General features: G+C 46.0%; 2 protein-coding genes and 3 pseudogenes across 10 annotated transcripts in view; all 5 read left to right on the forward strand.

Annotated features, from left to right (window-relative positions):
• The first annotated feature begins 25733 nt into the window (after positions 1-25733).
• On the forward strand, positions 25734-735308 carry AGRN (agrin). 8 transcript variants are annotated; one of them, XM_063943138.1, is made up of 37 exons: positions 25734-25999; positions 292265-292312; positions 356143-356160; positions 473657-473872; positions 486848-487072; positions 506262-506486; positions 535177-535383; positions 550156-550377; positions 560430-560624; positions 566830-567030; positions 593987-594138; positions 597004-597109; positions 608609-608719; positions 611015-611179; positions 615505-615648; positions 619147-619271; positions 624087-624192; positions 627844-628191; positions 628634-628798; positions 629893-630020; positions 658929-659043; positions 660446-660577; positions 662637-663032; positions 665186-665378; positions 666641-666856; positions 668991-669220; positions 669347-669481; positions 670263-670359; positions 671306-671470; positions 673182-673293; positions 684662-684778; positions 690789-690978; positions 706711-706798; positions 720710-720742; positions 727838-728062; positions 729770-729873; positions 731563-735308. In XM_063943138.1, exons 1-37 carry the CDS (start codon positions 25813-25815, stop codon positions 731718-731720), a joined length of 6000 nt encoding a protein of 1999 aa, XP_063799208.1. In that variant the 5' UTR covers positions 25734-25812; the 3' UTR covers positions 731721-735308. The 8 variants fall into 8 exon arrangements, with proteins under 8 accessions (XP_063799208.1, XP_063799209.1, XP_063799212.1 ...); XM_063943139.1 differs by having other exon boundaries at positions 660446-660565; XM_063943141.1 differs by lacking the exon at positions 25734-25999 and adding an exon at positions 278104-279917.
• Positions 48452-48571, forward strand: LOC134967063 (5S ribosomal RNA; annotated as a pseudogene).
• On the forward strand, positions 48892-49011 carry LOC134967066 (5S ribosomal RNA; annotated as a pseudogene).
• On the forward strand, positions 643657-643775 carry LOC134968066 (5S ribosomal RNA; annotated as a pseudogene).
• A 359100-nt stretch (positions 735309-1094408) lies between the features above and the next one.
• Positions 1094409-1153433, forward strand: part of LOC134966421 (tyrosine-protein phosphatase non-receptor type 11-like) — a 373757-nt gene continuing 314732 nt past the window's right edge. Inside the window, exon 1 of one of the 2 annotated variants that reach the window (XM_063943147.1) lies at positions 1094409-1094614. In XM_063943147.1, coding sequence (XP_063799217.1) covers positions 1094601-1094614 — 14 coding nt within the window. In that variant the 5' untranslated portion in view covers positions 1094409-1094600. The remainder of the gene's footprint in view (positions 1094615-1153433) is intronic. The other variant, XM_063943146.1, reaches the window with a different exon arrangement.

A 1153433-nucleotide genomic window follows, 5' to 3' on the forward strand; every position in this document is an offset into this window, starting at 1 on the left:
AGAGATTTTCTATCACCGATTAATCAACATAAAAGTTGTCAGGGTAGCTCCCTTGCCAAACTGGCCGACGGCAATAAGTAGTGACTTACCGCATCGCCAGCAGTTATTTATTTACAGTTTCTTATATAATGCAACATATTCCGTTGCGCTTTACAATTGGAAACAATTGAATCTCAACCTACCAATCTAATGGCTCTTTCAGAGTTCATTTCTCTGAATACACCTCTTCTTCGCTACCTCTATCAGTTGGAGTACCGCAAGGCTCAGTCCTAGGCTGGGTACACACTGGAGCGATGTCGCACCAAAAGGCAGTTTCGGCATGATCGTTCCATCCTTCATTAAAGTCGCCCCAGTATGTACGGGCAGTTCGGGCTGACGGGGATTTGTTCCTATATCGGAAAAATCCCTGTTGCGCCAGTGTGTACCCAGCTTTAGGTCTTCTGTTTTTCTCAATCTATGCCACATCTTTTACCTTTCCTCCCCAGACTTGTCACCATCTGTATTGAGCCATGTCACTGAATGCCTTTCTGCCATTTTATCTTGGATATTATCTCGCCACCTCAAACTTAATATTTCCAAATTAGAATTAATTATATTTCCACCGGGCCAATAATAGTTACCAACCAATATCTCTATTGCTGTTGATAACTCAACAATCAACCCTACAACACAAGCTCGCTGCCTAGGTGTCATTCTTGACTCTGAACTGTCCTTTGTTCCCCACATTCAATCTGTCTCAAAATCATGTTACATACATCTAAGAAACATATCCAAAATACGACTAAATCTAACCAAAGTCACAGCAAAAACTCTAATCCATGCTCTTATTATCTCCCGCATTGATTATTGCAATAGTCTTTTGACTGGTCATCCCAAAAATAGGCTCTCACCACTACAATCCATTTTGAATGCAGCTGCGAGGCTAATCTTCCTCACTAGACGTTCATCGTCTGCGGATCCACTCTGTCAGTCCCTCCAATGGTTATCGGTATTCTATCGTATTCAATATAAAATACGTTAACTTACATACAAGGCTATTAACCAAACTGCACCAACATACATCTCTTCACTCATCTCAAGATAGTTCCCTACTCAACCTCTCCGTTATGCACAAGATCTGCGTCTCTCATCCACACGCATTACTTGCTCCCACTCAAAATGACAGGACTTTATACTCTTTATACTCTGTGGACTGCCCTCCCATGCACAATAAGACTCATCTCTAGTCTCCAAACCTTCAAACGTTCCCTGAAAACTCACATCTTTAGGCAAGCTTATCAAATTCCAGACCCACCAACATAACCTTCAATGCCTCCCTGTCTAATTACATCTCCTCTGTGCAGTCCACACATAATCTACATTATCTTTCTTTACTTTCACACCCTCCTGACCCTTGGCCTACATTGCTGGGTGACCGTATCATACAGTCCCTTAAGAACCTTTGCAATATGGTGGACCATTATGCAATAGATAGCATCTATCCTTGTGTATCAATGCCTATTTCACTATAGATTGTAAGCTTGCGAGCAGGGCCTTCCTACCTCTATGTCTGTCTGTTTTTACCCAGTTTTTTTCTATTCCTTTTATTCCACTTGTAAACCGCAATGGAATATGGGGCCTAATTCAGACCTGATCGTAGCGGCTATGATCAGCCACCCTGACATTCAGGGGGGACGCCCAGCACAGGGCTAGTCCGCCCCGCATTTCTGGCCCTCCCCCCGCCGCACGGGTGCGATAGTATCGCATGGTGGCGATGCTAGCGCACCCGGTGAGTAAGTCCCTACCTGCGCAGCATTGGTAGGTGACTTTTTGCCACGTCCTGGGTCGCAGCTGCTGCGTGTGACATCATGCAGCTGCCGCGGCCCACCCCTTGCACGGTCCAGGCACGCCTGCATTGCCCGGACCGCGCCCCCAAAGCGGCTGCAGAACGCCGCAGGCCGGCCCCCTCTCGCCCAGCGAACACCTCTGCCTGTCACTCAGGCAGAGGCGATCGCTGGGCTGAGATGCCGATCGTATCTCTGGCATGTACATGCGTACTGTTGCGCATGCGTAGTTCAGACCTGATCGCCCGCTGTGCGAAAACGCACAGCAGCGATCAGGTCTGAATTAGCCCCATGGTGCGAAATATAAGAAACTTTTAATAAATAATAAGACGCTGGGTAATAACAGACAGACATAGAGGTAGGAAGAGTTATACTGTACATACACACTGCACTCAGCCCTTTTTCCTTTAAAATGAAAAAATAAAATTTTGTCAATAAAGTATTTCCCAACACCAGTCCTCGGAGAACCCTAACAGTTCCTGTTATCTATACTACATGCTGGATTAGGCTTCAGTTTACAAGATTTTCTCACCAGTAAGCTTGAAGCTAGACATAGCCTTTCTACAGCTATCCCAATCAGTTGTACTTAGCATATGATGTGCGAAGAAATATACTTCCCTGCACATTAGAAAAACTGAAACACTAGCAGGAGAATAGTGAATAAGGTAACGTCTGATATGAGGCGTGATATTTTAATGGCAGGTTTATGGCCCTTTTATATGTGCCACTGAATAAACCTTTACCACACTGGACATAAAACGTATGCCCATTACAGCACACACAGGAAACTCCTCATTCAGAGCTGTCCAGTCAAATTCATATCATACTTTAGTCACACAGGGTGGAAAAGCTTTTCTGCAATGTTCCTCAGCTGACATTGTGTAGTCTTCATTCTAAACTACACTCCCAAGCAGACGGAAGAGCTAGAGCGACGCAGAACATTATCATGTGTAATAGTCAGGAGGGAGATTTGCAGACATTAGTGATAATTAACTTGTTAACTTACAAATCAGCAAGTGTGCATGTTAATTCCTGAGATGGGCACATGAATATGTATGTACGAAGCAATCAGTATGCTTGTGGCACTGTCTTCACTCACAATAGGAAAGAGTTTAAAACATTTACTCAAATTGTTTTTTGAATTACATATGTTGATTAGCCTTAATGGAGGTAGCCATTTTGAGGGCTACTTAGAACCCAGTAAATGGATAAGCAGCATGAATATTGCTCTATCCTAGAAAATGGCTGCCTTCTATTTTGTGTGGGTGACAGGCAGTAGCCTACATATAAAAATTGTAGATAAGGTTTATTTTGCAGTTTTAGCTCCTGAGGTATTAATGGATTTTGTTTGTAATGGAATATTTTGCTACAAACAAGAAGCACCAGTTTTCATCAATATGTCAGCTTTCAGTCGCTATTCTCTTGTGTGGGTGTGATACTGATTACAAAATGGAATATGAATAAGAAACATGCATATGAAGACAGCCATATATAACCAACTTCCATTTTTATGAGAGAGGCGACCATTACTGTGAACGCCATTCAAGGTTTGTTATTTTGCAGAAACCGTTACTATTCTATCAATATAAGCACCATGATGATGGTCCAAGTTATTCAACACTCTCAATTTCTCCTCCAGGGTCCACAGGTTATCCACAGGAAAACATTGGGATATGAGGTAGCGACAGCGGATTGGCACCAAACGATCAAAGTTTTCGGCCTCTCAGAATGCAACGGGCCGTCCCTATATCCCCGCCTCCTGGCTCAGGCAATTCAGTTTGTTTTGTTTGGGTGCAGCAGGAGTCGGACCATGGTCAATGGGCTGCTGGTTTTTAGCAGCCATAAGCTTTTTTTATTTTATTTTTATAGTCTTACTATATTTTTTTGAGCGATCTTTCTAAAAAGCGTCTTATACGTACCTTAGAAAGAGTCGCTCCAACAACTCCCCTCCGGGTCGCAACAACGCTTACCCACATGTACAGTGCTGTTTCGGCGGGCATCTGTGTAGGATGTACTAGCAAGTCCAGCAGACGTTACCAGGCTGTGGCTGGTGCACGGGAAGAAGGTAAGGCATCGGTTCCACTTAGAAGGGGAAACACGAGACCTAGCCACACTGTTTCGGGATGGAGACTACCGAACAGTCACTGACACGGCTACTACCTCGGGTGCACCAGCGATAGGCCTTAGGGATCATAGGCTTCAGTGGTAGTATGAAGCAGCGATCCCTAAGGGTGATGTCAGCAGTAGGGAGTAAGACGCTTCCTTGGTCGCCCATCCCCCCCGGTTCATGACCAGTTTCGTCCAAGTTTCCCGCCATGAACTGAGTTCCTGTTTCCACCTGAGATGCTGTGTATCTAAAAGGACCCAGTCGCAGCATAGGTGGCTGTGTGACTGGTGCATCGGTGTTCACTTGGGCGTCTGTGTTCACTGTAGGTTCACAGGGCGATTGTGTACACTAATAGCGTCTGGATCAGGGTTGGCTGGTTTAAACCCAAAAAAAACACTTTGGTTTTTTTAATATGCTGTGATTACAGGCACAACACCGCGACTTCTTTAAAAAAGCCTATTGTAAGGGAATCCCTGGTATTATTCCACATTCTTGTTGCTTGTGGTCTTCATATAATGCTAGCCATACATCAGAACAATTGCTTTCCAACCAGCCAACTTTTTGGCTGGTTGGAAAGATAATCTGGCAGTGTGTGGGAGCAAACGATTGTAGAACGATTAGTGTCCGCCTACTTCTGTCACACTGGGCTCTTTACTCTGGAACAGTAGATGTTCTGCTATACCGGCACAGGCACTCGCCTGAACCTGCAACCCTCAGACCCCTGCCTCCTGCAGCAAAGAACTTGTTCTGGGCAGCCCACTGCAAGGATCTCCTCACACCACTCCATCTGGGGGATGCAGAGTACAGATGGCGGGTACTGAGGGTGATCCCAGGGCTTGAATGGGCACATGTCAGGTGGCTGCCTCTCTCTGCTTCCCTAATACAGTAGTTTACTCCCGCGATCGTAACCCCTTGCATGATCGCGGCAACAACCATACCCACCAAACCCCCCCCCCTCCTGCGATCACATCTCCTACCTTCACACCGTAAGTGCGGCATGACGGGACCCGGACCCCCATCCCACATCGCGCGATTGAATATCACCCCTCCGGGATTGGAAGCCCACCTGTCATAAGCGCCAGGATCATCAACTCCCCTGTTATCAGCGCTGGTATTATCAGCCCCCCTTGTCATCAGCACTAGTATCATCAGCCTCCCTGTCATCAGCACCAGTATCATCAACCCCTTCAAAACAGCAGCATTCTCTTTACTGCCCACACCCCCTCCCCCCCCAGAGCAGCAGCACTTTCACCCCTGTCTGCGCACCCAGTACAAGCAGCTCTGCACCTCCCCCTGACTCCTCTAGCTTTGCGCCCTAACCTCACCCACTTCCTCCTGACTGTTTCTCTTTCTGCCCTATCCTCACTCAACTCTTCCTGACCTCACTCTCTCTCTGTTCCCTAACCTTACCCACCTCCTCCTGGTCTCTCTCTCTCTCTCTCTCTCTCTCTCTCTCTCTCTCTCTCTCTCTCTCTCTCTCTCTCTTTCTCTCTCTCTCTCTCTCTCTCTCCCCCCCCTCCGCCAACTTCACCCACTTCTTCCTGCCCTTGTTTGGCTAAAGTAGCGGCACTACTGCAAACAATAACCACTGACTATAATGCTGTGTCCACATTTCTGAATAAATACTAAATACTGTACGTAAACATACGTTTACTGGGATATGTATAAAAAAAAAATCTACACAAAAATCTACTGAATAATTCAGTACACTATGATTCTACCATTAAAAGCATTCAGGAAAACATTAATTCCCTAAAAGACATCATAGATGAAAACCAGGAACAAATGAAATATTGTGTATAATTATATCTGCACAAGTTACTCTGTAACCTGATACTGTCAATAGAACACTGTATGATTAGACCTGCAACCATTTTTGGCCTGCTACACTGTCCGCCTACTTCTGTGACATCACAATTTGGCCAGAAGTTGGCTGGTCTGCTAAAAATGCTAATGGTTGGCTGGGCTGATGAAAAGCTGGATAGGTGTGTGGGGCAGTGTTTTAGTTGGACGGAAAAGTTGGTCAGTCGGTTGGATGGTTGGTTGGTTGGTTGGAGGAAAGTTGGTCTGATGTATGGCTAGCAAAGTAAGCTGAACCAATGCAGTAAATCACACACACACAACAAAGATAAAGGGAGGTGAACCAGATAAGAGAGGTGCTAAATCTGCCTAGCATCAAGCTTCTCCCCCAATATTCCCATAGGACAGAAAAAAAACCACAGTTAACACTCACAGTCTTAAAGAGTAAACAACACCAACACGTTAAACAGGCAATACACAGAAAAACACCTCATGGTTTAATCTTCATGTTTACTTCAATTCAAAACCTAATGTATTTCCCATTATTGAACAACTGGCTGCTCTCAATCATCTTCAGCTAGTGTAGAAATATTTTTTTCTTTTGGTTTAGGTGATTTGAAGCTTCGAAACACTGGGAACTGAAAAGGCATCTAAACTAATGTTTTTATTCAAAATGTTTAATGCCAGTGACCTATCCAGTGCTAATGCTTAACTCCTTTTTTTTTTTTTTTATGTTTGTGCATTTCTCTGAAAAGTACGTTTGCATGTTTTAATTATATTTAGTCTAAAATTGGTTTTATTGAAAGATTTTAAATAAATTCTGTCAGAGCCTAATAACTGGATTGTTAATGTTAGAAAGCATTAGAACATGGTTGATCAAGGTTTCTAATACATACTGTAGCAATGTTTCACAGTATTACAGGTTGAGTATCCCTTATCCAAAATGCTTGGGACCAGAAAAATTTTGGATATCGGATTTTTCCGTATTTTGGAATAATTGCATACCATAATAAGATATCATGGTGATGGGACCCAAGTCTAAGCACATAATGCATTTATGCTACATATACACCTTATACACACAGCCTGAAGGTCATTTAATAAATATTTTTTATAACTTTGTGTATTAAACAAAGTGTGTGTACATTCACACAAATCATTTATGTTTCATATACACCTTATACACAGAGCCTGAAGATCATTTAATACAATATTTTTAATAACTTTGTGTAATAAACAAAGTTTGTGTACATTGAGCCATCAAAAAACAAAGGTTTCACTATCTCACTCTCACTCAAAAAATTCCGTATTTCGGAATATTCCGTATTTCGGAATATTTGGAAACGGGATACTCAACCTGTATAACAAACAGGATTAAAAAAATTTCTTCATTAAAACTTTAATGCAAAAAAAAATTTGGTTTAAACCAAAGAATGGTTTCATTCCAAATAAACAAAAAAAAAACACGTGTTTTATTTTATTTATTTATTTATTCCAACCATGGTCTGGATCCACTCAGCGTTCACAAATGTATTGATCGATCCTGGAAGCGGGGTGAAGTCTCCCTGTATCCCACTCTCCTGAGACGGGTAATACAGCACTAAGTCTCTATCTACCTTTGGTACGAACAGTTGGATAAGTGCCTGATGCATATGAGTCTGTAAACTATTGCTGCTGTTTTCTTTCGCTGTGCGACTGAATACGTTTAAACTCCTATATAAGGTAATGCAGCAATATGTTTCTCCTACATAGTATCTGTAGTTAAATGCTCTTATTTCTTATTATACTAATGTATAACCTGTGACTGATTGCTAGTGTGATTGCTGACTCTTACTATTTTTTGTCAGTTTCTGTGTATTCCGATCCTCAATGCTGGTGCAAAGCATGGAGAGATCGGATTGTATGTCACTTTAATAAATTTTAAATGATTGCAGTCACAGTTTGTGTAGTTAACACTGTAAAGGTGTGTGATTTATTTATCATGTCTAAGAGAGGCAAGGGTGAGGAGAATACACTCTCCACAGCAGCACCAAACACTCATGTCATGTTTGTCTTGCACAGCTGGGTTAACTTCTCAGGATCTGGTTCAAAATTGATTATGTGCAAATTGTTTTAGCTTTTACCAAAGCCTCTTGAATAATCCAAGGCAGGCATAGGTTCAGGTTGAACCTCCATGGGCTACTTTTGCACAGCCATTATCCAGTATAGCTGAGCATAGAGTGCCAGCTCCTATACCAGGGATAGGTTACCCTATTAACCCTTACATGAAACATTCCACCTGGGGGTTATCACATCCAGTACAGGAATCTGCAGCCTCTCAACAGAAACAGGCTGAAAGGATGGCGGTAAGTAAACCACATAGACAGGAAATATCATCTTCACAGTCTACACGTTTCATATGAGGACTCGTCGGAGGATGAGGACTCATCGCACTCCGGGTCTGCATACAGAGACGAGGAGGATAGCCTCAGCTCAGTGGACATTCCTGAGCTAATTAGCCCTATGAAAGCCATTCTATCCTTAGAGGAGGCAGCAGATCCTTTGTTAAAATCTAAAGCACCTGTTTTTAAACGTCCCAGAATAGTTACGACTGAGTTTCCTAGGTCAGAACAGCTGTTGGAAATTATGCAAGAGTCTTGGGTTACACCCAGTAAGAAGTTTAGAATTCCAAGGAAATGGAATTCCCATTATCCTTTTCCGGCTGGGGACTGTTTAAAAAGGGAGGTGGCTCCCAAAGTAGATACGCATGTCATCATATTTTTGCGAAAATGTACACTACCTCGGTCTTCAACATCATTAAATGATGTCACGGATAGAAAAATAGATGGTTTTCTTAAAACCATTTTCTCCTTGTCTGGGGCAATCATAAGACCAGCCATGGCTTCGGCTTGGATGGCAAAAGCAGTGGCAGCCTGGGCTGATGCATTGCGGGATGACCTTTCAATGGCATCTAGAGAGCAAACATCCCATATTGCAGCTATTTTTATGGAAGAAGCAGCCTTGGATATGGGTACAATTACCTCTCAGGCATCGGCCTTAGCAGTAGCAGCTCGCAGAGCGGTTTGGCTACGTACATGGAAAGCTGACTCAGAATATAAGAAGGTTCTGGAGTCTTTGCCTTTTACTGGAGATATTCTTTTTGGTAAAGAATTAAACAGTATTTTGGAGTCCAGAAGCAGACTCCAAGAATGTGAAGTTTCCTTCCACACATAAATCCAAGCCTAGATTTCCAGCTTTTCGGCACTTTTGAACTCAAGGAAAAGCAAAAGGAACGGCTTATGACAAACAGTCTCAATCTGATAAATCTGGTAAGACTAAAAAGCATTTACTGTAGCTACCGGAGAGCTGGATTACAAATCAGAAGATAAACCATCAGCCTGATGGTGTGGGGCTCCACCTTGGAGATCCCAGGGTGGTAGGCCGACTTCTTCAGTTTGCACAGATCTGGCAGCAGTCTACCACAGATGCCTGGGTGCAAGAAGTGGTATCTCACTGTTATGCGTTTGCTTTCAAGAAACACCCTTCTCAAAGGTTTTTTTGTACCAGCCCGTCTACAGTGGAAACGAAGGCCAGGGCTTTGTAAAAGGCAGTTCGGAAGTTGCTTCAGTCAGGAGTGATAATTCCAGTTCCTCCTGCACAACGAGGAAAAGGTTTTTTTATTCCAACCTGTTTCTAGTCCAGAAGCCAAATGGGTCGTTCCAGCATATACTCAATCTCAAAGTGCTGAACAAGTACATTTTGGGTGCCTCTGTTTCATATGGAGACTTTACGTTCCATTATTTTGGCCATGGAGCCGGAGGATTTTATGGCATCCCTGGATATCCAGGTTGCTTACCTTTTTAAGTTCCTGTAGCACTGTCCCATCAGCGCTATCTCAGGTTTGCTATCCTCCAGCAACATTTTCAGTTTCAGGCCCTACCATTTGGACTGGCCACAGCTCCCAGAGTGTTCACCAAAATTATGGTGGTAATGGCATCTTATCTCCGTCAGCAGGTGTTAAGGATTTTTCCATACCACGACGACTTATTAATCCTGGCACAATCTCGGGAATTGCTTCAGTATTAACTGCGGCAAACGGTAGCTTGTTTGCAGAGACACGGTTGGCTCATAAATTGGGCAAAGTCATCCCTGGTTCCGTCACAATGGATGACTCACTTGGGGGCTGTGTTGGATTCAAGTCTTTAGAGAGTAATTTTACCTCTGAACAAAATATCCAAAATTCAGTCAAGGTTTTGGCTGCTGCTACACAGTCAAAGGGTATCTATTCACGCAGCAATGCGTGTGATGGGTTGATGGTGTCGACATTCAACATGGTGGAGTATGCTCAGTTCCACTTGAGGCCTCTGCAACGTCTGATCCTTTCCAAATGGAATGGTTTTCATCAGACAATAAAAACGCAGACTATGGTCCTTCCTCTGGAAGTAAGGAGGTAATTAGCCTGGTGGCTGCAGACATCCCATCTGGACAAAGGGAGACACTTTTGGATATCAGATTGGGAAATTCTGAAAACGGATGCCAGCCTTCAGGGCTGGGGAGCGGTGTCAGGAAGGAGTTGCTTTCAGGGGCAGTGGACCAAGGAAGAGAGTTGCCTGCCAATAAATATATTGGAACTTCGTGCCATATATATGGCACTTATTCATGCAAAGGACATCCTTCAGGGGTAACCAGTCCAAATCCGCTCGGACAATGCAACTGCAGTAGCGTACCTCAATCATCAGGGAGGAACTCCCAGTCAAAATGCAATGAAGGAGGTAACGTTAACGTGGGCAGATCTTCATCATCCAGCCTTGTCTGCCGTGTTCATTCCGGGAGTCCTAAACTGGGAAGTGGATTTTCTCAGTCGACATGCCATTCATGCAAACGAATGGGCTTTACACCTCGAAGTGGGGGTTACTGGAGATAGATCTCATGGTGTCCTGTCAGAACAACAAAGTTCCCACATACGGGTCAAGAACAAAGGATCCCAATGCGATCTTTGTGGATGCCCTGTCAGTGAGATGGGGCTTTCGTCTGGCCTATGTGTTTCCACCAATCGCCCTGTTACCCAGGGTGATGTGAAAGGAAAAACAAAGAAGGGGCGCCGTGACATTAATAGCTCCGGCTTGGCCCAGAAGACATTGGTACACAGATTTTGTCAATGGATGTTCCATTCCTACTCCCTCAACGTCCAGATCTACTGTCTCGGGGTCCTTTGTATCACAAGCACCTGGATCGACTGTCTTTGACGGCGTGGGTCTTGAGACTTCCATCCTGAAAGCAAGAGGAATCTCACAACAGGTAATTCAAACAATGCTCAGAGCAAGGAGACCTTTCTCCGCTCACATTTATCACCGAATATGGCAAGCCTATATTCAATGGTTCAGTGACTGGAAATTTGATCCTAAGTCTTTCAGAGTTTCCAGAGTCCTAGCATTCCTTCAGTTAGGAATGGACAAAGGTCTAAGGGTGGCTTCCTTGAGAGTGCAAGTGTCAGCATTGACTGTATGGTTCCCAAAGAAAGTTGCTAACTTACAGGATGTGCACACTTTTTTCCAGGGAATGCTGCACATTCAGCCTCCCTTTTGTTTCTCCTACAGTGCTTTGGGACTTAACTTTAGTCCTAAAGGCCCTTCAAGTTGCCCCATTTGAACCACTAAAATGATCAGCTTTTAAATGGTTGATAGTGAAAGTTCTCTTTCTACTGGCTATTGCTTCAGCTAGAAGAGTTTCAGATTACTGGCTATTGCTTCAGCTAGAAGAGTTTCAGATTACTGGCTATTGCTTCAGCTTGTAAAGTTTCAAATTTAGGGACATTGTTATGTCACCCTCCTTTTTCAGTTTTTTTTTTTTTTTTTAATCAGATAGAGCGGTTCTCTGAACCAAATCTGGGTATCTTCCTAGGGTGGTGTCTAAATTCCACCTTAATGAAGAAATTGTAGTCCCGGCCTTCAAAGGGCCGGACCTTTCTGTGGGAGATGCATCGTTGGACGTAGTCTGTGCTTTTAAGGATATACGTGGATCTTACCAGTGCCATCAGAAAAACAGACTCTCTCTTCGTGCTCTACGGATTTCACAAGAGAGGATGGCCTGCTGACAAGCAGACACTGGCGAGGTGGCTTTGAATGACAATTTCAGAAGCATATTTTCAAGCTGATCTCCCTGTTGCGGCTAATGTCTCTGCTCACTCTACTCGTAAGGTACGTCCGTCATGGGCAGCACAACTTGGTGCTTCAGCAGAAAGATATGTAAGGCAGCCACATGGTCTTCCATTAACACATTCGTTAGAAATTATGCCTTTGATACCTTTGCCTGTCAGGATGCTGAATTTGGGCAAAGGATTCTCCTGTCCAATCAGGAGCATCCCCACCACTAAATTACTTTGGGACATCCCAATGTTAACCTGTGGACCCTGCAGGAGAAATAATCATTATGGTAGACATCATCTCTATTTTTCAGTCACAATACCAGCAGGAATCTGGTAAAAATATGTGTAGGCATGAAGCTCATACATAAGCCAAGTTGTGAGATGGTAACGTGAACCTTTGTCATGACTCTCAACATTTAAGAACTAAAATTTAGGCTGTTTACCCTTTCCACGACTCACATTTTCTAAAGCCACATTCACTTTCACATAGGCCCCCACCTTTTTCAGACTCAGAAAATCTAGCTTATTGGGAGATAGTCCTTGTGAATCCTACAGGTGTGCAGCTCATACCCGTTGACTATAAAGATGTAGAATTGTGTAATGCTTATGTCCCATTGGGCCCTCCACCTTCCTAAAGCAATTTTACTAAAGGACTTCAGTTTAATTCTCACTTGCTACTCTCCCAGAATTTCAACCCTCTCTGAGATCCTGGCCATTTCCCTACTGAAGTCGGTGGGGACTCGAAGCGATTTGTTGTAAACCTTGCCATCATTATAGCAGTGGGATCATGATGTTGCCACGCCCATTTATCATCTGGTGTGTACTCAGCTTTAGCTAGTGAATTGTTACGGTTTGCTGTGTCTCGTAAATATTGGTTCAGCTCACAAAATAGGTTTCTCAGTTGTGTGTGTGTGTGTGTGTGTGTGTGTGTGTGTGTGTGTGCGCACACAGCAGGTACTCTTTAAACAACTTGGGAAAGCAAGAGGACAGAAGGCCTATGAATCGGGGCTATTTCTTGTCTATCATTTGACATCTGTTTCCTAAACACTAATGTCGTTCAAGATCAGTCCAAGCCTAAAAAGAGGTATTTGTAACCATTCAGAATTTTTGCTGCACTTTGATATATACAGATGTGTCCTCATACGTACATCACTGCTGCAGTTGCACCAAACAGCCCCTCTTGGTGTGCCAGGTCCCGCGAGACTCTGCTAGTGTCTGGCGTCTCTTTTGCCCAAAATGTGTCTCGATTACAATGCAATACGGCTAGGACGCACCAATAGACTGTGCTGATTAATTGGTTAAGCAGCATTTTTATATCTGTGTGACCGAGGGGCAGATGTATTAAACCTGGAGAAGGGATAAAGAAGTGATAACTGCAAGGTGATAACACACCAGCCAATCAGCTCCTAGCTGTCAATGTACATATTGGAGCTGATTGGCTGGTGCGTTATCACTTCCACTTATCGCTGCTTTATCACTTCTCCAGGATTAATACATCTGCCCCTGAGTCTCTTGCTACTATATAGCAGCCGCAGCTTTTTAGCAATACGAGTACCGTTGTGTTCTATATACAGACTCAGTTACACACAATATACAAGTGTCGTATATTAAATTAATCGGTGCAGCCTTCTAGTGCGTACTACTCGCATCACGTTGCAACTAAGATGCATTTTCGTCAAAAGAGACACCTGGTGCTATCAGAGATGCTTGGAACCTGGCGGCTCACTGGCTCCAGGCATCTTGCGCTGTGTGGTGTATTGAGGCTAGGTGTATGAGGATGCATCCGTATAGCTTGTTTTTATGTTCACTTTCTGTCACCACTTATGTCCTGTCAGTACCATCACTGAGTAATAAAAAACCTCAAAGTATAAATAAGAAATGTGTGATACAGCCCCAGAGAGCAGTGCTTCACTATTCAGTGTCCTTGGCCTAGAAACTGTATGAGGGATGATGCACCACATTCACTGGATAATAAGTGGGATATGTTGTATCCCTGTCTCACTACTATCCATTGTATATAAATAGGGCCTTTATTTAGCAGATAAGTGTAGCCTAAAGGCAATCAGGACTGTGCGCTGCTCTAGCCGTCTGTTTCTTCCAAGTGTTGTCTTTGTACCCCAGTGTGCTGGAGCTATGGAAACATGTGAGGGAGGTTAATCGGCCTGGTGGTGTGACTCGCATATCTGTAACTAGTGTCCTCTTTCACTATACCTGCCCCCTCTTTACTACACACCTGAGTGCTTTCAGAAACCAGAGAAAATGTCAGTGGTTTCTTCTCTCCACAGTCTGTTAATTTACGGCTATTTTATATCCTTTCAGTCTTCCTAGGGAACCTATGCTGGGAAGTTGCCAGACTTGATTAACTCATTGTTCATTATGCACCGTTACAGGACTGATCATAGATCCTGTACATTGGCTAGTTTTTAAGTATATAAATTCTAACTGAATTTCTGACATGTAAGCTCCCAGCTGATATAGGATGACCTGCATCTTTAACACAGGTGAGTATTAAATGGAAAAATCAGGGAAATCATCTGCAGCCCCCAGCCACACACTACATAGATCAGCCTGGCTGTGGAGAGGCAGACAGGTCACAGAGCTTCCTGCCAGGCTGCGGAGAGGCAGACAGGCCAGAGGTTCCTGCCTGGCTGCAGAGATGCAGACAAGTCATATAGGTTCCTGCTGCTTTCAGGGAGGCAGTCAGGCCACAGGGGTTCCTGCCTGCTTTCAGAGAGGCAGACAGGCCACAGGGGTTCTTGCCTGCTTTCAGAGAGGCAGACAGGCCACAGGGGTTCTTGCCTGCTTTCAGAGAGGGAGACAGGCCACAGGGGTTCTTGCCTGCTTTCAGAGAGGGAGACAGGCCACAGGGGTTCTTGCCTGCTTTCAGAGAGGGAGACAGGCCACAGGGGTTCTTGCCTGCTTTCAGAGAGGGAGACAGGCCACAGGGGTTCTTGCCTGCTTTCAGAGAGGGAGACAGGCCACAGGGGTTCTTGCCTGCTTTCAGAGAGGGAGACAGGCCACAGGGGTTCTTGCCTGCTTTCAGAGAGGGAGACAGGCCACAGGGGTTCTTGCCTGCTTTCAGAGAGGGAGACAGGCCACAGGGGTTCTTGCCTGCTTTCAGAGAGGGAGACGGGCCACAGGGGTTCTTGCCTGCTTTCAGAGAGGGAGACGGGCCACAGGGGTTCCTGCCTGCTTTCAGAGAGGGAGACGGGCCACAGAGGTTCCTGCCTGCTTTCAGAGAGGCAGTCAGGCCACAGAGGTTCCTGCCTGCTTTCAGAGAATAATATATAAAAATAAGAAGTGCTGTCTGATTGGATAATAATTAATTGCATTTTTATTCACATATAAATATATGGCCATATAATACTATTAAAAATATTCAATTCATGAACAATTTTATCACTAAAAGACACAACAAAATAAAAAATATATAATATAAATACATTGACTGACTGTGCACTTCAGTATTTACTATAAACTTTCCATGTTCACAAATATTAAATGGAATTCAGCATGCTGAAGGAGTGGTTGTTAAATACTGTATGTTAGTAAAATCAGTCATATGCCATCCAGAGTCTCTGTAGTTTTTGGACCCACTCAGTACATAGTCCTCCTCACTCCCTGTTACTGGATAGTCTCCATATAGACCAGTCAGTGGGTTTAATATAGTTAGACACTGATTTGTTAGTAAAGTCACATACCATAAAAAGCTCAATGGCTCCAATCTCTGCTCTGTGGAGCACATATCGTTCCTTCTGCACAAACCGGATTAAGGTATTTAGTAGTAACATTTCCAGAGGGATTAATTCAGACACTTAATCGGCTGTATCATACACCATGTGGGGTAATAGCAGTCCTCCTACCCCTACCTTCCTGTTAATGGACAGTCCTCACAAACCCAATCAGGGGGCAATAATTATTTAGAGTTTGTTACCAGTCAGCCTGTTAATGTGCCCAGAAGTAGCCCCTTGGCATGCTGTCAGGAACGGCAGCATAAAGTTGTATGTAACGCGTTTCCCTGCCTCTCACTAGGTGATTGTCAGTGGCTTCCTCAGACAGAAGACTCAGACTGGTTGCAGAGAAGCAGGCAGGCCACAATGGTTCCTGCCTGGCTTCAGAGGGGCAGACAGGCCACAGCGGTTCCTGCCTGGCTTCAGGGGGGCAGACAGGCCACAGCGGTTCCTGCCTGGCTTCAGGGGGGCAGACAGGCCACAGTGGTTCCTGCCTGACTTCAGAGGGGCAGACAGGCCACAGTGGTTCCTGCCTGACTTCAGAGGGGCAGACAGGCCACAGTGGTTCCTGCCTGACTTCAGAGGGGCAGACAGGCCACAGTGGTTCCTGCCTGACTTCAGAGGGGCAGACAGGCCACAGTGGTTCCTGCCTGACTTCAGAGGGGCAGACAGGCCACAGTGGTTCCTGCCTGGCTTCAGAGGGGTAGACAGGCCACAGTGGTTCCTGCCTGGCTTTAGAGGGGCTGACAGGCCACAGTGGTTCCTGCCTGACTTCAGAGGGGCAGACAGGCCACAGTGGTTCCTGCCTGACTTCAGAGGGGCAGACAGGCCACAGTGGTTCCTGCCTGACTTCAGAGGGGCAGACAGGCCACAGTGGTTCCTGCCTGGCTTCAGAGGGGTAGACAGGCCACAGTGGTTCCTGCCTGGCTTTAGAGGGGCAGACAGGCCACAGTGGTTCCTGCCTGACTTCAGAGGGGCAGACAGGCCACAGTGGTTCCTGCCTGACTTCAGAGGGGCAGACAGGCCACAGTGGTTCCTGCCTGGCTTCAGAGGGGTAGACAGGCCACAGTGGTTCCTGCCTGGCTTTAGAGGGGCTGACAGGCCACAGTGGTTTTATGATACCTGTAATAGGAAATGCCACCTGAGCGCCTAATCGGCAGCAGCTGTGCTTCTCCCAAGCAGCTCAAATTTATCAGCACTCTGCGCTGTATCTTCTAGGTGGCACTAATGCATCAGCACTCTGCACTACATCTCCTGGGTGGCTGTAATGGATCAGCGCTCTGCGCTCTATCTCCTGGGTGGCTCTAATGCATCAGCACTCTGCGCTATATCTCCTGGGTGGTCCTAATGCATCAGGACTCTGCGCTATATCTCCTGGGTGACACTGGCCCTAATGCATCAGCACTCTGCGCTATATCTCCGGGTGACACTGGCCCTAATGCATCAGCACTATATCTCCTGGGTGGCCCTAATGCATCAGGACTCTACGCTATATCTCCTGGGTGGCCCTAATGCATCAGCACTCTGCGCTATCTCTCCTGGGTGGCTCTAATGCATCAGCACTCTGCGCTGTATCTAATGGGTGGCCCTAATGCATCAGCACTTTGCGCTATATCTCCTGGGTGGCTGTAATGCATCAGCACTCTGCGCTGTATCTCCTGGGTGACCCTAATGCAGCAGCACTCTGCGCTATATCTCCTGGGTGGCCCTAATGCAGCAGCATTCTGTGCTATATCTCCTGGGTGACCCTAATGCAGCAGCACTCTGCGCTATATCTCCTGGGTGACCCTAATGCAGCAGCACTCTGCGCTATATCTCCTGGGTGGCCCTAATGCATCATCCCTCTGCGCTATATCTCCTGGGTTGCTCTAATGCATCAGCCCTCTGCGCTATATCTCCTGGGTGGCCCTAATGCATCAGCCCTCTGCGCTATATCTCCTGGGTGGCCCTAATGCATCAGCCCTCTGCGCTATATCTCCTGGGTGGCCCTAATGCATCAGCCCTCTGCGCTGTATCTCCTGGGTGGCCCTAATGCATCAGCACTTTGCGCTGTATCTCCTGAGTGGCTCTAATGCATCAGCAATCTGCGCTGTATCTACTGGGTGGCTCTAATGCATCAGCAATCTGTGCTGTATCTCCTGGGTGGCCCTAATGCTTCAGCACTCTGTGCTATGTCTCCTGGGTGGCACTAATGCTGCAGCACTCTGCGCTATATCTCCTGGGTGGCCCTAATGCAGCAGCACTCTGCACTATGTCTCCTGGGTGGCCTTATGCATCAGCACTCTGCGCTATGCCTCCTGGGTGGCCCTAATGCAGCAGCACTCTGCGCTATGTCTCCTGGGTGGCCCTTATGCAGCAGCACTCTGCGCTATGTCTCCTGGGTGGCCCTTATGCAGCAGCACTCTGCGCTATGTCTCCTGGGTGGCTCTAATGCATCAGCACTCTGCGCTATGTCTCCTGGGTGGCCCTTATGCATCAGCACTCTGCGCTATGTCTCCTGGGTGGCCCTAATGCAGCAGCACTCTGCGCTATGTCTCCTGGGTGGCCCTTATGCATCAGCACTCTGCGCTATGTCTCCTGGGTGGCCCTAATGCAGCAGCACTCTGCGCTATGTCTCCTGGGTGGCTCTAATGCATCAGCACTCTGCACTATGCCTCCTGGGTGGCCTTATGCATCAGCACTCTGCGCTATGCCTCCTGGGTGGCCCTAATGCAGCAGCACTCTGCGCTATGTCTCCTGGGTGGCCCTTATGCAGCAGCACTCTGCGCTATGTCTCCTGGGTGGTGTCACGATCCGGGTATCTGGACGCCATTTCTTACCCATCAGATGCCTCCTAAGGCTGGCTCAGCGCTCCAGGACCGGATCCCATCTGTTATCCTGATGTGCATATTCCCGCATCCTCTCCTGTCTCTCTGGACGCTGTCGCAGTAACGCCTTATACATCTGGCATGGCGTCTCCCGCGGCCTCCGCCGCCGTTCCTGAGCTTCTGCATTCAGAGTGGCGATTACGTCAGCCGCGACCTCCGCTGTGTCCGCGTGGTTGGATGTGCACCTGTCAGCCTGGCGTCTCCTGTCTCCGGTGGCCGGCGCCGCCATTACTGTTTTCCAGACCACATGGATTACAAACCAAACTTCCCTCCAAGTGTCTGCATGGGCGCAGCCATCTTGGATTCTGTCATCTGATCATATTCACCAATCTGCTGTCTGTATTATTAATTTGCATAATTGCCTAGCCAATGCCTTCCTTGCTGCAGGTATAAATAGGTTGTGCCTGAGCAAGGAAGGCGTCAGTGCTTTGGTTGTCAAACCTAGTTCCAGTTTGTCTCTCTCCTGTGAATGTCTTCCAGGTTCCAGCTCCTGTCTCCAGACTTCTGCTATAGAGACCCGCACCAGCATTCCATCTGCGGTGTAGCCTGACTCTCCGATCCATTCTGGACTCACCTGTTTCCAGCTACAACATCACCTGCTTCCAGCTCAGCTTCCAGCAGTGTACAGCTTCTCTTAAAGGGCCGGTGTCCTTTCTGCAGTTTACCACTCTCCACCGGTATTATTATTTCTCCGCTCTCAAATTCTACATTTCATCTATATTGCATCGCTCTCAAGCTTTATCTATTATTTAACTGGTTCCAGCCAGTATCCACTCCGTGCCAACACCTGTCTGGTTCTAACCAGTACCCACAGCAGCATTTTATCTACAGCAGTCCAGCTTTCCCTGGAACACCAGCTGGTACGACCCTGGGCTTTCCTCATTGCTACAGTTGAGCCTGGTAAGGACTTTCCAACTTGCAGATAATAAGAACTGTCTCATACCACCAGAGCTCTGTGGCCCCTGCCACCCTGTAGTACCCAGGAACTGTATTATTATTTCTCTGCTGATTTTTATGTTTCTTTTTACTGCTACTGTGATGCATGGAGTTTGTCATAAATAAATATCATTGACTTTTACTCAAGTTGTCGTGGTCACGCCTTCGGGCGGTTTCTCTTCATGTTACTTACATGTCCAGGGGTCTGATACAACCTCCCAGGTTCCGGTACATCTCAGCCCCTACAACTGAGGCTGCCTTCCGTCAGCTCAGGCCCTCAGTTGTGACAGTAAGCACTGACCAAATGAATCCAGCCGGAGACCAGGATCAAGCGGCCAGGCCGATGCAAGAACTGGCAGCCCGACTTGAACAACAGGAGGCTGCACAGGGCCACATCATCCGCTGTCTCCAGGATCTCTCTACTCGGCTTGATGGGATTCAGACAACTCTCCGTGGATCAGACGCGTCCGGTGCGTCAACCACAGTGACTCCAGCTATAACCCCATCCACCTTACCCGTTTCTGCTCCACGTCTTCATCTTCCAACGCCAGCAAAATTTGACGGTTCTCCAAGATTCTGCAGGGGATTTCTCAACCAGTGTGAGATTCAGTTTGAGCTACAACCTGGCAATTTTCCCAGTGACCGTACAAAAATTGCCTACATCATCTCTCTTCTCAGTGGCTCAGCCCTTGATTGGGCATCACCGTTATGGGAGAGGTCCGACACCCTGCTATCTTCTTACACTGCATTCGTGTCAACATTCAGGCGCATCTTCGACGAGCCAGGCCGGGTAACTTCAGCTTCGTCTGAGATTCTCCGTTTACGCCAGGGATCACGTACTGTAGGACAATATCTTATACAGTTCCAGATCCTGGCATCCGAACTGGCATGGAACGACGAGGCCCTGTATGCTGCATTCTTGCATGGTTTATCTGAGTGTATTAAAGACGAGTTAGCTACCAGAGACTTACCCTCCAAGTTAGATGAGCTAATCTCACTTTGTACAAAAGTTGACTTACGTTTCAGAGAGAGAGCAACTGAGCGTGGAAGATCATCTGCTCCAAAATCTTCTGCTCCTCCTCCTCGCCAACTGTCACCAACTAAAGATGAGCCCATGCAAATTGGCCGTTCCCGTTTAACTCCTGCTGAGCGCCGAAGACGTCTCTCCGAGTCTCTCTGTCTTTATTGTGCAGCTCCGTCTCACACCATTAATGCTTGTCCCAAACGTCCGGGACTCCAGACCCTAGCTCGCCAAGGAGAGGGCCGGCTAGGAGTAATGATCTCCTCTCCATCCCCTCAAGATTGTAATCTCCCAGTCTCGCTTCAAGTTGCTCAACGTTATCAGAACGTCATTGCCCTCCTTGATTCCGGAGCAGCTGGGAACTTTATTACCGAAGCCTATGTTAAACGGTGGTCCCTACCCACCGAGAGACTTCCTTCCTCCTTTTCCTTAACTGCCGTGGATGGCAGTAAAATTTTTGATACAGTTATTGCTCTAAGGACTCTACCAGTTCGTCTGAGAGTGGGAGTTCTTCATTCCGAACTTATTTCACTTTTAGGGATTCCAAGAGCCACACATCCTGTGGTCCTGGGCCTTCCATGGCTCCGTCTTCACAATCCTACAATTGATTGGACGACTACGCAAATCCTGGCATGGGGTCCCTCCTGTGCTGAGACATGTTTGTTTAAAGTGTTGCCTGTCTGTTCTTCCTCCCCCAGGTCGTCTGATGTTCCACCTCCTCCATATCAAGATTTCACGGATGTGTTCAGTAAGGCTTCTGCTGATATCCTTCCTCCTCATAGAGAATGGGACTGCCCGATTGATCTCGTTCCAGGGAAGGTTCCACCTCGAGGCCGAACTTATCCGTTGTCTCTGCCCGAGACGCATTCTATGGAGGAATACATTAAAGAGAACCTAGCAAAGGGGTTCATTCGACCTTCTTCTTCTCCAGCCGGCGCAGGCTTCTTTTTTGTAAAAAAGAAAGATGGTGGTCTGCGGCCGTGCATCGACTACAGAGGTTTGAACGACATTACCATCAAGAACCGCTATCCTTTACCCCTGATTACTGAGCTATTTGACAGAGTTAGCGGAGCTACCATCTTTACAAAGCTGGACTTGAGAGGTGCATACAATCTCATCCGGATCCGTGAGGGTGACGAGTGGAAGACCGCATTTAACACCCGTGACGGACATTATGAGTACCTCGTCATGCCTTTCGGATTGAGCAATGCTCCAGCTGTCTTCCAGCATTTCGTCAATGAGATCTTCAGAGACATTCTATACCGTCATGTCGTGGTCTATCTAGATGATATCCTCATTTTTGCCAACAATTTAGAGGAACATCGTTTTTGGGTAAAGGAGGTTCTGTCCCGTCTCCGTGTCAATCATCTCTATTGCAAATTAGAGAAATGCGTCTTTGAAGTCAAGTCCATTCCGTTTCTAGGGTACATTGTGTCCGGTTCCGGACTAGAGATGGATCCTGAGAAACTACAAGCAATTCAGAATTGGCCGGTACCCTTAACCCTCAAAGGGGTCCAGAGGTTCTTAGGGTTCGCCAATTATTACCGAAAGTTTATACGAGACTTTTCCACCATTGTGGCGCCTATTACTGCTTTCACCAAGAAGGGTGCTAACCCGTCCAAGTGGTCTGAAGAAGCCATGCAAGCTTTTCATCTTTTAAAACAGAGGTTCATCTCTGCGCCTGTCCTGAAACAGCCTGACATCGACTCTCCTTTCATCTTAGAGGTGGATGCCTCCTCCGTTGGAGTAGGAGCGGTGTTATCTCAGAGGGCTAAAGATGGCCATTTACATCCTTGCAGTTTCTTCTCACTGAAGTTCTCCACAGCGGAACGCAACTATGCCATTGGCGACCAGGAGTTGCTAGCCATCAAGCTCGCTCTAGAGGAGTGGAGATATCTGTTGGAGGGAGCCTCTCATTCAATCACCATCCTTACAGACCACAAGAACCTTCTATATCTGAAAGGCGCACAATGTCTCAACCCTCGTCAGGCCAGATGGGCACTTTTCTTTTCCAGGTTCGACTTTAAACTCCAGTTCTGTCCGGGCTCTCAGAATCGCAAGGCCGATGCCCTTTCCCGCTCATGGGAGCAAGAAAATGAGTCAGAGTCTTCAGACAAGCATCCTATTATAAATCCGTTGGCATTCTCCACGGTAGGGATGGACTCTACGCCCCCATCAGGGAAAAGTTTTGTGAAGCCGACACTAAGGAAGAAGCTCATGCATTGGGCCCATGCTTCCCGCTTTGCCGGACATACAGGTATCCAAAAAACCCTGGAGTTTATCTCTAGGTCCTATTGGTGGCCAACTCTGAAAAAGGACGTTTTGGAGTTTATTGCATCTTGCCCAAAGTGTGCTCAACATAAAGTATCCCGCCAGTCGCCTGCGGGGCAACTGGTTCCACTATCTGTTCCCCGTCGACCATGGACCCATTTGTCGATGGATTTTATTACTGATTTGCCCATGTGCAACAAGTTCAATACCATCTGGGTGGTAGTTGACCGGTTCACCAAGATGGCACACTTCATTCCTCTCACCGGTCTTCCGTCAGCTTCCAAGTTGGCTCAAGTATTCATACAAGAGATCTTCCGACTCCACGGTCTTCCAGAAGAAATTATCTCAGATCGAGGAGTTCAATTCACAGCCAAATTCTGGCGAAGTTTATGTCAAGTCCTCCAAGTCAAGCTAAAGTTTTCCACGGCTTACCATCCTCAGACCAATGGTCAAACTGAGAGGGTGAATCAGGACTTGGAGTCCTTCCCCCGCATCTATGTGTCCTCCTCTCAAGATGACTGGGTTCAATTACTTCCCTGGGCCGAGTTCTGTCATAACAACCAGTATCATTCTTCATCTTCTTCAACACCATTCTTTACCAACTTTGGATTCCACCCTAAAGTCCCTGAGTTCCAACCGCTTCCAGCAACTTCTGTTCCCGCAGTGGATATCACCTTGCATCAGTTTGCCAATATCTGGAAGAGCGTACGATCGGCTCTGCTCAAGGCATCGTTCAGGTACAAGAAGTTTGCGGATAAGAAGCGTCGAGCAGTTCCTGCTCTCAAGGTGGGTGATCGGGTATGGTTATCCACGAAGAATTTGAGGTTGAGAGTTCCCAGTATGAAGTTTGCACCTCGCTTCATCGGTCCTTTTAAAATTGATCAAGTCATCAATCCTGTTGCTTACAGACTCCAGTTACCTCCTTTCTTAAAAATACCCAGGACATTCCATGTTTCCCTGTTGAAACCGTTAATCTTGAATCGGTTTCATTCCTCACTTCCTCCAACTCCGAAAGTCCAAACTCAACGAGGCGTTGAGTATGAAGTGGCCAAGATCCTGGACTCACGTCACCGTTACGGTCAACTTCAGTATCTTATTGACTGGAAGGGTTATGGCCCTGAGGAACGTTCATGGACCAATGCTTCTGATGTCCATGCTCCTGCCTTGGTCCGGAGATTCCATTCCAAGTTTCCTCAAAAGCCAAATAAGTGTCCTGGGGCCACTCCTAAAGGGGGGGGTGCTGTCACGATCCGGGTATCTGGACGCCATTTCTTACCCATCAGATGCCTCCTAAGGCTGGCTCAGCGCTCCAGGACCGGATCCCATCTGTTATCCTGATGTGCATATTCCCGCATCCTCTCCTGTCTCTCTGGACGCTGTCACAGTAACGCCTTATACATCTGGCATGGCGTCTCCCGCGGCCTCCGCCGCCGTTCCTGAGCTTCTGCATTCAGAGTGGCGATTACGTCAGCCGCGACCTCCGCTGTGTCCGCGTGGTTGGATGTGCACCTGTCAGCCTGGCGTCTCCTGTCTCCGGTGGCCGGCGCCGCCATTACTGTTTTCCAGACCACATGGATTACAAACCAAACTTCCCTCCAAGTGTCTGCATGGGCGCAGCCATCTTGGATTCTGTCATCTGATCATATTCACCAATCTGCTGTCTGTATTATTAATTTGCATAATTGCCTAGCCAATGCCTTCCTTGCTGCAGGTATAAATAGGTTGTGCCTGAGCAAGGAAGGCGTCAGTGCTTTGGTTGTCAAACCTAGTTCCAGTTTGTCTCTCTCCTGTGAATGTCTTCCAGGTTCCAGCTCCTGTCTCCAGACTTCTGCTATAGAGACCCGCACCAGCATTCCATCTGCGGTGTAGCCTGACTCTCCGATCCATTCTGGACTCACCTGTTTCCAGCTACAACATCACCTGCTTCCAGCTCAGCTTCCAGCAGTGTACAGCTTCTCTTAAAGGGCCGGTGTCCTTTCTGCAGTTTACCACTCTCCACCGGTATTATTATTTCTCCGCTCTCAAATTCTACATTTCATCTATATTGCATCGCTCTCAAGCTTTATCTATTATTTAACTGGTTCCAGCCAGTATCCACTCCGTGCCAACACCTGTCTGGTTCTAACCAGTACCCACAGCAGCATTTTATCTACAGCAGTCCAGCTTTCCCTGGAACACCAGCTGGTACGACCCTGGGCTTTCCTCATTGCTACAGTTGAGCCTGGTAAGGACTTTCCAACTTGCAGATAATAAGAACTGTCTCATACCACCAGAGCTCTGTGGCCCCTGCCACCCTGTAGTACCCAGGAACTGTATTATTATTTCTCTGCTGATTTTTATGTTTCTTTTTACTGCTTCTGTGATGCATGGAGTTTGTCATAAATAAATATCATTGACTTTTACTCAAGTTGTCGTGGTCACGCCTTCGGGCGGTTTCTCTTCATGTTACTTACATGTCCAGGGGTCTGATACAACCTCCCAGGTTCCGGTACATCTCAGCCCCTACAACTGAGGCTGCCTTCCGTCAGCTCAGGCCCTCAGTTGTGACAGGTGGCCCTTATGCAGCAGCACTCTGCGCTATGTCTCCTGGGTGGCTCTAATGCATCAGCACTCTGCACTATGCCTCCTGGGTGGCCTTATGCATCAGCACTCTGCGCTATGTCTCCTGGGTGGCCCTATTGATTGGAAGGCCGCAATCAAATCAAGTCTAGAGAGTTCACATTGTTTTTAGCTTGTGTTTGAATTCCTTCATTCTCTGGTAATCACTGAAATGTACACAAGTTCCTAAGCAGACAGGCCCTACTGAGCTTGTGAACAACAAGGTGAGGGAGGAAAATAAAAATATGAAATGTGAAGCATTTACATAAGGCCATAGTTACATTCAGCTTTACAAATTGTGCTTCTGACTTCCATGATGTTTCCAGAACTGCATTTAGTGCCATACAATTGGCCTATATTCCATATTGGCTGGGAATTTTATTAACTGATTTACATTTTCAATTCATTTATTATCAATATATACTGGTACTATACATTTTCTTTGTTTCCTCCCTCTAGATTCGGGTTTGGCGATATTTGAAAGGGCGTGAAATTGTGACAAACGAGATCCTTCTGGATGGAGGAAACAAGGTAATGGTTGGAGGCTTTGGAGATCCCACCATCTGTGACAACCAGGTGTCTACAGGTGACACACGGATATTCTTTGTTAACCCTGCACCCCGCTACATGTGGCCTTCCCACCGCAATGAACTAATGTTAAACTCCAGCCTTATGAGGATAACGCTGAGAAACCTGGAAGAGGTGGAGTCATGTGTGGAAGGTAAGAACGGAATTTATTATTTTCTGCTAGCATTAAGTAATCATGAAAAATGGCAACAGCACATAAAATACAGAAACTATGTAAAAATTCAGAGCAAGTTGAACACATTTCTTGTGGCACGTAGGAACCAATCAGATGTTAACAGAGCAATTTAGTTAGCCTAATGCAAGCTAAGACCTGTTATCTTTTTGGTTACTTTAATAAACAGAACATTGTCTTTTCATTGTGGCTATAAAAAGCTCATATACAGTATGTTACGTCAGATATATAATATTTTTACAGATCACTGCTGTGTTTTTGTGTCTGCTTATCTTCCTTAGGGGGAGATGTATCAAAGCTTGGTTGGCACTTTCTCTCCAATCAACTCCTAACTACTTTTTCAAACTGCCTGTCAAATGACAGAAGCTGATTGGATATTACTTTTATCTCTCTCCACTTTCCCTCTCGCCCATAGAGACCTACACATGGGCATTCTTTATAAATCCTTATTTCAGGATGGTAATCTATTGATTTTATGTGCGCTGTGATTCATTGCTCCCCGGTGTACATTATAGTATGAAATGTACAAAATGCTTCATTCTCCAGCAATATAACTATATATATATATATTATAGTTATAGTATATAGCTACATACATTACCATAACCATTGTGCCAGTTCACACTATTGCTGCCTCCTTTGTGTGGTGGATGGCTACGAATTCATTGCACCTTTTCTGTACCAAGGCATAGGGGTGCTGCTTTCCCTCACACTAGAGCGCGGGCCTAACACTGTAGATTAAATTTATAATAGGCTTAAAATATTAATTATATTTCAATTTATATAACTTCAACTGCAGTATGATTATAATCAACAGACATATCATAATTTCTTTGTGTTAAAGGGTTATTTTATTCTCTAAATGACAGGGGCAGGGCAACTACAGATGTGTGCAGTTTGTCTGTAAGACCGGGCTGGGTTTTTTCTGTTGATCTATTAATGTGTAAATTGTGTAGTGTGAGCGGTATGTACCAAGCCTTGGAAAGAGATAAAGTGAGGATGACGTGCTAGATAAATGACTGTTTAAAACAGATAAATACCACTTTATCTCTCGCCAAGGCTTGATACCCCTCCCACTGTATAATAAAGTTGGATCTGTGACTTAAATATATAGTAACACCGCCTTAGACCTTTAAACTTATATTTGTGAATTAGTATAGGGGAGATATATCCACGCTTGCAAAGAGATAAAGTACCATCCAATCAGCTTCTGTCATTTCTCAAACACAGCCTGTAAAATGGCAGAAGCTGATTGGTTGGTACTTTATCTTGCTCTATTTTATCACTCTCCATGGTTTGATACATCTCCCTTTATATGCGGATAATACAAGTTGGTTAGAGTACTGTTGGTCTCTGGTAAATAAGTCCAGGCTATTAATGAAATGAAGGGGGTTCGTAGAATACAGCTGGTCACACAGTACTGTATAAATTGTTCTGTGTTATTCACAGTTGAAATGTATTTCTGATGCATCTGCTTATGTACAGTGGACAAGAGCTGTCTTGCTGTGAGTCACTATGTCTTCATAAAGGGGTCATTACTGGAAGTGTTTCTTCTGCCAGGCAGGGTATTACTAAATTCCCATTTTACTGTTGAGAGATGGTAGTAAAACCTTGACTGTATGTAGTATCTGCAGAAGGCAACAGTCAGATCTCCTGACTCACATAATCGGATGGCGTCCGCTGTGAGCGGCCTCTGTTCTCAGCTCTTCACTTAGAAAGATAATTGCACAAGGAGATGTCTCGTTTCTATAATTCATTCTTTCTCTCCGATTGCTCTCCTGGGACAAATCTTAATATCAACAGTTTCAGAGAGACTGCAGGCAAAGCTCTTCATTAGCTTCCAGTGGCGGCCCGTCAACATGTGGTAGTCTATTGCAAGTCACTTAGTGGTGCTCATAGAAGAGAATATATACTACTGTATATGACTTCACAGAGGCTGTCAGCACTGAGCTATCACAATCAACAATGGTCATACTCCTTAATTCCCTACCACATTTTTTTTATCTGTATTTTAATGTGCAGAAATATCTGTTTAATGTGTATTATTTGTTCCTATAAATGGTATCTTTTTATGTTTTTTTTTTGTTGTTGTTGCTTTGTCTATTATCTTAGTATGTCATCTGTGGTGCCAGTGACTACAGTATGCCATACAGGGGATGGATATACTTTCAGTAGTATTCTGTAGTTGGAATTCAGTTGTTTGAAAAGTCGGTTGGGTGTCTGTTTTTTCCTTTCTATTAGATAGGAAAATACAGACTCCCAACTGACTTTTCAAACAATTGAATACCCCCCTTAGTGTCACCATGTTATGATAGAAGATCAGAAACGAATTACAACAGTTATTTGCTTTTAATACATTTCTTATTTGAGGTTTAAACCATCAATTTAAAAACAAACAAACCGTAATTAGTTTTACGTGGTGATGATAGGTCAGGTGAAAAAGATGAATACAGTATGTGATTACTTCTATATGTGCAAATGGAAATCGTTATCTGTTGTAACTGGTAGGCCTCGCACCCATTTGGTATTTACTGTGCATTACTGGAGTGTTTAACCTCCTATAGCATGTATGTCAACGGGTCTGAAAATACGGATATGTCCTCGTACATCATTGCTGCAGTCGCGCCAAACAGCCCCTCTTGGCGCGCCAGGTCCTGTGAGACTCTGCTAGCGTCTGAGTAACTCTTTTGCATCGTCTTTGGCGCGTATGAGTCTTCTTCACAATGCATTGGGCTAGGATGCACCAGGAGACTGTGTTGAGTAGTTTGGTATGCGACACTTATATATCTGTGTGCGACTGTGTGTCTACGAACTGCTATGATGCAGCCTCAGTCACACACAGATATACAAGTGTCGCATATCAGTGTAATCTGCACGGCCTCCTGGTGTGGCCTAGCTGCATCTTTGACAAAAAGATGCCTGACACTAGCAATGTTACACGTTACACCATGCTTTGTACATGATTGCTGCTTTAAAAAAATGTTAGAGCTTGGCCTGGAACCCGTACCTCTGGCCAACTCGAACCTCATTACATCCGGCCCTGCGTGGCATATTAAGACTAGATGAAAGAGAATATATCTGTATAACCCATTGTTTCCATTGTCACTATACCTACTCGCAATTTAATTGGTGACTGTATTATGTTTGTGGTTTTTCTAAACGTGTTCTATTCCATTGAGTGTGATGAGCACGGGGATCTCTGTCTACTATGTGTCTGATTCAGTGTCATGTGCTGCTTTGAGCGATTTTAGCATCTTTTGCTGTAGTCCTGTCTGCAGCTTTATGCTAGTGCTTGTAAAAGCACTTCCTCTGGTGTGTCTGCTAGGACTGGGAAGCCCTCTTTGCGCGTCTTTAGACACTACCATCGGATGCACCATTGATACATGCTAGGTGCAGACTTGCTGTTAGAGTAACATAGTAACATAGTATCTGAGGTTGAGAAAAGACAATTGTCCATCGAGTTCAACCTATTTGTGGTGTCCTATGCATGATGATTTGACTAAAATTTCTGACTGATGCTGCTGTCAGCCATTGCATTTTATCCCTATTTATAGTAACTATAATGCATGACTATGCACCATACCCCTGGATATCCTTATCCAATAGGAATTTATCTAACCCATTCTTAAAGGTGTTGACAGATTCCGCCATTACAACTCCCTCGGGCAGGGAATTCCAAACACGTATTGTCCTTACCGTGAAAAAGCCTTTACGCCGTATTGTGCGGAATCTCCTCTCCTCTAACCTGAGCGAGTGTCCACGAGTCCTCTGTGTTGATCTAACCAAAAACAGGTCCCGCGCAAGCTCTGAGTATTGTCCCCTTATATATTTGTAGATGTTGATCATATCCCCTCTTAGTCTCCGCTTTTCCAATGTAAACATGCCTAGTCTTTCAAGCCTTTCCTTGTATTCCATCGTCTCCATGCCCTTAATTAGTTTGGTCGCCCTCCTCTGTACCTTTTCAAGCTCCAGGATATCCTTTTTGTAGTACGGTGCCCAGAATTGTACACAGTATTCAAGATGTGGCCTCACTAGTGATTTATATAACGGGAGTATAATACTCTCGTCCCTAGCATCTATACCCCGTTTTATGCATGCTAATATCTTATTAGCCTTCTTTGCTGCAGTCCTACTTTGGGTACTACTGCTTAGCTTGCTATCTATGAGGACACCTAAGTCCTTTTCCAGTACAGAATCCCCTAATTTTACCCCATTTAGTAGGTAGGTGTAATTTTTGTTCTTGTTACCACAGTGCATTACCTTACACTTGTCTGTGTTGAAGCGCATTCTCCATTTGGCTGCCCATGCTTCTAATTTAACTAAGTCGTTCTGAAGAGACTCGGCATCCTCCTCTGTATTTATAGCCTTACACAATTTGGTATCATCTGCAAAAATTGACACCATGCTCTCTAGACCTTCTGTTAGGTCGTTAATGAAAATATTGAACAATAGCGGTCCTAATACTGAGCCTTGCGGCACACCACTTAGCACTTCAGTCCAAGTTGAAAAAGATCCATTAACCACAACGCGCTGCTTCCTATTATCTAACCAGTTTTTGACCCAAGTGCATATTGTGCTTCCTAGCCCTGATTCTTGTAGCTTGTAGATAAGTCTCATGTGTGGTACAGTATCGAACGCTTTGGCAAAGTCTAAAAAGATTACATCCACGTCTTTACCCTGATCTAGGTTTGCGCTTACTGTTTCATAAAAGCCAAGTAAGTTGGTTTGACAGGATCTGTCCTTCATAAACCCATGTTGATTCCTTTTAATGACCTTATTGGTTTCAAGGAACTTCTGAATACTATCTCTTAGAATACCTTCCAATACTTTCCCCACTATAGATGTAAGACTAACTGGTCTATAATTACCTGGTTCAGCTTTACTTCCCTTTTTGAATATAGGCACTACTTCCGCTATACGCCAGTCTTTGGGAACCATACCTGATATAACTGAATCCTCAAAGATCAAAGATAGCGGCTTTGCCAGTTCAGAGTGAAGCTCCATTAGAACCCTTGGATGAATACCATCGGGCCCTGGTGATTTATTAATCTTTAAATGTTTTAATCGGTCACAGACTACTTCCTCGCTTAAATAAGTACCTATCAGTGTGATATTCTCATTTTCTCTGACGTCCTAGTGGATGCTGGGAACTCCGTAAGGACCATGGGGAATAGACGGGCTCCGCAGGAGACTGGGCACTCTATAAGAAAGATTTGGTACTATCTGGTGTGCACTGGCTCCTCCCTCTATGCCCCTCCTCCAGACCTCAGTTAGATTTCTGTGCCCGGCTGAGCTGGATGCACACTAGGGGCTCTCCTGAGCTCCTAGAAAGAAAGTTTAATTTAGGTTTTTTATTTTACAGTGAGACCTGCTGGCAACAGGCTCACTGCAACGAGGGACTAAGGGGAGAAGAAGCGAACCTACCTGCTTGCAGCTAGCTTGGGCTTCTTAGGCTACTGGACACCATTAGCTCCAGAGGGATCGACCGCAGGACCCGTCCTTGGTGTTAGTTCCCGGAGCCGCGCCGCCGTCCCCCTTACAGAGCCAGAAGCATGAAGATGGTCCGGAAAATCGGCGGCAGAAGACTTCAGTCTTCACCAAGGTAGCGCACAGCACTGCAGCTGTGCGCCATTGCTCCTCATTACACACTTCACACTCCGGTCACTGAGGGTGCAGGGCGCTGGGGGGGGCGCCCTGAGCTGCAATAAAAACACCTTGGCTGGCAAAATAACCACAATATATAGCCCCAGAGGCTATATATGTGGTAATTACCCCTGCCAGAATACAGAAAATAGCGGGAGAAAAGTCCGCCGAAAAAGGGGCGGAGCCATCTCCCTCAGCACACTGGCGCCATTTTTCCCTCACAGTTCCGCTGGAAGGAAGCTCCCTGACTCTCCCCTGCAGTCTACACTACAGAAAGGGTAAAAAAGAGAGGGGGGCACTAAATTTAGGCGCAGTTTAATACTATAAGCAGCTATAAAGGGTCATAATTCAGTTAGTCCCTGCATTATTATAGCGCTCTGGTGTGTGCTGGCATACTCTCTCTCTGTCTCCCCAAAGGGCTTTTGTGGGGTCCTGTCTCCTTTAAGAGCATTCCCTGTGTGTGTGCGGTGTGTCGGTACGGCTGTGTCGACATGTTTGATGAGGAGACTTATGTGGAGGCGGAGCTGATGCCGGTAAATGCGATGTCACCCCCTGCGGGGCAGACACCTGAGTGGATGGATTTATGGAAGGAATTACGTGCAAGTGTCGACTCCTTACATAAAAAATTTGACGACATGCCAAATGCGGGACAGCCGGCTTCTCAGCTCGTGCCTGCCCAGACGACTCAAAGGCCATCAGGGGCTCTAAAGCGCCCGCTACCTCAGATGGCAGACACAGATGTCGACACGGATACTGATACCAGTGTCGACGACGATGAGTCAAATTTAATGTCCACTAGGGCCATTCGTTGCATGATTGAGGCAATGAAAGAGGTATTACACCTTTCTGATATAAACCCAGGTACCTCAAAAAAGGGTATTATGTTTGGGGAGAAAAAACTACCTATAGTTTTTCCCCCATCTGAAGAATTAAATGAAGTGTGTGAAGAAGCGTGGGCTTTCCCCGATAAAAAATTGGTGATTTCAAAAAAATTACTAATGGCGTTCCCTTTCTCGCCAGAGGATAGGTCACGTTGGGAAACTCCCCCTAGGGTGGATAAAGCGCTCACACGTTTGTCTAAAAAGGTGGCACTACCGTCTCCGGATACGGCCGCCCTAAAGGAACCTGCTGATAGAAAGCAGGAGGCTATCCTAAAGTCTATATATACACACACTGGTGTTATACTGAGACCAGCTATTGCTTCAGCGTGGATGTGCAGTGCTGCTGCTGCTTGGTCAGATTCCCTGTCGGAAAATATTGACACCCTAGACAGGGACACTATATTGCTAACCGTAGAGCATATAAAAGACTCAGTCTTGTACATGAGAGATGCACAGAGGGAGATCTGCCGGCTGGCATCTAGAATAAGTGCATTGTCCATTTCTGCTAGGAGAGGCTTATGGACTCGGCAGTGGACAGGAGATGCAGATTCTAAAAGGCACATGGAAGTTTTGCCTTATAAGGGTGAGGAGTTATTCGGGGATGGTCTTTCAGACCTTGTTTCCACAGCTACAGCTGGGAAGTCAGCATTTTTGCCCCATGTCCCCTCACAGCCTAAGAAAGCGCCGTATTACCAGGTACAGTCCTTTCGACCCCAGAAAAACAGGCGGGGAAAAGGCGGGTCCTTTCTGTCTAGAGGCAGAGGAAGGGGGAAAAAGCTGCAACGCGCAGCAGGTTCCCAGGACCAAAAGTCCTCCCCCGCTTCTTCCAAATCCGCCGCGTGACGGTGGGGCTCCACAGGCGGAGCCAGGTACGGTGGGGGGCCGCCTCAAAAATGTCAGCGATCAGTGGGTTCGCTCACGGGTGGATCCCTGGATCCTTCAAATAGTATCTCAGGGGTACAAGCTGGAATTCGAGGCCCCTCTCCCCCGCAGTTTCCTCAAATCGGCCTTACCGACAACTCCCTCGGGCAGGGAGGCTGTGCTAGAGGCCATTCACAAGCTGTATTCCCAGCAGGTGATAGTCAAGGTACCCCTACTTCAACAAGGACGGGGTTACTATTCCACACTGTTTGTGGTACCGAAACCGGACGGTTCGGTGAGACCCATTTTAAATTTGAAATCCTTGAACACATACATAAAAAAATTCAAGTTCAAGATGGAATCGCTCAGGGCGGTTATAGCAAGCCTGGACGAGGGGGATTACATGGTATCCCTGGACATCAAGGATGCTTACCTGCATGTCCCCATTTACCTTCCTCACCAGGAGTACCTCAGATTTGTGGTACAGGATTGCCATTACCAATTCCAGACACTACCGTTTGGACTGTCCACGGCACCGCGGGTGTTTACCAAGGTAATGGCAGAAATGATGATACTCCTTCGAAAAAAGGGAGTTTTAATTATCCCGTACTTGGACGATCTCCTTATAAAGGCGAGGTCCAGGGAGCAGTTACTGGTCGGAGTAGCACTATCTCGGGATGTGCCACAACAGCATGGCTGGATTCTAAACATTCCGAAGTCACAACTGGTTCCTTCCACTCGCTTACTGTTCCTGGGGATGATTTTGGACACAGAACAGAAAAAAGTGTTTCTCCCGCAGGAGAAAGCCAAGGAGCTGTCATCTCTAGTCAGAGACCTCCTAAAACCAAAACGGGTATCGGTGCATCACTGCACACGAGTCCTGGGAAAAATGGTGGCTTCATACGAAGCAATTCCATTCGGCAGGTTCCATGCAAGGACCTTCCAGTGGGACCTCTTGGACAAGTGGTCGGGATCGCATCTTCAGATGCATCAACTGATAACCCTGTCTCCAAGGACCAGGGTGTCTCTACTGTGGTGGCTGCAGAGTGCTCATCTTCTAGAGGGCCGCAGATTCGGCATACAGGACTGGGTCCTGGTGACCACGGATGCCAGCCTTCGAGGCTGGGGAGCAGTCACACAGGGAAGAAACTTCCAAGGACTATGGTCAAGTCAGGAGACTTCCCTGCACATAAATATTCTGGAACTAAGGGCCATTTACAATGCCCTAAGTCAGGCAAAACCCCTGCTTCAAAACCAGCCGGTACTGATCCAGTCAGACAACATCACGGCAGTCGCCCATGTAAACCGACAGGGCGGCACAAGAAGCAGGATGGCGATGGCAGAAGCCACAAGGATTCTCCGATGGGCGGAAAATCACATAATAGCACTGTCGGCAGTGTTCATTCCGGGAGTGGACAACTGGGAAGCAGACTTCCTCAGCAGACACGACCTACACCCGGGAGAGTGGGGACTTCATCCAGAAGTCTTCCTACTGTTGGTAAACCGTTGGGAAAGGCCACAGGTGGACATGATGGCGTCCCGCCTCAACAAAAAGCTAAAGAGATATTGCGCCAGGTCAAGGGACCCTCAGGCGATAGCTGTGGACGCGCTAGTGACACCGTGGGTGTACCAGTCGGTTTATGTGTTCCCTCCTCTGCCTCTCATACCAAGGGTATTGAGAATAATAATAAGAACGATAATAATAAGTAAGAACGATACTCGTGGTTCCGGATTGGCCAAGAAGAGCTTGGTACCCAGAACTTCAAGAAATGATATCAGAGGACCCATGGCCTCTACCGCTCAGACAGGATCTGCTACAGCAGGGGCCCTGTCTGTTCCAAGACTTACCGCGGCTGCGTTTGACGGCATGGCGGTTGAATTCCGGATCCTAAAGGAAAAGGGCATTCCGGAGGAAGTCATTCCTACGCTTATAAAAGCCAGGAAAGAAGTAACCGCAAACCATTATCACCGTATTTGGCGGAAATATGTTGCGTGGTGTGAGGCCAGGAAGGCCCCTACAGAGGAATTTCAGCTGGGTCGTTTTCTGCACTTCCTACAGTCAGGAGTGACTATGGGCCTAAAATTGGGTTCCATTAAGGTCCAGATTTCGGCTCTGTCGATTTTCTTCCAGAAAGAACTGGCTTCACTGCCTGAAGTTCAGACTTTTGTAAAGGGAGTGCTTCATATTCAGCCCCCTTTCGTGCCTCCTGTGGCACCTTGGGATCTCAATGTGGTGTTGAGTTTCCTAAAATCACATTGGTTTGAACCACTTAAAACTGGTGGATCTGAAATATCTCACGTGGAAAGTGGTCATGTTATTGGCCTTGGCTTCGGCCAGGCGTGTGTCAGAATTGGCGGCTTTGTCATGTAAAAGCCCTTATCTGATTTTCCATATGGATAGGGCAGAATTGAGGACTCGTCCCCAGTTTCTCCCTAAGGTGGTATCAGCTTTTCACTTGAACCAACCTATTGTGGTGCCTGCGGCTACTAGGGACTTGAAGGATTCCAAGTTACTGGACGTAGTCAGGGCCTTGAAAATTTATGTTTCCAGGACGGCTGGAGTCAGGAAAACTGACTCGCTTTTTATCCTGTATGCATCCAATAAAATAGGTGCTCCTGCTTCTAAGCAGACTATTGCTCGCTGGATTTGTAGCACAATTCAGCTGGCGCATTCTGCGGCTGGATTACCGCATCCAAAATCAGTAAAAGCCCATTCCACGAGGAAGGTGGGCTCATCTTGGGCGGCTGCCCGAGGGGTCTCGGCTTTACAACTTTGCCGAGCTGCAACTTGGTCAGGGGCAAACACGTTTGCTAAATTCTACAAATTTGATACCCTGGCTGAGGAGGACCTTGAGTTCTCTCATTCGGTGCTGCAGAGTCATCCGCACTCTCCCGCCCGTTTGGGAGCTTTGGTATAATCCCCATGGTCCTTACGGAGTTCCCAGCATCCACTAGGACGTCAGAGAAAATAAGATTTTACTCACCGGTAAATCTATTTCTCGTAGTCCGTAGTGGATGCTGGGCGCCCATCCCAAGTGCGGATTATCTGCAATACTTGTATATAGTTATTGACTAACTAAAGGGTTATTGTTGAGCCATCTGTTGAGAGGCTCAGTTGTATTTCATACTGTTAAACTGGGTATAGTAATATGAGTTATACGGTGTGATTGGTGTGGCTGGTATGAGTCTTACCCGGGATTCAACATCCTTCCTTATTGTGTCAGCTCTTCCGGGCACAGTATCCTAACTGAGGTCTGGAGGAGGGGCATAGAGGGAGGAGCCAGTGCACACCAGATAGTACCAAATCTTTCTTATAGAGTGCCCAGTCTCCTGCGGAGCCCGTCTATTCCCCATGGTCCTTACGGAGTTCCCAGCATCCACTACGGACTACGAGAAATAGATTTACCGGTGAGTAAAATCTTATTATTGAGATTGTGTGTCAGTCCCTGAATTGGGTCCTCTCTAGTGAATACTGTAGAAAAAAACTCATTTAGTGTGTCCGCTATGTCATTATCATTTTTGCTTAAGACTCCCAACTTGTCTTTTAAAGGGCCTATACTCTCCTTTTTTAATCTCTTGCTATTAATGTATTTAAAGAATTTTTTGGGATTCGCTTTGCTTTCCTTTGCTACTAGTTTTTCAGTTTCTACTTTAGCCGCTCTTATTTCCTTTTTGCAATTTTTGTTACATTCCTTATAGTGCTGAAATGACTCTGCTTCCCCGTCAGATTTGTATTTTTTAAATGCTCGCCTTTTCTTGCCCATAAGTTCCTTAATCTTTTTGTTAAGCCACATCGGTTTATGATTTTTATTCCCTTTTTTGCTACTCCTAGGAATATATTTGAGTGTATTTTTAGCTAGCAGGAATTTTAGTACCTCCCATTTCTCCGTAGTATTTTTTCCTAAAAACAAACCTTCCCATTCAATATCCCTGAAAAATACCCTCATCTTTTCAAAATTTGCTTTGCTAAAGTTTAGAGTCCTAGTTGAGCCAGTATAGGGCTGTTTGTAGAAACTGATATTGAATGTGACCATATTGTGGTCGCTGTTTCCTATGGGTTCCCCTACTATAATACCCGATACCAAATCCTGATTGATTGTTAATACCAGGTCTAAGATTGCATTGTACCTAGTTGGTTCCTCAATTAGTTGGACTAAGTAGTTATCATTTAGTGTGTTTAAAAACATATTGCCCCTAGCAGTATCACATGAATCGTTTTTCCAGTTTATCTCTGGATAGTTAAAATCTCCCATCACTACTATGTCTCCTACTCCTGCTGCTCTTTCAATTTGCTTTAGTAACAATTCATCATCAGATGCGTTGATACCAGGCGGCCTATAGCATACACCCAATACTAACTTTTTTATTCCTTTTTCACCGCATGCAATTTCTACCCATAATGTCTCAACAGTGTCTACAGTCCCCTTCTGAATATCTTCCCATATATTAGGTTTTAAAAACGGCTTTACGTACAGACACACCCCTCCACCCTTTTTATTTAGTCTGTCTCTCCTAAACAGTGTATAGCCCTCTAGATTGACTGTCCAATCATGAGATTCATCCCACCAAGTTTCAGTAATGCCTATAATATCATACTGTTTGCTTGCTGCAAGTATTTCTAGTTCACCCTTTTAACCAGTAATGCTTCTGGCGTTTACATACATACAACTAAGATAAGTATTTTCCCTTGCGTTAGGGACATCTTTCACCTTATGTAGCAATGATGACCTATAATCGTCATTGGTTAGTGCTTTGGTAAAATCTCTTTTAGCACCCATGTTAGTAACCTTACCGCCTGCTCCTACCCTCCCCCCAACTTCTCCCCCATTTCATTTACTACCGCCATCCCCACTATTCTCACTGCATGACCAGTAGTTTCTAGCTAAACCCTCCCCCCAGGCTCCTAGTTTAAAATCTCCTCCAACCTTCTAACCATCCTTCCCCCCCAGCACCGCTGCCCCCTCCTCAGTCAGGTGCAATCCGTCACGACAAAAGAGATGGCGCCTGACTGAGAAGTCCGCCCAGTGTTCCAGTATTGCCTCACACGTAAGTGATTAATCGCCTGAGTTTACAACCAGTAATGCGACAGTCCCATAACACGCCTGTCTGAATAGCTACCTCCCAGTCACCACCCAGTGCCCACATTTCTGAGACTGCATCCTAATCACTATTGCAACTCATGCGATGCATGGTCTGGGCAACTTTCTAGCAACTTAGACACCTGCCCAGTTGTAAAACATTGACCATATGCGCAAATATTGGTATTGCGTGCGACTCCGAATATGGTCTTAGTAGAGAACGCTGCAGTTGATTAGCTTCTTCACTCACGGCTTTACTACTGGTTTTGTTTTTTTACACCAAATAAGCTAGTAGGTACCAGTAGTTTGTTCCGTGATTTCACACTTGCGCTGAGGCATTGCTGCTTATGTTTAGAGAAGCTGTGGAGTGTCATAAGAAGGTGTTGGAGGCTGCTTGTACTAACAGTCTAAGGTTTCTGTCTGTAGCTGTAAATGCGTCCTGGGTTTAATGCACATTACACATGTGTTCAATAGTTCTAAACCAGATAAATGCTAAATACATCCTAAAGTTGATAAGATCTGTTTTAGATGTTTTATCAGTTCTTATCAATAAAAACATTAATTGGGTTCTGTGTAGGCTTTAAAGTTCTCTTTTTTTTTTTTTTTTTTCTGAAGTAATAGTAAAATAAGTATTTCAGCAGCAACTGGATTGCATGGTGCGCACAGCTTGATAGCTGTGATAAATTCATGGGAAATGTGGGGGTAGGCCATGTCTAATCTCTTGGAACACCATATAATTGTGACTGATCTGAGCTATACATCCCCTAAATATCTCTGCCATAACTCATTTGTCATAATCCATGCATCGGACACAGCTGTGGCATATGTAAGCCATCTATGTATAACAAATAAATTGCAAGTTCCTTTTTCTACCATAGAGGACAAAACATTTGCAAATATATGCATGCACAACTTTAAGGAGCCTATTGTAACTTTTGATGTTTGGGGAAAGGACTTGGCGAGCACCAAACTTAGGGGGTTATTCAGAGTTGTTAGCAAACCAAAAAAGTAAGCAATTGGGCAAAACCATGTTGCATTGCAGGTGGGGTAGATGTAACGTGTGCAGAGATTTATATTTGGGTGGGTTATATTGTTTCTGTGTATGGAAAATACTGGCTGCTTTGTTTTTACACTGTAATTTAGATTTCAGTTTGAACACACCCCACCCAAATCTAAATCTCTGCACATGTTACATCTGCCCCACCTGCAATAATAAGGACATATACTTTCCTTTTGCCGTCCTCTTCCAGCTGAGCTATGTGAAGATGCCTGTGTGAATGGGTGGCACTTATTCTCATAGGCGGCGGAATGTTACGGAACGATCTCAGACTTTTTTTTTTTTAAAGTGGCAATCACAAGGCCTTGTTTTGCTTGGTAAGTGATTGCCTCTTTAAAAAAAAATGTCCGCGATCGTGCGGCATTCCGCACTTCCGGCGATCTCTGACTCCATTACATACCACTGAGGGACTGTTATAGTGTTTCTTCCATCTATAGAATCAAAGCAGAGTTGCCTTGTCCATGAAATCTTGAACTTGTTGGTACTGAATAGCACAGTAGTCCATGGTGAGCATAGTGGACCCAGGGGTCTGTTTTCCTTATTTGGAGCATGGTGGCTCAGTTTTCCAGTTTTCCAGAACCAAAAGATAGACAGAACCAAGTGAACCATAATTCTGCAAAGAAAGAAGGGCTATTATGCTCTCTAAAGATTGGCAAGACTTTAGTTACTATTCTTTTTATTGTATAAATAACAATATCACCCTCCCAGGTGACTATTATGGTGTGAGTAGAGCATCAGTGGAATGTGTGCTATACTAATCTACAACTAGGAGTGTCACATTTGTGATACTGTATAAAGTTGCAAGCACTGGGTGTGCTTACAAGGGTCCCACACATTACCATGCCAACCAGGAGAAGTGTCCTATCCTGACTTTTTTCTCATCTCAAAAAGAGTACTTCCTATAAGTGAAGAGAGTTGTTGATAAACGTACATACAGATGGCATTTTATACAGAGAGCTCCCATAGATTACGTCATTCTTTCTAAACATCCTATTGAGCATACAAATAGTTAGTTTACATACTACAGTTTCTTGTGTGTTCCATTAATAATCCCATCCAGTCTTCCCCCAGAGCCTAACCCTCCCTCCCCACAGCCTAAACCTAACCGACCCTGTCCCGTCCCCCAGAACCACTATGCGGCTTAACCGCTATGAGTCTCGCTAGACATTCGTTCAGGATTCCGGCGCCAGCATTTCAATCCATGGTGGGATTCCGGTTTCGGTATTCCCGAGCAGTGTCAGGTTTTCGGCGTTGGTATTCCGACTTCCAGGATGACGTATACTGGGATCCAGATTGGATCCCGACATATATTGTCCTGCCAGAAACATAGATACTGCATTCTTATGCATACACAGTTGCCGATAAAATGAACAACGTCGCTCATTTTCTCCATTCCTGAGCAACATCGTTCACTTTCTTGGCAAGTGTGTATGCTGGCGACGACGGCCGATGTAATGACACTCAGTGTCGGCAGTGCATGCATGCTCAATCTGGACTGTCATCCTGGAGCTGCATGCAAGGCCGGCCGCTGCGTGACTTTACTGAGCGATATAAATGGTCATATCGCTCAGTGTGGTCACATCGCCCAGGAGGCGAAACACTAGATGACGTCGCTCATAGAGCAAAGTCATCTAGTGTGTATCCACCTTTTAGATTTTCAATTTCCTTTTTACTATAAGAATAAAATAACATTTGTATTTAAAAAAATCAATAATTCTTATTTACCATAAGTAGTAAACATTTGTATTTGTGAGAATAGGTTTATTATTTTGTGAAATAAAAATAGGGTTATGGTTCAGTAAATGAAAGTAAACGACTTAATACAACAGACGGTATTCACATGCTTCGTTGCTCCAACATAGACAACACAGAATAAAAAATTAGATCTTTTATCCTCAATTTAGGAATTGTGAGAAAAGACATGCAAAGCAATCATTATATGTTCCTTTTGGCTGAGTGTGCAGCCATACTCCCCTGCTTAATCGCATAGTTACACCCAGTTATATAAAGTCTTGTAGCCAACTTTCGCACAGCTGTTTCATGCTTATTCGATATCGTGAGTGTAATATATAGAACAATCACTTCTATAGTGCAGGATGCAGCAGAAACCCCTTGGGATAAAATGAAGGAGAAGGATTTTTGCTTGTGCTAAAAAATTGCTGAATTTAGAATCATTTCAGACAGAAGGTTGCAGACCAGGGATAAAGGTCCACCTCTACCTCCCAAGAGGATTTGTGATGGCTACGATTGGGAAGTGCAGCATCAATGAGGATACCGTAAATTTGGGAAATCGCTCCTATAGGCACAGGGTGGAACCTACAGAGGGATTCAAAGAGGATGAGGGTGTGAAGAAGTGAGCCTTGTGGCATAGAGGGTAGGAAGTGCCGTATTTGGTAGTATTCAAAGGGGCTGAGGGGTTGGAATTTTCAATTGCAACTCTGAAAGGGAAGTAAACACCTACGTTCACTAAAATCCACATGAAATGTAAGGGCCAAATGTGTCCAGCGTGCCGTGCGGGTTAGATGCAGACCCGGCGGAAAACAAGGATCACTCCATACGGGTGTATGGGATGATATGGGGGAGATGGTGGAGAATTTAATGGAGTATAGAGTCCACAAATGTAGAAGCAATATAAGAGGAGGAGGAGGGAGGCTGGAAGAGGGAGGACAGTGTTTCTTTTGTAAGCCCCAGAGAGAGGACAGATCCAGGAAGTTAATAAAGCTGGCTTCGATATCAAGCCAGGAGGATGTTCCAGAGGAAGGGTAGGAGGAAGCAATTTGGGAGATGTGGGCAGCCAAGTAGTAAAGTTTTAAATTTGGAAGACCCCTACCGCCCCGTAGATGGACTTTTTAAGGATGGCGGAGGATAATCTGGGGGGTTTGTCATTCCAAATAAAGCCGGTAATGCTCTGTTGAATTTTATGGGGGAGGGAGAGGGGAACAGCTTTGGGAAGGGTCTGGAATAAATAAAGCCATTTGGGAAGAATATTGATTTTGACGGCAATGATTCTGTCCAGCCACAAAATGATGTTGCTTCTTTCAGGTCGGGTTCGCGTGAGGTTTCACCAAAAGGTGAAGGAAGTTTACCTGGTACAGTAAGTCATAACAAGAGGTTTAATATTTTTGTGTTGCCACTTAAAGTTATAGAAGGATTTCAGGGATTCGGCATCTCAATGGGGGACATCAAGAAGCATGGCCTCCTACTTAGAGTAATTGATTTTTTTTTACCTGGAAAGGGCACCATGACTATTCAGGAGATTGTAAAGATTGGGTAAAGAGATCATGGGCTGGGTAAGTGTGAGCAGAATGTCATCTGCAAAAAGGGCAATTTTAGAGGAGATGTTCCCGACCTGCTCACACTGGATACTAGGATTAAGCCAGACAAGGGAAACTAGAGGCTCACTTATCAGGGCAAAGATTAGAGGGGAAAGAGGTCATCCCTGCCTAGTGCCATTGGTGATAGAAAAGGAATCGGATAAGTCTCTATTAAAGAAACTCTAGCAGAAGGGCCAAAATAAAGGGCCTTAACACCCGACAGAAAGTCCACTGAGAACTGCGGAGTATGAGACCTAAAACTCCAGGAGAACCTATCAAATGCTTTTCAGCATCAAGAGAGAGAATGATAGCTGGGGATCTCCTGGCATTTACAATGTGGATCAAATCTATTGTCCTACGGGTATTATCCCACGCCTGTCGTGCTGGTATAAAACCAACTTGAAACAAAAACCCTTATGATGAATTCATTAAGATCACCTCTTACAAGCAGTATGTTCTATAATCTTGCCATTTACAGAGATAAGGCAAGCCGCTGATTGCTTGGTGATGTCCTGTCCATTTCCCTATTGCAGATTAAACTATAAACTGTATAGACACAGTACATATTGTAAAATGTCTGCATTGCTGACACACTAATAGGGCAGGTTGCACACTACAGAGCTATCTATATTGGGATGCATTCAATTTGCTGGCTCTCTGGATCCCGGCGGTCAGGATACCAGCGCCGGAATCTCTCCAGCCTACAATGCCACCAGCAGGAATCCCGGCGCAATAAGACTATTCCCACTCGTGAAGTGTCTACGACACCCATAGAGTGGGAATAGATCCTGTGGCGGGTGCAGCGAGCCTACAAGGGAACTCTTTGTGCTCACCCCACTGCCAGCATTCTGGCGGCCAGGATGGCGCTGTTGGTATATTGACAGCCGGCATCCCGTCCACCAGTAAATCATACTGATTCCTTCATATGTAATTCATGAATATGAAATGTGACGTGATCATTATTACAGCCTTAAGTTTAAATCACTGCAGCCGCGGATTCACTGCATAGTAAATATATTACAGGAGTGTTTATATAAATCACAGTATACACACCTTCATGTTACAGTATATAGACACAGACCTCAGCATTACAGAACTGAGATTCAGCCGTCATAAAATGACAAACTGGGCTGTACTTGTATCATTAGTTAATGATTTAACTGATCTTAGCCTCAGTAAGGGAATGGTAAACAGATGTAATTGATAAGGTCCTTTCTCTCTACTTCCCACACACTTCAGCATTGCAGAATGTGATATACCCATTTGTTACACTAACCTTTCAGATCTTTATCATGTGTGAGTATGTCAGCTTTCACTTTGATCACAGTACTACCCAAAAACAAACATAGGATCAGTGTATTTGATAGGGGGGAAGGGACAGCTGGAATATGCATGCTGAACCCATTTCCAGGGTTAAACCAGAAATGACCCAGGACTCATAAAAAAACAACAGCTACTAGTAAGTAAAACCTAATACTAAATAGCAACTGTGAAAATAAACACTTCTCTCTAAGGAACGCAGGCCCCTGGATTAGGAAATGGGAAACTGTGATCTCAACGTCTTACCTAAAAAGAATACACATCCATATTGGAAAATATCCCTAACAAAAAACATATGGAATTTCACTGTTATTTTAACAAACAAACCTTGTTTTATTTATGTAATAAAGTATAATAGTAACGTGAATAAATATATTTAATTTTTAGATTCTGTTAAGAATGGCATGCCATAGTACGGTGGTTAGCATTGGCAATAATTGAGTTGTGGGCTTTGACAGTATAGCCTTTTTGTGTGCTCTGATTTTGTCACAGTCCATAGACATACTGGTAGATCTTTTTTGAGCATATATACATATATATCTCTCAGAGAGCGCATTAGTTTTATAACATTTATTATACAATAAAATACAAAGAACTCTGCTTTGATTAATTTAACACACACTTGTATAAAACACCAAATGGTTACTTTGAAACACTGCAGTGTAGATTTGTAATTATATTGCTACAAACGGTATCCTTTTATAAGCACTTGACAGTCTTTAATTTCCATCTATGGCCAGCTGATACCTAGATGGGAATGATGTTTTAACTTCTTTGATATTATTTCCACTGTTGTAGCTTAGATAATTGTAATCCAGACGGGAACAAATCAGAAATCTCCTGTGTATATTAATTAGATAGATGTAGTTATGAAATGTATTGAGAGATCTGTTTGTTGATATTAGGCTCCGTTTTCTATATATGCAGAATGTGGATTACCATTTGTACTTGACTGTATAAATTTGTAACACCTGCAATATTATTCCTTAGTAGGCACAATTGTGACAATTATTGCTGCCAAACAGCAGGTGATTAGTATGTTTGTAATCTCACCTCCTCACAGTCACTTGCAGGTGTGCGGTTCCAAGTAAAAAAGCAGTGCCCGGCTGCGGCAGCACGCCGCTGGATGTACCTTTCGCCGGAGTCGCTTAGTTACCTTCTCTTTATCCCCGGCCGGGGTCAGCACTGTGTTTGCGTGGGTCGCGGTATCCGGCTGCAGCTGCACGCTACCTTGCCTCTCCTTATTAGATGCCGCTCGACCTTCTTCCTTTACTGAAGATATTATCCAGTGATTATGCTGTGGTTTAAGAGGTAGAAACAGTACCCCAGGTGCATATAGGTTTCAAAGTCCAGATGATGGATCGTCCTTGACGCGTTTCTCCGTTATATCCTTTTAACGGTTTCCTCAGAAGGTATCCAGCATGTCTTATCACCCTCCTATTTAAACCGGTCTCCACCAATGGATCTCATTCATTAATTAGAGGGAACAGGTGTATTTCTGGTGTCTTTATACATTACTTAATGGCCAGTTAATTATTCTTCACATCGGTAGGTCAGAAGAAACAAACCTCTCCTAATAACATTTGTTAATACATATAGATGTTTCCTCTGACTTCATTATAATAAGATATCTCAAATTAAAAAGATCATTAAAAGTGCATATACATACACATAAATAATAATATAATTATATACAATGGCAACACATGAGTAGAGATAATATCATTAGAGCAGGGAGATAAGTAGATGTAATCAACTTTCTATCCTGTTACAACTAGCATAGCTCAGTGGACAGCTCCACCGACTACCGTCTCACCAGCCTGGGTTCAAATCCCACTCAATAATATTTTTATATATATCAACACTTTATATTCTTATATTCTTTATTAATCTCCCACTCATTCATAGCAGGGTATATTCCCTAACCAGCCGGCGAGACTGTCCTTTATTTTACTTAGTTTCTAATGTATAGCCCAATTATAGTTATTGGCTATTATTAATATTAGATGTCAATCCTGTTTCAGCGGGCATAGCTCAGTGGACAACACCGCCGGCTACCAACCCGCCAACCCCGGTTCAAATCTCGCTCAATAACACTTTCTGGCTATCGTTATTATCAGGATATAAATCCTACATAGCTTCTATGCTGTTCGTATGGAACCTTTACAAAGAGAACAAAACACAGAGAAAAAAAAAAGATATATAAATCAGGATGTAGCAAACTACTTTCAAAAGACTCTTTTTAGACTTTTATCAGATATATCATGGTTTTTCATATATATTTGAGTCTCATATGTTGTTGATTTCTATGGTATCGTTAAGTCCCAAAGGTGATAATGAACCAAGAGAAAAGATCCAAAAAGCCTCCCTTTTACAGAGGCGATTGAACCTATCCCCACCTCTTGCAGTAACTGGTATAAACTCAATGCCCTGCACTATAAGACCATCCATATTTCCCTGGTGTTTGCATTTAATATGTGTAGACAAACTATGTGTTCTTACACCTTTCATAATGTTTCGTCTGTGTTCCAGAAACCTTACGTTTAGTTTTCTTGTAGTTCGACCTACGTATTGGATGCCACACATACATGTTATTAAATAGATCACATAGGTGGCATTACAATCAATGTGTCCCTTGATTTCAAAATCTGTGTCATAGGTGGTAGAATGAAAATGTGTACTCCTGTGTTCTATAAATTTGCATGTTATACATCCTGAGCGACCACATTTAAAGCATCCATTTTTTAAAGGGATAGAACTGAGCCAAGTTTTATTTGCTTTCATCGCTGGATCAGAACCTATATAATGACTAGGTGTTAGAAAGCTCTATAGATTCCTAGCTTTCTTAAAAACTATCTGGGGATCTATTTCCAAAAAAGGTGCTAATATTTTATCAGCCCTTAAAATCGCTATATTCTTTTTAAACAATTGTTTAATTTCCCTAGAGCTAGAGTTAAATTTGGTTATAAACCTAAGTTCAGTATTTTGTTTAGAATCAGTCAAACTATTAGATTTACTTTTATTCGTCAGTAGCAAGGCTTCTCTATCTATTGTTCTCACTTGCTCTTCTGCTTTTATCAAAACATCATCTGGGTAATCTTCTTCTAGTAGTGCAATTGTGAGTTTATGAGCTTGTTGGTTATAGTCCGTAATTTCTGAACAATTACGTCTGTGTCTCATATACTGGGGAGCGGGACTTTTCAAAACGTTCAATCTGGAAGTGGTATCGTATATATACCCCGCATTACCCCTTAACCTTATCAACTTGCCCACAATCAATTTCGGGCTGCCTGCACCTGTCAGACAACAAAGCGCAGTATTATCCTTTATTCTGATACAGACCCAAGTGCACGCACAACAAAGTTGTACCCAGTTAAACAACCGCTAAACAAACAACACTGATTTACAGTACCTACTATAGAACTGTGTGATGTCCTAGCAACATTGTATTTACTGAGGAGGATTAATTGTAACATATCAACAGCAATTGCTGCCTTCCAAAGAGGTTCAGGAGTAATCCTTGAATCACTTCTCTCACAGTAGAAGGTCATATCTTGATTCAGTTTAAACATTTAAGAGGAGCACAGTGCCGGATCAAATCCACGATGCTATCACCATAAAAAGCATGCTCAATATAGCACCGAGCACAAATCCTCCTCTTTATCCTGTTTTTTTGTATACCAGTGCATTGTCAGCAAATATATATCTGGGTGCAAACAATATATCTCGGCACTTTTTACCTCAGTGCCCAGGTATAAATTAACATAATATTATGGTAGCGCACACACCACTGTGTGCAGCTTGTGTGGAGTAATTATACTCCTCACTTACATATTGCGTTTTTCTGATGCGGCTATTTTGATGTCTCCCAATTTCTTTTCATGAGTAGAAAGCAAGTCCTGATTGTGGATACGGCGTGGGTATGAAAAACTCTCCCACCCAGTAATTTTTACTCATTTACATACCTGTATTGTTGTGCCTGACATGTCAATTTGTGACCAGATCAGGTGCCTGTCTTTTATTTTTTCACATGCTGTCGGGCATTGGTGCCATATATGTGCATATGGACATACTGTGATTATATTATAAAGATTATCTACGTACCTGTATTGTTGTGCCTGACATGTCAATTTGTGACCAGATCAGGTGCCTGTCTTTATTTTTTCACATGTTGTCGGGCATTGGTGTCATATATGTGCATATGGACACACTGTGATTATATTATAAAGATTGGGGTGACGAATAAAGGAGAGCTCAATAATTGCGGTCATACCTCACTGGGGATGCCCAATCTCTTCTGACCTTGGAAGCTAAGCAGTGAAAGGCCGGGTCAGTAACAGGATGGGAGACCACCTATGAACACCCTGGTACTGCAATAAATTGGCTCCCAGATAAATTGTCACCTATATTATAATTACAAGGTACTGATCAATTAACTTAGTAAAAAACAAGTCCTAAATGAGGATGCTGTGTGGTCTAGAATAATTTCTCTGCACAGTGATTTTTTCTACTCATCTGTGTACCTTCTGTTGTGTGCCTGACATATCACTCAGTGACCAAGTCAGGTTATTTGCATTCATTTCTCATAGGTTGTATGGCATTTGTGCCTTGTGCCTCATATTTCTAAAATAATTTACCAATGTGGACATACAGTAATTTCATTACTAACCCATAGGTGACTAAAAAAGGCGAGTTCAATATTTGCGGTCATACCTCACTGGAGATGCCCAATCTCTTCTGACCTTGGAAGCTAAGCAGTGAAAGGCCGGGTCAGTAACAGGATGGGAGACCACCTTTGAACACCCTGGTACTGCAATAAATTGACTCCCGAATAGATTGTCACCTAGACCAATGCCACAAGGTATACTTTTTTACATGACCAATGATTTAATTCTCTGCGACCCAAATGATCCATAATGGATATATGCAGAACAAATGATGGTCACATTCTACATGAGGAATAATATGTAATGTTATATTATTTTTGGTACCACGGTTATTAATTTCCGGCAATTAGTAAATTGTGATATTGTGATCACTTATGATCAATATTTTACGTTCATATGTTCGCGAGGCTAATTCACTCTTATATTTGTACTCCTTAAATTCAACTTGAAAATACTATCTAATAAAATCGATTTTTACCAGTGATGTTATAACCTTAAACCTCTGAATTAGAGTGCTCCCAAAAAAGAGTCTACTTTCCAAACACCTCTCTGTTTGGTTATTTTTCTGGGTATTATAATGTTACATGATATGAACTGGGGCACTGTAATTTGGCACAATATGAAGTGGAGGCTCTAGAGTGTGGCATAATATGAACTGGGGACAATAATGTGGCATAATATGAATTGGGAACACTGTTATAATGTGAATTTGGGGTACTGTGTTGCATAATGTGTACTGGTAGCGCTACAATGTGACATAATGCAAACTAGAGCACTACTATGGTTCATAAAATAAACTAGGGATCTATTACGGGGGCATACAATTAACAACTGCTGTGGAGAGGTGTCTCCTACAAGCACTGGGACAGGGGCCCCTTCAAAATGTTGCTATCGGGCCAACAAAGTTCTAGCTACGCCCCTGTCTGTAGGGACAAATGTATACAGTGACTCCCAATAACGTGTGTACGACTCCTAAAGTATCTGAAGCTTTCATCCTGTGGGACATTTATTCTTAATTTCCAGTTTCTTATATAGCGCATCATATTCTATTGTGCTTTATAATTGGAACAACAGTAATAGAGCAAAGCTGGGTAATAATAATATACAGACATAGAGGTAGGAAGGCCCTGCTCACACGCTTACAGTCTATACAGAAATAGGCATTAATACACAAGGATAGATGCTACTATTGCATAATGGTCCCCCAGATTGCAGAGATTATTGGTAGGCTGTATGATATTGTCACCCAGCAATGTTAACCTGGGGTCAGGAGGATGGGAAAGTGAAGAAAGACAAAATATGTGACTTTATGTGTGGATACATCTAGCTACGCATTATGATAGTTTGTATCATTGATTTATTTTTCTACAGTAAATCCCTGTATTTGTAGGTGACATGTTGGAAGTTATGCACCGCTGTTACTTTATAGTATGTTACAAACTCAATCACTGCACCACTACTTAGCACATGCTCTGTCCTGAGCCCATGGAGAAATTATATTTGCCAAGGGATGAATGAATGACAAGAACCAATGATCAGTAACATGACTTCTGCCTCACCATGGTGAGAAAAGTGCACGCTGCATGTGAATTGTTAGCACACTGCTAGAACAGTGCTTCTTATGAAATCACATTGACACCTTCATGTTACCCTCTGTTGACTGCTGCCAAGTCAAACCTGGTCAAGGAATTTACTTTCCCTGTTTCCCATGATGTTTACCAGCTCTGTGCTCCGTCACTTGCAGTCCTTTTCTTCCAGATCAGGACATGTGTTTCCTATCCTGCGCTGTCTAAGTCCACATACTGTTTGCGCTTCTGTTTTCCATCAAGATGACAAAACACTTACTGCTTGTTAGGATTTGGGCTATCTAGTAGCAGCAGCGTTTATTGCAGATGAATAATTCATGATTGACTATATGCACAGTTTTGTGGCTTAAGGACTAGAATTTCCTATGTCATTTTCTGCAGTTATTTTGCTATCCATCATAAAACCATATTAAATGCTGCCTGTCTTCCCGCTTACCTCTCCACATCTCTCTCCCCATACGTGAGGGGGCCATGGCTGAATATGGAGACTGGCTATTGCAGTGTGTTTCTTAAGTCTACTTAAAGTAAGAGCTGTAATATTTTACTGTCTTATTTAACGTCTTGTAACCAATTCTTCATGTCGCCTCTTCCTTAGGCCTCGCATGTCTGTGCGTTAAATGTCCATTATGTGTTCTTCTAGCCTATTAAATGCATTTTAAATCTGATTGTCCAAATAATGATGCGAGTAAGAGAGCAATGCAAGGGAATGGACCTGCAAGTGAGAGACTGATACAAGGGAATGGACCTGCAAGTGAGAGACTGATGCAAGGGAATGGACCTGCAAGGGAGAGAGTGATGCAGCGGAATGGACCTGCAAGGGAGAGAGTGATGCAGCGGAATGGACCTGCAAGTGAGAGCCTGATGCAAGGGAATGGACCTGCAAGTGAGAGCCTGATGCAAGGGAATGGACCTGCAAGTGAGAGCCTGATGCAAGGGAATGGACCTGCAAGTGAGAGCCTGATACAAGGGAATGGACCTGCAAGTGAGAGACTGATGCAAGGGAATGGACCTGCAAGTGAGAGCCTGATGCAAGGGAATGGACCTGCAAGTGAGAGCCGGATACAAGGGAATGGACCTGCAAGTGAGAGCCTGATGCAAGGGAATGGACCTGCAAGTGAGAGCCTGATACAAGGGAATGGACCTGCAAGTGAGAGCCGGATACAAGGGAATGGACCTGCAAGTGAGAGCCTGATGCAAGGGAATGGACCTGCAAGTGAGAGACTGATACAGGGGAATGGACCTGCAAGTGAGCGAGGGATGCAAGGGAATGGACCTGCAAGTGAGAGCCTGATGCAAGGGAATGGACCTGCAAGTGAGAGCCTAATGCAAGGAAATGGACCTGCTAGTGAGAGAGGGATGCAAGGGAATGGACCTGCAAGTGAGAGACTGATGCAAGGGAATGGACCTGCAAGTGAGAGACTGATGCAAGGGAATGGACCTGCTAGTGAGAACCTGATGCAAGGGAATGGACCTGCAAATGAGAGAGGGATGCAAGGGAATGGACCTGAAAGCGAGAGGGTGATGCAAGGGAATGGACCTGCAAGTGAGAGAGTAATGCAAGCGAATGGACCTGCAAGTGAGAGACTGATACAAGGGAATGGACCTGCAAGCGAGAGAGTGATGCAAGCGAATGGACCTGCAAGTGAGAGGGTGGGTGAACACCCCAGTTTCCTCTATTAATGAATGCACCTGTACAAGCTCTGTAAGTGTTTGTTTAGTGTCCGTGTCCTCTTTCCTGGCACCATATAGAACCGATTGACTGGCGGCCGGCGCTACATTTGAAATGCCGCCAGCGCAGTCAGTGTGTCCATGTCTGTCCACCTAAGCTTTAAATTACCCGCTGCCACCCGGGGCGCACAGCCAGGCAGCACTGTGCTATAGTGAACTTTTGGGCCAGAACCCTGAGATCCCACCGATTCTGATCCTAATACTGAGCTTTTGTTCTTTGCCAGGTTTGCATTACGTGATAGTAAAATCAGTTGTGTGTTCACTTGGCTGTGGAACATAAAGTATGAATAGTGCAAGTAACCCAAAGAAAAATGTAAACAATGACAGCTGTTGTCTATCTACATTTGTTATAGCTGTTTGCTAGTTTGTACAAATCCACAAGAAGACAAGGTTATCACTTATTGTCATCTTTAATAACTGCTATAGCTGTTAAGTGTCTGGCCTGAGTTATTTTTCATGTATATAGTCCCTCTGAAGACATTCTCTTGTTTATCCCCTGATGTAGTATTATTCCCAGGTCAGTGGAGTGTTAATCAGATGCTGCGCTGATCCTAGATGTGAACAGTCCAGTAACCTCTACAACAAATAATATTGCAGAGCACTCTCTTCAGACCACTCTCCTGCAAATAATGTGTACAAGGAAGCACTCCCCAAAAGCAGAACCGGATCAGGGACATGTGAATGCTGAAGGTATTTATACAAGAACAATTGCATAAAATGAAACATACTGTATATCCATGTATTTTGCAGTTTGCAAATCTTTTAAATGCAGTGTCACATATTTTAAGTTCCAACACTTTCAAAATATAATTTATGTAAATTGGAATGGTTGTTGTAAAGAAAATATTTTGGCTTCAGTGGCCCCCGAAGACAGTATTAATATTCAGCACAGAATAATCAAGCCAAAGGCCCCTTAATTGGATAGACACCTCAATAGAACATGCAGCTCCTCTTGTAGACACATGTCAAGTCGCCCTCATTTACACTGCAACCAATTAGACAAAATGACTGGCTGCTACTGTCTGCATGTATATTACTGTTTAATTTACACAACGCTCTGCTTTTATTTTACTTGCTAAGAATAATAGAGCACAGTTTTCAGTATCGCAGTGGCCAGATTGCAGCCATTACGGCACACCAGACACCAAACATCTTGTGTCGCAGAGTAATGATATCATTTGTAACAAACACAGACTATGAAAACATTTCCTCAACCAACGATATGTTTGTATAATATGTAATTATGATCTGTGTGGTAACTTACTTCTCTAGATTGGGAAAAATGGTCTCCAGTGCGTAAGGGCTGGCACAAGGAACTCATTGACGTTTATTGGGTCCTACGTTGGATACTGTTTGGTTATGCACAATAAGTGTAATGAGCAGTCAATATAAGTGTGCCTGAAAATGTAGATTTATAGCAGACCTCTGTAACCTACAGCTTTGCAGCTGTTGTGAATGCAGGTGATGCTGGTACTTGTAGTTTCATAGCAACTTGAAAGCCGCAGGATGCCTACCTGTGCTTTACATGATCAGGAAAAGTGCTTTGTAATGTACTGTGATCCTGCAGGGGATTTTACTTATTCCAAGTGAAAGTTCCTTTGGCTATCAAGGCATGCTGGGACTAGTAGGTCTTTTATGGGTGAGGATCCTTGGATTGCCTGCCTTCAGATAGGATGCACTGTAACGTTTTAGCTTGTATTGATTGTCCGTACAGCTTGTGGATGGATGGCATAGTATCTACATTTTAAAATGTATATTTATTGGGTTAGGTACGGGATCCCGACAGTGAGGATGCCGACGGTCATAATACCGACAGCAGCATCCCGGCAGTCAGGATCACAACACTTTTTTTCCAAGGTAAGCTAACCTTACACTTCCCCTAACTCTAACCCTCCCCCTCCCCCTAGTACCTTATCCTAACCTCCCCGGTATACTTCCAGTCAGGATTCTGGCATTGGGATTCTCAGTGTTGTCAGGATTCTGGGGCCAGTGTTGGGTCCGCCTGCTAGGGACATTGCTTACAAGGGCATCTGTAGTCTGACAGGTATAGTATTTCTTTTCTCCTCATTTTATGAATGTCCAGTAAGGTGCATTGTGGGAGATGGCAACTAATCAGCTATGAAGTAACATTTATCAAGTGTATTCTATAAATTTATTTGTAGCAGCTGATTGGTTGTCATGGTCAGCTGCTTCACTGGCTCACTTCTCCACTCGTTTCACTACTTCATAAATCTACCCGACTGACACAAGTCATTCTGCACAGTGAGTCCTATTATTAGATTTACACTTAATTAAGTTGTGCACTGAGCTTTTCATACTCCCACAAGCCATGACTGTTCCATGGTTCAAATTGTTGCCGCACAGTTGCCACCTTGAATGTCCCAATTTCACAGATGGGCAAATCTATCAGAGTTCTGCCCAAATCAGGACAGGACAGAGATGAGCAAAAATGCGTAAATTTGCACCTACGCATGCACCAATGGACTGATTCAGATGAGGACGCAGGTGCTATTACTGCTGATTACTTGGAAGCAGCAGCTATAGTACTCATATGGTAATGCAGCAGGAGGCGTCTGATAAGTAGATGCCTCTGCATATATCAGTGACCCGAGCTGCGTCCTAAGATGCAGCATTGGATCTCCTGTGACACCATCGTCCAGCAGCGCCAGCTGCTGCAGCACCAATCAAGAGGCCAGTCATCCCGCAGAGATCCTGGCCTCATACCACTCCCACAACGACACCCCCCCCCCCCCCCCCCAAATGGCTGCAAACTGTCAATAACGGACACTGTGCTGCTGATCTTCATCCGACTTCTCAGACCTGTACTGCACATGCACAGTTTGGGTCCAGTGTGTGCACAGAGTACCGGACAGCTGTATGCATATCTGTATGGCATGCACCACACATCATTCCGTCCAGATCTAAATCAAGCCCCGTATGCAAAAACTCACTATTTGCATCCATGCAGAGAGATCCATCCAACTCCGAACCATCCCCTAAGAGATGTGCCAGAATTATTACCAAAATAATAGAGGACAGAACTTGTTTACTCAGAGGAAAGTGATTGTGTAATTAAAGAATTAGCAGTGAAATGCCTGCAGGTCGGGAATATAGGCAGAGCCGGATGAAAGGCCACATGGGCCTTGGGCTGAAATGTTTTACTGGCCTATACTGAGAAGGGGAGGAGCTGTGACCAGTGCTGAGTGGGTATGGTCAGTGTCATGTGGGTGTTTAAACCCCTACACCAGGCATTCCCAACCACGGTCCTCAAGGCACACCAACAGTGCAGGTTTTAGTGATATCCAGGCTTCAGCACAGGTGACTTAATTAGTAGCTCACTTATTTTGATTTAACCATCTGTGCTGAAGCCTGGATATCACTAAAACCTGCACTGTTGGTGTGCCTTGAGGACCGTGGTTGGGAATGACTGCCCTACACTGTGAGACCCACTGTCTCACAAAATACATAACAATGGGGGTCATTCCGAGTTGTTCGCTCGTTGCTGATTTTCGCTATACTGCGATTAGTCGCTTAATGCGCATGCGCAAGGTTCGCAGAGTGCATGCGCTTAGTTATTTTACACAAGTTAGGTATTTTACTCATGGCATAACGAAGCTTTTTCATCGCTGTGCTGATCGTAGTGTGATTGACAGGAAGTGGGTGTTTCTGGGCGGAAACTGGCCGTTTTATGGGAGTGTGCGGAAAAACGCAGGCGTTCGAGTTGCAAAACGCAGGAGTGGCTGGAGAAACGGGGGAGTGGTTGGGCAAACGCTGGGTGTGTTTGTGACGTCAAACCAGGAACGAAAAGGACTGAGCTGGTCGCAATGGCTGAGAAAGTCTGGAGCTACTCAGAAACTGCTAAGAAATTTCTATTCGCAATTCTGCTAATCTTTCGTTCGCAAATTCTGCTAAGCTAAGATTCACTCCCAGAGGGCGGCGGCTTAGCGTGTGCAATGCTGCTAAAAGAAGCTAGCGAGCGAACAACTCTGAATCACCCCCAATAGAAAGAATGCTGAATTTTGTGAGAAAACTAGAAGTACAATTGTAATACTTATGATGGGTTGGGTATGTGTGACCACCGGTCTGGTGTCATGGACACCCACGAGTGGGGATAGTCACTGTTGGTCGGCATGCCGACCATCGGGATAGGGAGAGTCCCGGATGTAGGTGTCGGTATTGTGACCGGCGGTCTCCTGACTGCCGGTCACATAACTACATCCCCTTATGATTTATGGACGATCGTGTGGCCAGCTAGATGGCTTGTTATCGTCATACTGTCATGATAATGGGCCTATTTTTATGTGGAGGCCTGGAGCTGTAGTTTTATCCACCCATTGTTAATCTGGCCTTGAATATAGGTGTCATTTATTAAAGAAAAAAAAAATCTGTGAAAGTAATATTAGGAAAACACATATTTCTTAGCAGTTTGATGCAGGCACCTGTTGGGAAGGCAACCAGAGCTTGAAACTGAAACATGCTTCTGTACGGTGTAAATAAAATATGAGGCAGAGCTTCCTCTGAGCTACGTGTATTTGTTATACGAACAAATATATAACCTCATATATTATTTATCCGTAGAATTGCCCTGCAGTCTCCAATTGTTATGTAAGCATCATTGTTACTATTTAGAACACTTGTTGAGTTGCCTAGTGTTTATGGAAGGGTCTTGTGTTCACGCATCTGCCTCTCAGAGTTGTATTACATTATAATAAATAAAATACCATGGGCCAGATGTACTAAGCGGAAAATGCGGTAAACTCCCTGTTTACCGCATTTTCCTGATGTACTAACCCCCGGCCGGCAGGTCAGCGCCGCGGCGGGGTACGCCAGCTTTAGCTGGCGATAGTCCATAGAAGCCTATGGGCTTCTCTCCGCGGCGCTGTGTGAGGGATCCGATCGGATCCCTCCCAGCATGCCCTGCGGCCGCCCCCGTCACCCCGCGCATGCGCAGACTGACTCCCGGACCCAATCCCGGAAGTCAGGCTGCCGCTGCGCATCGCGGAGGTCAGCTCTTATCGGAAGAGCTGTCCTTCGCAATGCTGATCACATATGTTAGTACATATGCGATCAGCATCATGGTGCAGGGGGGTGATGTACATTAGTACATCCCGCCCCATATAATTGCATGTTGAATATTATACAAAAAATTAAATCTTGAAGACTTTGCTAGCTACAGCTTGGTCAGGCCTTCAGGGGACGGACCGGCCCATCAGGCCTTCTGGCATTTGCCAAAAATACCAGATGGCAAGTCCAGCTGTGCGAATAAATGTCAGTCGCCAATGTCTTCTTTATTACTGGCAGCCGATTAATACTGCTGCCATATAATAACCATGGACTCTTACCTCGCCAGCAGATACAGTGGTCATTCTGCTTATGTATCAAATATTCCCCACACCTCATTGGGGGGATTCAATTGCCAGCACAGCGATGTGCCTGGCACTTACATCAGGATATGCCATTTACCACGATTAATTTCCTGGCGCCTTACCTGACTTAAGTGCCTCAGGAGGGTGCGAGCAGAAATTGCTAGTCACGTGTTTACCGCTCTACTAATTTAATAGCTCTGGGCACTTAACCCGGGAGCTACATCGCTGTGCTGGGTATTGAATTCCACCCTTAGGTTGTAAGATCACTTGGTCAAGGCCATTGTTACCTTCTGTTTCATGTAGTGGTATATAATTTGTTTGTATCATAATCCACTCCTTCTCCACACCTGGGGTAAGGTCAGAATCCATGTGGTCTTAATCCTGACACTGGAATCCCGATGCTGAGAATGCAGATGGATCACCAAGGTGAGTACTAGGGATTGGGTTATGGTTAGGCAATATGGTTATGGTTAGGCTGGGGAGGGGGGAGGTCAGGGTTAGGCTGTGGGATGAGTAGGTTAGGAGTACGGGTAAGTACTTACATGGAAGTTGGCCGCATTCTCATCGTCTGGATCCCCACTACCGGGATTTCATATCAACCAGCTGTGTAATATATCAGTGCTTGATTAATCAAGAATAATCATAAAAGTGCAATACTTTCTAGAAGTATTTAGTTTTTGTCTTGACTGCATAGTTGTGTTGGTTGACTTTATATGAATGTGGTATGTGAATGTGAACCGACTCTTTTTTTCCTAAGTGTAATTGTGTTTCTATTGGCACAGGTTTTATCTTCAGTTTTGTTTTGTTTTTTGCCCTCTGTTCATTTGTGCATTTCCACTCCTGACGCCAGCTTGCAAGGTCCAGGAAGGAGTCCATCGAAGCACAAGTTCTTGTTAAAATAGCAGAATGTCTTTGAGTAATGCTGTGAGTTGTACGATGCACCAACCACACTAGAATCCACCAGTGCAATAATATACTATACAGCAGGGTTGGCCGGACTTTTGGGACCTGGGATCTACTTTTTGTTCACTTACTTACCGGTGATCTACTGGCGTCAAATAACGCCAATAATAACGTTCACATTTAAAAATAGCATTAATAATGATGCCATCAAATAACAGCACATTTAAAAATAGCATTAAGATCGACAACATAAAATAACCCCTCTCTGTGCAAATCCCCCCCCCTTGTGCAGATACCCCCCTTGTGCAGATACCCCCCTTCCACTCCCCTGAATAATAGCCCGCTGTACAATACCCTCCTCTTTGCAGATACCCCCTTCCAGTCCCCTGCATAATAGCCCCCTTTACAATAATCCCCACTGTGCCGATCCTCAACCCTTTGCAGATCCCCCCTTGTGTAAAAAAACAAAAACCCTTTGTGAAGATACCACGCTCTGTGCAGATCCCCCCTTTGCAGATCGTCCCTCCCCTAGTGAAGAAACCCCCGTTTGCATAACTTACCTGACAAGTTGTCACGCTGCCTAGCTTCAGTCCTCCCTCTCCCCTTAGTCACGCTCCCACTTTCATGCTGCATGGCCTCCCACTGGCTGCTTCTCCTGTCGCCGCCACCGCCGGCTGGATCAAACTATATCCAATTAGCGCCCAGGCTCCTCACATCGCGGGTGACATCCCTGTGAGGAGAAGCAGCGGCGGCGGCAGGCTCCTTACAGTTATTTTCTGTTAAGTCTGTCACGATCTACCGGTGGATGCTCCGCAAGCTACTGGTAGATGGCGATCTACCTTTTGGCCACCTCTGCTCTACAGTAATTCTTGAGCCAAACATGGAACATTAAGTTTAGGCCCAATTTTTAGCAAAAGTTTTTCATTTTAGCTCAAGTAGGATGATAACTATTTTTCTTATGCAGTTAGGTTTTGTTAAAAAACTTTCAGAAGTGAAAAGAACTTAAGTGATACCCCTTTTCCACTAGCGTAGCACGGGTCGCAGCCGTGTCGCCTGACACGGCTGCGACCCGTGCTACAGCCCCTGCAGACAGCACTCACCAACCCGGCAATTGCCGGGTTGGTGACGCGCTAATGACGCGGCAGGGTCGGCGCTGGGAGATCACATGATCTACCAGCGCCGCCCTCCCTATGCACTGTGAACGGGAGCCGTGTCGCCTCGACACGGCTCCTGTTCACACTAGACAGCTAGCCGGGTTGAACACGTGTTAAACCCGGCTAGCTACCAGGGTAGGATTCCCGGATCACTTGATCCGGGAATTTGCCGGGGGACCCGTTTCCACTAGGGAAAAACACGGGTAAATGCGCCCCCGCGCATTTACCCGTGTTTAAAAAAGCTAGTGGAAAAGGGGTATTAATGAGTCAGCGTTGTTAAGATGATTATCTAACAATAATTTGAATCGGTAGCAAAGTTTATTGCTCTGTCCTTGTAAGTGATAGTTATTGGATGACAGAGGTTAGCAGAAGATGACATCCTCTGTATTGTATTCCTGACCCTCGCTGTGCTGTGAAACATGAACTCTTTCAGGGCACTGCGGGTTTAATAGCTCTGTAAATGTAAAAGATTCCCAACTGTGAGGAGGGAAATGCATGATGTGCATTGTAGAAGACTGGTACCACATGCTGATCTAATCCTAACCAGCTGCTCTGGCAGATCATGCAGTAATGCCAGGCACCTTAGTAGCACTGGTAAATAGGATCACTGGGTTACATACAGCTCCTCCTTTATACAGAGAATTGGAAGCATGGGGCATTTTATTTATAGATGGATTTATGTCACTTATATACAGTATTTTCTTGTTGCGTCTGTTAATGTTCCACCAATCGGCCACTGTCTTACATTCATTGTGTACACGTACTGGGCCTGATTCTATATGGCCGGTATCCGCAGATATAGACTGATCTTGTGGATTTCAGTAGACTGCGAATGAACCAAAGAAAGAAATCTGAGCATGTGCAGGATCAGCCATACGCTTACTGACAGAGAGCGCTACTTCAAATTAATTGAACGTACCACAATTTTACGAGAAAGGGGCGTTGCTAGGCAGTGAATGGCTGGTGACCTAGCAACACACTGAACTGTTCCATCCCACAGGAGCGCTATGACAGCATCTTGGGAGTGTAGGCCGACTTCTTTGCTTGATGGTAGCGTACAAACTGAGATGGGACACCGGTTTCAGATGGATGTTTTGCACCCAGTATGTCGTGGGTGCAAAACCAGATACTAATGAGGAAAGCTGCGGACATAGGAACAGTGAGCTGTATAGGCACTCACATGAAGCAGCATGGATTTGCAGTATACACGGGCGGATTCTAGCATTAGCATAACAAGGTAGGTAGGATGCCGCAGCCAAACAAAAAGGCGGCCGCAGGTGCATCTGACTCAGCATCAGGTCAACTGTGTTAAAAACTGGCCTGAACAGAAGCTTAGTTGATAGTCTCTGAACGTATAAATATAACTGCATGTTACATTATGTGCCATGGAATCCTGTACTTGACCATAGATTTCTATAGGTTTAATACATTGTAGAAGCAGCAATTTGATTGCTGACAAAGTAATCTTAGGAAAGCTGCATATTGAGCCACTCCGGCCTCTCCCGATCGTGTGGATGCCGTGCATGCACATCTCATCCATCACTGCTGCTCAGTGACACCAGAATAGCTGAGCAGCTCTGCTACTTTTGGTGTCACTTGGTGCGGTGCGCACCCCCCTAGTGATGCCACTGCTAGTTACTAGTGAATTGATGGGTTACACCCATTGAATATGGTTCAGCCCACCAAAGGACTTCTTCCAGTTCAAGTAGTTGATGGAAGCACTTTGAAGCAGTGCTGCTAATTGAAAAGAAGACGCAGTACAGATTTATTTATTGTTATTTATGTAGTACACAAATATTCCGCAGCGCTTTACAGAGAATATTTGGCCAATCACATCAGTCCCTGCCGCAGCAGAGCTTACAATCTATATTCCCTACCACATGTACACACTCACACATTCACGCTAGAGTTAGTTTTGTTTGGAGCCAACTAACCTACCAGAATATTTTTGGATTTTGAGAGTACCCAGAGGAAACCCACACAAGTACGGGGAGAATATACAAACTCCACACCGTAAGCGCCATGGTGAGGCAGTAATGCTAACCATTATACCATTACACAGATCCTTATGTAATACAATTTAAAGTGTCACACATTTATGGAGAAAAGTTTAACGTCTTTAAAATTGATGTGATTACTTTAGCCCAAGAATTGCATAATGGTAGACCACATAGTTATATCTTGCTGTGTACTGAAGCAATTTGTGTTCTGTTTTGTAAATGAATTTGACAGTACTTTTTATGTTAGCAGCTCCGCAACGTTTAGAACATAAGCTCTCTGTCACAAACTACACGCATAAGCCTCAATTGCAGGATTGATAGACTGGAAATCATTGTTGCCTTGGGGTCATCTTCCGTTAACGACACACCCCAATCCCATATATATCATCTCAAGCTGGGAGGGAGCTCATTTTTCTGAGAGGGCTTGTATCAACTTGTCTTCTTCTCATCTCACTCAGTAAAAGGATTTAATAAGAAATAGCTGAGGAGTTGCGACTTACATCTGTGCAGAAAGATCTTACATTATAGTGTTCAGTATAGAAATTCTTTTGTACGTGGGAATTTATGGTGATATTAGTAGGATGTTGTGCATTTTCTATATTGCATACTAGTTACCAGTCTTTAAAAATGACGGAACTAGCATAACAGTAATGTTAGCACCGGCGGCTGTGCTCGCCCGAACGGAGCAACACTTGAACTGCTCTGTCAGGCGTCATCTAGTTGTCGCTGAGGTGCAAAACGCTTCAATTCCCCCCATAGAGGTGAGGAGCAGCATTAGCCTGTTATATAGGATTACTGTATTCATTTGAAGATTCATGCTAGACATCACTATTGCCTTGTGAATAGATACGGATGTGTGCTGACCGATTTTTCTTTTATCTGATGGTGATTATCACTGGTATCTATTGATATTTCCAAGCAGTGTCTTTTATCTCTTTATCTATGTCCTATCTACTTGTGAGATTTTTCTATTTCAACTTCTGTAACTGTTTCATTGCTATCTTAAATAACTGTGCTATCTCAAGTTTGTATCTTATGGTTTTTGCAGCTGATCAGTGTTATTCTTCTGATGATTCAAAGGTTGTCACCTTTATATAATGTGTGAACAAAAGAAGGGAACAAGCGCCTATGGTGTAGTATTGCTTCTTAGGGGTGTATCACCAACAGGCCACTCATAAAACTGCGTACCAGATTATAACTTGTGTTTAGAGCACATCAATCCACTGCCTCATATTCCTCAACAAATACCGGAATCTCTCCTGCTTGATGCGCACTCCCTCTTCTTCCAAGGTGCGTGGCGTCACTGGTGTTGTTGCACGTGTACCTGCTTTCAGCTGGGCGGGGGCCTCTTCCAGAGGAGAGCGCACCGAGATTAGGTCTCCTCCAGCTCCAGGCATAACCCTCCTACGGAGACCACCATGTCTGTGTCCAGCTCTGAATGTGCTCCGGACCTACTCCACAAGTGCGGTCCCTATCATGAGAAGAGGCCCCCGCCCAACTGAAAGGAGGTACACGTGCAACAACACCAGTGATGCCACGCACCTTGGAAGAAGAAAGGGTGCGCATCTAGCAGGAGAGATTCCGATATTTGTGGAGGAATATGAGGCAGGGATTGATATGCTCTAAACACAAGTTAGAATCTGGTGCGCAATTTTATGAGTGGCGTGTTGGTGATACACCCCTAAGAAGCAATACTACACCATAGGCGCTTGTTCCCTTCTTTTGTTCACAGATTCTCTCCGCTATACACCAAATGGCTTTTTGAGGAACTGAGCAGCCGCCCAAAGAAGTGGAGTGCGTGTAAACTAATAGAGACTGGATATCCAAGACCTGTCTGTGGTTTATACATAAACCTCATATAGTCTGAGGATTGCCCTGTATACCTTAACCATAACTATCTTAACACTTAAATAATAAATAAAGACACAGAGACTTGCATTTGGCAGAAAAACTGTTAGCTATTTATTTAAATGAACTAATAACTGCGTGAATGATTAATTTAAAGTATGGTGGCCCGAAAGAACGGCTTAAACAACCCTAACCCATGAACAAAACCTATCCTATAAAACTGAAGTAAACCATCCAACACACAATAGGTATCCGCTCAACCTCCATCTTGACTACCCACCCGTGAAGGTGATGAGGCTACCCCCGTGAAGGCGGTCCAGCAGATGTATACCAGTCAACGAAGGTGAGCGCACCTAAAACCAACCACCAAACGACCTCCAAGCAACTTCTTTAAACCAACAAACAGGTACCTTGCCGTTCTTTCTCGCCACAACCCAAACGTGACAGCACCTATCACAAAATAGCCAACGAAAAAAGCAACAAAATTCCCCCATCAATCAGGGAGGAAGGGTGGGACGATTAAAGCAAAAGAGGCTGACCCAGCCCCCTCACCAAGCTCAAAAGCCTTCTTTGCCCACCCCCAACCTTTACTCCCATAGGTTACAAGAATACTCCCATAATGCCTTACTTTCCTGCCCCCCAGCCTAATGAGGTTTAACCCGCTCCTCTCCTATTTTGTCAATTTGTTCTCCTTCTGGCACAGAACTGTTTGATTAAGAGAAGCACACTGATCTAAAAACTTTTTTTTAAAATAAATATATATATTTATCACTTCAGTCTCCACCTACTTCACCCAGGCCCGTCCTCCACACTCTGTCCTGCCTCGCCCCTTCTCTTCTGTTCTGATTTTTTTCCCCGAAAGCTTTCTGAATTAATTTTAGTAAACAATAGCAGATTTCCAATGTATGCAGCATGAGACAAGATAATATGATAGTGTATATATGTGTGTGTATGTGTGTATATATATATATATATATATATAATCTAGACTTCGAGACATATTCATCAATATGCTCCTAAAGAGTTCCAATACTGTGGTACTGTATATGACTTGCTGCAAATACCTCATCTCAGCCCGGCGCGCCATAAAAAAATAGTGAGGAGCGTTTGTGCCCTTAATAATGAATGGGTCCATTTTTAGCTTGTCTGCATGTGTAACCGACCCTGGAAAATTAATAATGAATAAACCCCTTGCTCTGAAAGAATGATGTAGATATGAATGATGCCTGTCTGTTATATAACATGGATTGGCTGGTTCATACAGCTGATTTTAGTAGCAATTTCATGTTACAGTATAAAGGATTTTTGATCTACATCTACACTGAACTCTCATTTCATAGTTATTACCAATAGTGGATTTTACCTATGAGCTGCAGGACTGCCCTGCCCCCCAGTAATATCCACCACCTCAGCTCATGTCAGTGAGCCATATGCAGTCCGTGAGACTACACTAGTCCGTGAGACTACACAGTGACCGGCAGTGACTTCCTATTGGAAGTCCTACCTGCCAGTCACCCGCAGGACAGGCAGTCTCATTGGGAGGTGTTTCCTACCTCTTGGACTGCCAGACCGGTCTGCGATTAGCAACTGGTCTCCTGTAAGAAGCCACTCCCTGCCTTTCGGGCAGCCTTAGCCAGCTTCTGTGGGCTGCAGCTGAAGCAGTCCATATAAGCCGAGGTTTTGCACATGCACAATACCATCGCCACTACTGCGCATGCACCGGACCCTGCGCCTGTCAACTACATTGTACAGGTGCTGGGACCCAGACGGCAGCGGGGACAAGGCGACAGGGACCTGGCAGGAGGCCGCCGGCAGCCCTCCAACTCCACCTAAATTGGAGCCACCACTGGGGATTACTGTAGTTGCAACATTGTATTTGCAAAATGACATTATTTTTCCAAGACCTCAGTACTTATGTGGAGCAGGGGTGTGTCTGGCTAGTCCTGGCCAATGTGCGACATTACTGATCTTCGATAAAGGGCTCTAGAGAGTGCTTTATTTAGAGGCTTACCTTTGCTACAAAGTGATAAAAGAGGCTAAACTGGGAAGTATTTTGTGAGCAAAATAGATTTGTTTAATTGAATGATAGACCTGGTTCTAAAGTGCTAGGAGATTGGATGTTTTCATCTATTCAGATTTCTATACCACCATTATAAACCAAGGCATAGTTCTAGTGTATGGAGGTGTCTACATAAAAGCGGAGAGTAGGTGCACCCCTACATGTGTACTGTGCCGGCCATCCTGTGGCTCAGTGTAATATCACAGTGTTCGGTGAGGCTTTGTATATTAGGCCTCTGTGTTTCCCCACTTACGACCATTTCTTCATTGGCGATACAAATCCTGCATCTACTAATGGCTTCATAACAGCAAGAAAAGCCAGGTAATGCATAGTTACAGCATTGCACGCCAGGATGCAGTTAGTTATAACATCCCCTTTTCCCTATTCCTGACTCATTCAAAGACTTAGAACAGGGACTAAACAGAACTAGTGACTGATAAAGAACAATCCTGTGATGGTTCCGGTAATTAGGAATGAATTGCTGAATGTTCAGACAGTACCTTACAGCTCTGCAACAGACCACTAGCGTTCGCTTTGTGCGTGGCCAGAAGCTCATAATGCAGAAGCATTTCTGGTGTGATGTTACATACTGATGGATTTGTAGCTTGTGGTTTCATCATTTACGTCATGTGTTTTACCCCCAGAGGAAAACCACAATTGTTGTAAGTTATATTACATCACTCTCTCACAGGCAAATGTGGTTGTGTAATGACTAAATACCCCACCAGGCATTATTCTGAACCTGCACCTGCTGCTGACACCTTATCTGGAATCCTTCTCCATTCTATAACAAATGTATCGCTATAATGTGTATATTGAATTGTGAACCAAAAAGTTTTTTGTCCTAAAAATTATTATATTTTTTTTTTTAGTTTTTAAATTTCCACTCTGTTTATTATTATTATTATTATTATTATTATTTTTGTTATAATACACAGTGATTTTTAATATTGCACTACCACCTTCTAGTTAAACAGTTTTGACCACCTTCTTCTACCTAGCTGGAGAACCAATTTCATTTTGGCACTTGACAGAGGGTCAGTATGAGTAGGAGAACCAGTAACAGGCCACAACCTCTGTGGCCTGTGATTTGTCCCTTCTGCTTAATTTCCCCCTGCAGAGTTACAGGTGGGGCTGTCAGAAGGATCTGTATGAGCGACAGGAAGAAAGGGGAGAAAGCTTCATGGAGGAAGAGGAATACAGTTAGTAATGTTTATAGAGTGGGTGGTAGTGCAGCGTTAATACATGTATAAACTCCCTTACATGATAATATTTGTAGAAACATTTAGGGGTACATTTACTAAGGGGGGAGTTTTTTTTAGAACTGGTGATGTTGCCCATAGCAACCAAGCAGATTTTATCTATTATCTTCTAGAAACAGCTAGATAAATGTTAAGTAGGATCTGATTGGTTGCTATGAGCAACATCGCCAGTTCTAATAAAACTCCCACCTTAGTAAATTTGTCCCTGCCCCGGCGGAGCTTACAATCTATATTCCCCACTAAATGTACACACTCACACTAGGGTTAATTTTGTTGGGAGCCAATTAACCTACCTGTATATTTTTGGATTGTGAGAGGAAACCAGATTAGCTGGAGGAAACCCACGCAAGTATCGGGAGAATATACAAACTCCACACAGGGCCATGGTGGGAATGGAACCCATGACCTCAATGCTGAGAGGCAGTAATGCTAACCATTACACCATCCGTGCTGCCATGTCATTGTTAATATTTGGTGACATCTGGTCAAGAAAATGTACATAACACTTGGTCTTCTGTTACAGTAACAGTGAATGAATGAATGTAAGGCCGGGTACACATCTCAATGACCGGCGATTGTGCCAGTGGTCGGGGTGATTTCCCTTCGCCCTGGACCATCACAACTTGCCAGTACACACTGAACAATTTAAAGAACAACAGAACAATCTCTCGTAACGTCCTTCATTAATATGCACAGCCTTACACAGACTATCGTTTGATTTATTGTGCAGCATGGCCAGTTAAATGATCTCGTATGTCGTCCACAGGAGCGCACAATTCTGCATAAACATTAGATGTTTTTCACGATTTGTCGTTCCAGTAAGAAAAATCATGAAGATATCGTCCTAAGACACAGCACCACCCCTTAACTATCACATGAGCCTCCAGCTGTTGCTATACTTTAACAGGATGTAATTGGAGTTAAAGAAGACCTGTTACCTATATGCAATGTAGTCTAGATTGCTACCAGCACTAGGGATAAAAGATTCTCTAACCCACAGCGTTAAGTCAAACTATTGTTCTTCAAAGCTGCACTTATATAACAATCACTTTGAGACTTTTTGGTTGTTATGAGTTACAACAGTATGGATGGTGTAATGGTTAGCATTACTGCCTCACAGCACTGAGGTCATAGGTTCGATTCCCACCATGGCCCTAACTGTGTGGAGTTTGTATATTCTCTCCATACATGTGTGGGTTTCCTCCCACAATCCAAACAATCCCACAATCCAACAAACAAAAATTAACCCTAGGGTGAATGTGTGTGCGTGTACATGTGGTAGGGAATATAGACTGTAAGCTCCAAAGGGGCAGGGACTGATGTGATTGGCCAAATATTCTCTATAAAGCACTACGGAATATAAGTGCAACATATAAATAAATGGTAATAAATAATAAATAAACCTCTTTTTACCCAGTCATCAGCGTGCTCATTATCAGAGATTATATAGGGACATAGAGCACATTCAGAGATTGGGGAAGGTTCTGCATAAGCGTCTGCACTGTCTGCATTCCAAGCACTTTCATGCATGCTATGAGCTCATTGCTCTACTGCAGAACGGAGGCCCCAGTGACTTTACATTACAGTTTTAATGAACACTTAATGTTGCTGCTGTCGGTGTACATTACTGTACAACCTATCTACACCAGTGATAGACAACAAAAGACCCCTGGCCTGTGCGAAACCCTCTGCGCCTTGTCTGTAGCCCCCAGCTCCTTCCTGCTGTATTGTCAGATTACTTTGCTATACTGTAAAGGCCCCCATCCACTAGTCAGATTTGGGCAGTTTTCTTCAGATTTCGATGCATCTGACCGTCATATCTGAAGAAAAGTGTCACATTGGATGGCTCTTCAGATCCAATGCTCACTCCCGTGTCAGATATGTCTGAACTACAGATCTCTGAGGCTGCCCCAACTATTTATCTGAATCTGAAGAATACAGGTGCACATCGGATAGTTTTTTTTACTTCAGATGTATCTGATCAGATTCGTCTGAAGCGTCACTTGACTGGCATCTCCCTGAGCACTCCCACCCACCAAGAGGGGGAACAGCGGCAGCAGCAGCATCAGATCAATCACATGTAGCATGTGTGCATCAGATATATCTGATGCGATCTGGCACATGATATATCGCATCAGATATATCTGAAGTGAATGTAATGAAAATTAAAGCCAGGGTCTGATCCGATTCCCGGGACGCTCCCGGGAGAGTTCAAGAGAAATCTGATGCTATCTGCAGTTCAGACAAGTCTGAGTAGTGGATGGTCACCTACGTTGAACCCTTGTTTCAAATGCAAGCGTATTGTTATTACAGATCAATTTTAATGTAACTTTTTTTTTTTTTTTTTTACTTAATACTGATGTTAAGGGCCCTAATTATCACAATCTTCAATAAAAAAAAGTTAATGCGATAAAATATTTTGGCCTAATTTTGCAATATGAAAATTTTTATTTTCTCACAAATGTAGGATTATACCTTGGCCAAGACGTGGGCTCCGATAACAGCCCTCCCAGCAAAGAGTTGGAAGTAAAGTGACAGCTACAGTATCACTATGCTATTGGGTCGGGCTTCGGCACACGTACCATGCCTCCCAACTGTCCATTTTTTGGGGACTGTCCGTCTATTCACTGGAGACAGAGGTAGAGAGGACATGCCAGCAGCTAGCAGAGCGCTGGGCATGCCCACTCAGTGACGAAAATGAGGGTCGTGGCACTCCTGTGAAGCCACGCCCCTTTTCATCAGACAACGCCCCCTTTTCAAAATCCTGTCCCTCTTCCCCTGTAAAAAAATGTTGGGAGGTATGCACGTACTACACATGTGTGGGAGTTAGCCTGTGCATACCCAAGCGGGGGCCAACAGAGAAGAACCCTCTCTGATAAAATTTGCAAAGCAGTAGCCCATAGGCTAATATGGGGTAAAGGCATCTTCATTCCGGAGCTTGGTAAATCCGAAAGTATAACAGCACCCATAGAAACATATGGTGACTGTTTTTCGGTCAGAAATGGGGGGACTATGGCAGATATCAATGAACCCTATAGTTTAAATGCTGAGAATACTTACATTAGCTGCCAAACTAACATTTCTGCATGGCTGTATAATCTAACCCCTCTAAGCACTTTTCCCACTGCCCTGTAGCTGGACCAGTGTGCAATCTACTTTGCTATAGAATGTCAGTTTGCGGGCAGGGCCCTCTGACCTCTTTCTCCGTTTGTTAATAAACAGGTGTGCTTTACTACTGTGTTTTTTTCCCCAATTGTAAAGCACTGCGTAACTGCTGGCACTATGTAGATAAATGTTATTAAATATATAAATGAGTTACTAAAGTCTGTCTTTCTCCACTTTGTAAACTAGACGTCACACCACATTGGCTTCTTAATTTCCCTCCTACATGTAATTGAATAAAGGTCATTATGAAATAAACCAGTTAAAGCCATAAACTGGGAGCCATAAAATGTGCACTACACAGAGATGCACAGATAAGTGGGTAATAATAATCAGGGCTTTCTGTAAGCAGCAGTGCTGGGCTATCTGGGACCATAAACCTCCCTTGGTGCCTAGTCAGATCATTTAAATCTGACAAATGCTTTTAATTGATCTCCCTGATTTATTCAATTAACGACACAAAGGAACTGCAGACTGTGCCAGTAAAGGGGGAAACTGCAGGTGTAAGTCAGAAGCGTTAGCAGATGTACACAACACAGTAAGCCTGTTAGTTCATTCACATAAAGTGGTATCTGGACTCTAGGTCGACACCCATTGGTCGACAGTGGATAGGTCGACACTAGAAATAGGTTGACACGGCCATTATGTCGACATGAAAAAGGTCGACTTGCGTTTTTCACATTATTTTTTTTGGGGGGGGACTTTTTCAGACTTTACGATCCACGTAGACTATGATTGGGAACGTTAACCTGTGCCGAGCGCCACGGTAGAGGAGCGAGGCACCTTGCCCGCAGCCACGAGCCATACAAGGGTACGCGGTGCACTAATCGTGTTTCCTGGTCACTTGACGGAGAAAACGACACCAAAAAACATGAATAACTCATGTTGACCTTTTTTCATGTCGGCCTTGTTCATGTCGACCTAATGGTCTTGTCGACCTATTGCTAGTGTCGACATGTCCACTGTCGACCAATGGGTGTCGACCTAGAGTCCCTTACCCCATAAAGTTACCCATCAGCTTCAGTTATGATCAGAGATATATTCCAGCTATTTGTTGTGTCATTGAACACTTCTTAATGTACGACATGAGAATATTATAGGGCAATTGCCTCCTAAATTGCAGATGTGCTAAATGTTCACTAAAAAGCGACAACTGCAACCATATGCAAAGCAGCAACTATGCATCTGGTTTAGGCCAGACATATGTAAAATACATTTACATCCTACTTGCTGTCTTTCTACCTGTCTGAGCCCCTCTAACATTACTAAAGGAGGTGTGGCATCATGGGATAAGCTCCCGATTACCTCACTCTGGGTGCTTGCAGTCTGCGCTGGAGGCTCTTCCAGTACTGCCAGCTCCTTCTCAGTGCCAGAAGCCGAGTGCTGCAGGTTAATGTCATGCTGCAGCACCTGGCTCCGGTCACTGCAGAGGAGTTGCCATTTTGGTGTCACCCCTTGGAAGGGTGGTGCACACGGGGGCTGCCCTCTTATGACGCACCTCATTTTTTGACCATGTTTTTGGCAGCCCCGCCATCTCACAACTGATGTTGGGACATTATGACTGATATGAGGCGCAGTCTAATGGCCGTGGGGGAAGCCGTGGTCTCCCTGCTCTGGCCTGCTGGGAAATTAGAATGAAATAGAGAACATTACACATGCAAGAGGTCTTGTTACCTTACTTATAGAAACACCCTCGTACCTGATTTTTATTTCAAGCTCTTCTCCAAATTCTCAAATATTTGTCGTATTTTCCCCAATCCCCTCCCCACCACCCATCCTTCACTGTATCGTTTCTCCTGTACCAACGGGCAGGAGCTGGGCCTGCAGCCAGCCCTGCATTCCATTCATAACTTAGACAGATATGCTCCAACAGTGTAAGTAGCGTTAGTCTGCTCCAGGTGTAGTGTTTCTATACCTGGAGGGCGTAAGAGGTGGAGCGCTTTTCTCTCTCTGAGAACAAATAATGAGATACTTGTTGGCTGTGGCACAAAATTCCTCCTAGCCCGTGGGGCTCAGATTTATTCTGTGTCTGTATGACAGAGTTTCATTGAGGAAGTAAGCGTTCAGGGCTGGCTCAGTGAGATTGTGTCACTGTAGCTTCCTATGTCTATGGTGCATACATCTTCCACTCTGATCATTATCATTTACATGTAAAATGGCAGATGTATATTGCACTACTATTGCAGAATTAAAGATAATTCTATATAGAAAGAGACTGGCGTAACCAATGGTATCAATTTGGAGGTATAGAAACCAATTGATTAGCCTTAGAGAAACGGTGTAATATAAGTAAAGAAACAAGACTGAGGGGCATATGTACTAAGTCTTGGGGGTAAATTTACTAAGATGGGAGTTCTATTTAAGATGGGATGTTGCCCATATCAACCAATCAGATTCCAGGTATTATCTTCTAGAAGGTGCTAGATAAATGACAAGTAGAATCTGATTGGTTGCTATGGGCAACATCCCATCTTAAATAGAACTCCCATCTTAGTAAATTTAGCCCTTGGAGAGAGAGAAAGTGGAAAGAGCTAAAGTACCAGCCAGTCAGCTCCTAATTGCCATGTTACTGGCTGTATATGAAAAATACAGTTAGGAGCTGGTTGGCTGGCTCTCTCTCTCCCTCTCTCTCTCTCTCTCTCTCTCTCTCTCTCTCTCTCTCTCTCTCTCTCTCTCATATCATTCTCCAAGGCTTTAATACACCTGCCCCTGAGACTGGTATGTGTATAGTGTATACCAAGCATAGTCACATACACTTACGTCTTACTTGCACCCATGTTTTTTCCTAATTGTTATTTCTAACAAATGCTTTCAATATTAGGCATAATTAAAACTGGTAAAACCTCTGCAAAAGTGTTAGATTAATAAATGCCCAAACGACTAAAAAAATCATCAGTCAGCATTTGTGGTGCATTTGCTCAGCAGCGACTCCTTACCAGTCTGGCTGGGGAGTCTGTAGTTGTGCGCATTCGCAGGATCACAATCCCGTGCATGCGCACTGGTGAGCAAACTGTCCGACTTCTTGGGGCTGCAGCCCTAGAAGCTGGGTTGGTCTGACGTGATAGGAGGGGAGTGACTTGCCATTGGAAGTTTTCTCTCTGCTATCATAGTCTGGACTGGCAGTCCCATGGGGAGAAAACACCTCCGCCTGGGACTGCCTGCTTGGATGTGATTAGCAGAGAACGCTTCCTTTGGGAAGTCACTGTCACTGAGGACCCTAGATAAAATCTATCTCTGGTTTTGGGAGAAACCTATGTTTTCAGAGGAAGGCCAGTACTGACGGGAGAGATGTGTGCTGAGCGATCTTAACACAGACCGCTCAGCACACATCTCTCCCCCCGCTCAGCACAGCGCAATGTGTGCTGAGCGAGGGGGGGAGGACGCTCACTTCACACAGCGCTAAAGTGATCCACCCGCTAGATTGAGCCTGCATGCAGGCTCAATCTAGCACCATCGATAGCGCTATCGCTGGGGGGCCTACACACAACAGATCTGTGCTTAAAATCTAAGCAATCTAGTCAGATTGCTTAGATTTTAAACACGAATCTCTCAGTGTGTACCCCACTATAGACTATGGGAGTCTACAGTGCATCCGGAAAGTATTCACAGCGCTTCACATTTTCCGGCATTTTTTCCCCTCAAAATTCTACACACACTACTACCCCATAATGACAATTTGAAAAAGTTTTTTTTTCTTTTTAGATTTTTGCAAATTTAAAAAAAATAAAACCTGAATTTACAACAGGTTGGCTCCAATTAAGCTGTAGGAACGTCTCAAGGATGATCAGTGGAAACAGGATGCACCTGTGCTCAATTTTGAGCTTCATGGCAAAGGCTGTGAATACTTATGTACATGTGATTTCTTAGCTTTTTATTTTTAATAAATTTGCAAAAATCTCAAAAAAACTTTTTCCACGTTGTCGTTATGGGGTATTGTGTATAGAATTTTGAGGGAAAAATTTATTTTTTTCATTTTGGAATAAGGCGGTAACATAAAATGTTTTAAAAAGTGAAGCACTGTGAATACTTTCCGGATGCACTGTAACTGCTTCAAAAATACACTGAAGAAGGTTATTAATGATATTGGCTATATGTTTGGGATCATTGTCCTGTTGCAGAATAAATTTGGAGCCAATCATTGGGGTCGATTCAATTCACAGACAGTTGAATAGCGACGGGAATTAGCTCCTGGCGCTATTCAATACAGCGCCAAGTGATACTAATTGTTGGGAATTCTTCTTTCACCCCCGGGGGATGAGAGAGGAAATCTGACAAAAGTGCGGCCGGCGGGGAGATAAGTCTGAGAATGCCCGCTCTCTCGACAATTCAACCTGTTAGGTCCGCGAGAACGGGCCTTCGCCGACTTAACTTGAGCTGAATTGAATAGCGACGGGAGCTAACTCCCGTCTCTATTCAACTGTCGATGAATTGAATCGACCCCATTGTCCTGTTGCAGAATAAATTTGGAGCCAAATTTAAAGTATTGCATGATGGATACGTACCTGCTTGTATTTCTCAGCATTGAGGACACCATTAATCCTGATCAAATCCCCAACTTCATTTGCTGAATTGATTTTGCGGCAGGACAACTACCCTAAACATACAGCCAATGCTTTTAAGAACTATTGTCAGCGTAAAGAAGAACAAGGAGTCCTGGAAGCGATGATATGTCCCCCACAGAGCCCTGATTTCAACATTATCAAGTCTGTCTTGAATTACATAGAGACAGAAGGATTTAAGCAGCAAGCCTACAGCCACAGAAAATATGTGGATAGTTCTCCCATTAGTGTGCTTGTTTCGTTTGCTAACAAATCTGAATAACCCCCAATGATTTGATATAGATTTCTCTCCTCTTCATTTTGTTTGCATTTTGTTAATTGAGAAAAATAAACTATTAATACTTCTATTTTTAAAGCATTCTTGCTCTGCAGCATTTTTTCCACACCTGCCTTAAACTTTTGCACAGTCCTGTATATGGATTGCATTGTCTGTCTATTAGATAAGTCTACAAAATACAATGCCTATTGAGTGCCAGGGGCAGGTGCATTTTCATAGAAATGAAAATAGTAATAAATTAAGTGTATACAAGTGTTGAGATAACACTTCCAAGTAAATGCTGCTATACGTGCAGATGCAGTGAAACAGTCAGTCAGGCTTGTTTGGTTGGCAGGACTATATTTCAGGACTAATGTTTGAACTTTGAAGCAGTTGGACTCCCACGGTCTATGAATCACTTCCGCTGAAAACATAGGTTCTCCCTATACCATGTTAGTCACACGACTACCTCTTGATCACAGATTCTATCAGGGGATTAGTTGAGCTGCGCCTGTGAGGAATGTCAGCTATGTGTTTCCTTAGAAACTTTTAATATAAATCCCAGTCCTTCTTACAAGGATTCTTAAGTCTTTCACAATATTAAATAGTGGCATTAGTGATTAGTTACTGTGCAAGAGAATATTTACTGCCTTTATCTTCTTGTACGATAACAGCAAAGAAATGTAGGAGGCACAACTCTCAGCCACGCCATACTGAATTTCATTTCTAGATTTCTTTTCTTAAGTACATTATATATATATATATATATATATATATATATATATATATATCATTTTTGAGGATGATTTTAGAGGTTCCAATATTTTATGTAAATAAATGATTAAAGTCGTAGCATACTTTGAAATTTAGTGAATAATCTCCTCAAATTGGGAAGCCTTATTCAGACATGCCTACCCTCCCGAAACGGCCGGGAGGCTCCCGAATCTTTGGTGGGGCTTTCTTTGTGAATATATGTGTGTCCTGGTCCGGAGCTGTTGCTGAATGTATCCCTCCATACTGCCCACACCCCTAGTGAAGTGGGCTGTCCGCGGAAGCAGGTTATGCAAATCGGTTATTGTAGTCCCACCCCATTTTACAATGCGACACACGATGAAACAAACGTGCCATCACGAGTTTCTTCTTTCTGACATTGTGTATTTTGAAAAACAGGATACTTTGGAAAAAATATGTGGCTGTGCACTGGAGCCTTCAGTGGGGGACGAGCTAACAGGAAATGCTAGCTCCTCTGTATATTAAGAAGATATGAAATCTGGCAGTAAACCCCTTGTAAAAATGATGGTGTTCCTTCCTTGTATGAATGCAAAGGAGTCTTACCATGTGATTTGACTTTTAATCGGCTTACTGGGAAAAAATACGTGCAATTTAATAAAAATGCATCATCTTGGGGGTGTGGCCTGGCTGGTGAGCTGAGGAGAGGTGATACATGTGAGCTCCTGCAGCCCCACTCATATACATCAGTATTACAGAGCTTTACTGAACCCCACAGGCACACAGACAAAGACACCTGCTCCCTTTGTCACCTGGGACGAGGGGTTTCGGTCGCGGAGCCGGGGAGCCCTTTTAAGGGTTCCCGCAGGTTGTGGCCTTCCCCTCCATCAGAAGCCGGGAGCTGGAGTACGGTTCCTCCCCCCCCCCCCCCCCCACCCTCTGTGCGGACCTGCTGGCGGCGAGACACGGAGACCGCGCTTACCACATCACGGGAGGACTGCAGGCAGGAAAGAGGCGTCATCCCCCGATCTGGAGCCCACCGGGACCTCCACGACAGTCGTCGGAACTGAGAGCGGCTGACGAGCGGCGGGTGAGTCACACGCTGGCGCTTCCCAGCGCCTCATCAAAGAACTCTTTCTCCCGGCTGCCCCGTCCCTCGCAGTCACACATACGAGAGCAGCTCCGGCGGCCTGTCAGCTGACTTCGGACCGGGGCCTCAGTCATTCCACCGGCCCGACGGGTCCCGCGATTACCGCGACCAAATCCTCCGGCCTCTTTCACCCCTGACAGCCGACGCAGAAGTGGTGCTCCCCCGTGGGGGCCTCCCCGCTGGCCCTGCTTACCTCCCCGGCTGGGGAATAAATCAATCACCGACCCGCTAGACGGGACGACGGGACGCACGGCGGCCATCTTGGCAAGGGCCCCGCTCGGCTCTAGATCCCCTGTGAAATCCCCAGCCCTCTAAAACCCCCTCCTGGGTCCCGGAGCATACGCGTACAACATAGCCCTGCACTACAGCAAAGGGTGGAGCTCACAGCCCTGTGACTGGGAGAGTGCTTACTCCCTCATCTACCCCTCCCCAGATTTGATGTGCCACGCTTGAACTGTGCTCCCACAGAACTGGGCCAGCTGGTCCAAGCACACCTCATAGGCACTATTCCCCCGACTGGCTGCACGGCCTTGTGCAGCAAGCTGACGGGGCACCTCAATGTACAGTTGCTGGGGAAATTCACTACCCAGCACATGCTCTCCCCCCCCCTAATTATCCACCGCTGTAAGTGACGCAGCTCCCCCCAAGTACATGCAAACAGGGTTCTGGTAAATAACCGTGGGCCGGTGAACACCGGTGCCACCCGGGGCACCCTCAAGGCGCCTCCTCTTACGCCCACACACCCAACGGCTGCGATCTATTAGGTGACCCTATCGGTAGCCTCAGAAGATCCTAAACTGGTTGGGGGTTTAAAGGTGTACCTTCCCACTTCAGCGCACTCGACCGGGCTCTCCGGGCCATCCCTCTGTGAACCGCCTACCATGTGATCTCTTCGTGAAATGCACCCGATCCCGTGTGTGATTCTAATGCTATAGGAGCTCCCCCATACCTACCCAGGTGTTGACTACCAATCTCCACCACCTCTCACCACCGCGATGCCTAAAGGGGGGAAAAAGACGAATGCCCATAACCTGGTGGGCTACTTCAAGAATTCTACCCCATCCTCCACTCGGAAAACCTCCTCACCTCCTCCCACCTCAGACCGGGACTCAGACGATGACTCTTCCTCTACACCCGCCACAAAAGCAGACGTCGCCCTTCTCCTGTCCGAAATGCGCAACATTAAAAAATCAATTCGCGCGGAGGTGCAAGAGGCTATATCGGGTTTGAAAACTGATGTGGACGGCCTGGGCTCCAGAGTTGATGCCATCGAAATAAAACAAGAGGAGCTCATAGCCTTCCAACAAGAATCAGAACAGGAGATAACTCAAATGCGCACCGATGTAATGCTGTTGGCCGAAAAACAAGAAGATTTGGACAACAGGGGCCGTCGGAACAATCTTCGAATCCGTAACGTGCCCGAGACGGTGGAACAAACCCAACTCATGGATTACCTGCTCCGCCTCTTCCGCACACTTGCCCCCTCCGTCCCGGATGACATGCTACTCCTAGATAGGGCTCACAGAGCTCTGCGCCCTAGATCTCAAGATGCTAAAACACCGAGAGATGTGATTCTACGTTTTCACTACTTTGCTGTCAAAGACCAAGTTTTTGCCAAAGCCCGGAGGTCTCCGATCACCTCTTTCGAGGGCTCCGATCTTTCGATCTTCCAGGACCTGTCACCGATTACGCTGAATAGAAGACGGGAACTAAAGGACATAACCAAAGCCCTGAGAGACAACAACATCAGATATAGATGGGGCTTTCCCTTTGCCCTCCAGGTCAGGGCGGACGGCAAATTTCTCTCTGCCAGATCTCCTGATGAGGCCCTACAACTGCTCCGTCAACTGAACATCTCCGGCCCCCCGGCCACCTCTCAGCGACCTCTCCCAGTCAACACCTCCCCTCCCCTCACGGCCCCTTCTCCAGATTGGAACACAGTTGGACCGGCACCAAACGCCTCTCCGGATACATGAGCCGACATAGGTTGATGGCCTCGTAGGGATTGGACGCCCACACGGACTCTTAGCGAACCTAAGGGGCTCTAGCTGCGCTCTGCGGGGGTTCCCGTGGGGTGCAGGGCCCTCTATATAACTAATGTTTACTGTTTATTGCCCTGTTGCATGTTAGGTGGGCGGGCCTTCCCGGGCCCCTGGGACAGGGGCTCCTCGCGGTTGGCCGCGGGGGCTCCTGCCCCGGGTGACGCGAATGGACCGCGGCCTCTTTTTGTTTCTCCTTTTTTTTTTTTTCCTTTCTTTATATTAGCCCTAGTGTTACTATTGCGACCCTATGATCGCCATACCAGGTCTACCCTTGGTTCCTTTATGTCTGCCTTTCTCCCTCCCCCCCCCCCCCCCCCTCCTTTCCCTGTTAGCTCCTTTTGCCTACTATTTGCAATATATACACTTAAATTGATTCTGATCACACACGGGACCCGGCCTCCTCTCCGATCGGCTGGGTTCATTCACCCCCCATTCGACCTCCGAGGTCGACGTCGGACGAACTGGACCTGCAGGTCTATTTCTTCCTTGGGTCCGACTAGTGAGAATGGATTTTTTCTGTCTACTAGATACTGATACTTATGTCTGCCTGTTCTACCTCTGTTCTCCTACTCTCTCTCCTCTTCTTTCTCTGGTCTCCTTCCCTGTCCCTTCCCCTCTCACTCCTGGGGTCCCGCTGGTGCGCTCCCACATGAATAGAGCTCCGCTTTCATACCATGGTACTTAGAATAGTCACTCTGAACACGAAAGGTCTGAATAGCCCACGTAAACGTTCTCTCTTATTCCAGACCCTTAAGCAACTCAGAGGTGACATCGTATTTTTACAGGAGACCCACTTCTCGGGTAAGTTACATCCAGAACTTAGATCAAAATCCTTCCCACACACTTTCCATGCTTGCGACCCCATACGCAAGAAAAAGGGGGTTTCTATACTATTTGCTAGCCACCTAGATTTCACCCCCTCTGAAACATGGAAGGACCCTGAAGGTAGATACCTGATGCTAGTAGGGTTATTAAACGGATCCCCCTACACATTCCTGAATATATACGCTCCAAACCAGCTCCAGGCCCCTTTCTTCCACTCCCTAAATAGTCTATTAGCCCTGCACAGACGCGGAAACGTGGTTTTAGGAGGAGACTTTAATGTGACTCTGGATAGTGCCCTGGACAGATCTAAACCTCTACCCAGATCTCTGCGTTCCTCACACTCGCGCAATGCAGCTGCTTTAAATCTCCTGCTATCACGACACCTTCTCTTCGATTCGTGGAGAGTGAAAGAGGCGAATGCTAAGGATTACACATACTACTCCCCCATATATGACGTTTACACAAGACTGGACATGATATTTCTAAGCTCGGAACCTGCTCAATGTATCCTTGACACCTCCATCCACCCTAGCACGTGGTCAGACCACGGTCCGGTTACTGTGGACGTCTCGGGTCCACGCCCTCCCGATCGCCACCCTGTGTGGAGGATGAATGACAGACTCCTTCTCAATCCCCAAACGAAAACTCACATAGCTGCGGAACTCTCCCACTACTTTGAGACAAACACATCCCCGTCTGTCTCGCCTATGTTATTATGGGACGCCCATAAGGCAGTAATCCGTGGTTGCTTGATCAGCGCCTCCACCTATAATAAGAAGACCAGATCCAAACGCATCCGGGAGCTCTCGGACTTAGTCGCCTCCCTCTCACGGAAACACAAAACAACTGGCTCCGAAGCAGATCTCTCATCCTTGTCCACGGCCAGGGGGGAGCTGACCATGCTCCTGACGGCAAAAGTAGAATCCAGCCTGAAATGGCTCAATCAGTCCTTTTATGAAAAAGGGGATAAAGCTGATCGCCTACTAGCCACTAGGCTTCGGGCTAAACTTGCAAGAAACAACGTTTTATCTATCCAGTATTCCCCTGGCAAGAAAACAGCTGATCCCAAACGTATAACTGAAACTTTTTCGCGCTTTTACGAAAAGTTGTACAATGCCCATAGGTCCACTCAATCGAACCCGGACTTTGTTGGGGCCATCCGTACCTTCCTATCCCATTGCCACCTTCCTTGCCTGAGCCCATCGGTCGCTGCAGAACTAAACTCAAAGATCTCCGACGAAGAAATTGCCGCCGTGGTCAAAGCCCTAAAACTCACCAAGGCGCCTGGCCCAGACGGCTTTACCGCCGCCTATTACAAGGCTTTTCTCCCCCAGCTTATGCCCCATCTTTCATCCCTCTTCAACGCTATCTTACAGGGAGCTTCTTTCTCCAAATCGGCCCTGGAGGCTAAGATAATAGTTATTCCCAAAGACGGTAAAGACGCATCCAATTGCGCTAACTATAGACCCATTTCGCTACTAAACTCGGATGTTAAGATATACGCAAAAATTCTAGCCCTCCGACTGAATAGCGTATTACCCCACCTGATCCATAATGACCAGGTGGGATTTATCCCCGGCCGCCAAGCCCGAGACAACACGAGGCGTGTTGTTAGTCTTGCTCACCACATCAACCTTACACGCACTCCTGCTCTTCTGCTTTCTCTAGACGCGGAGAAAGCGTTTGACAGGATAGGTTGGCCCTTTTTGTTTGAAACTCTTGCTCACTTTGGCTTCCAGGGAGAATTCCTCACGGGGATCCAGGCCTTGTACTCGAATCCTTCCGCCAGAGTATCTGTAAATGGGGTACAGTCGGACCCTCTGGACATATCCAACGGTACTAGACAGGGATGCCCACTCTCACCTCTGATTTTTGCCTTAGTAATTGAGCCATTAGCAGCTCGCATACGAGCCTCGCCCGACATTGGTGGGTTGGAGGTGGGGGGCTTTGACTACAAGATCTCTCTGTTCGCAGATGATGTCCTCCTATCGCTTTCCTCACCGCACACCTCTCTGCCGAATCTTTTTGACCTCCTATCTGATTATGGCCATGTTTCGGGTTACAAAGTCAACTGGTCCAAAACGGAAGCTCTTCCCTTCCACATCCCCCCTCCTCGACTGTCCCACATGCAGAACGACTTCAGATTCTCCTGGTGCGCTTCTAAGATTCGTTACTTAGGGATCTTTATTACGCGCCAATACGGAGACTTATATAAAGAAAACTTCACGCCATTGCTTAGAAACCTTAAAGCCGACCTCCAGAAATGGAAATCACTGATTATCTCCTGGCTGGGTCGTATCATAGCTCTGAAAATGAACATTGTCCCCCGCCTACTTTATTTGTTCCAGACGCTGCCAGTAAAAGTCCCGGACTATGTATTGGCTCAGGTCCACTCCTGGTTGCTCCGCTTTGTGTGGAGAGGTAAGGTCCCTAGGATAGGCTTCTCTACTCTGCGCAAACCGGTGCAGGATGGAGGTAGAGGTTTTCCGGATATCCGTCTCTACTACTTGGCCACCCATCTCAGCCAGGCGGTGACCTGGTTTGCTCCTCCGCAGTCTGTACGCTGGCTCCAATTGGAGACAGCGCTTAGCCGCATTCCATCGTTGTCGTCCCTACTTATATCCCCTCCTAGAACTAGATCTCCTCATCCACTAATGCACCCTGTGTTGGATTTCACTTGCCAGATCTGGGACTATTGCGCGCGTCATTTTCACCTGTTATCATCTCCCTCGGCACTCACTCCCTTATGGGACAACCCTTCATTCACTCCGGGACAATCTCTGACCCGCTCGCGTCCATGGTTGGAACGGAATATCCGCTTTGTCATGGACGTGCTCACCGAGGGTTCATGTGCGCCTTTACCGGATATCATGACGAAATTTGACTTCCCGGAGGCGAACCCTTTCACCTATTTCCAGATTAGACATTTTGTCACATCTTTAACGAGCTCGTCCCCGTTCCAACCTCTCACCACTCTGGAGTCCTACTGCTATCAGAAACCGCTCGCACGCGGAATCATTTCCCTACTGTATTCCCTTCTCCAGACAGGGGACCAGACGACGACCCCGGCTTTCATACTCCAGTGGGAACGGGACCTCGGTCCGGTGCCAGATGACTATGTTTGGTCGGACATCTTCGCTGCAGCCGCGAAGTCCTCTATCTCAACCCTAGTAAAGGAGAACGCATACAAAATCCTATACAGGTGGTATTTTGTCCCCTCTAGACTCCACAAAATGTTTCCCTCCTCATCACCCATGTGCTGGAGAGGATGCGGCGGCCACGGCTCTTTCCTCCACATTTGGTGGACGTGCCCTAAAATTATACTATATTGGGACGCAGTTGCACGCCTGTTGAGCACAGTACTCCAGACCCAGGTTAAAAAAGATCCTTGGTCCTTCCTACTAGGTCTCCCCATTGCCAACGCACCTCCAAACTCCAGTAAACTACTGACGCAGATCCTAAATGCGGCCAGGTGCTCAATTGCCCGCCAATGGAAACAGAGGGAGGCCCCCCCTATCAAACAAGTCATCAACAAAGTATGGTACCTCGCAAGCATGGAAAAAATCACAGCATACCTTCATAACAGGTCCTTCCAGTTTCTCCTGAGTTGGGAATTATGGTTTGATTCTCAGACTCCCGCAGGGGGACTACGATTCCCCGAGGGCCCGACGGCTCTCCTACTATGATGTCAGTAACCTCCTCACCCGACAAGTGGATATAGGTTTATCTTTAATATATCCTCTTCGTGTTCCTCAAGTAGCACCTTCCCTTTTGGTTCTAACGCCCTGTACTAGCTCAGCGGTACACGGGGGCGCACTGGAGGTGCCTCCACCCATGTCCCTTCTCCCCCCCCACTCTATTCCCTCCCCGTCTTTGCCCGTCTCCCCTTCTTTCTCTTCACGCTCTCTCTCTCTTTAGTAATATCCTTTATATTGCTATAGTTATGAATCTAATCCCCGGTTCTCACCCGTCTGAATAGCCCTCACTCACTCCGTGACATAAATCACCGCTGTTTATCGTTCTAACAAATGTTTGGTTAATGGCTCTTATTTTGATTATCTCTCCACATGTTGGGAACCGCTTGTTCTTTGTATTAAGGTTACATTTCTGCCTTGGATAGTATATTGTAACAAGTAGCAGCTCACCCCACGTGTGGTGGGGAGCTGTTGTGACATTTATAACCTGAAAATTAAAATAAACAATTAAAAAAAAAAAAAAAAAAAATGCATCATCTTATTATTATTATTATCATCATCATCCTTTATTTGTATGGCACCACAAGGGATCCGCAGCGCTCAGTTTCAGAGCATATAAACAAAATAATCAAAACAGGAAAATAGTGACTTACAGTTGAAGACAATATAAGACAAGTACAGGGTTACTAAACATAGCTACATCAGCAGACAACACTGACATAAGTATCAGGGTGGCAGAAACCCAGAATAGAATGTCCCTCTCTAACAACACAACTGGATACAACCATAATATGTTACAGCAAGTATTTGTTCTTTTGTTATTTGCTTCTGTAATGTAATATATCGCCTTTCCTTTTTATAAAACTGATAAATCAAAAAATATTTGTGTATCCTAAAGATTTGCAAGATTTATGGAATTAATAAGCCCCTATTATAAGTAATTACTGATATATAATTTTGTTGTTTACTATGAAATTGAGACTGCATCAGCCCAGGGAACAAAGTAAAGGAATCAGCAAGGATTTTAGGGGGTCATTTCAACCTGATTGTAGCTGTGCTAAATTTAGCACAGTTACGATCGTTTACACTGACATGCGGGGGGGACGCCCAGCATGTCAGTCCGCGCTTTCCCCCACAAGTACAGAAGCATCGCACAGCAGCAATGCTGTTGTATTTGAAGAGTAACTCCTGGCCAGCGCAGCTCCTGCGGCTTGCCGGGAGTTGCTCGTTGCTGCCCTGGGTCACAGCACAGCGTCACAGCGGGTGATGCTGTCGCTGCAGCCCTCCCCCACACGGTCCGGCCACGCCTGCGTTGGCCAGACTGCGCCCACAAAACGGCAGCCGAACGCCGCCATGCCACCCCCTCCCGCCCTGCGACCACCTCTGCCTGTCAATCAGGCAGAGGCGATCGCTAGGCAACGACGGTCTTTGGCCATCTGGCATGCGCCGGCGCACTGCGGCGCATGCGCAGTTCTGACCCGATTGCACCGCTGCAAACAACTACACCGTGCAATCGGGTCGGAATGACCCCCACAGTGCCATGTTAAAACAGACTATTTTTTTCCCACTGATTACAATGTAGCAGGCCAAATGCCAGAACCTGAGTGAGAGCCGTGTGGACTAACAGAAATGTGCTCTACAGAGTTGCCAACAGTCCGAGCCGGAACGGGGAGTCAAAGGGGACACCTGTACCGGTCCCCAAGGAACAGGGGGGCCCCAAGACTACGCCACTTAGTGCCCGGCAGGCATGAGAGCCGTCCTGTCCAAATAGGGCAGTGATCTGTAGGCAGTGTGGGCGCAGCCTCAGAGTGACAAGAGCCTCTCACACACACTGACTGAGCGGCGTGAGTGTGCACCTGCACTTCCGGGTCCAGCTCTACTGTCGGCAGTTATGAGACATGACAGTAGCTTTGCAGGCAGGATTTCCATGCCCTGCATCGGTGGGGTGTGAGTGCCGCATGGTACCTGCTCTGCGGTATTCGAGTCTGGATTTTGGAGAGTGCAGCGCAAGTGAGCCAGCCGTGTAAGAGTGCCTTGGTTAGGGGATACAGGGCTGTGGAATTGGATGGTGGAGTGGGGAATGCAGCATGGCGTCACTGGGGAGAGAGGGACACTGGGGTGTGTAAAGCCCCGTACACACGGGGAGAGATGTGTGCTGAGCGATCTATCACAGACTGCTCAGCACACCGCACGATGTGTGCTGAGCAAGGGGCGAGACGCTCATTTCACCCAACGGTGAAATGCGCAACCTGCTAGATTGTGCCTGCATGCAGGCCAATCTAGCATTGGCGATAGAGATGCACGGAGCCGCGCATCGCTATCGCTGTAGGGGGTACACACGGAGAGATCCGTGCTTAACTTCTAAGCAATCTAGTCAGATTGCTTAGAATTTAAGCACGGATCTCTCCGTGTGTACTTCCCTTAAGCGGAGGAAGGAGATAGATATAGATATAGATACAGGTTGAGTATCCCATATCCAAATATTCCGAAATACGGAATATTCCGAAATACGGACATTTTTGAATGAGAGTGAGATAGTGAAACCTTTGTTTTTTGATGACTCAATGTACACAAACTTTGTTTAATACACAAAGTTATTAAAAATATTGTATTAAATGACCTTCAGGCTGTGTGTATAAGGTGTATATGAAACATAAATGAATTGTGTGAATGTACGCACACTTTATTAAATGCACAAAGTTATAAAAAATATTGGCTACAATTGCCTTCAGGCTGTGTGTATAAGGTGTATATGTAACATAAATGCATTCTGTGCTTAGATTTAGGTCCCATCACCATGATATCTCATTATGGTATGCAATTATTCCAAAATACGGAAAAATCCCATATCCAAAATACCTCTGGTCCCAAGCATTTTGGATAAGGGATACTCAACCTGTATATATATAATATTTATTTATTTAACAGTTTCCTATACAGCACAGCAAATTCCATTGCACTTTAATATAAATATATGTAATCTGAGGGGGTCCTGGAGGTATCACTGTACCGGGCCACAATATTTCTGTTGCCGGCCCTGCCAACAAGGGCACAGTTAGAGACATAACAGCAAATATAACTGACATTCTATGCTGTACAACTTTAATTTTTTCACCCTGCTTGGGCACCCACTGTCTGAAGGCTGGAAAATTAATCTTTTTTGTCAATGGGTCAGAAACAATGTTGCACTGCTTGATATATGGGGTTTTATATTTTTAATGTAAGTATAATTTCCATATAAAAGTAAATGGTCTAATATTTGGATGCACTGTCCTAGCTCCTAATAATAAAGTTTTTCATATTAGATTCTAAAATCAAAAGTTTTAAATATATTTGTAGCTATTTTTCTCCAAGGCATAAAGTGACCGTTCGGTTTAGTAAAGCATGGGTAAAATGAGAGTTAATGATTCGTAGCATTTTGCTTTCTGCTTTGTTTAAAAGAACACTAGAATAGACACGAAATAAGTGTTCCTATACAAATTCAAAATTAATACGGGTTGAGTATCCCTTATCCAAAATGCTTGGGACCAGAGGTATTTTGGATATGGGATTTTTCCGTATTTTGGAATAATTGCATACCATAATGAGATATCATGGTGATGGGACCTAAGTCCAAGCACAGAATGCATTTATGTTACACATACACCTTATACACACAGCCTGAAGGTAATTTTAGCCAATATTTTTTTATAACTTTGTGCGTTAAACAAAGTGTGTGTACATTCACACAATTCATGTATGTTTCATATACACCTTATACACACAGCCTGAAGGTAATTTAATACTATATTTTTAATAACTTTGTGTATTAAACAAAGTTTGTGTACATTGAGCTATCAAAAATCAAAGGTTTCACTATCTCACTCTCACTCAAAAAAGTCCGTATTTCGGAATATTCCGTATTTTGGAATATTTGGATATGGGATACTCAACCTGTATAAGTAAAAAAAAAAAAGAGTATAAACTATCAAATCTTTTCTTTAGTGTTTTCTTTTTGTATTGGTGTGAAATGAGACATGCATGACCTCTGAATTGTGCAGTATATTGTACGCAGCTTGTTATAAATAGCAATACTCATCTTAAATTTTTTTTTAAATAATAATAATTTTGAAACTCCTGAAATGTTTTGTATTTTATTCAGAAATGATGTATGAACGTTGTGGTGCCAAGCGTACTGTGATTGAAACCACCTGTGTCAGTGTGACAGGCACCTCACATCACTGCTCTGCTCTATAGAGACCCTCTATTCCTGCCTGTGACTCCCCCCTCCCCACATCATGATGCTGTCCTTGTCACACACAGACATGTCCTCACTCACACAATAACATGACAGGTCACTGCCTTCCACATTATCAGCACCTCAACTCCTATAGCTGTGACTGTTCTGATCATCAGATTGGTTAATGAAAGGGGCAAACATGGACAAGCAGAACACAGATTGAGTACAATAAAATACCCAGAACCTGGTCAATCAGATTATGTCCTTGACTTTTTGTTTCACTAATGCAGAGGTTCCCAAACTGTGTGCTGTGGCTCCCTGGGGTGCCTCGGGACACTTGCAGGGGTGCCCTGGGTTTGCTGGTCCAGGACCAATTCAAATTATTCATGGTCAATATAATAGGCAAAACCAGTGCTGCTGGCTGCTAGTCATAAAATATGTGGCCAAACAGAAGCAAATCTTGTCCCTCACCACACAACTGACCCTAAGGATGACATATAAACACGATCTACTTAATGTAATATTTCTTTCTAAATTTCTCAATAAGAAATTTTTGGCCTAGAGGTGCCGTGAAAAAAATTCTGATATTCTAGGGCGGCCGTGATTCAAAAAAGTTTGGAAACCACTGCACTAGTGCCTTACTGATGCTGTAATATAGCTTGTGGGTGCAAATAACAAGTAAAAGCTCCTTTGTAAGTTGTAGGATGAATAGTGAGTCTGGGGTCCCCAGTCTTCTTCCTGAAACCATACATTTATATTGATAACAATTAAATGGCAAATAGTTTCAAATACAGGGCCATCATTGATCATGTGTCTGTGTGCACTGCCTTTTGTGCAGAGCATGCATTGGCGTTTCTATAATGGGTGCAGTGTGTGCAGTGCACACGAGCCCCTGAGTCCCGGGGATGCCCACTCCGCACACACTCCACCCATTTCTCCTATACTTACCTTTCCGGAGTCCATCGCTGACCATGTGTGGGCCCCCTCCTCTCCCGTAGCCGTCGTGCCGCTGCTAGCGCACTGACTACTAAAGACTCTGGCACAGTGCCAGTCTACAGCGCATGCGCAGGACTCCGAAAAAATGGTGCGGCAGCCATTTTTTGGAGTCCTGCGCATGCGCTGTAGACTGGCACTGTGTCAGAGTCTACAGCTCAGAGCGCTAGTAGTGGCGCTACGGGAGAGGAGGGGGCCTGCACACGGGTACCCTTCTCTCTAGAGACGCCCCTGAGAGCATGTGTGTTACCTATGAGACCGCCAATGGGCCAAATTCTGCATTGAAGCTTGTACTCTAATTTCCCGGCTACAGACACAAACAATAACAGAACAGAGTATGTTTAGCAGGCAGTAGAATAATAGCCTGCCAGTATATGTCCTGGTGGTGGGAAGAAACTAGAGCACCCGGTGGTCACCCATGCAAACACAGAGAGAATATAAAACATTTATGTGTATAGCAAAATAATCAAAATCAATCCCACAACTCCTCTGCATTGTGTAGCATGGTGCCTAATACCAATATAGTTTCATTTATATTATTAAATAAAAAATCTCCTTGTTAAATCATTGTAGGTAAATATAGTGTAAAGGTGCATACACACGGAGAGATATAACTGAGAGATTTTGACTATATAGTCAAAATCGCTCAGAAAGTTAGTGCATATCTCTCCATGTGTACACAGCCAGCGATAGCGATGCGCGTCCCCGCCAGGTCACTATCGCTGCTAAAAATAGTGTGCAGGCAAGTCAATTTTGGCTATGTTGCTGGAAAAGAAAAAGCATCTCCTTACTTGAATGAGTTAGCCAAAATCGCTCATAGCCGAAATCGCTGGAAAAGTTGGTCAAAATCTCTGGAAAAGTTAGTCAAAATCTCCTACTGCCAGTTCAAGGGAAATCGCTCAGTCAAAATCTCTCATAGTCAAAATCTCTCCGTCTGTATGCACCTTAAGAGCACTGACAGCAATGTATCATTATTCAATTTTCTAATAAACAAATAAAAAAAAAGAATTAGACAGTACAAGGTAACTTTACTGCAAACGCCAGTAACATGGTGAGAGTCAGTGAAGAGATGCACAGAGAAATAATAGATAGGGGCCATGTGTTTTGAGTAGAAGGAAATATTCTCTCAGTGAAGAATGGCAGCTTTGTTATTGTGCGTATGGAAGCCAGAATAGATGACCTGAGCTTGGAGTATAGTGCTGTCCCTTCCTGTCTCTCTCGCCCCTCCGTGCTGTTCGTGAACCTGCCTGGCGTGGTGTGCCTTTCAGCACCAGAGACTCGCTCTCAGTCCCTTTTCAGTCGCACATTGGCACCAAAACATCTCCTCGTAGGGAACATCTTAATGTGCTTTTCAAAGCCCTTGGGAAAGGGGGCAGGGAGGATGGTTTCTTTACTGTAGCTAATGTGCTTGAAAGTCTCTTTTTTTATTTCCTTTGTTGCTTTTTATACCCCAAACAACAACCCCCCTCCCCGAGAGCCCAGTCTGACAACATCTATTCAGCACTTTCTGTGCACATAAGCTCTGGCCATCACAATGTGACCTGCCTATACAGACTTGGTGAATCATGGGCCATTTGCAGCTTCACTGAGAACTTTGGAGAGAGAAAAGCGGCACATTGAGCATTTCTCATGCAAACTGAAATTGTCATTGTAGCAAAACTCTTTTATTTTTCTTCTTATCTTTTGTACTCTATGAGGTGCCGGGTAACGATGCTCAACACGTATAATACAGAACAACAGGTTGCATTCACATAGGACAAACTATAAGGAAAAATAGGAAGATGCTGAAGACAAATGGGGAGAACACGTCGACTTTCAGTGTTCCCTTTCTAAAGAAGGCATCGATACCTGCTCCTTATTCTCCACAGTAATGCTGTTTGAAGATCTACAATGTTCCACTAACAGCAACAACTAACAGCTTAGATGCTTTTAAGCATTGAGTTAGTATATTATATTTTGTTTTTATGTATGATGCTGGTGACCGCTATTAATGTTTCACAGAAGGACATTCTAAAGTTGTGTCTGCTTATATAACGGGATTAGTTACTGGATTAATGGTTTATTGCATTTTTAGATGATTCAGTGTTCTATCATTATTTTGACACACAGATCCAGTGTGCCTGCCCTATAGTTTATAAAGATTTAAAAATAGGTTTGATGCATGAAATGTATGTTATTTAGAGGTGCAATTAACACTGCAGATTTCCAGCATGAGTGTGATAGGTGATTTGTGGGATTGGTTTGTGTGCGGGCCTCCACCAAGTCTATGGTTTCTTGCTTGTCTCCATTCCCCTCCTCACGTTATGACACTAACTCTGTCACAAGCTCCTGGACTGTTTAATACCCCTTTTCCACTAAAAACCTAGGTCTGGCCCAGGAAGTTGATAAATGCTTCAAGCCGTGTCACATTGGCTTGAAACCCTGTTCACACCACAGGCGGGATCCAGATTAGGAGACAGTCTTTTATCTTTGCTGGTGCCTGCAGAAAGGCTTTTAACGTGACCAGAGTCAGATGACTGGAGTCGCCCATTCACCCGGCAGCATTACCTGGCTGCAGCTACCTGGGTTACATTTCTGGATTACTGGACCCACATTATTTTTCAGGAACCGCTTTTCACTGAGCCACGGCCTGAGTAGACCAGGCAATAACACAGGTTATTGCGGCAGTGGAAAAAGGGTGTAAATTGCATGTGGCACGTTTGTGTGTTTAGAAGGATTTCTTTTGTTTATTGGGTAAAGTGCACCTATAAATCTGGTGAGGGTGCTAAAAGGGTTCCATTAGATGTATAGGATGGGAGCTGATCTCCTGCAGTTTAGAGATGTTGCAAATTCATTTGTTTTTGTAAAATGTCTTTTAGCCTTTCTGCAAGACAATCAAAGCCCCTAAAAATGTACCCTCTCAACTGCTTAATCTCTATATAGTTTCATTCATCTCACCCTACAAAATGAAAACCTAAGCACATCAAGCACATACTCTCTATTGGTAAGATATGCCCTCACTCCTCCTATTCTGCAAAGGCGGCCATTTTGTCAGCAAAGCCATACACTTTGATGGATATTTAGGTGTGCCTGTGTAAACCAGGATGCTCAGAAACTTCACTCCCCCCATCAGCCCCCCCCTCCCCGCTGCTGGGTCATCCGTCGGCCATATCAGCCGTCGGGCACCTTAGCAGCACTCGTTAAATGTGTAGGGGTCATAAGTGGGATGGATTCTGTCTCTCTTTTAGAAGCGTTTTAGTACACACTCAATAAGGTCTCTTGAAATTTTTGTGGTGGTACTAAGACAATTGATGTTTTTAAGGTGAAGGGGGTGATATCAGGGGATATAGAATAAAGAGAAAAGGGGGGGGGGAACGATGTATATTGGGCCTAATTTAGATTTGTACATAAACCTGATGGTTTACTTAAAATCTGATGGTGTAGGGTCATGAACAGAATGCGCATGTGCAGAATGGGTCTTGCGATATCTTTCGCAGCCCCCTGTCAGCTTCAGTATGATTGACATGCTGCAGCATTTAGGGGGCAGCACCCATCACCTATGGTCGCGATGGTCATCCAAGGCTGCGTTCTCAGACACAGCATTGCTCAGCTGCTTCCTTACTTATTGCTATTATATTTTAAATATCTTTTATTTAGACATCACGAATCAACCGTACCTAAAATATAATTTGATATTGCAATCACAGTAGATCAAAAGTGTTTGTCATACATCAAAATATATGAGTTATTGTCCTTTATTTATATGGCACCACAAGGGTTCCGCAGCGCCCAGTTAGAGTACATAAACAAATAATCAAATCAGGAAAACAGCAACTTACAGTTGAAGATAATAAATATATATATATAGGACAAGTACAGGGTAAATAAACATAGCTGCGTCAGCAAATGTCACTGATATAAGTATCATGTGGCAGAACACCGTGGGATTTGGTGCAGTTGAAGATTATTAAAGTAAGAAAAGGATAAGCACATGAGGGAAAAGGGCCCTGCTCGTGAGAGCTTACATTCTAAAGGGGAGGGGAAGACAGACAGGGGTGACACAGATGGGGTAGACAGAGAGCGTGGAACAGAGGGCTTATGATGAGAGACAACTGGGTTTGGTGAAGAGGTGGGTCTTCAGAGCCCGTTTGATGTTTTGTGGAGAGTTAGAGAGTCTGAGGGGGAGAGGTAGGGAATTCCAGAGAAAGGGAGCAGCACGTGAAAATCTTGGAGGTAGGAGTGGAAGGAAGTAATCTGTTGGCAGGAGAGTCAGCGTGCATTAGCAGAGCAAAGAGAACGGGTGGGAGTGTAAAGGGAGATAAGGGGCCAAATGTAATAGGGTGAGAGTTTCAGAAAGTGAGAGATTTGGTAAGGTTTTTCAGTTTTTTTAAAGTAGCAATCATTTACACTGCAAAACCAGCTTGATCTTGCTGTGTAAATGATTGGCACTTTGAAAAAAACTGCAAAACCTTACCAAATATCTCACTTTTATAAACTCACTCTATTACATTTGGCCCAAGGTCAGAGATATAAATGGTAGAGGAGTGGGTGAGGACTTTGTAAGTGAGTGTGAGAAGCTTGAAATGGATTCTAAAAGGGAATGGAAGCCAGTGAAGGGCTTTTAGGAGAGGGCAGGTGGACGTAGTGCGTTTGGTGAGGAAGATGAGCTGGGCAGCAGCATTGAGGATAGATTGGAGTTGAGAGAGGTAGATGTCAGGGATGCCAGTCAGGAGGAGATTACAGTGAGTGGATAAGGGTCTTAGTAGCATCCTGGGTCAGAAAGGGTCTGATCCTGGAAATATTTTTTAGATGAAAAAGGCCGGTTTGTGAGAGGTGCTGAATGTGTGGTTTGAAGGAGAGGGAGGAGTCAAGGATTAGTCTTAAGACAGCGCACTTGGGGGCTAGAGGAGATAGTAGTGCCATCAATAGATAATTAAATTGTGGGAGGTGAGGTTATGCGGGAGGGAAGGAAGATGATCAGCTCGGTCTTAGACATGTTAAGTTTAAGAAAACACCAGGACATCCAAGAAGAGATAGCAGAGAGACAGTTGGAGATACGAGTGAGGAGAGTGGGGGAGAGGTCCGGGGAGGAAAGGTAGATTTGAGTGAAGTCAAAAGAACTAATGAGCTCACCTGTGGAGGACGCATAGAGAGAGAAAAGGAGAGGACCAAGGACAGGACCCTGGGGGACACCTACAGTTAGTGGAAGACAGGGCAGTATCACGCAGACCAATGGAGTGAAGGATTTGCAGAAGGAGAGGTTGGTCCACAGTGTCAAAAGCAGCAGAGACGTCAAGAAGAATAAGCAGAGTAGTGGCCCTTAGATTTGGCAGCATGGAGGTCATTGCAGACTTTTGTTAGGGCAATTTCAGTGGAGTGCAGAGGACGGAAGCCAGACTGGAATGGGTCAAGCAGTGAGTTTGAGGAAACTCACACAATCCCATACAATCATGAATTAGGTGCATTGTGATCACAGCGTGGTATTTTGCTGAAATAATTCCAATAATGGACAACAAAAACTAACATAAATAATAGCAAGCTTCTAATACCCCTTTCACACCGCACAAATAACCCGATTTTGACCCGGCATATTGCCGGGTCGACACGGGTCAGTGTGCGGTGTGAAAGAGCCATGGTCGAAACCCCGGGTTGCCTGACCCGGTAATTCAACCCAGGAATAAAGCAGTGTTATTCTTGGGTTGAATACCGGGTCAAGGGCAGTGTGAACGTGCTCCTGGGTCGATGGGACCCATTGACTACATAAGAGAGAGGCGGCGCGGCAATGAGCTCATCTCCCCTCGCCATCTTCGCCCATGCTGCCAGCTTGGCCCCCCGCCGCTATGGCAACCGACCCCGGCAAATTGCTGCGTCAGGAAGCCGCCTGTCAGGGTCCAGTGTCGATCCCACCCGGGAAGGACCCGTTTCCAATTCCCGGGTGGGATCCGGTATTGGCAGTGTGAAAGGGGTATAAGGATCCACGTGATAAGTATGAGACATGGAAAGCACAGGTATTGTCATACAAAGGCTAAGAAGAATGTACACAGAGAGACATGTAACACTAGATTATCATTAAGCTGTGATATTGGTCCTGTAAACGGAGAGACTATTTTACAGGCTGATCATGCAAGATACTCCTAATGTATTCTAAGCGATACACTTGCCAAGTCTCATTAATAACAGCCGTGAGCGAGGGAAGTTCAGGCTTATTCTAGCTTCCTTCTATGCTGCATTTTGCAACATTCAGGATATGTCCTAATAAAGATACCCAGGAGGGAGTGGCACAAATGAGAGTAAGGTGGACAACTGGTGAGTAATAATCCTGGAACCAATCTGATAAGCATGTGGATGTCACGCCATAAACAAGAAGTCTTAGAACAGTGCCACCATATGCTGGCCATAGTGATTCCATGCCTTAGTTTCTCAAAGAGACTCTGGAAGAGACAGTACAGGTTGAGTATCCCTTATCCAAAATGCTTGGGACCAGAGGTGTTTTGGATATTGGATTTTTCCGTATTTTGGAATAATTGCATACCATAATGAGATATCATGGTGATGGGACCTAAATCTAAGCACAGAATACATTTATGTCTCATATACACCTTATACACACAGCCTGAAGGTCATTTTAGCCAATATTTTTTATAACTTTGTGCATTAAACAAAGTGTATCTATAGTCACACAATTCATTTATGTTTCATATACACCTTATACACACAGCCTGAAGGTCAGTTAATACAATATTTCTAATAACTTTGTGTATTAAACAAAGTTTGTGTACATTGAGCCATCAAAAAACAAAGGTTTCACTATCTCACTCTCACTCAAAAAAGTCCGTATTTCGGAATATTCCATATTTCGGAATATTTGGATATGGGATACTCAACCTGTATAGCTATACTAAGGCAAGCGAAGACTAAGAAGGAGATACTATAGCGGCACTGGTATCCGGACTCTGGGTCAACAGTGACTAAGTCGACAAGACCACTCGGTCGGCATGAACAAGGTTGACATGCAAAAAGGTCGACATGAGTTTTTCAAATTTTTTTACTTTTTTAGAACTTGTTTATACTTTACGATCCATGTGGACTACGATTGGGAACGGTAACCTCGAAGCGAGCCATGCGAGGGGGACACGGTGGACTAATTGGGGTTCCCGATCACTTTACAAAGAAAACGACAAAAAAAAAAAAACATGAGAAACGCGTGTCGACCTAGCCACTGTTGAACAATAGTTGTCAACCTAATGGGTGTCGACCCTGAGTCCCATAACCATCGGCACTAATGGTGGCCTAGCAGGAAGCAATAACCCTGAGATGTATTAACATTTGGGCTGCTGGAGTGGAGGAGAGAAAGCTCCCCCTCGGACTATCCGTGCAAGTCCTATAGTGCATAAGGTGATACGCTACGTCTTCCCTCCTGGTCAGCACCACTGCGAACATCGCATCCGGTGGTACCGCAGTGTTTTTCGTAACATCTGAATGATTTCCATAGACTAAATTACTTTTATCTGCTTTCATACATGTCAGTTTGTATGGAAGTGTTGAATAGCGCTGGTGATACCACTATTTACCATTGATAGAAAAATCTTTTATAAGCATTTTTATATTTTTTTTATTATTACAAATTTTATATTCTACAATAAACTGAGTTGTTTTCCCAGTAATTGGCTAATATAGATTTCATTGTTATAACCGTTTTAAGCTGATCATATACTGGCTGGTCTGGCCGCATGGCTGCCGACTGGCGTTCTCAATTTCAGCCAAACTTTTCTGAGCAGTTTCTGACAAAGTTATGCCTAATAATCCTGATTTAATGAGGAGGTAATTTTCAAAATATATTTAGGTTTTGTAGATTTAGTTTTCCACGTAACCGTTCAACGTAACAGTTTGGTACATACACTGAGTACTAGGTCTAGGGGAATAGAAAGTATAGTACATGGCTGCAAAATTGTTTGAAGCTAAAAAAGACAAAGGAAACTGGCTGAGACTGGTCTTATAGCGCTGGAACCAAGAGATCCGTTATGAGCCCTGTCCTATGTGAGCTATAGAGGGTTATTAGAGGAGAGCAGAATTGTAACTTGCTGCAGAAAGATAAACATACGGTGAGTCAAATAAGGAGTCATTCCGACCCGTTCGCGCGCTGCTTTTTTTTCACAGCCGTGCGAACTGGTATGAACTGCGGCTGCGCGCGGGCCACAATGCGCATGCGTGTCTTGCCCGGCGACGGCCGTCGTCAGGCAGCGACTGGAGCAACTACAGAAGTGTTCGCAGCGGCGAACGCTAGAAGATTGACAGGCAGAAGGCGGATCTGGGTGTCAACTGACCGTTTTCGAGGAGTGGTGAGGCAAACGTTGGCGTGTCGAGGCTTTTGCAGGGGAGGGGTCTGACGTCAATTCCGGGACCTGACAAGCTGAAGTGATCACAGTGGGTGAGTAAGTCAGAAGCTACTCAGAAACTGCACAAAATGTTTTTGTATAGCTCAACTGCACAAGCGATCGCACACTTGCTATGCAAAAAAACCCTCCCCCATAGGCGGCGTCGGTCTGTTCGCACGGGCAGCAAAAAGTTGCAATGACCCCCATAGTGGGTTAGATGAAATTTAATGTAGACAAATGTAGCATTAAGCAGCTGTGCGATGGTAATGACTATGGTGCTTACACATTGAGGGGGATCCCGTTTAAGCAAACTGCATTGGCTATGGGCTTAGAAATACTAGGTGACATAAAGCTGAGCAGAAAAAGCGTAACATATAATTCTAGTATAACCTTGTATAAGTGACATCTTGAATATGGGGATTATTTTTAATGCTGTCCACTTCATTTTATACCACACTACAATGAGCAGGTCCAGGGGCATACCTAGATATATTGCAGGCCCCAAGGAAAAAGTTTAACAGGACCCCTTCGTACCACCCAATGGCGAAAAATGTATATAACACATGTAACTTTGACAGGGAAGGCGGGCCCCTCTCAGCTCTGGGCCCCATAGCAGCTGGACTGCCTGCACCTATGGTAGCTACGCCCTTGTGTTTGGGGTCTATGTACTAAGCCTTTGAGAGAGATAAAGTTAGAAAGATAAAGTACCAACCAACCAGCTCCTAACTCCTTTTTCAAACAGCCTGTGATATGGCATTTCGGAGCTGGTTGGTTGGTACTTTGTCTCCATCCACTTTATCTCTCTCCAAGGCTTAGAAAATAGACCCCTAACTATCTCCAAGGCTTAGTAAATAGACCCCTAAATTTCAAAGGAGTTCAAAATATAGATTTGTTTTCGCTAGAGGTGACATATTTCATATGTATGTATGTATCCAAGGTCATTGCAAAAATGTGTTTAATTACCTTTTTATACCAAGAACATGTTTGGTACAAAGGGTCATTGACAGATTCACTACTAGCATTGGAAAGGATTCTTTATTGTAAGGGCTGTCTAATTCCTAATTCCTTGATGTGGCGATGGCATATTTACTAACAGACTTTGATACTTTTACTCAAAAAACAGTTGATAGACAAATCAGCAAAGATCATAACCTGTAAACTCTCTCACGAGCAGGGCCCTTCACCCTCTTGTTCCTACCTTGTTCTGTCCGTGACTGGTGCACTGCCACTCACCAGCAACTCTGATCCATTCTGTCCGCCCTTCCCCAGTGCTTGGGGTCATCAAGTTTTACTGATTTTAACTCGCTTAGTTGTATAAAAATGTCGCTGTTTGATTTATATTCCCTTGTATTGTCTGCTTGTAGCTTTTTAGATTGAATTTGGTGTTTCACTGTTATTTTTCCCTATAAAGTGTAACCTACCCTTGGGGGCACCGTCCATAAATATAATATTTGGTCGTAATGGGAGTAATTTGATCCAGGGAATTTATCTGATTTTATGTTCAGAAAAGAGTCTATGAAGCTTAACCACTTGCCTGGCGTGGTTTCATTAGATGCTACCACACCAGGCTGGGCTTTCACTGACATGGTTGCATCTGATCGACCAATCAGAAAGGCCTGTTGTCACACTCGCATGGACCTCCTGGCCCCTCTGCTTCCTAGTTCCCTCCCCAGAGCTTGCCGTGCTGCCGATTACTGCTGACCCGGTAGCCCCCACCCCGCTGCTGTAGACATTTGCAGACGCTGGGAAAATGTAATAGAACCCATCCTTACCTACACTGTACCTTGTGTACAGCAGAGGCTGCAGAGAGCAGCAGCCGCCTGAAAATGTAAGTTTGTGATGGTTGCGATGTTCCGATCATCAATGGTCCTATATCACGACCATCAATGTTCAACTGATGTTCACTAAGAAATTATACAAATTTTTATTTAAAAAATAAATAAAATCGTGTTGGACATGTTTTAAGTAGATGTTTTTAACCAAATTCAGTCATAAAAACAGTACATTCTGAGCAGTTTTTGGAAAAAATATTAGCCAGTTAAGTGTTTAAAGGACCACACTATGGGATCTTTGTCTGTCATCCTCTGGATTTACACAAAATGTTTATACTTAAGGCCCCCATCCACTAGTGCGTTATGCGCTCTTTTTATGCGATTGAGACGGATTGCATCGCAGATCACACGGGCTGACCATTATATTTATCTCAATCGCACAGAAATAGGTTTAATAATGTTAGAGCGCATGAGATAAATCACATGTAAAAAATACACTCAAGTAGCAAATCGCAATCGCAGGACTCCCGGGAAGCTGCCAGCCAGATTGCAGGAAAAGGATCCAACTCATTGCTGAGATAAATCTCGCTAGTGGATGAGGGCCTTTAGTTCTTATTTTTCCCTATACGGGTTCTTTAAACTATACAATGGGGTTGATTCAATTCGGCAACTTAAGAATAGCGCCGGGAATTAGCTCCCGACGCTATTCAATTCAGCTGCTAGTGACCCGCAATTGTCGGGAATTCTTCTCTCATCCCCAGGGGATGAGAGAAAAAAACTGACAAAAGTGCTGCCTCGCGGCCGGCGCGAGGCTGATTCTGTCGGGAATCAGCCTCGCGCCGGGGAGTTAAGTCGGAGAATGCCCGTTCTCCCGACAATTCAACCTGTTTAGTCGGCGAGAACGGGACAACGCCGACTTAACTGGAGCTGAATTGAATAGCGTCGGGAGCTAATTCCCGGCGCTATTCTTAAATTGCCGAATTGAATCGACCCCAATGTATGCGAAGTATCTCATTGGTCTTTGATTTCCCTCCTGATTGTTCGCTGCTTTGTATCTTTACTCTGATGGTGGAGGGAAATGTTTGCAATGATTGGATACATTTGGAATTTTTTATAAAAACAGAATTAAAAAAAAGTTGATCTTGTTTATTCATCCATCCTTGTAACCTGGTTCTTTAACTATGTAGATTCAACTTACTGTACCCAGCAACATTTTATTCCGGGTGTAATAGAGAGATGATGACATACTGCACATCTTAGTGATGATACAGAGGTCTGGGGATTTGTATTGCAGCTGCATGCTAAGAAAACAGAAGCAAGCTGTGTTTTTCCCATAGTTTGTATAAAAACAGTTTGGTCTGGGAAACTTTAAAGTGATTCACTGGTCAGTAATGTTACCCAATGGCACATGATCAGGCCAGCACAGATATGTTGCTATTGTATTATAATAATAATAATAATAATAATAATAATAATAATAATACAGTTATGTTGATATTATATAATAATAATAATAATAATACATAAATATGATAGTACATTATGCTGTAGACTAAATGTTCAGTTTTGTATTTAATTGTAGTCATTGACAATAATGTATTTCTATAGAGGTAACTTAAGCCCATGACCTATGAAAGCAGCCTGTGTTCTAACTGTTCAATTTCAGATGGCTGTTAGAAAATGTTGAGATTATAGTTTACACGGGTTACCTGTCACTTGCTTTGTGTCTAGTGGTAGAAATTTGCGAACAAATACAGCTGTCAGAAGATGAATAGTGATTGGCGTGTATTCAGCCAATCCGACAACTAAACCTTTCACAACAATGTTACGAGCCACCACTGCTCGTCCGTTTCGCAAATCCCGGTTTTTGCTAGGGGACCGGGATGTCATGATACTTCTTGCTGACTGTCACTAGGCAGCGAGGACGCCTGGTGGCCATCGGGGGTTATGGGCTGTGCGGGGGAGACATGCAGCGTTCCAGTTGCACGAGATTAGCATTTAAAGGGGCTCGTCTAGGCTGGGCTCCGGATTGGCTGCTCCTCTCCCCTTAATCTAGCAGTCAGTCCCCGTTGGTTGTAGTAGTTTATGCCTGCAGCATGAGCCTCTGGTCTGTATTCCTGGTGTCTGTGTTCCCCTGCTAGTCATTGGTCCTATTGGTCCTGTTGATTCCTGTGAAATTGCTGTAAAGCTGGTTCTGGTCCAATTCCAGTAAATATCCTGCAAAGCTGGTCCTGCTCCAACTTCAGCCAATATCCTGCAAAGCTGGTTCTGCTCCAGCTTCAGCCAAAATCATGTAACGCTGGTTCTGCTCCAATTTCAGCCAGTATCCTACAAAGCTGGTTCTGCTCCAATTTCAGCCAGTATCCTACAAAGCTGGTTCTGCTCCAACTCCAGCATATATCCTGCAAAGCTGATTCTGCCCCAACTTTAGCCAGTTTCCTGCAAGCTGGTTCTGCTCCAACTCCAGCAATCCTGAGTGGCTGGTCGTGCCCCAGCAATCCAGTATAGCTGTGACTGCTCTGCAACCAGGCATCCAGTAATCCTGAGTAGCTGGTAGTGCCCCAGCAATCCTGTAAAGCCGGAACGGCTACTGCTTGTATCCAGCACTTTGTGGTCGCCCAACGATTTACATAAGCCGTTACTGCTCCGAGCATAAGACCAGGTGGTCCCCTAAGTATCAGTGAGCGCACTATCTCTAAGGGAACAGCAGGTGACTGTTATTGGATTGAAGAACTTGAAGAGTGACTGGTTCTTTAGGCCTGTGCTTCTAATCAGAGCTGGTGGGCTCTTTAGGCCTGTGCTTCTAATCAGAGGTGGTGGGCTCTATAGGCCTATGCTAATAATCAGAGGTCTCAGGCTCTATAGGCATGTGCTTCTAATCAGAGGTGGTGGGCTCTTTAGGCCTGTGCTTCTAATCAGAGTTGGTGGGCTCTTTAGGCCTGTGCTAGGAGTGCAAGAGAGGTGGGAAAAACTGAAAAGTGCAGTACTAAGTGCAACAGACCTTTGTATCAAAAGGGTTAGGAAAAGCACCAGGAAAAGGAAGCCAGTGTGGTTCACAAAAGAAGTATCAACTAGTGTGAAAGCAAAAAGATGGCTTTTAGGAAATACAAACAGACTCAAAATAATAACGACAAAGAGGTGTATCTTGACAGATGGAAGGATGCTAAGAAAGTGATCAGATGTGCAAAGGCAGAAGCTGAGGAGAAAATGGCCCAGTCAGTAGATAAAGGGGGCAAAACTTTTTTTTAAGTATATAAGTGAAAGGAGAAAAATCAAATGGAGGAATAATAAGACTTAAGACAGAGAGTGAGCATTTGGTGGAGGGAGACAAGGCAATAGCAGATCACCTAAATAATTATTTTTGCTCAGTATTTACTACAGAAGGAGAAGGGATGGGGCCACAGTTAAGTTGCAAGGACATTCATAAAAATAAGGTAGATGAAAGTACATGTACAGAGGAGAAGGTCCTAACAGAACTTTCAAAACTAAAAGTGGGAAAATCAATGGGGCCAGATGGGATACACCCAAGGATACTCAAAGAGCTAAAACATGTGCTGGTTACACCTTTAACAGAATTATTTAACCAGTCACTAAATACAGGTGCCATTCCAGAGGACTGGAAAAGAACAAATGTAGTTCCACTGCACAAAAGTGGAAGCAAGGAAGAAGCAAGTAACTACAGACCAGTAAGCCTTACATCAGTAGTTGGGAAAGTAATGGAAAAACTATTAAAAGAAAGAGTTGTGGAATATCTTAAATCCAACAACTTACAGGATCCAAAACAGCATGGATTTACTGGTGGGAGATCATGCCAAACAAATCTTATTGACTTTTTTGACTCTGTGACAAAAATAATAGATCAAGGGAGAGCTGTAGATGTAGCATATCTAGACTTCAGTAAGGCATTTGACGCTGTCCCACATTGCAGACTGCTAAATAAACTTGAAAGTGTGGGGGTGGTTTATAAAACAGTTAAATGGATAAGAACCTGGTTGCAGGATAGGAAACAGACAGTTGTAGTAAATGGAGTGCAATCTATGGAGGGAAATGTCACCAGTGGAGTACCCCAGGGATCTGTACTTGGTCAAGTTCTCTTTAATATCTTTGTTGGTGACATTGCAAATGGTATTGAAGGGAAAGTATGCCTTTTTGCAGATGATACAAAGATATGCAACAGGGCAAGTCAGATGCTTGGTTGCATAGGGAGAGGAATCGGTAGCAGGAAAAAAGAAGTGATAATGCCACTGTATAGGTCATTGGTACGGCCCCATCTGGAATACTGTGTCCAGTTCAGGAGACCATATCTACAGAAGGATATAAATACATTAGAGAGTGTACAAAGAAGGGAAACTAAAATGGTGCATGGCCTACATCACAAAACTTACCCAGAAAGGCTAAAAGATCTTAACATGTATAGTTTGAAGGAGAGAAGGGAAGGGAGGGGGCATGATAGAACCTTTCCAATATATCAAGGTTCTTAACATAGTTCAGGAGGGAAACATTCTTCAAAGGAAGAGAAGTATTACAACTCGAGGACATACACTGAGACTGGAGGGGGGAGGTTCAGGGCAAATTTAAGGAAAAATTACTTCACAGAAATGGTAGTGGATAAGTGGAATAGCCTCCCATCAGTGGTGGTAGAGGCTAAGACTGTAGAGCAATTTAAACATGCTTGGGATAGGCATATGAATATACTTAAAGAATTAAGGTTCAAAAAGGGTTGAGATTGTCTAAAGTATAAAAAAAAAAAGGGGCAGACTAGATGGGCCAAGTGGTTCTTATCTGCCGTCAAATTATATGTTTCTATGTTACTAATCAGAGGTGGTGGGCTCTTTATGCCTGTGCTACTAATCAGAGGCGGTGGGGTCTTTAGGCCTGTGCTACTAATCAGAGGTGGTGGGCTCTTTAGGCCTGTGCTACTAATCAGAGGTGGTGGGCTCTATAGGCCTGTGCTACTAATCAGAGGTGGTGGGCTCTATAGGCCTGTGGTACTAATCAGAGGTGGTGGCCTGTTCTTCTAATCAGAGGTGGTGGGCTCTTTAGGCCTGTGCTACGAATCGGAGGTGACTAGTTTCAAGGAGACCATAGTGGCAGTGGATGTGCCACACAAAACACGATGCACTGTTGGGTGGGTGGAGTGGGTGTTGTTATGCTCCACCCAAAGGATGTATCTAGCTTCACATATGGGCCTATGGTAATGTGTACATTGCCATTAAGGGGTGTGTTCTGTATGGAGTACTAAGCACAGTATGCTATCAAGAGAGGATTTGTGTACACCTACACCTACATCTATCTATCTATCTATCTATCCATCCATCCATCCATCCATCCATCCATGCACGCGTGCGTGCGTATGTGTGTTCAGAACATGGGTCCCCCTGGATTAGTATTAAGGGCCCCATACACTAGAACGATAATGCCTGATTTCTTCCAATTTCGACCTTTCGGGCTGATAAATCGGATGAAAAGTGGCGAATCGGATGTGTTTTACATCCGATCCGATGCACGGTCCCGTGAGCATCGGATTGGAGCCCCTAGGTCGTTAGCGCTGCACTCGTGATATGTCGGATCCCGCAAGCATGGCTGGGATCGCATACTATACATCGTATGCAAAAGGACTGCATATGATGTATCGTATGCGATCCTGCCGCCCAGGAAGCTGCTGGGCGGTTCAAGGGAAATCGCATCCGACCTTAGCCTCCGACATGTCGCTGTAGTGTATGGGGCCCTTAAGTAAATTGCTTTAGTCTTTCTCACTCGGTCTTCCTCGCTCTCTCCATGGAGTAAATTTACTAAGATGGGAGTTCTATTTAAGATGGGATATTGCCCATAGCGACCAATCAGATTCTAGGTATTATCTTCTAGAACAGGCTTTCCCAACCACGGTCCTCAAGGCACACCAACAGTGCAGGTTTTAGTGATATCCAGGCTTCAGCACAGGTGACTTAATTAGTAGCTTAGTTATTTTGATTTAACCATCTGTGCTGCAGCCTGGATATCACTAAAACCTGCACTGTTGGTGTGCCTTGAGGACCGTGGTTGGGAATGACTGTTCTAGAAGGTGCTAGATAAATGATAAGTAGAATCTGATTGGTTGCTATGGGCAACATCCCATCTGAAATAGAACTCCCATCTTAGTAAATTTACCCCATGATATGTATTCTAGCGTGTAGTATGGTAGTAAATGTTTCCTTCTAAGCATTCCATAGACATGTGTCATTTCCAAGTAGATTATTACTATTATTTATTTTAATAGTGTGTCTAACTGCTACTCCAGGTGTAGTGAGGGCAAGTCTAACACTGCGTGCCAAGACAGAGAACAAAATTGTCAGTATTTATCTGTTTCACTGTTATAATTTATTTTAATTACTTTAAAACACTTCAATTGTTCTTACATCTAAAAAGAATGCAGTGCAGTTTTTTAAATGCTAAACTAGAGTATAAACTGTACATTCTTCCTGGTCTACGGAGTGGTGGGCAAAGCTATTATTAGGCTCTCTGATCAGCAGAAGGTGTGAAAGAGTAATGCGTAACGATGACGAGAGAGATTGCTAGAGGATGATGACTGATATAACAGACGCCTAAGGTGTACCACTATGCATATACCTGTTCAGCTGTTCAGTGGTTATAATAATAGTAATAATAATAATACTAATGAATACATTTAGTACATATATGGTACAAATAGCAAACAGGTGGTAACAGTATGTACAGTTTGCATTTATCAGAAATGATGAGACTGCGCCTGCATATACTAGGCAGATGATGTATTCGCTGGTTATTATATGGTTTTATGGACATAGGTGTGCATGCAATCATTCTTTCTGTCTGCCATTCCCGGTGTACTAAATGTCAAATTTACTTGAATCATTATCTCACTGTAGAGAGGATGTATCAAGTCTTGGAGAGAGAGAGAAAGTGCCATACAATCAGCTTCTGCCATTTCAAAGTCTGTGCTAGATAAATGGCAGAAGGTGATTGGTTGCTTTGGACAACGTCTCCACTTTAGCGTCTCTATAGCTGGGTACACATTAGACAATATTTTCACCGATTTGCCAGATAACGCCGAGTAGTTAGGACAAATTGTTCTAATGTGTACCTGCTACATCTCTAGCGATGCATGCTCCCGCGGGACGCTAGCGACATCCCCCGTCATCATGACATGCAGCTCAATCTGGTGATGTCGCTAGCGATGCCATGCAGCCGAATGCACCCGCCCCCCACCTCCCACCGTCACTGCCGGCATTGGCCAGTGTGTATGCACTTGCCAATCCTGGCTCCCTAGCCAGTTCCCATCACCCACATTTTCTAGTGTGTACGCAGCTTAAAGCTTTATACATCTCCCCATATATTGATGTTTGCCCATGTGAACCTTTTTTATATTATAGTTTTATTATACTATTGTAATTCTCCATGTAGAGGGTTACAGACTCTTGGTGGTACCATCTAAAGAAGAAATAAGACATGCAAGGTTCATATTTAGGTCCTTCCTAAAAATATATTTGTAGTCTGGACCAAAGATGCTTTTAAGGATTGCCTAGTATTGTGTTTAACAGCATACTAAATATTTTGGGTTCTACATTGAAAACTGTAGTAGTCCATAAGAGAGAAATTCATATGTTCAGCATCAGATGAATTTCTCCTCCTAGTCTTCCATGAGGATATTTGCCTGACATGAAGCAGGTGCTCCTGGCGGTTCCAAGACTTTGTAAATAACATGGAAGCGCAAATCTTAAGAAAAATGATGTGTTAAGATATTATAACTCTGCCCATATGTTGGGAAGCGATCCAGCATTGCTGAGTAATAAACGCACAGCTTTGCATTCCTGTTCTTGCTTGATGAATGAATATAAATAGGTTACATTCACTGTGCCCTAGGTTTAGTCATACAATTATATGTAATTTAGTCTATTTAAAATAACAGTTGTGTCATTAAAAATAACTTTTAAAAAAATGATAGTGATGTCTTGGCAAATGTATATAGATTATTGTCTATATATTGAGAAAGCTTTCAATCCAGAGGACCCATGACCCATCCCTGATATAATTATTTTTCTCTGATGTCCTAGTGGATGCTGGGACTTCCGTAAGCACCATGGGGAATAGCGGCTCCGCAGGAGACTGGGCACAAAAAGTAAAAGCTTTAGACTAGCTGGTGTGCACTGGCTCCTCCCCCTATGACCCTCCTCCAAGCCTCAGTTAGATTTTTGTGCCCGAACGAGAAGGGTGCATGCTAGGTGGCTCTCCTGAGCTGCTTAGAAGTAAAAGTTTAAATAGGTTTTTTATTTTCAGTGAGTCCTGCTGGCAACAGGCTCACTGCATCGTGGGACTAAGGGGAGAAGAAGCGAACTCACCTGCGTGCAGAGTGGATTGGGCTTCTTGGCTACTGGACATTAGCTCCAGAGGGACGATCACAGGTTCAGCCTGGATGGGTCCCGGAGCCGCGCCGCCGGCCCCCTTACAGAGCCAGAAGAGCAAAGAGGTCCGGAGAAATCGGCGGCAGAAGACGGTCCTGTCTTCAGATAAGGTAGCGCACAGCACTGCAGCTGTGCGCCATTGCTCTCAGCACACTTCACACTCCGGTCACTGAGGGTGCAGGGCGCTGGGGGGGAGCGCCCTGAGACGCAAAAAAACATGTTTAAACCTTATATGGCTAAAGAAATACATCACATATAGCTCCTGGGCTATATGGATGCATTTCACCCCTGCCAGTTTTCCTAAAAAAAGCGGGAGAAAAGGCCGCCGTGAAGGGGGCGGAGCCTATCTCCTCAGCACACAAGCGCCATTTTCCCTCACAGTTCCGCTGGAAGGAAGGCTCCCAGACTCTCCCCTGCAGTCCTGCTACAGAATCAGGGTAAAACAAGAGAGGGGGGGCACTATTGGCAGCTAATATAAAACAGCAGCTATAAAGGGAGTAACACTTACATAAGGTTATCCCTGTATATATATAGCGCTCTGGTGTGTGCTGGCAAACTCTCCCTCTGTCTCCCCAAAGGGCTCGTGGGGTCCTGTCCTCTTTCAGAGCATTCCCTGTGTGTGTGCTGGGTGTCAGTACGATTGTGTCGACATGTATGAGGAGGAAAATGATGTGGAAGCAGAGCAATTGCCTGTGTTAGTGATGTCACCCCCTAGGGAGTCGACACCTGACTGGATGGTCGTATTTAAATATTATTAACTATAGAGCATTTAAAGGATGCATTACTATATATGCGAGATGCACAGAGGGATATTTGCACCCTGGCATCTAGAGTGAGTGCGATGTCCATTTCTGCCAGAAGAGCGTTATGGACGCGACAGTGGTCAGGTGATGCGGATTCCAAACGACATATGGAAGTATTGCCGTATAAAGGGGAGGAGTTATTTGGGGTCGGTCTATCGGACCTGGTGGCCACAGCAACGGCTGGAAAATCCATCTTTTTACCCCAGGTCACCTATCAGCAGAAAAAGACACCGTCTTTTCAAACTCAGTCCTTTCGTTCCCATAAGGGCAAGCGGGCAAAAGGCCACTCATTTCTGCCCCGGGGCAGAGGAAGGGGAAAAAGACTGCACCAGGCAGCCTCTTCCCAGGAGCAGAAGCCCTCCCCCGCTTCTGCCAAGTCTTCAGCATGACGCTGGGGCCTTACAAGCGGACTCAGGCACGGTGGGGGGCCGTCTCAAGAATTTCAGCGCGCAGTGGGCTCACTCGCAAGTGGACCCCTGGATCCTGCAGGTAGTATCACAGGGGTACAAATTGGAATTCGAGACGTCTCCCCCTCGCCGGTTCCTGAAGTCTGCTCTACCAACGTCTCCCTCCGACAGGGAGGCGGTAGTGGAAGCTATTCACAAGCTGTATTCCCAGCAGGTGATAATCAAGGTACCCCTCCTACAACAGGGAAAGGGGTATTATTCCACGCTGTTTGTGGTACCGAAGCCGGACGGCTCGGTAAGACCAATTTTAAATCTAAAATCCTTGAACACTTACATAAAAAGGTTCAAATTCAAGATGGAGTCACTCAGAGCAGTGATAGCGAACCTGGAAGAAGGGGACTATATGGTGTCTCTGGACATCAAAGATGCTTATCTCCATGTCCCAATCTACCCTTCTCACCAAGGGTACCTCAGGTTTGTGGTACAAAACTGTCATTATCAGTTTCAGACGCTGCCGTTTGGATTGTCCACGGCACCACGGGTCTTTACCAAGGTAATGGCCGAAATGATGATTCTTCTTCGAAGAAAAGGCGTCTTAATTATCCCTTACTTGGACGATCTCCTGATAAGGGCAAGGTCCAGGGAACAGTTAGAGGTCGGAGTAGCACTATCTCAGGTAGTGCTACGTCAGCACGGGTGGATCCTAAATATCCCAAAATCACAGCTGATTCCAACAACACGTCTACTGTTCCTGGGGATGATTCTGGACACAGTCCAGAAAAAGGGTTTTCTCCCGGAGGAGAAGGCCAGGGAGTTATCCGAGCTAGTCAGGAAACTCCTAAAACCAGGCCAAGTGTCAGTGCATCAATGCACGAGAGTCCTGGGAAAAATGGTGGCTTCTTACGAAGCGATTCCATTCGGAAGATTCCATGCAAGAACTTTTCAGTGGGATCTGCTGGACAAATGGTCCGGATCGCATCTTCAGATGCATCAGCGGATAACCCTATCTCCAAGGACAAGGGTGTCTCTCCTGTGGTGGTTACAGAGTGCTCATCTTCTAGAGGGCCGCAGATTCGGCATTCAGGATTGGATGCTGGTGACCACGGATGCCAGCCTGAGAGGCTGGGGAGCAGTCACACAGGGAAGAAATTTCCAGGGCTTGTGGTCAAGCATGGAAACGTCTCTTCACATAAATATCCTGGAACTAAGGGCCATTTACAATGCCCTAAGTCAAGCAAGGCCTCTGCTTCAGGGTCAGTCGGTATTGATCCAATCGGACAACATCACGGCAGTCGCCCACGTCAACAGACAGGGCGGCACAAGAAGCAGGAGGGCAATGGCAGAAGCTGCAAGAATTCTTCGCTGGGCGGAAAATCATGTGGTGGCACTGTCAGCAGTGTTCATTCCGGGAGTGGACAACTGGGAAGCAGACTTCCTCAGCAGACACGACCTCCACCCGGGGGAGTGGGGACTTCACCCAGAAGTCTTTCAAGTGATTGTAAACCGTTGGGAAAAACCAAAGGTGGACATGATGGCGTCCCGTCTCAACAAAAAACTGGACAGATATTGCGCCAGGTCAAGGGACCCTCAGGCAATAGCGGTGGACGCTCTGGTAACACCGTGGGTGTACCAGTCGGTGTATGTGTTCCCTCCTCTGCCTCTCATTCCAAAAGTACTGAGAATCATAAGAAGGAGAGGAGTGAAGACTATACTCGTGGCTCCGGATTGGCCAAGAAGAACTTGGTACCCGGAACTGCAAGAGATGCTCACGGAGGACCCGTGGCCTCTACCTCTAAGAAAGGACCTGCTCCAGCAGGGACCTTGTCTGTTCCAAGACTTACCACGGCTGCGTTTGACGGCATGGCGGTTGAACGCCGGATCCTGATGGAAAAAGGCATTCCAGATGAAGTCATCCCTACCCTGATCAAAGCCAGGAAGGATGTAACTGCGAAACATTATCACCGCATTTGGCGAAAATATGTTTCCTGGTGTGAGGCTAAGAAGGCCCCCACAGAGGAATTTCAACTGGGTCGTTTCCTGCATTTCCTGCAAGCAGGACTGTCTATGGGCCTAAAATTAGGATCCATTAAGGTTCAAATTTCGGCCCTGTCGATCTTCTTCCAGAAAGAACTGGCTTCATTGCCTGAAGTTCAGACGTTTGTCAAGGGGGTACTGCATATACAACCTCCTTTTGTGCCACCAGTGGCACCTTGGGATCTCAATGTAGTTTTAGGGTTCCTAAAATCACATTGGTTTGAACCACTCACCACTGTGGAATTAAAATATCTCACATGGAAGGTGGTCATGCTGTTAGCTCTGGCGTCAGCCAGGCGTGTCTCAGAAATGGCGGCTTTGTCATATAAAAGCCCTTACCTAATTTTTCATTCAGACAGGGCAGAATTGAGGACTCGTCCTCAATTTCTCCCTAAGGTGGTTTCAGCGTTTCACATGAACCAACCTATTGTGGTGCCTGCGGCTACTAGGGACTTGGAGGACTCCAAGTTGTTGGACGTAGTCAGGGCCCTGAAAATATATGTTTCCAGGACGGCTGGAGTCAGAAAATCTGACTCGCTGTTTATCCTGTATGCACCCAACAAGCTGGGTGCTCCTGCTTCTAAGCAGACGATTGCTCGTTGGATTTGTAGTACAATTCAGCTTGCACATTCTGTGGCAGGACTGCCACAGCCAAAATCTGTTAAAGCCCATTCCACAAGAAAAGTGGGCTCATCTTGGGCGGCTGCCCGAGGGGTCTCGGCTTTACAACTTTGCCGAGCAGCTACTTGGTCAGGGGCAAACACGTTTGCAAAATTTTACAAATTCGATACCCTGGCTGAGGAGGACCTGGAGTTCTCTCATTCGGTGCTGCAGAGTCATCCGCACTCTCCCGCCCGTTTGGGAGCTTTGGTATAATCCCCATGGTCCTTACGGAAGTCCCAGCATCCACTAGGACGTCAGAGAAAATAAGAATTTACTTACCGATAATTCTATTTCTCATAGTCCGTAGTGGATGCTGGGCGCCCATCCGAAGTGCGGATTGTCTGCAATACTTGTATATAGTTATTGTTACAAAAAAATCGGGTTGTTTATTGTTGTGAGCCATCTTTTCAGAGGCTCCTACGTTTATCATACTGTTAACTGGGTTCAGATCACAGGTTGTACAGTGTGATTGGTGTGGCTGGTATGAGTCTTACCCGGGATTCAAAATCCTTCCTTATTATGTACGCTCGTCCGGGCACAGTATCCTAACTGAGGCTTGGAGGAGGGTCATAGGGGGAGGAGCCAGTGCACACCAGCTAGTCTAAAGCTTTTACTTTTTGTGCCCAGTCTCCTGCGGAGCCGCTATTCCCCATGGTCCTTACGGAAGTCCCAGCATCCACTACGGACTATGAGAAATAGAATTATCGGTAAGTAAATTCTTATTGTTACCGTTACCTTTTTATGAGCTTTTGGTTGATAGGTTGTTAATAGGCTAGGGTTTTCCTTAGGCAGATAATTATGTTATTGTCCATTTAAAATGTGTATATATACCATGGTCAAGTCACATTATTATGACCACCAGCTAATACCCAGAGTAACTGCTGTGTGTAGCGAGGACAGCAGCTAGATGGCCTGGGAGTAACGCAATAAGGTGCTGGTAGGTTGGCACAGGATAATTTTGACGGTGAGCTGCATCATTGTAGCGTGTCGGTTGGTCCTCACGCACCTTCGTAGCTGACGTTCACCTCACATCAATGGCACGTGGAGCTCTGCAGTTTCCAAACCGGTGATTCGCAATGGTGCCATTTGTCCGGTCACAACCTGCGCTATTTCAGAAATACTGCCACCCTTGGCCCAAAAGTTAATAATGATCTCTTTTTGAAATGCTGATAAATCGGCCCTTTTATCCATGACAACAACGAGTGATATGTGTGCAGACTGCCTATCTAATGTAGGAGATGGACACAATAATGTGACTCGACCGTGTATATTTTTATACAAAAGTCGTTTTCTTTCCTAATTCATTCACCTAGGCTGATGTAATTGATACACTATGTGATACACTTATAGATTGTACTCTGCTTTATTTACGATTGCTATTATTTGCAATTACTATTCCTCATCTCTTGCCATTTTGTTTATCTTGATGTTAAATCCTTATACTAAGGTTTGGTTAAATCTGGTCTTTATTTTTAACTCAATTTGCAGTTCCTGATGTCGTCTTCACTTCGTTTACTCTTTGGGTTAAAGTTGTATTCCATATCTTCCCTTTTTTTTGGCCACGTCTGTGCGATAGACCACCTTCAGGCACATAGGCAGGGCCAGGTCGTACAGCAACCACCCCTGGACTGGAGTCGGTGCGTATACACCACTCCCCCATACTGCTGATGCACTATCCATTAAAGACTGAAATATTTGTTTCGGTGCAGGCAGGCTGACAGATTATGGCAATGACATTTATCACACGTCACATTTACTGTATGTGTAATTATAGGTAGGGCCGGACTGACACTTCTGGCAAATGCCAAAAGGGCTGATGGGCCGGCCAGCATAACTGCAACTGTATGGTAGACCGAGAGCCAGGGAGTGGTGAAGCAGCTCAGCTCTGCTCGGCTGCACGGTTCTCATGGACATGGTCTGGCTGAGCAGCTCCACCTCCTGCTCCTCTGCTTGGCCACTCAACATACAGAAAAATGGGGCATGCCCTAGGTCAGTGGTCAGGGAACAGGGGAAATTACCCCAAATGGGGTAAAAATGAAATTCCTGGGGGTAATGGACGGGCGTGCTGCCGAGATACAGCCCCGTCCAGCACCGGCCGGCTCGCGATGTGACGTGCTGACGTCACACCGTGCTCCCTCCTGCCCGCCCTGCGCTGTGCACCTGGCCGCCATGTGCTGTGTTCCTGGCCACGGTGTGATGTGCTGACGTCACACCGCGCTCCCTCATGCCCGCCCGTCCTGCGCTGTCCTGTCCTCCCGCCCGCGGCCCGCTAACCCACACACAGAACTTGAGGTGTTCTTTGGCTGACCACTGACTGAGTTCCGCAGGATCAGACAGTGGCCCACATAACAGTGGGAAATTCCCACTGACATTACTGAGACCGTCTGTCTCCTAAAAGTCGTCCCCCCTCACCCATCTTTCTTACATTCATTCTGGTGTTTTGGGGAGAAAGTGTTAACCCATTCATTGCAAAAAAAAATTTTTTTTTATATGTATATAATATACAGTATCTCAGAAATGCCACATAAACAGTGATAACAGTATATATGCACGATAATATTGGATTTCCTTCCTTTCAAATCAAGGGGGTAACATCGGCGTATCCAAATATATCTTGGGGTAGAAGGTAAAAAAGTTCCCTGGCCCCTGCCCTAGGTTATGCCCCATAAGCCACGCCCATGCCCCTTGTCATGCGTGCGCCTGCTGGAATGCCGGGTAGTGCTGACCCCCCAGTCTGTCCTTGATTGTAGGCGAGGGTCATATGATGGTGCACTGACAAGGAAAAGCAACAGCACCAGTAGAGAGTTTGTGTGGAAGGGAAAGGCTGGAGGTAGGTACAGTATGTTGGGTTGCAGCATGTGTCTGGATATGAAAGGTGAGACACAGATGAGATGTAGGGAGGAATGTTTTGGGTGCAATGAAATGCTTTGGAAGCGCTGGGCTTTGGGAATTAAAGCTAATAGAGGGTGTATATTCTTGTGACGTCACGATTAGGTGGCACCTGACATTTGCACCATTTAGTCCTGGTGTCTGTGTGAGTGCACGTGGTATTCATCACTCTTGTATTGAAGTTACCTTGCTCTCACATTCCATAACTTGTGTTTACAGTGTGTGTTTATTTTGTGACTCAATATCACAATACAGAGAGAATTTTTAAGAACAGGTTTCAAGGGGCACAGCAATTTTTTTTTGCTATGGGTGCCCTTGACCCTAATTATGCCACAGTGTTCGTTCTGAGTGGGGTTTTTTTTGTTGTATGTATGGTTAATTCAACCTTTTACATGTCAGAATGAAGTAACCATTTCTAGGTCAGGAATGAACTTTCAGGAGTATGATATAATGGACGTGCCATGTGCTGGCAGGAGCATGCCAGTTACTCACTGTTCTCATAAACATCCTATGCCAGCCTTCCTGCTGTCAGTACATTGGCCCTGAGAGGTCACAAGAGATCTGTGTCACAGACACTTCTGCACATGTTGGCAGCGTGCTACTGTACAATGATACTTAAGGCATTTATGAGACAGAGGAAGGGTTACAGGGTTTTAACGCATGTTGAAACAGATATAGGGGTATATTCAATTGAAGTCGGATCCGTGCCGACATTCATTCATTCATCGAGGTCCCGCTTGCTGGAGCCGGGTGGACGCTACTGTGAGTGGCGGCTGTGACATCCTCTGGCTACGCTGCCCGCTGCTGAAGCGCTGCTCTCCCCCGCCTGCCCCCACCGTCTCCTCCGGTGCTGCTCTCCCCCTGTGCCCGCTCTCCCGTCTCCTTCGGCACCGTGCCTGCTCTCCCACTGTGACCGCTCTCCCGTCTCCTCCGGCGATGTGCCCATCTCCTCCGGCGCTGTGCCCGCTCTCCCGTCTCCTCCGGCGCTGCTGTCCCCCGTCTGCCCGCGGCTCTCCCCCCTCTCATCTCAGTCCGACATTTTTTTATGTCGGACTGAGATGGTCTGAAACGGGGCCAAATCCTGTCGAATTTGGCACCGTTTCCCTCAAAAGTACGTGAATTGGCAGCTATACCGCGATTCACGTAGTATTAGACAAGTCGAATTCCCGACTTGTCGAATAAAAATGCTGGGGATTGAAAAACGATTCGACCTTAAAAAGTCGAAAACTGACGTCTTTTCGACAGACGGCAGCTTTCGACACCAATTGAATATACCCCATAGACTGCATTCACCATGTAATATACTGTACATTCTTATATGTGATAACAAATGCGTTTAACCTGCGTTATTTAGTTTTTTTTTTTTGGGGGGGGGGGTTTATTTTAATTTTTTTGCATGTGTCAAAGTAGGATTTTTGGTATCTTTTTCAATCCAAAAACATATGGAAACGCATCTGAGGTAACGTTTTATTTGACTCCGGTAAGGCCCATCAGACGCACTGAAATGCAACATGTGTTATATGAGCCGTACAGCAGCGCAGTGAATGTTCAACTTGCACGAAACTTCAAATTGTTGCTGTCTCACTTGTTACAGTGACTTATTTTCACAGCCATATACAGATACGTCTTCTTACATCCTTGCTCTGTGCGCTTTAAGTCGTATTACATACAACATGTAAGTGCCGTGTGACTCTGTATCGCAGAGCGTCTTTTTTGTCATTTTTTTTTCTGCGAAATTGTGTCTTAGACGCAATGTAATGCAATAGGACGCAAAAGCAGCTACTGATGATTAAAATGATATGCAGCATTCCTATGTTCTATGTTCCCCTTCCTCGTTGCTGTCCCGCATGTCAGGTGGGGAGAGAGGACTGGCAGCCGCCGTAGCATCCTCTCTCCTGGCACAGTACAGACTGGCGTGTGCTTGGGAGAGAGGCAGCTCAGTGGAGGCCAGTCCTCTCTCCTGTGATGAAAGAAGGGGAGCAACCATGCCCTTCCGCTGCTCACCGCCCACCGGTTCTGACACCGGGTCCCCCCCTGTGTGGCGCGCCTCCGCATATAAGTTGCCAATTTACTATTTTTAATACAGCGTTCTGGCCATACCCCTTTCTCATTGGTCATGCCCCCTCATTACCGGGGCCCAGCAAAGCTGTCGGTGCCCCTGACCGGCGCCCTCTAAAGGAGAACTTGGCTCTATCATTTCCAAACAACAGCAGCGCCGCGCTTCCGTTTACATTATCAGAGGCTGTTGCCGCTCCCAGCCCGCTTCCAAACGGCATCAGACTGTCAATCACTGACAGTCTGATGCCGTACGGCGAATGCCGCCGCTGACCTGTACTGCACATGCGCAGTACGGGTCTGGTGCACACGCAAAGCACTGCACATCAGTACTTTGCGGCATGCAGCGCTATAACGTCAGGACCTGAATCAGGCCCTAGATGCCATCTTGAGAGCAGAAAGTTACTGCTGTGTGTGTGTATAGCATTCTCCTGATTGTCATCTGGTTTATCATTTTTAAAGACAAGTAAGGTTTTTTAAATAATTGTAATAATGTATAAGTGTGAGCACGTAGTGCTATTCCAGGTGTAGGCATGGCAGCAGTCTACCGCTACGGAATGGAACCCCGCTGCAGAAGGATTTTATTCTGGCAGTCAGAAAATCTCCTGGCTGCGAGATGCACAAATAGAAAGCATCTGTGTAAGGTCTTGTGCAGGGAATGATAGGGACTCTGCACTATCAGACTTCCTCACTTCTGTATCTTGCGATTGAAACCATCTGGAAGGTCAGGGTGCAACATCTGGATTGCTGCTTCAGACATGAGAACTAATCCGGAGGCTGGAGGGGGGCGGTCACAACCTGACACTACAGAATCTGTGTGTGCGTTTAGACATGTGGGTTTGTGCGATTTTCCTGTTTGGCAGCCTTGTCCTTGGCAGCCGAGCCGCATGCGTTGTAATGGCTTTGAACTCCTGTACCATTGACGGTTTGTCCTCTATAGCCCATGTCTGGGAGACAGCACAAAACGTGCAATGCAATCTGCTGAACACCAAGCCAACCATTATATTTCACAAGCTTTGATTAGATCTTGTTTCCACCAATGACGCTGCACATTATTTATTGTGTGATCACAGTGACTTACACATTATGACAGTATAATTTATTGGTGACTTTCACAAGTCGTGGACCGAGCGGTTTCAGAGCAGTATGAAGAGGCAGGCTGACATGAATGAAAGTCAGGTGTAACTGCACACGGATATTCACACATTTATAGACTTATTCACATCTCTGCAGCCAGACCACTCCTATCCGCATGCTAGATAACCATCATTGTTACTAGTGCGCACTTGCACTAGCCCTATACCTGGGGCAAAATAATCATGTTATGCTGTCACACTTTGCATATCCCGAAATCCCGGTAATATGCCCTCTGTGATCATGGCCATGTGGGAATAGTTATACCGCTTCAGTCACGAGTAGAGATGTTTATGGCTCTGTATTGCTCATAGTAGTAGTAGTAGCATACACCTGTGTTAGAGCATGCCTACAGTAGCGTGGCAGAAAAGCAAGATGCAACTTGTATTCAGCTCTGCGTCAGCCTCAAAGTGACTAACCAGCTGACCCTTGGTTTACATAAGTGTTGCAGCCTTAACACATTTCACTAAAGAACGTCCCCTAATAACAATAGTGGGTTCCACTGTATAGACAGACAATGGGGGTCATTCCGACCCAATCGCTCGCTGCAGTTTATCGCAGCGCAGTGTTCGGGTCAGATCCGCGCATACCCAGGCGCTGCATGCTGGACGCCAGAAGGCCGTTAGTCCCTAGTGATCACCTCTGCCTGATTGGGGTTACGGTCCGGCCAATGTTGGGGGGGAGGGGGCGGCGGCGTTACTGGCATGCTGGGCATCCCCCCCCGCATGTCTGAGTGCCTGATAGTAGCTGTGCTAAATTTAGCACAGCTATGATCAACTCGGAATGTCCCACAATGTCCAAGTCAGTAGGTCGACCCCATATGGTTGACATGCATTAGGTCAACATGGACAAGAGGTCGACAAGTACAAAAGGTCGATAGGTTAAAATGGTCGACATGGCAATGGTATACACACGTATAATTAGGCTAGCAGTGGAGTACCTTGGAATGTATAGGTAGTCATGACACCGCTAAATGCAAAATAAATACAAAGTTTGCAATTATGACCCACATGATGATGCACTGTCTAGACCAATCATGTGCAAAGCATATCAATATCGTGGTGTCTTTAAAACATACTGAGGTAGATCTAAAATAAGAATAAAAATATCTATCTACGTACTAGTGGTTATTCTGGGTAAACCTCAGCCGGCTGCAGCCCCTGTCTTCTCCGCCCTCTCACTCCCTCTCTCTCTGCCCTTCTCCTGTCCCTGCCCCTCCCATTCTGTTATACTTACCCTCCCCATTCCCATTCCTCTTCACACCTAGGGGTATATTTACTAAAGTGTGGGGTTTATAGAAGTGGAAATGTTGCCCATAGCAACCAATCCGATTCTAGCTTTTGTTTTGCAGAAGGCATACCAACATGACCCTCTCCAGGAGGGACAGAATGCTCTGCTTCTGGACTTTTAATTTATGATTGCCGACACCTGTGCTGAACAGGTTGATGGATAACAAAGGTGTTTCAGCACATGTGATAGCAATCATACACTAAAGGCCCATATAGACGGGCCGATGCGGGAGAGATGTGTGCTGAGCGAACCGCTCAGCACACATCTCTCCCGCCGCTCAGCACAGCGCGATCTGTGCGGGGGGGAGATGGGGGGGGGGGCGCTCATTTCACCCAATCTAGCACCAGCGATAACGATGCGCGGGGCTGCGCATCGCTATCGCGGTAGGAGGTACACACAGAGCGATAATGCTCAAATTCTAAGCAGTCTGATCAGATTGCTTAGAATATTGCTCCGTGAGTACCCCCCTTAAAAGGGAAGTCCAGGAGAGGGTCATGTTGGGAGGTATGAGAAAGTACTGTACTAGATGAATGCTAAAAATAATTTGATTGGTTGCTATATCAACATCTCCACTTCTGCAAACCCACACTTTAGTAAATATACTGCCTAATGTACCCGGCGTGCATGTGCGCTGAGCCCATTAAGTCGATACAAATAGCTTGTCATGCTAATTTAAAGCGGTAATCTGGGGGTCAATTTTGTGTATATATATATATATATATATATATACACACATATACATACATACATACATACATACATACATACATACATACATACATATAAAATTACACTCGCACATACACAGAGGGGTTGGGTATGTTTGACCGGCGGGCAGGACCGATGATCACACAGCTACATCCCACACAAAGTATATATTCTACTGATGTATATAAAAAAAATGTTGCACCACTTTAACATTTTTGCACAGAGCTGTAAGTAATCCCTCCTCTCATTATCTGATGCCTTATTCTAGTATAATAGTCTACACAAAAACAGTTACACAAAAAGTAATGTTTTCCCCTCTATACAATAAATATATCACATTTACTTTACTTCATTTTGCCACGCTGTGAACTAGTCAGGGTATGTAAGTGGTCTCTTGCTGCATAGTGAAAATGACCCATGTACTAAACCCAGTTTCAGATGACAAATATGTACCACTCCACTGACATTCCTGATTCCACCACAGATGTGTTCTCACCAGCTATACTTAAAGCTAATGAAAAGCTTATAAACTGTTGCCAGAGATTGTGGATAGGCATTCAAAGTATGAGTAGCTGAGATCAAAGTCCCAGGGGCCCCGCATGTGTGTAAGAAAGCTACAGAGGGCGTTGGTAGAAACATAAGACCCTGCCCGGGAATCATTACAACCTTTCTATACTTACAGGTGGATACAGACAGACTGAGCAGGTGCTCATCAACTTCAAAGTAAACCCACCTGCTTACATTGTACATTGTATACATTGTATACTTCTCCCCAAAACACTGATCTTCTAAAGAGATCAAACCCATGACCACAGCTTGGCTTCTCTGTGTCCTGATCACTTTGTGTAAAGGGCTTAAATCAATATTATCCTTCTACTATGAGTAAAGTTCAGTTCTATTAAGGAGTTTACTATCCATTGTGATCTTTCAGCAAATGGCCTGGCTTCCTTACAGAGCCTAGAGCAATCATTTACCCCCTTTTAAATGTCTTCCTATTTCATTGCATATCACTTTTGTTACATTTTGTGACATGAGGTGTCTCAGTCATGTCACTGTTCCCAGAAAATGAGTAGCCTGAATAACTATTCCGCTCACACAATGGCTGCCCCCTGCTTTGTTTAGAACAGGGGTGGGGAACGTCCGGCCTGCGGGCCGTTTAAGGCCCACAAAGCCGTTTGTTCTGGCCCACCCGCTTGTGTGTAAGCGGACTGAGCGGCGGCAGCGTGTCTCAGCTGTAAGGGCAGAGAGGAGAGTGCAGCTATGTCCGGCAGCGATGGGTAGGATCTCAAACCAGCCGCCGGTTCGTGAGCCAATCAGAGCTCGCGGACCAGCCGCAAATCAGGAGCTCACAAACCGGCGGCTGGTTTGAGATCCTACACGCCGCCCGACATAGCCGTGCTCTCCTCCCTTACCTGACCCCCTGACAGCTGAGACACGCCGCCGCCGGATGGAGCAGCACAGTGGGGGGGGGGGGGGGGCACTGTGGCGGCATTTGTGTATCTGGCACTGTGGCGGCATTTGTGTATCTGGCACTGCACTATTGGGGGCATATGTGTATCACGTCCCATTTTAATTGGCCACACCCATTTTTTGGTGCGGGCTTTCACTCAGTACCTCAAAGGGGCATAACTACTGGGGGGCAGGGTCATTTTTAAGTTAATAATTTTTGTATGGCCCCCGAAGGATTTTATAAATATCCAAATGGCCCTTGGTAGAAAAAAGGTTCCCCACCCCTGGTTTAGAAGATGAGGCCGCTTTATCTCGCACATTGCTTATCATTGTATTTGGATACTATATATGCTTATTGTTCAGCACCTTTTTTTCCTGTTGATTTCGGGCCTGATTCAGAGATGTACTCACATGCGTTTGCAGCTGTGAATGTGTACGCAGCGGCTGTGAGAAAATCTGTAAATGTCCCTGCCACCTGGATTTGTATTGAGACGCCCACTGGCTGCTTTGCAGATCCCAGCGGCTGCGCACAGAGACGCAGCATCTGACGCATGTCAGTCGATTATGCATGGCCGCAGGGAGTAAGACGCTGGAGACATTGCTGCTGTGTACATGAACGGAGAATGCTTACTTGGGAGCTAAAATCTCAAAGCACGTTAAGGTACCACCCACGTAATTGTAGTAATTAATAACATGCTGTTAATTACTGTAATTTGCCATGGTAAAAATAAAAACACACCTTACTGTAGTTATTGATTTGAAGTTGTACTATATTGCTGGCATCGAGCCTCCAGCAACTGTCTCTGTAGCATGGAAACCTTTCTGCCCTGGCAGTGAGTGGGTTACATGTAAGTTCAGCGTTCTAGTAAATCCTGATCACAGATTGTAGATTACCAATGTGCAATCTATGTGTCTGTGGTTGTATAAAGTAATGCGATTGTTAGTGCTCGTTTTACAAATCCCGTCACCTGGGAAGATTTTACATCTCCATTGCTGGGCTCTGCAGTGCCACTATTGTTCCTGCTGAGTAATACATTTAGAGTACAGCAGCCATTGTGCTAATCTAATTACAGCCACATGTTGCAGTAGACTTGTAAAGCAATCCATTTAAATGGTTATCGATTTTTACGTTTCCATTTTACATTTTCCCCTTTGAATTGCAATTTCAATAAATCGCCTGTTCCCTGTGACGAGCATTGACGTAGGGTGAGCATACTAAAGCAGATACGCGCTCGTCAGTGCAGCAGTATATATATACATGGGTTCTGCCAGCCAGAGACAGAGGGAACTTTGGGCCTAATTCAGAGTTGATCGCAGCAGCAAATTTGTTAGCTAATGGGCAAAACCATGTGCACTGCAGGAGGGGGGGGGGGGGGGGGGGGCAGATATAACATGTGCAGAGAGAGTTAGATTTGGGTATGGTGTTTTCAAACTGAAATCTAAATTGCAGTGTAAAAATAAAGCAGCCAGTATTTACCCTGCACAGAAACAAAATAACCCACCCAAATCTAATAGGCCCTACACCAGGCATTCCCAACCACTGTCCTCAAGGCACACCAACAGTGCAGGTTTTAGTGATATCCAGGCTGAAGCACAGATGGTTAAATCAAAATAACTGAGCTACTAATTAAGTCACCTGTGCTGAAGCCTGGATATCGCTAAAACCTGCACTGTTGGTGTGCCTTGAGGACCGTGGTTGGGAAAGCCTGCCCTACACACTGGCCAATAATCCTCAAAGATATGAACGATCTCGTTCATTATTGAACGAGATAACGTTCATATCTTTGAGTGTGGAGGCACCAGCGATGAACGATGCGCAGCCCAGCCCTCGTTCATCGCTGGTGCCCCGTTGGCTGTGCATGCAGGCCAATATGGACGATCTCGTCCATATTTGCCTGCACTTCAATGGAGCCGGGTGACGGGGGGGGGGGGCGCCGGGTCGGCCGTATCCGCCGTCGGGGCAGCTCGTTAAATGTGTAGGGCCCGTTACTCTCTCTGCAAATGTTATATCTGCTACACCTGCAGTGCACATGGTTTTGCCCAACTGCTAACAAATTTGCTGCTGCGATCAACTCTGAATTACCCCATTTGTCCTAAATAGTCTCTTGCTGGCTACATTAGGAGGAGAAATGTTAGTCTATATCTCCCTGCAGGGTCTGTTAAGTGCCCAACACAAAGGAGGTGATGTAGGCTTGGTACACACTATGGTCCTAATTCAGAGTTGATCGCAGCAGCAAATTTGTTAGCAGTTGGGCAAAACCATGTTCACTGCAGGGGAGGGGGGCAGATATAACATGTGCAGAGAGAGTTAGATTTGGGTGGGGTGTGTTCAAACTGAAATCTAAATTGCAGTGTAAAAATAAAGCAGCCAGTATTTACCCTGCACAGAAACAAAATAACCCACCCAAATCTAACTCTCTCTGCAAATGTTATAGCTGCCACAGGGCACATGGTTTTGCCCAACTGCTAACAAATTTGCTGCTGCGATCAACTCTGAATTTCCCCCTATGTCGTTCATACAGCCAGAGAGTGATATATTGCTAAGTCTGTGTACATCTATGTGTGACATCATTCACAGATATACCAGTTAATCCCTGCAGCATGGTCAATGCCAATATATCATGCAGATATAGGTACATCTGACTGTGTATGGGCGTATAACCGACCAAACTATATAGCGAGCGCAGAATCCATTGAATATGATATCACAAGGGGGCGGGCTTAATTAAATGTCTCTGCTGGTCAGACATATTGGGCGGACGTTTGGTAAGTGTGTAAGCACAAGATCGTTTGTGGAGAAACCTTACCAATCGTTAGATGGATCGGCGGATTGGCCAGACAGCCGATCTGTCGGGCAAGTTTGCACCCAGCCTTACAGATAATACAGGCAAAAAAGCATATGAAAATGTAATAACTATCTTAACATTGTCAAAATCAGCAATTATTGTGTACATATACATTACTTTTGGGGCAACAGGTGACCCTTTGCGCAGGTCGTTCCCTGTTTATATTATATATACTGTAGTACAGAGTCTTCCTTTTATTTCATGCTTTGTTCTAATGTATTACTGAGATTAAGGGAGATATGCGGCTCTTACGAAGGTTGCAGAGCTGCCCACGTGGTCCCAGAAGTGTCAGGTTGCCCACCGCTTGTGGCTTCCAATCATAAAATATGTGGACAAACAGAAGCAAATCTTATCCCTCACCATATAATTGAACCTAAAGATGACATACAAACACAATTTACTTAATTTCATATATATATATATTTCTAAATTTCTCAAGAAACTTTTTGGTCTAGGGGTGCCGTGGAAAAAATTCTGATATATCAGGGCGCCGTGATTCAAAAAAGTTTGGGAACCCCTGGTTTACACTATTTCTGACGAGTATTAACATCAAATCTTTTTTTTTTTCCTTTTTAGAAATAACAAATTTGTGAGCGTTCAGGATACTTTGATGAGAATTGTCTATGGTGTAGATATAATAGTCTCATGTATGATTCTTAATGTCTGCTAGCAATAACAGTAGGCAGGGTATTTGTATATATAAAGAGTCCAAGGTGGGAAAACCAAATATGAGTAGGCAAAACTGTACTGTAGGCGGGGTGTTTATATATCAACGCAATGTCCAGATAGGTGGCAAATGTTAAAACTGGTGTACATAAATGCAGTCCTTTGTCACGTAATATCCTTATCCAATGCACTGTCACCCTGCATTGATAGTTATAACCACCGTCTCCACACCTTAGAAACAATATAATACACAGTATCCGGTGCAGTCGGACACTGTGACACAACAAGGTCTGGTAAGAGAGAGGCTGCTTACCCTGAAGTGCCAATGATGTTGCTGGTCTTGACTGCTCCATGTGTGTGGGGGGATGCAGGGTGTCATCAAATATGTATAAACAAATAAATGGACTTTGATAGGTACAAACCTTTTTATTGCTTAAAATCTGGTACATAAATTACCTGTATGCTAAGCCTTAGGCTGCACAGTGCAGCCTAGCATTACAGTAATCAATTACTTAAGTTAGTAAATTAATTAAGTAATTATTGTAATAGGTAATAGTTAAGGTAAGTTCATATGGTGTTGCAACCTGTGTGGGTAGGAGCCCCAAACGTGTGTTTAGTTCTATTACGGACTATTGAAGGGTGACTCCCTAGAAAAAGTCTGTACAACTACCATTGGGCCCCCGATGGTAGTGGGTGGTGCTACTAAGTACGGGGGATTTACATGCTTCGGCAGGTGGTAAGACCAGGGACCCCTCTCAATTTTGTTAGAAATGGTAGGAGCGGCCAGGCCCCCCCTCTGTCAGGGGGTCTGGGCCGGGACTGAAGTCCCCCCTTGATGGCGGCCCTGGTTGCAAATATCCAAGCAATGTGACAGTGCATCGGATTAGGACATTTCGTGACCAAGGACTGCATTTATGTACATCAGTGTTGACTTTTGCCCCCTGTTTGAACACTGCTTTGATATATGAATACCCCGCCTACAGTTTTTGTCTACTGATATCTGGTTTTCCCAGTTTGGACTCTTTATATATACAAATTCCCTGCATACAGTTATTGCTGGCAGACATTAAGAATCATACATGAGACTAGTATATCTACACCATAGGCAATTCTCATCAAAGCACCCTGGAGCGCTCACAAATGTGTTACTTTTAGTCTGCATGAGGTAGGGGCGCCTCTCTTTGCGTGGAAGCTGCTAGGGGTACTACATGATTTTTTTATTTTTTTATTAACAGTTTCTCTTACGTCCTAGAGGATGCTGGGGACTCCAAAAGGACCATGGGGTATAGACGGATCCGCAGGAACCTGGGCACACTATAAAGACTTAAACTGGGTGTGAACTGGCTTCTCCCTCTATGCCCCTCCTCCAGACCTCAATAGACTTTGTGCCCAGGAGTGATGGGACACACACTAGGGGAGCTCTCCTGAGTTTCTCTAAAATACTTTATGGTTAGGTTTTTTATTTTCAGGAAGACCTGCTGGCTACAGGCTTAGTTCAAAGGCTCTGCTTCTCGGCTACTGGACACCATTAGCTCCAGAGGGTTCGATCACTTGGTGCGCCTAGCTGCTTGTTCCCGGAGCCGCGCCGTCACCCCCCTCACAGAAGCCAGAAGAAAGAAGCCGGGTGAGTTTTGGAAGAAAAGAAGACTTCAGTGACGGCAGAAGACTACAGTAACGGAGGTAACATGCAGTGGTCAGGCTGCCCTCCATGCTCCCACACACCAACGCACTCAGAGGGTGCAGGGCGCTGGGGGGGAGCGCCCTGGGCGGCATGTTGCTGAGGTTGATATCACTGGGGGGGGGGGGTCATATTTAGGTGCCTGGGCACCGGGTATGGTCACCCCGCCAGTGTGCTGCAGAACGGGGGGAGTAGCAGCGGTAGCGCTGCCCTCCCTGCTCCCGTTTACCGGCGCCTATTGCAGGGTGCAGGGCGCTGGGGGGGAGCGCCCTGGGGGCATATTTCGGAGTGCTTAGCTGGCGGGGGGGCATACTTAGAGTGTACCGCAGCGGGGGGGGCGCCCTGGGCAGCGTTTGCTATATGGCTCATTTGAGACAATATATACATCCCCCCCCCAGCTCAATATAGACATATTAGTTTGAGCGGGCTTTAGCGCTCCGATTAGGGGCGGAGCTTAGCCCTCACAACTGAGGCAGCGCCATTTTCTGCAGCTCCCCGCCAAAGCCTTGCTTTATAGTATGGAGGAGGGGGGGCACAGTGAATTTTAGTGCTATATGGCAGATATATAGCACTCTGTTTAGAATGGACGCATAATCTTTGTTGTGTTATGATTTTCAGTGTTTTCCTATATATTACCCACTATCGGTTAGTCGACCTGTATGTCGACATGTGTGAGGGCTTGGTTACAAGCTGCTATTAAGTATTAGCAGGTTGGTGTTTGTGTGCTTATAAAAGTAGACATGCCATGGGAGACACAGTTGTTGGTGGGTGCCCTGTCGGCATCAATGGTATTACTGGGTAAAAAGATTGACAGGCTATTATGGCCGGGTACCTGTATATGTAATTATAGATATAGATAGTGGGAGTGTTATTAAATTTATATACGCTTCCTTCAGACCCCTCGGGGTTCCAAGGTTGTTATTTTTTACCCGCTTACTATTCCCTGCTGTCGACATCTACTAAGTTTCTGTCGGCCATAACGTTCCTGGTAGATCCACATCTGGGGCATGTCAGCACATTCGGAACACATTACTGTCACTGGGGACCTAACGGGTCTGGACAATCCAATTCTGTATATGTACATATATATATATGTATTTATATATGCATAGTTAAGATATGTGTGTCATATGGTGTATTACATTAGGTATATCCATGAATGCTGATATAATAGTATTTCTTCTCATGTGCTGGTCGCTCTGTTGATTAGGCTCCAGTTCGGCTGTGATGAGTTGGTATTCGAGTCTCTCAAGGAGTCCGAAGGCTTATTCTCTTCCTGACGCGGAGAGATCTTTGAGGCAGTCAACTCCTGGTCGACGCGGAGCCCGGTCGTTAAGGATCATACACGGGAAGCTAAGTGATATTTTATTTCTATACCTTGTTGCACTGCACGTACAGGGGGGAGTGTTATGTTCGGAAAGACATCCGATAAAATTACCTTACAGAGAGTGGGTAAGGTTGCCTCTGTTGTTTATACTCTGTAACATTGCAGCTGGTTGCCGAGTGACGGCGGGATGTGTAACCGGGAAGGTGCTGAGGTTGCCTCCGAGAGATACTAGAGGGTCGGTATAAAGCGGTTTGCGATACCTCAGTTCAGTCAAGCTCGGGGAATACCACCGGTGAGTCTAACTTCGTGAGTTAGTCTCCTTCGCAACGGTTGGGGACTCATTCCTTTTGTAGGATGCAGTCGTTTAATCGTTCGATACCGTTACTTTTTTTCTTTTTCTGTGCAGACAGTTGAAGCTGAAAAGGTAAGAATTCTGCAGCCTTGTCTGGTTCGCAGAAGCGGATCTTGTTTGCTGTTTCTAACGCATCCGCCACAGGTCACTGAGTCTATCTGGCTAGATCCCACTCCGGTGGGGTCTCGTCGACTAAGTTTCGGTTAGTCCAGGAATTGTTTAAGACCTGTGAGTTGATTATAGAATCCATAGGCGGACATTCTGAGTTACAAATGTTCCCGTCAATATTTTTCTAATAGATCTTACCGAGTCCCCTCGTCGGGGAGGTAGTAAGCGACGCCTTACCAGAGTTGCGTCCGGTTCAGGACTTTATCCTGCCATCCCCGTTAAAAAAAAAAAAAAAAAGTGTTCTGCTTACGAAGGGAAACTATAGGATGGAATCTTTCAGGCCAAGGAGTTCCAGCTTGTAAAGGTAGAAATAGGGGTTAAATCCGTTTTTTCTCAAAGTTCAGCCTACCTGGGTTGATATCCAGAGTGTTGGCGGTATGATGGTTTTCCTTCTATAGTAAGAGCCATTGTCATTCTGCTCTGAGACATTCGCCTGATTGAGGCGAGGTCAAGTAACAAAGGGTGCAAACAGTTGTTTCTCCCTGACTGTTCTTCAACACAGGGAATGACTGTTGTTCACGGCGACGCAGTGTCTACAAGTGGGTGTCTGAGTAGATACTGACTGGTTGAGGTTCTGCGGGTTTTCCTGTGGAAGGAGGTCTGAGTAACCGGAGTCGGATCAGTTTGATTGTGATACGGGGCCTTGTGGTTGACCAGGTCGTATGCCAGAGTGCTTTTCGAGGGTGCAGTTGGTAATGGGGTCCGGGTCTCACCGATACTTGCACCGGAATTTAGTCCTACTGCCCGGGGCTTCGCTCATGTGGTGTCTACTCGGTTCTCACCTTCTAGAGGGAGCTGTCCTGACATGGGACGTATTTCCAGATAAAACGGTCAGGCTGGGAAGTTTGTCTGCGATTAAACTTTTTTGATTTCAGTAAACGCTTTATTAGCAGGCGTCGTTCTGGAGTTAAACGACGGAGAAATTACTTTACCCTGCAGGCGCAAGCTCCATCCGGGAAAAGTACACCCGTCATCGAGAAGTTTCACGGATGTGACAAGTCTTGGAGGACTGCCTCAATTGGATATGTTCGTGCCTTCATCGACGGGAGGCCTCGGGGATGTTGTTCCAGGTCAAAGGACACGCATGCTATGGCAGGCGAGGCCCTCGCGACGCCTTGGGTGTTTTCAGTCGGTCTTGGCGTCCTCTACGTTTTCGCTCTTGCGGAGGGTGCTACACGTAAGAAGAACAAAGGTTCGGGCGATCCTCTTTGCTTCGGTCTAGCCAAGGAGGGCTTGGTTTCCTGTTTTTCGGGGTTTGCTCATAGTAGTTCTGTGGCCTCCTCCTCTACCGGCGGAACTGTTACAGCAAATTTCGGCCGTGCATCAAGACTTGCCGAGGCTACGTTTGATGGTGTGGCGGTTTATTGCCATGTTCTAACCGACGGGGTTTACCCAGTGAGGTAATTTCCGCCCTTCTTCGGGCTAAAAGGGAAGTAAAGGCAACGGTTTACCACTGTAGTTGGCTTGTATATATGTGTCTTGGTATGCATCCTAGAAAACTCCTATGGAAGTTTTTCAGCTGGGTTGTTTTGCTCCACTATTTGCAAGCAGGGGTGGATACGGGCCTAGGGTTAGGCTCTTTTTCAGGGCAGTTTGGCCTTATAGATATTCTTTATAAGAGCATTAGCCACCTCTCTGGAAGTTCAGGTTTTCGGGACAGGTGTACTGCACATCCACCTTTCATTTGTGCACCATTGACACAGTGGACTCTGGACTTGGTGTTGCGTTTCTAGGGTATCACACTGATTGGAACCTTTTATAAAAGGTTGCGTTAAAGTTTCTCTCTTGGAGAGTGGTCATGTTTTTGTTTTTGTTTGGGCGACCGCAAGGCGGTTGTCGGAAGCAGCGACTTTGTCTTACATGAGCCCTGTTTGTTCTTCCAAGTGGATAGAATTGAGAACTCGGATAGTAGTTCTGTCGAAAAGGGTTTTCGGGGCTTATCAAAAGCCTGCCTGGGTTGATGCCTGTGGTAACTTCGGTATTGGCTGATTCAATGTTTCTCGATGTAGTCAGGGCTTTGAAGATTTATATCGCCAGTTGAGCTCAGTTTGGGGAAACGGAGGCTCTGTTTGTCCGGTATGCTCCCAGTGTGTTTGGGGCGCCTGCGTCTCTACAGGCTGTTACATGCTGAATCTGTGATATGTTTCGCTGTGCTGGTTCTACGGCTAGATTGCAGTTGCCGAAGTCGGGGGAGACCCATTCTGCTGGGAAGATGGGCTCTTCTTGGGCGGTTGCCTGAGGTGTCTCGGCGGGTCAACTTTGCCGAGCGGTTGCTTGGTCGGGTTTTCAAACACCTTGGATAGGCTCTACAGGTTTGATACCCTGGATGATGGGGACGTCATGTTTGCTCAATCGGTGCTGAAGAGTCGTACGCACTCTCCCGCCCGTTCTGGAGCTTTGGTATTGACCCCATGGTCCTTTTGGAGTCCCCAGCATCCTCTAGGACGTAAGAGAAAATAGGATTTTGGTACCTACCGGTAAATCCTTTTCTCCTAGTCTGTAGAGGATGCTGGGCGCCCGTCCCAGTGCGTACTGTGTCTGCAGTTATTGATTTGGTTGCACTTTGTGGTGTTTCTTTCTTCTCTGTCAGGTTATTGCTGACGGTGTTCATGCCATGGCATGTGGTTTCTTATTATTGGTTGGGTTGACACAGGTTATGTTACCTGTTCTTTCAGCATAGTGCTGTCAGTTTTTCATACCGCGGGCTGGTATTCTGTTGAAGGCCATGTCTGGCGGTATGTTTGTGGTGTGAGCTGGTATAACACTCACTGTGGTTAAATTATAAATTCTTTCCTTGAAATGTCCATCTCTCCTGGGCACAGTTTTCTAACTGAGGTCTGGAGGAGGGGCATAGAGGGAGGAGCCAGTTCACACCCAGTTTAAGTCTTTATAGTGTGCCCAGGTACCTGCGGATCCGTCTATACCCCATGGTCCTTTTGGAGTCCCCAGCATCCTCTACGGACTAGGAGAAAAGGATTTACCGGCAGGTACCAAAATCCTATTTTCTTATATAGCGCAGCATATTCCGTTGCGCTTTACAATTAGAGCAACAGTAATAGAACAAACTGGGCAAGAGCAGACAGATACAGAGGTAGGAGGGCCCTGCTAGCAAGCTTACAATCTTGAAATATATAAATACGCCTAAGTAGCGCTGACCAAATCCTTCATATCATACTGTTTTTGTTTGTTTGAGAAGTCCATCCCACTTATACTGATAACATCACACATCAATACACTGTATTAGATTTACAGAAAAAAAACAAAACACTTATTATACTTATATTGTACTTTTTCTTGTTCCATGTGGGTTTCCTACTTCATCAGGGCCTTATTAACTGTAGTTACAGTAATTCCATGCATGTCATGTCATTTGTTGGCCATAACATACCAAAGCTTTGTACATCCTTTGATCTTAACACCTAGCCGGCTCCCACGCATTCTCTAGACCTGCAGCACACAGGGACGTTATTGTTGCTTTTCTACAGCAGGTGATATATTTGGATTTGGTAGGAGTCCAGCACATATCTTCAGCATTACTATCCTTTGCACTGTTAGCTAGTACTGTATTGCTCCAGCGAGGAGGCTAGCCACTCTCTAAATCACTTTTAGGGTCTGATTCAGACTTGTATACAAGACAGCCACACATGCAGATCTTAACCTGTATTCAGAGCTCGTGCCACCCCCATTAGTCACCACTATCAGCCTGCATTTGCACCAGCCCTATACTTGGTGTGAGCTACATGGTTGAAATCAGACATCTCTCTATAGGACCTCTCACCTCTGGTAGGCTGAAGTTCTGCCTACACTCCCATGATACGCCTATGAACCACTTAACCTGCAAACGCCCAGTTGCTATTCAGTTACACACAAGTCGAGATGTGACTGAGATGGTTATGGGTCAGAATTGCCCACCAAATACTGTCAGATTAACCTCATACATTAAAAAATCAGTCAAAGGGTAAATTTAATAAAGTGCAGGGTGGCCGCATCTCCCGCATCCTGTCTGCTCCTTAGTGAAGCAGGCAGGATAAGGAGGTTTACAGGGGAATCCTGGAGCTGAATGGACCTGTGAACCCGCGAATCGTATAATTTTGGGGATGGGCTTAGTGCTGTGCCCTGCCATCCACACTGGCTAGCTGTATCTCCTCTCTAGGCTTTTCCCGGAGAGGAGTTTTTCAATGTCGGCAAGTAGGAGTTAAAGGAAATGTGATGACCTATCATCCCTGTGATCTGTGCAGAGACTTTATGCACAGAAATGACATCATAGAGTATTATATAATCAATTATCTTGTGGTTTGGAAGCACTGTTGTATTGCCTAATTCAGGGGTGGGGAACCTCCGGCCCGCGGGCCGCATAAGGCCCCCGAAGCCGTTTGGTCCGGCCCACCAGCTTGTGTCAGTGAGACACGCTGCCGCTCAGTCTGGCGGCAGCGTGTCTCAGCTGTCAGAACAGGGAGGAGAGCACGGCTGTCGGGTGGGAGCGGCGGCGTGTATGACTTGAAACCAGCCGCCGGTTCGTGAGCCAATCAGAGCTCGCGGACCGGCAGCCAATCAGAAGCCGCAGCTGCCGGTCCGCGAGCTCTGATTGGCTCTCGAACCGGCGGCTGGTTTCAAGTCCTACATGCCGCCGCCGCGCTCTCCTCCGTGTCCCGCCGAAAGCAGCACGGAGGGGGGGGGGGGCAGGGCATCTGTATACCTGGCACTGTGGGGGGCATCTGTATACCTGGCACTGTGGGGGACATCTGTATACCTGGCACTGTGGGGGGCATCTGTATACCTGGCACTGTGGGGACATCTGTATACCTGGCACTATGAGGGGCATCTGTATACCTGGCACTGTGGGGGCATCTGTATACCTGGCACTGTGGGGACATCTGTATACCTGGCACTGTGGGGACATCTGTATACCTGGCACTGTGAGGGGCATTTGTATACCTGGCACTGTGGGGACATCTGTATACCTGGCACTGTGGGGACATCTGTATACCTGGCACTGTGGGGGCATCTGTATACCTGGCACTGTGGGGGCATCTGTATACCTGGCACTGTGGGGGCATCTGTATACCTACCACTGTGGGGGGCATCTGTATACCTGGCACTATGAGGGGCATCTGTATACCTGGCACTATGAGGGGCATCTGTATACCTGGCACTGTGGGGGCATCTGTATACCTGGCACTGTGGGGGCATCTGTATACCTGGCACTGTGGGGGGCATTTGTATACCTGGCACTGTGGGGGGCATTTGTATACCTGGCACTGTGGGGGGCATTTGTATACCTGGCACTGTGGGGACATCTGTATACCTGGCACTGTGGGGACATCTGTATACCTGGCACTGTGGGGACATCTGTATACCTGGCACTATGGGGGCATTTGTATACCTGGCACTGTGGGGACATCTGTATACCTGGCACTGTGGGGGCATTTGTATACCTGGCACTGTGGGGACATCTGTATACCTGGCACTGTGAGGGGCATCTGTATACCTGGCACTGTGAGGGGCATCTGTATACCTGGCACTGTGGGGACATCTGTATACCTGGCACTATGAGGGGCATTTGTATACCTGGCACTATGAGGGGCATTTGTATACCTGGCACTGTGGGGGCATCTGTATACCTGGCACAGTGAGGGGCATTTGTATACCTGGCACTGTGGGGGCATCTGTATACCTGGCACTGTGAGGGGCATTTGTATACCTGGCACTGTGGGGACATCTGTATACCTGGCACTGTGGGGACATCTGTATACCTGGCACTGTGGGGACATCTGTATACCTGGCACTGTGGGGGCATTTGTATACCTGGCACTGTGGGGACATCTGTATACCTGGCACTGTGAGGGGCATCTGTATACCTGGCACTGTGAGGGGCATCTGTATACCTGGCACTGTGGGGACATCTGTATACCTGGCACTATGAGGGGCATTTGTATACCTGGCACTATGAGGGGCATTTGTATACCTGGCACTGTGGGGGCATCTGTATACCTGGCACAGTGAGGGGCATTTGTATACCTGGCACTGTGGGGGCATCTGTATACCTGGCACTGTGAGGGGCATTTGTATACCTGGCACTGTGGGGACATCTGTATACCTGGCACTGTGGGGACATCTGTATACCTGGCACTGTGGGGACATCTGTATACCTGGCACTGTGAGGGGCATCTGTATACCTGGCACTGTGAGGGGCATCTGTATACCTGGCACTGTGGGGACATCTGTATACCTGGCACTATGAGGGGCATTTGTATACCTTGCACTATGAGGGGCATTTGTATACCTGGCACTGTGGGGGCATCTGTATACCTGGCACTGTGAGGGGCATTTGTATACCTGGCACTGTGGGGGCATCTGTATACCTGGCACTGTGAGGGGCATTTGTATACCTGGCACTGTGGGGACATCTGTATACCTGGCACTGTGGGGACATCTGTATACCTGGCACTGTGAGGGGCATTTGTATACCTGGCACTGTGGGGGGCATCTGTATACCTGGCACTGTGGGGACATCTGTATACCTGGCACTGTGGGGACATCTGTATACCTGGCACTATGAGGGGCATCTGTATACCTGGCACTGTGGGGGCATCTGTATACCTGGCACTGTGAGGGGCATCTGTATACCTGGCACTGTGGGGGGCATCTGTATACCTGGCACTGTGGGGACATCTGTATACCTGGCACTATGAGGGGCATCTGTATACCTGGCACTGTGGGGGCATCTGTATACCTGGCACTGTGGGGGCATCTGTATACCTGGCACTGTGAGGGGCATCTGTATACCTGGCACTGGGGGGGGGGCATTTGTATACCTGGCACTGTGGGGACATCTGTATACCTGGCACTGTGGGGGCATCTGTATACCTGGCACTGTGGGGACATCTGTATACCTGGCACTATGAGGGGCATCTGTATACCTGGCACTGTGGGGGCATCTGTATACCTGGCACTGTGGGGGCATCTGTATACCTGGCACTGTGAGGGGCATCTGTATACCTGGCACTGGGGGGGGCATTTGTATACCTGGCACTGTGGGGACATCTGTATACCTGGCACTGTGGGGGCATCTGTATACCTGGCACTGTGGGGACATCTGTATACCTGGCACTGTGAGGGGCATTTGCATACCTGGCACTGTGGGGGCATCTGTATACCTGGCACTGTGGGGGCATCTGTATACCTGGCACTGTGGGGGCATCTGTATACCTGGCACTGTGGGGGCATCTGTATACCTGGCACTGTGGGGGCATCTGTATACCTGGCACTGTGAGGGGCATCTGTATACCTGGCACTGTGGGGGCATCTGTATACCTGGCACTGTGGGGGCATCTGTATACCTGGCACTGTGAGGGGCATTTGTATACCTGGCACTGTGGGGACATCTGTATACCTGGCACTGTGAGGGACATCTGTATACCTGGCACTGTGGGGACATCTGTATACCTGGCACTGTGAGGGGCATCTGTATACCTGGCACTGTGGGGGCATTTGTATACCTGGCACTGTGGGGGCATCTGTATACCTGGCACTGTGAGGGGCATTTGTATACCTGGCACTGTGGGGGCATCTGTATACCTGGCACTGTGAGGGGCATTTGTATACCTGGCACTGTGGGGACATCTGTATACCTGGCACTGTGGGGACATCTGTATACCTGGCACTGTGAGGGGCATTTGTATACCTGGCACTGTGGGGGGCATCTGTATACCTGGCACTGTGAGGGGCATTTGTATACCTGGCACTGTGGGGGGCATCTGTATACCTGGCACTGTGGGGACATCTGTATACCTGGCACTGTGGGGACATCTGTATACCTGGCACTATGAGGGGCATCTGTATACCTGGCACTGTGGGGGCATCTGTATACCTGGCACTGTGAGGGGCATCTGTATACCTGGCACTGTGGGGGGCATCTGTATACCTGGCACTGTGGGGACATCTGTATACCTGGCACTATGAGGGGCATCTGTATACCTGGCACTGTGGGGGCATCTGTATACCTGGCACTGTGGGGGCATCTGTATACCTGGCACTGTGAGGGGCATCTGTATACCTGGCACTGGGGGGGGCATTTGTATACCTGGCACTGTGGGGACATCTGTATACCTGGCACTGTGGGGGCATCTGTATACCTGGCACTGTGGGGACATCTGTATACCTGGCACTATGAGGGGCATCTGTATACCTGGCACTGTGGGGGCATCTGTATACCTGGCACTGTGGGGGCATCTGTATACCTGGCACTGTGAGGGGCATCTGTATACCTGGCACTGGGGGGGGCATTTGTATACCTGGCACTGTGGGGACATCTGTATACCTGGCACTGTGGGGGCATCTGTATACCTGGCACTGTGGGGACATCTGTATACCTGGCACTGTGAGGGGCATTTGCATACCTGGCACTGTGGGGGCATCTGTATACCTGGCACTGTGGGGGCATCTGTATACCTGGCACTGTGGGGGCATCTGTATACCTGGCACTGTGGGGGCATCTGTATACCTGGCACTGTGGGGACATCTGTATACCTGGCACTGTGAGGGACATCTGTATACCTGGCACTGTGGGGGCATTTGTATACCTGGCACTGTGGGGGCATCTGTATACCTGGCACTGTGGGGGCAATTGTGGATCTGGCACCGCACTATTGGGGGCATATGTGTATCACGTCCCATTTTAACTGGCCACACCCATTTTTTGGCGCGCGCGCCTCAGGCGCGCACACACAGTACCTCTAAGGGGCAGACCTACTGGGGGGCAGGGTAATTTTTTAAGTTGAGAATATTTGTATGGCCCCCGAAGGATTTTATAAATATCCAAATGGCCCTCGGTAGAAAAAAGGTTCCCCACCCCTGGCCTAATTGTTATTATTCATGAGGCATAGAGTATTCTCTCCACACAGATAAACTAATGCACATTTGTAGTTTAGACATATAGCCATTAGAAAAACAACTAGAACAAATACTTAATTATGTTCTGGCTTCCATGCCCTTCTGTCCACAATATCTGTTTGGTGCCTGGAATCTAGCTGCGCTTCTGCAGCCTTTTAATATTTGACTGGTCTCCAAGGTTGCAACTCTGGATTCCTGCCATGTTACTTGTAGTTTGAAAATCCCAGAGCTGGAGGATCTCAGAGCAGGTCCCTGGAGTCTTGCTCTGTTTGGAGAGAGGCAGAATAATGCTGAAAGTGCTTCAAAAAGGCGTTGAAGAGAAAAAGAAAATACAAAACAGAAGTGACTTATTTACATGCTGTATTCTAAACTGACTATTTTTGTAATTTAACAATGTTTATCATAGATATATATGTATATACTGTATATTCATGTACATTTACAACTGTTACATTACTTTTTTTTAATGTAAAACTGTTTTGCTTGTTTGCTTATTTATTTTTTTACCTTTTTCACTGTTTCAGTTTGTTTAATTGAATACATAAAATAAATAATTGATAGGGGCAGGGCAATGTAATGCAATCTGATTTTGGCTGCCGTGTGAGAGAGCGGATTAAGCAAGTATAGACTGCTTTGAAACTCTAAAGGCCCGTACACACTGGTCGATATATCGGCCGTTCTCTTGAACGGCCGATACATCGCGGGACCGTCGGCCAGTGTGTACGGGCGATACGTCTGTGAACTCCGTCGTTCACAGACGTATCGCGTCGGCTGCGCAGCACAGCCGACGGCCAATATATCTAACGATATATTGGCGCGTCGCTGTGTGTGTACGGGGCGGTCGTCCGACCGCCCGTACACATGCTGCGGCGGCCGGCGGTGATTGACAGGTGAACTGGGCGGGCGCCCGCCCGCCCAGTAAATGACGTCAGTCCCCGACGGATTGGGCAGTGTGTATGCACAGCACACTGCCCGATCCGTACATAGATATATCTGCAGATCAATTGATCTGCAGATATATCTACTAGTGTGTACCCACCTTTAGTTTATCTCTGCATCCTAAATCTCCTACTTTATATAAATATTTGACCTCTGTCTGCTCCCCGCTCCCCACCTCTCCTGCTGCTGTTTTATTCATGTGCCACAATCTTATTCCTCCGGCACGGGATAATTCTTTTGTTTTGTAAGAATCTCAAGTGTCATCCATAAAACTATTCTTACCTCTATAGCCTTGTTTTGCGTATGCCTGGCATAACACCACAGAAGCAGATAAATGTCACTGCGGAATAGCATAACATTTCTCCACCATACTCCAGCATAGAAGCAGGTATCTGGGTGGCTGCACTGCTTGTTCATTAATCTTCAGGTGGCAGCCGTGGCACTACATGAATTGACTGACTTAAATGTCTGTTTGCAGCAGCTTGTTCTAGTTGTCAATCCACATGCAAGATGTGTACTCTTCCCACAGAGCCACATTTATAATTGGACAAAGGGGGCATTGTGGTTTTATTTTAGATATTGGGAGTTCATTATATCTGTTATTGCTGAATATTTATTTTATGCAGAAATTAATTATATATATTTTTTACACAGCTAGGACATAATAGATTGATAGGATATATATTGAAAAAAAAGGCGAGCGGCATTACAAATGTGTGTGATGTGTAAAAGGGTATGGAATCACTCCCTGGAAGGTCCCGGGGGAGTTCAAGGGAAAATACATCCGACTTCAGCCTCAGACATATCGTTGTAGTGTATGGGGCCCTTTAAGACATGATACATTAAAAAAAAAAATGGATATGTGCTGAAATTTTCAAAAACTAAAACAAATCGCAGAATTTTCCAGATCATTTGGTCAACCTGATTATTTTATCGAATTTGTTGTCAGATTAAAGGGCCCCATACACTACAACGATATGTCTGAGGCTGAAGTCGGATGCAGTTTCCCTTGAACTCTACCGGGAGCTTCCCGGGAGTGATTCCATACAATTTTGTACTTTTGTGCTATTTTTGCATAAGATATATTGCATGCGATTGATGAAGCCGCTATACCTCGCATGCAATATATCGTACGGCATACAATTGTACCGTAAGATATATCTGATGGGCTGGATAGAGGGTTACGGGGGCTGGGAGTGTCCTGAGAATGGCAGTCAAACTTCCCTGTGATACATCGTATGCGATATATCACATGCACAAAAACCACACTTTTCCCATCCGATTCCATCCAATTCCGATATATCATTAGTGCAGCACCAACGACCTAGGGGATCCTATCCGACAGCCACGGGGACGCGCATCACATTGGATACGATCTAAAACACATACGATTGTACACAATTTCATACAATGTATCAGACGGATATATCGGAATTGTATGAAATCGTGTAAAATCGTACTAGTGTATGGGGCCCCTAAGTGTTCCACGGTTGATTGAATAATAGGTGACAGAAGACACCAATACCCTTTTCAGACTGCCGCAATAACCCGGATTATTGCTGGGGTCGACCCGGGTCGCAACTCAGTCTGAAAGAAGCCCGGAAAAATAACCCTCTTCGTGTGACCTGGCAATCCAACCTGGGTACAGTGTGAACGATCCGGCCTGGGTCACGATGATCTGGGTCCTGCCGCATACCACCGAATTGGCTGCCAGCAGTAGTGCTTATAGATGACATATAAAGCCAGATAGACCCGAATCCGGTATGAACGGCTGAACCTGGGAATTACCCGGGTCCAGCCGCCGGTGTGAAAGAGGTCTTAGCCCGGTCGCATCCGGATGGATTTGTGTTCAAAATCCTGAGTCAGACCCGGGATTTTGATCAGGAAGGAGTATTACCAACACTAGCAGTTACTTTTGCTTATGTCAAGGAGAGGTAAATGAGAATAGCAATTGGACTTTTCTTACTACTCTGATTTTCATTTATATACATTTGTACTATAGTAGTGCTGCTGCTAACAACTTCAACAGCCATTAATAATTTGGTTAATATTGCAGAACAGGTTGGTAATTTTTTGGAATGCCTTTTTAATGTAGATGTCACACATTGCCCTAAGCCTTGTGCCGGGAAGCCTGATGTGACTCCATTATCTCCATAGGCACATCACTTTATCTCCCAGTTGGGAAAAAAATAGATAAAAGGAAATATTATTTGGGGCATCATTTTAAAAAGAGCTAGTGTTTAATGTCCCTGTAGTTATGGAATGTGAGAGATACTTTGCAATGTACAATTTAATGACTGCATAGCTCCATGCTGTGTGAAGAGAGAGCTCAGTGGTTAAGTGCGCTGACTTTATAGTAATTATACATAGAGGCATAATGGGTACCCTCAGCCACCTTCAGAATATGATGCATCATATATATGTAAATAAAGACACAATACATGAGTGACATACTAAAATAGTTCAGCTTCATTAGTAAAATAGAATAGTATGGTAGCAGAAGAAAGAACAGCTAGCTGATCGGCGCAAGGGTGAGCATCATCTGCATGGGCCAATTACCCAAGCAACAATGATAGAGAAGAGAGAAGTCATTGAGGAGTCTATTCATGAAGCAGTGAAAAGAGTGGAGGAGTTGCCCATGGCAACCAATCAGCATTGAAGTAACATAATTTGCATGTTACTGTATACAATTGTACGGAGCAGCTGATTGGTTGCCGTGGGCAACTTCACCACTGGCTCACTTCTCCACTCTTTTCACTGCTTCATGAATAGACCCCTATATACCATACTAATTACACATGCAAGTCCTTCCTGGTAGGGTGGTGCTACTGACCCCAGTAGGATGAAATGTGCCTACCCAGTAAGGGGAGCGCACATCACCAGTGCAGGAAGATGGCTACTGGACAGGGGTTCTTTCCCGCCAACCACTCAAAAAGCCGACAAAAATGACAAACAACATAAAGGTGAGGGAGGAAACAGAGCTGATCCACCCATTATAACCTAACACGGCACACCCCAAACTCCACCTTCTCTAGCTAACGGTCACCACACATCCACCACAAAATGAAGATAACAATGTCAAAACGTCATTTAGCACACTCCCTGAAACAGCCTTGGGGTTTGCAGGCCGTCAGGCTTATGTAAGCACCCCCTCATAGTACATACACAATCTGCAGATGAAGAGACAGTGTTCCTCAGCCACAAGCTTCTTTGTTGGTGAGGAACACTTGAAATGTAATGGAGTAGTGATGATAAAGCAGTGTAATAAAACTGCTCTTCCGTAGATCACACGTGAATGTAACTACTGTGTCGCCTGATCTTGTCCATTGAGGTGAAATAATGGAAAGGCAGCAACAATTAAATGATTATAGACACATAAAGTTTTACTGATCTAACTCATTTGGATGGGTGGCCTAAGCGCAAAGATTCTATCCATGTAAAACTGTTCTGTATGTGCAATTTAGTGCTGTTTAGGGGTCTTTTGTAAGGATGGCTTCCGTGACCTCTGTACCCTACCCTCGTTGTCACAAAGGCAGGGTTTTTTGCTCTTGAAAAGCTTCTCCATTTACAAGGGCATTTATTGAGATGCTGTGAAGTTGAAGGTTTTGTCTTGAATTACACCTTCCTTTACATTATTAATAATGGTTTTATCACTTCTGATGTCTTTTCAGAGCTTTGTATATTGAGTCCTAAAGGCACGTGTGAGCAGAATATATATTTTATAGATCTTTGCTTATAGCAGACATATCTTGTACATACATCACATATTTACAATCTACTTGGTCTAAGGCGATGAAATCTTTATTAAAACGTATTATTAATACACTTTATTCTTTGTTGGGAAGGTGATTTAGTGCTGGTTATTTCCATCCTTTTTAGATTTATTTGTGTATTTTAGCATATGGACGCAGCGCAATTCAGTGGTCAGGCTAATTCATGACTGCCTTCACTTATACCGCTTTCAGATCGCAAATGCCAGAAACTGGTCCTTCCCGAGTGCAACCCGGCATTGGACCCTGAGAACTGGCTTCCCAACCTGGCATATTGCCATTAGGGGTGGCGGCATTGGGCGCGGGTGCGGAGGCTGCGCTGGGAGATGAGATCATCTCTGCGCCGCCTCTCCCTATGCTGTGAACGGGTACCGGGTTGCATTGACCTGGGTAACCCGTTCACACTGCCTAATTCAGACCTGATCGTAGCAGCAAATTTGTTAGCTAATGGGCAAAACCATGTGTACTGCAGGAGGAGCAGATATAACCTGTGCAGAGAGAGTTAGATTTGGGTGGGGTGTGTTCGAACTGAAATCTAAATTGCAGTGTAAAAATAAAGCAGCCATTATTTACCCTGCACAGAAACAATATAACCCACCCAAATCTAACTCTCTCTGCAAATGTTATATCTGCCCCCCCCTCCCCTCCCCTCCCTGCAGTTCACATGGTTTTGCCCATTTGCTAACAAATTTCCCACTGCGATCAGATCTGAATTGGGCCCCTGACCCAGTAACAACCCGGGAATAACCCTTATTTATTCCCGGGTTGAATTCCCAGTTCAGGCGAACGGGGATTACGGGAGTGACCCTTTCACACTGCACAGCGACCCGGCAATATACCGGGTTATTTGTGTGGTCTGAAAGGGGTATTAGAGAGTGGATATTTTATATGTGTAACTTTGTATTCCATTGCTTTACCTGCACATATTGGACCTATAGATTGTAAGCTTGCGAGCAGGGCCTTCATACCTCTATGTCTGTCTGTCTGTTTTTACCCAGTTTTGTTCTATTACTACTGTTCTAATTGTAAAGCGCAACGGAATATGCTGCGCTATATAAGAAACTGTTACTAAATAAATAAATAATAAATGTGCAATCCATTCACATGCAAAACACTGCCGCATTCTGACCGGTGGGCGACTCAGAGCCATTTCATTTAAAGGTATGCAGTCCTGATGTCAACATTTATTACAACAACATGATATATCAATATTGCAAATGTCCTGGACAGAATGCTATCTGTACTGCTGACAGTGATAATGTTGACATGACCATTAAGGTTGTGGTTAAGGATACACTCACCACTAACCCCCCCTCCCCAACATATTGTTGACCATCTGACCATGTCGTCATTACATCAGTGTCGATATGATGAACATGCTGACATACTTATCTCGACATGGTAAATGTCTACCTAATATATGTGATTTTGATAAAAGCTGATTATTGACGCCGGTAATAAATAGTACTTATGTCGGTTATGCTAAATTAAAATAAGAATTTACTTACCGATAATTCTATTTCTCATAGTCCGTAGTGGATGCTGGGGACTCCGTAAGGACCATGGGGAATAGCGGCTCCGCAGGAGACTGGGCACATCTAAAGAAAGCTTTAGGACTAACTGGTGTGCACTGGCTCCTCCCCCTATGACCCTCCTCCAAGCCTCAGTTAGGATACTGTGCCCGGACGAGCGTACACAATAAGGAAGGATTTTGAATCCCTGGTAAGACTCATACCAGCCACACCAATCACACCGTATAACTTGTGATCTGAACCCAGTTAACAGTATGATAACAGAGGAGCCTCTGAAAAGATGGCTCCCAACAATAATAACCCGATTTTTGTAACAATAACTATGTACAAGTATTGCAGACAATCCGCACTTGGGATGGGCGCCCAGCATCCACTACGGACTACGAGAAATAGAATTATCGGTAAGTAAATTCTTATTTTCTCTAACGTCCTAAGTGGATGCTGGGGACTCCGTAAGGACCATGGGGATTATACCAAAGCTCCCAAACGGGCGGGAGAGTGCGGATGACTCTGCAGCACCGAATGAGAGAACTCCAGGTCCTCCTCAGCCAGGGTATCAAATTTGTAGAATTTAGCAAACGTGTTTGCCCCTGACCAAGTAGCTGCTCGGCAAAGTTGTAAAGCCGAGACCCCTCGGGCAGCCGCCCAAGATGAGCCCACTTTCCTTGTGGAACGGGCTTTTACAGATTTTAGCTGTGGCAGGCCTGCCACAGAATGTGCAAGCTGAATTGTACTACAAATCCAACGAGCAATAGTCTGCTTAGAAGCAGGAGCACCCAGCTTGTTGGGTGCATACAGGATAAACAGCGAGTCAGATTTCCTGACTCCAGCCGTCCTGGAAACATATTTTCAGGGCCCTGACAACATCCAGCAACTTGGATTCCTCCAAGTCCCTAGTAGCCGCAGGCACCACAATAGGTTGGTTCAGGTGAAAACGCTGGAACCACCTTAGGGAGAAACTGAGGACGAGTCCTCAATTCCGCCCTGTCCGAATGGAAAATCAGATAAGGGCTTTTACAGGATAAAGCCGCCAATTCTGACACGCGCCTGGCCCTGGCCAGGGCCAACAGCATGACCACTTTCCATGTGAGATATTTTAACTCCACAGATTTAAGTGGTTCAAACCAATGTGACTTTTGGAACCCAAACTACATTGAGATCCCAAATTGCCACTGGAGGCACAAAAGGAGGCTGTGTATGCAGTACCCCTTTTACAAACGTCTAAACTTCAGGGACTGAAGCTAGTTCTTTTTTGGAAGAAAATTGACAGGGCCGAAATCTGAACCTTAATGGACCCCAATTTCAGGCCCATAGACACTCCTGTTTGCAGGAAATGTAGGAATCGACCCAGTTGAATTTCCTCCGTCGGGCCTTACTGGCCTCGCACTACGCAACATATTTTCGCCAATTGCGGTGATAATGTTTTTGCGGTTACATCCTTCCTGGCTATAGATCAGGATATGGATGACTTCATCCGGAATGCCTTTTTTCCTTCAGGATCCGGTGTTCAACCGGCATGCCGTCAAACGCAGCCGCGGTAAGTCTTGGAACAGACAGGGTCCTTGCTGGAGCAGGTCCCTTCTTAGAGGTAGAGGCCACGGATCCTCCGTGAGCATCTCTTGAAGTTCCGGTTACCAAGTCCTTCTTGGCCAATCCGGAGCCACGAATATAGTGCTTTCTCCTCTCCATCTTATCAATCTCAGTACCTTGGGTATGAGAGGCAGAGGAGGGAACACATACACTGACTGGTACACCCACGGTGTTACCAGAGCGTCTACAACTATTGCCTGAGGGTCTCTTGACCTGGCGCAATACCTGTCGAGTTTTTTAATCATGTGGACGACTTCTGGGTGAAGTCCCCACTCTCCCGGGTGGAGGTCGTGCTGAGGAAGTCTGCTTCCCAGTTGTCCACTCCCGGAATGAATACTGTTGACAGTGCTATCACATGATTTTCCGCCCAGCGAAGAATCCCTGCAGCTTCTGCCATTGCCCTCCTGCTTCTTGTGCCACCCTGTCTGTTTACGTGGGTGACTGCCATGATGTTGTCCGACTGGATCAACACCGGCTGACCTTGAAGCAGAGGTCTTGCTAAGCTTAGAGCATTGTAAATGGCCCTTAGCTTCAGGATATTTATGTGAAGTGATGTATCCAGGCTTGACCCTAAGCCCTGGATATTCCTTCCCTGTGTGACTGCTCCCCAGCCTCGCAGGCTGGCATCCGTGGTCACCAGGACCCAGTCCTGAATGCCGAATCTGCGGCCCTCTAGAAGATGAGCACTCTGCAACCACCACAGGATGGATACCCTTGTCCTTGGTGACAGGGTTATCCGCTGATGCATCTGAAAATGCGACCCGGACCATTTGTCCAGTAGGTTCCACTGGAAAGTTCTTGCGTGGAATCTAACGAATGGGATTGCTTCGTAGGAAGCCACCATTTTTACCCAGAACCCTTGTGCATTGATGCACTGAGACTTGGTTCGGTTTTAGGAGGTTCCTGACTAGCTCGGATAACTCCCTGGCTTTCTCTTCCGGGAGAAACACCTTTTTTTTTTCTTTTTTTTTTTTTTTTCTGGACTGTGTCCAGGAACATCCCTAGGAAAACAGAAGACAAGTCGTCGGAACCAGCTGCGATTTTGGAATATTGAGAATCCAATCGTGCTGCCGCAACACTACCTGAGATAGTGCTACACCGACTTCCAACTGTTCCCTGGATCTTACCCTTATCAGGGAATCGTCCAAGTAAGGGATAACTAAAATTCCCTTCCTTCGAAGGGATATCATTTCGGCCATTACCTTGGTAAAGACCCGGGGTGCCGTGGACCATCCCTACGGCAGCGTCTGAACTGATAGTGACAGTTCTGTACCATAACCTGAGGTACCCTTGGTGAGAAGGGTAAATTTTGACATGAAGGTACGCATCCTTGATGTCCCGAGACATCATGTAGTCCCCTTCTTCCAGGTTCGCAATCACTGCTCTGAGTGACTCAATCTTGAATTTGAACCTCTGTATGTAAGTGTTCAAAGATTTTAGATTTTAGATTTAGAATCGGTCTCACCGAGCCGTCTGGCTTCGGTACCACAATAGTGTGGAATAATACCCCGTTCCCTGTTGCAGGAGGGGTACCTTGATTATCACCTGCTGGGAATACAGCTTGTGAATGGCTTCCAAAACTGCCTCCCTGTCAGAGGGAGACGTCGGTAAATCCGACTTTTGGAAACAGTGAGGGGGAGACGTCTCGAATTCCAATATGTACCCTTGAGATATTACCTGAAGGATCCAGGGGTCTACTTGCGAGTGAGCCCACTGCGCACTGAAATTCATTGAGAACGGGCCCCCACCGTGCCTGACCTTGTAAGGCCCTAGCGTCATACTGAGGGCTTGGCAGAGGCGGGAAAGGGTTTCTGTTCCTGGGAACTGGCTAATCTCTTCAGCCTTTTTCCTCTCCCTCTGTCACGAGCAGAAAAGAGGAACCTTTTGTCCACTTGCCAACAAAGGACTGCGCCTGATAATACGGCGTCTTATTTTGAGAGGCGACCTGGGGTACAAACGTGGATTTCCCAGTTGTTGCCGTGGCCACCAGGTCTAAAAGACCGACCCCAAATGTCCCCTTTCAAAGGCAATACTTCCAAATGCCGTTTGGAATCCGCATCACCTGACCATTTTACTGGTAGAATTGGACAACGCACTTATACTTGATGCCAGTCGGCAAATATTCCGCTGTGCATCATGCATATATAGAAATGCATCTTTTAAATGCTCTATAGGCAATAATATACTATCCTTATCTAGGATATCAATATTTCCAGTCAGGGAATCCGACCATGCCAACCCAGCACTGCACCTCCAGGCTGAGGCGATTGCTGGTCGCAGTATAACACCAGTATGTGTGTGAATACATTTTTGGATACCCTCCTGCTTTCTATCAGCAGGATCCTTAAGGGCGGCCATCTCATGAGAGGGTAGAGCCCTTGTTCTTACAAGCGTGTGAGCGCCTTATCCCCCCTAGGGGGTGTTTCCCAACGCACCCTAACCTCTGGCGGGAAAGGGTATACAGCCAATACTTTTTAAGAAATTATCAATTGTTATCGGGGGGAAACCCACGCATCATCACACACCTCATTTTATTTCTCAGATTCAGGAAAACTACAGGTAGTTTTTCCCTCACCGAACATAATACCCCTTTTTGGTGGTACTCGTATTATCAGAAATGTATAAAACATTTTCCATTGTCTCAATCATGTAACGTGTGTCCCTACTGGAAATCACGGTTGTCTCTTCACCGTCGACACAGGAGTCAGTATCCGTGTCGGCGTCTGTATCTGCCATCTGAGGTAACGGGCGCTTTAGGGCCCCTGACGGCCTATGAGACGTCTGGACAGGCACAAGCTGAGTAGCCGGCTGTCTCATGTCAACCACTGTTTTTTTATACAAAGCTGACACTGTCACGTAATTTTCAACAGTACATCCACTCAGGTGTCGACCCCCTAGGTGGTGACATCACTGTTACAGACACTCTGCTCCGTCTCCACATCACCTCATACATGTTGACACAAACGTACCGACACACAGCACACACACAGGGAATGCTCTGATAGAGGACAGGACCCCACTAGCCCTTTGGGGAGACAGAGGGAGAGTATGCCAGCACACACCAGAGCGCTATATATATATACAGGGATAACCTTATATAAGTGTTTTTCCCCTTATAGCTGCTGTATGTTTTAATACTGCGCCTAATTAGTGCCCCCCTCTTTTTTTAACCCTTTCTGTAGTGTAGTGACTGCAGGGAAGAGCCAGGGAGCTTCCCTCCAACTGAGCTGTGAGGGAAAATGGCGCCAGTGTGCTGAGGAGATAGGCTCCGCCCCCTTTTCGGCGGCCTTATCTCCCATTTTTCTGTATATTCTGGCAGGGGTCAAATGCATCCATATAGCCCAGGAGCTATATGTGATGTATTTTTTTGCCATGTAAGGTATTTTTATCATGTTTTATTGCGTCTCAGGGTGCCCCCCCCAGCGCCCTGCACCCTCAGTGACCGGAGTATGAAGTGTGCTGAGAGCAATGGCGCACAGCTGCAGTGCTGTGCGCTACCTTATTGAAGACAGGAACGTCTTCTGCCGCCGATTTTTCCGGACCTCTTCGCTCTTCTGGCTCTGTAAGGGGGCCGGCGGCGCGGCTCCGGGACCCATCCAGGCTGGGCCTGTGATCGTCCCTCTGGAGCTAATGTCCAGTAGCCAAGAAGCCCAATCCACTCTGCACGCAGGTGAGTTCGCTTCTTCTCCCCTTAGTCCCTCGATGCAGTGAGCCTGTTGCCAGCAGGTCTCACTGAAAATAACAAACCTAAACTAAAACTTTCACTAAGAAGCTCAGGAGAGCCCCTAGTGTGCACCCTTCTCGTCGGGCACAGAAATCTAACTGAGGCTTGGAGGAGGGTCATAGGGGGAGGAGCCAGTGCACACCAGTTAGTCCTAAAGCTTTCTTTAGATGTGCCCAGTCTCCTGCGGAGCCGCTATTCCCCATGGTCCTTACGGAGTCCCCAGCATCCACTTAGGACGTTAGAGAAATATAATTGTTCACGTTTGTGTGTAAATCTCTGAATATTATGACTGCTCATCATCCATTCTTATGGAACACTTCGATATAAATCACTTGAAACAAATATTAGCTAATTGTTTGATGATATGGTAGATAACAGAATATAGAATTGGGCGGCCAGTCTGACGAATCTAATAGCCTGCAGGATGATGTAACGAGCCAGGAAAGATGTGCATTCATTGACATGAAGAACAAATGTCTCTCAGAATGTCGGAGCCAGCAGTCATTTTTTAGGTACATTGGCTTCTAGTTTCCTGGGATCTGTCCATCCCTGGAATAACTGATGTGTTCTTGTTAAGATAATTGGTGTGCAACTCAATAAAAATAGACCCGGTCACTTAAAATGATTGCTGCATGGGGTTGTTCCAAAATAGACCCAGTAAATGAAAACTGTCAGATCTTTCTCCCTGTATAAACATTGCTCCACACGTGTGATCACTTTACCATGAATTTAAGGTAGAGACATATACTGAAGGACTCATTCATGCAGCATCTCAAGCCCTCTTTGCACAGTGAGAAGGAGCATTACTTTCTAATCAGTTGACTAGCATTTGTATGAGTTACTGGTCACTTACTGGGGCAACCTAAGTGTATAGTGGAGGATACTTGTATGAAAGTGCAATATGAAGGGAGATGTCCTGTCTCTGAGTGGAGGCCTCTCGCACTATTCACTTGGAATGCTTGTTGAAGGATTCCAGCCATTCTTACATTGTCCATCACACAATACGTTGTGGAGAGAGCAGAACTGGCATAGAGCTTCGTTTTGAACTTGAGATAGTCTCTGAGCCATAATGCACAAGCCATTCCGCTCCTGACAAATCATCCTCTGTTGTGACAGTGTTAGTTATGCAGGCAGTGGGACTTCAATCATGTGTGGGGTGACGGGGCAATGCGTTGGTAGGCGTGCAGAACCGCTCTTTAGTTCTACTCTTGGTGAACCATGAGTGATCTATCGTCTTCATGCCTAGTTTTATGTTGGGAACTCTGACTGCATTCCTTGCATTGGTTTCATAATCTAAGATCACTGTAATTGTCAGTGTAGAATGGAAATAATGGACTTGTATAGTATATGCATGACCAGTAGCTTAGGAATGGGGATTCCTTGTGTGTGTGTGTGTGTGTGTGTGTGTGTGTGTGTGGAGGGTGGGGGGGCTGGACAGTGCCTCTTTGACACGAAACCACCTACCTGTCTTTCTCTCCAAACTGGGTCTTTTAGTCCTGTTTGGATAAACTCACTAATACCACTTTCTTACACAACGCACAAATAACCCTGTATATTGCCAGGTTGACACTGGTCACTGTGCGGTGTGAAAGGGCTCATGGCGAATTCAACCCGGGAATAAAGCAGGGTTATTCCCAGGTTGATTACCGGGGCAGGGGCTGTGTGAACGGGTTGCCGGGTCGATTCGACCCAGAACCTGTTCACTACATAAGGAGAGGCGGCGCGGAGAGAGCTCATCTCCCAGCGCAGCCCCCCGCTGCTATGGCAACCCGACCTAGCATATTGCCGGGTCAGGTAGCCAGTTGGTAGGGTCCAATGCCGGGTCCCACCCGGTAAGAACCCGTTTCCAATTACCGGGTGGGACTCGGCATTTGCGATGTAAATGGGGTATTAGTAACGCAATATTATATCTGCATCAAATTCTGTATGTTTCTAACCATTTTTCTCTGACGTCCTAGTGGATGTTGGGAACTCCGTAAGGACCATGGGGAATAGCGGGCTCCGAAGGAGGCTGGGCACTCTAGAAAGATTTATGACTACCTGGTGTGCACTGGCTCCTCCCACTATGACCCCCCTCCAAGCCTCAGTTAGATTTTGTGCCCGGCCGAGGTTGGATGCACACTAGGGGCTCTCCTGAGCCTTTAGAAAGAAAGTATAGAAATTAGGTTTTTTATTTTCAGTGAGACCTGCTGGCAACAGGCTCACTGCAGCGAGGGACTAAGGGGAGAAGAAGCGAACCTGCCTGCTTGCAGCCAGCTTGGGCTTCTTAGGCTACTGGACACCATTAGCTCCAGAGGGATCGACCGCAGGCCCAGCCTTGGTGTTCGGTCCCGGAGCCGCGCCGCCGTCCCCCTTACAGAGCCAGAAGAGGTCCGGAAAATCGTCGGCAGAAGACATCAGTCTTCACCAAGGTAGCGCACTGCACTGCAGCTGTGCGCCATTGCTCCTCACACACACTTCACACTCCGGTCACTGAGGGTGCATGGCGCTGGGGGGGGGGCGCCCTGAGAAGCAATAATAACACCTTGGCTGGCAAAAATACCACAATATATAGCCCCAGAGGCTATATATGTGGAAAATACCCCTGCCAGAATATAGGAAAAAACGGGAGAATAGTCCGCGGAAAAGGGGCGGAGCTATCTCCCTCAGCACACTGGCACCATTTCTCCTTCACAGATCCGCTGGAAGGAAGCTCCCTGGCTCTCCCCTGCAGTCTACACTACAGAAAAGGGTAAAAAAGAGAGGGGGGGCACTAAATTTAGGCGCAGTATACTTTTATATAGAAAAAGCAGCTATAGGGGACATAACTCAGTTAGTCCCTGCATTATATAGCGCTCTGGTGTGTGCTGGCATACTCTCACTCTGTCCCCCCAAAGGGCTTTTGTGGGTCCTGTCCTCTGTTGGAGCATTCCCTGTGTGTGTGCGGTGTGTCGGTACGGCTGTGTCGACATGTTTGATGAGGATAATGATGTGGAGACGGAGCAGATGCCTTTAGAAGGGATGTCACCCCCTGCGGGGCAGACACCTGAGTGGTTGAGCTTATGGAAAGAAATGAGTGCACGTATAGACTCCTTACATAAGAAATTTGACGACATGCCAAATGTGGGACAGCCGACTTCTCAGCTCGTGCCTGTCCAGGCGTCTCACAGGTCATCAGGGGCTCTAAAACGCCCGCTACCTCAGACCGCAGACCCAGATGTCGACACTGATACTGACACCAGTGTCGACGACGATGAGTCTAACCTGATGCCCACTAAGGCCATTCACTGCATGATTGAGGCAATGAAAGAGGTGTTACACATTTCTGATATAAATACAGGTACCACAAAGAAGGGTATTATGTTTGGGGAGAAAAAACTACCCGTAGTTTTTCCCCCATCAGATGAATTAAATGAAGTGTGTGAAGAAGCGTGGGCTTTCCCTGATAAAAAATTGGTGATTCCTAAGAAGGTACTAATGGCGTTCCCTTTCCCGCCAGAGGATAGGTCACGTTGGGAAACACCTCCTAAGGTGGATAAAGCGCTCACACGTTTGTCTAAAAAGGTGGCACTACCGTCTCCGGATACGGCCGCCCTCAAGGAACCTGCTGATAGAAAGCAGGAGGCTATCCTGAAGTCTGTATATACACACTCAGGCATTATACTTAGGCCAGCTATTGCGTCAGCATGGATGTGCAGTGCTGCCGCTGCGTGGTCAGATAAACTGTCAGAAAATATTGACACATTAGACAGAGACACGATCCTGCTAACCATAGACCATATCAAAGACTCAGTCTTATATATGAGAGATGCACAGAGGGAAATCTGCCGGCTGGCATCTAAAGTAAGTGCATTGTCCATTTCTGCTAGGAGAGGCTTATGGACTCGCCAGTGGACAGGAGATGCAGATTCTAAAAGGCACATGGAAGTTTTGCCATATAAGGGTGAGGAATTATTTGGGGATGGTCTCTCGGACCTAGTTTCCACAGCAACGTCTGGGAAGTCAGCATTTTTACCCCATGTCCCCTCACAGCCTAAGAAGGCGCCGTTTTATCAGGTTCAGTCCTTTCGGACCCAGAAAAACAAGCGTGGAAAAGGCGGGTCTTTTCTGTCCAGAGGCAGAGGTAGGGGAAAAAGGCTGCAACAAACAGCAGGTTCCCAGGAGCAAAAGTCCTCCCCCGCTTCCTCTTCCAAGTCCGCCGCATGACGGTGGGGCTCCACAGGCGGAGCCAGGTACGGTGGGGGGGACGCCTCAAGAATTTCAGCGATCAGTGGGCTCGCTCACAGGTGGATCCCTGGATCCTTCAAATAGTATCTCAGGGGTACAAGCTGGAATTCGAGGCGTCTCCACCCCACCGGTTCCTAAAATCTGCCTTGCCGATTGCTCCCTCAGACAGGGAGGCGGTGCTAGCGGCAATTCACAAGCTGTATTCCCAGCAGGTGATAATCAAGGTACCCCTACTTCAACAAGGCCGGGGTTACTATTCCACACTATTTGTGGTGCCGAAACCGGACGGTTCGGTGAGACCCATTTTAAATTTGAAATCCTTGAACACATACATAAAAAAATTCAAGTTCAAGATGGAATTGCTCAGGGCGGTTATTGCAAGCCTGGACGAGGGGGATTACATGGTATCCCTGGACATCAAGGATGCTTACTTGCATGTCCCCATTTACCATCCTCACCAGGAGTACCTCAGATTTATGGTACAGGATTGCCATTACCAATTCCAGACGCTGCCGTTTGGACTGTCCACGGCACCGAGGGTATTTACCAAGGTTATGGCGGAAATGATGATACTCCTTCGAAAAAAGGGAGTTTTAATTATCCCGTACTTGGACGATCTCCTAATAAAGGCGAGGTCCAAGGAACAGTTGTTGGTGGGAGTAGCACTATCTCAGGAAGTGCTGCACCAGCACGGCTGGATTCTGAATATCCCAAAGTCACAGCTGGTTCCGACGACACGGCTACTGTTCCTGGGTATGATTCTGGATACAGTCCAGAAAAAAGTGTTTCTCCCGGAGGAAAAAGCCAGGGAGTTGTCATCTCTAGTCAGAGACCTCCTGAAACCAAAACAGGTATCGGTGCATCACTGCACGCGGGTCCTGGGAAAGATGGTAGCTTCTTACGAAGCAATTCCCTTCGGCAGGTTCCATGCCAGAATCTTTCAGTGGGACCTGTTGGACCAATGGTCCGGATCGCATCTTCAGATGCATCGCTTAATAACCCTGTCTCCAAGAACCAGGGTGTCTCTACTGTGGTGGCTGCAGAGTGCCCATCTTCTAGAGGGCCGCAGGTTCGGCATACAGGACTGGGTCCTGGTGACCACGGATGCCAGCCTTCGAGGCTGGGGGGCAGTCACACAGGGAAGAAATTTCCAAGGACTATGGTCGAGTCAGGAGACTTCCCTTCACATAAATATTCTGGAACTAAGGGCCATTTACAATGCCCTAAGTCAGGCAAAATCCCTGCTCCTACACCAGCCGGTGCTGATCCAGTCAGACAACATCACGGCAGTCGCCCATGTAAATCGACAGGGAGGCACAAGAAGCAGGATGGCGATGGCAGAAGCCACAAGAATTCTCCGATGGGCGGAGAATCATGTTCTAGCACTGTCAGCAGTGTTCATTCCGGGAGTGGACAACTGGGAAGCAGACTTCCTCAGCAGACACGACCTCCACCCGGGAGAGTGGGGACTTCATCCAGAAGTTTTCCAGATGCTGGTAAACCGTTGGGAAAAACCACAGGTGGACATGATGGCGTCCCGCCTCAACAAAAAGTTGAAAAGATATTGCGCCAGGTCAAGGGACCCTCAGGCGATAGCTGTGGACGCTCTAGTGACACCGTGGGTGTACCAGTCGGTTTATGTGTTCCCTCCTCTGCCTCTCATACCAAAGGTATTGAGAATAATAAGAAAGCGAGGAGTAAACACAATTCTCGTGGTTCCGGATTGGCCAAGACGAGCGTGGTACCCGGAACTTCAAGAGATGCTCTCAGAGGACCCGTGGCCTCTACCGCTCAGACAGGACCTGCTACAGCAGGGGCCCTGTCTGTTCCAAGACTTACCGCGGCTGCGTTTGACGGCATGGCGGTTGAACGCCGGATCCTGAAGGAAAAGGGTATTCTGGAAGAAGTCATTCCTACGCTTATTAAAGCCAGGAAAGATGTTACGGCAAAGCATTATCACCGCATATGGCGGAAATATGTTGCATGGTGCGAGGCAAAAAAGGCCCCAACAGAGGATTTTCAGCTGGGTCGATTTCTGCATTTCCTGCAAGCAGGAGTGAATATGGGCCTAAAACTAGGCTCCATTAAAGTACAGATCTCGGCTCTGTCGATTTTCTTTCAAAAAGAACTAGCTTCAGTACCTGAAGTTCAGACATTTGTGAAAGGAGTGCTGCATATTCAGCCCCCGTTTGTGCCTCCTGTGGCACCTTGGGATCTCAACGTGGTGTTGAGTTTCTTAAAATCACATTGGTTTGAGCCACTAAAAACCGTGGATCTAAAATATCTCACGTGGAAAGTGGTCATGTTATTGGCCTTGGCTTCAGCCAGGCGAGTGTCAGAATTGGCGGCTTTATCATGTAAAAGCCCTTATCTGAATTTCCATATGGATAGGGCAGAATTGAGGACTCGTCCCCAGTTTCTCCCTAAGGTGGTGTCAGCGTTTCACCTGAACCAACCTATTGTGGTGCCTGCGGCTACTAGGGATTTGGAGGACTCCAAGTTGCTAGACGTTGTCAGGGCCCTGAAAATATGTTTCCAGGACGGCTGGAGTCAGAAAATCTGACTCGCTGTTTATCCTGTATGCACCCAACAAACTGGGTGCTCCTGCTTCTAAGCAGACTATTGCTCGCTGGATTTGTAGTACAGTTCAGCTTGCACATTCTGTGGCAGGCCTGCCACAGCCAAAATCTGTAAATGCCCATTCCACAAGGAAGGTGGGCTCATCTTGGGCGGCTGCCCGAGGGGTCTCGGCTTTACAACTTTGCCGAGCAGCTACTTGGTCAGGGGCAAACACGTTTGCAAAATTCTACAAATTTGATACCCTGGCTGAGGAGGACCTTGAGTTCTCTCATTCGGTGCTGCAGAGTCATCCGCACTCTCCCGCCCGTTTGGGAGCTTTGGTATAATCCCCATGGTCCTTACGGAGTTCCCAGCATCCACTAGGACGTCAGAGAAAATAAGAATTTACTCACCGGTAATTCTATTTCTCGTAGTCTGTAGTGGATGCTGGGCGCCCATCCCAAGTGCGGATTGTCTGCAATACTTGTACATAGTTATTGCTAACTAAAGGGTTATTGTTGAGCCATCTGTTGAGAGGCTCAGTTGTTTTCATACTGTCAAACTGGATATAGTATCACGAGTTGTACGGTGTGATTGGTGTGGCTGGTATGAGTCTTACCCGGGATTCAAAATCCTTCCTTATTATGTCAGCTCGTCCGGGCACAGTGTCCTAACTGAGGCTTGGAGGAGGGTCATAGGGGGAGGAGCCAGTGCACACCAGGTAGTCATAAATCTTTCTAGAGTGCCCAGCCTCCTTCGGAGCCCGCTATTCCCCATGGTCCTTACGGAGTTCCCAGCATCCACTACGGACTACGAGAAATAGAATTACCGGTGAGTAAATTCTTATTTTTTATTACTTCTATTATTTTTAAGAGCTGTAGTGTTTTCTGATGTTTCTATCAGTACTTACAGTACATCAATTTGTATCCAAATGCCAGCAGGAAAGAGTGAATGCAATTAGAATGCTCTGTATTTACTTGCAATGGCCATATTAAATGTTGCAAAGGGCATGGGTGTCCTTAAAAACAATCGGGATTCAGTTCTGACTTTCAGTTGCTTTTGAACATCAAATGGAGTGAATGCCCATAGCAACCAATCGGATTCTAGCCATTAGTTATCTGGTACATTCTAGAATATGTTAGCTAGAATCTGGTTGCTACTGGCAACACATCAGCATTTTCTTTTTAGCTTTAGTAAATGTGCCCCAAAATCTGTCTGCTATAACATGAAACAAAAACTAAGATTAATAGTTGCCAGTATTGAACAAATGTAGACTAAAAGTCTACACATGGGGGGTCATTCTGATCCGATCGCACGCTGCAGTTTATCGCAGCGGTGCGATCGGGTCAGAACTGCGCACGGGTCAGAACTGCGCCAGCGCATGCCAGACGGCCGAGGGCCGTCGGGCCGCTACGATCGCCTCTGCCTGATTGACAGGCAGAGGCGGTCGCTGGTCGGGGGCGAACGGATGCGTTTGGCCGCCATTTCGTGGGCGTGGTCCAGCCAACGCAGGCATGGCCGGACCGAACGGGGGGCGGGCCACAGCGGCAGCATGACATCACACGCAGCGGCTGCGGGCCGGGGAGCGATGAGTAGCTCCCGGCCAGCATGCTACAGCTGCGCTGGTCGGGAGCTACTCTTGAAGTGCAAAGGCATCGCCGCTGTGCGATGCCTTTGTACTTCTGCGGAGGGGCGGGATAGCCCTGTGCTGGGCGTCACCCCGCATATCAGTGTGAATGATCATAGCTGTGCTAAATTTAGCACAGCTACGATCATCTCGGAATGACCCCCATGGTGCGATTTTACCCTCAATATGGACTATGGGGGGTATTTCAGACCTGATCGTAGCAGCAAATTTGTTAGCAGTTGGTTAAAACCAAGGGGGTTATTCCGAGTTGATCGCTCGCTAGCTATTTTTTGCAGCTCTGCGAACAGATAGTCGCCGCCTATAGGGGAGTGTCTGTTTGCTTTGCAAGTGTGCGATCGCATGTGCAGCCGAACACTACAAAAAAGTTTTGTGCAGTTTCTGAGTAGCTCAGAACTTACTCAGCCGCTGCGATCACTTCAGCCTGTCAGGTCCCGGAATTGACGTCCGACACCCGTCCTGCAAACGCTTCGACACGCCTGCGTTTTTCCAACCACTCCCAGAAAACGGTCAGTTGACAAACGCCCTCTCCCTGTCATTTTCCTTGCGATCGGCTGTGTGAATGGATTATTCGTACAATCCATCGCTCAGCAATGATCTGCTTTGTGCCCATACGATGCGCCTGCACATTGTGGTGCATATGCATGCACAGTTCTGATCTGATCGCAGCGCAGCAAAAAATCCTACCGTGCGATCAGGTTGGAATGACCCCCCATGTGCACTGCAGGTGTGGCAGGTATAACATTTGCAGAGAGAGTTAGATTTGGGTGGGTTATATTGTTTCTGTGCAGGGTAAATACTGGCTGCTTTATTTTTACACTGCAATTTAGATTTCAGTTTGAACACACCACACCCAAATCTAACTCTCTCTGCACATGTTATATCTGACCCTCCTGCAGTGCACATGGTTTTGCCCAACTGCCAACAAATTTGCTGCTACGACCAGCTCTGAATTACCCCCGATATAGTCCATATCGGAAGTAAATATAGTGCATATCACACCGTGCGAATGGACCGTGCGATGCCGATGCGCGGTCCTGCGGGATCGCCATTGCAATGAAATATAGTGGGTGCAGGCAGGACCAATGCTGTTTTATATAACAGAGGCTCATGCCTCCGGCGTCAATCTAGTCAGTATCCGCCGCCGCAAGGGTCGCACTGTGTGTATGGACCTTTAGTAGGAAATAACGGACGCTGTCGGTTACAAGAGATTAGGACAATTCTCATTTGTAGCCATACTGTAAACTGTACAGTATGGTAATCAGTGGAAGTATTATATCGGCAGGCTGTAATTTATAGACATTGCATATAGAAGCTGTTTATGTGAACTACACAACAAATTGATATATTGCCTCCTGTAAGCAGAACCCCAGTATGCCGGTAATCCTGTGGCTTCAATTATCTTGTTAACCCTTCAAGAGAGCTTTTCCAGCTGATACCAATATGTAGACTTTGCATTTAACATTCCTAACCATACTTTAACATTGCATTGAATAATGAACAGACAAAGGGGGAGATTTATCAAAGCTTGGAGAGATATAAAGTGAAGAGAGATGCAGTACCAAGCAATCAGCACCTAACCATCATTTTTCAAACACAGCCTGTAATATGACAACCAGGAGCTGATTGGCTGGTACTTTATCTCTCTCAAAGACTTAGAGGGTCATTCAGACCCGGCCGCAACAACGGGCCACAGCACAGATTGCTGGCTGCGTGGCCATACACATTGCAGTCACATCCCCGATGGATGCGAACGCAATATCACTGGCAAAATTTGGCATTGCAGGGCGGGGTTATGACATTGCAGGCGTGGCTCTGGCAATGCGGGCGGTATGGGACCACTTTCTGGGCGGTAGCTGCTCCCAAAAAAAATAATGTCAGTCCTCATTATTCTCCATGGACACGACTGACTTAGCCTATTTACCAAGCTCTGAAAGCTTAGATTATTCTGTCTTGATCTACAGATCTATCACATCTCCAGCCATGCATGCACTCTGACACTGTGCTCCCCAACCGTCCGTCACACTTTCTGTAACAGCTGCGCATGCACTGACACTATGCTCCCCAACCGCCCGTCACACTTTCTGTAACAGCTGCGCATGCACTGACACTATGCTCCCCAACCACCCGTCACACTTTCTGTAACAGCTGCACATGCTCTCTGACACTGTGCTCCCCAACCGTCCATCACACGTTCTGTAACAGCTGCGCATGCACTGACACTGTGCTCTCCAACCGTCCATCACACTTTCTGTAACAGCTGTGCATGTACTGACACTGTGCTCCCCAACCGTCCGTCACACTTTCTGTAACAGCTGCGCATGCACTGACACTATGCTCCCCAACCGCCCGTCACACTTTCTGTAACAGCTGCGCATGCACTCTGACACTGTGCTCCCCAACCGTCCATCACACTTTCTGTAACAGCTGCGCATGCACTGACACTGGGCTCCCCAACCGTCCATCACACTTTCTGTAACCGCTGCGAATGCAGTGACACCATGCTCCCCAACCGCCTGTCACGCTTTCTGTAACAGCTGCGCATGCACTCTGACACTGTGCTCCCCAACCGTCCATCACACTTTCTGTAACAGCTGCGCATGCACTGACACTGTGCTCCCCAACCGTCCGTCACACTTTCTGGAACAGCTGCGCATGCACTGACACTATGCTCCCCAACCGCCCGTCACGCTTTCTGTAACAGCTGCGCATGCACTGACACTATGCTCCCCAACCGCCCGTCACACTTTCTGTAACAGCTGCACACAGGGGTTAAAGTGAGTCGGAACGGGCCGGAACTGCGTTCCGGCAGTTCCACCAGGAGACGGAACGCAGTTCCGCCTCCCCCGGCTCACCTAACCCGATGTCCCGGGCGGCGCTGCAGGGAGATGCCGGGCGCCCGCTGAGATCGCGTTACCAGCGGGCGCCCGTCTCCCTCTCCGCAGCGGCAGCCGTAGGCAGGAGCTCAGTACTGAGCTCCGGCTTCCGGCTCTGTCAGTGCGCGCTATGGGAGAGACGTCATGACGTCTCTCTCATAGTGCAGAGGAGCGGGCGGCGAGAGAGGACTGCGGCGGGAGCGGGGCTAGGTAAGTATAGTTCTTCCCCCCCTCCCTCTCTCCCTCCCTCCCTCCTATATGTGTACCACAGGCGTTTCTACTGGGGGCCTTTACTACTGGGGCAAACTACAGAGGGGCAAACTACTGGGGGGCTCTAGTACTGGGGGCAAACTACTGGGGGGCTTTACTGCTGGGGCAAACTACAAGGGGCAAACTACTGGGGGGCTCTAGTACTGGGGGCAAACTACTTGGGCAAACTACAGAGGAGCAAACTACTGGGGGGCTCTAGTACTGGGGGCAAACTACTGGGGGCCTTTACTACTGGGGCAAACTACAGAGGGGCAAACTACTGGGGGGCTCTAGTACTGGGGGCAAACTACTGGGGGGCTTTACTGCTGGGGCAAACTACAAGGGGCAAACTACTGGGGGCATTACTACAAGGGGGCAAGCTACAAAGGGGCAAACTACTGGCAGCATTACTACTGGGGGCTAAACTACAAGGGGGCATAATTACAGGAGCTAAACTACTGGGGGTATAACTACAAGGGGGCAAACTAGTGGGGACATTACTAACTTTGGCAAACTACATGGGGGCTAAACTACAGGGGCTAAACAACTGGGGGCACAACTGCAGGGGGCATTACCACTGGGGGCTAAACTACATGGGGCAAACTACATGAGGGCAAAACTACTGGGGGCATTACCACTTAAAGGCTAAACTAGAGGGGGGGGGGAGTAAATTGCTGGGGTCATAACTGCAGGGGCATTACCAGTATGGGCATGACTACTGGGGCTAAACTACAGGGGCTAAACGACTAGGGGCAATACTACACAGGGGCATTACCATTAAGGGCATTACTGATGGGGTGCACAGCTAATGAGGGCATTGTAAAGGGGGCACTTCATAAGGGGCACTACTACTGTGGGCATTGTATAAGGGATGCTACTGCTGGGGGCATTACTGTATGGGCCGACAAAGAAGCTGCGTTCCCGGTCCGCCCTCCGTCGCTCCGCCCCTACCATCGCCGCCGCACTGGAAGCCCAGGTTCCAGACTCCCAGCTGCAGCGGATCTGGGACCAGGCCGGCTTTATTATCCCTGCCGCTGCATCAAGCTTCTGTGACCGCGGCACTACTAGTTCAAATCTGTCGCTGATTGGCTGCCGGTCCGCAGCAGTTTTGAAATATTAGCGCCGTGGTCACAGGAGCTCGATGCGGCGGCAGGGATAATAAAGCCAGCCTGGTTCCAGATCCACTGCAGCCGCCCTCAGCCTCTTCTGCCGCCCCGCCCTCGGACCTCTGCGCACCCACAGCCTCCTCCTCCGCACTATCTCCGAGGCCCACAGCCTCCACGTCACGCCTACCACAGCATACTCATCCACAGCACCGCAGACCACCGCCGCTGCTAAACAGGTAATCTAACCTGCTGCCTTTCTCTCTCCCTAGTCCCTACTGTATTCCCTTGCTGTCACTTTCCATATCCCTGCTGTCACTTTCCATGTCCCTGCTGTCACTCTATAATGTGAATTTCGGCTCATTCTGTGTGCTATAATGTGAATTTCGGCTCATACCGTGTGCTATAATGTGAATTTCGGCTCATACTGTGTGGTGTAATGTGAATTTCGGCTCATACTGTGTGGTGTAATGTGAATTTCGGCTCATACCGTGTGGTGTAATGTGAATTTGGCTCATACTGTGTGGTGTAATGTGAATTTGGCTCATACTGTGTAGTGTAATATGAATGTGGTTCATACTGTGTGGTATAAATGTGAATTTCGGCTCATACTGTGAGCTATAATGTGAAAGGGGTCCTACTATTGTGGTGCATAATGTGTATAAGGGGTATATGGTGTGGTAAACTATACTGAAGGGCACGCCCCCTTTTGCGTGGCCACACCCCCTTGTCAGGAGTGCGCGCGCCTTCGGCGCGCACATAATTGCACCCTTCACTTTTCCATACCCCCACTTCAAAATTTCCACTTGGGTACTACTACTGTGGGCATTATTACTATTGTGTGACCACGCCCCTTTCTTTTTGAGACCACACCCCCTTTTTGCTGCGCGCGTCTACGGCGCGCGCAATACCTTTATTTCATGGGCGCCGTGGGGAGGGGGGTGAGTTCCACCACCTCTCTAGGACCACTTTAAGCACTGGCTGCACATGCACTCTGACACTGTGCTCCCCAACCGCCCGTCACTCTTTCTGTAACAGCTGCGCGTGCACTGACACTGGGCTCCCCAACCGTCCATCACACTTTCTGTAACAGCTGCGCATGCACTCTGGCACTGTGCTCCCCAACCGTCCATCACACTTTCTGTAACAGCTGCGTATGCACTGACACTGTGCTCCCCAACCGTCCATCACATTTTCTGTAACAGCTGCGCATGCACTCTGACACTGTGCTCCCCAACCGTCCATCACACTTTCTGTAACAGCTGCGCATGCACTCTGACACTGTGCTCCCCAACCGTCCATCACATTTTCTGTAACAGCTGCGCATGCACTCTGACACTGTGCTCCCCAACCGTCCATCACACTTTCTGTAACAGCTGCGCATGCACTCTGGCACTGTGCTCCCCAACCGTCCATCACACTTTCTGTAACAGCTGCGTATGCACTGACACTGTGCTCCCCAACCGTCCATCACATTTTCTGTAACAGCTGCGCATGCACTCTGGCACTGTGCTCCCCAACCGTCCATCACACCTTCTGTAACAGCTGCGCATGCACTGACACTGTGCTCCCCAACCGTCCATCACACTTTCTGTAACAGCTGCGTATGCACTGACACTGTGCTCCCCAACCGTCCATCACACTTTCTGTAACAGCTGCGTATGCACTGACACTGTGCTCCCCAACCGTCCATCACACTTTCTGTAACAGCTGCGTATGCACTGACACTGTGCTCCCCAACCGCCCGTCACACTTTCTGTAACAGCTGCGTATGCACTGACACTGTGCTCCCCAACCGTCCATCACACTTTCTGTAACAGCTGCGCATGCACTCTGGCACTGTGCTCCCCAACCGTCCATCACACTTTCTGTAACAGCTGCGCATGCACTGACACTGGGCTCCCCAACCGTCCATCACACTTTCTGTAACAGCTGCGTATGCGAAGTTTCATAAAAGATAGTCCAGATCTCTGCTTCTTATCACTGCTGCTGTCCTAGCTATAGCTAGCTTTTTAATAAATTGCTAACAAATGTAATTCCTTATTGCCACTATACTTGGCGATAGGGAACAACAAAATTAGAGCGATGCATTTCTCAAAATGTAAAGTATTTATAAATCTTTCTCTGGTTTAATCCACGTATGGTGTTAAGTATATAGTGGTACCGGACAACCATTCAGCAGCTATCCTATATAATAAAAGGCTAACACTTTTCCTCACCTCTATGGGGGGAATTCAAGTGTTTTGTGCGCTGGCAGCCACTAGATGGCACCTGACGGAGAAATTCATCTGTTGCTCCGCTCGGGTGCGCACAGCCGCCGTCACTGACATTACTGTTATGATGTTCCGTTATTTTGATGGGCTAGTAACTAGTAGTATATAATGGTGCACAGTATGTCGAAGAACACAGATCATTCAATGAGCTTCCATGCCAGCTGATCCTAAATGTAATTATACTCCTATAACTAATCCCCTTCTTGTGCGTATCTATCTGTATAATCTCAGGGATGAGAGGTTAATTTTCCAGCGTGAGTTGCATTCCTGCTTTCAATCAGAAGGATTCATACCGCATGCTGGTAATGTCCACTGACTGGTACAAGGTGTGGCTGCCAAACCCATATATTCTCTCTCTCTCTCTGTAATTCACTTTAGACCATCCCTCCATGATTCAAATGAGGCTGCTGCACAACGACCTTGGCAAACTGCGGCAGGAGAGAGCCGTTACACAGCTTCATTAGTTTAAGTGCGATCAATATTGTCATTTCAGCTCTTAGAGCAGCTGCTTTTATTATGGCAGAAATTTGCTGCTCTACTCTGTGTTTCTATTAAAAAGAAAAGAAAAAAAAGCTATATTATTTGTAAACTCGTAGGGGTCGTTTCAGTTAGCTGCAAGGGTGTTAAGTTGCCAGCAACAGCACCTTATATTGCCCCCCTCGTTGTCTAGTCTTGCCCTCAAACAGAAGTCAGTGAGTCTGGACCGCTAGGATGCAAGATAAGGTGCTGTTTCCGGCAGAGCTGGATTAAGGGGGGACGGGACCCAGGGGGTATGTACCTCTGGCCCAACAGTATTAGGGGGCCCCCCAGCTGGAGCAGCTCTGTCCCAGCTCTGAAGGTCTCCCTGTCCTGACAGCAACAGCAGCAGCATTGTGCTACAGTCAGCAGGTCTGTGGTGCTGCAGGGAGGCTGCTGCCGCTTAGCAGCAGCAGTTTCTTCTGCCTGTGTGGGTGTGTATGGGGGAGCGATCACACTGATCGCTCGCCCCTCTGGATTTACCTCTAGCTGAGGGGCCAAGATCTTATTAAAAATACAGATTCCTGGAATTTGCATAAAGGGGGCGTGGCCACACATCCGTGATTAGGCCATGCCCCCGAATCCGCACCAGGCATAGCATTCATATAGGGCCCCCTTGTCTTAAGTGCCCTGGGCCCCCCGAAGTCATAATCCAGCCCTGGTTGCCGGCAACTCGCACACCTCGCGGCTAAATGAATTGACCCCTTAGTGTTTTAGAGACATTATGTACTATTTATGGGTTCACTAAAAGAGGCTTGGAGCACTGATCAGAGGGGGTCATTCTGACCTGATTGCACGCTGCCGTTTATCGCAGCACAGCGATCAGTTCAGAAGTGCGCACTGCGGCACCGGCATATGCCAGCCGACGGCTGTCGTTACCCAGCTTGTATGCAATGCCCAGACTTTTCTGCCGTTAGAAGAGTTCTTCCTTCCTGGATTGTCGTTTGGAAATGGATGGTGACACATGTCCCTACTACCCCTGTCAGAACACTAATTGTGTCCATTATTGAAACAGATTCCAAAATGATCATCCCTTTTAAAGTTTATCTGTCACTTTTACAAAGTGAAGGCATCCATGATGTACTATAGCGTGGGACAGTACACCCAGACTCCCTCCGCCCCTTTCACCGATCCCCCTGCTCGGTGACACCATCTTAGGGGGTGATACCAAAATAGCAGGGCAGCTCTGCTATTTTGGTGTCACCCTGTAGGATGGTGTCAATCAGTGTAGGCCGCGCCTCCCTAGTGATGCCACCGTTTCTTATTGTTGCAGAAAGTTCATTAGCCGCCTTTCAGCAAACAGGACCTGTGCTACCTCTGTGCTCTCGGAATGCACTTTAAGATAAACTCTTAATAGCTTTTCTCATTGTAAATGTCATCTTTCATAGGTTTGCTCCAGAGACCTATATACACACTTCATGCCTGCATTGACACACACCAATCCCAAGTGTAAACAGTTCATATGAGTTTACATTGCAGCAGGCGGAGGGAGTCACTGGTCGTGTAAACAGGACGGAGTCTGCATGCACTGGACACAACTATTATACACTAAACATCTGTTCTTACATTTACAGGATGCTTGAAATAACAGGCATGCTTCTGTCCAGCCAGAACTTCTATCTCTGGAAAAGGATACAAGTATACCACATGTGCTCGAACAGATGTAGCCTCCGAGCTCACATTATATTCCTCTTGTGTGCATGTTTCATTTACATTTCTTAGCTATCACATTTCACAAATCAACCTCTTAAAAAGGTTTATACAAATCAGTCATAGTAAATGCAGAAGTGGAAAAATCCGTAGAAATATCTTCCAGCTTCTGTGTGATTCTAGGGTTATTTATGTATGGATGCATTTATTTATGCTAGGAAGATAATATTTACAGCAAGGCTAGACTAGGGAACATTTTACTTTGAAATTATGTTGCTGGTAATCAGTAGGGCAGATGTATTAATCCTGGAGACGGGATAAGTGCAAGGTGATAGCGCACCAGCCAGCCAGCTCCTAACTGTTAATTTACATATTGGAGTTGCGTTATCCCCTTGCACTTATTACTGCTTTATCACTTCTCCAGGCTTGATACATCTGCCCCACTGTGCTTTCTGTCTGGCTAGTTGGTGGGTGGGTGAGTTGTTTTGTTGTCTAAGCTTATATTTTATCACTAGACACAGGGCCGGATTAAGCAGTTAGGAGGACCGGGGCAGTTAAGAAAGGGGGGCCCTCCCCTTTTGTCAGAACTGCCTTCCTGGCTGTGCCTGCGCATGCCTATATGAGACAGCAGTACAGGGCCGTTGAGAATGGAAAAGGGCACGGGTACATCTTCATCCCCTGTGTCTCATCCCGCCCCCCCCCCCCTCCACCCTCACCACCACCACCTCCAGCTCTTTAAGCATCATGCCCCTAGTGTATCTCAAGCCCATCATACTGTGTCTCCCCAGCACATCCATCTCTTACTAGACCTTCACTGGCTTCCCTTCCCTTTCAGAATCCATTTCAAGCTTCTCACACTCACTTACAAAGCTCTCACCCCTCTCCTCTCCCATCTACATCTCTGATCTTATCTCGCTTTACACTCCCATCCGTCCTCTTCGCTCTGCTAATGCTCGCCAACTCTCCTGCCTACGGATTACTTCCTCCCACTCCTACCTCCAAGATTTTGCACGTGTTGCACCACTTCTCTGGAATTCCGTACCTCTCCCCCTCAGACTCTCCACCTCTCTACAAAACTTCAAACGGGCTCTCAAGACCCACTTCTTCACCAAACCCAGCCAAATCCCATCCTAACCCTCTGTTCCACATTCTCTATGTACCCCGTCTGTGTCACCCCTGTCTGTCTACCCCTCCCCTTTAGAATGTAAGCTCTCACGAGCAGGGCCCTCTTCCCTCATGTGCTTACTCTTTTCTTACTTTAATAATCTTCAGCTGCACCAAATCCAGCAGTCTTCTGCCACATGATACGTATTCCAGTGTCATCTGCTGATGTAGCTATGTTTATTTACCCTGTACTTGTCCTATATTGTCGTCAACTGTAAGTTGCTGTTTTCCTGTTTGATTATTTGTTTATGTACTCTGTAATTGGGCGCTGCGGAACCCTTGTGGCGCCATATAAATAAAGGATAATAATAAAATGTTTAGCATGACCCTGGTGTTTCTATGTATGTGCATTCACCTCTCTCCTCAGCCCTGCTGCGTGCTAGCTTTCCCAGCTAGTCCCACCTCCTCCCTTCCTCCTGGTTTAATTTCCTATCCCTCTGCCCCGGTGGGTATCTGTACAGCGGTGTCAAAGTGGGATCATGTCCCCCTCAGCAACTGACTCGCTGTCCCGCACTACTGCTGGGACTCAGCTACTTCTGGTGGTGGAGGCTGGATCTGAGCAACTGTGGCCAGAGGGGCCCGGAGAGTGCGGACCTGGGAGTTCTCACCCTGTGGCCGCCCCCTCCTTAATCTGGCTCTGACTAGACTACAAGTCATGCACGTAGCCAGAGTTGGGGGACCAATGGTGCCCTGCTAACACCGTGATTGTGGCCCCACTCCGGTGACATAATGCCATGATGACTAAATTCACTCCAAAGTGCATCATCACTGTCCTGCACTTAACTGGGAAAATTAGCTGGACCCAGAGGGGTCGCCTGCTTCACAGGAGCCAAGGAAAACACTCCCTGAATTTTAGAGAGATTCACACTTTTGGGAGAGTATGAAAGTATGTTGCACTACCATAATTCTACCAACGTGAACAGAAAGGGGCTGCGTGTTGTATTACATAACCATGGTTCACCACTTTGAATGGTGGTGGAGGATCTGTTGAGAGCAGGAGAATCTATCACAAGCCACAAGCAAGAGATTGCAGTTTATGACTGATCCTGCTGCCAAGACTTTCTTACTGTTGTTGTTGAAGATGTAAAAGGAATGGTAGAATTGCAGAAAATGTATCCATGTGGCAGCCTATGGCAGGGCACATTAGTAAAAAAAATACTGTAGACGCTACATTTCCACCACACGACACAAAAGCCACTTGATAAACCCTAAACCAAGATGTACAAGTCCAAGGAGAGATATAGCCAGTGCTCCTAAAGACTGACTGATGGTCTCTAAAAAAATATAAATGACTGTCCCTAACTTGTGGGTGGCCATTTTGTTGATGTTGACTAAGGCATACAGTATGTTTCCTCTCCTTCAAAGATCCTTCTGTCTCCTGACTGTTTCCTGAATTCTAATTCATTTTGTCTACCCCTGCTCTAAGCAGAGCAACATAAATCTACCTACAGTATATGATATAACTGTAAGGTCTCATCAGAGAAAGGGGCAGATGTATTAAGGTGGTACACACGGAGAGATCAGTGCTTAAATGCTAAGCAATCTGACTAGATTGCATAGAAGTTAAGCACGGATCTCTCCGTGTATATCTCCTACAGCGTTGGCGAAGCGCGGTCCCGCGCGACGCTGTCGCCCGTTCTAGATTGGCCTGCATGCAGGCACAATCTAGCAGGTCGCTCATTTCACCGCTGGGTGAAATGAGCTCCCCCGCCCGCCCTCCCCTCGCTCAGCATACATTGCGCTGTGCTGAGTGGGGGAAAAGATCAGAGCCGGCCATAGGCAAACTAGGCAATTACCTAGGGCATTTGATATGCCTAGGGGCATCAGCAGCTTCTGCTGATTAAAATGATATGCGGCATGCCTATATTCTGTGTATGCAGATACAGCCACAGTCTCACACAGTATATAGGCATGCTGCATATCAGTTTAATCAGCAGGAGCTTGTGCATCCTAGCCACATAGCAATGCAAATAAGATGCATTTTCATTAAAAAAAAGGTGCCCGACGTTAGCATTGAGGCAAGATTTATGAGGACACATCTGTATCCAAGCAGAGGCAGAGGTCACAGTGTTAGTGGCAGTGTGAGTGCTGTGTGCATGTGTGTGGGTTGGTTGTGCAGTAGTGTTCGGAATATGTGTAAGGAGCATTATGTGTGTCATGTAAAAATGCATTAATAATGTGCAACATATGTGTAAAGGGGTACTATGTGTGTCATTATGTGTATAAGGGTATTAATAATGTGCGGAATATGTGTAACAGGGTACTACTGTATGTGTGTCATTATGTGTATAGGGGCACTAATAATGTGCAGCAAATGTGTAGGGGGAACTATGTGTGTCATTATGTGTATAAGGGCATTATTAATGTGCGGCATATGTATAAGGGACATTATGTGTAAATGGGCATTATTAAAGGTTGTCATAATGTGTAAGGTGCATTATGTTTAGAAGGACATTAATGTGTCTCATATGTGTAAGGGGCATTACTGTGTGGAATTGTGTATAAATACATTACTAATGTGTGGCATTATGTGTATAAGGTACTCTACTATGTGGCGTTGCGTATAGAAAGGGCACTACTGTGTCATCTAATGTGAATAAAGAGCAATAGGGTGTGGTGTAATGTGAATAAGGAGCAATTCAGTGTGATGTAATGTGAATAAGGGGCTCTACTGTGAGGAGTAACGTTTATAAGGAAAAGTGATACTACTGGGATGTAAAATTAATTATGGACACTATCGCATGATCAAATGTGAATAAAGTTGCAGTACTGTGTGGCGTAATTGGAACTGGGGTTACTATTGTGTGGCCATGCCCCTTGTCAGCAAAAACACACCCCTTTTTGGGCTGTGCGCCAAATGTGCGAACTGTTCCTATTTAAAATAAAGGGGGTACAAACCCCAAAATAGGGACTGCTATGGGTGAGGGGTGATGGTGCTGGGAAAAAGGCGCAAGGTCAGAGGCGGAACCAGCGATGGTGCTAGGGGGCACCAGCCAAAATCTTGCGTAGGGCATCAAATTGGTTAGGGCCGGCTCTGGGAAAGATGTGTGCTGAGCAGTCACTGATAGATCGCTCAGCACACATCTCTGGGGAAATCTCCCAGTCAGTACTGGCCTGTAAGCCTGGAGAAGTGATAAGTGGAAGGTGATAACGCACCAGCCAATCAGCTCCTAACTGTTCATTTACATATTGAGGCTGATTGGCTGGTGCGTTATCACCTTGCACTTACCACTGCTTTATCACTTCTCCAGGCTTAATACATCAGCCCCAAAATGAGAATTAAAAGTGCTTTTTCCAAGTGCCACAGATTATACCTTTAATTGGAGGCTGGAATTTTAGCCCTAAACTTCAAGGTTCACAGATACATTGTTTTTTTTTTGTTCTCTGTAGCAATGTTTCTCTTGTTGAATTCCCATTGGGTCAGGCAAGCACTCAGTCAGTCCCTTGGTATTTCTGACATGAACAAATAACCCAGTTTCTGTTAAAGTGGCTGCTGGTATCCTCCGTGTTAGTACAGTCGGCTGGCACTGAGGTACGCTGTAGACTAGAGTGTCTGAAACACTAGCTGCTTCTGGAGGGTGTATGCTGTGGTCTTGTCATCTCTGTTTAATTTATGTTGCACTTTCAAAGACTGAGCATGTCCTTAGGAAGAGTCATAAATCCTGGGGTTATTAGCTGCATGCACCACTGACACGCAATTGGTATAGTATACATGAGTGCCGCCACCACCTACTCCTCCTTACAGCTGCTTTATACATGTTATTGGGCTGCCTTACTATCATTTGTAGTCACATTTATTGTTAGATTTTCAGTAACATTAATTCTCTCAGTAAGTCATCCTTTAAATAAGATACTCTCTGCTCTCCTTTAAATAAGATACTCTCTGCTCTCCCCTCAGATTCATGCTGTTACTGACACTTAAAAAGAGGCTTAAGAAAATAACTTGTAACCTACACTGAAGATGCTAGCATGGCAGGTGTATTTACTGAAGACATCAGTGTTGATGCACTGAACAGGGGTAAAATACAGCACATACAGTTTTTAAAGGGATTATGGATCCAGGGTTGGATTGGCCCACAGGGGGGCAGGGGAAACCCCCAGTGGGTCCTACTGCCTGGGGCCCCACCCCTTCCTCTAGGGATTAGGTTCCAGATTGTGCACTGGAATTATATATTATACATATGTAACATTATACTGCACAGGATTATGGTGTATTTTGTACTGTGAATTGCTGTTATTAATCTGGTGCATTATCATGCATGCACTAATTACTATATATTATGCACCCATTAATGAGTAGCCAAGCCACTAAGCATGGTCCCCTACCACTGCATCTCCCTGGTGGGCCCTTCATTCCCCAGTCCGACACTATATGGACCTTTAAGAAGAGTAGAGAGGTGGAGGAGCAGAACTGCACACTATTGTTAAGCATAATGTGTTGTGCTACCTTGCTGACACTTGTAGTGCCTAAGGAAAGTACAAGGCCCAATCACATGAAATGGAATAGACTTATTAAATGATCTGCCATTTTGGGGGGGGGGGGGGGGGGGCAAAATATATCTGAAATATATATGGTCTTATATTTATTCTTCATGTTTGGGGAAGGTCTGATTTCCTTTAAATACTTTAAGCAGTCAAATCCAAGGATGTAATAATAAATAGTGGATACTGGCTATTGAGTCCAAATGCCGAAGCCCTCGTTATGCACTGGCCTACTAAGCGTAGGTTGCTGATAATTACCATCTATCTTGTAATATTAAACCTTGTTTGCCAACTTCTATATGTACTTTTATTTCTGCTTTTTATCTTACTGGATTGATTCTTGGCAATGTTGAGAGTTTATTTGATTATGTCATCCCTGGTATTCATACTAGTGTAAGCCAAAATGTTCTGTGATTTATTTCCTGGAGGAACAGTAAGGAATCACAGCGTTCATGTGATACACCCTACACATAGGGTCCTTTACCAAACTGGGGCTGATTCTAGAAGTACGTACACACTAGGTGTATCACCTAGTGTGTACGTACTTCTAGAATCAGCCCCAGCAGCAATATCGCCTAGTGTTTTCCCCAGCCAGGCCGCTGTCAGTGTGCATACACACTATGCAATAACGCTAGGGATATCGCACAGTGAAGTCATGCCATGGCCGGCTTGAACATGCAGCATCTGACGATATGGTCAGATTGAGCTGCATGTACAGACGGCAGAGGGGGTTGTTAACGACCCCAGGGAGTGTTCATCGGCCGTCGTTAGCAGCATACACAATGGCCTATATTGTAAACCATATCGCTTGAGAGTAAAAATTTGTGGTATTGCTTACAAAACTGCCTAGTGTGTACGGGCCTGTGGTCTCATGCAAGGTGCAATGCGCATGGATATGGTGTATTTTGGCATAATGCGAATGCACCAAAGAATAGAATCTGCACATGAACCAGATTAGGTATACGCACACGTATGGATTGATCAGTCTGTCGACGGATCGCACTTTCTGAGTACTGGGCAGTTCTGGCCCATAACTGGGTGGTGATCTTGCGGTCACAAAGAACTGTTCAGTCTCATGGCTGGCGGAGATGGGACGTCTGTTTCAGCCAGATCTATTGCACCCAGCATGGGACTGGCGTAAGTCCTGTTACTGATGGCTGTGGGCGTAAGAACGGTATCCTGTCTTTAGGTCGGCACTCATTAGGTCAATCACTATTGGTCGACATGCATTAGGTCGACATGGTCTATATGTCGACATGGTCACTAGGTCGATATGAAAAAAGGTTGACATTTGTTTTCATTTTTTTTACTTTTTCATACTTTCCGATCCACGTGGATAACAATTAGGGGGACATTTACTAAGCAGTGGTAAGAGCGGAGAAGTGAGCCAGTGGAGAAGTTATCCATGGCAACCAATCAGCACCGAAGTAACATCTATCATTTGCATACTATAAAATGATACAGAGCTGCTGAGTACCCCTAAGGAACATAACCTGTGCCAAGCGAGGCACGTTGCTGTCCCTCGCCATACGAAGGAACATGGTGCACTAGTCACTGTCGACCCTATGATCCACACCCGCAAGAACAGTGGGTGGAATAGACATCTAGGTACAGTCGCACAGATTGTTGTGTACTAAGGCAGTTTCTCGCAGAAGCATAGTACGCAGCCTACCATGGCCGTACAGAAAAGCTCCAGATGCCTCCCACTCCTGTGCGATGTCTGACCTAGGTACATGCTGTGCAGTGTGCATTATGGGCAGCTGGGTATGGGAGTATAGAGTCACTGTCACTTTCTGTAGGAAAATCTCAGTTTCTGAATCTTTATATGTTAACTGGATACTGTTTTATGGACGCTTATGGTCTTTGCAGGGCTTTCGCGTAAACCACAACTTGTATTTTTAGTACATTTCTGCAGCCTTGCCTTCTTTATATAGATGTGATATACATTATTCACTCTAAAATTAAGAAGCTCATTGCAGTTCTCTGTGTTTGACACACTGCAGCTTTTTTAATATGAAACAAAACAAAAAATAATGTAATTTTCCTAATCTTTAATTATGCTGCACTTGAAGTATGGCTTTCCCATTCTCTTTTATGGTATAATTCAGGAGCTCTGTGAAGATACCGTGCATTCTAATGTCTGTTTTACAAAGTGCTACATATGCCGCTGACATTCATTGGCCTTTTAGTCTGCTGTAATAAAATCCCTGAATGTGTTTTATCACTCTGGAAGCAGGAGGTAGGCTCAGCGAGCAGAAATAAAATTAGGGAGCATTAAAAAGTAGTAAGCGCCGTTTAAGCAATTAGTTACTGTCATGATTATAAGATGAATATGCAGCTGAGTAAAAATTATACAATTCACTGGCAGAGAAGAACCATTTTGGAAAGTTATCTTTTTCCCACGCAGCTTTTTACAGTGCCACAAATATATCCCTGCGAGTGGGCTTGCTGTATATACTATTTACCAGCTAAATGATGGACCCTGATTGGTGGCTTTGAACATTCCCACTTTCTCTCCAATATGTGATACATTTCCCCAGGAGTGCTGTATATACGGATGGTCTTCAGGTTGCCGACTGTCGGGATCCCGGCGCACAGTATACCGGCGCCGGAATACCGACAGTTTTTCTCCCTGGTGGGGGTCCACGACCCCCCTGGAGGGAGAATAAATACCGTGCCCACAGCGCGGCAAGCCCGCAAGGGGCTCATTTGCGCTCGCCACACTGTCGGTATGCCGGCGGTCGGGCTTCCGGCGCTGGTCGCCGGGAGCCCGGCCGCCGGCATGCCATACCACACCCGTATATACAATATGAATGTGTCTAGCTGCTGCTATACAGCAGGTCAGGAGCTCCAGCAAGACAGTGACAGTCATATCAGTAGTAATGTACAGTAGGGACCCTGTAACAGTAGCAGCCAGTAAAGAATGCAGACTCAGTCAGTGACTACATTTTTTAGATGTAAAAAAAATGTATTATGCAGAATATTTCTAAATAATTTATACCCCCCCCCCCCCACACACACACAATTACCCATGTGAGGCTCTGACCCCCTGCACTACCTGTTCTGTAGCACGACAACAGAGATGTTTTGGTGCATTAATAATTTTGTTTGCTAATTAGCCAGTTAACTTGATAGTGAGATGATTCAGAGCCTACAGTATGTTACAGGGGGTACACACAGAGAGATCCGTGCTTAAATTCTAAGCAATTTGACTAGATTGCTTAAAAATTAAGCACGGATCTCTCCGTGTGTAGGGTGCCGGCAACAGCGATGCACGGTACCGCGCGTCTCTATCGCTGGCTCAGATTTGGCATGCATGCATGCATGCCAAATCTGGTGAGATCGCTCATTTTACTGCTGGGTGAAATGAGCGGCCCACCCGTCCACCCCCTCGCTCAGCACACATCTCGCTGTGTGCTGAGCGGGGGGAGAGGTGTGTGCTGAGCTGTCTGTGCTAGATCACTCAGCACCCATCTCCCCGTGTGTCTGGGGCTTTACTCTGAGAATCTCAAGGAACATTTCAGTGAAGACCTGATCAAAATCGGTTCCGTAGTTTATATCGAGCATACATACAAACAAACTATTTTATTAATAGTATAGATGCAGTACAGAGCCCAGCTTTCAGGACAAGGGGTAAATGGAAAGCAGATGAAAGTGGGGCTGTAAATGGCAGGAGACCATATAAGCACCCCCTAGTGGATTTTGTTTCCTGAAATGGAATTGTACCAGCTTGTGCAGCATTACCAAATAAGAGTTCTAGATCATAGGTTCTCAAACTCAATTCTCAGGACTCCGAACAATGCATGTTTTACAGGTCTCCTCCTCTTCTGGTCTCCTCACAGCAGATTTAGACCCCATGAGGCCCTAAGCAGGAAACCAATTTGGGGCCCCCCTTCCTCAAACTGGTTGTAGTATGCGCATCGACAATAGCATAAAGCTGCAGTAGCACTGTAACCTTTCCCCTCAATGCCATAACTGTCTGCACTACATTCCCATACACACACACACATAATGGGTCTGATTTAGAGGTATAAGCAGCGCCGATTTTTTCCATCTCCAGATGCATCCCAATTGTTACCGCTGGTGGGTGCAGAACAAATTAAATTAGTCCTGGAGAGGTGGTGCCCCACGGCAAACTATAAATTTGTGCCCTACCTCCCATATACTGTAAGGGAAAAGTGCATGCTGAATGCGCATTTCACAAAAAGGGGTGTGATCTCTCAAGGAAGGAGCATGGCCACACCATAATACCCCCAATTCAAATTATGCCACACAGTAGCACAACCGTATTCACATTACACCACGCCACACAACTTTGCCCCATATTCATGTTATGTCATGTTATGTCACACATTATCTAAAAAAGTTGTGACCCTTATTCACAACTCCTACTGTAGTAGTGTGCTTATACACATAATGCCCACAGTAGTAGTACCCCTTACTAATAATGCCCACAGTAGTGCCACTTATACACATTGCCCTATTCCCCAGGTCCTCCCTCCCAACATACACCCAAATCCCTTTAACCCACTCACACACACCCCTAAATCCCCCACATACACCCCATATCACTGTTCCCCCACCACACGCACCATTCTCCCCATGTCCCCCACATACACACTCCGTATCCTCCCTGCACAGCCCGAACCTGGGAGGTGGCCTCCTCCATCTTTCAGTTGGGATGGAGCTCCCGCAGCTTCTGCATGGTGATGGTCCTCTCCTGGTAGCCTCTCTCCAGCACGGTCAACTACACACAGAACACCTCTGGGGAACCAAGCAGGATGTGCATGTAATTAGCCATGGGCCTGATTCAGCTGTAGAGTAGGGAGCACAGCAGTGCCCAGCTGGAGGCACTGCTCGCGGCACCCATCCTCCTCCTTCTGGGTTTGAAAGGTGTCGGACGCATGAGGTTCCGGGAAGAGGGTGCTGGTACAGAACAGCAGATGCATGAGGTAGCAGAGGGGTGTGTGAGGTGTCCGGCAAGGTCTATACTATACGGCAGGTATGTGATGTGCCGGGTGTGGTAAATATTTTGTTGCTGTGGCTGGACAAGGTTCAAATTACATCTGACGGAGGAACATTCTGGCCCACTTTAACCCCTGCAGAATGCATATATTATATATCTATATTAGGAGGGCACAGGTTATATGTAATATATGGGATGGCACAGTGAGTGTGAGAGTGTATGTGTCTCCCCTCCCTCCCCCCTTCCCAGCAGCAGCAGCAGTCCACACATAAAACCTTTCCGCACAATAGCATCACTACAGCCCCCCCTTCCACCCCAGATCACTGGCTGCTGACTCTCTCCCCCACCACCGATCACAGTGGCAGCTGACTCTCTCTCTCTCTCTCCCCTCCCCTCTACCTGATTACTCGGTCACAGTGGCAGTTGCTTCAACCACTCCTCCCCCGATCACAGTGGCGACGCAACTGTCTGCTTCTTGCCCCACCCCATAAAATTATCACAGACAGTGGCAGCTTTGTCTTAGCGCACCCCCCCCCCCCTGCTGCTGATCACAATGGAGCCTGTCACCTGTCTGCCCAGCGCCCACAGCTAAGTTTTGGTCCGATCGCTGTAGTCAGCACCACTGGTGGAATCACCATTTGCTCCAGTCCCTCCACTATGACTCTGCGGTCTGCACAGCACAAACCCGCCACTGGTAGCCCCCCCATACTGAGGCCCTGCTGCTGCGTGACTGTGTGGGTGGTGTATGGGGAAGGCCAGACTGAGGCAGTCCGAGCCCTGAAATATTCAGCCAGTCTGGCAGGTGGCCTGCCCTGCGTAATCTTAATTCATGTGGCTGCATACCATAATACATCACTGTCGGCCCTCTGATACTCACCGGGCCCTAAGCAGCCGACTACGTCGCCTAGTGGAAAATCCGCTACTGCCTCACAGACTCACAAGTGAAATAATTCATAGACGTGACCCTTCATTTGCTGCGATCTCCCCGCTTGAGCTGCACCTGTTAGGAAGACCTCACATGTATATTCCTGGCACCCCAAAAATATGGACCTCATTGGATCCTGAAGTTTGGTCAATTTACAAAAGCAACCATACACTAAAGGTGGATATACACGTGTTGCGTCCTCGGCTGGTCGGGTAAATGCTCCCAATCAGCCAGGCTGTGTGTGTATCCAGCTGTGAGCTCCAGTGAGGCAGGACAGCAGTGGGGGAAGGAGGGGGAGGTTAGCGCTTCCTCTGTAGGGATCTGAAGGTCGACTGTGTAGCACATAAGATGCGACCTCCCGATCCTGGCCGTTGCAGGAGCATTGCCGTTTATCGGCTAACGCCGCTGCACAGCGTACACACCTACAGTATACAATTGTCGGCCTTTCCAATTATCGTGAAAATGGGCTGACTATTGTATAGTCACAGGAATTCATTCATATGATGAATCAGAAGTCTGGTTTATAACTGTGGACTTTGTGATATAATGATTCATTTTTAAAGCCCAACACTGTCCAGGGGAAGCTGGGAGACGTAGGTGACGAGCCCTTAGCCATAGAGTTTTATCCCCCTCTATAACTTTCTCAGTATTTGTGGTGTATGTAAAAGTCTACGTACCTTGCTGTGTCCTCTCCCACAAGCCTTTCCCCAAGCTACTCTCTGAGAAAAAGCCCTTCCTCACATATCCTTTGAATGTACCACCCAAAGCTTCACAGCATGACCTCTTGCCCGATTACTTCTCTTCTTTTGAACCATAATCCCCTTTTGTTCTTTGTTTAATGTCTTAATGCACTTGAACTGAAGAGTCAAAGGGATGCATTTATCAAGATGAAACTCTGTCAGACAAACACAGTGCCTTTACAATGGCTTCCCCGCTCTTCCGGTGTACTAGCGATGCACTGGGGACTTCACTAGATATACCAGAGGCATACACTCCTAATATAGATGTGACAAACACTTTTAACCCTTTACGGCTTCCTATAATAAAATTCATCTTACACAATTTACAATTTAAACAGGTTTTGCAGGGATATGTACAGTATAAAACCTTCTAATAAGGACAGGGGTAGAAGTTGCCAATACAGGTTGAGTCTCCCTTATCCAAAATGCTTGGGACTAGAGGTATTTTGGATATGGGATTTTTTCGTATTTTGGAATAATTGCATACCATAATGAGATATCATGGTGATGGGACCTAAATCTAAGCACAGCATGCATTTATGGTTCATATACACCTTATACACACAGCCTGAAGGTAATTTTATCCAATATTTTTTATAACTTTGTGCATTAAACAAAGTGTGTCTACATTCACACAATTAATTTATGTTTCATATACACCTTATACACACAGCCTGAAGGTCATTTAATACAATATTTTAATAACTTTGTGCATTAAACAAAGTTTGTGTACATTGAGCCATCAAAAAACAAAGGTTTCACTATCTCACTCTCACTCAAAAAAGTCCGTATTTCGGAATATTTGGATATGGGATACTCAACCTGTATAAACAAATCCGTTTCCTGCTATAATTGTAAAGACTGTACTTGAAAAATATTACCCCTTTTACACTGAGCTTTTGACCCGGGTTATTGCTGGCTCTACCCAGGTCACAGCTTGGTGTAAAAGGGTCCTTGAAGAATAACCGGGGTCCAGTGACCAGGGAATCCGACCTTGGTAGCTACCAGGGATGGACCCTGGTAACAATGCAGAATAAACAGTTCAGCCCGGGATATCAGTAGCGGGTTATGCTTAAAAGCTGCTGATTGGCTGTGTATGCAGATGCCTGCCTTAAGGGAGCGTCTGTGAGTGACATGGAGTGTAGAACCGGGTTCGGTGTAAATGAGGCTAACCCAGGAATAACCTGGGTCCAATGTAAAGTGTAAACAGGGTCTGACCCAGGTTGGAACTGTGGGCCTAATTCAGCTGGATCGCAAAAGCAAAATCTCTCTAATGGGCAAAACCATGTGCACTGCAGGTGGGGCAGATATAACATGTGCAGAGAGTTATAGGCCCTGTACACTGGCCGATCCGCCGCCGAGCTGCCCGACGGGGGATACGGCCGACGGGCGACCCTGCAGCGGGGGGCAGTGACGGGGGGAGTGAAGTTTCTTCACTCCCTCCGTCACCCGGCTGCATTGAAGTGCAGGCAAATATGGACGAGATCATCCATATTGGCCTGCATGTACAGCCGACGGGGGACCAGCGATGAACGAGCGCGGGGCCGCGCATCGTTCATCGCTGGAGCCTCCACACTGCACGATATGAACGTTATCTCTTTCATTAATGAACGAGATCATTCATATCGTGCAGTCATGTCGGCCAGTGTGTAGGGCCCTTTAGATTTAGGTGGGTTATATTGTTTCTGTGCAGGGTAAATACTGGCTGCTTTATTTTACACTGCAATTTAGATTTTAGTTTGAATACACTCCACCCAAATCTAACTCTCTCTGCACATGTTACATCTGCCCCCCTTGCAGTGCAACGTGGTTTTACCCATTAGAGAAAGATTTTAGTTTTACGATCCATGCTGGATTAGGTCCCATGTTCGGAATCCTGTGATGAACCTGGATTTTTGATGTAAAAGTGGTGTAAGCTTGTCCTCTGTAGAAGGTTGGATATATTTTCCATGTGCAAGTTATTAGCTTGCATATTTTAATAAGTCATCCTACTCAGCCTATCTATGGATCCTTGCTTTGGGGTTTTTTACTGTAGTATTATTATTGGTATTGTGTACCCCTGATTTTATCATCTTTCTGTACCTTAAATAGATCTGTCGCTTTCCGTTACAGATGGATGGTGGAAACCCATTTTCAATTCACAGCAGCCATTCATTTATTCTAATCTAGGATAATTGGGGCCTTGGGAAGCTTTTTTAACTTTTTTGTAAAATTTGGTTGAAATAAAAGCTGCATTTTCCCAAACCCATTATTTGTCAGCAAGTGGAACATCTATCTGCATCCCACATTCATTAATGTCAGAAAAGAGATGTAAGGAAATCTGTGATTCAATTAGCAAGTTAAATACCCATTAGAATAAAATCCATAGGAAACCAGGCTTCATTAGCCTGAGTGCTTGTTTCTTGGAACAAATTACGCTTGAAGTGAAAATAATGCGTCTCCCGAACTGGAGCCTCAAAGGCAGAGCTAAGCAGCGGGTTCTCTGCTCTGTCATTTTTCCTTTAACCACTTGTCTGACAATAACGTGTGTGATGCGACCGCAGGCAGGAGTGCGTTACCTGGCGCATCACATACGTCGGGCTGCACCGCTGTGTCCCCCTTTTTTTAATGGAGGAAATCCATTCTGCACAAGTGCAAGCAAACTTCCTCCTGCCGCTGAGCCCCCTGCAAGAGATCTTGTGGTCTATGGCAGCTGACATCACTTCAGAATTCGCGCCCCAGATTTCCTTCGCGAGCACCACTTCGGGAGCATGTGCCGGAACTAAAAGTGCGAGCTGATCTTTGTGCGCAGTTCAACCCCCCCTGCCCCACTCTTCACTGCGCTCTACTTTAAGGAGTAACGTGTTGGGGTAGGGTCACCTTTTGACACTGGTTAGGGAGGTGGGATTGCTGCCTAATAAAAATGTTTTTGTTTGGCTGGGTGGGGAATGTATTTTAAAAACAGACTAGCATGTAGGGGGGCACTAAACAGTGGCCCATGGACACTGGGTTGTAAGGGGGGGAGCTCTGCCACTGGAATCTATTACCACTGGAGGGGTGGGTGTAGATAACACTGGGGATATTTTATTGTGGAACTACTTTTGATGGGGGGGGCCTATGAACACGTGGGGGGGGGATGAGGGTGGTGAAAAACTCCCACTAGTTATATATTTTGTAAAATAAAATATTTTAATACTTTTTAAACTTTATTAAATGAAAAACAATTTCTGAACTTTTTTTGTAAAACTAAAAAAAACATTAGTTGTGGAACGCAGTTCTTGAAGGACAGGAGGGAGTCTTTTCATTGAATTTTCTCTGTGCTTAAAGTTTGCTGCCTACTTCTGTGCCTCTCTCACAGTCTCAGCGTAAAATCTTACATAAAGCAGCACATAACTTCTGAGAGGACTGTTAAGTCAGAGAGCAAGGTGCTTTATCTGGAAGAATCACTAAGCAAATTCACAACAAATAAATGGTTTAGAATCTGGTCAGAAATGAAGATCTTTCAGATATGGGAAGTTACAGTACATCGGTAACTTTAATGAATAGATTGGAAGAGACCATTTTGTATGACATCTTTGAAGAATGTCTTGCAGTGAGGTGGATAAACAGGGTACAGCAAATAATGATCCATAGATGCCAAAAGAACAGATTGCCACTTCTAATATTATAAGAATTGTTATACAATAATGTTAATTCCAATGCATGGAAGCCAATTGTCCCAGAAAATTGAGTTATTTGGTAATGGAGCACTTTAGTGCAATGTGGACTCCATCTTGAATGGCTGCACTTAGAATCAGCTGTTCAGAGTAACCCTAGCATCAAGTTATTTACATTTCTCTGAATAAACGTACCAGACAGTGCTGCACTAAAATCTATTCCAATGAGATGTCCATAAAGACTGTGAAATCTGACAATATAGATTTAGGGAGTCAATCAAGACCCTGTAGTATCAATCATTATGTGTGGCTGCATGTCGCAGCAATTTATTATATTTTATCACTGCACTTGAACAAGCAAAGCAGCCACGGCAAAAGCCTGCTGTTCAGTAGGGTATTCTCCTTCTCACCAGAAGCCTTAATGTTCCTGGTACAGTGTTAGAGAGATGCCTATGCACAGCTGTCATCCGCAGATACTGATGCTACCTTCCTCTCTGGCTTTGCTGGGTTCCCATTGTCAGGTATAACTCTATCCTGATCATAGCTTTTCCACACTTGTTAAATTGAGGTCTATGGTGATGACATTAAGCAGTGTGAACAGAGGTACCAGTACAGGAGATCCAGTCAGCATACTGCCGGAATACCAACATTGGTCGGAGTGCCAACACCGGGATGCCGATGTTGATCAAAATTCCGGTGCCGGAATTCCGACTGCCGGGATCCCAAACGCAAGTATTCCGGGCTCCTTAGGGTCAGACTGCGGGAGAGGGTGGGGACGTGGTTCTGGGGGTTAGGTTTAGACTGCTGGTGGGGGTGTGTAGGGTTAGGCATCATCAGCGAGGGTAGGGTTAGACTGCGGGCAGTGGTGCCGAGAGGGGAGGGGAGAGGAGGGTACTAATTACCCGGGCCCAGGTCTGATGGAGGGGACCAGTGTGGGCCAGAGGGGGCTCCAGTCCCCATCCCCCTTACCTGGCATAAGCAGCTGCAGCTTTCCTCCTCAGCCCAGCACATGCTGCAGTGTGCTGGGCTGCAGGGTGGCCAGGGAGGCACTTAAAATATAATTGTTTTTGTATTTTTTTTTCTAAGGGTGCATGGTCACGCCTCCTGTGATTAGGCCACACCTCCTGAAAAGTACCTGGGCCCAGCCAGGCTCTCTACTGCCCTAACTGCGGGACGGGAGGATTACCACCCCCAGCAGAGAATCTGGAATCTCTCCACAATTTACATCTTGTGAAATTGGTTGAAGCAAATCTTATCCCTTTCTCAGGCAAAAGCACTTGAGAAAGCGGTGATCACTGCTCCTAAATAGACCCATTAGTGCAGGGCAGGCTTTTTATGCTGTGTAAGCATGTGAGAGATGGGAGATATTATTCAAGTGAACGTTATGCATCTTAATAAATCAACTAAATGCAGGAGCTACCCTTTAGCTATGTGGCTCCGCTCCATCAATAGCTCTATGTGCAGTGATAACTGGCACCCGGAATCCACCATTCTGTCATCTGACGCATAATGAAATGAGCTTCCATGTGGTAAAAATGCTCAAAATTCTGATATTCAACAAATGTGTACATGCAATCCTGATTCATCACATATGTATAGAACACAAGCTGCCTTACCTTATTTATTATTTTTAATATGTTATAGAACATAAAATGTTAGTTTATTTTAATTATTTTTCTATTAAAGTATATTCCATGGCGATTTTACTTATATGTATGTGTTTTGATTTCTTCTCATTGTTACGTCTAGTATTCTATGGTTCTGCAACTCTTGTAGAACTACAAGTCCAAGCATTCCTTGCAATCTTTCTCTATGCTATTCTGGGACCTGTAGTTTCACCAACTTCTGTTGAGTAACGGTCTGTACCTTATGGGCCCTACACACTGCGCGATTTTAGTGAAGGATATGAACCTTCATTAATGAACGAGATACCGTTCATATCTTTCAGTGTGGAAGCACCAGGGGTTAACGATGTGCGGCCCCGCGCTCGTTCATCGCTGGTGCCCCGTCGCCTTTGCATGCAGGCCAATATGGACGATCTCGTCCATATTTGCCTGCACTTCTATGGAGCCGGGTGACGGGGGGAGTGAAGAAACTTCACTCCCCCCGTCACTACCCCCCGCCACCGGGTCGCCCGTTGGCCATATCCGCCGTCGGGCAGCTCGGTGGCGGATCGGTATGTGTGTAGGGCCCATAAGACTGACATGCCAAGGGTGTGTTATGCTGGTCAGTTATATCACAATTCTTTCTGCACTGTATTAACATAAATTTCTGGATTTTGAAACCATATCTGGTTAGATGTCTGCAGACCTTCCTATGCATGTGTCATACTGCCAGACCTATTGTCTGTACTGACACTGCCTTATAAATGAAGTATTGCCATTATCATTAAAATCAGGAATTCTTTTATTACAAATTGATTGCTTACAGTTGGAAGAATGGCTTGTTCTCTGTTTGGTCTGCGGACTGTTTCAGTGGTGGAGGTTATCTGATGCGTTCTAAGGGATATTACAGAGAAGACGAGTCTCCTTGTCTTGTGGAGTGTGCAATTTGTCCTACATGTGACTCTGGCAGAGTGATTTCTCTGAAGGGGAAAATTAATTTTAATGAAATCTTGAAAGACCTAAAAATTTAATGCTAATTTTAATTATTCAGGACTGTCATGAAACGACTTTAAAGCTTTGTTAAAAATATACCTTTTTTGGGTTCATAATGGCTGATTAGCATTGTATTTTATTATCGTTCATTGATGCAGAACAGAAAACTTTAAAAGACCGTGGTTATGTTTTTCTTTAGGAGATTTAACCCCTTGCACTTACCATAGGGGCATAATTATAGCTATAATCTACTTCCATTATGTTGTAGTTTAGGACATTTGTATTGGGCTTTATGCTGCAAAGAAGCTCAAATGATTGCTTTTACAATTGGCAGAGCTTTGCCTGGTAAATACCGTACACTGGTGGTCATTCCGAGTTGATCGCTCGTTTTTTTTTTTCCGCAACGGAGCGATTAGTCGCTAATGCGCATGCGCAATGTCCGCAGTGCGACTGCGCCAAGTAAATTTGCTATGCAGTTAGGTATTTTACTCACGGCATTACGAGGTTTTTTTCTTCGTTCTGGTGATCGTAATGTGATTGACAGGAAGTGGGTGTTTCTGGGCGGAAACTGCCCGTTTTATGGGAGTGTGTGAAAAAACGCTACCGTTTCTGGGAAAAACGCGGGAGTGTCTGAAGAAACGGGGGAGTGTCTGGGCGAACGCTGGGTGTGTTTGTGATGTCAAACCAGGAACAAAACTGACTGAACTGATCGCAATGGCAGAGTAAGTCTCGAGCTACTCAGAAACTGCAAAGAAATTTCTATTCGCAATTTTGAGAATCTTTCGTTCGCAATTTTGATAAGCTAAGATTCCCTCCCAGTAGGCGGCGGCTTAGCGTGTGCAATGCTGCTAAAAGCAGCTTGCGGGCGAACAACTCGGAATGAGGGCCACTGTACTGTGTTAGCACCGGATCTGAGTGCTACTACAGCAACTATGACTGAGTAGTGGATGATTGGACTTGTTGGTAAGCTAAAACACCATAGGCGACATACTTGTGAGCTGCTGCTGGTTTGTTTACAGTGTGGTCTCTCCATAAATGAAGCTAGTGCTGAGCCTGTGAAATGTCAAATCTGCTGTATGCTGCAATACAATGGGGACAGCCTCCATTTCCCCTTCTACCTGTATGATTGATGCATTGAGATCTTTCAGGGCTTTGGTCGTAATACCTTTGATCTCTGCGTCGCATCCATGCACCTCTCTGTAAGCTGCCACAAACTCCAGAGGGCATAAACCTGAACCACCTTGCTAAATTAGTTTGGACGTATACAATACAGCCTAGAACATGCTTTGAAGATGGGGTGTGGTATGGATGGTAGATAGTAACTAGGTCGACAGTGTCTAGTTCGACCACTATTGGACGATAGGGTCTTTGGGTCGACATGGTCTAGGTCAAAAGGTCGACAGTTTTTACATTTTTTTGGTGTCGTTTTCTTCGTAGAGTGAGCGGGAACCCCAATCACTGCACCGTGTCCCCTCACATGGCTCGCTTCGCTCGGCACAGATTACCGTTCCAAACGTAGTCCACGTGGATCGTTAAGTATGAAAAGGTTAAAAAAAAAAAAAAAAGAGATTTTTTTTTTTAAATCTCATTTCGACCTTTTGACCATAGAGACCCTGTCGACCTAGTTACTGTTGACCAATAGTGGTCGACCTAGATAGTGTCGACCTAGTTACTGTCGACCTAGAGACCGGATCCTGTGAAGATGTTAGCAAGGGGGAGTGTAGGAAATCTGTTGTCTCAGGAATAGTGCAGGTATACAATAAATATATACCGAAGTTTCACCTGTCTGAAGGAACAGGTGCCAGCAGCAATATTAGCAGGGAACGTCGGGGTGTCATGAAGTTTATTTGATCTGCGCTAACTCCATGGTGCTGGGTTTGTGATGAATCTTTTCTTGGACATGAGCCTCAGACTCCCGTTCCCCTCCTGCTGTGCTCCCTCCGGGCTCACATTTCATTTAGGAGAAGTGGAAAGACATGCAATGTTCGGCCTTGTTCTTATCTCTCCCTCCTTCCTCTGAGCTCCAGGCTGCAGCAAGGCCGGACTGGGAATACAAATGGATCCTTTATTCTTTGCTGCCACGAGAATGCGAGAACTGATGGTTTTCCCAGAGGGCAACAGTCCCCCTGCGAAAATAGCAAACCATTGTGGGAGCCTCAGAGACTGTGAGATCTGAAGCATAGGAAGTGTCCCCACCACATGGACAGGCCTGACCACTGCTGGTGCACGTTATCTTTTACAGTCCACCACAATACCAAAATAAACAAATGTTACCTAATTAATAAGTTGTATGTCAGTGTCCATGCAAATTCTTTCTCACCACCTTGTGTTTCACAGTAATCAAAATCTGCTATGGCCAAACATAGAGCCAGCACGGATGTCCAATAAGCTGCTGTTTAGCCCATGAATGTACTAGCACAAGATGCTTTACTATAGACGCAACTGTGCATGAAAATGAGCCATCCACTACTATTTTCTAGCATGTTGTCAGGAATCGACTCACCACAGTGACATCTGTCCGTCGGTGCGGACTCCGTCCGGGGTTCCTACGTTCTGCTGTCATCCGCACCTCTGCCACCACACGTCATCCTGGGCCTAGGAACGCTCCTGTGACAGTGGGTGTGTGAGCACGCCGCGTTCCCGCCGGGCCGCGGCATGGGCGCCGCCATGACAGTTTCCATCGGTCAGAGTACGGCGGCCAATCCGGTGCTTGGCCGCACCTCCTTTTCCCACTCCAACCAATGCCTGCACACCAGGGGGTATATCAGGAGCTGCAGGGTGAGCCTGTGGTTATCCTGAACTTTGTGTCACTCCTGCGACCCATGTGTCTGGATCTGGTACCTGTTCCTCCGTGTTCCTAGTTACCTACCTGTGACTTTGTGCTCCTGGTTATCCTCTACAGCTCCGTGGAACTACAAGCCTCAGCAACACCTGCTTCTGTTTACAGGCTTCACACAAATCACCAACCCAGTGTGCTTCAGCCTAGCAGTAGAGACTCACTCCAGGTGCATTCCATCTCCTCACCTGTGATGCAGCTTGCTTGCTGCTTGTGCCTCATCACCTGCACTGTGAACGTTGTCAGTCTCCTGCCTCTGCTACCAGGTTTGCTGTATGTTACCATCTTTGCTGGCTCCATGTTTTAAACTGCTCTGGTTCCCATACCAGATTATCATCAGTTACCGTTCATCAGTTATTATTTCATCAGTCATTATTCATCAGTTGTCATTCATCAATTATCATTCATCCATTATCATATTTCTGTTGCCATAGACTTTCAGCTTTCACGCTGCACTATTGACATTGCATTCCTTATTGTTTATTTCTGCTGCCTTTGTGAACTTTCTGTTTAATAAACATCATTGCGCCCATGCGCAGAAACTTAATCCAGCCTCCTCACTTTCTCCCTCCTACCTCCACTGACCCACTAGCGCCCCCTCCGGGGACACAGACAAAACCAAGTCTGACACATGTAAAATGACTCCCCCTGACTTTCTCCTGTCCAGCAGCTTCCAGCAATTTGTCACAGATCCCCTGTACTGAATCACACATCCTTTGGCACACAGCTTCTCATGTAGCCATCAGTGTGCTGGATAGCAGCGTCCATTTTTTGGAAGCACATGTCCTCCTTATTCTTCTCTCCAGTATTTCTGCCACAGTGGGTTGTGGGTATTGCGCCTACACGACCAGGCCTCAGAGAGATTGCCAGGGAATCATGGAGGCCACAACTATTTCGGGGAGCCTCTCTGATATTCAGGAAGAGTCTGCAATTGTGGTTACATTGCATTTTATTACATGATTGATTATTTAAGAAACGCAACACTGTTGCAACAGCATTATGCTCTGTTGTAACATTTTTACATTTTTCAATCCGATTTAAAATATTTGTATTTTAGCATTTTTGCGTTAAGAAATATATTACAGTAGAATTATTTGATTCTGACACAATGGGAACGTAAATGGAAACAAACTATTTACAAAGAAATTTGGGAAAACAGGTGGCAGCTTCCGACTCTGATGGGACAGTGATCAGGGCATTCCAGTGAAGATCTGACCCATTGGCAATATGGCGATATGCTTATATTGGGCCCCTGCTGCAGCTGCATCGAGACAGGACAGTCAGGCTGCGTCCTCAAACATCTTCGACCTGCAGCATGAAGATGGCAGGAGGGGTTCTGACAATGGATGACCGGGATCCCAGTAATGCAGGGACTCACATACAGTAATTCAATTGTAAGCCTTTCAGCAGGGCTCTCTAATGGGCCCTACACACATACCGATCTGCCGCCGAGCTGCCCGGCGGTGGATACGGGCGACACGGAGGCGGGGGGGGGGGGGGAGGTGACGGGTCACTTCCCCCCGTCACCCGGCTCCATAGCACTGCACGCTAATATGGACAATCTCGTCCATATTGGCCTGCAAGCATAAGCGACGGGGCACCAACGATTAATGAGTGCGGGGCCGCGCATCGTTAATCGTTGGTGTCTACACACAGAACGATTCATTTATGAACGAGAATGTTCATATCGTTCTGTTTTATCTGCCAGTGTGTAGGGCCCATAACCTCTTTGTCTGACTGTTATTACCCAGTCTTGTCTAATTACTGGTTTGTTCCCAATTGTAAAGTGCAGTGGAATATGCTGGCGCTATATAAATAACTGTTATATAATAATAAGTAAATGTTTACATGATAAAACTATAATACAGAGCAGCTGCCTGCGTGTAAGCACTGGGCTGTTACTCGTTGCAGGATACAAGTATTCTGCTCATCTCCGCTGATCATCAGCTAAAACTCACGTTCATTCCTGCTCATGAAATGGATCAGGGCTCAGGGAGCTTAGACCAAAATAACAAGACTGCGGACTTCCAGCAATGTGTCTCCACTGCCAAATGATTTGTGGAAGTGGGTAAAACTAACACTGTGAAGGGCAATCCCAAATGTCTGACATCAAGCACTAGATTGTGGGCAGTGGCGCTCCTCACTGCTCTCAGGCTGTTATAGCTGGGATATCCTGCAGACAGGTTACAATTGCATTTTTATGCACATACAGATATGAAGATAGGTAAATAGATATAGAGTGGGAGTTATACAATATACATACATACATACATACCTGTATGTACATACATACATATATACATACCTGTACATACATACATACATACATACATACATACATACATACCTGTACATACATACATACATACATACATACATACAAGTATGGTGTAGCACGCTGAATAGAGATCTATAATCCATACCTGTATGATGAACTAATCTCAGTGCAGCCATGGAGTCACTATCTAGTGCAGTGCTTTTCAAATCCAGTCCTCAGGGCACACTAACAGTAGGGGCCCCAGGGCGGGTAAGCACATCAGTGGCATGCGGTGAGGTCTATAGCTGGTGAGGCACTGCAGTCATAAAGTCCGTTGAGTCCCGCTAAAGAGTCCTACTGCTGCCGAGCCAATACCCGCTACTGCCACTGCTCATGGCCGTACTTTGTCTAGGGGTCCAGTGGGCAGGGTAGGGAGGAGGTGGTTAGGTGGGTAGTGTATGTACCTGCTGGCCTGGGGGGGGGGGGATACTGTATGTTCAGGAGAACAGGGGTTAGGGCGGATTACGGGTATGTTCCAGAAGCAGGGGTGTTAGTTAGGATGGGTACTGTACTGTGAAGCATGGAGCAAAAGCTCCTTACACTCCGCCACTTCTGGGGGTGAGGTGGGAGTAAATAGTGGGAATCAGGGGCAGGATGGGAGTAGTAGAAGTGCAGAGCAGGGTGTAGGATAGGAGTAGTAGTGGGGGAGAGCAGGGGACAAGCTGAGAGTAGTAGTGGGGGAGAGCAGGGGACAGGCTGAGAGTAGTAGTTGGGGAGAGCAGGGGACAGGCTAAGAGTAGTAGTGTGGTGGAGAGCAGGGGACAGGCTGAGAGTAGTAGTGTGGTGGAGAGCAGGGGACAGGCTGAGAGTAGTAGTGTGGTGGAGAGCAGGGGACAGGCTGAGAGTAGTAGTGTGGTGGAGAGCAGGGGACAGGCTGAGAGTAGTAGTGTGGTGGAGAGCAGGGGACAGTCTGAGAGTAGTAGTGTGGTGGAGAGCAGGGGACAGGCTGAGAGTAGTAGTGTGGTGGAGAGCAGGGGACAGGCTGAGAGTAGTAGTGTGGTGGAGAGCAGGGGACAGTCTGAGAGTAGTAGTGTGGTGGAGAGCAGGGGACAGGCTGAGAGTAGTAGTGTGGTGGAGAGCAGGGGACAGGCTGAGAGTAGTAGTGTGGTGGAGAGCAGGGGACAGGCTGAGAGTAGTGTGGTGGAGAGCAGGGGGCAGGCTGAGAGTAGTAGTGTGGTGGAGAGCAAGGGACAGGCTAAGAGTAGTAGTGTGGTAGAGAGCAGGGGACAGGCTGAGAGTAGTAGTGTGGTGGAGAGCAGGGGACAGGCTGAGAGTAGTAGTTGGGGAGAGCAGGGGACAGGCTAAGAGTAGTAGTGTGGTGGAGAGCAGGGGACAGGCTAAGAGTAGTAGTGTGGTGGAGAGCAGGGGATAGTGATAGGTTCCGCTCCTCCGGTAGCTCACACCCGTTTCTTCCTTGCGCGGTCCTGTGGAGATCGGACACGGGGGTGGACTCAGCCTGCGATCAAGTTGGGTTGAGAAAGGGGGGGGGGGGCGCAGCATCTCTGCACCAGCTTTACATCTACATGCCTGGCTGTAGCAGTGTCATCACTGGGGCCGGCCAATGTCTTTCCCTGAGCTCAGCTGACCCCGGGACCTCCGCTGCAGCCCTGCCCTCCCTGATACGGCTTTAGAAGAGGTAATGCCGCTGCTGCTGTATACACCAGCGGGGAATGGCGGTGGGGGGACACTATTGGCCGCCGCTGGTGTAAGCTTGCCGGGGTGGGGGTTGGTTAGCACTTGCGGCAGCCGGCCCGGGAATATGGGTGGTTTGATGATGGACAGTCCTGCCTGGCCAATCCGCCCTGCTGCCGAGCACAGCATGTGCAGAACGGCCAGTCCAGCACTGCCCAATCACATCTGCTCTAGTGACAAGGGCGTGCTTTCATATGGGCTGAAAGCACGCACCTGTCAAAGAGGCACTTCTAGAGGTGCCGCTTCTTTTGCTTTTATTATGGGCTATTACTGCCCAATGTCTGGCCCCGCCCCCCACTTCTGGCCCTTTCACATTCACAGCTGGAGGCACCGATAGCGGTGCCTCCAAAACACATTTAAAACTTTTTTTACACAATAAAAATGATTGAAATAATATAAAGTCTAAATCAGATATTTACGACACAGCTGTGTCATAAGTATCTTCTTTATATTATTCTAATCATTAATGGCAGTGCCTCCCCTGTTTCCCCTGACTGCACGTCTCTGAAGCCCCCCCCCCACCCCCCCACCCCCAACCCCCCAACATTTCAGAATCTGTGAGCGGGACAACTGCGCGGTGAAGCCGGGGGCGGGGCACTCCAAAAAGGGGGTGTGGTCTGTGAGAGGGCATGCCCAGCGCTATGTGAGCTGCTGGCATGCCCTCTCTCCCTCTGTCTCCAGTGAATAGACGCTGTGCGCATGCACAGCAGTGAGTGACTAGAACCAAAAAACTGGACTGTCCCGCGAAAATCGGGACAGTTGGGAGGTATGGGTAAGCAGGTGTGTGTACTAATTACCTGGGTCTGTTGGGGAGGCACAGATGACCCCCTTTGCAATGTGCAGCGATGATTTGCAGTGCATAGTATTTTCAGTGCATTCATTTTTTACCAACGACCTTGACTTACAGTGCATGTTTTCCATATCTCCTTGCTGGTGCACAGGTATAGTAGTCATTACTGTAGTCATCACCTTTTAATAAGATGCGCAGGTGGTTCTACTCCTCTCACTTGTGATTCAGTGAGATACCTGTGAGAAAACATGCACTGTTAGTTGTGGGGATGCGGTTACGTAGTTGGCGCACAGTATCCCAGCGGTCAGCATACCGGCGCCGCTATCCTGAAGACTCACAATGCCACCAGCCACAATACTGGCATACAGGGGCTATTCACACTCTGTGTCCACGACACCCATAGAATGGGTATACAACATGTGGCGAGCGCAGATAGCTCGCAATGTTCTTCATTGCGCTCGCCCCCCTGCCGGCATTTTGGCAGCCTGGGTGCCGGCATCTGTATGCTGACTGCTGGCATCCCCTACACCTGCCACGTAACCCCCACCCGTTAGTGTGTCCTGAGGACTGGATTTGATAAGCACTGATCCGGTAAACCTAATTGATATAACATTGCATTGCCCCACTTCAGACAACTGAATTTTGTTTCCTTGCTTCATGTCTTGTTGCCTTAGAATCATACAATATAATAAGTGTGTTATCTCCCATCATTACAGGAGTTGCACTTTTATTTTTTAATTGAGTTTAACTCTGTGGCCTTTTCTGTTTTCTGAAGTACAGTACACATTGTGTGAGACCATAGAGTTATCTCTGCATTCACTGTGTGTTCCGAACGCCTCTGCTGCTGGCAGCTAGTCAGGCAATGACCACAGCTGAACGTTCAGGTTCTTCTCTCTCCAGAGACTCTTTATCCTAATGAGACATTTCCGAAGGGATATACAGTTTCATTTGTGATTATGGAGTAGATCAAACCTCCGACCCCAGCCTGAGACCGAGTCATTTAGTTCTCATAATCACTCTTGTTTGCAGTGGGGAAAATAAGGCTATGGGATGACGTCTGTTTTAAACAGTCTGGGACATATTAAAGAAAATAACATACATCTTTTGAGATTCCGCTTCTGGAATTAGATCAAACCTGTCATAGAGTTTATGGACGCTGACAGTGGGCGTCTCAGCCCTTGCATTTTTGGACCCATCCAATCCGTGCCGCGCATTGATGTTTTTGCAATTTGCTGAAACCGTCAACCTTTAGTACCAGTTGCACCATGCTCCGCGCAGGAGATCCGCCAGAAACAGGCTTCCCTTAAGCATATGCACGACTCAGTATAGCACAGAGCCGTATATACTCCCTGTATATACTCCCACAAGTTTGGATAGTTACGTGCCTTTGTATTGTTACGGCTCCGTTATCAGCCCATAACAATCTATTTACAGAAATACAGATCCAGCCAACTTATGTCCAACGCAGACTAGGACGGACATACGCCCGCTAACATAATTTCTGCTCGCCGCCTCCTGAAGTGGCGAGCAGAAATGTGCAAAGTTTTCCGTTTTCTAAAATGACAGGCGATATGCAATTAAGGGCACCCATGAAACAATTCACTTTCACCCTCTGTATTATATCTTGCTTTAAATTTTGTAGATGTTTCTTGAGCGTTAAAAATTGCATTGGTGTTTATTGGTTTTATTATTTGTCTGCTTGTTTCATGTTGCATGTTAGCTAGTTCCTCATTGCTTACAGTGTGGCATATTATGTTTAAATAAAGTTGCCACAGTAATCTCCATATATTGTATAACAAACTATGTATTATTCCTCCAGCTATCACTTATCAGTTCTAGAATAATAGAATAGAATAAAGGGGGGTACTCACGGAGCGATCGCTGCTTAAAATCTAAGCAATCTGACTAGATTGCTTAGATTTTAAGCACGATCGCTCCGTGTGTAGCCCCCTCAGCGATAGCGATGCGCAGCCCCGCGCATCGCTATCGCTGCTGCTAGATTGGCCTGCATGCAGGCCAATCTAGCGGGTCGCTCACTTCACCCGCTGGGTGAAGTGAGCGGCCCCCCCGTCTCCCCCCGCACGCTCAGCACAGATCGCGCTGTGCTGAGCGCCGGGAGAGATGTGTGCTGAGCGGTTCGCTCAGCACACATCTCTCTGACATCGGCTGGTGAGTACTGGCCTTAACACAGCACTCTGAGAGAACAACGGTCACCAAATGACTCTTGTGCGTATTATATCCTGCATTGCAATCCTACAAATATGTTGCTGTTATGTCTGCCTCCAAACATAATTCCATTCTGATGCTCATTAGAACGCAGTCACACAGTGTAGTTTACATTCCCAGGGTCACAACAGGCCTTCGAAGAATTTTCTTTGAGGGCCAAAATATTGTCTGTGAGCCTTCCCTGGAATGCAGGCCTATCTGGTAAAGCTATACCTCCTCTCTGCACATGCCTGTGTGGGAGGGGGGGGCACCTTGCCTCTCTATACTCAGCTTTTTAATTAGCCTGTCTATTTAGTCATACAATAGATGCCTTTTGTTAATGAAAGCTGCCACGGACTTGGGGTGGGATTGATGACTTAAGAAAAGGGTTTATTTATTTGTCAGAGTAATTTGATTTGCTGTAGCATTTGCATGAGAAAGTCTCAGGGGAGCTTTCCTGACGCAGCACACTCCGGGTAATTTCATCTTTCATACATACTCTGTTAATGTGAATTAGGTGCAATATGTCCCTTTTCCCTGGAGTGTTTATTGCCTGATGGACGGTTTATTGCTATAGTAATAATAATGCAATGCTTGGGCTACAGACCTATTGCACTGTTGGTAGAGCATCACGGCACATGTAGTCTTTTGTCTTTTTTTCATTTGATATACTGTAGTTGATAAGTTAAATATGAAATGCTTGTGTGATTTTCTTTGCAATGCTTCATAGACCAGAGCCTGTCTGCATGTTAGATGCTGCCATCCAAAGCATTTATGAGATTTTAAAACCCATCAATATTTTAGAGGCTGTTTGGTTTGGGTTTGTCGCTCTCTGTTGAAAACTCAGCAAATGTAAAACTTGGAAGTATTGCTGATAACATTCCAATATATCACTACTCTGTCTGTCCTATTACTGAGGACACAGACTGCAGAGAGCATGGAGATTGTGTACTTTATTACAGTTTTGTACAATAGCCATGGGATTAATTCATTCATTTGCTAAAAATGTAATATTGTCTATTATAAAAATGTTCCTGTATTCATCTGGAACTGCATTTATACACTAGCTGTTTGTATCCAGTCTGACAAGGGTAGCTGCTGGTCCTGCAATGCCCTTCTCTGACAAGGGTAGCTGCTGGTCCTGCAATGCCCTTCTCTGACAAGGGTAGCTGCTGGTCCTGCAATGCCCTTCTCTGACAAGGGTAGCTGCTGGTCCTGCAATGCCCTTCTCTGACAAGGGTAGCTGCTGATCCTGCAATGCCCTTCTCTGACAAGGGTAGCAACCAGCAATGCCCTTCTCTGACAAGGGTAGCTGCTGGTCCTGCAATGCCCTTCTCTGACAAGGGTAGCAACCAGCAATGCCCTTCTCTGACAAGGGTAGCTGCTGGTCCTGCAATGCCCTTCTCTGACAAGGGTAGCTGCTGGTCCTGCAATGCCCTTCTCTGACAAGGGTAGCTGCTGGTCCTGCAATGCCCTTCTCTGACAAGGGTAGCAACCAGCAATGCCCTTCTCTGACATGGGTAGCTGCTGGTCCTGCAATGCCCTTCTCTGACAAGGGTAGCTGCTGGTCCTGCAATGCCCTTCTCTGACAAGGGTAGCTGCTGGTCCTGCAATGCCCTTCTCTGACAAGGGTAGCTGCTGGTCCTGCAATGCCCTTCTCTGACAAGGGTAGCTGCTGGTCCTGCAATGCCCTTCTCTGACAAGGGTAGCTGCTGGTCCTGCAATGCCCTTCTCTGACAAGGGTAGCAACCAGCAATGCCCTTCTCTGACAAGGGTAGCAACCAGCAATGCCCTTCTCTGACAAGGGTAGCAACCAGCAATGCCCTTCTCTGACAAGGGTAGCTGCTGATCCTGCAATGCCCTTCTCTGACAAGGGTAGCTGCTGGTCCTGCAATGCCCTTCTCTGACAAGGGCAACTGCTGGTCCTGCAATGCCCCTCTCTGACAAGGGTAGCAACCAGCAATGCCCTTCTCTGACAAGGGTTGCAACCAGCAATGCCCTTCTCTGACAAGGGTAGCTGCTGGTCCTGCAATGCCCTTCTCTAACAAGGGTAGCAACCAGCAATGCCCTTCTCTGACAAGGGTAGCAACCAGCAATGTCATTCTCTGACAAGGGTAGCTGCTGGTCCTGCAATGCCCTTCTCTGACAAGGGTAGCTGCTGGTCCTGCAATGCCCTTCTCTGACAAGGGTAGCTGCTGGTCCTGCAATGCCCTTCTCTGACAAGGGTAGCTGCTGGTCCTGCAATGCCCTTCTCTGACAAGGGTAGCTGCTGGTCCTGCAATGCCCTTCTCTGACAAGGGTAGCTGCTGGTCCTGCAATGCCCTTCTCTGACAAGGGTAGCAACCAGCAATGCCCTTCTCTGACAAGGGTAGCAACCAGCAATGCCCTTCTCTGACAAGGGTAGCAACCAGCAATGCCCTTCTCTGACAAGGGTAGCAACCAGCAATGCCCTTCTCTGACAAGGGTAGCTGCTGATCCTGCAATGCCCTTCTCTGACAAGGGTAGCTGCTGGTCCTGCAATGCCCTTCTCTGACAAGGGTAGCTGCTGGTCCTGCAATGCCCTTCTCTGACAAGGGTAGCAACCAGCAATTCCCTTCTCTGACAAGGGTAGCAACCAGCAATGCCATTCTCTGACAAGGGTAGCTGCTGGTCCTGCAATGCCCTTCTCTGACAAGGGTAGCTGCTGGTCCTGCAATGCCCTTCTCTGACAAGGGTAGCAACCAGCAATGCCCTTCTGACAAGGGTAGCAACCAGCAATGCCCTTCTCTGACAAGGGTAGCTGCTGATCCTGCAATGCCCTTCTCTGACAAGGTTAGCTGCTGGTCCTGCAATGCCCTTCTCTGACAAGGGTAGCTGCTGGTCCTGCAATGCCCTTCTCTGACAAGGGTAGCAACCAGCAATGCCCTTCTCTGACAAGGGTTGCAACCAGCAATGCCCTTCTCTGACAAGGGTAGCTGCTGGTCCTGCAATTCCCTTCTCTGACAAGGGTAGCTGCTGGTGCTGCAATGCCCTTCTCTGACAAGGGTAGCAACCAGCAATGCCCTTCTCTGACAAGGGTAGCAACCAGCAATGTCATTCTCTGACAAGGGTAGCTGCTGGTCCTGCAATGCCCTTCTCTGACAAGGCTAGCTGCTGGTCCTGCAATGCCCTTCTCTGACAAGGGTAGCTGCTGGTCCTGCAATGCCCTTCTCTGACAAGGGTAGCTGCTGATCCTGCAATGCCCTTCTCTGACAAGGGTAGCTGCTGGTCCTGCAATGCCCTTCTCTGACAAGGGTAGCTGCTGGTCCTGCAATGCCCTTCTCTGACAAGGGTAGCAACCAGCAATGCCCTTCTCTGACAAGGGTAGCAACCAGCAATGCCATTCTCTGACAAGGGTAGCTGCTGGTCCTGCAATGCCCTTCTCTGACATGGGTAGCTGCTGGTCCTGCAATGCCCTTCTCTGACAAGGGTAGCTGCTGGTCCTGCAATGCCCTTCTCTGACAAGGGTAGCTACTGATCCTGCAATGCCCTTCTCTGACAAGGGTAGCTGCTGGTCCTGCAATGCCCTTCTCTGACAAGGGTAGCAACCAGCAATGCCCTTCTCTGACAAGGGTTGCAACCAGCAATGCCCTTCTCTGACAAGGGTAGCTGCTGGTCCTGCAATGCCCTTCTCTGACAAGGGTAGCTGCTGGTGCTGCAATGCCCTTCTCTGACAAGGGTAGCTGCTGGTGCTGCAATGCCCTTCTCTGACAAGGGTAGCTGCTGGTCCTGCAATGCCCTTCTCTGACAAGGGTAGCTGCTGGTCCTGCAATGCCCTTCTCTGACAAGGGTAGCTGCTGGTCCTGCAATGCCCTTCTCTGACAAGGGTAGCTGCTGGTCCTGCAATGCCCTTCTCTGACAAGGGTAGCTGCTGGTCCTGCAATGCCCTTCTCTGACAAGGGTAGCTGCTGGTCCTGCAATGCCCTTCTCTGAGAAGGGTAGCTGCTGGTCCTGCAATGCCCTTCTCTGACAAGGGTAGCTGCTGGTCCTGCAATGCCCTTCTCTGACAAGGGTAGCTGCTGGTCCTGCAATGCCCTTCTCTGACAAGGGTAGCAACCAGCAATGCCCTTCTCTGACAAGGGTAGCAACCAGCAATGCCATTCTCTGACAAGGGTAGCTGCTGGTCCTGCAATGCCCTTCTCTGACAAGGGTAGCTGCTGGTCCTGCAATGCCCTTCTCTGACAAGGGTAGCTGCTGGTCCTGCAATGCCCTTCTCTGACAAGGGTAGCTGCTGATCCTGCAATGCCCTTCTCTGACAAGGGTAGCTGCTGGTCCTGCAATGCCCTTCTCTGACAAGGGTTGCTGCTGGTCCTGCAATGCCCTTCTCTGACAAGGGTAGCAACCAGCAATGCCCTTCTCTGACAAGGGTAGCTGCCGGTCCTGCAATGCCCTTCTCTGACGAGGGTTGCTGCCGGTCCTGCTATATCCTTCTGTGACAAGGGTACCTGCTGGTCCTGCTATGCCCATTTCTGACAATAGTAGCTGCTGGTCCTGCTATGCCCATTTCTGACGATAGTAGCTGCTGGTCCTGCTATGCCCATTTCTGACAATAGTAGCTGCTGGTCCTGCTGTGCCCATCTCTGACAAGAGTAGCTGCTGGTCCTGTTAGGCACATCTCTGACAAGCTTAGTTGCAGGTCCTGCTACATTGTTCTATGGCAAGGGTAGCTGGAATTACTATGCCCTTTGATAAAAGATAGGTGCTGGTCCCACTATGCCCTTCTCTGACCAGTATAGTGTATGTGTAATGTGTATGTGTGGGGCCCGCTATGCCCTTATTTAACAAGGTTAGGAGGAGGTCGTCGGTAAAATATATGCATTGCGTACCGACGCCGAGTTCCTGGCCGCTAGAATGCCGGCAGGGGGGCGAGCGCAATGGAGCCACTTGCGGGCTCGCTGCGCTCACCACATGTTCTATTCCCACTCTGTTTGTCATGGACACCCACGAGTGGGAATAGCCCCTGTTAGCCGGGATTTCGGCTGGCGGCATTGTCACTGGTTGGGTTTCTGGCATCGCTATCCTGACCGCCGGGATCCTGACTGCCAGCAATGTAACCACATTCCAAATATACTATCAGCAAGTTACCTTGGTGGGGTTTTTTTCTCTGTATGTTCAGAAAAGCACATGAATATTTGGCGCTCAAGGGAGATATTCAAATATAGCTCCATTTGGGCGCGATCGTCTGCAGACGTCCACATTTCAGCTCGCACCTGCTGGGGGGTGGCACCCAATGTCTCCCGATCACATGCCGCCCAGCATGTGTAGGGCCGCCTCCTGAGGAGTTTGCAATCTAATTGCGAACCCATCAGATCTAAGGTTGACCCCATGCCTCTTTTTTTTTTTTTTTTTTTTTTTTTCTTACTTCAGGAAGGCTGCTTGTGACATTATGCCCCCCCCCCTCCCCCAAAATGCCACATCGGTACCTCAAAAACACTCTCCGCCGTCAATCACATTGCGGTCGCAACCATCGGGAATGCAACCGCATTGTGTGTGCCCGCGCAGCCGCAATGTGGCCACTGCAAACTGCGCTGCGAGGGCAGGGTCCTCTAAATCCACAGTTTCATATTAAAATGTCAATGATGTGTATTGCCGAGTCACAAGTCAATGTACTTTGAAGTTTTTCAATTTAGGATTGCCCACTTGTTGTTTTGTTTTTTTTGTTTACAATCAGAATGACAAAGCCACTTGAGAGGTAGCAAGCCACATATACTGTAACTCTTCCCATAGATGTCTGTTTGGATGGAATCCATTGCCAATGCTGTGCAAGTATCTGATAGAGCTTCAGGTAACTTGGAGAATCCTGTGGGGTGTATTGCACTGAGGCATATCCCCTTTAAGCAAATATGGGTCAGAGATGTATGCTGATACATTTGCAGCATACTCACAATTCTCCTGGAACCTGTGGGAGACTTCAGATTTTTTGGGTAGTCCTCCACATCCCTGGAACAGTGGGCACCCTTCCTGCATCCCGGCCACTTCCTAGTGAAGTGGGCAGAATGGAGAGATAAATACAGTGAATCCGCCAGTTCGTCCGGAGGGGGCGGTGGCTTAATGACACAATTCTATGTTAATTGCATCATTTTAGCCCCACCCCTATTTAAATATGAGTGAATTGCGGCATCTTACTGTGACACAACTAGTCCAGCCTCGCCCACTTGCTTCTTATAACATAAAAGGTTGGTAACTGTGATCCCTACGCAGCTATTGTGCAAAACTATACTAATGCTTTAGCTGACTGGAAATGGAGTGAGACGCACACCGGCAGCCTCACTAATGTCAGCATCTGCATACACACATGCAGCAGTGCTCGCAGATCCTCCGATAGTCGCCGCACTGTGTATCCCTGTGGTCACGCAGAATGTCTGAGACACACCCTGAAAATGATCGCAAAACATCTTTGCCGCCACTCCTCATCACCACCCTGGCATCACACTTAGTAGAGAAATCAATGTTAATGTGGCACAGATGCCATGTTCCCAGATACATGAGCATGAACAGTAGACTGGACCGCCGAGAGGTTGAGCAGGGCCAGGCGCTGCAGAGGTGGAGCTACTAGAGGGGGCGTGGCTACACCCTTCATTGTGCACATAGTTATGGTCTGCGCACCAGGTGGCATGGCCACGAATCACATCAAGTAGAGCGGGAAGGGTTGTTGATTACTCCTCCCCTGCACTCCAGGTTCCCTATTGAACTGCACATGGATATTCCGGCAAATGAAATGGGTATTGCACACATAATAATAATAATAATGGTTATAGTAACAGTTTTACATTAATGTTTTACAAAGGGACTTTATACTGTTTGATGCTAATGAGAGTTTAACTACAAACCTCTAAAACTGCCATTTCCTGTAATCTGTGTGCTGGGGAATGAACAAGATAAAAGGTCTCCGCCCTGAATCCCTGAGAACCGGCATGTTGTATGTAAGTGTAGTTGTTCTACTCCTTTCCAGAGTACATTGCAGTGTCTGTCATTCTGGGGGATAGTTACAATCCCCCGGCCTCACACGCAGGGATCCTGAGAGATCCCAGGTATGGCATGAAGGGTGAAGGCATCCATGCATACTTCAGCCTTCCTATGCAAATTACACCATTTGACTTCATCCAAGTGAAAAATCAAATCAAATCAACTGGGAAAAATGTGGACAGTTTAGGGGAAAATGTTAATCACCGAGCGAGATGGATAAAGCAAGTGGGGGAATTCCCAGACTCCTGCTGTGAACATTACACATTTTCTTTCTTGCTTCTTTCTCCAGATCATGCTACTTTTTAAGGTAAATGGAATTATTCTCCGCTAATGCATCTTTTAGGGGGCTGCCATTGTCTGTTGCTTTATACGGTAATGTCCAATGATAAGCCCCTCATGAGAGTGCCCAATCACCACATGAAAAGACCAGTTGCTATGATACCCGTTAAAATGTGGACATTAATTACCAATTGGTGAGCTCTGCCACGGAGACTGAGAACTCGCATCAAGGCTGGCAACACTGAAGATTTCTGTTATTATTATTATTATTATTATTATTATTATTATTATTCATTTAACCCTTTAACTGAGCCTTCTGTGGCACAAATGAGCTCATCACATTCTAACTTTAGTATCAACCATTTTTCTATGCAGTAGCCACACAAATCATACATTTGTTCCCAGAGACTCTGCATTTCCAGAAAATACTATTAGAAACAAAGCTACAATAGATGGAAGTTTTTGTCTTCATATTATTTATATGCAAAAAAATGTTTGGGAACCGTTACATAGAATGGATTGTCATACCTGTGTAAATTGCTGATGGTGTAACAATGGGGCCTCCGTTTTTGTGGGCTGACTTTACCTCTTTGTAGTCCTGTCAATTCCCCCCATGCTTCTAAAACTTTGTGTGCTGTTTTTGCTATTTGTTTCCATCTGAGAGGATATGAGAAGAGACAAATGCATTCTAAAAATCAAAGAAGCACACAAACACACAGTCTTGGGAAGGGCCGACCTTGCCTATACAGCTTGCAGCATCATATGAGAGACTGGTATTTTAGGCACGTCTTTCGGCATGTTGCAAGTTATTGTGGCCTCTGTTTAAGTTTTATATTCCTGTCTCTACTACCACTTTTCCATCTCCCTCTCCCCTATTTCTCTCGTCTATTCCTCCTGTGTCTTGTCCCCCATATTCTTCCTGTGCCTCTCTTCCCCCTCCCGCCTCCTATCACTCCTAGGTCTCTCTCTACTCCCCTATTTCACCTGTGTTTCCCTTCCCACTCTTCTTCCCTGTTCACAGCTTACAATTAAATGCCCATGAATAGGTGATCTTAGGGAAAAACATAAGTTGTCAAATGTTTTATTATTATTTATCATCTTTATTGTTTTGCTTCCTCTCCACATTTATAAACTTGAAAGATTTGTTCAACATTTAAGCAGTGTGTCCCCCTCCCGGCCCGGGAACCCCGACGTGGTCATACACACTGTGCAATATCGCTAACGATATCGCACAGTGTCGTCATGCCGCTGCCGGGCTGTACATGCAGCTTTGGACGATGAGTCCAAATTGAGCTGCATGTATAGCCGATACCGAGGGTTGTCAATGACCCACGGGGCCGCACAGCGGTCGTCATCAGCTGCATACACACTGGGCGATATAGTCAAATTTTGCTCAGGAGTGGGAAAATGATACTATATCGCTAAGCTCAACTACATACCCAAAATGGCACTGGTATACAAAATAAAACTTCTATGTTTTAGAACAAGCAGAAACCATTTCTCATTTCCATTATCGCAAAAGAACTAACATTTTTGGTGAAGCTCTCTTTAGAATGTCAGTGTTGGGACTTTTTGATAGGGGTCAGTTGTTCCCAGACACTAATAATAATTATTTGTTCTTCTTTATTTTGATCATGGAAGATAATTCTTTATTTGCTTGCACTGAAAACTATTTCATTCATTTCAAACTCCACATAAAAATGTAAGCTATATTGGCATCTGGGAGTCACGTTCTCTGGCAAGTTCTCACTTCTCGCCCTATGGGACTTTGGTTTGAACTTTCAATAAACTCTAAAATATTCTCCTTTGAAACCAGACGATTTGACCGGACATGCAGCACTTGAATGACTTTAATCGTATTTGTTTTATGTGGATAATGTTTGTACAAACCACCAGGGCTTAGTTCCTATCATTTTCCATTCCAATTTGCCATGAACGTTGATTTGGATTCTCACAAAGCTTTTGAGATCAAAGATTTGACCTTTTGAAATGAGGTATCTGTGATGGGACAGTGGGATCTGGCTAAAGATGTTCAACATTTCAGCTGAACTGAAGTGTGCTGGAGACCACGCTGCAAGGAGGCGGGATGCCGCCAGTCAGAATACAGACTGTTGCATCGGCTGTTTAGAATCCCGATAGGAATTGTTTTGCCATTTTGCTGAATAACATTCCACGTTGTGGGGGAGATGTATCAACCCTTCTAAAGAGGACAGGTAGAGAAGTTACTTCTAGCTCTAATTTTATAGTATGTACTTGATAAATGATTGGTAGAATCTGATTGATTGCTATTGAAAAAGGGGCTACGGAATATAGGGGCAGTTCTCCGTTATCCCAATACCTGTGTATTTGTGGATCTGGAAGAAACACAACTAGTTAGAAATCCTTGATTTGTGGATTCCCAGCAAAAAAATTATCAGGATGAGGGAGTCGGGGATGTTTAGCATGTTGGTTTTTCGCTGCTTCCCAGACGGACTGCTGATCATCGATGTTTTGTGATTATCGAATCAGCAGAACAAGGAATTGGACCATAGATGCATGGTCTGCATAATTTCTTCACTTGTTCTCTTTTGGGAGTTTGAAACATCTCCCCAGGGGCAGATTTAGGGGTGAGGGCGCCCCTAGGCACAACAGTAAAGGCTGCCGCCCACCTGCCTAATTTTAGTTTTTTTTTTAATGATTGGTAATAAGTCCTCATTTAATAGCCAATTTAATAGCCAAACAAACACTAACTATAACATTTTAATTATGTATACATATTTACTAAGTAGGACAGCTTACAGAGACAGTAAGTGTCTGTGCTACCCACTTACACTCCATTCAAGATGACATCTGGAACAGTACAGTGGAAATATGTTGCAGTTACTGGTATTTTTTAGGCTGACAGTACCAACACAAGCATCCAAGTGCCACCCCCAAACAAGTGCTGCCCCTAGGCATGTGCCTCAAGTGCCTAGTGGGAAATTCCCTACTGCATCTCCCCCTATAACTGAAAATCACCATTTTACAGAATAGTCAAATAGCGCATGGACACTAAATGAATTCTGCTGTGTGGTGTGGCTGCATGCTGTAGGCCTGGGAACACATTATTCCAGCCATGAAAGGACATTTTTGTGACCTGTTGCTGAATAACAACATTTTGCTGATCCCTGTATATGTAAAAATAAGAATATATGTAATATACTACTATTTAATATTCTAGACCAATGGGTCTCAAACTCGGTCCACAGGACCCCACACAGTGCATGTTTTGCAGGTCTCCTCACAGAATCGCAAGTGAAATAATTATCTCCTTTTAAAATGTCAGTGAGTAATTAACACACCTGTGCACCTGCTGGGTGACCTGCAAAACATGCACTGTGTGGGGTCCTGAGGACCGAGTTTGAGAACCTGTGTTCTAGACATTCATGAGAGCATTTAATTGCACTGTCGGACAAATTCAATCAGCAGGGATTATTCCGCACGTGAATCCCTGATGGGGGATAAAGCTGCAAGGTAAAGTCAGTGAGAAAACAGCACAATTGGGGGTTCACACGCAGGGAAAACCCATTGATTCCACAGTTTACCTGGAATCAGTGGGTTTGAGCTCGCTGAGCCACAATTTTGGGGGTAATAAGCCGGCAATTAGCCACAATAGAATATGCTGCTCTATGTAAGAAGCTGTTATTGAATAAATATAAGACATACAAATTTTAAATTTTTTCATACTTATTGGTGTTCTCCAATATGTCATTAAATAGCCTTAACTGTGAAATGCAATGACAATCTAATTCTATAATGCATGTATAACCTTGATAAACATCTTCTGCCATTTCCATTTTGTAGCCTTTTTGTCTGTATTTTTTTTATTTTCTCTATATAGCAATTTTTAGTGTTTTTGTAATGGTTCATACACACATAGGCTTTCTCTGCACCCATGTGGTACCCTCAGTTTAAGCTGTACTCACTGCCTGTTAAACACAGGAGAACAGGCACTGCCAGATGTTTCATTATACCCCATTGGACAAACTGACTATTTCCCAAACTCTGCCACTACAGTTCAGGTTTTAAGGATATCAATGCTTAAGCACAGGTGACTTAATTTATTGTCAGTCAGTTTGATTTAACTAGCGCTCAGAGTGAACATGGGGCCTAATTCAGAGTTGATTGCAACAGCAAATTTGTTAGCAGTTGGGCAAAGCAATGTGCACTGCAGGGGGGCAGATATAACATGTACAGAGAGAGTTAGATTTGGGTGGGGTGTGTTCAAACTGAAATCTAAATTGCAGTGTAAAAATAAAGCAGCCAGTATTTACCCTGCACAGAAACAATATAAACCACCCAAATCTAAAGGCCCATACACACTTGACGATAAAATGAACGACGTCGTTCATTTCAGCCCTCATCAACGACGTCGCTCATTATATCGTCAAGTGTGTATGCATCCGACGACCACCGATGCGCGGCCCCGCGGGACGTTAACGACCCTCGCTTATCTGTGGAGCATGTATGCTCAATTTCCACTATGGTCGTTACCGACCAGAGACGTCGTTAAATGTGTATGGTGTGAAAGACCAACGACCAAGCCACTGTTCACCAGCTCATTATTTTAATAAACTGTTCAGCTTGGATGCTTCAACGATGAATGGTCTATGGTCTTTGGTCTTTCGTCTTTCGCCTTTGGTCGTTGGTAGTGTGTATGCTCATGTCGTTTGCTCAGCTGTTCAAGGGAAGTTCAAGGGAAGTCGTTAACGACGGTCGTTAACGATGTGTGCATCGTCAAGTGTGTATGGGCCTTAACTCTTTCTGCACATGTTACATAGATCTGCCCTTCCTGCAGTGCACATGGTTTTGCCCAACTGCTAACAAATTTGCTCTGAATTACCCCCATACTGCAGGTTGTGAATAAACATAATTTTTTTTTAGTTTAAATTGGATTTTTATAAAAAATTATAAGTAAACAAATAAACCAAGTAAAACAATAATACAAAGTTCTCTTAAAATACTGTAACTGTAATATATGTAATTTAAATGACTTGAGAGTGTCACCATGAATCATGGCATGGCTCAGCAAACTACACACAAATCACACAAGCTGCAAATGGAAAGAAATCGCAATGATGGTAAAAGTTACAATAGTTGGCAATTGCCTCGGCTGATTTGTAAATCTGAATACGCCTACACATCAGGTTTTTTGAACACCGTAAAAAGAAACACAAGCGGTTTCTCGGTTTTGACTGCACCAAACCAAATGTGGAAAATATTTTTTCTACTGAAGCTGATGATGCTGCAGCTGTTAGCAATTGCTCTACTGCTACCATGATATTTTCATTACCAGCTACATTTTCTGAACCAATGTGCATTTTCTGCCAATCTATTGGTGCCACTGTTGACACAACATTGTGGTCAAACAAGGGGTCATTAAACAGGGTTGCTTTTGCTTGGAACTTGACTAGTGTTTGTAGAAGTGTTTTTACATAGTAACAAAGTATCTGAGGTTGAAAAAAGACAATTGTCCATCGAGTTCAACCTATTTGTGGTGTCCTCTGCATGATGATTTGACTAAATAGTAACTATAATGCATGACTATGCACCATACCCCTGGATATCCTTATCCAATAGGAATTTATCTAACCCATTCTTAAAGGTGTTGACAGATTCCGCCATTACAACTCCCTCGGGCAGGGAATTCCAAACACGTATTGTCCTTACCGTGAAAAAGCCTTTACGCCGTATTGTGCGGAATCTCCTCTCCTCTAACCTGAGCGAGTGTCCACGAGTCCTCTGTGTTGATCTAACCAAAAACAGGTCCCGCGCAAGCTCTGAGTATTGTCCCCTTATATATTTGTAGATGTTGATCATATCCCCTCTTAGTCTCCGCTTTTCCAATGTAAACATGCCTAGTCTTTCAAGCCTTTCCTTGTATTCCATCGTCTCCATGCCCTTAATTAGTTTGGTCGCCCTCCTTTGTACCTTTTCAAGCTCCAGGATATCCTTTTTGTAGTACGGTGCCCAGAACTGTACACAGTATTCAAGGTGTGGCCTCACTAGTGATTTATATAATGGGAGTATAATACTCTCGTCCCTAGCATCAATACCCCGTTTTATGCATGCTAATATCTTATTAGCCTTCTTTGCTGCAGTCCTACTTTGGGTACTACTGCTTAGCTTGCTATCTATGAGGACACCTAAGTCCTTTTCCAGTACAGAATCCCCTAGTTTTACCCCATTTTGAATGTGGATATTTTTCTTTGGCAAATTTAAGTGCTTCTAACTTTTTTCTTCTGCAGTTAGACAACTACCACAGTAACTTGGGTCCATCAAGTAAGCAAGAAAATGTGCAGGTCCCAATGCTTGATTATAGCGGTCCAAAAATGTCTTCATGCTTGGTTTGTCCAGATTTAGACCCAGATTTATCAAGCCGTGGAGAGTGATAAATTGCACTGTGATAAAGTATCAGCCAATCAGCTCCTAACTGCCATGTCACAGGCTGTGTTTGAAAAATGACAGGTTCTGATTGGTTGGTACTTGATCACCTTGCTATTTATCACTCTCAAAGGCTTGTTAAATCTGGGCCTTAATTCCTTCAAACGATCCTTTTAATTCTTTCCACACGTGGAATCATGGAGTTTAAATCATGATTTAAATCAAGTTGAGTTAAATCGGCACACCCTGACACAGTGCAAAACATGGACGAAAGGCAATAAGATACACTACTTCCAGCATTCTCTATGACTCTTATACCAGCATACTAGGGTTCCACACTTGCTAATTTGCATACTGTTTGGAGTACACAAAGCCGAAACTTTAATTGAATCCATATCAACATAATTTTACTTTATCTGTGTAACATTTGTAGGTGGCCCTGTCTTGCAGCAATAAGTCCCCAGAGATTGTATTCAGATGAAATAAGAATGATATCTTCTTTATTACAATTTTAGCATTTGAAAGGACCTGGTCCCCTGTATAGGATTATACAGCATGTTGTTCTTTAGCTGTGTGTGTGCTTACACCTTATAGAATCACATTGTTTGCCAAGGTAGTTGTGTTATGTTAATGCATTGCTCACAGAATACAGCACCATGAAAGTAATTGTGACTGTCCTAACTTGACCTGATACTGGGACACAATATAGAGGAATATGGGGGAGGCAGTGTGACCCAGGAGAGTGCAATTGAATAGCTGCATAGTGTGAGAACCTGGGCTCTGGTATTTGTTGGAACTATTAATGTGGATGTTGTTCCCACGTATAAAAGAAAACAAGATTCTGTTTGGCACAAGGGGTTCAGGAAGGAAGGATTCTGTTACAGAGTAATATAAAACAAAGAATGTGCATCTAAACTGAGTTCTCCTCCTGGGTATCCTTACTGAATAATGGTGGATCGTTTATTGAGACTGTACTGTGAGCAAATAATTGTGTGTTCCGTATAACTGTACAGTGGAATGTAGTGTTTTGTATACGCACATTTATTTCTGTTTCTTCAGTCAGGTTATGCTGTAATGAGAGTTCCGTGCTCCCAGACGGCTCTCTGCTCTGTGGGGGTAATTCCAAGTTGATCGCAGCAGGAAACTTTTTAGCAGTTGGGCAAAACCATGTGCACTGCAGGGGGGGCAGATATAACATTTGCAGAGAGAGTTAGATTTGGGTGGGTTATTTTGTTTCTGTGCAGGGTAAATACTGGCTGCTTTATTTTTACACTGCAAATTAGATTGCAGATTGAACTCACCACACCCAAATCTATCTCTCTCTGCACATGTTATATCTGCCCCCCCCCCTCCCCCTGCAGTGCACATGGTTTTGCCCAACTGCTAAAAAAATTTCCTGCTGCGATCAACTTGGAATTACCCCCTGTATCCTCTCTGTTGGTGCTGTGTTCGCTCCATCTAGGCCAGGATATATAACAGGGCATGCTGGAACTTGGGCTTGGTATGTGTTTAGCGCTGCGCCCAAAAATTTCCAATCTGGGTTTTAGAACATAAATTATGGGTCGCCTAAAAATAAGTACTGTGCATTACGTGCTGTATGTCATTAAACAGAGATGTACTGTATGTTCGCAATTTAAGCCATGCGTTTCTATGATCAGGTTCCTGTCTGCGCTCAGTGGGGCTGATTCTGAATACAGCAAAAACAATGAGTAACTGTGCACCTTGGGAAAAGCATGTTGCCGGAAGATGGGGCTGAGTCTAGCTGGGACGGATCTCTGTGCACAGATGCATACAGCACATGCCTAGGTGTGAATTTACACATCTTGCGTATCTCCTTATAGTGATAGGAACTCGTTGCATCTGTGAATTTGAGTGCAACATATCATACCTCTCAACATACGGAGAAGAGCAGGAGGGATGCTTTGGTGCGGCGTAGCGGCGCCCGCCCGAAAGGGGCGCAGCCTATATGAGGGGGCGTGGCTTTGTGGGAGTGCTGCGATCGCGATCCATGCCCCCGTTTTTCATCACTATGAGGGCATGGGCAGCGCTCTATGAGTCTCTAGTGAACAGACGTGCACGCGCACAGCATCTATTCACCGCTGCTCTGCTAGGCAGAGCAGTGAGTGCAGGAGCCTCCCAACTGCCACCCCACCCCCACTGCGGGACACTGTGGCCCGCAGGGGGGACAGTCCTAAAAAAGCGGGACTGTCCAGCGAAAATCGGGACAGTTGGGAGGTATGACATATGCCAATGCACCAAACTGCCCGGTGTTACGTTCCATGTGTTGCTTGGGAGGGTAATGTATGCTGGTAACACAGGCCCAGCCCAGCCCTCTACCTTCTTTTGTTTGGCTCAGAAACTTTGGACTGGGTGTAGTGACGAGTAAACACGATGTAGCCTGTGCAGCTTTATGCTGCTAGTGGGTTAGACTGCTGATTAATAATGTGTTGGATGTTTTCTTTCTGCCATATAACTAACTCTTTCTTCTCTTCTTAATGCACCTGCTTTCTGTAGAGCATAGGAGGCTTATAGCTGGTAAGTAATGGGCTGTCACCCTGCATCTCTCACGCTCATTCTTCACCACCCCATCAGTTTCATGATGTTGCATTAAATGTGTCAACTCATCTGTGCGTACCTCTGTTCTGCAAGTGATGAATCGCATCCTACCCTGTTCTGCTGTGTGGCATGAATGGTTTGTTATACGTACAAATCGATCACTGATTTCTCAGGGTCCAGGAACTGAAATAAAATAAAAATGTGTTTTAAAATAATATACATGAAAATTAACCATTCACATGTATGGTGATAAAACCATTTGCCACTACGGCTGCATTTCTATACTATGAATATTGAACAACAGTGCAATCCAGCTAATAATCCGGCATTTTATTGCAAATTACTTTCTTGTGTATCCTTCTTTTTTGTTTTACAACAAGACATTCTATTCCCCTGGGCATATGACATTTTTATTTATATGACACTGATGTCTTCTATACAAGTGCAGAATTCCTAGAGCAGGTATGTCAAATCTGCGGCTCAATACACATATTTTTGCACACCCACATTACTATGTGAATACAAGTGGAATGAGCCAGACAGAACCTTCCCCCTCAGAGTCACTCTCAGTCTATTCCCACCTCCTACATGTGCCCGCCCAGGCTCCTCCTCCGTCGTACGTGTTCCCGCCCTGTCTCTTCCACCGGGTGCTCCTCCTCACTGACCCTGCGAGCTGAACAGAAGCGGCGGGAACATGTGACTGCGGCAGTGAGTGAGAGTTCGGCTGCGGCAGGGTGTGAGGTGAGTGATGGGCGTGGAGGCTACTGGTGCTGAGCAGGGCACTGTATAGTGTGTGTGGAGGGGGGAGAGAGGGTAATGGAGGATAATAGTGGGTATAGCCCACTCTCTGCCCCAGCACGGTCTGAGCACGGTGTGGGGGTCACTGACGCTGGAGGTATAAGGAGATGCACAGTATTAGTAGCCCTCCTCTTACTGCTGCAGTGCTCTACCACCCATAGGGCTACATATAATTCCTGAGTATAACCCACTGAGCACGGTGTGGGGGTCACTGATGCTGGAGGTATAAGGAGATGCACAGTATTAGTAGCGCTCCTCTTACTGCCGCAGCACTCTCTCTCCCATAGGGTTACATATAATTCCTGAGTATAACCCACTGAGCACGGTGTGGGGGTCACTGATGCTGGAGGTATAAGGAGATGCACAGTATTAGCAGCGCTCCTCTTACTGCCGCAGCACTCTCTCTCCCATAGGGCTACATATAATTCCTGAGTATAACCCACTGAGCATGGTGTGGGGGTCACTGATGCTGGGGGTATAAGGAGATGCACAGTATTAGCAGCGCTCCTCTTACTGCCGCAGCACTCTCTCTCCCATAGGGCTACAGTACATGTAATTCCTCAGTATAACCCACTGAGCATGGTGTGGAGGTCACTGATACTGGAGGTATAAGGAGATGCACAGTATTAGCAGCGCTCCTCTTACTGCCGCAGCACTCTCTTTCCCATAGGGCTACATGTAATTCCTGAGTATAACCCACTGAGCACGGTGTGGGGGTCACTGATGCTGGAGGTATAAGGAGATGCACAGTATTAGCAGCGCTCCTCTTACTGCCGCAGCACTCTCTTTCCCATAGGGCTACATGTAATTCCTGAGTATAACCCACTGAGCACGGTGTGGGGGTCACTGATGCTGGAGGTATAAGGAGATGCACAGTATTAGTAGCGCTCCTCTTACTGCTGCAGTGCTCTACCACCCATAGGGCTACATATAATTCCTGAGTATAACCCACTGAGCATGGTGTGGGGGTCACTGATGCTGGAGGTATAAGGAGATGCACAGTATTAGCAGCGCTCCTCTTACTGCCGCAGCACTCTCTCTCTCCCATAGGGCTACATGTAATTCCTGAGTATAACCCACTGAGCACGGTGTGGGGGGGTCACTGATGCTGGAGGTATAAGGAGATGCACAGTATTAGCAGCGCTCCTCTTATTGCCGCAGCACTCTCTCTCCCATAGGGCTACATGTAATTCCTGAGTATAACCCACTGAGCACGGTGTGGGGGTCACTGATGATGGAGGAATAAAGAGATGCACAGTATTAGCAGCGCTCCTCTTACTGCCGCAGCACTCTCTCTCCCATAGGGGTACATGTAATTCCTGAGTATAACCCACTGAGCATGGTGTGGAGGTCACTGATGCTGGAGGTATAAGGAGATGCACAGTATTAGCAGTGCTCCTCTTATTGCCGCAGCACTCTCTCTCCCATAGGGCTACATGTAATTCCTGAGTATAACCCACTGAGCACGGTGTGGAGGTCACTGATGCTGGAGGTATAAGGAGATGCACAGTATTAGCAGCGCTCCTCTTACTGCAGCAGCGATCTCTCTCCCATAGGGCTACATGTAATTCCTGAGTATAACCCACTGAGCATGGTGTGGGGTTCACTGATGCTGGAGGTATAAGGAGATGCACAGTATTAGTAGCGCTCCTCTTACTGCCGCAGCACTCTCTCTCTCCCATAGGGCTACATGTAATTCCTGAGTATAACCCACTGAGTACGGTGTGGAGGTCACTGATGCTGGAGGTATAAGGAGATGCACAGTATTAGCAGCGCTCCTCTTACTGCCGCAGCACTCTCTCTCCCATAGGGCTACATGTAATTCCTGAGTATAACCCACTGAGCACGGTGTGGGGGTCACTGATGCTGGAGGTATAAGGAGATGCACAGTATTAGCAGCGCTCCTCTTACTGCCGCAGCACTCTCTCTCTCCCATAGGGCTACATGTAATTCCTGAGTATAACCCACTGAGCATGGTGTGGGGGTCACTGATACTGGAGGTATAAGGAGATGCACAGTATTAGCAGCGCTCCTCTTACTACTGCCGCAGCACTCTCTCTCCCATAGGGCTACAGTACATGTAATTCCTGAGTATAACCCACTGAGCACGGTGTGGAGGTCACTGATGCTGGAGGTATAAGGAGATGCACAGTATTAGCAGCACTCTCTCTCCCATAGGGCTACATGTAATTCCTGAGTATAACCCACTGAGCATGGTGTGGAGGTCACTGATGCTGGAGGTATAAGGAGATGCACAGTATTAGCAGCACTCTCTCTCCCATAGGGCTACATGTAATTCCTGAGTATAACCCACTGAGCATGGTGTGGAAGTCACTGATGCTGGGGGTATAAGGAGATGCACAGTATTAGCAGCGCTCCTCTTACTGCCGCAGCACTCTCTCTCCCATAGGGCTACATGTAATTCCTGAGTATAACCCACTGAGCATGGTGTGGAGGTCACTGATGCTGGAGGTATAAGGAGATGCACAGTATTAGCAGTGCTCCTCTTACTGCCACAGCACTCTCTCTCCCATAGGGCTACATGTAATTTCTGAGTATAACCCACTGAGCACGGTGTGGGGGTCACTGATGCTGGAGGTATAAGGAGATGCACAGTAGTAGCAGCGCTCCTCTTACTGCCGCAGCACTCTCTCTCTCCCATAGGGCTACATGTAATTCCTGAGTATAACCCACTGAGCATGGTGTGGAAGTCACTGATGCTGGAGGTATAAGGAGATGCACAGTATTAGCAGCACTCTCTCTCCCATAGGGCTACAGTACATGTAATTCCTGAGTATAACCCACTGAGCACGGTGTGGAGGTCACTGATGCTGGAGGTATAAGGAGATGCACAGTATTAGCAGCACTCTCTCTCCTATAGGGCTACAGTACATGTAATTCCTGAGTATAACCCACTGAGCACGGTGTGGAGGTCACTGATGCTGGAGGTATAAGGAGATGCACAGTATTAGCAGCGCTCCTCTTACTGCCGCAGCACTCTCTCTCCCATAGGGCTACATGTAATTCCTCAGTATAACCCACTGAGTACGGTGTGGGGGTCACTGATGCTGGAGGTATAAGGAGATGCACAGTAGTAGCAGCGCTCCTCTTACTGCCGCAGCACTCTCTCTCTCCCATAGGGCTACATGTAATTCCTGAGTATAACCCACTGAGCATGGTGTGGAAGTCACTGATGCTGGAGGTATAAGGAGATGCACAGTATTAGCAGCGCTCCTCTTACTGCCGCAGCACTCTCTCTCCCATAGGGCTACATGTAATTCCTGAGTATAACCCACTGAGCACGGTGTGGGGGTCACTGATGCTGGAGGTATAAGGAGATGCACAGTATTAGCAGTGCTCCTCTTACTGCCACAGCACTCTCTCTCCCATAGGGCTACATGTAATTCCTCAGTATAACCCACTGAGCATGGTGTTGAGGTCACTGATGCTGGAGGTATAAGGAGATGCACAGTATTAGCAGCGCTCCTCTTACTGCCGCAGCACTCTCTCTCCCATAGGGCTACATGTAATTCCTGAGTATAACCCACTGAGCACGGTGTGGGGGTCACTGATGCTGGAGGTATAAGGAGATGCACAGTATTAGCAGCGCTCCTCTTACTGCCGCAGCACTCTCTCTCCCATAGGGCTACATGTAATTCCTGAGTATAACCCACTGAGCATGGTGTGGGGGTCACTGATGCTGGGGGTATAAGGAGATGCACAGTATTAGCAGCGCTCCTCTTACTGCCGCAGCACTCTCTCTCTCCCATAGGGCTACATGTAATTCCTGAGTATAACCCACTGAGCACGGTGTGGGGGTCACTGATGCTGGAGGTATAAGGAGATGCACAGTATTAGCAGCACTCTCTCTCCCATAGGGCTACATATAATTCCTGAGTGTAACCCACTGAGCACGGTGTGGAGGTCACTGATGCTGGAGGTATAAGGAGATGCACAGTATTAGCAGCACTCTCTCTCCCATAGGGCTACATGTCATTCCTGAGTATAACCCACTGAGCACGGTGTGGAAGTCACTGATGCTGGAGGTATAAGGAGATGCACAATATTAGCAGCGCTCCTCTTACTGCAGCAGCGATCTCTCTCCCATAGGGCTACATGTAATTCCTCAGTATAACCAACTGAGCACGGTGTGGGGGGTCACTGATGCTGGGGGTATAAGGAGATACACAGTATTAGCAGTGCTCCTCTTACTGCCGCAGCACTCTCTCTCCCATAGGGCTACATGTAATTCCTGAGTATAACCCACTGAGCATGGTGTGGAGGTCACTGATGCTGGAGGTATAAGGAGATGCACAGTATTAGCAGCGCTCCTCTTACTGCCGCAGCACTCTCTCTCCCATAGGGCTACATGTAATTCCTCAGTATAACCCACTGAGCATGGTGTGGAGGTCACTGATGCTGGAGGTATAAGGAGATGCACAGTATTAGCAGCGCTCCTCTTACTACCGCAGCACTCTCTCTCTCCCATAGGGCTACATGTAATTCCTGAGTATAACCCACTGAGCACGGTGTGGGGGTCACTGATGCTGGAGGTATAAGGAGATGCACAGTATTAGCAGCGCTCCTCTTACTGCCGCAGCACTCTCTCTCTCCCATAGGGCTACATGTAATTCCTGAGTATAACCCACTGAGCACGGTGTGGGGGTCACTGATGCTGGAGGTATAAGGAGATGCACAGTATTAGCAGCGCTCCTCTTACTGCCGCAGCACTCTCTCTCCCATAGGGCTACATGTAATTCCTGAGTATAACCCACTGAGCACGGTGTGGGGGTCACTGATGCTGGGGGTATAAGGAGATACACAGTATTAGCAGCGCTCCTCTTACTGCCGCAGCACTCTCTCTCCCATAGGGCTACATGTAATTCCTGAGTATAACCCACTGAGCATGGTGTGGAGGTCACTGATGCTGGAGATATAAGGAGATGCACAGTATTAGCAGCGCTCCTCTTATTGCCGCAGCACTCTCTCTCCCATAGGGCTACATGTAATTCCTCAGTATAACCCACTGAGTACGGTGTGGGGGTCACTGATGCTGGAGGTATAAGGAGATGCACAGTATTAGCAGTGCTCCTCTTACTGCCGCAGCACTCTCTCTCCCATAGGGCTACATGTAATTCCTGAGTATAACCCACTGAGCACAGTGTGGAGGTCACTGATGCTGGAGGTATAAGGAGATGCACAGTATTAGCAGTGCTCCTCTTACTGCCGCAGCACTCTCTCTCTCCCATAGGGCTACATGTAATTCCTGAGTATAACCCACTGAGCATGGTGTGGAGGTCACTGATGCTGGGGGTATAAGGAGATGCACAGTATTAGCAGCGCTCCTCTTACTGCCGCAGCACTCTCTCTCTCCCATAGGGCTACATGTAATTCCTTAATATAACCCACTGAGCACGGTGTGGGGGGTCACTGATGCTGGGGGTATAAGGAGATGCACAGTATTAGCAGCGCTCCTCTTACTGCCGCAGCACTCTCTCTCCATAGGGCTACATGTAATTCCTCAGTATAACCCACTGAGCATGGTGTGGGGGTCACTGATGCTGGAGGTATAAGGAGATGCACAGTATTAGCAGCACTCCTCTTACTGCCGCAGCACTCTCTCTCCCATAGGGCTACATGTCATTCCTGAGTATAACCCACTGAGCATGGTGTGGGGGGGTCACTGATGGTGGAGGTATAAGGAGATGCCGACATTTCTAAAATATCAGGGAAAGTATGATGTACCAATGTACCTATGTGACACTAGCCTCCTCTATAAACCAGCAGTTTATATTGGGAAAGAGCATGAAAATGTGTAATTCGGGAATGTGTCTATAGCAGCATTTCTGTGCTGTATTATTATCCTTTATATATTGAGAACATCCATCAACCTTTAGATCTTTAATTGGAGCACTTACCTCTCGATATTAAACTTCCATCATTTCTACTATGGTGAATGAGAGGTTAGGGAAGGATTGTCATGCAGACAATTATAGACCATTTCTCGGCTACACTTGAACAGGAGGCTGCAGAAGGGTTTGTAATCTAGTGAAGAGATTTGTTAATGACTGCAATCATGGTTGTAGTCTGTGCTTCCTATAGTTATGTCCTCTCTATCACTTCCCTCACAATTCTTTGCAATTACATGAAAGGACAAGTCTGCCTTCTGTGTTTAGCAAAAGGAAATACTACAAGGATAGTGTAGAATGCAGTCTTCATACAGATTCCTTCCCAGTTTCAGAAGCCACGTGACTGTAACCTGAGCTGTTGCTGTATTACATCTACCATCATCCTTGGTCATCCTGTCCAGACACCTAAAAACCTGGCCTCATAGCAGTATTTATCGTGATGCTGCTGTGGTCTCGAGATCGTGGCTGGGTAGGGGGGAAGCCAATCATGTGACACTAGCTTACCTTGAAATTGCGTCTTTGGGCAACCACATCTTGCTGCTGATCAGTGCCCAGGCTGCATCATGATACATTTTGCCCTTTACCTAGTGTCATTATTACTTCTACATATGGGATAGTATACTGTATTCAGTGTAACAAGTTAAAATAACGCAATTTATGCCGTAAGCATGGCACAAAAAAAGCAACACACTTATACTTGTATGTAGTTTTATTTCCTGGCATTTGCTTGTGACGGAGAGTGGAAACAGGGGAGATAAATAGGTGGAGTACAGTAATATACAGGTATATTTGTGTAGTTGCCAACTGAGGCAGAACCGCACAAGGCGCAGACACACCTGTTAGTTACATTTGCGGCTGACTGATTGCAGGTGCAAATAGACATTGATTATAATGAGTATGACAGTAACAGCTAGCCATTACTGATTGGCTCATTGCAAATTCATCTCTAAGTGCTTCCTAACAGACTCTGCATATATTATGTGATTTTGGGGATCCGGTCTGAAGATCGACAGTATCTAGGTCAACAATGTTTAGGTCGACAGTCACTAGGTCGACATGGATGGAAGGTCGACAGGGTTTCTAGGTCGACATGTGTTAGGTCGACAGGTCTAAAGGTCGACATGAGTTTGTTTGTTTTTTTGTTTGTTTTTTTTTATTTTTTTTCATACTTAACGATACACGTGGACAACGATTGGAACGGTAAAGTGTGCCAAGCGAAGGCACCATGCCCGAAACATGGCGAGCGAAGCGAGCCATGCGAGGGGATGCGGTGCACTAATTTGGGATCCCGGTCACTCTACGAAGAAAACGACACAAAAATAAATAAATAAATCCTCATGTCGACCTTTAGACCTGTCGACCTAGCACATGTCGACCTAGAAACCCTGTCGACCTTCCATCCATGTCGACCTAGTGACTGTCGATCTATAGTGGTCGACCTACACATTGTCGACCTAGATACTGTCGATTTGATGAACCACACCCGTGATTTTGTGGGTAAAATTTAACATTCATTATTTTTGATACTTTCATTCATATGCAAGAAGGAAAGTTATGGGTGAAATTAAATAGCCTACGAGTAACCAAAAGCGTACAGTTATTTCAAGGCTAAACCAGGTTGGTCACATAATTGGCACTTTAAATCTTTCATCAAAATCTTTGAGGCATCGTCACTTTTAGCAATCCGGAGTCCAAACTATGGGCCTAATTTAGATTTGATCGTCCGCTGTGCATTTTCGCACAGCAGGCGCTCAGATCCGAACTGAGCATGTGTATGCACTGCAATGCGCAGGCGCATCGGACGGCTACAACAGGCATCGGCGGTCAGCGACGGGATGGTGCGAAGGATCCATTTGCATGGGCGTTCGCAAGGTGATTGACAGTAAGAGTCCGTTTGTGGTTTTCAATTGACCGCTTTCAGGGAGTGTCCGGAAAAACGCAGGCGGACTCGAGCGTTTTCAGGGAGAGTGTCTGACGTCAGCTCCGGCCCCGATCAGCAGGATTCAATCACACTGGAAGAGTAAGTCCTGGGCTGCACAGAGACGGCACAAACTGATTTTTGGCAGCTCTGCTACACATAGTAACGCACACTTGCACAGCGAAAATACACTCCCCGTGTAGGCGGCGACTATCTGATCGCAGGACAGCAAAAACCGCAGCCCAGCGATCAGACCTGAATTAGGCCCAATATCTTACAAAGGTTTTCTTATTTTTAATTGCAGATGTTTTTCGCTATCAAAACAGATGTTACAAACATTTCTTGCGCTTCTAACCTGTCTGTGGGCCTAATTCAGAGCTGATCAAAATCTGAGGCATGCGGGGGGATGCCCAGCCAGGCCCTACCCCCCTCCCAGAGAGGTACGAAAGCATCCCATGGTGGTGATGCTTTCACACCTGGCAAGTAGCACCCTGCCTACGCAGCCTAGCTGCAGAGGCAGACGGCTACCCGCCATGTTTTTGGTTGCATCTGCTGCGTGTGAAATGACGCAGCCACCGCGGCATGCCCCAGCAACGGTTTGGACACGCCTGTGTTGTCCAGATCGCACTCCCCCAAAGCCACCGACACGTCCCCGCGACTGCGGCGATCGCACCAGTGAGATGCTTTTGTTGTGATATTGTACACACCTTAAGAATGTGTTATATACTGAGTGTGACTTACCGTAGTGCCCCCATTTATCTTATACAAATGAATGCCTTAAGGGCCTAATTCAGACCTGATCGCAGCAGCAAAATCTTTCTGTAATGGGCAAAACCATGTTCACTGCAGGTGGGGCAGAGATAAGATGTGCAGAGAGAGTGATTTGGGTGGGTTATATTATTTCTGTGCAGGGTAAATACTGGCTGCTTTATTTTTACACTGCAATTTAGATTTCAGTTTGACACACCACACCCAAATCTTAAGGTGTGTACACATGGTGAGATACAGGTTGAGTATCCCATATCCAAATATCCGAAATACGGAATATTCCGAAATACGGACTTTTTGGAGGAAGAGTAAGATAGTGAAACTTTTGTTTTTTGATGGCTCAATGTACACAAACCTTGTTTAATACACAAAGTTATTAATAATATTGTATTAAATGACCTTCAGGCTGTGTGTATAAGGTGTATAAGAAACATAAATGAATTGTGTGAATGTACACACACTTCGTTTAATGCACAAAGTTATTAAAAATATTGGCTAAAATGACATTCAGACTGTGTGTATAAGGTGTTTATGTAACATAAATTCATTCTGTGCTTAGATTTAGGTCCCATCACCATGATATCTCATTATGGTATGCAATTATTCCAAAATACGGAAAAATCCCATATCCAAAATACCTCTGGTCCCAAGCATTTTGGATAAGGGATACTCAACCTGTACTTGCTATGCCTGATTTTGACTGAGATTTCCCTTGAACTCCCCCAGAGGCCACATAACACAGATTATGACTATCTGTTCTTTCAATTTTGTCTCTGTACGATTTTGACTAAGTGGCAATTTTGACTATACTTTGTACTAGTTAGTACACTAGATAGTCAAGATTGACTTGCCTGCACAGTCTATCTAACCTTGCGATACCGCGCATTGGGATCGAATCGGTATCGCAAGCTGCCTAACACTTTGTGTGCACTAACTTTCCTTAAGATTTAAGATCCTTACAGATTTTTCTCACCGTGTGTACACACCTTAACTCTCTATGTACATGTTATAATTGCTCCACCAGCAGTGCACATGGGCCAAAATTTACTAAAAAATCGAGTTTGTCCGATTTGTGTTTTTTTTTCTAAGTCCCAACACGGGAATTCACTAAGCACAAATCTCGGCAGTGTTTGGACTATACGTAATGGTTTGAATGACAAAGTTCAGAAATACGAATTAATAGACCATCGGTCAAACGCGGCTGTTATTTCCTACAACACGGGTATTCACTATTCATTCGTATTTGGGTGATAGTCTCTGAGTGCTCAAGTGCGGGTTTATTTTTTTGCGATTCGTTAAAAAAAGCAGCAAAAAAAATAGACCAGGAGAGTTTGGATAGCAATGCACGGATCAGTGAGATCTGTGCATGGTTATCTATGGGAAAGGGTCTGTTTACTGTAAAAACTTGAAAAAAAAATAGCGTAGGGTCCCCCCTCCTAAGCCAAACCAGCCTCGGGCTCTTTGAGCCGGTCCTGGTTGCAAAAATATGGGGGGAAAATTGACAGGGGTTCCCCCATATTTGAACAACCAGCACCGGGCTCTGCGCCTGGTCCTGGTGCCAAAAATACGGGGGACAAAAAGCGTAGGGGTCCCCTGTATTTTTAACACCAGCACCGGGCTCCACTAGTCAGAGAGATAATGCCACAGCCGGGGGACACTTTTATATAGGTCCCTGCGGCCCTGGCATTAAATCACTAACTAGTCACCCCTGGCCGGGGTACCCTGGAGGAGTGGGGACCCCTTAAATCAAGGGGTCCCCCCTCCAGCTACCCAAGGGCCAGGGGTGAAGCCCGAGGCTGTGTCTCCCCCCCCATCCAAGGGCTGCGGATGGAGGACTGATAGCCATGTGTAAAAAAAAGAATATTTTTTTTGTAGCAGTACTACAAGTCCCAGCAAGCCTCCCCCGCAAGCTGGTACTTGGAGAACCACAAGTACCAGCATGCGGGGGGGGGGGGGGGGACGGGCCCACTGGTACCTGTAGTAGTACTGCTACAAAAAAAATTCCCAAATAAAAACAGATCTCACACACCTTGAAAGTAAAACTTTATTACATACATGCACACCTACATTCACACATACTTACCTATGTTCACACGAGGGTCGGTCCACTTCTCCAAGTAGAATCCATGGGGTACCTGTGAACAAAATTATACTCACAAAAATCCAGTGTAGATCGGTCCTCTTCTGAGCTTGTAATCCACGTTCTTGGCAAAAAAACAAACCGAAAAACCCGAACCACGCACTGAAAGGGGTCCCATGTTTACACATGGGACCCCTTTCCCCGACTGCCGAGACCCCCCGTGACTCCTGTCACAGAGGGTCCCTTCAGCCAATCAGGGAGCGCCACGTCGTGGCACTCTCCTGATTGCCTGTGCACTCCTGAGCTGTCAGTCAGGCTGCGCACGGCAGAGATACAATGTAGCGCATAGGCGCTACATTGTATCCAATGGTGGGAACTTTGCGGTCATCGGTTGACTGCGAGTAACCTCACCCCGGCCAGCGGTGACTAGTTAGTGATTTAATGCCAGGGCCGCAGGGACTTATATAAAAGTGTCCCCCGGCTGTGGCATTATCTCTCTGACTAGTGGAGCCCGGTGCTGGTGTTAAAAATACGGGGGACCCCTACGCTTTTTGTCCCCCGTATTTTTGGCACCAGGACCAGGCGCAGAGCCCGGTGCTGGTTGTTCAAATATGGGGGAACCCCTGTCAATTTTCCCCCCATATTTTTGTAGCCAGGACCGGCTCAAAGAGCCCGAGACTGGTTTGGCTTAGGAGGGGGGACCCCACACAATTTTTTTTTTGAATTTTAACACTTTAAATTTTTTTTTTAAGCTGCACAATGAAGCCCTGCACGGATCTCACAGATCCGGCCGGGATTCCTTGTGTTTTGTCAGGCAGTGTTTTACTCATCACTCCCGTAAAACACTGCCTGACATTATGAATCACATCGACATCGGAAAAGACTAATGTTGCAAACTCGGCAGATTAGTAACTGACCGTATCAGGATTCAAAAAGTTGCAGTAAAATGCACCTGATACCATTCGAGTTCAAACACCCTTAAAAATGGCAAAAACACGAATATTAGTAAATATACCCCATGGTTTTGCCCATTAAAGAAAAATGTAGCTGCTGCGATCAGGTCTGAATTAGGCCCTAAGTTTGTTAGAACAAATACGTGCACTACACAATCCTATTTCCTTTACAACAGGTCATATGTATTTTCTGCAGATATCTAGAACACATAATTGGTTTTTAAAGATTTCAACTCTACTTCCAGTGTTAATTTTGGAAAGGTTTTAAATTTAGTTTTAGTCTTAGTCGCCTTTTTTTTTTTTGCTTTGTTTTAGTTAAGATTTAGTCAATGGATCTCCGTGTTCATTTTAGTCAAATTTTAGTCCTGAAATAAACTGTATCTGGGAATACTTTTAGTCAAAATTTTTATAGAAATTTTTTTACACGGATGCTTTTGACACAGAGCTGGATGCCTCTTCCAGTGTTTATACCCCAACCTATAGATGTGTATATGCCAGTGGTTCTCAAACTGTGTACCTAGGCACCCTGAGGTGTCTCGGGGCACTTGCAGGGGTGCCTTGCATTGGTGGTCCAGAACCAATTGGTCCATTTTTTTTATTTTTTTTTACTTGAAGCCCGAGGTGCTGTGCTTCATCACCTAGTGTCTGTGACCAAACGTGCTGGGGGCGTAGAATCTTGGACCCTCTCCAAGAGGAGAAGGGCCCCGTTACTCCCCTAACCCTCAGAGCCAAAAGGCCTACTGAGGGAAAAAAGGGACTGTGGGTCCCCCCTTGCCGAAGCGCAGAGGGACTCTCGTGTATCCCCAGGGTTGGCCGAAGCTTCCCCTTGGGATCGATAACAGCCTCTGGCCCTCCCCCAAAGGAGAGGGCCTCAGCAACTAGAGGAGAGGGCGGCCCATAAGGGTCTCACCTAAACCCCGAACAAAAAAAACGTGACGTGACACTACAAAAACATAAATAAGTGCCGGTGCCGTGCACAAGTGCAAAACACGTGCGTGTGTAAATAAATAAGCCCCAGCCAGAAGGCCGGGGGGGGGGGGGGGGGGGTTTGGGGTATAATTTTTTTTTCCTTGCCCTAGCCAAAAGGCCAGGACAAAGGAAGTGGGTGCAGACAGGAAGGGTCTGAAGTGTTAAGTGCTAAAGTGCCTTAGTGCAAAGGTGGCTCGAAACCCCAGTGCATTTCCGGACCCCCTGTCCCTTCCAGTTCCAGGGGCACAAAACACCTCGAGCTTCTAGCTGCTCCCGACCTCTCAATCAGACCAAGTTTCATACCCACTCTGTGCCAGGGTCAACCCCCAGTACGGTCAATGTAACAGGTAAAACCAGTGCAGGTGGCTGCCAATCATACAATATGTAGACAATCAGAAGCAAATCCTGTCCCTTACCACACAATTGAACCTAAGGAGGACATATAAACACAATTTACTTAATTTAATATTTCTTTGTAAATTTGGCCTAGTGGTGCCATGAAAAAAAATCTGATACTTGAGGGCGACGAGATTCAAAAAAGTTTGTGAACCACTGGTACTGTAGATACTGTTTTTACCTGCTTTTTTTTTTTTTTTTTTTTTAAGCAGAAATTATGTCCAGTATGCAACAAATCCTGCATCTGGCCCTGTCAGTGCAAGTATTTCCATTGTGTCTTCTAGAACCTTACATAGCCATAGTTACACTCAGGGATATCTATAGGGGCAAGAGATATAACAATCAGTTATTGGTAAATACAAGCTGCTGATTGTTTTGTAGACAGTTAATATTGATACATTGAAAAGTTATATATAAAATTATATTAAAAGATATATTTTCCTTATTTTCTCTGCAGCTATCACTATATAGCAATAAGGGATTACCATGCTTTGATAATTGACGGTCATCCAGGACACCGCTGCTATCCAGTCTCTCTCTTGCACATTGCTGCAAACCTAGGGGTAAATTTACTAAGATGGGAGTTCTATTTAAGATGGGATGTTGCCCATAGCAACCAATCAGATTCTATGTATTATCTTCTAGAGGGTGCTAGATAAATGAGAAGTAGAATCTGATTGGTTGCTACGGGCAACATCCTATCTTACATAGAACTCCCATCTTAGTAAATTTACCCCCTAGTGTACTTAGAGCTGTCTGTGCATTCACCTGTAAGAGACAACAAACATTTTTGAGGAACTGGAATGTGAAGCTTAAACGTATGTGACTGAGCTTTGCACATGTATATGGAAGCTCTGTGCTGCCCTCTTTTGGTAGCTTTGCAGTGGAAAATATACTTTACAATTCGAAAGCTCTGTTTATGGGAGATAATTGGTAATTGCTATAGACTGGTAGAATATGTCATTCTAGTAGAATAGGTCATTCTAATCCATGCTAATCAGTGGGATGCAAATGGTCAGTTTGTTTAAAATAAAGGAAATACTTAGACATGTTCCGAATCTGATTGGCTGATTGCGAGTCAGACGGATCTCTGTGCACAGACGCGAATGTATGCATCATTATGTATGTGCGTCGAATTCAGAGTAGGACGTCATTTGGCCAGATCTGTTTTTCCCCGAGTATGGGCGTTTTGCTGTGAGAACCATATGGCAGGTGTGTATAAAAAGCTATGTGAGATACTGGGTGATACATACAGGGAAGGGAAGCCTGCGTCTGATGGATCATAGAGCAGATATTAATGATGGCGCTTGTAGTGGTGTGTTTAAAATCAGTGGGCGGCATGGCTACCTGCCTGCGGACGTCTGCATTAGATCTATGGAATGTCACATTAGCATAAGCTATAAATCAGGCTTCCTCGGCTGGCCACACCTACAGCCACTGTGAGTGCGACGCAGCATCAACCCCAATATGCGCAGTCATAGTCCCAGTATACTGCACTGGGCAAACAGTATACTTACCACTTTGCCACACACGATGCACAGATAGAGCCTGGCCTAGGCTACAGATGGGACAGGATATTGTTGAATCTGATCAGTCAGGAAGCTAAACTGCCCCTCTGCCCCATCTAGATAAATTGGAGAATGCTTAGAGAAAGGCCATAGATGGGCAGAAAGAAAGATGGTAACTTTAAATACTGATTTCAAGATTTGTTCTAAATCAAAATGACCATTCAAAGCTATTTCTCTGTTATTTAACATTAAACACATTTTATATTTCAACATTTAGGGAAGGGCAAACTTTACTGGGAAGGATAGGCACAATGAATAAGTAGCAGTTGCATGCAGACAGAAGTCTCACTTATACACCTCCATTGTTAGTAACATCTATTCTCCAAAGCTGCAACTACCTGATCCTGTACATAAAACAGTCATACACATTGTGGGCTTGTCCTGAGCCGGATGCCACCGAGGCTGCGCTGCCTGCTTACTACTTAATGCTAATGAGAGATTCCGCCCATGTATACTGACAACCTGTGCGTCTCAGTGCTTGCACATCCCTTGTGCACTAGCGTGTGCAGGAATGTGCAAGCCCGTTTTCTGTGCTGCTGTACACTGTAGCACTGCTAGTGGTTCCAGACCATAATCCGCATCAGCGCACCATTGTGTTCTCCAACAACACTCATGGCAAGTACAGTGTCTGTCTGAACGTGTGCTCCGTTGCAGCGGCTATGTGTCTGAAAACACAGTTCATTCCGTAAAAAAAAATTCTGTATCATAAATAAAGCCCTTACCCACTCATCTCCCTCAAACAGGCTCTCAAGACCCACTTCTTCACCAAACACAGCCAAATCTCATACTAACCCTCTGTTCCACACTCACTGTCTACTCCATCTGTGTCACCCCTGTCTGTCTGCCGATCCCCTTGAAAATGTATGATCTCACGAGCAGGGCTCTTTTCCCTTATGTGCTTTTCCTTCTATTACTTAAAGTCTTGACGGCACCAAATCCCTCGGTTTTCTGTCACCATGATACTTATTTCAGTGTCGTCTGCTGATGCAGATATGTTTATATACCCTGTACTTGTCCTATATTGTCTTCAACTGTAAGTTACTGTTTTCCCGCTTTGCTTATTTGTCTGTACTCAGTAATTGGGCACTGCGGAATCCTTGTGGCCCCATATAAATAAAGGATAACAACAATAATAATAATAAGAATTTACTTACCGATAATTCTATTTCTCGGAGTCCGTAGTGGATGGTGGGGTTCCTGAAAGGACCATGGGGAATAGCGGCTCCGCAGGAGACAGGGCACAAAAAGTAAAGCTTTAGGATCAGGTGGTGTGCACTGGCTCCTCCCCCTATGACCCTCCTCCAAGCCTCAGTTAGGATACTGTGCCCGGACGAGCGTACACAATAAGGAAGGATTTTGAATCCCGGGTAAGACTCATACCAGCCACACCAATCACACTGTACAACCTGTGATCTGAACCCAGTTAACAGTATGATAACAGCGGAGCCTCTGAAAAGATGGCTCACAACAATAATAACCCGATTTTTGTAACTATGTACAAGTATTGCAGATAATCCGCACTTGGGATGGGCGCCCAGCATCCACTACGGACTCCGAGAAATAGAATTATCGGTAAGTAAATTCTTATTTTCTCTATCGTCCTAGTGGATGCTGGGGTTCCTGAAAGGACCATGGGGATAATACCAAAGCTCCCAAACGGGCGGGAGAGTGCGGATGACTCTGCAGCACCGAATGAGAGAACTCCAGGTCCTCCTTAGCCAGGGTATCAAATTTGTAGGATTTTACCAACGTGTTTGCCCCTGACTAAATAGCCGCTCGGCAAAGTTGTAAAGCCGAGACCCCTCGGGCAGCCGCCCAAGATAAGCCCACCTTCCTTGTGGAATGGGCATTTACATATTTTGGCTGTGGCAGGCCTGCCACAGAATGTGCAAGCTGAATTGTATTACACATCCAACTAGCAATAGTCTGCTTAGAAGCAAGAGCACCCAGTTTGTTGGGTGCATACAGGATAACAGCAAGTCAGTTTTCCTGACTCCTGCCGTCCTGGAACCTATATTTACAGGGCCCTGACAACATCTAGCAACCTGGAGTCCTCCAAGTCCCTAGTAGGCGCAAGGCACCAAAATAAGCTGGTTCAGGTGAAACACTGACACCACCTTAGGGAGAGAACTGGGGACGAGTCCACAGCTCTGCCCTGTCCAAATGGACAACCAGATATGGGCTTTTTTGAGAAAAAAACCACCAATTTGACACTCGCCTGGTCCAGGCCAGGGCCAAGAGCATGGTCACTTTTCATGTGAGATGCTTCAAATCCACAGATTTGACTGGTTTTAAACCAATGTGATTTGAGGAATCCCAGAACTACGTTGAGATCCCACAGTGCCACTGGAGGCACAAAAGGGGGTTGTATATGCAATACTCCCTTGACAAACTTCTGGACTTCAGGAACTGAAGCCACTTCTTTCTGGAAGAAAATCGACAGGGCCGAAATTTTGAACCTTAATGGACCCCAATTTGAGGCCCATAGACACTCCTGTTTGCAGGAAATGCAGGAATCGACCGAGTTGAAATTTCTTCGTGGGGCCTTTCTGGCCTCACACCACGCAACATATTTTTGCCACATGTGGTGATAATGTTGTGCGGTCACCTCCTTTCTGGCTTTGACCAGGGTAGGAATGACCTCTTCCGGAATGCCTTTTTCCCTTAGGATCCGGCGTTCCACCGCCATGCCGTCAAACGCAGCTGCGGTAAGTCTTGGAACAGACATGGTACTTGCTGAAACAAATCCCTTCTTAGCGGCAGAGGCCATAAGTCCTCTGTGAGCATCTCTTGAAGTTCCGGGTACCAAGTCCTTCTTGGCCAATCCGGAGCCATGAGTATAGTTCTTACTCCTCTACGTCTTATAAGTCTCAGTACCTTAGGTATGAGAAGCAGAGGATGGAACACATACACCGACTGGTACATCCATGGTGTTACCAGAACGTCCACAGCTATTGCCTGAGGGTCTCTTAACCTGGCGCAATACCTGTCCCGTTTTTTGTTCAGACGGGACGCCATCATGTCCACCTTTGGTATTTCCCAACGGTTTACAATCATGTGGAAAACTTCCCGATGAAGTTTCCACTCTGCCGGGTGGAGGTCGTGCCTGCTGAGGAAGTCTGCTTCCCAGTTTCCATTCCCGGAATGAAACACTGCTGACAGTGCTATCACATGATTTTCCGCCCAGTGAAAAGTCCTTGCAGTTTTTGCCATTGCCCTCCTGCTTCTTGTGCCGCCCTGTCTATTTACGTGGGCGACTGCCGTGATGTTTTTCCCACTGGATCAATACCGGCTGACCTTGAAGCAGAGGTCTTGCTAAGCTTAGAGTATTATAAATTTACCCTTAGCTCCAGTATATTTATGTGGAGAAAAGTCTCCAGACTTGATCACACTCCCTGGAAATTTTTTCCTTGTGTGACTGCTCCCCAGCCTCTCGGGCTGGCCTCCGTGGTCACCAGCATCCAATCCTGAATGCCGAATCTGCGGCCCTCTAGAAGATGAGCACTCTGTAACCAACACAGGAGAGACACCCTTGTCCTTGGATATAGGGTTATCCGCTGATGCATCTGAAGATGCGATCCGGACCATTTGTCCAGCAGATCCCACTGAAAAATTCTTGCGTGAAATCTGCCGAATGGAATTGCTTCGTAGGAAGTCACCATCTTTACCAGGACCCTTGTGCAATGATGCACTGATTTTAGGAGGTTCCTGACTAGCTCGGATAACTCCCTGGCTTTCTCTTCCGGGAGAAACACCTTTTTCTGGACTGTGTCCAGAATCATCCCTAGGCACAGCAGACTTGTCGTCGGGATCAGCTGCGATTTTGGAATATTTTAGAATCCACCCGTGCTGTTGTAGCAGTATACGAGATAGTGCTACTCCGACCTCCAACTGTTCCCTGGACTTTGCCCTTATCAGGAGATCGTCCAAGTAAGGGATAATTAAGACGCCTTTTCTTCGAAGAAGAATCATCATTTCGGCCATTACCTTGGTAAAGACCCGGGGTGCCGTGGACAATCCAAACGGCAGCGTCTGAAACTGATAGTGACAGTTCTGTACCACGAACCTGAGGTACCCTTAGTGAGAAGGGCAAATTTTGGACATGGAGGTAAGCATCCCTGATGTCTCGGGACACTATATAGTCCCCTTCTTCCTGGTTCGTTATCACTGCTCTGAGTGACTCCATCTTGATTTGAACCTTTGTAAGTGTTCAAATTTTTTTAGATTTAGAATAGGTCTCACCTAGCCTTCTGGCTTCAGTACCACAATATAATGTGGAATAATACCCCTTTTCTTGTTGTAGGAGGGGTAATTTAATTATCACCTGCTGGGAATACAGCTTGTGAATTGTTTCCCATACTGCCTCCTTGTCGGAGGGAGACCTTGGTAAACCAGACTTCAGGAGCCTGCGAAGGGGAAACGTCTCGACATTCCAATCTGTACCCCTGGGATACTACATGTAGGATCCAGGGGTCCTGTACGGTCCCAGCGTCATGCTGAGAGCTTGGCAGAAGCGGTGGAACGCTTCTGTTCCTGGGAATGGGCTGCCTGCTGCAGTCTTCTTCCCTTTCCTCTATCCCTGGGCAGATATGACTCTTATAGGGACGAAAGGACTGAGGCTGAAAAGACGGTGTCTTTTTCTGCAGAGATGTGACTTAGGGTAAAAACGGTGGATTTTCCAGCAGTTGCCGTGGCCACCAGGTCCGATGGACCGACCCCAAATAACTCCTCCTTTATACGGCAATACACCTTTGTGCCGTTTGGAATCTGCATCACCTGACCACTGTCGTGTCCATAAACATCTTCTGGCAGATATGGACATCGCACTTACTCTTGATGCCAGAGTGCAAATATCCCTCTGTGCATCTCGCATATATAGAAAATGCATCCTTTAAATGCTCTATAGTCAATAAAATACTGTCCCTGTCAAAGGGTATCAATATTTTTAGTCAGGGAATCCGACCAAGCCACCCCAGCTCTGCACATCCAGGCTGAGGCGATCGCTGATCGCAGTATAACACCAGTATGTGTGTATATACTTTTTATGATATTTTCCAGCCTCCTGTCAGCTGGCTCCTTGAGGACGGCCCTATCTATAGACGGTACCGCCACTTGTTTTGATAAGCGTGTGAGCGCCTTATCCACCCTAAGGGGTGTTTCCCAACGCGCCCTAACTTCTGGCGGGAAAGGGTATACCGCCCATAATTTTCTATCGGGGGGAACCCACGCATCATCACACACTTCATTTAATTTATCTGATTCAGGAAAAACTACGGTAGTTTTTTCACATCCCACATAATACCCTCTTTTGTGGTACTTGTAGTATCAGAAATATGTAACACCTCCTTCATTGCCCTTAACGTGTGGCCCTAATAAGGAATACGTTTGTTTATTCACCGTCGACACTGGATTCAGTGTCCGTGTCTGTGTCGACCGACTAAAGTAAACGGGCGTTTTAAAACCCCTGACGGTGTTTCTGAGACGTCTGGACCGGTACTAATTGTTTGTCGGCCGTCTCATGTCGTCAACCGACCTTGCAGCGTGTTGACATTATCACGTAATTCCCTAAATAAGCCATCCATTCCGGTGTCGACTCCCTAGAGAGTGACATCACCATTACAGGCAATTGCTCCGCCTCCTCACCAACATCGTCCTCATACATGTCGACACACACGTACCGACACACAGCACACACACAGGGAATGCTCTGATAGAGGACAGGACCCACTAGCCCTTTGGAGAGACAGAGGGAGAGTTTGCCAGCACACACCAAAAACGCTATAATTATATAGGGACAACCTTATATAAGTGTTTTCCCTTATAGCATCTTTTATATATTTCTAACGCCAAATTAGTGCCCCCCCTCTCTGTTGTAACCCTGTTTCTGTAGTGCAGTGCAGGGGAGAGCCTGGGAGCCTTCCCTCCAGCCTTTCTGTGAGGGAAAATGGCGCTGTGTGCTGAGGAGATAGGCCCCGCCCCTTTTTCGGCGGGCTCGTCTCCCGCTCTTTAATGGATTCTGGCAGGGGTTAAATATCTCCATATAGCCCCCGGAGGCTATATGTGAGGTATTTTTAGCCAAAAAAGGTTTTCATTTGCCTCCCAGGGCGCCCCCCTCCCAGCGCCCTGCACCCTCAGTGACTGCCGTGTGAAGTGTGCTGAGAGGAAATGGCGCACAGCTGCAGTGCTGTGCGCTACCTTAAGAAGACTGAGGAGTCTTCTGCCGCCGATTCTGGACCTCTTCTCGTTTCAGCATCTGCAAGGGGGCCGGCGGCGAGGCTCCGGTGACCATCCAGGCTGTACCTGTGATCGTCCCTCTGGAGCTAATGTCCAGTAGCCAAAGAAGCCAATCCATCCTGCACGCAGGTGAGTTCACTTCTTCTCCCCTAAGTCCCTCGTTGCAGTGATCCTGTTGCCAGCAGGACTCACTGTAAAATAAAAAACCTAAGCTAAACTTTTCTAAGCAGCTCTTTAGGAGAGCCACCTAGATTGCACCCTTCTCGGCCGGGCACAAAAATCTAACTGAGGCTTGGAGGAGGGTCATAGGGGGAGGAGCCAGTGCACACCACCTGATCCTAAAGCTTTACTTTTTGTGCCCTGTCTCCTGCGGAGCCGCTATTCCCCATGGTCCTTTCAGGAACCCCAGCATCCACTAGGACGATAGAGAAAATAATAATAATAAGAAGAAGAAATCTGTCTTTTTGGGATCTCCTTGATTTCGTACTGGATAATTCTGCATCGCAATACATGTGTAATTTGTTTTCCCTGGCCAAGGTAATAATAGCTAGAACCTGGATGGCCACTGAGCCCCCTATGGTTGGTCATGAACGATGCACCCACATGAGCAGGAGCTCTGGGCCTAATTCAAACGATTTATGCTAATGCAACTGATGGGCTGTCTACTGAGACATCAAGGGCTGCGACTCTAATCCATTGCAGTGTGAAAATAGTCCCACCATCGAGCAGACATCTACATCTGTTTATAACATCAGGCGCACCAGTATGGGATTCTGGGTAACTGTCTATTAAACATTTTTATACATGTGACATACCACCGCTTCCCATCTTCTGTCGGGATCCGGTCTGAAGATCGACAGTGTCTAGGTCGACAATGTTTAGGTCGACCACTATAGGTCGACATGTGCTAGGTCGACAGGTCTAAAGGTCGACATGAGTTTTTCAAAAAAAATTCTTTTTTTGAATTTTTTCATACTTAACGATCCACGTGGACTACGATTGGAACGGTAAAGTGTGCCGAGCGAAGCGGTAGCGGAGCGAAGGCACCATGCCCGAAGCATGGCGAGCGAAGCGGTGCACTAATTTGGGATCCCGGTCACTCTACGAAGAAAACGACACCAAAAAAAATAAAAATCCTCATGTCGACCTTTAGACCTGTCGACCTAGCACATGTCGACCTAGAAACCCTGTCGACCTTCCATCCATGTCGACCTAGTGACTGTCAACCTATAGTGGTCGACCTAAACATTGTCGACCTAGACACTGTCGATTTGATGAACCACACCCCTTCTGTCATTTCCTCCCGACATGACTCCGAATGTGCTGGCCAGTGCTGTGTTGTATCTCACTGCCACTTATAGTAATATTTCTCATTTCTGTGTATGATGGGATGCGGTCATGTGATCACTCTGGAATCCCGAGCGATAAAAATGCCGGCAGTCAGAATGCGTACCCACAGGGTCTGTTCCCAGTCGCGGCGAGCGCAGCGAGTTGCTGTATCCCGGCAGCCGGCAACGCGTGCCCATGAGCATGACTCCTTTAGCTGTGACCTACTGTACTATAGGCCACTGCAGCATCTGTCACCTTTGTATTCTTTCAGTACCTATGGGGTTACGTTTTGTTGTCTATAACCACTTTGTTTTGAAGATGTTATTAAAAAAAATAAAAATAAACAAACACTTGGATTTAAAAATAAATACTCTGTTGTGTTTGTACATTACCATGTTGACTGCATTGTGTTCTCTGAATGCTTTTTGTAGCACTGCCTTTTGATAAATGCTCATGAATCTTAACTTAAGGCCCATACACACTTGCCAAGAAGATGAGAGATGTCGCTCATTTCCAGCCTTCCTGAGCGATGTCGCTCATTTTCTCGGCAAGTGTGTATGCCTCAGCCGACCAGCAATGCGCGGCCCTGCGGGTCCTTAACGGCCCTCGCTGTCGGCCGTGCAGGCAGCTCAATTTGGACTGTTGTCTAAAGGGCCCCATACACTCGGTCCGTCATGTCATATAAGATTTCCTCCAACCTCCCGGCAGGCTCCCCGTTGGCAGGATAGTATTAGATATATCGTATGCAGTTTTTTTTTATGCATACGATGTATCTTTTACTTTCCCATCCATTTACTGCGGGATCCGACATATAACGAGTTCAGCACTCGTGATATGTCTGATCTAGGGAAATCCGATCCGATGCACAAGGGAACGCGCATCGGAACGGGGGAAAACCACACCGAAAATGCCCGATTTCACCCAATATATCGGGCCGAATGCCCGAATTGGGCTGAAATAGGGCATTATCGGTCTAGGGTATGGGGCCCTTAAGAGCTGTCTGCACAGTCTGGCTGCTGCGTGACGTCATTAAGCGATATGAACGTCATGCCGCTCAGTGTGTATGCCCGCCGACCGCCCGGCCTGGGAGAGGAAACACTAGGCGACGTCGCTCATAGAGCACATTGCCTGGTGTGTACCCACCTTTACAGTGCAAAATAGGGAAAAAAATACTTAATACTAACATGCTATTTGCAATCTTACTGTGATGTATACAATCCATGTGCGACTTGTCCCTCAAGTCTAGTGCATGACAACAACGTCTGCCTCTGCACATGTAGATCTGAGTGGAGACCGTCCTGGCAGAGTTTGCCCCTGACAAGCCGCTGTAGTGTCAGATATTTAAACATCCTTTCTTGCTGTGAATCTCAGTGGAAACCCACCTTCCAGCCTAGATCATAGGAAACATCTGGAGCTCAGTTACTTGTGTTATGTCAGCGTGCCCTTGTGCAACTATGCTCTGTACATACATGTATAGGCATGTCCACATCCGCACATATCCACAGTACAGTATGCTGTGTACAGCCCTACCATTAATCCTGGCTCCACAGAGGGAGGTATATAGCTGTGACACTCTGGGACGTTAGTGACTTCTAGTCTTGCTGTAATAACGGCAGAAGGCTAATTTGGTGACATGTGATACACATATGATACACACCCAAGACACCAACAGTTTTCCTCAAGCCTAAAATCCTCAGCACCCAATGTAATCTCCTCCGCAACTACTGTACCCTGCCAGCTCGGCCTAGCAGCATGCATGATTGGACCATTGAGGGAAAATATATAATGCTTGACAGGCAAATAGACTGTTTAGATTTGTCGCTGCTTCCCATCACTGGAGACTTGTTATGAAGTTCTCACAGGGAGTCTTGTGCTTTGCCATGGTCTCAACACACTCTGTACTGCTTGTTAGCGAGTAGACAATAGGCTTATGCTTTATTCATGGACCTAAACTTGTGGGGAAGATATATTAAGCATAATTCCCCTCTCCTGCACTGTCTTTCCTAAGGACGGGAGCCCAGAGAGACTACATCCCTTTTTCCTGTGTTGTCGGTTCCCTTTGTCAGCTTCATTAAATATGAATGTGCTCTTTTGTGGAAAATAATGGATTATGCCCACAGATATTTGAATAATACATTGTGGATGGCTTGGGTGTCACGAGAGTGTTTGAAAAGCAAAACTTGCAATCAGGAAAAGCTTGGGGATCTGTTCACAGAAATTGGCAGTGGACACGGAAGCGGAGCCATCAAAGAGAAATGCTTAGCGCAGTTACAGAGACGCATGGAGGAAAAGGAACTTTCTGCAGATATTTCAACTTGCATTTCACTTATTTTTCTCATTAAAAATACATGAATAAATAGGCCCCCGCCTTTCTGGGAGGAAAGCTGCCATTCTCTCTTAGCTTTTTGTTATATCTCTCTCTCTCTTTCACTCTCTACATTTATCTTTTTTTCCCTGCAAAAATATAACAATGTATGTTTAGCATGAGTGCTACAGTTGGAGAGCGTCAGACTAATGAGATGGTTTAGATGCTGGGCTCTCTCAAGGCAATAGGGGGAGGCAGAGCCGGCCTTAGGTATAGGCAAACTAGGCAAATGCCTAGGGCATTTGGTATGCTTAGGGGCACCAGCAGCTTCTGCTGATAAAAATGATATGCGGCATGCCTATATTCTGTGTGTGACTGCTGCTCTATCTGCATGCGAAATGCTACGTTGCAGTGTATTCCTGGAAATCACTATAATGTAACATTTCGTATGCAAATACAGCCGCAGTCGCACACAGAATATAGGCATGCCACATATCATTTTTATCAGCAGAAGCTGCTTGTGCATCCTAGCCACATAGTACTGCAAATAAGATGCATTTACATAAACAAAAGGCGCCCAACGTTAGCAGAGCTGCCAGCTGACTCACGCCAGGCATCTCCTTCAGAACTAGTGGCGGTGCTAGGGGGCACCAGCCAAAATCTTGCCTAGGGCATCATATTGGTTAGGGCCGGCTCTGGGGGGAGGAGAACAGTGCCCTTAAACATAGGGCCACTGGAAAATGGGGTACTAAGGGGCGTGATCAAACATGGAGGGGCGTGGTCATGTCTTGTGAATACCCAGGTCCTCTTTCCATGCTGCGCCACCTGCTGCAGGGGGTGCGGTGGTCACATTATCTTAGGTGCATAGCTGCGTCTCTTGTCATCCAGGGCCCCCACACTAAGGGGAATGTTTATCAGACCTTCTACATAGGACAGGTGGAGATGTTGCCCATAGCAACCAATCAGATTCTAGTTATTTTATATAATATATTAGATAAATTATAGATAAAATCTGATTGATTGATTTGTTGGCATCCCTTTCTGGACATACTACATCAGGATTGTTTTTGAAGAAAGTCCATGTGGTAGAGAAGCAGGATTTTGTCAAAACACATCTTGGGCCTAATTCACACCTGATCACAACAGCAAAATCTTTCTCTAATGGGCAAAACCACAGGCCTAATTCAGAACTAATCGTAGCAGCAAATTTGTTAGCAGATGGGCAAAACCATGTGCACTGCAGGGGGGGCATATATAACATGTGCAGAGAGAGTTAGATTTGGGCGGGGTGTGTTCAAACTGAAATCTAAATTGCAATGCAAATATAAAGCAGCCATTATTTACACTGCACAGAAACAAATTAACCCACCCAAATCTAACTCTCTCTACAAATGTTATATCTGTTCCCCCCCCCCCCCCCCTTCTTGCAGTGCACATGGTTTTGCCCATCTGCTAAATTTGCTGCTACGATCAGGTCTGAATTAGGCCCCATGTGCACTGCATGGGGGAGGGGGGGGGGGGGGGGCGGATATAACATGTGCAGAGAGAGTTAGATTTGGGTGGGTTATATTGTTTCTGTGTAGAGTAAATACTGGCTGCTTTACTTTTACACTGCAATATAGATTTCAGTTTGAACACCCCCCATGCAAATCTAACTATCTCTGCACAGCTCAATGTTGTATAGCAGTGGCATGAGTGCACAGCGCTATTCAATTAGCCATGCTTTAAACCCACAAGTAGAGAAGTACTGCTCACACTCTCCTGAGATGCAAGCATAAATCCGATTAAACTATTGCGGCTATGCTAGTTGGGGATTTAACGTGTGCGCCAACAGCATCACTTTGGGCACTTAATTTGGAGAATGCCATTTACTGAGACTAAACCCCTGGCTTTAGGCGCAGTAGCCTGAATCTGCTAAACTTAAGTGTCGGGCGCGATGCACACAATTGAATAGCTCCGGACACTCATTCCAGGTACCATTCAACTTTGTGCTGCATTCAGTTTTCCCCTTTGTTCATTAAAATCCCTTTTCCACAAGCTTAAAAAACCCGGGTTTTTGCACGGGGCCGCACATTTGGGTTTTTTGGTAGTGGAAACAGCTCCCTCAAAAAAAAAACCTGTGTCAAGTGACCAGAGAATCCTCCCCGGGTAGCTACCTCGGTTGGACTCGGGAATGACCCCAGTAAGGGTGTAGTGTAAATGGGTTACCTGAGTCATGCGACCTGGGACACGTTTACAGCATACCTCCCAGACCGCAGTGTCCCACAGGGGTTGGGACGTTGGGGGAGACAGCGCATGCTGTCAGTGCTGCTCTCTGTCCTTCTATGCAGACAGCAGTACTGGTCTGGAAAGGTGTGTGCCGGAGGCTGGGGGCAGCACAGCAGCTTCCAGAGTGCTGGACTTGCCCCCAACATGACTGTAGGCACCTTTGAATTGGGGGCGTGCCCTAACAGGACTTAGGACATGCCCCGAGGGTCCCGATCTGCCAGTTTTCCCAACGCTTGGAGATGACGTCCTCTCCAAGCGCCGGCCAGAAGACACTGCAACCGGGTGCAATGTAAATGGTGCCGACCCGGGATATTCCCGGGTCGCACTGCAGTGGAAAAGGGGTCATGACATGTGTCTTACCTGGCTTGGAACCGTGTTCCAAAATCCCGGGTCAGACCCGCGACTTTAGTGGAAAAGAGGTGTAAGTCAGCAAGCAAATAATGGGGGTCATTCCGAGTTGATCGTAGCTGTGCTAAATTTAGCACAGCTACGATCCTGAACTCAGACATGCGGGGGGACGCCCAGCACAGGACTAGTCCGCCTCGCATGTCAGTGCCGGCCCCCGCAGAAGTGCAAAGGCATCGCACAGCGGCGATACCTTTGCACTTCAAGAGTAGCTCCCAGCCAGAGCAGCTTTAGCATGCTGGCCGAGAGCTACTCTTCGCTCCTCTGCCTGCAGCGGCTGCGTGTGACGTCACACAGCCGCTGTGGGCCGCTCCCCGCACGGTCCAGCCACGCCTGTGTTGGCCGGACCGCACCCACGAAACGGCGGCCAAACGCCGCTGTTTCGCCCCCTCCTGCCACATCGACCGCCTCTGCCTGTCAATCAGGCAGAGGCGATCGTAGCACAGCGACGGGCGGCCATGCGCCGGCGCACTGCGGCGCCAGCGCATGCGCGGTTCTGACCCGATCGCTACGTTTGCGAAAAACTGCAGCGTGCGATCGGGTCAGAATGACCCCCAACATTCGTTCTCTACACATGCTCTCCAAATATGTTGCACAGTCTTCTGGTATTATTTTAATTAATTAATTTATCTATACTGGAAACAATAGTGAATTTTAACGTTCTCTGCTGTAGCAATGGAAATTAGTCCGCTTGAAATAAACATCTCCTAGATAATATTATAGGGGTACCCAGTGTAATATTATATTCACAAACTCCAGTGGAACAGTCACTGTGACAAAATGACCTTAGTGGTAATGATGTATCTATCGTTCATACTCGCTTTCTGGACAATGTTGCTGTGCTAGCTGTCCACCACAAGGTGGCAGTAACAGTTACTGACCAACAAACGTTTAAATAAACTCTGAAAAGTAGTGCTCATGAATAAGGTGGTATAGCCCATTGCCGCCAGTCAGTTGTTTGCGTTATCTTTGTTAATTGCAGTAGAAAATTATTTCATAAGTTAGCAAAGGTAACATTAACTTTTTTCCTAGGCACAATTATCACAAACATCCTTTAAAATGAGAAAGAGTTAGGTCATCTTGACATTCATGGAGGTCAGTCTTTAATAATAGTATGACTCTCCAGTTATACTGAAATATTAGGGCAGTGTTGGTTTGGTAGGTGCAAAATGACAGGGACAGAACACTATATGGATTTGCATAGCGATGTGTAATTTATCTCCTCTGCAAGACAAGTTATGGTTTTTGTAGGGTGTGTGTTTTTTTTTTTAAAGAATGATGTCTCTTTATTGATAATTACTCACAATTGTTATTACAACATTTTAAAAAAAATATATTTTAATCACTCACAGAGAAAATCTGACACACCAAATTGCTACATAAATTGTGTAAAACACCAAGCAGCATCAAAACGTCACATAGTATCATAATAGTACCATCAGTCACAAAAAATATATAATGTGGCATCAACAGCATACGGCAAGCTGGGGCACATCAGGGGGCACAAAAAGCTTGTGACTGATGGTAACTTTTTGCTGCTGCTTTGTGTTTTATACATTTTTGCTGCAATTTGGTGTGCTGGTTTATCTGGTTCTAGAGTGATAAAAATAAATATAAAAGTTATTGACACGTAAGACTATGCAACCATCGTATTTCATGTTAGAGATTGTTTTACTTCCCTGTCTTGTTTACTGACAGTGTTTGGTAATAACCGGAATGTACTGTATAGTTGTGGGGTCGCAGTGACATACACAGTGTGGGAGCATGTCAGTGTCACTGACCAATGGTATTACCATCAGGTCACCCAGTTCCAGAGCAGTCTTCATCAAGCATTGGATAATAGTTTAGTCTGCAACATTCAGCTCCCGAAATAGATTTATTTTTGTTGCAATGGGATCCGGTCTCTAGGTTGACAGTAACTAGGTCGACACTATCTAGGTCGACCATTATTGGAACAGTAACTAGGTCAACAGGGTTTCTAGGTCACAAATGATCACTTTTTCAGTGTTAAATTTCAGATGGCATTTACCATGCTAATGTGAATCACATATTTCATATCCTTTAAAAATGCAAAATTAGGATATAATAAGCTCCTCCCATGCCACAATCATGGCCACATTTTCAGAAGGCCACGCCCCATTCTGCGTTCGAGAATCCAGACAACCTGGTCAAAAATATTAATTGTAGAAAATGTATATGGAAAGTTAGCCCTCTATCTATAGTCACTGGAGACCCATTTGTTTTGTGGATAGTACTAAGTTCATTTTTTTAATTAGTAAATTAACTTGCAGTATCAAATGTTTATGAACCTCCTCTACCCTTGTGGTCATGAAAGGTGATTCCTGGTGTATAAAGTAGCTGGAACAGAGGCTCTGACAACACATTACAACCAGGACTGTTAAACTAGACCATGGGTTCTCAAACGTTTTTTGAATCACAGCGCCCTATAGTATCATTTTTTTCATGGCACCCCTAGGCCAAAGGTTTCTTAATTTAATACTACTTTCTAAATTTGTCAATACGTAAATTGTGTTGATATGTCATCCTTTCAGGGTCAATTATGTGGTGAGGGACAAGATTTTCTTCTGTTTGTCCACATAGTTTCTGATTGACAGCCACCAGCGCTGGTTTTTGCCTATTACATTGACCATAAGTAATTTGAATTGGTCCTGGACCACCAATCCAAGGCACTCCTGCAAGTGTCCTGAGGCACCCCAGGGTACCATGGCACACAGTTTCAGAACCAATGAACTAGACCAAAGATAACCATAAAAAAACAACTTACTGTCCCGGGGAAAAAAAGGTGCTGGCCCGCGTATTACTGAGTACCATCAGAAAATGTCACTAGTCCTTCTACCACTGCAAGGTGGTAGGAATATGTTCCTCATCAGATGACTCTGCTTATTTTGGTGCGTCTAACATTCACAGATCAGTTTAAACAAGAAAAATAAAGTCCAGTTTGAGACACTTGCCTGCGTGACTATATAAGGTACTTGCCAAAGGGGGGACTCCCAGGGTAGTGCCCAAAATGACGCAAGTGGGGGGGGGGGGGGGGGTCCAGCACCATAAAGTAGACTCTTTTAAAAAACAAAAAAAAAAATCCAGATTTCTTGACAGAACAATCTCTAGATTAATGGTAATTTATCATATTGACAAATCTTATAATATAATAAATACTCCAATATTTGCCGTTTTAAAGTGTATACAAATGTTTACAGTAATGGATGAGATTTCTGGTGCCAAGTGACACAGCAGAATGACCAGGCACACCTCTAACTGTCTTCCAGATATATAGCTATATATATATATATATATATTTGAAGTCGTTTTAGTAAATTTCCAGGCTTACCTTATTAGAAACCTAGCACTGACATGTCAGTAGTAATACAGGTGGTGTGCATATGTAATACTGAAAATGTATAGTGTAACACCAATAGACGGTATTAAAAATATTTGAAAGTCAGAAAGATAGAGAACAAAATACATGTGGACTACAGAATTATGATGAGGGGAAAGATATGACTGATTCACTTAGGTATCTAGTATTGACGTATCACTGTTACAGAATACCCCCACCCCCCACACACACACACTATCCCCCACACACATACAAAATTAAAAAAAGAAAGAGAATGCGGAGACCTAGAACTCTTGCATATATTTTAACTATTTTACTGGCCCAACCACCCTTTTGATAAAGTGAAGCTTATATTCTTGCACGTTAGATCATTCTTATTATTTTAATGAAGAGATAACAATGGTTTAAATATATATGGCCATATTTAATTTATTTGCGGCAATAAGAAATTAAATACTGCCAGCGTGTATCATTGGACACATGCAAGGACAGGGGCTTAGTAAATTTGGCAAGAAAGGAGCCCCTACAGGTTTCTATTGGGGCAGGCAAAAATATCTCTAATATCTGGTGCAGTCCCCTGTAGATACATTTGGGGTACTTATTATTTGTGGTAATAATGTGCCTAGGGGTGTTCTGAGACCAAAATTCACCCCTGTACACCACAACACGCTGTGACTAGCACGTACCAGAGACACTGCTGATAAATTTAATATGCAACACTCTTATATTGTGTGTGACTGATAGGCCCTACACACCGGCCGATTTTTTGAAAGATATGAACGATCTCGTTCATAAATGAACGAGAACTCGTTCATATCTTTCAGTGTGGAGACTTAAGCGATGAACGATGCGCGTCCCCGCGCTCGTTCATCGCTGGTCTCCCGTCGGCTGTGCATGCAGGCCAATATGGACGATCTCGTCCATATTTGCCTGCACTTCAATGCAGCCGCGTGACGGGGGGAGTGAAGAAACTTCACTCCCCCCGTCACTGCCCCCCCGCCGCCGGGTCGCTCATCGGCCGTATCCGCCGTCGGGCAGCTCGGCGGCGGGTCGGCCAGTGAGTAGGGCCCTTGAGTCTGCATGCGAAGCACAACAGAACTTGTTTTGGAAAAAAGCTGCGGCTGCTGCATTGTATCACTTTGAGTACAGATTCAGAGACTCCGTCGCACACAGATCTACAAGTGTTGCATATCAGCAGATATGGTGCGTTCTAGACACATAAGACAAATAAGACTCATTTGTCAAAAATAACGCACATCGCTAAGAGTCTCACGGGACCTGGCGTGCATAGAGGAGCTGTTTGGCACGACTGACACAATGATGTATGAGGACACATCTGAATGTATATACAGACGAATCACGATGCAAGAATGTAATGTATTCATGACATGTATATTTTTGTACCACCTCTTTTACCTTCTATTTTGGAAACCTTATAATAAATACAATGTTTCGGGTGTTGGAACCCAGAATCTTGCTGACTTCTCACTGCATTGAATGTTTCAGCAGTTTAACATACTGCCACACCGCATTACAAGTATTATGGGATATATTCTTACAAGAGTAAATCTACGTTGAATGGTCACAATGGGACTTCACTATAATTCTTTTGATAATTATCCATTGAACAGCTCATAAGTCACTTCTAATTGTGTACATACCCTATAAGATTGAATTTACGGCCTCACATGACTGTAAATCCTGTTGCATAATTGCACATTCTGTATATTCTACTGCGCAAATAATTTTCTGTCCTCAGATAGCATCTTATAATCATATCTTTAATCGGCCAGCAGATGTCACTCTTAAACCAGAAACATTGCGAGTAGGTGTTCTGCTAAGTCAAAGGTGAATTTCTGTTTTTCCTAGTATGTGCCAGAAAAATTCATAGTCCTGCTGTGCAGGAGGAATAGCTATCCCACCGCATACAGCAGAAATACTCAATTACTGCAAACAGTGAGCTGTTCATCAGAAGCACCATTGGATCCCAAGTCAAATGTACTTTTACAATCATTGCTTAAATGACTGCTCTGAGTCATATAAGGCTTTACTTCATGTTAATGATCGGATTAATCAGAGAACAGGTAATATATTCCATGTAGCTCTGCAGGTGCTTGACAGATATTTTCATATTTTATGCCTTAAGTCTATTGTTAATCATCCTTCATTTTTATTAGTATGTTGCGACTTCCCCTTCATTTATATCAGGATTTGGTAACCTGACTTTACAACTGATGTGGAACTACAAGTTCAAGCATGCCTCTGGCAGATCAGGCATTTTATTTAACTCCTATTTTCACACTGGCTGGGAAAACCACAGGTCGTCTGCCTCAGATCCTTTGTAGGCTGTCTGTACTCTGGCACTGATTCTTTAAATCATAGGTTCTCAAACTTGGTCCTCAGGCCCCACACGGTGCATGTTTTGCAGGTAACCCAGCAGGTGCACAGGTGTATTAATTACTCACTGACACATTTTAAAAGGTCCACAGGTGGAGCTAATTATTTCACTTGTGATTCTGTGAGGAGACCTGCAAAACATGCACTGTGTGGGGTCCTGAGGACCGAGTTTGAGAACCTGTGCTTTAAATCATCTGAATTGGATAAACTGCTGTAATGCCTGTTATGGGCCCTACACACTTGGCGATTTGGCCGATATAACTGACCAATTATCTTATCGTTGGCCAATTTTTCAACACCGATTTCTAGCATACACACTGGACGATATCTATGGCCGATTTGGACGATATGACATTACATACATCATAGGTCTGCAAACTCGATCCTCATTACTCCACACAGTGCATGTTTTGCAGGTAACCCAGCAGGGGCACAGGTGTATTAATTACTCACAGACACATTTTAAAAGGTCCACAGGTGGAGCTAATTATTTCACTTGTGATTCTGTGAGGAGACCTGCAAAACATGCACAGTGTGGGGGTAATGAGGGCCGAGTTTGCAGACCTATGACATACATCGATATAATACAAATTGGCTTGCATGTATAAACAATGTATATCGTTCATATCTTTCAAAGATATCGCCAAGTGTGTAAGACCCATTAGTTCTGATTCATTCCTGCATCTCTCCATTGTTCTACTTTCCCGCTAATGTATAGCAGTACTCTGTGTTTAGTGGGTGCTGACATGAAAATAATCTTTATTTCCAATGTTAATCGATTTTTTTACAATAAATATATCAAATTGACCACATCCATCTTGGGCTGGCAGCTGACATCGTGCCTACATTTTCCATACATTTGTGACTTTTCGTTCCAAAGTGCATCAGACCTTCACGTATTACCACATTGGTGACTTTGAAGAATGATGTTATTTCTCAAGCCTGCAGAGTATGTGTTGCATACAATTGCAGTCACTTGCCTGTGATCCTAATAAAGCTTCTCACTGGTGCTACAAATGCATTAATATTTATTGATTAATAATGTGGGTAAATGACTCATGTTAGAGAGTATAGTGCTGTGGGGTATACAGAGGCTGCTAGTACAAGCTTGTGACAATGCTAGCTGAAATAGACTGGAATAATTGGCTGCTGACATTGTCCGTTTGAATCTCTGCCCTATATACGGTTTATAGTTCTTGTGGTCATGTTAGGTCAGTGCCGTAACAGAGCTCAGAGGCGCTGTGCTGGCCCGCCAGTTGAGTGTTCGAAATTATGATGACGCACACATGATGTCATTACGTCACACAGAAAAGGGCAGCAACTGTGCGTTCCACACTGATCAGAGCGTCCTCAGGATGCGCAATTTGGCTGAATAGCCTGCAAGGTGCCTTTCTGGAGTGTCTAAAGGATGCTCCAGCAGTGGTCCTAGCGCACCATGCTAGCCAAAAGCAAGGACTATGAGGCAACAACGGTGCCGCCCACAGCCTTCTGCGCTCTGTGCAATGGCATCGGTCACACACCTCTGGAAACGGCCCTGTGTTAAGTCACTTAATTAGTGATCCAGTACAGTAGTAGTACTGTACACTTCTTATTGTAGTCATGTTAGGTTACTTAATTCGTGATCCAATACCATAAGTGATTGGGCCCCCCCTACACAAGCGAAATGGTGTGCTCCTGCAGCAGACAGTGTTCGTAAAGTTCTAAAACGGGTAGAGGGGCACTGATTAGATCATTTCTAACTAAATGGCTTGCCGGAAGTAGCTAATAGAGAGAGACAGATGTATTAACCTGGAGAAGGGATAAAGAAGTGATAAACCAGTGATAAGCGCAATGTGATAACGCATCAGCCAATCATTATGGATTTGAAAAATAACAGGAGCTGACTGGCACTTATCACTGCTTTATCACTTCTTTATCCCTTCTCCTGGCTTAATACATCTGCCCAAGAGTTTGAAAAGGGGATCATCGTAGGCTGCGCAATGTCATGTTTCCGGGGCTCAGCGTCCAAATCTTAACCCCATTGAGAACCTCTGGGATGAATTGGAGCAACGGGTGCATTCTAGACCAACTCGACCTTCTTCAGTGTCACAGTTGGTCACTGTACTTAAGGCAGTATGGCATAACATACTACCTGCTGTTGTCCAGGAACCTCTGGACAGTTTGTCAAGAAGGAAGGGTGTCTGTCTATCTTTCTATCTATCTACAGGGATGTAGTTATGCGATTGGCGATCAGGAAACCTCCCCCTACATCTCGCCTCCTGACAGTCGGCATGCTGACTAGCAGGGGGATGCGGTCAAGATGCCGCCGGCCGGAATCCCGGCGGTCGAAATACCGACGCCGGAATCCCGACCGCCACAATCCCGACATATTCTCCCTCCGTGGGTGTCCACGACACCCATAGAGGGAGAACATAATAGTGTGCCGAGCGTAGCGAGGCACCGTGCCCGCAAGGGGCTGCGTTCCGCTCGCCACCCCTGTCGGGATTGTGTGGCCGGGATTCCCGCCGGCGGCGTTTAGTACTGATCCCCTAGCAGGAGCTATTCCCACTCGTGGGTGTCCACAACACCCATAGAGTGGGAATAACACCTGTGGTGACTTCAGCGAGCCCGCAAGGGGCTTGTTGTGCTCTTGCCCCTTCCCCGCCGGCATTTCGCTGTCGGGATCCGGGCGGAGGTATGCTGACCGCCGGTCACGCATACCCAACCCCGATCTACGGTCTCTCTCTCTCTCTCTCTGTATGTATGTATATATATATATATATATATATATATATATATATATATATATAAAACACACATACATACGCAGACATTTATGTAAAAACTGCATTACAGAATTACAGATAATAGTGTATTAGAAGACAAATACAACATTTAGGGGCCTTTTACTGTTGTTGAGGTTTAGATTTAATAAATAGAATTTCAAATTGCCACTTTACGGGCAATAAGAAATTAATTTCCACCCAGATATATTACAAATCACATGGATGGACAGGCGCTTCAATAAGTGTTATCTCAACAATGTGTAAACTAAAGTGATCGCATTCAGTTCAGGGGGTGCAGCGAGGGAAGGGGGTGGGAGAACAAAGGGGAACTGAGGGGGAAGAGGTGAGGAACATATGACGTGGGAGGGGCACAGTGCCGGTCTCAGAGGAGGGGCCAGCCCACAGTATTTAGCCACACACTGTAGGGGTTATAGGCACTACACACTGGGCGATATCGCTCAAAGATATGAACGATCTCGTTCATTAAATGAAACTTCACTCACCCCGTCATTGCCCCTCGGCCATATCCGCCATCGGTCAGCTCGGCGGCGGATCATTAAATGTGTAGGGCCCTTTAGACCCGAGTGCAGGGGGGAGTAGGTCCCTGGAGGCAGTCGCAGAAGGGCTGTGTTGAGGGGGAGGTGGAGCAGCTGGAAAGGGAATTCTCTCCGCCCTGTCACTGTCCATATTAACTGTAGATGGCAACCGTACTGTGCCTTGACTGGCACATCTAAAAAACGAGCCACCCCCTTACCTCACCTGTTCCAGCGCCTACGGTGTCCAATCACTTTTGTCTACATAGTATAGTACACTTCTTATTGGCAGTCTTTATTCAAGCAAAGGTTCACTAAAATAGGTTACTGTGTGTCTGTCTCCAGTTTTACTTTCAGCATGCTGTGTAATTAATACAATATATAAAAAAAATCCCCATGTTCTCATCTGCTATAAAATGTGTAAGAAAACCCTAACACACATGAAGAAACATCATACTAATTAAAGCATTGTAGAAATTAGCTGAATGATCATTCAATATTTTGTGAGTCAATTAGCCAGTGTCTGAATTAATTGTACTTACTGTAAGTAAAAAATCCTTATTGTTTTCATGTAATGTTAGTTGGTGAGGAATGCTTGGTTGAAGTGTTAAATGGTCTTGTGACCATCAGTGACCAAGTACTGGTGGCGACATTGGGGGAGATATATCAAATCTTGGAGAGCGATAATGTACAGGCTGTGCTAGAAAAATGACAGTTTGGAACACATCGGTTGGTACTTTATACAGTATCTCTCTCCCAGGTTTGATACATCTCTCTCATAGCGCCTTGCCACACAAGCCATGTGACTTCTGCTGTCCTTTGAGATTGCAACACTTTGCAGCCTGGTGTAATAATAACCTGGAATTACAGCCGTATTTCTCTGTTCCTTTTATTTCCTTGTTTTGCTGTTACTCCTTCTCCCTGGCCTGTTCTCAGCAGGGGTTAAGTGCGGTGTTCTGCCAAGTGTTAAATGAAAATAATTAGAATCCAAAGTGGGATCTCCCCCTCTCCCTCCCATTCAGTCAGCATTATTGTCAAGTAAATCGGTGCTCCATAAACCTTTAAGGGAGGGAGGAGATACAATAGCACAAAGCTCTCACACTGTGTACGCTCAGATATATATCAATTAGCCAGCAGCGTATGCGAGTTCTGCGCATACAAGAGATGAGGTAATACATCTAAGCATGTATTAAAAAAAATAGATTATTTTTTTTTTAAGTCTGTGCACAGCTGTGTCTGGCATGTTGTTTGTATTAAGGTTTTGTTTGCAGTTTGGAAACATTTGCTAGCAAACACCAATTACTCCTCATCTTGTTAATTGGTATCTTCTCTCCTCCTTCCAGCCTGCCGTCGCTGCTCTCGCAGTGGCTCTGCTCCCGAGCTGGATATTTATAGACACAAGAAGCCCCTCCTTTCTCCTTTTTAGTGTCTCATGTTGCTCCTGATACTTTCAGATTTGACACTTTACTTTTTCCTGTCAGATTAGGATCAGGATACAGAGAAATTGTACAAGCTGGCAGTTCTCTATAATACATGAATGTGGAAGAATTAATGGCCTAATTCAGACCTGATCACAGCAGCAAATTTGTTAGCTAATGGGCAAAATCATGTGCACTGCAGGGGGAGCAGATGTAACGTGCAAAGAGTTAGATTTGGGTGGGCTATATTGTTTCTGTGCAGGGTAAATACTGTCTGCTTTATTTTTACACTGCAATTTAGATTTCAGTTTGAACACACCCCATCCAAATCTAACTCTCTCTGCACATGTTATATCTGCCCCCCACCTTCAGTGCACATGGTTTTGCTCATCTGCTAACAAAGTTCCTGCTACTCTGAGCGCTAGTTTCTATAGTCTAGAGCAGTGGTGGCCAACGCGTGGCTCTTGAGCCACATGCGGCTCTTTCTGTATTCAAATGTGGCTCCCGACACTAAGAGTCACATCACCACAAGAGATATGTAAACTGCCGCACTCCAGCCAGACATGCAGCAGCACTACGTAGACTGAGAACTGAGGGAGCCAAATACACATGGGGGAGCTGGCTGGAGTGACACAGGCGGGTGCTGGCTGGAGTGACACAGGCGGGTGCTGGCTGGAGTGACACAGGAGGGTGCTGGCTGGAGTGACACAGGAGGGTGCTGTCTGGAGTGACACAGGAGGGTGCTGGCTGGAGTGACACAGGAGGGTGCTAGCTGGAGTGACACAGGAGGGAACGGAAGTGCATTATGTGAATCTGGCTTTTCAATATATTTTATGCAGATCTGGCCTTTTCAATTATTTAATGTAGAAGTGGCTTTTTCATTGTATTTTATGTTGGATATGGCTTTTTCAATGTATTTTATACCAGGGGCGTGGCCTAGCAGGCACAAGGTCACACCCCATTTTTGCAAGTGTGCCTTCGGCTCGAAGTCGGCTCTTTGATGTACCTAACAAGATTTCTTGGCTCTTTGTCTCTGACTGGTTGGCCACCCCTGGTCTAGAGTTTCCCAAACACCATTAGGAAAGTCCATAGGAAAATGGCAGTTGCACATGCGTAGTAGACTGACGCCCAGATTTATCAAGCCTTGGAGAGTGATAAATTGCACGGTGATGAAGTACCAACCAATCAGCTCCTAACTGTCATTTTTTCAAACACAGCCTGTAACATGGCAGTTAGGAGCTGATTGGCTGGTACTTTATCACAGTGCAATTTATCTCTCTCCAAGGCTTCATAAACCTGGGCCTGAGACAGCTTCAGTTTACTAGTGCTCACTAGAGTGCTGTTGGTTATAGAGGGGGGTGGGGGCGAACGGATACTGCACGTGGTCACCCCTCCTCTCTTTATGCACCCCTGGGAAGGTGGGTACAGTAGTGTAGGTTTGATGGCTTAACAGAAGAAATTATACTTGTGAATAGGAAATTGTTGAAGAATGAAAAGTGTACAAGTGGTGAAAAGACGGCTTCTACACTGCAGGAAGTGACAGCTCGGGGATTCTGGACAGTTGTGGTGCCTGGGAATTAGGAAATAATGTCATGAAAAAATATCACCCCCTCAACAACAAAAAAAGTACATACAGTGAATGCAGACGTTTTGTGAGCATAAACAATATTCAGCCTATAAATTCCCATGTATCCAGTGGCATTGTTGAGGCATGAGGCAAAAATAACTGCCCCTAGTGGTGGTAACCCAGGTTGACTTTGCAAAGTTCACATATGTAAGGTTTTTTAACCCTCATTTGCAGTAGTCTAATTCACAGGTATGATGAGTATGTGTACATTTTATTTAGGCCATTAATAATTTTCTGCTTAGGAGATCGAGGTGCTGCCATCTGGCACAGAAACCGTTAACTTGTCAGATGAAATAAGCCCATATGCCAGCAAGGACCCTCATCTATAGTTTTTAGTCCACCTGGGGAGTTGGGCAGAGATGCATCGCACACGTCTAAATGCTTAATGCGTTCATCCTCTGTGGTGTCCGTCCCCCCCCCCACTTCAATTTTCTTCCTATAAACATCTCTAATGTGTTTATTTTCAAGCACTCTAGCAGCAAAGGCAGCTGCCTCCAGCACGCAACTCTCTCCGCCTGCTTTATTCCTTTCTTGGATAATTATTATTAATTTAGGTTTTTACAACCCTGGGAGATTTAAAGCCTTGGAAAGAATGGCCCACCTCTGGAGCTAGCTACAAATGCAACGAGATATGGATTTGAAAGTTAAGTGCCATCTGGAGCTGAGGGAGGCTGGAGGAGGGAGAATATTAGAGCTTGATCAATTCAGACATTGCACTGGCCAAGGAGCGAAGACTTCGCTAGATTCTAAGTTGGTCACCAGTGATGACACTTAAAGGGACATTGTATTGTAAAATTGTGCAATTTGTAAACAATGCATATTTTACCGATCTCGCCTTTCTGAGCAATCCAAAGGTACTTTCAGTCATTTGTTTAAAGTGCATCTGTGGCCTGCACACAGTGGATGCCGCCATTTGCGTAGTTGTCTGAACTAGTATTTCTGAGAATGTTATTGGGACATCACTTTGTGCAGTTATTCATAAAAATATCGGTTCAGGCCAGAAACTGGTTGCCATGGTGCCCGAGTGATGTCACTGATTCCTACGGCATTCATAGGCTGTATTAGTGTTCTCTGCACTTTAAAAGCTATCGGCTGGTAATTATATTTTATACTTTACATTTGCTTACCAGCAGAGTAACTTCGCTGCTGAGCCAGTGAACCTAAGCACATTGCTATACTAAAATAATTCCCAATGTAATTGGGGTTGGGCATGTCTGCAGCATGCTAGGGGTGTGACCACATCATAGCGTAACCCCCCCCCCCTGCCACACACACATAATTTTACTGCCACACGTAGCTCCAGTGCCTGCAGCAAAGGAGTACCTATTTTAGTATTATGATAGTCTGTTCATTTTACACAGCTTATCTGCGTAGATTAGACATGCCTTATAGTGTTATTGTTTTCCCTTTCCTCAAGATATAAGTTACAATGAATGGGCAGGCACAGTCAGGGCCGGCAACAGAAATCTTGGAGCCCGGTACAGCTTTATCTCTGGGGCCCCCTCAGCTTTATTTATATTATTTATTTATATATAAGCGCAGCAGTATTTTCTGCGCTACATAAGAAACTGTTAATAAATACATATATATATATACTATATATGTGTGTGTGTGTGCACATATATATATATATATATATATATATATATATGTGTGTGTGTGTATGTGTAAATATATATATATATTCATACACATATATAAATATGTCTCTCCCCGAAGACTCCATGCTGCATTACCAGCTCACCCACCCCATCCCAAAGCCCTGTATCCTCTCACCGAGCCACTTTTACCTTGGGGAGAGACTCTCCTGCGCAAACACTGCACAGCAGACCCCACCAGAAGCGAAGCCATATCCCATAACTGCCTGCAACAGAGCTGGACCCGGAAGAGCAAGCGCAAACTTGCACCACACATTCACTGTGTGTGAGAGGCTCCTGTCACTCTGAGGCTGCACCCACACCACCTACAGCCCGCTGCCCTATTTGGACAAGACGGCTCACAACCCTGCCATGCACTAAGTAGTGGGTCCTTGGGGCCCCTCGGGGCCCGGTACAGGTGTCCCCTTTGACCCGCTCCCTGTCGCTGGCCCTGGGGACAGTAACTGATTGCATTCATCACTGGATTAGCCTTTGGCCCAGATTTATTAAGCCTTGGAGAGTGATAAATTGCACGATGATAAAGTACCGAACAATCAGCTCCTAGCTGTCATTTTTCAAACCTAGTCTGTAACATGGCAGCTAGGAGCTGGTTGGTTGATACTTTATCACCGTGCAATTTATCACTCTCCAAGGCTTGATAAATCTGGACCTATATTTGTAGATTGTGATGATGAATACAAATTTCTTAAATTGTGTCCATTGTGCACTCTACATGCTTATTCAGCTCTGTGTAACCCCACGTCCATAGTTTTGTGTAAATCAATGCTAGCTGGACACAATTACAGGCCTTGGGGGTAGGGATGGCAGTAAAAGTGTAATACACAATGCTGTGTTTCATCCCTCTGTTACTGCTGCCTGTGTCTATAAAGCATATGTAATTGTGGGGGGTTTTGTAGTAGAAATTGCCGTTAAAATATGTAATCCTCAGGGAAGGTCCTAGAACACAGGGTTGTTTCTTTATCACCACTCAGAACACGCTGCTGGTTCATTAGATCTTTTTTTATTTACAGTAGTTCCCCAATATAGTTCCCAAGTATTTTGTGTTCAACGAGGTCCCCAACATCTGAATGATGAGATTGCTCTTTGGAATATTAACCTAGTATTTGGGTTTGTGAATTGTTAGTTACACAACAATGTTGTGATTGCCTTATTTCCTAATGAGATAGCCTGGGGCATTTCCATAGCGACAGAATTGTGCATATTATTCCCACACTACTCCTCACCCCACTCTTCTTACATGGATGTGCTCTGTGCCGGCTGACGTACACTGAGGGCTTTAATTGTCTGTAAAACAGAGTGCTTGCTCTGTAGACTGTCAGTGCACGTGCAAGTCATGTGATTGGAGTAGGTAACCAAGGACATATCTGGGTGTTTGACAATAGTGGCATCTGTTCGAGTCCCCCAGTTTTTAGTTGCCTGTGTTTTATACAGATAATAAGCAATTTCTTTTAAGTCTATTTTTGGCTGTGTAGAAAGAGCTAGGTGTGAATTATCTCAGACTCTCAAATGCAGCCGTAAATGCGATCGCTATATGGGCAGTTCAAGGCCCCCGTATCACAATCACTGTTTTGCAGTGTTTGTGTCATACTGTCGTACAAAGTATCATCTTCTGGGTGTGATTACACCATCTGAGCGGAGATGTGTGTGACAACACCTAGCAGACACTTCCCACAGTTGAAAATGAATTGTGAAAAATATTCCACCCACTCACACAGACACCCGTCTATTTTTAAATCTTGTTTTTTTCACCTCAGTCTATGGCTACTTTAGGTTGGAAGCCCCCTCCTGTCGTGCCTGATGCCCAAACATGTATATTTTTCTCCTTGTTGCAAGCTTCAAAATGCAAAGCACATAAGCTCACCCAGTACATTGCACAAAAAGCTTGTTCCCTAATTGAGTACTTCTTCGTCGTCTCCCTTGGGGTCCTGCAAACTGTGTTTGAAACTAATCAATAGTTGGTGTAGGAGATTGGCGGTGTGCGCAAAACCTGGCCTGGAATTTGTTCTGGAGGAGTCTTTTTAGAGCTGTTATTTAGTATTTATGTATATGCCGTGTCACACAGTGCATGATGTTTGTATGACTCATGTATCCAGTTGATTTCATTGTATATTGCATACTTGTGTTTTTTTTTATTTCGAACGAGATGCATTTATCTAGCTGTGATATATCGCACACTGCTGGATAATGGGGAGTACACATTATTCATTCAGAGAATAGTCATATTTTTTTTTCATTGTTCGCTCATGCTCTATACAGCAGTACAATGTGTTATTGGATCCTCGAGCAGTGAAGACATTAGAAGAAGGTCTCACTTTACAATTTAAATGTCCCCTTTTTGCCTCTTGGGAAACAATCTGTGAACGTAAATTAAATTACTTCCCCTTGTTTTAAAACTAATTAAATTGCTCTGACTAGGTTTCTCTTAAGATGCTTATCGCTGACAAAACCGAAGATTTGTGCAGAGCGTTTGATAAAAATGTACAACGCACTGTGCGTTCTTATTGGTGTAGCCTTGCTTGTCCAATATATTAAACAGATCCGCTGTGTATGAGGTGGGAGAAAGAAACATTCTGGGTAATAGGCTATGATATATTGGCTACTCTTATCCACTGCATGTATTATTAAGATTGGATGGTGGATGTTTCATTTGAACTTTTATTGGGGGCACAGCTGGTGGAGATAAAGTCTGGCGATGCATATCCCAGACCACAGCAAGTAATGGTCTTTATGGATTCTGTGGGCCTGACATCATTGTATCCATGTTACTAACAAAAAGCACACTGCAAATCCTATTCTGACCTAATGCTGTACATTCCACTTAATCATGTCATGTAATCTTAGGCAATGGACAGGCAGCTTTCTGCTGTAAACATAATGTGGTCCCTTAATTTCAGCCAGTTATTATATGGTACTAACATAGCATTTGTCCATCCCAAATCTAAAATACAATGTTTACTTTTGGTGTTTTGTTGCTGCTACAATGTTGCAGAACACAAGAGAGCCACTAAGGGGCACTCTCATTATTATAATGCTCATTCAGAAAATAATGTTCATTCTCGATTTTGAATTTATTGCAGTTGAAGCAGCTTTTCCAGATTCTAGAAGTCTGTGACACTTGTGTTGTCCTTTACGTTTATTATGTCAAGCATCTTAGTTTTATACAGTTAAAAGTAGGTATCTCCATAGTTACATTAATACATTGTACTGTTTGAGCGGTACGCAGTTAGTTTTCTGTCTGTTGGGATCCCGGCAGTCAGGATACTGATGCCGGAATCCCGATAGCCAAGGGAATCACGGCAGTCAGAATCCCGACCGGGGCTCGGAATCCCCTCTTGGGTGGTGGTCCAAGTCACCCCCCTAGGGGGAATAAATGAGTGTAAGCTCGCCACTAGGCCAGAAACGCGGTGAGCGCAGCGAGCCTACGAGGGGACACGCTGCACTCGCTGTCGGCATCCCACCTGTTGGGATTCCAGCGTCAGTCTTAGGACCACCGGGATCCCATGCTGAATCCGTTTGAGCATCCCTTTGCACACCATACACTTTCTAGCATCACACTGATGGGGTTGGTGTGTATATTGATTGTCGTATTCCTTTTTCTCTAAACATTTTTTTTATTTTTTAACAGCAACGTTTAGGAGAAATAAACACATTATCATACATCTCATTTGATAAAATGAACTCTATATATCTGTACAAGGCATGTCCAGAGCTCTGCCCATTTCCAGACTGATTGCTGAATATTTATGTTTTCAAGGGTAATGTTCTTGTTAGAATTTATTTAGCATTGGTTCCATCCTTATTGGAATTGTCAGTGACAATAGTACTGTTCCTTCATACACGTATTGATTCAATGAAATCTGCAAGGATATATTTGTTATTTTTAATACTTATAACTGGGTTATTTTACTGTACTAGCACCCACCATGGTTTCTCTGAGATTATCTATCTGCTTGGGGAATCACCCTGCAATCATGTGGTTCCTTAAACTATGTTCTTGCATACTGTAGTTGGATGTTCTTGTTGGATGTGCCTGTAGTGGTGAGGCCATTGCATATGGTGGCTACATGGAGATTTTTGTAGGGAATGTTAGTACCTTCTAGAATGTACACTGAGCAGGGAATAGGGTTGTTTCTACCCACACTGGAGGTGCAAGTAGGAATAACAATTGCCCACAGTGTACATAGAGATGAAAGTGCAGATAACTACCTACAGTGTACACATCGCGAGTAATAATGTGAGTAATAATTACCTACATTGTGCACATACAGATGTGAGTAGTCACTACCTACAGAGTACACACAGATTTGAATAATCATTACCCACAGATTTGAGTAGTTATTATCACCAGTGGGTTCATTCAGATGTGAGTAGCAATTACATAGTGTGTGTATATGCAGATGTGAGTAGGGATGACATCACCTGAAACTGTGCATCTCAGTTACAAATGCACCTCTGCGTGTACACAAAATGTAACACTAAGAATATATACACAAACAGTAGCAAAAAAATTGCTCAACTCTGCGAACATTAGCATTGCATGTGACTCAGCATGTCCCTACACAGTATGGGCCTGTAGAGCTGTGAGTAAGGATAACACTGCACACAGTATGTGCCTGTAGAGCTGTGAGTAAGGATAACACTGCACACAGTATGTGCCTGTAGAGCTGTGAGTAAGGAAAACACTGCACACACTATGTGCCTGTAGAGCTGTGAGTAAGGATAACACTGCACAGAGTATGGGCCCGTAGAGCTGTGAGTAAGGATAACACTGCACACAGTATGGACCTGTAGAGCTGTGAGTAAGGATAACACTGCACACAGTATGTGCCTGTAGAGCTGTGAGTAAGGATAACACTGCACACAGTATGTGCCTATAGAGCTGTGAGTAAGGATAACACTGCACACAGTATGGGCCTATAGAGCTGTGAGTAAGGATAATACTGCACACAGTATGTGCCTGTAGAGCTGTGAGTAAGGATAACACTGCACACAGTATGGGCCTATAGAACTGTGAGTAAGGATAACACTGCACACAGTATGTGCCTATAGAGCTGTGAGTAAGGATAATACTGCACACAGTATGTGCCTGTAGAGCTGTGAGTAAGGATAATACGGCACACAGTATGTGCCTGTAGAGCTGTGAGTAAGGATAACACTGCACACAGTATGTGCCTATAGAGCTGTGAGTAAGGATAACACTGCACACAGTATGTGCCTATAGAGCTGTGAGTAGGGATAACACTGCATATAGTATGTGCCTATAGAGCTGCGAGTAGGGATAACACTGCACACAGTATGTGCCTATAGAGCTGTGAGATAACACTGCACACAGTATGTGCCTATAGAGCTGCGAGTAGGGATAACACTGCACACAGTATGTGCCTATAGAGCTGTGAGATAACACTGCACACAGTATGTGCCTATAGAGCTGTGAGTAAGGATAACACTGCACACAGTATGTGCCTATAGAGCTGTGAGTAGGGATAACACTGCACACAGTATGTGCCTGTAGAGCTGTGAGTAGGGATAACACTGCACACAGTATGTGCCTGTAGAGCTGTGAGTAGGGATAACACTGCACACAGTATGTGCCTATAGAGCTGTGAGTAAGGATAACACTGCACACAGTATGTGCCTATAGAGCTGTGAGATAACACTGCACACAGTATGTGCCTATAGAGCTGCGAGTAGGGATAACACTGCACACAGTATGTGCCTATAGAGCTGTGAGTAAGGATAACACTGCACACAGTATGTGCCTATAGAGCTGTGAGTAGGGATAACACTGCATATAGTATGTGCCTATAGAGCTGTAAGATAACACTGCACACAGTATGTGCCTATAGAGCTGTGAGATAACACTGCACACAGTATGTGCCTATAGAGCTGTGAGTAAGGATAACACTGCACACAGTATGTGCCTATAGAGCTGTGAGTAAGGATAACACTGCACACAGTATGTGCCTATAGAGCTGTGAGTAGGGATAACACTGCATATAGTATGTGCCTATAGAGCTGCGAGTAGGGATAACACTGCACACAGTATGTGCCTATAGAGCTGTGAGATAACACTGCACACAGTATGTGCCTATAGAGCTGCGAGTAGGGATAACACTGCACACAGTATGTGCCTATAGAGCTGTGAGATAACACTGCACACAGTATGTGCCTATAGAGCTGTGAGTAAGGATAACACTGCACACAGTATGTGCCTATAGAGCTGTGAGTAGGGATAACACTGCACACAGTATGTGCCTGTAGAGCTGTGAGTAGGGATAACACTGCACACAGTATGTGCCTGTAGAGCTGTGAGTAGGGATAACACTGCACACAGTATGTGCCTATAGAGCTGTGAGTAAGGATAACACTGCACACAGTATGTGCCTATAGAGCTGTGAGATAACACTGCACACAGTATGTGCCTATAGAGCTGCGAGTAGGGATAACACTGCACACAGTATGTGCCTATAGAGCTGTGAGTAAGGATAACACTGCACACAGTATGTGCCTATAGAGCTGCGAGTAGGGATAACACTGCATATAGTATGTGCCTATAGAGCTGTGAGTAGGGATAACACTGCACACAGTATGTGCCTGTAGAGCTGTGAGTAGGGATAACACTGCACACAGTATGTGCCTATAGAGCTGTGAGTAAGGATAACACTGCACACAGTATGTGCCTATAGAGCTGTGAGATAACACTGCACACAGTATGTGCCTATAGAGCTGCGAGTAGGGATAACACTGCACACAGTATGTGCCTATAGAGCTGTGAGTAAGGATAACACTGCACACAGTATGTGCCTATAGAGCTGCGAGTAGGGATAACACTGCACACAGTATGTGCCTATAGAGCTGTGAGTAAGGATAACACTGCACACAGTATGTGCCTATAGAGCTGTGAGTAGGGATAACACTGCACACAGTATGTGCCTATAGAGCTGTGAGTAGGGATAACACTGCATATAGTATGTGCAAATACAGAAATAGTGCTGTAATTGCCCAGTGTGTGCATACACCTGGGGGTAGAGTTGACATTTGACCATGTGTTATGTGCCCTGTATTTTGATAAAGAACTTTTAGTTATCAACACTTACTTCTCACAGGCACCAAAATTTCACTCACACCTCTTTTCCCTTATCTATCAATTCTGGCACAAGTTATTACATTCTGACAGTTGATCAGCAGCTCCAATGTGACTGGAGTCTGTGAGATTTGTTCCTCACTAGAAAGCTGCTGTTAAAATCAGAATAGTCTTAACCCTTTGTGAAGCTCAACGCAGCAGCAGCAACAATATGCAGGTGACTCGTATGTGAAGCTGTGATGTCATGTAGTGTAAGTGATGCAGCTAATGACCTTAATCCTGCAGGTTTCTTGGATAGAAACACGCAGCGAATGGAGTGTTGTCTGTGTGTCTCAGACTCTAAACAAAGCAGCGCTACCTTCCGCTAAAGGAATAAGACAGATGGGAGGGGGGTGCCTGTCATGACATATGTATGCGTTTAATGACTGACATCTCAGTGTATGCACACAGCACATCTAACAAGTGCATTTAACAAGCACGTAGGTGTGCACATATATTTACAGGTGAGATATATATAAACATGCTGCTTCAAGCAATTTGCATAAACATAAACAAGTCGATACACATGAAAAGATCCCCTGCCGAGGCTGTGTGTGTATGATCATTGCAGCTGAATATTTTAACTTTCACCATGTGTTTTTGTAATGCATAAAATTACAGTTTTGTCCTACATGCACTTCTGCAATTTATACTAAATTAGTATTTAAAAAAATATAAAAATTACATTGCTGAAAGTTTTTCATTAACATCTTTAACTATCATTAACTATCATCATGAAAATGTGTTTTATTGTGTCACCCTGCCCCCCCCCCCCCCCTCCCCCCATTATAACAATATTTTTTTTTTTTTCCCCATTAACCAGGGACAAAAAAAAATGGGCTTGTACCTGATGCTATGCATCCGGAAAGTATTCACAGCGCTTCACTGTTTCCGCATTTTGTTATGTTACAGCATTGTTCCAAACTTGAATAAATTAATTTCTCTAACGTCCTTGAGGATGCTGGGACTCCGTAAGGACCATGGGGAATAGACGGGCTCCGCAGGAGATAGGGCACTTTAAGAAAGCTTTGGACTCTGGGTGTGCACTGGCTCCTCCCTCTATGCCCCTCCTCCAGACCTCAGTTTTACACTGTGCCCAGAGCAAGATGGGTGCACTGCAGAGAGCTCTCCAGAGTTCTCTGCCTAGAAGCATTTTTGTTTGGATTTTTTTTCTACCTTTTACTACTTTTTCACAGGGAGCATTGCTGGCAACAGGCTCCCTGCACCGAGGGACTGAGGAGAGAGGAGCAGACCTTCTTGTCAAAGATAGGCTCTGCTTCCTCGGCTACTGAACACCATTAGCTCCAGAGGGGGTGAACGCAGGTTCTTACTGGGCGTCCACCCCCGGAGCCGCGCCGCCGTTCTCACAGAGCTAGAAATACAGAAGACAGAAGTCGTCAGGCGGCAGAAGCCTTCAGCTTCACTGAGGTAACGCACAGCACTGCAGCTGTGCGTCATTGCTCCCATACACCTCACATACTCTGGTCACTGTAAGGGTGCAGGGCGCGGGGGGGGGGGGGGCGCCCTGGGCAGCAATATAAACCTCTGCATGGCAAAAAGACTATATACATGTACATACCTCCCAACTGTCCCGATTTTCGCGGGACAGTCCCGTTTTTTGGGGACTGTCCCGCTGTCCCACCCGCGGGCCGCAGTGTCCCGCGGTGGGGGGGGGGGGCAGTTGGGAGGCTCTGTCTCTCGCTGCCCTGCTTAGCAGAGCAGCGGTGAATAGACGCTGTGCGCATGCGCACAGCGTCTATTCATTGGAGAGAGAGGGAGAGGGGGCATGCCAGCAGCTCACAGAGCGCTGGGCATGCCCCTTCAGTGACGAAAACGGGGCCGTGGCTCTCGATCGCGGGGTCCTCCCGTGAAGCCACGCCCCCTTTTCGTAGGCCACGCACCCTTTACAGAAGGGAAAAGTTGTGAGGTATGCATGTACAGGTGGGCTCTGTACATGTATATAAAAGAGCCCCCGCCATATTTTACTAAGTTTGAGCAGGACAGAAGCCCGCCGCCGAGGGGGCGGGGCTTCTCCCTCAGCACTCACCAGCGCCATTTTCTCTCCACAGCACTGCTGAGAGGAAGCTCCCCGGACTCTCCCCTGCTTACACACGGTGAAAGGGTGCTTAAAAGAGAGTGTGGGGGGGGGGGGCACATAATTGTCAGTTTACATATTATACAGCGCTGCTGGGGAAAAACATTTTGTGTTGGTCTCCAGGGTCATTGCGCTGGGGTGTGTGCTGGCATACTCTCTCTCTGTCTCTCCAAAGGGCCTTGACAGGGATACTGTCTTCAGGAAAGGGGTTCCCTGTGTGTGTGGGAAGTGTGTCGGTATGCGTGTGTCGACATGTTTGACGAGGAAGGCTCGCTTAATGTGGAGGGGGAGTGCTTGAATGTCAGGTCGCCGTCGGCAACGCCGACACAGGAATGGGTGGATATGCCGAATGTCTTGAATGCAAATGTCAATCTATTGAATAAAAGGTTAGACAAGGCAGAAGCTAGGGATCAGTCAGGTAACCAGTCCATGCCTGTCCCTGGGGCGCCAGGTCCTTCGGGGTCTCAGAAGCGCACCATATCCCAGATCGATGACACAGATACCGACACAGATACTGACTCTAGTGTCGACTATGAAGATGCAAAATTACAGCCGAAGGTGGCAAAGGGTATACAGTACATGATTATTGCCATTAAAGAGGTTTTGCATATTACTGAGGAACCCCCTGTCCCTGACACGAGGGTACACATGTATAAAGGGAAAAAGCCTGAAGTCACTTTTCCATCCTCATTTGAATTAAGTGACTTGTGCGAAAAGGCTTGGGAATCTCCGGATAGGAGACCACAAGTTCCCAAAAGGATTCTCATGGCGTATCCTTTTCCACAAACTGATAGGATACGCTGGGAATCTTCGCCACAAGTTGACAAGGAGCTGACACGTTTGTCCAAAAAGGTGGCACTGCCTTCTCAGGATACGGCTTCCCTCAAGGAACCTGCTGATCGCAGGCAGGAAATTACCTTAAAGCACATTTACAATCATTCTGGTACTATTGCTCGACTGGCTATGGCGTCGGCCTGGGTTTGTAGTGCGGTTGTGGCATGGGCAGATTCCTTATCTACGGAAATGGACACCTTAGATAGGGATGCCATTCATATGACCATAGAGTAGGGGTGGGCAACAGGCGGCCCGCGGGCCGGATGCGGCCCGCGGACCGATCGTGCCTGGCCCGCTGTGCCCCATTAGAGTGCAATGACAAGCGGCCCGACAGGCCGCTTGTCATTGCACTGCTCTCAGACGAGGCGCCGCTGAGGAAATCCCGGTCACGTCACAGGGTCAGCTGACCGAGATTTCCTCTGTTACCAATCGCGCTGGGCGCAGAGCCGGATTAAGGGGGGAGCCCGGGGGGGGGGGGGTAAGTACCCCAGGCCCCCCCTTCCTAAAAGAGCCCCCTGCGCCCGCACACAGATCAGACCTCCGATCTGCGGCGCTGCGCTTCCCATGGGTTGCCCTGACAACCTAATTACAGCCGCGGCACCGCATAGAAGTGAAGGACAGCTGCAACGGCTCAGCTGTCCAATGGAGAGTAAACGTGCAGCCTACGGCTCAGTCATTTACTGGGCATGCAGGCTGCAGTGCAAAGAAGCGTGGAACGTGGAGCCAGCGGAGGGTGCATGAGTGGAGGGACGAGCTCTCACTTTCGCTCTCCTGTCACTTACGGATGGCAATCCCTAGTGTCACTTGTAGCCTGCCAGCAGCAGAGACAAAAGTAAGCTGGCTGTATTTTTTTTTCTTATTTTTTTTTATAATGCTGCTATTTATTAAATTGGAATATTTGGCTCTGTATCGTGTTGGCTTGGTGTGTATACGTAATGTGTGTTTGTGTGTACTATATATATATTTATATATATATGTGTGTGTGTGTATATATATATATATATGTGTGTGTGTGTGTGTGTGTGTGTGTGTGTGTGTGTGTGTGTGTATTTGTAAACATATACTGTGTATATATATATATATATATATATATATATGTGTGTGTGTGTGTGTGTGTGTGTGTGTATATATATATATATATATATATATATATATATATATATATATATATATACTGGACACAGGCAGCACAACCGTTGACTAGAAGTAAAGTCCCCTCCGGAGGGCACCGGGATCCCAATAATAGACCTCCTTCAGGGAACCATTAGTACCCGGGGGCGCTGTCTGCTGTAATGTGTAAAAAGGGGGACGATGTCTGCCGTAATGTGTAAAAAGGGGACGCAGTCTGCCGTAATGTGTAAAAAGGGGGACAATGTCTGCCGTAATGTGTAAAAACGGGGGCGCTGTCTGCTGTAATGTGTAAAAAGGGGACGATGTCTGCCGTAATGTGTAAAACGGGGGCGCTGTCTGCTGTAATGTGTAAAAAGGGGGACGATGTCTGCCGTAATGTGTAAAAAGGGGACGCAGTCTGCCGTAATGTGTAAAAAGGGGGACAATGTCTGCCGTAATGTGTAAAAACGGGGGCGCTGTCTGCTGTAATGTGTAAAAAGGGGACGATGTCTGCCGTAATGTGTAAAACGGGGGCGCTGTCTGCTGTAATGTGTAAAAAGGGGGACGATGTCTGCCGTAATGTGTAAAAAGGGGACGCAGTCTGCCGTAATGTGTAAAAAGGGGGACAATGTCTGCCGTAATGTGTAAAAACGGGGGCGCTGTCTGCTGTAATGTGTAAAAAGGGGACGATGTCTGCCGTAATGTGTAAAAACGGGGGCGCTGTCTGCTGTAATGTGTAAAAAGGGGGACGATGTCTGCTGTAATGTGTAAAAAGGGGACGCTATCTGCCGTAATGTGTAAAAAGGGGACTCTTTTTGAGTATTTTGTGTGTGGCCCTCGAATATTCGCTGGAAATGTTAAGCGGCCCCCCAGCTGAAATAATTGCCCACCCCTGCCATAGAGCATATCAGAGATGCTGCCTTGTATATGAGGGATGCTCAGAGAGACATTTGTTTATTAAGCTCCAGAATAAATGCTATGTCTATTTCTGCTAGGCGGCTCTTGTGGACCCGACAGTGGACGGGAGATGCCGATTCAAAGCGGCATATGGAGTCCTTGCCTTACAAAGGGGTGGAGTTGTTTGGAGACGGCCTCTCGGATCTTGTCTCTACGGCTGGTAAGTCAAATTTCTTACCTTATGTCCCCCCGCAGCATACAAAAAAGGCACCTCATTATCAAATGCAGTCCTTTCGTTCCAATAAAAACAAGAAGGTACGGGGATCATCCTTTGTTGCCAGAGGGAAAGGCAGGGGGAAAAAAGCTGCACACAGCTAGTTCCCAAGAGCAGAAGTCCTCCCCTGCGTCTGCAAAGTCCACCGCATGACGCTGGGGCTTCCCGAGGGGAGGCAGATCTGGTGGGGGCTCGTCTTCGGTTTTTCAGCCACGTCTGGGTTCACTCGCAGGTGGATCCCTGGGCGTTAGAGATTGTTTCTCAGGGATACAGGCTGGAATTCGAAGACTTGCCTCCTCGCCGATTTTTCAAATCGGCTCTGCCGGCTTCCCCGTCAGAGAGGGAGCTAGTGTTGGCAGCAATCCAAAAATTGTGTATTCAACAGGTGATTGTCACAGTTCCTCATCTCCAGCAAGGAGAGGGATATTACTCAACCCTGTTTGTGGTCCCGAAACCAGACGGTTCGGTCAGACCCATTTTAAACCTGAAATCTCTGAACCTGTACTTGAAGAGGTTCAAGTTCAAAATGGAATCACTCAGGGCGGTCATCGCCAGCCTGGAGGGGGGGGGATTGGATGGTGTCCCTGGACATAAAGGATGCTTACCTTCATGTTCCGATATTCCCCCCGCATCAGGCGTTCCTGAGATTTGCAGTGCAGGACTGTTACTACCAATTTCAGACGTTGCCGTTTGGGCTTTCCACGGCCCCGAGAATTTTCACCAAGGTAATGGCGGAAATGATGGTGCTCCTGCGCAGGCAGGGGGTCACAATTATCCCATACTTGGACGATCTCCTCATAAAGCCGAGATCTCTGGAGAGGTTGCTGGACAGCGTGTCTATGTCCATGAAGACGTTGCAGATACACGGCTGGATTCTCAATATACCGAAGTCCCAGCTAGTCCCTAAAACGCGTCTGACCTTTTTGGGGCTGATTCTAGACACAGACCAGAAAAAGGTTTTTCTTCCGATCGAAAAGGTTCAGGAACTCATAGCCATGGTCAGGAACCTATTAAAACCAAAAAAGGTTTCAGTGCATCAGTGCACGCGGGTCCTGGGGAAGATGGTGGCTTCCTACGAGGCCATCCCTTTCGGCAGGTTCCATACGAGGACTTTTCAATGGGACCTCTTGGACAAGTGGTCCGGGTCCCATTTACAAATGCATCAAAGGATCACCATGTCTCCCAGGACCAGGGTATCTCTCCAGTGGTGGCTGAACAGTGCTCACCTACTAGAAGGTCGCAGGTTCGGCATTCAGGACTGGGTCCTGGTGACCACGGACGCAAGCCTCTGGGGAGCAGTGACACTGGTAAGAAATTTCCAAGGTCTCTGGTCAAGCCTAGAGTCTTTTCTCCACATCAACGTCCTGGAGTTGAGGGCCATATACAACGCCCTGCGTCAAGCGGAGGAATTGCTTCGGAGAAAACCGGTACTGATTCAGTCAGACAATGTCACGGCAGTGGCTCATATAAACCGCCAAGGAGCAGAATGGCCATGGCAGAAGCGACCAGGATTCTACGCTGGGCGGAAGGCCATGTAAGAGCGAGATCAGCGGTGTTCATCCCGGGGGTGGGCAACTGGGAGGCGGACTTCTGCATCCGGGAGAGTGGGGACTTCATCAAGAAGTCTTCGCACAGATCACGGATCGTTGGGGACTGCCTCAAATCGACATGACGGCATCCCGTCTCAACAAAAAGCTTAAGCGGTATTGCGCCAGGTCAAGGGACCCTCAGGCGGTAGACGCTCTGGGGACACCTTGGGTGTTCAGATCGGTCTATGTGTTTCCTCCTCTTCCTCTCATAGCCAAGGTATTGAGAATAATACGAAGAAGCAGGGTCAGAACAATACTCATTGTTCCAGATTGGCCACAGAGGACTTGGTATCCGGAGCTGCAAGAGTTGCTCGCAGGGGATCCGTGGCCTCTTCCTCTAAGGCAGGACCTGCTGCGGCAGGGGCCCTGTCTGTTCCAAGACTTACCACGGCTGCGTTTGACGGCATGGCGGTTGAACGCCGGATCCTAGCGGAAAAAGGGATTCCGGAGGAAGTCATTCCTACCCTGATTAAGGCTAGGAAAGACGTGACGTTAAAACATTATCACCGTATATGGCGGAAATATGTTTCTTGGTGTGAGGCCAGAGCTGCTCCTACGGAGAAGTTCCATTTGGGCCGTCTACTTCACTTCCTTCAAACAGGAGTGACTTTGGGCCTAAAATTAGGGTCCATAAAGGTCCAGATTTCGGCCTTATCCATTTTCTTTCAAAGAGAATTGGCCTCTATTCCTGAAGTACAGACCTTTGTGAAGGGGGTGCTGCATATTCAGCCTCCCTTTGTGCCTCCGGTGGCGCCTTGGGATCTTAACGTGGTATTGCGTTTCCTCAAGTCACCTTGGTTTGAACCACTCAAAACTGTGGAGTTGAAATACCTCACGTGGAAAGTGGTCATGTTGTTAGCTTCGGCAAGACGTGTTTCCGAATTGGCGGCTTTATCACATAAAAGCCCATACTTGGTTTTTCACGTGGATAGGGCAGAGTTGAGGACTCGCCCTCACTTTCTGCCAAAAGTGGTCTCATTTTTTCATGTGAACCAACCTATTGTCGTGCCTGTGACTACACGGGACTTGGAGGATTCCGAGTTCTTGGATGTAGTCAGGGCTTTGAAGATTTATGTGACCAGAACGGCTAGAATCAGGAAGACTGAAGCTTTGTTCGTTCTGTATGCGGCCAACAAGGTTGGCGCTCCTGCTTCAAAGCAGACTATTGCTCGCTGGATCTGTAACACGATTCAGCAGGCGCATTCTGCGGCAGGATTGCCGTTACCGAAATCGGTTAAGGCCCACTCCACTAGGAAAGTGGGCTCTTCTTGGGCGGCTGCCCGAGGGGTCTCGGCATTGCAGTTGTGCCGAGCAGCTACTTGGTCGGGGACAAACACCTTTGCAAAGTTCTATAAGTTTGATACCCTGGCTGAGGAGGACCTCATGTTTGCTCAATCGGTGCTGCAGAGTCATCCGCACTCTCCCGCCCGTTTGGGAGCTTTGGTATAATCCCCATGGTCCTTACGGAGTCCCAGCATCCTCAAGGACGTTAGAGAAAATAAGATTTTACTTACCGGTAAATCTATTTCTCGTAGTCCGTAGAGGATACTGGGCGCCCGTCCCAAGTGCGGACTTTTTCTGCAAGACTTGTATATAGTTATTGCTTACATAAGGGTTATGTTATAGTTTTTCGGTTGAACCGTGGCTATGTTGTTGTTCATACTGTTAACTGGGTAAGTTTATCACAAGTTATATGGTGTGATTGGTGTGGCTGGTATGGATCTCGCCCTTAGATTTACAAAAATCCTTCCTCGTACTGTCCATCTCCTCTGGGCACAGTTTCTCTAACTAAGGTCTGGAGGAGGGGCATAGAGAGAGGAGCCAGGGCACACCCAGAGTCCAAAGCTTTCTTAAAGTGCCCTATCTCCTGCGGCGCCCGTCTATTCCCCATGGTCCTTACGGAGTCCCAGCATCCCCTACGGACTACGAGAAATAGATTTACCGGTAAGTAAAATCTTATTTTTTTCCTCAAAATTCTACACACAACGTGAAAAAAGTGTTATTGAGATTTTTGCAAATTTATAAAAAATTAAAAACTAAGATATCACATTTACATAAGTATTCACAGACTTTGCTCAGTACTTTGCTGATGCACTTTTGACAGCAATTACAGCCTCAAGTCTTTTTGAATATGATGCCACAAGCTTGGCACACCTATCTTTGGGCAGTTTCGCCCATTCCTCTTTGCAACACCTCTCAAGCTCCATCAGGTTGGATGGGAAGCGGCGGTGCACAGCCATTTTCTGATCTCTCCAGAGATGTTCAATCGGATTCAAGTCGGGGCTTTGGCTGGGCCACTCATGGACATTCACAGAGTTGTCCTGAAGCCACTCCTTTGATATCTTGGCTGTGTGCTTAGGGTCGTTGTCCTGCTGAAAGATGAACCGTCACCCCAGTCTGAGGTCAAGAGCGCTCTGGAGCAGGTTTTCATCCAGGATGTGTCTGTACATTGTTGCATTCATCTTTCCCTCTATCCTGACTAGTCTCCCAGTTCCTGCCGCTGAAAAACATCACCACAGCATGATGCTGTCACCACCATGTAGGGATGGTATTGGTCTGGTGATGAGCAGTGCCTGGTTTCCTCCAAACATGACACCTGGCATTCACGCCAAAGAGTTCAATCTTTCTCTCATCAAACCAGAGAATGTTGTTTCTCATGGTCTGAGAGTCCTTCAGGTGCATTTTGACAAATTCCAGGTGGGCTGCCATGTGCTATTTTACTAAGGAGTGGCTTCCGTCTGGCCACTCTACCATACAGGCCTGATTGGTGGATTGCTGCAGAGATGGTTGTCCTTCTGGAAGGTTCTCCTCTCTCCACAGAGAAATGCTGTAGCTCTGACAGAGTGACCATTGGGTTCTTGGTCACCTCCCTGACTAGGGCCCTTCTTCCCCGATCGCTCAGTTTAGACGGCCAGCCAGCATTAGGAAGAGTCCTGGTGGTTCTGAACTTATTCCAGTTACGGAGGATGGACGCCAGTGTGCTCATTGGGACCTTCAACATCACTGCACGATATGAACGATCTCGTTCATTAATGAATGAGATAACGTTCATATCGTGCAGTGTGGAGGCACCAGCGATGAACGATGCGCGGCCCCGCGCTCGTTCATCGCTAGTGCCCTGTCGGCTGTGCATGCATGCCAATATTTGCCTGCACGTCTACGGAGCCGGGTGAGGGGGGAGTGAGGAAACTTCACTTCCCCCGTCACTGCCCCCCCCCTCCCGCCGCCGGGTCGCCCGTCGGCTGTATCGGCAGTCGGGCAGCTCGGCGGCACATCACCGAGTCTGTAGGGCCGCAATTCCTTTGCGTTCATGCTTGGTTTGTGCTCAGACATGCACTGTTAAGTGTGGGACCTTATATAGACAGGTGTGTTCCATTCCAAACCATGTCCAATCAACTGAATATACCACAGGTGGACTCAACATAAGCTGAAGGAACATCTCAAGGATGATCAGTGGAAACAGGATGCACCTGAGCTCAATTTTGAGCTTCATAGCAAAGGTTGTGAATACTTATATACATGTGATTTCTTAGTTTTTTATATTTTTAATAAATTTGCAAAAATCTCAAAAAAACTTTTTTTCACATTGTCATTATGGGGTATTGTGTGTAGAATTTTGAAGGAAAAAATTAATTTATTCCAGTTTGGAATAAGGCTGTAACATAACAAAATGTGGAAAAAGTGAAGCACTGTGAATACTTTCTGGATGCACTTTATATACATAGCTAAAAGGCACAGAAGAAAACTGGTATGAAAACACAAAGTAATGCATTTTGTATCAGGGACACGAAGCAAAAAATGGAAGTCATTTGAGTGTTTTAAACCAATTTAGAAAGCTAAACTATTAATATGAGACCACTTATTTGAATTGTGGTGAATTAATTGTCTCAATAGCGTCATTTAATGTTGTTCTGTTTAGGTAGGATACATTTAATAAAAATTATCTCCTTTCCCAAGCTTCTCTACCCCTTACAGTTATTGGCCATTTCGTTGTCCAAGGCAGATGAAAATCCTTATACAAAACGTTTAGGGACTTTATTTGGAAAAGTAAATCTCGAAAAGCTTTGCTGAAAATGTCAACAGACTAATGGGCCCTACACATTGGCCTATCCGCCGCCGAGCTGCCCGACGGCGGATACGGCCATCGGGCGACCCGGCAGCGGAGGGGCAGTGACGGGAGGAGTGAAGTTTCTTCACTCCCCCCGTCACCCGGCTGCATTGAAGTGCAGGTAAATATGGACGAGATCGTCCATATTGGCCTGCATGTACAGCCGACGGGGGACCAGCGATGAACGAGCGTGGGTCCGCGCATCGTTCATCGCTGGAGCCTCCACACTCAAAGATATGAAGGGTATCTCGTTCATTTATGAACGAGATCGTTCATATCTTTGACTGATGTCGGCCAGTGTGTAGGGCCTATAAAGTCAATGGTGGAGTCAATTTGCCTAACCTAAAATTACATAGCCATGCTGGAATTCTGCGATATATACAGTACTGGATACATGGAGCCGGATGTAATGAAGTCAAAGTTGGCTGGAGGTGCCGGATCCCGGTCGAACGCCGATGTGTTTTTTTTTGTTTTTTTCTTATTTCAATTATTTATATTAGCATGGTTTTGCCTTATACATAATTGCCGCTTTAAAAAAAACGTCCGACCAACTTGGATATTACATCCGGCCCATAGAACAAATTTCTATACTGATTTGAATTTGATTCATTGCTTTATACCTGATCAACACCTCTTGGTCATTCTGCACTCTCACAAGTAGGAATTATTGGAGAATATCACTAAGAACCCCCTGTTGATGGTTGCATGGACAGTTTGGCAATTTACACGGAAGCAAAAATTTAAATTGTCATCATTCTCTTTTTCTCCGGATGCATCTAAATCCTGAATTCCAAAATGGAGAGGCTTCTGTGCCTTTTTCCTTGTGGCCTGACGTGGGGAGTCTGTGCGTCCGAGCATTGGTTGACATTGAAAACAGACGACCTCATCGAGTGGCGAAGTTGATGGGTACATTTGAATTACCTCGATCCCACTCTCTGGCGTTATACCAGGCACAACACTATATGAGCTCCATGATAAGAGTTCTGCAGGGGACTAGTCCAATTCAGTCGATTCATTTTTGACTAGACCTATGGAGGGATAAGGGAGTGATCTCCCTACATTATAAAATTCTCCAATTCCTTTTCGACCATGCTAAAATTACTACGGGATTATCTTCATGGTGTAATGTATTCCCCATATTATAATGAATAAAACTCTTACAATCATTTCTATACTCCCAGTCAGTGCGGTCATCTAGCATGTATAGAGAACTAGTCTATAACCTCTATCACAATGTGGGACTGCCCCATTATAAGATGGTTTTGGGCTACGGTTAATAGATTTGCTTCTACGTACCTTGTATGTTATCTCCCACTGTCAGCAGAATGGGCGATTCTGGGTATTGTGCCACCATTGGTCTCGAGTTAAGGGGATAGCAAAAAAATATTATTATCTCAGCAGTGGCCTGTAAGTGCATATTGCAGATCCCACATCGATTTCTTTATTCTGGGCTAAACTATTTTTTGCCTTCCAAATGGACTGGCTAGAGACTACCTTGCATAAGGAAACCAAGACTGCCTCTTTTTTTTTAACTTTGGGAGGGTTTTATAGACTCTTTTACTTTGGCTACTACTAAAATGGCAGATGTGTGTTTCCGCTATGCCTCTTTGTATGAAACACGGATTTTATTAGTTGACCCACCAATGTCTCTGCCATCTACAGGCTGACGAATGTTCTGTTTTTGTTTTGTCTATTCTAATTCTTTTGGGGGATCTTTTTGATCTCCTTTGAGGGGATGTTCCTGCCACGATTCCATTTACAATGCTAATATTTGCCTATAAATAGGATTTTATGTCACTTTTTGCCCACTTTGTCCTTTGATGTATGTGCTTTCAAATACTGGGGCAGATGTATTAACCTGGAGACGGCATAAGGAAATGATAAACCTGTGATAAGTGCAAGGTGATAAACGCTCCAGCCAATCAGCTGCTAACTGTTCATTTACATATTGGAGCGGATTGGCTGGTGCGTTTATCACCTTGCACTTATCACTTATTTATCACTTCCTTATGCCATCTGCAGGTTAATACATCTGCCCTAGTGCATGTTATTACTCTGATGAATAAAAGAAATGTGAAAAAAAAGAAAGCTAAACTAATAAAAACTGAGGCGCATAGATTCTGCTGCTCAGTGCAACCCTTCGCAAAGAATTCTTCCTAACAAATTCAGTTTCCTGAACACTTAAATATAACAGGGATTATGTGAGGATTTTTATGGGATAATATATCTTAAATCTAAATCTGAATATAATCAATTTGCATGAATCACCCCAGAAGTCCCGCCCCAGTGCAGGGGGTGCAGGCGACTTCTATAGGGCTTGGCTTCCGATGACCCTGCATAGCAAAGACTTCGTCTGAACATGTCAGTCTTTGGATCCCTTAAACCCTCGGTAACGCAGCCTAACTCTAATCTTTCCCCCGAATCTTAACCCTAACCTCCCTGGGATACTTAAGTTTGGGATCCTGGCTGTCGGGATTCCGACGTCGGCATTCTTACTGCCGGGATACAAACTAAATCCTACTAGGAGACCCTAGCGATGTACCAAGTCTAGTGCGCGTGTGCAGGTCTCCGGAATAATGGCGCGGTGACCATTTTCCCAGCAACGTTAAAACGTCTTTTGTTTTTTTTCATTTTGTCCGTCTTACTACAACTCTCATTATCCTCTCTGAGAGCAGCCTGAAGATGCCATTTCTCTGAATGCGTGAACAACAGCAACTACCCTGTATATATAGCTATGTATTTATACAGCAGGCATGTGTGCATGTCTCAGAATAAAATTGGAAGTTTGACAGCTTTTGAAAGATTTTGAGATTAAAATGAGATATCCAGTCGGTTCATTGTTGCTAACTGTGCCCCATGTCTGCTCGCTATAATAGCAGTAAGAGAGGGAAGTGCGAAATCCTGACTAAGTAGCAGGAGTTCGTCAGAAGTCTTTTCACAGTATAAAAACCTCCCACACTTCCAGAGTTGCCCCCATTGGTGACAGCGTAGCCTTACTACACTTTCTGGCTGATAGTAAGATTATGCCTAGTGCTGAGAGTTGCAGACGTGCGCTAAGATAGCAACCCGGGTAATCGTCTCCATCTAAATTGTTAATTCACCCCAAAATACAGATGATTATCTTTTCTGTGTGAATGTACCTACAATAAGGAGATTTGATTCAGTAGAGGTAATACACTACTATGTGCTAATTAATTGCTGACAGAGAGCAACTCTCATTTTACAGGTTTTAGCTGGGGTAGGGGGTCTATTTATGGCCCTCATTCCGAGTTGTTCGCTCGCTAGCTGCTTTTAGCAGCATTGCACACGCTAGGCTGCCGCCCTCTGGGAGTGTATCTTAGCTTAGCAGAATAGCGAACGAAAGATTAGCAGAACTGCTACTAAATAATTATTTGCAGTTTCTGAGTAGCTCCAGACCTACTCCTAGATTGCGATCAGCTCAGTCCGTTTAGTTCCTGGTTTGACGTCACAAACACGCCCTGCTTTCGGCCAGCCACTCCCCCGTTTCTCCAGACACTCCCGCGTTTTTCCCTGACACGCCTGCGTTTTTTAGCACACTCCCGGAAAATGCTCAGTTACCACCCAGAAACGCCCCTTTCCTGTCAATCATTCAAAACAATTCAGTTTGTGGCTATAGAAAAAATAAAAACATTGGCACTGTACTCAAAATCAGCAAATCTATTCTTTAGAGTCCAGGTCTCATCTAATTAGCAAGATCAATTTTTTTTTCTTGTTTTAGCTAATTTTATTAGCTTGACAAATTGTTTTAGCAAAATTCATCAAAGAAAGTGGTCCAAATTGATGACTGAATTTGCTGCTTTTTACATCAAATCAATTTTCAGTGTTAAATAAGTAAGTTTACAATTTGAGTAGTACATTTCTATTACACTAAGTATATTGATATGTACATAGGCCCTCATTCCGAGTCGTTCGCTCGGTATTTTTCTTCGCATCGCAGCGTTTTTCTGCTTAGTACGCATGCGCAATGTTCGCACTGCGACTGCGCCAAGTAATTTTGCTATGAAGATAGTATTTTTACTCACGGCTTTTTCTTCGCTCCGGCGATCGTAGTGTGATTGACAGGAAATGGGAGTTACTGGGCGGAAACACGGCGTTTTATGGGCGTGTGGATAAAAACGCTACCGTTTCCGGAAAAAACGCGGGAGTGGCTGGAGAAACGGAGGAGTGTCTGGCCGAACGCTGGGTGTGTTTGTGACGTCAAACCAGGAACGACAAGCACTGAACTGATCGCAGATGCCGAGTAAGGTTGAAGCTACTCAGAAACTGCTAAGTAGTTTGTAATCGCAATATTGCGAATACATCGTTCGCAATTTTAAGAAGCTAAGATTCACTCCCAGTAGGCGGCGGCTTAGCGTGTGTAACTCTGCTAAAATCGCCTTGCTAGCGAACAACTCGGAATGAGGGCCATAGTTATGTTACATTACTATCACTATTGCTATTCTTATCAATTCTTTTTTCCAAACAGTTGCCTTGAAATTTATCAGAAACCTCTTTTTTTTAATGTTTCAAATGACCACAAAGATCAGGACAGTAAATGAGGTTATTGCTTTGTTTTGTGGTGTTTTATGATAATCTGTAGCCAAATGTTGTGTAGGGTGAGTCTGGGGTGTGGATCCCTCGGAGTTGTGCCTGAAGATGAAAGCAAAGCTTGGGGTGTGGATCCCTCGGAGTTGTGCCTGAAGATGAAAGCAAAGCTTAAGGTGCATACACACGGAGAGATTTTGGCTATGAGAGATTTTGACTAACTTTTCCCTTGAACTGGCAGTAGGAGATTTTGACTAACTTTACCAAAGATTTTGTCTAACTATGCAAGAGATTTTGGCTATGGGAGATTTTGGCTATGGGAGATTTTGACTATCTCATTTAGATAAGGGGATGAGTGTCATATATAGGACGATTTTACAGGGTGGCTGGTATTTAAATAGCTAAAAGTAAAAAAAAAAAAATTTGCGTGGGGTCCCCCCTCCTATGTAAAACCAGCCTCGGGCTCTTTGAGCCAGTCCTGGTTGTTAAAATACAGAGGAAAAAAAGAGTAGGGTTCCCCTATATTTAGACAACCAGCACCAGGCTCTGCGTCCGGTCCTGGTTTAAAAAATACGGGGGACAAAAGACATAGGGGTCCCCCGTATTTTTGAAACCAGCACCGGGCTCCACTAGCCAGGGAGATAATGCCACAGCCGGGGGACACTTTTATATTGGTCCCTGCGGCCGTGCCATTACCCCCCCAACTAGTCACCCCTGGCCGGGGTACACTGGAGGAGTGAGGACACCTTAAATCAAGGGGTCCCCCCCCTCCAGCCACCCAAGGGCCAGGGGTGAAGCCCGAGGCTGTCCCCCCCATCCGTGGGCGGTGGATGGGAGGCTGATAGCCTTTCAATAGTAATATTGTTCTTTACAGGTGGCCTACAGGTCCCAGCAAGCCTGCCCCAGCATGCTGGCACTTGGAGAACCACAAGTGCCAGCATGCCCGGACATAAAGGGCCCGCTGGCACCTGTAGTCCACCTGTAAAGAAAATATAAAAAAAAAAACACAACACATTCTTTTAAAAATCCTTTATTAAACTGGGTCTTCACCTGGGGGCGGCGGCCTTTAAGCTCTTTTGCATGGCCGCCGCCTTCCCAGGGCTTCCGGCGTCTTCACCTGGGGGGGCGCCACCTCCCCAGGGCTTCTGGGGTCTTGCTCCGGTGTCTTCACCTGGTGGGCGGCGGCTGCTAAGCTCTTTTGCATAGCCGCCGCCCATCCAGGACTTCCACGGCGTCTTCAGGAGCTCTTCTCCGCTCCTCCTCCGCCGTCGGACTGAAAGCCGATGCCTCGCGCTGACTTATATAAGTCAGCGGGAGGGGGCGGGGCGATGACGCGGCGAGCCGTGATTGGCTCGCGGCGGCCATCTTGAATTTCAAAAATGACGCTGAGGCGCCATTTTTGAAACTGGTACCGCTCCGCTGCCAAACTCTGCAAGAGAAAGGTAAATTTCCGCCGCCCGCACCGCTGCCGCAACCCGCCGTCGCCCGCACCGCCGCCGCCCACACCGCCACCCGCCGCCGCCCGCACCGCCGCCGCAACCCGCCGCCGCCCACACCGCCACCGCAACCCGCCGCCGCCCGCACCGCCGCCACAACCCGCCGCCGCCCGCACCACCGCCGCCTGCGACATCGCTATCGCTGGGAAAAATCGCTGGCCTCTAGCGATTTTAACTAACTTTACCAGCGACATAGCCAAAATTGACTTGCCGGCACTGACTATTTTTCCCAGCGATAGCGACTTAGCGGGGACGCGCATCGCTATCGCTGCCTGTATACACACGGAGCGATCTGCACTAACTTTCTGAGCGATTTTGACAATAGTCAAAATCGCTCAGTTATATCGCTCCGTGTGTATGCACCTTTAAGGCAATTTTGGCTATGTCGCTGGTAAAGTTAGTTAAAATCGCTAGAGGCCAGCGATTTTTCCCAGCGATAGCGATGTTGCAGGCGGCGGTGGTGCGGGCGGCAGCGGGTTGTGGCGGCGGTGCGGGCGGCGGCGGGTTGCGGTGGCGGTGTGGGCGGCGGCGGGTTGCGGCGGCGGTGCGGGTGGCAGTGTGGGCGGCGGCGGTGCGGGTGGCGGTGTGGGCGGCGGCGGTGCGGGCGGCGGCGGGTTGCGGCAGCGGTGCGGGCGGCGGAAATTTACCTTTCTCTTGCAGAGTTTGGCAGCGGAGCGGTACCAGTTTCAAAAATGGCGCCTCAGCGTCATTTTTGAAATTCAAGATGGCCGCCGCGAGCCAATCACGGCTCGCCGCGTCATCGCCCCGCCCCCTCCCGCTGACTTATATAAGTCAGCGCGAGGCAGCGGCTTTCAGTCCGACGGCGGAGGAGGAGCGGAGAAGAGCTCCTGAAGACGCCGTGGAAGTCCTGGATGGGCGGCGGCTATGCAAAAGAGCTTAGCAGCCGCCGCCCACCAGGTGAAGACGCCGGAGCAAGACCCCAGAAGCCCTGGGGAGGTGGCGCCCCCCCAGGTGAAGACGCCGGAAGCCCTGGGAAGGCGGCGGCCATGCAAAAGAGCTTAAAGGCCGCCGCCCCCAGGTGAAGACCCAGTTTAATAAAGGATTTTTAAAAGAATGTGTTTGTGTTTTTTTTTAAATATTTTCTTTACAGGTGGACTACAGGTGCCAGCGGGCCCTTTATGTCCGGGCATGCTGGCACTTGTGGTTCTCCAAGTGCCAGCATGCTGGGGCAGGCTTGCTGGGACCTATAAGCCTCATGTAAAGAACAATATTACTATTGAAAGGCTATCAGCCTCCCATCCACCGGCCCACGGATGGGGGGGACAGCCTCGGGCTTCACCCCTGGCCCTTGGGTGGCTGGAGGGGGGGACCCCTTGATTTAAGGGGTCCTCACTCCAGTGTACCCCGGCCAGGGGTGACTAGTTGGGGGGGTAATGGCACGGCCGCAGGGACCAATATAAAAGTGTCCCCCGGCTGTGGCATTATCTCCCTGGCTAGTGGAGCCTGGTGCTGGTTTTAAAAATACGGGGGACCCCTATGTCTTTTGTCCCCCATATTTTTTAAACCAGGACCGGACGCAGAGCCCGGTGCTGGTTGTCTAAATATGGGGGAACCCTACTCATTTTTTCCTCTGTATTTTAACAACCAGGACTGGCTCAAAGAGCCCGAGGCTGGTTTTACATAGGAGGGGGGACCCCACGCAAATTTTTTTTTTTAACTTTTAGCTATTTAAATACCAGCCACCCTGTAAAATCGTCCTATATATGACACTCATCCCCTTATTTAAATGAGATAGTCAAAATCTCCCATAGCCAAAATCTCCCATAGCCAAAATCTCTTGCATAGTTAGACAAAATCTCTGGTAAAGTTAGTCAAAATCTCCTACTGCCAGTTCAAGGGAAAAGTTAGTCAAAATCTCTCATAGCCAAAATCTCTCCGTGTGTATGCACCTTTAGACTTGTGAATCTGCAGTTCATTGCAACCCTGCACAATGACATTTTCCTAACATGTTCAATGATGCTTTTCGGAGCCCAGCTTAGACGGAACAGCAGTCTGAGGACACATACAAAAGGCTTTTGTATATACTAATTTTAAAGGTTATGTCCAGAATTATTTTTGCCAATACCCCCAAATTAGCAGAATTTAACTAAGGTTTCCGTGTCATAGAACTGAATTGTTAATGCCCTGGCATGAGATGTTCTGCTAATTAGGGGTGTGTGGATGTGGCGTCCTATTGAATAAAAATGTAATTAGAGACACAGCATTCATATGTGTGGCCGGCTGTATTGTGCATGTGAGGCTGCTGATTTTGGCATCTAAATAGTTTACAATTCTACTGAAACAAATCCTAGTCATTTACATTGGAGACTAGATGCAGAAATATAACCTCATTCTCACTGAGTTCTCTATACATCAGTAATCTTGGTGATAATGGGAATTTGGTTTTGTTGCATCTTCCCACAGAAATGGTTAAATGGTGACTGGTCTGGAAATGAGGACACGTAACATGACCATTAATAAGCGAGAGAATAATAACATAGGGCATCGCCTGTAGTGGAGCTGCCAGTGAGAAATAATAATTATTATGTGGGCTGAAGCATGAAATATGATGAATATGTTGCCTGTGGCAGTAGTTAGGTCCATCTAAGATGCCTAAGAAAGTGGGAACGGGCAGAAGCAAGGCTGAGGGGAGCAGGAATCTGTGGGCTTTAGTGGCTGGGTGTGCGGAGTTTCCGTACTTTGCATACAGTATGTCCGTCTTCGGAGCATTTGCATGTGATATAGATCTCTGGCTGAAGCACGTTGTGCGAGGGAGAGCACTGGTGAGGCTATGCCCCCCGCCCCCTGTCACACAGCAGCTCAGCCCCCTCCCCTTCTTTGCTTTTGTATGCACATACAGGGACCCTGAAGAGGCTGTGAAGAGAATCCCCTAAAGCATTTACTCTTTGTCTAGTGCTGTGTGTCAGGCTCTCTCTTTTTGCCTCTTGTCTTCAGCAAGGTTCCTGCCTGAGCTGTTGCGCTGACAAATAGAGGGTACAGTCACACACCAACAGGAGTCCCCTAAGACTGCTGGAGGAAGACCATAGTGGACCTGTCAGCTTGGGAAGTCTGTCCACCCTCCTATATTTGTGCACTTTGCTTGTAGCCTGAGAATGCGAGCAGCTGTGCAGCTTCCTTGGAGCTAGAGAAAAGAAAATCAGATTCCAAGTCCTCAGAAGCTTTTGCATCCTGTGTCTTATTTTGGAAAGAGAGCAGGTGAATTTTCAGACGGGCCATAGCAAGGGGTGATTGTGCAGAAGAGTCTCCATGTGTAGTGTTGTGGATCGTAAGCACTGCAGGTGAGATCCTATTTACCTATACAGAAACTTGCCTGCGCGCACACCGCAGAGTCCTGAGCTGGTGTTTAGCTACGAGCGCTTGTATTCTGTCACACATGCCTCCGATGGGACTCTAGCTATCTGCTAGCCCTCCCCCCCTAAGACGTTGCCCCTCGCCCCTTTCTCTCTTACTTTTCAGTGCCTGCCTGGCTGATGAATGGGTAAGCGTATTTTTGCAAGGACCAACATTTGATGAGCCTCGGGAGCCTGAGCTTCCCCCCCCCCCCCCCCCTCCTCCGAAGGCAAAATTGAGAGGTGGTTGTTAAGCTGCTTGAGAAAACCACCAAAGAACGCAGTGACGAAACTATGTGCTGGTGTCAAAAGAAGTGGGGGAGACACTGAGGCAGCCGTGCCTGCGTGGTGTGAGAAAGCGAATGGGGGGAGTGAAAATTAAGTAGCAGTATATTTCATCAGAAGAAGGATGGTGTGTATACTGCTGAGAAAATGGAGCACATAGGAGTATGACAGAAGCAGCAGAAGTATTTGCAAGGAACTTTTGTGCTATAAAAAGAAGGGGGGGATTTTTAAGCTCTTAATGAGTCCATGCTTCTTTTTTTTGAGAAAGTTTAAGCCTTATGCCTGTATTCTGTGATGCTTCAGCAGTAGGTGGAAATGGCACCAGCTCATCTCTGAGCGAGGTACTGAGGCATTCTCTAACACCTCTCCCTCTCTAACATCTTTGAATGGATTTGTGCTCTTTCTGCAGCTGGAGCCTATATTCGTACCTGCGATGCAAGATGTTGTCAGGAGAATTCTAAGACGTGTTTAATGCCTATAAATGTACAAGGGAGATCTGTACAGAGCTGTCATTGTGTATTCAACCAACTTTGTGGATGTTTACCTGAGATATACCTACCGTTGGATGTACAGCATTTCCTTCCACCTGTCTGTCTGGAATGGGATTCGTGAATTTCACAAAGTTTAGCGTGTTTGAGACCCACATATGTTTGGCACTTGGGGATTGGCAGGAACAAAAGCATTGTTGGTGACCACACGTGGCCTTACTCACGCTGACCTTAGCCTGCGTCTACCATGGTGTCCTAACTGGGAAAATCTTTACTTGTTTTGTCTTTTTTTGGGGGTTTTTAAGCACGCATAATGACAACGTGACTGTCAGAATGAGGATATAACACTGGATTGGGAGGTAGCTTTGTGGAGACTATAGATCTACCCCTGAGAGACTTTGCCATGACTGGCTGTCACTACCCTGCGCCAGCTACTGAGCGGGACCGAATATACCAACATAAAGTCTCTCTGGTTGTTCGCTATTTCATGATCCCATGCAACATTTGCTTGATCCTACTTGCTACTTCAACACTTGGATTTGCAGTGCTCCTATTCCTCAATAACTGTAGGTGTGGCCAGTGCAAATCCCCCATCACCCTTTCTTCTGAGCTGTCAGTGTGCAGTAGAGGTTTATGACAGTAGGAGTGAATGTGGACAATGCTCAAGTCGATTAATCATTGCTCATTCATTGCTCTCTTGTCCTGTGTGTGAATGCATATGTGTGTGTGTGTGTGTGTGTGTGTGTGTGTGTGTGTGTGTGTGTGTGTGTGTGTGTGTCCGTCCAGAGAGAGAGAGAGAGATGTAGGAATCCTACTCATTAAACCTATCGTTTGTTTTCCCCAAATGACAGGATTTGAGCTTTGCAATGGGAGGTGCTTACATCCTTGGTTTACTGACCTAGTTTCTTTCTCCCGATATGCCATGAGATCTTACAGGCATTCAATTAATTGAATACTCGTTAGCTTACTGTCTCTTGATGTACCCTTTACGGAATAGAATTGTGTGTGAATGGATCTTCCCAATGATTGTGGCAAACTCCTCATTTTAAACTACATTTCTTAGCTGCTATTGTATTAGAGGAGTGCTGGTTCTGTAGACCTGAGTATTACATTTTCCCATTTCCTTTGTTGTTGTATGCATAGCTATCAGATGTCTTTAGAACATAATCTGCCAGGTGCTGAGTAACCTACCCTACAAACATAAATAATTTAGAACCTCATTGTAACTCGGATACAGATCATAGTTTACTGACCTTGCTGGAGAATCCTTTTATCCTCTAATATTCAGTTCTTCAGAAATTCAGGGGTAAACTGCTCTGTGTGAGTTAGCACTTATATGGTACACCAGTGTTTCCCAACCTCTGTCCTCAAGGCACACCAACAGTCCTGGTTTTAGTGATATCCAGGCTTGAACACGGGTGACTTAATTAGTACCTCAGTTATTTTGATTTAACCATCTGTGCTGCAGCCTGGATATCACTAAAACCTGCACTGTTGGTGTGCCTTGAGGACCGCGGTTGGGAATGCCTGTGGTACACGTATTAGACAAAATATATCAACACAAATACGTAAAATAGGAACTGTCACATTCAGGAATTATTTTTGACCACCTGCTTACTGGATATTGTATATTTTGTTATACAGCCCCTTCCTACTTTTCCTAGTGCACTGGTTTGTGTCTCTCCTGAGAGAACTACCTTTTCCTCAATGCAGCTAGAGTCCTATTCCTTACAGTGGCTCGGGACCTCTGCTGGACAGCTCCTGTAATACTGTAGGATCTGATGCACAGGTAGCGATACACACTGGCAATCAGGGCAGCCAGCATCTGGCTTTTATTTTTCTACATTTTGTCTGATCTCTCAGATTCCAGGCATTGTACTAAACTGTATCCACCGGAGGTCCGGAGTCACAGTAATTATCTGGACCTTGTTGTATTGTGAAATTGTAGATGTCCCAAGGGAGAGTTCCCCAGTTATTTACAGTTGTTCTTCTCTAACGATGGAAAACCCTTTCACTTGAACTCTAGTGATGTGGTTCTTACAAGAGCTCTGTTTCTGCTTCTCCCTCTTTGCTTGTACTAATAAGTCACGTCCAAACTCTCAGTGAGCAAAATAAGTTGTACGATGATGGGGAAATGCATTACTACAGTATTAATAGTGATGGGGAAATGCTTTACTACAGTATTAATGCTGATGGGGAAATGCATTACTACAGTATTAATAGTGATGGGGAAATGCTTTACTACAGTATTAATGCTGATGGGGAAATGCATTCCTACAATATTAATGCTGATGGGGAAATGCATTACTACAGTATTAATAGTGAATAGTGATGGGGAAATGCATTACTACAGTATTAATGCTGATGGGGAAATGCATTACTACAGTATTAATAGTGAATAGTGATGGGGAAATGCATTACTACAGTATTAATGCTGATGGGGAAATGCATTACTACAGTATTACAGGTTGAGTATCCCTTATCCAAAATGCTTGGGACCAGAGGTATTTTGGATATGGGATTTTTCCGTATTTTGGAATAATTGCATACCATAATGAGATATCATGGTGATGGGAACTAAATCTAAGCACAGAATGCATTTATGTTACATATACACCTTATACACACAGCCTGAAGGTAGTTTTAGCCAATATTTTTTATAACTTTGTGCATTAAACAATGTGTGTGTACATTCACACAATTCATTTATGTTTCACATACACCTTATACACACAGCCTGAAGGTCATTTAATACAATATATTTAATAACTTTGTGTATTAAACAAAGTTTGTGTACATTGAGCCATCAGAAAACAAAGGTTTCACGATCTCACTCTCAGTCAAAAAAGTCCGTATTTCGGAATATTCCGTATTTCGGAATATTTGGATATGGGATACTCAACCTGTAATGCCGATGGGGAAATGCATTACTACAGTCTTAATGTTGATGGGGAAATGCATTACTACAGTATTAATGCTGATGGGGAAATGCATTACTACAGTATTAATAGTGAATAGTGATGGGGAAATGCATTACTACAGTATTAATGCTGATGGGGAAATGCATTACTACAGTATTAATGCAGATGGGAAATGCATTACTACAGTATTAGTGCAATGATTTGGTGTTTTACATATTAACTGCATCTTTCACTGACATGTTTATAATCAGAAGTGCTTTAGATTGCTGTAAGGAATGCATTTCAGTAATTACGCTGATGCAGTTTTCTGACCTCTGTTCAGAAAGCATCGAGCAGCTTATGTCTTGACCCAGAGTTGTTTGTACCTTGCCCAGAGTAACAGGGATCCCAACCAATGTCTACAACAAGTCTATGTCAGTCTGTGTTGATACCCTATTCATACTTACTGTACTGTATGTGCCAGGTTTAAGAAACCCAGACTGAAAGGTGAAATATATTACATTCATCATAGATTAGCGTTCTTTCTACACTTCAGATTTGACATTGTAACTTTGCAATGCATAGAAAATCCATCATTTACGTTGGTTCAAAGTTCTGATTCGATTGGTTAGTGTTGGACAGTGTAGTTAATATTGTCCAGACATTGTGGGGCTGACTGTGAATTGGATAGATCTCTGTACATGGACACACACGGTATATAGCACATGCTCATGTCCGTTCTGTTCTGAGTCGGATGGAACTCAGCTGGATCTCTCTTTGCTGTGGCAACCATGCGAGCGCATGGAACCATGCATACGGAGGAGGGAAGCCTGTTGCACCATGGGGTTGGTGCAAGTACCTTTACTAATGATGACTGTTGCAGCGGTTGGCGTAAGATCAGTGGGAGGCACAAACTTTAGCATAAGGCTCTGTGGCTGCCTGCAATTGCTGCCACGTGTGTGTGTGTGTGTGTGTGTGTGTGTGTGTGTGTGTGTGTGTGTGTGTGTGTATGGGTTCATATTTGATAAATATTCAATCAACGCTAAGTGGAATTGACTTGATTGGGTTAAAGTGGACGAAACACGAGCCTATATAAACATGTTTATCATACTTCACAACTTTAATCCTGGTTTATCCTATGTGCGCTTCCTGATTCACCTGTTCAATTGCAAATTAGTGAAAATGGGAATACAGCTAAAATTGGTCCTGAAAGTGAAAAGTGAAAAAAATGGTTAAATCTGTCTGCCCCCCCCCCCCCCCCCCCCAAATAAATAAAAAACAAATAATTAATAATGATTACTCGCTAAACTAACATCGGATAACAGTATAAAAGTTTTTTATTGGTTGTAATAAAAGTATTTCTGGTACTTTCATTGGGTCAAATGGCTGTTATATGCATTTTTTAATAAATGTAAAAAATAAATATACAAAAGCTATTTTTGTTCAGCAAAACAAGTGCTGAAATTAAATTTGGGGTAAATTAAAATGGGTATAAGTATACTGGGTAATTTTAGGGGACTTAAAAAAAAATGGAAACAGACTGATTACTCCCACATGCAAGTCTAAAACACTTGTCCCACTTGTCATTATTGGGCAATTAAAAATAAGTAAAACTTCTATGTGCCTAATTAATCATTCAGGGGGGTATCCCAGGGGGGTTCAGAACCAAATCCTGACATTTTTACTTTAAATAGGGAATTTCCCCAAGTTTTATCACCTGCTCAGAGTTGGTGAATTGAAATCTGCGGTGAACTTACAGCAAATCTGTTTTTGCGGACAATTGAATAGGCCTTTTCACGAACTTACCGCAATTCATGGTAAATTTGTGGTTAATTGAATTCGGCCCTATGCCTATACGGAGTGCATTGCTCTGCCTAGCACACCACTACCTTCTGCTGTTGGTAAAGCCAGAAATACATCTTATGTATGTCTCTCTCACTCTTTTATTAAATACCTCCTTTTCTGTTTCCCCGCAAAAATACTGCGGTGTTTAGCATCATTTATAGCTTACATTAATAATGAGAATGAGAGAGCACTGGAGCTGACTTTATTATATGTGACACTTGTGTGTGTTTGAAGCTTTGTTTTACTTTGGCAAAGGGACTAATTCAGACTGGATCGCTGCAGGCGTGTCTGGACCACTGGGGAAGGGGTGGGCCGCGGAGGCTGCGTGATGTCACATGCGACCGGGACACGGTGAGTAGCGGCCTGCCAGCGCACAGCATCTGCACTGGCAGGGAGCTATTGGCCAGGTGCAAAAGCATTGCCGTTGTGCAATGCTTCTGTACCTGTGCCAGGGGGGGGGGGCTGACATGCGGGGTGGACTAGCCCTGTGCTGCGCAGACTAGCCCTGTGCTGCGCGTCCCCCCGCATGTCAGAGTAAATGATTGTAGATGTGCTAAATTTAGCAGATCTACGATCAAATCTGATTGACCCCGAAAGTGCAATTACAAATGCTGCAGTACAGTGTGCAGATGCAGAATGCCTCCCGTTACATGTGTAGAATGACGTCTGACCTCAGAAGTGGTGCGATACCTTATATGCAGAGTGGAAACGGCTGTGTGCTTCTCCATAAAGCACAGAACAATAGAACTTGCCCTCCCATTATTTCATATCCGTTATCTCTCTCCCCAAACTGAAATCTGGTTTTGAATTTCTCCCCAGAATTAGACTGAACCCTGTCCTGTGTCTATGCCATGCTTTCCAAGGAGCGCCCTCTCCCCACCCACCAGCCAGTGCAAGCTGAAATACAAACTAAAAGTGCTAATTAAGTTCAATTAAATACAAACATCCATTGTCATCTTCTTAAAAAGATCAAGGGAATAATCTGCTTTCATGCTACTGACTGCTGTAATCTATGGACATTATTACACTGATAGTAATAGTATCATAGGGAGAGAGACCAAGCTGCACTTAGCCAATCAGAAGTCACTGCTAATCACCATCATCATCAGTTTGTATTTTGCATCAGGGATCAAGCGTGCAATAGTGAACCGTCTCCTGACAGGCACATACACATACAACCTTGCAGGGGACACATTTGCATGAACATACCCTTATACTGTACTGTGCTAAAGCTTGCATGTCCCCTTCATCCCCTGTTACGCCCCTTCAAGCATATTGAGGCCCAACTACAAAATGTGTCCGAATGTTTATAGGCAAAGATTAGTATGAATCAGCTTCTGCCATTAAATAAATGCCAGGATGCCAGAAAAGTAATATTCTGTATGCAGATTTGTGCTGCTTAGGGCAGTGGTTCCCAAACTCGGCCCTCAAGGCACCATAACAGGGCAGCTTTTAAGGATATCCATGTGTGAGCACATACGGTTTAATCAAAATGAATGACTGTCAGGATGACTTGAGGCCCGGGTTTGTGAACCACTGGCCTATGAAATTAACAAAGGGAATAAGCAGCAGCAACTAGGGATGGGATTTGAATGGGAGACATTGATGGTGCCGATGTTTTTAGCATTGGAAACAGAACATCAATGCCAGGTAAACATTGGTACTGGAGCATTGATTTTTTTTTAACATTGGAAGCAGCATTGAAGAGCAAATGATGTAGAGGAGAAACTGGGATTTTTAAGCAGACAGACGCCATATGTGCTGAAGTGGTGAATACCTCCCAATACCCAAGCACTGGTTTCCCATGCCATATAGGAGGTGTCTTCTTGCTAAACCAGTCCTCTCACTTCCCTGAAGCAGCCCTTACAGCTGTTTAAGATGATTGTGAATGATGTGGGCAGTGTTCCAGCTGGGGAACACTGGAGAGCTTCACCTGAGTCTGCAGGCGAAAGCAGCTGACCGTGTAGGCAGGGACCATTTAGGCATACCTCCCAACTGTCCCGATTTTGGCGGGACAGTCCTGTTTTTCACGGTATGTCCCGCTGTCCCACCCGCGAGTCGCAGTGTCCCCGGGGGGGGGGGGGGGGGGGGGGGAGTTGGGAGATCCCCCTCTGTCACTCGCTGCTCTGATCAGAGCAGCAGTGAATAGATGCTGTGTGCATGTGCACAGCATCTATTCGCCCGACAGAGAGGAACAGGGGGCATGGCCAGCAGCTCACTGAGCACTGTCCATGCCCCCACAGTGACAAAAACGGGGCGTGATTTGCGATTGCAACGTTTGCCGAGAAGCCATGCCCCTTTCTGTGAGGTCACGCCCCTTTCAACAAGGCCACCCCCCAAAATTCGGACGTGCGCCTTCGGCGCAGGTTACTGTCCCTCTTTATCTCTATCAAAAGTTGGGAGGTATGATTTCGGGCCTAATTCGATCTGATCGCAGCAGCAAATTTGTTAGCCAATGGACAAAACCATGTGCACTGCAGGGGGGATGTAACATGTGCAGAGAGTTAGACTTGGGTGGCGTGTGTTCAAACTGAAATCTAAGTAGCAGTGTAATAATAAAGCAGCCAGTATTTAGCCTGCACAGAAACAAAATAACCCACCCAAATCTGCCCCCCCCCCCCCCCCCCCCCCCTGCAGTGCACATGTTTTGCCCATTAGCGAACAAATTTGCTGCTGCAGTCAGATCTGAATTAGGCCCTTAGTCAGCATTGGAGCAAAACCATCGTTGGTGGTTAGGCTGATTTAAAATTTGCAAACTCACCATCAATAGAAAGCAAAAAAAAAAAAAATGTATATCCTAGTTACCAGCCCATCAAAATGACGTAACAACATAACAGTAATGTCAGTGCTGGTAGCTGAACGCACCCGAATGGAGCAACAATTGAATTGCTCCATCAAGCACCATCTAGTGACCGCCAGCATGCAAAACACTTGAATTCCCCTCATAGAGGTGAGGAGCAGCATTCGCCTTTTATTATATAGGAGATATATATATATATATATATATATATATATATATATATATAAAATCAAGCATCAGAGCCAAAACAATCAATGGTTCTGGTGTTTCCTCATTCAGTTCCCCTCCCTAGTAGCAACACACTGGATCACTGGATGTCCAGTCATATATCCAGTCAAATGTTCTACCAAGACCACCTCTTTTGCGAATCCTACAGCCGGGTTCAGTATGATTTACAGACGGTCGTGATGCAGTATACAGCATACTGGCCGTCAGTATGGTGACAGCGGGGCGAGCGCAAAGCGTCCCCTTGCGGGAATACCCTCTGTGAGGCGGGATTCCTGCTGTTGGTGTTGTGCCCAGTCAGGATTCCGGTGTCTGTATCGTGACCGCCGTGATCCCGACTGCCGGCAATTTAACTGCATCCCCTACAGCCAGAGATGCTTAAATGCAAACTTCTGAGGTTCTGCCTGTTGGAAACAGTGTTGTGCAATTTCATTCTGTTGGTCATCTGCAGTGGAATGGGCCCTAATTTATGCTTACAAAAGGTTAACCAAATATCAAAGCAAAATATTCAGCAAAATGCTAGTTACATTGGTGGAGATGTATCAAAGCTTGGAGTGAGATTAAGGGGTCTATTTACTAAGCCTTGGATGGAGATAAAGTGCACGGAGATGAAGTACCAGCCAATCGGCAACTACCTGGCATGTCACAGGTTGTGTGAGAAAAATGACAGTTAGGAGCTGATTGGCTGGTACTTCATCTGCGTGCACTTTATCTCCATCCAAGGCTTAGTAAATAGACCATTGGCGCTTCTATAATGGGTGCAGTGTGGGCGGGGTGCATTTCTATAATGGGTCCATGGGGGCCCACACCGCACACACTGCACTCAAACATTATACTTATCCCTCCGGAGTCCCGCAGCGGTGTCACTGCTGTGCGGCCACAAATCACTCGGAAAATGGCCACCGGGGCCATTTCTGAGTGATTTGCGCATGCGCACTGAAAGTGTCCCCGGGAACAAGCTGCGGCTTCCATGTTCCCGGAGACCTGCACATGCGCAGTAGACTCTGGTATTTTGCCAGAGTCTACTGCTGCCGTAGAGGAGGGGGCCGCAACGGAGGCTACACACTGGTCCACTCCTCTCTTAAAACGCCCCTGAAATAGACCCCTAAGTACTAATCAATAAGATTCTGTCATTTTATAGGCTGTGTTTGAAAAATTACAGGAGCTGATTGGTTGGTACCTCATCTCTCTCCAAGCTTTGATAAATCTCCCCCTTTGTGTTCTACACTTTCAATTAAGGTTTCGGTTACTTGCACTTTAAAAATGTGAAGCGGTTGATGTTAGTGTTGCAAAATGAGAGCTTGTTGAATAGTGCTGTGTTACCACTCATCACTGCTATGTCCAGGATTCACTAAGGACAGTGGCAAACCCCATCAATGTTATATTACTGACCATCCATCTTGTTTGCTATATAATCAGCCGTTACAAGTATATTCCTCTGCAACAAGGGACTTCCCAATGCTGCATTAGGCTGACATGTTGCAAGACAAAACATTAACTACGGTAGAACAGTCTCCCGTCATGCTGCTGGCAAATAGGTGCATTAATAATGCATCTGTCATTACATCTCTTTGCTGTGTATGAAAAACTGTAGAAAATAGAAGCATCATAATAGAAATTATAGCTCCATCTTCTTATACGCACACCAGAGACACTTGGATACAGTGTGTCCCTATGGGAGACTGATGTGGAATTAACATGTTATTTCTGAACAAAACTTAATAAAAGTTCCTCCGTCTTTGCGCCCTTGAAAAAAAAAATGGAAGTAATTTTGAAAATGAACATAATAAGAAAATAATATTGAAGCTATCTCGACTCCTGCTTGGCAAATATCTATTTATAAAGCTGATTAATATCTGACAGAAATATTTATTTAGCTCCTGCCTACAGTAAACACTTGTTAATAATACAAGGGTGACTGTACATTGGCTGGCTGCCTATTCTGATCCCCCCCCCCCCGTCCTTCTCGCCTGAGTATCTGATAGAAGATTTTCGGTGTCTCTTTACAACCAATCACATTGGCAGACTAGTATGCATAACTATACTCTGTATATGCTAATGTTTTCTTTATCTGTCGCTTTACAAGGGATAAGTCCGAGTAGGCTGATTAAACCAGCAGTCTGTCTTAATGTTTTCATTTTTTTGCACAGTAGGTAGTGCACACCTCACTTACTATGTTCAAAGGTTCTGATGAATTGTGGAATAGTATGGCTGGCAGATTTCTCCCTTAGTTGAACACGGACTTCTCTTATGTCTTTTATTTTTACTAGCCGTATCGCTTGTGTTGGTTTAACGATAAGCAGTGCTTGGTGGTAACTGGTTCCTGGCAGGGTGGTTATATTTCTGTTATACAGCAAGATTTGTTTTGTCTCTCTAATCAACACCATTGTTTTATGCCAAACAGTTTGGTTTTCCCATACAAAGGTATTCTTTCTTTCCGCTGTGTGACCCCTAATGGTTGTCCAGTTGAACTTCTGACATCTATTACCATAGCTTAAAATAGGCCATTTGCTAGCACACCCCCTACTGGTCTGCCTCTAACAGAGCAGCACAATAGAGAATAAATGCTCTAGATGGCTCATTGTACGCGATTCATATATTTATCTTCCATATGCATTCATACTAAGCACTATCACGCTGCTAATGGATTAGGCACACTGTGCTTGTCCAATCCGTGTCTTTATGTCCACAACCGGCTGGCTTTGCCCACATTTGTGGACCCCTGATTTTAGGTTTTGTGTCCTAATGATGTGCACGATTGGAAAAGGAAATACATTTAAGTAAGAGGATCACATTATGGGCTATTAAAACGGATGCATCTCCAGATTTTGAACTGAGGGCCTAATTCATTCTTGTACGCAGATGCAATTGCAATTATGATTCTCTAGGCCAGGGGTGGAGGAACCTTTTTTCTACCAAGGGGCATTTGGATATTTATCAAATCCTTCAGGGACCATTAAAAAATGATCAACTTAAAAATTAGCCTGCCCCCCAGTAGGTATTCCGCCACTTTTTATGCCTATTAGTGGTACTGGGTACGTACGCCAAAAAATGGGTGTAGCCAATTAAAATGGGGCGTGATACACATGCCCCCCAATAGTGCAGTGCCAGATACACATATGCCAGTACAGTGCCAGATGCACAAATGCCCCGCAGTGCCAGATGCACAAATGCCCCGCAGTGCCAGATGCACAAATGCCCCGCAGTGCCAGATGCACAAATGCCCCGCAGTGCCAGATGCACAAATGCCCCGCAGTGCCAGATGCACAAATGCCCCGCAGTGCCAGATACACAAATGCCCACAGTGCCAGATACACAAATGCCCCACAGTGCCAGATACACAAATGCCCCACACATGACCCCCCACCCCACTGTGCTGCTCACTGCTGCTGCTGCTGCTGTGTGTCAGGAGAGGGGAGGAGAGCGCAGTGTGCACCTCTCCTGTCCCTTAGTGCTCCGTCCAGCGGCGGCGTGTCGGGGTCAGAGCAGGGAGGAGAGCGCAGCTATGTCTGGTGCGACGGCGTGTAGGACCTCAAACCAGTTGCCGGTTCGTGAGCAAGTTTGAGCTTGCGGACCGGCAGCGGCAGCTCCTGATTGGCTACCGGTCCGCGAGGTCTGATTGGATCAGGAACAGGCGGCTGGTTGAGATCGTATCCGCCACTGCCGCCGGACATAGCTGCGCTCTCCTCCCTGGCCTGACAGCTGAGACACGCCACCGCCGAACTGAGGGGCGGTGTGTCTCGCTGACATACATCAGCAGGTGGGCCGGAAGAAACGGCTTTGCGGGCCTTATACGGCCTACGGGCCGGAGGTTCCCCTCCCCTGCTCCAGGCTATAGAGCTGCTGTTAGCAAGTGAAGCTGCTGCCCAGTAATTAAAAGAGACGCCCACTGGGAGATATTGCAAACTCATTTGCAGCTGTGTACACATTCACAGCTTATACGTAAAATGAGGAACATCGAGGCGAAGGGTTGGCCTATGGCTACATATACTGGCTGCAGCAGTAACGATGCTGGTGCATGTTTCTCTGTATACATGATTGCAGCTGATTGCAGATACATGCTCATGCTCCAAAAATGGCAATGACATACCAGCGTTTTTGCTGCCGCTCCCCATTAACTCACCACTAACGCATCCAAACGCTCACATCTTGTCAACCACTCTTACATAAAATCCTCATTGCAAGGGAGATCACAGTGGCACCTTGGTGCATGCACATTGCGACCGCAGCACATGCACAGCCTGCAGGTAATTGCTCCATTTTGTGATAATCAGACATTGCATGCAAACATGAATTAGGCCCTGACCGCGCACGCATCTGAATCAGAAAACTTGGTGTGTCCCAAATAACCAGTTAGGTGCCTCAGTATTGCATCTTGGGGGTCATTCCGAGTTGATCGTAGCTGTGCTAAATTTAGCACAGCTACGATCGTTAGCCCCGCATGTCGGTGCCGGCCACCCCGCACAAATACAAAAGCATCGCACAGAGGCGATGCCTTTGTATTTGAGGAATAACTTCCGGCCAATGCAGCTCCTGCGGCTGGCCGGCTGTTACTCGTCGCTCCCGCTGGCCACAGCGGCTGCGTGACACATCACGCAGCCGCCGCGGCTCGCTCCCCCAACGGTCCGGCCACGCCTGCATTGGCCGGACTGCTCCCCCTAAACGGCAGCTCAACGCCGTCGTTCAGCCCCCTCCCGCCTAGCGACCGCCTCTGTCTCAGAGGCGATCGCTAGGCAACGATGACTGCCATTCGCCGGCGCACTGTGGCGCATGCGCAGTTCCGACCCGATCGCACGTCTGCGAAGAAGTGCAGCGTGCGATCGGGTCAGAATGACCCCCCTTGTGCGAATGGACACTTACATTATGTGAAGTAAACGCTGAGGAAGGCTGAAGTGCAGACGCAGAAACAACAGGGGGCAGTGTAATTGGGACACATGAAACTGCAGTAATATGCACGTACACAGATATCTGGGCTGCTGTGACAGATACTAATTCCAACAGTGGCGTTTACTTCAGAATCAGACCATACAGCTATACCTGCTCTAAATTGTAGTTAGCTTTTAGTGTCCTCTGACTTTTACTGTAATATGTAATATAGTAGTATATTATATTAATGACGTGTTGTCTATTTTTATCTCCTCAGATAAACCAGGCAGCCATTTTCAGAGCCCTCAACCCACGTTACAAGATGGTAAGTACCACAGTTTATGTGGGATTGGGAATATATAATTGACTAAAACAATAGACTTGCCCAGATTTGTAGAAAGGCCATAAAGGCCCAGGCCATTAGTGGCGATGGAGCAGAAGTGACGCTCAATATAATTGTTTTCTTTATGAATAGTGTATTATTTGAGTATTGCAAACTTTTATAGGCTCAATAAGCATTGTATCATGTCTTTGATTTTCTTATGCAAGAAATGCAGTGGGAGTGAAACTGGAGAGCCAAGGCATCAAGAGGCTGGACAGTAGGACTCTTGGGTGGCATCAAGAGGGTGTACAGTAGGACTCTTGGGTGGCATCAAGAGGGTGTACAGTAGGGCTCTCAGGTGGCATCATGAGGGTGTACAGTGGGGCTCTTGGGGTGGCATCAAGAGGGTGTACAGTAGGGCTCTCGGGTGGCATCATGAGGGTGTATAGTGGGCTTTTGGGTGGCATCAAGTGGGTATAATACAGTAGGGCTCTCGGGTGGCATCATGAGGGTGTATAGTGGGCTTTTGGGTGGCATCAAGTGGGTATAATACAGTAGGGCTCTTGGGTGGCATCATGAGGGTGTATAGTAGGGCACTTGGGTGGAATCAAGTGGGTGTATGGTAGGTCTCTTGGGTGGCATCATAAGGGTATACAGTAGGGCTCTTGGGTGGCACACAAATAGCCTAGATGAGCAATAAATATGTAAATCCAGACCAAAGATGGGGGACATGTATCTAAACTGGGGCACAAATAATTGCACAAAGAAGATGCTGTCTGTAGAATCCAATCATTATGTAATTTTCTAGTACAGTTTAGAAAATGAAAGCAGATGTGTGATTGGTTGTTGGGCTACAGCACCTGTGACACACAAATTAAAGACAGTGGTATGCATACAATTTGCTAATTAAGTCCTATATGCTAATGTAATGCCATTAAAGGGTTTGTGGGATGCCCTAGCATATGGTTGCATGATTGATAGTTGGTGTGTAATTGTATAAAAGACTGAAAATAGAGATTTGGGCAATAAATGAAATTAATTAAATTGTAAGTGTCTGTTGAATTAAAGAACTGTTCTCCGTTCACTCTTTCTAAATTTACCGAAAATAAAATCAATTACTGCCTTTATTGATAACATTGCTCTCTGGGGGCCTGTGAGCAAGAAAAAAAGAACATCATTTACAACTACTTTTTTTTTTATTTTCTTTCTTTTTATACAAAGAAACTAGACCTAAAAAACATTTATTTCTAATTTTGAACCATGACAACCTCGCAACTTCTTCTGAGGGCTATGAAAGCTGCAAAATGTGTTCTCCATGATGTACAATTTATATTATATATAATGTACAAACTAATTTCATTGCGTTACCTTGCTTATTGTTTTTGTTCTTTGTTTATCCCATTATTAACACTATAAGGAGTCAGTTCAATTTCCCGCAAGTCCCCTCGCAACACGAGTCAGTGCGGTTATGCACCGCACTTGTGGTAACTCCCTGACTCATGGGTTTTCTCGCTCCCCCATAAGGCTACATACAGAAATCTACGAAGTTATGGTGAGTTTGGGCCATGGGCAATAGCTAGCCCTCTTCCCAACAAAAGAATATGACACATATGAGTCCTGCTACATAACTATATTTGTTTAATTGTATTTAATTTACTGTTGAATAATATTAGAGCACCTTTTTTCAATTATAATGTCCTGTGCTTCACTTTGTTCCCACTATTGGGATGTACGCGGCTAGAAGATCTCTAGCTAATCCATTCCTCTCAGCTGTCCCAATTTTGGTGTCGCCGTTCCAATTTGAGGGTACGGTCATACAGTCTACCTTTGAGATCCCCCCCCCCCCCCCCAGGAGGGGAAATGCAGCCGAACACCTGGGGACAGGAGTTTGTCAGATCCCGCTTCCTCGTAGCATAATGCTGAGAATCGTGAGTCCTTGAAATGGTGCAATCTCCTGAGAATCGGGTCTTCGCATTCCCTGTCCCACCCATCTCATTAGGAAGTGAGTGGAATGCGGGAGGTGAACTACACTTAAAGGAGTCTGTGTAAAATACACCTCTTTATGACACAATGTTCATACGTCCAACTTGTTTCTGGCTTTTACACCTTGTCTGTTCGGGATCAGTACTAAATCCCGCTGGACGGGATCCCGGCGGTCCAAATACAGACGCCGGAATCCCGACCACACAATCCCGACAGGGGTGGCGAGCGGAACACGGCCCCTTGCGGGCTTGCTTCGCTCGCCACGCTGCAGGCACGGTGCCTTGCTACGCTCGGCACACTATTGTATTCTCCCTCTATGGGTGTCATGGACACCCACGGGGGGAGAATATGTCGGGATTGTGCTGGTCGGGTTTCCGGCGTCGGTATTTCGACCGCCGGGATCCCGTCCAGTGGGATCTTGACCGCCTCCCGTCTGTTCAAATTATGCTCTAATAACCTGGTTGATTTGATTAGAGAATGGCCTCAATTGACAAGTGTGTGAAAGTGCAGAGCCAGGGCCGGCCCGACCATTACGCTGGTACGCAGCCGTGTAGAGCGCCACACTGTGGAGGGCGCCTGCCGCTGCTGCCTTCACCATTCTCTATGATTTGTGAAAGCCTGATTGGCTAGCTGCCGGCTCACTGAGAAGTCCCATTGAGATCCCGGCACGCGCTCCCTGCCCTGGTTGGGGAGATGGAAGGGGTGAGGGATTATAAGGAGGGCAGCGGTGCAGTGCATACACAGACACCATATTTTATGGAGTGCACAGCAGCATTTTTCTGCCTGCACTCCGTTTCTCCGTGGCGGCTCAGCTGTTCTGCATACAGTGGCCGCCGCGGAGCTCACATCCATGCACCTGCTAACACCTCCCCTCGCCCCGCCAACCGGGTTACTCTGGTAATGCAGACCCGGAAACCACATTCTCCAGCAGGCAGTGCTGGACCACACCGGAAAAAGGACCATTATGGAGGCCCCCCCATCACCCCATCACAAGGACCATCTCCAACTCCACTGTAGCGTCCACCACCCTAGTGATCTGGGTGACGCTGGAGCCCAACAGCACCACTGATAAGAGGAGGGAGCACTCAGGACATCTCCACTTTATCAGGGTAAGAACTGAAGGTGCACCATAGGGGGGTTGGGATGCCAGCCCCCTGCAACAGTGACACTGCTTACACTACTATTTTTTGGTGCAGGTAATTGTGACTTTTTTGGCGCTACCATGTGGTACAGGATTTTAGTGACATCTGTACTGCATACATCCCTATCTCTCCCCCCTGTGTGCTTCTCACCTGCTCTCTCCCTATCTCTCCCCCTGTGTGCCTCTCACCTGCTCTCTCCCACTGTGTGCCTCTCACCTGCTCTCTCCCTATCTCTCCCACTGTATGCCTCTCACCTGCTCTCTCCCTATCTCTCCCACTGTATGCCTCTCACCTGCTCTCTCCCTATCTCTCCCACTGTATGCCTCTCACCTGCTCTCTCCCTATCTCTCCCCCTGTGTGCCTCTCACCTGCTCTCTCCCACTGTGTGCCTCTCACCTGCTCTCTCCTTATCTCTCCCTCTGTGTGCCTCTCACCTACTCTCTCCCTATCTCTCCCACTGTGTGCCTCTCATCTGCTCTCTCACTATCTCTCCCCCTGTGTGCCTCTCACCTGCTCTCTCCCCCCTGTGTGCCTCCCACCCTCTCTCTCCCTAACTCTCCCCCGTGTGCCTCTCACCTGCTCTCTCCCACTGTGTGCCCCTCACCTGCTCTCTCCCCCCGTATGCCTCTCACCTGCTCTCTCCCTATCTCTTCCCCATGTGTGCCTCTCCATAACTTCCCCCCCCGTGTGCCTCTCACCTGCTCTCTCCCTATCTCTCCCACTGTGTGCCTCTCACCTGCTCTCTCCCTATTTCTCCCCCCTGTGTGCCTCTCACCTGCTCTCTCCCTATTTCTCCCCCCTGTGTGCCTCTCACCTGCTCTCTCCCTATCTCTTCCTATCTCTCCCACTGTGTCTCTCACATGCTCTCTCCCTGTCTCTCCCACTGTTTGCCTCTCACCTGCTCTCTTTCTATCTCTCCCCCCTGTGTGCCTCTTCATATCCCCCCCCCGTGTGCCTCTCACCTGCTCTCTTCCTATCTCTCCCACTGTGTGCCTCTCACCTGTTCTCTCCCTATCTCTCCCACTGTATGCCTCTCACCTGCTCTCTCCCTATCTCTCCCCCATGTGTGCCTCTCATCTGCTCTCTTCCTTTCACTCCCACTGTATGCCTCTCACCTGCTTTCTCCCTATCTCTCCCCCCTGTGGGCCTCTCCATATCTCTCCCCCCTGTGTGCCTCTCACCTGCTCTCTCCCTATCTCTCCCACTGTGTGCCTCTCACCTGCTCTCTCCCTATCTCGCCCACTGTGTGCCTCTCACCTACTCTCTCCCTATCTCTCCCACAGTGTGCCTCTCACCTGCTCTCTCCCTATCTCTCCCCCCTGTGTGCCTCTCACCTGCTCTCTCCCTAGCTCTCCCACTGTGTGCCTCTCATCTGCTCTCTCCCTATCTCTCCCACTGTGTGCCTCTCACCTACTCTCTCCCTATCTCTCCCACTGTGTGCCTCTCACCTGCTCTCTCCCTATCTCTCCCACTGTGTGCCTCTCACCTGCTCTCTCCCTATCTCTCCCACTGTGTGCCTCTCACCTACTCTCTCCCTATCTCTCCCACTGTGTGCCTCTCACCTGCTCTCTCCCTAGCTCTCCCCCCTGTATCTCTCACCTCTCTCCCTAGCTATTTCCTTGTGTGCTTCTCGTCTGCTCTCTCAATCTCTTTTCCCTCTCCCTCTCTCTTTCTCCCCCTCCCTCTCTCTCTCTCTCCTCTCAGCTCTAATGTTAAAAGCCATTGTTTTTTTTTTCTGCTTGTCTCCCCACTAAAACTTTTCCTTCATGTCCCAGTGAGCCCTCTCATCCCAATTTACCCCCTTTATTCCCTCGTACATAGACCTCAGATATCCTCTCCCTGTCACCCTCTGCCTCTCACCATCACACTCTGCTTGTCACCTTCTCCCCATCACCCTATGCCTCTCCTAGTGTCCCTCAGCTTGTCACCCTCTTGTGTGTAAAGGGTTATACCATGGCATTATGTGTAAAAGGAGCTCTAGTGTTGCGTAACATGTATAAGTGGCTCTACTGTGGTGTAACATGTGTAAGGGATACTACTGTAGTATAACGTGTATAAGGGGCTCTACTGTGCGGCATAATGTGACTTGGTACTATTCTGTGGCCACGCCTCTTCCCTATGAAACCACGCCCCTATATTCACTAAGGGGCACCAAAATATATTTGCTTCCTAAAAAAATAAGGCTCGGGCCAGCCCTGTGCAGAGCGGCTATTGGACAGTGTAGACTAGACCTTTGGCTCTGTCCCTAAATGGTTAGTAAATGCGGACATATGGGCGTATTCAATAGATGTCAGATCCTTTCCGACAGAAAGGATCCGACATCTCCGTATCAAATTTTGGATTGACATTGTTGGAACCAGGGTCAAAACCGGATGGATTTGGCCACGGAATCTGACAAAACATGTGGATCCGTGGCTAATCCACCGATCCACGTGTTTTCCGACAAGTCAGATTTGCCGACTTGATGGGGAAAAAGCAGCCCAATTGAATAGGTCAGAACCCCTTCCAACCTAAAAAAGTCGTAAACTGCCTTCTTTCTGACAAGACGGCAATTTCCGACTTCAGTTGAATACCCCCCATAGACTGAATGAACCAATTGAACCGCATTGCACGGTGTGCACCAGCCTGGATTTTCAGTGCAATACACACACATTACCTAATTCCCACATGCATATTTATTTTTATAACAGACTGAGACAAATCTCATGTTTTTCTCCGGCATATATGTATTACCTAATGATGACTTGTATTCTAACAGCAGGGAGTGCATGCTTCACCTGGGATTGATGAATTCTGCCAATTATCCTTGAGATGAACTTATTCTAAATGATTCATCCCAACAGAATAGAACTCTATCCCCCGTATTGCTATTTTCAGAGTGATGATAGACTGTATACAGTGCAGCTGTTTGTAGACGTTCCCTAGTGACTGTCTCCGATCCTGTTTCGCCTGTGTGCTAGGATATTCCCCAGGGAGATATTTTGACTCTGTGTTTTTTTGGGGGTAATTTGAAGCCTGGATTGTTATTGTTTCAGCTACTGCTGACAAACCTCATTCAACGTTTTAACAGTCTATGGAGAACTATATTGTATGGTTTATTTTAAAGTTTGATGTAATGCTCCAAAATACTGGCGACAACCTCATTGTGTTACCAGTGAAATATGAGTATGGCTCCTTCATAGAAGGGAGCACCATGAAATGACTCAAACACATCAATATGGAATGAACGATTGCACCATTGTAACTGAGAAATGTGCTGATGAAGACTCTATGGGGCCTATTTAAGCCAATATCATAATGGAACCTTAAAGAAACATTGCTATAAGACATATCCTGATGCTCCTGTAGGGCTCATGATACAGAATAAATCAAAGTAGTCCAAGTCTACATATTCACAATAAACCATGCTTAGGTTTGGCGACAGTGTATGTTATTTCGTTATGTTTGATTGTATATGTGCTTTTGTTGCAATTTCTGTCAGTATACAATTTTGTTGTTGATCTCTCAGCAACATATATAAATTCCCATAAAATTAGCAGAGAAAATATGCTTGAGGCATAGAACACCACTGGATCGCCATGGATCGCTAGTGGGCCTAATTCAAGGTTGATTGCAAAAGCAAAATCTTCCTCTAATGGGCAAAACCATGTGCACTGCGGGGGTTGGGGGGGGGGGGGGGCAGATATAACGTGATTGTGCAGAGAGAGTTAGATTTGGGTGGGTTATATTGTTTCTGTGCAGGGTAAATAGTGGCTGCTTTATTTTTACACTGCAATTTAGGTTCCAGTTTGCACACACCCAAATCAAAATCAAACTCTCTCTGCACATGTCTTATCTGCCCCACCTGCAGTGCAACATGATTTTGCCCAATAGGGGAAATTTTTGCTTTTGCGATCAACCTTGAATTGGGCCCATTGTGCAGTAAATGTCTCTGAAAAGAAGGATGAATGAATGTGGCTTATGGATCCAGCTGTATGTATGATTTGATGTCTGCACTTGCAGGTGTGTGAAAATAAAGCAAACCGCGCTACACTTACATAAGTCCAGAGTCTGGCCCTGGGGCCAGAGGTGCTTATGTTTTCAGATGATCAGAATGTAACAGGTAATAGAAAAGATTAGTTTCTCTTTCACAATCTATCACAGTGTGCTATCTCCGTTGATTACTGGTAGAGGATAGATGGAGTTGAGCAAAATTGGGTCCGGCATGTATACAAGACAATATACATTAGTAATCAAAGATCACGCTTATCAAGAGCACAATGATGTATACAAGTCGGTGAAGCCCATCAAGTGATGATTTGTGAGGAGTGTAGCTTGTTTCAAGATGGAGGGGAAGATGCTAATGGAGATGGACAGTATCCATTAGGCATGCTTGGTGAGAGAAGGTGGCATAGTAAGAAGACATGATATGTTGTTATTGGAAAAATATTACATTGGAATGAGATTTACTTCAGTGGTGCATGACGGTACAAGATCACGGTGGGTCAGTTTGGAGTGGCAAAGTTGGCATTTAGATCATAGGAGACTGTTTGGTGGCTGGACGTGTGGTGAGAGTAGTGCTGTAGCATGAATAGGGCAGTAAACAGTACAAAGAGAGAGACTAGTGGTTCATGTCAGTCTGAGAAAAGGGCAATTCAGGGCCATTAACGTGTGGCTTTGTGTGCAAAAATTTGGATGCAGGTGGCTGGAGATGATGTCCAATGGAAGAGAACACAGTAAAATTGTTAAACTGGCCCTGGAGGCTGATAAATGACAAAAAATGATTGTGGAGTAGAGAGAAAAGACATATGATATGGACATCAAATTATATGGAGCGTTAATGAGGGATGACTAGGTGGGTGCAACCAGGGCACAGTGGGAAGCCTACTCCATCCAGTACCTTGTCAGTGACCATGTGTCAGAGAGAGGGAGCAGGTGTCAGTAATGCCATGGGGTCTGAAGGATTGACAATGGAAAATGTCATGAACGGATGAGAGTTTGTTGCATACAGATCTAGAATTTTATAGTGCTCCAGAAAATGGCATATGGGATGTGAAAACATCAGGATGAGGTTGGAATGAATGAAGGTAGAAGCGAGAGCTTGATGAGGATTGCACGAGTTTAGTGGAAATCAGCAGCAGCCAGTGAGAAAGAAAACCAGCCAAACAGATATGTGGTGGAGAGGGTAGTTGCAGTACATGTAGGCTAAACAGTGATGAAATAGCAGGAAGCAGAGGGTTTGACACTACAGGAAGCGGACATAAGGGACTGGGTTCATCTAAGGTTCATCAGCAAGGTTTCCATTAGGTAGAGTTGAGATGTTAGAGAATGGAGGGGTGTGAGAGAGGAGCAGACATGGGTGCAGATTTATCAACAATAGTCTTGTTGTCACTTGTTACAAATGATAAATGGTACTCCAGCCAATCAACTTTTCAAACACATGACAGTTAGGAGCTGATTGGCTGGAAACCCATCTATCATTTGTAACAAGTGACAAGTTACATTTGTAACAAGAATTTGACTCTAAATCTGCCCCATGGTATTAAGCGGGATGAGAGTAGCTGAGTCAGCCAATAGAGGGCGCAGGAATGGCAGCAGTAAATTAGAAAATGTATAAAATGTACACTAAATAAGCTACTAAACATGGAAAGTATTATGATTAGTAACTATACAAAAATGAGAACCCTTCCTTGGTTTTTTTTTTTGTACTCAAATTTCCTATAGATTAGAAGAAGTGACACACACAATATATAGAAGGTGGTGGCACTCAAGGATTGAAAGAACGGATACAGTCACTGCTTGAATTATCCAACATTTCAATAATTCAGTAAACCAGGCGAAAATGTTGGATAATTCAAGCCGTGTCTAAGTCCTTTCAATCGCTGAGTGCCGCTTCCTTCTATCTATTTTATATACAGGGCTAAAATAAACGTATACTGAGCACTCTGGAGCCAGTTCTAAGGCTCTTGATGAAGAGAGTTGTGAACAACCAAGTACTTCAGGGGATGCGCTAGCCATTTATTGAACAAAAGTATTTGTTACAAATGTCACCAGGTGGCACTGTTGCACTACAAATTACCTGAGTAGCATTACGTGAGGTGTTGTTTGGTGATTATGGCTGCCAAGATGTCTGAATGTAGTGGGTGATGACCCACTTTCAGACATCTTGGACACCCCAATCACCTGACCTCACCCCTTGCCTCTTTTGGCTGTAGTTTTCCTATTTGAAGAACCAATGGTCAGATCTAAAAGAAAGCATTACGTCATGTGCTATCTATTCCAACTGTTATGCCATGTTTTGCTATAGAGATTTCTATTCTTCAAATGGAAACTGTTGTTGACCACAATGGAGAACACACTTTACAATTCTAATGCTGTTCAAGTGATTTGTATTGCAACAGTGCCACCTGTTGACAGAAATTGTACCTTTTTTTTCTTCAATAAATGGCTAGGACATCCTCAGAAGTGCGTGTAGTGCAAGTTATTCTTCATTACACACATTCAAACACATGCTATGTATAAATGCATTTTTTATTGGGTTGAACTGTCAAACGGGCCGATTTTTCTGCAACTAGAAGGTTCCGATATCTGCTCTACACATTACGCGATATTTGTGTTTTTTTTTAAGTTTCAGATATTTGGCTACACCATAGTAAATTTGCATATGTCCACCCACGAGGAGATGTGGTAATCAGGCTAAACTATATGGGCAGCTTATCAAGAATGCACACACAATGCACGATATTGGGTCCTTTGGCGGATATTTTCTGTCAAGGCCGACTGATTGGATAATCAAAGCCAAGCGTTTCTGGCCGCATTTCATCAGTTTTATCAGCATTTGTCCAAAACGCTCATGCCTACACACTAAAACAAGCTACTCTACCAATTATTGACAAATCAGCTCAATAATTGTATAGTATGTGTCACAACTGAGGGCCTGAGCTGACGGGAGGCAGCCTCAGTTGTAGGAGCTGAGATGTACCGGAACCTGGGAGGTTGTATCAGACCCCTGGACATGTAAGTAACATGAATAATAACTGCCCGAAGGCGTGACCACGACAACTTGGATAAAAGTCAATGATGTTTATTATGACAACTCCGCAACACAGCAGCAGTAAAAGAAAACGTAAAAGTCAGCAAATAATAAATACAGTTCCTGGGTACTACAGGATGGCAGGAGCCACAGGGCACTGGTAGTGTGAGATAGTTCTTATGATCTACTAGATGGAAAGTCCTTACCAGGCCCGACTGTAGCAATGGAGATAACCCAGGATTGTGCCAGCTGGTGTTCCAGGAAAAGCTGGGTTGCTGAAGGTAAAACAGCTGCTGTGGATACTGGCTGGAACCAGACTGTTGTTAGCACGGAGTGGATACTGGCTGGAACCAGTTAAATAATAAATGAACTTGGGGAGCGATGAAATATGAACTGAAATGTAGAATTTGAGAGCGGAGAAATAATAATACCGGTGGAGAGTGGTAAAGTGTAGAAAGGACACCGGCCCTTTAAGGGAAGCTGTACTCTGCTGGAAGCTGATCTGGAAGCAGGTAATGTTGTAGCTGGAAACAGATGAATCCACAATGGATTGGAGAGTCAGGCTACACCGCAGGTGGAATGCTGGTGCGGGTCTCTATGGTGGAAGTCTTGAGACAGGAGCTGGAACCTGGAAGACAATCACAGGAGAGAGACAAACAGGAACTAGGTTTGACAACCAAAGCACTGACGTCTTCCTTGCTCAGGCACAGCTTACTTATACCTGCAGCAAGGAAGGGGTTGGCTAGGCAATTATGCAAAACAACAATACAGACAGCAGATTGGTGGAAATGATCAGATGACAAAATCCAAGATGGCTGCGCCCATGCAGACACTTGGAGGGAAGTTTGGTTTGTAATCCATGTGGTCTGGGAAACAGTAATGGCGGCGCCGGCCACCGGAGACAGGAGACGCCAGGCTGATAGATGCACATTTAACCACGCGGGCACAGCGGAGGCCGCGGCTGATGAAAACACCACTCTGACACTCTGCATGTGGAAACTCAGGAACAGCGGAATCCGGTCCTGGAACGCTGAGCCCGCCTTAGGAGGCATCTGAAGGGTAAGTAATGGCGTCCAGATACCCGGATCGTGACAGCACCCCCCCCTTTAGGAGTGGCCCCAGGACACTTCTTAGGCTTTAAAGGAAACTTTGCGTGGAAATTTCGGACCAAGGCAGGAGCATGGACGTCTGAGGCATTGGTCCAAGAGCGTTCTTCAGGACCATAGCCCTTCCAGTCAATGAGATACTGAAGTTGACCGTAACGGTGACGTGAGTCCAGGATCTTGGCCACTTCATACTCAACGCCTCGTTGAGTTTGGACTTTCGGAGTTGGTGGAAGTGAGGAATGAAACCGATTCAAGATTAGCGGTTTCAACAGGGAAACATGGAATGTCCTGGGTATTTTTAAGAAGGGAGGTAACTGGAGTCTGTAAGCAACAGGATTGATGACTTGATCAATTTTAAAAGGACCGATGTAGCGAGGTGCAAACTTCATACTGGGAACTCTTAACCTCAAATTCTTCGTGGATAACCATACCCGATCACCCACCTTGAGAGCAGGAACTGCTCGACGCTTCTTATCCGCAAACTTCTTGTACCTGAACGATGCCTTGAGCAGAGCTGATCGTACGCTCTTCCAGATATTGGCAAACTGATGCAAGGTGATATCCACTGCGGGAACAGAAGTTGCTGGAAGCGGTTGGAACTCAGGGACTTTAGGGTGGAATCCAAAGTTGGTGAAGAATGGTGTTGAAGAAGATGAAGAATGATACTGGTTGTTATGACAGAACTCGGCCCAGGGAAGTAATTGAACCCAGTCATCTTGAGAGGAGGACACATAGATGCGGAGGAAGGCCTCCAAGTCCTGATTCACCCTCTCAGTTTGACCATTGGTCTGAGGATGGTAAGCCGTGGAAAACTTTAATTTGACTTGGAGGACTTGACATAAACTTCGCCAGAATTTGGCTGTGAATTGAACTCCTCGATCTGAGATAATTTCTTCTGGAAGACCGTGGAGTCGGAAGATCTCTTGTATGAATACTTGAGCCAACTTGGAAGCTGACGGAAGACCGGTGAGAGGAATGAAGTGTGCCATCTTGGTGAACCGGTCAACTACCACCCAGATGGTATTGAACTTGTTGCACATGGGCAAATCAGTAATAAAATCCATCGACAAATGGGTCCATGGTCGACGGGGAACAGATAGTGGAACCAGTTGCCCCGCAGGCGACTGGCGGGATACTTTATGTTGAGCACACTTTGGGCAAGATGCAATAAACTCCAAAACGTCCTTTTTCAGAGTTGGCCACCAATAGGACCTAGAGATAAACTCCAGGGTTTTTTGGATACCTGTATGTCCGGCAAAACGGGAAGCATGGGCCCAATGCATGAGCTTCTTCCTTAGTGTCGGCTTCACAAAACTTTTCCCTGATGGGGGCATAGAGTCCATCCCTACCGTGGAGAATGCCAACGGATTTATAATAGGATGCTTGTCTGAAGACTCTGACTCATTTTCTTGCTCCCATGAGCGGGAAAGGGCATCGGCCTTGCGATTCTGAGAGCCCGGACAGAACTGGAGTTTAAAGTCGAACCTGGAAAAGAAAAGTGCCCATCTGGCCTGACGAGGGTTGAGACATTGTGCGCCTTTTAGATATAGAAGGTTCTTGTGGTCTGTAAGGATGGTGATTGAATGAGAAGCTCCCTCCAACAGATATCTCCACTCCTCTAGAGCGAGCTTGATGGCTAGCAACTCCTGGTCGCCAATGGCATAGTTGCGCTCCGCTGGGGAGAACTTCCGTGAGAAGAAACTGCAAGGATGTAAATGACCATCTTTAGCCCTCTGAGATAACACCGCTCCTACTCCAACGGAGGAGGCATCCACCTCTAAGATGAAAGGAGAGTCGATGTCAGGCTGTTTCAGGACAGGCGCAGAGATGAACCTCTGTTTTAAAAGATGAAAAGCTTGCATGGCTTCTTCAGACCACTTGGACGGGTTAGCACCCTTCTTGGTGAAAGCAGTAATAGGCGCCACAATGGTGGAAAAGTCTCGTATAAACTTTCGGTAATAATTGGCGAACCCTAAGAACCTCTGGACCCCTTTGAGGGTTAAGGGTACCGGCCAATTCTGGATTGCTTGTAGTTTCTCAGGATCCATCTCTAGTCCGGAACCGGACACAATGTACCCTAGAAACGGAATGGACTTGACTTCAAAGACGCATTTCTCTAATTTGCAGTAGAGATGATTGACACGGAGACGGGACAGAACCTCCTTTACCCAGAAACGATGTTCCTCTAAATCGTTGGCAAAAATGAGGATATCATCTAGATAGACCACGACATGACGGTATAGAATGTCTCTGAAGATCTCATTGACGAAATGCTGGAAGACAGCTGGAGCATTGCTCAATCCGAAGGGCATGACGAGGTACTCATAATGTCCGTCACGGGTGTTAAATGCGGTCTTCCACTCGTCACCCTCACGGATCCGGATGAGATTGTATGCACCTCTCAGGTCCAGCTTTGTAAAGATGGTAGCTCCGCTAACTCTGTCAAAGAGCTCAGTAATCAGGGGTAAAGGATAGCGGTTCTTGATGGTAATGTCGTTCAAACCTCTGTAGTCGATGCACGGCCGCAGACCACCATCTTTCTTCTTTACAAAAAAGAAGCCTGCGCCGGCTGGAGAAGAAGAAGGTCGAATGAACCCCTTTGCTAGGTTCTCTTTAATGTATTCCTCCATAGAATGCGTCTCGGGGAGAGACAACGGATAAGTTCGGCCTCGAGGTGGAACCTTCCCTGGAACGAGATCAATCGGGCAGTCCCATTCTCTATGAGGAGGAAGGATATCAGCAGAAGCTTTACTGAACACATCCGTGAAATCTTGATATGGAGGAGGTGGAACATCAGACGACCTGGGGGAGGAAGAACAGACAGGCAATACTTTAAACAAACATGTCTCTGCACAGGAGGAACCCCATGCCAGGATTTGCGTCGTCGTCCAATCAATTGTAGGATTGTGAAGACGGAGCCATGGAAGGCCCAGGACCACAGGATGTGTGGCTCTTGGAATCACTAAAAGTGAAATAAGTTCGGAATGAAGAACTCCCACTCTCAGACGAACTGGTAGAGTCCTTAGAGCAATAACAGTATCAAAAATTTTACTGCCATCCACGGCAGTTAAGGAAAAGGAGGAAGGAAGTCTCTCGGTGGGTAGGGACCACCGTTTAACATAGGCTTCAGTAATAAAGTTCCCAGCTGCTCCGGAATCAAGGAGAGCAATGACGTTCCGATAACGTTGAGCAACTTGAAGCGAGACTGGGAGATTGCAATCATGAAGAGATGGAGAGGAGATCATTACTCCTAGCCGGCCCTCTCCTGGGCGAGCTAGGGTTTGGAGTTTTCCCGGACGTTCGGGACAGGCATTGATGGTGTGAGACGGAGCTGCACAGTAAAGACAAAGAGACTCAGAGAGACGTCTTCGGCGCTCAGCAGGAGTTAAACGGGAACGGCCAATTTGCATGGGCTCATCTTTAGATGGTGACAGTTGACGAGGAGGAGGAGCAGAAGATTTTGGAGCAGATGATCTTCCACGCTCAGTTGCTCTCTCTCTGAAACGTAAATCAACTTTCGTGCAGAGTGAGATTAGCTCATCTAACTTAGAAGGTAAGTCTCTGGTAGCTAACTCATCTTTAATAAGCTCAGATAAGCCATGCCAGAATGCAGCATACAGGGCCTCGTCGTTCCATGCCAGTTCGGATGCCAGGATCTGGAACTGTATCAGATATTGTCCTACAGTACGTGACCCCTGGCGTAAACGGAGAATCTCGGATGAAGCTGAAGTTACCCGGCCTGGCTCGTCGAAGATGCGCCTGAATGTTGACACGAATGCAGTGTAAGAAGATAGCAGGGTGTCGGACCTCTCCCATAACGGTGATGCCCAGTCAAGGGCGGAGCCACTGAGAAGAGAGATGATGTAGGCAATTTTTGTACGGTCACTGGGAAAATTGCCAGGTTGTAGCTCAAACTGAATCTCACACTGGTTGAGAAATCCCCTGCAGAATCTTGGAGATCCGTCAAATTTTGCTGGCGTTGGAAGATGAAGACGTGGAGCAGAAATGGGTAAGGTGGGTGGGGTTATAGCTGGAGTCACTGTGGTTGACGCACCAGATGCGCCTGATCCACGGAGAGTTGTCTGAATCCCATCCAGCCGAGTAGAGAGATCCTGGAGACAGCGGATGATGTGGCCCTGTGCAGCCTCCTGATGTTCTAGTCGGGCTGCCAGTTCTTGCATCGGCCTGGCCGCTTGATCCTGGTCTCCGGCTGGATTCATTAGGTCAGTGCTTACTGTCACAACTGAGGGCCTGAGCTGACGGGAGGCAGCCTCAGTTGTAGGAGCTGAGATGTACCGGAACCTGGGAGGTTGTATCAGACCCCTGGACATGTAAGTAACATGAATAATAACTGCCCGAAGGCGTGACCACGACAACTTGGATAAAAGTCAATGATGTTTATTATGACAACTCCGCAACACAGCAGCAGTAAAAGAAAACGTAAAAGTCAGCAAATAATAAATACAGTTCCTGGGTACTACAGGATGGCAGGAGCCACAGGGCACTGGTAGTGTGAGATAGTTCTTATGATCTACTAGATGGAAAGTCCTTACCAGGCCCGACTGTAGCAATGGAGATAACCCAGGATTGTGCCAGCTGGTGTTCCAGGAAAAGCTGGGTTGCTGAAGGTAAAACAGCTGCTGTGGATACTGGCTGGAACCAGACTGTTGTTAGCACGGAGTGGATACTGGCTGGAACCAGTTAAATAATAAATGAACTTGGGGAGCGATGAAATATGAACTGAAATGTAGAATTTGAGAGCGGAGAAATAATAATACCGGTGGAGAGTGGTAAAGTGTAGAAAGGACACCGGCCCTTTAAGGGAAGCTGTACTCTGCTGGAAGCTGATCTGGAAGCAGGTAATGTTGTAGCTGGAAACAGATGAATCCACAATGGATTGGAGAGTCAGGCTACACCGCAGGTGGAATGCTGGTGCGGGTCTCTATGGTGGAAGTCTTGAGACAGGAGCTGGAACCTGGAAGACAATCACAGGAGAGAGACAAACAGGAACTAGGTTTGACAACCAAAGCACTGACGTCTTCCTTGCTCAGGCACAGCTTACTTATACCTGCAGCAAGGAAGGGGTTGGCTAGGCAATTATGCAAAACAACAATACAGACAGCAGATTGGTGGAAATGATCAGATGACAAAATCCAAGATGGCTGCGCCCATGCAGACACTTGGAGGGAAGTTTGGTTTGTAATCCATGTGGTCTGGGAAACAGTAATGGCGGCGCCGGCCACCGGAGACAGGAGACGCCAGGCTGATAGATGCACATTTAACCACGCGGGCACAGCGGAGGCCGCGGCTGATGAAAACACCACTCTGACACTCTGCATGTGGAAACTCAGGAACAGCGGAATCCGGTCCTGGAACGCTGAGCCCGCCTTAGGAGGCATCTGAAGGGTAAGTAATGGCGTCCAGATACCCGGATCGTGACAGTATGTACCTAGCTTCACTCCAGAGTACTTTAAGTAGGGATCCTTTAATCAAACAACTGTAACAAGTGTGTGTGTGTGTGTGTGTGTGTGTGTGTGTGTGTGTGTTTGTGTTGCTATATTCACAATATCCATATGTGTCAAACAAATGTATACCAAATTATAATGAAAATTATGCTAATTTGTTAAATTGTTTCTGGAATCCTCCACATGATTGGTCTGTCGTTGGCTAATGCTCACATATGATGAATATATCTAAAAATTAAAATAAGTATATAGTGTAATACTGCCAAAGAAAAAATTAAGTTCCCAAAATTTGAAAAAAGGGTGTGTTCAATAAGGCATGGCACCAGAATGATTCTTTAATAATGCCTATTAATGGTATCTTTATTACACCTCTATATCTTGGGTGGAGAGCTTTATCCCATCAATTAGGCAGGCTCTACATGTGCCATCATAAAATAAGGTCACACATTCATTGGGGGATACTCAATGAGCTTACTGCCATCTAAAATCCCCACAGCATAAGGAAAGGCTATTCAATTAAATAGCCTTTTTCCCATACATGCCGACATTCTGGCTGCTCTCTTTGGGAGAGCAGCCAGGTCGGCTCAGCAGGGGGGCAGGGGAGGGCTGTGACGTGGGGAGGAGGTGGACCGGAGGCGGACGGGGGCGGAGTTACCGTGACACATCCTTTAAGCCACGCCCCCACTCTGTAATACCGCGATCCCCGGCATTACACTGCAGGGGGCGTGGCTATGATGACGCGATTCAGCAAGAATCGCGTCATCAACTGCCCGGACCGCCCACTTTACACACTAAGTGGGCGGACGGGCAGGGGGACCCCTGATTCCGGGAGACTTGCCTGCTCTTCCGGGGGGCCGGGAGGGTCACCCGATTTTTGGGAGTCTCCCGGCCATTCCGGGAGAGTAGGCAAGTATGAGCATAAACCTGGGCTTCCAGGTGCAGAAACCCACTGATTCAAACATTTGGTTTTCCTTGTGTACAAACCCTCAATTTAGCAATTTTTTCACATACTTTGAACTGTGAGGTTCAGTCCACCATCAGGCAGTCATGTGCGGGGTAATCCCCACTAACTTGATTTCTCCGGCGCAGCTAATTAAATATCTCCCATAATAGTCCCACTGGGAACACTCCCATAGTGTAGTATTTTCAAATGGAAACATTTTAAATGAATGTTCTAAAATATGTGAAAGGGGCTCATCTGATAACCACTCCTCTGAGCTCAATCAGATAGTAGTGTCCAGGCAGTATAGCAGCAACTAACGCATTTTAAGCAAGAGACTTTGGGCCTAATTCAGACCTGATCGCTACTGTGTGCTTTCGCACAGCAGCCAGTCAGGTCTGAACTGCGCATGCGCTGGCGCCGCAGTGCGCCGGCACATGCCAGACAGCCGACTGACATCACAGCCGTGCGATCACCTCTGCCTCATTGACAGGCAGAGGTGGTCGCTGGGCGGGAGGGGGCGGCCTGGCGGCTTTCGGACGCCGTTTTATGGGCACGGTCCGGGCAACGTAGGCGTGACCCGGACAGCATCTAGTAGCCTCCTGCAAGTGCGCAGGACCTGCGCTGTTAGGGAGTTACTAGTCAAATACAAAAGCATCGCCGCTGTGCGATGCTTTTGTACTTGTGCGGCGGGGCAGAGTCAGAGATGCGGGGTGGACTAGCCCTGTGCTTGGCATCACCCCGCATGTCTGAATAACTGATCGTAGCACGGCTTTGATCAACTCTGAATTAGGCCCTTTACCTGGAACATACCATGTTACAATGCAAGTGGTACGAATATATTTGCATGCACGGTAAATAGTGGCTGCTTTTGCATGTGCTGGACAGCTTTATATTTATTCTTCAGTTTGGACACGCCGCTTTCTCTACCCTACCTGCAGTGCAGCATGGATTTACCAAGGTGCAAAGTACTTGCTCTTTTTTGCTCTGCTCCAAACTCAGAATCAGCCCCATAGTCTACAAGTTATATACTCAAGAAATATCAGGTGACTGTATGGAATCCTGGGAGCACAATATAAAATATATAACTGAAGCGCTCTTAGTATGAGCCTTTTCTACTGTAGTTAATTGTTTTCCATGTGCACCAGGGTATCTGTATAATGTTGTGCTCCTGCTATTTTGGGGTCACTTCAATTACAGGAGATGCGCAACTGATCTACTCTGCAATGTATGACTGCACACATTTCTACCATATATACTGTAGCCACAATATGTCCCTCTATGGCTGCGAGACAAAATTGGCGATGCTGGCAGGTTGCGATGTGCCATTTTGGAACGCAATGTGCAGCATATTTCATATCATTGAAACGCCCCCCTTTGTGTAAAACTTTTGCCATGTTTCATCTGTCTATTTTCAAAACTACCAGAAATATGATATCTCCAGCATTAAATCATTCCTGGGACCTAATCACTTTCCCTGATTGGGGTAGCTCATTAATGCAAATCTGATCTGCGAGGCACTGAGGCTAATGAACCAGTTTCTGGCGGATCCTCTCTGTGTTCTTCACACACACACGTTCTTATTTTATTATTTATGTGCTAATTAATAAAAAAAAATTGAAAAGTAACAATCGTTATGAAAAAAAAGTAAGAATATAAATAAAAGAAAATGTATTTAGTAACATATTGAATAGACACATTCTGCTAAATGCCGACATAAATCAAAATTCTATATCCTTTATACAGTCAGTCAATATGTATAACGTTAACAATATCAGTATTATAACATTAATAACACTTCTATTTAAATCAGCTGGAAACAGACTCCTAGAAAGAATGTAAAATTAAACTGATTAGTAAATGTGGCACAGCCAGCCGTTTATTACTAACATTCACAGCCTAAAATGAACTTTTCCCGATCCTTCTGCAATTAGAGAGACAGACATTTAATCAACCCTTTATCATACCTCCCAACATGACCCTCTCCAGGAGGGACAGAATGCTCTGCTCCTGGACTTTCCTGGTAATGTATGATTGCCATCACCTGTGCTGAAACACCTTTCTCATCAAGTAACTAGTTCAACACAGGTGAGGGCAATCCTACATTAAGAGGGAAGCCCAGGAACAGAGCATTCTGTCCCTCCTGGAGAGGGTCATGTTGGGAGGTATGCCTTTATTAGTGCTGATTATACTCAGTCTGGTGTCTATGGTCTGAAATAGACTGACTGACTGACTCTCTCTGTTTTATACATACCTCCCAACATGACCCTTTCCAGGAGGGACAAAATGCTCTGTTCCTGGACTACCCTGTTAATGTATGATTGCCGTCACCTGTGGTGGAACATCTTTCATATCACTTAACCTGTTCAAAACAGGTGCAGGCAATCCTAAATTAAGAGGGGAGTCCAGGAACAGAGCCGTTTGTCCCTCCTGAAATGGGTATTGTTGGGAGCTATGTTTAATAGGAATACATACCTATTACCGGCAGCCGAGATCTTGGCTGTCATGATCCCAACAACGGGACCCTGGCCACCAGTATGCCGGCAGCGGGGCAAGCGCTAGAAAGCCCCTTGTGGGCACACTGTGCTCTCCACGCTGCGTGCACGGTGGTTCGCTGCGCTCGCCACAAGATCTGTTCTCCCTCTATGGGTGTCGTGGACACCCACAAAGGGACATAATCCTGGGGTGCCGGTATTCCGGTGGCGGCATTTCACCGCCTGTTGGGATTCCTGCTTCGGCATTGTGACTGACTGGATACCGACAGGCGGTCTCGTGATTGCCTCTCGTTTAATATTCAGGCTTACCATAATATCCCTTTAAACATAGACACTCATGAATTACACAGGTTCCGTGGCTGGCTGACTTCAAGCCTGAATTTCACCTGCCACAGAACCTGTGTAATTCATGAGTGTCCCAGTTTAAAGGGATAGTATGGTAAGTCTCTCTCTCTCTCTCTCTCTCTCTCTCTCTCTCTATCTCTATCTATCTATCTATATTTTTATATATATATATATATATATATATAATGTATACACAAACACATTGTCAGATTGAGTTTGTTTATAGTGTCTTTAATACACACAAATTAAGTCACCTATATCAGGTGATTGAGACAAGTGATGTAAGTGCACATGTAATACACACCTTTATATTTAGGAGAACCGTGTTGTCATCATTTTGAAATAATATACAACCATTACGTATATATTTGTCAGACTGACAGAACAGTGATTAGAATTGCTTAGGTTTATAATACAGTGGACACTATGGTGAGAGGATAATAGCATCGGGCCACTGATACAGTCAGGCCAGTTTGTAGCTTATTTACCATAATATTGGTCTCCTGAAATAAATTAATTGGCTATAAATTAAAAGGTAAAAATGTAATTACAAATATAATGAAACATTTGAAATACAAATATAATAATAGAAATATACCAATAGACAACAAGTCAGTGGTTAACCATCGGTGGCCTCTATTGATGATACCATCAGTGGTCAACCTCAGTGGTATAAAACCATTCACGGGGAAACCATTTATGGTTTCACCCACCAATGGTGACTTACTGAACTGCAGTGGGGCTTCATGGGTGCACTGGGGGCAGAACTATGCTCTGTGTCTGGGCACTTAGTAAAAAGAAAAGTAAAAAAAAACACTGGAGAGCTCTATACCATTGATGGCAAAACCATCTGACACTGGCTTATGACCATTGTTACTTTGTGGTCCATGACCATCCCTAACAAGGACTCCCAGAAGAGCAGACCAGTTTCCTGCATCTTGTCCACTTTCCTAGTGAAGTGGGTGGGAGCAGGGCTTAATATCATGATTACCTGTGAATTGTGTTATGACAGCCCCAGCACTTTCTCCCTTAGTCTCCCTTCCAAGATTCCCAGCACCGAGGTCAAATATGTTGCCATATATAATTTTTGTTAGGACCCTACTGGTCAACCATAGTATCACATGATCTAATACCGAACTAATAAAATAACGTCTTGTGGTATTTTTAGGCACTTATCAATCTTAGGGGGACATTTACTAAGCAGTGATAAGAGCGGAGAAGTGAGCCAGTGGAGAAGTTGCCCCATCAACCACTCAGCAGTTCTGTATAATTTTATAGTATGCAAATTATAGATGTTACTTCAGTGCTGATTGGCTGCCATGGACAACTTCTCCACTGGCTCACTTCTCCGCTCTTATCACTGCTTGGTACATGTCCCCCTTAGTATCTAGTGCTGTTCCCCTGTGTGTAGAAATGGCAAATTAGGTAAATGCTAAACAGGATTGACAGATGGAATAAGTGGTAACTGAAACATGAATGAGACATTGGGGGTAATTCCAAGTTGATCGCAGCAGGAATTTTGTTAGCAGTTGGGCAAAACCATGTGCACTGCAGCGGGGGCAGATATAACATGTGCAGAGAGAGTTAGATTTGGGTGTGGTGTGTTCAATCTGCAATCTAAATTGCAGTGTAAAAATAAAGCAGCCAGTATTTACCCTGCACAGAAACAATATAACCCACCCATATCTAACTCTCTCTGCACATGTTATATCTGCCTCCCCTGCAGTGCACATGGTTTTGCCCAACTGCTAACAAAATTCCTGCTGCAATCAACTTGGAATTACCCCCATTAAGGAGATCAAGCAGTGAAATGAGTGGAGAAGTTGCCTATAGCGACCATTCGGCTTCTACTTATTTTATACTCTGTATTTGATAAATACTACCTTGAAGCTGATTGGTTACTATGGACAACATCTCCCCTTGTCTACTCTTTTTCACTGCTTTACATTTCCCCAAATTGTGTGTATAGAAACCACAAACACAAAGTGAACCAATGTGAGGAGGGGGAAGTACATAGCAACTGTGATTTGAAGGTAGCTCAGCAGCATGATCCACAAACCGCTCAATAGGTATGTCTAGGCCATACACAATACGGAGGTAACGGGAAGTCATTGGACAGTGCCAGATGCTATACTGCAGTACCAATGATTTTAGGGTATCAGAATTAGAATCAGGTTTATTGGCCAGGTATACTTGCGTATACTAGGAATTTGTCTTCGGTTTGCTTTACAACAGCCAAGTAGGTAACAGATAAGCAGGTGGGGGGGTAAGCAAAGTCACACAGATAGGTATACGGTAGGAACACAAGTGAGTTACATGTACGTCTAGTCAGTCAATGTTCAGGAGTTCAGCAGGCGGACCGCTTGGGGAAAGAAACTTTTGAGGCTTCTGGTGGACCTGGCGGGGACGGCCCTGTAACGCCTGCCTGAAGGAAGCAAGTTAAACATGCTGTGGCCGGGGTGTAGCTGATCTTTTACTATCTTCATTGCCCGCTTTTTAGCTCTGGACAAGTACAGGTCCTGGACTGAGGGAAGGTCGGCCCAGATGATCTTCTCTGCGGTTCTGACCACCTTTTGGAGCCTGCATCTGTCCCTCGCGCTGGCGGAGCTGTACCATACGAGTATCGAGGAGCACAGTACCGACTCCACAATCGCGGAGTAGAAGAGGCGCAGAAGCTTCTGTGGGATGTTGAACTTTCTTAGTTGCCTGAGAAAGAACAACCTCTGCTGCGCTTTCCCAACAATGGCGTCAGCGTTGGACCCCCATTTAAGGTCCCGGGAGATTGTGGTCCCTAGAAACTTGAAGGAGTCCACTAGCGATACCACACTGTCAGCAATCGTTAGCAGAGGTGCACTAGATGACTTCTTCCTGAAGTCCACTATCATCTCGACAGTTTTGAGGGGGTTGAGCTCGAGGTTGTTGTGGATGCACCACTGGGCCAGCCGGTCTACTTCCCGTCTATAGGCCGATTCGTCCCCATCCTTGATGAGGCCGATGACGGTGGTGTCATCGGCGAATTTGATGATCCTTACTGATTGCGCCTCTGAGGTACAGTCATTTGTGTACAGGGAGAAGAGCAGGGGTGAGAGGACACAGCCCTGAGGGGCACCTGTACTAATGGACCGCGCTTGAGAGGTGAATTCCCCCGCTTTCACCACCTGTGTCCTATCTGTCAGGAAGTCTATTATCCAGGAACAGGTAGCTTCTGGGACCCCTAGGCGAAGTAATTTGGGGTGGAGGATGCTGGGGACGATTGTATTGAAGGCCGAGCTGAAATCGACAAACAGGACCCTCGCGTAGGTACCGGGAATGTCTAGGTGCTGTAGAATGTAGTGCAGGCCCAGGTTGACTGCATCCTCGACACACCGATTTGAGCGATAGGCGAACTGCAGGGGGTCCAGTTGGGGGCCAGTCACAGTTTTCAGGTGATTCAAAACCAGACGCTCAAACGTTTTCATGACCACAGACGTCAGTGCTATCGGCCTGTAGTCGTTCAGGTTCGTGATAGTGGGTTTCTTGGGGACCGGGACTATAGTAGACCTTTTGAGGCAGGAAGGGACTTTCTGTAGCTCCAGCGATTTATTGAAGATCTTGGTGAATATGGGGGCGAGCTGACCCGCACATGCTCTTAGGGCAGATGGTGACACTCCGTCAGGACCCGGAGCTTTCCTGGTTTTGGCCCTTTTGAACAATGCCTCCACCTCTTCTTGGGTGACTTGTATAGGGTAGCGATTACAAACCCACGTGTGACTTTCACATTTGCAGATGTGCATTTACCATTGTTTGCACTGCTGCTATCATTTCTGTTGCCTGGAGAGTAAGTGACATATATTTGTATCAGGCTTATCTCTCCACAAGCCCGTCACTGAGAAAAATGGAAACGTTACCAAGCTGAAGATATTGCTGCGTCTGGGATAATTAGAAAATTTCATCATTTAGTGTGAGTTTCTCTCATCTGCTAAATGAGTTTGAAAATTCACTGCAATCTCTTTTATTAGTATTGCTAGTAGGCTGCCATTCCCAGTTCCATTCTGATTACAATTTGTTTTGTGTGCATGCTGAAAAAGGGATTATTAACTCATTACTGACTTCATTCAGAATTTCATCCACATAGCTACCATCATTATACGGAATTAGGTCAGAACATTTCATCTCCCCCATGCTGTTTGCTGTAACTCATAGTATAGGCGTCCTTTTCATATATGAAGCCTGGAGGTGAGGTGTAAGATGGGTACATACTAGGCGATTAATCTGACGATTTATCATTCTGATGCCGATTGGAACGATATATACAGATGTTGCAATCTTCAGCTTTGCTGCTTTGTGGCACGGTGCTCCAGGCTGCGACTGTTCACAGCCGGCGATTGCTCCATTAATTCCTATGTACGTGTGCATGCTAGTCACAGGCACACTAGTCACACCAGCTATTCCATCATGTACGATGCATGGCTACATCTGTATCCGCCACATCGCTCAGTGTGTACCCATGATCGCTCGCTCCTGCGGGTCGTTCCCTGGGTCATCCTGTCGGGCGTGCTGCATGCCCAAGGGGACAACCCAGCATTACTCCGACTTTCCTCTGTACCCAGCATTACTCCGACTTTCCTCTGTACCCAGCATTACTCCGACTTTCCTCTGTACCCAGCATTACTCCCGACTTTCCTTTCTACCTAGCATTACTCCGACTTTCCTCTGTACCCAGCATTACTCTGACTTTCCTCTGTACCCAGCATTACTCCGAATTTCCTCTGTACCCAGCATTACTCAGACTTTCCTCTCTACCCAGCATCACTATGACTTTCCTCTCTACCTAGCATTACTCCGACTTTCCTCTCTACCCAGCATTACTCCGACTTTCCTCTCTACCCAGCATTACTCCGACTTTCCTCTCTACCCAGCATTACTCCGACTTTCCTCTCTACCCAGCATCACTCCGACTTTCCTCTCTACCTAGCATTACTCCGACTTTCCTCTCTACCCAGCATTACTCCGACTTTCCTCTCTACCCAGCATTACTCCGACTTTCCTCTCTACCTAGCATTACTCCGACTTTCCTCTCTACCCAGCATTACTCCGACTTTCCTCTCTACCCAGCATCACTCCGACTTTCCTCTCTACCTAGCATTACTCCGACTTTCGTCTCTACCCAGCAAAACTCCGACTTTCCTCTCTGCCCAGCATTACTCCGACTTTCCTCTCTACCCAGCATTACTCCGACTTTCCTCTCTACCTAGCATTAGTCCGACTTTTCTCTCTACCCAGCATTACTCCGACTTTCCTTTCTACCTAGCATTACTCCGACTTTCCTCTGTACCCAGCATTACTATGACTTTCCTCTGTACCCAGCATTACTACGACTTTCCTCTGTACCCAGCATTACTACGACTTTCCTCTGTACCCAGCATTACTCCGACTTTCCTCTCTACCTAGCATTACTCCGACTTTCCTCTCTACCCAGCATTACTCCGACTTTCCTTTCTACCTAGCATTACTCCGACTTTCCTCTGTACCCAGCATTACTCCGACTTTCTACTGTACCCAGCATTACTCCGACTTTCCTCTCTACCCAGCATTACTCTTACTTTCCTCTCTACCCAGCATCACTATGACTATCCTCTCTACCTAGCATTACTCCGACTTTCCTCTCTACCCAGCATTACTCCGACTTTCCTCTCTACCCAGCATCACTCCGACTTTCCTCTCTACCCAGCATTACTCCGACTTTCCTTTCTACCTAGCATTACTCCGACTTTCCTCTGTACCCAGCATTACTCTGACTTTCCTCTGTACCCAGCATTACTCTGACTTTCCTCTGTACCCAGCATTACTCTGACTTTCCTCTGTACCCAGCATTACTACGACTTTCCTCTCTACCTAGCATTACTACGACTTTTCTCTCTACCCAGCATTACTCCGACTTTTCTCTCTACCCAGCGTTACTCCGACTTTCCTCTGTACCCAGCGTTACTCCGACTTTCCTCTGTACCCAGCGTTACTCCGACTTTCCTCTGTACCCAGCGTTACTCCGACTTTCCTCTGTACCCATGCAAAGTACCCAGCATTACTCCGACTTTCCTCTGTACCCAGCATTACTCCAACTTTCCTCTGTACCCAGCATTACTCTGACTTTCCTCTGTACCCAGCATTACTCTGACTTTCCTCTGTACCCAGCGTTACTCCGACTTTCCTCTGTACCCATGCAAAGTACCCAGCATTACTCCGACTTTCCTCTCTACCCAGCATTACTCCGACTTTCCTTTCTACCTAGCATTACTCCGACTTTCCTCTATACCCAGCATTACTCCGACTTTCCTCTCTACCCAGCATTACTCTGACTTACCTCTCTACCGAGCATTACTCCGACTTTCCTCTGTACCCAGCATTACTCTGACTTTCCTCTGTACCCAGCATTACTCCGACTTTCCTCTGTACCCAGCATTACTCCGACTTTCCTCTGTACCCATGCAAAGTACCCAGCATTACTCTGACTTTCCTTTCTACCTAGCATTACTCCGACTCATGCAAAGTACCCAGCATTACTCTGACTTTCCTCTGTACCCAGCATTACTCTGACTTTCCTCTGTACCCAGCATTACTCTGACTTTCCTCTGTACCCAGCATTACTACGACTTTCCTCTCTACCTAGCATTACTCCGACTTTCCTCTCTACCCAGCATTACTCCGACTTTCCGCTCTACCCAGCATTACTCCGACTTTCCTCTCTACCTAGCATCACTCCGACTTTCCTCTCTACCTACCATCACTCCGACTTTCCTCTCTACCTAGCATTACTCCGACCCATGCAAAGTACCCAGCATTACTCCGACTTTCCTCTGTACCCAGCATTACTACGACTTTCCTCTGTACCCAGCATTACTCCGACTTTCCTCTGTACCCAGCGTTACTCCGACTTTCCTCTGTACCCATGCAAAGTACCCAGCATTACTCCGACTTTCCTCTCTACCCAGCATTACTCCGACTTTCCTTTCTACCTAGCATTACTCCGACTTTCCTCTATACCCAGCATTACTCAGACTTTCTTCTGTACCCAGCATTACTCCGACTTTCCTCTCTACCCAGTATTACTCAGACTTTCCTCTCTACCCAGCATCACTATGACTTTCCTCTCTACCTAGCATTACTCCGACTTTCCTCTCTACCCAGCATTACTTCGACTTTCCTCTCTACCCAGCATCACTCCGACTTTCCTCTCTACCCAGCATTACTCCGACTTTCCTTTCTACCTAGCATTACTCCGACTTTCCTCTCTACCTAGCATTACTCTGACTTTCCTCTGTACCCAGCATTACTCTGACTTTCCTCTGTACCCAGCATTACTACGACTTTCCTCTCTACCTAGCATTACTACGACTTTCCTCTGTACCCAGCATTACTCCGACTTTTCTCTCTACCCAGCATTACTCCGACTTTTCTCTCTACCCAGCATTACTCCGACTTTCCTCTGTACCCAGCGTTACTCCGACTTTCCTCTGTACCCAGCGTTACTCCGACTTTCCTCTGTACCCAGCGTTACTCCGACTTTCCTCTGTACCCAGCGTTACTCCGACTTTCCTCTGTACCCATGCAAAGTACCCAGCATTACTCCGACTTTCCTCTGTACCCAGCATTACTCCGACTTTCCTCTGTACCCAGCGTTACTCTGACTTTCCTCTGTACCCAGCGTTACTCTGACTTTCCTCTGTACCCAGCGTTACTCTGACTTTCCTCTGTACCCAGCGTTACTCCGACTTTCCTCTGTACCCATGCAAAGTACCCAGCATTACTCCGACTTTCCTCTCTACCCAGCATTACTCCGACTTTCCTTTCTACCTAGCATTACTCCGACTTTCCTCTATACCCAGCATTACTCCGACTTTCCTCTCTACCCAGCATTACTCTGACTTTCCTCTCTACCTAGCATTACTCCGACTTTCCTCTCTACCTAGCATTACTCCGACTTTCCTCTCTACCCAGCATCACTCCGACTATCCTCTCTACCCAGCATCACTCCGACTTTCCTTTCTACCCAGCATCACTCCGACTTTCCTCTCTACCCAGCATTACTCCGACTTTCCTCTCTACCCAGCATCACTCCGACTTTCCTCTCTACCCAGCATGACTCCGACTCTCCTCTCTACCCAGCATTACTCCGACTTTCCTCTCTACCCAGCATTACTCCGACTTTCCTCTCTACCCGGCATTACTCCGTCTTTCCTCTCTACCCGGCATTACTCCGACTTTCCTCTCTACCTAGCATCACTCCGACTTTCCTCTCTACCTAGCATCACTCCGACTTTCCTCTCTACCTAGCATTACTTCGACTTTCCTCTCTACCCAGCATTACTCCGACTTTCCTTTCTACCTAGCATTACTCCGACTTTTCTCTATACCCAGCATCACTCCGACTATCCTCTCTACCCAGCATCACTCCGACTTTCCTCTCTACCCAGCATCACTCCGACTTTCCTCTCTACCCAGCATTACTCCGACTTTCCTCTCTACCCAGCATTACTCCGACTTTCCTCTCTACCCAGCATCACTCCGACTTTCCTTTCTACCCAGCATCACTCCGACTTTCCTCTCTACCCAGCATTACTCCGACTTTCCTCTCTACCCAGCATCACTCCGACTTTCCTTTCTACCCAGCATCACTCCGACTTTCCTCTCTACCCAGCGTTACTCCGACTTTCCTCTCTACCCAGCGTTACTCCGACTTTCCTCTCTACCCAGCGTTACTCCGACTTTCCTCTCTACCCATGCAAAGTACCCAGCATTACTCCGACTTTCCTCTCTACCCAGCATTACTCTGACTTTCCTCTCTATCCAGCATTACTCCGACTTTCCTCTCTACCCAGCATTACTCCGACTTTCCTCTCTACCTAGCATCACTCCGACTTTCCTCTCTACCTACCATTACTCTGACTTTCCTCTCTACCTAGCATTACTTCGACTTTCCTCTGTACCCAGCATTACTCCGACTTTCCTCTGGAGCTCTCGTTCACAGGAATGCATTTGCAGAATTTGCTCATCTGATGTTCTTATTAAAGAGCCACTGGGGTGGATAAAAAGAACAAACAGGTCTATGTACGATTATGCTGCAGTTACTCAGATTTTCTATCACTGTTGATCACAGTGATAAAAAAATCAGTTATTGGGGAAATTTACTTACAAAAATATTGTCTGAGAAGAAGCAGGGTGCTGGGGCTTTTCACTAGTTAAACTGAATAAGTAAAATAAATTCAGTTTCACAAACAGATGATAGCACAAAAATAAAACAAGCAGTGTTCATATTCTACCATCTGTTTACAGAGGCAACAGTAAGTATATGTAATCTGTTTGCGTGGGGATAAGTTATCCCTATTTTTGCATCCAGCCATGCTGCGTTCAGCATCTGAGTCATAGGCAGGGCCACTACAAGTTTTCTCTGCATCCTAGGCAAAACTGTATACTCACTTTCCAGCCAATCAGGTGAAAGTGTGGAGGTGGTATCTTAAAAGTTCAACAGTAGCCTGCATTAAGTTCAGCAAGGATTCCTCTCTGAGACATCCTGGTGCCCTAGTCAGCTGCCTAGAGCTGCTTAAAGTTAGAGGCGGCCTGGTGATAGGAAAGGGCATGGGGGCAGGATCCGAGAATTTCTGTGTAAAATATGAAGAAAGGCAGCGATGTTTGTAATACTTGAACTGGTTCTATTTTGTTGGCAAAGTGTGATTTGTAGATGGGTTTACAGCAGGAATCATATAAACTGATTGCAGAATATATACAAGATATCAATATTTTGGTGAAAAGCAAAGTTGGAATGCCCCATAGGAAATCATTTGCTTGCAGCTTCACGGTTTTGATGCAGTCGGTACGAGGTACATAACTTAGAGAACGGTAAAACATTACCTGGCTAAAGAAATCCGGCTAATATTGCTATTTAGCCTGATGGTCATTATCGGGCTACCAAATTATAGCCCCTTTTTTTCGGCTGAAAATTGTCACGTTTTCATCTGAAAACGGATGGGATTTGGAATAAGTTCCTGTACCCATGTGTACCCAGGTGTTATCGCTGAGCTGAGGGTTGCTAATCGGCATTCTCAGACTCCATTACGTCCGATGGTCCTGGTCAGGGGTGCGCTCTGTGTTGTCTCTGACACTTACCAGCAGTAGCTGGTGAGTCTGCAGGGAAGCTACAACCTCTGACCCAGTGCCAGGGGCTTCCCGCGCAGTTATAATCCAGCATCCTGTGGGCCTCCCCACTATGTGCGTAGGGGCAATGAGAGAATGCTGAGGAGCATCATCCAGCTATATCCCAGAGTTCGACTGCGGGAAAGGATGTGCTGCCAGCCTGCCAGGACTTGTGTAAAGCACTGGAGATCGGTACGCCTGTAGTACATTGAGGTTGCATGTGCAGAGTTCATGCAGCCATGGACTGAGTGCACATTTACTGTCACTTGTGCTTGCTGTACTGAGTAGCCCATTATGTAGTGCTAGGACTATGTATCTGCGTAATGGTTTGGGGTAGTGGTGTAGTGTATAGGGGGTTATAGTTTTGTAATGTTCATTAGTGCAGCATTTTGGGGGGTAGTGTAGCTTGTAGTAGAGCATAGTGTAGTGATGTATTGCAGCGTATTGGGGGGATGTAGTGTAGCGTATAGGAGGATGTAGTGCAGCATATTGGGGGGATGTAGTTTAATGATGTAGTGCAGCGTATAGGAGGGCGTAGTGTAGTGATGTGATCTAGTGCAGCGTATTGGGGTTATGTAGTGTAGTGATGTAGTGCAGCATATAGGAGTGTGTAGTATAGTGATATGAAATAGTGCAGCATATTGGGGGGATGTAGTGTAGTGACGTAGTGCATATAGGAGGGCGTACTGTAGTGATGTGATCTAGTGCAGCGTATTGGGGGATGTAGTGTAGTGATGTAGTGCAGCGTATAGAATGATGCAGTGTAGCGATGTAGTGTAGCGTATTGGGGGGATGTAGTGTAGCGATGTAATGCATCAGTTTGTTCTTAGTTATATGCAGGATGGGCGCAGTAATGCAACTTCATTTGTGTCCAGATACAGTAACAATATTTTGTTTTGTGGGACAGTAGACAGTGCTTATCTGACTGTGTGGGCTGATCACATAAATGCAGAATCGGAAAAAAAACAAAAAACTTTTTGCACCAGAGGTCTGATCGGTGACCTCCTCACAGTGTTACTGTTTGATCAGCTGAGTATGCGGTCTTCTGACCTGCAGTAATGTGTCGGCTGGTGCTATCACCATATCCCATCTGATGTCACACATCAGCTGATCTGCCCATCAGTGAGGAGGTCACTGAACAGAGCCCTCTGGTGCACATAAGGTTTCCTTTATTTTTTATATACAGCGGCACTAGGGCAGCAGCAGGGTGGTAGGGCAGAGGCGGCTGTGTGTGTGTGTGGGGGGGGGGGTTCTCGCAATGGGGACAGGAGAAGGTGTCGGGCAGCATCAGGGGACCGACATATACAGGTAGGAGCAGGAGTGCTGGGGGGGAAATTCACAAGCTCCATCACTGCATGCGATAATTGGTACGTGATAGCAATGGCATACATATGAAATCATGAAATCCTGGCTGTCACTATAGTGACAGCGGCATCCCTTTTGCCGGTATCCCGACAGCGAGTACTCCTGTTGGCTCAGTAGCTGAGTTCGCTTGCCACAGGTTCTATTCCCACTCGGTTGCTGGCGTGGACCCACCAACCGAGTGGTTAATACCAAGCCATCGTCGGGTTTCAAGCGTCGCTCTCTTGAACACCGGGATCCCGACAGGCATCCCTCCAATGTATTAAATTATCGCAGTGCGAACTGGGGCAATTTATCACATCCCATTCGCATCTGAGATGCAGATGGTGATAAATATGCCCCCAAATGAGTATCTGTGGTACTATTTGAAAATTGCAGTCCACAAGCATCCTCCAATTAGCCTTAGCAAACTGGAGTGTACCTGCAAAGAAGAATGGATTAAAATCACTTTCAAACAATGGGTATTATTCAGTAGCGATCACATCTGGCCAATGTTCTGGCTACTGTGGTGCGTGCGCGGCCACGGTGTCTCGCGGTGGGAGGCTCCTGCACTCGCTGCTCTGCTTAGCAGAGCAACGGTGAATAGACGCACAGCGTCTATTCGGTGGAGACAGGAGGAGAGGGGGCATGCCAGCAGCTCACAGAGCGTGCACCCTCAGTGACGAAAATGGGGGCATGGCTCACGATCGTGGACCCTCCCGTGAAGCCATGCCCCCTTTTTGACAGGCCACACCCCCTTTTGGGGCAGCCGAACGCTGCAGACGCGCAGATGTCCCTCTTCACAGCTACCAAAAGTTGGGAGGTATGCCGCATATCCCAACATAGAATGACCACACTTCCCTGTGGACATGGCATAGCCCAACATAGAATGACCACACTTCCCTGTGGACATGGCATAGCCCAACATAGAATGACCACACTTCCCTGGGGACATGGCATAGCCTAACATAGAATGACCACACTTCCCTGGGGACATGGCATAGCCCAACATAGAATGACCACACTTTCCTGTGGACATGGCATAGCCCAACATAGAATGACCACACTTCCCTGGGGACATGGCATAGCCCAACATAGAATGACCACACTTCCCTGGGGACATGGCATAGCCCAACATAGAATGACCACACTTTCCTGTGGACATGGCATAGCCCAACATAGAATGACCACACTTCCCTGGGGACATGGCATAGACCAACATAGAATGACCACAGTTCCCTGGGGACATGGCATAGACCAACATAGAATGACCACGCTCCCCTGCGAACATGGCATAGCCCAACATAGAATGACCACGCTCTCCTGCGGACATGGCATAGCCCAACATAGAATGGGTATGATATGCCGCCTGCCAGGATTCTGGTGGTCAACATACCGACACCGGGATCCCGGCAGCAGAATGGTGGCATGGCGACTGCAGAAATGCCCCTTGCGGGCTCGCTGTGCTCGCCACAGGGTCTATTCCCACTCTATGCTGACCGTGAGGATCCCAAGTGCTGGTAACATAACTGCATCCTATTGATTTATGGAATCATATTTATGAATATTAATATTTAATATATCCTATATGGTCGCCAATATTGATTTATGGAATCATATTTATGAATATTAATATTTAATATAACATATATGGTTATTAATATATGGATATATTTAAATTAATATGCGTTATCATATATATCTGCAAATATATTATGTCAGGCTTACAAATTAATTGGCTGATAAATATATGCAGTCCTTATATATATATATATATATATATATGACTTATGAAATTATGAAGTTAAGATTCCTTAAAGAGAGTTCAAGCTTGAATATTACCGCTCTTTTTATATGATTCTTTATTTACAGGCAGATCAAATCGTACAGAATAAGATATACACAGTAGTGATATATATACTAATTATAATTATATTAAGCTATGCTATGTTTCCTTCGTTACATAACATAAAACAACATGACATAAGTTTCACAAACAGTTTCAATTATTATCATATTTATACTTGCAAGTTAAAGATTGCCATCCCAAGAATCATTCCTTCTGCATGTTCTCCATGACTTCTCCTCCTGACTGACTTCCTTCCTTCTCCTTCTTCTTCTCCCTCTCCCTCTTCCTTCTAACTCCTAACTACAAGTCTGGTCCTTTTATCTCATATTTTACCAATTCAAACTATCATATTCTCATAGTTTCCAATGGAATAGGTAATTATAGGTTTGTCAGATTCCAAGGTGTAATAAAACAAACATTGAACTGGGCTGTCGTGTCCTGTTCACGGAGGCATGGTGTCATAAAAGTGTGGTGTCCACACTGCCTTAAGCAAGTATAGTATTGTAAAATCTGGAATGTCTTTTCATCCAAAGTTCTGTTGTATTGACAAGTTTTCCTGGGGTCGGTTACACAATGTTTTATCAATGGATGTGATCTCTTTTCATAGTAGTTAATTTATGCTCCCTAGCTTTTAACCTTCACTGGACAATAGACAAACCAGTAGATTCTGATCTACTGTAAGCACACCTGTGAATTCCAATGACCAACAGAGCTCTGTCACATACCTATTATCATTTATGGCCTAATACCTTTTCTCTACAATGACTCTTGATCTTACTGTAACCTCTCTGGCCTTATTTATGACTAGAGCAGAATAAACCTGTTCCCTACACTATTTTTTACCATCTTGCAGTAAAACACAAATATACAGTATATCTATATAAACACATACACAAACCTAATTTCTTAAATCAGCTAAACATTACCTCATACATTCAAACTTATTTCATATCTATTCCTTACTATATATATCCACTATACTGTCCACTATGGTAACATCGCCATAATGAATTATATTTTGATTCAGACAACATCTATTGCCCTAATATTAGACTAAGTGCAGACAATTACCTATAAGGCAACAATCCCCATAGAATGACCACACTCCCACAATGACCCAGTTAGATAGTTGGTAGTCAAATAATGAATAATTCCATTTTGGCATTTACATTTTTGGAGAGCGGAAAGACATACAGCTACGTGTCACTTGTTTTACATTACAATTAATCTTGTTTTATTTTGTCAAAATTACCTTAAGGTTGCAAAGATCTAAAAATATCAAAAAACCTGTTTCTCTGTAACTTAATTTGCCTTTGAATTATACACTAGGTGTCTCTATTAATTGGTTTATTTAAATTAAATCTGCATCTTGTACGTGAATTAAAAAGCACCTGTTTTGAATTAAAATGACTTTTTAAGCCAATTAGTTTTAATTTAGAAAGGTTGCTTTAAGATTCTCCTATCAGGTGCAAATCAAATGACACTGAAGACACAGTGATTGTAACTACAGTGGTTAATAAACCAGGTTTGTGCCACACCTGCTCGCAGTAACACGTGATGCATGATGGGAAATAGTGTGCTAACCTGGCTTATTTGACTTATGACAAATGATTGAAGCAAAGCAAAACTAAGAATCAGGGCTAGATTTACTAAGCAGTGGCTTTTGCAAGCCGTCGTTTCTAGGCGGGTTTGATCTGGAAATTTAAAACTGCAATAATGTTTACTGCAAATCATGGCATGTTCTACATTTGATAGCATTAACATTTTTAAATTTGGGGTATGCCTATATTCAGTGTGAGACTGCGGATGTATCTGCATAGTAAACGCTACTGGTTTTCCTGGAAACCACTGTAACGTAGCATTTCATATGCAGATATAGCCGCACTCGCACACAGAATATAGGCATGCCACATATAATCTTTATCAGCAGATGCTGCTTGTGCATCCTATGAGCATAGCGATGCATATAAGGTATTGCTGTTTGTATGCGTCAGAGACGCACAATCAGTTCAATGCAAGCAGATCTCTCTGTGTTGTCATTCTTAGTTACAGTGTGTTCTCACTGTATACAGCGATCCTGGGGCCCAGCATTCATTTGTAAGGCATGTTAGCATTATGTGAGCACACTGCAGAAATTGATGATTGTGAACTGCACAAGTCGCAGTGTGTAATAAAATTAGACTTGCAATGTATAACATACAGTATATACAGCATAAACTTGATAACAGAAAAGAATTGTAAATTGTTTTTCAAAATGTCTTGTCCTTTGCGGGAATCGAACCCTAGCTCATGGGCATGGTAACCATTGGCGATACCACTATGCCAAGAGAGCCACGGAGACAGGTGACTGACACCTGCAGTGACAATGTGATGTTGCTTATTGTAATTTTTTATTTATTTATATTTCTGTGTGTCCCAACTCTATCGCTGATTGTAAGAGTTGTGTAGAACTCTGGACTGTGCTTTGACTCTGTGAAGAAAATGATAGGGGGGGCACCATGGAAGGGGAAGTACATTTGCGTGCGGCTTCGGTGCATGTGAGGTGGCGCTTCTTATACAATGCCCACAGTTGTAGCGCTCATTATGCAATGTCCACTGTACTGGTAGTGCCTCTTATATAGACCCCATAGTAGTGGTGCCCCTTATGCAATGCCCGTATTGCCCCCAGTAGTAATGTTGCCTGTAGTAATGCCCGCAGTCATTTAGTGAGTGTGGCCAATTAAAATGAGACGTGATACACAGACATATGCCCCCAATAGTGCAGTGCCAAATCCACAATTGCACCCACAGTGCCAGATCCACAATTGTCTCCACAGTGCCAGATCCACATATGCCCCCACAGTGCCAGATCCACAAATGCTCCCACAGTGCCAGATCCACAAATGCCCCCACAGTGCCAGATCCACAAATGCCCCCACAGTGCCAGATCCAAAAATGCCCCCACAGTGCCAGATCCAAAAATGCCCCCACAGTGCCAGATCCAAAAAATGCCCCTACAGTGCCAGATCCAAAAATGCCCCTACAGTGCCAGATTCAAAAATGCCCCCACAGTTTCAGGTATACAAATGCCCCCACAGTGCCAGGTAAACAATTGCCCTCACAGTGCCAGGTAAACAATTGCCCTCACAGTGCCAGGTAAACAATTGCCCCCACAGTGCCAGGTATACAAATGCCCCCACAGCAGGTATACTATACAAATGCCCCCACAGCAGTTCTGCAGCTTACCGCTGCTGCTACTCTGCCGGCTCTGAGGGTGTCAGGAGGAGAGCGCGGCTATGTCTGGCGGCGTGTAGGACTTCAAACTAGCCGCCAGTTCGTGAGCCAATCAGAGCTCGCGTACCGGCGGCTCCTGATTGGCTGCCGGTCCGCGAACTCTGATTGGCTCACGAACCGGCGGCTGGTTTGAAGTCCGCAACACGCCGCCAGATAGCCGCACTCTCCTCCTGACAGCTCAGACACGCTGCCGCTGGACCGAGCGGCAGCGTGTCTCAGTGACACAAGCGGGGGGGGGGGGGACGGATGGGGCCACAAATGACAGGGGGGGCAGGGGCCCGAGTGCCCCCCCCCCCCCCCTGGATCCGCCATTGGCTACATCTGTAGGTGCAGTACCTCACAGGGACAGATTCAACACTACGCGGGATACTATTGTATGAAAACAGTGTATGTTTTTGTTTTTGCTCAGTAGAGGTGCAAGAAAAATAATAACATTAAAATGCCTGCAGCTGCACATCGCCCATCTGATCCTTGCAGCTAGTGGAGTCTTTCCGATAGCGACCAATCGCCCATGAGATCCGTGCAGCTAGCCGAGTCTTTCCAATAGCAACCAATCAGAAATTTGTTACACAACTGCACTAGAAAATTGACACTTTGGTGGAGATGCAGTGCTCTGTGACGCGATGCCATGTTGCGTATATTCTAGTTTAGTGTGATACAGTAACATTGATATTTTGCGTGTACTCCACTATGGGGAGTGAGAGAAACTTAGCGATGTTACTGACTGCAATGCGACTTCACCGTGTCACAGTGTTCAGAATCACTTTGCAGCCATCGCTTAGAATCTAGTCTCTTTGGAATCTGATTGGTTGCTGTGGGTTCCATCATATTTTATCTGCTGAAACAAGTTTCACAAATGTAATTTCACTTCAGTCACATAACAATTATGTCCTAGTACTTTGTCAGGCACATTAACAGCCATTGTCTACAGCTCCACTCACTGTCTGGTGTCACCTGTAATCATACCAGGGCAAGGGTTCATGTCATCTTCATTGCTGCTTTCATCATGTCTGGCTTAAACTAGTTTAATTAACAAAGTGAGCATTGTGGGAGTTTCTGATAAAAATAACTCTCTCATTTCATTTTGCTTAACGATTCTATCTCTAGTTAAAGTGAAAGAATAGAAGGAATTCCTCTAGTGTTGGATAAATTTTTTCTAGCACCCAGGAAAATGAAACAAATTCCAGTCCATCTCCTCTGCTGTCGGCCTTTGAGCCAGAAACAGAAGGCTTCACAATCCAGCGTGACGGCCTCATTAATTAGGAATAATGCTGCTTTTATAAACAAACAAGGTGGATGCCTTGAAAACTTCTCTCTTCTTCTGCAAAACATTGATTTATGAAATGGCAGCTTGCGGCCCCTCCTAACTTGGGGAGAGCATTAATAGCGCTTGTCATCACTCTACTGGCCCGGTAATTAATCCCTCCTGAAGTGCTGCTGAGAAATGTCAGAACAGCCAGACAGAATTTAATTATCTTAATATTCCACTTATTTATACTTTTTTTTTGTGTGGCCCAGCTTTGCCTCAACTTACACTTTGCAACCCTGTATTTCCCTTATATATACAATCACTTAAAGAATGTCTGTCACCTAAATATAGTGTATTTGTCTCTTCCATTTTGTGCGCCCAATCAATAGTCTTCAGACTTCTTTGTAATAATTCTCCAGTAGCCTACAACACAATACTTGCACAATACTTGGGAATGGAGAAGGTTGGGGGGGAGAGGGGGGGGGGGGGAAAGGGTTGGACTGGCCCACAGGGGTACAGGGGAAACCACTGCCTGGGGGCCCTCCTCCTCCTCTAGTGATCAGGTTCCAGACTGTGTTCTTGAATTATACATTATACATATGTTACCTTATACTGCACAGGACTATGATGTATTCTCTACAGTGCATTGCCAATATTTATCTGGTACATTATCATGCACGCACTATCAGTATTTAGATTTTTGTCAAGGGTCCCAGCCCCTGCACTCAGTAATGGTTCGGCAAACCAATGTAGTGGCTGGCCATACCCCCTCTGGAGACTGACCACACCCCTAAACATGAGCCCCTACCACGGCATTCCCCGGTGAGCCCTTCATCCCCCAGTCCAACACTGGGGGGGTGGTATTGGTGCATTAACCCTAATCCTAGGAATTCCTTGGAAAGTCATGTACAATCAATGCAACTGAAGAGAGCAGACATTGGGTCCAATTCAGCATGGATCATTATTCTGAGAAATTGCAGTTGTCTGCGAGTAGAAAGGTGCCGCCCCGACAGAAAGAAAAAACACTCTCTGCAAGCTTGCGAATGCATTGCAGATCGCTATATACTCACAGATACATACGCAAATCCCAGACATCGAATAATCTTTGCCGTCTGAGCAAATGTGAGTAGGTCTGAGGCTGCAACTAATCTGCGACTGAGACGCCCTGGAAGTGGTCTGCGCTGACGTTAGAGACCCTCCACAGAAATGCCTGGGCACGCCTGTGTTTTTTTTATACACCCAGAAAACAGCAGGTTTCTTCCCAGAAACGCCAGCTTCCTGTCAGTCATACAGCGGCTACATTGCGTTTACGATCTGTACGCATTTTCTGATGCTATTACCCCACGCCCATGTGCAGTGTTAACGCCACGCATGCGCAGTCATTCGATAATAACTTGATTTGCGAATTCTCTAATTAGCGATCCATGCTGAATTAGGCCCATTGTCCAAGAGATTTCAGTTTACTTGCTTTAATACTAATAACAGCATACCTCCCAACTGTACTGATTTATACTAATACCTGTAACAGCATACCTCCCAACTGTACTGATTTATACTAATAACAGCATACCTCCCAACTGTACTGATTTATACTAATACCAGCATACCTCCCAACTGTACTGATTTATACTAATAACAGCATACCTCCCAACTGTACTGATTTATACTAATACCAGCATACCTCCCAACTGTACTGATTTATACTAATACCAGCATACCTCCCAATTGTACTGATTTATACTAATACCAGCATACCTCCCAACTGTACTGATTTATACTAATAACAGCATACCTCCCAACTGTACTGATTTATACTAATACCAGCATACCTCCCAACTGTACTGATTTATACTAATAACAGCATACCTCCCAACTGTACTGATTTATACTAATAACAGCATACCTCCCAACTGTACTGATTTATACTAATACCAGCATACCTCCCAACTGTACTGATTTATACTAATACCAGCATACCTCCCAACTGTACTGATTTATACTAATAACAGCATACCTCCCAACTGTACTGATTTATACTAATACCAGCATACCTCCCAACTGTACTGATTTATACTAATAACAGCATACCTCCCAACTGTACTGATTTATACTAATACCAGCATACCTCCCAACTGTACTGATTTATACTAATACCAGCAGTGCCGTAACTAGGCATTTTAGCGCTGTGTGCAAGAAACGACATTGGCGCCCCCCCCCCCATGCAAGGTAGGGGCAGTGCGCGTCATAGGCGCGCAAAAAATATATAGGGGCGAGGCTTCATGGGGAAGGGGCGTGGCCACAAAATAATAGCAATTCAAACTACGGTGCACAGTAATCTCCATTATTCAAATTACGCTGCACAGTAGCGCCACTACACCAGGTAGAGCCCCTTTTATACATTACAGCAGACAGCGTCCCCCTTTTTACACATTATAGCAGACAGTCCCCCTTTTTACACATTGCGGCAGCCAGGACCCCTTTTTACACATTGCGGCAGCCAGTCCCCCTTTTTACACATTGCGGCAGCCAGGCCCCCTTTTTACACATTGCGGCAGCCAGTCCCCCTTTTTACACATTGCGGCAGCCAGTCCCCCTTTTTACACATTGCGGCAGCCAGGACCCCTTTTTACACATTGCGGCAGCCAGGCCCCCTTTTTACACATTGCGGCAGCCAGTCCCCCTTTTTACACATTGCGGCAGCCAGATCCCCTTTTTACACATTATGGCAGACGGTGTCCCCCAGACAGACAGAGAGAGAGAGAGAGAGAGAGAGAGAGAGAGGGATATACTTACCTTCTCCCCGCTGACAGGCTCCTCGTGCTGGCATCTCCCTCTGTGCAGGCATCGGACAAGGAGGAGGAGGGAGGGGGACTGGAGCCGCAGCAGCGCTATGTCATTGGTAGTAAGCGCCGCTGCACCATCCCCCTCTCCTTCCGTATAGGCTGCCTGGCGCTGCTGTGGATGCTGGGATGGAGGAACCGCATCCCAGCATCCACAGCAGCGCCGGGCAGCCTATACGGAAGGAGAGGGGGATGCTGCAGTGGCGCTTACTACCAATGAAATAGCGCTGCTGCGGCTCCAGTCCCCCTCCCTCCTCCTCCTCCTCACCTGCCTCCGGCGCTTCTCTCTCCTCCAGCGCGGCTGCGGCGCACGGCGCAGATTTCAGAGGTGGCATGTAATGAGTCAATTTGACTCATTACATGCCGCTGGCCGTGCGCCCTCAGGGCAACTGCGCTGTGTGCCAAGCCCACTTGGCACACACGTAGTTACGGCCCTGAATACCAGCATACCTCCCAACTGTACTGATTTATACTAATACCAGCATACCTCCCAACTGTACTGATTTATACTAATACCAGCATACCTCCCAACTGTACTGATTTATACTAATACCAGCATACCTCCCAACTGTACTGATTTATACTAATACCAGCATACCTCCCAACTGTACTGATTTATACTAATAACAGCATACCTCCCAACTGTACTGATTTATACTAATAACAGCATACCTCCCAACTGTACTGATTTATACTAATAACAGCATACCTCCCAACTGTACTGATTTATACTAATAACAGCATACCTCCCAACTGTACTGATTTATACTAATAACAGCATACCTCCCAACTGTACTGATTTATACTAATACCAGCATACCTCCCAACTGTACTGATTTATACTAATACCAGCATACCTCCCAACTGTACTGATTTATACTAATAACAGCATACCTCCCAACTGTACTGATTTATACTAATACCAGCATACCTCCCAACTGTACTGATTTATACTAATACCAGCATACCTCCCAACTGTACTGATTTATACTAATAACAGCATACCTCCCAACTGTACTGATTTATACTAATACCAGCATACCTCCCAACTGTACTGATTTATACTAATAACAGCATACCTCCCAACTGTACTGATTTATACTAATACCAGCATACCTCCCAACTGTACTGATTTATACTAATACCAGCATACCTCCCAACTGTACTGATTTATACTAATAACAGCATACCTCCCAACTGTACTGATTTATACTAATACCAGCATACCTCCCAACTGTACTGATTTATACTAATACCAGCATACCTCCCAACTGTACTGATTTATACTAATAACAGCATACCTCCCAACTGTACTGATTTATACTAATACCAGCATACCTCCCAACTGTACTGATTTATACTAATACCAGCATACCTCCCAACTGTACTGATTTATACTAATAACAGCATACCTCCCAACTGTACTGATTTATACTAATACCAGCATACCTCCCAACTGTACTGATTTATACTAATAACAGCATACCTCCCAACTGTACTGATTTATACTAATAACAGCATACCTCCCAACTGTACTGATTTATACTAATAACAGCATACCTCCCAACTGTACTGATTTATACTAATACCAGCATACCTCCCAACTGTACTGATTTATACTAATACCAGCATACCTCCCAACTGTACTGATTTATACTAATACCAGCATACCTCCCAACTGTACTGATTTATACTAATAACAGCATACCTCCCAACTGTACTGATTTATACTAATACCAGCATACCTCCCAACTGTACTGATTTATACTAATAACAGCATACCTCCCAACTGTACTGATTTATACTAATACCAGCATACCTCCCAACTGTACTGATTTATTTGGGACAATCCTGATTTCAGTGCTCTGTCACTACTCCCTGGTTGGAGCAGCTTTCACTGGGATGGATGTACCTGCCATGAGTGACATTCAGTGGTCCTTCTAGTGGAGAAAAACAGGACAGGGTGCAGTCCAACATGTCAAAATGTCTGGTCATGCCCCGTGCTGCCTGCCCATGTCCCACTAATGCAAGCACTTGCCGCAGCTCCTAGTGGCCAATAGTTGTGAGCTATGGTGGCAGCGTGATTATAGAGGAGGATTATAGCTGTAAACCATTATTAAGCAGGTACAGTATGTACTGTCAGTAAGAGATTCACATAATGAAAACAGCAGGCATTGGGCTGCTTGCCAGATCCAGGTCCACTCCCAGCTTCCGTTTACATAGCCCCCTACTCCTCCATCTGAATTAGAGGCAGACAGAGAAGGTATGCTTGATAAGCATGGTTCTGCCTGCCAAACCATGACTTTCCAACTTTGGGGGTCATTCCGACCTGATCGTAGCTGTGCTAAATTTAGCACAGCTACGATCGTCTTCCCTGACATGCGGGGGGACGCCCAGCACAGGGCTAGTCCACCCCCCCGCACAAGTACAAAAGCATCACACAGCGGGTAGCTCCCTACCAGCGCAGCTCCTATCGTTGCTGGCCGGGTCGCAGCAGCTGCGTGTGACGTCACGCAGCAGCTGCTGCGGCCCATCCCCCCCGCGCAGTCCGGCCACGCCTGCATTGGCAGGACCGCGCCCACAAAACGGCGGCCAAACGCCACCGTGCCGCCCTCTCCCGCACAGCGAAAGCCTCTGCCTGTCAATCAAGCAGAGGCGATCGCTGGGCTACGACAGCCGTCGGCTGTCTGGCATGCTCCGGCGCACTGCGGCACCGGCGCATGCACAGTTCCGACCTGATCGGCTGCTGTGCGAAAACGCACAGCACCGATCAGGTCGAAATGACCCCCTTTGTTAAATTACAGCAGTCAGCTACATAGTCTAACAGACTGATGTGCTGACATCTGTACTTTTACAACAGACGCATGTTTGATACCCCTGATCTACAGGCTTCCTATCTCTCCTTGCAGTGAAAATGTCACATTGCATCAGGGATTTTGTAAGGCGTTCTTGTTCCGGATCTGTACATTCCATGCTGTTATAGAACTTTTGAACAAGAAACTTTGTTCTGTGGTGTCAGACATTTTTTTTCCCCACCAGCCTTTTTCAATCTTAAAATATTATGTCTGAGCCTTAGCTGGAAACTGACACAGAAAAATCCGTACCAATTACACAGCCTTGATACCACCCGACGAAGCGCCAGCTGCTGAAATAAAATAATGAAATAAAAAAAGCATGAAAAAAAAATCTATTCTTTTATAAATTCTTTGTAGTGTGGACTTCTAAAAGCCTTATTAGTCCTAGGGAACACTTTTTCTTTACGGGTGGCGATACCTTTCATGGAAACAGCATGAAAGTTTTCCTATACATGCTATAATACATATACTTTCTATGCCTCAAAAGCTTCTAGCTTTGAAAAAGATGATTTGAATCCTTCAGTAGCTTTCTTATCTCTTTGCTGCCCTTGCAAAATAAAAGCATTGAATGACTTTCCTTTCTGCTGGCTTCTAGATTACTTGCAGGGGATTCGCATTTTTAAATCACTAGTCCCTTAAATAGACACATGTTATAATAGAGCATTTCTTCTGCTCTTTCTGGAGGGAAATGTCAGTAGATGCCTACTCTTTAGTGGAAGTGAATAGATGATTATTTTTTTTACATTGTAACTCATATGGGCCATTTATTGCCTCCCAATGTTGCTACAGTCGAAAAGGGGGACTTAATACTCTGTTAATTAGATGGGTGTCTTCGCCAAAGATAGGTCTTTGCCCTATTCATCATAGGGCTGGGATTGCTATTGCCGGGAATAGCTGACTGCGCTCAGAATCTCTTACAAAGCATGGGCAGCCTATTTAGCCAGGAGTATGGTGGTACCTATGCCACTACAGTTCCACTGCTGCTTTTGTCATCTCAGGGTGGCAATTGCAGAGGAAAATCAATAGAAGAACATTTTTTTTATTTTATTTTTTATTTTATAAATTGGCAATGCATTTAAAATATTCTTTATTTTGCTTAGATTTTTTTATCTACATTTTATTTTATTAGTTTTATCACTTAGTGGAACTGAGTACCCACTGTCTGGACTTCAGGTCCACTGGGTTTGCATGAGCCGACAAGACTAACCCTACTGGTAAGTTAACTCTTGTCTCCCTGAGCCAGGACTACTCAGCTGACTCAATGAGATTTTAATGATAAATGGCAATGATAGGTGATTTTCGATCGCAGCAATAAGTGGTGATAGAAACCAGCTCTATCATCATGTGTAAGTAAGTAGACCTGTTATAGTAAATTTACATATTGATACAATTGTGTTATTTTACTTTTGTACATTGGGGGTCATTCCGACCCATTCACACGCAGTGGTTCTTCGCTGCGGTGCGAATGGGTCGGAACTGTGCATGCGCGGCGACCGCAATATGCACTCGCGTTGTTGCCCGGTGAATAAAGTGATCACTAGCGCGATCGCAAGAAGATTGACAGCGGGGAGGCGTTCCAGGGCATCTACTCACCGTTTTCCGGGAGTGGAGATCCGAATGCAGGCGTGTCCAGGCGTTTGGAGGGCGGATGTCTGACGTCAATCCCGGAACCTTTGTCGCTGGATCCGTTGCACAGGGTAAGTAAGTCTTGTTTTGCAGAATACTTTTTTAGCATAGCAGGGCTGCACAAGTGATCGCAGCCCTGCTATGCTAAAATACACTCCCCCATAGGTGGCGTCAAGTTGATCGCACGAGCAGCAAAAAGTTGCTACGTGCGATCAACTCGGAATGAGGTCCATTGTCAGGACAGAGAAACGCAATTTGTTGTACATTTGCCTTGCTATGACTGGGAAGTTGACACATTGGTTGTAAATTAAATATCATACAATACTCCCATCCAGTTACCATATGTTCATAAATAGGCTGCATGCAGACATGGATTCCTCTCCACCTGTATTTGGTGGGGGGCAGGTTTTGCCATCCTTGAATATCTTCCCTAGGTGGCAGTTTGAGATCGCTGTGCTTCTAGCAGACTCCTAAACTAATGACATGGTAACATACAGTAATGCACATTTCAGAAAACTAGTGACTTTGGCAGGGCAGACCAGATTTCCGGAACCCGTAAAGCGTGAGGTCTATTAGGATGGGGCATGTTATCACCAGGAACAAGAGCATTGTTTGTTTATCTCGTGTATCTCTGGGTGATCCAGGGTTATGTTATCATTTTACAATTTTTGTCATTTAAATGTTGCTTACAGTAGATCAATTGTTCTTTTGGGTTGGATCCAAAATGATGTCTCTGTAATATAATGCTTCTAAGGGCCACTCGTGTGTGGAGTGTTAGACTACTCAGCTTTGTTTTAGTTTGTATTCTGAAAGCTCGCAAGAGAGAACTACCCCCATTCATACTTGTCTTCTATTCTGGAATTCTGGAATGCCTGGGAGACGCATTTTAGGGGCTCTCCCATTACTTTCTGCAGTAACATGGGTGGGCCATGACTCTGCGATTTGCTGTGAATTACGTTATCATGGTCAACCTTCAACTGCAAAATAAAGTAAATTGAAGCATTTTGTAGTCAGAAGCGGCCATAATGGAGCAACGTGATTTACAGTGCCTCATCCCCCTGCAATTGCCCCTGGGACCTCCCCTTGCAGGATTTTGCAGTAGGGAGTCCCTTAGATAAACAACTATGCCTCAGTTAGAATTTCACTAGTTACTCTCCAGGGGATCCGGACTTTAGGTCGACTGCACTTATGTCGACACTAATTAGGTTGACCTCTGTTGGTCGACATGCATTATGTCGACATAGTCTATAGGTTGCCATGGTCAGTAGGTCAACTTGGAAAAAGGTCGACATGAGTTTTCCACGTTTTTTTTCTAACTTTTTCATACTTTACGATCCACGTGGACTACGATTGGGAATAGTAAATGTACCAAGCGCAGCGAGGCACCTTGCCTGCAAGGGGCCCATGCAAGGGGACACGGTGCACTAATTGGGGTTCCTGGTCACTTTACGAAGAAAACCACACAAAAAAAACCTCATGTCGACCTTTTTCCATGTCAACCTTGTTCATGTCGACCTATTTCTGGTGTTGACCTAGTCACTTTTACCTAGTTACTATCAACCCTATGATCCACACCCACTCTCCAGACCTTAGGTGGCTACAAATCCCACAACCAAATCTCATGGATACAATAAGGACAATTTGTGCAGCATAGGAGACCTACATGGACGGACTCGCATATAAATATCACATTTAGAATGATTAATACTGAAGATTTTTTTCACTATCCTGCATAAACTTCTCTTTTCTTTTCTTTTCTTTTCTTTCCTTCTCTTACTTAAACCGATTTCCGCCACCCTGATAATCATTTCAGTGCTAATGCAGTTATGTTTATATACAATGTACTTGTCCTATATTGTCTTGAACTGTGTTTTCCTATTTTGCTTATTTGTTTATGTACTCTGTAACTGGGCGCTGCGGATCCCTTGTGGCGCTATATAAATAAAGGATAATAATAAAAACTAATACACATTCCAAGAACACTCATACCGCCCACACACGGTACAATTATTGCATGCTATTTGATCTTTTTAGCTAAAATAGCATTGCACCTAGTTCAAATAGCACCCTGTGTATTGTCCCTTGCGATGCAGTGCGATGCGCGCTCCCGTCTAGTCCATATCTCAAGGCAAAATAGTATGTGCAGGCAGGTATTTCTGTACTACAGACACATAGTACATTGTAGTGTATTCAAAATCGGATGTAGTTCAAATAGCATGTAGTACAAATAGCATACCCCACTTAGTCCAAATCGCACAGATTGTATAGGCTCAAATCTCTCCTAGCACAAATAGCGCCGTGTGTGGGCCCCATCAGGAATAACATTCTAATATGAATAACCAATTGGGAATTGTTATGACTGAATGCGCTGGATTCATACTCTATACACGTATTTGTATCTACTGTACGTTATACTGAACTGTTACAGTACAAAAAAGGGTGGCATTGCAACAGGAATTTGAAGGATTTTAATTATTATTTATATACATATAAGGAAGTATAAAGATTTCAATGACCCCTTATTTAACTTGTTTCCGTTTCCGTTATCCATTATAGTTTCTCTGACGTCCTAGTGGATGCTGGGGACTCCGTAAGGACCATGGGGAATAGACGGCTCCGCAGGAGACTGGGCACATCTAAAGAAAGATTTAGGACTATCTGGTGTGCACTGGCTCCTCCCCCTATGACCCTCCTCCAAGCCTCAGTTAGATTTCTGTGCCCGGCTGAGCTGGATGCACACTAGGGGCTCTCCTGAGCTCCTAGAAGAAAGTATAGTTTAGGTTTTTTATTTTCAGTGAGACCTGCTGGCAACAGGCTCACTGCAACGAGGGACTAAGGGGAGAAGAAGCGAACCTACCTAAGTGGTGGTAGCTTGGGCTTCTTAGGCTACTGGACACCATTAGCTCCAGAGGGATCGAACACAGGACCCGACCTCGTCGTCCGTTCCCGGAGCCGCGCCGCCGTCCCCCTTACAGAGCCAGAAACAAGAAGGTGGTCCGGAAAATCGGCGGCAGAAGACTTCTGTCTTCTCCAAGGTAGCGCACAGCACTGCAGCTGTGCGCCATTGCTCCTCATGCACACCACACACTGCGGTCACTGATGGGTGCAGGGCGCTGGGGGGGGGGCGCCCTGAGCAGCAATAATAACACCTTGGCTGGCAAAACTAACACCATATATAGCCCCAGAGGCTATATAGGTGTATATTAACCCCTGCCAGAAACGATAAAATAGCGGGAGAAAGCCAGCCGAAAAAGGGGCGGAGCCAACTCCCTCAGCACACTGGCGCCATTATTCCCTCACAGCTTCGCTGGAAGGAAGCTCCCTGGCTCTCCCCTGCAGTCCTGCACTACAGAAAGGGTAAAAAAAGAGAGGGGGGGGCACAATTTAGGCGCAATATATATATATTATAGGCAGCTATAGGGGAAAACACTCTGTATAGTGATATCCCTGTGTTATATAGCGCCCTGGTGTGTGCTGGCATACTCTCCCTCTGTCTCCCCAAAGGGCTTTGTGGGGTCCTGTCCTCTGTGTGTCTGCTGTGTGTCGGTACTGCTGTGTCGACATGTATGATGAGGATAATGATGTGGAGGCGGAGCAAATGCCTGTGAATGTGATGTCACCCCCTGCGGGGTCGACACCAGTGTGGATGGGCTTATGGAAGGAATTACGTGACAGTGTCAGCTCCTTACATAAAAGGTTTGACGACATAGGACAGCCGGCTACTCAGCTTGTGCCTGTCCAAGCGTCTCAAATGTCATCAGGGGCTATAAAACGCCCGCTACCTCAGATGACAGATACAGATGTCGACACGGATACCGACTCCAGTGTCGACGATGATGAGACGAGTGTACCCTCCAATAGATCCACCCGTTATATGATTGAGGCTATGAAAAATGTATTACACATTTCTGATGATACCCCAGGTACCACAAAAAAGGGTATTATGTTTGGTGAGAAAAAACTACCAGTAGTTTTTCCTGCATCTGACGAATTAAATGAGGTGTGTGAGGAAGCGTGGACTTCCCCCAGATAAGAAATTGATCATTTCTAAACGGTTAATGGCTGCGTACCCTTTCCCGCCAGAGGATAGGTCACGCTGGGAAACACCCCCTAGGCTGACACGCTTATCAAAGAAGGTGGCACTACCGTCTCCGGATACGGCCGCCCTAAAAGAACCTGCTGATAGAAAGCTGGAAAGTACCCTAAAAGCTATATACACACACACTGGCATTATATTGAGACCCGCTATTGCATCAGCTTGGATGTGCAGTGCTGCTGCTGCGTGGTCAGACTCCCTGCCGGAAAACATTGATACCATGGATAGGGACAATATTTTGCTAACGATTGACCATATAAAAGACGCGGTCTTATACATGCGTGATGCACAGAGGGATATTTGCCGGCTGGCATCAAAAATAAGCGCTATGTCCATTGCCGCCAGACGGGGGTTATAGACTAGGCAATGGTCAGGTGATGCCGACTCCAAGCGGCACATGGAAGTTTTACCCTATAAAGGGGTGGAACTTTTTGGGGAAGGTCTTTCAGACCTCGTTTCCACAGCTACTGCTGGGAAATCGACTTTTTTGCCACAGGCTACCCCACAGCAAAAGAAAGCACCGTATTATCAGGTACAGTCCTTTCGGCCCCAGAAAAATAAGCGGGCTAGAGGCTCATCCTTTCTGCCGAGGGGCAGAGGAAGGGGGAAAAAGCTGCAGCACACAGCTAGTTCCCAGGAGCAGAAGTCCTCCCCTGCGTCCGGTAAGTCCACAGCATGACGCTGGGGCTGCTCAGGCGGAATCGGGAACGGTGGGGGCACGTCTCAGGTTTTTCAGCACACAGTGGGCTCTCTCACATGTGGATCCCTGGGTCCTTCAAGTAGTATCTCAGGGGTACAGTCTGGAATTCGAGACGTCTCCCCCCCCCGCCGTTTCCTAAAATCTGCCTTGCCGGCAACTCCCTCTGCCAGGGAGGCAGTGTGGTGGCTATTCAAAAACTGTATTCACAGAAAGTGATCGTCAAGGTACCCCTCCTTCAGCAAGGAAAGGGTTACTACTCCACAATGTTTGTGGTACCGAAACCGGACGGTTCGGTGAGACCCATCTTAAATTTAAAAGCCTTGAACACTTATATCAAAAGGTTCAAGTTCAAGATGGAATCGCTCAGGGCGGTTATTGCGAGCCTGGAGGAGGGGGATTACATGGTATCCCTGGACATCAAGGATGCGTACCTGCATGTCCCCATTTACCCTCCGCACCAGGAGTACCTCAGATTTGTGGTACAGGACTGTCACTATCAGTTCCAGACGCTGCCGTTTGGGTTATCCACGGCACCGAGGGTCTTTACCAAGGTAATGGCCGAAATGATGATACTCCTTCACAAGAAGGGAGTTTTAACTATCCCGTACTTGGACGATCTCCTGATAAAGGCGAGGTCCAAAGAACAGTTGATAGTGGGGGTGGCACTTTCTCAGGAAGTGCTACAACAGCACGGCTGGATTCTAAAGATTCCAAAGTCACAGCTGGTCACGACGACACGTCTTCTGTTCCTGGGAATGATTCTGGACACAGACCAGAAAAGAGTGTTTCTTCCACTGGAAAAAGCCGAGGAATTGTCATCTCTGGTCAGAGACATCCTAAAACCAGGAAAAGTGTCGGTACATCAATGCACACGAGTCCTGGGAAAAATGGTAGCTTCGTACGAAGCAATTCCATTCGGAAGGTTCCACGCAAGGACGTTCCAGTGGGACCTGTTGGACAAATGGTCCGGGTCCCATCTCCAGATGCAACAGCGGATAACCCTGTCGGCCAGAACCAGGGTGTCGCTGCTGTGGTGGCTGCAGAGGGCTCATCTACTAGAGGGCCGCAGATTCGGAATACAGGACTGGGTCCTGGTGACCACGGATGCCAGCCTTCGGGGCTGGGGGGCAGTCACAAAGGGAAGAAATTTCCAAGGACTGTGGTCAAATCAGGAGATTTCTCTTCACATAAATATCCTGGAGCTAAGGGCCATTTACAATGCCCTAAGCCAGGCAAGACCCCTGCTTCAAAACCAGCCGGTACTGATCCAGTCAGACAACATCACGGCGGTCGCCCATGTAAACAGACAGGGCGGCACGAGAAGCAGGATGGCGATGGCAGAAGCCACAAGGATTCTCAGATGGGCAGAGAATCATGTGTTAGCACTGACGGCAGTGTTCATTCCGGGAGTGGACAACTGGGAAGCAGACTTCCTCAGCAGGCACGATCTCCACCCGGGAGAATGGGGACTTCATCCAGAAGTCTTCCAAATGCTGGTTAACCGGTGGGAAAAACCACAGGTAGACATGATGGCGTCCCGCCTCAACAAGAAGTTGAAAAGATATTGCGCCCGGTCAAGAGACCCTCAGGCGATAGCGGTGGACGCTCTAGTGACACCATGGGTGTACCTGTCGGTTTATGTGTTTCCTCCTCTACCTCTCATACCCAAGGTACTGAGAATAATAAGAAGGCGAGGAGTGAAAACCATACTCGTGGTTCCGGATTGGCCAAGAAGAGCTTGGTACCCGGAACTTCAAGAGATGCTTACAGAGGACCCTTGGCCTCTGCCGCTCAGACAAGACCTGCTGCAGCAGGGACCCTGTCTGTTCCAAGACTTACCGCGGCTGCGTTTGACGGCATGGCGGTTGAACACCGGATCCTGAAGGAAAAGGGTATTCCGGAGGAAGTCATCCCTACCCTGATCAAAGCCAGGAAGGATGTCACCGCAAGACATTATCACCGCATTTGGCGAAAATATGTTGCTTGGTGTGAGGCCATGAAGGCCCCGACGGAGGAATTTCAACTGGGTCGATTCCTGCACTTCCTGCAAGCAGGGGTGACGTTGGGCCTCAAATTGGGGTCCATAAAGGTCCAGATTTCGGCTCTGTCGATTTTCTTCCAAAAAAAACTGGCTTCACTGCCCGAAGTTCAGACTTTTGTCAAAGGAGTACTGCATATTCAGCCTCCTTTTGTGCCCCCAGTGGCACCTTGGGATCTCAATGTGGTTTTGGCATTCCTGAAATCACATTGGTTCGAACCACTTAAGACTGTGGATTTAAAATATATCACGTGGAAAGTGGTCATGCTGTTGGCCTTGGCGTCGGCCAGGCGGGTTTCAGAATTGGCGGCTTTGTCTTGTAAAAGCCCTTATCTGATTTTCCATATGGATAGGGCAGAATTGAGGACTCGTCCTCAGTTTCTCCCAAAAGGTGGTCTCAGCTTTTCACTTGAACCAACCTATTGTGGTGCCTGCGGCTACTAGGGACTTGGAGGATTCCAAATTGCTGGACGTAGTCAGGGCCCTAAAAATTTATATTTCCAGGACGGCTGGAGTCAGAAAGACTGACTCGCTGTTTATCCTGTATGCACCCACCAAGCTGGGTGCTCCTGCTTCTAAGCAGTCTATTGCGCGCTGGATTTGTAGCACTATTCAGCTCGCGCATTCTGCGGTAGGCTTACCGCAGCCTAAATCTGTAAAAGCCCATTCCACACGGAAGGTGGGCTCATCTTGGGCGGCTGCCCGAGGGGTCTCGGCTTTACAACTTTGCCGAGCAGCTACTTGGTCGGGGGCAAACACGTTTGCAAAATTCTACAAATTTGATACCCTGGCTGAGGAGGACCTGGAATTCTCTCATTCGGTGCTGCAGAGTCATCCGCACTCTCCCGCCCGTTTGGGAGCTTTGGTATAATCCCCATGGTCCTTACGGAGTCCCCAGCATCCACTAGGACGTCAGAGAAAATAAGAATTTACTCACCGGTAATTCTATTTCTCGTAGTCCGTAGTGGATGCTGGGCGCCCATCCCAAGTGCGGATTGTCTGCAATACTTGTACATAGTTATTGTTACAAAAATCGGGTTTTTGTTGTGAGCCATCTCTTCAGAGGCTCCATTTGTTATCATACTGTTAACCGGTGTTCCTATCACGTGTTATATGGTGTGATTGGTGTGGCTGGTATGAGTCTTACCCGGGATTCAAAAATCCTTCCTTATTGTGTCAGCTCTTCCGGGCACAGTTCCTAACTGAGGCTTGGAGGAGGGTCATAGGGGGAGGAGCCAGTGCACACCAGATAGTCCTAAATCTTTCTTTAGATGTGCCCAGTCTCCTGCGGAGCCGTCTATTCCCCATGGTCCTTACGGAGTCCCCAGCATCCACTACGGACTACGAGAAATAGAATTACCGGTGAGTAAATTCTTATTTTTTCAGTGGATGTCCATTGACATCAGATATTTAATTGAAACTTCCTCCTCCAACTAGCAGAACAGCAGGGATCGCACCCCACCATGGCCTTGGCGCCTCTGTAACAGATCATTCAGTTGGCGTTCTTATCACATGATATGTCAGCGCTGGCCGTTGCAGTTATCTCTCCTAGACATTGGATCCTGCTGTTCTGCCAGCTGGGGGTTCACAATTATGTATTTTATACAGGTGGCCATCCCCTGCAAGTGCTGTAATTCATGGAATGTAAATGTGTTGAATAGCTGATGTATTCGCTAGGCTGGATCACAAACTGTTAAAATGACACAAGCAGCAGACTTGGCTACAGAAACCATCTCAAGGTTTAATTAAGCATAAGGGGAAGCGAGAAATCCCTCCCAACAATTGTGGCTAACATGCTGCTAGGAGAGAGGCCTCCGGTCCTCAGGAGACGCATGAGATTAAACTGATCTTTTACAGTGAGGCGACTGACAGATACCTTCAATATGGAATGTGGAGATCAACAAGCTCTGAGAGTAAGGAATTCCAGCATCTGCTTCTCCAAACCATAAAAATGTTGAAATGATTAATATGTTTGTTATACTGCACAGTCTCTAATTTCCAGGGACAGTACAATGGGGGTCATTCCGAGTTGATCGCTAGCTGAAAATGTTCGCTGCGCAGCGATGAAGCAAAAAAACTGCACTTCTGCGCATGCGCGACATACTTTCACAACGGCCGATGCAGTTTTACAGGTCTAGCGAAGCTTTTCAGTCGCAATGCCAGCCGCAGAGTGATTGACATGAAGTGGGCGTTTCTGGGTGTCAATTGACCGTTTTCAGGGAGTGTTTGAAAAAACGCAGGCGTGGTTGGGAGAACGCAGGGCGTGTTTGTGACATCAAATCCGGAACTGAACAGTCTGAAGTCATTGCAAGCTAAGAGTAGGTCTGGAGCTACTCTGAAACGGCACATTTTATTTTTCGTAGCCGCTCTGCGATCCTTTCGTTCGCATTTCTGCTAAGCTAAAATACACTCTCAGAAGGCGGCGGCTCAGCGTTTGCACAGCTGCTAAAAACCTAGCGAAGAACAACTCGGAATGACCCCCAATGTCTTAAAGGAGACCCCGCCCCTGGCGCATTTACAGTGTGTGCAGTATGTGCGATGCACGCCGAACTAAAATCATCAAATAATTTCCAGCGGCACTTTGCCAGTGCACCTAAGCCTAGCACTTGGAACACTACTAACTCCATCTTTTTACGGAGTATAATTATAATATACTATTTTCATACATTTTTTTTGTTCATCTTCACTAAATACTAATGCTTAAAGCATAAGAGAATAACAAAGTATTCTAAGAAATGCACAAAAGGGCATGTTTCTGTACAGCTGGCCCGGAACAGAAAGCAGGGACTGTCCTTTAATTTTTTATTTTTTTTTAACCAAAATAATCAAATTACCAAAGAGGACATTTAATATTAGTGTAAATAGATGGATGTCGTAAATGTAACAGCTCCGTATAAAACTCATCTAAACAATATAGGATTCCCAGGTGCAAATTAATATTTAGGAAGCAATTCAATTCTTGGTGATGTGACATCACTCCTAGGGGGTACTTCAGACTGCATCGCTGTAGCGGCAGCGATCACAGTCTGATATTTTTTTTTTTTTGCGTGTGCGCACCCACGGGTGCCCAGTGAGATGCTAAAAGCATTTCTGGGCTGCAATCGCTTCTGCCTGATTGACAGGCAGGGCGGGAGGGGGCGTGCCAACGGCGTTTAACGCAGTTGGCGGGTTACGGCCTGGACAACGGAGGCATGTCTGGACCGTTGGGGGGGGAAGGTGGGCCGCGGTGGCTGCTTGACTTTACACGCAGCCGTTGCGACCCGGGATGCGACGGGTAGTTCCCTGCCAGAGCGCAGGAGCTGCGCAGGCAAGGGCCTACTTGCCGGGTGCAAAAGCATTGCCGCCGTGCGATGCTTTTGCACCAGTGCGGGGCGTGGTAGAGCCAGACATGCAGGACAGAATAGCCCTGTGCTGGGCGACCCCCCGCATGTCTGAGAAAATGATCGTAGATGTGCTAAATTTAGCACATCTACGATCAGATCTGAATTTAGTCCCATAGAGCCATACAACTGTTCAACTGTTAAGATACCTCTCTGACTCGTCCTTTTCATTGGATTGCTCTCCAAGCTTTCCCTAACCCCATCTCATCTTTTTCTTTATTTTGTTTTGTTCCATGTCTGTTTTTGTGGGATTTATGCCAATAAATTCTTCCTATTGTTTTCGTGCTTTTTCCTCATGATTCTTAATAATAACTTCAAGAGGATATAAATGCGTTTACATTTTAATTAATTAGGAGTAATTTATATAATTGGAATCTGCAAAAAAACCCGATGAGGACAGCGCTTGACATGGGGTGCAAATAATACATTGCAAGGAAATGGTAAATGGCTTCATAAAATGTAATAACATTTAATTGATATTAAAAAAAACAGTAGCACAAAGTAACATGCAAAAAAATATTGACATGTACCATAAATAGGAAATTAAATGGTAGAGCGATAAATAAATGGACCAATAATAGATCATTAGTTCAAGCAAACCGTTTCTGATGGACCAGTGGTATATAGCAATATAGTCAATGCAATCTCATGCAGTGGGTTCTGCATCCAGATATTTGCCTTTATTTATCAATAAGTGATACATTTCACTGTGAGTGATAAATTTCACCAGCCAATCCTAACTGTCATTTTTCAAACACAGCCTGTAACATGGAAGTTAGGAGCTGATTGGCTGGTGCAATTTATCACTCAAAGTGACATTTATCACTCATTGATAAATAAGGGCAATTGTAAAACAAAACAAAAAAACTAAAACTAATAGCATCGGAAATAGTCAAACACACAAAGGACTAAAATACACAATAGGACACTAGGTGAATATGATTATCTGTTGGAAAACAGACTTGCTGTAAATATATCAAATGCGGACAGGTTAGAAATTATTACATATCATCACTCATTACCGGCAACGTTGCCCTTCAAACCGGTTATACAGTATGCTGTGATTTCCAATCCCTAAATCAAATGTGGTTTAAGAGAGTCCGTGACCATATTGGATGGGGGGTGGGGGATGTCATATGCACCTAGGGATGTTTGGGACAAGGTTAAGTCGCAAATTGCAGCTTGATGAGCTTCCTGCACGATATATTGAGATCGTCAGTACGTTTATCCGTTAAGTAGGACAGTAATGGGGGTTATGTGTACAGCTGGTCTTGTTCCCCAGGCATTGACCATCACTTCAAAAGCATAGTTATTAATATACAGTATATGCACAGTTAGATTGTATTTTACCATTAATAAGCCAAGGTTAATTCATAATGGCAGGTGCAATTCCGCACCACTCCACCACTGGATTTATTTGCGAAATGGAATAAACAAATTATAGTGGACTAATTACTTTGAATGAGTCATGTAAGTGGCCATGGATTGTGCTGTGGAGACGTAGGCAGCTTCCAGTTGTCTTAGTAGTTGTTCTATGGATTTCCCTTTGTGATCTCTGGCTTGCCTGTTGTGCACAAGGGTGCATCAGCTTGGAGAGCTAGCTTTTGGGGTTCTCTTTATTCATTCTAACATTTTTATTGCAATCAACTATGGTTTGGTATAATTTTTGAGGTATTGATTAAATATTATTGTCGCAGACTTTACAGTTTTAATTCAGCAAATCCGTTCCCGCTAAATCTTCCACTCTGTCAGCCTCTCATATTTCCACTTCAGCTGATTCATCTCTGTTTACCTTTCTTTTACTGCGTAATCTTAGCCTCTGCACTCCATTCTCTTCTGGTTCACTGCTGGCAATGCACTCATTGATTCTACTCTCTAATGCATTAGTAATGCATTTTACATTGATCTTCACATGAGTTGACAGTAAAAGTAGACACAGGTGGAAAACAAGTTAGTTACCCACAGATTCCAAACTCCTCTTATATACTGCCGTAATGTGTACGTCGGCTGAACTCCCAGATCCTGCAAACCAAGCTCACGTGAAAAAAAGAAATGTAAAACTATTTGTGGACACCTCAGGGTGATTTCCATGACGCACTTTCTGTTCATTTTGGCAGAAGTTCATTTTGTATATTTTGAGCGTATGTATAATTTGTAGGAGCAAGAAAGGCACACACTAGAGGATGTGTACCCAGCATGATATCGGCGGCGACAGGCCCAGCGGGGGTGCTAGCATCAGAGGGGGTATGGAGGGGGTGAGGGGGGCTTGCTGTATCTGACAGCATGGTCCTCGCTGGCAATGTCGTCCGTCAGCCTGCATGCAGTCCGTTGGAGGATGTCGTAGAGGATGTGTGCGAGCGCGCATCAGCTTTGCATAGTGCATAGACACTTGATGATTTTAAATGATATGTCGTTACGGAATGTCTGAATCATCCATATCGCTTAAAATATCATATAGTGTGTAGGCACCTTAGCATTCAAGATTTAATACTGTTGCCAGGTCCTAATACATTACAAGAAAATCCAGAGACCTATACTTATATATATGTATTATTGTGTGTGTATGTGTATATATGTGTGTATGTGTATATATGTGTGTGTGTGTATGTATGTGTGTATATATATATATATATATATATATATATATATATGTGTGTGTATATGTATATATGTGTGTATATATATATATATTTACATACAGACTGCAATTTTGACCGGCATTCCACATGAATCTAGTAGCACCTGGGTGCCCTCCGACGGACCAGTGAGGAAGTATGCAGGGTATAGGAAGTTCGGGCGGCACACAGCTTTTAAAAAATAAGTACACAGCTACAACAGCATGATTTCAACATTTCAGGTGCACCTTTAATAGCACCTTTTCTTGCTGACGAAAAGTGCTTTTAAAGGTACACCTGAAACATTGAAATTATGCTGTAGTAGCTGTGTACTTATTTTTTAAAAGCCATAGAGTGCCGCCCAAACTTCCTATATAATATATATATATATATATATATATATATATGTATATATACCGTATATGTATATATATATGTATATATATATATATAAATATATAATATTAATCCAAAATATGTATTTGTGAATACAAAAATAATTGAGAGAGGATTACGAGGGTTTACTTGTCCATATAATCCGCCAGGCCTGAATCACATATAACAGCCAAATATACAGTATATTTACAATATCTTTTTGTGGCAAGTGCATTTACTTGTGATTTTGTGGCCAACTACCACTGACACACCCCTTCTGTCACAGGACATGGCGATGACCATTTCAATTTATATGGACTGTTTCCTGTAGCAATGTAAATCAGTTGTTTTGAGTGAGGCATGTGGTAGTTTGGAAATGTTACAGGGACATATATGAACTGTGCAGAGAAGTGTACTGGATGCTGGCACGCATGGGCGTAAGTATAGTGGGTGCAAAGGGTGCCATTGCTATGGGGCCCAGAGGCTTAGGAAGGCCAGGACCCTAGTTATAAAGTTGCATACCAGTTTTCCAGATTTTCCTGCTAATGTATCAGCCACAGCTTTTTCCCAATACATGTTCATTTGTGTTCCGTATACATACTCAGGGGCAGATGTACTAAGCCATGGAGAGAGACAAAGTGGACGGAGATAAAGTACCAACCAGTCAGCTCCTAACTACCATGTCACAGGCTTGGTTTGCAAAATGTCAGTTAGGAGCTGATTGGCTGGTACTTTAATCTCCAGCGACTTTAGCTCCATCCAAGTGTTAGTAAATAGACCCCTTAATCTCCGTGCACTTTATCTCCACCTGAGGCTTAGTAAATAGACCCCTGGGTCTGATCCATTGCCAAACCTGAGTTGTGTGACATTAAATTTTCAGTAAGAGGAGTGTGTAGTGGATGTTATATAGGTAAGGGGCACTGTAATGTGGCATAATTTGAACTGGAGGTCCCTGTAATGTGGCATAATATGAACTGGGGTTCTGTAATGTGGCATCATTTGCACTGATGGGCAGTGTAATGTGGCATAATATGATCTGGGAACACTGTATGTAATAATGTGATTTGTGGCTACTGTGTGGTATAATGTGTACTGGCAGCCACTTAGTGTGACATCATCTAAAAAAACTACTATGGTTCATAAAATAAACTAGGGCACTAGTATGGGGGGGTTGTATTCATGTGACCGGCGGTCAGGAGATCAACGGTCACATGACCTCCACCAACATCCCGCCCCCCTCATCCCGTTGGTCGGCATGCCGACCAACAGGGACTATTTCCACTCGTGTGCGTCCACGACACCCATACCACCAAGCCCGCAGCATGGTGAGTGCAGCGAGCCTGCAAGGGGGTTGCTGTACTCGCCCCTCCCCGCCGGGAGACGGGCGTCGGTATGCTGACCGGCGGTCTCCTGACCATCGGTCAGCCATACTACACCCAGTATGGGGCATAATATTAACTAGGGCACTACCATGGTTCAGAAAATGAACTAGGGCATTATTATGGGGCATAAAATAAATAACCACTGTGGAGAGGTGTCTCTGGAAGCATTGGGGCAGGCATCCCTTCAAAATGTTGCTATGTGGCCCACAAAGTTCTGGTTATGCCTCTGCCCACACACCAAGGAGAGAGGCGAGCCATTGTCTGTTTATTGAAGCTGACTGTCTATGGGTTCACTATAAAGCTGCGACCTATCACTAATTCCTAGTGATCTGTTAGGCCACGTTTTCATTAATATTAGTCTAGGCCACAAAATGGCTGCCGTCACTGGGTGCAGATGGTGCATACACTTTAGTATCCTTGTGCAAACAACAGAGGAGCCTCATTTCTATAAAGAAACTTGCACCTAATGGTTTTCACAGCTATAGATGGCCACTGTACAGGTGGTATTTGTGGTGGAATAATACTTGTCTTTTCTTTGCGTATTTTTTCCATATTCCTAATATACGAGTGTTGCTTGAATTATCTTAGAGGTAGTTTTACGTGCCCGTAATCCCCAACCACTCAGTTACAGTAGCTGTATGTTCCAGTTTCCCTGTTGAATATGGGTTTGAATTGGCAGAAGTGGCTGTGTAAGTGTTCCTTGAGTATAATTGTAAAGCACTCAGAAATTGAAAAGTACCATATAACATTGCAATTATAAAAGTGTCACAGTGGAATATTGAGTATTTATTGAAGACATCTTGTGTCAACTGTTATTCATGTTCTCGAGATGTGTTTCTTCCATTTTCTCAGCAGCTCAGGACTAATGTAAGAGAGCTTTGTAATATGCCAGTCATAAAGGGCATCGGTGTTAAAGAGCAAAACTAAATAGATTTCACCTTTATTATTCCCATCACATATGGTACTGCGGTGTATACCTGTGTGTGAGTGCTCAGGATATACTGTTTTATAGCAGGACAGAGTACAGAATAAAAATACACACCTAACACCTACAAATGTAGTGGAGTGTATGGCGGGCCCACCAGATAGCCTTACTATGGGGCCATTGTTGACAACTTTTGCGTTACCCACATACACCATAATATAACCAAGAGAGATGGTAGCAGGATCATTTGAGAGGAGATTTAGGGTACTATTGACTAAGCATTGGATGGAGGTAAAGTAGACAGAAATAAAGTTCCAGCCAATCCGCTCCTGTCATTTTTCAAACCCAGCCTGTAACATGGCAGTTATGAGCTGATTGGCTGGAACTTTATCTCTATCCACTTTATCTCCAGCCAAGGCTTAAGGGGGGTGCTCACGGAGCGATATTCCAAGCAATCTGACAAGATTGCTTAGAATTTGAGCATTATCGCTCCGTGTGTACCCCCTGCAGCGATAGCGATGCACAGCCCCGCGCATCACTATCGCTGGTGCTAGATTGGCCAATCTAGCGGGTCGCTCACTTCACCAGCTGGGTAAAATGAGCCCCCCCGTCTCCCCCCGCACGCTCAGCACAGATCGCGCTGTGCTGAGCGGCGGGAGAGATGTGTACTGAGCGGTTCGCTCAGCACACATCTCTCCCGCATCGACCCGTCTATATAGGCCTTAAGTGAATAGACCCCTTAGGTTGTTCTGTAAGTCACCATGTGCTAGGCATATTCAGTGGATTGCTAAGGTTTGTTAAACTTGAAAAACAGCAAAGTTTGGCTGCCACATCTTTTAAACTCTACCACCTGAATGAGGGGTAAGCACTGCATCGCCCACCCATAGAAAAATGTCAGGGTGTGCTACCAAGCTCTTTATGCAAATCTTACATGCAGCCAGATGCCTGTTAGCTACACATCGGAAACGCTCAGCCCCACATTCCCGCCAACAGCTCTTGAGTAAAATGTGGTACTTTGCAGCCATGGAGAAAGTATCTGATTATTTACATAATGCCTCTCCTAAACTCATCCAGGGAGTTTATTTACTAATGTTCCATTTTCAGTTTTGAGGGATTTGGCATTTGATTTCCATTCGATTTTAACTTTGGAGATTTTCTAATGACAAAATCGAATGGTAAATCGAACATAAAACCGAATTCCACTCAAAAATCGAATTTCTGCAAAACATCAGTGTTTTACCATAGTCAAATATAGGATCCCTTCATTTACTAACATTCGGTTTGCAAATTGAATGCAAATCGATCTCAAAATCAAACTTCAAATCCCCAAATGCATAGAATAATAAGATGCAAGAGATTTGAGCTTCTACAAAAAATTCTGTTGGTAGGTAGCAAGAAGTTTTGTTACTAACAACTGACTAGGGAGGTAATTCAGAGTTGATCGCAGCAGCAAAATTGTTGGCAGTTGGGCAAAATCGTGCACTGCGGGGGGGGGGGGGGGGGATCAGATATAACAGAGAGTTAGATTTGGGTGGGTTATTTTGTTTCTATGCCGGGTAAATACTGGCTGCTTTATTTTTACACTGCAATTTAGATTTCAGTTTGAACACACCCCACCCAAAACTAACTCTCTCTGCACATGTTATATCTGCCCCCCCCCCCCCCCGCAGTGCACATGGTTTTGCCCAACTACTAACAAATTTGCTGCTGCGATCAACTCTGAATTACCCCCTATGTGAGCACAGAAAGTGGAAGGCAAATCAGAGCCACACATCTTGCCAACTATTTCAGCTGTAGGTATTTTTATTTTTTTACCGTTAAATAACACAAAATTACATTTTACAGTTAGGTGTTTATGTATAAAACCGTGTAAAGACAGATTTTTTGATAATGTTTTAATTTTGTATGGCCCAAAATAATCACTTTAAACTTATATGCTTATCTAAAATTAAACAACAATCATTAGTTTTGTATGGTTAGGAAAACAAAATAACTCCCTTTCACATTCACTTTTAGTTTGCTAGAGTGTGCACAAGTGTTTCCAATTGTTCCCCCTGTTAATTAGAGTGCATGTGATACATTTGGACCAATTGGAAGGAATGAGGAAGTTGAGTTCGATTTGGCAGGTGATTTCATGTTCATTTTCAAAAAGGTATTCCAAAACTGAACTCCAAAAACCCTTGTTAAAATCAACCAAAATTTGAAAATCGAATGCACAATCGAATATTAGTAAATGAGTGATTTTTTTTTTTTTTTACTGATTTTGCAGTTCGATTAGAAACAATTTCAGTTGATTTTGTTGATTTAGCATATTTGCTTGGTTTGTCTATAATAGCTGTACACTCCACGTAGGGCTTCCTTTGGGCTTTTCAGACCTTTTCTTTTCATAATTATTTTAGGGCCTCTACTACTATTTTCTTTTAAAAGCTTTTTCACTTCTCTCTGCTAATGTATACTGGGAACCTGGATAAGGCTTCCTTCCTTCTGATATGTCATCATTAATCACTGTTAATGCAAATGTTATTGATAGGAGTTTAAAAATATTTTGGGATTACATATGCACTTATATTGTATAGGTGACATTGTTATATATGAGTAAATAATTACACATTACTTTTTTTTTTTTTAACAAAGCTGCAGTGGAAAGTCAAGGTAAGACTGACCAATGTATTTCATTTGAATGATTCATTCATATCTGTTGTCATTTAATATCTAATTCCGGGTACGTAATTCAGGCTACTGCCAATATTGACTATACGATTTCCCTTGAACTGGCCGGAGGCATGAACCTCCAATAGAGTCAATATTGGCCTGTCTGCACAGTCTGTTTCTCCTTGTGATGCATATCCCGTGGGACCGCGCATCAGCATTGCGAGGTGTTTCCACACGGTGTGATATGCACTATGTTTTATATCGTACTGTGTTAATATCGCTCACTTGTTCTAGAGCAGAGCTGGCCAAACCAGTCCTCGAGATCTACCAACAGTTCACATTTTCCAGACCACCTAGCTGGTGCACAGATGTAGTCATTACTAATTAAGATGTGCTGCATTCATTCCTAACTGACAATTCTACAGATCTCCAGGAGGCCTGGAAAACATGAACTGGTGGTTGATCTTGGGGACCGGTTTGTCCAGCTCTGTTCTAGAGGATGCAGAGAATAAGTTGGTTCCAGGGCTCTGGGTCTGTGTATTATTAGGGTGAGAAGACCTACCTCTAGGCAGGAAGGGTAGTAAGAGTAGACTGGTCTCACCAGCAATAACATCCAAGGATCACACTGTTATAACAGAGTTTAATGGTAAATTGTATCAATAAATGATTTGTAGCGGCAATAGAAAATTTGCCTTATCGCAGCATTTTAATAAACAGACCCCACATTGTGGAGCACAGCGGGGCACACACCGTCCTCTTTAGCATGTTACAGACCTCACCCCCTGTGTGACAGCAGAGATGTATCCGTTTGATCACCCCTCGCACTTATGGAAGGTTATGTTGCTTCCGCAGCTAACACTGTGACAGGCCATGTTTCAGTAATTTTAATTCAGTGTGGTTTTTCTCTAGTAAAAGTATATACTGATAAATGGTAAGTTCTCCTACTGTGGGCGGTTATCATGTATTCCTACAGTAACATGTGAGCAGCATAATGTAAAGCTGGTGGTGCTGAAACAGCAACGTGCCTTAAAATGCCAAAGGGGAGAATTGGTTGGTTTATTTAGTTAATTAAAGCTATGCGAAGCAAAAAATTAATGGGCGCTTTAAGCACAGTGTAACAAGTTTAATTAGCATCAGCCTGTTGCTGGAAAAAGCAATAATTCATAAAGGGTTAAATAATCTTATTTATGATCTGCCCTGATGGCATGACGTTTTCCATTAATTAAATGCATTCTGCAAAGGCAGAGAAGAATGATGCTGCTGAGTCCATACATCTCTGTCACCGCGTCCTTCCCATAAAACGCCATGACACATTCCATACGTAATATAGGGGTTATGAGTGTGGTATATACCAACACTTGTTAGAGCGTAGTGCAATAAGTCTAAACTAAATGGAGGCAGACATGCCCTCACCAAACACAGTGGACATCAATAAATCTTGGTCTGTGTACTTATATGTACATTCTGGTATAATTTGCGCATATAAAACCTATTTGCTTATAACCTAAATAACGGTGTCTCAGACAAAATAGAAAAGTACCCCTATCTATATGGCATGATAATAATACAACTTATTACACTCAAAACATGCAGTACTCATGCACGGCACCGGATATGATCATACTGTATACACAATTTAGGACATTGGGTAGTCCAGTATAAGTAAGAACACGGGGCTTAATTCAGACCTGATCGTAGATGTGATAAATTTAGCACATCTACGATCAGTTTCACTGACATGCAGGGGGGATGCCCAGCACAGGGCTAGTCCGCCCCGCATATCTGGCTCTGCCCCCCCCCCCCCCCCCCCCTCCCCGCACAGGTACAAAAGGATTGCACGCCGGCGATGCTTTTGTACCTGAGGAGTAGCTCCCTGCCAGCGCAGCTACTGCGCGCTGGCAGGGAGCTACTCATCACTTTGTGGGTCGCAGCGGCTGCGTGTGACGTCACCCAGCCACCAAGGTCCGCCCCCTGCACGGTCCGGGCACGCCTGCTTTGCCTGGACTGTGCCCCCAAAACAGCGGGCAACGCCGCCGGTCCGCCCAGCGACCGCCTCTGCCTGTCAATCAGGCAGAGGCGATCACCGGGCAGAGATACCGATCGCATCTCTGGCATGTGCCGACGCATGCGCAGTTCAGATCTCATCGCCCACTGTGCGGAAACACACAGCAGCGATCAGGTCTGAATTATGCCCATGGAATGTAGACACAAGCCAGAGGCAGGCTATGGGACATCTGCTGATATGTCACATCACTATCTATGCCAGTTATTGCCAGTTCTGCATCAGTGACACTGCCTGCCGCAATCATGTCTGTGTCCACTCTCATATCTTCATCTGGGACATCACAGGCTTCTGACATCTTAAACAATGAAATATGGGACACACTCCAGCAGTGCTGTTACTCCTGTCACAAGGCAGCAAACAATGACCAGAGCTCATTCTGAAAGGGAGGCAGCGCCAGTGCTAGGTGCCTGTAACAGCGTTTCATAACCAAGAAATGTGCCAAAGAGAGAAGCCACAATGACTGCTTTGTCTCACATGGAAAGTCATATAATAAACACTGGAGAGTGGTAGTTCCTCTCCTTTTGTTTTTTTCCACCGTTCCTATAACCATGGGGCTGCAAGGGTAGGTTCCGTGTCTCAAACTGCGAAAAGCTCATAGTGCCACCTGAGTTTGCTGCAGATCCTCCCCGGCAGACAGATCATCTAGCTCCTGTGCGTCCCCTTCTGCCTCCACATGCGCAATATGGGAATAAAGAAAGGGAGTCATGAAGACTTTCGCCGGAGGCAGTATTCTGTCACTGGCACAGGCTATTCATGGCTTTGCAGAGGGGACCTGATTTCTCTATGCTGGGGGCTGTGGGTAGGTCTATTTTGATCAGTTGTCAGGGTAAAATGTTCTATATTGCTGCAATAAACAACAATGCAGAATATTATAAGTAGACTTCTTATTATTACACTTTAACCTTTAGTGGTGTAGATAGTTTCTCCAGACTTAAAGAGCTCCGCTTTAAGGTACACTACTACCGACTACACAATACATATGTACAAATCTGTCACTGTATGCAATCAGGAGGCACTCTGTCATTTATACTGCATCCCCTCCCATAGCGATGTGCCCGCACTCAGTATTACCCATATTGTACATAGTGCCAGCTGACAGTAAGATTGGCTATCGGGACTAACAATACTGTACTGCAAATCTGTATGTAGCAAATAAAACAGGGAATTTTGGCTTATTTTGAGCAAACATTTAAGCTTGTAGCCCATCGTGAAAGGACCCCAATTCCAAGTCCCTACACTAGCATATATGCCCAGCACACCATTCCATTGCTGTTCATGTACTCAGATACAGAGGAGGACATCTATACAGGGCAGGCTTGTGAGCCAGACCCTGCTAGGCCTTTTATAGCCTTAATTGCAAGCTGCCATGACAGCACAAGGCAAAAAGCTCTCCAATTGTCTGTGGATAAAAATAAGCTACCAATGCAGTCTGAATGAGAACAGACGTATAGCGCGCTCTGACACACCAGGAGCTGGACAAAATATTTCTAAGTGTTTCTAACATGTCTAAGTGTATCACTCTGAGTTACTATTGGTGCAAATTATACATAGCATGCATCTACCACCAGAAAACCAATCATAAGACTTGTCCTGCTGTGTCTAAAATTTGCTTGAGGGCCTATGAGGAGGTTGGTTCCATGTTACATGTATTCTGGAGCTGGACAACAATACAAACCTTCTGGGCAGAAGTAGGTGACCTGAAAAATTGGGTCATTAATGTGAGGCTCTGCCACCTTAAAATTGACCTCCTTTATCAATGTCCCCTACCGCTTCAGTCCTATGATAGATATGTGACAGGCATTATCCAAATTGCTTCTAGAGATGTAATAGACCAGATTTGGAAAAACCCAGTTTCCCATCTTTCTCTAGAATCATATTCAAAATCCAGAGAGGTTATGCTATGGAAGCACTGCTTCTTCTGTTCTGATGAATGTTGTGATGTATGCTTAATATTTTGGCCATCAATCACCCCTCATCATCCAACTCTTGATTGTGCCAAGACTCAAGGCACTATGTATCACTGCTCCAAAGTGCACACCTTTCTTTCTTCCATATGGTTACTGTAATGGTGGGTACACGCTGCTCGATATATCTGCAGATCAATTGATCTGCAGATATATATAAAGCCGGATCGGGCAGTGTGTTGTGCATACACACTGCCGGATCCGTCTTGACTAATGTCACAAACTGGGCGGGCATTTACATGCGTCCGTCGTCAACCACCGCCGGCTGCTGCAGCATGTGTACAGGCGGTCGGCTGACTGGCCATACACACACAACGATGGTCATTGTGTGCTGCAGGACCAACGCGATATGTCTGTGAACGACTGCGTTCACAGACATATCGTTGGTACACACTGGCCGACGGACCTGCAATATATTGACCGTCCAGTAGAACGACCGATATATCGGCCAGTATATACCCAGCTTAAGCCTTACCTCTATATTGGAAACCTCCCGCTCTCCCCATGTCGTCATCTATTCCATTATTTATGGTTTTGTTCGCTCCCTTTATTGTTTGTTATTATATCAAGCTGTTTTGCAAAGTGTGTATTTTCTTTTCTTTTATTTGTGACAGCAATCTGTGTTAACGCTGTTTAATATAGTTTACCAATCTTAACTGACAGCAGAGTGCGGTGAGTAGAAGGGGCAGTTACAAGCAGCAAAAGAATATTATGTTGATGGTCATATGTGATCTTAGTTTTTCATGCACAGTCATTTATGGATTATGACTAGGTTATGAGTACATAGCCAACTGACAGGACTTACGCTTGGTGGTTAAGAACTACAAAACACTGAACATGTGTGGAATCTTGTTATTGTCCTGGATAGTGGCCTGACACTTAAACATCGGATGTCAGCCACAATCAAATCCTCATTCTTTCATCTGAGGAACATAGCCAGAATCAAGCACTAAGAAGGACATGTACTAAGCAGTGATAAAAGTGGAGAAGTGAGCCAGTGGAGAAGTTGCCCATGGCAATCAATCAGCGTTGACGTAACATTTGTAATTTGCATATTTTAAACGTATACAGAGCAGCTGATTGGTTGGCATGGGCAACTTCTCCACTGGCTCTTTTCTCCACTTTTATCACTGCTTAGTACATGTAACCCTGAATTCCCTCAGATCTGCCTAAAGTCATACATGCATTTGTATCATCACACCTAGACTACTGCAATGCCCTCTACATTGGTCTCCCAGCAAAAGAATTGCACCACTTGCAGATGGTACAACTGCCAGGCTATTAACCAATGAGCCCTGTTCCAGCCATATAACTCCCTTCACTGGCTGCCTATAAAATTGTGACTCGTTTTCAAGATTGGCTTACTCACTTTCAAAGCCTTATATGACCAGGGCCCAAGGTACTTGAATCAGCTTCTGATTCCTTACTGACCCACTCGCTTACTATGATCTATAGATGAAGGATTACTCACAGTACCTAGAATCTCCCTGAATACATCTCTGGGTCCAGCTTTCAACTTTGTGGCGCTGACTCTATGGAACTCTCTTCACCGCACAGTGTGAAAGGCCTCCTCTCTAGAATCCTTCAAAAATAGACTAAAGACTTATCTATTTACTCAAGCTTTTCACTACTATCTACTGTTAAACTTGTTTTGTATTTTGAGCTGTAAAAACAATAGTAAAGCACTTTGAGTCATATTAGGAGAAAAGTGCTATATAAATAAAAAAATTTTTATTATTATTATTATTTTTAGAAGGCTAAATGGAAAGGACCAAAACATTCACTGTTCTGAGAACTTTTCTGTTCTTTCTCGGTTGACTTGCAGTGGTCTGGCTCTACTAAAGAATGGATGACGCTGTCCTAGCCAAGGGATCAAAAACACTGTTATCTCAGTGCTTGTAATGTGCCCCGTCACTCGCCGCCCCCCCCCCCCCTCCCCTTCCAGCCTCCTCATCCTGCGCAGGCAGCATCAAGCAGTTAGAGATTGATTTTATTTTAGCAGCTGGAGCGAGCATTGATCCATTCACAGCTATAATCCATCCTGTGCATAGCCCCGGGCCATTGAGTCTTTTCCTGCTAGCCCTAAAAAGAGCTAAATTAGGGACGCGAGGGTCACGGGTATAGAGCTTCATGCTGCTCCAGCTGTAGAGTGGGGAGCAAGTGTAGAAAGAACATTGTGAAGTATGAAGCTAAGTTTAGAGATAAGAGTTTATCTCTCCATGAAATAAATTACAAACCTAAAACTCTTAGCAATTCTACCATAGAATGTGGCATTTACATTATTAAACTGCTCAACTGTTGTTGTTGTTTTGTTTTTTTTGGCCTTTTTGTTCTCTTACACTGATTTACACAATGGAGCTGATTCAGAATTGCATGCAAGAGTGACTCAGATGTGGCCGCATTACTTGCTCAGAAATAAATGCGGATTCTCCGCCTGTATTCAGAATTAGTTGCATCTATGTGGCTGCACTGCCCCTATCTATCGGCTTGTGGAAGTACCACTCATAGCCATGAGCTCGCATTTACACTAGCCTTATTCTTGGTGCAAGAGTGCCGCATGAAATTAGATGGATCACTGTGTAGGCTCACTCCACCAGCTATTCCGCCTGCATACCCATGACAAGCCCACAGAACACATAGCCGACTCGCAAATGCCTAGCTATACCCACTCAGACACAATGGAGGTTGAGATGGTCATAGGTGCTCATAGTTGGGTATGTCCAGTGTTGGGGCCCTTCAGTGCGGTTGTGAAGTGATGAAGACTGAGAAAAGAAAGCATATAGGCTGGGGAAAGCTGTATCATTTGCGTGTGGTCTGAGGAAGTGGAAAAAGTGGGTGATGGCCATCCTCAGCGCTTCTGATTGGCTGTTAGCAAGTGCTCCGCTGACACTGACAGGTGTACTGTTTGTCACTCAGTCATAGACAGGTACTTGAGAGCATTACAGTTTAAGTGATGCCTTATAGCAAATGCATTTGCACATAAATCAAATGGAGGTGCGACATAAACCAGACGCATATGCTACTTTTGCAGAAATATGCTTTTTTCTGCACATGTTTTCCTTTGTAAATTATTCAGCATCCACCCCTTATGAGTTTGGTTATTTTACTCACTGAATTATTTGTATGTAATACTTTTACCTGTTTGTCTTAGTTGCTTGCTTTATTATGTCTTAACGTTGCTTTCTGATACATTAATGTAATAAAACGTTATAAAAGTAGGACGGGACAGATGTGTCATTTGTTAATTTACATTTATGCAAATATTTTCTCTCACCGTTTATTTTAATTTCACAGTGGGTTTTTGGATTAACAGAGTGTCGTGCACATGAGAGAAAGTGGCATAGCTCTAACCCAGATCCATAATAATGTGTGTTTCTGGTAGATACAGTAGGGGAATTCACTGTCTGTAATAGCCCAAGGGATTAGTAGATTCCCATCACATACAGTAAGAGATTGGCACGCTCCCCATCATTATCTCCACAACTTTATGTGTAGGGCTTCGGATTTAAGCCTCTATGCAGAGCTGGATGTGTTGAAATATTAATGTGTAAATCACTGGAGGAGAGGTTTAAATAACCTATTTTAGTCTTTGTGCTTGCCGTGAATCCACCTGTATGCTAACTTCAGTCAATATCCTCAGCAAATTGATTATCTATAAATGTGGGGTGTTCACAAGGTATCGGAGGAGGGGAAGCTGTGAAACTTTTAGAGATCCTGCTAGTGACACACTAAATCTGTATAATAGAAGGACTCAAGTTTGAGTATGGAATGTACTAAATCCCCTCCCCTCCCAATATAAATAAATGAATGGTTCCCTCTCCTGGTGCCCCTCATTAGCTATATATAGTCTCAGCACTCACATAGTGCATGGACCTCTGTCGATCATCTGCAGCACTGCTGGGCTCTCACCGCAGTAGGGAAGATCCAGAGCATAGTCTTTAAGGATTTTTATTATATATAAAGTATATAATGAGCGGTTTCCATGACAATAGAATGCTTGTGTTTAAAGAGAAGTTGGCAGGTTCAGGAGATCTTCACAGGTGAATTTTCCTTTTGTGATAATTTGCCTTATCTTTAAACACAAACGGCCTAGCTCTCTGAGCACTGACTTCCCGCTTTATATTAAAGTGCATTCCAGGATTTAGGCCTAAAATTGTCCAGGATTCAATCCTGGGATTGGAGCTTCTAATACCGGGGATTTCGGAATTAGAAAGTCCCCTTGTATTTTCAGTACTATGCAGTGTTGAGCATCCTCAGGAAGTTGAGACGTTTCCCAGCTACCTCCTCCTAGCTCCCCATGCCCCCGTCTGTGCGCACTGCACAGCTTGACGTTAAGTCAAAGGTCATGCTGCACAGTCTGGCGCCAGCTGCCCGCACTGCCCGGTCCGCACCTTGCTGCCCACCGCCTGCAGCAAGTGAAACCGCCTGCACTCCCAAAGGATGGTGAGTTAGTTCTGTGGGCTAGGTGGGTCTGGGAAGGAGGGTAGGGGTCCCTGAAGATTTTTTTATTTTAAAATCTTCAACTCAATCCTGGGAATCCCGGGATTGATCTTTTTCAGTCCCGATACCCTGGATTGAAAAATAGGCTCTGGATTGGCCTCCCTAACTGGGACATCAGTGTAAGCCACAATGAAATCACTGGTTCTCAATGTAGAGAGCTAGATGGTGTCGCTTATATATTGGGTCTGCTCACAAAATACTGTATCTGCTTCCATTGTCAGGGTAACACAAAGGGTACCATCTGGGTACTTTAAATGTAGAAAAACAGGATAGCCATTTTCCTAGTTATATCAATGTGAGGGGGGGGGGGGGCAATGAGTCAATTCAATTCACTACAACATTAACAATGCATAAGTGAAATTACAATACAATACACTTATGACTGCAATGTTAAAATGTTAAAATTAACAAGTACAGAAGAAAATAAGCAATTCCGCAACCTACTGGTGTGGCATCCAAGACACTCATAACGTTTCTTGGAAGGCTACAAGAAGAAAAGCGAGTAGCATGGATGACTAGGGTCAGAGATGATTTTATTAGCCTTTGCGATACTCCTCCTAGCAAAAATATCCTCCATTTTAGCAGGGATTGGCCAATAATTCTCTCGGCAGCTTTCACTATTCTTATCTAAAGAGCCATGGTTGGAACACTTGGAATTCCCATACCTCATCGTAATGGCATAAGTCAAAAGACTCTCAATTATGCAGCAGTAGAAGTTCACAAGAGCTGGCTTCGTACACCTGCTACTCAAAGTCTTGGCGAGAATAAAAGGCGTTGCTGAGCCTTCCCACTACAGCAGAAATGTGAGTTATTACTTTGGTAAGACTACTGGGGACAAAAGTGGTCTATTTACTAAACCTTAAATGGTGATAAAGTGGACGGTGATAAAGTACCAGCCAATCAGCTCTTAACTGTCATTTTTCGAACCCAGCCTGTAACATGGCAGTTAGGAGCTGATTGGCTGGTACTTTAGCTCCATCCACTGTATTTCCATTGAAGGCTTAGTAAATAGACCCCAAAGTAAGGGGGTATATTTAATATTATACTGTACTATGTGAAAAACATTTCATGACATTTGACCTCCTTTAATACGTGTTCTCACTTGCACGTCCGGGGAATGGGGGAATAGTCTTCATCAATTGTAATTCTGTCAGAAACCCACCACTCTCAGTAGATTTAAATTGATGTCCACGTTCACTGTTTACCAGTAATTATCTGCGGGAGGCTAATTTGGTACCTATGTATGTATGTGACTAAAAATACGACACGTCACTTATACTGATCTTACGCTGGGCTATAAATAGAGTCTCGAAGATTTATAGATGTGGAATCAATTAGGCTGGTGAGTTTCTGCCTGCTAGATGATCTGGGTTTTCATGGAGAAAGACAGATGGATTAAACGCAGAATGATGAAGGAAAACTTTAGGAAACATTCCAATTTTTTGTCATTAATTTCTGTCTGACAGCTTGCTTAATAGAAAATGAACACATACCAGTTCTCTAGATCAAACATGTAGCACATCTGCAATGACAATTACCAGTGAGAGAATTCAGGAGAGATGTAGGATCTGGTCCTTAGTGATTGTTACTATCATTACCCGTGAGAGAATTCAGGGGGTATATAGGACGTTGGTCCTTAGTGACTGTTACTTTCATTACCCGTGAGAGAATTCAGGAGAGATGTAGGACGCTGGTCCTTAGTGATTGTTACTTTCATTACCCGTGAGAGAATTCAGGGGGTATATAGGACGCTGGTCCTTAGTGACTGTTACTTTCATTACCCGTGAGAGAATTCAGGAGAGATGTAGGACGCTGGTCCTTAGTGATTGTTACTTTCATTACCAGTGAGAGAATTCAGGAGAGATGTAGGACGCTGGTCCTTAGTGATTGTTACTTTAATTACCAGTGAGAGAATTCAGGGGGGTATATCGGACGCTGGTCCTTAGTGACTGTTACTTTCATTACCAGTGAGAGAATTCAGGAGAGATGTAGGATGCTGGTCCTTAGTGATTGTTACTTTCATAACGAGTGAGAGAATTCAGGAGAGATGTAGGACGCTGGTCCTTAATGATTGTTACTTTCATTACCAGTGAGAGAATTCAGGAGAGATGTAGGACGCTGGTCCTTAGTGATTGTTACTTTCATTACCAGTGAGAGAATTCAGGAGAGATGTAGGACGCTGGTCCTTAGTGATTGTTACTTTAATTACCCGTGAGAGAATTCAGGAGAGATGTAGGACGCTGGTCCTTAGTGATTGTTACTTTAATTACCCGTGAGAGAATTCAGGAGAGATGTAGGACGCTGGTCCTTAGTGATTGTTACTTTCATAACGAGTGAGAGAATTCAGGAGAGATGTAGGACGCTGGTCCTTAGTGATTGTTACTTTAATTACCCGTGAGAGAATTCAGGAGAGATGTAGGACGCTGGTCCTTAGTGATTGTTACTTTCATAACGAGTGAGAGAATTCAGGAGAGATGTAGGACGCTGGTCCTCAGTGATTGTTACTTTAATTACCGTGAGAGAATTCAGGGGGTATGTAGGACGCTGGTCCTTAGTGATTGTTACTTTAATTACCCGCGAGAGAATTCAGGAGAGATGTAGGACGCTGGTCCTTAGTGATTGTTACTTTCATAACGAGAGAGAGAGTTCAGGAGAGATGTAGGATCTGGTCCTTAGTGATTGTTACTATCATTACCCGTGAGAGAATTCAGGGGGGTATATCGGACGCTGGTCCTTAGTGACTGTTACTTTCATTACCAGTGAGAGAATTCAGGAGAGATGTAGGATGCTGGTCCTTAGTGATTGTTACTTTCATAACGAGTGAGAGAATTCAGGAGAGATGTAGGACGCTGGTCCTTAGTGATTGTTACTTTCATTACCAGTGAGAGAATTCAGGAGAGATGTAGGACGCTGGTCCTTAGTGATTGTTACTTTCATTACCAGTGAGAGAATTCAGGAGAGATGTAGGACGCTGGTCCTTAGTGATTGTTACTTTAATTACCCGTGAGAGAATTCAGGAGAGATGTAGGACGCTGGTCCTTAGTGATTGTTACTTTCATAACGAGAGAGAGAGTTCAGGAGAGATGTAGGATCTGGTCCTTAGTGATTGTTACTATCATTACCCGTGAGAGAATTCAGGGGGTATGTAGGACGCTGGTCCTTAGTGACTGTTACTTTCATTACCCGTGAGAGAATTCAGGAGAGATGTAGGACGCTGGTCCTTAGTGATTGTTACTTTCATTACCCGTGAGAGAATTCAGGGGGTATATAGGACGCTGGTCCTTAGTGACTGTTACTTTCATTACCCGTGAGAGAATTCAGGAGAGATGTAGGACGCTGGTCCTTAGTGATTGTTACTTTCATTACCAGTGAGAGAATTCAGGAGAGATGTAGGACGCTGGTCCTTAGTGACTGTTACTTTCATTACCCGTGAGAGAATTCAGGAGAGATGTAGGACGCTGGTCCTTAGTGATTGTTACTTTAATTACCAGTGAGAGAATTCAGGGGGGTATATCGGACGCTGGTCCTTAGTGACTGTTACTTTCATTACCAGTGAGAGAATTCAGGAGAGATGTAGGATGCTGGTCCTTAGTGATTGTTACTTTCATTACCAGTGAGAGAATTCAGGAGAGATGTAGGACGCTGGTCCTTAGTGATTGTTACTTTAATTACCCGTGAGAGAATTCAGGAGAGATGTAGGACGCTGGTCCTTAGTGATTGTTACTTTAATTACCGTGAGAGAATTCAGGAGAGATGTAGGACGCTGGTCCTTAGTGATTGTTACTTTCATAACGAGTGAGAGAATTCAGGAGAGATGTAGGACGCTGGTCCTTAGTGATTGTTACTTTAATTACCCGTGAGAGAATTCAGGAGAGATGTAGGACGCTGGTCCTTAGTGATTGTTACTTTCATAACGAGTGAGAGAATTCAGGAGAGATGTAGGACGCTGGTCCTCAGTGATTGTTACTTTAATTACCGTGAGAGAATTCAGGGGGTATGTAGGACGCTGGTCCTTAGTGATTGTTACTTTAATTACCCGCGAGAGAATTCAGGAGAGATGTAGGACGCTGGTCCTTAGTGATTGTTACTTTCATAACGAGAGAGAGAGTTCAGGAGAGATGTAGGATCTGGTCCTTAGTGATTGTTACTATCATTACCCGTGAGAGAATTCAGGGGGGTATATCGGACGCTGGTCCTTAGTGACTGTTACTTTCATTACCAGTGAGAGAATTCAGGAGAGATGTAGGATGCTGGTCCTTAGTGATTGTTACTTTCATAACGAGTGAGAGAATTCAGGAGAGATGTAGGACGCTGGTCCTTAGTGATTGTTACTTTCATTACCAGTGAGAGAATTCAGGAGAGATGTAGGACGCTGGTCCTTAGTGATTGTTACTTTAATTACCCGTGAGAGAATTCAGGAGAGATGTAGGACGCTGGTCCTTAGTGATTGTTACTTTAATTACCCGTGAGAGAATTCAGGAGAGATGTAGGACGCTGGTCCTTAGTGATTGTTACTTTCATAACGAGTGAGAGAATTCAGGAGAGATGTAGGACGCTGGTCCTTAGTGATTGTTACTTTAATTACCCGTGAGAGAATTCAGGAGAGATGTAGGACGCTGGTCCTTAGTGATTGTTACTTTCATAACGAGTGAGAGAATTCAGGAGAGATGTAGGACGCTGGTCCTCAGTGATTGTTACTTTAATTACCGTGAGAGAATTCAGGGGGTATGTAGGACGCTGGTCCTTAGTGATTGTTACTTTAATTACCCGCGAGAGAATTCAGGAGAGATGTAGGACGCTGGTCCTTAGTGATTGTTACTTTCATAACGAGAGAGAGAGTTCAGGAGAGATGTAGGATCTGGTCCTTAGTGATTGTTACTATCATTACCCGTGAGAGAATTCAGGGGGTATATAGGACGCTGGTCCTTAGTGACTGTTACTTTCATTACCCGTGAGAGAATTCAGGAGAGATGTAGGACGCTGGTCCTTAGTGATTGTTACTTTCATAACGAGTGAGAGAATTCAGGGGGTATGTAGGACGCTGGTCCTCAGTGATTGTTACTTTAATTACCCGTGAGAGAATTCAGGAGAGATGTAGGACTCTGGTCCTTAGTGATTGTTACTTTCATAACGAGTGAGAGAATTCAGGAGAGATGTAGGACGCTGGTCCTCAGTGATTGTTACTTTAATTACCCGCGAGAGAATTCAGGAGAGATGTAGGACGCTGGTCCTTAGTGATTGTTACTTTCATAACGAGAGAGAGAGTTCAGGAGAGATGTAGGATCTGGTCCTTAGTGATTGTTACTATCATTACCCGTGAGAGAATTCAGGGGGTATATAGGACGCTGGTCCTTAGTGACTGTTACTTTCATTACCCGTGAGAGAATTCAGGAGAGATGTAGGACGCTGGTCCTTAGTGATTGTTACTTTCATAACGAGTGAGAGAATTCAGGGGGTATGTAGGACGCTGGTCCTCAGTGATTGTTACTTTAATTACCCGTGAGAGAATTCAGGAGAGATGTAGGACGCTGGTCCTTAGTGATTGTTACTTTCATAACGAGTGAGAGAATTCAGGGGGTATGTAGGACGCTGGTCCTCAGTGATTGTTACTTTAATTACCCGTGAGAGAATTCAGGAGAGATGTAGGACGCTGGTCCTTAGTGATTGTTATGGTGTGTACACACGGTGAGATTTTTTCTTACGATTTTGACTATATAGTCAAAATCGTAAGAAAAGTTAGTGCAGATCGGAAGGTGAAAGTCACCTTGCGATCCCGATTTGATGCTGATGCGCGGTCCGGCGCGGCCGGCATCGCAAGAATAGATAGACTGTGCAGGCAAGTCAATTTTGACTCTCTCTATAGAAGAGAGAGTCAAAATTGACACTTAGCCAAAATCGCACAGTCAGTATCGCAAGCACATAATGAGTGTGCTTGCGATACTGACTATGTGCCGACCTAGCCCCTGTCGCATAGTGAGAATTGGGTGACGGCGCTTGGAGATCACATGATCTCCAAATGCCGCCCGTACACGCACAGTGAACGGGAAACAGGTTGCATCGACCCAGCTCCCGTTTACACCCCACAGCGAGCCGGGTTGAACATGAGTTATGCGTGCTCATGTGCCAATAACCTGTGTTCATAGATGGTGGTCTGAAAGGGGTATTACTTTCATTTCTAGTGAGAACATTCAGGGTAGATGTAACACTCTGGTCCTTAGTGATTGTTACTTTCATTATCAGTGAGATAATTTAGGGTAGACATACGACTCTGGGTCCTTAGAGACAGTTTGTCTTACAAATGACAAATTAAAAAAGTCTAATTTGTCTAATGACCGAGACAACGTCAGTGTTTGATCGTTAGACATCCTATCCAGTACAGCAGAGTTAACAATGTATTTGTGCAACTTGACTTGAAGACAGTCTTTTCCCAAGATGTGGGGGCATCTTTCCCTGACTAGGTCCTACTCCTGCTTCCTGTACTGTTTCTTGTAGTACGTTCTCTTTGTATAAAAGAATAAAATCCATTTAAATATTGCATGCGTCAGAAATGTCACGCCACCATATTGTTGGTGAAATGGACAGCTTACTGTAACTCAGCTTATCTCATTCTATTGTAGGATAGCTGCAGTGAAAAGAAACTCGTTAATACTTTATAAGGCAAACGCTCTCCTTGTGCAGAGCACGTTCCAGTGGGTTAAATATTGCAACTCAAGGTCTCTCAGCCTGTGACATCACAGAAGCAGTGCTGCCTCTTTGCAGAAGGAATAATGAGAGAGTGGGAATGTTAGAAAATTATATTCTACAGAAAAGTAGAATGTTGCAACGTCCCATGTTTACTTTATATTGCGTTACAAATATATGAATTAAAAGTACATTAAACTGAAAATATATGCATTACATTCTCACCTTTATGAATACAAGATACATTTTTCCCCTGATCATATTCCTCTATATGTATTATTTGCTGTTTATGCCAGGTAACCTAAATGTCGTTCCACAATAATTTGTTACAGATATATCCTGTATAGAAGATCATTTATTATGACAAAAAGCCTCATGACAGCTCCCACTCCTAGTAATTAACAGAGAATAATAAATAATTACATGCAGAGCTGTATTTGGCACATAGGCGATGAATGCAAATAGCTATGGCAGCACAATTTAGTTGCTGTGTGGGTTTATGCTCATTTTATTTTCATTTTAACTTTTCATTGGTACATTGTCTTTACTAATCATCTATTGGGGTTATACAAAAAGAATTGAGTTTATCAAATAGAGGCATGTAAGCTTGTAGGGAGCACCATCACTTATTTTGGGCAAGGTTACTTTTTGTAATTGTCTTAGGAGTCTATTCATGAAGCAGTGAAAAGAGTAGAGAAGTAAGCCTGTGGAGAAGTTGTCTATGGAAACCAATCAGCTGCTCCGTACAATTGTATAGTATGCAAATTCTAAATCTTACTTCAATGCTGATTGGTTGCCATGGACAACTTCTCCACTGGCTCCCTTCTCCACCCTTTTCACTGCTTCATGAATAGACCCCTTTATGTGTAATTGGATTTTTCTATACTAAGCGCCAATAGCGCCCGATTCAAAGATGTACGCGCTTCTAATGACGGACGTAGTGAAGCTCGTGTCCCGATTGTGTCCATATGGACTCACATCGGACACATGACCGCGCACATAAGAGTCCACACAAGGATGGAGAAACTGCAGCAGCCATAGGGCCGGTGCAAGTTCGATGGTGCAACAGACAGTACAGAGTATAAGGATGCTGACAGTGGCTGTCCCTTGTTCCTTGCACATTCAGGGAAGGGAACAGAAGGGAAGGCCTTTGTATCGACAGATACATAAATTCACCAATGGGCAATTGCCAATAGATGCAGCTGCGGCCACTTCTTCGTTCCCCTCTGAATCAGGCGCAGAATGTTTTTGAATTAATTCAAACACCCATAATTTTAAATTCATTTAAATGTGTTCAAAATGTACATTTTACAGATTTTTTTAATTTGGAATTCAATTGATGCTGTACAGATTCGCCTGGCCAATACTTCATTACACCCGCCGCACTTTACAGTGGTGGCATCTAGATCTCATCTCATAGAGCAGCGAGCATTTTTGAGCGAATAGGGGAGCGAACGATGCGCTACCGACCGCTGGTGCTATATTGGCCTGCATACAGGCTCAATCTAGCAGGTCGCTCATTTCTCCCGCTGGGTGAAATGAGCGGCCCCCCGTCTCTTCCCGCACACTCAGCACACATCGCGCTGTTCTGAGCAGGGGGAGAGATTACATCTCTCCCCAGATCAGCCCGTGAGTACGGGCCTTAATGATTGCAAAACAATACCAAAGGTACATCATCAGTACTGTAAATACAGCCAGCGCTGCCTACTATCTCTCTCTCTTTCTCTACCGCTATCGTCCAGCTTCTCACTTTACATTCAAACTTGCACACTTTCACAATCCTAATGCCGTCATCTTTGACTGCAAATGTACACTCATTGGGTGGAAGTTCAATTAAATGCAATATTAGCAATGTTACATTGGAATGGCATTGGAACGTTCATATCTACATCACATCGTAGTCCCATCATCGCTCGTGTTACCATAAATATCAGCAATGTGCTCCATCACACATCACATCCCAACATCACATGTCATAGAATTCCCTCATTGGATGGAGCTACTGTACGTCTCACCGCAAGTAACGGCAGCAAAGTGAACTTGGAAGTTTTGTGTATCAGTGTGCCCCAGAGATCTATGGATATACTGCAGGTATATATTAATCCAGGAAACAGTGGCTGTCAGAACATGCAGTGTAACAGTAGCGGGAGAGCCACAGGTTGTCCGCTCTTGTAAAGGTTAAAGAAATTGAATTTCTCGCTGGCAATTTGCCCTGTGCTACGTAGAAGGCATTAATCACTGTCATTAGTCAGTGCGGCTATTCAGTGCTGCTCACTTCTCTGCCCTTCTGGAATGGAGAATTGGAAGGACATGCTGCCAGGCAGATCTGCCCCGGAGGAGTTTGCTTGTCAATGTTTTTATCTCTAGTAACTCTAGGATCCCCCCCCTCCCCCTCCCCCTGATTTGATATCTATCCTGAGATTAGCGTTTGTGAAAAGGAGGCGGGTTCAGGTTGGGTGACTTCACAACAGGGTGCTAATGGAAGTGTGTGGGCGCGTGCTCGCATCTCCACAAATTAAACTGCCTGCTTCTCAAATGATTTTTTTTTTTTTACACCCAGTTTTCTAATTACATTATTGATTTCAGTATGGAAACTTTTACGGAAGCAACTACTAGAGAGTCTAATTAAATGTATTCACTTGTTTATGTGAGAGTGTCTGATTAGGACTTGACAAGGGCTGCGCCTTTAATGTACCCAGCGAGGAAACAGCTAGAGAGCAAAGTGGGACTCATAATGAAATATTAATATACCTGCAATAGCTTCAAACCATTTGACACAGAAGAATATCAGCATTATCCTCTTGTCTCTACGCCTTGATATCTGGGTTCTCATGATCTTTAGAAAATGGCACAACTTTTATGGAAAGTAGATATTTTCCTTTAATTGCTGTTTGTTGTTGTTGTTTTTTTACACAGATTTATAAATTGTATTACATGAAGTACAATTCTATGAAGGTTGTTTTTTTTAAATTTCCTAAAAGCAGCTCTTTTTTTTAGGTTCAGAAACTACAGGTCTGGGGGTGGAGCTATTAAAAAAATTCTAGTTAGATAAATAGATTTTAGAAAAGCCGACACTCAAAATGGACTTTAAAATAAAACGTATCTTATGGAAAATACATTTTGGCCTAGCACAGGTTCAGGAACCCAGTTCCTGATGATGTCATATATGAAAAGTTAGGAACCGAGTTCCTGCTGGTTCCTGCTGAAAAATAGCACTGCCCCAAAGGCACGCAGTACAGAAGGAATGCAGTTTTCCTTGCATTCAGTGTTATAGTTTAATCTCAAAACTTGAATAATGCATTTCTGTCCTCAGACGTGAACACTGACAAAGATTTAGGGCTCATGTAGATTTAGACGCACTTTGTACAACTTGTAGAGCTGGATGTGTCTCAAAATGCGTCCAGCCCTGCAAGGGTAGCATGTTCTCCTTGTTTATGTAAAGGGCCCTACACACTGCGCGATCTTCCCACGAGCTGCCCAACGGCAGATACGGGCGACAAGGCGGCGGGAAGGGGGGGGGGGGCAGTGACGGGGGAGTGAAGTTTCTTCACTCCCCCCATCACCCGGCTCCATAGCAGTGCAGGCGAATATGGACGAGATCGTCAATATTGGCCTGCACGCACAAGCGATGGGGCACCAGCGATGGGGCACCAGCGATGTACGAGCGCGGGCCGCACATCGTTCATCGCTGGTGCCTCCACACTGAAAGATATGAACGGTATCTCGTTCATTAATGATCAAGATCGTTCATATCTTTCACTAATATCGCCCAGTGTGTAGGGCCTATAAGGTGATGTGACTTTGTAGCAGGGCTTTAACTAGAGGTGTGCAAGTGGTGCCGCCGGCCAGGGCCTAGAGGTGGCACCATTGCTATCCAATGGCTCCTGTATTTGTCATGCAGTATGCCTGGAGCAGCACTAGATAGCCGCCGCCTGGAGTGTCCTTTGGGTGCTCTAAACGCTCAGCTTCTGCATAGTAGCGTGGGCAAGCCAATGCAGAGCTGTGCAGAGCATCCCTGGCATGCTCAGCTTGTGTCTGCTGTGCCTTCTACCAGCAATAAGCCACCCGATCTCCTAGTCATGGGGTCCCTGTTTCTCGTTATGACGTCTTGATGTCACATGATCAGGGGGTGAGACCGGCATAGATCACATTATCACCCTGCTACTAGTAAATGCTACAGCATTACGGTGTCCATTCATACACATTATTGTCGCTGTCTGAACAGTAGAAACCATAAGTAACACCTTGAAAAATATAATAAAATCCAGATGCAAATACAAAGTACTAAGTAATTAAAGTAATAAGCACTGTAAGTTCAATTAAATACAAATGTCATTGCTTTCCCTATAAACTATCAAATGAGAATCTGCTTATGTGCTGTGGACAGATTGCAAATAACCTTTTATAATGCAAATAGATTGCAGAATTCACAACAATAATAGTAATAATGTCAATGGGGCGTCAAGACACCTTCATCCAATATGTACTGTACGTGCTGCTGATCATCCTCCTCCTCCAGAAGACAGCAAGTACACGACAAACGAGGAAACATATTAAAGGCATATATGGAGCAGGATAAGTGACTAAAGTGATCACAGGATGACCAGAAGAGAGCATACATAGGAGTAGTCATCACAGCAGCACAGCATGACGGTAAGGCGGAGTACAGCGCACACTGAGTGTCTGATCTGGCGGATCACACCGACGTATCACTCACAACGGAGCATATTGGACAGTGTGTGTATACCCAATATGCAGGTGCCCGTGTTCACTAGCAATGTTGTCAAGTTTGATGTGCTACAGTGTCCTGTAGTATGCTAATGAAGGACGGAACATGATTGTTCCGTACTTCATTAACAACGCTCAATGTGTACGCAGGTTCCATTATGTCACCCCGCCGGCCGCCATATTGGCTGGGTACGCATTGCTCAAGTGGGTACCCAGCTTTAGGTTGGCTACATATTAGGACAATGCGTGTCCCAGCCAACCCGAGGATCGATGGTACGATATATCATGCAGCCGTACACAGTGCACGATCCACTGTACGGCTGTACAATACATCGTTACCTGCCGCATTCACCTGCATTCCATCTTCAGCAGGATCGGTCCATCTGCTGTGCAGTACATCAGATGGGTCAACCCCACTGACGATAGCCTGGGCCACACAATCATGGGTGCACACTGAGCAATATGTACGATATATCGCCTAATGTCGAACTCGCGGCCCTTCAGCTGTTGTGGAACTACACATTCCAGCATGCCTTGCTATACATTTCGTATTAGGGACTGCTGCAACTGTAGCAGGGCATACTGGGATGTGTAGTTCCACAACAGCTGGAGGGCCGCGAGTTTGGCACCCCTGGCATAAGGAACAAAATAAGCTTTAGTTACTCTATTTAAAGAGATAAAAAGCTTGTTTTTAAACTTGGATAGCGCGGGAGGCTTCATGTGTTAATTGCAGAATTTGAAAATTCCATACATTTATTTTTATAATGTAATGCTATAGCCTCAGAATTTTCTGTAGTACTATACACTATTTAGGTTACACCAGAAGACATAATAAGGTTTCCATTCTATAATTGTGGCTGTTTATTAAACGTTTTTTTAGGCAGTGGAAAAGGGGTGTAAACCTACAGGGTTTTTTTTTATGCAGAATACCCCGTAAGAGGGATCCTGGATGCCTGGCACACCGTGGTCAGGAAACTTGAGAGTTCACAGCATGGGGTTAACCAAAATCACGGGATGTCAGCAAGGCAGGGGTTACTACCAAGAGTAGATGCAAACATAAATAAGACAAAGGTAAGTAAAGAATATTGAACAAGACTGAGGTACAAAATAACAGAATGGGGAAGGAGAGCTCTCTGTGTGGGGCTGCGATATCTGCCTGGCTGTAGCATCCACCTTTCCCCTCCAGAATGCATTTAGATAGCCATGGGCTAAGAGGGAAGACATGCTAGGGCTCAGAGAATGCAGCAAGCATGGATCAAAAATAAAAAGTGGAGCTGGGCACAGGGAGAAGCCACTCAGTGTAATAACATCCCTTTATACTCCTAGGGGATGTGGGAGCACAATAATACAGCTGGATGCATTAGGGCAGAGTCAGGGGCGTATCTAGAGAGGAGGAGGCCAGTGTGCAGGCTCCATCAGGCCCCCTCCTCTCTAGCCGGCGGCAGCGCTGTGGCTCTGGACACTAGTGTCCCTAGTGGATCCACGCGCAGATCTCTGTGAAAATGGCACGGCGGACATTTTCCCAAAGATTTTTCTACTGCGCATGCACAAAACACCAGGATAATGGCTCCGTGCCATTTTCCCAATAATTTCTGTAGCGCTGCTGCCTCACCGCGGATCTCTGGAAGGTAAGTATTACAAATAATGGGTGTAGGGTGTGCGCTGTGGGCTCCCCTGGACCCCGGAGGCCCTTGTGCACCGCACAGACTGCACCCATTATAAATACGCCAGTGGGCAGAGGAGTAAGACAGAGAATGGAGAGACAATACAACAGGGAGAGATTTAATATATACCTTAGCCGATACTAAAGCACAAAGGTCCTGCATGTTATCTCTGACAAACCTAATACCCTCCAGCGTCAGTTGTCATTAATCCCATAATCCGCTCTGAAAACTTTCGACCACTAGTTTTATTATAAGATTCTTTCACAAGTCCTCAAATTAAAATGAAATACAATATTAATTAAAACATGGGTTTATAGTTGATTTAACAAACTATGTATTAATAGTCATTAACCAAACTGCACCAACATACATCTCTTCACTTGGGCCTGTTTATACCAGCATTTGGAGCCGAGACATCCCGCGTCTGCACCTTTCATACTGAACCCAGGATGGCCCTGCATTTTCTGAGAATGGGTGTCTCAGAAAAAAACCCCACAAGACCAGGAAGTGCCCTGAATAGCCAATCGGCATCAGCAGAGGCAACCCGGGAAGGTGAGACATGTCCCTGCAGCATTCACACTGTCCAGGTTCCAGGGAAGATCCCGGGACCAACCCTGGTCGATTGCAGGGTTGGAATGCGGGGACAGAAATCCCGGGTTTTTGTCCCTGTACCCTTTCACACTGAGAAATTTCCCGGGTTGATGCGCGTTCATGTGTTTTAACCCGGGAAATTTTGGGCTGTGCGAAAGGGGTATTACTGACCTCTTCGCTCTGCACAAGATCTGCGTCTCTCATCCACACGTATTACTTGTTCCCACTCAAAATTACAGGACTTTATCCAGGCTTCACCCACTCTGTGGAATGCCCTCCCACGCACAATAAGACTCACTTCTAATCTCCAAACCTTTAAACGTCCCCTGAAAACTCACCTCTTCAGACAAGCCTATCGAATTCCAGACCCACCTGCATAAAACTTCAATGCTTCCCTATCTAATTGCATCCTCTCTGTACAGTACACATAACATCACATATCTTGTCTTTCTTTACTATCACACCCTCCTGACTCTTTGCCAAAATTGCTGGGTGATCATATCATACAACCCATTAAGAACCTAGAAATCTGGTGGACCATTATGCAATAGGTAGCATCTATCCTTGTTTATCAATGCCTATTTCCCTATAGATTGTAAGCTTGCGAGCAGTGCCTTCCTACCTCTGTGTCTGTCTGTTTTTACCCAGTGTTGTTCTATTACTGTTATTCTAATTGTAAAGCACAACGGAATATGCTGCGCTATATAAGAAACTGTTAATAAATAACTAAATTTACCAACATAAATTTGGCTCTGGAGAAAATGGATGAATGGGCAGGTTACAAACTACTTAAATATCTGCACAGAAAAGATCAACTTTATTTTCTCCTTCCTTTTTATTTTCAGGAAAAGTCAACGTTTCCTTTTATGGTTAAAAAGGGATCATTTATCAATGCTGTGATATAATAAATAACAAAAAATTAATCATTATTAATTAATATGTCATTTATTTTATGTTTTGATTTTTGTCAGACCCCTATTAGAAGACATTGAGCTCATTAAACAATTGTTACTTGTTGCATCATAATATAATTGTACCAATAAATTAACAATAAGTAGTGGCTCAGCTGTTTTTTTCTTTTCATAAGGGACATACATTTAAATAACAGGCTGTCTGATTGTCTGTGCTGGATCCAGGGCCCAGTGTAGTTTCCATGGAAACGTACACCTCTGCCTCATGCACAATTCATGTTGACCTTTTTTTCTTTTTTTACAAATCCTCCTCTTCCTCACTGTCCTCCTACCATCCGCTATAAACATCTCCCCGCTCACTGCCTTTCATGTCCTCCTCAGGAGTGAGGCACAGGCCTTGGTGCACAGGGAGAGGCTGCTTCCTCCTATGCTCTCCCACCTTTCTGCCCTTTGAAGAATGTTCCTATCATATGAATGCAAAGCTAGAGATAGCTGTAATTATACCAGTGGGAGTTTAAACTCCCACATTAGAAATCGGTCTACTGAGAATGGTGGAGCCATTGGATGAAGAGTGCAAACTTTTTCCCTACAGCATACTCAGATGGCAGATAATTAGCTATGTCTGACGTTCTCCTCATTTTGGGCAGCTATTTGTAATGAAATATTTAATGAGAAATTTATATATAACAGAATATCAGTATAATATCTGCATATAAAAAATTTCCCTTTTTAGCCATCAGATCACTGACAATGTCCAGATGTTTCCTCCTACAAGTAGCCTCAATACGAGAAGTCTGGCATATGACGTGAGAAGTCTGAGCCGATATGAGAGGTGTAGCGTAGAATCTTTTTCTTTACATCTTGGGCTGGATTCAAATGTTCTCCTCCACCCCTCCCGACTGCGGTCGCAGTATTTGAACGGGAGCGGCAAGTTAATTTGAGCTACCGCGTGGGGGGGGGGGGGGGGGTTAGCGAACTGAAATGCGAGTAGTGAGACCCGTTTGGGTGCCCATACGGAGAGAGAATTGACTGCATAGGAAAGGAAAGAGTTAAACATCTGGTGAGGGGTGGACCTAGCTGTGAGGAAAGTACAGCCTTTTTGAAGGGGAGGGTTTAATATATATAGGGAAGGTGAGGCCATTTTAGTTCTCTCTTGTGGTGATTTGCCTTCCCACCCTCCCGCCCCTTTTGTCAGAGGTTTTGGCACGTGGTGCCTTGGCGTTAAATTGTTGGCTGGTTTTATCGTTGGCTATTTATTGGCGGAAAAGAACGGCAGTTTGTAGTTGTATGGTAAGCTGTAGTGTTTTACGGTTTGGTGTGGTTTAGGTGCACTCACCTCCATCGACTTATTGGCCGCTTGACCACCCGTCCGGGAAGGCAGCGGCAGGGCACCCATCAGGGTGGGTAGTCACTGTGGGGGGTTGAGTTGTCACCTATTACCGGTTTTTTGATAGTTGTAGTAAAATTAGGATGGTTTCGAATTTTTAGTATTTTACGGTTAGTTTAGGTTAATAGAGCCGTTCTTTTTTCTGCCACCATATGCCGGCTGGATCGGCATCTTAATAAAATTTTCTCTGACGTCCTAGTGGATGCTGGGAACTCCGTAAGGACCATGGGGAATAGACGGGCTCCGCAGGAGACTGGGCACTCTATAAGAAAGATTTGGTACTATCTGGTGTGCACTGGCTCCTCCCTCTATGCCCCTCCTCCAGACCTCAGTTAGATTTCTGTGCCCGGCCCGAGCTGGTTGCACACTAGGAGCTCTCCTGAGCTTCTAGAAAGAAAGTTTAAATTAGGTTTTTTATTTTACAGTGAGACCTGCTGGCAACAGGCTCACTGCATCGAGGGACTAAGGGGAGAAGAAGCGAACCTACCTGCTTGCAGCTAGCTTGGGCTTCTTAGGCTACTGGACACCATTAGCTCCAGAGGGATCGACCGCAGGACCCGTCCTTGGTGTTCGTTCCCGGAGCTGCGCCGCCGTCCCCCTTACAGAGCCAGAAGCATGAAGATGGTCCGGAAAATCGGCGGCAGAAGACTTCAGTCTTCACCAAGGTAGCGCACAGCACTGCAGCTGTGCGCCATTGCTCCTCATACACACTTCACACTCCGGTCACTGAGGGTGCAGGGCGCTGGGGGGGGGGCGCCCTGAGCAGCAATAAAAACACCTTGGCTGGCAAAATAACCACAATATATAGCCCCAGAGGCTATATATGTGGTAATTACCCCTGCCAGAATACAGAAAAAAGCGGGAGAAAAGTCAGCCGAAAAAGGGGCGGAGCCATCTCCCTCAGCACACTGGCGCCATTTTTCCCTCACAGTTCCGCTGGAAGGAAGCTCCCTGACTCTCCCCTGCAGTCTACACTACAGAAAGGGTAAAAAAGAGAGGGGGGCACTAAATTTAGGCGCAGTTTAATACTATAAGCAGCTATAAAGGGTCATAATTCAGTTAGTCCCTGCATTATTATAGCGCTCTGGTGTGTGCTGGCATACTCTCTCTCTGTCTCCCCAAAGGGCTTTTGTGGGGTCCTGTCTCCTTTAAGAGCATTCCCTGTGTGTGTGTGCGGTGTGTCGGTACGGCTGTGTCGACATGTTTGATGAGGAGACTTATGTGGAGGCGGAGCAGATGCCTATAAATGTGATGTCACCCCCTGCGGGGCAGACACCTGAGTGGATGGACTTATGGAAGGAATTACGTGCAAGTGTCGACTCCTTACATAAAAAATTTGACGACATGCCAAATGCGGGACAGCCGGCTTCTCAGCTCGTGCCTGCCCAGACAATTCAAAGGCCGTCAGGGGCCCTGAAACGCCCACTACCTCAGATGGCAGACACAGATGTCGACACGGATACTGATGCCAGTGTCGACGACGATGAGTCAAATTTAATGTCCACTAGGGCCATTCGTTGCATGATTGAGGCAATGAAAGAGGTATTACACCTTTCTGATATAAACCCAGGTACCTCAAAAAAGGGTATTATGTTTGGGGAGAAAAAACTACCAATAGTTTTTCCCCCATCTGAGGAATTGAATGATGTGTGTGAAGAAGCGTGGGCTTTCCCCGATAAAAAATTGGTGATTTCAAAAAAATTACTAATGGCGTTCCCTTTCTCGCCAGAGGATAGGTCACGTTGGGAAACTCCCCCTAGGGTGGATAAAGCGCTCACACGTTTGTCTAAAAAGGTGGCACTACCGTCTCCGGATACGGCCGCCCTAAAGGAACCTGCTGATAGAAAGCAGGAGGCTATCCTGAAGTCTATATATACACACACTGGTGTTATACTGAGACCAGCTATTGCTTCAGCCTGGATGTGCAGTGCTGCTGCTGCTTGGTCAGATTCCCTGTCGGAAAATATTGACACCCTAGACAGGGACACTATATTGCTAACCGTAGAGCATATAAAAGACTCAGTCTTATACATGAGAGATGCACAGAGGGAGATCTGCCGGCTGGCATCTAGAATAAGTGCATGTCCATTTCTGCTAGGAGAGGCTTATGGACTCGGCAGTGGACAGGAGATGCAGATTCTAAAAGGCACATGGAGGTTTTGCCTTATAAGGGTGAGGAGTTATTCGGGGATGGTCTCTCAGACCTTGTTTCCACAGCAACAGCTGGGAAGTCTGCATTTTTGCCCCATGTCCCCTCACAGCCTAAGAAAGCGCCGTATTACCAGGTACAGTCCTTTCGACCCCAGAAAAACAGGCGGGGAAAAGGCGGGTCCTTTCTGTCTAGAGGCAGAGGAAGGGGGGAAAAGCTGCAACACACAGCAGGTTCCCAGGACCAAAAGTCCTCCCCCGCTTCTTCCAAATCCGCCGCATGACGGTGGGGCTCCACAGGCGGAGCCAGGTACAGTGGGGGGCCGCCTCAAAAATTTCAGCGATCAGTGGGTTCGCTCACGGGTGGATCCCTGGATCCTTCAAGTAGTATCTCAGGGGTACAAGCTGGAATTCGAGGCGCCTCCCCCCCGCCGTTTCCTCAAATCGGCCTTACCGACAACTCCCTCGGGCAGGGAGGCTGTGCTAGAGGCCATTCACAAGCTGTATTCCCAGCAGGTGATAGTCAAGGTACCCCTACTTCAACAAGGACGGGGCTACTATTCCACACTGTTTGTGGTACCGAAACCGGACGGTTCGGTGAGACCCATTTTAAATTTGAAATCCTTGAACACTTACATAACAAAATTCAAGTTCAAGATGGAATCGCTCAGGGCGGTTATTGCAAGCCTGGACGAGGGGGATTACATGGTATCCCTGGACATCAAGGATGCTTACCTGCATGTCCCCATTTACCTTCCTCACCAGGAGTACCTCAGATTTGTGGTACAGGATTGCCATTACCAATTCCAGACACTACCGTTTGGACTGTCCACGGCACCGAGGGTGTTTACCAAGGTAATGGCAGAAATGATGATACTCCTTCGAAAAAAGGGAGTTTTAATTATCCCGTACTTGGACGATCTCCTTATAAAGGCGAGGTCCAGGGAGCATTTACTGGTCGGAGTAGCACTATCTCGGGAAGTGCTACAACAGCATGGCTGGATTCTAAACATTCCAAAGTCACAACTGGTTCCTTCCACACGCTTACTGTTCCTGGGGATGATTTTGGACACAGAACAGAAAAAAGTGTTTCTCCCGCAGGAGAAAGCCAAGGAGCTGTCATCTCTAGTCAGAGACCTCCTAAAACCAAAACGGGTATCTGTGCATCACTGCACACGAGTCCTGGGAAAAATGGTGGCTTCATACGAAGCAATTCCATTCGGCAGGTTCCATGCAAGGACCTTCCAGTGGGACCTCTTGGACAAGTGGTCGGGATCGCATCTTCAGATGCATCAACTGATAACCCTGTCTCCAAGGACCAGGGTGTCTCTACTGTGGTGGCTGCAGAGTGCTCATCTTCTAGAGGGCCGCAGATTCGGCATACAGGACTGGGTCCTGGTGACCACGGATGCCAGCCTTCGAGGCTGGGGAGCAGTCACACAGGGAAGAAACTTCCAAGGACTATGGTCAAGTCAGGAGACTTCCCTGCACATAAATATTCTGGAACTAAGGGCCATTTACAATGCCCTAAGTCAGGCAAAACCCCTACTTCAAAACCAGCCGGTACTGATCCAGTCAGACAACATCACGGCAGTCGCCCATGTAAACCGACAGGGCGGCACAAGAAGCAGGATGGCGATGGCAGAAGCCACAAGGATTCTCCGATGGGCGGAAAATCACGTAATAGCACTGTCAGCAGTGTTCATTCCGGGAGTGGACAACTGGGAAGCAGACTTCCTCAGCAGACACGACCTACACCCGGGAGAGTGGGGACTTCATCCAGAAGTCTTCCTACTGTTGGTGAACCGTTGGGAAAGGCCACAGGTGGACATGATGGTGTCCCGCCTCAACAAAAAGCTAAAGAGATATTGCGCCAGGTCAAGGGACCCCCAGGCGATAGCTGTGGACGCTCTAGTGACACCGTGGGTGTACCAGTCGGTTTATGTGTTCCCTCCTCTGCCTCTCATACCAATGGTACTGAGAATAATAAGAAGGCGAGGAGTAAGAACGATACTCGTGGTTCCGGATTGGCCAAGAAGAGCTTGGTACCCAGAACTTCAAGAAATGATATCAGAGGACCCATGGCCTCTACCGCTCAGACAGGATCTGCTACAGCAGGGGCCCTGTCTGTTCCAAGACTTACCGCGGCTGCGTTTGACAGCATGGCGGTTGAATTCCGGATCCTAATGGAAAAGGGCATTCCGGAGGAAGTCATTCCTACGCTGATAAAAGCCAGGAAAGAAGTAACCGCAAACCATTATCACCGTATTTGGCGAAAATATGTTGCGTGGTGTGAGGCCAGGAAGGCCCCAACAGAGGAATTTCAGCTGGGTCGTTTTCTGCACTTCCTACAGTCGGGAGTGACTATGGGCCTAAAATTGGGTTCCATTAAGGTCCAGATTTCGGCCCTGTCGATTTTCTTCCAGAAAGAACTGGCTTCACTGCCTGAAGTTCAGACTTTTGTAAAGGGAGTGCTTCATATTCAGCCCCCTTTTGTGCCTCCCGTGGCACCTTGGGATCTCAATGTGGTGTTGAGTTTCCTAAAATCACATTGGTTTGAACCACTTAAAACTGTGGATCTGAAATATCTCACGTGGAAAGTGGTCATGTTATTGGCCTTGGCTTCGGCCAGGCGTGTGTCAGAATTGGCGGCTTTGTCATGTAAAAGCCCTTATCTGATTTTCCATATGGATAGGGCAGAATTGAGGACTCGTCCCCAGTTTCTCCCTAAGGTGGTATCTGCTTTTCACTTGAACCAACCTATTGTGGTGCCTGCGGCTACTAGGGACTTGGAGGATTCCAAGTTACTGGACGTAGTCAGGGCCTTGAAAATTTATGTTTCCAGGACGGCTGGAGTCAGGAAAACTGACTCGCTTTTTGTCCTGTATGCACCCAACAAGATAGGTGCTCCTGCTTCTAAGCAGACTATTGCTCGCTGGATTTGTAGCACAATTCAGCTGGCGCATTCTGCGGCTGGATTGCCGCATCCTAAATCAGTGAAAGCCCATTCCACGAGGAAGGTGGGATCATCTTGGGCGGCTGCCCGAGGGGTCTCGGCTTTACAACTTTGCCGAGCTGCAACTTGGTCAGGGGCAAACACGTTTGCTAAATTCTACAAATTTGATACCCTGGCTGAGGAGGACCTTGAGTTCTCTCATTCGGTGCTGCAGAGTCATCCGCACTCTCCCGCCCGTTTGGGAGCTTTGGTATAATCCCCATGGTCCTTACGGAGTTCCCAGCATCCACTAGGACGTCAGAGAAAATAAGATTTTACTCACCGGTAAATCTATTTCTCGTAGTCCGTAGTGGATGCTGGGGACTCCGTCAGGACCATGGGGAATAGCGGGCTCCGCAGGAGACAGGGCACATCTAAAAAGCTTTTTAGGTCACATGGTGTGTACTGGCTCCTCCCCCCATGACCCTCCTCCAAGCCTCAGTTAGGTTTTTGTGCCCGTCCGAGAAGGGTGCAAACTGGATGGCTCTCTTAAGGAGCTGTTTAGTAAAGTTTTTTTTTTTTTTTTTTAGGTTTCTAATCAGTGATTCCTGCTGGCGACAGGATCACTGCAACGAGGGACTTAGGGGAGAGACTTGCAACTCACCTGCGTGCAGGAGGATTGAAGTTTTAGGCTACTGGACACTGAGCTCCAGAGGGAGTCGGAACACAGGTCAGCCTGGGGTTCGTCCCGGAGCCGCGCCGCCGATCCCCCTTACAGACGCTGAAGAAAGACGGCGGAACGGAGGTCCGGAAACAGGCGGCAGAAGACTTCACAGTCTTCAGAGAGGTAGCGCACAGCACTGCAGCTGTGCGCCATTGTTGCTACACGGCTCACTGACACGGTCACGGAGGGTGCAGGGCGCTGCTGGGGGCGCCCTGGGCAGCAATATAAATACCTATTTGGCAAATAAATACATCACATATAGCCATTAAGGCTATATGTATGTATTTAACCCAGGCCAGTTTTCCTAATAACCGGGAGAAAAGCCCGCCGTGAAAGGGGCGGAGCTTATTCTCCTCAGCACTCAGCGCCATTTTCCTGACCAGCTCCGCTGGTGAGGAAGGCTCCCACTTTCCCCTGCACTACAGAAACAGGGTTAAAGAGAAGGGGGGCATAAATTGGCGATATAATTATATATTAAGAGCCCATATATAGAAACAACACCTTCTAGGGTTGTTATATACATTATGGCGCTTTTGGTGTGTGCTGGCAAACTCTCCCTCTGTCTCCCCAAAGGGCTAGTGGGTCCTGTCCTCTATCAGAGCATTCCCTGTATGTGTGTGCTGTAGGTCGGTACGTGTGTGTCGACATGTATGAGGAAAATGTTGGTGAGGAGACGGAGAAAATTGCCTGTAATGGTGATGTCACTCTCTAGGGAGTCGACACCAGAATGGATGGCTTACTTATGGAATTACGTGATAATGTCAACACGCTGCAAGCCGGTTGACGACATGAGACAGCCGGCGGACAAATTAGTATCGGTCCAGGCGTCTCAGACACCGTCAGGGGCTTGTAAAAACGCCCATTTACCTCAGTCGGTCGACAGACACTGACCCCAGTGTCGACGGTGAAGAAACAAACGTATTTTTCCTTTAGGGCCACAAGTTACATGTTAAGGGCAATGAAGGAGGTGTTACGTATTTCTGATACCACAAGTACCACAAATAAGGGTATTTTGTAGGGTGGGAATAAACTACTTGTAGTTTTGCCTGAATCAGATAAATTAAATGAAGTGTGTGATGATACGTGGGATTCCTCCGACAGAAAGTTATGGGCGGTATACCCTTTTTCCCGCCAGTAGTAAGGGCGAGTTGGAAAACACACCTTAGGGTGGACAAGGCGCTCACACGCTTATAAAAAACATGGCGTTACCGTTTCCAGATACGGCCGCCCTCAAGGAGCCAGCTGATAGGAAGCTGGAAAATATCATAACAGTATATACACACATACTGGTGTTATACTACGACCAGCAATCGCCTCAGCCTGGATGTGCAGCGCTGAGGGGGCTTGGTCGGATTTCCTGACTGAAAATTTTGATACCCTTGACAGGGACAGGATTTTATTGTCTATAGAGCATTTTAAGGATGCATTTCTATATATGTGTGATGCGCAGAGGCATATTTGCATTCTGGCATCAAGAGTAAATGTGATGTACATATCTGCCAGACGAAGACACGACAGTGGTCAGGTGAGGCAGATTCCAGACGGCATATGGAAGTATTGCCGTATAAAGGGGCGGTCCATTGGACCTGGTGGCCATGGCAACAGCTGAAAAATCCACCTTTTGTTACCCCGAGTCACATATTGGCAGAAAAGGACACAGTCTTTTCAGTCTCAGTCCTTTCGTCCCCATACGGGCAGGCGGGCGAAGGCCAGTCATATCTGCCCAGGGGGAGAGGAAAGGGAAGAAGACTGCAGCAAGCAGCTCATTCCCAGGAACAGAAGCTCCTCACGGCTTCTGCCAAGTCCGCAGCATAACGCTGGGGCCGTACAAGCGGACTCAGGTGCGGTAGGGGGTCATCTCAAGAGTTTCAGCAACACTCGCAAGGGAACTCCGGGATCCTACATGTAATATCCCAGGTGTACATTGGAAATTCGAGACGTCTCCCCCTCACACAATTCACAGGCTGTATTCCCAGCAGGTGATAATCAAAGTACCCTTCTTACAACAAGGAAGGGGGTAGTATTCCACACTATATTGTGGTACTGAAGCCAACCGGCTCGGTGAGATCTGAAATATTTGAACACTTACATACAAGCGTTCAAATCAAGATGGAGTCACTCGGAGCAGTGATAGCGAACCAGGAAGAAGGGGACGATATGATGTCACTGGATATCAGGGACGTTTACCTACAGGTCCAAATTTGCCCTTCTCACCAAGGGTACTTCAGGTTCCTGGTACAGAACTGTCACTATCAGTTCAGACGCTGCCGTTTGGATTGTCCACGGCGCCCCGGGTCTTTACCAAGGTAATGGCCGGAATGAGGATTTTTCTTAAAAGAAACATGGACGCTTTCCTGATAAGGGCAAGGTCCAGAGAACAGTTGGAGGTCGGAGTAGCACTATCTTAAGTAGTTCTACGACAGCACGAGTGGATTCTAAATATTCCAAAATCGCAGCTTTTTCCGACGACACGTCTACTGTTCCTAGGGAAGATTCTGGACACAGTCCAGAAAAACGTGTTTCTCCCAGTGGAGAAAACCAGGGAGTTATCCGAGCTAATCGGGATCCTCCTAAAACCAGGAAAAGTGTCAGTGCATCATTGCACAAGAGTCCTGGTAAAAATGGTGGCTTATTACGAAGCAATTCCATTCGGCAGATTTCCCGCAAGAACTCTTCAGTGGGATCTGCTGGACAAATGGTCCGGATCGCATCCTCAGATGCATCAGCGGATAACCCTATATCCAAGGAAAAGGGTGTCTCTCCTGTGGTGATTACAGAGTGCTCATCTTCTAGAGGGCCGCAGATTCGGCATTCAGGATTGGATGCCGGTGACCACGGAGGCCAGCCTGAGAGGCTGGGGAACAGTCACACAGGGAAAAAATTTCCAGGGAAGTGTGATTAAGTCTGGAGAATTCTCTCCGCATAAATAAGCTTAGAGCAAATTTATAATGCTCTAAACTTAGCTAGACCTCTGCTTCAAGGTCAGCCGGTATTGATCCAGTGGGATAACATCACGGCAGTCGCCCACGTAAACAGAAGGGCGGCACAAGAAGCAGGAGGGCAGTGAAAACTGCAAGGATTTTTCGCTAGGCGGAAAATCATGTGATAGCACTGTCAGCAGTGTTCTTTCCGGGAGTGGACGACTGGGAAGCAGACTTCCTCAGCAGGCATGACCTCCACCCGGGAGGGTGGAAACTTCATAGGGAAGTTTTTCAACATGATTGTGGACCGTTGGCAAAGACCAAAGGTGGACATGATGGCGTCCCGCCCGAACAAAAAACGGGACAGGTATTCCGCCAGGTCATGAGACCTTCAGGCGATAGCTGTGGATGTTCTGGTAACACCGTGGGTGTACCAGTCTGTGTATGTGTTCCCTCCTCTGTTTCTCATAACCAGGGTATTGAGAATTATAAGACATAGAGGAGTATGAACTATACTAGTGGCTCCGGATTGGCCAAGAGGGACTTGGTACCCGGAACTTCAAGAAATGCTCACAGAGGACTAAGGGCCTGGGGAGCTAAGAAGGGACTTGATTCAGCAAGTACCATGTCTATTCCAAGACTTACCGCGGCTGCGTTTGACGGCATGGCGGTTGAATGCCGGATCCTGAGGGGAAAAGGCATTCCATAAGAGGTCATACCTACCTTGGTCAAAGCCAGGAAGGAGGTGACCGCACAACGTCATCACCACATGTGGTGAAAATATGTTGCGTGGGTGAGGCCAGGAAGGCTCCACGACGGAAATTCAACTAGGTCGATTTCTACACTTCCTGAAAACAGGAGTGTTTTGGACCTCAAATTGGGGTTCATTAACATTTAAATTTCGGCCCTGTAGATTTTCTTCCAGAAAGAATTGACTTCAGTTCCTGAAGTCCAGATTGTAAAGGATGTATTGCATATACAGCTTTTTTGTGCCCCTAGGGGCACCGTGAGATCTCAACATAGTGTTGGGATTTCTTAAAATCATATTGGTTTGAACCGCTCAAATCTGTGGATTTGAAATATCTCACATGGAAAGTGACCATGCTGTTGACAAATATCTCACATGGGAAGTGACCATGTTGTTAGCCCTGGCCTCGGCCAGGCGATTGTCAGAATGGGCGGCTTTGTCTTACAAAAGCCCATATTAAAATTTTCCATTTGAACAGGACAGAACTGGGACTCGTCTCCAGTTTCTTCATAAAGGGGTGTCAGCGTTTTCACCTGAAACAACCTCTTGTGGTGCCTGCGGCTACTAGGGACTTGGAGGACTCCAAGTTACTAGACGTGGTCAGGGCCCTAAAAATATATATATATATATATAGTTAGGACGGCTGGAGTCAGAAAGTCTGACTTGCTGTTTATACTGTATACACCCAACAAGCTGGGTGCTCATGCTTCTAAGCAGTCTATTGCACGCTGGATTTGTAGTACAATTCAGCTTGCACATTCTGTGGCAGGCCTGCCACAGACGAAATATGTAGATGCCCATTCCACAAGGAAGGTGGGCTCATCCTGGGCGGCTGCCCGAGGAGTCTCGGCATTACAACTTTGCCGAGCAGCTACGTGGTCAGGGGAAAACACGTTTGTAAAATTTTACAAATTTTGATACTCTGGCTAAGGAGGACCTGGAGTTCTCTCATTCGGTGCTGCAGAGTCATCCGCACTCTCCCGCCCGTTTGGGAGCTTTGGTATAATCCCCATGGTCCTGACGGAGTCCCCAGCATCCACTAGGACGTTAGAGAAAATAAGAATTTACTTACCGATAATTCTATTTCTCGTAGTCCGTAGTGGATGCTGGGCGCCCATCCCAAGTGCGGATTGTCTGCAATGCTTGTACATAGTTATTGTTACAAAAATCGGGTTATTACTATTGTTGTGAGCCATCTTTTCGGAGGCTACTTCGTTTTGTTATCATACTGTTAACTGGGTTCAGATCACAAGTTGTACGGTGTGATTGGTGTGGCTGGTATGAGTCTTACCCGGGATTCAAGATCCTTCCTTATTGTGTACGCTCGTCCGGGCACAGTACCTAACTGAGGCTTGGAGGAGGGTCATGGGGGGAGGAGCCAGTACACACCATGTGACCTAAAAAGCTTTTTAGATGTGCCCTGTCTCCTGCGGAGCCCGCTATTCCCCATGGTCCTGACGGAGTCCCCAGCATCCACTACGGACTACGAGAAATAGAATTATCGGTAAGTAAATTCTTATTTTCTCGTAGTCCGTAGTGGATGCTGGGCGCCCATCCCAAGTGCGGATTGTCTGCAATACTTGTATATAGTTATTGCCTAACTAAAGGGTTATTGTTGAGCCATCTGTTGAGAGGCTCGGTTATATTTCATACTGTTAACTGGGTATAGTATCACGAGTTATACGGTGTGATTGGTGTGGCTGGTATGAGTCTTACCCGGGATTCAAAATCCTTCCTTATTGTGTCAGCTCTTCCGGGCACAGTGTCCTAACTGAGGTCTGGAGGAGGGGCATAGAGGGAGGAGCCAGTGCACACCAGATAGTACCAAATCTTTCTTATAGAGTGCCCAGTCTCCTGCGGAGCCCGTCTATTCCCCATGGTCCTTACGGAGTTCCCAGCATCCACTACGGACTACGAGAAATAGATTTACCGGTGAGTAAAATCTTATTTTCTATTACAGGTTTGCTATTGGTTAGGGTCAAATAAATAGCTAGCAATTTTTCTGCCAAAATTCAAGTCTCCGTGTCTTTATTTCTGGGTTTGAAGGTAACGAATGCTTTACTTTGAAGGAAGGGGGTCCACCAAATATCACTAGGATGTTTAGAGTATTTTCATGATCGCGCCTGTTACTTTAGTCGGGTTAAAGGTGCTTTGAACGCCTAAACCTGATTGTAATGGGCGAGATCAGAGCGATAACGGGGGGCATTTGAATATCGCCCCTCTATCTCCTGTCACTTTAAATGGGGGTGCAATAAGATTTGAATTCCCCCCTTTGTGTGTTATTAACATCACAGATGCTGCAAAACACCACTCAGCGTACTACAGACGCAGCTTTAACCGCACAGGAATTACTTTTAAACACATGCAAAGTCACAGATGAAGCACAAAAGAATTTGGCCTGAGTAAAAGCCATGGCCGCTGCATTGTAGCACTCGGATACAGTCGCACACAGATGTACAAATGTCGCACATCACATTGATCAGTGCAGTCTAGCAGAGTAGTTTTTGTCGCATACAGAGCTGTTTTATTTGTGGGAATAAGACGCATGTTTTGAGCAAAAAGAATGCTCTGCATAGTGTCACCTGTAACCTGGCATCCTGAGAGGGCCTGTTTGTTGCTACTGAAGCCAGTATACATAGACACATCTGTAATGTGAGATTTTTGTCTTTTACCATCATACACAACAGGACAATTTCTAAAGTTTGCACCAACCAGAAACGTGTAGTTTTTTATAGCAGTATATAGTTGCATATTTTTTTTCAGCTCTGGTCTGTGAGATCAGTACCGCTGCAGAGAGGCCTTTGGGTGGGAGACGAGCCAAAGCAAGGTGGCACTAAAAAGTTCTAAAGCTTTTTCAGAATTACAAATAAATAACAAATGATAGTTGATGACATACATTTTCACTCTTTCTTATGATACACATGAATAAGGGGTCTATTCATGAAGCAGTGAAGAGTTGAGAAGTGAGCCAGTGGAAAAGATGCCCATAATAACCAATCAGTGTTTAGGTAACATTTATAAAATGCATTCTATGAAATTATACATAGCAGCTGATTGGTTGCTATGGGCAACTTATCCACTGGCTCACTTCTGCACACTTTTCACTGCTTCATGAATAGACCCCTAAATCCTTCAGGGGTCACTGATTGGAGACCACAGCTGTTCAATTCTAGCATTTCATAGAATTTCAAAACAATACTATACCTGTCTGTGAGGGGTGGTCTTCAGTATGCCGGCGGTCGGGCTCCCGGCGACCAGCATACCGGCGTCGGGAGCCCGACAGCCGGCATACCGACACTTATTCTCCCTCGTGGGGGTCCACGAACCCCCTGGAGGGAGAATAAAATAGTACGCGCGCCACCATGCCCGTAGCGTGGCGAGCGCAGCGAGCCCGCAAGGGTCTCATTTGCGCTCGCCACGCTGTCGGTAAGCCGGCGGTCGGGCTCCCGGCGCCGGTATGCTGGTCGCCGGGAGCCCGACCGCCGGCATATCGTAGTGAACCCGTCTGTGAGAGATACCTCAGTTGGTTATGTCTAGAGATCTTCCAAATTATGTTTAGCTGCTTCTGTATTTGCTCACATTAATTGTCATATTTGACTGGCTGACTTAAGTGATGTGGTACAGAACTAGGACCCTGGCCAAGAAACGCAAGGCGCCTGGGGCTGTAAGGAGGAGACCTGTGAATCTGATCATTACTCAGTGGTGCCCATATGGTTAACAAGTACCAGTTTAGATAAGGAGAGTGCCTGACTGGGCACGATATCTATATAAGAGTCTGGCAATTTTGTGATTGGTTAGAGAAGGTTAATTGTTGCTAGGCAGATCAGAGTTTTGAGTGAGTGATGATTGGGTAGGGCCAGCCTATCGGTGAGTGTAGGGGAGGTGTTTAGTGCATGTAGGGTAGAAACTTCCAGAGTGCTTCCTCTTGTCGTCTGGAAGCCTGGAAGGATAAGTGAAAGCTGATTGTGTCTGCCTGTCTCTTTCTCCTTTCAAGTTTCTCTCTTATTCTCTATTTTCCCCTGATCTCCTTTTCTTATATTCTCTCATACCCCTTTTACTTATACTCATTACTCTTACTCATTACTCTTACACTTTTTCTGTACGCTCCTAAATTGCTCCTGCCTCTGTGTGCCTCCCCACCTTGCTATGCCCAGACCTAAGCGCTCGGCACCCCGTCCCCTAAGACTGGCGGAGGCCGCTCCCGCATCTCGTGCTGTGCGCCTCCGCCGCCCTGCTGCTGTTCCCTCAAGCCAGGCTCCCAGCTCCGGGGTGGGAGGCGCGACGGTGCCCGTTCCGTCAGCGCCTCCCGTCTCTGATCCCGATGCAGCGCCTGGCGGCTCCGTGTGTCCCGCTGCTAGCGGGTCGGGCACGGCGGCCGCCAGCGCAGGACGCTCGCTGCCTAGCGCCGGGGACTCCTCATCCCCGGCCGCGGAGGTGGCTGGGGCTGCAGCGCCGGCTGGCCGCTTCTCTCCCGCGATTAGCGGGTATGGGGCGGCTGGCGCCGGCGCTGCCACAGGTAACATGCACGGCGGGGATTCGGCACCCCCGGCCGCGCTAGTCTATAACGCTGGGGAGGTTGCGGGCGCGGCTACCCTGGGGCATAGTGGGCCCCCCACGGGTCCCGCGCCCGGTGCTTTTGGGGCCCCTGAGGCACCCCTGGCTGCTGGTGGGCATCATATAGCCTCAGTAGCTGGGGGGGTCAGCGGGCAGTGGGGGGATATGCAGGACACCAGTCAGACCCTCCTGGGTCAGGCTCCCCCTCTGGCGGCCATTTTAGGACAGGGCTGCTCACCTCATCCACCTCAGCAAGCTGCTAGCAGCATGCTGGGTGGGGAGTCGCAGCCATCTGGTGGACACTTGGAGGTGCTGCGGGCCTTTTCAGTACATGGCTCCGCAGCAGCCTCTGTGTCTTTGCCAGGCCAGCATTCCGTCACGGATTTTCGGTCCGTGGCGGGGGGTGGCTTTGCTACAAGCACCCTTGGTTTGCCAGCATTCTCTTCCCCCAGCAGTACGGCCATGCCTTACTTACACTTCCCATTTCCCCCGGTAGTTTCGCAAAGTTTCCCACCGCTAGTCTCCACCCCGCAGGTGGTCCAGTCAGTCTGGTCCTCCGGGTTGGGGCAGGCTTTCGGACACCCGCATAATGTTTCTTCCTTTTCGGGGGGGTTTCAATCCGCGTCACTTCCGGCGCCAGCTTTCCACCAGTTCCCATACTATCAACCACCTTATCCCCCGGCGCAGCCAGGGCCTTACGGGTATCCGTGGCAGGGCGGTTTCGGGTCCCCAGGTTTCCGCGTTCCCAGCGTCAGCCAAGCTGTTGCGCTGCCTCCGTACCTTCCCCCGGCCCAGGCCCCGCCAGCTCAGGTGGCACCGCCTGGGCCCGGGACACCATTGCATTCGGTGGCCCCGGGCGGGGAAGCGCCGCACCCCCTCCCCGTTTCATCCGTTGGTGGGGCTGATGGGCCGGGTAACTTAATTCCGATTGTTTCTGTTCCCGAGGTTAGTACAGACGGCTCTGCAGCCCCTCAGGCCACTCTGGTACAGGACAGATCCGGAAGGCGCGGTGAGGTGGACCCATCTCCAACGGATGCCGTTTCTTCAGTGCCAGGTTTCTCGCGGGCGACTGAAATGGCTGACGTCCCTGGCCCTTCCGGTTCTGGTGAGCATGACGTTGCACCTGATTCATCTGTTGTATCCTCATCTGAATCCTCTGCTAGCAGCGAGGGGTCTGATTCCCCCAAGCGCCCGCGCAAGCTTGCGAAATTAGTCGCGCGTGAGGTCGCCAAGGTGGTAGGGAAGGATAAGGTGCCGAGGAAGGCGGTGGCTACTGATCAGCCGCCGAAAAAGGCGGTGGCTCCCGATGAGCCGCCGTTGTTTTCGGAGATGGTGCGCTGCGCGAACACGGCTGTCACTCGGGGTTTACGGAAGAGGATGAAGGAAAAAATAGTTAAGGAAAAATTTGTCGACCTTTTCACCCTCACGGATGACATGAGGAAGGACTTCGACAAGGCGAAGAAGGCGGGGGGCATCGGTGAAAATGCTTTTCGGAGCTTTCATCATTGGTTAAGGGGTTTCTTAGTCTTTTCTGCGGTTTACCTAAAAACGCGCCCTGCCGAACATCTGAATGTGGTAAAGTACATGTTTTTGATTAATGAGATGTTCTTGAAGTACAAAGGTTCCGTCTGGAGGGATTACGATGAAAAATTCCGTAAGAATCAGGATGGCAATCCGACGTTACCTTTGGGCTTTAAGGATGTCGAGGTTTGGATGGAGGTTTCCAACCAAACGAGCAGTGTGGTTGAGGGTCAGGCCAAGAGGAAGTTTTTGGGGGGCAAGAATGTTACTGGTACGGCGGCAAAGGGCAAGTGTTTTGCGTTTAATGACTCTAAGTGCACTAGGGGTGCGGCCTGTCGTTTTCGTCACTCCTGCCGCGTCTGTGGAGCCAATCACCCCGCCAAGGATTGTAAGTCCGGAAACGGGGTTAAGCAGGCCGACCAGGGCGCTGCAGGCGGCAGTGCGAAGTAAGGCACCCTCGCCCATAGTTGTACCTGAATTGGCTAAATGGTTGCACCGTTATCCCAGGACGGAGGATGCTGAGTTTTTGTTAGCCGGTTTTAGTTGCGGTTTTCGTCTGCCCATTTCGGAATCTGTTCATGTTGTGTCTCGCAGGAATTTGAGGTCGGCGACGGAGTTTCCTCATGTGGTCAGGCAGAAGGTGGATGCAGAGGTGCAATTGGGTCGCATGTGCGGTCCTTTTGCATGTGAGCCTTTGCCTGGGTTATGCGTATCTCCCATGGGAGTAGTACCCAAGAAGGCGCCGGGCAAATTCCGCTTGATACAACATTTGTCCTACCCGCATGGGGGCTCCGTTAACGACGCCATTCCTGAGGAGTTTTGCACGGTCAGGTACCAGTTGTTCGACGAGGCCCTGGAATTGATCCGGGGTTTTGGGCCCTCGGCCCTGTTGGCCAAGTTGGATGTTGAATCCGCTTTTCGCCTTCTTCCCCTTCACCCCGACTCTTTCAAGTTTATGGGTTTTCGGTTAGGCGGTTTCTTTTATGTTGACAAATGTTTGCCGATGGGTTGTTCTCTCTTGCGCCTACTTTGAGAAATTTAGCTCGTTCCTGCATTGGTGCATTGCTGCAGGAACGGGGCAAGTTGGCATCGCCCACTATCTCGATGATTTTCTGTTTGTGGGCCCAGGAGACAGCAACACCTGCCGGGAGCTCCTTTTTTCCGCGTCCGCCTTGTTCAAGGTTCTGGGAGTGCCTGTTGCTCACGATAAGACAGAGGGACCCACGTGTTGCCTGTCTTACCTGGGCATCGAGGTTGACACTAGCGCAGGTTGTTGTCGTATTCCGGCCGACAAGGTGGCGAAGCTTTTGGGACAGATCGAAGAATGCTTGAGGAAGCGTAGAGTTAGACTCCGTCAGGTGCAGTCCCTTTTAGGCTCCTTTAATTTTGCTTGCCGGGTCATACCCATGGGGAGGGTGTTTTGCCGCAAACTTGAGAGGGCCACAGCGGGAGCGACTGGGCCGCACCACACCATTCGTCTGTCTCGGGAAATTAAGGACGACCTTAGAACTTGGTCGACCTTTTTGGTAACTTTTAATTCGGAATTGCTGTGGCCTCTCCGGCCCGTCGCCAATTCTTCCCTGGAACTGTTTACAGATGCTGCCGGTGCTACGGGTTTCGGTGCTTTTTTCCAGGGCGAGTGGTGTGTTTCGGCCTGGCCCCAGTCTTGGGTATCTCGTGGCTTTACGGCTAACCTACTCTTATTGGAACTGTTCCCTATAGCGGTGGCGGTGGAGTTGTGGGCCCCTAAGTTGGCGAACCGGACTATTGTCTTTTGGTGCGACAATTTGGGGGTGGTACATGCGGTGAACAACCAACGTGCATCATCGCCGCAGGCTTTGCGGCTGTTGAGATTTTTGGTGTTACAATGTCTCCGTTTTAACATCAATTTCACGGCGAGGCACGTGCCTGGGGTCGAGAACGACATCGCGGATGCGCTGTCGCGTTTCGATTTTCCCAGGTTTCGCAGGTTGGCCCCCAGGGCGGAGACCCTAGGTTTGACTTGTCCAACTTCTGTCTGGCAGATTATAGAGCTGGCGTAGATGGCTTGGCGCTGAACTCATTGGCCCCTTCGACCCGCCGGGCATACGCTGCGGCTTGGCGTGACTGGCAGGCGCATCAGGTTAGGTGCGGGGCCGGGGGTAAGTCAGAGGAGGATCTTTTGTTGGCCTTTTGTTTGGGAGTGTTACCAGAGTGGTAGGTCCAAGGCGTCCATGTGCGCGGCGTTGGCGGGGATTTCGTTCCATGCCCGGTTGCAGCGGGGGACGGACCCCACCAGGTCTTTCACTTTGTCCAAGGCGCTCAGGGGTTGGGCGAAGTTAAGTCCAGCCCAGCCGGATACGCGCAGGCCTATTGACACCCAGTTGTTGCGCGAGCTCATGGCGATTCTGCCGGCGGTGACTGATTCTGCTTTTGAGGCGTCCCTTTTTCGTGCAGCATTTTCATTTGCGTTTTTTGGGGCCTTTCGAGTTGGCGAGCTGGTGGCCGCTAATAAAAGGTCCACTGATACAGGCATGCTTTTCAGGGACCTGGTACTCAAGGAAGGTGTCGCCATGTTTAGGTTGCCTCGTTCCAAGACCGACCAGTTGGGTCGAGGACGCTGGGTGACTTTGAAGGCGCATGAGGATACAGATTTGTGCCCGGTGCTGCATGCAAAAATGTATTTACCTTTACGACCCAAAGGTGGGGCTCAAGTACTGCTGCACGGGGATGCATTGCCTCTCACTCTGTTTCAGTTTGCTGCTGTGTTGAAGCGCTGTTTGGTCGCCCTTGGGCTTAATAGCACGGAATATGGGACGCATTCCTTTCGCATCGGTGCGGCAACTTGCGCTGCGGCACGCGGACTTCCACCGTCAGCCATTCAGGAAATGGGACGTTGGAAGTCGGCAGCGTTTAAGTCTTATGTTAGATTGGATAAGGTTTAATGTTGCGCTACTTGCGCTAACCCAAAAACGTTGTTTACCTGCCAATTTTGGAATGATTAGCGTTCCAGAATTGGAGGTGTGAAGGAATTTTTTAAATTTTTCCTCCGAGGGGGCCTAAATTACAATTGGCTGACACTCCAGGTCCACGGGAGGTTTTTTAAGTTTTCTCCTTCACTTGGGTTTTTATGTTACTAACTGTTCGGTTCGGTCTAACGGTTCTAATTACCTGTTTTATGGGCGCGGTCTGACAGCTAGGTTACTTTTTCTTTTTCAGCGTCCACTGATTCCAACGAACAGATTTGGGTAGTTGGTCATTCTTACGTGTTTTGGGCCGAGCGGCATCCCCTTGCTGATAGGTCGTCTGAGTTGTTAGGTGGTCGCAGAGTGCGATGGTTAGGTGTGAGAGGGCTCAGATGGTCTGGGCTTTTGGAGCTGTTGTTGCAATATGAACAGCGTTGGGGGCGTCCCCAATGGCTGCTGCTGCACCTGGGCGGTAACGATGTAGGTCACCTAAAAGGTATAGATCTTATACTTAGGATTCAGGCGGATTTGGGGGAACTTAGCTTGCTTTGGCCTGGTGTACGCTTGGTTTGGTCTGACATTATTCCTAGGTTTGTCTGGAGGGGATCACGGAACGTCACAGCGCTTGACAGGACTAGGAAGAAGATTAACTTTGCTGTGTCGAAGTTTGTGTTGTCTGCTGGTGGTTTGGCCGTTAGACATCCGCTATTGGTGCTCCAGAGCCCCTTTTATTTTAGGAAGGATGGTGTGCATCTCTCCCATCTTGGGATTGGAGTTTTTCTGAGGGCGCTGTTCTCTTGTCTGGAGTAGTTTGTTATCTTTGTAGGTAGGGATAGGATTTGTTTTGATAGGTAATTTGTTTTTGTTTTTTGGTTAGACTTCATTTCGTATTGGGTTGGCGGGCTGCGTTTCTCTGAAACTGGCGGTGGCGGGAAGGCGCTACCGGCCAGCGGTCACTTGTAGCATAAGTGGTGTTGTGGGGCACTTACCCCTTTTGAAGGACGGCGAGTGTGTCCTGCCCTTGTGGGGGGGCGAAGGGCGCTTCCTTGGGGAGCGTCCTCACTCTGCTATAGGAAGGGGTGGTGAGACCTTCGCAACACAGGTTATGCTGATATATATGGATGGGGCGTTTCAGTCGCACCCATGACAGTTGGGGCGTTTAGTCGCCGCCATTTTGTAAGATCGTGACTAGAGCTGGTTAGTGGTAGCGTTTTCCTGGCCACCCACTACGAGTGAGGTCATTCCAATTAATAAATTCAATGACCATTTAATCCAACGCAGTTGTGTCCGTGTCGTTATTTTTAGTTGATAAGCTAGCTTAAAGGGTATAGTTAATGTTAAGCACAATAATTGAATAGACGCCTTATATTACAGCAGGACAGTGAATCAACGATACAGCAAAAACCTGTGGCTGCATTGCAAAATATCTACTGCGGTTCACCAGAGGTTCCAGCCATAATTTTAGGCCTGGAGCAATATTTCAGGGGCTAGATGTGGAAATCTACTAGAGCATCGCAACTGTAATTGCTGCTGAAGGATTTTCCACCAAATATAAAAACTGTAGGCTTGAATATTTATGTAATCCGTTACTGAGGTTTTTATAATTGTAGAAACATGGGACATTATAGTATGTGTTGTGTTAGTCGGTAAGGACTTGGGAAAAGAACAGAGAAAATTTGATTCAATAACGTAAGACAATAAAATGTGAAAAATGCCATAGGGTGAATACCATTTATATCCACTGTATTTTATCATAAAAATGTGTATATTCCCACAGAGTATCTTCTAAATCATGAGCTTATTCTTAAATAATATTTTGTCTTGATTCAAAATTTTATTATAGCATTATAATCTATGTAACAGTAGTAACTTGAGAGGCGCGACACAAAAAGGACGATTTATCACTATTGTAAACTTTCCTGCATCAAATATCATTTGTTATCACTGCATATTGTGGAGATAATAAGTAGTTTTTGTGTGTCATTTATGAAATATCGCGTTGCGGGACACAAGCTCCAATAAGAGCCCGTGTCGGTAAAAAGTAAAGTAATGCACCATCACTTTACTCTCTGGTACAGACCCAGCTTTCCTTATTCGTATGCGTGTCCATCGGGCCACGCATGTTCGAGTGCAGGCCACGAAGACACATCTGTTGGGAATTTTACAGTCCCCATAGAAAGCTATTTACAAATGATAACAGTTGTATTGCCGCAGATATCTGCTGAAGTACCCACATAATTGGCACGCTACTTAAATAGTGCAGCAATTTTCCAAAAACTGCCATTTTCTGAGGAATGGCACTAAGATAGTTTATTAACTAGGCCCCACACTGTTTACTGAAAGATAATTCTTTTTCACTGCAGAACAATGTATACAGGGCCTGATACAGCATAGATCGCTGAAGTGCGGAGAACTTAAACTGAGATTGCAGTTAAAGTGAAGTTTTTCGGGTGTCATGGAGGGGGGGGGGGGGGGGAGTCCGGGCAACGGAGGCTTATCTGTACCATTTGTGGGGCCAGCCACGGCGGCTGCTGCTTGACATCACAAGCAGTCGCTGCGACCCAAAACATGGCGGCCTGGCAACCGCTATCTACAAAGACAGGGTGGCATTTTAGCGGGGGGGAAGGGGGGCGACTCGGCATGTGGGGCGGCTTTGCCCTGTGCTGCCCCCCCCCCCCCCCCCCCCCCCCCGCATATTAGTGCAAGGCAAGGAGTTGTAGTTTTACGATTTTTCGCACAACTACAACTCATGCCGAATTAGGCCCATTGTACTGTAACGGATGTTTGACAAAAGGGGCAGGTTAATTAAGATACTGAGGTCGGACTGTTTCTCTTCTTACCTTTCCTACAAAACCCATTTACAAAAAGTTAAATAAATTCATAGGAAGAACTAGCAACAAATATAACAGCCATGACTGGAGTTTTTTCCTGAAAGGATTGGATTTCACACGTCACCTACACCCTGTCATTATTTTTGTTCCCATTAATATTCATAACACTTCTGCCCATTGATTTACTAGCTGTCACATGCATTGATTGTCTTCATTGTTTATACATGTTGGCACAGCTGACAAAATGGCTGCTCCCACTACATAATAGCTATATGTTTCATAATCCCAAAAATTGTTTAAATCTCTGCAGGAATTCAGTTTCTATTTAATCAGAGTGACAATGAAGTGTAACATTAATTTTAATTAAAAAGTTTCATTAAATAGGGGTGCTACCCCAGGCTTATCCGCAATAAACGTGAAAAGCTTGGCTTATGACAGAAAAGCTGTCTAAAGGATGCATGGAAAAGAAAACCACTCATATGTAAAGAAATAAGATTGTCTTGTGTCGCTTCAGTGATGCTTATTTTGTTTTTTCCTCGCTAATGCTTGTGCATTTTTTCCTTAGATTATTTTTATTAGTTAATAATTATAGGTTTATAGAATGAAAGTGTCCAATTCTTGTAGCTGCATGAGGAAATTTGGTTTGTGATCATCAAAAAAGGCCACTTACCACGCTGTAACGTATTGTGTCCTGCAATACAAATGCCATTTGTTCCTGTCTTGGTTCAAATGTCCAAACAGGTGGCAGAGATCGAGACCTCCGTTTGAAAAAAAAAAAAATTGCGCTAGAATAAACCATATGCATCTTCAGATTGTGTTAGCTGCGGGGACAAGTACTGTAATCACTCAGGAGCTTTACTTTGCACTCAGAGTTGGTGGGACCGCAGCAGATAATACAGACATCTGCTGTCCTCCCGTCATCTTAAATCCAGGGGATCCATAGATTTTGTGTTTGTCCTCCTGAAAACTGGTGTTTTTCTGGGGATATCCTGCAAATGTTCTTTAATAAATATGCCCCCTAACAAGATGTCCTTTGCCACATCAAGTATCATTTATAAGTGCATTATATCAAGTTAATAAGAAACTTCAAGTGTACAGTAGAGGCCCATGCATGTTTAAATGAGGTTTAACAGAGTAATATTTTAGTAGAAATGACTGAAGGTTATGGACTCAGCAGGGTTGGCTTTGAAGTCATGTTTTCACTATTTCCTCTGTGCACATTTTCAGTTGGACCTTTAAGCCTGAAAAAATAGGAGCGCCCCCTTTTACTGAAGCTGTGCCAAAGACTAAGAAGTGGACATGCACCTTCAAATATACAAATTAACAAAAAATTTGCAGTTCAAAAATGACTCTTAATGCCACAAAACAGCAAAATGTGAACAACTAGCATTATATAAGAAGTTCATTGCGATTAGAGATCAGTGACATTGTGGCAGTTGAGTATTGCAGCATAACAGGCTATTTCGTAGCAGTGCAAAGTTCAGGGATGCAATTATCTATTCCGCTTCTGATTTCCCTTTCCACGGAATGGCAGTCCTTGCTGTATGTGAGAATTAGCATTTTGCTGTATTATTACAAAATAATTGGACGGGACTGCCAGGACAGCGGCGGTCAGTTCATTTTGATGTGTAGCGTGGTTGAGGTAGGAGAGAGAACACTTTAGGACTATTTCTGTACTTCGGTATCACATACTGGAAAAAGCAGGGGGGCTTCCAGTTACTCGTAAACTAGGTCTATAGTACTATAGACCATCTATAGTGTAAGTTCTTTATGCTATCAGTGGCAGGGTCGGTGACACCCAGTGCAACCAAGAGACCCCCCTGTGCGCATCGAAGGCAAACACGAATAGGGTATAGAAAAAACGAAAAAATGAGAAAGCGCTATTCACATTTGATGTGGATTTTATTTTTCCTTAATAATCAATTTATGCTAAAAGCACATTCAAATGCCGGCCGGCAATGCACAAACAATAATGATAAAAAATATATATATATTACAATCAACTAAGTAATAATCACACTGATTATGGAAAAAATCTTTCACCTATATATTATAAGCACAATGATTCTAAATTCTAATCTGTTTTATATTAAGACAGAAATTTACATGCATACAATTAATCCACCTGTTTGTCTTCTCATGTAAATATCTTATTGCTGTTTGGTCTGACACTTTATAGACATGTGTCTCTATAGCAAAATTAGACCACACTTATGTCCATAGATCCCGGGTTAATAAAGTGCATATATTCCCAATGGATACGACCAATCCTATGGTGGACTGATTCGGAGATATTAAGTGTGGTTCATGGATAAAGTTAATGCATGTATGATGAATATGTCACTGTGTATATGATAATTGAAAATACCGTGAAATAGCCTCTGTTTAGGCACAAAGATGGTAATGCTCCTCCTGGCTGATGCTCCACAAAAGCCTTTTCGTTAGGGTTGAGCGGCTTTTATCCGCAGTGTGCTCCGTTCTCCTCCCGGCCGGTGAGCACTAACCTCGGCCTTATCCGGAGTCCATGAACGGGTGATGTTGAAGGATTTTTTCCCCCTTTCCAAAGGAACTGTGCTCCGTTTTCCTCCCGGCCGGTACGCACTCCCCTCGGCCTTGTCAGGAGTCCGTGAGCAGGTAAAGGTGAAAGGTTTCTCCTCTCCACAGAGACTGTGCTGAGCTGGCTGGCTGGTGGGCTCGGTCTACAAATACAATGTGACCGGAGATGCTGACATACGCGTTTCTCCGCCTACTTGCAGGTATCGGCGGCTTCCTCAGTGTCATGAACTTTCTCCCCTGGCTACTCCTTTTTAATAGCCATTCAATTGAACAAATCATGTGCAATTAATATACTAATCATTCCCTCTCTCCATAGGCATATATCTCTATCCTATTATTAGTCATTATTACTTTATCGATTTATATACTGCCTAGGAAACAGTTTTAAATGTACATATATAATATATATATAAAGAATAACATAGTGTGCAAATAATCTAAAAAATAAAAATAAATATATATAAAAAAAAAAAAAAAAAATATATTATAAAAAAATATTAATAATAAATATAAAAAATATAAAAAGACCCTTCTTCTGTATTGCCAACAAGAGACATTTCAATATATACCCATAATAATGGCACTCATTTGCATTTTTATTTTCTTTCTTATATCTATGCATACGAGTGTCCCCAATCTTTACAGTTTAATTAACATAAAGAAATATATATAACACGCAATTTTCTATGATCGAACTCCACTTTATTCTTTTATGGCCATTAATATTTATGAACTATTACTCTTTATTTATCTTACCACCTAATATAGTGGACAATATAGAATTAAGTGGGTGTGTATTATTTATTATTTGAATACATATCATATAATTCTAATATGCCCTAAAATATCTACTTATGTCTATTATCCAGATGAATGAGTACATGTATACATGCACATATATGTATATGCATATGTATGGAACTAATAAGTGTGATGATTATATATCCTCATTGTTTAACCCTGATTTATCTAAAAACTACACATGGTATTATTGAGGATATATACAATGGACAATTTCTAATCCTCTCTACACTCCATTTAATTCTACCGTATCGTTCAGGCCCGAGGGAACCATGGTGTCTAATAGAAAGATCCAATAAGCTTCGCGCCTGCGAAGCCTATTGAAACGGTCCCCCCCTCTACTTGTTGTTTTAATATGTTCAATACCTATCATGGTCATATTCTCCCATCTTGCCTTTTGACACTGTATCACGTGATCTGACAAGGGATGTTTCGCTCCTCTAATTACATTCCTCCTATGCTCCATGTATCTAATGTGCAGGGTTCTCGTAGTGCGCCCCACGTATTGTTTTCCACATTGACAGGAGATTAGGTATATAATAAATGTGGACATGCAATTAATGAAATCTTTTATAGAATAAATTTCCCCTGTTGTATGGGATTTATAATTTACACTTTTTTGGGGGATATTCATACAGGACTGACAATTGGCTTTGCCACACCTGTGGTATCCTATTGGTCGTACAGGAAGCCATGTGTTCTGTATTATAGAAGTGGGTTTCTTTTCCTTAACAAAATGACTGGGTACTAATTTTTTTCTTAAATTATCAGCCTTCCTAAAAATCATAGAGCCTTTCGGATTTATAAGTGGCTTTAATACATCATCCAAGAGTAACAGTGAGGTATTTTTCCTTATTACTTGACTGATTTTGTGTGCACAACTGTTATATTGTGTAATAAAAGCCATATTTTTATCGTTCTTATTAGAGCCTAAAGTATATCCCTTTTCTTTTTTATCCTTAGGTATAAGCAATTGTTCTCTTTGTATTTTCTCAACTTCTATATAAGCTTTTTCTAATAAGTCTTGAGGATATCCTTGTTCAGAAAAAGATTCCATAAGTATGTTAGCTTGAGTTTTGTAGGTGGTGATGGAGGTGCAATTTCGTCTTAGACGTAAAAATTGGCCCCTGGGGATGTTGTCCTTCCAACACTGTTTATGGGAACTTTTATAATTCAAATATTTGTTATGATCTACTTCCTTAATAAATGTTCTTGTGACCAGTTTTTCTTGCTCAATTATTAGCTCTATATCAAGAAAACTAATATTATTTTTACTGTAATTAGACGTAAATTTTAATCCGTATTCATTATTATTTAAACTATTCGTGAACAAGTGAAGTGAATCTAATGTGCCACCCCAAATAATAAACAAATCATCTATATACCGACCATAGTAGATCAGATCCGCCCCGAGCTCACTCCCCCATACATGCTCCTCCTCAAACATACCCATGTATAGGTTCGCGAGACTCGGAGCGAATCTGGCCCCCATGGCCGCACCTCGTGTCTGTAAATAATATTGAGTGTCAAACATAAAATAATTATGTGATAAAATAAATTGAATTGCTTTTAAAACAAAGACACGCAGAGAGTCCGCAAGATCACTTTGTTTTAGATAGTGATCAACTGCAGATATTCCTTTATCATGTGGTATGTTCGAGTATAATGCTTCGACATCACATGTTATTCTTTATATATATATTATATATGTACATTTAAAACTGTTTCCTAGGCAGTATATAAATCGATAAAGTAATAATGACTAATAATAGGATAGAGATATATGCCTATGGAGAGAGGGAATGATTAGTATATTAATTGCACATGATTTGTTCAATTGAATGGCTATTAAAAAGGAGTAGCCAGGGGAGAAAGTTCATGACACTGAGGAAGCCGCCGATACCTGCAAGTAGGCGGAGAAACGCGTATGTCAGCATCTCCGGTCACATTGTATTTGTAGACCGAGCCCACCAGCCAGCCAGCTCAGCACAGTCTCTGTGGAGAGGAGAAACCTTTCACCTTTACCTGCTCACGGACTCCTGACAAGGCCGAGGGGAGTGCGTACCGGCCGGGAGGAAAACGGAGCACAGTTCCTTTGGAAAGGGGGAAAAAATCCTTCAACATCACCCGTTCATGGACTCCGGATAAGGCCGAGGTTAGTGCTCACCGGCCGGGAGGAGAACGGAGCACACTGCGGATAAAAGCCGCTCAACCCTAACGAAAAGGCTTTTGTGGAGCATCAGCCAGGAGGAGCATTACCATCTTTGTGCCTAAACAGAGGCTATTTCACGGTATTTTCAATTATCATATACACAGTGACATATTCATCATACATGCATTAACTTTATCCATGAACCACACTTAATATCTCCGAATCAGTCCACCATAGGATTGGTCGTATCCATTGGGAATATATGCACTTTATTAACCCGGGATCTATGGACATAAGTGTGGTCTAATTTTGCTATAGAGACACATGTCTATAAAGTGTCAGACCAAACAGCAATAAGATATTTACATGAGAAGACAAACAGGTGGATTAATTGTATGCATGTAAATTTCTGTCTTAATATAAAACAGATTAGAATTTAGAATCATTGTGCTTATAATATATAGGTGAAAGATTTTTTCCATAATCAGTGTGATTATTACTTAGTTGATTGTAATATATATATATTTTTTATCATTATTGTTTGTGCATTGCCGGCCGGCATTTGAATGTGCTTTTAGCATAAATTGATTATTAAGGAAAAATAAAATCCACATCAAATGTGAATAGCGCTTTCTCATTTTTTCGTTTTTTCTGTTTCCTTATTAGGGGCGAAATACCAATTGCCCCTGAGAGAGCTGCTTACGCACTTGTTTAAATCATAGCGCCTGGTATTTTCTCTTCTCACGAATAGGGTATGCGGCTTCCTGTACATGTGGGCGTGACCTCACTGGGCCCTGCTGACATCACTAAAGAGGCACAGCCTCACGGACATACCCTGATTACTTCACTGTGGGGTAGGGGGGAATGGGGGGGGGGGGGGGTGCTGGCTGCCACTGGACATTCTTACAGCACTCCGACTACTCAGTGACAGTAGCCGAGTGCTGCAGTATAATGTCACACCGCAACACCCATCCCAGCTCTGTCATTGCTGAGAAGTCAACATCTTGGTATCACCCCTGGAAGGGTGACACCTGGGTGCGGCCCACACCCACCTTGTGACACCTCTGAATACTATACTACAAACACTATTGAGACCAATGTGTACATATGCCTGTAGGTTCTGTTGCTGCTAACCAGAGGACTTGGCTTGTGGAACGGATAAAACACATTCAGATCAGGCGGGCTGGCTCTACTGCCTCGTCTAATGGCTTACCATAATCACTGGCACTGCAAAAGCCTGAAGTATTACATGCAGTGCATTCTGTATTAGACACTATACCTTATGTGCTAATTATGCCTTCTTCATGAGCTAGCTCTAAAATCAAGTATTTGCCCCCCCCCCCCCCCCCCTTAAAGATAGCCCTTGTTTGCCCCTCTCACAGGGCCTATGCAGCTAGTCACTTAAGAGTAGGTATGTCATACTATCCCTTTGCTTCAGTGCACCTATGATTTATACAGGTTCTGTGGCTGAGTAATACCAGGTGAAAGGCACACATGTATGACACAGAAGTTATCATTTAACTTATAGCTGTTACCAGTAGTAAAGTATAAACCAAAGAGAAACGCTGTTGAGAAGCACAGAGGAGACACATGAAGGGCATCACGTTTTGTACCGCTAGACTCTTCCTGATTTCATGTGTCCCTTAGGAGACTTTGTCTCTTTCTTTGCGCTGTCTGTTCTGAATGGGGCATCCTTAATCTTGCCTGCACGTCCGGGATCAGACGCCTGCTGCCTTGCCACCTTACATTTTCAAATTAAACGTCTCACCAGGGGTTTGATTGCTTTCCTACTCTGTGAGGCACAGTACAGGGCTTAGGCGACAGGGAAAGCCCCCACACCATTTCTGCAGTTTTGCAGTGATAGGCAGCCATCAATGTAATCACACTGGGACCACCATGGTAACTATCCAGATGAGATATAAACCCAAAGTGCTCACAGCTTTTCTCTAAATTGCTAAAGATAAATGTACCTACCATATATATTGCGTTGTCCTCAGTTACACATGTGCCGTCACTTACTGAGTGTCCGTACATCTGGATGAGACACCTGGTGTGACGGAGATGCTCTGAGTGGAGCACAGTACCATATTTGTCTTTACGTTTTGCATCTTCCTGGCATAGCAGATGCAGTGATAAGACACTCAGGGGTCTATTTACTAAGCCTTGGATGGAGATAAAGTCACCGGAGTTAAAGTACCAGCCAACCAGCTCCTAACTGCCATTTTTCAAACCCAGTCTCTGAAATGTTAGGCGCAGATTGGCTGGTACTTTATCCCCGTCCAAGGCTTAGTAAATAGACCCCTCAGTGTACTAGAGACGCTAGGCAGTGACTTGAACCGGAATTGGTTTTATACACATACAAAGTCTGAAATGAAGCACAACGGAACCTGGCGTGAGGTAAAGCCGCGGTTGCTTGCATCGGACCTCTTTTCACACAGATTCAGACACGGGCACACAGATATTCAATTGTCACGAATGAAGCTTTGTCGCTTCTATGTGTTTTCATTATGAGAATAAGATGCACATTTAAGCAGAGAACACGCAGTTCAGTCACACAGGACCTGGTGCACTGAGAGGGGCTATTTGGCTCAGCTGAAGAAACAAGGCCACACCTATATATGCTGAAATGCTTTTTGTTCCCCTCCTGCGTTACTATTAACTTTTCTGTATTTGGGGCGGGATACATGGAGCATCGCATTTTGTCATGCTATGTGTACAGGCAGTCATCACAAGCATAATGGTTTTATTTACGTGTATGCTTGAAGAAAATCACAAAGTTAAGCTCTCCCAGTAACAGCTGTCCTTTGCGAAAGGACTTCAAGGTTTAGGACCCGGGCGTCCTTCTGCACTTGCGTCAGGTGATGCACGCGTTACGGGACATGCTTGGAGGGATCTGATTGTATCCCTCTCCGGGGAAACACGGAGATAAGCCCATAGGTTTATATAAGGTAACGCGATCTAAAGATTGTGTTGCCCTCCTCATCCACATTCCGGAACTTGGTGCATATAAGATAAGCAGGCAGACGTCTCAAAACTGCATTTTCAGAGGTCTGGCCGCAGTTTTAGCTTTGATGCATACCGCCCTTTATCTTTACCTGTAAAATCACTATTACTATTCTGACTGGACTGAATTTGGCACACATAGTACCACTAGTAAAGCAATATGTATGCATTCCACATTGATGGATCGAACTACAGTCCCAGGCTCCAATATAAAAATAGGTCTATCATCATGACAGCATGATGATGACCAAACACCAGCTGGTCACACAGTTGGCCATAAATCATAAATATTACATTTTGTATTTAGATTTTCTTGACAAAATGTTGCAATTTTTTCTCTCTCCATATTTTGGAGACATTGGAGTGGATGGTGTAAGGGGTTTACACGCCCACATGGCACTGGCCACACCCACATATAACTGTCCACACCCACACAACACTAGTCACACCTCCTCTGCTCCTCATATTAGGTCTTGAACATTTTCAGCCGCAGGCCTATGTGCCTACTAAACTGGCCCTGTCTTCTAAGAATTTAGCTGTTGGTCTGAACAACCTTATCTGACCTAGCCGGACAGCACTGCCTTTTCCTGCTCAGCAGATGATTGTATTCATGCTGCAATAGGATCAGTGATTTTGGTCAGACAATAATCGCTCCAGTGACCATGCACACAATAAAATAGTCCAAACCTAACAAGGTTGGTCAATCTCTTCTCTTTGTAGATGGTTGGCTATAGAATTTGGGATCTATGTACTAAGCCTTGGAGGAGATAAAGTAGACAGAGATAAAGTATCAGCCAACCAGCTTCTAACTGCCATGTTACAGGCTGGGTTTGAAAAATGACAGCTGGTTGGTTGGTACCTTATCTCTGTCCACTTTATCTCTCTCCAAGGCTTAGGGGTCTATTTACTAAGCCTTGAATGGAGATAAAGTCGCTGGAGATAAAGTACCAGCCAATCTGCTCCTAACTGCCATGTCATAGGCTGTGGGGCACATGTATTAACCTGGAGAAGGCATAATGAAGTGATAAACCAGTGATATGTGCAAGGTGATAAAGGCACCAGCCAATCAGATCCTAACTGTTAATTTACATATTGGAGCTGATTGGCCGGTGCCTTTATCACCTTGCACATATCACTGGTTTATCACTTCCTTATGCCTTCTACAGGTTAATACATCTGCCCCTGTGTTTGAAAAATGACAGTTAGGAGCTGGTTGGCTGGTACTTAGGGGCAGATTTATTAAGCTCAGTGAAGTGATAAAGTGGAAGGTGATAAAGGACCAGCCAATCAGATCCTTACTGCCATGTCACAGGCTGGGTTTGAAAAATGACAGTTAGGAGCTGACTGGCTGGAGCGTTATCACCTTTCACTTTATCACTTCCCCAAGCTTAATAAATCTACCCCTTAATCTCCAGAGACTATCTCCATCCAAGGCTTAGTAAATAGACCTTTGTACGTTATGTTTTAATGTTTTATGTTTATTCTCACATGAAAGTTACCATGCACATGAAATCTGTCTTGTTAGCAGTAATTCTGCTTTGCCGCGTGCATCACTTCAGAAAACAACAGGTTACTCATTTCGCCCCACGTCTTTCCTATTCTCATATTCAGTCTGATTTGTCCCAAGGTAAAAATAGTCATAATTTACATCAGTCAGGTTATTTCTAATCCATTCCCTCCCTGTACATAGTTCTGTTTCCCACCCCCTCATCTCCCTGTCCCTCATTTCCTGTGTATGACAGTATCTCTATAGACGGAGCTGTTGCCTGTGGCAGCCTGCAAAGATGCACAAGCCACCACAAGACAGGCTGAATGGGAGTGTGTCAGAATCATGGCTATCTGCGTCCTCCACACAGAATGTCCTAGCTGGACACAGGCAGCAGAGACTAGGCAGGTTCTTGGCATGTGCTACAGCAATTTATTTTCTAGCAGGTCTCCCTGAAGTTTCCTGACCGAGCAAGGCAGCTGCACCATGTGCAGTGCTCCATTCCCTGAGAAACCAATTTTATTTCTTTACAGCAAGAATGAATTGCATTTTCTTGTTTTGCATCAGTTGTGTATTGTTTAGAGAGTACAGTGATATTATATTAAGATAGTCCAACGCGGACTGGTTCTTCTTCCTAAAAGGAAACCAACAAAATAAATAATGAAAGGCAGAGTGTATTAAGATAACCTGAAACAGTATTGCGTCCTCTGTGTAATCTGTTCATGAAGCCTGGATAGAGTGCAAAATGTTTTATATGAAGATTTGATGACTACTGACTGCTGCTTTCAATTGTGTTCTGCAAAACCAGCAGGGAGATTCCCCCTCCCCTTATTTACATTCCTAGGAGAACCCTCCCCAGCTGTCTTCAGCTGTTTAGTACCAGCATCTGCGCCCAATCCCGAAACCGCACATTACTTACCATATTGCGATATAGTCTAAATATTACCTGCGGGTAAATCATTATGTAATTATATAAATATTTCCTCTGTCCAGTGTGGAAGATTAAAGGATTCGGCTAATTGCCCTTTCATAATACCTAGGGTAGAAATTGCCAGCTTGGTGCTGGAAGTAACAGGAGCTCCAAATTACTTCCCGGCCTTTTCCTTCCATCTGCTCATGGCCGGAGGGAAATAAAGAAGGGTTATTTCATCCAGCTGGTGAGGGACTTGTGCTGATCTTCTGCTGATCTCCGGTTACTGTTCTGTATGTCTAGTATTTGTGAGTTTATTCCATCAATATAGTGCTCCCTACATTGTGTGTGGAGCATTGTATCCCTCAATCCCCCACGTGGACCACCTAGTGAAATGAATTCCCGTCATTCGCTAATTATCTCACAGTTTGTTTAAGTTATGTAACAATGCAGAAGGTTACAATATCTGACATGGGCAAGACTACAGATACTGGTTTTAGGATTAACTAGTGGGGTCCGGTATATAAGATTAGCAGTGACCATGTCAAATTGGTCATAATGTCGACAGAAAACATGTGGACATTCACTGTGTCGACACTAATGAAATATTGACATGGTCACAATGTTGACAATCCACATTTCAGGTATGCCGAACTCTAATGCTAACCCGAGCCCCTAACTCTAAGGTTGACATTTTGTCTATGTCGATATTTTTCCAGATGTAGACTTGTTAGATTTTCACATTTAAACCATGTTACCATCATCATAATAACTGTCAACTATCTGACTGCATACCAGCTAGTGACATCACTAAGGCAGGAGGCAGCTTCTTTCTAAAGTATTACTGTCAGGAAATCTGTATATAGGAAGTTCTATCTCCAACCTTAAAGCAGCATGTACCTATGAAGTGGTTTCTGCCCTGGCAGGGGCATAGCCAGAATTTTGTGGGCCCTATAGCAACATTTTGAAGGGGACCCTGTCCCATTTTCTGATGCATGGTAATGCCCTAGTTAATGTTATGCCCCATAGTAGTGCCCTAGTTCATTTTCTGATCCATGGTAGTACCCTAGTTATTGTTATGCCCCATAGTAGTGCCCTAATTCGTTTTCTGATCCATGGTAATACCCTAGTTAATGTTATGCCCCATAGTAGTGCCTTAGTTCACATTAAGTGACATTGTAGGGCTGCCAATACACATTATGCTACACAGTACCCCCATTACACATTATGCCATACAGCGTACCCAGTTCATATAATGCCACATTACAGTGCCCCCAGTTAATAGTATGCCACATGACACTGCCTCCAGTTCATAGTATACCACATTACCGTGTCCATAGTTCATAGTATGCCACATTACCCTGTCACCAGTTCATAGTATGCCACATTAGTGTCCCCAGTTCATAGTATGCCAAATTACAGTGCCCCCAGTTCATAGTATGCCACACTAGTGCCTCCACTTCATATTATGCCACATTAGTGTCCCCAGTTCATAGTATGCCAAATTACAGTGCCCCCAGTTCATAGTATGCCACACTAGTGCCTCCACTTCATATGATGCCACATTACAGTGCCCCCAGTTCATAGTATGCCACATTACAGTGCCCCCAGTTCATAGTATGCCACTTTACAGTGCCCCCAGTTCATAGTATGCCACATTACCATGTCCCCAGTTAATAGTATACCCCAGTACAGTGCCCCCAGTTCATAGTATCCCACATTACAGTGCCCCCAGTTCATAGTATAACCCACAGGTTCTCAAACTCGGTCCTCAGGACCCCACACAGTGCATGATTTGTAGGTCTCCTCACAGAATCGCAAGTGAAATAATTAGCTCCACCTGTGGACCGTATAAAATGTGTCAGTGAGTAATTACTACACCTGTGCACCTGCTGGGTTACCTGCAAAACATGCACTGTGTGGGGTCCTGAGGACCGAGTTTGAGAACCACTGGTATAACCCATTACCGTACCCCCAGTTCATATTATGTAACATTATAATGCCCTCCAGTTCATTTTATACCACATTACAGTAAGCAGGGCCAGGAGCAAAACTAGATATAAGATAGACAAATGTTTGTAATGGCCCTTATGTACCACCCTATGGTGAAAATGTATGTGACACATATAACTTTGACATGGAAGATTGGCTCCTCTCAGTTCTGGGCCCCGTAGCGCTTGCACTCCCTGCACCTATGGTAACTACTCCCTTGCACCCTAGCAGTGATGTAATGATCATCTTATGTTTCCATTTGCAGCAATGTTGAACATTTTTGTTTTGCAATTTTGTAACCGAAATTTGTGTTGACTTTGGTTACAAAGGCATCTTACAAACATGACATAGTCATTCTTCAGGCATCTGAGACAGGGTTGCTCTGGTTGGACATCTGGTTTGAAAATTTTAAGCCCTGGATTAACTGCCACAGACAGACACATAACTGACAACAACTGTGAATCTCCTGACCGTGCCAGATAGGCAAGAAAGGAATGGTTTATAATGTGAGCCTTTGTAGAGAGCCATCTCATAATGTCCTACAATGAGCTGCTTGAATGTTAGAGTACAGTATCTATTTACTCAGCCATTAAAATCCTAAGACTTGGGACACACATTGCGTTTTAGCGGGTCCCGCTGCTCGGCCGGAAGGAGCCTGCACATGGTTCTTTCTATACAGATATGCGGCTGTGCCACACCTGCTGGATCCAACCGCAGGATGACAGGACGACCAGATTTCAAGTAGAACACACACATTTGAGTGGGGTGGTCTTCAGTATGCCGAATGTCGGGATCCCGGCGCACAGTATACCGGCGCCGGAATCCCGACACCTGGCATACCGACAGCTATTCTCCATCGTGGGGGTCCACGACCCCCCTGGAGGGAGAATAAAATAGTGTGGCGCGCGTAGTGCGCCACCGTACCCGCAGCGTGGTGAGCGCAGCGAGCCCGCAAGGGGCTCCTTTGCGCTCGCCACGCTGTCGGTATGCCGGCGGTCGGCCTCCCGGCGCCGGTATGCTGGTCGCCGGGAGCCCGAGCGCCGGCATACCATACTACACCCATTTGAGTGTATGTGTTCACACAGTGCGGCTGTGAAGAAGCACACATTTGGGAAGGCCAGATGGTAGGTTGCAATACCTCCAGTTCCTAACTCCAGGGATCACAGACAGGTACCACCAGAGCCCTCCCAGTAGCTCTGTTAGGATTTTCATGAAGTATAGTGCTAGAGCAAGCAAAGTGTGTCTCCTGGCAACTCTGCGCAGTATCCCCAGGATTTGACCAAAAATACCAGATCAAATTTGGTTAGAGGTTTGGAGCTATATTGTATCCCTCTAACGTATAAAAGCTTGGACAATGCGGACATTAGACCCTTAAAGCTCCACTAGTGCTAAGGGGGGATTATTGGAAAAATGGCTGTGTGTGATGCGTTTATCTGACCTTTTTCTCTTCCTTATTTTACTTCTTTCTGTCCTGACAAATGTCTGTTAGCTGTGGTATGCAGATAAGAGGGCAAGACAGACCATGCTAGATGCATGCTGAGAGAAGAGATGTGAATGATAATTACAAATGCAATTATTTCTGCACTGCATTCATGAAGATAAATCCTTAAATGATGACCGATGAGCTAAAGATGCTAATGTTTATGTGGGCCTGACAGTTTGATTAAACCAGTGGGGCGTGGGTGTATGTGCTGGGGGTGACCACTAGAAGTCAATTGGAAATGTGACCCGCGTTGAAACCACTATGTTTTCAGGGTGGAGGTGTCAGCACTGGACCTATGTGTAACCAAGTATGAGGTTAAAAAAATAAAAAGTATTTTCTTTTCCAAGAATCATCACTGCAGCATAACTATAGTCTGGGCATTTCTGATCAAGCACAGTGTCCTTTTAAAGTAGATTGGAAGCTGAGAATGTCTTTTCTGCCTTGATGTGATAGAGGAAAACGTCATGGTACAATGTGGCAGTGAGTGATGGACACTTCTAGTCATCCGTATCAAGCTGATTGAAGCAGTGGATGAAAAATTTAATTATGCAAAACTGCTAATAATGGCATTCTTTTCAACTATTGAGAAATTTGTGCCACTCAGTAGGAATCAGAAATGCTATAAACCCCACTTGATTACCCAATTAAATAAATTAAATGTGATAATATAGTCATAAAGAATAATGGCATTTCTGAGACATATTGCACAACCCATGGCACACCTGCTCCTAATATTGTACTACAATTCCCAGCGTGCACTGCCCAGATGTTGGAAGGGCATGCTGGGAATGGTGAGCCAATAATAGACTAACCAGAATAAGATGAGCGCACTAGAAATGCAGTAATGAGTTGGTTATTACAGAGAATTATGTTTGGAAGACCTTAGATCAGGGGTACTCTGCATTACAGCCCTCCCAGCATGCCCCGCCAGGGTTTTGTTATTAGGTCATACTAAAACTGAGGTAGGGCATGCTGGGATGTGTAGTTACACATCAGATGGAGAGCCACATATAACCCTGCCTCAGATCATGCCATCCAATGAGCTTCTTCATCCACCATTGTGTCGTTTTAAAAATGCACCAAATCTACATTTTGGATTCAGCCGAATACAGAATATTGTTACTAAAGATTCTTCCAAACACAAAACCATATCTAAACTGTAATCTGCATATCAATACAATTTTATTTTTAACGTCTGGAAACAACTTGCAGGGAATTCAGCATGTAGACTGGGTTGGCAGAATCCAAAGCATTTGGCTGAACTCATATTTTGCAAAAAAACTAAATCATTTTAAGATTCAGAAAAATCCAAAGCTCAGATTCTGGTTTCATTGCATTATTATTTTATTCCTACGGGATTCTTCCTTAACGGTTGCGTTTTAATACATGCAGTACATAATATTATTACTGCAAATTAATTCAGCCTTTCGCACCCTCCTCGACTCCTATTGCACACTTCTCAGTTTCTGACAGAGCTTTGATAACCCAACAGGTTGTTGCTGGAAAAGTCACAACCTATTTAGATTATCTCTGTCTCGAAAAGGTCCGTCTTGCACAAGGAAGAAGATTCCTAATGCAGTAGACGTCCAGAGCAAGTGCTTGAGGAATAAATGATAGATAGATAGATAGATAGATAGATAGATAGATAGATAGATCTAATATATAAAAATTAAAATTTGTCCTTCTGTCTTTCTATACAAATCCACAGTTTACAAGCGAAGATCGTGACATTTTACATACGAGCGTATTAAAACACGGAGGAGGCAACTAAAACAATTTGAAATACCTAGCACCCCTAGGGGGGCAGACAACAGCACAGAGTATATCAGGAGACAGCATAACTCGGGAATTGCTGGAGCAATGTACTAAAAAATTGGTACACATATGCCTTACAATCTGGCAACAAACACTGTGGGGGGAAGACACCCTTAGCACCCCTAGGGGTGAGGGAGCAGTACTGAGTATTTCAGCAGACAGCATAATTCTGAAATGCCTGCAGCAATTTACACCAAACTTGGTACACATATGACTTATACTCTGGAAACCAACAATGTGGGGGTCAGACACCCCTAGCACCCCTAGGGGTGGGACAGCAGCACGGAGTATGTCAGCAGACAATCAAAACTGTGGAAGGCCTGGAGCAATTTACAACAAACTTGGTACACATCTGACTTACAATTTGGGAACAAACTCTGTGGGGGTTAGACACCCCTAGCACTCCTAGGAGTGGGACAGCAGCACAGAGTATTTCAGGAGACAGCATAACTCCCGAATGCCTGGACCAATTTATAACAAACTTGGTACACATATGACTTACAAGCTGGGAACAAACACTGTGGGGGTAAGACACCCCTAGCACCCCTAGGAGTGAGGCAGCAGCACTGAGTTTTTCAGCAGACAGCATAACTCTGGAATACCTGAAGCAATTTATACCGAACTTGCTACACATTTGACTTACCCTCTGGGAACAAACACTGTGGGGGTAACACACTACTAGCACCCCTAGGGGTGGCCCAGCAGCACAGACTATATCCGGACATGCATGATATGTCAGTGATGACAGGGCTGCATGTGACAGGGCCAGTGACATAATGTGAGGAGGGGAATGGAGGCAGCAGGAAGCCACATACTGGGGTATATGCAATTCCAGGCGAATTGCGGCTTTTTTTCGCCCGTTTTTAAATTCGACACAATTCGACTCCCGGCACTGAAAGGGGTCCCATGTATTTTTAGAACCAGCACCGGGCTCTGCGTCCGGTCCTGGTGCAAAAAATACGGTGGACCCCTTTCAGTGCGTGGATCGGGTATGCGGTTAGTTTTTTTTGGCAAGTACGTGGATTACAAAAAAAGAACAGGACACACTGGATTTAGGTAAGTATAATTTCATTTTCAGGTACACACCGTGGATTCTACTTGGAGAATTGGACAGAGGTCGGCGTGTGAACATAGGTAAGTATGTGTGTGTCGGCATGTATGTAATAAAGATTTACTTTCACGGTGTGCGTGTCCTGTTTTTATTTGGGTATTTATTTTTCAGTAGAACTACAGGTACCGTTTCCCCCCCCGCATGCTGGTACTTGTGGTTCTCCAAGTACCAGCTTGCGGGGGAGGCTTGCTGGGACTTGTAGTTCTGCTGCAAAAAACAATATTCTTTTTTTGTCACAAAGCCCCCAATCCGCAGCCCATGGATGGGGGAGACAGCCTCGGGCTTCACCCCTGGCCCTTGGGTGGCTGGAGGGGGGACTCTTGATTTAAGGGGTCCCCACTCCTCCAGGGTACCCCGGCCAGGGGTGACTAGTTGGGGATTTGAGGCCACGGCCGCAGGGACCGATATAAAAGTGTCCCCCGGCTGTGGCATTATCTCTCCAGCTAGTGGAGCCCGGTGCTGGTGTTAAAAATAGGGGGACCCCTACGTCTTTTGTCCCCCGTATTTATTGCAACAGGACCGGACGCAGAGCCCGGTGCTGGTTCTAAAAATACGGGGGATCCCCTGTCAATTTTTTCACCGGATTTTTACAACCAGGACCGGCTCAAAGAGCCCGAGGCTGGTTATGCTTAGGAGGGGGGACCCCACGCATTTTTTTTCCAGGGTTTTAACCCATTCCCACCCCTTCCCACTGAAAACCATGCTCTCTCTATTAGTCAGTTAAAAAAAATATTTAAAAAAATATATAAATAATACTTGTGTCTCCTAATAGACAAACCAAGTACATAATCCCTTCTAATATAAATAGATATGCTATTAGTAATAAAAAACACACAAAAAAAAACATGTTTTTAATTTTTTTTATTAGATTCCGCCAGCAAAGTGAGGCGGAATGAAATTAACGAAATTACTGTCGAAAAGCTCTGTTGTCGAATCGACATTCTTCAATTGAATATACTTTTGTCGAAAAGCCGCATTTTTACCACTGTAGACATGTCGAATTTAAAAAATGTCGAATTGCAAAAAGTCGAATCTGAAACGTCCGTTTTTTTGTCGAAAAGTACTGTATTGCATTGTCGACTCCAATTCGACATTTTTTTTTTGTCGAAAATTGTCCGTTTTTCGACTTTCGCGGCAATTCGACCGCAATTGCATACACCCCACTGAGAGTTGTATAGTGGGAAGAGCAGGGTCCCTTGGGGGACCAAAAAGGGGTCCGGCCACTACACAAAGTGCATCAGGGAAGCAAGATATGCCTATATACTAGATCTCCAACCAATGTAAATTAACGAACAACTATCATTCTAATTTATCATCCTCATCCCGTAGCAAAGCACGGGTATTCAGCTTTGTGCAATGTTATTTCTACTGTGTGTTTAATATTTACATTTATTTTTGGAAACAGACACTCTTAAAATCTCGGGCAATGCCGGATACTGCAGCTAGTTAATACATATTTGTTATACTTATGGCACAGATTTCTAGTTGTATACAGTACCAGGTGTTTTCTAGTGTGTTTTCCTGTGGTTTGAGAAACTGCAGGTGAATATAAAGTAACAGGCAGTTGGTATTTTTGTTCAAAGTAAAAAAGGGGAAGCAGCTTGTAGCACGGTGGGTTTCAGATTGGTGGTTTTATTTATTTATTGATTAACAGTTACTTATATAGCAGTAACAAGCTTCCTTTGTGCTTTACAGTTGCTGGGATTGCCTTTGGTTTTGCTCTAATAAATCTGTCAATTTGTAATCCTCCCAAAAACGCACCATCTATGTTTTATAGAAAATTTAAATTCCATTTCCAGTACTCTCTAATATAATCTGACAAAGGCTTTAATTTTAAAATAATTTTTTGTTCACACCCCATCCAAATCTAAATCTCTATGCACGTTACATCTGCCCTACCTGTAATGCAACATGGTTTTCCCCAGTTGCTTGCTTTTTTGCTTTACTTACAAACATGAATCAGGCCTAAAGTAGTGACAGTAACATTAATTTGCTTCAACACCCAGGCTGTTTATTTCAGATGCTGCCTTAGATTTTAGTAATTGCGCAGCAGTGGGCACAGTCTAGCCACCAGTGGTGGTTCCTTAGATAAGGAGTGGAGGTCAGAAGACGTGTGGACAGAGAAGTAGAGATTTAGCACCCCAGCCCATGAAATCTTAGCTATGCTCGTAACTGCAAGCCTTATCTACTCTACTATAACCATTGAGTGAATGAAAAGTTTGTGGGAAACGCACAAAACCATATTTGTGTACTGCATGTGACTGAAAACATGGGATGCTATAGTGATTCTTAGTAAAACATGGAGCTTTATATCTCCTGCACAGTAACGTGGAGAAAAATGAGTGTGGTTCATCTGCAGAGATTGTAACCCCACTGAATATATTTCAAAGCACGAAATTTCCTAACACGCCACATTATATTCCACAGCAGAACAGATTATTGGAGAAAAATGTGTATATCCAATTTATTTCATCTCCGCTCGTCTTTCCTTCCTAACTTGTCGCCTCATCCTTTTCTCTCCTTCATGTGTTCCCTCCCTCCCTGTTCTACCTTCTCCTAGGAAGGTGACAAAACTGGGTCGCTGGAGCTGCCTGAATGAATAATAGATTCCTGTCCAGACATCTGGGGGTCTCTGCTGGTGGAAGAACTCTGTAATGGGCAGATGGTCTTCCTCTGTAGTATTACTATAAGTAGGTTGTGTATCTGGGTGATAAAGCAAAGTAACCAAGTGCTGAGTTTATCTCTTACAACCAGTTTTCTTTTGTATCTTATCTTGTATAATTGCAACGGTCCTGTAACACATACAGTATGTAGCCATCGCTCTGGCACCATCGGGCAATACTGCCTTCAAAAGAAATGTATTTCTCTTCATTTTTTTTTTTAAATCCATTCTTGTAATCAAACCACATATGCCCCGGCTTGTCAAGTCTCCTTCATTTGGAACAGGCTTCACTCATGGGAAGGCTGGCTTAATCATCAAAGTCAGCTTCAGTTTATGAAAATGTGCTATTCCGGGCAAGAACCTTGAAAATTGTCTGATTTCTTTCTCTAGATGCTGATAACTCTGATAGTCCTTGTCTCCAGGGGACAGGGTCCCGGTGATCCTCTACTACAAGATTCTGTGCTTTTTTTCTTTTTAATGTATAATCGCATCTATCTTTCTGTACCAAATGCCTTCCTTAAAATCATTTCAGACATCCCAGCTTGTGATTGATATCTTCTTACAAACTTACAGATGATATCTGTTATAGAGACTGGTGAACATCAATACGTATGTATACGGTTTCTATACAAGAGGAGGCAGTATAAAAAGATATTCATGCAAAAATATTTTTTACTCCATACTCCCTTTGATGGCACCTAACCCCGGGTTTTCCATACCTGCCCTATATTGTCTTGAACTGTAAGTGCTATTTTCTTGTTTGCTCATATGATTATGTATTGTGTAATGGGCGCTGCGGATCCCTTGTGTCTCCATATAAATAAAGGATGATGATAATAAATAAAATAAAAAGTATTAACTCACATGGGTGTGTATTGTGTGACCAGCGGTCAGTAGACCACCGGTCAGCATACCTCCGCCGGCATCCTGGCAGCAGAATGCCGATGGGGGGCGAGTGCAATAAGCCCCTTTTTGGGCTCAGTGGCGACCTGAGGTCACCACGGGTTCTATTCCCACTCTATGGGTGAAGTGGACACACACGAGTTGGAATACTCCCTGTTGGTCGGCATGCCGACCATTGGGATTAGGAGGGTGCGGGATGCAGGGGGAGGTGAGGTCACATAACTACATCCTAACTCTCACAACCTAAAAATCAGGGCCCTCAGCAAGAGATTTATCAAAGATTAGATAGAGATAAAGTGGAAAGAGAGAGAGAGAGAGAGAGTACCAATCCATCTGCTCCTAACTCTCATTTTTCAAACACAGCCTGTAAAAGGACAGTTAGAAGCTGAATTTTATCTCTCTCCAAGCTCTGATAAATATCCCCATCTGACCTTCATTGAGAAATAGTGGATGGCAATATCCAGTTTGTTCCTTTTGTCAACTAGGAAGCAAATATGTTAAGAAACTGTGTTTTATGATAAGAAAATCTCTCACTTGAACAGCCGGGGTTTCTTGGTGATAGATGTCTTTGATAGAAATGTTTTTGCCATTTTGTGCTACCTCTACTTCTCAGTTCTTTTTGAAAGCAAAAAAAAAAAAAAACTTCTTACACAGTGAGAGCACTGATATCCTATCTTCCTGCCATGTCGCTGACAGCTGAAAAAAAACCTGTTTCTTCTCTGGATATAGTCATAATGATCCTGATTGGCATGTTAATGATGCAGCTCACCGTGGCAGTTATACAAATATCCCCAGCCTACACAGATCGCAGTGTTCCTCTCCCTCACAATTCTTTCTGTCTGTATCTCTGCATCTTTTCTTAACTCTCCGTTATAAAAACAATTTTCAGCCTTTCTACTTCTAATTTTTTTTTAAAAAGTTCCATAGTATTATATCTGAAATAATCGGAAAAGTTTTGATGCCAAGAAAAATTACATGATATGCTATGTTCTATAATGTTCTATTATAGGCAAGATTGGGAAAACTAAAGGAAAAGCAGACCACCTGTTTGTCCAGTTAATAATGATGAAACAAATGATAAAAGTGATATTTTGGGAATGTTCAGTATATACTGCTATAAGTCACATCAAGCTACAGTAAGTCTTTGCTTATTGAGAACTGCTGTGATGGTCACTTGTACATTGTGTATTCTGTAGTGTATATTTTTAGAAAAAAGAGAATTATATGAGGATTGAATTGCTAAACTCTGGTTTTAAAAAACCCTCTGTACTAGTACCTACTTATCCCTATTTATGGATGCTGAATGACACGTTTTTATGTACCACTGGCTGCTATGCTTCTTCACCTTCTTTAAGTTGACAGCTACAAATGGCTATAACTTGCATCTGATTTCCTTTGTGTTTGCTTGCAGTGAGCACTTGTAAATTAAGCAGACAGTAACTAAAGACATCAACCCACTTTTACTTACAAGTGTGCAGGAAATCATTAATCCTAACCCTAGCTCTCCTGCAGCCTAACCCTCCTCTTGGACCCTACCACCCCCTGCAGCCGAACCCTCACCCTAGTCCCTACCACCCCACCGCAGCCTAACCTTAACCTTCCCCCAGTGCCTACCCCCAAAAAAAATCTAACCCTCACCCTAGTGCCTAACCCTAACCCTACCCCTAGTGCCTAATCCTAATCCCAGATTTTACCATCGGGATTCTGACTGTCCGGATCCTTACTGATGTGATCTAAACCACTAGTCTCCATCCCCATACTCATGTACATTCTGGTACTAGCATTAAGAGTCACTAGTAAACAGATGACTTTTGATGCCAGTTGATAAAGGGCCATCTATAGATTGTAAGCTTGCGAGCAGGGCCTTCCTACCTCTGACTGTTATCACCCAGTTTGTTATTGTTATTTCAAATTGTAAAGCGCAAAGGAATTTGCTGCGCTATATAAGAAACTGTTAATAAATAAATAAATAAATATATTTGTATTTAATAATTTTTTATTGAAGGGTCGCTCTGTCACACACTGTATTAATTTATAGCTCACTGACCATAACTTAATTCACATAGAAACAAGTCAGAGCGCTGCATAACTAACCATCCTTAATATTTGCAGAGGATAACCTGTAAATAATCATTGATAAATAGTCCCATAAGGGAGAGTAAGGCTGCCTGTGACAAATGCATTGTCATAGTGTGTGGTGGGAAGGAGAAAAGTCACATACTGAGATATTAGACAGTGGAAGAATCAGGGCTCCCCATCAGTGAAGCGCAGTGATGTGAAGCTACTGCAGGAAGACTCAGGGCAAATACTCCTCGGTGTGGAACAAAGTATGTCTAACTCATTGATTCTCTATGTAATGCTGGGTACACACTGGCCGATGCAATGTTAGGTTGGGATCCGGTCTCTAAGTCGACAGTAACTAGGTCGACAATGTCCAGGTCGACCACTATTGGTCGACAGTAACTAGGTCGACAGGGTGTCTAGGTCGACAGGGTCTTTAGGTCGACATGTTCTAGGTCAAAAGGTCGACATGAGGTTTTAAAAATATATATATTTTTTTGAACTTTTTCATACTTAACGATCCACGTGGACTACGATTGGAACGGTACTCTGTGCCGAGCGAAGCGGTGGCGGAGCGAAGGCACCATGGCCATGCGAGGGGACACGCGGTGCACTAATTGGGGTTCCCGGTCACTCTACGAAGAAAACAACACCAAAATAACATAAAAAACTCATGTCGACCTTTTGACCTGTCGACCTAGAACATGTCGACCTAAATACCCTGTCGACCTAGACACCCTGTCGACCTAGTTACTGTCGACCAATAGTGGTCGACCTAGTTACTGTCGACCTTCAATACCACACCTGTTAGGTTACCCTGCAAAGTTCATTAAGGCATTGTTACTTCATGGGAGTCAATATACTTCAAATATGGCTGGAGACTTTTTGGGAGTTGTTTATACCTGGTATGTGAGCCAAGAGTAAAGGGTCTATGTACTAAGCCTTAAAGGGAGATAAAGTACCAGCCAATCTGCTTCTAACGGCCTTATTACAGGCTGTGTTTGAAAAATAAGATTTGACAGCTGTTTGGCTGGTTCTTAAGCACCGTCCACTTTATCTCTCTTCAAAACCTAATGCATAGAGACCCTTAAATAAACTAAGAACACATTATTCCACTGGACTAAAGCAGAACTATATTGGTGCCCACCAGGGCCGTTCCTACTGGTGGGCGGGCCACGCACTCGCACAGGGCATCTGCTGCTCAATGCTGCCCTATCTCAGTGGACTTCCCCCGCCCCTCTGTAATACTACGCTCGCTGAATGGAATTCAGTGGTACAACTGAGCGTGACTGGGAACACCACGTTAAATGGAGTTGCCGAGGGGGAGTGGGCGGGGGGCCATTTTGCAGAGCATTTGGGGGAGGAGGAGGCCGCGCTTGGATGGGTCCGGACCAATGCATACAGCGGCAGCCGGACGAGTACCGACCAGCCACCCAGACTCTCAGAGAGACACCCACTGCAGAGAGCATGAGTATTATTCAGTTAACTCACTCACAGACTGGGTTTGCTCCATGACTAGCTCCAAACTGAATAATACTCCCTTATGTGTTTTTTTGTTCCAGCAGTGAGTGTCTGTTTGCCAGACAATGTCAGTCCACTTGATGGGTGCAGTGCCGTTACATATAACTGTTGGTCTCTCACCCACCCCCCAGGTATAAAGGGCTCTACCTGGCGTAATGTGTATAGTGGTCTCAGTCTGGCGTAATGTGTATAGGGGTTTCTGTCTGGCGTTGTGTATAACATGCTCTACCTGGCGTAATGTGTATAAGGAGCTCTGCCTAGCATAATGTATATAACATGCTCTACCTGGCTTAATGTGTATAAGAGACTCTGCCTGGCATAATGTGTATAACGTGCTCTGCCTGCCTGGCGTAATGTATGTAAGGGGCTCTGCCTGCCGTGAGGCTCAGGGGTATAATTGTGTGGGGCATAATAAGGTGCAGGGGGCATTACTATGTGGGGCATTATATAGTGTACGGGGCATTATTGTGTGGGGCATAATTTGGTGCAAGGGGTATTACTGTGTGTAGCATAATATATTGCAGGGGGCATTACTGTGTGGGTCATAATATGGTGCAGGGGGCATTATTGTGTGGGGCATAATATGGTGGAATTTTTCCTTTCCTGTGGTGGAAGAGGTCTGTTGCAAGGTCAAAAACTGGGGTGTAAGGTGGTAGCTTCCTGTGAGGGCACGTCCATTTTAGTGAGGTCACGCCCCCTTGATGGATTTGTGTGCATTTTTTTTTTATGTGTAGGGGGGGTGGTGTTTTACAATGTCTATGGGGGAGGTGTGGATTTTTTTTACTGTTCATAATGGGAGCCAAATTGTCACATGATATCCATGGATCTAGTTACTAGCCCTTGACATATGCTAGGTCTTAAGGCATGTCCGACCACCGACTCAGCCCCGATGCGCACGGGACCGCGCATCAGATCGGATCAGATGTTAAACACCTGCGTTTTGGTCAGTTTTCACCCGATTTCCCGGCCCGATCCGTCAGAATCGAGTGAAAAGTGGCCATATCGGACAAGTGTATGGGCAACTTTAATGACGTTTATGGGTAATACCAACAAAGGGGTTAATACTGCGCATTCCTGCTTGTGTCGTAGTGATGCAACACTTGTGCTGTAACTGATGTAACACATATATTTATTTCACAGTTTGTCACATTTTTTAAGTGATTATGTTAATCAGCTCTCTTTTGCCAAAGGCTCAGAGCTCATTAACACACAAAAAAGGCTACATGTGTTTTATGTATATACTACACATGAAGTATGTGTGAAACAGTTGATGCACATACTATGTAGAAGAAATGCATGATTTTTTATTTTTTTTAAAATCCAGAATGGGCTCAAGAAGTCCCGGTAACTGTGGAACATTAAACATAGAACTTCCAATTTACCAAGACACACCCACTTTATTAAACTCCACCTACTTAGTGGCAACTCAACCCATTTCTTGGTCCACACGGCAGCGAGGACAGTGAGGAGGTATAAGTACACACATTAACAAGATAGGTGTTTAATATTCACATGTGAATAGGCACTGAGGGCCTACCGTCTGCCTCGCCACAGGAGGTGTGTGAGGACAAAAGATGCCCACTGCCAGTATCTGAGTGATGTGTCTGAAGACCCATCATTGGATCACCATCGGGCAGCCATCAGCCATCTGAGTAAGCCTAAGCTTAATGGCTGTCCAAAGTCCGCAGCCGAGTACAGTAAATCTGCATCGGAAGACCCAGACACTAGCCTTGGCACACCCAGAAAACGGGTCCGACATGTCCCCATTTTCTGAAATGTCCACCCTCGCCTCCCCCGAATGAGGCTGTAGCTGCAGCTTCCCTGACACTGCGGCCGGAGTCGCAGCTGCATCGCTCTCCACCCACTGTCAAGAGTTCTACGCAAACCATCAGTTTCAGGCCCTAAGTGGCAGATGTATGAGACTGACACATATTGTGCTGGTATGGCTCTTCTCGCTACACCCCTTTACCGAGATGAAGCAGGAAGTACTAGCAATGTATGAACATCTCGATGCTACAGTGGGGGAGTGAAAAACCCCCTCCTCCAGCGTTGCCTATTGGCGTCCACAGCGCACTAGGCTGATGCGCTGTCTCCCTCCGGCCGATACCGGTGCGCATACCGGAGAACTTGCTACTATCGCTAGATATCCTGTGCAGATCCTGGAGCCGGCAGCCACAGCATCAACTACAGTGGCTGTCAATGGGGCAATGACATCTGCAGTTGTCGAAATCAATACAGTAGCTGCAGGTGTCGGAACAGTCAGTGCCACTGACCGTTCTTACAGTGCCCCATACATTGGATAGCAGCACCGATAATGACATGGGCTCATGTACCACACTTCGGCACAGTCATGCATGGGGCAGAAGCGATATCAGTGTGCATAACATGCGCTGATACCACTTCTCCCCCATAACTGAGGATCATACATTTACCTTGGAAATTTCATTTCCAAGGAAGTGCGAGTAGAGTTAATTTTCACTTTATTTTTCCATAAAAGTTCAGCAAAGCTTATGAATATGAATCTCATTTATCTGCACATATTCCATTGAAATGTTATCCTTCCAAACCTGTGAGGCAGTGCCCCTAGAGGCCAAATTATCATGAAGATGGTAGAGCACATGCTTACCTTTACAAAGCTAGAACTTTTTTATCAAAATGTCTTTAAAAAAAAACAACTCTAGAAAATAAAATATTGATGTTACATTAAGTAATGTTTCCTTATATTGTTCATTTAACAATTAACGTTTATGTTGGCTCACTATGATGTGACTTGTCTGGCACACAAATGTATCCTACAACATGATAAAGTCAGTTATTACCTATGAACATTAAGCTATATTCTATTATGGACTAAGTACGCTATTGGCGCACTGAGTACTGTAAGGGTACGCACCTAGCGTAGCAGACGCTAGGCCGTGGGCGCGACGCACGAGCGACACGCACGCTCACTGAATGTTACACAGTAACCCTTAATAACAACACACCGTAAGGGTATGCTTACACTTTAAACCTTGGCAATGAGATATTATAACGATGTAATGCTTATAAACCTTGATAATATGAAAAGATGTTTGAGCGATTGAGACGCTCAGAAAACCCTTTACAGTAACTAGTGAAAACACAAGACCTGGTTAGGATATAAAAACCACTTAGGCTCTAACACCCAGTGGATAATTCTATTTGAGTAAAAAGGGGAAAAACAGTACAGCTTATACACTACAAAACTAACATAAAAATCTAAACAGAATAACGAGGAATAATATGAACAATAGCGAACGATCGCAAATACAAGAAAACAGAATAAGTACACAATGAGAACAAATGGCAAACACAGAGGATAACAAAATGGCTACAGAGAACTTACACACGTGGGAATGATTCGCAGGCGCGTCCTGAATCCAGCCCTCAGCCTTCAATGTGAAAACCTTGCAGAGGGAGTGAGTGACTGGACAGGCAATGGTGGTCTTTATATACACAACATACAGTAACAATACAATGGTCCCTATAATCTCATGGTTCATTGGACACAGGAATGTGTCTCTACATTATAACAAAAGGTCATAGGTGCGTTCGAACAGGTGGGCTGTGCCTTTCTCCAACTGCTCAGGTGGAAGGTATCCTTAGGATTCCCGCCGCATGGGTAATGAACAGCAAATACAGTAAATATCTATAAACTACTTTTGTACATAACTATGCGCAGGAGCGATCAATCTCTTCCTAACCAACACCGAAATGTTATCAATAAAATACAGCTGGATACTAGACACCACCGTTCTACCTTTATCTGACCCTTCCCATCATGCAAAGAGGAATTTCTCTGTCCAAGAACCGTTTTAACTAAACATACTTTCTGACATTGTTAAGGGGAATATTCACTATAAAACACACTATGTGGGAAAAATATGTTCTGATCGAGTCGCCCGCTAGACGCTTACAAACTCTACCGTAAATGCGCATACGCCGCGCGTGATTGCTGGAGCGATCTTACGCAAATTGCGGATATGTGCATGCACGGCAGAGCGTGCGCACGTGCAGCGGGCATGTGCATGAGGGGTTAGTACAAGGCATATGTATCAGGATATTTTTCGACTTTGACAAACACCATTATTTTATTTTTTTTTATGTATTTTTGATTTTTCAATACAGTAGAACACCTTTTTGCATTGCATACAGAGTAAAGAGAAACATATTACAAGATCATATGTAAAGAACAACATTTAATGCATTCATGGTACAGACTTCATAGTGCACATACGTAAACCAAAACACATTTCAGTGGCCAGCCACTGGGGTTAACAAAAGGTGAATGAATGGGGTTTGGTCCCTTTTGGGGTAGAAGAGTAAAAAAATATGAGCCAAAATAACAGAGCAACCAATAACAACAGGAGTTAATACAATCTAATGTACATGGAAAAAGGGAAAGAAAAACCAGTTGACCAACACAATTATTACTCTGTTTTCTGAGTGTAACATGTTGTTATTATTAGGGCAGTATGGATGGTGTAACGGTTAGCATTACTGCCTCACAGCACTGAGGTCATGGGTTCGATTCCCACCACGTGTGGAGTTTGTATATTCTCCCCGTACTTGCGTGGGTTTCTTCCGGGTACTCCGGTTTCCTCCCACAATTCAAAAATATACAGGTAGGTTAATTGGCTCCCTACAAAATTAACCCTAGCGTGAATGTGTGTGTACATGTGATAGGGAATATAGATTGTAAGCTCCACTGGGGCAGGGACTGATGTGAATGGCCAAGTAGTCTTTGTAAAGCGCTGCGGAATATGTGTGCACTATATAAATAACTGATAATAAATAAATTATGTTGCAGTATACCTAAACAATGGACTGATATATAATACAAAACTAGAAATTCCCTAAATTACATATATGTCCATTTGCTGTAAGTAACAAGTAGCAATTAAAATATTCTGGGAGCTTGAAAAAAAAAAAAAAAAGAAAACACAAAAATTTTACACAGCTGAGTCCTTGTTTGATTAAAAATATATAAAACAATTCCCATGTGTAGAACCCTTTGGGGGTTGGGCAGAAGCTGCGATAAAGCTGTGAAGAGGATGTTATATAAATCTTGAGTTGTCTCTTGGGACCTGAAGCGAGTGACAGCTTTAGTGTGGTTCTAGATGCTAGTAATTTAATGGAGGAGGAAAATGAACCCTTTCTGGGATATGCCTCTGATATGTCTCCTACTGTATGGTCGGCTATTATTACTATTCTCATGCTGCCTTTAACCTGCCCTGAACAATAATGGGGCTTCTTGGCAGTTCTAACTGCAAGCAATATTTTATCATTCTAGTCTGAGAACTTTCCCCCAGTAAATGGATTTATGGTTTCCCACTGTACCCAAACTCTTGCTTCTTTGTAGGCAGGAAATATTTTGCGATATATATATATATATTTTTTACTCCATAAAGGACACACAGCAGCAATGCCTGATAAATGAATCAATCACCATTATACCATAAATAATGCATCAAAATGATACACAATGTAAAAGTGTCCTGCTGTATAGTACAGTAGATCATCATTAAAAGGACACAATATCTTGTCATGACTTAGTCATATCATATTGTTAAACAAATCTAATATTAAATTGGCCACCAGTCTGCACTGTTTAATTGACAGTGTGTGATTTGACCATGGCTGAGCAGCAATTTTACAACATGGCTGGTGGAATGGTTAGTCTTACTACCTCACAACACTGAGGTTGTGAGTTCAATTCCCACCATGGCCGTTACTGTGTGGAGTTTGTATTTCCTCCCGATGCTTGCATGGGTTTCCTCCCACAATCTAAAAATATATTGGTAGGTTAAATGACTACAAAAACAAAAATGTAACCCTAGTGTGTATGTGTAAGGGAATATTGGGGGCTATTTTAGAGTTAGTCGCAGATTCACATGCTGGGGGCATGGCTGCTCAGCATGTGTGGCACCGCCCTGCAATGCGATCGCAGTTCAATTGCATTGTATATCCAAAAAGCGGCCATTTGTGCGATCGCATCGGCTCTGATCAGGTCAGAATAAGACCCGTAAGACCATATGCACCACTGGGCAAATATTTTCTGTCAAGTGCTGCAGAAGATGTATGAGTTATATAATAACTAGTAGTAATAATAATGATAATTAGTTAATGTGATCTACACAATGCTTTCCATAAAGAGAATGTTTGAATTATCTGTTATAATTATTTAGTGTAGAGAAATAATTGAATAATGCAAGACAGAAATATATGTTAAATAAAGTAATGCTGTAGCGTGTACCTGTCATGAAATCTTCAACATGCAGTATGAGTGAAAGTTTAATTGCAATTTACAATTATTATCACTTATTCCATTCTAAATCATATTAACTATAAAACTGTACACCCACTTTCTCCTATAATTCCATTATGCTCTGTTTCAATTAGCCTCTGCCTTGGGCTGTCCTAATCTTTTGTGGTTACTCAGAACCAATGTGCTTAAATCTTACAGACCGATAGAAGGTTTCTCAGGGGAACAGTGAGCTCTTATCATTACATAGAATGTTCTCACTCTAGGACACTCATGAATGTTTCATACTGCCCAAGAGACGGCTAACTCCATGCAAATGTTTAGGAAGGTGACTGTAGAAGAAGTGACACACAGCAAATGTAATGTATGTATGTTCAGATATAGGTTTAATAATTATTTATAACCCTTTTCCACTAGCTCAAAACATGGGTAAATGCACGGGGGCGCGCATTTACCCGTGTTTTTTGCAAGTGGAAAAGGGTCCCCCCGCAAAAACCCGGATCAAGTGACCCATGAATCCTACCCGGGTATCTACCTGGGTAGGACACGGGAATGATCCGGGTAGGGTTGTAGTGTAGTTTACACTGTATGAAAGGGCGGTGCTGGGAGATCATGTGATCTCCCGTGCTCGTAGGTGGAAAAGGGGTTTTACTTACAGGGCTGGCAACAGAAATTTTGGGGCCTGGTACACTCTTGTCTCTGGGCCCTACCCCACCCCCACATGCAGAATGGTTAATGCTAATAATACTCACGTTTATTTAAATGTCAGACATATAAAATAAAGTATCACATTTATTATATAAAATCATTGTATTTATGCTTGCTACTCCTTGGGGTTGGACCTGGTTAATGTGTGGCTCAGCTGTTACCTGTAGGCTGGTCAGTTACATTCTCTCACACCAATCTTGGTTGATGCACAGATCTAGACATTCAGTCCAAAACTTTTCACAGACCAATGGTGCACATTAATGTGCAACAGCACAACTCAAGTTTATAGGAAAGTCTCCCACTTTTCAGTGATCTCTGATTGCTGGTGTGTGCCAGAACTCACCTACCTACGATTAGACCGCACTGGGTATATCCAACCTTGTGTGATCTTGGAAGCTGTGCACAGAAGGGCCTGGTTAGTACTTGGATGGTAGACCACCAGGGAATACTAGGTAATGTAGGTAATTCATCCTTTTACACCAAATCGTGACCTTCAGACACAAAATAGCTGAGCCTAACAGAGCTACTTATTCCCACAAATATATTCCCCTTATAGGGAAACAAAAGAATCTTTTGGATAAGTAAGGGAATACATATATTTTCGCTCATCTACCTAATTTTTCTCGCCTAGAAATTGCAGCATTTGTGCATCTATTAAACACACATTAATGCTTGCCTCACCCCCCTTCTTTTTTAGTATATCTTAATAAAAGTTAAATTTTTACTTATTCATATTTTAATTTTCACAAGTGTGCCCTGGAAAAGACATATAGGTGGTCATTCCGAGTTGTTCGCTCGCTGCTATTTTTAGCAGAATTGCTAATAGGCTAAAATCCGGCAGTTCTGCGCATGCGTATGCACAGCATGTGCTAAGCAATTTTACACAAAACTATGCTATTTTACTCACGGGCGAACAAAGCTTTTCAGTCGCTCTGCTGATCGGAGGGTGATTAACAGGAAGTGGGTGTTTCTGGGTGGTAACTGAGCGTTTTCCGGGAGTGTGCTAAAAAACGCAGGCGTGCCAGCAGAAAACGCAGGAGTGGCTGGAGAAACGGGGGAGTGGCTGGCCGGACGCTTGGCGTGTTTGTGACGTCAAACCAGGAACTAAACGGACTGAGATGATCGCAATCTAGGAGTAGGTCTGGAGCTACTCAGAAACTGCAAGGAAATACTTAATAGCAGAATTACTAATCTTTCGTTAGCAATTCTGCTATGCTAAGATACACTCCCAGGGGGCGGCGGCTTTGCGTTTGCATTGCTGCTAAAAGTAGCTAGCGAGCGAACAAATCGGAATGAGGGCCATAGTCACTTTTGTCTTTTGCTTCTCCAAAAGACCACACCCTTTTCACAGTTACACACTCACACTGTGTAGTGCAGAGTTCTGAAAGCAGACGGTCCAAGTGTCCATAATGCAGGAGCAGGTGGATAGCTAGTGATGTGATGCGGTATGATCATGCTTCAGCATCCAGTTTCCAAACCAGAAGGGTCAGATCTGGGGTTTGATTTCAAATGAATGTGTGTGTGTGGGAGGGGGGGTCACTGTTTTAGTTATTGGGGTATATGTAATCTTTTTTTAGGGTGTTGTGTGTTTTTTTCACTATAGAATGGATTTTATAGAATGCATTTATTAAGCATACTTTCTATGATTTATCATGGTCACTTTAATAAACCTCTAATGTGTATCTGTCACTAGAATGGTCCTTGCATTGTGTATCAGTTACTAAAATGGTCCATGTATTGTACATCAATCATTGTATAGTGTATTGATCACTGGAATGGTTCCTGTATTGTAGATCAGTCACTAGAATTGTATTGGAAGTGGGTCACTAGAGTGCTCTGTGTATTCTGTAGTGGTAACTGATTGGTCAGATGGGTTGTTACATAGTTGCCTATATTACTAATCTCCTCCCCCAGGAGATGCCGAAGAGGAGAAGCAGGTGGGTGGCAATGGGGGCAAGGCCGGGCTAAAGGGCCCCATACACTAGAGCTACCACATGTTGAAGGCAATTGCAGGTGATCACCCCGGCAGCCTCCCGGGGGGGGGGGGGGGGCAGGATCGGCCAAGATACATCATATGCTGCCCTTTTGCATCCAATGTATCTTGGGTGATCCCAGCCATGCCCCCAGGTCGGACCTGATTGAATTGTCAGCAAATTCAATCTGGAGGATCTGATCCGATGCTCATGGGAACGAGCATTGGATCGGAAACACCTAAAAGATGCCCGATTTCAACTAATATATTGGGCCGAATGCCTGAAATCGTCTGAAATCGGGCATTATCGCTCTAGTGTATGGGGCCTTTAACTGTGTCATTAGACAATGTCCCGTCATGGGGGAAAATTATGTGATTGGTTATATTTGCATAGTGGCGGGGCCAAAATGACAAGGTTAGCATATAACTGCATCATTAGGATACGCCAGGACCACGGTTTTATCTGTATTTATCTCCCCGTTCTGCCCACTTCACTAAGAAGTGCCCACTCTTCTGGGGTTGCAGGGGGACTACCCAAGAAAACGTCTGTCTTGCGCAGAATCCGGGAGAGAAGGCAATTATGGGTTGGTATGTATTGTATTTATTTTATATATAGTCTGTTGGCGATTTACACCACGCTGACATTAAACAAACCACAGCTACGTGGGTTTTGTCATACCCAGTTTTCCATTGAAATGTGCTGGTAGAAAATCCAGGGCAGCATACTTGGTTTTCCCCTGAGGCTGAAAGTTGCCAGCCAGCCCCTGTCAGATCACCTTAAATATTATTGTCCTCAAAAATCAATATTTATCTATTATTTGAAGAGTTCCTCAGTAAAGGTGCATACACACGGAGCGATATAACTGAGCGATTTTGACTATATAGTCAAAATCGCTCAGAAAGTTAGTGCAGATCGCTCCGTGTGTACACAGGCAGCGATAGCGATGCGCGTCCCCGCCAGGTCGCTATCGCTGGGAAAAATAGTCAGTGCAGGCAAGTCAATTTTGGCTATGTCGCTGGTAAAGTTAGTTAAAATCGCTAGAGGCCAGCGATTTTTCCCAGCGATAGCGATGTTGCGGGCGGCGGCGGGTGGTGGCGGCGGTGCGGGCGGCGGCGGGTTGCGGTGGCGGTGTGGGCGGCGGCGGGTTGTGGCGGCGGTGCGGGCGGCGGCGGGTTGCGGTGGCGGTGTGGGCGGCGGCGGGTTGAGGCGGTGGTGCGGGCGGCGGCGGTGCGGGCGGCGGAAATTTACCTTTATCTTGCAGAGTTTGGCAGCGGAGCGGTACCAGTTTCAAAAATGGCGCCTCAGCGTCATTTTTGAAATTCAAGATGGCCGCCGCGAGCCAATCACGGCTCGCCGCGTCATCGCCCCGCCCCCTCCCGCTGACTTATATAAGATAAGAAGACGCCGGAAGCCCTGGGAAGGCGGCGGCCATACAAAAGAGCTTAAAGGCCGCCGCCTCCCAGGTGAAGACCCAGTTTAATAAAGGATTTTTTAAAGAACGTGTCGTGGTTTTTTTCCAATATTTTCTTTACAGGTGGAGTACAGGTGCCAGTGGGCCCTTTATGTCCGGGCATGTTGGAACTTGTGGTTCTCCAAGTGCCAGCATGCTGGGGCAGGCTTGCTGGGACCTGTAGGCCACCTGTAAAGAACAATATTACTATTGAAAGGCTATCAGCCTCCCATCCACCGCCCACGGATGGGGGGGACAGCCTCGGGCTTCACCCCTGGCCCTTGGGTGGCTGGAGGGGGGGACCCCTTGATTTAAGGGGTCCTCACTCCTCCAGTGTACCCCGGCCAGGGGTGACTAGTTGGGGGGGTAATGGCACGGCCGCAGGAACCAATATAAAAGTGTCCCCCGGCTGTGGCATTATCTCCCTGGCTAGTGGAGCCCGGTGCTGGTTTGAAAAATACGGGGGACCCCTATGTCTTTTGTCCCCCGTATTTTTTAAACCAGGACCGGACGCAGAGCCCGGTGCTGGTTGTCTAAATATGGGGGAACCCTACTCATTTTTTCCTCTGTATTTTAACAACCAGGACTGGCTCAAAGAGCCCGAGGCTGGTTTTACATAGGAGGGGGGACCCCACGCAAATTATTTTTTTAACTTTTAGCTATTTAAATACCAGCCACCCTGTAAAATCGTCCTATATATGACACTCATCCCCTTATTTAAATGAGATAGTCAAAATCTCCCATAGCCAAAATCTCTTGCATAGTTAGACAAAATCTCTGGTAAAGTTAGTCAAAATCTCCTACTGCCAGTTCAAGGGAAAAGTTAGTCAAAATCTCTCATAGTCAAAATCTCTCCGTGTGTATGCACCTTAACACCCTTAAATTCTGTGTAGCACTCAGTGATAGCAGCAATGTCACACAGCACTCAGTGATAGCAGCAATGTCACACAGCACTCAGTGATAGCAGCAATGTCACACAGCACTCAGTGATAGCAGCAATGTCACAGAGCACTCAGTGATGGCAGCAATGTCACACAGCACTCAGTGATAGCAGCAATGTCACACAGCACTCAGTGATAGCAGCAATGTCACACAGCACTCAGTGATAGCAGCAATGTCACACAGCACTCAGTGATAGCAGCAATGTCACACAGCACTCAGTGATGGCAGCGATGTCACACAGCACTCAGTGATAGCAGCATTGTCACAGAGCACTCAGTGATAGCAGCAATGTCACACAGCACTCAGTGATAGCAGCAATGTCACACAGCACTCAGTGATAGCAGCAATGTCACACAGCACTCAGTGATAGCAGCATTGTCACAGAGCACTCAGTGATGGCAGCAATGTCACAGAGCACTCAGTGATAGCAGCAATGTCACAGTGCACTCAGTGATAGCAGCAATGTCACAGTGCACTCAGTGATAGCAGCATTGTCACAGAGCACTCAGTGATGGCCGCAATGTCACACAGCACTCAGTGATAGCAGCAATGTCACACAGCACTCAGTGATGGTAGCAATGTCACACAGCATTCAGTGATGGCAGCAATGTCACACAGCACTCAGTGATAGCAGCAATGTCACACAGCACTCAGTGATAGCAGCAATGTCACACAGCACTCCGTAATAGCAGCAATGTCACACAGCACTCAGTGATAGCAGCAATGTCACACAGCACTCAGTGATGGCAGCGATGTGACACAGCACTCAGTGATGGCAGCGATGTCACAGAGCACTCAGTGATAGCAGCAATGTCACACAGCACTCAGTGATAGCAGCAATGTCACACAGCACTCAGTGATAGCAGCAATGTCACACAGCACTCAGTGATAGCAGCAATGTCACACAGCACTCAGTGATGGCAGCAATGTCACAGAGCACTCAGTGATAGCAGCAATGTCACAGTGCACTCAGTGATAGCAGCATTGTCACAGAGCACTCAGTGATGGCAGCGATGTCACACAGCACTCAGTTATAGCAGCGATGTCACACAGCACTCAGTGATAGCAGCAATGTCACACAGCACTCAGTGATAGCAGCAATGTCACAGTGCACTCAGTGATAACAGCAATGTCACAGAGCACTCAGTGATAGCAGCAATGTGACACAGCACTCAGTGATAGCAGCAATGTCACACAGCACTCAGTGATGGCAGCAATGTCACACAGCATTTAGTGATGGCAGCAATGTCACACAGCACTCAGTGATAGCAGCAATGTCACACAGCACTCAGTGATAGCAGCAATGTCACACAGCACTCAGTGATAGCAGCAATGTCACACAGCACTCAGTGATAGCAGCAATGTCACACAGCACTCAGTGATGGCAGCAATGTCACACAGCACTCAGTGATGGCAGCGATGTGACACAGCACTCAGTGATGGCAGCGATGTCACACAGCACTCAGTGATGGCAGCAATGTCACAGCGCACTCAGTGATGGCAGCAGTGTCACAAAGCACTCAGTGATGGCAGCAGTGTCACAAAGCACTCAGTGATGGCAGCAGTGTCACAAAGCACTCAGTGATGGCAGCAATGTCTCAGAGCACTCAGTGATGGCAGCAATGTCTCAGAGCACTCAGTGATGGCAGCAATGTCACAGAGCATTCAGTGAAAGCAATATCCAGGCCTGGCGACAGGTAGATCAAAGGGGACTCCCGTAGCGGGCCCCGACATTGTGAGGGGCCCCAAAGTTCTGGGCAGTATGATGGCTGGCTGCTGCAGCAGTGCGGTGGCTGCCACGGCTAGCATGCATAGATTAGACCAGGAACCGGCAACTGGCGGACCGCGGTCCATCTCCGGACCGCAAAGGACAGAACAGCGGACCGGTTTACTAATCTAAGATAAACTCTAATTATAAATACTGGCAGGATACTGGCAGGGGAAGGAAGATGGCAGCCACACTATAATGACACAGAGAGGCAAGAGCGTCCATCTTCCTTCCCCTGCAGAGCGTGCTGACGCGGCGTCCCACGTGAGCGGGCTGACGCGGCGTCCCTTGTGAGCGGGCTGACGCGGCGTCACAGGACTGATGGAGGCTGAGGCGCTGAGTGGATCCCGCGCACCGCACCACAGCGTGGAGGAGCCCCGACTGCACCCAGCCCCCGCACCCAGGGGACTCGCCCTCTCAAGAGGAAACCAAGCTACCAGGCGGCGGAGCCGGGAGGCACTTTTTAGTGCGTCTACGGGTTGCGGCCTGCCCGTCCCCACGTACGCGAGCTTTGCACATAAGGGTGAGCAGTCATATTTTGAAACATATATTTTGTGTCTGTATTGCACAAGAAAATATACTGCGCTCCACTGTAGGGGTTTGGGATGCAATTAATTCTTACACCCTGGGAGTAAAGAAGTCATCGTATACATAAGATTACAATTAGATATTTGATTTTGTGGTTTTTTTGGACCTCGGTCAAAATAATTAGATAACATCCGGACTCCATTAAAAATTACTTGCCTACCCCTGGATTAGACTGTAGATAACTCCGACCAGGCCCGCCTGCTTTTACCCTCAACTGACTGCCCCAAAGTCTCCTGTCCAGATCCCCGTCAAGTGTGGGTATGACATCAGCACGCCGCACGCATAGGACGCTGCACCTGCCTCCCCGCATTTCCCTGTTCTGTCTGGACTCTGTAGTGGGGATGGTCACCACCTAGGAGGAGCGGTACTGAAGGAGGCAGGCTAGCAGCAGTGACACTGACTGACACCTAGGAGGAGCGGTACTGAAGGAGGCAGGCTAGCAGCAGTGACACTGACTGACACCTAGGAGGAGCGGTACTGAAGGAGGCAGGCTAGCAGCAGTGACACTGACTGACACCTAGGAGGAGCGGTACTGAAGGAGGCAGGCTAGCAGCAGTGACACTGACTGACACCTAGGAGGAGCGGTACTGAAGGCGGCAGGCTAGCAGCAGTGACACTGACTGACTGACTGCAGGAGAAACAGGCTCAGCCAGGCAGCATCAGCGTGGGGAGCCTGGATAGCTGCACTTTATTGGTAAGTATGTGACTGTGTGTGGGTTCTCATTATAAGCAGCAGTCCGAGTGTGAGCACATATTATATTTGGCAATACTTTTATTGGCACATGCAGGAAAGGGATGTGTGGGCCTTGAGTCAAGCGGCAGAGTGGGGGGGGGGGGGGGTAGAGATATCATTGTACTGGCCCCTAGATTTCTGTTGCAGGCACTGGCAATGTCAGAGTAGGTTTTGTGCTTCAGATTGAAATCACCTATAATGTAAAGCTCCAGTGATCCTTGTCCCTCAGCAATTGATTTATTTTTGTAACACAACTTTAAAAAGGTGTGTGACATTAATGCTAAGGAAGGGTCTCATGACTGCCCATGGGTAATTCTAGATGGCTATGAACGTAACTGCTTTTCAGGAAAGCAAGCAATGACATTTGTGTCCAACAAGCAGTGATATGTGACAGGGAGGTCATTAGTGTGGCAGGAAACTTACACAATTACTTTCTTACTTAACCATCCTGTAACCTCATTACACATCAGCTGGCAGGTCAGCTCATCACTTACACACTTGTGTATACAGGTCAAAGTCCATGTCACATGAAAGGAAAAAAAAATATTAAAAACGTGGTGCATCTGAAAATTGTTTTAATAAATAAAGAAATATATTTTGCAAAGGTAAGATTGTGAATAGCCGGCACACGCTAGCTAGTTACTACCTGCAGGAACAATGTATATGTTATGGATAATTCCTGGAGTTACATACATTAACATTTTGGTGTTAGGAAAACAGCTAGATATTTAAAATCTTAACCAAAGAACAAACTTAATAGCAGCAATGTTATGACCGGGACATGTAGCTGAAATTATGCCGTGGGATCAGGTTGGCATGACCACAGTTGTTGTTGGCAATACCAGTTTTACAGAAAAGAAGGATTTTATCATGATACCGTACCATGTTAGAAACAGGTCACATGAGAACGTCCGTAAAGAGGGTTGTGTGACAGGCATTGCCATCCAGACTGTAGGGCTGAGGGAACAACACGTTCACTACCATGAAGTAACCATGGAGAGACAGCAGGGCTCCCTTTTCTACCTTGTGGGGTTCCTGATGAGGCACCCCCTTTCCTTACATAGGAGGGAGCACCCCTAGGATGTGCATGCAAGCCATTCGTCTGCCCCAGTGCTCATACAGGGTGGTTTGGCCATAGGGCTCACCAGGAAGATTCCTGGTAGGCCGACATGTTTGCAGGGCCTGTTTTGTGTGTTGTCATGTGGCCCCACCGCACTCCGTACACTGCATTGTCCCCATTCATTCTCTTATTTCATCTCTGCAGTACAGCAACTCTTCCAATCAGTGATGCTGCCATGGCTACACAGTATATTATACCTCTTGTGCTGCCCATATTGGGCCACTTTAATTCCCAATCCTCCCCGGTCTGCAACAAAAGACGCAAGGAAGGACGTAATTGCATACAATCTGTCCCTATAAGGAGGGATCACGCCCCCCTCAACAGACCCCACCCCCTCATCTGACCAAACCCCCCATTAGGGCTGCTTCCATAAATTTCCCGGGCTGGTTTTCCATCTCAATCTGCCCCTGTGTGACATGATGTAGAATGCGGTGGAGGCCCAGGCTACAGCACTGCATTTAAGGATCCTAATTGTGTGCTATTGTCTGCTCTTCTTGCCTTGCACTTCAGCGATTGGTCAACTCCAGTTGTTTGTCCCAACATTACCCATTGCTCAGAATGTCTAAACATTAAGCTCATCATCTTCCCTCCATCCGGACAGGAGCAAAGGTGTTACACCTGACTCCAGACTTTCTTCAAAGCCTGTGCTTCCACCTGTGAAAAATAAGACTGAGTGTCTCTTACTTGTGCCGATACTAAAATTCTCATCTACTCACATTCTCCTTCTGTAACTACTGCAACCTCATCCTGCCTACCTCTCACCTGTCTCTTCTTAGTTCTTCCCATCCTCAGTGTCGGGGCAAGACTCTATTCTCCTTTTTCATTTATTCTGCTCCTACCTCTACTCTCTACCAGTGTTCACATTATGTCTGCCTTTCCCAACAGATCCTATTCAATCATCACACATTCCATTTTAAAGCCCGTCACTGACCCCCTACTTCCAACTGAAATCCGTATCCTACGCTCTACTTCAATAAGACAGTCATGCCACACCTCGCCTACAGTATCTAGCTCATGTTCACTTTCACAACCAAACTCTCTACCAGTCTCTAAAGTTTTAAATGCTGCTTAAAAACTCAGCTGTTCAATAAATGATACCAGTCTCTGACCTTTCTCCACTCTCCCTGGACCAGGCTGCCTCAGCCAAGTCACCATGCCCTCTTATATCTCTCTTGCCCTCCCCGATAAGTTGTAAGCGTTCTTGAGTAGGGCCCTTATTCCTCCAGTCTTCTGCTTTACTCTCTCCTTGTTCATATATGCATCCTTGGCTTGGATTATGCCTCTGCATGTTCTGCATGACACTTGTATGTTACACAACTTTCTTATACAGGTTGAGTATCCCATATCCAAAATGCTTGGGACCAGAGGTATTTTGGATATTGGATTTTTCTGTATTTTGGAATAATTGCATACCATAATGAGATATCATGGCGATGGGACCCAAGTCTAATCACAGAATACATTTATGTTTCATATACACCTTATACATACAGCCTGAAGGTCATATAATGCAATATGTTTGATAACTTTGTGTATTAAACAAAGTTTGTATACATTGAGCCATCAGAAAACAAACGTTTCACTATCTTAGTCTTTTGGAATATTTGGATATTGGATACTCAACCTTTAATTTATTATTAACAGTTCTGTGTTTAACTTTTTGCTTCTCTTGCATTTAGATTCTCGACTATCCAATATTTTGCTTGTTAGTCCTCTAAGTCTTTGTAATAATATGCTATAAGCACATGTATTAATTACCTTATAATGATATTTATCTAATTCTGTGTATTTCATCCAACTGGCAAGTGGCATTACTATGCCAAACAAGTTACACTGTCAAGCAACAGTGATATCACTGAGACACTTAGGGGGGAATTCAATTCCAAGTGAAGTGTTGCGTTCAAATGTCTGCAACGTCACCACATCTCACACCCTTCGCCTACCCAGCTGATTCCTAGATTCGCTCAAAAGTGCACGCTACCCTATGGGGCTGCAAACACTTTTGTGCAAGATCGGGTCGCTGTGAAACTCTGATTCAGACGGGCAGTTGTCTTTGCTTGGAATTGAATTCCCTCAAAAGTCCTACAGTATGCTTCTTTGTCTTGAATACTAGCCAACAAAATGGCTGCCTTTACCAATGTTTCAGTCACATAACTGGTTCCTAGTGAGCTTGTTTTAATATTTATTCAGCTCACAAAATGGCTGATTTGCTGTGTGTAGGTGAAGGGCATAACAATTCTGTTTGGCAAAGAACTAAAAAATTTAATCTAAGAAGTATTTTCCTCTACATTTCAACCCTTTTGGCAGCAGTGGTCTTTGGTATTACATATCTACATTGCAGCAAGAGAGGTTTTCTCTCCCAGCTTTTAATTACCCTTCAAAGGCCATCACTGTTGTCTATGATTCTCCTTTCTCATCTCATCCTGCAGGAGGTAGGTTGCCATCAATGAATCACGCTTTTATCTCTATGCTTGTGCTACGAGATTCATCTTTTTTCTTCTTATCTCTCTGCCGGTTCCCATCCCATCTCTTTCCATCCTCTCTCAGCCATTTCATGCTTTCCATGAATTTTTTTTTTTATATGTCTCATTACTGTCTGGCAAAAGAAAAAAGAAAGTGGCGAAAAAGCAAATTGTAAATAAAATACGACTTCATTAATATGATAATTATCTCTCAATTGGTAGGGAAAACACTGCTACCCGGCAGATAAGAGAAAGACGATAAGTGTTGGAATAAGGATGATACTTTTATAAGCTAACAGATGAGTTTGTTTAATCTTTTAAGACCATTCAGGGTCCCTTCTTATGCATTTCTGTTCAAAACCAGTTTAAACTAATTACAATGTCATGTTGTAATTGATACCTTTAAAAAGAAAACCCGAGGCTGCATGAGCATTTAACAACCAGTAAACTTACTAGTGTCAGTGTCTCCTAATAGTTTTCTTTTTTACTTCTTCTTGTAATGGGCAACTACACACTCTGTGATCCGCCGCCGAGCTGGCTGATGGGCGACCCAGCGGCAGGGGGGAAAGTTGACAGGGCCCCCGTCACCCGGCTCCATAGCAGTGCATGCTAATATGGCCGAGATTGTCCATATTGGCTTGCATGCATAAGCGACCCAGCACCAACGATGAACGAGCGCGGGGCCGTGCATCGTTCGTCGTTGGTGCCTACACACTGAACGATATGAACGAGTTCTCGTTCAGTGAAATCTTTAAGTGTGTAGGGCGTGGCCACACACCAGAAGGGGTGTGGCCACACTCCAGAAGGGGTGTGGCCACTGAAAATGGCCCACAGTGTCAGTTACATTGTCCCACAGTGCCAGATACAGTGCCCCACAGTGCCGGATACATGCCCCACAGTGCCAGTTACATTGCCCCACAGTGCCAGTTACATTGCCCCACAGTGCCAGATACAATGCCCCACAGTGCCAGATACAATGCCCCACAGTGCCAGATACAATGCCCCACAGTGCCGGATACATGCCCCACAGTGCCAGTTACATTGCCCCACAGTGCCAGATACATGCCCCACAGTGCCAGATACATGCCCCACAGTGCCAATTACATTGCCCCACAGTGCCGGATACATGCCCCACAGTGCCAGATACATGCCCCACAGTGCCAGCTACATGCCCCACACTGTGCCAGATACATGCCCTACACTGTGCCAGATACATGCCCCACACTGTGCCTGATACATGCCCCACTGTGCCAGTTAAATGCCCCACTGTGCCAGTTAAATGCCCCACTGTGCTCTCTCTCCCCCCCCCCCCTCCCCCCGGTCACTCACCGCTTGCTCTGATATGTGAGGGGAGGAGAGCGCAGCGCCTCTCCTTCCCCTCACCGCTCCAGGTCTCCGGCGGCTGTGTGGCGCCGGTTCGCAAGCCAATCAGAGCTCGCGGACCGGCAGCCAATCAGGAGCCGGTCCGCAAGCTCTGATTGGCTAATGCCGCCGGAGACCGGACACAGCAGCGCTGCTGGCAGCGGCGGTGAGGGGAGGGAGAGACGCTGCGCTCTCCTCCCCTCACATTTTGGCTTGACTGGGGCGAGTGGGGCATGATGCCCTGGCCGCCGGCGGCGCCCCCCTCTCCTGGGCCTGCCAAGGCGCCCAGGGCACATGCCCCACTCGCCCTACCCTAGATACGCCTCTGGTTGACAGTCACTAGGTCGAACCCTTATGGTCGACATGTAGATGGTCGACAGGGTCAAAAGGTTGACAGTGAAAAGGTAGGCACCTAAAAAGGTTGAGGTACAAAAGGTCAACACAGTGAAAGTGTTGACATGGAAATGGTCAACACAAAAAAATGTAGGCACGATTTTATTTTTTGGGTTTCATTTTGCATGTTTAACCACATGTGACCCCAATTGGTGTACCATATCCTCTTGCTTCGGCAAGGTTACTATTCCCAATCCACGTGGATGGTGAAGTATGAAAGAATTGAAGAACAAAAAAGTGTGCCGAATAGTGTCATGTTGACCATGTGTACCTATAAACCTTTTGTGCCTGTCGACCTAATCGGCCATATGACTGTCACCTTATCATCCAGATACCTGTGAAAACACTTCTGTTGCCTTAACAGCATGTGATCATATTGTTATAGAAAGATGACGCTTGCAGTGATTTGTTAATCTGTGTTTTCTATTGTTTTACTGGGGGAAAATCAGGACCGTGTTTTCTAATCTAATGTTTGTTTCTCTGTGCAACTGCAGCAGTTTTAAGTTTAGTAAATCAGCAGGTGCAATCCACTAGGAAAAGCAGATTTCAAACAAGCCGCTATGTTAACTTTTCTCTTATGGTGACCATGGGAAGACGACTTGTTCACCTTTAGGGGTAAGTGTACTAAGGTGAGAGTTTTTTTTAGAACTGGTGATGTTGCCCATAGCAACCAATCAGATTCTATTTATTATCTTCTGGAAACAGCTAAATAAATGTTAAGTCAAATATGATTGGTTGCTATGGGCAACATCCCATCTTAAATAGAACTCCCATCTTAGTAAATGTACCCCTTAGTGTCTCAAGGCAGGATGTATCAAGTCTTAGAGATAAAGTGGAGTATTTGCCCAAAGAAACCAATCAGATACAAACTGTAATTTCAAAAGACTGCTAGATAAATGACAGAATCTGATTAGTTACCTTGGACAAGTTATCCAGTTAATCTCTCTCCAAGGCTTGATACATCTCCCCCTCAGACAGTAATCCAAGTACATTGGCGGGATGTAATGGAGTACGAAATCGCTGGACATGAAAGATGCCGGCCGATCTCTGACTTTTTTTTTTTTTTTTTTAAAGGGGCAATCACTTACAATACATGGTTTTGCCTTGTAAGTGTTTGCCTCTTTAAAAAAAATGTTCCAAGATCAGCCGGCATACCGCACCTTCAGTGATCTCGGACTCTATTACATCCCGCCACAGATTACATGGATCAGTGACACAATGGAGAATCTGTCACTTAACGCTGTAATCGACTCACACGTGGTCTATGCGCAGAAAAATTCCGATTTACATCAGCTTTGCAGTTTGCACTGATGTTGAGCTGCCAACACTTGCTAAAGATTTGTTTTCAAAGGATCGCTCTGGCGGCTGTTTTTTTTTTTACTAAATAAAGCGAAAATGGGGTGTGAAACGCAGCAAAGTGTGCCAGTACTTTATGTAAAAAAAAAGATGTTCTAAAAATAGACCCGAAAATACAGATCTCTGAGGCTCTGCTGGCCATCTGGAAAGGTTCCGAGCAGTTACAGTATTTGTTTCTCAATAAAAAAAAAAAAAAAAAATATCTGTGTGAACAAAAGCTTGTAATCCATCCATTCTGGGGGACCGGAAAAATATGCTGGATTTAGTACAACTTCTTTAGACCAATTACTGTAAGATCTGTATGTAATTGGTGCTGTATTTCCCTAATTGCTACACCTTTCATAGAAAATATGTCCAAACAGCGGTGATATTCACAGAATAGCCCATAGAGAGCTTGCACACACTGGTATACAGTTGCCAGAGTACTGGAGATGATAAGCTGCTGATTCAGAGCTATCGGTCTAAGAAGATTCACAGCATTGAAGTGCTAATGAGCGCGCACCTTTCTTACCATTCTTGGCGCTCATTCTAATTTATGGTTGAACCTGCAATCTGCAGTTCTTCTCATGTCAGCCCATCCAGGTGTGTGTAGCTTGTGATGAACACTAGGCAAGAGATCTTCACAGGCTTGCCAAATGCTGAGATGCAGTAACTCCTTTTTTGTACAGTGCCTGGCTGATAGCTACAGTCTAACAATATGCCACACCAAGAAATACCTTCTCTACGCTCTGGTGTTAATAAGTGTTTGCACACTGTTCGTTAAAAGTAGCTGTCTGCGACTAACCTGTTTTAAACACTGTTTGCCTAATTGTGTAGGCTGAATGCTCCCTTTAAGAACACTTATTAAGCTGGCCATCCTCTGAACGCTAATTGTTCAAATCCAACCAATGCACCACAGTTTTGTACTAATATGGATTTTCCTGTGCAATAAACCCTAGAGGGTGCCTGTTATCATGCACTTTACCTCGCAGCTCCTGAAGCTACAAGGCGGCGCGTACCTCTGTGGTTTAACTAGCAGGGTAAATCCAGCTGATTGAGTCAGCCGGCGTGGGGAACTAGCTGCTTAGGGGGACATTTACTAAGCAGTGATAAGAGCGGAGAAGTGAGCCAGTGGAGAAGTTGCCCATGGCAACCAATCAGCACTGAAGTAACAGCTATAATTTGCATACTATAAAATGATACAGACCTGCTGATTAGTTGATGGGGCAACTTCTCCACTGGCTCACTTCTCCGCTCTTATCACCGCTTCGTAAATGTTCTCCTTAGTCTGGGTCAGACTGTGCTGCTGGTGCAAGGGATAAGTTAGCTTAGAGGGGTGTTTTTGTATGCCCTGATTTTGTAGCCATTGGCTGTTTGGGGTGGGGCTGGGTGACTGGCAGTGGGGATTCAGGTGCTCAGCATACGGACCCCGGGATCCCGGCTGCAGAATGCAGACGGTGGGGGGTGAGCGCAACAAAGCTCGGTGGTTCACAGGTTCTATTCCCACTCTATGGGTGTCATGGACACCTACGGGTGGGAATAGTCCCTGTTAATTGGCATGCCGACTATAGGGCTTTTGATCGCTAGGGATTCCGGCGTTGGAATGGTTACCGCCGGGACCCCAGCGCCGGCCACATGACTGGATCCCAGCTGTTTTTAGGGGTTAATGCACAATTTTAGATTTATAGTGAATGTGGCCTACTGGCAGCGTGTATTTCTGCCAAGGATTCTCCCCCTGCTCCCCATCCAGTGTTGGCTATCTTCGTGACAGGAAAGGATGGTGGCAGTTATCTACTTCTCCCTATTACCATTTAAATAATTATTAACAAAGCTGACCCGTATGTCACCCTACAGTTATGTTGTTATAGGGCAATTCCAAAGTAACGGATGTAACTCTCAGATACAATGTTTGTGATAAACATCTGGATTGCTCCAAATTTATAATGCACATAAAGAAGCAAATTTTACCACAATTGTATCTACCACTGGTGAATAAAGATGTAACCCGAAAGTCCGTAAACCATCAAGTACATTACTCAGGAAATGAAAAAAGGCCCCTTTCATTAACTGGTACATTTAACTTTCTAACAATGTTTTCAGGTGGGTGCCATATCTCGTCATCTTTTTTTAACTTTCACTAACATAAAACCACATGAAACACTGATTATCAACATATAAGTTCTGACAGTACATGTCCTTAACTTTTGTTATAAACTACAATAATCCAAGTTTCTTACCTTTGTTTTCAGAAATCCGCAATAGATAATCAGTGGTCACAATCAGTGTCTGCCTGATGCCTAGTAGCCATTACTGAAATAAGACAAAATGGCAGCATGTCATGTGACACACTGTTACTAACCCATTTTTTAACTACTATAGGCTATGACTGATGCACTGGTAAATTGATTTTTTGAATATTCCAACTTTTTTTCGTGACCGATGTCCACTTTTGGTTGGAATTGCCCTATACAGGCCTAGTCTGACATCATACGATAGGCATTTATCGTTCAGTCTGTGTACATGAACGATAATTGTCCAGCACTGGAAAAGGCATAAAAATTGTCCTGATTATTGGATTTTACTTTTCAACATGTTTGATTCTTCTGACATTCTTATGCTGATTTGACGAAACACTGTACGGTGAATGGAGGCAAACAATGATCGTTCAAACCGCAGTCCCTTGTAACCATCGGTTGCATCATCCCCTACCTTGTTCAGTGTATGAGCAGCATTAATGTGATGTTCAATATATGACCTACAGTATACATGTCTTACTTGCCACTGAATGAGGGGGACAGGTGATGATTAGCTTTGGTCTCAGAATGTAGACCTTGATCTGTGACAACATGCACCCACTGGGCCTCATTTACAGATGTCCGCTATCATAATAATTTGGCCTTGGAACACTCCATGTTGCAATGTAAGAGGTACAAAATAATACACATTTTGCATGTGTGGACTTGCTGTTTTTGCATGTAGCTAATAAACACTGGGTAGCTTGGTTTTGGGTGTGGTTCAATAGGGCTACAGTAAAAAGATAGTCAGTCAGTAGGTCGACCCCAAATGGTGTAAAAGTATGACAGAGTCAAAAAGTCAACATGGAAAAGGTAGAGTAGCAGAGGTCGACAGGGTCAAAATGTTGACATGGGAATGGTTGACACATGGGTTTTTGTGTTATTTTGTATGTTTCACCATATATGAACCAAATTGGAAATGTTTACCATCGCGTGCTTGCTTCACTCGCCACGCTGAGGCAGATTACTACTCCCTATCGTTGTACACGAGGATGGTAAATGCTGAAAAAGTTGGGGCGAAAAAAGTGTGTTGACCGTTGTCATGTTCATGTCACCTATCAACCTTAAGCACTATTTACCTTTTACCTGTTGACCTTTTGACCCTGTCAACCTTTATGTCAACAATTTGTGGTTGACCTATTGACTATCTTTTTACTGTAGATATAGTAACTGGATACCCTTTGTTTTTACATTAAAAGTTTAAATGAAGCTCGGGCACGCCAACTTTAAATTTCTCCGCACCACCTGCAATGCAACATGGCGTTACCAAGGTGCAAATTGTTTCTTCTTTTTCTCCATTGTATGATTTGCTCCTAACTCTGAATCCGACTAAAGGGGGGTAGTCACGGAGAGATCCATGCTTAAAATCTAAGCAATCTGACTAGATTGCTTAGATTTTTAAGCACAGATCACTCGTGTGTACCCCCTACAGCGATAGCGATGCGCAGCCCTGCGCATCGCTATCGCTGGTGCTAGATTGGCCTGCCGTGCAGGCCAATCTAGCAGGTTGCTCGTTTCACCCGCTCGGTGAAATGAGCGGCCCCCCCCCCGTCTCCCCCCGCACGCTCAGTACACATCGCGGTGTGCTGAGCGGTTCGCTCAGCACACATCTCTCCCGTGTATAGGGCCCCTAAATGTGTTTATACAGTATATACAAGGTAGTCTGATACATAAGTGCATCAAGATTGTGGCAGAAATATTGCTACTTGTGATGGGAGGACGACCTTATATTGCACCCATATGCAAAACTACATTTCATGGTGCTGGACAATATATATAATTGAGATTTGCCTTTAGGGGGCAGCCAGTGGAGCAGCAGAGACTTTTCTCTATCGTCCTAGTGGATGCTGGGGTTCCTGAAAGGACCATGGGGAATAGCGGCTCCGCAGGAGACAGGGCACAAAAAGTAAAGCTTTTCCAGATCAGGTGGTGTGCACGGGCTCCTCCCCCTATGACCCTCCTCCAGACTCCAGTTAGATTTTTGTGCCCGGCCGAGAAGGGTGCAATCTAGGTGGCTCTCCTAAAGAGCTGCTTAGAGAAAGTTTAGCTTAGGTTTTTTATTTTACAGTGAGTCCTGCTGGCAACAGGATCACTGCAACGAGGGACTGAGGGGAGAAGAAGTGAACTCACCTGCGTGCAGGATGGATTGGCTTCTTGGCTACTGGACATTAGCTCCAGAGGGACGATCACAGGTACAGCCTGGATGGTCACCGGAGCCGCGCCGCCGGCCCCCTTGCAGATGCTGAAGTTAGAAGAGGTCCAGAATCGGCGGCTGAAGACTCTGACAGTCTTCTAAAGGTAGCGCACAGCACTGCAGCTGTGCGCCATTTTCCTCTCAGCACACTTCACACGCTGTCACTGAGGGTGCAGGGCGCTGGGGGGGGGCGCCCTGGGAGGCAAATGTAAACCTATATACTGGCTAAAAATACCTCACATATAGCCCCCAGAGGCTATATGGAGATATTTAACCCCTGCCAAACTTCACTAAAGAGCGGGAGACGAGCCCGCCGTAAAAGGGGCGGGGCCTATCTCCTCAGCACACAGCGCCATTTTTTCTCTCACAGAAAGGCTGGAGAGAAGGCTCCCAGGCTCTCCCCTGCACTGCACTACAGAAACAGGGTTTAAACAGAGAGGGGGGGCACAAATTGGCGATATAAATATATATATAAAGATGCTATTAGGGAGAAACACTTATATAAGGTTGTCCCTATGTAATTATAGCGTTTTTTGGTGTGTGCTGGCAAACTCTCCCTCTGTCTCTCCAAAGGGCTAGTGGGGTCCTGTCCTCTGTCAGAGCATTCCAGGTGTGTGTGCTGTGTGTCGGTACGTGTGTGTCGACATGTATGAGGACGATGCTGGAGGAGGCGGAGAAATTGCCTGTAATGGTGATGTCACTCTCTAGGGAGTCGACACCGGAATGGATGGCTTATTTAGGGAATTACGTGAGAATGTCAACACGCTGCAAGGTCGGTTGACGACATGAGACGACCGACAAACAATTAGTAACGGTCCAGGCGTCTCAGAAACACCGTCAGGGTTTTTTTATAAAAAACGCCCATTTACCTCAGTCGGTCGACACAGACACAGACACGGACACTGAATCCAGTGTCGACGGTGAATAAACAAACGTATTCCTCATTAGGGCCACACGTTAAGGGCAATGAAGGAGCTGTTACATATTTCTGATACTACAAGTACCACAGAAAAGGGTATTATGTGGAAGTGAAAAAACTACCTGTAGTTTTTCCTGAATCAGATAAAATAAAATGAAGTGTGTGATGATGCGTGGGTTTACCCCGATAGCAAATATTGGCGTTATACCTTTTCCCGCCAGAAGTTAGGGCGCGTTGGGAAGCACCCATTAGGGTGGATAAGGCGCTCACACACTTATCAAGTGGCGTTACCGTCTCCAAATACGGCCGCCCTCCAGGAGCCAGCTGATAGGCAGCTGGAAAAATATCCTAAAAAGTATATACACACAGACGGTGGTTATACTGCGACCAGCGATCGCCATCAGCCTGGAGATGCAGTGCTGGGTTGGCTTGGTCGAATTCCCTGACTAAAAATATTTTATTGATATAGAGCATTTAATAGGATGCATTCTATATATATGTATGCGAGATGCACAGAGGGATATTTGCACTCTGGCATCAAGATAAGTGCGTTGTCCATATCTCCCAGAAGATGTCATGGACACGACAGTGGTCAGGTGATACAGATCCCATACGGCACATGGAAGTATTGCCGTATAAAGGGAAGGAGTTATTTGGGGTCGGTCCGTCGGACCTGAGGGCCACGGCCACAGCTGGGAAATCCAACCTTTTTACCCCAAGTTACATCTCAGCAGAAAAAGACACTGTCTTTTCAGCCTCAATCCTTCCGTTCCCATGTGGGCAAGCGGGCAAAAGGCCAGTCATATCTGCCCAGACATAGAGGAAAGGGAAGTAGACTGCAGCAGGCAGCCCCTTCCCAGGAAAAGAAGCCCTCCACCAGTGGGGGGGTAGTCTCAAGAGTCTCAGCGCGCAGTGGGATCACTCGCAAGTTGACCCCTAGATCATACAAGTATTATCCCAGGGGTACAGATTGGAGAGTCGAGACATTTTTTCCTCGCAGGTTCCTGAAGCCTGCTTTACCAACGGCTCCCTCCGACAAGGAGGCAGTATTGGGAAAAAATTCACAAGCTGTATTTCCAGCAGGTGATAATCAAAGTACCCCTCCTACAACAAGGAAAATGGTATTAGTCCTCCACACTATATTGTGGTACTGAAGCCAGACGGCTTGGTGAGACATAGTCTAAATCTGAAATCTTTGAACACTTACATAAAAAGGTTCAAATCAAGATGGAGTCACTCAGAGCAGTGATAGAGAACCGGAAAAAAGGGGACTATATGGTGTCCCTGGACATCAAGGATTACCTCCATGTCCAAATTTGCCCTTCTCAACAAAGGTACCTCTGGTTCGTGATACAGAACTGTCAATATCAGTTTCAGACGCTGCCGTTGAATTATCCACGGCACCCCGGGCCTTTACCAAGGTAATGGCCGAAAAGATGATTCTTAAAAGAAGAAAGGCATCTAAATTATCCCTTACTTGGACGATATCCTGAAAGGGACAAGTTTCCAGAGAACAGTTGGAGGTCGGAAAAGAACTATCTAAAGTAGTTCTACGACAGCACGAGTGGATTCTAAATATTCCAAAAATCGCAGCTGTTTTCCGATGATACGTCTGCTGTTCCTAGGAATGATTCTGGGCATAGTCCAGAAAGAGGTATTTCTCCTGGAGGGGAAAGCCAGGGAGTTATCCGACCTAGTCAGAAACCTCCTAAATCTAGGCCAAGTATCAGTGCATCAATGCACAGGAGTCCTGGGAAAAATGGTGGCTTCTTACGAAGCGATTCCATTCGGCAGATCTCACGCAAAAACTTTTCAGGGGGATTTGCTGGACGAATGGTCCGGATCGCATTTTCAGATGCATCAGCGGATAACCCTGTCTCCAAGGACAAGGGTGTCTCTTCTGTGGGGGCTGCAGAGTGCTCATCTTCTAGAGGGCAGCACATTCAGCATTCAGGACTGTGTTCTGGTGACCACGGATGCCAGCCTGAGAGGCTGGGGAACAGTCACACAAGGAAGAAATTTCCAAGGAAGTGTGGTCAAGTCTGGAGATTTCTCTCCACATGAATATACTGGAGCTAAGGGCAATTTACGATGCTCTGAGCCTAGGAAGACCTCTGCTTCAAAGTCAACCGGTGCTGATCCAGTAGGACATCATCATGGCAGTCGCCCACGTAAACAGACGGGGCGGCACAAGAAGCAGGAGGGCAATGACAGCAAGGATTCTTCGCTGGGCGAAAGATCATGTGATAACACTGTCAGCAGTGTTCATTCCGGGAGTGGACAACTAGGAAGATTTCCTCAGCATAAATGAATTCCACCCGGAAAAGTGGGAACTTCATCTGGAAGTTTCCACATGTTTGTAAACCGTTGGGAAAGACCAAAGGTGGTTATGATGGCGTCCCACATGAAGCGCCAGGTCTAGAGACCCTCAGGCAATAGCTGGGACGCTCTGGTAACACCGTGGGTGTACCAGTCGGTGTGTGTGTTCCCTCCTCGGCCTTTCATACCCAGTGTATGGAGAATGATAGGAAGGAGAGGAGTAAGAACTATACTCGGGGTTCCGGTTTGGGCCAAGAAGAACTTGGTACCCGGAACTTCAAGAGATACTAGAAAGGATCTTGATTCAGCAAGAATCATGTCTGTTCCATGACTTACCGCAGCTGCGTTGACGCCAGGGCGGGTGAACGCCGGATCCTAAGGGAAAAAGGCATTCCGGAAGAGGTCATCCCTACCCTGGTCAGAGCCAGGAAGGAGGTGACCGCACAACATTATCACCGCTTAGGTGAAAATATGTTCCATGGTGTGAGGCCAGGAAGGCTCCACGGAAGAATTTCAACTAGGTTAATTCCTACATTTCCTGCAAGCAGGAGTGTATATGGGTCTCAAATTGGGGTCCATTACGGTTCAAATTTCGACCGGTCGATTTTCTTCCAGAAAGAAATTGGCTTCAGTTCCTGAAGTCCAGAAGTTGTTAAGGGAGTACTGCATATACAACCCCTTTTTGATGTCTCCAGTGGCACTGGGCGATCTCAACGTAGTTTGGGATTCCTAAAATCACATTGTTTTAAACAACTCAAATCTGTGGATTTGATATATCTCACATGGAAAGTGACCATGCTGTTGGTCCTGGCCTCGGCCAGGCGAGTGTCAGAATTGGCGGCTTTATCTCACAAAGCCATATCTGATTGTCCATTCGGACAGAGCAAAGCTGTGGACTCGTCCCCAGTTTCTCCCTAAGGTGGTGTCAGTGTTTCACCTGAACCAGCTTATTGTGGTGCCTGCGGCTACTAGGGACTTGGAGGACTCCAAGTTGCTGGATGTTGTCAGGACCCTGAAAATATAGTTTCCAGGTCGGCTGGAGTCAGGAAATCTGACTTGCTGTTTATCCTGTATGCACCCAACAAGCTGGGTGCTCCTGCTTCTAAGCAGACTATTGCTCGTTGGATTTGTAGTACAATTCAGCTTGCACATTCTGTGGCAGGCTTGCCACAGCAAAAAATATGTAAATGCCCATTCCACAAGGAAGGTGGGCTCATCTTGGGCGGCTGCCCGAGGGGTCTCGGCATTACAACTCTGCCGAGCAGCTACGTGGTCGGGGGAGAACACGTTTGTAAAATTTTACAAATTTGACACCCTGGCAAAAGAGGACCTGGAGTTCTCTCATTCGGTGCTGCAGAGTCATCCGCACTCTCCCGCCCGTTTGGGAGCTTTGGTATAATCCCCATGGTCCTTTCAGGAACCCCAGCATCCACTAGGACGATAGAGAAAATAAGAATTTACTTACCGATAATTCTATTTCTCGGAGTCCGTAGTGGATGCTGGGCGCCCATCCCAAGTGCGGATTATTCTGCAATACTTGTACATAGTTATTGTTACAAAAATCGGGTTATTGTTGTAGGAAGCCGTCTTTCAGAGGCTCCCTTTGTTAACATACTGTTAACTGGGTTTAGATCACAAGTTGTACGGTGTGATTGGTGTGGCTGGTATGAGTCTTACCCGGGATTCAAAATCCTCCCTTATTGTGTACGCTCGTCCGGGCACAGTACCTAACTGGAGTCTGGAGGAGGGTCATAGGGGGAGGAGCCAGTGCACACCACCTGATCTGGAAAAGCTTTACTTTTTGTGCCCTGTCTCCTGCGGAGCCGCTATTCCCCATGGTCCTTTCAGGAACCCCAGCATCCACTACGGACTCCGAGAAATAGAATTATCGGTAAGTAAATTCTTATTTATAGTCCATGTCCTATGTAGTGGCAGAGGCTGTGTATGTATAATGTCAATGAGATGCCCTTTTTTACATTTTCATGTAAGAAATTGCATTTATAACTGCACAACTAACGATATAACACATTTAACTGTTCAAGAAAGACACATGAAATTAAGATGTAATTTTACTTGAATTATTTATGTATGATTTAAATAGGGCTCCAGTCAGTGTCGTACTGTGATGTGAAGGGCCCACAGAGGTAATGCAGTGGTAGGGGCCCATGTGTTTAGGGGTGTGTCCACACTCCAGAAGGGGTGTGGCAATCTGCCACAGAGGTTTGACTAATCATTAGAGATTGCATAGTCTGGGCCCAATGATAAATATATATAGTAAATAGTATATAGTAAATACTGCTAGTGCATGCATGATAATATACCAGATTAATAACAGCAATGCCCTGTAGAAAATGCACCTAGTTCTGTTCAGTATTATGTGACATATGTATAATATATACTTCTAGTGCACAGTCTGCAACCTGATTCCTAGAGGAGGAGGTGGGGCCTGTAGGCATTGAAACCCACCGGGAGTTTCCCTTGTACCCCTGTGGGCCAGTCCAACCCTGGGAAAAGTTGCTGGCTGTAAAACTGATCATAATCAGGACATTCAAGTTGATACGTTTGCCAACATGTCTATTACCATCTGAGCCCATAATCCCGCATGAGGTCTTGCAAAGCATGAACACAGCCCCACTTCCCAAAAGGGGCTATTACTGTACACCTATATGTACATTTTTTGAAGGGATGGAGGCTGCGCTCACAGTGAAAGGGGTACCAAAATGTTCTGCTAAACCTGAAGGCGTCCTACCTCCTATAGTGGAATAATAATCGGAAAGGTTAGCGCGCTGATTGGTTAGGAAAGGTGAGTATAATGGAGTGTTATGAATGTAGTGAAATCTGTAGGTATGTGGCTGTACTTAGTGTTTAGCCGTGAAAGTGTATGTGAGGTAATGATCACTCTGGGAGGATGGGTAATATATATTTTATTCGTGTATATGATACCCAAAAGGCAATGTGTCAGTTGTCCTTTATTAACAACCTCTTTGAGGTGTATATTGATTCCTTATGTTAGTTGTTCACCGCTCTCAGGTGTGTCCTGCAGACTACCCTTTGCAAGGTATACCTTCCTAATGGTATACAGGTTGGACTCCAGCTCAGGTAAATGTCGGGTGTACCCTGCGGGTCACCTTTACCATAGGGGTGGTGAGTGCCTATGTCCCCTCTGAGACTGGGTGTCAGATGGTGCTGATAATGTATGATCAGTGCGGCGTCCCGCCTGTCATCATTTCTCTACGTGTAGTGCTGAGGTATGGGGCCGTGGGCTACGTGTCTTTAGACTTACCGCCGGGGGCGGGTACTTGCCTGCCGCCGGTGAGCCGCATCTCCTCTTCCCCGACCTCAGGCTACCAGTCCTCGGTGTCCTCTGCTTCCTTCGGTCCACGCGCTGTCCAGCGGCCGCCGGTCTCCTCCGTCTCCTCCTCGTCTGTGTCTCGTCCTGTTACTTCCGGGTTTGCGCGTCTGGAGTCCAACCTGTATACCATTAGGAAGGTATACCTTGCAAAGGGTAGTCTGCAGGACACACCTGACAGCGGTGAACAACTAACATAATCAGCGCGCTAACCTTTCCGATTATTATTCACCTATATGTACACACTGTGGGTCTGATTCTGATCTGGATGCAGAACACATGGCAGCTACATCTTCAAACACAGTGGCTATGCTAAAATATGCTAATGCCGCAGGAAACGTCTTGTGTAAAAGAGGCTTGTCTAATGCCGGCTTCTGCTATCCGCTGCTGCTGTTTCCCAAGATGGAGCATGAGATCACCTGCATGAACAGCCGTCATCTGAATAACCCTAGGTTACTCAAGTTTGTAGTGTTTTTTCATGCTGCCAGGGTCAGGGAAGCTACATCAGAAGACACAGACCTTGCTCCCGGCACAACTACAAAATGGAGCGGACATGCCCTTCGTTTTGTAAAACTGTCCCCATCGCTGGCCCCAAATGGCTGCAGACTGTCACTCACCTGACATCTGCAGCCACGCTAGGTCTGACGTGCAGGAACCATTCTGAACACGCGCGGTACAATGTGCCTAATTCAGACCTGATCACAAAAGAAATAAATCTTTCTCTAATGGGCAAAACCATATGCACTGCAGGTGGGGCAGATGTAACATGTGCAGAGAGAGTTAGATTTGGGTGGGTTATATTGTTTCTGTGAATGGTAAATACTGGCTGCTTTATTTTGACACTGCAGTTTGATTTGAACACACCCCACCCAAATCTAACTCTCTCTGCACATGTTATATCTGCCCCCCTGCAGTGTAACATGGGTTTGCCCATTAGAGGAAAATGTTGCTTTTGCGATCAGTTCTGAATTAGGCCCAATATGCAACGGGTGTGAGTACATCTCTGAATTAGGCCCAGTGGACAAATGGATGATATAGATAGATTGTAAGCTCCACTGGGTCAGGGACTGATGTGAGTGGGCAAATAGTCTCTGTAAAGCGCTGCAGAATATGTGTGCGCTATATAAATAACTGGTAATAATAATAATGCTTAGTAAATGGGCCTTATTGTATGTGGGACAATCATCTGTTGTTGTTGTTGTTGTTGTTGTTGTTGTTGTTGTTGTTGTTATTATTAGCAGCATCCTTTTTACTTATAGTAACATAGTTAATGAGGTTGAAAAGAAGCAAAATGCCCATCGGGTTCAACCTGTATGATTTAGAATGGTACTTTACTTTGTTTTCTGTGCTTCAGGTTCCAAAACTGGGTTTGTAATTATTTAGGGCAATGATAAATTCCTATTCCTATATGTTATATATGCAGCCATTTCATCAGTTCTAAATAATAATGAAGATCTACTATATCATAAAGAACTGATAGATTCCCTTTAAGCATCATCTGACTTTGCATGTTGTGTTTATTAGCTCATAATTTCCTGTGCCGTTACTGAAAGCCAAGGATTCACTGCTGACATTCTATCAATAAAAATATATATTCATGTATCTGGATGCACTCCCTTGGAGGTGCGTGTCTGGCTGCTAAATGAAGCAGCTAGTCTTATTCTGTTCAGGTTGTGTGACCCTGCAATCAGTGCGAGGTGTCACAGGGGCCAGCCTGGTAATATCACTAGATGCAGGTTAATCAGGTTTCCTTTCAGTGACAGCTGTGTGTGACCTTCAGTAAATTACTTTGTGTTCCTGCACCTCCAGCAAACAGAAATGATATTGTACCCAGGCCAGGCTGCTGTGTTGTGGTTTTTGTGCAAAATGATTTTCTTTGTTTGGTTTATGTACTACATATACTGTAGCATACAGCCATGCTTGTTGGATGTTCGGTATTTGTGTCTGGGAGTGACATAGGGCAAGGTATGTTCAGTTAGGATCAGTATGATATACTGATGGTCGGGATGCCGGCTGCCAGTATATCGACAACGACATCCCAGCCGTCAGTGTGCCGGCAGCAGGATGAGCGCAAAGAGTCCCCTTGCAGGCTCACTGCCATCGCTACGCTGCGGGCTCGGTGGCTCGCCACAGGTTCTCTTCCCACTCTATGGGTGTCGTGGGCACACACGGGTGGGAATAGCCCCTGTTAGCCGGGATACCGGCTGTCAGGATTCCGACGTCGGTATCCTGACCGTCGGCAAATTAACTGCACCCCGTTCAGTTCTGTCACCACAGAAACAATTGTTGTCAGGATTCATTTCATGGGGAATAGCCATCTCTTTTCTTAGGTACTTAATTGAAAGTCTTACAGCCACTTACATACAGTAACGATAGCCATATTTGTAAGTAAGGCAATATTTATATAAATACTGAGTAATAAAAACACTCGACAATGAAGATATCAATAGTTCCTAGTGAGCCCATATGTTGCACACTCATGAATATCGGTCCTTGCCACAAAATGGCTGCCACCACTCAGGGTCCACTGGAAGGTTTATCACTAATACCAGCCTATACTAACCTTTTCTTGAGTAGTTTTTGGACCCCAAATGAAGCAGTGTCCAATGGAGGGTATTACATTTTGACCCCAACATGTGCAGTGCACCTCTGACCTAACCCGTAGTATGTGGCGGAATTTAAGCAGACTACAAACTGGTCAGTTCGTTTCTTGTCCTGATGAGGAATGGAAGGGACCGTAAACTTGTGGTGTAAAGTGGCGCACTATTGTGGATAAACATTGTTAGCAAAAGCTAAAGTTTAAAAAAGAAGTGTATTAGATAAATGATACCATTGTCGCAGATACAGAATATGTAGATGTAAATTTTGCGGCTAACTTGTGATGACTGGTCTTGAGTCTCTCTAATGCTTGAGATCCTGCCATATATCAGATGTCTGAGCTGAGTATGTACACTCACAGAGTGTCGTGTGACAGGATAACCGAGCAGCCCTTCCAGGCAGCTGACGTTATGGGGACACCTCTGAGTGTGGGGTGATTGTACAGTAGATCAGCTGCCTACAAGGAACTATTAGTGATACTCTTCGTCCCTCCTACCTCTGTTGCTAGTCTTTCTATTCCATACCCCCCCCCCCCCTCTCTCTCTCAAGGCCTCATAATCTCCCACTTTATTTCTCCATATGCTTGTCCTTTGGTCAGGGCTATGAGCAGGCAGTATGGATTAGCTGGGTCACATTAGCATAGTCTGCCTGAGATAGAGGTGTTCCTGCTTCTAGAAGGGGGAGGAAAGCCCAAGCCTGAGGATATGTGATCAGCGGATTTGCATACTGCTCAACTCACAGCGCTTGTATTAATTCCACTCCAGCTCTCCTGCCTCTGCCGCTCTAAAGTCTTAGCATTGTGTCATTAACTCTTCCATACAAACGAGATGCTATATCTATCTCAAACCATCCATTCGCGTCCTTATTCCTTATTTGTCATTTTTGCTCTGCAGGAGGTTGTAGCGTCTAATGCTAGGATTCCGTCTTTGGGAGATTAGATGGCTTACACAGAACAGGCTGAGTAGAAGAGGCTAAGGTACCATAATAACATTTCAAAGTGTTTAGGGTGTGCAAAAAAAGCTAGCATTAAAATAAGGCATTTGTAATATGAATGAACAGCTGTTTGAAAGCACTTGGAAAAGAACAGGCCTAATGGCCTAGTAGGTGGTCCTCAGCTGGTACTAAAAGGCTGTGACGGTAAAATGTGTCAGTTGTCTCAGGCAAAAGAATACATTTTAATTTTTTTACAGTTTATTGTGGCGAGTATAAAAATAATTTAGGTTTGAGATCCAAGGGGCAATGGCAGGGCACATCATGCTGCAAATCCATCACTATTCAATATATGCAGCTTGGTTCGGGCTATGGAGACACGCCACCAAACTGTGGAGGCGGGGCTATGGTGACATCATCATGCAGCAGGGGTGAGACTATGATGACACTGTTATTGGTAAATCGCATCATTAAGGTCACCTACTTGTGAAGAAAGGGAATTGCGTTCAGGGAGGGTGACCTGCACGTTCAGGTGTCTGGGAATACTGCATGACATTTGTGGCTCTCCTGTACATCCTAAAAGATTAGTCAAGTAAAAATTAAAGTCAATTTTTTTTTGTCTATTATAGTATGAACTAGCTATTTGCATAATGGCCCAATTTCAGCTGACATCCCAGATTGGGGATTGGTTGAGCTGAAGTGGTATTTTCTCTTACGTCCTAGAGGATGCTGGGGACTCCGTAAGGACCATGGGGTATAGACGGGCTCCGCAGGAGATAGGGCACCTAAAAAGAACTTTGACTATGGGTGTGCACTGGCTCCTCCCTCTATGCCCCTCCTCCAGACCTCAGTTAGATCTTGTGCCCAGAGGAGAATGGGTGCACTGCAGAGAGCTCTCCAGAGTTTTCTGTGGAAAAATAATTTTGTTAGGTTTTTTATTTTCAGGGAGTCCTGTTGGCAACAGGCTCCCTGCATCGTGGGACCGAGGATAGAGAAGCAGAGCTGGCTTGTCAAGTTGGGCACTGCTTCTAAGGCTACTGGACACCATTAGCTCCAGAGGGAGTCGGAACACAGGTCTCACCTGGGGTTCGTCCCGGAGCCGCGCCGCTGTCCTCCTCACAGATGCCGAAGGTAGAAGCGGATAGAGAAGACATCTTAGGCGGCAGAAGACATCAGATCATGAGGTACCGCTGCGCGCCATTGCTCCCAGTCACACACACACAGAGCAGCACTGAAGGGTGCAGGGTGCGGGGGGGGGGGGGGGCTGGGCAGCAATAAACCTCACATTTTGGCACAAATACAGTGGCATTAGACTGCGGAGGCAGTAAATCGCTGATCCCCCGCCATTTTATTGAAAAATCACTGGGGCCGAAGCCCGCCGTCGGGTGGGCGGGGCTTGATCCTCAGCACTAACCAGCGCCATTTTCTCCACAGAAGCTGCATGAGAAAGAAAACGCTGGCTCCCTGGTCTCTCCCCTGCTGAACACAGGCTTGAAAAAAGAGGAGGGGGGCACTTTGGCGACGCAGTGAGTGGGAATTGACATAATATATATAAAAAAGCGCTATCTGGATATATATATTTTCTTCCAGTGTTGTTAAGCGCTGGTGTGTGCTGGCATACTCTTTCTCTGTCTCTCCTTAGGACCTGGTTGGGGTTTTGTCCCCTTATAGGTTAATCCCTGTGTGTGTGAGGTGTCGGTACGTGTGTGTCGACATGTCTGAGGCGGAAGGCTTCTCCAAGGAGGAGGTGGAGCAAATGAGTGGTGTGTCCCCGTCGGTTGTGCCGACTCCAGATTGGATGGACATGTGGCATACGCAAGTGTGCAAGTGTGGCATCTTTACATAAAAGGCTTGATAAGGCTGGTTTAGGGGAGACATCAGGCGGTCAATCCTCAGATTGGACCGACTCACAGGGCCTGTCGGGGTCTCAAAAGCGTCCCTTTACACAAGACACTACTACCGACACGGATTCTGATTCCAGTGTCGACTATGACTAAGTAAAATTGCACCCTAGGGTGACTAAAACCATTCAGTGCACAATAAGGGATGTGTTGCATATTGTGGATGAACCCTCGGTCCCCGACACAAGGGTACACATGTTTAAGGAAAAGAAACAGATTATTAATTTTTCCACATCTCATGAATTAAATGAGTTCTTTGGAAAAGCTTGGGAGACTCCGGATAAGAGACCGCAGATCCCCAAAATAATTTTTATGGCATACCCTTTCCCTAAGCAGGACAGGGAGATTTGAGAATCACCCCCCCCCCCCCCTGTGGACAAGGCCCTGACGCGCTTGTCCAAGAAAGTGGCGCTACCGTCTCTTGACACAGCGGCCCTTAAGGACCCTGCAGATCGCAGGCAAGAAACTACCTTAAAGGGTATTTATTCTCATACGGGTGCTGTGTTAAGACCGACGATTGTGTCGGCATGGGTGTGTAGCGCAATTGCAGCTTGGACAGATGAGCTGACAAATCAATTTGATACTATGGATAAGGATACTATATTCCTAACTCTAGCCCATATAAAAGACGCAGTCTTATTTATGAGGGATGCTCAAAGGGACATTGGATTGCTAGCTTCTAGGGCCAATGCCATGTCTATCTCAGCGAGAAGATCCTTATGGACTCGCCAATGGACGGGTGATGCGGATTCCAAAAAACATATGGAAGTACTACCCTATAAGGGTGATGTATTGTTTGGGGATGGGCTGACGGACCTGGTTTCCACAGCTACAGCAGGTAAATCAAATTTTTTACCATATATTCCCCAACAGCAAAAGAAAGCAACACCCTATCAGATGCAGTCCTTTCGGTCGCACAAGTCCAAAAGAGGTCGGGGATCCTCTTTCCTCGCCAGAGGTAAGGGCAGAGGCAAGAGAGCACCTGCTTCGGCAGGTGCCCAGGAACAAAAGTCCTCCCCGGCTGCTCCAAAAACCACAGCATGACGCTGGGACTCCCCTGAGGGAGTCCGCACCGGTGGGGGCACGTCTTCGACTTTTCAGTCAGGCCTGGGTCAGTTCGGACCTGAATCCCTGGGTGTTGGAAATAGTTTCCCAGGGTTACAAATTGGAATTCGAGGATGTGTCCCCGAGCCGATTTTTCAAATCGGCCCTACCAGCTTCCACATCGGAAAGGGATGTAGTGTTAGCTGCAATTCAAACGCTGTGTATACAGCAAGTGATAATCAAGGTTCCCCTGCACCAGCAGGGAAGAGGTTACTATTCAACCCTATTTGTGGTCCCGAAACCGGACGGTACGGTCAGACCGATTTTAAATCTGAAATCCCTAAACTTGTACATAAAAAGATTCAAATTCAAAATGGAATCTCTCAGAGCAATAATAGCCAACATGGAGGAGGGGAGTTTATGGTGTCTCTGGACATAAAAGAAGCGTACCTTCATGTCCCCATATATGCCCCCCATCAGGAATACCTGAGATTCGCTGTACAGGATTGTCATTACCAATTTCAGACGTTGCCGTTTGGACTTTCCACGGCCCCGAGGATTTTCACCAAGATAATGGCGGAAATGATGGTGGTCCTGCGCAAGCATGGAGTCACAATTATCCCATACTTGGACGATCTCCTGATAAAAGCGAGATCAAGGGAGAAATTGCTGAGCAGTGTGGCGCTCTCTCTGAGAGTGCTCCAGCAACACGGTTGGATTCTAAATCTACCGAAGTCACAGTTGATTCCGACAACTCGACTACCGTTCCTAGGTATGATACTGGATACGGAACAAATGAAGGTCTTTCTCCCAATAGAGAAAGCCCAAGACATCCAGAACATGGTCAGAGACCTGATAAAACCGAAAAGGGTGTCAGTTCACCAATGCACTCGAGTTCTGGGGGAAATGGTGGCGGCCTACGAGGCCATTCCCTTCGGAAGGTTCCATGCAAGGACTTTTCAATGGGACCTTCTGGACAAGTGGTCCGGGTCCCATCTGCACTTACATCGGAAAATAACTCTGTCCCCAGGAACCAGAGTGTCCCTCCTGTGGTGGTTGCAAAGTGCTCACCTGCTGGAGGGTCGCCGGTTCGGGATTCAGGACTGGATCCTGGTTACCACGGACGCGAGCCTCCGAGGATGGGGAGCGGTCACACAGGGAAAGACTTTTCAGGGTCTTTGGTCAGACTAGGAGTCCTGTCTACACATCAATGTGTTGGAACTCAGGGCCATTTACAACGGCCTTCGACAAGCGGAGAGTTTTCTTCGAAACCTACCGGTTCTGATTCAATCAGACAATGTCACAGCAGTGGCTCATGTGAACCGCCAAGGCGGGACAAGAAGCAGAGTCGCGATGGCGGAAGCCACAAGGATACTTCGCTGGGCGGAAAATCATGTAAGCGCTCTGTCGGCTGTCTTCATTCCAGGAGTGGACAACTGGGAAGCAGACTTCCTCAGCAGACACGATCTCCATCCAGGAGAGTGGGGACTTCATCAAGAAGTCTTTGCAGACGTAACACGTCTTTGGGGAACTCCTCAAATAGACATGATGGCGTCACGCCTCAACAAAAAACTTCGGAGGTATTGCGCAAGGTCTCGAGACCCTCAGGCAGTAGCAGTAGACGCACTGGTAACACCGTGGGTGTTCGAATCGGTCTACGTGTTTCCTCCTCTTCCTCTCATCACGAAAGTGTTGAGGATCATAAGACGAAGAAGAGTACAGACGATACTCGTTGTCCCAGACTGGCCTCGAAGGGCCTGGTACTCGGATCTACAAGAGATGCTCATAGGAGACCCCTGGCCTCTTCCTCTGAGGGAAGACCTGTTGCAGCAGGGGCCCTGTGTATTTCAAGACTTACCGCGGTTACGTTTGACGGCATGGCGGTTGAACGCCGAATCCTAGCAAAAAAGGGGATTCCGGAAGAGGTCATCCCTACTGTAATAAAGGCTAGGAAGGAGGTGACGATAAAACATTATCACCGTATCTGGCGAAAGTATGTGTCTTGGTGTGAGACCAAGAATGCACCTACGGAAGATTTTCATCTGGGTCGTCTTCTCCACTTCCTACAGACAGGAGTGGATATGGGCCTGAAATTAGGCTCGGTTAAGGTACAGATTTCGGCCCTCTCGGTTTTCTTTCAGAAGGAATTAGCTTCTCTTCCAGGAGTCCAGACGTTTGTAAAGGGAGTGCTGCACATCCAGCCCTCTTTTGTGCCTCCAGTGGCACCATGGGACCTGAACGTGGTGTTGCAGTTCCTAAAATCACACTGGTTTGAACCGCTTAACAAGGTTGAGTTGAAATTTCTTACCTGGAAGGTGGTCATGTTGTTGGCCTAAGCATCAGCAAGGCGAGTGTCAGAATTGGCGGCTCTCTCACACAAGAGCCCCTACTTGATTTTTCATGTGGATCGAGCTGAATTGAGGACACGTCCGCAATTTTTGCCTAAAGTGGTTTCGCCGTTCCATATGAATCAACCTATTGTGGTGCCTGTGACTACCGGTGACCTGGAGGATTCCAGATCCCTGGACGTAGTCAGGGCCTTAAAGATTTATGTAGCCAGGACGGCTAGAATTAGGAAAACAGAGGCTGTTTGTCCTGTATGCGGCCAATAAGATTGGCGCTCCTGCTTCAAAGCAGACTATTGCTCGCTAGATCTGTAATACGATTCAGCAGGCTCACTCTACGGCTGGATTGCCGGTACCAAATTCAGTTAAGGCCCATTCCACGAGGAAGGTGGGCTCTTCTTGGGCGGCTGCCGAGGCGTCTCGGCTTTACAACTTTGCCGAGCGGCGACTTGGTCGGAGTCAAACACTTTTGCTAAATTCTACAAGTTTGATATTCTGGCTGATGAGGACCTAGCGTTTGCTCAGTCGGTGCTGCAGAGTCATACGCACTCTCCCGCCCGATTGGATGCTTTGGTATAAACCCCATGGTCCTTACGGAGTCCCCAGCATCCTCTAGGACGTAAGAGAAAATAAGATTTTAAACCTACCGGTAAATCTATTTCTCCTAGTCCGTAGAGGATGCTGGGCGCCCGTCCCAGTGCGGAAACTCTGCAAGACTTGTATATAGTTGTTGCTTACATAAGGGTTATGTTACAGTTGACATCGGTCTTGGACCGTTACTGTCGTTTGTTCATACTGTTAACTGGTTATGTATGTTCCAGGTTACATGGTATGATTGGTGTGGGCTGGTATGAATCTTGCCCTTGGATTGCTAAATCCTGCCTTGTATTGTCCATCTCCTCTGGGCACAGTTCTCTTACTGAGGTCTGGAGGAGGTGGAGGAGGGGCATAGAGGGAGGAGCCAGTGCACACCCATGGTCAAAGTTCTTTTTAGGTGCCCTATCTCCTGCCGAGCCCGTCTATACCCCATGGTCCTTACGGAGTCCCCAGCATCCTCTACGGACTAGGAGAAATAGATTTACCGGTAGGTTTAAAATCTTATTTTCTGTATTTCCATATAGGTGTATACGTTTGACAGTCTAAGTCTTTAGATTCTTGCTTGCTAGCCATATAGAAAAGCAGTATACCTCCTTTTCCCAGTTCTTCTGTTTTTCCTGAGCAATCCGGCATTAGGTGGCTTATGTAATAGCCTGATTGGTTGATTTGCCTTGTATATGTTTGCCACTTTAAAATACAGGCAAACTCACCGGAATTCCCGTACAGCCTGCATCTCACGGACTATTACATAAACCCTATGATGTGGTGCTGATTGTCTGCTTTGGATCTCTGTAGGGTCTTCAAAGGTTTTAATGAATTGAAAATAAACATTTGGAACCTTTCAGAGACCAAACAAAGGGATTAATAAAAAAAAAACATACCAAAAAAAACCCCTCCTTGGCAGTATACTGTACACTTACAATGACAGAAAGACTACACTGCTGCATTGCATCATTACTAGAAACTCCTGGGCCCTTTTGATATCTGCCCCTTGTTTTCCATCTTTATACCTGCCTCATCTGTGCAGCATAGATTGGAGGAAGATGGGCCTGTAAACTGTTGATGTTGCCTCCTCGAGTTAGCCGGAGCCCTGGTATTTTTTTTCTTTTTCTTTTTTCTTTTTTTTTGGGGGGGGGTTGCCAGTTCTGTAAAACAGGCAGAGATTTGTCTAACCTGCTAAGGTGGGAAAACAGAGGTTTTGCCTGTTGCAACCAATTAGATTGTAGCTAACATTTTAAAGCATGTACTAGATAAATGATAGAATCTGGCTGCTAAAGGCAACACCTCCACCTGTCCTCTTAAGAAGGTTTGATAAATATCCCACACACAGCTGGCCAATCCATATTCAATCTCTTGATCGCAGTTTGTGATTAGCCCCCTTTTTCATTTGGGGCAATGGCAAAGGCATCTTTTATATATAAAACATTAATGTGAAGGTTTGCCATATATAATGGCCAGATAATCACAGAGACATAGAATTTGACAGATAAGAATCAAATGGCCCATCCAGTCTGCCCTTTAAGGGTAGAGTATTTGGAATAGGGTGTTAGAGCTGGTTTAATGGTTTCTTAGGCAATGGGCCCTACACACTGGGCGATTTGCCGCCAAGGTGCCTGACGGCCGATACGGCCGACCCGGCGGATGGGGAGGGGGGGTTGACAGGGGGAGTGAAGTAGCTCACAGCCCTTCATGCTAATATGGACGATATTGTCCATATTGGCTTGCAGGTATAAACGAGCCGGCACCAACGATGAACGACCGCAAGGCCGCGCATTATTCATCGTTGATGCTACACACTGAAAGGTATGAACAATTTCTTGTTCATTACTGAACGAGATTGTTCTTATCGGCCGCACACATCGGCCAGTGTGTAGGGCCCTTAAGAATATCTAATGTAAGGATAATCTTATGTAAGAAGCCAAATTCACTGACTACTCTCTTTCTTTGGTGTATTCTGGTAAGTCTGAGAAGAAAGTTCCTGTTATTCATATAATTGTAAGATCCTGTTCAGTTAGCTGCTTGTCTTTGAGCAATAGGAGCTGCTCATTTACACACTAACATGTTAATGTGGCTGTGCTTCACATTAGATCACTCAGTATTGTAACAAGCCCAGGATGCCTCAATATGGGCCACTTGCCTTCCAAATGAGTTCCTGATAATTAGCATTGTGATGCCACGCCAGATGCGAGATTTCGGGGTAATGGGTTCATTCTATGAGCTATTTGTCTCTGATGTTACTTGTGTTGGGAGCTTCTACTTTGCAGGCATAATGTATCACCGTTGTTAAGCGCTAGCAGCTTAATTTGTTGCCAGTTTCTAAAATGGAATAAATTAACTTTCTTTAGATTCAACAGAGCGATAGTGTCAGACCCAGAGGCTGCATCTTGCAAAGGCGTGATTGCAGCTTTTCATTTACAGATTCATTTGTGACGAGAACCAATAGATAACGTTTATGTATAATAAGTTGTTCCAAGCAGAAATAAGTATCTGTAAGAGGACATTATGGACTAAACATAATTTAAGTTTATTTTATAAACCTTGGTCATTGAAATTAATGTTTTTGAATTAGCTAAATTCTTGATTACTATGGAGGCTGTTATTGCATGGGCTGTCCAGTTCATTACATAGACCGCTGGAATGTCCAGGAGACATAATAATGATGAGTCTCCCTCACGGACTCCCGCATCTGGCTACTTCCCCAGAAGAGCAGGCAGTCTGGTGGCCAATGGTCCCTGTGAATTAGAACACTGTGGTCCAATCCCTGCTGCACATTATTGTGATGATGGAATTTATATTGCCACACTCCCAACACCTCCAATGTGGACATTACCTACAGTATGTGGCACAGGTAAATAGTCCCCACGTATGGCTTAAAATTGAACAGCGCTATACACTTGCTTAGCATTACCAAGCAATTAATTTTACGCATATCAGCTCTGAGATATAAGTACTCTTAATTTAGCAAAAACATGTGTCTATTACAGTATTTATGACAGTTATCACATAAACTGTAGTAAAATCCAAGACATGTTTATTTTCCACTACAGGCAGTTACACAAGCAGGTGCAGGATACACAGGTCAGTTACAGCAAAACAGAGTTCACAAACACAAGTTCTTAAGTGGAGCCTAAGGTCCAGGACCCCTAACAGTAGCCGCCCCATGGCCTGTCAACTGGGCAGCTTGTTCACCATCAGGAACCTGCTTTTTGTGTCTGAAACCCTTTCCACACAAACTTGACAGGTGCCTGCAATTAGCTGCTTCTCAACCCTGGCTAACAGCAACACCTGGCCTGAATTCTTTCCAGCCACAGTCCTGCATTTCTAAACCCATGTCTCATTTGTGCTGTCTTTGTCACATTGCCACTTAACACATGCACAGTGCACTTGAGCTTCCGTTTGCAGATTCAGTATAAAATCCCTATCTCTTTTGAAAAGGGTATGGATCGTTGGGTCGACTCAACTTAGGTCGACCACTGAAGGTCGACATGCATTAGGTCGACAGGGGCAATAGGTCAACATGGTCATTAGGTTGACATGTGCTAGGTCGACAGGTCAAAAGGTCGACATGAGTTTTTGGACTTTTTTCGGTGGTGCTTTCTTCGCAAAGTGACGGGGAACCCGAATTAGTGCACTGTTCCCAATTGTAGTCCACGTGGATCGTAAAGTATGAAAAAGTCCAAAAATTTAAAATAAAATGTGAAAAACTCACGGCGACCCTTTGACCTGTCGACCTAGTACATGTCGACCTAATGCATGTTGACCTAATGACTGTCGTCCTAAGTTGTGTCAACCTAACGAGCGTATCCCTTTGAAACCAGTCGTCTTAGCCAGATTTAGGGATTTTCCCTGTTTCATAAATATGCAAAAAATTTTTTGCTTTAACAACACATACTAAGGCATAAGTTGTGACGTGTTCTAGTGGAATGGGTATGCGTGACCGCCGGTCAGCATACCTCTGTAACAAGCCTGACAAGCCCCTTGCGCTCCGGCCACGCTGGCCGACCTTGCACTGGCCACGCTGTGGGCTCGGTGGGTATAGTCCCTGCTAGTCGGCATGTCTCTCGGGATTTTCACGTAACTACGACCCGTTCTAGTATGTTATATTCTTCCAGTGTTACAGCCTCCGAACACAAGTCGGTGGTTCTTATTGCTAAATTTGAACTTGTTAGTTCTCACTTGCAGCATAACTCTGTGCAAGTGCTTGTGCTCATTGCAAGGGCATCACGAAACGTTTGTCTGCTGGCATCATTAGCTCTCTATTAAATAGCACATTAACTGTGGAGAGAAATGAAGGCTCATCAAAGATTTCCAGAAACACTTGTGTCTCCAACTCATCTTGTATTGATGATCCCATTCATAGACACTACTCTGCCGCAGATTGGGGTCCACTCTAACAAGTGACTCTCCTAATAGACCTTCCCCTGCATGGGATGAAAGCAATCTACATTCTGTACATAGGAACTGGGAGCTGCGAGCAGTGCTGTAATGAGGGTTTGGGTGCCAATGGTTCTCTGACTATTTGAAGAACTTTTTGTTGAAATCGGCTTAAGCTGAACAAATACAAACTGTTTTGTGAGAAATGACACAGCTGGCACTGCTGTGAGACGTGGCTAGGAAAGGCTTTGTGTGTTTGCTATAGAGAGGCTAGACAGGAGGGTAGACTTAGAGGTTACACAGCTGGCCTGCTGACCTCTGACCTGTTGATAATTCAAAATGATGGCTCAATATCCCTGAAGACTGATTGATTGAGATCTTGATAGTGGCAATGTTCCTGTTGTCATGGTTCCATTATTATGGCACGGTATTTGTAAATAATCCTAATCTTCAGCTGTATTATCATTATCATCATGACAAAATGCTGGTAATGACATTTCCAAACAGATGTTAGCACTATGGTAATCCTGAATGTATTAAACACGAGCTTGTGCACAGGGCTGGGTTTGGAATTGAGCACGGTAGGCCAGTGCTAAGGGCTGGTGTAGCTTCTTTGTCCACGCTGTTTATCTTGTATTATTAATGGGAAATTTAAGGAGAAGTAAAACAAATCAAAAAGTGCAGTATCAGAGAAACAGACAATGCCACTGTATGCTGCATTGTGAAGGGTATAGCAATGCTAGAGAGTGCGGCGTTTAGATCAGGCTTCGGACATCCACGGTTGTGGGGCCTACAGGCTCTGGTGATGTAAAGCCTTATTGTATCAGCTGCTTTTGCCACTAGTACTAGCTCTATACTAGTTTTCATATTTATTAATATTTTTTTTGTTTTGTTATTGAGCGCTCACATATTACGCAGCACATTACAGAGAATATTTAGTCATTCACAGCAGACTTTGCCCCATTGGAGCGTATATTCTAAATGCCCTATACACAGACATACACAGTTGGACTATTAACCGATCCTTGTGTTTTTGCCTTGTGGGCGGATACCGGAGTGTCAGGAGGAAGGCTGTGCAAACACGGGGAGAACCTACAAATGCCACACAGATAGGGCTCTGGTGTGTATTGAAACCATGACCCTAGTGCCGTAAGGCAGCAATGCTTACCACTGTACCACCATGCTATTATGATGCTTATTTCTAGTGAATTTGTCTTCACTCTCTTTCTTCTGTGTTGCAGTGTGTCGGGGAATGCTCTGCGGCTTTGGTGCTGTGTGCGAGAAGAGCAGCAATGACCCATCTCAGGCAGCCTGTGTCTGCAAGAAATCTGCCTGCCCCACCGTGGTGGCGCCCGTTTGTGGATCTGACTACTCCACCTACAGCAACGAGTGTGAACTTGAAAGAGCCCAGTGCAACCAGCAGCGGAGAATCAAAGTGATCAGCAAAGGTCCTTGCGGTAAGAGCCCTGATTGTCCCTATGAATTGTGCATTGCAGAGAAATGACAGGGGAGCGGGAAGAACATTGAGTTTCTTTATTCTCCGCCATATATGATTTGTACACCTTACTTCCAGGATTAGGGCCAGCAAGACTCATGTAAGATGTGTAATGACACGCTATATACAGTAGCTGTTGGATCAGATGTATGATCCATCCTTTCTGCAGAGCTCTGTGTTATACATGGCTTCTCCCCTCCCTCGCTTTTATGTCTCTCTAATGAGAGATATAATAAATGGCGTCTTTCCTTCCTAAGCTAAATAGCTCCCTGGCCATACATATTCTATAATGTGCAGTCTTACTGTTTACTGCCCATGCAGTACCATCATCTGAGCTCCGCTGCACGCCCGGCTGCACCCTGGCTCATCGTGATAACTGCTAAAATGCGCAGTACGCAGGCACTTTGCATCTCCCTGATGTAATACACGTGGCTTCACCTTCTTACTATACATGTTCCAGTTTTGATGTATAAAATATGGCCTTTTGTTAAATGTTCCCCCATGCAGTACCTTGATTACATATTCCGTGAATGGCTTTTTTTCTGTGCACTTATACACTTCGATTGCAGTACAGAAATCCTAGCAGGATCTATAAAACAAAGCTTTCACTTCTCCTTCATAGCGCCAGAGGAGATGCATTATGTGCTGCCTCTTTCAGTACAAATCTCTGATCAGATACATAGTGCTAATACTTCCCTTTTGTTGCATAGAGGACCTTGCAGCCACACTCGGGCCACAATTCTCAATCTCAACTTAAACACTTCTGTGTCTTCATATTGCCTACTTAATGTAAAATGGTGCAAAATGTGGTGCTGCAGAGCGGATGGCATGCAGTCACAAGTCACGAGGCCGACACTGTCATAATGGGCATGATTCAGATGCAGTTGCAATTTCGATGGTGTTGCAAGTGAGCAATTATCGGCAGGCTGCGCATGCGTTACAGCCATAGTGCGTACGTGCCAGGGTACCTTTGCGATACGGCTTGCAGTGAGGAACCAGTTGCAGAGAGATTGACGGGAAGAGGACATTTGGTGGGAGGTAACGGGGAGTGTCTTCAAAGATGCAGGCGTGTCATAGCCTATTTTTGTGTCATGTCTTGAACACGTGACTGCCATCTCAACCACGGTGCCAGCTTCGCTGCTCCCGTGGCTATTCTGCCCAGCCCTGGAGGCACTCAGGAAGTCGATGTTCCTTGCACCAGCACTGGTTGCTACGGAGTGCGCAGTTGCTGAACATATTGCAATGGCTTCAGTGAGCGTCTTTGTTCACTTTGGGCGGCTGCTACACTTGCATTGCCTTGCAGTTCCATCACTAAAAACGATCATTGCTTCGTCGGCATTGCAACCACATCTGAATCAGGCCCAGAATGTCGACACATGGTTTTAGGGTCAGGGTTAAATGAAAAGTGCATTGGAAATTGACAATCTGTCAGTGTCAACATTGTGGATGATGATATTTGTCATGTCGGCGTACTGTACATGTTGACATTCAGATCATGTAGATGTTCTGGTGTCAACATTTTGTATATTGACTCAATATAAAGCACTCAACCAGAAAATACCTAATAATACTGACTTAGGTCTGATTCTGAGTCGCAGGCAAGTCGCAATGCGCCCAAAGCTCACAGATAACCGCATACTGCGCATGCGCTAAAGACAGAAATCTGTTTCTGCACGTGCGCCAGATCAGGTATACGCATGCATACAAGTTTCCTAGTGCATGTGGATTGATTCATCCATTGACTGAGCACACTATCAGTAACTGGGCGCATGTGGAACTCTGAGTGTCTTGGGAGTGTATGCTGGCTTTCACGCATATAGAAATTGGAAGCCTGTTTTAGATGGATCTTTTGGATCCATTATGGAGGTGGTGCAAGTCCATATACTCTTACAGAAGTAAGAACATAGGGCAGGGCAGGCGCACACTTCTGTCTACATGAGCGGATTCTCGCATTAGCATAAAGAATTTAGTAGGCTAACTTGGCCAAATGGAAAAGCACAAGACTTAGTATCAGGGCCTTAAACTCGGCATTGAGCCCTTATGACCAGATTACCTGGTCGCCCACATGACTCATTTTGTCTTGAAACATCTCTTTCCCAGAAGCAATGACGAGGCCCAGGCTTGGGTCTTCATTCCATGCAATCTGCTGCATTGTTCCTAGTTGGCCGTCTGCACTGGGTGAGACTGGTGGAGCTGTGATGTTTGGCTGCATGCTGCTACTAAGATGTAGGCGCTGTAAACGAGACCCAGTCCCCCTTCTCTCAAAGCAAATTAGCTGGACCTTTCTGTCTCACTCTGCTGAGGCTCATGGCTGCCCTCACTGTTATGAGAAATAGCCTGGAGGTAATTGCTGCAAACACAGACACTATCTCCGCATACCATCACAAGAGCTTACTAATTGGTGAATGTGCGAAAACCTTTGAGTTTCTGAAGCTAGGTTCTGTATACCATTTCCTTCATTAATACCATTTCCTTCATTAATTACATTTTCTGTTTTGCACCAAAATGACTGGGTTTTTTCATCCTCATTTAAGTAATGAATTAATCATACTAGTGTGTGGGCCTTGCAGCTCTCTTTTTCTCTGACGTCCTAGTGGATGCTGGGAACTCCGTAAGGACCATGGGGAATAGCGGGCTCCGAAGGAGACTGGGCACTCTAAGAAAGAATTAGGACTACCTGGTGTGCACTGGCTCCTCCCTCTATGCCCCTCCTCCAGACCTCAGTTAGAATCTGTGCCCGGCTCGAGCTGGTTGCACACTAGGGGCTCTCCTGAGCTTCTAGAAAAGAAAGTATTTATTAGGTTTTTTATTTTCAGTGAGATCTGCTGGCAACAGACTCACTGCAACGAGGGACTTAGGGGAGAGAAGCGAACCTACCTGCTTGCAGCTAGCTTGGGCTTCTAGGCTACTGGACACCATTAGCTCCAGAGGGATCGAACACAGGCCCTGCCACGGTCGTCCGGTCCCGGAGCCGCGCCGCCGTCCCCCTTGCAGAGCCAGAAGCATGAAGATCTTCACGGAAATCGGCGGCTGAAGACTCCGGTCTTCATTAAGGTAGCGCACAGCACTGCAGCTGTGCGCCATTGCTCCCTGTGCACACCACATACTCCGGTCACTGATGGGTGCAGGACGCTGGGGGGGGGGGGGGGGGGGGCGCCGCGCCCTGGGCAGCAATTAGAGTACCTTAAAGTGGCTAATCACACATAATATAGCCTAAGAAGCTATATATGTGTAAAATACCCCTGCAACATTATTATTATAAAAGCGGGAGAAGTCCGCCGAAAAAGGGGCGGGGCTATCTCCCTCAGCACACTGGCGCCATTTCCTCTCACAGCTCCGCTGGAAGGACGCTCCCCAGGCTCTCCCCTGCAGTTTCCAGGCTCAATAGGGTAAAAAAGAGAGGGGGGGCACTAAATTTAGGCGCAAATACTATATATATAGCGGCTATAGGGTAAATCACTTGTGTAGTGTAACTCCCTGCATTATATAGCGCTGTGGTGTGTGCTGGCATACTCTCTCTCGGTCTCCCCAAAGGACTTTGTGGGGTCCTGTCCTCAGTCAGAGCATTCCCTGTGTGTGTGCGGTGTGTCTGTACGGCTGTGTCGACATGTTTGATGAGGAGGCTTATGTGGAGGCGGAGCAAGTGCCGATAAATGTGATGTCACCCCCTGCGGGGTCGACACCTGAGTGGATGGATATGTGGAAGGAATTACGCGACAGTGTCAACTCCTTACATAAAAAGTTTGACGACATAGCAGATGTGGGACAGCCGGCTTCTCAGCCCGTGCCTGCCCAGGCGTCTCAAAAGCCATCAGGGGCTCAAAAACGCCCACTACCTCAGATGGCTGACACAGATGTCGACACGGATACTGACTCCAGTGTCGACGACGATGAGACTAGTGTACATTCCAACAGAGCCACCCGTTACATGATTACGTCAATGAAAAATGTGTTGTACTTTTCTGACATTAACCCAGGTACCACAAAAAAGGATATTATGTTTGGGGAGAAAAAGCAACCAGTGGTTTTTCACCCATCTGATGAGTTGAATGAAGTGTGTGAAGAAGCGTGGGCTTCCCCCGATAAGAAATTAGTGATTTCTAAAAAGTTGCTAATGGCGTACCCTTTCCCGCCAGAGGACAGGATACGTTGGGAGACATCCCCTAGGGTGGATAAAGCGCTCACACGCTTGTCAAAGAAGGTGGCACTACCGTCTCAGGATACGGCCGCCTTAAAGGAGCCTGCGGATAGAAAGCAGGAGGCTATCCTGAAGTCTGTATATACACACTCAGGTATACTGAGACCGGCTATTGCTTCAGCATGGATGTGCAGTGCTGCTGCTGCGTGGTCAGATTCCCTGTCTGATAACATTGATACCCTCGACAGGGACACTATATTGCTAACCATAGAGCATATTAAAGACGCAGTCTTATACATGAGAGATGCACAGAGGGATATTTTCCGGCTGGCATCTAGAATTAATGCAATGTCCATTTCTGCCAGGAGAGGATTGTGGACTCGGCAGTGGACAGGTGATGTAGATTCTAAAAGGCACATGGAGGTTTTGCCTTACAAAGGTGAGGAATTGTTTGGGGACGGTCTCTCGGACCTCGTTTCCACAGCAACAGCTGGGAAGTCGACATTTTTACCCCATGTACCCTCACAGCCAAAGAAAGCACCGTATTATCAGGTACAGTCCTTTCGGCCCCAGAAAGGCAAGCGGGTTAAAGGCGCGTCCTTTCTGCCCAGAGGCAGAGGTAGGGGGAAAAAGCTGCACCATACAGCCACTTCCCAAGAACAAAAGTCCTCTCCCGCTTCCTCTAAGTCCACCGCATGACGCTGGGGCTCCACAGGCGGAGCCAGGTGCAGTGGGGGCCCGTCTCCGGAACTTCAGCGACCAGTGGGCTCGCTCACGGGTGGATCCCTGGATTCTACAAGTGGTATCTCAGGGGTACAAGCTGGAATTCGAGACGTCTCCCCCTCGCCGTTTCCTCAAATCAGCCTTGCCAACAGCTCCCCCAGACAGGGAGGCAGTGCTGGAGGCGATTCACAAGCTGTATTCTCAGCAGGTGATAATCAAGGTACCCCTCCTTCAACAAGGACGGGGTTACTATTCCACAATGTTTGTGGTACCGAAACCGGACGGTTCGGTGAGACCCATTTTAAATTTGAAATCCTTGAACACTTATATAAGAAGGTTCAAGTTCAAAATGGAATCGCTCAGGGCGGTTATTGCAAGCCTGGACGAAGGGGATTACATGGTATCACTGGACATCAAGGATGCTTACCTGCATGTCCCCATTTACCCTCCTCACCAGGAGTACCTCAGATTTGTGGTACAGGACTGTCATTACCAATTCCAGACGTTGCCGTTTGGTCTGTCCACGGCACCGAGGGTATTTACCAAGGTAATGGCCGAAATGATGATACTCCTTCGGAAAAAGGGAGTTTTAATTATCCCGTACTTGGACGATCTCCTTATAAAGGCGAGGTCCAGGGAGCAGTTGTTGGTCGGCGTAGCACTATCTCGGGAAGTGCTACAACAGCACGGCTGGATTCTGAATATTCCAAAGTCGCAGCTGGTTCCTACAACGCGCCTACTGTTCCTGGGGATGGTTCTGGACACAGACCAGAAAAAAGTGTTTCTCCCGGAGAAGAAAGCCAAGGAGTTGTCATCTCTAGTCAGAGACCTCCTGAAACCAAAACAGGTGTCGGTGCATCACTGCACGCGAGTCCTGGGAAAGATGGTAGCTTCCTACGAAGCAATTCCATTTGGCAGGTTCCATGCAAGGATCTTTCAGTGGGATCTGTTGGACAAGTGGTCCGGATCGCATCTTCAGATGCATCGGCTGATAACCCTGTCTCCAAGGACCAGGGTGTCTCTGCTGTGGTGGCTGCAGAGTGCTCATCTTCTAGAGGGCCGCAGATTTGGCATACAGGACTGGGTCCTGGTGACCACGGATGCCAGCCTTCGAGGCTGGGGGGCAGTCACACAGGGAAGAAACTTCCAAGGACTATGGTCAAGCCAGGAGACTTCCCTACACATAAATATTCTGGAACTACGGGCCATTTACAATGCCCTAAGTCAGGCAAGAGCCCTGCTTCAACACCAGCCGGTGCTGATCCAGTCAGACAACATCACGGCGGTAGCCCATGTAAACCGACAGGGCGGCACAAGAAGCAGGTTGGCGATGGCAGAAGCCACAAGGATTCTCCGATGGGCGGAAAATCACGTGATAGCACTGTCAGCAGTGTTCATTCCGGGAGTGGACAACTGGGAAGCAGACTTCCTCAGCAGACACGACCTCCACCCGGGAGAGTGGGGACTTCATCCAGAAGTCTTCAAAAAGATTGTAAACTGTTGGGAAAGGCCACAGGTGGACATGATGGCGTCCCGCCTCAACAAAAAACTAAAAAGATATTGCGCCAGGTCAAGGGACCCTCAGGCGATAGCTGTGGACGCTCTAGTGACACCGTGGGTGTACCAGTCGGTTTATGTGTTCCCTCCTCTGCCTCTCATACCCAAGGTACTGAGAATAATAAGAAGGAGAGGAGTAAGAACTATACTCTTGGTTCCGGATTGGCCAAGAAGAGCTTGGTACCCAGAACTTCAATAAATGATCTCAGAGGACCCATGGCCTCTGCCGCTCAGACAGGACCTGCTGCAGCAGGGGCCCTGTCTGTTCCAAGACTTACCGCGGCTGCGTTTGACGGCATGGCGGTTGAACACCGGATCCTAAAAGAAAAGGGCATTCCGGAGGAAGTCATTCCTACACTGATTAAAGCTAGGAAAGATGTGACCGCAAAACATTATCACCGCATATGGTGGAAATATGTTGCTTGGTGTGAGGCCAGGAAGGCCCCAACGGAGGAATTTCAGCTAGGTCGATTTCTGCACTTCCTACAGTCAGGGGTGACTATGGGCCTAAAATTGGGTTCCATTAAGGTCCAGATTTCGGCTCTGTCGATTTTCTTCCAAAAAGAACTGGCTTCACTGCCTGAAGTTCAGACTTTTGTAAAGGGAGTGCTGCATATTCAGCCCCCTTTTGTGCCCCCTTGGGATCTCAACGTGGTGTTGGATTTCCTAAAGTCGCATTGGTTTGAGCCACTTAAAACCGTGGAGATAAAGTTCCTCACGTGGAAGGTGGTCATGCTGTTGGCCTTGGCGTCGGCCAGGCGTGTACCAGAATTGGCGGCTTTGTCATGTAAAAGCCCTTATCTGATTTTTCATATGGATAGGGCGGAATTGAGGACTCGTTCCCAATTCCTTCCAAAGGTGGTATCAGCTTTTCATGTGAACCAACCTATTGTGGTACCTGCGGCTACTCTGGACTTGGAGGATTCCAAGTTGCTGGACGTAGTCAGGGCCCTGAAAATATATGTTTCCAGGACGGCTAGAGTCAGAAAAACTGACTCGCTATTTATCCTGTATGCACCCAACAAGCTGGGTGCTCCTGCTTCAAAGCAAACTATTGCTCGCTGGATCTGTAGCACGATTCAACTTGCACATTCGGCGGCTGGTCTGCCGCAGCCTAAATCTGTAAAAGCCCATTCCACGAGGAAGGTGGGCTCTTCTTGGGCGGCTGCCCGAGGGGTCTCGGCTTTACAACTTTGCCGAGCTGCTACTTGGTCGGGTTCAAACACGTTTGCAAAATTCTACAAGTTAGATACCCTGGCTGAGGAGGACCTTGAGTTTGCTCATTCGGTGCTGCAGAGTCATCCGCACTCTCCCGCCCGTTTGGGAGCATTGGTATAATCCCCGTGGTCCTTACGGAGTTCCCAGCATCCACTAGGACGTCAGAGAAAATAAGAATTTACTCACCGGTAATTCTATTTCTCGTAGTCCGTAGTGGATGCTGGGCGCCCATCCCAAGTGCGGATTGTCTGCAATACTTGTATATAGTTATTGCCTAACTAAAGGGTTATTGTTTGGAGCCATCTATTCGAGAGGCTCAGTTGTTGTTCATACTGTTCACTGGGTATAGTATCACGAGTTGTACGGTGTGATTGGTGTGGCTGGTATGAGTCTTACCCGGGATTCCAAATCCTTTCCTTATTGTGTCAGCTCTTCCGGGCACAAGCCCTCATTCCGAGTTGTTCGCTCGCAAGGCGATTTTAGCAGTATTGCACACGCTAAGCCGCCGCCTACTGGGAGTGAATCTTAGCTTCTTAAAATTGCGAACGATGTATTCGCAATATTGCGATTACACACCTCGTAGCAGTTTCAGAGTAGCTTCAGACTTACTCGGCATCTGCGATCAGTTCAGTGCTTGTCGTTCCTGGTTTGACGTCACAAACACTCCCAGCGTTCGCCCAGACACTCCTCCGTTTCTCCGGCCACTCCTGCGTTTTTTCCGGAAACGGTAGCGTTTTTTCCCACACGCCCATAAAACGGCCTGTTTCCGCCCAGTAACACCCATTTCCTGTCAATCGCATTACGATCGCCAGACCGATGAAAAAGCCGTGCATAGCAAATTTACTTGGCGCAGTCGCAGTGCGGACATTGCGCATGCGCATTAAGCGGAAAATCGCTGCGATGCGAAGATTTTTACCGAGCGAACAACTCGGAATGAGGGCCACAGTTTCCCTAAATGAGGTCTGGAGGAGGGGCATAGAGGGAGGAGCCAGTGCACACCAGGTAGTCCTAATTCTTTCTTAGAGTGCCCAGTCTCCTTCGGAGCCCGCTATTCCCCATGGTCCTTACGGAGTTCCCAGCATCCACTACGGACTACGAGAAATAGAATTACCGGTGAGTAAATTCTTATTATTATTGTGTTACTTTTGTTGGTTTAGTACTATTTATTACATTGGTCGAAATGAACTTATAAATACACAGAAGAGTAAATAAAGGGTATATATGTTCAAGATACCGGCTGTCGGGATTCCAGCACCCGAAATACGGATGCCGGAATCCCGACACCCGCCAGAAGACCAACACCGGAATCCTGACAACCGGTAACCCGAAGGTAAGTATAGCCGGTAGGGTTAGAAGGTAGTTTGAATACTTACCTCACCTCTGTTGGGATCTTGACGCTCGGGATGTGGGTGTCAGTATTGTGACCGCCTGCATCTCATCCTCCGGGATCACATACCAATCCAATTAAAGGACCTCAGGAAGTGGATAGATATGTAGGGGTATATTTACTAAGCCTTGGAGAGAGATAAAGTAAAGAGAGAAAAAGTACCTACCAATCAGCTCCTGTCATGTTACAGGCTGTGTTTGAAAAATCACAGTTAGCTGCTGGTTGGTTTGTATTTTGGGGTCTATGTCCCCAAGTCTTGGAGAGAGATAAAGTACAACCAACCAACTCCTGTCATTTTTCAGACACATCCGGTAACATGGCAGTTAGGAGCTGAGTTGCTGGTACTTTATCTCTCTCCACTTTATCTCTCTCCAAGGCTTGGTAAATAGACCCCTAAATCTCTCTTCACTTTATCTTTCTGAGGCATGGTAAATAGACCCTAAAGTCCTTCTGTGAAGAGGAAAAGGCTGTACGACCCCACACAAAGCAGGTTCAAAGGTCAACAGTCAGAAGGTCGACTGTGTCTAGGTCAACACCAAATGGTTGACATGCAAAAGGTCGACATTCTCAACTGTAGTCCACGTTGATGGTAAAGTAGAAAAAAGTCCTAAAAAAAAACAAACAAACCTAATGTCGACCATATGATGTGTTGACCATATGCACGTTGACCATTTGGTGTCAATCTTTTAACTGTTGACCTATCATCCGGATACCCACAAAGCAGTATACTACGTCACCTTTTCATTTCATTTACATAATGCCATTTTTTGCATGTGGATGGCACAGTAAGTACACGGATTCTCCTAATGCTTACTCGGTAAGGAGCACCCCCATTATTCCCCAATGTCTTCCTTCTGACTGTGCAGATGTCTTGAAACCCCTTATTGCGTCTATCTTTGCTGATGCACTGCCATGTAAAATGATGTCATTACACAACAGCCATCCCACTGCTTGCTTTGTAAATTAAATATGATTGGACTATGGGGGAGATGTATCATAGCTTCTAAAAAGCGGATAAGTGGCAATTGCACACAGCAATCAGTCACCTTCTACTGTACCTTTCATTTTATAGAATTATAGCTTGCAGCTGACTGGTTACTATGGACAACTTCTCCACTTGCCCTATTTCAAAGGTTTGGTATATCATCTCCCAAGAACCAGTTCTGCATTTTAGAACATTCCTAGCTTGAGTCCTACTCTCACTTTCTTACCGGAGGCCTCAGTGGAGATATTGCCACGTAGTATGTTGCCCTGGCAATGACCTCATGGAGCAACACACCATAATATGTGACGTTGTGAATGACCTGCGCATAACAGGGACCTGGTGCTTCTATACTGTCCGCACAATGCAAGTAGGAGCAATGTGGCAGATGTATTAAGCCTGGAGACTTCATAAGGAAGTAATAAAGCAGTGATAAGTGCAAGGTGATAAACGCACCAATCAGCTTCTAACTGTTAATTTACATATTGGAGCTGATTGACTTGTGCGTTCATCACCTTGCACTTATCACTGGTTTATCACTTCCTTATGCCCTCTCCAGGTTAATACATCTGCCCTCCGTATGCTACAGGACCAGGAATAATTGGTTGGGTTCCTGGCCATTGGGGCAGATGTATTAACCTGGAGAAGGCATAAGGAAGGGAAAAACCAGTGATAAGTGCAAGGTGATAAACGCACCAGCCAGTCATCTCCTAACTGTCAATTTGCATATTGAAGTTGATTGACTGATGTGTTTATCACCTTGCACTTATCACTGGTTTATCACTTCCTTATGCCTTCTCCAGGTTAGTACATCTGCCCCATAGTCAGCTGTTGGTGCTGGTGTAACCAAGATAGGCGTGCATGCTTTTTCCACCTATGGGATCTCTCCATCTCTGTGCTAGATTTCTGGAGGACACACCTGGCCTCTGCTGTCAGCGTTTATAGGCAGATCTGCAGTAATACTTTTATTAACTGTTAAATAATTCAACAGACTTGCTGGTTTTAATCGCCCATTATGTATTTATGTTTCTAGTCACAAATGATTTCTAATAATACATTATCCTTTGTTCCTTAGAGCAGAGGATTACAGAGGACATGACTTTAAACCATTTCCATGTGTCCACTGTTAATGTGTACTGTATTTGTAGTTTAATCTGCCTCACACCTACGTTCCATGCTACTCTTGGTCATATGCGTGTTTAATATGCTGCAGTTGCCGTGCCTCATGACACGCAATGCAACTTTTTTGGAAGTTGTGTGATAAAAAATAATAATGATGCACTCTGATACATCACCCTCCTTTACCTACAAGGCGCTCTCAGCAAATATCAAATGTTAGTACAAAGAAAATCCACACTCGTGATACTTACGCTCATTTGCTAGCATAGGGGCTGATGCAGGGTTGCATACAAGCGCATTTTGCTGACTGACATTGCGCATGCTCCGTAGTAGCAGGGCAGTAGAGAGCTGGGCTGGGCCCAGGTACTTTTCAGGGGGCGTGGTCTAATCACAGGAGGTGTGACCATGCACCTTAGAAAAAAAATACTGAAAACAATTGTATTTTAAGCGCCTCGATGGCCACATTGCAGCCCAGCACACAGCAGCTTGTGCTGGGCTGAGGAGACGAGCTGCAGCTGCTGCTGCTGCAAGGTAAGGGGGAGGGGGCCACGGCACCTCCACTGGGCCCTCACAGGGCCCCTCTATCAGACTTTGGCCCGGGTAATTTGTACCCTCCACCACTGCGTAGCGGAGTGCACACATTTATGGGCTCATCTCTCCACTTACAGCTCAGAGGACGTGATGGGGTGTCAGGGAGTGCCTGCACACAGGCTGTGAGTAGTGAGGGGGTGCTGATGATGTGTAGATAGTATTGTTGGATATGCAGCGCTCTCAGTTTCCTCATGGATCTCTTACACCAAGGATCGGGCTGGTGCAGCTCAGCACTGCTCATGATGACAGCTTTGTAACGAAGTGTACTGGTCACATAAGGCCTAATATGTGCATCTGGCTGTGTGCACACAATGCGTGTGCAATGCTGAGCCACTTATGTGCAACTCTGAATAGGCCTCATAGAGGTGCTTTACTTGCTCTAGAATGTATAGGGAGATACAAATTCGTTACTTATTGGCTGTGATTCAATGTACAAATGAACCCTTCTGTTTTTACATCTGATTCTCCAATAATCTAATTAGCACCTTTCAATGGCAATTATTTGTTTATTATCTTTTTATGTTTGTTTGTTTACAAAACAAACTTGCATATTTTCCTTAAGGTGGGTACACACTGGCCGATATATCGGGCGTTCTCTTGAACGGCCGATATATCGCGGCTCCGTCGGCCAGTGTGTACGGGCGATATGTCTGTGAACTCAGTCGTTCCCAGACATATTGCGTCGGCCCCACAGCACAGCCGATGGCCAATATATCTACCGATATATTGGCGCATCGCTGTGTGTGTACGGGCGATCGGCCGACTGCCCATACACATGCTGCGGCAGCCGGCGGTGATTGACAGCTGAACTCTGCGGGCGTGTGCACACGCCCACCCAGTTCATGACGTCAGTCCCCGACGGATCGGGCAGTGTGTATGCTCAACACACTGCCCAATCTGTCCATAGATATATCTGCAGATCAATTGATCGGCAGATATATCTACCAGTGTGTACCCACCTTTACCCAAATGGTCCGTTTCCAGCATGTAGTACTCCCAGTGGAGAAAACAACAGTTTTGTAGACTAAATTCAATCAATAATTAGTGTTATTACCAGTTACTTAGTAGCCTGTATTCTCATCCACAGACTATCTATTAGTGTGTGTATGTGCCAGTGCCTTGAATAGAAATATCTGCACTCTTCCCTTTTATACACACACCCATAAAGGTCTTTATACAGTGACATGTCATAACAAGGCTTTCTGTACTTCTGTCTCTCCAGGCCCTCGGGACCCTTGTTCTTCTGTGTCCTGCAGCTATGGGAGTACCTGTATGCGCTCAACAGATGGTCAATCTGCAAAGTGTGTCTGCCCCACCACCTGTGCCGGTATGCCAGAGAATGTGGTTTGTGGCAGTGACGGCAAAGACTATCGGAACGAGTGTACACTTAACAAGCAGGCCTGTGACAACCAGGAGAACCTCTACAAGAAGTTTGAGGGGTCATGTGGTAAGTGGCATCGAGGAGCTAGTTATTTACTATGCCAGGAAGACATGGGCTATAGCTAGCCAGTAATATTATGTGGGCACAACAACAATCTATTCATTTCTGGCGCACAAATAATGTTTATATTGTAATAATTTCCTGTGACTGGGATCGTGAATGTATGGTATGTTAATATTTCCTTTTATCTGCAGCAGCAATGAAAAAATGCTGTGGGATGTCCATAAGCCTTTATATCAAGGAGGGAAGGGGTGCAGATTGTGGGAGATTACCAGCAATGTAGACTTACCAGATGCATTTGTGTTTATTCGGCACTTACAGATGGATGTGAGAAGCGTTGTGCCTGGGTCTCACTGTCAACAAAACACATTTTAAATTCATGAGTAGACTATTGACTATTTCCTAGCAAAACTCATTTCTCATCTTCTGACTGGTGTAGACTTGTGAAGGTTCCTCGTGTTTTATATCAGGGGTGGGGAACCTTTGGCCCTCCAGCTGTTGCTGAACTACACATACCAGCATGTCTTGCTACAGTTTTGCTATTTGGCCATGCTGAAACTGTTGCAGGGCATGCTGGGATGTGTAGTTCAACAACAGCCGCAGGTTCCCCACCCGTTTTATATGATAATTGTCAAATAGATCCCATGACTGATAATGTTATATTGGCTAAAATCAACTCTCTAATTAGGTTACGTTTTATTTAGACAGTGAGGTGTGTATTATATGTGCACAGAAACATTACACTACTGTAACTTTTCTGAATTCCACCTTTAAAGGAGAAACATCAGATATGAAAATCTTTATAACTACTAGGCTTGTGGGCATTAACAATTAGCCCCAGGGTTTCACACGAGACAGCTGGGTGTGACAGTGGCATGCTGGGGGTGTGGCTGCATCATATTGGGTGTTGGTTTCTCACTGGACATGCCCACTACGAGAATGTGTGTTTAGGACTTCTGAAGTGATACGCGCACGCCTCCTGCCAAAATACCCACAGTTACTTTGTTGCATTGTAGGGGGGATATATCAAATCTTGTAAAGAGATAAAGTGGAAAAGTTGGCCATAGTAACCAGTAGTGCCACTACGTATTTAGGTTTGAAGGGCGGGGCAAGATGTTATTTCATTTTGGCACCCCTAAATCGCTGAACTTACCCACCACACCACCTTTCTGATGATCTATCTATCTATCTATCTATCTATCTATCTATCTATCTATCTATCTATCTATCATCTATCTATCTATCTATCTATCTATCTATCTATCTATCTATCTATCTATCAAGTATATTAGAATATAAAAACAACATTAAGGGTCTGATGTAGCATCAATAAGTAACAGAAGAAAAATTAAGTCTCTTTGGTAGATATATTGCGTGTAACGTACAGAGGAGAACACAATAGAAATCTATTGTGTAATGAAGACATACGTAATGATCTCATCTTATATACCATTACCTTCATAACAGTATTACATAAACCAATCAAATCAACAGGCCAATCATATACATAGACCAATTACATTTCTAATATCAGAATATATTATCATTTATATTCTCCCCTAATGGAGGATTTCCAATTTATTAGCTCAGCATCTTGTGATTATGACTTTAATATAAAAAATATACTTTTACCTTCAACATACTTTTGACTTCCCTTTTCTATAGGATACTAGCTAACCCCAGTCTATGAAATACTGTACAGCTAGACTGATTTCCTTCATTTCTACTAAAATCAAAGTTTATTTGCAAAGCTATAAATTACTTTTAAAGAAACCATTTTCTTTTATCAGTGATACAAAATGACATACAGCTTCCATTGTTTATTCAATTATCTATATCAGGGCCCTTTTATTATTTATTGAGCTTTAGACATTATCGCCCAGGTGTATTAAAAATCACATCAGGTGCTCTGAAAGGGATGGTGGGGGGCATTTGGGTCCAAAAGGGGTGGGGGGATGAAAGAAGAGCTGAGGGGGAAGAGGGAAGGAACATATGAATTGGGAGATGAGAAGGATGCAGGGCTGGTCCCAGAGGAGGGACCAGCCCACAGTAACTATCCACAGAATGTAGGGTCTGGAGCTGAGTGCAAGGTTGAGGAGAGCCCTGGAGGGTGTGTGGAGAAGGACTATGAGGTTGAAAGAGGTGAAGCAGCCGCAAAGGGGATTATCTCTAATATCTTTAATAGGTTGTATGGATATAGTTGGTCCTGTCTTTACAAAAATTGTTCAATGCTCTTTGCAGACAGGCATTTTTCCTGGACCCCTAAAGGAAGCAATTGTTAGACCGCTTCTTAAAAAACCTAATTTAGATCCCGACTGCATGACCAACTACAGACCGGTATCAAACCTTCCTTTCCTAGGAAAGGTTATTGAGAAAGTCGTTGCAAATCAACTGGAAACCCGCCTGACAACCCATGATATTTATGATCCATTTCAATCAGGATTCAGGAGAAGACATAGCACTGAAACAGCCCTGGTGTGTGTGTTAAATGATCTTCTGATGGCAAAAGACAGAGGTGACTGTTCAATATTAATCCTTCTGGATCTCTCGGCAGCATTTGATACCGTGGACCATGGGCTTCTGATTGAGCGACTGATACATTTCTGTGGTCTGGATGGCACAGTCCTAAGCTGGTTCAAATCATTTCTCACAGGCAGGTCACAGAGAGTATCATCTGGATTATACTCATCACCACCAGTGCCATTGCCATGTGGTGTCCCACAAGGTTCTATACTATCCCCCATGCTTTTTGCAGTATACATGCTCCCATTGGGCGAAATAATCAGGCGCCATGGCCTGGTCTACCACTGCTATGCATATGATACACAACTGTACTTGTCCTTTGCTCCGGGCACTGATAACCCAATAGCAACCCTAAATGGCTGTCTAGCTGAACTACAGGAGTGGATGAGCGCCAGTTGGCTGCGACTGAACCCGGATAAAACAGAGGTCCTTATGATACGACCGCAACATCAAAGGACAAGACTGCAGCATAGCCAACCAACTGGACTTACACTCGGGGATTCAGAATTACAGACCAGTGATCGTGTGCGGAATCTTGGCGTTGTCCTGGATGGTGGCTTTACACTTAAACATCAGATATCAGCCACAATCAAATCCTCATTCTTTCACCTGAGGAACATAGCCAGAATCAAGCACTTAATTCTCTCAGATGATATGCCAAAAGTCATACATGCATTTGTATCATCTCGATTAGACTACTGTAATGCCCTCTACCTTGGTCTACCAGCAAAAGAATTGCAGCGCTTACAGCTGGTGCAAAACACAGCTGCCAGGATATTAACCAACCAGCCCCGTTCTAACCACATAACACCCATCCTCTACTCCCTTCACTGGCTGCCTGTACGATGGCGAATCATCTTCAAGATTGGCTTACTGAGTTTCAAAGCATTACATGACCAAGGCCCAAGGTACCTGAAACAGCTTCTGACCCCATACTGCCCCACTCGATTACTGCGATCTGTAGATGAAGGACTTTTAGCAGTACCTAGAATCTACCGTAATTCATCTGGGGGTCGAGCTTTTAGTCATGCGGCTCCGACTCTATGGAACTCACTTCCCCGCACAGTGCGAGAGGCCCCAACTATAGAATCCTTCAAAAGTAGACTCAAGACTTTTCTGTTTACTCAAGCATTTCCATAGTGTCCCTTTTAGTATCTTCATGCTTCTGTATTTTATGAAAATGTACTTCATTATTTTCTGTACTATATTATGCTATGTATCTGTTAAGCGCCTTGAGTCCTATTGGAGAAAGAGCACTATATAAATAAAATTATTATTATTATTATTATATCTCCATCCTGACACTGCCCATGGTAATACTAGATGGTGCCCCGCGACCCAGTACATTGACTGGCACCTATCAAATGTTGGCAATGGGGCGAGCCGCCCCCTTTCCCCAACCGTTCCGACACCTATAATAGTAACCAATCAGCTTGTAACTGGTTTATCTTGCACAGTCTATAAAATGGCAACTTCTTCAGTTCATCTTTCTCAAAGGTTTGAGTCTTCTTCCCTTTGTGCCTGATACATACTGTACATCAGTGGAATACCTTGTGTCACCTCCCAAATCAGAACAACACCCTGATCGCAGGACGACCGTTCCCTAAAACTGAGATTGTCCTGCTGAAATTGTGATGGTTTGTGAGATATGTAAATGCATTTACTAACACACAAACTTACATGTAATCCAACCACTGATGGAATATATAAATGTAATAGTCTAAGACAGGGATGGGTAATCTTTGGCCCTCCAGCTGTTGTTGAACTACACATACCAGTATGCCTTGCTACAGTTTTGCTATTTGGCCATGCTAAAGCGGTTGCAGGGCATGCTGGGATGTGTAGTTCAACAATAGCTGGAGGGCCGAAGGTTCCCCATCCCTGGTCTAAGACAATATCACCTGAGTAAAAATATATTCCAAAAAATATAATGGGAACCCAATTGCTTAAGTCCCCATCTGATAGTATAATAACAATGGCCCTCATTCCGAGTTGATCGCACGTAGCAACTTTTTGCTGCTGGTGCGATCAACTAATCTCCGCCTATGGGGGAGTGTATTTTAGCATAGCAGGGCTGCGATCGCTTGTGCAGCCCTGCTATGCTAAAAAAGTTTCACTCAAAACAAGACCAGCCCTGGACATACTTACCCTGTGCGACGGGTCCAGCGATGATGGTCACGGCTTTGACGTCAGACATCCGCCCTCCGTTTGCCTGGACACACCTGCGTTTTTTACTTATCACTCCCCGAAAATGGCTTCAAACAGTCAGTTGACGCCCCGGAACACCTTCCTGCTGTCAATCTTCTTGCTGTCGCTGCTGCGACCGCTTTCTTCGCTGTCAGCGTCGTTGCCCGGCGACAGATGTCACCGCGCATGTGCATTCCAGACCCGAGTGCACCACTGCGAAGAAGTGCAGCGTGCGATCGGGTCGGAATGAGGGCCAATGTTTGTACATCATTGTTTATTTTTTGCTGCTTTCTGGTGGAAATTGACTACATATTAAAGTTTTTTCCATATCCATTTCTGCCCTTAGCAGTCCAGCTGACCTGTATAATTGAGTTTGATAAGATACTAGATTGCACATTTACTTGGTCCCTTCACTAATCAATGCAACAGACTGTGGCAGCCAGCCAGCAGACCTCTGCCACCTCTGATACCAATTGTGGGATATAAATTATACATGGGGACTAGAGATGAGCGGGTTCGGTTCCTCGGAAACCGAACCCGCCCGAACTTCAGTTTTTTTTACACGGGTCCGAGCGACTCGGATCTTCCCGCCTTGCTCGGTTAACCCGAGCGCGCCCGAACGTCATCATCCCGCTGTCGGATTCTCGCGAGGCTCGGATTCTATCGCGAGACTCGGATTCTATATAAGGAGCCGCGCGTCGCCGCCATTTTCACACGTGCATTGAGATTGATAGGGAGAGGACGTGGCTGGCGTCCTCTCCGTTTATAGAGAGTGAGACTACTAGAGTAGAGAGAGACACAGTATTATTTACTTTAGTAATTTTGGGGAGCATTAGGAGGAGTACTACTACTTGCTGAAGTGATAGTGTGACTGTATATCTGACTTGTGGGGGAGACAGTGGGGAGCAGTTAGAGTCTGAGAGCAGGAGTACATATTTTAACGTACAGTGCACACTTTTGCTGGCACTCTGCTGCCAGAGTGCCACACTGCCATTGTGACCACACTGACCACCAGTATATATTGTGATTGTCTGCTTAGGAGTACTACTTGCAAGTTGCTGATAGTGTGACCAGTGACCTGACCACCAGTTTAATTAATCACCACCAGTTTAATATATATATATATATATATATATATATATATATATAATTGTATATAATATATATATAATTGTATATGTATACCACCTACCCGTGTTTTTTTTTTTTTTCTTTCTTCTTGATACATACTACTATAGTAGCTTACTGTAGCAGTCTGCGGTGCTGCTGAGCTGACAGTGTCCAGCAGGTCCGTCATCAGTCATTACATAATAAATATATATATACCTGTCCGGCTGCAGTACTAGTGATATTATATATATATATATATATATATATTAATTTCATCTCATTATCATCCAGTCTATATTAGCAGCAAACACAGTACGGTAGTCCACGGCTGTAGCTACCTCTGTGTCGGCAGTCGCTGGTCCATCCATAATTGTATACCACCTACCCGTGTTTTTTTTTTCTCTTTCTTCTTGATACATACTACTATAGTAGCTTACTGTAGCAGTCTGCGGTGCTGCTGAGCTGACAGTGTCCAGCAGGTCCGTCATCAGTCATTACATAATAAATATATATACCTGTCCGGCTGCAGTACTAGTGATATTATATATATATATATATATATATATATATATATATATATTAATTTCATCTCATTATCATCCAGTCTATATTAGCAGCAGACACAGTACGGTAGTCCACGGCTGTAGCTACCTCTGTGTCGGCAGTCGCTGGTCCATCCATAATTGTATACCACCTACCCGTGGTTTTTTTTTTCTCTTTCTTCTTGATACATACTACTATAGTAGCTTACTGTAGCAGTCTGCGGTGCTGCTGAGCTGACAGTGTCCAGCAGGTCCGTCATTAGTCATTACATAATAAATATATATACCTGTCCGGCTGCAGTACTAGTGATATTATATATATATATATATATATATATATATATATATATATAAATTTCATCTCATTATCATCCAGTCTATATTAGCAGCAGACACAGTACGGTAGTCCACGGCTGTAGCTACCTCTGTGTCGGCAGTCGCTGGTCCATCCATAATTGTATACCACCTACCCGTGGTTTTTTTTTTCTCTTTTTTCTTGATACATACTACTATAGTAGCTTACTGTAGCAGTCTGCGGTGCTGCTGAGCTGACAGTGTCCACCAGGTCCGTCATCAGTCATTACATAATAAATATATATACCTGTCCGGCTGCAGTACTAGTGATATTATATATATATATATATATATATATATTAATTTCATCTCATTATCATCCAGTCTATATTAGCAGCAGACACAGTACGGTAGTCCACGGCTGTAGCTACCTCTGTCGGCAGTCGCTGGTCCATCCATAATTGTATACCACCTACCCGTGGTTTTTTTTTTTTCTCTTTCTTCTTGATACATACTACTATAGTAGCTTACTGTAGCAGTCTGCGGTGCTGCTGAGCTGACAGTGTCCAGCAGGTCCGTCATCAGTCATTACATAATAAATATATATACCTGTCCGGCTGCAGTACTAGTGATATTATATATATATATATATATATATATATATATATATATTAATTCCATCTCATTATCATCCAGTCTATATTAGCAGCAGACACAGTACGGTAGTCCACGGCTGTAGCTACCTCTGTGTCGGCAGTCGCTGGTCCATCCATAATTGTATACCACCTACCCGTGGTTTTTTTTTTCTCTTTCTTCTTGATACATACTACTATAGTAGCTTACTGTAGCAGTCTGCGGTGCTGCTGAGCTGATAGTGTCCAGCAGGTCCGTCATCAGTCATTACATAATAAATATATATACCTGTCCGGCTGCAGTACTAGTGATATTATATATATATATATATATATATATATATTAATTTCATCTCATTATCATCCAGTCTATATTAGCAGCAGACACAGTACGGTAGTCCACGGCTGTAGCTACCTCTGTGTCGGCAGTCGCTGGTCCATCCATAATTGTATACCACCTACCCGTGGTTTTTTTTTTCTCTTTCTTCTTGATACATACTACTATAGTAGCTTACTGTAGCAGTCTGCGGTGCTGCTGAGCTGACAGTGTCCAGCAGGTCCGTCATCAGTCATTACATAATAAATATATATACCTGTCCGGCTGCAGTACTAGTGATATTATATATATATATATATATATATATATATTAATTTCATCTCATTATCATCCAGTCTATATTAGCAGCAGACACAGTACGGTAGTCCACGGCTGTAGCTACCTCTGTGTCGGCAGTCGCTGGTCCATCCATAATTGTATACCACCTACCCGTGGTTTTTTATTTCTCTTTCTTCTTGATACATACTACTATAGTAGCTTACTATAGCAGTCTGCGGTGCTGCTGAGCTGACAGTGTCCAGCAGGTCCGTCATCAGTCATTACATAATAAATATATATACCTGTCCGGCTGCAGTACTAGTGATATTATATATATATATATATATATATATTAATTTCATCTCATTATCATCCAGTCTATATTAGCAGCAGACACAGTACGGTAGTCCACGGCTGTAGCTACCTCTGTGTCGGCAGTCGCTGGTCCATCCATAATTGTATACCACCTACCCGTGTTTTTTTTTTTCTCTTTCTTCTTGATACATACTACTATAGTAGCTTACTGTAGCAGTCTGCGGTGCTGCTGAGCTGACAGTGTCCAGCAGGTCCGTCATCAGTCATTACATAATAAATATATATACCTGTCCGGCTGCAGTACTAGTGATATTATATATATATATATATATATATTAATTTCATCTCATTATCATCCAGTCTATATTAGCAGCAGACACAGTACGGTAGTCCACGGCTGTAGCTACCTCTGTGTCGGCAGTCGCTGGTCCATCCATAATTGTATACCACCTACCCGTGGTTTTTTTTTTTCTCTTTCTTCTTGATACATACTACTATAGTAGCTTACTGTAGCAGTCTGCGGTGCTGCTGAGCTGACAGTGTCCAGCAGGTCCGTCATCAGTCATTACATAATAAATATATATACCTGTCCGGCTGCAGTACTAGTGATATTATATATATATATATATATATATATATATATATATATATTAATTTCATCTCATTATCATCCAGTCTATATTAGCAGCAGACACAGTACGGTAGTCCACGGCTGTAGCTACCTCTGTGTCGGCAGTCGCTGGTCCATCCATAAGTATACTAGTATCCATCCATCTCCATTGTTTACCTGAGGTGCCTTTTAGTTGTGCCTATTAAAATATGGAGAACAAAAATGTTGAGGTTCCAAAATTAGGGAAAGATCAAGATCCACTTCCACCTCGTGCTGAAGCTGCTGCCACTAGTCATGGCCGAGACGATGAAATGCCAGCAATGTCGTCTGCCAAGGCCGATGCCCAATGTCATAGTACAGAGCATGTAAAATCCAAAACACCAAATATCAGTAAAAAAAGGACTCCAAAATCTAAAATAAAATTGTCGGAGTAGAAGCGTAAACTTGCCAATATGCCATTTACCACACGGAGTGGCAAGGAACGGCTGAGGCCCTGGCCTATGTTCATGACTAGTGGTTCAGCTTCACATGAGGATGGAAGCACTCAGCCTCTCGCTAGAAAAATGAAAAGACTCAAGCTGGCAAAAGCACCGCAAAGATCTGTGCGTTCTTCCAAATCCCAAATCCACAAGGAGAGTCCAATTGTGTCGGTTGCGATGCCTGACCTTCCCAACACTGGACGTGAAGAGCATGCGCCTTCCACCATTTGCACGCCCCCTGCAAGTGCTGGAAGGAGCACCCGCAGTCCAGTTCCTGATAGTCAGATTGAAGATGTCAGTGTTGAAGTACACCAGGATGAGGAGGATATGGGTGTTGCTGGCGCTGGGGAGGAAATTGACAAGGAGGATTCTGATGGTGAGGTGGTTTGTTTAAGTCAGGCACCCAGGGAGACACCTGTTGTCCGTGGGAGGAATAGGGCCGTTGACATGCCTGGTGAAAATACCCAAAAAATCAGCTCTTCGGTGTGGAAGTATTTCAACAGAAATGCGGACAACATTTGTCAAGCCGTGTGTTGCCTTTGTCAAGCTGTAATAAGTAGGGGTAAGGACGTTAACCACCTCGGAACATCCTCCCTTATACGTCACCTGCAGCGCATTCATAATAAGTCAGTGACAAGTTCAAAAACTTTGGGCGACAGCGGAAGCAGTCCACTGACCAGTAAATCCCTTCCTCTTGTAACCAAGCTCACGCAAACCACCCCACCAACTCCCTCAGTGTCAATTTCCTCCTTCCCCAGGAATGCCAATAGTCCTGCAGGCCATGTCACTGGCAATTCTGACGAGTCCTCTCCTGCCTGGGATTCCTCCGATGCATCCTTGCGTGTAACGCCTACTGCTGCTGGCGCTGCTGTTGTTGCTGCTGGGAGTCGATGGTCATCCCAGAGGGGAAGTCGTAAGCCCACTTTTACTACTTCCACCAAGCAATTGACTGTCCAACAGTCCTTTGCGAGGAAGATGAAATATCACAGCAGTCATCCTGTTGCAAAGCGGATAACTGAGGCTTTGACAACTATGTTGGTGTTAGACGTGCGTCCGGTATCCGCCGTTAGTTCACAGGGAACTAGACAATTTCTTGAGGTAGTTTGCCCCCGTTACCAAATACCATCTAGGTTCCACTTCTCTAGGCAGGCGATACCGAGAATGTACACGGACGTCAGAAAAAGACTCACCAGTGTCCTAAAAAATGCAGTTGTACCCAATGTCCACTTAACCACGGACATGTGGACAAGTGGAGCAGGGCAGGGTCAGGACTATATGACTGTGACAGCCCACTGGGTAGATGTATGGACTCCCGCCGCAAGAACAGCAGCGGCGGCACCAGTAGCAGCATCTCGCAAACGCCAACTCTTTCCTAGGCAGGCTACGCTTTGTATCACCGGTTTCCAGAATACGCACACAGCTGAAAACCTCTTACGGCAACTGAAGAAGATCATCGCGGAATGGCTTACCCCAATTGGACTCTCCTGTGGATTTGTGGCATCGGACAACGCCAGCAATATTGTGTGTGCATTAAATATGGGCAAATTCCAGCACGTCCCATGTTTTGCACATACCTTGAATTTGGTGGTGCAGAATTTTTTAAAAAACGACAGGGGCGTGCAAGAGATGCTGTCGGTGGCCAGAAGAATTGCGGGACACTTTCGGCGTACAGGCACCACGTACAGAAGACTGGAGCACCACCAAAAACGCCTGAACCTGCCCTGCCATCATCTGAAGCAAGAAGTGGTAACGAGGTGGAATTCAACCCTCTATATGCTTCAGAGGTTGGAGGAGCAGCAAAAGGCCATTCAAGCCTATACAATTGAGCACGATATAGGAGGTGGAATGTACCTGTCTCAAGCGCAGTGGAGAATGATTTCAACGTTGTGCAAGGTTCTGCAACCTTTTGAACTTGCCACACGTGAAGTCAGTTCAGACACTGCCAGCCTGAGTCAGGTCATTCCCCTCATCAGGCTTTTGCAGAAGAAGCTGGAGGCATTGAAGGAGGAGCTAAAAGGGAGCGATTCCGCTAGGCATGTGGGACTTGTGGATGGAGCCCTTAATTCGCTTAACAAGGATTCACGGGTGGTCAATCTGTTGAAATCAGAGCACTACATTTTGGCCACCGTGCTCGATCCTAGATTTAAAACCTACCTTGGATCTCTCTTTCCGGCAGACACAAGTCTACTGGGGTTCAAAGACCTGCTGGTGACAAAATTGTCAAGTCAAGCGGAACGCGACCTGTCAACATCTCCTCCTTCACATTCTCCCGCAACTGGGGGTGCGAGGAAAAGGCTCAGAATTCCGAGCCCACCCGCTGGCGGTGATGCAGGGCAGTCTGGAGCGACTGCTGATGCTGACATCTGGTCCGGACTGAAGGACCTGACAACGATTACGGACATGTCGTCTACTGTCACTGCATATGATTCTGTCACCATTGAAAGAATGGTGGAGGATTATATGAGTGACCGCATCCAAGTAGGCACGTCAGACAGTCCGTACTTATACTGGCAGGAAAAAGAGGCAATTTGGAGGCCCTTGCACAAACTGGCTTTATTCTACCTAAGTTGCCCTCCCACAAGTGTGTACTCCGAAAGAGTGTTTAGTGCCGCCGCTCACCTTGTCAGCAATCGGCGTACGAGGTTACTTCCAGAAAATGTGGAGAAGATGATGTTCATTAAAATGAATTATAATCAATTCCTCCGTGGAGACATTGACCAGCAGCAATTACCTCCACAAAGTACACAGGGAGCTGAGATGGTGGATTCCAGTGGGGACGAATTGATAATCTGTGAGGAGCGGGATGTACACGGTGATATATCGGAGGATGATAATGAGGTGGACATCTTGCCTCTGTAGAGCCAGTTTGTGCAAGGAGAGATTAATTGCTTCTTTTTCGGTGGGGGTCCAAACCAACCCGTCATTTCAGTCACAGTCGTGTGGCAGACCCTGTCACTGAAATGATGGGTTGGTTAAAGTGTGCATGTCCTGTTTATACAACATAAGGGTGGGTGGGAGGGCCCAAGGACAATTCCATCTTGCACCTCTTTTTCTTTCATTTTTATTTGCGTCATGTGCTGTTTGGGGAGTGTTTTTTGGAAGGGCCATCCTGCGTGACACTGCAGTGCCACTCCTAGATGGGCCAGGTGTTTGTGTCGGCCACTAGGGTCGCTTATCTTACTCACACAGCTACCTCATTGCGCCTCTTTTTTTCTTCTTTGCGTCATGTGCTGTTTGGGGAGTGTTTTTTGGAAGGGCCATCCTGCGTGACACTGCAGTGCCACTCCTAGATGGGCCAGGTGTTTGTGTCGGCCACTAGGGTCGCTTATCTTACTCACACAGCTACCTCATTGCGCCTCTTTTTTTCTTCTTTGCGTCATGTGCTGTTTGGGGAGTGTTTTTTGGAAGGGCCATCCTGCGTGACACTGCAGTGCCACTCCTAGATGGGCCAGGTGTTTGTGTCGGCCACTAGGGTCGCTTATCTTACTCACACAGCTACCTCATTGCGCCTCTTTTTTTCTTCTTTGCGTCATGTGCTGTTTGGGGAGTGTTTTTTGGAAGGGCCATCCTGCGTGACACTGCAGTGCCACTCCTAGATGGGCCAGGTGTTTGTGTCGGCCACTAGGGTCGCTTAGCTTACTCACACAGCTACCTCATTGCGCCTCTTTTTTTCTTCTTTGCGTCATGTGCTGTTTGGGGAGTGTTTTTTGGAAGGGCCATCCTGCGTGACACTGCAGTGCCACTCCTAGATGGGCCAGGTGTTTGTGTCGGCCACTAGGGTCGCTTAGCTTAGTCATCCAGCGACCTCGGTGCAAATTTTAGGACTAAAAATAATATTGTGAGGTGTGAGGTATTCAGAATAGACTGAAAATGAGTGGAAATTATGGTTTTTGAGGTTAATAATACTTTGGGATCAAAATGACCCCCAAATTCTATGATTTAAGCTGTTTTTTAGGGTTTTTTGAAAAAAACACCCGAATCCAAAACACACCCGAATCCGACAAAAAAAATTCGGTGAGGTTTTGCCAAAACGCGGTCGAACCCAAAACACGGCCGCGGAACCGAACCCAAAACCAAAACACAAAACCCGATAAAATTTCAAGTGCACATCTCTAATGGGGACGGGGATTGTTTTTCATATGTTTGCAAGTAAACATCTCTAGACTATTGCTTAATCAGTGACGGCAGAAGAGTGACTGAGTTTCCTGCCCCTCCAGTCACCATTGCACTGCATTCACCACAAATGTAGTTTGAGCAGCAGTGGCTCCTACCTACTAGTAGGAGAGGGTCTGCTGCTCCCCCCGTGCCCAGAGAGGAGAGGAGAAAGCCAGGTCTTGACATCTGCAGAATGGATCCGGCAGGCCCTGGAACTGAAGCATGCGCACAAGCGGTAGGGGAACAGTGCATGCGCAAAACACCAGCTTCTATGGACTGCGTCGGCTGCAGCCCATAAATGTCATCTGGGACACTATGATAAGCAGGGAGTGGCTAATTGCAGCTTGGTCAGGCAGTCTCAGAGGGAAGAAACACCTTCCAATGGGTGTGCCTGTAGTGTATGTGACTGACAGGCAAACTTCCAAGAGGAAGTTACTGCCAGTCACAGTGAAGCCAATGACAAAATAATAATAGTCGTTAGATTTATATAGCGCTTTTTTTTCCAATAGTACTCAAGGCACTTATATAAAAGCACTTCTATAGTCAGTTGTTCGGGGCGGCTTATAATGGTGCTACCAGGAATACTCTGTGGTGGGGCCCCAATGACAATTACAGCATGGGAGAAATACTGTATACCCGGAACTATAGGAAAATTCAGTGGAGTTCTGGAAATACTGCTCCAGCCTACTGTACCCTGTGAGGTAAGATCTAAACACATACAGGTCCGTCTCTTCTAACAGAAGGGAAGGGAGACTTGGGAGAATGATTACGCTTTGATGGGCCTCTCACACTACCAGGCTTTGTAGTGGTGGCATTCCCTGCAGAAGTGGAACTCTAAGATTGGTTCTCCACTGCCACCAAATCTATTTACCTGCATGCACCAAATACAATAATGTTAGTGTGCAGGGGACCTCTGGCAAGCGCTCCCCTCGCTGGACGTATCGCAAGTAAATAAATAAATAGACTTAATTTATGGTGAGGCTCAGTCGGATCCCCATGCAGTAATACACTCTAATGTGAGTTATCTGGGAAGAAATCCTCACTTGCCTTGGCTCATACCCCAAAGCTATGCAAACAAAAAGCAAAATACTGTAATTACCCACAACGTACTCCCCCCACCTCCTCCTTCTATGCTTAGAATGTATACTTTGGGAAAACTTTTTAACTTTTAAAATTGACTTGTCCATCTTTGTTCCTGTACTTAGACCTTGTTTAAATTACTGATTTGTTTTATTGCCCTGGAAGTTTGGGTGTAAATATTTGGGGTGGCAGTAATTGCGTGCTGAGCCGATAAACATACAAAAAGTGCATTTTCTCCCCATTTTACTAACTCTATTTTCCATTATTATGCCCATAATAGAAAATATAAATTATGTTTGCATTATAATAGATGAGAGGGTAAGTGGTACATAACTTTGGTCAAAGCTGCACTCTGAGTTAAATGTTAAAGTTTGAGCAACCTCCTCCTTCCCCTAGTGAAGCCCCTATAACTGGGACTCTGCACATGCAGACTCTTATTGGCCTGTACAGTCACACCGCCATAGGCCCTATGGCAACAGCTGAGCCTTCAGAAACAGTGTTTCAATCTACAGTTTCCGGCATTCTGCTAAATGCAATAAACAGCTGGTTGAAAGTGTAAGTGGAAATACATTTTTGTTTAAATATAGGCTATTCGTGTGTAACGTAACAGTTTGTAAAATTCAGAATTTGCCTAAAGCGCATGCACTGACATAATGGCGCTGATTCTGGGTCAGACTAGTGGTGCCGACAGTGCGTCCAGGCTCGGACTAGCCCGCAGGGGTACACGGGAAACCACCGGTAGGCCCCACTGCCTGGGGGGACCTCCTCCTCTAGGGATCATGTTCTAGACTGTGTACTTTAATCATATATTATACATATGTTACCTTGCACAGGATTATGACGTATTCTCTATAGTACATTGCTGGTATTAATCTGGCACATTATCATGCATGCACTAGCATTAATTACTATATAAATTATCAAGGAGTCCAGTCCAGGTCTCTAATGGTAAGCCAAACCTCTGTGGTTCCCTACCACTGCATACCCCCGGTGGGCCCTTCATGCTCCAGTCCGACACTGAGTGTGTCTTTTACCACAGTTGGGCCTACAACTTTTTTGCTAAATACTCGTATAAGCCCTTCCCTGGTGTACATCCTTGTGTCTGAAAGTGTAAGGACTGAGACAATCGCTTTGAGCATCTTTAGTGGCAGTAGCGGATCTTGCCACGGGCAAGCAGGACTTTTGCCCGGGGCGTCGCCGTCCGGAGGGCGCCGCACCATGGCAAGATCCGCTGCTGCTGTGCATCCCCACTGCCCGCTCTGTCCCGCTGCCGCTGCCCCCGCGTCTAGTTTCCCTTCAAGGAGAGGACCTTTACTGTGCGGTGCACGATGACGTCATCGCGCACCGCACATAATTTCAGCGGCGCTACTACTGTACAGGGGGCGTAACTGACCACGCCCCCTGTATGAAGCCACACCCCCATTGCCGGCCCGGGGCGCTAGAAGCCCAAGAACCAGCCCTGTTTAGTAGCAACAATCACGTCTAGTCCATCTTTTAGACACACCATAGAAATTTGTTCTAGACACATTGCGGATGCCGAATCTCCATCAGAGTTTGGCCTTCCATGTAAGTGATTAAGCACCTGGGCACCCAACCAGTAATGTAACAGTGCCTGAGACACTTCCATAACACGCCCATTACACACTGATTATCAACCTCCCAGTTACTGCCAAGCAGCACCTAGCACATTTCCAATACAGTTCTGAGACTGTGCGTCTCGATCAGAAATGTGACTCTGGGCCTTACTCAGGTTTGTAAAAGAGCACAAAAATGGGCAAAACTATGTTGCACAACAGATGGGGCAGATGGAACATGTGCAGAGAGAGTTAGATTTGGGTGGGTTATAGTGTTTCTGCGCATGGTTAATACTGGCTGCTTTATTTTTACACTGCAATATAGATTTCAGTTTTATCAACCCCTCACCCCAAATCTAACTCTCTGCACATGTTACATCTGACCCACCTGCAGCGCACATGGGCCCTCATTCTGAGTTGTTCGCTCGCTAGCTGCTTTTAGCAGCATTGCAAACGCTAGGCCGCCGCCCTCTGGGAGTGTATCTTAGCAGAATAGCGAACGAAAGATTAGCAGAACTGCTACTAAATAATTCCTAGCAGTTTCTGAGTAGCTCCAGACCTACTTGCAGATTGCGATCAGCTCAGTCCGTTTAGTTCCTGGTTTGACGTCACAAACACGCCCTGCGTTCGGCCAGCCACTCCCCCGTTTCTCCAGACACTCCCGCGTTTTTCCCTGATACGCCTGCGTTTTTTAGCACACTCCCGGAAAACGCTCAGTTACCACCCAGAAACACCCCTTTCCTGTCAATCACTCACCGATCAGCAGAGCGACTGAAAAGCGCCGCAGGATCCACAGCAAAACTGCTACGTTTTTAGTTAAATAACTAAGCGCATGCGCCCTGTGTGCCTTGCACATGCGCAATTAGCAACACATCGCAGCATAGCGAAAATCGGCAACGAGCGAACAACTCGGAATGACCACCTTGGTTTTACCCATTAGTGTGCTTTTTTTGTTTGCTAACAAACCTGAGTTTCCCCCTCTGTGTGTGCACACAGTGGGGTACATGCGCTGTGCAACGTTTTAGCAGCTTAGACCCTTTGAATGAGTTTGAGTTGATATTGTAACTGTATTCATTTTAGAGTCACAATTATGACTATCAATACAGTTTATAGTTTATTGTATGAAATGTATTTATAATCATGTATTATAAATATGTTTTATAAATATTATTTCCTTTAAGAACAGTGACATGATTAGGTTGATTGCTACTTAGATGTGGAATCCCGCTCCTCTAAATATTTCTCTATATGCCTACCTTATATTGCCACCACTACTATTTTTATGCAAAAATAGGTTCAGGAACTACGGGTCTGGGGGTGGAGCTATTAAAAAAGTTATAGATAGATAGGAACTGCGTTCCTGCTGAAAAACAGCACTGATTGTCACCCTCACTAATTCTACTAAAGACTAAGGGGGTCATTCCGACCTGATCGCATGGTATGATTTTTCTCTGCGCTGCGATCAGGTTAGAACTGTGCATGCGTATGCACCGCAATGCGCAGGCGCATCGTTCGGGTACAAAGCGGATCGTTGCTGAGCTATGGATTTTACGAAGAATCCGTTCGCACAGCCGATCGCAAGGAGATTGACAGGAAGAGGGCGTTTGTGGGTATCAGCTGACCGTTTTCGGGGAGTGGTTGGAAAAACGCAGGTGTGTCGAAGCGTTTGCTGGGTGGGTGTCTGACGTCAATTCTGGGCAAGAACAGGCTGAAGTGATCGCAGAGGCTGAGTAAGTTCTGAGCTACTCAGAAACTGCACAAAACTTTTTTGTAGTGTTCGGCTGCACATGTGCTCGCACACTTGCAAAGCAAAAATACACTCCCCTGTAGGCGGCGACTGTCTGTTCGCAGCGCTGCAAAAAATAGCTAGCGAGCTATCAACTCGGAATGACACCCTAGATACGCAAAGTAGTCATATTAACTACATGGTACAGTATAATGTGGAAACTCTTACTAATGGGTCCCCGCCTTTCTAAGTTTTTTCCTGTATTTCATTACACTGTTATTTTGCACTGATAGAAGTGGTTCATCTATGTGATTGTTATTCTATGTGCTGTCATTTACTATCTATGATTTCTGTAATTGTAGTGGTCTTTGTAGCTATCAGAGCTTTCTTTTGTTTCTCTTTTGTACTGTGTGTGCAATTTATCAATGAATACATGTAAAATAAAAACAACAGTGACATATATGGTATACATAGGTTTAGATGGAAGGGGACAGAATGCAGGAAGAGTAAATTGTTTCCTCATTATACCCAACTTCATTAAATATAATGTATTGTTGCATAATAGTAAATGGTGAGCAATTTTTAAACTGAACCATAATATACAATATATATTAAATGCAGGAACCTAATAATAGAAATAGATAATTCTGGGATTGCTTAGAGGCAGTGGATCTCTGCTGGGAATAGCTACTGTGCCTCTCTGCTTTAAGGGAAATCACAATCTCATTTAATGCCTATTTTTTGCTTATATTCCCTTAAGACATTTATAGCAATATATTTTATAGTGAATTTCAGCATGTGCTTTGTGTAGTCTGAGTCATATCTGATATACTGGGTGATTGCTAGCTAACGGGAGATATATTTGTGTCTGTTCATGTTATATCTGACTGGTTATTTCAGCAAATATTGGTTGTGTGTGGTGTTCAAATACAAAAACTACAGATTGTAAATTAGTGTAAATATGCTTAAACAGGGCCATCTTGGCATATAGGCACACTGAGCAGCTGCCCAGGGCCCCACAATTCTAGGGACCTTCTAGCAGCTATGGGTGGTGGTCACACATTCAGTGCTGCGAGGCAGCATGTTCGACCTGCCTCCCTGTCTGCAGCCAGACAGTGAATGGCTGTCTGCATTCTGATTGGATAGCTGGGGCTACAGTATCCGCCAATCAGAGTGCTGACAGCCATCATTTTATGGCAGCATGTGGAGAGACGGCACAGGACCGTAGCAGGAGCCTGTTTTTTTGTTTTTTGTTTGTTTTTTGTTCCCGTGAATAGATGTGTAGGGGCCCCAGTTCATTGCTTTGCCCAGGGCCTACAATTCTACACATATAGGCACTGGTTAATACATGTGTTTGTCTGTTATTTCTGCAGACCCGTGCAAGAGCGCCCTAAATGACCTGAATAGGGTGTGCAGAGTGAACCCACGCTCACGTAAAGTGGAGATGCTTTCCCGGCCAGAGAATTGCTTAGCCCGCAGAGAACCTCTGTGTGCTGATGACGGAGTGACCTATGACAATGAGTGTATAATGACCAGAACTGGTGCCATCCAAGGAATAGAACTGATGAAAGTGCGCTCAGGGCAGTGCCAGGCTCAGGGTAAGTAAAGCCAGTCAGTGCGAGCAGTGTGATTGTGGGTAGGGTTATGTAATACGTATTGCATACACCAATTAGATATATCCATGAATAAGCACTGACCTGACTGTAACGCAACTCCAAAGTGGTGAGTGAGCACTCGTAGTCTCTGCATTGACAGTAATGTCTGATCACAATTAAATCAGTGCTGTAACCCTAACAGTGGGTCTACAAATGATGGTACAGTCATTTCAGCAAAACAATGTAAGGCATGCTTCCTATAGAGAGGTGTTTGTATGGGCGGCACTCGATATACCAGCTGTCGGGATCCCGGCGCTCAGCATGCTGGCTCCGGGATCCCGACCGCTGGGATACCGACAACTATTCTCCCTGTTGGGGTGTCCACGACACCCCTGGGGGGAGAATAAATAGTGTGGCGTGCGGGCACGGTGGCGCGTAGCACGCCACCGTGCCTACAGCGTGGCGAGCCCGCAAGGGTCTCTTTTGCACTCGCCCAGGCTGCCGGCATTCCGGCGGTCGGGATCCTGACGACAGTATTCTGGGTGCCGGGATCTCGACAACCGGCCAGTCATACTACACCCGTTTGTATAGATTTGGTATTCTACAGTATATGCACATTTACTAGATTCACTGTAACATCTTAAGGTGTTACTGCAACAGGATACATTTAAACTTTTAGAGCCAACCCCATAGAGCCAGAAGAGATACTATGATTTGCAGCTATTTAAGTCAAGATGCCAGTCTTTGTTATAGATTACAGCGCACTGGTCTATACAACCCTGCTGTCTGAACCCATAAATCAATATCTCCCTGACACTGTCACAGCCTCAATAGAAGCATTCTAAACACAAAGAAAGTATTTCTAAAGTGAAGTGACACTTATGCAGTTGGGAAACTTTTTAATGGAAGCCTGTGTCGGCACTTTACCATCGATTTGTGTGACAGTAAGTGTGCTTTTACAGGTGTAGAATAAAAGAATGTAAAGTGTCATCCCTCAATACAGGGCATTGTTCTCTACAGAATCTTACATGGACATTTTAAACCTTTTGAAATGTTTAAAAATGTCAGTTCAGAAACATAAATATGCAGCTGTAACTAGTGATTAATGCAAGTATGAATTGCAGACATGTAACTAGTGATTAATTTAATACAAGTATGAATAGCAGACATGTAATTAGTACAAGTATGAATAGCAGACATGTAACTAGTGATTAATACAAGTATGGATAGCAGACATGTAACTATTAATTAGTACAAGTATGAATAGCAGACATGTAACTAGTGATTAGTACAAGTATGAACAGCAGACATGTAACTAGTGATTAGTACAAGTATGAATAGCAGACATGTAACAAGTGATTAGTACAAGTATGAGCAGCAGACATGTAACTAGTGATTAGCACAAGTATGAACAGCAGACATGTAACTAGTGATTAGTACAAGTATGAACAGCAGACATGTAACTAGTGATTAGTACAAGTATGAACAGCAGACATGTAACTAGTGATTAGTACAAGTATGAACAGCAGACATGTAACTAGTGATTAGTACAAGTATGAATAGCAGACATGTAACTAGTGATTAGTACAAGTATGAATAGCAGACATGTAACTAGTGATTAGTACAAGTATGAACAGCAGACATGTAACTAGTGATTAGTACAAGTATGAATAGCAGACATGTAACTAGTGATTAGTACAAGTATGAATAGCAGACATGTAACTAGTGATTAGTACAAGTATGAATAGCAGACATGTAACTAGTGATTAGTACTTGTATGAACAGCAGACATGTAACTAGTGATTAGTACAAGTATGAATAGCAGACATGTAACTATTGATTAGTACAAGTATGAATAGCAGACATGTAACTAGTGATTAATACAAGTATGGATAGCAGACATGTAACTAGTGATTAGTACTAGTATGAATAGCAGACATGTAACTAGTGATTAGTACAAGTATGAATAGCAGACATGTAACTCGTGATTAGTACAAGTATGAATAGCAGACATGTAACTAGTGATTAGTACTAGTATGAATAGCAGACATGTAACTAGTGATTAGTACAAGTATGAATAGCAGACATGTAACTAGTGATTAATAATAGTATGATTAGCAGACATGTAACTAGTGAATAGCAGGCATGTAACTAGTGATTAATACAAGTATGAATAGCAGACATATAACTAGTGATTAGAACAAGTATGAATAGCAGACATGTAACTAGTGATTAGTACTAGTATGAATAGCAGACATGTAACTAGTGATTAGTACTAGTATGGATAGCAGACATGTAACTATTAATTAGTACAAGTATGAATAGCAGACATGTAACTAGTGATTAGTACAAGTATGAACAGCAGACATGTAACTAGTGATTAGTACAAGTATGAATAGCAGACATGTAACTAGTGATTAGTACAAGTATGAATAGCAGACATGTAACTAGTGATTAGTACAAGTATGAACAGCAGACATGTAACTAGTGATTAGTACAAGTATGAATAGCAGACATGTAACAAGTGATTAGTACAAGTATGAACAGCAGACATGTAACTAGTGATTAGCAGACATGTAACTAGTGAATAGCAGGCATGTAACTAGTGATTAATACAAGTATGAATAGCAGACATATAACTAGTGATTAGAACAAGTATGAATAGCAGACATGTAAGTAGTGATTAGTACAAGTATGAATAGCAGACATGTAACTAGTGATTAGTACAAGTATGAATAGCAGACATGTAACTAGTGATTAGTACTAGTATGAATAGCAGACATGTAACTAGTGATTAGTACTAGTATGGATAGCAGACATGTAACTATTAATTAGTACAAGTATGAATAGCAGACATGTAACTAGTGATTAGTACAAGTATGAACAGCAGACATGTAACTAGTGATTAGTACAAGTATGAATAGCAGACATGTAACAAGTGATTAGTACAAGTATGAACAGCAGACATGTAACTAGTGATTAGTACAAGTATGAACAGCAGACATGTAACTAGTGATTAGTACAAGTATGAACAGCAGACATGTAACTAGTGATTAGTACAAGTATGAACAGCAGACATGTACCTAGTGATTAGTACAAGTATGAATAGCAGACATGTAACTAGTGATTAGTACAAGTATGAATAGCAGACATGTAACTAGTGATTAGTACAAGTATGAATAGCAGACATGTAACTAGTGATTAGTACAAGTATGAATAGCAGACATGTAACTAGTGATTAGTACAAGTATGAATAGCAGACATGTAACTAGTGATTAGTACTTGTATGAACAGCAGACATGTAACTAGTGATTAGTACAAGTATGAATAGCAGACATGTAACTATTGATTAGTACAAGTATGAATAGCAGACATGTAACTAGTGATTAATACAAGTATGGATAGCAGACATGTAACTAGTGATTAGTACTAGAATGAATAGCAGACATGTAACTCGTGATTAGTACAAGTATGAATAGCAGACATGTAACTAGTGATTAGTACTAGTATGAATAGCAGGCATGTAACTCGTGATTAGTACAAGTATGAATAGCAGACATGTAACTAGTGATTAGTACTAGTATGAATAGCAGACATGTAACTAGTGATTAGTACTAGTATGAATAGCAGACATGTAACTAGTGATTAGTAATAGTATGATTAGCAGACATGTAACTAGTGAATAGCAGGCATGTAACTAGTGATTAATACAAGTATGAATAGCAGACATATAACTAGTGATTAGAACAAGTATGAATAGCAGACATGTAACTAGTGAATGATACATGTATGAATAGCAGACATGTAACTAGTGATTAGAACAAGTATGAATAGCAGACATGTAAGTAGTGATTAGTACAAGTATGAATAGCAGACCTGTAACTAGAGAATAGTACAAGTATGAATAGCAGACATGTAACTAGTGATTAGTACTAGTATGAATAGCAGACATGTAACTAGTGATTAATACAAGTATGAATAGCAGACATGTAACTAGTGATTAGTACTAGCATGAATAGCAGACATGTGATTAATACATGTATAAATACCAGACATGTAACTAGTAATTAGTACTAGTATAAATAGCAGACATGTGACTAGTACTAGTGTGAATAGCAGACATGTAACTAGTGATTAGTACAAGTATGAATAGCAGACATGTAACTAGTGATTAGTACAAGTATGAATAGCAGACATGTAATTCGTGATTAGTACAAGTATGAATAGCAGACATGTAACTCGTGATTAGTACAAGTATGAATAGCAGACATGTAACTAGTGAAACTAGTGATTAGTACAAGTATGAATAGCAGACACACTTAGCTGCATATTACAAGAGCAGAACTGCTGTAATAAACCACAGATTTTCTATTACCAATAATAGACTAAAGGTGTGTGTACACAGTGAGATTCGGGTTTACCCCAATTCTCACTGTGCGATAGGAACTAGGTCGGTATTGCAAGCCTAGATGACTGTGCTTGCGATACTGACTATGTACGATTTTGGTTAAGTGTCAGTTTTGACTATACTTTTATACTAGATAGTCAAAATTGACTTGCCTGCACTGTCTATCCAGGCTTGCGATACCGACCTCTCGGGGCCGCGCATCGGCATCGCATCAGGATCGCAAGGTGACTTTCACCTTGCGATTTGCACTAACTTTTCTCTAACGTCCTAGTGGATGCTTGGGACTCCGTAAGGACCATGGGGAATAGACGGGCTCCGCAGGAGACATGGGCACTTTAAGAAAGAATTTAGATTCTGGTGTGCTCTGGCTCCTCCCTCTATGTCCCCCCTCCAGACCTCAGTTTGAATCTGTGCCCGGACGAGCTGGGTGCTGTTCAGTGAGCTCTCCTGAGCTTGCTGTAAGAAAGTATTTTGTTAGGTATTTTATTTTCAGGGAGCTCTGCTGGCAACAGACTCCCTGCATCGTGGGACAGAGGGGAGAGAAGCAGCCCTACTCTCTGAAGCTAGGTCCTGCTTCTTAGGCTACTGGACACCATTAGCTCCAGAGGGATCGTACACAGGATCTCACCCTCGTCGTCCGATCCCAGAAGCCGCGCCGCCGTCCCCCTCGCAGAGCCGGAAGACCGAAGCCGGGTGAGTATGAGAAGCAAGAAGACTTCGAAATCGGCGGCAGAAGACTCCGTTCTTCACATGAGGTAACGCACAGCACTGCAGCTGTGCGCCATTGCTCCCACACACCTCACATACTCCGGTCACTGTAAGGGTGCAGGGCGCAGGGGGGGTGCCCTGGGCAGCATATTGACCTCTTTTGGCAAAAGTACACATATATACAGTTGGGCACTGTATATATGTATGAGCCCCCGCCAAGAAAATGTATATTTAAGCGGGACAGAAGCCCACCGTCGAGGGGGCGGGGCTTCTTCCTCAGCACTCACCAGCGCCATGTTTTTTCTCCACAGCACCGCTGAGAGGAAGCTCCGCAGCCTCTCCCCTGCAGATACACGGTAGAAGAGGGTAAAAAGAGAGGGGGGGGGGCACATAATTAGGCGCAAAAAGCAATGTAAACAGCAGCTACTGGGTTAACATTAAGTTACTGTGTTATTCCTGGGTTAATAGCGCTGGGGTGTGTGCTGGCATACTCTCTCTCTGTCTCTCCAAAGGGCCTTGTGGGGGAATTGTCTTCAGATGAGCATTCCCTGAGTGTGTGGTGTGTCGGTACATGTGTGTCGACATGTCTGAGGTAAAAGGCTCCCCTAAGGAGGAGATGGAGCAAATGTGTGTGTGAGGGGTGTCTCCGTCGACAACGCCGACGCCTGTTTGGATATGTGTAATTAAGTGCTAAGGTGAATTTATTGCACAAAAGATTAGAGAACAGACAGGGAATCTACCCATGTCTGTCCCTATGTCGCAGAGACCTTCAGAGTCTCACAACGCTCACTATCCAAAATAATAGACACTGATATCGACACGGAGTCTGACTCTAGTGTCGACTACGATAATGCAAAGTTACAGCCAAAATGGCAGGAAAGTATTCAATATATGATTATTGTAATAAAAGATGTTTTGCATATCACTGATGACTCATCTGTCCCTGACACAAGGGTACACATGTTTAAAGGGAAGAAAGCTGAGGTAAATTTCCCTCCTCTCATGATAAAAAAGAGCGGGAATCTCCAGACAAGAGACTGCAGTTTCCCACAAAGAATTCTCACGGAGTATCCTTTCCCTACTAGGGCCAGGATACGATGGGAATCTTCCCCTAGGGTGTCACGTTTGCCCAAAAGGTAGCGCTGACTTCACAGCTATCCTCAGGGATCCTGCAGATAGCGTGCACATTCTGGTACACTACTCAGACCGGCGATTGTGTCGGCATGGGTTTATAGAGCTGTAGCAGCGTGGACAGGTACCTTATCAGCAGAGATTGAGACCCTAGTATATATATATATATATATATATATGTATATATATTAAAGATGCTGTCTTAGATATATATATATATATATATATATTCCCTGGGCAACGCATGATGCGTCTCTGGGCGACCGCCGGCGCCTGTGCACTGACGTCATCGGAGGCGACCATCGTGGGCGGACACGCCGCGGGAAGCCGTCCGGACCCGGCTTCTTCCAGCACCGGGGGATTTGGTATTTAGGTAAGTGGTGTTTCACTTAGCTAGCTTGTTTGTTTGTTACAGCTTATTAGCAAGCGGCTTGACAACGGTACCTGCGCGTACCGAAACGTTGCCGCCATCTTCATTTGCTATAATGCTATTATAATGTAAATCAATACAAGATTTACTTGGAGTGCCGCAGTTTCCTGTGTTTCTTTTTATTCAACTATTCACTGAAGGCACCCTGCATGCTGTTTTGATGATTGCAACGAGTGCGGGTTCACTATCTGGACTGACTATATATATATATATATATATATATATATATATATATAAAGTAACAGGAAAAAATGTATGAGCGCAAAGGACAAGGAAAGGTTAAAAGTCCCGTGGAACTACAAGTCCCAGACTGAACAAGAATCAACAGTTTCTCACAATCACTGACACCCAGTCTCACTGGTCGATTAGTCTTTATCAGTGTGCACCTCTGGGATTTCCAGCTGTCGCTTCCCCACCAGAGACCCGATTCCGGACGGGTAATGATCCTGCCGAGAAATTTTGAAAGAAGCAGGGAGCGCCAATAGTGCATTAAAAGTGTAACAATTTATTTATAACACATCCAAATACGATGATCAAATAAAACCCGTACCATAAAAGGCGGTTAAACCACCGCTTGTATAACCAGCATGAAATTATCCCACAATACAACTCAGCATACGTGATACCCACGTGGTCTGACGTATGGATACTGAATCACGTATGCTGAGTTGTATTGTGGGATAATTTCATGCTGGTTATACAAGCGGTGGTTTAACCGCCTTTTATGGTACAGGTTTTATTTGATCATCGTATTTGAATGTGTTATAAATAAATTGTTACACTTTTAATGCACTATTGGCGCTCCCTGCTTCTTTCAAAATTTCTCGGCATATATATATATATATATATATATATATATATATATATATAAAACATGCCCAAAGAGACATTGGCCCTCATTCCGAGTTGTTCGCTCTGTATTTTTCATCGCATCGCAGTGAAAATCCGCTTAGTACGCATGCGCAATGTTCGCACTGCGACTGCGCCAAGTAACTTTACTATGAAGAAAGTATTTTTACTCACGGCTTTTTCATCGCTCCGGCGATCGTAATGTGATTGACAGGAAATGGGTGTTACTGGGCGGAAACACGGCGTTTCAGGGGCGTGTGGCTGAAAACGCTACCGTTTCCGGAAAAAACGCAGGAGTGGCCGGGGAAACGGTGGGAGTGCCTGGGCGAACGCTGGGTGTGTTTGTGACGTCAACCAGGAACGACAAGCACTGAACTGATCGCACAGGCAGAGTAAGTCTGAAGCTACTCTGAAACTGCTAAGTAGTTAGTAATCGCAATATTGCGAATACATCGGTCGCAATTTTAAGAAGCTAAGATTCACTCCCAGTAGGCGGCGGCTTAGCGTGTGTAACTCTGCTAAATTTGCCTTGCGACCGATCAACTCGGAATGAGGGCCATTAGTCTACTGGGTTCTAGAGTCAACGCTATGTCGATTTCTGCTTGACGTGTCCTGTAGAATATGCAATGGACAGGTGATGCCGACTTAAGAGACACAGAGCTGCCAAGATGATGTTTGGTGAGGTTACCAGAATTGTTTTCAGATCATTTCTGCTTTTATCAAGGCTCTTGAAAGAGTAATCCAAACGAACAAAATAGGGGTGTGGCACTGCGCTAATGGAGAAATCTGTAATTCGCTATACTTAAATTGCTGCTGTAGGGAAATGTGGAATCACTACCTAATCCCACTCTATAAACACAGGGTACAAAAGGATATCCCCAGCGCAAGCTAGAGCGAATAAAAATAATAAATACCACTATATATATAGTAAATGTTCTTTATTAAAAAAGATAAGTATTGCAAATCTTGTATATAATAAAGGGTCTTTATATGTCTCTAAAATGGTTTGGCTTGAATAAAATTCTACTAGCAAAGTGTATGGGGAAAATTAGCTGGCCTATTACCGGTAAACATACAGACAATTAAACACACAACATAAAACATAAACACATATAATATAATAATGCCCGAAATGGGTATATGTGGAAAAAGCTCAAAGGGTTCTTCCCTGAGGTTCGGTATCCAGATAGGAGATATTACACCTGTAGTGATAGATAAGGTGCTTGTATATACAGGGGGTGCACAAATCTGCGGCTTACTCCCTCTGGTTCCAAGTGCACTTCTACTATGTAGCTGCTATATTAGGTACAGCTAATGATGGATCAAGAGAAGTCAGTCACTGTTTAATCTGAGTCCATTAATACAGAAAGTGGGCTCCCCAGGTATTGATGTCCCATGCAGATCAGAAATATAAACGGTTTTATGAGGGTTAAATACCTCAAGTGATATTCTGTGCTGCAGGTCTTTCAAACTGGTCCCCTGGTGTCCTGTGCTCCCACTGACGGGTGAGTCCGGAGTCCGCCGGCGGATATCCCGTCACGCCGTTCTCAGCGCTGAACGGCAGTGTACAGGATCGATTCGATTAAAATTTGGTTCTGGGATGAAAATTTGGAAATAAAGAGAACATCTTCTGTGTAGTCGCTTTCTTATTATAATTTAATTATTAATAATTTCGAAGAAAAAAATTATAATAAGAAAGCTCACCAAGAGGCTAAACAGATTACCAGAGGGTTACAACGTTCAGATCTTCTTAAGTACAAACAGAAGAAGAGTGACTACACAGAAGATGTTCTCTTTATTTCCAAATTTTCATCCCAGAACCATCTACTTGAACAAAGTATACGAAAACATTGGCACATCCTATTATCAGATGAAGTCCTTAAAGAGATTTTACCGCCAAGACCACGGTTTGTCTACAAAAGAGCCCCAAGTTTGAAGTTCTGTCTGGTCAGTAGTTACCAAAAAAACGATCTAACCACCAAGATAGAAGAAAAAAGAAAAGGTTTTTCAAGATGTGGTATGTGTACTGCATGCAGAAAAAACAGGACCCTTTCCACCAAAGTGATTGAATCAGTCTCTTCCTTCTCCAACGGTTCTGAATATAAAATTAAAGAACGTATCAGCTGTACTAGTCTTGGAGTCATCTATTTACTTTCCTGCCCCTGTGGCCTACAATATATAGGCCAAACGAAACGGAAATTACACATTAGGGTCCAGGAGCATCTTTGCAATATAAGAAATAAAAAGACGGACCACAGTATCCCAATCCACTTTCAAGAGATACATAATGGGAATCCACATATGCTACAATTTATAGGTTTAAAAAAAAATTGCCACACCATGGAGAGGAGGTAAATTGGAAGAATATCTTTTAAAAGAAGAAACCAAACTCATTTATCACATGGGCACTTTAGCACCTAAGGGTCTTAATATTGATTTTGACCTTAATCCTTTTTTAAAATAATAAACCTCCACTTTCTTCTCTCCTTTTTCTCCTTTTTTTTCCTTCTTTCCTTTTTTAAAAATCAAAAATTCCTATTTCTGAAGATTTTCTACATGGGAGAGTAATCCCAGACGATTGCTGAGACACCATATGTAAACTATGAATGTGTTTTATATATATATAGAAATATAAAATTTATTAATTTATTAATTCATGGTTTATAAATTTTTAATATATATACATATTTTTATATGCGTTAAGATGAACTCATATTTTATCTATGTTTAGAATATCCAGTATAGGTTCACCTTATAGGAATCTCTTATTCAGTATAACTATATATACATTTTCTTTTGTCTACGTTAAATGTTATATGTTGTCCTGTCTTACTATTTATTATTTATTATTACTTTTTATGGTTAATATATAAAAAGGAGATATGAGAATATCATTTCCTAAGGATTAAGCATTGATAAATATTTACAAGATAAGATAAGAGACTTTTAAAGGGAAATCAAGAGTGCACTACAGTCTGGGAACGAGACTCTACTGAAAACTCGTGTAACTCCATTATATATATGATTCCGTTTTAAATATGGATGGAATACAAGGGAATTAGTACTGGAACGCACAACCAGGAAGTAACTATGGCCGTGGAACGCACATAAAAACGGAAGCACGATGACGTCACCACGTTACAAGCTCGCATAAATAGACGGGTGGAATACGGATGGATTCATCTGCAATCCTGAAGAAGCCTTGTTGGTAAGGTGAAACGCGTAGATCCCAGATCGAATCGATCCTGTACACTGCCGTTCAGCGCTGAGAACGGCGTGACGGGATATCCGCTGGCGGACTCTGGACTCACCCGTCAGTGGGAGCACAGGACACCAGGGGACCAGTTTGAAAGACCTGCAGCACAGAATATCACTTGAGGTATTTAACCCTCATAAAACCGTTTATATTTCTGATCTGCATGGGACATCAATACCTGGGGAGCCCACTTTCTGTATTAATGGACTCAGATTAAACAGTGACTGACTTCTCTTGATCCATCATTAGCTGTACCTAATATAGCAGCTACATAGTAGAAGTGCACTTCGAACCAGAGGGAGTAAGCCGCAGATTTGTGCACCCCCTGTATATACAAGCACCTTATCTATCACTACAGGTGTAATATCTCCTATCTGGATACCGAACCTCAGGGAAGAACCCTTTGAGCTTTTTCCACATATACCCATTTCGGGCATTATTATATTATATGTGTTTATGTTTTATGTTGTGTGTTTAATTGTCTGTATGTTTACCGGTAATAGGCCAGCTAATTTTCCCCATACACTTTGCTAGTAGAATTTTATTCAAGCCAAACCATTTTAGAGACATATAAAGACCCTTTATTATATACAAGATTTGCAATACTTATCTTTTTTAATAAAGAACATTTACTATATATATAGTGGTATATCATGAAAGAGTAAACCTAAAGTAACTGAGATTGTAAAAGTACAGGGAGATAGTATTTAATGCAGACCGTTACATGGTCATCATTATGCTTATTATACTTATCTGTTGTGTTTCTTTGCCCTTTTTCTGTAATATAGAACAGTTTTATATATACAGTATGCAGCTGTGTGAAAGTGTTCAGTGAGTTTACACTATTGCGCCTTTGTGTGTGTTTTGTACTTGTGCGTGAGGACAGCTGGTGAGGACAGCTGGTCATCAGGACCTGTCCCAAAGTCCCAAAGCAACACACTCTCTACTATTGGTAAAGTTCTAGCACTGGCAAGAGGGCGTGCCTTGTTCTATGTGATTATTTGTCTTGTATGTGTAAGCTGCCAATAAATACTTTAAAAAAAAATCAGTCTTATGGCTGGATGCCAAGTTTGCTCAGATTTTTTTTTTTATTCACTATAAAACTTTGTTGGACAGTACTGAATGTGTTTTTTTTTTTTTTTGTGGTAGTTTTTGTCGTGCATTGCTTAGTTTTTGTTTGCTACAATATATTTATAGATTTTTTTACTGAAATATACCTAACCTATGAGTGCTGCACAAGTCTTTGGTATAAATGGGACCACTGATGGATATGACAGAGTGACTCAGGGTATTGTACCTTTTATATTTGCATGGTGCAGTTAGTGTTTCACAGCAAAGATTACTACAAGGCAATTTTCAAGGCAGTGCAGGTGAGAAGGTCAAGGACTTGTGCTTTGAGAATGTTGTTTGCATGTTTCCTGTATAGATCGGCACATGAGGGCTAGATTATAGCAAAGTGCTATAAATATTCTCCGTTTAGCATTTTCATGGCCAAAGGATCTTGTAAAGCATGTTGCCTTAATGAGTTCTTACCTAGTCCGCAGAGTAGTTGCTAATAAATTGAAAATTTGATATGTTTTTGTAGTTTCATTCTTTATTTCTCTGACGTCCTAGTGGATGCTGGGGACTCCGTCAGGACCATGGGGAATAGCGGCTCCGCAGGAGACAGGGCACAAAAGTAAAAGCTTTAGGATCAGGTGGTGTGCACTGGCTCCTCCCCCTATGACCCTCCTCCAAGCCTCTGTTAGATTTTTGTGCCCGGCCGAGAAGGGTGCAATCTAGGTGGCTCTCCTAAAGAGCTGCTTAGAGTAAAAGTTTTGTTAGGTTTTTTATTTTCAGTGAGTCCTGCTGGCAACAGGCTCACTGCATCGAGGGACTTAGGGGAGAGAAGTGAACTCACCTGCGTGCAGGATGGATTGGCTTCTTAGGCTACTGGACACCATTAGCTCCAGAGGGAGTCGGAACACAGGTCTCACCCTGGGGTTCGTCCCGGAGCCGCGCCGCCGACCCCCTTGCAGATGCCGAAAAGTGAAGAGGTCCAGAAACCGGCGGCAGAAGACTTTTCAGTCTTCATAAGGTAGCGCACAGCACTGCAGCTGTGCGCCATTGTTGTCAGCACACTTCATAGCAGCGGTCACTGAGGGTGCAGGGCGCTGGGGGGGGGGGGGCGCCCTGGGCAGCAATGATAGTACCTTATTCTGGCTAAAAATACATCACATATAGCCCCTGGGGGCTATATGGATGTATTTAACCCCTGCCAGGTCTCAGAAAAACGGGAGAAGAAGCCCGCCGAAAAGGGGGCGGGGCCTATTCTCCTCAGCACACAGCGCCATTTTCCCTCACAGAAATGCTGGTGGGAAGGCTCCCAGGCTCTCCCCTGCACTGCACTACAGAAACAGGGTTAAAACAGAGAGGGGGGGCACTTATTTGGCGATATGACTATATATATTAAAATGCTATAAGGGAAAAACACTTATATAAAGGTTGTCCCTGTATAATTATAGCGTTTTTGGTGTGTGCTGGCAAACTCTCCCTCTGTCTCCCCAAAGGGCTAGTGGGGTCCTGTCCTCTATCAGAGCATTCCCTGTGTGTGTGCTGTGTGTCGGTACGTGTGTGTCGACATGTATGAGGACGATGTTGGTGAGGAGGCGGAGCAATTGCCTGTAATGGTGATGTCACTCTCTAGGGAGTCGACACCGGAATGGATGGCTTATTTAAGGAATTACGTGATAATGTCAACATGCGGCAAGGTCGGTTGACGACATGAGACGGCCGGCAAATTAATTAGTACCTGTCCAGGCGTCTCAAACACCGTCAGGGGCGTTAAAACGTCCTTTTACCTCAGTCGGTCGACACACAGACACGGACACTGACTCCAGTGTCGACGGTGAAAAAACAAACGTATTTTCCTTTAGGGCCACACGTTACTTGTTAAGGGCAATGAAGGAGGTGTTACATATTTCTGATACTACAAGTACCACAAAAAAGGGTATTATGTGGAGTGTGAAAAAACTACCTGTAGTTTTTCCTGAATCAGATAAATTAAATGAAGTGTGTGATGATGCGTGGGTTTCCCCCGATAGAAAATTATTGGCGGTATACTCTTTCCCGCCAGAAGTTAGGGCGCGTTGGGAAACACCCCTTAGGGTGGATAAGGCGCTCACACGCTTATCAAAACAAGTGGCGGTACCGTCTCCAGATAGGGCCGCCCTCAAGGAGCCAGCTGATAGGAGGCTGGAAAATATCCTAAAAAGTATATACACACATACTGGTGTTATACTGCGACCAGCGATCGCCTCAGCCTGGATGTGCAGCGCTGGGGTGGCTTGGTCGGATTCCCTGACTGAAAATATTGAGACCCTTGACAGGGACAGTATTTTATTGACTATAGAGCATTTAAAGGATGCATTTCTATATATGCGAGATGCACAGAGGGATATTTGCACTCTGGCATCAAGAGTAAGTGCGATGTCCATATCTGCCAGAAGTTGTTTATGGACACGACAGTGGTCAGGTGATGCAGATTCCAAACGGCACATGGAAGTATTGCCGTATAAAGGAGAAAAAGACAACGTCTTTTCAGCCTCAGTCCTTTCGTCCCCATAAGGGCAAGCGGGCAAAAGGCCAGTCATATCTGCCATGGGATAGAGGAAAGGGAAGAAGACTGCAGCAGGCAGCCCATTCCCAGAAACAGAAGCCCTCCACCGCTTCTGCCAAGTCCTCAGCATGACGCTGGGGCCGTACAAGCGGACTCAGGTGCGGTGGGGGGGGTCGTCTCAAGAGTTTCAGCACGCAGTGGGCTCACTCGCAAGTGGACCCCTGGATCCTACAAGTAGTATCCCAGGGGTACAGATTGGAAATTCGAGACGTCTCCCCCTCGCAGGTTCCTGAAGTCTGCTTTACCAACGTCTCCCTCCGACAGGGAGGCAGTAGTGGAAACAATTCACAAGCTGTATTCCCAGCAGGTGATAATCAAAGTACCCCTCCTACAACAAGGAAAGGGGTATTATTCCACACTATATTGTGGTACTGAAGCCAGACGGCTCGGTGAGACCTATTCTAAATCTGAAATAGTTGAACACTTACATACAAAGGTTCAAATCAAGATGGAGTCACTCAGAGCAGTGATAGCGAACCAGGAAGAAGGGGACTATATGGTGTCCCGGGACATCAGGGATGCTTACCTCCATGTCCCAATTTGCCCTTCTCACCAAGGGTACCTCAGGTTCGTGGTACAGAACTGTCACTATCAGTTTCAGACGCTGCCGGTTGGATTGTCCACGGCACCCCGGGTCCTTACCAAGGTAATGGCCGAAATGATGTTTCTTCTTCAAAGAAAATGGACGATCTCCTGATAGGGGCAAGGTCCAGAGAACAGTTGGAGGTCGGAGTAGCACTATCTCAAGTAGTTCTACGACAGCACGGGTGGATTCTAAATATTCCAAAACCGCAGCTGTTTCCGACGACACGTCTGCTGTTCCTAGGGATGATTCTGGACACAGTCCAGAAAAAGGTGTTTCTCCCGGAGAAAAAAGCCAGGGAGTTATCCGAGCTAGTCAGGAACCTCCTAAAACCAGGAAAAGTGTCAGTGCATCATTGCACAAGGGTCCTGGGAAAAATGGTGGCTTCTTACGAAGCGATTCCATTCGGTAGATTTCACGCAAGAACTTTTCAGTGGGATCTGCTGGAAAAATGGTCCGGATCGCATCTTCAGATGCATCAGCGGATAACCCTGTCTCCAAGGACAAGGGTGTTTCTTCTGCGGTGGCTGCAGAGTGCTCATCTACTAAAGGGCCGCAGATTCGGCATTCAGGACTGGGTCCTGGTGACCACGGATGCCAGCCTGAGAGGCTGGGGAGCAGTCACACAGGGAAAAAAATTCCAGGGAGTGTGATCAAGTCTGGAGACTTCTCTCCACATAAATATACTGGAGCTAAGGGCAATTTACAATGTTCTAAGCTTAGCAAGACCTCTGCTTCAAGGTCAGCCGGTATTGATCCAGTGGGACAACATCACGGCAGTCGCCCACGTAAACAGACAGGGCGGCACAAGAAGCAGGAGGGCAATGGCAGAAACTGCAAGGATTCTTCGCTGGGCGAAAAATCATGTGATAGCACTGTCAGCAGTGTTCATTCCGGGAGTGGACAACTGGGAAGCAGACTTCCTCAGCAGGCACGACCTCCACCCGGGAGAGTGGGGACTTCATCGGGAAGTATTCCACATGATTGTGAACCGTTGGGAAAGACCAAAGGTGGACATGATGGCGTCCCGCCTGAACAAAAAACTGGACAGGTATTGCGCCAGGTCAAGAGACCCTCAAGCAATATCTGTGGACGTTCTGGTAACACCGTGGGTGTACCAGTCGGTGTATGTGTTCCCTCCTCTGCTTCTCATAACCAAGGTACTGAGAATTATAAGACGTAGAGGAGTAAGAACTATACTCGTGGCTCCGGATTGGCCAAGAAGGACGTGGCACCCGGAACTTCAAGAAATGCTCACAGAGGACTCATGGCCTCTGCCGCTAAGAAGGGACTTGCTTCAGCAAATACCAGGTCTGTACCAAGACTTACCGCGGCTGCGTTTGACGGCATGGCGGTGGAACGCCAGATCCTAAGGGAAAAAGGCATTCCGGAAGAGGTCATTCCTACCCTGGTCAAAACCAGGAAGGAGGTGACCGCAAAACATTATCACCACATGTGGCGAAAATATGTTGCGTGGTGTGAGGCCAGGAAGGCCCCACGAAGAAATTTCAACTCGGTCGATTCCTGCATTTCCTGCAAACAGGAGTGTCTATGGGCCTCAAATTGGGGTCCATTAAGGTTCAAATTTCGGCCCTGTCAATTTTCTTCCAGAAAGAATTGGCTTCAGTTCCTGAAGTCCAGAAGTTTGTCAAGGGAGTATTGCATATACAACCCCCTTTTTGTGCCTCCAGTGGCACTGTGGGATCTCAACGTAGTTCTGGGATTCCTCAAATCACATTTTAAACCGCTCAAAATCTGTGGATTTGAAATATCTCACATGAAAAGTGACCATGCTGTTGGCCCTGGCCTCGGCCAGGGCGAGTGTCAGAATTGACGGCTTTGTCTCACAAAAGCCATATCTGATTGTCCATTCGGACAGGGCAGAGCTGCGGACTCGTCCCCAGTTTCTTCCTAAGGTGGTGTCAGCGTTTCACCTGAACCAGCTTATTGTGGTACCTGCGGCTACTAGGGACTTGGAGGACTCCAAGTTGCTAGATGTTGTCAGGGCCCTGAAAATATAGGTTTCCAGGACGGCTGGAGTCAGGAAAACTGACTCGCTGTTATCCTGTATGCACCCAACAAACTGGGTGCTCTTGCTTCTAAGCAGACGATTGCTCGTTGGATTTGTAGCACATTTCAACTTGCACATTCTGTGGCAGGCCTGCCACAGCTTAAATCTGTCAAGGCCCATTCCACAAGGAAGGTGGGCTCATCCTGGGCGGCTGCCCGAGGGGTCTCGGCATTACAACTCTGCCGAGCAGCTACGTGGTCGGGGGAGAACACGTTTGTAAAATTCTACAAATTTGATACCCTGGCTAAAGAGGACCTGGAGTTCTCTCATTCGGTGCTGCAGAGTCATCCGCACTCTCCCGCCCGTTTGGGAGCTTTGGTATAATCCCCATGGTCCTGACGGAGTCCCCAGCATCCACTAGGACGTCAGAGAAAATAAGATTTTACTTACCGATAAATCTATTTCTCGTAGTCCGTAGTGGATGCTGGGCGCCCATCCCAAGTGCGGATTGTCTGCAATACTTGTACATAGTTATTGTTACAAAAATCGGGTTATTATTGTTGTGAGCCATCTTTTCAGAGGCTCCGCTGTTATCATGCTGTTAACTGGGTTCAGATCACAGGTTGTACAGTGTGATTGGTGTGGCTGGTATGAGTCTTACCCGGGATTCAAAATCCTTCCTTATTGTGTACGCTCGTCCGGGCACAGTATCCTAACTGAGGCTTGGAGGAGGGTCATAGGGGGAGGAGCCAGTGCACACCACCTGATCCTAAAGCTTTTATTTTTGTGCCCTGTCTCCTGCGGAGCCGCTATTCCCCATGGTCCTGACGGAGTCCCCAGCATCCACTACGGACTACGAGAAATAGATTTATCGGTAAGTAAAATCTTATTTTTTGCTTTAAATGTGCAATCCCACATTTTTTTATTGTTAAAAATCATATTGTACCTATTATTGCTTTATGGAATCATATTTATGAATATTAATATTTAATATATCATATATGGTATTTAATATATGGATATATTTCAATTAATATGCATTTATCATATATATCTGCAAATATATTATGTCAGGCTTACAAACTAATTGGCTGATACATATATGCAGTCCTTATACATATGACTTATGAAGTTATTAAGTTAAGATTCCTTAAAGAGAGTTCAAGCTTGAATATTACCGCTCTTTTTATATGATTCTTTATTTACAGGCAGATCAAATCGTACAGAATAAGATATACACAGTAGTGATATATATACTAATTATAATTATATATGCTTCCTTCGTTACATAACATAAAACAACATGACATAAGTTTCACAAACAGTTTCAATTGCTAACATAAAATGTATACTTGCAAGTTAAAGATTGCCATCCCAAGAATCATTCCTTCTGCATGTTCTCCATGACTTCTCCTCCTGACTGACTTCCTTCCTTCTCCTTCTTCTTCTCCCTCTCCCTCTTCCTTCCTAACTCCTAACTACAAGTCTGGTCCTTTTATCTCATATTTTACCAATTCAAACTATCATATTCTCATAGTTTCCAATGGAATAGGTAATTATAGGTTTGTCAGATTCCAAGGTGTAATAAAACAAACATTGAACTGGGCTGTCGTGTCCTGTTCACGGAGGCATGGTGTCATAAAAGTGTGGTGTCCACACTGCCTTAAGCAAGTATAGTATTGTAAAATCTGGAATGTCTTTTCATCCAAAGTTCTGTTGTATTGACAAGTTTTCCTGGGGTCGGTTACACAATGTTTTATCAATGGATGTGATCTCTTTTCATAGTAGTTAATTTATACTCCCTAGCTTTTAACCTTCACTGGACAATAGACAAACCAGTAGATTCTGATCTACTGTAAGCACACCTGTGAATTCCAATGACCAACAGAGCTCTGTCACATACCTATTATCATTTATGGCCTAATACCTTTTCTCTACAATGACTCTTGATCTTACTGTAACCTCTCTGGCCTTATTTATGACTAGAGCAGAATAAACCTGTTCCCTACACTATTTTTTTTTTACCATCTTGCTGTAAAACACAAATATACAGTTAAATATATAAACACATACACAAACCTAATCTCTTAAATCAGCTAAACATTACCTCATACATTCAAACTTATTTCATATCTATTCCTTACTATATATATCCAGTATACTGTCCACTATGGTAACATCACCTATTTATAATGAATTATATTTTGATTCAGACAATATCCATTGCCCTAATATTATACTAAGTGCAGACAATTACCTATAAGGCAACAGTCGCCCCCTTGTGGCCATGAGAAATTCTTTTGATTGGCCACACATTAAACTAGCGTAATTGCTTCCAAATACATTTCAAAATATTCCTTCAAACATAACTTTCGTTGTAACCATAATATATACCATAAGTGTAATAATAATAACCATTATGATTTTAAAAATCTCTAAAAATTCTTAGCTTACCTAACCTTATTCTACTTTTTAACTAAAGCAGACAAAACTGAGGTTTTTATTCAGTATTCATGAGGAAAACTAATTTCTACAGACATTTGGAATACCATAGCCCAATTGTAGACCTTTTTTCTGTATCTGGATCAGTACGTTTGGACATTTTTGCTGTTCTTGTATGTAGCAATTTACTGGGATAAGACTGTCATCTGCGTGGTTTGCTTGCAATTGGAGATGCCTTGCGTTTGCATTATGGCCTTGCGTTTGCAACATTTGCACCATTACTAGAAGTAGAATTCTTCGTAGCAGCTGCTCCTTTGCTTGCCATTTCGCTGTTTGAGGCAGAGGGCTGTGTACGTCGAGTGCTGTGTCTTGAACATTCAGTACTTGTGACGACCCTCAGTAATAGTAATAGTCTTTATACAGTCTTTAGCAGTTCTGTTTCCTTTGCGTTTATCCAATGCCGCAGTTGTGACCAGTGTCCATATTGCTTTTGCACAAACAGGTTGTGATTTTGAATAGAACAGGCATATATGAAACAGTCTTTTTTTTTTTTTTTCTTTCTTTCTTTCTTTCCTTGCTTGTTAATAGTAGGTCTTAATTGTCTTCGGGCAATAGTACCACAAATGGCTGTGAGTAGTACACCTACTCTGTTCTGTATTTCCTCACTGAATAAATTACCATGCAGTCTTAAATCTCCTTATTCTACCTTGTACCTATTTATACATCTCAATCTTACATAAACTTATACCAGTTTAACCCATATAAAGGCGTTTTCTATCCTACCTATATTTTGACTAATAATTATTTAAAATGCTTTTGATGTGTATATAGTAACATCCTATCAATACAATAAATGAATATAATTTTGCTTCAAACAGATATTAAATATCATTTAGGAATGGCTTTAACTAAATCTAATTCCATCCAGTATTAGATATTTAATTACTTTTGAAGCTTTTACGAAGGAAGCATAGATAGTATCTACTGTGTAATATAAAAAAAAACATAAAATATTTACAAGGTATATAATACAATTACATAATATATATATATATATATATATATATATATATATATCAGACAAATGTTTACATATATTTGATTAAGGTATATGAAGGGATGAGACAGTTCTGTATAATCACAGTGATGAGATGTGCTGTACACTGTTGTGGGGGTGTACATGTAGTTTGAAAGACAAGTAATGATTACTTGTGATGAAAGGGTTAATGAAAACCTTCCCCTTTCTTGTGAAACTGGAAAACTCCTTGAGGATTTGTCCATATATCAGTCTTTAGGGATGCTATGTAGATTTTGCTGGATAGCAGCGATGAAAGGGTTAATGAAGACCTTTTCCCTTGTAAATTGGAGTCTTTTTTGGAGTCTTGCACCATTCTGTATACAGGTTGCCAGGATTACTATGGATCAAACAAAAAGACATACAATGAATATCACAGATATTTATACAGTGATTTAACATACCGTGCTATGCATTCTGTCCTATCTGCTGCATGTTATCAGGTACAGAATTTACAAATGTGTCTTTAAAGATTGAATAACAAACAAACAATTGTTTCTGGCCTGTGCCAATCTTTCCTGTCACCTTGTGTGTCAATGGCAGCACAATTGTCGCTGCAGATATGATGCTGGTTTAATTTGGAAACTGTGGCTGTTGGAACATCAAAGCAAACAATGGCTACATTGGATCTAACAAGTAAAGGAATGATACTACCGTATTCACTTGTGACCATACTCCCTTGTGATGCAGCCTGGGCCCAGACTGTCTTTAACCATAGCGTTTGCTGCTTGGTGTGGCTCCTTAGTTTGGAAGAATCTTGGAGCTTCTGAAAAAACCTACTTTTGTGGGGAGAGAAACTTGTTAAACTTTGCCAAATATGTATTGCAGGTCCCAGGGCTTTCTGTCTTTCCACACCTGTAATAAAATGGTTATGGCACCAGGGCATAAAAACATTTTCATCCTGGTGATCCTTTTTGTCATTGTTAATTGGTGTGTGGTTTGCAGAATGACACTCTGCATGTGGTCTCTCTGAGAGCATGCAAACATTTGCACCATCACTAGAAGTCTCTGAGTGCTCTGTGGGGGTTACATAAGTTTGGGAACTTTGTTTGTAAACATGCATTCCTGAATTAATTTCATGGATTTTCCCTTTAAACATGTTTCCAGGTGAATACATTTCAAGGTTTGCAACTCTGGTTGCCATGGGAGTTTTCACCATGGGGAACTTCCCCACCCCTGTGTGCACTGTACTGCTGCTATCAGTGTTTAAATCTGCTGACAATTCACCTTTGCCTAAGGGCATAACAAATTCTTCATTTACATTGGGAACTCTGAGAGTGTATTCAGCAGAATACTCATAATCTGAGTTACAATGATCTTCCCCCTTACTAGACACAGTATAGGGGACATCTCCTATTGCTGCTACCTCCTTTACATTAATGTGCTGTCTGATGATAGACACATCCGGCACATTGCTACTTTCTTCCTTTACCACAGAGGCTGTTCTGCTGGTGGTCTGTGTGACCATAGCAGACTCCATGCGCTGCACATTGATGCAGTCCTGCAACATGTAACTTTCCTTAATTTTAGGATCTTGACTGATTAAGTCATTTCTGACTCCTGTAGACTCTGTGTACAGAGTTTCACATACCTCAACACTATTCCTGTTTGGTGTTTCTATCTCAGCTTGCTTGCTGGATGTTATCTCTTCATCAGAGATCTTGACAATTTGATTACAAACTGTCAGGCTTTTCGCTTCTGCCCCAAACTTTTTCTGTTTATTTTTCTGTTTAAGGGACTTAAATAACGAATGCATTTTTGCATTAATGGTCAGGCACGCCTTACGAAGACGTGAACCTGATTCTTCTTTACATTTCTGTTTGGCTTCTAGAGCCGCAGTTCTGCGCATTTTTCTAAATGCTACAGAAAACTTTTGCATTTTTAACATTTCAATGCTAAATTTATATATTCTTTGTTTTTAGTACTGAAGGTATCCTCTCCTTAAGATTGACCGGTGTCTTAAGGTTAAACTCTAATACCTGGTACATTTATACATTTATTTGGAAATACTCTTTTCCACTGTGCACATTTTCTATTCTAGGCCTTTAAATTCTTTATTCTCATTTGTAACCTATTCCACTGTGATCTTGTATTTTGCCAGCAGGCTTATAGCCTTTGGTGCTGCTTCCTAATAGATATTATGTTAGTTAAAATAACGTATATTGCACTAACACATTTATCCTAGGTTATACAGAATACAAAATTGACATTACACAATGGTAATAAATTTTCATAGATACATCCCCACCGTGATTCTGCAGATTTGGTAGCCAGCTTATAGCATCTGCTACTCCTCATAAATATTATAGATCAGATAATCAGATTCAGTAATAACAAGTCCCTTCGTGGTCGCCAATATTGCTTTATGGAATCATATTTATGAATATTAATATTTAATATATCATATATGGTATTTAATATATGGATATATTTCAATTAATATGCATTTATCATATATATCTGCAAATATATTATGTCAGGCTTACAAACTAATTGGCTGATACATATATGCAGTCCTTATACATATGACTTATGAAGTTATTAAGTTAAGATTCCTTAAAGAGAGTTCAAGCTTGAATATTACCGCTCTTTTTATATGATTCTTTATTTACAGGCAGATCAAATCGTACAGAATAAGATATACACAGTAGTGATATATATACTAATTATAATTATATATGCTTCCTTCGTTACATAACATAAAACAACATGACATAAGTTTCACAAACAGTTTCAATTGCTAACATAAAATGTATACTTGCAAGTTAAAGATTGCCATCCCAAGAATCATTCCTTCTGCATGTTCTCCATGACTTCTCCTCCTGACTGACTTCCTTCCTTCTCCTTCTTCTTCTCCCTCTCCCTCTTCCTTCCTAACTCCTAACTACAAGTCTGGTCCTTTTATCTCATATTTTACCAATTCAAACTATCATATTCTCATAGTTTCCAATGGAATAGGTAATTATAGGTTTGTCAGATTCCAAGGTGTAATAAAACAAACATTGAACTGGGCTGTCGTGTCCTGTTCACGGAGGCATGGTGTCATAAAAGTGTGGTGTCCACACTGCCTTAAGCAAGTATAGTATTGTAAAATCTGGAATGTCTTTTCATCCAAAGTTCTGTTGTATTGACAAGTTTTCCTGGGGTCGGTTACACAATGTTTTATCAATGGATGTGATCTCTTTTCATAGTAGTTAATTTATACTCCCTAGCTTTTAACCTTCACTGGACAATAGACAAACCAGTAGATTCTGATCTACTGTAAGCACACCTGTGAATTCCAATGACCAACAGAGCTCTGTCACATACCTATTATCATTTATGGCCTAATACCTTTTCTCTACAATGACTCTTGATCTTACTGTAACCTCTCTGGCCTTATTTATGACTAGAGCAGAATAAACCTGTTCCCTACACTATTTTTTTTTTACCATCTTGCTGTAAAACACAAATATACAGTTAAATATATAAACACATACACAAACCTAATCTCTTAAATCAGCTAAACATTACCTCATACATTCAAACTTATTTCATATCTATTCCTTACTATATATATCCAGTATACTGTCCACTATGGTAACATCACCTATTTATAATGAATTATATTTTGATTCAGACAATATCCATTGCCCTAATATTATACTAAGTGCAGACAATTACCTATAAGGCAACACTATTAAGCATGAATCTGTGATTCTTCCTAGGATTTACAATTTAGAATGTAAGCTCTCACGAGCAGGGTTCTCTTCCCTCATGTGCTTATCCTTTTTCTTACTTTAATAATCTTCAACTGCACCAAATCCAGCAGTCTTCTGCCACCTGATACTTATTCCAGTGTCATCTGCTGATGTAACTATGTTTATTTACCCTGTACTTGTCCTATATTGTCGTCAACTGTAAGTTGCTGTTTCCTGTTTTGATTATTTGATTATGTACTCTGTAATTGGGCGCTTCGGAAACCTTGTGGCGCCATATAAATAAAGGATAATAATAATAATAATAATATGGAAGGCTGAGGATTGTGTGGAGAAGGGATCTCGGACCTGGTCTCCACAGCTATAGCTGGTAATTCTGATCTTTTGCCTTATATTCCTGCACAGCCTAGGAAAGCACGACATTATCAAATGCAGCCTTTCGAATAAAGAAGCAAGAAAGTCCGAGGTGCGTCCTTTCTTGCCAGAGGCAGGGGCAGAGGAAATAAGCTGCACAACACAGCTAGTTCCCAGGAACAGAAGTCCTCTCCGGCCTCTACAAAATCCACCGCATGTCGCTGGGGCTCCACAGGCGGAGCTAGGCCCGGTGGGGGCACGTCTTCGTAATTTCAGCCACAAGTGGGTTCACTCCCTGTTGGATCCCTGGGCAATAGATATTGTGTCTCAGGGATACAAGCTGGACTTCGAGGAGATGCCCCCTCACCGACAGCCCTGCCGCTTCCCCCCACGAGAGGGAACCAGGGTTAACTGCAATTCACAAATTGTATCTTCAACAGGTGGTGGTCAAGGTTCCCCTCCTTCAACAAGGAGGGGGTTATTATTCGACCATGTTGTAGTCCCGAAACCGGATGGTTCGGTCAGACCCATATTGAATTTAAAATCCCTGAATATATGCCTGAAAAGGTTCAAGTTCAAGATGGAATCGCTGAGAGCGGTCGTCGCAAGCCTGGAAGGGGGGCGGGGGGATTTTATGGTGTCTCTGGACATAAAGGAGGCATACCTTCATGTCCCTATTTATCCACCTCATTAGGCGTACTTCAGATTTGTGGTACAGGATTGTCATTACCAATTTCAGACGTTGCCGTTTGGTCTCTCCACGGCACCGAGAATATTTGCCAAGGTAATGGCGGAAATGATGGTACTCCTGCGGAAGCAAGGGGTCGCAATTATCCCATACTTGGACGATCTCCTCATAAAAGCGGGATCAAGAGAGCAGTTGCTGATCAGCGTAGCACTTTCTCTGGAAGTGTAACGGCAACACGGCTGGATTCTAAATATTCCAAAGTCGCAGTTGGTTCCAACGGCTCGCCTGCCTTTCCTAGGCATGATTCTAGACACAGACCAGAAAAGGGGTTATCTCCCGATAGAGAGAGCTCAGGAGCTCATGACACTGGTCAGGAACCTATTAAAACCAAAACAGGTGTCAGTGCATCACTGCACTCGAGTCCTGGGAAGGATGGTGACATCATACGAGGCCATTCCCTTCGGCAGGTTCCATGCGAGGACCTTTCAATGGGACTTACTGGACAAGTGGTCCAGATCACATCTTCAGATGCATCGGTTAATCACCTTATCCCCCAGGGCCAGGGTGTCTCTCCTGTGGTGGCTGCAGAGTGCTCACCTTCTCGAGGGCCGCAGATTCGGCATTCAGGACTGGGTCCTGGTGACCACGGATGCAAGCCTCCGAGGGTGGGGAGCAGTCACACGGGGAAGAGATTTCCAAGGTCTGTGGTCAAGTCAGGAGACTTGCCTTCACATCAACATCCTGGAACTAAGGGCCGTATACAACGCCCTACGTCAAGCGGAGACCCTGCTTCGCGACCAACCGGTTCTGATTCAGTCAGAAGCCACCAGAATTCTTCGCTGGGCGGAGAATCACGTAAGCGCACTGTCAGCAGTGTTCATCCCGGGAGTGGACAACTGGGAAGCAGACTTCCTCAGCAGGCACGACCTCCACCCGGGAGAGTGGGGACTTCATCAAGCAGTCTTCACGCAGATTGCAAGTCGGTGGGAACTGCCACAGGTGGACATGATGGCATCCCGCCTCAACAAAAAGTTACAGAGGTATTGCGCCAGGTCAAGAGACCCTCAGGCGATAACTGTGGACGCACTGGTGATACCGTGGGTGTTCCAGTCGGTCTATGTATTTTCTCCTCTTCCTCTCATACCCATAAGAAAAAGAGGAGTGAGAACAATACTCATTGTTCCGGATTGGCCAAGAAGGACTTGGTATCCAAATCTGCAAGATATGCTCACAGAGGACCGTGGCCTCTTCCTCTAAGACAGGACTTGTTGCAACAGGGGCCCTGACTGTTCCAAGTCTTACCGCGGCTGCGTTTGACGGCATGGTGGTTGAACGCCGGATCCTAGCAGAGAAAGGTATTCCGGATGAGGTTATTCCTACGCTGATAATGGCTAGGAAGGACGTGACAGTTCAACATTATCACCGTATATGGCGAAAATATGTTGCTTGGTGTGAGGCCAGGAATGCCCCTATGGAGGAATTCCAGCTGGGCCGTTTCCTTCACTTCCTACAGTTAGGAGTGACTTTGGGCCTAAAATTGGGTTCCATTAAGGCCCAGATTTCGTCCCTATCCATTTCCTTTCAAAAAGAGCTGGCTTCTCTACCTGAAGTTCAGACGTTTGTAAAGGGAGTGCTGCATATTCAGCCCCCTTTTGTGCCTCCAGTGGCACCTTGGGATCTTAACGTGGTGTTGAGTTTCCTGAAATCACACTGGTTTGAACCACTCAAAACGGTGGAATTGAAATATCTCACGTGGACGGTGGTCATGCTACTAGCCTTGGCTTCGGCTAGGCGTGTGTCAGAATTGGCGGCTTTGTCACATAAAAGCCCCTATCTGGTTTTCCATGCAGATAGAGCAGAATTGAGGACCCGTCCACAATTCCTGCCGAAATTGGTTTCATCTTTTCATATAAACCAACCTATTGTGGTGCCTGTTGCTACTACTGACTTGGAGGATTCCGAGTTGCTTGATGTGGTCAGGGCTTTGAAGGTTTATGTAGCCAGAACGGCTAGGGTCAGGAAAACAGAGTCTTTCTTATCCTGTATGCTTCCAACAAGCTTGGTGCTCCTGCTTCAAAGCAAACTATTGCTCGCTGGATCTATAACACGATTCAGCAAGCTCATTATGCGGCTGGATTGCCACTGCCAAAATCAGTTAAGGCCCATTCCACTAGGAAGGTGGGCTCTTCTTGGGCGGCTGCCCGAGGGGTCTCGGCATTACAGCTGTGCCGAGCGGCTACTTGGTCAGGATCAAACACTTTTGCAAAGTTCTATAAGTTTGATACCCTGGCTGAGGAGGACCGTGTGTTTGCTCAATCGGTGCTGCAGAGTCATCCGCACTCTCCCGCCCGTTTGGGAGCTTTGGTATAATCCCCATGGTCCTTACGGAGTCCCCAGCATCCACTAGGACGTTAGAGAAAATAAGATTTTACTTACCGGTAAATCTATTTCTCGTAGTCCGTAGTGGATGCTGGGCGCCCGTCCCAAGTGCGGACTTCTTCTGCAATACTTGTATATAGTTATTGCTGCAATAAGGGTTATGTTATAGTTGCATCAGGGTTGAACTGATGCTCTGTTGTTGTTCATACTGTTGACTGGGTAAGTTTATCACAAGTTATACGGTGTGATTGGTGTGGCTGGTATGTATCTTGCCCTGGATTACCAAAATCCTTTCCTCGTACTGTCAGCTCTTCCGGGCACAGTTTCTCTAACTGAGGTCTGGAGGAGGGACATAGAGGGAGGAACCAGAGCACACCAGAATCTAAATTCTTTCTTAAAGTGCCCATGTCTCCTGCGGAGCCCGTCTATTCCCCATGGTCCTTACGGAGTACCCAGCATCCACTACGGACTACGAGAACCGGTAAGTAAAATCTTATTTTCTTGCGATTTTAGACTATATATTACAATGTTCGGTAGAAGCGTCTGTTTTACTAGAGAAATTATACTCTGATTCATTTTGTGTCAAATGTTATGTTATTGCACTCTTTGGGCTTTATTCCCTATTGGGTTGGAGCTTGGAGGTGAAAATGTAGAACGACACTCAGTCAGTGTAAGACCCTGACTGCGAGTGCGATTTTAAATTGTCACCTCCAACCTGCCAGAAAGTGGAGACTTACAAAAGCTGCCACTTCATAAATAAAGCCCGTCATCTCTCTGCTTAAACTTCTTTTATATGAAGTGTGTGTGTCTATCTAGATATATGTGTTTGTTGACACATACATACTGTACGTACAGTATATTTTCTTGCAGAATGTCCTGGTGTGCTGTTCAGCTTAGGACTGATGTAGCTGTGAACGTGAGCAGACACCCTGCTGATACTTTCGCATCATTAAATACCCACCAGTCATCTGCAGGGACTTGTGAGTGTGACTTATCTTTTCCTCTTATGTTACCCCCTTCTAGACAAGTGCAAGGATGAATGTAAGCACAATGCTGTGTGCCTTAACCGGCGAGGAGTCACCCACTGCTCTTGTGACCGCATTACTTGTGACGGCGCTTATAAGCCTGTCTGCGGCCGAGACAGCCGCACTTACGCTAATGACTGCGAGAGGCAAAAAGCTGAGTGTCTCCAGAAAACAGCCATTCCTGTGAAGCACAAGGGTCCATGCGGTGAGTACATAAACCTCCTCAGCTCTATCATGCCGCCTGTTATGGAAATCCTCTCGTGTGTTTCCGACGTCAAGGTAAGCGTCACTAATTCTGATGACTTTGCTCTTATTTCACTCCCAAACAGAACAGCAATAAACCGGTCGTGTCTAGTGTGGACACATAAGAAAACAATGAATGATTTGGTGGGAGGGGAAGCTTTAGGAAAAATTGTGGGTGGGTGGGTGGTCTCCATTTGCATTGCTTGCCCATGTATTCCCTCTTGCATATCTTCATCTCATTGAGATTCTGCATACTACCACTCGTGTCAGTGATGTTTCACCCTCTTCCTGTGCAACCCCAAGGACAACATACTGATATTTGTATCTTCTCTCTTTCTTCCTAATGTCTTCCTTTCTTCTCTCTGTCTCTGTCTCTCCCTCATAGAGCAGGTGTACAGTGGGTAAATTTCTGCTGGTGACCAGATAAGGTTTGGCGAAACCAGAGGATTGAGAATCTTTTTAAATAAAACAAATAAGGTGTTAACATTACTGATGAAGCCTCATCCCATTCTCTCCTTTGCTGCAATGGATAAATGCTCCACTTTCCAACTATCAGACTTTTGGCTGCCATTACTCTTAATACTGTCCAAGGAGAACCTGCAGCGCTTAACACTCTATGACAGGCATTCCCAACCACGGTCCTCAAGGCACACCCACAGTGCAGGTTTTAGTGATATCCAGGCTTCAGCACAGGTGACTTAATTAGTAGCTCAGTTATTTTGATTTAACCATCTGTGCTGCAGCCTGGATATCACTAAAACCTGCACTGTTGGTGTGCCTTGAGGACCGTGGTTGGGAATGCCTGCTCTATGAAAATGTGGTCGAGCTCACTAGGAGCTTACAGACATGGGATATTCCTTTGGCTGCTTCCCTATCGATGGCTGATGGGCTGCCGAAACTCAGACGTTATATTCTCCCTGTTTGCTCTCCATTCCCTGTATTTTGTGTCTTTCTTTTCAGCAGTGGTTCTGTGGAGTAAAGATGGATGTCCCTCTTGGTTGCTCTCTTCTATCTGTCTGTAAGGTCTTCAGTCTGAGGTCTGCTGTCTAAGCCGCTCATCTCCCTCCAGACACTCATTCTTCTTCCCACCATCTCCTCTCCATTCACAGCTTGCTCTCATTAATTAGTTTGTGGATAAAAATCCTTGTGCTTTTCTTAGCTTGCTTCCAGGCTTTGGGTACTGGTGCACCTTGGGCTCCTACCAACCTTTATAGCTCCTTCCTTAATCCACTTGTTTGTGCTGACAGTTGTTCTGTGCTTGTTGCCTGTTTACGTGTTGGTGCATTGCCTAAGCCTTTTAAAACTTCCTACAAGTCTGACTGCATAGCAAACAAACTCACTCTGCTGTCTTACCAAGAAGAGGCTAAGCTCTAAGAAAATACCTCATATCCTATTGCACTCGGATAACATTTACTGCATGCATGTCTGTCGTTTGGTGCCAGGCTGGCCAGTCTATGCTGTTGCGTGATTAGGAGTTGTGGCACTACAACACATGTGGACAACATATTAATCATTCTTGCAGCCACTGTACTGTGTTTGCATTCTCAAGGACTTACAGAGATCTCCAGTGGGGCCACCGGTCACAATAACGATGCCGGGATCCCGCCCCCTAACAATCCTGATAGTCGGCATGCCGACCAACAGGGATTATTCCCACTCGTAGGTGTCCACGACACCCATAGAGTGGGAATAGAACTTGTGGCGAGCGCGGCACGCCAATGAGCCTGCAGCGTGGCGAGCGCAGCCAGGCATCTCAAAGCCAGGATCCCCGCGTCGGTATGGTGACCGGTGGTCTCCTGACCGCCGGTCACACATACCTAGCCCTAAGTGACCTGTAAATAGAATGGGAACCAATCAACAGTACATAAATATAACGTCTAAAACGTTTAGACATGAGTTGCTCATGTTGGGGAACTCAGAAATGCAAGATGGAAAACAGTGACTAATGCAGTAGCATCTAGTGTGGCTGTCCCTTTCTCTAGTGCCCAGACCTAAACAGGCTGAAAAATTCCCATTTATTTGGATTAAATCTCATGCATCAGTCTCTAATGTCCTTCACTATAGCGTTAGCAAAACCCAGGCACAATGGATCCATCCCTTCTTCATCAAAACAATACATTTAAGCAGCATCCATGTGACTGCCACCTGTCATTCTGTTTGTGTTTTTGTTTTTTCCTTTCTTTTTGAAGGGAGGGAGGCTCAATGCATCTCATTTCCATTCACACCTATAAAACATTGTTTATTGCACTTGTTTATGAATTTTCCTTTCTCTGGAATTCTAACACAACAACACTGCAGTCCGATAACACATATGCCGCTATGCCGCCAGAGTGGTTCTACAAAGAACAGCATTAAATACGCTGAACATTTCTTCCCACCTAAAATTATTTTTAGTTGTATTTTGAAAAGGCCCTTTATTGCTGTTTCCCTTTCATGATTTCAGAGCACGCAGCTCCGCAGCTTTTTACATATAAATTAGAAATACATATAGTCCACTATACACAGCTATAAACACTGCAGTGTACTAAAACATGTAATAATAAACATGATGTATGCTATTATAAACGTAGGAGCGAAACAGATACTACGGCTAACCAGATAGCTATACAGATCGGTATCCGGACTCTAGGTCGCCACCCATTAGGTCGACAGTGGCACGGTCGACGCTGGAAATAGGTTGACACGGCCATTAGGTCAACATGAACAAGGTCTACATGAAAAAAGGTCGTCATGAGTTTTACAAAATTTTTTTTTTTTTTTTACTTTTTCATACGTTACGATCCACGTGGACTACGATTGGGAACTGTAACCTGTGCAGAGCACAGCGAGGCACCTTGCCTGAAGCCGCGAGCCATGCACGGGGACGCGGTGCACTAATTGGGGTTCCCGGTCACTTGACGGAAAAAAACAACACATAAAAACCCATAAAAAACTCATGTCGATCTTTTTTTCCTTGTTTTTTTAACCTTCTTCATTTCGACCTAATGGCCGTGTTGACCTATTTCTAGTGTCGACGTACCCACTGTCACCCAATGGGTGTCGACATAATTGCTGTCGACTTAGATTCCCATACCCATACATACAGTATCTGGACATCCTTCACAATTGTTTCTATCCAAGAGAGGTTCAGGTGGGAGATTTACCATATGTCCCCCACAAGCAGTTTGTGTTTTATAAAACTGCTAGATTTATATAAAACAATTCTAGGAACCCTCCCTCATATTCAGGGTGCAGTCATCAGCAGCAGTTGTCCGTTGCGATCAGGCAGGCATCTGCTGGAACACAGTGCTGAACAGATGATGTTTCAAGATGTACGAGTCCAGTTCAAGCTGTAAAAGGCTATCTCCTATGTATCACTGGGATGACAAGGCTATGAGTTTAACACTCTGTACCTAATGCATTGCATAGCAGCAAGGGGAGGCTTAATAGAGGGAAAAAGGCAAACCCCACTTCATGATTATTATTACATCATTTCTTAATATCACTTTACCTGTCAGATTAAGGGGTCTATTCATGAAGCAGTAAAAAGTATGGAGAAGTGAGCCAGTGGAGAAGCATCCAATCATCAACACTTATAATTTGCATACTCTACAATTGTACGGAGCAGCTGATTGGTTGCCATGGGCAACTTCTCCTCAGGCTCTTTTCTCCACTCTTTTCACTTCTTCATGAATAGACCCCTAATTCTTCCCTTTAGTACTAATATATTAAAGTACAGCGAGTACTAGCTAAAAGTGTACTTTTGCACGTTTGTGTACAATTAGTTGGCTCTTGAGATTTTCAAGTCACTAAAATCACCCTGTATTTCAGGTTTTTGCCCTGGTAGATGGCGCTGGTTAGCTAAGCATTTCATTTCTAAATTGTTTCAGCGATTGCACTGTAAATATTGGCTCCCATCAGCCCATGGGAGATTCCTATTTCAGTCTTGCACCACCTGTTATCAGTTGGGTATTTAGCGGAATCCCGCTTATTTTTCATAGCTCATAGTCCACTTTGATTGGCATTATCTACCCCATAATCTCTCTGTAGCCAGCCTCCCTCTGCACTACCAGATGCCAGGGGCGTTTCTAGAGAGGAAGAGGCCCGTGTGCAGGCTCCGGCTGGGCCCCCTCCTCTCTAGCCGGCAGGGCTCTGTAGACCCTGGGCACTGCGCTGTCCCAGAGTCTACAGCACATGTGCAGATCTCCGGGAAAATGGTGCGGCGGCCATTTTCCCAGTGATTTACCTACTGCGCATGCGTGAAACACCGGGAAAATGGCGTTGCGACATTTTTCCCGGTGATTTCATCAGCGCTGCTGCTGCACCACAGGACTCTGGAGGGTAAGTATTTCTATTAATGGGTGCATACACTGCACCCATTATAGATACGCCAGTGCCAGGCGCCCATTTGATGTGGTCATTTGGCCTCAGTCTTAGGCAACCCGATTTATCCAGTACTGTTAACCACATGGGTGGGCATTTTTATGCAGAAAGTGTCTCATCACTTCCAATTACTATAGCAGTGGTTCTCAAACTGTGTGCCGTGGCACCCTGGGGTGCCTCGGGACACGTGCAGGTATGCCCTGGGTTGGTGGTCCAAGACTAATTCACATTATTTATGGTTAATGTAATAGGCAAAACCAGTGCTGGTGGCTGCCAGTCTTAAAATATGTGGACAAACAAAGCAAATCTTGTCCTTCATTACTCAGTTGAACACAAAAATGACATATAAATGAAATTTACTTCATTTAATATTTCTTTCTAAATTACTTTTGGCCTTGGGTTGCTGTGAAAAAAATTCTGATACTCTAAGGCGCCCGTAATTCCAAAAAGTTGGGAACGACTGTCCTATAGTGTGATATTGTATTTCAGTATCAGTCATTAAATATTCATGTTGGGGAGTACAGTTTGTCAGTTATCAAGAAGAGCTCCTTTCTTTATTGGAAGTACCTTTTATGTAAGACTTCTGTTCATCTCCGACACATGGGTAACAAAGATCCTCTAATGTACTTCCATTCATTACAGGTGGTTATTCGGTGCTGGCAGTGACACTGCAGTTAGAGTCCTGCTCTAGTTCAGTTAATTGCTATTAGTATTTTATTTTTTCCTGTAGGGAACAGACAAATGCTGCTCTATTATGTTCTTGGAGAACTGCTGGAGAGAATATGTAAAAAGGAAATATTGACTTTCAGTTCCATCTACAGAACTAAACCTGCCTGAAAAGTGTTCTCAGGCCAGTTAGCCGGTGAGAGTTCGGTGATTGCTGCAGCTGGAGGAGCGCTGTATGTGCAGGCTCCCAACATTGCTGCCACTTTCACACCATGGGGCATATGTAATAGGGTCCGAGTTCGCCGGAGGTGCGGGATGCCGGCTGGTCCCGGACGTTTTTTTTTTAAAGGGGAAATCATTTACAAAGCAAAACCATTCCCTGTAAGTGATTGCCCTTATAAGAATCCATCAGAGCTCGGCCGCTTCCCACACATCCAGCAAATTCGGACCCTATTACATATGCCCCATATATAACAGAAACAGATAAGACATTTCTTTTGACTTGTGGGTGCAGGAAAGTTAAGACAAGGGGTGTGATACGCATAACCGGCGCTCCCTTCCTGCAGCCTAACCCCTTCCCCCCCACAGCCTGGCTCTTATCTCTGGTAGTGTCATTCCCCCCAGTCCAACCCTCCCTTCCCCGTGGCATAACCCTAACCTCCTTTTCCCACCGCAGCCTAACCCTAATCATCACTGGCAGTTTCACCCCCCACTCCCCGCAGGCTAACCCTAACTGTCCCTTCTTTTGGCCTATCCTTCCTTCCTCAGTGGTGCCTAAACCTAAACAAAACACCTGCCCCCCCCCCCCCCCCCCCTTCCCCCTGGCCTAGCAATAACAGTGCCCGGCATACTTACGATCGGGATGCCGGCTGTTGGGATTACAATATTTGTATCTTGACTGATGTCTGGATTCTGACCCTGATCCTCTGGCAGCGTGCCGGAATTCCTTCCAACTCCAGGATTTCAACTGCTGCCATCCTGACTGCCAGCATCCTGAACGTATCCAGTCACCAGGTTTATTTCCGTTTCATTCAGGGAATTACATTTGAGTTTTGACACGTCCCCTCTCAAATCTAAAGGCCCGTACACACTGGTCGATATATCGGCCGTTCTTTTGAACGGCCGATATATCGCGGGACCGTCGGCCAGTGTGTACGGCCGATACGTCTGTGAACTCCGTTGTTCACAGACGTATCGCGTCGGCCGCGCAGCACAGCCGACAACCAATATATCTACCGATATATTGGCGCGTCGCTGTGTGTGTACGGGGCGGTCGGCCGACCGCCCGTACACATGCTGCTGCGGCCAGCGGTGATTGACAGATGAACTGGGCGGGCGTGTGTACACGCCCACCCAGTTCATGACGTCAGTCCCCGATGGATCAGGCAGTGTGTATGCACAGCACACTGCCCGAATCGTCCATAGATATATCTGCAGATCAATTTATCTGCAGATATATCTATTAGTGTGTACCCACCTTAACTCTGTCTGCATCTTTAACACCTGCCTCACGTGCATTGCAACATGGTTTTACCCAGGTGCACAGTTTTACCCCTTTCACACATCGGTCCCGGGAAATTGCAGAGTCTTAAAGCTGGCAAGTTCCCGGGTCTCGGCCCCGACCCTGTTAAACAGCAGAGTCGGGGACCCTTGACTTTGTCCCAGGTAGTTTGTATTCAGACCTACCAAAATCCAGAGGTGATGCGCGTTCACGCACAAAAGTAAAAAAACCTGTGATCTTGAAGGTAGCGTGGAATGGGTATAACTTGCTCCTTTTTGCTTTTCTTCCCAACTCAGAATCAGAGCCATAGTTCTGATTTATTTTTTTTGACAGTTCAATATTGGAGCAGAATGTACTTAGATCTAGTGATCTTAAACTGGGTACACACTTGAGCAAAGGGCTTTCGTTCTGACATCGGAACGAATGCCTGTCAGCCCAGATTCCCCATGCGCACTGAAAGAATGTTAATGAAGGACGGAACGATCATATTCCATCCTTCATTAGCAGACATGGTGTCGCTAGCGACATCATCAGGTGTGATGTGCAGCACATGAGTCCTGACCGTGTCGCTAGTGACCACTGGCACCCGCATATCAGGCATACACACTGCCCGATATGCGCCGATGTGAGTGATGTGTCGGTCCGAACTGCCGGAATGGATGACATATTGCCTAGTGTGTACCCAGTTTAAAGTTATATTAATGAGTCCTCCATTCCAATAAAATCATTTTGATTCAATTCCCTCTTAGTAATGATTTGCTGCTTATTAAGAAACCTGCGTATAATGCATAGTGCTTATTATAGAGTGATTTCTTTAAGGTGTCCCTGAGCAATGCTTATGTTGTGATGCTAAATGTAATAAAGGCAGGAATACAAGGATACTGTATTGATTCAGAGCATGCTGTGAATGAACAGGCAATAACTATAGGTCTGCCACAGCTATTGTTTTCATACTTGACCGCTGCGGTGAATAAAAAAACCACAATTTAATAGAGCGACTTCCCCTGACCAGCTATTTCTATGAGTTATTTTTGGAACGCCTGCCTTTATAAATGTAGTCTGATAATAAATGGGACATTTTTGGTACCTGCATATTTTGGTGCCACGGCATCGCAGAGCTCCGGAGAAACAACTTCCATAATATATTTGCAAAAAAGAAATAAATAAATTTCTACTGGTTATCTAAGTAATAGAGGAAAAGAGGATGAAACAGGGTCAGTCTGATGCCCGAACATCTCTGCTGCTGTAATCCCGGATCTTCCTGGCCTTTCCACAAATCCAGTCCATGTCATGAGGTCCTTAAACTAGGTACACACTATACAATTATCTGGCAGATAATCTGCCAGATCTAGCTGGTTGGAATGAAAATTTGGTAATGGATGAGAGCAAATGACAATCGACCATTTCTCCTAAACACTGGAAAACGAACAAAACCTTACGTTCATACAAATTAGTTATAGTGTTCACTCTAGGAGTGAAAAGGGGCAGGGCGCCGGACTCCGGGGGCACATGTGCGCGCGCGTCCAAAACGGGGGCGCGGCCATGCAAATTAGGGGGCGTGTCCACGGCTACGTCATTTTAGGGGGCGGTGCGGCCCACAGACGCTACTATAGAGAGCGTCTGTGGCCGGCGACGTCACTGTTGGGGGCGTGCCCAGCACCTCCGTCGGTGCTGGGCTTCCCCCAGCCCTCTCCCAATGCGTGAATGGATGCCGCGCGCATGCGCACGGCATCTATACACGCCGGGAGGGCAGGAAGCGGGCGGCTGTTCTAGCAGGGCGCCGCAAAAGGGGCAGGGCGGGTTTTGTCTGCTAAAAAGCGGGCAGGGCGCAGCGCCCTGCTAAAACAGCCTAGAGTGAACACTAAGTTAAACACAAATTTAACTAATTAACAGTTTTTGTCCGTTTTCCAGTGTTTGGGAGCAAATGGTCGATTGTCATTTGCTCTCATCCATTACCAGATTTTCATTCCAACCAGCTAGATCTGGCAGATCATCTGCCAGATAATTGTATAGTGTGTACCTAGCATAAGTGTAGTCCGCATGGAGCACTGTAAAGGTAAAGTGATAATGCCTGTTGCCGTGTTATAATGACCCATCATACTATAGGGCATCACTGGGCTGAATCACATATCAAAATTTTCCATAGATGTAATTAATAACAGCATATTTGTATAAAAATAGGCCATGGGGTGTGCTATATTTACAATGACTATAAAGAGCGTTCAACCCCTTTGGTATTTTCTTATAGCTTGGAATCAATATGCAATTATTCAGGGATTCTTTCCACTGATTAACACAATACAAACTCTAATGTCAAATAACAGAACTCTAAATCCCTTTCTTATTTAATTACAAATAACGCCCCCCCCCCCCCCCCACACACACACAATAATTGATTACATCATTATATCTCCCCGTGCCTGAGATTTATCAAATATGCCCCGGAGCACTTAGCTGTCTTTAGAGGTCACATCTGATTTAGAGATGGATGCAGAGGGGACTTTTGTCACACCGCTACTGCATCTGTATGGTAATTTCACGGCCGATGGGCGTCCTATTAAGATGCCCACTAGGCACGGCTCAAATCCGTTGATGTGCGCAAGAAGCTGCACAATCAATCGGAAATTGACCGCACCATCCGACATTAGTGCAACCCTAAGGTACATGGCCACTAGTCTGAATCAGGGCCTTTACACAAGAAATTAATAATGCAGATTAAAGAACAATTAGGCAAATCTAAGGGGAACGTTATTGAAAGCAATAATGAAATTGCCCCCCAGCCCACACAACTGCCCCCGCCACCTCTATACCCTTTACCAGCATCGTTGCAGCATAGTACATGTACTCCTTAGCGTGATGTAATAGTGTCACGCTGCCAGGAGTCAGCCAATGGGCAATGTTTGGGGCCCCCAATATGAGATTGCCTCGCTCACCCTATAATCTGGCCCTGTTAACAGTGATTTTACCATGGGTGTCATGGACACCCCAAGTGGGTGAATAGGTATCTGTACCCCGGCGGTCGGGATCCCGGTGCCGGTATGCTGAGCGGCGGGATCTCAAATGCATCCCGATTCTACCAAATGTTAGTACAAATGCACAGAACACTGATGCAATCAATGAATGCCTGTTTTCATTATGTAATTAAGAAATCACTTCTTGAGTTGTATTTTATTCTTTTAACATTAGACAGTGTTTAATGCTGATCAGTCATAAGAATTTACCCAGAAACACTATTTCGATGATGTAGTAAAGTAAAAGTGTAAAAAATGCAGAAGGGGTTAATGGCTTTTATAGCCACTGTGTTCTCTTTGTCTGATAATGTGCTTCTCATCTGCTGTAATAGCTAGCAAATAAAACACCCAGCACACTGGCAGCACCTTCATTGCAATCAGCAAGAATTCCCTAAGACTTCTGTTTCATTCTGAAAATAAGTTCTATTTTCTTCTTGGCGCATATGCACCCTGTGCTCATTTGGGCTAACATGCATTAAATAGGGTTAATAAATTGATGCAATATTAAAGGCATACTGTACCAAACAAATGAATGGAATATAAGGGCCTACTTCAGACCTGATCGCAGCAGCAAACTTTTTTCTCTAATCGGCAATACCATGGGGGTAATTGAGATCTGATCGTAGATGTGCTAAATTTAGCACATCTACGATCAGTTTCTCAGACATGCGGGGGGACGCCCAGCACAGAGCTAGTCCAAGCCGCATGTCTGTCCCCACCCCCCCGCAAGGGTGCAGAAGCATTGCACAGCGGCAATGCTTTTTCACCTGCTGAGTAGCCCCCTGCGAGCACAGCTTCTGCGCGCTGGCAGGCCGCTACTTGTCGCAGCGGCTGCGTGTGACATCATGCAGCCGCCGTGGCCCATCCCCGCAATGGTCCAGACACGCCTGCGTTGTCCAGACAGTGTCCCGCCAACAGCGTTCTAATGCCGTTGGCACGCCCCTTCCTGCTCGCGACCGCCTCTGCCTGTCAGTCAGGCAGAGGCGATCGCAGCCCTGAGATGCTGATTGCATCTCACTGGGCTCCCGGGGTGTGCACGCGCAGTACGGCCACTGCGCGTGCGCACTCCAGCAAGGGCTTCACACTGTGATCTCTGCTGCTGCAGCGATCCAGTCTGAATTAGGACCCATGTGCACTGCAGGTGGGGCAGATATAACATGTGCAGAGAGAGTTAGATTTGGGTGGGGTGTGTCCAAACTGAAATCTAAATTGTAGTGTCAAAATGAAGCAGCCAGTATTTACCCTGCACAGAAACAAAATAACCCACCCAAATCTAATTCTCTCTGCACATGTTATATCTGCCCCACCTGCACTGCACATGGTTTTGACCATTAGAGAAAGATTTTGCTGCTGCGATCAGGTCTGAATTTGGCCCTAAATGTCCACCTCTCTTGATAGAACGTTAGATGGATTACCCCTGCAACCTGGCTGAGCACAGACCATTCTCCGTAGTAATCGCCCTCTTTAGACTTTGCATTAAAACAAGTCATTTTGGTGTTCTGGTACGTAATAAACTTGCCCTGTGAATCTCAACGGTATCTCAAAAGTCTTCAGTTCTGACAAGCCCCTGAAATCTGTGACGTACCACCAGTAGCAGTTCTAAAATAGTTTCTGAGGTCTTTTAATGCTCATAGTGGTTCTGTGACTTTTCATAATGACACCCTGCAGTGCACGTGCAGATAACACAAATGTTACTTGATAAGGGGAAGTGCAGTCATTGTGCCTAGAAAACCTTTGGTGAATAAATCTACTGCATTGGTGCAAGAGGCTTTTCTTACATCAGACTTTTGCTTTAATCCAAACCCGCAGCACAATATCATTCTGATATGTGTCAGGGTAACAGAATTCTATTATCAGCAGTGGTCCTGGAGTGAGGCATGCAATATGAGGGCTGGCAAGATTTCTCTGCACAGCTTATTGGTTCATGAAAAAGGTGGCACAGACTGCAATAGCCTTTGCAGCAAGGGGAACCATTTGTCACTTAAAATATATGGTTGTAATAACATCAGAAATAGTACCTTATAAATCTGTCTTGCCTATGTCTCATATATATTTGATGTTAAACAGTTTTGCATACACAGTCGAGAGACAATAAATGCTTAAAGCAGCAATAGCTGAGTTCATTAGATACAGTATATATGTGACTATATATACTAATCTTGCATATGTTAGATCATAATATACATCGGTGGCGTATAATAAAAATTGCTGTGTGCAATATGTATTTAGATTAAATTGCATAATAAAAAAAATTGCTTGGTAAAAGTATTATATTCAAAGAATTTTTTTCCCCTACACCTGGAAAAGATAAAGCAAGATGTAAATTAGCTCAGCGCTACGCTTTTGAATGTAGGAGGTATAAGAATAAGAAAATCTCAATAAGTACAATAAAAAAACATTTGTTAAGAGGTAGAAACCACAACATGGTTTTTTTTGTGAATAATGGAGATTCGAGATGGTTGAAAAATAACACTTCACGTAGCAGCATAAGAATTCTCATGATGTTGTATTGTGCGGATTTTTGATCTGCTATATTTCAATTTCTAAGCATTTCAAATTTACATTTAGAAGTAAAGGCCTACAACCACTAATATCGCCATGGAAACCAGGATCTCCGCGGATAGAACACTCACAATAGCTTTAATTTCAGGCTACACTTTCTCAAATATAGAGAAAAAAATGTTTGCAAAGTGAAGCAATGAAACGATAACAGATGTTATTTTCCCTAAACTTGTCAGGATTTGCTTGTTGTTTAACTCCCTATTTTCCAAAACAGCATATTCTCATCCGCTGTGATGGTAGGCCCTAGAGTAATGAAAGCCTACATAAATAGGTCAGCTTATGAGGTAGCAATTATTCTTTTGACGACAAGATCTATGGTTCCATAATGACACCGTTGTCTCCTGTGTACAGGGTGAATGTAACATAGCTAATTGCATATTAACATGTTTCACTTGTATTGCTCCATATCAGGACAGAGGTGGGTTCAGCTTTGGCACAGCTGGTATATGGATGATGGCAGTCATCGAAGGTAGCCATCTTGTGTTTGGTGCCATTTTGTGAATATTAAGAAGATTATGAACGATTTATTTGCCTTATAGCTTGCTTACCCTGAGAACCAGGGCTGCTTTTAGATTGAGTTGGATATTGCCTATATATATATATATAAGTTTTGGTGCTAAGATCTAAATATGCTGCACAAAGAATCCACTTTCCCAGAAGATGTGAGGAAAAATGTGGGCGTTTTATTGCCCCATAGTCTAACAGTATGAAAACATAGCTAGGCCTTTTGTGGATCATTGGGTCGACAGTCAACAATAGGTCCACCCTACATGGTCGACATGCAAGAGGTTGACATGGTCAAAAGATCGAAAGGGTCAATAGGTTGATATAAGGATCAAATAGGGTTGGGGCTACAGAAAGGTAAAAAAGGGGCAGACTTGATGGGCAGAGTGGGTCTGATCTGCTGTCAATTTCTATGTTTCTATGTATCAGGTAGAAACCTGAAAAGAACGACAGGTAAAAAAAAAGTCAACACAAGGTTGACATAGAAATGGTTGACACAAGATGTTTTTTTTGGGTGCCATTTATCATTTTAAACCACATGTGACCCCAGTTAGTGCACTGATACGCTACGGGCAAGGTGCCACGCTGCACTCGGAACATGTTACCATTTCCACTCCTAGTCCATGTGGATGGTAAATGATTAAAAAAGTTGGGGGGAAAAACTACATTAAAAAAAACTTGTTGACCATATGTGTGTCAACCATTGACATGTTGACCTTTTATACCTGTTGACCTAATGCATGCCAACCATATGGGCTCGACCTATTGATTGTTGACCTAATTACTGTCAACCTATCATCTGGAACCCAAAAGGCCCAAAGGTAAAAGGTGCCAGTCTGTGTCCTGGGGATACATTTACTAAAAGTCAATTTGGATCCATTTGGATCAATTTTCTGTTAATATTGATCAATTTTTTATTTATTGTCTTTCAGGGTCTAAATCACACATTTACTAACAGATGATTCCTGACATCATTTAAAAAAAATGTCAAAAAATCATCTGTTAATAAATGTGGAATTTGGACCCTGAAATACAAAATCGACCAAACATCGACCCAAATTGACTTTTAGTAATACTATACCCCCTAGAGTAACATGCTATTGTTTGGACTTGTTGCTATCAGTATGTATTTTCTGGCCAAGTAAATTAAATCAGAGAGGTTATATTAAACTGGATTATTTCAGTTCTCCTACTGTCTGCAGCACACAATTATTGGGGTTATATAGTAATATGCTGCAATATGCACAAATGTGCTGTTACAAATAACAACCAATCAGATTGCATCTCTCATTTTTGTAGCACAGAAAAATGAAAGCTAATATCTATCTGCTTGCATTGGGTCACAGCACATTTCTGTATGTTGAAAATGTTTAGTGTTGGCCTTGATCCACACATAACGTGCATTTATGGCAATTAATGCAGACTTCTTGCTTTCCATCATCAAAGGCCTTTCTGCTGTACATCCAAATGGGAAAGTTGGCAGGTAAAGCAGCACTTTAGACAGTACTCACCAAAAGACGACTAATGTTTATGGACATGTAATAATGTAAATTAGGCTCTGCACACTCAAATAAGGGCATGCCACAAGGTGTATACTAAATAATAAATGGCTGCATACGAAGTGTTGTAGCATTCACAGTATTTGGAAATAAAAATCCCAATTATTTTATTAATTTATATGAGGTTGGAATTTATTATCAGTCTTGAAGATTAAAAAACAAACAAATAAAATTCTATGTTTCATTTATTAGTAAAACATGTTTAATTTGGATAGAAATGAACCGCAGTGCTTTGTGTGATTGTTATGTAATATTTTTTATTTGCAAGTTCTGTGAGTGTTAACAAATTCTGTATGCTATATTGCATTATTTTTTTTTGTTTAGTAAGAATGGCCTGTTCAGTCATGGTAGCTGTGCAGCTGCCCTCTAAAAGCAGCACTGTGAGGTGCCCTGGCACAAAAAGCTTGATGTTCCATTCCCTCCACTAGGGGCAGAGTATGACTAGCATGCAATACTTTCCCTGCTTGCCCTGCTTGCTGCTCAGGGAGCGCTTGTAAATGTGCTCTCCACATAACCTTCTTTCAGCAGGTCTCTAAGCTGAGCTCTCTCTCTTTCTCCCTCTCTTGCAGATCTTCATGCTCCCAGTCCTTGCCTGAACGTGGAGTGCAGTTTTGGAGCTGCATGTGTTGTGAAAAACAAGAAGCCAGTCTGCGAGTGCCAGCAAGTGTGCCAGAGTGTGTATGATCCCGTTTGTGGCAGTGACTCGCGCACTTACGGCAATCCATGTGAGCTCGAGGCTACAGCTTGTGCGCTCAAGAAGGCGATCACAATTAAACACAAGGGACCATGTGGTAAGAGATAATAAGAATGACAGTGATGGTCATAAACCCACTATATCTGTTAATCAGTAGCAACACGGTGTTTCATTGGCCCGTACTAAATGCCTAGTTTGATTCATCTCTTAATACTAGTAGTATAACTGAATGCAGATTGACAATTGTGTGGCTGATTGAGTTGTAGCAAAGCAAAATAAAGTAGGGATGGCCATTGACCACCGATGATTCAAAACTATTGATGGTCTATGGCTGATGTTGAATACTTTTGCCATCGATAGGGGGGAACAAGATAGTTTCCCGCCATCGATAGTACAGGACTGCTGGATTGTTTATTTTTTTTTCCCCAACAAGGTGCTGGGACAGAGAACATGGAGCCTGATACATATAGGCACATTGCAGCCCCACTGCATTTTCAGTAATGATACATTCCACCCCTGATTTCTAATAAGGGAGCACTAAGGTTCTAAATTTTCTAAATGTGTAGGTCAGTGCTATATGTTTCCTTCCTATATATGTACAAAGACAGGAAATATACCTTATTGTACAAGGCCATGAATATACTATGTACAGAAATTTGTGTTGTATTAGGCAACTAAACCTTTTTGGAAATGGGTTATCCATAGACAGTTCTAAAGTATTATGGCGGGATGTACTAAAAGTAAGATGCGGCAAAAGTCTGAAGACTGCCATGTTCTGAGTTTTGGCCTATGGGCTTTTTTTTTCTGCTATGGGCACATAGAGGTATGCAGGCCCCCCGATGCTTGCGTAGGTGCTGGCCGACTGCCACGCATGAGCAGAAAGACTCCCATGTCATACACCCATAAATCACAAAGGACTTTTATGTATGCGGTAAGTGGTGGGATGTATCGTATCCAAAATGCGATGCTTGATGAATTCCGCCCTTAGAGATTTAAGGGGGAATTCAATTAGCCGTGGTAATGCATTCAGTTAACGTGCATTAACTTAACACACCTATCGCATGATAATTCTGCTTCTTGTCAGTATGTGTGCTCCCGTTTATCACACAATTCAGTTAGAAAATCACGAAACCGCCATTCGCACAATACTTCTTACTTGTGTTACAGGCGTTAAGTATGGGTGAAAATGGGGAAATCTGCCTGTACCCCCAAAAATACAATCATATAGGATAACAGTATAGAAGTCTACAATTGGCCCTAAAAAAAAGTGTCAGATAGCTGCTATACGGATTGAGCCTCCGTTATCTTTGGCTGAGGCGTTAGTCGCGATCAGGCATACACAGCGTGCATGGGCACAAGGAGGCTTGCCTAGTCGTAGAGAGGCGCAGAGAGCATTTGGCGATACCTTTAAGTGTAATACCTGCGATCATCCACCAGATGTCGCTTTTTAAAATCACCATTGCGCATGTATGTGGTCTCCATTAAAATACAATACTGAATTACAGCGCAAGTAAGAACTACTTTACTGGTGCGTCTCATTACGCTACAGTATGCTACATTATGTCAAATACAGTATATAGTACTGTATTTAGTACAGTATATACAGACACAAATAGTACAGTATATACAGACACAAACGAACGTGATAAAGCCACAGTATAGTCCATTGACGTTAGGGATATGTGAGCATCCAAGTCCCGCAGACAAATTAACAAATTAAAATAGTAGTGTATACAGACGCAAGCGAACGTGTTACAGGTATGGTTTATTTATGTTAGGGATATGTGAGCATCCAAATCCCATAGCCATTTCGGCATAATCGAAACCAATGGGGTAATATTATGTATCTGTCATGCGGCGACGTGTCCGATTGGTGAAGTGTGCCGCTTTCCATGCTTAGAGTCCCGGGTTCGATTCCCAAAGTGCGAATGCATGTTAATTTTTTCCTGACACTGTATACATTTTTTATTTTTGTATCTATTGTAATATACCTTCACATTCAGCAGAAGTGTGCAAAGCTGCAGGAGCGTATCTGATGCCATCACTGGCTCCATAGCTGAGGGCTTCCAAGAGGCGCAGGGTCAAGGGCGGCAGCCACTTTGTCAACTTGGTATGCGATTCAGTTTGGTGTATCGTAATGTGCATAGAGCTCGCTTATCTCTATTGTTCCTGTGTAATATATCTAGGGCTTAAATCACTCGGGCATGACGCCTCATGTACTGTAAGCAGAGATCCCTTCCCGTTGGTGTTTGTTTATGCTGTTACGGGATTTGGACGCTCATATTGTACAAAACATATAGTATACTGTACATACTTTATCATCAATGAACTCCATTATTGCTTTAACACATTAGTTGCGTCTGTATACACTATTTTAATATATTTCTTTGTCTACGGGACTTGGACGCTCACATACAGTAACACTGCAATGGATAAGTGTTTTAACACGTTCGTTTGCGTCTGTATAAACTATTTTATTTTTATTTATTCTTATTGACTCTCAGTCTGACCATTGGAATGTGTGTACAGTATACAGTACATTAACATTACAGTCGTCACTTACCTTTTGCCAGAGCTTGTAGATCAATCCGTCGCTATTTGCTCTAAAGTGCTGGATTAGTGGAGCATTAGCCACCCAGTGGTGGAGATGTGTACTGCATGATGAGTATGTAGTCGTGCCTTAACGAGCCTGCCGTGCATAAACTCAGCAACCTAAACTATCGCCAAGGTGTGACTAAACCTCCGTTTAGGCGGAGAAACAGCAAAGATAAGGGAGGCTCCATCTGTATGCATTATTCTAAAATGTTGAAAAAATTATAGAAAGCAGTTTTTTGTTATGCAAAATAAATGCTCTACTTAAATTAGGGTTATATATATTTTAAGGCACTTTTTTTTTAATAACCCCCCCCCCCCAATAACTCACACCTGCAATCCTAAAGACACCCGTCACACTCTTAAAGTGCCCCCATATTCCTGTCTCATACCTTGTACCCCAATATCCTGCATTTCTCATGTTTTCATCCCAAAAATGACATGTAATTATTGGCCAAATAAAAATAATTAAAATCTTCTAAGTGCGCAAATATTCATTAAGGGGGTGTCCCATGGGTCCTGAATCAGGTCCCAACATTTTTACCTTAAAGTACGGATTTTCCCCAACTTTTCACCTACTCTGGTGGTAGTGGTGGTAAAAAGAAATTCCTAGTAAAACCTATGGAGAATTATTGCGGGTAAAGTTTAGCAAATACTTTGATAGGTCTGTTTTCGCAAGACGCAATGAAAGCCAGTTTTTGCTGCAAAAGCAAGTTATCACAGCTAATTGAATCCCCCCTTAGTAGGAAGGAATATTAGGACAGGAGGGTTCAGGTACATAGAAAGTAATAGGTGGACATTGTGAGATGTACTAGAATAACAGATTGTGTTTGAGACAGAGATAGTTACCTAGCCATGGTGGAACTAAAAGTCTGATTATGCCATTCATGCTAGATAAATCTAAAGATAGATAGTAAGGAGCCTATGTAATAAGCAGTAATTGTTTAGTAGGAAAATGTGGTTATCAATGCTTCTCCAAATTTAAGAAAAAGTAAATCCACTTATTTCTCCTCTGGTAGCTGTCTCTTTGTGCCACTTACCGATGACATGCAGGGTGGTAGGGAGGGAATAAAATGATGCAGGACAGTAAGCAGGGAATATAGAGATGCAGGGTGGTAGTGAGGGAATAAAGAGATGTAGGAAGGTGATAGAGACACGCAGGGTGGTAGGGAGGACATAGAGAGAAGCAGGGTCGCAGGGAATAGAGAGAAGCGGGGCAGTAGGGAGGTCATAGAGACGTGGGGTGGTAGGGAGGGCATATAGAGACACAGGGCGGTAGGTATGGCATAGAGAGACGCGGGGTGGTAGGGAGGGCATTGAAATGCGGGGCAGTTGGGTGTTAGGGAGGACATATTATGTGGGCTGTGTGCCCACAGCAGCATATTCTCCTGGCCCCCAGCCTGCACCGGACATGGCACAGTCTCACCTTTAAAATCTGTGCTGCGTTCAGACATCACCTCCCTGCAGCGTCACCCACTCTGCCCGTTCCTTCCCCATCTCTGGGCTTCCAGGTGCTGTGGTGTGGACTGTGGACGGAGTCCAGGGATCTGGGCACGCCATTGGTGGGGAGACACCATGTGACATCAAGCGTGGAGGAGGCGCCGGATCTCAGTGAGTATGCGGCGCAGGGAGAGCTATGAAAGCCTTCAGCTGCGCCGCTATCATAATAAACGTCTTTTCCGGCGGCCGCAGCAGCTGGATTTAAACAGGCGCCGCGGCCAGAGAGCGGGGGTAATTAATGCTGGAGGGGTAGGGGGACTGACAGCAGAACTTAGGACACTGCTGTAAATTTTTTTTTTTTTCCTAATTACAGCAGAGACTTGCTGCAACAGAAGCTGTGGGCCAATTTTGGTGTGTGGGCCTGGAGCTGCTGTTCCATCAGCCCCATTATTAATCCGGCCCTGACCGTACCCACTGACAGCCCTGATACTACCTGAATGTACCCACCGACACACTACTGATATATAAGTGTCTTTGGCCAAGTTATTGCTGAACAGAGTAGCCCTTGTTTAGGGATGCTACAGTAGCTTCCAGTATCCGTGCATTTAGCCTCTGCCTGACAGGTTAGGTTGGGACTGGAGGTGCTGAAATAGCTGCAGAAACAAGTTCACCTTGAGATGTTATCAACTCCACTTTCTTTTACTAAAAGCACAGCGGGATTTTGAATCAGGCCTGTGTCTGGTTTGTATGGGGAGTGAAAGGGTTAACACTTTTACCTCCCACATGATATTATTTTATTGCGAGATGGGATTCTGGGTCCTGGTAAAATGATGAGGTCTCAAAATATGCTCCTAGTTGCAAGCAATGAAAGTGCTGAGCGTGGATGAACAACATGTCAGAGACTGTGCACTGTTATTAGCTTTGTCTCTCTCACCAGTACAAGTGTCAGATGGTCTCATTGTGATACAGTGTGTGTCCATGTATGCGGTACACACGCTTACTGAGCACCTGAATGTCTATCACAGCACTCCTCTCTTCCCCGATAAGCAATTTGTTTAGCTTGTGTTGTCTGTTTGTGTACATTACCTAGCCATCATTTCCAATCTGTGAGATCCGGTACCTCTCCTGTATGCCCTCTCATCACTCTACACCACAGGTTCTCAAACTCGGTCCGCAGGACCCCACACGGTCCATGTTTTGCAGGTCACCTGTACATTTTTAAAATGTGACAGTTGGTGATACACAGTGCACCTGCTGGGTGACATGGAAATTTACGTGAACCGTATGGGGTCCTGAGGACCGAGTTTGAGAACCGCTGGTCTACACCATGGGACTTCATTCATATAAGAGACATAGCAGGTGTATTAAGCCTGGAGACGGCATAAGGAAGTGATAAACCAGTGATAAGTGCAAGGTGATAAACGCACTAGCCAATCAGCTCCTAACTGTTCATTTACTTGTTGTTTCTGTGACGGTATGTGCGGGAAGATGGAATCTTGTGTATTGTTTTGTCTGTGCAGCAATTGCCAGTAATTGTTCTCTCACACTTTTGTAGAATGTGGCATTTATTTTTTTGTACCCCAGAAACAAGTTTACAATCTAGGATCACAGTGTATTAGATTGATAACCTTTCTTCTACAGAGGTCACTGAACTGCTCCAATGATAGCAGATAAAAAATACAAATTGATATATCCTACAAAGGAGGGGTGCGTACGTGTAAGGTGAGCACAGTAAGAATGTGTTTACAGAAATGCTCCTCATGCAGACCACAGGAAAGTCGCACATGCCCCGGTTGGAGGCTTATAACTTGTGTGTGCTCAGCGCTTGGTAGACAGCATAAACCGATGATGATGATGATGATGATTGGAAGCGGCTTCGGATTGGCATTGTAATCCCATGAGATCAGCTGCAGATGCTCAGAGTTGCTTCTGCTCAGCTGCAGAGCATGCAAAGCCAAAGAAATCACAACAGTCGCCCGCAAAACAAAATTATTTGCAACTCTGATGCTGCACCAAATTGTGTGCTATAACTTTTTCATTTTATACTAATGCAGCCTTCTGGTGTAAAATAGGCTCACATGCTGCCATTGCACAGCTGGCAGTAGCTTGCGATTTGTTTACATCCTTGGAATAGTAGCGTATCGTATGACAGCAGTATATATATATATATATATATATATATATATATGTATATGTATATATATGTATATATACTTATTACCGTTATGTGGCTGCAGTTTGCATAAAAAGTTCCGGTTGTGTTGTACCTCTAACCAGTTTTCTGGCTACCAATTGAAGTTGGTACTTTTATTATAACTACTTTTACGTGGCCACTGGGGAGATAATGGCAGCCACTATTACACAGCACAACTGGACTGATAATTGGTCACTGACCGCTTGATCTTTTTCCTGTGCAGCATCTATACGCGGTATGGTTCCCCCTAAGCAGAAGAGAGAAGCTATTGTATGAAGAGAAATGAAAATGTCCAACTTTATAACTGATAACTGGTATACCAGCTCCAGTTGCTGTAACAATTCAAAAATATCCCTAGTGTAATATAAGTTAAAAAAAAATCCTTTCTTCTAACTACTTTGACTTTCCCTAAACTAGAGAAAATTACACACATTAGGCATCAACATAAGTGAGATAAATACAGTAGGAGAACACATGCAAGGACTACTGCTTTCTTGAAAAATCTGAGCAATCATGACAAAGTGTGCTTTTTTTTTTTACACTTTTTTGTCTCCATTTTGCTTTGAACATTAAAAAAATAATACTATGGGGCTAATTTAGATTTGGATGTAAGCATTGTTTTTGCAGATTTTGCACTTTGCATGCGTATAAATTTGCATAAGAGGCATGGTGGAAGTAAAAGGCCAAAGGATTGAATGTGAAATAAATAAAATAATAAAAAGGCAGAAACCTACATAATCTTACTATGAGATTTTAGGTCATTCTGAGTTGAGGGAGACCACATGAAGCAGAAGCTGGGTCCACTCCTAGCATAAAGCTACACCCATGTAGCGTGAACCCTGGGTCCAGTGAAAACAGGCATATTTATCTGTCCTAGCAACTACTCATGACACACACCAACCCTTGTGGATTTTAACCCTTCCAAAACCAGAATTGTTTGTGTTTAGGTATTTGAAGGGTTTCTCTGACAGACTCCCAGGGGCATTTAATTACTATCTGGGATTTAACAAGTGGTCAGAAGTTACCATGATATATGACCAGTTGAGCCCTAGCACTTCACCCCTTGTCTTCAGAAAAACTTGTACTATCCTTTGAAGTGGGATTTGTGAGTAGGAAAGTGTATTTTACACATACCCTCTGCTGTGAAGAGCACATGTACATTTTCTTAGACCAAATGGCTGGTGGTTTGGGACCCTGGCTAGTTAATTACAGGCTGGCATACAGTGTTAAAAATGACATTTCCATACAGAATATACATTGATACAACATGCAATTTGAATAATACCATCTTTTGGGAGCATTATAATTAGGGAGGCCAATCCCGGGCCATTTTTTCAATCCCGGGTATTGGGATTGAAAAATGGTCAGTCCAGGGATTCCCAGGATACCCGGGATTGGCTTTCAACTGTGTCCGGCCATCCCCCCCATGCCCCCCCCCCCCCCCTCCCCACCTGTCCCGCAGACATAAAAACAAGTACAAACCTGCACAGCCGTGTAGCAGGTGAGGAGAAGGCGGCGGGTGAGTGCAGGGGAGCCGGGAGGAGGCAGCGGGTGAGTGCAGGGGACCCGGGAGGAGGCGGCGGGTGAGTGAAGGGGGAGCCAGGAGGAGGCGGCGGGTGAATACCACCGTACCATCCGGCTCTGCGGCTGCTGACAGCGCAGCGTGACCTCACAGTCACAGGTTACGCTGCGCAGGGGGAGCTGGGAGGAGTGAGCCGGGCAGCGTCTGAGCGTCCTGAGTACGCTCAACTCTGATCCCTCAATCACCGGGATTGGAGCTTCCAATCCCAGGATTGAATCCCGGACGTTTTTGGGCCTAAATCCCGGGATTCCGATGATCCCGATCCCGGGACTGGCCTCCCTAACTATAATAATTCACCTCATGGTCATGGCCGGATTATAACTCATTAGACCGTGAGCACATTTTACCTAGGGCACACAGAATGCATACAGTCATGATATGTAACTTTGAGGAATCACTGTAACCCAGGGCAACACCACAGTGATAATAGTGAAGTCAGAGGCGTTGCAATGGTGGAAGAAGACTAGGTCAAGTGAGTGACTGCTGGGGTGGGAGGGCAAGTGGGCCATTGGATGAAGTAAAATAATGAGATGAGGGAGAGAAGCTGAGAAGTAGCAGCATCCATGGTATTGTCCAGAGGGGGATTGACGTCACCCAGGATAAAGGAGGGAAGGTTGGTAGAGAGGAAATAGGGAAGCCAGGCAGGAGAGATAGTTAGGAGTAGTTAGAGGGGCGGTAGATAACAACAACACATTGGTGATTCAGATCGAAGAGGCAAATAGAGTAGACCTCAAAGCAGCAGGAGAGGGTGGGTTGGTTGAGGATGTTGGATACAAAGGATGCAGGAGGGAAAGGATGCCCTTTCTGCTACAATGCAGGTTACCAGGAGAGTGAGGGGCTCTTATAAGAGAGAGCGGAAGTGGTATCAGAGAGTGAGAACCATGTTTTGGTGGTGACAAGGAGGCTGAGTTAGAATAGCATGCTACTATTGTTCATGGAAGTTGTGGAGAGAGTGTAGGGATAGGACAGGAGGCAATGCTGAGAGGGGCAGCGAGGTGGGAAATGAAGATATAGGAGGGAGAGAATGATAAAGTAAAAGGAGAAATATAGCGAGGGGAGCCTAATTAGGGAAGGAGTATTAGTAAGATAACCAAAGAGAATAGCGGGGGGGAAGGGGTGATGAAAGTAGGAGGGGCCAGTGGAGTAAGGGGGAATAATAGTGAGTCAGTGACTAGGAGGTAGACCCCCACATTAAGGATTTCCTGCAGTAGTGACACCAGGCCCTCTGCTACTATATTAGCATTTTTAAGGGGGCCCTGTGCTACTGAAATTACTTTGACTATACATGTAAAGTAATCCTACTTAAATGAACATTCTCCCATGAGTTCTCCCATACCCTTTGACAGATGCTTTGATCAATCCATTGGTTGTATCTGGTAATTCCAGTCAAACATTTACCAGTTTTTCATATTAATGTGGCCACTGGATGGTAACACTGAATTCCTACCTGGTTAAAGTTTTGTTTCAGAAGTGCAGACAACTACTGTATGCCAGTGCAGAAAATAGGAACAGTGATACGAAAAACAGTGGCAATGGGGCTTAAATACAAATAGGGTGTGTACTCCTTTTAAATACTGTTGCATGCTATGGATGCTTGGGAAATTCTTAATTAAAAATCATAATACAAGCCCACTGTCTATTTCACAAACGTTCCTAATTTTTTTAATTTATTTATTCATTCTATCCATTTCAGACTCCATAAATGTTTTTTGCTTTATGAAGCGAGAAAAATAAATGAATATTTCCATAAATGAATTGTATTTTCAATTACAAAAAATGATGTTGAAAGCTGAAATATATTTGCTTGGGGCAAAAGTTAGGATTTAGTTGAGAACCTACCAGAACACAACTTGCTTTCAAGAGAGAATCAAACTTTTTCAAACAACAATCTTACTGGTTGCTGATTTCCTGAGTGCGAGTGCTGTAAAATTTACAAATGCAATAGACTGTAGAGAAATGTTCTATTAAACCTTCCTTACGCATTTCTTTTAGAAATTGTATGAATAGTGACATTTTCCCCAAGAGGTACATTTCAGAAAGGATTTGATGAAGTAAAGTAGTCCACCACCCCCACCCGTTACAATTACAATGAATGCTAGCTTTATGCAGTTGTCCTTTTCACACCCTTTGACCTTGTCAACGTGCCCAAGGACAATCTGTTGAGTTAATGGCATCTGATGTATTACTGCAGGGTGGCAGGTCAATTAATTAAAGTGGGTGCAGGTGCATCCATGCTATCTTGGGAGGACAGGCGAATGACATGCAGAATGCAGCTGGAAAGCAGAGTGGGAGATATTTATAGCTTTTTCTTACCTCTTTTATTTATTTTACTCTATTGCAGATCTCTGCAGGAAATGTCAGTTTGGAGCCATCTGTGAGGCAGAAACTGGCCGCTGTGTGTGCCCAACGGAATGTGTCCCCTCTGCCCAGCCTGTGTGCGGGACTGATGGCAATACATATGGCAGTGAATGTGAGCTTCATGTACGAGCCTGCACTCAACAAATTAACCTTCAGGTGGCAGCGCAGGGAGATTGCAGTAAGTGGATGATCCAAACCATTCTGTATGTTTGAATTTTCTGTGTGTTTAATGCTGTAAGTAGTCACCGGACTGGTCCAGTTATGTTGATTTAGAGGAAGCAAAGCTTTTAGACATTGGTATATCCACTTATTCTCTCTGGTTCAGGTAATGTTATGTAGAAACCCAACGGGGAGAGTAAAATATCCTTCCACCTCCTTCCCCATTAAAGTAGAAGCCACTCCATGGTTCCACCTAGGCACCACATTTTCAGAATCCGGACATCTTATTTCTCTCCCTCTGTCTTCCCAGGCCACATGTGATCCACCCAGTAATGTGCGGTGGGGTGAGGCAGAGCCTTTCCTGTCATACTAACATTTGTGCCAGAGTTTTGACTGAATAAAGTATATGAAAAATACAAATAATATGTTAAAAATATCTTCTTTCTATTATTCTGATCAATTTTATAGACAAATCTCTGGAGTAAAAAGTCTGTGGCAGGTGAGGCAGTGCCTCATTTGCTTATCTTTTCCGCCCATCACTGATCAAAACTCACTACATTAACAGGAGTTTATACTGCTGCACCTGTGTATAATGCCCACATGAAACATTTGGCTCTTATATTGTGTGTAAATCTGGCTCTGGTACTAATCAGTGCCTCCTGAGAAATTTACCTCACCGCACGTCCCTGGATCCACCCAAACCATAACCACAAATCATTAGTGCCCCAATATGTAAAGCGCTTTGACTCCTATTCATACTTGCCTACGTTCTAAAGATGGCTGCCAGGGAGGTCCCAGTTGGAGGTGTGGGTGCATGGTGCCATAAATCGTGACATTGCAGAAACATCCCTTGTGGTTGAGTCATGTTATACCGGTCTCGCGTACTTCACTGAACAAGCGGGCAGAATCTGGGAGGGTGGTTTACGCTCTCAGGAGCCAATGAGAGCTCCCCAAAATGTGACACAAACATTCTGGGAGAGTAGGCAGATATGGTCCTTTTGGGATAAAAACGATATAGATGTAAATTTTATATATATATATATATATATATATATATATATATATATATATATATATATAATATGTTTCCATATATATATATTTCCTTTGATCCCAACTTTAGATCAAGTACCCTCTTCTCTATGCAGCCTCCTGCATCTCAGAGCATATACACAAGCTTCTGGTGCCAGAGATTCTGCTCCTGTTAGACCAATATCATGTTTTCTTCCCACTTGTTCAGCATAACATGCTCATACAGTCTAACAATTCACTTTAGCCCTGATATGTAAAAATAATTCAGAACTGAGAACATATTTTTTATACATTTATTTTCAAACCTTTTGGCTATGGAATGGAATTCATGATGTGACATAAATCACCAGAGTATCCAATACAACCGAGCATTCTGTAAACCTATATAAATAGCCGGAAAAAGAACAGTACCGATCAAAGATCTGGCTTCATTGTGTCACATTGAAATTACCAAATTTCATCATTTTCCAGTAGCAGTAACATACAGAGGACAGCACAGGACAGCCCATTTAATACGTATGTTTTACTCCAATCTGATTAAAGTGTTCTTTTAGGAATTGTTTAAAAATAATAAAATTCCCCAAGCAATTTATTTTTTCATTTATAATGTGTAAGCTGTGATCTGTGATCGAGGCGTTTTTTTTATTAGAGTACCTGTGAACAATTTATTGTGGTCATAGACCTTATTATTAAAATAACTTTCACACTTTGACTGATTACATGACAGTGTTTCCATCATCTACTCATTTGCGATTAATTGCAATAGCCCCCTTACTGGTCTTTCTAAGAAAAAACTCTCACCACTACAATCCATTCTGAATGCAGCTGCAAGGCTAATCTTCCTAGCAAGACGTTCATCATCTGCTGATCCACTTTGTCAGTCTCTTCATTGGTTGCCCATATTCTACCGTTTCCAATTTAAAATACTTCTACTCACATATAAAGCTATTAGCCAAACTACACCAACATATATCCCTTCGCTTATCTCAAAATAACTGCCAACTCGACGTCTCCGCTCTGCACAAGATCCGCGTCTCTCATATGCACGGATTACTTGCTCGCATTCACAATTCCAAAACTTTCTTCGGGCAGCGCCCACCCTATGGAATGCCCTCCCACACACTATAAGACTCTCCTCTACCCTCCAAACTTTGAAGCGTTCCCTGAAAATTCACCTCTTCAGGCAAGCCTATCAACATGCAAACGTACGTGATGACCTCATTGTTAACTATGAACTATAATTACATATATATTGTGCTAGAAGCACTGGGGACTATGTAATGGTCTGCATGTGTGTCACAGCTTTCTATTTTATGCTTGTTAAGCTCCAGGGAATTGTGTATTATATTGGAAAGGCAGCTTCCCAAAATGCTTTGCTCGGGTAACAGTTGGTTTAAGGCAGTGGTTCTCAAACTCTGTCCTCAGGACCCCACACAGTTCACGTTTTCTAGGTCACCCAGCAGTTGCACTGTGTATCACCAACTGTCACATTTTAAAAATCCACAGGTGACCTGGAAAACATGAACTATGAGGACCAAGTTTGAGAACCTGTGGTTTAAGGATTCCACGTAGAGTGAATGGAGAGAGTTCAGGCTCCATTCCTGAGGTCCAGTTCAGATTGTATGGTCTCCCAGCAACACATCTGGCTGATTAGCAGCTGTGCATACAAGGGCTATAGGAAAGTGCTGTGTTTATCTGACTAACTGGGCGAATGAAGAAGAAATCTATGCAAAGATAACAGAGTAGCTTATTCTAAGGCTGGGTTCACACTGGTCAATGTATCATCCATTCTGTCACAGACATTTCACGTCGGCCCTGCAGCACAGCTAATATTGGTATATCTTACAGGTATAATGGCATGTCCCGCTCTGTGTACGGGTGACCCGCCAACTGCTAATGCATTGCCTGCAGGGACCACCGCCATTTTCAAATGCCCACCAAGCAGTGATGTATAGCAGAATCGGACACTTGATCAGCTCAGTGGCCAGTCGGGGTACATATCTTTGCAGAGTGTACCAGCCTAAGCGAGACAAATCTGCCTATTCTAATTGTATCAGTGGTCTGGATATTTGGTCTCCCACATGTAGAGGCGCGCTACTGCAGCTGCTTTAGCCGTAGTCACGTCTGCGTCTATATGCTGATACTAGTAAAATAACTTCCCCTGGTGTACAAGCATGTGTCTGAATGAGGGGTGGATCCAGTGTTCCCTGTAACATTTCTCCCCTGCCCGCTACTGCTGGCTGCTGGATGGCAGAGCAGTGACACGTCGGGCAGGGAGAGAGTACAGCCTCCCCGGACTCTCCTCATACTGCACACAGCACACTCCCTGCTGCTATACAGTAGGGGATAATTGTTACAGGGGGATTCACAACTGGTCTGAATTTGTAAAGACTGAGACGACCACATTGAGCATCTTTAGATGGCAGTAATACCATTTGGTGCATCTTTAGATGCAACCATTGGTCACACCATTAAAATGTGCACCACACCATGTGAGCCATGAATGCTAGCCATACATCAGGAAGATATCGTTCTAACCAGCCAACTAGTTGGCTGGTTGGAATGATAATCTGTCAGTGTGTGGGAGCAAACGATTATCAGCCATTTGCTCCCACACGCTGAAAAACGTCCAGAAACGGTCTGTCCAACTAGTTGGGAAAATCAAACTTGTTTGATTTTCCCAACTAATCGTTCAGGTGTATGGGGAACTTCCCCCCCCCCCCCCCCCCCCCAACTGAACAATAAGTAGGCGGACACTAACCAGTAGCGTCCACCTACTTTAGTCCCCATCCACATTGCCATCATCTACCCTGGCAGCCCGTGATCAGCGGCAGCAGTGGTGTGGGAGCCGGGAGCAGGACCAGAGGCAACTGCTGCAATCCATCACTACTGGGATGCCCCTCTCCCCTCGGGATCGGTGCAGATGAAGAACCAGAGCTGATATAGCATGTCACTACCCTTCCCCTCCGGCACTCGTGATCACTGTGTCCCCCATCCCCCGACACCTCTTCACCGTGCCCCCCACCCCCGCCGATACCTGCTGTCTAGCACCTCAGTACAGCCGGCTGTGGCACTGTGCACCTCTCTCCCCCGTATAGTCGACGACACAGTGCGCACCTCTTTCCCTGCAACGGTGACAAAGTGCGGGTAGGAATAGCCTGCGGCAGTATTTCATTGTCAGGTCTCACCTGTCAGCCCGGGATACCTTGTAGCGGCAGGGTGGGAAGAGGATCAGGCTGCAGCAGTTCACAGCCAAGATGACTTTTATACTAGTCATTTTCTGGTCTGGTGGGGGTGCGGTTGTTCTCCGGCGGTTTATTCCGGGTCCAAGAGGGTGATTTACAAGCTGCTGGCATAATAAAAAAACTACATAGTCCCAGCCTTCAGGGGATACCCAGGTTGTTGGGATCAGGGTTCAGGTGCTAGAGCTATTCCCCGAGAGGCAAAGCTGCACTTAGGCTAGCAGAGAGAATCTGACCGGGGACTGGATGTTTGAGGGGGCATATCTATGGCCACCATCGGGCCAACCGTTAGCTTGAGGTGACATAAAAAACTTAAGTGTTCCCCCTTTCAGACAGTACCTGATTTAAAAAGTGTGGGTGCCCAAAGATCAGAGATATCTGCTGTCAAGCTGGCTAAACCAAAACCTGGCAAGGCTGCTCTTTGTCAGGGATAGCAGAATTTCCAAACTCTGGTTGTGTGGGATACGGTCGTTAGGTCGACACAGCTTAGGTCGACAGTCATTAGTTCGACCACTGAAGAGCAACATGCATTAGGTCGACATGGTCAATAGGTTGACATGGTAATTAGCTCGACAGGTCAAAAGGTCGACATGAGTTTTTCACATATTTTTTTTCCTTTCATTTTTGGGATTTTTCCACACTTGACAAATCCACGTGGACAATGGGCACCTTGCCCGATGCGAGGGGGCACGGTCCACCAATTAGGGTTCTCCATCACTTTACGAAGAAAACGACACCAAAAACAGTCCAAAAACTCATGTCGACCTTTTCACATGTTGACCTAGTACATGTCGACTTAATTCCAAAGTGGACCTAGTGCATGTCGACCTAATGCCCATGTCGACCTTCAGTGGTCGACCTAATGACTGTCGACCTAAGTTGAGTCTACCCAACGACCCATACACGGTATTGTGAACCCAAATGTCTCAGCCAGGGCCGTAACACACACACACACTCTCTCTCTCTCTCTCTCTCTCTCTCTCTCTCTCTCTCTCTCTCTCTCTCGTAAAAAGGGGGACTCTGCTACCGTAATGTGTGTAAAAAAAAGAAAAGAAGGGGGGATTCTACCTGCCGTACTGTGTAAAAGGGGACTCAGTCTGCTGTACTGTGTAAACGGATACTCTACCTGGCATACTGTGTGATGGGGCTCTAACTGGCATAATGTGTAAAAGGGTCTCTACCTGGTGTAATGTGTTTAAGTGGCGCTACTGTACAGCGTTATTTGAATAATGGAGACTATTGTGCAGCTTAATATGAATTGGTATTATTTTATGGCCACGCCTCTTCCCCATGAAGCCACTTTCCTATATTTTTGGCTCGTGCCCACGGCGCACTGGCCCTGTTTGTATATGGGGGGGACTGATGCTGTTTTTTGCACACAGCGGTAAAATGTCTAGTTATGGCACTGATCTCAGTGGACCCAGATCCGATTCTCAAGCAGACAACTGTGTTGGAAGGAGGGGACCCGACTTGAAATGCCAGAACGGTCTGAATCCACCACTTGCCATCACTTGTTAATGGGGTCCTTATTTATTTAAAACATGATCAAGTAGGCGGACACTGTACGCCTACTTCTGTGACATCATAGGTTGGAGAGAAGTTGGATTGTCTGCTGAAAAAGTTGGCTGGTTGGCGGTCTGATGAAAAAGTTGGTTAGGTGTGTGGGGCAGCGTCTTAGTTGGAAAGACAACTTGGATGGTTGGAGGAAAGTTGGTCTGATGTATAGCTAGCATAACTGTCTGTGCACACAACCCTCTACACGATGTGTAATGCTATATCCATATGCTCCAAGTCTGAAGATGAGGTGGCATATATTTTTAGAATGCGCACTGACCTGTATGCGGATTTGCACAGCAGGATAGTTCTGGCTTACATCCTGCCACTCTATGGAGGAATACTAATGTTCTGTTTTTCTGTTTCTTATTTCTTTTCTGTTTTCCTGTCTTCCAGAGACCTGCGGAAACACCATCTGTAGCTTTGGTGCCAAATGTGTAAACAGCCAGTGTGTGTGCCAGCCTTGTGAGCGCCAGCCTTACCTACCGGTGTGTGGCAGTGATGGAGTCACTTACGACAACCAGTGCGAGCTGCAAGCTGCATCCTGCAAGCAGAAGAAGAAGATAGATGTTTCTCGGGCGGGGTCCTGTGAAGACGGTAATGCTATTTCCTATCCTGCTTTTTCTTATTAAAATACAAATCCGAATCAGGTCAGACTTTGGTCACACTACTGAAGATTATCTACAGAGGAGAATAAAGTACAGTAGAGAAATGAGGAAATGATCATAGTGGTAATTGCCTCATTTACATAATACCAATTATGGGAGTTCTTTTTAAATGATGTATTTCCTCTTTCACAATTACGAATTTGTTATATTCCTCCACATTCCCCCATGTAGCTAGGTAAAACCATACATTAAAATGAATCATTAGTCTAGTAACGTGAGCCTATTTGCGATGCACATTAGCCTGGGACGTTCTGATCTGTACAGTTCACAGCAATGGTGGAATAAATGTACCATCGACCCAAACCGATTCTTACATAATGCAGCTCAGGTCCAGATACGTTGTTTTAGTACCTTACCACTTCTGAGTTTTATTTTTTTCTGTGCAGAGTAAATACTGTCTGCTTTTGCATGTAGCCCACAAATGTTAGCTTTATTTTTACACTGGTGTTTAGATTTCAGTTTAAACCCCCCCCCCCCCCCCCCAAATCTCATACCGCTTTCAGATCGCAAAGCCGGGCTTTGTAAACTGGTCCTTCCCGGGTGTGACCTGGCTTTGGACCCTTTTACACTGGCTTTCCAAACCCAAAAATTTGCTGGGTCGGGTTGCCATAACGGGTGGGAGGCGGAAGCGCCGTTGATGACGTCAGGGGAGCGGCGGAGGCGGCGCCTAGAGATCAGATCAACTCCAAGCGCTGCCTCCTCTATAGTGTGAATGGGTCCCTCGGGTTGAATCGACCTGGGTAACCCATTCACACCGCACCTGACCCGGTAATAACTAGTGATGTGCACCGGAAATTTTTCGGGTTTTGGTTTTGGATTCGGTTCCGCGGCCGTGTTTTGGATTCGGACGCGTTTTGGCAAAACCTCTCTGAAATTTTTTTGTCGGATTCGGGTGTGTTTTGGATTCAGGTGTTTTTTTACAAAAAACCCTCAAAAACAGCTTAAATCATAGAATTTGGGGGTCATTTTGATCCCATAGTATTATTAACCTCAATAACCATAATTTACACTCATTTTCAGTCTATTCTGAACACCTCACACCTCACAATATTATTTTTAGTTCTAAAATTTGTACTGAGGTCGCTGGATGGCTAAGCTGTGGCCGACATAAACACCTGGCCCATCTAGGAGTGGCACTGCAGTGTCAGGCAGGATGGCACTTCAAAAAAATTGTCCCCAAACAGCACATGATGCAAAGAAAAAAAGAGGCGCACCAAGGTTGCTGTGTGACTAAGCTAAGCGACACAAGTGACCGACACAAACACCTGGCCCATCTAGGAGTGGCACTGCAGTGTCAGACAGGATGGCACTTCAAAAAAATAGTCCCCAAACAGCACATGATGCAAAGGAAAAAAGAGGCGCACCAAGGTTGCTGTGTGACTAAGCTAAGCGACACAAGTGGCCGACACAAACACCTGGCCCATCTAGGAGTGGCACTGCAATGTCAGACAGGGTGGTACTTCAAAAAAATAGTCCCCAAACAGCACATGATGCAAAGAAAAAAACAGGCGCAATGAGGTAGCTGTGTGACTAAGCTAAGCGACCCAAGTGGCTGACACAAACACCTGGCCCACCTAGGAGTGGCACTGCAGTGTCAGGCAGGATGGCACTTCAAAAAAATTGTCCCCAAACAGCACATGATGCAAAGAAAAATGAAAGAAAAAAGAGGTGCAAGATGGAATTGTCCTTGGGCCCTCCCACCCACCCTTATGTTGTATAAACAGGACATGCACACTTTAACAAACTCATCATTTCAGCGACAGGGTCTGCCACACGACTGTGACTGAAATGACTGGTTGGTTTGGGCCCCCACCAAAAAAGAAGCAATCAATCTCTCCTTGCACAAACTGGCTCTACAGAGGCAAGATGTCCACCTCATCATCATCCTCCGATTCCTCACCCCTTTCACTGTGTACATCCCCCTCCTCACAGATTATTCATTCGTCCTCACTGGAATCCACCATCTCAGATCCCTGTGTACTTTCTGGAGGCAATTGCTGGTGAATGTCTCCACGGAGGAATTGATTATAATCCATTTTGATGAACATCATCTTCTCCACATTTTCTGGAAGTGACCTCGTACGCCGATTGCTGACAAGGTGAGCGGCTGCACTAAACACTCTTTCGGAGTACCCACTGGAGGGAGGGCAACTTAGGTAGAATAAAGCCAGTTTGTGCAAGGGCCTCCAAATTGCCTCTTTTTCCTGCCAGTATACGTACGGACTGTCTGACGTGCCTACTTGGATGCGGTCACTCATAAAATCCTCCACCATTCTTTCAATGGTGAGAGAATCATATGCAGTGACAGTAGACGACATGTCAGTAATCGTTGGCAGGTCCTTCAGTCCGGACCAGATGTCAGCACTCGCTCCAGACTGCCCTGCATCACCGCCAGCGGGTGGGCTCAGAATTCTTAGCCTTTTCCTCGCACCCCCAGTTGCGGGAGAATGTGAAGGAGGAGCTGTTGATGACTCACGTTCCGCTTGACTTGACAGTTTTCTCACCAGCAGGTCTTTGAACCTCTGCAGACTTGTGTCTGCCGGAAAGAGAGATACAACATAGGTTTTAAATCTAGGATCGAGCACGGTGGCCAAAATGTAGGGCTCTGATTTCAACAGATTGACCACCCGTGAATCCTGGTTAAGCGAATTAAGGGCTCCATCCACAAGTCCCACATGCCTAGCGGAATCGCTCTGTTTTAGCTCCTCCTTCAATGTCTCCAGCTTCTTTAGCAAAAGACTGATGAGGGGAATGACCTGACTCAGGCTGGCAGTGTCTGAACTGACTTCACGTGTGGCAAGTTCAAAGGGTTGCAGAACCTTGCACAACGTTGAAATCATTCTCCACTGCGCTTGAGTCAGGTGCATTCCCCCTCCTTTGCCTATATCGTGGGCAGATGTATAGGCTTGAATGGCCTTTTGCTGCTCCTCCATCCTCTGAAGCATATAGAGGGTTAAATTCCACCTCGTTACCACCTCTTGCTTCAGATGATGGCAGGGCAGGTTCAGGATTGTTTGGTGGTGCTCCAGTCTTCTGTATGCGGTGGCTGAATGCCGAAAGTGGCCCGCAATTCTTCGGGCCACCGACAGCATCTCTTGCACGCCCCTGTCGTTTTTTAAATAATTCTGCACCACCAAATTCAATTTATGTGCAAAACATGGGAAGTGCTGGAATTTGCCCAGATGTAATGCACGCACAATATTGCTGGCGTTGTCCGATGCCACAAATCCACAGGAGAGTCCAATTGGGGTAAGCCATTCCGCGATGATCTTCCTCAGTTGCCGTAAGAGGTTTTCAGCTGTGTGCCTCTTCTGGAAAGCGGTGATACAAAGCGTAGCCTGCCTAGTAACGAGTTGGCGTTTGCGAGATGCTGCTACTGGTGCCGCCGCTGCTGTTCTTGCTGCGGGAGGTAATACATCTACCCAGTGGGCTGTCACAGTCATATAGTCCTGAGTCTGCCCTGCTCCACTTGTCCACATGTCCGTGGTTAAGTGGACATTGGGTACAACTGCATTTTTTAGGACACTGGTGACTCTTTTTCTGACGTCTGTGTACATTTTCGGTATCGCCTGCCTAGAGAAATGGAACCTAGATGGCATTTGGTACCGGGGACACAGTACCTCAATCAAGATTCTAGTTGCCTCTGAATTAACGGTGGATACCGGAACCACGTTTCTCACCGCCCAGGCTGCCAAGGCCTGAGTTATCTGCTTTGCAGCAGGATGACTGCTGTGATATTTCATCTTCCTCGCAAAGGATTGTTGGACAGTCAATTGCTTACTGGAAGTAGTACAAGTGGTCTTCCGACTTCCCCTCTGGGATGACGATCGACTCCCAGCAGCTACAACAGTAGCGCCAGCAGCAGTAGGCGTTACACTCAAGGATGCATCGGAGGAATCCCAGGCAGGAGTGGACTCATCAGACTTGCCAGTGACATGGCCTGCAGGACTATTGGCTTTCCTGGGTAAGGAGGAAATTGACACTGAGGGAGTTGGTGGTGTGGTTTGCAGGAGCTTGGTTACAAGAGGAAGGGATTTAGTGGTCAGTGGACTGCTTCCGTTGTCATCCAAAGTTTTTGAACTTGCCACTGACTTATGATGAATGCGCTGCAGGTGACGTATAAGGGAGGATGTTCCGAGGTGGTTAACGTCCTTACCCCTACTTATTACAGCTTGACAAAGGCAACACACGGCTTGACACCTGTTGTCCGCATTTGTGTTGAAATAATTCCACACCGAAGAGCTGATTTTTTTTGTATTTTGACCAGGCATGTCAATGGCCATATTCGTCCTACGGACAACAGGTGTCTCCCCGGGTGCCTGACTTAAACAAACCACCTCACCATCAGAATCCTCCTTGTCAATTTCCTCCCCAGCGCCAGCAACACCCATATCCTCATCCTGGTGTACTTGAACAGTGACATCTTCAATTTGACTATCAGGAACTGGACTGCGGGTGCTCCTTCCAGCACTTGCAGGGGGCGTGCAAATGGTGGAAGGCACAAGCTCTTCCCGTCCAGTGTTGGGAAGGTCAGGCATCGCAACCGACACAATTGGACTCTCCTTGGGGATTTGTGATTTAGAAGAACGCACAGTTCTTTGCTGTGCTTTTGCCAGCTTAAATCTTTTCATTTTTCTAGCGAGAGGATGAGTGCTTCCATCCTCATGTGAATCTGAACCACTAGCCATGAACATAGGCCAGGGCCTCAGCCGTTCCTTGCCACTCCGTGTCGTAAATGGCATATTGGCAAGTTTACGCTTCTCATCAGACGCTTTCAGTTTTGATTTTTGGGTCATTTTACTGAACTTTTGTTTTTTGGATTTTACATGCTCTCTACTATGACATTGGGCATCGGCCTTGGCAGACAACGTTGATGACATTTCATCGTCTCGGCCATGACTAGTGGCAGCAGCTTCAGCACGAGGTGGAAGTGGATCTTGATCTTTCCCTATTTTAACCTCCACATTTTTGTTCTCCATTTTTTAATATGTGGAATTATATGCCAGTATCAATAGCAATGGCCTACTACTATATATACTGCGCACAACTAAAATGCACCACAGGTATAGAATGTAGATGGATGGTATACTTAATGACGACACAGAGGTAGGTACAGCAGTGGCCTTCCGTACCGTACTGCTATATATACTGGTGGTCACTGTGTCAGCAAACTGCAAAACTAAAATGCACCACAGGTATAGAATGTAGATGGATAGTATACTTAATGACGACACAGAGGTAGGTACAGCAGTGGCCTTCCGTACTGTACTGCTATATATACTGGTGGTCACTGTGTCAGCAAACTGCAAAACTGAAATGCACCACAGGTATAGAATGTAGATGGATAGTATACTTGACGACACAGAGGTAGGTACAGCAGTGGCCTTCCGTACCGTACTGCTATATATATACTGGTGGTCACTGTGTCAGCAAAACTCTGCACTGTACTCCTTCTTTATAATATTATACTGGTGGTCCCGACTCCCCAGTCCCCACAATAAAGCAGCACACTGAGCACAGATATGGAGTGTTTTTCAGGCAGACAACGTATAATACTGGTGGTCACTGTCAGCAAAACTCTGCACTGTACTCCTGCTATATAATACAGCTGCTCCCCAGTCCACACAATTAAGCAGTGTGAGCACAGATATATGCAGCACACTGAGCACAGATAAGGAGCGTTTTTTTCAGGCAGAGAACGGATAAAACTGGTGGTCACTGATCAGCAAAACTCTGCACTGTACTCCTCCTATATTAATATAAAGCTGCTCCCCAGTCCTCCCCACAATGATATAAGCAAGCACAAATATTTGCATCAACTCAACAATGAATTAACGGAGAGGACGCCAGCCACGTCCTCTCCCTAACATTTCCAATGCATGAGTGAAAATGGCGGCGACGCGCGGCTGCTTATATAGAATCCGAATCTCGCGAGAATCCGACAGCGGGATGATGACGTTCGGGCGCGTTCGGGTTAACCGATCCATACGGGAGAATCAGAGTATGGCTCGGACCCGTGTAAAAAGGGTGAAGTTCGAGAAACCGAACCCGCTCATCACTAGTAATAACCCATGTTTAACCCTTCTTTTAACCCAGGTTGAAATACCGGGTCAGGCAACCCAGGAAATTGGACTTTACCCCTTTCACACCGCACCTCGACCTGTCAATATACCGGGTCGATACTGGGTTATTTGTGCGATGTGAAAGGGGTATAACTCTCTCCTCACATGTTACAAACATGAATCTGTTCACTCATTCACATCAGTCCCTACCAACTCACACTTATATGCTCAGACTTAGCAGTATGTTTCTGGAATGTGGGGAAGCATAGGAAATGCTACATGCTTTTACAGCTGAAGCAGTTTACAACACTATTGTGACTGTGGCATTGTAGATAGATACAAATGAAACATAAGAGTAGGTGAAGGATAGAAATACATAATCGCATGCAATAAATAGCAACTGAGGCAGAAAAAGAGCAAGAAAAGGTGAGTGTTCTATTTTGCTATGTTACGGTCCTGAAGCTCTGGTTTTGCTGCAGAATGAATGTTACATGCTGTATTTGCATAGCTGTATGCGTGCATGCATGAAAAACTAGCCTGAGACTGGTAGTAATAAGCATTATTAAAGGGCTACTGAAATGTCAAGCTGACATAATGCTTTGTACAAATTACTTGTGTCTTGATATGGGTGTGATATGCAATATATTGAGAGTATGCCGAGTAAAACAGTAGCTCTCTGAGCGGATGTGATATGTGTGACCCACAGCCGGAATGCTGGCGGTCACATGACCGACCACACCATCCCAACTTTTAGAATGCCGACGACGTAATTAATTTACCCCTCCTCTGCCCCTACACTAAACTGCCTGGGGTGGCGGCTAGAGCTAAGGAAACAAGGGGTGTTGTCTGTGGCTAATCCCAGTGGGTGGCGGCTATGGCTAACCTCCCCTGTGAGCCTAACCCTCCTGGGCCCTAATCCTCACTCCAATACTTACCATTGGGATGCCGTAAATTGGGGTTCCGGCGTCGGGATACCGAGGGGTGTCGGGATTCCGTTGTCGGTCACCTGACCGCTGGCATCCAGTGAGCCGGGATGCTGACCGCGTCCCCTCAGAGAAATATATATATTCCAAGGAAATCGAGCTGCACTCACGGAACTTCACAATCACAAATATCAGGAGATCAGCAGATCAACGTTTTGATTTATTTTAAATTGTCATCAGGATCAAACAAATGTTTTTGTATTCACTGAACTCTGAGAGGAGCACATCACCATTGTTGTCATTTTAGACTATCATTGAGATACTGCATATTAGTGTATGGACACTTTTTTCCATAATCCAGCCACATCACTACTAGCTATTAGTCTGATTTTCTTCACATCATTGTTTGAGCATTTTGACAAAGTACCCCTGATGAAGTCCCGATAGAGACGAAACGCGTTGGTTCGATCTGTTGTTCTACTTCTGTATCGTATATGTTTCAACAAAGAAATACACTAAAAACTGAATATATAACCGGATATATCGAAGACGTCCTCTGTAAAATCACAAAGACATACTATGTTTTATTATGTACTTTTATGAATACATTTTATTCTATGTAGTTGAAAATTGTTTTTTTTTAAACTGATGTACTAATATTATTGAAACAGTACCATACATGTAAGCGCCCTCAGATCTGTTTGTTTGATTGAGATATATATATATCAATCATACACTAAATCGTTATAGATTTAAGCACAGTCATAAAAAGAATACTGAGGTCTTCTCTCGCAGGTGTCCTTGTTTGGAGGGACATTTTCTCTCCCCAGCTTATTCCTCTAATTTGTCTAATGTGTAGATCTTGCCAATAGCTTTCTGTAATCAACCAGAAGAAGAACTGAAGGCTCTATTTGCCCAATGTGGCTTAAACCACAAGGCTGTGGGTTGGCCTACTGTATGTGTTGGTCCACTGTTTTGTATTTAGCCTATTAATGGTTAAATGGTGTGTTTGGGTAGGTTATTTTTGTCTGTTACTGGTGATGCTTACTGGCCTACTTGGCTTTTTTAAGTGGGAAACAATGGCATATCATCAGCCTGGGCGCAAGTTAATTGTATTGGGCTGCAGTACACTTATTGGGGCAGCAACACCACCCTTTTGGGGTAGGTTAGTCAAGTTTAGAAGGGGGAATTGGATATCCTGGTATGTGTTGATAAGGATACCCAGGGGTGTTGGGTATGGGATACTGGCAGTAAAGATGCCGGCGGTCAGAATACAGACACGGGCATCCCTACTGCCAAAATCCTGACAGGTGCTCGTACCTAAACTAACCCTGCCTCTAACCCTAACCCTCCCTTTTTGCAGCCTAACTCTAACCCTTCCCCAGCAGCCTAACCCTAACCCTCTACGACATAGTTACGTTCGGAATTCCAACTATCGGGATTCCGGTGTCAGCATTCTGACAGTTGCTGTTTTTCCGGTGCCAGTCTTTTGACCACCAAGATCCCGTACGTTGAGATACCAACTACATTACACCCGGGGCAGTCTCCGTCTGCAGTGCATGTTTATTGTTACACTGATTCTTGGTTATCCTTTCTTTGCCACCGTATGGTTTTAATATATTGCTTATAAATATATAAGTAATAGCTGACCTTTATCTGCCAATTCACTCTGAATCTTTATTATTATGTTAAAGACATGCCTATGGGACATCCTTCAGTCGGTAGAAGGACTGAAGGCTCTATAAGTCTTATGTTAGAGATGGCCATCAACCATTGATGATTTTAAATCACTGATGGTGTTTGACCACTGGTGAATACTTTTACCATCAGTGGGGGAGAACCAGGTGGTGTCCTACCATCGATGGTACAGAGCTACCAATTTTAGCTCTTTCCCTAACACTCGCAAAGCCCGGCCCCAGGGCTCTGATTGGCCCACAGCTAATTTAATACTAATGCAGGGGTGACCATCGGTGGGTAAAACCATTGATGGTTTCCTTACAGATGGTTTTACACCATCGAAGTTATCCATCAGTGGTACCATTAATGGTGACCGTCGATGGATAACCCACCGATAGTCATCCTACCTTATGTGGCTTGATTCATAAGGCTGTGGGCTGTCTTTTTTACTGATCACATTATTGGTTAAGGGATGTGTTTGGGTGGGTTATTTATGCCTGTGGCTTTAAGGCCCAGGCCTCTTTCATTGGTGACTCCTGTTGACTTGATGTTGTCTTTTAGGCGTGGTTACTATAATATCCTTTTAATCATGGACACAAATTAATTATACATCTAATCACTTAGAATGGGAATCTAATGCAGTTACACATAGCAACTGCAATACAGTATCTTAGATCAGTGTTTCCCAAACTCAATCCTCAAGACACTCTAAGGGTAAATTTACTAAGATTCATGTTTGGTCGAGATTGCAATTCTCATTCAGGTTTGGCCTATTTTTACAACTGTGAGATTTAATAAAGCCAAGCATGGGCTTAAAACCATAATCAAAACAGAAATAGATGGGCAAATACGCAAATAGAAGTCAAAAGATCATCAAACCAACTCACAAGTACTTTCCATAGACATGAATACAAGTCACAGATTTTTTAGGAATTGTGTTTAAAGACACGATAGAACACGGTGGAATCTTGGGACAAAATAGAAGAATCAAATAGACCTGTGAGCAGCATGTTCTGCAGAAGCTTGCACAGATCACTCTAATTCTTAGTAAATCCATGTGTTTGATTGAGATAAACTTGACACAGCGATGCCCACCATGTTCATTCTCAACCAAACACGATTCTTAGTAAATTTTCTCCTAACAGTCCAGGTTTTAAGGATAGCCATGCTTGAGCACAAAATGACTGAATACTAATACATATCCTTAAAACATGGACTGTCAAAGATACAATGTAATGCCAATGCACACTCTATAGTATCAAGCACTGAATAATTATAATAAACTCTGCAATCTAACATAGAGCAAAATCGAGGCGCTTGGAATACTGAGTGCAGAGTTTGGGAATCAGTGCCTGAGAGTGAATACTACCCCTTACCGGATTTGAATGGATATACTGGTATTAACTAAAAGAAATGTGATTTTTTTTCTGCAAATTTCATAATTTGTTCTCACTGCTAAGATGTGCAGGTGTGCTGATAATTGGGGATTCTCACCACTAGTAGCTTCTTTTCTGGTTTGCTGATACATCAATACTACTTGATTATGCTCAGCTGCTTGAAAGCAGAAACATAACATAATTAGCAAAATTGTTCACGTGCAAGTGAAAAAGAAGGGTTTAGCTATTAATTATGTAAAAATTCTGTTTTTGCTGCTCATCTTTTCTGCTGTTCTTGCGGTGGACAGCTAGCTTGTCATAGAGGTTACACCACTGGAGAAAGTGATTGACATGCTCTATATCTGCAAAGGATTTAGGGGGTCATTCCGAGTTTACCGTAGCCCTGCAAAATTTTGCAGGGCTACGATCATGTCCATAGACATGCGGGGGACGCCCAGCACAGGGCTATCCCGCCGCGAATGTCAGTGCTGGCCCCCCCGCAGAAGTGCAAAAGCATCGCACAGCAGCAATGCTTTTGCACGTTAGGAGTAGCTCCCGGCCAGCGCAGTTTTAACGTGCTGGCCGAGAGCTACTCGTCGCTCCCCGGCCCACAGCAGCTGCGTGTGACGTCACGCTGTGGCCCGCCCCCCGCATGGTCCGGCCACGTCTGCGTTGGCCAGGCCGCGCCCACGAAACGGCAACCAAACACATTCCGGCCGCCAGTATGCCAGCAGCAGGGCTAGTGCAGAGTCCCCTTGCAGGCTTGCTGCTCTCGCCACGCTGTTGGCTCCGTGGCTCGCTGTGCTCGCCACTGAATCTATTCCCACTCTGTGGGTGTCGTGGACACCAACAAGTGGGAATAGTTCTATAGCGCCGGTTTTCCTTCTGGCGGGATTCCAGCGTCAGTATCTTGACTGCTGGCATCCTGACAGCCAGCAAATCCCCAGTACAGAGTTTCCCAAACTCCACCATTAAAGTGTAGGTTTTAAGGATATCCTTGCCCTAGGTATCTATGTGGGCTGTTATGTGTCGTTTTTACCAGTGGCGCCGAGAGGGATTATTATTATTATTATTATTATTATTATTACATTTTATTTATAAGGCGCCACATGTGTTTCACAGCGCCGTACAAAGGACAGTACAGGGAGACAAAACATAGCATTACAGTAAATAAATAACAGAAATAGTGTACAGGTAACATAGAGCACCACACATTCTCAAGACATAATACAGCTAAGATGTAAGTATTGAGGGATTGATCATCGTACTACTAGGGGCTGGTGGCCATAGATGGAGATGAGCCTTTACTTGCAGGGTAAAGATGGTCTTTGAGTAGGGGAGAGCTGCGAGTGAAATGTGTTGAGACGATGGCTTAGATAACAAGAGGAAAGAGGGCCCTGCTCTGAAGAGCTAACAATCTAGTGGGGAGCGGCGACAGACAGATGACAAGAGGTGCAGGCAAGCGGGAGTTAGCCTGATGGCAGTATGCAAGCAAAGCTGAGATGTTCATGGTATGAGGCAGGGGGGTGGAGGCGCAGCTTCAGGACTGGGTTATGCATTGGGAGGGTATGCTTTGATGAATAGGTGAGTTTTTAGTGCCCGTTTGAAGCTTTGCAAGGTCGGGGAGAGTCTAATGGAGCGGGGGAGTGCGTTCCACTGAAGGGTAGCAGCACGGGCATTGTCTTGAGCATGGGAAGCAGTGACCAGGCCAGTGGAGAGGCGACGGTCATTGGTCGACCGTAGGGGTCGGGAGGGAGTATGAAGGTAGAGGAGGTTGGAGATGTAGGGAGCAGTGGAATTAGAGATGGCCTTGTATGTGAGGGTGAGGAGTTTGAAGAGGATTCTGTAGGGGAATGGGAGCCAGTGTAGATGTTGGCGAAGGGGAGTGGCAGATGTGGTGCGGCGGGAGAGGACGATAAGCCTAGCTGCAGAGTTTAGGACAGATTGGAGGGGAGCAAGATGGGAGCAAGCGAGGCCAGTGAGGAGAACATTGCAGTAGTAAAGTCGTGAGATGACCAGTGAGTGGATGATGAGTTTAGTTGCACTCTGGGAGAGATATGGCCTGATACGAGCAATGTTGCGTAGCTGGAAACGACAGGATTGTGCCAGAGCTTGGATGTGGGGTGCAAAGGAGAGGGAGGAGTCAAGAGTGACACCCAAGCAGCGGAATTGGGGAACGGGGGAGATGGTGGTGTTGTAAACAATGATAGAGATATTGGTCGGGGGTGTTGCTCTGGATGGGGGGAATATGATGAGTTCAGTTTTGTCCATGTTGAGCTTCAGAGAGCGCTCAGACATCCAGGAGGAGATTGTGGAGAGGCAGCTGGAAACCTGGGAAAGGACAGAGGGGGGACAGATCAGGAGAGGAGAGGTAGAGTTGTGTGTCATCAGCATAGAAGTGGTATTGAAGGCCAAAGGAGTTAATGAGCGCACCCAGGGAAGAGCTGTACAGGGAGAACAGAAGGGGTACAAGGACAGAACCCTGAGGGACACCAACAGGAAGGATGGAAGGGTGTGAGGTGGTGCTGGAGGCAGACACAGAGAAGGAGCGGTTAGTGAGGTAAGAAGAAAACCAGTCAAGAACAGTGCTAGAGAGGCCAGCGTTTTGGAGTGTGCACAGGAGGAGAGGATGATCTACGGTGTCAAAGGCAGCAGAGAGGTCCAGAAGGATGAGCAGAGAGAAGTGGCCCTTGGATTTGGCCGAAAGCAGGTCATTGGTGACTTTCACCAGGGCAGTCTCAGTTGAGTGGAGTGGGCGAAAGCCATATTGTAGTGCATCGAGGATGGAGTTGTCAGAGAGGTGGCTTGTGAGACGGCTGTAGACCAGTCATTCAAGTAATTTGGAGGCGAAAGGGAGAAGAGAGATGGGGCGGTAGTTAGTGGGTGATGAGGGGTCGAGGTTGGGTTTTTTGAGAATAGGTGAGACCAGAGCATGTTTGAATGGTGAGGGGAAGATGCCGGTAGAGAGGGACAGGTTTAGGGAAGCCAATCCCGGGCCATTTTTTCAATCCCGGGTATTGGGATTGAAAAATGGCCAATCCCGGGATACCCAGGATTGGCTTTTAGCTAGATGGCCGTCCCCTCACCCCACCCCTCCCTGCCCGCTCCGCACATATAACTCGCCATATACCGGGGCGGGCGGGAGGGAAACATCCTTCGAACGCTGCTGGCGCCTCCCAGCAGCGGCTGACAGCACAGCCTGACCTATCACACTGCGCTGGGGACACGTAAGGAGGAAGCCAGGCAGCGTCTGAGCGTCCTGTGGACGCTCAACGCTGATCCCTCAATCCCCGGGATTGGAGCTTCCAATCCTAGGATTGAATCCCAGCCATTTTTGGCCCTAAATCCCGGGATTGGCCACCATAGACAGGTTAAAGAGGTGAGCAAGGTGGGAGCAGGCAGTGGGGGAGAGGGAGCGGAGAAGACGGGAGGGAAGGGGGTCCAGGGGGCTGGTGGAGGGGGGGAGGATAAGATGAGGGAGTTGACTTCCTTTTCAGAAGTGGGACGGAAGGAGGACAGGGTAGGATAGATAGAGGGGAGGGATAGAGGGGGGCAGGGGGGTAGCAGAGGGGTGATGGCAGGAGAGGTCGTGTTGGATGTCTTCAATTTTGGAGATGAAGGAGGCAAAGTCAGTGGCAGTGAGGGAGGGGAGGAGGAGGGGGGCGAAGTAGAGTGTTGAAAGTTTCAAAGAGACAGCGTGGACAGGAGGGATGGGGTTCGGGTGCTCTTTACCCGGGCCTGGGCCTGGTGTAGGGGCCCAGGTCCCACTGCCCACCCTCCCCTTTTCCCCGACGCAGAAAGCCAGACAAGAGAGAGAGAGCTGACTGCTGACTTCAGCAGCAGCCACTCTCCCCCACCCAGCACACGTTGTTCAGTGCTGTGTGCTGAGCTGGGGAGAGAGGCAGCTTCAGCCTGTCCTCTCTCTCGCTCCCTGCGTGGGTGGGAGGGAGCGATTGCAGTCCTGGACACTGGCGCCCCCCGTGTGGCGCACGGAGTCGCACGGAACATATCATTATTTTCTCTATCGTCCTAGTGGATGCTGGGGTTCCTGAAAGGACCATGGGGAATAGCGGCTCCGCAGGAGACAGGGCACAAAAAGTAAAGCTTTAGGATCAGGTGGTGTGCACTGGCTCCTCCCCCTATGACCCTCCTCCAAGCCCCAGTTAGATTTTTGTGCCCGACCGAGAAGGGTGCAATCTAGGTGGCTCTCCTGAGCTGCTTAGAATAAAAGTTTAGTTAGGTTTTTTTTTTATTTTCAGTGAGTCCTGCTGGCAACAGGCTCACTGCATCGTGGGACTAAGGGGAGAAGAAACGGACTCACCTGAGTGCAGAGTGGATCGGGTTTCTTAGGCTACTGGACACTAGCTCCAGAGGGACGATCACAGGTTCAGCCTGGATGGGTCACCGGAGCCGCGCCGCCGTCCCCCTTACAGAGCCAGAAGAGACGAAGAGGTCCGGTGAAATCGGCGGCAGAAGACATCCTGTCTTCAGACTAAGGTAGCGCACAGCACCGCAGCTGTGCGCCATTGCTCTCAGCACACTTCACACTCCGGTCACTGAGGGTGCAGGGCGCTGGGGGGGGAGCGCCCTGAGACGCAATATAACGGAATACCTTAGGTGGCAAAACAGAATACATCACATATAGCTCCTGGGCTATATGGATGTATTTTAATCCCCTGCCATTTTACACAGAAAAGCGGGAGATAAGGACGTCGTGAAGGGGCGGAGCCTATCTCCTCAGCACACAAGCGCCATTTTCCCTCACAGCTCCGCTGGAAGGACGGCTCCCTGACTCTCCCCTGCAGTCCTGCTTCAGAATCAGGGTAAAAAAGAGAAGGGGGGGCATTTTTGGCAGCAAATAACGATAATAACAGCAGCTATAAGGGAATAACACTTATATAAGGTTATCCCTGTATATATATATATATATAGCGCTGGGTGTGTGCTGGCAGACTCTCCCTCTGTCTCTCCAAAGGGCTAAGTGGGGTCCTGTCCTCTATCAGAGCATTCCCGGTGTGTGTGCTGTGTGTCGGTATGCGTGTGTCGACATGTATGAGGAGGAAAATTATGTGGAGGCGGAGCAGTTGCCTGTGTTGGTGATGTCACCCCCTAGGGAGTCGACACCTGACTGGATGATTGTATTTAAACAATTAAGTGATAATGTCAGCAATTTGCAGAAAACTGTTGACGACATGAGACAGCCGGCAAATCAATTAGTGCCTGTCCAGGCGTCTCAGACACCGTCAGGGGCGCTAAAACGCCCGTTACCTCAGTGGGTCGACACAGACCCTGACACAGATACTGAGTCTAGTGTCGACGGTGACGAGACAAACGTAATGTCCAGTAGGGCCACACGTTACATGATCACGGCAATGAAAGAGGCATTGAACCTTTCTGACACTACAAGTACCACAAAGAAGGGTATTATGTGGGGAGAGAAAAAACTACCAATATTTTTTCCTGAGTCAGAGGAAATAAATGAGGTGTGTGAAAAAGCGTGGGTTTCCCCCGATAAAAAACAGCTAATTTCTAAAAAATTATTAGCATTATATCCTTTCCCGCCAGAGGTTAGGGCGCGTTGGGAAACACCCCCTAGGGTAGATAAGGCGCTCACACGTTTATCAAAACAAGTAGCGTTACCGTCTCCTGATACGGCTACCCTCAAAGAACCAGCTGATAGAAGGCTGGAAAATATCCTAAAAAGTATATACACACATACTGGTGTTATACTGCGACCAGCAATCGCCTCAGCCTGGATGTGCAGTGCTGGAGTCGCATGGTCGGATTCCCTGACCGAGAATATTGATACCCTGGATAGGGACAATATTTTGTTAACTATAGAACATTTAAAGGATGCACTACTATATATGCGTGATGCACAGAGGGATATTTGCAACCTGGCATCAAGAATAAGTGCTATGTCCATCTCTGCCAGAAGAGCGTTATGGACGCGACAGTGGTCAGGGGATGCGGATTCCAAACGGCACATGGAAGTATTGCCGTATAAAGGGGAGGAGTTATTTGGGGCTGGTCTATCGGACCTGGTGGCCACGGCAACGGCTGGAAAATCCACCTTTTTACCCCAGGTCACTCCACATCAGCAGAAAAAGACACCGTCTTTTCAAACTCAGTCCTTTCGTTCCCATAAGTACAAGCGAGCAAAAGGCCACTCTTTTCTGCCCCGGGGCAGAGGAAGGGGAAAAAGACTGCACCATGCAGCCGCTTCACAGGAGCAGAAGCCCTCCCCTGCTTCTGCCAAGTCTTCAGCATGACGCTGGGGCTTTACAAGCAGACTCAGATATGGTGGGGGCCCGTCTCAAGAATTTCAACGCGCAGTGGGCTCACTCGCAAGTGGATCCCTGGATTCTACAGGTAGTATCGCAGGGGTACAAACTGGAATTCGAGGCGTTTCCCCCTCGTCGTTTCCTGAAGTCTGCTTTACCAAAGTCTCCCTCCGACAGGGAGGCAGTTTTGGCAGCCATTCACAAGCTGTATTCCCAGCAGGTGATAATCAAGGTACCCCTCCTGCAACAAGGAAAGGGGTATTATTCCACGCTGTTTGTGGTACCGAAGCCGGACGGCTCGGTGAGACCAATTTTAAATCTGAAATCCTTGAACACTTACATAAAAAGGTTCAAATTCAAGATGGAGTCACTCAGAGCAGTGATAGCAAACCTGGAAGAAGGGGACTATATGGTGTCTCTGGACATCAAGGATGCTTATCTCCACGTCCCGATATACCCTTCTCACCAAGGGTACCTCAGGTTTGTAGTACAAAACTGTCATTATCAGTTTCAGACGCTGCCGTTTGGATTGTCCACGGCACCTCGGGTCTTTACCAAGGTAATGGCCGAAATGATGATTCTTCTAAGAAGAAAAGACATTTTAATTATCCCTTACTTGGACGATCTCCTGATAAGGGCAAGATCCAGGGAACAGTTAGAAGTCGGAGTAGCACTATCTCAGGTAGTGTTACGTCAGCACGGGTGGATTCTAAATATTCCAAAATCGCAGCTGATTCCAACGACACGTCTACTGTTCCTAGGAATGATTCTGGACACAGTCCAGAAGAAGGTGTTTCTCCCGGAGGAGAAGGCCAGGGAGTTATCCGAGCTAGTCAGGAACCTCCTAAAACCAGGACAGGTCTCAGTGCATCAGTGCACGAGGGTCCTGGGGAAAATGGTGGCTTCTTACGAAGCGATTCCATTCGGAAGATTCCATGCAAGAACATTTCAGTGGGATCTACTGGACAAATGGTCCGGATCGCATCTGCAGATGCATCAGCGGATAACCCTGTCGCCATGGACAAGGGTGTCTCTCCTGTGGTGGCTGCAGAGTGCTCATCTACTAGAGGGCCGCAGATTCGGCATTCAGGATTGGATCCTGGTAACCACGGATGCCAGCCTGAGAGGCTGGGGAGCAGTCACACAGGGAAGGAATTTCCAGGGCCTGTGGTCAAGCCTGGAAACGTCTCTTCATATAAACATTCTGGAACTAAGGGCCATTTACAATGCCCTAAGTCAAGCAAAACCTCTGCTTCAGGGTCAGGCGGTGTTGATCCAATCGGACAACATCACGTCAGTCGCCCACGTAAACAGACAGGGCGGCACGAGAAGCAGGAGGGCAATGGCAGAAGCTGCAAGGATTCTTCGCTGGGCGGAAAATCATGTGATAGCACTGTCAGCAGTATTCATTCCGGGAGTGGACAACTGGGAAGCAGACTTCCTCAGCAGACACGACCTTCACCCGGGAGAGTGGGGACTTCACCCAGAAGTCTTCCACCTGATTGTAAACCGTTGGGAAAAACCAAAGGTGGACATGATGGCGTCCCGCCTCAACAAAAAACTGGACAGATATTGCGCCAGGTCAAGGGACCCTCAGGCAATAGCAGTGGACGCTCTGGTAACGCCGTGGGTGTACCAGTCAGTGTATGTGTTCCCTCCTCTGCCTCTCATACCAAAAGTACTGAGAATCATAAGAAGGAGAGGAGTAAGAACTATACTCGTGGTTCCGGATTGACCAAGACGGACTTGGTACCCGGAACTTCAAGAGATGCTCACGGACGAACTGTGGCCTCTACCTCTAAGAAAGGACATGCTACTGCAGGAGCCTTGTCTGTTCCAAGACTTACCGCGGCTGCGTTTGACGGCATGGCGGTTGAACGCCGGATCCTGAGGGAAAAAGGCATTCCAGAAGAAGTCATCCCTACTCTGGTCAAAGCCAGGAAGGACGTAACCGCAAAACATTATCACCGCATTTGGCGTAAATATGTTGCGTGGGGTGAGGCCAAGAAGGCCCCTACAGAGGAATTTCAACTGGGTCGTTTCCTTCATTTCCTGCAAACAGGACTGTCTATGGGCCTAAAATTAGGGTCCATTAAGGTTCAAATTTCGGCCCTGTCGATTTTCTTCCAGAAAGAACTGGCTTCAGTACCTGAAGTTCAGACATTTGTAAAAGGGGTCCTGCACATACAGCCTCCTTTTGTGCCTCCAGTGGCACCTTGGGATCTCAATGTGGTGTTGAGTTTTCTAAAGTCACATTGGTTTGAACCACTTTCCACTGTGGACTTAAAATATCTCACATGGAAGGTGTCGATGCTGTTAGCCTTGGCTTCAGCCAGGCGTGTGTCAGAATTGGCGGCTTTATCATATAAAAGCCCTTACTTAATTTTTAATTCTGACAGGGCGGAATTGAGGACTCGTCCTCAATTTCTACCTAAGGTGGTTTCTGCATTTCACATGAACCAACCTATTGTGGTACCTGCGGCTACCAGGGACTTAGAGGACTCTAAGTTGCTTGACGTTGTCAGGGCCTTGAAAATATATGTTTCCAGGACGGCTGGAGTCAGAAAATCTGACTCGCTGTTTATCCTGTATGCACCCAACAAGCTGGGTGCTCCTGCTTCTAAGCAGACGATTGCTCGTTGGATTTGTAGTACAATTCAGCTTGCACATTCTGTGGCAGGATTGCCACAGCCAAAATCAGTAAAAGCCCATTCCACAAGGAAAGTGGGCTCATCTTGGGCGGCTGCCCGAGGGGTCTCGGCTTTACAACTTTGCCGAGCAGCTACTTGGTCAGGGGCAAACACGTTTGCTAAATTCTACAAATTTGATACCCTGGCTGAGGAGGACCTGGAGTTCTCTCATTCGGTGCTGCAGAGTCATCCGCACTCTCCCGCCCGTTTGGGAGCTTTGGTATAATCCCCATGGTCCTTTCAGGAACCCCAGCATCCACTAGGACGATAGAGAAAATAAGAATTTACTTACCGATAATTCTATTTCTCGGAGTCCGTAGTGGATGCTGGGCGCCCATCCCAAGTGCGGATTATCTGCAATACTTGTACATAGTTACAAAAATCGGGTTATTATTGTTGTGAGCCATCTTTTCAGAGGCTCCGCTGTTATCATACTGTTAACTGGGTTCAGATCACAGGTTGTACAGTGTGATTGGTGTGGCTGGTATGAGTCTTTCCCGGGATTAAAAATCCTTCCTTATTGTGTACGCTCGTCCGGGCACAGTATCCTAACTGAGGCTTGGAGGAGGGTCATAGGGGGAGGAGCCAGTGCACACCACCTGATCCTAAAGCTTTACTTTTTGTGCCCTGTCTCCTGCGGAGCCGCTATTCCCCATGGTCCTTTCAGGAACCCCAGCATCCACTACGGACTCCGAGAAATAGAATTATCGGTAAGTAAATTCTTATTATTTATTAATTTATTTAATGGAGGGGGCCATTTGGCCACATCCCCTCCTTGTACCATGGCCCGCAAGAACTGTTGACGCCCCTGGTATTTACCAAGCTCTAGACTGCTCTGAAACTGAAGATAATATTAGCCAATGGACTACTGTTTTGCATATTGGCCCTCATTCCGAGTTGATCGGTCGCAAGGCGAATTTAGCAGAGTTACACACGCTAAGCCTACGCCTACTGGGAGTGTATCTTAGCATCCTAAAATTGCGACCGATGTATTCGCATTATTGCGATCAAAAACTACTTCGCAGTTTTAGAGTAGCTCCACACTTACTCTGCCTGTGCGATCAGTTCAGTGCTTGTCGTTCCTGGATTGACGTCACAAACACACCCAGCGTTCGCTCAGACACTCCCCCGTTTCTCCGGCCACTCCTGCGTTTTTTCCGGAAACGGTAGCGTTTTCATCCACACGCCCCTAAAACGCAGTGTTTCCGCCCAGTAACACCCATTTCCTGTCAATCACACTACGATCGCCGGAGCGAAGAAAAAGCCGTGAGTAAAAATCCTATCTTCATAGCAAAGTTACTTGGCGCAGTCGCAGTGCGACTATTGCGCATGCGCACTAAGCGAAATTTCACTGCGATGCGATGAAGAATAACGAGCAATCAACTCGGAATGAGGGCCCTTGTTTCGGAGAGTGGCCCCAATGAAGCTTGTGTCAGCCGGTGGCCACACATGTGTAGTACCATAGTAGATCCAAACCAGGAAGCAGAAAAACAGAGTAAGCGATCACTCTTCTTCTAGCGGGCACAAGTGCCTACTGGAGCCTATGTCCTGGCAGAGGCGCATTGCTAAATTAGCAGGAAAATTTTCATTTGCACGTTACGGATTTAGGCAAAATAATTTCTGCATTTTTAATGCAGATTGGGATAAATAGGGCCCTTAAGGTGGGTACACACTGGCCGATATATCAGCCGTTCTCTGGAACGGCCGATATATCGCGGGTCTGTCGGCCAGTGTGTATGGGCGATATGTCTGTGAACTCCGTCGTTTACAGACATATCGCATCGGCCCCACACCACAGCCGACAGCCAATATATCTACAGATATATTGGCGCGCCGCTGAGTGTGTACGGGCGGTGATTGACAGCTGAACTGGGCGGGTGTGTGTACACGCCTGCCCAGTTCATGACGTCAGTCCCCGATGGATCGGGCAGTGTGTATGCTCAACACACTGCCTTATCCGTTCATAGATATATCTGCGGATCAATTGATCTTCAGATATATCGATCAGTGTGTACCCACCTTTAGTGTTATTACATTGATCAATTTGTGTGCTCAGAATTGCACCTATGTGACAATCGCGGCATTGCACCTATGTGACAATCGCGGCATTGCACCTATGTGACAATCGCGGCATTGCACCTATGTGACAATCGCGGCATTGCACCTCTGTGACAATCGCGGCATTGCACCTCTGTGACAATCACGGCATTGCACCTATGTGACAATCACGGCATTGCACCTATGTGACAATCACGGCATTGCACCTATGTGACAATCACGGCATTGCACCTATGTGACAATCACGGCATTGCACCTATGTGACAATCACGGCATTGCACCTCTGTGACGGATGTGGATTATTAGAGCTACACTAAAAAGGTCTAAAGTCAATAGGTCTACCACTAATGGTAGGCATGCGTTAGGTAGACAGGGTCAAAAGGTCGACATAGAATAGGTAGACAGTAGGAATGGTTGACATGGTCAAAAGGTCGATATGGAAATGGTCAACACAAAAAAAGATAGACACAATTTTTTGTTTGTTTTGGGGGTATTTTGTCACTTTTTTCCAAAAACAAGCCCCATTAGTGTACTGTGTCCCCTCGCCTGGTGAACGAACACTCTCGGCACTGGTTACGATTCCCAATCATAGTCCACGTGGATGGTAAAGTATGAAAAAGTTGAAAAAGATGAAGAAAAAAAACAAACAAAAAAACTTGCGTGTTCATTGTTATGTCGTCCTTTTGAACCTGTCGACATGTTTACCTTTTACATGTCGACCTTTTGACCATGTCGACCTGATGCATTTCTACCATTAGTGGTACACCTATAGACTGTAGACCTTTTTAGTGTAGATGTATAGTCCGGATACCCCATATGACAGTCATGGATTTTGTCTATGTAACATTTATGTAGTGCATTGCTTAATTGTCGTGTATTTAGTTAAATGAAGATAGAGCTTACTGTAGTGGATTTATGTTATCACTATGTCTATATGGTGCCAGTGACTGCGTTTATTTATTATAGCCACAGTTTAAGGCGTTGCTCTCCTCTGCAAACTAAGGACACATTAAACATAAAAAATCAGAAATTGCTGATTTATTTTAGTCCTTTTTGTTTTTAAAGATAAACACGGTGTTCTGTAAATATGCAAGCTCTGGATTTTAAAAGTGACACCGTGCTTCTCTGTTCTGACCCAAAATTCCATTTCTACTGCACTTGTTTGGCAGCGGGAGGTGTGTGCAGTATGGAGAAAGTCTGGGCAGCTGGTGTTTACACTGCACCTGTTCAGCAGCACCTGTACATGAGTCACTTGGAAGGGGATCCATTCCTGTTCAGATTATAGAAGAAGCTGCCTTTATCATTGCCAGCTCCTAGCGTCTTCCCCAGAGATGGGAGAGAGACATTGGCAAACATTTTATTATAGTTCTGCTGCTTGTGCTGCCCTTCATACAGTCCAGGATGGCAGTCCTGACCAAGCCTAGGAGTTAACAGCTACTGTTATGTCTTCAAGTGATTGAGGTTATTAAGGGTGATTATTAGCACATTAGGGAAGATACATTTCTTCTACCATCAATATGAGACTTTAGACAATGGAGAAGATTCAAATGTTTGAAAAGTTGGTTGGGTGTCTGTTTTTTCCTGTCTATTAGATAGGAAAAAACAGTCACCCAACTGATTTTTCAAACATTTGAATCTCCCCCAACATCTCTTCAAACTCTTTTTGTACACTATTGCTCTTTGCTACTATTAGCTTATGTTGTTTTTGTGTTTTGAGTTAACTTTTTTACTATTTCACATAAATCAGTTTTTATAGTTGCATTTTTCAGAAGGGTGAAAAAAAAACACTGGTCCACCCAGGCAGCAGTGAACTATTTTAGAGGAGTCTATTTATAAAATAACTTGCATTACCCCAAGAGAGACGCAGCTGAAAACATGTATGGAAAATTCATAGACGTTCCTTTGGGGGCAGGCCTTCGTGTGGCTCTAACGCCTACTCTCCCAGAATGTTTGGGAGACTGCAGCATTACTTTGGGGGAGCTCTTTTGCACTCCAGTGAGAGTAGAACATTCCTGTATCCCGCTCATTTCCGCAGTGAAGTGGGAGGGACCGCAATGCAGCGATCGTTATCATAGCCCCACCTCACACTGACTGATGCTGCAGTTAGCAGCTCAGAGGGGTCGTAATACCACAGATTCTGTCACCACGCCCCCATACACTACCCCTTCGGAACAACCCTCCTGAACAGTAGTGGGTTAGCATGCCCTAGGCATTTTAATACAAGCAAAGCATACAAAGTACCTTTATTGCCATCTGATATCCTAAAATTAACCAAATAAATATTTGACGTTAATTTGTATTACAGGTATGAGAAAATGGATTATTTTCAACACTAGTGGGCCCATATAACTGAATTACAGTTGGACAAACCAGACGTGGGATTTTATGCTCAGTATAAAGAAATTCATGGTGCCTAACACCAATTTTAACATTTATCTTTGCTATTTATTTTTAAATATGATTCTTTTGTATGCTTGCCTGCAGCTGAGCCGCTAAGCCGGTAGCTAATAAATACAAAATAATTACAAAATCCATGAGCGTTTAGGCTTTCGGGGCACGCTAGCATACAGTTTATGCTCATTGTATCAGACATCATTAGGTGAAGGGGAGATGATCATTTTGGGTTATTCCCCTGTTGTATTATGTGCTGTGTTGAAAGCACTGAGGATGAACATTTCTGTCCTGTAGCTCTGTTCTGCACAGTGCCAGCTAATAAGGGTACATTTGCCTTGTCTCCTAGCAACGCTTCGGGGGTAATTCCAGTTTTGGGTGATCAGGTTTGAGCAGAGCCTTTAATATCCCGTCTTGCATCCAACGCTAGTGTAATTACCACAGGTTCATTAGCACAGCATGGCTTGGATAAGGCGGAGGATGTGTGCTGGTGGTGAATGTAGGGGTAGAAAAGATGAGGATGCTGGCTTGAAAGTGAGACTTTTATCGTCATCCCCTTCTTTTATCTCCTGATAACTGGTGATCGTTTTACGTAAATAGACCGCTGAGGATTGATATGATGGCACTTTCATTTCACACTTCAGATCCTCTCCGTATCTGATTCTCCTATACCGGTATATTCCTTGTCACGGTATCTCTGTAATCAGTTCTTCTGTAATTATTATTAAAAGTAGAAGTACAATGAGAACACCCACGTATTTTCTACACATTCTGCTTGTCTTGAACTAGCTATAGCAATTAAAAGCTTTGGGTAAAACCCCTGGCACAACAGTGAATTTAAAATGTTCACAGAGGATTAAGTTCTATTGGCCCATCCGGATTGCCCATTTTGTGTATTATATTTTATGCACAGGCTATGGTTTACTTATGGTTACTGTAGATTTTCTAATCAGATTCGTTAGACCTGTGATACATCTAATGATTTCAGTGTGTCCAATTCTTGCAGTCCTCTTGCTCTATGTTCCCCTGTTCATCTTCCTCCTTGCAGGGATATCTATGAACACTGCACCTTTCCCTATGAGGTCAGTGACCTCTGTGTAAGTATTCATCCTTTCTCCTGTCAGCTGCCAAAAACAGAACTGAAGGGAGGTGGAGATTTTTATTATAATCTTTTATTTCTGTGGCGCCACAAGGGTTCCACAGCACCTAACAAAGGGCCTAATTCTGAGTTGATGGCAGCAGCAATTTTGTTAGCAGTTGGGCAAAAAACCATGTGCACTGCAGGAGGGGCAGATATAACATGTGCAGAGAGAGTTAGATTTGGGTGGGGTGTATTCAAACTGAAATCTAAATTCAGGTGTAAAATAAAGCAGCCAGTATTTACTCTGCACAGAAACAAAATAACCCACCCAAATCTAACTCTCTCTCTGCAAATGTTATATCTGCCCCCCCTGCAGTGCACATGGTTTTGCCCATTTGCTAACAAACTTGCTGCTGCGATCAACTCAGAATTACCCCCAAAGTACATAAACAATGAGCAAGACAAGAAAACAATGACTTGTAGCACAAGACAATGTACTGTAGGACAAGTACGAGGTATATAAACATTGCTACATCAGAGGACAGGACACTGAAATAATTATCAGGGAAATAATTATTATTAGCATCGATGTGCACAGAAATGTATATGTAATTCTCTCTGTACCCATATAAGCTTGTTGTCTGCCTGTTTTGTTTGTGATTTATTAACCTGTGCTAGTTTGTATGTGCTGAGTGTTGTAGAGTATGACGTTGCATACTATGTGGCCAATTGTTACGTATGGGATTATTAATGGTAACCTAGCACAATCTGTACATGTTGTTGCTCCGACCCCTGTGCCATTGAAATAATACCACGTTCCAAAATAAAATCTAATTTATGCACTTGTGCTCCTTTATCTGCACTCTATCTTCCCTTAGCATGGAACACTCACACTATGCAGACCTTTGCATTCCCGTCTTGACCTGCAAATCTATGTTCTTGCCTGTGAGACCGGGTTTTATTGCGCATCGACAGGTGTTTTGTCACATAAGGACATTTGTTCTGCAATGTTACACTTATTGGGGCAGAAGTATCAAGCCTGAAGAAGTGATAAAGTAGTGATAAGTGGAAGGTGATAACGCACCAGGCAATCATTACGGGTTTGAAAAATGACAGGAACTGATTGGCTGGTGCGTTATCACCTTGCACTTATCACTTCTTTATCACTTCTCCAGGCTTAATACATCTGCCCCTCTGTTTGGAATATTTTGGTATTATTTCACATTAGTTCTCACAATTCCACAGATGGGGATTTCCCATTGAGGTCAACAGTGGCCTTCATTACTGTGGATGGTACTTTTTGTTGTCTGGTGGAATTAATGAAAGAGGCCAGTGATTTGGCCAAGACTGAGAGTACCATAGACTTTGCAAAAGGATTTAGTTTTGATATTAGTAAAAGAAAAATCTAGTGTATACCACGTAAACTATTGTACGCTAGTCATGTGATCTGACAGCAGAGAAGAACTACTTTCTCCTGGTAATAGCCATGTGAACATGATTCCAGATCCGACATCTGTGTGCCACCAATCATAGATTTCATTAAACCATGACCTATTGCCTCTGTAGCGATCTTAATTTTTATTATCAACAGGTTACTCTGACACTAAAAGATATTTGATGTGTAGCACTTGATGAAACAATTTTTTTTAAAAGGATGCTGGGAGTAACAATAATAGACTGTTGGATTCTAAAAATGACATTTCTGAGCTCTTCCACTTGATGGCTGAGTGCATAAATGCACCTATTTATCTATAATGAAAGGTTGTACAAGGCGTCAGTTTCTGAGGAGCGACCGGTTCGGTCACTCCAGCATCTTTTATCCATTGAATGATTTGACAGCCTTAATTAACCTATTCTGAATATTCTATTTGCTTAGGTCTCAGAATCACATTTGAAGAGTTGCATCCGGCTTATTTTTAGAATCTAATAGAATTATACAATTTATTCAGAAAAAGTGCAACTGCAAAGTAGGATTAATTAATAAGTATGCCACTAACACCCAAACCGCTAATTGTTGCATATGGGTACTAGGATAAAGGTGCCCTCCTTTTCAGTACAGTACATGGTCACCTTTTCCGATTAATCACTTTATTACACTGTATTGTGGGTGCTAAGTGACTGATCTTTACGCATATGTTGCACCTTCTGAGATAGAGAAAAATACGCTGTTTACTTTTTTGGGGGTTTGATATTGAATACATAATAACTTGACTTAACTGAAACCATTCATGCAATCAGGAGCCTTCCATTAATCCTCATATGCTGCCTTTTTCTTACCGCTCCAGTAGGTGTTCTTAAGATGCAGACATTTCAGCTCACATTTAATCTTATTCCCTGTTACAGAGTGTGGGTCTGGTACTGCCGGCTCAGGGTCTGGTGAGGACAGCGAGTGTGAACAAGACCGGTGCAGGCGTTATGGAGGCTCCTGGGATGAAGACACTGAGGATGATCGCTGCGTCTGTGACTTCACGTGCCATGCTGTGCTTCGGAACCTGGTAAGCGTGGTGCATCATGCATACATTGCTCCATCCCTCCGTATGTCGGGAGGCATGTACCTTTAGTCACAACAAGCATCATTGGCTTTCAGCTGACTAACCCTACCCTAGGTTAGGCTAGTCAGTGTGAACCCCTGATGTTGACCTGGATCTAGAAATAAATCACTATGTTACTCATTCAAAGAGCGTATGTAACCAACAGTGATAGATATATATATATATATATATATATATATATATACATAATGCAAATGTGCTCCGGCACTCCGGTCCTCCCCCTCAGGGTGTATCTTGCTTCGGTGCCTTCCCCAGGGATGCTCTCCCTCACATGTACCGACAATAGAAATCAAAAGGCGGCACTCGAAGACTGTAGTAAACAGTGAAAAAACTGTATTTGTGCGGTCAACGTTTCGGGGACCACCTCCCCGTCTTCAGGACAAACAAATAGTGACAATAGTGAACTTTAAATACACACTTACCCCCCTCCTCTTTCTGATCTCCCCGCCAGCGACCGCCGTGGACACGCCAGCCGCACTTCCTGTCCGCGGCTCTGAATGCTTCTTTCTAACCGGAAGTGACGTCTCATTGTGGGCCGCGTGACCATGGCGACGCTGGGGGGGAAGAAGAAAAAGTGAACACTTAATCCCTAGTGCTTAAAATCAGATCATACAACATATATATAATTAAGAAACGGTAGCTTATTTTTTTAAAAGAAAGAAAACTCGCTCCGCTATCATGTCATCAATATGTATAGTTAAAAACAACATTTTTTGCAATCACTATTAAAACATTCAATGTGTTCCATCGTGAACACATTGAATGTTTTAATAGTGATTGCAAAAAATGTTGTTTTTAACTATACATATTGATGACATGATAGCGGAGCGAGTTTTCTTTCTTTTAAAAAAATAAGCTACCGTTTCTTAATTATATATATGTTGTATGATCTGATTTTAAGCACTAGGGATTAAGTGTTCACTTTTTCTTCTTCCCCCCCAGCGTCGCCATGGTCACGCGGCCCACAATGAGACGTCACTTCCGGTTAGAAAGAAGCATTCAGAGCCGCGGACAGGAAGTGCGGCTGGCGTGTCCACGGCGGTCGCTGGCGGGGAGATCAGAAAGAGGAGGGGGGTAAGTGTGTATTTAAAGTTCACTATTGTCACTATTTGTTTGTCCTGAAGACGGGGAGGTGGTCCCCGAAACGTTGACCGCACAAATACAGTTTTTTCACTGTTTACTACAGTCTTCGAGTGCCGCCTTTTGATTTCTATTGTCGGTATATATATACATATATATAGTATATGGGCAAATAGACCCTATGTGTCTGTATCAGTACTCATGAGAATGCAGTCTGTAAAGGAATTACAGACTAATGACTACTTCCCATTGATTTGTGGGCTCAAGCAATACACAGCCCATCAAGACAGCTTCTTCATCTGTGTATAGTTAATGATACGCTTTGAAGTGGACCTAAAAAGAGTACACATGCTTGGAAAATATCCCAGCTGTCTTCCTCCTACGTGGGGCAGCAAATGATGTTGACCTCTCCATTCTTTCCTGGCTGAACTTGGATGTAGAAGAAAGCCAGCAGCGCTTGAAATGAGTCACCATGAAGCAGTTTGGCCAGCCTTACCACTGGAATTCTCATTAGAGCAGGAGTGCAAAGTTACAGATGCGTCCTCATATATCAAGCCTCAATACGCCATGCAGAGGTAGATGCCTGGTGTGAGTGAGCCGCCAGGTCCCCTGCAACTCTGCTAGTGTCTTTTTGTTTTTTGCTGAAAATGTCTAGGATGCACCAGGAGACTTGTATATTGTGACTGAATCTGTATACAAAGCACAACGGAACTATATTGGGAAAAATCTGCGGCTGCTACATTGTAGCGCATTATATTCAGATTCAGAGACTCGGTTGTACATAGATATACAAGTGTCGCATATCAGCAAAGTCTCCTGGTGCGTCCTAGTCACTTCATGCTCAAACTAAGATACAGTTTCAGCCAACAAAAGACGCAAAAAGGACGCCGACGTCTCACTGGCGCACCTAGAGGGGCTGTTTGGTGTAACTGCAGCAAAGACGTATGAGAACACATCTGTAAGGTCAGTCAAGACACACCATGGTTGCTCTTAAGTATGGCATGGAGCGATCTCTTCTGTCTGAATTCATCAGAATAGAATGGACAGGAAGCACAGAAATACTCCACGTACGTGGTGTATAAAAATGCCGGTGGTCAGAATCCTGTCTGATCCTGGTGGGTATGCTAACCCTGGCCCTAGTCCTAACCCACCCCTCAGCCTAACCGTCTCCTCCTGCTGCCTAACCCTCCCCCTAGTGCCTAACCCTAACCCACCCCACCCTCAGCCTAACCGTCTCCTTCTGCAGCCTAACCCTAACCCTCCCCCTAGTGCCTAACCCTAACCCACCCTCAGCCTAACCGTCTCTTCCTGCAGCCTAACCCTAACCCTCCCCCTAGTGCCTAACCCACCCTCAGCCTAACCGTCTCCTCCTGTAGCCTAACCCTAACCCTCCCCCTAGTGCCTAACCGTCTCCTCCTGCAGCCTAACCCTAACCCTCCTCCTAGTGCCTAACCCTAACCCACCCCACCCTCAGCCTAACCGTCTCCTCCTGCAGCCTAACCCTCCCCCTAGTGCCTAACCCTAACCCTACAAGTAACCCTCCCCCCTAATACTTGCCATCGGGATCCATTGGCATTATGAACGTCGGGATTCGCTGCCAGGATTTTGACCATTGGGATCCTGACTAAATCTTCTTAAAGTGTATGAAGTAGTTGTATTGGTATGTAGTAGTTAGGAGTTAAGGGATGGGTGCACGGCACATTCACTTTGGCTCCTCTTCTGCTACAGGTTTGTGGTTCTGACGGCACAACGTATTCCAATGAGTGCGAGTTAAAGAAAACTCGGTGTGAAAGGCACCAGGACCTGTATGTGGCTGGACAAGGTCCCTGCCGAGGTGAGAACCAGGATAATAATACATTTCAGTTAGCATTAATCTCTTCCCTACTGGGAACTATTTTTTTCTCCTCCTTCATTTCCTCTGATCTGCGATAAAATCTCTGCCCATTTACAAGCCTTGCAGATTCCTCAGCGAAATCTCTTGGCACAGAATTCTCTGCAGGATTTGGATTATTGTCATACAGCTGACAAATGATGGTAAGCAGATGAGAGGCTTATGTGTGCGAGAAGTCTTTGAATATGGAATGGAGTATTTAACCCTGCACCAGCAAAAAGTCACGGGACACACTACGCACAAACTTCTCTTTCACCATTTAAATTTGACAAACACGTCTTCTTCAAACGAAAAATGAATATTTAAATATATTCACAGAGCTTGCTGTGTAGTTCCCGACCTTTCAGCATTAATTAGAGAAGGGCAGCAGAGCTGGCTGCTTTGTGGAGATGTGAAGTGCTGGCGATACCTGTTTTAAGCTCTGTTTTTGCTTCATCATCCCAAACTTTATTTTACATTTGCATTTTGCAGAATCTTTAGTGCATGAATACAGCTGAGGTGATGATAATTCATTCTGCTGCTTGGTGTAGTTGGGGTAATGCTAGGTTGTGTATTCAGTAACTTGGTAACTGTGTCAATAAATTGCTAGGTCAGAACCATCAGAAAGCAATATCCTCTGGTGACTATAGAATAGCTTGTGTTAATGGAAACATTTTACCATGGCACAGAGAATGTGTCTTGTACAAGTAATAGTGGGACAGATTTTTTTCGTCTCTTTTGAAGCAGCAGCATACAGTAACTAGAGCAGACTGCTAAATATGCATTTTCAGAGCTATGAATAGAATTATAATTTCCCTGCATAAGAAGCAAACCATTATCTGGTACCCATTGTACAATTTAAAGTAAAACCACCCTTACCATGAATGATCATATTTCCCCAATGGCTAGAGAATCTTGCAGGGTCCCTAGTGTGCAGAACCTGCCCGGGTGACTTGATTTGGCTATATAGCAGTGGTTTCCACACTGGGTGGCTTAGGGCACTTGCATGGTGCCCTGTGTTGGTAGTTCAGGAATATATCAAATTATTTATGGTCAATGTAACAGGCAAAACCAGTGCTTGTGGCTGCCAATCCTAAAATATGTGGACAAGCCGAAGCAAATCCTCACCCTCACCTCATAACTGAACCTAAGGATGACATATAAACACAAGTTACGCAAATTGACACTTTTTTCTGATTTTATCAATAGGAAACTTTTGTCCTAGGGGTGCCGTGAAAAAAAAAAGCTTGGGAACCACTGCCCTATAGCTTAAGATGGAGTACAGATGCACCTTTAATAAAAATAAATACTTGCAACTGTTGCTGTGTTTGAAAATCAGAGATGAGCAGTTTCTGTAGTACTTACCCACCTCATCCGGCAACAGAAGTCATCCCACTGTCAAAATCCATTAGATCACATTTATTCCCCATGCCAGAGTTCTTGTTTTAACAACTGAACCTGTTGACCATGTGGCTGATTAGCTATTCACATGTACAAGTAGATATAATATAAGTAATACTCCCACTCAGTGTATGTACTATGTAGATATATATATATACTGTATGTACTGACGAAAAAGCTATATTAAATTGCTTTGAAACGTTGTCCACACCGAGGACCCTTTTGCCTATTTGTGACAGTCGCTAGGAGTGCCGCACCAACCCGCTGTATGTATTCATTCCATGTGAGGGCACCCAGTGCTTTTGTAATTTTAATGGGAGAGCCGGACCTACCTGCTTTTTACTGTATTTAATGTATGTGTGTAATTATTTGTGTGTGTGTGTGTGTACAGTATATCTATGCCCACGTTTGTACACACACCCTCTTTGTCACTAAATATATGTGTATGTATCTTAATTGGGCTTCCAAACAGTTATTCTCAAGAGCTTTGTACTCCACAGTTATGTGTTTGCACAGATTGCATGCCAAACTACTCTCATTATAACAAGCAAGCTTGGCACCTCGTCATAGAGGTTTCATCAGTCTTCTCAGTCACACAAATGAATGGAAATTCACAAAGAGACCTCTACCAATAGTATTTCGACATGCAGCCTGGACTCACTGGGTGTATTTCTCCAGTTTGTTTTACATCTCAGTTTAAGGCCTGCTATGGGGCTTAATGTTACAGTGATGTCTCTATTTTAAAGAAATTATCTTGTTTTGTTCTCGTAGGGTTGTCTAGGTTCTATTTATCTCATAAGCCAGTTATTGGCTATATATTAAACAACACAAGAGCAGTTCCACATGGCACAAGCCATAATTTCAACACCTATGCTAATGCCCACAGCAGTAGCACTTAACGTATAACGCATATGCCTGGCAAATCATCATTGTAAATGCACTTTGAGTGGGATTAGTGGTAAACGCAAAGATTTGTCAAAGTTTGCACTTTTGTAATTGTGAAGAGTTTGGTAGATCGGGGGCATTTTTAATTAAATAACTAAAATAAACAAGTAATGAACTGGAATTTAGGGGCCTTCCCTGCTTGTGGAAAGCCACGCAGGTTTTTCTCACTGATTTTTCCACCTCCTCTGGGGTGGCTGAGATTGGGTCTTGTCCTACACTCTTAATGGGACACATTCCACACATTTCAGTTGCTGACAAATTAGTGCAGTCTGTATTTTTCAGGTTCAAAAATGAGCCTTACTGTTTTCATCTAGCTATATTTATGTCTACTGCAGAGATGACTGACACTTGCAGGAAATGTTTAACAGAATAACACTTATATAATAGCTCAACCGTTTATATACAATATCCACAAATATCCTGAGAAAAACCTCTGTCACACACTATATGAACTGATAAAATGTATATTATGGGGCAGATTTAACTACAAGTGATATTCTTGTTTACTCTCATTATGAATGCTAAACGGTGCTCCAGATAATCAGCACTTAACTGTCATTTATAAAACACATGACAGGAGCTGATTGGCTGGAGAATCATCTAACATTTGGAATGAGTGATAAATCTGCCTCTGTGTGTTTTGGAGGCACAGAGGAAGCATACTGAGGAACACTAAATAAATGGTGAATTTAAGATAAAAGTAGACATTTACAAGTGAACAATGCAAGAACTGACAACCATCACGGGCCAGATGGAATGGCTTGCGAGACGGCCGGAGCTCCGAGACTCCGGCCGAACTCGTACGTTTTTTAAAGCAGCAAATGTTTACAAGGCAAAACCAACCAGGTTTTGCCTTGTAAACGTTTGCTGCTTTAAAATTACATACGAGTTCGGCCGGAGTCTCGGAGCTCCGGCCGCCACGCAAGCCATTACACCCGGCCCCACATGTGTTACACACCTATCTGTACTATTGTAGAAAACCACAGTGGACGTTGTATCATGCGCAGTGCAGTGTTTCCAGCCTAGAATCCCTTCACCAACAACTGTGCTATTAAGTGAGATCAAAATCAGGAAAATACATTAACTAACTTATTCATCATCTGGATTTGATCTTGAATAATTTGTCAAAATGCTTATGAGACCTCCCCTTGTGTGAAGTTTTGGAATGATCTCTTGTTTTTTTCCCTTTGTTTTTCCTTTTATTTTTTTGGCTTTCAGTGATTTGGTTTTAGTTCCTTTGCCATTTTGTGCTTTTTGGATTTTTTAATTCTGATGTTCTATTTGTATTTTTGTCTATACCTTTCTTCTAGATACATTTTAAAATACTATGGGTAATACAGAAGTTATAGTATACCTAGCCACACATTGTACAGTGCAAAGTTCATCTATAATACATGGCTTTATTTCTTTCCATAACCTCAAGAGGCTGGAGGCCTCAGAGTTAGGCTGTTTAAGATTATATACACGATATTGATTCCTACGGAACTCTGTGAGCGCTAAAACTCCAACCAATTTACTACTTACAATGTCAGCCTTTCTCCAAGCTTTTGTGTTTATGCAAATAAGGCACCTACAATTATCATATGCTGAATACATAACTATGTTCCAAAATGTACAATGTAGCAATTGATATTCCTCACGATTGTTGTAAAACCTTTTTTTTCCATGCTTATTTCATACACAAAACACTTCAGTATATACATAATATAATTAATAAAGCATTTGCAAATTATTATTATTATCATTAACATTTATTTATAGAGCACCACAAAGTTCTGTAGCTCTGTACAGAGCAGTGATTCAAACAAGGTAGACCTAAATCCTAAAGGAATACGCAGACGCTGTGTAAGTAAATTTTAATAAATAAACCAATTACATACGTATACCTAATGGTATAGATACATGAACTATAGAGAGGGAGTGCCCTGCTCATGAGCACCCACATATTAGGAGTGAACTATGGGCGGCCTGACCCCTAAATCCGCGCTTGGGGGTGAAGGTACTAAAGAGACACAAAGTGGGTAAGGGAGGCCAGGGCATAGTCTGATCTAGACAGCTGACCCTGCTGGAAAGGAGTCAAATGAGGTCAGGACCAAAACAGGGTGATAAACACCCTCTGCACATGTGATGTCACAACGAGGGTGCAGTTCCACTGGAACATGGAACATCTTAAGGATGCACCAGTGTTACGATTCCTGTACTCCAGACTGGAGAAGATCTTATGGCAGAGATCTGAGTACAGGAATGAAATACAGGTTGTGGGAGCTGGAGAGCCTAGTAACCCCTGGCGCCCTAACTCCGTTGTCTCGCCCGTGTTATCAGAAATCCCCTGCGAGACTATGGTTGCTTGAGCCCATGGCAGCCGCGTTCGAAGGGCGGATTATGTCTGCCCAACCCCGATGCCCCCGCAGGTCTTAATGGGAGACAAGGGGAAGTCCGAGACAGGGAGATAACAAGGGGCCCTCTGACTAAGCAACCAAGCCAGGGGTTACAAGCTAACTTAACTAAATCAAAAGGTATGTGCGGACTAGCCGCCAGGGAAAAGGACAACCAAGGATCCACGGATCCGACACTCCTATCCGGCACCGCTGGACACCAGAGTGGATCTTGTGGAAGCGGAATCCTCCGCAAAGCTCCAGAACTCAAAATAAACACAATAATAAATAGTAGCGGACAAGCCGCAACACACGGCTGCGCCGCGACTCACGAACACCACCAGATGTTAAAGGTGCTCGGTCAGACTCCAGGAACAGATGGTAACTTCCGAGTACTGGATCACTGAGAACAGGAACAAACGAACAGACCGGGACTGGGAACTCTCTCTGCAGCAGAATCAGGCAAACAGGAAGCTATCACCGGCGTCTGTGAGGAGTCCTGGGAGTGCTTTTAACAGAGAGTCTTCCAATCAGCTGTTTGGAGGCTGATTGGATTAAATGCCATGCAGCTGACAAGCTGCATGGCCAGGGAAACAGATGAGTGATAATTACAACATGCCGTGCAGCTGCATGCTACACAGCCAGGAAACCAGTGATGATATAAACTTAGACCCAGCAACGGGGAACACGATCCGACAGTGGCGTCCCCGTTGCTAGGCGCCGGCCGCACTGACGAGCGGACCCTCGGCGCCTAACAGTACCCCCCCCTTGAGGAGGGGTCAAGGAACCCCTAAATCCGGGTTTCTGAGGAAATTCTTGAAAAAATGCCCTTTTGAGCCTTGGGGCATGAAGGTCCTCATCTAGGACCCACGACCTTTCCTCAGGACCATAACCTTTCCAATGCACCAAAAAATAAAGCCGACCCCGGGACAGCTTGGAATCGAGAACCTTCTCAACCACGAACTCCTGCTGACCCTGTACATTAACTGGTGATCTCCCCTGAGGTTTTTTACGAGGAAATCTGCTAGATGAAACATATGGTTTGAGCAAAGAGCAATGGAAGGTATTTCCGATTCGTAACGTTTTTGGTAGCTGTAACCGGAAAGCAACTGGATTGACTTTTTTGATAATGAGAAATGGTCCAATAAATCTAGGACCCAATCTGGCTGAGGTTTGTCGAAGTTTGATATTGCGAGTCGACAGCCACACCCTGTCTCCTACTCTAAAAGTGCACGGCCGCCGGAACCTGTCCGAAAAATCTTTTTCCTTGAAAGCTGCTTTTCTGAGAGCTATGTGCACTTTTTTCCAAATAAGTTTAAGATGAGAGGTCAGGGCCAGAGAGGAGACAGAGGAATGTTGGAAAAATGAATTAGCTCTGGGGTGGAAACCAAAAACTGCAAAAAATGGAGACACATTGGTGGAGGAATGACAGGCATTATTATAAGCAAACTCTGCCAATGGAAGAAACTCAGACCAGTCATTTTGGAGTTTGGCCGAGTACAAACGCAAATATTGTTTTAAGGATTGGTTCACTCGCTCAGTCTGTCCATTTGATTGTGGATGATAACTGGAGGTTAATGATAATTTCATTTTTAACGAAGCACAAAAAGACTTCCAAAACTGTGCAATGAATTGTGGACCCCTGTCAGAAACAATATCAGTGGGTAACCCATGGAGTCTGAAAACATGACGGAGGAACAAGACTGCCAATCCCTGGGCAGATGGCAATCGGGGAAGACCAATAAAATGAGCCATCTTACTAAAACGGTCCACTACCACCCATATGACTGTGCATCCAGCTGACAGAGGGAGATCCACCACAAAATCCATGGAGATATGCGACCATGGTCTAAGAGGAACATTCAATGGCATAAGTTGACCAATAGGCAAAGAACGGGGAACTTTATGCTGTGCACAGACCTGACACGAAAAAACAAACTCTTTAATGTCTTTAGAAAGACCAGGCCACCACACTGAGCGGGATACCAATTCAAAAGTTTTAGCGACTCCCAGATGCCCTGCAACTTTGCTATCATGAAATTCCTCCAAAACAGTTGCTCTCAAAAACTCAGGAACAAAAAGACGACCAGCAGGAGTATTTCCCGGAGCTTGATGTTGAAGCAGCTTCAATTGAGAAAAAACATCCTGTGTGAGACCTGCCTGAATGACTGAAGGCGGAAGTATGAGAGTAACAGGACTGTTGTCTTGAGCGGGAAGAAAACTGCGTGAGAGGGCATCTGCCTTGGTATTCTTGGAACCAGGTCTGAAGGTGATAATGAATTTGAAACGAGTGAAAAATAAAGCCCAACGAGCCTGTCGGGCATTCAGTCGCTTAGCTGATTCAATGTATTGAAGATTTTTGTGATCTGTCAAAACAGAAATGGTATGGGTCGCTCCTTCAAGCCAATGTCTCCACTCCTCAAAAGCCCATTTAATAGCCAGCAACTCCCGATTACCAACATCGTAGTTGGATTCAGCAGATGAGAATTTCCTGGACATAAAGGCACAAGGATGTAACTCAAGGGAATCTGGATCCTTCTGAGAAAGGATAGTCCCTACACCAACCTCCGAGGCATCTACCTCAACGATGAAAGGCAATTCTGGGTTGGGATGTCTAAGGACAGGGGCTGAGACAAAGGCTTGTTTCAAGGCCTGAAAAGATACTTTAGCTTCACATGACCAATTGGTAGGATCTGCTCCCTTCTTAGTGAGTGCCACAATGGGAGCAACTATGTCAGAGAAAGAGTGAATAAACCTTCTGTAGTAGTTCGCAAACCCTAAAAAGCGCTGAATTGCTTTTAAGTTGGTGGGTTGCGCCCAACTCAGGATGGCTTGGAGCTTCTTAGGTTCCATTCGGAATCCCCGAGGGGAAATAATGTACCCTAAAAAGGATACCTCCGTGACGTGCAATTCACACTTCTCCGGTTTGGCATACAAGTGATTTTCACGTAATTTCTTAAGTACCTGACGCACCTGGGTAACATGTTGTTCTATAGAGTCAGAATAAATCAAAATGTCGTCTAAATAGACCACAACGAATCTTCCCAGAAACTCACGGAGCACATCATTAATGAGATCCTGAAAGACTGCCGGAGCGTTAGATAGGCCGAAAGGCATGACCAGATACTCATAGTGACCTGATTGAGTACTGAATGCCGTTTTCCACTCATCCCCCGATCTGATTCTAATGAGATTATATGCTCCTCTCAGGTCAATCTTGGAAAAAATAACAGCCGAACGTAGCTGATCAAAGAGGACAGAGATCAGAGGCAGAGGGTAAGTATTCTTTACTGAGATTTTATTCAGGGCTCGAAAGTCAATGCAGGGTCTGAGGGAACCATCCTTCTTCTCTACGAAGAAAAAACCTGCACTTAAAGGGGATTTAGATGGCCTGATAAACCCTTTCTCAAGACTTTCTTTCACATACTCATTCATGGCCACAGTTTCAGGACCAGACAATGCATATAACCTTCCTTTAGGCAACGTGGCACCAGGAATTAACTCAATGGTACAATCATAAGGCCTATGGGGAGGCAAAATATCCGCAGTGCCCTTGGAAAACACATCCAAAAAATCTTGGTACTCTCCAGGAATATGTGCGGACCTGGCAGCAGCTACTCGGATAGGAAGTGTAATACATTCTTTATCACAGATGGTACTCCATTGTAGAATCTCCCCAGACTGCCAATCTATGATGGGATTATGAAAGGCCAGCCAAGGGTGACCCAGAACCACAGGAACTGCTGGACAATGGGTAAGAAAAAACTCAATCTTTTCAGAATGTTGAGCTCCCACCGAGAGCAAAACAGGAGGTGTACATAGAGAAATAACCCCATTGGATAAGGGACTCCCATCTAAACCATGCATGGTGATACACCTACTTAAGGTTAACTGAGGAATACCTAAGGCCTTGGCCCATGTTAAGTCCATAAAGTTTCCTGCAGCTCCACTGTCCACAAAAGCAGAGACCGAGGAACAGAGGCTGTCATAAGAAACTTTAGCAGGAACCAATAGTGAATTATTTGAGGAGATGAGCTGTAGACCAAAGTGAACCCCCTCACTATTCACTTGGTCAGGAAGTTTCCCGACTTGTTTGGGCAACTACGGGCAAAATGTCCCTTACCTCCGCAGTACAAACACAGACCAGAATTTTGCCTCCTGGTTCTTTCTTCCGGAGACAATTTGGAGAGACCAATCTGCATAGGCTCCTCCATGTCTATCGGAACGGAAGAAACACAGGGAAAAGAAACTACAGATGCCCCTTTCTCAGTCCTCCGCTCTCTGAGCCGACGATCTATTTTAATAGAGAGCTCCATGAGTTTATCAAGGTTCTCAGGAGCGGGATACTGAAGGAGGCTGTCTTTTATAGATTCAGATAAGCCGAGGCGAAACTGACTGCGCAGGGCAGGATCATTCCAGCCACAGTCGTTCGACCAACGGCGAAACTCCGTACAATAATTCTCTGCAGGATTCCTACCCTGTCTTAGAGCACGCAACTGACTTTCTGCGGATGCCTCTCTATCAGGGTCGTCATACAATAGCCCTAAAGATTTCAAAAAAGCGTCTACAGACGATAAGGCCGGATCGTCTGTCTTTAAACCAAAAGCCCAGGTCTGAGGATCCCCCTGAAGCAGAGAAATTATAATTCCAACCCGCTGAGCCTCCGTACCTGAGGAAACTGGTCTTAAACGAAAATACAGTTTACAAGACTCTTTAAAATTAAAAAACTGTTTTCTATCCCCAGAAAAACGGTCAGGCAGATGCATTTTTGGTTCAGGGATGACCCTCGGGGAAGTCCGTAACAGATCTTCCTGTGAGCTCACCCGGAGGGACAGATCCTGAACCATCTGGGTAAGTTCCTGAATCTGACTAACCAAAAACTGGCCAGGATTTGGCCCAACACCGGTGGGATTCATGAGGCCGACAAAATTCTCCCTACTGGATAAGTGAAAAAATTAACTCCTGTTGAAATTTTTTCTTTTGTCGGGCCGGTGATAATGTTACGATTCCTGTACTCCAGACTGGAGAAGATCTTATGGCAGAGATCTGAGTACAGGAATGAAATACAGGTTGTGGGAGCTGGAGAGCCTAGTAACCCCTGGCGCCCTAACTCCGTTGTCTCGCCCGTGTTATCAGAAATCCCCTGCGAGACTATGGTTGCTTGAGCCCATGGCAGCCGCGTTCGAAGGGCGGATTATGTCTGCCCAACCCCGATGCCCCCGCAGGTCTTAATGGGAGACAAGGGGAAGTCCGAGACAGGGAGATAACAAGGGGCCCTCTGACTAAGCAACCAAGCCAGGGGTTACAAGCTAACTTAACTAAATCAAAAGGTATGTGCGGACTAGCCGCCAGGGAAAAGGACAACCAAGGATCCACGGATCCGACACTCCTATCCGGCACCGCTGGACACCAGAGTGGATCTTGTGGAAGCGGAATCCTCCGCAAAGCTCCAGAACTCAAAATAAACACAATAATAAATAGTAGCGGACAAGCCGCAACACACGGCTGCGCCGCGACTCACGAACACCACCAGATGTTAAAGGTGCTCGGTCAGACTCCAGGAACAGATGGTAACTTCCGAGTACTGGATCACTGAGAACAGGAACAAACGAACAGACCGGGACTGGGAACTCTCTCTGCAGCAGAATCAGGCAAACAGGAAGCTATCACCGGCGTCTGTGAGGAGTCCTGGGAGTGCTTTTAACAGAGAGTCTTCCAATCAGCTGTTTGGAGGCTGATTGGATTAAATGCCATGCAGCTGACAAGCTGCATGGCCAGGGAAACAGATGAGTGATAATTACAACATGCCGTGCAGCTGCATGCTACACAGCCAGGAAACCAGTGATGATATAAACTTAGACCCAGCAACGGGGAACACGATCCGACAGTGGCGTCCCCGTTGCTAGGCGCCGGCCGCACTGACGAGCGGACCCTCGGCGCCTAACAACCAGGTGGTTCTGCTGCAGTTTGCCATTCCAGGAACCCTGGCCAATGTCCTTAGGAGCAATATCCTGACCAATATCGTTAGGAGCTTAACAGATATTCATGAGGCACTGGTTCCTATTGAATTGATTCAGTCGCACCTTCCAGAAATGGTTACATGCACTGTTCACTTTCACATAAGTATCCAGCCTTTATCTGTCATGAAGGAATCCAATGCTAACGTGAATCCTATATATGAGCTATATTTTCTTAAGGGATTGATTTGTGAAAAATTACTTCACAGAAAGGGTAGTGGATAAATGGAATAGCCTCCCATCAGAGGTGGTAGAGGCTAAGACTGTAGAGCAATTTAAATAGATAGACATATGAATATCCTTACAAAGAATTAAGGTTCAAAAAGGGTTGAGATTACCTAAAGGATAGAAAAAGGAGCAGACTAGATGGTTTATATCTGCAGTCAAATTCTATATTTCTATGTAACTTTATATCATACATTTTATTTTTGGCTTTCTCTGTCTATAATCTACTGTTTTCTTCCTGTTACCAGACAAGCACCTCAGTCTCTTGGAGGGTAATTGTGACTGAGTGAAATTGCTGCCGCTCCATCATTTTAATGTGAAAATATGCTTTGTGTACTTTGCCATGTTGAATGCCAAGCATTCTAAGTTTTGTCACATAGATCTGCCATGGAGAATGAAATGAGCCCTGAGAGCGGATTATTACAAGGAAATGTAACTCCTGTGGTGCTTTCAACCTCAATGCCCTCATCCCTCTGCTTTTTTTTCCTTTTCTCTGACAGCTACCTCCACTAGCACTCCTCCCATGGTCCCACACTGTAGTCACACGGTATACGGCTGCTGTCCTGACAATGTCACCGCTGCCCTTGGTGTAGGCCTGGCGGGATGCCCAAGTAAGATGCACTTCTATTTGTTCTTTGTTTGATAATGTTACTTAGCACCCTGCTAATGGATTCTTTCCTATCACACACCAAATTCTACTGCAGCAAGGTTACAATATTACTCTTTATTAATAGTTAAAGCAAAAAGTTGCATAAATGTAAATATTTCTGGGAACACATTGACTTGTGATATGGCACGGACAGTCTCAGGAATATGTTGGAACCCTTTTAGCTAAATGACAGCGTTTATTAATTATTTCCTTGACAGGGTTGCACAGAGTTCTCTCAGTAAATACCGGCCATTGTCTTAGGCACCGGGAGGTAAGAAAAGTCTGAAGGAGACGCAGTGGCCGCTGACATAGATGGTACATTGTACTGGCTGAGTTCATTCTACAGCTCTGACTGCTTCTGCACCGTTCAAACCTCTCCCGCTAATCACTGTCACAGCCGTCACAGGCATTTACTGCAAGCAGTCCGCCATTTTATTAGCAGATAGTGAAACGATCCAGCATTTTAATATTATTTCATCCAAGTACCATATTTTTTAAGTTATATTTTAATACAAACAATATTTTTGAAGCACAAATCAATAAAATCATTAGAACTGCAGAATTCCAAACTTAAAATCGACAACCCCCTTATAACTCATTAGTGACCTGTACGTATAGTAAATAGAAGAGGGATACCGGCTGTTACATCAATCAGAGAGCAGGCAAAGTCCCGAAGAAGGCATTCTGTCCATATTGCTTCATTGGAACTGGTTCTGGGATACCCTTTATTTATGGGGCAGGATTGATGAATCCGAAACGTACTCCCAGGTTTGATCTGCGTTCTGGGCAAAGAAAGTTAACGCTTGTTTTACAATAGATGAAAATATGCTTTTGTTTCATTCTAAATGCAAATTGTTTAACTGGTAATGATGTGTGCTCCTAGCTCTTATCACAGGCAACTGTTTAATTTCAATATTTGTGCATTTTAAGGAAGAATTTTGATAGCTCTTGTACATTTACTCATCTATCTTGTGTGGGCTGATTGATGTTCCACTGAAGTCACAGATGGCCGTGCCAGCTCACATTAGCTGTATAGACGTGTTCCTGCACAAATAAAAGTCACTAGTAAATGAAGAAATCTTTCTGTTCCTCACAATCCTCACCCACAGAAGCAATCTTTAAATGTCAGCCAATGTACCTAGCACCTGCTATGGCAGCTTTGGACAGTCGCTATCTCCCGTCCCTGCTTTTGCAGGGAGAACTGCATTACAAGCCTAATTCGTCTATTTCTCTGTCCTCTGGAGATGGCTTGCTTTTGTTTCTGTTGGATCGGGCTATGAATGGAGATGTATACTTCCTCTATAACCTGTTCCCACCAGCCATCTGAAGATTAATCCACTCATCCGGAAGTCGCAGTGAATCCCAGAAATTCATCTTGTCACTTTTTTTTTTTAATCTCCTCCACACCTTCACAGATGGAAATGGCTGCGTCCCGTGCCAGCTGTTCCACAGGCCCATGTTGTCACCTGCTGTGTTACTGTGCTTTGTTATTAATAGCAGTGATCTGCATGCAGAAAATACACAATGACATATTGCTCACCGCGCTGTCAGCGTAGCTTTCAACTGATTAACCCCTTTCTTATAAGAAGAATTCATATCCTCCCATGAATCACAGGCAGGATCTGACAGCACGGGTGCTGAATAAGTCATCACTTTGCTTGTAGGTGATGGCGTTTGAAGGCATTGCTGGCAAATTGTCTGCTCTTAGGGAAATATTTGCTCATTGGCTGGGCCACTTGCTGTGATAAATAACCAGATTAACTAAACAGAAACAGGAGGCGACGGCGCAGTTTGTTGTTCTCGTGACGTCTGTTGCTGATAGTGACTTGCTTGGTATTTAGCACAATTGGGTGTAGTGTAAACAATCATGATACAGATTTGTTTCCTAATGATTCCGAAAGGGGTTTGGTATGGTGGCATTAAATGTCTAGCTGTTAGTGGACGAGCAGTTCCACAAGGTTAAATAACACAGCGTTAAATCACCTCTGATATGGTATTATAAGAATCTCAACACTGCTGAGACTTGTGACCTTTTATTACTGACCTTCGCGCAAGCAGAGACAATGAGAGGCTGGCAGCAGAGTGCAACATATGGAACTACTTCAAATATTTAATGTCCCACTACGTAAAGCATAACTTTCTGTGTCCTCTTACCTTTGCCTGCCAGCTGGATGTTCGGTTTGCCAGTGAAATGGATAATTAAAATGACATGAACGTCGTACAGGTCAATGACACAGATTCATTCTGCTTTTCGCAGGCAGCTGCCAGTGTAACCTGCACGGCTCCTATGGGGGAACATGTGACCCTACCACCGGCCAGTGCTCTTGTAAGCCCGGCGTAGGAGGACTGAAGTGTGACCGGTGTGAGCCTGGTTTTTGGAACTTCCGAGGCATCGTGACCGACAAGAAGAGCGGCTGTACCCGTGAGTGTTTTAGAGGAAAAGGAATAGCAGATGATTCTATAAATTGCACTGTTAATCTTTTTGGTTTGCATTATGAACACTGTGCAGGTTTAAGACCTGCAGAGCTGATACAGAGAGAGACAGGAACAGCTCAGTGTTTTATTCTCCATAGTTTTCAATCAGATATTTGCTCTGAGCATTATTGCTCTAAAGCATAAATCAGTTTTATTACAAAAAATTAAAAGCACACCATGATATCAGACCATTTTATTACCCTCTGTTGTCAATGTTTAAATATAACTTCATTTAAAAGTTCTAGACGTGTTTACTACAAAGCACAATTGTCTGTTTGTCTAACTGGGCGGGGTTTTAGTCAGTCTCAATATTAGCATATTGGCAGCAGCACAGATTATTTAAGATTTACTGTAACACAATTTCCGTGTATCTTTGTGTAAACAAGATTGATGGGGGAAGGTCTAAGCCAACTCGTATCCAGGGCAGAATGGTATCGGTAAGAGGTTGTGATGTGCAGCTCCTGTCACATGGTGGCCGCAGGAAGATTCTGGTGTCAGAGCCATCACTATGACACAATGTTTATAAGGCAAACTTGTTGAACCTATTTCTGTTACTGTAAATATTTCAGTCCGGTAGTTATGTACTTACCTGCAGTGACTTGTGACGATTCACTTTGATTGGTCAAGTGCTAGGTAGACTAATGTAAGAAGTGAATCACTAGTTGTTTTGGGATACTGCACCATCCAAGTTTAAATCTAGGTTAGTAAATAATCCCAGTGTGTTTAGCAAACTCATGCTCCATTTGGAACGTTCTGGAGCCACAGCAGCCAGTGTCACAATCACTATCATCTCACCAGGTGAACATCTGAGCTTGTGATCTCTCAAAAAATGACTTGAGGTCGGTAATGCTCTCTTTCACTTTTCATGTCTATTTTACATTTCCATATAATACATTGCATTATAGTTTCACTGTAACAGCAATTATTTGACACAGACTTAATATTTTGAAATACTTTCCCTGAGTCTGCGAGTCCCACTGGATTGTGAGAGCCCGAGGCAAGGATTGATACCAGTGTATAAAGCTGAAGGCATGATACTGAATGACGCAGTGCAGAGTCAGACAGCATAACGATGGATAAATGAATGCGGGAGCTCACCTACACATAGTCACCATCAGTATCATTGGGGGCCATATCACATTCCACATTGCTGTATCAGATTCTATTGCTTGTCTGAACACTGGAATTAAAACAGTGGAGTAAAATAGACCCTGTGGAGCTCCGACTTAGCATCACTCTGCTGTCCAGGCGAGCATTGTGGGTCACATTCGCCCCACGGGCAGCTAGTTGTCAGTAATGTAATAGAAGCAGGGAGTATGATGGCTTGGCAGGATGACAGACACAGCTTAGCCAGGTAGAAGGGGATTCGCTGAGCAGTCATCACTATTTATCCGAGTAACATACATGATCCTGCCCTATCACATTGTTTAAATCGGAGTACTCCAGTGACGAGTCATGCTTCATTTAAAAGTTATGAAGTAAACAGCAGGCATTTCTGTGAATGAACAGTGCCTGCCAGTGGTCTGCAGGCTGCAAATATTGTCTTTGTAGCTGTCTGCACATAAAAACCCTCTATAGGTATAAATTCCCTCATTTACTTCCATTGTCATAAAAATGTAAATATTTTTCCCTTTTATGTTATCAGATTAGTTTGCTTGCTCCATTTCAGCCGAGATCGCACACTATAATCAACATTGTGCTGTTATACTAACTTTGGTTTCGTAGCTTGAAAAAGCAAGTTCAGTGGTGCTTTCCTCTAATGTTTAATTGAATGTGAAAGGGGAATCTAGCAAGCCAGTGATCAGTTGATGTATTTACCATGCCAGGTGTTCAGAGATGATATACGCTCTGCAGCGGTGACTCAGAGAAAATGATGTTGCATTCATGTCATGGCGGTCTTGCTCTTCTTCACATTTGTATCTTGTTATGTTTGGAAAACATCAAGAGATGTGCCTACAGTCACAGGGGTATATTCAATTAAAGTCTGATCCATTCCGACATGTATTTGTCGGAATGGATCCGACAACCCCTATTCAATCCCATCTTAATTCGACTTTTTCAAGTCGAATTTAGATGGGACGCAGAGGAGGAGAAGGGGGGCGAGCTGCGGGGAGACCAGCGGGGGACAGCCGGCGGGCATACAGGGAGATCAGCGCTACAGTAGCGCTGCAGCAGGATGTCACTCAGCCGTCCGACCTCACGGCAGCTTCCACCCGGCTCCAGCAGCGTGCTGGAGCCAGGTGGAAGCTGCCGTGAGGTCGGGCGGGTGAGTGACATCCTGCTGCAGCACTGCTGTAGCGCTGATCTCCCTGTATGCCCGCCGGCTGTCCCCACGTCTCCCTGCGGTTCCCCCCCTCTCGCCTCCTCTGGGTCCGCATCTCAGTCCGACATCATTTTGATGTCGGACTGAGACGGTCGAAAAGGGGGCCAAAACCTGTCGGTGTTGGTCTCGTTTTCGACACAAGCACGTGGATCGGCAGCTATTCCGCCAATCCACGTGCTTTTTGACAAGTCGAATTTATGGACTTGTCGAAAAATTTAGGGAAATATTGAATAGGTCAAATCAGGATTCGACCTAAAAAAGTCGAAAACTGCCATCTTTTCGACAGACTGCAGTTTTCGACTTCAATTGAATATACCCCATAGTGTCCTAGGACCCACCACCTACGGTGGCGTGAAACAGTTTATACCTGATTTTTTTTTTCTATTTGTGCATTTTTGTCACAATTCATTGTTTCAGATCTTCAAACAAAATTGAATATAAGACAACGAGAACTTGAGTAGGCACAAAATACAGATTTTAATTGATTTCATTTATTGAAGGAATAAAGTTATCCAACACCAACAGGCCCAGTGTGAAATAGTAATTGCCCCCTTAGTTACTCATTCAACCAATGAATCAACTTGAATAATCGAGATCAATTAGATGAGACACAATAGGCATGATTACTGCCAAACCAGCCCTGTTTAATCAAAACATGACTTAAATCGCACCTTTCCAGAAATGTGAACTTTGCTAAAAGGTCTCAACAAACAGCAAAGTATGCTGTGATCAAAAGTAGTTCCAGAAGAGATGAGAGAGAACATTATTGAAATATATCAGCCTGAAAAGTTTTACCAAAGCCATTTCTAATGCCCTGGGACTCGAGTAAACCACAGTGAGAGCTTATATTTCTAAATGGAGAAAACATGAAACAGCAGAACTCTTCCCAGGAGTGACTGGCCTACCAACTCATCCAGGAAGATACAAAAGAAGACCTTGTATACACCTCAGTTAAAGTTAGCATTCGTGATTCCATAAGAGAGAGCTGTGCAAAATGGTATACATGGGAGAGCTGCAAGGCAAAACTCAGAGCTAACCAAGAGGAACATAAAGGCTAGTCTCACATTTGGCAGGAAAAGCACATTGATAACTCCAAAGCGCCGTTTAATTAATTTTGCTGTCAGAAAATTGTGAGGGAGAATGTCCGGTCATCAGTTTGTGATCTGAAGCTCAAGTGCAATTGGATTATGCATAACGACAACGATTCAAAGACCAGGTCCACCTCTGACTGACTAACAAAAAAAACCACAATTAAGGTTTTGGAGAAGTCTAGTCAAATCTCTGACTTTAAGCCAATTGAGATCATGAGGCAGTTGCCAGTGTGACTGAATTAAAGCAAATATGGAAAGCAGAGTGGATCAAAATACCTCCACATTGATGTGAAGGATTGACCTCCAGTTATCGGAAGCGTTTGGCTTCAGTTGTTGCTGCTAAAGGTGGCACAACCAGTTATTAGGTTTAGGGACCATTTCATTTTTCACAATGGTGATCTAAATGTTAGATTGTAAGCTCGCAAGAGCTGGGACTTCTTTCCTCATGTGCCTTTCCTTTTCTTGCTTACACTATCTTATACTCCATACTCCCTTTGAAGGCTCCAAACCCCGGGTTTTCTATACCTGTCCTATATTGTCTTGAACTGTAAGTGCTGTTTTCTTGTTTGCTCATTTGATTATGTACTGTGTAGTGGGTGCCGCGGATCCATTGTGGCGCCATATAAGTATAATAATAATCTAATTCAATAAATGAAATGAGCATTTAAAGCTGTATTATGTGTTTACTCAGGTTGTCTTTGTCTTGTATTCAGTTTATATCTGAAAATATCTATGACACATGCAACGATAGAATAAATCTGTAGAAGGAAAATCTTTTTTCACTCCACTGTACTTGGGCTTTCAAAAATATCAAATTGTTAATAATAGTAATTCCCATCTTTTGCTTCTGTTTCACAGCATGCAACTGTGATCCGGTTGGCGCCGTGCGTGATGACTGCGAGCAGATGACTGGACTTTGCTCCTGTAAAACGGGCATCTCTGGCTTGAAATGCAGTCAGTGCCCGAACGGAAGAAAACCTGGCCTGAATGGCTGCGAACAGGGTAAATAACAGGATTGCTTTGGTGCTTTTGGATATGGTGACAGGGAAGTTCTAGTGGTATGTGGATGCTTGGCCATTTATACTTGTGATGAAGATGTGCGGCATGGAACCTGGCATTGCTTTATACTGTAATATAAAGTTTGCCTATTACTCTATTGGGACAGGATTATATTTATGAACCTTGTGAATGCTGCACAGCCTGATGGAGCTACACCCAGAAGCTTCTTTCACAGCTTTTGTATTGAGTGGTGCTCGAACAATAATAATAATTTTCCTTAGTCAGTTATTACAGCTGAATGAAAACGGATTTCAGCAAATGCAGAAACACAGTGAAATGAAATCGGATTACATTTTACAATTGATTGGCCCATATAGTTAGCTCATTGCCCTATCTGTCTTAAGTCAACATTTACAAGAGATATTCTTCTACATTTTGCTATTTTTAAAGAGGCCCTACATGCGTGCAGGTTCGTCTGCTGTGTATTCTATAGATCTATAGTACTGCATATAAGTCACTGTTTTTATGGCTTTTATCAGTACAGAGCTGCTGACGTCTGTACTGCTGTAAAACAGAAGCTGATAATGTTATTATGTGCTGTGTTTTTTTACAGTATATATATATATATATATATATATATATATATAATTTGTTGTGCTTTCCAAGATATCCGCTTGTTTTAGAGATGCTTTATCCAAAGGTTTTGGTTAGAAATAAGAACATAATAATTTGCCTCTATCAGAGAGTTGTCTATTTTCTCTAGATGTGTTCCGTAGTCTAGCTGTAAGCATAGCTTGCCTGCAGAGCTAACGTTATGATTTGTCCAATAATCAATAATACTATATCGCTTCCCGAAACCTTCATGTGTGCTAAATCCACACCCAATACTTCAGCCTGGAAGGTGGTGGCAGAGGTCTGTGGTCACTGAGGTCATAGGGGCTTATTCAGCAGTGGATGCTGAATGAGTAATTTCACAGCTTTCCGTTTTGTTTTCCTGATCTGCGCAGGAGCTGCACTGCACATGTGCAGAACAGGTCCCGCGATCTCGTTCCCGGTGCCCCAAAAGCCAGAGCATGATTGGCATGATGCTAGCATTTGAAGTCAGCATACGAGGAGAGTTGGACATGTTTTTTTGGGCGTGCTGAAGCCAGTTGCTGCATCCTCAGACACAGGTTTACTGGCTCTGTCAGCGTGACTTCACCAGCCATCCTGAGTACTCAGATGTCCGATGTTCAAGCAGATGATCCGATGCTGGATCCTTTTACGTAGCAGCAGATCACAGAAGCTGGCAGTGGGCATCTTCTTACTTAAGATGCCTCTTGGTGCTTTTACATATTTTAGCAGAGCCGCCCCGTATAAAGACTCAGCTGCTATGCAATATCGTCTATCTCTGAATCAGCCCCATAATCTCAAAAAATAAGAGAAAAACACAACCCCCGAGTTTTTATATGAAAGCCTGCAGAAGACTTAGAACTAAAGCTTCAATTCCCTTTTTCTCTTAAAGCCACATATACTTCTAGAGAATCCATAAGACAATATAACAGATATTAAATGTGTGATATATTCTGATGCTGCTGGTAAGGTAAAGTAAAATAGATGAATCAGGTTTGCTGTTGTTATACTTTCCTGTTTGCCAGTATATTTAGTAATGTTATGTGATGCAAGACACTGCACTACAATGAAGTGTGCAAGCCTATAGGTCTCATGTCATTAATGTATATACAGACATAAGCTGCCTTTACAGACAGCAGTCAGTTTGCCATATTTGGTATTTGCATCATATGGATACAGTCAACATTCCAGCAGTCGGGATCCCGCCAATCCGAAGACCATCAGCGGGATCCTAACAGCCAGAATCCTGACGGATCCTTGAAGTAAGTACTGAGGTTGAGGTTAGGGTTAGGCACCAGTTGGATGGTTAGGCTGCAGGGGTGAGGGAGGTTTAGGGTTAGGCTGTGGGAGGGGGAGGTTCGGGTTAGGCACCAGGGGGGGAGAGTTTGGCTGCAGAGGTGAGGGAGGTTAGGGTCAGGTACCAGGGGGAGGGTTAGGCTGCAGGGGTAGGGGAGATTAAGGTTAGGCTGTGAAAGGGGGAGGTTAGGGTTAGGCACTAGGGGGAGGGTTAGGCTGCAGGGGATGGGAAGGTAGGTTTAAATTGTGAGGGTGGGAGGATCTGTTAAGGTTAGGCTGCAGAAGGGGGATGTCAGGATTAAGCTGCTGGAGAGGTGAGTTAGGGGGAGGGTTAGAATACTCACCGTGATCCAACCGGATTCTGCCCATCTAGATTTCGCTGTCCTGCCTGTATGATAAACTGGGCTAATATTACCATGTTTGCCATCATTCCTGATCATCATGTAATCATATGGTAGAAAATGTGGCTGCATGAAGGCAATGATCTGTAAGACTGACCGCACTGATTGAATCCCATAGGACTGGCCTGGGCAACCTTCAGCTGTTGTGAAACTACAAGTCCCAGCATGCCCTACCACAGTTTTGTTGTTAGGGAAAGCTCCAACTGTGGCAGGGCATGCTGGGATGTGTAGTTTCACATTTAGAGAGCCACAGGTTGGCCAGGTGTGCCATAGAATGTTCTCATTCGGCCCAAGCACTGAATAGACTGACCTGTCTATCATGGCTGTACATGGGATGTAGTTATGTGACCAGCGGTCACAATACTGGCCACTACATCCCGCCCGCTCAAAATCCCGCTGGTCGACTATTCCCACTCGTGGGTGTCCACAACACCCATAGAGTGGAAATAGAACCTGTGGCGAGCCCGCTGCGTGGGGAGTGCAGCAGTCACACATACCCATCCCGCTGTACACATATGGAGCAGTGTAAGACCAAGACCCAGCTCAGGCTGGAAGGCCATATCTGTTCGTGTATGGATACAGTACCTTTACTGCTGATTCCAATGGCACTTTTTGTCTATTCAAAAGAGAGGTGTTAATAGACTGTAGAGCAGTCTGGAGGACATAGGAACCTGTCAGAGCTCCCATCAGAGGAGGTCATTTGCAGACTGGCACATTTTCCTGGGCATGTATTGTTCTTGGGAAGGAATGCAGCTCTCCTGAGGGATTGCTGAGATGGTAGGTGAGTAATGAGTGTCATTTGTGTCTCTAAGGGTTTGGCTCAGTTTCCAGAAAATACATTAAAGTTTGTGAGGGAAACTACATCTAGAAGGCGTTGGTGAGGTCTAGTGTGTATTTTATGCCCCCTTCCCTTTCTATACCTGTGGTTTATTTTATGCACCTTTTCTCTCCACGTGCAAACTGCTACCTGCAACACTGTGTATAAGCATATTGTATATGTCTGATTGTAACATGTTCTTCACTGAAAACAATGTCCTGCCAGTTTTAGAGATGTTTCTACAATGTGTATAGGCTGATATATAAGAACAGCAAACAGTGTGGTCAGTCTCATTTATAGTAACCAACTCAAATGATAAGTAATAACCCATTTATTTTATCATTTATACATCTGGGCTCTGCTTCTTTCCTCTAGATCCATCAGCCCCTAAATCTTGCCGTGATATCCAGTGCCAGTTCGGAGCAAATTGTGTGGTGGTTGATGGAATTGCCCATTGCGAGTGTCCTTCCCCCCTCTGTCCAGAATCTAATATGACAAAGGTAAGAGTGTAAGGTTTTGTGGTATGTGGCATTACAGGGTACCAGTCACACTTAGCCAAGGCAGCCATTTTGCTGACTGATTTAATAGCAGGTGATTGCAGCCCATCAATTCCCTGGAAGCTAGTGACATCATGAAGGTGATAAGCTGTAGATTTATGTATATTGAGTTAGGCCAGAAATTGGCTCCTCTTCTGTGTATAGAAAACTGTTACATGTCTATATTATTTTAGTTGTGCAGCCGGGATGTGGGCAGCATACGGGGATTCGGGATGCCGGCAGTCGGAATACCGACGCCGGAAACCAGTCACTGGTCAGAATGCCGATGCCGGGATCCCGACATGGATCAAAATGCAGGCGACGGAATGCTGACTGCTGGCATCCTGAACAAAGGTATGCCAGGGCTCCTTAGGATCAGGCTGCGGGGTCGAAAATAGGCTTAGGCTGGGGGGGTGGGGTTAGGGTTAAGCAGTGGGGGGAAAAGGTTAGGTTTAGGCTGTGGGGGGGGGGGGGGGGTAGGTGCCAACGGGGAGGATTAGGGTTAGGCTGCGGGGGTGGAAGGCTTAGGTTTAGGCTGCAGGAAGGGGGGGGTAGGTTTAGACACCACGAGAAGGGTTAGCGTTAGGCTGTGGGGGGACAGGACAGTTAAGGGCCCTACTGACAGAGAGATTTCCCCAGCGATGTGTGCTGAGCGGTCTAGCACAGACCGCTCAGCACACATCTCTCCCCCGCTCAGCACAGCGCGATGTGCTGAGTGAGGGGGGGACGGATACCGGGGGCCACTCATTTCACCCAGCGACCTGCTAGATTGTGCCTGCATGGCCAATCTAGCACTGGCGATAGCGACGCATGGGGCACCCCTATACACTGAGCAATGTTCTAAGCAATCTAGTTAGATTGCATAGAAATGAGCAGAACATTGCTCCGTGTATACCGCCCTTTAGGGTCAGGCTGCGGGAATGGCGGGTTAGAGGAGTAGGGGGTTAGAGTTAGCATACTTACCTTCCAGGTGTTGGGATCCTGCGCGTCGGGATGCCACTGCCAGTATTCCGTCCGCCGGGACCCCGATACCATCCTGTGCAACCAATATGATGTTTTTATTTTTAAATATGTGCAAATGACACCACTGCAGAGATCATTGTTTCCGGTAGGCCAAAAAAGCTTTATTCACTCTCTCTGATCTCCTAGGCTCAGAAGGCCCTAAGTGTCTCAGAACCCACGCAGGCACACTAGGAAAACACAGATTTCATGGACATTTTATAACACACACGGAAACATATAGTGCATGTATCTTTGTGGAGTATGATGTGATCAGATGCCTGATTGTACCATACGCTATGTGCTGTGTTTATTCTTACCTGCCCTCAGTTCCTTCTAGATTCTAGTCTAGAATAAGCACGCTGCGGACATACCATGCAGTTTATGCTTTATTCTTCTTTCTGGCTCTTGCATATTCTGCACAGATTGACTATTTAAATTCCCCAATGTCACCTGTATCTGTATTTCAATGTAAATTCTCATTCTTCAATCTTACAATAACAATATATATTTAAATTATTCCTTAGCACATTCTTTATCATCTTAATCCATTAGTTTATTTCTGCCTAACAGTACCTCTTCACCTTACATCAAAATCACAGTAATTGAATATGTAAAATTACAGACTGAGAATCCCCACTACAGCCCTACATCTGCACCGCTCCACCTACTGCAGAAATAATATTTATATATTAGATACTGGGTAAAGGGAAAGAGGATGGGAGGGGGGAGAGAGGGGAAGGAACGCTCCATTCTGTCTGCTGTGTGTGTGTAAAGTCACCAAGGCTCATTTATGACCATACAAAAGTGCGCTTCCACAATGCAAACTCTTTGTGCAATCACAACCCTACAAATGGTGTGCCAGCTTACGGCTGCATTGGCTGCATCTGCAGGAGACAGGTTGGCATTTGCCAATGGCAGGAGATGAATAAGCCATGCTACATTTGGATTGGGTGCATGGTGAATGTGTCTAGTTTTGTATTGCACAGAAAAAACAAAATTACATTTTGTGGGGCATGAATATTCAAATGAGGGGGGGAGACTCCTAGGCTTATTAGTGGGTACACAGCGTTTTTCTCCCTGCAAAAAACGTAATACATGCACCTGCTGAATGACGGCCTAAACCAGACCTGTACTTTGTATTTCTAGGTGCACTAAAGCCAGATACACAAAGTGATGACTGTCATAATAAATAGTCACATTTGAGGCCAAAATCTTTTTTATTGACAGGTAATATCAAAAATAGTAAATATACACATACAGCACAAATACAATATATGCATATAATACAGTACATCAGGTAAGAAAAACAGCCACAAGTAAGCCAGAGATAAAACAAAAACAAATACAAAGAGATGTGCAAAATCTGGAAAATACAGACATAGTATATATAAATCGTCGTTTTGGGTATAAGATGTTGCATACTGTAACCAAGGGAAGTTCAAAACGGAGCACCAGAGTCTAGGACTTCTAAATTTTATCACTTAGTGGATTGGAAGCATTTCCGTAGGGCCTCCTTAATTGGCGGGGACAGAGTGTGAACATACGGGAGCCATGTGTCAAAATGTTTCTCTGTCAACTTTTCTTTGTGAATTGTGGTGTTGGTCCAGTCTAAGTGAAACAAATATGAGACTCTAGGATGTAATAGGGAAATGTGAACGGATTCCGAGGAAATCCATTGAGAGAGTATTGTTTTTTTTGCGGCCGCAGCCAACTTGATAAGTAAAATACGATTCCCTCTAGTCAGTGTACTAGGAGAGGGTTTAGGGTATATGCCCCAAAATGCCCAGATTTTATTAATAGGGAACTGGATTTTCAGCTCGTTTGTAATATATAGTTGGAGTGCTCGCCACAGTACCTGCACTTTCGGGCAGGACTACAAACAATGGACTATGGGGGTCATTCCGAGTTGATCGCTCGCTAGCAGTTTTTAGCAGCCGTGCAAACGCTAAGCAGCCACCCTCTGGGAGTGTATTTTAGCTTAGCAGAAGTGCAAACGAAAGTATCGCAGAGCTGCTACAAAAAAAAAAGTGCAGTTTCAGAATAGCTCCAGACCTACTCCTAGCTTGCGATCACTTCTGACTGTTCAGTTCCGGATTTGACGTCACAAACCCGCCCAGCGTTCGGACAGCCACGCCTGCGTTTTTCCTGGCACGCCTGCATTTTTTCAAACACTCCCAGAAAACGGTCAGTTGACACCCAGAAACACCCTTTTCCTGTCAATCACTCTGCGGCTGGCATTGCGACTGAAAAGCATCACTAGACCTTATGTAACAATACATCGGCCGTAGAGAAAGGACGTCGCGCGTGTGCACTGCGCCGCATGCCCAGAAGTTCCGCTTTTTCACTTAATCGCTGCGCTGCAAACATTTTTCACTAGTGATCAACTCGGAATGACCCCCTATGTCCGCACTTATAGCAATTAGAATTAAGGGCATCTTCGATGAGGAACATCCGTTTAGGTGTGAAATAGGCCCTGTGCAGTATCTGCTGGTGCATCTCCGAGTATGAGGTCGATACCAGCATTTTATCCAAAAACACATTGGCATCTAGAATGGATTTTAGCGTGAGATCTGGAAACTCCAGTTGCCACAGGAACAGGCCAAGGAGCCTCACTTCTATCCTATTTTATTTACGGGGATGGCTCTATATTGGAAGTAGATTGGACATTTTTTGCAAACAAGCAGATTCAGGCACACCTGCCGCCATTTCCTTTTTTCCAAAGACCCAAGTGGGGCAGCACCCTAGGAAGCAAATCAGGTCCACTGTTTGTTTTATTCTTATTTGTAGTTTGTAAATGAGCCGTCTTGTCTCTCACAATGTACTGCACACAGCAGTATAGAGAGAGGAGGAACTGGTGTTGGTGACAGACATCTGCATGGCATTACAGCATGATGAACTGTGCATCTTACTGATTGCTAAGCAATATAAATCAGCCAATCGACATGAAGTTCTTAGGGCTACAATCAGATAAATCACAATGGGTCTGTATTCTACCATTTAGACATCTGAGTCACAGGCAAAAGCAAACGCAGCGTGTATTGGCGGTCACCCGTCTGCTGCTTTATGCAGATGTCCTACCAGCCCCTTCCCTTGTGTACCTCCAACCTGCTGAATGTGCAAGGAATGTGACACCCACTACTGGTGCCCGTGTAATACCGGTTGGCGCACCCTTATACGCCACCATCGTTCACACCATCGAAAATTGAAGCAGCCCTATGGCAGGTGCAGTTTCTCTATCTAACCCCTGCCTCCTGTGCCTGCCGCTGTGTGTCTGGAAATGCAGCCTCTTGCATTGTCATGCCGCGGCACTCCCATAACATGCCTACTTAACGGCACATTTTTGCGTGCACTGCTAGCTACCGCTCAGGAACGGGTGGTCTTCAGGTTGCCGAATGTCGGGATCCCGGCGCACAGTATACCGGCGCCGGAATCCCGACACCCGGCATACCGACAGATATTCTCCCTCGTGGGGTCCACGCCCCCCCTGGAGGGAGAATAAATAGCGTGGCGCGCGTAGCAAGCCCGCAAGGGGCTCATTTGCGCTCGCCACACTGCCGGCAGTCGGGCTCCCGGCGCCGGTATGCTGGTTGCCGGGAGCCCGGCCGCCGGCATACCATACTACACCCCTCAGGAACACCCAGCACTTTTATGTGCACATTCTGAGTAATGCATAAGTCATAGGGGTCATTCTGAGTTCAGAATCAGGCCTTCTTTTCCTGACTGTAACATACGAGTGTGCTGTTCATGTACAGTAACTGCCTCTGTTGTTGGTTTTAGGTCTGTGGCTCTGATGGAGTAACCTATGGAGATTGGTGTCAATTAAAAATCATTGCTTGCAGACAAGGTCGGACCATCGTAGTAAAGCACACTGGACCCTGCCAAGGTATAGTGTATGAGCAGAATTATTCCTGTTGACTAATGTATGTTGTTCCTGGAGTTGTTAAGCACCACATCTCCATGAATAAATGCTTGTATTCAAGGTTGTATTTAACGTTTATATGCTGCTGTAGGCAGATCAGGAGAGTGACGCCATAATGCGCAGCACTTATTCTCTGGCTCTCACCCCCCCCCCCCCCCCAGACCATATGCTCACTGCAGGTGAAATACAGCAATGTTTAAACTTTATTAGTTCATATTTTGCATTTATTATTTTAATATAATCCCCCGTGCTGGTTCTTTTATTTTGGAGGCACAAAGTATCTGATTTCATGGTAACATAATGGAAATTACAAGTTCCACCTTCAAACACTGACTCTAAAAGCTGGAACGCATACTAATCCTATGCAGGTAATGGTATGGTTTTTGTGAAGGTAACTGGTGTGGATGGGCAGAGCCATCTTAACAGCATTGTATGCCGTGGACAAAGCAATGTACTGGGGCCCCTATCCAACAATGACGGGAATTAATGAAAATAAAATCAGAAATGACACATCTCGTTCCATGCCATCTTTCCATATGCCTCCATACAGTGAATGGCTTTCAGCACTTTGGCTAGTGGACAGCTCCAGCCACCCACCAATTAGCACGCCGACAACCATTCCCTGTGGCTGCAGGCTGGGGTGCAGCTAGAGAATGAGGCTGGCTGCTCTGATTGTGTGTAACTCACAGTAATTCACAATCAGAGCGGCTGGGCAGCATTTTCTACATGCCTCCCAAGAAGCTCCGGGTACATTAGCCTGGGCAGGTGCCCCCCATCCCAGTCCGCCCCTACATGAAGGCCCCTAGAATCGTGAGGCCCTGAGTAGCTGCCCAGTGTGCCTAATACATTAAGATGGATACCTTGCAGTATATTACATTTTGATGTATTTCACTGAACAGAAAAAACATGTCTGTGTGGTCGCTGATATTCCATCAGTATACTGTATAACTCAGACGCCGCTCCAGCCATATCCAGACTAGTGCATTCCTGTCCTATGTCATATATGCAACACATGGAAATGGAGACTGCATACCTACAGACCAGCAACATTAGTAGTTCAGGTGATTCCACCTTCCATTGTGGCTTCCCGTTCTTATTGTCCGTTCCCTACAGTTCTACCTGACATTTAATGCAGAGCTCACATGCAGCATTCCTCCCGCCAGCATCCATGCTGCTTAGGCTGATCACTTCTTATCTTTGTCTTCATTATTCTGCACACCGCACTTTACTTTTTAATATTTCAAACCTCCCACATAGCGGTATTTCTCCAAAGTCCCAGACTCAGGCTTATTAGGATTTGTATCTCATCCCCTCCTTATCTCTGTTTTACATTCACAACACTTTTGATCCCCTCTTGGAAACTTCCAATAATTTATCGTTTATTACTGCCCATATGCTCCTTTATATATCAGTGAATATCTATTATTACCATTTATTTATACGGCACCAATATACACTGCAAATACCCTCTCCCCTTAAATTCTGCCACATGATTTCATCTACCCCTTCTTCAGACTTATTGTAACTCCCTTCTTCTTTCTTTCTCACGTCTTTTATCTCTCCTTCCATTTCATCTTCTTCCCTTTTTTATCAGACTGTGTTTCTTCTCCTGCACGGCTGGTACAGTGGCAACCTCAGTAAATTGTACAGTATTCCACTAAGTGGCGTGCATTGGATGTAATATTATCGCCCCTTTAAATATAGCAGCCGAAACCCTTGAAAAAGCTTCTTAGTAAATTTATCCCCGTGTGTCAAAGACAAACATTTCTTGGTGCTCCAGCATCTCAGTGCAGTACAGGAGAGGGGAAGGGAACAGATGTTTATTAAACATACACAATTTTTTCCCTGAAGACTGCCACTATCCACCACGAAATACATGTAGGAGAGCTGAAGACACCCAAATCGTACCTTTCAAACCGATGACCACACCTGCACCACCTGAGTTATTCCTGAATTGCAGAATGTGTTATTGGCTTTCTCTGCATTTTTCCTGTTAGCTTTCTTCCTTGTTCTCCACACTGAAATGACCAAAGGTGAGGAGAGCCACAGTTCTGCTAACCAGGGGGTGAGATGTGACATTTCCCTCTTCCCTAGCAAACAGCGCATGGAGATAAATACACTTCACAACAACAGATTGAAATGTCACGTACTGTATTATAAAGCTAGCTGCAGTAAGAGAAAGCATTTAATATTAAAGGGATGCTCTAGTTCAGTTTTTTCTCTCTATAATAGTAAATTATTTGTTACTTTATTCTTGATTATCTGTATACCCAGCAATGATCACACGGTTTCCTTCCTCCCCCATGTATCTGACTGCAGATGAAGGCAGTTAGTGGTCTCCAGGCCCGAATCAGTGATAGGCAATAATCTTGGCGCCACTGCAACTTTATACGCAACGCAGTGCTAATTTTTGCCAATGGAATTTGTACAGAGATGCTCACCAGCTGCGTCTCTAATCCGCCACTTGTGTACAAAGACGCAACATCAAACGGACATCGGATATTAGAACAGCCTTAAGGTGCAGTTGCTAGCCGCGAAATATCCCAGTCTGACTAGCCATCCCCCAGTTACCACCAAGGAACGCCCACTGCAATTTGCTCTCTCTGACCCTAAATTTGTTTGGCGACTACCAGTGATAACCCTCAAGAAGCATGAGTAGTGCGACTCAAACGCAGACTTATAACATTGGCCGTTTGCCACGGAAAGTGACATAGTGCCCCCTCTGAATCAGCCTTCATATGTGGTTTTGTTACAATGTGGAACTGCAAAATCTCTGTGCTGAGCCAGGACATGTCCGTGTGAGTGCACTTGCGATGGTTAGCAATTCCGTAGCCTGAAAAACAGCAATTGCATTTCTGAACAACTTCTGGATCGGGCCCCCAATCCATAATTTATGTTATTGTAGAAAGATTCCCAAATTCTGGTGTAAAGTAATTCAGTTTTTTTTCTCCATTAATAATAGATTTCATTTCTAACGGTTTAAGGTCCAAAGTAGCCTTTTAGCAAAACTGTTACACCTTATACTTGACATGATAGTTACCCTTGTGAAAAAATGTATCTGTGGGCGTCCCCTGCCTCTGCTTGTCTGTAGACTTTTATAACTGAACTATTAGATGTTCTTCATGTAGCTAGAAAAGACCTTGAGTTGGGTCACAAAATGATACCATAAATTTGGCATATAAGTAGAATTACTTGAAAAAAGTGTTCAATATTATAAAGGTGTTTGAAAAGTACTGATTGGCACTTTTTTGCCAAACTTTAATGATTTTGTATGTTGAACCACAACCAGCTGCCCCCCTAGTGATGCCACAAACTGCGTCCCTGTTGCCTACCTTTGTTACTCCTTTCCATGTGTTGCTTCCGCTCCCCTCTCTTTCCCCTCCCACCATCACTCCTCATAAATGAGTCTGAAGTTTAATATGGTTTTCCTTTTTTCCCCTCTTTCTTTATATAATGTAAATTGAGTCTCTTATTCTTGACACATACAGGTATGCTCTCTCTAGGTTGTATTGGTATACTGCTTAGTGATTGTGATATATCTGTATCTTTTCTGTATACGTTGTCTTTGGATCAGAATATTGGTGCTGCCAAAAATGACTGTGTCTTTCTCTTTAGAAACAATTACCATTGCTAATCTTCAGACACTGGCTCCTACTGGGACCCCACCTCCACCCATGGGCCGATCCCTTCCTACACCAGAAACCACAAGGACTCGAGATCCCAGTAAAAAAACAGACTCTTTCCCCTTGGTAATGGAAACTGAGCGACCCCGCCAGCGTTATACCAGCACAGCTAGGCCGGTGACCAAGACACACAGCATACGCACATCCACAGTAAGGCCAGGAGTTACAATGCCTCTGAGGCCCAGTACCACTCTTGCATATGATGAATCAGGAAGCGGAAGTGGAGATGAGGAGCTGGAATCAAGTGGAGATCAGGAACTAAGTGGAACTGAGCCCGCAAGTATGTGTTCTGCTTCATGGAAATCTTCACAAGGAATATAATTGTGCTCATGTCTTAAATAATGTATTTCCTTAGCCAGGATTTGTATATACCATTATCATGCACATTCAGCCTTACATTGTCTGGATTACAAAATTGGGGTGTGGTAAAGGAGATCTACATTCATTAGGTCTACGGTCATTGGGTCAACCCCATATGGTCGACAGACACAAGGTAAACATGGACCATAGGTCGACACTGGAAGTGGTAGACAGGTACAAGAGATCGCCATGACCGTCATCGACACACTTTTGTTTGCCTTTTGGGGTTAGTGCGGATAGTTTAGTCATCTGGTACCACCGTTTGTAGAAACGCGTCCCTCTCGGACTAGTTTTATGGACTACAAGATTCCAGCTATTGTTATGATCTGTAGTTGTAATTATTGTCTGCTTTTCTGCCACAGAGGACAAATTTGAAGGAGGAGATGAGCAGCAGGAGGAAGGTGAGGAGAGAAAGGACTTTGAGGCTACCCCCGTCATGGAGAGAGCTAGCTGCTACAACACACCCCTGGGATGTTGCTCAGATGGGAAGACGCCAGCTATTGATTCTGATGGCACAAACTGCCCGAGTAAGTGATATCTGATCATGGTAGTGTTGTATTTGTCACTGTAGTTCCTGCATGGCAGGGGATACTGATGAGAACCGGGCATTACGGCTTTACAAAAACAGTCTGTGAAAAATATTGTCCATTTTCACCAATGGGTATGGCCTCTGAGGGGTGATTTACTTTTATTTTATCTGCAATCTCTAAGAGATTTATTAAAAATCTATGAATTAATAATATAAGCTGCTAGAGGCAAAGGTTTCTGGGGACCCCTGAGATCAGCTAACTACATACACACTTCTATTGTACTGTACAATTGCCTAACCCGAAGAGGGACCCTGAAAAAAAATAGACAATTCATACTTTCAGAAAGACTATACTAGCCTGTAAATACAGGGTTGGTTTGTTTGGTTTAAATGTAATATCAGCATTTGATGTCGTTTGTTTGTATTAGCCTCCTTCTGCTTTGCCTCTGTTACTGGCAGCTTCCACAGAACTCGCATTCCAGTCTCATAGTTACTGTATTTTAGCCCTTTCCATGATGGAGCAGGAATCCTGACACCTGTACCTGATGAAGATAACACTTCCAGGTCAAACTGCTGCATTGCAAGTGGATGCACATGTGCTGTGACCTGGAAGTGTGTAGCGGCATTAGGTGCAGACATAATTCCTCCTATAGTGTAAAACCCAGGAATCATTAGATTGGGATGTCTGAATTGCTGATCCCTTTTGTCTCTATGATACCTGTAATACATTTCCAGGTGAAACTGTTTAACCTGTTTTACATATGACTTCCTGTTAACTGCCTAATTTGTGTTTTTGTTGCCCAGCTAGTAAAGGCTTCGCTTTAAGCCACTTCTCAATGGAAGTTACCCTGCCTGGTAAAGAGCCCTCTTCAGCCACCTGATGACGCCACATGTACATCCCCACTCTGAGTCAGTTACTAACTTTCCATAGTCCAGCCTTGTGTCATGCTACTAACCCCACTCCAGGCACTGCCCATACTCACCCACCAGGAGGGACTAGGGAAGAGCAATAGGCAGACGTTCTCTTGTTCCTGTACTGTCAGAGTGTTACTATCTGACCTGCGTTTGCATCCTTCTCTATTCTTTCCTCAGAAACTAAAACATTTGAAGGTGTTCTCATCATAGAGGAGCTGGAAGGCCAGGAGGTGTTCTACACCCCAGAGATGTCTGACTATAAGTCAGAGCTGTTTGGCGAGACAGCCAGAAGCATTGAGAACGCGGTGAGTGATCATAGGGCACGGATCAATCAGTAGATCCAGACTGAGAACGCAGAGGAGATAGCCACAGCAAATACATAATAGGATATGAAAAGCCCTTTAGAGGGTCACTAAACCTAAAATGCAAATTGATCTGTGAAAAATGATTTATTAATAGCCATCAAAATAGTTTCCATCCTGTTACAGGCAGTAAATAGCAGATATCAGAAGGTGCAAGACCCCCTTTATGCTCTGTCTCATGTCTTCACCTTCCCTGACCCACCACCTTATATGTCCCTGTTATGTTTCTGTGTGAGATGTGTTACACCCTTAGTCCAGCACTTGCAGTTCTGTGTCACCCTATGAATAAACAACGATGATGATGGTGGGCTGACAAGGGTGGGGGGGCTGAAGCACAAATGCCGGCTAGCCACTGTTGTTTTATAGACCTGGGCTAGCACTGATAGAGGTACATGATTGCCTTAAGCTATGCACAAGGCTTTACCAGTTTCTAGCACCTTTGTGCGGTGGTGTTACCCAACATGTCACTGTCCTGTATCTTTACAGTCATCAGGAAAGAAGGTAGTTATACCCATGGTTGTCTTACAGAAGTCGCAGACAGCTAGCTGTTTCTGCTATCTACCTGTTCTCTCTCACTCATTGTCACCTGTTATTGGACATGGGTGTGGGGTGTACAGTAGCAGATGCACTGACAAGATAGTTCTGTACATCCCCTTTGCAAAAATAACAGACCTCCCATGTTCACCATTGTACTGATATCAATATAGAAAATACAATGCTGATAGCTCTGGGGGCCACAGTGAGCCTAACATGTCTCTACAAGAGGCCAATAGGTTGCACTGGGCTAGAAATCAATCATAAATCATCTTATGGTAAGGTATAGGAATTACAGTACCTTCAATTATGCCAAACGTGCAGCTGCCTTATGTCCACATTCTGCCCCACCACACAGTCCTGCAGTGGCTATGCCGTCAGCCAATTAGGCAATAACAGTAGTCTTTTGTTAATCAAGATTTTTATTTAATGTACTGTATCTGCAGCGGGGTACACTGGTATTCCACAGGGAATAACATCGGGGTGGCTCTTGATCCGAGGCACCAACAGGCTAAAGCTTTGACTGTTCCCAGGATGCACTGCACCGCCTCCTCTATAGCCCCGCCTCCAGGCACTGGAGCTCAGTTTGTAAGTTGGTGCCTGCAGTGCAGGCAGCTAAGAGGTGGGGCTGCGCTAGGCAGCCCTAATAGGAACTTTTTAAGAAGAAAGAAGACTTCAAGGGCCGCAGCACAAGCATGTCCTGCTGACATTCTGTGCTGCGTCTCCATCACCTCCCCCAGCGGCGCTGTATACTCCTGCGCCCTGGTTGCCGGGTACTTGCAGCGGAGGCTCTCCGGTCATCAGGCACACATCACCACTGCTGCTCTCCTGGATCGTGTGGCTGCACTTCCGGAAGGAGGTAAGACTGTCCCTCAGGTGGGACCCGCCGAATTTGCGATCCTGGGACAGCGCCGCTGGCGTAGACACTGTGGCCATGCAGGTACCCCACTATATCCACCAGGGCAGAGAGCACAGGTCGGATTTACTAAAATCCGTTTATTATAGGCTCCATAGTACCCGGTGGTGAAGTCCAGCAGAGGGGATAAGACGCTGACCTGTAGCCCCTCCCCAGCTCCAGGCGCCATCTACTGCAGGTGATCTCGCCCTGGAGCTGCATCTGTCTCTCTCCCTCACCCCCTGTCAGCGTTTGGGCGCCATTTCACAGAGCTGCGCTGATCCTAGGACTGCTGAGCACTGTCATCAGCGCTGTGCATTTACAGGACACGTAAGTATTCTACATTTCGTTTAGACAGCGTTAGTTAAGAACAAGTGCACTACAGTGATATAACAATGCACAGTAAACACTGGATGTATATCTGTTTACATACATATCTCGTCTATGTAGTATTACTAGTCCAGTGCAGTCTTATTGTTTATGTGTAATAATTTCTGCATTGTACCTGTGACTGTGTGTGCCCATAGCTGCTGTGTGGATTCTATTCTGTGTATCACACATATTGCTATCACTATATTGTGTACCCTGGGGAACTAAGTGCGTCAGGGTCTCATATACCATATAGCATTCCACAGGATGTACTGTTTTGTATTTTTCACTGTGTGTTTCAGTCACCTCATACCATTTAAAACCTCTGTGCTCCGCAATTGCAGTCACATATCTTAGGGGGTTTTTGTCAGGTATTGTGCTTGTCTGGCTATATTGTACTGATATGCCCTAAGGCTACATTCCTAATAATGCCTGCTGCGCAGGGCGGGAAATCTGCAGACGCTCCTGCATCATGCAGTGCTGGCGCCACGGATTTACCTGAGGAAATTATTTCTGCTGAGGGACCAGGTACTGGGTGTTCTGCACCCCCTAGTCAGCCCACAGCACCTGTGGCAGATCCACCTTGGGCTGCATTTTCAAATATGCTGACTAAGCTTGTAACAAGACTTACTCCCCCTGTGGGACCTCCTGTGCCATTACAGCCACATATTGTCCCTGTAGTTAATCCACCATGGACGGATACTCTGTCAACCCAGTTACAGCAATTAAATCAGTCCTTGGTTAAACAAAAACCTAACCCTCGCCCTACTGGGACCAAAGGGTCATCGAAGCGGGCCATTTCTTCCTCACAATCCACTAATATTTCAGATGATTCTTCCGATTCTGATGGGGAATATACTGATCCATCAGATGCTGATACTGCTGCTTCTGATGAAGTTTCTACAACACAGGTTGATGTTCCTAACTTGGTGGAGGCGATCAAGCTGATTCTTCAGATTGATGATGAGATTGACCCTCCTGATACGTCTAAGAAACCTGAAAGTTCAAACGTCAGAAGGTTACTAAATTAGTCTTACCACATTTTGACCATTTAATTGACATACGTCAGGAATCCTGGTCTTCTCCAGGAAATACATTTTCCCTGTCTAAAAAGATGCTAGCTCATTATCCTATCTCTGCAGAGTTGAGCAACAAGTGGGAAACCCCGCCACCAGTGGACTCGCATGTAGCCAGTCTTGTGGTGTCATCTACTTTGCCTGTCACCTCTTTGAAGGAGCCGACGGATAAGCGTGTGGAGGGTTGCTTGAAGTCTATTTACGCTCTTACAGGTGCTGTACATAGACCCACTATGGCAGCCTCTTGGGCTGCAAAAGGCATTGAAGCATGGGTTCAAGCAATTGAGGAAGAGCTACCTCTGAATTTTTCTGACACTGCCAGACAATATCTGACCTATATTACCACAGCCTCCCACTATATCCAGGAGGCGGCCTCTGATGCAGGCATTATGGCGGCCAAGGCATCTACTACGTCTATCCTGGCTCGCCAGATTCTGTGGTTACGGTCTTGGTCGGTGGACCTGGACTCTAAGAAGACCTTGGAGGTACCCCCTTTTAAGGGAGATATACTATTTGGAGATGATCTGAACAAAATTGTGACCGACTTGGCGCCGGTCAAGACTGCGTTTCTCCCAAGTACTAATCCGTCGGTTCCGAAGGCTAAGAGTACTACTTTTCGTTCCTTTCGACCTCCATGTAAAGCAAAGGGTCAGGCGTACCCGAGACAGGCTTGCACTTCCAAGTCCTCTAAGCCCAAACCTAAACGTTCATTGGCCGCCCGTCATCCTGCTGCCAAACCAGACAAGCCTGCTGCATGACAGGGCGGGCCTCCCTCTTGGGGACCCCAGGGTGGGAGGCCGACTCCTGCAGTTTGCCCAAGTATGGTTAAAGACCACTTTGGACGCCTGGGTGCAGGAACTGGTCTCTCACGGGTACGCAATCTCTTTCCAGAGATGTCCCCCTCACCAGTTTTGCTCAACGGTTATCCCTTCGGATCCGTTAAAAGCACAAACTCTACATTTAGTTGTCCAATACCTCCTGGATACAGGAGTGATAGTGCCGGTGCCTCTGTCTCAGAAAGGCAGGGGATACTATTCGACGCTGTTTCTAGTTCCAAAGCCGAATGGATCCTCCCAATCTATACTCAATCTCAAATTCTTAAACAAATTTGTGAGGGTGTCCAAATTCCGTATGGAAACTCTGCGCTCTATTGTACTGGCTATGGAACCCAAGGACTATATGGTATCCCTGGATATACAGGATGCTTACCTACACATACCTATTGCCATGTCACATCAGCAATATGATCGGTTTGCCATTGGCAAACTTCATTATCAGTTTCAAGCCTTGCCTTTCGGACTGACCACGGCTTCTCGGATCTTCACCAAGGTCATGGCGGTCATGATTCTCCGCCGTCAGGTTATCAGGATCCTGCCGTATCTGGATGACTTGTTGATCCTGGCGGACTCCCCAGATGTTCTCCTCCGTCATCTGGAACTGATGGTCCAATTCCGATAAGCCCACGGGTGGCTCATCAACTGGAAAAAATCCTCACTGGTCCCTGCTCAGAGCATGGTGCACCTGGGGGGCATTACTGGACACACACAGCCAACATTTGTTCTTGTTTCCAGAGAAGGTCCCAAAACTTCAGGATAGAATCAGATACTTCCTCTCTCGCCAAAGAGTGTCGATACACTCAGCGATGCAAGTACTAGGCTTCGTGGTGTCGTCTTTTGACATGGTAGAGTACACTCGATTTAATTCCCGCCCTCTGCAGAGGTTAATCCTTTCCAAGTGGGACGGCTTGCCTCACTGGATCAGGTCTCAAATGATCTCCTTGACTCCGGAGGTTCGTCTGTCACTGAGTTGGTGGTTACAGGACCAACAATTGAGCAGGGGTCGTCCCTTCTGGATCTCCAACTGGGTCCTCCTAACGATGGATGCCAGTCTGCTGGGTTGGGGCGTGGTGTTGAGGCAACACACTCTCCAGGGTCAGTGGACCAGGGAGGAATCTCTCCTCCCGATTAAACATTCTGAATTTCAGTGTTCAATGCATTGACACTGGCCCTGCCTTTCGTACAGAACAGGCCTGTTCAAGTACAATCAGACAACGCCACCACGGTGGCGTACATAAACCATCAAGGCGGCACTCGAAAATTCTTCGATGGGCAGAACGCCATCTGCCAGCAATATCAGCAGTGTTCATTCCGGGGGTCCTCAACTGGGAAGCGGACTTCCTCAGTCATCAGGACGTACACGCCGGGTAGTGGAGTCTTCATCCGGAGGTCTTCCAACTCCTTGTGGACAAGTTGGGTCTACCAGATGTAGACCTGATGGCGTCTCAACACAATCACAAGGTTCCAGTCTTCGGAGCAAGGACAAGGGATCCTCAAGCAGCGTTCATGGACGCACTGGCAATTCCATGGAACTTTCGGCTGCCATACGTGTTCCCTCGAGTGTCACTCCTGCCCAGGGTACTACGGACGTTCAAGCAAGAAGGAGGAATACTGCTTCTAGCCACTCCAGCGTGGCCCAGATGGCATTGATTCTCAGACCTGCAGGGTCTCTCGATCGAGCGTCCTCTTCTACTTCCTCAACGCCCAGACCACCTCGTTCAGGGCCCTTGTGTTTACCAGGACTTGGCAACACTGGCTTTGACGGTGTGGCTCTTGAAGCTTCACTCCTGAGGGCCAAAGGATTTTCTGAGGCGGTTATTCTAACTATGTTGAAGGCCCGCAAGCCGGCTTCTGCACGGATTTATTTTAGGGTCTGGAATTCTTACTTCACCTGGTGTGCTGCTAAGAATTATGATGCATACAAGTTTAGTACTTCCAGACTTCTGGCTTTTTTGCAACAAGGCCTGGATTTGGGACTTCGCCTGGCCTCCCTCAAGGTTCACATTTCTGCTTTGTCGTTGTTGTTTCAGAATTTTTTTTTTATCTATTCCTGACGTTCATACATTCACTCAGGGCGTACTACGGATTCAGTCTCCCTTTGTCCTTCATGTGGCTTCATGGGATCTGTCTGTTGTTCTTAATGCCCTTCAAGAGTCTCTGTTTGAACCGCATACGGTCATTTTTCTGTTGGCTATTACCTCTGCTAGGAGGGTGTCAGACTTAGGCGTTTTGTCCTGTCGTCCACCCTTTCTGATTTTTCACCGTGACCGGACAGTTCTTAGAACTCGCCCTGGTTATCTACCTAAGGTGGTGTCATCTTTCCACCTTAACCAAGAGATTGTGGTTCCGGCCTTTATCTCTCCTGGTTTGTCCTCCAAAGAGCGGTCTTTGGTTGTGGTACGGGCTTTCCGTATATATGTAGAAAGGACTGCCTATCAGGAGGTCAGATTCTCCTTTTGTACTTTTTGGTTTTCACAAACGTGGCTGGCCCGCGTATAAGCAGACCTTGGCCAGATAGATTAGAATGGTGATTGCACAAGCTTATGCGCAGGCTGGACTCCCAGCTCCTGCTGCTATCCAGGCCTATTCTACTCGGTCTGTTGGACCTTCTTGAGCGGCCCGCCGTGGCGCATCTGCTGAACAATTGTGCAAGGAGGCTACGTGGTCCGTGAACACGTTCATCAGGTTCTATGCCTTTGATACTTCTGCCTCCCAGGATGCTTCCTTTGAACGCCGGGTTCTTGTGCCCGCTACAGTGCGTCCCCTCCCATGAGGAACTTCTTTAGGACAGCCCCAATGTTATTCCCTGTGGAATACCAGTGTACCCCACTGCAGAAAAGGAGATTTATGGTAAGACTTACCATTGTTAAATCTCTTTTCTGCGAGGTACACTGGATTCCATAGGGCGCCCACCCTGACGAACTTAGCTTCTTTGGGTTTGTATGGCATTAGCCGCTAGTCCCTTCTCCTGTCGTGAGAATGTGGTTCTATGTGACTAACATCTACCGTCTCTCTTACCTGCTACTGCATTGGACTGGTTAACGAAACTGAGCTCCAGTGCCTGGAGGCGGGTCTATAGAGGAGGCGGTGCAGAACATCCTGGAGGCAGTCAAAGCTTTAGCCTGTTGGTGCCTCGGATCAAGATCCAACTCTACACCCCGATGTTATTCCCTGTGGAAACCAGTGTACCTCGCAGAAAGAGATTTAACAATGGTAAGTTTTACCATAAATCTCCTTTTTTCTCAAATTTTACATTCAAACAAGAAAAGCAAAGAATACGTCAAGATAGCAAGTAACAGAGAATGGAATAAATAAATAGCACGGTGGACATGGATGCAGGTATACAGCAAGACCAAACAAAAGAACATTAAATAAAACATTAATCGGCCCAAATCTCAGGAATATATACAGAAATTTCTTAAATAAAAAACATCAGAAAAGTATGGTGCGTACATGCATGAAAGTGTAATATAATACAGAAGGAAAATCTGTGGTTGCTGGCCAATACCCTAAACCTTAACTTTATATCAGGAAACACAATAGCATCATTATGTCTGGACTGACACCACCTGTCCCATTTTGCAATAACATCATTCTTAAAGGCTGTCCCTTGAGACTGGTACAGCCGTTAAGAATGTGGTAGGGGCACGGGCAGTGAGTGTAGTTCAGAATTGCTGATTCTGTATTTCTGAATATTTATGTGCTGATTATTATGTTTATTCATATTTAAGTCATGATATTTGTACTTCCCTTTAGTGAGATCTTCTTAAAGACAGTTCCCTGTCACGACTCTGTCTGACCCTTCCCACCTTCAAATGCATACACACTTGCCAATTCCCGCGTGAAGGGAGCAACTGCGGGGGGAGCGGGGGCCATGCAGCAGCTGCAGCATTGCCCTCGTTAACGAGGTCCTCCCTCAACTGGACTGTTCAGACGAGGTAGGGGGTCGTTAACGATATTGAGTGTACACACTAGACTAGATGGTAAAAGATATCGCGCAGAATGGCCCTTCTGAGCGATATCTTTAACTTTCTTGTCTAGTGTGTGGAGCTTAGTCCATTAAGATGCACGAAACATAAAGAACAAAAGATGGTGGTGGCAGCAGGACACATATAAATGGGGATTACTGGGAAATCTACTGCAGTTGTCTTTAAATATATTTGACCTAAAGCCCCGTACACACGGGGAGATGTGTGCTGAGTGATCTATCACAGACTGCTCAACACACATCTATCTCCTGCTCAGCACACAGCGAGATGTGTGCTGAGTGAGGAGGGGGACGACGGGGGGTCCGCGCACTTCACAGAGCAGTGAAGTGAGCGATCTACTAGATTTGGCATGCATGCCAGATCTAGAGTCAGCGATAGCGTCGCACGGGGCCGTGCATCGCTATTGCTATGGGCATACACACGGAGAGATCCGTGCTTAATTTCTAAGCAATCTAGTCAGATTGCTTACAATTTAAGCACGGATCTCTCCTTTTGTACCCCCTGAAGTCTTAACTTGAAGGTTTAAAGTCTTTTTTATAAATTTTTATTAATTTGGCAAATGATTACATATTTTAGATTTCATTTAATCTACCAAGTGTTACATGGAGGGGGGGTGGGGGGGCGCTTTTCGTTAATTGATGGTCTGTTATATTCATTTGGGTGCTTTATATTAAGTTAGGGCAGTTCCTATTAAATTGGGGTGCTGCACCTTTAAAATTAATAAATCAGGGCAATTTTGTAAAGGCTTGTGCTGGCATCACATATGTAGACGTAGTGGATTTTTACAGCTCTTTGTGTTCTGCTAATGGAGACAGCGAGTACGTTCCACAGTGACACGGTAGATGTTCTAACATGTTGATTAAAACCCCTCTTCTTGGGTCAGGCGTACGGGGAAAAGGGCAACAGCTTTGGATGCAATATGAATGAAAATAACAATCGCTTTGCTCACAACCATGTCAGTTTGTAAAGGGCATAATTTAATTAACACCTTGTTAAACTGAAAAGTGGTGAAACTAGAGAAAGGGAAAAATAGTTCTGCTTTTGACATTTCAAAGTAAAGTTCATGTTTTTATTCTTTCTTTGTTCACTATCTCCAATCTAAAATGACTCTATTAGTAATCGCTCGTTAACACTTACCATACATTTCCTTTGATGTGAGGGGCGGAACTCCCTTCATCACGCTTAGTGACACCTAGAACAGCGTAGGACCAAACAGTATGGAGCTGCATAACATGGACCAAACTAAAAGTAGAAAATCTGTAACTTGTCCAAAAAATAATAAAAGATTATATGTAATCTTTTTAGGAGAGACAGACTAAATAAAAAGGGTGGAAGGGTGTGTCTTTACGTAAAGCCGTTTTTAAAACCTGATATACGGGAAGATATTCAGGAGGGGACTGTAGACACTGTCGAGACATTATGGGTAGAAATTGCATGCGGGGAAAAAGGAATAAAAAAGTTAGAATTGGGTGTATGCTATAGGCCGCCTGGTATCAACGCATCTGATGAGGAATTGTTACTAAATCAAATTGAAAGAGCAGCAGGAGTAGGAGACATAGTAGTGATGGGAGATTTTAACTATCCAGAGATAAACTGGAAAAACGATGCATGTGATACTGCTAGGGGCAATATGTTTTTAAACACACTTAATGATAACTACTTAGTTCAACTAATTGAGGAACCAACTAGGTACAATGCAATCTTAGACCTGGTATTAACAAACAATGGGGATTTGGTATCAGGTATTATAGTAGGGGAACCCATAGGAAACAGCGACCACAATATGGTCACATTCAATATCAGTTTCCATAAACAGCCCTATACTGGCTCAACTAGGACTCTAAACTTTAGCAAAACAAATTTTGATAAGATGAGGGTATTTTTCAGGGATATTGAATGGGAAGGTTTGTTTTTAGGAAAAAATACTACAGAGAAATGGGAGGTACTAAAATTCCTGCTAGCTAAAAATACACTCAAATTTATTCCTACAAGCAGCAAAAAAAGGATTAAAAATCATAAACCGATGTGGCTTAACAAAAAGATTAAGGAATTTATGGGCAAGAAAAGGCGAGCATTTAAAAAATACAAATCTGACGGGGAAGCAGAGTCATTTCAGCACTATAAGGAATGTAACAAAATATGCAAAAAGGAAATAAGAGCGGCTAAAGTAGAAACTGAAAAACTAGTAGCAAAGGAAAGCAAAGCGAATCCCAAAAAATTATTTAAATACATTAATAGCAAGAGATTAAAGAAGTAGAGTATAGGCCCTTTAAAAGACAAGTTGGGAGTCTTAAGCAAAAATGATAATGACATAGCGGACACACTAAATGAGTTTTTTTCAACAGTATTTACTAGAGAGGACCCAATTCAGGGACTAACATATCTCAATAATGAGAATATCCCACTGATAGGTACTTATTTAAGCGAGGAAGTAGTCTGTGACCGATTAAAACATTTAAAGATTAATAAGTCACCAGGTCCCGATGGTATTCACCCAAGGGTTCTAATGGAGTTTCATTCTGAACTTGCAAAGCCGATATTTTTGATCTTTAAGGATTCAGTAATATCAGGTATGGTTCCCAAAGACTGGCGTATAGCGGAAGTAGTGCCTATATTTAAAAAGGGAAGTAAAGCTGAACCAGGTAATTATAGACCAGTTAGTCTTACATCTATAGTGGGGAAAGTATTGGAAGGTATTCTAAGAGATAGTATTCAGAAGTTCCTTGAAGTCAATAAGGTCATTAAAAGGAATCAACATGGGTTTATGAAGGACAGATCCTGTCAAACCAACTTACTTGGCTTTTATGAAACAGTAAGCGCAAACCTAGATCAGGGTAAAGAGGTGGATGTAATCTTTTTAGATTTTGCCAAAGCGTTCGATACTGTACCACACATGAGACTTATCTACAAGCTACAAGAATCAGGGCTAGGAAGCACAATATGCACTTGGGTCAAAACTGGTTAGATAATAGGGAGCAGCGCGTTGTGGTTAATGGATCTTTTTCAACTTGGACTGAAGTGCTAAGTGGTGTGCCGCAAGTAGTAGTACCCAAAGTAGGACTGCAGCAAAGGAGGCTAATAAGATATTAGCATGTATAAAACGGGGAATTGATGCTAGGGACGAGAGTATTATACTCCCGTTATATAAATCACTTGTGAGGCCACACCTTGAATACTGTGTACAATTCTGGGCACCTTACTACAAAAAGGATATCCTGGAGCTAGAAAAGGTTCAAAGGCGGGCGACCAAACTAATTAAGGGTATGGAGACGCTGGAATACGAGGAAAGGCTTGCAAGACTAGGCATGTTTACACTGGAAAAGAGGAGATTAAGAGGGGACATGATCAACATTTACATATATATAAGTGGACAATATACAGATCTTGCGCAGGACCTGTTTTTGGTTAGATCAACACAGAGAACTCGTGGACACTGGCTCAGGTTAGAGGAGAGGAGATTCCACACAATACGGCGTAAAGGCTTTTTTACGGTAAGGACGATACGTGTTTGGAATTTCCTGCCTGAGGGAGTTGTAATGGCCAACTCAGTCAACACCTTTAAGAATGGGTTAGATAAATTCCTAATGGATAAGGATATCCAGGGTTACGGGGCATAGTCACGCACTATGGTTATTATAAAAAAAGAGGGGTTAATCGGAACGGCAGTCAGCAACATCAGTCAAAATTTTATACAAAATAATCGTGCATAGGAGACCACAAATAGGTTGAACCCGATGGACAATTGTCTTTTTTCAACCTTAGATACTATGTTACTATGTAATTAGCTTATTAGTTGAAAATATGAACAAGGTTTGATTATGTGTAGCCACCCTTAGCTTAGACTATTTTGGGTTCTGAATTCTGGATCATTCCCATTATCGTTTCCTTAAATGACAATAAAATCTAACAAACTAATCTGTAACAAATCCTTTTATAAACCTGGAGATTTTTATCATTGCGGTTTCATATGCTAAAACCTCTATTCTCAATTATTAACAATTGCAGACTGAGGCTGACTTGTATTTCAAGTATTTTCAAAATTGTATATAAGATAAGTCTAATATACAGTATCTAATGAAATGAGCATCTGAAGAAAATGCTTGCATTGTTTCTTTAATATTTGTACATTGGTTATCTTCAGATTAGTTATAAGGCCAGCAGACTGTGCACAGGATGGATGAGAAAGTGCCAGATACTGCTGAAAAGGAGATAAGGGATTTGAGGCTGTGTGGTCACTGAAGTGTTTGAGATACATTTTTGAATCCATGCTGTGAAATACCAGCCAAAATATAGAGATCAAACCTTGTCTGCAGGCTTATCTCCCATCTGCCCGCTTTATTTTTATGTTTAGCTTTTTTGCTTCAGTTTTTGGTTTGTTTGTTTTCTGGGGTTTTTTTTTTTTTACTTTGATTTCAAAATCTCTTGTCTTTTGGTAAACCCATGAATATTTGAGGTAGCTGTGTGCATTGTGCTAGCTGTAAACTTAAATGGTAATGTTGCACTCCTCCATCTTTCTTGTACACAGCGTGTATTGCAAGTGGTGCATGATGGGATGGGTTGAAAGCTCCCTCTGCTGGCTAAAAGCACATTTTGCTGGTTAGGTCTTTATTTCTAATAATCTTTTATTGAAACTGCTGCTGCTGCTGTTGTTGTTATCAATCTATTTATAACATTTTAGAAAAATATTAGGCAGCTGAGTATCAGCTTGTGAAAAGAAAATAATTTTAGATTTTATTTCAGAAATACTAACTGAATAGCTGCTGTTTGCATAACTGGTTTTGTTATCACATTTTAAATAGCATTTCTGTGTATTAAATGCATTAAATCCATGCTACAGTATGTTTAATTGTTGAAAACCATAAATGCATTTAGACATATTTGCAAATGCATTCAGCCTCCAACATGTGTCTAACAAAGCAGGAAGTTTTTCTCCTGGACAAGACTTTTTCTCCTGGACAAGTTTTTCTCCTGGACAGTGTCAGACTGGGGCATGAAGGGCCCACCGGGGGAATGCAGTGGTAGGGGCCCTTGTTTTTAGGGGTGTGGCCAGCTGCCACAGAGCCTTGGCTAACCATTAGAGTGTGCATGGCCAGGGTCCCTTGATAAATATATATGTATAGCAAATACTTCTAGTGCATGCATGATAAATGATAATGTACCAGATTAATAACAGCAATGCACTGTAGAGAATACAACATAGTCATGTGCTGTGGATAGTTTAACATGCGCATAATGTACAGTATAATTCAAGTGCACAGTCTTGAACCTCTTCCTAGAAGAGGAGGTGGGGCCCACAGGGGGGTTACCCCTATGCCAATGTGCAGTGCCATAACTAGGCATTTTAGCGCTGTGTGCGAGAAACAGCGTTGTTGCCCCCCCCCCCCATTTGTAAGACAGGAGCAGTGCGCGCCGCAGGCGCGCAAAAAATATATAGGGGCATGGCTTCATGGGGAAGGGGCGCGGCCACAAAATAAAACCCATTCATACTACGGTGCACAGTAGTCTCCATTATTCAAATTACGTTGCACAGTAGAGCCACTACACGAGGTAGAGCCCCTTTTACACATTACGGCAGACACTCCCCCTTTTTTTACACATTACGGCAGACAGCGTCCCCTTTTTACACATTATGGCAGACAGCGTCCCCCATTTTACACATTACGGCAAACAGCGTCCCCTTTTTACACATTACGGCAGCCAGTCCCCCTTTTTACACATTGCGGCAGCCAGTCCCCCTTTTTACACATTGCGGCAGCCAGTCCCCCTTTTTACACATTGCTGCAGACAGAATAGATAGATAGAGAGAAAGATACTTACCATCTCTCCCCGCTGGAAGTCAGGCTCCTCGTGCTGGCAGATCCCGGGTAGTTGCAGGGGTGAACCTACTACCATACCACACGGTACATGCCCAATCTCGTCCGATCTTGGAAGCAATACAGTGTTGGGCCTGGCAAGTATCAGGCTGGGTGACCACCTGGGAATACTGGGTGTTGTAGGTTCCCTCTTGCACCACTTCAAAGGTACAACCACCCTGCATGGTCTCTAATACATATGTGTATTTACGCCAATTATACATTACGATCTTTTTAAAAAAATATTCATGGATACAGAAACCCTTTCTGTTCATGGGGTTTAATTCAGAACTTGATTTCCCCATGGGGGTCTATTTTGTGCCATATTATTAAGAAGAAAATGAAAAGTTATGTTTTAATATTAACCATTTAAGTGCTCTAGGTTACTTCTTTTTTTCTTCTCTTGCATCTGATTTAGAAGTACAACATACTTGCCTACTCTACTGGAAGTTGTGGGAAACTCAATTATTCAAGAAGTCCCCCCGCATCCATGGAAGAGTAGGCAAATCTCTCGCATCCGCCTGCTTCCTAGTGAAGCGGACAGGATTGAATGAAAGTCACCAAAATTGCGTCAGAGGGTGTACGGCTTAGTAACGCAAATCACTGCATTTAGCCCCTACTATAGTTTAAGCCTAGCCCCGCTCCTCCCAGTCTTTAGCAGCGTCTCCACTCCGTACTTATCCTGGAGAGGAGACAGAAAATGTAGGCAAGTACACTACTGTATATGGACAAAAGTATTCGGACGCCTCACCATTACACTAACAGGGACTGTAATAACATTGTATTCAAATACATACACTTTAATATTGAATTGGCCCCCCTTTTGCTGCTATAACAGTTTCCACTTTTCTTGCTTGAGTGTTTCTGTGGAAATTTGTGCCCATTCATTCTGTAGAGCATGTATGAGGTCAGGCACTAATGCTGGACGACTAGGCCTAACTCGCAATCTGTCCTGCCGTTATCAAAGGCAATGCACCAAACCTCTTTTTTTGAATACGGGTTGAACCCGATGGGTATTCTGCCTCTTTTCAACCTCATTAACTATGTCTTTCCATGACATGACGTTATCACCTTAACTTCGACAAGTTGGCGATAAATTTCAGCTGCTGATATGCCCGTTTGTTACACACACCAGTGCTAACAGGAGTATACCGGTGTATGAACAGAGAGGGAAGCGAAGCAAACGAACTCACAGACAGTATAACATAACATACACAGGAGGTGATGGAATAACTAATAAACACAAAGTGAACGGAGAAGCCCAAAGGCTCAGGAATTGGGTGTCTCCCTAGTGTCAGGAATGCTCAGATGGAATAGAGCGGACAATGAAGCGAGGTGTAGTGATTTAACATGTGGAGCACCTGAAATGATGTTGCTAAGAGCAACAGAAAAAACCCCAAAGGGTTACCAACGGGTGTGGGAATAAACTCCTTGGTCAGAGATAGAAATATAGACACAAGGAGAGTATCCACAATCCTAACCCCCACTTGCAGCGCACAGGTTCAGCTTACTGCCACTAAACTGACACCTGGACGCCCTGCACAGTGAGGGAGGATTAAGCAAGCAGGTCTGAGAGTACAGCCGCAAACCTGCTGGGTTCACAGAATAGCAAAAGAACCCCAGCAGGTCAAACAACTGACTCCAGTCTTACTGCTAGGTCCGGATTGGCAGAATGAAGTACCGAATCCCAAGGCCTATTCGCAGTAAGCAACAAGTAAATACAAAGTCACACAGTACTAGCTAACTCTCTGGAACTGACTAACAAAGATTCAGCAGCATTTGCCTAGCCTGAGAGGATGGTTTATATAGCAGGTGCTGTCCACGCCCCACTCAGACCTCACAGACTGTGAGCACAAAACCAGCGCCGGATTCCCTGCCGTGCACAGAGCCTGTAACCACTACACAGTAAAAACCCGGACCGGAGTATCAGCTGCGCTCAGGTTACTTCGCTAACACTTGCCTCCCGGTTGCCATGGCGACGTGGCAGCACAGAGCAGGAGATCCTAACAGTACCCCCCCTCTGACGAGGGGTCAAAGAACCCCTACCACCGGGTTTATCGGGGAACTGCGAGAAGAAAGAGCGTATCAGTCTGGGGGCATGAAGATCACAACTGCGCATCCACGACCGCTCCTCCGGGCCATACCCCTTCCAGTGCACCAAAAATGACAGCCGACCCCGAACCCTTTCAACCACAAACTCCCTCTGACCCCGTATCAGAAGAGGAGAAGGTCTTCCACTGGAAGAAGGATTACTAACCGCCAGTTTTAAAAGGGAACAATGAAATGTTTTATTGATTCCCAATGAACGGGGCAGATCTAACTGAAATGCCACCGGATTGATAACCCAGGTGATCTTATAAGGGCCGATGAACCGGGGGCCTAACTTATGAGATGGCTGTCTCAACTTCAAATTCTTGGTGGACAACCAGACGAAGTCTCCTAATTTGAAGCTGCAGGGTCTTCTCCGCTTATCAAAAACCCTTTTGGTCACTAATGACACAAACACAAGGGCTTTCTTCACTTTCCTCCAAATACCCCTAAGGACCGAAACAACAGAGGAACCACCAGGCGTGGAATCCAGGGGGTCAAAAGAATTGGCCTTAGGATGATGCCCATACACACAAAGGAAGGGAGAGATCCCTGTAGCAGAGTGAGCCGCGTTGTTATAGGCAAACTCCGCCATGGACAGATGAGCAACCCAGTCAGTATGACACTTGGAGACATAACACCTGAGGAACTGCTCCAAGGACTGGTTCACCCTCTCAGTCTGCCCATTAGACTGTGGATGGTAGCCTGACGACAAACTCACAGAAATCTGGAGATCAGAACAAAATGCCCTCCAGAATTTGGCCACAAACTGGGATCCACGGTCAGAGACCACATCAAGTGGCAACCCGTGGAGGTGCACAACATGCTGCATAAATAACTCAGACAGGCGTCTGGCCGATGGCAACCCAACCAGTGGAACGAAATGCGCCATCTTCGAAAACCTGTCAACGACAACCCAAATGGCTGTCATCCCCGAGGATTTGGGCAAGTCCACCACAAAATCCATGGAAATGTGGGTCCATGGCTTAGACGGAATAGAGAGTGGATGTAATGGGCCGACAGGAACCCCTCTAGGAGTTTTATTTCGGGCACAAACGTCACATGCCCGAACCCACTGATCCACATCCCTAGCCACGAGGGCCACCACACCGCCCTAGACAGCAACTCCCGAGTTCTGGCAATACCCGGATGCCCTGCCGACCTCTTGGCATGGAATTCCAGGAACACTCGCTGTCTTAACCTAGGAGGCACAAACAAGAGACCTACCGGAAGGTCTGGAGGAGCCTGCTCCTGTGCTCTAAGGACTAATGACAAGAGGTCCTGGGTAATGCCCACTTTAATACATGATGGGGACACAATGGGCAATGGCTCCTCGGTGGTCTCTTGAACTGGAGCAAAACTCTGCGAGAGCGCATCAGCCTTGATGTTTTTTGACCCAGGGCGATATGTTATCAAAAAATTAAAGCGAGCAAAAAACAAAGCCCATCGTGCCTGCCTGGCATTGAGCCGCTTCGCTGACTCTAAATATGCCAGATTCTTATGGTCGGTGAGAATTGAGACCACAAACTTAGCCCCCTCAAGCCAGTGTCTCCACTCCCCGAGTGCATCCTTTATAGCCAACAATTCCCGGTTACCCACATCATAATTCATCTCGGCAGACGAAAATTTACGGGAAAAGTAAGCACAGGGATGAAGGCGATTATCAGACACCCCCATCTGAGAGAGCACTGCCCCAATACCTATCTCAGAGGCATCCACTTCTACCACAAAAGGACGCTCTGGATCTGGGTGTCGCAGCACCTTGGCCGAGACAAATGCCCTTTTGAGACGGGCAAAGGCCGCTTTGGCCTCACAAGACCAGTGAGCAACATCCGCCCCTTTCTTAGTGAGTGCCACCAAGGGGGCCACTATAGACGAAAATCCAGCGATAAACCGTCTATAAAAATTTGCAAAGCCCAGAAAACGCTGAAGCGCCTTCAAACTAGTGGGCTGCACCCAATCCAGGACTGCCTGTACCTTAGAACCCTCCATTTGGAAACCTTCTGAGGAGATAATATACCCTAGAAATGCGATTTGCTGGACTTCAAACTCGCACTTCTCCAGCTTCGCCCCAAGCTGGTGGTCTCTGAGTTTCTGGAGGACTAAGCGTACATGCTTCCGATGTTCCTCCAGGGAATGAGAGAAGATTAGGATGTCATCTAGATAAACAACTAAGAATCTATCCAAATATTCCCTGAGCACATCGTTCATGAATTCCTGGAAGACTGCCGGGGCATTAGAGAGCCCAAAAGGCATCACCAAATATTCATAATGCCCTGAGTGGGTATTAAAGGCAGTCTTCCATTCATCCCCCTCTCTTATTCGGATTAGATTGTAAGCACCGCGTAGGTCAATCTTAGAAAAAATGGTGGCAGTACGAAGCTGGTCAAACAAAACCGAAATGAGAGGCAGTGGGTACGAGTTTTTAATCGTGATACGGTTGAATTCCCTGAAGTCGATGCAGGGTCGCAACGAACCGTCCTTTTTACCCACGAAGAAGAACCCCGACCCAACTGGGGACTGTGAGGGTCTGATAAATCCCTTAGCCAAGTTCTCCTGAATGTACTCTGCCATAGCCTGAGTCTCAGGACGTGACAGGGAGTACAACCTGCTCTTGGGAAGCTTAGCATCCGGCAACAAATCAATGGCACAGTCAATAGGGGCGATGGGGAGGTAGTACCTCCGCAAATTTTTTGGAGAACACATCCGCAAAATCTGCATAACATCCTGGCAATCCTGGCAAACTTAGCTGCGAGAGCCTGACTGGAAGGCTCAAGCAACTCCTGAAACAATCACTACCCCAACTAAGAATCTCCCCAGAGACCCAGTCAAATTGAGGGTTATGGGCCCTTAACCAGGGTAACCCCAAAACCAATGGGGCAAAAGAACAGACAGTCACATAAAAAGACAATTTTTCAGAGTGTGTGGCTCCAATAAACAAAGGAATTTGGCTGGTGCAGGAGGTAATTTTACCCTGGGACAATGGTGCCCCCTTTTAACCCACAGATCTCAATCTCTGATGCCAAAGGTACTGAGGGAACAGAGTGTTCCAGGGCGAATTGACGGTCCATGAAAACCCCAACGGCCCCACTGTCAACAAAGGCCTCAGTCTTGACAGTTTGACGGAGGATCTCCAAAGTCACCGGAATGAGAAAAGTCTTTTTGGGAAATTCTGACTTCTGGCCTGACAGGATATTTCCCATCACCCTCAGGCCCTGAAGTTTTCCGGTTTTTCTGGGAAGGATACTACAACATGACCTTTATTCCCACAGTACAAACACAAACCCTGCTGTCTCCTCCGCGTCTTCTCACGCGAGGAGAGGCGGGTAGCCCCAATCTGCATAGGCTCCTCGGAATATTCCTCAGAGTCTGAGGTTCCCTTGGGAAAAAAGGAAACTGCGGTCTCCCTTTCAAGCCTACGCTCTCTCAGCCATCTATCCACCCGGATGGATAACTGCATGAGCTGATCTAAGCTATCAGGCGAGGGATATTGTACCAGTTGGTCCTTTATCTGGTCAGAAAGGCCCCTTCGGTACTGGTTTCTCAGGGCTGGGTCATTCCACTGGGTATCATGAGCCAACCTCCGAAACTCCGTACTATAAACCTCAGCTGGCCGTCGCCCTTGCTTAAGAACCGTAATCTGAGCCTCGGCTGAAGCCATCTTGTCAGGGTCATCATACAAAATGCCCAGTGCCGTAAAAAAAGCATCAACACTTTTAAGCGACGGACAGTCAGGCTGTAACCCATATGCCCAGACCTGTGGGTCTCCTTGTAGCAAGGAAATCACCATGCCCACCCGCTGAATCTCCGACCCAGAAGACTGGGGCTAAGCCTGAAATATAGCTTACAGCTCTCCTTGAAACAAAAGAACTGCGAGCGATCTCCAGAAAAACGATCCGGGAGATTTACTTTCGGCTCCTTAACCCCTGAACTTGCCGCTGCTGCTGCGGGAGCTCCGCTAGCGGCCTGCGGGGTGTTCATTTTAATGGACATCTCATTAAATTGTCGAGTCAGGACCTGCACCTGATCGACCACCTGTTGCAAAGTATTTTGAGGGGTATGCTCCATATTCCCACAAAATTTCAACAGGAGTAGGGCTGCTGAATATGTTACACACACCAGTGCTAACAGGAGTATACCGGTGTATGAACAGAGAGGGAAGCGAAGCAAACGAACTCACAGACAGTATAACATAACATACACAGGAGGTGATGGAATAACTAATAAACACAAAGTGAACGGAGAAGCCCAAAGGCTCAGGAATTGGGTGTCTCCCTAGTGTCAGGAATGCTCAGATGGAATAGAGCGGACAATGAAGCGAGGTGTAGTGATTTAACATGTGGAGCACCTGAAATGATGTTGCTAAGAGCAACAGAAAAAACCCCAAAGGGTTACAAACGGGTGTGGGAATAAACTCCTTGGTCAGAGATAGAAATATAGACACAAGGAGAGTATCCACAATCCTAACCCCCACTTGCAGGGCACAGGTTCAGCTTACTGCCACTAAACTGACACCTGGACGCCCTGCAAAGTGAGGGAGGATTAAGCAAGCAGGTCTGAGAGTACAGCCGCAAACCTGCTGGGTTCACAGAATAGCAAAAGAACCCCAGCAGGTCAAACAACTGACTCCAGTCTTACTGCTAGGTCCGGATTGGCAGAATGAAGTACCGAATCCCAAGGCCTATTCGCAGTAAGCAACAAGTAAATACAAAGTCACACAGTACTAGCTAACTCTCTGGAACTGACTAACAAAGATTCAGCAGCATTTGCCTAGCCTGAGAGGATGGTTTATATAGCAGGTGCTGTCCACGCCCCACTCAGACCTCACAGACTGTGAGCACAAAACCAGCGCCGGATTCCCTGCCGTGCACAGAGCCTGTAACCACTACACAGTAAAAACCCGGACCGGAGTATCAGCTGCGCTCAGGTTACTTCGCTAACACTTGCCTCCCGGTTGCCATGGCGACGTGGCAGCACAGAGCAGGAGATCCTAACACCGTTAGACACAGAAATCTGATCCCACTAATTATGCACTTCAGTGTTTGACCATGTTTCCGCAAGCCCCTCCATCTTGATTAGGGAGGCCAATCCCGGGATCGGGATCGGTGGGATCCCGGGATTTAGGCCCAAAAATGCCGGGATTTGAATCCCGGGATTGGAGTCTCCAATCCCGGGATTCACGGGATTACATTGCGCGTGTCCAGGGAAGGTGGGTGTAAGTAATACTACTTACTATTAGGCGGGCGGCAGCCATGGACACACGCTGAACGCGGCGGTACTTCAAATGTAGCGCCGGCTGCCAGCCAATCAGAGCTGGCGGGCCGGCAGCCAATCAGGGAAGCTGCCGCGGTAGCCAATCAGGAGCGACTGCTGCGGCCACTTCCCCAGCCACTTCCCTGGTTGGTTGGCGGCCGGCGCTTCATTTGAAATGCCGCCGCGTTCAGTGTGTCCATGGCTGCCACACACCTAATAGTAAGTAGTATTACTTACACCCACCCTCCCTCCGTGCAGTGCTCTCTAACAGCCTCCCTCCCGCGCCGCTACCTACAGCCTCCCTCCCGCGCCGCTACCTACAGCCTCCCTCCCACGCCGCTACCTACAGCCTCCCTCCCGCGCCGCTACCTACGCCCTCCCTCCCGCGCCGCTACCTACACTAACCCTTCTGCGCCGCTACCTACACCCTCCCTCCCACGCCACTACCTACACTAACCCTTCCGCGCCGCTACCTACACCCTCCCTCCCGCGCCACTACCTACACTAACCCTTCCGCGCCGCTACCTACATCCTCCCTCCCGCGCCACTACCTACACTAACCCTTCCGCGCCGCTACCTACACCAACCCTCCGTGCAGCTACCTACACCCTCCCTCCAGCGCTGCTCCCTACATCCTTCTCCACTGCCCTTCACTGATCCCTACTGCAATCCCGGGATTGAGCGTTTTACAATCCCGAATCCCGGATTTAAAAAAATTGCCCGGGATTGGCCTCCCTAATCTTGATGTTGGGACAGCATGACTGATATGAGGCGCAGTCTAATGGCCGTGAGGAGATGCAGTGGTCTACCTGCTCTGGCCTGGTGGGAAATTAGAATGCAATAGGGAACATTACACAGATGAGAGGTCTTGTTACCTTACTTATTGAGCCATCCTCATATATGCCTAATATTATATAGTATATGCCCAATATTAGAGTGAATATGCCGAATATTAAAGTGTATATGTTCAGTATTAAAGTGTATTTCTTTATATTTTTTGGTTCAGCTTATGTTTGATATATAAACTATAACAGTCTTGTTTTTAGTAGCACAGTCCTGAATTCATGCTGGCAGAAATATAACTTGTATAGTAAGTTACTGAAAATGGAGACTATGGGCCGGATTCAAATGATATCGCACCAGCTATCTCCCGTCTAAAGTGACGGGAGATAGAGGGGCGATATGCAAATGTGCCCCGTTATCGCACTGATCGCGCTCATTACAGTCTGATTTAGGCAAGTCAAGCGCCTAAACCCGACTAAAGTAATGGGCGCGATCGTGAAGAGTCCCGTTTGGGTGCCCAAATGGGTCTCTTCACACGCATTTCAGCTCGCTACCTCCGGGGGTACCGAGCTCAAATTAAGTTATCATGCCCGTCGGCAGTAACATTAGAATACCGCTGGTGGGCGCGATCGCGGACGGGAGGGGGAGCTGCATTTTGAATCCGGCCCTATGTATTTGTACTCCAGTAATGGCAGGCATCTGGATTAGGATCCCCTTCATATCTGTCTATATTTTGTGTTGTAACGGAGAAGAGCGTTTACTATTGGATTTGCAGGCGTTGTCCTATAGCCCTTTATGCTGATTACCATTTCGTTTCCACAGAAACAAGCATTATAGAAGCATTAATGAATATGAAATACCCTCATTAATATAGTGTTTTGCTAGTTCAGTACACTTGATAATTTAATTTTAAACATATCTTCTGTTTCTACCAAGTGATTGACTTAAAGGGCATTTGGTATCTCAAAAACAGCGAAAGTGTCATGTCTGTACGTAACCCTGATTCTGGGTACTTGTCAAATAATGTGATTTTATCGCTGCATGAAAATGACCTTACCAGTCATAAATCTGCAGGAGCACAATGACTGCGCCATTTGTTGTAGTTAGACCAGAGGAGGCTGCTTCATTTGGCATTTGTATTTTGCAGAATCCTCTTTTATGTATCTCCAAATCCATTTATTGCACATAAAATTCATTGGGATGGATGGCGTGTGCGGCAGCCAAGTCTGTGCAGCAGACAGCTTCTGAGGGACACACAAGTGTCTGTTCTCATACACTGCGGCTCTCGCCAGCCAGATTCCAGTAGTGGATTAGATGCCTCATGCATTTCTAAATGGGTCTGAAAAGAGGAACAGGAGGTGAGCTAATAGCTACTGTGATATCAGGGCATTCTATTAATCTCATAGAAAAGTGATTAAAGTTCTATATGTTAGACTAAACTCCAATGTTACATTATGGTACCAAGCTAAGAGGGGGCTGGTCACCTCCGTACAGTGCCAGATTAAGGGAGACATGTACTAAGCAGTGATAAAAGTGAGAAGTGAGCCAGTGGAGAAGTTGCCCATGGCAACCAATCAGCATTGACATAACATTTATAATTTGCATACTATAAAAATATACAGAGCAGCTGATTGGTTGCCATGGGTAGCTTCTCCACTGGCTCACTTTTATCACTGCTTAGTACATGTCCCCCTAAGGTCCACATGGGCCTGGAGCTGATATTTAGCAAGAGCCTACTGTGTGCCTCGGCAGCAGGTGTGACAAGCGCTGCGGTGGTGTGAATAGTGATGTGGGTGTGTGACCAGTGTGGTGTGGGTGTGGTCTAAATAGGGGGTGTGGCCTGTGCCACGGGTGTGGCTATCTCGATGGTGGTCAAAGCCAGTGCCTACCTTCAACCACTTGGTGCTATAACAAGAAAAAGTTTGTAACCACTATATAATATAGAGAATCAGTGACCACCATATGATACAGAGAGCATGTCCGTGACCAGAGAGCTGTATCAACATGCACAGGAGGTGGAAAGTGGAGAATTGATGGGGCAAAACATAGCTGGTGTGGAAAGATTAGAAAAGGAGGGGGAGGGGGGGGGGCAATACAGAGGAGATAGGGAAATGGGAGCAGAGATAGGGGCTAAACAGAGCAAACAGGGAACTGAGGGCTCATGCGACACAGTTACTGATATAGATACTTATTGACACAGGCACCACTTACCGACACAGACATCTCTTACTGACACAGACACACTTGCAGACAGATACAGCTTACCTACAGACACCCCTTACTGACACAATTACAGATATAGACTGCCTTACTTAGACAGACACTTACTGAAATACGTATTGACACACACACCACCTACTGACACAGACTTACTGATACGTACCACGTACTGACACCTACACAGACACCTCTACTGACACAGACACTGCTTACTGACATATATCACTTATGAACACAGACACCCCATACTGACATATTCCACTTACTAACACAAACCTTTATTAACACAGACACCATTTACTGACAGATGGCACTTACGGACACAGACACCACTTATTGGCACATACATATTTAATAACAGACACCCCTTACTGACAAAGATACAACTTAGTGACACAAACACTCTTATACCCATTATTCCACTAGAAGTTTCAGGTCTGGGCCGGGATCTGGAACACGGTTCCAAGCCAGATCAGACCCGAGACGGACCCTTTTTGCACTTTTCCATTCCCTGGTCGGCTCAGTTTACACTGCACCTGGGTGCAGTGTCTTCTGGACTGCGCTTGGAGGTGACGTCATCTCCAAGCACCGGGAAAACCAGCAGATCAGAACCCTCGAGGCATGGCCTTGGTCCCGTTAGGCCACGCCCCCAATGCGATGCTGCCCACCGTCACGCTGGGATCAAGCCCAGCACTCTGGAAGCTGCTGGGCTGCCCCCAGCCTCCGGCACAAGCTTTCCCGGCCAGTGCTGCTGTCTGCATAGCAGGACAGACAGCATATGCTGTCCCTCCCAACCTCCCGCGTGACACTGCGGTCAGGGTGGAATGGGCTCTTAACATGCTGTAAACGGGTCCCGGGTCAGATGACCTGGGTAACCCGTTTACACTACACTGTTACCTGGGTCATTCCCGTCCCCACCCAAGTAGCTACCCAGGTAGGTTTTTTCAGAGGGAGCCATTTCCACTACCAAAAAAACAGGGTCGATGTGCGCCCCCGTGCAAAAACCCGGGTTTTTTGAGCTAGTGGAAAAAGGGGTATTACTGGCCTCACACATGAATATGCTGCACTCATACCCATATTTCCCTCTGTCTCTCAGTTACACCCACCACATTACCCTCTGCCTCAGTGACATGACCACATTGACCTGTTTCTCAGTGACCCCCCTCGCCACATTCCCCTCTGTCTCTTAGTGACTGCCCCCACATTCCTTTCTGTGTCCGTGACACCCCCACATTTTCCTGTCCTGTCTCTCAGTGACCCTCCTCCCCACATTCCCGTCTCTCAGTAACCCACAAACATTCTCCTCTCTCTCTGTCAGTGACCATCTCACACACACTCACATTCCCCTCTGTTTCTCAGTGACACCCGTTCCCCCTCCCACCTCACACACAATCCCCTCTTGGCGGCATCCTCACCAGTGAAAAGATGCTGACCGCCAAGCACTCTCCTGGCCCAGGCACATCTCAGGCATCCACAGATTACAAATGGTAAACTGCCATGTTGGCTGGGAGCACAAGGGAGGGCGGTTACCGGGCCACATCTAAGCTGGAAGATGAGCTCTGTGCAGCCGGCCTAGAGCTTAAGTGCATTGTCAGCCCCTACTGTAGGAGCCAGAGGTAGCCCCCTTTCTATACAGGCCAGGTACTCCTGTCCAGCAGTCCCCCCAACCCCTGACACAGCCCTGGACACGGACATCCCTTACTGACCGATACCACTTACCTATACAGACATCTCTAATGGACACAGATAGCCCTTACGGACACAAACACCTCTTACTGACACACTTACTGACATACAGTAGACACCCCTTACTGACAGACACAATAGGGGGTATTCAATTGTTTGAAAAGTCATTTGTATGTCTGTTTTTTTCCTATCTAATAGACAGGAAAAAACAGACACCCAACCGACTTTTCAAACAATTGAATATCCCCCACTTACTGACACAAACACACTGATATACACTTACTGACACACACTTAGATACACAGACACTCCTTACTGATACAAACATATTTACTGACAGATACCACTTACTAAAACAGACGACCCTTACTGACACAGATGCCACTTTTTGACACAGTTGCCACTTATTGGAACATTCAAACTTACTGACAGACACGCCTTACTGACACAGATACAACTTACTGTCACAGACCACTTACTGAGACACCCCTTACTGACACAGACACTACTTATTGACAAATAACACTTATTAGCACATAAATACTTACTAACACACACCTTTTACTGACACAGATACAACTTACTGATACCACTTACTGACACACATGACACAGATACCACTTACAAACACAAATAAACTAACTTCATCAGACACCACTTACTGACAGACACCACTAACTGACACACACAACACAAACTTACTGACATTCACCACTTATAGGCATTACTTACTGACATAAACGCACAACACAGGCACTACTTACTGACACACACACAAAATGCAAAACCTACTGACACAGACACTACTTACTGACACACACACCACAAAATGTACTGACACCACTTACTGACAGACACTACTTACTGACACAAAAACACAACACTTACTGACACCGACACCATTTACTGACAGACACTACTCAATGACACACACAACACAAAACTTACTGACACAGACACCAGTAACTTACAGATACTACTTACTGACACACACAACATAAAACTTACTGACACAGACACCACTTACTGACAGACACTACTCACTGACACAGACACACACGCACAACACAAAACCTACTGACAGACACCACTCACTGACACAAAAACACAAAATGTACTGACAGACACTACTTACTGACACACACAACACTAAACTTACTGACACAGACACTACTCACTGACACGTACAACACAAAACTTACTGACACAGACACCAGTAACTGACAGACACTACTTTCTGACACACACACACAACATAAAGTTACTTACAGACACCACTTAATGACACACACACACACACACACACACACACACACACACACACACAACTCTTACTGACACACACACAACTCTTACTGACACACACACAACACACAACTTACTGACACACACACAACACACAACTTACTGACACACACACAACACACAAAACTTACTGACACACAACGCAAAAGCTACTGACACAGATACCACTTACTGACAGACACTACTTACTGACACACACAACACAAAACTTACTGACACAGACACCAGTAACTGACAGACCCTACTTAGACACACACACACACACACACACACACACAACACAAAACTTACTGACACAGACCCAACTTACTGACAGACACTACTTACTGACACAGACACACAACACTTACTGACACATACACACACAACTTACTGACAGACATTACTCACTGACACACACCCGCAACACTTACTGACAAATACACACACAACACACAAAACTTACTGTCATAGACACCACTTACAGAGGAGGAGGGGAGATTACAGGGCCTAGTGTGGGTTGAGAGTCACCGAAAAGACAGTAGCCCCTCCCCAGACTCTTCCCCTCTTATTGTTGCATTTTCCTGTTGGGAAGCTGCAGCGGGGATGGTAAGCATAAACATGTATTTTGGATTGGCAGGGGGCGGAGGCTCATGTTGAATAGGGGTGGAGCTTTGGGCAGAGCCTCATATGGATACAGGTCAGGAAAGGCAAGTTCAGTGCCGTGGTGGGGTAAATGTGCAGCCGGAGGTGAGTGAGCTGCTGTGTGTGATGACAGGAAATATTTTTTTCCTGTCAGCGCTGGCTGCCTGCACTGCAGGGAACTCTATGGGCCTATTTTCAATGGAGGGCTTGGAGCTGCAGCTCCATCCGCCCCATTGTTAATCCAGCCCTGCCTACGTAGTCCTGTAGGCTGACTCTATAGCTTATCAGTGTAATAGGAACTCCTAACCCCAACTGTATCAATTACATCCTGCCACTAGAACCACTGTATGGACCAAAAGGAGAGGTGTTTGAGAAGGGAGGGCTAAGCAGTTAAAGGGGAAGCTGGGATCACCACGGCCTCCTAATGTCCACACTGCTCTCAGTAGAGCAGATCGAGGACCTGGGTAGCTGAAGCGGCGTCACTAGTCCCTTCCCCAAAAAGTTGCTATGAAGCTTGGTGTTGCTGTGTTCTGACCTTGACTGGCAGGGGGCAGATAATGTGACTTGTGCTCTCCAGTCAGCTACTTTGCTACCTCTGACTGGTACCTAAACTGAAAACTACGGATATTCAGTTGTTCTCACCTCCAATCCTCAAGTGCCCCTAACAGGTCATGTTTTAAGGAAAATTGTCTGTGGAAACAGGTAACAATTTTTGACACAGCAAAATATATGACCTTACCTGTGCATGATTAAAGAAATCCAGAAAACATGACTCGTCGAGGGTACTTGGATTTGAGTTTAGATCTACTGATTTATTTCATTTTCATTATTAACCCGTCTGTGATTGCCGTCTGAAGTGGAAAAGACAAAAATGGCTGCCGTCATACCTTGCCTCAGTATTTCTCTGATACACATCTGCACTGCACTGTTGTGAACATCAAAGAATAATGGCAAGAGAATCGGCACATTAGTTAATGTCCGACTTTCTTTGTGGGTACTTTTGCAATTTTCTCTGTACCAAAGGAGAAAGAACTAAATTGTATTAAATAGCAGGCAGACAGCAAGACTTTTATGGAAATAATACTGGATTCTGAAAATGTCTGGTCTTTGTGTACAGGTCAGAAAAACAACCTACCTGCCTAAAACAGGAATAGTAAGTCTTAGCTTCCTGATATACCGCTCCCAGAATCCTCAGCCACAGCAGTATAGCGGCAGCTACTGGGGTCCTCCAGGTCACTTTCCCTGATCTTGCATTTCACACAAACTACCTCTATTCATCCCCTTCAGAAATACAGTTCTGCTATTCTCTGTTAATGACATTCTTATCTACTTGTCCTGCAGTTGGATAATCTTCTCCGAAATTCAGATGTGAAGAGGGATTTTAGAAGCATCCGTGTCCGAGACCTGGGGCCAAGCAACTCCATCAGAGCCATAGTGGAAGCACATTTCGATCCAGGTTTGCTAATTCAGACAGACATATGAAATGTGCAGTGAGAGTAATTAGATTGCGCCTGGTTTATTTTACTTAGAACCACCTTGTCATGATCAAGGCTGTGATTGACTAGAACAGCAGACTTTTTGCATTAGTTATGCCATACAGTCTAAATATGTACACAGACTGGCAGGAAAAGCAGAACATGCTCATACTTATACAGTGTCAGTGACCCTAGGTGAACCACAGATTGGCACGTCTGTTCTGTACTGTCTCTGGTAGGCATATTTCCAAACATGGGCTTTCTCTGCATGCAGAGTATGTTTAGATGAGGCTTTAAAAAAAAAGACAATTGAGATATAAGATTTTTTGGGGGGTTTAGAGCTTACACTAAAAATGATAAGGGAAATGACAGATCCTGAGGTTGTAGTCCCCTTCCTAGGGGTTGGGTCCAAGATCCCGACAATCAGAATGCTGGTGGTCAGAATACTGACAGCGGCATCCTGACACATTTAGGTAAGTAAACTAACCCTCCCTGCCCACAGCCTAACCCTATCCCTCCCCTCACGCAGCCTAACCTAGTGCTGTTCTACTGACCGCCTGCATCCTATTTGTCGGAATGCCTCCTACATTCCTTTCCTAGTCGGGACTCTCACAAACAGACAGTAGTATCTAGTCAATTATTACTTACAAGAATCCTGTGCTGTCTGTCATGAGCTGTGACCATACCCTCCTTCCCACACACTGGCCGTCAGCTGGACCCCCAGCCTAGAGGATGGGGCAGGAATCCCTCCCTGGGGCAGGAGCCTTGTCCACTTCCTTCCTCACACACCTTGGCTTCTGCACAGTCCCCTGCTAGGGACTGCAACCCACATGGTGCAACCAAAACCTCCAACAGCCACTGCTACCTAGCCTGAGCAGTTCACAAACTCAGTTGCCCAGCATAAGTAATGAAGGACAGGGTCAGGGATTCCCCACAGGGAAATTCAAGAGTGATGTCCAGCGTAAGATGGACGATAGGGATGCCAATAAAGCCTGCACTCAGGGTGACCCTGTTTAAAGAGCATAACAACACACAGGGGCTGTTTTGCTTTTTTTATGTTATCACCCATTTCCACATGTTTAGTTTACTTCTGCTCCTGGCATACCTTGCGTCCTGAAAAGATAGTATAATTTGTTTGTGTAAATGAAGAGGCCTGCTCTACAAGAAGAGATTTGTGTACATTTAGATTATCTAATGTTGGCTTCCTCTAATGCCTACTGCTTTGCACAGATGGTCCCCAGGGAGCAGTTCCATCCCAAGTGCAGTATGTTCTGAGGCTGTGTTGGGCAGCTGGTGCTCCTACATTAGGAAAGTGAGAGCTCTCTAATGAATAATGCCAGCAGGATACAATTGGGTTGCATTGTCTCATTTTCTTTATTTCAGCTACTAGCCTGACATCCCTGGATGTGCAGAAAGCATTATTGGCAAGGCTCAAGAGCGCCAAGAAGAAGGCAATTACTGTAAAGAAGCCCATTCAGGACAACGTGAAGTTTTTGGACTTCGGTGAGATCCCTGGTACATTGTCCTGTTTAATTTTCAACTCTAGAACTCATTATCCTAGCGGGAAATATTGTTTTGGATTTTTGGATTTCCCGATGCAGACATGGGCCCTCATTCCGAGTTGATCGGTCGCAAGGCGAATTTAGCAGAGTTACACACGCTAAGCCGCCGCCTACTGGGAGTGTATCTTAGCATCTTAAAATTGCGACCGATGTATTCGCAATATTGCGATCACAAACTACTTAGCAGTTTTAGAGTAGCTCCACACTTACTCTGCCTGTGCGATTAGTTCAGTGCTTGTCGTTCCTGGTTTGACGTCACAAACACACCCAGCGTTCGCCCAACCACTCCCCCGTTTCTCCGGCCACTCCTGCGTTTTTTCCGGAAACGGTAGCGTTTTCAGCCACACGCCCATAAAACGCCGTGTTTCCGCCCAGTAACACCCATTTCCTGTCAATCACATTACGATCGCCGGAGCGATGAAAAATCCGTGAGTAAAAATACTATCTTCATAGCAAAGATACTTGGCGCAGTCGCAGTGCGAATATTGCGCATGCGCACTAAGCGGAATTTCACTGCGATGCGATGAAAAATACCGAGCGAACGACTCGGAATGAGGGCCATGATGTTTTGGCCTGTAGCTGTAACAAATGATTGCTTATAGGGGCATTTATCTCACTGAAGGGATGTTGGCGGGTACTGGCTGGGATTCTTTCCAATGTAAAGGTCAAGCTGTGGTATGTCCAGGGACAGAAATGAAGGCATATTGAGTTCAGGAGACTCGCCATCTTAGCAGATTTACATTGAATGCAGCACTGCTGTTGTAATCACATGAACTCCTTTCTTCTAAGATAATCACCAGAAAATAGTTTACACTTCTGAGTGCGGTAGTAAGCACTTCACCTTCGGTCACCTCCTGGAACCGGGTGGTATTCAGTATGCCAGCTGTTGGGATCCCGACACCCAGCATACCGACAACTATTCTCCCTCTTGGGGGGCCAAGACCCCCCTGGAGGGAGAATAAATAGAATCGCACCACCGAGCCCGCAAGGGGCTCATTTGCACTCGCCCAGCTGTCGATATGCCGGCGGTCGGGATCCCGGTGCCGGTATGCTGTCCGCCGGGATCCCGGCCGCTGGCATACCATGCTACACCCCCTGGAACCTCTGCTGTTGCAGATCATAGGTGGAACCTTTTCCTACAATGGTTCTTGTACTCCAGAACCATTGCTAGGTTCTAAAAGGCCAGGGGCCTGGCTCCACAACCAAGCTAACAGCATTCATAATCAATCCTTCCATGCACATGTGTAAAGTTATAGGTGATGCTACTAATAAGTTTAACTATATGGGGTTCTCCTGCGACAGTTTGAGTGTGCAAAATAAGTACCCAGGAAACTGTGCATGAGGCAGGGGACCTGGGCTGCTGATACCAGGCTTAGCTATACTTCTGTTGTGTCCGCACCTGGAAAATGGGAGTAGTTTATAGCCAGCTAATTCATTGCAGGGCGATCCATAACATTCCATTTCTAAAATCTCCTAAACATTGAGCTCTCATTATTCCTACTTTTGGTGTAATGAACCGCTAGAACATTCTCTGCAAGGAATGCCTGCACAGCAACATGTTGAGGCTTAGAAACTGCAGAAGGGGACTCGCAGCTGCTGTGAGATCAGACTAGCTTCTCAATGAGCCATGCCTAGCTAAAGTAACATCACTGCACAGACACAAAACCATAATTACAAGACAGCGGGGAGAACTGTGCTTACCCACTTTATGGAGAAGGCAGAAATGACTACAGATATTGTATATTGTAGAGGCACTTTCGCTGTGTGAGAAAATGCCATTGTGCAGTACTGGCAATAAGGTCTGCTGGCAGGCCAAACTCTGGAAGAGTATATGGTGCCATTGTGCCAAACCATAACCATATGTAGAAAGTTAGTGATTTGCACTTTGCTCATCAGTGTAAGCTAAATTCAGGTGGAGGAATGACCATAGTTTATTTTATTTGCTGGTTTTGTAAATAGTGCCGAAAGGTTTTGCTGAATGTTATGTTTTCTAACCATGAATTTTTTACTAGACTGGGTACCAGCTATGGTTGCAACCACCACAACAACAGCCGCAACTACCAGCACCATGGCAACTACCGGCACTGTAACAACCACCATACCAGTTCTGGCTGCAACTACCATTGCCACTACACCATTCCCCAGAAGGTTATCAACTGTCAGGACCACTCCTGTACCACTTATACATCACCCAGTCACCACCGTGAGAACAACTACAAGACGGCCGGGCACTACCACCAAGAGGCCGATGACCACTGCCCCTGCAGCAAACAGACGGAAACCATCCAACAAGAAACTCCGACCCTGTGATTCACATCCATGCATGCACGGCGGGACCTGTGAGGATGACGGCAAAGAGTTTACCTGCAGCTGCCCAGCTGGGAAGGGAGGAGCTGTATGCGAGAAAAGTAAGATCACATGTCTACTGGGCTAAGTTCTCAGGATATTTATAAGGTGACTTATCCTTGTAAGTATTCTCATGACCTACATACAGCAGAAGCAGCCATTTTATGGGCTTAGCCAGTAATGATTATACACTATGAACCAGTTGACTAGCGTATATTGGGCCTGATTCAAGGGGAGAAAATACATTTAGATTTTGTTCTGTGCAGGGTAAATACTGGCTGTTTATTTTTACACTGCAATTTTATATTTCCGTTTGCACCCTCCCACCCACCCATATCTAAATCTCTCTGCACATGTTACATCTGCCCCATCTACAGTGCAACATGGTTCTACCCAGTTGCTTTCTTTTTTCTTTACTTACAAACATGGACCAGGCCCATTGAGCACACGCAGATGCAACCATTTACAATGTGGGTGCATTGACCTTTATGACCACAGAGACACTAAATGTGAGCCATGCAGACCAGAAAGTATTTTATATATATATATATATATATATATATATAATTGCCCGGGTGCCCTCCGATTACCTTACGGCAGAAATAGCAAACAGCGACGGATGGCGGCACTCACTCAGGACTTAGTATAGGAATGAAAACTGCAGAGACCAGCTATATATATATAAAATATACAATGATAAGGATGACTTGCAGTAACCCATCAATGACGCAGAGGCGGCCACTTCAGATGCAGACAGCGCAGTATAGGGCCACATGACCCTATTTTTCCGTACATGTATTTATCCTTTGAGTAATGTACACCTGATTTATTTCCAACTCTGCATCAGCCTCTTAGTGCCTCATGCCTCATTAACTTACTAGTTCCTATTGAATTGATTGGCTGCGTCCAGCACACAAAATATCTGCCATCACCGTGCACAGGCCATAGGTAAAATATAATCTTATACTATATGTATGTATCTTTTTATTGTAACTACCAAAACAAGCACATTCTGACCTAAATTACACATTTAGCTTTGAGTGGCCTGAAATAAAACACACATTTCTTCTTACCGATGCTGATGTCAGTGTTCTTAGTTCAAGAATGCTATGTTAATTGCTCCTGTTCGACTAATGGTTTTCTGCAGTACCGCATACCTCATTAACTTCCAACCTACTGTTGCCCTGAGCCCAAAATATAACATAGCCCGCTTCACACACCCTGGGGGAAATCACACTGAAAACCCCTTTAGGGCGTATTGTTATAGCGTTACTGGTAACAATGTGATTATGCTGCGTTTAGGAAACAGAAATGCACTTGTTGGAGCAAGTAACACTAAGTGCAGCCCAAGAATAACCTGTACAATGAGATGTAACATAGAATAATCTATATAATCAGACCTAATAAGTGACATAGAATAAGCAGATATGCTTTGAAAAGAAACACCGCCCTTTAAAACCGAAATGTTATATAGGACATCCCAATCAGCATGAGCTGTTTATTTTCCATAACATCTGCCTATTTTATTACTCACAGGTAAAAAGACCTGCAATAAGGGATATATATTTCAGTAACGTTAAGGCCCCTCCCTGTCCCACAGGGCGCTGGTACAGCCATGCAGGCTGTGCAGGTGGCGTGTGGGGCCCAGACGTGTCATCAAGGGTGGGGCTTCAGCAGGGGCAGGGGTCCACGTGGCAGCTGGCAGATCAGTCGTAAATCAAATTAAAAATAAAAAGATCAGGTGGATGTAGTGGCAGCATTAAAAAGACACACATGCACTCACTCTCTCTCTCTCTCATACACACACACACACACACACACACACACACACACACACACACACACACTTGCAACATGCTAAAAGTATGGTCAAACCACATAACACATGTTATATCATGCCATAGTTGTTATAATGTTGTGTCGCTTAGTATAGTGAAAGAAAGGGCTGAGGGGATGAAAAGGGGGTGAGCCATGAAGATTTTTCAAAGGTGGGTGGTTTAAAATAAAATAAAAAAAAATGTAAATAAAAAACTCTGTACCAATGTTACAATAATTCCCAGTTCCACATCTGGGAACACAAGTCCCACTGTGGGGTGATGTATCAAGAAGGTTGCAGTGGGTAGCTTGATACATGTAAAGGTGTGACACCTTATGAGGAGTACAGTAAATCACCACACATGTACAAAACGCACTCATATGCTTATTATTTTTGCAGGTATTCAGTATTTTATCCCCGGATTTGGAGGGAAGTCTTATCTGGCATTTAAGATGATGAAGGCCTATCACACGGTGCGCATCGCCATGGAGTTCCGCTCCTCTGAGCAGAACGGTCTCCTGCTCTACAATGGCCAGGTCCGGGGAAAGGATTTCATCTCGCTGGCAGTGCTGAATGGCTTTGTGGAGCTCAGGTAGGGGGACTTACCCTGCTGTTCCCAAGTGCTGTAATGTACATTTTATTTCCACTGCTAAAGTATTTGGCACTGTAACTTGTAAATGTTTGTATTCACATTGTGTTACTGTAGTGCATAGTAGTAGTGTCCTGTAATGGCACTCTGTAGCATCTTCACATTCTGCTCTCTGTAGTTATATCACTAAAGTCTACACACACTGTTACAGGATTCTTCTGCATGTTTAGTATTAATTGTGTCACTATTCTGTGCATAATACAGAAGAATACTTCTATGTTTATTGCAAGCTGAACCGTAGTGTACCTATCTGTATGGTACCTCAGCCGTAGCCTTTGTACTACAATGCCATCATATTTTTTCTAACTCAATGATGCTACTACAACTCGTTTTGTACATCGCACTACATACATTGTTATATCTGTGCTTCCTGCAATATCATCTTGTACCTTTCTACATTAATGCCTTCTTCAATAATGTCATTGTATTCCATGCTCTTTTTTTAACTATTCAGTACCCTCAACCATGCTGTATTCTATGCAGTACATTCTACAATGGTGTAACTATACAGAACGTTGTACAATGTTTTACCTATACAGCACATTGTACAATGGTTTCCTTATACAGCACATTGTACAATGGTGAAGATATACTGTACATTATACAATGGTGTAACTGTACAGTGCAATCTACAATGGTTTACCTGTACAGCACATTGTACACCTGTGAATATGTACTGTACTTTGTACAATAGTGTAGCTGAGCAGTACATTGTATAATGGTGTATCTGTACTATACAATGGCGTAGCTGTACTGTACATATACAATGGTGTAGCAGTACAGTACATTATACAATGGTGTAGCGGTACAGTACATTGTACAATGGTGTCTATGTACTGTGCATTGACATTAGTGTAGTTGAGGAGTACATTCTACAATGGTGTATCTGTACTGTACATTGATGTAGCGGTACAGTACATTATACAATAGCTATACAGTACATTATACAATAGCTATACAGTACATTATACAATGGTGTAGCTATACAGTACATTGTACACTGGTGACTATGTACTGTGCATTGACATTAGTGTAGTTGAGAAGTACATTGTACAATGGTGTAGCTGTACTGTACATTGATGTAGCGGTACAGTACATTGTACAATGGTGTAGCGGTACACTACATTTACCAATGTTGTTCCCATACTGTACATTCTACAGTGGTGTCCGTATAATCTAAGCTATGATCTGTTATGTCTTTTCAGGTTTAATACTGGGTCTGGAACTGGAATAATTACCAGTAAAGTTCCAGTGGAGCCTGGTAAGTGGCACCAGCTTGTGGTAAACCGCAACCGGCGTAGCGGTATGTTGTCAGTGGATGGAGAAACTCATGTGACTGGAGAGAGTCCATCAGGTACAGACGGCCTGAACCTAGACACGGATCTGTTCATAGGAGGAGCTCCAGAGGACCAGATGGCTGTGTATGTATTGGCTGGGTGATAACTGAGATCACTTTATGGGACTCCATTTTCTAGAACAGAATGTACAGTAGTGTATGTTTGCGGCCATGTCTATGATGGGGAGGACAGAGGCAGCAAAAGTTTTCAAACATTAATCTTCAGCTTCTTGGTATATCCAGTTATGATGCAGAGGATGCATAGTGTGTTTGGAGTTTACTCTACAGCGGCCTGATTCTTAGCTGTATGCGATGCCAGTGTTCATGTGGTGGAGTGACTTTGTGCATCTGCAATTAGGTGAAAATGTCTGAAAGCCCCTGCGCCACATGTGTTCAGATTGGGGGCGAGTTGTACTAAAAGCAAAATGTGCCAAGCTCCGGAATGCAATACTTTCCAGAGATTAGAGAAGCCTACGGGCTTCTTTTCGCAGTCTTCTCCGAGAGTGATCCAATCGATCCCCCCCCCCTGTGGTGCCCATGCACAGTAGGACTCCTGGGTCATAAATATCTTTTATAAGAGCTGTCCTTCGCGATATTAATCACAATTCTAGATGCATACTGGTGTTATTACGGACGCTATGCATCTCATAAGTGATGGGATGTATCGCATCCAAAATGCAATGCCTAGTACATGCTGCCCAGTGTCAGAAAAGTGATGGGCGTTCCTGGGCGGTGACTGGGAGGTGGCTAATAGAGCCCATAGTCAGACAGAGAGGCTGCACTTGTCATAGAGCTGGAACAAGTTTCCATGGTGTGACTGCTGGTGGCGTATAAGGATGCACTAATCAGTATTACAGTGTGTACAGACGCCAAATGTGGGCGTCTCAGACCTTGCACATGTAGCTGTACAGATGTACACAAGGGAAGGCGTTTGTACCAGGATATGCATGAAGTAGCGGACAAGTGACTACCAATAGATAATTCTGCGTGTCACTGAGAATCAGGCCCATAATGTCTCAGTAGAGTAATATAAGGTATGAGAGGAGGCTATTTTAGTTGCTGCCTCAAGTTACGGATTATCTAGGCATGTCACTGTGTGGCCATAACTGTACTGTAAGCACAATCACACTGTTGTTCAGTCTGGTAGATACTAGAGAGAGACAGGCCCTCTCTTCAGCTATTACTGTATACAATGTGCATAGTCTTCATGCATGACTCTATAAATATAACTGGTATACAGTGGGAGAGCAATGAGCTATAGCTCTCTCCATCTGAAAGCATTGAGCGATTACGTTTATGAATTTGCAGTAAGTGTTATATTTAGTGTCCGGATTGATGATGTCACCGGTATGACCGCAGCAATCATACCAATCAGTGTGCAGAATGTGAGAGTGGATGGAGTGTACTATATCACCTGCTTGGTGGCTGCCGGAGTAATAACTGGAGGCTATGAGGCTTTTGGGTGTGGTTCGTTTTATCGACAGTATCTAGGTCGACAATGTTTAGGTCGACCACTATAGGTCGACAGTCACTAGGTCGACATGGATGGAAGGTCGACAGGGTTTCTAGGTCGACATGTGCTAGGTCGACAGGTCTAAAGGTCGACATGAGGATTTTTTTTTTGTGTCGTTTTCTTCGTAGAGTGACCGGGATCCCAAATTAGTGCACCGCGTCCCCTCGCATGGCTCGCTTCGCTCGCCATGCTTCGGGCATGGTGCCTTCGCTTCGCTCAGCACACTTTACCGTTCCAATCGTAGTCCACGTGGATCGTTAAGTATGAAAAAATCCAACAAAAAAAAAAGTGAAAAACTCATGTCGACCTTTAGACCTGTCGACCTAGCACACGTCGACCTAGAAACCCTGTCGACCTTCCATCTATGTCGACCTAGTGACTGTCGACCTATAGTGGTCGACCTAAACATTGTCGACCTAGACACTGTCGATCTTCAGACCGGATCCCGAGGCTTTTATTGTCCCAGATACATAAACAATAGCGGCTGCAGAAAGTTGGCACATGAGGAATGAGATGATACCTATTTGGGGAGCCTATTTGAATTTCCAATGTTGTTCAGCAATTTTCTTGGCTATTTCTGAGAATCTTCAGGAAGTTTGTCATAAACTCCTGGCTGGAACACTGTACTATAACAGCGCACTGCTGATTGCTCTGCCACTCACTAGCGGAGTCTTGTAGAATTATTTATCTTGGCTTCTTTATTTAGGGTGGCAGAACGGACTTCTGTGTCCAGCGGCCTCAAAGGTTGCATTCGCCTTCTGGATGTGAACAATCAAGTGTACAACTTACAGGAGGGAGGAGCAGATGTATTTTATGGAAGTGGCGTTGGTGAATGTGGGAACAATCCATGCCAGCCCAACCCTTGTCACAATGGGGCCGTGTGCCAAGTAAAAGAAGCAGAAATGTTCCACTGCCAGTGTCTAAATGGCTACACAGGTAGGTCTTTAGTAGCTATAGCAAAGCATTGATAAATTGTGTACTATATTTACAATAGGAATAGTGCTGATAAAACTAGATAGTTGTTTAATGTTTATCTATTGTCATATTTGTCACTGACTTCAGGTCCTACCTGTGCGGATGAGCGCAACCCATGTGACCCCAACCCCTGTCATGTCTCAGCAACTTGTCTGGTGCTACCCGAAGGTGGAGCCAAGTGCGAGTGCCCAATGGGCAGAGAGGGAGAGTTCTGTGAGAAAGGTAAGCGACAAGTTACTGACATGCTCACAGATTTTCATTTCAGTCAGGGTCCATATTTGTATGATGAGTAGAATCATTACTGGCTTGGAGACACAGTAGCCGCATGTCTTTATGGGATTTCCCTTGTTGTTCTTGTAAAAGGATGGAGTGGCTCTTGATTTCATTCGTTGGGGAGAAATCTAGGGTCCTAAGTCAGACCTGATTGCTCCTCTGTGAGTTTGTGATCAGATAGTGGTCGCCCAGACAGCGTTAATACCCGCCTCACGTAAGTCTGCGTACACCGTGCAAAAAACTTTGTAAACGCCAGTCAGCTGCAAATCTGTTCGCAACTCATTCGCCATTGAATGTTTTTTCCAGTCTGTGTGTAGCTCAGGGCCTACTCCTACAGTGCCATAGAAACAGGCTGTTTGGGGCCGGAGCTGACGTCACACACCCTCCCTGAAAACGGGCAATTACCACCCCCAAATGTCCGCTTCCTGTCAATCAACTTGCGTACGCCTAGCGATCAAAAAGGATGCTGGATTCTTTCACAGTTTGGCCTCGCGCGTGCGCAGTACGATTGGCAGGCATGCGCAGCCAATTGATAATCATCTGCCTTGCAAATTCTCACAACAGTGATCAGGTCTGAAGTAGGACCTATGTCTTCAAGCTATTAAATGCTGCACGTCCTACTTGCAGTATCATCATATTGTAAAGCAAAGGGTTGTGCAAGAAGGTTTTAGGGCTAAAAGGCAGCAGTGCTTAATTACAGGATTCTCTTGTTTCTTGTCTCTCAACACAGTTAGCGACCAGGATCTGAATTTGCCCTTTTTGCCTCATTTTAATGGCTACTCTTACCTGGAACTGAAAGGTCTCCAGACGTTTGTCACTGACATCACGTAAGTGTACTGCAAGGGGGAGGGGGGATTTACAGACATTAAATAATGTGAGCAATGTAGTTCAGATGTTCCGACTGAATAAAGAGTCATTTTGTTGTGAACAAATAATAGTTTTCTTTAGACAATAGTGTACAGTATGAGGTATAACCTTTCTTGTTCAGTTGAAGCTGCTTTGGACACTAGGGGTATATTTACTAAAGTGTGGGTTTATGAATGGGGAGATGTAGCACCTTTTAGAAGATAGCTAGAATCGGACAGGTTGCTATGGGCAACATCTCGGCTTCTATAAATTCAAACATTAGTAAGTATACCCTGGGTTCCTCTGAAGTCTATGGCAAATAATACATTACTACACAATGGCAGTTCCTATTCAAATGAATACATGTAAAATTGCAGAGAAATAAGTGTCTGTGTGTTGTAATATAAATAAACCATGCAAACTAATTCACTCAGAGGCATTTGATATGTAAGGAAGTTAGCTATGGAATACTAATTCTCACAAAATAATGATATTTGATTAAAATGCAGTAAAGTATTATAAAACACAACCAAAATTATTTGTAGGAGTCATTTTGTGGTTAAACTTAATATTCATTAGAATATAGTCCAACGATTTGCTAGGAAACAGTGACAAAGTGCCCCAGTGATATTTTTGGCTGTTAGGTCCTTCTCATAATCTTTGGTCAGGTACACAAAATGGCTGCTTCCCTTGGGAGTAAGAAATGGTCACTGCTTGACCTAGATTAGGCTGAGTGACAGTTTATGGACAAAGGTTCACATTTCAATTAATAATGTAGATTTTATTCTAGTCCCCATCTTATCACTGTACAAAATAGTTTAAACAGAGCATCACGGACTTAGAACCCCATATGTCTAATGTCTCAGTGTAGACATCTTTATTGTGGTTTTAGGTTATTTCAATAATATTTTCTGTGTTGTTCTTCAGGGATAAACTTGCCGTGGAGGTAGTGTTCCTTACCAGCAGCCCCAACGGACTTCTCTTCTATAATGGGCAGAAAACTGATGGAAAGGGGGACTTTGTGTCTTTGGCCTTACACGATGGACATCTGGAATACAGATATGATCTAGGGAAAGGAGCAGCTGTCATTAAGTATGTTATAGAGGATATGTACAGTAGATTCTTGTCCCTACTACAAAGACCCCACAGAACTGATGAGGCTTTTCTTTAGTTTTCCATAATGCCTCTATTATTACTGTTGTTGTTGTTGTTGTTGTTGTTGTTGTTATTATTAATATGGAGAGTTGTCTTTCAAGATTAAGAAACAGAACAGTAACATTCCTGACTTGCTTCAGAAATTGGGGGGGAGAATGGGGTGGGGGGAAAAGCACAGCCAAAACAATTGCTAAACACAATCATTTAAATTATTATAATCTAGTGTTCATTAGGACAAAAAGAACGTAAGTAATTATAAATGGAGCACATTGTCGGAGACGTTTTTTGCGCCTGATAATAATCTTACATTATGTTCAATATGCAAACAGTTCTTGAATATAATAATTCATTCACCCTGAGAAGCCTGACTGACGTGGGAGGGACATACTGACAGATTTTCTTTATTATATTACTCTACGTTTTCTAAAGGAACGTGGTCATAAATGCAATTTAACATTCAGACAGCATGCACGTATTCTGGCTTTGACAAGGTAACTCCAGGTGGGGGGAGACTTTAGGGACAGTATGAGGGCTGAAAGTAGAGGGTTTGGAAGTTTTAAAGATGAACAGGAGAAAGTTAGTGAAAGCGGTTTGACGTCATAGTTCAGTCAGCGCCAGTGTGTTAAGTGTAAGTCACTAAATTCTGAGCATTTTATGTTTATAGTGACTCACTGATAATAGTGCATATAATAATGTTATTATGCTAAGCCTTTTTTGTTCACAGCGGTACATAACAAACTGAGGGAGGTCTATTGTCATTGTAAATTTAGCCAGCAAAAACCGAGCACAAAGTAAACTACAGTATTTCCTTCAAAATAATGTGGCCATTTAAACATTTTCACTTCTTTTATGTACGTTGAATATCAGTGGAGCTGCTAAAAACATCTTTTTGGAAGCTATAACTGTTTTATAATATATTTAGGGGATTTTTCAAATAGCAGCCAAAAGCCCTATTAAGCTGTGAGAGAGAATATTTTGTGGAGTCTGTTTATCAGGAAAGCCATGCTCCGCTCCACAGCAACACCGGTCAGCAGGTGTCAAGCATAGACTTACCGTATTGCCGGCCAATCCGGGGTCCCTACTGCGGATTAGTGACCCAGAATTTATGGGTCACGCGTCAAGGTACAGATTTGTTAAATATAAAAAAAATGTTTTTTAAATAAATTGTAAACAAATGAACAAGAAAAAACATATTTGAATACATCTGTAAGACGAAAAACATTGTTTATTTGAATAATAAAGCATTTTTATTGTATTTGTTATCTCCGTCTTGGTAACAGCACAGATGGTGGTACAGGTACCTCTGCTGTCCTCCTAACATATGTGGTAAATGCTGCAGTTTCCACATACTTAGCCGGATTTAGGGAATTTATCACTGATAAATAGAGCCCTTAGTATGAGTGAACCGAGATGTTAAGTGAAGCAATATGGCGGTTCTTTGCACCTTTATGGGGTGTGAGAATAATAATGAGAGCATGCCACCTGCGCTATATATATATATAAAATGTGCTCTTTATCTGTGTGTGAGGTTATTACAATCGTTTTTTGGATTACACTTTCTGCAGTCGGGTTTCTAGTGCCTGTTATGCCAATCCTCTACTGCAGCATACAGCATATAACTAACATGGTAATTGTATGCTTATTCTAGGAGCAAGGAGAAAATTCCCCTGAACACCTGGGTTAGTGTCACTGTGGAACGCAGTGGGAGGAAAGGCCTGATGCGTATTAACAACAAGGAGCAGGTCACAGGAGAGTCACCGGTAAGACCTGAGATGAGGCAGCGGGTAAACATTACATGCACAGAATATAGGATGTGTGACATGACTGTCACATGACAGAACACGGGTGAATCATGGTGATTGCTGGACAATATAAACTGCACCTTCTGTGTATTGTGACTCACATTTACCGTTTCTGAAAAGGATAAAAATGTGTTAATGTTGCTTTTCACATAAGGACACAACTCCCTGCAGCCATGATGTGCAGTTTGTAATTGGATTAGTGGCCTTAAATGCTGTTTGCAGATATACTTTGTCCCTTTTATGTACAGATTGTACGACTTCAAGGAAAACGTCATTCCTTCTGCATATTTCGTACAGTAATTTGTGTATTTGCTGCGTAGGAGTAGAAATGACACAATCTGCTCCATTTCTGGCCACTGACGCATTGCATTGTGTATTTTATTGTGTATTAATGTAAACAACTATCCAACCATCTAGCAATCCTGCCTCCTATGTAATCTTATATAACCAGAAATGCACACTCAGGCCATGCTGTACTATGATTGGTCGGCTTTCGGGATCCTGGCACCCAGCAATGCCGGCAGCGGGCGAGCGCAAAAGAGCCCCTTTGCTCACCACGCTGCGGGCACGGTGGCTTGCTATTTATTCTCCCTCCAGGGGTATCGTGGACACCCCAAGAGGGAGAATAGATGTTGGTTTCCCGGTACCGGTATGCTACAGCCGGTATATCGAGTGTCACCCCTCCTGCACCAGTCATTCCCAGCCAGTGTGTCAGCAGTCTGATGTGTCCTAGGGGTGACGTGTGAGAGAGCTTCCTAATGTGTGAACAGGTGTTGCTGGGATCTAAATGACTGACATAATATTACTACTGTAGTATCTGCTTTATGTTCATCCTTATCCTGGAACGATGTATTGCAGTGTTTAGGTTTTATTTTTTCCTAGGGCAAAAATAGAAAGTGTTTACAGCTGGGATCACTTCTGTACAAACATTTTACACTTTATTGGGCGGATATAAAGTTGGAAGTGTCTATATTTTGCGTAAATTAAGCATTTTCTTAGTGTGCTTGCTCATAAGAAATACCATGCCATCTGTATGCAGTACTTAAGCAAGCGTTTGTGCAAATAAGACTCATGCAGCCCATAACAAAGAGTGCGCCTGTTTTGAAGCGTATATTTTCTGGGTGCATGATTCCTGGCACAAAATATGCACTGATGACAATTACGCTTGGCAACTGCTTCTGATTGGCTGCGCACATCTTGATCCCTCCCTCTCACTGATACCATATTAATATCAGTGCTCATGTTATTAGAAGGGATAATATATGTGTGCAGACGTGCTAAAAATGTAAAGACGTGAAATAAATATACTTTTATTTATATATTTTACATATTGTTTATAAGTAAAAAGAAAAACAGATAATAGTCTGGCAGGTTTAATAGACCAAGCAGTTGTGGTGTGTGACTAATAAAACCAGTAAAGACACATAACAGATACTGTAGCAATGGTGACTGTTCATTAAAGTGGTATTTTGTGTACTGTAACTTTAGCATTGTACTATCAGTCTCCTGCACGCTGCGCAAACTGTGTAGTCTCTGAGCACGTAATATGTCTGCATTTCCTACGTGAAAGAAGACCTACTCTACATGGGATCCTGTAACTCTTTGTACGACAGCTGAATTTTTGGTCCAATTTAATATGTTGTGCTGAAATGCAGAATTTGTTATTGGCGGTGGACCATTTTTCAGTTCTGGCCGATCCCCCCAAATACCTCCATCAGACGATGTTAACTGGCTTCAACATCTATCAGTTCAAAACAGGGAAATGGTATCACCAGGGGGCAGCACAAGACTGATAGGTCACATATTAGAGGGACCTGCCAGTGCACAAGGACACTGCACCGCCATGATATATTAGCTCATCATAGTAAACTCAAACCCAAACTAAATTATAACTGTACTATAAGACAACGAATCTGTTCCACTCGTTAAATCAGAATCTTAAAATTGAAGAAAAGCGATATTGTCACTGCTGTGTATTTGTCTTACAGGATAATGGTACTATTAAGCGTTTGTAATAATTATTGTAATTGTTGGCATTACCAGTAAGTTACTGTGCAGTTACACGCCTTTCTTTTTAGGACCAAGGTGGCGCTGTTTCCTTTGCTTCAGTATCCTAGATTTAAAATTTATTTTTCAGGAACCATTTATATTCAGTATATTATGAGATAGGGCACAAAAACTTGTGATGTTTCTCCCCATCTGCAGTTTAATAAAAAATGGGATAAGACACTATGGGGGAGATTTATCAAAACTTGGTGAGAGAGAGTGGAGAAAGAAAAAGTACCAACCAATCAGCTCCTACTTGTCATTTTTCAAACACAGCCTATAATATGGAAGTTAGGAGCTGGTTGGTTAGTACTCTCTCTCTCTCCAAGGCTTAATAAATAGACTGCATAGGGGGGTATCCAATTTGCCATGATAATGAGATCCGCAATTGCGGCTAAGGTTATCGCACCTATCTCCCAAAAAATCAGCTTATCGCAGCCTGCACGCTCCCGTTTATCGCAGCTATCCTGTTCCAAAATGGCGATAACGTGATTCACGCAATAATTCTAGCTGGCAATACCACAGAGAAGTGTAGGAGAAAATGGGGAAATCTGCCTGTTTTTTGGTCATGTTATGCAAAAAACGACACCAAAAACAGTCACAAATGTCAAGTTGACCTTTTCATGTGGCGACATGCCACATGTCAACCATTTCACTGTGTCGACCTATTGACAGTCTACCTTAACTAGGTTGACCCTTTGTACCATAACCGATGGCTTTGTATGAAAGCTGGTGCACGGAAAAAATGTGCTATAAACCATAGTAACTGTCATTTCTGCTGCGGGGTACACTGGGCTCCACAAGTCTGGACAATGGGGTGTCGAGTAGGATCTTGATCCGAGGCGCCAACAGACTCAAAGCTTTGACTGTTCCCAGAATGCACAGCGCCGCCTCCTATATCACCCCGCCTCCCAGCACAGGAGCTCAGTTTTGTAAGTTGGTGCTGCAGTAAGCAGGCACTTAACAGAGGGGCTGCTCCATGCAGCCCTAAGAAAAGCTTTTTTCTGAAGAAAAAGTGAAGACTTCAGGGTAGCAGCGGTGGTAAATGTCTAGTGACATTCTCTGCTGCAGCTCCAGCTCTCCCCAGTGGCGCTGTACACTCCCGAGTCCTGGTTGCCGGGTACCTACAGCGAAAGCTCCGGTTTTACTTCACGTTAGGCACACACGGCTGGGGCTCTCCAGGATCGTGTGGCCGCGCTTCGGGAGGTGGTAAGTGGGTCCTGCTCGCGGGACCCGGTCTTTATCGCGATCCGGCGTGGTCAGTGGGAGGCGGGCCGCGCGCGCTGGCGGTGGACACTGTGGCAGTACAGGCGATCCCGCTAGATCACCAGGGCATGGGCGCAGGTCAGGTTTTCTCTCAAAACCGATTTTAATATCGCCCACAGTACCCGGTGGTTTTGCCAGCAAGGGGGCTAAGGCTTAGACCTGAAGCCCCTCCCCCAGCCCCAGGGCGCCATTTCTAGCAAGTGTTCCTGCCCTGGAGCTGCGTCTTTTCCTCACTCCCTGTCGGTTTCTGTGGCGCCATTAATCCTCTGTGATTTAGTCACCATATCTCTCCTTTATCTCTGCTGGTGCTGACTACACTGCGCAGGGGTTTGGGTTTAGAGATATAGGGGATCATTCCAAGTTGTTCGCTCGCTAGCTGATTTTAGCAGCATTGCACACGCTAGGCCGCCGCCCTCTGGGAGTGTATCTTAGCATAGCAGAATTGCGAACGAAAGATTAGCAGAATTGCGAATAGAAAATTCTAAGCAGTTTCTGAGTAGCTCGAGACTTACTCCTACACTGCAATCAGCTCAGACCATTTCGTTCCTGGTTTGACGTCACAAACACGCCCTTCGTTTGGCCAGCCACTCCCCCGTTTCTCCAGACACTCCCGCGTTTTTCCCTGACACGCCTGCGTTTTTTAGCCAACGCCGGGAAAACGCTGAGTTACCCCCCAGAAACGCCCCTTTCCTGTCAATCATTTACCAAACACCAGTGCAACCGAAAAGCGCCGCAGAAGCCACAGCAAAACAGCTAAGTTTTTAGTAAAATAACTAAGCGCATGCGCTCTGCGTACCTTGCGCATGCGCAGTAAGCGACTAATCGCAATATAGCGAAAATCGGCAACGAGCGAACAACTCGGAATGAACCCCATAGTGCTGCTAATAATTGTACTGTGTTACCTCATACTGCAAATTATATCATGTCTGCTTCTGAGGGTAACGGTTCTGGGGCTGAGCACGCTGCTGGGGTTGCTGCAGCCACAGACCCATATGAGGAGAATATAGCAGCTGTGGGCTCTGGTTCTGTGGGCTCTTTGCCCCCCAGTGGGACTGTGGCAACGGAGGCGCACACTGACCCCTCCGTGGGCCGCTTTTTCCACGCTTCTGCATACGCTAGTTCACAAACTAACACCCCCTATGGGACCCCCTATGCCGGTACAACCGTATGTGGTCCCTGCAGCTAACCCGCCGTGGGCGGACGATTTATCTGCTCAATTAAAGAAGTTGAACCAGTCCTTGACTACTAAAAAGTCTGACCAACGCTCGCCTAAGTCCAAGAGGTCCTCTAAGCGAGCGCTTGTCTCCTCACAATCCACTGCTGTCACTGACACCTCGTCTGATGAAGACAGCACATACACTGACCCCACAGGTTCTGACTCTGATACGGCTGATGGGGAGGGTAGTTCACATGTGGATGTTCCTGATCTTTTGGAGGCTATTAAATTAATTCTGCAGATTACGGATGATTCCGAGCCATCCGTTCCTCCTAAGAAACCAGATAGGTTCAAGTGTCAGAAGGTGATTAAACAAGTTTTACCTCACTCTGACCACCTAGTGGATATACGTCAGGAACCCTGGGAAAGCCCGGGTACGAAGTTTGTGCCTCAAAAGAAGATGCTGGCTCGCTATCCCCTCGCGCCAGAGCTGTCTAAGAATTGGGAAACGCCTCCTCCAGTAGACTCACATGTGGCTAGGATAGTGGTTTCCTCAGCTCTACCTGTCACTACCATCACGTCTCTAAAAGAGCCTACAGATAAACGTGTAGAGGGTTGTCTGAAAGCGATTTACACCCTCACGGGTGCTGCACAAAGGCCCACTATTGCAGCTACATGGGCTGCAGAGGCTATTGAAGCATGGGCCTTGGAGTTAGAAGCTGAAATCTCCTCTGACCATCCTAGACAATGCTTGTCATATATTGTCACAGCTTCTCGATATATTAAAGAGGCGGCTTCTGATGCCGGTATCCTAGCAGCCAAGACCTCTACTACGTCAGTCCTGGCTCGCAGGATATTGTGGCTGAGATCCTAGTCTGTGGATCTGGACTCTAGAAAAACCCTGGAGGTACTCCCTTTCAAGGGAGATATTCTGTTTGGGGAGGACTTAAATAAGATAGTGGCTGACTTGGCTACTGCCAAAACTGCCTGTCTGCCTAATACAGCTCCTTCTGTGTCGAAGGCCAAAGGCACGTCCTTTTGCCCCTTTCGTCCTTCAGGTAAAGCACAAGGTCAGGCGTACCATAAGCAGGCCTGCACTTCCAAACCTGGTAAGCCGAAGCCCAAAAGAGCCTGGGTTGCCCGTCAGCCAGCTGCCAAAACCAATAAGCCTGCCGCATGACGGGGCGGGCCTCCCCCTGGGTATACCCAGGAATGGTTGAAGACCACTTCAGATGCCTGGGTACGGGAAGTTGTCACTCAAGGTTACGCCATAGCCTTCAAAAACTGACCCCCTCATCGAGTTTGCCAGACAGACGTCCCGTCGGACCAGACAAAGGTAAACACTCTGCATTCGGTGGTACAGATCCTCCTGGATACAGGAGTCGTAGTACAGGTGCCTCTTGCTCAGAGGGTCCGGGGGTACTATTCTCCGCTGTTTCTAGTCCCGAAACCGAATGGGTCCTCCCGGCCCATTCTCAACCTCAAAGCACTGAACAGGTTTGTGAAGGTTTCCAAGTTCCGTATGGAAACCCTTCGCTCTATAGTTCTGGCCTTGGAACCTGGGGACTACATGGTCTCCCTGGACATACAGGATGCTTACCTGCATATTCCTATAGCAGTGTCACATCAACAATACCTGAGGTTCGCTATTGGCAACCTACATTACCAGTTTGGGGCGTTACCTTTTGGTTTAACAACGGCTCTGCGAGTCTTCACCAATGTTATGACGGTGGTACTCCGCCGTCAAGGGGTCAGGATACTGCCGTATCTGGACGACTTGTTAATCCTGGCAAATTCCCCAGATCTTCTCCTGTGTCATCTGGATATGACGGTCCGGTTTCTACAAGCCCACGGGTGGCTCATCAACTGGAAGAAATCCTCCCTGGTCCCTGCTCAGAGCATGGTGCACCTGGGAGCGCTGTTGGACACTCACAACCAGAGGTTGTTCTTGTCTCAGGAGAAAGTCCTGAAGCTTCAGGACAGGATTCGTTGCTTCCTTTCTCGTCCGCAAGTGTTGATACATTCGGTGATGCAGGTGCTGGGCCTCATGGTGTCAGCATTCGACATGGTGGAGTATGCTCAATTCCATTCTCACCCCCTCCAGAAGCTGATTCTAGCCAAGTGGGATGGCCTGCCTCACCGGATCAGGTCTCAAATGATCTCATTGACTCCGGAGGTCCGTCTGTTGCTGCTCTGGTGGCTCCAGGACCAACAATTGTGCAGGGGCCGTCCCTTCTGGATATCCAACTGGGTTCTGTTGACAACAGATGCCAGTCTAAGAGGTTGGGGCGCGGTGCTGGAGCAGCACTCCTTACAGGGTCGGTGGACCAAGGAGGAATCTCTCCTCTCGATCAACATTCTGGAGTTGCGGGCGGTCTTTAATGCGTTGAACCTGGCCCAGCATTTAATTCAGAACCGTCCTGTTCAAGTACAGTCGGACAGCGCCACCACAGTGGCTTACATAAATCATCAAGGCGGCACTCGAAGCCGTTTGGCAGTGAAGGAAGCCTCACTGATTCTACAGTGGGCAGAACGCCATCTAGCGGCAATATCGGCAATATTCATTCCGGGAGTCCTGAATTGGGAAGCGGACTTTCTCAGTCGTCAGGACGTGCATGCCGGCAAGTGGGGCCTCCATCCAGAAGTGTTTCAACTCCTCGTGGAAAGGTGGGGTCTTCCAAATGTGGATCTGATGGCGTCTCGACACAATCACAAGGTTCCGGTCTTCGGAGCAAGGACAAGGGATCCTCAAGCAGCATTCGTGGATGCGCTTGCAGTGCAGTGGAGGTTTAGGCTGCCGTACATGTTCCCTTCGGTGTCACTCCTGCCCAGGGTAATTCGGAAGTTCAAGCAAGAAAGAGGAACTCTGCTTCTCATAGCTCCGGCGTGGCCCAGACGGCACTGGTTCTCAGACCTGCAAGGCCTATCGTCAGAGCATCCACTTCTACTTCCACAACGCCCAGACCTCCTCGTTCAGGGCCCTTGTGTCTACCAGGACCTAGCCCGGCTATCTTTGACGGCGTGGCTCTTGAAGCTTCCGTCTTGAGGGCTAAGGGTTTTTCTGAAGAGGTCATTAAAACTATGTTGCGGGCCCGGAAACCGGCTCCTGTTCGGATTTACCATAGGGTCTGGCATTCATACTTTGTTTGGTGCGCATCTAACAATTATGACGCTTCCAAGTGTAGTACAGCCAAACTTTTGGCTTTTCTGCAGCAGGGCCTAGATTTAGGCCTGCGTCTGGCCTCCCTCAAGGTTCATATTTCTGCCTTGTCGGTGTGGTTTCAGAGAAAAATTACGACTTTACCTGATGTTCATACTTTCACTCAGGGTGTGTTGCGTATCCAACCTCCCTATGTCCGTCCTGTGGCTCCTTGGGACTTGTCGGTGGTTTTGGAGGCGTTGCAGGAGCCTCCATTTGAACCTCTTGGTTCAGCTGACCTTAAGTGGCTTTCCCTTAAGGTGGTGGTCTTGCTGGCTATTGCCTCTGCTAGAAGAGTGCCGGATCTGGGTGCCTTGTCTTGTAGTTCCCCATATCTGATTTTTCACCGTGACCGGGCGGTTCTTAGGACTCGTCCCGGATATTTACCTAAGGTGGTTTCTTCGTTCCACCTTAATCAGAAGATTGTGGTTCCAGCCTTTGTCTCTCCTGATTTGTCTCCCAAAGAGCGGTCTTTGGATGTGGTACGGGCTCTCCGTATCTATGTGAAGAGAACTGCATCTATTCGAAAATCTGATTCTCTCTTTGTTTTGTTTGGATTTCACAAACGTGGCTGGCCTGCTCACAAGCAGACCCTGGCCAGATGGATTAGAATGGTGATTGCACATGCTTATGTGAAGGCTGGTCTGTCAGCTCCTGCTCACATTACGGCCCATTCTACTCGGTCTGTTGGACCTTCTTGGGCGGCCCACCGTGGTGCGACCCTTGATCAATTGTGCAAGGCGGCTACGTGGTCCTCCGGGAAGACGTTCATAAGGTTCTATGCCTTCGATACTGCTGCTTCCCAGGATGCTTCCTTTGGACGCCGGGTTCTTGTGCCCGCTACAGTGCGTCCCCTCCCATAAGGAACTGCTTTAGGACATCCCCATTGTCCAGACTTGTGGAGCTCAGTGTACCCCGCAGCAGAAAACGAGTTTTATGGTAAGAACTTACCTTTGTTAAAACTCTTTCTGCGAGGTACACTGGGCTCCACAAGGTGCCCACCCTGACGCACTTAGCTTCTTTGGGTTGATATGGCATTAGCCACTGACACTTCTCTTGTCGTGAGAGTGTGGTGTATGTGGCTACTAACCGTTGTCGTCTCTTTTCCTGCTACTGCATTGGGCTGGTTAACTTAAACTGAGCTCCTGTGCTGGGAGGCGGGGTGATATAGGAGGCGGCGCTGTGCATTCTGGGAACAGTCAAAGCTTTGAGTCTGTTGGTGCCTCGGATCAAGATCCTACTCTACACCCCATTGTCCAGACTTGTGGAGCACAGTGTACCTCGCAGAAAGAGTTTTAACAAAGGTAAGTTCTTACCATAAAACTTGCTTTTCCAGGAAGAGTTTAGAGAACATATTGCTTACAACACTTCTGCCTGTGCACCATTCACTATAACCTAGGGCATAGGCTATATAGGCAAATGACTAGGGCACCATTGCTCTAGAGTGGTACCCAGCATGCACGGATGCCAGCCTCCACATAACAGTTATGGGACCTCTCTAGATTTTTCAGTATTGTTACAATGCTGAATTAAACACGGACGGCAGCACTCCTGATGGGAGCGGTCACCTCTGCTTGCAACTCCTCTGTGCATCTCTCCACTATGTCAGTACCAGTGAGGAGACGGATGGATGTGACGCCCGCTGACCATGTGACCTCTCCCAGCACCATAATCATGTCAGTGGCAGCTGCCACCATGTATACATTTGTTGCATATTTATGTGAACTGGGACCATCAGCTAAAACCTTGTCCACATTACCAAAGTGGTCAGTGCCGGCTTGGACTAGCACTGTCTCACATGTACACAGTACAACTTCTTTTATTCTCTGTGCCATGTCTGTCCTCATCTTTAGATCCTACATTAAAAATTAAATGTATTTGAAATCCTATAGTGTGTCAGACATTTATACAGTACTTGTCATGCTATAGGCTCTACATCTGCAGCAATGTGACATGCACGTATTTTACTCCTGCATGAATCTGCCCAATAAGTAGCCATTCCCCTGGAAACATCACTATGAGATCCCACCAGATGGCTATTTAAAGCACTGTAATTACCAGATTAGACCACAAATTGACTACATTGCAGGAGAACTGTTAAATAGACATAATCAATAGCACTTTCCTTCTGGCCTAATTACAATCAGAGAGTACATCACAACCCAATCTTTTCCATTGTGTTGAGCCCACAAATCTGTATCACATTGACAGAGAGCCGTCACTGTCTCCGAAGCCCCCTAGAGCTGGTCATCTCATTGAGGTGACAGCGATCTGGGGAAAGTACTGCAAGATGTTTCCATTAATGACATCAGTATGTTAAGAAAAAAGAGCATTTTAATTGACTTCAAATCTCTTTCTAAAGAAAAAAGACAGAACTGGCTTGTAAGTAGTACTTGGCACGGATCCATACAATTAAGAGACGGCCGTCTACATTGTTTGTTTGAGTTGTCTGGGCTTCTAGCAAGGACTGATGCTTTAATTGCCGCACAGTACTCCGCAGGGATTGGTGCACAGAGAGTATGTTTCTAAAGCTTGCTGGTAACTTTGAATTGTGGATGGATGACGTTGGCCGCCCTGCATGCCAGAGCTTTTACAATCCACTGATGACTTCTTTTCTTCCCTTTTTTCCTCTTCTCTCTGTCTCTGCTATTGTTGCGCTCTCTGGCTTTCAGAAATCCCGTAAGGTAAAGATAAGCACGTGTTTCATCCCATATCCCATGTGATTCCCCATTCCAGCCCTTCTATTAATCACTCTTAGACTAGATTACGTATCTGCTTTGGTGTCTGTTGCTCTTTTCCTTTAATGTATTTTTCTTTTTCCATTTTTTCCCCTCCCGCACTGAACGTTTTTTCTCTTCCGAGCATTTTGCAATCATTTCCAGCCATCCATCTCTGTAACTCCAGTGAGCATCAAGTACTAATTAACACAGACCTTTAATCAATGGTAATAGTGCAGGGTGTGTGTTAGGAAGAGAATCTATTGGGACCAGTGCTGAATAAGCAGCTTGTCTGGCTGTAGTTCTATAACAGTGGTTAAGAAGTTAATGTCGGGGATATTTTAAACAATGGGGTTTGAAGGAGAAATATAGATCTATAAGATGATGTGACTATTCTGTTCTATATACTTGTATGGGAATAGAAACACACAACGCTGGTAGATTTGCTTTTTATGAGTGCAAGTTCTGTAATCTATACTGGACCAGCAGAGGGCGCCATAGAAACACTGAAATCTGTAGATTACTACCATGCTGGATTCTCTCCTAAGGGTGAAATTGCATGTTAGTGTCTCATAGCTTCAGAGGGCTCGGGATAAGCACTGCAGGAATACATTATAAATACATTAAAACTTTTTTTTCTTTCTTCTCCCCCATTTCATCCTGGCAGGAACAGAGTCCCCTATAGCAAGTTGATGTTAGAGATGAGGCTGTTACAGACTTACTCAGTTGACTAGAAGGAGTCTTGTAGTGTAGTACAGTGGCTGGAGTGATGAGCTGGGCTCCGGAATCTCAGGTCTAGTGTTAGCAGGTGTAGTGTTAGCACAGTAATATAGACTGTTAGTGGGTAGTAAACTGTGTACAAATGTACAGTAGGAGTACCACCCATCTTTTCATTCCATGTCTGTGTCCATTGTGTAACATGTTTTTCCCCCCTTTCTCCAGGCACCACACACTGCTCTCAACCTGAAGGAGTCTCTCTATGTGGGTGGATCACCAGACTTTAGCAAATTGGCTCGAGCAGCAGCCATTTCCACCAGCTTTGAAGGCTCTATCCAGAAGGTAAGACGTCAGTGGACATACTGTATGGATGAGGCCATATTCAGCAGCCTTATAGGAATAATACATTTCGCTATGGCCCCAGCTGTTACTTGTAGGTGGTGTGGTGCCATTCCCGTACTCCTTCCCATAACCATCCACTGTGGATGCTGTGCTTCCATATTGTCCCGTTGTAAACCCTGATCTTGTATAGTCACTCATCCCCATTTCTCTAACGTCCTAGTGGATGCTGGGGACTCCGTCAGGACCATGGGGAATAGCGGCTCCGCAGGAGACAGGGCACAAAAGCAAGCTTTTAGGATCACATGGTGTGTACTGGCTCCTCCCCCTATGACCCTCCTCCAAGCCTCAGTTAGGTTTTTGTGCCCGGCCGAGAAGGGTGCAATCTAGGTGGCTCTCTTAAAGAGTTGCTTAGAAAAGGTTTTTAGGTTCTTTATTTTCAGTGAGTCCTGCTGGCAACAGGCTCACTGCATCGAGGGACTTAGGGGAGAGATTTTCAACTCACCTGCGTGCAGGATGGATTGGATTCTTAGGCTACTGGACATAGCTCCAGAGGGAGTCGGAACACAGGGCTCGCCCTGGGGTTCGTCCCGGAGCCGCGCCGCCGACCCCCCTTGCAGATGCTGAAGATGAAGAGGTCCGGAACCAGGCGGCAGAAGACTCTCAGTCTTCATCAGGTAGCGCACAGCACTGCAGCTGTGCGCCATTGTTGTCAGCACACTTCACACAGCGGTCACGGAGGGTGCAGGGCGCTGGGGGGGGCGCCCTGGGCAGCAATGTATAATACCTGTATGGCGAAAAATACATCACATATAGCCCTTGAGGCTATATGGATGTATTTAACCCCTGCCAGATATCTAAAACTCTGGAGAAGAAGCCCGCCGAAAAGGGGGCGGGGCCTATTCTCCTCAGCACACAGCGCCATTTTCCCTCACAGAAAGGCTGGTGGGAAGGCTCCCATGATCTCCCCTGCACTGCACTACAGAAACAGGGTTAAAACAGAGAGGGGGGGCACTGATTTGGCGATATGTATATATATTAAAATGCTATAAAAGGAACACTTATATAAAGGTTGTCCCTGGATAATTATAGCGTTTTGGTGTGTGCTGGCAAACTCTCCCTCTGTCTCCCCAAAGGGCTAGTGGGTCCTGTCCTCTATCAGAGCATTCCCTATGTGTGTGCTGTATGTCGGTACGTGTGTGTCGACATGTATGAGGAAAATATTGGTGAGGAGGCGGAGCAAATTGCCTGTAATGGTGATGTCACTCTCTAGGGAGTCGACACCGGAATGGATGGCTTATTTATGGAAATTACGTGACAATGTCAACACGCTGCAAGCCGGTTGACGACATGAGAGGGCCGGCGAACAAATTAGTATCTGTCCAGGCGTCTCAAACACCGTCAGGGGCTGTAAAATGCCCATTTACCTCAGTCGGTCGACACAGACCCAGACACGGACACTGATTTCAGTGTCGACGGTGAAGAAACAAACGTATTTTCTTTTAGGGCCACACGTTAAGGGCAATGAAGGAGGTGTTACATATTTCTGATACTCCAAGTACCACAAAAAAGGGTATTATGTGTGAGGTGAAAAAACTACCTTTAGTTTTTCCTGAATCAGATAAATTAAATGAAGTGTGTGATGATGCGTGGGTTTCCCCCGATAGAAAATTATTGGCGGTATACCCTTTCCCGCCAGAAGTTAAGGCGCGGTGGGAAACACCCCTCAGGGTGGATAAGGCGCTCACACGCTTATCAGAACAAGTGGCGGTACCATCTACGGATAGGGCCGTACTTAAGGAGCCAGCTGATAGGAGGCTGAAAAATATCCTAAAAAGTATACACACACATGCTGGTGTTATACTGCGACCAGCGATCGCCTCAGCCTGGATGTGCAGAGCTGAGGTGGCTTGGTCGGATTCCCTGACTAAAAATATTGATACCTTTGACAGGGACAGTATTTTATTGACTATAGAGCATTTAAAGGATGCATTTCTATATATGCGAGATGCGCAGAGGGATATTTGCACTCTGGCATCAAGAGTAAATGCGATGTCCATATCTGCAAGAAGATGTTTATGGACACGACAGTGGTCAGGTGATGCAGATTCCAAACGGCACAAAGATGTATTGCCGTATAAAGGGGAGGAGTTATTTGGGGTCGGTCCATGGGACCTGGTGGCCAGGGCAACTGCTGGAAAATCCACCGTTTTTTACCCTAAGTCACATCTCTGCAGAAAAAGACACCGTCTTTTCAGCCTCAGTCCTTTCGTCCCTATAAGAGTCATATCTGCCCAGGGATAGAGGAAAGGGAAGAAGACTGCAGCAGGCAGCCCATTCCCAGGAACAGAAGCCCTCCACCGCTTCTACCAAGTTCTCAGCATGACGCTGGGACCGTACAGGACCCCTGGATCCTACAAGTAGTATCCAAGGGGTACAGATTGGAATGTCGAGAGGTTTCCCCCCTCGCAGGTTCCTGTAGTCTGCTGTACCAATGTCTCCCTCCGACAGGGAGGCAGTATTGAAAACAATTCACAAGCTGTATTCCCAGCAGGTGATAATAAAATTACCCCTCCGACAACAAGGAAAGGGGTATTACTCCACACTATATGGTGGTACTGAAGGCTAGGTGAGACCTATTCTAAATCTGAAAAATTTGAACACTTGCAAGGGTTCAAATCCAGATGGAGTCACTCAGAGCAGTGATAGCAAAGAACAAGGGGACTATATGGTGTCCCGGGACATCAGGGATGCTTACCTCCATGTCCCAAAATTTGCCTTTTCTCACCAAGGGTACCTCAGGTTCGTGGTACAGAACTGTCACTATCAGTTTCAAGACGATGCCGTTGGATTGTCCAAGGCACCCCGGGTCCTTACCAAGGTAATGACCGAAAGGAGGATTCGTCTTCAAAGGACGACCTCCTGATAAGAACAAGGTCCAGAGAACAGTTGGAGGTCGGAGTAGCACTATCTCAAGTAGTTCTACGACAGCACGGGTGGATTCTAAATATTCCAAAACCGCAGTTGTTCCGACGACACGTCTGCTGGTCCTAGGGATGATTCTGGACACAGTCCAGGAAAAGGTGTTTCTCCCAGAGGAGAAAGCCAGGGAGTTATCCGAGCTAATCGGGATCCTCCTAAAACCAGGAAAAGTATCAGTGCATCATTGCACAAGAGTCCTGGTAAAAATGGTGGTTTATTACGAAGCGCTTCCATTCGGCAGATTTCACGCAAGAACTCTTCAGTGGGATCTGCTGGACAAATGGTCCGGATCGCATCTTCAGATGCATCAGCGGATAACCCTATATCCAAGGACAAGGGTGTCTCTCCTGTGGTGATTACAGAGTGCTCATCTTCTAGAGGGCCGCAGATTCGGCATTCAGGATTGGATGCTGGTGACCACGGAGGCCAGCCTGAGAGGCTGGGGAGCAGTCACACAAGGAGTGTGATCAAGTCTGGAGAATTCTCTCCACATAAATATACTGGAGCTAAGAGCAAATTTATAATGCTCTAAGCTTAGCAAGACCTCTGCTTCAAGGTCAGCCGGTATTGATCCAGTGGGATAACATCACGGCAGTTGCCCACGTAAACAGAAAGGGCGGCACAAGAAGCAGGAGGGCAGTGGCAAAACTGCAAGGATTTTTCGCTAGGCGGAAAATCATGTGATAGCACTGTCAGCAGTGTTCATTCCGGGAGTGGACGACTGGGAAGCAGACTTCCTCAGCAGGCACGACCTCCACCCGGGAGAGTGGGAACTTCATCGGGAAGTTTTCCGCATGATTGTGAACCGTTGGGAAAGACCAAAGGTGGACATGATGGAGTCCCGCCCGAACAAAAAATGGGACAGGTATTGCGCCAGGTCACGAGACCTTCAGGCGATAGCTGTGGACGTCCTGGTAACACCGTGGGTGTAACAGTCGGTGTATGTGTTCCCTCCTCTGCTTCTCATAACCAAGGTATTGAGAATTATAAGACATAGAGGAGTAAGAACTATACTCGTGGCTCCGGATTGGCCAAGAGGGACTTGGTAACCGGAACTTCAAGAGATGCTCACAGAGGACTAATGGCCTCGGGAGCTAAGAAGGGATTTGCTTTCAGCAAGTACCATGTCTGTTCCAAGAGGAACCGTGGCATCGGCCTTTAAGAAAGGACCTGCTCCAGCAGGGACCTTGTCTGTTCCAAGACTTACCGCGACTGTGTTTGACGGCATGGCGGTTTGAACGCCGGATCCTAAGGGAAAAGGCATTCCGGAAGAGGTCATACCTACCCTGGTCAAAGCCAGGAAGGAGGTGACCGCACAACGTTATCACCACATGTGGTAAAAATATGTTGCGTGGGTGAGGCCAGGAAGGCCCCACGTAAAAATTTCAACTAGGTCGATTTCTGCACTTCCTGCAAACAGGAGTGTCTATGAGCCTCAAATTGGGGTCCATTAAGGTTCAAGTTTCGGCCCTATAGATTTTCTTCCAGAAAGAATTGGCTTCAGTTCCTGAAGTCCAGACGTTTGTCAAGGGAGTATTGCATATACAGCCCTTGTGTGCCTCCAGTGGCACCGTGGGATCTCAACGTAGTGTTGGGATTCCTCAAATCATATTGGTTTGAACCACTCAAATCTGTGGATTTGAAATATCTCACATGGAAAGTGACCATGCTGTTGGCCCTGGCCTCGGCCAGGCGATTGTCAAAATTGGCGGCTTTGTCTTACAAAAGCCCATATTTGATTTTCCATTCGGACAGGGCAGAACTGCGGACTCGTCCCCAGTTTCTTCCTAAGGTGGTGTCAGCGTTTCACCTGAAACAACCTATTGTGGTGCCTGCGGCTACTAGGGACTTGGAGGACTCCAAGTTGCTAGACGTTGTCAGGGCCCTGAAAATATATATATATAATTCCAGGACGGCTGGAGTCAGAAAGTCTGACTTGCTGTTTATATTGTAGGCACCCAAAAAGCTGGGTGCTCCTGCTTCTAAGCAGACTATTGCTCGTTGGATTTGTAGTACAATTCAGCTTGCACATTCTGTGGCAGGCCTGCCACAGCCAAAATCTGTAAATGCCCATTCCACAAGGAAGGTGGGCTCATCTTGGGCGGCTGCCCGAGGGGTCTCGGCTTTACAACTTTGCCGAGCAGCTACTTGGTCAGGGGCAAACACGTTTGCAAAATTCTACAAATTTGATACCCTGGCTGAGGAGGACCTGGAGTTCTCTCATTCGGTGCTGCAGAGTCATCCGCACTCTCCCGCCCGTTTGGGAGCTTTGGTATAATCCCCATGGTCCTGACGGAGTCCCCAGCATCCACTAGGACGTTAGAGAAAATAAGATTTTACTTACCGATAAATCTATTTCTCATAGTCCGTAGTGGATGCTGGGCGCCCATCCCAAGTGCGGATTGTCTGCATTACTTGTACATAGTTATTGTTACAAAAAATCGGGTTATTATTGTTGTGAGCCATCTTTTTTAGAGGCTACTTCATTGTTATCATACTGTTAACTGGGTTCAAATCACAAGTTGTACGGTGTGATTGGTGTGGCTGGTATGAGTCTTACCCGGGATTCAAGATCCTTCCTTATTATGTACGCTCGTCCGGGCACAGTACCTAACTGAGGCTTGGAGGAGGGTCATAGGGGGAGGAGCCAGTACACACCATGTGATCCTAAAAGCTTGCTTTTGTGCCCTGTCTCCTGCGGAGCCGCTATTCCCCATGGTCCTGACGGAGTCCCCAGCATCCTCTACGGACTATGAGAAATAGATTTATCGGTAAGTAAAATCTTATTTTTATCTCCTCTTATTAAACCCAGTTGCTTTCCCTTTCTCATTGCAGAAAGGGTGTGTGGGAGACTAATAATTAATGATTTTTCATTTTCACAAGAGGTACAGGGCTACAGGCTCAGTCAGTAGTATTGTGAGCTCACTACGAATCTGGTTATATAGAAGAAAGACAAACAATTATTATATAGGGGCGGAAAGAAGATGATACCCAGACAGATACCACTACAGTAATTGGTTGGTTTTTGCAGATTTCCATCAAGGGGCTTCCTGTACTGAGGGAGGAGAACATTGTCCATGCCATGGAAATCTTTCCATTCCGTGATCACCCTTGTACCCAGAAACCAAACCCTTGCCACAATGGAGGACTCTGTACACCCAAAAAAGAGAGCTTTGAGTGTATCTGCCAGAGAGGCTTCTCAGGAGGCCAGTGTGAGAAAGGTAAGTGCACCAATTCCACCACTAACCTCTCACACTTGTACCTATGGTACAAGCTCTGACATTGATTACCGTGACATGACTATTTCCCTCACATGGCAGACTGTGCTGGAACTGGGTTCTGTCATACACAAGCTGAGAAGACTATACCTGCGTTCATATTGCAGGAAGCAAGCTCTTATGTATCCTACCACGTACAGGACAACAGCACAAAACAGTGTAATGCTCCCTGGCTAATACATCTGTGCCCACGATGTGCCTGTGTGTCAGTACTGCAAAGCTTCGATAATATATACATGATGAAACGGCTATCTAGTGTAAGCTCTTCAGTTTAATAAAACATTGTATTAGATTATATATGAGCAAACTCTTGTATTTTAAAGTAGTACCTGCAGGGACCAATAATCCAGGGAGTGCAGCCTATCAATTCACTAGGAACTAATGACATCACTTAGCCGCAGGTGAGGCACGAGGTGCTGTCTCTCAGGAAGACTGGATCACCCCACACACTGTGCGTAGGCAGCAGGTGTCTGTAACAGCAGGAAGAGTGTGAATGTCACACATCTCCCTTATAGGAGTGTCAGAAACATCTGATGGTGCAGGAAGATTGCTTTCATCAGAGACACTCAAAGTTAATATAATTATTCAGACTCATGGTAGCAGTGCTGGGAAATGACGCTGAAGGATTATTTTGACTTAAAACGATTTAAAAATGCATGTGTGTAATATCCTGACAGTTCTGTGGATATTAGAAGTCGGGGATTAGTTCGATGAGCATGTACAGTGAGGGTGTATGCGGAGTACTTTTATACAGGTCACAGCAACCTGTAATGTCTTCTAGTGGGTGGAATGGTCATTAAATACTGATGTGGTGACACCAGAGCTCACAGCTTATACAGTAAGTGATGACCTTGGCTCATGCTGTTTATACAGATGCTATTTATAGCAGTTTACAGTATACATATATTGTATGTGTATTATAAGATTGATAAAGATAGAAGGACATATTACTTGGGACAATTGGTTCTTCTGTGTCATATTCCATTTATCAGGTATAGTGTCATTATTTGTACACGATGATCTTAAAGATTCCTTTCCTGGATTCTCACACTTTACAACTGACTGAACAGGAGATGCAGGAAAATCAATAAATAAAATGAACTGTCAGATAGATCAAATTGTTCCTGCATAACGTTATCACCTTCTGTACTCTCACAGGAGGCCGCTTACAGATAGCTCAAACCGGTGTTACTTTATTCCACCTTCAGTATGGCTAACCATTGCTTGCAGCACCTTCACCTCCTTTTATCTCACTTGCTGTACGGCTGACCATTGCAGCACCTTCACCTCTTCTCATCCCACCTGATGTGGGACTGACCATTGCAGCACCTTCACCGTCTCTCATCCCACCCACTGTATGGCTGACCATTGCAGTACCTTCACCTCTTCTCATCCCACCCGCTGTATGGCTGACCATTGCAGCGCCTTCACCTCTTCTCATCCCACCTGATGTGGGACTGACCATTGCAGCATCTTTACCTCTTCTCATCCCACCCACTGTACTGCTGACCATTGCAGCACCTTCACCTCTTCTCATCCCACCCACTGTATAGCTGACCATTGCAGAACCTTCACCTCCTTTCATCCCACTCGCTGTGCAGCTGACCATTGCAGCACCTTCACCTCTTCTCAACCCACCTGATGTGGGACTGACCATTGCAGCACCTGCACCTCTTCTCATCCCACCCACTGTACTGCTGACCATTGCAGCACCTTCACCTCTTCTCATCCCACCCACTGTATAGCTTACCATTGCAGCACCTACACCTCTTCTCATCCCACTGATAATGTCGATATTATCTTAGACTGAAAAGCTATACCTCTAGATACACTATTACCGTGGAGCCGCTAAGGCCGCTAGACTACATGTGCTACGCACTTTGTACGCTATTTGCGTACAGAGTCCTGCACGTGGTACGCACTTGGCGTACACACGCCGCGCTGAGTGTACAGAGTACACACAGCGAGCGCACACACAATTGATAACATTTTAACCATGTTAATGATACAATGCAATGATATGATTACACGTTAAACCCTTAGCAGCAAAGTACTGCAACAATGTTATACCTTAAACCTTAAGTAGCGCTGACGGTATAAAGTACCCGCAGTGCGTACACCTTATCAATATCTATATACGTTTTACAGATAAATACACTTTAAAACCCTTGCAGGAAAGTGAAGACACAACACAGATTTGTAGTTGAAACCACAGGGTTCTAAGGCCACAGTGGATTAATTCCAAAAGGTAAAACAGTACAAATCATACACTACAGGCTAACAAGATAAATCTAAACAGAATAATGGCTACAGTCAATGTACATACGTGAGAATGTTCGCAAGCGCAACCCGGCCGGTCCTCCGCTGGTCATACAGATAGCGTTCAGAGTCTTCTGACCGGCCAGGCAACAATGGGCTTTTTATACACAACATGCATACACAATACAATGGTCACTGTAATCTCATTGTCCATTGGACACAGGGATGTGTCTTTACATTACAGAAGAGGTCATAGGTGGATTTGAATAGATGGGCGATGTCTTTCCCCAACTGCTCTTGTGGGTGGTATCCTCTGGATTCCCGCCGCATACATAATATACAGTAAATACAGTTAATGTTCATATTCTGCTTCTGCACATAACTATACGCTGGAACATGCGATCTTTCTCTAACCAACACCGGAATGTTACCCTCAAAATACCCTACAGCTGGATACTAGACATCACCTTCCAACCTTTATCTGACCCTTCCTATCATGCAAAGGCGAATCTCTTAGTCCAGGAACTGTTTAAACTGTTGATACTCGCTGATGCGGTCTAGGGGAGCTATATCTAAAATGTACACTATTTGGGTTAAATATGTAATGTTCTAGTAACCCTCTATGCGTTTCACAAACTCTACCGTAAATGCGCATACCACGCGCTAAGGCGCATGGCCGTGAAAAGCTCTGTTACGCAAATTGCGGATATGTGCACGCACGGCAGACTGAGTGCACGCGCAGCGGGCATGTGCATGGGGTTAGTACGTGGGGCATGCATTACAATATTTTTCTGCTTTGACACCACCCACTGTATAGCTGACCATTGCAACACCTCCACCTCTTCTCGTCCCACCCACTGTATAGCTGACCATTGCAGCACCTTCACCTCTTCTCATCCCACCTGATGTGGGACTGACCATTGCAGCACCTGCACCTCTTCTCATCCCACCCACTGTATAGCTGACCATTGCATCACCTTCACCTCTTCTCATCCCACCCACTGTATAGCTGATCATTGTAGCACCTTCACCTCCTTTTATCTCACTTGCTGTATGGCTGACCATTGCAGCACCTTCACCTCTTCTCATCCCACCCACTGTATAGCTGACCATTGCAGAACCTTCACCTCCTTTCATCCCACTCGCTGTGCAGCTGACCATTGCAGCACCTTCACCTCCTCTCATCCCACCCATTGTGGGACTGACCATTGCAGCACCTTCATCTCCTCGTATCCCACCCGCTGTACGGCAGACCATTGCAGCACCTTTACCTCTTCTCATCCCACCTTCTGTGGGGCTGACCATTGCAGCACCTTCACCTCATCTCATCCCACCCACTGTACGGCTGACCATTGCAGCACCTTCACCTTCTCTCATCCGACCCACTGTATGGCTGACCATTGCAGCACCTTCACCTCCTCTCATCCCACCCACTGTATGGCAGCCCATTGCAGCACCTTTATCTCCTCGTATCCCACCTGCTGTATGGCTGACCATTGCAGCGCCTTCACCTCTTCTCATCCCACCCACTGTACTGCTGACCATTGCAGCGCCTTCACCTCTTCTCATCCCACCCACTGTATAGCTGACCATTGCAGAACCTTCACCTCCTTTCATCCCACTCACTGTGCAGCTGACCATTGCAGCACCTTCACCTTCTCTCATCCGACCCACTGTATGACTGATCATTGCAGCACCTTCACCTCCTCTCATCCCACCCACTGTATGGCGGACCATTGCAGCACCTTTATCTTCTCAAATCCCACCAGCTGTATGGCTGACCATTGCAGCGCCTACACCTCTTCTCATCCCACCCACTGTACTGCTGACCATTGCAGCACCTTCACCTCCTTTCATCCCACCTGCTGTATGGCTGACCATTGCAGCACCTTCACCTCTTCTCATCCCATCTGATGTTAAATAGTTACATAGTTTGTGAGGTTGAAAAAAAGACAATCTGTCCGTCAAGTTCAACCTATTGTGGGACTGACCATTGCAGCGCCTTCCCCTCTTCCCATCCCACACACTGTACTGCTGACCATTGCAGCACCTTCACCTCTTCCTATCCCACCCGCTGTACGTCTGACCATTGCAGCGCCTTCACCTCCTCTCATCCCACCCGCTTATGGCTGACCAGTGCAGCACCTTCACCTCCTTGTATCCCACCTGCTGTACGGCTGCAGTGGTGTCAAGAGGGTGGTGCAAGGGATGCAGTCCGCACCCGGGTGTCACCCTTCAATGGGGTGACACCAAAATGAGCCGACACCCGCACCCCCAAATGGCGGAACTTGCGCTGGTGCAATCAGACCCATTACGCTGATGCACCGCTCTGTCAGCCGCCTGTGAAAGGAGTGGACCCTGGGTCAGGAGGATGGAGTCACGGAGGTCAGGAGGAGAGGCATTGGGGGGGACTTCCCCAGTTATTACTCCCCGGCTCCTCCTCTATGCCTCCTGAGTGCCGGCAGATTGATGGCATCTGCAGTCATTGGGAGCCTGGTTCAGCGTGCAGGGCCCGTGCTGCTGCCTGGGATGGTGTGCATGGTGAGTCTCTGTATAGGATAGAGCAGAGGTTCTCAAACTCGGTCCTCGGGGGCCCACACAGTGCATGTTTTGCAGGTCTCCTCACAGAATCGCAAGTGAAATAATTAGCTCCACCTGTGGACCTTTTAAAATGTGTCAGTGAGTAATTAATACACCTGTGCACCTGCTGGGTTACCTGCAAAACATGCACTGTGTGGGCTCCCGAGGACCGAGTTTGAGAACCTCTGGGATAGAGATTACATTACTGCCACACTCTGCAGTCTACTGCACAGTTTGCTCAAACTCAGAGTGGAAGGTGATGCTCTGCAGAATCAGCAGTATTATGTAATGTTCTGCTACGAGTTCCCCTGCTGACTTTATTTCAGTGTATAGGCTTCCTGCTGCTGACTATGATATTTAGCAACACCATCATCCAGTATCCAACATATTCTTTATTGTTCATTGATTATTTTTTTTTTCCTTCTGTATGCTGTATAAAAAATTAAAAAAAAGATAGACAAGTAGGGTATAGGAGTAAAAATAATGGAAAAACACTGGAAATAAAATAAAAAATTTGACATATTTAATGCATATTAAAGTAGCTAAATACCGTGTAAGGCTAAAGCTATAGAAGGTAGTTATCATTAACAGTACAGCAGTGGTTCCAAACCTTTTTAAAATACAGTTGCCCAAAGGCCACACACAGCATGCAGCGTAAGAGTGGTGACGATAGATAGATAGATAGATAGATAGATAGATAGATAGATAGATAGATAGATAGATAGATAGATGTTGCCACTTTTCCTTGGGCCCACACACACGCCTACCATATCTTTTATATTTAGTTTTCTGTTCTGTATTACATTGGAATTCCCTGAGTTCCATACTCACTGGTATACTTATCTACAGAAATGTACCCAGTTAAACCATAACTTTATATATTGCGGTTAGCTAAAGCAACATGGCAGTTATGTGGTGGAAACTAATAAGTTCCAGTACAAGATTTATTAGTGTCCTAATGGATTATACTACAATGTACCTCCCCTGTTATCACTCCCCGGCTCCTCCTCTCTGCCTCCTGAGTGCCGGCTGGGGACTGGATGTGCGCTGAGGGGGAGGTGGCGGTATGATCGTGGCTAAGTGAGGAACAGCCCTGCCTGCCTGCACAAATAAATCCAGAAGCACACTGAGACGCTTAGTCGCCGCTATACAAATATCATGGCTCACCAGCACTGTGACAGCCCAGCCACACTGACGTGATGAGGACCCGGCCGCAGAAGTAAGCATCAGTACTATTGTAAATATCTTCTCTCCTGAATCTGCTCTACCAGTGCAGCCGATGGAGGGAGTCCCGCTCTGTCCCCAGCCACAGCAGTAGGTTGTATTCTGCTCACACATGCAGCAGGTATGCTGCTGCCCCCTGAGACCCAATAATATTTGTGAAGGCAATCATGGCCCCATGGACCCCTGAGAACTGATGCCACCACAGACATCAGGTCCACCTCTCCCCACCCTGCTCCCCTTCCCACCTACTGTACTTCATAATGGCACCTGGATTCAAACATATTCTAGTGAGAACAGTGTCATTGTCACCCACTACCTTTCCCCAGTCACACACTGACTCTCCCTATCATCCTTTGCCTCTCACTGTCACCCTTCCGCTGTCACCATCTACCTTCCCCCCTGTCACCCTATGCCTCTCGCTGTCTTCCACTGTCACCCTATGCCACTCCCTGTCACCCTCTGCTTCCCGTTGTCACCCACTGCCTTTCCCTTGTCACCCACTGCCTCTTCCTTTTATCTCTACCTGTCACTACCTGCCTCTTCATTACACACAGACGCTCTCGCTGTTACCCTCTGCCTCCCATCTTCCTCTTCCTCTCACCCACTGAGTACCCAGTCACCCACTGCCTCTGCCTACCTGCAACTCCCATCATCCACTGACTCTGTCACTTTCTCCCTATCACCTTCTACCTCTCTGTCAACTATTGACTCCCCAGTCACCACCTGCTATCCACTGCCTCCCCCTGCCACCTTCGTCTTCTCCCATCACCCATTGTCTCCTCACCCATCTTCTGCTCCCTGTCACTCTGTCTCTCCCAGCCACCTCTACCTGACACCCACTGGCCTCTCCTGCTGTCACCCACTGCTTCTACCCAGTCACCCACTTCCTCTGTCTTTATGGTGGGGGAGGGGAGGGAGGCAGAGCATATATTTGCATCTGGGCCCACCACTCGCAAGTTCCGCCACTGTGCACCCCCATCCCATTCATGGACTTGACAGACACGTCAGTGGCGGCGTCCACACTCATCCCTTCCCAGCACCAAGCACCGCAGTCACCCCCGCACCCCCACCGGCGCTGGTAACGAGAAGCGGCTCTTCTTCACCTGTCCACACGGCGCTCTTCTCCAGAGTCAGGTGAGGTCACAGTGTCCCTCCCCTCTCCTCCCTACCTCTCAATTAAGTGTTCAGCACTGCACCCCTCCTCTCCTGTGGACGTTATGTATAAAGGGCAATGTCTTAGACTGCATAACTTTTTATAATAAGCAACCGGTTTTATTTAAAAACAGGTTGGAAGTAGAATGACAGTGTGGTTGTCTGGCAAGAAGTTTAGGAGCGTTTGCCTCCCAGTTCAGCTGCTGAATTTTTATTAATAGCAAGCTAGTGCGCCAAATCATCTGTCTTGTTGCTATGAACCACCTTTCCTACACAAAGCAGTTTTCAAACTGTCCCTCTGTAATGTATAGTATATTATGGCCTATTAAGAATTACTGCCTCACAGCACTGAGGTTGTGGTTTGATTCTCACCATTTCCCTAACTGTGGAGTTTGTAAATTCCACGAGCGTTTGCCTGTGTTTCGTCCGGGTACTTCAAAAATATTCTGGTAGGTTAATTGGCTCCTGACAAAGTGTAACCCTAGCATGTAAGTGTGTGCATGTACATAGGCAGACTAGATGGACCGAGTATAGTAGTCCTTATCTGCCGTCCAATTCTATGTTACAGTGGGCATTATGTGTTTGGGACGCTACTATTGTGGACATTACAGTATGTGTATAATTGGCACTACTGTGGACATTGTGTATAAGGAGCACTACAATGTAGCGTAAAGTGAATAAGAGGCACTACCATGTGACGTAATTTGCAGAAGGGGTACTACTGTGTAGTGTAACCTGTATAAGGGGTACTACTGTGTAGTGTAACCTGTATAAGGGGTACTACGTTGTAGTGTAACCTGTATAAGGGGTACTACTGTGTAGTGTAACCTGTATAAGGGGTACTAGTACTGTGTAGTGTAACCTGTATAAGGGGTACTACTGTGTAATATAACGTGTATAAGAGTATTACTGTGTAGCGTAACATGTATAAGGGGTACTACTGTGTAGCGTAACGTATACAAAGGGTACTATTGTGGACATTACAGTATGTGTATAATTGGCACTACTGTGGACATTGTGTATAAGGGGCACTACAGTGTAGCGTAAAAAGTGAATAAGAGGCACTACCATGTGACGTAATTTGCAGAAGGGGTACTACTGTGTAGTGTAACCTGTATAAGGGGTACTACTGTGTAGTGTAACCTGTATAAGGGGTACTACTACTGTGTAGTGTAACCTGTATAAGAGGTACTAGTACAGGTTGAGTATCCCTTATCCAAAATGCTTGGGACCAGAAGTATTTTGGATATCGGATTTTTCCGTATTTTGGAATAATTGCATACCCTAATGAGATATCATGGTGATGGGGCCTAAGTCTAAGCACAGAATGCATTTATGTTTCGTATACACCTTATACACACAGCCTGAAGGTCATTTTACCCAATATTTTTAATAACTGTGCATTAAACAAAGTGTGTGTACATTCACACAATTCATTTATGTTTCATATACACATTATACACACAGCCTGAAGGTCATTTAATACAATATTTTTAATAACTTTGTGTATTAAACAAAGTGTGTGTACATTGAGCCATCAGAAAACAAAGGTTTCACTATCTCACTCTCACTCAAAAAATTCCGTATTTCGGAATATTCCGTATTTCGGAATATTTGGATATGGGATACTCAACCTGTACTGCATACCTCCCAACTGTCCCGATTTTCGCGGGACAGTCCCGTTTTTTGGGGACTGTCCCGCGGGCCACAGTGTCCCGCGGTGGGAGGGGGGGGGGGGGCAGTTGGGAGTCTCTGTCTCTCGCTGCCCTGCTTAGCAGAGCAGCGGTGAATAGACGCTGTGCGCATGCGCACAGCGTCTATTCAGGGGAGACAGGAGGAGAGGGGGCATGCCAGCAGCTCACAGAGCGCTGGGCATGCCCCCCTCAGTGACGAAAACGGGGCGTGGCTAGCGATCGCGGGTCCTCCCGCGAAGCCACGCCCCCTTTTCACAGACCACGCCGCGCGTGTGTCCCTCCTTAGACCATAGGAAAGTTGGGAGGTATGGTACTGTGTAGTGTAACCTGTATAAGGGGTACTAGTACTGTGTAGCATAACATGTATAAGGAGTACTACTGTGTAACATAACATGTATAAGAGTACTACTGTGTAGCGTAACGTATACAAAGGGTACTATTGTGCAGAATAACATGTATAAGGGGTACTACTGTGTGATGTAACGTGTATGAGGGACACCATGTGCAGTGCAATGTGAATAAGATTGTGCTACCGCATACTGTAATTTGAATTGGGGGTACTATTGTATGGTCATGCCCCTTCCTTGGGAAACCAAGGATATAAATGTATAATGTTAATTTTGTTAGCTGTTTTATGTCACTGCTATTGCCATTGCATTCAGTGATATACAGGAATTATAGGGATCAGTATGAAATCCCGGCGGTCGGGAGACTGACGCCAGGAGCTCAACAGCCGGGATCCCGGCGGCGAGCACAGCGTGTCCCCTTGCGGGGTCGCTGTGCTCATCGTGCTTCTGGCCTGGTGGTGACCGAATTGACGTGGACCACCACCCAAGTGGGGAAACCAGCCATTATTGCAGCGGGTGACGGGATTCCGGTGTCGGTATATTAACCGCCGGAACCCCGTCCGAAAGTCAATTAAATGCCTCCCGAATTATGACATTAATAAGGATTCCATGTGGTGTGATACGGGAGGAAGTCCATGGGGGTGACACCAACCCTAGTGACACCTGTGCATTGCAGTGCCTTCACCTCTTCCCATCCCAACTGCTGTACGACTGACCATTGCAGCATCTTCACTTACTCGTATCCCACCTACTTAACAGCTGATCATTGCAGCACCTTTACCTCTTCTCAACCAACCTGCATTATGGCTGACCATTGCAGCTAGGGTTGCCACCTCATCCCTTTATTTCTGGACACATTAATTACACAGGTTCTATGGCTAATTAAAACCAGGTGAAATGAGTCTTGAAGTCAGCCAGCCACAGAACCTGTGTAATTAATATTGCACAGAATTAAAGGGATGAGGTGGCAACCCTAATTGTAGCACCTTCACGTCCTCTCATCCCACCTGAGGTGGTGCTGGTCATTGCTGCACCTTCACCTCATCTAATCCCACCAGATGTATGGCTGATCATTGCAGCACCTTCAACTCCTCTTTCACTATGACAACCATCCTGTAGCAGGGCACATCTAGCATCTTACAGTGCTTCCTTTTCCCATTCACTCACCAGCTGTGCTGCTGACCCTTCCAGCACCTCAGCACTCCCTAATTTATAAATATAGGCTACTAATTATGATGCTGTGCCCAGCCGTACATTAGATAACAGCTGTGAGTAGGCCTGAATTTGGATATGTGACTGGGATATAAGAGAAGGGAATGTCAGAAAGAGAAAAGGGCGTATATCATTTTATGGAAGGAGCGGAGCAGTGGATGAATTGCAGCCTGATTGGGATGGTTATGCTGAAACCTAAATATGATGTTTTGTAATGAATCCAGAACTTTACCAAGCACCTGATATGAAGCTTGTACCCATACATAATGTACTGTATGTCACCGCTCAAAGAGCTTAATCGTGCTTGAGAAAATTGCTTTGCTTTTTTAATGTGAAAGAATAATAGACAATATTGTCAGTTTGCTTTTGTCATGAATAGTGTGTTCTGTGCTGATATCACAGAGTGAAGGGTTTACGTAAGCCCAGGCTGTAGTACACAACAGGCAGGACTGCATGTTATTGTTCTATATTGAGTGTGTATAGCGGAGGATGGTGGATTTTATTACATTGTGTGCTTGGGAGGAGGGGGTTGCTTTTGTTATGCATAATAGATCAACATTAGCATTTAAAGTGCATCATAAATTTGTTTTCTATTGTAAATTTTCTATGTTTATTATTAATAAAAAATTATTTCACAAATGAAAAATCTATATATATTATATGTAATGGTTTGGTAAAAAGTGGGAAAGTGCGTGTGGCTGCAGATACAGTATCTGGATACTTGTTCAACTTGTTCTGGATTCCTGAGGCTCAGGAGTCAGTTAGATATTGACCTAGTTGTGGCAGCAGCTGATTGGGGAAGAGAGTAATAATTAGGTAATATAAAGCCTACTTCAGCGACTTACCTTAGCAAGACTGCAGACCATGCATTTATGGTCCAAGCAGTTATTTATGTGCCATGCACACAGTCGCCAACCTTTCCAATTTCCAGATTTTAGAGATCTCTCCTCAGTTTTTTATCTCTTATATAATAGCCCTGTGATTCTGTGCCTGGCCCTCTAACGCTGGGCGTGGCTAGGAGCTCTCATTGGGTTAGTGGCAGGTCTATCACACCCAGTCCACACAGGTTACATCCAATGGGAGGCTCTGCCCTTTGCCTGCTGTGTTTTCACAGAGCAGGATTAGCAATGGGACTGATGGAGCTGCAGCTCCAGGCCCACACCCCAAAATAGTCCTCACTGCATCTGCAGCAACATACCCTCCAACAATTTACACATAAACACTGATACACATTTGAAAAGGGGGCGTGGCCACGGGTACAGCGCAGTGGCCACGCCCCTTTTCCTATACTTTCAATGGAAGCTTGGAGAGTCAAAAAACGGTACAGACCATTAAAAAAAAGGGACTGTACCTGCCAGAAAGGTGCAGCTGGAGGGTGTGTCACTGCATCTGCAGCAAGTCTCTGCACTGTAGAGAGGGGGAAAACATCCTTTTACTGCAGCGTCCTATGGGGGTCATTCCAAGTTGATCGCTAGCTGCATTCGTACGCTGTGCAGCGATTAGGCAAAAACTCGGCACTTCTGCGCATGCGTATGCAGCGCAATGCGGACGTGCAGCATACTATTACAACGAACGATGTAGTTTTACACAGGAACTAGCGATACTTTTCCGTCGCACAGGCAGCCGCAGAGTGATTGACAGGAAGAGGGCGTTTCTGGGTGTCAACTGACCGTTTTCAGGGAGTGTTCGGAAAAACGCAGGCGTGGCTGGGCGAACGCAGGGCGTGTTCATGACGTCAAATCAGGAACTGAATGGTCTGAAGTGATCGCAAGCGCCGAGTAGGTCTGAAGCTACTCTGAAACTGCACAAAATATTTTTGGACCCGCTCTCCGTTCCCTTCATTAGCACTTCTGCTAAGCTAAAATACACTCCCAGTGGGCGGCGGCATAACGTTTGCACGGCTGTTAAAAACTGCTAGCGAACGATCAACTCGGAATGACCACCAATGTCTTGCTGCCAGTCCACCTGCCCCCTCCGGCAGCAACAATCCCCACTCCCTAGCCGCGCCGCAGGTGGAAAAAAAGCTGCTGCGGCCACCGGCATAGATGTGTATGAAAGCTTCGCAGCGGAAGACTTTCATAGGCCTCCCTGCACCGCATACTCTCTGAGCCCCGGAGCCTCCTCTGCGTGTGATGTCACAGAAGTGCCTCCCCACCACAGCCGCTCCCAGATCCCCAGAGGCCCTGACTCCGCAACACAGCACCTGGGCTGCCGGCCTGGAAGCCCCGAGATGGTTAATATAGCGGATAGAGGGGGTGATATCGCGGAGGGTAATGTCTGGACGCTGAATCAATGTAAAAGGTGACAGGACAGTGCAGTACAGTGGGTGTGCAGTCAGGGCCGTTGCTAGAGTGTTCAGCGCCCCACTGCAAACTATAAATTTGCACCCTCGCATACTTTACAAACGCACAGCGCACATAATGACCCCTGTAGTAGAGACACTTACACATTTAATGCCCCCTGAACCAGTGACGCTTACACATCTCACACCCCCACCCTGTACCAGTGACGCTTACACACGTAATGCCCCCTGTACCAGTGACACTTACACACGTAACGCCCCCTGTACCAGTGCCGCTTACACACATAATGCCCCCTGTACCAGTGCCGCTTAGACACGTAATGCCCCCTGTACCAGTGCCGCTTAGACACGTAATGCCCCCTGTAGCAGTGACGCTTACACGCGTAATGCCCCCTCTACCAGTACCGCTTACACACATAACGCCCCCTGTACCAGTGCCGCTTACACACGTAACGCCCCCTGTACCAATGACGCTTACACACGTAACGCCCACTGTACCAGTGACGCTTACACACATTATGCAGACACACACACACACACACACACACACACACACACACACACAGTACAAACACACACACACTGCACAGCACTCTCACCTTTTATATTGATTCAGCCAGTCACTCCGTTCTGCCAGCCAGTCGCTATTGTTATCACCAGTGTCCCAACGCGCCGCATTGCAGGGAAGTAGACGCACTACATAAACTACAGCTCCCAGCAGACCTTAGCGCCGAAGCATTCCGCCCCTTAGGGCTGCTGGGACCTGTAGTTTATTGCGTACATCTTCTTCCCTGTAATGCGGCACATTGGGACACCGGCGCAAACAATAGTGACTGCCTGCTGTGCGAGTCTCCGGGAGAGCCACTGCCAAAGGTAGGACAGCAGCTTAGCTTCTGACAGGAGGAGAAGCATTACCCGCCCCTCCCCCACTCACAGTACCTCCGATCCCCATCCGCGGCACCCCCACACTCCCCCTCCAGCACCCGCGATAGCTCCGGACCCCCTCCCCCACCCGCAGCGACCCCGCACCCGTACCTCCCACCGCATCCACCCCTCCCCCACCTGGGGCAACCCCGCAACTGCTCCTCCCCCACCCGAAGCGGCTCTGGACCACCACCCGCAGCACCCACGCACCCTCCCCCACCTGCGGCCCCACCACAACCGCCCCTCCCGTGGCACCCCAGGATCCCATCCGCCTCTTCCCCGCACCCCCTACTTCCCCAACCAAAGCACCTACTAGGTGATTCATCAGGCCCTGTGTGCGCTGTTCACGCCGTTGCAAGGGGCTACGACCCCTTAATCATTGCACGCCCTTTGTCCGTGCAATATTTAACCACTCACACAATTATGATTGGATGTAATACTCCATATAATAAAAATATTCCACGCCACAAGGGTGTGCAAGCCCCTTACAACGGTGTGAAGAGCGCCCGTAGGGCGCGATGAATCACCTAGTTTTAACTATTTGCACAGTACAGTCCTAGTGTTGTATATACTGGATATATTTCTCACTATCTATTCCTATTCGCTGGATTTTATAACTGAAGTGGAGCATGGGCAATGCAAGCAAATGCCATTACAGCCAAGTACAAGAAACAATTCAAGCAAGCCTGTATTGTAGTCCTGGAATGGCCTCCTAGAATGTACTCTATAGGACTTGCTGAGATCCTCCTGATAAGCGCTAAAATGTTTCTGGAAAATATTTAAAAATGTCAGCAACTATGCAAGAGGTTTTGATACCATACGACCTGTGTAAATGCCTAATTGCAATGTGCAGTTATTAATATACATACTATTATTATTATTTATTATTATTTATTATTATTATTATTATTATTATAAAAAAACAGCTACAAAATGGTATCACTACTCTTGTACGTTAGAGGTCTTGGGAATTAATGAAAGTAGTTGTGGGTATGGGCTAGGGATGCCCATCGGGAATTAGTGGTTTGCAACCATCGATGGTCTATGCCTGATGGCAAGTGATTTGCCATCAATGGTACAGCACCAACAATAGTGGCACCCGATGTTGAGTGCAGCATCCGGCCATCAATAACTAAACTGGGTCTGGCCAACCTGTGGCTCTCCAGCCATTTGTTTGAGTACACATCCCAGCATGCTCTGCTACATTTTAGCATTCCCTAATAGCAATAATGTGGCAGGGCATGCTGGGACTTGTAGTTTCACAACAGCTGGAGAGCCACAGTTTGGCCAGGCCTGAACAAAACCATCAGTGGTTTTCTACCAATGATTTTAAACTATTAACCATAGATGATATAATCTGCAATGGTCATCGCTAGGGTGGGCAGACTATCCTGTGATGCTGAGCTCATGTGATCTCACAGAGCCAGTATACTGTAAGCTGGCATTCTGATGATGGCACACAATGTTACTCATATCACATTGAGCATACACCAGTACGGTTCACTGGCTCAATAACACATGAATATTTATAGCTACCCAGAAGATGGCTAACTTCATGCTGACATGTTACGTAATCAGTACAGTGGAAACTATAGAGAAGTCACATACAGTAAATGTAATATGTTTTGTGTGGTATGACCAGATACTAACATTTAGAGCTGTAGGCGACAGTGAAAATAGACCACGTTTTATGGACTACAGAAAAAACCCATTACTTATCTAGCTTGCTCATCATTTTTTCTGTATAATCTTAATTATTGCTAAGTGTTCTGCGTCAAACATCTCTGCCTCTGAATGGCCTTCCATCTCAAACTTCATTAGGCTCTTTAAACACATCGACCAGGTCCTTTTATTTTCCACTTTTTTACATCTTCAAAGGAGTTTTTATAAAATTTTTTTTTTTTAAACATTTTGGAAATATTTTAGTTATACCCTAAATAAAAATGTATTCATTTGTTTTTCTGTGGTCTTTCATTCATAGTTACCATTGAAAAGTCAGCGGGAGACTCTGAAGCTGTATCCTTTGATGGAAAGACTTATTTGGAGTACCACAATGCAGTAACCAAAAGGTAAGTTAAAGTAATTTCCTGCATCTGACTAATCTCCTGTGTGTTTGCAGTGCACAGAAAGTAACGCGTTTCACCTGCAGTAATAGCAGAGATGTCTATGGCCATATACCTGCCAGAATGAGAATATACCTTTATGTTTTGAACACTGGTGCAACATAAATATACTAGTCACAGAATGGAAGCCATTGCTCTTAGTAACCACATACCCACTCATATTGTTACTCTGGTTCCTGAGTGTTGCTCTTTCCCAAACATGCGCTCCATTCACCAGCATTTACAAGTGAACACATTTGGAGATGCCTTGGCGAACTTCAATGGTCTCCTGAAGGCTATTAAGAAACTCTTATCAAACATTAGCATTATACATGCAGTTTTAGTTGCGTATTTTAACCCAAAGTAAGCACCAGCAGGTATGAGGCCTTATTCTAATGATCATCTTAGTTGAGAAGTTGATCTACAGCTGCTGTTGAGGTAAATGTCCCATGATGCTCTGCCAGGCGCTGACCATGCAGGGACTTTCCTATACGTCAGCGAGAATTTTCTCATGCAAACACGGACAGTGTCATTCCATCTGGATTTCTAATGAATAAATGGTATTATATACTCTAGGTTAAGATTCATATTTGTTTGCAGTGATGTCCTGCAACATATCGCTATGAATTGTATTCCCACCACTGGGTCCTACATTGTCCCAGGACAGGCATAGAGTGGAGTTCCAGGAACTCTTTCATTTCAAAATGCCTAGAGTCACAGTTTCTGGGAATAAAAACCCCCCAACACTGTTTTACTATCTTTTACTCTTGCATTGCAGCAAGGGTTGGGAGAGAGAACAGTGTGTCACATGGATGGACTATTTTCCACTTTAAAAAACAAACTGGGAATCCGGTTTCTCTGGGTCATTTATGATCATTTTCTGTCCACAGTTCATGCACAGCTGCACAATGTGTCCTGATCTGTGTTACTGAACTGAATCATTAAAGGGAATATATCTGTAATAATGTGTATTTTTCTGTACCCTGAGCATAGTGTCAGCTTATTGCTATTTTGCTTTAATTGTGTCTTTGGAGGTAAGAAGTCGCTATTAAAAAAATAAATAAAAACAAACGTACTGCGGCTTCATAGACTCACGCCAATAAAACTGCTTTTTCCAGCCATTCATTTATTTCTGTAGCTGAAATTCTATCCACATAGGGATTTATGCAAGTACTGAATGCTGACCCTTGGCCATGAAATGTTCTCTGCCTTCTATCTCTTTTAATATATCAGCAGGCAATGTATAAAACAGGCTGCAGGAGAAACTGCTGGGTCACTTTCATAAGCCCTGTTAGTTGCGCACAGTCTCTGCAAGAGTCGGGCTCTAGTGCATGCTATGGGAGTTGGTGACAGAGAGTGTCATTAGGACAGACGTGCCATAAAGTAGAGCTCGTGTGTTGCAGCAGCTTAGAAGAGTCTAATTGGGCTGCGTGACACAAATACACATCTGAACATATAAAATGACATTGCTTTGATGGTAGATTCCCTTTAATGTAAAGAAGTCTGTGTCTGTCAGCTACGTCTGTCTTTGTCTTATGTGTCCGTGTTGTTTCCTTGTTTTCAAGCCAACTGACTAATGAGATACCCGAGTAAGTAAACTGTCCATACATGTCACTTGCCACAAGCCATATCCATCCTGTACGCCACATCAGCTGTCACCCATTGCATTGGATGTTCTCATTGTTATGACATACTTGGCAGATGTGATAGAGGACAATGAAATGCTGCCCTCATCAGTGCACATCTATGTGTATAACATACGTATACTGTACCAGTCATCCAGGATTCTGTGTCGCCCAAATCAGCACTGCCTTTGAGTCTTCAGCTTTTTGATCTGGAACAAGTCACTGGCCCTAGATGATCAGCTGAAGGACCACGGATGCCCAGGCTGGCAACATATAAATGTCCACTTACTTCTACTGTGTGTGTCTGCTCTGACATATTACGTAGTCAGGGCAGCTTTGCTTATCAATAATGAGTGCCTATGGATTGGCTGTGAATTGTTTATGTATTATTAGGTGGATTGTGCCCTTATTTAAATTAAACAGATAGGACAGGTGTGTGCCAAATGATAATGCTTTAGAATGTGCCCTAATCACAGCCGACTGCTGAGTGAAAAACCAAACCACCAGTGAGGAGTATTACTGATAGCATGCTGCAGCAGTATGCACAGTACAAAGATTGGGCCCAGGGAACAAGAACTGGGCCCCCCTAATGTAGAGATGGAAGCAAAGAAATCGAGGAGACAACCTAAACTGACCAGTTATTTTCAGGTGTTTTATTACCAAAGTGAAAATGTGCAGTAACCCATGGTAACCACACACTTTCTTAAACAGTCTCACAAACTCTTCCCAAACATTTTTCTATCTGAATCCTACATATATGCTGTATGCATAGTCCTCAAAATAACTTGATACACACAGGCATTTACTTGTTACATAACATTTGTAGGATATCTCTACGCATAGCACATGACCTGCACACACATAACATTGGTAGTGCTCTATGCTTTACTCGGATACTGTAGTTCTGGCACTCACCGAGCCTGTGTACTACATTCACTGTGGAGGTTCCATTTACAAGGTGGTAAAAGGGTTCTCTCGTGCACCAGGACACATGAGGTTCTCAAACTTAACCCTAGTTTCTGCTGCGGGGTACACTGGGCTCCACAAGGATAGACATTGGGGTGTAGAGTAGGATCTTGATCCGAGGCACCAACAGGCTCAAAGCTTTGACTGTTCCCAGAATGCACAGCGCCGCCTCCTCTATAACCCCGCCTTCCTGCACAGGAGCTCAGTTTTGTAGTTTGTGCTGCAGTAAGCAGGCACATAACAGAGGGGCTGCTCAGCCCTAACAAGAGCTTTTTTTGAAGAAAAAAGTGAAGACTTCAAGGGCAGCAGCGGTGGTAAATGTCAGAAGACATTCACTGCTGCAGTTCCAGCTCTCCCCAGCGGCGCTGTACACTCCCAAGGCCCTAGTTGCTGGGTAACTACAGCAGGAGGCTCCGGTTTTCTTCACGTCAGGCACACACGGCTGGGGCTCTCCAGGATCGCGTGGCCTCGCTTCGGGAGGTGGTAAGTGGGTCCCGCTTGCGGGACCCGGTCTTTATCGCGATCCGGCGCGGTCAGTGGGAGGCGGGCCCCGCGCGCGCTGGCGGTGGACACTGTGGCAGTACAGGCGATCCCACTAGATCACAAGGGCATGGGGGCGCAGGTCAGGTTTTCTCTCTAAACCGGTTTTTACATCGCCCACAGTACCCGGTGGTTTTGCCAGCAGAGGGGATAAGGCTTAGACCTGAAGCCCCTCCCCCAGCCCCAGGGCGCCATTTCCAGCAAGTGTTTCCGCCCTGGAGCTGCATATCTGTCTCTCCCTCACTCCCTGGCAGTGTCTGCGGCGCCATTATCCCTCAGCTTCACTGTTCCTGGGACTGCTTGGGCAAATCCTCCTGTGTAAAGCCCCCTGGTTGTCAGTGCTGTGACTTTACATGACACTTAAGTATTCTACCTGCCTTTTTAGACAGTGCTAGTTAAGAAAGAGTGCATTTAGTCAGGGTTTTCTAGTACAATTACCCTGTGATATACATCCAGTTCTTACTGTGTAGTGTTATATCTATTGACTATATAGCTATATATATAAGCTAGTCCAGTGCAGTATTATTGTTAGTAATAACCTCTGCATTGTACAAACTGTGACTATCTGTGTGTGCATTAGATAGCTGAGTGGTGTCCATTTCGTGTCTTTCACTTAACTTGCTATCCCTATATTCTATAACCTGAGGGGGCTTGGTGCGTCAGATTTTATATTGATATAGGATTTTCACAAAGATATACTTTAATACGTATTTTTCTCTGTGATTTTAGTCACCATATCTCTCCTTTATCTCTGACGTCCTAGTGGATGCTGGGAACTCCGTAAGGACCATGGGGAATAGCGGCTCCGCAGGAGACTGGGCACAAAAAGTAAAAGCTTTAAACTAGCTGGTGTGCACTGGCTCCTCCCCCTATGACCCTCCTCCAAGCCTCAGTTAGATTTTTGTGCCCGAACGAGAAGGGTGCAAGCTAGGTGGCTCTCCTGAGCTGCTTAGAAGTAAAAGTTTAAATAGGTTTTTTATTTTCAGTGAGTCCTGCTGGCAACAGGCTCACTGCATCGTGGGACTAAGGGGAGAAGAAGCGAACTCACCTGACTGCAGAGTGGATTGGGCTTCTTGGCTACTGGACATTAGCTCCAGAGGGACGATCACAGGTTCAGCCTGGATGGGTCCCGGAGCCGCGCCGCCGGCCCCCTTACAGAGCCAGAAGAGCGAAGAGGTCCGGAGAAAGCGGCGGCAGAAGACGTTCCTGTCTTCAAATAAGGTAGCGCACAGCACTGCAGCTGTGCGCCATTGCTCTCAGCACACTTCACACTCCGGTCACTGAGGGTGCAGGGCGCTGGGGGGGAGCGCCCTGAGACGCAATAAAAACGATATAAAAACCTTATATGGCTAAAAAAAATGCATCACATATAGCTCCTGGGCTATATGGATGCATTTATCCCCTGCCAGTTTCCTAAAAAAAGCGGGAGAAAAGGCCGCCGTGAAGGGGGCGGAGCCTTTCTCCTCAGCACACAAGCGCCATTTTCTTTCACAGCTTCGCTGGAAGGACGGCTCCCTGACTCTCCCCTGCAGTCCTGCACTACAGAAACAGGGTAAAACAGAGAGGGGGGCACTATTGGCAGCTAATATATAAATACAGCAGCTATAACAGGGAGTAACACTTATATAAGGTTATCCCTGTATATATATAGCGCTCTTGTGTGTGCTGGCAAACTCTCCCTCTGTCTCCCCAAAGGGCTAGTGGGGTCCTGTCCTCTATCAGAGCATTCCCTGTGTGTGTGCTGGGTGTCGGTACGATTGTGTCGACATGTATGAGGAGGAAAATGATGTGGAAGCAGAGCAATTGCCTGTGTTAGTGATGTCACCCCCTAGGGAGTCGACACCTGACTGGATGGTAGTAATTAAAGAATTACGTGACAATGTCAGCACTTTGCAAAAAACTGTTGACGACATGAGACAGCCGACAAATCAATTAGTGCCTGTTCAGGCGTCTCAGACACCGTCAGGGGCGCTAAAACGCCCGTTACCTCAGATGGTCGACACAGACCCTGACACGGATACTGAATCCAGTGTCGACGGTGACGAGACAAACGTAATGTCCAGTAGGGCCACACGTTACATGATCACGGCAATGAAGGAGGCATTGAACATTTCTGACACTACAAGTACCACAAAAAAGGGTATTATGTGGGGTGTGAAAAAACTACCAGTGGTTTTTCCTGAGTCAGATGAATTAAATGAGGTGTGTGATAAAGCGTGGGTTTCCCCCGATAAAAAACTGCTGATTTCTAATAAATTATTGGCACTATACCCTTTCCCGCCAGAGGTTAGGGCACGTTGGGAAACACCCCCTAGGGTAGATAAGGCGCTCACACGCTTATCAAAACAAGTGGCGTTACCGTCTCCTGATACGGCCGCTCTCAAGGAACCAGCTGATAGAAGGCTGGAAAATATCTTAAAAGGTATATACACACATACCGGTGTTATACTGCGACCAGCGATCGCCTCAGCCTGGATGTGCAGCGCTGGAGTGGCTTGGTCGGATTCCCTGACTAAAAATATTGATACCCTGGATAGGGACAGTATATTATTAACTATAGAGCATTTAAAGGATGCATTACTATATATGCGAGATGCACAGAGGGATATTTGCACCCTGGCATCTAGAGTAAGTGCGATGTCCATTTCTGCCAGAAGAACGTTATGGACGCGACAGTGGTCAGGTGATGCGGATTCCAAACGACATATGGAAGTATTGCCGTATAAAGGGGAGGAGTTATTTGGAGTCGGTCTATCGGACCTGGTGGCCACAGCAACGGCTGGAAAATCCACCTTTTTACCCCAGGTCACCTCTCAGCAGAAAAAGACACCGTCTTTTCAAACCCAGTCCTTTCGTCCCTATAAGGGCAAGAGGGAAAAAGGCCGCTCGTTCCTGCCCCGGGGCAGAGGAAGGGGAAAAAGACTGCACCATGCAGCCTCTTCCCAGGAGCAGAAGCCCTCCCCCGCTTCTGCCAAGTCCTCAGCATGACGCTGGGGCTCTGCAAGCAGACTCGGGCACGGTGGGGGGCCGTCTCAAGAATTTCAGCGCGCAGTGGGCTCACTCGCAAGTGGACCCCTGGATCCTGCAGGTAGTATCACAGGGGTACAAATTGGAATTCGAGACGTCTCCCCCTCGCCGGTTCCTGAAGTCTGCTCTACCAACGTCTCCCTCCGACAGGGAGGCAGTATTGGAAGCTATTCACAAGCTGTATTCCCAGCAGGTGATAATCAAGGTACCCCTCCTACAACAGGGAAAGGGGTATTATTCCACGCTGTTTGTGGTACCGAAGCCGGACGGCTCGGTGAGACCAATTTTAAATCTAAAATCCTTGAACACTTACATAAAAAGGTTCAAATTCAAGATGGAATCACTCAGAGCAGTGATAGAGAACCTGGAAGAAGGGGACTATATGGTATCTCTAGACATCAAGGATGCTTATCTCCATGTCCCAATCTACCCTTCTCACCAAGGGTACCTCAGGTTTGTGATACAAAACTGTCATTATCAGTTTCAGACGCTGCCGTTTGGATTGTCCACGGCACCACGGGTCTTTACCAAGGTAATGGCCGAAATGATGATTCTTCTTCGAAGAAAAGGCGTATTAATTATCCCTTACTTGGACGATCTCCTGATAAGGGCAAGGTCCAGGGAACAGTTAGAGGTCGGAGTAGCACTATCTCAGGTAGTGCTACGTCAGCACGGGTGGATTCTAAATATCCCAAAATCACAGCTGATTCCAACAACACGTCTACTGTTCCTAGGGATGATTCTGGACACAGTCCAGAAAAAGGTGTTTCTCCCGGAGGAGAAGGCCAGGGAGTTATCCGAGCTAGTCAGGAACCTCCTAAAACCAGGACAAGTGTCAGTGCATCAGTGCACGAGAGTCCTGGGAAAAATGGTGGCTTCTTACGAAGCGATTCCATTCGGAAGATTCCATGCAAGAACTTTTCAGTGGGATCTGCTGGACAAATGGTCCGGATCGCATCTTCAGATGCATCAGCGGATAACCCTATCTCCAAGGACAAGGGTATCTCTCCTGTGGTGGTTACAGAAGGCTCATCTTCTAGAGGGCCGCAGATTCGGCATTCAGGATTGGATGCTGGTAACCACGGATGCCAGCCTGAGAGGCTGGGGAGCAGTCACACAGGGAAGAAATTTCCAGGGCTTGTGGTCAAGCATGGAAACGTCTCTTCACATAAATATCCTAGAGCTAAGGGCCATTTACAATGCCCTAAGTCACAGAAGCTGCAAGGATTCTCCGCTGGGCGGAAAATCATGTGATAGCACTGTCAGCAGTGTTCATTCCGGGAGTGGACAACTGGGAAGCAGACTTCCTCAGCAGACACGACCTCCACCCGGGGGAGTGGGGACTTCATCCAGAAGTCTTCCAAGTGATTGTAAACCGTTGGGAAAAACCAAAGGTGGACATGATGGCGTCCCGTCTCAACAAGAAACTGGACAGACATTGCGCCAGGTCAAGGGACCCTCAGGCAATAGCGGTGGACGCTCTGGTAACTCCGTGGGTGTTCCAGTCGGTATATGTGTTCCCTCCTCTTCCTCTCATACCAAAAGTACTGAGAATCATAAGAAGGAGAGGAGTAAGAACGATACTCGTGGCTCCGGATTGGCCAAGAAGAACTTGGTACCCGGAGCTGCAAGAGATGCTCACGGAGGACCCGTGGCCTCTACCTCTAAGGAAGGACCTGCTCCAGCAGGGACCTTGTCTGTTCCAAGACTTACCGCGGCTGCGTTTGACGGCATGGCGGTTGAACGCCGGATCCTGAAGGAAAAAGGCTTTCCAGATGAAGTCATCCCTACCCTGATCAAGGCCAGGAAGGATGTAACTGCAAAACATTATCATCGCATTTGATGAAAATATGTTGCGTGGTGTGAGGCCAAGAAGGCCCCTACGGAGGAATTTCAACTGGGTCGTTTCCTACATTTCCTGCAAGCAGGATTGTCTATGGGCCTAAAATTAGGATCCATTAAGGTTCAAATTTCGGCCCTGTCGATCTTCTTCCAGAAAGAACTGGCTTCAGTGCCTGAAGTTCAGACGTTTGTCAAAGGGGTACTGCATATACAGCCTCCTTTTGTGCCTCCAGTGGCACCTTGGGATCTCAATGTAGTTTTAGGGTTCCTAAAATCACATTGGTTTGAACCACTTGCCACAGTGGATTTGAAATATCTCACATGCAAAGTGGTAATGCTGTTGGCCCTGGCTTCAGCCAGGCGCGTATCAGAATTGGCGGCTTTATCCTATAAAAGCCCTTACCTGATATTTCATTCGGATAGGGCGGAATTGAGGACTCGTCCTCAATTTCTCCCTAAGGTGGTTTCAGCGTTTCACATGAATCAACCTATTGTGGTACCTGTGGCTACTAGGGACTTGGAGGACTCCAAGTTGCTGGACGTAGTCAGGGCCCTGAAAATGTATGTTTCCAGGACGGCTGGAGTCAGAAAATCTGACTCGCTGTTTATACTGTATGCACCCAAAAAGCTGGGTGCTCCTGCTTCTAAGCAGACGATTGCTCGTTGGATTTGTAGTACAATTCAACTTGCACATTCTGTGGCAGGCCTGCCACAGCCAAAATCTGTAAAAGCCCATTCCACAAGGAAGGTGGGCTCATCTTGGGCGGCTGCCCGAGGGGTCTCGGCTTTACAACTTTGCCGAGCAGCTACTTGGTCAGGGGCAAACACGTTTGCTAAATTCTACAAATTTGATACCCTGGCTGAGGAGGACCTGGAGTTCTCTCATTCGGTGCTGCAGAGTCATCCGCACTCTCCCGCCCGTTTGGGAGCTTTGGTATAATCCCCATGGTCCTTACGGAGTTCCCAGCATCCACTAGGACGTCAGAGAAAATAAGAATTTACTTACCGATAATTCTATTTCTCATAGTCCGTAGTGGATGCTGGGCGCCCATCCCAAGTGCGGATTGTCTGCAATACTTGTATATAGTTATTGTTACAAACAAATCGGGTTGTTTATTGTTGGAAGCCATCTTTTCAGAGGCTCCTACGGTTATCATACTGTTAACTGGGTTCAGATCACGAGTTGTACGGTGTGGCTGGTATGAGTCTTACCCGGGATTCAAGATCCTTCCTTATTATGTACGCTCGTCCGGGCACAGTATCTTAACTGAGGCTTGGAGGAGGGTCATAGGGGGAGGAGCCAGTGCACACCAGCTAGTCTAAAGCTTTTACTTTTTGTGCCCAGTCTCCTGCGGAGCCGCTATTCCCCATGGTCCTTACGGAGTTCCCAGCATCCACTACGGACTATGAGAAATAGAATTATCGGTAAGTAAATTCTTATTATCTCTGCTAGTGCTGACTACACTGCGCAGGGGTTTGAGTAAGAGGTATTGTGCTGCTGCCAATTGTACTGTGATACCTGATATACTGCAAGTTATATCATGTCTGCTTCTGAGGGTAACGGTTCTAGGGCTGAACATACTGCCGGTGTTGCTGAAGCCACAGATCTCTATGAGGAGAATATAGCAGCTGTGGGCTCTGGTTCTGGGGGCTCCTTGCCCCCCAGTGGGACTGTGGCAACGGAGGTACATAATGACCCACCGTGGGCCGCTTTTTCCACGCTTCTACATACGCTAGTTAATAAACTAACACCCCCTATGCCGGCACAACCGTATGTGGTCCCTGCAGCTAACCCGCCGTGGGCAGACGATTTATCTGCCCAATTGAAGAAGTTGAACCAGTCCCTGACTACTAAAAAGTCTGACCATCGCTCGCCTAAGTCCAAGGGGTCCTCTAAGCGAGCGCTTGTCTCCTCACAATCCACTGCTGTCACTGACACCTCGTCTGATGAAGACTGCACTTACACTGACCCCACAGTTTCTGACTCAGATACGGCTGATGGAGAGGATAGTTCACATGTAGATGTTCCTGATCTTTTGGAGGCTATTAAGTTAATTCTACAGATTACGGATGATCCCGAGCCATCCGTCCCTCCTAAGAAACCAGATAGGTTCAAGCGTCAGAAGGTGGTTAAACAAGTTTTACCTCACTCTGACCACCTAGTGGATATACGTAAGGAACCCTGGGAAAACCCGGGTACGAAGTTTGTGCCTCAAAAGAAGATGCTGGCTCGCTATCCCCTCGCACCAGAGCTGTCTAAGAATTGGGAAACGCCTCCTCCAGTAGACTCACATGTGGCTAGGATGGTGGTTTCCTCAGCTCTAACGTCACTACCGTCTCATCTCTAAAGGAGCCTACGGATAAACGTGTGGAGGGTTGTCTGAAAGCGATTTACACCCTCACGGGTGCTGCACAACATGGGCTGCAGAGGCTATTGAAGCATGGGCCTTGGAGTTAGAAGCTGAAATCTCTTCTGACCATGCTAGACAATGCTTGTCATATATTGTCACAGCTTCTCGCTATATTAAAGAGGCGGCTTCTGATGCCGGTATCCTAGCAACCAAGGCCTCTACTACGTCAGTCCTGACTCGCCGGATATTGTGTCTGAGATCCTGGTCTGTGGATCTGGACTCTAGAAAAACCCTGGAGGTACTCCCTTTCAAGGGAGATATTCTGTTTGGGGAGGACTTAAATAAGATAGTGGCTGACTTGGCTACTGCCAAAACTGCCTGTCTGCCAAGTACCGCTCCTTCTGTGTCGAAGGCTAAAGGTACTTCCTTTTGCCCCTTTCATCCTTCAGGTAAAGCAAAAGGTCAGGCGTACAACAAGCAGGCCCGCACTTCCAAACCTGGTAAGCCAAATCCCAAAAGAGCCTGGGCAGCCCGTCAGCCAGCTTCCAAGGCCGATAAGCCTGCCGCATGACGAAGCGGGCCTCCCCCTGGATACAGGAGTCGTAGTACAGGTCTCTCTTGCGCAGAGGGGCCGGGGGTACTATTCTCCGCTGTTTCTAGTCCCGAAACCGAATGGGTCCTCCCGGCCCATTCTCAACCTCAAGGCATTGAACAGGTTTGTAATTGTAAGGAGAAATTTACCTAAAGGTAATTTCACTCCTGGCGCTAGATGAGGGGGTTGACCACAGCTGCTATTATACACAAAGGGGTTGGTCAGACCCCGAACAGCAATTAAAACACCAAAAAAAGAAAGTATTAGCGCTTGTAGGTCACAAATGAGAAGATAGGTCACAATGAATCACAATTTAATAAAACATGTTAAAAACTGCGTGCTAAGCACATATAAATGAAAAAACAATAATACATAAAGTGAGTAGTGCTCCTCCCGATTGTAAGGTTTTTATGGAAGAAAAGTTCAGAAAACCTGTTCCGATAATTAGTCCCCTTGGACTCTGAGAGCCTATGCAAATCACAATTGTGAATAATAGTTACCACCAGCGTCTTTCAAGGTTTTTAAGTGGAACTGCGTCCACATGTGGCTTTTCCCCGATTGGTGATGAAATGGAGCTTCCACGGTGTGAAAGGAACTCTCTTTATAAAAAGTCCAAATGCTGTTACTTGGTGGGGACTTGGTCCAGGTGAAGGTCTTCCAGTAGACAGGGAGTGGGCACAAAGCGGCAGGACTCACCAACGCGTTTCGTTGCGTTTGAGCACCGGTTCAGCTGATCTTAAGTGGCTTTCCCTTAAGGTGGTGTTTCTGCTGGCTATTGCTTCAGCTAGAAGAGTGTCGGATTTGGGTGCCTTGTCCTGTAGTTCCCCATATCTGATATTTCACCGTGACCGGGCGGTTCTTAGGACTCGTCCCGGATATTTACCTAAGGTGGTTTCCTCGTTCCACCTTAACCAGGAGATTGTAGTTCCGGCACTTGTTTCTCCTGATCTGTCTCCCAAAGAGCGGTATTTGGATGTGGTATGGGCTCTCCGTATCTATGTGAAGAGAGCTGCTTCCATTAGGAAATCTGATTCTCTCTTTGTACTGTTTGGATTTCACAAACGGGGCTGGCCTGCTCACAAGCAGACTTTGGCCAGATGGATTAGAATGGTGATTGCACATGCTTATGTGAGGGCTGGTCGGTCGGCTCCTGCTCACATTACGGCCCATTCTACTTGGCACGCCGTGGTGCGACCCTTGAACAATTGTGCAAGGCGGCTACGTCGTCCTCAGTGAACACGTTCATAAGGTTCTATGCCTTCGATACTGCCGCTTCCCAGGATGCTTCCTTTGGACGCCGGGTTCTTGTGCCCGCTACAGTGCATCCCCTCCCATAAGGAACTGTTTTAGGACATCCCCAATGTCTATCCTTGTGGAGCCCAGTGTACCACGCAGCAGAAAACGAGATTTATGGTAAGAACTTACCTTTGTTAAATCTCTTTCTGCGAGGTACACTGGGCTCCACAAGGCGCCCACCCTGACGCACTTTGCTTCTTTGGGTTGGTATGGCATTAGCCGCTGACACTTCTCCTGTCGTGAGAGTGTGGTGTATGTGGCTACTAACTGTTGTCGTCTCTTTTCCTGCTACTGCATGAGCTCCTGTGCAGGGAGGCGGGGTTATAGAGGAGGCGGCGCTGTGCATTCTGGGAACAGTCAAAGCTTTGAGCCTGTTGGTGCCTCGGATCAAGATCCTACTCTAGTCTACACCCCAATGTCTATCCTTGTGGAGCCCAGTGTACCTTGCAGAAAGAGTTTTAACAAAGGTAAGTTCTTACCATAAATCTCGTTTTTCTATATACTGTCATTATTAATTCAGTAACCAGAGCCTCTTAGTTCCCCAACAGCTAAAAAGCTACAGTTTATCTGAGGCAAATGCCTCAGTGCTTACAGGCCCTTAGCAGCCGTAGCTATAATTCCCATCAGTGATTTCTAAGCAATCTGACTAGATCGCTTAGATATTAAGCGCACATCACTCTGTGTGTATGCCCCATATCGTCGGCTCCAATCTTGACTGCAGTCAAGATCTGGCTAGATCGCGAGGCTCTGATTGAGCCTTGCGGTTTAGTTAGGATCGGGCTAGCACAAATCGCGCTGAGACGGAATCGCTATGTGTGTACCCCCCTTTAGTACTCTCTATTGTTTGTTACCCTATACAGAAAACAGACAGCATTTCAGACAGGAACAGAATATACATTTTGCTAAGACGTAACTGAAAGCCTTGAATACGTTGTTCCATTTCTCCGTAAATGTACTTGTAATCAGCACTCATGCCTTCTGCAGATGACAGTTCTGCGATCCATCATGTAATGCAGATGATGAGCTGCTGAATCCCAGCCATTAACCTCTGTACCTCCGAGCGCCTAGTCACATGCAACCCACAAGATTAGCTTCATTCTCTGCCTCCAGCTCACATCAAGGACAAGATCTATTCTCTGCTCCTCTATGGAGTCAGAGTGACACATATACTCTATAGTGCACTTCTGCCTGCAAAGTAACAAAATAATGGTTTTAAAAATGATCGTAATAGTCTTCAATGCAGTGTCATAAATAGCAACCAGGGAGCTGGGTAATATATCAAAGTCACCTCTGTAGAGCTGGGACAGAACCGTTCAGGACAATCTGTGAACATGTGATGTATTATGGGAAATTCGGATTCATTTAATGCGACTGGGTCTGAGGCAAAGCCAACTTTAATAATAATAATAATAAGCAATGAATCAATGTCTGGCCTCTCAGAGCATTGGTTACTGTCTGTCTGTGAAATAGAATATGCTGGTTAGTAATAATGGCCTGTGAGATGTTGTTGTACTGTACGTAATAAAGCGGATCCAGCAAGCAGGTCGTGTCCTGTTGGGGGTGGTGGTGGTAACTGAGCCTGTGTAGTTATCCTGCTGCTGCTTACTGCATGCTTCCCCCTCTCTCTCTGCTTCTAAAGTCCTGACCCTGTGGACAACCCAGATGACCCCAGGTGAGAATCCACTTCCTGCTTTGTCTGTTGCTTCTTTCTTGTCTGGTGTATGTATTTATTATTATTTTGGTGGACTCAATTTCCTTGACCAATTTAACTTCTGCAATCCTTCTTGCATGATAAATTAGCGTTCTGCAAAGAAGTTGACCTTGGTACTTCATCAAGTCTTTTTAAAGCATATTTATCATGCTACAAGTAGAAAGGTCTTGAAAGAATTTGGATAAATATATCATACACTCTTCCTGCCCTAACCTATAATAATGCAGCTTTACGCATCCTAATTACGGTTTCCCTAAAGCTCCTTTCACCATTAGTGAGAACATGGAATTTCTGTATTTAGGACCTACCTGATGTGAGGGAGATTCCCCAGCAACATCGCCCCTCTCTCCTGTACCTGCCCTTCGTGTCTTCCGGTATCATGATCTGCAGAATTTGCATTTCTTTTAAAACTCCGTCTGCATCAGAGGTAGCTCTCCAGCAGCTGTGGCACTACACAATCCAGCTTGCCTTGTCACAGTTTTAGCATGCAAATCTGTGGCAAGGCATGCTGGGATGTGTAGTTTGACAGCAGCTGGAAGGCCGCCCTGGATTACATAGCGATTAAACCTCTTTGGAGAATTGGAGGGCTATTTTTGAGCAAAGACGTCAGGATCACGTCAGGATCTCCCATAATCAAGGTGCCACAAAAATTAATCCTTAAAATATATTTTTCTTCTAAGTGTAAATTTAGTAACATTCATTGGCTGCTGAATCATCATTTAGGAATCACATTGGACAAGAGTGGTCAGTGAATACAAAGTAAAGCTCTATAGATATATTCGTAATCTTAGACTCACATCACATTATTAAGAAAAAAAATAAAAATAAAAAATCACTGAAATTAGAGCACTGGGGGGAAGATTTACTAAAGCTTCTAATACAGACAAGTGTTGGTGTTGCCCCTAGCAACCAATCAGATTTTAGGTACAGGGGCATCTTAAGAGAGGAGGCAGCTCGTGTACAGTCTCTGTCTGGGTGCCCTCCTCTCTAGGCGGCCGCACAGTGGGACTCTGAGCACTAGGGTCACTAGGAGACCCCAGCTCTGTACCAGAGTCCAGTGTGCACGTCTTCGGGAAAATGGTGTGGCGCTCATTTTCCTATTGTGCATGCTCGAAACACTGGGAAAATGGCTGCCGCACCATTTTTCTTGTGATTTGTGCAGCATTGCTGCCACCAACGTATTCCATTACTGGGTGTGTGGTGTGAGCCCCCTGGATCGCACACCCAAGCATGACTTCTCTTTTGCATTCTAGCAAGTTATAGACAGAATCTGATTGGTTGCTAGGGGCAACACCACCACTTGTCTGCTTTAGAAGTTTTAGTAAATCTAACCCCTGGACTTCAAGAGATTAAGGGGAAATCCTATTCCGTACGGGTGCGAGTAATCGCAGCTGTATGCCGCACATACGATACCATTGACTCATGGATTTTGGTAGCAGTCCTGGAGCTACGAGCCATAATGTGCGAGTCCAGCTTTAAAAGGGTGCAAGTTTGGGTGTTGTTGCCGGAGTTTACATGCCATGGTAATGGCCACTCGCACCCTTCCCGGGAATAGGATTGCCCCCTAAGGTGGAAAAGCCATTTGTCCAAATTGCCAGTGTCTAGTAATGCTTTGCTGCGGGATTTAGAACAGGCTGGCTTTGCCATTAATAAAATAAAAATAATTGTTGCTTTAAATCCTGTGACATAATCGCTGTACATTACATTTCTCACAAAGGTATTTTATTTTAACATCTAAATGAGCACATAGCAAATTCCAGTACGGTGCTAGCAGAGGCCAGCTGCTCTATTGCACTGCCCAGATATCAACATATGAACAACTCTTGCTGTTCCACTAGCTGGAAACCCCCTTAGGCAAGGGGAACTCCCTCTTTATAAGCGGATCCTACAGACTCACTCAGTTGTTTCACCAGCTACATTCAAGTGGCCTTCTATGGTAATTGCAACTACTACACCCACACCGATCCAATTACATATCAGTCCCTTTACATATTGGCTTTCTCGACTATGAGGAGAATGTTAAACATGGTGTCTTTTCGTGGCAGTACCCAGAGACATGAGTCTGTCAGTGTAAAGGAACCAAAGTCCATTACGTGACCGCTTTGTATTAATAGAACTTCACTCTAAAAAAATATGTACCACCATGATTCCACTTATCAAGGCTTTGTAATTGAATAGATAACATAACTTCAACTTAATAGGCAACGTCAACCTAATAGCAGAATGTTCTAGTTTATCATGCAACAACATGATAACGAATGTGATGATAATGCAAAGCTCTGTTGGTAATTGAATGTTGAGGCTCATTGTTGCCTGTCACTTTCGCCTATCCCGGGCGACAGAGTTTGCTCCCTTGCAGACGTCAGCTATTGCAGTTTTGCTATTTCTATAGTGAGAGTGATCTCATATAACATGGTCCCAGATGTGGAAAGTGGAGGTGGTTTGATATGTTGTGTTGTCTTGTCAATTTGTGCTGTCAGTGTTTGTGTGTGTGTACCTGTTTTATATATTGCTAGATGATTGGTGTAGTCTGATCATTTTACACAGAAAGTATATAAAGAATGTTTCATTTGATAATGGGGATAATTGATTACTTAAAAATTGTTTAGGTTTCCTGAAGATAAAACTATTACGTAATACTTTTTATGAAAGTCATTAAAATACAATTTTGGTCAAATAATGGTTGATCACCAGAAAACATGTTAGTATTGAAGGAAACATCAGGATATATTGTTATTCCCAACTTTTGCCCCAAGTAATAGATTCCCATGGTTCTTAGATCTGGGTCAGAGATACTCACACTGCCACCCACAGATTTCCCCAATATAGGTCAGAGATACTCACACTGCCACCCACAGATTTCCCCAATATAGGTCAGAGATACTCACACTGCCACCCACAGATTTCCCCAATATAGGTCAGAGATACTCACACTGCCACCCACAGATTTCCCCAATATAGGTCAGAGATACTCACACTGCCACCCCACAGATTTCCCCAATATAGGTCAGAGATACTCACACTGCCCGACACGATTTCCCCAATATACTGTAGGTCGGAGATACTCGTATTGCCCGACACAGAATTTCCCCAATATAGGTCGGAGATACTCACACTGCCCCACAGATTTCCCCAATATACCGTAGGTCAGAGATACTCAAACTGCTGGAGACAGATTTCCCCAATATAGGTCGGAGATACTCACTGCCCCACACCAGATTTCCCCAATATACTGTATGTCAGAGAGATACTAACATTGCCCGATACAGATTTCCTCAATATAGGTCTGAGATACTCACACTGCCCCACAGATTTACCCAATATACTGTAGATCAGAGATACTAACATTGCTCGACACAGATCTCCCCAATATAGGTCGGAGATATTCACACTGGCCGCCACTGATTTTCCCCAGTATAGGTCGGAGATACTCTCGCTGCCACCACCGATTTCCCCAATATAGGTCGAAGATACTCACACTGCCCGATACAGATTTCCCCAATTTACTGTAGGTCAGAGATACTAACATTGCCCGATACAGATTTACCCAATATAGGTCCGTGATACACTGCCCCCCACAGATTTCCCCAATATACTGTAGGTCAGAGATACTCACACTGCCTGCCACCGAGTTCCTCAATATGCTGTAGGTCGGAGATACTAACATTGCCCAAAACAGATTTCCCCAATATAGGTCAGAGATACACTGCCCCCACAGATTTCCCCAATATAGGTCAGAGATACACTGCCCCCACAGATTTCCCCAATATAGGTTGAAGATACTCACACTGCCCCCACAGATTTCCCCAATATACCGTAGGTCAGAGATACTCACACTGCTGGAGACAGATTTCCCCAATATAGGTCGGAGATACTCACTGCCCCACACCGGATTTCCCCAATATACTGTATGTTTCAGGAAAATGAAACAAGTACATTTACAGAGGAGAAGGTCCTAACAGAACTCTCAAAGCTGAAAGTGGACAAATCTATGGGGCCAGATGGGATACATCCAAGGATACTAAAAGAACTTAAAGAGGTGCTGGTAGCACCATTGACAGAATTATTCAACCAGTCATTAACTACAGGAGTAATTCCAGGGGACTGGAAAAGAGCAAACGTAGTCCCACTGCACAAAAGTGGAAGCAAGGAAGAGGCAAACAACTACAGACCAGTGAGTCTTACATCAGTAGTAGGGAAATTGATGGAAACACTCTTAAAAGAAAGAGTTGTAGATTATCTCAAATCCGGCAATTTACTGGATCCCAAACAGCATGGATTCACTGGGGGGAGATCATGTCAAACAAATCTTATTGACTTTTTTGATTGTGTGACTAAAGTGATGGATAAAGGTGGAGCCATGGATATAGCTTATCTAGACTTTAGTAAGGCTTTTGACACAGTTCCACATCGCAGACTGCTAAATAAACTTGAAAGTTTGGGATTGGATATTAGGATTATTGAATGGATAAGATCTTGGTTGAAGGATATAAAACAACGAGTTGTGGTAAATGGAGTGCATTCACAGGAGGGAAATGTTACCAGTGGAGTACCCCAGGGATCTGTACTTGGACCAGTGCTTTTTAATATCTTTATTGGTGACATTGCAAATGGCATTAAAGGGAAAGTATGCCTTTTTGCAGATGACACAAAGGTATGCAACAGGGTAGACACACCAGGTGGGGTAAAACAAATGATTGAGGATCTAGGTAGATTAGAGGAATGGTCAAGAGTCTGGCAATTACAGTTTAATGCCAAAAAATGCAAAATCATGCACTTGGGTCTCAAAAATCCTAAAGCTAAATACAGTATTAATGGCACTATACTGGAAACTACTGAGGAGGAAAGGGATCTAGGAGTCACTATTTCAGATGACTTAAAGGCAGGTAAGCAATGTAACAAGGCAATGAGGAAGGCTAGTCAGATGCTTGGCTGCATTGGGAGAGGAATCAGCAGCAGAAAGAAAGAAGTAATAATGCCACTGTATAGGTCATTGGTACGGCCTCATCTAGAATACTGTATTCAGTTCTGGAGGCCATATCTTCAAAAGGATATTAATACATTAGAAACTGTACAAAGGAGGGCAACTAAAATGGTGCATGGCCTACATCACAAAACATACACAGAAAGACTAAGGGTTTTAACAAAGTCCAGGAGGGAAACATTCTCCAAATGAAGAGAAGCAATAGGACACGAGGACATGCACTGAGACTGGAGGGGGGGAGGTTCAGGGGAAATTTGCGGAAAAATTATTTCACAGAAAGGGTAGTGGACAAGTGGAATAGCCTCCCATCAGAGGTGGTAGAGGCTAAGACAGTAGAGCAATTTAAACATGCATGGGATAGACATAAGGATATCCTTACAAAGAAATAAGGATCAAATAAGGTTAGAGATAAAAATAATATTAAAAAAAAAAGGGGCAGACTAGATGGGCCAAGTGGTTCTTATCTGCCGACAAATTCTATGTTTCTATGTCAGAGAGATACTAACATTGCCCGATACAGATTTCCTTAATATAGGTCTGAGATACTCACACTGCCCCACAGATTTACCCAATATACTGTAGATCAGAGATACTAACATTGCTCGACACAGATCTCCCCAATATAGGTCAGAGATACACTGCCCGCCACCAATTTCCCCAGTTTACTGTAGGTCAGAGATACTAACATTTCCGATACAGATTTCCCCAATGTAGGTCTGTGATACTCACACTGCCCCCCACAGATTTCCCCAATATACTGTAGGTCGGAGATATTCACTGCCCCCAACATAGATTTCTTCTATATAGGACGGAGCCATTCACACTGCCCAACACAGATTTCCCCACTATAGGTTGGAGATACTCACACTGTTAGCCACCGATTTCCTTAATATGCTGTAGGTCGGAGATGCTCACACGGTCTCACACAGATTTCCACAATATACTGTAGATCGGAGATACTGTACTCACACTGCTTGACACAGATTTCCCTAATGTACTGTAGGTCGGAGATTCTCACACTGCCCGACACAGATTTCTCCAATATAGTTCGGAGATACTCACATTGGCCGCCACCGATTTTCCCCAATATAGTTCGGAGATACTCACACTGCCCGCCACCGATTTTCCCCAATATAGGTAGGAGATACTCTTCACTGCCCGCCACAGATTTCCCCAATATACTCTACTGTAGGTCAGAGATACTAACATTTCTGATACAGATTTCCGCAATATAGGTCCGTGATACTCCCACTGCCCACCACAGATTTCCCCAATATACTGTAGGTTGGAGCTACTCACACTGCCCAACACAGATTTCCCCAATATAGGTCGGAGCCACTCACACTGCCCAACACAGATTTCCCCAATAGACTGTAGGTCGGAGATACTCACACTGCCCGCCACCGATTTCCCCAAGATACTCTACTGTAGGTCAGAGATACTAACATTTCTGATACAGATTTCCGCAATATAGGTCCGTGATACTCCCACTGCCCACCACAGATTTCCCCAATATACTGTAGGTTGGAGCTACTCACACTGCCCAACACAGATTTCCCCAATATAGGTCGGAGCCACTCACACTGCCCAACACAGATTTCCCCAATAGACTGTAGGTCGGAGATACTCACACTGCCCGCCACCGATTTCCCCAAGATACTGTAGGTCAGAGATGCTCAAACTGTCTCACACAGATTTCCCTAATATACTGTAGGTCGGAGATGGTCACACTGCCCGACACAGATTTCCCCAATATAGGTCTGAGATACACTGCCCCCACAGATTTCCCCAATATAGGTCTGAGATACACACACTGCCCCCCACAGATTTCCTCAATATACTGTAGGTCGGAGATACTCACACTGCCCTACCACAACTCCACAGTATTATTTGTATTCAATCACCAAAAGACTACAAGCCTGGAAAATCATGGCAATGAAGGTGCAGGGGGGTAGGTTGGATCCTCCGAAGGGTCCTGCTTATATAAATACTGTAGGTTTTATTGTCCATATCCATGCAACTCAGAAATACTGTGTGTAAAATGAATTACTGATTGTGGTTCTTCTCTACAGCGAGAAGGCCTTGCTGACCAACCAGTTTGAACTGAGTATCAAGACTGAAGCCACTCATGGTCTCATTCTCTGGAGCGGGAAGGGCACAGAACGCTCCGATTACATAGCTCTTGCTGTGGTAGGAGGTTACGTACAGATGACCTACGACCTGGGCTCTAAACCTGTTGTCCTGCGCTCTACAGTACCTGTAAACACCAACCAATGGGTCCGCATCAAAGCACTACGGTAAGATATACTGCAGGACATTCATGGTAACAAAGACTTGGCAATATTACAGGCCTAATACATTCCAGAGCTTGATACAGATGGGGATTGTGACACACCTCTGAAAACTGTAGTTTGCGGAACTTTGACAGCTTTTACTGTTAGTACATCCTGCATCCAGTAGTTATATATACACATTGATAGTGCATACATCAGTTCTAATAATTTAGTAGATCAGAACTACTAATTTACTAATAAAAAAAAGTAAAAAAATCACCAAATCATAAAGGAGAGGGATCACTAATTAGTACACTTTTTTAAAGACTTTATCAGTAGAAATATCCCGGGAAGGGTGTGATGTGTAGGGAGATTGTGGGCAAAGGCTGGCTGGGCTAATACAGAGTATAGGTCACACCACATGCAAGTATAACTAATTTCATGAAAGTGAACGGTCATACCAGTCTTCCTAAAATATCTGATATGTAGTATATTCTGACACAGATTCCTGTAGAGATCCAGTCCTACGTTTGTCATCTGTGTTAGTTGGCATGGAAAAAGACGCAGTGGGTTGCACAAAGTGTTATGCCCTTCAATGTCCCCCTAGGATAAGAATAGAGTGAGGCATCTGCAGAATGATGAGCGGGTGGGTAGGCTGACATAGACTTGCTGGGGCTCGCCTGTTCCAGATTCCTGGGCATTTCACTGACCCACTCTCTCTCTTATTGCCTTGTCAATGTTTACTGCTGCGGTGCCTAATAAGTGATCAATAACATGACACCCCAACAATACATGTGTCTTATGTGACGTTACATTGCTTATTTGATCCCTCTAATTTATATCTTGTGTGTATGCGCGCGCTCGCATGTATATGAGTGTGTGTTTACAAACATTATATATGAATATTATGACCTATGAATTTCATAAGAGCCAAGAGGGGCAGTACAGTATATCCCATAAGCAGATGCCTCAATCCCCATTCTCAGCAGGGTGGTCCTACAGGCATTACACATACAAGTGTTAGCTGCAAGTCCTGTGGATTGCGACACAAGAAATGCCTCACGCACACTTCTACCTATACAGGGTCTGTCAGTGAAATCTAGGCGCCTGCAAAGCTGCTCATCCATTGATATTTAGTGATTTATAAAACACATGAGGCATAGCAGTCCGTTCTCAAGCACATGGTTTGTCTGGCCCTGAGATTTGGTGAACCGTATGCAATTATGGAGGAAGCGGCACTGGAGGTGGCTGTTCCCTGCCTTACGCAAGGAGATGCCACCTCTTTCTTACCCTAACAGAGCTGTACCATCATTGTGCATCTTTGACTTGCTTTAACTTCAACCAATGTAATAGAAACTTTGCAATGCACAAGCATTTTTTGTGGTTAATAAATGAGTGTTATTGTATATTTGTATGTAGATTTTTTTTTTCGGGACTACAAAAAACACTATGATAAAAAAAAAATATATATTTTCCACAGTGATCACAATATTATGTATTATTAAAGGAGTGATACTGTGTGTCGCTGTAGCGAGGACTGGCAGATACTAGAGGAATGTGATTGGTCTGCAGTGCAAAGGCAGGATTGTCATGTATGTCAGTCTCTTGTACGTCCAGCAAACATACCATTATTCTGTACTATTTGGAATGGAAAGAAACATGCAGGAAGCAATGTTGATTATTATGAGAAGATTTTACCTGTGCCTTATGTGTGTGACTTGTGCTCTGTAGAAATAACAGAGATGGAATCCTACAAGTTGGCAATGAAGCTCCAGTCTTTAGCTCATCTCCGCTGGGAGCCAAACAGCTGGATACGGACGGGGCCCTCTGGCTTGGTAAGTCTCACGTTTTAGGTCTGTAAATGAGGATTCTCCTTGTGTCAGTGCAGCATTCACCGTTGGGTGTAATGACATTGCCACTATAGACTTAGAAATTTTGCTGTTCTACCTCATTTTCTGTGTCACAGAGGTCTGAGATTATATACTCCTATCCTTCAGTCAGCGTTACTAAGTACTTTATACATTTTAAAAATTCTAGGTCTTCTATCCAGCTCAGAATAGCCCTGTGGCTGATCATTTTATCGGAACTATTCCATATGATTACTTTCACAGTGGAGAAGAGTGGGATGAGTATATGGCATTCAGTAAGGCCCACAGTACAGCAGCACGCATGAGAGGTTGTTCTGGGAAGGATTGCAAGGCACCAATTGGTATCTTGTGCAGCATGGGCTAATGAGACCCTATAGTACACTACTACATACGTTCCCTCTGCATCCTTCATTCAGTGTCAGCCCTCATATGTAAAATCAAGAGCAGTTGATGTTTTCCCCTTCTCACAGAGGACTGATCGATAAGATGTTTTCCCCTTCTCACAGAGGACTGATCGATAACATTAACAAGTCCCTATCCCAGTATATCTACCCTTTTCATTTTCTGGAGCTATGAAGCAAATTACTGATCATTTCTGTGGGAATATGGAGAAACTCCATATTCCACACAAATATTTAATCACTGAAGTAGCTCAAGAACAAAATTACTTTAGCACCTTTATTTTACAATTTTTTTATTTTAGGAAATGCTATTCCAAAGTTAGTGATCTTACAACATGCGTTATAATATGTGGTGCTTTGTATGGTTGCTGTTTACATTAACACCTTAAGATCACAGTAGCAAAGTATCTCTCCGTGGGTATAATGAATTAAGCGAGGCAGAGCTGGACATCATTAGAGTGTTAGTTTAGCAGCAGCTACAACAGGAACACTCAAAAACCCTATGTATACTTACTCTAGGTTAAAAAGCAAATAGAGTTAACAGAGTTTTCATGTAGTAAATGCCACTATATTTATTTATAATGTTCCGTTGGACTCCGTAGGTTGTAATACTTCTGTTGGAACAGCCAAGATGTGATTGAGATGAGATGATAATCCCCATGCAGGGGAAATGGTTAGGTGGTATACTGATACATATCTATTCATGTTCTATCAAGTCGGGGCAAGTTTGACTCATTTTTGTCATGTGCTGAGCTTTACGAAAATAGGGGCTTTCCATCCTGATCAGTTACATAGACTGACACTGCTGAACATAATATTGCCATTGATAGTACTGGTCTAGATGTAGGCATCTTGTTCCAGGCTTATATCTACAAACAGCAGAATTTTTCCGTGGGCTACATAGTTTAGAGGTAGACAGTTTATGGATTCCGAGCTTTGGTGGAACTACAGTCTCAGTATGCACTGCCAACCACTTCAAATATTATTTGAAGAAGCTTCAGTCATAACATGATAAAAAACATGAACCATACACATTGCTTGTATAAACGGCCATCTTGCCTCATATTCCAAGATGGCTGCTTGCATTTTCTTCTGCAGTGATGCTACTAGTGATTTACAGATTGCATTTTAATGAATATAGGATCAGGTAACAAAATGGTTTCCTTCTATTTGGACTGTGATTTGTCATTTGATTCTGAAATACATTTTTCCACCATCTGTCTCATGTAACTGTCCTGTTCTTCTGTGGGCGCAGGTGGAATAGAGAAACTGAGCGTCTCATACAAGCTGCCAAAGGCGTACAGCACCGGCTTCATCGGATGCATGAAGGACGTTCTCGTTGACCAACAGGAGCTGCACCTGGTGGAGGATGCATTAAATAGCCCCCCTATATTATATTGCTCAGCCAAATAATTTGAGACCAACTTATCTTCCTCCTTTCTGGCCTAACCCCTTTCCTGCTCTCCCCACCCATTCACTGCTGTAATAATTTTCTATTTTTGTAAACTTATTGCTTTTTATATTTTGTGTGTGGGGGGAGGAAGGAGAAGGCAGTGTCTATATTTGTGTGGACATGAGTGTGTTTCAATAATGCAACCAGACCAAAATCCCTATGGGGTGGGCACAATGTTACATAACTGAGAAGTTATGTTATCTGCAGGTAAAACGTGAGAACAGTGCAACTCACAAGGGCCTTATTCAAGTCAAATCAGGGATCACAGGGGGAGATGAAGTGGACATTTTATATTGACTCTTAAGAGAGGGTTGGTTGCACAGTCTCACCACTAACCCACCCTGGTGGCTGCGGTGTTCTTGCTGTGAGTGCATGCGTTTCGAGCCCTTGTGATGCGTGATGTGTAGCGCTTGGGCTGTATACTCTCCATACTGAGAGATAGCTGTGTTATGAGTTGAATAGATGTCCCCGCTGCTGGCTGCTTTGCATGCCTGAGACATGATCATAAAGGAGAAAGGGGAGATAAGAGGTTTCTGATGTAAAAATGTGGCCTTCTTGTTATAATGATCACCTGTTGTGTGAGGTTTGAATGGTTCCCTAACCCCCTGCCAGTCTACTCCCTGTACCTCTTCCATATCATGATGTCCTCTTAGGAGGTCTCCATTATATAACCTTCCAAATACTACATTCCTTTTATTTTTTGGATCTGTGAGTTGGTTTCCAAGTTGTGTTTCTTACAGCAGAATTGGGGGGGTGGGGAGGGGGGTGGGGAGGAGAGTATTTTTAGTCCTCCAAATCCACATGTACAGTTACCGTGGAAGTTGGTTGTTTATTTGGTCCACTGAAGTTGTGTAGAAATTTCCTTGGCTTAACCAGTGTTACAGAGCTAAGGAAAAGGCGTAATCCCTTCTAGGACAGGGTGCTTATTATAATGCTGGAGAGGACATGACTTTTTTTTTACTTTGACTTTTTTTTTCTTGTTCTGTATGAATTATACATGATCTTTTAGCGCTGGAAACATTTGTTTAACCCTTATTTCTAACCAATATACAGCAAATAGTCTATTAGTCTTCTGGAACGTTAGCACCAGGTGCCAGTATTTACAGTTTTATTAAGGAAGGTTTTTTTGGAGTAGGTATAGATTTTAACTAGCTGTATCCTAAAGGCAATAATATAATATATTTCAGTAGAGGATAAAAAGTGGCTTCACCAACCAAGGCTCTAGGCTTGGCCATACAAGGCTGATGGCTGTGGTCTCTTGACTCTTCAACGTTGTACTAACTATAAGGGAGATACACATTACACACCCTTTCAGTAGTATGCGTACATGTGACTTGCATCACTGCACTAGATTGTGTGCCCTTATCAAGTGTATGTTACCTGTGATTTTGCAATTGCAGGGATGAGTAGTACAGAAAAAAAAAGCTGGATGTCGGTTACAATTCCTCCATCATAACATATTATTTATTTACCGTTTCTGTTTATCTACTTGCTGAGATCGCCAGACTGGTATCTTTTGTCCACAATTACAGACAATGCACCTAAAATTGTACCACTGCTGTATGTGTGTTTCCATCTTGTAGAGGAAGGCGACAATCCTCTGAAAAATGTTGATTCATGAAAGGTTCTGTAATGATAGGTCAATTCCACGATGGTACATGTGATATCACGCATCTAGTCTTGTGATTCACACTCTGGGCCTTTCCAATAATGGCCATCTTACAAGTGATGTTAACATTGATTTCACATGATCAAGTATGGAAAGAAGGGTTAAACAAATGTAAAACTGTATTTTATTAAGTTTACAGAAGAATTGTCCCCTGGCGGTCCCACAGGGTGGCTTACCGATACCATCGTTCTGGGCACATGCCAGTGTATAAACATCTGGTGGTGGTTATAGGTTTAAAGTCAATCCACTTATAGCAAAAGTTTCTCCGTAACTGTAAAACTGCTGCCATTGTACGTGAAAGGAACTATGGACGTAATGCTGTAAATATACCTTTTTAACACTTTTTGTTTAGTTTTGCTGTGTAACAGATGACGTTTAGGATCTTATTTTGTGTACCTGATCGTTCTCCCTGATTTGTCTGTAAAACTACCTTGTGATCCACTCTGAGAATATAGAAAATTCCTCTTGTATGCACTAGACATTATTGAAGAACTGAAGCCACATACCTCTTCATCAGTATGCATTATATATTTCTCCTGGGACAGCATTTTTATTTTCTTTTTAACTGTGAAACTATTCTTTTAGATGTACTGGTAGGGCTGGGACAGGCTGTCACAGCCTTCCAAACCGAGAGAAGAATTCTTAAATCCACAATTTATTCAGATCTTTACTTCTAGAATGTGGTAGGTGGCGATTCCTGGCAAGTTACCAGGAATATTAGCAGATGGATAAGCTGAAGTCTACGGCTTATTATTTCTAATCAAGTTCCTTAAAAAAACACTGTGTGACACTTTTTGTTGGTGCTATTTTTGTACATAAAACAAAGACCAAAAGTATTTAAGGACATGTCTTTGACTGGAGGTATAAAAGGGCATTAGAGTACTGGACCATATGTCAACAGCTGACGGCAAACGTGCATACAAGTGGAATTTATTATAGATGGAGCTAGTTTCTTGTGTCCTGTAAGGACCGTTCACTTTAGCTTAGTAAGAGAGGGGTTGGAGGGTAAAGCAATGTCTTACCAAGGGCTTACCCTAGTCAAGGTGTGCCAGAGAACAATAGAATCGGACGCCATACTGGGGTATGTCCCCACTTAGTACCCACAGATTATGCCATGTGATGATACTCGTTAGACGTAGGTATAGTCTTTCAGATGATCATATAATAGATTCTGCAGAGTGTTACAGAGCATGGCAACCAGCAGTCCATCATTAACGTGTTCAATCACTCTTTGCCATAGCTTATTTTGGTTATTTTACAGTGATCTTACTCTACAGGTTACAGTGCAATTTCTTGCCATTCATTTACCATAAAGAGTGAGAAGAGTACACAAAGTTACCAAAACAGGATCATACGGCCATACATTTCCTATTGGCCTCAATAGTAAATTAATGCAAAAAGTTTGACAGTAGAGTGTGGCCAATTTGCTAAGACAGCAGTGGACAATGAATGTTTATGTGAGTTATACTCCCAATGGAGAGCTTACTTTGGCCACGAGAGCTGTAGAATAGATCACACAAGTCCATCCCGATTACTTTGTTGTCTTTTATCCTGCCATCCATACAATTCTTTGCCAAATTATCTGGCACAATTGAAGTCCTGTGCACTTACAATTCCTTTTTTTCTGGTTTACTAGCATTTATATCCATAATGTATGAAATAATTGTGGGTTTGTTTTGGTTGCTTTTTTAGTTTTTTTTTTTATTTATATCTGTCAATACATCACAAATCTAGAGTAGTAAAGCGCTGTGATCTGCTGTAGGAGTTCCGGAGGACTCTGCACAGTATACAGAACAGCATGTTATAACCATTACTAACTTTATTACTTGTCTTTTGTCCAATCACCACAAAATAAAGTCTGAAAACTATTTAAAAAAAAAATTATTTTGTCTGTACTCATTAACTGACTGATTTTCATAGAATGATATGCGGTGTAGTGATGTTGACTCCTGATTGCATAAGAGCTACAGTCATCGAATCAGAAGCCATATTCAGAGCACATTTCTCTTAGCAGTCTCTGCTGCATGATGGCAACAAACATGTAATGGTGGAACGTCTCACAGATGTGCTAAACTGTAAGATGGTAAACAGCAGGAACTTTGGACTAAGTTGTACTTCTACTTTATGCTTATGTAGAAAGCATTACATTAAATATGTGCACTCAGTAGAATTAAAATAGTTATACTGCGAATGTTCAAATTAAAGAGTGATCTCACTGAAAATATTTGCGAACGTTCTGACAATGAGGCTGGTCAGAGTGTGCCTTTGCTCATGAACATGGAACAGGTAGGATTTGTTCCTAGTAGGCAACTACCATAGATCAATCTAATCCAAAAAGCAAAAATGTCTCCCAGCCGAGTCTAAGAGAGGGTGGTAAGAAACATTATGAAAAGTATTCTCTCTGTTTGGGTTTGAAGTCAAGTCCCTCCAAGGAGTCTTGTCTGTACCTGAAGCCCTTCCATTGCCATGTACTGTAGGTCAATGGCTTTTAAAATAAACCATCCAGGGGATGGCTTTCTGGAGAGAGAGAGAGAGTGTATGTGGGTGTTGGTTCCAAGTGTTTGATTTTAGAGTGATTGTCGCCAGCCCATGAAGGATACATAATTAGCATGTAACAAGCTAAGTCTACCACAAACAAAATGCAGTTTATGTAATACAGTACTTCAGATGTATGCAGGTTTAATGATCACAGTAAGCTGAGGTTAAAGGACATTAATACCTCACCTACAATGGAAAAAAAATGTTACAGCTGAACAGTACAAGGACCTGTATGCGTGAATTTCCTTTCAGTCTAGGGAACCTTGAAAATAGAGGAGAGGGGCTTGGAGATAATAAGAGGTGCTACCATGATGAGGAGTTTACCTACTGTATTTAAGTTTTCAGCAGCATATAAGCAGCTTTTTTACATCACATTTGTTGTATTGAGTTTTTGAAAGAACAAACACAAAAGGAATACTGTATAGGACATTCACAATACACTATCCACATTAAGTAGCCTTGATAGAAAAACCATTACAGTAGAAAACCCAAGTTCTGGCTATGCAGACTTTAGTCAAAGTGAGAGCACTAAGAACATATTGGTAAGTTGTCCTATTCACCAGGTCTTTGGAGTGTACAGTACTGTGCAGGTGTGGAAAAAATGCTGCAAAGTACAAATACTTTCAGAATAGTGTTTAGTTTTGTTTTTATCAATTAACAAAATGCAAAGTGAATGAACAGAAGAGAAATCTAAATCAAATCAATATTTGGTGTGACCACCCTTTGCCTTCAAAACAGCATTTATTTGATTTATGCGCCCTACACACTGGGCAATGTTGCAGGGCGATATGAACGTTCTCGTTCCTTAATGAACGAGAAATCGTTCATATTGCTCAGTGTTTATGCACCAACGATCAACGATGCGCGGCTCCACGGCCATTCATCATTTGTTTTCCGTCATTTTGCAATGCAAGTCAATTTGGACGATATCGAGATGGATCATCGTCCAAATTGCTGCCGTCGCCCAGTGTGTAGGGTGCATTAGATTTCTCTTCTCTTCATTCACTTTATTTTTAGCAATTAACAAAATGTAAACTATTAACACTTCTTTCTGCAGCGGGGTACATTGGTTTCCACCGGGAAACATCGGGGGTATAGAGATGGATCTTGATCCAGGCACCAACAGGCTAAAGCTTTAGACTGTCCCAGGATGTATTGGGGCTTCCTCTATAACCCCACCTTCAGGCACTGAGAGCTCAGTTTCAAGTTGGTGCCCTGCAGAGCAGGTCACTTAACGGGGGCTGCACTGGGCAGCCCTGAAAAAGCTTTTACTTCAAGACTTCAAGGGCTGCAGCCCTTACATGTAAGGGTGACAATCTGTGCTGCGGCTCCGTCACCTCCCCAGCGGCGTCTCATACTCCGCTGGCTCAGTTCCCGTGTACTTGCGGCGGGGACACTCCGGCATTGGGCACACGGTCGCATCGCTCTCCTGGTTCACGTGGCTGCTACGAAGGGAGGAGGTAAGAGGGCCCCCCAGGTGCGACCCGCCATTAAATTGCGTTCCGATCGCAGTCTAGGGAGACGGACTGCGATGCTGGTGTGGACACTGTCACCGAGCAGGGACCCCACTATATCCACAGGTCGTGTGTACTCTTGCCCACTTTAATAAGACTCCATAGTACCAGGTGGTGAGGACCAGCATAGGGGAGACGACGCTTGACCTGTAGCCCCTCCCCCGGCCCAGGGCGCTATCTACTGCTGGTGTTCCCGCCCTGGAGCTGTCCCTGACTGAGACGCTGGATGCCATCTTCTAAGTATAGCTGTGACTGGTCTCCTGGACTGCAAGACAAGGTCTCCCCTGTAAACCTGCCTCTACATCAGCGCTGTGATTTTACAGACACTTAAGTATTCTACATGTCAATATTAAGACAGCGTTAGTTAAGAACAAGTGTACCTGTCCCAGAATATATTGTATGAGTATTCCGATATATACATTCGGTCTCAGACCGTGCATTGTTATATATAATATACATATACTAGTCCAGTGCAGTTTTATTGTCTTACTAAAATAATTATCTTCATTGTCACTGTGACTGTGTGTGCCTGTATCTGCTGTGTGGATTTCACTTTCAGTGTATCCCAGCTTTGTCTATCACTGTATTCTGTACCCTAAGGGACTAGGTGCCTCAGGGTTTCATACATAGTGCTTCACAGTATTTACCGTTAAGTGTATTCTACTGTGTACTCAGTCATCTAATACCAGATTTATTCGCTGGTTCTGTGTACTGTGTACATTGTCACATACTAGAGGATTTATTTGCAGGTATTGTACTCTGGCTGTATCCTACTAATACGCTCTGCTGTTGCATCTCTGAAAATGTCTAACAAAAAGGGCGGGAAATCCAGGGACGCTCCTGCATCATGCAGCGCATGCGCCAAGGATTTGCCTGAGGGGGAAGTTTTGTATGACGGTCTGTGTACTACGTGCCATACATCTCCCAGTCAGTCCGCAGCTCCTGTAACCAATCAGGAGCCACCTTTGGCGGTGTTCTCATCTATGCTAAATACGCTTGTGACACGCCTTGCATCCCCTATGGGACCTCCAGTGCCATTACAGTCGCATATTGTCCCTATGGTAAATCCGCCTTGGGTGGATAATTTGTCTACCCAGTTGCAGCAATTGAATCAATCCTTGGTTAGACATAAGACTGCCCCAAGTCACTCTCATGTCACTGGGTCATCTAAGCGGGCTACTTCCTCCTCACAATCCACTAATCTCTCAGAAGATTCTTCTGATGATGATGGGGGCATACTGTCCCGTCAGACACTGACACAACTGCTTCTGACGAGGAATCTACAACACAAGTTGATGTCCCTGACCTAGTGGTTGCTATTAAGCAGATCCTGCAAATATCAGATGAGGATTCCACTACCGTGTCTAAGAAACCTGATAAGTTTAAACGTCAGAAGGTAACTAACGTTACCGCATTCTGACCATTTAGTGGACATATGACGAGAACCCTAGATTACTCCAGGGAAGAAATTCTCCCTGTCTAAATAGATTGTAGCTCGCTATCCTCTCCCTGCAGAGTTGTGTAACAAGTGGGAAAATTCACCGCCGGTGCATTCTCATGTCACCCGTCTGGTGGCGTCATCCACTCTGCCTGTCACCACACTGAAGGAACCGACAGATAAGCGTGTGGAGGGATGCCTGAAGTCTATTTACTTCCTTACAGGTGCAGTACATAGACCCACTATAGCAGCCCCCTGGGCAGCAAAAGGTATTGAAGCATGGGCTCAGGCATTAGAGGATGAGTTACCCCCGGATATATCTGACAATGCTGTCACGATCCCGACTGTAGTTCTCATATTGGGTGACTTACCCCTGCCATCTGTCCTGGATCCTGTGTCTTTTCTGCTAACTGGGATAAATAGCTTGCCATTACCATGAGTTTCCCGAGTCCTGAGTTCTCTGCCTGGAAGGTAAGAGTTAACGAGCTCCACCTGTGGTGATTAATATTCTGTGTGAGTCTGAATTCAGCAATCTGAAGTTTAGGCCTAAAAGCCAGCATCCTCTGTTTGCAGAAGTTCAGGCTTCAGTGTTCTTTCAGCCTGCTAGGCCTCACTCCACATCACAGCCTAGTCTAGAGAACTCACATAACAGTGACTGTTCACCTGACCCAGAGCTGTCCAATCCTGTGCCAGCCTGAGACTCTCTGAATCACCTGACACTGCTCACCAATCACCAAGGACCAGGAAGTATAAGTCAGGAGACTTGAGTTGGAAACTCTGTAGCACGTTCTGACTTTAAGTGAGTAGCCTTGGGATCTTTCTTGACTTTTAAAGGGAGACATCTTATTTGGGCAAGACCTCAATAAAATTGTGGCTGATTTGGCGGCTGCTAAGACCGCCGTTCTCCCTAATACTACTTCTGCACAGAAGGCAAAAGGTACCACTTTTCGCTCCTTTCAACCTCCTGGGAAAGCAAAAGATCAGACATACCTGAGACAATCTCGTGCTTCCAAAACCACAAAGCCTAAGGCTAAACAATCCTAGGCAGCCCGTCAGCCTGCTTCTAAACACTACAAGCCTGCTGCATGACAGGGCGGGCCTCCCCCTGGGGGATCCCAGGGTAGGAGGCCGATTTCTGCGATTCACCCAGGTCTGGTTAAAGACCACTTCAGACGCGTGGGTGCGAGAAGTTGTCTCTCACGGGTATGCAGCCTCTTTCAAGAGACGTCCCCCTCACCAGTTTTGCACCACGGTTTTCCCTTTGGATCCATTAAAAGTGCAAGCTCTTCATTTGGTTGTGCGTTCACTCCTGAATATAGGAGTGGTGGTGCCGGTACCTCTGTCCCAGAGAAGTAGAGGATACTACTTGACCCTGTTTCTAGTCCTGAAACCCAATGGGTCTTTCCAGCCCATACTCAACCTCAAATCACTTAACAAGTTTGTGAGTGTCCAAGTTCCGTATGGAAACACTACGCTCAATTGTACTGGCCATGGAACCCGGAGACTATATGGTATCCCTGGATATACAAGATGCTTACTTGCACATACCTATTGCCATATCGCATCAGCAATATCTGCTGTTTGCTACTGGCAACCTCCACTATCAGTTCCAGGCTCTGCCATTTGCACTGGCCACAACTCCTCGGATCTTCACCAAGGTTATGGCCGTGATGGCGGCTCATTCAGTCGCCAGGGAGTCAGGATCCTGCCGTATCTGGATGACTTGCCGATTCTGGCAAACTCCCACGATGTACTCCTCAGTCATCTGCAACAGACGGTAAACTTCCTACAAGCCCACGGATGGCTCATCAACTGGAAGAAGTCCTCACTGGTCCCAGCTCAAAGCAAGGTGCACCTGGGGGTTTCTGATACTTCCTCTCTCGCCCAAGAGTGTCGATACACTCTGCGATGCAAGTACTAGGCCTAATGGTGTCAACTTTTGACATGGTAGAGTACGCTTAATTTCATTCCCGCCCTCTGTAGAGGTTAATCCTTTCCAAGTGGGATGGCCTACCTCATTGGACCAGGTCTCCTTGACTCCGGAGGTTCGTCTGTCGCTGACCTGGCGGCTACAGGACCAGCAGTTGAGCAGGGGTCGTCCCTTTTGGATCCCCGACTGCGTCCTACTGACTACAGATGCCAGTCTGAGGGGTTGGAGCAACACTCTTTCCAAGGTTGGTGGAGCAAGAAGGAATCACTCCTCCCGATAAACATTCTGGAACTGCGGGTAGTGTTCAGTGCTTTGTCTCTCGCCCTGCCTCTGTTACCGAACAGGCCTGTTCAAGTACGGTCAGATAAACGCCACCACGGTGGCATACATAAACCATCAAGGCGGCACTCGAAGCCGCATGGCAATGGAGGAAGTGTAAAAAATCCTCTTTTGGGCAGAACGCCATCTGCCAGCAATATCGGAAGTGTTCATTCCGGGAGTCCTCAACTGGGAATCGGATTTCCTTAGTTGTCAGGACGTACACGCCAGAGAGTGGATTCTTCATCAGTAAGTATTTCAACTCCTAGTGGGCAAGTGGGGCCTACCAGATGTAGTCCTGATGGCGTCTCGACACAATCACAAAGTACCGGTCTTTGGATCAAGGACCAGGGATCCTCAAGCAGCGTTCGTTAATGCACTGGAACTTCCATGGAACTTTCAGCTGCATTATGTGTCTCTCCTGCCCAGGGTGCTCCGGAAGTTCAAACAAGGAGGAGTAATACTACTTCTTTTCGCTCCAGACGGCATTGGTTCTCAGACCTGCAGGGTTTCTCAATAGAGCGTCCTCTTCTACTTCCTCAATGCCCAGACCTCCTCGTTCAGGGCCCTTGTGTCTACCCGGACCTGGCTAGACTGGCTTTGACGGCATGGCTCTTGAATCATCACTCCTGAAGGCCAAAGGATTCTCAGAGGCAGTTATCCCAACTATGCTGAAGGCCTGCAAACCGGCATCTGCTCGGATTTATTACAGGGTCTGGAATTCTTACTTCATCTGGTGCTCTGCTAAGAATCACGATGCTTACAAATTCAGTACTTCCATACTTCTGGCTTTTCTGCAACAAAGCCTGGACTTAGGTCTTTATCTGGCCTCCCTCAAGGTTCATATCTCTGCCTTGTTGGTGTGGTTTCAGAGAAAAATTGTGTCTATTCCTGATGTTCATACTTTCACTCAGGGTGTTTTACGGATTCAGCCTCCCTATGTATCGCCTGTGGCTCCATGGGATCTGTCTGTTGTCCTGAATGCCCTGCAAGAGTCTCCGTTTGAACCTCTTGAGTCAGTGGCCCTTAAATGGCTCACGGTCAAGGTCCCGTTCTTACTGGCTATTGCCTCTGCTAGGAGGGTGTCAGACCTAGATGCTCTGTTCTGTTGTCCACCCTTTCTGATTTTTCACGGTGATCAGGCAGTTCTTAGAACTCGCCCTGGTTATTTGCCTAAGGTGGTGTCATCTTTTCACCTTAACCAAGAGATTGTGGTTCCGGCCTTTATCTCTTCTGATTTGTCCTCCAAAGAGCGGTCTTTGGATGTGGTAAGGGCTCTCCGTATTTATGTGGAGAGGACTGCCTCTATTAGGAGATCAGATACCCTTTTTTTTTTTTTTTCACAAACATGGCTCGCCTGCTAATAAGCAAACATTGGCCAGATGGATTACAATGGTGATTGCACAAGCATATGCGCAGGCTGGACTCCCAGCTCCTGCTGCTGTCAAAGCCCATTCTACTCGGTCTGTTTTGGACCTTCTTGGGTGGCCCGCCGAGGCGCGCCCGCTGAACAATTGTGCAAGGCGGCTACGTAGTCCTCAGTGAACGCGTTCATTAGGTTCTATGCCTTCGATACTTCCGCCTCCCAGGATGCTTCCTTTGGACGCCCGGTTCTTATACCCGCTATGGCGCGTCCCCTCCCATGAGGAACTACTTTCGGACATCCCTGATGTTTCCCTGTGGAAACCAATGTACCCTGCGCCTGTCCTGACGCACCTAGCTTCTATGGGTTTGTATGGCATTAGCCGCTAGTCCCTGCTCCTGTCATGAGAACGTGGTTCTTTGTGACTAACATCTACCTTCTCTTTTACCTGCTCCTGCATTGGACTGGTTAACGAAACTGAGCTCACAGTGCCTGGAGGCGGGGTTATAGAGGAGGCCCCAATGCATCCTGGGACAGTCTAAAGCTTTAGCCTGTTGGTGTCTGGATCAAGATCCATCTCTACACCCTCGATGTTTCCCTGTGGAACCAATGTACCTTTCAGAAATAGATTTAACCATGGTAAGTCTACTATAAATCTCCTTATTTTTGAATGCATTCTTACTTTGCACATTTTTCCCAAACCTGCCTAAACTTTTGCACAGTACCGCATGTGGTGTAAGGTGGGCTCTGTGCAAAATATAAACCTTAATTTGTTAAAATTTAGTAGAGGCGGTGTCAGTAACAAGGTTCTAGAATGCCAGACTCTAATCATCATACTCTAAGGGTGCCAAATCCCTCTCCCAGCAAACCCTATGACTCTAAGAACCACCAGGGAGTGTGAATTAAGATTCAACAGGTTAGAGATGTTTTTTTTCCCCCTCATGAATCTTATTAATGTCTTAATAGAATCCCCAACAATAACTAGAGGTCCAAAAGCCAATTGCATACTAAAACCATGTCACATTTGGAGGTATCTGAAAATTGAGTTTGGGATTCTAAATTACTGTAGTTGTTCAAAGGACTTTAAAGTCCCACTAAGGATCAGTTGTACAGAGGAATGGATTTTAATCCAGAGGGAACTCCCTGCCCCCACCCCCTACCTCCCCTATTACCGGAAGTCCTAACTCCAACCAGCCTCTGCATCGGCATATGTCCCAGGCCTTCCCACTGAACAAGCGCTAAGGAAAATAATAAAGATTCCAGTTGGGATGCGCAAGCCCCTCTTCGGTCTTGGATATACACAGGTTCCTAAGCTTAATTCTGCCCAACACAGTTAAGAAATATACCTGCCTATAGTGTGGAACCACCTGGGGAGAAATATAGACCCGTGCCAGTTGGAATCAATTTAAGAGTTTGGGCTGTACAATCAATTTGATTACATTTATATGCCCAGTAGCTGCTAAAGGAAGTTTCTCACAAATTAATTTTCTTAATCTTAGCCTCCCTACTAATTAAATATCTCTGCTAAACTGTCTCAGTCATCCCAAAGTAATGATACCTCAATGCCGTGTCAATGAATTCTACTAATCTCCAGTTCTGATTTAGACCCCATCAGTGTAAACCAGAAGGGGGTGAATTTCCAGAATCTAGATTCACCAAGGGTATTGATTTATAAGGAAAATAATACCCCTTTCACACCGCACAAATAACCCAGTATTGACCCGACATATTGCCTTGTCGACATGGGTCGGTGTGCGGTGTGAAAGGGCCCTGGTTGAAATAACGGGTCGCCTGACCTGTTAATTCAACCCAGGAATAAAGCAGTATTATTCCCGGGTTGAATACCGGGTCAGTGTCAGCATGAACAGGTTCTTGGGTCGATACGACCTGGGACCCATTCACCACAATAGGGAGAGGCGGCATGGAGATGAGCTCATCTCCCAGCACCAGCTCCGTCCCCCACCACTATGGCAACCAGCCGGCATATTTCCGGGTTGGGAAGCCGCCTGTTAGGGTCCAATGCCGGATCCCACCCAGGAAGGACCCGTTTCTAATTTCCGGGTGGAATTCGGCATTGGCAGTGTGAAAGGGGTATAACAAAGGGGATTGATTGAGACAGCTCTAGCACCATATTACACTCCAGCAGCAAATAGGGGGGAATGTAATAGGGTGTGAGAATCAGGAAGTCATAGATTTTTTTTAGGGTTCTCCTGTTTTGTTTTGAAATGGTAATCATACATGGCAACACCAGGTTGATTTTGCAGCTTTAAAAAAAAAAAAAAAAGAGAACTCATAGAGAATCTTTCTTTTCCCGATTCTCACACCCTATGACATCCTCCCATAGTATTTATCTACAAGTAAGAAAAGGGCAATTCAAAATAAAGAGTGGTGTGAGGTAGAGAAACAAATATTGTACAACTTGAGAATGGCAGTTGCCAGAGAACAAACAAAGTTGATCTATAATGTTTACAATGGCACCACCTGTACTGACGTGATGTTCTTGCCACCTATCAAGGGTATTATAGTCCCCAACACAAATTACCAGGGTCAAGGGTGATAAAGTTGCTATTACTGTACAAGATATAGACTATAGGAACTCCGGGTATACTGTACATAGGCAAACACAGGGGGAGGGGGGTTTCCAGTTGCCTGGAAAGCCCCTTTTCCCTGGCTTGTCAAGTTGCTCAAATCGAGTCCATACTAGCAGATGTATATAACACAATATTACTAGAGCTGTGGTCACATAATGCAGTTTAACAGACATAATAGAGCTGTTGTGAATGCCCAGTTTAGATGGGCTGGCCCTCCTTCTGGATCTAACGGCTTAATATGAATATTGGCCCTGTAGGTGTGATGTCTGAAGTATTACATACACTGCACTTGTATGAGACTATTGCTTGCTAAGTGCTAATTATGCCTTCTACATAGGCTAACTACACTCATACTGTAAAATCAAGTATTTGGAAAACCCTATCTAGAAATCCTGCATTTGCCCCTGGTATATTCAATTACAGTCAAAACTCCCGTCTTGTTGGGGGTGGTCTTCAGTTTGCCAGCTGTCAGGATCCCGGCGCACAGTATACCGGCGCCGGAATCCCGACAGCCGGCATACCAACACTTTTTCTCCCTCTTGGGGGTCCACGACCCCCCTGGAGGGAGAATAAACACCATCCCCGCAGCGTGGTGAGGGCAGCGAGCCCGCAAGGGGCTCATTTGCGCTCGTCACGCTGTCGGGATCCCAGCGCCGGTATGCTGGTCGCCGGGAGCCCGGCCGCCAGCATACCATAGTACACCCCTTGTCGGAAGGACGTCAGTTTTTGACTTTTTTAGGTCAGAAGGGGTTCCGACCTATTCAATATACCCCATTTTTTTTCCAACAAGTCGGGCATTTCGACTTTTCAGAAAGCTTGTGGATCGGCCGAATAGCCGTCGATCCGCGTGCTTCTGTCAGAAACGGGGCCAAATTCGTCAGCTTTTGGCCCCGTTTCCGACAATCTCAATCCGACTTTAAAAAAAGTCGGATTGAGGAGCTGAGACGGGGGAGCGGGGCGGCGGGCTATAGGGGCAGCAGGGCACAGGTAACTCTATAGCAGGGTCTCCCCCCAGCCAGGCTTCACTCTCCCGCAGCGCTCCCCGGCTGGCACTGGGTATCCCCCTGGCCAGGCTCCTCTCTCCCACAGTGCTCCCTGGCCGGCACTGACAGCAGCAGGACAAGATACCAGGAATGGCCAAATCCGACAGTCGGGTTTGACCGTTCATTGAATTGGTCCTGTCGGATCCATTCCAACAAATGCATGTCGGAATGGATCAGACTTTGATTGAATATACCCATAGAGTACCAGTATACAGACTGCAGAAGAGTGAACCGTAATTCGAAGAAACACAAAGCAGACACAACAGAATCGTTTATGAAAGGTCAACAATACTTCCCTGGAATAGGTGGTGTGATTAGAATGGTACATCCACCCAACTCAAGGCTTTCTCAAAGCCATGGACTTACCACCAGCTAGATGTGTTTCAAGAAGGCTTAGGACAACAGCATTGGATTTTTTTAATTTTTTTCCAATATTTAAATTGACAGGTGGTAACCACAAGTAAAACAGTACACACATATGGTACAGATCCAATCTAAATAAAACAAATATTCTGGGGTGTAGCATTGAAATAGGTACAGATTCAAAGTAAATCCATTGCAAGAGCATGTTGTTTTTTTTGTTGTTGTTTTTGCAGCTGCAGCCAGTTTAATAAGCAAGATACAAGTTATGGGGAGGAGATGTAGGGTAAATGCCCCAAAAAGCCCAGGTTTTATCAATAGTGAATGACATTTTTAAGTAATTTAGAATATATAGTTGAAGAGCTTGCCAAAAGGTTTGTACCTTCGGGCAAGCCAATAAGTAATGAACAATGGTCCTCATTCCGAGTTGTTCGCTTTTAGCAGCCGTGCAAACGCTAGGCCGCCACCCTCTGGGAGTGTATCTTAGCTTAGCAGAAGTGCGAACGAAAGGTTTGCAGTGCTGCTACAAAAAAAAAAAAAAAAAGATTGTGCAGCTTCTGAGCAGCTCCAGACCTACTCCTAGCTTGCGATCACTTCAGACTGTTTAGTTCCTGTTTTGACGTCACGAACACGCCCTGCGTTCGACCAGTCACGCCTGCGTTTCCCCAGGCACGCCCGCATTTGTATCTGACACGCCTGCGTTTTCCCACACACTCCCAGAAAACGGTCAGTTACCTCCCAGAAACACCCACTTCCTGTCAATCACTCTGCGGCCAGCAGTGCGATTGAAAAGCGTCGCTAGACCTTGTGTGAAACGGCATCGGCTGTTGTGAAAGTACGTCGCGCGTGCACATTGTGCCGCATGCGCAGAAGTGCCGCTTTTTTACCTAATCGCTGCAAACTAAAACAGCTAGCGAACAACTCGGAATGACCCCCAATGTCTGCCTTAGGTGAGTCACATTTAAGACAGTCAGAAGTAGGGGAATCGCCAATGAGAAATGTCATTTTAGGTGTAAAGTAGGCCCTGTGTAAGATTTTCTGGTGCATCTCTGAATATGAGGTTGAGACCAGTTGTTTATCTAGATTTATATTAGCGTCCAAAATAGATTTTAGTGTGAGGTCAGGAGATTCCAATTTCCATCGTATCAAACCTACATTTCCAGAGTCCAGATTACATTGGATTTTTTTTTAAGACGATTATGAACCAGGGAACATTCATCCTTGTCATTTACCCCTCTCACATTTCAGTAGAGTATCTGAAGCAGGTTATTATCCCAGCAGTAATAGGGTGGTATTCAATTCTTTCCGCCCCCTTCCACACCAGTTTTGTTTCTGCTGATGGGCGTGGTATCATCATTTCAGCTCGCTATCCCCGGGGTAGTGAGGCGCCCAACCCTTTACACAGCTAAACCTGATTACTGTGGGCGCAATATGTGCGATAACGTGGATCACTTTAGAAAGGAGATTGGGCGTGATATATAATTTGCTTACCGCCCAATCATCATGTGAATAGGAAAACCGCAAACAGGTCACCCGGAAGCGAAGGCTAGCTGCAAGTGCCTGATTAAACCAGACAAGTAAAAGGCATATTCAACAGAAAACCTGAAAACTAAACATTTGTTTCCCTAATCAAGTCCATTACAACTAGAGATCAAGGCATAATCTCCTCCATCCACTAACAAACACTTAATAAACAATTATTAAACCACCCCCTCCCCTCCCCACACACAAACACACACTATATACTGTACAACCTTCTATTTCAGCTGGAACCAGCATTGTTTAAGGAAGTCCCTAAAGGGAGATGTGTGCTGAGTGATCTAGCACATACCGCTCCGCACACATGTCTCCCCCGCTCAGCACACAGCGCGGTGTGCTGAGTGAAGAGGGGGGTGGCGCTCATTCTAGTGAGCGATCTCACTTGATTTGGCATGCATGCCAAATCTAGAGCCGGCGATAGCGACGCGTGGGACGGTGTATCGCTGTCGCCGGCACCCTACACACGGAGAGATCCGTGCTTAATTTCTAAGCAAGCAAATCAGATTGCTTAGAATTTAAGCACGGATCTCTACGTGTGTATTCCTCTTAAGGAAGTCCCAAAGAAGTCTTGTAGGAAGTGCATTCTTTTAAATAAATCCAGAGTAAAATATATTTCTCTGACGTCCTAGTGGATGCTGGGACTCCGTAAGGACCATGGGGAATAGCGGCTCCGCAGGAGACAGGGCACAAAATAAAAGCTTAAGGATCAGGTGGTGTGCACTGGCTCCTCCCCCTATGACCCTCCTCCAAGCCTCAGTTAGATTTTTGTGCCCGGCCGAGAAGGGTGCAATCTAGGTGGCTCTCCTGAGCTGCTTAGAATAAAAGTTTAGTTAGGTTTTTTTATTTTCAGTGAGACCTGCTGGCAACAGGCTCACTGCATCGTGGGACTAAGGGGAGAAGAAACGGACTCACCTGAGTGCAGAGTGGATCGGGTTTCTTAGGCTACTGGACACTAGCTCCAGAGGGACGATCACAGGTTCAGCCTGGATGGGTCACCGGAGCCGCGCCGCCGTCCCCCTTACAGAGCCAGAAGAGACGAAGAGGTCCGGTGAAATCGGCGGCAGAAGACATCCTGTCTTCAGACTAAGGTAGCGCACAGCACCGCAGCTGTGCGCCATTGCTCTCAGCACACTTCACACTCCGGTCACTGAGGGTGCAGGGCGCTGGGGGGGGAGCGCCCTGAGACGCAATATAACAGAATACCTTAGGTGGCAAAACAGAATACATCACATATAGCTCCTGGGCTATATGGATGTATTTTAATCCCCTGCCATTTTACACAAAAAAGCGGGAGATAAGGACGTCGTGAAGGGGCGGAGCCTATCTCCTCAGCACACAAGCGCCATTTTCCCTCACAGCTCCGCTGGAAGGACGGCTCCCTGACTCTCCCCTGCAGTCCTGCTTCAGAATCAGGGTAAAAAAGAGAAGGGGGGGCACGTTTGGCAGCAAATAAATATATTAACAGCAGCTATAAGGGAGTAACACTTATATAAGGTTATCCCTGTATATATATATAGCGCTGGGTGTGTGCTGGCAGACTCTCCCTCTGTCTCTCCAAAGGGCTAAGTGGGGTCCTGTCCTCTATCAGAGCATTCCCGGTGTGTGTGCTGTGTGTCGGTACGCGTGTGTCGACATGTATGAGGAGGAAAATTATGTGGAGGCGGAGCAGTTGCCTGTGTTGGTGATGTCACCCCCTAGGGAGTCGACACCTGACTGGATGATTGTATTTAAACAATTAAGTGATAATGTCAGCAATTTGCAAAAAAACTGTTGACGACATGAGACAGCCGGCAAATCAATTAGTGCCTGTCCAGGCGTCTCAGACACCGTCAGGGGCGCTAAAACGCCCGTTACCTCAGTGGATCGACACAGACCCTGACACAGATACTGAGTCTAGTGTCGACGGTGACGAGACAAACGTAATGTCCAGTAGGGCCACACGTTACATGATCACGGCAATGAAAGAGGCATTGAACCTTTCTGACACTACAAGTACCACAAAGAAGGGTATTATGTGGGGTGAGAAAAAAACTACCAATATTTTTTCCTGAGTCAGAGGAAATAAATGAGGTGTGTGAAAAAGCGTGGGTTTCCCCCGATAAAAAACAGCTAATTTCTAAAAAATTATTAGCATTATATCCTTTCCCGCCAGAGGTTAGGGCGCGTTGGGAAACACCCCCTAGGGTAGATAAGGCGCTCACACGTTTATCAAAACAAGTAGCGTTACCGTCTCCTGATACGGCTACCCTCAAAGAACCAGCTGATAGAAGGCTGGAAAATATCCTAAAAAGTATATACACACATACTGGTGTTATACTGCGACCAGCAATCGCCTCAGCCTGGATGTGCAGTGCGGGAGTCGCATGGTCGGATTCCCTGACCGAGAATATTGATACCCTGGATAGGGACAATATTTTGTTAACTATAGAACATTTAAAGGATGCATTACTATATATGCGTGATGCACAGAGGGATATTTGCACCCTGGCATCAAGAGTAAGTGCTATGTCCATCTCTGCCAGAAGAGCGTTATGGACGCGACAGTGGTCAGGGGATGCGGATTCCAAACGGCACATGGAAGTATTGCCGTATAAAGGGGAGGAGTTATTTGGGGCTGGTCTATCGGACCTGGTGGCCACGGCAACGGCTGGAAAATCCACCTTTTTACCCCAGGGCACTCCACATCAGCAGAAAAAGACACCGTCTTTTCAAACTCAGTCCTTTCGTTCCCATAAGTACAAGCGAGCAAAAGGCCATTCTTTTCTGCCCCGGGGCAGAGGAAGAGGAAAAAGACTGCACCATGCAGCCGCTTCACAGGAGCAGAAGCCCTCCCCTGCTTCTGCCAAGTCTTCAGCATGACGCTGGGGCTTTACAAGCAGACTCGGATATGGTGGGGGCCCGTCTCAAGAATTTCAACGCGCAGTGGGCTCACTCGCAAGTGGATCCCTGGATTCTACAGGTAGTATCGCAGGGGTACAAACTGGAATTCGAGGCGTTTCCCCCTCGTCGTTTCCTGAAGTCTGCTTTACCAAAGTCTCCCTCCGACAGGGAGGCAGTTTTGGAAGCCATTCACAAGCTGTATTCCCAGCAGGTGATAATCAAGGTACCCCTCCTGCAACAAGGAAAGGGGTATTATTCCACGCTGTTTGTGGTACCGAAGCCGGACGGCTCGGTGAGACCAATTTTAAATCTGAAATCCTTGAACACTTACATAAAAAGGTTCAAATTCAAGATGGAGTCACTCAGAGCAGTGGTAGCAAACCTGGAAGAAGGGGACTATATGGTGTCTCTGGACATCAAAGATGCTTATCTCCACGTCCCGATATACCCTTCTCACCAAGGGTACCTCAGGTTTGTAGTACAAAACTGTCATTATCAGTTTCAGACGCTGCCGTTTGGATTGTCCACGGCACCTCGGGTCTTTACCAAGGTAATGGCCGAAATGATGATTCTTCTACGAAGAAAAGGCATTTTAATTATCCCTTACTTGGACGATCTCCTGATAAGGGCAAGATCCAGGGAACAGTTAGAAGTCGGAGTAGCACTATCTCAGGTAGTGTTACGTCAGCACGGGTGGATTCTAAATATTCCAAAATCGCAGCTGATTCCAACGACACGTCTACTGTTTCTAGGAATGATTCTGGACACAGTCCAGAAGAAGGTGTTTCTCCCGGAGGAGAAGGCCAGGGAGTTATCCGAGCTAGTCAGGAACCTCCTAAAACCAGGACAGGTCTCAGTGCATCAGTGCACGAGGGTCCTGGGGAAAATGGTGGCTTCTTACGAAGCGATTCCATTCGGAAGATTCCATGCAAGAACATTTCAGTGGGATCTACTGGACAAATGGTCCGGATCGCATCTGCAGATGCATCAGCGGATAACCCTGTCACCAAGGACAAGGGTGTCTCTCCTGTGGTGGCTGCAGAGTGCTCATCTACTAGAGGGCCGCAGATTTGGCATTCAGGATTGGATCCTGGTAACCACGGATGCCAGCCTGAGAGGCTGGGGAGCAGTCACACAGGGAAGGAATTTCCAGGGCCTGTGGTCAAGCTTGGAAACGTCTCTTCATATAAACATTCTGGAACTAAGGGCCATTTACAATGCCCTAAGTCAAGCAAAACCTCTGCTTCAGGGTCAGGCGGTGTTGATCCAATCGGACAACATCACGTCAGTCGCCCACGTAAACAGACAGGGCGGCACGAGAAGCAGGAGGGCAATGGCAGAAGCTGCAAGGATTCTTCGCTGGGCGGAAAATCATGTGATAGCACTGTCAGCAGTATTCATTCCGGGAGTGGACAACTGGGAAGCAGACTTCCTCAGCAGACACGACCTTCACCCAGGAGAGTGGGGACTTCACCCAGAAGTCTTCCACCTGATTGTAAACCGTTGGGAAAAACCAAAGGTGGACATGATGGCGTCACGTCTAAACAAAAAACTGGACAGATATTGCGCCAGGTCAAGGGACCCTCAGGCAATAGCAGTGGACGCTCTGGTAACGCCGTGGGTGTACCAGTCAGTGTATGTGTTCCCTCCTCTGCCTCTCATACCAAAAGTACTGAGAATCATAAGAAGGAGAGGAGTAAGAACTATACTCGTGGTTCCGGATTGGCCAAGAAGGACTTGGTACCCGGAACTTCAAGAGATGCTCACGGACGAACCGTGGCCTCTACCTCTAAGAAAGGACCTGCTACTGCAGGGGCCTTGTCTGTTCCAAGACTTACCGCGGCTGCGTTTGACGGCATGGCGGTTGAACGCCGGATCCTAAAGGAAAAGGGCATTCCAGAAGAAGTCATCCCTACTCTGGTCAAAGCCAGGAAGGAAGTAACCGCAAAACATTATCACCGCATTTGGCGTAAATATGTTGCGTGGTGTGAGGCCAAGAAGGCCCCTACAGAGGAATTTCAACTGGGTCGTTTCCTGCATTTCCTGCAAACAGGACTGTCTATGGGCCTAAAATTAGGGTCCATTAAGGTTCAAATTTCGGCCTTGTCGATTTTCTTCCAGAAAGAACTGGCTTCAGTACCTGAAGTTCAGACATTTGTGAAAGGGGTGCTGCACATACAGCCTCCTTTTGTGCCTCCAGTGGCACCTTGGGATCTCAATGTTGTATTGAGTTTTCTAAAATCACATTGGTTTGAACCACTTTCCACTGTGGACTTAAAATATCTCACGTGGAAGGTGTCGATGCTGTTAGCCTTGGCTTCAGCCAGGCGTGTGTCAGAATTGGCGGCTTTATCATATAAAAGCCCTTACTTAATTTTTCATTCTGACAGGGCGGAATTGAGGACTCGTCCTCAATTTCTACCTAAGGTGGTTTCTGCATTTCACATGAACCAACCTATTGTGGTGCCTGCGGCTACTAGGGACTTGGAGGACTCCAAGTTGCTAGACGTTGTCAGGGCCCTGAAAATATATGTTTCCAGGACGGCTGGAGTCAGGAAAACTGACTCGCTGTTTATCCTGTATGCACCCAACAAGCTGGGTGCTCCTGCTTCAAAGCAGACGATTGCTCGTTGGATTTGTAGTACAATTCAGCTTGCACATTCTGTGGCAGGCCTGCCACAGCCAAAATCTGTAAATGCCCATTCCACAAGGAAGGTGGGCTCATCTTGGGCGACTGCCCAAGGGGTCTCGACTTTACAACTTTGCCGAGCAGCTACTTGGTCAGGGGCAAACACGTTTGCTAAATTCTACAAATTTGATACCCTGGCTGAGGAGGACCTGGAGTTCTCTCATTCGGTGCTGCAGAGTCATCCGCACTCTCCCGCCCGTTTGGGAGCTTTGGTATAATCCCCATGGTCCTTACGGAGTCCCAGCATCCACTAGGACGTCAGAGAAAATAAGATTTTACTTACCGATAAATCTATTTCTCGTAGTCCGTAGTGGATGCTGGGCGCCCATCCCTAGTGCGGATTGTCTGCAATACTTGTATATAGTTATTGTTACAAAAAATAAGATTTTACTTACCGATAAATCTATTTCTCATAGTCCGTAGTGGATGCTGGGGACTCCGTCAGGACCATGGGGATAGCGGCTCCGCAGGAGACAGGGCACAAAAGCAAGCTTTTAGGATCACATGGTGTGTACTGGCTCCTCCCCCTATGACCCTCCTCCAAGCCTCAGTTAGGTACTGTGCCCGGACGAGCGTACACAATAAGGAAGGATCTTGAATCCCGGGTAAGACTCATACCAGCCACACCAATCACACCGTACAACTTGTGATTTGAACCCAGTTAACAGTATGATAACAATGAAGTAGCCTCTAAAAAAGATGGCTCACAACAATAATAACCCGATTTTTTTTTTTTTTTTTTTTGTAACAATAACTATGTACAAGTAATGCAGACAATCCGCACTTGGGATGGGCACCCAGCATCCACTACGGACTATGAGAAATAGATTTATCGGTAAGTAAAATCTTATTTTCTCTAACGTCCTAGTGGATGCTGGGGACTCCGTCAGGACCATGGGTATTATACCAAAGCTCCCAAACGGGCGGGAGAGTGCGGATGACTCTGCAGCACCGAATGAGAGAACTCCAGGTCCTCCTCAGCCAGGGTATCAAATTTGTAGAATTTAGCAAACGTGTTTGCCCCTGACCAAGTAGCTGCTCGGCAAAGTTGTAAAGCCGAGACCCCTCGGGCAGCCGCCCAAGATGAGCCCACCTTCCTTGTGGAATGGGCATTTACAGATTTTGGCTGTGGCAGGCCTGCCACAGAATGTGCAAGCTGAATTGTACTACAAATCCAACGAGCAATAGTCTGCTTAGAAGCAGGAGCACCCAGCTTTTTGGGTGCCTACAATATAAACAGCAAGTCAGACTTTCTGACTCCAGCCATCCTGGAATTATATATATATATTTTCAGGGCCCTGACAACGTCTAGCAACTTGGAGTCCTCCAAGTCCCTAGTAGCCGCAGGCACCACAATAGGTTGTTTCAGGTGAAACGCTGACACCACCTTAGGAAGAAACTGGGGACGAGTCCGCAGTTCTGCCCTGTCCGAATGGAAAATCAAATATGGGCTTTTGTAAGACAAAGCCGCCAATTTTTACAATCGCCTGGCCGAGGCCAGGGCCAACAGCATGGTCACTTTCCATGTGTGATATTTCAAATCCACAGATTTGAGTGGTTCAAACCAATATGATTTGAGGAATCCCAACACTACGTTGAGATCCCACGGTGCCACTGGAGGCACACAAGGGCTGTATATGCAATACTCCCTTGACAAACGTCTGGACTTCAGGAACTGAAGCCAATTCTTTCTGGAAGAAAATCTATAGGGCCGAAACTTGAACCTTAATGGACCCCAATTTGAGGTTCATAGACACTCCTGTTTGCAGGAAGTGCAGAAATCGACCTAGTTGAAATTTTTTCGTGGGGCCTTCCTGGCCTCACCCACGCAACATATTTTTACCACATGTGGTGATAACGTTGTGCGGTCACCTCCTTCCTGGCTTTGACCAGGGTAGGTATGACCTCTTTCGGAATGCCTTTTCCCTTAGGATCCGGCGTTCAAACCGCCATGCCGTCAAACGCAGTCGCGGTAAGTCTTGGAACAGACAAGGTCCCTGCTGGAGCAGGTCCTTTCTTAAAGGCCGATGCCACGGTTCCTCTTGGAACAGACATGGTACTTGTTGAAAGCAAATCCCTTCTTAGCTCCCGAGGCCATTAGTCCTCTGTGAGCATCTCTTGAAGTTCCGGTTACCAAGTCCCTCTTGGCCAATCCGGAGCCACGAGTATAGTTCTTACTCCTCTATGTCTTATAATTCTCAATACCTTGGTTATGAGAAGCAGAGGAGGGAACACATACACCGACTGTTACACCCACGGTGTTACCAGGACGTCCACAGCTATCGCCTGAAGGTCTCGTGACCTGGCGCAATACCTGTCCCATTTTTTGTTCGGGCGGGACGCCATCATGTCCACCTTTGGTCTTTCCCAACGGTTCACAATCATGCGGAAAACTTCCCGATGAAGTTCCCACTCTCCCGGGTGGAGGTCGTGCCTGCTGAGGAAGTCTGCTTCCCAGTCGTCCACTCCCGGAATGAACACTGCTGACAGTGCTATCACATGATTTTCCGCCTAGCGAAAAATCCTTGCAGTTTTGCCACTGCCCTCCTGCTTCTTGTGCCGCCCTTTCTGTTTACGTGGGCGACTGCCGTGATGTTATCCCACTGGATCAATACCGGCTGACCTTGAAGCAGAGGTCTTGCTAAGCTTAGAGCATTATAAATTTGCTCTTAGCTCCAGTATATTTATGTGGAGAGAATTCTCCAGACTTGATCACACTCCTTGTGTGACTGCTCCCCAGCCTCTCAGGCTGGCCTCCGTGGTCACGAGCATCCAATCCTGAATGCCGAATCTGCGGCCCTCTAGAAGATGAGCACTCTGTAATCACCACAGGAGAGACACCCTTGTCCTTGGATATAGGGTTATCCGCTGATGCATCTGAAGATGCGATCCGGACCATTTGTCCAGCAGATCCCACTGAAGAGTTCTTGCGTGAAATCTGCCGAATGGAAGTGCTTCGTAATAAGCCACCATTTTTACCAGGACTCTTGTGCAATGATGCACTGACACTTTTCCTGGTTTTAGGAGGATCCCTATTAGCTCGGATAACTCCCTGGCTTTCTCCTCTGGGAGAAACACCTTTTCCTGGACTGTGTCCAGAATCATCCCTAGGACCAGCAGACGTGTCGTCGGAACAACTGCGGTTTTGGAATATTTAGAATCCACCCGTGCTGTCGTAGAACTACTTGGGATAGTGCTACTCCGACCTCCAACTGTTCTCTGGACCTTGTTCTTATCAGGAGGTCGTCCATTTTCTTTGAAGACGAATCCTCCTTTCGGTCATTACCTTGGTAAGGACCCGGGGTGCCTTGGACAATCCAACGGCATCGTCTTGAAACTGATAGTGACAGTTCTGTACCACGAACCTGAGGTACCCTTGGTGAGAAAAAGCAAATTTTGGGACATGGAGGTAAGCATCCCTGATGTCCCGGGACACCATATAGTCCCTTTGTTCTTTGCTATCACTGCTCTGAGTGACTCCATCTGGATTTGAACCCTTGTAAGTGTTCAAATTTTTCAGATTTAGAATAGGTCTCACCTAGCCTTCAGTACCACCATATAGTGTGGAGTAATACCCCTTTCCTTGTTGTCGGAGGGGTAATTTTATTATCACCTGCTGGGAATACAGCTTGTGAATTGTTTTCAATACTGCCTCCCTGTCGGAGGGAGACATTGGTACAGCAGACTACAGGAACCTGCGAGGGGGGAAACCTCTCGACATTCCAATCTGTACCCCTTGGATACTACTTGTAGGATCCAGGGGTCCTGTACGGTCCCAGCGTCATGCTGAGAACTTGGTAGAAGCGGTGGAGGGCTTCTGTTCCTGGGAATGGGCTGCCTGCTGCAGTCTTCTTCCCTTTCCTCTATCCCTGGGCAGATATGACTCTTATAGGGACGAAAGGACTGAGGCTGAAAAGACGGTGTCTTTTTCTGCAGAGATGTGACTTAGGGTAAAAAACGGTGGATTTTCCAGCAGTTGCCCTGGCCACCAGGTCCCATGGACCGACCCCAAATAACTCCTCCCCTTTATACGGCAATACATCTTTGTGCCGTTTGGAATCTGCATCACCTGACCACTGTCGTGTCCATAAACATCTTCTTGCAGATATGGACATCGCATTTACTCTTGATGCCAGAGTGCAAATATCCCTCTGCGCATCTCGCATATATAGAAATGCATCCTTTAAATGCTCTATAGTCAATAAAATACTGTCCCTGTCAAAGGTATCAATATTTTTAGTCAGGGAATCCGACCAAGCCACCTCAGCTCTGCACATCCAGGCTGAGGCGATCGCTGGTCGCAGTATAACACCAGCATGTGTGTGTATACTTTTTAGGATATTTTTCAGCCTCCTATCAGCTGGCTCCTTAAGTACGGCCCTATCCGTAGATGGTACCGCTACTTGTTCTGATAAGCGTGTGAGCGCCTTATTCACCCTGAGGGGTGTTTCCCACCGCGCCTTAACTTCTGGCGGGAAAGGGTATACCGCCAATAATTTTCTATAGGGGGAAACCCACGCATCATCACACACTTCATTTAATTTATCTGATTCAGGAAAAACTACAGGTAGTTTTTTCACCTCACACATAATACCCTTTTTTGTGGTACTTGGAGTATCAGAAATATGTAACACGTACTTCATTGCCCTTAACGTGTGGCCCTAAAAGAAAATACGTTTGTTTCTTCACCGTCGCCACTGAAATCAGTGTCCGTGTCTGGGTCTGTGTCGACCGACTGAGGTAAATGGGCATTTTACAGCCCCTGACAGTGTTTGAGACGCCTGGACAGATACTAATTTGTTCGCCGGCCCTCTCATGTCGTCAACCGGCTTGCAGCGTGTTGACATTGTCACGTAATTTCCATAAATAAGCCATCCATTCCGGTGTCGACTCCCTAGAGAGTGACATCACCATTACAGGCAATTTGCTCCGCCTCCTCACCAATATTTTCCTCATACATGTCGACACACACGTACCGACATACCGACACATAGGGAATGCTGATAGAGGACAGGACCCACTAGCCCTTTGGGGAGACAGAGGGAGAGTTTGCCAGCACACACCAAAACGCTATAATTATCCAGGGACAACCTTTATATAAGTGTTCCTCCCTTATAGCATTTTAATATATATACATATCGCCAAATCAGTGCCCCCCCTCTCTGTTTTAACCCTGTTTCTGTAGTGCAGTGCAGGGGAGAGCATGGGAGCCTTCCCACCAGCCTTTCTGTGAGGGAAAATGGCGCTGTGTGCTGAGGAGAATAGGCCCCGCCCCCTTTTCGGCGGGCTTCTTCTCCGGAGTTTTAGATATCTGGCAGGGGTTAAATACATCCATATAGCCTCAAGGGCTATATGTGATGTATTTTTCGCCATACAGGTATTATACATTGCTGCCCAGGGCGCCCCCCTCCAGCGCCCTGCACCCTCCGTGACCGCTGTGTGAAGTGTGCTGACAACAATGGCGCACAGCTGCAGTGCTGTGCGCTACCTGATGAAGACTGAGAGTCTTCTGCCGCCTGGTTCCGGACCTCTTCATCTTCAGCGTCTGCAAGGGGGGTCGGCGGCGCGGCTCCGGGACGAACCCCAGGGCGAGCCCTGTGTTCCGACTCCCTCTGGAGCTATGTCCAGTAGCCTAAGAATCCAATCCATCCTGCACGCAGGTGAGTTGAAAATCTTTCCCCTAAGTCCCTCGATGCAGTGAGCCTGTTGCCAGCAGGACTCACTGAAAATAAAGAACCTAAAAACTTTTTCTAAGTAACTCTTTAAGAGAGCCACCTAGATTGCACCCTTCTCGGCCGGGCACAAAAACCTAACTGAGGCTTGGAGGAGGGTCATAGGGGGAGGAGCCAGTACACACCATGTGATCCTAAAAGCTTGCTTTTGTGCCCTGTCTCCTGCGGAGCCGCTATCCCCATGGTCCTGACGGAGTCCCCAGCATCCACTAGGACGTTAGAGAAATTCGGGTTATTATTGTTTGAGCCATCTTTTCAGAGGCTCCTTTGCATTTATCATACTGTTAACTGGGTTCAGATCACGAGTTGTACGGTGTGATTGGTGTGGCTGGTATGAGTCTTACCCGGGATTCAAGATCCTTCCTTATTATGTACGCTCGTCCGGGCACAGTATCCTAACTGAGGCTTGGAGGAGGGTCATAGGGGGAGGAGCCAGTGCACACCACCTGATCCTTAAGCTTTTATTTTGTGCCCTGTCTCCTGCGGAGCCGCTATTCCCCATGGTCCTTACGGAGTCCCAGCATCCACTACGGACTACGAGAAATAGATTTATCGGTAAGTAAAATCTTATTTTCTCTAGCATCCATAAGGGATATTGGGGAGACTTAGTACGATGGGGTATAGACTGGGTCCAAAGGAGCCGTTGCACTTTAAAATTTCTTCACTGGGTGTGCTGGCTCCTCCCCTCCATGCCCCCTCCCACAGGAAGTTTAGAAAAAAAAGTGCCCTTAGGAGTAGATGCACATCTCTGCAGCTCAAGAGAGTTTTCTTCAGTTTATTTTAAATCTTTGTTATTTTTGGTTTGCAGTTTGGGCAACAGCATACCTGCACCGTGGGAGTTAGGGGGCGGTCACCGGCCTTGAGAGGCGTCAGAGCCGCTTCCCCGCTGCAGGACCACCATCCTGAGAAGTTGTGTGCTCACCGGGGGGCACTGTCGCCTTAGCTATCGCAATCGCAGCACTCCGCACACTCCTAACATTTGCCTGAAGGTGACGACAGTGGCGAGTACAAACCGGGTGTCCCGCTAGGGGGGTCCCCCGGTTCAAAGTGCGGCTAACACGCAGAGGAGGCATATACGGGACCCTCCTGGGGGGACCCGCTATAGCCCCCTGTGTAGACTGGCTAGCGGGGGCTTAAACTAGCACTTGTGTGATTTTTTTTTAAGCACTTTAGGAGACATTGCCAGTATAAAAAAAAAAAAAAAACTCTGTAGCTCCAGCTCACACAGCTCCTTCGACACGCTGGAAAACTGGTACAGGGTGTAGCAAAGGGGGAGAGCTGCTATTGTACACAATCTGTGTCCTATGCAGGAGAAGAACAACAAGAAGGAGAAGAGTTCTAATTTGGAAACGATGACTATATAGTATACAAACCTCCAGACTGTACTTATAAATTTCAGCAGAGTAATGTTTCTAAACCTAGGTATCTCACACAGATACATGATGTACCTAAGAGAAAGCACGCATTAAATATTAAGATATTCATTCATCAACTAGATGACACTTAATTTAGGCTGAAGAAGACTTTCTTGCAGTACCTAATGCAGTATCTTCTCTTGTAATATTGGGGTGGCCACTGATGAGTAGCAAATATCGATGATATGATGAGTATTTTTCTGTTTTTTTTTATTAGTCTTCAGGGCTTATAAAAACAAAAAAAGGTTATTTTAAACTATAAAACTACAGAAGTTATACACATGTCCACTTGAGTGGACATCATGCATCTAAAAAATGTCTTTTTATCAAACAGTATTTTAACCGTGAAAGGCTATTTGTTTTGTTTTTGTTGTTGTGTTTTTTTGCAGGACAAAAAAAACAAGGTAATAATGAAAAAAATAAAAACAAAATGTCTGGTATGTTTCCAATTTATTCTTATGCTGCACCTGTATTTTTTTCTCCAGAAGCAAAAAATCCTCTAAGTTGAAAACAATACATTTTGTACGCCTATTTTTGATAATATTCATCCAGAAACAAAAATGTCCTCAATATTTATAACACAAATATTTCCATTTACGTCAGAGTTTGCTTCATATCTAGCTTTTTTCACAAACTGAATTGGACTGCTGTTAATGCTTGGTGTGGAAGTTGAAGAGGACCCTGGGCACAAAAACTGCACGCTGCATTGTGGCACCTGTTAGCATGGTTTGAATCCATAAGCTTTGGCCAGAGATTTCCCACACGGAACCGGATATCAGGGGATGCCTTTGACAAAACCCTGCTGTCATTCAGGGCAATTAAACAGATATTCTTACCTCTCAAGTGCCTGTCCAAGCTGTCACTACGCTCCAGGTCCGGTTGCTGTCTGCGTCTACTGCATAGTGTGGCAGATCTGCAGCCACATGTGACACAGTTTCCTTCCTAAACCAAACATGGGTGCTGCCATGTTTGATCTGGTCATCTGATTCCCGTGAGCCTATCCTCAGCATCCTGCTGTCCAGCTGATCATCCCATCCTTGCACACTGCCTCCTATAAGAATGCTGGGTAAGGACTGCCTAATAGCCAGTGCTATTATTGTCATACCTTGGATGGTTGTTTGCTCTCAGCTGCTTCCAGGTTACCTTGCTCCAGGAGATTCCACTCTGTCCTGAGACCTGAGTTCCATCCAGCTTGCAGCTCTGCCTGGCTCATCTGTATTCCGCTATCGATCTCCAGTAGTCAGTAACCTTGTGCTCATTCATACTGGGACTTCATCAGTGGCTTACACTGCATCTAAAGTCTATTGTTGTGTGCTCACCCATATTGTGACTTCATTAGTGGTTCACACTACATCCGATATTACATCTTGCCATCGATGTTACATTTGCTACAGCATTGCCTCAGTTCCTATGCCTATGTTACTGCATTATCTGTGATACCGATTATCTGAGTCTATTACCTACAGTATCTGTACCATCTTGCGTGCTGAATAAAAATACATTTTATTTTACAATCTCCTCTGTTCTGGTCACGCCTTTGGGCCTACCCTCAAGTACACCACATCCTGGTTAATGTACAAGAACTTAATTAATGCTCCCAGGTTCACATTCCAGTCAGCCCCTATGCCTGAGATCTCCACTGGTCAGATTCAGACCTCAGGCGGGACACCTGTGCTTCAGCGGAGGTAGTGTCTTACTTGGTCTTCCTCTTTGACGTCGCTCCATAGAGCCAACACTAATCAATGCTCAAGCAATGGATGCTTTGAAATCCAATTGATTCTGTCATTGAGTCCAAACATTCGATACAGCAGCCATGTATTTACTGTAAACAAGTCACATCAAGAAAGTGTAAGAACACCTGAACATCCCATCGACTGTTTGCGTGTCTGTGTGGGTACATTGCAAGATAGAATATATATATATATTGGGTCTTTCTTTCGGTCCCACATTTACATGTGAATCCCTTGATGTTCAAGTGGATATGTATAAAATGGGTCGTAAGTTACGTCTCAGGGAATACTTTAAAGATACACAATCAGAAGTTGCAAATAACAAACCATTTATGTTATCTAAACCCAGTAACTTTGATCCGCCTAGTACTAATCCTAGCATTAAAACATTTTTGAGGATGGTAGAGAATGATTTTCTTGATATGTCTAAGTCAACACGCCACTATCAGAACATTTGCCCAGAACAACAGAGAGCTATTAAGTCACTCCAGGCTAATCAGGAGATTGTAATCCGCAGTGCGGATAAGGGTGGTGGTGTGGTTCTATTAGACTATGGGTGATTCCATGAAAAACAGGGACAAAGTACTAAAAAATAAAAAATTTAATATTATTTGTTATTTCAGTTTATTCTGAAGCACAAGATGTTAAATTAAGTGGCAGCACTAATTTTTTTTTACTAAAACACTTTTTTTCACTAGATTAGCTGCATCCACATATCCATGTGTTTCTCAGGCTAGTTGAATAGGATTCTTTCACTTTCATTTATGTGATGTTAGTGTATTAGAATGCTTAATATTTGTAGACACTCCCTTACTAATCTGTGTAAGCCTGAATCTTCAGTGATGGTCCCTAGGACCAGGGGGATGCTGGGAAGTGGGTAGTCCAGTGTGCAGTGTGTCTGGAGTTGGTGATGGGAATAAACAGCACAGCAGTGAACTCACATGTCTCTTGTGTCCTGATGACTGGATTTACAAACATACTAACATAACATGGTATCAGAAGAAGTTTAACTTGGACTGCTAGTGCTCTTAGAGTGAAAGAATCCTGTAAGAAGAAGAAGTCTGTAAGGCTGTGATGGTGTCTGCAAAGCCTGCCGTGTGCTCCTCTCTTCAAACAGTGAGTAACCATGGATAAACTAGCTCCTCCAACCGGCATGCTGATGTCTGGTAACTTGTCTGAAAACTGGAAAAGATTTAAGCAAAGGTTTAATATATATCTTGCTGCATGTGGAGCTGATACAGAGGCTGACAAAACGAAGGCATCCATTTTCCTCCATGTGATAGGAGAGGATGTGCTGGACATTTATAATAGTTTTCAGTTTGATGAGGGGCAGAATATAGTGCTATCTTCTATAATGCAAAAGTTTGAAGATTACTTTGTGCCAAGGAAAAATGTGACATATGAAAGATATAAGTGTTTCACATGTGATCAGAAGTCTGTAGATGGATTTGATCAGTATGTTACAGAGCTGCAATCACTCAATAAAACCTGTGAGTTTGGTGATTTAAAGGATTCACTGATTAGAGATAGAGATGAGCGCCTGAAATTTTTCGGGTTTTGTGTTTTGGTTTTGGGTTCGGTTCCGCGGCCGTGTTTTGGGTTCGAACGCGTTTTGGCAAAACCTCACCGAATTATTTTTGTCGGATTCGGGTGTGTTTTGGATTCGGGTGTTTTTTTCCAAAAACACTAAAAAACAGCTTAAATCATAGAATTTGGGGGTCATTTTGATCCCAAAGTATTATTAACCTCAAAAACCATAATTTACACTCATTTTCAGTCTATTCTGAATACCTCACACCTCACAATATTATTTTTAGTCCTAAAATTTGCACCGAGGTCGCTGTGTGAGTAAGATAAGCGACCCTAGTGGCCGACACAAACACCGGGCCCATCTAGGAGTGGCACTGCAGTGTCACGCAGGATGTCCCTTCCAAAAAACCCTCCCCAAACAGCACATGACGCAAAGAAAAAAAGAGGCGCAATGAGGTAGCTGTGTGAGTAAGATTAGCGACCCTAGTGGCCGACACAAACACCGGGCCCATCTAGGAGTGGCACTGCAGTGTCACGCAGGATGGCCCTTCCAAAAAACCCTCCCCAAACAGCACATGACGCAAAGAAAAAAAGAGGCGCAATGAGGTAGCTGACTGTGTGAGTAAGATTAGCGACCCTAGTGGCCGACACAAACACCGGGCACATCTAGGAGTGGCACTGCAGTGTCAAGCAGGATGTCCCTTCCAAAAAACCCTCCCCAAACAGCACATGACGCAAAGAAAAAAAGAGGCGCAATGAGGTAGCTGTGTGAGTAAGATTAGCGACCCTAGTGGCCGACACAAACACCGGGCCCATCTAGGAGTGGCACTGCAGTGTCACGCAGGATGTCCCTTCCAAAAAACCCTCCCCAATCAGCACATGATGCAAAGAAAAAGAAAAGAAAAAAGAGGTGCAAGATGGAATTATCCTTGGGCCCTCCCACCCACCCTTATGTTGTATAAACAAAACAGGACATGCACACTTTAACCAACCCATCATTTCAGTGACAGGGTCTGCCACACGACTGTGACTGATATGACGGGTTGGTTTGGACCCCCCCCAAAAAAGAAGCAATTAATCTCTCCTTGCACAAACTGGCTCTACAGAGGCAAGATGTCCACCTCATCTTCACCCTCCGATATATCACCGTGTACATCCCCCTCCTCACAGATTATCAATTCGTCCCCACTGGAATCCACCATCTCAGCTCCCTGTGTACTTTGTGGAGGCAATTGCTGCTGGTCAATGTCTCCGCGGAGGAATTGATTATAATTCATTTTAATGAACATCATCTTCTCCACATTTTCTGGATGTAACCTCGTACGCCGATTGCTGACAAGGTGAGCGGCGGCACTAAACACTCTTTCGGAGTACACACTTGTGGGAGGGCAACTTAGGTAGAATAAAGCCAGTTTGTGCAAGGGCCTCCAAATTGCCTCTTTTTCCTGCCAGTATAAGTACGGACTGTGTGACGTGCCTACTTGGATGCGGTCACTCATATAATCCTCCACCATTCTATCAATGTTGAGAGAATCATATGCAGTGACAGTAGACGACATGTCCGTAATCGTTGTCAGGTCCTTCAGTCCGGACCAGATGTCAGCATCAGCAGTCGCTCCAGACTGCCCTGCATCACCGCCAGCGGGTGGGCTCGGAATTCTGAGCCTTTTCCTCGCACCCCCAGTTGCGGGAGAATGTGAAGGAGGAGATGTTGACAGGTCGCGTTCCGCTTGACTTGACAATTTTGTCACCAGCAGGTCTTTCAACCCCAGCAGACCTGTGTCTGCCGGAAAGAGAGATCCAAGGTAGGCTTTAAATCTAGGATCGAGCACGGTGGCCAAAATGTAGTGCTCTGATTTCAACAGATTGACCACCCGTGAATCCTTGTTAAGCGAATTAAGGGCTGCATCCACAAGTCCCACATGCCTAGCGGAATCGCTCCGTGTTAGCTCCTCCTTCAATGCCTCCAGCTTCTTCTGCAAAAGCCTGATGAGGGGAATGACCTGACTCAGGCTGGCAGTGTCTGAACTGACTTCACGTGTGGCAAGTTCAAAGGGCATCAGAACCTTGCACAACGTTGAAATCATTCTCCACTGCACTTGAGACAGGTGCATTCCACCTACTATATCGTGCTCAATTGTATAGGCTTGAATGGCCTTTTGCTGCTCCTCCAACCTCTGAAGCATATAGAGGGTTGAATTCCACCTCGTTACCACTTCTTGCTTCAGATGATGGCAGGGCAGGTTCAGTAGTTTTTGGTGGTGCTCCAGTTTTCTGTACGTGGTGCCTGTACGCCGAAAGTGTCCCGCAATTCTTCTGGCCACCGACAGCATCTCTTGCACGCCCCTGTCGTTTTTTAAAAAATTCTGCACCACCAAATTCAAGGTATGTGCAAAACATGGGACGTGCTGGAATTGGCCCAGATTTAATGCACACACAATATTGCTGGCGTTGTCCGATGCCACAAATCCACAGGAGAGTCCAATTGGGGTAAGCCATTCCGCGATGATCTTCCTCAGTTGCCGTAAGAGGTTTTCAGCTGTGTGCGTATTCTGGAAAGCGGTGATACAAAGCGTAGCCTGCCTAGGAAAGAGTTGGCGTTTGCGAGATGCTGCTACTGGTGCCGCCGCTGCTGTTCTTGCGGCGGGAGTCCATACATCTACCCAGTGGGCTGTCACAGTCATATAGTCCTGACCCTGCCCTGCTCCACTTGTCCACATGTCCGTGGTTAAGTGGACATTGGGTACAGCTGCATTTTTTAGGACACTGGTGACTCTTTTTCTGAGGTCTGTGTACATTTTCGGTATCGCCTGCCTAGAGAAATGGAACCTAGATGGTATTTGGTACCGGGGACACAGTACCTCCAACAAGTCTCTAGTTGGCTCTGCAGTAATGATGGATACCGGAACCACGTTTCTCACCACCCAGGATGCCAAGGCCTCAGTTATCCGCTTTGCAGTAGGATGACTGCTGTGATATTTCATCTTCCTCGCAAAGGACTGTTGAACAGTCAATTGCTTACTGGAAGTAGTACAAGTGGGCTTACGACTTCCCCTCTGGGATGACCATCGACTCCCAGCGGCAACAACAGCAGCGCCAGCAGCAGTAGGCGTTACACGCAAGGATGCATCGGAGGAATCCCAGGCAGGAGAGGACTCGTCAGACTTGCCAGTGACATGGCCTGCAGGACTATTGGCATTCCTGGGGAAGGAGGAAATTGACACTGAGGGAGTTGGTGGGGTGGTTTGCGTGAGCTTGGTTACAAGAGGAAGGGATTTAGTGGTCAGTGGACTGCTTCCGCTGTCACCCAAAGTTTTTGAACTTGTCACTGACTTATTATGAATGCGCTGCAGGTGACGTATAAGGGAGGATGTTCCGAGGTGGTTAACGTCCTTACCCCTACTTATTACAGCTTGACAAAGGGAACACACGGCTTGACACCTGTTGTCCGCATTTCTGGTGAAATACCTCCACACCGAAGAGCTGATTTTTTTGGTATTTTCACCTGGCATGTCAACGGCCATATTCCTCCCACGGACAACAGGTGTCTCCCCGGGTGCCTGACTTAAACAAACCACCTCACCATCAGAATCCTTCTGGTCAATTTCCTCCCCAGCGCCAGCAACACCCATATCCTCCTCATCCTGGTGTACTTCAACACTGACATCTTCAATCTGACTATCAGGAACTGGACTGCGGGTGCTCCTTCCAGCACTTGCAGGGGGCATGCAAATAGTGGAAGGCGCATGCTCTTCACGTCCAGTGTTGGGAAGGTCAGGCATCGCAAACGACACAATTGGACTCTCCTTGTGGATTTGGGATTTCAAAGAACGCACAGTTCTTTGCGGTGCTTTTGCCAGCTTGAGTCTTTTCAGTTTTCTAGCGAGAGGCTGAGTGCTTCCATCCTCATGTGAAGCTGAACCACTAGCCATGAACATAGGCCAGGGCCTCAGCCGTTCCTTGCCACTCCGTGTGGTAAATGGCATATTGGCAAGTTTACGCTTCTCCTCCGACAATTTTATTTTAGGTTTTGGAGTCCTTTTTTTTCTGATATTTGGTGTTTTGGATTTGACATGCTCTGTACTATGACATTGGGCATCGGCCTTGGCAGACGACGTTGCTGGCATTTCATCGTCTCGGCCATGACTAGTGGCAGCAGCTTCAGCACGAGGTGGAAGTGGATCTTGATCTTTCCCTAATTTTGGAACCTCAACTTTTTTGTTCTCCATATTTTATAGGCAGAACTAAAAGGCACCTCAGGTAAACAATGGAGATGGATGGATTGGATACTAGTATACAATTATGGACGGACTGCCACGGTTAGGTGGTATAAAAAAACCACGGTTAGGTGGTATATATTGTAATACAATTATGGATGGACGGACTGCCTGCCGAGTGCCGACACAGAGGTAGCCACAGCCGTGAACTACCGCACTGTACACTGGTTGATAAAGAGATAGTAGTATACTCGTAACAACTAGTATGACTGACTATGACGGTATAAAGAATGAAAAAAAAACCACGGTTAGGTGGTATATATTATAATACAATTATGGATGGACGGACTGCCTGCCGACTGCCGACACAGAGGTAGCCACAGCCGTGAACTACCGCACTGTACACTGGTTGATAAAGAGATAGTAGTATACTCGTAACAACTAGTATGACTGACTATGACGGTATAAAGAATGAAAAAAAAACCACGGTTAGGTGGTATATATTATAATAATACAATTATGGATGGACGGACTGCCTGCCGAGTTCCGACACAGAGGTAGCCACAGCCGTGAACTACCGCACTGTACACTGGTTGATAAAGAGATAGTAGTATACTCGTAACAACTAGTATGACTGACTATGACGGTATAAAGAATGAAAAAAAAACCACGGTTAGGTGGTATATATTGTAATACAATTATGGATGGACGGACTGCCTGCCGAGTTCCGACACAGAGGTAGCCACAGCCGTGAACTACCGCACTGTACACTGGTTGATAAAGAGATAGTAGTATACTCGTAACAACTAGTATGACTGACTATGACGGTATAAAGAATGAAAAAAAAACCACGGTTAGGTGGTATATATTATAATACAATTATGGATGGACGGACTGCCTGCCGACTGCCGACACAGAGGTAGCCACAGCCGTGAACTACCGCACTGTACACTGGTTGATAAAGAGATAGTAGTATACTCGTAACAACTAGTATGACACTATGACGGTATAAAGAATGAAAAAAAAACCACGGTTAGGTGGTATATATTATAATAATACAATTATGGATGGACGGACTGCCTGCCGAGTTCCGACACAGAGGTAGCCACAGCCGTGAACTACCGCACTGTACACTGGTTGATAAAGAGATAGTAGTATACTCGTAACAACTAGTATGACTGACTATGACGGTATAAAGAATGAAAAAAAAACCACGGTTAGGTGGTATATATTATAATACAATTATGGATGGACGGACTGCCTGCCGACTGCCGACACAGAGGTAGCCACAGCCGTGAACTACCGCACTGTACACTGGTTGATAAAGAGATAGTAGTATACTCGTAACAACTAGTATGACACTATGACGGTATAAAGAATGAAAAAAAAACCACGGTTAGGTGGTATATATTATAATAATACAATTATGGATGGACGGACTGCCTGCCGAGTTCCGACACAGAGGTAGCCACAGCCGTGAACTACCGCACTGTACACTGGTTGATAAAGAGATAGTAGTATACTCGTAACAACTAGTATGACTGACTATGACGGTATAAAGAATGAAAAAAAAACCACGGTTAGGTGGTATATATTGTAATACAATTATGGATGGACGGACTGCCTGCCGAGTTCCGACACAGAGGTAGCCACAGCCGTGAACTACCGCACTGTACACTGGTTGATAAAGAGATAGTAGTATACTCGTAACAACTAGTATGACTGACTATGACGGTATAAAGAATGAAAAAAAAACCACGGTTAGGTGGTATATATTGTAATACAATTATGGATGGACGGACTGCCTGCCGAGTTCCGACACAGAGGTAGCCACAGCCGTGAACTACCGCACTGTACACTGGTTGATAAAGAGATAGTAGTATACTCGTAACAACTAGTATGACTGACTATGACGGTATAAAGAATGAAAAAAAAACCACGGTTAGGTGGTATATATTATAATACAATTATGGATGGACGGACTGCCTGCCGACTGCCGACACAGAGGTAGCCACAGCCGTGAACTACCGCACTGTACACTGGTTGATAAAGAGATAGTAGTATACTCGTAACAACTAGTATGACACTATGACGGTATAAAGAATGAAAAAAAAACCACGGTTAGGTGGTATATATTATAATACAATTATGGATGGACGGACTGCCTGCCGACTGCCGACACAGAGGTAGCCACAGCCGTGAACTACCGCACTGTACACTGGTTGATAAAGAGATAGTAGTATACTCGTAACAACTAGTATGACACTATGACGGTATAAAGAATGAAAAAAAAACCACGGTTAGGTGGTATATATTATAATAATACAATTATGGATGGACGGACTGCCTGCCGACTGCCGACACAGAGGTAGCCACAGCCGTGAACTACCGCACTGTACACTGGTTGATAAAGAGATAGTAGTATACTCGTAACAACTAGTATGACTATGACGACGGTATAAAGAAAGAAAAAAAAATACCACGGTTAGGTGGTATATAATTATACAATTATGGATGGACGGACTGCCTGCCGAGTGCCGACTGCCGACACAGAGGTAGCCACAGCCATGAACTACCGCACTGTACTGTGTCTGCTGCTAATATAGACTGGTTGATAAAGAGATAGTATACAACAATATACTACTATACTGGTGGTCAGGCACTGGTCACCACTAGTCACACTGGCAGTGGCACTCCTGCAGCAAAAGTGTGCACTGTTTAATTTTAAATTAATATAATATTATGTACTCCTGGCTCCTGCTATAACAACCTGCAGTGCTCCCCAGTCTCCCCCACAATTATTATAAGCTTTTATACATTGATGTGCAGCACACTGGGCTGAGCTGAGTGCACACAGACTGAGTCACACTGTGTGACTGCTGTGTATCGTTTTTTTCAGGCAGAGAACGGATATAGCAGAGAACGGATATATTAAATAAAAGTTAACTTAACAACAACTGCACTGGTCACTGTGGTAAACTCTGTCTGCACAATCTCTCTCTCTCTCTCTCTCTTCTAATCTATTCTAATGGAGAGGACGCCAGCCACGTCCTCTCCCTATCAATCTCAATGCACGTGTGAAAATGGCGGCGACGCGCGGCTCCTTATATAGAATCCGAGTCTCGCGAGAATCCGACAGCGTCATGATGACGTTCGGGCGCGCTCGGGTTAACCGAGCAAGGCGGGAAGATCCGAGTCGCTCGGACCCGTGAAAAAAAAAGTGAAGTTCGTGCGGGTTCGGATTCAAAGAAACCGAACCCGCTCATCTCTAATTAGAGATCGTATTGTCTGTGGAATACCTGGTAATGGACTCAGAGAGAGATTGCTGAGAGAGCAAGACCTAACACTAGAAAAGGCAGTGACTATGTGTAGATCTGCAGAAATAACTAGATTTCAAGCCAAAACGTTACACAAGGAAGCGGATGCTGATGTACATGTAGTGCAGAACACAGCCAAGCAAACCTCCATTCTCAAGAATGAACAGTCTAAGCCACAGTCTAATAAGGAAATGTGTAGTAGATGTGGAAATGCTCACAATCCTAAAATGTGCCCTGCTTATGGTAAAACCTGCATGAAATGTGGTAGACTTAATCACTTTGCCAAATGCTGTAAAATGAAAAGGGAAATAACCATAGTGCATGCTGTTAAACAGAGGAATTCTTTGTGGATTGCATTGAACTTTGCAGTGCAGATAAGAAAGAATGGATTGTCCCTTTAACTGTGAACGAAATTGTCATTCCCTTTAAGCTTGATACTGGCGCGCAGGTGAATTTAATATTGTTTCAAGACTATAAGACTTTTAGAGTAAAACCTAAAATTCATCCAGCCAAAGTGAAAGTTACAGGGTACACTGGGGAGGAAATTCCTGTGAAAGGTACATGCTTAGTGACACTGAAATATAAGGGACAACAGTTTAAAACATCTCTACTGATTGTGGATAAAAATGTGCAACCGATTCTAGGATTAAGTTCCTGTGAGAAACTAAGCTTGCTAAAGAAAGTTTTTATGGTGACATCACAAGTAGAAGATGACTGCAACTCGATGTTTACAGAATACAGAGACTTGTTTGAAGGTCTTGGTTGTTTGCCTGGAGAGCATAAAATAAATACAGACACGAAAGTGTCTTCAATGATACACCCCTGTAGAAAAGTGCCGTTTGCGCTGAGAGAAAAACTGAAACAAGAGTTAAATCGCATAGAAGCCTTGGGTGTGATACAGAAAGTTGATGAGCCTACTGAATGGGTAAGCTCCTTAGTAATTGTTGAAAAGAAAAATGGACAACTCAAAATATGTTTAGACCCCAGAGATTTAAACAAAGCTATTAAACGAGAACATTTCAAACTACCAACCAGAGATGAAATCATGTCGCAATTTGCGGGAGCAATATGGTTCAGTAAATTGTACGCATCTTCAGGATTCTGGCAAATGAAGCTAGATGAGGCCAGCTCAAAGCTTTGTACATTTAATACACCAGAAGATCGATACAGATTTCTTCGACTACCATATGGAATATTGTCTGCTCCAGAAGTATATCACAAAAAGATACACATGATTTTTGAATATATTCCAGGTGTTGAAACAATGATGGATGACATTATTGTCTGGGGATCTACAAAGGAAGAACATGATTCTAGATTGAGTAATGGAACTTGTCAAGAAAGTGAATCTAAAGCTAAACAAGGACAAATGTGAATTTGGCGTGAATACACTTACCTTTATGGGCGACGTGGTCTCGGATCAAGGTGTAAAACCAGACCCAAGAAAAATATCAGCCATAGTGAACATGGAACGTCCTAACAACAAAGACGACGTCAGAAGATTCTTAGGAATGATTACTTACTTAGGAAAGTTTTTTTCTCAACTCTCTGAACGAACAGCCTCTCTTAGATGGTTGTTGGACAAAGATAACGAGTGGATGTGGTCACATGAACAAGAGGAAAGTTGGCAAAACTTGAAATAGATCATTACAGAGCAACCAGTGTTCAAATTCTTTGATCCTGCAAAAAGAATAAGAATTTCAGCAGATGCTTCGCAATTTGGCCTAGGCTCAGTGCTGTTACAAGAACATGAGGATACATGGCAACCAGTAATCTATGCATCAAGAGCACTGACAAGTGCTGAAACAAGGTATGCTCAGATAGAAAAAGAACTTCTAGCGATCACATATGCATGTGAGCGATTTCATCAGTTTGTGTATGGTCAAACATTTACAGTGGAAACTAACCACAAGCCATTGGTAGCTATCATGACTAAATCATTACATGACTGTCCCATGAGAATTCAACAAATGCTTATCAGACTACAGAAATATGATGTACACTTGCTGTACTTTCCCAGCAAATACATGTACATTGCTGATACACTTTCTCGTGCTGTGGACAAAAGTGAAGGTTCCAAAAGTCTGATGGATGAAGAGATAGAAGCCTATGTTAATTTGATCGTAGCTTCTCTACCAGTGTCTCTTGCAAGACAAGAACAGATTAGGAAAGAGACTGAGACAGATGACACAATGAAAGTGTTGAAATATATCATTCTGAAAGGTTGGCCAGCAGAAAAAACATGCATGCCCGCAGTCTATCCATGATTATTGGATGTACCGCAGTGACCTTACAGTTGTCGATGGTATGAGTTACAAAGGCAATAGGTTTGTCATACCTGCACGACTAAGAAAAACTATGCTGTGCAAGATACATGAAGGCCACTTAAGAGAAGAAAAATGTAAGCGGAGAGCCCGTGAAGTTATGTATTGGCCAAGAATTAACCAAGACATAGCACAGACTACAGCTACAGTACATGTGAATTATGTCTTACGTATAGACCGAAACAACAAGTAGAGCCACTGAGTCCTCACGCAGTGCCATAGAGACCGTACCAGAAAGTTGGCGCATATTTGTTTGATTGTAATGGGAAAACGTACATTGTCATGACTGATTATTACTCTAACTACCCTGAGGTGAAGACACTACATATAACTACTAGTATAGCCGTAATCAATTGCATGAAGTCAATCTTTGCAAGGCATGGTGTTCCTATGGAAGTGTTCACTGACAATGGTCCTCAGTTTTCCAGTGCTGAATTTTTGACAATTTGCTGATGAGTGGGTATTTGTTCAAACTACGTCAAGTCCCCACTATCCACGCTCAAATGGGTTGGTGGAAAGTTCAGTAAAAACTGTAAAGAGTCTCATGAAAAAAGCTCAAGAAGGTAAAGAAGATTTCTACAAAAGTCTTTTAATCTACCGCAGTACACCTTTACAGAATGGACTTTCTCCTGCACAAATGCTGATGGGAAGGATTAGAGCAAATCTCCCGATACATGATGAACTGCTTAATACACATAACTCAGCGTTGGTCAGACTGAGTAAGGAACGTCAACAAGCGAAACAGAAACTGTTCCATGACAGACGAACAAAAAGCTTATCTGATCTAAAATCGGGTGACCAAGTCAGTCTCAGAGATCACGAGAAAGGTATTTAGGTGCAGAAAGGTATTGTGCAAGCACAAGTAGCACCAAGATCTTATACTATACGTACAGAGCGTGGAACGGAAGTAAGAAGAAATCGGGTTGATTTAAGATCTCAACCTAACCATAATGAAGACAACATGACTGAAGAATACCCTTCATCTGACATGTATGATGATCCTGATAATGGTATACCAACCACGATTCTAGAAAGGTCCAACATGGTCGATGAAACACAGACTGTGTATGAAAGACCCAAAAGGGAAATACGCAGACCTGAGAGACTCATTGAAACGTATTAGATGATGTTCTTAATATGACGTTGTTAATTGTTGCATTTAAGCGTATAGGGTTTATCTTTAAAGAAAAGAGGATGTGATGTTAGTGTATTAGAATGCTTAATATTTGTAGACACTCCCTTACTAATCTGTGTAAGCCTGAATCTTCAGTGATAGTCCCTAGGACCAGGGGGATGCTGGGAAGTGGGTGGTCCAGTGTGCAGTGTGTCTGGAGTTGGTGATGGGAATAAACAGCACAGCAGTGAACTCACATGTCTCTGTGTCCTGATGACTGGATTTACAAACATACTAACAAAACAATTTAGAAGTAAACATTTTTTACATTTGAACATGTTAGCAGTAAAGCAATGTATTCATTTATATTTTATGTTTAGGAATAATTGAAAACTACATCCGAATACCTTTTTGATTTTGCATAATATTAGGTTTCCTAAACCTACTGTTAGCATGTAACCTGAGTTACCAAAACATGGAATTGTTTTTTTTTATAAGGGTAAATAATAATACTGCTAGTTTATACTTGTTTTTATATACATTTGTCATGCATATTACTCAACTCTATAATAAAGAAACATTTTTTTAGTGTAAGATAAATATGAATTAACTGGATTAGTATTAACTTTAGATAGAACACTAGAAGAAGTACCGGAGTCTGTTAATGAAGTAAATATATGGTCAGATGGTCCCAGCTCGCAATTTAAGAACAGATTCATTGTTGCAAGCTTGGAAGTACTAGAAAAAAAGCACAGTAAAAGGATCAACTGGAATTACTTTTCAACGTCGCATGGAAAAGGGCCTGTAGATGGTATTGGAGGTGCAACTAAATGCCAGGTTAGAAACTCTGTTCTGCAAAGGCACAATGTTGTATTTAATTCAAGCCAATTTGTACGTGCATCTGAGAAAGTCTCTGCTGTGAAAGTTGTTGAAATGACTGCAGATGAGATCAAGAGCAGAAATGAGGAAATGCATTTGAAGACAATATTTGATAATGCACTTTCTTTTCCTGGAATTTCTAAAGTCCATTGCCTGCGTTTAGAAGAGTTTGAACCCGAAGGCTACATGTTAACAAAATATGCTAAGTCTGTGAACAAGAGGTCCATGAATAACTTTTACAAGGAAGTGTACGGGTCTTCTCCATCAAAAGATGAAGCCCAAGTTCAAGAACCAGATAGACCCAGGGTTGAAGAAATCAAACCTGTAACGTATGTTCTTGTTAAGTTTGATGGAGAGCGCAAAACATCATATCGATATGTTGCTGTCTGCCAGAGTGAATTGGAAGATGATGGTGAGGTCAAGATCATGTGTCTGAAGCTGGTTGGCAAAAGTGGCATGCGTTTTAAAGTGGATGATTCTGATGTATCATATGTGTCATATGATCATATCCTGTATCTTTTACCAACTCCAAGGCTAGTAATGCAAGGAAATAGAATGGTGTATGATTTTGATACAGAAATTGATGTGTATCAAAAGACCTAGGACCCAGAGAATGCACTACCATCAACATTTTTGCCTCATGTAACCTGAGTTACCATACCCTGTAACCTGAGTTACCAAGAATTTTTGTTATAAATAATTAATTTCTTATCATAAACATGTGTAATGTGTTATATCATCATCATCTATGATTTAGTGGCTTTTTCTTAAATAAATTGTAGCAACTTCACACCTCAATTAGAGCAGAAATATGACATTATATGATCTTAAAAAAAATCTGTGTGTCTTTTTAGTGTAACCTGAGTTACCATACAAAAACAAAATGTGTATTAATTTATGTGCAATTTTTTTTAATTGTTTGAACAATTAGAAATAAAGAAGAATGTATTATTAGTAGGCTAATCATTATTTAGTACTCCTCAGCATATTTTATGTGGTAAAAATATTGGTTTAACGTCAACTTAGAGTGTCACTTGTAACCTGAGTTACCATGGAATCACCCCTATCAATACTACGATGATGACAAAGTCCCTGCTGGCTGACGAGCAAACATACAAGAAAATGATGTATAATCCTATGCATGATATTAAAAACACAGTAGATAAATTGCTAAATATGGGTTTGTCAAGTGGCTGGTTGGATGAACAGCTGGTCTCCTTACTGACGGTTGACCACCCGGTGTGCCCCATTCTGTACTGTATTCCTAAGATCCACAAGTCACTTGAGAGACCCCCAGGTCATCCGATAGTGTCAGCAGAGAGGTCAGTTTTGCAGCCACTTGCAAAATATATAGATTTTCTATTACAACCCCTTGTGGTACGGAGTAAAAGCTACATACGAAACACTGGGGATTTTTTAAGTAAACTCAAGGAGATCAATTTGTCAGCGCAGGATTGTACATTTGCAACAATGGATGTCTCATGCTTGTATACCGTGATACCCCATGAGGCAGGGGTAGAGGCTGTACGACAGGAGAGAGTGAATTTTGATTCTGAATTTGTTGGTCCACCTATTGAATATGTGTGTGAGATGATTATGACCAGTCTCACTTTAAACCATTTTCAATATGGTGAATCCTTCTATGTGCAGGGTGCTGGGACCGCCATGGGTTCAAATTTGGCGCTGGTGTATGCTAACATCTACATGGCGCAGTATGAAGAGAGATACATTTATCCCATGTTCGGCCCCAGCATTCTGCACTATCATTTCATAGGTGATATATTTATCATCTGGGGGAACATCAAAGAGAGTTTTTTGGAAATGGTGAATACATTGAATAGTTTGGAAAGTCCCATTCGTTTCACACACAATGTACAATCCGACCAGATTGAATTCCTTGATGTACTGTATCTATTTTTAGAAGAGATAACTTACTTGGTACAACTTTGTTTCGCAAAGACACCGATAGAAATACGGTGTTACATTCTACAAGTCCCCATCCCAAACCCCTTAAGGATGGACTCCCTATTTCCCAGTTTTTGCGTGTACTCAGGAATAATACGCAAGGTGAATTAGCTGATGTTCAGCTTTGTGAAATGGCAGAGAGATTCAAACAGAGAGGATATGCACCTGGGATGATTAAAAGGGCACTCAGAAGAGCGAGACATATTTCTGTACAGGGACAACGGGAGAAAACGTCCAAAACTATAAACAGGATGGTCATCACTACGCAGTATGATGTATATGCGCCAGCTTTCTCACGGGCAGTTAAGAAAAATTGGTCAATAGTTGGCACGGATAAGGCACTGAAACACACTGGTAGTAAGCCTCTAATCTCATATTCACGGGAGACTAATTTGAAGCAGTTATTAATGCAACCCACTAAAAATTTCAACATCAATGCACAACGGACATGGCTTAATGTGAGCAAGCTAGGATGCTATCGCTGCCTGTGGTGCACGACGTGTAATGGTATGTTAACTGGTAAAACATTCCCTCATCCTCATACAGGAAAGAAAATCCACATTAAACCTCATGTTTCGTGCATGACAACTTACCTCATTTACATCTTGGTGTGCCCATGCGGGCTTTATTAGGTTGGTAAGACCACTACAACATTCCAAGAAAGGATGGCCAACCACCGCCTATCTATTAGGCAAGCCTAGACAAATAATTAAGTAATTTAAGGTTTAAGGGATTTAAGAGTGGCACCCAGAGATTGTTTTGTGGATGGCTTTTGGCAGCGATGATGGTCTGTAACATGGTGCAGGAGTCTAGAACGGTCACTAGATGACCGACGTCGGCAGACTGATAAGTTTTGACTTTTTCTACTACATTGCATTGATGTTTGAAATTTTCTTGAAATAAGATAGCACCTCAATGTGCTTATAACAAGATTGACATTTGTATTTCAATTTTCATCTATGCCATCAGCATGGATTTTTAAAGTGCTTTTTTTGGAGATTAATAAAATTAAGAATTGTTTGCTATATACATGAGTGCCCTTTTCCTGCAAAATATGTACACTGGACCTTGGAAGGAACAGATTAAAGAGAGCACTGCATTCATATGAATATGGAGTATGCATTTGTCTACAGACTAATATATTATATATATATATATATATATATATATATATATATATATATATTCCAAAAAGAGGCCGGCACCTCCATTAAATGCAAAAAAAGTTATAGATGATTAATAAGATATAGTACAAAAGTACATGTACAAAAAGTGCAGCAGAGGCATGATAGAGGATATCAGACATACGCACATGGGGTATCTGACAGCTAACACGCACCTACAACAGCAATATGATGTAAATAGCATGTCACTGGCCTAGACTGAGGGTGTTGTGAACTCGGGGATTCTTCCGATGGTTGGGAAGAGGAACCACAACTGAGTTGGAAAAGGGGAGGCCTAATATAGGATTTCCTCATACAGGACGCTGACAGTGGAGTTTGATGAAATATTGAAGAGCTTTATTGCAGGGAAAAACAACTTAAAGTCAAATGCCAAAAAGGGATAAATGAGGGAAATGTCCAGACCCACTGAAGGGTTTTGTGAGCAGTATTAGGGATGCTGGTAATTGAAGAAACTGTGGGTGATGTTTACAAGTCACTGATAACTTGAGGAACTTATAAATGATGATTAAAGGCACAGATGGTTGAAGAACTTGTGAGCGGTGACAGAGACGCTGATGATGTGAAGAACTGAAGTGCAAGGGTTTAAGACGCTGTTTGATTTGTAGAACTTGTGAACGGTGACTGAGACGCTGGTGATGTGAGGAACTGAAGTGCAGGGGTTTTAGACGCTGTTGATTTGTAGAACTTGAGAACGGAGACTGAGACGCTGATGATGTGGGGAACTGAAGTGCAGGGGTTTAAGACGCTGTTGATTTGTAGAACTTGAGAACGGAGACTGAGACGCTGATGATGTGAGGAACTGAATTGCAGGGGATTAAGACGCTGTTGATTCGCAGAACTTGAGAACGGTGATTTAGGCCCGCAGCCACGCTGATTCCTAGGAGCACTGGTGACTGGAACGCAGAGAGATATACAGGCCGCTGAATACACTGGAACCAGCGCAGCGAACTGGCAGCTGGAAATGCCGGAGACACTGGAGTACAACTGCAGAGATCCTTGCCGGGAACAAGAGCGCTGGCATCTACGTCGGGGAAAGACGATACTCGGGCACTGAAGCTCTGTCCGGCGTCTGACTTTGAATCTCCCGCCAGCGCTGGATTGGCGGAGCAGTCTGATGACGTCATCTGCCCCCCGTCCATGTGATGCTGGGTGTCATGGCGGCGCCCATGCCCCGGAGAACCGCCGGGAGCCGCGCCAGCCAGACGCCGGAGCCCGTGGCCCACCGAAGGCAAAGGCCGCAACACCGACCAGCAGACACGCAGGGGTAAGCGCGGCGAACGCCGCCTCTGGTGTGTGACATAGCATGTCTCTGCAAGCTGATAAGTCAACAGCCGTTTCGGTGCTCGTATGGCACCTTCATCCTGGATAACCAGCATGTGTCCCAGGCGTACCATTTAAACCCAGCTAATGAAATGAATAAGACTCAACTGCAGTGGCACCACCCACAGCTCAGACACATCCAGCAATGTTGTAGCCGCCGGGACAGGAAGCGCCAACGCAGGACCTACATTCCACTCCCGGCCAATCACGGCAGCCACCAGCAGCGCCCATAGGCGGAAGTGATGCAAAAGCCCACATCCGCCCGGACCCAGCTTCACGTTGCAGGAAGCATCTGGCGGTAACCCTGGTAACCAGCGCGGGGAAACAAACAGTGCCCTTAGAGTTCCCATAGCAATGGCACAAACAGCACACAAATCGGTGTGCATCTGTGCCATATAAGCGAAACTGGGCATCTGAATACCATCAAAAATACATATAAAGTAAACAAAAAAGCACGACACACACAAAAACAACAACAAGAACAAATCCCAAGATACGGAGCATACGGAATCAATAGGTTATAAGGAACACATAGTAGAGAGAGAGTTCAGAAAAAAGGGGTTAATCACAAAAAGCAACCAAAAGAAAAATCTTCATTAAGCCCATCAGGTGAAACAGAATGTAAGCGGGGTATCCACTGGGCTTCACGCTGTAACAATAACTTATTTCGGTCACCACCGTGCCTCAGAGGGTGAATGCAGTCTATTGGCATACATTTTTTAATCCTGAAGTGCAGTGGCGTAAGTTCGTCACAGTTGCCCGGAGGCAAGTTCATACCAGTTGCCCCCCCCCCCCCCCCTTATATTTAGATAAATATAGATATGTGTGTGTATGTGTGTGTGTATAGAGTGCTCTGAATTTTTTTTTTATATACTGTGTATATATACATTTCATTGTCTTTTATTTTAAATCACACATTTCTTAGCAGTCATACCCAGAATTAGAACCCACTGACAGCAGACACTTTGCTGATGGAGTTATTTGCTCCAGTACAGGAAGCATGAGAATTGTAACTATATGAAGTTATGTGTAATTGTCAGAGAAGTAACTTCATATAGTGAAAAGATAGCGGCAGCCATCAATTAACTTACTTCAATGGTGTCACAGAATGGGGGGAGAAGAGCCCCCCTTCAGAGCAGGAGCCCGGCGGCAGATGACTCCGTTGCCTCCCAGAGTTCTGCCTCTGCTGAAGTGTATGCCCTTGTGACACAAAGTGTCTTGCCACCGGTCGGGTGCTTAAATCCAATTTGGTATATGCTTTTTTGATAGAGGAACGATGCATGGCAATCCTCTCTTTTAAGGATCGAATTGTCTTACCTACATACAGTAGGTTACAGGGACATCTTATCATATAGACCACATATTGGCTATCACAGTCCAAATGATGACGTATTTGATATTTCTTATTGCTCTGGTCCAAAAAAAAAAAGTCACCCAGAATCAAAAATTTACAGTTGGTACACCCATGGCATCTGAATACCCCCATTTTTGGCTGCAACCAAGTTTTGGATTTAATCGGACCGATATCCAATGCAGCTACAATATCTTTGATATTGGTGCTTCTCTTGTAGCAGAACATGGGTTTATCTCTGCAAATTTCACCCGACATCCGATTGAATAATGTGCCAATGCCAAAGAATGGTATCACATATGTGGCGTGAGGCTGTTGAATATGTGGAGGTAAAAATCATACGCTCAGGTTTTATCACTTTGCCTTTCTCGCTCAGAGTGTCCATCCGTGGAATACTCACACATTTGTCAATGGCCGCATCGATCTCATTCTGCATGTACCCCCTTTGAAGAAAGTGGGTCCCCATCTCACAAAGCGCTTGTGGCAGCTCATCCACATTTGAGGTAACCCTCACAACTCATAACAGTTGCGAGAAAGGAAGTCCACGTTTTAACGGAGCCGGATGAAAACTATCCACCCGCAGAAGTGTGTTTTTATCGGTTGCCTTTTTGAATAACCTAGTTAACAGTTTACTACCATCCCTCTGTACACAGACATTAAGGTAATTCACTGTAGTCACACTAAAAGATAATGTAAAACGAATTTTGGTATCCAGACTGTTAAGAGAGTCTATGAACTTGGTCAGGAGTTCTTCACCGCCAGTCCACACCATAAAGAGGTAATCAATGTAGCGTACATAAAAAAAATATAAACCCAGAAAAAAAGTGGATCAGCCATAATGTGTTGTAATTTATAAAGATGCATATATAGATTGGCATACGATGGGGCCATATTAGACCCCATCGCAGTACCACAAAGCTGTAACTAATATGAATTTTCAAACAGAAAATAGTTTTTACGCAATACAAACAGTAGCAAAATTAATTCAACACTAGGACCCCTATAGTGTGGACTGGCGTCTACCAAACTCCTGACTGCTTCAACACCACCTTCGTGGTCTATGTTGGTATATAAACTTGTTATGTCAAGAGTGACTAGAAGACTATTCAAAGGTAAAGGATCCAATTTTTCCAATTTATTGATAAAGTCAGTGGTATCTTTCAAATAGTATTGTGTGCTCTGTACCACTGGTTGTAATCAGAAATCTATATACTGGGAAAGGGGTTTGCACAAGGAGCCACAGGAAGAAATTATTGGACTACCAGGTGGGTTGACCAAAGTCTTGTGTATCTTGGGCAAAACATAGATAAGAGGCGCTCTAGGATGTGTTTGGGTAAGGAATTGGGCTGTAGGTTCATCTATCCAATTATTGAGAACACCTAGATTTATAACCGCGTCAATCTCTTTTTTATAGGAATAAGTAGGATCATAGGTCAAAGACCTGTAGCATTTCGTGTCAGACAACTGTCTAGTAATCTCTTGTATATAGTCAATCCTATTCAAGACGACAATACCACCCCCCTTAGAGGGGCGTATAACAATGTTGGTATTATTCTTTTTTATAACATAAGCGCTACATTTTCATCCTTGGATAAATTATAATAAGAAATTTTCTGTCTTTCAATATACGGTAGAGTATTCCTTTTCACAAGATTCACAAACGTCTCAATGGCCGCATTTGTACTTGGAGGATCAAAAGTACTCTTAGGTTTGAAACCTCCATGTATATCAAGAGGTTTAATCTGCTTGGCAAAAAAATCCTTAGGTCTCAAGGACCTTTGAAATCGATATAATTCAATCTCAAAATCAAATACTGATTGTCTGTGAGTCCTGACAAAAGATAAACCCTTCGAAAGAACAGACATCTCCATGTCGGTAGGCATATAACTTGACAAATTGGATACAACTACTTCCTCCTGTAATTGCCTGTCTGTTTTGGATTTTTATTTAGCTTCTTCCCTCCCCTCTTGCAGCGCCTCTTCCCCCTTTGTACCTGCTCCTTGTGACGGAGCCCCTCTGAAAAATAGAATTGGATGAGGCTTGTGCTTGCGAATGGTCAGAATCGCTGGCTGACGTATGCGTCTCAATATCAGAGAAGGGTCTCTATGTAGTTCCTTCTAGTCCTAGCTTCTGTACGCCAGCCAGTACGGAAATCACTACCATGTAGCCAACCATACACCCTTGATTCCTTATAATCGTCCTTAACTTTTTTTTATATTTATTTTTCTTAAAAGCCAACAGGTCAGTGTGAAATAGTTCAATAGAACTCTCAAGTCTGGTTAACCAATCTACTGACTTATCAGAACGTAAACTCTCCAAACCAGTATTCTCACATTCCACAATTTCCTTATCCGAAATATCCAAATTTGAATTAACCTGCTCGATTACAAGAACCATAAACTGTAACGAACAGTCATTTAAAATCTGACACCACTGTTTGCAGAACGAAATATTGGATCTGCCCACAGTGGGTTGATTCCTGATACGAAACCCCCTAGGGATGATTTAAAAAAAAAAAAAAAATTTATAATAGTATTGCGACAATGTTAAACCATGTAAATGCAATTCAACCCTTCTTTTCTTTAACTTCAATAAATCAGAGACTATTTCGGAGGGGCTATCCACATCAAATGCAAGGGAGGTTGTATCTTGGAACAACATTTTTGAGATGTCCTTATCAGCAAAGCGTTTAATTTGTGTAAGCTCATCAGAGATGGTTTTGGATGTATCCATATCCGATTAATGCTCCGATTCTCAGGAAAAAAAAGAAAAGAAAAAGAAAACATGTAAACTCCACACAGTTTAAAACCGCTTTCAGTAAAAGCTGTTCAGGTGCTGGTTATATATGCACACACATATACACGAAAAAAGGGCACTTTTTTCATATTTTTTTATCGGTTTCTGTCCCGCTATTTAAGGAGCACCATGTTTATAGTAGGAGAATGCAATTGGTTTTTTCCCCCGACATATATATAATAATTTTACACACACACACACACACACACACACACACACACACACACACACACACACACACACACACACTCTCTCTCTCTTTAGGAAACACTGCAAGAACAGGAAAGTCCCCTCAGCAGCTCAGTGCATCTACTGCAGCAGCAACCTTCCTTCTCACTCCCTCTTCCCTATGGCAGGACATATCACAAGAGTTCATGCAAGGATAAAGAGATAATCACAACTAAAACACTTTCCTCCTCCTTCTGTGCATTATCTAAACATAATTGGACCACATACTGCTAAGTTCACAGGTTGTTTGGACCGGCATTAGTTGTGTAAATCAGCTGCATAGTCTACTTAATGCAATGCTTAGCTTACTGCTGTTTGCCATTGTACCACATATGCCACCACATATGCCAGCCATAGATGGCAATAGCGATACCATCCCCATTGCCAACAATGGGGACCCTGCAACAGCCTTTCCTGCATCAGTTAAGCCTTCCAGGCATTGTTGAGTCTCCGCTGGGTGTGAGTGCCATGCGTAGACTGGCCGATGCACGTGCCCCTGCGGCCCACATTGGCAGTGTGCCAGCAAGAGGGCTGGGGATGCCGCTGTGGGAGGGGGGGGGGGGGAGTTGTTGAAGAAGGGGATTTCCCTAGTGTACGTGTGCGCGCTTGTGTCACACGCATACTAGAGAAGTGTTTGAGTAACCTACCAGTAGGTTTTTGGACTTCCTGTAGGTCACCTGCACTTTCACACCAGCAGCCCACCATTCCACAAGTAGGGGGCTGCAAGTGCAACTTACGTGATACATTAAATTCCACTTTGCTCATTTAGGGCGGGATGTACTAATGTATATCGTCACCCATCACAACGATGTTAATTGCATATGTGCTAACATATGCAATTAGTATCACATTGCGATGACAGAGGCCCCCTGCGATATCTGTGAGAGGGTTGGCGGGGATCTCTGTCACCTCCCAGCCCTGGGGGGTGATGTCTGTAGTCAGTCCCGGGATCCTTCTCCTCCCTGCAGCCGGAAGGCCAACTGGCAGTGTTGCGGGGGAGGAGGAGGTTGGGGGACCGGGAAGCACGCCGGGAGACTGACAACATGCAGATGAGGGGGTCAGCGTGAGTAGCATGGGGCAATGGGATGTGGTAAGAAGCCCATAGGCTTCTATAGGGTATCACCATAAAAGCTGGCGATACCCTCCGCATCAGTAAGCAGGGTTTTTACCGCATTTTTCCTTTACTACATCCCGCCCTTAGCATGAGCAGTAATACACAGCAGATGCTGGAACCCAAGAGTTAGACTTCTGTCCAATACTAAATGACGCCCTTATGGGCCAGGCAATGTATTTGGTAATAGTGTTACAGGACAGTTGGAGACATGCAGTCATTTGAATTAATCATTGATAAAGTCAGTAGTCAGCTGACAAGTTAATATGGTTAGTTAACAAGCATCTGGGCCTCAGAACAATGACATCTATGTATGTGGCAGAGATTCCAGAAGAGCTGTCTACCTGCAAAATCTTCTGCAATAAAATAACTGGGAGAGTCAGGTATTTTTTTCGGATGTACTACGAATTGCTGGCTGTCGGGATCCCAGCGCCCAGCATGCCGGCACCGGGATCCCGACAGCTGGATTGCCAGCAGTTGGATGAGCGCAAAATAGCCCCTTGCGGGCTCGCCACGCTATTTATTCTTCCTCCAGGGGTGTCGTGGACACCCCAAGAGGGAGAAAAGTTGTCGGTATACCAGTGCCAGTATGTTGAGCGCCGGGATCCCAACAGCTGGTATAACGAGTGCCACCCATTTTGTTCCTATAAAGACAACTACTGTGTTAGACTAAATCATAATGTACTGGAGACAATCAGGTATGACTGTAAATACTGTGTAAAGGCTGCATATAGGGGTCAGTATCCATCAGCTGAATGTCTCATTACCATTGTATAGCTATAATGGGTGCAGGGTGTATGATGCACATGGACCCCTGGGTCAAGAGGGCCCACTCTGAACCCATGGTGGGATGAAACTTGGTGGGATGAATCTCATGATTGGACAGTCAATCTAGAGGGCTATACACTGTTTAGGAGAGACAGACTAAATAAAAAGGGTGGAAGGGTGTGTCTTTACGTAAAGCCGTTTTTAAAACCTAATATATGGGAAGATATTCAGGAGGGGACTGTAGACACTGTTGAGACATTATGGGTAGAAATTGCATGTGGGGAAAAAGGAACAAAAAAGTTAGTATTGGGTGTATGCTATAGGCCGCCTGGTATCAACGCATCTGATGATGAATTGTTACTAAAGCAAATTGAAAAAGCAGCAGGAGTAGGAGACATAGTAGTGATGGGAGATTTTAACTATCCAGAGATAAACTGGAAAAACGATTCATGTGATACTGCTAGGGGCAGTATGTTTTTAAACACACTAAATGATAACTACCTAGTCCAACTAATTGAGGAACCAACTAGGTACAATGCAATCTTAGACCTGGTATTAACAAACAATCAGGATTTGGTATCGGGTATTATAGTAGGGGAACCTATAGGAAACAGCGACCACAATATGGTCACATTCAATATCAGTTTCTACTAACAGCCCTATACTGGCTCAACTAGGACTTTAAACTTTAGCAAAGCAAATTTTGAAAAGATGAGGGTGTTTTTCAGGGATATTGAATGGGAAGGTTTGTTTTTAGGAAAAAATACTACGGAGAAATGGGAGGTACTAAAATTCCTGCTAGCTAAAAATACACTCAAATATATTCCTATGAGTAGCAAAAAAGGGATTAAAAATCATAAACCGATGTGGCTTAACAAAAAGATTAAGGAATTTATGGGCAAGAAAAGGCGAGCATTTAAAAAAATACAAATCTGACGGGGAAGCAGAGTCATTTCAGCACTATAAGGAATGTAACAAAAATTGCAAAAAGGAAATAAGAGCGGCTAAAGTAGAAACTGAAAAACTAGTAGCAAAGGAAAGCAAAGCGAATCCCAAAAAATTCTTTAAATACATTAATAGCAAGAGATTAAAAAAGGAGAGTATAGGCCCTTTGAAAGACAAGTTGGGAGTCTTAAGCAAAAATGATAATGACATAGCGGACACACTAAATGAGTTTTTTTCAACAGTATTCACTAGAGAGGACCCAATTCAGGGACTGACACACAATCTCAATAATGACAATATTACACTGATAGGTACTTATTTAAGCAAGGAAGTAGTCTGTGACCGATTAAAACATTTAAAGATTAATAAATCACCAGGGCCCGATGGTATTCATCCAAGGGTTCTAATGGAGCTTCACTCTGAACTGGCAAAACCGCTATCTTTGATCTTTGAGGATTCAGTTATATCAGGTATGGTTCCCAAAGACTGGCGTATAGCGGAAGTAGTGCCTATATTCAAAAAGGGAAGTAAAGCTGAACCAGGTAATTATAGACCAGTTAGTCTTACATCTATAGTGGGGAAAGTATTGGAAGGTATTCTAAGAGATAGTATTCAGAAGTTCCTTGAAACCAATAAGGTCATTAAAAGGAATCAACATGGGTTTATGAAGGACAGATCCTGTCAAACCAACTTACTTGGCTTTTATGAAACAGTAAGCGCAAACCTAGATCAGGGTAAAGACGTGGATGTAATCTTTTTAGACTTTGCCAAAGCGTTCGATACTGTACCACACATGAGACTTATATACAAGCTACAAGAATCAGGGCTAGGAAGCACAATATGCACTTGGGTCAAAAACTGGTTAGATAATAGGAAGCAGCGCGTTGTGGTTAATGGATCTTTTTCAACTTGGACTGAAGTGCTAAGTGGTGTGCCGCAAGGCTCAGTATTAGGACCGCTATTGTTCAATATTTTCATTAACGACCTAACAGAAGGTCTAGAGAGCATGGTGTAAATTTTTGCAGATGATACCAAATTGTGTAAGGCTATAAATACAGAGGAGGATGCCGAGTCTCTTCAGAACGACTTAGTTAAATTAGAAGCATGGGCAGCCAAATGGAGAATGCGCTTCAACACAGACAAGTGTAAGGTAATGCACTGTGGTAACAAGAACAAAAATTACACCTACCTACTAAATGGGGTAAAATTAGGGGATTCTGTACTGGAAAAGGACTTAGGTGTCCTCATAGATAGCAAGCTAAGCAGTAGTACCCAAAGTAGGACTGCAGCAAAGAAGGCTAATAAGATATTAGCATGCATAAAACGGGGTATTGATGCTAGGGACGAGAGTATTATACTCCCGTTATATAAATCACTAGTGAGGCCACACCTCGAATACTGTGTACAGTTCTGGGCACCGTACTACAAAAAGGATATCCTGGAGCTGGAAAAGGTACAGAGGAGGGCGACCAAACTAATTAAGGGCATGGAGACGATGGAATACAAGGAAAGGCTTGAAAGACTAGGCATGTTTACATTGGAAAAGCGGAGACTAAGAGGGGATATGATCAACATCTACAAATATATAAGGGGACAATACACAGAGCTTGCGCGGGACCTGTTTTTGGTTAGATCAACACAGAGGACTCGTGGACACTCGCTCAGGTTAGAGGAGAGGAGATTCCGCACAATACGTCGTAAAGGCTTTTTCACGGTAAGGACAATACGTGTTTGGAATTCCCTGCCCGAGGGAGTTGTAATGGCGGAATCTGTCAACACCTTTAAAAATGGGTTAGATAAATTCCTATTGGATAAGGATATCCAGGGGTATGGTGCATAGTCATGCATTATAGTTACTATTAATAGGGATAAAATGCAATGGCTGACAGCAGCATCAGTCAGAAATTTTAGTCAAATCATCATGCATAGGACACCACAAATAGGTTGAACTCGATGGACAATTGTCTTTTTTCAACCTCAGATACTATGTTACTATGTTACTATAGTCATACCTACTTTCAGCATTCTCTGGAGTCCCACATCAGCAGGGGCTGTAGAGCAGCAGAAATCACTGAATAAATGATGTGGTGCTCATTTTCCCAGTGATTTGTGCATACTTAGTACAGGAGTCCCCAAGAATAAGGTGCGGGCACCATGTTCCAAGAGACCTGCGCACGCTCAGTAGAGAAATCCCCGGAAATAACATCACAATGTATGACAGCACATAGAGGTGGAACAGTGCGGTAGACTTTTTTTGGGGGGAGGGAGGGGCTCTGTCTATTTTGACAGCCCCGGGCCCCATGATTTCTTATGGCAGCCCTGTTCCCCGGAAATAAGATGCTGGCACCATGTACCAGGTGACCTGAGCATGCGCAGTAGAGGAGTCCCTGGGAATAAGGTGTGGGTCACATATTCCAGGAGACAAGAACACGCGCAGTAGAGGAGTCCCTGGGAATAAGGTGTGGGTCACATATTCCAGGAGACAAGAACACGCGCTGTAGAGGAGTCCCTGGGAATGAGGTCCAAGCACCATGCTCCGGGAGACCTGCGCAGGCGCAGTAGAGAAGTCCTCAGGAATAATGTGTGGGCACCATGTTCCAGGAGACCTGCGCATGCGCAGTAGAGGAGTCCCTGGGAATAAGGTGTGGGTCACATATTCCAGGAGACAAGAACACGCGCAGTAGAGGAGTCCCTGGGAATGAGGTCCAAGCACCATGCTCCGGGAGACCTGCGCAGGCGCAGAAGAGAAGTCCTCAGGAATAAGGTGTGGGCACCATGTTCCAGGAGACCTGTGCATGCGCAGTAGAGGAGTCCCTGGGAATAAGGTGTGGGTCACATATTCCAGGAGACAAGAACACGCGCAGTAGAGAAGTCCTCAGGAATAAGGTGTGGGCACCATGTTCCAGGAGACCTGTGCATGCGCAGTAGAGGAGTCCCTGGGAATAAGGTGTGGGTCACATATTCCAGGAGACAAGAACACGCGCAGTAGAGAAGTCCTCAGGAATAAGGTGTGGGCACCATGTTCCAGGAGACCTGTGCATGCGCAGTAGAGGAGTCCCTGGGAATAAGGTGTGGGTCACATATTCCAGGAGACAAGAACACGCGCAGTAGAGAAGTCCTCAGGAATAAGGTGTGGGCACCATGTTCCAGGAGACCTGCGCATGCGCAGTAGAGGAGTCCCTGGGAATAAGGTGTGGGTCACATATTCCAGGAGACAAGAACACGCGCAGTAGAGAAGTCCTCAGGAATAAGGTGTGGGCACCATGTTCCAGGAGACGTTCGCATGCGCAGTAAAAAGCTGGAGAGGTTGTGGCCTGCACACTGGCCCCCTCCTCTCATGAACCATCTGTGCTCTTCACAGTCCTGCTCTCTCCCTAAAGTTGAATAAGTTAAATAATACCCCTTTCAGATCGCAATGCCGGGTCCCACCCGAGAACTGGAAACGGGTCCTTCCTGGGTGCCAGCCGGCATTGGAACCTTACACACTAGCTTTCTGACCCGGGTTACCATTGCAGGCAGGTGGCGAAGCCGTCATCGGGGGAGGGTGTGGAGGCAACGCAGGGAGAGGAGTTCATCTCCACGCCACCTCTGCCTATGCTGCGAACGGGTCTCATCAACCAGGCAACCGTTGACACTGCACCTGACCCGGTATTAAACCTGGGAATAACCATTCTTTATTGCTGGGTTGAATTACCGGGTTTGGCAGTGACCCCTTTCACACCGCACAGCGACCCAGCAATATACCGGGTCGATACTGGGTTATTTGTGCGGTGTGAAAGGGGTCACTGAAGGATAAGGCACAAAGCAGGGTACAAGTAGAGGAACTCCAAACTTTGAACTAAAAGGGTTGTGAGGTGGGTGTTGCAATAGTAGGGTGAAATATTCCAGAGTTGACTTCTTTAAAATCAAAACTAAGCATAAATATTAGTGTTAGTAGTATTGCACAGCTAGTCTATTTTTAGGGAGAAAATAGAAAAACATTTCCAGGGACATGCCTTTGTTGAAAACCTGGAAATCGGAGACAGCTGTCAACAATAATACTGAACATAATGAACGTCAATGTTTTGCACAGAAAACCAATAAAAGAGGCACAATCTTGTCAGAACACATTGCTGTACATTACATTTACCGTACCACACTTCCTGACCTCAGGATCCAATCATTACAACCATTGTGCCTGCACAGCATTTTCCGGCATCCTAATGAACTCCCCAGTAACATATTCAGAAATTGCTAAAAGCCTGAAGATGCTGCTCGGTCTTTACACAATGTTGTGCAAGCAGATTTGTGCCCGTCAGATATCTATAGACACTCAGGACAGTTTTCACTGCAAACGATTTTCTGTCATAAAAATGCTGTTCTTCAGGAGATTGACAGATTTTACACCCAATTGGGTGAAACATAAGATGCACTGTCATCATGTGGGATCACTGTTATAAAATGTATCTGCCATCATCAATTAACATACATTATCCATCAGTATTTCAGAGCTGCCTATAGCCAGGAATCATTGCTTCACAATTTGTTTTTTTCCTAAACTTTTCTGGCATGCCACCTTTGGTCTAGTGCTTACTGGCTCCGTGTGGTCGCTTGTTCCTAGTCAGATGACAGGCTGAACACTGTATGTGCCACAAAATAGTTTTATTAACGGGCTCAGTAAGATCTACCGGTAGCAATATACCGACAGCGGCTTCCCGGCCGCCAATATGCCAGCAGCGTGGCGAGCGCAAAGAGTTCCCTTGCGGCCTCGCTGTGCTCGTCACAAGTTCTACTCCTGGACACCCACGAATGGGAATAGCGCTGTTGTACAAGTATTCCAGCTGCTGGTATTGCCAGCTGTTGGGGTTCTGGCGTCGGCAGAGGTGTCACTGGGTGTGGGGACACCCGGTGCGCACCCCTGATCTCCTGCGATCGCTGCAAAAGGGGACGTGGCCTTACACTTAGGGGGCGTGGCTTCGTAGGGAGCCTGGAATCGTCGCTCTGGGGGCGTGCCGAGCATCTCCGGAGATGCTGGGCTTCCCCCAGAGACAGTCTCCGTGGCGCTGTCGGCTCCTCTTCTATGACAAGAGTCGGGTGCTGTAGGAGACTTTCTCACTGCAGCACCTGGCTCCTGTCACTGTGGAGGAGCTGACATTTGGTGTCACCCCCTCCAGGTGTCACATCCGGGTGCGGGCCGCACCCCCCGCACCCGCCTTGTGACGCCACTGGGCGTCGGTATCCTGAACGTCAGGATCCAGGCAGCCGGCAATTAAACTTATACCATATTAACTTCAACAATGAAATTGTTTTTTAGGTGTTTTTCTAGTCTGCAATTGTGCTTTATTTATACCCAATAACACAAAAATGTGCAAAATAGAAATACATAAAAGTAACTATGGTGTGTGGTTGGATTGGGACCACTAGGAAGCTGCTTGGGGGGGGTGGGGTGGGCGGGGGATTTCTGAAAAGGGTTCCCTAAAAAGCCAACTCTGCCAATAAGTGTCTGGTTTAGCCGCGTAAAGCAGCTAAACCCAGTTACACTAATGGGACAGGATGCGAAAAGTGATGTTTGTGTGCCCCATCGGGTGATTTTTTGCACATATCAGCTCACTACCCCCAGGGTAGAGGGTGCAAGCTGAAGTGTTGGCGCCAGCAGCTGTACGCGTCTGACAGGGCCAACAATTGAATTGCTTGGTTGCGCACCCAGGAGTAACAGCTGCCACGTGAAACAATTGAATCTCACCCACAGTGTGAAATACCCAAATATGAGTTAGGTGACGGTTAGAAGCCAGACATGGTGAAATAGCAAGGGTCTATATTAAACGCAGCACACATGAATCCAAGGTAATTCGGAGCCATTGAAGACTTAAGAGAACATGAAAAATATGCACAATGTACAGTATGTAAGTGGCTGAAGGGTTACCTCTTCTGTCTTGGTACATATTACTTTTTATATGATCAATTTCCTTATAATAGTTACAGTGTAAAAGTGAATATTTCTATTTCCCTAGTGAAGGGTTAAAACATGCTATATGAACTCTTATGTGTTTGCATGGATGCGTGCTGCCCTGTGCTAGGTGCCTTTGTCTCTCATACAGATACCAGGCCTGTGTGGGTCTGGCATCCAAGGTCAGTTCCATACCAGATGAAACTTGTTCTTTCTACCCAAATATACTGTGTTACAAAAACCTTGTTAAATGTTTGAGAAACTTGTAGAAAACCCATATATGGACATCCGCCTTTTCTGTTCTGCCTGGTAACTATTAACGAGCCAATGGGAGTGTAACGACATGTCAGTTACACCCATATGCATTGCCTTATATACTTTTGTTAACCTCATAATAAAAGAGTGTGAATTTTTACTGCTTGTGTTGTGCATGTACCTTGTGGTTAAAGTTTACACTCCAGACGTCTAAGAGGCCATCACATCGAGGGTTAAGGTATAAGGGCAAATCCTTTCAGCTGGGGGCTCGTCCGGGATTCAGTGATCGTCCCTGAATGGTAGGATAGAGAATTTATTGTCTGTCTTTGCCATACAGGATTGCGGTCATACACTGAAGCTGAATCCGTGTCAGTGTTCCGGGAACACGTGACAAGGTAATATTTAAGTCCGGGACTTAATATTACGAAGTTTTATGTAAAAGCATAAAACAGGTATCAGGGATACCATAGAATCTTTAATGTCTGGGACTTAAAGATACGTCTGAGAAAGGACCAGGCGTCCAAGCGCAATTCTCCAAAGACGTTAGTATCTGGGATACTTAAAAAAAAAAAAAAAAATAGACCTGGGGTCTATACGTAACGTAGATCATACCTCGATTTGATCGTCTATATTCTTGTATGTTTGTAGTGAGATAAGTTCTTATATTTGGTCCAGACGGCTGGTAAGTTTTCGTCTGCCAGATATCTTTACTCAAACACTTTTCTTGCTTCCTGTCTAAAACGCTGTATTTTTCTGACATCTTGTACGAATGGTAAGTATCGTACCGTCAAAAGATTTCATGTTCTCACTATACAGATAATATTGTGATATTGTCAATGACTAATTAACTGGTTAGCTGATGCATGTATAGTAGAGTTGTAAATTTTAGATATTTTCCTTTAAAGTTGTACTGTTGATTTATATTACTGTCTGACAATGGGCTCTAGTCAGAGTAAAAAAACTACATATCCCCCGCCCCTCCCTGGTGAGACATGCAAGATGTATGTCGCCCGCAACTCTACCTCAGAGTATTACTTAGTTAACCCATGGGTGGATAATTTAGCGGGATGGACAGAGAAAGCAGGACAGGACCCATTCCTACGGGAAGGCAGTAATTACCCTTTCTATATGGAGATTTAAGAAAAAATGTCAGTTCCCAATAGCACAGAAGCGAAGCTGCAGAGAACTGTAAATCTTTGAAAATCCCTCTCGCCTCCCCCCTTTGCATTCCAATGTATCCTGCGCTCAGAGACACAAATCTCTTGGCAGCAGTAACCCTTTCACACTAAATGGGATCGCCTCCAACTCCACTGCTGGAGGGTGCGTCCACTAGCTCTATCCCTAGCACCAATAACCCAGAGTTTAGATAATAGTAAAACACTGTCCCAAGCCCACCATTACCCTCGATGGCTGTATATCTTATTTGCGCAAAGCTTGCAAAGGACGCAGCTATACACATATGAAGGAAGTCTTTTTTGCCTGTCGCTGTAGCTTGTAAACAGAAACCTTCATAGTCTGTTACTGCGTTTTGGAAAAGGTTTAAGGACTGCTGGACAGATGACGCTAGCTTACCTTTGCTTAACTTAGAAAGCTTACTCACTTCCCCACTCACTCATAACTATCAGAACTCCAGACGCTTTGACAGACAGAACCAACCCCGCAGTCAGGGAAGATTCCAAAGACCCCGCGCACTGACGGGGCCCGGAGGAGGGCATCCCAGCCTTTATTCAACTCTCCCGTCATAGTAAAGATTCACCTCTGCTGCCACTTATTATAAATGGAAGTAAAATTCCCTTTTTAGTGGACAGCGGTGCAACAACCAGTGTTTTGTGTTCTGACCTATGCAGTATCCCCTCTCACCAGAAAAGATAGAAGGTCCCCGCCCCATGATACAGCAATTCTTACAACAGGGTATTCTCAGACATATTGTATCACCATACTGTACTCCTGTGAACCCTGTTGCCAAAGCTGATGGTAGTATAAGATTTGTACAGGATCACAGAGCGATCAATCAGTTAATTGTCCCAATTGCACCAATTGTTCCAGATGTAAAATCACTCATTTCTGCAATCCCTGCAGATGCTGCGTTCTTCTCTGTAATTGATTTGAAGAATGCCTTTTTTTCAGCATACCTGTAGATTCACAGACACAATTACTTTTTGCCTTTTCTTTTGAGGGTAAACAACTTACCTGGTGCAGATTATTGACGCACCCGTTGTCTCCAGGCCACATTGGGGCCCTGGCAACCTCACCATGGTTCAGTCCTGCTACAGTATGCAGATGATCTGCTGCTCTGTAGTAAAACTGAGGAGGCCTGCCGAGAGGATGGTGTTTCATTACTAAACTGGCTTTGTGAATGTGGACACAAGGTGTCCAAAATAAAAATGCAATGGTGTAAAAAGCATGTTGATTACTTGGGTTTTGTGCTCACTCAGGGAGAGAGGAAAATCAGTCCACAACGCATACAGTCTGTATTGGGCCTGGTCACCCCAACTACCCAGAAGGAACTACTGTCCTTCCTGGGTATGGTAAATTACTGCAGACAGTGGATTTCTGATTGCTCTTATTATGATAACATTTTGAGACAAGCCACACTGAAGGACAAACCTAAAACTGTACAATGGTCACAAGAAATGTTAACTGCATATGAAAGTTTAAAATGTATGTTGATGAAAAGTCCGGCACTTGGCCTCCCCAATTATGTACTACCTTTCCATCTATATGCAAGGGACAATTGTAAAACCATGGCGGGGGTGCTCACACAGTTTCATGGAGGGAAGTTGCGCCCCGTGGCATTTTTTTCCCAAAGTCATGCCAGTGTCTGTGCAAGGTGTGCCTGCCTGCCTCAGGGCTTTGGCAGCCTGTGCAATGGTTGCAGAAATGGCCACTGCCCTCACTTTGGGCCACATCACAGTACTCCACACCACACATGATGTCCTGGCAATACTTAAAAGCTTACACACACAGCACATGTCAGCACAACGCCTTAGTGGATATGAAGTACTCCTTTTGAGTAACCCTACCCTTACCATTGAGTACACTGCTAGTTCTTCTGGCCCTGCACCCATTCTCAATGCCCTTTTAGGCTTGAAAGGTCCTGAGGATGAACCACCCGACCTACATGACTGTGCTGCTTCCATTGAAGCTGAAACTTCTCCCAGACTTGACATGTCTCCCGTTCCCATACCAGGCGCAGACATAGTTTTTGTTGACGGCTCCTGTAGTAGGCCCAATGACAATACATACCAGGCTGGCTATGCCATTGTCACCCTCCCTGATACTGTGTTGGAAACCCTACCAATACCTTATCAGTCCGCGCAAGCTGCAGAACTCATTGCACTCATTAGAGCATGTCCCTCCCTTGACAACGTCCATCTGCTCACTCAACTTCAAGCTGCTGCGACTAATGCTGATCTCTCCGACTGAACTTACCCAATTCTGCAGAAAAAATCCTAAATCAGGATTAATCTGCAAAGAGGGGAAACCCTGTATACCCCAGTCCAGTGCCCCTTTGCTCGTTGCCCAGTGCCGTGGTGTTGGTCACCGTGGTGAAGCCACAACACTCCTCCTACTAACCAATGATTTTTATGTTACTAATGCCAAATCACTTGTGGACCAGTATGTTAGCAGATGCATCACTTGCCTCAGGAACAACCCTAATAAAGCTAAACACCAGCATCTTGAATACCCCACAAAAGACTCTAGGTTACTCCCCATTTGAAATACTAATGGGCAGACCCTTTTCCTACACCCTGGGCTAAGAAACCACTAGTAATACAGGAAGGAGATCTAGAACTCATCAGAGAAGAGTATGTCAGGTCCCTGATAACAAAACTGAATGAAATTGAACATGAGGTTGTTTGTAAAAACCCTTTGAATCCACAGGAACCTACACACCCCTTTAAAGTCAGAGACAGAGTCGTGGTGAAGGTGCTCCCCAGGAACAAGAGCCCAGGAGACTTCACCTATGGTCCAGAGACAGAGGTCGTAGCAGTTACCCGGACAGCAGTCCTGACAGAGGAAAGTCCTACCTGGATCCATGCATCCCGAGTAAAAAAGGTTCCTAGACCAGACCTAGAGAGGGAAGCAAGTGATTCCAGTGAGGTACGAACCGGGGCAGACAGCCCTGACCTCCCACCTAGCGAAGAAAGAAGAACAGAAGAAGATGAGGAACCTGTCCCCTATCTCTATCCTGGGGACTATCTCGATAGCCCTACTGGCCCTTATTCACCTCACAATATGTGAAGTCGACATCACACAAACAAATGGGATCCCCACCTTGTGGTATAATTCCTCTAACACACACGTAGCCACATACATCCTTGACTATTTTATGTTCCCCAAAATTGCTGATGACAAATATTATATACAACACAGGAGGAAATCAGGAATGTCTGAGACAGTATATATTTGTGTTACTGACGAATGGTACTATGACATTAGATATTATGGATCTAATTGCAATTCCTGGGAAGCTGTGGGGTGGCAAGCAGGATACTATAGTGCAAGGCAAATGTTTTATTTGTGGGACATGTATAAAAACCCAAAATACCAGCCTAAAATTGCTCCCCAAAACAAACCTTTAAAGCCCCATATTGCCACTTCTAAAGATATGGTGGCTATTACTAACCCTACCTTTGAAGACACCCTAGCTATTGAAACTGGTTTCTCTGACATTAATTTTTGGTTGGAATGAATGAAGTATAGTGCTAACAAACACAATAAAAGCAACTGTTATGTCTGTGGCAAATCTAGGCCCCACCTAGGTACAGTGCCCCTTAATATACCCCTAGAACAGGAAAATTGTTTTTTCAGCCTTTCCAATGACACCAAAACAAATGACAGTCAGTGCGAAATGTGGAAAAGGGAATATCCCATATTGTCAAAAAATCCCAACCCAGGAAGCACCATAACCATATATCCTGGAAACTATACCTGTTATACATCTAACACCACCACAGGGAGAAATTTAAAAGGAGCCTCACTCAAGAATCATGTCATATAATAATCATGATTCTAAGAGGGGATTGAAGGGTTACCTCTTCTGTCTTGGTACATATTACTTTTTATATGATCAATTTCCTTATAATAGTTACAGTGTAAAAGTGAATATTTCTATTTCCCTAGTGAAGGGTTAAAACATGCTATATGAACTCTTATGTGTTTGCATGGATGCGTGCTGCCCTGTGCTAGGTGCCTTTGTCTCTCATACAGATACCAGGCCTGTGTGGGTCTGGCATCCAAGGTCAGTTCCATACCAGATGAAACTTGTTCTTTCTACCCAAATATACTGTGTTACAAAAACCTTGTTAAATGTTTGAGAAACTTGTAGAAAACCCATATATGGACATCCGCCTTTTCTGTTCTGCCTGGTAACTATTAACGAGCCAATGGGAGTGTAACGACATGTCAGTTACACCCATATGCATTGCCTTATATACTATTGTTAACCTCATAATAAAAGAGTGTGAATTTTTACTGCTTGTGTTGTGCATGTACCTTGTGGTTAAAGTTTACACTCCAGACGTCTAAGAGGCCATCACATCGAGGGTTAAGGTATAAGGGCAAATCCTTTCAGTGGCAAATCTGATTTCTGGCAGAAACGTGCAAATACCTGAGGTATACTTGTCCAGACTTCTAAGGCAAAAGGTTCTAGTAATAGGCAATGGCTTCAGGCAGCAGAAAAAACACAATATTGACCACCACTAACACTGTGTCAGTGGGTCACAGCTGACGAGCAGGTGAACATCATGCAGCAATGAGGAGATTAACCCCTCACAGGTAAAACCAACAAGTGCTTGTTGCCTAAACAGCAGCCCATGGTGGAGAATATAGGCACTACACAGCAAGAATATGCAAAGAGGTATACAGCACCACCTCTGGTGGACCAAAGTAGCACATGGTCCCAAATGTTAGAACACGGTTCTAACAATGGAGGTAATTCAGAGTTGATTGCAGCAGCAAATTTGCTAGCAGTTGGGCAAAACCATGTGCACTGCAGGGGGGCGGGGGGCAGATGTAACATGTACAGAGAGCGTTAGATTTGAGTGGGTTATTGATTCTGTGCAGGGTAAATACTGGCTGCTTTATTTTTACACTGCAATTTAGTTTTCAGTTTGAACACACCCCACCCAAATCTAACTATCTCTGCATATGTTATATCTGCCCCCATGCAGTGAACATGGGGGGTAATTCCAAGTTGATCGCAGCAGGATTTTTGATAGCAATTGGGCAAAACCATGTGCACTGCAGGGGAGGCACATATAACATGTGCAGAAAGAGTTAGTTTTGGGTGGGTTATTTTATTTCTGTGCAGGGTAAATATTGGCTGCTTTATTTTTACACTGAAAATTAGATTGCAGATTGAACACACCCCACCCAAATCTAACTCTCTCTGCACATGTTATATCTGCCTCCCCTGCAGTGCACATGGTTTTGCCCAATTGCTATCAAAAATCCTGCTGCGATCAACTTGGAATTACCCCCATGGTCTTGCCCAACTGCTAACAAACTTGCTGCTGCGATTGACTCTGAATTAGGCCCAATGGGCCTAATTCAGAGTTGATCGCAGCAGCAAATTTGTTAGCAGTTGGGCAAAACCATGTGCACTGCAGGGTGGTCAGATATAGGGGGTCATTCCGAGTTGATCGCTCGCTAGCTACTTTTTGCAGCTGCGAAAACGTATAGTCGCCGCCCACTGGGGAGTGTATTTTAGCTTTCCAAGTGTGCGAACGCATGTGCAGCCGAGCACTACAAAAATAAGATTTTAAACCTACCGGTAAATCTATTTCTCCTAGTCCGTAGAGGATGCTGGGGACTCCGTTAGGACCATGGGATATAGACGGGCTCCGCAAGAGATAGGGCACCTAAAAAGAACTTTGACTATGGGTGTGCACTGGCTCCTCCCTCTATGCCCCTCCTCCAGACCTCAGTTAGAGAACTGTGCCCAGAGGAGATGGACAATACAAGGCAGGATTTAGCAATCCAAGGGCAAGATTCATACCAGCCCACACCAATCATACCATGTAACCTGGATCATACATAACCAGTTAACCGTATGAACAACAACAGTAACGGTCCAAGACCGATTTCAACTGTAACATAACCCTTATGTAAGCAACAACTAAATACAAGTCTTGCAGAGTTTCCGCACTGGGACGGGCGCCCAGCATCCTCTACGGACTAGGAGAAATAGATTTACCGGTAGGTTTAAAATCTTATTTTCTCTTACGTCCTAGAGGATGCTGGGGACTCCGTAAGGACCATGGGGTTTATACCAAAGCATCCAATCGGGCGGGAGAGTGCGTATGACTCTGCAGCACCAACTGAGCAAACGCTAGGTCCTCATCAGCCAGGGTATCAAACTTGTAGAATTTAGCAAAAGTGTTTGACCCCGACCAAGTCGCCGCTCGGCAAAGTTGTAATACCGAGACGCCTCGGGCAGCCGCCCAAGAAGAGCCCACCTTCCTAGTGGAATGGGCCTTAACCGAATTTGGTACCGGCAATACAGCCGTAGAGTGAGCCTGCTGAATCATATTACAGATCCAGCGAGCAATAGTCTGCTTCGAAGCAGGTGCGCCAATCTTATTGGCCGCATACAGGACAAACAGGGCCTCTGTTTTCCTAATTCTAGCCGTCCTGGCTACATAAATCTTTAAGGCCCTGACTACGTCCAGGGATCTGGAATCCTCCAGGTCACTTGTAGCCACAGGCATCACAATAGGTTGATTCACATGGAATGAAGAAACCACCTTAGGCAAAAATTGCGGACGTGTCCTCAATTCAGCTCGATCCACATGAAAAATCAAGTAAGGGCTTTTGTGTGACAAAGCCGCCAATTCTGATACTCGCCTTGCCGATGCCAAGGCCAACAACATGACCACCTTCCAAGTAAGAAATTTCAACTCAACCTTGTTAAGTGGTTCAAACCAGTGTGATTTTAGAAACTGCAACACCACGTTGAGGTCCCACGGTGCCACTGGAGGCACAAAAGGAGGCTAGATGTGTAGCACTCCCTTTACAAACGTCTGGACTTCTGGAAGAGAAGCCAATTCCTTCTGAAAGAAAATCGAGAGGGCCGAAATCTGAACCTTAACAGAGCCTAATTTCAGGCCCATATCCACTCCTGTCTGTAGGAAGTGGAGAAAACGACCCAGGTGAAAATCTTCCATAGGTGCATTCTTGGTCTCACACCAAGACACATACTTTCGCCAGATACGGTGATAATGCTTAACCGTCACCTCCTTCCTAGCCTTTATTAAAGTAGGGATGACCTCTTCCGGAATCCCCTTTTTCGCTAGGATTCGGCGTTCAACCGCCATGCCGTCAAACGTAACCGCGGTAAGTCCTGAAATACACAGGGCCCCTGTTGCAACAGGTCTTCCCTCTGAGGAAGAGGCCAGGGATCTCCTGTGAGCATCTCTTGTAGATCTGAGTACCAGGCCCTCCGAGGCCAGTCTGGGACAACGAGTATCGTCTGTACTCTTCTTTGCCTTATGATCCTCAACACTTTTGTGATGAGAGGAAGAGGAGGAAACACGTAGACCGATTTGAACACCCACGGTGTTATCAGAGCGTCTAATGCCACTGCCTGAGGGTCCCGAGACCTGGCACAATACTTCCGAAGCTTTTTGTTGAGGCGTGATGCCATCATGTCTATTTGAGGAGTTCCCCAAAGACGTGTTATGTCTGCAAAGACTTCTTGATGAAGTCCCCACTTTCCTGGATGGAGATCGTGTCTGCTGAGGAAGTCTGCTTCCCAGTTGTCCACTCCCGGAATGAAGACAGCCAACAGAGCGCTTACATGATTTTCCGCTCCGCGAAGAATCCTGGTGGTTTCCGCCATCGCGACTCTGCTTTTTGTCCCGCCTTGGCGGTTCACATGAGCCACAGCTGTGACATTGTCTGATTGAATCAGAACCGGTAGGTTTCGAAGAAGACTCTCCGCTTGTCGAAGGCCGTTGTAAATAGCCCTGAGTTCCAACACATTGATGTGTAGACAGGACTCCTGGTCTGACCAAAGTCCCTGAAAGTTTTTTCCCTGTGTGACCGCTCCCCATTCTCGGAGGCTCGCATCCGTGGTAACCAGGATCCAGTCCTAAATCCCGAACCTGCGACCCTCCAGCAGGTGAGCACTTTGCAACCACCACAGGAGAGACACTCTGGCCCCAGGGGACAGAGTTATTTTCCGATGTAAGTGCAGATGGGACCCGGACCACTTGTCCAGAAGGTCCCATTGAAAAGTCCTTGCATGGAACCTTCCGAAGGGAATGGCCTCGTAGGCCGCCACCATTTTTCCCAGAACTCGAGTGCATTGGTGAACTGACACCCTTTTCGGATTTAGCAGGTCTCTGACCATGTTCTGGATGTCCTGGGCTTTCTCTTTTGGGAGGAAGACCTTCATTTGTTCCGTAGCCAGTATCATACCTAGGAACAGTAGTCGAGTTGTCGGAATCAACTGTGACTTCGGTAGATTTAGAATTTAGAATCCAACCATGTTGCTGGAGCACTCTCAGATAGAGTGCCACACTGCTCAGCAATTTCTCCCTTGATCTCGCTTTTATCAGGAGATCGTCCAAGTATGGGATAATTGTGACTCCATGCTTGCGCAGGACCACCATCATTTCCGCCATTATCTTGGTGAAAATCCTCGGGGCCGTGGAAAGTCCAAACGGCAACGTCTGAAATTGGAATCTTAGGTATTCCTGATGGTGGGCATATATGGGGACATGAAGGTACGCATCCTTTATGTCCAGAGACACCATAAACTCCCCCTCCTCCATGTTGGCTATTATCGCTCTGAGTGATTCCATTTTGAATTTGAATCTTTTTATGTACAGGTTTAGGGATTTCGGATTCAAAATAGGTCTGACCGAACCGTCCGGTTTCGGGACCACAAATAGGGTTGAGTAGTAACCTCTTCCCTGCTGGTGCAGGGGAACCTTGATTATCACTTTCCGATGTGGAAGCTGGTAGGGCCGATTTGAAAAATCGGCTCGGGGGCACCTCGTCGAATTCTAGTTTGTACCCCTGGGAAACTATTTCCAACACCCAAGGATTCAGGTCTGATCTGACCCAGGCCTGACTGAAAAGCCAAAGACGTGCCCCCACCGGTGCCCTCAGGGGAGCCCCAGCGTCATGCTGTGGGTTTTGGAGCAGCCGGGGAGGACTTTTGTTCCTGGGCACCTGCCGAAGCAGGTGCTCTTTTGCCTCTGCCCTTACCTCTGACGAGGAAAGAGGATTCACGACCTCTTTTGGACTTGTGCGACCGAAAGGACTGCATCTGATAGGGTGTTACTTTCTTTTGCTGTTGGGGAATATATGGTAAAAAATTTGATTTACCTGCTGTAGCTGTGGAAACCAGGTCCGTCAGCCCATCCCCAAACAATACATCACCCTTATAGGGTAGTACTTCCATATGTTTTTTGGAATCCGCATCACCCGTCCATTGGCGAGTCCATAAGGATCTTCTCTCTGAGATACACATGGCATTGGCCCTAGAAGCCAGCAATTCAATGTCCCTTTGAGCATCCCTCATAAATAAGACTGCGTCTTTTATATGGGCTAGAATTAAGAATATAGTATCCTTATCCATATTATCAAATTGATCTGTCAGCTCATCTGTCCAAGCTGCAATTGCGCTACACACCCATGCCGACGCAATTGTCGGTCTTAGCACAGCCCCCGTATGAGAATAAATACACTTTAAGGTAGTTTCTTGCCTGCGATCTGCAGGGTCCTTAAGGGCCGCTGTGTCAGGAGACGGTAGCGCCACTTTCTTGGACAAGCACGTCAGGGCCTTGTCCACAGTGGGAGATAATTCCCAAATCTCCCTGTCCTGCTTAGGGAAGGGGTATGCCATATAAATTCTTTTGGGGATCTGCGGTCTCTTTTCCGGAGTCTCCCAAGCTTTTCCAAAGAACTCATTTAATTCATGAGATGTGGGAAAATTAATAATCTGTTCCTTTTTCTTAAACATGTGTACCCTTGTGTCGGGACCGAGGGTTCATCCTCAATATGCAACACATCCCTTATTGCCACAATCATACACTGAATGGTTTTAGTCACCATAGGGTGCAATTTTACTTCGTCATAGTCGACACTGGAATCAGAATACGTGTCGGTAGTAGTGTCTTGTGTTAAGGGACGCTTTTGAGACCCCGACGGGCCCTGTGAGTCGGTACAATCTGAGGATTGACCCCCTGATGTCCCCCCTAAATCAGCCTTATCAAGCCTTTTATGTAAAGATGCCACACTTGCATTCAACATATGCCACATGTCCATCCAATCCGGAGTCGGCACAACCGACGGGGACACACCACTCATTTGCCCCACCGCCTCCTTGGAGAAGCCTCCCGCCTCAGACATGTCGACACACACGTACCGACACCCCACACACACAGGGATTAACCTATAAGGGGACAAGACCCCAACCAGGCCATTAGGAGAGACAGAGAGAGAGTATGCCAGCACACACCAGCGCTTAAAAACACTGGAATATATATACCAGATAGCGCTTTTTATATATATAGCCTTAATTCCCACTCACTGCGTTCCAAAGTGCCCCCCTCCTCTTTTTTCCAGCCTGTGAAGGTTCAGCAGGGGAGAGATCAGGGAGCCAGCTTTTCCTCATGCAGTTTCTGTGGAGAAAATGGCGCTGGTTAGTGCTGAGGATCAAGCCCCGCCCACCCGACGGTCCCAGTAAACTTATATAAAAAATGGCGGGGGATTTGTGGATTTACTGTGCCACAGCCTAATCCTGCTTATATTGCCACAAAATGAGGAATATTGCTGCCCAGGGCGCCCACCCCCTGCGCCCTGCACCCTTCAGTGCCTGCTTGTGTGTGAGTACTGCGAGCAATGGTGCGCAGCTTACCGCTGCGCGCTTACCTCATGAAGATCTGATGTCTTCTGCCGCCTGATGTCTTCTTGCCTTCTCATACTCACCTGGCTTCTATAATCGGCATCTGTGAGGAGGACGGCGGCGCGGCTCCGGGACGAACCCCAGGTGAGACCTGTGTTCCGACTCCCTCTGAAGCTAATGGTGTCCAGTAGCCTTAGAAACAGTGCCCAACTTAACAAGCCAGCTCTGTTTCTCTCTCCTCAGTCCCACGATGCAGGGAGCCTGTTGCCAACAGGACTCCCTGAAAATAAAAAACCTAACAAAATTCTTTAAAACAGAAAACTCTGGAGAGCTCTCTGCAGTGCACCCTTTCTCCTCTGGGCACAAGATCTAACTGAGGTCTGGAGGAGGGGCATAGAGGGAGGAGCCAGTGCACACCCATAGTCAAAGTTCTTTTTAGGTGCCCTATCTCCTGCGGAGCCCGTCTATACCCCATGGTGCTTACGGAGTCCCCAGCATCCTCTAGGACGTAAGAGAAAATAGTTTGTGCAATTCCTGAGTAGGTCTGAACTTACTCAGCCTCTGCGATCACTTCAGCCTGTCCGGCACCGGAATTGACGTCAGACACCCGCCCTGCAAATGCTCAGACACGCCTGCGTTTTTACAAGCACTTCCTGAAAACGGTCAGTTGACACCCATAAACGCCTTCTTCCTGTCAATCTTCTTGCGATCGGCTGTGCGAATGGATTCTTTGTTAAATCCATCGCCCAGCAACGATCCACTTTGTACCCGTACAATGCACCTGCGCATTGCGGTGCATACACATGCGCAGTAGTGACCTGATCGCTGTGCTGCGAAAAACTGCAGCGTGCGATCAGGTCGGAATGACCCCCATAACATGTGCAGAGAGAGTTAGATTTGGGTGGGGTGTGTACAAACTGAAATCTAAATTGTAGTTTAACAATAAAGCAGCCAGTATTTACCCTGCACATAAACAAAATAACCCACCCAAATCTAACTCTCTCTGCTAATGTTATATGCCCACCCCCCCCCCCCCCTCCCCACTCCCTACACAGCTTGTGAAGGCAGGTGGCCATGTTTTGGATCACAGTAGCTGCGTGTGACATCACGCAGCCACCGCAGCCTGCCTCGCAAATAGTTCAGACATGCCTGCTTTGTCTGGACTGCACCCCTCCTATGCCGAGTTGATGCCTCTTTAATACCATTGCAACGCCCCCTCCCACCCCGCGAACGCCTCTGCATGTCAATAAGGCAGAGGTATTCGCACAAGTGAAATGTCATCGCATCTCACTGTGTGTGCATGCACAGTGCGGCTGCTGCGCATGAGCACACTTCACTGGGCTTCAGCCTGTGAACGCTGCCGCAGCAGCATCCAGGTCTGAATTAGGCCCAATATTGTTTGTCTATAGCAGTGTCCTAGTTGGTGCACATGTGTATTCATTACATGCTGACACATTTTAAAAGAAACACAGGAGGGGCAAATAATTTCATTTGTGATACTTTGGAGAGCCGTAAAATATGCAGCCCTAGTGAAATAATAACCATACTATATATTATTATGGTCGTGGTGTGGGTAGAGTGGGGGGGGGGGCTGGAGTTCCAGGCAACTGCAACCCCCCGCCCCCCCCCCTTGCCTGTGCAAGTAGAAGGAAATTTATAACTCTGCATCCAGATAGGACGCTGACATAGTGTAAGATATCTATCTTAAAATATCCAAATTTCAGGTCATATTGTGCCATCTTAATATAATTTACATTTGTAGAAGAGCTTAGCTAGTGGTTACAGGCAGCGTTATGCAACACACAGGTGTGCGCAGAACATTTTATTAGGGGGTGCACCGTCGAGGGTGTGTGTCTAGCACCGCCTTTTGGGCGTGTCCAGCACCATCTATTGACTGTCAACACAATATAAATATCCACCCTTGTACCAATCCTAATAATGCAGATACATTGTCAGATGTTGTGGTGTGCACCAAACAAACACCCCTGATGGCACTCACTGCAATTACACTGCTCCTCCTCAGCCTGGTCTGGCTCCCCCGCTCTTTCCCCTGCAAGCTTCAGCAGCTTACTTACAAGTCAGTAACTCACTGACAGTCGCAGACTAGTACTGCTGCTGCTGGAAAAAACGAGTGACGTGTCAATGCTGCTGCCGACCGCCTGCCAGTATTGAATTTGTCTTCCTAAGAGGAACGCTGGCTGCATGCTGATCCTCATCAGTGGCTGGCGTTGGCATAGCATAGAAGGAGAGAGGTGGGCATGTGACGGGTGGGTGTGCAAGCAGCATGACGTAATCACATCACATCATGCTGTTTTTGTACATGGAGGTGGAGCCGGGAGTTTGAAAGCCGGTGGCAGTGGCACCCCTGATTAACCCAGGCATCCATTCAGTAATGCAGTCCTGACAGGGTGCAGCACAGAGGGGACAGTAATCAGCTTGCTCGGCGATCGCTGCATCAGGCATGTGAGATCGGGGTGCCAGACATTAGGGGGTGCCTGTGCGCACCATGCACCCCCCCCTGCGCACACCTATGATGCAACACAGTTGTCAGCAAAAGTTAGGGCGCCGCCCGTTATAACTGCATATTGCACTTCATTGCAAAGAAGGTAGGGTAACCTCTTTGGACACATTTATGCACAGTTTAATGCACCCTTTACTATTTATTAATAGTGATGTGCACCGGAAATTTTTCGGGTTTTGTGTTTTGGTTTTGGATTCGGTTCCGCGGCCGTGTTTTGGATTCGGACGCGTTTTGGCAAAACTTCCCTGAATTTTTTTTGTCGGATTCGGGTGTGTTTTGGATTCGGGTGTTTTTTTACAAAAAACCCTCAAAAACAGCTTAAATCATAGAATTTGGGGGTCATTTTGATCCCATAGTATTATTAACCTCAATAACCATAATTTCCACTCATTTTCAGTCTTTTCTGAACACCTCACACCTCACAATATTATTTTTAGTCCTCTAATTTGCACCGAGGTCGCTGGATGGCTAAGCTAAGCGACACAAGTGGCCGACACAAACACCTGGCCCATCTAGGAGTGGCACTGTAGTGTCAGGCAGGATGGCACTTCAAAAAAATTGTCCCCAAACAGCACATGATGCAAAGAAAAAAAGAGGCGCACCAAGGTCGCTGTGTGACTAAGCTAAGCGACACAAGTGGCCAACACAAACACCTGGCCCATCTAGGAGTGGCACTGCAGTGTCAGACAAGATGGCACTTCAAAAAAATAGTCCCCAAACAGCACATGATGCAAAGAAAAAAAGAGACGCAATGAGGTAGCTGTGTGACTAAGCTAAGCGACCCAAGTGGCCGACACAAACACCTGGCCCATCTAGGAGTGGCACTGCAGTGTCAGACAGGATGGCACTTCAAAAAAATAGTCCCCAAACAGCACATGATGCAAAGAAAAAAAGAGGCGCACCAAGGTCGCTGTGTGACTAAGCTAAGCGACCCAAGTGGCCGACACAAACACCTGGCCCATCTAGGAGTGGCACTGCAGTGTCAGACAGGATGGCACTTCAAAAAAATAGTCCCCAAACAGCACATGATGCAAGGAAAAAAAGAGGCGCACCAAGGTCGCTGTGTGACTAAGCTAAGCGACACAAGTGGCCGACACAAACACCTGGCCCATCTAGGAGTGGCACTGCAGTGTCAGGCAGGATGGCACTTCAAAAAAATTGTCCCCAAACAGCACATGATGCAAAGAAAAATGAAAGAAAAAAGAGGTGCAAGATGGAATTGTCCTTGGGCCCTCCCACCCACCCTTATGTTGTATAAACAGGACATGCACACTTTAACGAACCCATCATTTCAGCGACAGGGTCTGCCACACGACTGTGACTGAAATGACTGGTTGGTTTGGGCCCCCACCAAAAAAGAAGCAATCAATCTCTCCTTGCACAAACTGGCTCTACAGAGGCAAGATGTCCACCTCATCATCCTCCTCCGATTCCTCACCCCTTTCACTGTGTACATCCCCCTCCTCACAGATTATTAATTCGTCCCCACTGGAATCCACCATCTCAGATCCCTGTGTACTTTCTGGAGGCAATTGCTGGTGAATGTCTCCACGGAGGAATTGATTATAATTCATTTTGATGAACATCATCTTCTCCACATTTTCTGGAAGTAACCTCGTACGTCGATTGCTGACAAGGTGAGCGGCTGCACTAAACACTCTTTCGGAGTACACACTGGAGGGAGGGCAACTTAGGTAGAATAAAGCCAGTTTGTGCAAGGGCCTCCAAATTGCCTCTTTTTCCTGCCAGTATACGTACGGACTGTCTGACGTGCCTACTTGGATGCGGTCACTCATATAATCCTCCACCATTCTTTCAATGGTGACAGAATCATATGCAGTGACAGTAGACGACATGTCAGTAATCGTTGCCAGGTCCTTCAGTCCGGACCAGATGTCAGCACTCGCTCCAGACTGCCCTGCATCACCGCCAGCGGGTGGGCTCGAAATTCTTAGCCTTTTCCTCGCACCCCCAGTTGCGGGAGAATGTGAAGGAGGAGCTGTTGACGGGTCACGTTCCGCTTGACTTGACAATTTTCTCACCAGCAGGTCTTTGAACCTCTGCAGACTTGTGTCTGCCGGAAAGAGAGATACAACATAGGTTTTAAATCTAGGATCGAGCACGGTGGCCAAAATGTAGTGCTCTGATTTCAACAGATTGACCACCCGTGAATCCTGGTTAAGCAAATTAAGGGCTCCATCCACAAGTCCCACATGCCTAGCGGAATCGCTCTGTTTTAGCTCCTCCTTCAATGTCTCCAGCTTCTTCTGCAAAAGCCTGATGAGGGGAATGACCTGACTCAGGCTGGCAGTGTCTGAACTGACTTCACGTGTGGCAAGTTCAAAGGGTTGCAGAACCTTGCACAACGTTGAAATCATTCTCCACTGCGCTTGAGTCAGGTGCATTCCCCCTCCTTTGCCTATATCGTGGGCAGATGTATAGGCTTGAATGGCCTTTTGCTGCTCCTCCATCCTCTGAAGCATATAGAGGGTTGAATTCCACCTCGTTACCACCTCTTGCTTCAGATGATGGCAGGGCAGGTTCAGGACTGTTTGCTGGTGCTCCAGTCTTCGGCACGCGGTGGCTGAATGCCGAAAGTGGCCCGCAAATCTTCGGGCCACCGACAGCATCTCTTGCACGCCCCTGTCGTTTTTTAAATAATTCTGCACCACCAAATTCAATGTATGTGCAAAACATGGGATGTGCTGGAATTTGCCCAGATGTAATGCACGCACAGTATTGGTGGCGTTGTCCGATGTCCCAAATCCCCAGGAGAGTCCAATTGGGGTAAGCCATTCTGCGATGATGTTCCTCAGTTTCCGTAAGAGGTTGTCAGCTGTGTGCTTCTTCTGGAAAGCAGTGATACAAAGCGTAGCCTGCCTAGGAACGAGTTGGCGTTTGCGAGATGCTGCTACTGGTGCCGCCGCTGCTGTTCTTGCTGCGGGAGGCAATACATCTACCCAGTGGGCTGTCACAGTCATATAGTCCTGAGTCTGCCCTGCTCCACTTGTCCACATGTCCGTGGTTAAGTGGACATTGGGTACAACTGCATTTTTTAGGACACTGGTGACTCTTTTCTGACGTCTGTGTACATTTTCGGTATCGCCTGCCTAGAGAAATGGAACCTAGATGGTATTTGGTACTGGGGACACAGTACCTCAAACAAGTCTCTAGTTGCCTCTGAATTAACGGTGGATACCGGAACCACGTTTCTCACCACCCAGGCTGACAAGACATGAGTTATCCGCTTTGCAGCAGGATGACTGCTGTGATATTTCATCTTCCTCGCAAAGGACTGTTGGACAGTCAATTGCTTACTGGAAGTAGTACAAGTGGTCTACCGACTTCCCCTCTGGGATGACGATCGACTCCCAGCAGCAACAACAGCAGTGTCAGCAGCAGTTGGCGTTACACTCAAGGATGCATCGGAGGAATCCCGGGCAGGAGAGGACTCGTCAGACTTGCCAGTGACATGGCCTGCAGGACTATTGGCTTTCCTGTGTAAGGTGGAAATTGACACTGAGGGAGTTGGTGGTGTGGTTTGCAGGAGCTTGGTTACAAGAGGAAGGGATTTAGTGGTCAGTGGACTGCTTCCGCTGTCATCCAAAGTTTTTGAACTTGTCACTGACTTCTGATGAATGCGGACCAGGTGACGTATAAGGGAGGATGTTCCTAGGTGGTTAACGTCCTTACCCCTACTTATTACAGCTTGACAAAGGCAACACACGGCTTGACACCTGTTGTCCGCATTTGTGTTTAAATAATTCCACACCGAAGAGGTGATTTTTTTGGTATTTTGACCAGGCATGTCAATGGCCATATTCGTCCCACGGACAACAGGTGTCTCCCCGGGTGCCTGACTTAAACAAACCACCTCACCATCAGAATCCTCCTTGTCAATTTCCTCCCCAGCACCAGCAACACCCATATCCTCATCCTGGTGTACTTCAACAGTGACATCTTCAATTTGACTATCAGGAACTGGACTGCGGGTGCTCCTTCCAGCACTTGCAGGGGGCGTGCAAATGGTGGAAGGCGCAAGCTCTTCCCGTCCAGTGTTGGGAAGGTCAGGCATCGCAACCGACACAATTGGACTCTCCTTGGAGATTTGTGATTTAGAAGAACGCACAGTTCTTTGCTGTGCTTTTGCCAGCTTAAGTCTTTTCATTTTTCTAGCGAGAGGATGAGTGCTTCCATCCTCATGTGAATCTGAACCACTAGCCATGAACATAGGCCAGGGCCTCAGCCGTTCCTTGCCACTCCGTGTCGTAAATGGCATATTGGCAAGTTTACGCTTCTCATCAGACGCTTTCAATTTTGATTTTTGGGTCATTTTACTGAACTTTTGTTTTTTGGATTTTACATGCTCTCTACTATGACATTGGGCATCGGCCTTGGCAGACGACGTTGATGGCATTTCATCGTCTTGGCCATGACTAGTGGCAGCAGCTTCAGCACGAGGTGGAAGTGGATCTTGATCTTTCCCTATTTTAACCTCCACATTTTTGTTCTCCATTTTTTAATGTGTGGAATTATATGCCAGTATCAATAGCAATGGCCTACTACTATATATACTGCGCACAACTGAAATGCACCACAGGTATGGATGGATAGTATACTTGACGACACAGAGGTAGGTAGAGCAGTGGCCTTCCGTACCGTACTGCTATATATACTGGTGGTCACTGTCAGCAAACTGCAAAACTAAAATGCACCACAGGTATAGAATCTAGATGGATAGTATACTTGACGACACAGAGGTAGGTAGAGCAGTGGCCTTCCGTACCGTACTGCTATATATACTGGTGGTCACTGTCAGCAAACTGCAAAACTAAAATGCACCACAGGTATAGAATCTAGATGGATAGTATACTTGACGACACAGAGGTAGGTAGAGCAGTGGCCTTCCGTACCGTACTGCTATATATACTGGTGGTCACTATCAGCAAAACTCTGCACTGTACTCCTCCTATATAATACTGCTGGTCCCCAGTCCCCACAATAAAGCAGTGTGAGCACAGATATATGCAGCACACTGAGCACAGATATGGAGTGTTTTTCAAGCAGACAATGTATACTGGTGGTCACTGGTCAGCAAAACTCTGCACTGTACTCCTCCTATATAATATACTGGTGGTCCCCAGTCCCCACAATAAAGCAGTGTGAGCACAGATATATGCAGCACACTGAGCACAGATATGGAGTGTTTTTCAGGCAGACAACGTATACTGGTGGTCACTGTCAGCAAAACTCTGCACTGTACTCCTATATAATACAGCTGCTCCCCAGTCCCCACAATTAAGCAATAAGCACAAATATTTGCATCAACATTAATAAACGGAGAGGAGCCAGCCACGTCCTCTCCCTAACATTTCCAATGCACGAGTGAAAAATGGCGGCGACGCACGGCTGCTTATATAGAATCCGAATCTCGCGAGAATCCGACAGCGGGATGATGACGTTCGGGCGCGCTCGGGTTAACCGAGCCATACGGGAGAATCCGAGTATGCCTCGGACCGGTGTAAAATGGGTGAAGTTCGGGGGGGTTCGGTTTCCGAGGAACTGAACCCGTTCATCACTATTTATTAAGTGAAAATACAAAATTAAGCTGTGAATGTGGCACATGTACAAGTTTGCACACCCTGTAAGTTAGCACTTAATAACTTGTCAGAAATCAAGTTATTATTAGTAACATTTCTTGAAGCCAACTGAAAATCTCCTCCCCCCGTTTGAACCATCACACACTGATCTGTTGGTTTACGAGAATGTTTTAATGCATTAAAGCACGATTGGCCTATTAGGCCTTAAGCTGCACCAGGTAAATACGGAATGTTGGCATAACTAGGAATAAAGGGCAGCTTATCATACAACACCTATCTGTGGGGGGGGAGGTGAGCAGGGAATAGATGAGACCATCAGTGAGGAAACTAACGCACACTAGTGCCACAGGAAATACTCTCTGAGTCTAGATGAAAGGAAGAATGGTTTCCACCAGTGGGTGATTTTACCTATGGCCCGCAGAACTGCAGCTCCCCAGTAACAACCGCCACTTCAGTGAGCTCACCTGAACCAGATGCAGCCTGTGTGACTGCACTGGCTTCACTGTGACTGGCAGTGACTTCCTATTGAAAGTCCTTCCTGCCAGTCAGCCGCATGACAGGCAGTCCCATTGGGAGGTGTTTCCCTCCTCCGGGACTGCCAGACCGACCTGCGATTAGCAGAGAGCTGGCTTCCTGTAGGGAGCCACTCCCTGTCTGATCGTCAGCCCAATCTGGGGGTAAAGTTACTAAGATGGGAGTTCTATTTAGGATGAGCTGTTGCCCATAGCAACCAATCAGATTCTACTTCTCATTTATCTAGCACCTTGTATAAGATAATACCTGGAATCTGATTGGCTGCTATGGACAACATCCCATCTTAAATAGATCTTAGTAAATTTACTCCCTGGCTTCTATGGACTGCAGCCAATGCAATCCATAGAAGCCAGAGGACTGCACATGCGCACTCAAGCAGACACTTGTATGCATGCGCAGGTCCTGGCGCCTGCTAGATCCATTAAGCAGGCGCTGGAACCCTGCTGTCCTGGGACTGGCTCTTTCCTCTTCCTCACCAGAATGGACAACCTGGCCCCCTGCCCGAAAAAGGTAGGCACTGTCGATGATTTCCAATAAATATCATAAACTATGAGCCAAAGTCCCAGGGTCTATGAAGAAATAGAGGACCCAATTGAGAGATGGACGCAATGTTGTACGCTGTGGTGCACTTTTTTGCCCCTGCATATTTGTATAATTCACACTCTGCATGTACCGTGAGGCAGTTGCAGGGAGAATTATTTCACAAAGTGTGTGACAGACGGCGACCATTTGTGAGAGGTGACGGGGAGTGGAGACTCAAGACTAAGAACAGACGTGTCCCAACTGTTTTGGGGATGTGTTACAGCTTGCGAATGTTGCTCAGCTACAATGGTTCCAGCATCTTACTTCCTATGGCCATGCTGGGTGACCATAGGTTTACTCTTAAGGTTGATTATCGACCAGTGTGCCTCCAATGTCTGAGTCTGCATACACGAGTGGCAGATCAGAGATGCTTCCATTGGGTGTTTCACTACAATCCCCGTGTGGCTGCTGCATTTGTATATTTTGGCACAGCCACTGTGTACTGAATCACAGCTATGATGGCATTTACGTACATCTCTGATATTTCTGCTAGACAACGATCCAAAGCGTACATCAAAATGAACCATTAATTGCTCACAGGGAAAGATACAGGTTTGGAATATCCTTGCCCTGTATTGGCTACTAGTGACAATCTGAGATCTAAAGCACACAGTGGGTGATTCCGACTTAATCGTAGCTGTGCTAAATTTAGCACAGCTACGATAAGGAACACAGACATGCGGGGGGACGCCCAGCACAGGGCTAGCTCCCCCACTGCATGTCAGTCCCTGACCCATCGCAGAAGTGCACAGCGACGATGCTTTTGCACTTCAGGAGTAGCTCCCGGCCAGAGTAGTTTTTGCGTGCTGGCCAGGAGCTATTCGTCGCTGCCCCGGCTCGCAGAGGCTGCATGTGACTTCACGCAACCGCAGCGGCCCACCCCCCGCACGGTCCAGCCACGCCTGCATTGGCCGGACTGCGCCCACCAAACGGCGGCCAAACGCCACCATGCCGCCCCCTCCTGCCCAGTGACCGCATCTGCCTGTCAATCAGGCAGAGGCGATCGCTAGACAATGACAGCCGTCGGCTGTCAGCCATGCACCGGCGCACTGTGGCACCAGTGCATGCGCAGTTATGACCTGATCGCTGTGCCGCGAAGAACTGCAGCGAGCGATCAGGTCAGAATGACCCCCACAGGTCCTGCAGTTTTCACCAAACCAGCTATTTTGTCATAAGGTGTCTCTGGCTTCTCCTGACTCCCAACACAGAATGATCTTCATCCAAACAGCTCTGCCAGTCCTCAGTGTCCTGCACTCTATGGGGGTCATTCAGACCCGATCGCACGCTAGCTTTTTTTTCAGCGGTGCGATCGGGTCTGAACTGCACATGCGTATGCTCCGCAGCCACCGGGGATTGCCGGACAGTGACGGATTTAATGAAGACAGCGTTTGCACCGGTGATCGCAAGAAGATTAACAGGAAGAGGCCATTTGTGGGTGTCAACTGACCATTTCTAGGGAGTGTCCGGAAAAACGCAGGCGTGCCCAGCCGTTTGGAGGGAGGGTTCCTGATGTCAGCTCCAGGCCGGATCATCGCACTGGAAGAGTAAAGGTCCATACACACTTGCCGATAACATGAGCAACGTCTCTCATTCCCCCCCCCCCCCCCCCCTGAGCGACGTCACTCATTTTATCGGCAAGTGTGTATGCCGCCAGCGACGACCGATGCGCGGCCCCGCGGGCCGGCAACGATTGTAGCTGTCGGTAGGGCATGCATGCAGGATCTGGACTGTCGTCCTCGACCTGCATGCACGGCTAGCGGAGGCGTGACGTCACTGAGCGATATGAGCGGTCATATCGCTCAGTGTGTACAGTCGGCCGGCCCGGGAGGGGGATACATTAGACGATGTCGCTCACAGAGCAACATCGTCTAATGTGTATGGGCCTTAAGTCCTGAGCTGTGCAGAGACTGCACAAACTTTTGTTTGTTTAACAAATACAACTTATTTTACACAAATAAAGTAAATAATGATGCAGCATGTATCATAATTGTACTAATAAACAGTGCTTACTATAATATTTTGAATAAAACAATACATTTGCCCAAAGACATAATTTAAAGTGTACATGTCTCTCGCTCACACCGAGATGACATACAAAGTGCTCCACAAGGCACCTTGGTGTGGCACCGCTGTACATCAGTGGTCTGCCAAGTTTCCACATGCACATCAAGTTGAACTTCTGCTCTGTTTTCAGAGAGTACGTGTTCTGGGAATTAGGGCAGAAATGAAATCCCATGCAATAAGCAGTGACTACAGAGCGAAGGTACTTTGCAACCTTTATCGCAGCTGGTTCGGACTTCATCCCCATAGGAAAAATAGTAAACATTGTTTACTAAACCAGATGGTAATGTGCGCAGCCAGACATTGTATTAAATTAAATTCTACCCATAAATCTACAATCAGTGGTTCCAAAACTTTTTTGAATCATGACACCCATAGGCCAAAAGTTTCTTATTGAGAAATTCAGAAAAACAATTATATTTGTAAATTGTGTTTATGTCATCCTTAGCTTCAGTTATGTGGTGAGGGACATGAGTCACCTCAGTTTGTCCACATATTTTATGACTGGAGGCCACGCCCACAAGCACTGGTTTTGCCTGTTACATTGACCATAAATTATTTCAATTGGTCCTGGACCACCAACACAAGGAACCCCTGCAAGTGCCCAAAAGCACCCCACGGTGCAACAGCACCATCAGTTTTTGGGCAGAAGATAAAATTGTTACAAGTGTGCAGTATAAATAGGATTTTAATTACCTACCGGTAAATCCTTTTCTTGTAGTCCATAGAGGATGCTGGGGTCCAATTTAGTACCATGGGGTATAGATGGATCCACAAGGAGCCACTGGCACTTTAAGAGTTTAATAGTGTGGGCTGGCCACCCCCTCTATGCCCCTCCTACCAGACTCATTCTAGAAACTGTGCCCGAGGAGACGGACATACTTCGAGAGAAGTAATACACAGATTGTGGTGAGATTCACATCAGCTCACACAGAACAGAAGCAGGACACCCGTAAAGGACAAAGAGAGCGTCCCACTTCCTGTGACGAGCATTTTGTTTCACATACATTTTCAAGGCCCGTGCAACATCCAAGGACTTTGAGGTAATCGAGGTGTCAGTAGCCACTGGCACCACAATAGGTTGGTTAATATGAAAAGCTGATACAACCTTTGGAAGAAACTGCTGACGCGTTCTGAGCTCAGCTCTATCCTCATTGAAGATCAAGTAGGGGCTTTTGTGCGACAATGCCACCAATTCTGACCCATTTCGTGTGCAAACAGAGTGACCGCCATCCAAGTAAAACATTTCAAGTATATCTCCTGTAAAGGTTCGAACCAATCCAACTGCAGGAACTGCAGCACCACATTAAGATCCCAAGGTGCTGTAGGAGGCACAAAGGGTGGTTGGATGTGGAGAACTCCTTTCAAGAGTGTCTGAACCTCAGGAACAGCAGCCAATTGTTTCTGGAAGAAATGGACAAGGCTGAAATCTGGATCCTAATGGATCCCAAGCATAGGTCCACATCCACACCTGCAATGCAAAAAGAGGAGAAACCGTCCTAGTTGAAACTCCACCGATGGAAACTTCTTGGACTCACACCAAGACACGTATTTCTTCTAAATCCGATGGTAATGCTTAGATGTTACCCCCTTCCTATCTTGGATAAGAGTAGGAATGACCTTGTTCGGAATGCCCTTCCAAGCTAAGATTTGGCGTTCAACCTCCATGCCGTCAAACGTAGCCGCGGTAAGTCTTGATAGGCGAACGCCTCCTGTTGTAGAAGATTTTCGCGAAGAGGAAGAGGCCTCGGGTCGGTCCTCCAGCAGTAATTCCAGAAAATCCACGTACCAAGCCCGTCTTGGCCAGTCCGGAGCAAAGAGGATTGCCTGAACTCTTGTTCTTTTTATCAGTCTGAGAATCCTTGAGATGAGTGGAAGTGGAGGGAACACATACACTGACTGGAACACCGATGGAGTCACCAGGGCATCTACCGCCACTGCTTGTGGGTCTCATGACCTGGAACAGTACCTCCGAAGCTTCTTGTTGAGGCGAGCTTGTTGCCTCTGCGAATACCTCCGGGTGGAGGCCCCATTCTCCTGGATGGAGATCGTGTCTGCTGAGGAAGTCCGCTTCCCAGTTGTCCACTCCGGGAATGAAGTCCGCCGACAGCGCCAGCGTGTGCCTTTCCGCCCAGAGGAGGATTCTCGTTACCTCTGACATTGCGGCTCTGCTCTTCGTTCCACCCTGCCTGTTTATGTAGGACACCGCTGTGACATTGTCCTACTGAACATGAATGGAACGATCTTGCAGAAGATGTGCCACTTGTAGAAGGTCTTTGTATATGGCCCTCAGTTCCAGAACGTTTATTGGAAGGACAGATTCCTGACTTGACCACCTTACTTGGAAGTCCCCCTGCCCCCCCCTGGTGACTGCTCCCCAAACCTGCAGCCCTCGAGCAGGTGAGAAGTTTGCAGCCAACGTAGGATGGAAATCCTGGCTTTTGGCGACAGGCGTATCCGTTGGTGCATGTGAAGATGTGATCCTGACCACTTGTCCAGGAGATCCAGCTGGAAGAACCGTGCATGGAATCTTCTGTACTATAGAGCCTCATAGGAGGCCACCATCTTTCCCAGAAGGCGAATGCACTGATGAACCAATACCCGGGCTGGCTTCAGGACATCCCGGACCATTGATTGGATCACCAAAGCTTTCTCCACTGGCAGAAACACCCTCTGCACTTCCATGTCGAGTATCATCCCCAGGAAGGGCAGTCTCCTTGTCGGCTCCAAATGTGACTTTGGAAGGTTCAGGATCCACCCATGATCCCGGAGTAGTTGAGTTGAGAGAGCAATACTCTGCAACAGCTTCTTCCTGGAAGATGCCTTTATCAGCAGATCGTCCAGATATGGAATTATGTTCACTCCCTGTTTGCGGAGAAGGAGCATCATCTACGCCATGACCTTGGTGAACACCCTGGGTGCTGTGGAGAGGCCAAATGGTAATGTCTGGAACTGATAGTGACAGTCCCCTCAGATAGGCCTGGTGAGGCGGCCAGATCGGAATGTGAAGGTACACATCCTTGATATCCAGGGATACCAGGAATTCCCCCTCTTTGATTTGAAGAATCTGTGAGGTGGGAGTTCCAGTCTGCAACAATATCTGTCACCCAGGGGTCCAGGTATGATGACGCACAGACGTAACTGAAATCTTTTAGTCTCGCTCCCACCTGCCCGATGTCCAGGCTTGGAGGTCCACCACCATGCTGAAGATTTGGAGGAAGCAGAGCCTGGTTTCTGTTCCTGGGAACCTGTTGGTGTAGGTTTTCTGGATTTTCCCCGACCTCCTCTAAAGAAGGTGTGTGTGTGTGTGTGTGTGTGTGTGTGTGTGTGTGTGTGTGTGTGTGTGTGTGTGTGGGGGGGGGATTTTTTTAACATTTTGCAGTCCGAAAGGACTGCAGTGTAGGCGTAGGATAAGATTTCCTAGCCGGTGCTGGTGCGGAGGGAAGAAATGTCGACTTACCCGCAGTCGCCATGAAAATCCATGCATTCAATGCGTCCCCTTATAATGCCTGACCTGTGAAGGGCAGGTTCTCCACACTTTTCTTGGATTCTGCATCCACAGTCCATTGGCGTAGCCAGAGTCCTCTGCGCGCCGACACTGCCATGGAAGTAGCCCTTGCATTAAGCAGGCCAATATCCTCAATGGCCTCCACCATGAAACCTGCAGAATCCTGTATGTGATGTAAAAACAAGTCAATGTCACTCCTATCCGTAGTATCTAATTCCTCATGTCTCAGTCTTGCGGTCAGCTGGCTCTTTTAAGGCGGTTGAACCAGGGACAGGTAAAACCACCTTTTTAGACAACCTAGATATGGAAGCGTCTACTATAGGTGGGTTTTCCCACTTTTTTCTGTCCTCTCCAGGGAAAGGGAAAGCAACGAGAATTTTTTTAGGGATCTGGAATTTTTTCTCTGGGTTTTCCCAGGATTTTTCAAACAGGGAGTTTAACTCCTTAGAAGCAGGGAAGGTAAGGGAGGATTTCTTATTTACTGTAAAATAAGATTCTACTTCTTGCTCAGGTACCTTCTCAGAAATATGCAAAACATCCCTAATTGCTTCAATCATTAATTGCTCCCCCTTAGCGAGGGATGCATCCCCCCTGCATATCCCCATCACTGTCCCCTGTATCAGAGTCAGTATCAGTGTCAGCTTGCATTATTTGGGCAAGCATACATTTTTGCGGGTATGGAGGTGGGTTTTTAGGCGAAGTAGTGGGTGCTGAATACGTCAAGCCCTCCACAGATTTTCTCAAAAACTGCGTCTCCCTTTCAGTATGTGACGTCCTAGTTGAAATCTGGGATGTCATTCCCCTTAAAGAATCCACCCATGGTGGTTCGGATTCAGAAGGCTGAGAAAGTATATTGCAGCCCTGAGTACATGGAATAGACTCCTCAGGAGAAGATAAACACTCTGCAGCACAGGACACAGAGTCCTTGGACATGGTAATGTGGGATACACACACACACACACACACACACACACACACACACACACACACACACACACACACACACACACACACACACACACACACAGGAAAATGTCAGAGACAGTTTCCCCCAGAGTACCTTCAGAGAGTCACAGAGTATAAGGAGCCAGCCACACAGCGCCCCTGTAGGCAGTTATTATGATAAAAGCCCGGCGCTGACTAACTAACTAACTAACTAACTAACTAACTAACTAACGTTAATAGGATAATTAGTATTATAATCACACTCCCCCCTGTCTATAACACCCTGGTACCACAGAGGTATAGCTGGAGTTATGTGGAGGGCAGCGCTCCCTGTCAGAGTCTTGTTCCTATGATCTGCAGGGAGAAAATGGCACTGGTGAGGCTGGAGCCATTCTGAGGGGAAGTCCCGCCCCCTGTAATGGCGCTCGGCTTCCCGCACTTATTGTTTATACTGGCCTGAGGATTTGTGTGTGTTAACAGCAGGAGTAGCCCCTGTTAACTATGTGACCAGTTTAGGGTGTAATGCGCTGGCTCACGTGCCCCTCAAGCGCTGCATGTGTATGCTGCTGAGCCTTCCTGGAGCGCAGCCTTGTCAGCGCTGCGCTCCAACCCTTGTGCCGCCATACCCGCCGGCGACCCGCTAACCGGGACGGTGGCACTGTACTCACCACTCTTCTTTCTTCTGGCTCTGTTAGGGGGTGGTGGCCGTGCGAACAGCACCCTCAGGAGCTCAGTGTCCTGTCAGCGGAGTAGAGAACCATTAACTCTTCAGGAAGTTGGTTCCTCCCCCCCCCCCTCTAAATCCCACGAAGCAGGGAGGCTGTTGCCAGCAGCCTCCCTGTAAAACAACAAACTCTAAATTTTAATAAAAAAATAAAACTAAGAAAACTCCAAAGAGCTCCCCTAGCTGTGACCGGCAACTCCGGGCACATATTCTAAACTAAGTCTGGTAGGAGGGGCATAGAGTGTGTGTGGGGGGGTGGGGGGGAGGGGCAGCTCACACTATTAAACTCTTAAAGTGCCAGTGAGTCCTAGTGGACCTGTCTATACCCCATGGTACTAAATTGGACCCCAGCATCCTCTAGGACGTAAGAGAAAATAAGAATTTACTTACCGATAATTCTATTTCTCGTAGTCCGTAGTGGATGCTGGGAACTCCGTAAGGACCATGGGGAATAGCGGCTCCGCAGGAGACTGGGCACAAAAAGAAAGCTTTAGGACTACCTGGTGTGCACTGGCTCCTCCCCCTATGACCCTCCTCCAAGCCTCAGTTAGGACACTGTGCCCGGACGAGCGTACACAATAAGGAAGGATTTTGAATAGAGATGAGCGCCTGAAATTTTTCGGGTTTTGGTTTTGGGTTCGGTTCCGCGGCCGTGTTTTGGGTTCGAACGCGTTTTGGCAAAACCTCACCGAATTTTTTTTGTCGGATTCGGGTGTGTTTTGGATTCGGGTGTTTTTTTCAAAAAACACTAAAAAACAGCTTAAATCATAGAATTTGGGGGTCATTTTGATCCCAAAGTATTATTAACCTCAAAAACCATAATTTACACTCATTTTCAGTCTATTCTGAATACCTCACACCTCACAATATTATTTTTAGTCCTAAAATTTGCACCGAGGTCGCTGTGTGAGTAAGATAAGCGACCCTAGTGGCCGACACAAACACCGGGCCCATCTAGGAGTGGCACTGCAGTGTCACGCAGGATGTCCCTTCCAAAAAACCCTCCCCAAACAGCACATGACGCAAAGAAAAAAAGAGGCGCAATGAGGTAGCTGTGTGAGTAAGATTAGCGACCCTAGTGGCCGACACAAACACCGGGCCCATCTAGGAGTGGCACTGCAGTGTCACGCAGGATGGCCCTTCCAAAAAACCCTCCCCAAACAGCACATGACGCAAAGAAAAAAAGAGGCGCAATGAGGTAGCTGTGTGAGTAAGATTAGCGACCCTAGTGGCCGACACAAACACCGGGCCCATCTAGGAGTGGCACTGCAGTGTCACGCAGGATGTCCCTTCCAAAAAACCCTCCCCAAACAGCACATGACGCAAAGAAAAAAAGAGGCGCAATGAGGTAGCTGTGTGAGTAAGATTAGCGACCCTAGTGGCCGACACAAACACCGGGCCCATCTAGGAGTGGCACTGCAGTGTCACGCAGGATGTCCCTTCCAAAAAACCCTCCCCAAACAGCACATGACGCAAAGAAAAAAAGAGGCGCAATGAGGTAGCTGACTGTGTGAGTAAGATTAGCGACCCTAGTGGCCGACACAAACACCGGGCCCATCTAGGAGTGGCACTGCAGTGTCACGCAGGATGTCCCTTCCAAAAAACCCTCCCCAATCAGCACATGATGCAAAGAAAAAGAAAAGAAAAAAGAGGTGCAAGATGGAATTGTCCTTGGGCCCTCCCACCCACCCTTATGTTGTATAAACAAAACAGGACATGCACACTTTAACCAACCCATCATTTCAGTGACAGGGTCTGCCACACGACTGTGACTGATATGATGGGTTGGTTTGGACCCCCCCCAAAAAAGAAGCAATTAATCTCTCCTTGCACAAACTGGCTCTACAGAGGCAAGATGTCCACCTCATCTTCACCCTCCGATATATCACCGTGTACATCCCCCTCCTCACAGATTATCAATTCGTCCCCACTGGAATCCACCATCTCAGCTCCCTGTGTACTTTGTGGAGGCAATTGCTGCTGGTCAATGTCTCCGCGGAGGAATTGATTATAATTCATTTTAATGAACATCATCTTCTCCACATTTTCTGGATGTAACCTCGTACGCCGATTGCTGACAAGGTGAGCGGCGGCACTAAACACTCTTTCGGAGTACACACTTGTGGGAGGGCAACTTAGGTAGAATAAAGCCAGTTTGTGCAAGGGCCTCCAAATTGCCTCTTTTTCCTGCCAGTATAAGTACGGACTGTGTGACGTGCCTACTTGGATGCGGTCACTCATATAATCCTCCACCATTCTATCAATGTTGAGAGAATCATATGCAGTGACAGTAGACGACATGTCCGTAATCGTTGTCAGGTCCTTCAGTCCGGACCAGATGTCAGCATCAGCAGTCGCTCCAGACTGCCCTGCATCACCGCCAGCGGGTGGGCTCGGAATTCTGAGCCTTTTCCTCGCACCCCCAGTTGCGGGAGAATGTGAAGGAGGAGATGTTGACAGGTCGCGTTCCGCTTGACTTGACAATTTTGTCACCAGCAGGTCTTTCAACCCCAGCAGACCTGTGTCTGCCGGAAAGAGAGATCCAAGGTAGGCTTTAAATCTAGGATCGAGCACGGTGGCCAAAATGTAGTGCTCTGATTTCAACAGATTGACCACCCGTGAATCCTTGTTAAGCGAATTAAGGGCTGCATCCACAAGTCCCACATGCCTAGCGGAATCGCTCCCTTTTAGCTCCTTCTTCAATGCCTCCAGCTTCTTCTGCAAAAGCCTGATGAGGGGAATGACCTGACTCAGGCTGGCAGTGTCTGAACTGACTTCACGTGTGGCAAGTTCAAAGGGCATCAGAACCTTGCACAACGTTGAAATCATTCTCCACTGCACTTGAGACAGGTGCATTCCACCTACTATATCGTGCTCAATTGTATAGGCTTGAATGGCCTTTTGCTGCTCCTCCAACCTCTGAAGCATATAGAGGGTTGAATTCCACCTCGTTACCACTTCTTGCTTCAGATGATGGCAGGGCAGGTTCAGTAGTTTTTGGTGGTGCTCCAGTCTTCTGTACGTGGTGCCTGTACGCCGAAAGTGTCCCGCAATTTTTCTGGCCACCGACAGCATCTCTTGCACGCCCCTGTCGTTTTTTAAAAAATTCTGCACCACCAAATTCAAGGTATGTGCAAAACATGGGACGTGCTGGAATTTGCCCATATTTAATGCACACACAATATTGCTGGCGTTGTCCGATGCCACAAATCCACAGGAGAGTCCAATTGGGGTAAGCCATTCCGCGATGATCTTCCTCAGTTGCCGTAAGAGGTTTTCAGCTGTGTGCGTATTCTGGAAAGCGGTGATACAAAGCGTAGCCTGCCTAGGAAAGAGTTGGCGTTTGCGAGATGCTGCTACTGGTGCCGCCGCTGCTGTTCTTGCGGCGGGAGTCCATACATCTACCCAGTGGGCTGTCACAGTCATATAGTCCTGACCCTGCCCTGCTCCACTTGTCCACATGTCCGTGGTTAAGTGGACATTGGGTACAACTGCATTTTTTAGGACACTGGTGAGTCTTTTTCTGACGTCCGTGTACATTCTCGGTATCGCCTGCCTAGAGAAGTGGAACCTAGATGGTATTTGGTAACGGGGGCACACTGCCTCAATAAATTGTCTAGTTCCCTGTGAACTAACGGCGGATACCGGACGCACGTCTAACACCAACATAGTTGTCAAGGACTCAGTTATCCGCTTTGCAGTAGGATGACTGCTGTGATATTTCATCTTCCTCGCAAAGGACTGTTGAACAGTCAATTGCTTACTGGAAGTAGTACAAGTGGGCTTACGACTTCCCCTCTGGGATGACCATCGACTCCCAGCGGCAACAACAGCAGCGCCAGCAGCAGTAGGCGTTACACGCAAGGATGCATCGGAGGAATCCCAGGCAGGAGTGGACTCGTCAGAATTGCCAGTGACATGGCCTGCAGGACTATTGGCATTCCTGGGGAAGGAGGAAATTGACACTGAGGGAGTTGGTGGGGTGGTTTGCGTGAGCTTGGTTACAAGAGGAAGGGATTTACTGGTCAGTGGACTGCTTCCGCTGTCACCCAAAGTTTTTGAACTTGTCACTGACTTATTATGAATGCGCTGCAGGTGACGTATAAGGGAGGATGTTCCGAGGTGGTTAACGTCCTTACCCCTACTTATTACAGCTTGACAAAGGGAACACACGGCTTGACACCTGTTGTCCGCATTTCTGGTGAAATACCTCCACACCGAAGAGCTGATTTTTTTGGTATTTTCACCTGGCATGTCAACGGCCATATTCCTCCCACGGACAACAGGTGTCTCCCCGGGTGCCTGACTTAAACAAACCACCTCACCATCAGAATCCTCCTGGTCAATTTCCTCCCCAGCGCCAGCAACACCCATATCCTCCTCATCCTGGTGTACTTCAACACTGACATCTTCAATCTGACTATCAGGAACTGGACTGCGGGTGCTCCTTCCAGCACTTGCAGGGGGCGTGCAAATGGTGGAAGGCGCATGCTCTTCACGTCCAGTGTTGGGAAGGTCAGGCATCGCAACCGACACAATTGGACTCTCCTTGTGGATTTGGGATTTCGAAGAATGCACAGTTCTTTGCTGTGCTGCTTTTGCCAGCTTGAGTCTTTTCATTTTTCTAGCGAGAGGCTGAGTGCTTCCATCCTCATGTGAAGCTGAACCACTAGCCATGAACATAGGCCAGGGCCTCAGCCGTTCCTTGCCACTCCGTGTGGTAAATGGCATATTGGCAAGTTTACGCTTCTCCTCCGACAATTTTATTTTAGGTTTTGGAGTCCTTTTTTTACTGATATTTGGTGTTTTGGATTTGACATGCTCTGTACTATGACATTGGGCATCGGCCTTGGCAGACGACGTTGCTGGCATTTCATCGTCTCGGCCATGACTAGTGGCAGCAGCTTCAGCACGAGGTGGAAGTGGATCTTGATCTTTCCCTAATTTTGGAACCTCAACATTTTTGTTCTCCATATTTTAATAGGCACAACTAAAAGGCACCTCAGGTAAACAATGGAGATGGATGGATTGGATACTAGTATACAATTATGGACGGGCTGCCGAGTGCCGACACAGAGGTAGCCACAGCCGTGAACTACCGCACTGTACTGTGTCTGCTGCTAATATATAGACTGGTTGATAAAGAGATAGTATACTCGTAACTAGTATGTATGTATAAAGAAAGAAAAAAAAACCACGGTTAGGTGGTATATACAATTATGGACGGGCTGCCGAGTGCCGACACAGAGGTAGCCACAGCCGTGAACTACCGCACTGTACTGTGTCTGCTGCTAATATATAGACTGGTTGATAAAGAGATAGTATACTCGTAACTAGTATGTATGTATAAAGAAAGAAAAAAAAACCACGGTTAGGTGGTATATACAATTATGGACGGGCTGCCGAGTGCCGACACAGAGGTAGCCACAGCCGTGAACTACCGCACTGTACTGTGTCTGCTGCTAATATAGACTGGTTGATAAAGAGATAGTATACTACTAATATTATATATACTGGTGGTCAGGTCACTGGTCACTAGTCACACTGGCAGTGGCACTCCTGCAGCAAAAGTGTGCACTGTTTAATTTTAATATAATATTATGTACTCCTGGCTCCTGCTATAACCTATAACTGGCACTGCAGTAGTGCTCCCCAGTCTCCCCCACAATTATAAGCTGTGTGAGCTGAGCAGTCAGACAGATATATAATATATATAGATGATGCAGCACACTGGCCTGAGCCTGAGCAGTGCACACAGATATGGTATGTGACTGACTGAGTCACTGTGTGTATCGCTTTTTTCAGGCAGAGAACGGATATATTAAATAAACTGCACTGTGTGTCTGGTGGTCACTCACTATATAATATATTATGTACTCCTGGCTCCTGCTATAACCTATAACTGGCACTGCAGTAGTGCTCCCCAGTCTCCCCCACAATTATAAGCTGTGTGAGCTGAGCAGTCAGACAGATATATATAATATTATTTATATATAGATAATAGATGATGCAGCACACTGGCCTGAGCCTGAGCAGTGCACACAGATATGGTATGTGACTGAGTCACTGTGTGCTGTGTATCGCTTTTTTCAGGCAGAGAACGGATTATAAATAAAACTGGTGGTCACTGGTCACTATCAGTAAAACTCTGCACTGTACTGAGTACTCCTAATGCTCCCCAAAATTAGTAAATCAAGTGTCTCTCTAATCTATTCTAAACGGAGAGGACGCCAGCCACGTCCTCTCCCTATCAATCTCAATGCACGTGTGAAAATGGCGGCGACGCGCGGCTCCTTATATAGAATCCGAGTCTTGCGATAGAATCCGAGCCTCGCGAGAATCCGACAGCGTCATGATGACGTTCGGGCGCGCTCGGGTTAACCGAGCAAGGCGGGAAGATCCGAGTCGCTCGGACCCGTGAAAAAAAACATGAAGTTCTGGCGGGTTCGGATTCAGAGAAACCGAACCCGCTCATCTCTAATTTTGAATCCCGGGTAAGACTCATACCAGCCACACCAATCACACCGTACAACTTGTGATATGAAACCCAGTTAACAGCATGATAACAGAGGTGCCTCTGAAGAGATGGCTTACAACAAGAACCCGATTAGTTAACAATAACTATGTACAAGTATTGCAGACAATCCGCACTTGGGATGGGCGCCCAGCATCCACTACGGACTACGAGAAATAGAATTATCGGTAAGTAAATTCTTATTTTCTCTGACGTCCTAGTGGATGCTGGGAACTCCGTAAGGACCATGGGGATAATACCAAAGCTCCCAAACGGGCGGGAGAGTGCGGATGACTCTGCAGCACCGAATGAGAGAACTCCAGGTCCTCCTCAGCCAGGGTATCAAATTCATAGAATTTTGCAAACGTGTTTGCCCCTGACCAAGTAGCTGCTCGGCAAAGTTGTAAAGCCGAGACCCCTCGGGCAGCCGCCCAAGATGAGCCCACCGTCCTTGTGGAATGGGCTTTTATTGATTTAGGCTGCGGTAATCCTACCGCAGAATGCGCCAGCTGAATAGTGCTACAAATCCAGCGCGCAATAGACTGCTTAGAAGCAGGAGCACCCAGCTTGTTGGGTGCCATCAGGATAAACAGCGAGTCAGTTTTCCTGACTCCAGCCGTCCTGGAAAAATAAAATTTTCAGGGCCCTGACTACGTCCAGCAACTTGGAATCCTCCAAGTCCCCAGTAGCCGCAGGCACCACAATAGGTTGGTTCAAGTGAAAACCTGAGACCACCTTCGGGAGAAACTGAGGACGAGTCCTCAACTCTGCCCTCTCCATATAGAAAATCAGATAAGGCCTTTTACATGACAAAGCCGCCAATTCTTACACACGCCTGGCCAAGGCCAAGGCCAACAGCATGACCACTTTCCGCGCGAGATACTTAAGCTCCATGGTTTTAAGTGGCTCTACCCATGCGACTTTAGGAAATCCAACACCACGTTGAGATCCAAAAAGTGCCACAGGAGGCACAAAAAGGAGGCTGAATATGTAGTACTCCTTTAACCAAAGTCTGAACTTCAGGCAGTGAAGCCAGTTCTTTCTGGAAGAAATTCGACAGAGCCGAAATCTGGACCTTGATGGACCCCAATTTGAGGCCCAAACGTCACCCCTGCTTGCAGGAAGTGCAGGAATCGACATAGTTGAAATTCCTCCGTCGGGGCCTTCATGGCCTCCCACCAAGCAACAAATCTTCGCCAAACGCGGCGATAATGTCTTGCGGTGACATCCTTCCTGGCTATGATCAGGGTAGGGATGACTTCCTTCGGAATACCCTTTTCCTTTAGGATCCGGTGTTCTACCGCCATGCCGTCAAACGCAGCCGTGGTAAGTCTTGGAACAGACAGGGTCCCTGCTGCAGCAGGTCTTGTCTGAGCGGCAGAGGCCAAGGGTCCTCTGCCAGCATCTCTTGAAGTTCCGGGTACCAAGCTCTTCATGGCCAATCCGGAACCCCGAGTATGGTTTTCACTCCTCGCCTTCTTATTATTCTCAGTACCTTGGGTATGAGAGGTAGAGGAGGAGACACATAAACCGACTGGTACACCCATGGTGTCACTAGAGCGTCCCCAGCGATCGCCTGAGGGTCCCTTGACCTGGCGCCATATATTTTCAACTTCTTGTTGAGGCGGGACGCCATCATGTCCACCCGTGGTCATTCCCAACGGTTTACCCGCATTTGGAAAACTTCTGGATGAAGTCCCCATTCTCCTGGGTGTAGGTCGCCCATCGGAGAATCTTTGTGGCTTCTGCCATCGCCATCCTGCTTCTTGTGCCGCCCTGTCTGTTTACATGGGCGACCGCCGTGATGTCGTCTGATTGGATCAATACCGGCTGGTTCTGAAGCAGGGGCCTTGCTTGGCTTAGGGTATTGTAAATGGCCCTTAGCTGCAGAATATTTATGTGAAGCGAAATCTCCTTGGAAATTTCTTCCCTGTGTGACTGCACCTCTGCCCCGAAGGCTGGCATCCGTGGTCACCAGGACCCAGTCCTGTATTCCGAATCTGCGGCTCTCTAGTAGATGAGCCCTCTGCAGCCACCACAGCAGCGACACCCTGTTTCTTGCTGACAGGGTTATCCGCTGTTGTATTTGTAGATGGGACCCGGACCATTAGTCCCACAGGTCCCACTGGAACGTCCTTGCGTGGAGTCTTCCAAATGGAATTATGCTTCGTACGAAGCTACCATTTTTCCCAGGACTCGTGTGCATTGATGTACCGACACCTGTCCTGGTTTTAGGATGTCTCTGACTAGAGATGACAACTCCTCGGCTTTTCCCACTGGAAGAAACACTCTTTTCTGGTCTGCGTTCAGAAACATTCCCAGGAACAGAAGACGTGTCATCGGGACCAGCTGTGACTTTGGAATATTGAGAATCCAGTCGTGCTGTTGTAGCACTTCTGCTACCCCCACTACCAACTGTTCTTTGGACCTCGCCTTTATCAGGAGATCGTCCAAGTACGGGATAATAAAAACTTCCTTCTTGCGAAGGAGTATCGTCACTTCGGCCATTACCTAGGTAAAGACCTTCGGTGCCGTGGACAACTCCAACGGACGCGTCTGGAACTGATAGTGACAGTCCTGTACCACATATCTGAGGTACTCCTGGTGAGGGGGGTAAATGGGGACATGCAGGTACGCATCCTTGATGTCCAGGGAGACCCTGTAATCCCCCTAGTCCAGGCGCGTAATAACCGCCCTGAGCGATTCCATCTTGAACTTGAATCTTCTGATATAAAAGTTCAAGTATTTTAATTTCAAGATGGGTCTCACCGAACCATTTCGGTACCACAACCACTGTGGAATAGTAACCCCTTCCTTGCTGAAGGAGGGGTACCTTGACAATCACTTGTTGTGATTATAGTGTTGAATATCCACCAACACCGTCTCCCTGGCAGAGGGAGGTGCCGGTAAGGCAGATTTTAGGAAACGGCGGGGGGAAGAACGTCTCGAACTCCAGCCTGTACCCCTGAGATCCTGCTTGAAGGACCCAGGGATCCATGTGAGAGAGCCCACTGTCCGCTGAAATATCTGAGACGGGCCCCCACCGTACCCGGGTCCGCCTGAGCAGCCCCAGCACCATGCTGTGGACCTACCGGACGCAGGGAGGACTTCTGCTCTTGAGAACTAGCTGTGTGTTGCAGCTTTTTCCTCTACCTTTGCCTCTCGGCAGAAAGGATGAGCCTCTAGCCCTCTTGCTTTTCTGGGGCCGAAAGGACTGTACTTGATGATACGGTGCTTTCTTTTGTTGTGGGGTAGCCTGTGGCAAAAAAAATCGATTTCCCAGCAGTAGCTGTGGAAACGAGGTCTGAAAATCTATCCCCAAACAGTTTTACCCCCTTATAGGGCAACTTCCATGTGCCGATTCGAGTCGGCATCGCCTGACCATTGTCAAGTCCATAACCCCCGTCTGGCGGCAATGGACCTAGCGCTTATTTTTGATGCCAGCCGGCAAATATCCCTCTGAGCATCACGCATGTATAAGACCACGTCTTTTATATGCTCTATTTTCAGCAAAATATTGTCCCTATCCATAGTTATTTTCCGACAGGGAATCTGACCACGCAGCGGGAGCACTGCACATCCATGCCGAAGCAACGGCTGGTCGCAATATAATGCCCTAGTGTGTGACCATATCTTATAGGGTAACCTCCTGCTTTCTATCAGCAGGCTCCTTCAGGGCGGCCGTATCCGGAGACGGTAGTGCCACCTTTTCTGATAAGCGTGTAAGCGCTGTATCTACCCTATGGGGTGTTTCCCCGCGTGACCCATCCTCTGGCGGGAAAGGGTACGCTGCCAATAACCGTTGTAGAAATTATCAATTTCTTACCGGGGGAAGACCACTCTTCCTCACACACCTCATTTAATTTCTCAGATGCAAGAAAAACTACTAATAGTTTTCTCTCACCAAACACAATACCCTTTTATGTGGTACCTGGGGTATAATCATAAATGTGTAATACATTTTTCATTGCCTCAATCCTGTAACGGGTGGACCTATTTGGAGGGTACACCAGTCTCATCGATGTCGACACTGGAGTCAGTATCCGTGTCGACATCTGTGTCTGTTATCTGAGGTAGCGGGCGATTTTAAAGCCCCCCATGACATTTGAGACGCTGGAACAGGCACAAGCTGAGTAGCCGGCTGTTCCGTGTCGTCGACCTTTTATGTAAGGCGTTGACACTTTCACGTAATCCTTCCATAAGTTCAACCACCCCGGTGTCGACCCTGCAGGGGGTGACAACATATTTACAGGCATTCGCTCCGCCTCCACCTCATTATCCTCCACATACCTGTCGACACAGCCGTACCGACACACAGCACACACACAGGGAATGCTCTGATAGAGGACAGGACCCCACAAAGCCCTTTGGGGAGACAGAGGGAGAGTATGCCAGCACACACCAGGGCGCTATATATCACAGGGATAGCACCTATAAAAAAGTGTTTTCCCTTATAGCTGCATATATTTGTATACTGCGCCTAAATTGTGCCCCCCCTCTCTTTTTAACCCTTTCTGTAGTGTATTAACTGCAGGGGAGAGCCAGGGAGCTTCCCTCCAACGGAGCTGTGAGGGAAAATGGCGCCAGTGTGCTGAGGAGATAGGCTCCGCCCCCTTCTCGGCAGACTTTTCTCCCGCTTTTTTCAGGAATCTGGCAGGGGTTAATATACATCCATATAGCCCTGGGGGTTATATGTGATGTATTTTTGCCAGCCAAGGTGTTTATATTGCTGCTCAGGGCGCCCCCCCCCCCCCAGCGCCCTGCACCCATCAGTGACCGGAGTGTGTGGTGTGCATGAGGAGCAATGGCGCACAGCTGCAGTGCTGTGCGCTACCTTGGTGAAGACTGATGTCTTCTGCCGCCGATTTTCCGGACCTCTTCTTGCTTCTGGCTCTGTAAGGGGGCCGGCGGCGCGGCTCTGGGACCGGACTCCGAGGCTGGGCCTGTGTTCGGTCCCTCTGGAGCTAATGGTGTCCAGTAGCCTAAGAAGCCCAAGCTGGCTGCAAGCAGGCAGGTTCGCTTCTTCTCCCCTTAGTCCCTCGATGCAGTGAGCCTGTTGCCAGCAGGTCTCACTGAAAATAAAAAACCTAAAACTAACTTTTTCTAAGAAGCTCAGGAGAGCCCCCTAGATTGCACCCAGCTCGGTCGGGCACAAAAATCTAACTGAGGCTTGGAGGAGGGTCATAGGGGGAGGAGCCAGTGCACACCAGGTAGTCCTAAAGCTTTCTTTTTGTGCCCAGTCTCCTGCGGAGCCGCTATTCCCCATGGTCCTTACGGAGTTCCCAGCATCCACTAGGACGTCAGAGAAAAAGGGTTAATGTTTAATCTCTTTCTTCCATTAAATAAATTGTCCCGCCTTTTCCCATCACATACTGCTTTGTTTCACTTCATGTACAACTCACTTTATTTAAAGATGGGTGAAACAAGTTAACCGATTTCAGAAATAATCATTGTAGGGGGATGTGGTCAGGATCCTGTCAGTCGGGAATCCCAACAGTCAGACTACAGACAGTGGGATCCCAGGAGATTCCGAAGGTTAATACAGGGGTTAGGATTAGGCACTAGGGAGATGGGTATGGTTAGGCTGAAGGGGGAGAGGTTAGGGTTATGCTATGGGATCGAGAAGCAGGGCCGTAACTAGCTGTGTGCAGGCGGCACCTTGCCCACAGCGCATATGCACTGTGGGCGCACCTTCTGGCAGCACAGTCTACACGGCCACCCGTCTCCCGCTGCTGTAGCACTGCCCTGTATCAAGTGGTGTGCGCTCAGCTCCTTCTCTGTTGCTGAGCGCACCACTGTACAGACAAGGTAGTGCGCACCGCACAGCAGACTTTCAGCGCCACCTTCCCCCCCCCCTCCCCCCCCGGATAGGATGCTCCACACCTGTCCCCCCCCCTTCCTGCAGTGTCTCAGGGAGAGACGTGATTATCTCTCTAACAGCCCCAGCTGACTCCCACAGTGCCCTGCGCCGCGAGGAGCTGTGGCATTTGGGCGGGGGAGAGGAGGCACAGTGATACTTTTCAGAGCATTGCTGCCATTATTTAAGGACTTACAGTATGTAGAAATTACATTGACTTTTGAACATGAATGGGAACATACACTGCGCCAGATGAAGGTGAGCTTTCTCTGCTGTAGCATTCTGGCAGAGGTAACACAGCTTTAACCAGAGTATTGGTTTAGGCTGAGATGCATGACAAACTTTGAGGGTGATGTGTCTGGGGAGTATCCAGCTTGTGATTGGTAAGGGAGGAAACATGAACTGCACGGAAGTAGCTGTGGCTGCATGAGCAGAAGTAATTGGGGGGATGGAGGTCAAACGCTTCAGTTTGGGATGGTTCAGGGCTCCCAAACACAGCTTGAACCAAGGAGTAATGATCTCTATTTTCTTCTACTGTCATTGGGTACCATACACTTTCCTCCTCGGGGACTTTAGACAGGGGGTAGCGTTCCCTCTGAGTCACCTGACACATCGAATATCGTTCTCTCTTCTTCCTCAACTTGACATAGTTGGACTCTTTCCCATTCCTTTGGAACTTGGCACATAGCCTTTCTATTGGCTCTTCTGGAACCTGACACAATGCGTACATCTCTCCCAAACCCAGCTGACTTGCACAGTGCCTTGCGCCGCGAGGAGCTGCAGTGTTTGGGTGGGGGGTGGGGTAGAGGAGGAGACATTACTGATCACAGTGCAGCCCAAGGCAGCGTGTTCAGAGTCAGACCTAAGGTGATCTTTCCCTGACCTGTGTAAAAGGGAACTCTACCTGCCGTACTGTGTAAAAGGGGACTCTACCTGCTGCAATGTGTAAAATGGGGACTCTACCTGGCATAATGTGTAAAAGGGGGCTCTACCTGCCGTAATGTGTAAAATGGGGACTCTACCTGCTGTACTGTGTAAAAGGGGATTCTACCTTTCGTACTGTGTAAAAGGGGACTCTACCTGCTGTAATGTGTAAAATGGGTATTCTACCTGGCGTAATGTGTAAAAGGGGGCTCTTCCTGCCATAACGTGTAAAATGGGGACGCTACCTGCTGTACTGTGTAAAAGAGAGCTCTGACTGCCATAATGTGTAAAAAGGAGCTCTACATGCCATAATGTGTAAAATGGAGCTCTACCTGGTGTAATGTGTGACAGGTTCTACTTGTTAGAAAAAAGGGAAAAAGAAAGACTCTGTGTTGGGGCATTCTTATCATAAAACTATGTGTAGACAATGAAACTTAACTTTTAATTATTATTATTATTATACTGAAATTAATGTGACAAATGACAAGCAAATATTCAATATAAAAAATTGATTCCACACATGAAATTCTTGTTTTAATACTTAATAATACATAAAGTATATAAAGCCATGGTGAAAATTATTTCAATCAAATTCAATACAATGGGTATGGCCTGTCATTTATTCAATTTTGACAGACTTACTAGACCCATAGTGGTATCCTATAAAGTGGTCTTTGTCCTGTGAAGGTTTCTTTGTTGCCAATAGTAAACTATCAAAATTATGTTTTGTTGCCTAGATTGTGTCACACGCCAGGGGCAGCGGCCGCCGCGCTTACCCCTGCGTGTCTGCTGGTCCGTTTGGCGGTCCCCACCTCTGGCGGTCCTCGGGTCCCGGCGTCTGGCTGGCGTGGCTCCCGGCGGTTCCCCGGAGCGTGGGCGCCGCCGTGACGGCCGGCGTCACGTGGGCGGGGAGCGGGTGACGTCACTAACCCGCTTCACCAATCCAGTAGAGGCGGGAGATTCAAAACCAGACGCCGGGCAGAGCCTCGGCGCCTGAGTATCGTCTCTTTTCTGAAGTGGATGCCAGAGCTCCCGTACGCAGTGTGTTCCCCAGCAGCTATACTCCAGTGCTTCCAGCATTCAGGGTGCCATCCTGCAGCACAGTCTCCAGTGTTCCTAGCAACTAGTGTTTTCCTCTGCAGTGCAGTCGCCAGCGCTCCCTGGATTCAGCATGACCTGCGGGCTGAACCAACTTTAGTGTTTCCAGCCTTCAGTGTCTTTCATCATCGCTCACAAGTTCTTCATTCATCAGTGTCTTTAAACATCACTCACAAATTCTTCAGTGTCTTTCACCATCGCTCACAAGTTCTTCATTCATCAGTGTCTTTAAACATCGCTCACAAATTCTTCAGTGTCTTTCACCATCGCTCACAAGTTCTTCATTCATCAGTGTCTTTAAACATCGCTCACAAATTCTTCAGTGTCTTTCACCATCGCTCACAAGTTTTTCATTCATCAGTGTCTTTAAACATTGCTCACGAATTCTTCAGTGTCTTTCACCATCGCTCACAAGTTCTTCATTCATCAGTGTCTTTAAACATCGCTCACAAATTCTTCAGTGTCTTTCATCATCGCTCACAAGTTCTTCATTCATCAGCGTCTTTAAACATCGCTCACAAATTCTTCAGTGTCTTTCATCATCGCTCACAAGTTCTTCATTCATCAGTGTCTTTAAACATCGCTCACAAATTCTTCAGTGTCTTTCACCATCGCTCACAAGTTCTTCATTCATCAGCGTCTTTAAACATCGCTCACAAATTCTTCAGTGTCTTTCACCATCGCTCACAAGTTCTTCATTCATCAGTGTCTTTAAACATCGCTCACAAATTCTTCAGTGTCTTTCATCATCGCTCACAAGTTCTTCATTCATCAGTGTCTTTAAACATCGCTCACAAATTCTTCAGTGTCTTTCACCATCGCTCACAAGTTCTTCATTCATCAGTGCCTTTAAACATTGCTCACAAATTCTCCAGTAGCCTTTGACATTGCCCACAAGTTCCCTTTCTTTCATGTGTCGCTGTATTGCTCCCTTCCCATAATAAAGTTCCTCAGCATTTTTCACCAATCCTAACTGTCAGAGTCTTGTATGAGGAAAACCTATATCCGACCATCTCTGCTCCGACCCAGCTGTGGTTCCTCTTCCCGACCATCGGAAGAACCCCCGAGTTCACAACAGTCCCAACCCAGGTCAGTGACAGATTGGTTCTTAATGACCATCTGTTCTTTTATTTAACAGAGGTGTTCCCATCAGGCCTTTTATTCAGCAGAGTATTAGATGACTGCTCTCTGCCTGAAAATGAAACAATTGTGCCAATATTATTGTCACTGTATTAGAATTTTACAGTCACAGAGGAGATCCTGCAGAGGAGAAATAATATTCCAATTTTGACTGTTGTCTCAACAGATACGAATAACAAAATGATACTTAATTTGATATAGATAGCAAAATAAAGAAGGAACTCTCCCTTCTGCTGTTCAGCGTATATGTTTAATGCACCTGGTATTCATTGGTAGTCTCCCAACCAATTACTAGCCAAGCCCACCAAAGATTTGCTTCCAAGATCATACGAGATTGGGCGTATCCTGTGGAGTATGGCAGTAATCTGCTAAATGAGAGAGTACTTGTTCCTTGAGAAAGGAAAATGTACTTCTGATGTCCAGGGGAGCTAGTATGCCCACCTGTCTCTATTATTGAGAGACCAACCCCTGGAAGAGAGAGCACATTATCAGATCACGAAAAGGATATAGATATGAAGAATTTGAATTAGTAAAGCAGGATCTCAAATAGGTATAGATACAAAAATTATTATCAGTGATATAGATTAAGGGTTATCCTTAGAGAGCGTATCTAACCGATTGTTCAAATCACAGTATGTATCACCTACTGTATTATAACAATAGTGAGTCCTGTTTACATAAACTGAAAAAGAGAAAGTTCCTTTTCCTTCAGACAAGGCATATGAGTGTTCTTGTTTTAGCAGACTGTAAGTAAATTATTCTCAATACATAGTCCTGAAAAAGATTCCAAAAACCCTTTCCTTAGGAAAGGTACATGAAGAACCACATATTATCAGTATAAACCCAAGGCTGTAACACAAACATTTAAAACATCAATGAATAAATAATTACTCTTATTAGCTCAAATGCACAGTACTGCAGGAAAACTCAACTCCCTCTCCTTAAAGGGGGCACATGAGTACTCCTATGAGTACTGATAATATTTTTTGTATCTATACTAGTGATGTGCACCGGACATTTTTTCGGGTTTTTGGTTTTGGATTCGGTTCCGCGGCCGTGTTTTGGATTCGGACGCGTTTTGGCAAAACCTCACCGAAATTTTTTTGTCGGATTCGGGTGTGTTTTGGATTCGGGTGTTTTTTTTCAAAAAACCCTAAAAAACAGCTTAAATCATAGAATTTGGGGGTCATTTTGATCCCATAGTATTATTAACCTCAATAACCATAATTTCCACTCATTTTCAGTCTATTCTGAACACCTCACACCTCACAATATTATTTTTAGTCCTAAAATTTGCACCGAGGTCGCTGGATGGCTAAGCTAAGCGACACAAGTGGCCGACACAAACACCTGGCCCATCTAGGAGTGGCACTGCAATGTCAGACAGAATGGCACTTCAAAAAATAGTCCCCAAACAGCACATGATGCAAAGAAAAAAAGAGGTGCACAAAGGTCGCTGTGTGACTAAGCTAAGCAACACAAGTGGCCGACACAAACACCTGGCCCATCTAGGAGTGGCACTGCAGTGTCAGACAGGATGGCACTTCAAAAAAATAGTCCCCAAACAGCACATAATGCAGAGAAAAAAAGAGGTGCAATGAGGTAGCTGTGTAACTAAGCTAAGAGACCCAAGTGGCCGACCCAAACACCTGGCCCATCTAGGAGTGGCACTGCAGTGTCAGACAAGATGGCACTTTAAAAAAATAGTCCCCAAACAGCACATGATGCAAAGAAAAAAAGAGGCGCAATGAGGTAGCTGTGTGACTAAGCTAAGCGACCCAAGTGGCCGACACAAACACCTGGCCCATCTAGGAGTGGCACTGCAGTGTCAGACAGGATGGCACTTCAAAAAAAAATAGTCCCCAAACAGCACATGATGCAAAGAAAAAAAGAGGCGCAATGAGGTAGCTGTGTGACTAAGCTAAGCGACCCAAGTGGCCGACACAAACACCTGGCCCATCTAGGAGTGGCACTGCAGTTTTCTAGCGAGAGGATGAGTGCTTCCATCCTCATGTGAAGCTGAACCACTTGCCACTCCGTGTCGTAAATGGCATATTGGCAAGTTTACGCTTCGCATCAGACGCTTTCAATTTTGATTTTTGGGTCATTTTACTGAACTTTTGTTTTTTGGATTTTACATGCTCTCTACTATGACATTGGGCATCGGCCTTGGCAGACGACGTTGATGGCATTTAATCGGCTCGGCCATGACTAGTGGCAGCAGCTTCAGCACGAGGTGGAAGTGGATCTTGAACTTTCCCTATTTTAACCTCCACATTTTTGTTCTCCATTTTTTAATGTGTGGAATTATATGCCAGTATCAATAGCAATGGCCTACTACTATATATACTGCGCACAACTGAAATGCACCACAGGTATGGATGGATAGTATACTTGACGACACAGAGGTAGGTAGAGCAGTGGCCTTCCGTACCGTAATGCTATATATTATATACTGGTGGTCAGCAAACTGTGCAAAACTGAAATGCACCACAGGTATGGATGGATAGTATACTTGACGACACAGAGGTAGGTACAGCAGTGGCCTTCCGTACCGTACTGCTATATATACTGGTGGTCACTGTGTCAGCAAACTGCACAACTGAAATGCACCACAGGTATAGAATCTAGATGGATAGTATACTTGACGACACAGAGGTAGGTACAGCAGTGGCCTACCGTACCGTACTGCTATATATACTGGTGGTCACTGTCAGCAAACTGCAAAACTAAAATGCTCCACAGGTATAGAATCTAGATGGATAGTATACTTGACGACACAGAGGTAGGCACAGCAGTGGCCTTCTGTACTGTACTGCTATATACACTGGTGGTCACTGTCAGCAAACTGCAAAACTAAAATGCACCACAGGTATAGAATGTAGATGGATAGTATACTTGACGACACAGAGGTAGGTACAGCAGTGGCCTTCCGTACCGTACTGCTATATATACTGGTGGTCACTGTGTCAGGAAACTGCACAACTGAAATGCACCACAGGTATAGAATGTAGATGGATAGTATACTTGACGACACAGAGGTAGGTACAGGGCCGGTGCAAGGTTCTTCGGCACCCTAGGCAAAACACTATGTGTGACATTTTGCGGGGACCCCCAGACAGGCTACAATGTGTCTGGACACCGTAGGATAGATTACTCCTGAGTGCGGCCGAAATGAAGATTTATACATTCAATGCAATGCAGTATGTATATATATATATATATATATATATATATATATCACACACACACAAGTAGAGGAATGGAGCACTGACAAGGAGCCCCAGTAAAGCAAAGAATTCTGCCCATAAAAATGTATAATACGGACCAATCCGAGGCGACTACATTGCAGGCTGCAGAAGACAGGGAACAGCAGCAGGGGAGCCGCCCGCAGTCTGCTCCGCAGTGTAGCACCAGTCCCTCACTTAGCACAACATAATTATCCCTGCAGGACTCGTCCCATATGCAGAGTGTGTTCTTGTGGTGCGGGGCAGGAATATGTCGGCGCGGAGAGGAGCAGAAGAACTGTTACAATAGCCGGCAGCACGCTGCATACTCTATGTGCATAGAGTATTAGAGCCGCTGCCGATGGGATACACTCACACTGACAGCGCTGCAGGGATGCCGCGGCCGCCCAACTGTTATCAGCCGCCCGCCAGCGCTGTCAGTGTGAGTGTAACCCATCGGCAGCGGCTCTAATACTCTATGCACATAGGGTATGCAGCGTGCTGCCGGCTATTGTAACAGTTCTTCTGCTCCTCTCCGCGCCGACATATTCCCGCCCCGCACCACAAGAACACACTCTGCATACGGGGCGTGCTGCCGGCTAGTGGTACCGTACGTACAGTTCTTCTGCTCCTCTCCGCGTCTCCGGTAACGCTTGAAATATTCCTCCTCTTAAGAGGAGGAGCTGAGTAAGAGTAAGCGTGACCTGCCGCCCTCCAGTGGCCGCCACCCATAGGCAGCTGCCTAAAGCTGCCTAGTGGTGGCGCCGGCTCTGGGTAGGTACAGCAGTGGCCTACCGTATCGTACTGCTATATATACTGGTGGTCACTGTCAGCAAACTGCAAAACTAAAATGCACCACAGGTATAGAATCTAGATGGATAGTATACTTGACGACACAGAGGTAGGTACAGCAGTGGCCTTCCGTACTGTACTGCTATATATACTGGTGGTCACTGTGTCAGCAAACTGCACAACTGAAATGCACCACAGGTATAGAATCTAGATAGATAGTATACTTGACGACACAGAGGTAGGTACAGCAGTGGCCTTCCGTACTGTACTGCTATATATACTGGTGGTCACTGTCAGCAAACTGCAAAACTAAAATGCACCACAGGTATAGAATCTAGATAGATAGTATACTTGACGACACAGAGGTAGGTACAGCAGTGGCCTTCCGTACCGTACTGCTATATATACTGGTGGTCACTGTGTCAGCAAACTGCACAACTGAAATGCACCACGGGTATAGAATCTAGATGGATAGTATACTTGACGACACAGAGGTAGGTACAGCAGTGGCCTTCCGTACCGTACTGCTATATATACTGGTGGTCACTGTGTCAGGAAACTGCACAACTGAAATGCACCACAGGTATAGAATGTAGATGGATAGTATACTTGACGACACAGAGGTAGGTACAGCAGTGGCCTACCGTACTGCTATATATACTGGTGGTCACTGTCAGCAAACTGCAAAACTAAAATGCACCACAGGTATAGAATCTAGATGGATAGTATACTTGATGACACAGAGGTAGGTACAGCAGTGGCCTTCCGTACCGTACTGCTATATATACTGGTGGTCACTGTGTCAGCAAACTGCAAAACTAAAATGCTCCACAGGTATAGAATCTTGATGGATAGTATACTTGATGACACAGAGGTAGGTACAGCAGTGGCCTTCCGTACCGTACTGCTATATATACTGGTGGTCACTGTGTCAGCAAACTGCACAACTGAAATGCACCACAGGTATAGAATCTAGATGGATAGTATACTTGACGACACAGAGGTAGGTACAGCAGTGGCCTTCCGTACCGTACTGCTATATATACTGGTGGTCACTGTGTCAGCAAACTGCACAACTGAAATGCACCACAGGTATAGAATCTAGATGGATAGTATACTTGACGACACAGAGGTAGATACAGCAGTGGCCTTCTGTACTGTACTGCTATATATACTGGTGGTCACTGTCAGCAAACTGCAAAACTAAAATGCACCACAGGTATAGAATGTAGATGGATAGTATACTTGACGACACAGAGGTAGGTACAGTAGTGGCCTTCCGTACCGTACTGCTATATATACTGGTGGTCACTGTGTCAGGAAACTGCACAACTGAAATGCACCACAGGTATAGAATGTAGATGGATAGTATACTTGACGACACAGAGGTAGGTACAGCAGTGGTTTTCCGTACCGTACTGCTATATATACTGGTGGTCACTGTGTCAGGAAACTGCACAACTGAAATGCACCACAGGTATAGAATGTAGATGGATAGTATACTTGACGACACAAAGGTAGGTACAGCAGTGGCCTACCGTACCGTACTGCTATATATACTGGTGGTCACTGTCAGCAAACTGCAAAACTAAAATGCACCACAGGTATAGAATATAGATGGATAGTATACTTGATGACACAGAGGTAGGTACAGCAGTGGCCTTCCGTACCGTACTGCTATATATACTGGTGGTCACTGTGTCAGCAAACTGCACAACTGAAATGCACCACAGGTATAGAATCTAGATGGATAGTATACTTGACGACACAGAGGTAGGTACAGCAGTGGCCTACTGTACCGTAATGCTATATATTATATACTGGTGGTCAGCAAACCATGCAAAACTGAAATGCACCACAGGTATGGATGGATAGTATACTTGACGACACAGAGGTAGGTACAGCAGTGGCCTACTGTACCGTAATGCTATATATTATATACTGGTGGTCAGCAAACTGTGCAAAACTTAAATGCACCACAGGTATGGATGGATAGTATACTTGACGACACAGAGGTAGGTACAGCAGTGGCCTTCTGTACTGTACTCCTATATATTATATACTGGTGGTCAGCAAAATTATGCACTGTACTACTATATACTACACAATGCAGCACAGATATGGTGTGTTTTTCAGGCAGACAACGTATACTGGTGGTCACTGTCAGCAAAACTCTGCACTGTACTCCTCCTATATAATACAGCTGCTCCCCAGTCCCCACAATTAAGCAGTGTGAGCACAGATATATGCAGCACACTGAGCACAGATAAGGAGCGTTTTTTTCAGGCAGAGAACGGATAAAACTGGTGGTCACTGATCAGCAAAACTCTGCACTGTACTCCTCCTATATTAATATAAAGCTGCTCCCCAGTCCCCACAATGATATAAGCAAGCACAAATATTTGCATCAACTCAACAATGAATAAATGGAGAGGAGGCCAGCCACGTCCTCTCCCTAACATTTCCAATGCAAGAGTGAAAATGGCGGCGACGCGCGGCTGCTTATATAGAATCTGAATCTCGCAAGAATCCGACAGCGGGATGATGACGTTCGGGCGCGCTCGGGTTAACCGAGCCATACGGAAGAATCCGAGTATGCCTCGGACCCGTGTAAAATGGGTGAAGTTCGGGGGGGTTCGGTTTCCGAGGAACCGAACCCGCTCATCACTAATCTATACCTATTTGAGATCCTGCTTTACTAATTCAAATTCTTCACATCTATATCCTTTTCTTGATCTGATAATGTGCTCTCTCATCCAGGGGTTGGTCTCTGAATAACAGAGACAGGGGGGCATACTAGCTCCCCTGGACAGCAGAAGTACATTTTCCTCGTTTGATCTTGGAAGCAAATCTTTGGTGGGCTTGGCTAGTAATTGGTTGGGAGACTACCAATGAATACCAGGTGCAGAAAACATATACGCTGAACAGCAGAGCAGAAGGAAGAGTTCCTTCTTTATTTTCCCCTCTATATCAAATGAAGTATAATTTTGTTATTCATATCTGTTGAGACAACAGTCAAAATTTGAATATTATTTCTCCTCTGCAGGATCTCCTCTGTGACTGTAAAATTCTAATACAGTGACAATCTGTGACTGTAAAATTCTAATACAGTAACAATCTGTGACTGTAAAATTGTAATACAGTGACAATAATATTGGCACAATTGTTCCATTTTCAGGCAGAGAGCAGTCATCTAATACTCTGCTGAATAAAAGGCCTGATGGGAACACCTCTGTTAAATATAAGAACAGATGGTGATTAAGAACCAATCTAGGCAACAAAACATAATTTTGATACTTTACTATTGGCAACACAGAAACCTTCACAGTACAAAGACCACTTTATAGGATACCACTATGGGTCTAGTAAGTCTGCCAAAATTGAATAAATGACAGGCCATACCCATTGTATTGAATTTGATTGAAATAATTTTCACCAAGGCTTTATATACTGTATGTATTATTAAGTATTATAACAAGAATTTCATGTGTGGAATTAATTTGTTATATTCAACATTTACTTGTCATTTGTCACATTAATTTCAGTATAAAATAATAATAATAATTAAAAGTTGTTTTATCATCTACATATAGTTTTATGATGAGTGCCCCAACACAGAGTCTTTATTTTTTTATTTTTTCTTCTATGTAACTTGTACTGACTCTGGGTGCACCACCGACAGGGATTAACACATTGTGTACAATTGATTTATAGCAGGTATCAGACTTAAATCCATTAATAGGTTTTGTCCGTAATATAAAACCAGTGCATAACACCCCCCTTTTTTAAATTTACTCAGGTTCTACCTGGTGTAATGTGTTGTAAGTGATGCCACTGTTTCTTGCACACAGTGCTAAAATGTCTAGTTACAGCACTAGAAGGTAAGGTTTAGGCTGCCGTAGGGGTGGGTTAGGGTTAAAATACTGTTGGGATGTCGCTGTCAGGATTTCGTACCCAATCCATTTTGGGAAAATGCCTTTCACTGGCTGGTTTCTGATGGTAGTCCCAGATGGTAGTCCAGGGTCATTGTTTTATGAAGATTTTTATTCCTTTGACCACCCAGCGCATCCTCATTCATTCCTATGGAGAGTGCACCAAGTGAACTCTCATCTCTTACAGGGCTGTGGGAGCGCCAGTAACAACGTTTGTTTTACAAAGAATTGGTATGCTGCATGAAGTGAGGAGAACGAGGAAACCCCTTCACATAGTAAGTAATAAATTGGCTAATGAGCGATTTGTGGGGGTGTTTTTTGTTCAATAGAAGTCTTCCGCATTCTGTGTGTGTACTTTCTATTTCCAGGTACCCACTATGTGATATGTCGTTCATGCAGCCACAAACAACATATCGCAAAGTGCATCTGCAGATGTATACAGAAAATATGTCTGTGAATGATGTAATTCACCAACATATCATGTTGGCCTGGCAGCACAGCCAATGCCAATATATCTTATAGATATATTAGTACGTCTAGCTGTCTGTATGGCCCCGCCAACCACCTTACATGGTTTCCCAGGAACCACCGAAAATGATGTAACTTCTGGTTCCTGCGGATAGACGTGTGAGGAGGCGTATTTGTAAGTGTGTATGCACACTATCTACTGTGCATAGCACTTCGTAGCCCCAGGAGGTGAGGATGCTATTACCCTGGCCTCCGGGCTTGAGGATGCTATTGCCCTGGCGTCCGGGCCTGAGGACACTATTGTCCAGGCCTGAGTTTCTGTCTGCCCTTGCCTCCGGGCCTGAGGTACTGTCTGCCCTTGCCTCCGAGCATGAGGTTGTCTGCCCTTGCCTCCGGGCTTGAAGTTCTATCTGCCCTTGCCTTTTTGGGCATGAGGATGTTTCGACCCTGGCCTTCGGGATCGGAAGGCCACCGCCGTGTCAGCCACCATTTTGTGTGTTTTCTTTTAGGTTAGTCCAGTCACCCAAGGCTTCAAGTGTGTTTGAGTTCCAGCCGGGGTCTGCCGTGCCCAAGGGGTCCACCAAGGTCTGCCTTGTCCGAGGTCCAACTGGTGTCTCTCCTGTCCAAGGTTCTGCTGGTGTCTGCCTTGATTGACGTAATACAGATGGCTGTTCTTCCTGTGGTGCCCACCTTGCCGGGAGTTCATGGTTTTCTTACCCAGCCTACTCTCTAGTCTTTCAAGAACTGACTGTTGCTCCACCGGAGGAAGAAAAAGCGGAACTTTTTTCTCAAGAGAGCATCTGGAATCTGCTCCTTAAAAGGGGGGCTATGTTTCAAACTCTGCCATCTGTTATGTTCTGACCTGCAGTACCTCAGGGCTGCCAGGGGTGCTGCTGTTATGTTCTGGCCTGCAGTACCTCTGGGTGGCTAGAGGTGCTGTTGTCTGAGAGCAGTCCCAACTGGTGTAATCAGCTGGAATAGGCTGCTCTCCTAATTATCATTCTCTATCTGCAGCACATTGTGTGTTAGGGGGCTTGCCCTTGTATGCTGTAGTGATTGGCCTTGCTGACTTTAAATGTCTGTTAGCCCTGAGGCTCATGGCCAGTGACAGCCAGTTACTCAGTCATTTTGACAGTGAAAGTATTTAGTCCTGTTAGTCTATCCTTGTAACTATGACCTTGCCTTGTTCATCTGTATCCAGCCGGAATCCTGTCTTCTTACCTTGTTTCCTGCTTGCCTTGCCTGTTATCATATTCCAGAGACTGCATCTCCAGGTGAAGTTAACCTGTGTCTGTTTTCCTCTGTTCATGAATTTTCTGTTATCCTGTATTCCTTGTCTGGAATTCTGTCACAATACAGTCACTTTCTATTGTATGTGTCTGTCCTTGTCATAGCCACCTGTTTCTTCCATATCACAGTTATCAGTCACTCCTGTGCCAACCTCATTTCCTCATAAAAGTCTAATGGACATTGGTGACTAGAAACTACATATTGTAGGTGGAGCTGAAGGGAGCTGACTACACGGCATCCGTCACTATCCTAGACTGGCAACAACAAGCTCTAAGGTAACAACAATCTCTTCTCTCAAAGGAGAAGAGTTCATTGTAATACTTACTGCAGTGTTTTTCAACCACTGTGCCGTGACATACTAGTGTGCCCTGAGCAGTCTCTAGGTGTGCTGCCATAGAAGAAGAGCCAGGCCTGTCAGTGTTTTGCCGCTACTGAGGCCCTGGGACGATCAATACTGGTGGGTTTAGTGGTTGCAGAACCAGTTCTAATTTTGGGCCCGGGCAGTGTTGGGCTCTTCTGGCTTTCTCAGATGTGGCTCAGGTGTTACCTATGGAGAAGCTACGACATGATATCCTAGGACACGCAACTGCACCATGCATTTGAGTGTGCCTTGGCAATATTTAAATCTTGTTCAGTGTGCCGCGAGTTGTAAAAGGTTTAAAATCTCTGACTTACTGATTTTCCTCTGCATTGGTGTACATATCACAATGAAGAATGTCTGTGTTCTTTCTCTCTCCTGCCTGTCACTAGATGTGACATCTTCAAGTACAGCCCTGACTTACCACTCCTTTCCATCACAGAAGTCTGATGTCAGGAAGGGTCATGTTTTATGTCATGGTGCACTTGTATCTTTTACAAGACACCTGTTACTACTCTAGACCAATAGCAACTGGACCTCAAGAGCAAAAGCAGTAGCCTGAAGATAGCTAATAAGGCAAGGAAGAGATAACCTATAACCTATATGCTACAAGAGAGGAGGTAATTATACTTGTAAAATACACATGTATTCAGACTAGAGCTAATATAACAATATTGCTCCGTTAGGTAATCAATAACAATGGTAGAATATATTAAACTATTATGGATTTTTAATCTTTCTAGCTATTATTATTATTATTATTATTATTATTATATAGAGAGAGTACTCGTCATTGCCTATATTTCGGGTAAAAATAAAAGCAGTTACAAATTACATCTCGGTGGCCCTTGCCACGGCATACTCGGCATTAGCTAATGACACTGAGATTACTTGAAAAAGCTTTTAAGGAGGCTCAACAGTCATATGACGCATTGTGTGCAGAGAAGGCCCAGTTTAATCTTGATTACCAAAAAAATAGATCCTTCCTTTCATTGGGGAAATAAATCTGGGAAACTAGTAGCAAATATGATTAAATATGAGTAAAAAAATTGACTCACATAACTCATATTTATTCAGACAATAGTTCTAACTTGGTAGATTCAGGAGCCATCTCTGAAGCATTGTTTGAATATTATAAATCACTTTATGAGGCACCTTCAGATGATGCAAAATTAGGCATGGAGTTTCTTAGGACCACTGGCCTCCTTCAGTATCTAATCAGGATAGAGACTCTTTGAAAGCCCAAATTACTGGGGAAGAAATTTCTAAGGTTATTAAGACTCAGCACAATGGAAAAGCACCAGACCTAGAAGGTCTTGGCGACGAATGTCATAAGATACTATCCCCCCAATTATTACCCTACCTGCTTATTTTGTATAACTCCATAACGGGAGGTAATGAGGCTCCTGCTGGATTTAATGAAGCTAGAATTATTGTACTTCCTAAATAGGACAATGACCCGTTTTTGGTTCAGTCCTACGGACCAGGACTTTAAAACTTTACTAGACTTCAGACCATACTTTTTAAATTGCTTCATACTTCTCAGACAGGTTTTGTGAAAGGTCATTATTCTGTACCTAATGTCCGTCATTTGATTGCTGCTACGATACATACACATATGACTGGTGCACATGGAAATATAGTAGTAAGTTGTGATGCTGGTAAAGCATTCGATAGAATATCGTGATCCCATCTGTTATGGTTATTTAACATACAGGGATTTGGGGCCAACTTTACCCAGGTCTTTTGGACGCTCTACCATGCTCCATTAGATTTTTCCTACAATAAATTAATACCAAATATTCCCCTCTGCCGGAGAACCAGACAAGGTTGTCCTCTTTCCCCTTTAATTTTTAATATAGCTTAGACCCTTTAATAAGATTTCTGCTCCGGGGTACACTGGGCTCCACAAGGAATGGACAATGGGGTGTAGAGTAGGATCTTGATCCGAGGCACCAACAGGCTCAAAGCTTTGACTGTTCCCAGAATGCATAGCGCCGCCTCCTATATCACCCCTCCTCCCTGCACAGGATCTCAGTTTTGTAGTTGGTGCTGCAGTAGCAGGCACTTAACAGAGGGGCCGCTCCAGGCAGCCCTAAGAAGAGCTTTTTTTCTGAGGAAAAAAGTAAAGACTTCAAGGGCAGCAGCAGTGCTACATGTCAGTGGACATTCATGGCTGCAGCTCCGGCTCTCCCCAGCGGCGCTGTACACTCCCGAGCCCTAGTTGCATGGTAACTACAGCTGGAGTCTCCGGTTTTCTTCTTGTCAGGCACACACAACGGGGGCTCTCCGGGATTGCGTGGCCGCGCTTCGGGAGGTGGTAAGTGGGTCCCGCTTGCCAGAACTTCTCCTGTTTCATCTAGATGTGACGGTCCGGTTTTGGCTCATCAACTGGAAGAAGTCATCCCTGATCCCTGCTCAGAGCATGGTGCATCTGGGAGCACTATTGGACACTCACAAACAGCGGTTGTTCCTGTCTCAGGAGAAAGTCCTGAAACTTCAGGACAGGATTCGTTGCTTCCTGTCTTGTCTGCAAGTGTCGATACATTCGGTGATGCAGGTGCTGGGCCTCATGGTGTCAGCATTCGACATAGTGGAGTACGCTCAATTTCATTCTCGCCCTCTCCAGAGGCTGATTCTAGCCAAATGGGACGGCCCGCCTCACCGGATCAGGTCTCAAATGATCTCATTGACTCCGGAGGTCCGTCTGTCGCTGCTCTGGTGGCTCCGGGACCAAAAGCTGTGCAGGGGCCGTCCCTTCTGGATATACGACTGGGTTCTGTTGACGACAGATGCCAGTCTAAGAGGTTGGGGCGCGGTGCTGGAGCAACACTCCCTTCAGGGGCGGTGGACCAAGGAGCAGTCCCTCCTCTCGATCAATATTCTGGAGTTGCGGGCGGTCTTCAATGCCTTGAACCTAGCCCAGCATTTAATTCAGAACTGTCCTGTTCAAGTACAGCCGGACAACGCCACCACAGTGGCTTACATAAATCATCAAGGCGGCACTCGAAGCCACCTAGCAATGAAGGAAGTCTCACGGATTCTACAGTGGGCAGAACGCCATCTACCGGCCATATCGGCAATATTCATTCCGGGAGTCCTGAATTGGGAAGCGGACTTTCTCAGTCGTCAGGACGTGCATGCCGGCGAGTGGGGCCTCCATCCAGAAGTTTTTCAACTCCTAGTGGAAAAGTGGGGCCTTCCAGATGTGGATCTGATGGCGGTATTGTCTCGACACAATCACAAGGGCGGTACCGTGGAGGTTTCGGCTGCAGTACGTGTTCCCTCCTGTGTCACTCCTGCCCAGGGTAATTCGGAAGTACAAGCAAGAAAAAGGAATTCTGCTTCTCATAGCTCCAGCATGGCCCAGACGGCACTGGTTCTCAGACCTGCAAGGCCTATCGTCAGAGCGTCCAATTCTACTTCCACAACGCCCAGACCTCCTCGTTCAGGGCCCTGTGTCTTCCAGGACCTAGCCCGGCTGTCTTTGACGGCGTGGCTCTTGAAGCTTCCGTCTTAAGGGCTAAAGGGCTTTCTGAGGCGGTCATTCAAACTATGTTGCAGGCCCGGAAACCGGCTTCGGCTCGGATTTACTATAGGGTCTGGCATTCTTACTTTGTTTGGTGCGCATCTAACGATTATGACGCTTCCAAGTTTAGTATAGCCAAGTTGTTGGCTTTTCTTCAGCAGGGCCTGGACTTAGGCCTGCATCTGGCCTCCCTCAAGGTTCAAATATCTGCCTTGTCGGTGTGGTTTCAGAGAAAAATTGCCACCTTACCTGATGTGCATACCTTTACTCAGGGCGTGTTGCGTATCCAACCTCCCTATGTCCCGACTGTGGCTCCTTGGGACTTGTCGGTGGTTTTGGAGGCGTTACAAGAGTCTCCGTTTGAACCTCTCAGTTCAGCTGACCTTAAGTGGCTTTCCCTTAAGGTGGTGTTTCTACTGGCTATTGCTTCAGCTAGAAGAGTGTCGGATTTGGGTGCCTTGTCCTATAATTCCCCATATCTGATGTTTTACCGTGACCGGGCGGTTCTTAGGACCTGTCCCGGCTATCTACCTAAGGTGGTTTCTTCGTTCCACCTTAATCAGGAGATTGTAATTCCGGCACTTGTTTCTCCTGATCTGTCTCCCAAAGAGCGGTCTTTGGATGTGGTACGGGCTCTCCGTATCTATGTGAAGAGAACTGCTCCTATTAGGAAATCGGATTCTCTTTTTGTTGTGTTTGGGTTTCACAAACGTGGCTGGCCTGCTCACAAGCAAACTCTGGCCAGATGGATTAGAATGGTGATTGCACATGCTTATGTGAAGGCTGGTCTCTCTGCTCCTGATCACATTAAGGCCCATTCTACTCGGTCTGTTGGACCTTCTTCGGCGGCCCAACGTGGTGCGACCCTTGAACAATTGTGCAAGGCGGCTACATGGTCCTCTGTGAACACGTTCATAAGGTTCTATGCCTTCGATACTGCCGCTTCCCAGGATGCTTCCTTTGGACGCCGGGTTCTTGTGCCCGTTACAGTGCGTCCCCTCCCATAAGGAACTGCTTTAGGACATCCCCATTGTCCATTCCTTGTGGAGCCCAGTGTACCCCACAGCAGAAAATGAGTTTTATGGTAAGAACTTACCTTTGTTAAAACTCTTTCTGCGAGGTACACTGGGCTCCACAAGGCACCCACCCTGACGCACTTAGCTTCTTTGGGTTGGTATGGCAATAACCGCTGGTACGTCTCCTGTCGCGAGAATGCGGTGTTGTGGCTACTAACCGTTGTCGTCTCTTTTCCTGCTACTGCATTGGACTGGTTAACTAAAAACTGAGATCCTGTGCAGAGAGGCGGGGTGATATAGGAGGCGGCGCTATGCATTCTGGGAACAGTCAAAGCTTTGAGCCTGTTGGTGCCTCGGATTAAGATCCTACTCTACACCCCATTGTCCATTCCTTGTGGAGCCCAGTGTACCTCGCAGAAAGAGTTTTAACAAAGGTAAGTTCTTACCATAAAACTCGTTATTTCCTTAATACCTGCTGTTGGCAGGGCATCACAATAGGTACTGCGGAAACAAAAGTATCCGCATTTGCGGATGATCTGTTACTATACTTTTATAATTCTAAGGAGAAAATCCAATGATTCAACATACATTTGTGGCTAAATATAGATTCATTCTAGATTGGATCAGGGGTGCTACTATTTACACAGATTACGAAGTGAACCAAGCTTTTAGTCCTGATATTAATCTTCCTCCGCACTCACCGTGGGGGTCACCCCCACACCTATGTGAGAATTTATTACTAGTAGCTACCTGGGATGCATGGCGAATGCTTCAACACGCCAGTGGTTAATACAATTCAAATCTCTATTTATTGTTTACAGGCAATCCAGATTAGGTCTCACCTGATATCCCTAGTTTGTGTCCTTTTTTCCCCTCACATCTATCTACTTTGTTATGTATGGATTGGACAGAAATGTCCATTAATAAGGAAGGCAAAGCAAAATGAAAGTTTTTCTATATGGCTATCTTATGTCCGCACCCTCTCAAAGCAAGTTAAGAGGGTTATTCAGCTTTGTTAGCAAACCATAAAAAGTTAGCAATTGGGCAAAACCATGTTGCACTGCATGTGGGGCAGGCGTAACATGTGCAGAGAGAGTTAGAATTGGGTGGGTTATATTATTTCTATGCAGGGTAAATACTGGCTGCTTAATTTCTACACTGCAATTTAAACTTCAGTTTGAACACACCCCACGCAAATCTTGCTCTCTCTGCACATGTTACATCTACCCCACCTGCAATGCAACATGGCAGGGCTGTTTCTAGCCAATTTGGCTCCCAGTGCGAGATTTAAAAATGCGCCCCCCCCATGACATAAAAAAATGTGCCCCCCCCCCACACCTAGATGAAAAAAACAAAAAACTTGCGCGCGCACTCGTCAAGGGGGCGTGGCCTCATCTAAATGGGTGTGGCCTCATTTAAATGGGCATGGCCTCGTCTGAAAAGACTACCTGACAATCCAGTTTTTGACCCTGCTCCAACAGATCACGACCACCACAGGAAAAAAAAATTCTACCATATTAAGCCCCTCACAGTAATGCCCCCTGCACCATATTATGCCACACACCGCAATGCCCTTGGTACATTAAATCCCCACACTACGGCAGGCAAGAGTCCCCATTTCACACATTATGGCAGGTGTCCCCATTTTACACATTGAGAGCGATAGAGAGAGAGAATACTTACAGAGGCGATTACCGCTCTTCGGCCCGCCTCACCAGTCGCTCCTCGCGCCGGCCTTTCCCTCTTCCTAACTTGGATCCCCCTCTGTACTCCGCACGGGGAAGGGGGGGGGGGAGTTTCGCGGAGGACGGAGTTGCGTTGTGACGTAACGACGCAACAGCGTCATTCCGTGAAACTCCGCCCCCCGAGCGGGTTACTCAGGGAGAAATAGGAGGGGGAGGCAGGAAGCCACAGTTAGTGCCACCTGCTCGCCTGCCCCAAGAAACGGCCCTGCAACATGGTTTTGCCCAATTGCTATTTTTTTGTTTGCTAACAAACTGGAATAAGGCCCTTAATCCATTACTAGGACATTGGCACAGTCAACAACATGGTACAATCTTAAAACTTTGAATAAAGGTGTTACCCAATTTAATACTGACTATATATGATTGTTGAATGGTCTGTTAGTGCAGCCATTTTACACTCTAATCTAATCCTTGGTTGTCTACAGTATATATTAATTCTATAAGGTTTTTCATTGTAACCTATTTTGAGAGAACAGCTGAACGTAAAAATAAGGTTGAGGTATCAAAATAAAGGTCTTACCATGTAGATGTGCCATTCGAAGAGAAAATGAGATTGGGGCAATGGTTCGGGCGTTGCAGAGCAGCAAAGTCCCCATGTAAGGTCTATGGGAGAAGCGTGTGCGAGCAAGTTTGTTTCTTGATATGAGTTTATTATTTAAAAAAAAAAACCTAATCATCGATTTTGACAGGTTTCCACTAGTATATGCTACAGTTATATTGGATGAATGTTAGTATTGATTAAACTACTGCAGGATAAGTATTTTTAATAGCATATAAAACTATATCTTTTCATGGATGTTCCATATTCTTAAGTGACCTTTTTATTTATTTTCCTTCTGTATTTGTTTATAAACGACAAGTTACGTGCAATGATAATGGATATTTCATTCAGTAAAATGTATATGCAAAATTTGATTGACCATCCATCACATCACAAAGGACAGACATCAGAAATGACAGTATAAAATATATATGGGTGTAACACATGGTCCCAGTTCCTACTATACTGGGAGCAGTAGGAATATACCAGAACAGACGTGTCCCAGCAGTCACGTGTTCCTAAACCAGGCTGATGGTGTCAGATAGGCAGACTGTGTTATCATGGCCTATAACTATCCATTACTAACTGCAGACTGTAAGGATGCACAATGTACTTTGTGTGTTAATGTTAGCAACATAGGGGGTCATTCCGAGTTGTTCGCTCGGTAATTTTTTTCGCATCGCAGCGATTTTCCGCTTAGTGCGCATGCGCAATGTCCGCAGTGCGACTGCGCCAAGTAAATTTGCTATGCAGTTAGAAATTTTACTCACGGCTTTTTCTTCGTTCTGGTGATCGTAGTGTGATTGACAGGAAGTGGGTGTTACTGGGCGGAAACTGGGCGTTTTATGGGTGTGTGCGGGAAAAACGCTACCGTTTCTGGGAAAAACGCGGGAGTGGCTGGAGAAACGGAGGAGTGTCTGGGCGAACGCTGGGTGTGTTTATGACGTCAAACCAGGAACGACAAGCACTGAACTGATCGCAGATGCCGAGTAAGGTTGAAGCTACTCAGAAACTGCTAAGAGGTGTGTAATCGCAATTTTGAGAATCTTTCGTTCGCAATTTTAAGATGCTAAGATTCACTCCCAGTAGGCGGCGGCTTAGCGTGTGTAAAGCTGCTAAAAACAGCTTGCGAGCGAACAACTCGGAATGACCCCCATATTCTGCTTTTAGGAACTGTCCTTTTATGAAATGCTTTGCATAACGTTTAAAGAAATTGCAGATGAAAAGGGTAAAAGTATCATCTCAAAGTCCTGCCTACTTCCACTCTAGGACTACACACTTCATTCATGAACAATTTACATAATTAGATTATCTGTTTGCAACACACTTCGGTTTTAAATATATAATTACTAAGACTTTGGGGGTAATTCAGAGTTGATCGTAGATGTGCTAAATTTAGCACATCTATGATCAGTTACTCTGACATGCTGGGGGACACCCAGCACTGGGCTAGTCCGCCCGCATGTCAGTCCCTGCCCCCCCCCTTCCCCCGCACAGGTACAAAAGCACCGCACAGCGGTGATGCTTTTGTACCTGACAAGTAGCTCCCTGCCAGCACAGCTCCTGCATGCTGGCAGGGAGCTACTGGCCACATCACACAGCCGCCGCAACCCTCCCCCCAATGGTCCGGACACACCTCCGTTGTCCACAACGCGCCCCAACGGCGTTCTAATGCCGTTGGCATGCCCCGCGACCGCCTCTGCCTGTCAGTCAGAGGCGATCGCATGAGTGAGATGCTGATAGCATCTCAGTGGCTGCACATGCGCAGTGCACCCGCCGCGCGTTCGCACTGCGCATAGTAATTCAGACTGCGACCGTTGCAGCGATCCAGTCTGAATTACCCCCTTTATGTTTTGTTGGGGCTGGATAAATCTGCCTCCAAAATGACTGTTGCTAGCTAGTTGTTCCATGTGCTCCCTGTACATTAGGTGCATTTGTGCACAATTCTGCTCACCTATGTCACAGGGTTAAAATGGATTCTTGGTTAATATGGTGCATGGCAGGAAGCAACTGCAAGTGTCTCAGGATTAAGGGAAACATCCCAAATCTAAATGAAAGAGCTGAATGGCCTACAGTTAGAAATGCAAAACTGAGTATTCCTGGGAAATGGAAGATAGTGTCTGCCTGCTTGGTCAGATAGCCTGGGTAAATATATTATTGTACAGTGGAATTGTAGTGAATATCCTAATTCCTATCTACTGTTATTTAATTTCTCCACAATGAACTTCCAGATTGTTTAGAGCACAGGTTCTCAAACTCGGTCCTCAGGACCCCACACAGTGCATGTTTTGCAGGTCTCCTCACAGAATCGCAAGTGAAATAATTAGCTTCACCTGTGGATCTTTTAAAATGTGTCAGTGAGTAATTAATACACCTGTGCACCTGCTGGGTTACCTGCAAAACATGCACTGTGTGGGGTCCTGAGGACCGAGTTTGAGAACCACTGGTTTAGAGTATAACTGTCTCCATTGAAAATAACGAGATTTATGGTAAGAACTTACCTTTGTTAAATCTCTTTCTGCGAGGTACACTGGGCTCCACAAGGATTGGACAATGGGGTGTAGAGCAGGATCTTGATCTGAGGCACCAACAGGCTCAAAGCTTTGACTGTTCCCAGAATGCACAGCGCCGACTCCTCTATAACCCCGCCTCCCTGCACAGGAGCTCAGTTTTTAGTTAACCAGCCCAATGCAGTAGCAGGAAAAGAGACGACAACGGTTAGTAGCCACATCACCACACTCTCACGACAAGAGGAAGTGTCAGCGCTAATGCCATACCAACCCAAAGAAGCTAAGTGCGTCAGGGTGGGCGCCTTGTGGAGCCCAGTGTACCTCGCAGAAAGAGTTTTAACAAAGGTAAGTTCTTACCATAAATCTCATTTTCTGCTGCGGGGTACACTGGGCTCCACAAGGATTGGACAATGGGGATGTCCTAAAGCAGTTCCTTATGGGAGGGGACGCACTGTAGCGGGCACAAGAACCCGGCGTCCAAAGGAAGCATCCTGGGAAGCGGCAGTATCGAAGGCATAGAACCTTATGAACGTGTTCCCGGAGGACCACGTAGCCGCCTTGCACAATTGTTCAAGGGTCGCACCACGTTGGGACGCCCAAGAAGGTCCAACAGACCGAGTAGAATGGGCCATAATGTGAGTAGGAGCTGATAGACCAGCCTTCACATAAGCATGTGCAATCACCATTCTAATCCATCTGGCCAGGGTCTGCTTGTGAGCAGGTCAGCCACGTTTGTGAAATCCAAACAAAACAAAGAGAGAATCAGTTTTTCAAACAGAAGCAGTTCTCTTCACATAGATACGGAGAGCTCGTACCACATCCAAAGACCTCTCTTTGGGAGACAGATCAGGAGAGACAAGGGCCGGAACCACAACGAAGAATCCACCTTAGGTAAATATCCGGGACGAGTCCTAAGAACCGCCCGGTCACGGTGAAAAATCAGATATGGGGAACTACAAGACAAGGCACCCAGATCCGACACTCTTCTAGCAGAGGCAATAGCCAGCAAGAACACCACCTTAAGGGAAAGCCACTTAAGGTCAGCTGAACCCAGAGGTTCAAACGGAGGCTCCTGCAACGCCTCCAAAACCACCGACAAGTCCCAAGGAGCCACAGGCGGGACATAGGGAGGTTGGATACGCAACACACCCTGAGTGAAAGTATGAACATCAGGTAAAGTCGCAATTTTTCTCTGAAACCACACCGACAAGGCAGAAATATGAACCTTGAGTGAGGCCAGACGAAGGCCTAAATCTAGGCCCTGCAGCAGAAAAGCCAAAAGTTTGGCTGTACTAAACTTGGAAGCGTCATAATTATTAGATACGCACCAAACAAAGTAGGAATGCCAGACCCTATAGTAAATCCGAGCAGAAGCCGGTTTCTGGGCCTGCAACATAGTTTGAATGACCTCTTCAGAAAAACCCTTAGCCCTTAAGACGGAACTTCAAGAGCCACGCCGTCAAAGACAGCCGGGGTAGGTCCTGGTAGACACAGGGGCCCTGAACGAGGAGGTCTGGGCGTTGTGGAAGCAGAAGTGGACACTCTGACAATAGGCCTTGCAGGTCTGAGAACCAGTGCCGTCTGGGCCACGCTGGAGCTATGAGAAGCAGATTTCCTTTTTCTTGCTTGAACTTCCGAATTACAATGGGCAGGAGTGACACCGGAGGGAACACGTACGGCAGCCGAAAGCTCCACAGCACCACCAGCGCATCCACGAATGCTGCTTGATAAATCTGAGGATCCCTTATTCTTGCTCCGAAGACCGGAACCTTGTGATTGTGTTAAGACGCCATCAGATCTACATCTGGAAGACCCCACTTTTCCACTAGGAGTTGAAACACTTCTGGATGGAGGCTCCACTCGCCAGTCCTGACGACTGAGAAAGTCCGCTTCCCAATTCAGGACTCCCGGAATGAATATTGCCGATATGGCCGGTAGATGGCGTACCGCCCAACGTAGAATCCATGAGACTTCCTTCATTGCTGAACGGCTTCGAGTGCCGCCTTGATGATTTATGTAAGCCATAGTGGTGGCGTTGTCCGACTGTATTTGAACAGGACGGTTCTGAATTAAATGCTGGGCCAGGTTCAACGCATTGAAGGCCGCCCGCAATTCCAGAATGTTGATCGAGAGGAGAGACTCCTCCTTGGTCCACCGACCCTGAAGGGAGTGTTGCTCCAGCACCGCGCCCCAACCTCTTAGACTGGCATCTGTCATCAACAGGACCCAGTTGGATACACTTAAGATAATAGAAACACTTCAGTGCGCAATTCACAGCAGCTGAGAGCCAGAAATTCTCTCCTATGAGGTATCCTCCACCCCTCACCAAAAAGTGCATGTAAAAGAATAAAATTGGAGAGAACACTTAGCCAGCGCTGTATTCGTTTTCCTTTCTTTAAGGTTCTCCTTCAAATCTCACAGATAAGAGCGCATGTAAGATAATAGAAAGGATTGTATATAGTGAAGTATTGTTTAATACAAAACATTTGTACACAAATAAACATTAGACATAGGATCAGAATAAGACAAAATCCTCTAGGAGGCGTGTAGGATGGGTAATTACCAAGATCAGTGGGGACTGTGGTCAAACAGTCCCAGCAGCGTTTGTGTCCCAAATATGGGTGCTCCGGATCAGCCCACACTTCACACAGATGATAACTGCTGGATCACGGCAACGGCACACCACTCATTCAACGCCTCCACAGGAAAAAACCAACGCGTTTCCTCCCCTAGCTGGGGACTTTTTCAAGGTGCAGTCAAGATACTGATCCTCTCCTTCCAGCCCTTTATTTAAATGTCCCTGCTCCAATGAAATCGTTCTTTCACAGCCGTACATCGTTAAATTAATTACATCTCTTAGTCTTTTTGTTCCTCCTGACTCTCCGTCTACCGAGTGACTTCCGTATACATTGGTGTCCATGGTAACCAGGGTCTCCCCATTCTAAAGACCCTGCGTCGCCGTCTGGCTGTAATTTCCGCAAATACGGGTATCCATAATAACCGGGACTTCCTCACCCTTGCGTCGCGTCACTTCCGGTCTTTCGTCGGGATGAATTCAAAGTCAGTGTTAAACAGTAAAGTCCTCAATGGATATAAAAACTCTCTTGATAGTCAACTCAAACAATGATTCATTTTGGTGTGTATGATTTTTATATTAAAAACATAGTTAGCCGGAACGTCACTTCCGGTGACGTCATGAGCTTTATATAGAATTCTCTTTCTAAAATACAAGACAAGAATTAGAATATTTTCTACATACAAAGGATTTGACAATGTCTGAATAAATATTTAATTACCTAAAGTGCAGTATTGTTTAAAAATTCAGAATTTAAATAATTAAAACATAAACAAATGTGTGGAACCGATAAAAGAGTCATTAAAAGCTTATCTCTGATGGGTTACCCTTTTAACTCGTGGGTTACCTAAAAGCTCCTTTATAAAAACCATTTGACTTCAAAGTCAGAGTTTAACCCCCTTGGCCTAAGTGTCCCTAGTTCGAAAATGGCCTTCATTTCCGCCTGTGCCAATTGGTTAGCTTTATCACAGCGTCTCCAATGTCCTTTTATGTGTCGTATTCCACAAAACATTTTTAACGCTCCTACATTACTCTGATGTTGTGTTCTAAAATGTTCAGACAATGAGTGGGTTGCCAGCCCATTTCTGATGTTTCGTAGGTGTTCGCCAATGCGAACTTTCAAAGGTCTAGATGTGCGTCCAATGTACCAGAGGCCACAACTACAACTTATTGCATATACTACATTGGAGCTATTGCAAGTAATAAAATCGTTTATTTTCCATTTGTTTTCATTAATGGAAATTTCAGTGATCTTGCTTGTCACTGTTTTAATACCCCTACAACCTAAGCACATGCCGCATCTAAAAAAACCTTTGGACTTTATAGTACCCATCGGTCTTTTGGGCGGTAATGCGCTGTTAACCAGAGTAGATTTAAGATTTGGGGCCTTCCTGAATATACATTTCGGTTTACCCGGTAGCAAATCTCCAATTATTGGGTCTTTTCGTAAAACTCCCCAATGCTTGTTGAGGGTTTGTTCGATGTTCTTGCGTTGACCGCTAAATGATGTAATGAATGCCCATTCAAATTTGCTATTGTCTTTCTTAATCATCCATGGTTGTAGTAATGTTTCTCTTTCTATCTCCTCAACTCTATTGATAGCATCCTGTATTCTGCTTTCTTGATATCCTGAGGCTAGGAATTTTCCCTTCATTTCTTCCGCCTGTGATTTGAATATTTCAGGTTTAGAGCAGTTCCTTTTTAGTCGTCTAAGTTGTCCCTCTGGGATTGATCCTAACCAGTTGGGATGATGGCAGCTGGTTATACCTATGTATGCCCCTGAATCCGTTGGCTTCCTAAAATTCATGGTTTGGATTTGTTGATCTTCAATGTAAATTGTTACATCCAGAAAATTGATTTTCATCTTACTATATTCGAATGTTAACAAAATATTTAAAGTATTATTATTTAAATAATCCATAAAATCCTTTAAAAGTTCCTCTCCTCCTCTCCAAATAAAAAAGACATCATCTATATATCTTTTCCATGTCACCAGGTTCGCTCCGAATGGGCAGTGGTTCCAGATAGTATCTTTCTCCCACTGGCCCATGAAGATGTTGGCATAACTCGGAGCGAACCTGGTGCCCATGGCAGTGCCGACGTTCTGGAGATAAAAAGCGTTATTAAATGAAAAGTAATTATTTCGTAAAATAAATAAAACTCCCTTCTGTATAAAATCCTGTAAACCAATATCCAAATCACTCTCACCTAATGTCAGAGATAAAGCTCTGACTCCAGCAGCATGTTCAATGATGGTGTACAGGGAACGTACGTCCGCTGTCACCATGAGGAAATCTTCTTCCCATTTGATCCCCTTTACGGAGTTCAGGAAGTCCCTAGTGTCTTTCAGATGGGATGGGTTCTTCACCACAAGCGGTTGTAAAAAGAAGTCTATGAATTCCGAAAGGTTGGATGTCACAGACCCTATCCCCGACACAATTGGTCGTCCTGGAGGTTTAACCGGGTCTTTGTGAACCTTCGGTAACACATATATTACAGGGATAATTGGTTCCTCCGTGAAGATGAATTTCTTTTCCCTTTCTTCCAATATCCCTTTTTCACTGTATTCTTCTAACAGCTTTCCCAAATCTGATTTGATACGAGCAGTCGGGTCTGATTTCAATTTCTTATACGTATCTCCTTCACTTAATTGCTTCAAAATTTCGGCCTCATAATCCTCTCTAGTCATAATAACAACCCCCCCTCCCTTATCTGCCGGCTTAATGATGAGATCTTCATTCTCCTTTAAACTCTTGAGAGCCTTCCGTTCCTTAAAGGTTAAATTGTGTTTAGGGACTCTTGTTTGTATTTCCTGTATATCGTCCATCACCAATTTTAAAAAGGTTTCTAAAAAGTTTCCCCGTGTATGTGCCGGGTTAAAAATTGATTTTGGTTTAAAAGGGGTATTGTTTTTGTTAGGGATTTCTCTTTCAGTACTTGTTTCATTCATTAAAAAGAATTTCTTGATGCTCAATTTTCTGATAAATTTTTGTAAATCTACAAACGTATTGAATTTGTTTAAAGGAAGAGAAGGGGCATATTTCAGACCTTTTTCTAACAGTGTAATCTCTTCTTTTGCCAAGACATGGTTTGTTAAGTTAAAGATTTTCATCTTTCCCTCTGTAATTTCATCCTTTAACTGTTAAGATAGGGATAAGAAAAAGAGGAAAGAGGGGAGGTAAGGGTAATAAGAGTAGGAAACAGAAGAAGAAGAAGAAGAAGCAAAAGAGAAATGAGAACAAAGAAAATACGGAAGAGAAAGGAAATGAAAAGGATGAAATTACAGAGGGAAAGATGAAAATCTTTAACTTAACAAACCATGTCTTGGCAAAAGAAGAGATTACACTGTTAGAAAAAGGTCTGAAATATGCCCCTTCTCTTCCTTTAAACAAATTCAATACGTTTGTAGATTTACAAAAATTTATCAGAAAATTGAGCATCAAGAAATTCTTTTTAATGAATGAAACAAGTACTGAAAGAGAAATCCCTAACAAAAACAATACCCCTTTTAAACCAAAATCAATTTTTAACCCGGCACATACACGGGGAAACTTTTTAGAAACCTTTTTAAAATTGGTGATGGACGATATACAGGAAATACAAACAAGAGTCCCTAAACACAATTTAACCTTTAAGGAACGGAAGGCTCTCAAGAGTTTAAAGGAGAATGAAGATCTCATCATTAAGCCGGCAGATAAGGGAGGGGGGGTTGTTATTATGACTAGAGAGGATTATGAGGCCGAAATTTTGAAGCAATTAAGTGAAGGAGATACGTATAAGAAATTGAAATCAGACCCGACTGCTCGTATCAAATCAGATTTGGGAAAGCTGTTAGAAGAATACAGTGAAAAAGGGATATTGGAAGAAAGGGAAAAGAAATTCATCTTCACGGAGGAACCAATTATCCCTGTAATATATGTGTTACCGAAGGTTCACAAAGACCCGGTTAAACCTCCAGGACGACCAATTGTGTCGGGGATAGGGTCTGTGACATCCAACCTTTCGGAATTCATAGACTTCTTTTTACAACCGCTTGTGGTGAAGAACCCATCCCATCTGAAAGACACTAGGGACTTCCTGAACTCCGTAAAGGGGATCAAATGGGAAGAAGATTTCCTCATGGTGACAGCGGACGTACGTTCCCTGTACACCATCATTGAACATGCTGCTGGAGTCAGAGCTTTATCTCTGACATTAGGTGAGAGTGATTTGGATATTGGTTTACAGGATTTTATACAGAAGGGAGTTTTATTTATTTTACGAAATAATTACTTTTCATTTAATAACGCTTTTTATCTCCAGAACGTCGGCACTGCCATGGGCACCAGGTTCGCTCCGAGTTATGCCAACATCTTCATGGGCCAGTGGGAGAAAGATACTATCTGGAACCACTGCCCATTCGGAGCGAACCTGGTGACATGGAAAAGATATATAGATGATGTCTTTTTTATTTGGAGAGGAGGAGAGGAACTTTTAAAGGATTTTATGGATTATTTAAATAATAATACTTTAAATATTTTGTTAACATTCGAATATAGTAAGATGAAAATCAATTTTCTGGATGTAACAATTTACATTGAAGATCAACAAATCCAAACCATGAATTTTAGGAAGCCAACGGATTCAGGGGCATACATAGGTATAACCAGCTGCCATCATCCCAACTGGTTAGGATCAATCCCAGAGGGACAACTTAGACGACTAAAAAGGAACTGCTCTAAACCTGAAATATTCAAATCACAGGCGGAAGAAATGAAGGGAAAATTCCTAGCCTCAGGATATCAAGAAAGCAGAATACAGGATGCTATCAATAGAGTTGAGGAGATAGAAAGAGAAACATTACTACAACCATGGATGATTAAGAAAGACAATAGCAAATTTGAATGGGCATTCATTACATCATTTAGCGGTCAACGCAAGAACATCGAACAAACCCTCAACAAGCATTGGGGAGTTTTACGAAAAGACCCAATAATTGGAGATTTGCTACCGGGTAAACCGAAATGTATATTCAGGAAGGCCCCAAATCTTAAATCTACTCTGGTTAACAGCGCATTACCGCCCAAAAGACCGATGGGTACTATAAAGTCCAAAGGTTTTTTTAGATGCGGCATGTGCTTAGGTTGTAGGGGTATTAAAACAGTGACAAGCAAGATCACTGACATTTCCATTAATGAAAACAAATGGAAAATAAACGATTTTATTACTTGCAATAGCTCCAATGTAGTATATGCAATAAGTTGTAGTTGTGGCCTCTGGTACATTGGACGCACATCTAGACCTTTGAAAGTTCGCATTGGCGAACACCTACGAAACATCAGAAATGGGCTGGCAACCCACTCATTGTCTGAACATTTTAGAACACAACATCAGAGTAATGTAGGAGCGTTAAAAATGTTTTGTGGAATACGACACATAAAAGGACATTGGAGACGCTGTGATAAAGCTAACCAATTGGCACAGGCGGAAATGAAGGCCATTTTCGAACTAGGGACACTTAGGCCAAGGGGGTTAAACTCTGACTTTGAAGTCAAATGGTTTTTATAAAGGAGCTTTTAGGTAACCCACGAGTTAAAAGGGTAACCCATCAGAGATAAGCTTTTAATGACTCTTTTATCGGTTCCACACATTTGTTTATGTTTTAATTATTTAAATTCTGAATTTTTAAACAATACTGCACTTTAGGTAATTAAATATTTATTCAGACATTGTCAAATCCTTTGTATGTAGAAAATATTCTAATTCTTGTCTTGTATTTTAGAAAGAGAATTCTATATAAAGCTCATGACGTCACCGGAAGTGACGTTCCGGCTAACTATGTTTTTAATATAAAAATCATACACACCAAAATGAATCATTGTTTGAGTTGACTATCAAGAGAGTTTTTATATCCATTGAGGACTTTACTGTTTAACACTGACTTTGAATTCATCCCGACGAAAGACCGGAAGTGACGCGACGCAAGGGTGAGGAAGTCCCGGTTATTATGGATACCCGTATTTGCGGAAATTACAGCCAGACGGCGACGCAGGGTCTTTAGAATGGGGAGACCCTGGTTACCATGGACACCAATGTATACGGAAGTCACTCGGTAGACGGAGAGTCAGGAGGAACAAAAAGACTAAGAGATGTAATTAATTTAACGATGTACGGCTGTGAAAGAACGATTTTATTGGAGCAGGGACATTTAAATAAAGGGCTGGAAGGAGAGGATCAGTATCTTGACTGCACCTTGAAAAAGTCCCCAGCTAGGGGAGGAAACGCGTTGGTTTTTTCCTGTGGAGGCGTTGAATGAGTGGTGTGCCGTTGCCGTGATCCAGCAGTTATCATCTGTGTGAAGTGTGGGCTGATCCGGAGCACCCATATTTGGGACACAAACGCTGCTGGGACTGTTTGACCACAGTCCCCACTGATCTTGGTAATTACCCATCCTACACGCCTCCTAGAGGATTTTGTCTTATTCTGATCCTATGTCTAATGTTTATTTGTGTACAAATGTTTTGTATTAAACAATACTTCACTATATACAATCCTTTCTATTATCTTACATGCGCTCTTATCTGTGAGATTTGAAGGAGAACCTTAAAGAAAGGAAAACGAATACAGCGCTGGCTAAGTGTTCTCTCCAATTTTATTCTTTTACAGGACCCAGTTGGATATCCAGAAGGGACGGCCCCTGCACAACTTTTGGTCCCGGAGCCACCAAAGTAGAGACAGACGGACCTCCGGAGTCAATAAGATCATGTGAGACCTGATCCGGTGAGGCAGGCCGTCCCACTTGGCTAGAATCAGCCTCTGGAAGGGGCGAGAATAGAATTTAGCATACTCCACCATGTCGAATGCTGACACCATGAGGTCCAGCACCTGCATTGCCGAATGTATCGACACTTGCGGACGAGAAAGGAAGCAACGAATCCTGTCCTGAAGCTTCAGGACTTTCTCCTGAGACAAGAACAACCGCTGGTTGTGAGTGTCCAATTGTGCTCTCAGGTGCACCATGCTCTGAGCAGGGACCAGGGAGGATTTCTTCCAGTTGTTGAGCCACCCGTGGGCTTGTAGAAACCGGACCATTATATCCAGATGACACAGGAGAAGTTCTGGGGAATTTGCCAGGATTAACAAGTCGTCCAGGTACGGCAGTATCCTGACCCCTTGACGGCGGAGTACCACCGTTATCACCGCCATTACTTTGGTGAAGACTCGCGGAGCCATTGTCAAACCAAAAGGTAACGCCTGAAACTGGTAATGAAGGTTGCCAATAGCGAACCTCAGGTATTGCTGATGTGACACTGCTATAGGAATATGCAGGTAAGCATCCTGTATATCTACGGAGACCATGTAGTCCCCAGGTTCCAAGGCCAGAACTATAGAGCGAAGGGTTTCCATACGGAACTTGGAAACCTTCACAAACCTGTTCAATGCCTTGAGGTTGAGAATGGGCCGGGAGGACCCATTCGGTTTCGGGACTAGAAACAGCGGAGAATAGTACCCCCGGCCCCTCTGAGCAAGAGGCACCTGTACTACGACTCCTGTATCCAGAAGGGTCTGTACCTCCAAATGCAGAGTGTTTGCCTTTGTCTGTCTGGCAAAATCGATGAGGGGGTCGGTTTTTGAAGGCTATGGCGTAACCTCGAGTGACGACTCCTGTACCCAGGCATCTGAAGTGGTCTTCAACCATTCCTGGGTATACCCTAGAAGCCGGCCCCCACCCTGGGATCCCCCAGGGGGATGCCCGCCCCGTCATGCGGCAGGCTTATCTGTCTTGGAAGCTGGCTGACGGGCAGCCCAGGCTCTTTTGGGTTTCGGCTTGCCAGGTTTGGAAGTGCGGGCCTGCTTGTGGTACGACTGACCTTTTGCTTTACCTGAAGGGCGAAAGGGGCGAAAGGACGTACCTTTAGCCTTCGACACAGAAGGAGCGGTATTTGTTAGATAGGCAGTTTTGGCAGTAGCCAAGTCAGCCACTATCTTATTTAAGTCCTCCCCAAACAGAATATCTCCCTTGAAAGGGAGTACCTCCAGGGTTTTTCTAGAGTCCAGAGCCACAGACCAGGATCTCAGCCACAATATCCGGCGAGCCAGGACTGACGTAGTAGAGGCCTTGGCTGCTAGGATACCGGCATCCGAAGCCGCCTCTTTAATATAGCGAGAAGCTGTGACAATATATGACAAGCATTGTCTAGCATGGTCAGAGGAGATTTTAGTATCTAACTCCAAGGCCCACGCTTCAATAGCCTCGGCAGTCCATGTAGCTGCAATAGTGGGCCTTTGCGCAGCACCCGTGAGGGAGTAAATCGCTTTAAGACAACCCTCCACACGCTTATCCGTAGGCTTTTTTAGAGACGTGACGGTAGTGACAGGCAGAGCTGAGGAAACCACCATCCTAGCCACATGTGAGTCCACTGGAGGAGGCGTTTCCCAATTCTTAGACAGCTCTGGCGCGAGGGGATAACGAGCCAGCATTTTCTTGTGAGGCACAAACTTCGTACCCGGGTTTTCCCAGGGTTCCTGACGTATATCCACTAGGTGGGCAGAGTGAGGTAAAACTTGTTTAACCACCTTCTGACGCTTGAACCTATCTGGTTTCTTAGGAGGGACGGATGGCTCGGGATCATCCGTAATCTGTAGAATTAACTTAATAGCCTCCACAAGATCAGGAACATCCACATGTGAACTACCCTCCCCATCAGCCGTATCTGAGTCAGAACTTGTGAGGTCAGTATACGTGCCGTCTTCATCAGACGAGGTGTCAGTGACAGCAGTGGATTGTGAGGAGACAAGTGCTCGCTTAGAGGACCCCTTGGACTTAGGCTAGCGATGGTCAGACTTTTTAGTAGTCAGGGACTGTTTCAACTTCTTTATCTGAGCAGATAAATCGTCCGCCCACAGCGGGTTAGCTGCAGGGACGGTTGTACTGGCATTGGGGGTCCCATAGGGGTGTTAGTTTATGAACTAGCGTATGCAGAAGTGTGGAAAAAGCGGCCCACGGTGGGTCAGTATGTGCCTCCTTTGCCACAGTTCCACTGGGGGGCAAGGAGCCCCCAGAACCAGAGCCCACAGCTGCTATATTCTCCTCATATGGGTCTGTGGCTTCAGCAACACCGGCAGTGTGTTCAGCCCCAGAACCATTATCCTCAGAAGCAGACATGATATAACTTGCAGTATGAGGTAACACAGTACAATTATCAGCAGCACTATACCTCTAAACCCAAACCCCTGCGCAGTGTAGTCAGCACCAGCAGAGATAAAAGAGAGATATGGTGACTAAATCACAGAGAAAAATACGTAATACAGTATATCTTTGTGAAAATCCTATATTAGATAAAACCTGACGCACCAAGCCCCCTCAGGTTATAGAATATAGGGATAGCAAGTTGAGTGAAAGACACGAAATGGATAACACTCAGCTATCAGATGCACACCCAGATAGTCACAGTTTGTACAATGCAGAGGTTATTACTAACAATAATACTGCACTGGACTAGCTTACACAGCTATATAACAATAGATATAACAGTACACAGTAAGAACTGGATGTATACCACAGGGTAATTGTACTATAAACCCCTGACTAAATGCACTCTTTCTTACTAACACTGACTAAAAAAAAGGCAGGTAGAATACTTAAGTGTCATGTAAAGTCACAGCACTGACAACCAGGCGGCTTTACATAGGAGGATTTGCCCAAGCAGTCCCAGGAGCAGTGAGCTGAGGGATAATGGCGCCACAGACACTGACAGGGAGTGTGGAAAAGACAGAGATGCAGCTCCAGGGCGGGAACACTTGCTAGAAATGGCGCCCTGGGGCTGGGGGAGGGGCTTCAGGTCTAAGCCTTATCCCCTCTGCTGGCAAAACCACCGGGTACTGTGGGCGATATAAGAATTGGCTTAGAGAGAAAACCTGACCTGCGCCCATGCCCTGGTGATTTAGTGGGATCGCCTGTATCCACAGTGTCCACCACCAGCGCGCGCGGCCCGCCTCCCACTGACCGCGCCGGATCGCAATAAAGACCGGGTCCCGCAAGCGGGACCCACTTACCACCTCTCGAAGTGCGGCCACGCGATCCTGGAGAGCCCCAGCCGTGTGTGTCTAACGTGAAGTAAACCGGAGCCTCCTTCTGTAGGTACCCGGCAACCAGGGCTCGGGAGTGTACAGCGCCGCTGGGGAGATCTGGAGCTGCAGCAGTGAATGTCACAAGACATTTACCACCACTGCTGCCCTTGAAGTCTTCACTTTTTACCTCATAAAAAGCTTTTCTCAGGGCTGCTTGGAGCAGCCCCTCTGTTAAGTGCCTGCTTACTGCAGCACCAACTTATAAAACTGAGCTCCTGTGCAGGGAGGTGGAGTTATAGAGGAGGTGGCGCTGTGCATTCTGGGAACAGTCAAAGCTTTGAGCCTGTTGGTACCTCGGATCAAGATCCTACTCTACACCCCATTGTTCAATCCTTGTAGAGCCCAGTGTACCCCGCAGCAGAAATAGTCATATCTGCGATATTCAGGCAGTCACACATTAATACGTATAAAAAAAATGTGTCAATTGTAGGTCAAGATTTATATGTGAATGGGGGATGTGACAAGGTTATTAATGCACAGGATAGGTGTCTCTTCAGGAAGAACGGTCAGTGGCGTTTCTAGTGGCGGGTTAGCCATGCGGACACACGGAGCGCCCGCTGCAGCACTTTTACATGTCCCTCACTGCTCCGGGTGCTCCCCCTCCCCCCTGTAATTAGTACTCCGCTCATGGGGCGGAGTTTCACGGAATGACGCGTTTGTGCCGTGATGTCACGACACAGCACGTCATTTCTCGAATCTCCACCCCCGAGCGGAGAACTATGACAGGGAGGCGGGGGAGAAGGGGGAGTAAGAAACTGGCGGGCTGACAACAAGCATTACACACCCCTGGCCTGGCATTACACACCCCTGGCAACTAGTATTACACACCCCAGGCAATTAGCATTACCCCTGACAACAAGCATTACACACCCCTGGCAACTAGCATTACGCAACCCTGGCATTACACACCACAGACAACTAGCATTACCCCTGACAACACACATTACACACCCCTGGCAACTAGCATTACGCAACTATGGCATTACACACCCATGGCAACGAGCATTACCCCTGACAACATTACATACCCCTGGCAACTAGCATTACGCAACCCTGGCATTACACACCCCTGGCAACTACTAGCATTACCCTTGAGCCCTGACAACGAGCATTACCCCTGGCAACTAGCATTACACACCCCTGGCAACTAGCATTGCCCATGGCAACAAGCATTACACACACCTTGCAATGAGCATTACCCCTGGCAATGAGCATTACACACACCTGGCAACAAGCATGACACTCTTCCCAGAGCATGAACCCGTGGCAATGAGCATAGATCCCAGAGCATGAAACCCCTGGCAACAAGCATGACACCCATCCCAGAGCATGAAACCCATGTCAATGAGCATGGATCCAAGAGCATGAAACCCCTGGCAATGAGCATGACACCCAGCCCGTAAAACCCTTGGCAATGAGCAGGTAATTTTAAAAGTAATTAGAAGCGTTACTGTAGAGCATAATGTGTGGCATAATCTAGTGCAAGGGGCATTACTGAGTGGGGCTTAATATGGTGGAATTTTTTTTTAACTATAGTGGCCGAGGTCTGTTGGTGCAGGGTCAAAAACTGGGGTGTAAGGTAGTCTTTTCCTGCGAGGCTACACCCATTTCTGACTAGACAACGCCCATTTTATGCGAGGCCACGCCTATCTGGGGGGGGGGGGCATTTTGGAATGTTGATTGGGTGGGGGTAGCATTTTTAAATCTCGCACTAAGAGCCAAATTGGCTAGAAACATGATTGGAATCCAGGACAAGCAAAGATTTTGGTTCATAATCAGTGTACCGCACCTCTTGGCTGCATTGTAATGGCACTGCGGAGCAGAGATGAGAGCAGACACATCATCTGACTGGTGTAATACTCTCCCTTATATACAGCCCTAAAGGGTCTTACACCAACCCCAATGAACTGTGTAATTGATGAATCACTGAAGCAGGACAAATACATTGCAATTTGATTGTTTGGCCTGACTGAAGGATAGCCAGATCTGTAAGCCACTTGACTACATGTGTAGATGGTTAAACTGAACAGTTTAGTAACCCAGAAAGGACCTGGGCCTATTGAGCAGATTACAGCACAGCTTATTATTATACACTGTGTCCTAATTTCTGTATCTGGTCAGACAATGATATCACACACAGGGGTCATTGACCCAAAAAATCAACCACCTTGACAGACTATTTCAGACTCTAATTTGTCAGGGTTAGGCTACACATGGTGTAATAGTAAGCACTTTGTAATAATAATAAATTGGACAGCCATTGTGCAGTGTGTGTAGCCCATGGCCGCCAAAATAAACAGACTGACTGCCCACATTGGCACCTGAGTGCAGAGCCGGCTCTACCATTAGGCAGATGCCTAGGGCGCTGGGATCGAGTGTGCCAATCACAAAATTATGGATGTCTCTGAAAGAAACATCCTTGTTGAACTTAATGCACGTGGTGGCTGTGGAACTTATAAGCAGTGCCAGATTAAGCTCCACATGGGCCTGGAGCTAAAATGTATGAAAGGCCTATTGTGTGCCTTGGTAGGAGCTGTGACAAGTGCAGTGGTGGGGGTGGTCTAAACGGTGTGTGGCATGGAGGTTATAGCTAGTGCCTACCTTCGACCACTTAACAGTGGTTGTCGAAATGGGAATTTTGAAGTAGGGTTATGGGAAATGTAATGGGAGTACTGTAGTGCGCGCCAAAAAAGTGGGCATGGCCACTGAAAAGGAGTGTGTCCTCAGAAGAATATGCATTAGTGTGCCTCCCTCCTCTCGCATCCGTGTGCCCCCCCCCCCCCAGTCGGCGGGATTCCGGCGGTGAGCGCAACGCATCCCCTCATGGGCTCGCCGCGCTTCGGGCACTAATTCTAACTGCTTCATGTGTGTGTGTGTGTGTGTGTGTGTGTGTGTGTGTGTGTTTTTCAAAATAGATGCACTCCTCCTGCATTTGCAGCCTTCAAAATGCTCACTCAAAAACACCAGCACAGTCCAAGTGCAGCCGCAGAGCAGATTCAATGGTGACGGCACTCTCCAAAAGTTGCTTTACACACAAATCAACTTGTCTTCATCACCACCCAGTAAAAGAAACTGCAAGCTTCTGAGATCCAATAATTATCATGGCAACCATAAAACCAATTTGCAAATCAATGCAATCTCATCCTTATACTTAGATTAGTTCGTCAACCTTGGTCCCCCGACATGCAACACAGTGGTAATCAGCCATGCATCAGAAGTCAGTAAAACAGCGACTTGCGCGCAGAATACCACTTAAGCCATCTCAATCTAATCAAATCATACACCTGGCAGTCAGGGGTCCGTGCGTGCATTCCATCGCACTGCACATGCTCACCAGCACTTCCTATATCCTGGGGCGTAGGGAGGGCGGTTCCGGTGGAGCTCGAGCTCCAGGCGCCCAAGACAGTACAGGGCGCCGCAGCTCGACTCCGCCGGAACATCCGCCTGGCCGCAAGCAGCTCGCAGCCGCAGCTGTCAGTTACTGACAGCTGGAAGCCTGAGCTGCATCACATCTCTTCCTCCCCTCCGGTCCGTGACTTGCGTGTGACGTCACACGTCACACGCACGGCCGGGCGGAGACGCGGCCTAGGAGCAGTCGGGAAGCAGGAGCGGGGCAGGTGAGTATTTTTTTCTCTTTTGTGTTTGCAGCGCTACAGGGGGCAAATCTACATGGGGCACAACTACTCCAGGCACATCTATTGGGGGCAAATCTACAGAGTCTACAAATCTACCCCCCCCCCCCCCCCCTTTCCTCCAAATACTCCCCACTGGCTTACCTTTCTGGCTGTGTGGCAGTCAGTCATTCGGGATCCCGGCTGTCGGGATGCCAGTGCCGGTATTGCGATCCCAGTTAGGATGCCGGCCCCAGCGTTCTAAGGAGTGTCGGTATTCTGGCGTCAGTGTTTCGACTGTTGGGGTCACAACCAATCCCAGGGAGTTGAACAACACAGTGTGGAATGGGATGGAGTGGGAGTGGAAGGGATTTTATATTTCTGTATATACATACTAAACAGATTCTTTTGTTCTTGTAACCTTTACCTCCCCCCACAATCCACTTGCCTGGTTTCTGCACCTTATAGAAACAGTGGAGGGAAAAGAAGTCAGGACTCTGGGCTGGCCCAGAATAGGGAGGAGACTGGAGGATGGGAGACAGAATAGGGGAGGGACCAGCCTGAAAAGCAGCTCGGAGCATTGGTGGCTAGTCCCAGGGGAGTAGCCAGCAACAGTATTAGCTGTCCAGCTAATCCTGGAGAACTGCAGCTGCAGCAGCACAGTGACAACAGTGAGAGGCTATAGAACGGTATAATCACCATTCACACACTCACAGTGTATCAGCCACAGTCTCTGTACAACCCTAATGCAGCAGCTGTATTGGTATTAGCATAAGGTAATATACATACAACATGTATATTGCTTTATACTGTGATCTGGATGGCTCCGCCTCCGAATGAAGCCCCGCCCCTTCTGACCACGCTGCTCGGCTGCTGTGTGTCTTGGCCCTAAACTGCTTCTTTAGTGCTGGCCTGGGGGGCAGCTGGCATCCTGTGGCCAACCTGATATTTGTTGTGATGCCAAGGCGATGCTGGATCCTTGAGCCCTAGTGGTAAAGAGGGGGAGCTGAGAGAGGCCCCTCCTCGCCATCCGGCCGGGCCGTCCTCTTCAGCGGCACTAAGTCTGAGGGGAGGCTGAGAGTAGACAGGAGAGCGTCTCCTCCTCCACCCTGGCTGGGCAGACTCACGTCACTGAGCACAGATGGCAGCACAGCTACTATAGTGGGAAGAGGCGCTCGAGAGGACTAGGGCACTGTCTCTGGCGTCGGGTGAGGTGCTGGCAGCGACATACAATGAGTCACTGTGACTCATTGTAATGCCGGTGGATATGGGGTTTCATTGCTGCGGTCTCTGGGCCTATTTTCATTGGGGGGCCTGGAGCTGCAGCTCCATCCGCCCCATTGTTAATCCGGCCCTGCTTATAAGTCACACTTTCATCTGAAGGGCTGGGAAGTGGGTATCGGTGTTGGTTGGGGGCAGTAGGCTGAAGCTTTGACTAGGGTACCGAGAAACCGTGCACTGGCCCTGCCTGAGGGGCCAAATAAAAAGTTCATGACTTGTTGAATGTTATGAAATTCTGTTAAGACAGAAGCGTCTATGCAGCATTTCAATGAACTCTGTTTTCTATAAAATAAAAGGATACTGTTAAACAGTTAACATTTGGCCATGCCCCTGTTCTAGCCAGGTCCTATAAGACTTGTAGAAACTATGCAGAGCCAAGAGAAATATGTAGTAAGATGACTGGCTGCAATTATATTCAGTGCAAATAATTAACTTCAGCAATGCCCACAATATTATACCTAAATTGCCAAGAAATGAAACCACACCTTCACTGTACCTTACACATTACACTCAGCATGAAACAGCCAATAATAATGTCTGCAAGGAGCAGGAAAACAAAGCCACATTTAAAAACCCCATAGGGAATAATCCTAAAAAAAAAGTAGGAATTATCACAAAAATCCTATCTAACCCTATGTATGCACCACTTTTTAAAAAGAAGGTTTAAGTAATGAAGACTAAAATATCTCACACTCAGCCACTTGCCATTTACCCAGTCGGGCCCAAATGCACTCTGCTCCTGCCCACCCCCTGAGCACCCAACGTCATGCGCATGACATCATTACATCGCCCAGGAGGGATAGGGCTGGCAGCTCTGGTAAATGCAACACTGGCCACAGTGCCCTGTTTGGAGCGTCTGAAGGACACTCACAGTGATCCTGGTTTCAGGGTGCTGTTCCAGGGAAACTGCTGGCCAGAAGCAAGGGCCGCGTGGTGGAGACAGTGCCACCCACAGAGACCTCTGCTCTGTACAGAGACACCAGTCATCCCCCCCCCCCCCCTAGGTTTACAGCCCTGGTCATGGTTATGAGTAAGTATGGCTATAATTGTCTATGAAGACATAACCAAAGTTCTCTCAATCTGCATCAGTGTTGTCTGTAGTAGTGTTGGTCTGAAAAATCACAAAGGTGCTGATTCTGAGTGGGGATTGTTTTGTTCATATGTTTGTAAATCCAGTCATAGGGACACAAAGACACATGAGTTCACTGCTGTGCTGTTTTATTCCATCACCAACTCCTGGCACACTGCACACTGGACCACCCACTTCCCAGCATCCCTTTGGTCCTAGGGACCATCACTGAAGATTCAGGCTTATACATATTAGTAAGGGAGTGTCTACAAATATTAAGCATTCTAATGCACTAACATAACATCCTCTTTTCTTTAAAGATAAACCCTGTATGCGTCAATGCAACAATTAACAACGTCATATTGAGAACATCATCTAACACGTTTCAATGAGTCTCTCAGGACTGCGTATTTCCCTTTTGGGTCTTTCATAAACAGTCTGTGTTTCATCGACCATGTTGGACTTTTCTAGAATCGTGGTTTGTTCACCATTATCGGGATCATCATACATGTCAGATGAAGGGTATTCTTCAGTCATGTTGTCTTCATTATGATTAGCTTGAGATCTTAAATCCACCCGATTTCTTCTTACTTCCGTTCCACGCTCTGTACGTATAGTATAAGATCTTGGTGCTACTTGTGCTTGCACAATACCTTTCTGCACCCAAATACCTTTTTTGTGATCTTTGAGACGGACTTGGTCACCTGATTTTAGATCAGATAAGCTTTTTGCTCGCCTGTCATGGAACAGTTTCTGTTTCGCCTGTTGACGTTCCTTACTCAGTCTGACCAACGCTGAGTTATGTGTATTAAGCAGTTCATCATGTATCGGGAGATTTGCTCTAATCCTCCTTCCCATCAGCATTTGTGCAGGAGAAAGTCCATTCTGTAAAGGTGTACTGCGGTAGATTAAAAGACTTTTGTAGAAATCTTCTTTACCTTCTTGAGCTTTTTTCATGAGACTCTTTACAGTTTTTACTGAACTTTCCACCAACCCATTTGAGCGTGGATAGTGGGGACTTGACGTAGTATGGACAAATTCCCACTCATCAGCAAATTGTCTAAATTCAGCACTGGAAAACTGAGGACCATTGTCAGTGAACACTTCCATAGGAACAACATGCCTAGCCAAGATTGACTTCATGCAATTGATTACGGCTTTACTAGTAGTTGTATGTAGTGTCTTCACCTCAGGGTAGTTAGAGTAATAATCAGTCACGACAATGTACGTTTTCCCATTACAATCAAACAAATCTGCGCCAACTTTCTGGTACGGTCTCTCTGGCACTGCGTGAGGACTCAGTGGCTCGACTTGTTGTTTCGGTCTATATGTAAGACATAATTCACATGTAGCTGTAGTCTGTGCTATGTCTTGGTTCATTCTTGGCCAATACATAACTTCACGCGCTCTCCGCTTACATTTTTCTTCTCCTAAGTGGCCTTCATGTATCTTGCACAGCATAGTTTTTCTTAGTCGTGCAGGTATGACAAACCTATTACCTTTGTAAATCATACCATCGACAACTGTAAGGTCACTGCGGTATATCCAATAATCATGAATAGACAGCGGGCACACATTTCTTTCTGCAGGCCAACCTTTCAGAATGATATCTTTCAACACTTTCATTGTGTCATCTGTCTCAGTTTCTTTCCTAATCTGTTCTTGTCTTGCAAGAGACACTGGTAGAGAAGCTACGATCAAATTAACATAGGCTTCTATCTCTTCATCCATCAGACTTTTTGAACCTTCACTTTTGTCCACAGCATGAGAAAGTGTATCAGCAATGTGCATGTATTTACCGGGACAGTACAGCAAGTGTACATCATATTTCTGTAGTCTGATAAGCATTCGTTGAATTCTCATGGGACAGTCATGTAATGATTTAGTCATGATAGCTACCAATGGCTTGTGGTCAGTTTCCACTGTAAATGTTTGACCATACACAAACTGATGAAATCGCTCACATGCATATGTGATCGCTAGAAGTTCCTTTTCTATCTGAGCATACCTTGTTTCAGCACTTGTCAGTGCTCTTGATGCATGGATTACTGGTTACCATGTATCCTCATGTTCTTGTAACAACACTGAGCCTAAGCCAAATTGCGAAGCATCTGCTGAAATTCTTATTCTTTTCGCAGGATCAAAGAATTTTAGCACTGGTTGCTCTGTAATGATCTGTTTCAAGTTTTGCCAACTTTCTTCTTGTTCATGTGACCACATCCACTCGTTATCTTTGTCCAACAACCATCTAAGAGAGGCTGTTCGTTCAGAGAGTTGAGAAATAAACTTTTCTAAGTAAGTAATCATTCCTAGGAATCTTCTGACATCGTCTTTGTTGTTAGGACGTTCCATGTTCACTATGGCTGATATTTTCCTTGTGTCTGGTTTTACACCTTGATCCGAGACCACGTCACCCATAAAGGTAAGTGTATTCATGCCAAATTCACATTTGTCCTTGTTTAGCTTTAGATTCACTTTCTTGACAAGTTCCATTACTTGTCTCAATCTAGAATCATGTTCTTCCTTTGTAGATCCCCAGACAATAATGTCATCCATCATTGTTTCAACACCTGGAATATGTTCAAAAATCATGTGTATCTTTTTGTGATATACTTCTGGAGCAGACAATATTCCATATGGTAGTCGAAGAAATCTGTATCGACCTTCTGGTGTATTAAATATACAAAGCTTTGAGCTGGCCTCATCTAGCTTCATTTGCCAGAATCCTGAAGATGCATCCAATTTACTGAACCATTTTGCTCCCGCAAATTGCGACATGATTTCATCTCTGGTTAGTAGTTTGAAATGTTCTTGTTTAATAGCTGAGTTGTCCATTTTTCTTTTCAACAATTACTAAGGAGCTTACCCATTCAGTAGGCTCATCAACTTTCTGTATCACACCCAAGGCTTCCATGTGATTTAACTCTTGTTTCACTTTTTCTCTCAGCACAAACGGCACTTTTTTACAGGGGTGTATCACTGAAGAAACTTGCGTGTCTATATTTATTTTATGCTCTCCAGGCAAACAACCTAGACCTTCATACAAGTCTCTGTATTCTGTATACATCGATTTGCAGTCATCTTCTACTTGTGATGTCACCATAAAAACTTTCTTTAGCAAGCTTAGTTTCTCACAGGAACTTAATCCTAGAATCGGTTGCACATTTTTATCCACAATCAGTAGAGATGTTTTAAACTGTTGTCCCTTATATTTCAGTGTCACTAAGCATGTACCTTTCACAGGAATTTCCTCCCCAGTGTACCCTGTAACTTTCACTTTTGCTGGATGAATTTTAGGTTTTACTCTAAAAGTCTTATAGTCTTGAAATTATATTAAATTCACCTGCGTGCCAGTATCAAGCTTAAAGGGAATGACAATCTCGTTCACAGTTAAAGGGACAATCCATTCTTTCTTATCTGCACTGCAAAGTTCAATGCAATCCACAAAGAATTCCTCTGTTTGTTTAACAGCATGCACTTTGGTTGTTTCACTTTTCATTTTACAGCATTTGGCAAAGTGATTTAGTCTACCACATTTCATGCAGGTTTTACCATAAGCAGGGCACATTTTAGGATTGTGAGCATTTCCACATCTGCTACAAATTTCCTTATTAGACTGTGGCTTAGACGGCTTCATTCTTAAGAATGGAGGTTTGGTTGGCTCTGTTTTCTGCACTACATGTACAGCACCATCAACGTCCTTGTGTAACGTTTTGGCTTGAAATCTAGTTATTTCTGCAGATCTGCACATAGTCACTGCCTTATCTAGTGTTAGGTCTTGCTCTCTCAGCAGTCTCTCTCTGAGTCCATTATCAGGTATTCCACAGACAATACGATCTCTAATCAGTGAATCCTTTAAATCACCAAACTCACAGGTTTTACTGAGTGATTGCAGCTCTGTAACATACTGATCAAATCCATCTACAGACTTCTGATCACATGTGAAAAACTTATATCTTTCATATGTCACATTTTTCCTTGGCACAAAGTAATCTTCAAACTTTTGCATTATAGAAGATAGCACCATATTCTGCCCCTCATCAAACTGAAAACTATTGTAAATGTCCAGCACATCCTCTCCTATCACATGGAGGAAAATGGATGCCTTAGTTTTGTCAGCCTCTGTATCAGGTCCACATTGTCACGATCCGGGTATCTGGACGCCATTACCTGCCGTTTAGGTGTCTTCTGAGACTGGCCCAGCGTTCCAAGTCCGGATCTCATCTGTGTCAACACTCTGCACATCCCTCCTGTCATTCTGAGACACTACCACAGCGGCGCCATGTTTGAATCCAACATGGCGTCTCCCGTCCTCCGCGGCCTCTGCCGCCGTTACTGTGTTATTGTTGCAGGTTCTCAGAATCGTGTATCATGCCTGCCGCAGCCTCTGCTGCCCTCCAAGTGTCTCAGCATATAACTGTCATCTGGCGTCTCCTGTCCTCCGCGGCCGGCGCCACCATTATCATTATGTTTGCACATTTCATTTCAAACCAGTTTTCCCTCTAGGTTCCAGCATGGGCGCAGCCATGTTGGATTTGATCACATGCTCCAATTCCTCCAATCCACCGTCTCTGGAATCTGCATAATTGCCCAGCCAATGCCTGCATAGCAGCAGGTATAAGTATCCTGTGTCTGGGCCAGATAGAGGTCAGTGCTTTGAATGTCATACCTTGTTCCAGTCTCTCTCTCCTGTGGTTTGTTTCTCCAGGTTCCAGTTCCTGTCTCCAGCATCCACAAAGAGACCCGCACCTGCTTTCCATCCTGCAGGTGCAGCCTGACTCTACAGCCTTCCGTGGCTGTCCAGTTTCTAGCTATCTACTATCTGCTTCCAAGCAGCCAGCTTTCAACTGATTCCAGCTTCTACCAAACACCGGTGCTGATCCAGCGGATCCTATCTTACCAGCAGTATCCACTACCACCGGTAATCATCTATCAGCTATTCTGTTTCTACGCTCACTAGCATCTCACATCATTCACTCTGTGTTCATCACCTGGCTGGTTCCATCCAGCATCCATTCTGTGACTTTAGTACCTGGATGATTCCATTCAGCATCCACCCTGTGTTTCATCACCTGGCTGATTCCACTCAGCATCCACTCCGTGTCTTACCACCTGGCTGGTTCCATCCAGCTGATACAGCAGCATACTCAAGTTACAGATTCACCTGCTACAACTACTGGCATGTTCCTCGGCTATTTCTACTACTACAACCAGGCCTGGTAAGGTGATTCCATCAAAGGACTTTTACATCTGTTCTAAACCTACCAGTGCTCTGAGAAACCTTCTATGGTTGTGTGTTCCAGGAACTGTGTTATTTGCCACTGTCTTTGCTAAACCTTGAATACTGTTTGTTATCACACGGAGTCTGTTAATAAACTTTTATTTTGAATTTTAAACTGGTTGTCATGGTCACACCTTCGGGTAATCATTCTGCACTTACATGTCCAGGGGTCTGATTAAACCTCCCAGGTTTAATTTCATCTCAGCCTCTACAACTGAGGCTTCCTCCCGTCAGCCTAAACCCTCAGTTGTGACAGTAAGCACTGACTATATGAATCCAGCCGGAGACCAGGATCAAGCGGCTAAACCTATGCAAGAACTGACAGCCAGACTCGAACATCAGGAGGCTGCACAAGGTCACATCATCCGCTGTCTCCAGGATCTCTCTACTCGGCTGGATGGGATTCAGACGACCCTCCGTGGACCTGTCACGTCTGATGCATCCACCACAGTGACTCCAGCTGTAACCCCACCCACCTTACCCATTTCCATTCCACGTCTTCATCTTCCAACGCCAGCAAAATTTGACGGATCTCCAAGGTTCTGCAGGGGATTTCTCAACCAATGCGAAATCCATTTTGAGCTTCAACCTGGCAACTTCCCCAGTGACCGTACCAAAGTTGCTTATATTATTTCTCTCCTCAGTGGCTCAGCCCTTGATTGGGCATCACCGTTATGGGAGAAGTCTGATCCCCTGCTGTCCTCCTATACTGACTTTGTAGCATCATTCAGGCGCATCTTCGACGAGCCGGGCCGGGTTTCCTCTGCTTCATCTGAGATTCTCCGTCTACGCCAGGGAACACGTACTGTGGGACAGTATCTTATACAGTTCAAAATCCTGGCATCTGAACTGGCCTGGAACGACGAGGCCCTGTATGCTGCATTCTGGCATGGCTTGTCAGAACGCATTAAAGATGAGTTAGCTACCAGAGACTTGCCTTCTAAGTTGGATGAGCTAATTTCACTATGCACGAAGGTTGATCTACAGTTCAGAGAGAGAGCAACCGAGCGAGGAAGATCATCCGTTCCTAAATCTTCTGCTCCTCCTCCTCGTCAACCATCTCCATCCAAGGATGAGCCTATGCAAATTGGTCGTTCCCGCCTATCTCCCGCTGAGCGCCGAAGACGCCTCTCCGAGTCTCTATGTCTCTACTGTGTAGCTCCGTCGCACACTATCAACGCCTGTCCCAAACGTTCGGGAAACTCCAGATCCTAGCTCGCCAAGGAGAGGGCCGGCTAGGAGTAATGATCTCCTCTCCATCTCTTCATGATTGTAACCTCCCAGTGTCGCTCCAAATTGCTCAACATTACAGGAATGTCATTGCCCTCCTTGATTCCGGAGCAGCTGGGAATTTCATAACCGAAGCTTATGTTAAACGGTGGTCCCTACCCACCGAGAGACTGTCCTCGTCCATCTCTTTGACTGCCGTGGATGGCAGCAAGATTTTTGACGCAGTCATTTCCTTAAGGACTCTTCCAGTTCGTCTGAGAGTGGGAGTTCTTCATTCTGAGTATATTTCTTTTCTAGTGATTCCAAGAGCCACACATCCAGTGGTTTTAGGCCTTCCATGGCTCCGTCTCCACAACCCATCGATTGACTGGACGACTACGCAAATACTGGCATGGGGTCCCTCCTGTGCTGAGACTTGTTTAGCCAAAGTTCTTCCTGTTTGTTCTTCCTTCCCCAGGTCATCTGATGTTCCACCTCCTCCATATCAAGACTTCACGGACGTGTTCAGTAAAGCCTCTGCTGATATCCTTCCTCCTCATAGAGAATGGGACTGCCCAATCGACCTCATTCCAGGGAAGGTTCCACCGCGAGGCCGAACTTATCCGTTGTCTCTGCCTGAGACACACTCCATGGAAGAGTACATCAAAGAGAACCTGGCGAAGGGTTTCATCCGACCATCTTCTTCTCCAGCCGGCGCAGGCTTCTTCTTCGTTAAGAAGAAAGACGGTGGTCTGCGTCCGTGCATCGACTACAGAGGTCTGAATGACATTACCGTTAAGAACCGATACCCTTTACCCCTGATTACAGAACTCTTCGATAGAGTTAGTGGTGCAACCATTTTCACAAAGCTGGACTTGAGGGGTGCCTACAATCTCATCCGAATCCGTGAGGGTGACGAGTGGAAGACCGCCTTTAACACCCGTGACGGACATTATGAGTACCTCGTCATGCCCTTCGGATTGAGCAACGCTCCAGCAGTCTTCCAGCACTTCGTGAATGAGATCTTCAGGGACATCTTATACCGCCATGTCGTGGTTTATCTAGATGACATCCTCATCTTTGCTAATAATCTAGAAGATCATCGTTTCTGGGTAAAGGAGGTTCTTTCCCGTCTCCGTGTCAATCACCTCTATTGTAAATTGGAGAAGTGTGTGTTTGAAGTTAAAACCATTCCGTTTCTAGGTTACATTGTGTCCGGTTCCGGACTAGAGATGGATCCTGAGAAACTCCAAGCAATCCAGAATTGGCCTATACCCTTAACCCTCAAAGGGGTCCAGAGGTTCTTAGGGTTCGCTAATTATTATAGAAAGTTTATACGAGACTTTTCCACCATTGTGGCGCCTATCACTGCATTAACCAAGAAAGGTGCTAATCCGTCCAAGTGGTCCGAAGAAGCTACGCAGGCCTTTCACCTTCTGAAGCAACGGTTCATCTCTGCACCAGTTCTGAAACAGCCCGACACCGACTCTCCTTTTATCTTAGAGGTAGATGCCTCCTCCGTTGGAGTAGGAGCGGTGTTATCCCAGAGGGCCAAAGATGGACATCTACATCCTTGCAGTTTCTTCTCCCGGAAGTTCTCCCCAGCTGAGCGCAACTATGCCATTGGCGACCAGGAGTTGCTAGCCATCAAGCTCGCTCTGGAGGAGTGGAGATACCTGTTGGAGGGAGCTTCTCATTCAATCACCATACTTACCGACCACAAAAATCTTTTATATCTCAAAGGCGCACAATGTCTGAACCCTCGTCAGGCCAGATGGGCACTTTTCTTCTCTAGGTTTGACTTTAAACTCCAGTTCTGTCCGGGTTCTCAGAATCGTAAGGCCGATGCCCTTTCCCGCTCATGGGAGCAAGAAAATGAGTCCGAGTCTGCAGACAAGCATCCTATTATTAATCCGTTGGCATTCTCCACACTAGGGATGGACTCTACGCCCCCACCAGGGAAAAGTTTTGTTAAGCCAGTTCTAAGGAAGAAGCTCATGCATTGGGCCCATGCTTCCCATTTTGCTGGACATACAGGCATTCAGAAAACCCTTGAATTTATTTCTGGATCCTACTGGTGGCCAACTCTGAAGAAGGACGTTATGGAATTTATTGCCTCCTGCCCAAAGTGTGCCCAACACAAAGTCTCCCGCCAGTCGCCTGCGGGGCAACTGGTTCCATTATCTGTTCCCCGTCGACCATGGACCCATTTGTCGATGGACTTTGTTACTGATCTACCTATCTGCAACAAGTTTAATACCATCTGGGTGGTAGTTGACCGGTTCACCAAGATGGCACATTTCATCCCTCTCACCGGTCTTCCGTCAGCTTCCAAGTTGGCTCAAGTGTTTATACAAGAGATCTTCCGTCTTCACGGTCTTCCTGAAGAGATCATCTCGGATCGTGAAGTACAATTTGTAGCCAAATTTTGGCGAAGTTTGTGTCAAGCCCTCCAAGTCAAGTTAAAGTTTTCCACAGCTTACCATCCTCAGACCAATGGTCAAACCGAGAGGGTGAATCAGGACTTGGAGGCCTTCCTCCGTATATATGTGTCTTCCTCTCAAGATGACTGGGTTCAACTCCTTCCTTGGGCCGAGTTCAGCCACAACAATCAATACCATTCCTCATCTTCTTCGACACCATTCTTCATTAATTATGGATTCCACCCTAAAGTCCCAGAATTTCAACCGCTTCCCGCAACTTCTGTTCCAGCAGTGGATGTCACCTTGCGTCAGTTTTCAAATAACTGGGAGAACGTCCGCGCAGCCCTGCTTAAAGCCTCATCCAGGTTTAAGAAGTTTGCCGATAGGAAGCGTAGAGCGGTTCCTGCTCTCAAGGTGGGTGATCGTGTGTGGTTGTCCACGAAGAATTTGAGGTTGAGAGTTCCCAGTATGAAATTTGCACCTCGCTACATCGGTCCCTTCAAGATTGAACAAGTCATCAATCCTGTTGCCTACAGATTACAGTTACCACCCTTCTTGAAAATACCCAGGACATTTCATGATTCCTTGTTGAAACCGCTGATCCTGAAACGGTTTCATTCCGCACTTCCTCCAGCTCCCAAAGTTCAGACTCAACGGGGAGTCGAGTATGAGGTGGCCAAGATTTTGGATTCACGTTTCCGTTACGGTCAGTTACAGTATCTCATTGACTGGAAGGGCTATGGTCCTGAAGAACGCTCTTGGACCAATGCCTCAGACGTCCATGCTCCTGCCTTGGTCCGAAATTTCCACTCAAAGTTTCCTTTAAAGCCTAAGAAGTGTCCTGGGGCCACTCCTAAAGGGGGGGGGGTGCTGTCACGATCCGGGTATCTGGACGCCATTACCTGCCGTTTAGGTGTTTTCTGAGACTGGCCCAGCGTTCCAAGTCCGGATCTCATCTGTGTCAACACTCTGCACATCCCTCCTGTCATTCTGAGACACTACCACAGCGGTGCCATGTTTGAATCCAACATGGCGTCTCCCGTCCTCCGCGGCCTCCGCCGCCGTTACTGTGTTATTGTTGCAGGTTCTCAGAATCATGTATCATGCCTGCCGCGGCCTCTGCTGCCCTCCAAGTGTCTCAGCATATAACTGTCATCTGGCGTCTCCTGTCCTCCGCGGCCGGCGCCACCATTATCATTATGTTTGCACATTTCATTTCAAACCAGTTTTCCCTCCAGGTTCCAGCATGGGCGCAGCCATGTTGGATTTGATCACATGCTCCAATTCCTCCAATCCACCGTCTCTGGAATCTGCATAATTGCCCAGCCAATGCCTGCATAGCAGCAGGTATAAGTATCCTGTGTCTGGGCCAGATAGAGGTCAGTGCTTTGAATGTCATACCTTGTTCCAGTCTCTCTCTCCTGTGGTTTGTTTCTCCAGGTTCCAGTTCCTGTCTCCAGCATCCACAAAGAGACCCGCACCTGCTTTCCATCCTGCAGGTGCAGCCTGACTCTACAGCCTTCCGTGGCTGTCCAGTTTCCAGCTATCTACTATCTGCAGCCAGCTTTCAACTGATTCCAGCTTCTACCAAACACCGGTGCTGATCCAGCGGATCCTATCTTACCAGCAGTATCCACTACCACCGGTAATCATCTATCAGCTATTCTGTTTCTACGCTCACTAGCATCTCACATCATTCACTCTGTGTTCATCACCTGGCTGGTTCCATCCAGCATCCATTCCGTGACTTTAGTACCTGGCTGATTCCATTCAGCATCCACCCTGTGTTTCATCACCTGGCTGATTCCACTCAGCATCCACTCCGTGTCTTACCACCTGGCTGGTTCCATCCAGCTGATACAGCAGCATACTCAAGTTACAGATTCACCTGCTACAACTACTGGCATGTTCCTCGGCTATTTCTACTACTACAACCAGGCCTGGTAAGGTGATTCCATCAAAGGACTTTTACATCTGTTCTAAACCTACCAGTGCTCTGAGAAACCTTCTATGGTTATGTGTTCCAGGAACTGTGTTATTTGCCACTGTCTTTGCTAAACCTTGAATACTGCTTGTTATCACACGGAGTCTGTTAATAAACTTTTATTTTGAATTTTAAACTGGTTGTCATGGTCACACCTTCGGGTAATCATTCTGCACTTACATGTCCAGGGGTCTGATTAAACCTCCCAGGTTTAATTTCATCTCAGCCCCTACAACTGAGGCTTCCTCCCATCAGCCTAAACCCTCAGTTGTGACACACATGCAGCAAGATATATATTAAACTTTTGCTTAAATCTTTTCCAGTTTTCAGACAAGTTACCAGACATCAGCATGCCGGTTTGAGGAGCCAGTTTATCCATGCTTACTCACTGTTTGAAGAGAGGAGCACACGGCAGGCTTTGCAGACACTGAGTATCACAGCCTTACAGACTTCTGCAGGATTCTTCTTTCACACTCTGAGAGCACTAGCAGTCCAAGTTAAACTTCTTCTGACACCATGTTTTATTATGATGTTTGTAAATCCAGTCATAAGGACACAAAGACATATGAGTTCACTGCTGTGCTATTTTATTCCATCACCAACTCCTGGCACACTGCACACTGGACCACCCACTTCCCAGCATCCCTCTGGTCCTAGGGACCATCACTGAAGATTCAGGCTTATACAGATTAGTAAGGGAGTGTCTACAAATATTAAGCATTCTAATGCACTAACATAACAGGATTCACCATGTTGCACTGCAGATGGGGCCAGTGCCGTCTTAACAGCAGTGTAGGCCCTTGGGCAAAGCAATCCAACCCAGACTATCGGCCATGGATATGCGGTGAGGTAAATGGCTCAGGAGGCACTGGCTAGTACCAGAGTCAGATTTACACACAGTATATCAGTCAAAGGGTTCATGTGGGCATTATACACAGGTGCAGCAGTATAAACTCCTGGTAATTTGGTGAATTTTGATCAGAGATGTGCGGAAAAGATAAGCAGGGGGGTCACTGTCTCACCTGCCATATACTTTTTACTCCAGAGCTTTGACTATAAAAATGATTAGAAAACTATAAAGAAGATATTTCTAACATATTCTTTGTAATTTTCATATACTTTATATAGTTACACCTCTGGCGCAAACGTTAGAATGACAGGAATGACGTTGCCTCGCCCCACCGCATGTCACTGCTATCGCCTGGCCAACTTGTTCAGGAGCCCTTAACATTGTTCCCAATCTTTAAAGCAAGCTCTTGGGTGCTATTACCTGATATGCTGATCTCAGCAAGCTACAAAACCTGCACTAGGCCTGCCATACACCCAGGTTTTCAGGCAGTGAGTATGTCCCAACGTACTCTGTACCTGAAAACCATTCTGGGCTAACCAACTCAGATATGGTCCTCCAGCCACATACCTTCACCTTCCAGGCAAATTCACCCATTTGCCTACCTGGATGTTAAGGCCCCCATACATTACTGCAACTTGTCTGAGTCACAAGTTGGATCCAATTTCCCTTGAACTCCCCCGGCAGCTCACTGGGAGTGCTTCCACCCGATTTGATATTTTATGTGCCATTTTTTACATGCGACTTATCACATGCGATATATCGCATGCTACTGCTGCTGCTACTGTGTGGGTGAGTCCAGGGAAATGCCACTCAAGTGAAGACATGCGAGAAATCACATGCGACATGTTGCAGGTGCTAAAAATCAGCCACGATGGGCACCTAATGGCTGCAATTCCAATTTATCCTATATGCAGCACGTCCGACCTCAGACTCAGCCCCGATGCGCACGGGACCGCACATAGGATCAGATTTCAAACACCTTTGGCCACTTTTCATCCATTTTCTCGTCCCGATGCGTCTGAATCGGATTAAAAGAGGCCAAATTGCACTAGAGTATGGCCAGCTTTACTCTGCATTTGTGATCCAGCCTGAGGTGTATACTTTCGGGACAAGGCATCGGTATTACCTTGCATTCTTCCCAACCTATGTTGTACCACGAAATGCCAGAAACAAATGGGTTACTCTGCATACACCTCTTTGTTGGTATGCATCCATTGAAGAGGCGCATGATCTGTTACTAACAGAACTTCTCTTCACAATAAATAGTATCACAGGGATTTTATAGCCCACTTAATGGCCAGATATTGCTCTTCCACTGTAGCATATCTCTTCTCATGTGATAACTTATGGCTGAGCTACAGGATAGGTCTTTTATTCTCCCTAAACCTGTTTGAGACAGCACTGCTCCCAAACCTGTTCCAGAGGTATCAGCCTGCTGAATAAACTTATTTTTAAAGTCTGGAGCTTGCAACACCAGAAAGGAAACAAATGCTTATTTTAAATCTTTCTAGGCTGAGTCCAGATTATTTTATTCTTACTAACATTCAGTTAATGGCGCTGCTCTTGTCACAAAATCCTGAATGAACTTGCGATAGTAGCCCACTAACCTGAGAAAGCATCTAAATTGTGTTTTGCTTTCTGGTTTAGGCAGGGCCGGATTAGAGGAGGGGCGATAGGGGCGGTCATCTTGGGGCCCCCACACATTTGACTACTGGCACTACTATTGTGTTACCCAGGTAAGTTTACTATAAAACCTGCCTTAGCCGCTCCTGCTGACTCTGCCTCCGGGACCATGACACTGCCTCTCTGTCTGATCTCAGAGTCCCCGGCAGACTCAGGGAAGTGCCGTCAGCTGGACTTCAGATGCATGGTCCCCTCCCTCACCAGCCGCCTCAGGCTACCCCAAGCTGCTGCCGGGCCACATACAGCCTGGATCTTCTCCATGCAGCGCAGCTCCGTTCCCTCACACTGGCACCTCCTCCCCCTGACAGGAGCCCTGGCTAGCGCAGCTACGCTCTCCAGCAATCCCTCAGCTCGGTTTGCCATGTAGCAAGCCATGTTGCAGCATGCAGCATCGCAGCAAAGATGAGCATAGCTTCATCTGTATTTTTATATAGCCTGTACTTGTCCTATATTGTCTTGAACTGTAATTTTTTTTCTTGTTTTGCTTATTTGTTTACATACTTTGCAACTGGACGCTGTGGATCACTTGTGGCGCCATATAAATAAAGGACAATAATAAATAATGGATAATAATGGGTCTTTGAAAGGTCACAGGGGCCCCATGTAAATCAAACGGTAACACTCGGTATTGAAACAATCCGTCTGGCATTGAAAATGCCATTTTAGCCTTGGACGATTCTGTTAATGGTATTTGCCAATATCCCTTAGTTAGATCTAGGGTACACAAGTACTGACGTTTGGCTGAATTTTCCACTAGTTCATCAACTCATGGTATAGGAAAGGAGACAAACTTAGAAACTTTATTCAACTTCCTAAAGTCATTACAGAATCTCAAAGCTCCCAAACGTTTGGGCACTAACACAATGGGATTGTTCCACTCACTATTCAACTCCTCTATTACACCTAGTCGAAAGAAAGTCTTCTACCGCCTGTTTTATGGCACCCCATTTAGTTTTAGGTATGCAATAAGGTATTTGATTTACAACAACTCCCTGAAGAGTGAAAATTTCATATCAGGGTTTTAACAAGTTAATGTGATACACCTGTTCTACCTTCCTTTTACCTTCCTGATGTATCTTGAACCACTTCAATAACCGTGTATGGTCTCTGCCAATAGGCATACAATTTACTTTCTTCAGTGGAACCAGGACTAACACCTTGTCCCCAAGTTTAAAGGACCAAACTACCACAGTTGTGTCGTAGTTGTGTTTTTGTCGCTGCTCGGCTTGGTCCATATGTTGGTTTACTAAGTGACTTATTTGCATTAAACGGTTAAATAACTGGGACACAAACTGCACAACGTTAGGTTCCTGGGTTGGTTGTTTTTCCAATCCTTCTTTAAGCAGGTCTAGAACACCCCAGGGCTGTCACTCGTATGTGTTCAAATGGGCTTAAACCTGTAGAATATTGCGGTTATTCTCGTATCACAAACATCAGATAGTGCAGCAACAGATCCCAGTTCTGACTGTCTTGACTTACAGTCCTCTAATCATTAAGAGTGCGGTTGAACCGCTGTACCAAACCATAGATTTGTGGGTGGTACACCAAAGTCACTATGCTTTCTACCCCCAGTACCCGACATAAGTCTTTCATCAGTTGCTGCTGTTACCCCCAGTTGCTGCTGCTCAGCTCAAGATCCCACTGGACACCATGCCAAGTGCTAGAAGTCAGCCTGTCAGTACAGCGGTACAGGGGTCCCACTGCTTCTGTACACTCGCTGGCTTGTTCCTGCCGCACAGGATGCATCCAGCAAGTGTCACAGTTTTGGCTACCAAAATGTGACATTTGTAAGGAAGCACATCCAGCAGGTGAGGTAAAAGCAGTACATTTATATTCACTGCAACACAGAACAGCAGGTTCCACATGTTTCACAGAATAAAGCAGTCACAACTGATTTACACCAGAATGGTGGACCTTCCTGGTCCTGGCACCCTGACACTAAACCCACTTCAACCAGACCTGTCATACACACCACACCCAGGTTTTAAGGCGGTATGCCCCAATCTATATCTCTCCGACATGCAGATATGTTGTATGAGGGTGGCTCAATAAGTAAAGTAACAAGTCCTCTCACATGTATAATGTCTTAGATTCCTGCCAGAGCAGGCAGACCACAACTTCCCCTCACGACCACTAGACTACACCTCATATCAGTCATACTGTCCCAACATCAGCTGTAAGATGGCGGGGCTGCCGGAAACATAGTCATACATAGAGGTGCATGGTGTGATCAGATTTCTGCATCTAAAGGGCACATCAGCAGCTGAATTCCTTTGCCAACTTGTTGGGGTGTACAGTGATATTGGATTGCTGCATGATAATATCAGGACACAATAGTTACCTATACTTAGATACTTAGTAATACTTGCCTAAACAGCTATTTTTAGCATTACTTACCAATACATTCCTGTACTTGCCATTACTTACATATACTTACCTATACTTAGATACTTACCAGTACTTCCATATACTTACCATTACTTACCTATTATTACTGTATAGTAAAACTATAGCAAGGATGAGCGTGGCTACATCTGTAAATACTTACCAATACTTACCTATACTTACCATTAGCTACCTATACTTACCTATACATACTTACCAATACTTACTTACACTTAGCTATACTTACAGTACCTTTACTTACTTATACTTATCATTATTTACCTATACTTACCATTATTTACCTGTGCTTAGATACCAATATTTACCAATACTTACCTAAACTTACCTATACTTGGCTATATTTACCCATACTTACCTATACTTAACTTTATTTATCTATACTTACTATTAGCTACCTATACTTACCTATACAGATACTTACCAATACTAACCTACACTTACCTATACTTATAATTATTTACAGTGCATCCGGAAAGTATTCACAGCACTTCACTTTTTTCACATTTTGTTCTGTTACAGCCTTATTTCAAAAAGGAATAAATTTTCTCTGACGTCCTAAGTGGATGCTGGGACTCTGTAAGGACCATGGGGAATAGCGGCTCCGCAGGAGACTGGGCACAACTAAAGAAAGCTTTAGGACTACCTGGTGTGCACTGGCTCCTCCCTCTATGACCCTCCTCCAGACCTCAGTTAGAATCTTGTGCCCGGCTGAGCTGGATGCACACTAGGGGCTCTCCTGAGCTCCTAGAAAAGAAAGTATAATTTTAGGTTTTTTATTTTCAGTGAGATCTGCTGGCAACAGACTCACTGCTACGAGGGACTAAGGGGAGAAGAAGCGAACCTACCTGCTTGCAGCTAGCTTGGGCTTCTTAGGCTACTGGACACCATTAGCTCCAGAGGGATCGAACACAGGGCCCGACCTCGATCGTCCGGTCCCGGAGCCGCGCCGCCGTCCCCCTTACAGAGCCAGAAGCAAGAAGATGGTCCTGAAAATCGGCGGCAGAAGACTTCGGTCTTCAACAAGGTAGCGCACAGCACTGCAGCTGTGCGCCATTGCTCCTCATGCACACCTCACACTCCGGTCACTGGGGGTCATTCCGAGTTGTTCGCTCGCAAGCCGTTTTTAGCAGCTTTGCACACGCTAAGCCTACGCCTACTGGGAGTGAATCTTAGCTTCTTAAAATTGCGAACGATGTATTCGCAATATTGCGATTACACACCTCGTAGCAGTTTCTGAGTAACTTCAACCTTACTCGGCATCTGCGATCAGTTCAGTGCTTGTCGTTCCTGGTTTGACGTCACAAACACACCCAGCGTTCGCCCAGACACTCCCCCGTTTCTCCGGCCACTCCTGCGTTTTTTCCGGAAACGGTAGCGTTTTTTCCCACACGCCCATAAAACGGCCTGTTTCCGCCCAGTAACACCCATTTCCTGTCAATCACACTACGATCGCCAGAACGATGAAAAAGCCGTGAGTAAAAATCCTAACAGCATAGCAAATTTACTTGGCGCAGTCGCAGTGCGGACATTGCGCATGCGCATTAAGCGGAAAATCGCTGCGATGCGATAAAACTTACCGAGCGAACAACTCGGAATGACCCCCACTGATGGGTGCAGGGCGCTGGGGGGGGCGCCCTGAGCAGCAATATTATCACCTTGGCTGGCAAAAAAATCACAATATATAGTCCTAGAGGCTATATATGTGAAAAATACCCCTGCCAGATATCCATAAAAAAGCGGGAGAAGCCCGCTGAAAAAGGGGCGGGGTTATCTCCCTCAGCACACTGGCGCCATTTTTCCCTCACAGCTCCGCTGGAAGGATCGCTCCCAGGCTCTCCCCTGCAGTTTTCAAGACTACAAAGGGTAAAAAAGAGAGGGGGGGGCACTAAATTTAGGCGCAGCAGTATATATATAAGCAGCTATTGGGAAAATCACTCAGTTACAGTGTTAATCCCTGTGTATATATAGCGCTCTGGTGTGTGCTGGCATACTCCCTCTCTGTCTCCCCAAAGGGCTTTGTGGGGTCCTGTCCTCAGTCAGAGCATTCCCTGTGTGTGTGCGGTGTGTCGGTACGGCTGTGTCGACATGTTTGATGAGGAGGCTTATGTGGAGGGGGAGCAGATGCCGATAAATATGATGTCACCCCCTGCGGGGCCGACACCTGAGTGGATGGATAGGTGGAAGGTATTAACCGACAGTGTCAACTCCTTACATAAAAGGCTGGATGACGTAACAGCTGTGGGACAGCCGGCTTCTCAGCCCGCGCCTGCCCAGGCGTCTCAAAGGCCATCAGGGGCTCAAAAACGCCCGCTACCTCAGATGGCAGACACAGATGTCGACACGGAGTCTGACTCCAGTGTCGACGAGGTTGAGACATATACACAATCCACTAGGTACATCCGTTGCATGATCTCGGCAATGAAAAATGTGTTACACATTTCTGACATTAACCCAAGTACCACAAAAAAAAAAAAAAGGGGTTTTATGTTTGGGGAGAAAAAGCAGCCAGTGTTTTGTTCCCCCATCAGATGAGTGAATGAAGTGTGTGAAGATGCGTGGGTTCCCCCGATAAGAAACTGGTAATTTCTAAAAAGTTACTGATGGCGTACCCTTTCCCGCCAGAGGATAGGTCACGTTGGGAGATATCCCCTAGGGTGGATAAGGCGCTCACACGTTTGTCAAAAAAGGTGGCACTGCCGTCTTAGGATACGGCCACTTTGAAGGAGCCTGCTGATAAAAAGCAGGAGGCTATCCTGAAGTCTGTATATACACACTCAGGTACTATATTAAGACCTGCAATTGCCTCAGCATGGATAGTGCTGCTGCAGCGTGGTCTATTACCCTGTCAGGACAGGGATACTATTTTGCTATCGTCTTATATATGAGGGATGCACAGAGGGATATTTGTCGGCTGGCATCCAGCATTAATGCAATGTCCATTCTGCCAGGAGGGTATTAGGGACCCGGCAGTGGACAGGCGATGCTGACTTTAGAAGGCACATGAAGATTCTGCCTTATAAGGGTGAGGAATTGTTTGGGGATGGTCTCTGGGACCTCGTATCCACAGCAACAGCTGGGAAAGAATTTTTTTTACCTCAGGTTTCCTCACAGCCTAAGAAAGCACCGTATTATCAGGTACAGTCCTTTCGGCTTCAGAAAAGCAAGTGGGTCAAAGGCGCTTCCTTTCTGCACAGAGACAAGGGAAGAGGGAAAAAGCTGCACCAGACAGCCAGTTCCCAGGATCAAAAATCTTCCCCCGCTTCCTCTGAGTCCACCGCATGACGCTGGGGCTCCACAGGTGGAGCCAGGTGCGGTGGGGGCATGTCTCGGGAACTTCAGCGACCAGTGGGCTCGCTCACAGGTGGATCCCTGGGTTCTGCAAGTAGTATCACAAGCTTGAGTTCGAGGCGACTCCCCCTCGCCGTTACCTCAAAGCAGCCTTGCCTGCTGCCCTCGAGGGGAGGTAGTACTGGCGGCAATTCACAAGCTGTACTCCAGCAGGTGATAATCAAGGTACCCCTCCTTCAACAAGGCCGGGGTTACTATTCCACAATGGTTGTGGTACCGAAACCAGACGGTTCGGTGAGACCCATTCTAAAATTGAAATCCTTGAACACTTATATACGAAGGTTCAAGTTCAAAATGGAATCGCTCAGGGCGGTTATTGCAAGCCTGGACGAAGGGGATTACATGGTATCACTGGACATCAAGGATGCTTACCTGCATGTCCCCATTTACCCTCCTCACCAGGAGTACCTCAAAATTGTGGTACAGGACTGTCATTACCAATTCCAGACGTTACCGTTGGTCTGTCCCCGACACCGAGGGTATTTACCAAGGTAATGGCCGAAATGATGATACTCCTTCGAAAAAAGGGAGTTATAATTATCCCATACTTGGACGATCTCCTTATAAAGGCGAGGTCCAGGGAGCAGTTGTTGGTCGGAGTAGCACTATCTCGTGAAGTGCTACAACAGCACGGCTGGATTCTGAATATTCCAAGGTCGCAGCTGGTTCCTACGACGCGTCTACTGTTCCTGGGTATGGTTCTGGACACAGAACAGAAAAAAGTGTTTCTCCCGGAGGAGAAGGCCAAGGAGTTGTCATCTCTAGTCAGAGACCTCCTAAAACAAATACAGGTGTCGGTGCATCAATGCACGCGAGTCCTGGGAAAGATGGTAGCTTCTTACGAAGAAATTCCATTCGGCAGGTTCCATACAAGGATCTTCCAGTGGGATCTGTTGGACAAGTGGTCCGGGTCGCATCTTCAGATGCATCGGCTGATAACCCTGTCTCCAAGGGCCAGGGTGTCGCTGTTCTGGTGGCTGCAGAGTGCTCATCTTCTAGAAGGCCGCAGATTCGGCATACAGGACTGGGTCCTGGTGACCACGGATGCCAGCCTTCGAGGCTGGGGGGCAGTCACACAGGGAAGAAACTTCCAAGGACTATGGTCGAGTCAGGAGACTTCCCTACACATAAATATTCTGGAACTAAGGGCCATTCACAATGCCCTAAGTCAGGCTAGACCCTGCTTCAACACCAGCCGGTGCTGATCCAGTCAGACAACATCACGGCGGTTGCCCAGGTAAACCAACAGGGCAGCACAAGAAGCAGGATGGCGATGGCAGAAGCCACGAGGATTTTCCGATGGGCGGAAAATCATGAGTTAGCACTGTCAGCAGTGTTCATTCCCGGAGTGGACAACTGGGAAACAGACTTTCTCAGCAGGCACGACATCCACCCGGGAGAGTGGGGACTTCATCCAGAAGTCTTCCAACTGATTGTACACCATTGGAAAAGGCCACAGGTGGACATGATGGCGTCCCGCCTCAACAAAAAGCTAAAAAGATATTGCGCCAGGTCAAGGGACCCTCAGGCGATAGCTGTGGACGCTCTGGTATCACCGTGGGGGTACCAGTCGGTGTATGTGTTCCCTCCTCTGCCTCTCATACCCAAGGTACTGAGAATAATAAGAAGGAGAGGAGTAAGAACTATACTCGTGGTTCCGGATTGGCCAAGAAGAGCTTGGTACCCAGAACTTCAAAAAATGATCTCAGAGGACCCATAGCCTCTGCCGCTCAGACAGGACCTGCTGTAGCAGGGGCCCTGTCTGTTCCAAGACTTACCGCGGCTGCGTTTGACGGCATGGCGGTTGAACGCCGGATCCTGAAGGAAAAGGGCATTCCGGAGGAAGTCATCCCTACGCTGATTAAAGCTAGGAGAGAAGTGACCGCAAACCATTATCACCGCATATGGCGAAAATATGTTGCGTGGTGTGAGGCCAGGAAGGCCCAACGGAGGAATTTCAGTTGGGCCGTTTTCTGCACTTCCTACAGTCAGGGGCGACTATGGGCCTAAAATTGGGTTCCATTAAGGTCCAGATTTCGGCTCTGTCGATTTTCTTCCAGAAAGAACTGGCTTCACTGCCTGATGTTCAGACAATTGTTAAGGGAGTGCTGCATATTCAGCCCCCTTTTGTGCCTCCAGTGGCACCTTGGGATCACAACGTGGTGTTGGATTTCCTAAAGTCACATTGGTTTGAGCCACTAAAAACCGTGGATTTGAAATATCCCACGTGGAAAGTGGTCATGCTGTTGGCCTTGGCTTCGGCCAGGCGTGTGTCAGAATTGGCGGCTTTGTCATATAAAAGCCCTTATCTGATTTTCCATATGGATAGGGCAGAATTGAGGACTCGTCCCCAGTTTCTCCCTAAGGTGGTATCAGCTTTTCATTTGAACCAACCTATTGTAGTGCCTGCGGCTACTAAGGACTTGGAGGATTCCAAGTTGTTGGACGTAGTCAGGGCCCTGAAAAATTATGTTTCCAGGACAGCTAGTGTCAGGAAAACTGACTCGCTATTTATCCTGTATGCACCCAACACGCTAGGTGCTCCTGCTTCAAAGCAGACTATTGCTCGCTGGATTTGTAGTACGATTCAGCTTGCACATTCTGCGGCTGGACTGCCGCATCCTAGATCAGTGAAAGCCCATTCCACGAGGAAGGTGGGCTCTTCTTGGGCGGCTGCCCGAGGGGTCTCGGCTTTACAACTTTGCCGAGCAGCTACTTGGTCGGGGTCAAACACATTTGCTAAATTTTACAAGTTTGATACCCTGGCTGAGGAGGACCTAGAGTTTGCTCATTCGGTGCTGCAGAGTCATCCGCACTCTCCCGCCCGTTTGGGAGCTTTGGTATAATCCCCATGGTCCTTACGGAGTCCCAGCATCCACTTAGGACGTCAGAGAAAATAAGATTTTACTCACCGGTAAATCTATTTTTCGTAGTCCGTAGTGGATGCTGGGCGCCCATCCCAAGTGCGGATTGTCTGCAATACTTGTATATAGTTATTGTTAACTAAAGGGTTATTGCTGAGCCATCCGTTGAGAGGCTCAGTTATATTTCATACTGTTAACTGGGTATAGTATCACGAGTTATACGGTGTGATTGGTGTGGCTGGTATGAGTCTTACCCGGGATTCAAAATCCTTCCTTATTGTGTCAGCTCTTCCGGGCACAGTATCCTAACTGAGGTCTGGAGGAGGGTCATAGAGGGAGGAGCCAGTGCACACCAGGTAGTCCTAAAGCTTTCTTTAGTTGTGCCCAGTCTCCTGCGGAGCCGCTATTCCCCATGGTCCTTACGGAATCCCAGCATCCACTACGGACTACGAGAAATAGATTTACCGGTGAGTAAAATCTTATTATTTTTTTCCTTCAAAATTCTACACACAATACCCCATAATGACAACATGGATTTTTTTTTAAAGATTTTTTAACATTTATTAAAAATTAAAAAAAACACTGAAATCACGCGTACATAAGTATTCACAGCCTTTGCTCAATACTTTGTTAATGCACCTTTTGCAGCAATTACAGACTCAAGTCTTTTTGAATATGATGCCACAAGCTTGGCACACCTATCTTTGGGCAGTTTCAGCAATTCCTCTTTGCAGCACCTCTCAAGCGCCATCAGGGTAGATGGGAAGCGTTGATGCACAGCCATTTTCAGATTTCTCCAGAGATGTTCAATCGGATTCAAGTCTGCGTTCTGGCTGGGCCACTCAAGGACATTCACAGAGTTGTCCTAAAGCTACTCCTTTGATATCTTGGCTGTGTGCTTAGGGTCATTGTCCTGCTGAAAGATGAACCGTCGCCCCAGTCTGAGGTCAAGAGAGCTCTAGAGCAGGTTTTCATCCAGGATGTCTCTGTACATTATTGCATTTATCTTTCCCTCTATCCTGACTAGTCTCCCAGTTCCTACTGCTGAAACACATCCCCACAGCATGATGCTGCCACCACTATGCTTCACTGTATTGGCCTGGTGATGAGCGGTGCCTGGTTTCCTCCAAACATGACGCCTGGCATTCACGACAAAGAGTTCAATCTTTGTCTCATCAGACCAGAACATTTTGTTTCTCATGGTCTGAGTCCTTAAGGTGCATTTTGGCAAACTCCAGGCGGGCTGCCATGTACTTTTTACTAAGGAATGGCTTCCGTCTGGCCACTCTACTATATGGTGGATTGCTGCAGAGATGGTTGTCCTTCTGGAAGGTTCTCCTCTCTCCACAGAGGAATGCTATAGCTCTGACAGAGTGACCATTGGATTCCTGGTCACCTCCCTGACTAGGGCCCTTCTCCTTCAATCGCTCAGTTTAGATGGCTGGCCAGCTCTAGGAAGAGTCCTGGTGATTCAAACTTCTTCCATTTACGGATGATGGAGGCCAATATGCTCATTGGGACCTTCAAAGCAGCAGATATTTTTCTGTACCCTTCCCCAGATTTGTGCCTTGAGACAATCCTGTCTCGGAGGTCTACAATTCTTTTGACTTCATACTTGGTTTGTGCTCAGACATGCACTGTCAAGGGTAGGACCTTATATAGATAGGTGTGTGCCTTTCCAAATCATTTCCAGTCAACTGAATTTACCACATGTGGACGCCAATTAAGCTGTAGGAACATATCAAGGATGGTCAGTGTAAACAGGATGCACCTGAGCTCAATTTTGAGCTTAATGGCAAAGGCTGTGAATACTTATGTACATGTGACGTCATAGTTTTTTATTTGTAATAAATTTGTAAAAAATGTTTTTTTTCATGTTGTCATTATGGGGTATTGTGTGTAGAATTTGAGGGAAAAAATTATTTATTCCATTTTGGAATAAGGCTGTAACGCAGGGGTGGGGAACCTCCGGCCCGCGGGCCGTATAAGGCCCGTGAAGCCGTTTGGTCCGGCCCACCAGCTTGTGTCAGTGAGACACGCTGCCGCTCAGTCCGGCGGCAGCGTGTCTCAGCTGTCAGAACAGGGAGGAGAGCACGGCTGTCGGGTGGGAGCGGCGGCGTGTATGACTTGAAACCAGCCGCCGGTTCGTGAGCCAATCAGAGCTCGCGGACCGGCAGCCAATCAGAAGCCGCGGCTGCCGGTCCGCGAGCTCTGATTGGCTCTCGAACCGGCGGCTGGTTTCAAGTACTACATGCCGCCACCGCCCAACATAGCCGCGCTCTCCTCCGTGTCCCGCCGAAAGCAGCACGGTAAGCAGCACAGAGGGGAGGGGGGGGGGCAGGGCAGGGCATCTGTATACCTGGCACTGTGGGGGGCATCTGTATACCTGGCACTGTGGGGGGCATCTGTATACCTGGCACTGTGGGGACATCTGTATACCTGGCACTATGAGGGGCATCTGTATACCTGGCACTGTGGGGGCATCTGTATACCTGACACTGTGAGGGGCATTTGTATACCTGGCACTGTGGGGGCATCTGTATACCTGGCACTGTGGGGACATCTGTATACCTGGCACTGTGGGGACGTCTGTATACCTGGCACTGTGGGGGCATCTGTATACCTGGCACTGTGGGGACATCTGTATACCTGGCACTGTGAGGGGCATTTGTATACCTGGCACTGTGGGGGCATCTGTATACCTGGCACTGTGGGGGCATCTGTATACCTGGCACTGTGAGGGGCATTTGTATACCTGGCACTGTGGGGACATCTGTATACCTGGCACTGTGAGGGGCATTTGTATACCTGGCACTGTGGGGGCATCTGTATACCTGGCACTGTGAGGGGCATTTGTATACCTGGCACTGTGGGGACATCTGTATACCTGGCACTGTGGGGACATCTGTATACCTGGCACTGTGAGGGGCATTTGTATACCTGGCACTGTGGGGGTATCTGTATACCTGGCACTGTGGGGGCAATTGTGGATCTGGCACCGCACTATTGGGGGCATATGTGTATCACGTCCCATTTTAACTGGCCACACCCATTTTTTGGCGCGCGCGCCAGTACCTCTAAGGGGCAGACCTACTGGGGGGCAGGGTAATTTTTTAAGTTGAGAATTTTTGTATGGCCCCCGAAGGATTTTATAAATATCCAAATGGCCCTCGGTAGAAAAAAGGTTCCCCACCCCTGCTGTAACATAACACAATGTGGAAAACATGAAGTGCTGTGAATACTTTCTGGATGCACTGTACCTATACTTAATATACTTATAATTACTTACTTATACTTAGATACTTATACTCAATATTTACAAAAACTGACCTAAACTTACCTATACTTAGATATACGTACCTTTACTTACCTATACTTAACATTATTTATCTATACTTAGATACTTATCAATATTTACCAAAACTTAGCTATACTTACCATTACTTACCTATACTTACCAACATTTACCCATACTTACCAATACTTAGCTATACTTACCAATCCTTACCTATACTTAGATACTTACCTATACTTTCCATTACTTACTTTTACCTACCCTAATCATGAGTGCAATATGGTTTTGCACATTAGTGTGCTTTTTTCGTTAGCTAACAACTCTGAATAACCCCCTAAATGCGGTAAAATATACCAGTGTAATTGTGCGGTTAGGAAAAGGATTCTAGGAAATGTCACACTTAGGCAAACATAGGGCAACAGTAACTTGTCACAGCTCTATTTCACACATTTCATTTTAGCCTATACCAGAGCTGCCATCAGAAATTGTGGGGCCCGGGACTGACAAAATAGGCAGCTACCCCCCCCCCCCCCTTAAAAATATTATATATATATATATATATATATATATACGGCAGGTGGGTCCGGCTCTCCCATTAATACATCCAATAGCGCTGGGTGCCTTCACGAAAGCACAATACAAAACATGAGAGGTGCGGCACTCCAAGCGGCTGGAACAAACGAGCAGTATGATCCACTGTACAGACAACGTTTCAATGCGGTTTAATAGTGCATGTTCATCAGGTCAATACAATATGCCAAATGAACTCACCTAAATACCCAGAGTGTGCACACTCGATCCACGCGCTTCCGGAACTCAGGCACCCGCCAGGTCCGTCGGCGCTGCGGGATGATGCGGTTAATCAGTGCCCATCACCATGGTAACAAAATACATACGAGCTCTGCACAGTACAAACATACACCAAAGTAAACATATAGCAGGGCAACACATCATAAAAACAGCATAATGGAAATAGTATAGAGCAGCAAAACATGTAAGTTAACAACCAAGAATGCTGTGCAGCTGGAAAAGTTAATAACGTAAGCCACTAGATAAATCGAAGAGTGGAAGAATTACAGCCACCGATGTCCTTCAAATAGGGGGCTAAGCAACAAAATGCATACCTCCCTGGCCCACTTAGACAGTCCTTGGCCTCGAGCTTCTCCTTCAGATGGAAACACCTCCATATGAAGTATCTGGGGATATACCTGACCAAAGAGTACTCCCAACTATATACCTCCAATTTTCCTAGACTTATCAATTTCGATATCAGCGGATCTAACAAAATGGTCGGGACAGTTTATCTCCTAGACAGGCAGAGCAAATGCTTTAAAAATGAATGTTTTGCCACGATTGCTTTATCTCTTTCAAGCCCTTCCGGTTATGATTCCCTCGCATGTCTTTATAAATTTACAGAAAAAGCTGTCTTTGTTCCTGTGGGCTGGTAAGAGACCTAGAGTTCGGCTTAAAACTTTGTACAGTGGGGCCAAGGAGTGAGGTCTGGGGGTCCCAAATTTGAAGCTTTACTACTACGCTGCTCAATTATCGCAGGCCACTCAATGCCATGTAGACAGCTCAACTAGGCGTTGGGTACAGCTTGAATCTGCACTTACGCAGCTGACTTCGGTTTCCACTTTGCTCTGGATTCCCCGAGCTCAGCGGCCCCCCAATTTGACCCGTTTCCCATCTATTGCTTTAACGCTCACTCTCTGGGATAGGCTTTGTAAGACTTTTTCGTTAGTCTCCTCCCCTCCCACGCTTTACCCCCTTTGGGATAAACCAGCATTCCCTGAGGGTATTGGCCACCACAATTATAGAAACTGGAAATCTCATAACTTACTGTTTATTAATGATATAGCTCCATTACGAGGATTTCCAGATTTTGCCACCCTGCGGGACAAATTCAACTTATCGCCCCAATATTTGCAGCTGCATAGCTTTCACTCCACCTGGTCTCGGAGAGTTGGAGTTTGGTCCGGATCTGCTCTAGAGCGGCTCTGCCTTCGTCGGCCACCGTCCAAGGGTCTTATCTCTACGCTATATCAGATGATGCTTAAACACAAACAGCCCCCTTTGGCCAAACATGAGGTTGCCTGGGAAACAGATTTCCAGGAACAGTTGGGTACTGACACATGGGTCCAAATTAGATGAGGCATAGTAGCCTCCTCAATAGCTGTGAGACATAGAGAAAACTCATATAAAATCTATGTGAGATGGTATTTAGTTCCATCTCGTCTGACGCGTATGTTCCCTAACTCTTCGGGCCTCTGTTGGAGGGGATGTGGGATGGAAGGCACCCTGCTCCACATATTTTGGGAATGCCCAAAAATCTCTCCGTTATGGTGAGTGGTCAAAAGATTGATCTTTAGTATCATTGACACTAGGATCCCCTTCTCTCCTTCCTTTTTCCTTCTCCCACGGGAGATCCAGGGTTTAGAGATAGCGGATCAGAGACTAATCTGGCACATCACCAGTGCAGTGAAGTGCAGGATAGCGTTTCATTGGAAAACCGATACCATTCCCTCTATGGCTGCTATTACAATGAACACCTGGAACACCTATCAGATGGAATTCCAGTCTAGTATAGTGGAGAGTAGATCCTCCACTCTCTCTAAAACATGGGCAGCGTGGTTACGCTTTCACGATGCCCCCCCCTTTCGCCTGTGGTTTGTAAAGAAGCATGGCCCCATAGGCCTCTCTGTTCCGCCTTTCACATGTGTTTTTCAGTTGATTGAAGTGTTGTCTCCTTGCGCTGATGCCACAAAGGCGATTTTTATCTCTTGTTGGTTATGTTTACGATTATGCCTACGAACAATTTTCTCCACTTCTCATTGTTGGAGTGTCGTTGCACGAACCCCCCACCCCCCTTACCACCTCTTCTCCCCCTCAATCCCCCATTCTTTAGATGGTTATTGCATTTCTACTGTTATTATTGCATTTTTGCTGAAATGTCCATGCTGTATTACAATTGAAAATCTTTCAATAAATTGTTCTTTAAAAAAAAAAAAGCTTTAAGTCCTAGTTGTTCGTTGAGACCCTTAGGATGAAGGGTCCCCAGGCGGTTAATCCATCTAACCTCTAGTTGTAACAATTTGAGGCCCCTGTCACCTCCACGTATGAGGGGGGGGACGGGACGTGGTCAATCATGCGGTAGCGTAATGCAGCAAGTGGGTGTCACGCTAGCATAAAATGTCAGGCGACCGGCTGGTCACTAGAGCCCTTACTAATAGCTGATTTGATTGCCGACCTGTGCGCTGCCATACGTTCTTTAAACATTCGTTCTGTCTTACCAATGTAAGACAGCCCACAGGGGCATAGGAGTTGGTATACGACAAACTTGGACGAACATGTAAGTGTGAAGTTGATGGTCATGGACCGTCCCGTAAGGGGATGTTGAAAAGTCTTGCCACCAATCATGAACTGGCACGTGGTACAAGTGCATCTAATGCAACCCCGGGGATTAGTGTGTGGCTCAGTGTGTGGGTTAGGAGAGATGTCTGATTTAACCAGGATATCTCTAATGTTACAGCGTCTGGTATAACATGACATCAGCCGAGTCTGTTGAAGATCTAGGTCCTGATCCGATTGTACTATGAGGGCCTAATTCTGAGTTGATCGCAGCAAGAACTTTGTTAGCAATTGGGCAAAACCATGTGTACTGCAGGGGGGCAGATGTAACATGTGCAGAGAGAGTTATATTTGGGTTAGGTTTGTTCAAACTGAAATCTAAATTGCAGTGTAAAAATAAAGCAGCCAGTATTTACCCTGCACAGAAACAAAATAACCCACCCAAATCTAACTCTCTCTGCAAATGTTATATCTGCCCCCCCTGCAGTGCACATGGTTTTGCCCAACTGCTAAAAAATTTCCTGCTGCGATCAACTTGGAATAACTCCCTATGTGCCAGAGTTTTTCAGAAATTTGGTTGATAATGAGGGATAATAGTGTACAAACTCTGTACATCAATGCAGGTGGGGGGGGGGGGGGGGTTCTGGGGATAAGTACCCCTGGGCCCCACGCTGTGAGAGGGCCCCCCGCCGCCCCGCCGAACACCGCAGATCGGATCTCTATCACTGATCCGATCTGCGCTCTCTGCTCATCCCGGCCCACTGACAGGCGTCAAGCAGCCGCCCCCAGCGCTGCAGACTTTTACTGGGCAGCTGAGCCGAACGACGGCTCCGCTGTCCAATGATGAGGGAATCTGCAGCCTGCGGCTCCGTGACTGGTTGGAGCGCAGGCTGCAGGGGAAGAAGGAGGCGGGATCCCGGCCATGCACAGCCTCGGCGCGGGTGGAGGATGTTGTACGCGACGGAGGAGAGTGGAACAAGCTCTCCACCTGTTCAGTGTGTGTTCAGTGCAAAAGTAAGACAGCTAGCATTAACTCTTTTTCATGTCAGAAAAATGTGAAGTCAATGTTCTTATATGTGTATATGTTTAATCCATCCTACGGCGTTTCGGAGTAACACCTCATCGTCCGGGACAAAGCGTTTTACAAGCAGCAAATAATTGCTGACGACGGGGTGTTACCCTGAAACGCCGTAGGATGGATTAAACAGATTCCTTTTGCATCACTGGTTGAAATAGTCTGCTTGAGTGCCGCCGGATTTGTGTTCTGTAAAGGATAGGGCCGTCTACCCACGGAGGGCACCGCATCAAGAAAATACCTGTATCCAGTATTGAGTGCCGGGTGAACAGTTTGTATATATATATATATATATATATATATATAGTGTAGAAATTGGTGGCACTCAGGCAGACTTGGTGAATGCAGAAAAAAATTTCTTTATTTGCCTACATGTTTCGGGGAAAAGCACCCCGTCCTCAGGGCTAAACAACAATGAGAAGTACACATACAACACTTAAATACACCACAGGAAAAGACATTAGTGCAGGGATTGTACTCACCTGTCCTCACGGCGCCGCCGCCCGTCCGCACATGCTGCACACTTCCGTGTCGCTGGGCAATGACGTCACGGTTGCGCCGCGGGGCATGGAGGTCGTCATGGGAACAGCAATCAATTACAGGCTTGCCTGAAGCCTGTGTAAGAAAACGTGCAAGACATATGAAAAGCAATATGAGACAACACATATAAAATACCAAGTAATATAAAACAACACATTTAAAATACATAAAGATCATCATTTAAGAGGGAACCCTGACAATACTTAATTGCAACCACAACCTCGTCTCAAATATTAATACTCAGGAGTTCTGATATATCAACCTTCTATCTAGAGGGGAACAGGACATGCTCATTAATAATTAACCATTTGCTGTTAGTTGTTAACTATTAACAGCCCCCCCCACCAGTAACATATAGGAATAACTTTATAGGTTATATGGGTCTAAAGAAAACACTGTAGTCCCAGGTTTTCATTAAGACCACCAGGGGACAGAGTTCCTAACCTAAAGATCCAACGGGATTCCTTCTGTAGAAGTAGTCTATCCCTATTGCCACCCCTCAATGATATGGGGGTATGATCAATAAGGATAGCACGGATGCTGGCCACCCCGTGTTTAGCTGACAAACAGTGACGTGCAAATGGCTGATCACTTATGCCCTTTTCAAATGCTTTTTTAATAGCACTCCTGTGGAGTGCCATCCTTTCTCTAAACTGTCGTATGGTCTTGCCCACGTAAGCAAGACCACATGGACAAGTAAGTAAATAAATTACGTGAGTAGTAGTACAAGTAAGGCGGTGTCTGATGGGTATTTTCTGACCATTATGTGGATGATTAAAAGTGGTACCTGTTTGTAAAGTGTTACAAGTAGCACATCCAAGACACCTATAGCATCCCATCTTAGGTCTTAGAAAATGGGCTTGGTCACATTTAGCCATATTGGTTACATCAAGGCGAACTACATGGTCGCCTATATTAGTGCCCCTGGTATGACTAGGTAATAGTCTAGTATTGGATAGACTACTCAAAGCTGTTTCTGTTTGTATAACAGGCCACAGTTGTTTTGCCTTACTCACTGTTCGTTTTGAATTCGTGGTGTATCATCTACTCACCCATGGTAACCTGTCTGCTGTGACTTTCTGGTTGGATCTGGGGATCAGTAATTGCTGCCTGGGTATACGGAGAACTGCCTCCTTAGACTTTTCAAGATCCCTAATAGGATACCCCCTCTGCGCAAATCTAAGTAGCATTTCATCAAGAGCCCTAATGGTGTCCTGAGGGTCTGACGTGATACGCCGTACCCGCAAAAATTGTGAGTATGGCAACCCCTTCTTTAATGCAAGTGGATGGAAACTTTGATAATTCAAAAACGTATTCCTATCAGTATTTTTAACAAATAGGGAGGTACTAAGCTGACCAGACTTAAGGGAAATTGAAACATCCAGATAGTTGATATGCTTATCATCAATTACATATGTAAATTTTACTACATGTTCTGATGCATTATGCTGATCCCACAGCCTGATCAGCTCTTCCCTAGATCCACTCCAAAAGACCAAAAGGTCGTCAATATAGCGCCTATAGTAAATCACATGAGGCTTAACAGAGGGGTCAAGATGAAACATAGTTTTCTCAAGACGGTACATGAAGGCATTGGCGTACGACGGGGCCACTGCGGACCCCATCGCACAGCCAGATGATTGTAGATAGAATACTCCATTGAAGATGAAATCATTTCTCTTCAGAACTAAATCCAACAAGTGTAGAAAGAAAGACAAATCTGGGCCATAGTATATATCATTACCTTCAATAAGTGCTCTTACCGCCTCCACACCTGCATCATGTGGGATGCAAGTGTAGAGGCTGGTAACATCAGCACTACACAACAATGTATTGTTAGGTAAAGTCTCCAATTGCTGTAATTGCAGCAAGAGGGACGACGTATCTTTAAGAAAGGAGGGCAAAGCTTGAACACAGGGATTAAGATAGGCATCCAAGTAGACCGCAATCGGCTGATACAACGAGCCCCTTGCTGACACAATTGGCCGACCTGGAGGATTCTCCAAGGTCTTGTGCACTTTCGGCAAGGTATAAAAAAGCGGTACTACTGGGAAGTCTACCGTAAGGGCAGTACAAACATCCTGGGATATAATACCCAAACCGTTGGATTCTTTCAGATAGATGTCCAGCTCTTTTTTAAAGTCCTTAGTAGGGTCTTTATTAAGGCGAGAATATACAAGAGGATCCCTTAATTGACGTTCACATTCAGTAATATAGGCCCCAATGTCCTGGATTTAGTTCTGAAGATAAATTATTTCATCTTCAATGGAATATTCTATCTACAATCATCTGGCTGTGCGATGGGGTCCGCAGTGGCCCCGTCGTACGCCAATGCCTTCATGTACCATCTTGAGAAAACTATGTTTCATCTTGACCCCTCTGTTAAGCCTCATGTGATTTACTATAGGCGCTATATTGACGACCTTTTGGTCTTTTGGAGTGGATCTAGGGAAGAGCTGATCAGGCTGTGGGATCAGCATAATGCATCAGAACATGTAGTAAAATTTACATATGTAATTGATGATAAGCATATCAACTATCTGGATGTTTCAATTTCCCTTAAGTCTGGTCAGCTTAGTACCTCCCTATTTGTTAAAAATACTGATAGGAATACGTTTTTGAATTATCAAAGTTTCCATCCACTTGCATTAAAGAAGGGGTTGCCATACTCACAATTTTTGCGGGTACGGCGTATCACGTCAGACCCTCAGGACACCATTAGGGCTCTTGATGAAATGCTACTTAGATTTGCGCAGAGGGGGTATCCTATTAGGGATCTTGAAAAGTCTAAGGAGGCAGTTCTCCGTATACCCAGGCAGCAATTACTGATCCCCAGATCCAACCAGAAAGTCACAGCAGACAGGTTACCATGGGTGAGTAGATACACCACGAATTCAAAACGAACAGTGAGTAAGGCAAAACAACTGTGGCCTGTTATACAAACAGAAACAGCTTTGAGTAGTCTATCCAATACTAGACTATTACCTAGTCATACCAGGGGCACTAATATAGGCGACCATGTAGTTCGCCTTGATGTAACCAATATGGCTAAGATAAGCTGAAGGCTGCATAAGCCTGAGGCCATATAAGCGATCAACTTTTTGTGATTGGTTGTTAAATGACTAAGCAGTTGCTAGGCAGATCAGTTTTCCCGGTTGGTTTTTCCTATTGGATTAGAGGGTTGTGCATCAGGATGAAGAGGAGGGTCTTAGGTTAGTATATAGGGGGTGGCCATTTTGCTAGACTCCCTCTTGCCTTTCAGTTTATGCCCAGGAAGGATAAGTACTATTGCTTATTGCAACTGCCTGTAATTTGGTTTTGAATTTCATTTGCCTTCTCTAGGGCATTATATCGTGCTGTGCCCCCTCTCTGTGCGGTCATTGCCTGCTTTTGCCGACGTCTCCCTCCCCTGACATGCCTCGTCCTAGACGATCAGCTCCCCCCCCCAGGCGCCTCGTGGAAGCGGGGAGCGCCTTCCGCTCCCGCTCCCCGAGCATTGCGCCTCAGAGAGCCTTTTCCCCCGTTGCAGACAGGCGGCGGGGACGGGCAGTTACAGCCCGCTCCCCTGCCGCACGGAGACGGGCGGCCAGCGGCCGCTCGTCACGTGGTGCCGGGGCGCGCGGCTCGGCCGAGCCGCGTGCGCCGGCGCTAGCAGCGGGACGGGCCTCTCCCCTCCCTCCTGCTTCGGGCGCTTGTAGTCCTCCTCCCCCGGCGGCCAGCGGCCGTTCGTCGCACGGCTCAGGTGCGCGCGGCCCGGCCGGGCCGCGCGCCCCGGCGCCCCCAGCGGTGCTCCAGGATCTTCACCCTCATCAGTTCAGTGCCTCCGGCCCTCCTCCTCCATCCCCGCGGACGGCTCTCGGCGGCGTCCTGGGGGCACAGGCGGTGCCGGACGGCCGCGGCAGAGCCGCGGGGGGCGAGGGGGGGGTCGAGTTTCAGCGGGGTAATATGAGCCCAGGGCAGCGGGTAGCGGCTCCCGCTGTCCCTGGTACAGCACAGGGCCCCAGCCTACCCCCTTCCAGCGAGGGGACCAGCACACCCCAGGATGTTTTTAATAATGTGCGGCCGAGTGTTGCTGGGGCGGGGGACGTGGCAGCGGCTGCCGCCACACCCGCCCCGGCGGCGGCCACGTGGCAGGGTTTCCCCCCGGCCTCGGGGGCCTGCTCTAGCGCCCTCTGGCCGTCAGCCGCCCAGCCGCCATTAGCTGCGCCCCCGCTTGCAAATTTTCAAACTCCTCCCCACGCCCTTCCCGGTCCTTTTCATTTCGGGTCCACGCAGGCGTCCGTCTCGGCGGCTTATATTACGCCCGGCGGGGCGCTTGCGGTAACAGCGCAGCAAGGCTTCGCGGGGAGCCAGTCCTTCCCCGGGGGTTTTGCGTGGCCTCCGGCTCCAGCATTCCCCTTAGCCGCTAGCATGCCTTCCATGGGCTTCATTACGGTGTCCGGCACACAATTTTCCCCGCACGGGTCCAGCGCGGGCGCCGGCGTGCAGTCCACATGGTCGGTCGGTGGCCCCCGAGTCGCGGTGCCCTCGCCGGCCCTTGCGGTGGGTATCAGGCGGCACAGAGTTGGCCCCCTCTCCCGGCGCCCCCTCAGTTCCTTCCGGCGTCATGCGGATGGGCGGGGGCAGGCGTCTGCCCGCCGCATACGGCGTGGCGGCCATCTTACCCCGTGAGTTTTGGTGCAGTGAGCGGGTCGGCCTTTACGCAGTCGATCGGGTACACCTCGGCGGGGGCCCCCTCCCTGCAGCTGCCGAGCGGCCATCCGCCGCGGAGCGTAGGGGCGGGCCCTCCGCAATTGCGGCCAATTGGTAATGATGTTCTGGTTCCCCCTGTGCCTGTTGTCCCCTCTTTTTCTCCCTCACAGGTCCCGTCTAATTCAGGGGCTACGCCCGACACGAGGCGAAGGTCGCGGACGAGCGCGACGGCGAACGTGGAGGTACGGCCATCAGCGGAGGCGGGTGCAGCGGACGACGCGGTTCCGGGTCCTTCGAACTCCGGTGAGCTAAACATTCCTTTACACGTTTCAACTTGTAGTTCCTCGTCTTCTAGCAGTGTATCATCCGGCTCTCCGCGGCGCCCGCGTAAATTAGCTAGGCTCATCGCGCGGCGAATGGCTAAGGAGACGCATAAGGTGGCCGCTCCTGCGCAGGTGGTCCCCTCTGACCCACCCCGTTACGGCGAGATGGTACATTGCGCCAACACGGCAGTTACGAGGGGGGTTCGCAAGCGCATGCGGGAAAAAATCCGTAAGGGGAAGTATGTAGACATATTCACCCTTACGGAGGAAATGCGGCAAGGTTTTGACGCAGCCAAGAAGCCGGGTGGTATGGGGGAAAATGCGTTTCGCAATTTTCACCAGTGGCTGCGTGGGTTTTTGGTGTTCATGGCTTGCTACACGGAATCGCGTCCCTCGGAGTATGCCAACTTGGTGAAATATTTGTTTTTAGTACACGATATGTACTTGAAATCCAAGGGTTCCGCGTGGCGGGATTACGACGAGAAGTTTCGTCGCAATCAGGATGGCAACCCCATCCTGCCCGCGGGTTTCAAGGATGTTGAGGTGTGGTTGGAGGTCACGCAGCAGGTCAAACCCACCCCGGACGTCACGGCCAAGAAGCCCGGGGCGGCGGCTTCACGATTGGCGGGGAAAGGCAAGTGCTTTGCCTACAACGACGGCAAATGCGGCAAAGGAACGAGTTGTCGTTTTCGCCACTTATGTAGGTTGTGCGGAGCAAGTCACCCGGCCAAGGAATGCACCGCGGCGACAGGAAGTAAGCCTGCCGCTTCCACCGAGGCCGGTGGAGTTGGCAAGTAAGGCCTTCTCCCCGATTATAGTTCCCGAGTTGCAGCGCTGGCTTACCTTGTACCCCGATGAGGCGGCGGCATCGTTTCTCTTGAAGGGCTTTCAGCACGGTTTTCGTTTGCCAATTCCGGATTCGGTGTATGTGGTTGCACGCCAGAATTTGAGATCGGCTCGGGAATTCCCGCAGGAAGTCCGGCGGAAGGTTGACGGGGAAATTGGGCTGGGGCGCATGGCTGGGCCCTACGCCTTTTCCCCGTTGCCCTCCTTGTGCATTTCCCCAGTAGGGGTAGTGCCCAAGAAGGCCATAGGTAAGTTTCGTTTGATACAGCACTTGTCGCACCCGCCGGGGTTGTCGGTCAACGACGCTATCCCGGAAGCCCAGTGCAGAGTTCGATATCAGTCGTTTGACGACGCGCTGCGCTTAGTGCGGGATTGTGGTCCGGGGAGTCTATTGGCAAAATTGGACGTGGAGTCGGCCTTTCGGCTACTCCCGCTACACCCAGATTCCCTGCGGTTTCTGGGCTTCAAAATAGGGGGCGAATTCTACGTCGATCGGTGTCTCCCCATGGGTTGCTCTGTCTCCTGCGCCTACTTTGAGTGCTTTAGCACATTTTTACACTGGTGCGTCCAGACCGCCTCCGGGCAACCGGGGGTGGCTCACTACCTGGATGACTTTCTTTTTGTAGGGCCCGGGGACAGTTCGGTCTGTGGGGACATTCTCTCGGTGGCCAGGTCGTTATTCTGCGCTTTAGGGGTACCGGTTGCGCAGGATAAGTGCGAGGGTCCTTGCACTTGTCTTAGCTATTTAGGTATCGAAATTGACACGGTAGGGGGGTGCTGTCGCTTGCCCGAGGATAAGGTGCGGAAACTATTGGGTTTGATTACAGACTGTTTAGGAAGACGCAGGGTTCGGCTTAAGCAGGTGCAGTCCTTGCTTGTTTCCCTCAATTTTGCATGTCGGATTATCCCCATGGGTAGGATTTTCTGTCGCAAACTTGAGCGGGCCACCGCGGGGACGGTTCGGCAGAATCATTCCGTGTACCTTTCCCGTGAGATCAAGGATGATTTGCGGATTTGGGTCTCGTTCCTGGTGTCCTTCAACAGGGAAGTTTTGTGGCCCGCTCCTTGTTGTTCCAGTAAGCAGCTGCAATTGTTCACGGATGCTTCCGGCAGTCTAGGGTTTGGCGCGTTCTTCGCTGGCGCATGGTGCGCTGCGGCCTGGCCGGCATCTTGGGTAACGCGTGGGTTTACCAAGAACCTGCTTTTGCTGGAATTGTTCCCGATCTTAGTGGCGCTTGAGTTATGGGCCGGACGGTTCGCAAATAGGGACATTTTGTTTCTTTGCGACAACTTGGGGGTAGTGCATGCGATTAATAATCAGCGTTCCTCCTCTCCGCAGGCGTTGCGACTGCTAAGGCATTTAGTGTTGGTTTGTTTGCAGCGCAATATTAATTTTAGGGCTCGCCACGTTCCTGGAGTTGACAATGGAATTGCGGATGCATTGTCCCGGTTCCGGTTTGACAAATTCAGGACGTTGGTTCCGGGAGCGGAGGCAGAGGGGTTACAGTGCCCACCTTCTGTCTGGCAGATGGTCGAAGCGGTTTAACGGCATTAGCCAGGTGTGCACTGGCTCCCTCCACGCTACGAGCGTATGATGCTGCATGGCGGGATTGGTCAGCCTTTCAGAGTAGGTACGGGGTAGCAGGTGAGTCATCGGCCGACGCCCTGTTGACCTTTGTTTGGGAGCATTACCAAAACGGTAGGTCAAAAGCGGCCATGGCTACTGCCCTTGCGGGCATCGCCTTTCACTCGCGACTCCACGGGACGGCGGACCCCACGGGGTCGTTCGTCCTTTCCAGAGCGCTGAGAGGCTGGGCTAGGTTGCATCCGGTGCCTGCGGATTCGCGTAGGCCTATAACGTTGCAGCTGCTAGCAGAATTGCTGCGTGTGCTACCTCAGATTGCGTCCTCGGAATTTGAGGTGGCATTGTTTAGTAGCGCTTATGCCCTGGCCTTTTTTGGGGCTTTTCGGGTGAGCGAGTTAGTGGCGAGCAGCAAGGCGTCCCGGGAATCGGGTCTGCTCTACGAGAATGCGCGCTTGCAGGAGGGCCTGTTGCTCTGTAGGATTGTGCGGTCCAAAACAGATCAAAAAGGTCGGGGTCGCTGGTTGTCCTTGGAGGCTCAGGGAGGTATGGGCGTTTGCCCGCTGCGTTTGACGCAAGAGTATGTGCGTTTAAGACCTCCGGGGGGCAACCAGTTGTTGGTGCACGCGCAGTCGGACCCTCTGACAAAGTTTCAGTTCTCATCGGTGTTCAAGAAATGTTTGACGGCATTGGGCTTGCAGGAGGCGGACTTCGGTACTCATTCCTTTCGGATTGGGGCGGCTACCCATGCGGCAGCCGCTGGTTCATCACCGGCGGCTATTCGGGAGTTGAGTCGCTGGAAGTCGGCCTCCTATAAGTCCTATGTCCGTATAGATAAGTTATAAGTGCGCCTGTTGCGCTAACCCAAAAACATGTTTACTCGTCGGTTTTTGAACGCTTAACGTTCAGGAATCGAGGGTGTGAAGCGAATTTTTAAAATTTTTCCTCCGAGGGGGCCTAATTTCAATTGGCTGTTCTATCAAGGTCCACGGGAGGTTTTTTGAGTTTTCTCCTTCACTTGGGTTTAATTGGTTACGTTGTGTTTAAGTTACAGATTATGTGCATAATCTGACATTAGGATATTTTCTTTTACAGCTGTCATCAATTTTGGAGACCACATATGGATGGTTGGTCATTCCTATGTTTTTTGGGCTGAGAAACATCCCATGGCATCTAGGGCGACTGAGAGTTTTGGGTCCAGGCAATTTAGATGGTTAGGTGTTAGGGGCATGTTATGGGGTGATTTGTTGCGCGTCCTTTTTTCTCGGGAGCGCCGCTGGGGTCGCCCCAGTTGTATTATCATTCATCTGGGTGGTAATGATCTGGGCCGAGTTAAAGGCATAGACTTGATTTTGTCTATAAAGGCGGATGTGGTGGCGATACGTTGTCACTGGCCTGGGGTATGCATTGTCTGGTCGGAAATGGTGCCCCGTTTCCATTGGCGTGGTGCGGTGCGTTTCTCGGCGCTGGAGAAAGCACGCAAAAAGGTGAACTCGACGGTGTCTCTTTTTGTCAAGGCCATAGGCGGAGTGGCAATTAAGCATCCTCTGCTGGTGCTGCGGAACAGGCAGTTCTATAGAGACGATGGGGTTCACCTTTCTCCGGAAGGAGTGCAGTTTTTTCTGGAGGATATTTTCGGTCTTTTTCGTTAGAGCCTGTTAGTTTCTTATTTGGTTAATGTTGTGGTTGCGGATGGCGGTGGCGGTTTGGTAAACCTTGGTGGCGGGAAATCGCTGCCAACCAGCTGTCACACAGGCATAAGTGGTCATTGTGGGGCTCCCTCTTTAGAAGGACGGCAGGTGTGTCCTTTTCTTGCGGTTGGACATTTAGACGTTCCCCTGCGGGAACCGAACGTTTGCCAGAGAAAGAGGGGTAAGGCCAGCACAATGCGGGTTATGCGGGAAGGAGGCGGGGTATGTGTACTCCCCTCCTTGGTTTGGTGGTTTTCATCTAGGTGACGGGTGCTGGTGTTTGGCAGCGGTTTTCTGTTTGCCATCCTCCAAACTAAAGTTAAATATATATTCAATTCAATTCTAATTCGGCCTCAATTATTAGTTTAAAGAGTTGGTCAGCGATTAATAAACATCGTCTGACCTTTAACTCCAGCTACTGTGTCCGTGTCTTTATTTCAGTGTGTGGTGTGGTTTTATTTAGTGATAAGCTAGCTTAAATAAAAGGTTTATGTAATCACAATAAAGTTATGAGCGGCTTAGATAAGCTGAAGGCTGCATAAGCCTGAGGCCATATAAGCGATCAACTTTTTGTGATTGGTTGTTAAATGACTAAGCAGTTGCTAGGCAGATCAGTTTTCCCGGTTGGTTTTTCCTATTGGATTAGAGGGTTGTGCATCAGGATGAAGAGGAGGGTCTTAGGTTAGTATATAGGGGGTGGCCATTTTGCTAGACTCCCTCTTGCCTTTCAGTTTATGCCCGCCCGCCCTCCCAGAATGCGTCTACGTTTTTTGTTCTTGCTGTGGGCTATTGAAAGCCAGATTGGCGGGAAATCGCTGCCAACCAGCTGTCACACAGGCATAAGTGGTCATTGTGGGGCTCCCTCTTTAGAAGGACGGCAGGTGTGTCCTTTTCTTGCGGTTGGACATTTAGACGTTCCCCTGCGGGAACCGAACGTTTGCCAGAGAAAGAGGGGTAAGGCCAGCACAATGCGGGTTATGCGGGAAGGAGGCGGGGTATGTGTACTCCCCTCCTTGGTTTGGTGGTTTTCATCTAGGTGACGGGTGCTGGTGTTTGGCAGCGGTTTTCTGTTTGCCATCCTCCAAACTAAAGTTAAATATATATTCAATTCAATTCTAATTCGGCCTCAATTATTAGTTTAAAGAGTTGGTCAGCGATTAATAAACATCGTCTGACCTTTAACTCCAGCTACTGTGTCCGTGTCTTTATTTCAGTGTGTGTTGTGGTTTTATTTAGTGATAAGCTAGCTTAAATAAAAGGTTTATGTAATCACAATAAAGTTATGGGCGGCTTAATGTGACCAAGCCCATTTTCTAAGACCTAAGATGGGATGCTATAGGTGTCTTGGATGTGCTACTTGTAACACTTTACAAACAGGTACCACTTTTAATCATCCACATAATGGTCAGAAAATACCCATCAGACACCGCCTTACTTGTACTACTACTCACGTAATTTATTTACTTACTTGTCCATGTGGTCTTGCTTACGTGGGCAAGACCATACGACAGTTTAGAGAAAGGATGGCACTCCACAGGAGTGCTATTAAAAAAGCAATTGAAAAGGGCATAAGTGATCAGCCATTTGCACGTCACTGTTTGTCAGCTAAACATGGGGTGGCCAGCATCCGTGCTATCCTTATTGATCATACCCCCATATCATTGAGGGGTGGCAATAGGGATAGACTACTTCTACAGAAGGAATCCCGTTGGATCTTTAGGTTAGGAACTCTGTCCCCTGGTGGTCTTAATGAAAACCTGGGACTACAGTGTTTTCTTTAGACCCATATAACCTATAAAGTTATTCCTATATGTTACTGGTGGGGGGGGGCTGTTAATAGTTAACAACTAACAGCAAATGGTTAATTATTAATGAGTATGTCCTGTTCCCCTCTAGATAGAAGGTTGATATATCAGAACTCCTGAGTATTAATATTTGAGACGAGGTTGTGGTTGCAATTAAGTATTGTCATGGTTCCCTCTTAAATGATGATCTTTATGTATTTTAAATGTGTTGTTTTATATTACTTGGTATTTTATATGTGTTGTCTCATATTGCTTTTCATATGTCTTGCACGTTTTCTTACACAGGCTTCAGGCAAGCCTGTAACTGATTGCTGTTCCCATGACGACCTCCCTGCCCCGCGGCGCAACCGTGACGTCATTGCCCAGCGACACGGAAGTGTGCAGCATGTGCGGACGGGCGGCGGCGCCGTGAGGACAGGTGAGTACAATCCCTGCACTAATGTCTTTTCCTGTGGTGTATTTAAGTGTTGTATGTGTACTTCTCATTGTTGTTTAGCCCTGAGGACGGGGTGCTTTTCCCCGAAACATGTTGGCAAATAAAGAAATTTTTTTCTGCATTCACCAAGTCTGCCTGAGTGCCACCAATTTCTACACTATATGCTTGTCACTTGCTGACTTGGATGGCACCGCAGCAAAGGAACTTATTTATCTTCTGGAGTGCCGGTATGACTTTGGACTATATATATATATATATATATATATTACGCAGAATATAATATATCCGAGCTACCCGATCCTCCCCTAGTTCAAATTTTACAGTGTGTGTCATTTATAAATATATATATATATATATATATATATTCTGATTTAAATTTTAGACCTTAGGGCCCCCTTGTTTTAAGTACCCCGGGCCCCCTGAAGCCTTAATCCAGCTCTGCATCAATGCTGCACAGAGTTACCTCAAAATCAAATTTATCTAGCATGTGCAATTTACGCAATAATGTATTAGTATCAAGCAAAAAACGAGGGTGTGATTGAGTACATGGCTGAAAAACTGAATCAAGGGTGCCTGAGTTCCGGAAGCGCGTGGATCGAGGGTGCACACTCTGGGTATTTAGGTGAGTTCATTTGGCATATTGTATTGACCTGATGAACATGCACTATTAAACCGCATTGAAACGTTGTCTGTACAGTGGACCATACTGCTCGTTTGTTCCAGCCGCTTGGAGTGCCGCACCTCTCGTGTTTTGTATTGTGCTTTCGTGAAGGCACCCAGCGCTATTGGATGTATTAATGGGAGAGCCGGACCCACCTGCTGTCTATTTATGAGAACACACATCGCACTGTGAGTGTATCCTCTGTCAAGGCTCCCTATCCGTTATTGTTCGTTTTGTCACCGCATTCAGTGTCTGCCTCCTCTATCATTGAACTGCATCAGTGAGTTTTATTGATTTTGGACACTTAGCACTTTGGTTTGCACTGTAAATGCACTTTGGAATTTTTGTCTGCACGTCTTCATGCACTTTAGCATACATATTTGCACGGCTTGGTGACACCAGCATATAGGAGCTGATCTGCAAGGTCGTTCTAGTCTCCAAGCCCTTATATTATTCCTTCAGTGCTGATATTTTGTATTGCTAGTCTAGGCTGTATGGCCACCATGGCTGATGAAACCGGTGATACTAGCAACCAAGGGGTGTCGTTTGCTCAATATCCCATAGGCGAGCTGCATGGGTATTCAGAAGCTGAAGCTGATGCCATTTTATACTCTGCTAAACTAAGTGAACAACAAGAATCATTATCCTTAGAGGACCTATATCATGATCTCCTAAAAATTAAAAAGAAAGAGATTGATTATTTGTATCATTGCCTCTCGCTATCAGAGTATTATAGATCCAAGAAAATACTGCGTGGGCTGTGAGTACGTAACTCTCCCACAATAGGTCGCAATGACCCGATGTTCTGCTGTAAGTGGGTCGGTATTCTTAACCGATGTTCTATGGATCTAATGCTACTAATTATTGAGCAATCCACCAAAGAAATGAATGCATATAAATCTAAGGCAGCTGAGTTTGAGTCCACACACAAAACTAACTTGGAGGCAGACACCACGGTGGATTGGTTCTCTAAGCTTAATGACCAATTACAGTTACACAAACGTGAGCTCATCAAATTTAAAGCACTCAAGCGGCAGAAAGTTGATGTTGACTACGAGCTGCACAATGTCTACAAGTGGGTAGACAGTACTGCTAAGCATGAATTTAAGCGACCATTCTTCCGCCGAAGGATGCACCGAACACTTGACCTCGAGTCATCCCATGAGCATACCTCTACAACCAGTGATTCCGACTCTACTGATCAGACAACCAGATATAACCACCCTTTAGGAGTGGCCACCAGGGTCAAGCTCCCTGGTGTAAGAGACAACGTCGCCACACAAGACATGGGCACCAGTGGAAGAGGAAGGGGCAGAGTGGGCCGTCCCCCCAAGAATGTGAGAACACAGAGAACCTTGTCATTAACCTGTCCAGTTATGAGCTCAGTGAACTCGTACAATCTGTCCTCTCTAGTGGATTGTCTTTCATACCATCTTGCCAACAAGACCCGTTACAATGGAAGGCTGATAAATATCGCCTGCACCGGCAGCTCAAATTACGTGAACATTTTGCTAAGAACCCTTCTATGACTGTTGAGTCCTCTGATATTCCTCCTAAACTCAAGAACATTCTACCAAAGTCTACCTTTGAACTCCAGACACACAATGCGTCCATTCGGACATTTATGAGACTATTGGAATCTGAGACAGATCTACATATTGCTGCTTTACCACAGACCAGGAATAATCTGATGAGAGCAGAGACACTTGCCCTAGACCGATTGGCAGCATGCCGTGACATTGTTTTTAGACCTGCCGATAAGGGGGGCGCCCTGGTGTTGCATTTAGCATATTGTATTGACCTGATGAAAATGCACTATTAAACCGCATTGAATCGTTGTCTGTACAGTGGACCATACTGCTCGTTTGTTCCAGCTGCTTGGAGTGCCGCACCTGTCGTGTTTTATATATATATATATATATATAGAAAGTAAAAAATATAATTAAATATATATAAAAAAAATACCGTGCACATACGGAGTAACACTATATTAATGCCCCTTGCACAATATTAATGCCCCTTGCACCATATTAATGCTCCCAGTAGCGGTGCTGCTTATACACATAATGCTCCCAGTAGCGGTGCTGCTTATACACATAATGCCCCCAATAGCGGTGCCGCTTAAACACAAACTGCCCCCTGTAGCGATGCCGCTTATACATGCACCCTCCATTCCGGTAGCTCCATCCCCTATTCATGCCCGCATTCTGACACTGTCACAGGAATGGGGAGAGGATGCTTCAAGCTTCAATTGAAAGCGTCCCTCTCAAAATGTCCGCCGCCTCAAAGAAGACAGTTATTAAAGATACTAGAGGAGCCTCCTCTAGTATCTTTAATAACTGCCTCCTATGAGGCGGCAGCCATTTTGGGAGGGACGCTTACAATTGATGCATGCAGCGTCCTCTCCCCCTCCTGTGACAGAGTCAGATCTCGGGCACGAAAAGGGGGCGGAGCAGAGCGGCAGGCAGATGGCGGCATGGTTTCTATGGGGGATGCGGTGCCATCTGATTTACGAAGGTATCCAATTATTTGAGAAGAAACAGGCACAATAACCGGACATTTTTCGCAATTTTTCCAGATGTTTCACAAATATATTTGTACAGGCTATCCAATTTGATTACCTGTAAAAAATATATGTTGTCACGAAGACACACAGGTTAAGTGAAATCTGTGTGTTTTCGGTAGAAACAGCCCCGTTTTCAGATTTACATGAACATATAGTAAAAAAAGAGAATAGTGTAGAAAATGAACTATAAGGCAATGTTGTACAAAGTGCCTCAATATATATTAGTAAAGGGAAAATGTCAGTGAAAGGAATATGTAGATCATATTACCACTTATATTTTAAAAGGAAATAAAGCCCTTTATATGTAATACATGTAATGTAATGTAATATGTCCTGACGAAAATCTGCAATAAGATTGATACGTTGATGTTCTTGAACCTGCTGGGGTCCGTGTGATTTTTTACCAGCCGTCGTGTGTTGCCGCCTTCTTTCAATATATATATATATATATATATATATATTATTTAGTGAAACAATATCCTTCTTCTGCGCTAATAAAATTTTCCAATATGTTACAAATGGTAAGCTGCTACTTTCACTAAGTTCCTGTTAGCAAGAACCAAAGTAAATATCATACACAGCCATAGTGAGTGAGCGCTAAAGGTGTAACTAGACCTAGATTAATTGGTCTTCTGACACCCCAGACTCAGTATAATGGGCCCTACACACTGGCAGATAAAACAGAACGATATGAACGTTCTCGTTCGATGCACTACCCCACGCTCGTTAATCGTTGGTGCCCCGTTGCTTATGCATGCAGGCCAATATGGACAAGATTGTCCATATTAGCGTGCAGTGCTAAGGAGCCGGGTGACGGGGGGAGTTAAGAAACCTCACTACCCCTGTCACACCCCCAAACACCCCCCCCCCCCCCCCGCCGCTGTTTATCAGTATATTAATACAATTTTGAAAACCACATACATTCATGACACCAAGAAACTGGAACAATAATAGTATACTAGGTGATTCATCGCGCCCTACGGGCGCTCTTCACACCGCCGTAAGGGGCTACGCCCCTTCAACCCTTGCACGTCCTTGTGGCGTGCAATATTTGTATTATATGGTGTATTACCTCCAATCATAATTGTGTGAGTGGTTAAATATTGCACGGACAAAGGGAGTGCGATGGTTAAGGGGTCGTAGCCCCCTGCAACGGCGTGAACAGTGCATGCAGGGCCTGATGAATCACCTAGTAGGTGCTGTGGTTGGGGGAGTGGCGGGTGCGGAGGAGATGCAGATGGGGAGGGGTCTGGGGGTGCCACGGGTGGAGGAGGGGTGGTTGCGGGGGTGCCGTGGGTGGGGGAGAGGCGGATCAGTGGGTGTCACGGGTGGGGTTCCGGAGCCACCGCAAGTGTGGGGGTGCCGCAGGGGGGGGAGGGGCGGGTGCGGTGGGTGGGGGAGGGACAGGTGCCGGGGTGCTGCGGGTGGTGGAGGGGTGTGTGTGCGGGTGCCGCGGATGGGGCCCGGAGGTACTGCGAGTATGGGGAGGGGCAGGTAATGCTTCTCCTCCTGGAAGCAGCTAAGCTGCTGTCCTCCCTTTGGTAGTGGCTCACCCGGAGATTTGCACAGAAGCCAATCAGCCAGTCACTATTGTTAGCGCCGATGGCCCAACGTGCCGCATTAAAGGGAAGAAGATGCACTCAATAAACTACAGCAACCAGCAGGCCATAGTGCCGGAATGCTTTGGTGCTAAGGGCTGCTGGGAGCTGTAGTTTATTTAGTGAATTTACTTCCCTGTGATGCGCCGCGTTGGGACACCGGCACAATAGTGACTGGCTGCCAGAACTGACTGACTCGCTCAATCAATGTAAAAGGTGAGAGTGGTGTGCAGTGTCAGTGACACTGCACACCCACTGCACTGCACAGCACTGTCACCTTAAAAATGGATTCAGCGTCCAGACAGTACCTTCTGCGATATCACCCACTCTATCCGTTACATTAGCCATCTCGGGGCTTCCAGGCTGCCAGCCCAGGTGCTGTGTTGCGGAGTCAGGGCCTCTGGGAATCTGGGCACGGCTGTGGCAGGGAGGCACTTCTGTGACATCATGCACAGAGGAGGCTCCGGGGCTCAGAGATTATGCGGCGCAAGCAGGGCTATGAAAACTTTCCGTTGCACTGCTTTCATACACATCTATGCTGGTGGCCGCAGCAGGTTTTGTTCCACCTGCGCCGCAGCTAGGGAGTGGGGATTGTTGATGCCGGAGGGGGCAGGCGGACTGGCAGCAGGACATAGGATGCTGCAGTAAAAGGATTTTTCTCATACGTCCTAGAGGATGCTGGGGTCCACTTCAGTACCATGGGGTATAGACGGTTCCGCAGGAGCCATGGGCACTTTAAGTCTTTTCAAGGGTGTGAACTGGCTCCTCCCTCTATGCCCCTCCTCCAGACCTCAGTTTAGAAAATGTGTCAGAAGACAGGTGAGTGTTAGAAGAAAGGATCTTCAATCAAAGTGACGGCTAAAGGTACCGTGCGGCTGGCCACACATACACAGGCACTGCAGGGTGCAGGGCTCGGGGGGGGGGGGGGGGGGTAGCGCCCTGGGCAGCATGAAACCTATTGAAACTGGCATAAATAAGGGGCATAAGTTGCTGAGGCACAGTCCTACCCCCGCCAGTATAAAAAATTGCCTCATAAATGCTGAGGAGAAACGCGCCATTGAGGGGGCGGGGCTTCCTCCTCAGTCAGCCAGCACACTGCTCAGTGCCATTTTCTCTCCTTCCAGGCTGCAGAGAAGCACGCTGGTCCTCCTCCACTGCTGAACAAGTATTAGGGTGCAAAACGGGGGAAGGAGGGGGGGGGCACAGTGAATTTGGTGCTATATAATTGTGTGATTAACATTATAAAAGCGCTGCATGTCAGTGGGCATTTTGTGTTCACAGACATTGTGTTACTGGTGCTGGGTTGTGAACTGGCAAATCCTATCTGTGTCCTTCTGACAGATTTTACTGTGGGTCTGTCCCCTATAAGTCCCAGAGTGTCTGTGGTGTGGTTGTGCACGTGTGTGACACGTCTGAGGCAGGGAGCTCTTCCCCTGAGGGAGCCATTTTAGGGACACAGAGTTGTAATGTGGTGGCGCTGCCGGCACACCACGAGCCTGAATGGGTGAAAGAATTACGTGATAGTGTGAATCATATCAGTAAGAGATTGGATAAGTCTGAGTCTCATGCAGAAAGCTGGAGAAAATCAGTGGAAGATGTGATTTTTCATAGTCCTGCTTTTTCATCAATAGGCGACCCCTCTGGGTCACACAAGAGACCATTTGCACAAATAGTACATACTGATACCGACACGGACTCTGATTCCTGTGTCGACGATAGTGATTCCAGGGGGATAGATCCTAAATTGGCAAAAAGGATTCAATACATGATTGTTGCTATAAAGGAAGTTTTGGAAGTTACGGAAGCCCCTCCTGTACCTCAGGAGAAGGCTTATTTTTATAAAGAAAGGAAAATTAATGTAACTTTCCCTCCTTCTCATGAGCTAAATACCTTATTTGAGGGAGCTTGGGTAAACCCTGAAAAGAAATTTCAGGTTCCCAAAAGGATTCAGGTTGCTTATCCTTTCCCGGCAGAGGACAGGAAAAGGTGGGAGTCACCCCCCATATTAGACAGTGCCCTGTCAAGGTTAACTAAAAAGGTGATTCTCCCTGCACCTGGGATGGCTTCACTGAAGGAGCCGGCAGACCGCAAGTTGGAGACTACGTTAAAATCTATTTATGTGTCCAATGGTACATTGCTCAGGCCCACCATTGCTTGCGCATGGGTGAGTAGGGCTATCGAAAAATGGTCAGATAACCTGTCATCGGAAATTGACACTATAGATAGAGACGAGATACTCCTAACGTTAGGTCATATCAAAGACGCTGCTGCATACATGCTAGAAGGCATGAAAGATATTGGGCTCTTGGGTTCAAAGGCCGCTACCATGGCAGTATCAGCTCAGAGGGTGTTGTGGATTCGCCAGTGGAATGCTGATGCAGATTTCAAAAGAAATATGGAGGCTCTCCCGTATAAAGGTGAGGTCTTGTTTGGAGATGGGCTGGATGCATTAGTCCCTGCGGCTACCGCAGGTAAGTCGACATTCTTGCCTTATGCTCCTGCACCGGCGAAAAAGACACATCACTCTCAGATGCAGTCCTTTCGGCCCAACAAATACAAAAAGGCCAAAGGTTCCCCCTTCTTTGCAGGTAGAGGAAGGGGAAAAGAAAAAAAATCAGCAGCGTCTCCAGGATCGCAGGAGCAGAAATCAACCCCTGCTTCTGCCAAATCTGCAGCATGATGCTGGGGCTCCCTTGTGGGAGTCCGCTCGGGTGGGAGCACATCTGAAACTTATCAGTCAGATCTGCCTTCAATCTGGCCTGGACCGATGGGTCTTACAAATAGTGTCCCATGGATACAAACTGGAGTTTCAAGACATCCTCCCATCCTTGCCAGCTTCTCTTCCAGACAGAGAAGTAGTAACAGCTGCAATTCAAAAATTATGTCAGGATCAAGTCATTGTCCTGGTACCCTTGTCACAGCAAGGAGAAGGGTTTTATTCAAGCCTCTTCGTAGTTCCGAAGCCGGATGGCTCGGTCATACCAATTTTAAACCTGAAAAATCTGAATCTCTACCTCAAAAGGTTCAAGTTCAAGATGGAATCTCTGAGGGCAGTGATTTCCAGTCTGGAGGGGGACTTCATGGTGTCAGTAGACATAAAGGATGCTAACTTGCATGTTCCCATTTATGCTCCTCACCAAGCTTATCTGAGATTCGCAGTGCAGGATTGCCATTACCAGTTCCAGACGTTGCCGTTCGGACTCTCCATGGCACCAAGGGTATTCACCAAAGTGATGGCAGAGATGATGGTCCTCCTTCGACAACAAGGAGTTAATATAATTCCTTACCTGGACAATCTCCTGATAAAAGCGAGATCCAGGGAACGGTTGGTGCGGAACATTGCACTCTCCCTATCAGTACTCCAACAACACGGTTGGATCATGAATTTTCCGAAGTCGCAGTTGGAACCGACGACAAGATTGTCCTTTTTAGGGATGATACTGGACGCAGAAGTACAGAAAGTATTTCTTCCAGTAGAAAAGGCTCTGGAAATCCAGAGAATGGTCAAACAAATTTTGAAACCAACAAGAGTGTCGATCCATCAATGCATTCGGTTGTTGGGGAAGATGGTAGCGGCCTACGAGGCCATACAGGTTGGCCGATTCTGTGCCAGAATATTCCAGTGGGACCTGTTGGACAAGTGGTCCGGATCCCACCTACACATGCACCGGAAGATAGTCCTGTCCTCCAAAGCCAGGATTTCACTCCTGTGGTGGCTACAAAGTTCTCACCTACTAGAGGGGCGCAGGTTTGGGATTCAGGACTGGGTTCCGGTAACCACGGATGCAAGTCTCCGAGGTTGGGGAGCAGTCACACAGGGGGAAAGCTTCCAAGGAAAATGGTCAAGTCAGGAAACCTGCCTTCACATAAACATTCTGGAATTGAGAGCCATTTACAATGGCCTTCTATAAGCAGTACATCTTCTTCAAGATTAACCCATGCAGATCCTGTCGGACAATATAACAGCAGTCGCGTACATAAACCGGCAAGGCGGAATGAAAAGCAGAGCGGCAATGGTAGAGGTGACAAAGATACTCCTCTGGGCAGAAAGACATGCAAGAGCTCTGTCAGCAATTTTTATTCCGGGAGTGGACAACTGGGAAGCAGACTTCCTCAGCAGACACGATCTCCATCCAGGAGAGTGGGGACTCCACCAAGAAGTCTTCGCGGAGGTGGCAAGTCTTTGGGGAGTTCCTCAAGTAGACATGATGGCATCTCGTCTCAACAAGAAGCTACAGAGATATTGTTCCAGGTCGAGAGACCCTCAAGCAATAGCAGTGGATGCACTGGTGACCCAGAGGGTGTTTCGGTTGGTATATGTCTTCCCTCCACTTCCACTGATTCCAAAAGTTCTAAAAATCATAAGAAGAACAAGAGTTCGAGCAATCTTCATTGCCTCAGACTGACCAAGGAGGGCTTGGTATCCAGATCTTCAGGAGTTGCTCATAGAAGATCCTTGGCCTCTTCCTCCTCGCGAGGACCTGCTGCTGCAGGGGCCGTGCGTGCATCAAGACTTACCGTGGCTACGTTTGACGGCATGGCTGTTGAGCGCCGGATCCTAGCCCGAAAGGGTATTCCCAAGGAAGTCATCCCCACTCTTATTCAGGACAGGAAAGGAGTAACGTCTAAACATTACCACCGTATTTGGAGAAAATATGTGTCTTGGTGTGAATCCAAGAAGGCTCCTACGGAAGAGTTTGAGTTAGGACGTTTTCTCCATTTTTTGCAGGCTGGTGTGGATGCGGGCCTTAGACTGGGTTCAATCAAGGTCCAGATTTCGGCCTTATCAGTTTTCTTTAAAAAATAATTGGCCTCCCTTCCAGAAGTTCAGACGTTCGTGAAAGGGGTTCTGCAAATCCCGCCTAAAATTTGTGCCTCCTGTGGCACCATGGGACCTTAATGTGGTGTTGCAGTTCCATCAGTCGAGTTGGTTTGAACCTCTACAGGAGATAGAGTTGAAGTTTCTCACTTGGAAAGTGGTGATGCTTTTGGCCTTGGCATCCGCAAGGTGGGTATCTGAGTTGGGGGCCTTGTCTCACAAGAGCCCTTACCTGATCTTCCATGAAGATAGGGCAGAGTTAAGAACTCGTCAACAATTTCTTCCAAAGGTGATTTTGTCTTTCCACATAAACCAACCTATTGTGGTGCCAGTAGCTACTGATACTTTCACTGAGTCAAAGTCTCTTGATGTGGTTAGAGCTTTCAAGATTTATGTCGCAAGAACAGCTCGGATAAGGAAAACGGAGGCTCTGTTTGTCCTGTATGCTCCCAACAAGATTGGTGTCCTGTTCTAAGCAGACTATTGCGCGCTGGATCAGAGGAATGATTCAGCACGCTCATTCCACGGCAGGATTGCCGGTACTGAAGTCGGTAAATGCCCATTCTACTAGAATGGTGGGCTCATCCTGGGCGGCTGCCCGGGGGGTCTCGGCTTTACAACTTTGCCGAGCAGCTACTTGGTCAGGGTCAAACACGTTTGCTAAGTTTTACAAGTTTGACATCTTGGCCGATGAGGACCTCAAGTTTGGTCAGTCGGTGCTGCAGGGTCATCCACACTCTCCCGCCCGTACTGGAGCTTGGCATAACCCCATGGTTCTGAAGTGGACCCCAGCATCCTCTAGAACGTATGAGAAAATAGAATTTTAATACCTACCGGTAAATCCTTTTCTCCTAGTCCGTAGAGGATGCTGGGCACCCGACCCAGTGCGTACTTTACCTGCAGTTGGTAATTTTGTAGTTACACTAATGTTGTGTTATGGTTATTTCAGCATGTTGCTGCAATTGTTCATGCCCGTTGACGTGTGTTATGTTGAATGCCATGTTGTGCGACATGGTTGCGGTGTGAGCTGGTATGAATCTCACCATTAAATTAAAAGTAAATCCTGTCCTCGAAATGTCCGTCTCCCTGGGCATAGTTCCTATACTGAGGTCTGGAGGAGGGGCATGGAGGGAGGAGCCAGTTCACACCCTTGAAAAGTCTTAAAGTGCCCATGGCTCCTGCGGAACCGTCTATACCCCATGGTACTGAAGTGGACCCCAGCATCCTCTACGGACTAGGAGAAAAGGATTTACCGATAGGTATTAAAATCCTATTTTTTCCCCTATCAACAGCGCAGAGACTTGCTGCAGATGCAGTGGCATACCATCCAGCTGTACCTTTTTGCCAGGTACAGTTCCTTTTTTTATGGACTGTACCGATTTTTGGCTCTCCAAACTTCCACTGTACCCCTGGCCACGGCCCCTTTTCGAATTTGTAGCGATTTTTATGTGTAAATTGTTGGAGGGTATGTTGCTTCAGATGCAGTAGGCCTATTTTGGGGTGTGGGCCTGGAGCTGCAGCTCCATCAGGCCCATTGTTAATCCTGCGGAACACACAGCATCCAAAGGGCAGAGCCTCCCATTGGATGTAACCTGTGTGGGAGGGCGTTTCTCACCCAATCAGCTGTGGACTGGATGTGATAGACCTGCTGCTAACCCAGTGAGAGCTCCTAGCCATGCCCAGCTTTATCCACACAGTCACAGAGTGACAGATCTGGGCTATTATATAGGAGATTATATTATATAGGAGATATATATATAGATCACAAAATCCAGCTAATGTCATAGCAGGAGTGAAGAAAGGAAGACGAAGAAACAAGCAGAGAGAAAAAACAAATACAAAATGGAGAAACATCAGTGGATGTGAGTGGTCTCATCTATTTCAAAAGAGACACATACCTTCAGAGGAAAAAATAAGAATTTACTCACCGGTAATTCTATTTCTCATAGTCCGTAGTGGATGCTGGGGACTCCGTAAGGACCATGGGGATTAGCGGCTCCGCAGGAGACTGGGCACAACTATAAAGAAAGCTTTTAGACTACTGGTGTGCACTGGCTCCTCCCACCAAGACCCTTCTCCAGACTTCAGTTAGGATACTGTGCCCGGAAGAGCTGACAGAATTAGGAAGGATTTTGAATCCCGGGTAAGACTCATACCAGCCACACCAATCACACCGTATAACTCGTGATACAATACCCAGTTAACAGCATGATAACAACTGAGCCTCTCAACAGATAGCTCAACAATAACCCTTTAGTTAAGCAATAACTATATACAAGTATTGCAGACAATCCGCACTTGGGATGGGCGCCCAGCATCCACTACAGACTATGAGAAATAGAATTACCGGTGAGTAAATTCTTATTTTCTCTAACGTCCTAAGTGGATGCTGGGGACTCCGTAAGGACCATGGGGATTATACCAAAGCTCCCAAACGGGCGGGAGAGTGCGGATGACTCTGCAGCACCGAATGAGAGAACTCAAGGTCCTCCTCAGCCAGGGTATCAAATTTGTAGAATTTTGCAAACGTGTTTGCCCCTGACCAAGTTGCAGCTCGGCAAAGTTGAAGAGCCGAGACCCCTCGGGCAGCCGCCCAAGAAGAGCCCACTTTCCTCGTGGAATGGGCTTTCACTTATTTAGGATGCGGCAGTCCAGCCGCAGAATGTGCAAGCTGAATCGTACTACAGATCCAGCGAGCAATAGTCTGCTTAGAAGCAGGTGCACCCAACTTGTTGGGCGCATACAGGATAAAGAGCGAGTCAGTCTTCCTAACTCCAGCTGTCCTGGAAACATACATTTTTAGGGCCCTGACTACATCCAACAACTTGGAAGCCTCCAAGTCATTTGTAGCCGCAGGCACCACGATAAGTTGGTTCAGATGAAAAGCTGATACCACTTTGGGGAGAAACTGGGGACGAGTCCTCAATTCTGCCCTATCCATATGGAAAATCAGATAAGGGCTTTTACATGACAAAGCCGCCAATTCTGAAACACGCCTGGCCGAAGCCAAGGCCAACAACATGACCACTTTCCACGTGAGATATTTCAAATCCACGGTTTTCAGTGGCTCAAACCAATGTGACTTTAGGAAATCAAACACCACGTTGAGATCCCAAGGTGCCACTGGAGGCACAAAAGGGGGCTGAATATGCAGCACTCCCTTAACAAAAGTCTGAACTTCAGGTAGTGAAGCCAAGTCTCTCTGGAAGAAAATCGATAGAGCCGAAATCTGGACCTTAATGGAACCCAATTTAAGGCCCATAGTCACCCCTGACTGTAGGAAGTGCAGGAACCGGCCCAGCTGAAATTCTTCCGTTGGAGCCTTCCTGGCCTCACACCACGCAACATATTTTCGCCATATGCGGTGATAATGGTTTGCGGTTACTTCTTTCCTAGCTTTTATCAGCGTAGGAATGACTTCCTCCGGAATGCCCATTTCCTTCAGGATCCGGTGTTCAACCGCCATGCCGTCAAACGCGACCGCAGTAAGTCTTGAAACAGACAGGGCCCCTGCTGCAGCAGGTCTTGTCTGAGCGGTAGAGGCCATGGGTCCTCTGACATCATTTCTTGAAGTTCCGGATACCACGCTCTTCTTGGCCAATCCGGAACAATGAGTATAGTTCTTACTCCTCTTCTCCTTATTATCCTCAGTACCTTTGGTATGAGAGGAAGAGGAGGGAACACATAAACCGATTGGTACACCCACGGTGTTACCAGAGCATCTACAGCTATCGCCTGCGGGTCTCTCGACCTGGCGCAATATTTTTCTAGCTTTTTGTTTAGGCGGGACGCCATCATGTCCACCTGTGGTTTTTCCCACTGGTTTACAATCATTTGAAAGACTTCTGGATGAAGTCCCCACTCTCCCGGGTGGAGGTCGTGCCTGCTGAGAAAGTCTGCTTCCCAGTTGTCCACTCCCGGAATGAACACTGCTGACAGTGCTAACACGTGATTTTCCGCCCATCGGAGAATCCTTGTGGCTTCTGCCATCGCCGTCCTGCTTCTCGTGCCGCCCTGTCGATTTACATGGGCGACCGCCGTGATGTTGTCTGACTGGATCAGTACAGGCTGGTTTTGAAGCAGGGGTTTTGCCTGACTTAGGGCATTGTAAATGGCCCTTAGTTCCAGAATATTTATGTGCAGGGAAGTCTCCTGACTTGACCATAGTCCTTGGAAGTTTCTTCCCTGTGTGACTGCTCCCCAGCCTCGAAGGCTGGCATCTGTGGTCACCAGGACCCAGTCCTGTATGCCGAATCTGCGGCCCTCTTGAAGATGAGCACTCTGCAGCCACAACAGCAGAGACACCCTTGTCCTTGGAGACAGGGTTATCAGACGATGCATCTGAAGATGCGATCCGGACCACTTGTCCAACAGGTCCCACTGAAAAGTTCTTGCATGAAACCTGCCGAATGGAATCGCTTCGTAGGAAGCTACCATTTTTCCCAGGATCCGCGTGCAGTGATGCACCGACACCTGTTTTGGTTTTAGGAGGCCTCTGACTAGAGATGACAGCTCCTTTGGCTTTTCCTCCGGGAGAAACACTTTTCTCTGTTCTGTGTCCAGAACCATCCCTAGGAACAGCAGGCGTGTCGTAGGGACCAGCTGTGACTTTGGAATGTTTAGAATCCAGCCGTGCTGTTGTAGCACTTCCCGAGATAGTGCTACCCCTACCAACAACTGCTCTCTGGACCTCGCCTTTATCAGGAGATCGTCCAAGTACGGGATAATTAAAACTCCCTTTTTTTGAAAGAGTATCATCATTTCCGCCATTACCTTGGTAAAGACCCTCGGAGCCGTGGAGAGACCGAACGGCAACGTCTGGAATTGGTAATTACAATCTTGTACCACAAACCTGAGGTACTCCTGGTGAGGATGGTAAATGGGGACATGTAGGTAAGCATCCTTGATGTCCAGCGATACCATGTAATCTCCCTCGTCCAGGCTTGCAATAACCGCCCTGAGCGATTCCATCTTGAACTTGAATTTTTTTATATATGTGTTCAAGGATTTCAAATTTAAAATGGGTCTCACCGAACCGTCCGGTTTCGGTACCACAAACATTGTTGAAGTAGGGGCACCTTTACTATCACTTGTTGTGAATACAGCTTTTGAATTGCCTGTAACACTGCCTCCCTGCCTGAGGGAGTGGTTGGCAAGGCAGATTTGAGGAAACGGCGGGGGGGAGACGTCTCTAATTCCAGTTTGTACCCCTGAGATACTACTTGAAGGATCCAGGGATCCACCCGTGAGCGAGCCCACTGATTGCTGAAATTTTTGAGACGGGCCCCCACCGTACCTGGCTCCGCCTGTGGAGCCCCAGCGTCATGCTGTGGACTTAGAGGAAGCGGGGGAGGACTTTTGCTCCTGGGAACTGGCTGTATGCTGCAGCTTTTTCCCTCTACCTCTGCCTCTGGGCAGAAAGGACGCGCCTTTAACCCGCTTGCCCCTATTGGGCCGAAAGGACTGTACCTGATAATACGGTGCTTTCTTAGGTTGTGAGGGAACATGGGGTAAAAATGTTGACTTCCCAGCTGTTGCTGTGGAAACGAGGTCCGAGAGACCATCCCCGAACAATTCCTCACCCTTATAAGGCAGAACTTCCATGTGTCGTTTGGAATCTGCATCACCTGTCCACTGCCGAGTCCATAACCCTCTCCTGGCAGAAATGGACATTGCACTAATTTTGGATGCCAGCCGGCAAATATCCCTCTGTGCATCCCTCATGTATAAAAGTGCGTCTTTTATATGCTCTACGTTTAGCAAAATAGTGTCCCTGTCTAGGGTATCTATATTTTCTGACAGGGAATCTGACCACGCAGCAGCAGCACTGCACATCCAGGCTGAAGCTATAGCCGGTCTCAGTAAAACACCTGTGTGTGTATATATAGATTTCAGGATAGCCTCCTGCTTTCTATCAGCAGATTCCTTCAGGGCGGCCGTATCCGGAGACGGTAGTGCCACCTTCTTTGACAAGCGTGTGAGCGCTTTATCCACCCTAGGAGATGTTTCCCAGCGTGACCTATCCTCTGGCGGGAAAGGGTACGCCATTAGTAACCTCTTAGAAATTACCAGCTTTTTATCAGGGGAAGCCCACGCTTCTTCACACACTTCATTTAACTCTTCAGATGGAGGAAAAGCTACTGGTAGTTTTTTCTCTCCAAACATTATACCCTTTTTGTGATACCGGGGGTAACATCAGAAATGTGCAACACATTTTTCATTGCCTCAATCATGTAACGTGTGGCCCTACTGGAAGTTACATTAGTCTCCTCGTCGTCGACACTGGAGTCAGTATCCGTGTCGACATCTGTGTCAACCATCTGAGGTAGCGGGCGTTTTAGAGCCCCTGATGGTTTTTGAGACGCCTGGGCAGACACAAGCTGAGAAGCCGGCTGTCCCACATTTGGTATGTCGTCAAACCTTTTATGTAAGGAGTCGACACTATCACGTAATTCCTTCCACAGCACCATCCACTCAGGTGTCGACCCCGCAGGGGGTGACATCACATTTACAGGCATCTGCTCCGCCTCCACATAAGCCTCCTCATCAAACATGTCGACACAGCCGTACCGACACACCGCAAACACACAGGGAATGCTCTGACAGAGGACAGGACCCCACAAAGCCCTTTGGGGAGACAGAGAGAGAGTATGCCAGCACACACCAGAGCGCTATATAACACTGGGATCCCACTATCAATGAGTGTTTTCCCTATAGCTGCTTTTTTATATATATTATATATATATAATATCTATACTGCGCCTAAATTTAGTGCCACCCCTCTCTTTTTTACCCTTCTGTAGTATTCAGACTGCAGGGGAGAGCCAGGGAGCTTCCTTCCAGCGGAACTGTGAGGGAAAAATGGCGCTAGTGTGCTGAGGGAGAAGCCCCGCCCCCTTTTCGGCTGACTTTCTCCCGCTTTTTCTGTAATACTGGCAGGGGTAATTTTACATCTATATAGCCTCTAGGACTATATATGATGTATATTTGCCAGCCAAGGTGTTATTTATTGCCCTCAGGGCGCCCCCCCCCAGCGCCCTGCACCCATCAGTGACCGAAGTGTGAGGTGTACATGAGGAGCAATGGCGCACAGCTGCAGTGCTGTGCGCTACCTTGGTGAAGACCGAAGTCTTCTGCCGCCGATTTTCCAGACCTCTTCGTGCTTCTGGCTCTGAAAGGGGGACGGCGGCGCGGCTCCGGGAACGAACACCAAGGTCGGGTCCTGCGGTCGATCCCTCTGGAGCTAATGGTGTCCAGTAGCCTAAGAAGCCCAAACTACCACCTGTTAGGTAGGTCCGCTTCTTCTCCCCTTAGTCCCTCGCTGCAGTGAGTCTGTTGCCAGCAGATCTCACTGAAAATAAAAAACCTAAATATACTTTCTTTCTAGGTGCTCAGGAGAGCCCCTAGTGTGCATCCAGCTCAGCCGGGCACAAGAATCTAACTGAAGTCTGGAGGAGGGTCTTGGTGGGAGGAGCCAGTGCACACCAGTAGTCTAAAAGCTTTCTTTATAGTTGTGTCCAGTCTCCTGCGGAGCCGCTAATCCCCATGGTCCTTACGGAGTCCCCAGCATCCACTTAGGACGTTAGAGAAAAATGGTTTAATTATCAATTGTGTATCTACTACGAACACTTTGAGCCGGTTAATGTGATTCTTTATCCATATCAATATAACCTACCAGAAAAACACTGGTATTATATTTCACGCTAATATACACACCATAACTCAGTGGTACATGTGCTAAAATAACGTTCAGGTAAATGTTTAAATAAATGTCTTAACATAATAAAAAGAACACATACCTGACTTTTTATATGTGTTAGTATATAAGATCAGAAAATAGGTTAATCTGGTTTGGGGGAGGTTCCAAGAGTGGATTCGACCTGACAAATGCATCATTGTATAGACATCCATTTACAATACTGCTCTGAGAGTTGCTAGCCATGCCCTTGTTTTGTTCATACGTTTGTAAATCCAGTCATCAGGACACAGAGACATGTGAGTTCACTGCTGTGCTATTTATTCCCTCACCAACTCCAGGCACACTGCCCACTGGACCACCCACTTCCCAGCATCCCCCTGGTCCTAGGGACCATCACTGAAGATTCAGGCTTACACAGATTAGTAAGGGAGTGTCTACAAATATTAAGCATTCTAATACACTAACATCACATCCTCTTTTCTTTAAAGATAAGCCCTGTACGCTTCAATGCAACAATTAACAACGTCATATTAACAACATCATCTAACACGTTTCAATGAGTCTCTCAGGTCTGCGTATTTCCCTTTTGGGTCTTTCATACACAGTCTGTGTTTCATCGACCATGTTGGACCTTTCTAGAATCGTGGTTTATTCACCATTATCAGGATCATCATACATGTCAGATGAAGGGTATTCTTCAGTCATGTTGTCTTCATTATGGTTAGGTTGAGATCTTAAATCCACCCGATTTCTTCTTACTTCCGTTCCACACTCTGTACGTATGGTATACGATCTTGGTGCTACTTGTGCTTGCACAATACCTTTCTGCACCCAAATACCTTTCTCGTGATCTCTGAGATGGACTTTGTCACCCGATTTTAGATCAGATAAGTTTTTGCTCGCCTGTCATGGAACAGTTTCTGTTTCGCCTGTTGACGTTCCTTACCAACGCTGAGTTATGTGTATTAAGCAGTTCATCATGTATCGGGAGATTTGCTCTAATCCTCCTTCCCATCAGCATTTGTGCAGGAGAAAGTCTATTCTGTAAAGGTGTACTGCGGTAGATTAAAAGACTTTTGTAGAAATCTTCTTTAACTTCTTGAGCTTTTTTCATGAGACTCTTTACAGTTTTTACTGAACTTTCCACCAACCCATTTGAGCGTGGATAGTGGGGACTTGACATAGTATGGACAAATTCCCACTCATCAGCAAATTGTCTAAATTCAGCACGGGAAAACTGAGGACCATTGTCAGTTAACACTTCCATAGGAACACCATGCCTTGCAAAGATTGACTTCATGCAATTGATTATGGCTTTACTAGTAGTTGTATGTAGTGTCTTCACCTCAGGGTAGTTAGAGTAATAATCAGTCACGACAATGTATGTTTTCCCATTACAATCAAACAAATCTGCGCCAACTTTCTGGTACGGTCTCTCTGGCACTGCGTGAGGACTCAGTGGCTCGACTTGTTGCTTCGATCTATATGTAAGACATAATTCACATGTAGCTGTAGTCTGTGCTATGTCTTGGTTCATTCTTGGCCAATACATAACTTCACGCGCTCTCTGCTTACATTTTTCTTCTCCTAAGTGGCCTTCATGTATCTTGCACAGCATAGTTTTTCTTAGTCGTACAGGTATGACAAACCGATTGCCTTTGTAAATAATACCATCGACAACTGTAAGGTCACTGCGGTACATCCAATAATCATGGATAGACAGCGGGCACGTATGTTTTTCTGCTGGCCAACCTTTCAGAATGATATCTTTCAACACTTTCATTGTGTCATCTGTCTCAGTTTCTTTCCTAATCTGTTCTTGTCTTGCAAGAGACACTGGTAGAGAAGCTACGATCAAATTAACATAGGCTTCTATCTCTTCATCCATCAGACTTTGGAACCTTCACTTTTGTCCACAGCATGAGACACAAGTGTATCAGCAATGTACATGTATTTGCCGAAACAGTACAGCAAGTGTACATCATATTTCTGTAGTCTGATAAGCATTTGTTGAATTCTCATGGGACAGTCATGTAATGATTTAGTCATGATAGCTATCAATGGCTTGTGGTCAGTTTCCACTGTAAATGTTTGACCATACACAAACTGATGAAATCGCTCACATGCATATGTGATCGCTAGAAGTTCTTTTTCTATCTGAGCATACCTTGTTTCAGCACTTGTCAGTGCTCTTGATGCATAGATTACTGGTTGCCATGTATCCTCATGTTCTTGTAACAGCACTGAGCCTAGGCCAAATTGCGAAGCATATGCTGAAATTCTTATTCTTTTCGCAGGATCAAAGAATTTTAGCGCTGGTTGCTCTGTAATGATCTGTTTCAAGTTTTGCCAACTTTCTTCTTGTTCATGTGACCACATCCACTCGTTATCTTTGTCCAACAACCATCTAAGAGAGGCTGTTCGTTCAGAGAGTTGAGAAAAAAACTTTCCTAAGTAAGTAATCATTCCTAGGAATCTTCTGACGTCGTCTTTGTTGTTCGGACGTTCCATGTTCACTATGGCTGATATTTTCCTTGGGTCTGGTTTTACACCTTGATCCGAGACCACGTCGCCCATAAAGGTAAGTGTATTCACGCCAAATTCACATTTGTCCATGTTTAGCTTTAGATTCACTTTCTTGACAAGTTCCATTACTTGTCTCAATCTAGAATCATGTTCTTCCTTTGTAGATCCCCAGACAATAATTTCATCCATCATTGTTTCAACACCTGGAATATGTTCAAAAATCATGTGTATCTTTTTGTGATATTCTTCTGGAGCAGACAATATTCCATATGGTAGTCGAAGAAATCTGTATCGACCTGGTGTATTAAATGTACAAAGCTTTGAGCTGGCCTCATCTAGCTTCATTTGGCAGAATCCTGGAGATGCGTCCAATTTACTGAACCATTTTGCTCCCGCAAATTGCGACATGATTTCATCTCTGGTTGGTAGTTTGAAATGTTCTCGTTTAATACCATTGTTTAAATCTCTGGGGTCTAGACATATTCGGAGTTGTCCATTTTTCTTTTCAACAATTACTAAGGAGCTTACCCATTCAGTAGGCTCATCAACTTTCTGTATCACACCCAAGGCTTCCATGCGATTTAACTCTTGTTTCAGTTTTTCTCTCAGCGCAAACGGCACTTTTCTACAGGGGTGTATCACTGAAGAAACTTGCGTGTCTATATTTATTTTATGCTCTCCGGGCAAACAACCTAGACCTTCAAACAAGTCTCTGTATTCTGTAAACATCGATTTGCAATCATCTTCTACTTGTGATGTCACCATAAAAACTTTCTTTAGCAAGCTTAGTTTCTCACAGGAACTTAATCCTAGAATCGGTTGCACATTTTTATCCACAATCAGTAGAGATGTTTTAAACTGTTGTCCCTTATATTTCAGTGTCACTAAGCATGTACCTTTCACAGGAATTGCCTCCCCAGTGTACCCTGTAACTTTCACTTTGGCTGGGTGAATTTTAGGTTTTACTCTAAAAGTCTTATAGTCTTGAAATGATATTAAATTCACCTGCGCACCAGTATCAAGCTTGACAATGACAATCTCGTTCACAGTTAAAGGGACAATCCATTCTTTCTTATCTGCACTGCAAAGTTCAATGCAATCCACAAAGAATTCATCTGTTTGTTTAACAGCATGCACTTTGGTTGTATTACTTTTAATTTTACAACATTCGGCAAAGTGATTAAGTCTACCACATTTCTTGCAGGTTTTACCATAAACAGGGCACATTTTAGGATTGTGAGCATTTCCACATCTACTACACATTTCCTTATTAGACTGTGGCTTAGACTGCTTCATTCTTGAGAATGGAGGTTTGCATTGCTCTGTTTTCTGCACTACATGCACATCAGCTTCCTTTTGTAACGTTTTAGCTTGAAATCTAGTTATTTCTGCAGATCTACACATAGTCACTGCCTTTTCTAGTGTTAGGTCTTGCTCTCTCAGCAATCTCTCTCTGAGTCCATTATCAGGTATTCCACAGACAATACGATCTCTAATCAGTGAATCTTTTAAATCACCAAACTCACAGGTTTTACTGAGTGATTGCAGCTCTGTAACATACTGATCAAATCCATCTACAGACTTCTGATCACATGTGAAAAACTTATATCTTTCATATGTCACATTTTTCCTTGGCACAAAGTAATCTTCAAACTTTTGCATTATAGAAGATAGCACCATATTCTGCCCCTCATCAAACTGAAAACTATTGTAAATGTCCAGCACATCCTCTCCTATCACATGGAGGAAAATGGATGCCTTAGTTTTGTCAGCCTTTGTATCAGCTCCACATGCAGCAAGATATATATTAAACCTTTGCTTAAATCTTTTCCAGTTTTCAGACAAGTTACCAGACATCAGCATGCCGGTTGGAGGAGCTAGTTTATCCATGGTTACTCACTGTTTGAAGAGAGGAGCACACGGCAGGCTTCGCAGACACAGAGTATCACAGCCTTACAGACTTCTGCAAAATTCTTTCACACTCTGAGAGCACTAGTAGTCCAAGTTAAACTTCTTCTGACACCATGTTTTGTTCATACGTTTGTAAATCCAGTCATCAGAACACAGAGACATGTGAGTTCACTGCTGTGCTGTTTATTCCCTCACCAACTCCAGGAAGACTGCCCACTGGACCACCCACTTCCCAGCATCCCCCTGGTCCCAGGGACCATCACTGAAGATTCAGGCTTACGCAGATTAGTAAGGGAGTGTCTACAAATATTAAGCATTCTAATACACTAACATCACAGCGATCAGCCCCTCTCTCTGCTGAATAGATGCTGTGTGCAGCATCTATTCACGTTGCTCTGCTAAGCAGGGCAGCAAGAGATGGGTAATGTCTCCCAACTGCCCCCCACCATCACCGCAGGACATGCGGGATAGCGGCCAAAAAACAAGTCTGTCTCGCAAAAATTGGGAGGTATGTAGTAAGTGATAGTGAATATTTCGTATCATTGGTTAATTAATAGAGTTTCAACATTTCTTTCTGTCAGAGATCTTTCCCTTCTTTTGTAATGTACTGTGCATATACCTCATACAGGAAACATGTCAGAGAACTGGGCAAGATGGCTGGAAATGCTGCAGAGCTTATTTGCAGGTATTGATGCAGACAAATAAATGGGGTGTCATGAAGTGTAGTGCAGTGGCATGCGGTGAGGTCAGTAGCTGGTGAGGCACTGCAGCCATAATGTCCGCCGTGTCCCGCCGATGATCCCTACCGCCGCCGAGCCAATGCACGCTACTGCCACTGAGTCGGTCTGCTACTGCCACTGTCCCTGATGCCCGCTACCCTCACCACTAATGGCCACCACCCCCACGAATGGCTTACAAAATCACCCACCATCAACTGCCCCGGCCCCCCACCACTAATTCACATATCAGTCCGATGCCACCACCGCTAATGCCTGCAGCCTGCCTGCTCATCAAACTTGTGATGAGCAGGTGGCTAATATATTGTAAATTTTTATGAAAAAAAAGAACTAGTCTTTGGGACTAGGGAGGGAGTGGAAGGAGGACATAAATGCAATTTTGTTATACAGTGCTTCCCTTAACTTAATAGCGCCATGGGTGTGAGAGGGTAATGATGGGGAGAGGGTGACACCAGAGAGAGGGTGACAGCAGTGGGTGACAGGGAGAGGGTGACAGCAGTGGATGACAGGAAGAGGGTAACACCAGGTAGAGGGTGACAGCAGTGGGTGACTCCAGATAGAGGGTGACAGGGAGAGGGTGGTATTAGGGAGAGGGTGACAGCAGTGGGTGATGCCAGGGAAAGCGTAACAGTAGTAGCAGTGGGTGAGACTGTGATAGAGAGAAGGAAAGGGTAATGGGGACAGGCAGTGAGTGACAATTATATTGCTATTTACTTACCTGGTCCAGGGCCTAGAACTGCAGCGTGGCTCTTCCTTTGATGTTAACTTTGGGGATCACCGGTGGAAATAACTAGACACAATAGTCTCCTTCACAATCAATGTTTTGGTATTATTAACCTTCGTCAGGATCCTGGCGAAGGTTAATAATACCAAAATGTTGATCGTGAAGGAGACTCTTTTGTCCAGTTATTTGAAGTGAATGCCAGTACTGAGAGTGCCACCCACACTGCTGATTTTATATATATATATATATATATATATATATAGTCAAAATGTATAGGTGTGCGCTCAGGTGGATCAATATAATCTGTAGTAAAAAAATATTTCATTAAAATATTTTCTTATAATCAAAACATTTTCAAATGCAGTCCTCACAAACGTGGGTGGCTGCTGATAACAAACTGTGGTGATAAGAATGTGTAGAAAATGGAAGTAATCAGCGCCTAATAATGCCCAGAAAATTACGGTGGGGACATAGAGTGAGATTTAGGGAATTGGTGATATTAAAAAATGGGACAAGCACTTATCTCAGATAAGAATCTTCGGTCCTCAGACCAATATCATCACAGTAATATGCAAAAGAGAAAAAGAAACAACCAATAGTGTGTACTGTTTAAACCTATATGTACTTATAGCATTTTTCTACTTAGTGAGTGTTAAATGGAAATAGTCCCAGAATATCACACTCCACAATAGCGAAGTAGAAAGATAATTTTTCACATTTAATTAAGTGTATAAAATATATCCACGCTTTAAAACGAGCAGGTATCACACGTACAAGAAACAAATGATATAGAAGCTTATCTATCCATAAGAATAGAGTCCAGGATATCTCCCTTCACATTTACTGTAGTACATAAATTAAACCCACTGTTTAAAATGAGCAGGTATCACACGTACAAGAAACAATTGATATAAAAGCTTATCTGTCCATCAAAAGAGGGTCCAGGGTAACTTCCGACGCATTTCGTCCTAATGTAGAGGACTTCATCAGCTCTCTACCTCCCTCCCCTGCTCCGTGCTTTGTGATGCACGGGCGGAGACGCGCTGCAGCCAGACGGGACAGGACTGCGGAGACGGAGCAGCAGCAATGTCAAGCAGGAGCGGGGCAGGTGAGTATTGTTTGTTTGTTGTTTTTCTTTGTGTGTGTAAGTGGCGCTACCAGGGGGCACAACTACTGGGGGCAAATATACAGGGGGCACAACTACTGGGGGTAAATATACATGGGGCACTACTACTGTGGGCAAATCTACAGGGGGCACAACTACTGGGGGCAAATATACAGGGGCACAGCTACAGGGAGCACAACTACAGGTGGCAACTCTACTGAGGGCACAACTACAGGGGGCAAATCTACCGCTGGCACAGCTACAGGGGGCACAACTACTCCGGGCACAGCTACAGGGGGCACAACTACTGGATCCATAACTACGGGCGGCATAACTGTGGCGATGCCCCTTCCCTATGAAGCCATGCTCCTTTTTTTGCCGCGGGGGGGGGTACAACTACTGGGGGCAAATAAACAGGGGCACAACTACTGGGGGCAAATATACAGGGGGCACTACTACTGGGGGCAAATCTACAGGGGGCACAACTACTGGGGGCAAATATACAGGGGGCACTACTGTGGGCAAATCTACAGGGGGCACAACTACTGGGGCAAATCTACAGGGGGCACAACTACTGGGGCAAATCTACAGGGGGCACAACTACTGGGGGCAAATCTACAGGGGGCACAGCTACAGGGGGCACAACTACAGAGGGCACAACTACTGGGGGCAAATTTAAAGGGGGCACAGCTACAGGGGGCACAACTACTGAGGGCACAACTACAGGGGGCACAACTACTGGGGGCAAATCTACAGGGGGCTCAGCTACAGGGGCACAACTACTGGGGCAAATCTACAGGGGGCACAGCTACTGGGGGCACAACTACTGAGGGCACAACTACTGGGGGCACAGTTACAGGGGCACAACTACTGGGGCAAATCTACAAGGGGCACAGCTACTGGGGGCACAGCTACTGAGGGCACAACTACTGGGGGCACAAGTACGGGGGGCACAACTACTGGGGGCAAATCTACAGAGAGCAAATCTACAGGGGGCTCAGCTACAGGGGCACAACTACTGGGGGCAAATCTACAGGGGCACAGCTACAGGGGGCACAACTAAAGGTGGCAACTCTACTGAGGGCACAACTACAGGCGGCAAATCTACCACTGGCACATATACAGGGAGCACAACTACTGGGGGCACAACTACTCCGGGCACAGCTACAGGGGGCACAACTACTGGGTCCATAACTACAGGCGGCATAACTGTGGAGATGCCCCTTACCTATGAAGCCATGGTCCTTTTTTTTGCCGCTCGCCTTCGCCGCGCACTATGTTTTACCTGCGGGTGTGTGTGTTTGTGTGGGGGGAGGGATGCCAAAGGAAACTTTCGCTCTGAGTGCTACAAGGTCTAGAACCGGCCCAGGTGGCCACGCCCCTAATTCAGTACAGGGGAGGGGGGCGCCGAAACATACCTTGCTCCAGGCACCATGACACCTTGCTACACCTCTGCAGGTGCCTTCCCCAGGGAACTTGTCCCTGATGCTTAAATACCAAAAATCAGAGGCGGCACTCAGAGGCTGGTAAACAAGTCTAAAGCTGTATTCAAGTGAGGTCAACGTTTCGGGGACCACCTCCCTGTCTTCAGGATATATATATATATATATATATATATATATATATATATTGACAACTCTGGGGGCCCGTGAGGCACCACATTGACCTCCACACACCACCTCGACCACCGAGAGAGAGAGAGAGAGAGAGAGAGAGGGAGAAGGAAAGAGGAGGGAAAAAGAAAGATAGAGAAAGAGAGAGAAGGGGGGAGAAGGAGAGAGAGAAATAGACAGGAGGGGGGGGGGGGAGATATCATGAGAATGGTAATAAAGTAGTAAAAGTATGCTGACACTTACCACACTCTCAGCTTCCTCATGGGTCAGCTTCGTCTTGGTCAATGCCTGCAGCTGCTGTGTGGAGCCGGTAGTGCTGCAGATAGTGCCCAGTTCCGTTTGCCTACTCCTGCCGCTATTATGTGCCAGGTGGGAGAAGGTCAGGCTGGCGACAGCAGCTCAGATATAGCGCAGGGTCTGGTGGATGTCAGCTGGAAGGTGCTGGAGCGGAGAGACCGGTCCAGCGATGAGGTGCGGTGTGCTGGGATCTCTGCTGCTGGGCAGGGGGGTCAGCTCATGGGGAGTGCTGCGCTCTGCTGGGCATGGGGTCAGCTCATGGGGGAGTGCTGGGCTCTGCTGGACAGGGGGTCAGCTCATGGGGGAGTGCTGGGCTCTGCTGGGCAGGGGGTCAGCTCATGGGCGAGTGCTGGACTCTGCTGGGCAGGGGGTCAGCTTATCGGGGAGTGCTGTGCTCTGCTGGGCAGGGGCTCAGCTCATGGGGGAGTGATGGGCTCTGCTGCTGGGGGGTGTGCTGGGCATAGTGTGAGCCAAGCTGGGACGGGCATAGTGGAATGACCCAAGCTTTGGTGGGCACCATAAAATTAGCAAAATTGTAGGGTGACACTAACTGGGGTGGGCACCCCAGCCTTGGCACCTAGCACATCCCCGGTGACATTGTGCAGGGTAGCCCAGAGCAGGTACGCGGCAAGCAGCAGCGCTGCCAGCAGCCGCACCAACATCTCCCTCATCCCGGCCTGGATCATATGGCGGCACTTCCGGGTGTGTGACGTCACTCTGTGCTCCCCCAGCTCCTTGCGGGGCGCCAAGCGTCACAGACAGTACGGGACTGGAGAGGTGAGAGGGGTGGGGATAATGTTTAGCTAGGGTTACCGGAGTGATAAAAAAAAAATCCAAGATGACAGGGCGGACACGTGCCTTGGTGCCCCCCCCCCCCCCTACAAGCCGCCCCCGCCCAATCACTATTTCCACAGTGACAGGGGTGTGCTTTCGTTTGGGCTGAAAGCACACCCCTGTGAAAGAGGCACTCATACTGGTGAAGCTTTCACTGATTTTTTGAATGGGCTTTTACTGCCCAATGTTTGGCCCTGCCCCCCGCTTCCGCTCCTTTAAAATTGACAGCTGGAGGCACCTAGAGAGGGGTCTCCGATACACTATTAAAACCTTTTCGTACAATGGTAAAAATTATTAGTATAAAGCAGATACTTATGACACAGAATATGTGTCATAAGTATCTTCTTTGTATTATTTTAGTCGTTAATGACAGGGGAGGCACTGCCTCCCCTGACTGCACGTCCCTGGTGTAGTGTATACTAGTCCTGTCCAGGGCTGAATTAAGGGCCACATGGGCTTGGGGCTGAAGATGTTCAAGGGCATATTGCATACCTCCCCAACATTGCCAAGGAGGAAATCAAAATCCTGCATCTGAAAAGGGGCAGAGCCTCGGAGGGAAGGGTCATGGCCTCATGACCACCCTCCCTGTAGGGCTATGCCCAGCACTCTGACTGTAGGGGTATGCCCAGCACTCTCTGAGATGCTGCGCTGCCCCCAGGCACTGCCTTCACTGTGCTGTGTGCATTGCACAGTATATATTCACACGCTGCTCTGCTGTGCAGAGTAGCAGTGACAATGTCCCCCCCCCCCAGGGACAGCTGTACAAACCCAGAAAAACAGGACTGTACCGTTGAAAGCAGGACAGTCAGAAGGTATGCTGTTGTGAGAAGCAGAGAAGGTGTGAGTAGGGCTGTGTGGGCATGTACACCCCCTATGTTACCATCCCCATTATATCTCTAAATACATAAGAAAAAATGGCATAATTTTGTGAGGAAAACAGAAATCTTATGTTTTATAGCTGAGCATGTGGCCAGCTGGGCTGCAGGTCATTGTCATATTGTTATAAGTTTATGGGTAGGGCTGGAGCTGTAGTCTGTTCCACCTCATTGTTTATCTGGCCCTAAATAAATGTACTTGCACCCCCTGCATTGCAACATGGTTTGTCCAGGAGCAAAGTTACAGATGTGCCGCTTTACATCTTTGCCCACTATGCGAGCGTACAAAGAAACGGCATGCCATGGCGTTTATGGGTGCGTGCATACATACACACGCTGCTGTGAACACTTTACATGAGCGGGAGCAGCATGTCGGCAACGGCCAGGCAGCGGGAGTAAGAGGCTACCGCTGCCATGTACATAGAGAGGGACCTGGTGGCTCACAGTGAGGACGGGTAGCGGGAGCATAGATATAATGCCTGTTGTGCTTGCGATCGCGGCGTGCGTGCATACGTACGCACTCACAATCATTTGCATATGAAAGAAGCCACGGCGGTGAATATGCACGCGATGCGTTCACATTGTAGAAACGCCACGCCATGGCTGTGAAATTGACAAAGATGTGTGAGGACACATTTGTACTTTTTTATTTTTTTTCTTGTGCTCTTATCTCAGAATGGCCCAAAATTACAGCAATAACTTGGTGGAAACTGCAGAATGATGGTTGCTCAATCAATCTGTTGGCCCACCTCCGGTGCATGCAAGGGAGTGGTTAATTTAGAAGAAATTCCTCCAGCACATCACAATGGTCCAGCAAAAGAAACGTACATCCTACATAATAATATCAATGCAGTGATCTATTACATACATTTGCAAACATATGGTAAACCACCAGCCATGGCAAGGTGTCTCTGCTCTGTTGGTCCTACACTACATAATAACGCCACTTCTTGTCATACATTTATGTATTTATAAATTGAAAGCCAACTCACCTGGAGGCATCCCAAGATCCTCCATTATGGCATTACAATGATCAGCACACCTAACAGCTACTGACCCCCTGAATGCTTCTCAAAACAGTGATAAACAGAAGGGGGTTGCTAGTGACAGATATTCAATACAAGGAGCATCCCAGTGACCACCATGGAATACCAAACAGCAATCGTATGACCGCTGTACAAAGAGCTCCCCAGTGATCTCCATACAGTATAGGGAGCACAGCACACTGGGTTGTGGAAGTGGGGGGGTAGCATGAAATAAGAAATGAAGAAGAAATATGTTATCTCATATGACATTTAATAACAGTACTAGTCACTACTACACAAGCATCCTATGGATTACAGCATGGGCAAAAATGAGGACACAAAAAGGGTAATGCAAAGCAAGCCTTATACCAATTAAATATGACCACTAGGAGGCACTCTTTATTGTTGTCTGAAGATATTTCAGTTTATATCAATAGATAAATTTGCAGAGTAATCTAGATGGCGGTTCCCTTTCTGATAAATTCAACAATGGAAATGAGAAAGCTACTTTGTGCAGTAAGAAACATAAAGAAAAATAAAGAGGAAAAACAGATACAGTATGTATTTACCTATTGTGTATGCTTTAAAAACGCCAGTGTCATTATTAAATATGATTGCTTTAAAATACTAGTGTCGTTTTATAATTAATAATTCTTTAAAATAGTTTTAAAAAGTATCCCAAACAGTCTTTAATTTCTTTAAAATGCTGATTGGGAGAGCATTTTTTTGACTCTACAATACTATGGAAGCCTAATAGTTAACAGAAATTTTCTGTTTAAATTCTGGAATTTACATACTGGGATAAAACTAATGATGCCACTGAAAGTGAGAGCGAAGTAACTACATATCACATAAATATTTGTTTTTATATATATATATATATATATATATATATATATATATATATTGGGTTCTGAAACATCGAAACATTGCGACTATCACCATCTGACCATCAGACCATCGAAACCATTGCGACTTGGATCTCTCCATAAGCTGCTCATTTGAGCAGCCACCAGGTACACACTGGAGGGCTGAGGGGGGTTAGTTTACATTTCCTGGGTGGCTGCATCTATATGCAGCCAATGGGGGGAGTCCTGCTATGCTGACCAATTAGCAATGACACTGGGGGAGAGTGTAGGGATGCAGAGAGGTTAGGAAGTCCCTCTGTGATTGGTGGTTGCTAGAAGAATATTTTCTGGCAGCTGCCCACTCTCCATTTCTGACTGGTCACATTGTTTGTGACCAGGTCAGATATTGCACAACCTGGTGTGGTCGCACATGATACGACCACGCCAGGCAAGTGGTTAAGTTTTCTTGATCTGGAGTCCTGAAGATCTCATTGTCACGATCCGGGTATCTGGACGCCATTACTTACCCTTCAGATGCCTCCTAAGGCTGGCTCAGCGTTCCAGGACCGGATCCCGCTGTTCCTGAGTTTCCACATGCAGAATGTCAGAGTGGTGATTTCATCAGCCGCGGCCTCCGCTGTGCCCGCGTGGTTAAATGTGCGCTTGTCAGTCTGGCGTCTCCTGTCTCCTGTGGCCGGCGTCGCCATTACTGTTTCAATTCTCACATGGATTACAAACCAAACTTCCCTCCAAGTGTCTGCATGGGCGCAGCCATCTTGGATTTTGTCATCTGATTATTTCCACCAATCTGCTGTCTGTATTGTTGATTTGCATAATTGCCTAGCCAACCCCTTCCTTGCTGCAGGTATAAGTATGCTGTGCCTGAGCAAGGAAGGCGTCAGTGCTTTGGTTGTCTAACCTAGTTCCAGTTTGTCTCTCTCCTGTGGTTGTCTTCCAGGTTCCAGCTCCTGTCTCCAGACTTCTGCTATAGAGACCCGCACCAGCATTCCATCTGCGGTGTAGCCTGACTCTCCGATCCATTCTGGACTCACCTGTTTCCAGCTACAACAATCACCTGCTTCCAGCCCAGCTTCCAGCAGTGTACAGCTTCTCTTAAAGGGCCGGTGTCCTTTCTGCAGTTTACCACTCTCCACCGGTATTATTATTTCACCGCTCTCAAACAATCACCTGCTTCCAGCCCAGCTTCCAGCAGTGTACAGCTTCTCTTAAAGGGCCGGTGTCCTTTCTGCAGTTTACCACTCTCCACCGGTATTATTATTTCACCGCTCTCAAACAATCACCTGCTTCCAGCCCAGCTTCCAGCAGTGTACAGCTTCTCTTAAAGGGCTGGTGTCCTTTTCTGCAGTTTACCACTCTCCACCGGTATTATTATTTCACCGCTCTCAAACTCCAAACTTTATTATTATTTCACCGCTCTCAAACTCCAAACTTCATTATTATTTCATCGCTCTCAAGTTCGTTTATTATTTAACTGGTTCCAGCCAGTATCCACTCCGTACCAACAACAGTCTGGTTCCAGTCAGTATCCACAGCAGCCGTTTTACCTTCAGCAGCCCAGCCTTTCCTGGAACATCAGCTGGTACGATCCTGGGTTCTCTCCATTGCTACAGTCAGGCCTGGTAAGGACTTTCCAACTAGAAGATTAAAAGAACTGTCTCACACTACCAGTGCCTGTGGCCCTTGCCACCCTGTAGTACCCAGGAATTGTATTTATCCTCTGTTGACTTTTATGTTTCCTTTTACTGCTGCTGTGTTACGGAGTTTGTCATAATAAACATCATTGACTTTTATCCTGGTTGTCGTGGTCACGCCTTCGGGCAGTTATTCTACATGTTACTTACATGTCTAGGGGTCTGATACAACCTCCCAGGTTCCGTTACATCTCAGCCCCTACAACTGAGGCTGCCTCCCGTCAGCTCAGGCCCTCAGTTGTGACAGTAAGCACTGACCTAATGAATCCAGCCGGAGACCAGGATCAAGCGGCCAGGCCGATGCAAGAACTGGCAGCCCGACTTGAACATCAGGAGGCTGCACAGGGCCACATCATCCGCTGTCTCCAGGATCTCTCTACACGGCTGGATGGGATTCAAACGACCCTCCGTGGACCTGGCACGTCCGGTGCGTCCACTACAGTGACACCAGCTGTAACCCCACCCACCTTACCCATTTCCAGTCCACATCTTCATCTTCCAACGCCAGCAAAATTTGATGGATCTCCAAGGTTCTGCAGGGGATTTCTCAATCAATGTGAAATCCACTTTGAGCTTCTACCTGGCAATTTCTTCAGTGACCGTACCAAAATTGCCTATATCATCTCCCTTCTCAGTGGCTCAGCCCTTGACTGGGCATCACCTTTATGGGAGAAGTCTGATCCCCTGCTATCCTCCTATACTGACTTTGTAGCTACATTCAGGCGCATCTTCGACGAGCCAGGCCGGATAACATCTGCTTCATCTGAGATTCTCCGTTTACGCCAGGGAACACGTACTGTGGGACAGTATCTTATACAGTTTAAAATCCTGGCATCCGAACTGGCATGGAACGACGAGGCCCTGTATGCTGCATTCTGGCATGGCTTATCAGAACGCATCAAGGATGAGTTAGCTACCAGAGACTTGCCCTCTAAGTTGGATGAGCTAATTTCTCTTTGCACGAAGGTTGATCTACGTTTCAGAGAGAGAGCAACCGAGCGAGGAAGATCATCTACTCCTAAATCTTCTGCTCCTCCTCCTCGTCAACCATCTCCATCCAAGGATGAGCCTATGCAAATTAGTCGTTCCCGTCTATCTCCCGCTGAGCGCCGAAGACGTCTCTCTGAGTCTCTCTGTCTCTACTGTGCAGCTCCGTCGCACACTATCAATGCCTGTCCCAAACGTCCGGGAAACTCCAGATCCTAGCTCGCCAAGGAGAGGGCCGGCTAGGAGTAATGATCTCCTCTCCATCTCCTCATGACTGTAACCTCCCAGTGTCGCTCCAAATTGCTCAACGTTACAGGAACGTCATTGCCCTCCTTGATTCCGGAGCAGCTGGGAATTTCATAACCGAAGCTTATGTTAAACGGTGGTCCCTACCCACCGAGAGACTGTCCTCGTCCATCTCTTTGACTGCCGTGGATGGCAGCAAGATTTTTGACGCAGTCATTTCCTTAAGGACTCTTCCAGTTCGTCTGAGAGTGGGAGTTCTTCATTCTGAGTATATTTCTTTTTTAGTGATTCCAAGAGCCACACATCCAGTGGTTTTAGGCCTTCCATGGCTCCGTCTCCACAACCCATCAATTGACTGGACGACTACGCAAATACTGGCATGGGGTCCCTCCTGTGCTGAGACTTGTTTAGCCAAAGTTCTTCCTGTTTGTTCTTCCTTCCCCAGGTCATCTGATGTTCCGCCTCCTCCATATCAAGACTTCACGGACGTGTTCAGTAAAGCCTCTGCTGATATCCTTCCTCCTCATAGAGAATGGGACTGCCCAATCGACCTCATTCCAGGGAAGGTTCCACCGCGAGGCCGAACTTATCCGTTGTCTCTGCCTGAGACACACTCCATGGAAGAGTACATCAAAGAGAACCTGGCGAAGGGTTTCATCCGACCATCTTCTTCTCCAGCCGGCGCAGGCTTCTTCTTCGTTAAGAAGAAAGACGGTGGTCTGCGTCCGTGCATCGACTACAGAGGTCTGAACGACATTACCGTCAAGAACCGATACCCTTTACCCCTGATTACCGAGCTCTTTGATAGAGTTAGTGGTGCAACTATTTTCACAAAGCTGGACTTGAGGGGTGCCTACAATCTCATCCGAATCCGTGAGGGTGACGAGTGGAAGACCGCCTTTAACACCCGTGACGGACATTATGAGTACCTCGTCATGCCCTTCGGATTGAGCAACGCTCCAGCAGTCTTCCAGCACTTCGTGAATGAGATTTTCAGGGACATCTTGTACCGCCATGTCGTGGTTTATCTAGACGACATCCTCATCTTTGCTAATAATCTCGAAGATCATCGTTTCTTGGTAAAAGAGGTTCTTTCCCGTCTCCGTGTCAATCACCTCTATTGTAAATTGGAGAAGTGTGTGTTTGAAGTTAAAACCATTCCGTTTCTAGGTTACATTGTGTCCGGTTCCGGACTAGAGATGGATCCTGAGAAACTCCAAGCAATCCAGAATTGGCCTATACCCTTAAGCCTCAAAGGGGTCCAGAGGTTCTTAGGGTTCGCCAATTATTATAGAAAATTTATACGAGACTTTTCCACCATTGTGGCGCCTATCACTGCATTAACCAAGAAAGGTGCTAATCCGTCCAAGTGGTCCGAGGAAGCTACACAGGCCTTTCACCTTCTGAAGCAACGGTTCATCTCTGCACCAGTTCTGAAACAGCCCGACACCGACTCTCCTTTTATCTTAGAGGTAGATGCCTCCTCCGTTGGAGTAGGAGCAGTGTTATCCCAGAGGGCAAAAGATGGACATCTACATCCTTGCAGTTTCTTCTCCCGGAAGTTCTCCCCTGCTGAGCGCAACTATGCCATTGGCGATCAGGAGTTGCTAGCCATCAAGCTCGCTCTGGAGGAGTGGAGATACCTGTTGGAGGGAGCTTCCCACTCAATCACCATACTTACCGACCACAAAAATCTTTTATATCTCAAAGGCGCACAATGTCTGAATCCTCGTCAGGCCAGATGGGCACTTTTCTTTTCTAGGTTTGACTTTAAACTCCAGTTCTGTCCGGGTTCTCAGAATCGTAAGGCCGATGCCCTTTCCCGCTCATGGGAGCAAGAAAATGAGTCCGAGTCTGCAGACAAGCATCCTATTATTAATCCGTTGGCATTCTCCACGGTAGGGATGGACTCTACGCCTCCACCAGGGAAAAGTTTTGTTAAGCCAGTTCTAAGGAAGAAGCTCATGCATTGGGCCCATGCTTCCCGTTTTGCTGGACATACAGGCATTCAGAAAACCCTTGAATTTATTTCTAGGTCCTACTGGTGGCCAACTCTGAAGAAGGACGTTATGGAATTTATTGCCTCCTGCCCAAAGTGTGCCCAACACAAAGTCTCCCGCCAGTCGCCTGCGGGGCAACTGGTTCCATTATCTGTTCCCCGTCGACCTTGGACCCATTTGTCGATGGACTTTGTTTCTGATCTACCTATCTGCAACAAGTTTAATACCATCTGGGTGGTAGTTGACCGGTTCACCAAGATGGCACATTTCATCCCTCTCACCGGTCTTCCGTCAGCTTCCAAGTTGGCTCAAGTGTTTATACAAGAGATCTTCCGACTTCACGGTCTTCCTGAAGAGATCATCTCGGATCGTGGAGTACAATTTGTAGCCAAATTTTGGCGAAGTTTGTGTCAAGCCCTCCAAGTCAAGTTAAAGTTTTCCACGGCTTACCATCCTCAGACCAATGGTCAAACCGAGAGGGTGAATCAGGACTTGGAGGCCTTCCTCCGTATATATGTGTCTTCCTCTCAAGATGACTGGGTTCAACTCCTTCCTTGGGCCGAGTTCAGCCACAACAATCAATACCATTCCTCATCTTCTTCTACACCATTCTTCATTAATTATGGATTCCACCCTAAAGTCCCAGAATTCCAACCGCTTCCCGCAACTTCTGTTCCAGCAGTGGATGTCACCTTGCGTCAGTTTTCAAATAACTGGAGGAACGTCCGCGCAGCCCTGCTTAAAGCCTCATTCAGGTATAAGAAGTTTGCCGATAGGAAGCGTAGAGCGGTTCCTGCTCTCAAGGTGGGTGATCGTGTGTGGCTGTCCACGAAGAATTTGAGGTTGAGAGTTCCCAGCATGAAATTTGCACCTCGCTACATCGGACCCTTCAAGATTGAACAAGTCATCAATCCTGTTGCCTACAGGTTACAGTTACCATCCTTCTTGAAAATACCCAGGACATTTCATGTTTCTTTGTTGAAACCGCTGATCCTGAATCGGTTTCATTCCGCACTTCCTCCAGCTCCCAAAGTTCAGACTCAACGGGGAGTCGAGTACGAGGTGGCCAAGATTTTGGACTCACGTTTCCGTTACAGTCAGTTACAATACCTCATTGACTGGAAGGGCTATGGTCCTGAAGAACGCTCTTGGACCAATGCCTCAGACGTCCATGCTCCTGCCTTGGTCCGAAATTTCCACGCAAAGTTTCCTTTAAAGCCTAAGAAGTGTCCTGGGGCCACTCCTAAAGGGGGGGGTGCTGGCACGATCCGGGTATCTGGACGCCATTACTTACCCTTCAGATGCCTCCTAAGGCTGGCTCAGCGTTCCAGGACCGGATCCCGCTGTTCCTGAGTTTCCACATGCAGAATGTCAGAGTGGTGATTTCATCAGCCGCGGCCTCCGCTGTGCCCGCGTGGTTAAATGTGCGCTTGTCAGTCTGGCGTCTCCTGTCTCCTGTGGCCGGCGTCGCCATTACTGTTTCAATTCTCACATGGATTACAAACCAAACTTCCCTCCAAGTGTCTGCATGGGCGCAGCCATCTTGGATTTTGTCATCTGATTATTTCCACCAATCTGCTGTCTGTATTGTTGATTTGCATAATTGCCTAGCCAACCCCTTCCTTGCTGCAGGTATAAGTATGCTGTGCCTGAGCAAGGAAGGCGTCAGTGCTTTGGTTGTCTAACCTAGTTCCAGTTTGTCTCTCTCCTGTGGTTGTCTTCCAGGTTCCAGCTCCTGTCTCCAGACTTCTGCTATAGAGACCCGCACCAGCATTCCATCTGCGGTGTAGCCTGACTCTCCGATCCATTCTGGACTCACCTGTTTCCAGCTACAACAATCACCTGCTTCCAGCCCAGCTTCCAGCAGTGTACAGCTTCTCTTAAAGGGCCGGTGTCCTTTCTGCAGTTTACCACTCTCCACCGGTATTATTATTTCACCGCTCTCAAACAATCACCTGCTTCCAGCCCAGCTTCCAGCAGTGTACAGCTTCTCTTAAAGGGCCGGTGTCCTTTTCTGCAGTTTACCACTCTCCACCGGTATTATTATTTCACCGCTCTCAAACTCCAAACTTTATTATTATTTCACCGCTCTCAAACTCCAAACTTCATTATTATTTCATCGCTCTCAAGTTCGTTTATTATTTAACTGGTTCCAGCCAGTATCCACTCCGTACCAACAACAGTCTGGTTCCAGCCAGTATCCACAGCAGCCGTTTTACCTTCAGCAGCCCAGCCTTTCCTGGAACATCAGCTGGTACGATCCTGGGTTCTCTCCATTGCTACAGTCAGGCCTGGTAAGGACTTTCCAACTAGAAGATTATAAGAACTGTCTCACACTACCAGTGCCTGTGGCCCTTGCCACCCTATAGTACCCAGGAATTGTATTTATCCTCTGTTGACTTTTATGTTTCCTTTTACTGCTGCTGTGTTACGGAGTTTGTCATAATAAACATCATTGACTTTTATCCTGGTTGTCGTGGTCACGCCTTCGGGCAGTTATTCTACATGTTACTTACATGTCTAGGGGTCTGATACAACCTCCCAGGTTCCGTTACATCTCAGCCCCTACAACTGAGGCTGCTCCCGTAAGCTCAGGCCCTCAGTTGTGACACTCATAGGTCCAAGTCGCCCCTCTACTAAATTCTGTAATCAGTGGTACTATACTGAATGCCTCGGATAGAATGTAAATTTCTCTTTCAGGGCAGTATATACAAAGCAGTCAGTTTTCAGCTCTGTCTTGGATAAGTTCATTTCTCTGGCTGGAATTTTTTTAGCATTATTTTCCTTATAAAGCGGTGCAGCACTATATAAGTCTGGAAAGAAATGTTGGCTGGTGCGCACTTGAGTCCATTTTGATGATCCAGACTTCTGATGTTGTTATTTGTTAATGTATGTTGGCTTAAGTTTTGGGGGGGATTTTCTTTGTTTTATCCATTCTCATTCCTTATATATATAAATATATATATATATATATATATATATATATATGCAAACCAACAGAGGCGGCACTCACGGACTCAGTATAAAGTGAAAATACAGTGCTTTACTTATCAACGTTTCCGGGTACTTCCCCCTGGCATCAGGACACACTTACGGGGGGGAGTACACAGAAATGTTGATAAGTAAGGCACTTTATTTTCACTTTATACTGAGTCCGGGAGTGCCGCATCTGTTGGTTTGCATATTGGATGGGGTTTGCTGGCCCCTAGGAGGGCACCCTGGCAGGATATTGTTGTGGCTTACAATGGAGTGCCGGATTGTGGACTGGTATATATATATATAACAGAGATCAGGGTTCCCTGGGGGTAGATGGACACCTCCAAGTCCAAACACACATCAGCTAGGAGAATAGGAATTTAATACCAACCAGTAATTCCTTTTCTCGTAGTCCGTAGTGGATACTGGGAAGTACTTTAGTACCATAGGTATAGATCAAGTCCATTGGAGCCTGGCACTTTAAAAAATCAATTAGTGTTTGCTGGCTACTCCCCTCTATGCCCCTCCTGCAGACTCATTCTAAGAAAACTGTCCCTGAGGAGACGGACATACTTTGAGAGAAGGATATAAACACAAAGGGGGTTATTCTGACCTGTTCGCACGCTGCTGTTTTTTGCAGCGCAGCGATCAGGTCACTACTGCGCATGCGTATGCACCGCAATGTGTAGGTGTATCATACGGGTACAAAGAGGATCATTGCTGTGCGATGGATTTAATGAAGAATCCATTCGCACAGCCGATCGCAAGGAGATTGACAGGAAGAAGGCGTTAATGGGTGTCAACTGACCGTTTTCTGGGAGTGTTTGGTAAAACGCAGGCGTGTCCAAGCGTTTGCAGGGCGGGTGTCCGATGTCAATTCCGGGACCAGACAGGCTGAAGTGATCGCAAGGGCTGAGTAAGTTCAGACCTCCTCGGAAACTGCACAAAATGTTTTTGCAGAGCTCGGCTGCACTGGCGTTCGCACACTTGCAAAGCGAAAATACACTCCCTTATCTGATCTAACTATCTGATCGCAGCGCTGCAAAAAGTAGCTAGTGAGTGATCAACTCGGAATGACCCCCAAAAAGCGGTGAGGTAATGAACCAACGCGCAACAATAACCATGATAGCAGAGCTAACCAGAACAGAGGAAAGCAATGCTAACTAATAAAGGATAGCAACGCTAACCAAACATGGAACAGGGACAGCAACAGCAGACCCAAACAAGAACACTTACAACCAGGTAAGCAGGAACACGAAGCACTGAGACGGTCGCCCATGATCCATTACGGACTACGAGAAAAGGAATTACTGGTAGGAATTAAATTTCTATTTTCTCTAACGTCCTAATGGATACTGGGAAGTGCTGTAGTACCATGGAGAAGTCCTAAAGCTTCCAGAACGGGTGGGAGAGTGCTGAGACCCCTGCAAAACCACCTGACCCAACTGAAGGTCATCCCTAGCCAAGGTATCGAACCTATAGAACTTAACGAACGTATTCGAACCAGACCAGGTAGCTGCATGGCACAACTGTAAGGCTGAGACACCCCGGGTAGCCGCCCATGAAGAACCCACTGACCTAGTGGAGTGGGCCTGGATAGAACTTGGCAGCGGCAATGCTGCCGAACAATAGGCTTGTTGGATGGTCAACCTCAGCCAACAAGCAATGGACTGCTTAGAAGCATGACAACCAATTTTGGTAGCGTCATAAAGGACAAAAAGCGAGTCAGACTTCCTGTGACAAGCTGTCCTCTTGACGTAAATCCTCAAAGCTCTCACAACGTCCAAAGACTTTGGAGCAACCGATGCGTCAGACAGTACCGGAACCACTATCAGTTGATTAATGTGAAAAGCCGATACTGTCACGATCCGGGTATCTGGACGCCATTTCTTACCTATCAGATGCCTCCTAAGGCTGGCTCAGCGCTCCAGGACCGGATCCCATCTGTTATCCTGATGTGCACATTCCCGCATCCTCTCCTGTCTCTCTGGACGCAGTCACAGTAACGCCTTATACATCTGGCATGGCGTCTCCCGCGGCCTCCGCCGCCGTCCCTGAGCTTCTGCATTCAGAGTGGCGATTACGTCAGCCGCGGCCTCCGCTGTGTCCGCGTGGTCGGATGTGCATCTGTCAGCCTGGCGTCTCCTGTCTCCGGTGGCCGGCGCCGCCATTACTGTTTTCCAGACCACATGGATTACAATCCAAACTTCCCTCCAAGTGTCTGCATGGGCGCAGCCATCTTGGATTCTGTCAGCTGATCTTTCCTACCAATCCGTTGTCAGTATTATTAATTTGCATAATTGCCTAGCCGATGCCTTCCTTGCTGCAGGTATAAATAGGTTGTGCCTGAGCAAGGAAGGCGTCAGTGCTTTGGTTGTCAAACCTAGTTCCAGTTTGTCTCTCTCCTGTGATTGTCTTCCAGGTTCCAGCTCCTGTCTCCAGACTTCTGCTATAGAGACCCGCACCAGCATTCCATCTGCGGTGTAGCCTGACTCTCCGATCCATTCTGGACTCACCTGTTTCCAGCTACAACATCACCTGCTTCCAGCTCAGCTTCCAGCAGTGTTCAGCTTCTCTTAAAGGGCCGGTGTCCTTTCTGCAGTTTACCACTCTCCACCGGTATTATTATTTCTCCGCTCTCAAATTCTACATTTCATCTATATTGCATCGCTCTCAAGCTTTATTTATTATTTAACTGGTTCCAGCCAGTATCCACTCCGTGCCAACACCTGTCTGGTTCTAACTAGTACCCACAGCAGCATTTTATCTACAGCAGTCCAGCTTTCCCTGGAACACCAGCTGGTACGACCCTGGGCTTTCCTCATTGCTACAGTTGAGCCTGGTAAGGACTTTCCAACTTGCAGATAATAAGAACTGTCTCATACCACCAGAGCTCTGTGGCCCCTGCCACCCTGTAGTACCCAGGAACTGTATTATTATTTCTCTGCTGATTTTTATGTTTCTTTTTACTGCTACTGTGATGCATGGAGTTTGTCATAAATAAATATCATTGACTTTTACTCAAGTTGTCGTGGTCACGCCTTCGGGCGGTTTCTCTTCATGTTACTTACATGTCCAGGGGTCTGATACAACCTCCCAGGTTCCGGTACATCTCAGCCCCTACAACTGAGGCTGCCTTCCGTCAGCTCAGGCCCTCAGTTGTGACAGTAAGCACTGACCTAATGAATCCAGCCGGAGACCAGGATCAAGCGGCCAGGCCGATGCAAGAACTGGCAGCCCGACTAGAACATCAGGAGGCTGCACAGGGCCACATCATCCGCTGTCTCCAGGATCTCTCTACTCGGCTGGATGGGATTCAGACAACTCTCCGTGGATCAGGCGCTTCTGGTGCGTCAACCACAGTGACTCCAGCTATAACCCCACCCACCTTACCCGTTTCTGCTCCACGTCTTCATCTTCCAACGCCAGCAAAATTTGACGGATCTCCAAGATTCTGCAGGGGATTTCTCAACCAGTGTGAGATTCAGTTTGAGCTACAACCTGGCAATTTTCCCAGTGACCGTACAAAAATTGCCTACATCATCTCTCTTCTCAGTGGCTCAGCCCTCGACTGGGCATCACCGTTATGGGAGAGGTCCGACACCCTGCTATCTTCTTACACTGCATTCGTGTCAACATTCAGGCGCATCTTCGACGAGCCAGGCCGGGTAACTTCAGCTTCGTCTGAGATTCTCCGTTTACGCCAGGGATCACGTACTGTAGGACAATATCTTATACAGTTCCAGATTCTGGCATCTGAACTGGCATGGAACGACGAGGCCCTGTATGCTGCATTCTGGCATGGTTTATCCGAGCGTATTAAAGATGAGTTAGCTACCAGAGACTTACCCTCCAAGTTAGATGAGCTAATCTCACTTTGTACGAAAGTTGACTTACGTTTCAGAGAGAGAGCAACTGAGCGTGGAAGATCATCTGCTCCAAAATCTTCTGCTCCTCCTCCTCGCCAACTGTCACCAACTAAAGATGAACCCATGCAAATTGGCCGTTCCCGTTTAACTCCTGCTGAGCGCCGAAGACGTCTCTCTGAGTCTCTCTGTCTGTATTGTGCAGCTCCGTCTCACACTATTAATGCCTGTCCCAAACGTCCGGGAAACTCCAAATCCTAGCTCGCCAAGGAGAGGGCCGACTAGGAGTAATGATCTCCTCTCCATCTCCTCAAGATTGTAATCTCCCAGTCTCGCTTCAAGTTGCTCAACGTTATCAGAACGTCATTGCCCTCCTGGATTCCGGAGCAGCTGGGAACTTTATTACCGAAGCCTATGTTAAACGGTGGTCCCTACCCACCGAGAGACTTCCTTCCTCCTTTTCCTTAACTGCCGTGGATGGCAGTAAAATTTTTGATACAGTTATTGTTCTAAGGACTCTACCAGTTCGTCTGAGAGTGGGAGTTCTTCATTCCGAACTTATTTCACTTTTAGTGATTCCAAGAGCCACACATCCTGTGGTCCTGGGCCTTCCATGGCTCCGTCTTCACAATCCTACAATTGATTGGACGACTACGCAAATTCTGGCATGGGGTTCCTCCTGTGCTGAGACATGTTTGTTTAAAGTGTTGCCTGTCTGTTCTTCCTCCCCCAGGTCGTCTGATGTTCCACCTCCTCCATATCAAGATTTCACGGATGTGTTCAGTAAAGCTTCTGCTGATATCCTTCCTCCTCATAGAGAATGGGACTGCCCGATTGATCTCGTTCCAGGGAAGGTTCCACCTCGAGGCCGAACTTATCCGTTGTCTCTGCCTGAGACGCATTCTATGGAGGAATACATTAAAGAGAACCTAGCAAAGGGGTTCATTCGACCTTCTTCTTCTCCAGCCGGCGCAGGCTTCTTTTTTGTAAAAAAGAAAGATGGTGGTCTGCGGCCGTGCATCGACTACAGAGGTTTGAACGACATTACCATCAAGAACCGCTATCCTTTACCCCTGATTACTGAGCTCTTTGACAGAGTTAGCGGAGCTACCATCTTTACAAAGCTGGACTTGAGAGGTGCATACAATCTCATCCGGATCCGTGAGGGTGACGAGTGGAAGACCGCATTTAACACCCGTGACGGACATTATGAGTACCTCGTCATGCCCTTCGGATTGAGCAATGCTCCAGCTGTCTTCCAGCATTTCGTCAATGAGATTTTCAGAGACATTCTATACCGACATGTCGTGGTCTATCTAGATGATATCCTCATTTTTGCCAACAATTTAGAGGAACATCGTTTTTGGGTAAAGGAGGTTCTGTCCCGTCTCCGTGTCAATCATCTCTATTGCAAATTAGAGAAATGCGTCTTTGAAGTCAAGTCCATTCCGTTTCTAGGGTACATTGTGTCCGGTTCCGGACTAGAGATGGATCCTGAGAAACTACAAGCAATCCAGAATTGGCCGGTACCCTTAACCCTCAAAGGGGTCCAGAGGTTCTTAGGGTTCGCCAATTATTACCGAAAGTTTATACGAGACTTTTCCACCATTGTGGCGCCTATTACTGCTTTCACCAAGAAGGGTGCTAACCCGTCCAAGTGGTCTGAAGAAGCCATGCAAGCTTTTCATCTTTTAAAACAGAGGTTCATCTCTGCGCCTGTCCTGAAACAGCCTGACATCGACTCTCCTTTCATCTTAGAGGTGGATGCCTCCTCCGTTGGAGTAGGAGCGGTGTTATCTCAGAGGGCTAAAGATGGCCATTTACATCCTTGCAGTTTCTTCTCACGGAAGTTCTCCCCAGCGGAGCGCAACTATGCCATTGGCGACCAGGAGTTGCTAGCCATCAAGCTCGCTCTAGAGGAGTGGAGATATCTGTTGGAGGGAGCTTCTCATTCAATCACCATCCTTACAGACCACAAGAACCTTCTATATCTGAAAGGCGCACAATGTCTCAACCCTCGTCAGGCCAGATGGGCACTTTTCTTTTCCAGGTTCGACTTTAAACTCCAGTTCTGTCCGGGCTCTCAGAATCGCAAGGCCGATGCCCTTTCCCGCTCATGGGAGCAAGAAAATGAGTCAGAGTCTTCAGACAAGCATCCTATTATAAATCCGTTGGCATTCTCCACGGTAGGGATGGACTCTACGCCCCCATCAGGGAAAAGTTTTGTGAAGCCGACACTAAGGAAGAAGCTCATGCATTGGGCCCATGCTTCCCGCTTTGCCGGACATACAGGTATCCAAAAAACCCTGGAGTTTATCTCTAGGTCCTATTGGTGGCCAACTCTGAAAAAGGACGTTTTGGAGTTTATTGCATCTTGCCCAAAGTGTGCTCAACATAAAGTATCCCGCCAGTCGCCTGCGGGGCAACTGGTTCCACTATCTGTTCCCCGTCGACCATGGACCCATTTGTCGATGGATTTTATTACTGATTTGCCCATTTGCAACAAGTTTAATACCATCTGGGTGGTAGTTGACCGGTTCACCAAGATGGCACACTTCATTCCTCTTACCGGTCTTCCGTCAGCTTCCAAGTTGGCTCAAGTATTCATACAAGAGATCTTTCGACTCCACGGTCTTCCAGAAGAAATTATCTCAGATCGAGGAGTTCAATTCACAGCCAAATTCTGGCGAAGTTTATGTCAAGTCCTCCAAGTCAAGCTAAAGTTTTCCACGGCTTACCATCCTCAGACCAATGGTCAAACTGAGAGGGTGAATCAGGACTTGGAATCCTTCCTCCGCATCTATGTGTCCTCCTCTCAAGATGACTGGGTTCAATTACTTCCCTGGGCCGAGTTCTGTCATAACAACCAGTATCATTCTTCATCTTCTTCAACACCATTCTTCACCAACTTTGGATTCCACCCTAAAGTCCCTGAGTTCCAACCGCTTCCAGCAACTTCTGTTCCCGCAGTGGATATCACCTTGCATCAGTTTGCCAATATCTGGAAGAGCGTACGATCAGCTCTGCTCAAGGCATCGTTCAGGTACAAGAAGTTTGCGGATAAGAAGCGTCGAGCAGTTCCTGCTCTCAAGGTGGGTGATCGGGTATGGTTATCCACGAAGAATTTGAGGTAAAGAGTTCCCAGTATGAAGTTTGCACCTTGCTACATCGGTCCTTTTAAAATTGATCAAGTCATCAATCCTGTTGCTTACAGACTCCAGTTGCCTCCCTTCTTAAAAATACCCAGGACATTCCATGTTTCCCTGTTGAAACCGCTAATCTTGAATCGGTTTCATTCCTCACTTCCTCCAACTCCGAAAGTCCAAACTCAACGAGGCGTTGAGTATGAAGTAGCCAAGATCCTGGACTCACGTCACCGTTACGGTCAACTTCAGTATCTTATTGACTGGAAGGGTTATGGCCCTGAGGAACGTTCATGGACCAATGCTTCTGATGTCCATGCTCCTGCCTTGGTCCGGAGATTCCATTCCAAGTTTCCTCAAAAGCCAAAGAAGTGTCCTGGGGCCACTCCTAAAGGGGGGGGTGCTGTCACGATCCGGGTATCTGGACGCCATTTCTTACCTATCAGATGCCTCCTAAGGCTGGCTCAGCGCTCCAGGACCGGATCCCATCTGTTATCCTGATGTGCACATTCCCGCATCCTCTCCTGTCTCTCTGGACGCAGTCACAGTAACGCCTTATACATCTGGCATGGCGTCTCCCGCGGCCTCCGCCGCCGTCCCTGAGCTTCTGCATTCAGAGTGGCGATGACGTCAGCCGCGGCCTCCGCTGTGTCCGCGTGGTCGGATGTGCATCTGTCAGCCTGGCGTCTCCTGTCTCCGGTGGCCGGCGCCGCCATTACTGTTTTCCAGACCACATGGATTACAATCCAAACTTCCCTCCAAGTGTCTGCATGGGCGCAGCCATCTTGGATTCTGTCAGCTGATCTTTCCTACCAATCCGTTGTCAGTATTATTAATTTGCATAATTGCCTAGCCAATGCCTTCCTTGCTGCAGGTATAAATAGGTTGTGCCTGAGCAAGGAAGGCGTCAGTGCTTTGGTTGTCAAACCTAGTTCCAGTTTGTCTCTCTCCTGTGATTGTCTTCCAGGTTCCAGCTCCTGTCTCCAGACTTCTGCTATAGAGACCCGCACCAGCATTCCATCTGCGGTGTAGCCTGACTCTCCGATCCATTCTGGACTCACCTGTTTCCAGCTACAACATCACCTGCTTCCAGCTCAGCTTCCAGCAGTGTTCAGCTTCTCTTAAAGGGCCGGTGTCCTTTCTGCAGTTTACCACTCTCCACCGGTATTATTATTTCTCCGCTCTCAAATTCTACATTTCATCTATATTGCATCGCTCTCAAGCTTTATTTATTATTTAACTGGTTCCAGCCAGTATCCACTCCGTGCCAACACCTGTCTGGTTCTAACCAGTACCCACAGCAGCATTTTATCTACAGCAGTCCAGCTTTCCCTGGAACACCAGCTGGTACGACCCTGGGCTTTCCTCATTGCTACAGTTGAGCCTGGTAAGGACTTTCCAACTTGCAGATAATAAGAACTGTCTCATACCACCAGAGCTCTGTGGCCCCTGCCACCCTGTAGTACCCAGGAACTGTATTATTATTTCTCTGCTGATTTTTATGTTTCTTTTTACTGCTACTGTGATGCATGGAGTTTGTCATAAATAAATATCATTGACTTTTACTCAAGTTGTCGTGGTCACGCCTTCGGGCGGTTTCTCTTCATGTTACTTACATGTCCAGGGGTCTGATACAACCTCCCAGGTTCCGGTACATCTCAGCCCCTACAACTGAGGCTGCCTTCCGTCAGCTCAGGCCCTCAGTTGTGACAGATACTTTCGGCAAAAACTGTGGGCGAGTCCTGAGCTCCGTCCTATCCTTGTGAAATATGAAATATGGGCTCTTACAGGATAAGGCTTCCAATTCTGACATACGTCGTGCAGAGGCTAAAGCCAGCAACGTGACAGCCTTCCACGTTAGATATTTCAAGTCCACCCTGTGTAAGGGTTCAAAGTTCAAACCAGTCCGACTGTAGGAAAGTCAGGACCACATTGAGATTCCACGGATCCATGGGAGGGACAAAGGGAGGTTGAATGTGAAGAACACCCTTTAGGAAAGTCTGTACCTCTGGGAGTACCACAAGTTGTTTCTGGAAGAATATAGAGAGAGCTGAAATCTGAACTTTGAGTGAGCCTAACCTTAGGCCCTTATCCTCACCTGCTTGCAGGAAAGTAGAAAACGGCCAAGTCGAAATTCCGCAGGAGGATATTTTCTACCCTCGCAACACAAGACATATTTCTTACAGATATGGTGGTCGTGTTTGGACGCGACCACCTTACGGGCCTGGACCATAGTGGAAACCACCTTAGATGGGAGACCCTATCTGGTTTAGATCTCCCTTTCAACTTCCAAGCCATTAAACGTAGCCGCAGTAAGTTTGGATAGAAAAACGGTCATTGTTGAAGAAGGTCTTTGAGTAGCGGCAGAGGCCAGGGATCCTCCAGAGACATGGTCAGGAGGTCCGCGTACCAGGCCCTTCGGGGCAAATATAGGGCAATTAGAATTGCCTGAACTCTTTCCCTTTTGAGTCTTTTTAGAACTCTTGGAATGAGAGGGATTGGAGGAAAAAGGGACACGAACTGGTAGTTCCATGTCGCCGTCAGAGCGTCCACTACTGCGGCCTGCGGATCCCTCATTCTGGAACAGTAATGATGGAGCTTCTTGTTGAGCCGAGAAGCCATCAGGTCTATCTGCGGACAGTCCCACCGGTGAATTAGTTGTTGGAACACCTGAGGGTGAAGGCCCCATTCCCCCGGATGGAGGTCGTGCCTGCTGAGGAAGTCCGCTTCCCAGTTATCCACTCCTGGAATGAATATGGCTGAGATGGCCCTTGTGTTGGCTTACATCCAGAGGAGTATCCTTGACACCTCTCACATTGCAGCCCTGCATCTTGCTCCTCCCTGTCGGTTGATGTATGCCACCGCCGTGGCGTTGTCCGACTGCACCTGGATGGATTGATTCTGAAGGCGATAGGAGGCCTGCAGCCGAGCAATGTAAATTGCTCTGCTTTCCAAAATATTTATGGGAAGAGCAGATTCCTGCTCGACCATTTCCTCTGGAACTGTGCCCCCTGGGTCACAGCACCCCAACCCCTGGTATCCGTTGTCAGTAGGGTCCAAGACTGGGTGCTGAAAGACCGACCCTCCACAAGGTGGGAAACCTGTAGTCACCACAACAGGGAGATCCATGCTTTTGGTGAGAGAGTTTTACATTGGTGCATGTGCAGGTGAGAACCTGACCAGTCGTCCAGCAGATCCAGCTGGAACGGACGTGCATGAAACCTGCCATATTGTATTGCCTGGTAGGAGGCTACCATCTTGCCCAGCAACGGAATGCAAAGATGAATCGAGACCTTGCGAGGCCTGAGCACTGAGCGAATCATAGCCTGGATAGTCGATGCTTTATCCATTGGAAGGAATACCTTCTGAAATATCATGTCCAGGATCATTCCCAGGAATTGAAGTCTCTGAGACGGTTCCAGGTGAGACTTCTGGAAATTTAGGATTCATCCGTGGTCCGTAAGCAGGTGAGTTGTCAATTCCATGCTGTGTGTCACAACTGAGGGCCTGGGCTGACGGGAGGCAGCCTCAGTTGTAGGGACTGTCACAACTGAGGGCCTGAGCTGACGGGAGGCAGCCTCAGTTGTAGGGGCTGAGGTGTAATGGAACCTGGCAGGTTGTATCAGACCCCTAGACATGTAGAAGAATTGCCCGAAGGCGTGACCACGACAACCAGGAATAAAAGTCAATGATGTTTATTATGACAACTCCGCAACACAGCAGCAGTAAAAGAAAACGTAAAAGTCAGCAAAGAATAAATACAGTTCCTGGGTACTACAGGATGGCAGGAGCCACAGGGCACTGGTAGTGTGAGATAGTTCTTATGATCTTCTAGATGGAAAGTCCTTACCAGGCCCGACTGTAGCAATGGAGATAACCCAGGATTGTGCCAGCTGATGTTCCAGGAAAAGCTGGGTTGCTGAAGATAAAACATCTGCTGTGGATACTGGCTGGAACCAGACTGTTGTTAGCACGGAGTGGATACTGGCTGGAACCAGTTAAATAATAAATGAACTTGGGAGCGATGAAATATGAACTGAAATGTAGAACTTGAGAGCGGAGAAATAATAATACCGGTGGAGAGTGGTAAAGTGTAGAAAGGACACCGGCCCTTTAAGGGAAGCTGTACTCTGCTGGAAGCTGAGCTGGAAGCAGGTAATGTTGTAGCTGGAAACAGATGAATCCACAATGGATTGGAGAGTCAGGCTACACCGCAGGTGGAATGCTGGTGCGGGTCTCTATGGTGGAAGTCTTGAGACAGGAGCTGGAACCTGGAAGACAATCACAGGAGAGAGACAAACAGGAACTAGGTTTGACAACCAAAGCACTGACGCCTTCCTTGCTCAGGCACAGTGTATTTATACCTGCAGCAAGGAAGGGATTGGCTAGGCAATTATGCAGATTAACAATACTGACAACAGATTGGAGGAAATGATCAGCTGACAGAATCCAAGATGGCTGCGCCCATGCAGACACTTGGAGGGAAGTTTGGTTTGTAATCCATGTGGTAATGAAAACAGTAATGGCGGCGCCGGCCACTGGAGACAGGAGACGCCAGGCTGACAAGTGCACATCCAACCACGCGGACACAGCGGAGGCCGCGGCTGACGTAATCGCCACTCTGACACTCTGCATGCAGAAGCTCAGGGACGGCGGCGGAGGCCGCGGGAGACGCCATGCCAGATGTAATAAGGCGTTACTGTGACAGCGTCTCAGAGAGACAGGAGAGGATGCAGGAATGTGAACATTAGGATAACAGATGGGATCCGGTCCTGGAGCGCTGAGCCAGCCTTAGGAGGCATCTGATGGGTAAGAAATGGCGTCCAGATACCCGGATCGTGACAGCACCCCCCCCTTTAGGAGTGGCCCCAGGACACTTCTTTGGCTTTTGAGGAAACTTGGAATGGAATCTCCGGACCAAGGCAGGAGCATGGACATCAGAAGCATTGGTCCATGAACGTTCCTCAGGGCCGTAACCCTTCCAGTCAATAAGATACTGTAGTTGACCGTAACGGTGACGTGAGTCCAGGATCTTGGCCACTTCATACTCAACACCTCGTTGAGTTTGGACTTTCGGAGTTGGAGGAAGTGAGGAATGAAACCGATTCAAGATCAGCGGTTTCAACAGGGAAACATGGAATGTCCTGGGTATTTTTAAGAAGGGAGGCAACTGGAGTCTGTAAGCAACAGGGTTGATGACTTGTTCAATCTTGAAAGGACCGATATAGCGAGGTGCAAACTTCATACTGGGAACTCTTAACCTCAAATTCTTCGTGGATAACCATACCCGATCACCCACCTTGAGAGCAGGAACTGCTCGACGCTTCTTATCCGCAAACTTCTTGTACCTGAACGATGCCTTGAGCAGAGCTGATCGTACGCTCTTCCAGATATTGGCAAACTGATGCAAGGTGATATCCACTGCGGGAACAGAAGTTGCTGGAAGCGGTTGGAACTCAGGAACTTTAGGGTGGAATCCAAAGTTAGTGAAGAATGGTGTTGAAGCAGATGAAGAATGATACTGGTTGTTATGACAGAACTCGGCCCAGGGAAGTAATTGAACCCAGTCATCTTGAGAGGAGGACACATAGATGCGGAGGAAGGCCTCCAAGTCCTGATTCACCCTCTCGGTTTGACCATTGGTCTGAGGATGGTAAGCCGTGGAAAACTTTAGCTTGACTTGAAGGACTTGACATAAACTTCGCCAGAATTTGGCTGTGAATTGAACTCCTCGATCTGAGATAATTTCTTCAGGAAGACCGTGGAGTCGGAAGATCTCTTGTATGAATACTTGAGCCAACTTGGAAGCTGACGGAAGACCGGTGAGAGGAATGAAGTGTGCCATCTTGGTGAACCGGTCAACTACCACCCAGATGGTATTGAACTTGTTGCACATGGGTAAATCTGTAATAAAATCCATCGACAAGTGGGTCCATGGTCGACGGGGAACGGATAGTGGAACCAGTTGCCCCGCAGGCGACTGGCGGGATACTTTATGTTGGGCACACTTTGGGCAAGATGCAATAAACTCCAAGACGTCCTTTTTCAGAGTTGGCCACCAATAGGACCTAGAGATAAACTCCAGGGTTTTTTGGATACCTGTATGTCCGGCAAAACGGGAAGCATGGGCCCAATGCATGAGCTTCTTCCTTAGCATCGGCTTCACAAAACTTTTCCCTGATGGGGGCGTAGAGTCCATCCCTACCGTGGAGAATGCCAACGGATTTATAATAGGATGCTTGTCTGAAGACTCTGACTCGTTTTCTTGCTCCCATGAGCGGGAAAGGGCATCGGCCTTGCGATTCTGAGAGCCCGGACAGAACTGGAGTTTAAAGTCGAACCTGGAAAAGAAAAGTGCCCATCTGGCCTGACGAGGGTTGAGACATTGTGCGCCCTTCAGGTATAAAAGGTTCTTGTGGTCTGTAAGTATGGTGATTGAATGAGAAGCTCCCTCCAACAGATACCTCCACTCTTCTAGAGCGAGCTTGATGGCTAGCAACTCCTGGTCGCCAATGGCATAGTTGCGCTCAGCTGGGGAGAACTTCCGGGAGAAGAAGCTGCAAGGGTGTAAATGGCCATCTTTAGCCCTCTGAGATAACACCGCTCCTACTCCAACGGAGGAGGCATCCACCTCTAAGATGAAAGGAGAGTCGATGTCAGGCTGTTTCAGAACAGGCGCAGAGATGAACCTTTGTTTTAAAAGATGAAATGCTTGCATGGCTTCTTCAGACCACTTGGACGGGTTAGCACCCTTCTTAGTGAAAGCAGTAATAGGCGCCACAATGGTGGAAAAGTCTCGTATAAACTTTCGGTAATAGTTGGCGAACCCTAAGAACCTCTGGACCCCTTTGAGGGTTAAGGGTACCGGCCAATTTTGGATTGCTTGTAGTTTCTCAGGATCCATCTCTAGTCCGGAACCGGACACAATGTACCCTAGAAACGGAATGGACTTGACTTCAAAGACGCATTTCTCTAATTTGCAATAGAGATGATTGACACGGAGACGGGACAGAACCTCTTTAACCCAAAAACGATGTTCCTCTAAATCGTTGGCAAAAATGAGGATATCGTCTAGATAGACCACGACATGACGGTATAGAATGTCTCTGAAGATCTCATTGACAAAATGCTGGAAGACAGCTGGAGCATTGCTCAATCCGAAGGGCATGACGAGGTACTCAATGTCCGTCACGGGTGTTAAAGGCGGTCTTCCACTCGTCACCCTCACGGATCCGGATGAGATTGTATGCACCTCTCAAGTCCAGCTTTGTAAAGATGGTAGCTCCGCTAACTCTGTCAAAGAGCTCAGTAATCAGGGGTAAAGGATAACGGTTCTTGATGGTAATGTCGTTCAAACCTCTGTAGTCGATGCACGGCCGCAGACCACCATCTTTCTTCTTTACAAAAAAGAAGCCTGCGCCGGCTGGAGAAGAAGAAGGTCGAATGAACCCCTTTGCTAGGTTCTCTTTAATGTATTCCTCCATAGAATGCGTCTCAGGCAGAGACAACAGATAAGTTCGGCCTCGAGGTGGAACCTTCCCTGGAACGAGATCAATCGGGCAGTCCCATTCTCTATGAGGAGGAAGGATATCAGCAGAAGCTTTACTGAACACATCCGTGAAATCTTGATATGGAGGAGGTGGAACATCAGACGACCTGGGGGAGGAAGAACAGACAGGCAATACTTTGAACAAACATGTCTCAGCACAGGAGGAACCCCATGCCAGGATTTGCGTAGTCGTCCAATCAATTGTAGGATTGTGAAGACGGAGCCATGGAAGGCCCAGGACCACAGGATGTGTGGCACTTGGAATCACTAAAAAAGAAATAAGTTCGGAATGAAGAACTCCCACTCTCAGACGAACTGGTAGAGTCCTTAAAGAAATAACTGCCTCAAAGATCTTGCTGCCATCCACGGCAGTTAAGGAGATGGACGCAGGAAGTCTCTCGGTGGGTAGGGACCACCGTTTAACATAGGCTTCGGTAATAAAGTTCCCAGCTGCTCCGGAATCAAGGAGGGCAATGACGTTCCGATAACGTTGAGCAACTTGAAGCGAGACTGGGAGATTACAATCTTGAGGAGATGGAGAGGAGATCATTACTCCTAGCCGGCCCTCTCCTTGGCGAGCTAGGGTCTGGAGTCCTGGACGTTTGGGACAGGCATCAATGGTGTGAGACGGAGCTGCACAATAAAGACAGAGAGACTTGGAGAGACGTCTTCGGCGCTCAGCAGGAGTTAAACGGGAACGACCAATTTGGCTGGGCTCATCTTTAGATGGTGACAGTTGGCGAGGAGGAGGAGCAGAAGATTTTGGAGCAGATGATCTTACACGCTCAGTTGCTCTCTCTCTGAAACGTAAATCAACTTTCGTGCAGAGTGAGATTAGCTCATCTAACTTGGAAGGTAAGTCTCTGGTAGCTAACTCATCTTTAATACTCTCAGATAAGCCATGCCAGAATGCAGCATACAGGGCCTCGTCGTTCCATGCCAGTTCGGATGCCAGGATCTGGAACTGTATAAGATATTGTCCTACAGTACGTGATCCCTGGCGCAAACGGAGAATCTCAGATGAAGCTGAAGTTACCCGGCCTGGCTCGTCGAAGATGCGCCTGAATGTTGACACGAATGTAGTGTAGGAGGATAGCAGGGTGTCGGACCTCTCCCATAACGGTGATGCCCAATCAAGGGCTGAGCCACTGAGAAGAGAGATAATGTAGGCAATTTTTGTACGGTCACTGGGAAAATTGCCAGGTTGTAGCTCAAACTGAATCTCACACTGGTTGAGAAATCCCCTGCAGAATCTTGGAGATCCGTCAAATTTTGCTGGCGTTGGAAGATGAAGACGTGGAGCAAAAATGGGTAAGGTGGGTGGGGTTATAGCTGGAGTCACTGTGGTTGACGCACCGGACGCGTCTGATCCACGGAGGGTTGTCTGAATCCCATCCAGCCGAGTAGAGAGATCCTGGAGACAGCGGATGATGTGGCCCTGTGCAGCCTCCTGATGTTCAAGTCGGGCTGCCAGTTCTTGCATCGGCCTGGCCGCTTGATCCTGATCTCCGGCTGGATTCATTAGGTCAGTGCTTACTGTCACAACTGAGGGCCTGGGCTGACGGGAGGCAGCCTCAGTTGTAGGGACTGTCACAACTGAGGGCCTGAGCTGACGGGAGGCAGCCTCAGTTGTAGGGGCTGAGGTGTAATGGAACCTGGCAGGTTGTATCAGACCCCTAGACATGTAGAAGAATTGCCCGAAGGCGTGACCACGACAACCAGGAATAAAAGTCAATGATGTTTATTATGACAACTCCGCAACACAGCAGCAGTAAAAGAAAACGTAAAAGTCAGCAAAGAATAAATACAGTTCCTGGGTACTACAGGATGGCAGGAGCCACAGGGCACTGGTAGTGTGAGATAGTTCTTATGATCTTCTAGATGGAAAGTCCTTACCAGGCCCGACTGTAGCAATGGAGATAACCCAGGATTGTGCCAGCTGGTGTTCCAGGAAAAGCTGGGTTGCTGAAGATAAAACAGCTGCTGTGGATACTGGCTGGAACCAGACTGTTGTTAGCACGGAGTGGATACTGGCTGGAACCAGTTAAATAATAAATGAACTTGGGAGCGATGAAATATGAACTGAAATGTAGAACTTGAGAGCGGAGAAATAATAATACCGGTGGAGAGTGGTAAAGTGTAGAAAGGACACCGGCCCTTTAAGGGAAGCTGTACTCTGCTGGAAGCTGAGCTGGAAGCAGGTAATGTTGTAGCTGGAAACAGATGAATCCACAATGGATTGGAGAGTCAGGCTACACCGCAGGTGGAATGCTGGTGCGGGTCTCTATGGTGGAAGTCTTGAGACAGGAGCTGGAACCTGGAAGACAATCACAGGAGAGAGACAAACAGGAACTAGGTTTGACAACCAAAGCACTGACGCCTTCCTTGCTCAGGCACAGTGTATTTATACCTGCAGCAAGGAAGGGATTGGCTAGGCAATTATGCAGATTAACAATACTGACAACAGATTGGAGGAAATGATCAGCTGACAGAATCCAAGATGGCTGCGCCCATGCAGACACTTGGAGGGAAGTTTGGTTTGTAATCCATGTGGTAATGAAAACAGTAATGGCGGCGCCGGCCACTGGAGACAGGAGACGCCAGGCTGACAAGTGCACATCCAACCACGCGGACACAGCGGAGGCCGCGGCTGACGTAATCGCCACTCTGACACTCTGCATGCAGAAGCTCAGGGACGGCGGCGGAGGCCGCGGGAGACGCCATGCCAGATGTAATAAGGCGTTACTGTGACAGCGTCTCAGAGAGACAGGAGAGGATGCAGGAATGTGAACATTAGGATAACAGATGGGATCCGGTCCTGGAGCGCTGAGCCAGCCTTAGGAGGCATCTGATGGGTAAGAAATGGCGTCCAGATACCCGGATCGTGACACTGTGTAACAGTTGTTCCCTGGACATCATCTTTATCAGGAGATCGTCCAAGTATGGGACTATGGCCCTCATTCCGAGCTGATCGCTCGCTAGCTGCTTTTAGCAGCATTGCACACGCTAGGCCGCCGCCCTCTGGGAGTGTATCTTAGCTTAGCAGAATTGCGAATGAAAAATTAGCAGTTCTGCTATTAAATATTTCCCTGCAGTTTCTGAGTAGCTCCAGACCTACTCCTAGATTGCGATCACCTCAGTCCGTTAAGTTCCTGGTTTGACGTCACAAACACGCCCTGCGTTTGGCCAGCCACTACCCTGTTTCTCCAGCCACTCCTGCGTTTTAGCCTGACACGCCTGCGTATTTTAGCACACTCCCGGAAAACGCTCAGTTTACGCCCAGAAACACCCACTTCCTGTCAATCACTCACCGATCAGCAGAGCGTCAGAAAAGTGTCGCTCGGACCTGTGTAAAATTGCATAGTTTTATGTGAAAATACTTAGCGCGTGCACCCTGCGGCCTATATGCATGCGCAGATTCGCCCATTTTTAGCCTGATCGCTATTCTGCTAAAAACGGCAGCGCGCGAACAACTCGGAATGACCACCTATGTTGGCTCACCTCTTGCGCAATTGCAGCATAATCTCCACCACGACTTTTGTGAATACCCTTGGAGCTGTGGAGAGACCAAAGGGTAAGGCCTGGAACTGGTGATCTTGACTTTGCCACTTACTTCACATCCAAAATTGACTCCATAAGTCAGGACATCACATCCCACCAAAAAAACAGCAACCATCCACCTCCTATTCCTCACCACCCCTCTACTTCCCTCTTACCAACTCTGACATCTTTCTTCCATGTATCTGGTGAGGAACTCATGGCCCTCATACGTTCCTCACCCCCCTCTACCTCCCCACTTGACACTATCCCCTCCTGCCTCCTCTGCTACCCCTCTCTCTGCCTGCTCGCATCTTGCCCACCTCCTCAATCTCTGGCTCTCATCAGGCACTGTTCCCTCTGGCTTCAAGCATGCACTTGTCTCCCCTATTCTTAAAAAACCTACCCTTGATCCACACACTATCTCCAACTATCGACCCATCTCTCTTCTTCCTTTTGCCTCCAAACTCCTTGAGCGTATTATCTATAACCGCCTGACTGCCTTTCTTTCCTCCCACTCACTACTTGACCCATTCCAGTCTGGCTTCCGTCCTCTCCACTCCACTGAAACTGCCCTCACAAAAGTCTGCAATGGCCTCCTATCTGCTAAATCCAAGCGTCACTACTCTATGCTTATTCTTCTTGAACTCTCTGCTGCTATTGACACTGTGGACCACCCTCTTCTTCTGCAAATCCTTCACTCCCTTGGTCTGCATGATACTGCTCTCTCCTGGCTGTCCTCCTACCTCAATGACCGTTCCTTCTCGGTTTCCTCTCATGGCTCCCCCCCCCCCACACACACACACACACACACACACACACTTCCACTAACTGTAGGTGTCCCTCAAGGCTCTGTTCTTGGTTTTCTCCCGAAAAGTGGGTGTGGCCAATCAAAAGGGGCGTGACTTTGTGGGAGGGCCCGCGATCGCTAGCCACGCTCCCGTTTTCATCACTGAGGGGGCATGCCCAGCGCTCTGTGATGAAAATGGGGGCGTGGCTAGCGATTATATATCACAGTGCAGTTACACACGTTAGGGAACAGCACAGTAACCCAGACAACCCCGAATGGAGGAACACAGAGAGGAATGGGACCATAACACAATACCTCAGATCAGATCAGGGCTCCGCTGGCTATATTTTACAACTTGTTATTAATCCAGTGGTGTAACTGTTATAACTGCGCTCCCCCCTTTCTATCAGAACCCCTGGTACCAGTACAATAATTGGTGCAGTGGCCTCTGTGGAGGAGCAGCATCAGTGGCAAGGAATGGCGCCTTCCAGCTTCTGGTCCCGCTCTCCGGGAAGCCCCGCCCCTTACATGGCACGCAGTCCCTAGAAGATTATACTAGCATATATTGTATAAACACAATGTAAAACATGTGTAAAACAGAGAGTAACCCCCCTGTTACAGTGTGCCAGTGTGGGGTCCGCGGTGGGCACCGCAGCTTGAGACCCGTGGCCGCCGTGCCCTTTTGCCGCCATTTGCACTGGGGACCCGTTAACTGTGACTCCGTTCTATTACTCACCGCACCATGTCTGCTTCAGCATCTGTTAGGGGTGGCGGCATGCTGCTGGCGTGGGCTCACACCCGAGGGGATGAGAAACAGCGTCTCAGGAGTTCAGTGTCCTGTCAGTGGGGATACGAACCATTAACTGTTTATTAAGTTGGTTCGGGGTCCCCATAAGTCCCTCAACGCAGGCAGACTGGTTGACAACCAGTGCTGCCTGAAAATAACAAACTAACATAAAGTCTAAGAAAACTCTCTGGAGCTTCAGAGAATGCACCCGGCTCCTTGGGCACATTTTTCTAAACTGAGTCTGCAGGAGGGGCATAGAGGGGATAAGCCAGCACACACTATTTGATTTCTTAAAGAGCCAGGCTCCAATGAACCCGATCTATACCCATGGTACTAAAGTACTTCCCAGTATCCACTAGGACGTTAAAAAAAAAAACAGCATACCAGTGCAGGGTTTTCATACAATCTAGCGTGGCTAGTTTTATTGTACAGTATAAAAAGAAAACATAAAAATAGATCCTAGTCTGTCTGGGCACTAACTAAACATAATAGATTCCATCTGTCAGAGTGGTAGGACCTAAAGCCCCTACCACAAACACAGACATATCCACAATGCTTACAGTCCTTAAATCACAGTGTCTCACTCTCATAACAGGCCTACTGCCTGTTTCCCCAGGTAGTGAGACCCTGAGCCAAGCCCTGACACAGCTTTTATTAGCCTCTTACAGGTACAGGCACTAATTAGCCTACTCTGAGGCTGAAGGCCTAAATACCCAAAATGGGTATCGTAGATGGAGCCCTCACTTCTCTCTCACATCCCCATGAACCCTTATCCAGCTTTTATCACTTTACCAGTGCTTATATCACATATCTCCCACTTGTATTGACCTCTCAACAGAGCAACCACAAACATTTTTCTGGCGATTTAAAATACATAGGGGGTTATTCAGAGTTGTTAGCAAACCAAAAAAGTTAGCAATTGGGCAAAACCATGTTGCATTGCAGGTGGGGCAGATGTAACATGTGCAGAGAGAGTTACATTTGGGTGGGTTATATTGTATCTGTGCATGGTAAATTCTGGCTGCTTTATTTTTACACTGCAATTTAAACTTCAGTTTGAACACCCCCCACCCAAATCTAGCCATCTCTGCACATGTTACATCTGCCCCAACTGCAGTGCAACATGGTTTTGCCCAGTTGCTAACAACTCTGAATAACCTCATAGTTCAGAGACCTGGGACAACATATCTCCCATTTATCACTTTACCAGTGCTTATAACACATATTTTGACCTGTGGAGCAGAACAAATGCAGACCCCAAGCACAACCCACAAGACAAAGCATCTGCATGGCCAGTTGGCTTCCTGGCCTGTGTCCTACTGAACATGTAACATTTTGCAATGTCAAGAACCATTTTGTTATTCTCCCAGTGCTCTCTTTATTTTCAGACATCCATTTCAATAGGGCATGATCAGTGATCAACCTGAATTTTCTTCTTAGCAAGTAGTACCTGAGATTTTCTAATGCCCCTTTATTGCCAATGCTTCTTTCTCGACATTGGCATAGTTTCTCTCATACATATTTAAGTTTCTGCTTAAGTAAATAAAAGGATGTTCTTAACCATCTTTTTTCTGGTACAGGACTGCACCTATCCCTACATCCGATGCATAAGTTTGCACCACAAATTTTCTGTGAAAGTCAGGTGTCATCAGAACTGGTTGGGTACACAATGCTACCTTCAACTCCTGAAAAGCCTTTTCTGCTTCAGAACTCCATTTAACCATAACTTTCTGTTTGCCCTTGGTAATGTCTGTCAGTGGGACTGCAATGGTGGCAAAATTGGATATAAACCTTTTATAATAATTACCCATGATTACTAAAAATGCTCTCATCTGCTTCTTATTTAGGGCTCGTGGCTAGTGGAGGCTATAGAGGGGGGACTGCAGCGCTGTCCAAAATTCAAATAGGGCAGCCACCCAGAGGCAGAACTCTGGGAGGCAACGGAGTCATCTGCCGCCGGGCTCCTGCTCTGAAGGGGGCACCTCTCCTCCCATTCTGTGACACCATTGAATTAAATTAATTGATTTGATAGCTGCCGCTGTCTTTTCATTGACCGAATTCCTCACTGGTCCCTGCACCTTACAAATCACACCCTCTTTACTATGCTGAATATACACATTTTACAAGTGTCACACCCAGGATTAGAAACCACAACCTATTACACTGGAAGCAGTCACCTTACTGATGAAGCTGTTTGCTCCTGTATAGGAAATATGAGAATTCTAACTATATGAAGCTACTTCTCTGACAATTACACGTAACTTCATATAGTTAGAATTCTCATGCTTCCTCTACAGGAGCAAATAGCTCCATCAGTAAAGTGTCTGCTGTTAGTGTAACAGATCATGGGTTCTAATCCTGGGTATGACTGCTAAGAAATGTGTGATTTAAAATAAAAGACAATTAAATGTATAAATACAGTACATACATATTTTTTTTTTCAGAACACTACATACACACACACATACACACACTTACTTATCTTAATATAGGAAATAGGGGGGCACCAATATTTATCTTGCCTCCGGGCAACTGGGACGAACTTACGCCACTGGAGCCACCAACTGCTACATCAAATTCTACCAAACATTGCCAGCCAGGACTCACTAGCAGCTTATGTGACTTCCCTATTTGAATTTTGGACTGTGCTGTAGCCCAACCTATGGAGCTGCCAATGGTCGTGGACAATTTTATAGTGCCTCAATTTTATTAAGTTGGGGCTTTATTAAAACCTCTGCCAGAGGTAATGAGATTGGATGTGACCTCTCCCTTGTGGGCGCTAGATCCTTCTAAATGTTCAATATGGATAATGTATATCAAATGATTTAATATAAAAACATATATAAAAAATATGTATGAACATATAAAAACATATGATGAAAGTACAATCACAATGGAGGCAGAAAGATAATCATACCCGTGGGGTAGATGGGAGCCGCAGGTGGTGAAATAAGCAGAGCATCCCGGGAAATACCCTGCTATTGGCTCCAGAGATTAAATTTCCCAATCACCGTCCACGTGATCCAAAGCATACAAAAGGTGTCCGTCTTGGTAGTGGTAATAGATTTACCAATAGGTACTTGGTAATAGATTTCTATTTACCGGTGGACAATTAATATGATGTCCAATGTAATTGATGGATACACTGATTGTAGATCTTGATGATAATGCATGATTCAAATGATGAGTCCTCTGGAAAAGAAATAACAATTAATCAAATGGGAAATGAAACAAATGTTGTAATAATTAAAAGAAAAAATTATACAATGGGGGGAAGGTGTCAATAATATACCAATAAGTTGCATAAATATTATTGACACCTTCCCCCCATTGTAAATAGAAATCTAAAGAATGCATCTGGAACTCTTTGTAGTGAATCTCTTTCAAAAAAGCACCGTACGGGCGACTTCCAGTCAATGGAATGCAAACAGCTTATGGAACGCAAGCGGACCTCGCGTCACTTCTGATTCCGGTATTTCAGGATCAGAAGTGTGCGGCATTACACACGCGGTCACCTCTGATAGGACCTACTCCAATATAAAGGCATCGACAGCAGCACAGGGGGGCAATCAGCCTTGAAAAACGGACAGGATAGTCCCGAAACGCGTCGGATTTGCCCTGCTGTACCTTCCACTACCAAGACGGACACCTTTTGTATGTTGAGGATCACGTGGACGGTCATTGGGAAGTTTAATCTCTGGAGCCAATAGCAGGGTATCTCCCGGGATGCTCTGCTTATTTCACCACCTGCGACTCCCATCTACCCCACGGGTATGATTATCTTTCTGCCTCCATTGTGATTGTACTTTCATCATATGTTTTTATATGTTCATACATATTTTTTATATATGTTTTTATATTAAATTATTTTTATACATTTGATATACATTATCCATATTGAATATTTAGAAGGATCTAGCGCCCACAAGGGAGAGGTCACATCCAATCTCATTACCTATCTTTTAAGGGAGTCATTTAGGGGACCCCCACACCCTCTCTAAGGCTTGCTTGAGATCTTATACAGCGCCACATTTACCCCCACCTTTTAGAAAAACTCTGCCAAAGGTGTATCCAAGAAACTTTACTTCTTCTATCTCTAGCCAAAACTTTTTTGGTTTGGCTGTTAATACTGCCTTACGGCCGAAGTCCAACACTGCTTGTACTCTGGGTAAGTGAGAATGCCAATCAGCACTATAGATGATTACATCATCTAAATAAGCAGCAGCATACTGTCTATGGGACTTTAGAATTCTATCCATCATCCTTTGAAAAGTGTCAGGTGCCCCATGTAACCCAATTGGCAACATCTTGTATGGGATCAACCCTCTTGCTGTTGAACAGTTGAGAGGCACTAGGTGTACTGGAGGTACTGAGATGGCTGACATAGCTGCTTTAACCTTCTAATGATTTATATGATTTACAAGGTAGATCTGTTTTGGCTTTCTTTTTCCAGGCTGGTACACTTTATAATTAACCTACCCCACTTTTCTAGGATTTCAAAGAGTCCTCGACACTTAGCCAAAAGCGTACTTCCTACTGTGGGAACCAAAACAAGTACTCTATCCCCAGGAGCAAAGACGCACAACTGGGCACTGTGATAGTACACCTGCTGCTGTGCCTGTTGGTCCTGTTCCAGGTGCTCTCTCTATTAGCACCACTGCAGCCATTCTTTCCTGCATCTCAAGCATGCTCAATACCAGTTTTATATGGGCTGGAATGGCCCTTCCATGTCTCTTTGGCAATGTCCAGTAATCCCCTTGGGTGTCTCCCGTATAACAAATCAAAAGGTGATTGAGAAACCTCTATTACGGCCAGCAATAAAAAAGGCAGTAAATAATCCCAATATCTTCCATTTTTATCCACCACTTTCTTTACCATGTTTTTTTTTTTAAGTTTTGTTAAACCTCTCTACTAACCCATTAGTCTAGGGTTGATACACAGAGGTTCTTAACTGAGTAATTGTAAACAGGCGGTATAATGCATTCATGATTTTTGACATAAATGGGGTACCTTGGTCAGTCAGGATTTCCTTAGGTATTCCCAACCTGCTAGGGACATATATTAGTTTTCTTGCAATGTTATTTGTAGATGTATTGCACAATGGTATTGCTTCCTGGTCTCTGATTGCATAATCCATTATCACCAAAATATATTGATGACCGTGGGTGGATTTTATTAGTGGTCCAACCAAATCCATAGCTAGTCTTTCAAACAGAACCTCAATAATGGCCGCTGCATCTCTCCTCTGCAACAGGTTCCAGTCATTACCAGGCGACCGGGACTCCGCATCATGCCAGCCACACTGGCCGATGGTCCAGACAGTTGCTAAGCAGCTAGGACTCGGATGGACACACTGATTTCTGGTCCCGGCTGTATGTGTGCAGACTTTCAGCTGCAGTGCGTCGCTGCCATTGGTCTTTGTTCCTAATAAAAGGCAGCTAGCTTTGCACAGCCTGCCGATAATAGTTCCAGAGCTCCTGCCTGAGCTGTGTCATTTGGTCGCTGTACAGTTCCTGGTATCTCAGTCCTGTTCTTGAACCTTGCAAGCTCAGGGTCTATTTACTAAGTCTTAGATGGAGATAAAGATGACGGAGATAAAGTACCAGACAACCAGCTTCTAACTGTAATTTTTCAATCCCAGGCTATGACATGGCAGTTAGATGCTGATTGGCTGGTACTTTATCTCCATCCACAGCTTAGTAAATAGACCCCTAAGTCTCTGTAGTCCTGTGTATGCAGGGTTGGACTGGCTCACAGGGGAACAGGGGAAACCACCGGTGGGCCCCACTGCCTGTGGGCCCTCCTCCTCCTCCTCTAGGGATCAGGTTCCAGACTCTATCCTAGTGCACTTGAATTATGCATTATACTTATGTTACATTATACTTCACAAGAATATGGTTTATTATATATTTACCAAGGGGCACAGAACATGTACTCTGTAATGGTTAGCCAAACCTCTGTGGTGGCTGGCCATGCCCCAGTGGAGCCTGGCCACACCCTTAAGCATGGGCCCCTACAACAGCATCCCCCTGGTGGGCCCTTCATGCCCTAGTCCGACACTGTGTGTATGGATCCTGTTATTCTCAAGTTTATGCTGAATGGCCAGTGCTTCATTTACTGTTGTATTCTCCACTTGTGCCTTGCTGAGATCCCTGGCCGATTCCCTCATATTGGACTACTGTGTACATTCTCCATGTAACTCTGCCTTGGTCTCCCACTGCAGCTTCCTACTTTAGTTTTACTCTCTGCTGCTCCATTTTAGTACAGGTTGAGTATCCCATATCCAAAACGCTTGGGACCAGAAGTATTTTGGATATCGGATTTTTCCATATTTTGGAATAATTGCATACCATAATGAGATACTCATGTCGATGGGACCTAAGTCTAAGCACAGAATGCATTTATGTTTCATATACTCCTTACACTCACAGCTTGAAGGTCATTTTAGCCAATATTATTAATAATGGGGGTGATTCCGAGTTGTTCGCTCGCTAGCTGCTTTTAGCAGCATTGCACACGCTAAGCCGCCGCCCTCTGGGAGTGTATCTTAGCTTAGCAGAAGTGCGAAAGAAAGATTAGCAGAATTGCGAATAGAAATTTCTTGGCAGTTTCTGAGTAGCTCCAGACTTACTCAGCCATTGCGACCAGCTCAGTCCTTTTCTTTCCTGGTTTGACGTCACAAACACACCCAGCGTTTGCCCAACCACTCCCCCGTTTCTTCAGCTACTCCTGCGTTTTGCAACTCGAACGCCTGCGTTTTTTCGCACACTCCCATAAAACGGCCAGTTTCCGCCCAGAAACACCCACTTCCTGTCAATCACACTACGATCAGCACAGCGATGAAAAAGCTTCGTTATGCCGTGAGTAAAATACCCAACTTTTGTGTAAAATAACTAGGCGCATGCGCTCTTAGAACCTTGCGCATGCGCAGTAAGCGACTAATCGCAGTATAGCGAAAATCGGCAACGAGCGAACAACTCGGAATGACCCCCAATGTGCATTAAACAAAGTTTGTGTACATACACACAATTCATTTATGTTTCATATACAACTTACACACACAGCCTGAAGGTCATTTAATACAATATATTTAATAGCTTTGTGTATTGAACAAAGTTTGTGTACATTGAGCCATCAGAAAACAAAGGTTTCACTATCTTACTATCACTCAAAATATTCTGTATTTTGGAATATTCCATATTTCAGAATATTTGGATATGGGATACTCAACCCGTATAAGGAATTTCTCCATATCAATGCATGTTCATTACTGACAGCTGCAGCCATTCTGTTACCCCTTGCTCTGCATTCAAGCTCTGCATTCGAACTGTGGATACAATCCTCTATTATGTTTCACCTGTGATCAAGTATTGTGCTGCACTCTGGAAATTAAGACTATGCTTGTACAGTTCATATCCACAGTCTGTGTGTTACCACCCTGAGAGACTATTGATATTTCTTGCACCTGACATATGGACACATCTAATCCCACAGTTATTTTCAATAAACCATTGCCTAGCCCAGTGGTAGCCAACCCTGGTCCCGAGAGCTACCAACAGTTCACATTTTCCAGGCCACCTAGCAGGTGCACAGGTGCCCTCATTACTCAGTGACACATTTTAAAAGATCCACAAGTAGAGCTAATTACTCAGGGAGTAATTCAGATCTGATCATAGATGTGCTAAATTTAGCACATCTACGATCATTTCCTCTGACATGCGCGGGAATGTGCAGCACAGGGCTAGTCCGCCCGCATGTCAGGCCCTACCCCTCCGCACAGGTACAAAAGCATTGCACAGCGCGCTACTCACCGCGTCCCGGGTAGCAGCGGCTGCGTGTGATGTCACGCAGCTGCCGCGGCCCACCCACCCCAATGGTCCGGACACGCCTCTGTTAACTGTTGGTAGCTCTCGAGGACTAGAGTAGCTTATTCTGCCTGTCAGCAGTTATACTCCAGCTCATTACCTGTGGTCTCCAGCCTATTGTGTGAGCCCCTACTGTTAGAGGTTTAAGCCCAGGTGACAACCTAAGTACCGGTGTGTGTGTGTCGTGCACTAAGGGAACAGCGGGGGACTGTTAATGGCAGAATACCCTCTCATAGGTTCTAGGAGTCTCACCCAAATAGTGCTGGAGTTCCCTAACAAATGGGAATGGGACATGCAGACATCTAAAATGTGGTTTTGGAGCATGATACTGACATTCAGGGCATGATGCACAATATTAAGATACCTCTTTATGGACTCTGGGCCAGAAAAACCTCTGTCAAATTCTCTCAGTGTTTTTTTTTCTACCCCTAGGTGACTTGTAGTTATGTAGCAATTAATGTTCTATAGGAAACATTAAAGGAGCGCTGTTTACAGGTAAAAAATCATTTAATGATAAATATGGTGGAAATGACCACCTAAATAGTAAAATGAAGTTAAGAAAAAACAGTGCAATTACAGTTGCATATACAATAATCACATACACAATTAGCGATCTATTGACTGTGATCGGCCTATACGCCAATTACATTGATGTTACCGTCCACAGTAGTATGTTAGGCTGGTGTCATCCGTACTGGTAAGAGGCATATGAAAGAAATGTCTCGACAGGTTATAAGAAAAAACTGCTGATAATTGTAGGCAATGAGGTTTTTTTGCTATATCTCACCCCTCACATTCAGGTCCGTTCTCACCCGTAGTTATGAATGCTGATTCCCGTCAGTAGCAATTAGCGGAGGTGGCTCTCGGCAGCCGACTGCGGCTATATCAAATTATCCGGCAGAGAGAGTCGTGGTTGCTGCGTAACACCTCAGCAGAACGGGGCTTTTCAAGCACAGCAGGGGGAGTGTAGTTGCGGTGTGTCCAGTTAATGGAGGTGGTGAGAAAGCATCTCAATCTCTCAATAGCAGTAACGGATGGTCCATAGGAATCTCCAGCGGTGGACAGGTTATAATGGTGACCCTCTACGCATTTCTCCGCCCACAGTACCGGCGGTTTCTTCAGGAAGTGTGAAGAAACCGCCGGTACTGTGGGCGGAGAAACGCGTAGAGGGTCACCATTGTAACCTGTCCACCGCTGGAGATTCCTATGGACCATCCGTTACTGCTATTGAGAGATTGAGATGCTTTCTCACCACCTCCATTAACTGGACACACCGCAACTACACTCCCCCTGCTGTGCTTGAAAAGCCCCGTTCTGCTGAAGTGTTACGCAGCAACCACGACTCTCTCTGCCGGATAATCTGATATAGCCGCAATCGGCTGCCGAGAGCCACCTCCGCTAATTGCTACTGACGGGAATCAGCATTCATAACTACGGATGAGAACGGACCTGAATGTGAGGGGTGAGATATAGCAAAAAAACCTCATTGCCTACAATTATCAGCAGTTTTTTCTTATAACCTATCGAGACATTTCTTTCATATGCCTCTTATCAGTACGGATGACACCAGCCTAACATACTACTGTGGACGGTAACATCAATGTAATTGGCGTATAGGCCGATCACAGTCAACAGATCGCTAATTGTGTATGTGATTATTGTATATGCAACTGTAATTGCACTGTTTTTTCTTAACTTCATTTTACTATTTAGGTGGTCATTTCCACCATATTTATCATTAAATGATTTTTTACCTGTAAACAGCGCTCCTTTAATGTTTCCTATAGAACATTAATTGCTATATCCTTGTATCAGGCATCCAGGTGCCCTCTAGGAGCTGCTATTATACTATCTATTTGTCAATCAGGTGTGCTTTTTAAACTCTTAAAAATTCCAGCGCCCGATGTAAAGGAGTATATACTCCTCATATCTTTTTTCTCTCTGACTTGTAGTTATGTGACTATGAGCTAGGTCTAATACCATTCTTCTATATATGCCTTTGGGACAGTGCCGTAACTAGGTATTTTAGCGCTGTGTGCAAGAAACAGCATTGGCGCCCCCCCTATGGAAGATAGGGGCAGTGTGCGCCGTAGGCGCATGCAAAATATATAGGGGCGTGGCTTCATGGGGAAGGGGCATGGCCACAAAATAATACCAATTCATACTATGGTGCACAGTAGTCTCCATTATTCAAATTACGCTGCACAGTAGCGCCACTGCACCAGGTAGAGCCAGTCCCCCTTTTTACACATTACAGCAGACAGCGTCCCCTTTTTACACATTACGGCAGACAGCGTCCCCTTTTTACACATTACGGCAGACAGCGACCCCCTTTTTACACATTACGGCAGAGAGCGTCCCCCTTTTTACACATTATGGCAGAGTCCCCTTTTTACACATTACGGCAGACAGCATCCCCTTCTTTTTACACATTACGGCAGACAGAGTCCCCCTTTTTACACATTACGGCAGCCAGTCCCCCTTTTTACACATTACGGCAGACAGAATAGATAGATAGATAGATAGATAGATAGATAGATAGATAGATAGAGAGACAGAGAAAGAGACATAGATAGGTAGATAGATAGATAGATAGATAGATAGATAGATAGATAGATAGATACTTACCATCTCTCCCCGCTGGCAGTCAGGCTCCTCGGTGCAGGCAGATCCCGGGCAGGGGGGAAGGAGGAGGAGGGAGGGGGACTGGAGCCGCAGCAGCGCTATGTAATTGGTAGAGGTGCCGCTGCAGCAGTCCCCACTCCTTCCGCATTGGCTGCCCGCCGCTGCTGTGAATGCGCATCCCAGCATTCACAGCAGTGCCGGCCAGCCAATGCGGAAAGAGAGGGGACTGCTGCAGCGACACCACTACCAATTACATAGCGCTGTTCCGGCTCCAGTCCCCCTCGCTCCTCCTCCTTCTCCCCTGCCTCCGGCGCTGCTGCCCTCCTCCCCTGCCTCCGGCTTGTAGAGTGTGGCGCACACAGCAGAGGCGGCTTGTAATGAGTCAATTTGACTCATTACAAGCCGCTGGCAGTTGCGCCCTCAGGGCGACTGCGCTGTGTGCCAGGCACACCTGGCACACACGTAGTTACGGCACTGCTTTGGGACTACCAATTGTTCCACAATATCTTCCCCTTTCTTAGTCACTTGATACAAAAAAATCCTGGAGTACTGCCGTGTGAGGATATGTCAAACGACTATCGGAGTATACAGGGTTTTCATTAATCACTTTTACATTCTCTCTAGAGTTTACCAGAGTAGGGTCATTTAACTGCTCTAAGGCAAAGATCTCTATTCTGACTTTAAGATCAGGAAGATGACCAACTGGTTCAACAACATTTTATATTTCAGTAGGAGGTATATCATTCTGTGCCCCACTACATAATTCTCTTGCTGCATTTCAGACTAGGAAGACACTCCCACTGCCACTGAATCAGTTACATTCTCCTCAAACGGGTCTGGGTTATTTACTTTTATAACAAATCGGCTTTCCCACAGCTTTCAAAAGTGGGCAATGGGGGTGATTCCGACCTGATCGCTGCTGTGCGTTTTCACATAGCATGCGATAAGGTAGTAACTGCACATGCGTATGACCACTGGAGATCGCCGTTGCGGGAGTTGGGCCTGGTGGGATACACTTAATAGTTCTTCAGCCACCACATACCTCTCCACCATTTCAACCAGTTGGTCTGCTGTTTTAGGGTCAGCATGGCTCACCAACGTGTGCAGAGTTGTAGGTAGAGACTGTAGGCATTGATCCATAATGACACTTTCTATGATCTGTGGTCCCATTAGAGACTCTGGCTGTCGCCACTTTGTGGTACGATGGGTGAGGTCATGCATTTGAGAGCAGGGAGGCTTTTCTGTTTGGCATCAGTCAGGCACAATTCAAAAGAATTGAGTAAAAGCAGCGCTATATCAGGTGCTAATTTAACAGTAATTCATATTCATTTAATATATATTAAAATCACAAATTCATACAATATACAATAATCATGAATTAAAAATTAAAAAATTAAGAGTTTAAGAAAGCCTTAGTGCCAGTCTCTTGACCACAGTTTATCTCCCTTAGGGCAATCTGTATAAGCCAGTGAAAGTCTTGTACAAGTGAGATTGATCATTCAATGTCCTACAGGTAATGGAAAGGACTAATAAAGGGACCTCCAGTTTTGAGTTAATAATTACCAGATTCCAAGTGGTTAAGGCTGGGTATTCCACCTAGCCAGGTTTAGTAAATACTTCTGTCCTACACAATGTCCGTGGTGGTTCTCCCCTTTGTTAAGTGTCCACAAAGATGGATACTGGTATTACCAAAAACTGTTAGCAGCTGCAGATGGTCCCAAACACTGGTCTGGCAATGCCCTGGTCAGAGGCTGGCTCCCTTACGCGTTTCGCTGTCACTTGGCAGCTTTATTAAAGATGTCCACGACTTTCACTGGCTTATACAGATTGCCCTAAGGGAGATAAACTGTGGTCAAGAGACTGGCACTGAGGCTTTCTTAAACTTTTAATTTTTAATTCATGATTATTGTATATGGTATGAATTTGTGATATTAATATATATTAAATGAATATGAATTACTGTTGAATTAGCACCTGATATAGCGCTGTTTTTACTCAATTATTTTCGTTTCATATCAGGGTGACTATCACCCTATTTGACAGCAGCTTAGGAAAACAGCCCTGTCCAAAGCGCCTGAAATTATATTAAGCGATTAATATAATTTTTTCCTCTTATTTCTTAGGCACAATTCAAAATAATCTTTTTGCGGTTCTCCAGACAAGAAAGGTGCTACAAGACTTGCCCACTGATCTTTAGGCCAAATCTCTTTCTCAGCTGTTTTTTCAAAAGTAGTAAGATAAGCTTAATCATCATCACTATGGGTCATCTTTTGCAGAAAGTGACTTGCCCGTATGGAGCAAATGTTAGTTGGAACATTAGTGGAAGCATCTTCAAATCTGGCTGCTAGCTGCTGTACCAGCTCCCTTAAGGCATTGTGGTTTTTCCCTATGGTCATTTGTTGCACCCTGTATATATGTGTATATATATATATATATATATATACTGGGGGCATTTTATATATATATATATATATATATATATATATATATAATGCCCCCAGTATAGTGCCAGTTACACATAATGTCCCCAGTATAGTGCCAGTTACACATAATGTCCCCAGTATAGTGCCATTTACACATAGTGTCCCTAGTATAGTGCCAGATACACATACTGCCCCAATAGTGGCAAATACACATAATGCCCCTGGTATAGTGCCAGTTACACATAATGCCCCCAGTATAGTGCCAGTTACACATAATTTCCCCAGTATAGTGCCAGATACACATAATGTCCCTGGTATAGTGCCAGATGCACATAATGCCCCCAGTATAGTGCCAGATACACATAATGCCCCCAGTATAGTGGCAGTTAAACATAATGCCCCCAGTAAAGTGCCAGATAGAGACAATGCCCCCAGTATAGTGCCAGTTACACATAGGGGGCTATTCAGAGATGGACGCAGCCACTGTGTTCGCATGCAGTGGTCGCTTCCATCTGGTCTGCGCACGTGCACTGGCAATAGTGAGCATGTACGATTGCATCCCAGAAGGATTTGATCACATAGTGATTAATAGCCACAGGCATCAGGGGGGTGGCAGCATGGCATTTAGTGTGTGCAGTCCAGACAATGCAGGCATGTCCATACCATTTTTGGGAAGGCTACGTGACATCACACGCAGCTGCTGCGAGAAAAAAATGGCACTGGACCACCTGCCAGAGCAGACAGGCCAGTTAGACATAATGTTCCAGTATACCGTGAATCCGGAAAGTATTTACAGCGCTTCAATTTTTTCCACATATTTTTATGTTACAGCCTTATTCCAAAATGGAATAAATTCATTTTTTCCTTTAAAATTGAACGCACAATACCCCCATAATGACAACATAAAAGTTTTTTTTAGATTTTTGCAAATTTATTAAAAATAAACTATGAAATCACATGTACATAAGTATTCACAGCCTTTGCTCAATACTTTGTTGATGAACCTTTGGCAGCAATTACAGCCTTAAGTATTTTTGAATATGATGCCACAAACTTGACACACCTATCTTTTGGCAGTTTCGCCCATTCCTCTTTGCAGCACCTCTCAAGGTCCATCAGGTTGGATGGGAAGCATCGATGCACAGCCATTTTCAGATCTCTCCAGAGATGTTCAATCGGATTCAAGTTTGGGCTCTGGCTGGGACACTCAAGGACATTCACAGAGTTGTCCTTAAGCCACTCCTTTGATATCTTGGCTGTGTGCTTAGGGCCGTTGTCCTGCTGAAAGATGAACCATCGCCCCAGTCTGAGGTCAAAAGCGCTCTGGAGCAGGTTTTCATCCAGGATGTCTCTGTACATTGCTGCATTCATCTTTCCCTCTATCCTGACTAGTCTCCCAGTTTCTGCCACTGAAAAACATCCCCACAGCATGATGCTGCCACCACCATGCTTCGCTGTAGGGATGGTATTGACCTGGTGATGAGCGGTACCTGGTTTCCTCCAAACATGATGCCTGGCATTCAGGCCACAGAGTTCAATCTTTGTCTCATCAGACCAGAGAATTTTGTTTTTCATGCTCTGAGAGTCCTTCAGGTGCATTTTGGCAAACTCCAGGTGGGCTGCCATGTGCTTTTTACTAAAGAGTGGCTTCCATCTGACCACTCTACCATACAGGCCTGATTCATGGATTGCTGCAAAGATGGTTGTCCTTATGAAAGGTTCTCCTCTCTTCACAGAGGAATGCTGTAACTCTGACAGAGCGACCATCGGGTTCTTGGTCACCTCCCTGACTAGGGACCATCTCCCCCAATTGCTCAATTTAGATGGCCGGCCAGCTCTAGGAAGAGTTCTGGTGATCCGAACTTCTTTCATTGATGGATGATGGAGGTCACTGTGCTCATTGGGACCTTCAAAGCAGCAGATATCTTACTGTACCCTTCCCCAGATTTGTGCCTCAAGACAATCCTTTCTCAAAGGTCTACAAACAATTCCTTTGACTTCATGCTTGGTTTGTGCTTAGACATGCACTGTCACGTGTGGCACCTTATATAGACAGATGTGTGCCTTTCCAAATCATGTCCAATCAACTGAATTTACCACAAGTGGACTCCAATTAAGGTGTAGGAACATCTCAAGCAGGGCCGGTGCTAGGGTGTTCGGCGCCCCCCCTGCAAACTATAAATTTGCGCCCTCCCGTATTCCTTTGGTGCGCGCCGGGAAAAGGGGTGTGGTCTCACAAGTAAGGGGCATGGCCACACAGTAGTACCCCCATTTAAAATTATGCCACAATGTAGCACAATCTTATTAATCTTATACGTAATGCCCCACCCGTAGTAGTAGCGTCCTTATACGTAATGCCCCACCCGTAGTAGTAGCGTCCTTATATGTAATGCACCCCAGTAGTAGTAGCATCCTTATACATAATGACCCCCCAGTAGTAGTAGTATCCTTATACATAATGCCCCCCGAGTAGTAGTAGCATTCTTATACATAATGCACCCACAGTAGTAGTAGCATCCTTATACGTAGTGCACCCCCAGTAGTAGACGCGTCCTTATACGTAATACCCCCCAGTAGTAGTAGCGTCCTTATACGTAATGGCCTCCCGGTAATAGTAGCGTCCTTGTACATAATTCCCCCCGAGTAGTAGTAGCATTCTTATACATAATGCACCCACAGTAGTAGTAGCGTCCTTATACGTAGTGCACCCCCAGTAGTAGACGCGTCCTTATACGTAATACCCCCCAGTAGTAGTAGCGTCCTTATACGTAATGCCCTTCCGGTAATAGTAGCGTCCTTGTACATAATGCCCCCCCAGTAGTAGTAGCAGCGTTCTTATACGTAGTGCACCCCAGTAGTAGTATCGTCCTTATACGTAATGCCCCCAGCCCCAGTAGTAGTAGCGTCCTTACACGTAATGGCCCCCCCAGTAGTAGCGTTGTTACACGTAATGCCCCCCTGTAGTAGTAGCGTCCTTATACGTAATGCCCCCCCAGTAGTGGCGTTTGGGGATTCCCAGGAAGCTGAAGCAGCCTCGCTGGGTCTCCATCCAACTTTTGCTGTGAAGCAGACACTTACAATTCCACACAAACACACACACACTTCACACATATATACACACACATACACACCCACCATACACACAATTCACACATATATACACACACACATACACACCCACCATACACACACACACACACACACACACACACACACACACACACACACACACACACACTTTTTTCTCACCCTCCACTTACCTAATCCAGTCTCCCTCTGTACAGCAGCCAGGTCCGTGTAGCTCCGCCCCTTTGGGCCCGTTTAGCCACGCCCCCTACCGTCCCGTGTAGCTCCGCCCCCTTCTGTCCCGTACTCGGCGGCGGCGCACACAGATGAGATGAGGGGAGGAGGCGTATCATGCTGCAGGTGCCCGCTGCCAGTGACTGTCATACAGTGACAGACACAGCAGTGGCAGCAGCAGCAGCAGCAGGGGGGACAGGACGGCGCAGCAGGGAAGGGATGCAGAGTAGGGGAAGCGCCTATCCGTCCCAGCGCCTCCCTGCACTGCATCCCTTCGCTGAGCGGGTAGCGCCGGGCCTGATCTCAAGGATGATCAATGGAAACAGGATGCACCTGAGCTCAATTTTGAGCTTCATGGCAAAGGCTGTGAATACTTATGTACATGTGATTTCGTAGTATTTTATTTTTAATAAATTTGCAAAAATCTCAAAAAAAACTTTTTTCACATTGTCATGATGGGATATTGGGGGTAATTCCAAGTTGATCGCAGCAGGAAAGTTTTTAGCAGTTGGGCAAAACCATGTGCACTGCAGGGGGGCAGATATAACATTTGCAGAAAGAGTTAGATTTGGGTGGGTTATTTTGTTTCTGTGCTGGGTAAATACTGGCTGCTTTATTTTTACACTGCAATTTAGATTGCAGATTGAACTCGCCACAAATCTATCTCTCTCTGCACATGTTATATCTGCCCCCCCCTGCAGTGCACATGGTTTTGCCCAACTGCTAAAAAATTCCTGCTGCGATCAACTTGGAATTACCCCCCTTGTGTGTAGAATTTTGAGGACAAAAATTAATTTATTACATTTTAGAATAAGGCTGTAACATAACAAAATGTGGAAAAAGTGAAGCGCTGTGAATACTTTCCGGATGCACTGTAGTGCCAGATACACATAATGGCCCTCATTCCGAGTCGTTCGCTCGGTATTTTTCATCGCATCGCAGTGAAATTCCGCTTAGTGCGCATGCGCAATATTCGCACTGCGACTGCGCCAAGTATCTTTGCTATGAAGAAAGTATTTTTACTCACGGCTTTTTCATCGCTCCGGCGATCGTAATGTGATTGACAGGAAATGGGTGTTACTGGGCGGAAACACGGCGTTTTATGGGCGTGTGGCTGAAAACGCTACCGTTTCCGGAAAAAACGCAGGAGTGGCCGGAGAAACGGGGGAGTGGTTGGGCGAACGCTGGGTGTGTTTGTGACGTCAAACCAGGAACGAAAAGCACTGAACTGATCGCACAGGCAGAGTAAGTCTGAAGCTACTCTAAAACTGCTAAGTAGTTTGTGATCGCAATATTGCGAATACATCGGTCGCAATTTTAAGATGCTAAGATACACTCCCAGTAGGCGGCGGCTTAGCGTGTGTAACTCTGCTAAATTCGCCTTGCGACCGATCAACTCGGAATGAGGGCCAATGTCCCCACTGTAGTGCTAGATACACATAATGCTCCCATTATAGTGCCAGGTACACATACTGCCCGAATACTTCCAGAAACACATAATGGCCCCAATAGTGCCAGGTACACATAATGCCCCAATAGTGCCAGATACACATAATGCCCCCAATAGTACCAGATACACATAATACCCCCAGTAGTGCTGCTCACCACCACCAGTGCTGGGCTTTGCTCTGCTGCTACCTCTGGGTGCCTCTGCTGCTGGGCTTTGCTGCTTCTGGCCTCCGTGTCAGAGGGGAGAAGAGTACAGTGAGCACCTCCTCTACCCCTCAGTCCGGTCTCCCATCTCCAGGCATCTCAAATGTGGCACTGGTTAATAAGCCAATGAAATCTTGCAGTACAGAAGCCAATCAGGAGCCGCTGCTGCTGCCGGTCACTGAGCTCTGATTGGCTGACAGCAGCACAACTTTAGAAATGTACATATGTGTGTTGCTGGCACTGAAAATGACAATCAAATTTCAATACGAAAACTAAGCTGCTCACTACTTAAAGGGCGGGCTTGCCCTAGTATAGAGACATAAAAACAAAAGATAGAAAGTGAGAGTGCTGCTTGGGTAAAAAAAGACAATTTATTTAAAAGTTAATCAAGCGCTAAATAGCGTACCCATTCATTTTCACATAAATATGAAAATCACATTGTGATTAAAAAAAAAGTCGATTTATGGTAGATTTACCATAGTTAAATCTTTTTCTGCGAGGTACACTGGGTTCCTCAGGGAATACATCGGGGTGTAGAGTTGGATCTTGATCCAGATGCACCAACTGGCTAAAGCATTGACTGTTCCCAGGATACATTGCATGTCCTCCTCTATAACCCCGCCTCTGGACACTGGAGCTCAGTTTCGTTAACCAGTCCAATGCACTAGCAGGTAAAGAGAAGGCAGATGTTAGTCACATAGAACCACACTCTCATGGCAGGAGAAGGGACCAGCGGCTAATACCATACAAACCCAAAGAAGCTAAGTGCGTCAGGGTGGGCGCCCTGTGGAGCCCAGTGTACCTCGCAGAAAGAGATTTAATTATGGTAAGTTTACCATAAATCTCCTTTTCTGCAGCGGGGTACACTGTGTTCCACAGGGAATACATCGGGAATGTCCTAAAGCAGTTCCTCATGGGAGGGGACGCACCGTAGCGGGCACAAGAGCACGGCATCCAAAAGAAGCATCCTGGGAGGCGGAAGTATCAAAGGCATAAAACCTAATGAACGTGTTCTCTGAGGACCACGTAGCCGCCTTGCACAATTGTTCAGTGGACGCGCCTCGGCGGGCCGCCCAAGAAGGTCCAACAGACTGAGTAGAATGGTCTTTAATAGCAGCAGGAGTTGTAAAACCAGCCTGTGCATAAGCTTGTGCAATCACCATTCTAATCCATCTGACCAAGGTTTGCTTGTTCACAGGCCAGCCACGTTTGTAAAAACCAAAAAGTACAAAAAGGGTAACGGACCTCCTGAGAGAGGCAGTCCTCCCCACGTAAATACGAAGAGCCCATACCACATCCAAAGACCGCTCTTTGGAGGACAAACCAGAAGAGATAAAGGGGGTCATTCCGAGTTGATCACTAGCTGCCATTGTTTGCAGCGCAGCGATCAGGCTAAAAATCTGCATTTCTGCGCATGCGTATGCTCCGCAATGCGCACACACGAAGTACGGGTACAAAGGCATTTGTTGTTTAGCACAGGTTCTAGCGAAGTTTTCAGTCGCTTTGACGGCCACAAGAAGATTGACAGGAAGGGGGCATTTCTGGGTGTCAACTGATCGTTTTCAGGGAGTGTTTGCAAAAACGCAGGCGTGTCTGAAAAAACGCAGGCGTGGCTGGGCGGGTGTATGACGTTAAATCCGGACACGAATAGGCTGAAGTGATCACAAGCGCTGAGTAGGTTCAGAGCTACTCAGAAACTGCACAAACTGTTTTTGCAGATCTCGGCTGCACATGCATTCGCACTTCTGCTAAGCTAAAATACACTCCCCAGTGGGCGGCGGCATAGCGTTTGCACGGCTGCTAAAACTAGCTAGAGAGCGATCAACTCGGAATGACCCGCAAAAGCCGGAACCACGATCTCCTGGTTAAGGTGAAAAGATGACACCGCCTTATGCAAATAACCAGGGTGAGTTCGCAGAACTGCCCGGTCATGGTGAAAAATCAGAAAGGGCGAACGACAGGACAAAGCTCCTAAGTCCGACACCCTCCTAGCAGAGGCAATAGCCAGCAGAAACACGACCTTAAGCGTAAGATATTTATGGTCCACAGATTCAAGAGGTTCAAATGGAGACTCTTGCAGGGCATTCAAGACAACAGACAGATCCCATGGAGCCACAAGAGGGAAATAGGGAGGCTGGATCCATAAAACACCTTGGGGTATATTTACAAAAATTTGTGTTTGGGCCGTTTTGAAGGGTGTTTGAACTCGAATGGTATCGGGTGCATTTTACTGCAACTTTTTGAATCCTGATACGATCATTCACTAAGCTGCCGAGTTTTGCACAATCGTTTTTTCCGATGTCGATGTGATTCGTAATATCAGGCAGTGTTTTACGGGAGTGATGAGTAAAACACTGCCTGACAAAACACAAGGAATCCCGGCCGGATCTGTGAGATCCGTGCAGGGCTTCATTGTGTACCTTAAAAAGTTGATTAAAGTCTTAAAAAATCTGAAAAAAATTGCGTGAGGTCCCCCCTCCTAAGCACAACCAGCCTCGGGCTCTTTGAGCCGGTCCTGGTTGAAAAAATATGGGGGGGGAAATGACAGGGGTTCCCCCATATTTAATCAACCAGCACCGGGCTCTGCGCCTGGTCCTGGTTCCAAAAATACGGGGGACAAAAAGCGTAGGGGTCCCCCGTATTTTTGAAACCAGCACCGGGCTCCACTAGCCAGGTACATAATGCCACATCCGGGGGACACTTTTATACTGGTCCCTGCGGCCCTTGCATTACATACCCAACTAGTCACCCCTGGCCGGGGTACCCTGGAGGAGTGGGAACCCCTTAAATCAAGGGGTCCCCCCCTCCAGGCAGGGGTGAAGCCTGAGGCTGTCCCCCCCCATCCAAGGGCGGCGGATGGGGGGCTGATAGCCTTGTGAAAAAATGTGAATATTGTTTTTAGTAGCAGTACTACAAGTCCCAGCAAGCCTCCCCCGCAAGCTGGTACTTGGAGAACCACAAGTACCAGCATGCGGTGGAAAACCGGGCCCGCTGGTACCTGTAGTACTACTACTAAAAAAATACTCCAAAAAAAACAGGACACACACACTGTGAAAGTATAAGTTTATTACATACATGCACACCTCCATACACACATACTTACCTATGTTCCCACGAGGCTCTGTACTCTTCTCCATGTAGAATCCTTGGGGTACCTGTGAAAAAAATTATACTCACATAATCCAGTGTAGAATCAGACCTTTGAATAATCCACGTACTTGGCAAAATAATAAAACGGAAACCCGACCACGCACTGAAAGGGGTCCCATGTTTACACATGGGACCCCTTTCCCCGACTGCCAGGACCCCCCCTGACTCCTGTCAAAGAGGGTCCCTTCAGCCAATCAGGGAGCGCCACGTCGTGGCACTCTCCTGATTGGCTGTGTGCTCCTGTAGTGTCTGTCAGGCAGCACACGGCACAGATACAATGTAGCGCCTATGCGCTCCATTGTAGCCAATGGTGGGAACTTTGCGGTCAGCGGTGAGGTTACTTTCGGTCAACCGCTGACCGCAAAGTTCCCACCATTGGCTACAATGGAGCGCATAGGCACTACATTGTATCTGTGCCGTGTGCTGCCTGACAGACACTACAGGAGCACACAGCCAATCAGGAGAGTGCCACAATGTGGCGCTCCCTGATTGGCTGAAGGGACCCTCTTTGACAGGAGTCAGGGGGGGTCCTGGCAGTCGGGGAAAGGGGTCCCATGTGTAAACATGGGACCCCTTTCAGTGCGTGGTCGGGTTTCCGTTTTATTATTTTGCCAAGTACGTGGATTATTCAAAGGTCTGATTCTACACTGGATTATGTGAGTAGAATTTTTTTCACAGGTACCCCAAGGATTCTACATGGAGAAGAGGACCGAGCCTCGTGGGAACATAGGTAAGTATGTGTGTATGGAGGTGTGCATGTATGTAATAAACTTATACTTTCACGGTGTGTGTGTCCTGTTTTTTTGGGGGTATTTTTTTAGTAGTAGTACTACAGGTACCAGCGGGCCCGGTTTTCCACCGCATGCTGGTACTTGTGGTTAACCAAGTACCAGCTTGCGGGGGAGGCTTGCTGGGACTTGTAGTACTGCTACTAAAAACAATATTCAAATTTTTTCACAAGGCTATCAGCCCCCCATCCGCCGCCCTTGGATGGGGGGGACAGCCTCGGGCTTCACCCCTGGCCCTTGGGTGGCTGGAAGGGGGGACCCCTTGATTTAAGGGGTTCCCACTCCTCCAGGGTACCCCGGCCAGGGGTGACTAGTTGGATATGTAATGGCCGCAGGGGCCGCAGGGACCAGTATAAAAGTATCCCCCGGCTGTGGCATTATGTACCTGGCTAGTGGAGCCCGGTGCTGGTTTCAAAAATATGGGGGACCCCTACGCTTTTTGTCCCCCATATTTTTGGAACCAGGACCAGGTGCAGAGCCCGGTGCTGGTTGATTATGCTTAGGAGGGGGGACCCCACGCAATTTTTTTTCAGTTTTTGCACTAAACAGACCCTTTCCCATAGATAACCATGCACAGATCTCACTGATCCGTGCATGGTTATCCAAACTCGACTGGAAAAAGCAGGTCTATTTTTTTGCTGCTTTTTTTAACGAATCGGAAAAAAAACAGACCCGCACTTGAGCACTCAGAAACTAACACCCAAATACGAATGAATAGTGAATGCCCGTATTGTATGAAATAACAGCCGTGTTTGACCGATGGTCTATTCATTCGTATTTCGGAACTTTGCAAATCAAACCATTACGAATATTCCAAACACTGCCGAGATTGGTGCTTAGTGAATTCCCGGATTGGGACTTAAAAAAAAAAACACAAATCAGACAAACTCGAATTCTTAGTAAATATTGGCCCTTGAGTGAAAGTATGAATGTCAGGAATAGACGCAATCTTACTCTGAAACCACACCGACAAGGCAGAAATATGAACCTTGAGGGAGGCCAAACGAAGGCCTAAGTGAAGGCCTTGCTGCAGAAAAGACAGAAGTCTGGAAGTCCTGAATTTGTAAGTGTCGTAATTCTTAGCAGCACACCAGGTGAAGTAAGCATTCCAGACCCTGTAATAAATCCGTGCAGAAGCCAGTTTTCGGGCTTTCAACATAGTTTGGATAACCGCTTCGGAGAATCCTTTGGCCCTCGGTATTGAAGCTTCAAGAGCCATGCCATCAAAGCCAGCCTGGACAGGTCTGGATAGACACAAGGGCCCTGAACGAGGAGGTCTGCGCGTTGAGGAAGTAGAAGAGGACGCTAGATCGATAGACCCTGCAGTTCTGAGAACCAATTCCGTCTGGGCCACACTGGAGCGACTAGAAGTAGTGTTCCTCCTTCTTGCTTGAACTTCCGTAGTATCCTGGGCCGGAGTGACACTGGAGGGAACACATATGGCAGCTGAAAGGTCCATGGAATTGCCAGTGCATCCACGAACGCTGCTTGAGGATCCCTTGTCCTTGAGCCGAAGACCGGAACCTTGTTATTGTGTCGAGACGCCATCAGGTCTACATCTGGTAGGCCCCACTTGTCCACTAGGATTTGAAAGACTTCCGGGTGAAGACTCCACTCACCAGCATGTACATCCTGACAACTGAGGAAATCCGCTTCCCAGTTTAGGACTCCGGGAATGAACACTGTTGATATTGCTGGCAGATGGCTTTCCACCCAACAAAGGATTTTTGAAACTTTCATCATTGCCATGCAGCTTCGAGTGCCGCCTTGATGATTTATGTATGCCACCGTGGTGGCGTTGTCTGATTGTACTTGAACAGGCCTGTTCTGTACAAGAGGAAAGATTCAAAGCATTGAACACTGCCTGCAATTCCAGAATGTAGCCACCAATTCAGTGACATACGAACCTCCGGAGTCAAGGAGATCATTTGAGACCTGATCCGATGAGGCAGGCCGTCCCATTTGGAAAGGATTAACCTCTACAGAGGGTGGGAATGAAATTGAGCGTACTCTACCATGTCGAAAGCCGACACCATAAGGCCTAGTATTGCATCGCCGAGTGTATCGACATTCTTGGGTGAGAAAGGAAGCATTGATCCTGTCCTGAAGTGTCAGTACTTTCTCTGGAGACAGAAACAGTCTTAGGCTGTATGTGTCTAGCAGTGCCCTCAGGTGCTCCATGCTCCAAGGAGTTACCAGCGAGGACTTATTCCAGTGGATGAGCCACCCGTGGGCTTGTAGGAATTGGACCGTCAGTTCCAGATGACTGAGGAGAACATCTTGGGAGTTCATCAGGATCAGCAAGTCGTCCAGATACAGCAGGATCCTGATTTCCTGATGGCGGAGAAGGGCCGTCATCATGGCCATGACCTTGGTGAAGATCTGAGGGGCTGTGGCCAATCCAAATGGCAGAGCCTGGAATTGATAATGTAAGTTGCCAATAGCAAACTGCAGATATTGCTGATGCAATATGGCAATAGGTATATGCAGATAAGCATTCTGTATACCTAGGGATACCACATAGTCTTCGGGTTCCATGGCCAGTACAATAGAGCGCAGAGTTTCCATACGGAATTTGGACACACTCACAAATTTGTTCAATGATTTGAGGTTGAGTATAGGCCAAAAGGACCCATTGGGTTTCAGAACTAGAATCAGGGTCGAATAGTATCCCCTGCCTCTCTGGGACAGAGGTACCGGCACTACCACTCCTGTGTCCAGGAGGGATCGCACAACCAATTGTAGAGCTTGCGCTTTCAACGGATCTGAAGGGATAACCGCAGAGTAGAACTGGCGAGGGGGACGTCTCTTGAAAGAGATTGCGTACCCGTGAGAGACAACTTCCCTCACCCAGGCGTCCGAAGTGGTCTTTAACCAGGCCTGGGCGAACTGCAGAAGTTGTCCTCCCACCCTGGGATCCCCCAGGGGGAGGCTCGCCCCGTCATGCAGCAGGCTTTTCTTGTTTGGAAGCAGGCTGACCGGTGGTCCAGGAATGTTTAGGTTTGGACTTAGTGGTTTTGGAAGTACGAGCCTGTCTCGGGTATGCCTGACCCTTTGCTTTCCCTGGAGGTCGAAAGGAACGAAAAGTGGTACTTTTTGCCTTCGGTGCAGAAGGATTAGTACTTGGGAGAAAAACAGATTTAGCAGTCACAAAGTAAGTCACAATCTTATTCATATCCTCCCCAAATAGGATGTCTCCCTTAAAAGCGAGCACCTCCAAGGTCTTTTTGGAGTCTAGGTCCACCTTCCAGGACCTCAACCACAAAATTTGGCGAGCCAGTATAGACGTAGTAGACACCTTGGCCACCATTACACCTGCCTCAGAGGACGCCGCCTGAATATAGTGGAAGGCGGTGGTAATATGAGACAGATATTGTCTGGCAGTGTCAGAAATATCCTGAGGCAGCTCATCCTCTAATGTCTGAACCCATGCTTCAATTCCTTTTGCAGCCCAGAAGGCTGCTATAGTGGGTCTATGTACAGCACTGGTAAGGGAGTAAATAGACTTCAGGCAACCCTCTACACACTTATCCGTCGGTTCCTTCAGTGAGGTGACAGTGGTGACAGGCAGAGTAGATGACACCACAAGATGGGCGACATGAGAGTCCACCGGCGGTGGAGTTTCCCACTTGTTACTCAACTCTGCAGGGATAGGATAATGAGCCAACATCCTGTTTGACAGGAAAAATGTATTTCCTGGAGATGACCTGGATTCCTGGCGTATGTCAATTAAGAGGTCAGAATTAGGTAAAACTACTTTAGCAACCTTCTGACGTTTAAACTTATCAGGTTTCTTAGATGTAGCAGGAGGTTCAATCTCATCATCAATCTGGATAATCAGCTTGATAGCCTCCACTAGTTCAGGAACATCAACCTGAGTTGTAGATTCCTCATCAGAAACAACTGTATCAGTATCTGAAGGATCAGTATAATCCCCATCCTCATCGGAAGAATCATCCGAAATATTAGTGGATTGTGAGGAAAAAATAGCCCGCTTAGAGTACCCTTTGGTCCCAGTAGGGCGAGGGTTAGGTTTGTGTTTAACCAAGGACTGATTTAATTGCTGTAACTAGATTGTAGTTAACTGTAGTTAATCCGCCCATGGCGGATTAACTACAGGGACAATATGTGGTTGTAATGGCACAGGAGGTCCCACAGGGGTCCGTAAATCATGTTACAAGCGTAGTTAGCATATTTGAAAATACAGCCCAAGGTGATCCTGATTTGCCACAGGAGCTGCGGGCAGACTGGAAGATGCAGAGCACCCAGTACCTGAACTCTCAGCTGAAATCCTTTCCTCAGGTAAATCTGTTGTGTAAGCACTGCATGATGCAGAAGCATCCACGGATTTCCCGCCCTGTGTGGCAGACATCATGGGGAATCTAGCTTTAGAGCGTAACAGTACAATATAGCCAGACAAACACAACTGCAAATAACCCCTATGTGACAGTAAATACAGGACACAAACAGAGAATTAAAGCGGTATGAGGTGACTGAAATACACAGTAAAAAACACAAAACAGTATATACTGTGTAGCATTATATATATATATGAGACCCTGACGCACCTAGCCTCCCAGGGTACAGAATATAGTGATAGTAATAAGTGTGATACACGAGAATGAAATCAACACAGCAGCTACAGGCACACTCAGTCACAGGTACAAAGCAGAAGTTATTTCAGATAAACAATAAAACTGCACTAGACAAGTAAAACTACATATATATGGGGGGGGGGCGTGGCTTGGTGCAGCATGGAGTAGCAGCTCGTTGCTGTAGCTCCCTGCACAAATCCTGTTTAAACTCCTGTTCCCTTGTGGTTCTTCACTTATTGTTCAGTGTGCAGCTGTGGGAATACTCCCTGTGCCCTCCGGTGCCAGTGGTGGACCTGTGGAGGAGTACCGCTGATCTCTGGCTGGTGTGTGGCGCGGCCTGCCCCTGAACTTCCAGTTGCGGCTGGCCGTTCTATCCTCCGGTAGCTGTTTTCTCCGGTCCCATGCGCCAAACTGCCTCTGGGAGCGGCGCTGGGGCTGCTGACTGCCCGAGGCTGCTATCCCTGTTGCCACGTGATCCTGCGGGGCGGCCGCCATCTTCTATTTCCTGCTGGGGGTTCCTGGTGTGTCTGGTAAGCGCTGGTGGCTGCGGCTGTGGAGCGGGAGCACCTGGGTGGTCTTCTGAGGAGCACCTCTCTCCCTGCAGTGGGCTCTGCTAGTGTGGCTGGCTGTCTCCCTATGGTGCACTGTATCCCTCTGGAGCACTGACTGTATCCTGACTGCCTTGTGGTGCTGGCCTGCTGTGGCCATTTTGGAAGGCGCTTGGTCATCACCTCTACATTTTTGGTCCTGATTGTGTATTGATTCGGAGGCACAGCCTGTGGACACGGCTGCAGCTTCAGATTACAGGTGCTTCCCTGTTTTCCTATGCCGATGCTGATGCATTTTGGCTGCTACAGATGTTCTCCTGTTATTTCAGTGCAGCTGCATTTTGGAACTTATAGACGCTCTCCTGTTATATTATATTAGTGCTGCTACACTTGAAAATAGATCCTGTTTCTGCAACATTGTGCTTTGACTACACTCCTGTGGCACATTGTAGCTGATACGTATATACGAATATGGGGAAACACGGGGATGGTATCCAGTGCCCCTAAACAACTTGAGAGGTATGCCAAAACCCCACAGTCGCCTGCTTCGGATAGTCAAAGTACTCTTTCACCTTCCTCTCCTCTCCAGACTGACGATGCTGCTGGAGGTGGTGACCCACTGAACTCTACTCAGCAAATTTTTCAAGCTATATCTGCATCGGAGCAGAGGGTTACTGACAGGATCGGTCAAGTACAGATCGATGTCTCTCTGCTGCGTCAAGACTTACAAAAAATTAGGGAACGGGTTGGTGAAACTGAGCACCGTATCTCCGACCTGGAGGATGTTACTAATCCTTTAAAGTGTAAAGTGGATAATGTTTCGTCTCGGATGGCCACGATTCAAGCTAAATTGTCTGATGTAGAAGGGCGACTGAGACGTAACAATGTCCGATTTGTGGGGCTTCTGGAAAGGGCTGAGGGCACTGCTCCTGAAAAGGTTTTCGAGAATTGGCTGTGCAATCTTTTTGCTAGAGATGCTTTTAGTCCTCAATTCGCGGTGGAGCGGGCTCACAGGCTTCCTTCACGGCCTCCTCCACCTGGAGCCCCTGCTCTGACCTTTATTGCTTGCTTCCTTCACTTTAAGGACAGAGACACTGTTTTGCGTCTGGCGGGCACTAACGGCACACTCAAGTTTGAAAATCATTCAATATCTGCTTTTCCGGATTTTGCTCTGGAGGTACAAAAATCCTGTGCTCAATTTTTACAAGTCAAGCGTAAATTGAGGGATCGCAATATTCAGTACTCCATGCTGTTTCCGGCCAGATTACAGGTGGTTCACAACAACAACACTACTCATTTCTTTGCTAAACCGCATGATGCGGACGACTGGCTTGAGAGACAGCCCCGCGCTAAGGGCTGTTTGTTGCAAGAATGGCTAGTATGCTATGACTGTTTGGCTTGTTTCACTGTGCCATTTGCCTAAATTTTTTGCGAAATATCTGTATTGTGCATTATGTTATAAGTTTTCTGATGGTTTCTATATATGTGGTTGGACACATATGTGTATACAGATTTGAGGGTACTTATAGGTATTTGTGCAATTGTATACTTAGTTCACCAGAGAACCAAATATTAGTGTTAGCTAGGGAGTCTTCTGCTGGATATAGTTGTAGGGACTCTTTCTTTACACCTTAGCGCTTGCTTTTTGTCTCTCCTTATTTTAATGTAAATTTGCTGTATTTGTTTAGTTATGGGTATTAGGTATGCCTAAGATTTTGTAGGTTATACGGGGAGGGTTAGGGTTAGTTTGTTTTTTCTTTGTGTCATCGCCATTATCGATATCTGTTTGTGTATGCCCACTTCTATGCTGTGGTGAGAGTATTGCAAATGGTATAGTACTATTCTATTCTATGTTATGACGCTGCAGATGGTTAGCAACGTGTCCTATACTTGTAATCACTACAGGGCACAGTGTCCTGTGTCAGTTGTTGTAGCATTCCTCTTCTCTTTCTCTAATTCATCCTGTTAGCTATATCTGTCTTTAACTATTATATGGCTACTGCTGATGGGGGGCGTCGCCTGCTTGACTGGAATGTTCATGGTATAAATCACAAGGATTAATGGATCATTGGTTTTATCGCAGATTATAAAATATCGGACAGATATAGCGTGTATCTTGGAGACTCATTTAACAGGCAGTAGGGTTTTGGCTCTTAAAAGGCCTTGGGTAGTGACCTGCCGCGCTCCTTGGCGGTGCTACACCATCCAGCAGGGGAGACACCCTTGACGGAGCTCCGACGAGCCGGGGAAGAAACCTGTGGCCGAGAGGTAAGAAGCGCCTCTCCTGGCCTCTTGAGAAACCCGGCCTGCACCCCCGCAAGTTCCCCTTCTTTGTTCTCCCTGGGGCTCTCTACCCCCCAACATACGTACCCCAGTCTCCTTGTCCCCGTGCTCGGGTATTAGTGAGGGGGAGCCGCGGAATCGGGAGGAGGCTTAGGCCTGCTCTGCGGGTTGCGGCCCTCTCATTTCACAAGAGCCGGGGACTAAATTTAGGATATACTCCCGGACGGGAGGGAGAGCTGCATATAAGCTTGGTACATGCACCTGTGCCTCCCTCTTTATTCCTCTCTACTCCCCTCGCCACTTGGACCCTCCTGTGCAACCGCAACCTGTGAGGGCAGAACAATTGAAACCTCCGGACGGAGATCATCTGAGGAGGAGTCCTTGCAGGCGCTCCGGGGACGGTAGAAGGCCTGAAGCCACGCATCAGTGAATCCCTTACGGTCTGGAACACTTTTTTAAATCTCTGACCTGAGGCCCCCCCACTGGCCCCCACACTCCCGGGACCGGGAGACGGCCGCGCAGACACCGGTGGCCCTTACCCTCATCCACCGACTGGTTCTTAACGGCCGCCGGTGTTGGCGCGGCTCCCTCGCCAGGGATATGTGAGCCCCAAAAACGGAATATGGCCGACAGGGTTCTACATGCTGCTGCACTGCCGACCTCGGTGCTTCCGGGCTTTCACCTGACGTATATTATGCTATATTAAGACCGAACCGCGCAGAGGGAACAGCGGGTTGAACTTCCAACTGGGATATGTCGTAATGCTCTCTTCCTTGAGGCTCTGTTCTGTTCTCTTCACCTGGACAAATGACAAGACGGCGCCGCTTTGGTAAAGCATCAAAAGTTAGATCCGCTACCACACAAGCCGCAGCCTTCCATACTTTATTTGGCACCCCCGTCCCTGACCCTAGCACCTCCACCGCTCTCATTGATCACTTGCCGCCAATCATCATGGAAGATACCGGGGCCTCGCCCTCTCCAAAACATCGCCAAACTGGATCTGCCAGTAAAGACTCTGCCGATATGGCGGCAGTCCTCACACAACTACGCTCTCTTCCGACTCGCCAAGACATCCAACAAGATTTATCCAATATGGAAAAAAGAATCCATGACTCCCTACAAGCGAGTCTTTCCAATATCCAATCTGATCTCACGCAAGTAGCAAACAGAGTAGTTGACCTGGAAGATCATAGAGATGAAACGGACTCTAAGCTCGGAGATCTCCACGATCTTGTATCCCGATACTCACATACCACCACTGAAATGAGACGTAGGCTGGATGATATAGATAACAGAGGGAGGCGGAACAACCTGAGGGTCAAAGGTCTACCCGAAGATGTGCTACCCCAGGGCCTAGTTGCGGCATTGACTACAATATTTAACGACTTGCTGGGTGCTGACCCCGGCTCTCAAATTGTGTTTGATAGAGCACATCGGGCACTACGACCAAGGGGAGCACCTACGGAGCGGCCTAGGGACGTCATCTGCCGGCTACATTACTTCCAGGTGAAAGAGACTATTCTACAGAAGTCCAGACAGGCCTCGAACATAGCCTTCAATGGCCACCCCATCCAGATTTTCCAGGACCTTTCCTGGATGACTTTACAGCAGAGGCGTCTCCTCCACCCCCTCACGGAAGCTCTTCGGAAGAAGGATATCAGATTTCGCTGGGGCTTTCCTCTGAGCGTCCAAGTCACCCGCGACGGGAACCGACATGTCTTGGAGGACTATGATGGCGTCCCAGCATTCTGCAAGGCACTGGGCCTACCGTTGATATCACTACCAAATTGGACAGACCCTCTACAGCTTCCCACTACGGCATTACCCCGCAGGGAGCCTTGGAAAAGAGTGGACGCCTCAAGACGACGCAACCGGGCGGGCAGATCCAATGAAACATCTGAAACCTCATGACGCGTCTGCCACCCTAAATTGTGATATCCTTTTTATGCTACCTTATTGAAAGCTCACAGTGATCTTTTTTTTCCTTTTTTATTTTTTCTTATTAATCAATAAGTTGTTGTAAATTTGAGCTTCAATTACTTTGAGAATGCCTACCACTCCCGCACTATTACAAGTTACTAATGTAATTAATTTGAGATGCTTCCTGTGGGCCGGGATGGATTAGGTGGCGAGATGGAGGGAGGCGGTTGATTGATTTCCCTCCTCCCATCTCCTTCCTGACCATGATGTATCCCTCTCAAACACCTCTTACTTAACTATCTAATATTGTTGAACCCGCTGTTACCCTTTGGACCCCCTTCTCTGCTGTATATTTCTTAGACCATGGGATGCTTAATCTATACCCATGGCTATCAATGCAGAGATTACCACTACATGTTGTTGTTTAAATCTATATTTCTTTTTTGGTTTCTCCTTTTCTTTTTCTATGTTCATGTACTCATGTCTTCCTTTCTTTCCTCATGTGTTGACCCGACCACCCCCCCTCCTTTATGCCACAACCAATTTCAGGTTACTTATGACCCAGCATTGGGTCAGAGTCATAGTCCTGATATATCGTTAAGCCAGTTGATCCCTATGCTTTTTTTATATGGCTAGCCTAAAAATTGTTTCCCACAATGTGAAGGGTTTAAATATCCCTGAAAAGAGGTCGGGCCTGCTACATACCTTACATACTGATGGGGCGGAGGTTATTTTCTTACAGGAGACGCATTTTAAACGAGGGGCCTCCCCTGGTCTTCGCTCCCGTCACTTCCCCAATGGTTATTTTAACGATTATTCTGGGGCGAAGGCTAGGGGTGTTGCTATCCTTTTTGCCAAACATCTCAGACTACTGGATGTCTCCGAAATGTTGATAGGGGATGGGAGAGGGATCTTGGTTAGAGCTACTATAGCACATCAGACATTTACCTTCGTAAATCTCTACCTTCCTAACCGAGGCCAAACTCGGTTTCTTAAAGAATCACTAGAACTAATCGAGCAAAATCTGATGGGCACTTTGGTAGTGGGAGGTGATCTTAACTGGGTCCTTGAATCTCGCATGGATTCCTCCTCTGGGTCCCCACGGAACACGCTTAAAGAATCCAGACGATTTAGAGCTGTCTTGCATGATTTTCAACTAGTTGATACCTGGCGTCTTTTGCATCCCTCAGATAAGGATTATACTTTTTACTCACCCCCACATAATACGTACTCCCGAATAGACTACCTCTGCGTGAGCCATGCTCATCTAGATCTATTGATTGATGCGACCATCGGCCAAATTACAATTTCGGATCATGCCCCAATTACGCTCACACTCTCCCTCCGCCACCCTCCCCCCAAACACTGGCGCTGGCGATTCAATGAACAACTCCTCCGGGACCCTGTTTGTAGAGCCCAAATTGAGAAAGCAATAGATGACTACATCGCTTTGAACACAACTGGCGATGTATCCCCGGTTGTACTATGGGAGGCACATAAATGTGTGATCAGAGGCCAGTGCATACAATTAGGCTCACGTCTGAAAAAACAGAAGGTTGAATGTAGAAATGCCTTACTAGAAAAAATAAAAAAACTGGAACTGGCCCACAAGTCTACGCTGGCGTCGGATACCTATGCCGAACTCCAAACAGCGAGACAAGCTCTTAAAACTTTGCTTAGTGACGGTACTCGCAGGGCGTTCCGTAAATGCAGACATAAATATCATAGATGGGGTAACAAACCCGGTAAACTCCTGGCACGTGCTCTTAGAGCTCAGAGGTCTTTAACGTACATATCTAAACTCACAGGCGCTGACGGGATATCTCGGGCCTCTGATACAGAGATAGCGGAGATCTTCCACAATTATTACTCAGCCTTATACAATCTGACCTCTACGCGGACATCAACTGCACGCAAAGATCACATACGCAACATACAAATTTTTTTAGACGAAATCACTTTCCCGACTCTCCCGACAGACATTGCTCAGGCCCTAGATGACCCTTTTACTGGAGAAGAGCTGCTGGCTGCCCTAAAGTCATCTCCTAACGGTAAAAGCCCAGGACCAGATGGCTTCCCAGTCACGTATTACAAAGCCTTTCAGGAGAAACTCAGCCCCCTTCTTCTTCAGGCCTGCAATGCCATTTCGTCAACGACTCCTCTATCAGGCCAGTCCTTAAGCGCCCATATTACTGTTATCCCAAAAGACTCTAAAGACCCGACGCTCCCTTCCAACTATAGACCGATATCGTTATTAAACGTAGATATTAAATTATTCGCAAAACTTATGGCTAATCGCCTTAAACCATTACTGCCAGATATACTACACCCTGATCAGGTCGGCTTTGTTATGGGCAGAGAGGCTAGGGACAATACTATTAGAGTCATTGATCTGATAGCACATGCGCAGACAACTGATACTCCCACCATGCTTCTTTCCACAGACGCAGAAAAGGCCTTTGATCGGGTGGATTGGGATTTTATGGAGGCAGTGCTCCGACGCTTAGGTCTAGGAGATGTTTTTTTGCAGAGAATCCTTTCATTATATAAAACCCCGTCGGCCCGGGTTAGGGTGAATGGCGTTCTTTCTGAACCCATAACAATCTCCAATGGCACACGCCAGGGTTGCCCGCTGTCACCTTTAATTTTTGTTCTATGCATGGAGGCCCTGGCTCGGGCAATTAGATTCAACCCTAATATCACGGGCCTGCGAGTGGGCAAAATTGAGCATCGTCTGGCCCTCTTTGCAGACGACCTATTGGCGGTCATAACAAATCCTTTGATCTCCCTACCCAACCTTATGAAAGAATTCATACGATTCGGAGACATGTCGAATTTTAAAATTAATTATTCAAAATCCATGGCAATGAATGTCACGCTCTCACCTGCTGCGGTATCATCCTTATCGCAATCATTCCAATTCACATGGCAAAAATCCCATATTACATATTTAGGAATTCAAATCCCATCGACACTCGCTACTATAGCTAGTATCAACCACACTCCCCTATTGCGCAAATTGCGACAGGAGATGAAACACTGGCTCACGCAGAGATTCTCATGGCTAGGCCGTATAAATATAGTAAAGATGAACATTCTCCCCAGGTTACTATACCTCTTCCAAACCATCCCTCTGAAACTTCCCCCACAATTCTTAGCCGAAGCACACAAGGCAATAAGCCATTTCATTTGGGACGGCCGGAAGCCTAGGTTCAAGCACAGTCATTTATCTAGGCTGAAAACACAAGGCGGGCAACAATTACCTATGATTTCCACATATTACCATGCTGCACTACTACATAGAATTATAGACTGGTCTCGCCCTGCTTCCCAGAGGAAACAGTGGGTCGACCTGGAATCTTCTTCCACTAATCTTAACCTACAGGCAGTGCCTTGGTCCCCTAGGTTTGGTCGCTCACCACATCCTACTGTGGGGCCCACATTGGCTCTATGGCGGACACTTCGTTACAAAATGGGACTCATGTCTAAACAAACGTCCGTTATGCCTATATTTGACAATCCATTGTTCCCCCCGGGCAGGTCCAATGAGATTGCTTCTAGATGGGGGGGGGCGGGTGTGACTAGGGTGATTCACTTGATTGCACATGGCAAACTCAAAACGTTCGCTGAAATACAGAATACGGGCGATATACCCGCTAAAGACTATTGGTTCTACCTTCAGGCACGACATTTTGTTACATCACAGCGAGAGGCGACAGACCTTTATAAGGCTCTCACTCCCTTTGAATCCATGTGCAGTCAGGAGATAACCCCCTCACATGTGGTGTCAGGCATCTATAAGATTCTTCGACAGAGTTCCTTTCTTACGGTCCCCTCATTCTGTGACGCCTGGGATAAAGATCTGAAACATCGGGGAATCAAGATCCAATGGGACACACATTGCAGAGTTATGGCACAGTGCTCCACTAGTTTGGACGTTCTGGAAACACAATACAAATTACTGACTAGATGGTATAGATGCCCGTCTCTCCTACATAAAATTTACCCCTCAGTCTCTCCCCTATGTTGGAGATGCAGTAGGGAAACTGGCACATTGATCCACATATGGTGGGACTGTTCGTTAATTATCCCATTTTGGAACACAATAACAGACCTATCAACAAAGATTCTGGGAGACCGGGTCCCACTGGGTCCGGACTTCTGGCTACTGTCACATTCTGATATACCCCCTTCTCGCTACAAGAAATCCCTTCTCAAGCATTTAAATAATGCGGCAAGAGCTATACTCCCGGTGCATTGGAAATCCACTAACCCACCGACAATATGGGAGTGGTTCCAACGCATTGACTTCTATATGTACTTGGAAGATGTTTATTCTGCCGCCTTAGACAAATATTCGGATTATGTGGCAACCTGGTTTCTCTGGATTGACTTTAAGACCACTAAGACCTATGCTGACTATGCACCCTGAATACACACTGAAAATAGAAGCCCATGGGGCCCTCATACTGCCCTCTAAAAGTCATTACGTCCGTGGCTTGTTCCCCCCCCCCCCCTTTTTTTTTTTTTTTTCTCCTTCCTCCCTCCTTTCCCTTGTCTCCCCCCCTCTTCTTGTCTGTTTTTGATTGTTTTTGTGACCTCATACTTTGTCCACATTTTGTGTTACTATGCAATATTGCTCCGAGGTTGCTCTTTACTCCAGACTACGTAACTTTATATGAATGTTGCACGGTTTAGGATAACGTATGTGAATCTGTTAATTTCTCTTTTCGCAAACCATTTATTGATGTTTTGTATATTTACAGCTGATAAGCTATGAGACTGATACATACGCTCTATTTTTGATATATGTGTTGACACATTTGGAAAAATTGTTCTATATTACAAAAATAAGAATTTACTTACCGATAATTCTATTTCTCGGAGTCCGTAGTGGATGCTGGGGTTCCTGAAAGGACCATGGGGAATAGCGGCTCCGCAGGAGACAGGGCACAAAAAGTAAAGCTTTAGGATCAGGTGGTGTGCACTGGCTCCTCCCCCTATGACCCTCCTCCAAGCCTCAGTTAGGATACTGTGCCCGGACGAGCGTACACAATAAGGAAGGATTTATGAATCCCGGGTAAGACTCATACCAGCCACACCAATCACACTGTAAAACCTGTGATCTGAACCCAGTTAACAGTATGATAACAGCGGAGCCTCTGAAAGATGGCTCACAACAATAATAACCCGATTTTTGTAACTATGTACAAGTATTGCAGATAATCCGCACTTGGGATGGGCGCCCAGCATCCACTACGGACTCCGAGAAATAGAATTATCGGTAAGTAAATTCTTATTTTCTCTATCGTCCTAGTGGATGCTGGGGTTCCTGAAAGGACCATGGGGATTATACCAAAGCTCCCAAACGGGCGGGAGAGTGCGGATGACTCTGCAGCACCGAATGAGAGAACTCCAGGTCCTCCTTAGCCAGGTTATCAAATTTGTAGGATTTTACAAACGTGTTTGCCCCTGACTAAATAGCCGCTCGGCAAAGTTGTAAAGCCGAGACCCCTCGGGCAGCCGCCCAAGATGAGCCCACCTTCCTTGTGGAATGGGCATTTACATATTTTGGCTGTGGCAGGCCTGCCACAGAATGTGCAAGCTGAATTGTATTACACATCCAACTAGCAAAAGTCTGCTTAGAAGCAAGAGCACCCAGTTTGTTGGGTGCATACAGGATAACAGCAAGTCAGTTTTCCTGACTCCAGCCGTCCTGGAACCTATATTTTCAGGGCCCTGACCACATCTAGCAACTTGGAGTCCTCCAAGTCCCTAGTAGGCGCAAGACACCACAATAAGCTGGTTCAGGTGAAACACTGACACCACCTTAGGGAGAGAACTGGGGACGAGTCCGCAGCTCTGCCCTGTCCGAATGGACAAACAGATATGGGCTTTTTTGAGAAAAAAACCACCAATTTGACACTCGCCTGGTCCAGGCCAGGTCCAAGAGCATGTTCACTTTTCATGTGAGATGCTTCAAATCCACAGATTTGACTGGTTTTAAACCAATGTGTTTTGAGGAATCCCAGAACTACGTTGAGATCCCACAGTGCCACTGGAGGCACAAAAGGGGGTTGTATATGCAATACTCCCTTGACAAACTTCTGGACTTCAGGAACTGAAGCCAATTCTTTCTGGAAGAAAAATCGACAGGGCCGAAATTTGAACCTTAATGGACCCCAATTTGAGGCCCATAGACACTCCTGTTTGCAGGAAATGCAGGAATCGACCGAGTTGAAATTTCTTCGTGGGGCCTTCCTGGCCTCACACCACGCAACATATTTTCGCCACATGTGGTGATAATGTTGTGCGGTCACCTCCTTTCTGGCTTTGACCAGGGTAGGAATGACCTCTTCCTGAATGCCTTTTCCCTTAGGATCCGGCGTTCCACCGCCATGCCGTCAAACGCAGCTGCGGTAAGTCTTGGAACAGACATGGTACTTGCTGAAACAAGTCCCTTCTTAGCGGCAGAGGCCATAAGTCCTCTGTGAGCATCTCTTGAAGTTCCGGGTACCAAGTCCTTCTTGGCCAATCCGGAGCCATGAGTATAGTTCTTACTCCTCTACGTCTTATAATTCTCAGTACCTTAGGTATGAAAAGCAGAGGATGGAACACATACACCGACTGGTACACCCACGGTGTTACCAGAACGTCCACAGCTATTGCCTGAGGGTCTCTTAACCTGGCGCAATACCTGTCCCGTTTTTTGTTCAGACGGGACGCCATCATGTCCACCTTTGGTAATTCCCAACGGTTTACAATCATGTGGAAAACTTCCCCATGAAGTTCCCACTCTGCCGGGTGGAGGTCGTGCCTACTGAGGAAGTCTGCTTCCCAGTTTCCATTCCCGGAATGAAACACTGCTGACAGTGCTATCACATGATTTTCCGCCCAGCGAAAAGTCCTTGCAGTTTTTGCCACTGCCCTCCTGCTTCTTGTGCCGCCCTGTCTATTTACGTGGGCGACTGCCGTGATGTTTTATCCCACTGGATCAATACCGGCTGACCTTGAAGCAGAGATCTTGCTAAGCTTAGAGCATTATAAATTTACCCTTAGCTATATTTATGTGGAGAAAAGTCTCCAGACTTGATCACACTCCCTGGAAATTTTTTCCTTGTGTGACTGCTCCCCAGCCTCTCGGGCTGGCCTCCGTGGTCACCAACATCCAAAACTGAATGCCGAATCTGCGGCCCTCTAGAAGATGAGCACTCTGTAACCACCACAGGAGAGACACCCTTGTCCTTGGATATAGGGTTATCCGCTGATGCATCTGAAGATGCGATCCGGACCATTTGTCCAGCAGATCCCACTGAAAAGTTCTTGCATGAAATCTGCCGACTGGAATTGCTTCGAAGGAAGTCACCATTTTTTTTACCATGGCCCTTGTGCAATGATGCACTGATTTTAGGAGGTTCCTGACTAGCTCGGATAACTCCCTGGCTTTCTCTTCCGGGAGAAACACCTTTTTCTGGACTGTGTCCAGAATCATCCCTAAGCACAGGAGACTTGTTGTCGGGATCAGCTGCGATTTTGGAATATTTAGAATCCACCCCTGCTGTTGTAACAGTATCCGAGATAGTGCTACTCCGACCTCCAACTGTTCCCTGGACTTTGCCCTTATCAGGAGATCGTCCAAGTAAGGGATAATTAAGACGCCTTTTCTTCGAAGAAGAACCATCATTTCGGCCATTACCTTGGTAAAGACCCGGGGTGCCGTGGACAATCCAAACGGCAGCGTCTGAAACTGATAGTGACAGTTCTGTACCACGAACCTGAGGTACCCTTAGTGATAAGGGCAAATTTGGGACATGGAGGTAAGCATCCCTGATGTCTCGGGACACCATATAGTCCCCTTCTTCCCGGTTCGTTATCACTGCTCTGAGTGACTCCATCTTGATTTGAACCTTTGTAAGTGTTCAAATTTTTTTAGATTTAGAATAGGTCTCACCTAGCCTTCTGGCTTCAGTACCACAATATAGTGTGGAATAATACCCCTTTTCTTGTTGTAGGAGGGGTAATTTAATTATCACCTGCTGGGAATACAGCTCGTGAATTGTTTCCCATACTGCCTCCTTGTCGGAGGGAGACCTTGGTAAAGCAGACTTCAGGAGCCTGCGCAGGGGAAACGTCTCGACATTCCAATCTGTACCCCTGGGATACTACTTGTAGGATCCAGGGGTCCTGTACGGTCTCAGCGTCATGCTGAGAGCTTGTCAGAAGTGGTGGAACGCTTCTGTTCCTGGGAATGGGCTGCCTGCTGCAGTCTTCTTCCCTTTCCTCTATCCCTGGGCAGATATGACTCTTATAGGGACGAAAGGACTGAAGCTGAAAAGACGGTGTCTTTTTCTGCAGAGATGTGACTTAGGGTAAAAAACGGTGGATTTTCCAGCAGTTGCCGTGGCCACCAGGTCCGATGGACCGACCCCAAATAACTCCTCTTCCTTTATACGGCAATACACCTTTGTGCCGTTTGGAATCTGCATCACCTGACCACTGTCGTGTCCATAAACATCTTCTGGCAGATATGGACATCGCACTTACTCTTGATGCCAGAGTGCAAATATCCCTCTGTGCATCTCGCATATATAGAAATGCATCCTTTAAATGCTCTATAGTCAATAAAATACTGTCCCTGTCAAGGGTATCAATATTTTTAGTCAGGGAATCCGACCAAGCCACCCCAGCTCTGCACATCCAGGCTGAGGCGATCGCTGGTCGCAGTATAACACCAGTATGTGTGTATATACTTTTTATGATATTTTCCAGCCTCCTGTCAGCTGGCTCCTTGAGGACGGCCCTATCTATAGACGGTACCGCCACTTGTTCTGATAAGCGTGTGAGCGCCTTATCCACCCTAAGGGGTGTTTCCCAACGCGCCCTAACTTCTGGCGGGAAAGGGTATACCGCCCATATTTTCTATCGGGGGGAACCCACGCATCATCACACACTTCATTTAATTTATCTGATTCAGGAAAAACTACGGTAGTTTTTTCACATCCCACATAATACCCTCTTTTGTGGTACTTGTAGTATCAGAAATATGTAACACCTCCTTCATTGCCCTTAACGTGTGGCCCTAATAAGGAATACGTTTGTTTATTCACCGTCGACACTGGATTCAGTGTCCCTGTCTGTGTCTGTGTCGACCGACTAAAGTAAACGGGCGTTTTAAAACCCCTGACGGTGTTTTTGAGACGTCTGGACCGGTACTAATTGTTTGTCGGCCGTCTCATGTCGTCAACCGACCTTGCTGCGTGTTGACATTATCACGTAATTCCCTAAATAAGCCATCCATTCCGGTGTCGACTCCCTAGAGAGTGACATCACCATTACAGGCAATTGCTCCGCCTCCTCACCAACATCGTCCTCATACATGTCGACACACACGTACCGACACACAGCACACACACAGGGAATGCTCTGATAGAGGACAGGACCTACTAGCCCTTTGGAGAGACAGAGGGAGAGTTTGCCAGCACACACCAAAAACGCTATAATTATATAGGGACAACCTTATATAAGTGTTTTCCCTTATAGCATCTTTTTTATATATTTCTAACGCCAAATTAGTGCCCCCCCTCTCTGTTTTAACCCTGTTTCTGTAGTGCAGTGCAGGGGAGAGCCTGGGAGCCTTCCCTCCAGCCTTTCTGTGAGGGAAAATGGCGCTGTGTGCTGAGGAGATAGGCCCCGCCCCTTTTTTGGCGGCCTCGTCTCCCGCTCTTAACGGATTCTGGCAGGGGTTAAATATCTCCATATAGCCCACGGAGGCTATATGTGAGGTATTTTTAGCCAAAAATAGGTTTTCATTGCCTCCCAGGGCGCCCCCCTTCCAGCGCCCTGCACCCTCAGTGACTGCCGTGTGAAGTGTGCTGAGAGGAAATGGCGCACAGCTGCAGTGCTGTGCGCTACCTTAAGAAGACTGAGGAGTCTTCATGCCGCCGATTCTGGACCTTCTTCTTGTTTCAGCATCTGCAAGGGGGCCGGCGGCGAGGCTCCGGTGACCATCCAGGCTGTACCTGTGATCGTCCCTCTGGAGCTAATGTCCAGTAGCCAAAGAAGCCAATCCATCCTGCACGCAGGTGAGTTCACTTCTTCTCCCCTAAGTCCCTCGTTGCAGTGATCCTGTTGCCAGCAGGACTCACTGTAAAATAAAAAACCTAAGCTAAACTTTTCTAAGCAGCTCTTTAGGAGAGCCACCTAGATTGCACCCTTCTCGGCCGGGCACAAAAATCTAACTGAGGCTTGGAGGAGGGTCATAGGGGGAGGAGCCAGTGCACACCACCTGATCCTAAAGCTTTACTTTTTGTGCCCTGTCTCCTGCGGAGCCGCTATTCCCCATGGTCCTTTCAGGAACCCCAGCATCCACTAGGACGATAGAGAAATGAAAAATAAAGAATTTAAAAAAAAAAAAAAAAGGCCTTGGGTATGGCACATATATAATTCCACGTTCTCCAATAATTCTAGGGGTGTCTCAGTCCTTATTAGAAAATCTATACAGTTTCAATTAGAGTCCAGTCAAATTGATAGCCACGGTAGGTATGTATTTCTTTGTGCAGTTGTTAATGGAGTCACACTTCATATACTAGCTCTATATATCCCTCCTCCTTATAATATTGAAGTGCTCCGTCAGGCAGCTAAATTTATTGCTCAGTCTCCAGCTACACCAGTAATTTGTATGGGGGATTTTAATAATGTCATGGACCCCCACTTAGATTGTTGGAAGGGTATTGTTATGTCTGTTTCTCATCCTCCCTCTCCAGCTCCGTTTGCTCATTTAGTTGCTGAGTTGGGGTGGGTGGATATATGGAGATATCGTAATCCATATGTTGCTCAATATTAATGTTATTCCACTTCTTTTCATACTATGTCATGCATAGATTTGGTTTTAATTTCCCCAGAGTTGTCTTCGGATGTTGTGGAGGTTGCCTATTTGTCTAGAGGAATTTCAGATCACTCTCCTGTGCTTATTACGTTGCAAACACTCCAGGCCAAGGGAACAAGATTTTGGAAACTTAATCCTTTCTGGTTGACCTTAATGCCTACTGGCTCAGACTTACTTGCTGATTGGAAGGGGTTTTAATCTGATAACTCTTCGTATTCAGACATTTTAATTAGACATGACGCTTTTAAGGCCTATATTAGGGGCTCCTTCATTAAACGTATTTCTGAGATTAAATTGTTTCATAGGAAGGAGGAGTCTCGTCTTGAAGGGTTATGTCATCAGTTGGAGGCTCAGTATCTCCTCTCTCATTCATGTATTGATAAGGGGCTGTGGCTGGATGCGCAGAGGGAGTGGACGGAATATCTTTTTGACAAATCCAGGTGTAGGTTGTTATTTTCTAAACATGAGCAATATTTCCAAGCTGAAGTAGGAGGCAGTTACTTAGCTTATCTGGCAAGGGAAGAGTCTACTGCTAATATAGTCCAGAGCATGCAAAATTCCCAAGGACGGTTGTGTTATTCTGGGGAGGAGATTTCAGAGGTGTTTCGTAGTTACTACTCTCGTCTGTACGCTTCCCAGGTTGCCTATACCAACGAGCTACTTCAGAATTATTTGGACCAAATTGCGTTGCCACGTTTGCCTCAAGAAGCTGTTGATATTCTCGATGCTCCGTTAACATTGGAAGAGGTTGAGGCAGTAATTTCATCGTTTCCAGCTTCTAAAGCTCCTGGATATGATGGAATTCCTGTGGAAGTGTACAGAAAATGTAAGGACTTTTTTGTTCCTTATTTGTTATATATGTTTAAACCTTCTATGAGCAAGGATCCATTTCTCCTTCTACGTATGAAGCAATTATTATTGTGTTAGCTAAGCCGGGGAAGGACCCCACTCTGCCAGAGTCATATCGGCCTATTTAACTTTTGACCACGGATATCAAAGTATTAGGCAAAATTATAGCATTAAATTTAGTAATTACTTAAATTATTCACCCCGATCAGATGGCATTCATGCCTGGGAAGTCTACGACTCAAAACCTGCGTAAATTATTTTATCACCACTGATGTGGTCGGGTCTGAGGTGGTAGTGTCACTGGATGCAGCCAAGGCCTTTGACTCGGTGGAGTGGGGTTAACTTTGGGGTGTGCTTCATAAAGTTGCCTTTGGGTCACGGTTTATCAAGTTAATCCAACTACTATATTTCTCCCCAGCAGCCAGAGTGTCTGTTAACGGTTTCACTTCATCCCATTTTCCGTTGGCAAGGGGAACACGATAGGGGTGTCCTCTGTCACTGGCCCTTTTTGCAATAGCCATAGAGCCGCTTGCCTGTCTTCTGCGTGCAGCACCGGATGTTCGTTGTATTAAAGTTGGAGAGAGTATAGATGTAGTGGGTTTATACGCAGATGACATGCTGTTGTTCTTACAAGACTCGGAGGACTCCCTGCAGGCAATGTTACAATTAGTTAAGAACGGTGGTGTTTTTTCGGGTCTACTTGTCGATTGAGACAAATCCAATATATTCCCTATATCAGGACATGTTCCTGTAGGTGATTATTCAGATTGACTTTACAGTGGACAGCGCGCTTTAAGTACCTTGGTGTCTGGATTACGCCACGGGCAAGGGATTTTGTGTCTCAAAATATTGTTCCCATAATGGCGGGTTTTAAGATGAAAACTCATGTGTGGAAAAAACTGCCGTTATCTATTTTAGGCTGTATCAATATATTTAAAATGTCGGTCCAACCGAAATTTCTATACGTTCTGCAGCACTCTCCAGTATATATTCCCAAAACAGTATTCTCTACTATTGAGAGTATTTTATCATCATTTGTATGGGGCAATAGGCCGGCAAGAGTCTCCATTAAAACTTTATGTAAATTCAAAAAATCTAGAGGACTTGGTCTTCCCAATCTTAGGGTCTACTATCGTAGACCCTAAGCTCAATTGGCACACTTAGGCCCTCATTCCGAGTTGTTCGTTCACTAGCTGCTTTTAGCAGCATTGCACACACTAGGCCGCCGCCCTCTGGGAGTGTATCTTAGCTTATCAGAATAGCGAACGAAAGAGTAGCAGAATTGCGAATAAATAATTCTTAGCAGTTTCTGCGTAGCTCGAGACTTACTCCTACACTGCGATCAGCTCAGCCCGTTTCGTTCCTGGTTTGACGTCACAAACACACCCTGCGTTCGGCCAGCCACTCCCCCGTTTCTCCAGACACTCCCGCGTTTTACCCTGACACGCCTGCGTTTTTCCGCACACTCCCAGAAAACGGTCAGTTTCCGCCCAGAAACATCCACTTCCTGTCATTCACACTCCGATCACTTCAACGATGAAAATTCTTTGTTCGGACGTGAATAAATCTACTAAGTTTTGTGCTAAAATACTTAGCGCATGCGCGCTGCGTACCATGCACATGCACATTTTTGCCTTAATCGCTCCGTTGCGAAAATCGGTAACGAGCGAACAACTCGGAATGACCCCCTTAGTTAATTGGGTAAAGGACACTGCTGATTTGACTTTGGTGGGCTTCCTAGGCGAGCAGGTGGGCCCCTTCTTCTCTCCTCTATTTTCTGGAATGTCTGTCTCTGGTCTGCCTCCCTTGCTTCGGCAAGCTCTATTAATTTGGCGATATGCTCATACTTTTTTTGAGTGGTCTGGTTATGATGCGGATTCCCCACTGTGGCACAATGCTTCATATTCCGGACTGCTTAAAATTTCTACAGACAATATATGGTTGTTGAAGGGCATTAATACTTTAGGTCAATTATACAGTGAAGGAACTTAAAAATCATTTCATCAGCTACAGAGTGAGTTTAGTATTCCTAATAGTGCATTTTTCGTTATTTACAACTAAGACATGCGATCCAATCTCAGTTTATACGCACTGACCCTGTGCTGTCACCCTCTCCCGTTAAATCAATATTAGTGAGTTTGTGTTCTAGAGGTCATGTTTCTAGTGTCTATGCCCAGATGAACAATAATTTGTTCCCGAACCAGCTTGATCCTCTGAAATTGATTTGGGAAACTGATATAGGCCCGTTATCAATCGAGCATTGGACTCAGATTTTAGGATCCCTCAGGTATACTACTCCTTGTGTCCGTTACCAGCAAGTATAGTTCTATATCATACACCTGTGTCTATGTCGAGGGCAGGGCTTCGAGATGATTCTTTCTGTCCTAGGTGCTGATTGGATAATGCTGGATTTTGGCATTTATTGTGGGAATGCCCCTTAGTACTCTCCTTTTGGGAGGCAGTATGGAGAGACATCTTGCAGATGGCTCCCTCTTCGCCTAGTTTTATTACAAGAATATGTATGTTTGATTTAGACCTTGAGGAGACACATTCCTTAGTGCTCTACCGGTATGTCCTTTGTCTCATTATGCTAGCCAAGGTCATAATAGTGCGAGTATGGTGTACAAATAATCCCCCGGTGATATATAAATGGAGGGCTTTGGTGGGTAACGTAGTCAGGCATGAAAAACATATGTTTAAAAAACTGAATGCTATGCATAAATTCCATGTTAAATGGGATACATGGTGTGACCCAGGGTTGGGAAGAGGGACAGGAGCTGCAGCAACAGCGTAATTATATGGGTACTTGTTTCACATGGGGCTCGTTGTGACATATCAATATTGCTTTTGATATCCCATTTATTTATTTCAAGCATCTTTCCTTTTCTCCTTTGTTGGTTTACTATCTTCCTTCGCAATGGACTGTCTGTATATATGTACTTAAGGTTTGCTACTACATGGTATCATGCACTGATTATTTTGAATGGACAAATGCTGTATGTATATTTCTTATTATACGAATTCTAATGAACGGTTGTTCTAGTCATTTATGTCTGGGGGCTAATTTGGTTGTATGCAATCAAAGGTATAGACAGGTGACAGTGCGCTGCTATCAGCTGCTAGTTAGGTGTCACTATAATAGAGGTTTCTCCACCCTCCAAATCCAACAGACAAATACAAACATATAGGATACCACTGAACCAGCGCTGTATGGAGGTCAATATAGTCGTATTCTTGTAGTCTCTTTCGTATTTCTCAATATGCACCGAAAAAGGAAAGAGATATGCAGAACATAGTGTAGCACCTTATGTTAAATTGTTTTAATCACTTAAAATCACCATACATAAAATCACAGAGCATCAGTGGAAGCTAGATGGATAATAGCTATGAAATCACCACTGCTTAACAATACAATTTATACAGCATGTGCTGTTAAGGCATTCTTCAGTGGACTAAATCCTGAAAGGTAGGGCAATGGGTAATTACCACGAGCCGGTGAGAACTGATAAATCAGTTCTAAAAGCGTGTGAACATCAGCCTTTCCAGCTGCAGCATGGAGAGTTCTCTGGTGTCAGTCAGCCTTCCAGATCTGGCATTGATCGTACCACATCCTCCTTTTGTCAGGTCAGTCCACAGGGGCACCCACGCGTTCCGACCCTGCCTCGGTCTTTCTCAAGGTCAGCTCCTTTTGTGAATGCCTTATCTATCTCTCAAACTGATTTATAAATCCCTCCTTCACTCCTGATTGGTCCTGGCACAGCTGGTCCCTATACATTAATATTCCTATAGGTCTTTGACACTCGTGTGCCAGGAACGCCTCTTTGTGACGTCTCTATTCTACTCCTCCACTCACGATCTCATACTTCACAGTCCGGTCACGTGATCAAAACAAAGGAAGCGTCATCTGATCATGTGTTCGCCTCCCCTCTGTAGCTGCGTCTCTCCCGTATTCACAGTGAGAACCCGTCTTCTGATCACATGCTAAAGCATACGTCATCGCGCTCTCCGGTCACATGACTGCTATCCTGTGTATTATCATTACAATGGGAACCTTCCTCTCCCGCAGTCACTTGGCGTCGATGGTTGTTATAGTAGCCAGATTTACTTGTAATCCCGGACCATTTTGATCTTTTAATATTTGTGGAGACCGTTCATAATTAGCGTCTGAGCGTCTACTCCATTGTAAACATGAATATACATAAAAATCTATATGAATAAAAAAATAGTATAAGAATCAATTGATAATATCAAGGTATACATTAAATAATAAGATTAAAATTCCAAACAATACATATGTTATACGCTACAAAAACCACTTGACTTCAAAATCTATGTTTAGTCCTCCTGGTTGGAGGGTACCCATATCATAGATCAGTCGCATTTCAGCCCTAGCTAATTGAGTAGAAATGTCCCTTCTCCTCCAATGCCCCTGTATCCACTGTAAGCCCACAAACCGCGTAATAGCTGTTGTTGAACACCCATGCACCCTCTTAAAATGATTAGAGAGTGCATGGGTTTCCAGACCCTTTTTAATGTTCCTAAGGTGCTCTCCTCACCTGACCTTCAAAGGTCTAGATGTTCGCTTTATATATACCAGCTTGCACTCGCATTCCACTGCGTATACCACATTTTTTGTTGCACATGTAATGAACTCCTTTATTTCAAATGATTTCTCATTGATATCAACTTGGCTAGTTTTACTTTGATTCACCATTTTAATTTCTTTGCAAGCAATACAGGACATACACCTGTAAAAGCCCTTTGATTTAATCCTTGAAGGATCTTTTACAGGCGGGCGGGCACTTCTTACAAGGCTATTTGCTATATTTGGTGCTTTTTGATAGATACACACTGGTTTAGTAGGTAAGGATAATCCTATCACTGGGTCCTTTTTTAAGACATTCCAGTGTCGTGTCATAATTCTTTCAGTTGATCTATATTGGTCGTTGTAAGTGGTCACAAAGGCCCATCCAAAATATTTCTTCTTAGTCTTACTATCCCTAAAGTAATTTCTCCCGTCCACCAATAAAGCTCCTCTATCTAGGGCTTCTACATCCCTAGTGGCCTTTTCTATCCAATTTTTATTGTAACCACATGCCGTAAAACTTTTTTGCATATCCCCTGCCTGTACCTGATAAAGTTCATTTCTAGAGCAATTTCTTTTTACTCTTTTTAATTGCCCTGCAGGGATCGATCGAAGCCAGCTAGGATGGTGGCAACTCGCTGCATCAATACAGCTCAAAGACTCTGTATTTTTAGTATATGTTTTTGTTTGTAGTATATTATTTTCCACATAAATAGTGATATCTAAAAAATTAATTAGCTCCCGACTGCTAGTGAAGGAGAATTCTATATTAAGAGAATTATTGTTCAGATATAAGCAGAAATTCTTGAGGGACTCCTCATCTCCACGCCAGAAGAATAGAACATCGTCTATATATCGGGACCAGGACACCAGGCTCGCCCCGAATTGATGGTCAACCCAAATGTGCTCATCCTCCCATCTTCCCATGAACACATTGGCGTAACTCGGGGTGAACCTGGTGCCCATTGCGGTCCTGATCTTCTGTAGGAAGAAGTCCCCCCTAAAAGCAAAGTAGTTATTCTGTAGAATAAATGTCACTGCCTCAACCAGGAATTTTTGTAGTTCTTCACCCAAATTGCTTCTGTCTAGAGTTTTGGCCACTGCTCTAATTCCATCTTGATTATCTATTATGGTATATAACGACCAGACATCGGCCGTAACCATAATCAGATCTTTGAGGCAGTGACATTTACATGGGAAGATGGGAGGATGAGCACATTTGGGTTGACCATCAATTCGGGGTGAGCCTGGTGACCTGGTCTCGATTCATAGACGATGTTCTATTTTTCTGGCGTGGAGATGAGGAGTCCCTCAAGAATTTCTGCTTATATCTGAACAACAATTCTCTCAATATAGAATTCTCCTTCACTAGCAGTCGGAAGCTAATTAATTTTTTAGATATCACTATTTATGTGGAAAATAATACACTACAGACAAAAACATATACTAAAAATACAGTTTCCTTGAGCTATATTAATGCAGCGAGTTGCCACCACCCTAACTGGCTTCGATTGATCCCTGCAGGGCAATTAAAAAGAGTAAAAAGAAATTGCTCTAGAAATGAACTTTATCAGGTACAGGCAGGGGAGATGCAAGAAAATTTTACGGCATGTGGTTACAATAAAAATTGGATAGAAAAGGCCACTAGGGATGTAGAAGCCCTAGATAGAGGAGATTTATTGGTGGACAGGAGAAATGACTTTAAGGATAGTAAGACTAAGAAGAAAGATTTTGGATGGGCCTTTGTGACCACTTACAACGACCAATATAGATCAATTGAAAGAATTATGACACGACACTGAAATGTCTTAAAAAAAGGACCCAGTGATAGGATTATCCTTACCTACTAAACCAGTGTGTATCTATGTAAAAGCACCAAATATAGGAAATAGCCTTGTAAGAAGTGCCCGCCCGCCTGTAAAAGATCCTTCAAGGATTAAATCGAAGGACTTTTACAGGTGTATGTCCTGTATTGCTTGCAAAGAAATTAAAATGGTGAATCAAAGTAAAACTAACCAAGTTGATATTAATGAGAAATCATTTGAAATAAAGGAGTTCATTACATGTGCCACAAAAAATGTGGTATATGCAGTGGAATGCGAGTGCAAGCTGGTATATATAGGGCAAACATCTAGACCTTTGAAGGTCAGGCTAGGAGAGCACCTTAGGAACATTAAAAAGGGTCTGGAAACCCATGCACTCTCTAATCATTTTAAGAGGGTGCATGGGTGTTCAACAACAGCTATTACGCGGTTTGTGGGCTTACAGTGGATACAGGGGCATTGGAGGAGAAGGGACATTTCTACTCAATTAGCTAGGGCTGAAATGCGACTGATCTATGATATGGGTACCCTCCAACCAGGAGGACTAAACATAGATTTTGAAGTCAAGTGGTTTTTGTAGCGTATAACATATGTATTGTTTGGAATTTTAATCTTATTATTTAATGCATACTTTGATATTATCAATTGATTCTTATACTATTTTTTTATTCATATAGATTTTTATGTATATTCATGTTTACAATGGAGTAGACGCTCAGACGCTAATTATGAACGGTCTCCACAAATATTAAAAGATCAAAATGGTCCGGGATTACAAGTAAATCTGGCTACTATAACAACCATCGACGCCAAGTGACTGCGGGAGAAGAAGGTTCCCATTGTAACGATAATACACAGGATAGCGGTCATGTGACAGGAGAGCGCGATGACGTATGCTTTAGCATGTGATCAGAAGACGGGTTCTCACTGTGAATACAGGAGAAATGCAGCTACAGAGGGGAGGCGAACACATGATCAGATGACTCTTCCTTTGTTTTGATCACGTGACCGGACTGTGAAGTATGAGATCGTGAGTGGAAGAATAGAATAGAGACGTCACAAAGAGGCGTTCCTGGCACACGAGTGTCAAAGACTTATAGGAATATTATTGTATAGGGACCAGCTGTGCCAGGACCAATCAGGAGTGAAGGAGGGATTTACAAATCAGTTTGAGAGATAGATAAGGCATTCACAAAAGGAGCTGACCTTGAGAAAGACCCAGGCAGGGTCGGAACGCGTGGGTGCCCCTGTGGACTGACCTGACTAAAGGAGGATGTGGTACGATCAATGCCAGATCTGGAAGGCTGACTGACACCAGAGAACTCTCCATGCTGCAGCTGGAAAGGCTGATGTTCACACGCTTTTAGAACTGATTTATCAGTTCTCACCGGCTCGTGGTAATTACCCATTGCCCTACCTTTCAGGATTTAGTCCACTGAAGAATGCCTTAACAGCACATGCTGTATAAATTGTATTGTTAAGCAGTGGTGATTTCATAGCTATTATCCATCTAGCTTCCACTGATGCTCTGTGATTTTATGTATGGTGATTTTAAGTGATTAAAACAATTTACCGTATTTGCCGGCATATAAGACGACTTTTTCCCCCTGAAAAACATGCCTCCAAGCGGGGGGTCGTCTTATACGCCGGGTGTCGTCTTATACGCCGGGCGGGAAGTCGCCCGGCGTGGGAAGTCACGAAACAGGGGCGTGGCCTAGCATAAGGGGCGTGGCCTCGCGGGCGGACCCCCGTTTTCAGCAATGGTGGTTGAGAAGATGATGTTGGCTGCCCCCCCCCCCACTTCCCCCGTGAAGTGCCTCTATCTGTACGGTGAGTGTACGGGTGAAGCTGTGTGAAGTCCGGCTCCTACACAGGGACAGGAGCCAGGTGCTGCACGTATTGTTACAGTGCAGCACCCGGCTCATGTCACTGAGCAGGAGCCGACATTCAGCAGTGACAGGCGGACATCGGCAGCACTTACAGTATAAGAGATTTGGTATGCATAAGAAGGGGGGGGGGGACAGCGGCTTAGGCAGGGGGGACAGCGGCAGCACTGCAGGGAAGCTGCAGGTGAGGGGGGCTTAATACTGGTACTACAGGGCAGACCAGACAGCTGCTAGTGACAGGGAGACGGCAGGGACCAATCCAATCAGGCTTTGTATACAGCCAACAGCCAACCACAGTACTGCACCATTGTACAGTACAGTATAGCATAGCAAAATGCCTGCCTGTGTTTCTGAGAAATCAAATCAAATCTGATGTTCTTTTACGTTTTATTTGGTGTGTGGAAGGTGTGCGGAAGAGGGGGTAGTCTTATATGGCGAGTATATAACAAACTCTATATTTTGAGTGGAAATGTTGGGGGGTCGTCTTATACGCCCAGTCGTCTTATACGCCGGCAAATACGGTAACATAAGGTGCTACTCTATGTTCTGCATATCTCTTTCCTTTTTCGGTGCATATTGAGAAATACGAAAGAGACTACAAGAATACGACTATATTGACCTCCATACAGCGCTGGTTCAGTGGTATCCTATATGTTTGTATTTGTAATTTTGTTGTATACCCGAGTGGTGGATGACATAATATAACTGTTACTGTTTTATGTGTTTTTTTCTTTTTCTGTATTGAAAATTTTTAATACAGAATACACAATAAAAAAAAACTACATATATACACTGCTCAAAAAAATAAAGGGAACACTAAAATAACACATCCTATATCTGAATGAATGAAATATTCTTATTAAATACTTTGTTCTTTACATAGTTGAATGTGCTGACAACAAAATCACACAAAAATTATCAATGGAAATCACATTTATTAACCCATGAAGGTCTGGATTTGGAGTCACACTCAAAATTAAAGTGGAAAAACACACTACAGGCTGATCCAACTTTGATGTAATGTCCTTAAAACAAGTCAAAATGAGGCTCAGTATTGTGTGTGGCCTCCACGTGCCTGTATGACCTCCCTACAACGCCTGGGCATGCTCCTGATGAGGTGGCGGATGGTCTCCTGAGGGATCTCCTGGACAGTCTGTGGTGCAACATGGCGTTGGTGGATGGAGCGAGACATGATGTCCCAGATGTGCTCAATTGTATTCAGGTCTGGGGAACAGGCGGGCCAGTCCATAGCATCAATGCCTTCGTCTTGCAGGAACTGCTGACACACTCCAGCCACATGAGGTCTAGCATTGTCTTGCATTAGGAGGAACCCAGGGCCAACCGCACCAGCATGTGGTCTCACAAGGGGTCTGAGGATCTCATCTCGGTACCTAATGGCAGTCAGGCTACCTCTGGCGAGCACATGGAGGGCTGTGCGGCCCCCCAAAGAAATGCCACTCCACACCATTACTGACCCACTGCCAAACCGGTCATGCTGGAGGATGTTGCAGGCAGCAGAACATTCTCCTTGGCGTCGCCAGACTCTGTCACGTCTGTCACATGTGCTCAGTGAGAACCTGCTTTCATCTGTGAAGAGCACAGGGCGCCAGTGGCAAATTTACCAATCTTGGTGTTCTCTGGCAAATGCCAAACGTCCTGCACGGTGTTGGGCTGTAGACACAACCCCCACCTGTTGACGTCGGGCCCTCTTACAGTTACCACCCTCATGGAGTCTGTTTCTGATCGTTTGAGTAGATACATGCACATTTGTGGCTTGCTGGAGGTCATTTTGCAGGGCTCTGGCAGTGCTCCTCCTTGCACAAAGGCGGAGGTAGCGGTCCTGCTGCTGGGTTGTTGCCCTCCTACGGCCTCCTCCACGTCTCCTGATGTACTGGCCTGTCTCCTGGTAGCGCCTCCATGCCCTGGACACTACGCTGACAGACACAGCAAACCTTCTTGCCACAGCTCGCATTGAGGTGCCATCCTGGATGAGCTGCACTACCTGAGCCACTTGTGTGGGTTGTAGACTCCGTCTCATGCTACCACTAGAGTGAAAGCACCGCCAGCTTTCAAAAGTGACCAAAACATCAGCCAGAAAGCATAGGAGCTGAGAACTGGTCTGTGGTCACCACCTGAAGAACAACTTCCTTATTGGGGGTGTCTTGCTAATTGCCTATAATTTCCATCTGTTGTCTATTCCATTTGCACAGCAGCATGTGAAACTGATTGTCAATCAGTGTTGCTTCCTAAGTGGACAGTTTGATTTCACAGAAGTGTGATTGACTTGGAGTTACATTGTGTTGTTTAAGTGTTCCCTTTATTTTTTTGAGCTGTATATATATATATATATATATATATATATATATATAAAACAATGCACAGTAGATACTGGATGTATATCTCAGAATACTTGTACTAAATATTCAGATAGCAGCACACTTGTTCTTATCTAACACTGTCTAAAATGACATGTAGAATACTTAAGTGACTGTAAATTCACAGCACTGATGAGGCAGGCGGATTTACAGAGGGGACATTGCCCTGCAGTCCTGGAGATCAACCGCAGCTACTTGTGTAAATGGCGCCAAAATCTCTGTCAGGGAGTAAGGGAGAGTGAAATGCAGCTCCAGGATGGGAACACCAGCAGTAGATGGTGCCCGGAGCTGGGGTAGGGGCTACAGGTCAGCGCCTTATCCCCTATGCTGGTGCTCACCACTGGGTACTGTGGAGCCTATGTAAAATGGATTTTTTTTAAATCCGACCTGTGCTCCCTGCCCTGGTGGATATAGTGGGGTCCCTGTGCAGTACAGTGTCCACGCCAGCGATGCGGTCCATCTCCTGGGACCGCGACCGGACCGTGATTTACTGGTGGGTCCCACCTGGGGGACGCTCTTACCTCCTCCCTGATGTGCAGCCACGCGATCCTGGAGAGCGTCAGCGGTGGTGTGCTTGTGGACCGGTGCCCCTCCGCTGCAAGTACCCGGGAATCGGCCGTGGGAGTATGCAGCGCTGCTGGGGAGGTGATGAAGCCGCAGTACAGAATGTAATAATGACATAGAAAGTACTGCGGCCCTGGAAGTCTTCTAAAAAGCTCTTTACAGGGCTGCCTAGCGCAGCCCCCCCTGTTAAGTGACCAACTTACAAAATGAGCTCCATTGTGTCTGGAGGTGGGGTTCAGGGGTGTATCTAGGGGTCCGAGTGCCCCTGGCAAAGTCAGGGGCAGGCCCCCCCCCACCACACACACACATACACATATTTGAAATAAGGGAGGCGTGTCCAAAAATGAATGTGGCCTTGTGGGGAAGGTGCATGGCCGCACAATAGTACTTACAATTCAAATTATGCCACACAGTATCACATTACACCACACAGTAGTGTCCATTACTCACATTACAATGCACAGTAGTGTCTCTTATTCACGTTACGCCACACTGTCATACCCCTATAGAAAACAGTCTATAAAGGGCATATGGGGAATGCAAATAGAAAGTGGAAATGTGGACCAGTGCTAATAAATATATTCCTAATTTTATATGGGGAATGCTGTCAAACCACATTTGCCATTAGTATATCTGATCCTGCCCATAGGCACAGACATATACACTTACATACATAGTCACACACAAAACACATACAGTACATATGATATACAGTCCAGTCACACATGCAGTATATACAAATACAGTCACATACTTACTGTACATAGTTACACACTTATTCACATACATAGTCACACACTAAAACACACATAAATACAGTAGATACTTATACACACACACACAAACATACATTCATACATAGTCACACACATACATAAATTCAGTCATAGACACACATACAGACAGACTATAAAGTATCCCCCCCACCCTCACATTACAGACAGGGTACACTGACTGCATGTACTTTAGTAGCTCATTGTCCTCTCTCCCTCTCCTCCATGCTGTTGGGCTGCCTGGCAGTGAGTGTTGTGTAGTCCCACCCCCGTGCTTCCACTCCGTCCACGGCCCTAGCCAAATGCCAGCGCCAGTGTCCAGCGGCACAGCTCAGCACTAGTGATCAATCAGACTCAAAGTAAACTACAGCTCCTAGCAGCCCTTGGTGCGGGGAGCTCCCAGCAACAAGGGCTGCTGGGAGCTGTAGTTTATGTTGAGTCTGATTACAAGCGAGGTGCAGTGCGCTGCTGCCGGACACTGGCGCCAGTACTAACAGACAGTCACCAAGTCTAACAGTACCACTTGGTTCTACCCCCTGACCATGGATGGCATAGCCGGATGGCGCCCCCTCCTTGCCTGGCGCCCCTGGCGAGTGCCTTCCTGGCCAATAGGTAGATACACCCCTAGTGGGGTTATAGAGGAGGCCATGCAATGCATCCTGGGAACAGTCAAAGCTATAGCCTGTTGGTGCCTCTGGATCAAGATCCAAGTCTACACCCCAATGTATTCCCTGTGGAACACAGTGTACCCCGCTGCAGAAACTTATGATAATGAAACAGAATTTGGAAGGCACAGGAACCAAAATAGTAGGCTTAATAATTTGTGATGCTTGTTACAAAGTAAGCGGTGGAGCAGACTGATATTATATCTGGCAAATTAGTAGCCTTTAAATGATTGAACCACCCAGCGTGTCACAGAGTGTGATAAATTATATAGGATCTCTCATAGGAGCCGCAGCATGTAACGTATCCTTACCCAGTAGGTATAGCAGTTCTGGAGACGTGCTGTCTGTAGTGAATTGCCCAGCAGATGGATACCTGCTGGGGCAGAAGTATTTGATCTCGGCAGTAGTGAGTTACCGTGCGTCCACGTTTTTTAAATCCTGGTTTATCTCTGAGTGGGAGGCAGCGCAGCAATGGCTCTAACCCATCTTAGCATGTGGCGGGTATTACCTCTTTGGGTGGACTGACAAATTTACCACTGATTGATATTTATGTGAAAATGAATGATTACGCTATTTAGCGCTTCATTAACTTTTAAATAAATTGTCTTTTTTACCCAAGCAGCACTCCCACTTTCTTTCTTTTGTTTTTACATTAGAAATGGCCTGCCGCCCCTAAAAACTTGGTGCTTGCCCGGCCGCTCCGATGTGCATTTCCCCCTCCTGTGCCATTGCAGCAGCTCGTCATGTGTCCAGCAGCCCCCAGACACTGAAACAGCCCCCACCCACATTTGTCACAAAAATAACCCCAAAAGCTCTTACCTTGTTTGCTGAGTGTCAGTTGAAGGAGAATGTCTGTAAGTCTTCTGGCATCCGCGACTGCATCCGCCTCATGGATGCTGGTCTGTCACCATTTGTGAGAATAAAATCTAATATTAAGTCTTTGTGAGTGGCTCCCTCACCAATTGCTTGAGAGATGCTCCCTATAAGGAATGTAGAAATGTACCACTTGTAGTTGAACTTGCAAAAGACCCCTCCCAATTTACATCAGGTACATTAAAGTCTCCCATGATTATGAACTCTCCCTTTAAAGTCATTTTAGTGATGGCCAGCAATAGTTCCTGTCCAAATCCTGCCCCTGGCCTGGTGGTCTATAGATCACCCCAATGTGAGTAATGTCCTTCTCCCTGGTTTCTATGGTGACCCAAAGGTCCTCAGTTTGTCTTCAATATTTTGTATTAAAGTAGCATTTGTGCTTTTTTCACATACATTGCTACCCCTCCTTTGATTCTTCCCATTCTGTCCTTCTAAAAAAATTGTATCCTGGTATAGCTTTGTCCCAGTCATGATTCTCATTGCCACAATATCTAGGTCATCCCTTGTCACTATCGCAATTAGCTCTGGATTTTGTCTCCCAAGCTCCTAGCATTTGCACACATAGCTTTAAGAATTTTGTTTGTGCATCTAGTATTTGTAGCCATGCCCAGACAGTACAAAAAAAACGTCAAGTCTAAAGTAGAAATTACCTGTTTGGTTCTTTTTTTTACTGTTCCGAAATCACACTTTGGGGCCGATTCAACAGTGAACGATGAGGTGTGGAAATCGCTATTCGGCAATTTCCACACTTCTGCGAATGCATGCACGCTGCATGTAATCGCAATCTAAGTCCCGGCGGGGTGTGTGGTCTGGACGATGGACCGTTTGCGGGCTGGGACTCAGTGGTTGCGTAATGTCACACGCAGCCGATGTGACCCAAAACATGGCGGTCCGGCAACTGTCTTCGCTGCTAGGGTGCAAAGTCAGGGGGGCTACTCTAAATATGCGAGCGCAACACTATTTGCTCACATTTTTGCAGGGGGGAGGACCCGGCATGCGGGGTGGCCTTGCCCTGTGCTGTGCACATGCTTTAGAACGGAGTTGTAGTTTCGCGATTTTTCACAAAACTACAACTCAAGCTGAATTAGGCCTTTTGTCCTTTACAACATGGCTACACCTCACTAAATATAAAGATATAGTAAGTCTGTTTAAGACAGGCTAAACCTGACCGTAAATGGTAAATAGCACTGTGTTTGAGTAAATACCAGGAAGCATGCAATAATAAACTATGTTTCGCTGAAAAACTTCCCAACACATGCAATGCTAATTACAAGCAAATCATTACATATAAAAAGGAGATTTATGGTAAGAACTTACCGTTGTTAAATCTCTTTCTCATACGTCCTAGAGGATGCTGGGGGTCACATTAAGAACCATGGGGTATAGACGGGATCCGCAGGAGACATGGGCACTTTAAGACTTTCAAATGGTGTGACCTGGCTCCTCCCTCTATGCCCCTCCTCCAGATCTCAGTTTAGAATTGTGCCCAGTGAGACTGGATGCACTACAGGGGAACTCTACTGAGTTTCTCTGAAAAGACTTATGTTAGGTTTTTTATTTTCAGGGAAGCTTCTGGCAACAGTCTCCCTGCTTCGTGGGACTTAGGGGAGAGAAGTATGACCTACTTCTAGTGAGTTCAAAGGCTCTGCTTCTGACTGACAGGACACCATTAGCTCCTGAGGGTGCTGATTGCTGGGTACGCCTAGATGCTCACTCCCGCAGCCTGCCGTCACCCCCTTACAGAGCCAGAAGTCAGAAGACAGGTGAGTAGCAGAAGAAAAGAAGGCTTCTCTTCAGTGACGGCATTCTGAGGTACCGTGCAGCGGGTGGAACGCTGCGTGCCATGCTCCCACACAAACACAGGCACTGCAGGGTGCAGGAAGGGGGGGCGCCCTGGGCAGCATACTATCTGTCCTTTACCCTGCCAGCGTAATGAATTATTTCCCGGCGGGACTGAAGCGCGCCATTACGGCAGCAGGGCTTCTTCCTCACCTCACCAGCACACTGCTTGGCGCCATATTATCTCCTCAGAGAGACGCTGGTCCCTCCTTCACTGCCGACAGGATCAGGGTGCAAAACAGGGGGGGAAGGCAGCGATATGGGTGCTTATTATTTGTATATATAAAGCGCTACAAGTCTGTCACTATAAAGTTATTATTCCGTGACTGTGTATTTTTGGTGCTGGGTTGTGAGCTGACAAATCCTCTGTGTTCCTATAACAGATTTACTGTGGGTCTGTCCCCCATAGGCCGGGTGTCTGGGGGTAATTGGTACATGTGTGTCATCATATAGGTGGCTAAGTATTTTTCCCAAGAGGAAACTATATTAGGGACGCAGACATGCGTCACCAATAACTGACTGCGGATCGTATGCAAGAAGCTACGTTATATTCTAGTTATGTGTTAGGGTCTCCTGCTCTGTGCTGCCACGTCGTCATGGCAACCGGGAGACAAGTGCTAGCGGAGTAACCTGAGCGTAGCTGATACTCCGGTTCGGGTCTTTTGCTGTGCAGTGGTTACAGGCTCTGTGCACGGCAGGGGATCCGGTGCTGGTTTTTGTGCTCACAGTCTGTGAGGTCTGAGTGGGGCGTGGACAGCACCTGCTATATAAACCCTCTTCTCAGGTTAGGCAGATGCTGCTGAATCTTTGTTGGTTAGTCAGTTCCTGAAAGCTAGCTAGTACTGTGTAAACTTTGTATTTGTTTGTTGCTTACTGCAAATAGGCCTTGGGATTTGGTATTACACTCTGCCAATCCAGACCTAGCAGTAAGACTGGAGTCAGTCGTTTAACCTGCTGGGGTTCTTTTGCTACTCTGTGAACCTAGCAAGTTTGCGGCTGTATTCTCAGACTTGCCTGCCAAAATCCATTCTCACTGTGCAAGGTGTTCAGGTGTCAGTTTAGTGGCAGTAAGCTGATCCAGTGCACTGCAAGTGAGGACTAGGATTGTGGAGACTCTCCTTGTGTTTATTATTCCATCTCTGACCAAGGAGTTTACTGCCACACCCGTTGGTAACCCTTTAGGGTTTTGCTGTTGCCCTTAGCAACAGCATTTCGGGTTCTCTACGTATTAAATCACTACATCTTGCTTCTTTCCATCTGAGCATTCCTAATACTAGGGAGACACCCAGTTTCTTAGCCTTTAGGCTTCTCTGTTCACTTTGTGTTTATTTTGTTACCCTATCACCTTCTGTGTATGTAATATCATATTCCCCAGTCTGTCTGTGAGTTCATTTGTTTTGCATCCCTCACCGTTCAGACACCAGTACATTCCTGCTGGCACTGGTGTGCATAACATATTCAGCAGCCTAATACTCCTGTTGAAATTTTGTGGGAATATGGAGCATACCCCTCAAAATACTTTGCAACAGGTGGTCGATCAGGTGCAGGTCCTGACTCGACAATTTAATGATTTGTCCATTAAAATGCACACCTCGCAGGCCGCTGGCGGAGCTCCCGCAGCAGCAGTACCTTCAGGGGTTAAGGAGCCGAAAGTAAATCTCCCGGATCGTTTTTCTGGAGATCGCTCGCAGTTCTTTTGTTTCAAGGAGAGCTGCAAGCTATATTTCCAGCTTAGGCCTCAGTCTTCTGGGTCGGAGATTCAGCGGGTGGGCATAGTGATTTCCTTGCTACAAGGAGACCCACAGGTCTGGGCATATGGGTTGCAGCCTGACTGTCCGTCGCTTAAAAGTGTTGATGCTTTTTTTACGGCACTGGGCATGTTGTATGATGACCCTGACAAGACGGACTCAGCCGAGGCTCAGATTTCGATCCTTAAGCAAGGGCGAAGGCCAGTTGAGGTTTATTGTACGGAGTTTCGGAGGTTGGCCCATGATACCCAGTGGAATGACCCAGCCCTGAGACACCAGTACCGAAGAGGTCTTTCTAACCAGTTAAAAGACCAACTGGTACAATATCCCTTGCCTGATAGCTTGGATCAGCTCATGCAGTTATTCATTCGGGTGGATAGACGGCTGAGAGAGCGCAGGCTTGAAAGGGAGACCGAGGTTTCCTTCTTTCCCAAGGGAACCTCAGACTCTGAGGAATTTTCCGAGGAGCCTATGCAGATTGGGGCTACCCGCCTCTCCTCGCGTGAGAAGACGCGGAGGAGACAGCAGGGGTTATGTTTGTACTGTGGGAATAAAGGTCATGTGGTAGTATCATGCCCAGAAAAGCCGGAAAACTTCAGGGCCTGAGGGTGATGGGAAATATCCTGTCAGGCCAGAAGTCAGAATTTCCCAAGAAGACTTTTATCATTCCGGTGACCTTGAAGATCCTCGGTCAAACTGTCAAGACTGAGGCCTTTGTGGACAGTGGGGCCAACGGGGTTTTTATGGACCGCCAATTCGCCCTGAAACATTCTGTTCCCTTAGTACCCTTGGCATCGGAAATTGAGATTTGTGGGTTAAACGGGGAACCATTATCCCAGGGTAAAATTACCTCTTGCACTAGCCAGATTTCTTTGTTTATTGGAGCCACACACTCTGAAAAATTGTCCTTTTATGTGACTGTCTGTACTTTTGCCCCATTGGTGTTGGGGTTACCCTGGTTAAGGGCCCACAATCCTCAATTTGACTGGGTCTCTGGGGAGATTCTTAGTTGGGGTACTGATTGTTTCAGGAGTTGCTTGAGCCTTCCAGTCAGGCTTTCGCAGCTAAGTTTGCCAGGATTGCCAGGATGTTATGCAGATTTTGCGGACGTGTTCTCCAAAAGAGTTGCAGAGGTACTACCTCCCCATCGCCCCTATGACTGTGCCATTGATTTGTTGCCGAATGCTAAGCTTCCCAAGAGCAGGTTGTACTCCCTGTCACGTCCTGAGACTCAGGCTATGGCAGAGTACATTCAGGAGAACTTGGCTAAGGGATTTATCAGACCTTCACAGTCTCCAGTTGGGTCGGGGTTCTTCTTCGTGGGTAAAAAGGACGGTTCGTTGCGACCTTGCATCGACTTCAGGGAATTGAACCGTATCACGATTAAAAACTCATACCCACTGCCTCTCATTTCGGTCTTGTTTGACCAGCTTCGTACTGCCACCATTTTTTCTAAGATTGACCTACGCGGTGCGTACAATCTAATCCGAATAAGAGAGGGGGATGAATGGAAGACTGCCTTTAATACCCACTCAGGGCATTATGAATATTTGGTGATGCCTTTTGGGCTCTGTAATGCCCCGGCAGTCTTCCAGGACTTCATTAACGATGTGCTCAGGGAATATTTGGATAGATTCTTAGTTGTATACTTAGATGACATCCTAATCTTCTCCCATTCCCTGGAGGAACATCGGAAGCATGTACGCTTAGTCCTCCAGAAACTCAGAGACCACCGGCTTGGGGCGAAGCTGGAGAAGTGCGAATTTGAAGTTCAGCAAATCGCATTTCTAGGATATATTATCTCCCCAGAAGGTTTCCAAATGGAGGGTTCCAAGGTACAGGCAGTCCTGGATTGGGTGCAGCCCACTAGTTTGAAGGCGATTCAGCGTTTTCTGGGCTTTGCGAATTTTTATAGATGATTTATCGCTGGATTTTCGTATATAGTGGCGCCCTTGGTGGCACTCACTAAGAAAGGGGCGGATGTTGCTCACTGGACTTGTGAGGCCAAAGCGGCTTTTGCCCGTCTCAAAAGGGCATTTGTCTCGGCCAAGGTGCTGCGACACCCAGATCCAGAGCGTCCTTTTGTGGTGGAGGTGGATGCCTCTGAGATGGGTATTGGGGCAGTGCTCTCTCAGATGGGGGTGTCTGATAATCGCCTTCATCCCTGTGCTTACTTTTCCCGTAAATTTTCGCCTGCCGAGATGAATTATGACGTGGGTAACCGGGAATTGTTGGCTATTAAGGATGCACTCGAGGAGTGGAGACACTGGCTTGAGGGGGCTAAGTTTGTGGTCTCAATTCTCACGACCATAAGAATTTGGCATATTTAGAGTCAGCGAAGTGCCTCAATGCCAGGCAGGCACGATGGGCTTTGTTTTTTGCTCGCTTTAATTTTTTGATAACATATCGCCCTGGGTCAAAAAACATCAAGGCTGATGCGCTCTCGCTGAGTTTTGCTCCAATCCAGGAGACCACCGAGGAGCCATTGCCCATTGTGTCCCCATCATGTATTAAAGTGGGCATTACCCAGGACCTCTTGTCATTAGTCCTTAGCGCACAGGAGCAGGCTCCTCCAGACCTTCCGGTAGGTCTTTTGTTTGTGCCTCCTAGGTTAAGACAGCGAGTGTTCCTGGAGTTCCATGCCAAGAAGTCGGCAGGTCACCCGGGTATTGCCAGAACTCGGGAGTTGCTATCTAGGGCGGTGTGGTGGCCCTCGGTGGCTAGGGATGTGGATCAGTGGGTTCGGGCATGTGACATCTGTGCCCGAAATAAGACTCCTAGAGGGGTTCCTGTTGGCCCATTACATCCACTCTCTATTCCATCTAAGCCATGGACCCACATTTCAATGGATTTTGTGGTGGACTTGCCCAAATCCTCGGGGATGACAGCCATCTGGGTTGTCGTTGACAGGTTTTCGAAGATGGCGCACTTCGTTCCATTGGTTGGGCTGCCATCGGCCAGACGCCTGTCTGAATTATTTATGCTGCATATTGTGCGCCTCCACGGGTTGCCACTTGATGTGGTCTCTGACCGCGGATCCCAGTTTGTGGGCAAATTCTGGAGGGCATTTTGTTCCGATCTCCAGATTTCTGTCAGCTTGTCGTCAGGCTACCATCCGCAGTCTAATGGGCAGACTGAAAGGGTGAACCAGTCCTTGGAGCAGTTCCTCAGGTGTTATGTCTCCAAGTGTCAGACTGACTGGGTTGCTCATCTGTCCATGGCGGAGTTTGCCTATAACAGCGCGGCTCACTCTGCTACAGGGATCTCTCCCTTCCTTTGTGTGTATGGGCATCATCCTAAGGCCAATTCTTTTGACCCCCTGGACTCCACGCCTGGTGGTTCCTCTGTGGTTTCGGTCCTTAGAGGTATTTGGAGGAAAGTGAAGAAAGCCCTTGTGTCTGTGTCATTAGTGACCAAAAGAGTTTTTGATAAGCGGAAAAGACCCTGCAGCTTCAAATTAGGAGACTTCGTCTGGTTGTCTACCAAGAATTTGAAGTTGAGACAGCCATCTCATAAGTTAGGCCCCCGGTTCATCGGTCCTTATAAGATCACTAGGGTTATCAATCCGGTGGCATTTCAGTTAGATCTACCCCGTTCTTTGGGTATCAATAAAACATTTCATTGTTCCCTTTTAAAACGGGCGATTAGTAATCATTCTTCCAGTGGAAGACCTTCCCCTCTTCTGATACGTGGCCAGAGGGAGTTTGTTGTTGAAAGGATTCTTGACTCCAAGATGGTTCGGGGTCGGCTGTCATTTTTGGTGCATTGGAAGGGGTATGGCCCGGAGGAGCGGTCGTGGGTGCGCAGTTGTGATCTTCATGCCCCCAGACTGTTACGCTCTTTCTTCTCGCAGTTCCCCGATAAACCCGGTGGTAGGGGTTCTTTGACCCCTCGTCAGAGGGGGGGTACTGTTAGGGTCTCCAGCTCTGTGCTGCCACGTCGTCATGGCAACCGGGAGACAAGTGCTAGCGGAGTAACCTGAGCGTAGCTGATACTCCGGTTCGGGTCTTTTGCTGTGCAGTGGTTACAGGCTCTGTGCACGGCAGGGGATCCGGTGCTGGTTTTTGTGCTCACAGTCTGTGAGGTCTGAGTGGGGCGTGGACAGCACCTGCTATATAAACCCTCTTCTCAGGTTAGGCAGATGCTGCTGAATCTTTGTTGGTTAGTCAGTTCCTGAAAGCTAGCTAGTACTGTGTAAACTTTGTATTTGTTTGTTGCTTACTGCAAATAGGCCTTGGGATTTTGTATTACACTCTGCCAATCCAGACCTAGCAGTAAGACTGGAGTCAGTCGTTTAACCTGCTGGGGTTCTTTTGCTACTCTGTGAACCTAGCAAGTTTGCGGCTGTATTCTCAGACTTGCCTGCCAAAATCCTTTCTCACTGTGCAAGGTGTTCAGGTGTCAGTTTAGTGGCAGTAAGCTGAACCAGTGCACTGCAAGTGAGGACTAGGATTGTGGAGACTCTCCTTGTGTCTATTATTCCATCTCTGACCAAGGAGTTTACTGCCACACCTGTTGGTAACCCTTTAGGGTTTTGCTGTTGCCCTTAGCAACAGCATTTCGGGTTCTCTACGTATTAAATCACTACATCTTGCTTCTTTCCATCTGAGCATTCCTAATACTAGGGAGACACCCAGTTTCTTAGCCTTTGGGCTTCTCTGTTCACTTTGTGTTTATTTTGTTACCCTATCACCTTCTGTGTATGTAATGTCATATTCCCCAGTCTGTCTGTGAGTTCATTTATTTTGCATCCCTCACCGTTCAGACACCAGTACATTCCTGCTGGCACTGGTGTGCATAACATTATGTAACCACGGGTACGTTACTTAGACCTAACTGTACAAGCACATGGATGAGTACTAATATTCAAAAGAAAATTGTCAGATTGTGTTTTGGCTGTGTCCCCGGAGGGGGCGCTAGTGGGTCAGTGGAGGTAGCTGGGAGAAAACGAGGAGGCTGGATAACGTTCCTGCGCATGAGCGCAATGATATTTATTAGCAGATGATATAAACAGAATGGCAGCAGAAATAATAATAACAAATGGAAATGTCAATCACACAGCGTAGTAGCTGAAAGTCTATGGCAACAGGATGACAGATGACTGGAGAAATAATAACCGGTAATATGTTAAACAGAAGAACAGGTGTTTGTAGAGATGATTCTGGTTTGGAAACCAGTGCAGGTTTTAAACATGAAACTTGGCAGTGAGATGTTGAATGGCAAACCTGGTAGCAGAGGCAGGAGTCTGACTATCCACAGTGCAGGTGGTGAAGCACTGACAGCAGCAAGCTGTATCACAGGTGGAGGAATGGAGCACACCTGGAGTCAGTCTCAACTGCAAGGCTGAAGCACACAAGGTGGTGATGAGTGTGAAGCCTGTTTGAAGTTGCAGGTATTGCTGGGCCTTGAAGTTCCACGGAGCTGTGCAGAGTAACCAGGAGTACAAGTCTTTCAGTAGAGAGCCAGGAACACGGAAGGAACAGGTACAGATCCTTTCACATGGGTCGCAGGAGTGACACAAAGTCCAGGATGCCTGCAGACTGATCCTGCAGTCTCTTATGTACCCCTTGGTGCACAGGCATTGGATGAGTGAGGGAAAGTGGGTGCGGCCAAGCACTGGATTGGCCGCTGTATGCTGGTTGTTGTGAACTGTCATGGCGGCGCCCATGCCGCGGCCTAGCGGGAACGCGGCGTGCTACACGCCTGCTGTCTCAGGAGCGCTCCCAGGCCCGTGATGGCGTCCAGAGGCAGGGACACGGACGACAGGTGACCGCAGGGAGCCAGGTCGGAGTCCGCAACGGCGGACGGATGTCAGCTTGGTGAGTCGATTCCTGACAGTACCCCCCCCTTTAAGGGTGGACACCGAACACCCACGTGGCTTGGATGGATGAGTGCTGTGGAAGACACGGACCAACCTTGGAGCATGGACATCCGATGAATTTACCCAACTTCTTTCCTCTGGGCCATAACCGGACCAATCGACCAAGTACTGGAGACGTCCATACCGGCAACGAGAGTCCAGAATTTTGCCAATCTCGAATTCCACGCCCCGCTGAGTTCGAATTTTGGGGCCAACTGGAAGGGCACTCTGAAAACGGTTCAGGACTAGAGGTCTGAGGAGAGAAACATGAAAAGCGTTAGGTATTCGAAGAGAAGGTGGTAACTTCAGTTTATAGGCCACAGGGTTGATGACTCTTTCGACAGGGAAAGGACCAATGAAACGGGGTGCAAACTTCATGGACGGAACCCTAAGACGGAGGTTACGGGTTGACAGCCAAACCTTGTCCCCAGGTTTCAGGTTAGGAACCGCACGTCTCTTGCGGTCGGCAAAGTACTTGTACCGGCTGGAGGCCTTTTTGAGAGACACGTGAATCTTTCTCCAAATTAATGAGAACTGAGTCAGAGCAGTAGTGGCAGCAGGAACATCCATATGAGGGAGTTCTTGGAAGTCTGGAACACGGGGATGTTGCCCATATACTGCGAAGAATGGTGTTGTTTCAGTAGCAGTATGATAGCGGAAGTTGTGGGCAAACTCGGCCCATGGGAGCAGATCGAACCAGTCATCCTGGGAAGATGAAACATACAATCTTAAAAACGTCTCAAGTTCTTGATTAACCCTCTCTGTCTGCCCATTCGTCTGAGGATGGTACGATGACGAAAACTTCAGCTTGACTTGCATGGCAGAACAGAGGGCCCTCCAAAACCTCGCTACAAACTGTACCCCCCGGTCAGATATTATTTCCGAGGGTAGACCATGTAAGCGGAAAATCTCCCGTAGGAAGATTTGGGCAAGTTTCGGGGCAGAAGGGAGACCCTGGAGAGGAACAAAATGAGCCATCTTGGTGAATCTGTCCACTACAACCCAGATGGTATTGTATCCTTGAGAAGGAGGAAGGTCGGTGATAAAATCCATGGACAGGTGTGACCAGGGACGACTAGGAACAGACAATGGTTGTAACTGACCTGCTGGAGACTGACGAGGAGTCTTATGCTGCACACACTTAGGACAGGATGCCACGAAATCCTTGATGTCAGCCTTCATCTTAGGCCACCAGTACGTCTCGGAGAGAAACTTGAAGGTCTTCAGGACACCAGGATGACCGGTGAACTTGGATTGATGAGCCCAAGATAGCAACTTGGGACGGAGTTCTGGGGAAACAAAAGTCTTACCAGGAGGAGGAGCTGGGGAGACTTGAGATGCAGCGAACACCACTGGACTCAGGATGGAATGAGGCACTGAGTCAGGCGTTTCCTCTTCGGATTCCATAGATCGGGATAAAGCGTCAGCTTTAACATTCTGCGAACCTGGGCGGAAATGAAGCTTAAAATTAAAACGTGAGAAAAACATAGCCCACCTGGACTGGCGAGGATTAAGGCACTGAGCTGCCTTTAAGTATAGCAGGTTTTTATGATCCGTGTAGATGTTGAACGGATGTTTGGCCCCTTCTAGGAGGTATCTCCATTCCTCGAGAGCCAGCTTGATCGCCAGTAGTTCTTGGTCTCCAACGGAGTAGTTAGCTTCTGCAGGAAGGAATTTGCGAGAATAAAATCCACAAGGGTGGACTTTCCCATCGGTTCCCTTCTGGGAGAGAACAGCTCCAACCCCAACTGTAGAGGCGTCCACCTCCAACTCGAACGGTCTGTTTACATCTGGCTGAGACAGAACTGGAGCAGACATAAAGGCCAGTTTGATCTTCTGGAAGGCTGCTAAGGCTTCTTCTGACCAGTTGGAATGGTTTGCCCCTTTCCGAGTCAGGTTGGTAATAGGAGCGATGAGAGTGGAGAATCCCCGAATAAATTTCCTATAGTAGTTGGCAAAACCCAGGAACCGCTGGATAGACTTGAGAGAATTTGGAATGGACCAATTGGCAATAGCTTCCAATTTTGTCGGGTCCATCTGAAGATCCGATCCGGAAATTATATAACCCAGGAAGGGTATAGAGGGAACTTCAAAGGTGCATTTAGAAAGTTTACCGTAGAGCCGGTTCTCACGAAGACGTCGGAGGACTTCACGGACTTGTAGACGATGAGATGGCAGGTCTTGGGAGAAGATGAGGATATCATCCAAGTAAACAACGAGGTACTTATACAGGACATCACGAAAGATTTCGTTCACAAAGTGTTGGAACACTGCTGGAGCATTACTCAACCCAAATGGCATTACCAGGTATTCGTAATGGCCATCTCGAGTGTTAAAAGCTGTCTTCCACTCGTCACCACTCCGGATTCTGATGAGATTGTAGGCACCGCGGAGATCTAACTTGGTGAAGATGCGGGCTCCTTTAACTCTGTCAAATAATTCGGTAATGAGTGGTAATGGATAACTATTTTTAATGGTAATGTCATTGAGACCCCGGTAGTCAATGCATGGACGCAGTCCTCCATCCTTCTTTTTAACAAAGAAGAAACCTGCACCAGCGGGTGATGATGAAGGGCGGATGAATCCCTTTTGTAGATTCTCCCTGATATTTTCACTCATCGCCTCGGTTTCAGGAACAGACAACGGGTAGGTGCGCCCCCTAGGTGGCTTCTTGCCAGGAAGGAGATCGATGGGACAATCCCATTCCCTATGGGGCGGTAGGACATCAGCGGCCTTCTCACTGAAGACATCTGAGAAATCTTGATAAACTGCTGGGAGACTTGACTGTGTCTTAACTTCGGTAGACTTTATGGGACACACTTGGGCTAAACAGGACTGATGGCAATGTGAACCCCATGAGGTAAGCTGCAACGTTGACCAGTCAAACTGTGGATTATGTAGCTGGAGCCAGGGCATGCCCAAGACGATCTCCTGGGTGGCTTGAGGGATGACTAAGAACTTAATCAGTTCAGAGTGTAGGAATCCAACTCCCAGAACCACTGGGGCAGTTTGATGAGAAATATTCCCCTTGGAGATTCGACTACCATCCACAGCGGTAATATAAACTGGACAGGAAAGTTCACATATAGATAAGCAAAATTTATTTACCGCAGCTTGGGTGATGAAGTTACCTGCAGCTCCACAGTCCACTAATGCTGATGCGGACTGGAGCCCAACTGAAGTCTCTAACGTCACAGGAAGGATAAGGTCTTGTTTAGATGGAGCTTGACTAAAAGATCCCAACTTGACTCCTCCTTTACAAGTCAGGATCTGGCGTTTCCCGAACGCACTGTGCAGGAGTTAATCTGATGGCCCGCAGCCGCACAGTACAGACAGAGTCTCTCACGCATTCTTCTTGTCCGCTCTTCAGGAGTTAGGCGGGACCTATTTACCTGCATAGGCTCGTCAGAAGAAGGAGACTGGAACTGTACCGAAGGTATCATCCTTGATCTGCGTGGCTCACTCCGAGCGCGTTCATTATTGCGTTCGCGGATGCGAGAGTCCAACTTAATGCACAAGGAAATCAATTCAGACAATTGTACAGGAAGGTCGCGGGTCGCCAGTTCATCTTTGATCCGGTCAGAAAGTCCATGCCAGAAAGCTGCTACCAGGGCCTGATTATTCCACTGAATCTCTGCGGCCAACGTCTGGAACTGAATGACATATTGTCCCATGCTACGGGTACCTTGACGAAGTTGAATCAGGTCAGCGGAAGCTGATGTTGCACGACCCGGCTCGTCAAAGATCCGTCTGAAGGTTGACACGAAGTCTGTGTAGTTGTTAATCAGAGGGTCAGCACGTTCCCACAGAGGAGACACCCAGCTCAGAGCAGATCCAGAAAGTAAGGAGATGATGTAGGCAACCTTGGATCTTGGCGTGGGGAAATTATGTGGCAACAACTCAAACTGGATTTCACATTGGTTGAGAAACCCGCAACATAACTTTGGACTGCCATCATACTTGCTTGGCACGGGCAGGTGCAGACGTGACACTGGAGCTGATGCAGCCGGCATAGAGGAACTCACAGCACTGGCAGGTGCTGGAGTAACAGGAACAGTAGGAGTGAGTACACTAGGCAGGGATTGCTGTAGTGTATCAATCCGGGAGGACATCCCTTGCAGGAATTGAAACATCTGCTGCTGCGCAGCCTCTTGACCATCCAGACGGGAGACCAGATTTTGCAAGGCCTCTGACCCCACACTCCGTCCACCATCCGAGTCCATCGATCCTGGACTTACTGTCAGATTGTGTTTTGGCTGTGTCCCCGGAGGGGGCGCTAGTGGGTCAGTGGAGGTAGCTGGGAGAAAACGAGGAGGCTGGATAACGTTCCTGCGCATGAGCGCAATGATATTTATTAGCAGATGATATAAACAGAATGGCAGCAGAAATAATAATAACAAATGGAAATGTCAATCACACAGCGTAATAGCTGAAAGTCTATGGCAACAGGATGACAGATGACTGGAGAAATAATAACCGGTAATATGTTAAACAGAAGAACAGGTGTTTGTAGAGATGATTCTGGTTTGGAAACCAGTGCAGGTTTTAAACATGAAACTTGGCAGTGAGATGTTGAATGGCAAACCTGGTAGCAGAGGCAGGAGTCTGACTATCCACAGTGCAGGTGGTGAAGCACTGACAGCAGCAAGCTGTATCACAGGTGGAGGAATGGAGCACACCTGGAGTCAGTCTCAACTGCAAGGCTGAAGCACACAAGGTGGTGATGAGTGTGAAGCCTGTTTGAAGTTGCAGGTATTGCTGGGCCTTGAAGTTCCACGGAGCTGTGCAGAGTAACCAGGAGTACAAGTCTTTCAGTAGAGAGCCAGGAACACGGAAGGAACAGGTACAGATCCTTTCACATGGGTCGCAGGAGTGACACAAAGTCCAGGATGCCTGCAGACTGATCCTGCAGTCTCTTATGTACCCCTTGGTGCACAGGCATTGGATGAGTGAGGGAAAGTGGGTGCGGCCAAGCACCGGATTGGCCGCTGTATGCTGGTTGTTGTGAACTGTCATGGCGGCGCCCATGCCGCGGCCTAGCGGGAACGCGGCGTGCTACACGCCTGCTGTCTCAGGAGCGCTCCCAGGCCCGTGATGGCGTCCAGAGGCAGGGACACGGACGACAGGTGACCGCAGGGAGCCAGGTCGGAATCCGCAACGGCGGACGGATGTCAGCTTGGTGAGTCGATTCCTGACAAAAATGGTCGGATACCTTGTCATCCGATATGGTTACACTGGAGAGAGATACTCCTTACGTTGGGTCATATCAAGCCAATTCCATAGCGGTCTCGGCTAGGAGGGCATTGTGGATTCACCAATGAAATGCTGTGGCTGACTCCGAGAAGAAATGGAGTCTCTTCCCTATGATGAAGCCTGTTTTGGTGATGGCCTAGTTAATATGATTTCGGCAGCTGCCGCAGGTAAGTCCACCTTCTTGGCTTATGTTCCCTCACATCGGAGGAAGACACAGCATTATCGGATGCCGTCATTTTGGCCCAATAGATACACGAGAAGTTAAGATTTCCCTTTCTTTGCAGGTAGGGGAAGGAGAAGAGAGAAGAGATCCAAGCCTCTTCAGCATCAGAACTCACCCTCTGCTTCTGCCAAATCCACCGCTTGATGCTGGAGCTTTCTTGCGGGAACCCGCACTGGTGGGGGCACGTCTAAAACTCTTCAGCCAGTCTTGGATTCGTCCGGACCTGGACCCGTGGGTTTTACAAATAGTGTGCCAAGGGTACAAACTGATGTTTCAAGACTTTCCCCCTCACCGATTTTTCAAAGCGGCCTTACCAGTTCTCCTCCGGACAGGGAGGTAGTATGTGACGCAATACGAAAGTTGTGTCAGACTCAGGTCAGTGTCCTGGTTTTCCCGTTACAACAGGTAGAAGGCTTTTATTCAAGCCTCTTTGTGGTCCCGAAGCCGGATGGCTCGTTTAGACCAATCCTAAATCTGAAATCCCTCAATTTCTACCTAAAGAAATTCAAATCCATGATGGAATCTCTCAAGGCAGTGATCTCCAGTCTGGAGGAAGGAGATTTCATGGTTTCGGTAGACATAAAGGATGCCTACTTACTTGTTCCCATTTCTTCCGCATCAAGCTTACCTGAGATTTGCAATTTCGGATTGTCATTACCAATTTCAGACGTTGCCGTTTGGTCTGTCCACGGTCCCGGGGATTTTCACCAGGGTGATGGAGGAGATGATGTTCTCCTTCGCAAGCAAGGAGTCATAATTATCCCGTACTTGGACCATCTCCTGATAAAGGCGAGATCCAGGGACCAGTTGTTGCAAAACTTTGCACTCTCCTTGACAGTTCTTCAACAACATGGTTGGCTCCTGAACTTGCCAACATCACAGTTGGTCCCAACGATGCGGTTGACGTTTTTGGGAATGAAAATTGGCACAGAACTACAGAGAGTTTTTCTTCCAGTGGAAAAAGGCTCTGGGGATTCCAGACTCTGGTCAAGCAAGTTCTGAAACCAGCAAGAGTGTCAATACATCAATGTATTCGGTTGCTGGGGAAGTTGGTTGCGGCCTACGAGGCCATTCAGTTGGTAGTTCCATGCCAGAGTGTTCCAGTGGGACCTGTTGGACAAGTGGCCCGGATACCACCTACACAGGCACCGGAAGATAATCCCGTCTTCCAAGATCAGAACCACACTCCTGTGGTAGCTATGCAACTCTCACTTTTTAGAGGGGCGCAGGTTCGGGATCTAGGACTGGATCCTAGTGACCACAGATGCAAGCCTACGAGGCTGGGGAGCAGTCACACAGGGGGGAGAACTTCCAAGGAAGATGGTCAAGTCAGGGAACTTGTCTCCACAAAAACGTTCTAGAGTTAAGGGCCATTTACAACGGCATTCTACAAGCAGAACATCTTCTTTGAGATCTGCCCGTACTGATCCAGTAGGACAGTGTACCAGCAGTAGCGTACATAAACCGCCAGGGTGGTCCGAAATTCTCAGCTGGGCGGAAAAGCATACAAGCCATCTGTCAGCGATCTTCATTCCAGGAGTGGACACCTGGGAAGCTGTTACGCACACCAGTGCTAACAGGAGTATACCGGTGTATGAACAGAGAGGGAAGCGAAGCAAACAAACAAACTCACAGACAGTATAACATAACATACACAGGAGGTGATGGAATAACTAATAAACACAAAGTGAACGGAGAAGCCCAAAGGGTCAGGAATTGGGTGTCTCCCTAGTGTCAGGAATGCTCAGATGGAATAGAGCGGACAATGAAGCGATGTGTAGTGATTTAACATGTGGAGCACCTGAAATGATGTTGCTAAGAGCAACAGAAAAAAACCCAAAGGGTTACCAACGGGTGTGGGAATAAACTCCTTGGTCAGAGATAGAAATATAGACACAAGGAGAGTATCCACAATCCTAACCCCCACTTGCAGGGCACAGGTTCAGTTTACTGCCACTAAACTGACACCTGGACGCCCTGCACAGTGAGGGAGGATTAAGCAAGCAGGTCTGAGAGTACAGCCGCAAACCTGCTGGGTTCACAGAATAGCAAAAGAACCCCAGCAGGTCAAACAACTGACTCCAGTCTTACTGCTAGGTCCGGATTGTCAGAATGAAGTACCGAATCCCAAGGCCTATTCGCAGTAAGCAACAAGTAAATACAAAGTCACACAGTACTAGCTAACTCTCTGGAACTGACTAACAAACAAAGATTCAGCAGCATTTGCCTAGCCTGAGAGGATGGTTTATATAGCAGGTGCTGTCCACGCCCCACTCAGACCTCACAGACTGTGAGCACAAAACCAGCGCCGGATTCCCTGCCGTGCACAGAGCCTGTAACCACTACACAGTAAAAACCCGGACCGGAGTATCAGCTGCACTCAGGTTACTTCGCTAACACTTGCCTCCCGGTTGCCATGGCGACGTGGCAGCACAGAGCAGGAGATCCTAACAGTACCTCCCCTCTGACGAGGGGTCAAAGAACCCCTACCACCGGGTTTATCGGGGAACTGCGAGAAGAAAGAGCGTATCAGTCTGGGGGCATGAAGATCACAACTGCGCACCCACGACCGCTCCTCCGGGCCATACCCCTTCCAGTGCACCAAAAATGACAGCCGACCCCGAACCATCTTGGAGTCAAGAACCCTTTCAACCACAAACTCCCTCTGACCCCGTATCAGAAGAGGAGAAGGTCTTCCACTGGAAGAAGGATTACTAACCGCCAGTTTTTAAAGGGAACAATGAAATGTTTTATTGATACCCAATGAACGGGGCAGATCTAACTGAAATGCCACCGGATTGATAACCCTGGTGATCTTATAAGGGCCGATGAACCGGGGGCCAAACTTATGAGATGGCTGTCTCAACTTCAAATTCTTGGTGGACAACCAGATGAAGTCTCCTAATTTGAAGCTGCAGGGTCTTCTCCGCTTATCAAAAACCCTTTTGGTCACTAATGACACAGACACAAGGGCTTTCTTCACTTTCCTCCAAATACCCCTAAGGACCGAAACAACAGAGGAACCACCAGACGTGGAATCCAGGGGGTCAAAAGAATTGGCCTTAGGATGATGCCCATACACACAAAGGAAGGGAGAGATCCCTGTAGCAGAGTGAGCCGCGTTGTTATAGGCAAACTCCGCCATGGACAGATGAGCAACCCAGTCAGTCTGACACTTGGAGACATAACACCTGAGGAACTGCTCCAAGGACTGGTTCACCCTCTCAGTCTGCCCATTGACTGTGGATGGTAGCCTGACGACAAGCTCACAGAAATCTGGAGATCAGAACAAAATGCCCTCCAGAATTTGGCCACAAACTGGGATCCACGGTCAGAGACCACATCAAGTGGCAACCCGTGGAGGCGCACAACATGCTGCATAAATAACTCAGACAGGCGTCTGGCCGATGGCAACCCAACCAGTGGAACGAAATGCGCCATCTTCGAAAACCTGTCAACGACAACCCAAATGGCTGTCATCCCCGAGGATTTGGGCAAGTCCACCACAAAATCCATGGAAATGTGGGTCCATGGCTTAGACGGAATAGAGAGTGGATGTAATGGGCCGACAGGAACCCCTCTAGGAGTTTTATTTCGGGCACAAACGTCACATGCCCGAACCCACTGATCCACATCCCTAGCCACCGAGGGCCACCACACCGCCCTAGACAGCAACTCCCGAGTTCTGGCAATACCCGGATGCCCTGCCGACCTCTTGGCATGGAATTCCAGGAACACTCGCTGTCTTAACCTAGGAGGCACAAACAAGAGACCTACCGGAAGGTCTGGAGGAGCCTGCTCCTGTGCTCTAAGGACTAATGACAAGAGGTCCTGAGTAATGCCCACTTTAATACATGATGGGGACACAATGGGCAATGGCTCCTCAGTGGTCTCTTGAACTGGAGCAAAACTCAGCGAGAGCGCATCAGCCTTGATGTTTTTTGACCCAGGGCGATATGATATCAAAAAATTAAAGCGAGCAAAAAACAAAGCCCATCGTGCCTGCCTGGCATTGAGCCGCTTCGCTGACTCTAAATATGCCAGATTCTTATGGTCGGTGAGAATTGAGACCACAAACTTAGCCCCCTCAAGCCAGTGTCTCCACTCCCCGAGTGCATCCTTTATAGCCAACAATTCCCGGTTACCCACATCATAATTCATCTCGGCAGACGAAAATTTACGGGAAAAGTAAGCACAGGGATGATGGCGATTATCAGACACCCCCATCTGAGAGAGCACTGCCCCAATACCTATCTCACAGGCATCCACTTCTACCACAAAAGGACGCTCTGGATCTGGGTGTCGCAGCACCTTGGCCGAGACAAATGCCCTTTTGAGACAGGCAAAGGCCGCTTTGGCCTCACAAGACCAGTGAGCAACATCCGCCCCTTTCTTAGTGAGTGCCACCAAGGGGGCCACTATAGACGAAAATCCAGCGATAAACCGTCTATAAAAATTTGCAAAGCCCAGAAAACGCTGAAGCGCCTTCAAACTAGTGGGCTGCACCCAATCCAGGACTGCCTGTACCTTAGAACCCTCCATTTGGAAACGTTCTGAGGAGATAATATACCCTAGAAATGCGATTTGCTGGACTTCAAACTCGCACTTCTCCAGCTTCGCCCCAAGCTGGTGGTCTCTGAGTTTCTGGAGGACTAAGCGTACATGCTTCCGATGTTCCTCCAGGGAATGAGAGAAGATTAGGATGTCATCTAGATAAACAACTAAGAATCTATCCAAATATTCCCTGAGCACATCGTTCATGAATTCCTGGAAGACTGCCGGGGCATTAGAGAGCCCAAAAGGCATCACCAAATATTCATAATGCCCTGAGTGGGTATTAAAGGCAGTCTTCCATTCATCCCGCTCTCTTATTCGGATTAGATTGTAAGCACCGCGTAGGTCAATCTTAGAAAAAATGGTGGCAGTACGAAGCTGGTCAAACAAAACCGAAATGAGAGGCAGTGGGTCCGAGTTTTTAATCGTGATACGGTTCAATTCCCTGAAGTCGATGCAGGGTCGCAACGAACCGTCCTTTTTACCCACGAAAAAGAACCCCGACCCAACTGGGGACTGTGAGGGTCTGATAAATCCCTTAGCCAAGTTCCTCTGAATGTACTCTGACATAGCCTGAGTCTCAGGACGTGACAGGGAGTACAACCTGCTCTTGGGAAGCTTAGCATCCGGCAACAAATCAATGGCACAGTCATAGGGGCGATGGGGAGGTAGTACCTCCGCAACTTTTTTGGAGAACACATCCGCAAAATCTGCATAACATCCTGGCAATCCTGGCAAACTTAGCTGCGAGAGCCTGACTGGAAGGCTCAAGCAACTCCTGAAACAATCACTACCCCAACTAAGAATCTCCCCAGAGACCCAGTCAAATTGAGGGTTATGGGCCCTTAACCAGGGTAACCCCAAAACCAATGGGGCAAAAGAACAGACAGTCATATAAAAAGACAATTTTTCAGAGTGTGTGGCTCCAATAAACAAAGGAATTTGGCTGGTGCAGGAGGTAATTTTACCCTGGGACAATGGTTTCCCGTTTAACCCACAGATCTCAATCTCTGATGCCAAAGGTACTGAGGGAACAGAGTGTTCCAGGGCGAATTGACGGTCCATGAAAACCCCATCGGCCCCACTGTCAACAAAGGCCTCAGTCTTGACAGTTTGACCGAGGATCTCCAAAGTCACCGGAATGAGAAAAGTCTTTTTATGAAATTCTGACTTCTGGCCTGACAGGATATTTCCCATCACCCTCAGGCCCTGAAGTTTTCCGTTTTTTCTGGGCATGATACTACAACATGACCTTTATTCCCACAGTACAAACACAAACCCTGCTGTCTCCTCCGCGTCTTCTCACGCGAGGAGAGGCGGGTAGCCCCAATCTGCATAGGCTCCTCGGAATATTCCTCAGAGTCTGAGGTTCCCTTGGGAAAAAAGGAAACTGCGGTCTCCCTTTCAAGCCTACGCTCTCTCAGCCGTCTATCCACCCGGATGGATAACTGCATGAGCTGATCTAAGCTATCAGGCGAGGGATATTGTACCAGTTGGTCCTTTATCTGGTCAGAAAGGCCCCTTCGGTACTGGTTTCTCAAGGCTGGGTCATTCCACTGGGTATCATGAGCCAACCTCCGAAACTCCGTACTATAAACCTCAGCTGGCCGTCGCCCTTGCTTAAGAACCGTAATCTGAGCCTCGGCTGAAGCCATCTTGTCAGGGTCATCATACAAAATGCCCAGTGCCGTAAAAAAAGCATCAACACTTTTAAGCGACGGACAGTCAGGCTGTAACCCATATGCCCAGACCTGTGGGTCTCCTTGTAGCAAGGAAATCACCATGCCCACCCGCTGAATCTCCGACCCAGAAGACTGGGGCCTAAGCCTGAAATATAGCTTACAGCTCTCCTTGAAACAAAAGAACTGCGAGCGATCTCCAGAAAAACGATCCGGGAGATTTACTTTCGGCTCCTTAACCCCTGAACTTGCCGCTGCTGCTGCGGGAGCTCCGCTAGCGGCCTGCGGGGTGTTCATTTTAATGGACATCTCATTAAATTGTCGAGTCAGGACCTGCACCTGATCGACCACCTGTTGCAAAGTATTTTGAGGGGTATGCTCCATATTCCCACAAAATTTCAACAGGAGTAGGGCCGCTGAATATGTTACACACACCAGTGCTAACAGGAGTATACCGGTGTATGAGCAGAGAGGGAAGCGAAGCAAACGAACTCACAGACAGTATAACATAACATACACAGGAGGTGATGGAATAACTAATAAACACAAAGTGAACGGAGAAGCCCAAAGGGTCAGGAATTGGGTGTCTCCCTAGTGTCAGGAATGCTCAGATGGAATAGAGCGAACAATGAAGCGATGTGTAGTGATTTAACATGTGGAGCACCTGAAATGATGTTGCTAAGAGCAACAGAAAAAACCCCAAAGGGTTACCAACGGGTGTGGGAATAAACTCCTTGGTCAGAGATAGAAATATAGACACAAGGAGAGTATCCACAATCCTAACCCCCACTTGCAGGGCACAGGTTCAGCTTACTGCCACTAAACTGACACCTGGACGCCCTGCACAGTGAGGGAGGATTAAGCAAGCAGGTCTGAGAGTACAGCCGCAAACCTGCTGGGTTCACAGAATAGCAAAAGAACCCCAGCAGGTCAAACAACTGACTCCAGTCTTACTGCTAGGTCCGGATTGGCAGAATGAAGTACCGAATCCCAAGGCCTATTCGCAGTAAGCAACAAGTAAATACAAAGTCACACAGTACTAGCTAACTCTCTGGAACTGACTAACAAACAAAGATTCAGCAGCATTTGCCTAGCCTGAGAGGATGGTTTATATAGCAGGTGCTGTCCACGCCCCACTCAGACCTCACAGACTGTGAGCACAAAACCAGCGCCGGATTCCCTGCCGTGCACAGAGCCTGTAACCACTACACAGTAAAAACCCGGACCGGAGTATCAGCTGCGCTCAGGTTACTTCGCTAACACTTGCCTCCCGGTTGCCATGGCGACGTGGCAGCACAGAGCAGGAGATCCTAACAGAAGCAGACTTCCTCAGCAGACACGATCTCCATCCAGGAGAGTGGGGCCTCCACCGAAAAGTCTTCGCAGAGGTGACAAGTCGTTGGGGAGTACCTCAAGTAGACATGATGGCATCTCGTCTCAACAAGAAGCTTCAGAGATATTGTTCCAGGTCAAGGGACCCTCAAGCAATAGCAGTGGATAGACTAGTGACACCGTGGGTGTTTCAGTCGGTGTATGTATTCCATCCACTCTCCTCTCATACCTAAAATTCTAAAGATCATAAGAAGAACAAAGATTCGAGTGATTCTCATTGTCCCAGATGGGCCAAAGAGGGCTTGGTATCCAGATCTTCAGGAATTACTCATAGGAGATCCCTGGCCTCTTCTTCTGTGTGAGGACCTGTTACAACAGGGGCCGTGCGTGTATCAAGATTTAGCGTGGCTCCGGTTGACGGCAGGGCGGTTGAACGCAGAATCCTAGCCACACACTTATTCAGGCTAGAAATGGGGTAACGTCTAAAACATTACCACCTTATTTGGAGAAAATATGTTTCTTGGTGTGAATTCAAGAAGGCTCCTACGGAGGAGTTTTCAGCTAGGATGTTTTCTACACTTTCCACAAGCAGGTGTGGATGCGGGCCTAAAGTTGGGCTCAATTAAGGTACAGTTTTCAGCCTTATCGGTTTTCTTTCAGACACAATTGCCATCCTTTCCAGAAGTTCAGACTTTCGTGAAAGGCGTGTTGCTCATCCAACCTCCATTTGTGCCTCCAGTGGCACCATGGGATCTTCATGTAGTGTTGCAGTTCCTTCGATCACATTGGTTTGAACCTTTGCAGAAGGTAGAGTTGAAGTTCCTCACTTGGAAAGTGGTCATCCGGTTGGCCTTGGCATCTGCAAGGCGGGTGTCTGGGTTAGCGGCCTTGTCTCACAAGAGCCCTTATTTGATCTTCCATGAAGATAGAGCAGACTTGTGGACACGTCAACAATTCCTGCCGAAGGTGGTTTTTTCCTTCCACATGAACCAACCTATTGTGGTGCCTGTGGCTTCTGGCCCCTTCGCTGAGTCAAAGTCTCTACGTGTGGTCAGAGTTTTGAAAATTTATGTCGCCAGAACGGCTCAGATTAGGAAAACAGGCTCTGGTTGTCCTGTTTGCTCCCAACATGATTGGGTGTCCTGCTTCCAAGCAGACTGTTGCGCACTGGATCTGTGGTACGATTCAGCATGCTCATTCCACGGTAGGATTGCCGTTACCGAAATAGGTGTAGGCCCATTCTACTAGAATGGTGGGCTCGTCCTGGGCGGTTGCCAGGGGGATCTCGGCACTGCAACTTTGCCGAGCAGCTATTTAGCAAACACTTTTGCTAAGTTTTACAAGTTTGATACCTTGGCTGATATTGACCTCAAGTCTGGTCATTTGGTGCTGCAGTGTCGACCGCACTCTCCCGCCCGTTCTAGAGCTTTGGTATAACCCCATGGTTCTTAATGTGACCCCAGCATCCTCTAGGACGTATGAGAAAATAGGATTTTAATACCTACCGGTAAATCCTTTTCTCTTAGTCCGTAGAGGATGCTAGGCGCCCGTCCCAGTGCGTACTGTAACTGCAGTTAAAAATTGTGATTACACACAGGTTGTGTTACGGTTCTGGTCAGCATGTTGCTGCAATTGTTCATGTCGTTGGCTTGTGTTCTGTTGAATGCCACGTTCTGCGGCATGCTGGAGGTGTGAGATGGTAAGATGCTCACCTTGGTTTAACAATAAATCCTTTCCTAGAAATGTCCGTCTCCCTGCTCACAGTTCCTTAAACTGAGGTCTGGAGGAGGGGCATAGAGGGAGGAGCCAGGTCACACCATTTGAAAGTCTTAAAGTGCCCATGTCTCCTGCGGATCCTGTCTATACCCCATGGTTCTTAATGTGACCCCAGCATCCTCTACGGACTAAGAGAAAAGGATTTACCGGTAGGTATTAAAATCCTATTTTCTGCAAGGTACACTGGGTTCCACAGGGAATAACATCGGGGGTGTAGAGTAGGATCTTGGTCCGAGGCACTAACAGGCTAAAGCTTTGACTGTTCCGAAGAGGCTCAGCGCCGCCTCCTCTATAACTCCGCCTCCGTGCACAGGAGCTCAGTTTCGTTAACCAGTCCAATGCAGCAGCAGGCAAAAGAGACGACAACCGTTAGTAGCCACGTACACCACATTCTCACGACAGGAGAAGGTATCAGTGGCTAATGCCATACAAACCAAAAGAAGCTCAGTGCATCAGGGAGGGCGCCCTGTGGAACCCAGTGTACCTCGCTGAAAGAGATTTAACAACGGTAAATTCTTACCATAAATCTCCTTTTCTGCAGCGGGGTACACTGGGTTCCACAGGGAATAACATCGGGGATGTCCTAAAGCAGTTCCTCATGGGAGGGGACGCACTGTAGCGGGCACAAGATCCTGGCGTCCAAAAGAAGCATCCTGGGAGACGGAAGTATCGAAGGCATAGAACCTTATGAACGTGTTCACTGAGGACCACGTAGCCGCCTTGCACAATTGTTCAAGGGTCGCACCACGGCGGGCCACCCAAGAAGGTCCAACAGACCGAGTACAATGGGCTTTGATAGTAGCAAGAGCCAGAAGGCCAGCCTGTACATAGGCATGTGCAATCACCATTCTAATCCATCTGGCCAGGGTCTGCTTATTCGCAGGACAGCCACGCTTGTGAAAACCAAAAAGTACAAAGAGAGAATCAGACTTCCGAATGGAAGCTGTCCTCTTCACATAGATACGGAGAGCCCGTACCACGTCCAAAGACCGCTCTTTGGATGACAATTCAGAAGAGATAAAGGCCCTCATTCCGAGTTGTTCGCTCGGTAAAAATCTTCGCATCGCAGCGATTTTCCGCTCAGTGCGCATGCGCAATGTCCGCACTGCGACTGCGCCAAGTAAATTTGCTATGCACTTAGTAATTTTACTCACGGCTTTTTCATCGGTCTGGCGATTGTAATGTGATTGACAGGAAATGGGTGTTACTGGGCGGAAACAGGCCGTTTTATGGGCGTGTGGGAAAAAACGCTACCGTTTCCGGAAAAAACGCAGGAGTGGCCGGAGAAACGGAGGAGTGTCTGGGCGAACGCTGGGAGTGTTTGTGACATCAAACCAGGAACGACAAGCACTGAACTGATCGCAGATGCCGAGTAAGTCTGAAGCTACTCAGAAACTGCTACGAGGTGTGTAATCGCAATATTGCGAATACATCGTTCGCAATTTTAAGATGCTAAGATTCACTCCCAGTAGGCGGCGGCTTAGCGTGAGCAACTCTGCTAAAATCGCCTTGCGAGCGAACAACTCGGAATGAGGGCCAAAGACCGGAACCACGATCTCTTGATTAAGGTGGAAAGAAAACACCACCTTAGGCAGATAACCAGGGTGTGTCCGAAGGACTGCCCGGTCACGGTGAAAAATCAGAAAGGGAGACTGACAGGATAAGGCACCCAAATCTGAAAACCGTCTAGCAAAGGCAATAGCCAGCAGATACAAAACCTTAAGAGTAAGCCACTTAAGGTCCGCAGACTCAAGAGGTTCAAATGGAGACTCTTGCAAGGCCTCAAGAACCACCAACAAATTCAAGGAGCCACAGGCGGGACATAGGGAGGTTGACTCCATAACACACCCTGAGTGAATGTATGAACATCAGGTAGAGTCACAATTTTTCTCTGAAACCACACCGACAAGGCAGAAATATGAACCTTGATGGAGGCCAGACAAAGGCCCAAGTCCAGGCCCCATTGTAGGAAGGCCAAAAGTTTGGCCGTACTAAACTTGTAAGCGTCATGATTGTTAGCTGCGCACCAAGCATAGTAAGAATTCCAGACCCTATGATAAATCCGAGCAGAAGCCGGTTTACGGGCCGTCAACATGGTTTGAATGACCGCCTCAAAAAATCCTTTGGCCCTTAGATCGGAAGCTTCAAGAGCCACGCCGTCAAAGCCAGCCGGGCCAAATCCTAGTATACACAAGGGCCCTGAACGAGGAGGTCTGGGCGTTGTGGAAGTAGAAGAGGGCACTCTATCGAGAGACCCTGTAGGTCTGAGAACCAATGCCGTCTGGGCCACGCTGGAGCGATCAGAAGCAGGATTCCTCCTTTTTGCTTGAACTTCCTTATCACTCTGGGCAGAAGTGACACCGGAGGGAACACGTACGGCAGCCGAAAGTTCCATGGAATTGCCAGTGCATCCACGAACGCTGCTTGAGGATCCCATGTCCTTGCTCCGAAGACCGGAACCTTGTGATTGTGTCGAGACGCCATCAACTCTACGTCTGGTAGGCCACACTTGTCCACTAGGAGTTGAAATACTTCTGGATGGAGGCTCCACTCACCGGCGTGTACGTCCTGATGACTGAGGAAGTCCGCTTTCCAGTTGAGGACCCCTGTAATGAACACCGCCGATATGGCTGGTAGATGGCATTCCACCCACTGAAGAATCTTTGACACTTCCATCATTGCCATGCGGCTTCGAGTGCCACCTTGATGATTTATGTACGCCACCGTGGTGGCGTTGTCCAACTGTACTTGAACAGGCCTGTTCTGTATCAGATGCTGGGCCAGGTTCAGAGCATTGAACACTGCCCGCAATTCCAGAATGTTTATCATGAGGAGAGACTCCAACACCGCACCCCAACACCTCAGACTGGCATCCATCATCAGAAGGACCCAGTTGGAGATTCAGAAGGGATGACCCCTGCTCAATTATTGGTCCTGGAGCCACCAGTTCAGTGACAGACGAACCTCCGGAAATAATTAGATCATTTGAGACCTGATCTGCTAAGGCAGGCCGTCCCACTTGGCAAGAATCAGCTTCTGCAGAGGGCGGGAATGAAATTGAGCGTACTCCACTATGTCGAAAGCTGACACCATGAGGCCTAGTACTTGCATCGCCGAGTGAATCGACACTTGCGGACGATAAAGGAAGCATCGAATTCTGTCCTGAAGGTTCAGGACCTTCTCCTGAGACAAGAACAACCGCTGGTTGTGAGTGTCCAACAATGCCCCCAGGTGCACCATGCTCTGAGCAGGGACCAAGGAGGATTTCTTCCAGTTAGTGAGCAACCCGTGGGCTTGCAGAAACTGGACCGTCAGATCCAGATGATGGAGGAGAATTTCTGGGGAATTCGCCAGGATCAGCAAGTCGTCCAGATACGGTACGATCCTGACACCCTGAGTAAAGCCGTCATTACCGCCATGACCTTCGTGAAGACTCGCAGAGCCGTGGTCAAACCAAAAGGTAAAGCCCGAAATGGATAATGGAGGTTGCCAATAGCAAACCGCAGATACTGCTGATGCGACATGGCAAAAGGAATATGGAGATAAGCATCCTGTATGTCCAGGGAGAACATATAGTCCCCAGGCTCCAAAGCCAGAACAATAGAGCGAAGAGTTTCCATCCGAAACTTGGAAACTCTCACCAATTTGTTCAAGGACTTGAGGTTGAGAATGGGCCGGGAGGAACCATTCGGTTTTGGGACTAGGAACAGCGGTGAATAGTGCCCCTTTCTCTCTGAGTCAGAGGCACTGGTACTACCACTCCTGTTTCCAGGAGGGATTGTACCACCAAATGAAGAGTTTTTGCCTTCACCTGATCCGTAGGGATGTCTGTCAGGCAAAATCGATGAGGGGGACGATTCTTGAAGGATATGGCGTATCCGTGAGTGACGACTTCCCGTACCCAGGTGTCTGAAGTGGTCTTCAACCATTCCTGGGTAAACCTTAGAAGTTGGCCTCCCACCCTGGGATCTCCCAGGGGGAGGCCCGCCCCGTCATGCAGCAGGCTTGTCTGATTTGGAAACAGGCTGACGGGCAGCCCAGGAACGTTTAGGTTTGGGCTTAGTGGTTTTGGAAGTGCGAGCCTGTTTCGGGTACGCCTGACCCTTTGCTTTACCCGGAGGACGAAAGGAACAAAAGGAAGTACTCTTAACCTTCGGGACCGAAGGAGCAGTACTAGGTAGACACACCATCTTAGCAGAAGCTAACTCAGCCACAATCTTGTTGAGATCCTCACCAAAAAGAATGTCTCACTTAAAAGGGAGCACCTCCAGGGTTTTCTTAGAGTCCAGATCCACAGACCAGAACCGTAACCAGAGAATCCGGCAAGCCAAAATGGACGTAGTAGACGCCTTGGCCGCCAGCATACCAGCATCAGAAGCCACCTCCTTAATGTAATGAGATGCTATGACAATATACGAGAGGCATTGTCTAGCATTATCAGAAAAATTAGACAGAAGCTCTGCTTCCACCTCCTGAGCCCACGCTTCAATAGCTTCTGCAGCCCAAGTAGCTGCAATAGTAGGACGATGCACAGCTCCTGCAAGGGTGTAAATAAATACCTTTTAAGCAACCCTCCGCATGCTTATCCGTCGGTTCTTTCAGAGAGGTGACGGTAGTTACAGGCAGAGCAGAGGACACTACCAGCCGCGCCACTTGCAAATCCACCGGCAGTGGTGTTTACCTATTCTTACTTAGCTCTGCAGCGAGGGGATAGCGAGCCAGCATCTTCTTGTGAGGTGTGAATTTCTTTCCTGGATTTTCCTAGGATTCCTGACGTATGTCAACTAAGTCGTCAGAATGAGGCAAAACTTGTTTAATAACCTTCTGACGTTTAAACCTATCCGGTTTCTTAGAGGTAACAACAGGTTCTGGGTCATCATCAATTTGAAGAAGCAGCCTGATAGCCTCCAATAAGTCAGGAACATCCACCTGCAAAATAGATTCCCCATCAGAAACATCTGGGTCAGTGTCTGAGGGGTCAGTATATACGCCATCTTCATCAGACAAAGGGGTATATTTACTAAAATTCGTAATTTTCAGAATGAGGTTAAAGTTCAAACACAAATGACATCGAATGTGTGAAATTGCAACTTTTTGAATTTATTACGACTAATTTACTATGCTGTCGTATTCTGCATTTTCGTGTTTTCCGATGTCGATGTCATTCGTATTTTTTGGCAGTGTTTTATGGTAGTGAATAGTAAAACACTGCCGAGATTAACACAATGAATCTCGGCCGGATCTGTGAGATCCGTGCAGGGCTTCATTGTGCACCTTTCGTAAAAAAAATAAAGTGTTAAAAAATGTAAAAAAAAAAAATGCGTGGGGTCCCCCCTCCTAAGCAAAACCAGCCTCGGGCTCTTTGAGCCAGTCCTGGTTGTCAAAATATGGGGAAAAAATTACAGGGGTTCCCCCATATTTCATCAACCAGCACCGGGATCTGCGCCTGGTCCTGGTGCAAAAAATTAGTGATGTGCACCGGAAATTTTTCGGGTTTTGTGTTTTGGTTTTGTGTTTGGTTCCGCGGCCGTGTTTTGGATTCGGACGCGTTTTGGCAAATCCTCACCGAAAATTTTTTGTCGGATTCGGGTGTGTTTTGGATTCGGGTGTTTTTTTCAAAAAACCCTCAAAAACAGCTTAAATCATAGAATTTGGGGGTCATTTTGATCCCAAAGTATTATTATCCTCAATAACCATAATTTCCACTCATTTTCAGTCTATTCTGAACACCTCACACCTCACAATATTATTTTCAGTCCTAAAATTTGCACCGAGGTAGCTGTGTGACTAAGCTAAGCGACCCAAGTGGACGACACAAACACCTGGCCCATCTAGGAGTGGCACTGCAGTTTCAGACAGGATGGCACTTGAAAAAAATACTCCCCAAACAGCACATGACGCAAAGAAAAAAAGAGGCGCACCAAGGTCGCTGTGTGACTAAGCTAAGCGACACAAGTGGCCGACACAAACACCTGGCCCATCTACGAGTGGCACTGCAGTGTCACGCAGGATGGCCCTTCAAAAAATACTCCCCAAACAGCACATGATGCAAAGAAAAAAAGAGGCGCAATGAGGTAGCTGTGTGACTAAGATAAGCGACCCAAGTGGCCGACACAAACACCTGGCCCATCTAGGAGTGGCACTGCAGTGTCACGCAGGATGGCCCTTCCAAAAAATACTCCCCAAACAGCACATGACGCAAAGAAAAAAAGAGGCGCAATGAGGTAGCTGTGTGAATAAGATAAGCGACCCAAGTGGCCGACACAAACACCTGGCCCATCTAGGAGTGGCACTGCAGTGTCACGCAGGATGGCCCTTCGAAAAAATACTCCCCAAACAGCACATGACGCAAAGAAAAAAAGAGGCGCAATGAGGTAGCTGTGTGACTAAGATAAGTGACCCAAGTGGCCGACACAAACACCTGGCCCATCTAGGAGTGTCACTGCAGTGTCACGCAGGATGGCACTTCAAAAAAATACTCCCCAAACAGCACATGACGCAAAGAAAAAAAGAGGCGCAATGAGGTAGCTGTGTGACTAAGATAAGCGACCCAAGTGGCCGACACAAACACCTGGCCCATCTAGGAGTGGCACTGCAGTGTCACGCAGGATGGCACTTCAAAAAAATACTCCCCAAACAGCACATGACGCAAAGAAAAAAAGAGGCGCAATGAGGTAGCTGTGTGACTAAGATAAGCGACCCAAGTGGCCGACACAAACACCTGGCCCATCTAGGAGTGGCACTGCAGTGTCACGCAGGATGGCCCTTCAAAAAAATACTCCCTAAACAGCACATGACGCAAAAGAAAAAAAGAGGTGCAATGAGGTAGCTGTGTGACTAAGATAAGCGACCCAAGTGGCCGACACAAACACCTGGCCCATCTAGGAGTGGCACTGCAGTGTCACGCAGGATGGCCCTTCAAAAAAATACTCCCCAAACAGCACATGACGCAAAGAAAAAAAGAGGCGCAATGAGGTAGCTGTGTGACTAAGATAAGCGACCCAAGTGGCCGACACAAACACCTGGCCCATCTAGGAGTGACACTGCAGTGTCACGCAGGATGGCCCTTCAAAAAAATACTCCCCAAACAGCACATGACGCAAAGAAAAATGAAAGAAAAAAGAGGTGCAAGATGGAATTGTCCTTGGGCTCTCCCACCCACCCTTATGTTGTATAAACAGGACATGCACACTTTAACGAACCCATCATTTCAGCGACAGGGTCTGCCACACGACTGTGACTGAAATGACTGGTTGGTTTGGGCCTCCACCAAAAAAGAAGCAATCAATCTCTCCTTGCACAAACTGGCTCTACAGAGGCAAGATGTCCACCTCATCATCATCGTCCGATTCATCACCCCTTTCACTGTGTACATCCCCCTCCTCACAGATTATTAATTCGTCCCCACTGGAATTCACCATCTCAGGTCCCCGTGTACTTTCTGGAGGCAATTGCTGCTGGTGAATGTCTCCATGGAGGAATTGATTATAATTCATTTTAATGAACATCATCTTCTCCACATTTTCTGGAAGTAACCTCGTACGCCGATTGCTGACAAGGTGAGCGGCGGCACTAAACACTCTTTCGGAGTACACACTGGAGGGAGGGCAACTTAGGTAGAATAAAGCCAGTTTCTGCAAGGGCCTCCAAATTGCCTCTTTTTCCTGCCAGTATACGTACGGACTGTCTGAGGTGCCTACTTGGATGTGGTCACTCATATAATCCTCCACCATTCTTTCAATGGTGACAGAATCATATGCAGTGACAGTAGACGACATGTCAGTAATCGTAGGCAGGTCCTTCAGTCCGGACCAGATGTCAGCACTCGCTCCAGACTGCCCTGCATCACCGCCAGCGGGTGGGCTCGGAATTCGTAGCCTTTTCCTCGCACCCCCAGTTGCGGGAGAATGTGAAGGAGGAGATGTTGACGGGTCACGTTCCGCTTGACTTGACAATTTTCTCACCAGCAGGTCTTTGAACCTCTGCAGACTTGTGTCTGCCGGAAAGAGAGATACAACGTAGGTTTTAAATCTAGGATCGAGCACGGTGGCCAAAATGTAGTGCTCTGATTTCAACAGATTGACCACCCGTGAATCCTGGTTAAGCGAATGAAGGGCTCCATCCACAAGTCCCACATGCCTAGCGGAATCGCTCTGTTTTAGGTCCTCCTTCAATGCCTCCAGCTTCTTCTGCAAAAGCCTGATGAGGGGAATGACCTGACTCAGGCTGGCAGTGTCTGAACTGACTTCACGTGTGGCAAGTTCAAAAGGTTGCAGAACCTTGCACAACGTTGAAATCATTCTCCACTGCGCTTGAGACAGGTGCATTCCACCTCCTTTGCCTATATCGTGGCCAGATGTATAGGCTTGAATGGCCTTTTGCTGCTCCTCCATCCTCTGAAGCATATAGAGGGTTGAATTCCACCTCGTTACCACCTCTTGCTTCAGATGATGGCAGGGCAGGTTCAGGTGTTTTTGGTGGTGCTCCAGTCTTCTGTACGCGGTGCCTGTATGCCGAAAGTGGCCCGCAATTCTTCTGGCCACCGACAGCATCTCTTGCACGCCCCTGTCATTTTTTAAATAATTCTGCACCACCAAATTCAAGGTATGTGCAAAACATGGGACGTGCTGGAATTTGCCCAGATGTAATGCACGCACAATATTGCTGGCGTTGTCCGATGCCACAAATCCCCAGGAGAGTCCAATTGGGGTAAGCCATTCTGCGATGATCTTCCTCAGTTGCCGTAAGAGGTTTTCAGCTGTGTGCGTATTCTGGAAAGCGGTGATACAAAGCGTAGCCTGCCTAGGAACGAGTTGGCGTTTGCGAGATGCTGCTACTGGTGCCGCCGCTGCTGTTCTTGCAGCGGGAGGCAATACATCTACCCAGTGGGCTGTCACAGTCATATAGTCCTGAGTCTGCCCTGCTCCACTTGTCCACATGTCCGTGGTTAAGTGGACATTGGGTACAACTGCATTTTTTAGGACACTGGTGACTCGTTTTCTGACGTCCGTGTACATTCTCGGTATCGCCTGCCTAGAGAAGTGGAACCTAGATGGTATTTGGTAACGGGGGCACACAACCTCAAGCAATTCTCTAGTTCACCGTGAACTAACGGCGGATACTGGACGCACGTCTAACACCAACATAGTTGTCAAGGCCTGAGTTATCCGCTTTGCAACAGGATGACTGCTGTGATATTTCATTTTCCTCGCAAAGGACTGTTGGACAGTCAATTGCTTACTGGAAGTAGTACAAGTGGTCTTCCGACTTCCCCTCTGGGATGACGATCGACTCCCAGCAGCAACAACAGCAGTGCCAGCAGCAGTAGGCGTTACACTCAAGGATGCATCGGAGGAATCCCAGGCAGTAGAGGACTCGTAAGACTTGCCAGTGACATGGCCTGCAGGACTATTGGCTTTCCTGGGTAAGGAGGAAATTGACACTGAGGGAGTTGGTGGTGTGGTTTGCGGGAGCTTGGTTACAAGAGGAAGGGATTTACTGGTCAGTGGACTGCTTCCGCTGTCGCCCAAGTTTTTGAACTTGTCACTGACTTGTTATGAATGCGCTGCAGGTGACGTATAAGGGAGGATGTTCCGAGGTGGTTAACGTCCTTACCCCTACTTATTACAGCTTGACAAAGGCAACACACGGCTTGACACCAGTTGTCCGCATTTCTGTTGAAATAATTCCACACTGAAGAGCTGATTTTTTTTGTATTTTGACCAGGCATATCAATGGCCATATTCCTCCCACGGACAACAGGTGTCTCCCCGGGTGCCTGACTTAAACAAACCACCTCACCATCAGAATCCTCCTTGTCAATTTCCTCCCCAGCGCCAGCAACACCCATATCCTCATCCTGGTGTACTTCAACACTGACATCTTCAATTTGACTATCAGGAACTGGACTGCGGGTGCTCCTTCCAGCACTTGCAGGGGGCGTGCAAATGGTGGAAGGCGCAAGCTCTTCCCGTCCAGTGTTGGGAAGGTCAGGCATCGCAACCGACACAATTGGACTCTCCTTGGGGGTTTGTGATTTCGAAGAACGCACAGTTCTTTGCTGTGCTTTTGCCAGCTTAAGTCTTTTCTTTTTTCTAGCGAGAGGATGAGTGCTTCCATCCTCATGTGAAGCTGAACCACTAGCCATGAACATAGGCCAGGGCCTCAGCCGTTCCTGCCACTCCGTGTCGTAAATGGCATATTGGCAAGTTTACGCTTCTCCTCAGACGCTTTTAATTTTGATTTTTGGGTCATTTTACTGATCTTTTGTGTTTTGGATTTTACATGCTCTGTACTATGACATTGGGCATCGGCCTTGGCAGACGACGTTGATGGCATTTCATCATCTCGGCCATGACTAGTGGCAGCAGCTTCAGCACGAGGTGGAAGTGGATCTTGATCTTTCCCTATTTTTTTAACCTCCACATTTTTGTTCTCCATATTTTAATGCGCACAACTAAAAGCCACCACAGGTATACAATGTAGATGGATGGATAGTATAGTATTATATTACTTATGGACGACGAGTGCACTGACGACACAGAGGTAGGTACAGCCGTGGCCTACCGTACTGCTATATATATATATATAATATACTGTATAATAATAACGGACCTGGTGGACACTGTCAGCAGACTGCTAAACTAGTATGAAGAAAAAAAAAGCCACCACAGGTATACAATGTAGATGGATGGATAGTAGAGTATTATATTACTTATGGAGGACGAGTGCACTGACGACACAGAGGTAGGTACAGCCGTGGCCTACTGTACTGCTATATATATATATAATATACTGTATAATAATAACGGACCTGGTGGACACTGTCAGCAGACTGCTAAACTAGTATGAAGAAAAAAAAAGCCACCACAGGTATACAATGTAGATGGATGGATAGTATAGTATTATATTACTTATGGACGACGAGTGCACTGACGACACAGAGGTAGGTACAGCCGTGGCCTACCGTACTGCTATATATATATATAATATACTGTATAATAATAACGGACCCGGTGGACACTGTCAGCAGACTGCTAAACTAGTATGAAGAAAAAAAAAGCCACCACAGGTATACAATGTAGATGGATGGATAGTATAGTATTATATTACTTATGGACGACGAGTGCACTGACGACACAGAGGTAGGTACAGCCGTGGCCTACCGTACTGCTATATATATATATATAATATACTGTATAATAATAACGGACCTGGTGGACACTGTCAGCAGACTGCTAAACTAGTATGAAGAAGAAAAAAAAAGCCACCACAGGTATACAATGTAGATGGATGGATAGTATAGTATTATATTACTTATGGACGACGAGTGCACTGACGACACAGAGGTAGGTACAGCCGTGGCCTACCGTACTGCTATATATATATATATATATATATATAATATACTGTATAATAATAATAACGGACCTGGTGGACCCTGTCAGCAGACTGCTAAACTAGTGTGAAGAAAAAAAAAGCCACCACGGGTATACAATGTAGATGGATGGATAGTATAGTATTATATTACTTATGGACGACGAGTGCACTGACGACACAGAGGTAGGTACAGCCGTGGCCTACCGTACTGCTATATATATATATAATATACTGTATAATAATAACGGACCTGGTGGACACTGTCAGCAGACTGCTAAACTAGTATGAAGAAAAAAAAACCCACCACAGGTATACAATGTAGATGGATGGATAGTATAGTATTATATTACTTATGGACGACGAGTGCACTGACGACACAGAGGTAGGTACACCGTGGCCTACCGTACTGCTATATATATATATATATATATATATATATATGTATATAGGGTGAACTGACAGCGCCAAAAAATAGTAGAAATAATTTTTCACAGTATGTCTATTATATTCCCCTGTGAAATGTTTGATCTCTAAGATACCACTCCCCTTTCTTTATGGGGCGTCTGCTCAATCTTAAATAAAACCTACACTTGTACGTGTGTAGGATGAAAGGAATTTGGAAAAAGCAGATAAGATCGGAGCGACCACCGGTGGTAAAAGACAGTATAAAACTAGAGATAAATATTTATAGGCAAAGGCAGGATTTATTTATAATGAACGTAATTAGTTAAAAAGTACTTTTAGACACACATGGCAACATATAAAAAAATGCGTATTTTTCTAAAAAAAAAATTTTGTTTAAAAAGAAACCATAAAAATATAGAAAAAAGGCATAAAAAAAGGGGGGATGAAAAGAATATGAAAAAACACACAAATGTGTACTAAAAACAGGTCCTCATAATCATAATATAAGTACCATACGAGGCATTAGTGTATCTAAAATTAGTTAAAAAAGAGAACTGATGAATAGAATAAACAGCTTAACTTGAGGATTTTCAGTAATAGCAGGAATCACCCAACGCGTTTCGTCTGGTCTGACTTCATCAAGGGGTAATGAGCACAGTGGGACATATCATCTATTTATACCCCTATGGGTCAGGAAGTAATTGGTGACATCACTTCCTGTGACAGGATTGACTCAGTGTGTACAGGATACAAAATACATTACTATGTTTAAAAAGTACAATGTAAATAATATCTGCAGTGAGGGATGTTAACACAAGGTAAAGCGCCTGAATTGCGCTCAGATAATGTTTACAGAATCTCTGTATAAATAAGGAGACTTTCTAGCTTATTAAAGTCCGGTTTGTGACGCAAAACGCGTCATTTCCGCCCCACTTCCGGTGTCCGTGGTTCCTTTCCGCGCATGCGCCGGTTACTGTGAGGGGAAGTGCGGCGGACAATTTTCTTGGAGTCCGTGTGATAAGACCGCTGTTCATGCTGGAAGCAGATGCCGGCGGCCATGTTTTCATAGATTGTATGTATATACTTAGACAGTTTAGATATGCTGACTCCGTCTCCACACAGGAAGCCACACATGTGAAAAGGAAAAACGAGAGTCAGTGAAGCTACAGATGATTCTAAAAACGTAGCATATTACTGTCTCACTTAGAGATGACACAGATTTGGTATAAAATATATTTGGACTATCCATTATAGCCCTGGTCAATTGATAGTAACATAATATAATTCAACTACTAGAATGCCATCTGTTTGCGGCGTCAGATATATTCTGTAGGTCTGTATAGGTTTGTGACATACAAATTTAGGTTGGATGGAGGGAAATGATGCGGTGAGATTGACGTTAAAAATTATAATTGTATTCATAGATATATATGCATAATTTTAAGAGCCAAATAAATAATAATTTAAATGAATAAATAAATAAATAGAGGGCGTGAATAGAAGGAGGGGGGGGAGGGGAGGAAAGGGAGAAACGGGGGGAAAGAAGACGCAGAAAGAGCACCAGCCCATGTTCTAGTTGTTATTACAGTACCCGGTCTTCTTGGGATGTTCCCATACCCAGTACTGGCCGGGCCAACACTGCTTGGCTTCCAAGATCGGACGAATTTGGGCATATCCAGTGTGGTATGACTGTAATCTGAGGTCAGGGTAGTGAAAGAAGTGGTCCAGAGGTTGGGGAGCCCAAAGCTCCGTGTTCCAACCCGGACTGAGCCGGAAGAAAGGCATAAGGATAATATGAAGAATTTAAGGAGGGAGTGCAAGCTTACGTTTATAGAAAGGGGGCTATTTCATAGCCTTCATTCAGTCCGTCCGGATGAAGGGATTTCATTTCATGTATCCAGAACATTTCTCTCCTTGATAGGAGGTTGGAGAGGTCCCCCCCTCTTTCTCCAAGTGTCACTAGTTCCAGGCCCTTGAACGTAAGTTCTTCCGGGTTGGAACCGTGGTGTTGTAGGAAGTGTCTGGATACAGCGTGTGTTTGGACCCGGTTCTTTATATTCCTTATATGCTCCTGTATACGGATTTTCAGTGGTCTTTTAGTCTTGCCAATGTATTTCATCTTGCACGAGCATTCCAGAAGGTAGATAACGGAGCATGTGTTACAGTTAATAAAGTGCTTAATTTTGTACTCCTTGGTTTCACCTGTGTTCTTGAAGGTTTTTCTATTTGGGTTCACAAATTTGCAGATATTGCAATGACCACATTTATAACATCCCACACATCTCGGTAGTATGTTTCTTGGAGTGTCATAATTCCTTAGCATGCTTGGTGCAAGGAGGTCCTTTAAATTTTGGGATTTCTTGAAAACCACTTGGGGTTCGGTTGGTAAATAGTCTTTGAGGATGGGGTCCATTAATAATATGTTCCAATGCGATTTCAGTGTTTGTTTAATCAGGTTGTCATGTTTACTGTAGGTGGTAATGAATCTAACAGTATCTTTAGCATTTTCCTTGGGTTTGTATTCCAGGAGTTTATTTCTTTCCAGGGTTTTAGCTTTTGCATTCGCAGCTGCTGTAATATGTTCAGGGTATCCTTTCTCTTTAAATCTCTCTGTGTAGACTGTCATTTGGGCATCACGATCATCCGTCTTCGTGCAGTTCCGTGCAATCCTTGTGAACTGGGAAAGGGGAATATTATTCTTCCATCGTTTAAGGTGGTTGCTACGGTAGTGGACATAGCTGTTTGTGTCCACCTTCTTAATGAAGTTCTTCGAGATGATTTCCTTCCCTTGGTGAGTCAGTATCAGGTCTAGGAACTCTATCTGTTCCGTATTATTGTTGGAGGTAAACTTCAAGTTCCTGGTGTTGTCAGATATATAGATGAGGAAGTCCTTGAATGAGGTTTCATCGCCGTCCCATATAATTAGAATGTCATCAATATATCTTTTATAAAAAACGCAAAGCTAATTTTTTATAAAAGATATATTGATGACATTCTAATTATATGGGACGGCGATGAAACCTCATTCAAGGACTTCCTCATCTATATATCTGACAACACCAGGAACTTGAAGTTTACCTCCAACAATAATACGGAACAGATAGAGTTCCTAGACCTGATACTGACTCACCAAGGGAAGGAAATCATCTCGAAGAACTTCATTAAGAAGGTGGACACAAACAGCTATGTCCACTACTGTAGCAACCACCTTAAACGATGGAAGAATAATATTCCCCTTTCCCAGTTCACAAGGATTGCACGGAACTGCACGAAGACGGATGATCGTGATGCCCAAATGACAGTCTACACAGAGAGATTTAAAGAGAAAGGATACCCTGAACATATTACAGCAGCTGCGAATGCAAAAGCTAAAACCCTGGAAAGAAATAAACTCCTGGAATACAAACCCAAGGAAAATGCTAAAGATACTGTTAGATTCATTACCACCTACAGTAAACATGACAACCTGATTAAACAAACACTGAAATCGCATTGGAACATATTATTAATGGACCCCATCCTCAAAGACTATTTACCAACCGAACCCCAAGTGGTTTTCAAGAAATCCCAAAATTTAAAGGACCTCCTTGCACCAAGCATGCTAAGGAATTATGACACTCCAAGAAACATACTACCGAGATGTGTGGGATGTTATAAATGTGGTCATTGCAATATCTGCAAATTTGTGAACCCAAATAGAAAAACCTTCAAGAACACAGGTGAAACCAAGGAGTACAAAATTAAGCACTTTATTAACTGTAACACATGCTCCGTTATCTACCTTCTGGAATGCTCGTGCAAGATGAAATACATTGGCAAGACTAAAAGACCACTGAAAATCCGTATACAGGAGCATATAAGGAATATAAAGAACCGGGTCCAAACACACGCTGTATCCAGACACTTCCTACAACACCACGGTTCCAACCCGGAAGAACTTACGTTCAAGGGCCTGGAACTAGTGACACTTGGAGAAAGAGGGGGGGACCTCTCCAACCTCCTATCAAGGAGAGAAATGTTCTGGATACATGAAATGAAATCCCTTCATCCGGACGGACTGAATGAAGGCTATGAAATAGCCCCCTTTCTATAAACGTAAGCTTGCACTCCCTCCTTAAATTCTTCATATTATCCTTATGCCTTTCTTCCGGCTCAGTCCGGGTTGGAACACGGAGCTTTGGGCTCCCCAACCTCTGGACCACTTCTTTCACTACCCTGACCTCAGATTACAGTCATACCACACTGGATATGCCCAAATTCGTCCGATCTTGGAAGCCAAGCAGTGTTGGCCCGGCCAGTACTGGGTATGGGAACATCCCAAGAAGACCGGGTACTGTAATAACAACTAGAACATGGGCTGGTGCTCTTTCTGCGTCTTCTTTCCCCCCGTTTCTCCCTTTCCTCCCCCCCCCCTCCTTCTATTCACGCCCTCTATTTATTTATTTATTCATTTAAATTATTATTTATTTGGCTCTTAAAATTATGCATATATATCTATGAATACAATTATAATTTTTAACGTCAATCTCACCGCATCATTTCCCTCCATCCAACCTAAATTTGTATGTCACAAACCTATACAGACCTACAGAATATATCTGACGCCGCAAACAGATGGCATTCTAGTAGTTGAATTATATTATGTTACTATCAATTGACCAGGGCTATAATGGATAGTCCAAATATATTTTATACCAAATCTGTGTCATCTCTAAGTGAGACAGTAATATGCTACGTTTTTAGAATCATCTGTAGCTTCACTGACTCTCGTTTTTCCTTTTCACATGTGTGGCTTCCTGTGTGGAGACGGAGTCAGCATATCTAAACTGTCTAAGTATATACATACAATCTATGAAAACATGGCCGCCGGCATCTGCTTCCAGCATGAACAGCGGTCTTATCACACGGACTCCAAGAAAATGGCCGCCGCACTTCCCCTCACAGTAACCGGCGCATGCGCGGAAAGGAACCACGGACACCGGAAGTGGGGCGGAAATGACGCGTTTTGCGTCACAAACCGGACTTTAATAAGCTAGAAAGTCTCCTTATTTATACAGAGATTCTGTAAACATTATCTGAGCGCAATTCAGGCGCTTTACCTTGTGTTAACATCCCTCACTGCAGATATTATTTACATTGTACTTTTTAAACATAGTAATGTATTTTGTATCCTGTACACACTGAGTCAATCCTGTCACAGGAAGTGATGTCACCAATTACTTCCTGACCCATAGGGGTATAAATAGATGATATGTCCCACTGTGCTCATTACCCCTTGATGAAGTCAGACCAGACGAAACGCGTTGGGTGATTCCTGCTATTACTGAAAATCCTCAAGTTAAGCTGTTTATTCTATTCATCAGTTCTCTTTTTTAACTAATTTTAGATACACTAATGCCTCGTATGGTACTTATATTATGATTATGAGGACCTGTTTTTAGTACACATTTGTGTGTTTTTTCATATTCTTTTCATCCCCCCTTTTTTTATGCCTTTTTTCTATATTTTTATGGTTTCTTTTTAAACAAAATTTTTTTTTTAGAAAAATACGCATTTTTTTATATGTTGCCATGTGTGTCTAAAAGTACTTTTTAACTAATTACGTTCGTTATAAATAAATCCTGCCTTTGCCTATAAATATTTATCTCTAGTTTTATACTGTCTTTTACCACCGGTGGTCGCTCCGATCTTATCTGCTTTTTCCAAATTCCTTTCATCCTACACACGTACAAGTGTAGGTTTTATTTAAGATTGAGCAGACGCCCCATAAAGAAAGGGGAGTGGTATCTTAGAGATCAAACATTTCACAGGGGAATATAATAGACATACTGTGAAAAATTATTTCTACTATTTTTTGGCGCTGTCAGTTCACCCTATATACACGTATCTCTGTACTATTTCTTACAGCTGCCTCAAATTGGGTCAGTAGATTAACACAGTATGTTCAGATTAAACGAACGTACAGACAAGAGGAGCAATCTGTGCAACAAAATCTTCAATGAAACTAACAAACCAGAGGAAACACCCACATCAGATAACCTTGACAACATGTTCTGGGACATTGAGAGACTTCTTGTTAAAGAAATAAAAGCATGGTGGGACATCAAAGGTCTAGAACATTATGTCAGTGTGGATAGAGTCCCCAGAGGCCTTAGAATTCTAAAGCAACCCACCTTTGGTACTGAAAACCAGGCCTTTATGAAAGAATGGGACACCATCCTACACAATTGCTCCATCAATTTAATGAGATTGCTCATATCGGAGAAAAAACGTATTCTAGTCAACCTAGAAACGGAAATTAATGAAACCGAAAAAGGTTTTGAGACCTTCAAGGATAAGGAGGACTTCAAAATTAATGAGAAGGTTTTGAATAAGAAACTTGAACACATTGAGGACACAGTAATCAGGAATAAAGAAAAAAAGTTCAGCAGGGACAAACAGGATTACGAAAATAATAAAGTAAAGAACTGGAACAGGTTCAACCAAGAGGGACCACAAGAACAGAAGGTGAGAAAGGATTACTGGCAATCAGTATCACAAAAAGGAAAAAGGAGACTACCAAGCCAAGCCCTACAAGAAAGGAGACACATACAAACTTCCAACAGATTCACAGCATTACGCAAGCTAGACTCAACAGGAGATGTTTTTTTATCCCAAGGACCAAGCACAAAGGTCAGGGACACGACCACAACCACCAAGGAGGGAGCGAGCTACGCATCACCACGAAAAAGGCACCTAGAAGAAGAGGATGCCGTGGGAGTGGCCGAAAAAAGTCGGTTCAAACGGAGGTACCTGCAGTAGAAAACTCAACACCCAAAGGCATCTTCAACTTATCTAAACATGACCTAACCACGCACGAAATCTCCCTTTTGAACAAAGGGTTGTCATTCGCACCCACAAAAGGGATGAATAAATTTGACACTTTTGTGGATTTGAACAAATTTGTGAGGAAACTCACCCTGAAACGCCATTTTCTAAGGAAGGAGGACGCAGTTACAAGGAACTATGACCAATCAAAATCAGGACTAAGACCGGTTTCCAAATTCTATCCCCTGGAATCCAAGGGAAATAACATAGGCATGTTTTACGACTTAGTGGTAAAAGACCTATGTGAGGCGGAGATCCAACCTATTAAAGAGAAAAATTTAACAAATAAAGAAAGACAAGCAATCAAACAAATCCAGGGAAATAAAGACATCATTTTAAAACCAGCTGACAAAGGGGGGGGGCTGGTGATCATGGACCGCACGGCATACATTGTGGAAGCTGAAAGATTACTGGGAGATGAATCATCTTACAAACCACTAGCAGCGGATCCAAATGAATCATTCGTGGAGGAACTCAGAGCTATCCTCCTTAAAGGCCTCAGGAACGAGACACTCACTAAGGAGGAGTACCAGTACCTCCTTAACACCAACCCCGTCACCCCCATTTTTTACTTTCTCCCAAAGGTGCATAAATCAATGACCAACCCACCAGGGAGGCCAATTGTGGCAGGAATTGATTCCCTAACATCCCACCTGTCGGAATACGTGGATATTTTCCTTAGAAAATATGTTATGGACCTACCCGCGTATCTTAAAGACACTACATCAGTTCTGAATCTAATGGAATCACAAATATGGAAGGACACTTACAGATGGGCCACTGTAGATGTACAGTCCTTATATACGTGCATCAAACATGATCAAGGAATCCAAGCATGCAACCTTTTTATGAGGAAGGACCCGCTTATTAAGGACGACCACCGGATTTTTATTTGTGATATTATGAATTTTATTTTAAAACACAATTATTTTAAATTTCAGGACCAATTTTATCTCCAGACTTGCGGGACAGCGATGGGCACTATTTTCGCGCCTAGTTTCGCCAATCTTTTTATGGGCCACTGGGAAAATGAATATATTTTTACGGATCATCCTTTTAACGCAAAGCTAATTTTTTATAAAAGATATATTGATGACATTCTAATTATATGGGACGGCGATGAAACCTCATTCAAGGACTTCCTCATCTATATATCTGACAACACCAGGAACTTGAAGTTTACCTCCAACAATAATACGGAACAGATAGAGTTCCTAGACCTGATACTGACTCACCAAGGGAAGGAAATCATCTCGAAGAACTTCATTAAGAAGGTGGACACAAACAGCTATGTCCACTACCGTAGCAACCACCTTAAACGATGGAAGAATAATATTCCCCTTTCCCAGTTCACAAGGATTGCACGGAACTGCACGAAGACGGATGATCGTGATGCCCAAATGACAGTCTACACAGAGAGATTTAAAGAGAAAGGATACCCTGAACATATTACAGCAGCTGCGAATGCAAAAGCTAAAACCCTGGAAAGAAATAAACTCCTGGAATACAAACCCAAGGAAAATGCTAAAGATACTGTTAGATTCATTACCACCTACAGTAAACATGACAACCTGATTAAACAAACACTGAAATCGCATTGGAACATATTATTAATGGACCCCATCCTCAAAGACTATTTACCAACCGAACCCCAAGTGGTTTTCAAGAAATCCCAAAATTTAAAGGACCTCCTTGCACCAAGCATGCTAAGGAATTATGACACTCCAAGAAACATACTACCGAGATGTGTGGGATGTTATAAATGTGGTCATTGCAATATCTGCAAATTTGTGAACCCAAATAGAAAAACCTTCAAGAACACAGGTGAAACCAAGGAGTACAAAATTAAGCACTTTATTAACTGTAACACATGCTCCGTTATCTACCTTCTGGAATGCTCGTGCAAGATGAAATACATTGGCAAGACTAAAAGACCACTGAAAATCCGTATACAGGAGCATATAAGGAATATAAAGAACCGGGTCCAAACACACGCTGTATCCAGACACTTCCTACAACACCACGGTTCCAACCCGGAAGAACTTACGTTCAAGGGCCTGGAACTAGTGACACTTGGAGAAAGAGGGGGGGACCTCTCCAACCTCCTATCAAGGAGAGAAATGTTCTGGATACATGAAATGAAATCCCTTCATCCGGACGGACTGAATGAAGGCTATGAAATAGCCCCCTTTCTATAAACGTAAGCTTGCACTCCCTCCTTAAATTCTTCATATTATCCTTATGCCTTTCTTCCGGCTCAGTCCGGGTTGGAACACGGAGCTTTGGGCTCCCCAACCTCTGGACCACTTCTTTCACTACCCTGACCTCAGATTACAGTCATACCACACTGGATATGCCCAAATTCGTCCGATCTTGGAAGCCAAGCAGTGTTGGCCCGGCCAGTACTGGGTATGGGAACATCCCAAGAAGACCGGGTACTGTAATAACAACTAGAACATGGGCTGGTGCTCTTTCTGCGTCTTCTTTCCCCCCGTTTCTCCCTTTCCTCCCCCCCCCCTCCTTCTATTCACGCCCTCTATTTATTCATTTATTCATTTAAATTATTATTTATTTGGCTCTTAAAATTATGCATATATATCTATGAATACAATTATAATTTTTAACGTCAATCTCACCGCATCATTTCCCTCCATCCAACCTAAATTTGTATGTCACAAACCTATACAGACCTACAGAATATATCTGACGCCGCAAACAGATGGCATTCTAGTAGTTGAATTATATTATGTTACTATCAATTGACCAGGGCTATAATGGATAGTCCAAATATATTTTATACCAAATCTGTGTCATCTCTAAGTGAGACAGTAATATGCTACGTTTTTAGAATCATCTGTAGCTTCACTGACTCTCGTTTTTCCTTTTCACATGTGTGGCTTCCTGTGTGGAGACGGAGTCAGCATATCTAAACTGTCTAAGTATATACATACAATCTATGAAAACATGGCCGCCGGCATCTGCTTCCAGCATGAACAGCGGTCTTATCACACGGACTCCAAGAAAATGGCCGCCGCACTTCCCCTCACAGTAACCGGCGCATGCGCGGAAAGGAACCACGGACACCGGAAGTGGGGCGGAAATGACGCGTTTTGCGTCACAAACCGGACTTTAATAAGCTAGAAAGTCTCCTTATTTATACAGAGATTCTGTAAACATTATCTGAGCGCAATTCAGGCGCTTTACCTTGTGTTAACATCCCTCACTGCAGATATTATTTACATTGTACTTTTTAAACATAGTAATGTATTTTGTATCCTGTACACACTGAGTCAATCCTGTCACAGGAAGTGATGTCACCAATTACTTCCTGACCCATAGGGGTATAAATAGATGATATGTCCCACTGTGCTCATTACCCCTTGATGAAGTCAGACCAGACGAAACGCGTTGGGTGATTCCTGCTATTACTGAAAATCCTCAAGTTAAGCTGTTTATTCTATTCATCAGTTCTCTTTTTTAACTAATTTTAGATACACTAATGCCTCGTATGGTACTTATATTATGATTATGAGGACCTGTTTTTAGTACACATTTGTGTGTTTTTTCATATTCTTTTCATCCCCCCTTTTTTTATGCCTTTTTTCTATATTTTTATGGTTTCTTTTTAAACAAAAATTTTTTTTTAGAAAAATACGCATTTTTTTATATGTTGCCATGTGTGTCTAAAAGTACTTTTTAACTAATTACGTTCGTTATAAATAAATCCTGCCTTTGCCTATAAATATTTATCTCTAGTTTTATACTGTCTTTTACCACCGGTGGTCGCTCCGATCTTATCTGCTTTTTCCAAATTCCTTTCATCCTACACACGTACAAGTGTAGGTTTTATTTAAGATTGAGCAGACGCCCCATAAAGAAAGGGGAGTGGTATCTTAGAGATCAAACATTTCACAGGGGAATATAATAGACATACTGTGAAAAATTATTTCTACTATTTTTTGGCGCTGTCAGTTCACCCTATATACACGTATCTCTGTACTATTTCTTACAGCTGCCTCAAATTGGGTCAGTAGATTAACACAGTATGTTCAGATTAAACGAACGTACAGACAAGAGGAGCAATCTGTGCAACAAAATCTTCAATGAAACTAACAAACCAGAGGAAACACCCACATCAGATAACCTTGACAACATGTTCTGGGACATTGAGAGACTTCTTGTTAAAGAAATAAAAGCATGGTGGGACATCAAAGGTCTAGAACATTATGTCAGTGTGGATAGAGTCCCCAGAGGCCTTAGAATTCTAAAGCAACCCACCTTTGGTACTGAAAACCAGGCCTTTATGAAAGAATGGGACACCATCCTACACAATTGCTCCATCAATTTAATGAGATTGCTCATATCGGAGAAAAAACGTATTCTAGTCAACCTAGAAACGGAAATTAATGAAACCGAAAAAGGTTTTGAGACCTTCAAGGATAAGGAGGACTTCAAAATTAATGAGAAGGTTTTGAATAAGAAACTTGAACACATTGAGGACACAGTAATCAGGAATAAAGAAAAAAAGTTCAGCAGGGACAAACAGGATTACGAAAATAATAAAGTAAAGAACTGGAACAGGTTCAACCAAGAGGGACCACAAGAACAGAAGGTGAGAAAGGATTACTGGCAATCAGTATCACAAAAAGGAAAAAGGAGACTACCAAGCCAAGCCCTACAAGAAAGGAGACACATACAAACTTCCAACAGATTCACAGCATTACGCAAGCTAGACTCAACAGGAGATGTTTTTTTATCCCAAGGACCAAGCACAAAGGTCAGGGACACGACCACAACCACCAAGGAGGGAGCGAGCTACGCATCACCACGAAAAAGGCACCTAGAAGAAGAGGATGCCGTGGGAGTGGCCGAAAAAAGTCGGTTCAAACGGAGGTACCTGCAGTAGAAAACTCAACACCCAAAGGCATCTTCAACTTATCTAAACATGACCTAACCACGCACGAAATCTCCCTTTTGAACAAAGGGTTGTCATTCGCACCCACAAAAGGGATGAATAAATTTGACACTTTTGTGGATTTGAACAAATTTGTGAGGAAACTCACCCTGAAACGCCATTTTCTAAGGAAGGAGGACGCAGTTACAAGGAACTATGACCAATCAAAATCAGGACTAAGACCGGTTTCCAAATTCTATCCCCTGGAATCCAAGGGAAATAACATAGGCATGTTTTACGACTTAGTGGTAAAAGACCTATGTGAGGCGGAGATCCAACCTATTAAAGAGAAAAATTTAACAAATAAAGAAAGACAAGCAATCAAACAAATCCAGGGAAATAAAGACATCATTTTAAAACCAGCTGACAAAGGGGGGGGGCTGGTGATCATGGACCGCACGGCATACATTGTGGAAGCTGAAAGATTACTGGGAGATGAATCATCTTACAAACCACTAGCAGCGGATCCAAATGAATCATTCGTGGAGGAACTCAGAGCTATCCTCCTTAAAGGCCTCAGGAACGAGACACTCACTAAGGAGGAGTACCAGTACCTCCTTAACACCAACCCCGTCACCCCCATTTTTTACTTTCTCCCAAAGGTGCATAAATCAATGACCAACCCACCAGGGAGGCCAATTGTGGCAGGAATTGATTCCCTAACATCCCACCTGTCGGAATACGTGGATATTTTCCTTAGAAAATATGTTATGGACCTACCCGCGTATCTTAAAGACACTACATCAGTTCTGAATCTAATGGAATCACAAATATGGAAGGACACTTACAGATGGGCCACTGTAGATGTACAGTCCTTATATACGTGCATCAAACATGATCAAGGAATCCAAGCATGCAACCTTTTTATGAGGAAGGACCCGCTTATTAAGGACGACCACCGGATTTTTATTTGTGATATTATGAATTTTATTTTAAAACACAATTATTTTAAATTTCAGGACCAATTTTATCTCCAGACTTGCGGGACAGCGATGGGCACTATTTTCGCGCCTAGTTTCGCCAATCTTTTTATGGGCCACTGGGAAAATGAATATATTTTTACGGATCATCCTTTTAACGCAAAGCTAATTTTTTATAAAAGATATATTGATGACATTCTAATTATATGGGACGGCGATGAAACCTCATTCAAGGACTTCCTCATCTATATATCTGACAACACCAGGAACTTGAAGTTTACCTCCAACAATAATACGGAACAGATAGAGTTCCTAGACCTGATACTGACTCACCAAGGGAAGGAAATCATCTCGAAGAACTTCATTAAGAAGGTGGACACAAACAGCTATGTCCACTACCGTAGCAACCACCTTAAACGATGGAAGAATAATATTCCCCTTTCCCAGTTCACAAGGATTGCACGGAACTGCACGAAGACGGATGATCGTGATGCCCAAATGACAGTCTACACAGAGAGATTTAAAGAGAAAGGATACCCTGAACATATTACAGCAGCTGCGAATGCAAAAGCTAAAACCCTGGAAAGAAATAAACTCCTGGAATACAAACCCAAGGAAAATGCTAAAGATACTGTTAGATTCATTACCACCTACAGTAAACATGACAACCTGATTAAACAAACACTGAAATCGCATTGGAACATATTATTAATGGACCCCATCCTCAAAGACTATTTACCAACCGAACCCCAAGTGGTTTTCAAGAAATCCCAAAATTTAAAGGACCTCCTTGCACCAAGCATGCTAAGGAATTATGACACTCCAAGAAACATACTACCGAGATGTGTGGGATGTTATAAATGTGGTCATTGCAATATCTGCAAATTTGTGAACCCAAATAGAAAAACCTTCAAGAACACAGGTGAAACCAAGGAGTACAAAATTAAGCACTTTATTAACTGTAACACATGCTCCGTTATCTACCTTCTGGAATGCTCGTGCAAGATGAAATACATTGGCAAGACTAAAAGACCACTGAAAATCCGTATACAGGAGCATATAAGGAATATAAAGAACCGGGTCCAAACACACGCTGTATCCAGACACTTCCTACAACACCACGGTTCCAACCCGGAAGAACTTACGTTCAAGGGCCTGGAACTAGTGACACTTGGAGAAAGAGGGGGGGACCTCTCCAACCTCCTATCAAGGAGAGAAATGTTCTGGATACATGAAATGAAATCCCTTCATCCGGACGGACTGAATGAAGGCTATGAAATAGCCCCCTTTCTATAAACGTAAGCTTGCACTCCCTCCTTAAATTCTTCATATTATCCTTATGCCTTTCTTCCGGCTCAGTCCGGGTTGGAACACGGAGCTTTGGGCTCCCCAACCTCTGGACCACTTCTTTCACTACCCTGACCTCAGATTACAGTCATACCACACTGGATATGCCCAAATTCGTCCGATCTTGGAAGCCAAGCAGTGTTGGCCCGGCCAGTACTGGGTATGGGAACATCCCAAGAAGACCGGGTACTGTAATAACAACTAGAACATGGGCTGGTGCTCTTTCTGCGTCTTCTTTCCCCCCGTTTCTCCCTTTCCTCCCCCCCCCCTCCTTCTATTCACGCCCTCTATTTATTCATTTATTCATTTAAATTATTATTTATTTGGCTCTTAAAATTATGCATATATATCTATGAATACAATTATAATTTTTAACGTCAATCTCACCGCATCATTTCCCTCCATCCAACCTAAATTTGTATGTCACAAACCTATACAGACCTACAGAATATATCTGACGCCGCAAACAGATGGCATTCTAGTAGTTGAATTATATTATGTTACTATCAATTGACCAGGGCTATAATGGATAGTCCAAATATATTTTATACCAAATCTGTGTCATCTCTAAGTGAGACAGTAATATGCTACGTTTTTAGAATCATCTGTAGCTTCACTGACTCTCGTTTTTCCTTTTCACATGTGTGGCTTCCTGTGTGGAGACGGAGTCAGCATATCTAAACTGTCTAAGTATATACATACAATCTATGAAAACATGGCCGCCGGCATCTGCTTCCAGCATGAACAGCGGTCTTATCACACGGACTCCAAGAAAATGGCCGCCGCACTTCCCCTCACAGTAACCGGCGCATGCGCGGAAAGGAACCACGGACACCGGAAGTGGGGCGGAAATGACGCGTTTTGCGTCACAAACCGGACTTTAATAAGCTAGAAAGTCTCCTTATTTATACAGAGATTCTGTAAACATTATCTGAGCGCAATTCAGGCGCTTTACCTTGTGTTAACATCCCTCACTGCAGATATTATTTACATTGTACTTTTTAAACATAGTAATGTATTTTGTATCCTGTACACACTGAGTCAATCCTGTCACAGGAAGTGATGTCACCAATTACTTCCTGACCCATAGGGGTATAAATAGATGATATGTCCCACTGTGCTCATTACCCCTTGATGAAGTCAGACCAGACGAAACGCGTTGGGTGATTCCTGCTATTACTGAAAATCCTCAAGTTAAGCTGTTTATTCTATTCATCAGTTCTCTTTTTTAACTAATTTTAGATACACTAATGCCTCGTATGGTACTTATATTATGATTATGAGGACCTGTTTTTAGTACACATTTGTGTGTTTTTTCATATTCTTTTCATCCCCCCTTTTTTTATGCCTTTTTTCTATATTTTTATGGTTTCTTTTTAAACAAAAATTTTTTTTAGAAAAATACGCATTTTTTTATATGTTGCCATGTGTGTCTAAAAGTACTTTTTAACTAATTACGTTCGTTATAAATAAATCCTGCCTTTGCCTATAAATATTTATCTCTAGTTTTATACTGTCTTTTACCACCGGTGGTCGCTCCGATCTTATCTGCTTTTTCCAAATATATATATATATATATATATATATATATAAAATATACTGTATAATAATAATAACGGACCTGGTGGACACTGTCAGCAGACTGCTAAACTAGTATGAAGAAAAAAAAAGCCACCACAGGTATACAATGTAGATGGATGGATAGTATAGTATTATATTACTTATGGACGACGAGTGCACTGACGACACAGAGGTAGGTACAGCCGTGGCCTACCGTACTGCTATATATATATATATATATATATATATAATATACTGTATAATAATAACGGACCTGGTGGACACTGTCAGCAGACTGCTAAACTAGTATGAAGAAAAAAAAAGCCACCACAGGTATACAATGTAGATGGATGGATAGTATAGTATTATATTACTTATGGAGGACAAGTGCACTGACGACACAGAGGTAGGTACAGCCGTGGCCTACTGTACTGCTATACATATATATAATATACTGTATAATAATAACGGACCTGGTGGACACTGTCAGCAGACTGCTAAACTAGTATGAAGAAAAAAAAAGCCACCACAGGCATACAATGTAGATGGATGGATAGTATAGTATTATATTACTTATGGACGACGAGTGCACTGACGACACAGAGGTAGGTACAGCCGTGGCCTACCGTACTGCTATATATATATATAATATACTGTATAATAATAACGGACCCGGTGGACACTGTCAGCAGACTGCTAAACTAGTATGAAGAAAAAAAAAGCCACCACAGGTATACAATGTAGATGGATGGATAGTATAGTATTATATTACTTATGGACGACGAGTGCACTGACGACACAGAGGTAGGTACAGCCGTGGCCTACCGTACTGCTATATATATATATATAATATACTGTATAATAATAACGGACCTGGTGGACACTGTCAGCAGACTGCTAAACTAGTATGAAGAAGAAAAAAAATGCCACCACAGGTATACAATGTAGATGGATGGATAGTATAGTATTATATTACTTATGGACGACGAGTGCACTGACGACACAGAGGTAGGTACAGCCGTGGCCTACCGTACTGCTATATATATATATATATAATATACTGTATAATAATAATAACGGACCTGGTGGACCCTGTCAGCAGACTGCTAAACTAGTATGAAGAAAAAAAAAGCCACCACAGGTATACAATGTAGATGGATGGATAGTATAGTATTATATTACTTATGGACGACGAGTGCACTGACGACACAGAGGTAGGTACAGCCGTGGCCTACCGTACTGCTATATATATATATAATATACTGTATAATAATAACGGACCTGGTGGACACTGTCAGCAGACTGCTAAACTAGTATGAAGAAAAAAAAAAACCACCACAGGTATACAATGTAGATGGATGGATAGTATAGTATTATATTACTTATGGACGACGAGTGCACTGACGACACAGAGGTAGGTACAGCCGTGGCCTACCGTACTGCTATATATATATATATATATATATATATATATATAAAATATACTGTATAATAATAATAACGGACCTGGTGGACACTGTCAGCAGACTGCTAAACTAGTATGAAGAAAAAAAAAGCCACCACAGGTATACAATGTAGATGGATGGATAGTATAGTATTATATTACTTATGGACGACGAGTGCACTGACGACACAGAGGTAGGTACAGCCGTGGCCTACCGTACTGCTATATATATATATAATATACAGTATAATAATAACGGACCTGGTGGACACTGTCGGCAGACTGCTAAACTAGTAGTATGAAGAAAAAAAAAGCCACCACAGGAGTGTTTTTCAGGCAGACAAACGTATACTGGACTGGTGGTCACTGTCAGCAAAACTGTGCACTGTACTCCTGCTATAACTGCAGGAGTACAGTAAACATGGGACCCCTTTCAGTGCGTGGTTGGGTTTCTGGTTTGTTTTTTTGCCAAGTACGTGGATTATACAAAGAACAGAAGATACACTGGATTATGTGAGTATAATTTTTTTCATAGGTACCCCGAGGATTCTACATGGAGAAGAGGACCGAGCCTCGTTTGAACATAGGTAAGTATGTATGTATGGAGGTGTGCATATATGTAATAAACTTTTACTGTAACGGTGTGTGTGTCCTGTTTTTTGTTGGGTATTTTTTTTTGTAGTACTACAGGTACCACGGGCCCGGTTTTCCACCGCATGCTGGTACTTGTGGTTCTCCCCTGGCCCTTGGGTGGCTGGAGGGGGGGACCCCTTGATTTAAGGGGTTCCCACTCCTCCAAGGTACCCCGGCCAGTGGTGACTAGTTGGGGATGTAATGCCAGGGCCGCCAGGACCACAATAAAAGTGTCCCCCGGCTGTGGCATTATGTACCTGGCTAGTAGAGCCCGGTGCTGGTTCAAAAAATATGGGGGACCCCTACGCTTTTTGTCCCCCGTATTTTTTGCACCAGGACCAGGCGCAGAGCCCGGTGCTGGTTGATGAAATATGGGGGAACCCCTGTCATTTTCCCCCCCATATTTTGACAACCAGGACCGGATCAAAGAGCCCGAGGCTGGTTTTGCTTAGGAGGGGGGACCCCACGCATTTTTGTTTCTTACATTTAACACTTTCCCACCCCTTACCACTGATAAACATGCACAGATCTCACGGATCCGTGCATGCCTATCAGAACACGGTAAAAAAAAAAGCAGGTCTATTTGAAAACTGCTTTTTTTTACGATTTGTATTTATTCACGGCAGTGTTTGGCTATTGCCGGCAGTGTTTGTGAAATACAAATTTTAGTAAATTACCGAGTTCTAGCAAATAACAGGCGTATTTGACCGATGGTGTATGCATTTGTAATTTTTTTCTTTGACTTCAACAAAAATACGAATGCCCTCATCACTGCCGTGATTTGAGTTTAGTAAATTCCCGAGATGACACTTTGAAGAAAAAACACCATCTCGGTCAAAATCGGGATCTTAGTAAATATACCCCAAAGTGTCTGGAAAATGGGTGGATTGTGAGGAAGTAATGGCCCGCTTAGAGGACCCTTTGGTCTTAGGCGGGCGAGGGTTAGGTTTTTGTTTGTTTAGTGAGTGATTCAGATTGCTGTAACTGAGTGGACAGGAGATCTGCCCATGGCGGATTAACTGCAGGGACAATATGTGGCTATACCGGCACCTGAGGTCCCATAGTCTAGTTACCAGTGTATTTAGTAGAGAGGAAAAAGTAGTCCAAGGTGGGTCATTATGGACCCCCGTTGATACGGCCGTACTGGGGGGGCAGGGAGCCCCCAGAACCTGAACCCTCCGCTGCTATGTTTTCCTCCAATGTGTCTGCAGCGTCACCACCACGCAGTGTGGGATCAGCCGCAGAACCATCACCCCTTGAAGCTGACATAATATGAAAGCGTGAACCATGGGCAACACAGTACAATATCAGCAGTATAATACCTAAACAAGAACCCCCTGTTATAGCACAGAGGATTCAAGAGGTATATAGTGACTGAAAATCACAGAGAAAATAACACAATAAGTATATCCTGCGAAATACCTATACCAAATAACACTGACGCACCTAGCCCCCCTCAGGGTACAAAATATAGGGATAGAAATCTGAGTGAGATACACGGAATAGAAATCATGCAGCAGCTATATGCACACACACACAGTCACATGTACAATGCAGAAATTATGGCAAGCAATAAAACTGCACTGGACTAGCAATACTAAGTAATACTAAGTAAAGCTATACAGATCAATAGATATATCAATGCACAGTAAAGACTAAATGTATATCACAGGGTACTTGTACTACATAACCCTGAAGTAATGCACTGTTTCTTAACTAACACTGTCAACAGACATGTAGAATACTCAAGTGTCCTGTAAAATGCACAGCGCTGACATGTAGGCGGCTTTACAGAGGAGGCTTTGCCCAAACAGTCCCAGGATCAGCTCAGAATGTGAAGATGGCGCCCAAACGATGACAGGGAGTGAGGGAGAGAAATAGATGCAGCTCCAGGGTGGGAACATTTACTCTAAATGGCGCCCTGGGGCTGGGGGAGGGGCTACAGGTCAGAGCCTTATCCCCTTGCTGGACTTCACCACCGGGTACTGTGGGCCATATGTAGATGGTTTTAGTAAAACCGACCTGTGCCCCTGCCCTGGTGGTCTAGTGGGGTCCCTGTACTACCACAGTGTCCACGCCAGCGCGCGCGGCCCACCTCCCACCGGCCGCGCCAGATCGTGATTTCCAGCGGGTCCCGCCTAGGGGACCCTCTTACCTCCTCCCTGAGTGCGGCCACGCAATCCCGGAGAGCTGCGGCTGGTGTGTGTGCCTGATGTAGAGAACCGGAGCCTCCGCTGTAAGTACCCGGCAACCAGGGACACGGGAGTATACAGCGCCGCTGGGGGAGGTGATGGAGCTGCAGAAGGAGATGTCAGAATGACATCTAGCACATATAGTGCCTCTGCTGCAGCCCTTGAAGTCTTCTTTCTTCACTTTAAAAAGCTCTTTTCAGGGCTGCTGGAGCAGCCCTGCCTGTTAGCTGCCTGCACTGCAGGCACCAACTTACAAACTGAGGGGGTCATTCCGAGTTGTTCGCTCTGTAAATTTCTTCGCATCGCAGCGATTTTCCGCTTAGTGCGCATGCGCAATGTTCGCACTGCGACTGCGCCAAGTAAATTTGCTATACAGTTAGGTATTTTACTCACGGCTTTTTCTTTGTTGAGGCGATCGGAGTGTGATTGACAGGAAGTGGGTGTTTCTGGGCGGAAACAGGCCGTTTTATGGGCGTGAGGGAAAAAACGCTACCGTTTCTGGGAAAAACGCGGGAGTGGCTGGAGAAACGGAGGAGTGTCTGAGCGAACGCTGGGTGTGTTTATGACGTCAAACCAGGAACGACAAGCACTGAACTGATTGCAGATGCCGAGTAAGGTTGAAGCTACTCAGAAACTGCTAAGAGGTGTGTAATCGCAATTTTGAGAATTCTTTCGTTCACAATTTTACTATGCTAAGATTCACTCCCAGTAGGCGGCGGCTTAGCGTGTGTAAAGCTGCTAAAAGCAGCTTGCGAGCGAACAACTCGGAATGAGGGCCAGAGCTCCTGTGCACGGAGGCGGGGTTATAGAGGAGGCGGTGCTGAGCATCTTGGGAACAGTCAAAGCTTTAGCCTGTTGGTGCCTCGGATCAAGATCCTACTTTACACTCCCGATGTTATTCCCTGTGGAACCCAGTGTACCCCGCTGCAGAAATACATGAGTTTGCATAAGAGAGAATGTAGTGAGCAGATTGGAGATGTCTTTGTTTTCATAGTTCAAAAAGACAGATGATATGCATGAGATGAAAATTAGATTTTTGCATCATGATTTTTGAATCACATACTTTTGAGGCATTAGGGCAGTCCATATGTGGTAGTGTTGGTGTGTAGATGTTTCTCTTCTGTTTAACGCAGGTATAATGCTAATATTATAATAAGGGATGGAAAGGGCGGGGGCGTTAGGTTTAGGTGCCACGCAGAGGGTGTGTGGTTCATAGGGTCGACCACACTTAGGTCGACCACTATTGGTCGACAGTAATTAAGTCGACACACAAAATAGGTCGACACAAGCATTAGGTTGAGGTGAGCAAGGTCGACATGACAAAAGGTCGACATAGGGTTTTTAAAAAATGCTAGTGTTGTTTTCTTCGTAGAGCGACCGGAAACCCCAATTAGTGCACCTTGTCCCTTCGCATGGCGAGCGAAGGCAAGGTGCCGCACTCAGCTATCACTGCGCTCGGCACAGGTTACCGTTCCCAATTGCAGTCCACGTGGATCGTAAAGTATGAAAAAGTTCACAAAATTGGAAAAAAATTGAGAAAAACTCATATCGACATTTTGTCATGTCGACCTAGTGACCTAGTGACCATGTCGACATAATGCATGTTGACCAATAGTGGTCGACCTAATGACTGTCTACCTAAGTGTGGTCAACCTAGAGACCGGATATCGCAGTGGGCTAGTGTAATGGTGCCCACACACGGTGCTATCTGTGCTCGGTGCGATTTAAGATATATTATGTGTGCTATAAGAGTTGTACTTTAGTGGTATGCTATTTGAACTACACCCGAATTTGACTACACTACAATATGTAACGTATGCGATGTCATTCAGAAATACCTGCCTGCACATACTATTTTGCCTTGCAATATGTACTAGACGGAAGCGTGCATCGCATCGCAAGGGACAATACACACGGTGCGATTTGAACTAGACACAATTCTATTTGAACTCAAAAGATCAAATAACATGCGAGAATCGCACCATGTGTGAACACCATTAGGCTGCGGGGGAGGGACGGTTAGGATTGACCCCACCGCCGCTGGAGAGTGAGACCGGGCATCAAAGAGAAATGAGGAGCTGCGCTCTCCTCCCCTCACACAGAAGAAACAGAGCCAGCGGTAAGGGGGGTGGGGGCAATGAGCGCACAGTGGGGCAATGTATATCTGGCACAGGGGGGCATTGTATATCTGGCACAGTGAGGCATTGTATATCTGGCACAGGGGGGCAATGTATATCTGGCACTGTGGGGGCATTGTATATCTGGCACTGTGGGGGCAATGTACATCTGGCACAGGGGGGCAATGTATATCTGGCACTGTGGGGGCATTGTATATCTGGCACCATGGGGACATTGTATATCTGGCACTGTGGGGGCATTGTATATCTGGCACAGGGGGACATTGTATATCTGGCACTTTGGGGGCAATGTATATCTGGCACAGGGGGGCATTGTATATCTGGCACTGTGGGGACATTGTATATCTGGCACTGTGGGGGCATTGTATATCTGGCACTGTGGGGGCAATGTATATCTGGCACAGGGGGACATTGTATATCTGGCACAGGGGGGAATTGTATATCTGGCACAGGGGGCAATGTATATCTGGCACTGTGGGGGCATTGTATATCTGGCACAAGGGGGCAATTTATATCTGGCACAGGGGGCAATGTATATTTGGCACTGGTGGGGCATTGTATATCTGGCACTGTGGGGCAATGTATATCTGGCACAGGGGGGCATTGTATATCTGGCACTGTGGGGGCATTTTATATCTGGCACTGTGGGGACATTGTATATCTGGCACTGTGGGGGCATTGTATATCTGGCACAGGGGGGCAATTTATATCTGGCACAGGGGGCAATGTATATCTGGCACTGTGGGGCATTGTATATCTGGCACAGGGGGGGCAATTTATATCTGGCACAGGGGGCAATGTATATCTGGCACTGTGGGGGCATTGTATATCTGGCACTGTGGGGCAATGTATATCTGGCACTGTGGGGCAATGTGTATCTGGCACCACTGGGGTCATGTGTATCTGGCCCCCCCATATGTGCATCATGTAGAGAGAAGCAGACACAGTAAGTGATATTCTTGTACAACTTATTGTGCTGTGCCTGCAGATTTTTCCTGGGTCATGTGTGCCTGACAAAAGTCCCCTTACTACCAGTAAAGAAGCTGAGGAAGGAGAAAAGGGGGAGTATAGTGGGGTGGACTCAGAGTGCAGAAACAAGCAACATAGTAGAGACACTGATACTGTACTGATTCTCTAGGGCAGTGTGCTAAGATTGATCCTAGTCCTGCGGGAACTCTTAAACTAGGTAAGCCCTAGTGGATGTGACCAGCGGAATAAGTGGTGACAACTCATGCACATCACTGGGGGGTGTTACAGTGTGTGCCCACAGGAGCAGAGTTCTAACCTGGCGCCACAGCGGTGCATTCTCGCCTTTCGGATGCAGTAGACATCACCATCCGCAGCGTCACCCCTCTGCCCATTCTATTCTCATCTTGGGGCTTCTGGCAGCAGTAATGTTGATGGTAATGATATAGGGATCGTCGATGGTAGCCAGAGGGGAGAACTTGAAGTGCTGTCTAGGGCGGGATGCAATCCTTACTAATGACGTCTCTGAGTCTGACTCTCCTCCGCATAATGCCGACAGCCCTGCCCCTGCTCCTCCTCTCTAACAGAAATAGGCGGAGATGGGGGTATGAGAGAGTAGGTCAGGAGACGGGCGCCACACAGGTTGAGTCATTCACTTGTAAACAAGCGCACGGCAAGTTAGAGCTGACGCCTAGGATGTCTGATAGGCTGTCTGTGTTGTGCCTGTCTCCTGACTTGCTCTCTCATACCCGCAGCGCCATCTATTTATGTTAGAGACATGGAGCAGGGAAACCAATACACTGCCATTGGTGAGGTGAGTGACGGCTGTGGCAGGCTAGATACTCGCCGCGGCCGCCCCTGGGCTTACCTAGAAAAATATATTTTTATTTTGTAAAATAGGTCTAAGTGCAGCATGCCGCCCTCCAGTGGCCAGCGTCCATAGGCAGCTGCCTAATGGAGGTGCCGGCCTGATCACGCCCCCATTTTCATTGGCCACGCCCTATGTGGCATTTGACCACGCCCATTTTGGCGTGTGCGCACACATGTACCTATAAGACATTTTTTCTACTTGCACTACTGTCTCACCATCAAATTGTTTGATGCGATTTTACCTGACCATCGCATCAAAAGAGTTTGATAGATTCCATATCATTTGTGCATGCCCAAAAAACAAAGCCCTGTTTGTGCATGCGCAAACCTCTGCAGCGTCGCCAGCCAGAGATGGGACTGAAGATGGGACCAGTGCACCACCATCAAATGTTTACTATTTGATGGTGGCAAACATCGGAACACTGCCATTTAATGGTAAAACCACTTCCATCGTAACAAATACATCAATGGTTGTGAACCAGTAGCAATGTCCACCCCTTGGGGGCATAAGACCCTGGAGGCAGGCGGAGAAGGGCTGTGGGGAAGGAGGAGGTGGAAGGTATAATCTCCATGACACTGCCTGTTTTAATTGTGGATGGCAGCTACACAGCACCCTTCAAATATGTATATATATATATATTTATTTTTAAGGGGGGGGGGGAATGGTAGGGGCGAGCTGCCCTCTGGTCTACCCCTTTTTCAAGCACCAATGATGTATGATGTAAAGATATTGAGCAGGGGTGGGGAACCTCAGGCCCGCAGAGAAACTTAATCCGGCCCAGCCAGGCTCCCGTAGAGATTTTGTTACTAGTGGGCGCCTGGCTTCTTACCCTCAGTAGCAGCCGGAGGCAGGAGCTCACTCCTGAGCTCCAGCTTCCGACTCTGGCAGTGTGCGTGTGCTGCTGTGCAGTGTTATGGGAGAGATGTCATGACTTCGCTCCCATAGTTCTGAGGAGTGAGTGGCCAGGCAAAGGGCAACGGTCCGGAAACAGGAGCGGTGCTGGTATTGTGTTTTTTTTTCCTTTTAATGTGTCTGTGTAAGCGTCGCTACTAAAGGGCATATCTAATGAGGCATAACAACTGACTGGTGGCATATCTAATGGGGCATAACAACTGATTGGTGGCATATCTAATGAGGCATAACAACTGACTGGTGGCATATCTAATGAGGCATAACAACTGACTGGTGGCATATCTAATGGGGCATAACAACTGACTGGTGGCATATCTAATGGGGGCATAACAAGTGACGGGGCATATCTAATGGGGCATAACAAGTGACTGGGGGCATAACTACTTACTGGGGGCATATCTACTGGGGGCAGGCTCATTTTTAAGTTGATAATTTTTGTATGGCCCCCGAAGGATTTTATAAATATCCAAATGGTCCTTGGTAGAAAATGGTTTCCCACCCCTGATATAGATTTATTTATTTATTATTAATTAACAGTTTCTTATATAGCGCAGCAAATTCCGTTGCGCTTTACAATTTCAAACAACAATAACAAACTGGGTGATAACAAACAGTCCTAGAGGTAGGAAGGCCCTGCTCGCAAGCTTACAATCTATAGGGAAATAGGCATGTGTAAACAAGGAAAGGTGCTATCTATTGCATAGTTGTTCGCCAGATTGCAAAGGTTCTTGGAGGGCTGAATGATATGGTCATACAGCAATGATGAACCGGGTTTGAGAGGAAGGGAAAGTGAAGAATGAGAAGACATGTGAGGATATGTGTGGACTGTACAGAGTGGATGCAATTTGATAAGAAGGTTTATGAAAGTTATGTGGGTGGTTCTGGAATTTCATAAGCTTGCCTAAAGAGGTGAGTTTTCAGGGAACGCTTGAAGGTTTGGAGACTAGAGGAGAGTCTTATTGTGCGTGGTAGGGCATTCCACAGAGTGGGTGCAGCCCGATGAAAGTCCTGCAATCGTGAGTGGGAGCGAGTAATGAGTGTGGATGAGAGACGCAGGTCTTGTGAAGAGCGAAGAGATATTTTGGGAGATATTTTGAGATAAGCGAAGTGATGTACGTTGGTGTAGTTTGGTTAATGGCCTTGTGTGTGAATAAAAGTATTTTATATTGAATGCGGTAGAGTACAGGTAGCCAATGGAGGGACTGACAGAGTGGATCTGCAGACGATGAATGTCTAGTGAGGAAGATAAGCCTCGCCGCTGCATTCAGAATGGATTGTAGTGGTGAGAGTCTCGTTTTGGGAAGACCAGTAAGGGGGCTATTGCAATAATCAATGCGGGAGATAATGAGAGTGTGGATTAGAGTTTTAGCAGTGTCTTGTGTAAGGTATGGTCGTATTTTGGATATGTTTTTTAGATGCATGTAACATGATCTTGAGACAGATTGAATGTGAGGAACAAAGGACAGATCAGAGTCAAGGATGACACCTAGGCAGCGAGCTTGTGGGGTAGGGTAGATAGTCGAGTTTTCAACAGTGATAGAGATATCAGGTTGGTACCTACTATTGGCCGGTGGAAATATAATTAACTCTGTCTTTGAAATATTCAGTTTGAGGTGGCGAGATGTCATCCAGGATGAAATGGTAGAAAGACATTCAGTGACACGGTCCAGTACAGATAGGGACAAGTCAGGGGAGGATTGGTAGATTTGAGTATCATCTGCATATAGATGATACTGAAAACCAAAAGAGCCGATTAGTTTACCAAGAGATGAGGTATAGATAGAGAAAAGCAGAGGACCCAAGACTGAGCCTTGCGGTACTCCAACTGAAAGAGGTAGCGAAGAGGAGGTAGATTCAGAGAAGCGAACACTGATGAACAAAAAGTTGCATCAGCGTGCACTCTGTTTGCACAGGTGGCATGCAGTTTGGATTACCAAGACTCTTTCTCACAGACCCTGGCAGTGCAGCCTCACAGTCACAATATATCCATATATCCTGCTGTATCCCAGTCACACAAATATTATGTCACAGTGTGACATCGTCATTACACAGGTGAGGCAGCAGCCCCAGGCCCTCCTCAGCGTCCCGTCCCCTCCCCTCCCCGATCAATGCAGCGGCCGATACACTGCTGCTGGAACTCCTCCCGTGTGAGCGGAGTCCTCCCATCCCTGTGACGCACGTCAGATATGCAGCCAATCAGCAGACAGATATCTGGAGTGACAGCACATCCTGCAATACTATTAGTCAGCATTAGTAAGGCGGGTCTTCGACCTGCTTGTGAGGGTGGACGCTCTTAAATATTCTATCAATGGGCGGAATGGCCGCGCCGCTATGTGGTCATGGGGGGGGAGGCGTGTCTGTGGGCGGGGCGATGGACGCACGGAGTTACAGCAGGCGCTCGCTGGGGGTGACCGGATTTGTATGAAGCCACTGAGCCCGGCTGCTGAGGGAGAGCTCGGGAGTGGAAGCCGCACGGTCAGGGGATCTCTGCGGGAGCTGGCGAGAAACGCTTCCTGAGCACTGCAGACAGGCCGGCCGGCTGACATGACGTCCCGCAGGTGAGAGCGGCGTATAGGAAGGCTGTATGCTGTATGACCGGGGGTTTAGCTTGGGTGACCCGGACTGCTGCTGATGCGCATACTTTACCGGTACCGTAATGTGCCTTTCCCGGGTCACTTTACCCTACAGACCCCCCACCGCCCCTGCGTTATTCTTTACCTCCCCGTTATATTTTATTCCACCCTGTCTCAATCCTCCCTCCCCTTCCCCCTCCCCTACTTCTGTCCCGTGTTCCCCCCTTCTCCTGTCCCGTTTCTTGACCGACCCTTCCACTACTATCCCATGTAGTCCCCACGATCTTTATCCCCCCCAGCTCCCTGCCCTGTGTCGTCGCTCCCCCCCAGCTCCCTGCCCTGTGTCGTCGCTCCCCCCCCAGCTCCCTGCCCTGTGTCGTCGCTCCCCCCCCAGCTCCCTGCCCTGTGTCGTCGCTCCCCCCCCAGCTCCCTGCCCTGTGTCGTCGCTCCCCCCCCAGCTCCCTGCCCTGTGTCGTCGCTCCCCCCCCAGCTCCCTGCCCTGTGTCGTCGCTCCCCCCCCAGCTCCCTGCCCTGTGTCGTCGCTCCCCCCCCAGCTCCCTGCCCTGTGTCGTCGCTCCCCCCCCCCAGCTCCCTGCCCTGTGTCGTCGCTCCCCCCCCCAGCTCCCTGCCCTGTGTCGTCGCTCCCCCCCCCAGCTCCCTGCCCTGTGTCGTCGCTCCCCCCCCAGCTCCCTGCCCTGTGTCGTCGCTCCCCCCCCCAGCTCCCTGCCCTGTGTCGTCGCTCCCCCCCCCAGCTCCCTGCCCTGTGTCGTCGCTCCCCCCCAGCTCCCTGCCCTGTGTCGTCGCTCCGCCCCCCAGCTCCCTGCCCTGTGTCGTCGCTCCGCCCCCCAGCTCCCTGCCCTGTGTCGTCGCTCCCCCCCCCCCCCCCCAGCTCCCTGCCCTGTGTCGTCGCTCCCCCCCCCCCCCCAGCTCCCTGCCCTGTGTCGTCGCTCCCCCCCCCCCCCAGCTCCCTGCCCTGTGTCGTCGCTCCCCCCCCCCAGCTCCCTGCCCTGTGTCGTCGCTCCCTGCCCTGTGTCGTCGCTCCCACCCCAGCTCCCTGCCCTGTGTCGTCGCTCCCCCCCAGCTCCCTGCCCTGTGTCGTCGCTCCCCCCCAGCTCCCTGCCCTGTGTCGTCGCTCCCCCCCAGCTCCCTGCCCTGTGTCGTCGCTCCCCCCCAGCTCCCTGCCCTGTGTCGTCGCTCCCCCCCAGCTCCCTGCCCTGTGTCGTCGCTCCCCCCCAGCTCCCTGCCCTGTGTCGTCGCTCCCCCCCAGCTCCCTGCCCTGTGTCGTCGCTCCCCCCCAGCTCCCTGCCCTGTGTCGTCGCTCCCCCCCAGCTCCCTGCCCTGTGTCGTCGCTCCCCCCCAGCTCCCTGCCCTGTGTCGTCGCTCCCCCCCAGCTCCCTGCCCTGTGTCGTCGCTCCCCCCCAGCTCCCTGCCCTGTGTCGTCGCTCCCCCCCAGCTCCCTGCCCTGTGTCGTCGCTCCCCCCCAGCTCCCTGCCCTGTGTCGTCGCTCCCCCCCAGCTCCCTGCCCTGTGTCGTCGCTCCCCCCCAGCTCCCTGCCCTGTGTCGTCGCTCCCCCCCAGCTCCCTGCCCTGTGTCGTCGCTCCCCCCCAGCTCCCTGCCCTGTGTCGTCGCTCCCCCCCAGCTCCCTGCCCTGTGTCGTCGCTCCCCCCCAGCTCCCTGCCCTGTGTCGTCGCTCCCCCCCAGCTCCCTGCCCTGTGTCGTCGCTCCCCCCCAGCTCCCTGCCCTGTGTCGTCGCTCCCCCCCAGCTCCCTGCCCTGTGTCGTCGCTCCCCCCCAGCTCCCTGCCCTGTGTCGTCGCTCCCCCCCAGCTCCCTGCCCTGTGTCGTCGCTCCCCCCCAGCTCCCTGCCCTGTGTCGTCGCTCCCCCCCCCCCCAGCTCCCTGCCCTGTGTCGTCGCTCCCCCCCCCCCCCAGCTCCCTGCCCTGTGTCGTCGCTCCCCCCCCCCCCCCAGCTCCCTGCCCTGTGTCGTCGCTCCCCCCCAGCTCCCTGCCCTGTGTCGTCGCTCCCCCCCAGCTCCCTGCCCTGTGTCGTCGCTCCCCCCCAGCTCCCTGCCCTGTGTCGTCGCTCCCCCCCAGCTCCCTGCCCTGTGTCGTCGCCCCCCCCCCAGCTCCCTGCCCTGTGTCGTCGCCCCCCCCCAGCTCCCTGCCCTGTGTCGTCGCCCCCCCCCAGCTCCCTGCCCTGTGTCGTCGCCCCCCCCCCAGCTCCCTGCCCTGTGTCGTCGCCCCCCCCCCAGCTCCCTGCCCTGTGTCGTCGCCCCCCCCCAGCTCCCTGCCCTGTGTCGTCGCCCCCCCCCCAGCTCCCTGCCCTGTGTCGTCGCCCCCCCCAGCTCCCTGCTTTGTCGTCGCCCCCCCCCAGCTCCCTGCCCTGTGTCGTCGCCCCCCCCAGCTCCCTGCCCTGTGTCGTCGCCCCCCCCAGCTCTCTGCCCTGTGTCGTCGCTCCCCCCCAGCTCTCTGCCCTGTGTCGTCGCTCCCCCCCAGCTCTCTGCCCTGTGTCGTCGCTCCCCCCCCAGCTCTCTGCCCTGTGTCGTCGCCCCCCCCCCCCAGCTCCCTGCCCTGTGTCGTCGCCCTCCCTGCCCTGTGTGTCGTCCCCCCCCCAATCTCCCTGCCCTGTGTCGTCGCTCCCCCCCATCTCCCTGTCCTGTGTCGTTGCCCCCCACCTCCCTGTCCTGTGTCGTCGCCCCCCCACCTGCTCCCACTTCCCCACCTCTTGTCACTCTAGTTTTTTGTCCCCCCATTGTTCTACATTATTTGTCACCGTTACCTGTCACTCTTCTCTACTATTATTTTCACTTCTTGTCACCTTTCTAAATCTCTCCCCTCAGTTGCTACCTCCTCTTCTCATTACTCTGTCCTCTTTTCCTGCACTCCTCTCCTGTGTTTTTGTCCTTATATTATTAGTATAGTATCTTAGTATATTGCTCATCTTTCATTACTACTCGCCATGTATACCTTGTCTTGTTAGTTTTGTCCTGTTCTTCCAAGTGTTATGAACTTGGACGGAATCGCAGTTAATTTGCTGGCGGTCAGAATATTGATGCCGGAATCCCGACTGCTGAAAATAGCGACAGCAGTAATCCCGCCATACAGGGGCTATTCCCACTCGGTGTCCACGACACCCATAGAGTGGGAATAGAACCTGCAGCGAGCCCGGAAGGAATGTTTCCGACTTACTGACGGCCGGGATGCCGTTGACGGTATACTGATGGCCAGCATCCCGGACGTCGGTAATTCTTACTGTACCCCTGAGCAGTTTATTGGTAGTACTATGCCTCATGCCATTGATGTATATGTAAAAGGTCAGACTCTGTGACCTGTATTGTTTTCTTCCTCATGGATAATAATGTTACTCTTGCTGTCAAGTGTGCGCAGTGTGCGCAGAGGACTCTTAACCATGGGTGTCTTTCAGGAGCCTGTGGTGGTTTATACTGTGCGTATTCAAGTGGCTTATGTGAATGTATTAAAGTGTATGGATCAGGTCCGGTATGATTAACCGGCGGCCGGGATGCCGACCGTCAATATACTGACAGTGGCATCCTGGCCGCCAGTGTGCCGGCAGCGGGGTGAGCGCAGTGAGTCCCCTTACGGGCTTGATGCACTCGCCCTGCTGCGGGCTCACCACAGGTTCTATTCTCACTCTATGGGTGTTGTGGGCATCCACAAGTGGGAATAGCCCCTGTGCGCTGGGATTCCGGATGTCTGCATTGTCGGCTGTCGAGATTCCGGCGTCTGTATCCTGGCCACCGAGATCCCGGCAACTGGCAAATGAACTGCATCCCTATGGATCATTGAGCTCTATGACCAATACGTCTTCGGTGTACATTGGCATGATGCGGAGAGCTGCAATTTTTTGTACTTATACACAAGCTACATTGTCTTTTGTCCAAAGTCCTTGTGGTCTACATTAAGAGTGCATGGGTCTATGGATGTAGTGTTAACCCAATGGATTAATTATTCCTAACCTTTGTGGTGTTATGTAAATTCTTAAATGCAGCAGAGCCATCTAACAGACACTGAGCTTTGTCATTTTCCTTTCCCTCCATGTGTTATGTCACCTTCTTATATTGTGGCTCCTGTTCTCCTTTCTCTATGTTCTTCTCCGTCTTGTATCGTTCAGTATAGACACCAATTCCTGCATCATCTGCTCTTTCCTTCATTTATAATAGTTTTACATTTAACTTAGTTGTTCACAAATAGGGTGCTGTGGGGCACATGCAGTGTTGCCACAAACTGGTGGTCCAGGAACATTACAAATTATGGTCAATGTAATAGGCAAAACCAGCTCTGGCAGCTTCCAATCCTAAACAAAAGAAAGAAAGAAACAGAAGCACAACCCTCTCCATCACCACATAACTGAACTTAAGGGTGACAAATAAATACACTTTACTTAATTTTAATAATCTTTTTTGAATTTCTCAATACAAGACTTTTGACCTAGGGGTGCCATGAAAAAAAGCTGATTGATATTCTAGGGTGCTGTGGTTCAAGAAAGTTGGGAACCACTACTTTAGTGCGAGTCTCGGTTGAAAAAACCGGTTTGGGTTTGGAATGGCTTTCAACCCATAATATGATCATTCTACATATGGCTAAAAAATGTGCGGGCACGTTATCTTTATATGTAGTCTTATGATACAACAAACACCTACAGGCTCTAAGGTGTGCGGTATACAGAAACCATATCATTGTTTAACTGTTCCTGCTCCTAATGCTTTGTATCTCCTGCAGAGCAGATGCGATAAGTCTTCCATGCTTATGATCACTTATACAATTTGCTGTTTATTGTGATTTTACTCTTGTTGTCTGCAATGTACTAATCAGGAATTTTACGTTATCCTTTGTAAGAGAGCTTTGTAATATACTGGGGGTAACATTCTGTACAGACCAGGCCATTTCACCAACGGGCGGATTGTTTGGTTAAAAAAACAAGCCAAACGTTAAAACATGCTTCAAAAAGTGTCACAAATGACCCAAAACATTGAAACAAATGGTTATCGTGTGTTATGTTTGTCTCTAGGGAGGTTCTACTGGTTTGCCTCTGTTATAATTACTGTACAGAAAACCATCCTGAGAAATAGCTGTTTTTAGGAGAATTGGGTTGACTGTTACTCACAAAAACTGGTGACCTATGGGAACGATAATCTACAACATAAGCAAAATCTTGGTATTAATCTAAAGCAAGAGTTTTATATGAAGAAGGGGGTAGAGGGCATTCTCACTATACCCCAAAACAAAAAGTGGTCCTTCTCTTCCCTAAAGTTTAATTTTTTGCCTAAAGTTACATTTTTTGAGATAAATAAACCTTAATGAGTATATATTTAAATACACTTATATTCATCACTTCAAAGGACCGATGATCTTGTTATGTGTTAGATGTCTGTGGGTACGATTCAATTGTTTGCGGTGTTCCTCGCTGGGTGTCTAAACTAATGGGCTAATTATAACCACAGAGAGATTTTGCGACCACAGACACTGGGAAACGTCTGAATATATGTGTAAGAAAGTGTTTTTTTATTTACCAAGTAATATTCCTCTAAACAGTGTTCTAAAAAAATCACTCAAAACGCTAATGTCCTATCTGCTGCCGACTGTTACAGGGCAATAGTCTTCCCTGAAATTAAGCCAAAATATGCAGAAAAGATACACATGTAAATATTTTTACTGTTATTTGTACCCAATAATACAACACATTAATAAGACAAGTGTATCTGTCCCAGTAGGCAAAATTGGAGCAGCCTCATTGTGTGTGGACTATATGGTATTGGTTCCATTAGCATGATCTAAAAAAGTGATTAATGTGCCTTTTTTTTCCATATTGTTTGTAGCTTAATTTTACAAATTTTAATTATATTTAATCATCTCTATGTAATGTGGATTGCAATGGGCTAATTGTTGCTCCGTTTGTGTGCTTATTAGCTGCGGGTGACTCATTTCTTCTCACAGCCTTCCTAAGGAATGTGCGCAAAGTCCGTGGCTTGGGCCCTAACCACTGCTTTAGATGGGTTTAGCCGCTTTGAACAGCTAAACCTGGTGCTTTTAGGCGCATCCATACCAATGGGCAACCAAACTGAGCCACAAATTAATTGCTCTGTCTATCGCCCATTCCTATAGATGCCCAGCAGGGGGCAACACAAACGATTGAATCGCCCAATATGTTTATATAAACATTAAAATTATTGGTGAACCATCAAAAAGTAAAGTGTTCACCTGCTTTGGTTAATGCATTTGTATGCTTTCCCTTGGAACAAGGTCCAGATAGCAGATATTACCAGGTAATGGTGAGATTTTAACGAAAGCCCATAGATTTAAATCTGTTAACCAGGCTATGGCACCGAGGAAGAAGAAGAAAAAAAAAGTACTCTATTTTGGCCAGGTAGAGTACTACAGAAAAGTCATCCTTGATTTTGCTACAATTGCTGCGCAACCTAACCTCACAAAAAAAAAAAAAAGCTAAAAAAAAAAGCAGAGATTACATGGAACCAAACATGTAAAAACACATTTTGTTTAATTCAAATCTGTGTAGTGACCCTGTTTTTGAAAAGTTTCAGATTTTGTTTGCTAAATAATTTTATAGCACTCTGAAGTTTCAATACTGGCAGTCTTGCGCAGAGCAGAAGATGGAGAAGAACAGCCTGCAGTCTGAGTTGCAAGTAGTTTCTTGAGAAGTCCAGTGCAGCGATTTAGATGACATTGTCTTGCCACTAAGTGGTCCTTTAGAAGCTTTTAGGTCCTATTTATTGGGTCAGAACTTTTTGCTAGTAACGGAATACTGTCCTGTCAGACTTTATGCCAATCGTTCATCCAGATACAGTGCTTGAATATAAGGATTGGCATCTTCTACAAAAATGCATTGGTGATATAAGCCATTGTACTTTCATTATAGAAAGTGTCCCTCCTCTAGTAGAAGGGTCCTTAGGATTAATGCAATATACTGTATAACATGAACTGCTTGTAGTGGATTCTGCGTGATTAGATAGGGGAACATTTTTCTATATGCTGGCCAGAAAAGTCGACCCACTCATTTTCTCTCATTTGTGTTCTCACTCAGCAGTTGGGTATCGAAAATAGGTGCCAGCATTTTCTCGGAGTTACCACGTAATTACTGAGGGACAAAAGCCAATGCAAATGGTTAGGAAAAGTGTTTAAATCCTGTTTACTAGGTGACTGCAACGCATGGCTTACTTTTAATGTCTGCCCTGCTGTAGAAGGAATGCACCTGTATAACTGGGAATCTTGCATTCAAGAAGAACAAACAGCGAGTTGGCAGCAGCTTTTCCAAAGGGGGGTGAGGTCTATCCCAGTTTTCATAGCAGTTAAGGCTTTTCATTTCTACTTTATTATACAAACCAGACCAGGTTTTCCTACACTTTGTCCTCAAGGCACCCTAACAGTCCAGGTTTTTATGGATATACATACTTGTTTACTGCAGTACTAATTAAGTACCTGTGCACAAACTTAGGCATCAGAGGGTTACTTGTAGCAATAATTTAGCAATTTCTAGCAATAACTGTGGCCTGATATAGGGGTTAGGATCATAGTCGTACTGTCACAATACGTGTTCTGTTACATAATGGGGGAATTAAATTGTTTTGTGGGTGCCCACGCGTAATGGGCACCCATTGGCGCATTTAAATTGTCCTGTCGCCCCTGTCACCAAGAAATACTGGGTTTAGCTGCGCAAAGCAGCTATAGCCATCTAAAATACTGTTTTGGCTGCCTAAACTCACGTGTTGCTGCCCAGAGTGCCGACTTAACGCACACTTCAGCTCGCCACCTCGGGAGGCTGCAAGCTGAAATGTTTCCCTCCGTGGCTGTGCCCGAATGGAGCTACAATTGAATTTCTCCATTGAGCGCCATATAGTGGCAGCTGTGGTGTAAGTCAAGTGAATTGACCGCTAAGAATGATGAAAACAAGTGACTCCCCCCCCCCACCCCCCCCCCCAAAGATTGAGCCCCATTTAATAACAATGCATATTACCAGCGGCATATTTCACTTCATTTTGTGATTATACTAATGAATATGCAGTGGGTATTTAACATTACTTACCCCTCCGGCAGTGTCAAGCGGCTTCTCCTTCCTCAGCTTTAACCTTAGCTGTGTTGCTGGCAGCCTACCTCTGCCAGGGACGGGCTGTTATGTAATGTACATGTGCTATGGCCATTCTGCGTGTGCGCATGACACTTTGACTCAGCGGGGAGTCTGCAATGCCTGGAAGTCTTCGCTGACGCCAGTAAGGCTTTTGCTGGGTCCCTATTGCCGGCAATGGAGTCTGTACCGCTATCGCCATGTAAAGAGAGCATAAGCGATGCAGTGATAATTAGATGTAAACTAAGCTCACTGCTATTTGTTAAATACTGAAAGGAGGAGATAATCCCTTTAGCGAGTGGTAAAGGGGTGATGTCTTTTTGGTGGGGTTCATAGTCTATGATGTGTATTAAATTTTTTTCTCTAACGTCCTAGTGGATGCTGGGGACTCCGTCAGGACCATGGGGAATAGCGGCTCCGCAGGAGACAGGGCACATCTAAAGAAAGCTTTTAGGATCACATGGTGTGTACTGGCTCCTCCCCCTATGACCCTCCTCCAAGCCTCAGTTAGGTTTTTGTGCCCGTCCGAGCAGGGTGCAATCTAGGTGGCTCTCCTAAAGAGCTGCTTAGAAAAAGTTTTTTTAGGTTTTAAATCTCAGTGAGTCCTGCTGGCAACAGGCTCACTGCATCGAGGGACTTAGGGGAGAGATTTTCAACTCACCTGCGTGCAGGATGGATTGGAGTCTTAGGCTACTGGACATAGCTTCAGAGGGAGTCGGAACACAGGTCATCCTGGGGTTCGTCCCGGAGCCGCGCCGCCGACCCCCCTTACAGATGCTGAAGATCGGAGGTCCGGAAACAGGCGGCAGAAGACTCTTCAGTCTTCATGAAGGTAGCGCACAGCACGGCAGCTGTGCGCCATTGTTGCTACACACTTCTCACTGACCAGTCACGGAGGGTGCAGGGCGCTGCTGGGGGCGCCCTGGGCAGCAATATTAAATACCTTTAGTGGCAAAGAATACATCACATATAGCCATTAAGGCTATATGTATGTATTTAACCCAGGCCAGATTTCTCAAAACCCGGGAGAAAAGCCCACCGAAAAGGGGGCGGAGCTTATTCTCCTCAGCACTCAGCGCCATTTTCCTGCTCAGCTCCGCTGTGAGGAAGGCTCCCAGGACTCTCCCCTGCACTGCACTACAGAAACAGGGTAACAAAGAGAAGGGGGGCATAAATTGGCGATATTTATATATTAAAAGCGCTTATAACAAAAACAACACCTTTTAGGGTTGTTTATATACATTTATAGCGCTTTTGGTGTGTGCTGGCAAACTCTCCCTCTGTCTCCCCAAAGGGCTAAGGGGGTCCTGTCTTCGATTAGAGCATTCCCTGTGTGGCTGCTGTGTGTCGGTACGTGTGTGTCGACATGTATGAGGACGATGTTGTTGGTGTGGAGGCAGAGCAATTGCCGGTAATGGTGATGTCACCCCCTAGGGAGTCGACACCGGAATGGATGGCTTTAGTTATGGAATTACGTGATAATGTTAGTACATTACAAAAGTCAGTAGACGAAATGAGACGGCCGGAAAACCAGTCAGTACCGGCTCAGGCGTCTCAGATACCGTCAGGGGCTGTAAAACGTCCCTTACCTCAGTCAGTCGACACGGGTACCGACACAGATGAATCTAGTGTCGACGGTGAAGAAACAAACGTATTTTCCAACAGGGCCACACGTTATATGATCACGGCAATGAAGGAGGCTTTGCAGATCTCTGATACTGCTGGTACCTCAAAAAGGGGTATTATGTAGGGGGTGAAAAAACTACCTGTAGCTTTTCCAGAATCGGAGGAATTGAATGACGTGTGTGATGAAGCGTGGGTTAACCCAGATAGAAAACTGCTAATTTCTAAGAAGTTATTGGCATTATACCCTTTCCCACCAGAGGTTAGGACGCGCTGGGAAACACCCCCTAGGGTGGATAAGGCGCTCACACGTTTATCAAAGCAAGTGGCGTTGCCGTCTCCTGATACGGCCGCCCTCAAGGATCCAGCGGATAGGAGGCTGGAAACTACCCTGAAAAGTATATACACTCATACTGGTGTTATACTGCGACCGGCAATAGCCTCAGCCTGGATGTGCAGTGCTGGGGTAGTGTGGTTGGATTCCCTGACTGAAAATATTGATACCCTGGATAGGGACAGTATTTTATTGACTCTAGAGCAATTAAAGGATGCGTTTCTTTATATGCGAGATGCTCAGAGGGATATTTGTACTCTAGCATCAAGAGTAAGTGCGATGTCCATATCTGCCAGAAGAAGTTTATGGACGCGACAGTGGTCAGGTGATGCGGATTCCAAAAGGCATATGGAAGTATTGCCATATAAAGGAGAGGAATTATTTGGGGTCGGTCTATCGGATCTGGTGGCCACGGCAACTGCCGGCAAATCCACTTTTTTACCTCAGACCCCCTCCCAACAGAAAAAGACACCGTCTTTTCAGCCGCAGTCCTTTCGCTCCTATAAAAACAAGCGAGCAAAAGGACAGTCTTATCTGCCGCGAGGCAGAGGAAAGGGTAAGAGAGGGCAGCAAGCAGCCCCTGCCCAGGACCAGAAGCCCGCCCCGGGTTCTACAAAGCCATCAGCATGACGCTGGGGCTTTACAAGCGGACTCAGGAGCGGTGGGGGGTCGACTAAAGATTTTCAGCAGTCAGTGGGCTCGCTCACAGGTGGACCCGTGGATCCTGCAGATAGTATCTCAGGGTTACATGTTGGAGTTCGAAAGGTCTCCCCCTCGCCGGTTCCTAAAGTCTGCTTTACCAACGTCTCCCTCAGAAAGGACGACGGTATTGGAAGCCATTCACAAGCTGTATTCTCAGCAGGTGATAGTCAAGGTACCCCTCCTACAACAGGGAAAGGGGTATTATTCCACACTATTTGTGGTACCGAAGCCGGACGGTTCGGTAAGACCTATTCTAAATCTGAAATCCTTGAACCTGTACATACAGAAATTCAAGTTCAAGATGGAGTCACTCAGAGCAGTGATAGCGAATCTGGAAGAAGGGGACTTCATGGTGTCCCTGGACATAAAAGATGCTTATCTGCATGTCCCAATTTACCCCTCACACCAAGGGTATCTCAGGTTCGTGATACAAGACTGTCATTATCAGTTTCAAACGCTGCTGTTTGGTTTGTCCACGGCCCCTCGGGTCTTTACCAAGGTAATGACCGAAATGATGGTTCTTCTACGAAGAAAAGGCGTATTAATTATCCCTTACTTGGACGATCTCCTGATAAGGGCAAAGTCCAGAGAACAGCTGGAAGTCGGTGTAGCACTAACCCAAGTAGTGCTTCAGCAACATGGGTGGATTCTGAATCTTCCAAAATCTCAATTGACCCCGACAACACGTCTGCTGTTCCTGGGAATGATTCTGGACACGGTTCAGAAAAAGGTGTTTCTCCCGGAGGAGAAAGCAAGGGAGTTATCCGAACTGGTCAGGAACCTCCTAAAACCAGGAACTGTGTCAGTACATCAATGCACAAGAGTCCTGGGAAAGATGGTGGCTTCTTACGAAGCAATTCCATTCGGCAGATTCCATGCACGAACATTTCAGTGGGATCTGCTGGACAAATGGTCCGGATCGCATCTGCACATGCATCAGCGGATAACACTGTCACCAAGAACAAGGTTGTCTCTCCTGTGGTGGTTGCAGAGTGCCCATCTGTTAGAGGGCCGCAGGTTCGGCATACAGGACTGGGTCCTGGTGACTACGGATGCCAGCCTACGGGGCTGGGGAGCAGTCACACAGGGAAGAAACTTCCAGGGTGTATGGTCAGACCTGGAGACGTCTCTTCACATAAATATACTGGAGCTAAGAGCGATATACAATGCTCTAAGCTTGGCAAAACCGCTGCTTCAGGGTCAGCCGGTGTTGATCCAGTCGGACAACATCACGGCAGTCGCCCACGTAAACAGACAAGGCGGCACGAGAAGCAGAAAAGCAATGACAGAAGCTGCAAGGATTCTTCGCTGGGCGGAAAATCATGTCATAGCACTGTCAGCAGTGTTCATCCCGGGAGTGGACAACTGGGAAGCAGACTTCCTCAGCAGACACGACCTTCACCCGGGAGAGTGGGGACTTCATCCGGAAGTTTTCCACATGATTGTGAACCGTTGGGAAAAACCAAAGGTGGATATGATGGCGTCTCGCCTCAACAAAAAACTGGACAGATATTGCGCCAGGTCAAGAGACCCTCAGGCAATAGCTGTGGACGCTCTGGTAACACCATGGGTGTACCAGTCAGTGTATGTGTTTCCTCCTCTGCCTCTCATACCAAAGGTACTGAGAATTATTCGGAAAAGGGGAGTAAGAACAATACTAGTGGCTCCGGATTGGCCAAGAAGAACTTGGTATCCGGAACTTCAAGAGATGCTCACGGAGGATCCGTGGCCTCTACCTCTAAGAAGGGATCTGCTTCAGCAGGGACCTTGTATGTTCCAAGACTTACCGCGACTGCGTTTGACGGCATGGCGGTTGAACGCCGGATTCTAAAAGAAAAGGGCATTCCAGAGGAAGTTATTCCTACCTTGATTAAGGTTAGGAAGGAAGTGACCGCACAACATTATCACCGCATTTGGAGAAAATATGTTGCGTGGTGTGAAGCCAAGAAGGCCCCAACGGAAGAATTTCAATTGGGTCGATTCTTACATTTCCTGCAGGCAGGATTGTCTATGGGCCTCAAATTGGGGTCTATTAAAGTTCAAATTTCGGCCTTATCAATCTTCTTCCAGAAGGAATTGGCTTCAGTGCCTGAAGTACAAACTTTTGTCAAGGGTGTACTACATATACAGCCCCCGATTGTGCCCCCAGTGGCACCGTGGGATCTAAACGTAGTTTTGGATTTTCTCAAATCTCATTGGTTTGAGCCTCTCAAATCTGTAGATTTGAAGTATCTTACATGGAAAGTAACCATGCTACTGGCCCTGGCTTCAGCCAGGAGAGTTTCAGAGTTGGCGGCTTTATCGTACAAAAGCCCATATCTGATTTTCCATTCGGACAGGGCAGAACTGCGGACACGTCCTCATTTTCTCCCTAAGGTGGTTTCGGCTTTTCACTTGAACCAGCCTATTGTGGTGCCTGCGGCTACTAGCGACTTGGAGGACTCCAAGTTACTGGACGTTGTCAGAGCATTAAAAATATATATTTCAAGGACAGCTGGAGTCAGAAAATCTGACTCGTTGTTTATATTGTATGCACCCAACAAGATGGGTGCTCCTGCGTCTAAGCAGACGATTGCGCGTTGGATCTGTAGCACAATCCAACTTGCACATTCTGTGGCAGGCCTGCCACAGCCTAAATCTGTAAAGGCCCACTCCACAAGGAAGGTGGGCTCATCTTGGGCGGCTGCCCGAGGGGTCTCGGCATTACAACTTTGCCGAGCAGCTACGTGGTCAGGGGAGAACACGTTTGTAAAATTTTACAAATTTGATACTCTGGCTAAGGAGGACCTGGAGTTCTCTCATTCGGTGCTGCAGAGTCATCCGCACTCTCCCGCCCATTTGGGAGCTTTGGTATAATCCCCATGGTCCTGACGGAGTCCCCAGCATCCACTTAGGACGTTAGAGAAAATAAGAATTTACTTACCGATAATTCTATTTCTCATAGTCCGTAGTGGATGCTGGGCGCCCATCCCAAGTGCGGATTGTCTGCAATACTTGTACATAGTTATTGTTACAAAAATCGGGTTATTATTATTGTTGTGAGCCATCTTTTCAGAGGCTACTTCGTTTGTTATCATACTGTTAACTGGGTTCAGATCACAAGTTGTACAGTGTGATTGGTGTGGCTGGTATGAGTCTTACCCGGGATTCAAGATCCTTCCTTATTGTGTACGCTCGTCCGGGCACAGTACCTAACTGAGGCTTGGAGGAGGGTCATAGGGGGAGGAGCCAGTACACACCATGTGATCCTAAAAGCTTTCTTTAGATGTGCCCTGTCTCCTGCGGAGCCGCTATTCCCCATGGTCCTGACTGAGTCCCCAGCATCCACTACGGACTATGAGAAATAGAATTATCGGTAAGTAAATTCTTATTTTTTTTTTTTTCCTGCTTCTTTTATAACTTTTCAGGGTTTTCCCTTGGCGCTTGGGGTACACTGGTTTTCCACAGGGAATAACAACGGGGTGTAGAGTTGGATCTTGATCCGAGGCACCAACAGGCTAAAGCTTTGACTGTTCCCAGGATGCACTGCACCACCTCCTCTATAGCCCCGCCTCCAGGCACTGGAGCTCAGTTTGTAAGTTAGTGCCACTAACAGACTAACAGGTGGGGCTGCGCTAGGCAGGCCTAATAAGAGCTTTTTAAGAAGAAAGCAGACTTCAAGGGCCGCAGCACAGGCATGTCATGCTGACAACTGTGCTGCGGCTCCATCACCCCCCCAGCGGCGATGCATACTCCCGCGCCCTGGTTGCTGGGTACTTGCAACGGAGGTGCTCCGGTCATCAGGCACACATCACCGCTGCTGCTCTCCTGGATCGCGTGGCCGCACTTCAGGGAGGAGGTAAAAGGGTCCCCTAGGTGGAACCCGCCGAAATCGCGATCCGGTCGCGGTCCCAGGAGACGGTCCGCGCTGCTGGCGTGGACACGGTGGCCGTGCAGGGACCCCACTATATCCACCAGGGCAGGGAGCACAGGTTGGATTTACTAAAATCCGTTTATTATAGGCTCCATAATACCCTGTGGATAAGGCGCTGGCTGACCTGTAGTCCTTCACCCAGCTCTAGGCGCCATCTACAGCAGGTGTTCCCGCCTGGAGCTGCATCTCTCTCTCTCTCTCTCTCTCTCTCTCTCACTCCCTGTCAGCGTTTGGGCGCCATTTCACAGAGCTGTGCTACTCCTGGGACTGGCACTGTCTCCTCTGTAAAGCCGCCTGTCTCATTAGCGCTGTGCATTTACAGGGCACTCAACTAACACTGTCTAAATGACATGTAGAATACTTAAGAACAAGTGCACTACTATATGAATATTTAGTACAAGTATTCTGTGATATACATCCAGTGTTTACTGTGTATTGTTATATCTGTATTAATACATATCTCTATGTAGTATTACTAGTCCAGTGCAGTCTTATTGTTCATATGTATTAATTTCTGCATTATACCTGTGACTGAGTGTGCCTATAGCTGCTGTTTGGATTCTATTCTGTGTATCACACATATTGCTATCACTATATTCTGTACCTTGGGGAACTAAGTGCGTCAGGGTCCCATATACAATATAGTGTCCCACATGATATACTGTTTTGTATTTTTCACTGTGTGTTTCAGTCACCTCATACCACTTAAATCCTCTGTTTGTGCTCTGTAATTGCAGTCACATATCTTAGGTTTTTCTCTGACGTCCTAGTTGATGCTGGGAACTCCGTAAGGACCATGGGGAATAGCGGCTCCGCAGGAGACTGGGCACAAAAAGTAAAAGCTTTAGACTAGCTGGTGTGCACTGGCTCCTCCCCCTATGACCCTCCTCCAAGCCTCCGTTAGATTTTTGTGCCTGAACGAGAAGGGTGCAAGCTAGGTGGCTCTCCTGAGCTGCTTAGAAGTAAAAGTTTAAATAGGTTTTTTATTTTCAGTGAGTCCTGCTGGCAACAGGCTCACTGCATCGTGGGACTAAGGGGAGAAGAAGCGAACTCACCTGACTGCAGAGTGGATTGGGCTTCTTGGCTACTGGACATTAGCTCCAGAGGGACGATCACAGGTTCAGCCTGGATGGGTCCCGGAGCCGCGCCGCCGGCCCCCTTACAGAGCCAGAAGAGCGAAGAGGTCCGGAGAAAGCGGCGGCAGAAGACGTTCCTGTCTTCAAATAAGGTAGCGCACAGCACTGCAGCTGTGCGCCATTGCTCTCAGCACACTTCACACTCCGGTCACTGAAGGTGCAGGGCGCTGGGGGGGAGCGCCCTGAGACGCAATAAAAATGATATAAAAACCTTATATGGCTAAATAAAATGCATCACATATAGCTCCTGGGCTATATGGATGCATTTATCCCCTGCCAGTTTCCTGAAAAAAGCGGGAGAAAAGGCCGCCGTGAAGGGGGCGGAGCCTTTCTCCTCAGCACACAAGCGCCATTTTCTTTCACAGCTCCGCTGGAAGGACGGCTCCCTGACTCTCCCCTGCAGTCCTGCACTACAGAAACAGGGTAAAACAGAGAGGGGGGCACTATTGGCAGCTAATATATAAATACAGCAGCTACAACAGGGAGTAACACTTATATAAGGTTATCCCTATATATATATATATATATATATATATATATATATATATATATATATATATATATATAGCTATAGCGCTCTGGTGTGTGCTGGCAAACTCTCCCTCTGTCTCCCCAAAGGGCTAGTGGGGTCCTGTCTATCAGAGCATTCCCTGTGTGTGTGCTGGGTGTCGGTACGATTGTGTCGACATGTATGAGGAGGAAAATGATGTGGAAGCAGAGCAATTGCCTGTGTTAGTGATGTCACCCCCTAGGGAGTCGACACCTGACTGGATGGTAGTAATTAAAGAATTACGTGACAATGTCAGCACTTTGCAAAAAACTGTTGACGACATGAGACAGCCGACAAATCAATTAGTGCCTGTTCAGGCGTCTCAGACACCGTCAGGGGCGCTAAAACTCCCGTTACCTCAGATGGTCGACACAGACCCTGACACGGATACTGAATCCAGTGTCGACGGTGACGAGACAAACGTAATGTTCAGTAGGGCCACACGTTACATGATCACGGCAATGAAGGAGGCATTGAACATTTCTGACACTACAAGTACCACAAAAAAGGGTATTATGTGGGGTGTGAAAAAACTACCAGTGGTTTTTCCTGAGTCAGATGAATTAAATGAGGTGTGTGATAAAGCGTGGGTTTCCCCCGATAAAAAACTGCTGATTTCTAATAAATTATTGGCACTATACCCTTTCCCGCCAGAGGTTAGGGCACGTTGGGAAACACCCCCTAGGGTAGATAAGGCGCTCACACGCTTATCAAAACAAGTGGCGTTACCGTCTCCTGATACGGCCGCTCTCAAGGAACCAGCTGATAGAAGGCTGGAAAATATCTTAAAAGGTATATACACACATACCGGTGTTATACTGCGACCAGCGATCGCCTCAGCCTGGATGTGCAGCGCTGGAGTGGCTTGGTCGGATTCCCTGACTGAAAATATTGATACCCTGGATAGGGACAGTATATTATTAACTATAGAGCATTTAAAGGATGCATTACTATATATGCGAGATGCACAGAGGGATATTTGCACCCTGGCATCTAGAGTAAGTGCGATGTCCATTTCTGCCAGAAGAACGTTATGGACGCGACAGTGGTCAGGTGATGCGGATTCCAAACGACATATGGAAGTATTGCCGTATAAAGGGGAGGAGTTATTTGGGGTTGGTCTATCGGACCTGGTGGCCACAGCAACGGCTGGAAAATCCACCTTTTTACCCCAGGTCACCTCTCAGCAGAAAAAGACACCGTCTTTTCAAACCCGGTCCTTTCGTCCCTATAAGGGCAAGAGGGAAAAAGGCCGCTCGTTCCTGCCCCGGGACAGAGGAAGGGGAAAAAGGCTGCACCATGCAGCCTCTTCCCAGGAGCAGAAGCCCTCCCCCGCTTCTGCCAAGTCCTCAGCATGGTACAGGATTGCCATTACCAATTCCAGACGCTGCCGTTTGGACTGTCCACGGCACCGAGGGTATTTACCAAGGTTATGGCGGAAATTATGATACTCCTTCGAAAAAAGGGTGTTTTAATTATCCCGTACTTGGACGATCTCCTAATAAAGGCGAGGTCCAAGGAACAGTTGTTGGTGGGAGTAGCACTATATCAGGAAGTGCTGCACCAGCACGGCTGGATTCTGAATATCCCAAAGTCACAGCTGGTTCCGACGACACGTCTACTGTTCCTGGGTATGATTCTGGATACAGTCCAGAAAAAAGTGTTTCTCCCGGAGGAGAAAGCCAGGGAGTTGTCATCTCTAGTCAGAGACCTCCTGAAACCAAGGGACCTGTTGGACAAATGGTCCGGATCGCATCTTCAGATGCATCGCTTAATAACCCTGTCTCCAAGAACCAGGGTGTCTCTACTGTGGTGGCTGCAGAGTGCCCATCTTCTAGAGGGCCGCAGGTTCGGCATACAGGACTGGGTCCTGGTGACCACGGATGCCAGCCTTCGAGGCTGGGGGGCAGTCACACGGGGAAGAAACTTCCAAGGACTATGGTCGAGTCAGGAGACTTCCCTTCACATAAATATTCTGGAACTAAGGGCCATTTACAATGCCCTAAGTCAAGCAAAATCCCTGCTCCTACACCAGCCGGTGCTGATCCAGTCAGACAACATCACGGCAGTCGCCCATGTAAATCGACAGGGCGGCACAAGAAGCAGGATGGCAATGGCAGAAGCCACAAGAATTCTCAGATGGGCGGAGAATCCTGTACTAGCACTGTCAGCAGTGTTCATTCCGGGAGTGGACAAGTGGGAAGCAGACTTCCTCAGCAGACACGACCTCCACCCGGGAGAGTGGGGACTTCATCCAGAAGTCTTCCAGATGCTGGTAAACAGTTGGGAAAAACCACAGGTGGACATGATGGCGTCCCGCCTCAACAAAAAGTTAAAAAGATATTGCGCCAGGTCAAGGGACCCTCAGGCGATAGCTGTGGACGCTCTAGTGACACCGTGGGTGTACCAGTCGGTTTATGTGTTCCCTCCTCTGCCTCTCATACCAAAGGTATTGAGAATAATAAGAAAGCGAGGAGTAAACACAATTCTCGTGGTTCCGGATTGGCCAAGACGAGCGTGGTACCCGGAACTTCAAGAGATGATCTCAGAGGACCCGTGGCCTCTGCCGCTCAGACAAGACCTGCTACAGCAGGGGCCCTGTCTGTTCCAAGACGTACCGCGGCTGCGTTTGACGGCAAGGCGGTTGAACGCCGGATCCTGAAGGAAAAGGGCATTCCGGAGGAAGTCATTCCTACGCTTATTAAAGCCAGGAAAGATGTTACGGCAAATCATTATCACCGCATATGGCGGAAATATGTTGCATGGTGCGAGGCCGAAAAGGCCCCAACAGAGGAATTTCAACTAGGTCGATTTCTGCATTTCCTGCAAGCAGGAGTGAATATGGGCCTAAAACTAGGCTCCATTAAAGTACAGATCTCGGCTCTGTCGATTTTCTTTCAAAAAGAACCAGCTTCAGTACCTGAAGTTCAGACATTTGTGAAAGGAGTGCTGCATATTCAGCCCCCGTTTGTGCCTCCTGTGGCACCTTGGGATCTCAACGTGGTGTTGAGTTTCTTAAAATCACATTGGTTTGAGCCACTAAAAACCGTGGATCTGAAATATCTCACGTGGAAAGTGGTCATGTTATTGGCCTTGGCTTCAGCCAGGCGAGTGTCAGAATTGGCGGCTTTATCATGTAAAAGCCCTTATCTGATTTTCCATATGGATAGGGCAGAATTGAGGACTCGTCCCCAGTTTCTCCCTAAGGTGGTGTCAGCGTTTCACCTGAACCAGCCTATTGTGGTGCCTGCGGCTACTAGGGACTTGGAGGACTCCAAGTTGCTAGACGTTGTCAGGGCCCTGAAAATATATGTTTCCATGACGGCTGGAGTCAGAAAATCTGACTCGCTGTTTATCCTGTATGCACCCAACAAGCTGGGTGCTCCTGCTTCTAAGCAGACTATTGCTCGCTGGATTTGTAGTACAATTCAGCTTGCACATTCTGTGGCAGGCCTGCCACAGCCAAAATCTGTAAATGCCCATTCCACAAGGAAGGTGGGCTCATCTTGGGCGGCTGCCCGAGGGGTCTCGGCTTTACAACTTTGCCGAGCAGCTACTTGGTCAGGGGCAAACACGTTTGCAAAATTCTACAAATTTGATACCCTGGCTGAGGAGGACCTGGAGTTCTCTCATTTGGTGCTGCAGAGTCATCCACACTCTCCCGCCCGTTTGGGAGCTTTGGTATAATCCCCATGGTCCTTACGGAGTTCCCAGCATCCACTAGGACGTCAGAGAAAATAAGAATTTACTCACCGGTAATTCTATTTCTCGTAGTCCGTAGTGGATGCTGGGCGCCCATCCCAAGTGCGGATTGTCTGCAATACTTGTAAATAGTTATTGTTAACTAAAGGGTTATTGTTGAGCCATCTGTTGAGAGGCTCTGTTTTTTTCATGCTGAAAAACTGGATATAGTATCACGAGTTGTACGGTGTGATGGGTGTGGCTGGTATGAGTCTTACCCGGGATTCAAAATCCTTCCTTATTATGTCAGCTCGTCCGGGCACAGTGTCCTAACTGAGGCTTGGAGGAGGGTCATAGTGGGAGGAGCCAGTGCACACCAGGTAGTCATAATTCTTTCTAGAGTGCCCAGCCTCCTTCGGAGCCCGCTATTCCCCATGGTCCTTACGGAGTTCCCAGCATCCACTACGGACTACGAGAAATAGAATTACCGGTGAGTAAATTCTTATTTTTTTGTCAGGTATAGTGTTTGTCTGGCTATATTGTAGCCTTAGGGCGTATCGGTACATTCCCAATAATGTCTGTCCACAGGGCGGGACACTCCTGCATTATGCAGTGCTGGCGCCACGGATTTACCTGAGGAAATGATTTCTGCTGAGGGTCCAGGTACCGGGTGTTCTGCACTCCCTAGTCATCCCGCAGCACCTGTGGCAGATCCACCTTGGGCTGCATTTTCAAATATGCTGACTACGCTTGTAACAAGACTTACACCCCCTGTGGGACCTCCTGTGCCATTACAGCCACATATTGTCCCTGTAGTTAATCCACCATGGGCGGATACTGTCAACCCAGTTACAGCAATTAAATCAGTCCTTGGTTAAACAAAAACCTAACCCTTGCCCCACTGGGACCAAAGGGTCATCGAAGCGGGACATTTCTTCCTCACAATCCAGTAATATTTCGGATGATTTTTCCAATTCGGATGGGGAATATACTGATCCATCTGATGCTGATACTGCTGCTTCTAATGAAGATTCTACAATACAGGTTGATGTTCCTGACTTGTTGGAGGCTATCAAGCGGATTCATCAGATTGATGATGAGATTGACCCTCCTGATACGTCTAAGGGTGCATACACACGGTGAGATTCGGACTTATCCGATTCTCACCGTGCGACAGGGGGCCGGGTCGGCACTTAGCCAGTATCGCAAGCACATAATAACTGTGCTTGCGATGCTGGCTATGTGCGATTTCAATCCTGACTATCTCTTCTATAGAGATAGTCAGGATTGACTTGCCTGCACAGCCTATTTTTTCTTCCGATGCCGACCGCGCGGGGCCGCGCATCGGCTTCGGATCGGGATCGCAAGGTGACTGTCACCTTGCGATCTGCACTATATTTTCTTCCGATTCTGACTATATAGTCAGAATCGGAAGAAAATATCTTACCGTGTGTACACACCTTTAGAAACCTGATAAGTTCAAACGTCAGAAGGTTACTAAATTAGTCTTACCACATTCTGACCATTTAATTGACATACGTCAGGAATCCTGGTCTTTTCCAGGAAAGAAATTTGCCCTGTCTATAAAGATGCTAGCTCATTATCCTATCTCTGCGGAGTTGAGTAACAAGTGGGAAACCCCGCCACCAGTGGACTCGCATGTAGCCCGTCTTGTGGTGTCATCTACTCTGCCTTTCACCACTCTTTGAAGGAGCCGATGGATAAGCGTGTGGAGGGTTGCTTGAAGTCTATGTAACCTCTTACAGGTGCTGTACATAGACCCACTAGGGCTGCAAAAGGCATTGAAGCATGGGTTCAAGCAATTGAGGAAGAGCTACCTCTGAACTTTTCTGACACTGCCAGACAATATCTGACCTATATTACCACAGCTTCCCACTATATTCAGGAGGCGGCCTCTGATGCAGGCGTTATGGTGGCCAAGGCATCTACTACGTCTATCGTGGCTCGCCGGATTCTGTGGTTACGGTCCTGGTCGGTGGACCTGGACTCTAAGAAGACCTTGGAGGTACTCCCTTTTAAGGGAGATATACTATTTGGAGATGATCTGAACAAAATTGTGACCGACTTGGCGTCGGCCAAGACTGCGTTTCTCCCAAGTACTAATCCTTCGGTTCCGGAGGCTAAGATTACTACTTTTCGTTCCTTTCTACTTCCAGGTAAAGCAGAGGGTCAGGCATACCTGAGACAAGCTCGCACTTCCAAGTCCTCTAAGCCCAAACCTAAACATTCTTGGGCCGCCCGTCCACCTGTTTCCATACCGGACAAGCCTGCTGCATGACTGGGCGGGCCTCCCCCTGGGGGACCCCAGGGTGGGAGGCCGACTTCTGCAGTTCGCCCAGGTATGGTTTAAGACCACTTGGAACGCCTGGGTGCAGGAAGTAGTCTCTCAGGGATCCCAGGCGGTTTGCCCAGGTATGGTTACAGACCACTTCCGACGCCTGGGTAAGGGAAGTAGTCACTCACGGGTACGCAATCCCTTTCAAGAGACGTCCCCCTCAACAGTTATCTTTTCGGATCCGCTAAAAGCACAAACTCTACATTTGGTTGTCCAATCCCTCCTGGATACAGGAGAGATAGTGTCAGGAGTGACTGTTCGAATGGATCCTCCCGACCTATACTCAACCTCGAATATTTGAACAAATTTGTGAGGGTGTCCAAATTTCGTATGGAAACTCTGCGCTCTGTTGTACTGGCTATGGTATCCCTGGTTATACAGGATGCTTACCTATGCCATGTCGCATCAGCAATATCTTTGGTTTGCTATTGGCAACCTTCATTATCAGTTCCAAGCCTTGCCTTTCGGACTGACAACGGCTCCTCAGATCTTCACCAAGGTCATGACGGCCCTTCTCCGCCATCAGGGTATCAGGATCCTGCCGTATGTGGACGACTTGTTGATCCTGGCAAACTCCCCAGAGGTTCTCCTACGTCATCTGGAACTGACGGTCCAATTCCTGTAAGCCCACGGGTGGCTCATCAACTGGAAGAAATCCTCACTGGTTCCTGCTCAGAGCATGGTGCACTTGGGGGCATTACTGGACACACACAACCAACGTTTGTTCTTGCCTCCAGAGAAGGTCCTGAAACTTCAGGACAGAATCAGATACTGCCTTTCTCGCCAAAGAGTGTCGATACACTCAGAGATGCAAGTACTAGGCTTCATGGTGTCGGCTTTTAACATGGTAGAGTACGCTCAATTTCATTCCCGCCCTCTGCAGGGGTTAATCCTTTCCAAGTGGGACGGCCTGCCTCACCGGATCAAGTCTCAAATGATCTTGACTCTGTAGGTTCGTCTGTTACTGAGTTGGTGGCTACAGGACCAACAGTTGAGCAGGGGTCGTCCCTTTTCGATCTCCAACTGGGTACTCCTAACGACGGATGCCAGTCTGCGGGGTTGGGGCGCGGTGTTGGAGCAATGCTCTCTCAAAGGTTGGTGGACCAGGGAGGAATCTCCTCCTAATAAGCATACTGGAATTGCGGGCAGTGTTCAATGCGTTGACACTTGCCCTGCCTTTTTAAACAGAACAGGCCTGTTCAAGTGCAATCAGACACCGCCGCCATGGTGGCTTAAATAAATCATCAAGGCGGCACTCGAAGCCGCCTGGCAAAGATGGAAGTGTCAATTTTTTCGATGTGCGGAACGCCATCTGCCAGCAATATCAGCAGTGTTCATTCCGGGGGTCCTCAACTGGGATGCAGACTTCCTCAGTCGTCAGGACGTACACGCCAAGGAGAGGAGTCTTCATCCAGAGGTCTTCCAACTCCTTGTGGACAAGTGGGGTCTACCAGATGTAGACCTGATGGCATCTTGACACAATCACAAGGTTCCGGTCTTCGGAGCAAGGACAAGGGATCCTCAAGCAGCCTTCGTGGACGCACTGGCAATTCCATGGAACTTTCGGCTGCCATACGTGTTCCCTCCAGTGTCCCTACTGCCCAGGGTAATACAGAAGTTCAAGCAAGAAGGAGGAATACTGCTTCTAGTCGCTCCAGCGTGGCCCAGATGGCATTGGTTCTCAGACCTGCAGGGTCTCTCGATCGAGCGTCCTCTTCTACTTCCTCAATGCCCAGACCTCCTCGTTCAGGGCCCTTGTGTTTACCAGGACCTGGCAAGACTCGCTTTGATGACGTGGCTCTTGAAGCTTCACTCCTGAGGGCCAAAGGATTTTCTGAGGTGGTTATTCAAACTATGTTGAATGCCCACAAACCGGCTTCTCAGCGGATTTATTATAGGGTCTGGAATTCTTACTTCACCTGGTGTGCTGCTAAGAATTATGATGATGCATACAAGTTTAGTACTTCCAGACTTCTGGCTTATTTGCAACAGGGCCTGGATTTAGGACTTCGCCTGGCCTCCCTCAAGGTTCACATTTCTGCCTTGTCTGTGTGGTTTCATTGAAAAATTCTATTCCTGACGTTCATACATTCACTCACTCAGGGCATACTACGGATTCAGCCTCCTTATGTCCGTCCTGTGGCTCCATGGGACCTGTCTGTTCTTACTGCCCTTCAAGAGTCTCCGTTTGAGCCTCTTGAGTCTGTTGACCTTAAATGCCTTACGCTTAAGGTCATTTTTCTGTTGGCTATTGCATCTGCTAGGAGGGTGTCAGACTTAGGCGCTTTGTCCCGTCATCCACCCTTTCTCGTTTTTCACCGTGACCGGGCAGTTCTTAGAACTCGCCCTGGTTATCTACCTAAGGTGGTGACATCTTTCCACCTTAACCAAGAGATTGTGGTTCCGGCCTTTATCTCTCCTGGTTTGTCCTCCAAAGAGCGGTCTTTGGATGTGGTACTGGATCTCCGTATGTATGTAGAAAGGACTGCCTCTATCAGGAGGTCAGATTCTCTTTTTCTACTTTTTTAGTTTTCACAAACGTGGCAGCTCCTGCTGCTATCAAGGCCCATTCTACTCGGTCTTTTGGACCTTCGTGGGCGGCCCGCCGCAGCGTGTCTGCTGAACAATTGTGCAAGGCGGCTACGTGGTCCTCTGTGAACACGTGCATCAGGTTCTATGCCTTTGATACATCCGCCTCCCAGGATGCTTCCTTTGAACGCCGGGTTCATGTGCCCGCTACAGTGCGTCCCTTCCCATGAGGAACTGCTTTAGGACATCCCTGATGTTGTTCCCTGTGGAATACCAGTGTACCCTGCCGCAGAAAAGGAGATTTATGGTAAGAACTTACCTTTTAAATCTTTCTGCGAGGTACACTGGTTTCCACAGGGCGCCCACCCTGATGCACTTAGCTTCTTTGGGTTTGTATGGCATTAGCTGCCAGTCGCTTCTCCTGTCGTGAGAATGTGGGTCTATGTGACTAACATCTACCGTCTTTCTTACCTGCTACTGCATTGGACTGGTTGACGGAACTGAGCTCCAGTGCCTGGAGGCGAGGCTATAGAGGAGGCGGTGCAGTGCATCCTGGGAACAGTCAAAGCCTGTTGGTGCCTTGGAAACCAGTGCACCTTGCAGAAAGAGATTTAACAATGGTAAGTCTTACCATAAATCTCCTTTTTGTTAAATTGCAGCAAGAAAAAAAAACATGCCGGTAGATTACTTGCTCTGTAATATGTGGCCTTTGTTATTGCACGTAAGTGGGCTCTTTAAGGTTGGCGCGTTCTGCAGACAGGAGTGCAAAACCCAGAGTCTCTCTGTGGATGAATATTCCTTAGATTGTTGGAAGCGCATTAGCTTGTGCCAGTGTAAATATTTGGCAGCTGCGCTGCAAGTTGGAAATCTAATTGCAGAGCTAAGCTGGTTTTGGCTGCAGAACGAATAGAAGGAAATGCCCTATGTCTGTTTTGGGATATAGGGCTCTTACACCAGCTGCTTTCAAAGAATTTTCATTTACATTGCATTATTGTATATTGTACTTTCAAAGATGTTGGTAAATGGGTCACACATTTGGATTATGATTGAACAGGTTTCTAAAGTATCAGAAGGTATCTCTGCTGTCTTGGTATACAATTGTGTATGTGTATAGCAAGGCTGGACAAATCTCTGGGGCCAGGCATCTGATTTGCTTAAAAATGTTGGTCCCTATCTATTACTTATCTCAAAAGTCTTCATGCCTGTACAATTGGCGGGAGTAGAAAAGTCTGAAGAGATCCCGTTGTACCCCCCTTTCCTAGGAGATTTATCTGAGACGGACATTATTGGAGCTTGCAAATAGCACAATCTCAACGTTCCCATACATTGGGGGTAATTCCAAGTTGATCACAGCAGGAAAGTTTTTAGCAGTTGGTCAAAACCATGTGCATTGCAGGGGAGGCAGATATAACATGTGCAGAGAGAGTTAGATTTGGGTGGGTTATTTTGTTTCTGTGCAGGGTAAATACTGGCTGCTTTATTTTTACACTGCAATTTAGATTGCAGATTGAACTCGCCACACCCAAATCTAACTTACATGTAAGCCTGAAGACGGTTTTTCAAATAAAACCGAAACGTTGCTTGACGGGGTGATGTCCTGTTTTCAATGAATGAAGTCCTGAGAGTGCCGCTTTACTCGTAACTATATATGTGTGTGTGTAATAAATAAATAAATAAATAAATAAATAAATATATATATATATATATATATATATATATATATATATATATATATATATATATTATTACACTGCTCAAAAAAATAAAGGGAACACTAAAATAACACATCCTAGATCTGAATTAATAAAATATTCTTATTAAATACTTTGTTCTTTACATAGTTGAATGTGCTGACAACAAAATCACACAAAAATGATCAATGGAAATCAAATTTATTAACCCATGGAGGTCTGGTTTTGGAGTCACCCTCAAAATTAAAGTGGAAAAACACACTACAGGCTGATCCAACTTTGATGTAATGTCCTTAAAACAAGTCAAAATGAGGCTCCGTAGTGTGTGTGTGGCCTCCACATGCCTGTATGACCTCCCTACAACCCACACAAGTGGCTCAGGTAGTGCAGCTCATCCAGGATGGCACATCAATGCGAGCTGTGGCAAGAAGGTTTGCTGTGTCTGTCAGCGTAGTGTCCAGAGCATGGAGGCGCTACCAGGAGACAGGCCAGTGCATCAGGAGACGTGGAAGAGGCCATAGGAAGGCAACAACCCAGCAGCAGGACCGCTACCTCCGCCTTTGTGCAAGGAGGAACAGGAGGAGCACTGCCAAAGCCCTGCAAAGTGACCTCCAGCAAGCCACAAATGTGCATGTGTCTACTAAAACGATCAGAAACAGACTCCATGAGGGTGGTATGAGGGCCCGACGTCCACAGGTGGGAGTTGTGCTTACAGCCCAACACCGTGCAGGACATTTGGCATTTGACAGAGAACACCAAGATTGGCAAAATCGCCACTAATGTCCTGTGCTCTTCACAGATGAAAGCAGGTTCTCACTGAGCACATGTGACAGACGTGACAGAGTCTGGAGACGCCAAGGAGAATGTTCTACTGCCTGCAACATCCTCCAGCATGACCGGTTTGGCAGTGGGTCAGTAATGGTGTGGGGTGGCATTTCTTTGGGGTGCCGCACAGCCCTCCATGTGCTCGCCAGAGGTAGCCTGACTGCCATTAGGTACCGAGATGAGATCCTCTGACCCCTTGTGAGACCATATGCTGGTGCGGTTGGCCCTGGGTTCCTCCTAATGCAAGACAATGCTAGACCTCATGTGGCTGGAGTGTGTCAGCAGTTCCTACAAGACGAAGGCATTGATGCTATGGACTGGCCCGCCCGTTCCCCAGACCTGAATCCAATTGAGCACATCTGGGACATCATGTCTCGCTCCATCCACCAACGCCACGTTGCATCACAGACTGTCCAGGAGTTGGCGGATGCTTTAGTCCAGGTCTGGGAGGAGATACCTCAGGAGACCATCCGCCACCTCATCAGGAGCATGCACTGTAGGGAGGTCACACAGGCACGTGGAGGCCACACACACTGCTGAGCCTCATTTTGACTTGTTTTAAGGACATTACATCAAAATTGGAACAGCCTGTAGTGTGTTTTTCCACTCTAATTTTGAGGGTGACTCCAAATCCAGACCTCCATGGGTTAACAAATTTGATTTCCATTGATAATTTTTGTGTGATTTTGTTGTCAGCACATTCAACTATGTAAAGAACAAAGTATTTAATAAGAATATTATTTCATTCAGATCTAGGATGTTATTTTAGTGTTCCCTTTATTTTTCTCTAACGTCCTAAGTGGATGCTGGGGACTCCGTCAGGACCATGGGGAATAGCGGCTCCGCAGGAGACAGGGCACAAAAATAAAGCTTTAGGATTAGGTGGTGTGTACTGGCTCCTCCCCCTATGACCCTCCTCCAAGCCTCAGTTAGGTTTTTGTGCCCGTCCGAGCAGGGTGCAATCTAGGTGGCTCTCTTAAAGAGCTGCTTAGAAATGGTTTTTTAGGTTTTTTATTTTCAGTGAGTCCTGCTGGCAACAGGCTCACTGCATCGAGGGACTTAGGGGAGAGAATTTCAACTCACCTGCGTGCAGGATGGATTGGATTCTTAGGCTACTGGACACCATTAGCTCCAGAGGGAGTCGGAACACAGGTCTCACCCTGGGGTTCGTCCCGGAGCCGCGCCGCCGACCCCCCTTACAGATGCTGAAGATTGAAGGTCCGGAAACAGGCGGCAGAAGGCTCTTCAGTCTTCATGAAGGTAGCGCACAGCACTGCAGCTGTGCGCCATTGTTGTCACACACTTCACACCAAGCGGTCACGGAGGGTGCAGGGCGCTGCTGGGGGCGCCCTGGGCAGCAATATTTTAATACCTTAAGGCAAAAGAATACATCACATATAGCCATTAAGGCTATATGTATGTATTTAACCCATGCCAGTTATCTAAATCTACGGGAGGAAAGCCCGCCGAAATAGGGGGCGGGGCTTATTCTCCTCAGCACACAGCGCCATTTTCCTGCTCAGCTCCGCTGTGAGGAAGGCTCCCAGGACTCTCCCCTGCACTGCACTACAGAAACAGGGTAAAACAGAGAGGGGGGGGCATTTTTTGGCGATATATTGGATATATTTAAGCTGCTATAAGGAACAACACTTATATAAGGTTGTTCCCATATATATTATAGCGCTTGGGTGTGTGCTGGCAAACTCTCCCTCTGTCTCCCCAAAGGGCTAGTGGGGTCCTGTCTTCGATAAGAGCATTCCCTGTGTGTCTGCTGTGTGTCGGTACGTGTGTGTCGACATGTATGAGGACGATGTTGGCGTGGAGGCAGAGCAATTGCCGATAATGGTGATGTCACCCCCCAGGGAGTCGACACCGGAATGGATGGCTTTGTTTATGGAATTACGTGATAATGTCAGCACATTACAAAAATCAGTTGACGACATGAGACGGCCGGCAAACCAGTTAGTACCTGCCCAGGCGTCTCAGACACCGTCAGGGGCTGTAAAGCGCCCTTTACCTCAGTCGGTCGACACAGACCCAGACACAGACACTGAATCTAGTGTCGACGGTGATGAAACAAACGTATTTTCAAGTAGGGCCACACGTTATATGATCACGGCAATGAAGGAGGCTTTGCATATCTCTGATACTGCAAGTACCACAAAAAGGGGTATTATGTGGGGGGTGAAAAGTACCTGTAGTTTTTCCTGAATCAGAGGAATTAAATGATGTATGTGATGAAGCGTGGGTTAACCCAGATAGAAAAATGCTAATTTCAAAAAAGTTATTAGCATTATACCCTTTCCCGCCAGAGGTTAGGGCGCGCTGGGAAACACCCCCTAGGGTGGATAAGGCGCTCACACGCTTATCAAAACAAGTGGCGTTACCGTCTCCTGATACGGCCGCCCTCAAGGATCCAGCGGATAGGAGACTGGAAACTACCCTAAAAAGTATATACACACATACTGGTGTTATACTGCGACCGGCCATCGCCTCAGCCTGGATGTGCAGTGCTGGGGTCGTCTGGTTGGATTCCCTGACTGAAAATATTGATACCCTGGATAGGGACAATATTTTATTGACTATAGAGCAATTAAAGGATGCTTTCTTTTATATGCGAGATGCGCAGAGAGATATTTGCACTCTGGCATCGAGAGTAAATGCGATGTCCATATCTGCCAGAAGGAGTTTATGGACGCGACAGTGGTCAGGTGATGCGGATTCCAAACGACATATGGAAGTATTGCCGTATAAAGGGGAGGAATTATTTGGCGTCGGTCTATCGGATCTGGTGGCCACGGCAACTGCCGGAAAATCCACTTTTTTACCTCAGACCCCCTCCCAACAGAAAAAGACACCGTCTTTTCAGCCGCAGTCCTTTCGTTCCTATAAGAACAAGCGGACAAAAGGACAGTCATATCTGCCTCGGGGCAGATGAAGGGGTAAGAGAGGGCAGCAAGCAGCCCCTGCCCAGGAACAGAAGCCCTCCCAGGGTTCTGCAAAGCCCTCAGCATGACGCTGGGGCCTTACAAGCGGACTCAGGAACGGTGGGGGGTCGACTCAAGAATTTCAGCGCACAGTGGGCTTGCTCACAGGTGGACCCCTGGATTCTGCAGGTAGTATCTCAGGGTTACAGGTTGGAATTCGAGAAGTCTCCCCCTCGCCGGTTCCTAAAGTCTGCTTTGCCAACGTCTCCCTCAGACAGGGCGACGGTATTGGAAGCCATTCACAAGCTGTTTTCTCAGCAGGTGATAGTCAAGGTACCCCTCCTACAACAGGGAAAGGGGTATTACTCCACGCTATTTGTGGTACCGAAGCCGGACGGCTCGGTAAGACCTATTCTAAATCTGAAATCTTTGAACCTGTACATACAAAAATTCAAGTTCAAGATGAAGTCACTCAGAGCAGTGATAGCGAATCTGGAAGAAGGGGACTTTATGGTGTCCCTGGACATAAAGGATGCTTACCTGCATGTCCCAATTTGCCCTTCACATCAAGGGTACCTCAGGTTCGTGGTGCAAAACTGTCATTATCAGTTTCAGACGCTGCCGTTTGGATTGTCCACGGCACCTCGGGTCTTTACCAAGGTAATGGCCGAAATGATGATTCTTCTGCGAAGAAGAGGCGTATTAATTATCCCTTACTTGGACGATCTCCTGATAAGGGCAAGGTCCAGAGAACAGCTGGAGGACGGAGTAGCACTAACCCAAGTAGTGCTGCAACAACACGGGTGGATTCTGAATTTTCCAAAATCTCAGTTGACCCCGACAACACGTCTGCTGTTCCTGGGAATGATTCTGGACACGGTTCAGAAAAAGGTGTTTCTTCCGGAGGAGAAAGCCAGGGAGTTAAACGAACTTGTCAGGAACCTCCTAAAACCAGGGACAGTGTCTGTGCATCAATGCACAAGAGTCCTGGGAAAGATGGTGGCTTCTTACGAAGCGATTCCATTCGGCAGATTCCACGCACGAACTTTTCAGTGGGATCTGCTGGACAAATGGTCCGGATCGCATCTGCAGATGCATCAGCGGATAACCTTATCGCCACGGACAAGGGTGTCTCTTCTGTGGTGGTTGCAGAGTGCTCATCTGTTAGAGGGCCGCAGATTCGGCATACAGGACTGGGTCCTGGTGACCACGGATGCCAGTCTGAGAGGCTGGGGAGCGGTCACACAAGGAAGAAACTTCCAGGGAGTATGGTCAAGCCTGGAGATGTCTCTTCACATAAATATACTGGAGCTAAGAGCGATTTACAATGCTCTAAGCCTGGCAAAACCCCTGCTTCAGGGTCAGCCGGTGTTGATCCAGTCGGACAACATCACGGCAGTCGCCCACGTAAACAGACAGGGCGGCACAAGAAGCAGGACAGCAATGGCAGAAGCTGCAAGGATTCTTCGCTGGGCGGAAGATCATGTGATAGCACTGTCAGCAGTATTCATTCCGGGAGTGGACAACTGGGAAGCAGACTTCCTCAGCAGACACGATCTACACCCGGGAGAGTGGGGACTTCATCCAGAAGTCTTCCACATGATTGTGAACCGTTGGGAAAAACCAATGGTGGATATGATGGCGTCCCGCCTCAACAAAAAACTGGACAGGTATTGCGCCAGGTCAAGAGATCCTCAGGCAATAGCTGTGGACGCTCTGGTAACACCGTGGGTGTTCCAGTCAGTGTATGTGTTCCCTCCTCTGCCTCTCATACCAAAAGTACTGAGAATTATACGGCAAAAGGGAGTAAGAACGATACTAGTGGCTCCGGATTGGCCAAGAAGAACTTGGTACCCGGAACTTCAAGAGATGCTCACGGAGGATCCGTGGCCTCTACCTCTAAGACGGGACCTGCTTCAGCAGGGACCGTGTCTATTCCAAGACTTACCGCGGCTGCGTTTGACGGCATGGCGGTTGAACGCCGAATTCTAAAGGAAAAAGGCATCCCGGAAGAGGTCATTCCTACACTGGTAAAAGCCAGGAAGGAGGTGACTGCACAACATTATCACCGCATTTGGAGAAAATATGTTGCGTGGTGTGAGGCCAGGAAGGCCCCCACGGAGGAATTTCAACTTGGTCGATTCCTACATTTCCTGCAAACAGGATTGTCTATGGGCCTCAAATTGGGGTCCATTAAGGTTCAAATTTCGGCCCTGTCGATTTTCTTCCAGAAAGAATTGGCTTCAGTTCCTGAAGTCCAGACTTTTGTAAAAGGAGTACTACATATACAGCCCCCGGTTGTGCCCCCAGTGGCACCGTGGGATCTTAATGTAGTCTTGGATTTTCTCAAATCCCATTGGTTTGAGCCGCTCAAATCGGTGGAGCTGAAGTATCTTACATGGAAAGTAACCATGCTACTGGCCCTGGCTTCAGCCAGGAGAGTATCAGAATTGGTGGCTTTATCATATAAGAGCCCATATCTGATTTTCCATACGGACAGGGCAGAACTGCGGACGCGTCCTCATTTTCTGCCAAAGTGGTGTCAGCGTTTCACCTGAACCAGCCTATTGTGGTGCCTGCGGCTACTAACGAGTTGGAGGATTCCAAGTTGTTGGACGTGGTCCGGGCATTGAAAATATATATTTCAAGAACGGCGGGAGTCAAAGTCTGACTCACTGCTTATTATTGTATGCACCCAACAAGATGGGTGCTCCTGCTTCTAAGCAGACGATTGCTCGTTGGATTTGTAGCACAATTCAACTTGCACATTCTGTGGCAGGCTTGCCACAACCTAAATCTGTCAAGGCCCATTCCACAAGGAAAGTGGGCTCATCCTGGGCGGCTGCCCGGGGAGTCTCTGCATTACAACTCTGCCGAGCTGCTACTTGGTCAGGGGCAAACACGTTTGCAAAATTCTACAAATTTGATACCCTGGCTGAGGAGGACCTTGAGTTCACTCATTCGGTGCTGCAGAGTCATCCGCACTCTCCCGCCCGTTTGGGAGCTTTGGTATAATCCCCATGGTCCTGACGGAGTCCCCAGCATCCACTTAGGACGTTAGAGAAAATAAGAATTTACTTACCGATAATTCTATTTCTCGTAGTCCGTAGTGGATGCTGGGCGCCCATCCCAAGTGCGGATTGTCTGCAATACTTGTACATAGTTATTGTTACAAAAAAATCGGGTTGTTATTTGTTGTGAGCCGTCTGTTCAGAGGCTCCTACGTTTGTCATACTGTTAACTGGGTTCAGATCACAAGTTATACGGTGTGATTGGTGTGGCTGGTATGAGTCTTACCCGGGGTTCAATATCCTTCCTTATTGTGTACGCTCGTCCGGGCACAGTATCCTAACTGAGGCTTGGAGGAGGGTCATAGGGGGAGGAGCCAATACACACCACCTAATCCTAAAGCTTTATTTTTGTGCCCTGTCTCCTGCGGAGCCGCTATTCCCCATGGTCCTGACGGAGTCCCCAGCATCCACTACGGACTACGAGAAATAGAATTATCGGTAAGTAAATTCTTATTTTTTTGATTTGTGTGTGTGTGTATGTATGTATGTGTATATATATATATATATATATATATATATATATATATATATATATATATATATATATATATATTATTTATTTATCACAGGTTGAGTATCCCTTATCCAAAATGCTTGGGACCAGAGGTATTTTGGATAACGGATTTTTCCGTATTTTGGAATAATTGCATACCATAATGAGATATCATGGTGATGGGACCTAAATCTAAGCACAGAATGCATTTATTTTTCATATACACCTTATACACACAGCCTGAAGGTAATTTTTGCCAATAATTTTTATAACTTTGTGCATTAAACAAAGTGTGTGTACATACACACAATTCATTTATGTTTCATATACACATTGTATACACAGGCTGAAGGTCATTTAATACTGTGGGGTAGATGTATTAACCTGTAGAAGGCATAAGGAAGTGATAAACCAGTGATAAAGCAGTGTTAAGTGTAAGGTGATAATGTACCAGCCAATCAGCTCCTAACTGTTAATTTACATATGGGAGCTGATTGGCTGGTATGTTTATCACCTTGCACATATCCCTGGTTTATCACTTCCTTATGCCTTCTCCAGGTTAATACATCTGCCCCAATATTATTAATAACTTTGTGTATTAAACAAAGTTTGTGTAAACTGAGCCATCAAAAAACAAAGATTTCACTATCTCACTCAAAAAAGTCCGTATTTCGGAATATATGGATATGGGATACTCAACCTATATATGTGTATGTATGTGTGTGTGTGTGTGTGTGTGTGTGTGTGTGTGTGTATATATATATATATATATATATATATATATATATATATATATATATATATATATATATATGTATAAAATATAGGGGGTTTCCGTGGGCAGACTTGGTAGTATATATAGGGGAGTGTTATTGAACTTATTGGGTATCTTCCTTCAGTCTCCTTGGAGTTATTAGTATGTTATTTTGCATGATTACTACTCCCTGCTGTCGACGAATACTAGGTATTCTGTCGACCATAATGTTTCCTGGCAGGTCCACAACTGGGGCATCAGTACATTCTCATACACAGTCAGAACACAACTGGGGACCCGTTGGTTCCGGGTAATCCGCTTTATATGTGTAGATATAGATAGATATATAGAGATATATAGATATATTTGGGATATGTGTGTAGTTGTGTATTACATTATGTGTATTCATATTACATTGTTAATGGATGCTGCAATAATAGTATTCCTTCTCATGTGCTGGTCGCTCTGTTGGTGAAGCTCTAGGTTGGCTGTGACGAGTTGGTGTCAGAAAGAAGCCCGAATGGTTTATTCTTTTCCGCTGCGGATAGAATACTGTGAAAATCAACTCCTGGTTGGCACGGGGTCCTGTTGCAAAGGATCGTACACAGGAAGCGAAGTGATCTTTTATTCTTTACTCTGGAGTTATGTACATTGCCTGCACATGGGGGGAATGTGGTATTCGGAAAGGCATCCGATAGATTTACCCTATTGATAGAGGGGATGTGTCTTATGTTGATCCTTTTCTATAACATGGAGACAGGTTGCAGTGCGTCAGCAGTAGAAATGCTGAGGCTGGATCCGAGAGGTACTGGAGTATTTCACTGGGACGGTGTATACCGCTGTGGGGGTGGCCTCGGTTCGGTCAGTCTTGGCAGATACCGCGGGTAAGTCAGCTACGTGAGTTGGTTTACCTCACAACGGTTGGTGACGCGTTCGGTTGTGGGATGCGGTCAGTTTAACCGGTTTGATACCTTTCTTTTTTCCTCTTCGGGGCAAATTGTGGAGGGTGACAAGGTAAGAGTTCTGCAGCCTTGTTAGGTTCGCAGGAGCGGATGTTATTGTCTGTTGTCTAACACATCCACCGCATGTCGGTGGTCTATCTGACTGGAGGCCACTCCGGTGGGAACTCGTCTACTACTCTTCAGTCAGTCCGAGACTGGACTTGGACCTGGGAGTTACTCATAGAAGACATGCTGGAGTTTACAGATGATTTCCCTCACTGCCTTTTTTTTTTTTTTGAATAGGTCTTGGCGATTCCCCTTTGGAAGGGGAGGTAGTACGCGACGCCATACCAAAGTTGCGTCAGGTTCAGGACATTGTCCTGCTATCCAAAAAAAAAAATACAAATGTAGAATATAAAGTTTCTACTTTATGAAGGTGCTTCAGCACGTAAAGGTAGAAAAGGGGTTAAATGCGTTTTCCTCACATTTAGCTTACCTAGTTTGATATCCAGGTTGTCTTTGCCATTTCATAGGAGTGATGGCAGTATGCTGGGGTTCTTTCAATAGTAAGAACCATTGTTATTATGTACTGTGATATTCTCCTGATTACGGCGAGGTCAGGTCACAAGTGGTGCAAATCGTCGTTTTCTCTATGACTGTGCTTCAACACAGGGGAAGCCTGTTATTCCCAACGACGCAGACGTCGGAGGTGGGTATCAGAGTAGATACAGAACGGTTGAAGTTCTGTGTGTTCCTGTGGAAGGAGTTCTGAGGATCCGGAGTCGGATCAGATTTGCAGTGACAATCCATCAATATGTTCTGTTGATGAAGAAGATGGGTCTGGCCTAAGAGGCCTTTTTGGGGAGCTGGTCAAATGCCAGAGTGGTTTTCACGGGTCCAGTTGGAAATGTGGCCCGGGTCTCACCTGCACATGCGCTGGAATATAATCCTAATGGCCAGGATATCTCTCCTGTGCAGTCTGCTCTGTTCTCACCTCCTAGAAGGACGTAGGTTCGGAATCCAGGATGAGATCCTGGTGTCCATGCATGCAGATTTCTGAGACTGGGGAGCAGTCCTTGCAAGGGAAGTATTTCTAGAGGAATCAAGCTGCGGAGCTTGTCTGCGATAAGCTTTCTTGATTTAAGAGCTATTTTCAATGTGCATATGCTTCGTTTCTGCCCATGTTAATTCTGTAGGACGATTTGACTGCAGTGGTGTAAGTAAGCCGCTAGGGCGGAACAAGGAGCAAAGCGGCAATGGCAGAAGCTGAAAAAGGGTTTTCTGCTGGGTGGAAAGACTTTGTAAACTCTATATTAGCAGTCTTCGTTCCGGGTGAGAACGACTGAGAAATAGATTCCTCTGCAGACGCGATCTCCATGTGGGAGAAATACAGTCGTCATCGAGAATTTCTCACTGAAGTGATAAGTCTCTGAGGAGTGCTTCATGTGGACATGTTGGCGTCTCGCCTCAACCAGAGATCTCAGGGATATTGTTCCGGGTCAGGGGAATCTCAAGCTATAGCAGTGGACGTCCTTGGGACTCCTTGGGTGTTTTCAGTTGGTCTATGTGTCCCCTCCGTTTTTCACTAATCGAAGGTGATAAACGTAAGAAGAACAAAGGTTCAGGAGATCCTCATTGTTCCGGTCCAACCAAGGAGGGCTTGGTATCCAGTTCTTCAAGATTTACTCATAGAAGAGCCATGGCCTCTTCCTCTACGTTTTCTTACGTTTTCTCGTTGTTGCTTAATTTGATTTGAATCTTTCTGCCCTCCTAATCCCGCCATTCCACTTCTGAAAAGCATTTTTTAATCCTTTCTTGAATTAAAGGAGATAATGACTCCATATAATTTCCCCATACCTCACAAACCTTAATTATGTTTTTCCCTTTTTTAATGGTGGCCTCTATCCAGTCCATACGGAAAATATTATAGATTTTTTTCTTAGTTGCAGCAGAAATTGCCAGTAGCATTTTCCTAGTTTCACAGGTATATTTGCTTTTCCAGGGGTAAAATCCCCAGGATTGTCCATTCTGCACTTACTTGAAAGTTTGTTATCCCATTCTGGTGTACAAACTCTCCACTCGCTTCTAGAATTGATTTATACTTGGACAACTCCAAAGGCAATGGAATAGGTCTGCCAGTTCTCCGCATTTCATAAATTTGTGTGAAGGGGATAAGCCCATTTCCCATCTCCTATATGTGGATAGATATGCTTTGTGGAACACTTTCATAAACCTTTCCCCATATGTTGGTGGCAGAAGCATTTTTAACGATTTGTCCAAGGCACTCAATAGTATGCTTATGGTCAGTTGGGGGAATCTATCTAGCCACCCTACCAAGCCTTTTTTGTTGGTATTATAATCTTATACCCCCTACAAGCTAGGTGATGCGCAGCCGAACTGCCCGATGGCGGATATGGGCGGCACGGGCAGGGAAAGGGGGGGGGGTCCATAGCACTGCACGCTAATATGGACGAGATTGTCCATATTGGTCTGCATGCATATGTGAACCCGGCACCAACGATGAACGAGCGTGGGGCCGCGCATCGTTCATAGTTGGTGCCTCCACACTGAACGATATGAATTTCTCGTTCATTAATGTGTAGGGCCCTTAACTGTGTTCTTATCAAATTGTAGTGTTGCAATATAACCCTCTGTTTTGGATGTTCCCTATAATTAGCTTGTCTGGATCGTTCTCCCACCCACTGTCTCCAAGATTCTTTATCACGCTTACAGCATTATGTTGGGCCTGGCAAAGTGTACATTTCTTATGATTTAATGTTTGTAAATTGAGTTCCTCTGTCTGCTTCATCTGCCATAGGGAGTATCGTTTAGTTTATATTCATATGCTTTTTATGTTGCCCAGTGTTTAATAATTACGTCTTTTATCCATAACTTCACAAAGTGTCTGGAACCATGAACTTATTGGAGATGCTTCTGTGGGCATCCAATTACTTGAATTTGTATCCTATCTACTCAATGTAAAGAAATGATGCACTGGTTTGGAATGGCAACTTTCTCACACTGTCCCTAATCTCCGGGAACAGTCCACTGATATTAAATGTTGTCCCTGGAATTAACATATATTCATAATTTATATACATAATTAAGCATCTGCAATTTACAGTTTCTAGTGTTTTGCATAATATACAGTTTTCACCCTCTGCTCAGGGATTTAAAGGGAAATTATTCAGTTAGAAGTGTTTTTAAATAGATAAAATCACATTGTAACTGAGAATTGTACTGCAGGTTTATGTGGGCACGACTGCATCATCTGTTTACATCTAATGGGCCCTACACACTGGGTGAGAATACTGAAAGATATGAAAGATCTCGTTCATTAATGAACGAGATACCGTTCATATCTTTCAGTGTGGAGGCACCAGCGATGAGTGATGCGCGGCCCCTCACTCGTTCATCGCTGGTGCCCCGTCGCTTGTGCATGCAAGAAACGTCACATTTTATAATCCACCTTTTTATTTTGTGTGAGTTTCCCATTCAATCAAAGTACCCTGTATTTGTTCTTTAACAGGCTTGCTAATAATCATTCAGATTTGCAGCGGTTTAATAAACAAAAAGTCCTGTGTTGGCAACCTTTCAAAAAACCCGACAAAAATTTCGGTTGAGCGCTGAACTGATACAGATGTTTGCATAGTAATTTGTTAATGTGTAAGAATTGAGGTAAATTTGATTTTGGTGGGGGGGAGGGTGTGGGGTGGCTGTGTAATTTTTTTATTTAGTTAAATGCTTCCTCTACAGGTGAAACAGTACACACAACGCTTCAGAGTCAGGCAGCGTACAGTGTTGCGTGGTTACCTCCACGGAGTCCCTTGCCTTCTGAAGAACATTGTTTGTTATACCCCTTTCACACCGCACAAATAACCTGGCGTTGGGTCGCTGTGCGGTGGGAGAGGGATCACTGGCGAATTCCCGGGTCGACTGACTAGGTAATTCAACCCGGTAATAATGAAGGGTTATTACCAGGTCAGTTGCAGTGTGAACTGGTTGCCGGGTCGATGCGACCCGAGACCTGTTTACAGGATAGGAAGAGGCGGCTTGGAGATGATCTCATCTCACTGTGCCGCCTCCGCACCCACCACAGGTCTGGCAGCCAGTGTGCAAGGGCTGTTTCACACTAGCCGGTTTTCACCGGTGGCAAAAAGCTGATTGGCTTTTTGCCTTGCAGTGTTTTCAGTGATATATGAAAACGCACTGCTCCGTTCACACAGCACAGCCCCGGCCCGGCTGTAGGGTTGCAGCCGGAAATATCCACTGAAAAGTTCGGCTGCTGGGCCGGGGCCGTCCCGTCTTTGTAGGCAGAGAACCGTGTGTGAGAATGGGAGCTTTAATACACAACGTTTTTTTTGTGGTTTTTTTTAGCCGCCGCCGCTACCGTGCATGTGTGAAAGACCCTGCCGGATGGCAAAAAGCCGGACAAAGTTTGTCCGGCTTTTTGCCATCCGGTGAAAACCGGGTAGTGTGAAACAGCCCTCAGAGTCCATTACCAGGTCGCACCCGGGAAGGACCCGTTTTCAATTCCCACGTTCAACCCGGCATTGCAATGTGAAAGGGGTATTAGTACGTGTAATGCTACAGTTCGAGGAATTTGAACTATATTTTCATACTCTTGGCGGAGTAAGTAGTGCAAAAAACAAAACAATAAATGCAAAAAACAAAACAATTTAAAAAAACAAAAAAAAAACATCTTTGTGGCTTGTTGCAAAAGATAATTATGTAGAAATGTATCCTGAAAGTGGCAGAACTTTTAATTTGTAAGCTAATCTCTTTTTAACTATAGATTTGATACTAGACTTAATGGAAAACTAGTTGTCATTTTGCTTTTGAAAGACGTAGTGTAGCCCCCATATTTATGTACGTATGCGTTTTTAAGTTTGGTTTGCAATCATCAGACATATATAAGGAAGCACCAAGTGACTGTGCTTTTTGACATGCAACTGTTTTGCATAGAATGGCAACAGTTTTAAGATTGTTACGGTATTTGACTGTTTGCCAACTCCTGTTGTAAGGAAGAGCGGTTGTTGCAAAGGACTATGTTCAGTTGATATCGGTCAGCTGAAATCTCCAGCTCACAAGTAACAAATGTAAGCTTGCATCACCATATAATTGCTAAATGAGACTTTGATGCTTCAAGCCTGGTGGAAGGGGGCTGCCTTGTTTTTGCAATAACAGGCAAAGCTTTCAAGTTTGCCAACTGTATAAGGGATTTAGTGGAAGGGATGCATGAGTGTTTGACTTCTAAACTGTCCATCCACAAAAACGCCTGCATTTAGCTCCCAGGAATTCGGCGAGGGTAAGGAGAATGAGAAGGTGAGTAAAATCTAGCTAGTAAGTGATAATGTATACAGCATAAATGTAATACTGTGAATTGTCTTATCTGTTTGAGGTGGAATGAAATTTCAGTTTTGTGGTGGGAGATGTTTTTTGCGTTTTAATTTATTGGGATCTGTGTGGCATAAGAGCAAGGAGGCCTGGCTGTTGAAATGATGTGGGCTCATTGTCGGGTGAGTGATGTAAGTTAATGTGCTTATTTGTATTTTTAGAAGTATGGATGATCAGGGTAATATGGACCGTGAAGTAGCTCAGTTGTCACATTTCTGGTTTAGTCTATAGACTGCCGGTGGTCATAATACCGACACATGCGTCCCGACTGCTTGAAATCCTGCTGGGTGCAGGAGGGAGGTACTGCTAATTCTAGCCCTCCCCAGCATACTTGCGCTCGGGATTCCTGCAGTTGGGATGCTGGCGTCTGCATTCTGACAGGTGTCGGGATTCCTGCAGTCGGGATGCTGGCGTCTGCATTCTGACAGGTGTCGGGATTCCTGCAGTTGGGTTGCTGGCGTCTGCATTCTGACAGGTGTCTGGATTCCTGCAGTTGGGATGCTGGCGTTGGGATGCTGGTGTCTGCATTCTGGCAGGTGTCGGGATGCTGGCGTCTGCATTCTGACAGGTGTCGGGATTACTGCAGTTGGGTTGCTGGCGTCTGCATTCTAACAGGTGTCGGGATTCCTGCAGTTGGGTTGCTGGCGTCTGCATTCTGACAGGTGTTGGGATTCCTGCAGTCGGGATGCTGGCGTCTGCATTCTGACAGGTGTCTGGATTCCTGCAGTTGGGATGCTGGTGTCGGGATTCCTGCAGTTGGGTTGCTGGCGTCGGGATTCCTGCAGTTGGGATGCTGGCGTCTGGATTCCTGCAGTCGGAATGCTGGCATCAGCATTCTGACAGGTGTCGGGATTCCTGCAGTTGGGATGCTGGCGTCTGCATTCTGGCAGGTGTCTGGATGCTGGCGTCTGCATTCTGACAGGTGTCGGGATTACTGCAGTTGGGTTGCTGGCGTCTGCATTCTGACAGGTGTCGGGATTCCTGCAGTTGGGATGCTGGCGTCTGCATTCAGACAGGTGTCTGGATTCCTGCAGTCGGGATGCTGGCGTCTGCATTCTGACAGGTGTCTGGATTCCTGCAGTTGGGATGCTGGCGTCTGGATTCCTGCAGTCGGGAAGCTGGCATCTGCATTCTGACAGGTGTCGGGATTCCTGCAGTTGGGATGCTGGCGTCTGCATTCTGGCAGGTGTCGGGATGCTGGCGTCTGCATTCTGACAGGTGTCTGGATTACTGCAGTTGGGTTGCTGGCGTCTGCATTCTGGCAGGTGTCGGGATTACTGCAGTTGGGATGCTGGCGTCTGCATTCTGGCAGGTGTCGGGATTCCTGCAGTTGGGATGCTGGTGTCGGGATTCCTGCAGTTGGGTTGCTGGCGTCTGCATTCTGACAGGTGTCGGGATTACTGCAGTTGGGTTGCTGGCGTCTGCATTCTGACAGGTGTCGGGATTCCTGCAGTTGGGTTGCTGGCGTCTGCATTCTGACAGGTGTTGGGATTCCTGCAGTTGGGATGCTTGCATCTGCATTCTGACAGGTGTCGGGATTGCGGCACTGGCATTTTGACTGCCAGGATCCCAGACGCCGTTATCTCATCCACATCCCGTTTAGTCTATGTGATCAGGAATTTGTCTTTGGGCACAGGGTTTGGAACACTGGGCTATTGATGAAGCAGAGGCACATGCTTAAATTGTGCAGCTACAGGAGTGAACTCTGGTACTAATGCAAGGCGAAAGTGACCAGACTGGAACCAGTAATACTTTGGCGTAGACCTGCAACCGGTTATGTATCAGCCCAGGCTAGAACTGGGAATGCTTAAGCACCGGTCTGGAACCTGTGGTAGTCAGTCTGAACATATTGGGGGAGGGGGCCTGACTGCACATCCCAGCTACATATGATAGGATGTGCTACCCTGCTAGGATTCAGTACTACAGCATAAGAACAGGAGCAGGTGAACCATACAACCATTAGAATTATTATACATTTCATTATACACATCCGAGGTTCTTGGCATACTTTGGCCAATATATTGGCTCATATATTGGCCGATTGTATGCCAAGAACCTCCGATATGTATAATGAAATGTATTATAATTCTAATGGTTGTATGGTGCACTTGCCCTCCAGTTCTTATGCTATAGTCAGAATCTGGGCTGGAACAGAGAGGTGACTGGACTGGGACCGGTATTGGAGCCGGACTGGAACCAAGAGGTGACCGGACTGGGACCGGTATTGGAGTTGGGTGGGAACCAGGTATTGCTGGGATCTGTAGTGCTATAGAACAGGTAGAGCTGGGCTGGGACTAGGAAATCTAGTGACTTCAGGATACTTTGAGACAGAGGGCCTAATTCAGTGAGGATCGGGCAGCATTACTTACAGCCCCATATGTATCTTATACCAGTGTTCTGCATTTTGTACCATGAGGCTGTACTTCGCATACAGTGGGGCAAAAAAGTATTTGGACAGCCACCGGTCGTGCAAGTTGACCCACTTAAACAGATAAAAAGATGAGAGGTCTGTAATTTCCATCATAGGTACACTTCTGAAAAAAAAGGAAATCACATTGTATGATTTTTAAACAATTTATTTGTATATTCTTGCAGAAAATAAATATTTGGACAATCAAAAAGTTTACCTCAATACTTTGTAATATAACCTCGGTTGGCAATTACAGAGGTCAAACGTTTTCTGTAGTTCTTGACCAGGTTTGCACACACTGCAGCAGGTATTTTGGCCCACTGTTCCATGCAGATCTTCTCTAGATCTGTCATGTTTTGGGGCTGTCGCCGGGCAAGACGGACTTTCAACTCCCTCCACAGTTTTTCTGTTGGCTTGAGGTCTGGATACTGGCTAGGCCATTCCAGGACCTTGAAATGCTTCTTAAGGAGCCACTCCTTAGTTACCCGGGCGGTGTGTTCAGTGTCATTGTCGTGCTGGAAGACCCAGCCACGTTCCAGCTTCAATGCTCTTACTGAGGGAAGGAGATATTTGCCCAAAATCTCACGATACATGGCCCCATTCATCCTCTCCTTAATATGGATCAGTCGTCCTGTCCCCTTTGCAGAAAAGCAGCCCCAGAGCATGATGTTTCCACCCCATGCTTCACAGCGGGTATAGTGTTCTTGAGATGCCATTCATCATTCTTCTCCCTCCAAACACGGCGAGTGGCGTTTATACCAAAAAGTTCGATTTTGCTCTCATATGACCACATTACATTCTCCCAATCCTCCTCTGGATCATCCAGATGGTCACTGGCAAACTTTAGACGGGCCTGGACATGTGCTGGCTTAAGCAGGGGGACATTTCGTGCGCTGCAGGATTTCAATCCATGACGACGTAGTGTGTTACTAATGGTAACCTTTGTGACTGTGGTCCCAGCTCTCTTGAGGTCATTGACCAGGTCCCCCCGTGTACTTCTGGGCTGATTTCTCACCGTTCTCAAGATCAATGGTACCCACAAGGTGAGATCTTTAATGGAGCCCCAGGTCGAGGGAGATTGTCAGTGATCTTGTATTTCTTCCATTTTTTTAATAACTGCGCCAGCAGTTGATCTCTTCTCACCAAGCTGCTTGCCTATTGTCGAGTAGCTCATCCCAGCCTTGTGCAGCTCTACAATTTTGTCCCTGGTGTCCTTAGACAGCTCTCTGGTCTTGGCCATGGTGGAGAGGTAGCAGTCTGACTGTTTCAGGGTGTGGACAGGTGTCTTTTATACAGATAACCAGTTCAAACAAGTGCCATTAATACAGGTAACGAGTGGAGGATAGAAGAGCTTCTTAAAGAAGAAGTAACAGGTCTGTGAGAGCCAGAAATCTTGCTGCTTGGTAGGTGTCCAAATATTTATTTTCCACAAGAATATACATGTAAATTGTTTAAAAATCATATAATGTGGTTTCCTGTTGTTGTTTTTTTTTTTTTTTTTTTTTCCAGATTCTGGGGTATATGCAATTGCGGTCGAATTCCCGAAAATGTCGAAAAACGGGACATTTTCGGCCCCCCAAAAAAATCGACAATGCAATACAGTACTTTTCTTTTAAAAAAACGGCCATTCCAAATTCGACTTTTTGAAATTCGACAATTGTCAAATTCGACATTTCTGCAATGGTACAAATGCGGCATTTCGACAAAAGTATATTCAATTGAAGATTGTAAATTCGACAACAGTGCTTTTAGACAGTAAATTCGTCATTTTCAATCCGCCACACTTTGCTGGCAGAATCTAATAAAAAAAATTTAAAACATGTTTTTTTTAGTGTTTTTTTTTTTTTATTGGTAATAGCATATCTATTTATATTAGAAGGGATTAGGTACTTGGTTTGTCTATTTAGGAGGCACAAGTATTATTTATATATAAAAAAAAATAAAAAAAAATATATATAAAAAAATAAATAAATAAATATATATATATATTTTTTTTTTTTCATGGAAAAACGGTAAAAAACCCGAAAAAAAAAAATGCGTGGGGACCCCCCTCCTAAGCATAACCAGCCTCGGGCTCTTTGAGCCAGTCCTGGTTGCCAAAATACGGGAAAAAAAATGACGGGATCCCCCGTATTTTAACAACCAGCATCGGGCTCTGCGCCTGGTCCTGGTGCAAAAAGTCACTTTTATACAGCGCCCTGCGGCCGTGGCATTAAATACCCAACTAGTCACCCCTGGCCGGGGTACCCTGGAGGAGTGGGGTGAAGCCCGAAGCTGTCCCCCCCCCCCCATCCAAGGGCTGCGGATGGGGGGCTGATAGCCATGTGTAAAAATTAAAGAATATTTTTTTTTGCAGAAGAACTACAAGTCCCAGCAAGCCTCCACCGCAAGCCGGTATTTGGAGAACCACAAGTACCAGCATGCGGGGGGGAAACGGGACCGCTGGTACCTGTAGTTCTACTGCAAAAAAAATACCCAAATAAAAACAGGACACAGACACCGTGAAAGTATAACTTTATTACATACATGCCGACACACATACTTACCTATGTTTACACGCCGACTCTGGCCACGTCTCCAATGTCGACGTCCGGAGTACCTGAAAATAAAATTATACTCACCTGATCCAGTGTCCGGTTCTTTTATTGTAATCCACGTACTTGGCAAAACAAAAAAACGCATTAACCCGAACCAGACGGACTGAAAGGGGTCCCATGTTTACACATGGTACCCCTTTCCCCGAATGCAGGCACCCCCTGTGACTCCTGTCACAGAAAGGTCCCTTCAGCCAATCAGGAAGCGCCACTTCGTGGCACTCTCCTGATTGGCTTTGCGCGTCTGAGCTGGCAGACAGTGCATCGCACAGCTCCCTCCATTAGTTTCAATGGTGGGAACTTTGCGGCCAGCGGTGGGGTTACCCGCGGTCAGCCGCTGACCGCGGGTGACCTGACCGCAAAGCTCCCACCATTGAAGATAATGGAGGGAGCTGTGCGATGCGCTGTCTGCCAGCTCAGACGCGCATACAGCCAATCAGGAGAGTGCCACGAAGTGGCGCTTCCTGATTGGCTGAATGGACCTCTGTGACAGGAATCACGGGGGGTCTCTGCATTCGGGGAAAGGGGTCCCATGTGTAAACATGGGACCCCTTTCAGTCCGTCTGGTTCGGGTAAATGCGTTTTTTTGTTTTGCCAAGTACGTGGATTACAATAAAAGAACCGGACACTGGATCAGGTGAGTATAATTTTATTTTCAGGTACCCTGGACATCGACATTGGAGACGTGGCCAGAGTCGGCGTGTCAACATAGGTAAGTATGTATGTCGGCATGTGTGAAATAAAGTTGTATTTTCACGGTGTGCGTGTCCTGTTTTTATTTGGGTATTTCTCTGACGTCCTAGTGGATGCTGGGGACTCCGTAAGGACCATGGGGAATAGCGGCTCCGCAGGAGACTGGGCACAAAAGTAAAGCTGTAGGACTACCTGGTGTGCACTGGCTCCTCCCCCCCATGACCCTCCTCCAAGCCTCAGTTAGATTTTTGTGCCCGAACGAGAAGGGTGCACACTAGGTGGCTCTCCTGAGCTGCTTAGTGAAAAGTTTTAGTTTTAGGTTTTTTATGTTCAGTGAGACCTGCTGGCAACAGGCTCACTGCATCGAGGGACTAAGGGGAGAAGAAGCGAACTCACCTGCGTGCAGGGTGGATTGGGCTTCTTAGGCTACTGGACACCATTAGCTCCAGAGGGATCGAACACAGGCCCAGCCATGGAGTCCGGTCCCAGAGCCGCGCCGCCGGCCCCCTTACAGAGCCAGAAGCAAGAAGAGGTCCGGAAAATCGGCGGCAGAAGACATCCTGTCTTCACCAAGGTAGCGCACAGCACAGCAGCTGTGCGCCATTGCTCCTCAGCACACTTCACACTTCGGGTAAACTGAGGGTGCAGGGCGCTAGGGGGGGGCGCCCTGAGCAGCAATAAAAACACCTTGGCTGGCGAAAATACATCACATATAGTCCCCAGGGCTATATGGATGAATTTTAACCCCTGCCAGAATACACAGAAAAACGGGAGATAGGCTCCGCCCCCTTCTCGGCGGCCTTATCTCCTCAGCACACTGGCGCCATTTTCCCTCACAGCTCCGTTGGAGGGAAGCTCCCTGGCTCTCCCCTGCAGTCACTACACTACAGAAAGGGTTAGAAAAGAGAGGGGGGCACTAATTAGGCGCAGTATTAAAAATACAGCAGCTATAAGGGGAAAAACACTTATATAAGGTTATCCCTGTGTGTGTATATATATATATATATATATATATATATATATATATATATATATATATATATATATATATATATAGCACTCTGGTGTGTGCTGGCAAACTCTCCCTCCCCAAAGGGCTAGTGGGGTCCTGTCCTCTATCAGAGCATTCCCTGTGTGTGTACTGTGTGCCGGTACGTTTGTGTCGACATGTATGAGGAGGAAAATGATGTGGAGACGGAGCAAATTGCCTGTAATAGTGATGTCACCCCCTAGGGGGTCGACACCTGAGTGGATGAACTGTTGGAAGGAATTACGTGACAGTGTCAGCTCTGTATAAAAGACAGTGGTTGACATGAGACAGCCGGCTACTCAGCTTGTGCCTGTCCAGACGTCTCATAGGCCGTCAGGGGCTCTAAAGCGCCCGTTACCTCAGATGGCAGATACAGACGCCGACACGGATACTGACTCCAGTGTCGACGGTGAAGAGACAAATGTGACTTCCAGTAGGGCCACACGTTACAGGATTGAGGCAATGAAAAATGTTTTACACATTTCTGATAATACGAGTACCACCAAAAAGGGGTATCATGTTCGGTGAGGAAAAACTACCTGTAGTTTTCCTGAATCTGAGAAATTAAATGAGGTGTGTGATGATGCGTGGGTTTCCCCCGATAACAACTGATAATTTCTAAAATGTTATTGGCATTATATCCTTTCCCGCCAGAGGTTAGGGTGCGTTGGGAAACACCCCCTAGGGTGTGTAAAGCGCTCACACGCTTGTAAGAACAAGGGGTCTACCCTCTCCTGAGATGGCCGCCCTTAAGGATCCTGCTGATAGAAAGCAGGAGGGTATCCGAAAATGTATTTACACACATACTGGTGTTATACTGCGACCAGCAATCGCCTCAGCCTGGATGTGCAGTGCTGGGTTGGCGTGGTCGGATTCCCTGACTGAAAATATTGATACCCTAGATAGGGACAGTATATTATTGCCTATAGAGCATTTAAAAGATGCATTTCTATATATGCGTGATGCACAGCGGAATATTTGCCGACTGGCATCAAGTGTAAGTGCGTTGTCCATTTCTGCCAGAAGAGGGTTATGGACACGACAGTGGTCAGGTGATGCGGATTCCAAACGGCATTTGGAAGTATTGCCTTATAAAGGGGAGGAGTTATTTGGGGTCGGTCTTTCAGACCTGGTGGCCACGGCAACAGCTGGGAAATCCACGTTTGTACCCCAGGTCGCCTCTCAACATAAGAAGACGCCGTATTATCAGGCGCAGTCCTTTCGTTCCCAGAAGGGCAAGCGGGCAAAAGGTTCCTCATTTCTGCCCCGTTACAGAGGGAGAGGAAAAAGGCTGTTCCCAGGAACAGAAGCCCTCTCCCGCCTCTGCCAAGCCCTCAGCATGACGCTGGGGCTTTACAAGCAGACTCAGGCACGGTGGGGGCCCGTCTCAATGAATTTCAGCGCGCAGTGGGCTCACTCGCAAGTAGACCCCTGGATCCTTCAGGTGATATCTCAGGGGTACAAATTGGAATTCGAGACGTCTCCCCCTCGCCGTTTTCCTAAAGTCGGCTTTACCGACGTCTCCCTCTGACAGGGAGGCAGTTTTGGAAGCCATTCACAAGCTGTATTCCCAGCAGGTGATAATCAAGGTACCCCTCCTGCAACAGGGAACGGGGTATTATTCCACACTGTTGTGGTACCGAAGCCGGACGGCTCGGTGAGACCGATTCTAAATCTAAAATCTTTGAACACTTACATACGGAGGTTCAAATTCAAGATGGAGTCACTCAGAGCAGTGATTGCGAACCTGGAAGAAGGGGACTACATGATGTCTCGGGACATCAAGGATGCTTACCTTCATGTCCCAATTTACCCTTCTCACCAAGGGTACCTCAGGTTTGTGGTACAGAACTGTCACTATCCGTTTCAGACGCTGCCGTTTGGATGGTCCACTGCACCCCGGGTCTTTACCAAGGTAACGGCCGAAATGATGATACTCCTTCGAAGGAAGGGAGTTTTAGTTATCCCTTACTTGGACGATCTCCTGATAAGGGTAAGATCCAGAGAACAGTTGGAGGTCGGTGTAGCACTATCTCAGGTAGTGTTGCGGCAGCACGGTTGGATTCTCAATATTCCAAAATCGCAGCTGGTTCCGATGACTCGTCTTCTGTTCCTAGGGATGATCCTGGACACAGTCCAGTAAAAGGTGTTTCTCCCGGAGGAGAAAGCCAGGGAGTTATCCGAGCTAGTCAGGAACCTCCTAAAACCGAGCCAAGTCTCAGTGCATCAATGCACAAGGGTTCTGGGAAAATGGTGGCTTCCTACGAAGCAATCCCATTCGGCAGATTCCACGCAAGAACTTTCCAGTGGGACCTGCTGGACATATGGTCCGGGTCGCATCTTCAGATGCATCGGCGGATAACCCTGTCACCAAGGACAAGGGTGTCCCTCCTGTGGTGGTTGCAGAGTGCTCATCTTCTAGAGGGCCGCATATTCGGCATTCAGGACTGGGTCCTGGTGACCACGGATGCCAGCCTGCGAGGCTGGGGAGCAGTCACACAGGGAAGGAATTTCCAGGGCTTATGGTCAAGCCTGGAGACATCACTTCACATAAATATCCTGAAGCTAAGGGCCATTTACAATGCTCTAAGCTTAGCAAGACCTCTGCTTCAAGGTCAGCCGGTGTTGATCCAGTCGGACAACATCACGGCAGTCACCCACGTAAACAGACAGGGTGGCACAAGAAGCAGGAGGTCAATGGCAGAAGCTGCAAGGATTCTTCGCTGGGCGGAAAATCATGTGATAGCACTGTCAGCAGTGTTCATTCCGGGAATGGACAACTGGGAAGCAGACTTCCTCAGCAGACAGTAGACGCTCTGGTAACACCGTGGGTGTACCGGTCAGTGTATGTGTTCCATCCTCTGCCTCTCATACACAAGGTACTGAGAATTATAACATGGAGAGGAGTAAGCACTATATTCGTGGCTCCGGATTGGCCAAGAAGGACTTGGTAACCGGAACTTCAAGAGATGCTCACGGAGGATCCGTGGCCTCTACCTCTAAGAAGGGACCTGCTCCAGCAAGGACCCTGTCTGTTCCAAGACTTACCGCGGCTGCGTTTGGTGGCATGGCGGTTGAACGCCGAATCCTGAAGGAAAAAGGCATTCCGGATGAAGTCATCCCTATCCTGATCAAAGCCAGGAAGGATGTAACCGCAAAACATTATCACCGCATTTGGCGAAAATATGTTGCGTGGTGCGAGGCCAGTAAGGCCCGACGGAGGAATTTCAACTGGGTCGATTCCTACATTTCCTGCAAACAGGAGTGTCTATGGGCCTGAAATTGGGGTCCATTAAGGTTCAAATTTCGGCCCTGTCAATTTTCTTCCAAAAAGAACTAGCTTCAGTCCCTGAAGTTCAGACGTTTGTAAAAGGGGTACTGTATATACAGCCTCCTTTTGTGCCTCCAGTGGCACCTTGGGATCTCAATGTAGTTTTTGGGTTCCAAAAGTCACATTGGATTGAACCACTTAAATCTGTGGAGTTAAAATATCTCACATGGAAGGTGGTCATGCTGTTGGCCCTGGCCTGGGCCAGGCGCGTGTCAGAATTGGCGGCTTTATCCTGTAAAAGCCCTTATCTGATTTTCCATTCGGACAGGGCGGAATTGAGGACTCGTCCTCAAGTTCTACCTAAGGTGGTTTCAGCGTTTCACCTGAACCAACCTATGGTGGTGCCTGCGGCTACTAGGGACTTGGAGGACTCCAAGTTGCTAGACGTTGTCAGGGCCCTGAAAATATATGTTTCCAGGACGGCTGGAGTCAGAAAATCTGACTCGTTGTCTATCCTGTATGCACCCAACAAGCTGGGTGCTCCTGCTTCTAAGCAGACTAATTGCTCGTTGGATTTGTAGTACAATTCAGCTTGCACATTCTGTGACAGGCCTGCCACAGCCAAAAATCTGTAAATGCCCACTCCACAAGGGAGGTGGGCTCATCTTGGGCGGTTGCCCGAGGGGTCTCTGCTTTACAACTTTGCCGAGCAGCTACTTGGTCAGGAGCAAATACGTTTGTAAAATTCTACAAATTTGATACCCTGGCTGAGGAGGACCTGGAATTCTCTCATTTGGTGCTGCAGAGTCATCCGCACTCTCCCGCCCGTTTGGGAGCTTTGGTATAATCCCCATGGTCCTTACGGAGTCCCCAGCATCCACTAGGACGTCAGAGAAAATAAGAATTTACTTACCGATAATTCTATTTCTCGTACTCCGTAGTGGATGCTGGGCGCCCATCCCAAGTGCGGATTGTCTGCAATACTGGTACATAGTTATTGTTACCAAAAATCGGGTTATTGCTGTAGTGAGCCATCTTTTCTAGAGGCTCCTCTGTTATCATGCTGTTAACTGGGTTTAGATCACAAGTTATACGGTGTGATTGGTGTGGCTGGTATGAGTTTTACCCGGGATTCAAAATCCTTCCTTATTGTGTACGCTCGTCCGGGCACAGTATCCTAACTGAGGCTTGGAGGAGGGTCATGGGGGGAGGAGCCAGTGCACACCAGGTAGTCCTAAAGCTTTACTTTTGTGCCCAGTCTCCTGCAGAGCCGCTATTCCCCATGGTCCTTACGGAGTCCCCAGCATCCACTACGGACTACGAGAAATAGAATTATCGGTAAGTAAATTCTTATTTTTTTTTTGCAGAAGAACTACAGGTACCGGCGGGCCCGTTTCCCCCCCGCATGCTGGTACTTGTGGTTCTGCAAGTACCGGCTTTGCGTGGAGGCTTGCTGGGACTTGTAGTTCTTCTGCAAAAAACAATATTCTTTAATTTTTACACGTGGCTATCAGCCCCCCATCCGCAGCCCTTGGATGGGGGGGGACAGCCTCGGGCTTCACCTCTGGCCCTTGGGTGGCTGGGGGGGACGACCCCTTGATTGAAGGGGTCTCCACTCCTCCAGGGTACCCCGGCCAGGGGTGACTAGTTGGGTATTTAATGCCACGGCCGCAGGGTGCTGTATAAAAGTGACCCCCGGCTGTGGCATTATCTGTCCAGCTAGTGAAGCCCGGTGCTAGTCCAAAAAATATGGGGGACCCCTACTCTTTTTGTCCCCCGTATTTTTTGCACCAGGAGCAGGCGCAGAGCCCGGTGCTGGTTGTTAAAATACGGGGGATCCCCTGTCCTTTTTTTATCCCGTATTTTGGCAACCAGGACCGGCTCAAAGAGCCCGCGGCTGGTTATGCTTAGGAGGGGGGACCCCACGCAATTTTTTTCGGGTTTTTTAAAACTTTTTTAAAAATCTAATAAAAATTCGTCAAAACGGACGTTTTTCGACAGCGGGACTGTCAAATTCGTTTTTTACTGAATATGTCGAATTCCGGCACCCACCTGCCGGAATTCGACGGTCGAATTGTGTCGAATTTAAAAACGGGCGAAAAAGTGCCGCAATTCGCCCGGAATTGCATATACCCCTCTGTCTCTCACAGTTGAAGTGGTACCTATGATGGAAATTACAGACTCTCTCATCTTTTTAAGTGGGTCAACTTTCAAATTCGGTGTCTGTCCAAATACTTTTTTGACCCACTGTATATATTTGTGCAGTGTACAGATGTGTACTCATACACTAGCTTCAATACACCATGTGGTATGAGGGAGCCATGTTGAACAGTATTGCGTCTTTTTCTCTTAAATGTGTGTCTTTATTGCAATGTGATGTAACAAAACTGTTTTCATGAGTTTTTTTTTTTGTGTGAAATAGGTTTTGCGCAAAAAAAGCACTTGCAGCACGGTCAAACAATCAAAAAGTAAAAAGCACTAATTACTTAGAATTACTGTAGGTAAGAAAAGCGTTCAGCTGTACATCTGGACTCCTGTGGACTCTTAATACCAAATCTTTTGGGCAAAAATCTTGTGGTGTGTTGCAGAACTGCCTGCTTATGGACTTCACCATCTAAGCACACACCACCACCCATATACGTTATGAGCCAGGAGCACCTGTCACAATCCATAAGACATCCACAGTGATATAAAACCATACAGTATATATATATATATATTTTTTTTTTTAGATATTGCTTTTTTTAATCGCCTATATAATAGCCTTGTGACTCTGTGCCTGGTGTTCTAACGCTGGGCGGAGTCACAGTCACAGATCTGGGTGGCTGGATGCAGGCCAGGAACAGTCCCATCCCCACCCAGTCCCCTCTTTCTCTCCTCCCTGTACACTCCCTTCACCCTGGTGACACTGCAGCCGGTGAGTCTTGCGGCTGCCGCACAGTCCGCAGGAGAATGCCGTGGACGACCTTTGACTGCCGCACCCGCCCCCCTCCCACCCGCGGCACCCACAGCCTTCACAACATCCGCCCCCCACCCGCGGCACCCACACCTGCAGCACCCCCCTCCCGCGGCACTCCCTCCCCTCCCCCACCCACGCCACTCCCGCCCCCTCCCCCACCCATAGCACCCACATCTGCAGCGCCCCCTCCCCCACCCGTACCACCCACACCTGCAGCACCCCCTGCCCCTCCCCTACCCGCGGCACCCACCACATCTGTCCCCCACCCACAGTACACGCCCCTCCCACACCACTCCCCCACCTCTCCCCCTGCACCCTCCACCCCACCCGCGCCACCCACAGTATCCACCACATTTGCCCCCCACCCGTAGCACCCACACCCGCAGCACCCCCCGCCCCTCCTCCACCTGCCGCACCCACCACATCCGGCACACGCTCCTCCCCCACCCGCGGCACTCCCTCCCCCACCCGTATCGCCCACAACCCGTAAAAACCCCCGCCCCTCCCCCACCTGCAGCACCCCCGCCCCTCCCCCACCCCTATACGCTCCCCCCCCCCCCCCTCTACACTCCTGCCCCCTCCCCTACCCACGGCACATGCCCCTCCCCCACCCGTAGCACCCACAACCCGTGGCACCCCCAACCCCTCACCCACCCGTAGCACCCCTGCCCCTCCTCCACCCCCCCCCCCCATACCCACCACTCCCCAACCCCCCCCCCCCCCCCCCCGCTACACCCCCGCACTATAAACCCTGCCCGCACCTCCCCCACCCACGGCACCCTCAGTATCCATCACATCCGCCCCCCACCTGCGGCATCCACCACATCCGCCTCGCGCCCCCTACCCCACCCGTAGCACCCACACCCGCGGCACTCCCGCCCCCACCCGCAGCACCCCCCGCCCCTCCTCCACCCGCGGCACCCACCACATCCGTCCCCCACCTGCGGCACTCCCGCCCCCTCCCCCACCCGTATCACCAACAACCCGCAAAACCCCACGCCCCTCCCCCACCCGCGGCACCCCTGCACCTCCCCCACCCGCGGCACCCCTGCACCTTCCACCCCACCCGCGGCATGCACCATATCTGCCCCCCACCCGCGGCACACGCACCACCCCTCCCCCACCCGCGGCACCCCCATACCCACCTCTTCCCCCCCCCCCCCCCCCCGCTACACTAACAGCATCCACCACATCCGCCCCCCCCCTTCCACACACAGCTTCCACCACATCCCCCTCTCACCCGCGGAACTTTTGCCCCTCCCCCACCCGTAGCACCCACACCCACAGCGCATCCGGACCCCCACCACACCCCCGCAGCCGCCACTCCCCCAACTACAGCACCTCCGGCCCCCTCCCCTACCCACATCTATAGACACCTTCCCCCATTCGTGGACCTACCACACCTCCCCCACCCGCAGCACCTCTGGACCTCCTCCCACAGCACCTCTGGACCTCCTCCCACAGCACCTCTGGACCTCTTCCCACAGCACCTCCGGACCCCATCCATGGCTCCCCTGCAGCCACCCCTCCTCCACCCGCAACACTTCTAGAACCTATCACCCAACCTCACCCCCCCCTGCAACCCCACCTCCCCAAACCCCCCTCCCACTACATCGCCCCCTCCCCCACGCACACCACCTCCAGACCCCCTCCTTCATCCACAGCCCCCCGCACCCACCCCTCCCCCACCAACAGCATCTACACTCCCCCCTCCCACAGCACCTCTGCACCCTTTCTGCCATCCATGCCACTGCACCCACCCCTCCACCACACGTAGGACCTCGGACACAATCTGCAGCCGCTACAAGTGATTCACTGAATCGGGGTGATCAGCGGCACGGATAGGCACCTCCACCTCACTGAACCCACCCCCTTTCCAACCCCCCCCCCCCCACACACACACTGAACTTCTGTGAGTATAGTTGCTACCAGTGGACATTGGATTAATAAAAAAAAAAGTAATACTGTGGCCATTATGTGTCTAAGCAACACTGCTACCTGTGGCCATTGTGTATAAGTGGCACTGCTGCCTGTGGGCACTGTGTGTATACGCGGCTCTGGTACCAGTGGCAATTGTGTGTTTAAGTGACACTGCTACCTGTGGCCATTGTGTGTATAAGCACCACTGCAACTTGTGGCCATTGTGTGTATAAGTGGTGCTGCTACCTGTGGCCATTGTGTGTATAAGCGGTGCTGCTAAAAGTGGCCATTGTGTGTATAAGTGGTGCTGCTGCCGCCTGTGGCCATTGTGTGTATAAGCGGCTCAGCTACCTGTGGCCACTGTGTGTGTATAAGCGCCTCTGTTGCCTATGAGAATTGTGTGTAGAAGTGGCACTGCTACCAGGGTCCATTGTGTGTATAAACGTCTCTGCTACCTGTGGCCATTGTGTGTGTATAAACGTTTCTGCTACCTGTGGGCACTGTGTGTATAAGAGGCTCTGCTACCTGTGGGCACTGTGTGTATAAGCGGCTCTGCTATCTGTGTGTGTGTGTGTGCGTGTGTATAAACTGCCCTGCTACTTCTGGCCACTGTGTGGATACGTGGCTCTGATAACCTGTGGGCACTGTGTGTATAAGCGGCTCTGCTACCTGTGGGTATTGTGTGTGTGTGTGTGTGTGTATAAGCGGCTCTGCTACCTGTGGGTATTGTGTGTGTGTGTGTGTGTGTGTGTGTGTGTGTGTATAAGCTGCGCTGCTACCTCTGGCCACTGTGGGGATACGCGGCTCCGTTACCTGTGGCCATTGTGTGTATAAGCGGCTCTGATACCTGTGACCACTGTGTGTATAAGCTGCGCTGCATACACTAGCAGTATATACTACACTAGGTTATTCATTGTGCCCTGCGGCCACTCTTCACGCCCTCACAAAGGGCTACGCCCCCTTGACTATCGCATGCCCTTCCCCCTTGCAATATTTACCCACTAGCATAAACTTTTTTGCAGGTAATACTCCATATAATAGCAATTATAGCACAGCTTAAGCCCGTGCAGGGGTTAACGGGTCGTAGCCTCTTGTAACTGTATTTTTTCTCTAACACCTTGCCTCTCTTTATCCTCTCCCTACCACCCTGCCTCTCCATATCCTTTACCGATCGCACAGCGTTTCTGTACATTCCCTTTCTGCCCCCCTACGCCTCTCTAATTTTTCTCAACCGGACACCATTTCTGTATGCCCTCTATGCTGCCCTGCATTTCTGGATCCGTTATCTACCGGCCTGCGTATGTTCAAAGGCGTGCAGGGGTTAACGGGGCGTAGCCCCTAACGACGGTGTGAAGAGCGCCCGTAGGGCGCGATGAATCACCTAATGTATTTATATGTATTGTAAATTAATTTTTTTTGTATGTTTTCTATTGTATTTATGTACCAAGTGTATGCACTGTGTCATTTATCACTTATGGTACTATTAAATGTGTTTCCCATTAATCAGAGTATATCTCTAATTGGGTCTAACCCATTTATAAAGTTCAGCTCAGACAACCAATCCCCTTTTCTTACCTACAGTAAAACTGTTTCATGAAACTGCACTGATTAAATTTGATATGCAATGGAGTCTGAATCTGTATACAAAGCATAACCAAAATAGGCATAAAAAAGCAGTGGGCGCTGCATTGTAGCACATCGTATACAGATTCAAACTCTGTTGCACACAGATAAACAAGTGTCGCATATCTAATCAGTGCAGTCTTGTGAAGTGGTTTTGTCTCATTGCGAATGAGATGCATATTCAAGCTAAAGACGCTTGGCGCAAGCAGAGTCACGCGTGACCTGGAGCACAGAGTTTGTTTAAAGCGACTGCAGCAATAGTGTATGAGGACACACCTGTATATTTGGACAGCAATGTGACAAGTCCGCCCTGCATGCCGGGTCTTGCCCCCCCTGCAGACATGCGAAAGCATCGCACGGCAGCAATGCTTTCGCCCTTTGCTGCAGACTGCTATCCGCCATGTTTTAGGTTGCAGCGTCTGCATGTGACGTCACGCAGCTGCCACGATCTGCCCCAGCAGTGGTCCGAACACGCCTGCATTATCCAGACCGCGCCTCGTAAACTGAACGTCAACGTCCACAAAACGCAGTGTCTAGACCCCATTCCTGACCCCCTCCAGGTCTCAAACTTCGTTCTGAAGAGCATGCAGTGTAGGACCTTGCACATGCGCGTACTGGCGCATACGCACATGTGCACAAAACTCTTCATAGCGATTTTTTTGCACATTTGCGACAGGGTCTGAATCGGGCCCTTTGCTTTAAACAATTATGCTTTGTCAGCTTTCTATATAAGACATGCAGCATTCAGAGATATGGTCTGTTTATTTTCTCTCATAGGTAGGAACCTTAATGTTCTAATTATTATTTTATGATTTCATATGCTTTGTTTACAGAGAAATCCTATTGTGCCTTAAGTATGCAAACTGTCATCTTTACTCTTCCTTCTCAGAACAATAGCGGCTTATTCCATGAACTGTGGACTTTGTAATGTTCTATTTATGTAGGGGACATTATAGTTCATCTCACTTAAGTGTCGCCCATGGAATTTTAAGATAATGGTCCGCAAGGAAAATCTTTGGCCACATCCGTGCTTCTCTGGCTGCATAGAAAATGTAAAGGTACATAACAAACATCCCTGTCCTAGAAAGTGCTGTGTCCATAATCATGACATTTCCCCAGTCTGTAATGCAGCGTTCATTCAACCAGAAGCAAAAGACCGTTCACCAGCAAATGTGGCATCATGATTCATTTGTAGACCTACTCTGTTGGTATGGTCCAGCCACCACCCCATGCATTCAGTAGAAGTACTGGCTCCCTCTTCAGTGTTGTCTACTAACCAGTATGTA

The sequence above is a fragment of the Pseudophryne corroboree genome, chromosome 10 (assembly GCF_028390025.1).
Source record: "Pseudophryne corroboree isolate aPseCor3 chromosome 10, aPseCor3.hap2, whole genome shotgun sequence".
In the NCBI taxonomy this organism is placed as follows: Eukaryota; Metazoa; Chordata; class Amphibia; order Anura; family Myobatrachidae; genus Pseudophryne; species Pseudophryne corroboree.

Bases quoted from the DNA above. Each gene is read 5' to 3' on its own strand.
- AGRN (XM_063943138.1), top strand. From the start codon at position 25,813: ATGGTTGGAGGCTTTGGAGATCCCACCATCTGTGACAACCAGGTGTCT. The intron at 506,487-535,176 runs GTAAGTAAAGCC...ACCCCCTTCTAG, and splicing joins AGGGCAGTGCCAGGCTCAGG to ACAAGTGCAAGGATGAATGT. The intron at 666,857-668,990 runs GTATGTATTGGC...TTCTTTATTTAG, and splicing joins CCAGAGGACCAGATGGCTGT to GGTGGCAGAACGGACTTCTG.